This window comes from Lissotriton helveticus, chromosome 6, assembly GCF_964261635.1.
Source record: "Lissotriton helveticus chromosome 6, aLisHel1.1, whole genome shotgun sequence".
Classification (NCBI taxonomy): domain Eukaryota; kingdom Metazoa; phylum Chordata; class Amphibia; order Caudata; family Salamandridae; genus Lissotriton; species Lissotriton helveticus.
In genome coordinates this window covers 641,464,697-642,618,129 of record NC_136067.1, presented here as the reverse complement: position 1 = coordinate 642,618,129, position 1,153,433 = coordinate 641,464,697, and the positions used below count along the sequence as shown (strand labels likewise).

At 46.4% G+C, this 1,153,433-nt stretch overlaps 1 protein-coding gene, 1 long non-coding RNA gene and 1 other non-coding gene across 3 annotated transcripts; 2 read left to right on the top strand and 1 right to left on the bottom strand.

The window, feature by feature from the left end:
- The first annotated feature begins 250,584 nt into the window (after positions 1-250,584).
- LOC144762818 (vomeronasal type-2 receptor 26-like) lies at positions 250,585-913,248 on the top strand. Its single transcript, XM_078648099.1, has 5 exons — positions 250,585-250,631; positions 457,822-458,119; positions 606,220-607,032; positions 796,211-796,334; positions 912,304-913,248. The coding sequence occupies exons 2-5, from the start codon at positions 457,850-457,852 to the stop codon at positions 913,197-913,199; spliced, it is 2,103 nt and encodes a 700-aa protein (XP_078504225.1). The 5' UTR covers positions 250,585-250,631; positions 457,822-457,849; the 3' UTR covers positions 913,200-913,248.
- Positions 436,525-444,758, bottom strand: LOC144762816 (uncharacterized). Its single transcript, XR_013596140.1, has 2 exons — positions 444,348-444,758; positions 436,525-436,779 (listed from the first exon to the last, which is right to left on the bottom strand). It is a non-coding gene; the product is annotated as an uncharacterized LOC144762816 (long non-coding RNA).
- On the top strand, positions 750,739-750,930 carry LOC144764308 (U2 spliceosomal RNA). The gene has a single exon (XR_013596490.1). It is a non-coding gene; the product is annotated as a U2 spliceosomal RNA (small nuclear RNA).
- Positions 913,249-1,153,433: the final 240,185 nt, after the last annotated feature.

Here is a 1,153,433-nt window from a genome sequence, read left to right as displayed (position 1 = left end):
TGATAGACTACTAGCTGCAGATTCCTTAACGTAGAATTATCCCCATGCAGGAGACAGGATCTGGAAAATGTTCTTTGCCACAGCACGGGCGTGACGTCAGCGAGGTCACATAAGCAACACCTCGGTGCACTGACATCCGTTTTTCTCTTTTCCCCATGCAACACGGATCCGGATCGTGTCCTGGCCTGTTTTCAGGCCTTCTCTTTCAAGCTTTGCGTTTCGGAACAGTGTGCGAATGCCTTCGGGCTTCAAGATGTGTACCTCCTGTGCATGTCAGATGACGATGGACCCTCACCCGATTTGTATGTGGTGTTTGGGCGAGCACCAAAGCGCCAGATGAAATTGCTGTCGGCCCGCTTGTGAAGGTCGTCCCAGCGTCCGTCACCCACCTCGGATGCCAGGAGCTGCCGGTTTCAGCTGCGACACCACCCTTCGACGAGCTTCAAGGGTGCCGCTCGCCGACTGGTAGGTCCTGCAGCTTGTCTCTGAGGCCTTGTCCTCCTTCGGCGGAGGGCGCGGGTTCCCCCCAGAACGTGCGCCCTCGCCTGTTGCCACCCTATCTGCCTTTTCCAGGCGTCTGGGGCGATTAGGGCCCATACACTGCAGCTCTGCAGGCTTCTTTGGCCCTTCCTCCTCCTCCTGAGACGTCCGCGGATCCCTTGCCTCATGCAGGGCCTTCGGCGGAGTCGCTGGCAGCTTCTGCCCTAAAGGTTCGATTTCAGGTTGTAGGAGGGTGGTGTTGTCGACGGGTAATCCTTCGGGGCTCCACTCTTCGACACGTGGCGTCCCTGCCTCACTGCAAATCCCTATGGGGCTCCCTGTGGTGTCGCAGGAGGTCGCCGGGACTCAGGGTTCATCCCCGAGTTCCCCTCGGACCACTGAGCAGGCAGTTGCCTCACCAGTGGCAGAGTCTGTGCCGTTTCAGCGCCGAAGGCTTTCCTCCCCGGCCCTGGCGGTGCCGCGGGTGCAGGCTGGGGCTTGGGGTGCTTTCCTGAGTCCCTCTCAGTCCTCTCCATGGGGGTCTGCCCCGTGTGAGGTCGAGCCGGCGCCTTTCGGCACCGATCCCTCGCCGACCTGGCTCCGATCCCGTCCCATCCTCCTGGGATCCCGTGGGGTGACGGTCGTCTCGGGGCAGCCAATGCCCACTCCGCAACCCCTAAATGTCGAGTTGGCGCCTGTGGCGGATTCCACGGCACCGTGCCGGCGTCGGGTCCTTGAGTCATCTCCCGATGAGGTTCCCTCCTCTCCGGAGGTTTGTCAGCTGCTGGTTTCTTTCTCTTAGGAGACAGGGCCCCGCATTGTTGCTTTTTCACCAGCATCTTCCTGGGAGTGTTCCTCGCCGTCCCCGTGGCCTAAGTCCTCGGACCCTATTTTCCGCAGTACGCGGCTGGGTCCTCCACCGGCTTCTCTGCCCTCCCTGGGGGCTCCTCAGGTTCCCCACTCATCCGTGTATCCCCCACCATTCAGGGGTAGGCGCTTCCCCCCTATAGCTGGACTTGAGGATGGACAGCTCAGTTTGCAGCCGTCGCCCACGGAGGAATTGCTTTTTCCCCCACAGCGCCCTACGGAGGCCAGTGTTGCCTTTGTTCGGGCTATTTCCACGGCCGCTGGCATTTTGCGGATGGGTGAACCTGTCACCCCATTCCCTTCAGGTAATCTCCTGGAAGTTCTCCACCAGGGCTCTGGTGGACGGAAGCTGTTCCTTCCTTTTCAAGCGTCGCTCCACAATTCTCTTCTGGGGGCTTGGGGCACCCTGCCACGGGTGATCCGGTGCCTCAGCCGCTCCTGCATCGCCACCGTCCTGCTCCACATGACCCGGTTTGCCTTTCCTTTCACCCTTCTACTCAAGGCTCACTTCTGCAGACTACCTTTCCGTCCTTGCCTGTGGTGTTGTTTCCTCCGTCTCAGGAGGCCCGGTGGTTGGATTCCTGGGGGTGTAACGTCTTCACTTCATCCAGTGCTGCCTTGCGGGCGCTCAACACTCTGTGTGTTGACTAGGGCTACCTCCAGTCTGTAGAATTCTGCGGAGTTCCTTCTTTTTCATGTCTCCCATGAGGGTGCCCGCGCTGATTTATGGCATTATGTGTTCGATGGTCAGGAGTTGGCCACGTTTATTCTCTGTGCGGCCTTGGATGTTGCCGATGCTCTCGGCCGTGCTATGGCCACTTCTGTGGCTCTCCGTCGCCATGCTTGGCTTCGGGAAGCTGTTTTTCTTGAGAATATTAAGGTGCGTCTGGTTGACCTGCTCTTTGATGGAGTCCTTTTGTTTAACACTCATGTGGACTCCGCCATTCAGCTTCTCCTTGCGGGACTCCAGCCGCATCCCCCTCCGTAGGCTGGCTTGTTGATCCTCCGAGGCTTGATGGGAGGCCTTATCCCACCTGCTCCTGGATTCTGGTGTTTTTGAGTGGGCCGTTTATATATTCTATGTGGTTTGATGTGCCTTCGGGGTCTCCTGGTTGGCCCCTTTCTTCTGTTGGCTGCTGGTTCAGCCCTTTTGGCTAAGAATGGTTCCCATTTTTTCTTTGGGACGTGTCATACCCTAAGTGGGGTACTTGTAGCTATTGTATAGCTCTGTTCTACGCTGGGTGGGTGTGGACTCCCTTTTGCGGGTTCCTCACCTCTCCTGGCGTTGCTGTATTCCGCTGGTGGGGTTTCTTTGATCTTGTCTGGGCGTAGCTTGTGCTGCTCCAAGTTCAGTCATTCTCAGTAACCACTGTATCGCTAGACCAGCTTTGGCATGCTGTCTGCGGCAGCATTCTGCTAATTTTTTGATTGTTTATTATCCCATTTCTTTTTAGAAGATTTGGGCGCTTGCTTTTGGTTGTCCTTTTCAGGATTACTCATCAATTGTGGTTTCACAGGTCTAGCTTACAAATTATCCCTACCCAGCGAAGCATAGGTATCTTAGATCATTTTAGTTAGTTATCGCTCCTCTTGTGCAGGAGTGTATTCCCTCAGGCATTGGCATATAGTTACCGCTGCTCCCTCCCCTTTTATTTTGTCTAACCTAATTGTGGATACTTGGGCACAATTGCCTATCAACTTCATCCCCAAGTCCAGAGCAGGTTATGCCCCTTGCTCGATCTGTATTTGTTTCAGTACTTCTAGTATGACTGCTATTGAGAGGGTACCATAAGACGTGGTATAAACAGCAGCGAAAACTGAACCCCAAGCGGTACAATCCTCTATTGGGAGAGCTATCCCCATTGGCAAGCACATTGTCAGTATTCTGCGTTTTTTCTGCTGGCCTGTGTGTGGGAAAAACTGCCTCAAGCTGTGCTATTTTATGTGCCGTCCAGAATGGCGTTTGCTCCCGTTTAGTGGGCATTCTTCCCATTATCGCATTCAGCGTTTGTGGGGTGATTTGTGTTGCAGTCCCCTGTATCTGACTGTCTCTGCTGAGTATACTGAGGCTCACTTTTTCTGTGGTATGGGGAAGGGCGCCTTTGAAGCAATTTATATGCTCTTGGTAAGTTAAAAGGACTTCTATGTCCTCGTATGGACAGTATTCATCCGGTATTTCATCTGTGATATAACTATGGAATACTTGTGTTTGTGCATCTGTAGGTGGGAATCTAACCCTAGAATTGAACACCTCTGTCCTGTGTGCCTAAATGACGAAGATAACAGTCCCACCTATTGAAAAACCATAATTTGCTAATTTTATAGTAAGGGCATTTCTGCAATTTTCTGAAAGGTTAAGAGCTCCTTCAAGCTCTGCTTCCTCTGCACCAGCACCACTCATACCAGCTTCCCTGTTCAGAGACCTTATGAGAGGAAGTAATTACAAAAAGAAATAGTCTATCCACGATATGGACAACTTATAATCCTTCAAGCTTAAACAAACCTACATCCTGTACATAGGATATACCTACTCAGTTGTGGTGGATTTTTCCCATCCCGCCCCAGATGTCTCTGGGTAAATGTGAGTAGGGGGTCTCTGAGAAGGTGCAACTGAACTACTCAGATTTGACCTTTAAATAAGAACCAAACCAATGCTGGTGGCGCAAAGTTGTGTAGTTCCTAATAATACATAGGGTCTGCACGTTTAGATAACATAAACTAAGGGATTGGTGTCCAGTCTGATTCCAGACACCCCCACAGGATATGTTATTCTTTAAACCAGCTAGCTCACGCGTCACTATAAGATCCCTAACCCTCCCAAGGAGCGAATAGTTTGACAACTATCGAACTTGACAACCCTTGATCCTTCAGGGATTTTGGAAACAATACATTACTTTTTGCTCAGTCACTTGTGCTCACTTGGTCTCAGAAAAATACACAGAATAAATGATGGGGGCGTTTTCAATAAAGATTTATTGAACCAGCGTCATTCTGGCATAAAGCATGTTTGCTATGACAATCATTAGACAGAAACAGATATATAAGGTTACAAGCACCAACAAAGTAAATAAAAGGTAGAATTCTACCATGGTGCTAAAACAGTAAATATATGCAGGCATATCGATACAAGGAAATAATCTTACTCCTACGATGCAAACCCTATGTAAGTGTGCCTATATGTACCTAGAATGTATGTGGGTGTAAAGCCAAGAATCCCCTAGGAAAGAGCCAACACTGTTGCCTGATTGGAAAGAACAAGGACCCTGTCTTGGTTTCATTTTGGACCCTCCTCCCCCCCCCTCACCTAATGGATGTCAGACCACGGCGTGCTGGACCTGCTGCAAGCCGTAACCCCAGTGTCTTGGGTCAAGCTTCTCCTCTGGTTGACCAGTGAAGATTTTGTTATTTTATACCTGAAAGCTAACCTTTGGTTCTACCTAGATGTGTAATGGTACAGTGGGTCTGCCGTTCAAGAATGACAGTAGCGGTGACTTTTGTACAGAGGTATTATACAGAAGATGATAATCCTGCTGTGCATGTCCTAGGCAAGGGATTAAGATATGATACTAAGAATCCTTATGCTTAATAAATGAGGCTAGTTTTTGAAGGAAACCACACATTTATTCAGCACATAACTAGGTAAAAGGTCATCACCAGAACCTTTATGTAGAGCAAGGTAGGACAAATTTAGGTAAAAGGTCGTGCAGCTACCTACGCCTTTATTGGGGGTACATTGGGGCTCATAACATTCCCTGCTCAATTACAATATCCAAGCATCAACAAGGATATTTGGGCAAATCTGCTCTTGCAGATATGTCCTAACTGGATATAGTACACCCTGCCTTAGGGTTAAGGCCTTCTAGAGGAGTGGCTTACCTATATCACATGCAGTGTCTGTGGGCGTGGCACACAGGGATGTGTTCACTCTTCTTTTTTTGTCTGCACCAAGCAGTGGCAGCATGCATGGCCTTCGTGAGGGGACCATAGGGTGACACAATTTGTGCTGCTACCCTTGGGATACCTCTAAATTGGCAATACCCTAGGTACCAGGGGTATCATTTACTAGGGCGTTACAAGGGGTACTGAAGTGGTGCCAATTCGGAAACAAAAAGTACAGTTTCGGGAAGGGGCTCTGGCACAGGGAACCTCGTTAGCAGGGACCTTGTGCCCTTGCAGCCGAAATCACATCATTTTCCAGGCAAAAAGGGGGACTAACTATGTCTAAAATAGGCACTCTCCGACAGCTGACCTTAGGGCAAGGATAGCGAAACAAAATATCTTTCCAAATTTCCCCCTCCTCGCCCTCCTCCCCCACCCCCCCACCCCCAACTGTCTTTCCAGGGGCAGGGGGGAATGGAAGGAAAACAATTGGGGTTAACCCTGCTAGTGGAGTCCTCATCTGAAAGAGACACGTTAGTGATAGATTCCTTACCTTAGAATATCCCCAGGCGTCAGACTGGATCCGGAAAACTTTGTGTATCAATACCCCTGCGCGCCGGCAGGCGTCGTCCGCGGCTCCGCATCCGTCGTCGGCGAGCACTTAGACGCCGCCCATGCGCGCTGACGTCAGTTATTCTTTTTTCCGCGCCAGCTAGCGCAGATCCGGAGAAGCTCTACCCCTTAGTCATTTTTTGACTAAACTTTTTTGATCTTTTGATCATTTCTCTACTCGAGTCTTCGACTCCGACGGTGCCGGTAGGGATGCCCGGGTTTAAACCCTGCTCCAAGTGCGACCGACTGATGTCGGTTACCGAACCCCATCGCCGGTGCCTCAAGTGTTTAGGCCTCGACCACGACGACCGCACCTGCTCCGACTGCCGGGCCCTGACGTCTTAAGCTAGGCGGGAGCGGTCCCGCAAGCGGCTCGAGCTCCGGCAGTCAGCCCCGCGCCGCTCCAGGTCCCGGTCCCACAGGAGGTCGAGGGACCGGTCGCGGGGGTCGGAGTCCTCTCAGCTCTGGGAGTGAACATCGATCGTCAGGATCCAAGTCCTCAGGTAAGAGGCATGAGAGGTCGGAGAGACGTCATCGTTCCTCCGACCCACCCCGACGCTCGCACGATGCGGCCGGGGGTTCGGGTGACACCACCCACGCGGCTCCGACGGAGTCGCAGGCGTCGCCGCCTGCCCCACACCTTCGGGTCCCTGGGCATGACGCGACGCCAGAGGAGGTCGAGCAGTACCTCATGGCCATGAGGTCCCTCCCTTCTCCGCCGGGTCCCGTGGCGCCTCCGGGCCCAACGGCCCCGGCTGGGGGGCCTAGTGGGTCGGGTGCTTCGGCCCCGACATAGTCGGGTGCTCAGGCGCCGCTGGCGACTTCGGTCCCGGCGCCGCAGGACCTCACTGGATCCGCTTCCGGATCCGGGTCGTTGCCGGTCAACCTCACCGGCGCCGGCCCTGCGCGTGTCGCCCCCGGCACCCACTGCGGACGCCGTCCCCAATCCTCCCTTCGGTCCGGCTCTGGCGCCAGAGCGCCGCCGCTCCCGACGGCCTTTGGAGATTTCTATTTCCATGAACCGGCCCGTCTGTTGACCCTGATCTGCAGGAGATGGGTGACGAGGGTGATTGGAAGGGGTCTATGGACCCTCTGGCACAAGAGTGCCAGTCTCAACAGGACTGGACATATGAGCTTGGGGAGGCCAGTGCAATTGACCCTTCGTCAGACACTGGATTTGCCTCCCCTCCCACCGTGGCTACGGAGGAGGGGACTACTTACAGTGTAGTGTTGACACGGGCGGCCAGTGCCTTACACCTTGAGCTCCCCATCGCGGCCGTGAGAACTAACCTCCTCACTGAGGTCCTTAAACAGCAGGCAAGCTCCACTGAGCCTCTGCTGCCGTTTAATGAGGCCTTGTGACACGTTCTTGTGGGCACTTGGTCCAAGCCCGCCACAGGTCCGCCTGTGGATAGGAACGTGGCCAGACGCTACCGCCCGGCCCCGGGCGACCCTTGCTTTTTGTCCACCCATCCCACCCCCGAGAGCCTGGTCATCCGGGCCCACACTACCCAGACCGCATTCCCGACGGGTCCGCCCGATCCGGAATCCAAGAGGTATGAACAGTAAGGAAAGAAAGTGTTCTCGTCCCTGAGTTTGGGACTGCGGTCTGTCAATACCGCATACCTCTTGGGCCGCTACACCCACACCCTGTGGGACACGGTCACGGACGTGCTGCCACAATGTCCGGAGGAGGTCCGGGCTAAACTCGCCCAAGCCCTTGCGGAGGGTCGAGATGCAGCGCGATATTCCATCCGGTGTGGGCTGGATACCACGGACTCACTGGGCAGGGCGATGGCAACGACAGTGGCGGTTCGACGCCACGCCTGGTTGAGGTCCGCCAACTTTTCGGCCGATGTCCAGGCCACTCTTCTGGACATGCCGTTCGATGGCCGTCGCCTCTTTGGCGACAAGGCAGACCATGCGCTTGAGCGTTTTAGGGACTCCAGGGCTACGGCCAAGTCCTTGGGCCTCTCGGCCACACGCCAGCAATTGGGTGCCTTTCGCTCCTTTCGTGGCCAAGGAAGGGGTGTACCCACACGTGCTGCCAGCCACGCACCGCAGAATGATCAACAGCGCAGTGGCGGCCGTGGAAACCGCCGTGGCGGCGGTCGGGGACAACGGCGAGGCCAGTCCACACCTCCCCCCACAGCATCTGCCTCAACACCTTCCTAGTCCTTTTTTTTAGGCCCATGTGACGCCAGTGCGAGGCAGGGTTCGCCATCACCTCTTCCACTGGCGCACTGTCACATCGGACAGGTGGGTGCTGTAAATCCTCCGAAGGGGCTACTCCCTCCCCTTCGAAGCGACCCCTCCAGCCATGCCACCGCAATTCCACCGCGTGTCGGGGGATCACTTGCAACTTCTGCAAGAGGAAGTCACGGCCCTCTTGGCCAAGGGGGCCATCGAGCGCGTACATGGGCCAGAAGTAGGGTGTGGTTGTTACTCCCACTACTTTATGGTACCCAAGAAGGGCAAAGGGGGCCTACGCCCTATCTTGGACCTCCGGAACGTCAACAGGAGAAGTTCAAGATGCTGACTGTGGCTCAGGTCTTAGCTGCCCTGGACCCTGGAGACTGGATGGTAGCGTTGGACTTGCAGGACGCTTATTTTCACATCCCCGTCCTGCCGGCCCACCGGCGTTACCTGCGGTTCACGGTAGGCCACAAGCACTTTCAGTTTACCGTGCTCCCCTTCGGCCTTACCAGCGCCCCACGGGTGTTCACGAAAGTGATGGCGGTGGTCGCAGCTCATCTGAGCAGGTTAGGGGTGTCAGTCTTCACCTACCTCGACGACTGGTTGTTGAAGGCGGGCTCGCCCCCAAACAGTCGTCGGCAACCTCCAGACTACGGCCGACCTCTTGCACCAGCTGAGGTTCTCCATCAACGTGCCGAAGTCGCACCTGTGTCCCTCTCAGAAGCTCCTCTTCATCGGAGCGGTTCTAGACTCGGCGCAGTTTCGGGTTTATCCTCCCGAACAGCGGGTTCGGGATATTCAGGCTCTGAGTCCGATCTTTCAGCCTTTATCCCGAGTCTTGGTCAGGTTGACGCTGCGGCTTCTGGGGCTGATGGCCTCCTGCATCCTTCTGGTGCATCACGCCCGGTGGCGGATGTGGGCTCTGCAGTGGGACCTGAAGTTTCAGTGTGTAGGAAGGTAGATCCCTGACTATGGTTGCCCCCAACTTTTTGCCTGGTGTTTTGCTGGTTTTCTGACTTAGTTGACCTGGGGCCCTGCTATTCAGGACCCCAGGCCCACTGCTCTCTCTGTAAAATGGATTCCATGTACCTTAGGTACATATCTAATTGGATACTGAGTCACCTTATCAGTCCCTGTACAGTGTACCTTAGGTACCCAGGGCATAGGTGTACCCAGGGCCTACCAGGGGCTGCAGCATGTATTATGCCACCCCTGGCTGGCCATCCAAATCTGACACAACTGGCTGCACGACAGCTGGGGCAAGGTGGTGTAAACACCCTTTGCTTTAGATATAGTATTCCTATATCTAACCCTAAAAATGGACACACAGATCTCCTATCAGTCACTCCTATGGCAGGCCTTGACAATCCTGAAGGCAGAGTGCTTGGAATCGTGTGAGATAGTGCTCTGGCATGAGCTGAGCCTGTCTGCGGCTTTCGGGATCCATCCCTTAGCCGTTTCCATGATATCGCATACCATATACTCTTAAGTGCACTATAATCCTCGCGGTTATATGCCAACTCTGGTATCGCTTTATCAAAACATGTCGAGTAAGGTGTCATACGAATTGGAATACTAACCCCTCGCCAATTCTGGCGACGGGGTTAGCATTCCACCCTTCTAGAGGGACACGACATGTATGTAACCTGTAACCCCGGTTAAAGTCAGATATAGCCTTAGCTCCACAAAATGGATGCTGCCACCGAGACACAAGTCTGCCCTCCTGCTGCTGGGAGTCCTCCCAGAGCGAGAGGCAAGGACAAAGGGTTTCCTGTCGGGGGCGGTGCCAGCACCGTCCCAGACAGGATTTTGTGTATCCTAGGTAGGCAGGGCTTTAGAGGAAAGTGACTGCAAGTGGCACCCCGGTGCTCACTGTGCATAGGCCGGCTGGAACCAGTTCCAGGGGCACTCCAGCCCCTGGCCTGGGGAAAGCCCGCCAAAGGAGAGGGGTGTAACCACCCCCCTCCTGGTCCCACCCATAGGGCAGGACTTAGTCGCGTGCCAGCCCCCTTTTTCAGGATAAAGGTAGGAACTGGCCCCCTTCCAAAGCAGATCATCTTTGAATCCTGAAACTACTTTCCACGAAAGGAACTCAAGACTTCTTCCCAAGATTCTCCCTTGTGACTAAGGAGTAGTCACCCTGCAGCAGCAGGCACCAACCAAGCATCGCGGTTTGTTGCCAGTCTCTCCATCGGATCAAGACTGCTCCAGCACGACGAGAACCGGCTTCCCTGGCACCTCTGACCTCAACCTACATCATCAGCCCAGCTGTGATCCGCGGGTGTGACGAGACCTCGAGGGACCGGCCATCTTCAGAACTGCACGACGCTTGTCCAGCACGACTCCCGAGTGACCCTCGACTGAGTGCTTTGGGGTAAGAGAAGCCCCGACCCTGAGCAGCTCCAGCACCGAAATCAAGCCCCCCTGCATCCACAAGATCTGCGTGGGGCCCTTCTGCTCTTTGCTGCCAACCGCGTTGTCCAGGTCGCTTGCCGTTGGCTAGTGGCCCTCTCACGACGCTCCACGACGACAAACACTGCTGGTCTGGTTGCTCCAGATTAGCCCTTGCTCCCCTCCAAAAGAGGAGTACCCTGGACCCTCCTGGTCCACTCAAGACGCCATTTTAGGTCCACCGCGTGGGCCTTGCATTTGCCAAGACTTGTTGCCCAATCCTGGGTCCAGCGACGTCGACAGCAAGAACCTTCGTGGGACAGCTCGCACCTCCATCCTGGTCGCCGACAACACCTCCTGGTCCGAGAGACTGCAGAGCCCAGCAGCGCCCACTCACCTGGCTGAGGTGACTTCGTCCGGTGCCATCCTGGTGCCCACTCAAATCACTGGCTAGTGATTCAGAACTTGGTCCCCTCTGCTTACAGGTTTCTTCTTCCCTGATCCAGGCTTGGATCACCACGAACTTCTTCACTGGTCGCATGCCAGCAACTTCTTTCTTCAGGCTCCTGGATCTTCAACGTGGGTTTCCGACGCAACTTCAACCCTATGCAGCCGCAGCCCCTGGGCTAGGTAAACCAAGTACTCCGGTGCTTCAGCATAGCCCAACACCCTAAGTGTTCGGATCCACTCCCGTTTTCGACCCACCTAGTCGGGTTCGCCCGAGAACAGTAACTTTGTGACTACTAGCCTCCATAGACTTTTTCCCGCCTTACGCGTGAGAGTTCCCACTCTGCACACGACGTCCACAGGCCCCCTGCATCTAATCTAAGTGTTTAGAATTGTAGGCCAAGCGATTCCAAAGTCTATGAGAATAGTTACTTACCTGCTAGTAGTTCGCATTCCACTTTTGTAATATATGGTTTTTCGTGCCCCTAGGGCATTTGTGTAAATTGTGCGACTTAAAGTATTTTCTTAAGAGTTTTGTTATGTGCTTAGCTCCCTGACTCATAAAGAGTTCAGGGTAGTCTTGTTATAAATAAATATCTGTTTATTTTCATAACAACTTGTGTGGTGTCCTTTCACTTGGTGTTCAAGGGGTAATGTGATGGTAAAACAGCTGGCTTAACACGCCCTCTAGAGTCTTAGCCTTAGACTGCTCGTACCAGAAAGTCCTGGAGGACGGAACGTCCAAAGAAGCCATCCCTCCGGACTTGACTGTCCAGGCAATAGTGTCTTGCAAACGTGTGCAGCAAGGCCCACGTAGCTGCCTGGCAAATGTCCTGCAAGGGCACTCCCCGGCCCAGGGCAGTGATAGTCGCCGTGGCCCGAGTGGAATGAGCCCTCAATCCAACAGAGGGCTCCTTCTTAGCCAAGGATTAACATGCCTGGATACACAAGATTATCCACCGAGAGATGGTCCGCTTGTGCACCGCCTTTCCCTTCTTAGCGCCCACGTAACCAACAAAGAGTTGGTCATCCACCCGGAACTGGCGTGTGCGATCTAGATTGTAAGAGAGCGCACGTTTTGGGTCCAGACGGTGGAGCCTCTCTTCCTCTTTCGAGGGATGCGGAGGCGGATATTAAAAAATAAAGTGTATTTATTTATAACAAGACTACCCTGGCTCTTTATGAGCCGCGGACGACGCCTGCTGGTGCGCAGGGGTATTGCTATGCAAAATTTTCCGGATCCAGTCTGACGCCTGGGGATATTCTAAGGTAAGGAATCTGTCACTAACTAATGTCTCTTACAGATATATCGTTACATAAGTGAGGCACTCCACAGAAAGGTGCTGTGTTAGGAAGTCAGGATCAAACCGAGTGGGTCTGTGAAGGCGTGCCACCTCACCTGTCTCTTTATAGGTGGGCAAGAGCAGGGTTTAGCCTAAATCACCATTGGAGTGTCCTTTAGGGCCTCTTTGAATGGTAGAAGCTGCTCAGACGAGGATTGTCTGGGTTGTAATTCCTGTGTGGGGATGTTTTTATTTTACTTCAGTAGAAGGCAGCTGCAGACCCAACACTTCAGCCATCTGTCTAAAACCACGGTGAATGAAGCTGGTTCTTGTGTGGAAGTGCCAGAGGGAGAAACAAGGCCTGTGTCACTGTAACGTGTCTATCTGAAAGAAACACGTTAGTCTTTCTACCGCCATTGCCTCCATCAATTGTCTCGGTTCTTATTGTTCTGTGTTTTATGAACTGTTTTCTAATGTATATAATTTTGAGAAATATACTAAAAATAGGGAAAAAAATCTTTGACAAGTGAAGTTAATAATAAAGATTTTCATAAAGATGCCTTAGCCATGTTGAATGTATATCCTTCACTAACTAACTGCATATGGGATGATAGAACTATCCATAGGATGACCTGTTCTTAGTTCTTCTTGTAAATTTTATGACCGACTGAGCTATACAATTTTTCATATTATATAGTGTTAGATTCCTTACCTTAGAATATCCCGAGGCGTCAGACTGGATCCGGAAGTTTTCGTCAGCAGTACCCCTGCTCGTCCGTCGGCGTCGTGATCGGCGGGATGACGTTGTTGAAGTACTTAGACGCCTCCCTCGCGCGCTAATGTCAGTTCTTTTTTATGCGCCAGCAAGCGCAGATCGTGGAGAGCACGTACCCTTAGTCATTTTTTGACAAACTTTTTGGTCCATGGTGCCATTAGGGATGCCCTGTTTCAAGCCGTGTGACGCCTGTCACCGACTGATGTCAGTTACCGACCCCCGCCACCGGTGTCTCTACTGCTTAGGGGCTGACCACGATGACAAGTTGTGCCCCGACTGTTGAGCCTTGACTTCGAAAGCTAGGCGGGAGCGATCCCGTAAGCTTCTCAAGCTCTGGCAGTCGGCTCCGCGCCGCTAGAGGTCCCGGTCGAGGAGGAAGTCGAGGGACCGGTCGCGGATCTGAAATGAAATAAAATGAAATTTGATTTATAAAGCACATGGCTGCCCGAGAGTGTCCCAGCGCTGACAGAACAAAAAGCAACCTAAGGTGGGGGACGTTAGTTAAGGGTCGTTGGGAAAAAGAAAAGTTTTGAGAAGCTTCCGAAACGTCCAATGATTGGGCTCAGTTTGAATCGTCACAGGAAGGGTGTTCCACAGCGATGCCGCGTTGACCGAAAAACGACGCCCCCCCCCCATCCCCCGAGCATGCCTTCCTCACTCTGGGGACAATGGCTAGGTTTCCCCGGTCAGATCGTAGAGTCCGGGAGAACTTGTAAGGGCGAATCAAACTCCTCAGGATGGGAGGACCCTTGTCCTGAAGGGCCTTGTGTGTTATACAGAGAGATTTGAATATCTGAAAGAGACACGTTAGTATTAGATTCCTTACCTTAGAATATCCCCAGGCGTCAGACTGGATCCGGAAATTTTTGCGTAGCAGTACCCTTGCGCGTCGGTAGGCGTCGTCTGCGGCTCCGCGTCCGTTGTCGGCGTCGTGGGCGCCGTGATGACGTCTTCGGAGTACTTAGACGCCGCCTCCGCGTGCTGACGTCAGTTCTTCTTTTTTCCGCGCCAGCAAGCGCAGATCTGGAAAAAGCAGTAACCCTAGTCCTTTTTTGACTAACTTTTTGATCACTTTTGATTGTTCTCGAAGTCTATCGACTCCGACGGTGCCGTAGGGATGCCCGGATTTAAGCACTGCGATGATTGCGACCGCCTGATGTCGGTCACGGATCCTCACCGCGTGTGTTTATCTTGTCTTGGCGTCGACCACGACGACAAGGCCTGCTCCGACTGCCGGGCCCTCTCTTCGAAGGCCAGACGGGAGCGGTCCAGCAGGCGGCTCGAACTCCGGCAGTCGGTCCCGCTCCGCGAGAGGTCCCGATCCCATGGGAGGTCGAGGGACAGGTCGCGGGACAGGTCGCGGGCTCGGAGCCACCACAGTTCCGAGGGTAGGCCGCACTCCTCCGGGTCGAAGTCGTCGTCAGGTAAGCGGCACAAGAAGTCCAAGCGGCATCATCGCTCGTCGGACTCCCCCCGATGCTCGAGCGATGCGGCCGGGGGTTCGGGTGACACCACCCACGCGGCTCCGTCTGAGTCGCAGGTGCCGCGTCCAGCCCCATACCCTACGGTCCCTGGGCTCAACGCGACGCCGGAGGAGATCGAGCGCTTCCTCATGGCCATGAGGAAACTCTCTCCTCCTGATGAGTTCAGGCCTCAGCAAGGCCCAAAGGTACCGAAAGGGTTCGCCCTTCTGTGTTCAAAGTCCTTAGACTTACAAATGAAGTTGGCAAGGAAACTGGAAATACAAAAACATAGTTTAATAAACCTTTAAAGGTGGTGATACAACCTCCACAAGACTTCTACAGTATTGTACAGAGTAGCACACTGAATACAAGCACATGGCCCCTTTTATACACAGTGGAAGGGGTTCAGCTTACAGCTTAGACAGAGGTTACAACCACGTAAGGACATTTCCAAATATATCAGTGGGTGGAGCTAACAGTATTTCTAGAACATGGGAGGGCTATGCTAATAAGGAACAACTGTTACTTCTGCTGAGCATGCGCTACACTCTCAAGAAGGACTAATAATAACTGTTGCTAGGTAGAATCCACAGTGTAACTGGCAGAGAGGTAGGACAATCAGAACATTGAGCACATGGCAATGTAGGGCATGAAAATGGTGGACTCGAAATACAAAATGAAATCCCTATACTAGATATTTGGACTGATGCATTATGGCTTCAGCTAATGCTTAATAATACCGCTGTTTTATTTACAACAGACGACCCTTTCAGCGTTAGCTGAAGCCATTCCATTTCATAGGGTAGTCATCAAACTCATCTTGAATGTCAATGCTCATAATGTTAGAAATCTCTTTAGTTAGACTCTTTTGATAAGCAGCTTCGAAAACAGCTTTCTTATTGGGTATACAAGAGGTAATGCAAAGAGAACATATCATAGGACCACATTGAATACACATACAGCAAGTAAAAAGAATTACTACTATTATACAAAGGCCAGTGAGGATCTTCCAACCCCATGTAGTAAATAAGGTCCAAAACCAACTAGAGAAGGTCCATGTACCATTATCTACATGTATGTCAGCAGCTATTTTATGCAGTTTATTTATGGCATTATAAACAGAAGGCGAGTTGTCTGGGATGAAGACACAACAGCTACTTCCAATAAGTCTACAAGCTCCTCCTTTTTCTGCTAATATGACATCTAACACCATTCTGTTTTGCAGGGCAACAATTCTAGTAATTTGAAACTCTTCAGTTACGTTTCCTAGTGCTGCAGCAGTTTGGTTGGTCACTTCCTCTACAACTCTAGTTAATCTTCTTATCTTTCTACTGTTTAGGGCAGCTCCAACAAAAAAGAATAACCCTAGGTTAAAATCTACATATTGCTGCAAACTAGTGTCGGTCTGGTCCACATCATCGATAGATAAAGTACGTTTGTATCTATTCACAGTGGCATTATTCAACAATTTCAAGTCTTTATGATAAGTGGCAGGTGCTAAAAACACTGGTGGTAATAAAAACGATACATAGCATACTCCTGACCAGCCAGCTGGTAATCGATAATATCCTCTATTACCGCATACAAAATATGTATTATGGGATGCTAAAAATGTGCTATTATTCAGACCATCTATATTTAAGACTTTAATACAATCACTAACACCTACAGGGATGTTCCCAACACTTTGTACGCATAAGTCCGCTTGTGCAACTGAGATCACAAATTTTTCACTTTCGACAGTGTCTCTAGTGTTCGTAAAAATGTAGGGAGTAGACTCATTGTCCGGTCGATATTCTTCCCACTCCCATATTGTTCCATTGGCTTGTGGATAGCCTTCTTTATTCTGGTGACATTCTTTGTTTAGTCTAAAAAGTAATCTTCCAACACCAGGCTTTCTTGTGGCAAATAGAAGAGTATACCAGGCACGACAAGAACCATTATGAGAGAAAGGGAGAGGTATAAACGGTGTTCCCCCCTTCTTCTGGTGCGCTGGCATCATACCACATATCCAGCAATTTGTTTCATTTGTAGCAGTGTGGGTATGATGTAGCATCTGAATGAAGGTGTTATTTACAAAGGACAAGCGGTGTTTTGATAACTGATAGGGGAGCGTATAAAAGAAATGCTCCTCTGGCACCGGTGTAGAAACCACATATAGATCACGGGCAGGAATTACATCCTCAACAAACCACGTGATAATGGCAACAACTGCCACACTAGCAATAAATCCGAAGGCGCAGATCACTTTCTTTCTCTCCATGTTGAACAAATGTCTCGCAAATCTTCCTGAAACTAAAAAAAAGGCTGTCAGAACTCTTCCCCCAAGGCGGCTGTTGTTTTCTTCACCAACGGGCCAAGACGGGTGTCACTACTCTAATGCAAGGCTGATCCCCCCCCCCCCTTGCCTCATCGGCTCTCCGTTGCACCAACCAAGAGGCCGTTCTGACAGCAGTCTAAACAGCAGAAAACTTCTTCCTGGGTCGAAGGTTGTATTTTCTTACTCCAGAAGTCGTCGGGTCCGGGAAGAACTCCTCTTGCTCATCAGGTACCACAGCAGGGCCTTTCTCTGTAGTCAGGATTTCTCGATGGTCAGTCAACACGGCAGGCTCCACCAATCCGGGTTGCACTCTGCGACAATGAAGGGAGTGAATCCAGTTCTTCCGGTTGGTCACTCGGACGGCCGTTCTTGTTGCGAGCAGAACCTGCTCGGGACCGCACCATCGGGGCTCCAGGCCACTCGTCCTCTCGAACGCCTTGATGAGGACGAAGTTACCGGGTCGGAGACTATGACCCTCACCTGTGGACCGGTCAGGGAGTGCTTCTCGAACCTGTTGATGAATAGAAACCAAGTTATCAGTTAATTGTGCCAGATAGGCATTCATCAATACACAAGGTACATCATATACGGAACTTGGTTTAGGCACTCCCTAAATATTCATGGGACGACCAAACACCACTTCATACGGTGTAAGGCCGGTTCGGGAGTGTGGTACTGATCTTATTGACAACAATGCCAAAGGCAAAGCGTCGGGCCAAGTCAGAGAAGTGGAAGCCTGGATCTTTGCTAGTTTAAGCTTCAGTGTTCCATTGTAGCGTTCCACCAAGCCAGCCGACTGTGGATGGAACACTGCATGAAACTTCTGTTTTATCCCCAGACCTCTCAGAACGTACTTGATAACGTCTGCTATAAAATGAGGCCCGTTATCACTCCATAATAGTCTACAAACACCATACCTAGGGAAGAACTCCTTAAGTAGCACCTTTGCTGTAGTCATTGCAGTATTGTCCTTAGTAGGGTAGGCTTCAATCCATTTACTGAAAGCACACACCACCACCAAGACGTACTTTAGATTATTACAGCGTTCAAGTTGGATATAGTCCATTTGCAGGACTTCAAAAGGTGCAGTAGGTATTTTAAATCCTCCTGCTGGAGTCCGTGTTCCTTTCCCTGGGTTGTATTTAAGACAGATCATACAGGTCTGGTCCTCCTTGACCTATCCGCCGCCTTTGACACGGTGGACCATACCATCTTACTGTCCCGTGTCAGGGCGGCTGGAATCGGGGGATCAGCCCTGGTTTGGCTCTCCTCCTTTCTGAGGGACTGCACCCAGGCAGTGCGACTAGGCAACTTCTCTACCACTCCCCTCCCAGTCACCTGTGGTGTTCCCCAGGGATCCTCTCTCTCCCCCCTACTTTTCAATCTCTATATCTTCCCTCTTATCTTCGCGCTCCAGCAGCTGGAGGTCACCGTGTACAACTACGCGGATGATCTCCAGCTCATCTTTGATCTGTCCTCCTCTCCCCTCTCTGTCTCTAACTTTCAGTCTACTATGACATTCATCAGGGACTGGATGAACCACAACCACCTTAAGCTGAACCCGGACAAAACCGAATTGGTTCTCACCGGTGGTTCATCCAGCCCCTGGAACTCTCTCTTCTGGCCCCCCTCTCTTGGGCCTGCACCTTCCCCCTCAACCACGGTCAAAACACTGGGTGTTAAAATGAATCACCAGCTCACTGTCCATTCACAAATTAGCTCCGTGGTCTCCTCCTGTTTCCTCACTCTCCGCACCATCCGCTCTGTTTCCCGCTTCTTCTCCCCTCAGGCACTCAAGATTATCATGGTGATATCAAGGCTGGATTATGCCAACGCCCTCTATCATGGCATTCCAGCATACAGCCTGCGAAGACTCCAGTCGATCCAGAACCAGGCGGCCCGGTTGGTTTACGGTCTCCCACGCTATCACCATTCTACCCCCCTTCTTAGGGAGCTTCACTGGCTTCCCGTAAAAGAACGTTCCCTTTTCAAGACGGGCTGCATGGTCTTCCAGGCCCGTCAGGGCACTGCCCGCGTTTTTATCTCTTCTTTAATAAAACCCTATGTTCCCACAAGAGAGCTCCGGTCTTCCTCTAAGTCCCTTCTTCAGATCCCCCGCTTCACACGTAAAAAGTGGGGTGGGGCCAACTTCTCCACCTTGGCCCCAACATTCTGGAACTCCCTCCCTGACCATCTCCGTTCTGCTACCCAGTATCTCTCCTTTCGGAAAGATTTAAAAACTTTCCTCTTCAATCAGGCTTTCCCCGCTTAGTTTTTTATTCCTACTACTCTTGTCTTTTCCCTCAGTTGTCGATCCTGCTCACTAGCGCCAAGAAACCGCATGGTGTACGCTGCGCTTTAGAAATGTTTTAAATTAGAAATTAGGTCTGTACCACTCTCTTGGCCGTGCTAGCAATCTCTGGATGCTCCCAAACTTGCGCAAGCAATTTCACAATCGCTGAAGCTCCAACATGTGCTAGCCCATGTGCCATTTGAACCATAGGTTGGACAAAAGCTGTGGGCAACTTCCACCTATCCATTTGTTTGTTGCGCCAACAACCTTCATCATCCAGTTCTCCATTTTCAGACCATTGCTCTCGTTCTTTATCAGAAGCAACTCTCTGTATTTCCCTCACTTCTTTCCTAGCATCATGCCATCGTTCTGCTTGTGACTTCACAACATACATTGAAGTGGAGTCAGGTCTCATTGCAGTTTCTCGTGCTACTTGGTCAGCGAAAGCATTTCCTTGCCCTACTTTGTCAATAACTTTCTTATGTGCACTGCATTTCACTATAGCTATCTTCTTAGGAAATGTCAGGGCAGTCAAAAGATTGTGCACCAGTTCTCCATACATAATTTGTGTTCCGTGTGATGTCAGAAAACCTCTTTCCTTCCAGAGCAGGCCAAAGTCGTGCGCTACTCCGAAAGCATAGCGGCTATCTGTATAAATATTCACACACAACTCTGCACTAAGCTCACATGCTCGTGTCAATGCTATCAGCTCCGCTGCCTGGGCTGATTTCTGTGGTATGCGTGCTGTTTCCACGATAGTATACAAAGTAGTGATGGCATATGCTGCCGAAGTCGTACCATCCGGTAGCTTCAGGCAGGAGCCATCCACCCATAATTCTCCATCTACATCTGAGAAAGGCGTATCCTGGAGATCGATACGACCCTTTGTCTGTTCCTCAGTCACAAAAATACAATCATGTGCTTCTTGTGCCTCAGGCTGAGTCGTCAGGAATGGTAACAATGTTGCTGGATTTAACGTAGCACATCTCCTCAATGTGATATGGGGAGCCAGCAACGTTAGTTCATATCCGGTCAGACGGGCACTTGTTAAATGCTGCGTCTTTGTTTGATTCAAAAGGGCGTCAACAGCATGGGGAACCAACACTAACAGCTTGTGAGATAACACTATTCCCTCACTCTGACGTATTGACACAGCTGTCGCTGCGACCGAACGAAAACACCCCGGCAATGCCCGAGCGACAGGATCGAGCAATGCCGAGAAATATGCACACGGACGCTGCCTGTCCCCGTGCATCTGTACTAACACAGATGACGCACATCCATCTCTCTCATGTACATATAATGTGAAAAGTTTCGTGTAATCAGGAGTGCCTAACACTGGTGCTGAACAAAGGGCCTGACGTAACTGTTGGAAAGCGTTTTCACATTCATCTGTCCAAGGAAGGGGAATTGGAGTGTCTTTTGTCAATAGCGCTAACAGTGGTTTGACTATATGTGAAAACCCCAGTATCCACTGCCTACAAAAGGACGTAAGACCCAAAAATGCTCGAACATCTTTCTGTGTAGAAGGTGTTGGTGTGTCCAGGATGGCTTGGATACGATCTGATGTAAGTGCACGCCCCTCCTTAGACAAAAGGTGGCCTAGGTAGGTCACCTTAGGTCTACAGAATTGCAATTTCTTCTTAGATACCTTATGATTGTGAGAAGCCAAAAAGGAAAGCAAAGACAACGTACAAGTCTCACATTGCTCAGGGGTGTCAGCAGCCAACAAAATATCGTCGACATATTGAATAAGCACTACCCCCTCAAGCAAGACAAAGGAATCCAACTGTCTTTTCAATGCCTGACTGTAGATACTAGGGCTCTCAGTATAGCCCTGTGGAATTCTACAAAATCTATACGATCGATTATTCAAAGTGAAGCCGAAAAGGTAACGGCTATCAGGGTGAATAGGGATCGAAAAGAAGGCGTTCTTCAGGTCGACAACCGAGAATGTTGTCGCTGTTGGTGGGACCAAGGTAAGGAGTGTCGTGATGTCAGAAACAACAGGGTATTGGGGCACCACTATCTTGTTCACCTCCCTCAAATCAATAATAAATCGATATACCCTAGTATCAGTGTCTTTCTTCAAGATTGGTAAAATAGGACTGTTACAAACATTGTATGGGACTTCTTCCACCACCCCCACTCGAATGAGATCCTGCACAATCTGTATGAGCGCCTCCTCACCCTCCTGTGAAATCCTATATTGAGGCAGGCGTGGCAACACAGCTCCCTCCTTTACACTAATGCGAACCGGGGGAATGACCATCTGTCCCACATCAGTGTCTGAAGTAGCCCACAACGTGTGAGGTAAAGAGGCTAATGCAGCACTTTCAGCGACCATACACACTCTCTCTTTTGCAGGGTAATTGTCATTTAAAATCACGCGTACTCCTTCAGGGGAGCAGCGGATTGTGGCTCTAAAATGTTTCAGCATGTCTAGACCCACAATGTTGTCAGGCGTGTTTGAGGAAAGCAAGAATGGACATGGTGCTGTAAATTTGTCGACATGAAATGCAAGGGGTTGGGATAATGGGCTAAGAGAAGGTGTTCCATCGAACCCTACAGATGTGATCGTTAAGCCAGACAGGGGAGCCCTCGGAACCAATTGTTTAGACAAAGCGCTACGAGTAGCCCCTGTATCAACCAGAAACTGATCAGTAGAACCCAAAACATGTGCTGTAACATAAGGACCCCTCTGATCTACTGGTACTTCAACTGATTCCTCCCCCCATCCTACGCAATCCTATGCATATTGGGAATCATGACTTTCGGGGTGCTCATAGTCAGACATCTGATACTGATTTCGTCTATCAAAGGTATTAGACCCTCCTTGTTGTTGCTCCCTAGATTCGAATCTAGCCCTGTCATTTAGGTTACCTCGTGGTCCAGAAAAACCCCCACGATTTCTCCCAAAACCTCTACCCCGTCCCATAGCCCTGTGTTCTCGCGCTAAAGGACACTCATTGGCCCAGTGGCCTCGTTGCTTACAATATGCACATTGATCTTTAGCCAAGTCTGTGCGGTTATATGTAGAATCATAAAAACCCCGACCACCTCTATTATTTCCTCTCTGGGGTGGTCCATACACTTGTGCTAACATAACTTTTGTTTTCAAATCCTTAGATTTCTTATCTTCATTACTTTTTGCTTCTAGTTCCTGACGCTCGTAATACTGAGCCATTGTCAGGAGGGATGCCGGAGTCGAAGTCGTCCAGGAGCTTTCACTCGCTTTCAACCGAGCTGCTACTCCTGGTAATAAATTCGAAACATATTTGTCTACAAACAGATGTCGACCCGTGTCATCCGTCAGAGACTGACCACTGAAATCGTGAAAAGTTTCTTCAAATCGCGTAAAGAAGTCAGAAACTGATTCATCTATCTTTTGCTTGCAAGATGCTAACATAGTCCAGTCAATCTTTTTAGGGGGAATAATCGTCTTTAATTTAATCAAAATAGCAGCAGGGAGGTCTAGAATGAGCTGGGGTGGTTTCTGCGCAGGTTTCCTAGCTCTGTCCTCCTCCTCAATGTCTTCCCATTTAGCTTTAAACGTCACTAAATCATCAATTTTCCGTACTGATCTCCACATGTCAGGGGGTAATATAAGACCAAAGAATAAATCAATGTCAGCTAATGTCATAGTACAAGAATTCAAAGCCCCCTCAACTTCCTCATAAAAGGCAGCAGGATTTTTCCGTGGGTCAGGTAACGCTTTCTTTAAGGCCATAACATCCGCTCTATTCCAAGGAGTATATACCCAATTATAGATAAAATACCCTCGGGCATCAGCTGAATCTTTATCTGAACTAGTACCCGCTCCTTTAGGAGGAACATACAAAGGCGCTGCCTCTCGCATAGGTTTAACATGCACAATATCGACCTTATCTGAAGAAAAGATAGGTGATTGTTTCCCGTCGCCACTCAAACGCGTCTCTTTGTCGTCCACCGTCTTTTGTCGCTTTTCTTCTCGTAACCGAGACGCCTCATCCCGCAATACGAATAACCGTCGAACTGCATCAGCTGCCTGGGAAGGAGAAAAGAGACCTTTACGCAATTCTTTCTTATCTTGTATTATGTCATCAGGTTCAAGAACAGGAGAATATTTTCGAAAAGCCCCGACTACTTCATCAGAAAAGGTTTCAAGAAAATAAATGTTTTCCCTGTCCGGCCATTTTTCAAGAGACAACAATATTTCAGCAAGAGGAATTGTACCCTTAAGAATACGATAAGAAATTTGTCGGAGCTCTGCCATACGATCAGATGTTAGCTTAGACCGCGTGTCTACCTTATCTTTAAATGATCCAGAATCCTCATCTTCCCCTTTCGGAGCAGACGGGCCAGCATACGGAGGCGGAGAACGATCTAGTAATGAAAAATCATCATCAGCATTATTAAGGACAGGATAAAGAGGCCGACGAATGGGATATTGGCCAGATATCTGCAATCTACGTTCCTTTTCCCGTTTTTCTTCCGCATCTTTTTGTTCACGTTGTCTCATTTCTTGCACCTTCTCACGCACATTCTTCCTCTGCTCTTTCTCAATCAGCGCATGTTCACGTTTCTCACGCTCACGTACTTCTTTCACCCACATTCGCACACTCTCAAACATATCTTGTCTCGCTCGGCGCTTACACAGGCACTGTTCCACATACTCAATTTTGCGCACATCAAACGAACCATACAAAGGCCATCTCAACTCAGGATCCTTCTTGGTATACTTCCTCCACAATGTGCTGTACATTATAGGGGAAAGACCAAACTTAATATACATGTCCCTATTCGGCGTCCCTTCTGGGGGAGCCGGCTGCGATTCTTCAAGACTTAACCGGTTTCCACAGCAGCACCACTTACGTAGTGCGCTAAAAGCAGGCATGCTAGAAATATTGCGAAATACACAATATTATACAGAAAAATGGCACTTAATCGTTGCGCCGCTCACAACCATATGTTGGAGAAAAATCTCCACATTGCCTACCTATATGTGTTGCAACGCATATATACCCATATTCATAATCATAATATGATCGATCATCCAAACATCTCCATATCCATATCCATAAGCCACAGCAAGCGTATCCTAAAACTGCCTTGCTAATCACTGGCTACCATAAACACTCACAGTAATTACCATACATTGGTCCTTACCAAGCACGAGCGTCCAGATTCCACTTGCCAAGTTCCACAATTTGCTCAAGCAGCTTATCCACAGCAAACCGACAGAAGAGGTCTCAGTCGAAGACCGGCGCCACCCAGATGGTCAGATCGGAAGGAAGGAAGAAATACCTCAGGATGCCAGGACTAAAGACGCCGCTGGCAGTGATCACTTCCCCGGCAGAGTTCCACTCCTTCGTCACGACCAGTCCTTCGAGCCTCCGAGTCGCCGATGAGCCCCACGTTGGGCGCCAATTGATGAGTTCAGGCCTCAGCAAGGCCCAAAGGTACCGAAAGGGTTCGCCCTTCTGTGTACAAAGTCCTTAGACTTACAAATGAAGTTGGCAAGGAAACTGGAAATACAAAAACATAGTTTAATAAACCTTTAAAGGTGGTGATACAACCTCCACAACACTTCTACAGTATTGTACAGAGTAGCACACTGAATACAAGCACATGGCCCCTTTTATACACAGTGGAAGGGGTTCAGCTTACAGCTTAGACAGAGGTTACAACCACGTAAGGACATTTCCAAATATATCAGTGGGTGGAGCTAACAGTATTTCTAGAACATGGGAGGGCTATGCTAATAAGGAACAACTGTTACTTCTGCTGAGCATGCGCTACACTCTCAAGAAGGACTAATAATAACTGTTGCTAGGTAGAATCCACAGTGTAACTTGCAGAGAGGTAGGACAATCAGAACATTGAGCACATGGCAATGTAGGGCATGAAAATGGTGGACTCGAAATACAAAATGAAATCCCTATACTAGATATTTGGACTGATGCATTATGGCTTCAGCTAATGCTTAATAATACCGCTGTTTTATTTACAACACTCCGACGTGCTCCGCGGCGCCTTCGGGCCCAGCGGATTAGTCTGGGACCCCTAGCGGGTCGGGGGGATCTGCCGCGACTCCGTCGGGTGCTTCGGTGCCGCCGACGCCTTCGGGCCCGGCGCCGCAGGTTCCCGTTATCCCGACGCCGCCGGCGCCTTTGGGCCCGGCGCCGAGGGGTTCAGTTGTTCCAGCGCCGCCGGCGCCTTCGGGCCCTTCGCCGCAGGACGCTGCTGGACCTCCTTCGGGATCTGGTTCCTCGCCGGTGGACCTTACGACCTCCCCGGCGTCGGACCCTCGGGTGTCGCCTCCGGCGCCGTCCTCGGGCGGCACCGTCCCCGGTTCCACCTTCGTTCCTGTTCCGGCGCCGGGACGGCCCCGATGGGCGCCGCTCCAGACGTCATTTGGAGAGTTTCACTTCTATGAACAGGCCCCATTAGCTGAGAACCCTGAGTTTCAGGAGATGGGTGATGAAGAGGACTAGGAGGGGTCTGAGGACCCTCTGACCAGGGAGTGTCAGTCTCATGAGGACTGGACAGGAGACCTTGGGGAGGCCAGTGGCCTGGACACCTCTCCAGACACTGGTTTTGTCTCCCCTCCTACCGTGGCTTCGGAGGAGGGGGCAACATATAGTGTGGTGCTGATGAGGGCTGCCAAGGCCTTGGGCCTTGAGCTCCCCGTCGCGGCCGTGAGGACTAACCTCCTCACTGAGGTCCTTAAACCGCAGTCAAGCTCGGCCGAGACTCTGCTGCCCTTTAATGAGGCCTTGACCGACGTTCTTCTGGGCACTTGGTCCAAGCCCGCTACGGGTTCGCCCGTAGATAGGAACGTGGCCAGACGCCACCGCCCAGCCCCTGGTGACCCATGTTTCCTGTCCTCCCACCCTACCCCCGAGAGCCTGGTCATCCAGGCCTCCAATTCCCAGACCGGATTCCCGTCGGCCCCGCCGGACAGGGAATCCAAGAGGTATGACCAGTATGGGAAGAAGATCTTCTCATCCCTTAGTCTAGGCCTGCGGTCTTCCAACACCGCCTGCCTCTTGGGACGTTACACCCACTCTGTGCGGGATAAGGTCGCGGACGTGCTGCCAGAGTGTCCGTTGGAGGTACGGGCCAAACTCGGCCAAGCCCTTGTGGAGGGCCGGGATGCAGCAAAGTATCAGGTGTGGGCTGGATACCACCAACTCGCTAGGTAGAGCGATGGCAACGACGGTGGCGCTCAAACGCCACGCCTGGCTGAGGTCCGCCAACTTCTCGGCAGATGTCCAGAGCACGCTCATGGACATGCCGTTCGATGGCCGTCGCCTCTTTGGCGACAAGGCAGACCATGCGCTTGAGCGCTTTAAGGACTCCAGGGCTACGGCCAAGTCCTTGGGCCTCTCGGGCCAGCGCCAGCAATCGGCTGCCTTTCACTCCTTTCGTGGCCACGGAAGGGGTGCGCCCACACGCGCCGCTAGCCACGCTCCGCAGGGCAATACCCAACGCGGTGGCGGCCGTGGGAACCGCCGTCCGGGCGGTCGGGGGCAGCGGCGAGGTCAGTCCACACCTTCCCCCGCAGCATCCGCCTCAAAACCCTCCTAGTCCGTGCTTTCAGGCCCATGTGACGCCAGTGGGGGGCAGGGTTCGCCATCACCACCTCCACTGGCGCACTGTCACGTCGGACAGGTGGGTGCTGCAAATCGTCCGAAGGGGCTACTCCCTTCCCTTCGAGGCGACTCCTCCAGCCATGCCACCTCAGAACCACCGTGTGTCGGGGGATCATTTGCGACTTCTGCAGGAGGAAGTTACAGCCCTCTTGGCAAAAGGGGCCATCGAGCGCGTTCCTGGGCCAGAAGTAGGGTGTGGTTGCTACTCCCACTACTTTCTGGTACCCAAGAAGGGCAAAGGGGGCCTACGCCCTATCTTGGACCTAAGGAACATCAACGGCTTCCTCCGGAAGGAGAAGTTCAAGATGCTGACACTGGCTCAGGTCCTGGCTGCCCTGGACCCAGGAGACTGGATGGTAGCATTGGACTTGCAGGATGCTTACTTTCATATCCCCGTCCTGCCTGCCCACCGGCGCTACCTGCGGTTCATGGTTGGCCACGAGCACTTTCAATTTACCGTGCTCCCCTTCGGCCTTACCAGCGCCCCACGGGTGTTCACAAAGGTGATGGCGGTGGTTGCAGCTCATCTGCGCAGGTTAGGGGTTTTAGTCTTCCCCTACCTCGACGACTGGTTGTTGAAGGCGGGCTCGCCCCAGACAGTCGTCAGCCACCTCCAGACGACAGCAGACCTCCTGCACCAGCTGGGGTTCTCCATCAATGTGCCGAAGTCACACCTGTGCCCCTCTCAGAAGCTCCTCTTCATCGGAGCGGTTCTGGACTCGGCGCGGTTTCGGGTTTATCCGCCCGAACAGCGGGTCCGGGATATTCAGGCTCTGATTCCCATCTTTCAGCCGTTATCCCGGGTTTCGGTCAGGTTGACGCTGCGGCTTCTGGGGCTGATGGCCTCCTGCATCCTACTGGTGCATCGCGCCAGGTGGCGGATGCGGGCTCTGCAGTGGGACCTGAAGTTTCAGTGGGCCCAGCATCAGGGCAACCTGTCCGACCACGTCCTGATCTCGGAGGGCACTGCGAGACAGCTGCAGTGGTGGCTTACGGACCGCGATTGGGTCAGCGGCAGATCCCTCTCCCTTCCCCAACCGGAGCACGTAGTTGTGACGGACGCGTCCCTCCAGGGCTGGGGAGGCCACATGGGAGAGGCGGAGATCAGAGGCCTCTGGTCTCCGGCGGAGACCCGGCTCCACATCAACCTGTTGGAGCTCAGGGCGATTCGTCTGGCACTGAAGGCATTCCTCCCCTCTGTCCGGGGGAGTGTAGTGCAGGTGTTCACAGACAACACCACCGCCATGTGGTACTGCAACAAACAAGGCGGGGTGGGGTCGTGGATCCTTTGTCAAGAGGCTTTTCGCCTTTGGCAATGGCTGGAACGCCAGGGCGTGACCCTGGTGGCTCAACACCTGGCAGCTTCTCTGAACGCCAGGGCGGACGAGCTCAGCCGTCGGTGCATGATGGATCACGAATGGCGTCTGAACTCGGACGTGGCGCAAGGCCTCTTTCAGCGATGGGGAGAGCCTTGGTTAGATCTATTCGCCACCAAAGAGAACGCGCAATGTCATCAGTTCTGCGCGTTGGAATTTCCAAGGCGGCACTCGCTCTGAGACGCTTTTCGTCGCGAGTGGAGTTGCGGTCTGTTGTACGCCTTTCCGCCTATACCACTTCTGCCCAGAGTGCTGAAGAAGATCAAGCGCGACCGGGCCCAAGTCATCCTTGTGGCTCCGGACTGGGCGAAAAGGTACTGGTATCAAGAGCTACTCAGTCTGTCAGTCGATCCCCCGGTTCGTCTGCCTCTTCAGGAGGACCTTCTGTCGCAGCAGCAGGGGACGGTCCTCCACCCGAACCTGTCCAGTCTCCACCTCCATGCTTGGAGATTGAGCGGCGACAGTTGAGGCCATTTGACTTGCCTCCTGAAGTTTGTAACATCATTCTGGCAGCCAGGCGTCCCTCCACGAAGTCTGTATACGCCTGCAGGTGGAACAGATTTGTGGCATGATGCACAGCAAAGGCTGTGGATCCCCTCCTTGCCCCTCTTTCTGAGGTCCTTCTCTTCCTTCTTTCTCTTTCCCAGCAGGGCTCTGCTCTGGGCACTATCAAGGGCTACCTTTCTGCCCTTTCAGCCTTTCTCAGGCTGCCTGATCAACCTTCTTTGTTCAAGTCCCCTATTGTTAATAGATTTCTTAAAGGCATCACACACACGTTTCCTCCTGTTCTGTTTGTGATGCCTCAGTGGGACTTGAACCTGGTTCTTACATTTCTGATGTGCGCTCCCTTTGAGCCACTTCATAACTGTCCTCTCCGCCTTCTTACCTTGAAGACTGCTTTCCTGGTTGCCATCACCTCTGCCAGGAGAGTGAGTGAGCTCCAGGCCCTTTCTTGTACTCCACCTTTCCTTTCTGTCCATCCGGACAAAGTGGTGCTGCGTACCAAACCTTCTTTCCTGCCCAAGGTTGTCATGGCCTTCCACATTGGGCAGTCTATCACCTTGCCAACCTTCTTCCCGACACCGCACCCCTCTAAAGAGGAAGAGCGGCTCCACCGTCTGGACCCAAAACGTGCGCTCTCATTCTACTTGGATCGCACACGCCAGTTCCGGGTGGATGACCAACTCTTTGTTGGTTACGTGGGCGCGAAGAAGGGGAAAGCGGTGCACAAGAGGACCATCTCCCGGTGGATCATCCTGTGTATCCAGGCATGCTACTCCTTGGCTAGAAAGGAGCCTCCTGTTGGATTGCGGGCTCATTCTACCCGAGCCACGGCGACTACCACTGCCCTGGGCAGGGGAGTGCCCTTACAAGACATCTGTCAGGCAGCTACGTGGGCATCGCTGCACACGTTTGCTAGACACTACTGCCTGGACAGCCAAGTCCGGAGGGATGGCTTCTTTGGCCGTTCCGTCCTCCAGGACTTTCTGGTGTGATTATTGGTTCGCAGACCCACCACCGGGGTTGGTATTGCTGGGGTATCTATTCTAAGGTAAGGAATCTAATACTAACGTGTCTCTTTCAGATGCACAAGTTACTACTTGTGTAACGATATATCTGTAAGAGACATTAGTTAGTATTAGATTCCTTACCGACCCACCCATCCTCCCCGATCTGCGAACCAATATCTAGGGTTAGAGTTGTCCCCTTTCAGGGCCCTAGTTTCAATGGCACCAGTGTTGGTTTTTAACATGGCTCTGCGTTTCTGGCGCGGAAAAGCTGTGTCTAAGAACTGACGTCAGCACGCGGAGGCGGCGTCTAAGTACTCCGACGAAGTCATCACGGCGCCCACGACGCCGACGACGGACGCGGAGCCGCAGACGACGCCTACCGACGCGCAAGGGTACTGCTACGCAAACATTTCCGGATCCACTCTGACGCCTGGGGATATTCTAAGGTAAGGAATCTAATACTAACTAATGTCTCTTACAGATATATCGTTACACAAGTAGTAACTTGTGCTTTATTCTTTCCCGAATCGGGAGCCAGTGGAGAGATCTTAATGCTGGCTTAGCCGAGGTTCTTAATGAGGAGCCAGTAAGGAGCCTAGCTGCTGAGTTCTGGACACGCTGTAGGGTGTTGATGGTTGCTTCGGGTGCCGCCAGAAACAGGGCATTGCTGTAGTCCAGTTTAGATATTATTAGACCTTGGACTAACAGCTTCCTGGACTGGAAAGGCAGAAGTGGAAGAACCTTTCAAACAGACCGAAGCAACCCATAGCATATACCTGCTGTTTTCTTTGCGTGGGTCTTAAAGGTAAGGTCCCGCTCAAACCAAACCCTCTAAACGTTTGATTTCATCTTTAGGGGCGGGGGCATCACCCAGGCAGGGAAGCCAGATGGACTTGGGCAGCGCTGTTGATTGGTGGCCCAGGAGCATGATCTCTGTTTTGGCTCCATTTAATTTTAGCCGAGAGCTGGACATCCAGGCATAAATTCCCGAGAGGCATGCAGAAAGGTTTGCAAAGCAACTCTCTTGTTGGGATAACGAGACGACTAGTTGGGTGTCGTCAGCGTAGGTGACTATTTTTATCCCAAAAGAATTGACCACCTCCCCCAGTGGGGACATATAAACGTTGAAAAGGGTAGGGCTCAATGAAGAGCCCTGAGGTACTCCACACTGGAGAGGGATGGATTTCGAGGTTGCACTGCCTTCGCAAATCTGGAAGGATCGACAGCTCAAAAAGAATGACAGCCATTGTAATGCCATGCCAGAAATTCCCAATCCCGCAAGTCGGTGGATTAGGATACCATGGTCCACCGTGTCAAAAGCTGCACTAAGATCCAGGAGGATCGCAACTGCGGATCCCCCTGAATCTATAATGCATCTTGCCTCTTCCGCTACCGCTATCAGGGCGGATTCAGTACCCTGACCCGGGCAAAAGCCTGTTTGTGAGTTACGCAGCAGCATGTTGTTTTCCAGAAAGGAAGAGCGCTGCTGGTTGACCACTCTCTCCGCGATTTTGCTAAGCCCAGGTAATAATGATATTGGGCGGAAGTTTCCCAAATCTGCGGGATCAAGACTTGGCTTTTTAAGTAGAGCCTTCACCCTAGCTTGCTTCGAGCTGGGTGGAACAGTACCACAGGTAAAGGAGGCATTTATAAGCTCTGTGGCTACAGGGGCAATGGTGTCTGAGATGAGTTTGAGGATGTGCATAGGCGCGGGGTTGGACGGGGAACCGCTTTCCAGAGAAGACAAGGTTTTACAAAAGTCTTCCCTGGTTAGAGGGGAAAAGGAATCCAATGATGGGCCAGGAGTAAGAGGATGGGCCACTATGCGGAAGACTGTCTAAAATTTTCTGGATTTTCATATCAAAAAAGTCGGCTAGTTGATTGCATCTTGCTTTTGAGTTCTCCTGCCTAATTGAGGGCGAGGGGACTTTCAGCAGTTCTTTTACTATTTTAAAAGTTTCCCTAGATGAGTTAGAGGTGGTTTTAATTCGCTCCTCCAGGTAGGCTGACTGGGCTGTTTTACGGGCAGTTTTATAAAGCCTCATAGCAGAGCGGTATGCTGCCTTATTATTGGCCGACCAGTCTTTTTGCCATGTGCGTTCTAGTTTTTTGCACTTTTTCCTCGTATTTCTAAGTTCCGAGGTATACCATGGTGTTTTGAAGGGGCTGCTCTTCTTAGTAATACTTTTCCTAGGCAGTACCACATCTAGAGAATTATTCAGCCAACTATGAAAATTGGTGTCCGCCACTAGTGGATCGGGTTCTGGTATGGGTATTGTTTGTTCCAGTATCCGGATAAAGTTCTCAAGGGGAAGTTTAGACCAGGCTCTCTCTAATGTACGGGATAGTGTGGTGTTTGGTGTGTCAGTGCAAATTTTCCATGTGAAAGGAATCAAAAAGTGATCAGTCCATGGAAGAGAGAGAGGGGGGCTGGAATCCAGCTGAATGATGTTAGTAAATATAGGGTCCAATAAATGTCCTTTAGTGTGGGTGGCCTCTTTATTTATAAGGTTAAGCTCGAAAGATTTAAGGTCGAGCCTAAGATCCACTGCCACCTTGTCATCAGGATCATTGAAATGTAGGTTGAGATCCCCCAATATTATAAAATTGGATGAGGACACAGCTGCAGCTATAGTGGTGTCTAAAAGAGATTCTTTAAATTGTTTTATGCTGCCCGGGGGGCGGTAGATGAGGAGACCTGATAGAGAGTTGTTAGGTGTGATTTGGATAATAAAATGACAACTTTCTGAATCAGCAATACAACTGTCCTCTATCCTACATGTAAACCTTTTTTTATGGATTATGGCCAGGCCACCTCCCTTCCCATGCGCCCTATGTTGGCACTGAATAAGGAAGCCAGTCGGAAGGGCGCTGACAATATCAAACTCTGAGTTGGAGGATAGCCATGTTTCAGATAGAAACCGTATATCCAGGTTCCCCTCGTGGAGCATAAGGTTAATCTCGATAGCGTGCTTTGGTAGTGACCTGCAATTAAGGAGTGCCATACTAAGATGACTACGGGGCTTGTCAACAGTTCTATTTACCTGGGTGATTTTAGGACAAGTCTGGCCTTGTCTGAGTAGGCTATCGTAACTTTCCCGTTGTCCACACTGAGGTCCTACCTTATGCTTAAATTGCAGAAGCTCGTCCCTGGTGTATTTCCTGCGATCCTTAGAGGTGGTAAAGGTTAGAGTATCTGGCCCCAGGCCCGGTCTTGCTCGGACGGGCGCAGACGGGCTTGCCTCTGGCGCGCCGGCCGCGCATGCAGGAAGTGACGTTCATTTTGTAGTGTCTGGGCCGACAATCGCCCGGACACTAGTGCGCTGACCTGCTTCGCTTGTCCTAAGATGGCGCCCAAATTCTGCGCCCGTGGGTTGGCTGCAAGCTGTCAGAGCCCTCAATCGGCCCTCGCTTACCACCGGAGCAGTGAGGGGACCCAGAACGATCCCGCTTCAGTCTGTCCGCTAAGGTCAGTGTGAGAAGTTGGCCTGATATGCAGTGCTCACTATTCTAGTGATCACTATGTATCATTCCAAACGACCCTTATTGATGATTGGTTGTAAGTCAACCTGATAGACCAGCTATCCTAGTAGCATGGACAAGAGCAGTCTTTAGGCTAAACTCTAGAGGGCGTGTTAAGCCAGCTGTTTTACCATCACATTTACCCCTTGAACACCAAGTGAAAGGACACCACACAAGTTATTATGAAAATAAAGTATATTTATTTATAACAAGACTACCCTGAACTCTTTATGAGTCAGGGAGCTAAGCACAATACAAAACTCTTAAGAAAACAGTTTAAGTTGCACAATTTACACAAATGCCCGAGGGGCACGAAAAACCATATACTACAAAAGTGGAATGCGAATTACTAGCAGGTAAGTAACTAGTCTCAGAGGCTTTGGGATCGCTAGGACTAGACTACTGAACCTTTAGATTACGAGCAGGAGGCCTAGGGAGATCGGGTGCAGAGTGTGCACTTTCATGCGGGACAAAGTCTATGGAGGCTAGTAAATGCAGGTGTCTGCTGCCGACGTCGCTGGACCCAGGATTGGGGCAACAACTCTTGGCAAATGCAAGCCCACGCGGTGGACTCAAGATGGCGTCTGGAGTGGACCAGGAGGGTCCGGGGTGCTCCTCTGTTGGAGGGGAGCAAGGACCAGTCTGGAGCAACCAGACCAGCGGTGTTGTCGTCGGGGTTCGTCGTGAGAAGGGCCACTAGCCAACGGGCAAGTGACCTGGACAACGCGGTGAGCAGCAAAGAGCAGAAGGGCCGCACGCAGATCTCGTGGATGCAAGGGGGCTGGACTCCGGTGCTGGAGCTGCTCAGGGTCGGGGCTTCTCAAACCCCAAAGCACTCACTCGAGGATCCCTCGGCGGTCGTGCTGGGCAAGCGTCGTGCAGTCTTGAAGATGGCCGGTCTCTCGAGGTCTCGTCACACCCACGAATCTCAGCTGGGCTGATGATGCAGGTAGAGGTTAGAGGTGCCAGGGAAACCGGTTCTCGTCGAGCTGGGCAGTCTTGATCCGGAGGAGAGACTTACAGCAAACCGCGATGCTTGGATGGTGCCTGCGGGTGCAGGGTGGCTACTCCTTAGCCACAAGGGAGAGTCTTCAGAAGTAGTTCAAGAGTCCTTTCGTGGAAAGTAGTCAAGATTCAGAAATATCTAATTTGGGAAGGGGGCCTGCTCCTACCTTTATTCTCAAAAAGGGGGCTGGCACGTGACTAGGTCCTGCCCATGGGTGGGACCAGGAGGGGGGTGGTTACACCCCTCTCCTTTGTCCGGTCTCTCCCCAGCTCAGGGGCTGGTGTGCCCCAGGAACTGGTTTGAGCCGGCCTATGCACAGTGAGCACCGGGGTGCCACTTGCAGTCACCTTCCTCTCACGCCCTGCCTACCTGGGATACACATAACCCTGTCTGGGATGGTGCTAGCACCGCCCCTGACAGGAAACCCTTTGTCCAAGCCTCCCGCGCTGGAAGGACTCCCAGCAGCAGGAGGGCAGACTTGTGTCTCGGTGGCAGCATCCATTTTGTGGAGCTGAGGCTATGTTCAACTTTAACCGGGGTTACAGGCTACCAGCATGTCTTCTCCCTCTAGAGGGGTGGAATGCTACCCCCGTCGCCAGAACTGGCGAGGGGGTAGTATTCCAAAGCATATGACATCTTTCACGACATGTTTAGATAATGTCAGACCAAAGTTACCATAACCGCGAGGATTATAAGGCACTTAAGAGTATATGGTCTGATGCTATCATGGAAACGGCTAAGGGATAGATCCCGAAAGCCGCAGACAGGCTCAGCTCAAGCCAGAGCACCATCTCACACGATTCCAAGCACTCTGCCTTCAGGATTGTTAAGGCCTGCCATAGGAGTGACTGATAGGAGATCTGTGTGCCCATTCTAGGTTTTAGACATAGGTATACTATATCTAAAGCAAGGGGTGATTACACCACCTTGCTCCCAGCTGTCAAGCAGCCAGTTGTGTCTGTTTAGTCAGCCCAGGGGTGGCATAATACATGCTGCAGCCCCTGGGAGACTTCTGGGTGCACCTCTGCCCTGGGTACAGGGACTTGGAGAGGGCCCTGTGCCAATTCAGTACCTGGGTACAATTTGGAATAGAGAGAACAGCTAGGCTGTGGGTCTGATTAGCAGGCCCACAGCCAGGGAAAGTCGTAAACCAGTGAAGCAAAAAGCAAAAATCTGGGTGATCATAGGATTGCAGACCCTACTCTCCTACAGTCAGTGAATTAAAAATTATTTAAACAAGCACCACACAATGCGAAAGTTTAAAAACTAAAAGCGAACTTGAGACAGGAGGGGCAGGTGAGTGCGAGTATGTCCTAACTCCCGGCTTGAATGCCTCAGGAGCTTTGAGTTCTTAGTGCTGGCGTGTGGAATAGTGAGTCCAATTTGTAGTGTCTGGGCCGACAATCGCCAGGACACTAGTGCGCTGACCTGCTTAGCTTGTCCTAAGATGGCGCCCAAATTCTGCGCCCATGGGTTGGCTGCAAGCTGTCAGAGCCCTCAATCGGCCCTCGCTTACCACTGGAGCAGTGAGGGGACCCGGAGCGATCCCGCTTCAGTCTGTCCGTTAAGGTCAGTGAATTAAAAATTATTTAAACAAGCACCACACAATGCGAAAGTTTAAAAACTAAAAGCGAACTTGAGACAGGAGGGGCAGGTGAGTGCGAGTATGTCCTAACTCCCGGCTTGAACGCCTCAGGAGATTTGAGTTCCGCTGCTATTAACGCTCGTCCGGTTCAAAGTCCTCGCACTCAGGTAGGTCGAGGCATGGCAAGAAGTCGTCTAAGAGGCGACATCGCTCTTCGGACTCCCCTCGCCATTCGCGAGACTCGGCCGAGGTTTCGGGTGGCAGCACCGGCACGGAGCCTCAGGAGTTCGCATCCAGCTCCACACCCTCCGGTCCCTGGACTTAATGCGACTCCGGGCGCGATTCGAGACTTCCTCGTGGCCATGAGGACACTCTTTCTGCCGTCGAGGCCCGCCGGCGCGCCTTCGGGCGCCGCGGCCTGAGTGGGGGGTCCTAGCATTCCGGCAGCTTTGACCCTGGTGCTGTCGGCGACTTCGGTGCTGTCGGTGACCTCGGTCCCGGCGCCACAGGACCCGTTGACGCCAGTTGACCTCACGACTCCTCCACTGGCGCCGACCCCCACGTGCCACCCCCGGCGCCGTCCTCGGACAATGCCGTCCCTGGTTTCAGTCTGGCGCCTTCTCCGGCGTCGATGGGTGAGCACTTCGGCTATGACATGGCTCCGTCATTTCTGCCTGTTTATCAGGACACGGATGAAGGGGAGGACTGGGAGGGGTCTGAGGACCCTCTGGCACAACAGTGCCAGTTAAGTCAGGACTGGGCAGATGAGCTGGGGGATGCCAGTGGTCTTGACACATCACCTGACACTGGTTTTCTCTCTCCTCCTTCGGCTACGGAAGAGGGGGTTACGTATGCTGTGGTGTTGCGCAGGGCGGCCAAGGCCTTGGCACTTGAGCTCCCTGCGGCGGCCCTGTGGACAAACCTCCTCACTGAGGTGCTTCAACCGCCAGTAGGCTCTTCAGAGCCTATGCCGCCGTTCAATGAGGCCCTCACCGACGTTCTGATGGGCACTTGGTCCAGGCCCTCCACAGTGCCCCCTGTGGATCGTAACGTGGCCAGACGCCTCCACCCGGCTCCGGGCGACCCCTGCTTTCTGTCCACCCACCCCACCCAGAGAGTCTGGTTATCCAGGCCTCCACGTCCCAGACTGCGTTCCCGACCGCTCCCCCGGATCGGGAATCCGAAAGGCTTGATCAGTTTGGGAAGAAACTGTTCTCGTTCAGCTTAGGATTGCGGTCCATTAACACTGCAGGCCTTTTGGGCCATTACACCCACTCTCTGTGGGATACGGTGGCGGACGTGCTGCCCCATTGTCCGGAGGAGGCCCAGACACGGCTCGCCCAGGCTCTTGCTGAGGGGCGGGACGCAGCACGGTATTCCATCTGATGTGGACTTGATATCACGGACTCGCTAGGCAGAGCGATTTCCACGACGGTGGCAATCCGTCGTCACGCCTGGCTGAGGTCCGCCAATGTTTCTGGGGATGTCCAGAACACACTCATGGACGTGCCCTTTGATGGCCGTCGCCTCTTTGGCGACAAGGCAGACAGTGCGCTTGAGCGTTTCAAGGACTCCAGGGCTACAGCCAAGTCCTCGGGCCAGCGTCAGCAAACTTCTGCTTTTCGTCCCTTTAGTGGCCAAGGAAGGGGCATCCCCACACGTTTGTCCAGCCACAGGCCGCAGAACCAACCTCAACACGGTCGCGGACATGGTGGCCGGTGTGGCGGCGCAGGGGGACAGAGGCCGGGTCAGTACACATCCGCTCCCGCAGCATCTGCCTCAAAGCCTTCCTAGTCCGAGCTTTCAGGCCCATTCAACGCCAGTGGGAGGCAGGGTGCACCATCACCTACTCCACTGGCGTGCCAGCACTTCGGACAGGTGGGTGCTGCAAATCGTCTGAAGAGGCTACTCCCTCCCCTTCGAGGCGACCCCTCCAGCTATGCCACCGCATTACCTCCGCATGTCGGGGGATCACTTGTGACTTCTGCAGGAGGAAGTTACAGCCCTTTTGGCCAAGGGGGCCATTGTTGAAACTAATTGGGGGGCACTACCAACCAGAATATAAGATCCTTAAGTATTGCCCGGCGGTGTCGCCTCTTGAACCCACAAAGAAGTTAAACTATTGAAGAGGCAGGCGCTGGAGACTGGAAGGCAGGAAACAAGGTTTTTATTCTCTCCGGAGGAGAACACAACGAAACGGACAGAAGGTATCGTTCTGAGGTGCTCTAACTGCATCCCTGAGGCCTGGCCTCTTATACACAAGTTTATGACTTTATTGTACATTACACATTCATGTTAAAGCTTTGATGTATGAAAAAGACATTCCCGGAACTCCCTTTGAGCCCGTTCCCACACACATTTACAGTCGAAGTCCCCACCCTAGTCACAACAGGTGATGAGTATCACGCAGCTGGATATTCCGCCGATTCACGGAATGTGGGGGTTTGATCGGATCTCATGGAGTGGGGGCTTTTATCAACCCGGGGATCCTTTGATGGGGGGAAGCTTTCTATTGTACGGGGAGGGGCAAGGGATGGTATCGGCAGAGCTGGGTGTCGGCCTGGGAACGGGGAAGACAAAAACGGGCACACGGGGAAAAAGGGGGTTTGCATCTAAGGGCCGGAGATCATGAAAGGGAAGCAGGGAGGTGTCGCGCTGGGAACAGGATGAGGGCCTGGGGCAGAGCAGCGCCGAAGAGGGGTTTATGACTCAAGACAGGTGCAAGCAGGGGGTGGTCAGCGTGCAGGCTTAGTGAAGGCGAAAGGCTATGTCAGGGGCCAGCGGCATGCAAAAGGGTTCGTTCTGATCGGGGCATCTAACAAAATGGCGGGCGCGCACGACAAAAGTGTGGCATCAGGGGGAGAGGCAAGATGGCGCAGATAATGTTCACCGAAACGTACTAATTTTCAACAGTCCTCCCTTTAACATATTCAAGACATCTTGCTGGTTCATTTTCTACTCGGTTCTATTGTGGTGGGCATGAGAAAGAAAACGGTAGGAACCCTAGATGAAAAGAGTCGTAAACAATACATTTTAACATTTCTAGTTTTTAGGAGGTGGGCCTATTTGATAAACTTTGATCAATTTGTCTAGCAGGAAAGTCATAGAAATGCAATACAAAAACGATTCTGTAGCGTGAGCAGCAAGTACCTTTCATACTGGCAGGTGATTACATATATATCAGGTTCGGATTGGAGCATGATCAATACAAGGGCGGCTGGGAGAGAGATGAGGTCTAGCAGAAACGGCGATTGGGGATGTCAAATGTTCTTTGCTGCCTTTCGTTGGCGCTGTTGAGCACCGGCGGTGGAGCTACGAGTCCAGCTCAGTTCTAAGTTCTGCGTTGCAGGGCACGACCCTTTCCTCGCGTTCCTGGTCGGAAAGGTCCCTTTCGCCCTGTGTCCTTTGAGGTGATTGTCAGAAAGTTCAGATGGAAGAAGAGCGTTCAAAACAGTCCATAGGGTAGGTCAGAGGAAAAGGGGGATGGAGCAAGGCCAAATTAGGAACAAACTAGGGGAACGAGAGACTTCCAATAGGCGAGCGTGTGACCGAATTCAGAGAGCGGGGACTTGTCGACAGACACTGGACATCGAGCAGGGGCATCAGGTCGACCCTTTCTTCTCATGTTGTCGAAAACAGTGCCTCGTCCTGCAGCTCTTTTCTGTCGTGGTCTCGCCTTGGCTAATGTCGCAGGTGTTCCTTAGTCTGCAGTCAGGCCTCGTGCTCCCACATCCGGTCCTTCTCTCCTCCAACAGCAGTACCCTTAAACAAGTTTGAAAAGACAGTCTTTAGAGAATTTGCAGATGAAGATAATCAAAAAGTCTATTTCTCTCCCAGCTCCAGGCAAAGAATGAAAATGCCCGTTATATTGGTGTTCACAACTGGCATATAAATGACCGGAGACGGGCTTGTTGGATTTACTATGACTTTCCTTTACAATTATTTACTACGCAGGTATTTTGCCGGGAGACGAACATGGCTAAACATTTCCTTTCTATTGATGCATCCTGCTTTTCAACTACTACGGGGTTCATTTTGATGATTTCTTTACCTTGGACTAGTCTGTTAACCTTGTAAAACATCATTCTGGATCCTACGTAACCTTTTACAGCCCGATTACTTAATTAGGAAGGACAGGGGTTTTATGGGAAACAACCAGGGACATAGGAAACTTGTGGTAAGGGCATAAATCGACCCATCTCTCACAACCGGAAATGAGGGGTAGTTTCATAATTCCAGTTTTTTGGGCGGCTGATACAGGGGAGGTAACAGGGGTGATCATTTTTCCGGTTTTTGGGTATTGCGACATTTCGGGGAGGGGAGGGTCGCGTATTCTGAGGTCCTTGTTTTATACCATAGGAGCCGTTGACCTGTAGTTCCCTTATTTCGGGCCAGATTAGGGAACCTCTGTCGCCTTACCTGTCCTTTCCCTTACGGCCCAACCTCGGTTCATTGGCTTCTAGCGGAAAAGGAGAGGTAATGACGCGGTCTCAGGGTGATTGTATTAAAGACAAGTTTTTGTGCAAATACTGACGGTATTTGAAGCCAATTAGGTGGTGTGCTAGGGGTGGCAGTCTGCCAATTTCGGGGCTAATCACTTGGAAGAGTGGGAGTAAAAAAATAGAGAGAGAGAGAGAGAGAGAGAGAGAGAGAGAGAGAGAGAGAGAGAGAGCGTAACGGCAGGCTAAATAGTACACGTGCAACAGAGAGGGTGGCAGTGTATTCAAGAAAGGCTATTTAGTGCATTACGCAGTAAAGGGCATTCACGGGTCTGCGTTAGGATCTTGTAATCATGCAGTTTGAGCATTAGACAGGGTAGAGGGGACGTGCTTTGAGAAAAAGGAAAGAAGAAAGGAGGTACCATGTTGTCGCACTTCTCGCATTCTCGGTCCTTCGACCAGTTGGGTCGACGCCTCAGTCACACACACACATTCCCTCATAGTTTCGCATCATACGTGACATGGGTTCATTCGTCCAGTCTGGTTTAAGGGTGATCACTTTTTATCAGGTTGTGCTAATTTTTCGGGTTTGTTCGATACGTGAGTAGTCTGCAGGCGTGCTTAGACACCACCTTGCGGCGCTAGTCCGCTTCGTGTATTAGACATGGCAAGGCTTCGGATCTTCGCCACACCTCGGCTGTAATTTCTGATGTAACCTGCAGAGGGAGGAAAAAAGGGGGGTGGGGGAGACAGCGTTCGCGCACATTCAAATACATGGATTCATAAGTCCTTTACTTACCTCTTACTCGTCTTTCCTCCTCGGGGCAGGGTCCCCGGGGATATGGTTTCTGGAGTCGGGGGGGGTAGTGTGTCCATATAGGTCGTGGGCGGGGAAACGTAAAAAAGGAAACCAGAGGTGCTTAGTGCGAGGTATCTAGTCAAAGGATGTATCTCACTATCGGGATCCTTAAACCTCTTTCAACGCTGTGGCGTTCTAAGGTTCTTCGGTTCTTGGGTCAGCTCCGTTCCCTGGTACTTTGGAACGTTGTACTTTATAACATTTACATTATTTCATTTCACCCTCCCTTTACATTCCTTCATTTACACCGTTCGTTTTACCCATCCTTGGAAGTCAAGGTCTTCCCCTACGCGAGAGTTCATGGGTCAGTCGCGTACTTTGAAGGCGGAGTGTCGTGTTGTCGATCCGATCCGTCCTCCAGGGCTGGGCAACCATCTTCTTTTAACCTTAAAGAGAGAGCAGAGTAGGGTGCACAGAAAAGAACTTTCCCACCGATCCCACATTTTTTAAAATAAAGCATGCAATACCCGTCCATAGTTTCAAAAACTTTATTTTGGAAAATCATTTCAGCATGTGGATTATGAGGGTGTGGTCGTATTTGGCCGGTCGTGGCAATGGCTAAAGTGCGTACAGTGGGGGGTGTCGTTTGCGGCAATAAAAAACATCGGAAAGTTTGACTCATTCATTTGTAAGAAACTAAAACCTCTATTAATTGGCTGGGGGTTCGGGGGCATTTATTTTCATAATTTAGAAGCATAATCATAATGGTTGTAATCAGATTTCCTATATGCATACCGTACGTGTACGTCGTAAATGAGGTTTACATCAGTTATAAAAAATATAATACATTTGTACATTTGTAATCAACATTTGTAACGGGGATCCTTTCATACTGTTCGTCGAGTGAGTTCTCCTTGTCTTTTCTAGCCAAGTGTACAAAGGATCATATAAAATCTCAGAACATCAAGTTTATATCAGTGCGAAGGAACACCACGAGGTGTTCGTAAGTTCCGATTGATACCAGCGCCATTTTGGGCGGGGCCGGCTCAGTCCGGAAGCAGCATCAGGGGGAAATGTTTCCCATTACTGGCAGTTTGGACCAGAGTCCTTTTCGGCAGTTCTAGAATTCATGCTAACAGAAGGAGTGGCAATGTCATGTTTGTTTCGTTGGCGATCAAGGCAGCCGTCCCTTACCGGAAGCCTGCAAAGGCCGAAGGTTCCGCCGGGGACCTTTGTAGGATCTTCAAGGCTGCGGAGATGCTGTCGGAGATGGGGGCTCGTGCTCCAGGGGGCAAATGTTCGAGTTATGTTGCTGGTCAAAGTTACTCTAGTGGCCGGGGCCCGCCTTCCAGCGGACCCAGACGCCATTTTGAGGCCCTACAGGGGCCACTCTCGTCGAGTTTGCAAGAGTGGGAGAGATCCTTCGGAGTGGAAGGAAGAGGTCTCTGTTTTGTGAAAGCGGGACGTTCGGCTGGGGTGCAGCTGTGATGCCCCCACCTGGGGGGCGAGGGAGACTGGTTCGCATCGTCTCCTTCTCCCGGTGCACTCCAGGCCGCTCCTTTTCATCGCCCCGCATGAAGGTTTCTCCACATCCGGTGTTCCCCAAGACCTGTGCTCGGTGCTGTGGGAGTATGGCCACCATTGCACGTTCGGTGCTGCGCAAGTACTGGGGTGCCACCATGGTGTGTTCGGTGCTGTGGAAGTATTGGCACCATCGCCTGACTGGGGGTGTTCGGCGTCGGGCCGGGGGCTGGGAAACCTCCTATCGGTGGAGGTGGGAGAGGCTCGTCCGCGTCGCCTCTCCCTCCCAGCCCAACTTGGACAAATTGTTGTGGAGGTACGTGCAGGACATCCCGCCGTCCAGGGCTGCTGCGGCTGTGACGGAAGAGAGAAGGAAAAAAGGTGCCTCGTTCTCCTCTGGACATGTGGCGGGACTACTTAAGTCTATCCAGGCCCGTTGCGGCTGGCTGAGGAGACATGTGGCGGGACTACCTACAACTGCCCCGGCTGCTGGCTCCTGCCTCTCCTCCGGCTCCCCCATACGTTAAGATTTCCTGACCAAGAGTTGGCGGCCGGGCCCGCCTTATATGGGTTGCCGTTGGTTGGGCGTAGCCGTAACCCTGCCCTACTTTGGAAGGTTCCAGAATGAGGGGGGGGGGGGGGCGAATGTTCTGTTTGACTTTCATTTTCTACAGTTTACCGTTATTATTCCTTGTTTGTTGTGTTAAATTAAAAGTTCAAGTTCATTAATGGTCTACGGATTTTGTTTTACCATTTCTTTCTTTTCAGGTTGTTTTTATGCTAAGTTTCTGCTAACAGAGGTTGAGTAACACGGAAACACGTGTAGAGGGATGACGCAGATTTGTACATTACATACACAAAAACTCAGACGGGGGGGGGGGACAGTACAAGTACGACATACAAAGACCCAAGACGAATATAAAACAGTTATTGGTCCTAATTATCTCTTTCCGTCTGTGAATTTGAAACGAGGCTGGGTTCCCGTCTTGACGTTGCCCGACCTAGGAGAACTTGAGCATGCCGCTGAAATTGTCCTGGCGAAATCTGTGCCATCGGGCATAATCAAACGTGGTGGTTCTGTCTGGTCTGTCTATGTAAGTCGGGTTCTTCTTTGTCTCGCGCTTTTTCTCGTACTGCCGGTCTGTCGTTCTTGTCGGCCCTTTGCCTTTACTCACGCTCAGTAGAGTCGGGCATTGGGCTTTCCAGTGTCCGACATACCTACAAAAAGCGCATTGGGCTGGCCCTAAGTCTGGTCGTCTTTTGCATAGTGTCGGGGGATAAGTTGTGGGTAGCGATGTCCTGGGGTTGTCCTGTCGGTATATTTCTCTATTTGGTTTGTCCTCGTCTTTTCTCTGTCGTTGCATAGCCTCTCTGCGCCACATACCGAGACTGTCGAGCATAATTGGCGTTGTCTTATTATTTCGAAGGGCTATTTCTAACGTTTCTATTTTATCAAGGTCGAAGGATCCTGCCAGTGGCCACTGTTTGTCTTGACTATCTTCGGTATACCTGTGCCACAATTTATTATAGGCTATGGTGACTAATCCATAGTTTATGAACATGTCCTTATTAGGGGTGCCTTCTAGTGGAGCTATATGGTCCACCTCTAATACTCGGTCCGGGCTAAACAGGCTATTAATCAGTGGGGAGAAGACAGACATGACGGCTCGTAACGAGGGACTAAAAAGTCAGCACTGCCTATCTTATCACTAGGTGCAAAGACTGGACAGAATATTTCTATTCTACGTTGTTTGCAGGCAGTGAATACCTCATGGATCAAAATAACAAAAGACCAATAAATAACAATGGGGAGAATGAGTAGGTCCGCAAAGATCTGCGTTACCTACCCTTTTCACTATCTGCAAAAAGGGTGGTCTCTTCCCTGTTTGCAGACAGGGAATCTCCAGGAAACAATAGTTTGCGAACAACAGTTCAGTTTCAAGTGATTATTGAGTGGGGGAGAAAAAACAAGCACGGCTGCTGCCCTACCTATCCTCCACTGTTTGCAAAGAGAGAGCCCGTTGTTTCTCCGTTTGCAGACAGTGAATCTCCAAATAAATAAAAAGAGCAATACTAGTATTTTTAAACAATCAAGCAATCAAGCAATTATTTCGCAACTTGTCGTGATTACACGACCTTACCCGGACCATGTGGACAGTTTCTTGTCTTCCGAATCCAGCGCCCGATCGTCCTCTTTTTCTCGTATTTCTCACGGCACTCCTGATGGTCCCCAGTCAGGACCGTAGATCACTCGAGAGAGGTCTGTTCGGAACTAGTGAAGTTCGGATGATCGGCTGCCAGACGAGGGTCTATTGGGCAAGAGCTCTCCCGATCGTTGCAGTCGTTCACTCTGTCGTCGGGACCTCTCCCACTGGATCCACGAGTCGCTGATGGGCCCCACGCTTGGGACGCCAATTGTTGAAACTAATTGGGGGGCACTACCAACCAGAATATAAGATCCTTAAGTATTGCCCGGCGGTGTCGCCTCTTGAACCCACAAAGAAGTTAAACTATTGAAGAGGCAGGCGCTGGAGACTGGAAGGCAGGAAACAAGGTTTTTATTCTCTCCGGAGGAGAACACAACGAAACGGACAGAAGGTATCGTTCTGAGGTGCTCTAACTGCATCCCTGAGGCCTGGCCTCTTATACACAAGTTTATGACTTTATTGTACATTACACATTCATGTTAAAGCTTTGATGTATGAAAAAGACATTCCCGGAACTCCCTTTGAGCCCATTCCCACACACATTTACAGTCGAAGTCCCCACCCTAGTCACAACAGGTGATGAGTATCACGCAGCTGGATATTCCGCCGATTCACGGAATGTGGGGGTTTGATCGGATCTCATGGAGTGGGGGCTTTTATCAACCCGGGGATCCTTTGATGGGGGGAAGCTTTCTATTGTACGGGGAGGGGCAAGGGATGGTATCGGCAGAGCTGGGTGTCGGCCTGGGAACGGGGAAGACAAAAACGGGCACAAGGGGAAAAAGGGGGTTTGCATCTAAGGGCCGGAGATCATGAAAGGGAAGCAGGGAGGTGTCGCGCTGGGAACAGGATGAGGGCCTGGGGCAGAGCAGCGCCGAAGAGGGGTTTATGACTCAAGACAGGTGCAAGCAGGGGGTGGTCAGCGTGCAGGCTTAGTGAAGGCGAAAGGCTATGTCAGGGGCCAGCGGCATGCAAAAGGGTTCGTTCTGATCGGGGCATCTAACAAAATGGCGGGCGCGCACGACAAAAGTGTGGCATCAGGGGGAGAGGCAAGATGGCGCAGATAATGTTCACCGAAACGTACTAATTTTCAACACCATCGAGTGCGTTCCTTGACCAGAAGTAGAAGGTGATTGTTATTCCCACTACTTTTTGGTTCCCAAGAAGAGCAAAGGGGGCCTGCGCCCTATCTTGATCCTCAGGTGCGTCAACGGCTTCCTCCGGAAGGATAAGTTCAAGATGCTGACTTTAGCTCAGGTCCTGGCTGCCCTAGACCCTGGAGACTGGATGGTAGCGTTGGACTTGCAGGATGCTTATTTCCATATACCTGTCCTGCCGGCTCACCGGCACTACCTGCGGTTCACGGTAGGCCACGAGCACTTTCAGTTTACCGTGCTCCCCTTCGGCATGACCAGTGCCTCTCGGGTGTTCACGCAATTGATGGCGGTGGTTGCAGTTCATCTGTGCAGATCAGGGGTTCCAGTCTTCCCCTATCTCGACGACTGGTTGTTGAAGGCGGGCTCGCCCCAGACAGTCGTCTCCCACCTCCAGACTACGGCCCATCTGCACTCGCTGGGGTTCTCCATCAATGTGCCGAAGTCACACCTGAGTCCCTCTCAGAAGCTCCTTTTCATCGGAGTGGTTCTGGACTTGGCACAGTTTCGGCTTTATCCTTCCGAGCAGTGGGATAGGGATATTCAGGCTCTGATTCCGATCTTTCAGCCTTTATCCAGAGTTTCGTTCAGGATGACGCTACGACACCTTGGGCTGATTTATTTATTTATTTATTTAAGCTTTTATCGCGCACAGCTACCCACAGTGGGTTTCCCGGCGCCAGGGATAGACTGTAGAAGAAAGGACGGTGCAGCACCTGACTTGAGGCCACAACCAACTATTGGCTACGCTTAGTGAAAAGTAGTGTCTTCAGAGCCCTACGGAAGCGAAGTAAGTTGGTCTCTAACTTTAGTGCCAGTGGGAGGGAGTTCCAATATTTAGGGCCCAAAATAGAAAAGGAACGGCCTCCCATTTTTGTCAGCTTACATCTTGGCACTGTGAAATTGCCAGTGTCCGACGACCGTAGTAAGCGCAAGGGTCTGTAAGGTTTTACCAACCCTTGAATATAAGCTGGAGCGCTACCCTGCTTGGTCTTGAACATGTAACAGAGTGCCTTGAATTTAACACGTTCGGGGACGCTCAGCCAATGAAGGTCACGCAAGGCGGCAGAGGCTGAAGTGCGTCTAAGGACGTTCTTTAGCAGGCGCGCAGCCGCATTTTGTACAACCTGAAGCACATGTATGGTAGCTTTATCTGCGCCCAGGTAGAGAATATTGCCATAGTCCAGGCGTGATGTTACACGTGCCTGGACTACGGTTCTGCGAGAGGAGAGGGGGAGCATCCACAGAATCTTATGAAGCCACCGCAGCGTTGAGAAGCAAATGGCTGCAACCTTAGTGGCCTGTTGCTTCATAGTTAGCCTGTCGTCAATAATGACGCCCAGGTTACGAACTGCAGAGGATGGTGTCGGCGCATTTCCCAGTTCAATGGGCCAATGACGGGGGCCCCAGAGATGTTTGTTCCGACCCAGAATGACCACCTTGGTCTTCTCCCCATTCAGCTTGAGACAATTTCTCCGCATCTAGTCGGCCACAAGGATGAGGCCAGACTTGAGTGCGGAGGTACTATTCTCATCTCTCCCTGATAGGGAGAAGACAATCTGGGTGTCATCTGCATAGGAGAACAAGGTTAGCCCAGCCTGTTCAACTATGGTCGCCAAGGGTTTAACATAAATATTAAATAATAAAGGGCTAAGAATTGAACCTTGGGGAACGCCGCGGGTAGATGGGCAGATGATGGAAGCTGCTTTAGGGGAAAACACTTGAAAGGTTCGGTCGCTAAGGAACGACACCACCCAGGCCAGGGCCTGGCCTGCCACACCTAGAGATTTCAGAGAGTCAATAAGGATGGAATGCGACACGGTGTCGAAGGCTGCGCTCAAATCCAGCAGGATGAGCGCCATGGTGTTTCCCTGATCAACACCGTGCCTAAGACTCTCTGTTACCCCCAGGAGGGCAGTCTCAGTTGAGTGCCGCGGCCGAAAGCCCGACTGCGAAGGATGGAGAAAAGCAGTGTTTTCGACCAGTTTGGAAAGCTGGGAATTGATATGTCTCTCCAGTATCTTCGAAAAGATAGGCAACAATGATATAGGGCGGAAATTGGCAGAGTTGGAAGAATCTGCACCCAATTTTTTCAATAAAGGTACAACCATGGCGTGTTTCCAAGGTTGGGGGACATGGGCCTCACTCAGAGAAGCGTTTAGTAGTTTGATAATATCTGAAAGAAACAGGTTAGTATTAGATTCCTTACCTTAGAATATCCCCAGGCGTCAGTCTGGATCCGGAAACTTTTGCGTAGCAGTACCCCTGCGCGTCGGTAGGCGTCGTCTGCAGGCGTCCCCTGCGGCTCCGCGTCGTCGGCGTCGTGCGCCGTGATGACGTCGCTGGAGTATATAGACGCCGCCTCCGCGCGCTGTCGTCAGTTCTTCTTTTTTCCGCGCCAGTTAGCGCAGATCCGAAGAGCAGTACTCCGGTCTTTTGACCAAGTTTCTTGTAACTACTTAATCTTCTACGGTGCCGGTAGGATGCCCGGTTTCAAGGGTTGCGACGAGTGCGACCGCCTGATGTCGGTCACCGACCACCATCGACTCTGCCTCCGGTGTCTGGGCGCGGACCACGACGTGGAGTCCTGCGTCGACTGTCGGGCCTTGACTGGTAAAGCTAGGCGGGAGCGGTCCCGCAAGCTTCTCGAGCTCCGTGTGTCGGCCCCGCGTCGAGAGCGGTCCCGGTCCGGTCGGAGGTCGAGGGAGCGGTCGAAGGAACCATCGCGGAGCCGCCATGAGCGCTCCGGGAGTCGCCACCATTCCTCCGGTTCGTCAGGTAAGCGTAAGAAGTCGGGGCGTCGTCATCGTACCCCCGACTCCCCCCGACGCCCGCGTGATGCGGCCGGGGGCTCGGGTGGCCCCACCCCCGCGGCCCCGCGTGGGTTGCCGACGCCGTCTACCCCATACCCGTCGGTCCCTGGGGAAGGCGCGTCGCGTGAGGAGATCGAGGCCTTCCTCATCGCTATGAGGGCGAGGTCTCCTCCGGCGGGGCCTACGGCGCCTGCGGGCCCGTCGGTCCCGTCTGGGGGTCCGAGCGGTTCGGGTGCTCCTGCCTCGACGCCGCCGGTGGCTCCGGCCTCGGCGCCGCTGGGCCCCTCAGGTTCGTCGCCGGCTGGTCTACCGGCCTCTCCGGCGTCGGTTCCTTTGGGCCAACCCGTGGTACCGCCTCCGCGCGGTGCAGCGACTCCGCCGTCGGTTCCGGCCGGCGTCGGGTCCCCGGCACCGACGCCACGCGGCGCCACCCCCATTCCCCCTCTGACTCCTGACGCGGAGTCGGACCGGCGTCGTCCGACGCCGGATCCGGCGCCGATGGGGCCCATTGACCCCGAGGTCTATATCGTCGATCCAGAATACGGCGATGAGGACGAGTATGGAGAGGGTTGGGAGGGGTCTGAGGACCCTTTATCCCGTGCCTGCCAGTATGATGTGGACTGGGTAGGTGATCTGGGTGATGCCAGTGGTCTGGACGAGTCGCCCAACCCTGGGTTTGTCTCCCCGACCCCTGTGGCGTCTGAGGCAGGTGCCGCCTATTCGGTGGTCCTGATGAGGGCTGCCAAGGCCTTGAGCCTTGAGCTCCCTGTCGCGAAGGTCAAGCCGAACATTCTGACCGAAGTGTTTAAACCGCAGTCATGCCCCCAGGAGCCTCTGCTGCCGTTTAATGAGGCCCTGACGGATGTCCTTTTGGGCACCTGGTCCAGGCCCGCTTCCGGTGCACCGGTTGACCGGAACGTTGCCAGGCGTCACCGTCCGTGCTCGGACGACCCTGCCTTCCTATCCACCCATCCCTCCCCGGAGAGTCTGGTGATCCAGGCCTCCACTTCGCAGTCCGCGTTCCCGTCGGCTCCGCCCGATCGGGAATCAAAGCGGTATGACCAATTTGGTAAAAAGGTCTTTTCCTCTTTGAGCGCTGGACTGCGGTCTTGTAATACCGCGTGCCTCTTGGGCCGCTACACCCACTCCCTGTGGGATACGGTCGAGGAGTGTTTGCCGCAATGCCCCCAGGAAGTGCGGGACAAGCTCACCCGGGCCTTCGTTGAAGGCCGGGATGCGGCGCGGTACTCGATCCGTTGTGGTCTGGACACGACCGACTCGCTGGGACGGGCTATGTCCACGACGGTGGCGATTCGTCGCCATGCTTGGCTGAGATCTGCCAACTTCTCGCCAGACGTCCAAAATACACTCATGGACATGCCATTTGATGGCAGTCGCCTGTTTGGTGACACAGCGGACCACGCGCTGGAGCGCTTCAAGGACTCCAGGGTCACGGCCAAGTCCTTGGGTCTTTCGACCAAGCGCCAGCAGACGGGTTCGTTTCGCCCCTTTCGTGGCCAAGGGAGGGGCGGTCCCACACGTGCTGCCAGCCACGCGCCGCAGAACGCTCCCCAGCGCGGTGGCGGCCGTGGTTTCCGCCGTGGTGGCGGTAGAGGCCAGCGGCGAGGTCAGTCCACGCCTCCCCCCGCTGCTGCATCCAAGCCTTCCTAGTCCGAGCTTTCGGACTCACGTGACGCCAGTGGGTGGCAGGGTTCGCCATCACCACTCCCGCTGGCGCGCGATAACATCGGACAGGTGGGTGCTGCAGCTCGTTCGAAGGGGCTACGCCCTCCCCTTCGAGTCCACTCCTCCAGCCATGCCACCGCAGAACCACCGTGTGTCGGGGGACCACTTGACACTTCTGCAGGAGGAAGTTACGGCCCTCTTGGCCAAGGGGGCCATCGAGCGCGTTCCTGGGCCAGAAGTAGGGTGTGGTTGCTACTCCCACTACTTTCTGGTGCCCAAGAAGGACAAAGGAGGCCTGCGTCCTATCTTGGACCTACGGAACGTCAACGGCTTCCTCCGGAAGGAGAAGTTCAAGATGTTGACTTTGGCTCAGGTCTTGGCTGCTCTAGACCCACAAGACTGGATGGTAGCGTTGGACTTGCAGGATGCGTATTTTCACATCCCCGTCCTGCCGGCCCACCGGCGTTACCTGCGGTTCACGGTAGGCCACGAGCACTTTCAGTTTATCGTGCTCCCCTTCGGCCTTACCAGCGCCCCACGGGTGTTCACGAAAGTGATGGCGGTGGCCGGTTAGGGGTTTCAGTCTTCCCCTACCTCGACGACTGGTTGTTGAAGGCGGGCTCGCCCCAGACAGTCGTCCACCACCTTCAGATGACGGCAGACCTCCTGCACGAGCTGGGGTTTTCCATCAATGTGCCGAAATCACACCTGTGTCCCTCTCAAAAGCTCCTTTTCATCGGAGCGGTTCTCGACTCGGCGCAGTTTCGGGTTTATCCCCCGGAACGGCGGGTCTGGGATATTCAGGCTCTGATTCCCATCTTTCAGCCGTTATCCCGGGTTTCGGTCAGGTTGACGCTGCGGCTTCTGGGGCTGATGGCCTCCTGCATCCTACTGGTGCATCACGCCAGGTGGCGGATGCGGGCTCTGCAGTGGGACCTGAAGTTTTAGTGGGCCCAGCATCAGGGCAACCTATCCGACCATGTCCTGATCTCGGAGGGCACTGCGAGACAGTTGCAGTGGTGGCTTACGGACCGCGATTGGGTCAGAGGCAGATCCCTCTCCCTTCCCCAACCGGAGCACGTGGTTGTGACGGACGCGTCCCTCCAGGGCTGGGGTGGCCACTTGGGAGAGGCGGAGATCAGAGGCATCTGGTCTCCGGCGGAGTCCCGGCTCCATATCAACCTGTTGGAGCTGCGGGCGATTCGCCTAGCACTGAAGGCATTCCTCCCCTTTGTCAACGGGAGTGTAGTGCAGGTGTTCACGGACAACACCACTGCCATGTGGTACTGCAACAAACAGGGCGGTGTGGGGTCGTGGACCCTTTGCCAGGAGGCTCTGCGTCTCTGGCAATGGCTGGAACGTCAGGGCGTGACTCTGACGGTTCAACACCTGGCAGGTTCTCTGAACGCCAGGGCGGACGAACTCAGCCGTCGGTGCTCGGTGGATCACGAATGGCGTCTGAACTCGGACGTGGCGAGAGGCCTCTTTCAGCAATGGGGAGAGCCTTGGTTAGATCTATTCGCCACAGAAGAGAACGCGCAATGTCATCAGTTCTGCGCGTTGGAGTTTCCAAGACGGCACTCGCTCGGCGACGCCTTTCGGCGCGAGTGGAGTTGCGGTCTGTTGTACGCCTTTCCGCCTATACCACTTCTGCCCAGAGTGCTGAAGAAGATCAGGCGCGACCGGGCCCAAGTTATCCTTGTGGCTCCGGACTGGGCTCGAAGATACTGGTATCCCGAGCTACTCAGCATGACAGTCGGTCCCTCGATCCGCCTGCCCCTTCAGGAGGACCTTCTGTCGCAGCAGCAGGGGACGGTCCTCCACCCGAACCTGTCCAGTCTCCACCTCCATGCTTGGAGATTGAGCGGCGGCAGTTGAGGCCATTTGACTTGCCTCCTGAAGTCTGTGATGTAATTCTGGCAGCCAGGCGTCCCTCCACGAAGTCGGTATACGCCTGCCGGTGGAACAGATTTGTGGCATGGTGCACAGCAAAGGCTGTGGATCCCCTTTCTGCCCCTCTGTCTGAGGTTCTCCTCTTCCTCCTTTCCCTTGCCCAGCAGGGCTCTGCTCTGGGCACTATCAAGGGCTATCTTTCTGCCCTTTCCGCCTTCTTGAGGCTACCTGATCAGCCATCTTTATTCAAGTCCCCTATTGTGTTAAGATTCTTGAAGGGCATCACGCACATGTATCCTCCAACTCCGTTCGTGATGCCTCAGTGGGACTTGAACCTGGTCTTGACTTTCCTGATGTGCGCTCCCTTTGAGCCCCTTCATTCCTGTCCTCTCCGTCTTCTCACTTTAAAGACGGCCTTCCTGGTGGCCATCACCTCTGCCAGGAGAGTGAGTGAGCTCCAGGCTCTTTCTGTTAAACCTCCTTTCTTGTCTGTTCATCCTGATAAGGTGGTCCTTCGGACTAGACCTTCTTTCCTGCCCAAGGTAGTCTCTGCTTTTCACATTGGGCAGTCCATCACCTTGCCCTCCTTCTTCCCGCCTCCGCATCCTTCAAAGGATGAAGAGCGGCTCCATCGTCTGGACCCAAAACGTGCGCTTTCGTTTTACATGGATCGCACACGCCAGTTCCGGGTGGATGACCAACTGTTTGTTGGCTACGTGGGTGAGAAGAAGGGAAGGGCGGTGCAGAAACGAACCATCTCTCGGTGGGTCGTCCTGTGCATCAAAGCATGCTACTCTTTGGCTCGGAAGGAGCCTCCTGTTGGGCTGAGGGCCCATTCCACTCGGGCCACGGCGGCTACTACTGCCCTGGGCCGGGGAGTCCCTTTGCAGGACATTTGCCAGGCGGCCACGTGGGCCTCGCTGCACACCTTTGCGAGGCACTACTGCCTGGACAGTCAAGTCCGGAGGGATGGCTTCTTTGGCCGTTCGGTCCTCCAGGACTTCCTGGTGTAGGTTTGTATTGGTTCGCAGACCCACCACCGGGGTTGGTATTGCTGGGGTATCTATTCTAAGGTAAGGAATCTAATACTAACCTGTTTCTTTCAGATGAACAAGTTACTTACCTTCGGTAACGATATATCTGTAAGAAACAGTAGTTAGTATTAGATTCCTTACCGCCCCACCCGTCCTCCCCGTTCTGCGAACTGATACCTAGGGTTAAGGACATCCCTTTCAGGGCCCTAGTTTCAAATGGCACCAGTGTTAGTTCTCACATGGCTCTGCGTGTTCTGGCGCGGAAAAGCTGTGTACAAAGAACTGACGTCAGCGCGCGGAGGCGGCGTCTATATACTCCAGCGACGTCATCACGGCGCACGACGCCGACGACGCGGAGCCGCAGGGGACGCCTGCAGACAACGCCTACCGACGCGCAGGGGTACTGCTACGCAAAAGTTTCCGGATCCAGACTGACGCCTGGGGATATTCTAAGGTAAGGAATCTAATACTAACTACTGTTTCTTACAGATATATCGTTACCGAAGGTAAGTAACTTGTTCAATAGGGTGTGTGAGGGAATCTAATTGTTTTAATATTTTGGCCGGGAGAGCATCCCGTGGGGAGCCCGATCGCACACTATTTAAGCAGGAGACAAAGGAGATGGCATCTAAAGGCTGCCAAGTAGTGATTACTGCATCAATGGCGGTGTTCACCGGTTCCTGGACCATATCAGGGACAGTAGAAGTAGTCCCTGGGAGTGTGGTAAAATGGTCGTAGATAAGATCAACTTTATTTATAAAGTAATCTGCCAAGGATTGACACTGGGCGGCATCAAGTTCCGGGGGGCGAGGAGTAGAATTTGCACCGGTCAATTTTTTAACAGAGAATAGTACCTTTGGGCAATTTTGTGCATCAGTCACAGTTTTTTTAGTATAATCTGCTTTAGCAGTTTTACAGCTATTGTGGTACTTTTTCAAGGCTTCTTTATAGATGACTTTACGTGAGGGGGAATAACCTTGTCTCCATTTACGCTCCAAGGTCTTACATTGTGAGCGGAGGCATTTAAGTTGTTCAGAGTACCACGGAGCCGGGGGATGATGTAAGGAAGCAGACTTCGATGTCATCGGTAACGCCGAATTAACAGCATTAGTTAGCCAGAGTTCAGTGGCACAATTGAGTGCAGCAACTGGTAGTTCAGTGCACGGAAGTGTTGTGATCAACAGCTTATTGAGTTCTGGCATGTTGATCTTCCCCCAATTCCGAGCTGGCCTAGCAGTTTCCACCTCCGGTCTTATTGCTGTTTCAGCCATATCTAAAGAGAAAGGGACGGCTAAATGGTCGGACCAGGCAATATGTAGGGCTTCTCAAGAGCAGTCTAAAGAAATATTGGACAGAATCGGGTCTAATAAATGACCGGCACAATGTGTGGGACCTGTGTTTTGAAGTTGAAGATTAAAAGCTTCCAAAATGGAGAGAAACTGATTTCTATAAGGACACTCGTGGTCTTCTAGATGTATATTTAGGTCCCCTAAGATCGTAAAATTCGACGCTTTGAGCAGTACTGGAGCTAAAAAATCCGGTAATGATGTTATCCATGAACTCGCTGTCCCAGGGGGACGGTATACCAATAATCCTGACAACGTAAATTGGGGGGTAATGGTCAGTTTAAATAGGGCTGATTCACAATCTTTTTGAGTGGCATCTACCAATTTACAAGTGTATACATTCCTGTAGACAATTGCAATTCCGCCACCCCTGCCAGAAACCCTATCCTGACGAAGAATGGCATAATTGGAAGGAATTGCATCTGCAATGTCCGGACCTGAGCAATCCCGGAGCCACGTCTCAGTCAGGAATACCGCATCAGGTTGATTTTCAACAAGAAAATCATGGATATTATATCTGTGTTGTGGCAAGGATCTGCAGTTGATGCTCCAAAATCTTAAAGGGGGGCGAGTGGAAGCTGTCCTGGAGCATGCCTGCCTCTTTCGTCTACCTTGGTGTTGAAGGGATCTGCATTTAGTAGGGGTTCTTAATGAGAAGCTGCAGCGAGTACAGCTGAACTTGTGAGGCGGGAAAGGGCAAATAGAGCAGTTATTGTTAAGAGCACCGCGTAGCGCATACAACTCTTCAAAAGAGTATATAAGAATCATGATGAATATAATAGATTTACTCACCAAGGAGAAGAGTGTGCCAAGCCCGGAGCCCGGCCCAGCGCGGACGAGCGCAGACGGGCAGGACTCTGGCTGGACTCCGGCGCTGCGAAGGCGCGCCCGCTGTGCATAACCGCTGCGCTAAGTGACGAGCTTCAAGTAGGCGTGTGGCTCAATGAAAATGAAGTGCTAGAGCGCTGACCTGGCGATAGAGGGAGCGTCCTCCTCAAGATGGCGGCCCCGTGATCCCGGATCCGCTAAACAGCGGTGTGGTTACTCATTTAAATGCAAGTAATGGGCCAGGGGGGAGCGCAGCTAAAAGCAAGGTAAAACAAATGAAATTCTAAATCAAATATCCGAACAGGAATTTTTAAAAGCAAGCAAGCAAGCGCTATCACGCGAGCTCTAAGTGGTGTAGACTGCGCCAGGCAGGGTCACCTTGTCCAGGCTGACCGCCGCCAGTTCCTCGCCTCAAGTAGGCGTGTGGCTCAATGAAAATGAAGCGCTAGAGCACTGACCTGGCGATAGAGGGAGCGTCCTCCTCAAGATGGCGGCCCCGTGATCCCGGATCCGCTAAACAGCGGTGTGGTTACTCATTTAAATGCAAGTAATGGGCCAGGGGGGAGCGCAGCTAAAAGCAAGGTAAAACAAATGAAATTCTAAATCAAATATCCGAACAGGAATTTTTAAAAGCAAGCAAGCGCTATCACGCGAGCGCTAAGTGGTGTAGACTGCGCCAGGCAGGGTCACCTTGTCCAGCCTTGTCCACCTTGTCCAGTCCATCTCCTTCCGATACACCTGCATCTTCATCCACTGCCCCCTAGAAAACAGAAAGGGTGACCGTCAGGTAAGTCCCATAAAGAATCCTCCAGGGTGGGGTCCCAGGGGCTGGACAGACAGGAGTCCCCCCGAGAGACCCTTGAAGTTGCCAGGAAGACGGGAGCCGGGATGTATAAGCAGGATGGCCTCCTGCATCCTGCTGATACATCACGCCAGGTGGCGGATGCGGGCTCTGCAGTGGGACCTGAAGTTCCAGTGGGCACAGCATCAGGGCAACCTGTCTGACCCTGTCCTGATCTCGGAGGGCACTGTGAGTCAGTTGCAGTGGTGGCTCATGGACCGCGATTGGGTCAGCGGTAGATCCCTCTCCCTTTCCCAACAGAAGCACACAGTGGTGATGGATGCGTCCCTCCCGGGAAGGGGGGGCCACATGGTAGAGGCAGAGATCAGAGGCCTCTGGTCTCCGGCGGAGTCCCGGCTCCGTATCAACCTTTTGGAGCTGCGGGCGATCCGACTTGCACTGAAGGCATTCCTTTCCTCTGTCCAGGGAAGTGTAGTGCAGGTGTTCACGGACAACACCACTGCCATGTGGTACTGCAACAAACAGGGCGGGGTGGGGTTGTGGACCCTTTGTCAGGAGGCTCTGCGCCTCTGGACATGGCTGGAACAACAGGGCATCAACTTGGTGGTTTAATACCTGGCAGGTTCCCTGAACGCCAGGGCCGGACGAACTCAGCCGCCGGTGCATGATGCATCACGACTGATCAGCCTTCTCTTTTCAAGTCCCTTGTTGTAAATAGATTCTTGAAGGGCATCACGCACATGTTCCCTCCTGTTCCTTTCGTGATGCCTCAGTGGGACTTGAACTTGGTTCTTACTTATTTCATGTTCGCTCCCTCTGAGCCACTTCAGAATTGCCCTCTCCGTCTTTTGACAATCAAAACTGCTTTCCTGGTTGCCATCACCTCTGCCAGAAGAGTGAGTGAGCTCCAGGCACTTTCATCTAAACCTCCTTTCCTCTCTGTCCATCCGGACAAGGTTGTTCTGAGGACTCGTCCTTCTTTTCTGCCCAAGGTGGTTACTGCCTTTCACAACGGGCAGTCCATCACCTTGCCCACCTTCTTTCTGCCTCCGCATGCCTCGAAAGAGGAAGAGAGGCACCACCGGCTGGACCCAAAACGTGCGCTCTCTTTTTACCTAACCGCACACGACAGTTCTGGGTGGACGACCAACTCTTTGTTGGCTTTGTGGGCGCTAAGAAGGGCTGGGCGGTGCACAAGCGGGCCATCTCTCGGTGGGTCGTTTTGTGCATCAAGGTGTGTTATTCCTTGGCTAACAAGGAGCCCCCTGTGGGGTTGCGCGCCCATTCCACTCAGGCCACTGCGGCTACTTCTGCCCTGGGTCAGGGAGTCCCTTTGCAGGACATTTGTCAAGCAGCTACGTGGGCCTCACTGCACACCTTTGCCAAGCACTACTGCCTGGACAGTCAAGTCCAGAGAGATAGCTTTTTTGGCCGTTCTGTTCTCCAGGACTTCCTGGTGTGATCTTGGTTCGCAGACCCACCACCAGGGTTGGCATTGCTGGGGTATCTATTCTAAGGTAAGGAATCTAACACTGACATGTTTCTTTCAGCTGCACAAGTTACTTACCTTCGTTAACGATATATCTGTAAGAAACATTGGTTAGTGTTAGATTCCTTACTGCCCCACCCATCCTCCCCGTTCTGTGAACCGATATCTAGAGTTAAGGTATCTCCCTTTGAGGGCCCTAGTTTCATGGCACCAGTGTCGGTTTCTTGCATGGCTCGGTTCTATAAATACACATGCTGCATTAAAATCTTCTTTTTAACACATATACGGTAATTCCCAACACACGTTGTGAAAAGAAAAGCAAATTCAGCACTTAGCTTTGTGGACTTGATGTGTCTGGCATGAGCGATCTGCAAACGGGGCGCTGATGTCTGGACCGGCCTTCAAGGGAGCTGACGAGGATCCGAGTGCTTTGACGAGGTTTCCTAGTTAACGAATGTGAGAAGTTGGCCTGATATATGATTCTCACTAGTTCTAGTGATCACCTTGTATCAGTCCAAACAACCCTTATGGTGATTGGTTGTAAGTCAACCTTATAGACCAGCTATCCTAATGGTAGCATGGACAAAGCAGTCTTAGGCTAAACTCTTTTGGCATGTGAAGCCAGCTGTTTTACCACAATATAACCCCTTGAATACCAGATGAAAGGACACCACACAGGTTGTTATGAAAATAAACACTATATTTATTAATAACAACACCTCTGAACTCTTTATGAGGTCAGAGGGCTAAGCACATGACAATCTCTTACGAAAAATACGACAAGTTGCACAAAATTACATTGGTGCCCTAGGGGCACGACAAACCATATACTAAGTAAGTGGAATGTGGAAGTCGATAGAAGGAATGGAGCTGTCCAGAGGCTGTAGGATAGTTGGGACCACGCTACACTAACTCTAGGTAAGTAATAGGAGGCCCACGGGACGCGTGTGCAGAGTGTGAACTCACACGCGAGATGCGTAACGTCGTCGATGGACAGTACAGTTCACGTTAAAGGTGAGTATGGACAATCCTGACTAGTTAGGACTAAAACGACTGTGGAACGGGACACTAGGACAGTTAAACTACCCCTGAGCACCGAAATGCTCTCGTTACCTCACCCACGGGCTGCGGGTGCATAGGTGTCAAAGTGTGTCGGGTTCTCGCGTTGAAGTCTATGGAGCCTGGAAGAAAAGATGCTGCAGGCGACCAGGAGGAAGATGTCCGGTGCGATCCAAGGGTGGATCAGTGAAGAAGAGGACCTGAAAGCAGAGGGGACAGTGTTCAAAGTCACTAGCCAGTGACCGGTGTGGAACCAGATGTTGTCGTCGCGATCAGGTGAAGAGTGGACGCTTGACTCTGCAGCCACGTGGACCAGGAGGTGTCTTCGACGACCAGGATGGAGGCACGAGCTGTCCCACGCAGGCTCTCGCTGTCGGATCCGGGATTGGAGTCAACAGGCCTTGGCAAAGGCAACCCACGCGGTGAGTGGAAAAGGCATCTGGTGCGGAGTAGGAGAGTCCGGGGTGCCCCTCTTTTGGAAAGGAGCAAGGGCCAGTCTGGAGCAACCAGACCAGCAGTGAAGATTTCAAGGTTCGTCGCCTGGGAAGCCACTAGCCAGCCGGCAAGTGACCAGACAACGCGTCGAGCAGCAAACAAGCAGAAGGGCCCCACGCAGATCTCCTGGAAGCTGGAGGGTTGATCTTCGGTGCAGGGGCTGCTCGGGGCTGGTGCTTCTCAATCCCCAAAGCACTTTGTCGAGTTTACCTCGGGAGTCGTGCTGGAAGCGAAGGGCAGGTTCTTTCAAGATGGCCGGTCCCACGTGTCTCGTCGCACCCACGGGTCTCAGCTTTGCTGCAGGTGTGAGTTGAGGTCGAAGAGGTCTGGGAATCCGGGTCTCGTCGGGCTCTGAAGTCTGGATTCTCGAGGGAAGACGACAAAGTGAAGCCGCTGGACGCTTGATGGTGCCTGCAGTTGCAGGGTGGACACTCCTTTCCCACAAGGGAGATTCTTCAGTCTTCTGTGGAGCAGAACGTCGAAGTCCAGAGTTTCTTCTTGTAAAGTTGTTCAGGATAATCTAATTTTATCCTTCTAAAGGGGGCTGTACTACGACTAGGTCCCTCCTGTGGGTGGGACCTGGAAGGGGGGTGGTTACACCCCTATCCTTTGTCCGGTTTTCGCGCCAGAGCTGGGGCAGGGATGCCCCAGCAACTGGTTTGAACCGGTGTATGCACAGGGCACCTTGTGTGCCCCAGGCATGTCTCATTCCTTTCAGGCCTCCCTACCTCAATACACAAAATCCTGTCTGGGGTGGTGCTAGCACCTCCCAAGGCAGGAAACCCTTTGTTCAAGCCTCCCTCGCTGGAAGGACTCCCAGCAGCAGGAGGTCAGACTTGTGTCTGTGGTGGCAGCATCCATTTTGTGATGCCATGGCTCGAGTTAATTTTAACCGGGGTTCACAGTTACATACATGTCGTGTCCCTCTAGAAGGGTGGAATGCTACCCCCGTCGCCAGAATTGGCGAGGGGGTAGTATTCCAATTCGTATGACACCTTACTCGACATGTTTTGATAATGTTATACCAGAGTTAGCATTCAACCGCGAGGATTATAATGCACTTAAGAGTATATGGTATAGCGTTATCATGGAAACAGCTAAAGGACTTGGTTCCGAAAGCTGTAGACAGGCTCAGCTCATGCTAGAGCACCATCTCACTTAATTCCAAGCACTCTGCCTTCAGGATTGATAAGGCCTGCCATAGGACATAGGAGTGATTGATAGGAGTATATGTGTCCATTTTGGGGTTAGATATAGGTATACTATATCAATAGCAAAGGGTGATTACACCACCTTGCCCCAGCTGTCATGCAGCCAGTTGTGTCAGTTTTAGATGGCCAGCCAGGGGTGGCATAATACATGCTTCAGCCCCTGGTAGGCCCTAGGTACACCTATGCCCTGGATACCTAAGGTACACTGTACAGGGACTGATAAGGTGGCCCAGTACCAATTGGTAAATGCACCTAAAGTACATGGTTGTCAATTTAGAGAGAGAACAGCTAGGCTGTGGGTCTGATTAGCAGGCCCACAGCCAGGGAAAGTCATAAACCAGTGAAGCAAAAAGCAAAAATTTGGGTGACCATAGGATTGCAGACCCCAATCTCCTATAATGAAGACGCTTGTTCATTGGCCGGGAAACAAAATGCCAAGAAACGTAACGCATTGGGTGCCGTTACATATACCCAATGTGAAGGTGTTGGTTCTTACGTCACATACGTGTTCTCACACGTAATTTGAAGTGTCAAGCTTCTTCTGGAATAGTTTCCTTGGCAACGAACAAACAATCCTACAAACGCTGTCAGCGATCAGCGGCTGTCACACATTGACAAAACAAACATTGGCAATGCGTTTGAAACAAGAACAGAACACTGGCATTTGTTTCCACAAACATAGTACGGCACAATGAAATAAAAACTATGCATAGTGTCATTCAAATAACAAGACATGATTAATATAAAGAACTATGCAGCTACTGAGACATAATTAGTATATAAGCCAGGAGGGTGCTGACAGATAATACATGCCTGATGAGGTGAGTTCCTAACAGGTGTTGGGCGGGACAGTCCACCGACAGCAGCCCCCCCCACCCCCCGCTGCAGCATCCTCCAAACCTTCCTAGTCTAACCTATCTGAAAGAAACACTTAGTGATGCATTCCTTACCTTAGAATTATGCTCATGTGTCAGATTAGATCCGGAAAGTTTTTGTTCCGCGTCCATCGCTGGCGTGGTCACTGAGATGACGTCGCGGGCGCTACTTAGACGCCGCCCACGCCACGCACACTGATGTCAGTTCTTTCTTTTTCTGCGCCAGCAAGCGCAGATCCGGGAAGAGCAGGAAACCCTAGTCAATTTTTGACTGATTTTTTTAGGCTTTTTAATCTAAATTTTTTCATCGAGTCTTCGACTGGTTAGGATGCTCAGTTTTAAGTCCTGTGAAGAATGTCACGGTATGATTTCGGTGATTGACCCACACCGAGTCTGTGTCTTTTCTGCCTGGGGAGCGACCACGACCCCAAGTCATGCCCTGACTACCTGGACAGGGTGCCAAAAACTTTGCGGGAGCGGTCCTGAAAGTTGCTGGAAGCACGGCAGTCGGCTCTGTGCTGTTCGAGGTCCCAGTCCCGTGGGAGGTCGAGGGACCGTGCGCGGAGTCATCACCATCGGTCTTCGGGCTCAAAGTCTTCGCGCTCGGGGTCAGGTAAGGTGAAGCACAAGAAGTCGAAGACACAACATCGTTCTCAGACTTCCCCTAGTCGGTCGTGCGACGCGGCTGAGGGTGCGGGTGGTGCCTCCCCCGCGGCTACAGCGCAGCCTATGCAGTCGCCGCCGGCCTACCCGCCCTTTCCGGGTTTGTCGCCGACTCCGGGCCAGATACAGGAATTCCTGTCGGCCATGGCTCACCTCTTTGGGCCGTTGGGTCCCACTGGTGCACCTTCGGGCCCTGCGGTCCCGGGTGGGGGTCCTCGCCTTTCATTACCAGTGACTCTGCCGTCTGTACCGGCCCGGTGCTGCAAGACCCCCCTGGATCCAGGCCTGGATCCCGGTTGACCTTATAACACCTCCACCGACGTCGACCCCCGCCTTCACCATTCCTGACGTCGCCCGTTCTTAGGCAAGACGTTGGTCCCGGTTTCAGCCCCGAAGTGGACGCGGCATTGGCCCAGCATCGCTCGATGCTGCTCGGGGATTTCTATCCCCATGTCCCTACTCCTTATTTTCAGCCTGTACACCAGCCTGAGGAGGAAGGGGAGGACTGGGAGGGGACTGAGGACCCTCTCGCAGCTACTTGAGAGTCCTAACAGGACTGGGCAGAGGAGTTGGTGGATGTCATTGGTCTTTATACCTCACCAGACCTTGGCATGCGGTCTCCTACCGTGGCTACGGAGTAGGGCGCTAGTTATGCTGTGGTGTTGCGTAGGGCGGCCGATGCCCTATACCTCGAGCCCCCCCTCTGTGGCTGTCAGGACTAACCTCCTGACGGAAGTGCTTCAGCCAGCAGCTACTTCTGCGGAGCCGCTGCTTCCTTTCAACCAAGCACTTTTCTGGCGTTCTTTTGGGCACTTGGCCCAGTGCTTAATTTGTGCCGGTGCTTAGCACCGGCACTTAATTATCAGGGCCAGTTCTATGCATCTGCTGCGCGCGCCCATGTTTGTTTTTTTATAATCTACCTTACTACTCCGGTACACGTATCCCGCCGTCGAGTGTGAATCACAGCGTTCAATGTTGTTGCGAGTGTCACTTGCAGCAGACAGCAGGGCCCAAGTAGAAGAAGAGAATATTAAAATTCAATAAAATACAATATACATGTCATCATCATGGTGGCCGTGGGCCCGCCGATCCTTCTAGTGCAGCAGAGACGCAGTGTTGACTGTTTGCCACAGTGGGTGGGCCGCGTAAGTTTGGAATCGCAACATCAACACACTATTTGGGCGCCTAGTTGTGTGGGCCGTGGGGCCGGGCTGGGGGTTTTGAAGGGGTAGGGGTTGTGTGCGAGCCAGCGCGCGCAGATTTTTTTCACTTTGCCTTGCCATGCCCCAGCATAACCACCACCGCACCGCAGGCGCAGCTCCACACGAGTCGTCATCATCGTCAAGTTACCTGGCCCGACCGACGACGACGTTCAAGGCAGAGCTGGGCAGCCAGGCTGTGTGTGACTGTGCACTGCTGGCATCGATCATCTGTCTGTCTGTCTGGCAGCCAGCAGTAGTACTACACAGACAGTACTCGTACTGACCACTTGGTACTGATGGTCTGGCATTCCTGGCAGACTGCGGTTTAGTAGCAAACAGCAGCACCACCAGGCCGCCGCCATTTCCTAAAGTACGACAATTCAACACCGGCACTTATTTCAATCTGTGCCACAAACTCAGGCAGGCAGTCTCAGGGTCCTTGGAGTCGTTACTTTGGCTAGACATTTCTCAGAAAAACCTTGGTGGCTCTTACGCCCGATTCTTTAAGGACTCTCTCCAACAAATGTCTGCGGGGGAACTATGGGATCTTAACCCCAGTAAGGCAGTTTTTAAAATCAGTATTAGGAAACGCATACGAATGAGGTCCTTAATTACTGATAAAGCTCTCTTTGCTAAACGTAGACACGCATGGACAATAATGAATTCTTATGGACTGGTCTCCCCTTCTACTTATCTGTCCTGCACTTATTCCCTGCGCTTAAAACTTAGCTTTATGGCTCTCAGACTGGGTGACTGGCAATTTTTAAAAGATTTACCATCCTGGCGTCGAACGTCCGAGGATCTATTGTGCAGAGGGTGTGGTAAGACGGTTGAAACCTTGGAGCATGTAGAATGTCTTAGCGTGGAATAGGCTGGGAATTCGGACCTGTAGAGAGGTAATTATTGCAGCTTTGACTCCAGAAAATAAGTTTCAAACATAGGCTTCACAATTTTTATTCGCCATGCATATCGTAATGTCACTCAGCAGCCGGAAGGGCCCTCCAATGCTTTTTAATGAAATTAACTTGTAACAAAGCAAGATTTTAGTTCCAATATTGATATATTGTTCTATTACATTGAGTTATTTTAACTGTTTATTCATGTATATGCTTCTATGTACTCCACTTTTATGATTATAACTTTTTAATCAAATAAAGTATACATTTTTTTTTATTCTTTGCCCATCCATCATAATGAGTGAGCAATACACGGGGAATAGATAGTGTTGTAATTTAAAATGTAAGGAACGCTTTACGTAAATGAAATTTTCTGACCCTTGGTTTCCGGAGTTTGTTGCTTTTCCTCTTTTTATGCCGAGGCATCTTCTCTTCAAACTGGCAATACATCTCTGCCAGTGGAAGTCGGCACTTGGAATGAATGTGCCGTTTTGTTGGAAGTTAACTTAACTCTAAGCCGTCCTCTTCGCAATTCTGAAATTGGAAGGCTGTAGGTGATTTTTTTATTCCTCAGAACAACGTAGGAGGGGCAGAAAACTTTTTTAACTACGGGTTGCCATTTTAGAATTGGCGAGAATCACTAGAAGCTAATACGAGTTTTTTTTTACTGCAAATTCGAGTAAACACCTGTAATCATCACTCAATAAATCACCTGCAGAATTCGAGATGGATTTAATTGTTGTAGTTTCTAGGGTATTTGACCATTTCTTATTATATCTAAAACAAAATCCAACCCGAGTTCGCCTTTGTCCAACTTTTATTCGCCTCTAATCTAAATTACAGGCTTTATTTCTAATGGTGTCGCCTAGTTTATATCCTATCCTCTAGCTAGGCCTTTCGCAAATGTTTTTAATTTCGATGTACACTTTGATATAGAGGTAGAAAGCTGGCTGAGTATGGAAATGGAAATCTTTTTTTACTATTTATTATTTCCTCTGCGAATTAACTCTTCTCTCTTTTCTGACATGTGTATCTTGCGTTTATCTCTCTGCTTGCTCTTGCCCTGCTCTTCTTCTGCTCCTTTATAAATCTTCTTCTATGTGGCAACTCTCTTCTATAAAATATTGGGTAGCCTCTCTTTGTAGTTACCACAGGTTACCTAGATACAAAGTTATAGACTGATGTATTCTAGTGTGCCCCCCACCCCTGTTGTGCATGAGTCAACAGGTCGAACAAGTGAGGGCATAAGAGCATTAATTTCTTTTAGTTCAGAGGTTATTACATTCAGATGACCTGTGTGACTTTATAATGTCATGTTATTTAAAACCAATGCTTCCAAATCCAATGTACGGGTTGCCGCATTATTGGCAATACATCTAAAATGGGGGAGGCCAAAGTGGGAGATATTTCAAAGTTTAATATTAAACCCTGGGCTTCCATACTCATTTTCTTTGAATGCGCCATAATTTTGGGGGCACCCTGGTTCTCTACTTCCTGAGAATTCCAACTCACATATTTTATTTTCAAATCTGTTTTTATTTTCAAACAAAAAGAGCTTCGCACACCACAGGACCAGAGGTACACAGCGTTAAGCCTACAACCCTATCCAGGGCTGGCAGCGTGCTCGAATATTACATGCAATTGCTAGTACTCTATCTAGAAGGCGAGATGTTACACAGCGTTATGCCTACAACCCACAAGGGGTTGATGCATATGATGATATCATCTGGTCCCGTATGGAGGGAGACCCCTAGTGTCCCCCCTTTGCACCAAAGGGGCAACGCGCACAGAGTCAACAATCAGCCCAACAGGGCCTGGAACCCGCAGAGCAGCGGAGAAGAGGGAAAAGGATAGATAATAGGAAATGGACGAAGGAGAAGAGGAGAGACAGTGCAGGGAGAGTAAGAGCAATGTGCGCTGGGAATGAGGGAGCAGGATAGGAAGGCCATTCCCATGGTGGAATCGCAGCGCAGGAGAGCGGCTAGGGCATCAATCTGCTTGGATCCGAGGGAATAACAGCATCTGTGAAAAGGCGCAGTGTTTTCAGTTTGGTGGGCATATGGCGGGCATGTATTACCGTGCATAGTTATTTAATTAAAGGCTGCCAAACAGCCTTATAGCGTGTATCACGTGCCTGCAGTCGTGCTATGAAGAGCTCCATAGTGGCAACATGCCATAAACGCACAAACCAGGCAACGGTTGGAAGAGCCTCAGGTTTTTTCCAATACAGAGCAATGAGCTGTTTGGCCGCTCCTAACATTTGAAGTGCCAAAATCCAATCACTCCTGGGGGGCCTTCAGGCCAGCAGGTTTGATGCCCAGCAAGACAGCACTAGGATCATCAGGCAAAGGTAACGCCAGCACCCTCCTGATGTGGCTGAGGACCTCCTTACAGAGTATCGTCTACAACGGTCAGACCCACCAGATGTGAATGAAGTCCCCTGTCGCAGATCGACATCTCCAGCACAAGGGGGAGGATGCAGGGAACATCCTGTGAAGGCGTTGGGGCGTTTAATACCACTGAGTCATGAGCTTATAAGCGTTTTCCCGTTGCGGAATGCTACAGTACACTTTGTGAATATCCTGTCACAGCCTGCTCCACTGCGCAGGCGAAATATCCGCATCTACCATTTCCTGCCAGCAATGTTGATAGGGGTGGGAGGGCGGTATCTGTGGATGTTGCAAAATCTGATAGATTCGGGATATAAGCCCCTTTGACTCGATGGGATGTCGGGCCAGGTGCTCAAAGGGAGTGAAGTCATGCGCAGCTGCCTGGTGGATGTCCTCCGTAGACACCCAGTGCCTCAGCTGGGCATATTGTAGCCCTGCCGTCGACTGGACCCGGAACTCTTCCCTGAATTGAGCAAAGGATTTAAGCGCACCACCCTCAAACAGGTTCGTTATAACCCGGCAGTCCCCTTGCGACCATTTGACAAAGGCCCGTGTGTGATATGCCGGTGGGAAGGACGGATTCTCCTCTATCGGAGTGTGCGGCGAGGGGAAGGTCGTGAGGCCTCTGCGTACGGCTACTTTATCCCAAATGTCCAGGACCGTTTTTGTGGGTATAGCAACATAGGCGCTCTTAGAGCGCGCCGCTCGGTGGTGCCAGGCAAGGTCCCAGATACTTCGCCGCGTCACCGCTCGGTCCATGTGCAGCCATCCCTTCTCACTCTCTGGGACCACCCACTCCACTACGCACCGAAGATGCGCTGCCCAATAGTAGTTCACTAGGTTGGGGCATGCCAGACCCCCCCCAATCCCTCGGCGCCATCAGGAGCTTCTGCGAGAACCGGGGTCTCTTACCGCCCCAAATAAAGTTTGTGAGGTCGCGCTGGAGGCTGTGTATACAATGTAACGGAATAGGGTTTGGGAGGCATTGAAAGAGATATAAGATTTTGGGAAGGACCGACATTTTTATAGCGTTGAGTTGGCCCAGCCACGACAACAGCAGTGGCCGCCACCGCCTTAGATCTTCAAGCACTGACCTGCGACAATTAGCTTGCATCTACGTGTCGAGAGAGGGAGTCACTTGGAGGCCTAGGTAGCGAATGGAGTGGGCGGCCCATTGGTATGGGACCAGGCTCTCCAGGAGGGAGATCTCTTCCTGTGGGATGGTTAAGTTGAGAGCCCAAGACTTACTTTGATTAATTTTGAGGCCAGAAACACGTTCAAAAAGGCACAGCGCAGTATAGAGGGCCGGAAGGGACTCGCGGGGGCGCGTTAAGGAAAGAATAGGATCATCCGTAAATAACGCCACCTTGTTCTCATGTCCCCCCAATTGGATGCCATGTATATCGGGCGCCTGGCGAATCATCTAAGCCAGTGGTTCCACCACAAGGGCAAATAACAGAGGTAAAAGGGGGCACGCCTGTCTGGTACCCCTATAAATGGTGAACGGCTCCGTGAGCCGGCCATTGACCCGAATCCGAGCCTGTGGAGCAAGATATAGTGCCATGATCCGGGTAATCATGTTCTGGCCCAGTCCAATTTTACTTAAAACCGCCCGCAGGAAGGTCCAATCTACGCGATCGAATGCCTTCTCCGCAGCCAACGAAAGAAGGCAAGCCGGGATCTCCCAGTGGCGTGCCTTTCCCACTAAGAGCGCTATTTTGCGTACATTATCCGCCGGTTGCGGATACAGCCAACCTGGTCTGGATCCACCAGGCCCGGCATATAGGGGTCCAGACGCTTAGCCAAGAGTTTGGTGTAAATTTTGAGGTCGGTATTTAGCAAAGCAATGGGGCGATACGACGCGCACTGTGTGGGGTCCTTCCCTGGTTTTAAAATCAATGCTATCTCCGCCATACCCATATCCTGGGACGGCCCCTCGGGATCCGTAAAGGAGTTATACAGCCTCAAGAGATGCGGCCAAAGCTGGGACTGGAACATGCGATAGAAAGATAGGGGCAGACCATCCGGTCCCAGAGTCTTCCCAAGGGGAAGAACCCTCATGGATGCTAGTACCTCTTCTTGAGTGATAGGGCCTTCCAGGGTCGCAGCATAGTGTGGGTGGAGCTTCGCCCCCGTGTAATTACTTGGAACGTTCGCTACCACCTCCGGAGCCGGCGGCTCCCTCTGATATAGTGGCGAGTAGTAGGTCTGAAACGCCTCGCGCTTATCCCCCTCCAAGGTGACCTTCGTACCGTCAGGGCGCTGGACAGTCGTTATATGAGCCTTAGCCGCACGAGCCCGTAACCTTCCCGCGAGCAACTTACCCACCTTGTCCCCCCCCCCATAGTACTTCTGCTTTAGGGCCAGTAGCGATTTCTCTGCTTTGTTAGTGCGTAAAAGTCGTAGTTGCCCTCTAAGGTTGGCCAGGCGCCTCCTAGATGCTAACGAGGGGCCACCCTGATCCCTTCGCTCCTCCAATTGTATGTCTTTTGCCAGTCTATCCTCTAAGGCCCGAGCCTCACGCGCCCTGGCAATCGAAAGAGTGGTTATATGGCCTCTCGATTGCCTTAAAGGCGTCCCACACCACAGGAAAGGGTGTCTCCGGGAGATCGTTGGTAGCGTAGTAAGAGTCAATGGCAGTTCTGATGCTGTCTACATCTGCCGGATCTCAAAGGATACCCATTGGCAAGCGCCACTTCGATTCGCGGGTAGAGGAAGCGGCCGGGTCCTGAAGGAGCAACTCGACATGCGCATGGTCTGAGAGAGAAATATCAGACATGGAGGCTCCCAACATATCGCGCAGCAGGGCATGAGACACAAATAAGTAATCAATCCGGGAGTACGAGCGATTGGGCGTGGGAATAAAACGAGTAATCCCTCAAGTCCGGGGAGTGATAGCGCCATGCGTCAAACAGTCCCAGTTCCGTTATTTGAGTATGCAATGCGGAAGACATAGCCCCGGCGCCACTGAACACGGCATCACTACGGTCCACTGTCGGGTCCCAGACTAAGCTAAAATCCCCTCCTAGAATCAGAAAGGGGTCTCCCTGCGGGACATGATCTGTCAGGAGCGACTGGAGATAGCGATCCTGCATCTGGTTGGGTGCATACACATTACACAGAGTGAAGGTACGCCGTCCAATCGCCACACTCACCCTAAGAAAGCGCCCATCCCCACTCCTGAAGGGCCCAACCCAACCCCCCCCCCCCCCACCCCCCCCTGGTGTCTGTTGCCGCCCAAAATTGGAGTGGATATCTGGCGTGAGCCATGCGTCCAGTATCAGCCTGCAAGAGGTGGGTTTCCTGCAAAAATATGATGTTTGGGCTCTGTTGCAGGAGGTATCGCCACGTCTGGCGCCGCTTAATTGGAGAGTTCAGGCCCTTGACGTTTAGCGTTACTACCTTCAAGGGCCTGGGTATGTTAGCTGTCATATTATGAGCCAGTCAGACCCCATCCACGCCTCTTCCCTCCTGCCCGTGCGCAGCGCAGCCCCGCAGGGTATGCCCCCTGCCCCACTCGACCCCGAGTGTCACTGTCGCGTCTCCCCCAACCCAACGCACACTAAAGAAGGGAAAGAGACAGAGAGCGGAAGCAATGGGAAGCAAAGTGCGGAAGGCAGGGAAAAGAGACAAGAGGAAGAAGCGAAATAGGGAAGAAAGCCAGTACGAGACAAGACGAGAGAAAAGAGCAAGAGTACAAGAAGCGGCCAAACCAGCCTCAAAACATAAGATAACCATTGTAGGAGAGTAGGGTCTGCTATCCTATGGTCACCCCATTTTTTTGCTTTTTGCTTCACTGGTTTTCGACTTAATGTGGCTGTGGGCCTGCTAATCAGACCCACAGCCCTGCTGTTCTCTCTCTAAATTCACAACCATGTACTTTAGGTACATCACCAATTGGGATTGGGTCACCTTATGAGCCCCTGTACAGAGTACTATAGGCACCCAGGGCATAGGTGCATCCAAGGCCTACCAGGGGCTGCAGCATATCTTTTGCCACCCCTAACTGGCCATCCGAACTGACACAACTGGCTGATCACTCAGCTGGGGCAAGGTCGTGTAATCACCCCTTGCTTAGGTATAGTATTCCTATGTCTAACCTTATAATCTAGACACATATGCACCTATAAGTTACTCCTATGGCAGGCCTTAACAATCCTGGAGGCAGAGTGCTTGGTTTTATGTGAGATGGCGCTCTAGCATGAGCTGAGCCTGTCTGCAGCTTTCGGAACCATGTCCTTATAGCTGTTCTAGGATATTGCCATACCATATACTCTTAAGTGCATTATAATCCTCGCGGTTATTGCCAAGAGTCGTAGTTTCTCTGTCACTGGCTTGAAGGCTCGTCGTCGCTTCAGAGTGTTTGGTGCCAGGTACTGAAATATCTGTATCTTGTGCCCCTGGTATTGGAGGTCTGGTTTGTCGCGAGCCGCTCTCCAGATGGCTTCCTTCTCAGTAAAGAAATGGACCCACGTCAGGATGTCCGGAAGGAGGCCCGATCGTCCAGAGGATCCAGAGACTCGGTGCACTCGGTCCATAGTCGGCGGAGAGGCATTCTCATCACCCCATACCTCATGGAGGAGCTGCGCCACATACGTGAAAATGTCCTTCCCCTCTTCTCCGATGGGAACACCCTGGATGCGAAGATTGTTCCGGCGGCTTCTGTTCTACAAATCCTCCTGTTTGACTTGCAGCTCTATATTCTGCTCCTCTAGAACCACCAGGCGCTGCCACAGCTGCTCCTAATCTTCCGTGCGGGCATCCATCGTTTTCTCCATCCCATCCACCCGGTCCCCCAAGTCTGTGACTTCCCTCCGAAGCACCGTCACGCAGGTGTGCACCTCGGACCTGAGGGAGCCGATCTCCATCTTAAGCTCTGTCGTAAAAGAGGCCATAAACGCCTGAGTGACCGGCATCGAGTCCCCCGCTGCCTGGGAAGAGCCCGCAGAGGCCGTCAGCGCTCCCGCCGTACCCCACAACAACACGACAGAATTGTCCCTGGGGGCCGCGGCCGGGTCCACCTTACCCCCTCTGGAGCGCGTCATCGCCAGCCCTGGAGTGGCCCGGGGGCAGTCAGAGAATGCAGCCACAGCTCGCCTAGTACCAGGCAATTGGGGGGGGCTACCCAACATGACGCCGTTCGTTAGGTATGGTCCAAAGTCTCAGTCCCAGAACAGTATGCAGGATAACGGGCCCCATCCCATCCGCTCACTGACACTCAGGCACGGGGAGTCTCTTTTTGTCCCCCCCCCACCTCTTCCTGTAAGGCTTGAGCAGGGGCGACACAGCTGCCAACAATGGCGAATCTACCCCCCAAGGACACCAACCGCAAATGATCCACAGAGGAGGACCCAAGACTGCAAGGCGGGGCGCAGATTATATACACAACTCTCCTCAACAAACAAACATGGGATTCAGGAGGCCATATGGGTTCGGACGGCCCGATCAGTACAACAGGCCGCTCGGCCACACCTCCCCAATTCGATCCCCGCTGCACCTCATTTAGCAACACCAAGACAGAGAAAATGGCCCCCTATACTCAGGATACACAAAATGCTTGTCTCAGGGCAATCAGGCTCAACAGCGCAGGAGAGTCCATGCAAGGGATCCCCACCAAGGTGCCAACGCAAGATGGGGGGGTACACCAGCCTCTCCGCTTCCCCTCCTGCCGCCATCCTCAGCAGTAGCGTCTCTTCTACACCTTCCGAGACCCACGAGGCGTAGCCTTAGAGACCACTCATCCCCTGAGCAGCCAAGCCGAGCGCCGCGGGACAAGGCTCACCAGGGCAGGGATCCCAGAGATTCCAGGCCGGGCACCAGATGGTATCGAGGGCCGTCGGCGCCGCCACCCGGGGCTCCCCCGCGCTGGTGCCCAGCAGTAGTCCCCCGTAGGCACCTCCCCGGGTCCCCCCCATGGCAGCAAGACCCAGTGGGGGAGAGGCCCGCAGCAAGCCAGGAGCGCCCAGGGGCAGGGAGCGCCAAACCGCAGCGGAGAAGCAAGCAAAATGGCGGGGAGGAGTGCGCACTCACACTCCCCTCTCACCTTAAGCGCCAACCACCTCCAGCTCCAGCAATGTCAGGGCCTCGTCACCTCCGCCCCGCGCAGCACACCATCCAGCAGAGCGGGGGGAGGTCCCAGGCCCGGCCCAGGTCTTCACCATCCGGTCGCGCCTCAAGCCGGCAGATCGTAGGCGACACCACAGTTGCAAGGCTCCAGTTGCCCTCAATCCGCTCTCATCTCCTCTGCTGCTGGTATGGGGGGAACCCAGGGAGGCACCCGAGGCTCGCAGACCCCCAGGCCCGAGCAGGCCTCACCAAGCGCTCCGTCGGGCAGGCCACAAGATGGCGGCTCCTGCCTCTGCTCCGCCGCGCTCTCCCAGTCAGACTCTCAAGGGGTCACCACAGGCCTGGAATCTTCCCCACCCCAGTTTCTCTGCCAGGGGCCCGCCCATGCAGGGGGGCCTCGTAGCCTCCGTAGGGCTGCAGGAACACCCCCGCACTTCCGGCACCGCAGCGGGGCCAACCCAGCTGACGGGGCCGCCCACTGTGTAAGGCCTCAACTGGGGGTCCAAAAGAAGCCCCAGTCGCCGTCTCCTCGTGCCGCTCACCACCTATCAGAGGGGGAGGGGGGGAAGCTTCAATCCCGGTCCAAGTCTCCACTTCCCGGCCGCATCACCAGCCCGCCGGTCGCAGGTTCCCCGCCGTCACCCAAGGGCCAGAGGTGACACCGCAGCTGTGGGGCTCCAGTCACCCCCAGATCGCACTCCGCCGGTACTCCCCTGGAGCCGCCGGCACGGGGGGGTCCACGAAGGCACCCGGGGCTCAGGGACCACCAAGCTCAGGGAAATCACAGCAAAGGCTCCGCCGTACAGCGGACAAAATGGCGGCTCCCGCCTCCGAGTCGCTAAGTGTTCCCCGCCAGCCTCTCGAGGGGGACACTACGCAGCAAGCCTCTGTCTCCCTCTGATTCCGCAGCTCCCCACAAATGGCTCTCACCCCGGGGGGGGGGGTCAACATGAGCGCCCCAGCTCCGCGTTGCATGCCCAAAACAGTGGTGGAGGGTCGGAGCTCCCACGGGACACGTCCTACGGCATCTCCAGTCAGGCCATGCCCCCCCAAACCCACATCTTTGAGGTGATAATATTCTCCAGTGAACTGGACTTCCTTTTGAAATATCACTTGGAAAGCTATTTATCTCTCTTAAGTGTAGGACAGAAGATAGTCTTGACTCAGTGCGTATGTGTACAGTGTTCACAGAAGATTGCAGTCCTGCTCGGTCGTCCCACCTGAGCACAGCAACACCAAAGTATCGCTCGGCACCACCTCAGTATCACTCCGCACCACCTCTGCACAAGCAGTACACCACATTACCACCTCAGGACCAGCTGAGCATCAGCGCAGCACTATCCGAGCATTACCACAGCACCACATCAGCTCAGCACCATCTCAGCACAGCACCACCTCCTAATCATCAGTGCAGCACCTGTGCACCACCACCAGTGCAGGCTCAGCACTAGCGCAGCCCCACTCAGCAGGAATTTAGCACCAACACAGCACCGCTTCAACATCAGCACAGAATCACCTCAGCACAACACCAAATCGGCACCAGTGCAGAACCACCACCTCAACATGGTTCAGCATCATTCAGCATCACATGAGCATCACCTCCATACCAGCACACCTCAATCTCAGCACCACCTCAGTCTGCCCTCGGAATCTGTTGATTCTCCCCTAGTGTCTGTCCACTGCTCGAATTCAGGTACTATTTAGAACCTCCACCCTCACGTTGTTTCTTCCACCCACCTAAACAAAAAAAAGCTGTAACAAACAATCACTAGAACACGCAGGAAGGATTTGCTAGCATTGCTAGGACAAGAAAACTAGGAGACATTTTTTATGCTAATTCTATTTTTAATAGGGTTGTTCATTTGTACATAATGCTCTCTTGGGTATATGTAAGGCAACAGATGCTTATAACACTTTTTTATTAGAACTTTTCAACATGCTGCACAGAAGCCACACTGCTCTCCCACATAGCTTAAAGACATTAGCAAAGCCAATATCTCTGGCTAAACACTTATAAGTTCCCAACGGCGAAACCTATCGGCTATGCCAATGCTTGTTACATCTGCTTTCGTGATTACATGTGTTGTCCTAACAAGTGGATCCCTTTCTTAAAAAGAAGTACACTTTGTCACAAATTCATAATTACTTTCTCAAAAATTGAGGTGTTTTTTTTTTTTTACAAACCAGTTCGTTTTTGGCGCAAATTGACTTGTTTTTATTATAGCAAATTGGTCATTTGAACTTGTTAGCATTTGCATTTCTAAGCAAATTCCAGTTTTATCAAAAATTCCCTTCAATAGCACTAAAGCATCAACAATAAAAAGCTCCACTGTATGCATGCTCTATTTATTCTCAGCAGTTTTCTTTTCAAGGGGAGTCCCTACGTTTCTACACATGCATGCACTGGATGTCATGGATACATATATGCTTCAGAAAAATCTACTCGTTGAACCTTCAGAACTAGCGCACAGTGCTCGATAGCGGAATGTAGTTCCTTATTGCATGGTATGTACAATCGCTCCTGACATATAACCTAGATTTTAAAAAGATCAAATTCATCCTTCTGAGCAATTTATTTTTCCCATGCACCCTAAACTTTTTGGTCTTAGCTGACCGTAATTGAAGACTAGAATGGATCTCTAGGCAAAAGCTGGTTTCTGTCTCAGAAAACAAAAATGGGAGATAATAAAAGAGGAATAAATATGCATACATTTATGGTTGCATTGCAACTGTGTATTTCCTGTATTTAATAAAAACCTACCTTTCACAAACGTCTGTGAACGGACGGTGTGTATTCAAGATCTATTACCCAGAGACTATTCTGCAGCACAGAATGTAGCATCACTGAGTGGACAAAATTTTCCATCTTAACCCATGTTCCGGACTGCACCTAGCAGTGCCAGTGCTACGTTAAAGCCAGTGCAGTCCACTACCTAACAGCACCTCCACAATTGGGCACTTGAGAATGTCAGATTGCCATAAAAGTGGCATTTTTGCTAAGGTGGAGGGAGCACCCAAACAGCAAAATGTAATTATGCCTTTATCGCTGAAAACATTACGCCTGCTCTGACTCTCAGGAAATCGACTATGACCATTTCTCTCTTGTGATTTTAGTCAAAGGTCTAGGAAGGGTCCTCGGGAGCGGAACCTAGTTTAGGAAACTTTTCCATCCCCAAGAGAATATTTCTCCAAAGTACCTGTTGTGTAATAAAAACGTATAATTTTTATTTTAACACTGCTTTGAATAAACTATGCGTTCACCCTTAAATATCCCTATCCCCCAAGTCAGAAATAGGTAGAAGGCAAGGCACAATTTGTTCATGAAAATCCTTTGAGTCTCCAGTCAAGATGGCAAACAGCCACACCAACCAGTACGTCCTTTGTATTTGAAGCCCACATAGAAGGATGCTTCCATCTCCTACACTCTGCACCCACCACCAAGCAAATAATGTGCTTCTTGATTTGACTGAAGGAAGCATGGAAAAGCACATAGGAGGACCAACATTCTTATGGCATTCTCACTTTTTCGATATTCTCACTTTTTAAGTTCAGCAGTAATTCTGTAAAATAAGTGGAGTAGCTAAGCGAAGCCAGGAGCCAGCCAGCTAACTAGGGATGCCATCATGCCACCCATTGCCAATTGTGCCATGCCATCACCGACCTCGCCAAAACCAACACTGTTTTTTTTGGGTAGCGCGTGATGATGGTCCAGCCAGCTGCAGTATCACCGGCGTGGACCGTGGGACTGGAGGAGGCGAGGCAGGCAGGTGGCAGTCAGGCAGCTCACCTCCAGGCCGCGGCCAGCTCCATAATAAATATATAACGTATACAAGCGACTATTATTAGGATCCACATAGTCCGATGTCTGTGATTAATTCAGTTTCACTTTCACTGTCTGAAGAATGTCAGACCAGTGCCTGCCTGCAGGGTCGTAGGAAACACTAAAATTCGGGGGGGGGGGACGGACAGGGACAACCTTGTGGACTTCCCAGTGACCCTATACAAATCACCGCCCGTTAAACAAATACAATCGCATACTTTCGAAGTGAAATTTTGAGAAAAGCAGGCATGTTGTCACAGTTTGCATGTATGCTTGTTTGTTATTTCATATAGTAATCAGACTAAATGTTAAAAAAACATTTACATGAATTTTGCATCTTCATACACCAAGCCAACAAAGGTCGCGGACTTAGGGTGGGGACGACGTGTTTGCAAGTGCATTATGGTTTGAAAAATACCTGCTGCTGCATTCCTGGTCTCCAGCAATTTTCGGGCAACAATAAAAACGTGAAGATAACTTTGGTGATTAATAACCTTTATTGAGAGAGATCGGAGGTTTGTCTAGTGGAAGTTTTGACTATTGGTAAGGTAGCCACAGTGGGGTAATATGCCTGCAGCACAGAACGTGTACCACGCAGATCACAAAATGCATATCATGTAAATAGGTCAGTGAGTTACTGCTTTTGTCAGAGAGATTATTTTGGTATTTGCAGTTTATAAGTTAAAATCCTAACATAGAAGAGTGAGCTATTAACCATCATCAAAGAACTGCATAAAAACTTAGAGGTATAGATTAGAATGTTATGATTTTTCCCCAGTCTTTCCTTATTCTAATGTTGGAAAATGGGTTCATTGGGATAGAAATCAATTTTGATTATTAAAGAGAACCCCACAACCACGGTGTTATGTTTTAAATTCTGAGTTTCTCTTCTTTAGTGTTGCAAAGCCATCCTCTGCCCTGGGCACTCCCCAACGTTTTGCTGACTGGTACTGTTGGTACCTGACCCTGGCCTCTGCCTGAACAGGCACAGGGCCAGTGCTATTCCTAAAGAGACACCTAAAGATACTGTGAAAACACCTACATACACTAGTGTAGGAGAGTAGGGTCTGCAATCCTATGATCACCCAGATTTTTTGCTTCACTGGTTTACGACTTTCCCTGGCTGTGGGCCTGCTAATCGGACCCACAGCCTAGCTGTTCTCTCTATTCCAAATTGTACCCAGGTACTGAATTGGCACTGGGCCCTCTCCAAGTCCCTGTACACCGGGCAGAGGTGTACCCAGAAGTCTCCCAGGGGCTGCAGCATGTATTATGCCACCCCTGGGCTGACTAACTAAACAGACACAACTGGCTGCTTGACAGCTGGGGCAAGGTGGTGTAATCACCCTTTGCTTTAGATATAGTATACCTATATCTAAACCTAAGATGGGCACACAGATCTCCTATCAGTCACTCCTATGGCAGGCCTTAACAATCCTGAAGGCAGAGTGCTTGGAATCGTGTGAGATGGTGCTCTGGCATGAGCTGAGCCTGTCTGCGGCTTTCGGGATCTATCCCTTAGCCGTTTCCATGATAGCGTCAGACCATATACTTTTATGTGCCTTATAATCCTCGCGGTTATGGTAACTTTGGTCTGACAATATCTAAACATTTCGTGCAAGGTGTCATACGCTTTGGAATACTATCCCCTCGCCAGTTCTGGCGACGGGGGTAGCATTCCACCCCTCTAGAGGGAGAAGACATGTTGGTAGCCTGTAACCCCGGTTAAAGTTGGACATAGCCTCAGCTTCACAAAATGGATGCTGCCACCGAGACACAAGTCTGACCTCCTGCTGCTGGGAGTCCTTCCAGCGAGGAGTGCTTGGACAAAGGGTTTCCTGTCAGGGGCGGTGCCAGCACCATCCCAGACAGGGTTTTGTGTATCCCAGGTAGGCAGGGCTATAGAGGAAGGTGACTGCAAGTGGCACCCCGGTGCTCACTGTGCATATGCCGGCTCAAACCAGTTCCTGGGGCACACCAGCCCCTGAGCTGGGGAGAGACCGGACAAAGGAGAGGGGTGTAACCACCCCCCTCGTAGTCCCACCCATAGGGCAGGACTTAGTCGCGTGCCAGCCCCTTTTCTCAGGATAAAGGTAGGAGCAGGCCCCCTTCCAAATCAGATCATCTTTGAATCCTGAAACTACTTTCTACGAAAGGAACTCAAGACTTCTTCCTAAGATTTCTCCATTGTGACTAAGAAGTAGTCACCCTGCAGCAGCAGGCACCAACCAGGCATCGCGGTTTGCTGTAAGTCTCTCCTCCGGATCAAGACTGCCCAGCTCGACGAGAACCGGCTTCCCTGGCACCTCTGACCTCTACCTGCATCATCAGCCCAGCTGAGATTCGTGGGTGTGACGAGACCTCGAAGGACCGGCCATCTTCAAGACTGCACGACGCTTGCCCAGCACGACCACCGAGGGATCCTTGAGTGAGTGCTTTGGGGTTTGAGAAGCCCCAACCCTGAGCAGCTCCAGCACCGAAGTCCAGCCCTCCAGCATCCACGAGATCTGCGTGGGGCCCTTCTTCTCTTTGCTGCTCACCGCGTTGTCCAGGACACTTGCCCGTTGGCTAGTGGCCCTTCTGACGACAAACCACGACGACAACACCGCTGGTCTGGTTGCTCCAGACTGGCCCTTGCTCCCCTCCAACAGAGGAGCACCCCGGACCCTCCTGGTCCACTCCAGACGCCATTTTGAGTCCACCGCGTGGGCTTGCATTTGCCAAGACTTGTTGCCCCAATCCTGGGTCCAGCGACGTCGACAGCAGATATCTTCGTGGGACAGCTCGCCCTTCCATCCTGGTCGCCGACAACGCCTCCTGGTCCGAGAGACTGCAGAGCCCAGCGTCGCCCACTCACCTGGTCGAGGTGACTTCGCCCGGTGCCATCCTGGTGCCCACCTAATCACTGGCTAGTGATTCAGAACTTGGTCCCCTCTGCTTACAGATCTTCAACTTCATCGATCCAGGCTTGGATCACATCGAACATCTTCACTGGTCGCCTGCCAGCAACTTCTTCTTTCAGGCTCCATAGACTGCAACGAGGATTCCTGACGTCTTTTCAGACCTATGCAGCCGCAGCCCCTGGGCTAGGTAACCTGAGCATTTCGGTGCTCCAGCATAGCTTAACTATCTAAGTGTCCAGATCCTTTTTCGTTTTCAGCCTATCTAGTCGGATTCGTCCGATAACACTAACTTTGCATTTACTAGCCTCCATAGACTTTGTTCCGCATCCCGCGTGAGTGCACACTCTGCACCCAATCTCCCTAGGCCTCCTGCTAGTAATCTAAAGGTTCAGTAGTCTAGTCCTAGCGATCCCAAAGCCTCTGAGAATAGTTACTTACCTGCTAGTTATTCGCATTCCACTTTTGTAGTATATGGTTTTTCGTGCCCCTCGGGCATTTGTGTAAATTGTGCGACTTTAAGTATTTTCTTAAGAGTTTTGTGTTGTGCTTAGCTCCCTGACTCATAAAGAGTTCAAGGTAGTACTGTTATAAATAAATATACTTTTATTTTCATAACAACTTGTGTGGTGTCCTTTCACTTGGTGTTCAAAGGGTAAATGTGATGGTAAAACAGCTGGCTTAACACGCCCTCTAGAGTTTAGCCTAAAGACTGCTCTTGTCCATGCTACTAGAATAGCTGGTCTATCAGGTTGACTTACAACCAATCATCAATAAGGGTCGTTTGGAATGATACATAGTGATCACTAGAATAGTGAGCACTGCATATCAGGCCAACTTCTCACAACTAGCGTGCACTATGGGTTAGGGTACCCCTATGATTGGCATGAACTCTCCTATAAGGCCCTAGTACATAATAGGGCAGGGGGATTAGAACTACATTTAAGTCCCTAGAATATAATAGGGCATGGCAGTTTTGAGGCCAGCAGCCCTTTCTGCGTTTGCATGTGTGCACTGCTGAAGCCTGAGGTCAGTTTAAAAGTAGCCCTGTGTTGTAGGACTGCTTTTAAAATGCAAATTGTGCCCAAACTCGACTTTTGGGTTTGGGGAACTTGCAAATTGATCAACTACAATGCTGGGGCAAAATTAAGTTAAGTGGAAAAAAAAATTCCACTTAACTATGGCTGTATCATATTTGCAACATAATACATCATCTGCTGCATAATCTAACGATTTGACCCAAAACAATTTTGTTGCACAAAGGGATCAAAAATTACTAAGAGAAATGTGACTTATTTTGCTGTGAAGTGTAGGGCCCTTTGCAAAGGTTGACTAGTCACCTTTCCCACTGCTGCATTTGTATGTTACACAGGTACTAATGAGGCAAAAGCTTTGCGGAGGGTGTTAGTATGTATAAATATGTCAAAATAATAAAGTATCATAAATGCACTGCATTGCGCTGCAGCCTTTTTATTGTTGCATAATTTAGTCAACACTGCAACATCTTTTTGGCCTCCATTGCTGCATAAATCCAGTGGCCCGAAAGTAGGCTGCACATGTTAGTGTTTGTGCATGAAGCAGAGACCATGAAGTTTGCAAACTTAGGGGCTGACTACGATGGCAGGCGGACTTCAGTCCGTCCCCCATCGAATCGGGGAATGGGACAGATTGCCTTCAAGGTGGCTGCCACACGATAGGCATTACAATGCGACCGCCACTATGGCATTCGCAAGTGCCTATCTTTTACATTGCAGCAGGTACTGCTGGCTGCATCATCTGCCGCAATGTAAACAAGCATTTGCAATGCAATAGGTCTCGCATTATTAAAGTTTGAGCTATTGGCATTGCTAATAATAATGCAACACCAATAGCTCAAACTTTAATAATGCAAGACCTATTGCATTGCAAATGCATGTTGGTATGGTCCACAAGAGGCTTTGGCCTTCAGACAGCGAATTGCTGTATGTGAGGCCTAAAAACAGAGATAGAAGTATCAGCTGCGAAACCTTTGCAGCATGAAGACACAAATAAGGTTCCATTGGGTAACGTGGCAGCCACAGAAATCTATGTCCTACCTGCAGGTCACCAGACAGTTACCCAGAGACTGACTTCGTTTTTCATCCTCCCAGGATCTATAAATGATGTACTAGTTAACGGGATAGTTGCAGCAACTAATATTTAAAGAACCATGCAAGCACAAATCATCGGACAATGGCAGCGAATATAATATCAACTAGATACAAAGATAAACAAGGTGATGAATGAATGGCCGAGAGATGGATGGGCGGAATATAGTGATATATGAATGGATGCAGTAGGGTAATGGGTGGATGAATGTAAGAAGGCGATAGATGAATGGGTGCTTGGCGGATAGATGAAACAAGTGGACGAATGGAATAAGATGGATGGATGGGTGGATGAGTTGGGATGGATGGATGAAATAAAGTGATATATGAATTGATCCAATATGGTGATGGATAGATGAATGGCGCTGGCTATGAATAAATGGGTGTCTGATGGATAGATGAAATGTGATGATGTGTGGACGAATGGAATAAGATGGATGTGTGGGTGGGTGTTTGGGTTGGCGGAAGGAAGGGTGGGTGGATGGGGATGGATGGATGGATGGGAGGATGCGGATGGATGGATGGGAGGATGCGTGGAAGGGTGGATGAATGAATGGTGGGTGGATGGACAGGTGGGCGGGTGCATGGGTGAGTGTATGGATGGGTGAATGGATGGGAGGATGGACAGATGGGTGGATGAATGGATGGTGTGTGGATGAATGGATGGTGTGTGGATGCATGGACAGGTGGATGGATAGTTGGGTGGGTGGATAGATAGATGGATGGACAGGTGGGCGGATGGACGATGGATGGGTGGATATATGTATGGATGAATGGAGCAAGTGTCTGTCGCACACCGTGAGCTGGGTGCATATTCTCTTACCTTGCATTTCAGGGCCGCCTCTTCCAGGGGTACCGCCTAGTGGGACCGGTGCTCCTTGGCCTCTCTGCACACCACACAGATGGCCGTCTCCTCCTTCCTACAGAAGAGCTGCAGCTTCTCGCAGTGCCAGATGCACTCCCCCTCCACCCTCAGCTGCGCCACCTGCTAGCACAAGTCCTTGGCGATCTGCACAATGTTGCCAGCTGCCGGTTGGAGCTCAGGGCACCCTTGGGTGACGCCTTCTGGCACTCGGGGTAGGGGAAGTTTGAGGCCACTCCTGCTCAGCATCGGGTGAGGCAGGGCCGGCAGAAGTTGTGCCCGCACTGCGTGGTCACCGGGTCTGTGTAGTAGTCCAGACAGATGGAGCAAATGGTAATGACGCATGCACTTCCACTCGCCTGTTGAGGTGAGCCAAGCTTCTCCATTCCTAAGTCCTGTGGGAGAAGCCTAGGAAGATGTCTTTTGAAGTGACCAGACATTCATCTGAATTTCCAGGGTGAATTTCCAGGTTAGATTCCCTTGTGATTGGGCACTAGTTCTACACCCGCTTCGCACATGTATAGATATACACTGCCACCCATGAGGGAGAGTGAGCACCTATTGACAGCTGAAGAAGCTCTTTAAACTTGCATTGAGAAAAGGGGAAATATCTGAAGTTTCCTGCTTTGCTACGACCCAGAAAGCAAAGATTAGACCTATGACTACAAGGACCCCCAGCTCCTGGGCTCTGTGTTCTGAATGGAGGTGATCTGACCATGACTTTGTGGAGCAGGCTTAATGCTACAAGGACCTGCTCGAAAAGATGGCACCTTGCAAACACCTTGATTCTGTGCGAAGGCCCAAGTAGCTGCTTAGAACTGATGAGTCAGCCAAAGCAGCTCTTAAAGGCGGCTGGAAGTTATTGAGTCAACAGATTGATGGATAGCGCCGTGTCCAGGTCCAGTGACGGCACTTCAGTGAGTCACTCCAATGGGTCCTTTCCTGGTGTTGCAGGGTGCACAATATGGTAGTAATCCCGCCCCACACATGCTGAAGTAGATCTTCAGGTTCTTGATCACTCTTGAAGACTCTGCATCTTCATGTACGATGTGCGGCTGCCAACAGGCACTCCACTGCTACCAACATGCATGTGCTCAAAAACAGCAATGAATTAATACACATGACTAAAGTGAACTTCTGTGTTAAAAAATCTGGTTGATAGCGGCTCTCCATATGATGTTGCCAAGACATTGAAAGAGACAATAGCATTGCATCTTAATACTATTTTCTGCTTCGCTTTCATTGCTTTCCTTCCATAGTCTATGCCTCACGTTTTTCTTGCAAGCAATTTTAAATTGACCCAGGAAAGTGTGATTAAGTTCTCAGGTCCTCTTCTCTCCTCTCCTTCTCTGATCTATGCGATTAATTGAGTCCAAGATTGCAAATAACTACAGTTCCACCAAACCGTACAAAAGGTCCCCCTACTTTAACTTGATATGACTGAAACTTTTGAGGGATTTCAAGCCTTCCAGAAAAAAAACTGTGCCCGATCTCTACTGTCATCCAAGCAAAAGACTGGGCTGTTAGAGGCCTTTCAGAGGCACATGTTGCTTGTGACTGACTAGCCTTCATTTCATAAGCGTCTTTCAGGTGTTGCACTGACTTTGACAATGGCCTACCAGCCTCTCAGAGCAATGCTTGGGCTTGGATATCGCTGCTCCATCACTTGGAACCTTTCAGAACCTAGCTAGCTCATGGGGCTAGTGGGTTTGTTTGAGTTTGATGGCCCTGTGCTGCTCCTACACACCAAATGTCAAGTATCTTCCTGACACACTTTTTTGACAAAATTCAGCAAAGTTATGTCTATCTATACCAAATGTGCCCTTATTACATTTGGTAAGACATCAATAAATATGAAAAGCAATAATTTCAAACAGATACACAAAAAGTACAATAGGTTGTCTTGCATGCTTTTCTCATGATTTGCAGTGGTCCAGCCTTTAGCTTCAGATGAAAACAATTCCTGTGTCACATTTTTTGGTAACTGCCAACCCGTGTTTCTCCAAATATTCCACTTTACCAAGGCTACAGAAAATACTAATGGTCTTCCATTTGGACACTGATTCATTCATTGAAAATGTTCGCGCACGACACCTAATCAGTGGTCACACTGCCTTTTGCAAGCCTTGTCATTAGGGATTACTTTAAAATCCGATGAACATTACTGCCATATGCCTGAACAATCAACCATGTTAATCGCCCACCATCACAAGCCTTTTGACAGCGCAGTACTTATCAAAGTTTGAAACATAAAGGGTGCCTTGTAATAAATGGCGAGCCATGTCAATCCAGGAATCAATCTCCAATTGAGAAGCCAATTGTCATATTCTGTAGCCTTGAGAAAGTGGAGTGTTCAATGGTATCTGTGTTGGCTGTCACCACACATTATGACATGCAAGCTTTTTAAATCTGAAGAATATAACCGTGGCTCTACAAATCACAAGAAAAATCACACAAAGCAGTATCTTGGACTTTTTGTGCATCTGTGTGAACCTATTGTGTGAAATATTTTTTAATGTCATGTCAAAAATAGGACAAATTAGTTATAGGTGCACTTAAGTTTCTGAATTTTGTTGAATTGTGTTGAATAAGTATGTGGGCTACTCCATCCCACATACCAGCTTTTCAAAGGGGGGGGGGACAGTATTCCCTCAGCGTGCACACATTTCAACCTTCCCTCCTGCACATTCCTCGGTATGTGCCAGGCACAGCTGTAGATGAACTATAAAACGGTGATGCTAGTGAAGGGAATGAGCTCCGATTGTGTAAGGATGGTCCTTTCACCCAACCCATCTGTCGGGTTATCACACTCACACATCAATCCACTGGGGGTAGAGTGCACGTGGGAGTGGGTATAGACTCCTCCATCTTTTGTTGATATGCGTACTTTGGGTGGGGGCGGCGTGGCTTCAGATAAGCACAGTTTAACATTAAGCCTCTGTCTGACTCAGAGAAATGTCCACCACGACGCACTGCACTGGACCGCACACATTCTGGAGACAAGCCAATCCCAGTGGAGAGATGGCTCCCATAAGTTATCGACTGTTTAGAATGAGCATGAAGAGCGCTGTGCTTCACCAAGAAGGCTTTCAGATGACTATTTTGTTAGCGTAATTTATTGCCTGTTTTCTTTGGATGAATTCTATTTAATAATACGCTCCACTAACCTTCATAAACAAGTCAAACAAGTCAGGTATTGAGAAACTCACTGCCGCAGCCCGGCTTGGACAGGAAGTCAGGCAACCTGTGTTGGGACGGGGCCGCAAAAAGACAGGAAGCAGATGGGCGCTTACCCCGCGCTCCTGTGCCCGTGAAGTCAGCGTGTGAGCTAGCGGGACTCCCGTGCTTGTGGAGGGTCCCGCTTGCTGCCGAGACTGACCCTCTGCTGAGGGAGAGAGGGACACACTGTGGGTGGAGGGGGATGGAGGGGAGGGAGGGATTTGTGCGCATGTGTGTGCACGTGAGTGTGTGTGTGTGCGCGCGTGTGTCTTTGTGTGTGTGTGTACGCGCATGTGTGTGTGCGTATGTGTCTGTGTGTGTGCGTGTGTCTGTGTGCGCACGTGTGTCTGTGTGTGTGTCTGTGTGTGTGTGTGTGCATACGCGCGTCCTGATCCATTGTTGACTGTGAACAGCATGCTGGAATCGGAGCGCGTATTCAGGCGCGCGACCTGATCCGATTCCGGCATGCTGCGCGTGCCCATCTCCTGTCTCCTGGAAAGCAGAGCCGGTGACTATAGGTCTTGCAGGCGAGACATGGCTTTCGCGCTGTAATTGCCAGGTGCGAGACCTAAAAAGGACATGTTACATATATCACTGCACTACGTGGCAGGCACAATGAGGTGCCTGCCACATGGTGCAGTGATATGTAGGGGGGCATCTTAGATCCCCCCCCCCCGAGTCCTATGTCTGGGGGTTAGGGGGACAGGGACCTGCTACGGGCCCCCAATGTCCTTTTCCACCAACTTTTCCATGTGGGGTGAACCGCCATGGATAGGCTGGCGGGTAAAGGGTATCGTAATCCCTACTGTGGTGGCTGGTAGGCACCTCCAGCATTGTAGGAACCACGAGCCCTTCCGCCGCACTGGCGGGCTCAAGGCGCCAGTTGAATGTGTGGCTGGGGTCTTTCCGACCGCCAGGGAACCACCCGCCATTGTAATATGACTGGCGTTAATGCAGTTACCGATGGTGGTGGAACCGCCACTGACGGGGTGACGTGGCGGTCCCACCTCCATTATAATCACCCCCTAAGTTTGGTGTGCATGCAAATCCTTCATTGCTGATCCCTAAGTTTGGTGTGCATGCAAATCCTTCATTGCCGATCCCGGGTGAGTTGCACCATTACTGCTGAAAAAGGCCAATGGAGGTACCAATGGGTGCGGTGGACTGGCCTCAAGGATCTTGTGACCTCAGTGACAGTCACTGTCGATGGTGTGTCTAGGGTGTGCTTCTTTGTATGCCTGCTCGCAAGACTGGAGGTGAACTGTGGTGGACTGTGATGGACAGGCCTTCAAGGTTAACTCACACTTGCTGCCGTTAGGGTCCACCTGTGGGTGCTAAGACACCAGGGCTTCTAAGGTCTATCGGGTCTTCTAAGGTGTAGCATCAGAATGAGCTCTGTCAGGAGTGTAGTCTGGTGGACTGGTCATGAAGGCTGAAAATGGTGCTCAAGTTCCAAATTGTGTTTTTTGCAATTTTCACCCCGAGTGAGCTCGGTATGCTCAGACGTGAGTCCCAGGCTCTCCACACCACTGGAGTCAAGCTATCCAGGCTGAATGAAGGCTGATAGCCAGAAACCGGTCCTTGGATGCTTGATTCCGGTCTGGGAAAGACATGGCTTGGTAGTTCGGACTGGACTGTTCCCATGAGGCACAGGGTCAGAGCTGATTTGCATATAGCCAGTGTCTAACCCAGGGTGGTGTGGAGTGCAAAAAAACGATGGATTTAGGCCCAGATCCTTATACTGGGGTGAATGTATGACATTGTTCTACATTCTGTCCATCAACTGTGTTTTTTGCAATTTTCACCCCCAGTGGGCTGGGTATGCTCAGACGTGAGTCCCAGGCTGTCCACACCACTGGAGTCAAGCTATCCAGGCTGAATGAAGGCTGATAGCCAGAAACCGGTCCTTGGATGCTTGATTCCGGTCTGGGAAAGACATGGCTTGGTAGTTCGGACTGGACTGTTCCCATGAGGCACAGGGTCAGAGCTGATTTGCATATAGCCAGTGTCTAACCCAGGGTGGTGTGGAGTGCAAAAAAACGATGGATTTAGGCCCAGATCCTTGTACTGGGGTGAATGTATGACATTGTTCTACATTCTGTCCATCAACTGTGTTTTTTGCAATTTTCACCCCCAGTGGGCTGGGTATGCTCAGACGTGAGTCCCAGGCTCTCCACACCACTGGAGTCAAGCTATCCAGGCTGAATGAAGGCTGATAGCCAGAAACCGGTCCTTGGATGCTTGATTCCGGTCTGGGAAAGACATGGCTTGGTAGTTCGGACTGGACTGTTCCCATGAGGCACAGGGTCAGAGCTGATTTGCATATAGCCAGTGTCTAACCCAGGGTGGTGTGGAGTGCAAAAAAACGATGGATTTAGGCCCAGATCCTTGTACTGGGGTGAATGTATGACATTGTTCTACATTCTGTCCATCAACTGTGTTTTTTGCAATTTTCACCCCCAGTGGGCTGGGTATGCTCAGACGTGAGTCCCAGGCTCTCCACACCCCTGGAGTCAAGCTATCCAGGCTGAATGAAGGCTGATAGCCAGAAACCGGTCCTTGGATGCTTGATTCCGGTCTGGGAAAGACATGGCTTGGTAGTTCGGACTGAACTGTTCCCATGAGGCACAGGGTCAGAGCTGATTTGCATATAGCCAGTGTCTAACCCAGGGTGGTGTGGAGTGCAAAAAAACGATCGATTTAGGCACAGATCCTTGTACTGGGGTGAATGTATGACATTGTTCTACATTCTGTCCAGCAACTGTGTTTTTTGCAATTTTCACCCTGAGTGGGCTGGGTATGCTCAGACGTGAGTCCCAGGCTCTCCACACCACTGGAGTCAAGCTATCCAGGCTGAATGAAGGTTGATAGCCAAAAACCGGTCCTTGGATGCTTGATTCCGGTCTGGGAAAGACATGGCTTGGTAGTTCGGACTGGACTGTTCCCATGAACACCAGATTCCCAGACCTGAGGCGGAAAGCCGTGTTCTGGAGGTACGCTATTTTTAAATGTAAAATTGTGTAAACTGCTTTTTATTTGTTGATCTGAAAACTCCTAAAAGCTTACCTGACCACTTTTACCGCCCTCCTACCACGCAGCCGATTGAGCGCTGCTGCGGTAATTGTTTGTTGTTGTCATTCAGCGGCCGCCATCGCAGGCGTGCTCGCTAGCCACGCCCCCTTGAGGCCACGCCCCCTACTCCGTTATAAGGCGCCGTTTTCAAAGCCTTGACAGAAACCAGATTCCCAGACCTGAGGCGGAAAGCCGGGTTCTGGAGGTACGCTATTTTTAAATGTAAAATTGTGTAAACTGCTTTTTATTTGTTGATCTGAAAACTCCTAAAAGCTTACCTGACCACTTTTACCGCCCTCCTACCACGCAGCCGATTGAGCGCTGCTGCGGTAATTGTTTGTTGTTGTCATTCAGCGGCCGCCATCGCAGGCGTGCTCGCTAGCCACGCCCCCTTGAGGCCACGCCCCCTACTCCGTTATAAGGCGCCGTTTTCAAAGCCTTGACAGAAACCAGATTCCCAGACCTGAGGCGGAAAGCCGGGTTCTGGAGGTACGCTATTTTTAAATGTAAAATTGTGTAAACTGCTTTTTATTTGTTGATCTGAAAACTCCTAAAAGCTTACCTGACCACTTTTACCGCCCTCCTACCACGCAGCCGATTGAGCGCTGCTGCGGTAATTGTTTGTTGTTGTCATTCAGCGGCCGCCATCGCAGGCGTGCTCGCTAGCCACGTCCCCTTGAGGCCACGCCCCCTACTCCGTTATAAGGCGCCGTTTTCAAAGCCTTGACAGAAACCAGATTCCCAGACCTGAGGCGGAAAGCCGGGTTCTGGAGGTACGCTATTTTTAAATGTAAAATTGTGTAAACTGCTTTTTATTTGTTGATCTGAAAACTCCTAAAAGCTTACCTGACCACTTTTACCGCCCTCCTACCACGCAGCCGATTGAGCGCTGCTGCGGTAATTGTTTGTTGTTGTCATTCAGCGGCCGCCATCGCAGGCGTGCTCGCTAGCCACGCCCCCTTGAGGCCACGCCCCCTCCATTCCCTTCATCATGTGCCTTGGCAGGAAGCGCAGCGGACGAGCGCAGCGGGAGCGCCGTTTGCGCGCCGAAGGCGCGCCTAAGGCAAGCCCGTCTGTGCCCGTCCGCGCCTGCACGGGCCAAGGGACCAGGCAGAATGAAGAACTCATCAGGTATTCCTCCCTTGATCTGCATTCTCTTCATAATCCCGCTCTTCAACCCCTCGACCCGACCACACATGCTCGCCTAAAGGCAAGCAATATCCTTTCTCACCATCATATACAAGAACCAACCTCCATCTTATCTCAAAGATGCAAAACTAATAAGCCCCACCCCAAACCCAATCTCCGGACCCTCCGATGTTTCTATCTTAATACCAGATCCCTGGTCAAACACCAACTAGATATATTCCTGCTCTTGAAATCGGATAGCCCTGACATATTATTCGTCACTGAGACTTGGCTCACTACAGACTCCCTGCCAGATTTACTCACGGCCCTACCATCAGATTATTATATCCTGTCAGCTAATAGAAAATCAGGAAAAGCTGGGGGAGGTGTTGCCGCTATCATTCATAAAGACCATACGTTCACCACCTTACCTCCTCTAGACTTACCTGATACGGAAAACTTAGTCATCAAATCTGACACCGATGCTGGCACCATGGCGCTAGCATTGATCTATCGACCACCTACATCTATGCCTTCCTTCCCAGCCTCTCTGACTGAGCAAATGGCAGGTCTAGTCGTCGACTACGACATGGTCATGGTTATAGGGGATTTCAATTACTGGTACAATAACCTGGAAGCTGGACCCCACGCCACAGAACTTTTTGAACTCCTCTCTAACTTAAATTTCCACCAACACGTTTTGACCCCCACCCATGAAAAGGGACATATCTTAGACCACATCTGGTCTCACAACATCTCTACCTCTTGTCCCACGGCCTCACCATGTATATGGTCAGACCACCACCTATTGCAATTTTCTATCACCACCCAGGGTCACCCTAAAAGCCAAGCGCCCTTGGGGGGGTCAGCCAGGAAATGGAGATCCCTAAACCTCCAAGACTTTCTCTCCACCCTGACCATCTCCATCCCTACCCAGGGAATAGACATCAATTTGATGGACAAAGCACACGCCGAGTGGCTCCGCTCCGCTAGCAACGAACACGCTCCCCTCACCACGTTCTCCCGCGCCCGTCGTATGGACGCCCACAGATGGTTTTCCGCTGACTTAAAAAAGCAGAAACTAGAACTCCGCCAGCTAGAGAGGAAGTGGAGACATGGCTACCATGCCATAGATAGAGCATCATACAAGACAGCCCGCAAAAACTATAAGAATTCTATCTTATCTGTCAAAGCAACTTTTTTCTCAGACAAAATCTCGAACGCCAAAAACAAATCAAGGGAAATTTTCAGAGTCGTAAATGACCTTTGCAATGACTCCAGAACCTCTCCCTCTCAACCTGCATCACAAATGATGTGCAATCGACTCAATGACTTCTTCAAGGAGAAGATTGACACCATAAAAAACAGCATCCAAACCAACCATGCTGTAGCAGACTACTCGGATATCAGTAGGAATTCTAACACCCTTCAGGATATCCCTCCCATTGACCCACCTAAATTACTGGAATTAATGAACCGAGTAAAATCGGGTTCACCTAATGATCCTTGCCCCCCGCATATACTGAAGGAAGTCTATGCCGCACTCCCCCTGGGCATACTCCCCATTTTGAACACCTCTCTATCACAAGGAATAGTACCCAACTCCTTTAAAAATGCCACTCTGGTCCCTCTAATCAAGAAACCAGGTGCCGATCCATCTAACCTGTCTAACTACCGCCCCATTTCCCTTCTCCCCTACGACGCAAAGCTGCTGGAAGCCTATGTAACCAGTTGCTTATCTAATTTTATTGAAACATCAGATTATCTGGAACCCAACCAAGCGGGATTCCGCCAGGCACACTCCACCGAAGCGGTGATCCTCGCCGTGCAGAACACTCTAAGGACCAACGCCGACAAGGGAATTCATCAAGCCCTCGTACTTCTTGACCTATCGGCCGCGTTCGACACAGTGGACCATACTATTCTATTACACCGTGTCGAACAAGCCGGCCTTAGCGGCACGGCTCTCGCTTGGATTAAGTCCTTCTTGACGGACAGATTCCAGGCGGTCAAATTGGAGAACTTCACAGCCCCCACACTCCCAACCACTTGCGGTGTCCCACAGGGCTCCTCACTGTCTCCCCTCCTTTTTAACTTATACCTTAAACCCCTACTGCACTCTCTGAAAAACAGAAAAGTCATTATTTACAACTATGCAGACGATCTGAAGCTGGTATTCCCCCTCAACTCCCCGGACTCTGTCGAGGAATTTCAAAAGACCATGCTGCACATCCAGAGCTGGATGGATCAGAACCATCTTAAGCTGAATCCAGGAAAAACTGAGTTGGTACTCCCTAGCAACAGCGCACTCAGTTGGGGCCCCCACTTCTGGCCATCCTCAATGGGCACTCCCCCATCTCCCTCCCAGTCAGCTAAAAGCCTTGGGGTCACTCTCAGCGCCGACCTCTCACTGAAAACTCAGGCTGGTACAGTGATCTCTTTCTGCTTTTTTCAGTTAAGAAAGATAAAAAAAATCGCCCACCTGCTGACCCATTCTGCTCTTATCCAGGTAGTACTCGCAATGGTTCTCTCGCGATTAGATTTTTCCAACTCTATCTACCTGGGCCTCCCCCTCACCATCGCTAAACGCCTGCAGATTGTGCAAAATCAAGCGGCCAGACTAATATTCAAGAGCAATCGCAGGAAGTCAGCCAAACCTTTGCTGGCCTCCCTGCATTGGCTCCCCATCACTCATCGGATCACCTTTAAGACAGGCTGCATAATTTTCAAGGCTCTCCATGGAAAAAGCCCTAGGTTCATCAACCAACTTATAAACAAACATGAACCGACCCGCGATCTTCGCTCTGCCCACTTATCCCTCCTCACGGGGCCGTCATTTAAAAAAAAACGACTTGGCGGATCCTGTTTCGCATACCTCGCCCCAAAAACCTGGAACTCACTGCCCTTACCTATCCGTAACTGCACCAAGCTGACAGAGTTTAGAAGAGCATTGAAGACCTGGCTATTCATACAAGCGTACGGTTAGAGCACTATTCCATCTGCCCTTTACTTACCATCTACCATCTGGTTCCTTCAGCGCCATGAAACCCCTGGGTGACCGTGCGCTCAACAAATTCCGGATAAGATAAGATAAGATGAGGCACAGGGTCAGAGCTGATTTGCATATAGCCAGTGTCTAACCCAGGGTGGTGTGGAGTGCAAAAAAAACGATGGATTTAGGCCCAGATCCTTATACTGGGGTGAATGTATGACATTGTTCTACATTCTGTCCATCAACTGTGTTTTTTGCAAGGTCCAAATTCAGCAGCACTGGCCAGAGTGCCACATCCTCTCCCACACTAAACTCCATACTGCCCCACTGAGAGAAACTTGCATTGCCTTTAGCTACATCTCAATTGGGCTGCGACTAAATTCAAATTATGCTCTAGACAACAGTAAAATGCTGCGTGAAAAAAACGAATAACACCCTGGAAAAAGCAAACACTCATAAGGAATGCAAGAGTAAGCAAAGCATGTGAAATGTATTCAGGAGCAACATGGTTACCTTAACAGTTTAAAACTCATTATTCAGAAATCAGTAAGTGATTTTTCCTGTAAAATTCAGGACATGGCTACAGGACCAGGCAGGAAAGGACCTGTTTCAATGTCCATTGCTTACATCCTTTCAAAATGTAAGCAGTTTGGTTTAAAAACACCGCATCCCCGAACAAAGAGCCGCAGTACACATTTTATAAGCTAAAATAACAGTTGACAACGATCATATTAAATGTTTCTACTCCACTCAACCAGGTATTGCAGTCCCTTTAGCAATGTAGCACTTCCCCACCCTAGAAAAACAATGTTGTTCAAAGAAAGAAGAAAAAAAGAAAGTAGCGCTTTCACTGGCAAACTCTGTAAAGTTGTGCTAATGTGTGTGGGTGTAAATAACAATCTGGCCTGTCTGCTGACCACTCTGTATCGCTTTATTTAGGTATTCAATAATGTTTTCTCTCTGTCCGAGGTTTTTCTTTGGAATTATAAAACGATCAGCAAATGAGGACATTTCCAGACAAAGTGTTCTTCCTATTTTGGATCCATTTCACAAGGAAACAAATAAAGACAAGGAGAGGCAAGAGAGAGAACATAAGAGCTGTCTCTTGAAATCAGAACTTAACTAGGAGGGAGACAGAGACAGAACGAGATAGAGGAAAAAGAAAGAGAGAGGGGGGAGGAGGGCCGCTGCCAGAGGCAGATCAGGAGAAGTTAACACTGTGCTTGCCTTCTCTGGGCATGAAGGAAAAGAGACAGAGTTGTTTTCCTTTCTGCCCTTAGGAAGCCGAGCCTTCTTGCAGCATAACAAAGGGCAGAGGGCCGGTGGCCTCTTTGATTCCTGGCAGGTAAGTGCAGGGCCATTAGGTAGCGCTTTCGCGCGCTAATGGCCCGATGAATAACAGACGGGTGAGGGGAAATTCTTTTATCCACTCGTCCCCCCCATGCTTGTCCCCCGTGTCCCCCCACTTTAAAATATGGGGGGGATATATCCCCCGCGTCCCCCACACTTCCTTCGCCCATGCCTGCCTGGCTGGCCTAGTAGTTGTCTCCCAGCATTAACTCCAGCTTCCGTGGGGAAAAAAACAGTTATTAACGAGAGAACGCTATTCTGCCCTCATAGATTTTTTCCGCACTAATTGGGGTTGGAGCAGGGGTGGCCTTAGGCATGTGCAAGCTGTGCACCTGCACAGGGCCACCAAACCCCAGGGGCCACCACGTCAATATATATCCTTAATATAATAATCCTCTGAAGATGGATGCATATTTGCGTGGCGGCCCCTGGCAGGGATTGGGCGGCCTCCGGCTCTGTTCCACTTCCAAACACCGTGACCCCCCCTCTTTACTGGCCTCTGCTTTCACCCGCCCCGCCCGGACCCCCTCTTCCGGGGCCCCCTACCTACGCTCCCTGCCCAGGGCCACCATGAGCCTAGAGCCGCCCCTGGTTGGAGTCCAACGCTTCTGCGAGTAAAGATTTCCAAATCTCCCTTTTCCACAGCTTCTCACCTCAAAGGCAAGCCAGTGGGGTGTAAGTTGCTGGTTAAACAAGGGCATTGCCATTTTTTAATTGATGGAATTACTCAGCCCTGGTAATGGGCAGGCTGGTCTCCAGGCAGCCATCAATAGAGTAGACAAGCCCTAGTTGTCTTGTTTACCAACACCGCAGACATTAAAATGCACCTGAACTTCAGCATGTCACGTCAGTGCGGTAGTAACTCTGGTCCGATGGCTACACAAGATTTGATGATGAATGATGATGCACTGCCTGGCTGGCGGACGCCTAATAGTAGCTGCCACCGGCCGTACACTTATATAGCACGATAAAAGCACTGAACAAAACTGATGAATATGATATGGCCCGGCTGGTGTTAAGTTAAACTGGCCTGCAATTCCGCCCGCCCGGCCCCTGCCCTTGAAGTATCCTCTATTCCTCCCAATTCTGATTCCTCCCTTGCTTCAGAGTGGCTAAAATGCAAAATCCGTGGTGGCTGGCAAAAAACAGGCACATCTGTGTCTCGATCTTGCTGCTCTCACACTCCTAGAATGCCCATTATCGGCGACGGTGCTGACAGGAAATTAGAACCTCAACCTATGCTCTGTTTGTGACGGCCTAACGGTCCTTGGCTCCATTGCCTGCCATTTGAGCAGTAAGCAGTTGCTAGTTTCAGTGATATAAATCCACTGACCACATATTTTGACTTGCATTAAAAGATCAGTGAGAGGAATTATCTCCACTCTCTTCCGAACAAGAGCTTAATTACAGACCACGGAATAAAAAATGGTTTACCTCACTTTACCACAAAGTTTTTTTTAATCTCCAGAAGATATTAATTATGGCTGTGTACCGTCTCTTCGCTGCCCTAGAAATCTGCTCTTCTGAACTGCTGGTGATTCAGTATATTTACTTACTAAATCTAATGATACAATTCCACATTTTTTGTAATATGACCATGCAGGCACACACAGATGCCATCCAAAAACCTGACGCCTGTTTTAATTTGCAAAATAAAGAAACATGTTTTTATAGCCATGACATGATTCCCAGGCAAAATTCGTACAGCAAAAGGTCAACGTGCAGCATGTTTCTGGTAACAGTTTCTCCAAAAGCCCACCTTTCTCTTTGCATAGCTTGTTTGGAGCTCTCTCAACATGCCCCTTGCACCTAAATCTAACTGCTCCCTTCAGGCCGTGCTTGCATCAAAGACTAGTATGATGGCATCCACCTTTGGGCATTTCTATGACTGTTTTGTTTGTCACTTCTGGTAATACTACTCCTGTCAACAGAAAAGCCAGATCACGAAATGCTTTTTAGCATATCACTGATTTTATTTATTCTAAATACTAGAATTTACAAAGCAGTATATTTTATAGGCTGTGAATACCATCATACAAAAGCTTTTTTTTTTAATGAGATGGATAAAATAGCTACCTTTAAAAGCATAAGCTTATTCAGTACAGTAAAACAGAAAATGACCATTCGTGATATATGCCTAGCATTTTATGCATTTGAATAATGTTTCTGATGTTCCTCTTTGGTGTGATGTACAGCGCTGCGCGGCCCTTGAAATTAGGTTTGTGCTCTAAACTAGAAGAACCATCACAGTGAGTATACACTTATATAAGCTATGTAAAAGTTGTATCTTTGAACTCAGACTGTTAAAAATGGATACCCCAGTATTGTCCTTTCCCCAAATCAGCACATAGATCACTAAAATTGTCCCTTTTCAATGCATTAGTAATTTTAGCTAATTTAGTACAAAATTGTGCTTTAAATGCACTTTTGATTTAATCTTTTTCAAAATCTTAACAGGGCAGGGGAACCTCCTATCAAAACCTTACTATGAGGAAGGCTCCCTTGCTGAAATTCAGATTGGGTATTATATCAGACTTTCAGCAGTGCAAGCTGAGGATGTGGGTGGAGCTAATAGAGTAAGTGGGTGGAGCCACTGGACAAAGTGGGTGGAGCTGGAGAAAAGTAGGTGTGGCCTCTGACAAACATTTGAGCACCTGCACTTCATATTTTACAAATTAAGCACTGTCCAGGCCCACCACAGGGGGGGCCCCTGTGGATAGGAGCGTGGCCCGACGCCATCGCCTGGCTCCGGGTGCACCATTTTACTCTCCCAACACCCCACCTCTGAGAGCTTGGTTGTCCAAGCCTCTGCTTCGCTGACTGCCTTCCTTCCGCACCCCCAGATAGGAAATCCAAGAAACTGAATCAGTTTGGAAAGATTTTTTCTTCTGCCAGTTCTGCGCTGCGGTCCATGAACACTGCATGCCCCTTGGGCCGTTATTCCCACTCTCTGTGGGATACAGTGGCACAAGTGCTGGCTCAGTGTCCGTAGGAGCCCCTAACAGGTCTATCCCAGGCTATTGCAGAGGGGAGAGACGCAGCTAAGTTAATGATCCATTGTGGCCTAGACACCGCCGACTCACTGGGCAAAACAATGGCAACGGCGGTGGCGGTTCGAAGCCATGCCTAGTTGAGGACCACTGGATTCTCGGGGGATCTTCAAAACATACTTATGGACATGCCCTCTGATGGCCGTCGCCTCTTCGGCGACAAAGCAGACCACATGTTGGAGCGGTTTAAGGACTCAGGGGCTACGGCCAAGTCCTTGGGTCTCTCTGTAGCCCGCCCTCCTACACAGGCTGCTTTTCGCTCCTTTCGTGGCATCGGAAGGAGCGCCCGCAGCGTCTGCATCAAAGCCACAAGCCTGCGCAGCAACAATCCCAGCACAGACACAGGTTCCGCCGTGGCAGACAGAGGGGCCTGCAGGCGGGTCAGTCCACCTCCACACCGGCCACCACTGCCTCCAAACCTTCCTAGTCTGAACTTTCAGGCCCATCAGACGCCAGTGAGTGGCAGGCTTCGCCATCACCTCCCCCACTGGCGCACCATCACATCGGACAGGTGTGTTTTAGAAATAGTCAGAAGGGGCTACTCCCCCCTCCAGCCATGCCACCTCAATACCACCGCATGTCGGGGGATCACTTGGTACTTCTTCTGCAGAAAGTTGCAGCCCTCTTGGCCAAGGGGGCCATCGAGCGCGTTTCTATGCCAGAAGTAGTTTGTGGTTGCTATTCCCACTACTTTCTGGTGCCAAAGAAGGACAAGGCCTGCGTCCTATTTTAGATCTTCGGAACGTAAATCGCTTCCTCCACAAAAGAAAAGTTCAAGATGCTCATTTTAGCTCAGGTCTTGTCTGCTCTCGACCCACAAGACTGGATGGTAGCGCTGGACTTGCAGGATGCTTACTTCCACATCCCAGTCCTGCAAGCCCACTGACGTTTTCTGAGGTTCACGGTAGGCCACAAGCATTTTTAGTATACCATGCTCCCCTTTGGCCTTGGCAGCGCCCCTCAGGTGTTCACGAAAGTGATGGCGGTGGTCGCAGCTCATCTGCGCAGATCAGGGGTTTCAGTCTTTCCCTTTCTCGATGACTGGTTGTTGAAGGCGGGCTCGTCCCAGGCAGTCGTCTCCCACCTCCAGAGAACGGCCGACCTCCTGCATTTGCTGGGGTTCTCCATCAATGTGCCGAAGTTGGACCTGATTCCCTCTCAGAAGCTCCTCTTCATCGGAGCGGTTCTGGACACGGCGCACTTTCGGGTTTATCTTCCCGAACAGCGAGTCTGGAACATTCGGTATATGATTCCAATCTTTCAGCCCTTGTCCCGGGTTTTGGTCAGAATGACCCTAAGGCTGCTGGGCCCCATGGCCTCCTGTATCCTGCTGACCAATAATGCCAGGTGGCACATGCGTGCTCTACAGTGGGACCTGAAGTTCTAGTGGGCGCAGCATCGGGGGAATCTCTCAGACTGCGTTCAGATCTCGGAGGGCATTGCTCAACAACTGCAGTGGTCGCTCACGAACCAGGTTTGGGTCAGTGGCAGAGCCCTCTCCCTTTCCCAACCCGACCACACTGTGGTAACTGTTGCCTCCCTTCTGGGATGGGGCAGCCACATAGGAGAGGTGAAGATCAGAGGCCTGTGGTCTCCGGCGGAGTCCAAGCTCCATATCACCCTTCTGGAGCTTCGGGCGATCCGACTTGTACTGAAGGCATTCCTTCCCTCTGTCAAGGGGAAGAGTAGTGCAGGTGTTCACGGACAACACCACTGCCATGTAGTATTACAACAAACAGGCGGGGTGGGGTCGTGGACTCTGTCAGGAGGCCCTTTGTCTCTGGACATGGCTGGAACATCGAGGCATTTCCTTGATGGTTCAACACCTGGCAGGTTCTCTGGCCGCCAGGGCGGACGAACTCAGCCGCAGGTGCATGATGGATTACGAATGGCGTCTTCACTCGGATGTGGTGCAAGGTCTCTTTCAACAGTGGGGAGAGCCTTGGTTAGATCTGTTCGCCACCGAAGGAACGCTCAATGTCAGCAATTCTGCGCGTTGGAATTTCCAAGGCGGCACTCGCTCAGCGACGCTTTTCGTCGGGAGTGGAGTTGCGGTCTGTTGTACACCTTTCTGCCTATACCACTTCTGCCCAGAGTGCTGAAGAAGATCAGGCGCGACCAGGCCAAAGTCATTCTTGTGGCCTTGGCTTGGGCAGGAAGAGTCTGGTATCCCACCATGCACGCAACCTAGGGGTCATCCTCGACTCCACCCTCTCCATGACTAAGCAGGTCAATGTGAGAAGTTGGCCTGAGATATGATGCTCACTAATTCTAGTGATCACCTTGTATCAGTCCAAACAACCCCTTATGGTGATTGGTTGTAAGTCAACCTTATAGACCAGCTATCCTAGTAGCGTGGACAAAAGCAGTCTTTAGGCTAAACTCTTTTGGCATGTGAAGCCAGCTGTTTTACCACAATATAACCCCTTGAATACCAGATGAAAGGACACCACACAGGTTGTTATGAAAATAAAAGGATATTTATTAACTAACATACACCTCTGAACTCTTTATGAGGTCAGAGGGCTAAGCACATGACAATACTACAAAAGAAATACGAGTTCGCACAATATTTACACGAGTGCCCTAGGGGCACGACAAACCATATACTCAAAACAATGGAATGCGAGGAAGGAAAGTACTGTAAGGAGATCCTGAGGCTGGAAGATCGGTGGGACTACACTACGAACTAGGTAAGTACGGAGCAGGAGGCCCACGGGACTCACGTGCAGAGTGGGAACTCTCACGCGGGATGCGTACCAACGTCTATGGATCTTACAGTTTCGAAAGTTACGGATTCCGGACGAACCCGGCTGGATGGAGGGAAAACAACAGTGGACCTGGACACTAGGATAGTGGACCCAGACTTCAGCACCTAGAAGCTTTAGTTACCTAACCCACAGGCTGCGGGTGCATAGGGCTGAAGTTGCGTCGGGTTTGCTGCGTTGATCCCGGTGATGCCTGAAACAAGGAGTTGCTGGCAGGCAGCCAGATGGAGGAGTCCGGTGGTTCCAAGGATGGAACTGGAAGGAAGAAGTCCTGAAAGGGAAGGGGACAGAGTCTTGGTCACTAGCCAGTGACGGTGCTGGAACCAGGAGGGAACCAGATGCTGTTGCCGCGTTAAGGTGAAGGAAGGGTCGCTTCTCTCTGTAGCTGCGCGGACCAGGAGCTGCTCTTCACAACCAGGCTGGAGGCACGAGCTGTCCCACGTAGTCTGCTGCTGTTGGCGGTGTCGGATCGTGGATCTGGACAACAGGCCTTGGCTAATGCAAGCCACGCGGTGGAACAAAGATGGCGTCTGGAGTGGACCAGGAGGGTCCGGGGTGCTTCTCTTTCACAAGGAAGCAAGGGCCAGTCTGGGGGACCAGACTAGCAGTGTCGAAATCTTCTGGTCGTCGTCTCAGAGGTCACAAGCCAGCCGGCAAGTGACCAGACAACAGGAAGGGCAGCAACCAGGCAAAAGGGCCCCACGCAGATCACGGGGATACTGGGGGGCTGGTCTTTGGTGCAGGAGCTGCGTCGGTGTGGGGCTTCTCAGTCCCCAATGCACTCACTCGAGGAACCCTCGGGGGTTGTGCTGGAAGCGCTGTGCAGGTTTCTTCAAGATGGCCGTCTCCACGTTACTCGTCGCACCCACGGGTCCCAGCTGTGCTGTGGATGTGGGTAGAGGTCAGAGAGGTCTGGAGGTCCAGGTCTTGTCGAGCTGGGTCGTCGGATTCCGGGTTGGAAGGACTTTGCAGCAAACCGCACAGGAGCTTGATGGTGCCTGCGAAGCAGGATGGTCACTCCCTGACCATAGGGGAGATTCTTCAGTCTTCTGGTGTCCAGGAGGTCGAAGGTCAAGAGTTCTTCATGGAAGTTGTCACGATTAATCTAACTGGGAATGGGACCAGCTCCTACCTTTATTCAGCTAAAGGGGGCTGCACTACGACTAGGTCCCTCCTCTGGGTGGGACCAGGAAGGGGGGTGGTTACACCCCCTATCCTTTGTCCAGTTTCCCGCCAGAGCTGGGGCTGGAGTGCCCCAGCAACTGGTTGGAACCGGTGTATGCACAGGGCACCTTGTGTGCCCCATGCATGTCTCATTCCTTTCAGCCTTGGCCTACCTAATACACAAAATCCTGTCTGGGGCGGTGCTAGCACCTCCCAAGGCAGGAAACCCTTTGTCTGAGCCTCCCTTGCTGGAAGGACTCCCAGCAGCAGGAGGTCAGACTTGTGTCTGTGGTGGCAGCATCCATTTTGTGATGCTGAGGCTCGAGTTAACTTTAACCGGGGTTCACAGTTACAGACATGTCGTGTCCCTCTAGAAGGGTGGAATGCTAACCCCGTCGCCAGAATTGGCGAGGGGTTAGTATTCCAATTCGTATGACACCTTACTCAACATGTTTTGATAATGCTATGCCAAAGTTAGCATTTGACCGCGAGGTTCATAATGCACTTAAGAGTATATGGTATAGCGTTATCATGGAACAGCTATAAGGACTTGGCTCCGCAAGCTGCAAACGGGCTCAGCTCATGCCAGAGCACCATCTCACATACTTCCAAGCACTCTGCCTTCAGGATTGATAAGGCCTGCCATAGGAGTGACTGATAGGAATATATGTGTCCATTTTAGGGTTTAGATATAGGAATACTATATCTAAAGCAAAGGGTGATTACACCACCTTGCCCCAGCTGTCGTGCAGCCAGTTGTGTCAGATTTGGGTGGCCAGCCAGGGGTGGCATAATACATGCTGCAGCCCCTGGTAGGCCCTGGGTACACCTATGCCCTGGATACCTAAGGTATACTGTACAGGGACTGATAAGGTGGCCCAGTACCAATTGGTAAATGCACCTAAGGTACATGCTTGTCAATTTAGAGAGAGAACAGCTAGGCTGTGGGTCTGATTAGTAGGCCCACGGCCAGGGAAAGTCGTAAACCAGTGAAGCAAAAAGCAAAAATCTGGGGTGGCCATGGGATTGCAGACCCCACTCTCCTACAGTCAACTCCGTCTCCTCATCCTGCTTCAACACCATACGAATGCTCCGCAGAATCTTCAAGTGGATCCCCACCGAAACGAGAAGAACAGTCACCCAGGTCCTCGTCACCAGCACGCTGGACTACGGATAAGTCCTCTTTGCAGAAACGTCGGCCAAGATCCTGAGATGGCTGCAACGCATCCAGAACGCCTCTGCACGTCTGATCCTCGACATCCCCCGCTGCAGCCACATCACACCCCACCTGAGAGACCTGCATAGGCTCCCCGTCAGCAAGAGGATAATCTTCAAGCTCCTCATTCACGCACACAAAGCACTCCACAACACCGGACCAGCATACCTCAACAGACGACTCAGCTTCTACACCCCCACACCCACCAGCTCTGCTCCGCCGCCCTCGCCACAGTCCCCCGCATCCGAAGAACGATCGCCGGCGGCAGGTCTTTTTTCCACCTTGCCGCCAAGACCTGCAACACCCTCCCCACCAACCTACAGCAGACCCAAGACCTACTGGCTTTCAGAAGACTCCTCAAGACCTGGCTCTTCGATCAGTAGCAGCTCCCCCCTCCTTCCCCAGCGCCTTGAGACCCTCACAGGTATGTAGTGCGCTTTACAAGTAACCTGATTGATTGATTGATTGATTGACATCAGTTCTAGTGCTTGTGCTGCAAGTCTGCTTGCATATGTGGAACCTTCTACCTCCAGTGGGCCCAACACTAAAGAGACAACATTTGGACAACTGGATGAAGCAGGTCATTACCTTCAGTGGAGAATACCAGATGCCAACTTGACTGGGATAGACCTTCTCACTAACACATCCACAGCCAACAGTAGTGACTGATGCGTCACCTCTAGACTGAAAAACAGGGTGGTCACTTGGACGATGCTGAGATCAGAGGCCTCTGCTCTTTGATGAATCAGCTCCACTATATATCAATCTTCTATAGCTGTTAGCCATCATTTGACCCTGAAGGCCTTCCTGCTTTCTAGATGAAGCAAGGTGGGCCAAGTAGTAATTAACAACAGAATGCCCATGTGGTTTTGCAACAAGAAGGTAGGTGTGGGGACATGTGCCATTTGTGTCATGATATGGCTGGCTATTCATCTGATTTACCTGATGGTCAATAACCTGTTTCAATCCCTCCGCATCAGGCCTCATTGTGCCAACCATGAGTGGTATCTGCTCCCGGAAGTGGTTTGGTATATTTTCACCAGGTGGGGTGTCCCCTTGGTAAATCTGTTTGCTATCTCCAAATATACTCAGTGCCTGGCTTATGGCACCCTGGAGTTTACATATCCAGGTTCCATGAGGGACGCATTTTATCTTCGATTGGGCAGTTGATCCCATGAGCCTTGAAGAGTGTCTGGTCTCACCAAATATAACTTCTTGTGATTGCCCTGGACTCAACTCGGAGAACGTGATATTCTGATCTCTTGAATTTGAGTATTTACCCTTAAGTTTGTCTGCCTTGTCTGGAGGATCTGCTGTCTTAACAACAGAATACGGTATTTCACCTGAGCCACCACAATCTACACTTCCTTGATGGAGACTGAGTGGAACCAACTGAGAGGCGATGATCTTCTGCTGGAAATGTTACAAGTCAACTTGCTGCTCAGCATCTTTCCATCATGTTTGTATATTGTGGTTGTTGGATGTGCTTTGTCACCTGGTGTGAGAAACCCGAATTCACCGAATGCAGACAAGCTTGCCTGATGTGTTTTTGTTTGTACTATTTTAACCTGGCAAAGCTTTGCTATGGGCACAATTAAGAGTTATTTGTCAGCATTTTTGCCCTTTTTTCATTTACAAGATCAGCCCTTTTAGTTAGGTCATCCGCTGTAAAGAGTTTCTTAAAGGGGTTTGCCCTTATGTTTCTCCCTGCTCCCTTTATAATGCCGCAGTTGAATATTAACCTTGTGGTGGTTTTCTTGATATGTGGCCCTTCGAGCATCCTTACAGCTGTAATTTGAGGCTCCTGACCATAAAAATATATATTTTTTCTTGCAATCACATTTGCATTGTGTATCAGCACACTACAGGCTTTGTTGTGCGAGGCTCCCTATACCACCTTTTCCTTCATAACTGGTTCTTAGGATCCATGCATCCTTTTCTGCTAAAGGTGGTGTCACCTTTTCATGTAGGGTGGTCTGTCATGTGGGGATGCTCTCTTCTTCACACTCTTTCAAGGAGGAAGAGTGGCTTCACCAGTTGGATCCTACATGTACTCTTAGTTTATATATAGAATTAAGGAGTACTATATTGCCAACCAACTGTTTATGGGCTCTTTTGGTTCGAAGAAAGGAAAGTAGCCCAGAAGAAAACCTTATCTTGCAATGTGTTATGCCTTGCCAAAAAAGGACTCAGCAAAACCATTGGTATTCATTCCACCAGTGCAAAGGCCACAAGTGGCGCTTTACCCTGGGATGTTTCGGTTTTGGATATCTGCCAAGCAGCCAAGAGGGCAACTCTCTATACTTTCATCAGACACTACCATGTTGTTTCTCAAGTCCACAGAGTGGGTTGTTTCACCATCTCTGTTCTGCAGGATGTCCTTGCGTAACTTACACATACCTGGCCCACTTCTTTAGAGAGGTGTTTCTTTGATGTCACTTATGAAGTTGATGATTCTGTGGTTAGAAGTATCCATCAACGCACTCTGGGATGGCTTCAAAGCCAGAATCAGAGAAGTTATAACCTCTGTTGCCCGTACAAGAGAGTCTCGACTGGGGAAGGAGGGACTCTACTGACATTAAGACTCTAGAGCACCCGGACCAGTCTGGCCCTTCCAGACGCAACAAGAGGTAGCTGGCTTCGCTTTGAGGTCAGTTGAGGACCCATAGGATGAATGGAGTGGAACAGTCTCTGTTCTCCCTGAAGCAGAGGTTTTATGAGGGAGGTGATAAGGTGGGCATGCTCCTGGCCCATACACTACAACAGAAACACGCTTGAGCACACATAGCCAAGATCAAGATCGAGAATGCAACCTGAGTCACAGCTGAGCCTGCGAAACAACAGACATTTCATAGCTTGTACCAAACTCTTTATAGCGGGGAAGACGGCTCCCAAGAGCTTATAGACTCTTAGGTGCCTAGGATTCCCTCAACCCACAACTCACTGTTTCACGTTTCACCCCCCAAAGGAAGACTCGCACACGGGAGCTCGGTAAGATACGTCCTGTATTCTCCCGGTGTGTGCGCCGTACTAACTTTTCCTTTTCCGCCCCCGGCACCTCCCTTTCCGCCTCAGCCTACCCTGTAAAAACACCAGGGTCAGGCGAGGCGACATGACACCTCCCCCTTTTGTACAATAGTGTTTACTGTCTCTCAGAGCTCTTCAATGAGTCGAACAGATCGCTTGGTCATTCTTCGTGGACAGCTGGTTCTCACCTGCTCCGGAGCACGGTAGTCCCTTGCGTCGTCAGGCATCACTGAGCGGGGACGCGCTCCATCACTGTTTCCTCCTTGACTCGACGAGTCTGTGCCCGAGTCCCAGTCTTGGACTCGAGTGTAGACAGAGGGGTTACATTTTTTGAAGTGGGATATATTCCGTGTTATCCGTTTACCTTTCAGACTCTGCTGTGATCATAGTCCCTTTCCGATTGGAGACTCGCAATGGGTGTGCGAGGTAGCGACTGTTTGATTTAGTTCTTTGGTCGCGTTTTACCAGTACCCAGTCTCCTTCATGAATGTCCGTCCGTCGCGCATGTCTGCGTTGGTCAGCATAGTCTTTCATCTTTGATTTCTTCTCCTGATCAAGTTTCACCAGAGTGTCATGATCGGTGGTCACGGTTCGAGATTGTATGACAGTGTCCGATGAGGGCAGCCGCGTGCGGGGAACTCGCCCAAGCATCAGGGTGGCAGGGCATTGGTTCGTGGTACTGTGCGGCGTGGTCCGGTATGCTCGCAGCACTTCATTTAATGCTTGCTGAATGTCGCAGTGTGCGAGTTCTGCTTGCTGAACAGTCTTCTTGAGGGTCCCCATAAATCGTTCAACCATCCCGTTGGCTTGAGGCCATAAGGGGGTAATCTTCGGATGTTTAAAGTTGAGATATTTTGCAAACTCGGCAAATTCATGGCCGTTGAACGGTGGCCCGTTATCTGTTTTCACCACTATGGGGATTCCCCAGGCTGCAAATGTTTCATCGATGACAGGGATGACAGCCGTCTCTTTGGTGGAGGATACTTGATGCGCGATGGGAAAGCGAGAGTATTCATTCATGATGACAATGATATATTTGCCTGATTTTAGCGGACCAAAGAAGTCAATAGCAACTTGTTGCCACACCCCATCTGGTAGTTCAGACATCTGCAATGGGGCCGGCGGTTCGTCTCGACCCACTAACTGGCATGAGGCGCAGTCCTTGAGTGTGGCATCCACCATTTGATCAAGTAATGGGAACCAGACGCATTCCCGGAGTGCTTTTTTGGTGGCTACCACTCCTCTGTGCCCTTCGTGGGCTAAGTTGATGACTCCCTGTCGCAATCGCTGAGGAATAACTATCCTCCCCCCCTCTCAGTAATAAACCATCCGTGCTGATTGATAGTTCTTCTTGGACGTGTTTGAATGCCACGAGTTCTTGTGTCGACGGTTGTGTCCTGGTGGCTGTTGTCCAGGTGTCTCCATGAGTTGGTGCGTATCTGGACCATGATGGCCTGAGTGGTGGAATCTTGAGCAGATGCTTCACGAATGGCACTGCCGGAGGGCATGCATTGTCAATGACGAAGTGGATGTATTCCTCCGCTACAGAGCATCGTTCTAGTGTGTGAGCTTGTGGGTGCCGTGACATGTAGTCCGCTGGGTTTTCCGCTTTCCCGGGTTTGTGGACAATAGTGTAAACATAATCTTGCAAGCGTAGACCCCATCTTTCTATCCGTGGGGGCATCTTCGCCAGCAGGTTACCGAAGATGGTGATAAGCGCTTGGTGGTCCGTGATGAGTTTGAAATGCTTCCCATATACGAACAGGTGAAAGTGTTCACAGGCCCACACAACCGCGAGGCTCTCTTTCTCAGGCTGCGAGTAAGCCTTCTCTGTATCAGTGAGACTGCGACTGGCATATGCGACAACATGACGTTGGTCTGCTTCATTGTTATATTGTGCCAGAATGGCACCCAGGCCTACAGGACTGGCGTCCACAGTGATTTCAGTCTTTCTTTTGGTGTCGAAGTATGCTAAGTTGATAGCGGTGCTCACTCACTACCTTCTTGATTTTATTGAACGCATGTTCACACACGGGTGACCACAGGAATTGCTGACCTTGGCGAGTGAGTTCTCTGAGCGGGTAGCTGATGGTAGCATAGTCCTTAATGTAGCGGGCACAATAACTTGCCATCCCCAGGAAATAGCGGAGGTCACTGATGTCCTTTGGCTGTGGAGTGTCCGCAAGGGCAGACACTTTCCCAGGGCCTGGTTTCATGCCATCTTTGGAAAAGATATGTCCATAGAATTTTAGTGTAGACTCGTGGAATTCACATTTATCCGGGTTGAGTGTGAGGTTAGCATTGAGTAGATCGTGGCACACTCGGTCCAAGGCTTTGTCATGTTCTGCTTGATTTTCCCCAAAGACCAGGATATCGTCACTATAATTGAAAGCGTTTGGGATGCCCTGGATTACCCGTCGGATGGCTTCTTGAAAGATCTCAGCGGCTGAAGATATTCCGAAGTTTAAGCGCTTATAGCGGAACAGGCCTTGATGGGTGGTAAAGGTGGTAATGTAGAGGAATTTCTCATGTAATTCCAGCTGGTGGTATCCCTTATTGATATCTAGCTTTGAAAAGACAGTTGCCCCATTGAGACGTGCAATCATGTCACTGATGTGAGGTCCGGGGTGTCGTTCCCTCTCAATAGCTGTATTCGGGGCACGCATGTCCACACATAGGCGTACTTTGTTGTCTTGTCCTTTCTTGGGCACTACCACCACTGGTGACACCCAGGGAGTGGGCCCTGTGGATCGTTCAATGATGTCTGTTCTCAGCAAGTCCTGTAGCTCGTCATCCACTCCCTGTTGCAGGTGAAATGGCACCTTCCTATGGTTCTGCGCTATCGGTGGTATTTGCTCGTTGATGTGTAGTCTGACTGTGAACTGGTTAAGCTTCCCAAGACCTTTGAAGAGATTTGGAAACTTGTTGACAAAGTCCGGGGAGTCGTCCACTGTGTATAGAAGCTCGACAAGTTTGAGGCGTTCTGCTGTCGGTAAACTGAGAAGGCAATCCGCCGCATCAGGACCCTCAATCACGAGGGTGTGGGCTTGTATCTGTCGGTCTTATAGGTCAGAGTCGTGCGGAACTGTCCCAGGCATGGTAGGGGTTTCTTGGACATCCAGGTGTAGACTCGGACAGCGGCTGGCTCCAGTTTTGGCTGGGGTTTCATGCTTTGATAGTCCATGGTGCAGATGTAGTTCAGGGACGCTCCTGAGTCTAGTACAAACTTGGCGGGGTGACTTCCTATTTGAATGTTCAATCATGGGTATTTCTTTAGTCCGTCGGGATCTGACACCATGCACACGTATTCATCGCTATCTTGCGAGACGGGTGTGGGAGACGACGATTCCCGGGACGTCGACCTCTGGGATCTGTAGGAGCTGACTGACTGCACGCTCGACCTTGATGAACTGGATGAGCGGCTTTTCCTTTCCCGTACTGCTCTTGCATGGTGGCGGGTTTCTGAGCTTGGCTTGGATGTCTTCATTTCAGACCGTCGCGTTTGACAGGCCACTGCGAAGTTAAAAGTTAAAGTCCACATTTGTAAAGCGCACAATCACCCGTAAGGGTCTCTAGGCGCTGGGGGGCCGTCGGGAAGATTAAGCAAGCTATTGCCCAGAGTCACATGGTGCTGGGCTAACCTGCCGCCGGAGCCGGGGATCGAACCGTGGTCCCCAGATTCCAGCGTCAGTCGCCCTGGCCGCGGCGCCACACCTCTTGGTTTTCTCTTCCACAGCGGTGACACTGTTGTCCTATGGCGGGACACTGTCCTGAGTGTGGGTAGTCCTGGCCGCATCTGTAGCATTTTGAGGCTGGTCTGCTTGCCTGACTGCTTCGGGTTCCGTTGCGCGAGGGGGGTCACACGGAGGGACTGCGTCGGTCTTCCAGGCTTGCGGCGGTCTTCCAGGCTTGCGGCGGTCGGAGCGGCGCCTCGAGTCTGTGCGAGACTGCATTCGGAAGGCTTGTTCTTTTTTTTCAGATTTGCTGGCTTCCATCTTCTTGGCGTGGTCTTCTGCTTGATCATTAATGCGAGTAAGTTCCTCGATTTCTTCAAGCGTATAGTGTTTCTTTAACAATCGGCGGCGTAGTGATTCTGACTGGCACCCTTCAATAATGCGCAGTCGAAGCGCATCTTCGGTATTGAAAGTGTCGAACTAGGCGCCGAATGCGAGCAATGAAGTCACACATTGACTCGTCCTTTTCTTGCGAAGCAAGGTTGAACGTATACTGCTCGTAGTCCAAGTTTCGTTTGTGGAGGAACTTCCGATCTAGAGCTCCTTTCACATCTTCATATGAGGTGGCATTGGCAGCAGGCAATTCTTTGATGACCTGTGCAACGTCTTTTCCTATCAAATTTCGCAGAGCTATCAGCTTCTGCTTAGAGTCTTGCACTTGAGACCCCGTCATGAAGTCCTCAAAGTCTTCAGCCCAGCTCTTCTATTTGGGCCCCATGCTGTTCCCAGACGTCAACTCTAGAGGCTCCGGAGGGCGCAGGTATGGCACTCCCAGCAGCATTGGACGCGGTTGCGGGGCTTGCTGGGCGGATCCTGTGGCAGATGGACGTGAGGTGTCGGCTTCCACTGACATCTTGAGCAAGGATACAGGCTCAACTGGCCGTGCTAGGCTTTATTCGCAAGAATTTGCAGGTTTTTGTGAGGTTTTCTGTGACTGCCTGACTTCAAAATGGCCGCTGTGGTAGGAGCCAATGTTATCCTATGCACAGCGCCTGACTCAAAGATGGCCGCCGAGGAGGACGTGGGTCTTCATATCTGGCACTTGCTTTAGTATCCCCTGCTGCTTCTTATAAGGGTAGTCGCTGATTTGGACTCACCCTTTGGCGTGGCACCAGTCCTTTGACACGGCGCTCGGGCAATGCGCTGCCTTCTACGCGACTCAGATCGCGTCTCGCGCTTTTCTCACGTTGGCGCGCAGGACGAGCTGGTTTTCGGCTGCGCGCTCACCAGATGACGCGGCAGCGAGGGAGGGCAGAAGCTGTGGGTCACAAGGATCCCACCCTTGTCGCCAGTTTCACATTTTACCCCCAAAGGAAGATTCGCACACGGGAGCTCAGTAAGAAACGTCCTTTATTCTAACGGTGCGTGCGCCGTACTAACTTTTCCTTTTCCGCCCCGGCTCCTCCCTTTCTGCCTCCGCATGCCCTGTACAAACACCAGGGTCAGGCGAGGCGACATGACACACTGAACTCTTGGAAGCCCCCATAACTCTTGTGGAGCTGCATTGCACATTGAAGCAACTGCCTACTGGCAAAACACCTGGCCTGGAACGACTTCTAGTTGCTTTGTATCGAGCGTTCCTTCTCCTCCTTCAGGATCGGAGGTTGACACCTTTTTAATACATTCACGTTAAACAAGGGCCTCACCCCGACAATGGTGGCAGGGAAAATGGCACTCATTCCCAAGCCTGGCAAGGAACCTACTCTCTGTGCCTCTTACCACCCCATTGCTCTCTTAAACACGGATGCCAAGATCTGCACTAAAATCTTGGCTAACTGACTGGAGTCTGATCTCCTTAGCTTGATTGAGCTGGATCAAGTAGGTTTTTATCCCAAATAGACAAGGAGTGGATAATATCCGGCATATTGCACACCTAGTGGAGAAATCTCACAAGTTCAACATACACACATATCTGCTGGTCCCTCCTTTAGGTGTTCCTCAGAAAGATTGGCGAGGCCCTGGCATGATCTCTTAGATAATGGCCTCCTATGTCTCCGCCATGGCCACAATTTGGGTAATTGACCAAACTACGAAACCAATTCATCTGGCAAGGGTCACGTGGCAGGGATACCCACTCTCGCCCCCGCTATTTGACCTGGTGGTGGAACTCCTGGCCATCACCATTCAGCAGACAGACTCCATCGTGGGCATCTCTTCAGCGGGCACCTCCACAAAGTCAGCCTCTTCGCGGACAATCTCTTGCGCACTCCTATGCAACCTGCTCTCTCCATCCCTGTAGTGGTTAATGCCCTGGCAGAATTTGATTGTGTGTCCCTGCTTTCAGAGTCAACATGTCTAAATCCCATGCCTCGAACATCACAATTCCTAAACCATACCTTTCTATCGTCTCTTGCCCCTTTCCATTGGGACCAGTGTGCTATCACATACCTGGCCCTTAACCTGACTCCCACCGTGACAACCTGGACACAGGCTAATTGGCCAGAATATGAAAAATCCATTTTAGAGGACTTCTGTCTGTGGCATCCATTGCATGTGTTGTGGCTGGGTCAACTTAATGTCATCAAAATTACTATCCTCCCAAAGGTCCGCTACCTCTTTCAGACCTTGCCCACCCCCATCCCACCAATGATATAATCAGCCTTCAACAAGACATATGCCTTTTTATTGGAGGGGGGGGAGGGGTGCCTCAGGTTCTCTAATGCTGTGTTGATGCTCTCTATGGATCGAGGGCGGGGGGAGGGGGGGGTGGTGAGCGTGTCCCAATCTCTTTGAGTATTACTGGGCAGTGCACCTGTGCTCCATTTCTGAATGGGTAGTCCGGAAAAGCGAGAAGCACTGGTTTCACATGACCAATGCTGCGGCCTGCAGGCCCTTGTTGGGATCAAGCTTGGCTTTCTAAGCATGCAAGACTCTAAAGCACCTACATAGCAACCCCTACTAGGACCGTTCTCGGAATCTGGGATAGGGTCGCACTTAGGGGCGGTCTCACCACCTTTCCTTCTCCAAACACTCCTCGAGCTCGGAATCCAGAATTCAAACCGGAATTCAAGAACTGCTCTTTCCCTAGCTGGGAGACTGTTGTACCTTTTGTAACTTATTTGAGAGCTCGACTATAAAGTCATCTGAGCAATGCAAATCTGACTTCAAGGTCCCCCAAATGTACGAAGTGGCTTAGAATGCAATACTGCCAGTTCTGCCACTGGGACCTCAGCCCTCTAATGCCCAGGGGGCAGCACGGCTATACACCCCCTTTGAGACATTTGTGAGGGTATACAACGCACACAGGGTTTGATATCACACACCTGCTAGGTCTTACAACACTCTCTACTGGAGTAACCTCACTCACACCAAACGTGGTGGGACACAGACACTACTGAGTGAGGGCATATCCCAGAGGCAGTAGGAAACACTTTAGCAGGACATCCCCTAGACTTACTGCAGCACTGTAGCGTGAGTCAGCATATAAACTGACGATGCGGTGGTACTACACGCCGACACAACTTTGAGTCATCTTCCCAACCGCCTTTGCCTAATGCTGGCAGTGTGGTACAACCCCGGGAGACTTCCAGCGTATATGGAGGTCCTGTTCGCTCATTACAACTTACTGGAAGGAAGTCTTGGACCAGATTAAAGGCACAATGGAGTTCCCCCTTCCTGATTTTTATACCACGCCCATTCTAGGTATCTGCCATATGGAGTTGGAGGCGGTCTGATAATGATTGGCGCCTTATAAGTCACATGATGGGCGCTGCTAAACAACTTATAGCACTCCATTGGAAGCAACAGCCTTTCCCTCCTATTGCGCAATGGTTCACGTCCCTTTGTCACATCATGTCCATGGAGCTCCTATCTCATAGGATAGCACAAACAGATGCTAAATTTGCCCGCATTTGGCAACCCCATAGAGATTACTTCACTTTCCTAGAATACTCCTGCTTCACCGTACCCAGGCTTACAGCGCTCCAACTCTTCGATTTAGACATACTCAAACCTTCACAAAACAACCACAAAGGTGTCGGCACGCTTCCTTCCCACAAAGCTCTTATACCGTACATACTTTTCGCCATTCCCTTCTGGAGCGCTGCCCTCCCCCAATTAGGCCTTCAAGCCTCTTGACTCTTTGCTGCACGTGAAAAGCATTTCTCCGACTTACAATTTTTAGTTGTTTAATTGTATTGTTTGCTTTCATGTTTTTTTCTTATTTACCCAAGGACACATGCATGTAAACCAAGCCAGCTTTGTTCCCTCGTAGAGCACCCCCAAAAAGTTGCAATGTATGACACTATGGTAGATGACTATAAAATGTCTGTGTCTTAAGTTGATTGTTGCCTGGATTTGTGAAAATCTTCAATAAAAAGATTTCTAGCAAAGAAGTATTCATCAGAAGAATAAGTTGCTTTCCTTCAGTGGCATTCTTTCTGGTAAATTCCACAGATTCCTCTCTGTAATTAGTTTTCAGGATGGATTTTGCACACTTTTGTTATGCTGATCTCGGTGACGCTCTGCATCAGAATGAAAAAAGCCAAGGATTGAACAGACAGAAACATGGAGGGGGGGTGGGTGTGGTTCTTATATGCATCCCCATGTTGCCACACCCAGCGGTAGATGCAATTGTAATGAAGGTCTATAACAGAATCTACTGGCACATGAGGGCTATTGTTGAGAGGTTTTCCGAATCCTATCTAGTGCTTTGGGAGATTTTCCATAAAAGAATTCTGTAGTTCTGGTTAGCCATCCAAAGAGTGTTACAGATGGTTAGTAATCTATTTGTCTATGAAAATACAAGCATTGGTCTTGACAATGGAGAATTGTGCAAACGCAAACAAACAAAAAACTAATGGAAAGAATGCTTGCAATAAAGCTAGCCTTTTGCAATTGCTACGGGTAGCATTCCAACCCATCGCTCTTTTGCCCACCAGCCACCTCAGTTTGGACGCAGCCATGTGCAAATAAGCCTTGACTGTGTTCCAGTAGGGAGTCCCTCTAAAAGGAGATAGGGAACGAGCGTAACCTCTTCGTAGGACAGGAAGAGGTTACGCTCTTTCCCTATCTTCTTTTAGAGGGAATCTCTTTTGGTTTTCTGATCGCTTTTTGGAGCACAAGTCTACCTCGCTAACCTCTACCCCCCATTGGTTTATAGTTGTGTGTTCCAGTAGAAACAGTCCAGCCTGAACTGCCAGGCCAGGTCAGCCCTGGCGAGGAATGCAAGCAGCCCAATACTGATTTCGCCCTGATTGAGGCTTTTCAGTCGGGTGTAGCTTGATTCCAGTGGCACTGAGCTTAGGAATAAACTCCCTGGAACAAAGATGCACCTTTGTGTCTGAGAAAGACCAAAACAAGGTGTCCTGAGATCATTTGCATTATAAGGAGTACCTCCATAATTCTCTTGGAAGGTTGTCTCTTGGAGACTGTTATCGTGCTAATGGGAAGAGAAAAAGAATGTTCCTGCATTTACAAAAAACCTTCAGTCTTCCCCCACTTTCTTCCCTTACAAAAATTATGTGCAGGCATTGGTGCAGGGAGAGAGTTCTGCTCCTATGCAGGAGGTCTGATTTATGTCACACGCTTTCCCGTGCTCATTTTGCTGCAGGATTTGGAAGGCGGCTCTCTTAGATTTCACCAATATAAATTCATCGCCCTTCGAGTTCTCAATGATTTGTATTGAGGAACTGAAAGGAAGAGGAGGCGAGACTACTCTGTTGCTGCTTCTGTTTGACTGAAGATTTCAGGGTCAAATTTCAGTTTTCAGCGATGAACGACAGCTAAGTTTGAGTCGGTTCTTCTGGGTGCTCCACATGCTAGGATCTCGTTTGGGGTTTGCCTGCTGAACAGTATCTCCTCCTGCTTGGCCAGGCACTCTCCTTCAGTCTCCAAGCAGACAGACATGCTTCCTGGCAATAGGCAGACCAAGAGTTTCTCCAGCAAGTTGCGTAGAGCTCAGGTGATATCCACCTCTGGGAGACTGGCTGTAATGAAGACGCCAGCCATGGATCACAGCTGCTCTTTGAGTACTCTGCGGAGAACTCCCTTCCTTCGTCAAGAGGAACTTGGAAATAGAAAAAATTTGAATGACTTGAGTCCCTCCTTTACACTTATTTTCTAGACAAGGGATATTGATTGACTGTCTAAAATCTAGAAACTGGTTTGGGGTAGTTGTCTTTCAAATTTTATTATCAGGCAGCTGTCAGTGCAGGCACGGTCTTTGTGCAATGTGATGGCTCTCACAGCAGGTATTGGCAATGCTGGCTCCAAGAAGGAGGAGCCAGAGGTGGGCACAAAAAAGTTTGAAGACTTTGCAAGTCACTGCCATCAGCCTTCTTTGAGTAGCAATTAGGGACAGACAAGAGGGAAGGCTCTCCCTAGAAATGTCCTTACCCTTAACAACAGAACCTGCTGACACCCCCACTCACTTACTAGCAACCAAATGACAGTGCTCAGGAATAACTAATGAGCAATATTATGCAAAAATTTCCTCACAGAATTTTTGAGGATAGCCTTGTCTCCATCCTCCCATTCTATAGCATCTCAGGCCCCTCCTTTCAGCTCCAGGAATGCAGGCAATACACTTCTATTGTCTGTGGAAGCTGTATTCCATTCTCCCTCTTGTGCCATGTCTAAAAGGGGCTATATAAAATGGATCCCACAGGTCCCAGCAATCAGACTCTCACCACAACTCAGAGTCTTGTTACCATTCATAGCTCACATACATACAGTCAACACAAAGACAGGATTTCAGCATAAGAGACTGAGTGCCACATCTTACCACACATTTACAGGATTAGGGCTGGTAAACTGCTCTCCTCCTGAAGCAGGAAAAATGCCTGTTTAGTGTTATCAATCCACAAGAAATCAGTATGATGGCAACATTGTGTCACGTCAACAACATAGAATATGGACAGTAGTCCTATGTCAATAAAGAGGGCCTCTAGGTGCACCCCCTTACACCCCAGGTCTCAACAGGTTCTAGACCTTGGAATTATATGCATAGGCTTCGGTCTCAGTGCCTACGCTAAATCATTGTGTCGCATGCTTCAACAAAAACTCAGAAAAACAGTTTAAAATGCACTCAGGTCAGAAGAACATGTCATTTTACTATGAAGCGTACATTCCTGTCCCATCACAAGCCAAGAATACCCTTAGAGGGTATTGGTTTTCTCTTATGGGTTCTTCTGTGTAGGCAATCCGTGAGTTCCTCCACAACTGACATCAAATGTGTTACCTCCCTCCCCTCATAACCTGCCATTTGGATTCCCTAAACTGTGCATATTCAGAATAACCCAATTTCCATTTGGAACCTGTCTGCTTGAGTAGGACGTTGAAATGCACTCTGATAGGAGAACAGAGACAAAGTCTGACAAACAACTAAAATTCAACTAATAGATGATATAGAATTGATACTGTACAAGTAACTTCTTCATTCAAAAAGGGAGATTTATTACCAATACAGTCATCATACAGTCATCATAAACCAGAGGTCACCTTGAGAGCCATCTGGTTTCTTGTGCTCCAGGAAACCCCCAGTCTGATGACTGATATAAATGGAAATTGTCCGGTATTATCAAGTCGGTGATTACCACAGATGTGAAACCTCCTGATGCTGCTTGTGCTGAACGTTGACCATGCCATTCCCAGATGAGTAAAGGCCCTTAATTGTTGGGAAGGCTATAGTCTTAAAATAGAGCTTGCAGTGAGATCATTGATCACAAACATGTTTGCTGCCTTTTCTTTGTCTTGGGAATACCTCCATCTGTATATTCCCTACAGCTGACATGATGACAGTCTTGCGTTGCTTCCCGAGATCTGCGTGTGCAAGCATGCACCTGTGGTTCTTCCATGTGAGGTTTTGACTCTCCAAGGACTTGCACGTGAGTCCCGCCCCGGCAGGTGCTCGGCCCCTAGACAATCTCCTCAATTAGAGGGCAGGCCCTCAGTTTTCAATAAAAAGCCTTAATTACGAATTCCCCAAAATCTACCATTTGTCTCACCATGGAGGTTTGTAAGGTAGCACGTCTCTGAAGGGGCCTGCTCGTGCTGCCCTCTTCCTGAGACACTAGAAGTGAGAACAGAGTTGATACACCTCGGTGTTCTCATTCGGGGACTCACACCCCCAGATACACATTTAAAGACTATGGGGTCTCTACAGAAACTTAAAAGCCCCCTCGTCAGCTTTCCGCTTCTAGTGTTGACGTTGCTGTCACTCAGCGGCACAGAGGAAGCTTCGAGCTCTAGAAATGGCTGCGCCTTAAGTTTGAAAGAGCGCGTTGTTTCGAAGTACAGAAGGGAGGGGGACCTGATCCTCGGAGGCATATTACAGGTCGATATTGTCTTTGGACCAGATCTAGCGACCTTCAGGAGTTCTCCGACACCATCAATATGCGCAGTGTGAGTATTGATTACTTTTGGTAAATGCCATCTTTGTACAGATCGCAATCAAAGAATGAGCCTCAAGGTTAGTATGTATTAAGCATTGGTGGCTTATTAGTGTTACTGAACATGTGGAGTAAAAAAAACACCGATTCCATATCACGTGACTTAGAGTAACTCCAAAGTAGTAATCCATTGCTTCATTAATTTCGGATTCTCCATGAGTTCGTACTTTACGATAAGGCTGTATGCTTTTCCTTTTCTATAATGAGTCAAATACATAATGGTTTACGATTTTGAGGAGCCCACTTTACCCTTCCGAGTTGACGTTGGGGAGGAACAATACTTTTTCTGAGTAGGTCTCATTCATAAATAACACGGGTTCTTGAAGAGGTTATTCTGACTAAAAAACAGTAAGAGAGACTGTGTGAGTGTGAAGAAGCTACATTCTAGCCCACAAACACAAACATATATATATAGATATTTATTTATATATATATATATATATATATATATATATATGTATGAATATATATAAGTATATATGTGTACATATATGTGCATATATATATCTATATATACACACACATACATACACACACGTATATGTATATATACATTTATGTTTGTTACACTTTTAAAAATGACGTAAAAACTCTTCAACCTGTAACAATCATTTTGCTATGGAGAATTCACCAGTATATTGTAACAGTATTGAGTTAATGTGTGTATTTCGCTTGTTTCACAAATATGGACCATAAACAATATATGCCTTGCATCTTGCACCAAGCCATTGCAAAACTGACAACTTTAATAACCATGTGGTCTTCCAGTTTTTTACCAACGTATTCACTCCTAAAGGAAACACCCCAATTTTAAATTTCATAAAATTGCCCCCAACTAATGGATCTAAAGTTGCTCTTAAATAAAATTGCAATAAACCATATCTAGGAAGTCATCTATCTATTAATTTCCAGTCTTTCATTCTGCGTGCTGTGATCTAGATCGCTATGATAACTTTTAGGTTTCATCTGTTTCTTTAAGTTAAAAGATAAACATTTCTAAGATTTAAATGCAAAATTTTATTATCGCAGGAGATTTAATTTCCCAGCAGAATGAGAAAATAATTTTGTAAAAGTAAAAAAAAAAAAATTTGACTTGTGAGTAAAAACTTGCCAGATGTATTTGTTAAAGTAGTTTTCGGACTGGAGAATACCGATAGGCATAACGTAAAATCTGACCGTATGCTCTATTACAAATGCTCCTTAAGGCCAATTTAAAGTGAATCATGTCAATCAAAGAAGACTGCCCCATACCTAGACAACTTTTACATAACTAATACCAATACTGGCATACCTTTTCACGGCTGTGATTGAATGAGATTCTGCTGCATATAAAGCTGCAGAAGGAATTTTGGCTACAGAAACCTGTAATAGAGAGGCGATATCTCTACCACCAACAGAGTTGAAAAACTTCTGGAGGCTTTTGCTGTGTCTTTATTAACGTATTCATTCACGATTGGTCCAGGTTAAATTGTTGGAAATATTCATCCTTAAATGGTTGTACAAATTTATCATTTCAAATTTGGAGCCTATAAGGCTCTAAATTTAGATTTTGAGAATTTAAACCTAAAGCCCACAACATCATAATTTTTGTCGTTTACCGTTAAATTGTGCTTTTCTGAGAAAGAAGCCGGTAGCTTTAGCTGTCTTTGAAGGTCAATGGGAGTAAGGGACATCGAGATTACACCATCAGCATACATTAACAATGAAATTATATTAGTGCCCAAGTTTGGAGGATGCACATTAGCCTCTGATGATTTTTGGAAAGTGCGCTAAATACAGTGAAAATAACAGGGGAGAAAAAATGCATCCGTGTTTCAGCCCTATCAGAACAGCGATTTTGGAAGTGTATTCTGACTCGAATCCTAATAAAACGTTTAACCAGTTTTCAGACTACAAATCAACCAATGGACGTAATAAAGAGGTATGAATGCCCCCATGTATTAGTTCTTACCCAAACGTTTATTAGTAGAGGTACTCAAGTCGACAAATGCCACATATACATTTTTAACTGTTTTATTTTCACGTATTTTTCAGCAATCATCATCCCTAAATATACCATATTATTCACCATGGGCCATCCCTCCCTAAAAGCCACATTGTTTAGTTGTAAGCAGTTAATTTAGATTTGGCCAGGTGGACAGTCTTACTGAAAGACATATGCATAGACTTTTCCTGTTATGTCCAATATGGCAATCTGACAAAAGCTTTAGGGTTATTACGATAGTCTTTTTTTAAGTAATGGTATCATTTTAGTCCCCTTTCAGGATGTTGGAATTAAGCCAGTTTTTAAACAAAAATCAAATAATCATTCAAGATAGATTCCCCAAGAAGTCAGACAAGATTTTAAAATGTCCAGCTGGATTTCGTCTGGAACTACTGGCCGTGACTTTTCCAGCATGATAATTACTTTGCAAATTACTTGTAACGCTATATCAAAATTACTAGTAAATGAGTTCCTCATTTCTAATGATGGAAAACGTCTGCTGGTTACTGTGTACAACGTCTCTATATGAACCCGCAAATGCTTTTCATCAAATGGAGATGTTTCTTTTGAATGCTCCTTGCCCAGAAACTTTGAAATAATACACGAGAATTTACTGGTGTTCCGAACATTTTCCTTTTGTGCATCTTTTTATGTGAACAGTGACTAAGTGGCAGCCTTTACACTCATTAACAAGTTTAAAATAAAGGAAAGAATACTTTTGAATGCAGATATGTTTATATTACCCGAAGAGTAGTCTACAGCAAATTATATATTTGCAGCCTTCTTCCCCCATCGAAAACTTTCCCCTTAGTGTAGATTCTATTCACAAGAAGTCTTGTAGCTTCAAACACTATCAGGGTCGGCTCTAATGGCTTATCTTGTGAAATAATTCCTATATGTGACTGACTATGATCACTCGATAAGCGTTCACTTAGCACAATTATAGACACCAATTTAGAATCACAATAATGTATAAAAGCATGCTCCAATACAGATTTTAAATTTCCACATTGCCATGATAAAATGTCTAAAGCATGGTCATGAAATCTGCCATTGATGAATGCTATATTAAATTCCAGTCCCCATTTTTAGTAAATGAGCATGCTTAGCTATCCTCTTCTTCACGAGAGTAGAGTCTCATATATAGATGTATTTTTTTGCAATTTATATAGCATGAACCTGGCCCAAGGGCATTGAAGTGCCTGCATAAATGCCAGGTTACTTTTTTAAACATAGGGGATTAAGCGATGGCATGCTTCATCATTAGACTCGTCCTTGCACTGGTCGAAATGACCCAAGTGTGAACTACTACCCGACCGAAGGGGAGCTCAAGAAATAAGGTTGGTTTCGGGGCGGGTATTGTGTGTGAGTATTTGGGTGCAGGGCTGGGTTGCAGTTGGGAATTGATATGAGCCAAAATGACCTATTGGTTGTGAGCGCAGATTTGTTTAGGTAACCAATGGTAAGAGCGAAAGGAAGTGGGGGTTAGTTCAACCCACACATAGAGGTCAACATGTTTCAGCCTAGCTAGCACCCTCGATAGAGGGCACTCTTCTGGACTTGGAAAGCTTTCTCTGCCAATAGTGTATTGTCTTGATAAAGAAAACCCAAGTATAACCATTGGTCATAAGTTGTAGTTGCAGATCTACTTGGTTGAAGTCCCAACATTTAGGGGTATTCTGACCCATCCCTTAGTGTTCTATCTTGTTATCTCTAAGAAGAAACAGGATCACTCCGATTCCTGTGTGTCAGTTCATCATGCTTCCTGCCGTTTGAGGAGACTGGAAAATTATGGCAGGTGCAGGACACCAAGCGAGATCATATATGTATTTTACAATGTAGATACTGCGTTTGTGGCTCAAGGGCATTAAAGCATTTTACATTAGCACTAGATTACACAATACAAGGTCAGATAACATTTTTTTAATAAACACAGGGGTATTAGGCAATTTGCCCATATAGTAGCATAATTTAGACTACATCCTTTAAACATTATCATTGTGCAATTTCGCATTTCTTTTGACATATTTATTATATTTATTGTGTGCCTATAATAATATTAACACGTGTAAACCTTTAAATGCATTAATGAAATGTAATAGTTAGACCTGACTGGTGGTGGTCACCCCCCCAAGGTTTTGCCTGCCTCCCTCCATCTTTCTTTACTCAATTTTTCTGGTTTCAGGACTCTGTACAGTTTACCACTGCTAAGGCCTGACAATCAAGGCAAGTAAGTGCCAGATTGGGCAGGGTTCAATGGTGTGTTTGGGACACCTGGTAGATGGAGGCAAGGTGCAGCCTCTCCAGGCCAAGATTGAAACCATCATGGCCTGGGAACCACCTAAAACCCAAACTAAAGTGAGAGCCTTTGTAGCCCTCACTGGCTATTACTGCATATTTTTTAAGGACTATGGCACCATTGTTGCCCCCTTAACTGAGCTGCCTTCCAAGAAGCAGCCCAGATTGCTGATCTGGACAGCGGCTTCTCAGAAAGCCTTTGATTCCCTCAAGGAAGCCATGTGCACAGCACCAGTGCTCAGAGTCCCTGAATTCTCCAAAGAATTCATTGTGCAGATTAACGCTTCAAAGCGTGGCATGGAGAGAGTCAGCATAGCTGAAGGAGAAACTAGACCAACCTGTAGCCTTCATTAGCAGAAGGTTACTTTCACGGGAACAGAGGTGGAGTGCCATTGAAAGAGAAGCTTTAACTGTGGTCTGGGCACTGAAGAAGCTGAGACCATACCTGTTTGGGACTCACTTCCGGAGTCAGAGATACCACAGGCCCCTCAGATGGCTCATGCAGATGAGGGGTGAAAATCCTAAACTCTTGCGGTGGTCCCTACAAGGAATGGAATAACTGTGGAACATCACTCCGGGGACTGACCCCGCCAAATGATGCTCTCTCCAGATTCTTCTGCCTTAGTGAAGAGAGCTCCCAAGGTTTTGAGTACCTCTCCTGCCTTTTAACTTGGGGGACACATATTAGACCTGATAGCCTTAGGGTGTACTTCCCCCAAATTTTTGCCTGCCTCCCTCTATTTTTCTTGTACTATCTCTCCGAAACATTGGAACATTGGGTCATACCCAATTGGCATACTTAATATACTTATATGTTCCTAGTACGGTACACTACATGTACCCAGGGCCTGTAAATTAAATGCTACTGGTGGGCCTAAGCACTGATTGTGACACCCATATAAGTAGCCCCCTAGCTATGTCTCAGGCCTGCCATTGCAGTGCCTGGGTGAACAGTTTACTGCAGCCTTAAACTCCCCTTTAATTACATATGCACCAACCCTGAGGAAGGCTCTTGGTAACCAAAAGGGCAGGGTGCTATGTAAGTCAAAGGTAGGACATGTACTTTTATGTTTTACATGTCGTGGCAGAGATAAACAGCTAATGTATTTTTCACTGCTGTGAGACCTACTTCTCTCATAAGCTAGTATTGAGAATTCCTTAAAATACCTAATGCATTTCGTAAATGTTTGGAGTACAGCGGTATCGAGTGAGCGGTTAGACGAATATTTTCAGATTGAACATTTAAAGTACAGAGGATAAAAACACTTCGACAGCCTCACAGCTTATCGACAGTAGGATATCGTTCAGGAACGTGCGTACTTCAAGCGCGGTTACAGTACACACAGATTGGCCCCTGATGAAGGTACCACAGAGTACCGAAATGCATTGGGCAGAACAGTGATACTGTGTTAAAAAATGATTATATAACATTGAAATGTATATTGTAAATGCATTATCAAATGTAAAAGTGAATGTTGCACTAACATGTTGAAATAATTAGCACTGAGGAAAGTGTGCAAAAGAAACAAAAGGATAAAAATATGTACTAAAACAATCAATTGTTTTTTGGTATATTTGAATAGTTTGTTTTCAAATTTTGAAGGTGTATATCACCAAGTGAACAGTGCGCGTCTACACGGGTGTGTAAACCCGAAATAACCCATAGTTTCTAACAAGGAGTGACTACCCTTATTAGCCGCAGCACCGGTGGATTAATTTGTAGAAATGGACAATCATTAAGGAGTGCTCCTCACACCCCCATAACCTAACACTTTTAGAAAGTGGACATTTCTCTGCTCTTACTGCCCTGTGTGCGTTACAGTTTGTTTCCAATACATGTATGGCTGACAGTTCCCCTTTGTGCATTCCCTCCAGACAGCCACAAACACAGGAATGCTAGGTTTGGCTGAGCATCTAAATTCTAATGGCCCTTCGTGGGCAGATGGGAGGAAGGGGCTCATACTTACACTGCTAAGGTTACTGTCATGACCGCACACAAAGCACTGATTAGCCCCCACAGGTAGCCTGGCAGACAGGACTGGGTTGACAGGTATACTGGTGCACTTCAAAACCCCTCTGAAGTTTCCCCCACTTCAAAGGCACATTTGGCGACAAGTACTTGGTGTCTGACCCCCATCAAAACAGGGGCTTCTGGACCTACACTGAATCTCTGTCAGAAGAACTGCTGGGCTGCTCAAATGACTCAATTGGCCTGCTTTTCTGGAAAGACTCAGTTTCTGCTCGTTGCCATGTTGCCTGCTGCTCTCTGGCTCTGCTGAAGGAGAGATGTACTCTGCCTTCCCTCCAAGTGAGCTCCAAGGGCTTTTTAGCTTGCCTCAGATCTTCAACCCCAGCACTGTCCATGTTGCTCCTACCACATCCCTAAATCCCTTCTTTGCTTCACTGACCCTTGTCTCCCCCATCCTCACTCACTTCAATTATAACTCACTGTGATACAGCCTCCCACACCCTTGCCCACTTCAATTATAAGTCATTGTAATATAGCCTGGGACAAGGAAGGTCTGGACAGTAGCATGATGACCATTTCTGCACTGCAACAGGGGAGATCGCCTGTGCGTCTTTTTGGAGTCTTTATCACATACATTAACTTGAATAATTACAGAGTTAATGTATGTTTTTATGGCAGCAGTGCTCGGAAAGACTCACACAATTACTGCCATGAGTTTCCAAAAACAATTACTGCCATGTGTTTCCGAGCTCTGCTGTCAGCAAAAAAATACATAAAATTAGAGATTTTTCAAGTTCATCGGAGGGTGAGTGTTGTCATGCTTTTTTTTCTATGCTGCTCGCCCCACAGTACCCATCTCCTGTGCTTTCCATGTTGCTTCCCAGTCCCTCCCTGCTTCCCATTGCGCCTCTCTATATCCTGGTTCCAGTGGGTCAGTTGTAACCTGCTTATTGCTGTGTGGAACCATGGCATTCAAAATTTTCATGTGATGTCTTAAGCTTCCAAGGTTACAGGAGATAGAATGGTGGGGAGTTGGAGACTGGCTGTTGGGGTGAGAGGAGCTACCAGCAGCATTGCTGTGCATGCTGGTGGATTAAAAGAAGACTTGAACTGGTAACTGTGTCCAGAGTACTTCTAGACACTGATGACAACTCCTGGGAGGGGCAGGTCATCCACCAGCACCCCTCAATGCTTCCTATCAACTGAACCAGTGACTGGCACTACGTTGGTTGTGATACCGTGAGTATAGTCTCGGTGGCTGTTACGTCGTATGCACTGTGTTCTATGTAATTTGACAATGCTTAGCGGTGAAGAAACGTCTTATAACAGCGGTGGGCCCCAACGCATATTTAGGAGGAGTGGGTGGCCGTAGTTCAGTACACGCCTTGGCAAGATATAAAACATGCATTGCCAGAGAGATTTACTGCATGCGTGAGGGTCTGAGTCCAGCAGGACGCTGTCGCGAGCAAAGTCTAGCGCATTTCTTGGCTTCTAGCCAATTGTTATTGTTATTTTAGCTTCTTGCTTATGAGGTTGTTATTTTAATTTATTTACTGCAGAGTTTTTATTTTGGCATTTTATTCTATCTTATTGTTTTAGGGTGTTGTAGTTACTTGCTTTGCAGGTCATAATGTTGACACCTAGTATGTCACAGTCTTCCCAATTTCTGTTTGATTAAGGGGAATCACTTTTGCCTTGGATGAAGTGAAAGAAGCTTTTTGATTTGTATTTGATCACCATTGGGGGTGGAAATATTTCTACAGCAAGAAAGCCAGGAGTTTTGTTGCAAAACTTAGGGAGGGAGGGATGAAATATATATGAAAGCCTTGATGAGATCGTGACTGGGCATGCTGAGGGCCAACCTAGGGATGTCTTTGCAATGGCACTCATGATGTTGGAACAGCATTGTTGTCTGCGCATTAACGTTATCATGGAAATACATAAGTTTGTTTTCAGGGCGCAAGCTGAAACTGAGAAAGTGGTCAATTATATGGCTTCCCTGAAGAGTTTGGTGCATACCTGCAAATTTGGTGACTTTGCTGTTTAATTTAACAGAGATCAGCTTGTGCGTTGCACCAATGATACTAAAGTTCAAGAGAAACCTGTAACAAAAAATCCCACTTTTAAGGAGACAATATACATTGTAGAGGGAATGGAACACACCTCTGGCTGGGTTAAGGAAATGAGAAGCACACTTCCCACTACTGTTGAACGAGTAACCAGTTCAGGATCAGGAAAGGAAACTAATGAGGACCATAAGAAACACGAGGACTATAAAAAACCTGCTCACAAAATCACTGGAGCCAAAGGGCTGGTCCAAGAAAGGGACTCCAAATTTAAGTGCTTCAAGTGTGGTAGTTTTAGCCACTTGTCTAACAGTCCCAATTGCTAGGCACACAACGGGGTGTGTCTGAGTTGTGGTAAGAGGGGGCATTACGCCTGTGTGTGTAAAAACAACCAAGTACAGGATGTGTATTAAAGGGAGGAAGAGGAACAAAGACTTACTGTACAAGTGTCTCTTCTGACTGGAAGTGTAAATAATGTGGAAGGTGAAGTTGATGGTGGGTAGAATGTGCCATGACTACTGGTGGGAAAGAATTAGTATTACTTGCTGATTATGGATCTCCATTTACTCTCATTGGAGATAAGAACTGGGAGAAAATATATGGGAATGAAGGTGTAAAATTGTTTCCCCCTGATATCAAACCAGAGGGTTGTGGCAGAGCAACAGTAGATTTGATCGGATACACTGTCATGAGTATCAATTTTAAGGGGAGAGAGACAATTGACAAGGTTTATGTGGCCAAGCTTGGAGACAATCTTTTGGGCTGGCGGCACCAAGGAAATTTGGGGATCATGCTAAATCGAAATTCAAAAGAACAAGTTCTTTTGGTTGCCATGGAGGAAGGCAGTTCACCTATGATTCAAGAGTTTCAGGATGTGTTCAGGGATGAGTTGGGTATCCTTAAGGACTTTCATCACAAGATCATCCTTAAACAACATGATTTTTGTAGTACACAATATGAGAAGGGTGTACATTTTAATGTTGAAACCGCTCCAGGAGGACATTGATAAATTATCATTCATGGGTGTGATGGAGGAAATTGAGACTGGCTGGCCCCATTGTTTTGGCCCCCAAGGATAATGGAAATAAAATCAGTATAACTGGGGACTTGAGAGACCTGACTCGAAATATCTGGGTGGATTGCCAGACTCTGCCCAATATAGCGGAAGCCTTGTCCCTGCTCAAAGATGCTTGTGTGCTCAGTGTGATGGATCTGTCTGCTGCCTTCCATCAAGTGCAGGTGCACGAGGACTGAAATTTCAAATTAGTTAGGCTGCCTTTTGAGTTGGCTTCAGCCGCAGTGTGTTTTTGAAGGCTTAGGAAAACAGTGCTTAAGGGGATTGATTCTGTAATGATCTTCCAAGATGATATCTTGGTATATGGGAAGGACAAACAGAGTCATGACCGGGTACCGCAGCAGGTGTTGATGAGACTTGGAGGCAGTAGTCTCACCCTGAAGAGAGAAAAGTGTAAATTTGGGGTCAGTTCTGTCCCTTACATAGGACACACAATTTCAGGAAATGGGATAAGTCCTAAGTTGGAGTTGGTCAAATCAATTTTGGATGCACCCACTCCTGCCAATAAGGAGCAAGTCAGACCGTTCACAGGTCTCGCAGAATATTATGCCAAGTTTATACCCAACGTTGCCAGCGTGATTCAACTGATTAGACTTCGCCTCAAAAAGGGGGCCACTTTTGACTGGCCTGAACATTGGGTAAAGGCATTTGAGGTAGTTAAGTAAAGCATAGCCAAAATGCCAATGTTGGGGCATTGTGATACCTCTAAGAAGACCTACCTTACAACTGATGTGAGTACGAAAGGTCTCAGTGCCGTGTTATCCCAGGTAGAGGATGGAGAGGAGTGAGTGGCTGCTTTTGCCTCTTATTCCCTGTGTGGTGTGGGAGAGATACTCCGTCATGGAGTGGGACGCTTTGGCCAGTGTATGGGCAGTGCACCCTTTCACATTTTTCTTATGGGGCTTACCCTTTGTACTAAGGATGGACCACAAGCCTTTGGTTCAGTTATTAGGGTATAGGAATATTGACGCTACCACACCCTGCATCAAGAGATGGTGGAAAGTTTGATTGAATTCAATTACCATGTATTTATTTATTTATTTATGATTTTGGAACTCACATGAGATCCACATAAGAGAGCAACGTAAGAGAAAATTACAATTACATGCAAATACAAATACGGTGGAGAAGCAAAAAAGCAATTTCATATCCATTAATATAAGTCTAGAAAACATTTAAAATAGTTAAAAATTCTATAGCAAAACATTTCATTAGGGGGATTGTAAATGGCATCCATTAAAGAGCTGGCAGTCGAAATACTTAATTGTAAACAAATTGGTCTCAACCACTTTCGTCGGTATGACAATAGAGCCGGGCATACAAAAAGAACATGAACAATGTCCTGGATCGAATTATTACACTGGTTGCACATTGCTGAGGAACCATACCATCTGGATAATAAATTGTTCAAAGGGAGAAGGTCCTGTCTCAAAAGGAACCAAAAACACCGTATACCATGAGGAAGGTTCCAAGAGGCATAAGGTTGCATGTTTCTAAATAAGTAGGCTCCAATGACCGAAGAGACACCTTTCTTTAGGATACGGGTATCCTTATCCATCCCAAAACTTAAATTCCATGTAGCCAGTCTTAGAGTGGACTTCAACTGGTGTGTAGATAGAGTAAACAGAGTTGATTCATCCAATTGCAATAGAGCAACCGCCCTTCTGAAGTTTTTTACAATTAGAGAATACTCTTTTAGGGATCCCAATAGTTCTTTTTGTATAAGGTATCTTAGAGTATCCGGTTTTCCCTTTGCCAGACATGAAACCCATCGTACTATCCCAGCAAGGCCCTGAACCCAGCTACTACGCATACCAAATTCTAACCTAAAGGAGGCCACAGTACAGCCATTGTTAACCGAAGATAAGTACCGTAAAAGTCTGCCCTCAGTAGTATGTAAGAAACCTCATTGCCCTAGTTCAAGTAGTTCGGTACCATAAAGTAAAGAGGCCGGGATTTTAGCGCGAAAGGCCTCTAACAAATAAACAAAATGTCTTTTGCCTGTGGATTTATAAAGTGCACTTAAACCCTTGCCTTGTGCCATTGCCTTCCGAATGTTATAATCCATATGGGCTTTATCACTCAAATTAGCAGATACTATTTTCCCTAGAAAGACATATGATTTTACAACTTCTAACTTATGTCCATGTAGAATATCTGCCAGTATCTAGAAATATATACGGACAGATTGTCTATCCAAATTATCAGTGAGAAGGATTGTGCACTGGATGTTGTTGATCACCAGATCATGTGGGTCAAGGAGACGGCCATTAGTAAAACTGGGTGGGAGAGGGAAGCTGAAAGAGGGGTAAGGAAGACGGTTTTGCAGTATGTGGTGATGGGTTGACCTGATCTCAGGAGCAACTCTGAGGAGGTCAAACATTTCTGGGGGGTCAAGGATGAGTTGTGCATTCTCAATGGGGAGTTGCACTGTGGTGAGTGCACAATACCATCGTCAGGCTTGTGGGGGAAAATCGTCAACTTGGCTCATGATGGACATATTGGTAAGAATCTAACAGGGTGAGAGAATGGTATTGGTGGTGTGGGGTGGACATACAGGTTGAAAGTGTGGTCAAGGAATGTATACAGTGTGCGGGGGAGATAAAGCCTGATCTCTTAGGCAGTGGCAGCTGGCATGTACGGAGGGTGGTTGGGTGGGTGAAACAAAAATAAAAGTAAATATATAAGTAAAAAAAGAATTACACTTACCATCCTGGTGCAATGTCCTCCTCGCTCGGGTCTTCTCCAGGCAGGCAGGCAGGCATGCTCCAACGCGGGACCCAGGAAACTGCAGTAACCAATCCAGACTATGTTCTCATTCAGCATGTAAGAAGTGCCATGATGGGAGGAAGTGGCCTCCTTCAGCACTCCGGAGGACCATATGCTGTCTCTAACCCAGCTGTCTGAGACAGCTGGGTTAGAGAGGTTTAAAATGTGCATGTCTGGCTGGCCATCGCAAGCCAGTCAGGGGGGTAGAAAAATAAAATGGTGATAAATTAACTTTATTACCATTTTATTTTTCCATCTCTGGGGCAATTTAGTTAGTGGAGTGTCACTCCTCCGCCTTAACAGAGGATCCACCCCTGCTGTTAGGACTTTTGAGGTTCTGCTTGAACCCTGGAACAAGTTAGTTTTGGACATAGTGGGCCCATTTCAGTTGTAGCCTTCTTTGGAAAGATTTATGTTGGTTCCGGTGGACTACACCTTGAAGTGGGTACAACGAGTTGTGTGAGTTCCATCACTACTAGGCATATAATTGAGTTTTTATGAGAAGTGTGTGCTTGCGAAGGTATGCCGAAGACCATCATTACGGGCAATGGGGTGCAATTTGTATTTGCATTTGTAAATGAGGGAATTCTCAGAAGCTCTTGCCACTAAGCACCACCGAATGGCTTTATATTCTTCCCAGGCAAATGGCTTGTTTCAGAGAATGAACTGCTTGGACAAGGCTTGTGCTCGGACTGCGCTGGAAAATGGTGTCCCTTTAAAGGTGGTGCTTTGGGAGAAACTCTGGGCACACCAAAATATTTCCAATTTGGTCACTTAGATGTCTCCTTTTTCATGCTCAAAGGTCAGTTTAGCAGGCAATAAGTTGAACCCTTCGTGGTTGGATTTCAGGAAACAGGCACAAAAGGATGATCCCCAGACTGTCAGACTGCACCAGAAAACTTACAAGAGGCAATTTGATGACAGATATAGTGTATATGCTCAGGAGTGGAGTTTGGGGTGTGTGGTTTTAGTTATCAGCCCAGTTTGGTCTCCCAAAGGAAGATCTAAATTCCTGGGTCAGAGACACATAATTCAATATATGAGGAATGTGATGGAGGTGGATGATGGAAGTGTGTGGAGTATGTCTCGCTTAGCGAGGAGTGGAGCGTGGTGTACATTTGATGAGGTTTGCAGTAGCGGCAATTAAGAGGATGATGTTTATGATGACCATAAGGGGAGAGTGGATGTTGGTGTTGGACCATATCAAGGTAGTATTTGCCATAGCCACCATCCCAACAAGAGACTGAAGCATCTGGATGACTCTATCACCCTTCATATGTTGCATTAGCATTATACATGGTTTGGCGTCCAATGTAAACTTACTGGTGTTATCCGGTTTGCATTGGGTTATTATGCTTTGTAGATATGATGTGCTTACATCACTTTGATATTTCTCATTCTCATACTCTGTACCAGTGGGTACAGTTATTCTGCTTTATATTATTGTTTCCTGTATTACCTTATGTTCTTTTACTGTACACTTTGGTATTAGTCCAAGTTGAAGGTGCACAAATTGTCAATTCTTTTTATGTGTGAAAAGGGGATATGCGTGGTAATTCGCTTACTGCTGTGTGGAACCATGGCACTCAGATGTTCCATGTGATATCTTGAGCTGCCATGGTTACAGGGGATAGAATGGTGGGGAGTTGGAGACTGGCTGTTGTGGAGAGAGGAGCTAACGGGCTGTGCTGTACATAGTGGTGGTTTAAAAGAAGACTTGAACTGGTAACTATGTCCAGATACTTCTTAACACTCCCTCCCCACCAACCTTGCTCAACGGTCAAGTGATGACCTCTACCCTCCACCCACACTGCCATTAATACACCACCACACCAACACGGGCCCGGCAGCTGCAGTTTGCTTCTAGACTGCTTCTTTATCTTTCATGCACTTTTAGGCTTATATTTTTTAATTTCCTGCTTCAAGATTGGTGGCAAATTTAAAGTTAAAGAAGTGAAAAGGATGCCCACTCCGTGATGACGTGTATGTGTGCAATGGTGATGCATGCGCATGTATGTCATCATGCTGCATTTTTTTTTGCTGATGATTCTTGCTGATTCAGTGCCATATTGACAAAGAAGCATTTACTTTTTCTTTTTTCTTTTTGCATGCTTGTTTACGGATTTGGGACGGCGTTGGAAAAAAGCATTGGCAACGCTAAAATAGTGGTTCACACCATTGAAAAAAGAAACCTATTGATTTTGCCAACGCTTGTTTGTTTTCACTTGTAAAGGTGCCCTTTCTTTTTCCCTATTTATTTTACCATTTGCTTTATTTCTTTTTTGTAAAAACATACTTTATTGATTTTCATGCATAACAATCCCATATATCAGCAATTATACATTTTCGGGATTCACACCAGCGATCCTAACTGGAGTAATTATCCATTACAGTGTTCATTTGCTTTACTTCTTTAGTCTTCACTTCTGTTCTTTCTTGCCTTATCCCTCCCTCAGTATCTCTTTATTCCCTATTTCTTCTTTTTTTCTTCCAGTGACCAGTCTATCTCTTATTTTTCTTTCTTCTTTCTTCTTCTTTCTATCTTTAACATTCCCCCTTGGCATCCTCCTGTTGTCCTCTCCTCCTCCTGTTACACTCTCTTCTATCAATCTTACAGTTTATCTGCTCCATGACATCTTTTCTCTCTATTTTTCTTTTCAGTTTTAATTCCATTTGTTTTCCTCCTTTTTTCTTACCCTTCTTTTTCATTTCTCTCTTACTCTCCATTTATTTTTTCATTCTTTTATCTTTCAGTGGGTTTATAATTTTCTGCTACCTTTCTGCATGGATAGAATATGTATTAACAGATGTATTTACGAGAATTCATTATTTCTTTGGCTGTGTATTATTATAATTCAGATATATTAATTATGGAGGACATGCACGATGAAAGGCAACTTTTAACTTTTTTCTTTTGAGTTTATGGTATCTTTTTATCAAGACTCACTTTCCTACAGTAAATTGAAACTGAATTCAATAGTCTATTTTCTTTCTCCCAGGAAAAGTCCTCTGCATGGTAATGAATTTGTCACCCTGCTCTGAGTGCCCAACTGTACTGTTGTCTGGATCCTTTATGCTGATTGTTGCTGTCATAGGCAAACACGGATAATGCATATGAGCCATGACATAGGCCTGTCTCACAGATTGTGGTCTTGTTGGAAAGGGAGGCGCACCCAAAGCGAAACCTTTATAGTGGTGGAAGGTTACTGCCTTCAACAGGAGCTAAGCAGCACACACGCAGTTGTGGCAGCATACAGTGTAGTGATCATCAGGAGTAAACAGATACTTTTTAACCCATGTCACTGGAGTGAGGCCTACAGACTCACTCACTTATTGAAGTTCTGCTTCTGTGTGCTTAACTCGCATCTCGTCCTACATCGGTTAAATGTGAAGTGCTGCGCAGTGCAGGAGCATGTGTGCCTGGGAAGGGTACAGAACAGTGTTAAAACAGTAATGTGCATGGTGAGTGCATGTACTGGGTGTATGTGTGCCTGCCTGCAAGGAGTGCAATATATGAAGGGTGTAGTGTTCTTGCAGCTTTAGTGACTGTCTGCACTGGCTCTGTGTGTTTGAAAAGTGGCACACTGCAGACAGGCTTCGGTACCGAGCAGGGTGCGCAGAGTGAATGTTTGTGCTGAATGTATGTGTGCCTGGGGTACCACATAAATTGCGACAGTGCTAGACAGTGTGTGTGCTGTGTACATACACTGAGTATAAGTGGGCTCTATTTTTGGAATGTAAATAAATATTTTATAACTGTTACCAAAAAACTATGTTATAAAATCTTTTATAACACCAAGTGGAAAACTACATCTTTTATTTGTAAAACATGTACATATTTACCAAGTTTTACATTTATAAAAAAGTTAAAATTGTTTCATACTGACTATAATTAAAAATTATGTTTATGTTTAAATATGTACTAAATATGCAATTAAAGCAAATAAAATGTATTATTTCTCTTCATGACAATATATATATAAAAAAAGTTTAATCAAACAAAATACATAATATATATTTGCTTTACTCTTTGAATGAAAATAAAAATGTTAATAATATATAAATATTGTGTTGTATTTAATTTCTATATTAATTGTTGTTTTCTGTATATACAATAAAATTATTATCTTAAATTATATATCACACATATTTTTTTAATATACATGCAAACCATACTTTTACCACTTAAACATAGATGTGTATCATTAACCTTACTTCAAAATAAATAACTAATAGTTTACTATTCCCACTCTACACTATATCAACTCGGGGAAACTGCAGGACACTAAACATATATAATTTACTATTCCCACTCCAAACTGTATTAACTCAGGTAAGGCACTAGACACTAAACATATATATTTTACTATTCCCACTCCAAACTTGAAAAAGTCAGGGAAGGCTTTGTATATTAAACATATATAATTTACTATTCCCACTCCAAACTGTATCCACTCAGGGTGGACACTAAACATATCTAATTTACTATTCGCAATCCAAACTACATTGTCAGGGAAAGTGCTGGACCCTAAACATATATTATTTAATATTCCCACTCCAAACTGTATTAACTCAGGGTGGGCGCTGGACACTAAACATATATAATGTACTATTCCCACTTCAAACTGTATCAACTCAGGGTGGGTGCTTGACACTAAACATATATATAATTTACTATTCCCACTCCAAACTGTATTAACTCACGGTGGGTGCTGGACACTAAACATATATAATTTACTATTCCCACTTCAAACTGTATCAACTCAGGGTGGGTGCTGGACACTAAACATATATAATTTACTATTCCCACTCCAAACTACATTTAGTCAGGGAAGGTACTGGACACTAAATCTATACTACTATAATAAAGGAAGAACTTTCAGTCTTTGAGACGGGTAAACTCGGGAACCACAGTGCCAATCCACACACCCGATACACCGTTGGAATCGTCAGGGTGTGTAGATGGTTATAGGCTATATAAATGTAAAAAAAAAACGTTATTTAAAAAATGTAGAGTAAAAAAAAAAGTAGTCCCTCCGAAGTAGCGCCGGCCGCGACGTGCGTGCTCACTTCAGGAGCGCGGGGAGGAGCGGCGTCCAGTGGCGCGGGGGAGGAGCGGTGACGTGAGGAGCAGCGGACAGGCCAGCGGCGGTGCGAGCAGCGGACAGGTTGGAGGAGCGGCGGCTGAGGTAAGGGAGCGGCGGACATGGCGCGAGGGAGGAACACTGACGTGAGGAGCAGCGGACAGGCCAGCGGCGGTGCGAGCAGCGGACAGGCGGGAGGAGCGGCGGCTGAGGTAAGGGGACCCATGTCGGGGCAGGCGGGGGACGGGCTGGCCGGGGGCCCGGGCTGCAGGAGAAAAGAGAATGATCCTGTGTTTTTATGGTGAAACAGCAATCATTTACACACCTCTAGGACAAAAATATTAGCTATAATGTAAGCTTTCCTAGCCAATGTACACTCTGTAGAACGGATTGGTCAGCTGTACACCTCTGCAAACAAGAACAGACATATTTAAAGCAGTATATCAGCAGCGGACATGCGGGAGGAGTGGCGGCTGAGGTAAGGGGACCCATGTCGGGGCAGGCTGGGGTCGGGGCAGGCGGGGGACGGGGCAGGCGGGGGACGGGCCGGGCGGGGGCCGGGCTGCTGGACAATGTCCGGGCGGGCGGGGGTCGGGGAAGCCTGTTGCTCCCGTACAACGTCGGGACGGGCTGCTAGTATATATATAATTTACTATTCCCACTCCAAACTGTACCAACTCAGAGTGGGCGCTGGACATTAAACATATATAATTTACTATTCCCTCTCCAAAGTACATTAACTCAGGGAAGGGTCTGGACACTAAATATATATAATATACTGTTCGCACTCCAAACTACATTAACTCAGGGAAGGTGCTTGACACTAAACATATATAATTTACTATTCCCACTCAAAACTACATTAACTCAGGTAAGGTGCTGGACACTAAACATATATAAAGTACTTTTCCCACTCCAAACTTGAAAAAGTCTGGGAAGGCCCTGGATACTAAACATATATAATTTGCTGTTCCCACTCCAAACTATATTTACTCAAGAAAATTATACAAAAATATTATTTGTAAATGTAATATTATCAAAAGAAAACATATAAAATAATATACATTATATACACATTTACATATTACCATTAATAAAAAAGTATCCAAAAATATGTGATTTTTGTAATTCATTTTATATCACAATCAAAATGTTATGATTTATGTTTTGTAAATGTATTTAGAACATTTAAATTTTCTTAATTTAAACATAACTCAACAAATGTATTTACATATTTCACAATATATCAAAACAATTTTCAATTTCCCCCCAAATTTTTAATTTTTTTCAAATATGTTATAAATTCGTTTTTAAACTTCAACATTATTTAAAAAATACCCCCATCATCACCTATAACCCCATCACAATCCTAAAATACAAAATTTATATTTTTTATTCAAAAATATTTGTTTTCAATATATAATGTTTTTATATTAAAACACTCCCCACCGTTATCCCCTATAACCATACATCCAACTCCTAAAACACAATTTAAAATTTAATTTACATTAATTAAAAAAATTACAATTAAATTTTTTTAAAGCACTCCCCACCCTTATCCCCTATAAACCCAATATCCCATTCCTAAAATACAATTTTAATTTTCATTTATATTAATTAAATATATGTATGTTTAAAAACACTTCCCAGCCTTATCCCCTATAAATCCAACATCTCACTCCTAAAATGTTTTTTTATATAAAACATATATAATTATTAACAAATTATTAATACATTTATAAATATATACTATATTAAAGAAAGCACATTTATAGAATTGATATTTTTTAATAACGATATTTTTAAAATCGATATTTTTAACAGCAATATTTTACACAATACAACAAATTAATATTCTTGACAACGTTATTTTTGAGTTTCGACATTTTAAACTCGATATTATTGCACGATATCTAAAACTCAATATTATGTCTACTTACCCCCTATAGCAGATGTACATAAACAATTGCCAGGCTTGGCAGACTTATTCTGTATAAGGGTCACCACTGTAGTGTAGTTCCCATATTCCCAATAGGCTCTGCGCATTGGAATAATATATCCTATAGATTAGACGTAGGACTGAGGTTGACTAGGTCTCTATCGAATATATTACACTTAATTGCGAGTGCCAGCTAGCTCAGAGGTCACTAGAAACTTTCTCGAGTTCACAAGAAGGGATTCGTTTCTGACAACCGCATAAACATGACAACTTTGTTTCCCCGAGATAAAACTGATCTTCAGAGTTGTGGAAACAATAGATAAATATTTCACTCAGTCTGATGTACCTAACCTAAGCTTAGTACGAGGGAAGAAGTAAGTGAGGTGTAGCATAAATGTAGTATTCTTTTGTGAAGAATCTGTCCAAGATTTCTCTTAGGGTCTAATCAGCTTCGTAACTTGATTTGGAATGAAGAAGGTCAGGCTCAGAACTCGATTTCCCAACAACCCGCAAGGGTAGCTTGGAAACACTGGAGCTGGATTTCTCGGCAGGAGAAAAGACAGCGTCTCTCTCAGTGTGTCTGCTGGAGGGTCGGCTTCCTTCGGCACTTGCAGTAGTAGGGCGCGTCGGGCAAGTAGATAGTCGAACTGCTCCAAACCACCGTGTGTTTGCTATGGCAAGTGTGGGCATATTTATTCCTTGAAGGTACCGAGTTTGACGTAAAGGTGGACATAATAACATCATCAAAGAGTCTCAGTTCTTTGAAAACTCCATGAGTTCTTGGACAAGTCAGTTTTCGAGCAAGGGGAAGTCCCTAGCTGCTGAAGCCGAGTTTTCCAAGGAATCGTTGTAGATTTTCGGAACTAGTGGAAGTAGCCCTGCTGTATTTGGACTGCATGAGCTATGTCTAAATATGGTTATGATTCTTATGCCTATATAAGGAAATGGTGATTTATACCTATATAAGGGCATGAATCGGGAAAATTACTATAGGGTCCTAAAAGGTTATAAAACACCCACTCCACGTTCATATAAGTTCAAGTGCTAAAACATATAATCTAGAGCATGTGTTTACAATCCCACCCAAAAATACATAAAATGCATTTGAAAATGGTTGTACACATAAAACGAGCATTTGTACAGTACGTATTTAGAAAGAAATGATTTCATTGTAAGCATATGATATGATATTAGCAATGCTAACCGAATGATTCACGAAAATTACATTTATGAAATTGCTCTTAGTTACAGAAGAAAGAGTAGAGACCATCCCATAGCAGAATATACAAACTGTTTCGGTATTGGTATGCGTATTAGGTCAATATTGTTCCTAGGAAGTATTCAAAGAATTCCTGTTCTCTAAGAATAGTTCTACTTTAAGCAGATTGTTTTTGTGCCAAGGTTCATTGTGTTTTTGGGAAAAAGTCAAATCAAGTCGTAGAAAAAATATAGTTCCAAAGTTAGAAATTTCTTGTTTTTAAAAAAAAAAGTGAAGGTTGAATTTCAGATTTCAAGGAACGCTGTGTGCTAACTTCAAAAGTTATTCTCAGTGTCAGGAGAAAACATTGAGTCGTCTAGGCTGGCAAAGAAACCGTCTACCACGTGCAGGTGGCATGATAAGTTGTTTGAAGAACCCTAACAGGCTCCATGTAATTTAATGCCCTGACAAAGAAGTGTACCGCTTAATGTGGTTTTACAGTTTTTCCCACTAAGAAATACCTCCTTTTCTCCACTCCAACATTTGTGTGTGTATGATAAATCCCAGGTCGACTTTATGTATTCTTTACCCAACCTTTCAAACAGGCCTGCTGGTATATGTTTTAAGCAAAATTGAAACTAGAAAATCGTCACTGGTATCGTGACGGTGCCATGTATTATCCATTCAACTGATGGTATCTCAGAAACGGTCAATGGCAATTCTGTGCTCAGCACCGTGTAGTCTGCTCCCCTTTGTGCCAAAGAGATTTGTTTATCTGTAAGGTTAAATACAGTAAACAATGACGTAGTGTTGATTAGACGCATAGGCACATAGCCAGAACGAAGGTTTTGGAACGTCAAGCCTAACAGCATTATAGAACGCAATTGAGACTGGCCATGTTGTAACATTAGCAAGTCCTGTTCCATTATGTCTATGGCAGAGGATACAATCCTGTCCAAAGAATACATTCTGGACAACAGAGTTGTTAACCCACTGTCAACTTACAGAGAGTGCTTTCTCTAAATTAATACGATCAATTTCTCGTATTCTTTCAGCTGTTTCCATTTGCGTGACTTTCCATGCTTCATTATAAGCAGCGTATATACCGGCGTATATGAAACGTTTATGACGTGGTTTGTGAGGACCAAGTAAGAACTCTCGCAAATCAACGCCATCTTTAAGTAAAGTTAAGTGTTGTTTTATCACCGGAAGTGTAGATTTTTGTAACCATTCAAGGCACAGTTTTCCTAGACTGTAAGTTGTTATTATCCCTGGATGTTGTCTCTGGATATATCTTGGATCTGGCCGAGTTACTGTAAATCCTTGTGTCTTGTTCAGAAATTTATCTTGACAGTTATTCGTGTCTGTGGGCCAGATTAACAATTTTTTCCATTCAGGATTAGTTCTGTTTTGTAAAAGAATATAATTTACGTCTACCTCCTCATCTGAAGTTAAATTACTGTCAGGTGTTGGCTTAGGTATGGACGGTTTGTTTAAATCTTTTATCTTAGCCAGGCCAAGACAAGATGTCTGTTGAACAGTTTAATTTAAGAACATTATTTGCTCTGGGATGATTCAGGCTCTGAACCTTGTACCTGCCAGTCTTTTGTGCCCCCAACGGTTTTTGTCTCAATGTTTTCTTCCCAAAAGTTAAAGCCTAATGTGGATAATTGAGCATAAAAGGCTGCAGAATAAATCTGTTTAGTATTTGTCAACATACTTTTCATGCCTGTCTTATTAACATTTTTGAAGTAAAAACTTCCTGGGTTTGTGACATTAAAACCTGTAAAATATGGAAATTTCCTATAGAATGTTTTAGAGCTACCCTTTGGAGGTATCGGACAATGTTACCATTGATTATAAGTTAAAACATTTCTAGGGTTTGCAGATTTGTGCAAATAATGATGATCAAATGATTAAAGCAATACATTTCTTCATAATTTTTTGAACCTTCATGTTTTGCAAATTTTGCTGACATTTCTAAGTCTGCCATCATGTTATTAACAGTTTCAAAGTCCCAATCATCAGAAGATATACTAGGTGAAACAAAATCACTCAAGGAAACCTTAAATTGGTGTAGAATTTTCAGTAGCTCAACAGGGCCATACATGTCATAATCAGTTCTATCCCATGCTATTCCACCAGGTAGAGGAACCGCTGTGATGTTTACTGATGACAGGTCTCGTTGTTCACGATGAGATGATTTGTGTAGTTTCAGGAGCAAGTTACTTGCTGTGTCCATTTTAATGTGTTTTCCATCTATCAGCCTTCCTAAACTTAAAACTAGAATGAGCCATAGTAGGAGATAGAATACACCTAATCCAATCCAAAATTCAACCCATGGTGAAACCAGATATGTATTTGCAACTCTTGACCAAGTTCCGTTAATTGTTCCTTGAAAGTTTTGTTTGTCTGTGCTGTTTCAGGTTCACTGGGATCCTCAGAAAAGGTATCGAAGTTGATGAAATAGCCAGAGGCAGTTCTGTCAATAGTTTGTATTGCATCCGGATTATTTGAAATCGCTGGAGCTGCTTGTTCCCTTGACATGTTAGTATAGTCAGATGCTACATCATTGTAGACCGGAGTTTCTTGACAAACTGTTATTTGGAGTTCAAGAGGCACAAGTTCCATGGCTTTATTGCATAGTCCTTATTTTCTTACTGCAGAATCTTCAAACGTGATGAGTCTTTCAGTTTGAACCTCTTGGATAGTAGCAAGATTTGGTCGTCTGCTACTTCTTGGGAGACCACTGGGATACTACTTATTATCGGCCACATGGTGTGGTTTTACCAGGTCAATTGATACAGACCGGTTCTCCTTTCTTCCAGCAAGGGGCGGCAGTAACACTGTTCTTGATCCGTGAACTGCTAGTACAGGTACTAGTTTTCTGTAAGAAGGCCCAAATTCCTTCTTGTCCCCTATTTTTTCTCTGACCAGATCCCCAATCTTTGGAATCCAGACAGGTCTTGCTGGGACAGGTGGTTTTTCTTCAGTGGTCGTTGGCTTTTCGCTGGTGTTGCTTAGACTTCTTCATTTAAGTCCTGTAAAACAGCCAAACGATCTTTGATATCAAAGGGTTTTTGTTCCACCACTGAAGTATGACGATCGAGGTCTTCAACCAACATTCTAGTACCAAAAAGTATTTCATATGGAGTGATTCCACCCAGAGAATTTCTTGGCAGGTTATTAAGACTACGTTGGACACTTATTAGATGTTTGACCCACCCATCACCCGGACCTAATACCCTAGCTGTTATAGATTGCTTTATGTCACATTTTTTTCTCCCCACACAACCGAATTTCCCTCAGGATGGAATGGACTCGAAAACCGCAATGCAACGCCCAAGCTGGCCATGGCCTCCTTGTAAGGAGGTAACGCAGCTCCTTTGTTTGTGGCATTGACAGCGAGCATGATTTCACCGTCTATTTTTGTTTTTGAACGAGTGATTACAGCTACGGAAACCGTTTGCACATCTGCCTTCGCGGCTTCATCAGCCAATGAATTCTCTTCAACGTGAACGCCATCACGCTGATGACTCAGTGTATGGATCACGTGAGTCTTTTATAGTTCTTTCTGCAAAAGAACTACTTGTTCCCAAAGCAATTTATGCTTGATTGTGCCACCTTTTGCGTCTTTAAAACCATTTTGAACCCAGTTCTGCAGATATTCATTGTAAGACTGGACGCAGTAATACGAATCGCACACTATGAGTGTAGGGAATTCGCGATCAGTATTTTCCAGCGCCATCCTGAGGGCTTGGAGTTCAGCTCGCTGAGCTGTACAGTCTCCTAGTGATTGAGTTTTTGTGACCATGGGTCTGAATTTACCATCGCGCCAGCGACCTTTAACAATCGCGCACGCAGCACTATAAGCTTGTTTCCCCCCGATTGCGGGTTGTGCTGATCCGTCTGTATATATTATACATCCGTAATGTTCTAGAGGCAGAATTTCACTGGGCAGAGGACATTCTTGTTTGTATTGGAGAAATTCTTGTGTCTTCAAGTAAGGGTCAAAAACGTATTCAATGTCTGTCGCAGCAAGAGAATTAACCCATTTGTATCCATCTTGGATGTAAAGCTTTTGCATTCGGAATGCTTACCTTTGTCACTGCCTCTAAGGCAGGTACAGGAGTAACGACCTTTATGCTTTTACCCTGCGCGAGGGCTCTTTCATTTGCTACCGCAGTCTGAACCGCATTCAGAATTTTTTCTGTTGATGTGAATTTCATTTCAGCTTGTGTGTACAAGTGTGATTTGGAAGCTATTGGTACCTTTTCACCTTCATTAAAGGTTAGGTATGTGAATCCGCATCTCCCTGGGATGATTCGGATTACAAGGTTGCGTACATTGTCGCGTGTTTGTAAATGTTTTGTTGCTAACAGGTCTGTTTGCACTGAACGCAAAATTTCTGTGTGTTTTTGAGTCCAATTCGTTTGTTTGAAATCAGGTTTGATTAATTCGTAGAGAGGTTTAACCCTTTCTGCGTAATTTAGAATGTAAGTTCTTCCGAAATTCAGGAATCCTAGAACTAACTGTACATTTTTCAGCTTTTTTGGAGGTTGGAGCAGCGCACATTTTTCTAAAAAGTTTGCTGCCAAGCTCTTGCCTTCACTTGAAAGTTCGTATCCTAATATTAGGATGTTGAGGTGGGCCATTCTTGATTTTTTAAAGTTGAATTTATACCCTTCAGAGGCGAATCCAAGTATTATGGTGTTCAGCCTGGTCAAGTGCCTGTCCAAATAATCATCTGTAAGATAGATGTCATCGACATAAGATAATGCCTCATCATCGTACGTTTGTAGTAACTCTGTTACTCTGGCTGAAAATAATCCTGGACTGTTCTTGAATCCCTGGGGGAGACGATAAAAGTGTCGTTGTGTCCCCATTATTGAGAAATCGGTCAAGTACCTGCTTTCAAGTGCAATGTTTTGACAGAAGAAACCGTTTGAAATATCTAATGTCGTTTTATATTTTTTGCGCATGATGTTATTCATCAGTGCTGTACTGTGTGCATTTTGTACTGCAAATGTTTTGCAACAGGAATTTAAATGTCTGTAATCCAAGACTAGATGATACGTATTGTCTGGTTTGGAGACAGGAAACAAAGGATTATTCATGGACGAGGTGCATGTTTCAATCACCCCTTGGTATTCAAGTTGATCTAAGATCTCCCTGATCTGTTTTTTAGCTTCCTGCTAAACTGGATACTGCCTCTGAGCAGTCGGTTGATTTTTTAACTGGATTGTATGGTGAGGAGAGTTCTCATCCCATCCCACATGATTTTTATATAATGCTGGAGCCTGAGCCACAGCCCATTTTCTTGCATAAGTGTATTTTTTATGAATAGGAATATGATTTGAGAAGGCTGGCATAATGATCTCTTCGCCATGTGGGCACTCCCTGACAAATTCAGGTGGCCAGTCTTTTTCAGCCAGAAGAATGTCATAACCCTTTGATAGTTTTTCTCAAAAGAGTGCTTTTATTTTCCAAGTTATGTCCCCCTCTATTCGGAGTGTGACTTCATATAGCTTATGGGGTACACTAACCCTGGTATCTGCAGTTTCAACTTGAACAGATTCATTCAGATCCACTGTCTCCAGATGATCCTTCAGGATCCTGAGAACTATTGTGACTTCTGCTGCACTGTCCAGCATTGTCTGGGCCCACTCCCCGTTCTTGAGTTGTGTCCTCAAGATCCTCGGCATGTCTGATTTTAATACTTGCTACCTTCTTTTCGGTGTATTGAGTTTTCTTATTTTTTGGAACGTGTTGATTGCCTTTTGACTTCACGTGTTCTTCTTTGTGTTCTGATCATCCTCTTCTTTCAGATTTCTGCGAGGAAGTCTGAAAGGTACGAGAGGAGCGTGTATCAGTATTTTGATATCTATCAGGTTTTCTTAAATTATCCCTATTTTTAAGGTTATACCTCTTTTCAGAGTGCTCCTTTTGAGGAGATCTACCTCTGGATTGAGGACGCTTCTCTTTAGGAAGTGATTGTCTTCTATTTTCCCATTTCTTTTTAGTTGTAGTGAGATTGTTTTTGATAAAAACGTTTTCAGGATTTTCTATTAGTTCGGGATTTACTGGTTTCCCTCCCAAACTAATTCTTCCTAGTTCTTCCTAGGATTTTTCTATTATTCTGGCAAGTTCATTCGGTTGCTCAGTTACATCAAGTTCTTTTAGTTTTTGGCGGATTGCCACGGATGCTGCTTCACCTTTAAAGTTAGCTAATAATATAGCCGAGACCTGTTTGAAATCTTTCAGTAATTTCATACCAAGATTCAAGGCAGGTTCCGGTCCGTATTCATTTTTAATCTGTTTCAGGACGTCAGGTATTACCGCCATAGACGGAACACCATGTGTTTTTGTGTAGATTGAAGCAAAGACTGTACCCCAAGTGTCACAGTCCTCCACGTGTGGTGCTATCCCCATTGGTAAACAGATTGTTTAAATCCTGTGTTTCTCATGAGGTGTACTATCTGGAAATACTGCCTCTATTTGAGTAATTTTTTGAGCTAACCAGAATGGAATTTGTTCCCTTTTTACGGGCAATTTACCAATGACTGATTGTATAGTCTGTGGTGTAACTTTGTTTGTGTTCCCCTGATGAGGGGTGTGCTGTGGAATTCTTATAGCAGGTTGGACTGGTAAAGTCCGCATGACCTATTGTACCAATTGTCTGTGTATTTTTATTAATTGTTTTAGCTGAGCTAATAGTTCTGGACCTGTCATTTGTTCAATGGCAGGATGTGGTGTATAGCTGGCTACTACCGGCCATGTTGCTCCCGGTCTACCTAATGGACCGAGCCTGGTAATGCGATTTTGATGTTATAGGGCGCCTTTAAACCAGAGCTGATGCTCTTGGTAAGTTAGTGGAATTTCAACGTCCTCGAAAATAACGTATGCCGCTGGAGGTTCCTCCATTTTGTAGAAGTGGATCACATGTGTTGTTGGATTTGCTTGCGGATAGACAATCCATGATTAGAATACCTCTGTCTGCTGATATTCGTGTGCCTCTATGACAAATATGACTCTACCACCTCTTGCAGATAGGCCATTTTCTATAAGCTTTATAGCTATGGTTTTCCTTCCACGTCGTCTTCATTAAACCCTGTGGTGTCAAAACCTGGTCGGGCTACAGTTCCTGAGGCTCCACCATTCTCGGAGTCGCTATTCGACATTTAATGTCAACGTTGAACAAAACCAAAAACTAATACATAGGATTTTTTTCGTCCTACTTAGTTATTGCGGATATTTTATCCTTTAACCCACTCCAGACCTCTATTGGAGTTTTTACGGGATAAAGGGGTCTCTGTGAAAAGCACGACTGAGTTACTTTAGTATCTAGCGTTAAGTTAGTGCCTTACCAAACGTTGGGCACCATGTAGTGTAGTTTCTATATTCCCAATAGACTCTGCGCATTGGAATAATATATCCTATAGATTAGACGTAGGACTGAGGTCGACTAGGTCTCTATCGGATATATTAAACTTAATTGTGAGTGCCAGCTAGCTCAGAGGTAACTAGAAACTTTCTCGAGTTCACAAGAAGGGATTTGTTTCTGACAACCGCATAAACATGACAACTTTGTTTCCCCAAGATAAAACTGATCTTCAGAGTCGTGGAAACAATAGATAGATATTTCACTCAGTCAATCGTGCATGCTTCGTTTCACCAGAGGTGCAGAGAAATAACTGCTGAAGCCGAGTTTTCCAAGAAATCGTTGTAGATTTTCGGAACTAGTGGAATTAGCCCTGCCGTATTTGGACTGCATGAATTATGTCTAAATATGGTTATGATTCTTATGCCTATATAAGGATATACGGCCAGATTCATCAATGTCCCGTTTTGCGAGTCCTTAATAGCCATTATTAAGGAATCGCTATTAAAGACTCGCAAAACGGGATTCATGTAGAAATTGCAAAAAAAAATTGCGATTCCTACAGCTTCCTTATTTGCGATTAGCAAATTGCTAATCGCAAATAAGGAATAACTCCCCATTCATTCCTATGGGCCTAAAGGCTCATAGGAATGAATGGGGAGTTATTCCTTATTTGCGATTAGCAATTTGCTAATCGCAAATAAGGATGCGATTTCAAGGGTGCCAGGGGTGTCCAAAGGACACCCTGTAGCACCCCTGAAATGTCAATGTAGACTGATGTTGCTCACACACATGTCCAAAGGACATGTGTGTGTGTAACATACAACTTAGAAAAATGCACTAATGGGCATTTTTCTAAGTTTTCGCTATGTAACACGAGGTCAGACTTTGCGGTAAATAGCGGTAAAAAATAGTGAATTCGCAATTTTTCAAAGGTTCATGAATAGCATTTAAGGAATCTCTAATTGAGATTCCTTAAATGCTATCGCAATTTGAGAAATCGCAATTATTTGCGATTTTTCAAATTGCGAGTTCATGACCCATTGATGAATTCCAAAAGCCATTTTTGCGGGCGCAAACGGCCGAATTTTGCGATTCGCACCGTTTGCGCTCGCAAAAATGCTTGATGAATCTACCTGATGGTGATTTATACCTATATAAGGGCATGAATCGGGAAAATTACAATAGGGTCCTAAAATGTTATACAACATCACTTTTTTCATTCTTGGCCAACAGGCAGCTGTGCATGATCACATTTGTTTGGAAAAAACATTGGTAATTGTTTTCAAAACATTTATGATTGTTTTAAAAACATATCATTTCTAGACAACACCCGGAGTGACCACTTTAGTATAAGAGACTCCCACTCCCCCCTACAATTTAAAGGAGAATTTCTTCCAAACTGAGACGGGGTCCGGCATGCTGAACTTTGGACATGCAGTGGTCTGGCATCCCTTGTCGGGTGTAATTCTTGAAGCAGAGGCGGGGTCCTTCCTTCTCTACCATCAGGTGAGGGGGTTGGAGCTTCCCTAGGGGTTTCTTGGCTACATATACATATTTGCATATACATGCTACACATACAGATCTAGCCTTGGTACATTTAGGAAAATAACTTAGGGCTCGCATTTTAGGAATATGCAATTGCTACAGTTTTTATCTGAACTGCTTATGTTCATCTTATTAGCACTATGATAGAAATGTATCTACTATTTATTATATCGGTACTAGCAATATCTTTTATGTGCTTCTGTCTCCTGATTGTCGCAGCACATATGTTTTGCACAAGAATGTCAATGGACCAATAAATACTTATTGAAAAGGTCCTAATCGCCATTCTATGTATTTTCTGAGAATAAGTGAGCATTAGTGCCTAAGCGAAAAGTACTGTACCTTTTTCCACGATACCTGAGGAATCAGGGTTGTCATGTTCAGTGGTTGCCAGAAACTGCCTACACCACTGTAAGATACATGGGGGTGGTATTGGCACTGTAGAACTAGCTGGTCAAATGGCTGACATAACCTTGGGGGTGTCCAGAGTCGGTTTGGACACCAAGACCTTATTTTAGGTCATCCAAAACGCACAGGTCCTGGGGGACCCCTAGGAACTACACAACACAGACACCATGATCACATGGAATGTCCGTGGTATGGCTGCTTTCAGAAAGCGTGCAAGAGTGTTCCCCTATCTGAAGAGTTATAATATTGCTGGGACCTGCTTACAGGAGATGCACATGTGGGGGGAATTTAATTCCATGTCTGCAGAAACTTTGGAGGGGTCAAGAATATGCCACCTCATACTCCAGTTTTGCTAGAGGGGTTTTTATTTGGGTCGCTACAGGAGTCCCAGTTCAACATCTCCATTATGTCATAGACCTTTAAGGGAGATACATTATTTTACATGGTAAGCTAGACAGCAGAGAACTCTGCATTATCTATATATATGCTCTAATGATGTTAATGGCTGGGGATAGCAACTGTGTACTGGACGGCCTATTAGACCATGAACCCCGCATGTCAGAATACCAAGACCCGAATCACAAAGGTGCTGCGGGATGTGCTAGAAGGCCTACACCTCTACGATATCTGGCGAGAACGTTACCCGACTATTCGTCAATTTTCCTGTCACACTACAGCCTCCGGAACATTTAGCCACTTAGACTGCTGGCATATATTGGCTGAACTTGGGACCGAGGTAAAGGGGATAAGATATCTACCTAGTTACCTTTCTGATTACTCGCCAGTACTACTTAGCTTTGGGGGATTCAGAGCTCGCTCCCAGATTCTGCTGTGGCGACAGAACACGGAGGCATTAAGAGACCACCCGTTCATAGCTGAAGTAACACAAGTTCTCCAAAGGTACTTTGAGGAAAACTGGGGCATAGGTTCCAGCCGAGCGCTCTAATGGGAAGCCCTGAAAGTAGTAACTTGGGGGCTATATATTAAAATGTTGTATGCTGTGCGCCAGCACCCAGAAAAAGACTTAGCTACTCAAGAAGAAAAATTAAGTAGGTTGGAGAGGCAGGTCCTTATGGCTCCTCATAGGATGACAGAATGGTGCGCAACAAAGGAGGCTCTCTTACAAGACTTACATAGACTAGAGAAACACGATTTTAGAGCTCGTCGGTAAAGGCTACACATAGAAGGCGATAGAACAGGAATGTTACTGTCATGCCTAGTGTGCCGAGAGACCCCGGTAGACCCAATCCTACAGCTGCGAGACAGTAGCAGGAAGATGGTATGCTCCCAAAATGCGATTGCTGAGGTCCTAGCGAGACACCTCGAGGGGGTGTATAGTAGCATATTGTCGCACAGCCAGGAAAAGATAACATTTTTTTTACATTTAATTAAACTCCCGTGACCGGACCAGGAAGTGCCCGAAGCCCTGGAGGTACCAATAACAAAGGTGGAGGTGAAGTTAGCTATTCAAAAACATAAAATCATTGAAGAGTCCGGGCTACGACGGACTACCATCAGAATTTGATCAGACATTTGCCCCTCTTTTGGCTGTTCGACTATTAGAGGTCTATAATGAGGCAATCCAGGTGAGTGTCTTACCCCCGTCTATATGGGAGGTGCTAGTTGCCATGATACTGAAACCCTACAGAGACCCCTTATTTTCTAACTCATACAGACTGATCTCATTACTTAATTTAGACGTCAAACTTCTCAGCGGAATACTGGCGGCACGTCTCCTTCCCAGCATGTCCAACCTCATTCACACGGACCAGGCAGGGTTTAAAACCAGGGCGAAGCACTGCTCATAACTGCGACGACTGCCACATGTGTGGCATGCCCCGGCCCTGATGGAGGACAACTGCGCACTTGCACTGTTAGACTGGCAAATACTGCCCCTGCATATCTAGATTTCAACATTGAGAGAGTGACCGAGAGTATTAGAGGCTCCGTACGATTTTGGAAGGAACTACCGCTATCCTTAATGGGTCGAATTGCACTGGTGAAAAACATCTTACCCCGATGCCTGTGCACACTGCAACTCTCCATAAATATGATACCGCAACATTATTTTAAAACTTTAGATGCTGTAGTGACAGACCTCCTAAGGGACACTTAGAAGAGTGAAACTAACGACACTGCACTCAACATAGGCTGGGTTGGGGGGGGGGATGGAGTTGCCCTGTCTGGAGCTCTATTATAGGGTTTCTCAATTACAACATGCAATTCATTGGTTAGACAGTGACGATAATTGGGAACAATGGCTGTTTCTGGGCACACATCAGAACCGCCTGCTACCAGAGTTATTAATACTTGGGAGGGGCGTTGCCCCCTTCACCCCATGTATTGTGCATCATGTGGCCATGGTATGGGACACTGCAGTGTGACGAGTGATAAAAAGGGCACCTTTTGCACAGGACATGACTATATGGGCACTGCATCCCTTTGCCTGTATAGATGACTCTATGTTCGTGAACCCTTCGAAGGAAGGGGGATGTCTTACACTTGGCGATTTATATGTAGAAGAAAGATTTTTCACACATGCAGAGGCAGAGACCACCTTTAACCTAGGGACCGGTGAATTCCTACAATATGAGAACATTTCAAATGTGGCAAGAGAAATCTGGCCAACATTTCCTGAAGAACCCCCTAGCACTAATACGTTAAAAGTAATGCTATATATGCCAGAGGGCAGGTGACATGATATAGCACCTTTACAGGGCTATAGGAGAAGATCTGCCTGGCAGGGAGCTTCAGATCCAAATAAAATGGGCAAAGATTCTTGAGGAACATTTGACAGACAAGGAAGGGGAAAAAGTATATGTGGGGTTACAAACAGTGAGTTGTAACTCATGCTTCAAACTCCTTCAATTCAATATGGTACATCAGACTTACCTCAGCCCTTGCCCGCTGCATATCATATACCCTACTCGCAATGACAAATGCGGAAGATGTGGGGAGAGTACAACACATTTTCTATATATGGTCTGGGCCTGTCGGGTGCTTCGTGTCCACTGGAGCAATGTACTGGCTTGCATTCCACAAGACAAAGGGCGGATAATGCTCAACAAGATCAGACTGGTATTACTAGGCTTAACACCCTCACCTTTAGGGCAAGAAACTGACCAGATGGTGTGTTATGCTGGGTCTTGTGCTAGCAATACAACAGATTGCTATAGCATGGCCCTGTCCTAGACCTATGCAGAGTGAAAGTTGGATGAGAGATATGCATTAATGGGCCACCGCGGAAAGGGTCCGAATGAAATTTGTGAGAAGAGACGAAAAGCTTGAACAAGATCTATAGGCATGGTTTCATATGATTACAGAGTTAAAGGCGGAACAGACCTTGAACATGATGAATGTCTCTGGTGACAGGGGGACTGATCCTGAATTACCCATCCTCCACTAGGGTCACGAGAAAGGTATAGATGGGTAATACTGTGTGACATCCAAAAGATCACGTGAACTAGCATAATGTTAATTTATTATGCATTTGAATGCACGACACGGAGAGGGTGGAGGGTGGAAGAGGTTTGTTGTTTGTTATGGCATAATAAAAATTGTCATCATGTAGTTGGAGACTTTGCTGACCCAGCCATTTTAAATGTGTAAAAGAAAAGAGACTTGGTTCTTGGGCACATTTCATGATGTATATGAAACCTAAAATGGCAATAAATTTGTTTTTAAAAAAAACAAATCTGAGTCCAGACAATAATGACTTTTGAAGGTATGTACCGACTTCCAAGTGGCTGCTTTGCAGATCTCAGCAATCGGTACATTGTGCAGAAAAGCTATCGTAGCTAGTGGAATGACCCTTGGGAGAAGACAAAAGGGGTTTATTTGCCAATAGGTAAGCCAGCTTGATACATGATACTATCCATCTGGGGATGAAACTCTTGGAGGACGGGAAACCTGTCCTGATGGAACCATAGTTCACAAAAAATTGATCAGACCTCCTGATAGCCTGAGATTAGTCCAGGTAAAATTTCAAGACTCTTTTAAGGGCTAAAGAGTGGAGAGATCTCTCAGCTGGCATAGAGGGATTGGGAAAGAAAGTAGGCAGTTAAATAGTTTGATTAACATGAAAATCCGACACCACCTTTGGAAGGAAGGAGGGGTGGGTTCTCATAACCACTCTGTTTTGGTGAAAAATCGTGTATGGTTCCTTGGAACAGAGAGCCTGAATTCCGCTCACCCTACGAGCAGAAGTGATTGCCACCAAAGAGGAGGCTTTCCATGTAAGGTGCTGAAGGGACGCTTTGTGAATTGGCTCAAAGGGGGGACCCATGAGCTTGGAAAGGACCAGGTTTAGCTCACAGGGAGGCGAAGAAGGCCGGACAGGGGGAACAACTTTCTTTAAACCCTGAAGGAAATCCTTTCCACCGGAAGATGAAAGAAAGAAGGTTGAGTTGGTGACTTTCTGTATGCTGTAATTGCAGCCAGGTGTACTTTTATGGAAGAAAATTTTAGATCTGACTTGGCTCACTGTAGGAGATAAGGCAAAATAACCTCCTCTTGCCATGCAGCTAAGTTAAGCGAGGGAAGGTTGGGATGATGGACCCTCCCGTTCATCTAGGACAGGCTGTGTGGTCTGCACAGAAGACTCCTGTGTGGACACTCCGAGAGATGTAGATGGTCCAGATACCTCTACTGCTGTGGCCTTCAGGATGAGAGGGAGAGGAGGAAAAGCGTAAACAAAGTCCCCTGACCAGTCAATCAAAAAGACATTTCCTATCGACCCTAGTCGGTAAAACCTTAACGCAAAGGCGTTGCATTTTCTGTTAATATCGTCCGCAAAGAGATAAATGGTTGGTTGGACCCATTGTTGAAAAATGTCTGCCACTACTTTGTCGTGCAGAACCCAGTCTTGTTGATCTTTGAAGTGACGACTTGGAGTGCCCATGTGTGCCCCCAACCCTGAAGGGAGGCATCTGTGATTAAAGATTGTGTCGGAGGACTTTGGTGGAAGGGCACTCCTACTAGGAGATTTTTCTGATGAGTCCACCATGGGACGGATGGTCTTGCAGAATGGGAAAGTGGAATCCGATCGTCTTATCGAGCTGTCTCCTGATCCCATTTGTCTTCCAGGTCCTGCTGCAGAGGCCTCATCCTCAGCCTGGCATTGGGTACTAGGAAAATGCAAGATGCCATCGACCTCAGGAGCAATGCAACCTGCTGAACCGAGGGCTGATGAACTTGAAGTAGACAGTTGCATTTCAGACTGATTGACAACAGTCTCTCCTCCGAAGGAAACACTCTTCCTGTGCTGGAGTTTAGAGTAGCACACAGGTAATATACTCTTTGAGTGGGCTGATGGACTGATTTCTCCAGAGTGACCTGAAGGCCCAACCGCTATAACAGATTCAGACAGATTCAATAGTGGTCTTTCACAGTTTGAGAAGATTGTATTTTCTTTGTATTTTAATTGCATTTATATAGCGCCTACTACCCCTGACGAGTCACCCAAGCGCTTTTTCGGTGAGTAGCATGCTACTCAGGGACCCATAGAGGATTAGTGTTGAATTAGTATAGGGAAACGTGAAAGTAATTTTTTTAAACACAAATTTATTGATTTTATCATATTTAAATGGTATAGCAACGCTATAGCTGATCGATAGTACATACAAATATTAAAGATGGTTGCATTTTACAACATCAGATTTCTATCATTATCTATGTATAACGCACATTTCACAGGAGATGACCATTAACATTTACAAACAACCTCAAATTATGTGAATCAATCAACAGTTAACATTATAAACTGACATTTCTTAATCCAAAGATTCCCCCCCCCCCCCTCCCCCACAAACTGTTCTGGCCTCCCACCCATGCATGTTCGTATTAAAATAGGTATGTGTTCTCACGAATAACTATATAATGTGATAGTAATGTACCTTTAATGGGTCCTAAGCAGTGCGGTATTGTACAGAATATGTCTTTAAACGGGTTCCGTCATGGTGACAAGGCGTCAACGGGGAAGAAGCTTTGTGAGATTGGGGGTTCCATTGGATCTATAACTTTTAGTGCTTCTAACATCTGATTCCATTCCAGAGATATGGGTATTTTACGTAGTCCTCGGGATTCTTCTTTTCGCATAATAGCACTCTCTGCACTACCCCATCGAATAACATGAAAGTAATTTTAAGTTAAGTGGTCGATAGGTTAGTCAGTTATTTGGATTTCGGAAGGATAGCAGAAGGATAGAAGAGGAAAAAAGGTTTGTATTTATATAGCGCTTGTTACTCCTGATGGGGTGTTGAAGCGCTTTTTTTTTGGCGAGTAGCATGCTACTCTAGAAACCCTTAAAGGATTAGTGGTGAATTAGTATGGTGAAATATGAAAGTAATTTGAGTGGTGGATATTAGTCAGTTATTTGGAGTGAGAAGGATACCGGAGGGATAGAAGGGGAAGAAAGGTTTGCATTCATGTAGCATCTGTTACCCCTGATGGGTGTTGAAGCGCTTTTCTGGCGAGTAGCACGCTACTCCGGAAAATGAAAATGAGTATAGTGAAATATGAAGTAATCTAAATGGTGGATATGTCATTAGTTTGTTTGAATAGAAAAGGGTAGGTGGCGGGATAGAAGATGGAAAGAGGTTTGTATTTATATAGCGCCTGCTACCGCTGATGGTGTTTTGAAGCTCTTTTTTGGTGAGTAGCACGCTACTCTGGAACCCATAAGGATTAATGTTGAATTAGTATGGTGAAACATGAAAGTAATTTTAGTGCTCGATATGTTAGTCAGTTATTTGGATTGAGAAGGGTTGGGGAGGGGTAGAAAAGGGAAAAAGGTTTGCATTTATATAGCGCTTTTAACCCTGATGGGGTGTTGAAATGCTTTATTGGCGAGTAGCACGCTACTCTGGAACCCATAAAGGATTAGTGGTGAATTCGTATAGTGGAATATGGAATTTGAGAAGTGAACATGTTAGTCTGTTATTTTGATTGAAGATGATAGAGGAGGGTTAGAAGAGTGAAGGATTTAGACTTTTTTTGGGGAGATCATAGCAGTAGTAGGAGGCTTGTGATGAGTAAAAAGGGTTTTGGAGGGGGAAGAGTCAGAGGGATGAGTTTAGAAAGGTTTGTTTTGCGGGCTCGGTATAGTAAAAAGAGGTGTCAGATGATGCAAGGAGGCGTAGAGTTGGGGAGAGTCTAGAAAGGGTTATTTTGGGGATCATAGTGGTAGAATGGGCTTTGGGATAAATGAGAGAGTGGATGTAGAGGATATATTGATAGATGTATAGATGAGAGATAGGGTAGTGCATTGGAAAGAGTAGTGGAAAGAAGTTTGAGATGAGTCAGACAGTTGGGCTATAAGATATATTGAGAGAAGTATAAGCTGAGAAATATGATAGTGCATTGGTGTTAGACCTGGTACCATTGGCGTTAGTCTCCCTTCAATTTTTCTCTGTTGTCTTCTCTGTTTTTGATATGTTTTTGCTAGTAGATGCTTTAGGCACTGTGCCACTGCTATTCAGTGCCACAGTGCAAGTGCTCCCTATTGTAAATTATTGTACTGGATTAGTGACTCCATGATTGGCTTATTTGATTTACCTGTCAGACCCTAGTACAGCGCATTATGTGTGCCTAGGGCCTGAAGATCAAATGCTGCTAGTGGGCGTGCAGCACTTATTGTGCCACCTACAGAAGCAGCTTGTAAAGTGTGTCTCAGGCCTGCCATTGCAGAGCCTGTGTGCAGTCTAGTAGTGCCATGTCGACTTGGTAAGGGTACCAACTTACCAGTCCCTAAACCTTACCTTTTCTACATGTTAGCCACCCCTACGGTAGGCCCTAGGGATGGGTGCATTGTATGTGAAAGGTAGGACATGCCCTGATGTGTGTGGCATGACCTGATAGTGAATTACAGCCAATTTCGTTTTTCACCATTGCAAGGCTACCTGTCCCCATCGGCGAGAATGGGCAGTTTGATTATAACATCATATAATCCTAACTGACCATAGGAACATGGTTAAAAATGAATTTAATATGCTTGAACTCAGAAGGATTCTTTTGAATTCTGTGTTTGAAAATACCACTTTTAAAAAATAGGTATTTTCTTGCCTAACCATTCAAGCCTGCCTCTGCTAGGTTGTGTATTCCATGTCTGGTTTGTGAGTGACAGGGGCTGAGGGGGCTCCAGGAGACAGGGTGAGTCAGTACAAGGCTGAATAGACCTATCTGCATTGGGAGTGGTGGGAGAAGTAGCATCTGGGCCTACATAGGGCTATGCCTGCCTTCCACAATGCTGGCTCCACCTCCTGTAGTGTGTCTGATGACCCTGCCCCACACTGACAAAGGAACAAGTTGTACACTGGCAGAATGCACCCAAAACTGGTTTGGACTAGGTACAGACACTCTCTGCCTTCAGAGACAAAGGATTTGTGTGTATAAAAAGGGGGACCCAGACCCCAGAACTTTAGATCACTTCTGGACATCAAGACGGACCTTTTCCCAAGGAGAAGAACCAGAGAATCTGCACGGGTTTTGTCTTCCCCTGTGCCAGTTGTAATTGCTGGTGTTGGCCTGCAGTGGTTTCTTTATTGCCAAGGAAAGGAGAAAGACTTTTATTTGCAACTTTCATCATCTTGAAGAAGAGTCTCCAATGGGTTGAACTGTGCTTGCCTCCTGCTGAAGTCTCAGTGATACAAGTTTGTACCACCAGCTCCCCCCCTGAATTTCCTTCCTGGGAATTCTGTCTGCAGAAGCCTGCGTGTTGTTGGGAGCTGGAAGCGCGACTCAACGAGAAGAAACGTGTCGCATCTGCAGCTGTCGCATCATCGTAGAAGCGTGTCGCCACCGCAAGGGTTGCCGTCACAACACCGGAGAAGCGTGTCTCTGTCGCAGCTGTGTGTCGTCGCATCACTTGAGAAGCTTTTTGCAACCGCAAGGGTTGCTGTAGCATCACCGGAGAAGTGTGTCGCAGGCCCTGTCGCTGCTCCAAAGTTACAGAGTTGCCGCACGGCTGCCGGGCGTGCACGCTTCGTCTTCGCGTCATTGCATCACATCAGGGGCCTCATCTTCTCGCATCGCACCGGATCGTTGCATCGCAGTAAGGCACCATTTTGTCGCATCCCAACCAGGATGCACTCGAGATTGTTGCATCACCTCCTCTCCGGTAAGCAACGCACGCATTGCCTACTTTGCGCAAGCACTGAGGAATAGACGCATCGCCTCCCCGAAGCATGGACCTGATGCATCGTTCTCCCTGCGAACCTTTTGCTTATTTTTTGTGACGCATCCAAAGGTACTTTGTGGGAAACGTGTCGCGTTTACCATCTAAAGTGAAGAAAACAACTCGCTTGACCCATCCCAGTCCAGATTTCGAGCCAACCACAGCACCGAGACCGCCCTCATCACAGCCACCGATGACATCAGGACCCTGATGGCCAACGGAGAGACAGCCGCTCTCATCCTCCTGGACCTCTCCGCAGCCTTTGACACCGTCTGCCACCGCAACCTAATAATCCGCCTCTACAACACTGGGATCCACGGAAAGGTCCTGGACTGGATCGCATCGTTCCTCTCCGACAGAACCCAGAGAGTCCGCCTCCCTCCCTTCCGCTCCGAGGCCACCAAGATCATCTGCGGCGTACCCCAGGGCTCGTCACTCAGCCCAACCCTCTTCAATATCTACATGAGCCCCCTCGCCACCATCGCACGCAAACACAACATCAACATCATCTCCTACGCCACCCAACTGATACTCTCCCTCACCAAAGACCCTCTCACCGCCAAAGCCAACTTCCAGGACGGAATGAAAGATGTCGCAGAATGGATGAAGCACAGCCGTCTGAAGCTCAACTCGGACAAGACGGAGGTCCTCATCCTCGGACAATCCCCATCTGCCTGGCACGACTCCTGGTGGCCCACGACGCTGGGCACCGCGCCCACGGACCACGCACGCAACCTGGGATTCATCCTGGACTCCTCCCTCACGATGACCAAGCAAGTCAATGCAGTCTCGTCCTCATGTTTCAACACCCTGCGCATGCTCCGAAAGATCTTCTGGTGGATCCCCACCGAAACCAGAAAGACGGTCACCCAGGCCCTCGTCACCACCCGACTGGACTACGGGAACGCCCTATACGCAGGAACCACAGCCAAACTTTAGAAACGCCTCCAGCGCATACAGAACGCCTCCGCACGACTCATCCTTGACATCGCACGCCACAGCCACATATCCGCCCACCTGAGAGACCTGCATTGGCTCCCCATCAGCAAGAGAATCACGTTCAGGCTCCTCAACCACGCACACAAAGCACTCCACGACATGGGCCCCGAATACCTCAACAACCGCCTCTCCTTCTACACCCCCACCCGCCAGCTCCGCTCCACCAGCCTCCCACTCGCCACCGTCCCACGGATTCGCAGAACCACCACCAGAGGAAGATTGTTCTCCTACCTGGCAGCGAAGACATGGAACTCCCTCCCCGCACACCTACGACTGACGCAGGACCATCTCACCTTCAGGAAACACCTCAAGACCTGGTTATTCGAGCAGCAGTGGCTACCCCTCCCTTCAGCACCTTGAGACCCACACGGGTGAGTAGCGCGCTCTACAAATGTTTCTGATTGATTGATTGATTGAAAGTGAACTGAGCTATTTCTACCATCTTAAAGTCATTTTTTCTTAATACTATATTGTGGATTTTTGTCCTTTGGGTCTTGTGTTAGGTCTAAAGAAAGAATACTTATTTATATAAAACCTGTGTTGTGTCCATCTGTAGTGTTTTTACTGTATTGCTGTATGTGTTCACAAATGCTTTCGACACTGCCTCTGAGATAAGCCTGTCCGCTCATGCCAAGCTACCACAGGGTTGAACAGAGGTTATTTTAGGAGTGTAGCCCCTTACTCTGACTGGAAGCAAAAGTACATATTTGGACAAAGGTGCAAGCCATTGCGAACTGGAGACCCCCAATTCTAACAATTGGAAATGCTAAAGTAGAAGAAAGTGATAAATACATAGATCCATAAGTACATTGAAAGTATATAGATGCATATAGGAGGTAAGTATATGTAGATTAAAGATATTGATAGAGGTACAGGATGACAAATAGGGTAGTGCATTGGATATGGTGTTTTAGGAGAAAAGTAACAAACACACAGATCCAAGTACATGGAAAGTACATAGATGCACAATGGAAGCAAGTTCATGTAGACCAAAGATGATTTTATTTTACTACATAATTATTTTACATGTTTATACAAAGCAATACACAAAGATAGGTACATATCTATAGTGAAAATAAATGCTTATATACAGAGGGATATGCTGTAAATTTCTGTTTGCGTATGGTGCTTATGTGGAAAAGAACCAATTCTTGAGTAGTTTTCTGAAGATAAGGTGGTTGTCAGTGGCTCTTATGTTGGGGGATAAAGGGTTCCATAGTTTAGCTGCTTGAACAGAGAAGTATGCGCCACCCATGGTTTTTTTCTTGTGTCTTGGGATTTTGAGGCGAGATGACCCTTTAGAGTGGACGTTCTTTTGTTGAATGTGTTTGGCGATTTTATTCCTGATGAAGAGCGGTCCCATTCCATGTATTGCTTTGTGGGTGATACAAAGTAGCTTGAACGTGGATCTTCTGGCAACTGGTAAGCAATGCAGGGCTTTCAAGGCAGGTGAGATGTGGTCTCGGGGTCTGATATGCAAGAGGAGTCTGGCAGCCGACTTATTGAATCCGTTGTAGTCTTTTCATGGTTGTTAAAGGTGATCCGTGGTAGAGGCTATTGGCGTAATCGAGTTTGGACAGAACAAGGGAGTTGGTAGCTTGGACCTTGTGTGGAAATCCCAAATGAGGGAAAATTCGTCGCAGTGTTTTTATAGTGACAAAGCTTGATCTTCCTAGTTTGTCCACTTTGGCATTCATCAATAGCTTGGAGTCCATGGTAATTCCGAGATCTGAAAGAGACACGTTAGTATTAGATTCCTTACCGTAGAATATTCCCAGGCGTCAGACTGGATCCGGAAACTTTTGCGTAGCAGTACCCTTGCGCGTCGGTAGCCGTCGTCTGCGGCTCCGCGTCCGTCGTCGGCATCGTGGGCGCCGTGATGACGTCATCGGAGTACTTAGACGCCGCCTCCGCGTGCTGACGTCAGTTCTTCTTTTTTCCGCGCCAGCAAGCGCAGATCTGGAAAAAGCAGTAACCCTAGTCAATTTTTGACTAACTTTTTGATCAACTTTTTGATTGTATTTCGAGTCTCTCGACTCCGAACGGTGTAGTAGGGATGCCCGGTTTCAAGCACTGTGACGATTGCGACCGCCTGATGTCGGTCACGGATCCTCACCGCGTCGGTTTATCTTGTCTGGGCGTCGACCACGATGACAAGGCCTGCTCCGACTGCCGGGCCCTCTCTTCGAAAGCCAGGCGGGAGCGGTCCCGCAGGCGACTCGAACTCCGGCAGTCGGTCCCGCGCCGTGAGAGGTCCCGATCCCATGGGAGGTCGAGGGACAGGTCGCGGGCTCGGAGCCACCACAGTTCCGAGGGTAGGCCGCACTCCTCCGGGTCGAAGTCGTCGTCAGGTAAGAGGCACAAGAAGTCCAAGCGGCATCATCGCTCCTCGGACTCCCCCCGACGCTCGCACGATGCGGCCGGGGGTTCGGGTGACACCACCCACGCGGCTCCGTCGGAGCCGCGGGCGCCGCATGCAGCTCCACACCCTCCGGTCCCTGGGCTGAACGCGACGCAGGAGGAGATCGAGCGCTTCCTCATGGCCATGAGGAAACTCTCTCCTCCGACGGGCTCCGCGGCGCCTTCAGGTCCCCTCTATCCCGACGCCTTCGGGCCAGGCGCCGGGGGGTTAAGTTGTCCCGGCGCCGCCGTGCCTTCGGGCCTGGCGCCGCAGGACTCCGCTGGACCTCCTTCGGGATCTGGTTCGTCGCCGGTGGATCTTACGACCTCCCCGGCGTCGGACCCGCAGGTGTCGCCTCCGGCGCCGTCCTCGGGCGGCGCCGTCCCCGGTTCTACCTTCGTTCATGTTCAGGCGCCAGGACGGCCCCGATGGGCGCCGCTCCAGACGTCGTTTGGTGAATTTCACTTTTATGAACAGGCGCCATTGGTTGAGAACCCTGAGTTTCAGGAGATGGGTGATGAAGAGGACTGGGAGGGGTTTGATGACCCTCTGACCAGAGAGTGTCAGTCTCAAGAGGACTGGACAGGAGACCTTGGGGAGGCCAGTGGCCTGGACACCTCTCCAGACACTGGTTTTGTCTCCCCTCCTACCGTGGCTTCGGAGGAGGGGGCAACCTATAATGTGGTGCTGATGAGGGCTGCCAAGGCATTGGGCCTTGAGCTCCCCGTCGCGGCCGTGAGGACTAACCTCCTCACTGAGGTCCTTAAGTCAAGCTCGGCCGAGCCTCTGCTGCCCTTTAATGAGGCCTTGACCGACGTTCTTCTGGGCACTTGGTCCAAGCCCGCTACGGGTTCGCCCGTAGATAGGAACGTGACCAGACGCCACCGCCCAGCCCCGGGCGACCCATGTTTCCTGTCCTCCCACCCTACCCCCGAGAGCCTGGTCATCCAGGCCTCCAATTCCCAGACCGCATTCCCGTCGGCCCCGCCCGACAGGGAATCCAAGAGGTATGACCAGTATGGGAAGAAGATCTTCTCATCCCTTAGTCTAGGCCTGCGGTCTTCCAACACCGCCTGCCTCTTGGGACGTTACACCCACTCTGTGTGGGATAAGGTCGCGGAAGTGCTGCCAGAGTGTCCATTGGAGGTACGGGCCAAACTCGGCCAAGCCCTTGTGGAGGGCCGGGATGCAGCCAAGTATTCCATCAGGTGTGGGCTGGATACCACCGACTCGCTGGGTAGAGCGATGGCAACGATGGTGGCGGTCAGACGCCACGCCTGGCTGAGGTCCGCCAACTTCTCGGCTGATGTCCAGAGCACACTCATGGACATGCCGTTCGATGGCCGTCGCCTCTTTGGCGACAAGGCAGACCATGCGCTTGAGCGCTTTAAGGACTTCAGGGCCACGGCCAAGTCCTTGGGCCTCTCGGGCCAGCGCCAGCAATCGGCTGCCTTTCACTCCTTTCGTGGCCGCGGAAGGGGTGCGCCCACACGCGCCACCAGCCACGCTCCGCAGGGCAATACCCAACGCGGTGGCGGCCGTGGGAACCGCCGTCCAGGCGGTAGGGGTCAACGGCGAGGTCAGTCCCCACCTTCCCCCGCAGCATCTGCCTCAAAACCCTCCTAGTCCGTGCTTTCAGGCCCATGTGACGCCAGTGGGTGGCAGGGTTCGCCATCACCACCTCCACTGGCGCACTGTCACTTCGGACAGGTGGGTGCTGCAGATCGTCCGAAGGGGCTACTCCCTCCCCTTCGAGGCGACTCCTCCAGCCATGCCACCGCAGAACCACCGCGTATCGGGGGATCACTTGCGACTCCTGCAGGAGGAAGTTACGGCCCTCTTGGCCAAAGGGGCCATCGAGCGCGTTCCTGGGCCAGAAGTAGGGTGTGGTTGCTACTCCCACTACTTCCTGGTACCCAAGAAGGGCAAAGGGGGCCTACGCCCTATCTTGGACCTACGGAACGTCAACGGCTTCCTCCGGAAGGAGAAGTTCAAGATGCTGACACTGGCTCAGGTCTTAGCTGCCCTGGATCCAGGAGACTGGATGGTAGCGTTGGACTTGCAGGACGCTTATTTCCACATCCCCGTCCTGCCGGCGCTACCTGCGGTTCACGGTTGGCCACGAGCACTTTCAGTTTACCGTGCTCCCCTTCGGCCTTACCAGCGCCCCACGGGTGTTCACAAAGGTGATGGCGGTGGTCGCAGCTCATCTGCGCAGGTTGGGGGTTTCAGTCTTCCCCTACCTCGACGACTGGCTGTTGAAGGCGGGCTCGCCCCAGACAGTCGTCAGCCACCTCCAGACTACGGCAGACCTCCTGCATCAGCTGGGGTTCTCGATCAATGTGCCAAAGTCACACCTGTGCCCCTCTCAGAAGCTCCTCTTCATCGGAGCGGTTCTAGACTCGGCGCAGTTTCGGGTTTATCCACCCGAGCAGCGGGCCCGGGATATTCAGGCTCTGATTCCCATCTTTCAGCCGTTATCCCGGGTTTCGGTCAGGTTGACGCTGCGGCTTCTGGGGCTGATGGCCTCCTGCATCGTACTGGTGCATCACGCCAGGTGGCGGATGCGGGCTCTGCAGTGGGACCTGAAGTTTCAGTGGGCCCAGCATCAAGGCAACCTATCCGACCATGTCCTGATCTCGGAGGGCACTGCGAGACAGTTGCAGTGGTGGCTCACGGACCGCGATTGGGTCTGCGGCAGATCCCTCTCCCTTCCCCAACCGGAGCACGTAGTTGTGACGGACGTGTCCCTCCAGGGCTGGGGAGGCCACATGGGAGAGGCGGAGATCAGAGGCCTCTGGTCTCCGGCGGAGACTCGACTCCACATCAACATGTTGGAGCTTCGGGCGATTCGTCTAGCACTGAAGGCATTCCTCCCCTCTGTCCGGGGGAGTGTAGTGCAGGTGTTCACGGACAACACCACCGCCATGTGGTACTGCAACAAACAGGGCGGGGTGGGGTCGTGGACCCTTTGCCAGGAGGCTCTGCGCCTTTGGCAATGGCTGGAACATCAGGGCGTGACTCTGGTGGTTCAACACCTGGCAGGTTCTCTGAAAGCCAGGGCGGACGAACTCAGCCGCCGGTGCATGATGGATCACGAATGGCGTCTGAACTCGGACGTGGCGCAAGGCCTCTTTCAGCAATGGGGAGAGCCTTGGTTAGATCTATTCGCCACCGAAGAGAACGCGCAATGTCATCAGTTCTGCGCGTTGGAATTTCCAAGGCGGCACTCGCTCGGAGACGCTTTTCGTCGCGAGTGGAGTTGCGGTCTGTTGTACGCCTTTCCGCCTATACCACTTCTGCCCAGAGTGCTGAAGAAGATCAGGCGCGACCGGGCCCAAGTCATCCTTGTGGCTCCGGACTGGGCTCGAAGGTACTGGTATCCCGAGCTACTCAGTATGTCAGTCGATCCCCCGGTTCGTCTGCCTCTTCAGGAGGACCTTCTGTCGCAGCAGCAGGGGACGGTCCTCCACCCGAACCTGTCCAGTCTCCACCTCCATGCTTGGAGATTGAGCGGCGACAGTTGAGGCCATTGACTTGCCTCCTGAAGTCTGTAACGTCATTCTGGCAGCCAGGCGTCCCTCCACAAAGTCGGTATACGCCTGCAGGTGGAACAGATTTGTGGCATGGTGCACAGCAAAGGCTGTGGATCCTCTTGCTGCCCCTCTTTCAGAGGTTCTTCTCTTCCTTCTTTCTCTTGCCCAGCAGGGCTCTGCTCTGGGCACTATCAAGGGCTACCTTTCTGCCCTTTCAGCCTTTCTCAGGCTACCTGATCAGCCTTCTTTGTTCAAGTCCCCTATTGTAAACAGATTTCTTAAGGGCATCACTCACACTTTTCCTCCTGTTCCGTTTGTGATGCCTCAGTGGGACTTGAACCTGGTTCTGACTTTTCTGATGTGCGCTCCCTTTGAGCCACTTCACAATTGCCCTCTTCGCCTTCTGACTTTGAAGACTGCTTTCCTGGTTGCCATCACCTCTGCCAGGAGAGTGAGTGAGCTCCAGGCTCTTTCTTGTACTCCACCTTTCCTTTCTGTCCATCCGGACAAAGTGGTGCTTCGTACCAAACCATCTTTCCTGCCCAAGGTTGTCACGGCCTTCCACATTGGGCAGTCTATCACCTTGCCTACCTTCTTTCCGCCACCGCATCCCTCTAAAGAGGAAGAGCGGCTCCATCGTCTGGACCCAAAACGTGTGCTCTCGTTTTATCTGGATCGCACACGCCAGTTCCGGGTGGATGACCAACTCTTTGTTGGTTACGTGGGCGCTAAGAAGGGGAAAGCGGTGCACAAGAGGACCATCTCCCGGTGGATCATCTTGTGTATCCAGGCATGCTACTCCTTGGCTAGGAAGGAGCCCCCTGCTGGATTGCGGGCTCATTCTACCCGAGCCACGGCGACTACCACTGCCCTGGGCAGGGGTGTGCCCTTACAAGACATCTGTCAGGCAGCTACGTGGGCATCGCTGCACACGTTTGCAAGACACTACTGCCTGGACAGCCAAGTCCGGAGGGATGGCTTCTTTGGCCGTTCCGTCCTCCAGGACTTTCTGGTGTGATTATTGGTTCGCAGACCCACCACCGGGGTTGGTATTGCTGGGGTATCTATTCTAAGGTAAGGAATCTAATACTAACGTGTCTCTTTCAGATGCACAAGTTACTACTTGTGTAACGATATATCTGTAAGAGACATTAGTTAGTATTAGATTCCTTACCGACCCACCCATCCTCCCCGTTCTGCGAACCAATATCTAGGGTTAGGGTTGTCCCCTTCAGGGCCCTAGTTTCAATGGCACCAGTGTTGGTTTTTAACATGGCTCTGCGTTTCTGGCGCGGAAAAGCTGTGTCTAAGAACTGACGTCAGCACGCGGAGGCGGCGTCTAAGTACTCCGACGACGTCATCACGGCGCCCACGACGCCGACGACGGACGCGGAGCCGCAGACGACGCCTACCGACGCGCAAGGGTACTGCTACGCAAAAGTTTCCGGATCCAGTCTGACGCCTGGGGATATTCTAAGGTAAGGAATCTAATACTAACTAATGTCTCTTACAGATATATCGTTACACAAGTAGTAACTTGTGCGTTTCTTACTTCCTTCGATACTTTAGGCGGTGATCCCAGTTTATCAGGCCAGGTGGCAAGTGGGTCATAATGTTTCCAATCGCCACACGCGAATATTTCCATTTTGGAAGCATTCAATTTGAGATGGCTCCAAGTCATCCACTGATCCACGCTCTGAGACAACTGAAAATTGGGTATTTTCTAATGTCTTTGGGCCATTCCAGTTGAAGGAGTATTTGTGTGTCATCTGCATAGTTATAGCAAGTGAGGGGAAATTGATTGATCAGTACCGGTAATGACTTAATATAGATGTTGATGTTGAAAAGCATGGGCGAGATGAAAGAGCCTTGAGGGACCCCTGCTTTTGTGGAGTATGGTTTGGATGAGAAAGGTGGGGTATGGATGAAATTAGTTCTGTTTTGAAGGAAAGACGCGATCCAGTCTAGACCAGTTCCCTCTATACGTCTTTGTTTCAGACTGTCATGGTCAACCATGTCAAAGGCAGCTGAGAGGTCCAAGAGGCGTAGCGTAGCAACCCAGTTGCGCTCTACTGTATCCTTCAGGTCAACCCAGATGGCAAGGAGGGCAGATTCAGTGCCTCTTCCTGGACGGAATCCTGTTTGGAAGTCTGAAAGTATGTCACTCTCTAAAATGAATTGGGACATCTGGTCGAACGCTTCTCTTTCTATCAGTTTGCTCAGGAAAGGTCCATTTGTAACGGGTCTGTTGTTGTCAGGGTACAGCGGGTCCAAGTTTGATTTCTTCAGTAAACAGCGTATGTGTGATTTTTTGAGTTCTTTGGAAATATTCCGGTAGTTAAGGAATCATTGATGATTCTTGTCACTGGAGTGGCAGCAGAGGTTGTTAAAAGAATTGTCTTGAAAGTTTGTGGTGGATACGGGTCAGAAGGGCTGCCGGCAGGCCGCTTGCTTTGACCAGGTCCATAAATTCATCGTGAGAGCTGTGTTGGAAGGACAGGAGAGGCTGGGTTAGAGTATTCTTGGATTCTTGTTTTGTACAAGGGTTAGTGCTGGTGCTTTGTTTCTGTGTTAAGTATAAGTCCAATGTGTCTGCTTTGTCCATGTAATGATTTGCCAGTGTGTTTGTGAAATCTTGAGTAACTGGATGAGTTCCTTCTAGGCAATTTGGTTTGCGAAATTCATTCAGTATTTTTATAGAATTTTTTATTTGCACATCTAGCATTTTGAATTCTGTCTGAATAGTTCCTTTTCTTAGCTTTTTTGATAGATGACTTCTATAATCTGTTAATTTTCTGTAGGTGAAATTTGTCCTGTTTGGCGTTTGTTTTGAGCCAGTTTTTGCAGTTTTCTAATTTGTTGTTTGTCTTTTATTTCAATGTTTCTCCAAGGCGCTTTTTTTCTTTTGTTCTGTTGTGTGGTTTTGAGTGGTATCAGGATGTCAAAAGCTTCCTGTAGCCACTCATATAGTTTTTGAACAGAATTAATTGTTTCCAGATTTGTACTGGATGTTAGTTTTGTTTCTAAGTTTTTCAAACTGAGTTTGTTCCACGGCCGATGGGTGTAAGGTAGTTTTAGGTGAGTCGCTTAGTGTTGTTTTATGTTGGAAAGCAAGCAAGTGGTGGTCTTACCATGTGACTGGAGTTATAGTTTGAAAGGTAACTAGTTCATTATTAGCAACAATTACATCTAGGATATGTCCAGCAATGTGTGTGGGTTTGTGAACAATCTGATGCAAGTTCAGTATTTCTAGGCCAGTGATTATTGTTTTTGGATGGGTCATATTGGGTTTGTCAAACCAAGGGGTCGATTCCGATCCGGTAAAAAGCACTCCGACTTGCCGTTCGAAGCGTTTTTCCCGTACGATTCGTACCCTGCAACGTCCACCGTACGAACGACGAAGTACGATCTGTACCAGGAGCCGTACTCCGTACGAATCGTACAGGGACCGTACAAATGAAATCCCTGTACGACTCTCCCTCGGAACCCGCTGTACGCGACATCTGTACGGTTCGCGGACGATTTTCCCGACCCGGCAAGTACGATTCGTGTTGGATACGCACCGTACGACCCGATAGGAGACCATCCCCCAGATTCATCAAGAACACATTTTGCTATTCCTTAATAGCGAAAAATACCGATTCGCTATTAAGGAATAGCAAAATGCTATGCATCAAGAAATCACTACAAAAATAGCGATTTCTAAGAATTCCTTAATTGTGACTCGCAAATTGCGAGTCGCAATTAAGGAATATCTCCCCATTCATTCCTATGGGCCTAGAGGCCCATAGGAATGAATGGGAAGACAATCTCAATTTGCTAATCGCAATTAGCGATTCGCAAATTGAGATTGCGATTTCAAGGGTGCAGGGGTGTCCAAAGGACACCCTGTTGCACCCCTGAAATTGATGTGCGCAACATGAAACTTTGAAAAATGCACTTTAGTGCATTTTTCGAAGTTTTTGCAAATTACCACGAAGATGTACTTCATGGTAATTTGCGTGCCCTAATAGCGAATTCGCTATTTGTTTCACTTTCATGCATTGCATTTAAGGAATCTCAATTTGAGATTCCTTAAATGCAAAGAATCGCAATTTAGCGAATTCTTAATTAGCGATTTTTGCATTTGGGATGATGCATCCCAAATGCAAAAATACCGCTCGCAAAGGGCCAGATTCTCAGAATCTGTCCCTTTGCGAGCGGATTTAAGCTTGATGAATCTGGCCCCATGACCTTACAGCAAATCTGAGCCCTAGTCCAAGCACTCAATCAGGTTCTAAAACCTTAATCTCAATGTCCAATAGAGGCCCTAGACCTAGCAGTAGTCCCAACCCTAATCCCAGCAACCAATGACACAGGAAGCCTTAGCCCCTACTTCTAATAGAAAGCCTAACCCCAGCCCTAGTCCCAACCATACATTGATTGAGTCACAGAACCAGAAACCAATCAGAACCCTCAAATACCCAACCAATGACACTATCCCTAATCCTATAGAAACACCAGATACAACCACCAATCAGTGCACACATGTACCAAGCAACAGCAGACTATATAAGGTCCCAGCGACCTCAGACAAGGTTTGTTAGCCAGGGAGTTGGGAGCTGCTCCTCTATCAGAAATCTCCTAGGAGACAGGCAGGCTCAATCCACAGTTTGGACTTCTGCAGGTAAGGGCCTAACAAACTGTCCTCTAACAATACTGTTTGTATAACAACTTTACTCACTCTCCGTGCCAAAAAAGGAAAAGCCCCTGTCCCTATTAAACAAAGTTTAAACGGCTCACAGCAGATTACTGCTGTCTCAGAGCGCCCTCTGATGTAGAATATCCCTGTTGCTGGAGGAGAAGGGGGGCTGGTTTCACTGACTTGTTAATACAAAATGGTGGCTGGGGATGCACTGCTTAACATACAGGTTTTAGCACTGAGCAAGGGAGAAATTTGGAGGGAAAAACTGATAGTCACGGGAATGAGAGGGAAAAACTACAGAGTTTGGACTGCAAATCCCACGATTCGACAGGTTAAATGGAATCAGTCATGGCCAGGAAAAATTACATGTTTAAACACAAAACAGGAGATAAATTATGAAATCACGGGCAGGTTAAAAATGCAATTTTAAACGGTAACAACCACAGGCAAAGAAGAAATAAAAAATAAAAAAGAACAGATGATGCAATCACGGGTAGGGGAAATCGCTTTTTAACTTTTTTAGGAAGGAGACAGTACTAATCTGCCTCCTTACCACTTCCTGGACTCTGCTTCAATGCAATCTGGTGAACTCTTTAGTAGCCAATCGTCATCCAGGTCCCTACTCAGCCAGATACCAAGGTAGCGGGTGGGCCCACATACATAGAGACCAGGAGGGAGCGGGCCGAGAAACCTATAGCCCTCTCAGTGTGATGTTGCCAGAGTGTGGCCTCAAGGGGCTCCATCGCGATGGCAAAGAGCATAGGTGACGGAGGACACCCCTGCCGAGTTTCGCGCTCAATACAGATGGGCTCCAATACTTGCCCATTGATCCGGTGACGAGCCGAAGGGCGAGTGTATAGAGGAGATACCTTTCATATAAACATAGTTCTCCAGCCAATGCGTGGTAGGAGAAAAAATAAAAAGGGCCATTCGAGCATGTCGAACGCCTTAGTGGCGCCACTGCGGGAGGCTGGGGTTGATCTGGTGAAGAATTGAAAATATGGTCTGGAGGTTGTGCGAGGTGGCCCGGCCAGGAATAAAACCAGACTGGTCAGGGAGGGCAATGAGAGGCATGAGTAGAAGCAGTCGAGAGGCGATTAATTTAGCGAAAATGTTATTGTCAATATTAATAAGAGAGAGGGGGCGATAGGAATCGCGGCAGTCGGCTGGCTTATCAGGCTTAAGAAACAGCGTTATCATTGCCTCACGGAGGGACTGAGGAAAGAGGCCATTATGAAAGGAATCGTTGTACATTGCAGCCAAATGTGGTTTTAGAAGCGATGCATACGTTTTATAAAAAGAGGCAGGAAGGCCATCCAGACCGGGGGCCTTGTCACCAGGCAAGCTACTGATGGCAGCGAGTATCTCCCCCTAGTAAAGGGCTCATCTAAGAATTCCCGATGATAATCCTCCAGCCATACCAACGCAATAGTCTCGAAGTATTGTTCGAAGGCCTCGTGAGAGGGGGGGGGGCAGCAGTATATAGCTGCGTATAGAAATCCATGAAACAGGTCTTAATTTCTTCAGGAGAGGTGGTTCTAGCGGGGCCCCCATCGCTGAGAGCCGTAATATACGACGCAGCATGTGGAGGGCATAGGAGGCTGGCTAAGGTCTTTCCAGGCTGATCGCTCTCCCTGAAGCGACGAGCTCGGGCCTCTCTGCCCAAAAAGGCAAGTTCTCTCTCAGCCTCTTCAGAAAATCAGTGTGCTTTTGCCGTTAAGCGCGAGGTTATCGGGCCTGGGGCATGCAGCCTGGGCAGCATCGAGAGCCCTAATTTCAGTTTCCAAATTTGCCAAAGTGGTACGAATAGAACGGAGGACGCCGGCCTGTTTAGAAATGCCCTCGCTTCGTGTTACAGTTTTGAATCCTTCCCAAAGAATGGAAGGAGATTCCACAAAGCCCACATTTAGATCAAAATAATTGATGATTGCTGTTTGGATTTCGTCGCAAAAGACTGTGTCACGGAGCTCGTTCAGAAGGAGCCGCCACATGAATGCCCGCTGTGGGGAGGTAGGGAGACAAAGGCTAATTTTAATCAGTGCATGATCCGAAAAGGTATACGCCTTATGGGTTGCAGTGGTGAGCCAAGTGAGGACGTCTGGGGAGGTAAGCCAAAGATCAATGCGTGACCAGCAGCCCAAGCCCCGGTGACGCAAGTGCCCTCACGGGCATCAGGCCACACATGACGCCAGGCATCAGACATCAAGTAGTCAGGTAGTATGGATTGAAGTGATGCGGTAGTGCGTGGATGGGAAGAGTGAGGACCAGAGTGGTGTAGTGCCGCTAAAAGTGTAAAATTAAAATCTCCCCCCCAGAGAACTGCCGCCGGGCCAAAGGAAGAAATAAGATGCCATATGTGATTGAAGAAGTCGGGATCGTCTGAATTAGGGCTGTATACCACGGGGATCGTCATGGGTTAAGACAGCATGGAACTATGCAGAATTACATATCTACCATCGGGATCGGTGAGCGCCTGGATAGTTTGGCAGGGGAGACCCCTATGAATCAGAATAGAGACCCCCCTTGCGTAAGAGGAATAAAACGAGGAGTGTGATTCTCCCCAGTGGCGCGACTGGAGTCTGGAGGAAGACCCTGGCAAGAGGTGCGTCTCCTGTAAGAGGCATATGTCTACCCTGTGTCACTGCAATGAGAGTGAATGAGCCTGGCTTTTTGGTGATCATTGAGACCAGGTATATTCTGGGTCCAACAAATGGTATCAGTCATATTGTATTATACCTTAGTGGAATGTGGCGCAGTGCAAGTTGGAAAGATCACAGGAAGTCCCAGATGGCATTCAGCAGCGCAGTACCTCCCACAGGCAGGGACGCAAGATAACCGCCCCCCAGCGGATGGTATGGAAAATTGGGAGCAGGACGCTTGGGCAGGCCGAGTGTTAGAGGAAGCCCCCCATGCGCAGAGACCCGGTGGGCAACCCACACAAGAGGGAGGAGAAAGAGCAGTACAGTTTGGACAGGGGAAAATGTCGTATGTGTAATTGCTGCAGAAGGGAACAAGAAACACAGTGCAGTGATTCAATCTGACCTCAGAGAAACCACCCTTGATCGTAGCTCAAAAAACAATCCCAAAAGCATGTCAGTGTCGTGCCCTCCACAAAGCCACCCCACCCTAATAGAACAAACAGCAGCGAAAAGAGGACCCCGAACCCAACAACCCCACCAGCCCCCAAAACAGACCCTGAAAAACCCACCACCCCCACACCCACTCCAACCTCCAATCAGGCTGAAGAACCACCCCTTCCCACCCCAGGAACCCACAACTTGGAGGAGAGGAAACCAATTTAAGATAGGGAATTATCCTGGTAGGGCATGGCAAAGCTCGACCGACACCCCTGCAGTTAAGCAGGGTGGCCAAGCAAACAGAACTTCAGACAACGTTCAGTAGTTAATAACCCCAGGCATTACAACCAGTCAATCATTGTCACTAAGACGATCAGGTTCGGCTGGCTGAGAGCCAGATGGTGAGGAGCGTGATGATTTGTCGAGTTTCTTTGCAGAGGCGAGGGCCTCCCTGATATCAGGGAATACCAATGTTTTAGCGCCCTGTCGAACTCTCAATTTTACTGGGTACGCCAAAGAGTAAGAAACCTCGTGTTTTTGCAAAATTCGCTTTGCAGGAAGGAATTCATGTCTGGCAGCCTGTACAGTGAGAGTATAGTCTGGGAGAACAAGAGCAAATTGCCTTGATGGTTTATTTTGCCCATGTCCGGCGCCGCATGAAGAATAGCATCCTGCTCTCGGAAATTTAATATTTTTGCAATGATAGGGCGAGGAGGTAATCTGGGGCCGGGGCGTGGACAGAGAGAGCGGTGTGCTCGTTCGACAATGAAGACTGTGGAGAGTACATTGCTAAAAAGTTCCTTGACCAGTTGCTCCACGTAGTCTTCCATGCGGGCTATGTTGGTGGATTTGGGGACACCAATTATGCGGAGGTTACTCCGACGGGAGCGCGCCTCCACGTCCTCGTTTTTCTCCTGAATCAGAGCAAGGATTTTGTCCATCTGTAATAGCTTCTGGTGGTCCTGAGTGGCTGTGTCCTCGGCGTCTGAGACCCTGGACTCAACATGGAGGAGGCGATTGTCGTGGGAGTCAACACGAGCCTTCACAGAGTCCAGTCGGGCAGACAGCTGGTCAAGCTGGGTCACTATTCCTGTGATCGTTGATTTGACATCTAACCTGATCGCTTTTATGTCATCTTTGCGTGGGGGGGGGGCGGGTCCATGGTGGCAGCGGGGTCACCACTGACCAAGCTGATGCCGTCTTGGCGAGTCAACCTACGCTGCTCAAATGTGATTTTGGGCTGTTTAGGATCAGACCTTACCATGGCAGAGGAATTTCACAGCAGGCGCTGCCAAGAAATGGGGGAGCAACAGAGCACCCCGGGCAAGCAGATTTGGCGCCAGGAGAAACCGCAGGGCCGCAGTCAGTTGTGCACAGCGACAGAAACAGAGGGCACCCAGTTGGAGGAGATCACCCCCAGATCTGAAGGAGCAAAGGGAGGCTGCCGCACAAGTCACACACCACGACGAAGCTGGAGGGCCTCCTGGCAATTGGCCCCGGCCGCAGGCGCCAGCAACAGCGGTGCAGAGCAGATCCCTGGGTGTCCGGGAGGCAGAGTGGAATAGCGCCTATGAGTCACAATTGACCTCCATGTGGGCACCAAGTATGAGTCCGGTGCTCCCGTGAGTAACTGCCAAAGCAAGGGGGTAGTGGATGAAGCAGATGTTCCGGTGCCACGGCGCCACTCACAGCCGCAGCCCCAACTCCCAGATAGCGCCAAGAATAACCAACACAAAGGAGTGGGCCTCACCAGTACAACAGCCGTGTCTCCCAGCCCGCCCTGCCCAGAGACCATCAGAGTGCAAACTCCTTCAGCAGGATTCAACAGGGGTAGGCGGAGCAGGGCGCTGCAACTTGCCTCCGAGGGTGGCTCCAAAGCGTGCCCCCGAGGCGCCCCCTAGCCCAAGACGCCACAGGCCGGGGACTCCAGGAACGCAGCAGGGTGATTTTCTTTGGAGACAAAAGCCAGCACTCACAGGCCGCCAGCAGTGCACCGGCCCAAAGTAGCGGAGGAGCCGGGGCACTTCAATCGTGGACCTCAAGTGCACAGGCGCGTGAGTGAAGGGAACCCCTCTCGCTCCACAACAGGGTAGAGACCGGTCGGTGCACACCGGAACAGGCGCCGCACTACCGGGGAGCCGCGGGTGGTAAACTGCACACCTCCCCCGCGCCCGGGCACCCTCGGCCGCCGCGCAGCCCAGACAGGCCGCGTGGAAAGGTGTCACTTGAGGTGCGGCCTTTGGGACAATTGCAGGACTTTGTACTGATAGTGCTTGGAGCCTACCATGAAGCGCAGGAACTTCTTGTGTCGTGAAGCAATAGGAACATGGAAGCACGCATCCTGAAGGTATATCGAGCACATCCAGTCTTTGATCAATCAATCAATCAGTCATTTGTTAAGCGCACTACATACCCCCGAGGGTCTCAAGGCGCTGGGGGGGAGGTGGGGGCCACTACTGATCGAACAGCCAGGAATCTAGTGTCCTCCTGAAGGTCAGCAGGTCTTGGGTCTGCCGTAGGCTCAGTGGGAGGGTGTTCCATGTCTTGGCGGTGAGGTGGGAGAAGTATCTCCCGCTGGTGGTTGTTCTTTGGATGCGCGGAACGTCGGCGAGTGAGAGGTCGGCGGAGCCTAGCTGGTGGTTGGGGGTGTAGAAGGGGAGCCGTCTGTTGAGGTAGGCTGGGCCGGTCTTGTGGCGTGTCTTGTGTGCGTGGATGAGGAGCTTGAAGGATATGCTCTTGTTGACGGGGAGCCAGTGCAGGTTTCTCAGGTGGGGGATGATGTGGCCGTGTCGTGGTACATCGAGGATCAGTCGTGCCGAGGCGTTTTGGATGCGTTGTAGTCGATCGATGAGAGTGGTCGGGGCTCCCGCGTAGAGTGCGTTTCCGTAGTCGAGACTGCTGCTGACGAGTGCCTGGGTGACTGTCTTTCTTGTATCTGTCGGGATCCATCTGTAGATCTTGCGGAGCATGCGGAGGAGGAGACGGTGTTGACTTGCTTGGTCATTGAGAGCGATGAGTCGAGGATTATTCCCAGGTTGCGTGCGTGGTAGGTGGGTGTCGGGGCTGCCCCCAGTGCCGTTGGCCACCAGGAGTCGTCCCAGGCTGATGGGTTGGAGCCGAGGATGGGGACCTCCGTCTTGTCCGAGTTCAGCTTCAGACGGCTGATCTTCATCCAGTTGGCGACGGCCTTCATTCCTTCATGGAGGTTGGCTTTGGCGGTGATGGGGTCCTTGATGAGGGAGAGGATCAGCTGAGTGTCGTCGGCGTAGGAGATTATGTTGAGGTCGTGCTGTCGGACGACGTGTGCAAGCGGGCCATGTAAATGTTGAACAGTGTCGGGCTGAGGGAGGATCCTTGGGGTACGCCGCAGATGATCTCGGAGGTTTCGGAACGGAACGGGGGGAGGCGGACGCTCTGGGTTCTGCCGGAGAGGAAGGAGGTGGTCCATTCCAGAGCCTTGGAGGCGTGCTCGTAGTGTGCGGTGGCAGACGGTGTCGAAGGCGCCGGAGAGGTCTAGGAGTATGAGTGCTGCAGTCTACCCATTGTCAAGCAGGGTCCTGATGTCGTCGGTGGTGGCGATGAGGGCGGTCTCGGTGCTGTGGTTGATGTGGAACGCTGACTGGGAAGGGTCCAGGATTCTTTTCTCTTCGAGGTATCGGGTTAGCTGTCTGTTAACGATTTTCTCGATGACCTTAGCCGGGAAGGGGAGCAGAGAGATGGGTCAGAAGTTCTTGAGGTCTCTTGGGTCTGCCTTGCGTTTTTTGAGTAGGGCATTGATCTCGGCGTGTTTCCAGCTCTCTGGGAAGGTCGCATTCTCAAGGGAGAGATTGAGGACATTGCGTAGGTGGGGTACGATGGAGCTGCTTGCTTTGTTGAAGACGCGATGCGGGAATGGGTCTGACGAAGAGCCGGAGTGGATTGTGCTCATGGTCTTGATGGTGTCATCGACGCTCACGCTGGTCCAGGCTAGCAAGGGAACGTGGTCGATAGTGTGTGGAGGGTCTGTTGTGTTGCTGTCTGTTGGGCTGTCTGGGTGTTGAAGCTGTCGTGGATGTCTGCTATCTTGCGGTGGAAGAAGGTGGCGAGGGAGTCGCACAGGGCTTGCGATGCCAGGATGTCGTTGGAGCTGGGGTTGGAGAGTTTCTTCAAGATGTTGAAGAGCTCCTTGCTTTCGTGTGCGTTGTTGTTGAGGCAGTCTTTGAAGGAGGTCTTCTTGGCAGCCCTGATGAGGTGGTGGTGGTTGCGGACAGCGCCCTTGTGTGCTACATGGCTGTCCGGAGTTTGTTCACTGTGCCATTTCTTCTCTAGTTTCCGGCAGGCTTGCTTGGAATCTAGGAGTTCTGTGGTGAACCAGCTGGCCCTCTTTCCAGTGTCTCTGTGGGGGTGTTTCTTCAGCGGGGCGAGGGTGTTGGCACAGTCATCGATCCAGGGTCTGAGGTTGTGGGCAGCGGCGTCGGTGTTGGAGGGTTCGGTGGGTGGACTGAGAGCGAGGTTTGCATGTAGTTGGTCTTCGGTGATTTTCCTCCAGCGGCGGCGGGGGATCTGTTGGGTGTGGTGGTGTGTGGTGGGTTTCTGGAAGGTGAAGTGGATGCAGCGGTGGTCGGTCCAGAGGAGTTTGGTGGTGTGGCTGACGGAGATGTGCGGGCTTAAAGAGAAGAGGGGGTCAAGCGAGTGGGCGGGCGTTGTGACAAGTTGTCTCAGTCCGAGGTTGGTGAGGTTATCGATCAGGGTTGTGGAGTTGTTGTCGTTGTTGATGAGGATGCGAATATCCAATATAGGTCTGAATCCTGCTTTTGGACCTTTCTTTTGTACCAGGATGTATCTGGAGTAAACCCCCTTTCCTCAATGTGAGGTAGGAACTTTCTCTATGGCTGATTTATGTAGGAGAGTGGACACCTCCTGTCATAACAGTGCATATCCATTTTGCAGTGTATTCAGCACCCATTGATTGTTTGTAATGCTGCGCCACTCTTGAACATGATAGGCGATACTTCCTCCCAACGGAGTGGGTAAAGCCAATAGAGGAAGCGATTGTTCATTGCTTGGCAGTATTCTTGATGGTGGAAGAGGGCTGTTGAGGTGCACCTCTACCCTGGAAAGGCAGACACCCTTGGTAGTGCATTTTCGTCTGGTTGTACTACCTCTGAGACCACTGAGGGCTTTGAACCCTCTGTTGGAAAGGTCTGGGATCCTAAGGCCTGTACCCGTGCCTGAATTTCTTCCTCTGTTCCAGACCTACAGCCTTAAGAGTGTCCAGTTTTGATTTGATCCTTGTCATCTCTTCATCTATCTGTGAACCAAATAAGGAATGCCCTGAGAACTGGAGGTTCAAAATGCATTGCTGGGCCTCCGGTTTCTGGTCCTTAAGATGTAACCAGGAGGTTCCTCTGGTGCAGATGCCATTTGAGTGTGAGTTCCCAGCCAGAGAAGCTCCATCTGCCGCACCACTGATCATCTGGTTCGCTGCGAAAGCACCCTCCAGGAGGATCTCTCTGAAATCCTGGTGATCCTCTTTGGGCAGCTTGTCCGTGAATCCCACAATGTCCAGTCATAACGTCCCAAAAGGGCTACAGCGCTAGATACTTCCAAGGATGCAGCTGCTGTGCCACATGCTTTCCTTCACCATGAATCCTGAGCTCTGCTCTCCTTGTCTGGAGGAACCATGGAGGAAGAGGCTACTGTGTGAGTCTTCTTTGCAGCAGCAATGACCACAGAGTCTGGCAGAGGATCTGCCCTGAGGAAAAGAGGATCCTGCTCTGATGGCCTGCATTTCTTTAGGATCCTTGCCGGAGCCGCTTTGAGCGTAGCTGGTGTGAGAAAAATGTCCATGACTGGCTGTAAAAGGCCTGATACCAAAGGTAGTAGAGGTCTTGACACTGAACTCTGGTGAAGAGTCTCAAAGATGACTGACGTTGATGTCAAAGGAGCGGACATTTTTATATTCAATTGAGTAGATCCTGCTTGCGAAACTGAAGACTCAGAGAGACCTTTAGATGCTGAGCGGTTCCTCACTGAGGGCAAGAGGTGCATCGACGTTGACAGATGTGAGTGCCTGGACATTGAGCAGCTATGCTATACTAATACTTGGGAAGCCATCAACTGAGTTCTACGCCTCGATGTCGGAATGTGAGGAGCTGAGTGAAGTCCTGACGTCGGGAGAGACTTCTGCTTCAATATCGACCGATGACCCGCCGACAGAGACTGGTGCTTTGACTTCGGGAGTGGTATACCCAATGGAGATCAGAGCCTCAACATCGTGCAGGAAGAAATTGAAGGGGAGAATCTTCTTGATGTTGAACCTCCTCTGGATGTTGTCGTTGCCTCAACGCTGAGTCCTGCCTTGTTGGACAGACCATCGGTTGATCAGCTTTCATGTGTTGAGGACCAAGAAGCCTTCGAGCACGACCCTTAGGCAACAGGGACTAGCGTTGAGAGCGTACCATCGGGTGACCCCAGACATGTTGGCGCAGGCCTCTTATGATCATCCGTGCCCCCTTGTGGGGGATTTGGACAAGGATCTGGAGTCCTTGCAGACGTGGCTCCTGGATAGGCTGAATGATCTTGCCCCTATACGGGACCCCCGCTCGGTATCCAAACGGGTCTCTGCCCCATGGTTTACTGGAGCGTTGGTGGTTTCTCGGAAGCAGTGCAAGGTGGCCGAAAGGGCCTGGCGCGCTCAATACGACTCCGCCACCAGGCTCGCGTATAAGACTATGATCAAGGCCTATCATCTGGATATTCTCCTAGAGAAGAAAGGCTATTTTGCTAGGAGGATCGAGGCTGCGTCTAATTCCTGCAAGGAGATCTTCACGATCGTTAGGGAATTCACGGCTCCACGGTCGAATTCCATTCAGACCGCTCCCTCTGAGCTGTGGGTTGCTGATCTCGCCAACTTCTTCACTACAAAGATAAAGCGGATTCAGGACTCTTTTCCTCCAGGGCTGGCTTCAATTACCCCTGGCTCCGATGTTGAGCCAGTTCCATCGGCTCTGTCTGGGCCAGTCCTGTCAGACTTTCCGCCCATTTCAGCTCCTGCGTCATTGACACTTATGGCCACTCTTAAATCGGGCTCGCCATTTGACCGATGCCCGGCCAAAGTCCTGGCGAGGATGGCGGCAGTGATTAATCCGCTGTCGAATCCCCTCTTGAATCTCTCCTTGAACCGGGGGGTGGTCCCCCCGGCGTGGAAGCAGGCTATGGTCATCCCTCTTATTAAGAAGCCTGGTCTTGACCCCGAGGTATTGGCCAATTATAGGCCCATTTCTCTCCTCCCTGCACTGGCCAAAATCTTGGAGAAGCATGTGCACAGTGTGCTCACGGATTTTTGGGAATCACACGATCTGCTTCACTCCACTCAATCCGGTTTCCGGTCTAACCTTAGCACTGAGACAGCGTTACTGGAGGTTTCGGAAGCCATTAAGGAGACACTGGATTCGGGTGGCAAGGCTATGTTGGTCATGCTTGACCTGTCGGCGGCCTTTGACACCGTCCCCCACGAGGGCCTACTCGTCAGACTTCATGAGATCGGTCTGAGGGGGACGGTGCTTAGCTGGTTTAGATCCTTTCTAGCGGGTCGTCGACAAACGGTCTGGGCCTCATCCAGCTCGGCTGAGATGCCGCCTCTGGGAGTCGGAGTCCCGCAGGGCTCGGTGCTGAGCCCGACTCTATTCAACATCTTTATGACCCCTCTGGCGGCGCTGGCTGAGTCTTTTGGGGCCCAGATCGTATCCTATGCCGACGATACCCAGCTCCTTTTCACCTGCAGGAAAGGAGAGGATTATGACGGAGAGAGTATCCGTGAGTGCCTTGGGGCTGTTTTTGAATGGTTCCAGCTGAACAGCCTCATGTGCAACTCCGATAAATCGGAGGTACTCTTCTTCGGTGGTCAATCTGATCCAGACTGGCAGGAATGGTGGCCCGCTGACATGTCTCCTCCAGCCCGCTCGTCTCAGTCGGCTAAGAACCTGGGAATCAGGATGGACAATGGTCTAACTTTTAGATCTCAGATCCTTGCCCTTTCTGGCACCTGCTTTGCCCTCCTCAGGATGCTTCGGAAGTTTCTTCCTTTGCTCTCTGAGGAGCACAGGAGGACGATGGTACAGGCCCTAATTGGGTCTAGATTGGACTATGCCAACGTCCTCTATCTAGGCCTGCCAGAGTACCTCCTGCAACGGCTGCAGGTGGTCCAGAATACGGCCGCGCGAGCTATATTTGGCCTGCATAGGAGAGCCAGAGCCGCTGGTCTTCTGCAATCCCTTCATTGGCTGCCTATCCGGAAGCGGATAGTTTTCAAGGCTCTGACTTTGGCATTTAAGGCTCTCCATGCATCTGGGGCGAAATACTTGCAAAGTAGGCTCGCATTCTACCATCCGACACGATCTCTGAGATCAGAATCGTTGTTTCTCGTTTTGGTTCCGCGTGTGAAGAAGGCCCATATTGGAGGGCGTTCCTTTAGGCTGCGGGCTCCACAGCTCTGGAACACTCTGCCTTTTGCACTGCGCAGTACCCCGAGCCTTCTGGCTTTCAGGAAGGGCCTGAAAACTTGGCTCTTTGCCCTTCAGACTTCCCGCCTTTAACAGTCTCCTTCTTTTGTTCGTGGTTGTGTTTGTCTCTTTTGGTTGTCAATAAAGCGCCGGGACACTCTTCGGAGTAGCCGTGCGCTATAAAAGACAACAATTAACATAACAATTAACAGAGGCATCTGGTTCGACGTTGAACTCCTTCTGGATGTCGTGGATGACTTAGGCCTTGACGTTGATCACCACCTAGTTGACTGTAACCGAGGACTATGCTTCAACGTTGAAAGCCGTAATGACGGCATCGACTGAGAGCGATGTCTCGACGTTGGGTGATGAACCAGCACCAACTAAGATCGACTCCTCAACGCTGACCGTCGCCGGGTTGACTGAAGTGGAGGATCCGATGCTGATTTATGATGCAACGTACCTCTGTTTCGAAGTTTTCTACGACAACCGATGCTCCAAGGCTCTTGACAGCGATGTCACAGGCGGAGGGGCTGTTGTAGCCGATTTCTTCATCGTTGGAGGCATTTTTGATGCCGAGCCCAACGCAGAAGAAGAACAGACCAGGACTTTACTTTTTGAAGTCGACCTGGACCTCTTCTTTTTGTGTCTCACAGGAGATCTGCCTCTGGAGGTAGTCAATTTTTTCTCAGAGATACCATAAAGAAGGATTCTTTCTCTCTCCTTGAGAGTGCGCCGTGACAAATTCTGACAGTATTGGCAGGTCTCAGGGGAATGAAACTCAGGAAGACAGAGGATACACACAAATGGGAATCTTCTTGGCCTGCTTTTTGCCACAGGAAGGCAAAAGATCAAACAGAGAAGGCATCCTCTGACTCAAAAAAGTCAAAAATCTGCTAGAAAAAAAGCAACTCTTTACTTCAACAGGTGCTAGATGTCGAAATAAAAGAAGTCACAGCAAAAAAGGAGAACTTTTTTTGACTGAAAAGTCAAAACAATGTGGAGCTGAGTAACCAGGGTCCTTACTGAAGGACTTGGAAAGAACAACTGACCTAACTGTCACCTCTGAGTCATGATGGGAAGCTGGGGGTGACGGCGGCTTTAACGGCACAGTGCCAATTTTATTCTTGCAATTGCTTTCATTTTCTATGCTGTTAAGCTGTCAATGTAGCCTATCGGCTAACAATACCTGTGTACTTTGCATGACAACTTTTCTGCGGGTCATTAAAGAGAGTTTATGTGTCTCCATGTCTGCATGTTCTTTTGTATGTGTTACAAAAACAAGATTTCAGAGTATCGGTTAGCCTTGGTTTTTTCTGGGTGGCTGCATTGTCTTGCGAAAAAGTTATATATGGATATATATAGAGCTGTATATATATAATTTCATATATCATTTTTCTATATATTCCTGGGTCCCCGCGTATAGATGGAAATATTCAGTGCTTATGACTATTGATGAGGATCACCTGGAAGAGAAGAGGGCCTTCTGTGGTGTCTTTTGTGACCTCATTAGAGATTCAAAGCTCCAGAAGAAAAAGCGGGATGGTAATGGGTTCCTCCTTAATCAAGTCATCAATGGGCTTCCACTTTGGCTTCCGAGATGCCTCAAGTCCATGACTATAACGTATGAATCTTTCTTGACCCGTTGCTGTGTAGTTTGATTGTTTCTCTCAAGCAGTTTTAACAAGAACTAATTCTGTCCTTTCTGGGGGAGTAGGGGTCTTGTACATATAAATGGGGTAGGGATTTTATTGTGCTTTGGATTTTGCTATAGCATGTGTGCAATCTTCTTCTGAGTGCCCACTGTTCTGCCTGCAATCTGCTTGCTGGTTTAGCAGTATCTTTAAGGACTGACGATGGATTGGGAAACCCCTGGTCTAGGACACTGTTCTCCTCCATCAGTTTGAGCTCGATCATGGAGAAGAAGAGGCTTAGCTATACACAGGACTGTGCCAGTTGGCAGTTTAGCAAATGTATTCTGTAGTTAGAGATGGATGATAGTTTGGCTTGAAATGCTTCAGTAGATTTTGTGCAAACGTTTCCTTGTGAGACCATAACAAAGAGTGGATCCTCCCAAGCAGCCTATCGCCTTTCCTTGCCTGAGAATGGTGTTACAGGCTGCTGCAGATTTTCTTCTCATGCAAATTCTGTTAGCTGTTTGGAGACAACCTCAGGACTCTAGTAGGCTGATTATTAGCCGAGTGCTGCCCTCAGCTGTGGGCACCACAGCTGTTGCATACAAATGTACCTGGGTCTAAATTGCACAATTGGAGTAAACAAGAGTGTCCGGTTCTAGTCCTTCATCACATAGATATGCATAATAATAATAATAATAATCCACATTTGTAAAGCCCACAATCACCCGTAAGGGTCTCTAGGCGCTGGGGGCCATCGGAAAGATTAAGCAAGGGGACACCAGTTGTTTGACCATGGAGGCTTCACCGTTAAGGCAGCGTTTTTGAACTCCATTGAGCCCGCATCTCGCCGCACCCGCTTCGCGGGTGCCGCATCGTCCAGGAGTGTGTGGGACAGCATCACCCAAGGACAGGAGCGGTAAGGCGGTTCCGGGCAAGAGGCTCAGCGGGGCTGCGAGCGTGCGGGGACTCCAACATCCAGGAGTCCCTGCGAGACCGATAGTCAGCATCCGGTCCGCTCTCCCTGCGGGCCCGCCCCCCGCCCACCTGAGGATTGTAAAAGCTCCCTGCATCTTCTCCTCGCTGGGACACCAGTTGTTTGACCACGGAGGCTTCACCATTAAGGCAGCGTTTTTGAACTCCATTGAGCCCGCATCTCGCCGCACCCGCTTCGCGGGTCCCGCATCGTCCAGGAGTGTGTGGGACAGCATCACCCAAGGACAGGAGCGGTAAGGCGGTTCCGGGCAAGAGGCTCAGCGGGGCTGCGAGCGTGCGGGGACTCCAACATCCAGGAGTCCCTGCGAGACCGATAGTCTGCATCCGGTCCGCTCTCCCTGCGGGCCCACCCCCGCCCACCTGAGGATTGTAAAGGCTCCCTGCATCTTCTCCTCGCTGGGACACCAGTTGTTTGACCACGGAGGCTTCACCGTTAAGGCAGCGTTTTTTAACTCCATTGAGGCCGCATCGTCCAGGAGTGTGTGGGACAGCATCACCCAAGGACAGGAGCGGTAAGGCGGTTCCGGGCAAGAGGCTCAGCGGGGCTGCGAGCGTGCGGGGACTCCAACATCCAGGAGTCCCTGCGAGACCGATAGTCAGCATCCGGTCCGCTCTCCCTGCAGGCCCGCCCCCCGCCCAACACGCCCCCTATATTATAGCCTCAGACTCCCGCAGCGCGGGACGCAGCTCGGGGCGAAGACCGGGCAAAGAGCGGGCCGTTTGAGGCCGTTCGAGGTCCAAGAGGTCTGGTCTGGGCCCCCCCCTTTTCGCCCCTTGCTCTGCCATCGGTACAGTCCACACTGCTCCCTCCTATTGTTTATGCTGGTTGCCTATCTTATTTATATATGTGCACACGGGCTAGCCGCAGTAGGGTTGCTAAGGGGGGGTTGATACAAAATGGTCCCATGGATGATTTTATTACACGCACAAACATTGCTATAGACAATGAAATTACCAAATTGCAAACTCGAGTCTCTTTAGATTTGGCTGCTGCTAGAAGATTGTCGCAGGACTTTGCTAATTCTAAAAAATCATCCTTGGGTCACATAGCATCTGCTATTACTCCGGAGCGTCTGGACAATCCGCGTTGCGTAATCAAGCAGGCGGATGTCCATTACACTCCGGTCTCGCTTGTCTCACCCTTACCCTTGTGCCCCACACCTCCGTCTGTAAGTCAGCTCCCACCCGTGGTTACTCTTGACCAACAACCCACTACCACTCCCATACCCCAGATATTCCCGATGTATCCACATGTAATAGTACCAAGGGTAAACTACACAAAAGGAAACGTACCTCAAGGTCTGCTTACTCACGTAAGAAGGCTAAAATTGCTGGGGCACACCAACTTAACGTTGGTAGCATCCCTGTGACTAGCGTTATAGGAGGGTATGCTTCTTCGTCACAGGTTCCCCGGGGAAAAGATAGTGATGGTGCAGCCTCTGCAACCACTAAAGATAACATAATTGCAGAGGAAATTGGATTACATTCAAAAGATCAGAAAGGGAGGGATGGGGAGTTCATAGGAATAGTTTGGGAAACCTTAAAAAAGCTCCTATCTCCCCTGGACCTAAGACTTTCACGCATTGAGAACCATCTATTAGAGATGGAAAAGAGCATTATAGCTTTGGCCACTCTTGGCTTGCGAGGTCTAGAAAATCAAGGTCTCCTAGAGAATAATATAGCCCCACAGACTCCAATCCTTCCCCCTCCAGCACCAGTTATAACACAGCCAGTCCCCAAACCTCGTACTAAGGGAGTCGATCACAAAATCTCTGATCCCCCGCCTAGGGCGCCAAAGCCAAAGCACCCCATTCCCCAAGCCCCCATACATACTAATGTGGGTGCTCCTCCGAGGCTGAATGCTAGCAACACTACCCACCGACCCACTCAGGGCTCACATAACAAGAGCAACTTTCAAGGGGGTTATATTGATCTCCCCCCAGAGGCCAATGACTACGTGGTGGTGCTGACGGGTGTGCCGGAGGTCGAGAATGACCATTACGAAAACCATTGGTCTCTAAAGAACAAGGTCATGCACTGGCTTAATGTGCATAGACCGATCCCAAATGGCCGGACAAGTGGAGTTAAAATGGTGCGAAGAGTTCCCTGGGTAGGTCCCTCACGGAAATGTAGACCTGGTGATTGCATAGTCGTGACGTTTGAGGATCCATACACGGCCCACTATATCTGTTCATGGTTTACTGATGGCGAAGGCTCATCCATTGCACCCAGGCCACTAACTTTCTTTTACCCACCACGTACCACACATACTTATGGGGGTGACTGGTCCATGGTACATCATCATTCCGGGAGGGGGAATTCTACTAAAGAGCAAGTCCCAACTAGACGCTGGTTCGGGGCATCAACCTCGAACAGGTACAGCTGTCTCGAAGAAGTAGATTGACTCCTCAAGCCCCTTGATCCTCCACTGCTTCTAAAGATTTCCTTATCTCATGGGGAACCTGACTCCTTATCCTTGGTAACCAAACCTGATGGGACTAGCTCCGCTCCCCTTTTCCAACCAACGGCACATGCCTTGCTAGTGCAGGGAGCGCCGAACACCTTTAATACCCATAGAACTCATGCAATTGTGCATGAGATAGTTGCACCACCAACGATCTCTATGTTATTCCACCGGTTGTCCTTGCCTGCTGGCAAACGAATTACCGTCACGAGGGCAAATGTCCGAATCCAGAAAGAGGCCACTCAAACACCAACCAGAGCCGATGTAGTGGCGGCAGTGTTTGATCATGGCTCAAGGGTAGGCCCTGTTTCTAACCTTGATCCCCCTGCTTTTGCCCCAATGACCAGACAGAGAACCACAGGAAACCCACAGCTGAAGATCTTAAGTTGGAATGTGGCAGGGCTTGCACGTAATGTTGACAACCCAGATTGGAATTCCTTTGTGGATCCTTTCGGGATTTGTCTTCTGCAAGAAACATGGTGCTTGGAACCTCGCCACAGGGTAGGGTATACAACCTACTCTGTGCCTGCATCCCAACCTCAGGGCAGCAAAGGTCGCCCGTCGGGTGGCCTTCTTATTTGGGTCAGTATTTCATTGGGATTAACCATAAGGCATATAAACACACAATCTCCTGATCTTCAGAGACTCACAATACAGTGCCATGAGGGTAGGAAGCTAGAAGTGTTTAACCTTTATTTAAGGAGGGCTAGGGGGGGGAATTCAATGTTATCCTCATCCGGAGTAGAAGAGGAGCTTAGATCCTGTAACATCGATTCCCTTGTTGTCTTAGCAGGAGACTTTAACTGTTGCTTCGAACCTCTAGCCAGTGAGGACATCTTGGACACCTGGGTAGATGATGCCAGGAGAGGCATTCCTATGCTCTCTCTAGATCCGATCAAAAAATGGACCCAGAGTGCCATAGATATCAACTCACTTTGTATGGAATACGACCTTAGAGCAACTAATGGTCGATCTAAGTCAGATCCTAGGGGAGCGCACACCTATAATAGGGTGGGACATACTTCTAGAATTGATTACATATTGCTGAACCATAAGCTATGGTCGTATTTCCATGACATGGAAGTCCTATTGACATCTGACAGTGACCATAACCCTTTGGCCCTAACCCTTACCCCCCTGTGGCAAGACAGGAATCCAACTACGTCTCCACCTATATGGAAATCATCCCACAAATGTGTTCCTTCGAACTGCGGTAGGCGATTAAAATGGGCTAAAGTTGTGCGGACGAGGGAAGGATGGCCCAAGCTAAGACCATAATGACAGCTGTGAAGCTCCGTCTAGACACATCGGAAACCATCAATCATGATGTCCTTACGGCCCTCACAGAAACTGTCTCAGCTCTAAGTGAGTTGTTCATAGTCCCACAGAGTAGGGCAAGGGCCACAAGTAGAACCGCAACCAAGGGTAGAGATAAATGGTACTCCTCTGCATGTCGTGCTGCCAAAGGGGAACTCATCCTAGCTGTGAAACTAAAAGACCCAGTTCGAATTAGACTCGCTAGGAAAAGTTCTATCCGTGGCAAGGGAAGCACATGAAACCAACTTCTGGAGAGAGCTAATGGATGCGAGCACTAAAAAGGACACGAAGGGGTTCTGGGATTTGCTTAGAGGTAGGGATAAGCCCGTTGATTCACAATTGACTTGCAACATTACAGGGGAGGCTTGGTTTGCCCATTTCTCTAAGCTCTACTCTATTTCATCAGGCGCACTAGAAACAAATAGGGGTTCTTCGCATAGAGCGCCGGTTGCTAACACAACCAATGACCACCCCTTTGCTGCTAAGGAAGTTGAAGGGGCAATTAGGTGCCTTGTTGCTAACAAGGCTGCAGGCCCAGATGGCATCCCAGGTGATCTGTTGCGGGTCATTCTAGAGGTGTGGAGCAGACTTATTGCCTCACTCCTAAATGAGGCCGTGATGGGAGGTTGCCTTCCGGACTCCTGGAGGGGCGCGGAGGTCGTCCCGATTTTTAAGAAAGGCTGTCGGGACGACCCTGCTAACTACCGTCCAATTAGCTTGCTCGATTCCACCCAGAAGGTAGCGGGCAAAGTAGTCTTAGGTAGGATTTTACACTGGGCTGAAGAAAATCAGGTTTTGTCTGACTTCCAGGCCGGTTTTAGATCAGGAACTGGTACCATTGAACAGACATTTCGCCTTTTAATGCTCTATTGGAAAGTGGTTGTATTGGGCAAAGGCAGTCTGTATCTCGCATTCATAGACTTACGGACTGCCTTTGACCTGGTCCCACGTGACCAATTGTGGAATGTCTTAGAGGGTTTGGGTATCCCTCCGTATTTGTTGGGTTTGCTTATTAAGTTCCATGAAAGCAACTTTGCTCAGATCAGGTGGGGAGACCAGGGCCAAAAAACATCTCGTATTCCTGTAGATAGGGGTGTCCGCCAGGGTTGTGTGCTAGCCCCCACTCTGTTTTCACTCTAAGTTAACGGAGTGGTGGAGCACCTTCTCAAACATCCAGCAGATGCACCCTCCCTGGCGGGCAGAAAAATACCTACCCTCCTATTTGCAGATGACACCCTCCTGATTTCAAAAACCCCGATAGGCCTTCAAAAGTTGCTTTCCAGGTTCAAGGACTTTTGTGATTCTAGGGGCCTTGTCATTAATGTAAGCAAAACCAAATTCCTGGTCCTAAACCCCCCTAGGAAGACAGTCATCCCCCCAACCCTAGACTCAGTTCCACTTGAAAGGGTAAAGGAATTTGATTACTTAGGCATCCGACTCTGTGACTCCATGAGTTGGAAGGCTCACCACCAAAAAGTCTTTCTGACTCATAAGAGGGTTACAGGGGCCCTGCTAAAAAAACATCGTGCCTCGTCTCTTAAACCCATTGGGGCGATATTAGACATCTATAGGGCAAGGGTGGTGAGTGCGGCGCTGTATGGGTCGGAATTGTGGGGTGCCCAGAGAGTTGATACTTTGACTCATCTTGAAAACAAATTCCACAAAGATCTCATGAGGCTACCACACAGCACCCCCACACTCCCACTCTTATTAGATGCAGGTACACGCCCAATATGCGAGCAAGCAAGGTTACGTCCCCTCTTACTGTGGGCTCGAATATGGAATGTACCAGAACTATCGAGCTACGCGGAAGCCCTAAGTGAACTCCTTTCATCCCCTGGCTGGCACAAGGTTGGTTGGCTCATGGAAGTTAAGCGGCTTCTCTGTGAACTGGGCCTTGGAGACGCTTGGGTCAATAGAACAGCTCCACCCAAACAGATGTTAAAGAAATTATATTGGTCATGGGTGGCAAATGAGAGAATGAGCAATTCTAAATTATGCAGATCTGTTGTTGAGTTTCTGTTAATCAAGGAGCTCCCCTTTAGAGAACCTTATCTGGACTTGATCCTTAACCCGATGGATAGGTCATTGTATTTCAAATTTAGGGTGGGAGTTCTACCTTTAGGACAGTGGACAGCAAGCTGGAAGCCACCGCTGCAAACCACACCGTATTGCCCTTTTTGCGAAAAAAGGGATGAGTCCATTGCCCATCTAATGTTTGAGTGCCCAGCCTATGTAGCACCTCGGTGCAGATGGCTGAAACCACTATGCAGGAGCCTTGGCACTAGATCGCACTTGGAGGCTCTACGCATCTTAAGATCTGATGCTCGCCCTTTGTTCGCCTGTTGCCTGGCAAAATTCCTGGGTTGGGCATGGCGGATAAGATCCGTGAGGAAATTGTTTCTCCAGTAACAAGATCTGCATTGATTTAGTATGTTTTAATAACTTTATGGTAAATGAATTCCTTTTTATGTTACTTTATTGATGGTTACAAGAAATTGAAGAATTGATAAACGGTATAAATTGAATAGAGGGATGAATTGTTAAATTGTATTGTATTTTTAACTGTTTTTGTATTGCAATGCTTTTATGATATGATAAATATATCGAAATAAAGCTATTCAAACAAACAAACGATTAAGCAAGCTATTGCCCAGAGTCACATGGTGTTGGGGTAATCTGCCACCGGTGCTGGGGATCGAACCGTGATCCCCAGATTCCGGAGTCAGTCGCCCTAGCCGCGGCACCACATCTCTTCCTGTATCAAGACTTGGCCGCCATTGACAAAGAGATCTCAGCAGTGGCTCCACCAGTAAGAGCGGTGTGTATGCAACTGGGCTGTCTCAGGCAGAGAGATGCTGCAGCTGCAGCTGCTCCGAACATCAACAGCTGCTTCAATCAGCATAGCCACCAAACCCCACATCAGTGATTAATTTGAGACGGTGGTTGCTGGCACTAATTTGTAGGATTCAGCACTTATTTTTCCGCATCAGATTTTTACTGAGTGGACGAGAGGATCTGGAAGACGGGGGATGAGAAAGATCACAAAATCATCACAACGAGAGAAAGCAGAAACCTGCAAGGGCGAGAAAAAGCGGCAGAAAGTGTCTAGTAGTGGATTACAGTACAGACTGCCAGCCTTGGTATTCGGGGCACGGACATTTATTTGCTCCCACCGACGGCTCATGAGCAGCGAACTTCGGGCACCAGCACTTATACTTTCACAAATGAAGCCCTGCTCCACATAGTTTACAAACTTGTAGATTAGTATTCATGATTGCAGCCATTTTTAACACAGAGAAGGGGGACCTTGCGTGACACGTTTACTGGTACACCTTGTAGAGTCGCGTCTTGTGGTTGCGCGTTACGCAATGATGTAGCGCGCGCTACGCAATGATGTAGCGCGCGAGGCGGCCATCTTGGTTCGCGCTGAATAGCGCGAGTCGGCACAATACCCCTGAGAGCTCCGGACGTCCCGGAGCTCTCCTGCCAATGTATATTAATAAATAATAGTTCCCCCCTCACATCCTGGTATCCTGTCTTCTGTGGGTGAGTGAAGCCTCCAACATTATAGTGGCGACGAGACCGGGATTCGGAAAAAAAACGAGGCAGATGGAAGAACCCAGCACCAGGAGGCCAGGCACTGCCTAGGAAGTACAGACAGAGACACGAGGGAACAGCATACAGGCACTGCAGGAGGGCGTGGCAGAGGCACAGGAGGACATAATAGAGCTGCTTATGCTCAAATCAACCAGGTACAAGGGGGCAGAGACACAGGAAAAGGGAGACAGGGACAGGCCCCACAGTGATCCCTACTACAGGAGACAGAGACACAGGATAGGGAGACGAGAACAGGCCCCACTGTGACCCCGGCAACACGAAGGAGGAAGAAGTTTGGGTAGATACACTAGGGGAAAAAACCAGGCGGGGAAGATACCGAACCAAGTAGTGGCCTTGGCGGAGTCAGCTAGAGACGGAGTGAGGGGCGCAGATGGTCCCCAAGTGCAACCAGCGCAGGGCGAGGAAAATAGTGCGCCAGGCAGCCCGAGAGGCCAGGAGGTAGAACCAGCAAGACGTGCAGAAATGAGTGCGCAGGCATCATCACTGACGACGCCGATTCCGTTCCTACCTAAACCGGGAGAGTCCCTGATGAAGTGGGAGGACTGGAGAGAGTACACCATGAAATATATTGAAGCCCTAGAAGATGAGCATGAAGAAGCTTTTCCTAGTAAAAGAAAGAAGAGAATACTTTTACACAACTTAGGCCCTGAAGGTATTAGAGTATTTCAGAACCTGGTACCCATGCCCAGGCAAGCCGCAGACGATGACGTGTTCGGACATGCCATAGAAGAGCTGAATAATCACTACCGGCCGGCGGTGTGCACGTCTATTGACCGACACAATTTCCAGCAGAGGAAGCAAGAAATGGTCGAGTTAATCGACGAATATGTAGCCGCATTGAAGAAGTTGGCGACGACGTGCAAGTTCGGCACACTACATGATGAGTTCATAAAGGACCAAATAGCCATGCACACCACCAACAAAACCGTGCAACACAAATTGTGGGTGAGTGGAGAAGCCACGCTAAAGGAGGTGATCGCCATGGAGAAAAAGGCCGAATTGATGAAACGGTGTGCTGACGCAGTAAAGAGGGAAACAGTCCCGAGGCCCAGGGTGAATAAGGTAGATGACGAAGAACCAGCGGGAAGGAGCAAAGTGTCGACGACAAACAGTAGAGGACCCAACAGATGGTCCGGAAAACTGGCGCAGCAAGGAAGCAGAACAGAGGAGGCTGGAACATGTGCTACCGATGCTGCAGCCAGGCCCACGAGGCCTACGACAAAAGATGCCCAGCGTTCCGGGCGAAGTGCATGTTCTGCGGCATAATAGGACACTACAAAATAGTATGTCGCCGGAAGGCAGGCCGCAACACCGTGAAATATGTGGAACAAGATCCTGAAGAAGCAGGTGGTAGAGAGCAAGAAGAAGAGGACACAGTACTGTGCGTTGAAGACCAAGTACTAGGCATAGACGGCCAACGGTCCCGCAAACCGCAATGCGACATGACGATCGGAGGAGTACAGATCAGAATAGTAGCCGACTCTGGCTCTCCGTACACCATCGTCCAAAAAGCAGTGTGGAATGAGAGGTTTAGGCCCAACCTAGGTCCTGGGTTAGAGCCTCCGGACATAAGACCAGTCACGTATACGGGAGAATCGATCCCCATGGTGGGCTACAGAGCACTAATCTTCAAATTCAACGGACGGAGTGCGGAGTGCAAGTTGTATGTGGCAGAGAAGGGGCCGTCGGTCCTAGGGTGGATGGATCGAGGAGACCTAGGCATACAGCTGGACCCAGGTGAAGACATGCAAGTACTGATGACAGCACCCGAGCGCTGGCCGGACTTAGAGAAAATGAAGAGAGACTTCCCCAAGGTGTTTGGAGGAAAGGTCGGCAAATTGGAGAAATTCACACACAGGATAGAACTCAAGGAGAACTCCAAGCCGGTTTCTCACAAGGTGAGGAATATTCCCATTGTGGTGCGAGAGGCGGTACAACTGGAGCTACGCAGACTGGAGGAAAATGAAATCATCGAACCTATAAACTGTGCGGGGTGGTTGGTGCCCCTAGTGGTAGCGATGAAACCCAACGGCAAAGTCCGGCTCTGTGTAGACTTGAGAGAGCTAAACAAGTGCATTGTTGTGGAGAAATTCCCGCTACCCCGCATCGAAGAAATGTTGGCAAGGACCAAGGGAGTAAAATGGTTCTCCACCATTGATCTCACTTCAGCCTATCACCAAATAGCCTTGCACCCGGAGAGCCGGAAACTAACGTCGTTCATAACACCTTTTGGGTGTTACCAATTCCGCAGGATGCCGTTTGGACTTGCAGCGGCTGTCTTTCAGAAACTAATGCACCGTCTCTTCAAGGACATAGAAGGAGTGCAGTATTTCCAGGACAACATATTGGTGATGGGGAAAGACCTGAAAGACCATGACAAGAAATTGGACCTGGTACTACGAGTGCTAGAAGAAAAGGGCCTAACTGCGGAGTGGGAGAAGTGCCGTCTCGGAATGGCCTCAGTCACCTACCTAGGACACGAAATAGGAGAACACGGCATCACACCAAAAAGGGCAAATGTAAAGGCCATTTGTGACGCACCGCCTCCATCCAGCAGGGAAGAAGTGAGATCCTTCTTAGGGATGGCTGAATATTATAGTAAATTTGTACAACATTTTGCCACCAAGACGCACCACCTAAGACAGCTCATAAGGGACAAAACAGTGTTCGCATGGACAGAAAAGACGGAGAGAGACTTAGATGGCCTAAAGAACGACGTCAGCCAAGCCATACCCCTGCAGGGATATGATCCCCAAGGGCAATTAGTGCTGACTATGGATGCCAGCGATAAGGGACTGGGAGCAGTCCTCATGCAGGAAAGGTGGAATGGAACTACGGAAACTCTCAGCTTCGCCTCCAGAGCTCTATCAACCACAGAACAAAAATTCAGCGTCATAGAGAAAGAGATACTGGCAGTGGTATGGGCCATGTGGAAATTCCGCCAGTTCCTATGGGGCACAAGGTTCCAACTTAAGACTGACCATAAACCCCTTGTCAAAGTGCTCACGTCTAGTGGACATGCAAGTGCTACCCCTAGAATCACCAAGATGACACTGAAACTACTCGAATACAGATATGATGTGGAATACATCCCGGGAAATAAGAACAAGGTAGCAGATTATCTTAGTAGGGCTGCTGCTATGGAAATAGCACTGGATGGAGCAGGAAGAGAGTGACAAAATGATGGCCTTGATGGAAGACCCTGAGAAGGTGATTAGCAACCAAGAGTGGACCGAGGCATACGGAGAAGACCTAGACATCCAAGAAGTAAAGGAATGTATCATCCGAGGATGGCCAGAAAAGAGACTTTTGTGGACACCACTCAAGAAGTTTTATGAAGTGCGAGTAGAATTGTCCCTGGATGACAAAGGCACCTTCATGTACCGAGGAGCAAAAGTCGTTCCCCCGACATCGTTGGTACCGCACCTGTTAGTGATACTACATGAAAGACACCTAGGGATTGTGAAAACCAAAATGAGGACCAAGCAGATTGACTGGTGGCCAGGGATGGACATACAAACAGAGAGACACGTGAGAGAGTGTGACCAGTGCCAGCGAGCTGACAAGACTATGACACCTCTATGACCAGCCTTAGGGAAGTTCACCAATCCGAGAAATCCCTGGGAGGAGTTATCCATAGACATCCTGGGGCCCATACTAGACACCCTGGGCACCCTGAAATACCTATGTGTCATTGTGGACAGATACTCGAAGTGGCCTGAAGTGCACGTGCAAGAAGAAATGGACACCGATACAGTACTTCAATTCCTCACTTCAATCTTCCTCAGAGAAGGCATACCGAGATCGACACTAAGTGACAATGGTCCCCAGTTTACCTCGGAGAAATAGTACAAGTATATGGAGAGGAACAGCATTAAAACCAAGCACACCTCCATATACCACCCTGCAGGAAACGGACAAGTGGAACGTTTCATCAGGGTCCTAATGGGTTCCATCCAAGCAGCCATCACGATGGGCAAGGACTGGGAAAAAGAAGTCCAAAATATGATATGGGCCTACCGCATCACCCCCACGAGGACGGGGTACAGCCCCTTCCAGATTTTAAGGAGGCAGGGATCCTTTCACCAAAGACAACCTGGCGTGGAAGGAAAAGACTGTGACAAGCAAATGGTCCCTGGCGGTGGTGCAGCACAATCTAGAAAAAGCCCATATGATCTATACTGAACATTATAATAGGAGAAGGAATGTGAAGGAAACATCCCTGGGGAAAGGAGAATGGGTCAGAGTCAAACTGGCTGTACTTCAGAAAACAGGTGACAGCAAATACAGTCGACCCCTACAAGTAAAGGAAGTGTATGACAGGGCAGCATTGCTCAGTGACGGGAACGTGGGGTCCCAAGATCGCATGTCCCGATGTAGTAAGAACCTACAATGGTCCCCCGAAGAAAGAGAGAGAACAACGATGGACCTGAGGTCACCGGAGAATGAAATTGTCAGCCTGGAAGGAGAAAGAAGCATGGTAGCAGAAGGACAGAGTGAAGAGCAAGGGGACAGTGAGGTTCCAATAGCAGAAGAACAACTAGGAGAAGAGAGAGAGACCTCGCGGAGAGAAAGACAGGGTACTCAGGAGGATAAAGTGGTGAGCCCAGCAGAGAACAGTCCCAGGGAAGTGACCTCCACCCTGGTAAGGCGAACATGAGGGGGCAGAGCGATTGTGAGACCTACAAGATTTGGAGACTATGAACTGGGAGAAGAAAAATAGCCCGATACATGTAGAGACTGTGTGTTTTATGTTGTGGTACAAAAAGGGGGAGATATGTAGAGTCGCGCTCTAGTGGTTGCGCGCTACGCACTGACGTAGTGCGCGAGGCGGCCATCTTGGATCGCGCTAAATAGTGCGAGTTGGCACAATACCCCCGAGAGCACCGGACGTCCCGGCGCTCTCCTGCCAGTGTATATTAATAAATAATAGTTCCCCCCTCACATCCTGGTATCATGTCTTCTGTGGGTGAGTGAAGCCTCCAACATTATACACTTCTGCCTGAGGGATGCTACTAAAGGCATCAGAGGCCATTCCTTCTGGAAAATGGAAACTTCAACTAGCATCTGTAGCTCTGAAAGGAAAACAGAGTTCAGGAAAGAAAATCTCTATCTTAACAGGTCAAGAAATCACAGTTCACAAGTACTGGCCCCACAATACCAAGTTGCTGTTTAGGTAAAACAACAAACATTGTCAATACTAAGCAGAGTAAACATGGAGAAACAAGCACTGGCAATGTCAATAGGTCTTGCCTGTGTAACATATTGGCTTTGCCAATGGTTATTAGCCCTGCTGCACGACTTCCCCAATGCAGCACAGGGGAGGATGGGGAAATGAAGTAGCAACAAGGAGAGGATTGGAGGGAGGCGTAAACAACACTGGGGTGTTTGAGAGAGAGGTAAAGCGCCACAGGGACAGTGAGAGGGATGGAGAAGCAACACATGGGTAGGGGGCAACAATAGAGAGGCACAGATGGGGCAAGGTACATCAAAGGCGTGGGTGGGGGCAAGCAACACGGAAGTATTTAATTAAAAAAGGCATACATTTAAAAACAACATAAATTATACATTCCACAAATAAATTTACTCATTTCATTATTATTTAGTACAATATGCACAAATGTAGAAAGGTGGCAATCTTCATCATTAATATCGACGCGCGTTTCGGCGTAATCAGAACGCCTTCTTCAGGAAATTCTTCAGGAAAAAAATGCAATGCCGAGAAGCGCATATGTAAGCGCAACAGAGAGTTGGTGGGGAGAAGCACTCAGACGCCAGAGGGCACCCCGACTGCAGCGGGGGAGAAGTACATGAGGTAGACAGCTTGAAAAGTGCTTAACACAAAAGAAAAAAGTAGTGCTTTAAAATCAGAGATGTTAGCCAATCAAAGAGATCGTAAAAAGGCAATGATCCATGAGAGTGTCAACAATAAGATTGACAAGCTGGGACACAAACAAGTGTGGTTCTCAAAATCCGGACCCTGTTGTTCTCCCGATATCGAGGTCCAATACCCGTGTCTCGAAACCTCAACGTACCGAGACAATTTTTGTGTCTACGAACCGATAATGATTAGGACATCATTCCTATGTATTTGCGTTACAATCGAGGGTTGCCAACACCCCTAAATCACAGTTTCCGTCCCATCCCTTAAACTCCATTTTGTGAACGGCATCCATCTTGCAACTTGCCCTCATGATAAGTCAATTAAAGGTCGAGCTTGATCCAAATAGACACGTCCACCTTTCGTGACTTTCCCCTGACCTGTCCCAACTGACTCCACTGTCTTCGGCCAAACCTGTTTAGGCAGCTCCTCGCCCAGTAGCCGAATGCGATAGCATCTATGCATAACATTCCACGAACCATTCACTACATACAGACCATGCTTTCTGCAAACATGCACCTGTCCACGTTCCTTGTTTATGGCCAGGTTTATGACTGGGTTACACCTTTCTTTATTGAGGTTTCATCGATATCTGATGGGAGTTCCAGGCCTAACTGGGTAATCTATCAACGAACTGGACATCTAAAGTATGGGCTTGCTTACATGACTTCGCTCTTTGTATTATTGTAGAAATATGTATATTGCCATACCATAAACTCAAGAATTCTTGCTTGAAGCCATGTATCATGTATATAAGGAGAAGGCTGGTTCTGTAAAAACGAACAGTCTCCCAAGAACCTACTCCCCGTGTGGTGTACTTCTGGGACACGTGTTACTTGGTAGCTACCAATAAACCTTGATCTTTGACTGCGACTAGAAGACTCCGTGTTTCTGTGGTCCGGAACAAGGGAGAACTCAGACGTCTTCGGGTGTTGTCCCCTAACGCCAGCGGGTTCCTAAAAACCCGTTACCTCAGTTGGCGCCCAACTCGGGGCGATATCAAGCGGTGACGGTCCAAGCCAGATGTTCGTGAGGAGCTTCGTGTGAAAATTCCGGAGGACGGCCAGCCACTTCAGCGACCCCTGTATGTCGACGTGGTTCCGAAGGTCTTTGCTGCGAGGTTCCCCGCGTCCCGACGGCTACGAAGGACTGCTGCCCTGACTATCGCCTTGTTTTGGACCCAGTGATCCTTGGTAGAGCGAAACGATAGACGAGTCTTCTAGCGACGTCACAGATCTTCAAATACTTCAGTTAAGTATAATTGGGGCGTCTCCCAGTCCTTAGTTTGTCCTTAGTTTTTGGTATCCTTGAGATACGACTTGATTTGGTACTTGCAAGCCCCAAAGCCGAAGGACTCGTGTATTCACGAGAAATATCGTAACAGATAAACCTTTGAAGTTTGAAGCTAGACTAGTGAGCGAAGATGCCTGGTTTTAGCAGACTTGGAAACTTGTTTTGTCTTGGTTGTAGTAAGGACTCCCGATTAGAGGATTCCTGTCCGGTTCCTCCAATTGGAACTCCAACGTATGAACTCTATGTGAAGCACGGCGTAGGTCCTATAACATATAACGAAGTATGGATAAAATACACCCGCAAGGATGGTGTTTTAAAATGGCCCCAATATGGTAGTTTCGACTCAGAAGTTTTAGATAACCTAGAGGTCAATTGTTCAAGAAGAAAGCCCGGCCGGCGATGTTTGACTCTTTCCGCTTATGGCGCAAAGAAGCCAAACAGAAAGAAATAAGATTAGCAAAAAAGAATAAAAGAGGTATGTCAATGGTGCAAGCTGCCGTTGCATACAGAGATAACGAGGAAGAGCAGGAGAGCGAACAAATGCTTAGGAGCAAGAAATTAGCGATAGATAAATGTTACCCGATGCTGCCCAATAAGGGACAAGGTCAAAAGGAAGGATCCGAGAAAGATCCATTAATGTCCCACCTATTAAATTCTCCGCCACCCTATGCACAAAATGCCACAGCACCTCCGCAACCTTTAGTTGCACCTTTGGTAGCTGTAATACAGGCTCCTTTACCGCACCCACCGGCTACTCTTCAGCTGGCTCCTGTTTCTTTGGCACAGCCTCCTCAAGGCTCACCGATCACATCTATTTCTCCTACCGTTCCCTCTAAAATTTCGCCTAGCGCACCTTCTAGTCTCTCTGATACTCGTTCTACGAACATTTCTGTTTCTGCTTTGCGTGACTCTGTTCTACTACCAGTTATTCCTCCACTTTCACCTTCCGTCTGGCATAAAATGGCCAGCATTGTTACTAACTTTCCTTCACCACTTTTTTTCGGTCGCCTAAAACGACCCCTAACACGGAACGAAGACAATTACGAAGCCAAATGCCTGATTATCAGGAAAGGGAATCATTGAATAAGTTAGCACGAAATTGGGCTATGGATACAGCGAGATATGATGTAGAGTCTGTCATGAACGTCTTCCGTCAATGGGATGAACCAACGCAAAGATACGTCTTTGAGCAGATGTGTGTTTTCCTGTGTGAGGATTTGGAAGATAATGGTCAGAAGAGCAACCAGCAAGAGTTGTGTAGTGTGCGATTTAAATTTGGGGAGGGTATGATAGTTGGTCCCGATGTTGAAAAAGCAGTTGAGATATTATTATCACATCGAAGTACGGGTGGTAATTCTGGGTCATCCTCTGACAGTGGTACGTCTAGTAGGAAAAGAGCGAGACAGTACCCCATGAGAGAGGTTCCTCCGGTTTGGAGGGAAGGTGATGCAAACGCAGTTCCACCGGTTCTGCCTCATTTCCAGCGTGTATGGGTACATGTCCCCTGGAAAAGATCCGAAGTTTTAGCACTCAAACAGACACTACCCGATCCCCGTAAAAACCCGACTGGGTATTATAAGGAGTTGTCCCAAACTGCAAGCTCATGTATAATGAATTTAGCGGATATAGACATGTTGTTTGGGAACGTTGTTCCACATCCTTTATGGAGTAAGATACGTCATACGGATCATGACCAAGAATTAGGTGACTCATGGGCGAACATTGCGACTACAGATGCTAGACAAATCGGTGGTTTCAAGCCTGAGCCGTTAATAGCTGAACTTCCTGGTAGAATTATTGCGTACATGAAGACCATTATGCCTGAAGTACGCGTGAACTGGGACAAGCTATCCGCGTGCAAGCAGAAGAAAGACGAGAATGTGTCTGACTTCTTCACGAGATTTGAGGAAACTTTCACTGACCATAGTGGTCAGGATATGGCTACCGAGGGTGGCCAAAGACTGTTTGTAGACAAATTTGTACATAATTTGCTTCCTGAACTGTGTGCTAAACTAAAAGACTCAGAGAGTGCTTGGGCTGTCTCTACGTCAGCGCAGATTCTAGCAACAGCCCAGTACTATGAAAATAGGCGTAAAGACGAGTTAGACAAGGCAGACAAAAAGACGAAAGATTTGAAAACTAAAGTTCTTCTCCAACAGGCCTATCCGCCTCGTATGGCTAGCCAGCCCAATTATCAACAGAATCAGCAGTACTCTAGAGACGCGCAAGGAAACGAGCTTTCCCGTCAGCGTCCTACGTATGGCCCGAATCAATGTGCGTATTGCAAAGAAGAGGGTCATTTTAAAGGTAATTGTCCGGCTCTTGCACGACGTTTAAAGGTGCCCAAGGTGTAAGGGGAAGAGGTGTTCAGCATGCCTCTAGAGGTAGAGGCCGTGGAAATTTCACTCAGAATATAACTTCTTTTCCTCCTCAGAAATCCATGAATAGCTTTGATCAACAGAGTAATTCATCGTCCAAGTCAGCTCAGTACTATGCTGACGACTATTACGCCGAACACGACAATGAGGGTAACGATCGCTAGGACAGCCATGGACAAAGAGAGGGAGTTGTTTCAGTTCCAGTAGATCAGGATGGACCTTATGTCGAGGTAATTACCTCAGGAGTGTCAGAGCCATTTCTGCTGGATACTGGTGCTACAAAAAGTTCTATTATGCACTCAAAACTTCCTGGCGCACCTTTGTCTGGCGAAATGAATGTCTCAGTAGGCTTCTCTGGCGCCCCTGTTAGAAACCCGATCTTTAGTCCTGTTTCCCTTTCTGTTGGCCCCTGTGAATTAGAAGCACCCCTCATTCTTACAACAGGTTGCGGTGAAAATTTGTTAGGATTGGATTTGCTAAAAAGGTTGTACGCGACTTTGTACTGTTCTCCCTCGGGAGTACAGCTTACCTTAGGGAAAAAAGTCATTTCTCCAATGTACTTGTCAAAAGAAGGTATCCCAACCGAATTGTCATCACTTCCGGATATACTGTGGGCTAATGGTTCCACCGATGTAGGTCGTTTAGAGATAGCACCGTATGTCATAACTTTGAAAGCCAACGTCAGATTGCCACATATTCCCCAATACAAAATATCTAACGAATGCGAGAAGGCATTATTAATGATCATTTATGATTTGATCGATAAAGATGTTATCGAAGAAACAACAGGAAACGTTTGTAACAGTCCAGTTTTACCGGTCTTAAAACGTACTGATCCTTCACAGCCCCCTGTGTATAGGTTTGTGATTGACCTCCGAGAAGTAAATAAGGTAGTTATACCGCAGTTTCCAGTCGTCCCCGACATTACTGCTTTATTGACAATGGTTCCATCTTCAGCAGCTTGGTTCTCGGTGATTGACCTGAAGAACGCTTTCTTCAGCGTCCCGATCGCCGAAGAGAGTAGAGACCTTTTCGGCTTCAATTTAGGAGGACGAAGCTTCCGCTTCAAATGCGCTCCTCAAGGCTACTGCGAAAGCCCATCAATATTCAGTCAGGCTCTGAAAACACAACTAGACACAATTGTACTGCCGGATGGGTCAACATTGATTCAGTACGTAGACGATCTACTGATCGCTGCAGACACTGAAGAGATTTGCAAGGAAGCTACGTTGTCGCTATTACGTCACCTATGTGACATGAAGCACAAAGTCTCCCTTTCAAAACTGCAATTTTGTCGACAAGAAGTAACCTACCTAGGTCACATCTTATCGAAGGAGGGAAGGAGACTGACACCAGAAAGAATACAGGCAATCACAGAACTAAGTGCCCCAAGGACACAGAGAGGTGTTCGAGCTTTTTTGGGCATTACATCGTACTGTAGACAATGGATACCGAATTTCTCACTACTAGCCAAACCCTTACTGTCACTACTCCGCAAAGACACGCCTAAGCCTATGCCTTGGTCTAAAGATTGTCAGACGAGTTTCCACGAGTTGCGCAATGCATTGTGTTCGGCGCCTGTGTTGGGAAACCCCAACTACAGTAAGCCTTTTACATTGTATGTCCACGAAAAAGAAGGTTGTGCATTATCAGTCTTAACGCAACTCTTTGGGGACAAACAGCGCCCATGCGCGTATTTTTCGGCAACTCTGGATCCAGTGGCTAAGGCACTGCCAAGTTGTCTAAGAGCAACAGCCGCAGCAGCTGTCTGCATTCGACAGTCTGCTGGATTAGTCATGAATAACACTTTGATCGTTATGGTTCCGCATGCAGTAGACATTTTGCTAAATAGGACAAAGACACAACACCTTACTAGCGCTCGACTATCCAGTTACGAACTTACCCTGCTAGCAAGTCACATCCATATAAAGAGGTGTGATACACTCAACCCCGCTACGTTATTACCCATCCCGACAGAGACAGACAAGATTGACAAACATGACTGCTGTTTCAGGACCGAGGAAGAGACAAAAGGGAGAGTAGACTTACAAGACACTCCCCTTCCCGAATGCAATGATACTCTATGGGTTGATGGTTCATGTTTCAAGTTGCCGAATGGTGATACGACTACAGCATATGCCGTAACGACGTTACACACCATTGTAGAGACTGCACGCATTTCCCACAGTTCTGCACAAGCTGCAGAGTTGATAGCGCTTACTAGAGCATGTGTGCTGGCGAAAGGAAAGCGAGTGAATGTGTACACTGACAGCCAATATGCCTTTGGTGTGGCTCACAGTTTTGGGAGATTATGGCGTGAACGTGGGTTCCTTACGTCCCATGGTGCAAAGATACAACATGGCCAGCTAGTCAATGAGCTCCTTGAGTCACTCACCTTGCCCCTACAAGTCGCCATTATAAAATGCAGTGCACACAAAAAGATTCAGGATGATGTTGGCCGTGGGAATGCATTTGCAGATGAGGTTGCGAAAGAAACTGCAAGGAACACAATGAGTCGGATGTATGTTATGGGTCCCGCTAGATGGATTGCTGATATGGGAATGTGTGAGGACACCATTCAAAGCGTAAAATCGATACAAGCCGAGGCCACTGAGAACGAGATGAATGAATGGAGAGAAAGCACAGGTAGATTGGATGCGAATGGTTGTTGGGTCGAATTATCGGAACACCAGCGATGGCTATTACCTAATGCATACGTACTTGCAGTGGTAACGATGGCTCACGGAATGGCACACATCAGTTCGAGAGGAATATGTAAACTATTGGCCCCAGTATGGCAGAATAGCAATATCCCAAAATGTGCAAAGAATGTGGTCGAAAAGTGTATGGTATGTTTGAAGTACAATCCCGGTAGGGGAACGCCAACTCCAGCTGGTCATTTTGCGCCTCCAACGTACCCGTTCGAGGTTTTGCAGCTCGATTTCATCCACATGGAGAGGTGCAACAATCTGAAATACGTTCTCGTTGTTGTTTGCGCCTTTTCAAGGTGGGTGGAAGCGTACCCCCTTAAGGACAATACCGCCTTATCAACTGCCAAAGCCCTTGTCAAAGAGTTCTTCCCTAGGTTCGGTATGCCTAGAATTGTCTGGAGTGATAACGGAAGTGAATTCGTAGGATGCGTGATGAAGAGAGTGTGTGAGTGTTTAGGGATCCACCAAAAATTGCACTCTGCAAATCACCCCCAATCAGCTGGATTAGTAGAGTGCTACAATGGCACTCTAAAACTCAAACTAGCCAAGATCCAAGCCAGTACAGGTCTTAAATGGCCTGACGCCCTGCCTCTAGCACTTTTGTCAACCAGGACGACTGTCCACTCCAGGTTAGGACTTAGCCCCCATGAGATTGTGTTTGGCCGCCCAGCCAACGTCTGGGGCGTGCCAAGACCCAAGAAACTAAGCGAGATAGAACACCCCGTACTGCTTGACTATTTGTGCGAATTGACAACTAAATTGCGTGTTTTACACCAACAGGTTCACAGTTCTTCTCCACCAGCCTCTGACGATCCAGGTCACCTCATCGAACCCGGTTCGTGGGTTTTGTTGCGGAATTTTCAGCGCACCAACAACGGACAACCGAGGTGGACCGGACCGCACCTAGTACTACTTTCAACAAGATCTGCTGTGCGAGTGGAAGGCAAGAAGAACTGGGTACATGGGACCCACTGCAAACGGGTCCCTCTACCCCTTCCATACGACCGGTGGGTCAACAAAGGACTTGCCGACTCTGAGACAGAATCCGTACCTCGCTTCATCCCTTTCAGCGATGCCCGTTTGAAAGAAACTAGTACCGAAAAGGAGAGTGATCATATTTTGCAAGGACTTGTGTCACCATCTACGCAATTGGACACTACTGAACCTGAAACGCTGTTTGAAGATCACACCGTACCTGGGAAACGACGATACAACCTGCGATCTAGACAAAAGAACTAATAAAAGTGTGATCTAATGTAATTTCCTTTTTCCCCTAAGAACTATTTTTGGATTTTCAGCTCTCTCGTCCCAAGGGAACTAGCTCATTTTTGATTTTTCGAACCGCCATCCGGTTCTGCTGCTAGGGTCGCGGTTGAAGTCTGGGGAGTGCAACTGGGAAGTTCTAGGTCCACGGTTCTGATTGGTCCACGGGAGTTACCCCGGACTGAGCAGAGCGCGCTCCCTGGGAGAATCAATCAACCACCGCGGGCAGCAACTAGAGGATGGAGTTTCCAAGGGTAGAGAGACCTGTCAGGCTCACGAACTTCAGAAAACAGTTATGCACGATACTGTCCAGAAGAAGATTCCTGATACTATGTGTTTTAATGTTATGTAGCATACTTGTGTTTTTTACTAGTTATACGCTATTCGTTTTTAAAGTTACCTTTTCGAATGACACCCAGTCACCACCTCCTCCCACTATTTCTCCACACTACTTTCACCCTTTACCTGAACACGAGTCTGCCCGAAGACTCGAATTTGCAAACAACTCTTTCATTCAGCTTCTACACCAACACCAGTCCATAATGAACACGTCAAACTGTTGGATATGCGGACTTATGCCACACACAACCGATAAGGGGATCCCATACTTCATTTTGCCATTCAGCTACTATGGTTCTCTGTGGGCTTTCCAGACCATGTTCTTATTCGCCCTAGAACCGTACCCGACCCGTTCCGCTGCGAGCGATTCCAGCAACAAGGCACTAATTGCAGGGATAAGGAACATGAGTAGGGATATCGACACATATCTGACAATGCCCAAAGACGAACTGAGTCCCTACACCCGTCGGAACGTGACCAAACATGGGGTTTACCTGGTCAAGAGCCAGGCAGCACAGAAATCTCGCCCAGTTTGGATAGTTCCCCACCGAGGTCACTTATGCTTACAGGGTATTGGTAGGAACCCCACAGCACAGTTGGGAAAGAGCGTTTGCACGGAAACATATGTATTTGCTTCCCGAACTTCCCCTATACTGTTGGCAGCAAAAGGCACGTATTTCGTTTGCCACGACCAAGCCTACACGTGGTTGCCCCCTGATTTCTCAGGTATATGTTTTATTTCATTTCTGCTGCCTCCTACCTACACGGCCCGAGCAGATTACCATCGGACAAGGACAGCTAGAGGTGTCGTGAGTAAAGACGACACCGCGGGTCAGGAATTCGCTGACTTCGCAAAGGGTTTTCTGCCATTTTGGGGGCCCATGGCGACCAGCAGAAATATTCGACAGTTAGCAAGGATAGTTGAATCCGCCGTGATTACTACGGCCGGAGCCCTTGGCAATTTGACAACAGAGCTTCAGTCGGATCGACTTATGACCCGTCAGAACCGAATTGCCTTAGACATCATACTCGCCGATCGTGGTGGTGTGTGTAGAGTCATCCAATCCAGTTGCTGCATTTTCATCCCTGATAACGCACCGACAGTATACCAGGCCATCTCCAAACTGCACGAAATATCTGGTTCCCTTCACATTGAGAAAGGGGATTGGTCCCTGCTGGGGTGGTTCTGGGAACTGATCACTGCCTGGGGATGGAAAACTTTGATTTTCATTGGGATGATCTTGGCACTTCTGTTCATGTTTTGCTTGTGTATACAGTGTGCTCCTGCACTATGTGGCCTCTGTGCTACCTCGTGTGTACGGAAGCCTGTGTCGCAGGACGAGCTGAGTAACAGAATGATGCTACAGCAACATCTCCACGAATTTCTTCATACCGATTTGGACTCAGATTAGCATGAGTTATTGCCTTATATGAGGGCAAAAGGAGGGGCTGTGGTTCTCAAAATCCGGACCCTGTTGTTCTCCCGATATCGAGGTCCAATACCTGTGTCTCGAAACCTCAACGTACCGAGACGATTTTTGTGTCTACGAACCGATAATGATTAGGACATCATTCCTATGTATTTGCGTTACAATCGAGGGTTGCCAACACCCCTAAATCACAGTTTCCGTCCCATCCCTTAAACTCCATTTTGTGAACGGCATCCATCTTGCATCTTGCCCTCATGATAAGTCAATTAAAGGTCGAGCTTGATCCAAATAGACACGTCCACCTTTCGTGACTTTCCCCTGACCTGTCCCAACTGACTCCACTGTCTTCGGCCAAACCTGTTTAGGCAGCTCCTCGCCCAGTGGCCGAATGCGATAGCATCTATGCATAACATTCCACGAACCATTCACTACATACAGACCATGCTTTCTGCAAACATGCACCTGTCCACGTTCCTTGTTTATGGCCAGGTTTATGACTGGGTTACACCTTTCTTTATTGAGGTTTCATCGATATCTGATGGGAGTTCCAGGCCTAACTGGGTAATCTATCAACGAACTGGACATCTAAAGTATGGGCTTGCTTACATGACTTCGCTCTTTGTATTATTGTAGAAATATGTATATTGCCATACCATAAACTCAAGAATTCTTGCTTGAAGCCATGTATCATGTATATAAGGAGAAGGCTGGTTCTGTAAAAACGAACAGTCTCCCAAGAGCCTACTTCCCGTGTGGTGTACTTCTGGGACACGTGTTACTTGGTAGCTACCAATAAACCTTGATCTTTGACTGCGACTAGAAGACTCCGTGTTTCTGTGGTCCGGAACAAGGGAGAACTCAGAGGTCTTCGGGTGTTGTCCCCTGACGCCAGAGGGTTCCTAAAAACCCGTTACCTCACAAGTAACATGCAAATTAGAGTGACAGGGAATCCAGCCAATGGTGAGCAATGGGCCGGCTCCAAGCCCCTCTTTCTTCTGGGTAAGTCATAATATGCCTCACAACCTGAAGCACTTGTGCTGTCTAGTAGGCTCGAACTAAAAAGAGCAATAAGAAGCAGATATTATAAAAACAGTGGAGTAATTGGCATAATTTTATGAGAAATAGCGACACCAGCCACATTACAATTTAGACAACTCTGTCTTCATGTGCAAGCCAAATGAGTGCATTATTTCATGTGATGTGAAGTTTCAAAGTCCTTTTTTCACGAAAACAACCGGCAAAGCATCCATTACTGTGTGCCATTCCATTTTTAAATGCCCTTCAGTTGCCCCATGATAATAATCTGGGACCAAAGGACATGCATTTTAAGTAGCAGTGTTAGTGTGAAAAGAAATTGGCTCAAATCAAATTTAGAGGACAACACAGATTGTGGGAGGCAGAACCAGAGAAGGGAAAATAGCACACAGTTTTCAGTCATCCAACTGGCTAGAATGAAAGGCATTACCCATATTGCACTAAGAAGTGGATTGAAGAGAATTAGTACTTTTACACATTTCTTACTACTAGGAACTTATTTTTGGTATCTCTCTTCTGTACAATATATTAGGGAATAGGGAACTATATGAAAAGAGATAAAGAAAGAACAACGTATTTGTTGACTAGAGCAATTCTGGTAAGTCAGTGGCCGAGTCTCTTACAAAAAATACTTACGCTTGCCTTCTGAGGCTTTGGCTTTATCACAATGAAGGAACTCCTCTTCTTTATGTTATTTCCAAATCGTAAATTTGTTAGGGAGAGCAGTACCTAGACCTGACAGGAAAATGCTGCGAAATTCAGTTCCAGCTGTAACGTATGACGCAGGATTAACTGGCATAAGTTGCACCACCTGTATGAAATGAATCAATGAAATGAATTCGTACTTGTATAGCGCACTTATACCCTGAGGCGTCTTGGCGCTGTACGCATACCGCTGTGGAACCCTTCCTGGCTTTTCCCTGTGAAATGCCCACTCCCTGGCACCCACGATGTGAAGCAAGGCATCCCAGCACTGTTGGGGCCGTTGTGGAGATTAAGCAAGCTATTGCCCAGAGTTGCAGAGTGGGACCCATGATTAGAATAGGCACCGAGGCGAGAATGATCAGGTTCGAGGAAATTGAGCCCAAGACCCGCCAAGGCAGGAATTGAGCCCTGGTCCCGGGCCAGACCTCTGCATCAGGGTCTGCCGCTCTAACCATTGAGAGCGGTAATTGCAAAAACAACAATGATGGACAGAATGTGGATCAATGTCACACATTCACCCCAGTCCAAAGATCTGGGCCCAAATCCATCGTTTTTTTGCACCACACACCACCCTGGGTTAGACAATGGCGATATGCAAATCAGCGCTGACCCTGTGCCCCATGGGAACAGTCCAGTCCGAACTACAAAAGCCATGTCCTTCCCAGAACGGAATCAAGCATCCGAGGACCGGCCCAGTTTCGAGGTAACACCTCTCGTCAGCCCGGCTAGCTTGACTCCAGTGGCGTGTAGTGCCTGGGACTCACGTCTGAGCATCCCCAGTACACTTAGAGCGGTAATTGCAAAAACAACAATGATGGACAGAATGTGGATCAATGTCACACATTCACCCCAGTCCAAAGATCTGGGCCCAAATCCATCGTTGTTTTGCACCACACACCACCCTGGGTTAGACAATGGCGATATGCAAATCAGCGCTGACCCTGTGCCCCATGGGAACAGTCCAGTCCGAACTACAAAAGCCATGTCCTTCCCAGAACGGAATCAAGCATCCAAGGACCGGCCCGGTTTCAAGGTAACACCTCTCGTCAGCCCGGCTAGCTTGACTCCAGTGGTGTGTAGTGCCTGGGACTCACGTCTGAGCATCCCCAGTACACTTAGAGCGGTAATTGCAAAAACAACAATGATGGACAGAATGTGGATCAATGTCACACATTCACCCCAGTCCAAAGATCTGGGCCCAAATCCATCGTTTTTTTGCACCACACACCACCCTGGGTTAGACAATGGCGATATGCAAATCAGCGCTGACCCTGTGCCCCATGGGAACAGTCCAGTCTGAACTACAAAAGCCATGTCCTTCCCAGAACGGAATCAAGAATCCGAGGACCGGCCCGGTTTCGAGGTAACACCTCTCGTCAGCCCGGCTAGCTTGACTCCAGTGGTGTGTAGTGCCTGGGACTCACGTCTGAGCATCCCCAGTACACTTAGAGCGGTAATTGCAAAAACAACAATGATGGACAGAATGTGGATCAATGTCACACATTCACCCCAGTCCAAAGATCTGGGCCCAAATCCATCGTTTTTTTGCACCACACACCACCCTGGGTTAGACAATGGCGATATGCAAATCAGCGCTGACCCTGTGCCCCATGGGAACAGTCCAGTCCGAACTACAAAAGCCATGTCCTTCCCAGAACGGAATCAAGCATCCGAGGACCGGCCCGGTTTCGAGGTAACACCTCTCGTCAGCCCGGCTAGCTTGACTCCAGTGGTGTGTAGTGCCTGGGACTCACGTCTGAGCATCCCCAGTACACTTAGAGCGGTAATTGCAAAAACAACAATGATTGACAGAATGTGGATCAATGTCACACATTCACCCCAGTCCAAAGATCTGGGCCCAAATCCATCGTTTTTTTGCACCACACACCACCCTGGGTTAGACAATGGCGATATGCAAATCAGCGCTGACCCTGTGCCCCATGGGAACAGTCCAGTCCGAACTACAAAAGCCATGTCCTTCCCAGAACGGAATCAAGCATCCGAGGACCGGCCCGGTTTCGAGGTAACACCTCTCGTCAGCCCGGCTAGCTTGACTCCAGTGGTGTGTAGTGCCTGGGACTCACGTCTGAGCATCCCCAGTACACTTAGAGCGGTAATTGTAAAAACAACAATGATGGACAGAATGTGGATCAATGTCACACATTCACCCCAGTCCAAAGATCTGGGCCCAAATCCATCGTTTTTTTGCACCACACACCACCCTGGGTTAGACAATGGCGATATGCAAATCAGCGCTGACCCTGTGCCCCATGGGAACAGTCCAGTCCGAACTACAAAAGCCATGTCCTTCCCAGAACGGAATCAAGCATCCGAGGACCGGCCCGGTTTCGAGGTAACACCTCTCGTCAGCCCGGCTAGCTTGACTCCAGTGGTGTGTAGTGCCTGGGACTCACGTCTGAGCATCCCCAGTACACTTAGAGCGGTAATTGCAAAAACAACAATGATGGACAGAATGTGGATCAATGTCACACATTCACCCCAGTCCAAAGATCTGGGCCCAAATCCATCGTTTTTTTGCACCACACAGCACCCTGGGTTAGACAATGGCGATATGCAAATCAGCGCTGACCCTGTGCCCCATGGGAACAGTCCAGTCCGAACTACAAAAGCCATGTCCTTCCCAGAACGGAATCAAGCATCCGAGGACCGGCCCGGTTTCGAGGTAACACCTCTCGTCAGCCCGGCTAGCTTGACTCCAGTGGTGTGTAGTGCCTGGGACTCACGTCTGAGCATCCCCAGTACACTTAGAGCGGTAATTGCAAAAACAACAATGATGGACAGAATGTGGATCAATGTCACACATTCACCCCAGTCCAAAGATCTGGGCCCAAATCCATCGTTTTTTTGCACCACACACCACCCTGGGTTAGACAATGGCGATATGCAAATCAGCGCTGACCCTGTGCCCCATGGGAACAGTCCAGTCCGAACTACAAAAGCCATGTCCTTCCCAGAACGGAATCAAGCATCCGAGGACCGGCCCGGTTTCGAGGTAACACCTCTCGTCAGCCCGGCTAGCTTGACTCCAGTGGTGTGTAGTGCCTGGGACTCACGTCTGAGCATCCCCAGTACACTTAGAGCGGTAATTGCAAAAACAACATTGAGCCACACTTCTCCACTGCCAGATAGAAGTCTGAGGCCCTCCACAATCTCTATTACCAGTCAGAGGTCAGCAGCAGACTTCCGTAACATACAGCAGCACATTATCTGCCACTGCGTCTAGAGATATCAGATGCTGTCGAACAGCTATGTTCAAGCCCTACATGAATCCCCTGTGATGGATGCTGCAAGCCAGAGGCTCTATTGCCAGACTGAACAACAAAGACGATAGGAGACAGATGTGCCTCTTAGCACATTCCACCGACCATTAGTTTCCCACCATTGGTTTCAGATCATTGCTCAGGTGTGCACATGTGTAACCAGGTCCACCTATACTTACAAGAGACATATTCAGCCCATTGCCATTGGGCTAGAGCCTATTTCACATAGGACCATACACAGCTACACCCAAACTTAATGTATTGAACACCTTCTCATGTTTATAGAGATGACCAAGGAGAGGGGTCCATCAGATAGGAGACCGATCTAATCAAATGAAATAATCATCTGAGGTTGGAGAAAGTAATAAGGTCTAGGATAAAATAGCTCTGAACTGAGTAGAGTTGCAAAGTCAAAACTGTCAATTTTAAAGAATGCCTTTGAGAACACAAAATACACAGTGGATAATTGCAATCTTTCGCCCTTCATTTAAATCTTCAAACATCTAGACTATAGCCAATACATGTATTGTCAAACTGGCATATTACCTGCGACTACATCAGGGCTAAGAGTAAAGAAACACAACTGATTTTAAGTAAGTACTCCCTCTAAAAACAGACTAACGCCCATTGCTTGCCTCATGGCAGTAAAGGGGACAATATGTTCCTAGAATTCCTAGGGCCATAGTCCTTACACCTCAAAGTGAAGCAGCCATGAATTCTGCTTCTGGCCCTTGCCTTTCCCTCCTCTTGCATGCAGGTCTTCTTCAAGTGGAAGGTTTCGTTTCGTTTCAAAATGCTTTATTCGGTTTGTACAAGTACAACCATGTAGCAGCACATAAATACAGTTTCAAATTCAATTTATGTGAGTTAAATAATGAAACAATTAAAAAATAACAACAATATCCATACCAGTCTTGTTTGGATTCGATTATAGTACTGGGATATAACGTTTGGAAGCAAGATTAAATTTGGTCACTCTGTATATTTCAGCAGCAGTTATTATACAAAATTTTTTTTTTCAGAGAGCCTGTTATATACATAAAATGCTGTTAACATATCAAATAAATATTAAGTGCAAAAAGATAATTTTGTCCCTATAAACGTTGTAGCAGCATTTTGTATACACTAAAGGTCTGTGCAAAAAGCGCTAGTGCAAAAACGCCAGTGCAAAAGGCAGGTACCACTTAAAGTATAACAATTAATTATAGTCACTCTGTATATTCTAGCAACAATTGTTATACGAAAGATAAGTGCAAAAATGCAGGTGTAAAGTGCAAAAGTTCAGAGAACCTGTTATATATATAAAATGCTATTCGCGAGGCATGCCAAATAAATATAAGGTGCAAGGCTATTTTGTCACTGTAAAAGTTGTAGCAGCAGTTTGTGTACAATAAAAATTTGTGCAAAAAACGCTAGTGCATAAAGCAAGTACTATTTAAAATGTGACAGTCTGGAGGATATTCAGGGGGAAAAAGGTCATATTATTATAGATTTTCTTAGCCACATACATTTTAGAATATAAGTGGCCACACGATAACACACATCCGGGGAGGCCAGGTAGAACATCAGTTGCATTGCGGCTCTAGAATTGCACATGTTATAATCGAAAAATAATTGCTTCAGATAAAACTTTCTAAAACCAGTATAAAAATTACAAAAAAGTAAAAAGTGGCAGATGCTCTGTTTGGATTTCCCATCGCATGGGCACAGACATGTTCCAGGTTTTTTTGCTGTGGGGAAAGCCACAAGGTGGTGAACTATTCCCAGCCTCAGACGGGCTAGAACGAAACGATGGGAATTAATACTGACAAATGTGAGATAGGAGGAAAGACCTGTACTGAGATTGTATTCCATGTATAATTTGAACGTACTTTGTGTTGCATACTCCTTCATTCTGATCCCTTTTACATGGTCCAGGTAAATAGATTTGAGGTCACGTTTTGTTAAAACTGATTCTGTTAGTAGGTCTTTAAAAATGTCCTGGCCAAAAAGGGTCTTATACCAAGATTGAATGTGTTTTAGCCAGGGGAATTTTGAGTGGCGGTCAAGTTTAATACAGTCAATGATTACTTCCTGGGTAAACTTGGTTTCTTCTTTGGCCCATATGGACCGCCATAGGGACAGGGGGCGCAGTGCAACTAAATCTGTAACATGATTTATGCCTAGCTCTCTGTGGGTAATCTCATTTGAGGCCGAAGCAGGGAGGCATAATAGTCGTTTTAGGTACTTGTTTTCCTCCTGCTGGATGGACAGGCCGATCTGGGTATTATATTCCCATATCCCTGCTCCATACAAAGCGGAGGACATACACCTTGAATTGTAAATAGTGATCATCTCACGGATTCTACGACCCCCTAGTTTTGAGGCAAATCTGAAAATACAGTTTACATTTCTGGTCATTTTCAGGTCAACACTTGATTGTTCGTTTACCCATCTCCCGTCGCCTGAGAAAGTGATACCTAGGTAACAAAAGTGTTGAACAGCCTCGAGTTTATCCCCATCTAAAAAGAATGTTTTGTTTTTCTTAATTTTCTTTCCACAGGTCATGGTCATTGTTTTGCCCTTATTGATTTTAAGCTTTCTGCCAAGGATAAAATTATGAAATTTCTCAATTAGCTTTTGCAACCCATTCGCTGTCCTAGAAATCAGGACCGCGTCGTCCGCATATAAAAGGACGGGTATTTGCTTTCCGTTGATAATAGGTAAGATTCTTGTAAAAATTGATCAACCTGATTAATAAAAAGGGAAAATAAAAGAGGGGCTAGCACGCACCCTTGTCGGATCCCTCTGCCAATTTTAAAAAAGGGGGTGCATTCACCTTCTGTTCCAAATCTAACCTTACTTGAAAGGCTACTGTACATTCTGGTCAGAAGGTGAATGATTTCGGGCGGAGCGCCCATGGCAAGTAATGTAGGCCAGAGCAGTGCGTGTTCCACCAGGTCGAATGCGGAACTTAGATCGGCAAAGCACATAAACAAATTCCCTTCCTTGGCCTTCGTGTACTTGCCGATGATGAGTTCCAGGTTCACGCACTGCTCCATAGTCCCTAGACCCCTACGGAACCCGTATTGAATAGGTGAGAGAATGTTGTTGTCTTCAACCCAGGACTCTAGTCTTACCAGGAGTACACGACTCAAAATCTTTAATGACGAGTCCAAAAGTGATATTGGGCGGTAATTACGTGCTTCTGCCCTAGAACCCTTTTTAAAAAGAGGCACGATAATTGATTGACCCCATGAAGTTGGCAACTTATCTTCGATAGCAGCATTAAAGTAACGGGTCAAAATGGGGGCCCATAGGGTAATCTCGAATTTATAAAAGTCCACAGGGACCCCATCCGGTCCCGGGGCTTTCCCCCCCTTACTCATCTCAATTGCCTCAGTCACCTCGCTTAGTGTCACAGAAAACAATATCTTCTCCCATTTAAAACAGGTTGATATATCAGTTAAAACATTGGGATTAACATCAGAAATAAAACAAGGGGTAATTTCAGAATTAAAAATCCCTGTAAAATGTGCTATCCAGGCCTGGCAACTGACGTGTGAAGTTAGCTCGGGAAAATTATCATTCTTCAAGAATGGGCTGTTTACAGTGTCCCAAAAAAGTTTGTGGTCTTTGGTGTCAGCAGCCAGTTCTAATTTAGCCCATGCCTCGTCCTGTAATTCCTTCTTCCTGATGGAAAGTGCAATTTTATAGTTGTGACGCTCTTCCCTAATCTTGCTAGCGTCTCTTGGGGTAGCATCAAGTAGGGTTTTCAACCTTTTAAGTGATTGTACACAATTGTCATCAAACCACGCCGCCTTGACTTTCCTTGATTTTCGGACTTTGTGTGTCAAGGATTTCTCGATCGCTTTTGTTATATTTAGGAAGTTGGATAACAAAGTTCGTGGGCATGGATTAGAAGACAAACAATATTCAACCTCTCTGTTACAGTTTGTGATCACGTTAGCAACAAATTGGTTGGGGTCCATTTTTGTCCATTTCACCCTCATCCCATTAGGTCTTTCTGCCACAATGTCCTGGATTGGTTGGCCATAGATGTTCCTTTTGGCTCCCCAGCCCAATAATTCAACAGTTACACTGTTATGGTCACTGACAGTTTGTTCGATCACCCAGACGTTGATGTAAACTACAGAACAGGATATCATTATATGATCGATGAAAGACCGGCTGTTTCTCCCATGAAACGTCGGACACCTGTCGTTGTTTGCGTTCTTGTTACATTCTAAAAGGTCCAGGTCGTATTTGGCAAGTAATTTATTTAAAGCACCACCATAGTTATTATGCGGGAAATGGTTATATACATTAGTTTCCCTTCCCGTGTACTCCTCCCTGTGGCCGCATGCCCCCTTGAGAGCATAATTGCATGTTTTGATGTTAAAGTCTCCGGCCCATAGGATTGCGGCTGGTTTGGGTGTACTTGATAAGGTCGCATTAATGGCCTGCTCAATATCGGAGATGATCGATCCCCGTTTATGCCCCACAATATTGTTGTAGAAGTTCACTACTATTAAATCTCTACATCTGCTGTGAGTCATGCGCAGAACAGAAGCGTGCTCTCCTAGTACAACATGGTCGCTGACACGGAATTCGGTCAGTGCGGTGGATATCAGAGTCACTAGCCCACCCTTGGCTCTACCAGCCTGGGAGGCCACGGCCTGCACACTAAAAGATGTGTATCCCTCAACATGTACATCTTCCCTGTCCCAGGTTTCCTGCAGGCAAATAATGTCGTAACCCTGTTTGATAAAGTCAGCCCAGATGGGGGTGTTAACCTTAGAAGCTAACCCAGCTATATTCCACGTGATGACCCTCAAATTCTCATCTGTAGTTACGTGTGATGGGTCGGTAGCTGTTATGATTGGTGGCATTATATAATTCTCCGGTTCGTTTTCACAATTACGTATGATTACGTCTGCCAAGGTTGGGTCATCAGAGTTTACTACAGCAGTATCTATTGGGGATTCCTCAGCTATATTTGAGTCCATCGACCTAGGTTCTTCAGTTACAGGTAATCCAGTAGCAACATTATCCCCCAGTCAGTCATTTTCATCTAATGAGTTGAGTATCTGGAATCTGTTAGATGTTGGGACTGCATATTGACCATGAACACTAGTACCTAACCCGGTAGCATTAAAATTGAGATGATTGGGGTTTAATATTCTAAATAAGTTCGGTGGTTGCTGTGGTACATACTGGATGTTTTGGCCGTGGGGAAACATAAGGTGCCCAGTTGGTTGCACTAGTGCCTGCTGTACAGGCAGATTCGGTGGTTGCTGTGGTACATACTGGGTGTTTTGGCCGTGGGGAAACATAAGATGCCCGATTGGTTGCACTGGTGCCTGCTGTGCAGGTGGATGTGGCATATTTATTACTCTGGGATGTTTGAAATTCTGCACTGGAACTTTAAATCCCGCCTGATTCCTATAAAAGTAGTCCAATGGGAACAGGGTGGTGTTATAGTCGTTATCGGATGGGATCGGGGCATTCAAGATAGAATCTCTTGCCCATTCAGTAGTTTTATAGTTTATAATTACACAGTCCCCACTTATTTCCTTTTTGCTAGGACCCACCCACCCTACCCTTTGGGTTGACAGAATCTGACTTGCCCCTCTTAGGGGGAATCCACAATTGTGGACAAGCCAGTGTAAAATTTTATTTTTGAGTGTTTCGTTGTTTTCAAATTGGGAGGGTTTTAATTTCGGGACATTGGCAAGGATAGCCACGTATGGTCTACTTTCTGGCGGGAGATTAATCACTGCTGGAATGATGTTATTGTATTGACTGTGTGCTAATGGATTCCCGTTTGCTGGGGTATGACCCATTGCCTCTCTACCTCTGGCCTCAGAGGGCCCACTTGTCGTGTTACTTGTGATAAGGGTATACAGGGTACTGGGCTTGGCAGTAGTTGCCGTAGGGGCAACATTTCTTACAGAGGGAACCTGTGTATTGGTTGTGTTAGTTGTAATCAAGTTGTCCTTGTTTATGTGTGGTGCGTGCAAGGAGGTTGAAATAACTTGCGAACCCAGGTGTTCAAGGATGTCTAACTTGGCTAGGCCTAATTTCTCCAGATTTCCCACCCTTTTACATATCTGGTCAAGTCTGTCGGTTAGGGGGGAAATAAGAAGCTTCATAGCATCTACAATTTGACACGTCAAAGGTTCCACATTAAATGTGAGAGGATTAATATTGCCTCTTAACCCAGGGTTTAAACTTAACTGTGGGGGTGGAGGCTCTCCTCTGTTGGCCTGCTCTAATAGTAACGAAGTCGCCTTCTTTTTCCTACCCCTTTGATTCGCATATACTCTGCTTGGGGCCAATAGTTTTCTATTGCGTGTGCGTCTGGGTCTGCTATGGGCAGAGACATGAACGGGCGTGCTGTCTACGCAGCTGTTGATGGATGAATCACTTATGGGGATAAGATCTTTGTTCTCACAGGGAATCAAAACTGCGCTGGACATAGGCGTATTACTATGCCCCGATACCTCAGGCGGTGTGACATTAATCTGTAGATTTGGCGTTATGGACAACCGACTTTCCCTGTCTTGAAATAATGCAGGAACTATGGGATCATTTTCCACGTGGGTAAACTCACCCCCGGGAAGACCCGTGTAGGATTGCATTAAAATGGAATCGTTTGATAGGGATGTCACATTTATGTTATTTACGCTGCAATCAACAGGTTGTGATATATACTGAATTAAGCAGGCACTAGGTGGTACAGATAAACGTCTCTCGGTATTTTCAATGGCGTTCGCTACCACCACAATAGTCTGTTGCAACATACGATCGATTGCAGTTAAAGTTGGTAGCGGTGTTTTTACTTTGGCAATGTTCCTTGTGACAGAGCGTGTATGAATGGGCGTCTTTTTGACCAGGTTCTTGATGTTAGACTTGGGCTCCATAGATGCCATATATATGGAGTGTTTTAGACAAAGATGTAAATACCTTATGAATGGTAGCGATTTGGCCAGGGGGTAATGCCCAGCCCAGACTCCTCAGGCCTCTGAGGGCCACAGAGGGCCCGCCCTTTGCCCGGGCTTTGCCCGCTTCTTCGTCCGCGCGTCCCGCGTTCGCGTTCAGGGCGGAGTTGAAATAGAGGAGGAGAGGAGGGGGCGGGAAGAGGAACCAGGTGCGCGCGGTGGACGGCGCAAGCACTTCTGGACCTCGCAGTCCCGCTCCCTAGGCAGGTGACGTTTGGGCTCTCCCCCAACAATGAGACAGCGATGGTGGCCGAGCTAGTGTGCTCCCAGGTCACTGAAAGGGCTCCAGAGAGTGCTCCGCGGTGTAAAGTGCCCCAAATACAGCTATAACAAAATCCACACAGTGACTCCGATCACGAGCGGCTCCCGCGCCAGCGGGGGCCGCGAGGAGTCTTTGAAGCCTGCAGGAAGGTCAGAGGGGGGAGGGGGCGGGAAGAGGAACCAGGTGTGCGCGGTGGACGGCGCAAGCACTTCTGGACCTCGCAGTCCCGCTCCCTAGGCAGGTGACGTTTGGGCTCTCCCCCAACAATGAGACAGCGATGGTGGCCGAGCTAGTGTGCTCCCAGGTCACTGAAAGGGCTCCAGAGAGTGCTCCGCGGTGTAAAGTGCCCCAAATACAGCTATAACAAAATCCACACAGTGACTCCGATCACGAGCGGCTCCCGCGCCAGCGGGGGCCGCGAGGAGTCTTTGAAGCCTGCAGGAAGGTCAGAGGGGGGAGGGGGCGGGAAGAGGAACCAGGTGCGCGCGGTGGACAGCGCAAGCACTTCTGGACCTCGCAGTCCCGCTCCCTAGGCAGGAGACGTTTGGGCTCTCCCCCAACAATGAGACAGCGATGGTGGCCGAGCTAGTGTGCTCCCAGGTCACTGAAAGGGCTCCAGAGAGAGCTCCGCGGTGTAAAGTGCCCCAAATACAGCTATAACAAAATCCACACAGTGACTCCGATCACGAGCGGCACCCGGTGGAAGGTGAACATTGGGTATGCTGCAGAGGCCAGCTTATATCCTGTTCTGGGGCATTTGGTAGAACTACAATTCTCCAGTCAAATTCATAGACTCCTCAAACATTTGAAAGGAAACAATCAGGCCAGTGTGCATTTTCATTCGGTGTGGCACATGTGTATAGCAACCAAAATTAGATGAAATTGCCACTGTGAATTTGTGTATTGCCTTCAGAGAGGCGTAACAAACAGCACAGGATGTTGGGACAAACACGCAGGGTTTCTTTTCCAATAGGAGTTCAGCCTGGCACTGCCTTTGAGTCTTTCCTATATTTAAGTGTTGCTCTTGTCAAGCCACAGGGTGCCCTTCTAGAAATCAAAAAGTCCAAGTACAGAGGGCAACAAATGGCCATTCCTACTTTTTTCTCTAGGCTGATGCTATTCAGTTTCACTTAGCTTTACAATGAACTCTAGAGGGGAGGGAGGAATCCAATGAGTGGACCGAGAAGAAGACAGCAGACATGGCTACTCCAAAACCATAGGAAGTTCTCTACAACCTTTGGAACTTCATGCATTGAGGGAGTTCTCCAGCCCAAGCAGATCTCATCTCTTGTGTACCAAACCACTTTGATGCACACAGCACATTATCAAGAGGATGAGGAGGCCCATCAAGGCCCATCAGGCAAACCCCACTGGGGATGAAGTAAAATGCCAGAGCCCCACGGAAATAATTAACTACAATCAGCCATTAGGTGTCACAATGCCTGGTAATGGGGACAGGATTCATCTATACCAAAAGGAGTACTATTGTAGGTTGATCGTTATCACCCACTAGAATCTAGCACTGTGTTGGTGAGCAACATACTTAAATGTTATAGTGCACTTGTCAGTAGACTCATGACTCAGGTCTGTTGACAAAACTTATAAAAGAGGAGCAGACAGTCACCTGGTCACTGTACCAGGACCATGCAACCCTGCAGAGATGCATTCACATCAGGCTCTAATAGACGGCCTCACAACAAGCTCCTTTCTCTGCAAGTATAGGATGACTAGTTGACACTAAGGGCCCCATTAGGATGGCCGGCGGATCGCCCCTGCCAGGCCGGTGGTAGCCACCGCTGGCCTGGCGTGAGCGATCCGCCCGCCATCCGTGCCGGAATGACCTCCTGCCATATTATCATGGCAGGTGGGTTCCGTGGCGGACGGAAAGACCGCCCGCCGCTTTTCCGCCCGGTCGACATGTTGACCGGGCGGAAAAGGGTTCTATATGGTGGCGGTGTCTATCAGACACCGCCAGCCATATTAGAATGGGCATTTTACAATGCCTTTCCGTGGCGGCATTGCCGCCATGGAAAGTCATGCGGAGTCTGCTTTGCCCCCAGGGACTCCGGGGGTGGGGGGTGCACATGGGAGATACCTATGGTACCCCCCGCAGTTCCATGCACAACATGGCAGGCACCGCGCGGTGCCTGCCATGTTGTGCATGGAAGTGTCCAGCGTGCCTTCCTGGCATTGTGGCGGGCGGTGCTGAGTGCACCGCCCGCCACAATGTCAGGAATGCTGGATGCGCCTGCCACTGTGGCGTGCGCATCATAATTGCAGGCACGGGACCCCCCCCCTTATGGCGGGCGGTCACTGGCTACGATGGGATGGCAGGCGGACAAAGTCCGCCCATCATCCTAATGGGCCCCTAAGTCTTTGCCCATTGGAACCCTCAATATTGTTATACTTTGACACGTTCAGCTTCCCATCCCAGGGTCCCAAGGGCTTCCCTTGCTCGTTCCTACCTTTTCTATGTACATAAATATTAGAGTCATATTGAACACTGTAGTGGCACGTGAGTCCACCTTGAGGATTGCTATCATCACACACCTCTCACAAAGGAGGCACACACAAAAGAACTTGGACTTTTAGGAGTCCCACTCTGGGTCTCTAAGCTCTAATGGGACCATCAACGCGTCAGAAAAGAAGGGTAACTGCTTATTTAGCCTAGCTCACCTTCGGAGTTGGTGCACTAGTTCAATACCCATACTTCAGGCTCTGCACCTCTGCCCACACATAGAAAGCCTAATCAGTTTAGACTTGGTTAAACAAACATATTTTCAATCTTGTCCTAAAAAATGAGCCATATCTGCAATGCTCCGAAGGGAAGTTTGTTCTAGGCTTGCGGACCTAAGAAGAAGGATCTGCCGCCAGTCTTAGTGCACCTAATCTTAGGAGTAATGGCTAAGAAGGATTTGGCTTAATGAAGGCACCTGGAGGGTGCATAAAAACTAATGCGTACCTTAAGATATTTAGCAACCGTCTGATTAAGGGCTTTATGGACCAGAACAAGAGCCTTTAAATAATATTTTCTTTTTTATGGGGAGCCAATGCAGTACCTTTAGATGTGGAGGCATTTGTGCTCTCAAAGGCAAATCCAGGAGAGTATGTGCTGCCACGTTTTGGACCACCTGTAATTTGTTAATAATGTGGTCAGGCAGGCCCAGATACATGGGATTGCCATAGTCCAGCCTAGATGACACAAACGCTTGTATCACCTGTTTCCTGGATGAGAAGGACAAAAAATGAGGAAACTTGCTTAAAACACAGAGTAATCCGATCTAGGGCCCTACTACTATGTTCACCTGCAGTAAGAATGAAAGGACATCATCGATTTTAAAACCTAGATTCTTTACTGAGTTTGTTTGGCACCCTGGAATGGGGATTTCAAGTGGCCAAAAAGATTGCCATGATTCCTGGGCCTTAGTTCCAAAAAATAACAGTTCTGTTTTTTTCTGCATTACATTGGAGCTAATGAGAAGTTCGCCACTGGAAGATAGCCGCCAAGCAGTTTCTAATATTTTCACCAGGGAACCTATCTTACAGTCCCATGACAACAGTAGCTGGATGTCATCAGCATATGAAATTATTTTTGCTCCCAAGGCCTCTGCAAGTAAATCAAGAGGAGTAAGGTAGATGCTGAATAAAGTAGGGTTCAGAGCTGAGCCTTGAGGTAGTCCAACTTGCAATTGGCACGGTTCAGAAGAGAAAGGAGGGATCCAGACCTCTTGCCCACGTCTTTCAAGGAACGATGTCAGCCAGTCTAAGGCTTTACCTCTTATTCCAATATATTTGAGACAGGCCAGTAGAGTGGCATAAGGGATTGTATCAAAGGCCGCTGAAAGATCTAACATTATCAGCAATGCCTTCCCCCAGAGTCTAATATACTCCTGATGCAATCCACCACCTCCACTAGCACTTTCTCAGTACTGAAACATGGGCGGAAGCCAGACTGTCTAGGATGTAATAAATGGTTGTTTTCCAGGTATTGGGAGAACTGAGAGTTGGGATGTTTCTCCATAAAATTTTGACAGAGCTGGGAACAAGAATATGGGTCTGTAATTAGATAATTTGGCTGGGTGTTCTTGAGATTTTTTCAGCATATGCATGTGATTTTAGCCTGCTTCTAGTCCTGGGGTACCAATGCTTATGACAGCGATTCATTAAAGAGTATATTGACTAAAAGGATCATCACTCTTGCGCCCAGTGACAGTACATTAGGGGGGCAAGGGTCTGCCGGAGAGCCCGCCTTGAGGCTTTGAATAGCCATCAGAGAATTTTCCAGAGAAATAGGATCACATTTGGAGAGAGACCCTGTGGATTTTAGGGGATAACTTACATAGATAGTGTCTAAGCTGACACCCTCTTGCAACCTGCTAGAAAGCAGGCTGCCCGCGATGTTCTAATTTTATCATGGAAGAATTGTGCCAGCTGCTCACACCATTCAGCTGATGGTTCTTGACATCTGGATCTTGCTTTCGGGGACATGAAGCTTTGCACAAATTAAAAAATAATTCTAGTGATTTGTTCCCGGCTAGTTCAATTCTGAGTCTCAGATAGACTTCTTTGCTAATCAGCATTCCCTACAGTATTTTTTTAAAATCTGCCTTATACTGAGCTTTAGGGTTGAGACTATAAGATTTCCTCCATTGTCTTTCTTTAGCCTTGCACTGTTTCTTGCCTTCTTTGAGGGTGTCAGCATACCAAGGACATGAAGTCTTGACTTTACGTGGGACTCGCTTGATTTCTTGATCTATTCACAATTACATCTAATCCCCAACTTGATAGCAGTACTTACTTTCATTAGGTTGCAGAACTTCTGAGACCATTGTATTAAGTCCCCCTTGTAAGATTGAGTGAATGTGACGTGACAAATGCTCCTAGGACAATCCCTGTGACATTACACATGGAAGGTTCAGACTGTTTTGATATTGGTACCTGATAGGGAGCCACAAGTGAGTTTGTGTCTGAAGGTGGAAGACGAAGTTTGACCGAAAGTGGTACTGAAAGTCCTAGGATATAGCTTAAATCTAAAGACCTACTCATAGCTTCTCTCAGGATTCATAGGCTCCAATAATCATGCCCAACCCCTGAAAGGCACCACCGAAGGTAGGGAATCACCACTGGTGAGTGAAGGACCCTGGTGAATTAGCACCAGGTTGGTTCCCCTGGACCATAATACGTGCTCATGCCCAGTGCAGACCCTGTGGATTAACAACAGGCTGCAGTTCGGACTAGTGAATGGTGACTCAGATCGCTCACACAGACGCCAGAGTACGCTAGTACCAGACGAAGATAGGTATCTTTTTTTCTTCTCCCAAAGATGAGATGCATTTCAATTTGCTCAAGAAGCTTTGAATATAGAGAGACATCTACTGTCCTAGTAAAACGTCATACTGGAGGTGGTGTAGGGAGTAGGATTTTATACAGGAGTAGGGAGACAAGCTCACAAATTAAAACATCTTAAGGCATAAAAATGCCCATGATTCCTACAGGTTAACAAGGGGGTAAAATGTCTTTAAGCAGTACAAACACCTAAGGGGCTTTTAGGAATCTGAAATGATATTCATTAGATTATGGTGAGGTAGACTTTAGGCCCACCAGGTGGCGAGAGACCAGCCTAACTCAGGCTGTACTGGAGAAAGAGAAAAAGAGGAACAAGAGATTGTGCTATTTCAAATGCTTGAAATAGTAATTCATGTGCATGGATCACATTCAGGTATGAGTCCAGAGAAAACAGATTTTAAAGACCCAATGAGAGAGGAAATTATACTCTGATGCAACAGATACACTGCCAAAACAGCCCTGCCAATGGCAATACCTATAGCAAAAGAGAAAGTGTTCTGAAATTATGATTTGTCCCATGTTGTATACTGCCTTGTTGCACCAGCTGGTGTAAGTGTTAAGAAAAGCAAGTGAAAGTAGTGTTATTGAGTAGGACACCCTTACTAGGGAAGAGTGAAAAATGAAGCCCCAGCCAAGTATGCAGAAAGCAGTGCAATCCCTATAAATGTATAGCAAATACCATAGAGTGCACCCAAAGTGGTATGTGAATATTGTTCTAAGGGTCAATGTAGTCTTATATATTAGGGGAACAATTTGCCTGATCGTGGTCTTAATGTATGTGAATGAAGTGGAGGCACTCTAAAATGGAACAAACTTAAGGAAAATGGAACTCTGGGTTATCTAGTTGAACAATACGAGAAAGCTGGCAGATCTTGGGAGAGAATTTAGTATTCCATTACTCTGAAACTGCAGTTGCTCATATCTAACATCAATAATACACATTGCTGATCTCTACTTTGGTGGGAAAATGAGCACCGTTCTCCTGTTTACATCATGATAACAATGGTAGGGTGTAGAAATGGGGAGTACTTTTTTAGCCACACCGTAATCCCGGGGTGCAAGATAGGGGTTACACTTACATCTAGCCATTTACAATGTATGGATGGACTTTAACACTCTTGTACCAGTGGATCTTAAATCACTGTTTATAAATAAATCCTAGACCCTTGTAGAAGCCACAAAGGGCATAGCTATTAGGCATTAAACTGTAGAGAATTAGAGCAAGAGGACCTCTCACAAATTTTTCATATAATTTTCAATTCTAAGATTTGCTGCCTCCATATAATTGTTATGATAGGTTAGTTTTAATCCTGTTTGACCTAATTGAAGGGTTTTGGTTTTTCTGACTTCAAATAGGTGAAACCGACTTTCATAGTGGTTACTTTAATGTATTAAAAACGGGGCATATTTACAAACATTTATGAAAAGTACAGACAGAGAACTCTCCCTCTGCCTAAAAATATGGTTTCTACTTTTTGTCATGTATTAAACTTCCCTGAGAATTTGTATAAAGCTGTTCCAGACACAGGCTTTTATGTGTCATCATCATCATAAATAACTTTATTCGATTCGAAGGAATCATAAAAGTATACAATTTAACATACAAATTCACAAATGGTATTTCATATCCAAAGGTTCACAAACAGAAGCACAAAACGCAGTATATCAAAAAGCACAAAGTCAGTAAACATTATATTCATATTTAGAGATTCTTAAAAATCAGTCCAATAAAAAATAAAGATAAAAATTACATTAAAAGACAGTTAATAATGGTCTCAGTTGCTCCAAGGTTCCTTATGTAGTCAAGATCGAATATCCCTCAGGAAGAGTTTAATAGCTTCTTTTAAAAGCAAGCGAAAAGATGTAAAGTGCACTGTGCTTTATCAAACTACATCATTACATGTACAAGTGGGTTAGCCTCTCACACCAACCCACTTGGTTAGGCAGGACAACTGCCAAAAACTTAGTACATTTTAGACCAAATACATTCATATAGATCATCAATAATATTTCATGTCTGTAGATTTCAGTAGCTTTCAGTGGCAAACACAATATATCATATCAGAAAACATGCTATCAATAGCGATTCCTGATTAAAAGGGCCAATGTAATAAAACTAAGCATAGAGCTACATATAGCAGCAGTTTGTAATGATCTTAAGTGCTCAAAACCTTCCTTAAAATTACAAGGTCGAATTTCCCTTAAGAGGGGTTTAATAAAACGATCTCTTGGAGCTTTATAAAGTGTGCAAAAAAGCACAAAGTGCAATGTGCATTGTTGAGCTTCATTATCACATGGGCAAGGGGGTAGCCTTTCACACCAACCCCCTTGCTTCGGAAAGGCAACTAAAAAGTGCAGTGCATTTAGCCGAAATCTAGTCAAATAAAAACGCCATTGCGTGTGTGTAGTAAAAAATAAATAGAACTGTTGCTGTGATATAACTGCTTGATATGATAATTGTTTGTCATGTTTGGGCAAGCCTAATATAGTACGATATGCATTCTTAATCACGATCTTGGTGTCTGATTTGATAGAATCTGGGTTATCATAAAAGTTACCATGACCAATTTTAAAAAAGGTTTCCTTTACATAGCGCAGCCATGGAATCTGCATGGCATTATCCGAATTTGCACAATCTTTTAGGATTTCTTTTGAAAACAACAGGTCTTCTGAGGACCATATTTTTCCCCATAGGAGCAGTGGGGACACATGGATACCATCACTCACGAAGTCTAAACCCACCTCGGAATGACAAAAAGTGTTAGGAGAACTATTAGGAACTGATAAAAGACATTTTAAAAACTTGTTCTCCATAATTTGTATTTGTGCACTTTTGTAGTATCCCCATACCCCTGCCCCGTAGGTCACAACTGGCAAGAATTTAGATTTATACAATATCTTTAGTGCAGCGATTGGTTTTTGACCTAGTTTGTTTGCAAAACGAAAAAGGGCCTCTATCGATCTGGTTGTCTTTTGTACCCGAGTTGTTATTAAGGGGTCCCAATTCAAGGTTTTATTAAAAAGATTTCCCAAATAATTAAAATTTGGGACTTTTTCAATAACCATGTTATTCCCAACAAATTGATGGGTTTTAATCCTATTTGGACCTCAAACCATTGTGAATGATTTTGTAAAGTTTACCTTTAGGACTAATCCCAACATAAATTCATTAAAAGCATTCAAACATTTTTGCATACTATTTGCAGTTAAAGTCATTAGCGCAGTATCGTCTGCATAAGACAATAAAGGTATGTGTTTTCCATTTATTTTAGGGAAATCCAAACCTTTTTCCAACAAAATATTTTCTAAACCATTTGTGTAAACTAGAAACAAAAATGGGGCCAAAATACAGCCCTGACGGACGCCTTCAGTTGATGGGATAGGCCCTGTTTTTTCGCCCCCAGGGCCATATCGGATGGCCACAGAAGTAGCAGCATTTAATCTACGCAACAAGGTAACCAATGATTCCTCCAACCCCATGGACTCCATTAACAGCCACAATTTCCCCCTGCACACAGTGTCGAAAGCACTGGATGAGTCCATAAAGGCCAGTGCATGGAAACACCCATGGCCTTTATGTACTTACCCATGATCAGGGCCAGATTGAGACACTGCTCTGTTGTGTCTCTACCTTTTCTAAAACCATATTGTGTTTCTACAATAAGTCCAGAGGAGTTCGCCCATGTCTCTAGTCGGGCCAATATTACTCTCCCCAATAACTTGCAAGAGGCGTCTATTAGGGAGATTGGTCTATAACAGCAGGGGTCGCTTTTATTACCTTTTTTTAAAGATTAGCATTATCAAGGAAGGTTGCTGTGCACACCTGTTAATCCACATCATTTGTTTTGTTCAACTATAAAGTTTATTTGCGTGCATCTTGGGTGCCGTGATCTACCCAAGGTCACGGTGCAAAGTTAAACATCCAAACAGAAGCGGGTTCTCACTCCTGACCCAGAGCACAGCATATAAGAATGTTTCAATCACTTATGAGCTTATCCATGATCAGCATCAATAATCCATGTACTGCCAAAAATTGTAAGTCCATTATTTTATTTCTTGATTCTTTGTTGTGAATAAACACGCAAGATGAATATGTTTTTATACAGCTTCTAATGCCTCGGGTATGCTCATCCAAGCCTTTGCCCGGGCACGTGACAAAAACATAAAGCATTCATAGTAGTAGTCATAGTTCACAAATCACCCAATGCATTTCGGGCTATCATTAAGCCCTTCTTCAGGGGTTTACTAGAAATAGAAAAAAACATTAATCAGAATAAGATCGTCGTCTGGACATCATTCGTTCACATATACATTTGCCATACTAACAGGTCGATACTCTATGTTTTCCCCGCGCTTTTCCCTCTACACAAGCGGAATTGTACTCCTCCCGCTATTATACCTGAAAAACGTTATCAACAATTATCACTGGTGTTACTAATGTTTAAACCACCTTTAAATCCCCTCCCTTGAGGCCACCCAGGTCAGTTTTTCAGTCATGTCATAAAGTGCTAAAACAGTAACCCGTACCTTTAGCATCTCTGTTACGTCTATTCGCGCTGAAAACCATTTTCTCACTTCGAGACTGAAAAACTAACAACGGACTTCCTGTACCAATTTTAAACCAACATGACGTTACCCCGCCTCCAGTGGTTGACCTATCGCTCCTGCCCTGTAGTTGTTGCCGACCTCTCTTTCCTACATATCCCATAAACCATCTAATCAGATAGCTAGCAGCCCTCAACTTCGTCAAAATACGGAAAATGTGTAAAGGATTTAGCAGTACAAAAACTGTTAAGAAGTAAAAACTTACACAACAAAAATCCAACAACCAATTTAGAAAAATAGAGAACATTTTAACTACAAAAATAACACAACAAATATTGAAATTCAACAAGGGGAAACAGAGATATACATTTTTTCAAGTGTTAGGACCAAAAGCAGCAAGATAAGGTGCCAGCCGGAAGACACTGTTCCCAGGTGACCTGGATGTAGGCTCAAGTTCAGTGCAACCATGATTGAGCTCAGGTTGGATATCCCAAGAAGGTCATCTTAGTTAAAGATTTTACCTTCTGCTTTAAACTTTTTTTATGGAGGTCGAAATCCTCTAGCAGGGCAAGGGCGCAGGCTATATCCGACTGACTCCTCTCAAAGTCTTATAGCTGTTGTACGATGTCCCACTGAAACTGTTGGTTTTGGCGGGAAAAGTTCAGAATGGAAAAAATAAAATGGTGTACCCACAGAGGTCCTCTGAATGGTCAGATACTTTTTTTTTACCTTTGCCTGGTCAAGGTTACAGACCTAATCTTTTTCGTGGAGCTAATATCCTACAGTGGAGGAGGGCTGACGCTGTGACATCCAACCGAAGGTCTTGGGGCCTTGGAAGTACAAAATGTCCAACTTTTCAGACTTTCTGGAGCAGTTCCTCTTAGTATCTACTAACACTTCTAGGACCTCAGGGATAGGTGACAGGATTAACTCTACCATAGGGCACTAAATAGGTTTAGTCTATTCAGGGACTTGCTGCTGCTCAGCTGGTCAGTCCAAGAAAGAGGCCTCTTGCAGTTTTTGTGTCCCTGTAGCCAAACAGGAGGTCAGCCAACTAACCTTTGGAGTTCCTTCTAAATCCTAGGTACAAGTAGGAGCAGGTGCCACAGGTATCCACATTAGTCACAGACAGCAGATCTGGGCTTCTTCTATTCTTCCTCAGGTTCAGATGTGTCCTGATAAATTCGGGATGAGTTGCTACCTTTGTAGGATTCCCTAGCCAGTCTGTGGGTGTGACTCTTTCAAACTCCCCAACAAATGACAAAAAATGCCCAAAGGCAAACCTTCCTACTTGTGCAGCACAATCAGTTTACTTTATTGTAACGTATCACACAATGGACTATTCTGAGTTAAATACATTTTGAGAGTACCCTTCATTTCTTGGGGATTCCTGACATCGCAGTCAGATATGTGTTTAGGGAAATAAGCAGTCCTTTCCTCCTCAGCCCAATCAACCTGTTTCTAGGACCAGCTCCGCCTTCCACTGGGTTGGTGCAAAGTTGGGTATAGTTGGTCCAAAAGACAAAGGCTTCTCTTTCCCCGGCGTCCCTGTATACATTTATTATGAACTGGCAGGCATCCTCCTGGTCCCTTCAAAGTTAACAAAGCTATTGAAACCTCCCCAGCTGTCCTTCTTGAGCTGGGAGGGGGAACATACCTCACACCCAGGTCTTCCTGACAAAAGGCCCAAACCGTTGTTTCTGCTCTGGGCACTGCTTTCACACCTCATTAAGGAGGAGTACTGACAGTGGTCAGATGCTGGCAGGTAATGTGAATTGGCCCACTGGAGTTCAGGCGGACAAATGCTAACTTTTTAAAAGTTACTGTTCCTAAATATTTATCAAAATACCTACTTTAACTGTGAATTAGATGTTTTATAAACATTAAATATAGTAGTTGAATCATTCTGGTACTTGTCCCAAATCAAAGATAGCAGAGTTTAAAAAACATTTTTTTAACATACCTTTACTGGCATTCAGTTATATATTCGTCATTATATATTAGTGCTCAGACATCAAGTACAGCATCATTCTTACATCTAAGTATTACAGAGTTTAGTATTAGTGCTTAGCATCCTGTACCTAGAAGGAGCGCATAGAGTGCATAGAGAGGGGGTAGAGTATATTTAGCATGTGATAACTAGCATTATGCATTCTATCTAATACACAAACGAGAAATCAAATACATATTCCCATATCTGTCCCTACCCTACTCTATCATATTTTCCCTGCAGCACATGATACCTGAGGCTGGGCAGGTGGCGTCGGCGCTGTCCAAGGATCTGGTATAGTATAAAATTACCAAACAAAAATGTAACAAACAAACAAAACCTTTCAACTATTAGGCTTAAACTAGTGTGGTATTGACTGCGGCTATGAGTCTCACTAATTTAAATTGTGTACGGGGGTGAAAGCCCCCTCATGGGGGAGTTATTTTCCTTCCCTTACACTTCTAGTCCTGGGTGTGTTTACTTTCACTGCTCGTACTGCTAAAAGAGCTCAGGAGCAGAGTTATCATTTTATTCTGAACTTTAGTTTTTCCTGACAGAAACAGCAATAACCCTTTAACGTGAACATGTGTTTTGGGGTTATTTAATGTATGCACATGCCAACACTAAATCCTTGCATGTTCCACTTTTAAATACTAGACACATTACCCCGTGGTCTACACGTTAGGGGTGACTTTTTTAATATTTAGAAATAGGATTCTTACCTGTCAAAAGTGTTATTTTGACAGGTTCCCCTGCACTTTATAAAGCTGCAGCAGTCAAGGTACACTGGTAGACCTGAAGCCAAGTTTTGTATGTCAACCTAGTGAATGGCACAACATGTGCTGCAATCCACAGGTGACATTTAGCTTTTCATATATTGGTGTTTTCTTCTGCACCAAATGCGATGGCCTAACTGGAAACTTAAATATTACAGTTGGGGGTTAGCCAATTTGAACACATTTAGGTGTCACAGGATATACACTAGACTAGGGCCCATTTTGAATTTAGGTAGCTGGAGCCCAACTATCAATGTACTGGATTTAAGCAGCACCCTTCACACTTATACATTCCTCAAAATACATTTGGAAGAGGATGCAAAAAGTATGGTAATTTTTCCTGGACGATTAGGGAATATACTCCAAAACTGAGGAAAACAGTGCTGCTTTGAAACTCAAAAGAGAAAGAAGAAACACGACCTACCCCAGCATGGGGAGAATTTGCCATGCTTCTGGAGAGCGGGTGTCTGATGTTTCTGAGTGTCAGTGAAGAGAATCAACTGAGAGTGGCTGGAGGATAGTGAGCACTGCTCAGCTTGACTAAGATCTGCTTTGAACTGCCCCATGTGCCCTTATTCAGCGCACCTGCTGCTGCACCTACGTTTCCCTGACAAGAAGCACTGAGACCATCAGGGCCTGTGTACCTCCTCACCACCCTCTCCAACAGTTTTCGAATGATGAGGGGGCCAGAGAGCAATTCATACCCACCTATGCACCACTGTTAAATGACCAGCAGCAATAAACCTCGGTTTGTCCCTCGCATCAGTGTAGCACATTTCAACCTTTACATTGGCAGCTCTGACAGTGTCAGTTGCTTCTACTGACTGTAGAACACATCTGCTCATCAGGCGCACATAGCCTGAGCTCAAATAAAATTGAGATAGAAAGAAAGCACAACCGACCTCCAGCATGGATGGTACTCGAGTAGCATAATTCCGCCAATGCTGCCTGACAAGAATATAGCCTTGCATAACTGTGCACTGACTTTGTGCTTTGACTACAAAGATAAACTTACCATTAAAGCTATATTTCTGTCATAGATGTTCAGACAGCCCACAGCATAGTTTTAGCTACAAAGTAACTACAAACATTTTCTCTGAAGAGAACAGATTGCAATATTTGGCTTCCTGAAGTTATAAAGTACATCTTCCTAAGGTAAATTAAGTCATTTTCCTTATAAAAGAATTGACATTTATTGAGTGTGATAAATGTCCCAACTGAACTAGACATTCCATCTCATGCTACACTACAGGAGTACCCCATGACTGTTCGGAATTTGTAACCCCTGAAACTCAAAGCCCAAATAGGAGTTACTTAGTAATCCAGTGAGGCTGCAGTAATACCTGGTCCCTTTGATTACATAGAGAGCTGAAGCACTTGTAATAAGGCACTTGAGTCCAAAGACTCCAAAGACATGACCTGACGCTCGATATGATGGCTACAATTGGCTTTGTATAATAATTAAGGATTTAGCTAAAACAGTGATGATTCCTAAATTCTACACATGTACCAGATGCTACCACTTACTCTGAGCAGTTAAGATACCCAGATATAAAATCTGCAATATAAAAATTCTAAGTTGCTGGCACTCACAGAGAAGACCCAATATTGTTTAAACCTATAGTCCCTTGTGCCTACATCAGCGGTCCCTGGTCTGACCTGCATTTCTGCAAAGAGAGAGATGGGTGCCTCAACTGTTGCATCTTTGCATGTGCAAGAAATGTGGGTATGGGAGTGGGGTGCAGGGTTGGGATAGCCATCTTGAAAGGTGCTCAGAGGTTTGTGCTGCCCATTTTTCCTATAAAGCGATACCAAAGGGGTTGATGGATGGATGTTTGAGAAAATCAAACACTCACCCCCAGTCAACTGATCTGGGTTTAATTCATCACCATTCTTTAGCTCACTCCACCATCCTAGTTCAGACATGGCCATATGCAAATCAGTCTGACCCTGTGCCTCATGGGAACAGTCCAGCCCGAACTGCCAAGCCATGTCTTTCCTGGACCGGAAACAAGCATCCTGGGACCGGTTTCGGGTTCATCAGCCTCATCAGCCAGGCTATCTTGAATCCAGTGGCAAAGTCAGCAAGGGACCCACGTCTGGGCATACCCTGCCAACTTAAGGCAAACAAAGCAATAACAAATATCCTATAAGGAAAACAGTGGCCTTCCTGCTGCTGGATGAGAGGTGGCTCCCTCAGAGTCAGGTGCATAACTGTGGGGATGATGTTAGCTCCGGTACTGTTCTGAGATGATCCAAGAATACCTAAAAAAGCCCTGTTGTTTCACACATTGAAAGGGCAAAGGCTGATCAGCCCTAACTGCTTCCTTCATGTTGGGCTATTCTCCTACTAGCACCCTGATACTGTATCCAGGATAGTTTTTTTTAATGTGACCTTGGTACTATTGTCGGAGTTGCCCTTTCTCATTGGTGAGTCACAAAGCTTGCTGACTATCATCTGGTTATGAATTCATACATAACTTTGGTCCAGGAGCTCCTCACATTTAAAAGAGATTTTTTGAAGGAAGAGATTATTGCTGCTGATCTCTCCTCCTTTAACCCTGGGGTTTACCTTTAATCCTGGCTCCACTACCAGAGAAGCACCTGGTGTAGAACAAGGCGTTCACCGCCTTGTGAGGCCTAATTACCTTTGAACTTCCTTAACCTCTTCCATGCTCGTGACGAGACCAGCTCGTCATGAGTCACGGTGGAGCTCCGCACACGCGCGAATAATTCTCCGCCTATGCGGGCGAAATAATCAGTGGATGGGGTTGTGACGAGACCAGCTCATCATGAGCACAGCTCCACCGTGACTCATGACGAGCTGGTCTTGCCACTAGCACCATGGCGCTGGGCTCACCCCCGCAACGTGGGGAATTACTGCCACAGGGAAAGGGTTAATATGGAGGCTTGCGATCATGTGTTTCCACATCTGGAATACCCTACCACAAACCCTGCTCAGAAACGAGCTAAAGACACACTTCTTTAAACAGCACTGCATCACAATGCAGTAACACTTCACTTCTCGGAGAACCCAATGTCCCTTCAATCAGTCATTGACACTGCATGGGGTTCCGCAGTGGACAGGATAGGATTCTATCTACGAATATAATACCTTTATCGACTTTATCCCAATTATTTTCATGGAGAAAAGTGGAAGTACTCCCGAGGCCAGGCTTTCATCTATCCACCCACATAAAAATGTCACATAATGGGGAGCCGCGGGCAACGGACAATGAGCCAAGGGAGCCATGGGTTGACAAAGTTTGGGAACCACCGCACTAGAGCCTGGACAGCTGTATTTATTTATTTATTTATTTATGTGCTTTTATAGCGCCTGAATTTTTTTTTTTATTTTATTTACGAATTTTGTAAAGCGCGCGGCTACCCCCAAAGGGGGTGTCCCGGCGCTAGGTCTGTCAGCAGGAAAGGAAAGAGCAATCTAGATAGATGCGAATAACCAGGTTTTCAGGCGACTGCGAAACAGAGCTTCGGATGGGGCAAATCTGAGATCGATCGGTAGGTCGTTCCAATGTTTGGCAGCAAGAACAGCAAAGGCTCGACCACCAGTTCTTGTGCGACGGAATCTTGGCACCTGCATGAGACGAAGGTTGTTAGAGCGGAGGTCTCTGATTGAGTGGGACAATCTCAATCTCTTTTTTAAATAATCCGGGCCAGTTCCGTTCAGGGCTCGAAAAGCAAGAGTGAGCGTTTTGAATTTAATGCGGTTGGCTATGGGAAGCCAATGGAGTTCTTTGCGAAACGCTGATATGAGGTGTCTGTATGGAATATTGCCAATCAGTCTTGCAGCAGCATTTTGAACTACCTGTAGGCGTTCAATTTGATAAAGAGGGGCCCCAGCATATAAGCTGTTGGCATAATCCAGATGGGAGGTGATTAATGCCTGAGTTACTGTTCTGCGTGCTTCCTTAGGCAAAAATGGAAAGATCTTTCTCATCATTTTTAGTTTACCATGGCAGGCCGCAGTAACCTTATTAATTTGAGGGCCACAGGAGAGGGTATCATCAAATATAAACCCCAGATTGCGGGCAGAGTGAACCGGGGTAGGGGGAGGGTTGAGTACCGTAGGCCACCATAATGAAGGTGGGATGATCATTTTTTGATTAAAAAACAAGACCTCAGTCTTGTCTGTGTTAAGTCGAAGGTGGTTCGAGGACATCCAAGAGCAGATTTCGCCAAGACAGTGGCGGAAACTGGAAAGGCTGGAGTCAGAGTGGTCTCTAAAAGAAAATATCAGCTGTGTATCATCAGCATAAGAGACCACTCTGACTCCACATGCCTCCACCACCTTCGCCAACGGGGCCAGGTAGACATTAAAAAACAGAGGACTCAGCGCTGAGCCCTGTGGTACTCCACGTACAAGAGGTTTGCATCCAGATTTAAACGGTCTGAGCAGAACCCTCTGAAATCGTCCTTGGAGAAAGGACCTGATCCACGCCAGAGCGGAGCCGCCCAGTCCTATATGCTTCAGTCGGTCTAGAAGAATTTTGTGGGACACCGTATCGAAAGCGGCGGATAGGTCGAGGAGGACCAACATGGCCTCCTCGCCCTTATCCACACACTCTCGCACAGTCTCCGATACCTCTAGCAAGGCGGTCTCCGTACTGAAACCAGCACGGAAACCGGACTGGGAGTCATGAAGAAGAGAGTTAGTCTCTAAGTATTCTGCCAGTTGTAATTGGACGGCCTTCTCCAAAACCTTCGCGGGTTTCGGAAGGAGGGAAATGGGCCGATAATTACAGAATTGTGTGGGGTCAGCGTCAGATTTCTTTAGGATAGGCACCAACAGTGCTTCCTTCCAGGCAGAGGGGAATTGGCCTCGTTGTAAAGAGGCGTTCCAGATGGAAGTGAGAGGCTCTAACAGTAAGGTCGCCAGTTCACTCATGATTTTAGGGGGAGCCGGGTCCAAGGGGGAGCCCGATTTGCACTGTAAAAGTAATTTAAGTGCAAAGTCAGGGGTGAGATCCTTGAATGCTAATAGTGAGGGAGCGGAGTCATAGATGTTAGAAACCGGAGGAAGGTGAAGATCAGGTGCTCCATCTGAAGGGAAGGAGGATGCAATTTTTTCAATTTTTTCTTCAAAGAAATCCGATAGTCCATTGCAAAGAGACTGGTTAGCTAGATTGTTAGATGTCATAGCTGGGGGTTTTACAAAATCTTTGACGATTTTAAACAGCATCTTAGCAGAATTGTCTGCATCTTTAATTTGTAAGGCAAAAAACTCTTTCATGGCCAGTTTTTTTAGTTTAGTAAATTTCTTAAGGGCTGTTTTATAGATGGTTTTTGCCTCAGTATCATAAGTTCGTCTCCAGCTGCGTTCTAATTGTTTGCAGTGACTTTTTTCTTTACGTAGCGTGGCTGTGAACCAGGGAGCAGAGGGGCGGGATCTTGCCGATGACACAGGTAGAAGCGGGGCAGTTTCATCAATTGCAGCCGATAAGGTCATATTAAACTTGGTGACACAGTCATCAACATTTTCCAGTTCGGACTCTAAAGGACAGCTAAATATCGATTCTAGAGCAGTACAGGTGATCTTGTGCCATTTTCTTCTGAGGTCTGATCCAAGTGCTACCGAGGTAGCTGCCTGAGGAAGTGAGATATCAACCGCGAGCAGGTAGTGATCGGACCAGGTGAGGGGAAGGGAAGGGTGGATGATCGTCCCTGGCAGGTTCGAGAATATAAGGTCCAATGTATGGCCCGCCACGTGCGTAGGACCACGAATTAGTTGTGTCAGGCTCAGGCTCTGAAGAGAGTCGAGAAGGCGCGTGGCTTGGGTGCAGGTGGGATCATCCACATGAAGGTTAAAATCTCCTAATACCATAAAGTGTGGGTGCTTAAGAGACAAGTCAGTGATGATGTGCACCAATTGTGATAAGGAGGAGGGAGATGCTTTAGGGGGATTATATACTAAGATACCTGTTAGAAAGACTGCCGCTGAGTCAGCGATAGTAAAATACATAGCTTCGATCAGTCCGATATTAGTAATTTTTTTAATAGTAATATTTAGATGGGATTTGAACAGAATTGCCAATCCGCCTCCGATTTTACCCTCACGGTTCACACCCAGGAATCGATAGTCCGGGGGGGTGGCTATATGGATGTCCGGGTTAGAGGTGTCATTAATCCAAGATTCGGTAAGGAATAAGATGTCCCAGCTATAAGTGGTCAGAATAGACCAAATCTCGTTGGCATGACGGGGGAGGGATCTACAGTTAATCAGTGCTGATTTTAGGCAGCGGCCGGGCGGGGCAGGAGGAAGAGGTAGGGTGCGTTCGCACCACGGAGGGAGCAATAAGTTGCATAGAGGACAGTTGAAAGAGTGACCATCTAAGCTGTTAGGGGGGCAGCGAGCAGATGTAGAACAAGAGCCCGTTCCTAACTGTAACAGCTGATCTCTGGTCCAGCTAATGCGGGTGTCAGTGGTGGCCTGAGCAGGGGGACAGGCCCTGGGCCCGTGCCAGGCGCGGACGGGCGCAGACGGGCTTGCCTTAGGCGCGCCTTTGGCGCGCCCGCTGCGCCCGCCCGCTGCGCGGACGTGATGATAGATTGTGTTTATACATGACAGGAGGGTGGGAGTGGTCCCGAAGCTGGACCGCTACCCTGCCTGCCTTCCCAATATGGCGGCCGCAATTCCGCGTCTACCGGCGTCAGCGCCTTAATTCGGCTGCGCCGGTAGAATCAGGCTTTCGTTACAACCCCAGGAGGTGAAGTGAATCTCTCCTTCTGGGTAGCGTAATGCCAGGAATAATAATAAAATAGCGCCACTTAAAATATATACATCTAATTAAAACAGATCCTGACAGTTTGTAAATACACACACGCAAAAGTTAATGATTATCTCAGTAATATAGAAGAGAAGAATGCCCCCGGCTTCCGCCTCAGGGGAAAGTTACCAACAGAATTACGGAAGGCCGGACTGCCGATCCTTAAGTAAGGCGGGAGGGCGGGAGTGGTCCCGAAGCTGGACCGCTACCCTGCCTGCCTTCCCAATATGGCGGCCGCAATTCCGCGTCTACCGGCGTCAGCGCCTTAATTCGGCTGCGCCGGTAGAATCAGGCTTTCGTTACAACCCCAGGAGGTGAAGTGAATCTCTCCTTCTGGGTAGCGTAATGCCAGGAATAATAATAAAATAGCGCCACTTAAAATATATACATCTAATTAAAACAGATCCTGACAGTTTGTAAATACACACACGCAAAAGTTAATGATTATCTCAGTAATATAGAAGAGAAGAATGCCCCCGGCTTCCGCCTCAGGGGAAAGTTACCAACAGAATTACGGAAGGCCGGACTGCCGATCCTTAAGTAAGGCGGGAGGGCGGGAGTGGTCCCGAAGCTGGACCGCTACCCTGCCTGCCTTCCCAATATGGCGGCCGCAATTCCGCGTCTACCGGCGTCAGCGCCTTAATTCGGCTGCGCCGGTAGAATCAGGCTTTCGTTACAACCCCAGGAGGTGAAGTGAATCTCTCCTTCTGGGTAGCGTAATGCCAGGAATAATAATAAAATAGCGCCACTTAAAATATATACATCTAATTAAAACAGATCCTGACAGTTTGTAAATACACACACGCAAAAGTTAATAATTATCTCAGTAATATAGAAGAGAAGAATGCCCCCGGCTTCCGCCTCAGGGGAAAGTTACCAACAGAATTACGGAAGGCCGGGCTGCCGATCCTTAAGTAAGGCGGGAGGGCGGGAGTGGTCCCGAAGCTGGACCGCTACCCTGCCTGCCTTCCCAATATGGCGGCCGCAATTCCGCGTCTACCGGCGTCAGCGCCTTAATTCGGCTGCGCCGGTAGAATCAGGCTTTCGTTACAACCCCAGGAGGTGAAGTGAATCTCTCCTTCTGGGTAGCGTAATGCCAGGAATAATAATAAAATAGCGCCACTTAAAATATATACATCTAATTAAAACAGATCCTGACAGTTTGTAAATACACACACGCAAAAGTTAATGATTATCTCAGTAATATAGAAGAGAAGAATGCCCCCGGCTTCCGCCTCAGGGGAAAGTTACCAACAGAATTCTGAATAGATCCCCGAAGGGATATCTCCGCGCTTATTCTAAAATATGAAAAACTTGTCTCATGCCTGGTCATTTAACAGAGGTAGTAAGTAACAGCTGGTTAATTAATCATGAAAAGGTGGGTCTTAAGGGCTTTGCGAAAGGATAAATGATTAGTGATGAATTTGAGTTTAAGGGGGAGGGAGTTCCAGAGAGCAGGTCCTGTATATGACAGCGCACGACCTCCCTGACGAGATTTTTTTATTTTAGGGACCTGTAACAATTGAGTATTGCTCGATCGAAGTGATCGGCCTGGAACATAGGGTTGAAAAACTTTGGTCAGATATTTAGGACCCTTTCCTGTCAAGCATTTATGAATAGTACACAGAAGTTTGAACTTTGTGCGTTGTCGCACTGGCAGCCAGTGAAGTTTGACCAGTAGAGGGCGGGAGGGAGTTCTGGATGGAACGTTGAGAACTAACCTCGCCGCCGTATTTTGGACCACTTGTAGTTTGTTTAATTGGCCCTCATTAGCTGACAATAGAAGGCCATTACAGTAGTCCAATCTACTGATCACTAGTGCTTGAACTAGGGTTTTCCTGTGACTATCAGGTAAAAAGGGAAAGACCCTTTTTAATAGTCCAATGGCCCTAAAGCAGGTGCCAGCAACTTGGTTGACATGATGTTTGAAAGTCAAGGCTTGATCGAATAACACCCCCAAGTTTTTGACAGTCTGCTTAGGGACAGGAACTGGCCCCAGTTCTGTGGGCCACCACTCCCCAGACCACAGTGCAGCTGCCCCCCCAAACAACAAAACCTCAGTTTTGCCCACATTGCATTGTAGGCAATTCTTGGCCATCCATCCCGCTACGGCCCTCATGCCATCTGCAAAAGATTTTTGCAGGGCCGGGGTAAAGGTTTTAAAAGGGAACAGTAGCTGGGTGTCATCAGCATAGGATATCGGGGTAAACCCATATGGCCGTACTAAGTCGGCCAGGGGGGCCACATACACATTAAATAATGTGGGGCTGAGACACGAGCCCTGTGGCACACCCCTGGTGAGCATAATGTGGGGCTGAGACACGAGCCCTGTGGCACACCCCTGGTGAGCTCCCTGGAGATGGATTTATGGGAGCCCAGCCTGACTTCTTGAGAACGGCCAGAAAGGAAGCTTTCCACCCAAGACAGGGCTACACCTCCCAACCCTACATCCCTCAGACGATCGAGAAGCACTGTATGCGACACCGTATCGAAAGCAGCAGATAAATCCAACAGCACCAGAATCATAGACCCCCCACTATCCAGTGTGAGCCTGATGTTGTTGGTCACTTCTAGTAGGGCCGACTCGGTGCTGTGGTTTGGCCTGAACCCAGATTGCGAGGGGTCCAGGCCTTCTGCTGCTTCCAGGTGGTTCGATAGGTGGATGTTCACGTGCTTCTCTGTCATTTTACCGATGTAGGGGAGAAGGGAGATGGGCCGGAGGTTGGAAAAGTCCGTCCAGGGGGAAGCCGTCTTCTTTTCAATAGGGTTTACCACCGCTATCTTCCATTCTCTCGGGACTTGTCCTTTCGCCAGTGAGATATTCATAACTGACTGAATGGCGGGTCCCAGAATGGAGACCAAGGGAGGCACAATTTTGGCAGGAAGGTGATCATTTGGGGAGCCAGTTTTCATGTGGTTGATGAGGAGTGGAAGATCTGCATCACTGACTGGCGGAATAGTGAGAAAGGTGTTTTTTGTGTGTACAGAAGAAACATCTGGGGGGGAAGACCAGGTTTCTGTGCCTTGGGAAACAATGATTTTATTATAAATCAATTGTATTTTATCCTCAAAAAACATTGAGATCTCGTCGCACAGTGTCTGTGAGGCATCGTCTGGGCTCTCACTAGCTGACGGCTTTACAAAACTTAGTAGGATTTTAAATAATTCCCTCGAACAGCTACCTGCCTCGTCAAGCTGCAACGATAAACCATTTTTCCTTGCACGTTTTATATGTCTATAATAGCTTGACTGAGCTTCTGAAAACATTTTCCTTTCTTGCTCATGTTTAGATTTCCTCCACGCTTTTTCTAGTCTTCTACATTTTTGTTTTTCCATCCTAAGATCAGAGGTATACCACTTTTCCTTTTTAGTGTGCCTCAATGTGCAGAGTTAAAAACCAGGAATACCAATCAGCAAAAAATAGGAGTGATCACGTAAAAAGACAAATGTTCTCAAAACTCAAAACAGGGAAAATAGTTTCCCACATGAAAAAACATGTTCACCTTCAGGCCCCAGCATATGTAGCAGTAAAGTGCTGCCCTTTCCACACATGAAAAATATATATGTCAATTTCCAGGGTGAAGATGGGATGGAGAGGAGTTTGGGAAAACCTGCAAACAAAGGTGTGTAAATGTTTCCAAAGTGCCAAATCAAACAATGCCTTGAAACAACCACTTTGCAGCTCTTCAGTGTGATTTATGCCTGTAGACATCTCCACCCCCGCAAATGGATCAGTGTTTCTGAATTGCTGGAAGGCGTTAACAAGTTGTATCTTCTTATAAATGTGTGTTCACATCCAAATTTACCTTTGAGAATAGATTCCAATTAACTTTTCCCAACACCGGAGTTTCACTATTTCTAAAATGACAAAATTGATATGAGCCACTGTCCCCTTTACGGACGAAACTAGTCCGCTGAACGGGAACGTCTACAGGTTTTTGCTAATGCTATTGGTGAAATGAAAAATTGCACATGATAATGATAATGATGATAATGATAATGAAATTTATAAAGCGCACTGTAGGAGAGTAGGGTCTGCTTCCTATGGTCACCCCCACTTTTTGCTTTTGCTTTTGCTTTACTGGTTTTCGACTTAGATGTGGCTGTGGGCCTGCTAATCAGACCCACAGCCCAGATGCACTCTCTCTAAATTCACACCATGTACTCTAGGTACATCCACAATTGAGAATTGGTTCACTGGACTGGACTGATTTTGTTGATTGTGCCACTAAGGCTCTGGAAGGCTGGTTATTGGGAAGTGAAGTTAAGGACTATACAGGATTGTATAATTTGATCATGAGAGAGCAAATGCTTAACAATTGTTAAAACCAGCTATTGCATCAATACCTGATTGACTCTGATCTGACCTCTCCCCAAGAATTGGGAAAGAAGGCAGACAAATGGGTCAGAACCAGGACCAGAACCAAGGGGGTGATCAGAAAAAGGCAGACCAGAAGGGTAATGAGCAGAAACAAAAAGACCAGAAGTCTTCACCAGGCCCCCAAAAGGCACAGGGGGAGGGTGGCTCCAAAAAGAACAAACAAAAACAAGAAGCTCCAAAGAAGCCCTGGTGTGGATACTGTAAGTCAGTCTCTCACTGGTTTAGTGAGTGCACCAAGAAGGGTACAGCACCAATCACCATTGCCCCTAAGGCAACTGTTCCCCCTAGTCCAGCTGTAGGTGGTGGTTCCCAGCAAAAGGGTGTAGTAGGGTTAACCCTGGGAACTGAGGTGGACTCTGGCCTAGTCAGAGTACCAACTCAGGCTGTTCTTATCTGTGATGGGGACATAGCAATGTCCTCTACTGTAAGTCCCAGTAATCTGAGCAAGTACAGACAGACACCTTTTATTAATAATAAGATGGCTCAGGCCTACAGGGACACATGTGCCAGTGTCACCATGGTGACACCTAACTTTGTGGACCCTGAACAGATCATACTAGGTGAAACCTACCTAGTGACCAACGCTAGCAATGCCACTACCTCCCATAGTATGGCAGTTGTTAACTTCTCCTGGGGAGGGGTAACTGGCCTCAAAAGAGTTGTTGTGAGTTCAGATCTTCCAGTAGAGTGTCTGTTAGGTAATGATCTTGAAACCTCAGTTTGGTCTGAGGTGGAGTATAGGACCCATGCAGAAATGCTGGGAATCTCAGCACATGTCCTTGCTGTGACTAGGTCACAGGCCAAATAGTGCTTACCTGAACCAGTGCTGGATCGTGAAACAATAGACCAGACACTACCCAAGAGAAAGAGCAAGAGGGTTAAGGCAGTGCCTTCCCCCCTGCCTCAGGTTGAGGATCAGCCCTCCCAGGAAGATGATTCTGAGATCCAAGAAGGAACTGTCCTAGAAGAGCTTGTGCCTGATCAGGTTGAGTTTCTTGGGACAGGGGGACCTTCAAGGGCAGATCTGAGGCAGGCTCAATTAGATTGTTCCTCTCTTGAACCCCTCAGACAGCAGGCTGCCGCTGAGGCTGCTGGGAATGCTCAAGGTACCCATAAAGTGTATTGGGATGATGGGCTCCTCTATTCAGAGGCTAGAGACCCCAAGCCTGGTGCTACCAGGAGGTAGGTTATACCTCTGCAATTTAGCGGCTTTCTTCTTACCTTGGCCCATAATATTCCCCTAGCAGGACACCTGGGCCAGAACAAGACTTGGGACAGACTTGTCCCTCACTTTCACTGGCCCCATATGTCAGAAGATACCAAGGAGTTTTGTCACTCCTGTGTTACCTGCCAAGCCAGTGGCAAATCAGGTGGCACAACAAAGGCCCCCCCCATATCACTACCTGTGGTGGGAGTACCCTTTGAGAGAGTGGGGATATACATTGTTGGACCAATGGACCCCCAAACAGCATCTGGGCACAGATTTATACTGGTGGTAGTGGATGATGCCACAAGGTATCCAGAAGCTATTCCCCTGAGGACCACAACAGCTCCTGTTGTGGCAAGAGCCCTACTTGGAGTTTTCTCCAGAGTGGGCTTTCCAAAGGAGGTTGTCTCTAACAGAGGTGCAAACTTCATGTCAGGATATCTAACTGCAATGTGGAAGGAGTGTGGTGTCAACTATAAGTTCACCACCCCCTATCACCCACAGTGTAATGGGCTTGTGGAGAGATTCAACAAGACCCTCAAAGGGATGATAAAAGGGTTACCTGAAAAGCTGAGGCGAAGATGGGACATCCCTTTACCTTGCCTTCTGTTTGCCTACAGAGAGGTCCCACAAAAGGGGGTTGGCTACAGCCCTTTTGAGCTTTTGTTTGGGCATCCTGTAAGAGGACCCCTATGTCTTGTGAAGGAAGGATGGGAGTTACCTCTCAAAAAGCCTAAACTTGACATAGTGGACAATGTACTTGGTCTCCGCTCCAGGGTGGCTGAGTATATGTAGAAGGCTTCCAAAAAGCTTGAGGCCAGCCAAGAACTTCAGAAAGCTTGGCATGACCAAAAGGCTGTGCTGACTGTGTACCAGCCAGGACAGAAAGTGTGGGTGTTGGAGCCAGTGGCCCCAGCAGCACTCCAGGACAAATGGTCTGGACCCCATACAATAGTTGAACAGAAGGGAGATGTCACCTACTTGGTTGGCCTTGGGACTCCCAGAAGCCCCCACAGGGTGCTTCATGTGAACAGACTAAAAGCATTTGTCGACAGGGCAGACATGGCTTGCTCATGGCTACAGATGAGGGGCAGGAGGAAGAGAGTGACCCTCTCCCAGACCTGCTTACTCAGAACCCCGATGATGGGTCAGTAGATGGTGTTGTCTTTGCTGACAGCCTCTCTGAACATCAGCAACAGGACTGCAGACAAGTTCTTCAGTCCTTCAGACATCTGTTTTCCCTGACCCCCAAGTCAGACAAGCTGGTGCACCCATGAGGTGGACACTGGTGACAGTCTGCCTGTCAAGAGTAAAAGTTACAGGCAACCTGACCATGTCAGGGACTGCATTAGAACAGAGGTCCAAAAAGATGTTGGAGCTGGGAGTTATTGAGCCCTCAGAGAGCCCTTGGGCCAGTCCAGTAGTCCTGGTGCCAAAACCTCACACCCAAGATGGTAAGAGAGAGATGAGGTTTTGTGTGGACTACAGAGGTCTCAATGCTGTCACTAGGACAGATGCCCACCCCATCCCCAGGGCAGATGAGCTCATTGATAGATTGGCTTCTGCCAAGTTCTTGAGCACATTTGACCTGACAGCAGGCTACTGGCAAATCAGGTTAGCTGAGGACGCAAAAGCCAAGACAGCATTTTCGACCCCAGGAGGACATTATCAATTTGTGGTAATGCCCTTTGGTTTGAAGAATGCACCTGCCACTTTCCAAAGGTTGGTGAATCAAGTTCTCACAGGACTGGATGACTATTGTGCAGCTTATCTTGATGATATTGCTGTCTTTAGCTCCACCTGGGAGGATCACCTGGTCCACCTGAGGAATGTTTTAGAGGCTCTGCAAAAGGTAGGCCTCACTATCAAGGCTACAAAGTGCCAGATAGGGCAGAGCAAGGTTGTGTACCTGGGCCACCTGGTAGGTAGGGGGCAGGTTCAACCACTGGAGAGCAAGATCCAGACCATCGGAGACTGGACCCCTCCAATCACCCAGACACAGGTCAGAGCTTTCTTGGGCCTGTCTGGGTACTACAGGAAGTTTGTGAAAAACTATGGGTCCATTGTGACACCACTGAATGACCTCACTTCCAAAAAGATGCCAAAGAAAGTTCAGTGGACAGTTAGCTGTCAAAAAGCATTTGATGACCTGAAGCAGGTCATGTGTACTGCACATATTCTGAAAAGTCCAGATTACTCCAAAGAGTTCATAGTCCAAACAGATGCTTCTGAGTTGGGTGTGGGAGCTGTACTTTCACAACTGAATATAGATGGTCAAGACCAGCCCATTGCTTTCATAAGCAGAAGGCTGACCCCTAGAGAGAAACATTGGTCAGCTATAGAGAGGGACGCCTTTGCTGTGGTTTGGGCCCTGAAGAAGCTGAGGCCATACTTGTTTGGCACTCACTTCAAGATTCAGACAGACCACAAGCCCCTCCTATGGTTAAATCAGATGAAGGGTGAAAATCCCAAACTTCTTAGGTGGTCCATTTCCCTACAGGGGATGGACTTTACAGTGGAACATAGACCTGGGACTGACCATGCCAATGCAGATGGACTTTCCAGATATTTCCACTTAGAACATGAAGACTCAACTGGGCAAGGTTAGTTTAATGTCCGTAAGTTTGGGGGGGGGGGTTGTGTAGGAGAGTAGGGTCTGCTTCCTATGGTCACCCCCACTTTTTGCTTTTGCTTTACTGGTTTTCGACTTAGATGTGGCTGTGGGCCTGCTAATCAGACCCACAGCCCAGATGCACTCTCTCTAAATTCACACCATGTACTCTAGGTACATCCACAATTGGGAATTGGTTCACCTTATCAGCCCCTGTAGAAGTGTACCCTAGGTACTCAGGGCATAGATGTAACCAAGGCCTACCAGGGGCTGCAGCATGTATTATGCCACCCCTGGTTGGCCACTCAAACTGACACAACTGGCTGATCACTCAGCTGGGGCAAGGTCGTGTAATCACCCCTTGCTTAGGTATAGTATTCCTTTATCTACCATTATATATAGACACACAGTAACCTATAAGTCACTCCTATGGCAGGCCTTAACAGTCCTGGAGGCAGAGTGCTTGGTTATGTGTGAGATGGTGCTCTAGCATGAGCTGAGCCTGTCTGCAGCTTTCGTAACCATGCCCTTCTAGCTGTTCTATGATATTGCCATACCATATACTCTTAAGTGCATTATGAACCTCGCGGTTAAATGCTAACTTTGGTTTGGCTTTATCTAAACATGTCATGTAAGGTGTCATACGCTTTGGAATACTACCCACTCGCCAATTCTGGTGACGGGGGTAGCATTCCACCCTTCTAGAGGGAGAAGACATGTTGTTGCTGACTATCCCGGTTAAAGTTAACCAGAGCCCCAGCGTCACAAAATGGATGCTGCTGCCACAGACACAAGTCTGACCTCCTGCTGCTGGGAGTCCTTCCAGCGATGGAGGCCTGGACAATAGGTTTCCTGCCTGGAGAGGTGCGAGCACCACCCCAGACAGGATTATGTATATTGGGACAGGGAGTGCTGAATAGAATGAGACATGCCTGGGACACACTAGGTGCTCCATGCATACCCCAGTTCAAACCGGTTGCTGGGGCACTCCAGCCCCAGCACTGGCGCGAAACTGCACAAAGGAAAGGGGGTGTAACCACCCCCCTTCCTGGTCCCACCCATAGGAGGGACCTAGTGAGTAAACCAGCCCCCTTTAGTAGTATAAAGATAGGAGCTGACCCAGGAGACTTTAGATTTGATCCTGAACTGAAACTTGAAACGAAACTCTGGACCCTTCGACATTCAACCGACTTAAAGACTGAAGAATCTCCCTTGTGGCCAAGGAGTGACCACCCTGGGAAACCAGGCACCATCCAGCAACTCGACGGCTTGCTTTGTCCCCGTTCCTGCCGGAACTCGAGCGCAGAGCTTGACAAGACCTCGACTCCAGGACTCCTCTGACCCCACTGCACTACTCCAGCACAGCTGAGCCCCGTGGAAGACGTCGGAATCCGTGGAACCAGGCAACTTGGAAAGTCTTTAACTTGCTAACAGCGCAGCTCCTGAGGCATCCTCGAAGCTGTGCACTGGGGACTGAGACACCCCAACACTGAGCTCCACCTGCACCGAAGACCAGCCCTCCACACTCCACGAGATCTGCGTGGGGCCTTTCTGCTTGTGTTCTGCTCGACACGTTGTCCCGGTTGCTGGCCAGTTGGCTAGTAGCCCTGTGACGACGATTCCTTTGAAAATCCATCGCTGGTGTGGTTGCTCCAGACTGGCACTTGCTTCCCTGAAAAGATGAAGTCCCTCAGAACCTCCTGGTCTGCACCAGAAGCTCCTTGTGTATCCTGCGTGGGTTGCCTTTGCTTAGGCTTGTTAGCTCCAATCTTGAAGGCGACCCCTCCATCTGCGAGAACCTTCGTGGGACAGCTCCTCTCCAGCACCTGGTCGTCCGCGTGGCTGCAACAACAAGCTTCACATCCGCACCTGATTGCTCCTCGACGACGTCTGGTTCCTCCCTGGTTCCACCCGGGCACTGGCTAGTGACCTAGACTCTGTCCCCTCTGCTTTCAGGTCCTCTTCATCCTAGATCCACCCTTGGATCCACCCGGACATCTTCCTCCTGGTCGCCTGCAGCATCTTCTTCCAAGACTCCATAGGAATCAACGAGAAAACCCGACACACTTTGACACCTATGCACCCGCAGCCCCGTGGGTGAGGTAACGCGAGTACTTCGGTGCTCCTGTAGGGATTGACTATCCTAATGTCTAGTTTTGTTAGTTGTACATTCCTAGTTAGACCGGAAGTGTCCTAAATCTTCGATTACTTACCTTTAAAGTTCCCATTGACTTTCTATTGACTCTCGCGTGAGTGTACTGACACTGCACGCGCCGCCTGTGGGCCTCCTACTCCTAACCTAAGGGTCAGATAGTGTAGCCCCAGCGATTCCCTAGGCCCTATGCCTTCTCCTTTCCCAAGTCGTGGTTCTTATACCACTTACTTAGTATATGGTTTTACGCGCCCCTAGGGCCTAACTGTAATTTGTGCTATTTAAAGTATTTCTAAGTGTAACTTGTTATGTGCTTTTGCCTCTGACCTCATAAAGAGTTCAGAGGAGTGTGTTAGTGAATAAATACATATATATTTTATATATATCCTGTGTGGTGTCCTTTAATTTGGTATTCAAGGGGTTACATATGGTAAAACAGCTGGCTTTACACGCCCTCAAGAGTCTTTTAGTCTAAGACTGTTCTGTCCACGCTACCACTAGGATAGCATCACCATAAGGGTTGTTTGGACTGGTGCAAGGTGCTCACTAGAATAGTGAACATCATATACCAGGCCAACTTCTCACATTCACGAATACCAAAAATGGTGTCTCGGCGCTAGAACCATGAGCAAACACCCCGCCAACAACCCTCACTGAAACAACCAAGTTTTCAGATTTTTTCTAAAGCCCATAAGAGAGCTGGCCTTCCTAATTTCTAGTGGCAGCGTATTCCACAACTTAGAAGTGCCGTGCTGGAAACTTCGTCCTCCCCAATGCAAAGTCCGAATCTTTGGCACTGCAAGAAGTTTTGCTCCTGAGGAACGAAATAATCTGCCTGGCTGGTACCACGCAAAAAGCTCCCTCATGAAAAGCGGACCCTTTTGTGTCAGAGCTTTAAAGGCCACACAGAGCGTCTTAAATTTGTTCCGCTGCATCACTGGAAGCCAATGGAGCTTCCGAATCTCTTCTGAGATGGATTTATGCCGGGGTAGGCTCAGCAGTAAGCGGGCCGCCGAGTTTTGGACAGCCTGAAGTTTTCTCAGGCACTGCATTTGGGCATTCAAATAAAGCCCGTTGCAATAATCCAACTTAGACTGTATCAGGGAGGTGATGACCACTTTCCTGGTTTCCTCCGGAATATAGAGAAGTACCTTCCTGATTTGTTTTATCAGGAAGTGAGAAGCAGACACGATGGCATTTGTTTGAGGGATAAACGTGAGCCTGTTGTCTATCAAAATGCCCAGATATTTTGTCTTTGCCGTAGGGACGGGCGGGAGGCCCATTTCCACAGGCCACCAGAGCTTACTCCAGGAAGGTTGCAAGTTGCCAAAAATCAACACTTCTGTCTTCTCGGAGTTTAATTTAAGGCAGTGACTGCTCATCCAGATGTTAATGGCGGCCATGCAGTTATAAAACTGCACCGCAGGGGAGCTCTGTTTCTTATGAGCTGCAACCACAATCTGCGAGTCATCTGCATATGATGTTAATGAGAAGCCGTAATCCCTGACAAGTGATTCAAGCTCAGTGACGTAGACATTGAACAACAAAGGGCTCAACGAACTACCCTGCGGAACCCCACAAGGCAGCACATAGGGTTCTGAGTTAAACCCATCGAGTGACACCGTTGATCTCCTCTTCTGCAGAAAGGAGGCCAGCAGGGCCAACGCCATGCCATCCACACCTAAAGTTTTTAAACGGTGGGTCAGGAGAGTATGATCAACGGTGTCAAACACTGCAGAGAGATCAAGTAAGATTAATGTCGCTGTACCTCCACTATCCATGACTGCTCTGATTTCTTCGGTCACCTTAATGAGTGCTGTCTTGGTACTGTGTTCCCTGCGGAAGCCAAGCTGAGAGTGGTCCTGCAGCCCATTGTCATCAATGAACTGGGGGAGTTGGATGTTCATAATCTTGTCTACAATTTTGGCTGGAAGAGGAAGGCGTGCAATATGGCGATAGTTTGATGTCATGGAAGCATCCAAGGAGGGTTTTTTGAGAAGCGGGAGAACTGAAGTCTCCTTCCAAGTAGTAGGAAAACTTCCTGAGGAAAACATCTTATTAAAAATGTCTGTCAGCACGGGACTCACTAGGTCTACCAGCTCAATCAAAAAACCTGATGAGCAGGGATCCAAAGGAGAGCCCGATTTAGAGGTCAGAATATAGTGGCTCACTGTGTCAATTGACACAGGAGAAAACTCTAAAAATCTGCTCGTGTCGGCAGCTGTCACCTGCGTATTAGGAGCCGGCTGAGCACTCAGGCCATCTTTAAAATTGTGGACAATGTCCAATACTTTGGTTTTGAAATTGGATGCCATGTCATCCACAAATTGTTGACTGCCCAGTTTATTCAGAGCCTTGGGGACTGTTAATTTGTTTATAACTGCAAATAACTCTTTAGAAGAGTATTTTGCTGAGTCCATCTGGGCTTTAAAGTATTTACTTTTCTCTGTGATTACTAGTGCTTTGTAGAACCTGAGGGAAGTCTTGTAAATCTGTTTATCAGAGTCATGATAATTCAGACGCCAACGCCGTTCCATACGGCGGCACTTCTGTTTCTACTTACGAAGGAGATCCGAGAACCAGGGAGCAGATGGCGCCGCCCGGTTGCCGGAAATATGCTTAATAGGAACCGCTACGCTAATGGCGTCAGATAACCAGCTGTTATAGTTATTAACTGCATTGTCCACATTGGCCGAACTTAAGGGGACAGAGCAAGCCAATTTGGTTCGAAGAGCAGTTTTATCCACTTTGCTCCAGGCTCTACAAGGGGCTGCCTGAGGCATGGCTTTATAGTCCTGTTGACCAACATTTATGGGAAGGGTGAAGCTAATGAGTGAATGATCGGACCAGGAAAGTGAAAACCCTTCACCAACTTTAAGTCCGTAACAAGAAGAGAAAATCCCGTCCAACGTGTTCCCCGCTTCATGAGTGGGAACACCGATCAATTGAACCAACCCTGTGGCACCCAAAGTGTCCAAGAGCACCGCAGTATCTTTATTTTCAGGATCGTCTATATAAAAGTTAAAATCACCCAGGATGGTGAATTCCTTATTAACTAACACTGATTCAAGTAGTTCATCAAGATTGTTCAAGAACACAGCTTTGGCTCCAGGTGGCCGATACACCTGAATGCCCTTAAACGAAAGGTTAGCACTAAGTTTGGCGGTGAAGTGTAATGCTTCACAGCCAGAAAGCTGAACCGGATGGACCGTAACAGTATAACAGTTTTTAAATATAATTGCTACTCCTCCTCTCCTCCCCAGAGGCCTATCCATCTTAACAAAACTATATCCAACTGGGGAGGCGGTAATGAAATCGGGGTCCGAAGCCATATCCGCCCATGTTTCTGTTATGAAAAGCATGTCCAGCCCCATATTTTCAATAACTTGGGCTATTTCATACCTATGTTTCCCCAGAGAACGGGCGTTAACGAGCCCTCCGTGCATTAAAATCTCAGCTCGTCGACTGCCCCCATAGCTCATGTTAGCGGTAGAGAAGGCAAAACCACAGCCCCCACATCTACCATGGGCATTGAGAGGACATACCTCACATCCCTCCGTTGGATGATTTAAGGCGAGAAGTTCGCTCCTAGAGTACAAAAGCCCATTTTCCTGGCAACTGGCAGCATCCTGTGCGCTCGGCGCGGGCCAGGCGCAGATGGGCGCAGGCGGGCTTGCCTTAGGCGCGCCTTCGACGCGCCCACTGCGCATCCGGTGCATGAATGGCTAAATACCTTCCTTCCGGCGGACCGCATCCTGCCGGAAGTAGGGATTGTGTGCAGAGTAGCGGAAACCGCCCTCCGCACTAACGGCACAGCAGCCGCGGCGGACCGGGGTCGGTTCCGGGTAAGAACACAGCAGAGGATGAATGTTATATGATGCCCCCAGGTAACAGTAACTATTCCTCAATTTCCCCGCTACACTTGTCAAAAATGCTGAGAGCCCCCGAGTCACACAATATTTAAAATAGCACAGGTTAAGATATATACAGACTCATTAAAAGAACACGAAGGGTAAATAATCAATAATTGCGACGCCAGCAAGGCTGCTCACATGGTTAAACATGCCAAATTCAGGTAGGCAATGGGGATGGGAGAATAATTTACTGTTTCGTTTTCTACACGTCGACTTGGACGAAACAAAGTTAGAGGGCGTTTCTTAATCTTGTTAGATTTGAGTTGGATGCGGTTGCCACCTCTGTTGCTGGAAAGTGATTGTCATTAATTACAGTGCAACGAGTGTAAATCCTGCCATTTTCATCGCCTGGAAATCTTTCAGGTGGCTAGTTATCGTTCCAGTCTATAATTACAAAAAATGCGCTAAGTTGCCGTTCTGAAACCCTGTTATTTTATGCACATGTAATTTTGCTCAACATGTAATTTTGTTCCATTAGCAACATAACATTTGTGAATGAACGGAGACAAAAGGGATTTTGCTGACTTCTATTTCCGTAGCTGTATGTTGCTGTACCAGAACAATGTTTTTTACGTATTCAATTTGTGACTTTAAATCCAGCTTTCTTAATGAACATTAAATGTCAGTTTTCACCCCGATTACAAGGATATTATTTCTCACACGATTGTTTTCAGAAATCGGGGCCTTCTTTATAGTATCTAGCAAGAAAAATCTTATACACTTTTTACAAGATTTGAAAGCATGATCCTCGTGTTATGAGGCTGTGGGTGAGGATTTGTGGGTAATTGTACTATGTGCCTGGCCCTAAATTCTTGCCTCTCTCTGTGCAGTTCAAGGGTGAGTCGAAATTTGTGTCCCTGTGCGCGCAGTGGCATTTAGAATTGCTTGCTCTGCTTCTGTCTTAGACGTGGTTGTAAAGCAGTATGTTTCATTGCTACTTCAAAGGTGGTAAAACACACTTGAATATGCAATGGCGGCTGGTGGAATTTGAAAGTGATGAGACATAAGATCAAGTACCATATTTTTATGCACAAGGGAAACAAGTAAGCTCACTGAGCTGAAGCTATTGCTATTCTATTCTTAATTTGGTGAAGCGCAAAACAGCTGCCCCAGCAATGAGGCGTCCCGGCGCTAAAGAAATCACAACCCTAACCTATAGGCGCAGAGGTGAGGGGAGTTAAGGGGAAGGGAATAAGTAGGTTTTAATAGCTTTTCGGAAGGTGGATAGGCTTTCTATAGAGCGAATGTTAAGAGGTAGATCGTTCCATAGCTTGGCTCCCAAAACCCTAAAGGAGCGGCCGCCCATGCGGCAGAGTTTAGTGCGAGGGACGCATAGGAGATGTTGGTTAGAGGATCGCAGATTGCGTGATGGGACATAGGGGGTGAGAAGCGATCGCAGCAGTGTAGGACTGTCAAGTTTGAGGATTTTAAAAGTCATGATGAGGGTTTTGAATCTAATTCTGGAGTCAACAGGTAGCCAATGTAGTTTGCGGATAGTAGCTCTGGCCGAACATCTACGAGGAAGGCCGACCAGGGCTCTTGCCGCGGAGTTTTGTACACGTTGGAGCCGTGCTATCTCTCCTTTGTTCGCGCCTAAGAGGAGAACATTGGCGTAGTCCAAACGCGAGAGGATAGTTGCTTGGATGATAAGCTGGCGGACTTTGGCATCAAAAAAACCTAGTATATGTCTGAGATTCCTCAGCAGACCGATGCACGTGCCAGCGACTTTTTTGGTGTGGGTCTGATAGTTAAGTGAGGCATCCATCCATACTCCTAGATTTTTAACTAGGGATTTGGGAGGTGGTATGGTGCCTAGGGAAGACGGCCACCAGTGCTCATTCCAATGGCTGGTGTTTTTACCAAGGAGTAGCACTTCTGTTTTTCCAGCATTAAGCTGTAAACAGTTGTCCGTCAACCATTGGGCTACTGCGGAAAGAGCATTTTTAAATCTAGAAGCCGAGATGGACGGGCCTTCCGTCAGAGTGATGGCCAGCTGTGTGTCGTCGGCGTACGACACCAGTGTCAGACCCCACTCTTTGGCCACTGCTGCAAGAGGTTGCACATACAGATTAAAAAGAGATGGGCTCAACGCAGAGCCCTGCAGAACTCCCTGTGCAATAGGATGAGATTTAGATAGAAAAGGGGGTGCTGAGACCCGGAAGGATCTGTCTTTAAGGAAAGAATGGAACCACCTAAGAGCCAGGCCGGTTACTCCGAATGTCTCCAGACGATCAAGAAGGATGTCATGGGAAACCGTGTCAAAGGCCGCGCTGAGATCAAGAAGAATCAGCGAAGCACTTTGACCGGCATCAAGGACCGTTCGGAGGTACTCGGTAGTGGCCAGGAGAGCAGACTCCGTACTATGGCCCGGTCTGAACCAGAGGGGCACGGTGGTCTCTACACAATACCGCCTGAAACAGTTTAAATATCCTCACCAAGCATACTATACACGGACCAGACTCTGGCAGATGGGAGTAATCCAGTCCCCTGCATGTCTGCTGTGTGAACGAGAGGACGGGACATTCTTGCATACAGTCTGGAGTTGCATGGTGTTGCAACCCTTTTGGCGTAGAATTATGTCCTGCCTAAATGAGGTACTTGCATGGGAACTCCCGCTTGACCCACAACTCTTACTTTTACACAGCACAGACTACATTGGGGGAAATAAATATAAGCAACATTTACTGTTTTCAGCTCTCACTATTGCCAAGCGAGATATCGCACAACTGTGGAAAGGGACATCTCCCCCGACACTAGGCAAATGGAAGACCAAACTGGATAGATGTATGGGGGTGGAAATAGCGGTATTTCTAGCTTGTGGCTGCTCCATTAAACATAGGAAAATTTTGACCCGATGGGCGACATATCATGGAATAGAGCTTCCCCCGCCACCCACAGACCCCTTATAAGTGACCCCATATTCCCAATGCTCATTGACCGGACTATCCCACACTGTATGATAATGGATAACTTTGTTAATATATCATATACTCATGTCCTGAGATCTAGTACTGTCTGCAGTTTGTTTAAGTTGTACCACCTGCATGTTTGGCAGGTGTTGGAAAATGATCAAAATGTCGGAACTTCAGCGATGACAACACCGTTTTTTTCTCCTACAGGTCATTGTAGGGCTGTTGCCCAACTTTCAAATGAATAACCAAATAAAATTTGTTGTAAAAATAAAAATACTATATTGTTGCAGTTGCGCCATCTGTATTAAGAATCTAGGCTAAATATGGGTCACACATGACAAGAAGTTTGCGTTTTAGTTTACTAAAGGCAGGCCAGGTTTTGGCATTCATGTTTCTAACTTCTTGTTTAGCAACTGTCACAGTATCACTTTTCTTGTAAAAGTTCTCTATGCACTGATATGATCTGAGGTACTAAACACTTCTATATGTTAAAGAAACACACTTTTTTTAATATTGAAGACTTCGAGTGAAAGGAAGAGCTATCTTTCCTTCACCTTCAGTGCACATCCAGTGATCACGTATTTCAAGGTCCTCTCACGTGCTAAAAACTTCATCAGCACATATGAGAGAACTTGACGAACAAGTTACTTACCATCGCCAAAGCTTTTCAGGTATGGACTCTATCTAACTGAAATTTCTCACTTGTTAAATATCGTCCAGGTGTCAGACTGGATCAGGGAACCTTTCAGTAGTACCTCTACGGGACGGTAGGTGGTGCTGTGAGGCTCCGCATGGATGCTGTGAGGCTCTGGAAATGGTGTTGACCCTTTATAGGCACCATTACCACACATTGACATCAATTGCTTTCAAGATTGTCCATGCCCCCTGTACCAGAGCCCCAGTAGCACATTGGTTGTGACCATTGTGTAGATTTCTAGACTTGGGATCTTATTATTGGATACAGGCCAGTCACAGAACAGGGAGGATGGTAGGGTCAGTAAGGAACCTGTGGCTAGATAGGTATTTACCTTTAAGAGCGGTACCTAAGGTAAGTTACTTGTTCCCTCTGATAGAGACTTCTCTAACCTGGACTTCTCTTTGCAGAAGCCCTCCAACGTTTTGCACCCCCCCCAAATGAACTAATACTAATAGATACTGGTTTTCAACTGACAGTGTCCTGAAGCCTGCTAATGAGGATCCAGTGCCAGTGTTCTTTCCCCTAAAATGGCATGTTCAATTGTAACCCAATTGGCAATGACTTTAGCACCCCTGTAAGTCCCTGGTAAATGGTACCCCTGGTACCCAGGGCATGGGGACTAAAGAGGGTTCCTAAGTGCTGAAGCATGTATTATGCCACCCCAAGGGACTGCAAGCAAACTGCAGACTGATTACTTTTGCAAGATATATGAAATGGAAACCATTGTGAAAGCCTAACAATGCCCACACCCTGTGAGCAATGCCAAAGGCAGAGACAATGCCTGCTCCGGAGGAAGGTGTCCACACCTCCTCCAGCAGTATGACTCTGCTGCTTTTGTTCGGGGTCCCTGAATTTCCTGCAGACCAGGGAAACACCACTCCCTGTCCTGGGCACTTCAGCAGGTGGAAAATTAGCTAGTCAGCAGGCGTGTTACACTTACATGCTAGGCAGACCCCTAAGGTGGGCCACCTGAAGTAAACAGTCAAAGAAGGGTTTCACCATTCTGGTTTTGCTGAAACTAGGAACTCTGGGTCAGGATTATTCTCATTCCTCACAGGGAGTGGTCATATAGGGGTTTAGTCACCCCAGGGGCAAGTGGCCCATTGGCTAATGCCCTACACTCCCTACACCATCACAAATTAAGTCCCCCTTTGCGCTCTGCTGGACTTGTACTCACTTGCAGTCTGTTTGTTATGGATACCCTTCCATTAACTTTAAAATTTAGTGCTCGAGGCTACTAATGCGACCAGCACCTCTGCATCCGGACACACTAGGGCAGGTAAAACCGAACTGCTGGTGGTTCTTTGGACCTTGGTCCCTAAGCATCTTAAGTCCTGTAAGGCACCTTCAACAATCGCTTGAAAGTATATGTATGCAGCATATGTTTCTCCTACACGATAACATTACATTATTTGAGCATTTTTCTTTTTTACTGTAATATCTATTTCTCCGAACATACTTACCTAATTCCAATGATCTTGGTGTGTAAAATTATATAAAAACTGGTATTTTTTTCTAAATTGGTCTCAAATGTCTTCTGGAGTGTGGGTCTCAATTGTTGACTCTGTGTGTGCAAAAAATCCTTAACACTTCCCTCTGATACGCCTAAACTGCTCGATCACACTACTACAAATAGAGCACTTGGGATTATTACATTAAGCCCTGTAAGCCAATAAGGGTTCTCCCGAATTTTTGCATGGTGTATCCCTACATTGGCCCACTACATAAAAACGACACACAATTCCACACAGGAAAAAGGGTCCAAGGGACTGTTTACCGACCAGCTACAGATTTAACCCCCAAATAAATTTAAATACACAAACAGCAAAATCTGGTGGTCTTAGCTAGAATAAAAGGTATAAAGACTGATTTAATGGCCCACAACCTAAGTATACCGCCAATCAACCATTAATTCTTATAGTCAGTTTGATATATGAGAAAGTGACTGTTATGAACAGAGTTGGATTTCCATCAACTGCCCTTCGTGGCCAGTGTCATCATCTGGATCTCCTTCTTTCCTACCACAGCACCTCTTAGTGAAAGAGTGAAAATATGTGGATCGGATTTCGTACTAGTCACTGACAACTCTTCAACAATGAAAAACGTGAGACCCAGTGACCAACTTGGTAGAAAGTATATAAAGTGTAAGCCCCAGATCTACACTAGGACAGATTGTGGAAAGTGTTAGTGCAGCGAGTGTGAAAGTTTAAAAAGGATAAGGAAGAGACAAACTCTTTTATTTTGATATCACTTCTAAACCTGTTAAAATAGTGCAGGAGCGGCTTGTACCACATACGCCGCTGATCTACTTAGATCCAGATGATGACACTGGCCACGAAGGGCAGTTGATGGAAATCCAACTCTGTTCATAACAGTCACTTTCTTATATATCAAACTGACTATGAGAATTGATGGTTGATTGGTGTCATACTTAGGTTGTGGCCCACTAAATCAGTGTTTGTACCTTTTATTCTAGCCAAGACCACCAGATTTTGCTATTTGTGTACCACTACATAAAGGGCCAGCTTCCTACACAATCCAGTGGGAGATGGTTCTTTTCTGCACAGCCTTTCATTTTTTTGCTCCATAGAACCCTAAAAGGAGCTGATCGTTCACTCAGTGTTCTTTGGTATGATCAATATAAAAGCTTAGAGCTCTCTTAGGTCCAAACGGGGGTGATCCAGAGCACGGAATGAGAGCAAGGTGATGTTTGAAATGACATGGAACTGAATCAACACTTTGGTTAGGAAGATGCCCTTTCCTGCAAAATCAGCTTGTCTGGGAAGAAGGTGGTGTACAGCAGCGTGACACCGAGTCTGAAGCTCACTCACATGCTCTGCTGATGTTATGGCAATGAGGAACACTGTCTTGAGGGTGAAAAGCCACCCACAAGGAGCATCTTTGAAGTGGCTCGAAGGGAGTGCACATCAGTAATGTAAGGACCAAGTTCAGGTCCGACTTTGGCATGACAAAAGGAGAGGAAAGAAACAATTATTGTAAACCTTCCAAAAAGTGCATAACAGCTGGTGACTTAATGAGGGCTGATCCACCAACTGCAAAAAAGCAGCAAGAGCTAAAAGGTACCCTTTATCTGTGCCCAGAGCAAAACTTTGTCAGGCTAGTGACAAACCAAATGACAAAACTTCTGATAACCTTGCCTGGAGGGGGTCTCTCTCAACTGAGTGTCACACTAAACCACAGAGTTATCCAAATGACAGGCGTATACAGTTTTTGTTGAGGGACACCTTGCATTCAAGATGACATCAACTATCTCCAAAGGAAGGTCGAAATTATTCAGCTGTAGGTGCACAATCTCGAAACATAAAGGTGTAGATAGCAAAGGCCTGGGTGCAGAACCTTACCCTGCTGCTGCGACAGTACCTCCTTCTGGAAGGGCAGCCTGATAGAAGACATATTTCAAGCCCAGGATTTCGGATTACTATACTCTCCATGCCCAATTTGAGGCTAAAAAGATGACTTTGGCCCGGTCATTCCTGAGCTCCTTCAAACATAGGAAAGACTGGTATTGACAGAAAAGAATACAGGAGTACTGAGTTCCACTCAAGGCTTGTCGTGTCTCAGTGCAAGAGATGATTTGGAAACTTCAACTCACAAAGTTCTGACGTGCGCATTCTTGGTGGTGGTGAACAGATCTAGCCAAGGTTCTCTCTGTTCCAGGAAGAGACCTTGCACCACATCCAAGTGTAACTGTCATTAATGATCCTACAGTCGCTGATGGCTGAGCCAGTCCCGACAACGAGACACATGAAATATTGCATCCCGGCAGCTGCGAATGATTATTGCATGACATGTTTGTATGAAATGTAAAATCCAATAAAAAGGTTTACAAACAAAACCAGTAAATCAGTGAAAACACTGCAGAAAGACTCCACACAGGTTCATAAAAATTGATTTTGATTTTATAAATAATCCAAGAACAAAATGGCAAAAATCCAATATGTATAAATTTAGAGATAATTTTTTAAAGATTAAATGCAGTTCTAGCAATCAGAAGCAATTAGCACTTTGGGGGGTATCTTGTGGCACTGGACCGGAATCAAGTCAAAATTTAAGACCACTCGCGGTGGAGTGCAGGCCAGCTACAGGGCCCACGCAGGGTCCGCTGAGCAATAGTACCTATGTCCTTGTCGCAGATGGGGGATGCACCGATTGATGCGTCGATGTCACTCCCGCGATTAATATGTGTTAATCTTCTCCACGTGTTGATGACAATGGGTTGATTTGCAAGGATTAAGCACCGGGTCCGCGTTGCATTGATTCTTAGCTGATGCACTGGGTATCTCCATGCTTGTCAAGGGGATGCGTTGATTGTCCTTAAGATGTGGCAGCAATACAGTGATTTCTGTGCTTCGTCGGTAGCCACGCTTGTCAAAGGAATGCATTGATTATCCTTCTGTGGTGGTAGTGAGGCTGCGGTTGACAAGGCGGTTCTGGTGATGCTACACAGGCCCGAACTGTGATGAGCTGATTCTGCTCACGCAGCGATGAGTTGATTCTGCTTGTCACAGCAGAGGATGAGTCAATTTTGCTGGAGGAAGCACCTGGAGCTACTTCCAATGACCCAGGCACAGGAGGAGGGTTAAAGACTTTGATGTCCCTGAGTCTTTAAAGAACAGGAGGCTAGTCAGCTAACCTTTGTAGACACTCTGGGGCAGTTAGATGGAGAAAGCAGAGAGCACAGCAAAGCAGCAGTCTTCCAGAGCAGTAGGACAGCAATCAGCAGTCGTCAGCACAGCAGTCCTTCTTCTTGTCAAAGTGGTTTCAAGTCAAAAATGAGAGAGTCCAGGGTCCAGTACTTATATCCAGTTGCACGCAGGTCCCTTCATCCTGCCCTGGCTCCAGACTCACTACAGGGTTTATGCGGATATTTGTGAGTGGTCAGAGCACAGCGTATTCAGCTGAAAGTGTGGGGCTTTGCCGAGCCTCTACCATTCTTCCTTCCAGGTAGATGAATGAAGTCACACCCAGACCTTCTTTTGTGTGGGACTGTGGAGGGGAAATACACAAGGTGATCTGCCACCCACCCCAGCCAGTGATCAGTGACCGGCAGCAAACACAAAAGAGCTAAGAACAGGAAAATGTCCAGCTTTACAAAAGTAAAATTTTCAGAGAGGTATCTAAAATTCCACTTACACCATTTAAAGAGCATTTGGCATTACCTTTGCAGAGGTACTGAATATGACATCCAGGCCTTGTCTCAATTAGGAATTGCAACTTATTGAGTGTAACAAGGAATACCCAATGTTATCCTCTATGTACTGAATAAGAGTTTGAGAGTTTTTCACCACCAGGACATGCAAAACCTGAAGGTACATGTCCTTTTTACTTACAGAGCACCCTGCCTTATGGGCTAATTAGTGCATCCCTTAGGGGTGACGTACATATAATAAAAGGGAGTTGAAGGCTTGGCAAAGGGTTTCAAATGTCAAGTCAAAGTGGCTCCGCAGTGGCAGGCCTGAGGGATGTTTAAGGGGGTACTTGTGTTATAGGCCCACTAGTAACATTTAATTTATAGGCCCTGGGCACAAGTAGTGCACTGCACTAGGGACTTATAAGTAAATTATGCTTGACAATTGTGGATGCATCAAACAAACCATGTTTCAGGTGAGAAGCACATGCACTTTATCACTGGTTAGCAGTGATAAAGTGCTCAGAAGTGATAAAGTGCTCAGAGTCCTAAGGCCAACAAAGAGAATCAGCAAAAAGAAGAGGTACGCTGACAGCAAGTCTGGGGAAGACCACCCTAAGGATGCCAGGTCTAACAGTGGGGATCAGGAGAAACAGATAGGACTTGGCCTAACTCACTCATAGCCGAGAAATAGCCCGTAATTATGGTAGTAGGTGGGCAATATCGTAGTAGTCTGCCTTAAGGGTTTTAACATAGAACAATACGTCATCTGCATACAGGGAGATGGCATGTTTCCTATCCACTAAGGCGATTCCCCAGTCTCTCCCCAAGAGATGAACATGTGCAGTGAGGGTCTTTATCATAAGTGTGTTGAGCACCGGGTAAAGAGGGCAACCCTGCCGAGTGCCTCTAACCACCCGCATAGGTTGCAAATACAGGCTCCCTGAGCGGACTCTTACCGTCGGATCATTGTATAACCAATGGATTAATTTAAAGGTGCAGACTAGAAAGCTGAATTAACTCAGTACTCCGAACAGAAAGTCCCAGCTGAGGGAATCAAATGCTTTTTCTAGGTCTAAGACCAGGGCTGCGGATCAAGGCCATTGGGTCAGCACTGCCTCCATGATGCCTCCATGATGCAATACATTTGCCTGATATTTAGTGCAATGCGCCTACCAGTAATGAAGCCATTCCTTTCTGTGTGGATTCAGCTAGGAAGAACTTGTTGGGTCATAGGGGCTAGAATGTTACACAGGATTTCATAATCCACATTCAGAATAGGTATTGGGTGGTAAGAAGCTGCGTTAGTGGGGTCCTCTTCAGATATCAATAGGAAGACCAGTAAAACTTCCTGAAGTGCATCACAGAGACGTACCAACTCCAGCACGAAGTCAAACAGTTTAGCTAATCGTGCGCAGGAAGGCCACACAGGTTTTGGAAAACTATTGGGAGCCAATTGGTCCCCTGTGTTTTCTGTGAGGCAAGGTGTGCAAAACCTGTGCATACATCTACAGCCATGATATATCTTACAGTTTCATAATGATGATGAATATCAGTCAAGTATCATTTTTAACAACCACATAAACTTCCATTACAACTCTCATGTCTCTTACCTTTGATTCCTCCAAGCTCAAGACCTTCTTGAATGTCTTTCTCTCCAGACATGTTGAGGATGGTTAAATTATTTTTCTCCCAAGGCATGAGGTACAGTTGAGGTGGAGAGCTATCACCGTTTACCATAATTTAGTGCATGTGCTTGGCAATTTCCTTATGACACTAACATTTCAAGGTTAAATACCTAAATACCTGCTTTTAATGTTCTTAACATCAAGTCGATATGTCGATAAAGTATTGATGTTGTCCGTCATCTCCTTCCACGGGCATGTTCCTATTTGTTTTTGGCTCCAGATATGTAAACCTCCTCTTCCTTTCCTTGCAGGGGGTCAACAATGGAAGAGTGTGTCACACGTTTCTGGTGGAGTTGACTGATTGAACTCAAAGGATGGCAATGGATTCTGTTTGTCATGTTTCAAGGTGCTTTGTTCACACAAAGTGAATGTCTGCACACGCCCGCACAGGTTGTAGTTGTTGGTGTACCTTAAGGGTGACCTTCAGTGAGTTGCCCTGACTAGTTCAGCTCTCTAGGAATTAATTTTCCCATTCATAAAATGTCACATGCCTGAAAATTGGCAATTTCTGATGTTTTGCGCATGTACTATTTATGGGTGTGGTGGATGGTAGAAGAGTATTTAACACGCAGTAAATACTGAGTCCCCAGTACATGGTAAACACTCATAATCGCCGTTATTTAGCACGTGTAATTTTTCCAAACCCCATGGAATTGCCATTGATCCAATGTGCAAGTTTAGTGCAAATAGCAAATGTGCTTCATTATTGACCTGGCAGCTAGCTAAATAACAGAGATTATGTACTGTTTTGGACAGTGGATGTGCAAATAGCAAAGAATCTTTACTATTTATCCATCCTGTGGCTAAATAACATACATTATGTACTGTTTGGCCGGTGACCGTTCAAATTTCATAAACACTCCACTATGTACACAAATAATGGCTTTAGAGCAAACATCAGGTGGTCATGCTAATTGCCAAAAAACATCACCCTTTACCCAGCTGCCGGCTAAATAACAGACATTATGTACAATTTGTGCAGTGGATATGCAAAAATAAACTTTATTAGTTACCCAGTCACTGGCTAAATAGTGCAAATGATGTCCTGTTTGGTCGGTGGCCCTGCAAATAACAAAGAAACTTCACCATTTACCCAGCTGCTGACTAAATAGTAGATATTATTTAAAATTTAACCAGTAGCCAAGCAAATAGCAAATCAGTTGTAGTTTTCTGGTTAAGGTAATATACTGTTGGAGGTTCATTTAAAACCTAAAGGAGATAACAAAATCAATACGCGACTTCTATAATCAAACACTGTGTAGGGCTGGTCTAACTGCTTGTCGAAAAACAAAAGAAATGCAATGTTTGGAGACTCAAATGAAATTCTGCAACCTCACCAAGCCAAGACAACTTCAGTTGATGCTAGCCCCATCAGGCTAGGTTCTGTCCTCCTTCAGCAACAAAAGTAATAAACAATGTGCTCATGTAGCTCATGCCTATTATCATGTTTTGAACAGAACAGTGATATTCATACATTGAAAAAGGGACCATAGCAATCCTGTAGGGTTAGAGCCACTTTTACATATACCTGAATGATAGTCACTTTTGTGTATGTCCAGATCATAAACATTCTGATGGATACTTCTAACTGCAAATGTGGATTATTCCCCCGACACTAGACTGAACCCCGAAGATTTCACAGCAGTGCTCCTGTGCGTGGCTGGGTGGTACCATGCAGCTCCACAATGGCCACATTCCACCCCAGTAGTGACGGAGCAGAGCCGCATATAGGCGCCACACCTGCTGAATGACATTAGTTTCTTTCTTTCAATGCCTTTGAATGTGGATCAGGCACGCCGCTCTTTTTCACCAGTTGATGAATTCTCCAAATTCTTTGCCAGGGGGGGAAGGGAACAATGTCCCCACTGAAGACTGCTGGGTTCAAACCATGCTGTGACTGTCAGATACAGATGTTGTTATGTTGTGACGGATCTGCCCGAGATGTGCCTCTGTTATTTGAACTCGGGCATGACTTCAAGTCATGTGAAGAATGTGCCCTCATGCACTCTAATGTGATCAAGGACTTTGAAACAAAGCTGTATGTCACCGAACACAAAAAGAAGTCACGGACCTCGTGTACGTCCCGCCTCAAGTAGAGAGTGCATGCCCCTCCCACGAGCATTCCAGCGAAAAGGACTTCCTCGCTGCCAAAATCATACAGTAAGTCAAAATCAAACCTAAAGAAGACTCAACCCCATCCCCCATTCTCTGGTCAAAGAGAAGTCAGAGGGCATCAAGGTGCCAATCGGTCTCACTCCAAATCCTTGAAAGATCGGGAGCCCTTCGCACCAGCCTTGGGTTCCCTATTGACCCTGATGCCAATTTCCATTCTGACTCCAAGATCTAGAGTAGTGTTTCAGCATCATGTGTGGGTGCAAGCTACTGGCTTTCTGGAGATGTGCAGGCATTCCTTATGGATATGATTAATGGGTCCTTCATATTTGATGAAAGACTGCTTCTCTCCTCAAATACATTAAGAAAAGCAGAGACATATCAGCTTTCTTGGGCCTTTCTACCTCTGCTCAACAATGTCCTCCTCAGTTTTGACTTTTACGAGGCTCCAGTGGGCTGGCATATAGACAACGCCAGGGCCCACCATCATAGCAGCAGCCACCCCAGTCATTTTGCGGCTATGGGAATCGAGCACAAATACAGATCACCCTGGGTCATGTTTTTCACGGTCCTTCTCCACTGTAGTGTCTGCCACAAACCACTTTAGTTTGGCTTTAGTGACGCACAACTATCCCCTGGGAAGTAGGATCAGGCATTTTCTTCCATGATGGCATCCGACAGATGGGTAATTCAGATCTTCCAGTAGGGTTATGCCCTTCTATTCCTTTCTGACCCACCTCAACTTCCTTCCACATCAGAATGCCTTTCTGAGGAGAAACTAATCTATCTTGCTGCAAGAGGTGCAAGCTCTACTGGCAAAAAGGGCCATGGATAGGGTGCTGACCTTGGAAATAGGGACAACTTGTTACTCCTGCTATTTCCTTGTGCTGAAAAAGAATGGAGGCCTTCATCCTGTTTTAGATCTTCACCCTCAGAGTGCCTTCCTGCAGAAGGACACATTCAAAACCCTCACACTGGTGACTAGATGGTTGATTTGGACTTGCATGATGCAAATATTCATGTGCCCATCCTGTAGTCACACAGATGTCATGTGTGGGTCAACATCAGCCAGGATAAATGTCAGATGCTGTGCTCTGCTTCGGCCTTAACTGTGCCCCTTAGGAGTTCATGAAAGTCATGGTGGTGGCCTCCATCCATCTTTGAAGGTTGGAGGTACCAGTTTTCCGTATCTTGATGACTAGCTGTTGAAGGCAGGCTCGCAACAGCCAGTCGTAGACAATGTTCAGCTGACAGTAACATTCCTGCCATTATCGGGGTTCTCAATCAATGAGCAAAGTCGCCACTGACCTCTTCACAGAAACTTCATATTATAGGAGCTGTTCTAGACTTGGTGCAGTTCAGGTCCTTTCTTCCATTACAATGAGTCCAAGACATTTGGGCCAAGATCTTGCTGTTTCAGCCGCGTACCAGGATCTCGGTGAATTAAACACAGAGGCTTTTTAGCCTGCTGGCCTTATGCATCCTGCTTGTCCACTTTTCCAGATGGAATATGCAGGCCCTGCAGTGGGATCTGAAGTCTCAGTGGATGCAGTACCAAGGAACCCTTTATGGTGTCATTAAGGTATTAGAGGAGACTGCATGTGATCGGCAGTGGCGGTGTTCGACTGCAACCCGACCACTCTCCATTACTCGTTCAGAGCTAATGGTGGTGACGGATGTGGCTCTGCTTTGCTGGGCAGGTCCTTTGCAAGAGGTGGTGGCATATTATAAATAATGCCTCAAAAGCGTATCCTCTAACAAAAGAAATAACACCTGCTTCTCGACCTGATACCTGATGTTTGCAAAGGATGTCACCCTCAACAACCTGTTGTGATTCATGGTACAAACACAGTCACACCTCACCCTGGGAGTAAGAAATAACATACAAACACTTTTCAACTTACCAAAGGAGCTCATAGTGACTGAAGGGCTAACGTGGCGAGGCAAATGTAAAACTATACCCTGTTTACTGGCTCAGAGAATGCTGAAGCTCTCTCAAATAGGACAATAAGGAAGTTCAAAATGAATCTCCTACAAGCGGTTTGGATCCGTGGCCAGGACGTGCAGGTAAAGAGTATGGTTGCAAGCTGTTTACTGTGCCAGGCCACCTGACTACCTGAACCATTGGTCCTAATCATCACTGAAGATGCACCATTAGTTCCATTGTCACATGTGAGTGGCAATTTCCCAAGTTTTCTGAATGAGAGAAACCACTCATTGCTGAACCATTGCATCAAGTATCCAGAAATGGAAATAAATTCATAACAGCAGCTGAAAAACGAATACCCAAGTTAAAAAAGATACTTTCAATGTACAGAACCCCTCACAAGATTTGCACTGAAAATGGACTTATTGCAAGATCATGCCTAAATGGCCACAGGTGATTGGTGTGGCTGAAAGGTTTCTACAAACCCTAAATAATGTTCAGTGCATTTTGGAGCTAGAAAAATACAACATTGAATGGGCAATATTCAAAGAGAACACAGATCTACACCTCACATGTCCTACAAGAATATTTGTGTTTCAATGCTCTGTAGTCCTCACCTGAATGACTTAATGTCTAGCCACTCCTTTTTGAAAATGATACTAATGACCCATAAGCTGAATCAGAAATAGTAGAAAATTGAAGAAGGAGACGCGCCAGTATCATTGACCTGGTCTTAGGAGATTGTGTCTTTCTTCTTATTGTCTTGACAGTAGTAAATTAAGGTCACTGTTCCAGCCTCTACTGTGGACTGTAGTAGGGGGAAAATGACCGTGGTCTGCTCCAGACATGCTGAAGCAATTTTAACCAAATACATATCCTACTTTAAAAGACTCAAATAAGTGATCAAGCTTAGCAAACTGGTCAGATAAGAGGGATAATGCTTGAGAAGAGGAAATAGAGAAGCTATTGTAATTTTCATGTTTTACCTCTTTTAAGTAGATCTCTTTTTAGGTTACTGTTTAGTTTTAGGTGACAAATATTGAATGTCTGTTTTATTAATATTGTTTATCATTGCATCAAGTTTCCTAAAAAATGTCCTAATTATTTATTCGGAATTGAATGATCTGTTCTTAATAATTGTTATTAAATTGTGAACAAAGCTTCATGGAAGCTGGTAATTTCATTTTGCATTCATCATTATTATTTTTAAATGGGTCCAATTTCACTGAAGGAAAGTAAGTGAATGGCTACCAGGCCTTTTTCTGATAATTGTTTATTCAACAGTGACCCAAAAGATACACCAATGGCCAGATAATGTTAAAAAAGTAATAACAGAGTGAGAAGGGCTATAGGGAATCTTAGAGCCAGAAGACTGACATGACCTGGGCCATGTAAAATTGTAACACCTACCTTTTAACTAAAGATGAACTAGAGGTGTGCTTACCTTCCGATCGCTAGGCTTATCAACCTGCATTCCAACTCAGATGAGGATGGTAGACAATACTATTGTATTGAACAGTAGCCTTATTGAACTCAAATAGGGTTATTCTTTTGGTGCCAAATTTAGCCTAGCAAGCAAAAGATATGGGGGTGGGACTGATATAAGTTCACACAGCAAATATATTGCTAAATTGTCTGCTCTTCACATGTCTTGTAAACATTCCAGGTATTATTCTGTTTGCTTTAACTATAGTTACCACTCTTCCTCGGATTTTGATTTTGAAACACATCTGTTAAAAACGTAGTTTCTGGCTGGCAGAGGTATGCACCCTGTCCAAGCAAGAACCACAATCGTAGTCAAGGTAAGTCAGGTACACACCCTAAATAAACGTGTGCTCACTGACTGATAGCGTGGCCAAGAGCAGTCAGGCTTAACTTAAAAGGCAAAGATACCACACCTGGCTAGAACTTAATTTATTGAAGAAAACAAGACCAAAACAACAACCATCCAATAGGTTTAAGCAGAGTTATGAATTTTTAAAGAATACATTGAAATGTAGTGCTTTAAAAAGAATAAAGCGCCTGCCTGGGCTATCTGGTCACGTTTTACCAGCTCGAATCCAAAAGTTTATGCCGACCACAATGGAGCGCTAGTTGGATACAGGGACCAGCCTTGGCCCACTGAGACAGTACCTTGGTTTGCGGGTGCATCAACATCGAGGAAGATGTGTGAGGAGCAAATGAGGCGATGCTTAGGTGTCGAACCTTAGGATGTAGGCGATGCATTCTCTCCAAGCTGCGCAAACTTGGAGATGCGTTGGAAATGGAAGTGATACAATATCCTCGATCCTCGCCGGAGTGGTAATGTGCCAGCGTTGATGCAGATGTAATGTCCTCAATCCTTGCAGCAGCCGCGATGGGTCAGCATCAATGGAGATGTGCAAATGCTGAGCAGCACAACGACAGCGATTCGCGGATGTTGGCATTTACAGCACTTTATGCCCACTACCAAGGGCCCAGGACTAGATTGGCACCACTTCGTAGGGCAAGACTTTCAGATGACAAGTCCAGGTGCTGTAGGCAGACGAGGTGGAAGTCTTTGATGTACCTGAGACTTCAAACAGGAGGCAAGTTAGCAAGCCATTGGAGTCACTCTGATTCTAGGTTGGAGAGATGCAGGTCCAGTCCTTCTCACTCTCAGGCAAGAGGGCAGCAGGTCAGCACAACAGAGCGGTAGTCCAGCAGAGTGGCAGTCTATTCAGCAGCACAACCGTTCTTCATCCTGATTGGTCAAAGGTCTAGAAGTGTATTGAATTGGTGGTGCCAGAGGTCCAGTGCTTATACCCAGTTGTGCTTATGAAGTGGGGGAGACTTGAAAGAGAGGCCTTTGCAGTGCACAGAGTCCTTGCCCTTCCGGCTCTGGCTCCAGACACCCTACAGCTGGGCATGCAGCCCTTTGTGTGGGGACAGGGCACAACATATTCAGGTGTACGTGTCAACTTCTCCCTTCCAACCTGCACAGGATTGCCCATCAAGATGTGGATGGCTATCAATCACACCGAAGCTCCCTTTGTGTTTGGCTGTCTAAAAGGAATGCGCAAAGCTTAACTATCACCCACTCCAGATGGCTATTCAGAGACCGGCAGAAGGCACCAAATGGCTAAAGTAAGAAAATGCCAACTTGCTAAAAGTAACAATTGATGGATGGAATGCTGGACAATGCAAACATTCAACCCCCAGTCACACGGGCCTGGGTTAAATTCATCATTCTTTTGCTTACCAAACCACCCCAGTTTACACCCAGCCATATGCAAATCAGCCTTGACCCTGTTCCTTGTGGGAACAGTCCAGCCCAAACTGCCAAGCCAGGTCCTCCCTGGACCGGAAACAGGCATCCTAAAACCGGTTTAAGGGCTTCACCCTTCATCAGCCAGGCTAGCTTGAATTCAGTGGTGTCCTGAGCACAGGACCATGTCTAGGCATACCTTTCCCGCTTAGAATGACATATGCAAAAGAAAGAATTGATGGGCGGAATGCTGGACAATGCAAACATTCACCCCCAATCACAAGGATCTGGGTTAAATCCATTATTCTTTTGCTCACCACACCACCCCAGCTTGAACCCAGCCATATGCAAATTAGTCTTGACCCTGTTCCTTGTGGGAACAGTCCGGACCAAACTGCCAAGTCAGGTCCTCCCTGGAACGGAAACAAGCATCCTTGGACCGGTTTCAGAGCATCAATCTTCATCAGCCAGGCTAGCTTGAATCCAGTCGTATAGTGAGCACGGGACCAATGTTTGGGCATACCCTTCCCGCTTAGGGCGACATATCCAAAAGACACAATTGCTGGACATTGCAAACCTTCACCCTGATTCACAAGGTTCAGGGTTAAATCTATCATTATTTTGCTCACCACACCACCCCAGTTTGGACCCAGCCATTTGCAAATTAGTCTTTAGCAGGCTTTAGCACTCTGGGCACTTTTCCACTGCTAACCAGTGCAAAAGTGCATGTGCTCTATGCTTTAAATATGGCAACATTGGCTTATTCACAGTTGGCTTATTTAACTTACTTAATAACATGATTGAAACCTGATATAGTGGTGTATAAGGCAGGTGATGATGGGTGTCAGAATGGTTGATCTGGGAGGCCAGGGGTATGTGTATGTTACACTCTGTATCTCCATCAGGTCCTTGTCATATGATCATTATAAATGTAAGGCAGATATCTGGGGTGCCTGGAGCCTCTTATCCCTTTGTTCTCTCTCTCCTGTCCTAAGCTCCTAAAGAGAGAGAAAAACCTATCTATGGTGGCTTGCTTTATCATTTTTAGAATATAATATAGAGGCAATCACCTACCTGTTTTATCCATCATTGCAGATTTTTATTTTTTTGCTCAAAGCATATCTTCAAATCTGTTACACAGCAGAATCCGATCATCTGCTCTACAGTATGAAGGGAAGAAGAAGATTTTTTTTTTTTGTCCTCATACACCGTGATGGGCATTCTTGATGGGAAACAAACATCCCCTCTCAAACGGCCAACCTGTTTCAGCCCTGGCATTGAGGCCTGTGAAGAGAGGAATATGGAGTTCCCTCAAGCCGGTGCTGTTTTCTTAGTCAGCTCCGGTTCACACCGCCAACAAGATCCAGTGTTACTTAGGAGACAAAGAACCATCAGAGCCCAGGTAAAATCATAGGACCACCGTTACCTATTTGGCCAGGCCACTAGGGCCGCCCAGATCTTATTGTAGCTCGTACTGTCACAGGCCATATCTGATTCACTTGTAAAGATTACATGTTTCAGACACTCCGCAAAAGTTGGGGCGTTTACAGCTTTCCAGGCCCTACATTTCTCTCGCCTTGCCAGGACTATGACATAAAAAATAAATTTAGAGGCTGGATCATTCAGTTGGTAATCTGCCGTAAGGCCGAGAAAGATTGTCCCCGGAGTAACCTCCACTTGTTGGTGGAGCACATCCTCCAAAAATTCTTGTACCTCAATCCAATAATTGGAGATCCCCGGACAATCCACGAACATATGAAGATCATCCTCAGCCAGGTGGTTACACCTAGGGCAATGGTATTCCAGGCCCGTCACCTTAGCTAGTTTTCTAGGTGTCAGGTATACCCTATGTGCAGTGTATAAATGGTTTCTTTTAAGGGCAGCAGGTTTAACAACTGCCTGCAACATAGTAAAGGAATCCCCCCAGATGCCCCTGATATCATTGGAATTAGCACTGATGACATTGCCCCATAGTTTTTGAAGTTCAGATTCAGTCACTCACTCCAGTAAGGCCCAGTACCAAAAAGAAACCTCCTGTTTCCATCCTCCCCTCCTTGAGACTGAATCAAAATTGGAGCTTGATTCTTCAGAGTCCCAGGATTTCGTTGTCCACCATCCTGACAGCTGATAATATTTAAATCTAGTGAGTGTCCCACCTGTCATACCCGAGAGGGACTCCCAGCTCAAAAGCTGTGAATCTTTCTGCAAATCACTCCAGCATATTAGGCCTGCCATTTTCAAAGTGAGGAAAATTGAATTTTGCCTTGTTATATGTGCCTACGTGTTCCCCATCCTATGTTATATGTGCATGATCGATATGCATATATCCCCCTATGATCGATTAAAGACGCAATTATGGCTGTGTCCAACTCTAGTATGCCAGTTTCCAGTTCTCGTGAAAGCAACGAGTATTAGGCCTACGTTGCCACGTTTTACAGTATGCACGTTAATTCACCGCATTGTCCCCGTTTTCTAGGCCTCAAAGGGCCCGGACACCAGATTCAAGCTCCAGTCTCCTGAACCCACTCCGAGGAGCGATGCAGCCCCCACCTGCATCCCTGACCCTTCACTTACTTCCTGCCAAGTAGCACGGTGCCCGGCCTGGCTCTGCCTGCCTGTCTGCCAAGAGTATGTTATGCTTCTAGTTATCAGTCCAGCCTTCCTTCTCCGCATTCCTAAGCTACTGAACCGTATAAACATCTCCAGCTATAGTCTAGTCTTTCTGTCTCCATGTCAGAGAGTTACCGTATTAATATTCATAGAAGATTCATAGCACACGCAATACATGGAGAATATATGCATGCACCAGCCTTAGTGTCAAGTAGCCTTTGCCCTGATAACTTTTAGATTCTATCAACATGTACTCTAAACACCAGATACCAGATATGCTATAGGTACATGTCGTCCTGACACCGCAGACTTTAGTCTCCTCTTCTAGTGCAGAAGTCATAGCCCCCAGTTCTCCCCGGTAACACGTCATTGCCCGTTTGCGCGCACCACTAGGTTAAAGGTCCCAGCTACTCAGGTAGCCCCCTCCATGTTTCCGCCCATTCATGACACTTCTGTGACGTTCTCATCACATGTCTACGTGCACGCCCTGTGCACGCCTTCTTTTCACGCCCATGTGTTCTTATCTTACGCTTGTCACTAGTTACGCCTACTGTATGTAATGTAATTGAAATGTCTTACTATATATATGTTGAACTGTGATGAAACGTGTGCAGCTGCCTTCCTTCCTATTTTATTTCAAGCTGTCCCGATCCAGTCCCTTCCCTTTTGCCTGAATAAAGCCTGTTCAACTCGGATACATCGGATCCTGCCTCTTATTTATTGAGCTATCTGTTATTGTTAATATATTCAAAAATAGTACCGGTAATGAATTATTTATTTACCACATAATGGCGCCCGAATAGGGACGAGCCCCTTCCTCACGCGCTGGCGATGTTACGCAGGTCCCCTGACCCTCTGCAGCCGTGACGGAACTCTACTGCGCATCGGCAGATATTTCTGCTTCAAGTCTCCCTCAGGCCCACGGAGGAGACGGAGACTGCGGTCCGACATCCAGACGAAGCGGTGTGGAATGCGGTTCGTCCCGACCAGAGCCCAAGCCGAGAGAGCAAGGTCCGAAGTATCCGGAGGCCCACCTGTTTCTGAAGTCCGAAGTTCGTAGTCCGACGACGTCGTAGCAGTCCAGTCCGAGGCCTTCCAGTTTCTGCTTCCCGGTGAGTACCGTCGCGGGGGAAGTATCTAGACAGGATCATTAGTTTGTTCCTGGTCCGTTGGGTTTGGGTACACAGATCCAGTCCGAAGTATTCACCTAGGTGGGTACGGTATGACGTGTCTCTTTATGGGACCGGTATGTTCTGTACTGTTTTAGCAGTGCATCCAGTAATTCTAGTAAGTCCGTTCTCGAGAAATTCATGTGTTCTGTTTTCAATGTATCAGGTAGTATTCTGTTCGAACTGTTATCAATGTATTTTTATGTTGTGGTATGAGTGTTTTGTTTGCCATTTAATTACTGTGATTATTGTGTATTGTGTTCCAAGTGTATTACCGAAATGCCTCTGTTCTCGAAATTACGTCAGTTAAAGACCAGAAAAGGGTTACTCGAAGAAGCAGTTCCTGTCCCTCCTAGGGACAGTCCAGGACATTTTATGTATCACAAGCATGGCTTAGATGCCATAATATATCTAGACTTATGGGCGGACTATACTAAGGAACTACAAGAGAAATATAGATGGCCTGTATCAGGTACATGGGATGCCGAGTGCATCATGCGAGTAGAAGAAGCATTATGGAAAAAGAAAGCTAGACAGTCCCAGAAAGATGCCATCGAGTTATGGCGCAAAGAATCTCATAAAAGAACCGAAAAAGAATTCAGAAGAACAGAATTAAGTAGGGAATCCTCGGAGAAAGCCCAAGAAAGGGAATTAATAGAAGAAGGTGAACGAGTTAGAGCGGAACAGTCAGACAGACAGAGAAATGCCCTTATTAAAGGTATGTATCCTCTTCTTGCCGAGGGCTTGCCGAAGGCAACCCCGGAAGCACCCTGTAATTTACCGCCACCATTGGTCCCGATTAAGCTACGTCACAAACCGACCGCAGCTGAAATTTTTCTTTCGTCCTATCTGGACGACACAGTCCCAGCCTATGCAAATCCTGTTCCGCCTGCTCCCGTTAATAATGTAATTCCTGTCCCGCCAACTACTGTTCCCGGGGGCCAAGTTCATGTTCCAGTACCCCCGGACCAGCCCACAGTACATGCACCCGTTATGCCAGTCACTCTACCAGCCCGTACAGTATTCACCGACGATTCTAGTTTAGGAGCCGCGGGGGGAGGTTCTCCTCGCACCCCGCCTCAACCAAGACGTCTGACGCTACATGACCTAGCGTTACAGCGTACGCCAAAAGTGTCTACATACGTAGATATCACGCGACTTCTTACAGACTGTCGTTATGATCCAGTTCCAGGCGAAGATCATATGGTCATATATTCATTACGTTTAAGACGGGTTGCCAGCTATCTGGTCACCCTGCCCGACATGGGAGAACATCTAGACAGAATATATCATTTTATCCGTACAGGAGAGAATCCAGGAAGTATTCACGAAGCCATGGTTCAAAGAAAAGTCGAGACTCAGCTCATGATTTTAAAGTTCCTGATTAATAGTCTAATAAGAGAGCAAGATTATCCAGAAAAAGATCAAGAAGAACTGAAAGTCCTGACTAGGTGGAGTGACAATATAGCCGATGGAAAACACAAGACACAAGGTTGTATAGAGAGTATGTACAAGAAAATTCGTAAGGAAATAATACGTATACACCAGAAGGAGGAAGAAAAACGAGCAACCGAGAAAGAATATGACTCTTCTAGTGAAGAGGTAGACAACGAGAATCCCTCCAGAATAGCGTATGTAGGTAGAACTAGACTTTCCGACCGACATTCACGCCTAGATTACAAGAAAACTTTTCCTCCTCCAGTACCAGAACAGTGTTCTCTTGAGCAAGTATTCCAGGCCACCGATCACATTCTGAAATCACGAATAGGGTATAGCGAGCTTAGTACCATGCATGAACAAGAACTAGCCCGATCAGCAGTCCGATGGACTAGTGATCCTACCACGTTTCCAGATGAAATAGTGGCCCAAACGTTTCTGAAACTGCCCCCAGCCGAGCAACGTCTGGTGGGTACATATATGATCCAGCACCTCATTACACTGTATGAGGATCAGCACTCTGATCCAGGTCCTTTACATGATGTACTGAACGAGTTACTCCTAAACAGATGGAAAGGTCTAGGTACCGATTTAATTAGTGTCATATTAGAACAGCGCCACAAATACAGAACGTTCCTGAATCCACATTTTGTTTCCGTCTCACCCCCAGAAAGAAAATCATTCTACATAGACAGACAGAATCCGTTACGAGAAGTACACCCAGTTAAGGGAGAGGGGGGTGGTCTAGAACGAGTATTTGTTTACACCCCTATCACGAAAATAGAACTCTTGGAAATGAAAAAGTTAATTCCCTGTCATGATAAAGATCCAGCAGGGTTCCACCGTGAATTAAAGGACATGCTCCGTATGGGAGAATACACGTATCCTGATATCATTAAAATGTTAAAAGTCCTGTTGCCTGCGGGCATATATGAAAAACTCAAAGAAAAAGAATGGGAGGTGGGAGAGAAAAAGATAGATTGGACAGCATTAGAAACTGAAGATAATACACGAGTACCAGGTACCGGTCTTGGGGATAAAGCTAAAGCTTTGCCCGAATTATTAATACAAGTTTTGCCAAGATTACTAGCCACGAAAAAGGAAGATTGGGATGCCATCTCAGCCTGTAAACAGAAACAAGACGAAGATACTAGTGATTTTTATTCTAGATTTGAGAAATGTTTCATTATTAATAGTGGTCTGAAAACAAGTAGTGAGTCGTATCCCCATCTTTTTGTTACCAAACTGGTCGAGAATTCAAGTCCACAAGTTAAAAATCGAGTACTGAAAGTCGAAAGTACCTGGCAAGCTAATACTCCGTCACAGATGCTCCAGATGCTCCAGTACCACCAGAACAGAATCAGGGAAGAGCAAGAACACGAAAGGAGACGTATGAAGGACACGAAAATGAAAGTACTAGTTGCACAGTCTGTTCCGCAAGACAGTCAGAAGAGGGGTCCGAATCAAGCCAGTCATCCTGCAGTTCCCGTTAAAGGGACATGCAATTACTGTAAACAGCCAGGTCATTTCATAAATGAAGGTGCAGTTCTGAAACACAACATAGCTACTGGTAAAACGAAAGAAAGACCACGTCCGCCTAGACAAGAACAAGTTTCACAGACTTCCCAGCCACCACAGAATGCACAACAGACAGTTACAGTACCGCAGCCTATAGCTGCAACACAACACGTTACACAGCAGATGTACCAGTACGCACAGTCAGAGTATCCAGATTATCAGCCGTATTCATGAAACAGCCTAGAGAGGGAGGTAGGCTTGCCTCTCATCGAGATTCCTGTAGATCAAGAAGGTCCCTATGTACACAGTCAAGTATTAGGGAAAGACAGAAAGTTTCTGATTGATACAGGGGCAAGTAGGACTACCATCAGTCATGACGAGGTTCCAGGGGCTCCGCTCTCAGGCTCTAGAAATGTTTCCCTTGGATTTTCAGGAAAGCCTATTGTTAATGAAATATCGAAACCAGTTACTCTAGAAGTTGGTCCATTGTCCCGAACTACAGACTTGTTACTCACGAAATCTTGCCCAGAGAATCTGTTAGGCATTAGAACTCTGAAAGAATTAGGAGCAGTCATATGCTGCTCCCCAGAAGGGGTCCGTTTGTTTCTCCGTGATTTCAAAGGTCATTATGTATTACGTGATTTTGATCCAAGATTATTGAATGTACCACAGCATTTATGGGCGCAAGGTCCAACTGATGTAGGTTGTATGCATATCACACCCCATCGTGTCACTCTGAAGAAAGGTGTTGTATTACCACGAATCCGACAGTACAAATTGCCACCCGAGGCTGTAGCAGCCTTATCCAAAATTATTGACAAACTTATTGTTCAAGGAGTAGTTGTAGCAACCGACTCCAATGTATGTAACTCTCCTATCATTCCGATTCTGAAACGTACTGATCCAAATGCACCTCCAGTTTATCGATTAGTGATTGACCTTCGAGAACTTAATAAATGTATTATACCCCAGTACCCAGTGGTCCCAGATATTTCCTCCCTATTGACAGCAATTGATTCTAAAGCTACGTTCTTCACTGTTATCGATCTCAAGAACGCATTCTTTAGTGTCCCCATTCATCCAGACAGCCAGTTCCTTTTCGGATTCTGTTTAAATGGAAGAAGCTATAAATTCACACGAGCACCTCAAGGTTTCACAGAAAGTCCTAGCATTTATAGTCAAGCACTTAAAAGACAACTAGACAATATTCACATGCCAACTGACACTGCCCTGCTCCAGTATGTCGATGATCTACTGATCACAGCCCGTTCTGAACGTGACTGCGAACGTGCGTCACTTACAGTCCTGTATTTTCTGGCCGAGATGGGGCACAAGGTGTCCCCTTCCAAATTGCAATTCTGTGTCCAGCAAGTGGTCTACTTGGGACACTTACTGTCCAAGAGGGGTAGGCAGTTGACACCAGATCATATCCAGTTAATAGCACGTCTTCCACAACCCAAGACACAGAAGGAGGTACGAGCTTTTATCGGCCTCACTTCTTACTGCAGACAATGGATTCCTCAGTACGCATTTCTAGCCAAGCCACTGATACAGTTAACGACACAGGAGGCAGCCGTATCGACTGTCCTCCCTTGGACCCAGGAACATACACTTGTTTTCAATGAATTAAAGAAAGCTTTATGCCAAGCACCTGTTCTAGCAACACCGAACTACAGTAAGCCTTTTACACTTTTTGTCACTGAACGTGATGGTACTGCATTATCTGTTCTTACACAAGATCAAGCAGGACAATACAAGCCCTGTGCTTATTTTTCTAGCACATTAGATCCGGTGGCCCAGGCTCTGCCTGCGTGCCTCAAGTCAGTTGCAGCCACAGCTCTAGCTATCAGACAAAGTGATTCCATAGTGTTAGGACACTCCCTGACAGTACAAGTTCCACACTCCGTGGAAGTTCTTTTAAACCGAACACAGACTCAGCACTTGACAATTGCACGTTTAACAGGTTATGAACTGACATTGTTTCAGCCACACATAGAAATCAGACGCTGCAACATTTTAAATCCAGCTACACTGTTACCGTCAGTTACTTCAAATCCTGCCACACATGACTGTGTGGAAGTTGTTAACACCATGACAAAGCCAAGACAAGACTTGACAGACATTGCATTACCTGATCCTGACCTGACACTTTATGTGGATGGTTCATGTATGAGAACAAGTACAGGAGAACTAGTAGCCGCGTATGCAGTGACTACTGAAACCGAAGTTATAGAAACACATCGTATTGACACCCTGTCTGCTCAAGCAGCAGAGCTTGTCGCTCTGACCCAAGCCTGCATACGTGCCAAGAACCTGAAAGTTAACATATACACAGATTCACGTTATGCATTCGGAGTCGTACACGACTTTGGAGTGCTCTGGCAAGAAAGAGGTTTTATGACTTCTCATGGAACCAAGATTCAGCATGGCCCCCTCATTCAAGCTCTGTTAGATGCAATACATTTACCGACAGCTATCGCCATCATGAAGTGCAAGGCACATACGAAAGCAACTGATATCATTTCCCAGGGTAACGATCTAGCAGATCGAACAGCCAAGCTTACAGCTCAGACTCCTGACATTCCAGTTAAACACGACACAGGCACTCATTTCAGATCAGACTACTTGTATGACAGTTAAGGACCCTACACAAGATGTAATAGATATACAGTTACATGCTACTCCCGATGAAATCAAGAAATGGTCTGAACAAGGAGGGGTCCAGACAGATCAAGGATGGTTGACGAAGGGAAAAGCCACATGGTTTCTCCCCGACTCTATGGTTCAAGTCATTATTAACACCGCACATAGTCCAGCACACTTAGGAGAAAAAGCCATGTTAGACAGTATTCAGAATCTCTGGTTCAACAAGCATTTACGAGCAGCAGCCAAACAGAAAGTGCGTACCTGCATGATCTGTTGTCAGTTCAATCCAGTTAAAAGTGTCCCGGTGGAACAAGGTGGATTCCATCCTCCCGACCACCCTTTTGAAGTCCTCCAGATGGATTATATTCAGATGGAGCGATGTCGAGGTTTCAAGTATGTCCTCGTAGTTGTATGCGCTTTGTCCAGGTGGACAGAAGCATATCCAGTTCCAGATTACACAGCTGCGACCACTGCCAGGCAGTTGGTTCGTGAGTATTTTCCCCGCTATGGATTACCTAGGGTCGTGTATTCAGATAACGGCCAGCCATTCTCATCCGAGCTCATGAAACAAGTATCCCTTCTGTTAGGGTACCAGTGGAAGTTCCATTGTGTACGCCATCCTGAAGCAGCCGGTCTCGTAGAGAGACATAACCAGACTCTGAAAATCCGCATTGCTAAAGTATGTGCAGAGAAAGGCGTAGATTGGTTGGTAGCACTGCCAGTCGCCCTTTTTTATATGAGAATGGTTGCTCATTCCCGTTCAGGTCTATCTCCGTGTGAGGTAGTGTTTGGTCGTCCCCCCAATATGTGGGGTACACCTAGACCCCGTACAATTACCGATGTTGACAGTAATATGCTGACAGATTACCTTGCCTCCTTGATGTCTGCACTACAATCTTGTCGTTCACAGGTTGCCGCTGCTTTTCCAGACAATACCGAAGTGAAACCGCATGAAGTCGTTCCGGGGGATTTTGTGCTGATTCGCAATTTCGATCGTTCAAGTCCGCTGGAGCCCCGCTGGAAGGAGCCCCACCTTGTTCTTCTCACCACCCGGACAGCAGTGAAAGTGGAAAACCGAAAAGGCTGGCTACACTCCAGCCATGTCAAGAAGTTTCATGGACTTAAATCAAAGACTTTTCTCAAGGACTGTCCAGACACTGAATCTAAACTTCCCCTGTTAGAGAAAACTCTGCAGCAGGAGTATAAACAGAAATTAAGGTCTAGTAAGTCAGCCAGTTTAATTGTCTAAGTCCCTCTCGGGTGAAACGGTTAGACAGGTTCCTGACATGTATGAGATAGACCCACACAGTGAGAGAGTTAGCCAAAACTCTAAGAGATGTATCATTACTCTGTTCTTTCTATTATTCCTGAGTCTTATGGTTACTTGCATAAGTTATGCTTTACATTTATGTTTTCCTATTTCACATGTACATATGTTTTCTAATATTACAGTAGAGCACACATTTAGTGACCTGCCTCCTCACGAGTTATCCTATCGTCTCGCTATGCGTAATAATACTTTTATCCGAATGCTGCACTATTCACACCAGACCAGCAATGCCACTAATTGTTGGGTGTGTGGTCGACTCCCCCCTTTCCAGACACCGAAGGGAGTTCTGCCACTCTTTCCCTATCCGTTTTCACATAATGGTTCGTGTGGAGCATGGTCCACGTTAACGTCATCCTCAACTGATATGTCCCTTCTGAATAGAACATGTTTCCCAGACAAGGAAGGTCTTTCCCATAGAACAGGGTTAGATCTAGAAAATGAAGTATATGATCTAGGTAATTACTCCTCGAATTTCATGGTTTTGAATGTTCAGTCCGAAACTACTCCAGATTTGCCTGCTATTTCAGTTCTACCCGTTAAAGGCGAATTATGTGTCAGAAAGAATGGTTCCGCACATGTAGGTCATAGTGATTGCACTACTATGGTCGAGTATAGTGACAGTGGGAAATCTATTTTCGAAGCTTCACGTCATTCTTATTTTGTGTGTGGTCAGACCGCATATGCTCGTCTGCCCCTCGATTGGGATGGAACATGTTACATTGCCTTCCTACTGCCACCAGTTTTTCTAGCCCCATCTGATTATCACAGAAACACACATCTAGTACACGTTAGACATAGAAGGGAGACTGAGTCCCCAATTGTCGATCAAACTGAAACTGCTCTAGAACAATATCAAGACTTCAATAAAGGTTTCTTTTTCTTCATAGGTCCTGTCCAGAATAGTAAGTTAATACGTAGGCTAACCAGAACCCTTGAAGCAGTAGTGAATGAAACTACTTCCGCTCTAGGTAATTTCACCGAAGAGCAATCTGCTATGAGATTTGTCGTGTTCCAAAATCGACTCGTTCTTGACGTCATACTGGCCGATAGAGGAGGAGCTTGTAGAGTCATCGGATCTAGTTGCTGCATTTTCATTCCTAATAACGCGCCGTCTGTTTATTCAGCTATAACCAGACTTCATAAAATTGCCCATCAGTTACACCAGAATCCAGGCACCTGGACATGGTCCGGTTGGCTCTGGAGTATAATATCTGCCTGGGGATGGAAAGTATTGTCATTCCTAGGAATAGCAGTAATGATCATATTCAGTTGCTGCCTCTGTTTACAATGTGGCCCTGCGATTTGCGGCTTGTGTGCTACCTCTTGTATTCCTAGTCCTAAGTCCCGTTCCAAGACAATTCGAGACGAGCAAATTATGCTATATGAACAGATAGATGGTATCATGAATATTGATGTTTCCTGATGGAAACGTAGGGCACAAGGAGGGAATGAGGAAAATTGAATTTTGCCTTGTTATATGTGCCTACGTGTTCCCCATCCTATGTTATATGTGCATGATCGATATGCATATATCCCCCTATGATCGATTAAAGACGCAATTATGGCTGTGTCCAACTCTAGTATGCCAGTTTCCAGTTCTCGTGAAAGCAACGAGTATTAGGCCTATGTTGCCACGTTTTACAGTATGCACGTTAATTCACCGCATTGTCCCCGTTTTCTAGGCCTCAAAGGGCCCGGACACCAGATTCAAGCTCCAGTCTCCTGAACCCACTCTGAGGAGCGATGCAGCCCCCACCTGCATCCCTGACCCTTCACTTACTTCCTGCCAAGTAGCACGGTGCCCGGCCTGGCTCTGCCTGCCTGTCTGCCAAGAGTATGTTATGCTTCTAGTTATCAGTCCAGCCTTCCTTCTCCGCATTCCTAAGCTACTGAACCGTATAAACATCTCCAGCTATAGTCTAGTCTTTCTGTCTCCATGTCAGAGAGTTACCGTATTAATATTCATAGAAGATTCATAGCACACGCAATACATGGAGAATATATGCATGCACCAGCCTTAGTGTCAAGTAGCCTTTGCCCTGATAACTTTTAGATTCTATCAACATGTACTCTAAACACCAGATACCAGATATGCTATAGGTACATGTCGTCCTGACACCGCAGACTTTAGTCTCCTCTTCTAGTGCAGAAGTCATAGCCCCCAGTTCTCCCCGGTAACACGTCATTGCCCGTTTGCGCGCACCACTAGGTTAAAGGTCCCAGCTACTCAGGTAGCCCCCTCCATGTTTCCGCCCATTCATGACACTTCTGTGACGTTCTCATCACATGTCTACGTGCACGCCCTGTGCACGCCTTCTTTTCACGCCCATGTGTTCTTATCTTACGCTTGTCACTAGTTACGCCTACTGTATGTAATGTAATTGAAATGTCTTACTATATATATGTTGAACTGTGATGAAACGTGTGCAGCTGCCTTCCTTCCTATTTTATTTCAGGCTGTCCCGATCCAGTCCCTTCCCTTTTGCCTGAATAAAGCCTGTTCAACTCGGATACATCGGATCCTGCCTCTTATTTATTGAGCTATCTGTTATTGTTAATATATTCAAAAATAGTACCGGTAATTAATTATTTATTTACCACAAAAGGCTGGGACAGTTGGTCTCTAAGACAGTCCGGAGTACCCGGAGAATCCCAAATTGGGGCCTGGGATGCATAGTAAGGAATTTTTTAACTTTTCCTAATGTATAGCCAGTTCTTTAAGGCAGCACCCAAAATCTTAAGCCTAACTTTCTTATAGAACTTCGGGTCCCCAAATTTAAAAAGAAAAAACTCTTGCCCCTGGGGGATGTCACACAATAAAGCCTGAAACAATAAACCCCGTGCAGATGTATCCGTCTTATTGGTCAATATTCTAAAGTTTTTAAAATGAAATGAGTGGCAGTATACAAGTAGATCTGGTAGAGCTAAACCACCCGTGTTTAAGCTTCTCCTAAGCTTTTTCAAGGAGATTCTAGAGGACTTGGTGTTCCAAATAAAATAGCCAATGTTTCCCTGCAATTTCGCAATATCTGGTGTCATAAAGGATAACGGAATTGAATTAAATAAAAAGGTTATTTTTGGCAGTATGATAATTTTTATCAAATTGACCCCACCAAAGATATTTAAAGGAAGGCTTGACCACCGCTGAAGCAAACCACACACATCCTTAGAAACTCTAGTCAAATTGATTTTAGATATATCTCCAATTTTCTGGGCCAGATGGATCCCCAGATACCTCATTCGAGACTTAGCCCCTTGTGTTCCCACATCTTGGTTCCATTCCATAATCTCGGTCTTATCTTTGTTTATTTTATAACCCGAGATTTCCCCGAACCGTTCAGCCTGATCCACTAATCTGGGGATAGCTTCAGCGGGATTAGATGTAAACATAAGTAGATCATCGGCATATAGAGCAAATTTTAACTCCAGATCTGCAATTTTAAAGGGTTTAATCAGAGAGTCGGACCTAAGCTGACAGACAAAAGGTTCAATATAAAGATTGAACAATAGAGGTGACAAGGGGCACCCTTACCTGGTGCCACGGGAGATTGTAACCCAGTCTGTTAAAACTCTGTTAACTAAGATTCTAGCCTGAGGGTCAAAATAAAGAGACCTAACTGCCGAAACAAAGTTACAAGGAAATCCAAACCCGAACAGAGCTTCCCATAAATATCACCAGTTCACCTGGTCAAAAGCCTTAGCGGCATCAATGGCTACTAAAGTCAGTGGGAGCTTTTTATCTGTTGCCACATCTATTGCCGCAATAGCTTGAAAAGTTAATTCATTCAACTGCCTATCGGGAATAAAACCCCTCTGGTCCTGATGTACTTGCTGTTCTCGCTGCCAAAACCCCCGCAAAAATTATATAGTCCGAATTTAACAGAGAAATTGGTCTATAAGACTCAATTTGTAGCGGGTCTTTGTTGGACTTGAGGATCAGAGTAACTGTGGCTTCAGACCATGACTTTGGAACAGCCTCACCCAATACATATATTCTATTAAAAAGATTTGTTAAAACAGGGACTACCTTATCAAGCACTGCCAAATACAAATCTATTAGAAGCCCATCTGGGCCGGCTGCCTTGCCCCTGGCCATTTTCTTCATCTGCGTTTTAACTTCACCCTCTGTTTTGCTAGAACATAGAAAGGTCCTATCCGACACAGACATCTGGGGCAACCCTAGTTGATTCACCCAGTCTTTAGCTCTCTGAGGTGAAAAATAGGTGTCTTCTTTGTATAGATCTTGCATAAATATTCTTGCCTCCTCTCTAATTTGGTTGTTGTCATATATGATGGCTCCAGTGCTATTCTGAGATAGGCTTTTGATTTGATTTCTTACCCTATCTGTCCTGGTTTTCCAGGCAAGAAGGGAGCCACATCGTTCGCCATAGGAGAAGTTTTGGAGTTTGCTGGCATCCCACCTTTCTTTTAGAATCTTATCCAGGCTTGCTTGAAATTCTGCCCGCAACCCATCCAGCTCACATTGCAGACGTGGTACTATATTCTGGTAGCATGCCGATGCCCTCTGAAGCTCTTGTTCTTTTTGCTTAATCTTAGAAAGGCGCTCGCCCTCCAGCCTCCTCCTGGATTTATTTCTCCTAAACATCATTGTGCTTAATAATACTCTTAAAACGGCCTTAAAAGCCTCCCAAACCGCCTGATCATTTGCGGTGCCACAATTATGCCTGAAGTATTCCTCTGCACGATTCACCAAGTCCAACTTGACCTCCTCCTTCAGTAATAGAGATCTATCCAGGGTCCACCTTCTCTGACATTCTTTTTGCTTAAAGTTAACAACCAACTCCACCACAGAATGATCACAGAGTAGGGCTGGAATGTATAAAATGGAGTCTACTGCTGAAAAAAAGGACCGATCTAGTAGGAAAAAACCAATTCTGGAGTGGTGTCTATACTTCCGGCTGTAAAAGGAAAAATCCTTTTTACATCAGTTTTTAGCTCTCCAGATATCTATCAAATTAAACTCTTTGATGATATTTCTCAGCTCCAAGTGTGAGTTGCGGGGAGGGGTGTATTTAACCCTTGAAGTACGATCTAAAAATTCATCCAGGATCAAGTTAAAATCTCCCCCTAAGATGATGGGTGTTGCCATATCAGAAAGGCTGAGTTCCCCATTGGTGTGTGCTGTTTATTATGGGCCTAATCAAGATGCCCCAGGGGCTCTCCTGAAATTAAAAGCTAGCCTTTCTGATATGGCAGCACCCAAGGGAAGAAGAAGATTGGTTCTTAGTGTTCCAATGAGGCCCCCAGCAGGAGCATGAACAGACACATTGGAGCATGTGGTAGCTGTGTAATATTGAGATATTTTGTTGACTGTTTGCTTGTCCTTAGTCCAGTGATGCACTCTCAGCCAAAATGTAAAAGTCTTTCACAATGAGGAAGACTTTTGGCACGATCAAGCCTGACCAGCCATATCGGTGCAGCTCTTTACTGCTTGTGTCATAGGTAATCTCAAGTTCACCGTGTGGACTGACCGCACATTACCTTATTTTCTCATTTGGTACTTTGCTATTGCATCTTCCTTGTTTTCAGGCCAGCTTGACCTCTATGCTAGAGTTTTGTCAGTGAGGGAGGGGTTAGTCGCTGACCCTCCTCACTAGTGAAATTAGTGTTTTAGATTATGCCCCTTTTCTCCCTCATGTGGATCTCTTCAGGTTTGTGAGAAAAGTGTGAAAGCAGCAATGGAGAGCTGTGGTCTGAAGCAGTTGTGCATGCTGACAACATGGAGCATGAGCATTTGAGCTTGTTTCAAGGTGATAGTCACATGCTGCACTGGAGCAATTGAAAAAACTCAGGTGAGTGTTTATTGTTTTACTGTTTTCCCTTTCTTCAAGTCCCTCCACTTCAATTGAGGCCAACATCTTTAGGCCTAGGAAGGACTGACAGACTCACAATGATGGGCACAGTTTTGGGGAATGTGTGCTGTGCAACTAAAGTCAAAGGTTATAGGAATGGGGTCTCAGTTTCGTAAGTGTGGTTCCTCATTTCTGGCTGCATCACAAAGCCCATGTTCAATTTCCTTAATTACAGTACCTTTCTCTTTAGGTGTTTGGATGAAGCCGTAGTCTACAGGTTGATTTCCCAGTCTTTTGTATGAGGCAGCTCATCTTTTTTGATTGTGTGTGACAGGAGTAATCAGGTAGGCTTGTGGTACAGGGGCACTGTGGGTGTTGATGCTGTGGATGTAGGGGCCTCTGTTAAGACAAGGTTTATAGGCTAGTATGACCCTGACCAGGTTGCGGAAGTGTTGGCCCAGACTCATCTCGACCAACACATCCTCTAAGTATTGCCAGACTACGTAGTCAAAGGCTTTCTCGAAGTCAATTAGGAGATGTGCTAGATAGGAGGTTAATGATTGGCGATTTGCTAGGGACAAGTGAAGGCACAGGATGCAGTGCCTAGTCCCACGAGATGGTATGAATCAGCATTGGTCAAGGTGGACCAATTTGGTAAGATGGGGTCTCAATTGGGGGGCCAGAAAACAGGCAAACCTCCTTGTTTTTGAAAGAGATTGGGCGGTACTCAGCACAATTTGATGAGGGTGGTTGTGTTTTAGGAATGACAATAATGGTAGCAGCGTCTGTTTCTGGTGGAAATGATCCCTTCTTGGCTGCTTCAGCAAATAAGTCAGAGAGATGTGGGATAAGTATCTCTCGGTATGCAGCATAATACTACTGTGGGAGACCATCTGGCCTGGGGTTTTACTCGATGCGGTGCATGATATGGCGTCATTGAAGTCCTCATGAGTGATAAGAAGGTCAAATTCAGCTGATTCAGCCGCATGAAGGCGAGGAAGGTAGTAATAAGTGGCAAAGATCTGGGCCATTTCTGGGGGGAGCAGTGGATGAGGTCTTTTGAGTCCTTGATCTCTGGAATTATGGGTTGGCCGTAGGGTATGTAGCTAGTCTGTGCAGAATCCTCCCATTCTTGTCCCCCCAGCCATACACCATAGCTATGGAGGATCTCCAAAGTAATTTGGTTGCTTTCATTGAGATTTGTTTGATTTCCTCTCTTGTCTCAATCTTCAGCCGCATGCTTCTCAAGGAGGGTCGCCTGGGCCTCCAAGATGGTAATTTGGTTGCTGTGACTTGGACGTTTGAGTTTGAGGTGGCCTTTGGCGAAGCCACGGATGGTGGCATTGCCTGCCTCCCACAGGGTACCCGGGGAGGAGACAGAGGCATTATTGGTAAGAAAGTATTGTTGAAACTCTTTCTCAACTGTTTTCTTAAAGTTTTTGTCCCGGGGGAACCAAGCTTTCATCCTCCACGATGGGCAGAGTATGTCAGGGCGGTCTCCCACGTTCAGATGCATGGGTGAGTGATCTGAAATGCCCCGGGAAAGAATAGTGACATCTCTGATCTTCGGGCAGACCAGAGTGGGCATGAAAATTGTGTTAATTCGCGTGTGAGTGTGGTGTGCTGCAGAGGTATAGATGAATTGCTCACTGTCGGAGTGCCAAATTCTCCAGGTGTCACAGATGCCTAGGGTACTTGCCCAGTTTGCTACTGGTTTGGGGTGCATGGTTTGTGTGGTGGAGGGTGTGCTTGCAGTATCAAGGTCTGGGCGCATGACCCCGTTGAAGTTGCATTCAACTATTGTCATCCCTAGGGGTAGAGAAGCAATAAGATCTGCAGTGGGTTTCAAGGTCAATGTGAGGATCGATAGAAGAGAATATATGGAGACTAAGTTAAGAGCGTTCCCTCCTATAGTTCCACTCAGGGCCACAAAATATCCCTGTGGGTCGCTAGTGGCCAGTGTGAGTACGAAAGGAAGATTGCGCCGCAGGAGAATTGCCACACCCTGTGATCCCTGGGAGAACCCTGAGTTCCAAATTCTGTCATAGGCATATCTTGCAAGAAATGGGCAATTATTGCCCATGAGATGGGTCTCCTGAAGCAGGAGCATGTTGGACGCCTGGCGTTGGGCATATCGCAGGACTGCCGTCTGTTTGACCCTGTCAAGTAGCCCATTGACATTCCATGATAGTGTAGTGAGACGATCTTTGCTGTTACATGTGTTTGTCATGGTGTGTGTGGGTGCATTTGGAGGCCTGTGGGGCTTGGCCTGAATGCGGGATTGGTTAGGATATGTTTAGACAGCAAGGTAATAATTGTAGCACCATACTGTGGATAGTGTATGTGACTGTCCTGTTGCTGAGTAGGGATGCTGGTGTGACAAATGAGATACAACAAAAAAAACCTGGACAACAGTACCAACCCCCCTCCCTTCCTCCACCCCCACCCTATACTTCAAGAACTGAAGCATCTGTCGTCCCAATTAAATGAGGTTGACTAACCAAAGTAGAAGGTTCGGGTTTGGAGTTGTGTGGAGGACCCTTCCTTACATAAGGATACTCATCATCACAACAGGGAAGGTCTATAGATTTTAGCAAGATGTGTCCATTTGAGAGTGTCTCTGTTAGTAGTTTTTTGGACAGCAGGGTTCTGGCTGGACCAATCACTGCAGAATTGCTGTACTACGATAGAGGTCTGACTCAGCCGAGTCGATGTGGAGAGCTTTAGGACAGGTGCTTCTGGTTTCAGAGTGGCCTACGGAACCGGATCGTTGTAGGGCGTGGGAGCTGTTCTATAGTGTCCCGTCTCCAGGATGCATACCGGAGTCCCCCAGGTGAGCCCAACTCAGCTCGGTGAGCTCCCCCCCTTGCAGGAACCTGTGCGCTTTCTTTGGCTTGGGCGACCCTGCCTGGACAACACCAGTTCGGGCTCCCGAGAATGGAATGAAGGCGTTCGTCTCAAGATAGCACTCCTTGGTCAGCCAGGTCCAGGCCGCCTCTGGAGAGTCAAAGAAATGAGCTCTGAAACACCACTCGGAGGCAAGCTGGGACGAGCAACCTATATTGGGATTCAAGGCACACAGTTCCTGTCTCACATCAACAAAGGCCTCTGGGTCTGGACCTCCCGTGTGTAATCTGGAAACATCAGTATGGGGTGGCCACTATAGGTCAGAGTCTTTTGGTTGCGGCCCACACTCAGGATGGAGTCTCTAACCTTTTAATTAAGGATCCTGGCAATTATTGGTCTGTGTGGTGCTTCTGGCGGAGGTCTAGGAGCCAGAGAGCAGGGAGTCCTTAGGCCTCCAGGATCTGATCCAGTGTTCAATGAGATCACCCACTTGTCCATGCTCTGTTCCTTCTGGGAACCCCACTAAGTGAAGGTTATTATGCCTTGACCTATTTTCCGCATCTTCTGCCCTTTTGTGCAGTTCCTTAGTGTGGACAACTTGTTCTTTTAGTTGAGTAACGTCGTCCTCGATGGTGAAGATACAGGATTCAGTTTCTGTGAACTGGGTCATTGCGTTTCGGAGGTCTTGCCGGAGGAGAGCCATGTCCATGAAGGAATCAAATCAAATACTAATGGACTATACTTACCAATAGCCCATATACCAATATAAGTAATAATAATTCAGTCGGCAATGGAGAAGGTTCAATTGTTTATTCATCAAATACAAGCCCTGACAGGGGAGCCTCAGTCTACACGACCCTAGGAGGTGCGCAGAGGAGACTGACTACATATTCAAGATACAAAGCATATACACGTTTCATGCATCCACAATGCCGCCTTACAAGGAAAGATACAACTTGTCAGAAAGCCAAGAGGAATACCCATATAAGGCACAATTGATTTGCTAGTAGCCTAGGCCTAATCTATTCCGGGGGCAGGTCAGTGAGGTGCCTCCCTGTCTATCTGTAGCCCGGGGAGTACAGGTACGGCCTCTGCTAGAATGTGCGCATCCCACAAGAAGGACAGGTGTGAACTTGGGTTTCCTTGAGCTACAAGCTAACAAATAGAGTAGGCGGCTTGACTGGCCTACGTGGTTTCGAGCAGAAAGCATAATCACGTGATTTCAGGGAAATGGCACTTGTACATAGAGAAACTAAACAAAATGGCACCGGTCACATCAATAGGAGCATACGATCCAAAAGTGAATCATTGGTATCATGCTATTACAATAAACTCTGATAATATAATTATACAGTTGCAGGGTTATATTGTATATATTAGGCCAATAACATGTCCTTATCGAATTTAGATCCCATCAGACGGCCCTTTTGGCCTACTATAGCCAATATAACTAGATTCATTCCACAAAAACTCCCTCATCGATCTGCATAAGATCTGAAACCTCCTTTTGAATCATTTGCTTTTCTACTTTGGCCTGTCGGGAAAAGTTTAAAGCGGACATTATTCTTGTAGCACAGAAAGAGCAGCAAGCCGGGCCACATTGGAGACATAGACAACAAGTAAATATTATTCCAAAAGCTCCAGCAAGCACCATAAATATTTTCCAACCCCAAGTAGCTAAAAGACCCCAAAACCAACTACTAAGGGACCAAGTATCATTATCCACATGTGCTTCGCTGGCTAACTGATGTAATTTCTGTATTGCCAGATGAATGGTAGGGGCCGAATCAGGAATGTACACACAGCAAGAGCTGCCGATCACGCGACAGGCTCCGCCCCTATCTGCAAGGATGACGTCAAGAACCATCCGGTTCTGAAGCGAAACAAGCCTCGTCGCCTGAAGCTCCACAGTAATATTTGTTAAGATCCCAGTTGTGGTCTGGACTACGTTCTCAACTATTCTGGACAAGCGTCTTATACTGCGACTGTTAAATATAGGTCCCCAAAAGGGGGTGAGGCCTTTGGCAAAATCCTCAAACTGCTGCAGGGAAGTACCTGACTGGTCGGTACTGTCAGTATCAAAACTCCTAATGTTTCGGTTAACCACTACCCCCCTCCGGACTAACTGATGTGTTCTGTGGTAGTCAGGAGGGGCAATATAAACTGGAGGGTAGAGGAACGAGAGATAGCAGCGCCCTGCCCATCCCCTTGGGAGCCAAGTATACGCATTTTCACCACACACGAAGTATACGTCTGGAGGGGTAATCATAGGTGGAGTACTATATACCTGCAAGGTGTAAGTATAATTACATCTACTCTTTCCTACCTTAACATGGCCTCTGCCTTGTATGCAAAAAGGGGAGGTGGTATTAATAATGGGGATCGGCAAGGCCTTATCATTCGTTACATTTCGTTCTTTAAAATGCTGAAAATAAATAGTGTAATTGAAAAGTTCAAAATCCTGCATTTCGTTTTGCAACCAAGCCATATTCTTATAATCTGTATATACATTCATGCAAGCATTGGGATCTAGGGATCCCTCTCCTCCATTTCCTTCTGCATCAAATCCTTCATGTTGTTCTATATACTTCAAAATGGCTTCATAATCTCTTTCAGTATATATCTTCGGTTCAGCTACATAATGGGAATACATCAAGGATAATAATTGGAACCAGGCTTCACAGCTAGCTAAGTAAGATAATGGTAGGGAAATTAATAATTCATGCTGGTGCATCACTGATGGGAGTAACCCACAGACCCAACAATTTGTTTTGTTCGTGGTGCTATGAGTCTGATGCAACATTTCAATAAAAGCATTTTTCACATAAGTTTCTCTATGTCTCGCCTTATGAGGGGGCAAAGAATAAAAGAGGTGATCCTCCGGAGCTGCAGTAGTTCCTAACAGTTTCTGTACCAGATGCTGGAATTCTAAATATGCGAATACACACATTAAAATCACTGTAATTATAACAATGAAAGCAACGAATGCCACCTTCACTCTGGTGGGCCATCCGGAAAACAAATGCATATTATCCACATTTCGTCTAGGAGCTAATGGTCTTTCATCCTCCATTGCAAATCGGGCAAAAGGAAACATGCTATCTATAAGTCCAAATCTAACTTGGTCCCTCTCTATAAGTCCAAAAGCTATCTTTGTATCCACAAAGCACGCGCGCAACCAGAGGGGTTCTTCTTCTCACTGAGGGATCTTCTTCCCTGTGTCCGTTTAGAGCCTCACAGGTAGACTCCTATCATTTCATCAAAGGGAAACAACCTTCCTTTTCCTGTGGAACAACCGCGGGCCTTAACTCAGTCTTTCTTCTGAACAGAGCTAATTAACACAGTGTTCCAAGCTCTCAACGTGTTCAGTCCAGTGTCTCGCTCGGTACCCCAGTAAATCTATCTGATGTTCTTCAACTCAAGTCTTTCCCTAATTCCTACTATGAGAATCTGGGGTACCGTGCTGTTTTCAGGGCCGCAGGTCGTATTCACAACAACCAGGCTGCTCCTGGTCAGAAAACAACTCTGTTGCAAGGGTATCAGATGCATTTGGACCCTGTGATGCACCAGAAACAACAGCCTCCGCTGGTCGAGCCGCCGCCCTTTCACCTGGGGACAACACTTCACTCGGCTGCCCCTTTTCCTGGGCGTCTGAAAAGGGCACAAAACTTTGCAGCAATTCACCTTCTTGGCTCGAGATTCCTTCACGGTTTTGCAAATCAAAGGGCAAAGGTAGCGGCAGGCGTTTCAGGTGACTGATATGGATCCAGTGCTTGCGTCCATGCACTTTCACCCCCGACCTCGTTGCAAGAATTATTTGATAAGGGTCAGACCATTTCGGTTCCAAACTTGATTTCCGTTGATAATTCTTCACCAGGACCCACTGACCTGGTTCCAACCGATGTCCAGGACCCTCTGGTTGCGGCCGCAATGTCTCGGATACCTGCTAATGAATAGAATGCAGATCTTTAGTCAAGGCATACAAATAGTCTGTCATCAAAGGATAGTCAATATCTCTAAAGGACCTGGGCCTAGGGACTCCCCACAAATTAGCAGGACGGCCAAAAATTACTTCGTAAGGTGATAACCCAGTCCTCGTGTGGAGGGTTGTTCTTAGAGACAACAACGCTAAAGGGAGTGCGTCGGGCCACTTTAATCGAGTACTGGCACACATTTTTGCCATCTTTAATTTCAATGTGCCATTATATTTCTCAACAAGACCAGCTGACTGGGGGTGCCTGGCTGCATGAAATTTTTGCCTAATCTGCAAACCATCACAAACACTTTGAACCAACAAGGAGTTAAAATGAGTCCCGTTATCGGACCAGATAATCCGGGCAAACAATATCGTGGGAAATATTTTTTAACCAGAGCTTTTGCAGTTGCAACCGCGGTGGCTTCCTTGGTGGGGTAGGCTTCAACCCATTTACTAAAAGCACAATCCACCACTAACACATATTTCAAATTGTTCACTCGCTCCATTTGTATGTAATCAATTTGTATAACTTCAAAATGCAGGGATGGTGGTGCAAAATTTCCACTCAGAACAGATTCTCTGCCCCCAGGGTTGTAACGTAGACACACAGGGCAGTATTTAACTACATGCGCTGCGGTCTTAGGAATGTTTGGGTTATTCCAGACTGGGTCCAATACAGCTCAAATACCTTTTGCTCCAATGTGGGCTGGGCCATGAGCCATGGTCACTACAGCATATACCAATACATTAGGAAGTAACCATCGCTGCTTCTCAGTTCGATCTATCCAACATTAATTTTTATCTAATTTTCCCACTTCCTGTTCCCATCTCTGTGCCTCGTCTATGGTAGCTTCTTTTTGCAACTCTTTTACACGTTCAATAGTATTATCAAACACAGATGTTTTCGCCACCCACCGAGCCGAAGCACTAGGAAACATGAGAGTCATCTTAGTTTGGGCTGTTTCTTTAGCTATCAAATCGGCAAAAGCATTTCCCTTTTCAGTGGAATCAATTACTTTCTTGTGAGCGCTGCATTTAATGATGGCTACTTTTTCTGGTAGTGTCAAAGCAAATAACAATCGATCAATTAAGGGACCATGTTGAATCTTCTGACCGTGTGTAGTAAAGAAACCCCTCTCCCTCCACAGCCTCCCAAAGCTATGGGCGACGCCGAAGGCGTATTGGCGGTCTGTGAAAATATTTACCCTCAATCCTTCGCTCAATTCACATGCTTGTAACAAGGCTATTAGTTCAGCTGCTTGAGCTGAGTGATGCGAAATCCTAGCAGTTTCCACCACCGTTTTCAGGGTTGTAATGGCATATGCAGCTGTTGCAGTACCATCTGGTAATTTAAAACAAGAACCATCAACATACAGCTCTCCTTGGGGTTCTGACAAAGGGGTGTCAGTGAGATCTACACGGCCCTTTGTCTCTTCTTCAGTTCTAAATATACAATCATGGGTATCATCCTTTTTATCATTGGAAGGGAGAGGCAGTAATGTTGCTGGATTCAATGTAGCACATCTTTTAATCGTAATATGTGGTGCAAACAATGGTAACTCATATCCCGTCAAACGAGCACTCGTAAGGTGCTGGGTCTTAGTTCTGTTTAACAGAATATCCACAGTATGCGGTACCATGACTGTGAGATCTGTATTCAAGACTATACCCTCCGATTGTCGGATAGCCACTGCTACTGCCGCAGTGGCCCTCAGACAACTCGGTAGGGCTCCTGCAACGTTATCCAGGACAGATGAAAAGAATGCACAGGGTCTCTGCTTTCCACCGAAACCCTGGGTCAACACTGAAAGCGAACAACCGTCCACCTCGTGCACATAAAGTGAAAAAGGCTTCCGGTAATCCAGGGTACCCAAGACAGGTGCAGAACATAGAGCAGGTTTCAAAGAGTCAAAGGCTTCTTGACATTCATCCGTCCAGGGTAGGGGTTCATGCACATCTTTGGTAGTCAAATACAACAAGGGTTTAGAGAGGAGTGAAGAGTTAGGAATCCACTGGCGACAGTAAGAGGTTATGCCAAGGAAAGCATGAACATCACGTTGGGTACGAGGTGCAGACATATTAGTAATTACAGATATTCTCTCTGGAGTCAATCGTCTCCCCGCTTTCGACAGTAAGTGGCCAAGATAGGTCACTTCCTGTCGACAATATTGAAATTTAGAGAGGGAGACTTTATTTCCTTTGTTAGCCAAATGATTCAACAACAGCACCGTTGCTTCTTTACAGCCCTCCTCTGTATCGGAGGCCACCAAAATGTCATCCACATACTGGATGATTGAATTTCCTGCTGGCAAAATTAACTCAAGTACTGCCTTCAGGGCCTGACTATATATGCTAGGGCTTTCTGTATAGCCTTGGGGTGCACGCGTAAATCTAAAGCTTCGGCCTCCCAATGAGAATCCGAAGATATGTCTGCTATCAGGATGGATCGGAATGCTGAAGAAGGCATTCTTCAGGTCAATTACCGAAAAATATTTAGCCGTGGGAGGAATCATTGTGAGAATCGCCGTAATATCTGGTACCACTGGATACTGTGGGACCACTATTTTGTTGATCTCTCGAAGGTCAATTACAAAACGATATGCAGTCTTATAATCTGGGGCACCATCAATCGGCGTCTTTTTCAGAATCGGCAAAATTGGGCTGTTACAAACATTAGCTGCTGTCTCTTCCACCACCCCTCTTTCAACGAGGTCACGAATAATGTGCATCAAGGCCTGTTCACCTTCCGGTGAAATCTTATACTGAGGAATGCGGGGCAGCTGGACATTTGGTTTCAAAGTTATTGACACAGGGGCTATTCTTAACAGACCAACATCAGTGTCCCCAGTAGCCCACAGTGTCCGAGGAATCGTAGAAAACTCAGGAGGTAGGGTTTCAGTTTTAGCAAAGTATTGAGCTACGGTCACAGATGGTTTCTGTATAGTCAGGAAAACACCATCAGGAGAACAATAAATGCGTGCATGTAATTTCTTCAAAATATCTAAACCCAAAAGGTTTTCACCACAGTTAGAGGTTAGGAGAAAAGGCGTATGCATAGAAATGGGGCCTATGGTAAAGGGCAGAGGTTTCGAAACGGGGCTCAGCACCGGTATTCCAGAGAATTCTACTGATACATTATTTTGGCCAGACAGAGCAGCCCCCAGGACCAGTGTATGGGCGACTGAACTATTCATCGCTCCAGTATCCACTAAAAACTTTCCCGATGTACCCAACAATTCCCCTTCTACATAAGGTCCTTCTTGGTCAACTGGTACTGTAATATTGCCCCCGCTATGTCCATGGCTGTCTCATGCATAATCTTGTCCTTCATACCTATCATCCTGATAAGTCTCATTGTAGTATTGTCTATTCTGGGGGTCATCAAAATAATTCTTCCACGAACCCTCATATTGCGAGTCCTCTCGTCGCATACTATTTCGGTCTATGTTCCCTCGACCCCTTCCTCGCCCTCTACTGGATCCATTCCTTACCGACAACAGAGGGCAATACGCCCTCCAATGGCCCTCCTGTTTACAATAGGAATATTGATTTATCCCAATGTTCGGAGGACCTCCCCTACCTCTACCCGGCATTGTATTTCTCTGAAACGAACCTCACATCCCTCGTCCAGAATTTTGTCCTCGACTTACTTGCTGCAATAGCACTCTAGTTTTTAGATCCTTAGTCTTTTTCTTTGACTTTTCCTTTCTCTCATTCTCACGATGCTCATAATATTGGGCCATGCTGAGTATGACGCACGGTGCAGCCGTAGTCCATGTACTCTCAGCCGATTGTAGGCGGGACATAACCTCCGGGAGTAAATTTGGAACAAATCTATTCACAAATAATCATACTCCTCCCTCTGTAGAAAGGTCCTGGCCGCTGAAATCTATGAAAACCTTCTCAAACCTAGTAAAGAAATCCGACACACTTTCATCCTTCTTCTGTTTACATGCTGTTAGTTTATCCCAGTCTACTTTTCTAGGAGGGAGAAGAGTCTGCATATATTTAACAATTTTACCCGGTAGTGCTAATACTCCATCCCTGGGTTTCTCACCGGGCTTCCGTTCCTTATCCCAATTCTTTAATTGATCCCATGTTCCTCCCAATTCTGGAGCGTGATCTGTGTCATGTATCTGTCTCCAAATATCTACTGGGATCAGGAGACCAAAAAATAACTCAATATCAGCTATGGTCATAATGGCACAATTGGCAGCTTCGGTCAATTCTTTATAATAAGCTGTAGGATTTTTACGGGGGTCAGGGAGCTGGGCTTTTAACGTAAGGACCTCGCTTCGTTTCCAAGGGGTGTAGACCCATTGTTCCTGAAGCCTAGCGTCCACTCGTGCCCTAGTGACATTACCCTTATCCCTTATTTCAGGCACTTCCGGGAAAAAGAGAGGATGCACCTCTCTCATGGGGTGCTGCGCTCCCCACTCGGCACTTTTTCGGTGCATCCGTTCCCGATAATGCAAAAGCGTTGTCACATTCTGATATACTTTGGAGATGAAATTTATGCGCATGATCCCTGATATCACGCAGTATTTGAGGAGGAAATCCTTCCTCAAAACACTGCTCCCATAATGAAATCAATCGGATCGCCATGCTCTCTAGAGCCAGCTGCTGTGCAACGGGTTCGAAATCCTTCATGGTGCTCCAAATATCTTCCAGAGTATAAATAGGAGTCCGCATCCACTGGGATGCCTGAATTATATTGGCTCTCCTCTCCTCCAGTCCCAACAGCGACCGAGTGAAAGCTCGTTGATCACTCAAGTCAGACAACGGTCGCTTGGGCGTGGCACCCGGACCAACTGTATTTCGAAGATCTAAAGTAGTCTGAGTCGGAGAGGAGAGAAACACAGGGTGCAAGGGAGAAGGGACAGCCGCATCCGGCTGAAGGGATATTAAGGGTGAGGTAGTTTGTCGAAGAGAAGGAGGGGAAAGCGGAACATCATGTCCCGTTCCGCCAGTGGGGGCCGTGGCAACCGCCCCTGTCGGTATTTTTACGGCCGATGCGGCTCCCAGCTGGTCAGCTCGCATCAAGGGTACGGCTGGGTACAAACCCTGTGGGGCATAAGGGGGAGGTGGTCGGGCTTCCAGCAATTCTTCTAACTCATCTCCTGTCTCTGGTCTAGCCACATAACTTTTATCGGTTTCTAACCGAAACTGTCTATCCATCCGCTCAATATTTTCTTCCACCTTTCCCTTATCGTATGCCACTGCCTTCTGAGTGATTGTCTGACCCGATTTCACCCTTCCCAACTTCTCTTCTCTGATTCGTCGTCTTTTTGCTTCCTTCAACCATAAGTTCAAGGAGTCAAACATCGACCTACGGCTTTTCTTCATAAATAATTTATTCTGTATATAATTAATCTTTTTCTCATCAAAAGACCCCGTAAGAGGCCATTGTAGTTCCATATTATCTTTGGTGTACTTATTCAGAAGAGTATCGAATAGAATTGGCTGTAAACCATGTTTAACATACATATCGAAACTGGGACTGCCCTCGGGAGGGGCAGGCTGTCTTTCTTCAAGCCGTGTACCTCTCCGACAACAGCACCCAAAACATATTTTGCTAAAACAAGGCATTATGATAATACCTACACGTTGTTTGTTCACAGAATCTTAAAACACACGCACACTTGGACGCGTCCTTTTCATCATCCACCCATACTCTCTTCATTCAATTATCGCAATAAAGTGCTGTAAAACAGTGCAAGGCAAATATTCTTCAGAACCTAGTTTAAGCAAATGACGTCTTCAAATACGAGCAGAGCCCGTCGACTCCTGTTCGGGGAATCGATTCAAAAGAATTCCAGACCAACAATATGTCACCAAAGGGAACAGTCATCAGACTGTTCTGAGAGCGCCTGATAGGCGAACCACGAACCCTTTCACAGGCCATCCCATGGTCCTGTTCTGGTTGGGCCAAGCGTCTGGGCGCGTAGCTCCAGAACCCTAGCTTACCCAGTTGCTCCCAGGGCTTTCCTGGAGAGGATTCGGCCGAGCGAGCAACGCCGTACTCTGCTAAGGCATCAGGTGCAAGCTCAAATGTTCACCAAACAAGTCCGTGAGGTATCCACCCGTGCAGCCCCTTCGCCGCAACAGTAGACCCTCAGATTCCCTTGTGGTCCGGCTTCCCCGGCCACCTTCAAACAAAAACAGTTAACTGTTGTCAAAAAGAAACACTTCCTCCGAGTGATTCTTATCCAATCCAATCACAAATATCACTCACCTGGTGCACTCAGGTCGATTGCGAATTCTCCACTGCCGACACCTAGACAGACCAACACAGTCTGTTCCTTTCCCGGGTTAAGCCCGTAGGACTCTGGCGTAGGGTCTTCAGTAGCTGGGAGGGATACTGGGCTCGAGAGTGGAACGGCTTGTTTTCATACCACAAACAGGTGTTTCAAATCAGGATCCTCTTTCTGTCCACCCACTCGGCCAGAACTTCTCCTTGTCCCGTCACCCCTGTTTAGAGGAGGGGACGACCCTATCGCGGAGTCCCGGCGGAGTCGCCCACTGAAGGAATCAAATCAAATACTAATGGACTATACTTACCAATAGCCCATATACCAATATAAGTAATAATAATTCAGTCGGCAATGGAGAAGGTTCAATTGTTTATTCATCAAATACAAGCCCTGACAGGGGAGCCTCAGTCTACACGACCCTAGGAGGTGCGCAGAGGAGACTGACTACATATTCAAGATACAAAGCATATACACGTTTCATGCATCCACAATGCCGCCTTACAAGGAAAGATACAACTTGTCAGAAAGCCAAGAGGAATACCCATATAAGGCACAATTGATTTGCTAGTAGCCTAGGCCTAATCTATTCTGGGGGCAGGTCAGTGAGGTGCCTCCCTGTCTATCTGTAGCCCGGGGAGTACAGGAACGGGCTCTGCTAGAATGTGCGCATCCCACAAGAAGGGCAGGTGTGACCTTGTGTTTCCTTGAGCTACAAGCTAACAAATAGAGTAGGCGGCTTGACTGGCATACGTGGTTTCGAGCAGAAAGCAAAATCACGTGATTTCAGGGAAATGGCACTTGTACATAGAGAAACGAAACAAAATGGCTCCGGTCATATCAATAGGAGCATACGATCCAAAAGTGAATCATTGGTATCATGCTATTACAATAAACTCTGATAATATAATTATACAGTTGCAGGGTTATATTGTATATATTAGGCCAATAACATGTGCTTATCGAATTTAGATCCCATCATCCATATTTTCGACTGAGGCCTGTGAGGCACTAATCGCTTGCAGGATAGTGTTGATGTCAGCAGCAGCAGGGATGGGTTTCTTGGTGGACACGGCTGCCGGCCCCGGATCAGTGGTTGTATATTGATCCATTTTGGTGTGTGTTAGGGAAGGCTTAGGCCCTTGATCCTTCCCCATGGTGACAGCTGGGTTTCGGCCTTCCCCGTTCTGGTCACCCCGGGGTGCAGGGAAGGATCTGGGTGTTTAAGGAAGGAAGATATTCACTGTGTCTTTGGTGTGCGTGCAAAGGGAGGGAAGCGATAAACTCCAGCGGGTCTTAGGTCTGCTCAGCTGCTCTGCAGGTAGGTAGTGGTGTGGAGATAAATTGTCAGGACACTCCTCAGTGCCCTGGCAGTCTCTAGCTTTTTGCCTTGTCCAGTGCAGCACACCGAGGAATGGTGTCAATCTGTTAGGGTGTTGGATTGCGGCCCCGGATCGGGGTCAGGATGTGGTCCCAGGTGAGGGGGGGCCTTTTCCGTCACCACTGGTGGATCGGTAGAGGTGCGACCTAGTTTCTTCAGGGTCTCTCTAGGTCTTCACCTGGCAATCCGGGCAACCGGTTCGGGCACAAGGCGCTGCAGCTGTGATGCAAATTTGCAGGGGAGATAAGGCCTGGCTCAGTCTCAGTGTAGGTTCTTTACGGGGTGGAGTGCCCTTCCCCCAATTGGTGTCTCACGTCCCTAGGCCCTGTGAGTTCCACTAAGGCACCCCCAATCACCACACGTGGGGGGGACAGGGATCAGCAACGGTTCATATCAGCCCACCCACGGCTGCGCCGGCCTGGCTCGTGAACAGATGACCGCCCCGGGGCACACAGTACTCTCTTGGGCACTTTGAGTTGGTCTAAAACCGAGCAGATAGTCTTTGTGAGGGGAGAGGCTCCCAAGTCCCAGTGCTCACCAGATTATCTGAGGAGAAAGGGGGGCAGGCCAGCCGCTCGCTCCGGTCCACAGGATCGACCTCTGGTCCTCACGCACCGCTTGGTAATCTCGGCACCCGCCGTGCATAGAGAGATGCGCCAGTGCCCAGATGATCTGCTGCCTCAGGCCTCCCCTAGTTAGGAATTCCGTCTGCCAGGTATTGTGGGAAGGGGCACAGGGCCACGTAGGCCACCGCAGGTATGTTGGCCCCAACTGCGCCACTGGAGATGAAGTCCCAAGGCCGGGTCCCCAGAGGATGCCCTGCCACACCAGCCCTGATCAGGCCTCACCGTATGTTCCGCTGCTGACCGTCCTTCAGCAGTTCCACAATAGTTCTGAGCTGTCTGCAATTGCGCAAGTCTAGGCCACCTCTCCTCTGGCTCGTCCGCTGTCCTGGATTCCTGGCATGGTGTCTGGTTGCATCGGGGGATGCCGGGTGTAGAGGGCCGCAGCGGCCCAGGCAGTCAGGTAGTCTGCATCCCCAAGTAAGGAGCGTCTCTTGGCCACCCAGCATGAGGGAGCCTGGGGCGCGGCTGCCACAGTGCACCCGGGTTTAAACTGACCGATTCCTCCCTCAGGGCCACACACACTGTAGCAGCCACAGAGGAGCTCGTTGCTCACCCTCTCCACCGCAGCAAGCAGGAGTTCTTCGGTGGTAGAGCCTGTTTCAGTTCTGGACCGCCACCTCCGCATCTCAGAAGCACAGCAGTGCGGTGGTGGGTCCTTCAGTTAGCTCTGGAATGTCTGCAGCAGGGTATTCACTTCAGACCCCACTGATCCAGAAGGTCCAGGGCGCCCCTGATGCCCGCGCCCTACGCCAGTCACTAGTGTCTCATGGTCACAAGTTGCAGGCAATCTTGTGTGGGCGGTCGGGTCCGGCCTCTCAATATGTGCCGCCCACGGCTGTTCAGTGGTGCCGCTTCTTGCCAGGTCACTCTGTGCCACACCAGCGGGGTGTCACCAGGTGCCCGCACTAGAGTGATAAAGATCACGCTGTTGAGAGTGGGGTTTTATTATTAATGTCTCCCCTTTCTTCAAGTCTCTCTACTTCACATATGTATAAGGCCATCCTCGTTATGCCTTAGAATGGACAACAAACTCCCAATGATGGCACTGATTTGCGATTTCTTTCTTTGGTGTGCTGCTAAAGTCAGTGGGTATAGGGATTGAGTCTTAGTTTGACAAATGAGGCTCTTCCATTAAGGCTGAACCATGAAACTCAGGATCTAGGGCTCTTTAATTTCCATAATTGCAGTGTTTTCTGTATAAGGTTTTGGATAAAGTTGTCTCTAGTCCAAAGACTGATTCTCCTGCTTTCGTATGTGGTAAGGTTGTACGTGGGTCTTCATCTCTTTCTATATTTGAGGGCAAGGGCGTGGTTGTGCAGCTACCGTGTGGCTCCAGCAATCATGTAGGCGTGGGGCCTCACCATGCCTGATTTGTGCCCGTCCTCCGACATGACTAATATTCCCAGGACTGGCATCCCTCATGTGGCTGAAGCAGAGTGTGGACCTCTCATGTGGTATTCCCCTCTTTTACCCTGATAGTTCAGGAGTATGCATCTGTTTTCTCAATCTGCTCACACACCTCTGGTGCTCATGGGGGCAGTAACTGTATAGTGGCAGTAAGGAAGCAGGGCCGGACTGGGAACTGAAACTGGCCCTGGCAAACTGCTTGGCCGGCCCCCGGGGGAGGGAAGGGTGCTGCTGAGCTGCTTGCTAAGGCCGGTTTCTGCCGATTTTGTTACAGGGTCCAATATTGCCGGCCTGGTAACGCCTACGTGTCTCTACATCCAGAGACATAAAGAAAGGTTGATTTCCCAACCCTCCCTATCACTAACCATAGATTCTGTTCCCGTTTTGGACGCAACCGGGTCGGAATTATCACCGGTTCGCCGCTTCCACAGACCCTCTACTCAAACCGACAGCCCTGAAGAGTCACAACTCACCACGTTGTGACGAAACACGTGTCGGTTGGTTTGCTTCTCTTTCTGTACTGATCAAGATTAACTTATAAATCTATTTGTTTGAAAAACTGAGATATCATCCGTCATTATTTCTTCAAGAACTTTGTTTAAGGAAATTTGGTTTTGACACTAAAGCCTACCATATACAGACGTGTGCACAGGACTTTTTTTCCTATTGTACGTGTGGGTCTTGACCCATTCTCTGGCAGGGGTTGTTTTGTTTGGGTTTGTACTCCCCTGACCTGCTTGCACCGTGCATTCACTGGCTACAATATAGACTTTCAGACGTACATGCTAGAGCGCCATCACTTCCGCAAAATAATCTAAACCCGTCACCAACACGCAATCTGGCAACAAAAACAGCCCCCCAGGAGCCCAATACCGGCCCCCAACCTGGCAGCCCACCAGGTAAACGCCCAGTGCCCGATACGGCCAGTCCGGCCCTGGATGGAAGTTTAAAGAGCTGAGGAAAATCCTCCTGACAGGGCATGTAGAAACTATTCTTCCCACTATAGGGATTTAGGTAGCGGAGGTAAAGTTCACCCCTATGCCAGGGTGACACAAATCTTCCATGCCGGCGGTGTACCAGGCCTTACAACATGGACATAGCTGATGCTGACTTTGCATCAGTGCTATAAAGTGTTGTAAATTCAAGTCAATATTGTGAGGATGTGGCAACTTTTAGCTGACTTGGGGAACGGGACTCATACACACTCACCTGCCTTATACTTGGCTGAATTGCTGTTCATGTGGAAAGGGTGCAAAAGTAACAATGAACTTAATTTCTAAATAAGTGATCAGATGCACACCAGCTTTTTCATTATTACCAACTTGCTCTAGATTTTCTGTTTTCACGTGCAGACCTGGCCCGTGCTTTGCCTCAATAGCACGTATGTATAGGATAATCCATTTTAATTAATTTAAATTCCAATGTTTGTCATTTGTTTTTATTCACAACTTTATCCTTTCACATGTAAGGTTCCATAATTTGTGGGCATGTTCGGATGTAATAGGGTATGTTATGAGTGAATCGTGGGTTGAACACCTTCACAGTGGAGGGTGGGGAGATACTTGCGGATGTTTCCCAGTTAAATGCAAGATTTTGGAAGCATACATAAAGAGGGTGTTGGTTGTTTGTAGGAGGTTTCGTGGAGAGAATGTTACATTGGAATATAATGTTCTTAGGATGTGGTATCACTGCGGAATTTGTTATTCAGTTCACAACAGATTCATAGGGGCATTGAAGGCACAGGTGAGATTCAGTTGGTATGTTTTTAAGTGGAATATACGTTTTTTCCTTTTCTTTTAATAAAACGAATGAAGCGAAGTTTCTGCATTTATAGTGAGAGATGCATAGTTTATGCCACATATTTAACGTAGCTAAATAGTAAACAATGTTCTTAATCTTGTAGTTACCGCTGAGGAAGGGCTAGTAAGCCTGAAAGGTTTACCGCTCAGCCCTCCACTGGGCTTGGTCGCCCCACTCACTGCTGCCGCTCCTGCCTGCCTTTGCCGCCTCCTGCCTGCAGATTCCTTTGCTCGCTGCCCGCTGCTCCTGGGAATTTCCCGCTGCTCCTGGGAATTTCCCGCTGCCCGCTGCTTCTTGGAATTTCCCGCCGCTGCCTCCCTGCGGCCCCGCCCCCCTGTGATTCCATTCGCCGCCCCGCTCCCGCCACCCAGCTGCTCCTCCCTCCCGGCTCCTTTCTTATGACGCCCCCAGAGCGACCGCGCAGCGGACGCGCGCAGCGGGAGCACCGATTGAGCGCCGAAGGTGCGCCAAAGGTAAGCCCGTCTGCGCCCGTCTGCGCCTGGCCCGCGCCCAGCGCCAGGACCCCTGGCCCTCCCCGCCGAGGCAAGACGACCCGACTGACCTACGACGCCGCCACTCTCAACGCACTCAATGCCGGCCGGACCCACGCCTGCTGCCGAGCCACCCCGAGACGCACCCACGGACCCTTCACCTGCTGCACCTGCAAGTTCACCTGCCTCCGAACCTGCCCCGCACCCGCCAAGACAAACACCAGCAGCAACCACCTCAAGTGCATCCTGATCAACACCCGCTCCGTCCACAGACACGCCGTGGAACTCTGGAACCTCCTCGACGCTACATCACCGGACGTCGCCTTCCTCACGGAAACCTGGATGAACGCCTCCTCTGCACCCGACATCGCCTTCGCCATCCCGGACGGGTACAAGATCATCAGGAGGGACCGCATCAACCAGACCGGAGGTGGCATCGCCATCGTCCACAGGAACACCATCCGCATCACGACCGACGCCAACGACTCCTTCGCCGCAGCCGAACATCTCCACTTCCAGATTCACACCGACCCTAAGACGACCCTCAGAGGCACCCTCGTCTACAGACCCCCGGGACCACGCACACAATTCAGCGAAGACATCACAGACTTCATCAGCCCGCACGCCCTCCCCTCCACTGACTACATCCTCCACGGGGACCTCAACTTCCATCTGGAGAACAACAAGGACCGCAACACCACCGCCCTGCTGGAAAACCTCGCCAACCTCGGACTCAAGCAACTGGTCAACACCCCCACCCACTACGCCGGCCACACGCTTGATCCCGTCTTCTCTTCCAGCAAGTACATCACCTTCAGCCACGCCACCGGACTCCACTGGACCGACCACAGCTGTGTCCACTTCAGCTTCAAAAGATCCACGACCCACCACCACCCGCAACAGGTACCTCACAGGAATTGGAGCAAGATCACCGCAGACCAGCTCACCACCTCCCTCAGCCAGAGCCCACCCGCCAACACAACGTACCCCAACGAAGCAGCCCGCAACTTCACACAGTGGCTGACCGCCTGCGCCGACGACCTCGCGCCACTAAAGAACCCTCCCAGCAGACCCAGAAGCAAGAAGGCATCCTGGTTCACCGACGACCTCAAGGACTCCAAGAAGACCTGCCGCACCCTCGAGAAAGCCTGGCTCCTCGACCGGACCACCGACAACATGACCGCCCTCAAACACGCTACCCGCAAGCACCACCAGCTCATCCGCACCACCAAGAAGAAATCCCTGAAGGAACGACTGGACAACAACGCCCACGACAGCAAAGAGCTCTTCACTATCGTCAAGGAGTTCTCCAACCCCAGCACCGGCACCAACGACATCACTCCATCACAAGACCTCTGCAACTCCCTCGCCTCGTTCTTCCACCGCAAGATCGCCGACATCCACAACAGCTTCGGCGCCCCACCCACGCACCCAACCATCGAACCAATGCCCCCCACCGCCACCCTTCACACCTGGACCACGGTGACCACCGAAGACACAGCCCGCACGATGAACACCATCCACTCCGGATCACCGACCGACCTCTGCCCACACCACGTCTTCAACAAGGCCGACTCCACCATCGCACCCCAACTCCGGAACATCATCAACGCCTCCTTCAACACCGCCACCTTCCCGGAGAGCTGGAAGCACGCCGAGATCAGCGCCCTCCTGAAGAAACCTACAGCGGACCCCACCGATCTCAAAAACTTCCGCCCCATCTCGCTCCTCCCTTTTCCTGCTAAAGTCATCGAGAAGATCGTCAACAGACAGCTGACCGCCTTCCTCGAGACGAACGGATCCCTCGACCCCTCGCAGTCCGGCTTCAGAGCCAACCACAGCACCGAGACCGCCCTCATCGCAGCCACCGACGACATCCGGACCCTGCTTGACAAGGGGGAAACAGTGGCCCTCATCCTCCTGGACCTCTCCGCTGCGTTCGACACGGTCTGCCACCGCACCCTAGTCCAGCGCCTCAGCAACATCGGTATCCAAGAGAAGGCACTGGAGTGGATCATCTCGTTCCTCGCCGGAAGAACACAAAGAGTCCGCCTCCCCCCGTTTCGCTCCGAGGCCACCAAAGTCATCTGCGGCGTCCCGCAAGGATCTTCACTCAGCCCCACCCTCTTCAACATCTACATGAAACCTCTCGTAGCCATCGCACGCCAGCACAACCTCAACATCATCTCTTACGCCGACGACACCCAGCTGATCCTCTCCCTCACCAGAGACCCCGACACCGCCAGAACCTGCCTACACGAAGGGATGAAAGACGCCGCCGAGTGGATGAAGGACAGCCGCCTGAAACTGAACTCGGACAAGACGGAAGTCCTCATCCTGGGATCTTCGCCCTCCGCCTGGGACGACGCCTGGTGGCCCCCAGCCCTGGGCACCGCACCCAAGCCAACCGACTACGCACGCAACCTGGGCTTCATCCTGGACCCCTCCCTCTCGATGACCAGACAAGTCAATGCCGTCTCCTCATCGTGCTTCAACACCCTGCGTATGCTTCGCAAGATCTTCCGCTGGATCGCGACCGAGACCAGGAAGACTGTCACCCAGGCACTCGTCACCAGCCGACTGGACTACGGAAACGCCCTCTACGCCGGAACCACAGCCAAGCTACAGAAAAGACTCCAGCGCATCCAGAACGCCTCCGCCCGACTCATCCTGGATGTCCCCCGACGCAGCCACATCTCCAGCCACCTGAGGAACCTGCACTGGCTCCCCGTCGACAAGAGGATCACGTTCCGGCTCCTCACCCACGCACACAAGTCTCTCCACGACCTGGGCCCCAAGTACCTCAACGACCGCCTGACCTTCTACACGCCCACCCGCCAGCTACGGTCCACCAGCCTCGCCCTCGCAGCCGTACCACGCATCCGAAGAGCCACCGCCGGAGGAAGATCCTTCTCTTACCTGGCTGCCAAGACTTGGAACTCCCTCCTCATCCACCTTCAGCTGACCCAGGACCATCTCGCCTTCAGGAAACAACTCAAGACCTGGCTGTTCGAGCAGTAGCATACCCCTCCCCCCAAGCGCCTTGAGACCCTCCCGGGTGAGTAGTGCGCTATACAAATGGCATGATTGATTGATTGATTGATTGAAATGCATTGGGTTCAGGTAAATACGGCTATCAAAGAATGGTTTCCTGCACATTGGGAAACAAGCATTGGCATAGCCAATAGGTCTCACCTTTGGGACCTTATAAGTGCTTAGCCATGTAACAGTTAATGTTGTTGCACCAAGGATATTGTGCTGGATAACAAAACACTTATAAGGCCCCAAAGGCGAGACCTATTGGCTATGCCAATGCTTGTTTACATTACTGCTGGCAACCATGCCTAATGCACTGAGCTAATCACTTCTAGTTATTTTGAATATGGTAGCCACTCGTGTAATCTTGTCTGATGTGATGACTATTGCAACACTTATATTAGCAGCTCTCAATGATTTTCACCGATCACAAATAACTCTCAATACACAAATGTTGGGTAAACCCTGGTCTATGGTCTCTGTGACTATACACATCGCCTTGTGGAGAAATCAATGTTCTGGCCATACATCTTGAAGAAACTTTGTCAACTTAGAAAGTTCAAGCAATCTAGAAAAATAGGGATACAAAAAATCTGAAGGTGTTGGGGCCATCAGGGTAAACTGCTGATACAACCCAATCACCTTAATTCTCTTCCTGCCTCGGCTGGAACAACTGAAGCAGGAATAATCATGGGCAAGCAAAACACATGTGCACCTCAAATAGCAGCTAAAACAACATTCAACATGGTCAAGTTTCGCACTGCTTATCAAAGGGGTACCTGACCACTACCACCATCTCTCCAATTCTATCCAGAGTTGACATCATTAAAGGCGATGGGCTATTCAAGTTCCACACAGGAAGCCATCAACACGCAGCAGCCAAACTCCACAATCAAAAAATGCAAAAACAAGCACCAGGTGCCACCCAGCATAAAAACAAATAAATAAATTAACTACTCCACTGGTAAGATATATCTAAATTTCACACATTCAAGAGCAACCTATCCTCAGGAACAGTACCATTAACATGATCCATAGACCATCCTGCCCCCATTCCACCACCTAAACTTCATAGGAACAGCCCTCACTTTACATATGAGGAGCAGAGGAAGGGGAAGGGAAGGATAGAATGGAAAGAAGGGAAAGGAGGGAAGTAACAAAAAAGGCAAGGAAAAAACTGAAATAATGGAGGATGGGAGGAAATATTCACAACAGTGTAGTGCTCTAAGTCAATGACATAAGACAGACAAGGACACTAGACATCTGAAGGGTGCATGTCAGTCCAATGTAAAATATTTGTAGATGGACAGACAGACCTGGGCAAGCATTCTCAAGGTCGACTGCACACCGATGCTGAAGAGACACCACCTGATTACCCTCTGTGCCAAACAGGACACTGGGCAGATGGCTTGCCAAACACAATGAGCACAGGGCTGGAGCCCGCATTGTGCATAAACGTGGACTCGGCATAATCACATTGCCACCCTGCTGACTGGCAGCTATCTCGCAATTATTTTAAGACTATTTCTTTCCAATGAAACCCATCTGTTACCATCATATGTTAACCATAGGGTGCAAGACACACTAATATGGGCCCTATAAATCCATGGAATTGCCTGCAGAGTCAAATGCATTGCTGGCACTGCCTGTCACTTTCTATCTCTTGGCTGCCACTCTCTCTCACCAGAGTTGGCTCCTTCCCTCGCCTTTGGCAGGTTAGGCTTGTTTATCACCGAGCTCCAGGTCACTAGGATACCATATTTCTACCCTGTTCTTCAGATGTTATAACCATGCATGTTCTGGGGGACTTCGTTCTTGCTTTGCTTGCATTGAAACAGTTGGCATTGCACACCTGATGCCATTGATTTGTAACAAAAGCCTCAGGTGGGAAACAAGGTGCCCTGATGACATTGAACAAGATGGCAGCCCAGCTGTACCTAACCCCTTACAAGACCAGTAATGGCCATTTCACTGCTGTCCAGCAAGTCCTCTTTCCATTTCTTTGCTGCGCCCTCCATTCATAGCTTGTAAGCTGCCTCCTTATTCCCACCCATGGCTGGAAGGGATCCGTGTCACTAACCCCTCGCTAACTCCCTATCCCTGCAGTCTCTGCCCCTTCCTCTGTGCTCACGTCTCGCGCTCTACCCCTACGGGCACTCACCTGAAAGGTAAATGGTGTCCAGTGTGACCTTGCGGGCGTGAATGAAGCGGCCCACCTGCTCCAGGTCACCCTGTCAGATGTGGTCCTGAAACACAATGTCGTTGGGAAAGCGGACAGTGCGAGCTGGCTGAATGCTGGCCGTGTAACTGTGCCGGGGCCGGGGGGAAGGCGGATGGGTAATAAAACTTCCTCCTGCAAGACGAAGGAAGCTGGGGGCTGAAAGAGGCAGCCAGGGTTCCGGTGCACTCTGAGAAGGAGGCCTTCCAACTAGCTTGTTTTCTCCACACTATCCAAACAGGGTTCTTACGGTCCTCGGCTCCCAGCTCTAACTGTGCACACAATGTGCGTATTCTCTGCACGGCAGATTGGGGGTCCTTGGCTTCACCTGGTCCTACAGATCAGAAGCCCCCAAGCTTCCCCAGAAGCGAGTAAGGCTCCTCGTGTATTCCAGCATTGGTGCTGTCTCCAAGAGTTCACGCCAGTGATGGCATCCCCAGGGCTTTTTTGAGGAGCTCTTGAGTTCCAATGACTGAGCTTAGCGTTCACACCGTATTCTCCTCGGAGCAAGCGTTAAGGTTTGCACTTCCTGTGACGGAGCAGCTCTCCATTTTCCCTTGCAAATCTATTTGGATTCAACTCCTGAAATCCCAAACACCAGACGTCCCCTTGTGCTTGGTGATGACAGCTCGGCTTCCAGTGCCTAGATCTCCCCTCAGATACCTTGAGGCGCTCAACCTGTAATTTCTCCAGGTTCCGTGAGGTAGCCTTCACCCACCCTACTTTATAGCCTCCAGCTCCGCTATTTCTGGGGCCCACCTCATGTTGCGGGTATCTGAGCCTCTGCACCAGCTGATGGCTCAACTTTCTGAGTGAGAGCCCAGCTGACGTCTGCCCTCCACCACCTCTTCCGGTTAGAACAACTTGTTTTTATGCTGCGGGTTACCACAGGCTGGCCAATTGTAGCGCAGTAAATCACAGGTGGCTGTCCCACACTGCTAGCCCCGAAATCTCAGTGGTGCATGTTTTATTGAGCTGCAGGGTGAACTATGTTTGCATCAACAATATGTTTCTGTGAATTGCACGCCAACTCTGGGAAGGGGACACTTAAAGCCACCGGTACGGCGCGGTCGGACAGGAGACGATCTAGGCGCGTGCAGTCCCCTAAGGCCCCAGGCTGGGGCACGGCACTGCCCTTTCCACGAGGAACCTGTGAACGTATCACTCACTTCACGTCACCCATCCTGCGCTGATTGTTCAGGAAATGCACTCATATGCAGCTTTTCTCACACTTACTCTCGATATCTGCTTTTAATTCTTCCTAGGTTATATCTGTGACTGGTAACTGTTACCTTGTAAAGTGCTCCGCGGTCTACAGGCCATATCCGTTCTATATAACAAGCGCGGGGGAGTGGTGGGGGGCCTGCCCGATCGTGCGGCAGCAGAGGGGGTAGGGGGAGAGGAGGGGGGCCTGCGTGATTCCCTTGCAGGAGCAAGCGGCTGGCGCAGCGATAATTTATAACATTTGGCACCAGCCGCGCGCTCCCGCAAGTGAATCTCCACACGTGCACGCGTTGCCATTGAAGGCAATGGAACGCGTGCACGTGTTTGGCTGAAAAGCCGTCCCGATAACTAAAGGTCTTTTTGCCTATGCAGCGCTGCGTAGGCGAGACCTAAAAAGGCCTGGATAGGCATATCTTCAGTATTTGAAGCAATGGGAAATTTTGGAACCTTACATGTGGATGAATAAAGTTGTGAATAAAAACAAGTGACAAACATTGGAATGAAAATTAATTAAAATGGATTATCTTATCAAACGCAGAATCGATTGAGTACTTCACAGATGTTGCTGTGCGACTGTTAATAGGGCACAATGGCGCTCCTCACTGTTAAGGGTGCAAAGGTGGCAGGTAGAACTTTGGCTGCATTTTCTCTAACATGGTTAACATGTGCGTAGGCTCTACTAGATACAATATGCAGCCAATAACAATGGTCTCTCATTTTCCGATGTGCCTTTGCTCATGTGAATTGATTCCAGGAGAGAGCTCAGGCTGGTGGGATGTCCTGTGAGGCTGTTGGTTTGATCAATGGCCGTGCATGAGAGAGGCTTGTCAGGTGGGTTGTAGATAATGACAAGCAGCGTTTGTGTATGTGCACATGTTACGACAAGGAGGGTGATCACTGTCTCAGTGCAGCATTTGGGGCTTTGAGGAATGGTCTGAGGGTGAAGAGTGGGCAGTGTAGGATGGTGTGGCAGGGCCTGGCCTACTTGATTAGTACGGAGCAACGCCAGACACACACCAGACTGGTCACTGTGTGGGAGTGGGTGAACAACCTTTACAACGAAACTTTTACAACGCACTACCATTACAACGCGTTCATTACAACGCAAACCATTACAACGCATTGCGCTGGGGGCGCTCTAGGATAGGGAATATATTTAATTTACTATCCAACACCTTCCCTACTATCCACGGGGACTGGAGTTGGAATAGTAAATTAAATAAATCACTATCCAGCGCCTAAAAGCACTATGAGTTGTAATGGTATGCGATGTATAAACCGCGTTGTAAAGGCAGGCGTTTTAATAGCCTGCGTTGTAACATCATAGATCCGTGGGAGTGAGCCTCAAGCAGCCTCATCCACTTTGTTTAACCCCTCGACTGCACCGAGCAGTAGGGGTGCATGCTGCATTCACTACTGTAATGTAGGAGTTACACCCATCCCCACTTTAGTCTGTCCCTAACCTCTCAAGGTTTCACAGCTCCACACCTCACATGGAACACACATAGTCTTTAAGTCTTTGACTGGTGGCTGAATTGGGCCTCATGCCATACCAATGGATTCAAATTCTGGGCGTAGTGTCTTCATTGCCCTGTCTTGACTCTTGAGTTCCCCTAGACTCCTCTTGGACCTCCAGACCCATTGGGGTCAACGGTAGGTAGCGAGCAGCCTTTTTCTGATGTGGTCACCACATTTACTTTGCATCATCCAGTCACTGGACTGTTACGGACATCTGGTGTAAACTCTACTCTCCTCCCCTTTGGGTCTCCCTGTAACTTGACTTTCTTAAACCAGGAGATGATTTAGCTCACCACCTCATCCTCTCTCTGGACCGGCATCATGATGCCTCTCACTGTGTCAATGGCCCATGAAACGTACTGAACGCGGAACTGCATCTGGTAACCCCGTCTGATCACCAAACCCTGGGCCTATTGACTATGGCTAACTGGTATACTAAGAAAACAAAAAAAGAGAGTTAGAAGTTGAATTAGGCTAATTTCTTTTTCCTTTGTAAACATAAAAATCAAATGAAAACAAGCTTGCTATCCCTCATATATAGCGTCAAGAATGCCTTTCACTCCTGTCTCAGGAGAAAAAGATCGATTTTTAAAGAACTCTCCCCCACTAACCGGTTATGAGTTAAAACGACTTCAATGTGACCCCTCCCTTAAGTATGTTTTAATTGTGGATACCTTGGGTATGGTTAAAATTGGTGATAGTGGATGTGATGTGAGATTATAATGATCTCCCAAATCCTGGGTTGACATGTTTTAACCAAATATACGTGCCTGCTGGGTCGCAATGGCTCGCTTCAGGACCACATTTCTTGGTAAAACATAGCCACTAGTTGCATGTATGCTAAGGCACGCAATATTGGTGCTCATGGTTCACATATTATGATTTTTACCAACTTTCTCAATATGCTAGGGTGAATATAATAAAAAGCGAGTGGCTAGGTTTTTACCTAGCAACCTGGTCCTGAAGAAAGCCACTGTGACCCAGCAAGAGCGTATATTTGGCTCAAACATGTCGACAAGGCACTTCGTGGGCTTTAACCCCTTCGCTGCTAGGCCTTTTCCCCCCAGTGCTAAGCCTTTTTTTGGCTATTTGGGGTAGTTCGCGCTTAGGACCCTGTAACCTTTTGACTACGTAAGGTATCCACGCCAAATTCGCACCCTTTTTTTCCAACATCATGGGGATTCTAAAGGTACCCAGGGTTTGTGGATTCCCCTGGAGGGGTGTTGGACTTGGCCCTTCTGGCAGGTTCACCCCTGAACTTTTTGCTTTTTAATTGTGACATGGTATTAGCGGTTCTTAGTTTCTGCGCACTTTCACTGTGTCCCAGTGGAAAGCGCGTGCGCACTTTGAGTGTGTGTGGAGAGATAGGCCTGTCCTCCCATAGGAATGCATGGGGAATGTATGTGTCCATGTTAGTTCCGGATGCGTGGGGAGTGCAGGCTCGAGTTTGGTATGTGTGAACTCGTGAGATTGAATGCTGCGCGATGATGTATGCGGAGTGTATGTGTCTAGTGTGGAAGTGCCACTTCTAGACATGGATGTGTGTGTGCAGTGAGCATGCTGGCGCGTGATTGGCTGGAGCTGGCTGGTGAGCCTGGCTCCAGGATGTCTGGATGGGTCCGCCCGGTGGTGAGTGTTGAGATTAGCATACTGATGTGAGGGAGGGGCTGCACTTGGGTCCTGAATAGGGCTGGGCTTTTCCCACACAATGCTGGCTCCACCCCCCTGTGGTACGACTGATGGCCCTAGCCTGCCTGGTGAATGGAAAGGGTGGCTGGGGAAAACAACGTACTCCAAAACCAGCTGCAACTGGTTTCTCCCCCACCCTGCACCTTTAGGCAAAGGGATTCAGTGTATAAAAAGGGGCTGTGTCTCCTTACAAAATGTTCTTGTTCTTTGGTGCAACTTGAAACTACCAGGGGCGTGCTGCTGCTTGGGCCCAGGGGAAGGCTTGCCTCCCTGGGCCCTGCCCAGCCCCTGGACGCCTGGTGGATTTTTCTTTGTTGGGAGCTGCCTGCTCCATCTTTCTAAGATCCAGTTTTGACCACGACGAACCTCTGCCTGACTAGAAGGACCAAGAGAAGCTGAAGGACAGAAACCGGTCTGAATCCTGTAAGACTGGCCTGCAGTGGTGCCTTGCTGAGAACGGAGAGGAAAGGACCAGAAAGGACTTTGTAGACTTGTGCCTGAAACGATCTCCAAGGGCTTGATCGAGAGCTTGCCCCCTGAACAGAACCCCAGGACCATTGGGTTCTATCTGCTTGTGCCCGTCTGCTGTTGGGCCTTAGTTCTTATTCCCTCGCCGGAGTTGTGACTCGGGTGCCTTCGCCCCCTCCCAGGTCGTGACAGCTCGGAGCCTGGTCGCCCCGCCGTAGAGAGTCATGCTCATCCCTGAGTCGCTCTCCGCTTCAGTGCCGGGCCGCCCGCTCTCCTGTCACCTCGCCGCTAACGGAGCGCGTTGTGCACCTCTCATCTTCTCCCGCCGGAATCTGCACGGAGCGCATTCCATAGCCTCGGATTGTCTGTACGTCGTAACGTACCTGACTGTCTCGCTTTGCCCTCCTGCATACCAAGACCCGTGCCGCACCTCAAGAAAGGCCTCCCCGTACCGTGGTACCGGAAGCCTGGTGTTGCACCTGTCTGCCGTAGAACGTGATGCCCCTCACAGATCCACGAGTACGACCCGGAGTGCTAAGAAGTAGTACGCCCCGCAGGCCTGAACGGCGCCTCGCCCCGTGAGCTGCATCGACCCCGGATCGCCGCAACCCTCCACAGTCCTGCTCCTCCACCTTGCACCTCGAGGGGGACCTGAGCCGGAGAGATCCTCTGGAGAACCGTCGGCCTCGTTCGGAGTCCGCCCTCACCAGCCGCGCCTGAAACGCCTCAGACTTCCACAAGCAAGGTACACTTGAACTCCGACCCGAGTTCACATCGGATCCAGGGTCCGCAACGTTCTTATTTCCCTGTCATCGTACCTTGCTGAACAACGAACATTTAAAGACTAAATCTTGCCTATTATAATCTGATGGCCTCAACTCGTTAAACGTTACATGGTCTTGTGATATTCCTGCTTGAATCTATCGTTTATATAAAGTATACGTAGTTTTGATACAACTACATGACTGGTGTCCATTTGTGGTGGGTCAGTGGGTTTACTGTGTGTGATCATAAATGCTTAACTTACTATCGCCCTGAGGATTAGCCTTGTCTGCTCGCGTCACACTACCTAGAGGGCGAGCAGGGGTTATTTAAAGGAGTAGTTCCCTTGCCCTGACGTGGAGCTGAGGGTCCCTGCTTGTCACAAGTGCATACCTGTGCCAACCAGAGACCTCCGGTTCCAACATTGGTACCAGCGGTGAGGATTTCGGATTTGCATTTATGATTTATATACAGTAAATTACTGATCACCTCGTAGTGAGAGCAGACCTATAACGAAGCAAAGAGATTATTGTTTCTCAGTTTATTCTAAATGTGTGTCTTGTGCACTTTGAGTTAGGTGTCCCTAGCTCGGGAGGGTAGATCATCCCCCTAAGTGCAGTGTGTTTTCTGGATTTTCCAGGAAGGGTGGGATCCAGTGGTGGCAGCATGAGTGTGTCCAGTGCATGTGTTCCCCGTCCTGTTCCCGGAGTGTGGTACCTGTGTCACGTGTGGTCAGGTTGAGAAATCAGTGGTGGTAGAAACTGCCTTACCAGTCTGGGGGGGAGGCGTGTGTGGATGAATGGTGTGAGTTCTCTTTGGGGAACTGGCGGAATAATTGTGTGCTCTTGTTTTGCTCAGATACCTAAGTCCCGTGTGTTGAACTTTTCCCAAGAACGTCTGCAGAAGTGGAGCCTGCTTTTTGATTTCTGTGGTCTGTTTAGAGACAGGATTTTGGAGTTGGTAAGGTTCTGGGAGGAGAGAGGCATAGGGGATGGAGTGATTCCAAAAGGAGTGGCTGAGGTGTCTTCCAGCCTAGTGTGGTGGAAGAGGTTCAGTGTAGCCCAGCTAGGTCTCGGTGTAGGGGCTCACGTCCTGTCTCAAGAGGAGAAGGAGTGGGTGGGACTGCGTGTCTCCAGGTGCCCGAAACCCTGTGTCAGGGCCTGGAATGTTTCTGGAGGAAACGTCAGGTCGGGGGCCTAGGCTGTACCAATAGGTCATTTGAGGAGGATCTCCCAGAGTGTTTGAAGAATGCGGAAAAACAGGGCGTAGAACCGGAGGGTGTCCCTGCAGTGCGGGCCCGTGTCCGTGTTCTATCGCCCAAAGCAGGGAAGTCCATCACAGTGGTGATTGGTCTGCCCTGCGTTTTGGCTGGAAGGGGGTTGTGTTGGACTTGCCCTTCTGGCAGGTTCACCCCTGAACTTTTTGCTTTTTAATTGTGACATGGTATTAGCGGTTCTTGGTTTCTGCGCACTTTCACTGTGTCCCAGTGGAAAGTGCGTGCGCACTTTGAGTGTGTGTGGAGAGATAGGCCTGTCCTCCCATAGGAATGCATGGGGAATGTATGTGTCCATGTTAGTTCCGGATGCGTGGGGAGTGCAGGCTCGAGTTTGGTATGTGTGAACTCGTGAGATTGAATGCTGCGCGAGGCGATGATGTATGCGGCGTGTATGTGTCTAGTGTGGAAGTGCCACTTCTAGACATGGATGTGTGTGTGCAGTGAGCATGCTGGCGCGTGGTTGGCTGGAGCTGGCTGGTGAGCCTGGCTCCAGGATGTCTGGATGGGTCCGCCCGGTGGTGAGTGTTGAGATTAGCATGCTGATGTGAGGGAGGGGCTGCACTTGGGTCCTGAATAGGGCTGGGCTTTTCCCACACAATGCTGGCTCCGCCCCCCTGTGGTGTGACTGATGGCCCTAGCCTGCCTGGTGAATGGAAAGGGTGGCTGGGGTAAAACAAAGTACTCCAAAACCAGCTGCGACTGGTTTCTCCCCCACCCTGCACCTTTAGACAAAGGGATTCAGTGTATAAAAAGGGGCTGTGTCTCCTTACAAAATGTTCTTGTTCTTTGGTGCAACTTGAAACTACCAGGGGCGTGCTGCTGCTTGGCCCCAGGGGAAGGCTTGCCTCCCTGGGCCCTGCCCAGCCACTGGACGCCTGGTGGATTTTCCTTTGTTGGGAGCTGCCTGCTCCATCTTTCTAAGATCCAGTTTTGACCACGACGAACCTCTGCCTGACTAGAAGGACCAAGAGAAGCTGAAGGACGGAAACCGGTCTGAATCCTGTAAGACTGGCCTGCAGTGGTGCCTTGCTGAGAACGGAGAGGAAAGGACCAGAAAGGACTTTGTAGACTTGTGCCTGAAATGATTTCCAAGGGCTTGATCGAGAGCTTGCCCCCTGAACGGAACCCCAGGACCATTGGGTTCTATCTGCTGTGCCCGTCCGCTGTTGGGCCTTAGTTCTTATTCCCTCGCCGGAGTTGTGACTCGGGTGCCTTCGCCCCCTCCCAGGTCGTGACAGCTCGGAGCCTGGTCGCCCCGCCGTAGAGAGCCCCGCTCATCCCTGAGTCGCTCTCCTCTTCAGTGCCGGGCCGCCCGCTCTCCTGTCACCTTGCCGCTAACGGAGCGCGTTGTGAACCTCTCATCTTCTCCCACCGGAATCTGCACGGAGCGCATTCCATAGCCTCGGACGGTCTGTACGTCGTAACGTACCCGACTGTCTCGCTTTGCCCTCCTGCATACCAAGACCCGTGCCGCACCTCAAGAAAGGCCTCCCCGTACCGTGGTACCGGAAGCCTGGTGTTGCACCTGTCTGCTGTAGAATGTGACGCCCCTCACAGATCCACGAGTACGACCCGGCGTGCTAAGAAGTAGTACGCCCCGCAGGCCTGAACGGCGCCTCGCCCCGTGAGCTGCATCGACCCCAGATCGCCGCAACCCTCCACAGTCCTGCTCCTCTACCTCGCACCTCGAGGGGGACCTGAGCCGGAGAGATCCTCTGGAGAACCGTCGGCCTCGTTCGGAGTCCACCCTCACCAGCCGCGCCTGAAACGCCTCGAACTTCCACAAGCAAGGTACACTTGAACTCCGACCCGAGTTCACATCGGATCCAGGGTCCGCAACGTTCTTATTTCCCTGTCATCGTACCTTGCTGAACAACGAACATTTAAAGACTAAATCTTGCCTGTTATAATCTGATGGCCTCAACTCGTTAAACGCTACATGGTCTTGTGATAATCCTGGTTGAATCTATCTTTTATATAAAGTATACGTATTTTTGATACAACTACATGACTGGTGTCCATTTGTGGTGGGTCAGTGGGTTTACTGTGTGTGATCATAAATGCTTAACTTACTATCGCCCTGAGGATTAGCCTTGTCTGCTCGCGACACACTACCTAGAGGGTGAGCAGGGGTTATTCGAAGGAGTAGTTCCCTTGCGCTGACGTGGAGCTGAGGGTCCCTGCTAGTCACAAGTGCATACCTGTGCCAACCAGAGACCTCCGGTTCCAACAAGGGGACCCAGAAATTACCCAAAATACAGGTAAATCTTTTCATTTTTTAAATGGGAAAAACGGGATACAGATGAAAGTGTCTGATTTTTCCCTGCAAATGGTATCGAAAAAGGGGTTGCAGTGCTGAAATCACCATCTTCCCTGCTTTCAGGTACAAGCAGACTTTTGTCTGAAAGCCATCAATTTTTGCACAGTTTTGGCCTTTTTCTGGGACAGAGCCTATTTTTGCTATTTTTTGTGCTTTCAACCTCTTTCCAGTTAATGGTAGAAATGGGTATGAAAGCAATAATTGATCCTGGACAGCTATACATTTTAGAAAACTAGACACAATTCTTACAGCAAGGGATCATTTGTGTAGATCCTTCAAGGTTTCGTTATAGAAACTAATCGTTGAAAATAGGAAAAATGTAAAATTAGATGAAAAAAACAGCCATTTGTGTCAACGTTTTCATCTGTAACTTCTTCTAATTATAACAGCTGTTTGAAAGCAATATACCATTACATCTGCTGGACCTTTCTGGCTGTGGGGATGTATAGGACTTGTAGGTTCACCAAGAACCCGACGAAACCAGAGCCAATAACTGAGCAGCATCTTGCAATGGTTTTTTATTATGTACCGGGTATATACCAATTATTTTGGGAAAATATATACATGAAAAAATCGGTATGAAATTCACCTATGTATTATTGAAATTATAAAATATAGATTAAAAACAGTAGATATTTGCACATTTCCAAAACTGTGGGTACTCATACTAGCATGAGAATTATAGGTCATTTTTCAAAATGACTTCTTTTTTACACATTGTCTTTCATTTGGAAGGCAGAAATGCTTCACAAATCAATAGGTAATTACAGTTGCTCTACAATTCTGTCTTACGCTTAGTCTCCCAATAAAAATGGTACCTCACTTGTGTGGGTAGGTCTAGTGCCCGCGACAGGAAACAGCTCAAAACGCAACGTGGACACACTTTATTCCTCCTGTGAAAACGGACCCTTTTTTTGTAAAGTGCCTAGCTGTAGATTTTGAACCCTAGCTCTGCCGGCACCTAGGGAAACCTAGCAAACCTATAAATTGTTAAAAACTAGACACCCAGGGGAATCCAGGATGGGGTGACTTGACTGGCTCTCACCAGGTTCTGTTACCCAGAATCCCTTGCTAACCTAAAGATTTGTAAAAAACCACACATTTTCCTCACTTTTCTGTGGTGGAAAGTTCTGGAATCTATGTGGATCCAGTGTTTAAATGACTGATCCATATGCCAGGAGTATTCTCTTCACTAACACTTGTTTTTCGAAACTCAGGGGCAGCAACATTGTCGTGGTGTCACCAGGGCTTTAAGTGGAAGCGTTTTCAATATTATATAAAAGCCATAGTTGCTGCTTATTTATCTTATGCAACTAATAACCACTGACAAAGCAAATAGTCCGACTTGTTGTAGGTATGATGTTACTTCTTGTATCATATATCTGGATGCAATGACAGCAACAGCAAAATACAAGTTGGGGGCACACTATGCCAAGCACAGAAAAGTTAAAAAAAAGTCACACAAGCACCCTGCAGCCCAGCTCTATTAAGGAGAGAAATTCAGCAAGTCTACACATACGTGCATCTTGTGCTTTTCTGTTCCCCATCAGGGTGCTACTTGTGAGAAGTTGGCCTGGTATATGATGTTCACTATTCTAGTGAGCACCTTGCACCAGTCCAAACAACCCTTATGGTGATGGTTGTAAAGTCAACCTTATAGACCAGCTATCCTACTGGTAGCATGGACAAAGCAGTCTTAGGCTAATACTTCAGAGAGCATGTGAAGCCAATTGTTTTACCAATTATAATCCCTTGAATACCAAATGAAAGGACACCACACAAGGTATATATCAAATATATATGTATTTATTACTAACACAACCCCTCTGCACTCTTTATGGAGTCAGAGTTCGAGATACAGCACAAGTTACTCAATAAGCATACTATAAGTTGCACAAATACAATTCTGCCCTAGGGGCCTCACGAACCATATACTAAAGAAGTGGTATAAGAACCACTTCAGCAAAGGTGAGTAGGCCTAGGGCCTAGGAAATCGCTGGGGCTACGCTGATCAACCAAAGGATTGGAAGTAGGAGACCCACAGGATGCGTGTGCAGTGTCTAAACACACACGCAAGTTACCATAGAGATTCAATAGGAACGTAAAAGTTACAAAGTAGTTGATTTCGGACACCTCCGGGTGGACTACGGGAAAACCCTGTTAAACTAGGACACTTGGATAGTTGTTACCCACGGGAGCACCGGAGACCTCGAGTTACCTCACCCAGGGAAGCCGGGTGCATAGGTGTTCTTTCGTGACGGGTTTCGTCGCTGAATCATATGGAGAGCTGCAAGAAAGTGCTGAAGGCGACCAGGAGGAAAGTGTCCGGATGGATCCAAGGGTGTATCAGAGTCGACAAGAACCTGAAAGCAGAGGGGACAAAGTCTGGGTCACTAACCAGTGACCAGGAAGGAACCAGGCGATGTCGAGATGCAACCAGGTGAAGAAGTGAAGCTTGTCTCTGTGGCCATGTGGACCAGGAGGTGTCGACGATGACCAGGCACTGGATACGAGCTGTCCAACAAAGGCTCTTGGAGACTGCGGTGTCGGTATCCGGATTGGACCCAACAAGCCTTGGTAACCGCAACCCACGCAGGAAGTGAAGGTGGGCTTCTGTTCAGACCAGCAGGGTCTGTGGTGCTTCTCTTTCACAGGGAAGCTGGAGCAAGACTGGAGCAACCAGGCAAGAATTGTAAATTCAAAAGGATGTCTTCAGAGGGGCCACTAGCCAACGGGCTAGCAACCGCAAAGACACGTCAAGCTGAAATGCAGGCGCAGGCCCCACGCGGCACTCGTGGAGTGTAGAGGGCTCAGCTTTGGTGCAAATACTGCTCAGGTCTGTGGCTTCTCAATCCCCAATGCACAACTTCGAGGGTACCACAGAAGCTGCACAGGTAGCAAAAAGCAGGTAGTTCAGGATGTCCGGTCCCACGTCGCTTGTGTCAACCACGGGTCTCAGCTTTGCTGTGAATATGGGTCAGAGTCAGAGACATCTGGGAATCCAGTTCCTGGGTCGCTAAGTCTTCGGGATCTCCCTGGAGCATCGACAAAGCAAACAGGCAAGTTACTGTTGGTGCCTGTTTGCACAGGGTGGTCACTCCTTGGCCACAAGGGAGATGTCTTCAGTCTTCCAGTCGATATGGAACGTCGAAAGTCCAAGAGTTCATGTCAGAGTTTCTTTCCAGGATAAATCTAAAGTCTCTAGACTCAGCTCCTATCTTTATACTAAGCTAAGGGGCTGGATTACCTGCTAGGTCCCTCCTGTGGGTGGAACCTGGGAAGGGGATGGTTACACCCCTTTCCCTTTGTCCACTTTCACACCAGAGCTGGGGCTGGAGTGCCCCTGCAACTGGTTTGAACCGGGCTATGCATGGAGCACCTTGTTTGTCACAGGCAGTGTCTCATTTCTTTCAACCCTCCCTGCCCCAATACACTAAAGTCTGTCTGGGGAGGTGCTAGCACCTCCCAAGGCAGGAAACCTATTGTCCAGGCCTCCCCTGACGGAGTTTCGTCCAGCAGCAGGAGGTCAGACTTGTGTCTGTGGCAGCAGCATCCATTTTGTGATGCTGAGGCTCTGTTTAACTTTAACCGGGTAAAGCAGTAACCACATGTCTTCTCCCTCTGGAAGGGTGGAATGCTACCCCCCCCCACCAGAACTGGCGGGGAGTAGTATTCCAAAGCGTATGACACCTTACACGACATGTTTTGATAAAGCCAAACCAAAATTAGCAATAACCGCGAGGATTATAATGCACTTAAGAGTATATGGTATGGCTATATCATAGAACAGCTATAAGGACATGGTTCCGAAAGCTGCAGACAGGCTCAGCTCATGCTAGAGCACCATCTCACATAAAACCAAGCACTTTGCCTCCAGGATTGTTAAGGCCTGCCATAGGAGTGACTTACAGGTAGATATGTGTCTATATATAAGGGTAGATGTAGGTATACTATATCTAAGCAAGGGGTAATTACACGACCTTGCCCAAGCTGAGTGTTCAGCCTGTGGTGTCAGTTTGGATGGCCAGCCAGGGGTGGCATAATAGATGCTGCAGCCCCTGGTAGGCCTTGGATGAACCTATGCCCTGGGTACCTATGGTACACTATACAGGGGCTCACAAAGGTGACCCAATACCCAATTGGATATGTACCTAAAGAACATGGTATGAATTTAGAGAGAGAACAGCTGGGCTGTGGGTCTGATTAGCAGGCCCACAGCTACACTAAAGTCGAAAAACCAGTGAGCAAAAAGTGGGGGTGACCATAGGAAGCAGACCCTACTCTCCTACACAACCCCCCCCCAAATGCAGGGACATTAAACTAAACTTGACCAGTTATGTCTTCATGTTCTAAGTGGAAATATCTGGAGAGTCCATCTGCATTGCCATGGTCAGTTCCAGGTTTATGTTCCACTGTAAAGTCCATACCCTATAGGGAAATGGAACACCTGAGTAATTTGGGATTTTCACCCTACATCTGATTTAGCCACAAGAGAGGCTTATGGTCTGTCTGAATCTTGAAGTGAGTACCAAACAAGTATGGCCTCAGCTTCTTCAGGGCCCAAACCACAGCAAAGGCCTCCCTCTCAATAGCTGACCAACGTTTCTCTCTAGGGGTCAGCCTTCTGCTAATAAAAGCAATGGGCTGGTCTTGACCATCTATATTCAGTTGTGAAAGAACAGCTCCCACATCCAACTCAGAAGCATCTGTTTGGACAATGAATTCTTTGGAGTAATCTGGACTTTTCAGAATAGGTGCAGATCTCATGACCTGCTTCAGGTCATCAAATGCCTTTTGACAGCTGACTGTCCACTGAACTTTCTTTGGCATTTTCTTTGAGGTCAAGTCATTAAGTGGTGTCACAATGGACCCATAATTCTTAACACACTTTCTGTAATAACAAGACATACCCAAGAAAGCTCTCACCTGTGTCTGGGTGGTTGGAGGAGTCCAGTCCTTTATGGTCTGGATCTTTCTCTCCAGTGGTTGAATCTGACCTCCACCTACAAGGTGGCCCAGGTACACAACCTTACTCTGCCCTATCTGGCACTTAGTAGCCTTGATAGTCAGGCCTGCCTTCTGCAGGGTCTCCAAAACCTTCTTCAGGTGGATCAGGTGATCTTCCCAGGTGGAGCTAAAGACAGCAATATCATCTAGATAAGCTGCACACAAGTCATCCAGACCTGAGAGGACTTGGTTCACCAACCTTGGTTCACCAACCTTTGGAAAGTGGCAGGTGCATCCTTCAAGCCAAAGGGCATCACCACAAATTGGCAATGACCTCCTATCGTCGAAAATGCTGTTTTGGCTTTTGCATCATCAGTTAGTCTGATCTGCCAGTAGCCTGCTGTCAGGTCAAATGTGCTCAAAAACTTGGCAGAAGCCAATCTGTCAATGAGCTCATCTGCCCTGGGTATTGGATGGGCATCTGTCCTAGTGACAGCATTGAGACCTATGTAGTCCACACAAAACCTCATCTCTCTCTTACCATCTTGGGTGTGAGGCTTTGGCACAATCACTACTGGACTGGCCCAGGGGCTCTCTGAGGGCTCAATAACTCCCAACTCCAACATCTTTTGGACCTCTGTCCTGATACAGTCCCTGACATGGTCAGGTTGCCTGTAGATTTTACTCTTTACAGGCAGACTGTCACCAGTGACCACCTCATGGGTGCACCAGTTTGTCTGACTAGGAGTCAAGGAAAACATATGTCTATAGGCCTGTAGAACTTGTCTGCAGTCCTGTTACTGCTGGTCAGTGAGGCTGCCTGCCAAGGCTACTTCATCAACTGAGCCATCATCAGGGTTCTGAGAAAGCAGGTCTGGGAGAGGGTCACTCTCCTCCTCCTGTCCCTCATCTGTAGCCATGCGCAAGCCCATGTCTGCCCTGTCAACATATGCCTTCAGTCTGTTGACATGAAGCACCCTGTGTGGGCTCCTGGGAGTTCCAAGGTCAACCAAGTAGGTTACCTCTCCCTTTTGCTCAACAATTGTGTGGGGTCCAGACCATTTGTCCTGGAGTGCTGCTGGGGCCACTGGCTCCAACACCCACACTTTCTGTCCTGGCTGGTACACAGTCAGCACAGCCTTTTGGTCATGCCAGGCTTTTTGAAGTTCATGGCTAGGCTCAAGGTTTTTAGAAGCCTTTTTCATGTATTCGGCCATCCTGGAGCGGAGACCAAGTACATAGTCCACTATGTCATGCTTAGGCTTTTTAAGAGGTAACTCCCATCCTTCCTTCACAAGACACAGGGGTCCTACAGGATGCCCAAACAAAAGTTCAAAAGTGCTGTAGCCAATCCCCTTTTGTGGGACCTCTCTATAAGCAAATAAAAGGCAGGGCAGCAAGATATCCCATCTTCGCCTAAGCTTTTCAGGGAGTCCCTTGATCATGCCCTTTAAGGTATTGTTGAATCTTTCAACTAGACCATTGCACTGTGGATGGTAGGGTATGGTGAACTTATAGTTTACACCACACTCTTTCCACATAGCAGTCAAATATCCAGACATAAAGTTTGCACCTCTGTCTGAGACAACCTCTTTCAGAAAGCCCACTCTTGAGAAAACTCCCAGGAGGGCCCTTGCCACAACAAGGGCTGTTGTGGTCCTTAAGGGAATAGCTTCTGGGTATCTGGTGGCATGATCCACTACCACCAGAATAAACATGTGCCCAGATGCTGTTTGGGGATCCATTGGACCAACAATGTCAATCCCAACTCTTTCAAAGGGAACCCCCACCACAGGTAGTGGTATAAGGGAGGCCTTTGTGGTGCCACCTGATTTGCCACTGGCTTGGCAGGTGACACAGGAGCGACAAAACTCCTTGGTATCTTCTGACATGTGTGGCCAGTGAAAGTGAGGGACAAGCCTGTCCCAAGTCTTGTTCTGGCCAAGATGTCCTGCTAGGGGAATATCATGGGCTAAGGTAAGAAGGAAGCCCCTAAATGTCAAAGGTATGACCAACATCCTGGAAGCACCAGGCTTGGGGTCTCTAGCCTCTGAATAAAGGAGCCCTCCATCCCAATACACTCTATGGGTACCTGTAGCATTCCCAGCAGCCTCAGCAGCAGCTTGCTGTCTGAGGGGTTCAAGAGAGGGGCAGTCCAGCTGCATGGGCCTCAGATCTGCCCTTGAAGATCCCCCTGTGCCAAGAAACTCAACCTGATCAGGCTCAAGCCTTTCTAGGACAGTTCCTTCTTGGTTCTCACTATCAGCTTCCTCAGAAGGCTGATCTTCGCTCTGAGGCAGGGGGGAAGGCACTGCCTTAACCCTACTGCTCTTTCTCTTGGTAGGAAACTGGTCTATAGTTTCAAGATCCAGTGCCTGTTCAGTTTGGCACTTTTTGGCCTGTGACCTGGTCACAGCAAGGACATTTGCTGATATGCCCAGCATCTCTGCATGAGTCCTATACTCCACTTCAGACCAGACTGAAGATTCTAGATCATTGCCCAACAAACATTCTACAGGGAGGTCTGAACTTACAACAACTCTTTTGAGGCCAGTTACCCCTCCCCAGGAGAAATGAACAATTGCCATACTATGGGTGGTAGTGACATTGCTAGCATTGGTCACTAGGTAATTATCACTTAGTATGGTCTGTCCAGGGTCCACAAAGTTAGGCGTCACCATGGTGACACTGGCACATGTGTCCCTGTAGGCCTGAGCCACTTTATCATTGATTAAAGGTGCCTGTCTGTACTTGCCCAGATTACTGGGGCTCACAGTAGAGGACATAGCCATGTCCACATCACAGACAAGGACAGCTTGAGTTGGTACTCGGACTAGGCCAGAGTCCATCTCAGTTCCAGGGTTAAACCTACTACACCCTTCTGTTGAGAACCACCACTATTACCCGTACTAGGGGGAACAGTTGCCTTAGGGGCAATGGTGGTTGGCGCTGTCTCCTTTTTGGTGCAATCACTGGTCCAGTGAGTATTACTTTTACAACAATTGCACCAGGGTTTCTTTGGACCTTCTTTCTTCTTGGATTTCTTGGAACCCCCCTCATTAGAAACTTTTTGGGGACCTGGTGAAGACTTCTGGTCTTTTACTTTCTGATCCCCACCCTTTTGGTCTTGCTTCTTCTGATCACCACCTTGGTTCTGGGTTTTCTGCCTTACCCTGGTTCTGACCCATTTGTCCGCCTTCTTTCCCAATTCTTGGGAAGAGGTCAGATCAGAGTCAATCAGGTGCTGGTGCAAACACTGATTCTGACAATTATTAAGTATTTGTTCTCTCATGATCAAATTATACAATCCTGTATAGTCCTTAAATTTACTGCCCAGTAACCAGCCTTCCAGAGCCTTAGTGGCACAATCTACAAAGTCAGTCCAGTCCTGAGTCTGTGTCTTTTGGGTGTCTCTGAACAGCAACCTATACTGTTCAGTGGTTAAGCCAAACCCAACAATCATAGCAGTCTTCAGGACAGTGTAGTTGTCAGCATCCTCATCACTAACTGTGAGGAGCTTGTCTCTTCCTTTTTATGAAAAGGAGAGCCATAGGATTGCTGCCCACTGACTTTGGGGTATCTGCTGTACTTTGCAAGCCCTCTCCAAAGCAGTTATCCACTTGTGGATGTCATCCCCACTCTTGTAGGGAGGGACAATCTTATTTAGGTTTTTATGGTCATAAGACCTCTCTCTATCCTTAGGGATAACGCTGCCACCAGTGGGTTCTAACCCACTTAACTTTTGCTCTCTTGCAAGAGCAAGTCTCTCTTTGGCCAGGGCAAGTTCTTGCCTCTCAATCTTCAGATTGACTTCTTTCATTCTGGCCTGGTGCTCTCTCCTCTGAGGTGAAGTCATTCTCCTCTGAGGAGAGGCATAAGAGCCTATTGAGCCATTAGAATGGTGAGATTCCCTGGACAGGGATCTCCTCCTTCTGGGCCCAGAGTTAAGCCTGCTTGGAGGTCTGAAAGGGGCTATTCCCTCTGCAGCCCCATGTAAGCTTAGGTTGACCTGGTTAAGTTCTAAAACTTGGACCGGATCAGTGTCATCATCCTCTTCAGCATCCTCATCCACTTCACTATCATCATCTAGATGGAGGTCAGTGGAATCTTCTGCTGAGGGCTGACCCTCTTCTGCACTACCTGAAGGACCTTGGTTAGATGCTTTCTTGGCATCATACTCTTCAATTATTTCTCTCAGGTGCTTATGGGTAGGGTTTGGACCCTGCTTTAACTTCCTAGTTGTGCACAAGTGCCGTAACTCATGGAAGGTTAGGGTATCATATCTAGAAGGTGCCCTCAGGGGTCAACTTCAACTGGGAGAGATCCACTAGGTTCTGCTCTCAGATACATGATCTAGTGAGGTGTGGTGTGTGAACCTACCTACACTAATTGTTACCTACTAAACCTCTCTAGGAGTTGTAGTCAGGGTGTGCTAGGCCCTTTACTCTACAACAACTAAGTTCAGTAGAATTTAAGTATTTAAGACTTGATGTATATGTACCTCTAGGTACCTTGATGTGATCTTTCAAATGATATTTCAAGATTATGTGGTAAAACAATCAGCAAGCTCTTATCCCACCGCTGCCACCATTGTGAGAAGTTTGCCTGGTATATGATGTTCACTATTTTAGTGAGCACCTTGCACCAGTCCAAACAGCCCTTATGGTGATGGTTGTAAAGTCAACCTTATAGACCAGCTATCCTAGTGATAGCTTGGACAAAGCAGTCTTAGGCTAATACTTCAGAGAGCATGAGAAGCCAATTGTTTTACCAATTATAATCCCTTGAATACCAAATGAAAGGACACCACACAAGGTATATATCAAATATATATGTATTTATTACTAACACAACCCCTCCGCACTCTTTATGAGGTCAGAGTTCGAGATACATCACAAGTTACTCAATAAGCATACTATAAGTTGCACAAATACAATTCTGCCCTAGGGGCCTCACAAACCATGTACTAAAGAAGTGATATAAGAACCACTTCAGGAAAGGTGAGTAGGCCTAGGGCCTAGGAAATCGCTGGGGCTACGCTGATCAACCAAAGGATTGGAAGTAGGAGACCCACAGGATGCGTGCGCAGTGTCTAAACACACACGCGAGTTACCATAGAGATTCAATAGGAACGTAAAAGTTACAAAGTAGTTGATTTCGGACACTTCCGGGTGGACTACGGGAAAACCCTGTTAAACTAGGACACTTGGATAGTTGTTACCCACGGGAGCACCGGAGTACTCGAGTTACCTCACCCAGGGAAGCCGGGTGCATAGGTGTTCTTTTGTGTCGGGTTTCGTCGCTGAATCCTATGGAGAGCTGCAAGAAAGTGCTGCAGGCGACCAGGAGGAAAGTGTCCCGATGGATCCAAGGGTGTATCGGAGTCGAGAAGAACCTGAAAGCAGAGGGGACGGAGTCTGGGTCACAAGCCAATGCCCAGGAAGGAACCAGGAAGGAACCAGGTGATGTCGAGATGCAATCAGGTGAAGAAGTGAAGCTTGTCTCTGCAGCCACGTGGACCAGGAGGTGTCGATGACAACCAGGTGCTTGATACGAGCTGTCCCATGAAGGTTCTCGGTGACTGCGGTGTCGGTATCCGGATTGGACCCAACAAGCCTTGGTAACCGCAACCCATGCAGGAAGTGAAGATGGGCTTCTGTTCAGACCAGCAAGGTCTGTGGTGCTTCTCTTTCACAGGGAACCTCGAGCAAGACTGGAGCAACCAGGCAAGCATTGTAAATTCAAAAGGATGTCTTCAGAGGGGCCACTAGCCAACGGGCTAGCAACCGCAAAGACGTTTCAAGCTGAAATGCAGGCGCAGGCCCCACGCGGCACTCGTGGAGTTTGGAGGGCTCAGCTTCGGTGCAAATGCTGCTCGGGTCTGTGGCTTCTCAATCCCCAATGCACAACTTCGAGGGTACCTCAGAAGCTGCACAGGTAGCAAAAAGCAGGTAGTTCAGGATGTCCGGTCCCACATCGCTCGTGTCCGCCACGGGTCTCAGCATTGCTGTGGATGTGGGTCGGAGTCATTGACGTCTGGGAATCCACTTCCTGGGTCGCTAAGTCTTCGGGATCCGGCTAGAGCCTCGACAAAGCAAACTGGCAAGTTACTGTTGGTGCCTGTTTGCACAGGGTGGTCCCTCCTTGACCACAAGGGAGATGTCTTCAGTCTTCTAGTCGATATGGAACATCGAAGGTCCAAGAGTTTGTGTCAGGGTTTATTTCCAGGATGAATCTAAAGTCTCTAGACTCACCTCCTATCTTTATACTAAACTAAGGGGCTGGATTACCTGCTGGGTCCCTCCTGTGAGCGGAACCTGGGAAGGGTGGTGGTTACACCCCTTTCCCCTTGTTCACTTTCGCGCCAGAGCTGGGGCTGGAGTGCCACAGCAACTGGTTTGAACCGGGCTATGCGTGGAGCACCTTGTGTGCCCCAGGCAGTGTCTCATTTCTTTCAACCCACCCTGCCCCAATACACTAAAGTCTGTCTGGGGAGGTGTTTCGTCCAGCAGCAGGAGGTCAGACTCGTGTCTGTTGCAGCAGCATCCATTTTGTGATGCTGAGGCTCTGGTTAACTTTAACCGGGTAAAGCAGTAACCACATGTCTTCTCCCTCTAGAAGGGTGGAATGCTACCCCCGCCGCCAGAACTGGCGGGGGGGGGGTAGTATTCCAAAGCGTATGACACCTTACACAACATGTTTTGATAAAGCCAAACCAAAGTTAGCAATAACCTCGAGGATTATATTGCACTTAAGAGTATATGGCATGGCTATATCATACAACAGCTATAAGGACATGGTTCCGAAAGCTGCAGACAGGCTCAGCTCATGCTAGAGCACCATCTCACATAAAACCAAGCACTCTGCCTCCAGGATTGTTAAGGCCTGCCATAGGAGTGACTTACAAGTAGATATGTGTCTATATATAAGGGTAGATATAGGTATACTATATCTAAGCAAGGGGTTATTACACAACCTTGCCCAAGCTGAGTGTTCAGCCTGTGGTGTCAGTTTGGATGGCCAGCCAGGGGTGGCATAATACATGCTACAGCCCCTGGTAGGCCTTGGATGCATCTATGCCCTGGGTACCTATGGTACACTATACAGGGGCTCACAATTGGATATGTACCTGAAGTACATGGTATGAATTTAGAGAGAGAACAGCTGGGCTGTGGGTCTGATTAGCAGGCCCACAGCCACACTAAAGTCGAAAAACCAGTGAATCAGAGCAGAAAAGTGGGGGTGACCATAGGAAGCAGACACTACTCTCCTACACTACTTCTCTTTTTTCTCCTTGTTTCAGGGTTTATGTATAATTTTAATATTCATATTAGAGTTGATGTGCCTGACCTCAGGCAGGTATATAGAGATTTCCTTTGTGCACCAAGGGCACTTGGGTCGTCAAAGGCATGCCAAGACTTAAATATTGCTGAGAAAAGCTGCCCGAAGTCAGACCAATGGGCCTGATAAGAGGACTTCTTAGAAGCCCGCTAGAGATGTTTTCCTAAGGTGAAAGGCATTTGTAATCCAATATGCTATATACAATCAGGTTGTTCTGAAGCAGAGTAAACCTTGTGTTAAGAGCTCTAACTTAAAAGCCCCCGTCGTAGTTAATTGCTTAAACAGTGGCTGCTGCTCTGTTACCTTAATTAATTGCAGAGCACTAGTAAAGCATCATTTAGAAATCAGGAATCTGATATCTGAGAAAGCCTGGGATTTTGTTGCTCTAACTGGAACATGGCTACCCTAATCCTTCTCCGGTCTTGCAATTGCTATAATAATATGTTATATTATTTGCGTAAATCACCCCACAGCCACGCTCTATCAAGAAAAGAATTTCAGCAAGTCTACAAACAAGACGCTGTGTTTGTAGAGTTGCTGAATTTCTCTTCTTAACAGAGCTGGGCTGTGGGGTGATTGTAGGCCTTTGTTAAAGATTTCAGGTTAATCGCAGCGCCCGTCTGGAGCTGCAATTAACCTGAAAACCTTAACAAAGTCACATTATCACCCCGCAGTCCAGCTCTGTTAAGAAGAGAAATTCAGCAAGTCTACCAACACGACGTGTGGTTTTCACGCCGTGTTTGTAGATTTGTTGAATTTCTTTTGTTACCTAAGCGGGGCTGTGAGCAGATTGTGTGCTTTTGTTTAAAGTATTCATGTTAATCACAGCTCGTGATGGTGCTGCAATTAACATGAATACTTAACCAAAAGCACACAGTATGGCTCTACATGAAAGAAAGACCCGTTTTTCGCGCCGCTCGCTTTTTAAAAGCAGTGGTGCAAACGTTTTCGTTTGATGTGCTGTGTGTGTGCGCGCTCCACACACAGCACTGCGCTCTACTGGTAACAGAGGGGCGCGGGCACGCATGAGCACACCTTATTGGGAACAGGGCACCCAGAGGAATCCATGATGGGGTGACTTGACTGGCTCTCACCAGGTTCTGTTACCTAGTATCCCTTGCAACCCTAAAAATGTGTAAAAAAACAAACACATTTTCCTCACATTTCTGTGGTGGAAAGTTCTGGAATCTACGTGGATTCACAAAATTTCACCCACCCCGCGTTCTCCAAAGTCTTCTGAGAAAAATGGTTCCTCACTGCTGTGGCTAGGCCTAGAGCCCGCGACAGGAAACTGCCCAAAACGCAACATGGACACACCACATTTTCACATTGACAACTGACCCTTTTTTTGCAAAGTGCCTAGCTGCAGATTTTGTACCCTAGCTCTGCCGGCACCTAGGGAAACCTAGCGAACCTATACATTTCTGAAAACTAGACACCTAGGGAAATCCAGGATGGGGTGACTTATCTGGCTTTCACCAGGTTCTGTTACCCAGAATCCCTTGGAAAGGTAAACATTTGTAAAAGAAAACAAATTTTCCTCACATTTCTGTGGTGGAAAGTTCTGGAATCTATGTGGATCCAAAATTTCCTACCACACATTTCTGAAAACTAGACACCCGGGGTCGTCCAGCGATGTATGGCTTGTGTGGTTCCCCCAATGTTTTCCTTCCCAGAATGCCCTGCAAACCTCAAATTTTGCTGAAAAAAAATCACTTTTTTCTAAAATTTCTGTGTTGGAAAGTTCTGGAATATAAGTGGATCCACAGTGTTCCCCCAGGTCTCCGGAAAAATGATAGCTCACTTGTGAGTCTGGGTCAAGTACCCACAACAGGCAAGGGCCCAAAACGTATTGAGGAGACATCAAAATAACCTATTACAAAAGAACTTGGTTTTGCAAGGGGGGTCACCTGGATTTTTGGCCCCAGGCTCAGTGGTCATCTTAGAAAACTACCAAACCTACGCATTTCTGAAAACTAGACACCCTAGGGGGGTCCAGCAAGGTATGGCTTGCATGGGTACCCTAACGTTTTCCTACCCAGAATGCTCTGCAAACCTCAAATTTACCTGAAAAAATCACTTTTTTCTCAAATTTCTGTGTGGGAAAGTTCGGGAATCTACGTGGATCCACAAATGTTCTACCACCCAGTGTTCCCCCAGGTCTCCTGATAAAAATGATACCTCACTCGCGTGGGTCGGTCAAGTACTTGCGACAGGCAAGGGCCCAAACCATATTGAGGAGACATCTAAATTACCTAATGCAGGGGATTCTGGATAGGGAAACATTGGGGGATCCACGCAAACCATACCTCATTACACTCCCAATGGTGTCTAGTTTTCAGAAATGTAGTGGTTTGGTAGGTTTCCCTAGATGGCGGTGAGCCCGGGGTCAAAACCCCAGGTGCCCACCCCAAAACCAGGTAGTTTTGTTAAAGGTAATTTTGAAGACTCCACAGTACTAGTTGGGCCTTTTCCTGTGGCAGCCACTATGCCTACCCACACAAGTGAGGTACCATTTTTATTGGGAGACCTGGGAGAACGCTGGGTGGTAGGAAATTTGTGTCAGCCCACTGATCCTACAACTTTCCCACACAGAAATGTGAGAAAGAAATTTATTTTTTAATAAAATTTGAGGTTTGGAGGGGATTCTCGGTAGGTAAATGTTGGGGGACCCACACAAGCCATACCTTGCTGGACTCCCCCTAATTTCTAGTTTTAGGAAATGTATGGGTTTTGTATGTTTACTTAGGTGGCCACCGAGCACAGGGCCAAAAACACATGGGACTCCCCTTGCCGAAACAGGTTGTTTTGTGTTAGGTAATTTTGATGTCGCCTCAATAGGTTTTGGGCCCTTGCCTGTCGCGGGAACTTGACCCACCCACACGAGTGAAGTACCATTTTTATCAGGGGACCTGGGGGAATGTTGTGTAGGAGGACATTTTTGGATTCACACAGATTCCAGAACTTTTCCACACAGAAATTTTAGATTTTTTTTTTATTATTTCAGCTAAATTTGGGGTTTGCAGGGGATTCTCGGGGGGCAATGTTGGGGGACCCCGCAAGCCATACCTTGCTGGACTCCCCAGGGTGTCTAGTTTTCAGAAATGTGTGGGTTTGGTTGGTTTCCCTAGAAGGCTGCCGAGCCCGGGGACAAAAACTCATGGAACCCCCCCTTGCAAAACCAGGTTGTTTTGTGATAGGTAATTTTGAAATCGCCTCAAGAGGTTTTGGGCCCTTGCCTGTCGTGGGTACTTGACCCACCCACAAAAGTGAGGTACCATTTTTCTTGGAAGACTTTGAGGAATGCAGGCTGGGTGGAATTTTGTGAATCCACACAGATTCCAGAACTTTCCACCACAGAAATGTGAGGAAAATATGTTTTTTAGATACATTTTGAGGTTTGCAAGGGATTCTGGGTGCGGGCAGAGCTAGGGTTCAAAACCAACAGCTAGGCACCTTGCAAAAAAAGGGTCAGTTTTCACTGTGAAAATGTGGTGTGTCCACGTTGCGTTTTGGGCCATTTCCTGTCGCGGGCACTAGGCCTACCCACACAAGTAAGGTACCATTTTTTTCGGAAGACTTTGGGCAATACGAGTTATGCGGAATTTTGTGGATCCACACTGATTCTAGAACTTTCCACCACAAAAATATGAGGAAAATTGGTTTTTATGGACAAAGTTTAAGGTTTGCAACGGATTCTGGATATCAGAACCTGGTGAGAGCCAGACAAGCCACCTCATCCTGAATTTCCCTGGGTATCTAGTTTTCAAAAACTGTATAAGTTTGCTAGGTTTCTCTAGGTGCCGGCACAGCTAGTATTAAAAATCAACAGCTAGGCACTTCGCAAAAAAAGGGTCTGTTTCACTGTGCGCTTTGGGCTGTTTCCTGTCCTGGGCATGAGGCCTACCCAGACAAGTGAGGAACCATTTTTCTTGGAAGCCTTTGAGGAATGCCGGGTGGCTGGATTTTTGTGGGTCCACACAGATTCCAGAACTACCCACAAGTGAGGTACCATTTTTCTCGGAAGACTTTGGGCAATATGGGCTATGTGGAATTTTGTGGATCCAAGCTGATTCTAGAACTTTCCACCACAAAATGTGAGGAAAATGTGTTTTTTTGGACAAATATTGAGGTTTGTAAGGAATTTTGGGTAACAGAACCTGGTGAGCGCCAGACAAGTCACCCCATCCTGGATACCCCTCGGTGTCTAGTTTTCAAAAATGTATAGGTTTGCTAGGTTTCCCTAGGTGCGGGCAGAGCTACGGTTCAAAATCTACAGCTAGGCACCTTGCAAAAAAAGGGTCAGTTTTCACTGTGAAGATGTGGTGTGTCCGCGTTGCGTTTTGGGCCGTTTCCTGTCGCAGGCACTATGCCTACCCACACAAGTGAGGTACCATTTTTCTCGGAAGACTTTGAGCAATTTGGGCTATTTGGAATTTTCTGGATCCACGCTGATTCCAGAACTTTCCTTTACAAAAATGTGAGGAAAATTTGTTTTTTTGGGACAAATGTTGAGGTTTGCAAGGGATTCTGGGTAACAGAACCTAGTGAGAGCCAGATAAGTCACCCCATCCTGTATACCCCATGGTGTCTAGTTTTCGAAAATATATAGGTTTGCTGGGTTTCCCTAGGTCCCGGCAGAGCTAGGGTTCAAAACCTACAGCTAGGCACTTAAAAAAAGGGTAAGTCTTCACTGAGAAAATGTGGTGAGTCCACGTTGCGTATCGGAGCGTTTCCTGTCAAGGCTACCCACACAAGTGAGGTTCCATTTTTCTCGGAAGACATTAGGAAATGCGTGGTGGCTTGAATTTTGTGGATCCACGCAGATCCCAAAACTTTCCATCACTGAAATGTGAGGACAATGTGTTTTTATTTCATCTAAGTTTGAGGTTTACAAGGGATTCTGGGTAACCCAACCTGGTGAGAGGCACACATGTCACCCCTTCCTGAATACCCCATGGTATCTAGTTTCCAAAAATGTACAGGTTTGCTAGGTTTCCCTATGTGCCGGATGCGCTAGGGCCCAAAATCCACAGGTAGGCACATTGTTGGGTGGGAGTTTGCCCCAATATGTCCCCATGGGGGGGCAGAAAGACTCTGGCTATTTTATTTGGGGGCATTGATATGCCAATTTTGGGCAGCCCCCGCCCCATGCATAAAAAAAGCCAGCGTAATCGCTGGTGCCTAGTGGGCTCTCTGCCCCCCCCGGAGCAGATCAGGGGCCACTGCCCACATCCACCCCCCTCAGGGGGGCAGAGAGACTGGAATTTCTGTGGGGGTATTGTCATGCCCATTTTGGGCAGCTCCCACCCCTAAATTAATAAAAAAAAAACATCCCTGGTTTCTAGTGGGCTTTCTGTCCCGGAGGGTTGATTGGGGGCTACTGCCCCCATCTGCCCCCCAGAGGGAGCAGAAAGACTGTAAAAAATTGTTGGGGGGATGGGGGCATTGACATGCCTGTTTTGAGCAGCCCCCACTCTAATTTTAATTGCCTAAAATAAATCCCTGGCGTCTAGTGGGCTCATTGCCCCGGAGGGCAAACTGGGGGCTACTGCCCCCATCTGCCCCCCACAGGGGCAGAATGGCTGTAATTTTGGCAGGGGGTGGGGGCATTCACATGCCTGTTTTGGGCAGCCTCCACCTTAAGTAAAATTGCCCAAAAAAATCCCTGGCGCTAGTGAGCTTTCTGCCCCTCCGGGGGGGAAGGCAGAAAGACTGTAATTTATTTTGGGGGCTGGGGGCATTGGCATGCCTGTTTTGGCCAGCCCCCACCCTAATTTCATTTGCCCAAAATAAATCCCCGACGTCTAGTGGGTATTTTGCCCCCCTGGGGGGCGGATTGGGGGCTACTGCCCTTAACTGCCCCCAGGGGAGGCAAAAAGACTGTTGTGCCCAAAACACAATGGGGGGAGCAAAGGCCCTTTCCCAAGGGGCCGCTCCCCCCTCCCTGGTGCTAGTGAGTGGATCCCTGCTTTGGGATCGCCCTCCTGGTGTGATCCCCAAGCAGGGATCCACTAGGGAAGGGTACCATTGGAAAGGGGAGATGCTCCCCCTTCCAACAATACCTCTCCCAAGTGTTTCGGTGCTCAGGGCACTGGGATAGCCCCATGAGCACTGAAACACTGACATTAAGTTTCATTGTCGTTTTCAATGTAATGGCGACAGCGCGCCATGCACGCGATCGTCATTACCCTGAAAACCAGGGAAGGGCCTTGGGAGGTTGGGGAAGCTCCACCTCCGAGGCTTCCCCCAAAAAATTGAATTTCCTGCCCCTGTCCTCATGATGTCAATCACCATTTTAACTAGGGCTGACCTCGCCATCAGTGTTAGTGGAAGATCTTTCCAAAGCACATAACCCCTTTAGGAACCTTCCTTTATTCCAGCCTAGGAGTCCCTGTCTTTCCGCAATTATCTTGATGCCCAGGTAGCGGATCCCTTCCACATCCCAGGGCAGGGGGGTTTGCAAGAGCTGGCAGGGTCTAAATCCGCCAGTGTCCCAAGATGCATAACTGGTGGGTTTTGGACATTCACCGAAAAGCCGAGGCTGCCATGAATTCCGATAGTGCTGTCTGTAATATTGGCAGTGCCCGGTTCTCGTAGGTACACCGGGCATCATTGGTATAGAGTGAGTTAATGTGGATATATCCCCCACCGTGATTCCCCATTGCATTAGTTTGTTTTGGAGCAGCACCGCAAGCGGTTCCATTGCCACCCCAGACAGTAACAGACCTGCCTCAAACCCCAGCATAATGCGAAAGGGTCTGACACATGGTCACCAGTGCGAACCCGGGCGGTCGGCACGTTGTATAAGATTTGTACCCATCTGATAAATTTGGGCCTGAACTCCATTTTTTTCATGTCCTGCAATAGGTATTTCCACCTTACTGAGTTGAACGCTTGTTCGATGTCAAGGAATGTGAAAGCGCATATGCCTGTATGTATTTCAGGGGCCTGGAGGATATGAAAAAGTCTACTGAGGTATAACATCGTACTCCTCTTATGGATAAACCTGTATTGATCTTCATGTATTAGTGTGGGTAGGTAGGGAAGGAGTCGAAATACCAGCAATCCACTCAGTATTTTGGTATTGACATTGAGCATCGAGGGACGTCTATAGTGCTTCGCCTCATCCACTGGTTTACCTGGTCTGGGTATCAACACCACAATTGCCTCTTGCATTGTGCCTGGGAGGCGCCCCACCCTATAGGCCTCATTATAGATGTCTAACAGCTTATCTGTAAATATATGCCTACAGATTTATGATAGAATTCGGCAGGTAAGTCATCACATCCCAGAGTCTTGGCTGTTTTTTGTTTTTTTCAATGAGGTAAAAACCTCATCCCCAGTCAAGTCTGCTTCGAGTGTGGTCCTATCCTCTGCAGTCAGGCAAAGCAATTAAAGCACTGCTAGAAAGTCCTGAACTATGAATTCTGATGTGGTTCCAATGCACAGTTGTCAGTAAGATGTTCTCATATCAGTTTGTTTATGGCAGTCTGTGATGTACATAGTGTGCCCCCTGAGTCTCGCAATGCCAGGATAGGGTTCTTGGACTGCTTCTGCCTCACCAGTCTGGCTAACAGTGCCCCTGTCTTACCCCCCTCTGCATGAATTCTTTATCTGTAAGCTGTATAGGTATGATTTTTGAGCCTATGTCAATTGTCAAGCACTGTTCTGCACAAGCGGCACCATTCTTCTAGCCTAGCAGGTTGTGTTGGAAGCACATTTTCTATATCTAGTAGTTTGGATTCACCATGTTCCAGATCATGTTCCAATTGCTTCCGAACCCCATAGGATGTATTCAAACACACTCCCCTGCGAACCACCTTCATCACCTCTCAATCATGAGCTCTTGTCATGGAGGTTCACCAGTTTTTGCGAAAATAGTGGCCTAGTTCTGTTTGAACCGTTGCCAAAAATGGTGGATCTGTTAGTACCTCTGCAGGCGGAGGCCATTGCGGCACCGCCGGGAGTGGTCGATACCACGCTAAGGACATTAAAAGGGGGAGTGGTCGAAAAGATACCTAGCCAGATATGTCACTTCGGAAGCTCAAGTAGCAATGTCTAAAGCTGTGAAAATAGAGTCCAGTCTACTGTAAGTGCCTGCTGCCAGTGTGTAGCAAGAGCATGCCCTAGTATTTGGGTCCCTTTCTCTCCATACATCTTTAAGGTCTAGTTCTTGCAGTAATGTCTGTAAACATGCCGCCAAGTGTGGCTTTGTGTGCATCTTGGGGATATGCGGTCTAAGACCGGATCTAATATGCAGTTTCAGGTGCCAGCTAGTATTATGTAATTAGTTAGGAGGGGGGGTCACTGCCACTACTATTTCAGTAAAGAAATACACATGGTCCGCATTTGGGGCATAGATTGAAACTAAACAGAGGCCTCCCCCGTCCAGTGTTCCGGATAGGATCACATATCGATCAGAGCTTTCCAAACTGTGTCCCCCGACACAGTACTGTGTCGCCTGCAAGTGGTGGATGTGTCGCGGGATGAGGCACTTGGCACATAACTGCTAATTAGGAGGGAGGAGATAGAGGTAGAGGGAGGGAGACAGGCAGAGTGAGTGAGACAGAGGGAGACCGCGGGAGGGAGAGAGAGGTAGAGAAAGGTAGAGAGATAGAGAGGGAGGGAGACAGCGAGAGACGGAGGGAGACAGAGAGAGGGAGGGAGACACAGACAGATGCAGACAGAGACAGACGGGGACAGACAGAGACAAATAGAGGCAGAGACAGGGGCAGACAGACAGAGGGAGGGAGACAGAGGGAGAGACAGGGGCAGACAGAGACAGGGACAGACAGACAGATAGAGGCAGAGACAGGGACAGACAGAGGCAGAGACCGGGACAGACAGAGGCAGAGACTGAGACAGACGGAGAGGGAGACAGAGGGAGATAGACAGAGGCAGAGAGGGAGACATAGGGTGACAGAGCCAGGAAGACAGAGAGAGAGGGAGACAGAGAGAGGGAGACAGTCAGGGGGAGGCAGAGGGAAGGAGAGGGAGACAGAGAGAGAGGGAGACAGAGAGAGAGGGAGACCGACAGAGGGAGACAGACAGGGGGAGACAGACAGGGGGAGACAGACAGGGGGAGAGAGACAGGGGGAGACAGACAGGGGGAGACAGACAGAGGGAGACAGACAGAGGGAGGTAGACATAGGGAGAGAGAGGGGGAGGGAGACAGAGTGCAACAGACAGAGAGAGGGAGGGAGACAGAGGGCAACAGACAGAGAGAGAGAGGGAGACAGAGGAAGTGAGGCAGACAGACAGAGGGAGACAGACAGACAGAGACAGACAGACAGAGGGAGACAGACAGACAGAGACAGACAGAGGGAGACAGACAGAGACAGACAGACAGAGGGAGACATAGGGAGAGAGAGGGAGGGAGACAGAGGGAGGGAGACAGAGGGAGGGAGACAGAGGGAGAGAGAGGGAGGGAGATATAGGGGGAGAGAGAGGGAGAGACAGGGAGGGAGACATAGGGAGAGAGAGAGGGAGAGAGAGGGAGGGAGACATAGGGAGAGAGAGAGAGGAGAGAGAGGTAGGGAGACCGAGAGAGGGAGACAGAGGGCAACAGACAGACAGAGAGAGGAAGACAGAGGAAGCGAGACAGACAGAGGGAGACAGAGGAAGCGAGACAGACAGAGAGAGACAGAGGGAGGTAGACAGACAGAGGGAGACTGACAGACAGAGACAGACAGAGAGAGACAGACAGATAGACAGACAGACAGAGACAGACAGAGACAGACAGAGGGAGACAGACAGACAGAGACAGACAGAGGGAGACAGACAGACAGAGGGAGACAGACAGACAGAGGGAGACAGATAGACAGACAGACATAGGGAGACAGACAGAGACAGACCGAGACAGACAGACAGAGACAGACAGAGGGAGAGAGAGGGAGGGAGACAGAGAGAGAGAGACAGAGGGCAACAGACAGACAGACAGAGAGAGGAAGACAGAGGAAGCGAGACAGACAGAGGGAGACAGAGGAAGCGAGACAGACAGAGAGAGACAGAGGGAGGTAGACAGACAGAGGGAGACCGACAGACAGAGACAGACAGAGGGAGACCGACAGACCGAGACAGACAGAGAGAGACAGACAGACAAACAGAGACAGACAAACAGAGACAGACAGACAGAGACAGACAGACAGAGACAGACAGACAGACAGACAGAGACAGACAGACAGAGACAGACAGACAGAGACAGACAGACAGACAGAGACAGACAGAGACAGACAGACAGACATAGACAGACAGAGACAGACAGACAGACCGAGGGAGACAGACAGAGGGAGACAGACAGAGTGAGACAGAGGGAGACAGACAGACAGACAGACAGACAGACAGACAGACAGAGACAGACAGAGACAGACAGAGGGAGAGAGAGGGAGGGAGACAGAGGGAGGGAGATATAGGGAGGGAGACAGAGGGAGAGAGAGGTAGGGAGACAGAGGGAGGGAGACAGTTACAGAGAGAGCGAGGGAGAGAGAGAGAGAAAGTGAGACAGACAGAGTGAGTGAGAACCCTCCCACCCCCCGAATCCCCCTTAGGTGGTTCGGGCTCACTACGCTACGCCAGCTCGCTACACTGCCTTACTGTGTCCCAAAATGATGCATCTCCAAAAAGTGTGTCCCCAACATAAAAAGTTTGGAAAGCTGTGATCTTGATCAATAACATGATTTGCATGTCGGAATGGTACTTCCTGAGCTATCCATATTAATGTGACCTTTGCAAACCCCCAGAACGATGTAGCATATAGTTGATCTCTCCATCAGACAATACTCCAGACATGTGTCTCTCGAAAAAAGGCTACCCCTATATGATACCTTTTAAGGTATGCATGTACTCTCTGCTGTTTTCTGGGATGTGCTAGTCCTATAACATTCCATGTCATGAATTTGAATGTCTTATCCATTTTTTTGATTACACCTATTAATGCTGGTCCCTTTTTGGACAAAGTTCAGCATATCATCTTGTCCCAAAGTTTTCTCCTTCCACCTGTGTGACCCACCCTTGAGTATGTTGTAAAAAACTGGTAACCCCTTTTACCTGCAACTCCCCCCAACCTCTGGGCAGTACCACCAACCCTTCTCGTGTTGCAACAAGTGACACTGAAAACCACAGGTCCCGCCCCATACCCCAAATTTTTTTTTTTACTTTTTATTATTTGAAAAAAACACAAAGAAACAAAACATCAAACAAACAAGCAAGGCAGTACAGTATGAATACAACCATTAGGTATGTGCTCAAGGAGGACGGGAGACACATGTTAACAGGAGAAGAAAATTCTTTGAATACAGATGAGGGGAGGGAGGCACAGGTAGAGTTGCATATGAACAGTACGGTATACCACAGCTGGAAGGGATGTAGGTCAGGGCGACCGAGGAGGACTCTGGGAGGCGGTGAGCGGGGGTGTGCAAATATCTCCACGGTACGTGTTCCAAGGAGTCCAAATCTTCCCCCATTTTTTGGGCCTGCCTCTTGCAATATACACTGTTTTCTCTCGAAACATGCACCAGTCCAAACTCTCTTTCCAAGCAGTCACTGCAGGCGGCCTCGGGGATCCCCACAACTGGGCAATATCTCTCTTCGCAACCATATTGGCCAAGGTCACCCACCGAAGCTGCGACACGTCATAATCATTCGGACCCCATATATTCAATAAGCATTGCCGGGCTTCCGGCATCATAACAACACCCGTGACATCTTCCATAATCTCATGTATACGTTTCCAGAATCGCACCACCTCAGGGCATTCCCAAATGATGTGAAGATAGGTGCCAAGGAGACCACACCCACGCCGACACATGCCATCTGTAGAAAAACCCAGATGAATCAGACGGGGACCAGTGACATAGATTTTGTGGAGGATCTTGAGTTGGACCAGACGAAGGCGGGCCGGAATCGCCACCTCCTTGGGAGAGGAGATCGCGGACTGCCAATCCTCATCATCCAGTTCAATACCATCGGCAATCCAGGCCTCACGAAGGCAATCAAGCAGACCCGATCTATCATTAATCATTTTTTTATAGAACAGTGAGATAGTACTATCCGGCACATAGCCGTCTAGTACACGATCTTCGAGGGGGGAGGAATCCGGAACAGCACTACCCACTGGCAACACAGAATTCAGAGCATGACGTACCTGGATGTAACAAAATCTATCCCTGTCACTCAGCTTATACTCTGTTTGCAGTTCAGAGAAGGCCTTAACCTTTCCTTTAACCCAGAGGTCACGCACTTTACTTATACCGATCATGGCCCACTTATCAAATCCCTTCGTCCTCCAGAGGCCACCCAACTTTGCAGAGGCATAGAGCGGTGTCGCACCCGTTAATTTATCACACCAGCCCATAGCCGCCGTTGCGCTATGCCATACTCGCACAGTTATATCAGTAGGTCCCGTGAGTTGTGAACGGGAGGGTCCCGAATAAAGTGCCCTATAGTAATCACCACCCGGGAGCAGCCATTTGTCCATTTCAAATGCTGGATTCAACGCCGGGCCATACATCCCGTGGTTGACAGCAGCAAGGTGGGAAGCCCAATAATACCTACGAATATCCGGGAGCGCTATACCGCCATCATACCAGGGGAGTGTCAATTTCGGAAGAGCTATATGCGAACGTCCGTCCCATATTAGTTGCCTCTGTAACGATTCTATTTCCCGAAAATATGTTGACGGGATGACATCAGGACTATTCTGGAGGGCATATAGGAACCGAGGTAGGGACATCATCTTAAAAATGGCCGCACGCCCTAGTGGAGACAGCGGTAATTTACGCCAACGCGCTACATCGGAGCGTAACCGCTGGAGTGGGGGAAGCAAATTACGTTCGTAGCAAACCGCCGGATCCATGGAGATAAACACACACAGGTACTTAAAGCCAGATTGCGACAGCTGGATGGGACAGCCCCGTGGCAAACGAGGGACATTACCCGCAAGTACATAAATGTAGGATTTCGACCAATTAATGATGAGGCCCGAGTTCTTCCCAAAGGAGGTAAGTACGTCAAACAACACATTAAGCGATTTTTGGGGAGAGGTAAGGTACAATAAAATATCATCCGCGTATAAGGAAATGCGATCCTCAAATTCCGGCGTCCAGCGTATACCCTTCATCGAGGGTTCCCACCGCAGCCAAGCAGCAGGAGGCTCCAACGCCAAGGCACAAAGGAGCGGGGACAACGGACAGCCCTGGCGTGTGCCCCTACCTAGAGTAAAAGGCACGGAGACGCGCCCATTAACCACCACCTGGGCTAGTGGTGTTGCATACAGGAGTTTGACCCAACCGATAAACCCCGCACGGATCCAAACTTGGCGAGTACCGCCCAGAGATAAGACCACTCGATTGTATCAAAGGCCATCGTGGCGTCCAAGGACGCCAAGATGGCCGGTTCACGCAGCGTCGGGGCCCTCGCGAGAACACCATGCAGACGTCGCAGATTTAGTGCCGTGTTACGGTGCGGGATAAAACCCGATTGATCCGGATGAATCAAATCGCCAATAACCGTAATCAGACGGTTAGCAAGCAATTTGGCAAGGATCTTGGGCTCCGCATTTAAGAGCGAAATGGGTCTATAAGACGAGCAACGATCCCGTGGTTTACCCTCCTTATGGATCACCACAATGGTCGCAAGACGCTGATCTCTAGGGAGGGAGCCATTATCTCGCGCAGCCAAAAACATAGCACGTAGATGGGGAGCTAAAGTATCAGGGCGCAACTTATACAGTTCCACAGGAAGGCCATTGGGACCCAGAGCCTTGCCGGAGCGAAGGGAGCACAGCGCGAGAGCCACTTCATCCACCGAGGGCGTGGCATCCAAGCAATCACGCTCCGAGTCGGACAAACAAAGGAGCGCTATGTCCCGAAGCAATAAGTGCGAATCCTCTTCAGGCCTGTCGGACACCGAGGTATATACCTCTCGAAAATAATCAGCGAAGCATTCAACAATGCCAACTGGATCAGTTACACTCACACCATCACATGTCACAATCACTGGAACCACTCGATTCGCTCTCTCCCTTCTGTCCAGCCAGGCAATCAATTTTCCTGCTTTATCACCCACGTCCTAGAGCCGTCCCTGCTGTTCCCTACTCATCGTCTTTGCCGCATCAGTAACCAAAGTTTTATATTCTAATTGTTTAAGGCGGAGGACATGTAAAGCTTCTCGAGACACCCCCCGCTCCAATGCAGTCTCCAGGTCTGTGATTTTAGTTTCGAGCTGAACAATTGCCTCGTTCTTACGTTTCTTAGCACACCCCACCAAAGACAATGCCTGTCCCCTGATCACAGTCTTAAAAGCTTCCCACAACGAGACAGGTGATGATACAGAACCAACATTTTCAGTAAAATACAGATCAAATGATTTAATCAACTCAGTGCGCGTCTTGGGGTTGAGGAGATACCATGGGTTAATCGGAGCCACCCTGCCTTCGGCCCCGATGCTAAGATTAAAATGAAACCAAATAGGGGAATGGTCCGATATGCCCCGGGCCAGGTGTAACCTCTCCAATCGAGGGGGACAGTGCCGCCGGTATAAGGATGTAATCTAATCTAGAAAGACTGCCATGAGCTCCAGAGTGAAAGGTAAACTGTGTTTGGTCTGGGTGCATTAGTCTCCAACAGTCTATGAGGCCCAAGGTTTCCAGGAAGTCGCCCAACCAGGATTGTGCAGCAGGAAGATCTCGGGGGGGATAGCGGCCTAGCCTGCCAGAAATGACGGAGTTAAAATCACCACCCAGTATCAAAACACCCTCAGGGAGACCCAGAACCATCCGCCCCAGGTCTGTAAATGTCGTGGATTGCAAGCCCGGGTGGACATAAACTGACACCAACGAGATTGGGTTACCCTCCCACCGCCCGACTAGTGCAACATATCGACCCCTGGCATCGAGGATCACATCATCAATTTCGAGGGGGAGGGAAACCTTAAGCAAAATACCCACTCCTCTAGAACTAGATGTAAATCCCGAATGGGCAGCCAAACGATAACCCCTCCTATTAAAAGCATGACAAGTGTTTCCTATCAAGTGCGTCTCTTGTAACAGTACGACATCAGGCGAAAGGCGCCGCAACAGCTGCATAACCACCCCTCTCTTTATGCGATCACCCAACCCATTCACATTCCAGCATAATACCTTCAACCCTCTATCCCCCATCCAAATCCAAAATGAACTCCCATCGCAAAACGAGCATCACACAAATGTCAATGATAATGAAGGTACCTTGCCTTGAAAAAGAAAAAACAAACAATCCCTGAACTTGTCCCTCCCTCCCCCCACGGTTCCCAACACAACTCCCCCCCACCCTGCACCCCTGCACCGACTCAAAAGCCACCCCAATTTGCAGTGTGCCTGTCGCCCTAGCAAATACAAACATGAACTAATCTACACAAAGAAAACCCCAGAGGAGGAAAGGGTCCCGCCATCCCCGCTACCTCCGAGGATACGAACGGAATGATCAAAGAAAGTCAGTGAACTCCGGCTGATCACGCTGAAAATTGTTCCGGACACAGGCACCATAATCATTCTTGGTCCATCAGTCCCCCTTCCGCGCCACCAGCATGTTCCTGGCCAGCGCGGCGAGTCGGAAAAGTGTCCAACCAATCACTCACTTCCTAAGGCCTGACAAAGAAAAATGTTCGATTGTCATATTCCACACGCAGTCGGGCCGGGAATAACATAGCATATTTTAGTTCCATGTCTCTGAGTCGCCTTTTCACACCTTGAAATCCCATACGTTGTTTCTGGACCGACTGAGAAAAGTCTGGGTAAAAATTCACAGCAGCGTTTTCGAACTGCGTAGGGCCGCTTGTCCGTGCCGCCTGCAAAATGGTGTCGCGATCTCTGAAGTTAAAGATCCGTGCAATAATCGGACGGGGGGGGAAACCAGGCTTCGCTTGTCCCCCTGGCACTCTGTGCGCACGTTCAATGGCAAAAAATTTGCTCAGGCCCTTTGGAGCCAGATGATTAAGAATGAGGTCCCCCACTCGAAGATCAATGGCGAGTGAACTAGATTCTTCCGGGACTCCAATAATAGGCACGTTGTTGCGCCGTGCACGGCCTTCAAAATCCTCCAAGCGACGAGCAAAAAAGTCATTGGCAGATCTTAGGTTGCGCACTTCTGTCTGCAAGTCGGACACGTCCGTGGTGAGGCTGGATGTCTTCAGGTCCAATGACTTCACTTTCTCATTCGTCTTGGCTAAGTCAGTGCGAATGAGGTTGACATCGATGTGCTGATCTGTATGTATTTGCCACTGATTTTTAAATGTACACTAAATATTATTTTTGTCCGATGTTTTTTAATTTCTTTGGTTGCATAATATTATGAATTTGTATAGTATACTTTTATGATTTTTAAGTAATCGAATAAAGTGTTTTTTTTTTTTTACTTGAGGTTGACATCGATAGCCACCGTGTCCAACTTCAGAGCCAGGGCTTCATATTGTTGGCCAATAGAGGACTGTATCCCAGCAATGGCGCCCATCACGTCTTGTAGTTTTAAGTCCGCCAACACAGCAGGATCGTCGACACCCTCCTCCCGGGTCTTAGGTGCGCCACCGGGGGATCCTTTAGAAAGGGTATAGCGATCCATGACGTTCGTCTGGGTAGAACCTCCACGGATGGTGGTCTTAACCTTCCGTTTCTCACCCTCAGGCTTGCCCGTCATGGCGAGTCGGGTGCCCCGGAGGGCGGCTTGGGATCTGGTCCAAATGGCTCCTTAAAATTCACACACGGGAATACAGGAGACAAAGTTGAGCCAAGTGGAGACCACAGCCGAACAGTCGCCCGCTCGAAACTCAATGAGCTGGCATCAGTCCGATCAACAGACACACCGCATATATGAGGCAGTGCGCCGGAGAAACAAAACCGAAAGTGAAGTGAGGCCGTGGTCCGACCTCCTCGAGTCGCTGTTGTTAAATTACGACCCGGGCACTGCCACCACTCAAGGTCCAGGCTGGTCCATGGAGAAGGCCGCAAAGTTCAAGACGGCAAAGCTCGGGGACCCTGCGTCCGATTTCGATCGAAAAACCTGCTAGTACATCAGCCAGGTTGTGTCTTCAATGATCTTCCATCAGATCAGGATATTGTACAGGATAAATGCGGGAGGCAGCGAGGGTCCTCGGGAGCCCTGTGCTCACGCGGCCATCTCGGATGCGCGCGAAGCTCCTCCCCCCATACCCAATTTTATTCCTACAAGTTTATTAAGTCAAGAACATGAAATAACTAGTATGCTGTGCAATGGGCCAGTGCACCACGACTGGTACCGTAGGTTGTGAGGAGCAAAGAAATTCACTGCTGCTATCCTGATGTAGACATGCTATACCTGTATTCTAACTTAGAATGCTGTGAACTCTAAAATAACAAATAGGAAAACAATGAGAGAGCAAGGGAAATGCGGGGTGCGTCCGTATCCCCAGTATAATGATAGACTAAACAAATGTGGACGAACCCACCATGTTGGTATGGTACAATCACTATTGTCCTTAGTGGACCACTTACATAATCAACTAAGGACACTTCCCATTTTTAACCATATCCTGAGCCACTAATAAAGTTTACAGGCGTAGCACATCCGGGGGGCATTCGGCCACCCGGTTGGGACCCCAATGATGAAGCATGACACCAACCAGGTTGGTGTGTGAGGGGACTTTTAAACAAACCTAATGGGTCCATGTACTAACCACAATAGTGATTGTACCATACCAACATAGTGGGTTCGTCCACATTTGTTAAGTCTAACTCTAAAATACCACCATCAAGGAGTAATTTTGATCATTATTCCCCCAATATTCAAAAGTAACTGTCTTTCCATTGCAAATGTCAAAAGGAGAACTAAATTATAATAGGCCCAATTCCAGAAAGTGTCTCCCTTCCCGGTCCCACAGCTACCCGGGCTCAACTGCAGTTACCTCTAGACCAAAGTACACCAACGGCAAAATCATATGTGGTGATTCTGTGAGAGTACCCATCCGTGTCCCTGATCTATACAGTCTGTAATCCATACATTCCTGTTTTGACCGTCGTGGGAAGTCTATATATTTCCTTCATCTGTGCTATCAGAATAATAAGCCGCTTCGTCTGTCCAGGTGAAACACCAATGTTAACGGTTGGGCATTAGCTTTGCGTAATGTACCATCGGAACAGACCTCTATACGCCCATGGGTGGTATGTGGGCTTGGCGTGCAGATCTCTGAGCTCCACGTCTCTTCCGCTATAATGTAAATTTAGTCATTGTGATGGATGATGCTTTCAGTTTTCCTGAAGATTGAGAGAGGGCCCCGGGAGTACTTCAACTCAGTCTGAAGCCTCTTCTGCCAAGGTGAAGAAATGCACCTTGTGCAACACCATGAGTTTGGCCAGGAACATCAGGCTATAGAGCAAGGTATGCTCACAAAGCCTTGCTGTTACTGCCAGAAAAGTTTGATTCTGCTCCTGGACTTTCAGGGTATAATCTGGGATCACAGAGATTGGGTGACCCTCAAAATTGGGTGTACCGTTCACTCGCACATGTTGCACTATTATGTCTCTGTCCCTATAATTAAACATCTGTGTAATAATGGCCCTTGGCGATGCTCCCGGGCTGTGGGCTGTGCCAGAGCCCTATGTGCATGCTCTACAGTGAAGAATCTGGATAATGGTTGTGGGTGCATAATCTTACCGATCCACTCTTCGAGGAACAGTTCCACTGACTGTCCCTCTGATTTTTCAGGGAACCCAACGAAGCGGAGGTTGTTCCTCTGGGAACACCCCTCTGCGTCTTCCTCTTCATCCTCCAGGGAGATGGTCAGTTTTTGTAGTGAGTTTACTGTTTCGTGGATGATCACCACCTCACCACCTTCTCAGATGTAGTCATTCGGTCCGCAACTCACCACAGTTCTGTCCGTAGGAGGGTAACATCTATGGCTACTGCATCTATCTTAGTAATGGCTGCCATGAGGTCATATAGTGCGTGTTCCTTGGGTAGGACTCTGTCAGGTGGGCGCTCAACTGGTTCAGTGTGCAGCTCTCCGGCATTATCTATTTTGATGGATTTGGCGGTTTTGGCAATCTTGTCCTTTCCCATGATGGCACAGTCTCCTAGTGGGGGCAGGGCCCACTCCCAACCAAGTGGTCGATTACGATGCTGTACGGAAAGGCTCCAAATGGGATTTGGATTCGGGGAATCCGATTTGGAACCCATGTTTCCGACCACATTGGACACTTTTTCAGACGACCGATTGCAATGCAAGGAAACCGTTCAGGCTATCGAAATCAGTTCCGAACGTCATAAGGACCACCGAGTCGTTCAATTTGTACAGCTTTCTGGACATGGTTTCCAAATGAACGATTACGATGACAGATTCGGACAGCTGTTCCGATTCGGTCTGCCTGACACAAAACGGCTGTCTGAATCTGACTTCAGGGACCCATAGAAGGCCCCCCTTCACCTCAAGGTCTCCAGTTGAGGTCCGTGGGGGTACCAAACGGACCCCCCTGTCAAACCATGCACAGTGTGGCAGGCACCATGAGGTGCCCATCACAGGGTGCATAGTCTTCCCCAACCACCCCTTTTTTCAATGGGAGCCTGTGTTCTTGTTCAGAACACATGCTCCCATTGAAGTCAATGCGAGTCCAACCTGACTATGTTCGGAGACATCGTAATCGGTCTGTCGGACTCATCGAACCAGAGTCGGTCGAAAACGATTACCGAACCAATTCAGTCAGAAGAGTTTCATAACGACATTGTAGTCGGCCCCCAAGTATTGTGCAGTTCCCCCTATGGGTATGGCTCAGTGGTTGATCTTCTATATGTTGTTAGATTGTTGTTGCTTCCAGGTGCACAAGATGTGTCTGACAAGGTTATAGCATTAAGGGACAGTCATGTGAGCCTAGCCAGCTGGGGTCCAGCAAGTGCACTTAAACGGTATATGGGTGTGCTCCCCATAAGCATGGGCGACTGGGGTTCCCATGCAGGATCCTCCTCAATTGGTCTCATGCTGTGCAACATCCAGTTGGCCTGAGATAGTTTCAGGAGTAGGAGTCCACCTATGCCTCCTTGGGCCCGTCAGGCATCTCAGGCAGGGCCCAACCGCTCTGGATCGGCACAGCACTGGGCTTCTTCCAGGTCGCAGTGCAAGGGCGCCTCCCCCAATCCCCACGTTTCTCCAGTCAAAGTAGGCTTCCGATGACTAGGGCTGGGGACAGGTTTCACCCCTCCCGGTTTAAGGACAGAGCGAGCGGCCCCCATGTGGAGTCACCCAGATGCCAACTTCGCTGTCCCCCGTCAGGCCTAGTACGATGCGGAGTCAGCACCCGCAGCCCCTTTCTCTCTCCTCGTATTGTCCCGATCTCATCTCAGATGTCTCAAGCTGCAGGCGGCCAGCTGCCAACTCACTCTGCGAGTACACAGGGGTAAGCTGTCGGTGATGTGGAGTCAGCGCCTGCAGCACCCACCGCAGATCCACCGGTACACAATACTCTGTCTGGGATCCAGTCCTCACCGGTGGGTCCATTCCACACAGACTCTACAGGGCCCCAGGGACAGGTTGGGGTTATGCCCGTCTGGCGCAACCACAACAGACAACCCCCCACCTGGGGCTGAGAGTAAACACCCCATCTCCTCCTAAAGTGGCCATCAGCAGTTTTTGCTGCAAGGTCTGTGAGCGGTGTACCCTTGGCTGCGACTGCAGAGATCCTCTGTGTCAGGCCCTGTGATCTCCCCAGCATGCCCTCACAGACCTAGGTGCACCAGCGGATCACCCAGCAATTTTTATTCTTCTGTACTCTTTGGAGAGAGCTCCACCTCCAAGTGTTGCCATCCAAGCAGTGCATGCTTGGATGTACAGGTAGGCCCAGCCTTCCCTTCGGTATCACTTTGCCGCCATTCCCAGTTCAAAGCTGCCATTTGAGCCCAGCAAGACTGCCCCAGCTGCACAGCAGGTTCAGGGAAGGAAAGCAATTATTCCGGTGATGTGGTTTGCAGCAGGATGTTGACAGATGCATGGGGCTCAGTCAGAGCTCTCTCAAGCTGCGTCCGCCATCTTGGCCATCCAGGCCACGCCCCCTCCCCTTTTTAGTGTCACGTTTAATGGGATATTGTCTTAGAGGTTGGGTGGTTGACCTCAATGGTATATCGTGATTAAGGGAACCATCATCCGACCCCACATGGCTGCAGTATATTGCAGGAGGTATCGCTAAAGCCCACTCCCTAGCACACACATTTTTCACTGTCCCTGGGACATGGTTGGAAAAATCAAGTAAAATTACTGTTTCTCCTCTGGGCAATCCATCGCAAAATCAGATAGGCAATCTTTTTCGGATAAGAGAATATCGTAGCCAAATGGCAAGTTCTCCCAAAAGAGAGCATTAATGTATCTCAGGACGTCCCCCTCCTATTGAAGTTGCATCTCATGTAATCAATGTGGGACACTCACCCTCGTGTCTGGACTTAGTCACTCAATGCTACTGCCACCAGACAATCCATCAGGGTCCGGCGGCCTGCTTGACTTTTATGTCAGACACCTTCTTCTTTTTTAATTGAAATTTGGACTGTTTAGGTTTATCGTCTTTTTTTATTATGTAGTCAGAATAGAGTTGTGATTAGTCCTGGGCATAAGATTCCACTCCGTGTACAGAGCATGTAGGGTTACCGATAAACTCAACAAACCATAACAGAACATCATTTTGTTCTCCATTGGTGCGCTCGTCATGTCATATCATTTTGCTCATGCGGGGAGCTCGATGAGACTTGCTGGGCACTCGCAAGCGTTCACGAGATTCGCTAACCACACGTGATATTTTGCAGCCACTAACGCGGCTTTAGGCTATGCAGTGACTTACAGCTTTTTTTGTGATATAGGCAAGTGCAATCGAGTACAAGCAACCATGGCCACAGCCTGGAGAAGATTCTCTCCTGGATAAGCAGCTAACAAACCTCAAAAGACAATTTTAAGTTAACAAACTTAAAAAATGGACCATTTGCGTTGGTTTTTTGTACGAGGAGCCATTTTTTTATTTTAATTTTTTTTAAGCCAGGAGTAAGTGTCTCAGAGACTCCAACTTCATGTTCCTGTCCAGCAGGCTTTTCCCAATGTGTGTTCACCTCCTGGTCACTTCTTATTTGGATTTGGAGCTGGAAGGATCACTGTTTGTCTGCTGCATACCATTGAATTTGAGGACTTTGTTTTTGTGTTATCACAAGTAAGTTCATAAACTGTTGTATAGGGGTGTTGTTTGTTTGATAGAGGGCATTCACCAGGATTTACTTGTACTTATACTAGATTTTTAAAATGTATTCTCGTGGGTGTCCTGCAGTTTCAGTAGGAGTCTAGTTTTTCTTCTTTGTAAAGGAAAAATGTTGCACAGTTCAGTACATTTTCTCAATTAAAAAAAGAATGTGCAATATTTATTTAATTTACTATGAAGTTGAAGTTGAAGTTGGGGGAATTTATAAAGCGCACGTTTACCAAAAAGTTTTCATGGCGCTGAACGGTACAGCACAGCCAAACAACAGCTAGACCTCAAACGCTCTGGTGAATAACCAGGTCTTCAAGCCTTTGCGGAATTCCGGGTATGATTGAGGAAATCGGAGGTTGATGGGCAGGGCATTCCAGAACCTAGGGGCCAAAAAAGAAAAACTCGAACCCCCGTGTTTTTTCCTGACTAAACGTGGGACAACTAGGAAATTCTTAGAGGAAGACCGTAGATTCCTAGAAGGAGTGTAAGTTAAAAGCCTGGATGCTACATATTGGGGAGCCAAGCCCGCCAATGATTTAAAAATAAGACACCCAAGTTTAAATTGGCATCTATGGGCAACCGGTAACCAGTGCAGTTGCCTCAAAAGCGGGAGGGCATGGTGGAATCTAGTCTGACTATAGATCAGCCTAGCAGCCTGATTTTGAATAAGCTGTAGTCGGCGTAGTTCATAGGCAGGGATGCCAATATATAGAGAATTGGCATAATCAACCCGAGAAATAACAAGGGCAAGAAGGATGGATTTGAGAGCCTCGATCGTAAAAAAAACGGGAAACCTTCCGGATAGTACGGAGATTTAAGAAGCAGGAGGAAACAATCATGCTTATTTGGGTGTGCAGAGAGAGATCAGCGCTGATTTTAATACCCAAACTTTTCACAGATTTAGACGCAGAAGGGGCTGGTCTGAGACAGGAAGGCCAAAAATTAGAACACCAAGGATTGGGTGAGTCTCCAATCATGACTAACTCCGTTTTGTCGGGATTTAACTTTAGATGGTTCATGCTCATCCAATCCTGGAAAAAAATCATAGTATTCTGGAAAAAGGAAACAGAGTCAGGGGAAGAAGAAAGAGGAAATATGAGTTGGAGGTCATCAGCATAATTAAACACTGTGACCTCCCGAAGATGCAGCGCAAAAAGTAAGGGAAAGATATAAAGGTTGAATAAAAGGGGGGAAAGGGCAGAGCCTTGGGGGACACCACAGGTTACCACTCGAGGAGTTGAGGAAAAGGAAGAGAGCTGGACCGCCTGTTGGCGGTTCTCCAAAAAGGAGGAGACCCAACTCAAGGCCACATTCGAAATACCAGCACATCTGACACGGTCGACCGAAAAAAGAAGATGGTCGACCATGTCAAAAGCGGCCGATAGATCTAACAGTATCAGGGCCTGTGCGGATCCATGATCCGCACTCACTCTCAGGTCATCCAAGACCGAGAGGATAACTGATTCTGTAGAATGGGAGGGGCGAAAACCAGCCTGATAAGGATCTAAGTAATTGGAGTCCTCAATGAAAGAACTCAGACAATGGGTAACATGTCTCTCCAACACCTTGCCCAAGAATGGAAGCAAGGAGATGGGGCGGAAGTTAGAAGGGATAGTAGGGTAAGCCCCAGCCTTCTTCAAGACAGGAAAAATCTTCGCTGACTTGAAGAGATTAGGGACGACACCCAAGGCCAAAGATTCATTGAGGAGGGCCAGAGGTAGATCAGAGCAAAGTGGGAAAATCTCCCGAAGGATGTGTGACGGACAACTGCCATGGAGGAGCCAGATTTCGTAGTGTTTACCAAACTGAGAAAGTTCTCAGTCGAAATGGGAGGGAAGTGCGAGAAAGAATAAGTGCTAGGGGGAGGCAAAGGGGGATCAAAAGAGGGGGAGGGAGGAGATATATAAAGTTTAATTGTGGAGATTTTAGTAAAAAAATAGTCTTGAAGAGAGTCACACAGGTCCTGGGACGGGAGAGGTTTAGCAGTCACTCGGTCGAGTTTGGATAGACTATGTAGCTTAGTCTGCCAATGGACCTTCCAGCCAGTAGGCCCAGTACTAGTCATGGGTGCGTGGAACAACTGTTCTATGGTGTCTATTGAATTGAAACATGTGTTGTTGTAAAATTTGATAGCCCAGTTAAATTTAGTTTTTGGCATTGCTAAATTAATATTGTTTTCTCCTGTGTTGCCATGCGGCCAGTGTGTGAGTGTGTTTGCTATAGGCCACCACTTGTCTTTGTTCCCCATGTCGTTTGGCCAGGAGCCATTTTGTATAGTCAGTGTCCATAAGCCTGCATGTGTTCTATGTTTTCCATTTCTCCTTGCTTGTCGTTTGACCATGTGGCTGGCGGCCATTTTGTGTATCCAGCAAGTGTGATTTTTCCGTAGGCTTGCATGCGTTCCTTGTGTAGCCATGCCTCCTTGCTGGTTGTTGCCGTTTGACCTTGTGGCTGGTGGCCATTTTGGGTAGCCAGCCAGTGTGCTTTTGCCATAGACCTCTATGTGATCTTTATTTTGGCCATGCCTCCTTGCTGGTTGTTATTGTTTGGCCATGTGATTGACAGCCATTTTGAGTAGCCAGTCAGTGTGCTTATGCCAAAGGCCTGCATGTGTTCTTTGTTGTGACCATGCCTCCTTGCGAGTTGTTTGACCATGTGGTCATTTTGTGCAACCATCCATTTTTTCAATTTTAAAAGCCACTTTGTTTGTGCTAATTTTTTTTTACTTTTCCCTGATATCAGTTTAAGAACACGCTTGAGGCCTAGTTGCTGATCATTACTCATAGTAAATGTACTGTATGAACAGTGCTTTATATTATCATTATCATTATATACTTTTTTTTGCATTTTTTACCTGCACCACTCCGTGTCTCCCACACAACACATGTCAGTACCCGCATCTCTTCAGCTTGTGAAGTTAAATGCCAGTGCCAACTGACAGCTTCAAGATGGCCCCAGAGTAAGATGCCATCAAGAAAGTGGCCAGTGATAAGAAGTAGCTTACCACCACTGTTATGTTTCCCTACACTATGTGGACCTGCTGCTCCTGTCTCTACGGAGCAAGCTGAGAGCAGCACTCCCACATCAATGGACCCACCCCAACCTAGGCACATGCGCATATCTGGCACAGAGGCAGCCACTCTAATCACAGCAATGTATATGAACAGTGATATTGAATTGAAGTTATCTCTTTCGCAAAGTAATACCAAATTGTTGCCGGAAACTCTGCTAAGTGGACTACTACAGCTGCAGCCAGTAATAGTAGTTCCTCCTGAAGTAGGAGCACTTCAGGAGGTTGAGCTTCATGGTGAGGAAGTCGAAGAAGCCCCGCTTTCAGAAGACCCATGGCCTTCCAGATCTCCAGCAACCAAAAGTAAGGGTACTCCACCATATTCTTCTCCAAGCCTTCCTTGTGATTATAAAGACTCCACTTGATCCCGCTTTAGTCTGAGACACGCCAGAAAAGGCAAGGGAAAAGGAAGGGTCCTGAAAGCCTTAGAGTTATGGATGAGGAAGAGGAGGATGACAATTACCCAGCCATCATAGATGTTAGCCCAGCCACAGAGGAGACCAATGTTACCCCATCTCAATCTGCTCCTAGGGATCTGGCAAAGATACCACCACCTCTAGCTTCCATATATGCAAGGCTCTTGCGACCTACATCCACAACCACCTCAGTAGAGGTAGGCACTGCAGAGGCATACGTCAAAACACCCATCTACTGCCACTTCTTTGGACATTAGCAGTGGCACCAGTGTTAGAAAGTGGACCTCCTCAGTTTGGAACTTCTTTATGGTTAGCAAGCAGCAGTCAAATATTGCCATACCCTCTCTTTGCAAGGCAAGTGTTAGTTGAAGTAAGCTTGGTACAAACTAGTACTGGAGGCCAAATAACCGATTTGTAAAAACAACATGCAATCCACTAAGAGGCGCCCCCAGCCACAAAAACTGCAATTGTTGTTGGTGAAGGTAGTGAGAGCAGAGAATCTGAATCTGCTCTAATCACAGTGGAAGGTGAAGAAGTGGGTGACAATTTTTTTTATGCAAATCAGCCCTGTCCCTAGCAGTGCAGTAGTATCGCCAACATCAGTAACATCACAATGGCACAAGACTCAGAGTCAGGTCAAGACACCAAAGAAAGAGCATGCAGTGGCTGTCCTGCTGAGATGCCCTTTGAGCCTACCACCTTCTTCTCTCAAGAAGTCACCTGTATCAGTGGCACCAGAAAAGAAAACAGAAATCCAAGCTACTAGTCCCTGCAGGTTTTGGCAGGAGGGGCAGTACGAACGCAACCACCCAACAGTTCGTTTGTACAATGGGAAACTGGCTAAAATGTTAGCGCTGGAACTCCTCCCTTTTTCTTTTGTGGAAGGTGTGGTTTTTCTAGAATTTGTGTCAGATATCTGCTCAAAATGGAAGGTTCCCAGATGGACTTATTTTGCCAGAGTTGCTGTTTCAGCGCTACATCAAAATTGTTGGAACTGGTTGGACAAGCTTTGCAGCACAATGCTGTTCAGACTATCCACCTGATGACAGACATGTGGTGCCAGTGCCAGTGATGCCACTGATTACATGTGCATCACTGCACACTGAATCTCTTTAGTGGGGGTTAGAGAAATCATATCTGCAGGTGATGATGCTGCTGACATATTTAATGGCGCTTGGAAGCATGCAACAGAAGCCATGTTCACCATGGAGAACTCCAGTTGCAAACATCTTGGATGACTTTAACAACAAGGCCCTCAAATGGCTGTAATCCAGAGGGCTTAACATTGGGATTGTTGCCACAGACAATGGCAGTAATATAGTTAAGGCCATGTCAGATGTTGGCTATTTCGGGGCCCTGTGTTTGGCACACTGCATCAACATCATTGTACAGGACTTTCTCAAAAAAGAAGACAGAGTCAGCAACTTACTCTCCACCTGCAGAGAATCTGCACTAATTTCAGCCATTCTTTTAAAGCCCGGAAGCAGTTGAGGATTATTCAGCGTGATAATAGAATGCCAGTTAAAGCCCTCGTACAGGAGGTGCGAACACATTGGAAGTCGACTTATTATATGTTGCAACATCTGCCTGAGCAGTACAAACTTATTAATGAACATGTCCCATAAACAGGGGATGAAACTGTGAAGGGCATGATCATTGAGATGGACCAACGGGGCCTCGTCAAATGCCTGACAGAGATGCTGCTTCATTTTGAGGTTTTCGCATGGAAAGTCAGCAAGGAGGAAGAGAACGAAGTGCCGCTATGCTGTCCCGTTGTTGCCTATGCTACAGGAACAGCTAAAGGAGGTGTCTGAAATATAGAAAAGTGTAGACAAAAAAATGCGTAATGCGTGTTAGTTGGCAGGGCGTCTAATTCTTCGCTTGGCTGTTTATAGAAGGCTGCAAAGTGACAATGTGTCATCCAAACATTACATGTGTGCCACAATTCTTGATCCATGGTACAAACAATTACTGGCGACTCTCATTCCTTTTTCAGACGGGGATGTTTTAAACTACAACACGTGGATTGCTGAGTAAATCAGCGACCTAGAAAAAGAATGGCTGGGAATTAGAGGTCTACTTCTAGGCAGAAGTTCTGGGGTGCAGCTTTCACTTCAATAGAGCCTGATGGCAGTGCTTTTGGCTCACGGCAGCCAAAACCAACAACAAGAACACCAGCAACAACAACAACGGGAGAAGGAGGATCATCCCCCAAATCTGCATTTGATTGGTTTCTAAAGGCAGGGCTTAAGCCCAGTGCAGAGGCAAAGGCAAAAGAGGTCGAGCAAGCTGAAACACTAATAACGATTGAGAGGATGGTTTAGGCCTATCTGGATGATCCAATGGATGTCTATCTAGATCAAAGACCATTGGTGTAATGGTATGGAAAGAGGCGCCAATGGCCAGTGCTAAGCAGGCTGGCGATAAAGTATCTGGGTTGTCCGGTAGCCAGCGTGTCTGCTGAGCATGTGTTCAGTGCAGTTGGTACAGTTGTCACAGTGAGAAAGACCAGTCTCTCACCCCAAAACATGGAGCGATTAACCAAGATCAGAATGAATCCGCACCTTATACCACCAAGTTACACCATAACTGAGGTACGACAGGAGGAGGATGAGGGTGACTGGTCAGGTTAAGGTCATGGTACTGTGTTAGCTAACCAACGTCTGGGTGAGCCACCTAAGTCTAAGGACAAACTCTACTTCCTTTTCTACTGAGTAGGCCTGGATCACCATAGAACTTTCTATTGCCAAACTGCTTTGACAAAAAAAGGATATAGCCAGGGGAACATTATATTGTTTTCTTTGTTTGTGTCTGACTGACTAAAGTAGCCCACCTTTTTAGACTCATGTATTCATCAACATCATTGCACTTCAGATCGATTTCTCTCATTTGGGTCGGGAGTCGGAACAGAGTTGAACATATTCGTTATTCGGAGTCAGGAGGGTGATGGAAGGACTCAGGGCCTGACTACCTCAACTACTGCCATAAAAAGGAACTTATAAACTTCAGGGAATCCAACATGGTGATGACTCTAAGAGGTCTACTTAACTCTGTAGACTAGTGATAGGTGAATATATTACTTGATTTGGGAAATGCAATGCTGCTGAGTGTGTGTACTGGTTGGCTCAAATTTGAAACTATGTGGTTGGGTGGGAGGCCTGTTGTAGGGAACTAGAGACAGACTTGTAAGGACGTCACATCCTCACATTATGTAAATGCTGAGCTAAAATGTTATGATGAAGATCATGACAGTTGCTAGTATGATCAGCCCAGTAGATGCGGCCACTTTTTTGTGATTGTTGGTTGTTATAATTGCTCTCACTTAATTGATTCCACATGAGTAATAAAATAAATGAATGGTTGCAAAGGACTATGCTCTTGCTCTGCCTGAGTCTTCTTGATACACTTCTCATGAAGCTTACTGTCTATCCTTCTCTTTGACTCAACAATATAATTTCTATTTTACAATCCGCAGGCCTTCTCTTCTCTTGCACAAAAGGTAAAAGCACCATAACACTCATGCTTACCTTACCAGACAGCTTCAGCCAGGCACCCAAAATCGACGGACAATCCAAAAAGAATGCAGATGCACCACCCAATTTGGCAATACAGTATAATTTTTTTTAAAGATTTTTTTTTAGAACTGTGTAGGTTCGCTTCACTCCTTGAAGATTTGTATTTACTATTTTTCAAACCTAGGTCACTGAACATTTAGATATATAATAATTACCACGGTCTCTGAGGGTGGCAGACTGTTTGCAATGCATTTAACTTAACTGTGTCATACTGATTCCTTCTGCAACAAATTAATGACGATGGTGTGCTGCTCTTTGCCCAGATGAATATTGTCCTTGTGTCTCTTTAATTTTGTCACACCTATCCCCAAATCCCCTTTCCCACCCATTCATCAAACCTCTAACCACTTTCCCCCGGGCTGTGTGATTTGTTGAGGGTTGACAATTTACACCATAAATGGATCACACACTTGGTGGGGCAGATGTAGTGAACGGGACTCCAACCCACAGCATGATCTTCTATTACCTCAGCAATAGCCCACGCTGGCCCCAATTACCCATCCCACGTAAAAGTGATCCATATTTGAGATAGCAGACCATCAGTCATCAGCATCATCATTCAGACCTTGTGTTGCATAAACGCTTAACCTTGTCCACTCCAGACTTTGAGTTCACTTTTCATGACTCGAGGATTTTGTAACTTTAGATCTAATTAAATACTAGATCTCCATTGCTAAGAAGAAGTCAATCTTGCTATTTTTGTTATTTTTATCAATATCAGTAGTTCTTTGTTGTGTCACGTAGTAGTCTGCCATCAATTCATTGTAAAGCTATGCTACAATTTATCTAACCCACTAACGTAGTGTTTTTATTTCCATGCCAGTGATAAATAATCCTTCTGATTAATACTACAGTTGCAGCTCACCTAGGTGGGAGTAGAACCTTGCTTGTGAAGTTGCGATGCCTTTCCTGTTATTGCTTGCTTCATCTATCTTCAGGTAAGAGGTGAGCTAGTTAAGTTAGTAAGTATGCAAGTAACTGCTGCTGCATAAGAAATAATTTATCTAGGTTTTTGTAGGCAATATAGGTCATGGCAGTATCCCCCCTATAGTTACAGGTATATAACTAACAATAACTAACCAGTATACATTTTAATAGTAGATTAGAAAACTACAGTATGTGTAAAAAGGCAGCAGTGCAAAGGAAAAGTAAAACACAAATAAACTAATTCAGGCATAAATCATGAGGAAATAAATATTCCCCTTGATTTTTGTACAAAAAAAAACCCAACCTCTACCCACAACAGGCCCACGCCTCCCCCCCCCCCAAAATTGCCCTATTCCCAACCAAAATCCAAAGAAAAGCATCATAGTCCAAACTCCTGGCCTCATCCCAATTCTCACCCTCTCCACCCACAACAAAAGTCCCTCTCACCAGAACAAAAAAATAAAACAGGGTGCCATATATGCTGGTACCGAGACTGTAAAGGCTCTCCTCCAACCAGGCCATCCTGCTCCCAAATTGGTCCATATGCTACAGGAGGCAGCAATACAATTGGTGGTCTGAGTGGGAGGGTGGGCAGCAGTGGCAAGTCAATCCCCTGACAGCTGGCTGCAATGGTGATGTATTGGTAGGGAAGCTGTAAGAACTGGTGCCCAGGGCAGATGCTTCCGCTTTGTTCTCCTGGGCCACCAGCCATGGGCATTCTGCCTGAATAGTCTGCAGCCACTGCTGCCGCAGCTGGGCCGCTATATCCTGCCTGTTGGGTGGTGCTGGTAGACAAGCAGGAGTAGCTATATCAAGAAAACAGCAAAAAGAAAAAAGACAAATCCTGAACAATGCTCTGCGCAAACAGAACACTTGTTTAAAATTAAATAGTGGAATATTAGCAGTACATTGCTGATCTCCTAGGGCGATTGGAAATGTGATTAGGAGAGACAAAGGACCATTTCTTACCCACACACGCCTCACATAAAAAGGCACTGACTGTTTGACTAAAAAGAATTAAGGCAAAATTACACCAGATTAAAAAAACAGACTGGTTTTATTTTTTTCTTTTAAAGATTTTCCTAGTAAAAAACTAAACAGACACTTTGTATGGAAAAATAAAAATAAATTCCCTCTCATTAATGAGTAAGGCGTTATGCACTATCAATCAATCAATCAATCATAACATTTGTAGAGCGCACTACTCACCCGGAAGGGTCTCAAGGTGCTTGGGGGAAGGGGTCCGCTATTGCTCGAACAGCCAGGTCTTGAGTTGTCTCCTGAAGGCGAGATGGTCCTGGGTCAGCCGAAGGTGGATGGGGAGGGAGTTCCATGTCTTGGCCGCCAGGTAGGAGAAGGATCTGCCTCCGGCGTTGGCTCTTCGGATGCGTGGTACGGCGGCGAGGGCGAGGCTTGTAGAACGTAGCTGACGGGTGGGCGTGTAGAAGTTCAGGCGGTCGTTGAGGTACTTGGGGCCCAGGTCGTGGAGAGACTTGTGTGCGTGGGTGAGGAGCCTGAACGTGATCCTCTTGCTGACGGGGAGCCAGTGCAGGTCTCTCAGGTGGCCGGAGATGTGGCTGCGTCGGGGGATGTCCAGGATGAGTCGGGCGGAGGCGTTCTGGATGCGTTCGAGTCTTTTCTGTAGCTTGGCTGTGGTTCCGGCGTAGAGGGTGTTTCCGTAGTCCAGTCGGCTGGTGACGAGTGCCTGGGTGACCGTCTTCCTGGTTTCGGTCGGGATCCAGCGGAAGATCTTGCGGAGCATGCGTAGGGTGTTGAAGCATGATGAGGAGACGGCGTTGACTTGTCTGGTCATCGAGAGGGAGGAGTCCAGGATGAAGCCCAGGTTGCGTGCGTGGTCTGTTGGCTTGGGAGTGGTGCCCAGGGCAGGGGGCCACCAGGAGTCGTCCCAGGCGGAGGGCGATGGTCCCAGGATGAGGACTTCCGTCTTGTCTGAGTTCAGTTTCAGGCGGCTGTTCTTCATCCATTCGGAGACGTCTTTCATCCCTTTGTGTAGGCTAGTTCTGGCGGTGTCGGGGTCTCTGGTGAGGGAGAGGATCAGCTGTGTGTCGTCGGCGTAGGAGATGATGTTGAGGTTGTGCTGGCGTACGAAGGCTGCAAAAGGTCTCATGTAGACGTTGAAGAGGGTGGGGCTGAGTGATGATCCTTGCGGGACGCCGCAGATGACTTTGGTGGCCTCGGATCGAAACGGGGGGAGGCGGACTCTCTGTGTTTTTCCGGCGAGGAACAAGATGATCCACTCCAGTGCCTTCTCTTGGATACCGATGTTGCTAAGGCGTTGAACTAGGGTGCGGTGGCAGACAGTGTCGAACGCTGCAGAGAGGTCCATGAGGATGAGTGCCGCTGTTTCCCCATTGTCGAGCAGGGCTTGGATGTTGTCGGTGGCTACTATGAGGGTGGTCTCGATGCTGTGGTTGGCTCTGAAACCGGACTGCGATGGGTCAAGGGATCCGTTCGCCTCGAGAAAGGAGGCAAGCTGTCTGTTGACGGTCTTCTCGATGACTTTGGGAGGGAAAGGGAGGAGTGAGATGGGGCGGAAGTTCTTGAGCTCGGTGGGGTCCACTGTTGGTTTTTTCAGTAGGGCGCTGAGCTCGGCATACTTCCAGCTCTCCCGGAAGGTGGCGGTGTTGAAGGAGGTGTTGATGATGTTCCGGAGTTGGGGTGCGATGGTGGAGTCGGCCTTGTTCAAGACGTGGTGGGGGCAAGGGTCAGTTGGTGATCCGGAGTGGATGGTGCTCATCGTGCGGGCTGTGTCTTCGGTGGTCACCGTGGTCCAGGTGCGGAGGGTGGCGGTGGGGGGCGTTGGTTCGACGGTAGGGTGCGTGGATGGTGCATCGAAGAGTACAAGTTTTGCTAAATTAATGGGAGCATTCTAGTCAGTGTGTCAGGCACTTTGCTGCACTATGCATTCTGCAGCTGGGGCAGCTGTAATGGACAATTATCTTACTTTAATTCCAATGGGTCTGCTCTTTGTCTCCAAATGCCTCCTAAATTCCACCCTGACTCGACACATCCAACACTGCAGTCATGATGCTGCACTTAGGTCAAGTTGGCAAAATGCAATGGGCAGTGAGGAAGGTGAAGAATGATGATGGGTGGGATACATATGTGCATAGCTTAACAAATACAGTGAGTCAAGTAATTAGACCAAAAACGAAAATACCTCCCAATTTGAACCAAAGCTTTGATAAAACCACGTAAGAGAAGTGTGTGACCATGCCCCTCTCCAGTAGAACGCCCTTGTTTCTTCATCCAAGCAATTATTTATTCATCCTTTCATTCTTCTACATTCATCCATTGATAGCCACAATGATTTAAGTCTAACTTTCTCTCATCCAGTCGTTCCCCAACATTTCTAATCCATTAATCCATCCATTCAGTATCCACACTTTTAACCATCCTTTCACCCATCCATCCAATATGACTTACCACCGTCCATCCCTGCAGCAGCTGTGCCTTCTCCTCCAACCGCCTCCGCAGCAGAACTGGTGGTCTGGGGGTCTGTGCAGCTAGAAAAAAATTACAAACTTTTTAGATGCCACATAAGCCTCCCCCTTTTTGAAAATAGAAAAATATCACAATAAAGCAGACCATCCATTCGAGAGAGAGACTGAACAGCAGCAGCAGCTGAGCTGAGCTAGGTGTGGTGCGCTGGCGAGGCTTCAGAAGGACAACTCACCAAGTAACAGGAGAGCACAGAGCCACCGTGCCATTGATCAACTATCCGGCTCTGAGCTATAGACTGCCAGCCGCCAGCCGTCCTCTGAGCCCCCGAGCTGTGCCGGCTGTCCCCCCCGCCAGCCGTTGCATGCAGTGCAGATACCATCGTGAGAGCGGCGAAGGTGCGAGGTGTCGGGAGTCGGGGAAAGAGAGAGCCGTGAAGCGCAGTGAAGCTGTCGAAGCCTGCGGAAGCTCTCGAAGGGCTGTGACTGCTGAAGCCCCCTCGCCAGGCCCCTCTTGCTTGGCCATCCTCACCTGTGCACCTGTGCAGTGTCAAACCCCAGCGTTCGGTGTGTCCGGCACCGCACCATTCTGCTCCGCTCTGAGAGGTGTTGCGGAGCAGTTGCGGCGTGTTAGCAGAACAGCTGATCATGGGAGGAGCACAGCGGCGTGACGGGCCGTAGGTGAGCCTTCGCTTGGGAGCCAGTGAGCAGGTGAGCGGCGCGGCGTTGGGAAGGAGCTCTAACGAGCCAGTAAAGAAGCGAGCGGCGGGTTGGCAACCGGTCGAGTTACAGCTACTGCTAGAGTCACAGCTCAACTGTTGTTGTTCAACCTATGAACATTTGAAAAACCTCGGACATTTTTGAAGACTGATCATAACCCAAAGGGGATAGTGAAAGAGGGGGGGGGGCTCGACGCTATCACTAATCTGCAACCAGCTCCCGAGTCTTCCCCCAGGAAATGACTTTAGCACCCCAGAGCCTTGCCTTTCGAATATGCCGATCTGGCCAGGTCTGAACTCTACGCAAGCAACCATTGCCCTTGGCAGCAAAGCCTCATCGGCCAAGCAGCAGTAGCAACAGCAGTAGCCCTGCCGCAGCCACCCCTGCCTTACTCTACGTCCACACGCCGCCCCAGCTGCCGGAGTAACGCTGTCTAGCGGCAAGAAGGCAAGGCAAGGCAACACTAGGAGGTCATTCGGCCAGGCGGTCATTTGGTTATGGGGGTCAAAAGGAAGGGCCGCCAGGCGCTGTCTCCGGAAAAAAGTCCGACAACCCAATCACCAATTTGTAAGACAACTCGGAAGACCAGGAGTAAATCACTAAATGTTAGTCCAAACGAAAGGCCACAAGAGGCAGACCAAAGAGGGATGATCACAAACTTTTTTAAGAAAAGGGATCCCTCCAACAGCAACCACGGCTCCGACCCCAGCCTAAGAACCACCCCTGGCGCTCCAGACCCCGCCCAAGACCCTGTTCAAGACAACAGCGCATCTACTCACAGTGGACGACTGTCGAACTTTGAGTGCACTCCTAAAGTAGAGTCGCCCTTTTGTGAGGAACCTAGTGCCGCCCAGGACCAGGCCAGCAGACAGGCCATTACAGCCCATGGTCAAACACCCCAAAAGTCAACTGTAGGACCACTCTGTGTCAGCTCCTCTCCCCGGTCTACAACCGAGACACAGGTCATTACAATTGACAAGATCACAGCCACAGCCACAGTCCAGATCGGAAGCGGCGCCACCGCAACAACAACAGTGCAAATCCACCAGCCAAAAGCCCTGGGCTTATCTCCTCAGAATCCGGGCCCTAGCACCTCACAGCACGACCATGAACACGTGTACAAGAATCTTAATCTAACGTTCCCTCAACCGGATTCCCCTGTTCCATTGCTATCACCCGCTGGGGAGTTCTCAGGCTCCTTTCTTCACAATCTTGAGCAAAAGATTGAAAGAACCCTCGAACTAGCCCCCATTCCATCCTGGCCCCAAGAATCCCTTTGGGCCACTAAAAAGAAAACGGAGAATCCAGACCGCGACATCGGCACAGACATGACCTCGGATAATCCATCCCAGTTGGAGTCAAACAGTGCTACCAACAAAGCCCTCCTGTGGCAATCCACTAAGATGGAACTACAGATTGACCTTCTGCAGGCAATAGCTGGGCGATTAGCCGATATAGGCTTCAAGGTGGATGCCCTGGCCAATAGGATCTCCCAGCATGAGCGCTCCAACTGGGGGGCCGGCGCGTGCCGTTGTTCAGACATCATTGAGAAGTGGGCCTCTCTGCCTGAGGTAATAGCCAAAATTATGGAAATAGCGAAAGGAAGAACTGCGGCACCCACGTTGAACGATAAAGAGAAGGGGGCAAAGTACATCACCCACACCCTGAAGGCGTTACAAACACCACAGGCCCGAATGGGGAAGAACGACATAGCTGACAAGGGCAAAAGCGCAGGGTTTTTAACCACAAAGACAGTGAGTAGCTCACCAGAACCCATAATCGTTCACAGCCCCAACTACAGGGACAGTGAAGAAATCATAACAGCCGGGCCGGAAGACTCATCAGGTACAATAGACACGCAGAATCCCCCACTGTCAAGAAGAGCATAAAAGAAGCTAAAAAAGCAGCAGCAAAAATTAAAGCTAAAAGTTAGACAACCACAGGCTCTCAAACTCAAGTACCAACCATTAAATTAGGGGACAAAAGCAAAAGCAACCCAGCTGTATCCAATATTCACAGATAGAAAATGGGGCATAAGGACCCTTCAGGCCCCCCACCAAAGGGTGAGCATTATAATCAACCCACACCAGTAAGTACCCCCAGCTTAAAGGGAGAAAAGCCATCAGCAATGCAAACTACCTCCACGGCAACCCAGCCTATGGCCGGAAAAAAACCACCAGCCCCAACATGGCCTCCACAGCCAACTTCGTCAACATGCGTGCCTCAAGGTGCTACTTTGCATCAACCCCAAACAAGTCCCTAGCTCTTAACTAGGATAAATGACTACCAAAACAAGAGGTCGCAAGGAGGTATACCCTCAATCCTTAAAGGCAGTTACAGGCCAGTGCCCCCTCTTGTCGAACCAACCATAAAAAGGGGCGGTGGGGCTCAAAACTTGAATGCACCCACCGTGGTCTACGAGGTGGTTTTTACTCCAAGATTCTCCAGCGCAGGACACCACGACATCCTGAACCGGAATAACCTCCTACGTCTTTTCAAACATCTGGACACCCTGGATAAGACACAATCAGGGGACATAGAGTGGGTGAAATTCGAGAGTTTGAAAGGGGACTCACATGGTGATACCCTGTGGTGGGACTGAAGAACAAAGAAACACAGCAAGCCATCAAACAAAACTCCGCCCTACTCGCGGAGTGGGGCATAGAAGTTCAGGTATTATCGTCTCCAAAATATCCACTCGCCCTGGTCCCAGACAGCGGGAGAAAGGCTACCCGATCAGTCCTAAAAGGGACAACCAGCTTGGGCCCCCCAAACAGCAGCCAGATGGGTCCGAGAGTACACACAGGAATCAGAATACTCTATGAAAACAATCAACGAATCATACATAACATCTCCCCCCCCTGAGCAAAAGGGACCAGGAAGCAAGATGACACAGCACTCCTAGCCGCCACAATAGTCTGCAATCCAGCAGGGACACCAGGCCCAGCACCACTGCAAAACCACAGCTAACAGTAATCTCCTGGAACATAGCAGGGGTTAGTAAAATCTGCAACAATGAGAATTTGAAGCAGTTCCTGGAATGCGGGGACCTAATTTGTCTCCAAGAAACCTGGGCCTTGACCTCCACCCCCCTGGCCGGGTACTACGAGTTACAAGTACCAGCAACGAAAAGGAACCTTTTCGTTCGTCCAGCAGGCGGCCTATCAATTTTCATAAAACACGAGTGCGCCCTCGATGTCTCCACCATCAACGTGAACATGGTCGGACTACAAGCGCTACAGATAAGGGGTCCGAGCCTCACCAGTCACCCAATTCATCTGCTTGTATTAAACTGCTACATTAACCCCGTACAGACCCTTATGAAAGACAACCTGGAGGCACTGGCATCAAATCTGGAGGACTTGCTAAACAAATACAATACACATCAGGTCATCTTAGCAGGGGACTTCAATTTAAAAGACCTAGATAATCTGGAAACCCTTCCCCGAGGCTCAGGAAGGGCGGCTCCCCTGCGCGACCTTTTGCTCAGCTACAAACTGACATCCACTCATGCACAGAAAACATTCCGTTCAAACACCTGGCAGCCACAACCCACTGTTCGGAACCTGTCAAGAATTGACTATATCCTGATAAGCGGTATACTGGCGGATCGAATGATTGACTTTGAAGTCGCGAACCGCCAGGACAGCGACCACAGGCCATTAAAAGCATCATTCGAGTTGGTCATACCGGCCGCCACCATCTACCATACCATTGGGGAGTCTAGCGGAGAGGAGACCCACACTGCCCTGCTGAGAATCAAGTGGACAGACAAGACAGAGGGAAAACTTCAATCATGGATGTGTCAGATACAGCAAGGGAGTCTGCTTGCACTCGGCCCCCCCACAACAGGACGGGTGCAAATTATTGAGGACCTACAAAACAAACTCGGCAATTCTAAATCACAAAACTCAACGACAAAAGCGCCCTTCAAGAACCGGAAAACTTGCCCCCAGGATATTCGGGAACTTAAACGACTTCTGCGCAAGGCTCGCGCAGCAAAGAAAAGAGGTGGGCGCCAAGCAGAAGGGCACTCAATATCGGTACTGAGGACCCCCCTAAGGAAGAAGTTATGAGAACTAAAAAAAACAGATATGGAAAGTAAATGGCTAAAAGTCTTCCTTCTTCTCAAAAAAAGAACCCTGCTCAACTCTGGAGTTTCATCAATCAGCTGAGTAACCGAGGGCCAACGAGAGAAAACGGGGTAGCCGAAAAAGGCTGGATCCAATACGTGAAACAGCTATATGAACTAGCCCCCAGTCACGAACCCTCGACAACGGACAAGGTGGAGCTAACCGAGAAAGTCGAACAGCCTTGCCTCCAGCCAGAAACATCCACCTCAACCCCAAGACACAAGATAAGGGGTAATAGCTCCCCGGTCGCTGCCGTCACTACCACACCAACCTGGACAAACACCAGACAGGTCATCAATACCATCAAGCGGATGAGGAATGACGGCGCGCCGGGGCCCAATGGGATCCCAGCGCCGGTGTTTAAACAGGCATCAGAGTTCTGGGCGTCAATTCTAACTCCAATTTTAAACTACACTTACCAGACCACTATAATACCCGACTCTTGGAGGGGCTCCATACTGTTTCCCATCTTCAAAAAAGGTGACCGTTTTGAGCCTTCGAATTATAGGCTCATCGCCCTGCTCGACTTGGAGGCCAAAGCATATGCACACCTATTACTCAGGGACCTGGAAAAATGGGCCGAAGAGGAGAAAATAATACCAACATATCAGACTGGTTTCAGGGCCAAGGCCTCCACAATGGACAACGTCCTGGCGCTAGCACATCTTTCAGCCAAGGCAACCCAGAAGAACCATACCCCACTATTCTGCTGCTTTGTGGACTACAGCACCGCATTTGACAAAGTGGACAGAAAACGCCTTTGGTGGAAATTAGAAAAATGGGGGATAGCACCGAAACTTTAGAAGGCCATAATGGCACTTCACGAGGCCACCTGGGTGCGGGTCAAAACAAGCACACATACTGTCACTCGCAAAATAGCTACAGCAAATGGGCTGAAGCAAGGGTGCGTGCTGGCCCCCCTCCTATTTAATCTATATACTGCGGATTTGGGCGAGGCACTAAAAGGTGCCAGCCAGCCTAGTAGCACCCAGACTAGGAAGCATAAGGCTACCACTCTTACAGTACGCCGAGGACACGGCCATAATGGATCACACGAAGATAGGCCTACAAAGAGCTCTAACGGCCCTAAACAGCTTCAACATCGCCAACAGTCTGACGGTCAACAAAGGGAAAACTAAGGTCATCATCTTCGGATCGTTCCGTCAGAAACGGCACGCACAGTGGCAGTTGGGGAACGATCAAATACACTCCGTGGCCTCTTACCTGGGGGTCTGGTTCTCGGAACGGGCCAAAGCAAATGTCCATCTCAATCATCTGGCCTCAAAAGCCCACAAGGTAACACACCTGCTAAGACAACTAAACCGGAACCTGATCAGTCCCTCCGCTAGCCCAATTCTGATAGCTTTAAGAGCAAAACTTCTGCCCTCAATCTCTAATGGGCACTTGGCATTTCCAGGGAAGTTGGACGCACTTCTCACCTCTGCCCAAGTGAAGGCATATAAGTCGGTGTTACATATGCCAAGGTCAGCAAGGAGAACCAGGCTGAGACTGGAGCTTGGCCTAGCAAGGCCAGAAGTGATCGGCCAGGGGGAGCTCATTAAACTGTATCTAAGGATATTGAAGGCCCCGGCTAACTCCCTAAAACACCATCTGAGACCCATCTTTGAAGACCCAGCATCGACATGGCACATTAGCCTGGGAAACGCAACTAAAGCTCTTAAGTTAGTAGAATGTTTGGAAGAGAGCTATCAACAAACAAGTGAATGAAATCTCCTTTGAACTTGAATATAGACCCCTTCGTCGAAGCTCCAATTTGGAACCCCTAAACAACTCCTATACGATGGGCAAAGCACAACCATATCTAAGCGAGGCCATCACAACACATGTCCGAAGTAAAATTCTATACATGAGGCTGATCACGCTCGGGATAGCTGATTTCAACCCCGCTTGGGCCCAAAAAGGGGTTTCCATATCTTGCAGGCTTTGTACGTATAAAAGGGAATCCTGGCTGGACCTTCTTTGCTGCTGTCCTTATTTCAAGAGTGAACGCCAGTGACTGCTGCACCCGATCTGCCTCAATCAGAGCATAACAACATGCTCTGAAGCATCAGCCCTGTGCTTGTCAACCACAAACACCATGTTCCTAGCGAGATCAGCGAAATTTGTTAACCAAATCAGTCTAGCACTAAAAACTCATAATGAGAGTATCTCTTCATCCAGGATACTCTCCACAACAAGAACCGGCATGAGCTGAACTGAACCAGACACATTGTTTCATTGAAAAAGCCTCCTGCTCGCCCGCTATCCAAGAAAGTAAAGACTTATCCGAACCAATACAAATGCTGGGAAAGCATAATTAATGGGGCGAAGACTGTGGGAGTTGCATTCTTCTCCCCACAGATTGTTTTCTCTCTATATATCATTATTCCAATCAGCAAAGGTACACACCTCTATTTTTATCTTTTTTTATTTTATTTTATTTTTAAACATGAAAGAAAGTTTTTCATAATTATCGATCTTTGTACTTTCTCTTTTACTGTAAAGATTTTAATTAATTGTACAGTTAATAAAAAACCAAACCAAACCACAATACCTCACTATAGTTCAGTTAGCAGTATCCTTTACCATAAATATTACATTGGGCAATCGGTTGTTTGACAATATTAAAAAAGCCAGCTAGTCAGACCAATCAAAACATTTTGTAATGGAGGGGCAGAGCTATAGCCTATGATTTTTTATTTTTTTTATTTGTTTATTGGGTTTTTACAATTGTTATGGTTTTTCGACTCGGTACATCAATGTAATATTTTACCAACATAGTTAGAAGAAATTGCACAGTACTCGTATACATCAACAAACATTTTGTTATTTCGGCCTGACATACCTATTGAGCCTGAGCCTCTATGCACTTTACTGTTTCACTATGCTAGCCCCGGATAGCCCATGGTATTGGACTGTCAGTGGGGAGTCTGCTTGTTGGTCTTGGCTCACCAGCGCATCTGTATCCTGTGCAGACGTAGCTTGCCGCTAATGGGCTAATATGAATGTGTCGCTGCTTTGTGAGCTACCTGATGCCGTCGTGTCTATTCCTGGACATATATATTCCCAAACAACTGTTGGCGTAACTGCCCGCCAACACAAACTTGCGAACTTCCAACTGTTGGGTTAAACTATGGAAAGAGGGGAGGGAGGGGGAGCTCTGTTACTCGGTATCTACGAGATAGATCTTGTCTATGATATCATTCCTTTAGTGGTGTGTGGATGCGCGATAGTGTATGTGCGGCGGGAGGGTCGTTATTGTGATCTTCTGCAGTCTGTCTAGCGGTGTCCAGAAGGGCATTCCCTGCGTGTTTAGTATCTAGGGCGGACTCTGGGGTGGCGGGTGTCCTTGAGGTGCTTCTGGGTAGGGGCCAGTGATAACACCGGGTTGTGAATCTACAGGAGTCTCCAGCTGGTTTGTTTCATGCGTAAACGTATGTAGCAATTGTGCCCACTCTAGGGAGATAGGATGTTTACGGGTCCCCTTCAGTTCTTCCTCCCTGAGCATCTCTTCTTCTGCCTTCCCCCACTTTTTCAAAGCTCCTATCCAGGCTGCTTCTGGAGGTCCGGTTGGGGATCTCCAGTGCATGGCTATCCCCCTTTTCGCTAGCAGAATGGCTAGGGACATGAAACGGTATTGCACTTTTTCGGTCTTCCGCCTGCGGAAGATCCCTAGAGCACATGCTTCCCATGTGGACATAGTTGTGATATTTGTTGTTGCCCTAAGTGTCCGATGGACTCTGTCCCAATAGTTGTGAATGGTGGGGCAGTCCCAGAACATGTGTTTGAAGTCTGCTTCAGGGGCCTGACATCGGGGGCATGCAAAGTGTGTGTCTGGGTAGAACTGACGGAGACGGTGTGGCGTGAGGTAGGCTCTGTGGAGTATATTAAACTGAATGTTCCGAAACCGAGCGTTCCTGGAGACTTTTTTTGGATATTCTAAGGCTGTCTTCCATTCTTTGTCATTGACTACCCTTTCTATGTCCGTTTCCCATTTTTGACGTAGGGGCTGAAGGGAGGGAAGGATCAGTTCCCGCACAGCTTTATAGAGCCAAGTGACTAGGGGCCAGATGTAGGTAGCCAAATACCGGTCGGTAACGGCCGAATTTGGCCGTTACCGACCGGTATGTGGAGATCGGCATGTAGGTGACAGAAAATAGGTTGAATCGGTAAATTTCCCGAATCGGTAAAATTACCGATCGGTAAAATACCGATTTGTGAAAGTTACCGATCGGTAAAGTTACCGATTGGTAAAGTTACCGATCGGTAAAGTTACCGATCGGCAAAATACCGATTCGGTAATTAAGAATAGGTAAAAATGAAGTTTGAGATGTAGGGAGGCTCAGAAATACCGATTTTGGGCCAAAATCGGTATTTAAGAGTCGATATTTACCATTGATTCAAATCAGGTGTAAACCAGGTACAGCCTATAAAAATGGACCCAAAATGCAATTCTGTTTGCAAAATGGCGGCATTCTATGTAATTGCAAGACGGCTACGGCTACAGGAGGAAGGAGAGAGGGAATGGCTGAGACAGGAGCAGATCTACAGGCAGAGGGTGACCCTGTTCATGCTCACAGAGGAAGAGATTTTGCAAAGGTACAGGTTGGCTCCAGACACCATCATGGAGCTCATCAGGGACCTCAAACCTCTGTTGGAGCACCCCACCCCAAGGGCACATGCAATACCAGCACATGTACAGGTGCTGTGCAGCATCCACCTGCTGGCGTCAGGGAGCTACCAGAGCGTGGTTGCTGCGGTGGGAGGGGTGACCCAGAGCAGCCTCTCAAGGTTTTTTCACAGATTCCTTGACGCCATGTTGCACAGGATGGACCATTACATTTCTTTTCCATCCACCCATGCAGAACTGGTACAAACCAAATCGGACTTCTACCAGATGGCAGGATTTCCCCATATCATCGGATGCATTGATGGCACACACATCCCCATTTGTCCCCCTGCTGCCACAGAATACATTTACCGCAATAGGAAATCAACCCATACCATCAACGTGCAGGTGATCTGCAATGCTAAGCACTACATCACAGACCTTGTAGCAAAATTCCCGGGAAGTACCCATGATTCATATATATTTCAGAACAGTGGCATCTATGAACGGCTGACTGCAGGGGAATTTGGTGAAGGCTACCTCCTAGGTAAGACACAGTGTGCAACACCTATTAGACCTATTGCAATTAGCGGTACATGTATGCATGTGAGTAAATTATTCCCTTTTCTTTCCAGGAGACAGTGCATATGCCCTTCGCTCATTCATACTAACCCCCTACCTGAACCCCTCAACACCCAGCCAAAGGAGATACAACCGGGCACACAAGCGCACACGCAATGTTGTTGAGAGAACATTTGGAATTTGGAAGAGCAGGTTTAGATGCCTGCACAAGAGTGGAGGTGCAAGGCAGTATACCCCCATCACATGCTGTAAGATCATTGCTGCCTGTGCCATGTTGCACAATCTGGCTGTTAAGAAGGGGACTGAGGTGGAGTTAACTGACTATGAGGATCACGACGACGACAATGCTGTGCCTGAAAGACATCCTGCAGGAGTGTCAACACCAAGTGATGGCAGATATAGACGTGAGGAGATTACACGCAACTATTTCTGAGTAAGTGAAGACACTGAGCTATAGTCCAAGCACAAGCTTCTGTTTATTTAGAGTTCATAAACAGATGGTAAAGAAAAAAAGAGCAACAGTAAGCATTTGACATCAATGCTCACAGTGAGCAAACACACTCAGACAGGTCTTGAATCCACCCACCATAGTTGCATTTTGTCACTAGGCTTGTTTAAATGGCACAAATGTGCAAATGTAACTTTAACAAATAAAGAAAAAAATTTCCACAGGCAGTAGGCCATAGTTAAAACTCTTCATTTTCGGCCACGCTTTGCACTGCCAGGTGTTTGTGGCTCAGCCTGTTCACTGGGCGTTTGGCCTGTAGCCTCACCCTGTCGCCTGCTGCTCCTCCTTGGCTCAACACCATGTGGGCTAGCTGTGCTGCTCCTACTGGTGCTAGGTTCACTGTCCGGCACGTCAAGAGCAGAATTCCGTGCACTTTGTGCATTGAGTAGGGCCTCCAGCGCACCAGTCATTCCAGCTATGCCCCTTGTTAACTGGTTGGTATTATTAGTCAGGACTTCCTGACTAATGATGCTACGCCTGCATAGCAGGGATGTGGCTGTTGCCAGGCGGTGTAAGGATTTCTCTGCTCTCTGTGCGCGCTGCTTGTCCCTGCGCCTTGCAGCAATTTCTGAGTCAAGTTTAGTGCACAGTTGCTGTATGCCTGTTGCCAAGCACTTGTTCACTTCCCCAAGCTCTTGTATGCCCTTGCCAATGTCCTGAATGTTATTGTTCATGTTTCTCATTTGTCTCTGACAGGCCATGATGCCCTTGCCCTGCATCCTCTGTATCCTGACCATCGATCCCTCCAGGCCTTGGAAGACACTGGACCCCTCCCCACGTGCACCTACACCCCTTCCTTGGACTGTGCGCCTTCTAGTGGTAGGTGGAACAGGCTCTGTGCCGGGCTGCAGTGTGGCAGTGATGTCAGCCTCAGACAAGTCATGTGACTCTACACCCACCATTTCCTCAGCACCTATATCCATTTGCAGCAGTGGGGAAACAACATGCCTCCTGCTAGGGTGTGCAACAGGTGTTATCAATTCAAGGGATGCAGGCATTTCTGGAGATGAGACCAATAGTGGTGACTGTGAGGGAATTGGGGATCCATGCATTTCCTCACTGATGTCTGTTTGTTGGGAGGGTGGCTGCCCACTCGGAACCCCTGTGTCCTGGGATGCACTGGGCCCTGGATCCTGACTGTCATCCCTCTGGGGTGCCGTGCCTTCTGCCTCCTCGGACTGCCTTCTGGATGTGTGACCTGTGGACATATGGGCACATATCAGCTAGGTGCAAATGTGTCACAGCCACTACAATTAAACATATCAATTTGCACTTTGAACATGCTGCCTGCCCTTCATTTTGTTTGCAAAGATTTAAATTTCTTGTTGGTTACATATGTCACATGTTCTTTCAAACACTGACTACATGTACCATGATGCATTGCTACAGTTTTGCACACACACCATGGGACTGGGGTAACTGAGCTGCAAGAGGTGAGGGATGGATGGGGGTGGGAGGGGGATTGCTGTGCATGCATCTTACCTTTTGTTTTTGCAGATTTAGCCGAGCTGTCCACTTCTCCCAGTCCATGGACACTTTCAGACTCCAGGGTTGTGGCTACCAGGTCCTCAAGCTCGGTGAGTGGGGGTGCAGTGTTCTTTCCTCCACCTGTTTTCTGTGACTGCTTGTGGCGATCAGAAATTTTTTCTTTGTGAGGCTCCTTAGGTCATAGAACCTCTTCTTTAAGTCTTCAGTCACTCTGGTGGTCACTCCCACAGCATTAACTTTAGCAAGGATGTCCAGCCATAATTTCCTTTTTGTTGATTCTGCCACAGTGAGGGACTGTTTTCCAAAAAGTCTGTGGTGTACCTTGACCACCTCCTCAACAAGCACCTGTAATTCAGTACTACTGAACTTAAGTTTCCTTTTTCTTTCTGCCTGCTCACTTTCCCTGCTGCTTTCCATTTTAAAGTGTTCTCAATTCACAAGCTCTGCCTGCTGCTGCTGCTGCTCCCAGTCTCTCTGCTCCAACTGCCTTTCCAGAACCTTCTAATTAGTTGCAGCTGCCTGTGTGCACACTTCCTGCCAGGAAGGGGGAGGGTGGTTGCACCTGATTGGCTGTTGTGTTGCGTTTCACTTTTGTTTGCTGGCTGGTAAGTACTGGTAAGTACCGATCGGTAACTATTGATCGGTACTTCCAATGCTTTCCTATGGGACTTTTGCCCCATAGGAATGCATTGGCCATACCGATCGGTAATTACCGATCGGTAATTACCGATTCAATATTTACCGAATCTTATTTACCGATTATTACCGAATCGGTAATTGGAACATCTGGGGCCAGATGTAGGTAGCCAAATACCGGTCGGTAACGGCCGAATTCGGCCGTTACCGACCGGTATTCGGCTTTTGAGATGTAGGTGGGTCAGAATTTACAGAATCGGTATATTTACCGAATCGGTAAATTTACCACTTCGGTATTTTACTAAATCGGTAAATATACCGATTCTGTAAATCCATATGTAGGTGGGACTCTTCAGAGTCCCAAAGGCCCTACAAATTCGGTATTTTAACACCCAATCCAATTGGGTGTTAAAATACCGAATCCAGGTGTGCATGCACATGTGTGCATGCACACCTAGCCATGTGACAGACAGACATGCCCTAAGGGCATGTCTGTGTGCCATATGGCGCACATGCCTATTTTTGGGGTGCCAGAGGGTGTCAAAGTGACACCCCCTGCACCCTTGCTAAAATCGGTATTTACCGATTCTGTAATTACAGAATCGGTTTTGCCCATTGATTCCTATGGGCTTCACATCTTAACGATTCGGTATTTCCACATCTGGAAATACCTACATCTCCCCCCTTCATATTTACCACTTCTTAAATACCGAATTGGTAAAATTCGGTATTTAAGAAGTGGTAAATCAATCCTACCTACATCTGGCCCCTGGATGTTCCTACATACCCCCCCTTCTTATTTACCGATTCTTATTTACCGATTCGGTAAAATTCGGTAATTAAGGAACAGTAAATATTTTTTACCTACATCTGGCCCTAGATGCCATCCCACTCCCATGTGTAAAATGGTATGTATCACTGGATGCGTCGGGGGTTCCCCACATTTGGGTTCCAGTACCGGCGGCTACTGTCTATAAGTTGTCTATGCATTAAAAATTGGCCAGGTGGGAGATCATATTGTTCAGTCAGCTGGGCATATGTTTTGAGCTGACCCTCCTCGAACAGGGACCCTACTTCAGTGACTGCTAGGTCAGTCCATACCTGAAGAGCACCTGCCGTGTAGTATTTCTCTTTATTGGGGAAGCCCACCAGCGGTAACATTGGTGAGTACGGAGGTCTACCCTTTGACATGCGGTGTATTCTCATCATGCATGTACGGGCAATAGACACCTGTAATGGGCGGGTGCGTAAGGGCTTAGTGCCATGCAACAACAATCTATGAAGCGCCGGTAGTGGTATGTGGCCCTCCATGGTGGTGGTTTCCCCTGTGTAGCGTCCTGCTGTCCAGTATTACAGCAACTGTAGCTGTGCCGCCAGGAAGTATGTCTCAAATGAAGGGGCACCCATTCCGCCATCAGTCGTGGGTAAGTATAATGTTGACGACGCCACCCTGTGCCGGCCTTCCTCCCAGATCAGCTCAGGAGGAAGGCTATCCAGTTCCTTAAAGAAGGAACGTGGCGGTATAACTGGGAGGTTTATAAAATGATATAATAGTCGGGGAACCATTATCATTTTCGCTAATGCCACTCGTCCTATGGGGGCTAAGGGCAATGTTTTCCAGAATCCCACTGCTGACCGTATCCCTGCTAACGCCTTACTTCCCCTCATACAGATCTTCGGGGGTGTGGTATAGTCTCACTCCCAAATATCTGGGCGCCACAGCGTTCCACTCAAGTGACTGAGACCCAATCTGCACTTCGAACGGGGCCAAGTGGGGACTCAGCGGGTATATCGAGGATTTCCCCAGTTCACTTTGAGGCTCGAGGCGTCTGCGAATACTTCGAGTGTCCTCCAAATAGGTGTCAGGTCCCGGGTGATGTAGCGGAAATATATTAATAGGTCATCTGCGTATAGTGACACACAGTGTATTGTGGCCGCCAATGGGATTCCCCACTCCTCACCCTCCAGCCTCAGGCGTATCGCTAGGGGCTCTACCGCGAAGGCGAATAGAAGAGGGGACAACGGGCACCCTTGTCTAGTACCTCTTTCTACTGTGAACCCTGGGGAGATATATTTGACAGTCTGAGTCGAGAGGTAAGGCGCGTGTAAAGGAGCTGGGTGTATGCTGTCAGGACTGGACCAACGTTGAGTTGTCTGAGGACCTTAAATAAATATTGCCATAGGAGTGTATCGAATGCCTTTTCAAGGTCTAATATTAGGCACGCCGCTTTGGGGAACTGCCTTCCCGATCTGTCTCGTATATGGAATAGTCTGGGTATGTTTTGTGATGTGTTGTGTCGCGGGACGAAGCCGCATTGATCCGGATGGACCATTGGTATCAGGATTTGGGTGAACCTTTCTGCTAGTATTTCGCCTAGTATCTTACAGTCCGCGGTGAGTAGGGTGATTGGTCTATTTGAAGAGGGAAGCGTTGGGTCTCTATGCGGTTTCAGGAACGTGACTATGACCGATTCCCTGAGAGATTTCGGTAATTCACCCACATCTAGTGCATCATTATACATGGAGACTATATGTGGGAGCAAGTGGGCTGAAAACGTGCTATAATATTCGAGTGGAAAGCCATCCATACCTGGGGCTTTGTTTCCCGCTAGCGCCCTGATCGCTTGAGTTACATCCACGCTTTTAATCCTCTTCTCCAGCCTTTTCTTTTCTGCTTGTGGGACCTGGGGCAACGCTATTGATTGTAGAAAGCCAGTAAAAGCTTGAGGGTCGCTCGGTCTCGGGGCTTGATAGATGTTAGAATAGTAAGTATGGAAGACCTGTACGATATCTGGTTGTGATTGCCGGAGTGTTCCTGTCTGATCTCGTATCTCTGTAATTGGTTTCACCTCTGGATTTTGTTTGGCGAGCCAGGCCAGGAGAGTTCCTCCCCTGTTGCCTTCCCGATGGACCCTGGCATTATACACCCTGAAATTATATTTGCGGAGGTCCCTCAGCGCCTACGCTTGGTTCGTCTTGGCCCTGGCTACTTGTTCTACGGTGGCCTCGTCTCTGTCCCCTTTTTTCTACAGGTCTGCTAAGGTGTGCTCTGCTCCCTGTAATGCCTTTTCTAGTGTTTTACGTACCCCTACTATTTGCTGTATGCAGTGGCCCCTCGCTACAACCTTACTGGCATCCCATTCAATCAACCGTGATGTTGTTGTTCCCATGTTTACTGCAAAGTGTTCCCGGATGTGTTCCCCGTGCTCCTGCCTAAACACCTGATCAGTGAGGCACTCTCGTGGTAATTTCCAAGTGGTAATGGGGGGGTGAGGTGGTCTCCATCTAAGGGTTATCGTGTGTGCATCATGGTCCGAGAGTACCCTTCCCAGATAATCCGAATGTTGTATTTTGGGGACTATGGCTGTGGAGCATAAAAATCTATTGAGGCGCACACGCAAGTTATGAGGGATGGAGTGAAAAGAATAGAGCTTGGTGGTAGGGCTTCGTGTTCTCCACGCATCTGTCAGCGCCCAATGTTTTATCCATGTGTTAAATAGTTCTGCTTGCCTGTGTGCTGGTGAATGTGTTGGTGGCGGGTGTGACCTATCCAGGGTAGTGTCCGAAACGCAGTTATAATCGCCGCCAAGTATCCACGGGGTATGCGTGTGCTGAGATAATATTCCCGTGAGGCAACCCCAGAATGTGGCCTGCTCTACATTAGGGGCGTATATATACTCCCTATTAGCATGGATTGCCCGTCCAATAACCCCTCTATCATCGTGTGAGCTATAGCCTATGATGATACTCTTTAGTCATTGAAGCACAATGAAGGGGTGGAGTAAATGGTCAATGAAGGATATATGGTGTTGGTTGGCTAATGCAATAGGACCTCATACTTGCTTCCAGCCATACTACACAGTGACGGGAACTGGTTTTATAGATGAATTACAGCACAACATTGGGGGGGGGGGGGCATGACCATGATAACTCTCTTGTTAACTGTTGCAGCCTAAGCAAGAAAAAGAAAACCTTCTCAACAAACATGCTTGCTTAATATTATTTATAATACTAGCTTACCTGAGCCTGCAATCTATACAGAACACAGTAAAGTACCACAAACCTGTTCTTAGTCTTACAGTACCACAAGATACATAGGGAAGAGGGAAAGATTACTAACAAAGCAGAAGAAAACTATAGACAAGTACAGACAGGAGAATGTCATCTACAAACAAAACATGAAATTTGGAAGAAAGTATAATGCAGGGATAACAAGAATTCAACAGAAATTGGATAGGGGAGTTGGAAAAAAGGATGCAGTATAAAAAAATTTGAAAGGCAAAATTCAAAAGTAGCATAGTAGGCAGAGTAAAATTAGCTAGTACATTGTGCTTTGCATGCATGGGTTTGTATCCCGTCCTCGTTGCCACGTGAATGGAAGTCAGGAGGGTTTCAAAGAAACTTAATTTCTCGCCAGAAGCACCAGGCACCAGGCATCAACAGCTGTTCTGGAACCCAGCACCAACATTCCAATACCCCAAGATTCTACCCTAAGCCCACAATAATAATATAAACCAATGTAAGGGAAATGATAATAGTGAATATTAGGACTTAGTGGGGTTAGCAGAGCCCTCAGCATTGGCGCTGGTGGTCACGCATCCTGACCAGCTCCTCCCAGACCGGCCTCTGCAATGCCATTCTTTTTGCCCTTGGGGGCTGATGAAAGAAATAAAAAAGATAAAAAAATAGATAAGTGGTTGAGTCAATCTCCACAAAATTAATGTGACAGGCAAACGCAGCCACATTGTGCTTATCTAAAACAGATCACCTATAGTACTAGATGCAAGTCTATCGACTGTTGTTGAGATGGCAATATTAATCCTAAAATCCCAATTTCAAAGTTCCTTAACAAAACCTACATTTGAAACTAATGCATTGCAATGAATGTTCTTTGATTCTTTTCTCATTTCTCCTGGACCAACTCAGTCTCCCTTTTTTGCAATGCATAGATGCATACTCATCACTGTGAAATAGCTTGGGACTTTACGAACTACATAAAGAAATTCATACAGAATTCTAAGTCACTTGTATTACGGATTCAGTGTGGTGAGAGGAGGGCAGAAGAGTCTGTAGTGGCTTCCTAATTAATCGATGAGTACGATTAAGTAGTTTCGAGCAATTGCGTAGCTGAAACTGGATCACATAACATTCTAAAGTAAATTAAACGTAACTCACTGGCTGTGATTGTGACAAGCATGCTATTCGGATTTTTTTTGCATTGTGGAACACAAACACAACAACAAATAAATACTCATTGAGCCCCCGAATCTCGAAGCCTAGCAGGTCAAACAGGTCATGTTTCTGGTCTGAGATGTCTTCCTAACGGAGCATCAGCTGCTGGGTGGTGTGCTGGACTCCGCTGGAGTGCTGCACACACCTGCACAACCTTGCCCCAATGCTGCTGACACTCCAGCAGGTAGTATCTCCTGCCGGGCCTGATGCCTGCTGAAAGCATGGAGGGGAGTTGGTGCTGCACAAAAATACCAGTGCTACCACCTCCACCTCACAAAAGATTGCTCTGGCTGCACCTCTGGGCATTGCAGCTGCTGTCAGGGTAGGCAGATCCCGCTGCTGGCTGAGTTGGGTAAAGAAAAGAAACAGGAAAAGGAAGGAAGGAAGTAAAGTGAAAAATAAACAAAAAGAAAAAAGTAATGCAAAAACACAAAAAAATGAAAAAAACATAAAATACACAAACACAAAAACAAACACTAAGGCAATAATAAAAATGAGGGGTAGAATAATTAGGAGGGTGGAGGATTAAAAAGATTAACAGGGGATTGAAAAACAGGCCCAGCACCATAAACAGAGTAAGAAAATAAGATGGGTGTTCCCCTGTGAACCACGTGGTGCCGTCCACGCTCAATTTTGAACAAAAGGACATACTCCACGTTGCGCTTGACATTACATGCAATGTGACCGGGCGTGCCGGGAAACTCCGCCCGCCTGCAAAATTCTGCGTAGCGCAATGTAGTTCTTTAACCACTTTACGGAGTTGCACGTAGCGCAACTCTGCAAACTCTGCCCAGGCCTAGTTGTGAGTCCTTCTTCGGTTTCACGTACTCCTCTGATCTGCGCTCTGACCGTCCTCCTCTCTCCGTGCATTTTTTGGATTAATCCTGAAAAGAACAAGATTAACTTGTATCAATATCCTAATGCCTGTCAGGCATCTTAACATTGCCGCGGTTACACAGGTTATAAAGTTTTTCAGTAGCCTCCTGTTGGGAAGATCCACCCCCGTGACTTACTCTTTTCTTTATGTTTCTTATTATCCCACTTCTTCTTAGAAGAGTTGGGCACTTGTTTTGAGTTATCCATTTCAGAATTACTCTTAATTTGTGGTTTACTAGGTGGGGTTCCCCAATTATCTCGACTTATTGTTGCATCGGTTTCCTCAATAATTTTAGGTAACTTGTGCTCCTATTCTCCTGAGTCAAGTTAGTGAATTTTTGGTATACCGCCAACTCTGCTGCTTCCCCTTTAACATTACTCAACATCATGGCAGATACTGTGGCAAAATTGGCCATCAGTTTCATCTGAAAATCGGGCAGGGGCTGCCCTGTACTCATTTTGGATCTGTTTTAGCACTTCTGGCAAAACAGCTAATGTGGATGTACCGTGTGTTCAGGTATATACTGCATCAAAGACTGTACCACAAGTGTTGGACTCCTCCACCTGGGGAGCTACCCCCATTGGAATGCAAATTATAAGAATTCTGTGTTTTCCTGAGGTTCCGTATGAGGAAACACTGCTTCAAGCTGGTTTGTTTTTTGTGCAGTCCAAAATGGTATTTCCTCCCGTCTAACAGGAATCTTACCCATGATTGCATTGATAGTCGGTGAACTAATTCCAGGAGTAGCCAATTGTAGTTGTGCAGCTTGAGCAGCCCTTGCAGGATTTATTGCCATTGTTCTCATGACATATTTTGTTAAACATCTATATGGTCTAACAAGGTCTGTGTATAATGTACGTAGTTCTGGAGCTCCCAGATTATGTAGTTTCGGAGCTCCCAGATTATCTATTTTTTAATATTGTGTGTAATCGGCTAAGACTAGCCATGTTGCTCCCTCATTGTTAAGGGGAACTAGTCTAACATTGTTTTGTATGTGGTAGGGTGCCTTCAAACCAATTTCGATGTTCTTGGTAAGTTAATGGTATTTCTAGTGCTTCATAAGCTGTGTAGTTATTAGAAACTGTATCTGGAGTGTATGTGTAAAAAAGTTTTGAAATTGTATTTACTGCTGGGAGTGTAACCCATGAATAGAATACCTCTGTCCTGAATATTTTGTAAGCCTCAATCACAAAGGTAACATCTGCACCCTTCTTGGACAGACTACTTTGCAACAGCATTTGTGTAGCCCCATGTCTGCAGTTAGCTGGTATGTTAATTGCTGGGTTGTCATTGTCAGACATTTGAATATATGGAATCAGAGAGGGCACCTCTATGGGCAGATCCTTTGAAAGGTTCAAGCTTGAACAACCTACAGCAAATATACAGGGTTTACCTACTCAGCTGAGGAGGATGTGTTCGCTAACACCAAAAAGTCTCCTGTTAGTAGATGAGTAGGGGTCTTTGGGAATGCAAAAGAAAGCTACTCAGGTGATCCATTAAATAAGAGCCAAACCTAGAAAGTTGGTGGTGCCATGTCATATGGCTTGTACTTTCTCAAGTAAACAGTGTGTATGTAGTACAACACTAATGTTGGACCGGTGCGAAACCAATGCTGAGCACTCCTCAGGATATGTTGGCCTATAGTACTCCTAGCTCACAGTGCACCATCTGCATCCCTAACCCTAGAAGATAACAGATGGATGTGCAACATCAGAGCATGACAACCTTGACTCCCCAAGGAACTCATGGTACCGAATCTAGAACACTTTTTCTCAGTCACTTATACATGCCTAAAAAGAGATACACAAGAAACACACAGCCTGTAGTTTCAATATTTATTGAAGTATTGTGATTCTTGAGTAAAATATGTGTGCTGCGATGATTAACAGAAGGAAACATAATAATTTGATTAACATTACAAGAATGGTGAAGATGAACAATTCAACTATTTTGCTGATTACAGAAAAGTATATGCTTGTATTCTAACCTATCATGTCTAAGGTGAGTGGATCTGTCAAATCCCTATCGGTGAGCTAACTCTCTTTTACCTGTGGGTAAGTGTTAGCAAGATGCCTGTCTTGGTATAGAGTTGCATAGCAGCCCTCGCATGAGGTGACAGGAATCAGTTGAGCTGGAATTCCAGCATGGACCGACCTCTCAGTGGCAGCGAAATGCTCAGAGTAAACAAAGACTTGATGCCGTATATATAATAACATCCTCCATGTTACCATGTCGAAGCCTCAGTTAGGCCGCTGTTTGTTTATTCTATTGTGATTGCTCTGTCGCCAAGCGGCCGGAAACAAATAACATCTTAATTGCTGAACTGAGCTTAGTCCTTGTTCAGAATGTTCAAGGTGTTCCAATAGAGTGCCTATGAAGTGGTGGTGTAGGGAAATGGTATCCTGTGTGTGTATGGAAATAACTGTGCGTCAAATGTTACCGCGTTTAGAGAGAGAAGTCAACCTAGAATCTGAGCATGAAAAAATGGGGTTTCTTAACTGCACCTAGTACATCCATGTGACACTCTGCGATGACCTTGTCATAGTCATGGTTGTCCCCAGCCTCCGGATGTTCTCGAAGAGCTTTTTTATTTCTTCACCTGTAAAGTGCAGCAGGAGGGACCCCTTTACTGTGCCTTCTATCTCCCTTATGGCCCTGAAGTAGTTATTGAAATGACCCCCTCATATTTTCCACCTGGGGGCTGCAGTGGCATAGTTATTCAATTGGCTGAATAGGAGAAGCGGAGTCACTAATGCTTGTGTGCTGACTCCCCCTAGTGAATATGCATTGGGAGTTGGTGCTCATTTTGGGTTGAGGCTCCTTGTGGGCCATCTCTGTTGCCCCCTGGACACTGCTGCATTCATCCCCTTTCCCTGCACAACCGCCAACCCAAGGGTACCTGCCACTTCCTCTGTTTCCTGTTTTAGAGTGTGCATCAAGTCTTGCCAGTTGGAATGTGTGCAACCTTCTTCGTGCTACAGTCAACGGGTGGTTATTCTTCATCATGTTTTGTTGTGGCTTCCATATTTATGCCCAACTTCTCTAAGGTATATGCACCCAGGTAGAGGCTTCGAATGCCCATGCATGTCCCCTGTCCAGGCGCTTTTGAATTGATTTCTTTATTGTCTTTTTTACCTTTCCTCACAGACTCTAAGGCCACAGAGATTCATGTGCCCACCCTGAGCAGGTACCTTGTGCTTCCATCTTACAGTGTAAGCATGCTGCGGTGACTCCACGCCACTCAGTGCTCTCAGGTGGGGGTGTCTTGTGCTCTGTCCATCTTCCACTTGCCTCAGACTGCGGTAGGGTGACCAGTCTTCATTTTGGCATGATACTGCTGGGACTGCTGGGCCATCCAAAATAGGTGCCCTGGTAGGTCGTGGCTGCAGGAACATACAGGGGTGGCTTGCACACAGGCTAGAGGTGCCTGTGATGATGGGTTCTGAGTGACCTCCTCTTTGACACCATAGGGTTGTGGGAGACATGACCAAGCCTATGTGCATAGCACAGAACAGCTCCAGACACACACCAGATTGGTTACTGTGTAGGAGTTAACCTTAAGTGGCCACATCATCTCTATTTAACCACTTGGCTGTGTCCAGCCGTATGGGTGTGTGCTGCAGTCATTCCTGTCACATAGGAGCTGAGGCAGAAATGTAATTTCATAGGAACCAATGCCCAGCCCTGCCAAGTACCATGCATCAATCGTTCGCCTAACGCATTTTAATGTGGCAGTCCGCATCACTGAATTAAAAAGCAGTATCACACATTTTTAGCACCTTGACCATCTGTGTGCGCTAAGTCTCAGTTAACTGTAGCAGGTAGTAAAACGTTGCTGTGGCGGTCTGAAACTAACTGTATACGATTTACATTTTAGACAGTAAAGCAACGTTACATCATAGTTTACTAGGAAAGACTAAGTGAAACAACGTGTGGAACATTTACTGCTCTATTCTGGCAACATCTAAAATATACTGCCTGAGCCCTTTCTACTGCACAAAAGTGATTTGGAATACATGGAGAAAAATTCAGGGTAGGCAACAAGGAAAGAGGAAATGGCGCCTGCACGAATCATCATGAGACGACAGAACCACTGATGAGTAAGGAGAGGGAAAGCAGGTGTATTAGAGCAGGCAATGGTGCTCCGAGAACATGGGTAGACCAGGATAGGATAATTAGTGAAAGGAAGAATCTATACTTAAAAAGGGACGGGAGAAGAAAAAATCTGCTGTCTAATATGGAAAGAGGTATTAACTGAAGAAGAAAGGCATAGACAGAAGGCCAAGGTCAGAGTGAGGCTTCCTGGAACTAGTTTGGATCTGGGCATCGTATTAAAAAGGTTAATCACCTTACAGGAAGATTGTAAGTATTTTAAAGCCCCTAACATCATTACATGGATGTAACTGTGTTGTGATGAAGACGCTGAGATGTGGTAAGTTGAAAACACGCTTTATTCATCAAACTGTTCCACAACAGGCGGAGCTAGGTCCCCGTCCATTTACCAGCTCCCAACCATTTTTCTGGCTCAGTACGGAAGCCCACACAGTGAGATTCTGAACCGGAACAACATTCTATAAGCAACATGTCACAAATACTATATGGGTTTCCCCTTTAAAACAAAACTAATTTTTTGAAGGAATACATTCTTGGATGTAAGAATGGATGTGCAGGTTATATTTCACGTTCATCTGTCCCTGTTGAACAGAACGTTGAGGTGAATGAGAATGTCAAGGAAGAGTTCATTGAAGCTGCTGTTAATCTTTCGCAATTGTGTTTGTATCTCTGAGAGCAAGTGGCGCCAAGCTTTGAACAATGATTCCGCAATGTTGACTGTTATGGGATATGTTGCGAAAGGCTGGCCCAAGTAGAGGAACCTTTTTTTTTGTTAAATAATTTTTATTGAAAGAATTAACACAATAGATAAACATTACATAACTGGGAAAAGATGTTCAAAAGGAATAAGCATAAATTGTTAAGGGTATGCAGTCTAAATATCGAGTTTTTATTTTCGAATGGACATAATATCGACTCCAGAATATCGAGATAGCAGTAATATCGAGGTAAGTAATATCGAAGTATTTAATATCGATTTCTATGTCTTTAAATAAATATCGATTGTAAAAATATCGAGTAAGTAAGTAATATCGACAGTAAAAAATATTGTTTGTTCTTGTTATTAAAAAATATCGAGTCAAAATATAGAATCAATGAATATCGAAAGTCATGTTATCGACTGTCATGATATCGACAGTCATAAGATCGACTGTCATAATATCGATAATATTAATATCGAATATTTAAATGTACACTGTTTTTAATGTTTTATTAGTAATTTTGTTGTTAAAAATATGTGTTTTTAGTTGTTTTTTAATTTAGAAATATTTCTAAAAATTTTAAAATATTTATAAAATATATTTAAAATAGTATAATAATTTCTAGGAGCGGGTAGTGGGTTTATAGGGGAATAGGGTGGGAAGTGTTTTAAAATATATGTTAAATATTTAACAAATTTATTTCCAATTGAAAAATATATGAAAAATATGTATATAAAATAAAATTAATTTATAATTTTTTTTAAATATGTAACATATTTTCTAGGAGCGGGTAGTGGGTTTTTACGGGAATAGGGTGGGAAGTATTTTAAAATATATATTAAAATGTTGTACTATATTGTAAAAATGTTTGTATAATTTTTTATATTTTTAAAAATATTTAAAAAATATAATAAATTATTAAATGTATAAAATTAAAATGAGTGAGTTGTGTGTTTAAATGGGAATAGTGTTAGAACTGTATAAAATATAAATAATGACAAAAATTATTATTTTAAAATTTTAAAAATAGTATTTTAATTTTTTTTTATAAATAAAAATTATCAGTATTTTCAATAATATTTATTGAACTGTATAAAATAATTTAAATTTTTTTTGTTTCATTTTTTAAAATCTAATTTACATTAATTTGTAAAAAAAGTGTAGAATTATCAAAAAATATCTTTATTTACATTAATTTTATTATATTTTAAAATGAAATTATTTATAATAAAAATTTTCAAAAAATTATTGTAATGGGAGTACATTTTTGAAATTTGGATAATAATAAAATATATATTTAAATTTTAGATATAAACATAATATTTTTATAACTAATATGATTTTATAATGGCAATCAAATATTATTAAAATATATAATTTCAAAATTTGAAATTTGAATATAAAATGTGAAAAATATTTGAAATTTTTCACAAATAATTTAACAAAAATATTTAAATTTTAGAATTTAAAAAAAAAAAATGAAATTTTAAAATGTTAAATTGTTTTAATTGTGTATTAAAGTAATTTTTTAAATGTATGTAATTAAATATTTAATTAAGAATTAAACTTTTTAATATGGTATCATTAGATTAATGTTGTTTTTGGTGCTAATATTGATTATTGTGTGATTGTTTGTTACTCATTTTTCATATCAATACAGAAAATAGTAGGTAAATTTATAAATAATAATTATAAACAAAATATAAATTTAAAGAAAAATAATATATAGTTATTAGTATGATAGTTTAAAATTTATAGTTTTAATATATAAAATATTTTTTGAAGTAACAATTATTTATTAAATAATTATCTAATTTTATATTAATAATTATTTATTAGATTTTTGATATTTATATAGGAATTGTTATCTATATTTTTATGATATTGATGTACATTTTGATGTAAATAGTTAAGTATAAAATTAAAATATAGATGTAGTTAATATTATTAATTAATATTATTTTTTATGAAAATAAAACGTTTATTACAATAACATATTTATATAGAGTGTATTGTGAATTATTTATCACATGGTTTCTATGTACAGGTTTTATTTTGACTTTCTATTTTGTGATTAAGAAATAGTTTTTTATATGGGTTTAATGTCCAAAACTATGATTGCGTTTATATTTGGTGGAGTGGGACTAGTAATTGATATGGTTTTAGTGTCCAACACATTCACTGAGTATTTACTTGGTGGAGTGGGAATAGTAATTTGTATGGGTTCAGTGTCCAACACCTTCCTTGAGTTTACACTTGGTGGAGTGGGAATAGTAATTTGTATGGGTTCAGTGTCCAACACCTTCCTTGAGTTTACACTTGGTGGAGTGGGAATAGTAATTTGGATGGGCTCAGTGTCCAGCACCTTCCCTGATTTAATACTTGGTGGAGTGGGAATAGTAATTTGTATGGGTTTAGTGTCCAGCACCTTCCTTGAGTTTACACTTGGTGGAGTGGGAATAGTAATTTGGATGGGCTCAGTGTCCAGCACCTTCCCTGATGTAATACTTGTTGGAGTGGGAATAGTAATTTGTATGGGTTTAGTGTCCAGCACCTTCCTTGAGTTTACACTTGGTGGAGTGGGAATAGTATTTTGAATGGGTTTAGTGTCCAACACCTTCCTTGAGTTAACACCTGGTGGAGTGGGAATAGTAATTTGTATGGGTTTAGTGTCCAGCACCTTCTTTGAGTTTACACTTGGTGGAGTAGGAATAGAAATTTGTATGGGTTTAGTGTCCAACACCTTCTTTGAGATTACACTTGGTGGAGTGGGAATAGTAATTTGGATGGGTTTAGTGTCCAGCACCTGCTTGGAGTTTACACTTGGTGGTGTGGGAATAATAATTTGGATGGGTTTAGTGTCCAGCACCTTCTTAGAGTTTACACTTGGTGGAGTGGGAATAGTAATTTGGATGGGTTTAGTGTCCAGCACCTTCTTGGAGTGTACACTTGGTGGAGTGGGAATAGTAATTTGGATGGGTTTAGTGTCCAGCACCTTCTTGGAGTTTACACTTGGTGGAGTGGGAATAGTAATTTGGATGGGTTAAGTGTCCAGCACCCTCTTGGAGTGTACACTTGGTGGAGTGGGAATAGTAATTTGAATGGGTTTAGTGTCCAGCAACTTCTTGGAGTTTACACTTGGTGGAGTGGGAATAGTAATTTGTATGGGTTTAGTGTCCAACACCTTCCTTGAGTTTACACTTGGTGGAGTGGGAATAGTAACTTGGATAGGCTCAGTGTCCAGCACCTTCCCAGATTTAATACTTGGTGGAGTGGGAATAGTAATTTGTATGGGTTTAGTGTCCAGCACCTTCTTTGAGTTTACACTTGGTGGAGTAGGAATAGTAATTTGTATGGGTTTAGTGTCCAACACCTTCTTTGAGTTTACACTTGGTGGAGTGGGAATAGTAATTTGGATAAGTTTAGTGTCCAGCACCTTCTTGCAGTTTATACTTGGTGGTGTGGGAATAGTAATTTTGATGGGTTTAGTGTCCTGCACCTTCTTGGAGTTTACACTTGGTGGAGTGGGAATAGTAATTTGGATGGGTTTAGTGTCCAGCACCTTCTTGGAGTGTATACTTGGTGGAGTGGGAATAGTAATTTGGATGGGTTTAGTGTCCAGCACCTTCTTGGAGTTTACACTTGGTGGAGTGGGAATAGTAATTTGGATAGGTTTAGTGTCCAGCACCCTCTTGGAGTTTACACTTGGTGGAGTGGGAATAGTAATTTGGATGGGTTTAGTGTCCAGCACCTTCTTGGAGTTTACACTTGGTGGAGTGGGAATAATAATTTGTATGGGTTTAGTGTCCAGCACCTTCCTTGAGTTTACACTTGGTGGAGCGGGAATAGTAACTTGGATGGGCTCAGTGTCCAGCACCTTCCCAGATTTAATACTTGGTGGAGTGGGAATAGTAATTTGTATGGGTTTAGTGTCCAGCACCTTCTTTGAGTTTACACTTGGTGGAGTAGGAATAGTAATTTGTATGGGTTTAGTGTCCAACACCTAATTGGAGTTTACACTTGGTGGAGTGGGAATAGTAATTTGGATGGGTTTAGTGTCCAGCACCCTCTTGGAGTTTACACTTGGTGGAGGGGGAATAGTAATTTGGATGGGTTTAGTGTCCAGCACCTTCTTGGAGTTTACACTTGGTGGAGTGGGAATAATATTTTGTATGGGTTTAGTGTCCAGCACCTTCCTTGAGTTTACACTTGGTGGAGTGGAAATAGTAATTTGTATGGGCTTAGTGTCCAACACCTTCCTTGAATTTACACTTGGTGGAGTGGGAATAGTAATTTGGATGGGTTTAGTGTCCAGCACCTTCCTTGAGTTTACACTTTGTGGAGTGGGAATAGTAATTTGTATGGGTTTAGTGTCCAACACCTTCTTGGAGTTTACACTTGGTGGAGTGGGAATAGTAATTTGTATGGGTTTAGTGTCCAACACCTTCCTTGAATTTACACTTGGTGGAGTGGGAATAGTAATTTGGATGGGTTTAGTGTCCAGCACCTTCCTTGACTTTACACTTGGTGGAGTGGGAATAGTAATGTGTATGGGTTTAGTGTCCAGCACCTTCTTTGAGTTTACACTTGGTGGAGTAGGAACAGTAATTTGTATGGGTTTAGTGTCCAACACCTTCTTGGAGTTTACACTTGGTGGTGTGGGAATAGTAATGTGTATGGGTTTAGTGTCCAGCACCTTCTTTGAGTTTACACTTGGTGGAGTAGGAATAGTAATTTGTATGGGTTTAGTGTCTAACACCTTCTTGGAGTTTACACTTGGTGGTGTGGGAATAGTAATTGGGATGGGTTTAGTGTCCAGCACCTTCCCTGACTATTTAGTTGGTGGAGTGGGAATAGTAATTTGTATGTGTTTAGTGTCCAGCACCTTCTTTGAGTTTATACTTGGTGGAGTTGGAATAGTAATTTGTATGGGTTCAGTGTCCAGCACCTTCTCTGACTTTATACTTGGTGGAGTGGGAATAGTAATATGTATGGGTTCAGTGTCCAGCAACTTCCATGACTTTATACTTGGTGGAGTGGGAATTGTAATTTGAATGGGTTTACTGTGTAGTAGTTTTTGTGACTTTATAATTGGTGCAGTGGTAATAAGAAAAGATTTTTAATATAAATTATTTATTATTGGTAGGATACTATAATAAAGTATTCTAATAAAATATAAAAACGTTAGTACTAATTATAAATATTGTTATACTAGTAGTAAAAAGATATATACATTTTTATTCGTATTACAATTTAAAATGCATCTTTAGTTAGAACATTTAATATTTAGTTAATATTTATATTGAATATTAAAGAAGGAAACATACACAGCGTTAAATGGAACAAATCAAAAACAGTTTATTAACACTTAAAAAATTATTTTCTAGTTGAGCAATTTTTTTCATTTGTATTGTAAATTAGTAAGTACATAGTTTTTATTATCACAAAAAATATACTAAGTGCATATATATGTTTTAAAAAAAAAACATGACTTTTACATATTTTTTATGTTTAATCACATATATTTTAACATAAATAGTTAAAGGAACAAAAATTATAATATGTACTTTTCATTTAATAACAGTTATTTTAATCACATAGACATTGAATAAATTGTCAGAATAAACATGTTGGAAATTATTGTTATATTTGTTGTACATTCATTTTTACATTTTGTAAATTACAGTTCAAGTTCAAGTTCAAAAGACCTTTATTCGAATTTCATAAAATTCATAAAAGTACCGATCACAGCAATAAAACATTTGTATATAATACAGACAAAAAAAAATAATAATAATTTGTACAGAAAAACATTTCACAATATCATAAAAAATTCATACAATAACTATACAGTGAATTTCATTTAATTGTAATGTTTACACAATAAACACCATTTTGACCAGTTTCTAATTTCAGGGATTTTTAATCGTTTTACGCACTCGTATGGCTGATCTTAAAAAAGTGCTAGTGCGGAAGGTCAGTTCATAAGTGTCCAAAGTAAGCAGCATCATATGTATGTATGTATGTATGTATTTTAATGCTTATTAAGCGCAGCTGTCACCCAGCGGGTATCCTGGCGCTGAGATCAGTTCCACCATCTGCTCTACCATTTATTCTGCTCTAGGGAAGAGAAAGGTTTTAAGGTCCTTTTTAAATAAAATCAAATTTTGACTGCTCCTCAGTGTTAAAGGTAGAGTGTTCCACATTGTGGCGGCCGTAAAACTGAAGGCGCGGCCGCCCATTCTCACTCTGTTTATTCTTGGGATTTTCACTAAGAACGCTGAGGCGGATCTCAGAGGTCTGGCAGCCTGATACCACGAAAAGAGGTTTTGCAGTGGTATTGGTCCTTGACCATGCAGTGCACCAAAAATCAGGCACAAAGCCTTATAGGAGATCCTCTGCTGGACCGGTAACCAATGTAAGATTGCCAGAGCTCCGGCAGAAGAAGCCGAGCGAGGCAAGGTTAGGGCTAGTTTAGCCGCCATGTTTTGAACCCGTTGTAATTTATGGATCAAAACCTTTGGGGCTCCTAGAAGTAGTGCGTTGCAGTAGTCTAACCTACTGAGGATGGTACTACGCACTACTTCTACTCTGGCTTCCCGCGGGAGAAGCGGCAGTATCTTCCGTAGAGCACGGAGCAGGCCCATACATGTCCCAACAGTCCTGTTCACCGAGACGTACAATTGCAGGTTCGGCTCGAACATGACTCCCAGATTGCGGGCCGAATCTGCTGCCTCCACCGAGCCTGGAATGGAACTAGGCCAGAAGTCTTCCGGCAATGGGCGAGGGAGTCGGTCTGAAGAGCAGTGCAATATCTCCGTCTTTGCGCCATTGAATTGGAGTGAATTGGCTTGCAACCACTCTGCTGTGGCCGACATACACTGATGGAAAGTGTCCCTCGACACTGCCTCTGAACCCTCAAAAGAAAAAATCAATTGGGTATCATCGGCATAGTTGATGACTTGAATACCGAAAGACCTTATAAGTTGTATCAGGGGGCGGAGGTACAGATTAAAAAGGATTTTAGGATTATAGGATTCCTTAAGTGTGAGAGGTCTGTATTTTTTAAAATAGGGAGTTAAAAACCATTTAATAAATCTCAGATAACATTTGCAGAAGAATAAAAAGTGCAGATCATCCTGTGTGCTCACACCATCACAGGGACATGGAGTGAGATCAGCACTATGTTGGTACCCCATAGGAAAAGACAGCAAAAATTTTACAGTTCCTGCCCTTAAACGAAACAATAAAGATCGCTCCCAACTGGACATGGGGAGGGAGAGATAGGGCGGCAGAGTTTGCCTACAGAGACCATTTCCTATATATTTCATAACGGTTGATTTCTGGGATTCTCTTCCTGTGCGACCATTTCTATAAAGTGCATAAAGTGCATTTTGAACCTCAACCTTGTCCTTTTGTTCAATTAACGTTGGGTCGGTGAACAAAGTGCCTCTATCAACTTCGTTAAGTGATTTAGAAACTTCTATGAGCCAAGGAATCTTCATACCATGTTCGCAATTTAGGCAGTCCTTGATAATATTTTGTGTAAGAACAGCAGCATCATTCCTCCAGATTCTAATCCAGAAGAGAGCTGGTCTTGCTCTAATAAAATCACTTATGTAAGGAAGATTAAGTTCGTTATGACAAATAAAATCAGATGAGGAAATCGGTGCGCCCAGCACTTTTCTGCAAAAACGGTTTTCTTCTCTTTGGATACAAATACTGCTTCCCGACCCCCATACCTCTGCTCCATACGTAGCGACAGGTGAACACTGTAGTTTAAAAATCTTTAAAATAGCCTTAGTGGCACCAATTTTCTTTGGGCGGGGGAGACTCAGAACAGAATTGTTGGCTTTCGAGAACTTGCTCGTGGCGTGGGCCAAATGCCCACTCCATGAGTTGGACGCAGCGAAAACCAACCCTAAATAAGGAAATTTAGGAACAGATTCTTGTTTATCTGTGCCTATCCGGATTGTGCTGAGTTTCCTTTTGCCCGGTCCACAGGACATAATGAAAGATTTTTTAAAATTTACCTTCAAGTCCAAGCCCTCCATAAAATCAACAAAATTGTGTACAAGCAGACGGAGAGCATTAGGAGTGCGGGGCATAAGCACCGCATCGTCTGCGTATAAAAGCACAGGTAAAGGGTTACCTAGAATCAGTGGAACATCAGAGGTTGCTTTTTTCAAGTGATTGGATAAACCATTGATATAAATAATAAACAACAGGGGTGCTAAAACGCACCCCTGTCTCACCCCCCCTCCCTATCTCAATGGCTCCCGAGACCTCTCCACCCATCCCAATACGTACCCGTGCTTTCAGGTCAGTATGGAGATAGGCTAAAAATCTGACGAGAGTGTCATCAAGACCGTTGGATGAGAGAATTGACCAGAGCTTAGATCTATTCACAAGATCAAAAGCGGATGAAAGATCCATAAAGGCAAGATAGGTAGGGGATGAGCGGGCAATGCAATATTTATCAATTATCAATTTTAGATTTAAACATTGCTCAACTGTTCCTACCCCGCTCCTGAACCCCATCTGACAAGGATCTAAAAAGTCAGTATCAACCGCCCATTCCAATACCCTGTTGTAAATTATACGTCCTAGAACTTTTAGGGTATTATCCAAAAGGGAGATAGGACGATAATTTGCTGGATCTGATCTGTCTCCCTTTTTATAAATTGGGACAATAATACTAGTAGCCCAAGTAGCCGGCATGGCTGCTTTTGGGAGACTATTAAAAATATTAAGGAGTATTGGTGTCCACAAATCGACATTATATTTAATAATATCGATGGGAAGGCCATCTGGTCCAGGCGCCTTATTTCCTAAACTCTCTTTTATGGCTATTTTAACTTCATGGTCCAAAATCTTTAAACCATCCAATTGGCCTGAATTAGGGAGAGAATACTCATCGGAGGGGGCTGCATAGATTTTGGAGAAATGGCTCTCCCATGCTGCACTTGTTATATTGCAGCTAATTTGTGTGAGCTCTTTTCCCATTTCCCTCGTTCTCCTGACAGCGGCCCAAAATGGGCCACTGCCACCCAAGTTCGCACTAATTAACAAAGAGTCCCAGTGATCGGAAAGCAAATTAGCCTTCCTTTCCGCTGTTTTATCTTTATAATTTTTCCTGGCAGCTTGAACAGCAGCTTTGCACCTTGGTTTAGCAGAGAGTGCCTTTCTTAGTTCTCTGTTGGCCAAGGAGCAAGATGAATCAAACCATCTTGGCTCTTTGCGTTCCTTGGGTAATGGGACTGACAGGAGGGTTTTAATGGTTGAACATAAAACTTCAAAATCTGCAATTAATTTATCATGGTTTCCACTGGGGGACAAGCAAGATTTTATCAGATGTGGGTGTGTTGTTTGTACACTGTCTAAGATAGACCCACAATCAATTCCTCTCCATTTTAATCGAAGACCGTCGATTGATGGTGTAATATCCCTTGCCCCATTTAAATTCATAAAAATCGGACTAGATGCAAAATTTAAAATCACCAGCAATGGATTATGATCTCTAAAGGATGTTTGTACCACAGAAGTTTTTGCTATACAATCTGTTAGCAGTGGTGACGTGAATACATAATCAATAATGGAGCTACTATCCCTGCTGATAAATGTGGGGGCATAAGGGAAATTCGTATTATACCCTACTCTCATAGCATCAGCAAGGTCAAATTCGGATAATATTTTAAACAGTTCCGATCCCATGCGATCTACTAAGTCAGGGTAAATAGGATCGTCAGACCCATAATTCTCTGTTAATTTCACATTAAAATCGCCCCCTATTAGAATACCAGTCTTAGTGTCTGCTGATAAAAAACATTCGAACATACTTAAAACCTTAGATAATGCCAAAAAATTCTTATTCGGTACACCATAAAAATCATTATTATAAAAGTTAATTAAATAAATCGTGGTCTTTGTCTTTGACTTGTATTCAAGAATTTGGATGTTAGGGTTAACAAGGTTATCAATCTGCAGGTCTCTGATTGTACCACCTGCCAGAATTCTAATCCCAATGAAAAGGCCACCCACTGCTCGACCGAAACTAGGTTTGGGTGATGTTAAACTAAAACAGTGGTAGCCCTCTATGTACAAATTCCCAACAGCCCATGTTTCTTGAAACATGAGAATGTCCACATCATTAATTATCTCAATCCATGCAGGGTCCGACAGCTTGGATTCCAGTCCTGCAACATTCCAGCTTAATATTGATAAACCATAAGTAGTACAGCGTTTGTCAGGTCTGCTCCCGCTATTCCCTGTTTTATGGTGAATTGTTTTATAAGGAATGGACAAAACACTGTCGGATGACATAATTTCTGTAGGGCGATTCTGATCCTGACAATCTACAGCTGGAATTGAAGGTCCCTCTAATTTACAGGCTGCAACTTGGCCATACATTTCATTTTTGACCGATGTACCCAGTCAGTCCTGTTCATCTAAATTGCAAAAATATTTAAACCGATTATGAGTAGGGATGTTAAATGTTGGCCCAACTTCAGTTATCGGTGTGAACTGATAGGGGTCAGGAACTGGGTAGGACCTATCTCTATGATTGTATTGATGCATGGTTGGGAATTGTAGATAGTGCGGGGGATGAGGAATGGGAATTTACATTGGGGCCTGATTCCGCCAATTGCGGCTATTCATGTGATTAACATTGGGATTCTGATTCTGAATAAAGAGCGGTGATTTGATCCTTGCTCCAAAATGTAAATCTTGATAGGGAATTGTAGGATAGTTCACCATAGGTTGTTCGCGGGGTATCAGGTGTCTGTAGAAATAACCTAATGGAAGGAGTGTGGTGTTAAATTCCCAGGGTGAGGGTGATGGGGCGCTGGCAAGTGTTTTCTCTGCCCATTGAGGGCTTTTAAAGCTTATAGTAACGCAATCACCCTCAAACTTTTTCCTGAGTGGGCCTATCCAGCCCACTCGCTGAGTGTTAATGATCTCCCTTGCACCATCTATGGGATAATTGCAATTTGCAATTAACCAGTGTAAGGTTTTATTTTTGAGAGATGTGGGTGTTTCATCCTGGTCCTTCCTTAATTTGGAGACATTTACTAGCACTAATACATATGCTCCGCATTCCGGTGGAAGGTTAATGCGAGAGGGGACTTGCCTAATTGTTTTTAGTGGTGGTTGGGCCGTGGTGGAACTGCTTACGAGGTTCACAGGTTGGCCTAGAGTAGTCCCATTTAATTGTTTAGTATTATGGTCCTTCCTTTTGTCTGAGGCTACATTGGTGGTGTTAAGGGTAGCTATTGACTGACTAATGGATGGGCCCTTCGATGTCACTGAAGTAGCTAATGGGAGTTTGGGTGCAATTTTTGTATTTATAACTGGTGCTTGAGGAGTGTTAGGTTTGGTGCCTACTGTTTTAGTAGAACTATGATTGATTGCACCATTTGCAGCACCTTCTTTGAATAGGTTCCTAATAGAGATACTCAGTTCAGCTATTTGCTTTTCTATCCGAGTAAGCCTACTTTCAATAGGAGATAAATAAATACTTAATAATTCACCCAGCCTTTCCAGCATACGGGCGTTTGCATTTTCAGTGTTATCATTAATTGTGTTATTGTTATCTGATATCCCACCGTGCTGTTCCCTCTCTCTTTCCTCCCCCTGAGTGGTCTCCGTAACCCTACTCACATTTTGGTTGAGGTTAGAATTGGTACCTTTCCCAGTTTTTCTTTTTATCAGACCATGTTACCTAACCTTTGTAGACCGGGACTTGGGTGCATATGATTTTTGTTTTTGGATAGCACCCTCACGTCTACCTCTTAATTGCCTTGTATTATCAACAGATATTGCTTCAGGAGTGGAATTGATAAGCAGATCTGGGGTCTTCTCCAGATCCATACTGATATCTGTGTCTGAGTCTATCATAGGAATAGAGGCTGATAAATTTACCTCACTTGGGATGGTATGTATGTCAGCACTTACATTTAATAGGGGTCTGATATTGTTGGTCAAAACCTGAGCAGGTGTGGTAGCAGCAGCAATAAGACCAAGGGAAGAACGTTTGGCATGGGCCAGATCTTGTGAGACCCTGCGTTCTAAGAGAGAAATACCTTGGTTTATAGCGTCATTGGCCTTAGTGATAAAATTATCGATAGGGCCAATTACTGGTCCACCCCCCGCAGCAGCTGTTTTACTGCGACTGCCCCTAGGTGACATAATGGAAATGGCATATACTAGTCCACACACAATATGAGCTAACGTTTGTTAGACAGGACAGTAAGAATGGACAGAGCAGGTACGAAGGACAACAAGCTAGGAGGAGTAATGGGTTACCACTCAATGCACAAAGTAAGATAACTAAGAATCAGCATGCAGGTAGTCCCAACTAAGATGTGGAACAGAAATGTCAGTAACAATAGTCCTCAGAATGAGTGTGACTGTGGTTGTCCAGGCACGTAGACTGGATTCAAACAAGAAAGTACCTTTCGGGGATAATGTTGTTAGGGAGGTTGCCCCGTCCCGTCCTCCTCGTGCCTCAGAGGGCCCGCCCTTGTCCCGGGCTTCTCCCGGTCGCTCCCGCGCGCGACTTGCGGTGGCGAGAGGCGTTCCTGTAGATAAGGCGCCTCCTGGCGCGTGAAGAGCGTCAGTCCTGTGAGCCCCGGGGCAGCTGGGAGTTGTGGTTTCCCAGCTGCGTGAGGCACCGGGTGACTGACGGCGGTCGTAGGAGCCGTTTCCCTCACGGCAGGATGTCAGGGTGAGGAGCAGGGTTCAGACGCCGTTTCCCTCACGGCTTGCCAGCGATTTAAAATGCCCCACGAGCGCTACGGCGCTCCTGTGGATAAGGCGCCTCCTGGCGCGTGAAGAGCGTCAGTCCTGTGAGCCCCGGGGCAGCTGGGAGTTGTGGTTTCCCAGCTGCGTGAGGCACCGGGTGACTGACGGCGGTCGTAGGAGCCATTTCCCTCACGGCAGGATGTCAGGGTGAGGAGCAGGGTTCAGACGCCGTTTCCCTCACGGCTTGCCAGCGATTTAAATTACAGGAAAATCATAGATACATATGTATAAATTTTTTAACAGTAACATTTTTGTGGGTTACAAAGTAGTAATAGTTTGTTTTAGAAATTAATATTATGAATATAGAAAATATTAATAATATTAATTTTTACAAAGATAAACACACAAATACATTTTTATATACATACATAAGTAAGAAAATAATATTAGCATTTTTATAAACAGATTATTAGGAACAAGGTTATACATTTAAATTTGTTTAACATATAAATTAATTTCAAAATTCAAGATTGTGTTTTGGATGTTAGGTAGAGTGTACGATATTAGCTTTTTACCGCGTTTTACTTGTAAGTGTGTGAGGTTAGCTAATATGTTTAAATGTTTCAAAATCAATATGTGTGCTGTATGAATATGTATTTTTATATATGTATGGTTGTTTTTGTGTGGGTGGGTATGTATTTTATCTATTTCAGGTTATCGTCGCGTTTTACTGTTTTGGGGAGGTCCCTTTTTTGTCAGAGTTGTGTGACGAGTATCAGATACTCTTATTTTTACACACATACTTTAGTTTTCGGGTTTTCCAGGAACGTTTCTTTTTTTAAATTACTATTTTCGGGTTTTGAATGGTACATCGTGTGGATTACATTGGAGAGGAGTCGCTATGGATTTGCTTGTATTTTTACATTTTTTTGGGGGCTTCCTTGGATTGTATGGGTTTTTGCAACGCTTTCGTATGGATTGCTTGAAATTGGATCACGTTTGAAGGTGCAACAGATATGTAAGTATTTACAACACATTTTGTGGGTGGGGAAACTGTTTTAAATTTTGCTTTAGTTACGTTGTATGCAATATTTTGTAAATACATTATCAAAATACATTTAGTATATGTTATTAATATGTATTTGATAGTTTAATTGCAAATTGTTACATATAAAAATGAAGGAATTGTGAAAAAATTAAATGCTTAATGTAACATGTATAGTTACGTTATTTTTTATAGAATAGTTTTTGCTATCATTGATAGATATTCTAGTCCTTTGCTAGTTGGATAGAGGGTCACTTGGCTTTGTAGTGTGTTATACATTTTTTTTGTTTCTTTGGTGAGTTTTGGTCCAATCAGGGTTACTGATTGCTCCATTCGGAGCTCCTGGTAACTCTGTTCTTTTTGTAAGGATTGTATTAATTTGTGAAGGGTAGGCGTTCCTCTGCCTGTAGTTGATTGGAAGGCATTGTGCCATCCTTCAACTGCATTGTTGGTTTTTGCTTCCTTATTTAGTGTGCTAAGGTAGACATTCCACCAAGCTATTTGGTATTTGGGTTGTCTTCTGTGGCCTGATCTGTGTAGCCTTCCTACCCATGTGTCTTCGAAGTAGTCAAGCATAGGGCTTAGTCTTTCTTCGTTTCTTTTATAGTAGGGGCTGTCTATTAACAAGTTATAGTGTTCAGTTACATCTGTCAACGGAACATAGGCTAGGGCGATGAGTTTTTTTATTTGATAAGCAAATGTGCTATCTGTGGCGTATTGGACACTCAAGGTAGATTTCTGTAGATGTCGCCATATACATTGGTTAGAATGGTAATAGCAACCTTGTATTGCTGTGTGTGGGTATGTTTTAAGGATGCTGTTTATCATTGCTTTCTCAAAGTCAATGATTATTATTTGGGGAAAATAGTCGTTAATATGTTGTTTGACTTCAGTTAGTATTTCTTGATAGGTAGCTTGCTGTTTGTTTGGTAGGAGGGCATATAGGAATGGAATATTAGCATTTTGGAAATTACCGTGGATAGTATATAATTGATAAAAAGGTTTTGGACATACAGAAAATGTACCGTCCATCATCCAAGTTTGGCATTGGGTAAGTTTAGACATGTTGTTTGCTGTGGCAAACAGTATATTTTTTTTCCTCAGATTTGTTGTCATATAGTTTAAATTGATCTTTACTGTGAGTTACAGAGAGTTCAGGTGGAATTTGTACTTCTTCAAAAGTTTTAGGTGTGGGAGGAGTAGTGCATGTTGCTCTTTTTTGTCTAGCTACAGTTCTTTTAAGGGATTCTATAGATGGTAGTTGGCTAGAAGCATGTTGTTGATGTACACTTAAATGATGTTTCAAAATAGCAGTTGTTGGTTGATCAGTACTAGTACTAGCTTCTTTAAGGGAATCAAGCATTTGTCTAATCTCTATTTCTGTTACATTGGGTGGGTGATTATGTTCCTTAGTATAAGTAACATTTGTTTCCTGAGTTATAGCTCTACCATAACATTTGTTGGCATAATATTTTGTACACTTCCAAAAAACTTTCAAATCTTTTTGTTTCTCTTGAGTGTAGACATATCCCATGTAACAAAGAAACATTTTCCCTTTTTGAGAATAAATGAATTTAGCTTCTTCAGTCATGCTTGTATTTTAGTGCTAGGAGGTAATTAAAAGAAAATATTAATAAATTGTTTAAAGAATGAAAGTTGTATTCTAATCACACAGTTTAACACATTTCTGATTTACCTGTATATCTTTTTTTGATTTCAAGCTGTTCTTTTCAGGTGTTGATGTTCTTCAAACTGTTATTTTCAGTGTATATCTTTTTGTACCTGTAGAAATAGACAAAATGTGAGCAAATATTTTACAAATATTTATGATTTTTTGGTAGTGGTTTTTTAGCTCGTTTCTATTTAGTTACCTATCTATTAAACTTCCAAGTTACATTTAAATTATATACTTATTTATATTTTAAGATTGATGTCCAGGTGTTGTGTAGATCTTCTTTATGTTGAAGTCAATTAGTTTTCTTTCAGAAATCCTGCAGAGTTTCGCCTTCCTTTAGTTTGGAGATTTAGTCTGCATTTTTAGTTTGTTTAAATCTTGTTTATATAGCATTAGTGTAATAGTTTCCGAAATAGGATTGGTTGTTTAAATTGATAGTCTATTCTTATTTGTGGATTTGAATTTTTTTACATGTTATGCTAATTGCTTTCCTTATATGGGTGACGCCAATTAACGTTTTTTATGTGTAAGGCCTTATTTTATATAGGTAATGTTATCTTTATGTTTTTAAAGTAGAGGAATATATATAATTTTCATTAAGAAATGTTTAGTTGTTAGGAACGTTGTTTATGTATTATAAAATGTATTTATGATGTAATTTTGTGTTTTCAATGTTTGTTAAAGATATAGTATGTTTTAAATATTTTTTGAATCACTTTGTGATTAATTGTGATGAATATGACAAAATTTAAAACTTATAACGTGATGTATTTAAGTATGTAGTAAAATCGATATTTAAAAAAAACGATATATTTGCATTCTATATTTTTGTATTCGATATTTTGACTGTATTTCATGTAAAGATGTGATATTTGATGTTTTAAACATCGATAATGTTGTTAGTCGATATTGTTGTAGTCGAGGTTATTTATAATCGATAATTTTGTGGTCGATAATTTGGCATCGATATTTTATCCAGTCGATATTCGGTCTGTTGAGGTTATGTCAGTGATCCATTGTTAAGAGTCCATTGAAGATGAATAATCTACATAGACACAGTTGTCATTATTATTATTAAAGAATATAGGGCCAGATGTAGGTCGGTCGGTAACGGCCGAAAATCGGTATTTTCGGCCGTTACCGAGCTGTATGTAAGAATTGGTATGTAGGGGCCAGATTTTACAGATTCTGTATATTTACCAATTCGGTAAATTTACAGAATCTTTAAAATACCGAATCGGTATTTTTACCGATTCGGTACCTTCCAGATGTAGGTGGGACTCTTCTGAGTCCCAAAGGCCCTACAAATTCGGTATTTTAACACACAATCCAATTGGGTGTTAAAATACCGAATTCAGGTGTGCATGCACATGTGTGCATGCACACCTAGCCATGTGACAAACAGACATGCCCTTAGGGTATGTCTGTGTGCCACATGGTGCATATGCCTATTTTTGGGGTGCCAGAGGGTGTCAAAGTGACACCCCCTGCACCCTTGCCAAATTCGGATTTACCGATTCTGTAATTACAGAATCGGTATTGCCCATTGATTCCTATGGGCTTCAATCGGTAAATATCGAATCTTAACGATTCGGTATTTACAGAATCTGTAATACCTACATCTCCCCCTTCATATTTACCGACTCTTAAATACCGAATCGGTAAAATTCGGTATTTAAGAGTCGGTAAATATGAATTACCTACATCTGGCCCATAGTTGTATGAAAGGATAAGAAAGTGTTATAACATTATAATATCTTAATTAAAAATAAAATAAACAATAACAAAATTATAAAACGTGTGTTCCATGAGAGAAAAAGTTGTAAAATCTGTATATTTTTGTGAAAGAAAGAAAGAAAAGTGAGTGGAAGAAAAGAGGGGAGAAGCGAGAGATATAAAAGGAGGAAATATGAAAAAGGAAGACGAATGAATATTATGAGATAGATGAGTGTGAGGACAGGAATGTTGTAAAAGGTAACCATAATAAATCTAGCTTAATCTTTTGATAAATTGAACAATGGGAGACAGATGCAATTCTATGTTCATCACAGATTAAATTCTACCAAAGTATAAAGGATATTTTAAAATTGTCTTTCCAACATGTTAATATAACTTTGAAGTGCAACAGCAATAAAAAGGTCAAATAGAATAGTTTTTGATGGGATTTGGTCAAAATCAGGAGATTTAGTACCTAAAAAGATAGTATGAATAGCAAGAGGAACATCACAGGAAACAAATCAATCGACATTTAACCAAATAGCTTTCCAAAAGTTTTGAACCTTAGGGCAGTAATAAAGCAAGTGCATCAGTGAACATTCAGAGGAAAGACAAGACCAACATAGAGGTGAAATAGAATGGTCAGTTTTATGAAGAAAGAGGGGATTAATTACTACTCTATTAAAAATAAAATATAATGATTGTGTAATGTTAGCAGCTTTAGAGGTTTTGAAAATATTTTGCCATAAATGATCCCATTGATGAATAGACAGCGATTGAGATAAGTCACGTTCCCAGTATAATTCAAAAGGAGATTGATTACGGGTGGTAGTGTGTGAGGATATGGTTTTGTATATAAAGGGAGCACTGGGAATTGGATCATGAGGAACAGGAAATAATGGTGTATTAGGGGTAAACAAAGTAGGGATAGGATCGGGGTTGAAACCTTGTAGGCAGGTTTGAATAATAGGAGATAATTTATTGTATTGCTGTATTCAAGAATCAGAGAGATTGAATTTCTCTTGGAGTTGGAGGAAAGGCATGATCGAGTTATTAAGTAACAATTGATGTACAAAGAAAATGCCCTTTTCCTTCCAATGTTTGTAGTAAAAAGATTTGTGACGAAATGTAATGTGCTTATTAAACCATATGGAGGAGGAAAGAAAGGATTGATAAGGATCAAAATCTTTAAAAAATAATGTGTGCATAAGGTGGTGAGAGTATTTTAAAATAGGATACTTGGAAATGGAAGTACAATTGGTCATAAACATAATGTCCTGAAAGGAAAAGTCCTGTAACAAGGAATTTTCAACAACAACCCAAGATGGAATAGGTAGATCTAGATAATCTTTGGATGTAGCATAAAATTACGAATTAAAAAAGCATTATGGTACATTTTAAAATCGGGAAATCGAATCCCACCTTCTGATTTAGGATGAATTAATTTAGAGAGAGCAATACAAGCTTGTTTATTGTTCCATAAATATTTAGTGCAAATGGAATTGATCTGAGAAAAATAATAATTAGGAATTTTAAAAGGTAGCATTGAGAGCATGAAATGTATTTGGGGAACAATCGTCATTTTAATCGTATCTAGTCGACCCCACCAGTATAAAAATAATGGGGACCAGGAAGAAAGCAAATTAGTAATCATGAGTTTTAATGCAGAGAAATTATGATTTAAAGTATCCGAAATAGTTGAGGAAAACCATGTTTCTAGGTATTTAATTTTTTGGGCACACCAAGTAAAATTGGTGGTATCAAACATGTATTGATAACATGTTGAATTTAAAAGTAAAATCTCAGTTTTAGAAAAATTAAGTTTATAGCCAGTAACAATGGAGAATAAAGCAATCTCTTGTGAAAAAGGTGGAAGAGATTTGCAGGGATTGGACATATGAATAAGAATATTATCTACATAAGCCGCTAGTTTAATTTGATGGGAATTCAGATTAAAACCAGTAATATTAGGGTTATTTCTAATACGTTCAAGAAAGGGTTCCATACAAAGGAGAAAGAATAATGGAGAGAGTGGACAACCCTGACGGGTACCTCGTTGCAGATGGAAGTAAGGGAAGAAAAGACCATTGACAAATACACAGGCACGTGGAGCAGTATATAGTATTATTTTTTTTTAATTGGTTTTATTGAAGAAAAACAGTTGCAATGTAGACAGTAATCATAGAAGTAAATGAGTTTGGTTTACATAACTTAGGCAATCAAACAAGACACATAGTATCAGGTTCATACGATCATCGAGGCGTAAGCAGGTCCACTGGTCTCAAAATATTCAGTATACATTACATGTCTCATTGAAGCAAACCCGTTCGTTCATACATCGCACCACTATTCTTCCATATCTTCATCCTCTGAACTATCTATATCATCATCCGATAGTAAATTGCATAGTTCCCCCCTGTAGGTATTCCATGGTGCCCAAATGTTGTTCCATTTACGCGAGTTTCCCCTGGTTTTGTAAACCGTGTGTTCCGTCACCATGATTAAGTCCATATTTCTACACCACATCGCCAACGTGGGGGGGTCTGCTGCTCCCCATTTCTGTGCTATGTCCCTCTTTGCCACCACTAGACCAACCGTAGCCCATGTTTGTCCCTGTCTAGTGAGGTCTGTGGGGTCCCACACATTCAGAATACACTTTCTAGGTTCAGGTAAGAGGGAGACATTCAGCGCTTGTGACATAGTGCGTAGGACCTGTCGCCAGTATTCGATTATTACCGGACAGTCCCACAGTGTGTGAAAAAGTGGGCCCTCCTCTCCGCACCCTCTGAGGCAGAAGGGATGTGTCGCTCTTTGCATCTTGTGCAGTGTGGTTCTGGTGTAGTATACTCAATGTATTATTTTGAGCTGCACCAGCCGGAATTTAGCTGAGATGCCCACCTCCCTAGGGGACGCCAGAGCCATCAGCCAGTCCGTGTCATCCATATCTCCCACCACCTCCACCCATTTATCCCGGAGTTTAAGTGTGGGGTCTGGCAAATTATTAATCAACTTCTTATATGTGAGGGACGTAGCTCGTTGTGGCATGAAATCCGTGAGCAGGCGGTCCTCCAGTGGTGAGGCCTCTGGGACATCTGTGTCAGCTGGGAGTGCAGTCAGCAACGCGTGCCTAATCTGTACGTAACAATAAATTTCATTCTGGCCCAAAGCGTATTGTTGTTGGAGTTGTGTAAAGGGGATCACTGTTCCCTTATCCCACATGTAACCCACCGTGGAGATCCCAATATTGTCCCATTGTGTAAAGCTCTTGCTTTTTCTCAGTTGTCCCAGTGTCTTGGCGTCCCACAGAGGGGTACGTTTGGTGATAGTGTTTTTCCACCCCAGTTTTGTCTGTGCCGTATACCACAAGGCAACTGTCTGTTTTGTGGGTCCTACCAATTTTGCGGCCAGACTTCCATTATATAGCACCGCCAGTATGTTTTTCGTACCTAATTGCCCCCTATCGGCTCTGTAGGCTGGATCGTCCTGGGGCGCATGCAGCCAGCTGTTGATGGTCTTGAGTTACGTCGCCCAGTAGTATAGTTGTAGGATCGGCAATGCAATTCCACCATCATACCAGATCTTATTTAATTTAATTTGGGCTATACGTGCCGGTAGATTGCCCCACATGAGGGCCGAAACCTGAGCCGCGACTTGCTTAAAGTATCGTGGCGGTATCGGGTACGGCGCGTTATCTAGAGCATAGAGGAACCGCGGTAGGGCCATAATTATGTATAGCGCTGCTCTTCCCAACAGAGTTAGGGGTAATGACGCCCAATGTTTAACATCTCGTTTCAATCGCTCCAAAGGGGGTGTCAGGTTTTTATCAAAGAAGTCTGTCGCATTACCAGTAATATGTATACCTAAATATTTAAAAGAATCTCTAGTTACCACAATCGGGCAATCGGCGGGGGTGACGGATCCGGACCTTTCAGGACGTATAGAACTGATTTGGACCAATTTATCGTGTATCCAGATACTGTTCCGTGTGTATTTCATAGGTTCAGGACAGTATATAGTAATTTAATTAAAAAAAAAAAACGTTTGACCAAAGCCAAACCATTGAAGAGTTAAGAGCATAAATTGCCAATATATTCGGTCAAAAGCTTTTTCAGGATCAAGTGAAAAGGCAGCTAAAGGAGAGGAGTACTTCTTTCCAAGGGCTAAAATATTTGAGAACATTCTAGCATTGTCAGAGGCAAGTCAGCCCTTAACAAAGCTAGATTGATCTGGTTTGATAAGAAGTGGGATAATGTTTTCTAAGCGTGAAGCTAAGATTTTTCCAAAGATTTTACAATCATAATTAATGAGGGAAATAGGTCAAACATTTTTACAGAAGGAAGAGCCCTTGGCAGGTTTGGCTATGACAATAATAAGGGCTTCTAAAAAAGAGCCACAAGCTTTACAATTTGAGAGGAATGAGTTGAAAAGGTTCAATAATATTGGTGCCAAAATTGAGGAAAAAGCTAAGAATAGCTCGATTGAGAAACCATCTGGTCCTGGTGCTTTGGCCTTTTTTAAAGATTTAAGAGCATTGGCTTTATCTTGAAGGGAACGATCATTCTCAAGGGCTAAAAATGTGTCAGGAGGGGAATGAGGTTTAGGGATATCTTGAAAAAAATGTTCAAGATCTTTTTCAGAAGGATGTGTATCCTCTGTCTATAGAAGTTGATAATAAGATTGGAAGGTATCAATAATGTCAGAGTCGGAGGAAAGAAGTTTGTTGGTTGTTTCTGAATGTATAGGACCAATCTTTTTATGTTCTGATTTCATTTTTAAATAGTTTGTTAACATTTTCCCTGCTTTATTTTGGCCACCATGAAATTTAGATTTAATCTTAAGAAGAATATTGCAAGCATCAACAGTGGCAGTTTTATTTAATGCACTTTTAGCTTTAATACATTCTTGCAAAGCAGAAGAGGATTTAGAGGAATAGTAACTGTGTTCTAGGGATCTAATTTTTAGAAGAGTTTCCTGATATTAAGTTTTAAGTGATTTTTTTTCCTTTGCAGAATAAGCAATGGGAAAGGTTCTAAATGAGGCTTTAAAGGCATCCCAATTATTATGAACTGAAGTGTATGAAGGTTTGTTAAAGTGAAAAAAATCATTAATAAAAGAGGTTGCTTCCGAGACAAAGTTTGGGTCTGAGAGTAGGTGATTATTAAAACGCCAACGGCCTTGTTTGCAAGTGCTAAGTGATAGATCAAAAGAGGCATAAATGGGGGCGTGATCAGAGATAAAAAAATAGAACCAATTTCTGAGGCATAGTGACATGGGAGTAATGGTTTAGAGACTAGAATATAATCAATACGGGACATAGTATGATGTACAGGAGAAAATATGGTAAATTTGGAAATGTCAGGATTACATGTTTTCCATATATCAAAAAAAGGACGAGAGGTGATGGCAGATTGAAATGCTTTATGAGTTTTGTCAGGCTTGAATTTTTGAATTTACAGTTAGATTTTCTATCAGAGAAGGGATCCAGCCAATTATTGAAATCACCACAACAATTATATTGGGACCAGAGAGGAAAGAGAGCTTCAATTGAATGCAGTTCCAAAATTGGGGATCGTGTTTGACAGGACCATAAATATTAAAGAAAGTGACTTGAGTTGTATTAATTATAGCATCAGCCATAACCCATCGTTCATTGGTATCACATTCTGTTGATACAATTTGTGCATTACTAGATTTATGAAATAAAATAGCAACACTACCATGATGGTCAAGAGCAGGGGAAAACACAGTTTGATTAACCCATTGGCATTTGAGTTTAAGAGATTCCGCATCATTACAGTGAGTTTCTTGTAAAAAGGCAACATGGGTATTAAGTTTGGATAGGTGAGACAATACCTTCTGACGTTTGACAGGATGACCTAAACCACGCACATTCCATGAGACAACGTTAAACACTTTGATGAGAAGGGAGGAACATAAGGAAACGGGAACAATAAGCTGCAAGACCAATGTAAAAGAAAAAGAAACAACATTTACAATATGATAACAAGAACACACTCAAAAAGAGAAAACCACTCATAAAGATAGGAAGATAATAATAAGAAAACCCCGTAGCGAACAATAACCAAGATACAAAAAGAGAGGGGAAAAGAAAGAGAGGAGAAGGAGGAAAATATAGAAAAACTGAATAAGTAAACAGATCAAGGACAAGAGTCCAGATCTGAAAAGAGATGTGCAACAGGTATGAGAGGAGCACGGTTACGCCGAAAGAGCGAGGACGGTGGTAAGAAGAAATATGTACTGAAAAGCCTCTCAAAAAGGAAAGAAATAACAAGTAATAGAAGAAAAATGAGAGAAAGAACAGAACGAAGAAATAGTAAAATAAGACCTCAAAGAATAAAAGGTAAAAGAGCAATAGAAAAATAGGAAAGAAAAACAAGTTATAGAGAGATAAGATAGATAAATATTTAGAAAGGCAGTATCAACTATTTATCTGAGAAAACATTAAGCATTAGTGTCCAAAAGAATAAAAGGAAAAATAATAGAGCAATAAAGAGATAGAGAAAAAAAATGAGTAATAGAGAAACAAGATAAATATACATTTCGAAGAGCAATATCAATCAATTAACGAAGAAAAACATTAAGCTTTAGTGTCCATGTTAAGAGAAGAAATGCTGTTTAGAAATAGTTTCAGCTTTTCAGGATTGTCAAAAGAACGTGAACTTCCTTCATGAGTAATTTTGCAAAGACAAGGATGGAGAATGCCATATTGAATATTCAAATGTCTCATCTGGGGACGAAGAGCCAGAAATTCTTTACGACGAGCATTCGTTGCATTGGAGACATCCTGTGAAATGAAGATGTTATGTCCCGACCAAATGAGACGTTGTTTAAGTTTAACAGCCTTCAGAACCTGCATACGTTCAGTAAATTACAAGAAAAGCATTATAATACCACGTAGCTTATTCGAATTAGGGTGAAGACGACCCAAACGATGAGCACGCTGTATATTGAGAGGTGAGGGGGATTGAAGGTCTAAGAGATCCGGGAGAAACTTCTTTAGGAAGGACAGCATACCTGGACCTTCAATATTTTCCGGAAGACCATAAAAGTGAAGGTTGTTCCTCCGATTTCGATTTTCAAGGTCTTCAGTGTGGAGTTTAAGCTTGTGGATTTCTTGCTCAAGTAGAGGAATTTTTGTAGAGATATCTTGACTGTCTCTCACACGATGTTCAAGTTACGACACCTTTCCTTCCATGACAATTCAGCGGTCTTCTATTTGCTGTAATTTGTAATTGGTAGGAAGTTGAGGCACTTTGGTTTGGTGAGTTTAGGATTGTGGAAAGATTTGGTTCATATCTCCAACACCACTCAACAAGCAGTGGTGTTAAAAATGCTCCACTGCAACATACCTAACCACACCCTCACTCACCACCTCCGCCAGTATGTAAGGCTCATTTGCTATGTTTGTCCTTAGTGTGATGTTTGGATTTTTCACAATAGTATGACTTCTTTAGTGATGTGTGGTATCTACAAGGACTAGCCAAGGGTGACCTAAGTAGGACTCTGGACTGTATTTTGTCAGCAGGCACCTAGTAGGTGTTCATGAAGCCCTCACCCACGAACCTAGTTGGTGGCATGCTTCATCATTGGGCCCACCCAGTGACACCTAGCGTGTCCCGGTTCTCCAACGACGCCTGATTACAGCGGAGCTGGTATGTTGCTGAGAGTGCAGTGTGGTAAATAAGGCGGTGAAGATTAAAACGGCTTCAGGGTGATCCCAGTACCCGAGGGTAAATTACATTTTAATGACTGGGTCTCCGTGAGCAGTTAAAAACAAGGCAGTGGGATGCTGTGGTGGTGAAGTTAAGACCGCCTGCATCCGGTGTAGGTCGACATGTTTCAGCCAGTGCCTTTTGTATGCTGGCTTTCCTCAGGACCGTATAAAGTGAGTGCAATATTAAAACTATATATACAATTAAGTGAGTGTTAATCGACTATGTGTCGCACTCGCTAAGGTGCTCTTAGTGTAAGGGGATTCCCTCATCAAGCATACCTTTTTTTTTGTCCTCATATTGCGAACCTCTATGTGTTTGGAGTTTCAGGTTTCTGCCTCTGGTTTCTTGGTTTCCTTGGCGGAACTGCCCCTTGGTCTCTCTTGTCTGGGGAGTTTGTCATCTGCCCGATGAATTTAGAGGAGTACCCTTAAGCCATTACATAGTGACAGTTCTGGTCTGGGAAAGCGGGGAGGAGCTAGCCGCCTTGGCTACTCGACAAGTATCATACTCGTCTACCAGAAGTTGTTTTGCATTAATCATGGGACCGTGTGTGCCAACCCTGTATTTGAGTTCAGGTGATCTTCCAAAATTTCCCAAAATTTAAATTTCTTACAGGTGTTTCCCTTCCTATCTAGTTTGTTAATCCTTAAGGCAGAGTTCATCCAGTCTCCATGTGTTGGAGGGGTGGGGCCAACCCAGTTGATACAAATCTCCCTCCTTGCAAGTACAATTAACACAAAGAGTAGGTTTTCCTGACATTTGGTTAATCCCCCTCCATCTATTGTATCTTCAATCCCAAAAAGAGTAAGGGTTGTACTTACAGTTAGCTGTTTATTCATGATCATGCTCATGGTCTTACCAACTTCGTTCCAATATTCTTCCAGTTGGGGGCAGTTTCTGAACATTTGGACGTCGTCTGCCCTTTCTTCCCCACACTTCGGGCATTTTTTTACCCCAGCGTTTTTAAATGTGGACAGCTTTTTCGGTGTCCAGTATGCTCGGTGTATTGTGTATAGATGGTTTCTTTTCAAAGCCGCAGACTTTAGAGTTAACCAACATTTTCCCACAGATTTTTCCCAGATTCTGTCCAAGTCAGTTATGTGTATGTCTCTCCCCCAAATTTGATCTTCGATTTTTATGTCTCCATCACCTGAAGTTACAAAAGCCCAGTACCACTTTGCCACCTCTTTGGTTATGGGTGAGTTCTTTACCATTTCCTTTTCCAATTTTTCGTTCTCTTGATCATTTGTGGGGATAGTTTTTGCCCAACTTGAGATTTGGTAGTATTTAAATTTGGAGACTGATTCGTTAGTCATTATTCGAAGTTCTTCCCATGTAATCAGAGTTGATCCTTTTAATAATTGACCCCAATAGTTGATGTTGGCTAGTTTCAAGGGGGTTGCCATTGAGTCTTTTAGGCATTCTGGGGTTCCTGGTGATTCCCATATTGGGGCCATTATGCTATAGTATTGGATGTTTAGAATTGCTCTGATTTGTACCCACAACTTTGCTGCCTCCCTTAAGGTCTTCAATTTTATTTTTTTGAAATATTTAGGATGACCGAATTTAAAAAGAAAGTGATCTACTGAGTCTGTCATTGCTTGTAGGTATTTTGGGTAATATTGGTGACTTTTTAGCAGTGTCCGAATGTTTTTGAACTGAAACGCCTTGTGGTACTCCACCAGATCTGGGCTTGCTAGTCCTCCGTCTTGCTTTCTCCTCCTAAGTTTCTTCCAAGAAATCCTCGTTCCCTTCGAGGCCCATATAAAGCTGGTGATATCTCCCTGTAGTTTTTTTAAAAGGGACTTACCAAATTCCAGAGGAATGGTGTTGAAGAGATATGTGTACTTGGGCAGGATTGACATTTTACCGATGTTCGATCTTCCTATAAGGCTTAATGGTAAACTGGACCACACTTTAAGCAGCTTTCTCACCTCTCCTGCCACCTTGTTGAGATTACGTTGCGGAATCTTCTCTAAGTCATGATTCACTAAAATACCTAAGTATTTTATTTTCTTCTTGATGTTCGAAATTTTGAAATGAGTATTCCAGGTCATACTTTCGGTTTTTGTATGATTTACCAAGTAACCTGAGACCTTCCCAAACGCACTTATGATCTCTTCAATAGCTGACTTAGAGTTGACATAATTACTAGTAAAAATCATCAGGTCGTCTGCGTATAGTGCGATCTTTTTTCCCCACATTTGGTACTTGAACGGTGTAACTTCTTTAGCCCTTCTTAATTTATTCGCTAGCGGCTCAATATATAGGTTGAAGAGCAGAGGCGAGAGAGGGAATACCTGCCTAGTTCCTCTTCCTATATTCACATCGTCCGTAAGATTGCCATTAACTAGGATTTTGGATCTTGGTGTGTTGTAGATTTGTTTCACGACGTGCATGAAGGGTTGACCTATGTTGTTTTTAGCCATGGTTTTTTCTAGAAAGGCCCAGTTTACTCTGTCGAATGCCTTAGCGGCATCGACAGTAAGTATGGTAAGGGGGACTTTCTTTTGCGTGGCTATATCAATGGAGCTCAGAAGTTCGTGTGTGACCTCATGCAATTGTCTCCCCTTGACAAATCCTTTTTGGTCCGGGTTCATAAGTTTGGCCATTACTCTTCCTAGTCGGGTTGCCATGATTTTTGTGAAGATTTTATAGTCTGAATTGAGCAGTGATATAGGACGGTATGACTCGCACCTAGTAGGGTCCTTACCGGGTTTTAAAATGATGGTGATTTTGCGTCGTTCCAGGAGTCGGGTATTTTGTTTTGTTGCTTAAGAATCAAGTTTGCCAACTCCGTAATGTGTGGTAGCAGGATGTCTCTTAGAGTCATATATATCTCGTTTGGTAGTGCATCCGGGCCTGCTGCCTTTCCTTTTTTTAAACTTCTGATTACCTCCTCTACTTCAGTTATTAAGATCTCTTCATTTAGTTCTTCCTTCTCTTCCTCCGTTAATGCTAAGGATGGGGCATCTTCTAGGTATGCGTCCATTTGGCTTTCTTGTGGGTTTGTGTCTTCTGTATACAGCTCAGCAAAAAATCTCATGAACTCTTGTCTAATTGTATTTTCGTCAGTACCTTGGTTTACCTGACCTTCCTGATATATACTCTTTACTTTGTTTCTAGCCTTATCTGTTTTTAGTTTCCATGAAAGCCATTTTCCACAACCCTCGCCATATTCATGGTTTGCTAATTTACTTGATTCCCACTTTGTGCGCACTCTCTCTTCCAGGATGTCTTCAAGTTTTTCTTTTTGGTGTTGTCTTTCTAATCCTAGTTCTCCACCGTAAATCTTCTTTGAGTTTCTGTTGACTTTACCTGAAGAGTTAGTTTAACAGCCGAGTGGTCTGATAAATGAGCTGGGAGATGTGCTAGGTTTTTAACCCTTCCTGAGAGGTCTCGGTCAATAAGGAAGTAGTCGATTCTCGACCTGTGCCCCAGTTTTTTGTTATGTAGCGTAAAGGGTTGATTCTTTTCTCCTTTGTCTCTCCAGATGTCTACCAGCTCTAAGTCTCTTTTATAGATACTAATCCACTCCCTCATTTTTGGTAAGTTCGCCTGTCTTCCTGGTGGGGACCTGTCAATACTGGGTCCATTATTAAGTTAAAGTCGCCTCCCAAAATTATTGGGGAGGTGGCTAGTAGTAAATGAGAGTAAAGTTTCCGTAGAGGGTCTGCGTCATCTAAGTTAGGGCCATAATAACCTGCTATTGTGAATGGGTTATTTCCTATCTTTAATCTGGCTATTGCCCATCTTCCCTTACAGTCTACTTCTACTGATTCCAGGGTACCCTTGAGTGATTTCTTAATAATTATCACTATCCCTTTAATATTGCATTCTTGTGTGGTGCACACATATGTATCTATCCATCTTAGGGTATTTGTTATTTGAGCCCATTCTTCTTTCAGTAGGTGAGTCTCTTGTAATATTATTATTTCACTTTCTGATGTTCTGAGGTACTCAAGGATTTTATTCCTCCTGCTTTTCGTCCTCATACCGTTTACATTCCAGGAGAGTATTTTAACTTCTTTACTAGTACTCCCCATCTGTCCTGTTTCCCTTTGACACCTTCCACTCCGGTCTAATAAATATATTATTGTTCGTGGTACGAAACATACCTTTACATGTAACATATAAGACAAAAACATGTAAAACAAAACGGGACATACAGAAGAGTCAATTAGCATGTGTCTAAGGTCACAATACATTGTTGCCCATTAATAAGTGCTTCGTGGGGAGGAAGGACTATAGCACGGCGAAGGTGTAACGGCATGGGTGGTGCTGTTAGTGAATTTATCGGGAGAACATGACGTGGTGAGGCTAGAGAGCGAGCAACACACACGGCGGTGGCATGAGCGTAAGTGAAAGGGTTCTCACTCTGGCGAATAGCCTGCTGTGCCTCCTGGAGTGGGTCGGCGGAGGGAATGACCCTGAAAAATGTGGACCACTGAGAGTTAGAGACCTGTAAGGAGAGAAACGCTTACCCGGTGGCTGCGTGATGTTCAGCATACTCACAAGGATGTTGGTCAATGCCTCCCTGGTACCTGTAGCGCCGCCATCAGTCTCCGGGACCAGAGTGAGGTTCGTGGCGTGATTTAAATACTGTTCGTAAGTGCCGGCACCTGGAGGAGCAGAGAGATGGTGAGGGACTCTCGTTCCGGTGCTGGCTGCGGTGCGCATGTGCTGTGTGGAGACAACCTGGCGCGTGCGCAGAGACCGCTGTTTACTGCGCGCGTGAGGTGGTTCTAGAGGTCGCGTAATGCGCATGCGCGGCAGTTTTATCGTGCTGGGGATATCTGTATTGAGGGTGACCAGGGGGATAAGACCGGGAGAATAAGACCACATGTGCAAGCCGCAGGGACATGGGGGTATGTCACCAAAACGCTTGCGTAATAATCACTTTATAAAGCCCCGTAGGTTGCACAGAGTGTGCAGGCGATCATGAGGAGTTTCATAGTATGGCATCATTGGGTCACCAGGACGCTTGTGCAATAATCATATTGTAAAGGCCCGGGGGTGTGGGCAATCATGAATTGGGGGAGTTACTAAGTGTGGCATCATTGGGTCCACGTTCTTGGGGCCCGGGCACTATGAATTTAGGGAGTTCCATGGTATGGCATCATTGAGTCCATATTGATGTAAAGAAAGGCGGTAAATTCAGCGTTGTTCCTTGCTAAGAAGGAACTTGTCATTGTCATTCCTCTCGCTGCTGAATTGTTCAATCACAGTCCACGTCAGATCATTGGGAGTTTGGTTGAATATGAGGAAGTGGTCAGTCAACTTGCTGATATTCTTTTTACACCTGATGGTGCTTCTGTGTTCCACCACTCGTGTGCGTACTTTACGTGTGGTCATGCCGATGTAGCGGAGGCCACATGGACATGTCAGGAGGTATACTACATTGCACGAGTTGAATTACCGCCCCCCCTCCCACCTCCCAAACACCTCTAGCAGTCGTTAGGCTTGCTGCACTCGCTTTCTATGCACCGTATGGGGGCTGGTCTAACAAAACTTGCCCGAGCTGCTTTTGGTTGCCCAAGTGTTGATTAAGTAATACTTTGTGTATGTAACTACACTGCACACTACCACCTCACCCTGCTGTAGTAATACCAAAAGCCAAAGCTTAAAAGTGAGGCAAACTTTAAAGACTTTGTGTGTCTTTCCAGTGAGCGCTGCAGGGCAGGCAGGGGTATGATTTGGAAAATGGCTGAATTTGGGTAGGCAAAGTAGGATCCATTTGGGTTGTACTTGTAATCAGTCATGGATGGTAATAGAGGTGCAGCTGCTGCAGAAATGTCTGGTGCAAACTGCAAATAAATATTATTTATGTATGTATTTATTATTAAGGTTTTATATAGCGCGAACATGACCCTTGCGGGTATCAGAGCGCTTTACAGGAAATATAGGAAATAGATAAATACATGCAAAATACTAATAGAAATTTTAGTCCGACAGTGTTGACTATTACAGCATAACAAATATTTACATGACTGCATCCAAGTGAATTTGGCCAAGAGAACTGATTTCACCTTTTTTTTGAAGAGTGCTGTGTTATGGTTCTGTCTTGTTTTTGGGGCCAAAGCATTCCAAATCCTAGGGGCCATTCCTGAGACGGTGCGGTTATACGTTTTCTTCTTGGAAAATTATTGTGGTTTCAGTAGCAGGTTATAAAAACTCCTGGTGGTTCTGTTACCACCCGATAGTACTAATTTCTCCGCAAGGTATCTTGGGGTTCTGTGATGCAGTGTCTTTTGTGTCATACAGGCGCTTTTTAAGTCATCACAATTCGTACATGTCTACTGTGTTTTCTTTCACTTTGCTTCCCTAGAATGTCACACACTGGACAGAAGAAGATTTCAAGCTACTTCACAAAATTTAAGCCCAAAGATGATGAAGAGACTGCTAGCAAACTTCCTAGAAAAGACGATGTACTTCCAATGAATGAAGGGAACAAGGAAGATGATGAAGTGCGAGAGAAGGCACTAGATGAGGGCAACACCACTTCTAGCACTGGCGTTATCACCCCTACAGAAGGAAAGAAAGAAGATAATCCTCCTAGAGATGAGCAGCATCATGCTGTGGAGATTGCTACAGAGACAGAGGAAACACCAAGCACTAGCAAACAGTTTGCCATATTAGCACTAAAACCACATTCAGATAGAGTTTTTAGGAAAGGCATTCTTCATAATGGTTGGAAACATGACCCAAAAATATATTTCCAATGTAAGCATCCGTGGTTAATTGCGAAAGGCCATAACCTTGGCTGTTCTGTGTGTTGCCAAGTCCGTGATCTTGGTGCTGAGAAATCAAGGGCAATGAAATTGTCCAAAGAATGGACTGAGTCTATTGTGAATGCATATGGAATCAAAATAGAACAGCAGCAAAAATCGTTGAGGAAAAAGATTGGAGAACATGCACAAAGCAAGGCTCATATTACAACTTTAAAAATCTTAGAAAAGGCTAAAGAAGAACCTTTATTCCAAGTAACTGCTAAAGCGCTATCTGTACAAATGTCAACAACAGGCAGAATATTCTGTGTAGCTTATAAGGAAGCAAAGCGGAACAGGCCAGCGTATGGTTTTGAAACGGAGATAGACTGCCACCAGTTGAATGGACTGGATATGGGGCGAATTCTGCACTCCAATGTAGCTTGCTCAAACATACAACGCCACGTAGCCTCAGAAATGAGGAGGAAGATATTTGCCAAAACTATTGAACTTTCCCCGAAAGGAAGTCTTTTACCAGATGAAGGCACTGAGTTAAATAGGGAAAGTTCTTTAATTGTGTACATGCAAATGCAGCTACCTGTTATGGACTCCCCAGCTAATATTTTTGTTGAGCTCATGGAGCTGAGTGATTTGTCAGCTGACGGCATAGTAAACAGTTTACTATCTGCACTAAAAAAAGCTCCAGTTAACATAAGTGAGGACTTTCTCTCCAAATGCCTGGTTTCAGTTGCCTGTGATGGCGCTTCAGTGATGTTTGGCTGCCACAGTGGTGTTGTGAAGAGGTTGCAAGAAAAAAATCTCTCCCAATATTGTAGCCTGGCACTGCTCAGCACATCGCCTGGAACTTGCCATTCATGATGTCATGAAAGATATTGGCCCTACAGATCATTTCAAAAACTTACTTGATAAGCTTTATTCTTTATGTGCCACATCTGTTAAAAACCATTCGGAGCTAAAAGAATGTGCAGAAGCTCTTGACATTCAGTTTTGCAGAATAGGTCAAGTGTTAGATACTCGTTGGGTTCCATCAAGCTTCAGAACAGTGGAAGCTATTTGGAATGCATATTCTGCGCTCTACAAGCACCTTACTAGTGCATCTGTTGATGGTTCCTGTGACAGTTCAACACGAAATATGTACACAGGCCTAGGAAGGCGGATATCATCCATACAGTTTGTTGCTAATCTTGGCCTCATGTATGATGCTCTTCAGGAGTTATCCGAGTTATCACTTGAGTTACAGAAACCTGACTCTACAATCAATGATGCTCATCGAGTTACTTGTCGGCAAATAGCAGTGTTTGAGGCAATGGTAGACAGGCAGGGGAACCACTTCTCACAGTGTAAAAAGGGCATAGAAGAAAATATATTCCAAGGTGTGATGCTGCACAAAGGAAAGACCACGGATAAAATCATTGAACAGGGACAGTTTTTTGTAGCCTTGAGAATCTAACACATAGTTTGTTGTCTACAGGAGGTACTAATTCTACTGACAAAAAGGCTGAGTACGGAGGAGCTTCACGCGCATCCGAGATGGCCACGTGAGCACAGGGCTCCCGAGACCCTCGCCGCCTCCCGCATCTATCCTGAATAATATCCTGATTCCGAATATGGGTTATTGAAGACGCAGCCCAGCTGATGTACTAGCTGCTTTCAGGAATCGATTTGGACTTCGGGTTCCTGAGCTACGCCATCCTGCACTTTTGTGGCCTACCCCGTGGAGCTACCTGGGCCTTGAGTCGCGGCTGTACCCGGGCAGTAATTCAACAACATCGGATAAAGGGGTCCAGATCACGGCCCGAATTAACTTTCGGTTTCGTTTTTGCTGCCTGGCGTTCCTCCTCACCGAGACAGACACTGGGCGCAGCTGGCTCCCGTGCTCCTCACCTGGGCCTGGGGCCAGCAAGTGCTTGGCTGTGGAATTATATTGGCTTTTATCTGCCTTTGGTGATCCCGTGGGTGAACTTTGAGGAGCCATTTGGACCAGATCTCAAGCGCCCCTCCGGGGCACCCAGCCCGCCATGACAGGCAAGCCTGAGGGTGATAAACGGAAAGTCAAGACCACCTACCGAGGAGGTGCAACCCAGACGAATGTTATGGACCGTTACACTCATCCTAAAGGATCCCCCGGTGGCACACCGAAGGTCTGGGAAGAGGCGACTGGTGACCCTACTATGTCGGCGGATCCAACGTTACAAGACGTCATGGGCGCCATTGCTGGCATCAAGACATCTATCGGCCAGCAGTACGAGGCCCTGGCCCTGAAGCTAGACACAGTGGCCATCGATGTTAATCTTATCAGAAAGGATTTGGCGAAGACAAATAAGAAGGTCAAATCTCTAGATTTGAAGAACTCCAGCATCACGACGGACATGTCTGACTTGCAAACGGAAGTACGCAATTTGAGATCCGCCAACGATTTCTTTGCTCGTCGTCTGGAGGATTTTGAGGGCCGTGCAAGGCACAATAACGTGCGTATTATTGGGGTCCCGGAGGACTCAGGATCACTGTCCACTGATCTTCGTGTCGAAGACCTCATCCTCAACCATCTCACACCCAAGGGACTGAGTAAATTCTTTGCGGTGGAACGCGCACACAGAGTGCCGGGAGGACAAGCGAAGCCAGGTTTCCCCCCGCGGAGGATCATCGCCAGAATTTTTAACTTCGGATACCGGGACGCCATTTTGCAGGCTGCACGGACGGGTGGTCCTACGCAGTTCGAAAACACCACGGTGAACTTTTATCCGGATTTTTCCCAGTCCGTCCAGAAGCAAAGAATGGGATTTCAGGGGGTGAAAAGGCGTCTCAGGGATATGGACTTGAAGTATGCGATGCTGTTCCCGGCCCGGCTGCGTGTGGAATATGAGGATCGGACACTCTTTTTTGATCGGAGGGAGTGAGTGACTGGCTAGATACGTTGCCTACCCTTCTCGATCGCAGGGAACAAACAGGTGGTGCTGAAGGGGGACTATTGGAACAAGAATGAACAATGGCGCCCGAGTCCCGAACAATGAACACAATAGACAACTGTGGCTTACTGACTTCTGTGATCTTCTGCTTTTAAGTGCATCCCCGGAGGCGGCGGGGAAAGAGGGACCCTTTCCTCCTCTGGGTTTCTTTGTGTAGATTAGTTTTTTGCTAGGGCGACAGGCACACTGCAAGTTGGGGTGGCTTTTGTGTCTATGCAGGGGTGCAGGGTGGGGGGAGTTGCGCTGGGGTATTGTTGGGGGGAGGGAGGGAAGTATGTTGGGGGTGTTTCATTTTCCTTTTTTTCCAAGGCAACGAACTGTTACGACTTTGGACTTTGGTGTGGTGCTCGTTATAAGGTGGGAGATCACCGCGGGTTCGGATGGGGGGTAGGGGGTTGAAACTACTGTGCTGGAATGTGAATGGGTTGGGAGACCGGATAAAGAGGGGGGTGGTCTTGCAGATGTTGCGACGCCTTTCCCCTGATGTCGTGCTGCTACAAGAGACTCATTTGATTGGAAATGCTTGCTACGCTCTGAAAAGGCGGGGATATCATCTCGCTGCTCATTCTGGGTTCACCTCTAGTTCTAGAGGGGTGGGTATCTTGGTCAGGACTTCTCTTCCCCTGGAAATCGATGACATAGTTCTGGACGCTAGGGGGCGATATGTTGCACTCACAGGCAGGTGGGAGGGGAAAACTATCTCACTGATATCGGTGTACGTCCCACCTGGCTTACAAACCACTACATTCGCAGACTTGGGACGAGTTGTTTTGGGTCTCCAAGATGGTGTCCTGATACTGGGTGGTGACTTTAATTCAGTTGTCTCCGGGAGGGAGGATCGTTATCCCCCCAGGGACCTCACGAGTGCACAATCTTGGTTGGGTGAATTTTTCGAAGTGTTGGGGCTCGTGGATTGTTGGAGGTTGATGCATCCAGAACAGGCGCAGTACACTTTCCACTCAGGCGCTCATGGTAGTCTTTCTAGATTGGATTATATCCTGATACCGCCGGCTCAGTCTTCGTCAATTGGGGAGATTAGACATCTAGCTCGAGGTATATCGGACCACTCCCCTCTATGGTTTCAGTTAAATATGAATATAGGCGCTGAAGGGAGGGTGGCCCCAATGAATCCATGGTATCTTCGCAACCCCAAAACCCGTACTGAACTGATTAAGTCATTGGATCTGTACCTCGCTGAAAACGTGGGGTCTGTGTCTTCGCCTGTCTCACTATGGGAAGTGTTTAAGATGGTCATCCGGGGACAAGCATTGTCGTTAATTGGGTGTGCTAAAAAAAGTAGAAATGAGGCAGTTGTCCGTCTTGAGACTGAAATTACTGAGTTGGAGAGTGCCTTGGAGCGGAATGTTACCCGAGACACGCTTCACGTCCTCAGTCTCAAGCAACTTGAATATAAGAATTTGGTTACCGACGCAGCTAAGATGATGAGTAGGGAACAGCAGGGACGACTGTATGATGTGGGCGATAAGGCAGGGAAATTGATTGCTTGGCTGGATAGAAAGGAGAGGGCAAGTCGTGTGATTCCAGTGATTGAGAGATCTGATGGCATGCGAGTGACTGACCCGGTTGACATTGTTGAATGCTTTGCTGATTATTTCCGAGAAGTTTATTCTCCGGTATCTGACAGGCCCGAGGAGGATTCTCATTTGTTGCTAAGGGATATCGCGTTGCCTTGTTTGTCTGAGTCCGACAGGGACTGGTTGGATGCTGCACCCTCAATTGACGAGGTAGCTCTCGCAGTGCGCTCTATTCGTTCCGGAAAGGCTCTGGGCCCTAATGGTCTTCCCATCGAACTGTATAAGCTGCGCCCTGACACGCTAGCGCCATATCTCCGAGATATGTTTTTGGCGGCGCAGGAAACTGGCTCCCTTCCTCGTGATCAGCGTCTTGCGACCATTGTGGTGATCCATAAGGAGGGGAAGCCACGGGACCGCTGTGCGTCCTACAGGCCTATCTCACTCCTGAATGGCGAGCCTAAGATTCTTGCCAAGCTGCTCGCAAACCGCCTGATAAAAGTAGTCAGTGAGCTGATCCATCCGGATCAGTCGGGCTTTATCCCAAATCGTAACACAGCATTGAATTTGCGGCGCTTGCATGGTGTTCTCGCGATGGCGACGTCACTGGGTGAACCGGCCATCTTGGAGTCCCTGGATGCCACGATGGCCTTTGATACAATCGAATGGCCGTATCTTTGGGCTGCACTTGCAAAGTTTGGTTTTGGCGCTGGATTTATTAGTTGGGTAAAACTTCTGTATGAGACACCACTGGCACAGGTTGTGGTAAATGGCCGGGTCTCCGGGCCCTTTGTTCTTGGGAGAGGCACGCGGCAGGGTTGCCCTCTGTCTCCGCTTCTCTTTGCCCTCGCTTTGGAACCTCTTGCGGCCTGGCTACGGTGGGAGCCCTCGATGAGAGGGATACGCTGGACTCCGAACTTCGAGGACCGCGTATCGCTATATGTGGATGATATTTTGCTGTACCTCACGTCGCCTCAACAATCGCTAAATGTGTTGTTCGACGTGCTTAACTCGTTCCGGACAAACTCAGGCCTTGTCATTAACTGGACCAAGTCTCATATATACGTGCTCGCGGGTGGTGTCCCCCTCCTGCCGCGTGGATGTCCTATCCAGGTGTCGCAGTCTGGTTTTAAATATCTGGGAGTTTTTATATCATTGGACCCTGCGGTCCGCTACGAGTGTAATCTACTTCCTCCGCTTCAGCGTTTACGATCGGATGTAGTGAGTTGGCGTAAATTACCGTTGTCTCCACTAGGGCGAGCGGCTCTTTATAAAATGATGTCCTTACCAAGGTTTTTATATGCACTCCAGAATACATTTGATGTGATTTCGTCGAGGTGCTTCCGAGAGATAGAATCCTTACAGAGGCAATTGATATTGGGTGGGCATTCGCGTATCGCTCTTCCAAAGTTAACGCTTCCCTGGTATGACGGCGGTATAGCACTTCCGGATATCAGGCGGTATTATTGGGCTTCCCAGCTCGCTGCAATTAACGGTGGGATGTATGGCCCGGCGTTGAATCCAGCGTTTGAAATGATAGATGGCTGTTGCCGGAGGGAGACTATAACAGGGCGCTCTATTCTGGATCCTCTCGCTTACAGCTTTCGGGTCCCACCGGGATAGCCGTACGAGTGTGGCATAGTGCGACCGCGGCTATGGGCTGGAGGGATCGATTGACCCGCACGACTCCGCTTTATGCTTCTGCGAGACTGGGTTGCCTGTGGAGAATGAAAGGATTCGAGAAATGGGATATGATTGGCATCAGTAAAGTGCGTGATCTTTGGGTTAAGGGCAGGATAAAGACTTTCACAGAACTACAGGCAGAATATAAGCTAGGTGATAGGGGATTCTTCCGCTATGCTCAAGTTCGCCACGCGTTGAATTCGGTTTTCCCCGTGGGTAGCGACGTTCCGGAATCCTCCCTCCTCGAAGATCATATATTAGATGGCCACGATAGTACTATTTCTTTGATCTACAAAAAGAGGATCAATGATCGCTCGTGCTTGCTTGAGCACCTCAGGGCGACCTGGATTGCGGATGGTATTGAATTAGACGACGAGGACTGGCAATCTGCGATCTCTTTCTCCCAAGGAGGTCGCAATCCCGGCCCGTCTCCGCCTGGTCCATCTTAAAATCCTTCATCAGATTTATGGTACCGGCCGCTGCCTGATCCATATGGGCTATTCGACGGATAGCTTATGTAGGCGTGGTTGTGGTCTGCTTGGTACCTTTTTCCACATAATTTGGGAATGTCCTGAGATGGTGCTTTTCTGGAACCGTATACATGAGGTGATGAATGAAGTAACAGGTGTTGTGATGTTGCCAGAGGCCCGACGATGTTTGTTGAATGTATGGGGGCCAAATGACTATGATGTGTCGCAGCTACGATGGACGACCCTTGGTAATATGATTGCTAAGAGAGACATTGCACTGCTATGGGGTCCCAGAGGCCCCCCACAGTGATGGCATGGAAAGAGAACATGGACTGGTGCATGTTTAGAGAGAAGACTGTATATGTGGCGAGAGGCTGACCCGGAAAATGGGGGGAAATTTGGAATCAATGGAATTCGTATCGGGGAGATATATGTACGCCCCCTCTCACAGAGATCTCTAGTCCCCTCCAGTCTCCCTGACCCGACATTCCTGATGCAGTGTAGCGTATTTTGTTCTTGATTTTGCATTTCCTGCTTCCGGCCCCCTCATCTGTGTACAACAACTCCCGTATCATACTACTGTGTATCCATATGGGCTATTCGACGGATGGCTTATGTAGGCGTGGTTGTGGTCTGCTTGGTACCTTTTTCCACATCATTTGGGAATGTCCTGAGATGGTGCTTTTCTGGAACCGTATACATGAGGTGATGAATGAAGTAACAGGTGTTGTGATGTTGACAGAGGCCCGACGATGTTTGTTGAATGTATGGGGGCCAAATGACTATGATGTGTCGCAGCTACGATGGACGACCCTTGGTAATATGATTGCTAAGAGAGACATTGCACAGCTATGGGGTCCCAGAGGCCCCCCACAGTGATGGCCTGGAAAGAGAACATGGACTGGTGCATGTTTAGAGAGAAGACTGTATATGTGGCGAGAGGCTGACCCGGAAAATGGGGGAAAATTTTGAATCAATGGAATTCGTATCGGGGAGATATATGTACGCCCCCTCTCACAGAGATCTTTAGTCCCCTCCAGTCTCCCTGACCCGACATTCCTGATGCAGTGTAGCGCATTTTGTTCTTGATTTTGCATTTCCTGCTTCCGGCCCCCTCATCTGTGTACAACAACTCCCGTATCATACTACTGTGTATCTCCGTCCTCCTTGAGCACTCGCCCGATTGATGTACTACTGTTATATTGCCTTGACTGTGTTTCTATGTTTTTTATTATAATAAAAAAAAAGTTACAACAAAAAAAAAGAAGGCTGAGTACGAGACACTGATTAGCGAAGTGAAAGTTTTATACAAACAGTACTGGCCTGATGAACCACCTGTTCTCTATGGTGAAAGTGATATTGAGTCTCTGTGTAAAAGATTCAACATTGCCAGTCGAGAAACCAAACGTGCTTACAGAGAGTATAAGGAATCTGGAGGAAAAGAAATTAAAAGGCAGTTCAAGGAGTTTTTGATGGCCTTACACACTATTGCTATCAGTACTGCAAAATATGAGCGGGGCTTTTCTCAAATGAATCTTATATCCACATCTACAAGAGCATCACCGCTGACTGAAACACTATCTTCTTTAATGTTTTTAAATCTTGTTGGTCCACCATTTAAGAAATTCAACCCCATTCCCTAAGTTCAGTCATGGCTTGCAAAAGGACGAAGAGAGGCTGATGACATTAGGAGTAAAGCAAGGAAGAAGAAGACTTGGAATGCACAGTTATGGCTTTTCTGGAACAATAGATGCTGCTAGCCCAGTCCAACTGATAGAACATGTGTCATGGCAATGTTTCTAAAAAGCTTGGCTTTACTGTGTTTGGATATTTAAGTTTTGTTCTACTTTATAGGTTATTTATTTATTTATTTGCTTTTATAACACTTTATTGACGGTGTCAATTTGTTTAATATTTTGTTTTATATATATGTCTTTCTTGTATGGAGGTCGTATTTATTGTTCTATTTTCTATATTTTATTTATTTTGTTTTTATAAGACTTACCTTGCTTTTTCGTTCTTCATTTTAGGGCATGTCATTATTTGTATTTATCTGTATTTTATTCTTAGTTATTTTGTCTTTACATATTTATATTTTGTATGGCACTATGGTCATTTTGCACTAGTAGGTTTGACTAGAAATGAGTAGATTCAAACTGCCCAGCCACTACCTATTCTTCTGGTCTAGGTACCTCTAGGACTTTTTTGGGGAGATTACATTTTTTTTGTGCTTTGTGTTAAAATACAAATCTTTAATTAAAACGTCAGATTTGGAATGCATGCCTCTTTTCTAATCTCTGTCTTGTGTGATACAGAAGTAGCTTAATATTTTTTACTATTCTGAATGTCTAATAAATGCAGATATAGCTCCAGGGGAGTAAGTTATAGCAACAAGCCCAATTATTATTCATCTTTTTTTATTGTTTCTTTCAAAGTAATAGCTTTAACGGAATACTCCACTTTTTAGGAACCATGATAAACCCCATCGGCCACTGGAAGTGACAAAGTGACTCATTCACGTGTATTGCATGATTTTATTCAGTGTATCTGTTTAGAAAGTTTTCAGAACATTTTGGTTTATTTTTGTCACATAAGCTATGTAAAAGTTTATTCTTTGAACTCTTAGATTCTGTTAAAAATGGTATTGTCAGGAGGAGCTTCGCGGGCATCCAAGATGGTCGCGTGATTGAGGAGCTCCCGAGGCCCGCGCCGCCCTTCGCATCTATCGTTTCCGAATCCTGATTTTACCGATGGGCTTTTGAAGGCAGACTCTGGCTAACTTCACCATTCTTCGAAAAATCGAAATCGGACGCTTGGGTCCATTTTTACATCGTCTGGACCTTTTTCGGCCCGCCCCGAGGCGACACCGGGGGCTCAGTTGACTTGCTGGCTGGGGAGTAGTTGAACAACATCGGCCGGAGGGGTTTCTCCCCCCTGGACGGCCTGTCTGACTTTCGGTTTCACTTCCTACTCCCGGCGTGGATTGACTGGACTACGGCTCAGATTGACTCCTGCTCCAGCCTGGTCTAGTGGCACTATTTCCAGCCATTCCATTTGACCACCGTGTCCTCAACGTTGTTGACATTTGCCCATTTGGTCCAGTTTCGTGGCTTTTTGGCCTCATCGCATTCGGCCATTTTCACCAGGTCGCGCGGACCCCTCCGGGGTCCCTATTCCAGTATGGCCGCTAGACAAGAGCCGGAGAAACGTAAGACCAAGGCACCGCTTCGTGGGGGCCCATCCCAGACGAATATTATGGACCATTATTCTCAACTAAAGGGGTCCCCCAGCAGTGCTAGCCGTTCGCCTGACGATCCTAAGGCTGTACCGGAACTATCATTGCAGGATGTCATGGGCGCCATCACCGGCCTTCAGACCTCTATGGGACAGCAATATGAGGCGCTTGCCTCCAAGATAGACACGGTGGCCGTGGATGTTACGCTAATCAGAGCGGACTTGGCGAAGACCAATGAGAGGGTTAAGGAGTTAAATTTGAAGACATCCAGCCTGACTACTGATGTTACGGAGATCGGGAACCTGCGTTCCGCTCGTGACATGATGGCACGTCGTCTGGAGGATTACGAAAATCGATCCCGTCGCAATAACGTGCGCATTATTGGCATTCCAGAGACTCCCGAGCCCTCTGCTACTGACCTCCTAGTGGAAGATCTGGTCTCGAATTATCTTGCTCCACCCGGGCTCACCAAATTCTTTGCGGTTGAGCGAGCTCACAGAGTTCCGGGAGGGAAGGCACAGCCTGGGGCTCCCCCGCGATCCATTGTTGCCAGATTTTTCCACTTCAGGGACAGAGACGCTATCCTGCAAGCCTCCCGGGACAAAGGCCCGGTGAAGTTCGAGAATGCTACTGTGAACTTCTATCCTGACTTTACTCCATTTGTACAGCGGCAGAGGATGGGGTTTCAGGGAGTTAAGAGACGGTTGCGGGACCTGGGATTCAAATATGCCATGCTGTTTCCGGCCAGACTTCGTGTGGTGCGTGGTGAACGAACGTTTTTCTTTGATCGCCCGGACAGTGTCAGTGACTGGCTTGACTCTTTGCCCAAAAGTGATGATCGAACTGAGCACCCTGGTGGTGCTGAAGGTGGCTTGTCGGAGCAGGAATGATGCCGTGGGCCCTGGCGTCTGAACTTCTCTACTTTCTCGGCTGAGTCTGGACTTTGGTTCTTTTGCTTTTATTTTATTGCTTGGGCCTGAGGGTGGCGGGGGTTACTGGGGACTCTTTCTCCTCCTGGGTTCTTTGTGTAGAGTAGTTTCACTATGGGGCGACAGGCACACTGCAAGTTGGGGTGGCTTCTGAGTCCTACGCAGGGGTGCAGGGTGGGGGGCGTTGTAACGGGTTTCAGTTGGGGGGTGGTGGGGGGGACTGTGTGTGTTTCTTTTTTGTCACAAGGCTTCATATTGATTATCCTTTCTGCTCGTGTCATTTGGGTTCGTGTGTGGGGTGCCCTGCTTCGGTCTCGGGGATGGGGGGGTGGTGAGTTGAAACTGTTGTCCTGGAATGTCAATGGGTTGGGAGACAGAATAAAGCGGGGGGTGGTCTTGCAGTTCCTCAGACGCCATTCTCCCGATGTTGTTCTCCTACAGGAGACACACCTGATTGGTAACGTCTGTCAGGCCTTGAATAGGCGTGGTTATCGCTTAGTCGCTCACTCTGGTTTCACTTCTGGCTCCCGGGGGGTGGGCATTCTCATCCGGTCGTCTCTCCCTTTCGAGATCGATGAGGTGATACTTGATGATAGGGGGCGCTATGCTGCCCTCACGGGTAGATGGGAGGGGAAGACTCTCCATTCTCTCGATCTATGTCCCTCCGGGCCTACAGGCCCCTACTTATGCTGATGTGGGTAAGGTTGTGCTGGGGTTGCCCGAGGGGTTTCTTATCCTTGGTGGGGACTTTAACTCCGTTGTCTCTGGTACTGCTGATCGTTTTCCGCCCCGGGAGTTGGCCAGATCTCAGATGTGGCTAAGTGATCTGCTGGAAACTTTTGGGTTCATTGATAGCTGGAGACTGCTGCATCCCACACAGCTTCAGTACACCTTTCACTCTGGGGCGCATGGTAGTCTCTCCAGGCTAGATTATTTTCTGATGCCCTCAGCCCAATCTTCCCTCATTGCTGAGGTTCGTCATCTTCCCAGGGGCATATCGGACCATTCTCCTCTGTGGCTTCGGTTTCGGGCTGGGTTCGGCAGTGTGGGTAGGATGGCCCCCATCAATCCTTGGTATTTCCGTAATCCTAAGACCCGTTCTGAAATTGTTAAAGCTATTGACCATTACTTCAATGACAATGTGGGGTCTGTTTCTTCTTCTGTTTCGCTGTGGGAGGCTTTCAAGACGGTTATCCGTGGGCAGTCACTGTCACTTATTGCTGCTGCAAAGAAGGCTAAACATGAGGAAATTGTGCGGATTTAAACGGATATCACTACACTTGAGAATGACCTCGGTTCTGGGGTGTCACGTTTGGTGTCGCATTCCCTCAGTTTGAAGCAGGCTGATTACAAAGCCCTCGTTACTGATGCGGCTAAGGTTATGTACAGTGAGCAAGAGGGCCGGTTGTATGACGTGGGGGACAAGGCTGGTAAATTGTTTGCGTGGCTGGATAAGAAAGAGAGAGAGAATCGTGTTGTCCCTGTGATCGAGAGGCTGGATGGTGAGCGTGTTACTGATCCTGTTGGGATCGTTGATTGTTTTGTTGACCACTTTCAAACTGTGTATGCCTCGGTCTCTGTTAGAGACGAGGAGGATTCCCGGTTACTTCTTCGGGACATTGCGTTGCCCTGTCTTTCAGAGGACGACAGAGACTTCATGGACGCGCCCATCACAGTAGACGAGATCGCGGGTGCTATCCGCTCCCTCCGCTCTGGTAAATCAATGGGCCCCAATGGCTTACCCATCTAATTGTATAAGCTGCGACCCGACACCGTGGCACCCTATTTAAAGGGGATGTTCCTGGAGGCTTTGGACTCTGGTTCCTTGCCTGCTGATCAGCGGCTTGCTACCATTGTGGTTCTCCACAAGGAAGGTAAACCTCGTGATCGCTGTGCCTCGTATAGACCCATTTCATTGCTTAACGCCGAACCCAAAATTCTTGCCAAACTGTTGGCTACCCGCTTGGTTACGGTTATCGGGGACTTGGTCCATCCGGATCAGTCCGGTTTTATTCCTCATCGTAACACCGCCCTTAATTTGCGGAGACTCCACGGAGTTCTCGCGAGGGCTGCGACTCTCACTGAGTCGGCCATTTTGGTTTCCCTTGACGCTACGAAGGCTTTCGATACCATTGAGTGGCCCTACCTTTGGGCTGCCCTCTCGAAGTTTGGGTTCGGTCCGGGGTTTATCGCTTGGGTTAAGCTTCTTTATGAGGCACAGGTGGTGGTTAATGGTAAGGTCTCCGGGGCCTTTGCGCTCGGGCGGGGTACCCGGCAGGGTTGCCCGCTGTCTCCGTTACTCTTCGCCCTCGCTTTGGAACCGCTGGCTGAGTGGCTCCGTTGGGAGCCTTCCATGAAGGGCATTCGGTGGACTCCCAACTTTGAGGATCGCATCTCGCTTTACGCGGATGACATCCTCTTGTACCTTACCTCCCCTCGGAAATCTCTCAATGTGCTTTTCGATGTTCTGACCTCCTTCGGGAAGAACTCGGGTCTCGTTATTAATTGGACTAAATCTGGTGTCTACGTTTTGGCTGGGGGAATCCCCCCATTGCCTCGTAGATGTCCAATTCAAGTGACTGAGACCGGCTTTAAATACCTGGGGATCTACATCTCCTTGGATGCCGCCGTCCGTTATGAACGGAACTTGCTACCTCCTCTTCAACGGCTGAAGTTAGATGTCGCTCGTTGGCGTCAATTGCCGTTGTCCCCGCTGGGCCGTGCGGCCCTTTTTAAAATGATGTTGCTTCCCAGATTTCTGTACGCTCTCCAGAACTCATTTGATTTTGTTCCCTTTCGGTACTTCCGTGAGGTGGAGGGTCTACAAAGGCGTCTTGTCTGGGATGGGCGTGTACGCATTGCTCTGTCTAAACTCACATTGCCGTGGTACGACGGAGGTATCGCTCTCCCTGACATTAGGCGCTACTATTGGGCTTCCCAGCTGAGTGCGGTTAACCACGCGACCTATGCCCCCGGTCCGGCCCCGGCCTTTGCAATGGATAAGCACCTTTTGCCGGGGGGAAACTTCAACAGGGCGCTTTATTCCCTGAGGCTCTGTAAATCGCTTACAGGACCCACTAAAATTGTGGTACGAGTGTGGCGTGATGCGACTGCGGCTCTTGGATGGAATGACAGATTTACCCGTGCGACCCCCCTGTATGACTCTGAATGTTTGGGTAATTTATGGCGAACTAAAGGTTTTGATAAATGGGACATGATTGGTATCAGCAAGGTGGGGGATCTCTGGTCCAAAGGGGACGTTAAGCCCTTTGCGGTGCTACAGGCGGAATACGACCTGGGGGATAGGGAATATTTCCAATATGCCCAGGTCCGGCATGCCCTATTGTCAGTTTTCACCGTGGGTATGGATCTTCCTGAGTCCTCTCCCCTCGAGGATCGTATCCTTGATGGACATGTACCCGATAGCACAATTTCACTGATTTATAAGAAGCTCATAAACAATAGGGCTGATCTGCTTGTGCGCCTTAGGGCCTCGTGGACCGCAGATGGTCTAGAATTGGATGATGAGGACTGGCAGTCCGCCTTGTCTTCGCCCAAGGAGGTCGCCATACCAGCCCGCCTTCGATTCGTTCAACTCAAGATCCTCCATCGTGTGTATGTCACTGGTCCGAGTCTGGTTCGGGTTATTCTGTGGATGATCTGTGTAAGCGTGGATGCGGCATGGTTGGCACCTTTCTCCATATTCTGTGGGAATGCCCGGTGGTGTGTGAAATCCTGTGTACATGCTGTAATGGAAAGGGTGACTGATGTTGCATTACCTCCCGAAGCCAGGCGTTGTCTCCTTAATGTCTGGGAGCCCACTGACTATATTACGGCTCAGACCGCCTGGGCGACCCTGGGCAATATGATTGCGAAAAGAGACATTGCACAACTGTGGGGTTCCAACAGGCCGCCTACTGTATTGTCCTGGAAGGAAAACATGGACTGGTGCATGTTTAGGGAGAAAACTGTTTACTTGTCACGGGGTCGACCCAAGAAATGGAGTAGAATTTGGTCGCAGTGGAACTCCTATCGTGGAGATGTTTGCACCCCCCCACATGCTTTACTCCCTGTTGTCGCTTTGTCCCCATGATTGACATTCCACTTATTGACTTTACAGGTATTGTTGCTTTTCTCCTCGCTGCCCCCCTCCCCCCCTTTTTAGGGCTCGGCTATAACGCGCTGAAAGCGTGTTCTCGCCGAGAACTATTGTCGGCATCTCAGCAGTCTGAGACGCCGAAGGGATACAAGACCTGGCCGTGCGCAGCTTTTCCCCATAGGATAACGTTGTGCACACTGCCAGGTCTTGTGTCTACAGAATTGCATTCCAGACCGGATCGCGTCCCGCGCCTCTCTGGAATGCAGAGGAGTCTGCAGAGGGGCGCACGGCGCTCTTCACGAGGCGCGTGGCAGCCTCATCGCGGTGATGCAGGTCCTTTCACATAACTTCAGAACGGATCTGAATCTATAGCCGGTTCTCCCACTCTCACGGTACACAAACATCCTACTCGGCGTCACTCCCCGCATAGTGTATATAACGCCTCAGCAATGAGTCTGAAAAACTGCGATGTGTTGCAAAACAGGCCATCCCGGGACTCTGCTCCTGCGTCACGTTAAACACGTGCATGAATTGTCTACCGTGTGCAAACTATGACGCGGGCAATGGATTGTGGGTATGCAGTAGCCATGTTCTAGTGCGGTTTGCAGCGTCGGTCATTAACACATATGCTAATATGCAGTACATTTCAAGACTTTACTGGAAAAATAAGACATACAAGTGAACCCCTCTGTATTCCCTTCAATACCTATTGTTTTGGAAAGCCCACAATTCCAGGCTATCTAATAGCATGCCAATCTGCTGCTGAGGGCCATAACAGTAATTAAAGTCCCTGAACCTGAATGATAGGCTTGATCTGCAGACACCACCACTGCCGTGCACACACGCACACCACCACTGCCGTGCACACGGACACCACCACTGCCGTGCACACACGGACACCACCACTGCCATGCACACACGGACACCACCACTGCCATGCACACACGGACACCACCACTGCCATGCACACACGGACACCACCACTGCCATGCACACACGGACACCGCCACTGCCATGCACACACGGACACCACCACTTCCATGCACACACGGACACCACCACTTCCATGGACACACGGACACCACCACTGCCATGCACACACGGACACCACCACTGCCATGCACACACAGACACCACCACTGCCATATACACACACGGACACCACCACTGCCATGCACACACAGACACCACCACTGCCATGCACACACGGACACCACCACTGCCATACACACACGGATACCACCACTGGCATACACACACGGATACCACCACTGCCGTGCACACACGGACACCACCACTGCCGTGCACACACGCACACCACCACTGCCGTGCACACACGCACACCACCACTGCCATGCACACACAGACACCACCACTGGCATACACACACGGATACCACCACTGCCGTGCACACACGGACACCACCACTGCCGTGCACACATGCACACCACCACTCCCATGCACACACGGACACCACCACTGCCATGCAGACACGGACACCACCCGTGCTTAATTTGTAAAAAAAGAAATGCCAGGGCTTTCATTTGTAAAAAATTAAGTGAAAGAGCACTCGTCAGGAGGCTACTGTAGTTTGGCATACACATTTCGCGACTTTGAGCTATTGGCATTGTAAATGACAATGACTTTTATTGATGTTTTGGTTTTTAAAACATAAATAAAAGACCTTGTCATTTACAATGTCAAGACCTTAAACTCGCGTTCATTTACAATGCTAATAGCTCTAACTTTTGCAATGCCGAGACCGTTGCATTGTAAATGCTTGTTCTTATGGTTACTGACTGTATACTATATGCCGGAGCGCCTTTTGTACGGACCCATGACCAACTTCTCAATTGTCATTAATGCCTTGTGGTGTTTGTTGTGTTTCTTGTTGTTATTTCAATAAAACAAATAAAAAATAAATGGTATTGTCCTTTCCAGAAATCGGCTCAAAAAGCACTGGAATTGTCCCTTTTCAATGTATTAGTGATTTTAGCTAAGATTATTTCAAAATTGAGCTTTAAAGGCACTTTTGCTTAGGGGCATATTATCAAGAACGGCGTTAAAAATTACCGCCGGTTTAGCGGAAAAAAACGACGCTAAAGCGGTGATAATGGGCTTGATAATATGCCCTTGAGAATAGAAATTTGCCTAGCCTACAAGAAGGTAAGTGTCAATTCTATTAAGGACGTGGAGGTGAGGATTATGCTCAATCTTCCTTCGCTTTATTACAAAATTAACAAACAGCAGCTTATTAAAACGTGTATAAAATAGACTACATTTCCCATAGAACTAGGGAAAAAGAAAATACAGTCATTTGGTAGTCCTTCTACAATGTCCATGAATCCATTCCATAAGATGCTGTGTCATTTCCTGCACTTCCTCTTTCTTCGCTGGAGGAGCTCTCCCATGTTTACGCATTTTGATTCACACCATCGTTGCCTGAAAGAGATAACACCAATCAGACTTGGAATAACACCATACTAGGCACAAGGCACATTTTTGCAACCTAAATTAGGCATGTAAACAGAAATAGGTGCAATTGATACAGCAACAAGCAACCAAACATGAAAAGACTATTCAGTTGAATCCCATGACCTCTTTACAACAAATAAAAGAATTACTTACATCAATACGGGGTGGGATTGCAACCAAAAGAGCTTGCAGGGAGGGATAATCCTCGCCTCCACGTCCTTAATAGAATTGAAACTTACCTTCTCGTAGGCTAGGCAAATTTCTATTCTATGTCAGGACCGGAGGCAAAGATTAGGCTCCTTTAAAGCTTGTCAATGACCACCTGGGCCACATACAGCAGTGGTTTAAAATAGAACCTCTTAAAGGTAGAGTCTGACGACCAATACGCCGCCCTCATAAGGTCTTCTAACCGAACACCTAGGCTGAACGCCTTTGAGGCCATCGCCCCTTGAGCTGAATGTGCCCAAACGCTCTTGTATTAATGCCTGCCTCCTGCATTATTCACCGCACCCAGCGGGCTATAGTGGGAGATGAAACCGCATTAAACTGCTTTTTAAGGGCTATCAGGAGTTGTCGTTCGCCCGGAGGGCGTACTTCCTCCATAGCCTCCTCATAGGCTTTTAGGCATTGAACCGCACAGAGCTTTGGCAACTCCTCAAAAGCAGGATAACAGATTGTACGGGTATTGGACTTAGTGTGTCTACTTACCGTAAATGTTACCCCTTGTGGGGAAAAAACCCTTGCTGTAATATCCAAAGCTCTGACATCTGATACTCTCCTGCATGATACCAAACATAGCAACATTTCTAATTTGGCCGCAATTCCTTCCTAGAAAGGAAACGGTTCGGTTGCCAAGATAACAGTAAATTCAAAACCTGATTAACATCCCGAGGACTGAATAGCAGTGCTCCGGAGGTAAAGATAGCCTAATACCTCTGAGAAGCTTACAGACCAAAGGATGCTCCCCAACGGGGCTCCATCCACCGGAGCATGACCCGCTGAGATGGCTGAACGGACAGTGTTCACTGACCTATACGCCAAGCCTTTCCTTGCCAAATCCGCCATATAGTTAAGAACATGTGTCAAATCTGCGGCCACAGGATCCACTTCCTGTCGCATACACCAACATACCCATCTTGTCCAGGCCGATCTGTATCGTTTGGACGTGCTGTCCGCCCAAGCTCTGGAAAGTAGGAGTTCAGCGTGCTCCGAAAGGCCTGGCAATCTCCAGCATTGCCTGTAATGTAATGTATGTGTCTTGTAAAGCGCACTGCTGCCCTGAGGCGTCGTGGCGCTGTAGACCGCTGGGGAACCCGTCCTGGCTATCCCTGTGAGATGGTCCCTACTGGGTATCTCCAAGGTGAAACCAGGCATCCCCGGCGAATGTGGGGGGCCGTTGTAGAGATGAGGCAAGCTAATGCCCAGAGTTGCCGAGTGTGATCCCTGGTTAGAGTAAGCACCGAGGCGAGAATTATCGAGTCCGCTGACCCTGGTCCACGACCCTGCCGCGTCGGGAATTGAACCCTGGTCCCAGGCCGTTCTCTGCTTCCGGGTCTGCCGCCTCTAACCAGTGAGCCACGCCATGAGGTGAAGTGAGCCGTCCTCCACCAGGCAGTGAAGAACTCCCTCTGGACTCAACAGAAGATGGGGAGTGTGGTGGAGTCGGATTGGAAAATCCAAGAAAGTCCCAGAAGAACTGGAAACCAAACTTGTGACCTCCAAAACGGCGTTACCAGAACCACCGAGGCTCTCTGCCTGCGCACCTGGGCCGCCGCCCGGGTGATCATGGAGAACGGAGGAAATGCATACCCGCTCTCCTGACTCCAATCCTGATTGAACGCAATGGGTGCCACTGCCAGCGGATCCGGTCTCCAACTGAAGAACCGGGGAAGTTGCCGTTCGAGGCGACAAGCAAAGAGGTCAATGGAGAACAGCCCCCAGAGTTGCTGCAGGTGACAAAAAATCTCCGGATCCAGCTTCCAAACGCTGGTGTCCCGCAGATAACGGGAGTGCCAATCCGCCACTAAATTCTCTCGTCCCGGGAGATACTCCGCTGTTACCGAGATCTGATTGGAAAGGCAAAACTCCCAGAATTGCTTCGCCATGTTCGCCAATGCTTTGGACCGACTGCCCCCCAGGGGATTGATATACCTGACCGCCGACACATTGTCCATTTTGAGGAGAACCGAGGCTTGGACGTGATCCTTGGTCCAGCAACGGACTGCAAAGGAGCCCGCTAGCAGCTCCAGACAATTGATATGAAGTTGCTGCTCTTGAGGAGACCAACTTCCACCGGTGGAGAACTCCCCACATCGCGCACCCCAAACCTGCGTGGCTGGCGTCCAACTCTATTATCAAATCGGGTGCGGAACCGAAGATGGTTCTTCCGTTCCAAGCCTCCATGTGGGAAAGCCACCACTCTAGCTCCTTGTGAACCTCTTCCGTCAAAAGGACTATCTGGGAATATGTCAGTCCTCTCCGCAGATGATGCGCTTTCAAGCGCTGAAGGGCCCGGTAATGCAACGGACCCGGGAAAATTGCCTGAATGGAGGCCAAAAAAAGGCCCACCAGGCGGGCTATCTGACACAGAGAAGTCCCCTGTTGGCCAGGGTTTGTCGAATCTCGTGTCAAATCTTCACCACCTTCCTGGAGGGTAGACTTAGCGAAGACGAAACTGAATCGATCATGAACCCCAGAAAAACCGCCTTCTGAGTCGGGACTAGGAGGGACTTCTGTTCGTTGATCACGAACCCCAACTCCTGAAGCAAAGACACCGCCATCTGCAGATGTCGCAGCAGCTGCAAGGGGCATTGGGACAAGATAAGAATATCGTCAAAGTAGACAATCAAGCGGACCCCGTGTGCCCTCAAGTATTCCACCGCTGGTTTGAGGACCTTGGTGAAGCGCCACACGGCTGAGGAAAGCGCGAACGGAAGACATTGGAACTCATAGGCTTGTCCCCGCCAAAGAAACTGGAGAAACCGTCTGTGCGGTGGAAAAATCGGGACCACGGGGTACGCATCCTTCAGGTCCAGCCGCACCATCCAATCGAGTGGTAGGAGTACGTCTCTGAGCAAATGAACGCCCTCCATTTTGAAATGCCTGTACACCAGCCACTCGTTGAATTCCCAAAGGTTGATAACAGGTCTCCGACCCCCATCGGTCTTGTCCACCAAAAACAGGTTGCTTAGAAAACCTCTGGGATGGACTTCCGTACAACACACTGCCCCTTTGCGGAGCAAGTCGTCCACTTCTTTGTCCTCCAAAGCTGCGTCCTCCGCACCAAATACTATTGGGCCGGACGGACGCCCTGACAGGGGGATCCGTAAAATTCTGTTTGGAAACCTCTCACTGTTTGCAGCACCCAAGCATCCTTTGAAAGAGGTTCCCAAGCGGCGAAGAAATGAGCTAGCCTGCCCCCAACTCGCACCTGCGCAGCGGGCAAAACACTCACCGTTAGCATTCCAGTCCCCGCCCTTGTAACCTCCTCGGCCTCGGAAGCACTGTCCTCTTGTTGGGTAGAAGTTGGTTAAGAGCTGGTCCGTCTGATCTTGCCCGCGTCCGGACCCTTGCCCCCTGCCCTGGGGGTTCTGGTGTTGAGCACGTCCGGGCGGGCGGCTCCTACCCTGACCGGCCTCGCGGAAACCCTGAGGGTTAAAGACTCTTTTAATGTTCGCCTGGGCATTATCTAAGGATGTGTTAGACCTGACACCCTTGGCGTGGTTTTCCCCTATCTTTTTGCCTCTGCCTCCTGTAGTTTTGATGCTGTGCTGAATTTCGTTTTTGCTGGTTTAGATGCTTTGGGCACTCTGCCACTGCTGATCAGTGCCAGAGTGTAAGTGCTCCCGAAGGAAATGTGATATTGATTGGATATACATGATTGGCATATTTGTATCACCAAGAAGTCCCTAGTAAAGTGCACTGGGTGTGGCAGGGCTGGTGATGACAGATGCTACTAGTGGGCCTGCAGCGCTGATTGTGCCACCCACATGAGTAGCCCTAAAATGGTGTCTCAGGCCTGCCACCGCAGTGCCTGTGTGCAGTCTGTGAACTGCCATGTCCTCCTGGTCAGTGTCCCCACTGGCTAGGCCTAACCCGTCCATTTTTATGCACATTGGTCGCCCCTATGGAAGGCTCAAGGTACCCCCTTGGGCAGGGTGCAGTGTATATGAAAGGTAGAGCCTGTACTAGTGCAGTTAACATGCTCTGGTAGTGAACAGCAGCCATTTTGTGTGATCACTGCTGCAAGGTTATCTAGCTCCATAGACTAACATGGGGGAGGCTGGTCCCAATGGCTACCAGCCTATCTTCCCATAGGAACAAGATAGGACATAAGTGAGTGATATCCCTGAACTCAGAATTTAATAACACATCTTTTAGGAAAGGTTGTTTTTAAATTCTGTGTTTGAGAACAGCACTTTTAGAAAGTGGCTGTTCTCTTGTCTGACCTTTCTTTGTGCCTTGGCCTGCTTGTGGATTGACTGTGTGGTTTGAGGGTGACAGGGACTGGGAAGCCCCCAGGAGGCTGTCTGAGTCAGCCCTTGGCTGAATGACTGCATTTGCAACTAGAGTGGTGGGAGGGGATAGCACTTGGGATTGAATAGGGCTGTGCCTGCCTGCCACAATGCTGTCTCCACCTCCTTCCGGGCGGCTGACGACCCTGCCCCTTACTCTGAAAAGAAGGAAGAAGCCAAGTAAACAAAGTGACCAAGCAACACCCAGAACTGGTTTAGACCGGGCTCAGGACCCACTTGCACAAAGACTTCAAAGACTTTTAGGGGTATAAGAGAAGGACCCCTGACAACAGATTTTTAGATTCTACAATCAAGAGGAACCTCTTCCAGAAGAAGAACCGCTGAAGAAACTAAGGAAGACTGCCCTTGCTGTGTGCTCTGGGGCTGACCTGTTTTGCTGCTCAACTGAAGGAGAGAAGAAGGGGACTTTGCTGTGTGCTGTGACCCCTGCCTGCTTGACCTCAAGACTTTGCTGTGTGCTGTGTCTATCAGAATCTCCAAGGGCCTGAGAAGAGCTGGCCTCCTGTCCTGGAACCCAGGGTCAAAAGGTTCCCCAGAAACAACAAGACGCTGTGGAGACCGTGCTCCAGTTGCTCCTTGGTGCGTGAGTTTTTAACTATTGGCCATGCCAGAGGATCGGTGTGCTCATCGGCACCTCAGGGCAGAAGACCGGAGGATCGTTGTGCCTCCCCTCGTGACTTATCCTTTAAAAAGAGTTGGTGGCTTCACGAGCACTCTGCCCGCCTCTGGCCACTTGAAAACCACCGTGCCGCTTTTCACTGCCGCTGCCCGGGGCCTGAAACATCCGGAGAATCTCGCCGTGCCTGGCCGGGGCCGCCGAAGGAGCGGAGCCCTGATTGGCTGAGAGCGACGAGCCCCCTCAGTAAACGCCGTGCTGGGATTGGTTCCCGGGCCGCAGCATCATCCTCAGGCTCGCGCTGGTATTGGCTGGCAGAAAGAAGGAGCCGTGACGTCACAAGGGGCTCATCTGAGGAGCCGCGCACGGATTGGACTGCGCCAGGAGCCGACGCTGGAAGGTGAGGAGAGCCGAAGTAGAGTGACGCTTCCCCCTACGCAACCAAAGGCGATCTGGGTATGAAGAAGAGCCGCGTTCGAGTGCGAAGAACGCCCTGTCCTTGCAGAGTGACCAGCGTGTTTCGCTCGTCACCACCCGTGCCCGCTTGCAGGTAATTCAGCTCCCAGCCGCTCGTTGGATTGTCGAGAGCAGGCTGAGAGCTAGCGGGATCAGCGGGGATTGCGTGAGGGTCTCTCTCCGCGAATAGAGACTTCTTTTGTGTGACCACGGAGGCGCTTCAGTAGAACAGCGCTAAAAACAACATTGAGCCACTTTTAAAGTGTTACAGCCTGCTACAATTGCTTTTTGAACCTTGTGAGACTGAGAGTGAAATGTTTTAAAGACTTCCTAGAAAATAGTGCAACCTTACAGGAATATAAAGAGATTGTGTACTGCATTGCTTTTTGCTAAACTACCTAAGCTAGATAAAGATATATTTTTGATATACTTACCTGTGTGGTGTCAGTTTGTGGTGCATTCTAAAATCATTGTGTGTGTTAAGTGCAACTACCTTACACATTGCCTTGGGGATAAGCCTGTCTGCTCGTGCCAAGTTACCTAGGGGGTGAGCAGGGGTTATCTACAGTGTGTATCTCTCTACCCTGACTAGAAGTAGGGGTCCCTATTTGGTGAAAGGTACTTACCTCTGCCAACTAGAGACCCCCAGTTCTAACAAGATGTAAAAGTGGCGACAAACTTGCCCAGTTCTTTAACGAAGGGCTTGCCGAATAAACCCCCTTGTGCTGTTGCCCCGGCCTCGGAACACGCTAAATCCCCAAGTTTAGGGTCAACTTTTATCAAAAGGGACCTACGTCTTTACGTCGATAGGGCACAATTGGCATTGCCCATAAAGCAGATTGCCCTATGCGCCCAAGCTGACAGGACCTCAGGATCAATCAAGGAGCCCGAACTATGGGCCTCCTCCGCAATGTCAAGGATTTTTGTCATCGGACCAATGGCGTCCAATAACTTGTCCTGACACGCGCGCCAGGAGCGATCTAACCCTTTTTTAGGCTCTTTGATGAATTTTGACAGGAAGGTGGCCATCTTCCCTTCAATTTCGGGGGTAGGGCTACCTTGCCCTCCAGAGTAGGCCGATGGCATTCCGCTTGCAGTCGACTTCTGGCATCATTCTCTAACTGTTTTCTGAGCCGGGACGCTACATATAAGGCTGCCTTTTCCGAGGGAATCCATTCCGCCGACCTTCGATGCACAATATCATCCAGGTCTAACATATCAGCAAAGCCCGCCTTAGGAGGTTCAGTAGACCCCGACGGGCGCCAGGACCTCGAGGACCCTGCCTCATCATCGGAGACGTCTGGAGTATCTCCTTGCTGAGTCTGGGGCGAAGCAGGTTGGGGGTCCAAACTGGGAGGGACCGACTCCTGGGGAAGTACTATGGGCGCCGTGTGCTCCAATAATGCCTGCTTGAGGGGCTCGAAGGCATCCTTATCCACCCCCCTGTCACACTTCATCATTGGGGAGGGGAACTGTCAGGTTCCCTTGGGGTCTCCGCCGGGAGTTCCCCCGGGTTAGCCTGGGACGGCTGTCCCACTCTAGCACATAGTTGCTCAATTTTATCAGCCAAACGCTGTTCCATCGGGGTCATAAGCTCAGTGACATCCCTATAAATGGAACTATCCACCTCATTGTAAAAATCGTCATCCCATTGTAGATAGGAGAGTGAGTCCTCCTCCTCATAATATTCGTGCTCCATGGCCAAGGAGTATAACACACAAGCTGAAAACCAATGGGCACACTCACGCAGCGTGCAAGGAATGTATGCTGAGGGTCTCTCAGGGTATTAAGGGGCCAAAGGCACACAATTTATGGGGAGTTGTCAAGTCCTCGGGACACCCCAACACCCTCAAAATACAGGGGGTAGCCGCCTGTAAGGGTGTCAGGAAAAAACCACTCAGGTTCGAAGGCACCACAGATATACTGACCCTGTGAACAGGGCGTAAGGGCTCACTCAGCTGGTGCAAACCACACCACTGCCTACCCATGTGAGAACACGGGCGAAGGACCAATTGGGGCAGTACAGACCCAGTCTCGCTGGGCGCTTCAGGTGGCAGAAACGAGCGCACGCAGAAACGGTGACCGGAGCGCTTCTCTACTCGATTTTGACAGAAGTGCGCTCCGGATCACTGAGACACGGCAGCTCCACAGCGCCCTCTAGTGGGCGTCGGCCCGCACCACGAGTGTAAATACAAGCCGCGTCAGGAGTGCCAAGCGTTCCCGCGGCAACCGATAATGCTAAAAGATCGCCGTTGATGAGAACAACCAACAATAGCACATAACAATTTCCCTGAAACAAGAACAGCATATTGAAACAAAGCCACACAAAAAATGCACTTATCTCAAGCTGCCGAGCAGCGAAGAAAGAGGCAGGAAATGACACAGCATCTTATGGGATGGATTCATGGACATTGTAGAAAGACTACCAAAAGACAATATTTTCTTTTTCCCTAGTTCTATGGGAAATGTAGTTTATTTTATACACGTTTTAATAAGCTGCTGCTTGTTAATTTTGTAATAAAGCGAAGGAAGATTGAGCATAATTCTCGCCTCCGGTCGTGAACTAGAATTCCAATAGAAGTCCATGTTCTGGTGTGAACATGGGCTTCTATTTGAATTCTCCAGGGCATATTATCAAGCCCATTATCGCTGCTTTAGCAGCAGTTGTCTGCCGCTAAACCGGAGATAATTTTAATGCCGTCTTTTATAATATGCCCCTTGGTTTATGGGCTTTTGCCTCGATATGCTCATCGAACTCCCAGTGACTTGCAAAATAATAATGTACGATTGGGGGTACTTTATACTATGTATGTTCTTAAATATAATAATGTACTCTGAGTGTTTGGAATTACTCCAGGATGCTAAAGGGTTACATGGTTTATGATTAAAAAGTATTTACATAAAAAATGATTAGATGTAACAGAAAAGTACTGGCATACTATTGATTAGCATGTAGAAGTCGTTTTTATTTTATATGTAAGATTTTATTTTTATTGTTATTGTGAGAACCCAATACATATCGAAGTAAAGGTGAAACTATAGCTTTAAGCATTATCCTACCGAAATAAGTACAGAATAATCAACTAAATCTCTATATGAAAATTTAAGCTGTGATTATATACAAATCGAAGCTGTGATAAGAATGCAATATTCCCTACCGTTTCTGCCTGAAGGTTTACATTCTTATAAGACAGATGGGGGCGTGATTATGCTTTTTTTTTTTGAAAATGTTTTTATTGTTTGCAAATAATTGTTAAACGGTACAACAGTTGTCAGCTGCATATTGAGCGAGTAAACATTTCCAGTACCAATCATATATAACAGAGGATACATTGCATTGCATTATTCTTTTTCTTGACTTCCGCTCTAACTCGTAAAAAGAAAGACCCCCCCCCCCCAACTACCCCGAACCCCGTGCACTTAGACAGGTTGTCCGCGTAATTCTCCTTATACTGCGTCAATTCGGCTTGATTATGCTTACTTTCTTTAACTTTATTTTAACAGTACTAAAGAGTAAAAATAAGCTAAATCCATAAAACCCAACTGAAAAACTATGGGTGCGATGCCCAACTATATTTTTAGGTTCGAGCATTTGAGACGTCTTGTATATACTTTAGTATAGTTTATCAAAAGGAGGGAGAGGGAGGCTATTGCTAGGTTCAGCCTCCTGAACTGTAAAGTGAAAGACTCAAATCCAAAATGATGGCTCATGTGAACCTAGCGAGTGTAAGGAGTTTGCAGGACAGCCCAGATTTTGGGTGTACTGTCTTGGAAAAGAACATTCTTTTCTAGAGTCCCCTCACTCACCCAAGGTTGCCCTTAGGTGACATGCTTCATCATAGGAGCACTTTTGTGAAGCTATGTGTATATAGTCTACCCCTTTTTATTCATACCAACTAGAGTCAGGAATAAAATATTGGCTTACTAGTTAGGTCGTTTTAATTATCACCCACCACCACTCCACCATACACTGCACAACACATAGCTTCACAAAAGTACTCCTACGTATCCCTCGCAAGTCGCAGCACGCCCCAACCCGTAGATGCTTGGGATGGTCCCAATGATGAAGCATGTAACCTAAGGGCAACCTTGGGTGAGTGAGGGGACTCTGGAAAAGAATTTTCTTTTCCAAGACAGTACACCCAAAATCTGGGCTGTCCTGCAAAATTCTTATACTTTAGTATATACTTATATGTGTATGTACTTTGTGGGCTCTGGAGATCAGCCCTAGGACTTGTCTGCTTCCGCTTAGGGACTTTTTTTCTGTTCAACTGCTTCTATTTAACTGTCTTGCTAGAAAATGACAAGCAGAGGTCAGTAAAATAGCAGAATTGCTTTCTCCTGAGGGACTTTCTATTTTGTTTTCTGACAACTGCCCCTATTTAACTTTCTTGATAGAAAACAACTAGCAGAGGTTAGTATGGTACCAGAATCACTTTAGCATGCTCTAGATTCCAGTCCCTAGAAATTGTCTTCCACGAGCACCCGTAGGCAATAATGTTTTTTCAAATCTTGTATTTTCAGTGATTCCAATTCTGAATTGGTATCCTATGTATTAATTACTTGCCACAGTAATTTCGATTGTAAACCATTGAAAACTTACTGAGTTCCAAATGGGGAGGTGACTGATTTGTTAAGGGTAAGGGGGTTCCCTTTTTACCCCTTCCCCGCCTTGAATCATGGTGGCGGATTCAGGAAGAGTAGACAGTGTCGAGGGCACCACTTCCAGCTCTTACTGAAAGTTTTCAACACAGCAACTCAGGCTGCTTTAATACATCCATTTTGAAATAATTTCAAAGTTGAAATCTACCCTCCTTGTAAAGGTAGCAAATCGGAGGGGGTCGATTTCTGTGACTTGCCTAGTGAATATTCTTTAAATGAAATGAAATATGAAATACCAGTATTTGTAAAGTGCACAGCTACCTCCGAAGTGGTGTCCCGGCGCTGGGGGCCCTCGGGAAGATTAAGCGAGCTATTGCCCAGAGTCACATGGTGCTGGGCTAACCTGCCACTGGCGCCGGGGATCGAACCGTGAACCTCGTAGTCCGGAGTCAGGCACCCTGGCCGCTGCACCACACCTCTTCCTGAGGCAGGTAATTCAGCGCCCCAGCCCCCTTTAAATCATTATTTTGTTAACCAACCTATCAATAAATATGTTGATTCACACAAAAAAATTACTGGTAGTTGTTTCCCAATTTACGACCACTTAGTGACCAGCACATTCATACATCTGGCCGTATAAAGTATCTGTTCTATTGAAACCAATAAGCTTCCATTAAGTACATAATTCTGTGTCAGGACCGAAGGCGAGGATTTCGCTGTATTCTCTCTTCACTCTATTAACAGCAGCCATTAGGTGACCAGCAAAAACTGCTTCATTTACCATGAACCTTAGGAAAGAAGTCAACATTCCAATAACAAAACAATGTCCAATCAAATAGAGGCAGGGCCCCTTGAAAGTCCTCTGTCGCCGCCTCCTCTTTCTTTGCTGCTCCGCAACAGAGTTAGGTGCCGCCGGCCTTTGGCTACATTCCTTTTGCTTAATTGTATGCATTCTGTGCATTTTTTTAAAGTTATTATAATTGCTTTGCCAGTTATTGCGCAGCGGCAAGAATGTTAGTTGCTCCTCTGTGGCTGCTCTTTGTGTTTATTTGAGGCTCTGCGGTGCCTGGGGCCTTGCGGTGGGGCCCGCTTGCAGCTAGAGGGAGCTGTTTCTTATCAGACGCACGGAGCACAACTCCCTGTCCCTGCGCCTAATAGATTTAATCAGAGTAGCGCAGCCAGCCCTGTTTTCAGTCTGCTCTTATGGTGCCCCATTGTCCTGGAGCTCTGATGCTCCACAACTAGGTTCTACATTATTGGCGCTTAATGTTTATTGCTTTTAGGACACTAGCCCGGCGTGTCCACTACACTACTGATTGCAAGGGTTTAGAGTGTCCTGCAGGGCCTAGCAACTCTATCTCTGGCTCACTGGTCCCGTAATGAGTGATACAGAGGAAACCTATTAGGAGGGAATGTATGATGATACCACGCGATCATGTTGATTGAGGTATCTTACAACGCCGGTTTTTACAACGCAAGTCGTTTCAACGACTTGTGCTGGAGGGCGCTGGACTTAGGGACAGTACAATTTACTATTCCAACACCAGTCTGCGTACAGTAGGGAAGGTGTTGGATAGTAAAGCGTACTATTCCTTAGCTTACAGAGCCCTCCAGCGCAAGTAGTTGAAACGACTTGCGTTGTAAAACCCGTTTTGTAAACCTACTGCGGTGAAACTCCCGTGTAGTAAAGGTCGTCTCCCCCAGGAGGAGAGTGTGACATACATCCCCATTGATGACACCTTCTCTGAGGTTGTGGACGCCTCCATATCTAAAGGGGTCTTGCAGGTAGTGGCCCCCCTGGAGAAGAAATTGCTGCAATACGCAGAACACTGTTTTAAACCCCTCCCTGGGTGGGAGGACTCAAAGGGCTCATGTCCCTTCTACGTCTGGGAGGGACTTTACACTTGACGTCTTTGATATAATGAAGTGGGCCTTTATGGATCATGCTCAACATCTACCCTCAGACCACATGGATCCTGGGCCTTCGGGGTTGGAGCCTATGGAGCTCTCTTTACCTGCATGTCCCACTATGTCCCCACAGGAGACAATCTCTTCATCAGACTCTGAGGCCGAGCACAAGCTAGGATCACGGCCTTGGTTCCCGTCCCTATAGCACCCAAGATGTGCCAGCAGATAAGAATTCCCAGCCTACCTCCAACATGCTAGACCCAGAGAGTTTGGTACACCCACGCTCCTCTGAATGGGTCCCCGCAGGGAAAGTCGTACATTTGTCATGTGATAGCTTTGCAAGCCGTTTGATAAAAAGGTGCGCAACTACCTGTGGGCAGAGTCCATCCCTGGGGGACAACGTTGGGGTCACACCTGACATTGTTGAATGTATGGCTACATTTCTGTGAAAGTACGTGCTCGACCCCGAGAAGTGGATCGATAGGTCCTGGAGGACTTGCCAGGACAAACTTCTAGACTTCGCAGGTCCCCTGCAGAAAATACAGCGCTAAGAGGGGGCAATACCAGGATGACTCAAATTTCAGCAACTTTTATCCCAGCAGAGGGTACCCCCATCACCAAAGTGTGAGGGGAGGACACCGCAGCGGTGACAAACATTGCGTTAACCGGGGGTGGGGCGCAGGCTCCAAACTTTTGCCCACAGTTGCCATGCCCGTACTTCTGACGCTTAGGTCGTTCAGACAGTAAGGGGATTCCACATAGAGTACTACTGTTCCACTGTCCAGGAAAGATTCCCCATTCCCCATGTCTTTTCTCCCTCGGAAGCCGAACTGGTCGATGCACAGGTGTCAGAATTGCTCTGCTAAAAATCTGTACTACAATCCCACCCTCATCCAAGGGATTTTGTAAACAATCTCTTTGTGGTAGACAAGAGGGCTGCTGTTCAGTGCCCAGTGAGCAATCTCAAGGTTTTCAAAGAGTGGTTGGTGTACAGCCACTTCAAGTTAGAAGGCATTCATTCATTGCAAGACCTCCTGCTACCCAAATACTGGATAGTAAGCCTCGATCTCCAAGATACCTACCTAACCATCCTGATCTTCCCTCCCCACAGCTGCTTCCTCTAGTTCCGTAGCCGAGGACACATTTGAGCTCCCTACCTTCATTCAGCCTGTCATCTGCTCTGTGGTGTTTAACCAAGGTAATGCCCCCAGTAGTAGAGGCCCTCAGAGCCTGGGCATTGGCCTCATCATATACCTAGACAACACTTTCCTCATGGATCAATGTCCCCAATCCTTCTCGCAACATCTGCAGATGATATTCTCTCTCCTTGAGTCCCCCGGATTCCTTATCAATCAACTAAAATCAATACTGACCCCCATCTCAATTGTTGGTGTTCCTGTGGTTCGTGGTGGACTCGGTCCAGCCACCCTCAGCCTTACTTTCAGTAAAATGACAAGGATCAAGCACAAGCTGCATCATCTGGCAGCCACACCCTCCACCTCCCTACGAAAGATAGGGAGGGTGGTAGGGCTCCTGTCATCCTCCATCCAGGTGATTTTTTCAGGTCCTCTGCACTATCACATCCTCTGGCGGCTGAATGCTTTTCATCTCAGGAGAGGTCTCACGTACTCCCAAATGGTTCCTCTGTCGAAGGAAGTTTGAGAGGAAATCCAGTGGTGGCTGGCTCACATGGAAACTGGAATGGGCACGCAATTTGCATCTCCCTTCAGGATCTGATGATAGATTCAGACACCAGCAGCACGGGTTGGAGGGCCAGGTGTGGGAATTTTTCCACCGGTGGTCTATGGTCTTCTCAAGAACGATCCATGCACATCAATTGCCTGGAACTCCTGGCGGGATCGTTCACAGTCTGGTGCAGGACCAGGGATCATGCTCAATGTGTCCTCCTCAAAATGGGCAACGTAGCAGCAGTCAGCTACATAAACCATCTTGGGGGATCGATCCAAGAATTTGTCGGATCTGACCTGAAACTTATGGGGCTATTGCCTAGAGCATCAGATATCTGTGTCAGTAAAACACCTACTGTGAGCGGTGAATCAGGTAGCCGATTGGCACTTCGTGCACATTCAGGACACAAGCCTCTGGAACCCACACCCATCAGAGTCCCAAACCCTTTATTGCAGATTGGTCCCATTCACAGTGGACCTTTTTGCGTCCCACCTGGACTTTCAAGTCCCGCAGTACTTCAACTGGTGGCTGGGGGCCATGGACGCTTTCCTCCAGGTGTAGAAGCAGGAACAGGGATATGCCTACCCTCCATTCCCAATGATCATTCGCCTTTCAGCCCAGGTCCATCAACAAGTGGCGGATGCTGTCTTAGTGACTCCGGCCTGGTGATCGCAAGTATGGTATCCAGTTCTTCTGGAACTTTCGTGGGGTTCTCCAATTCTTTAACCCCTGTACCGTATCTCCTCAAGGATCTGGAGGGAAATACCCAACATCTAGTGCTAGAGGGGACTCTGTCACTTATGGCCTGGAGGATTACCAGAAGCAGTGGAAAGTCCCAGGCCTTTCAAAACAAGCTCAACCTCTCCTTTCAAAGGCATGGGCAGACATAACTCTCAAGCGTTGTCGATCGGCATGGACTAGATGGCTGGGGTGGTGTCACCAGAGGCACCTGGATCCCGTGGGGATGGACATTGTCCACATTTTGAATTTCCTGTCTTCTGTGGCATCAGATGGGCTAGCATATCGATCCATCAACACATTCAGATCGGCGATCGTAGCTGGCCGTTCCCCAAAAAGTGGCCATCCAGTGGGAAAGCACCTTTTGGTGTGTAAACTTTTGCAGGGCATTTGTCTTTCGCTTACCCCAGGTACACAATTTTATGAGACGTCAACAAGGTAGTCAACTTATTTTTATCTCTGCAGTCTAATAGGTACCTGTCTCTGAAAGAGTTGTTGTCTTAGCTAGCCATTCTCCTCTGGGTTCCTGTTGTCTGGTGTTGGATGTCAGAGCACTGAACAGAACGAGGATTCACCCCTGAAGGGGTTACTTACCATATCTTGAGAGGTACAAAATGCAATTCTCGTTTGGCTAATTACCCTTCTTTTCCAGAGTCCCCAAAGTTGTGTTGTAAAATGTATCAGGTGTTATGAAATGATGTCGGCGAAATCCACCCCCATGGAGAACCTCAGTCGTTGATTGTACTGAGAAAACCATACAAAGCGGTTTCCTATGCCACCCTCACTAGATGGTTTAGATGGTCCATGCAGGAAGCTGGCATTGACACTATGGTATTTGGGGCCCACTTGGCCAGGGGAGCTATGGCATCGAAAGCCTTTGCCCTTGGGGCCTGTCTGAAGAATATCCTCAAGGCAGCGGACTGGTTGTTGGTTTCGACCTTTAAGAGCGTTTACTTCAAATCAGCCCCTCATATTGCTTGCTTTTTGTGGATAAGCTTTAAACAAGAGTAATCCTCACTTCCAGTCCTGACATAGAATGAAAAATGACCTTGCTTTCGTAAAGCAAAGTTTCCTTTCTATTAAGGACCCGGAGACGAGGATTCACCCACCCGTTAATGGACTTTTCCCTTCACAATGATTGGATGGTCTTATGTTAAGGTGAGTATGTCTGACTTTATTCGGTTCAAATGCAATTATAATGGTGGAATATTAAATCTGTGGACTTGTGCTGGACAGATATGTAATCAGTTGGATTTCCAGCTTCATACACCTACGTTATTTCTCCCCAGGATCTAAAGGGTTGAAATAGGAATTAAGGGCCATATGTATCAACATACCCTTTTGCGATTTGTTAATAGCGATTTTTAAGGAATCGCTATTTAGAAATCGTAAAATGGTATGTATGTATAAAATCGCTTTTTTTTAGCGATTTCTTAACATTCCTTAATTGCGATTAGCAAATTGCTAATTGCAATTAAGGAATAATTTCCCATTCATTTTTATGGGCCAGGAGGCCCATAGGAATAAATGTGAAATCATTCACAATTTGCGATTCGCAATTTGCTAATCGCAAATTGAGAATAATTTCAAGGGTGCAGGGGTGTCTCAAGAACACCATGCTGCACCCCTGAAAATTACATGTGTGCGCATATGGCGCACATACGTATGAGCGTCACATGGCAGCTTTGGGTTTTTAAAAAAATGCTTTTTTGAAGAGAATTCGCAACTTACCACCAACTAGAAGTTGGTGGTAATTTGCGATTCCTTAAGGGCATTTTGGAATGGTTTTTTCCTTGATACATTGCTTTTATGGAATTGCAAAATATGCGATTCCTTAAATGTAATCGCAAAATAAGGAATGGCAAATTTTGCGATTCCTTATTTTGCACCCAAATTGTTTCATACATACCATTTTGCGAAAATGGGTTCGCAAACGCCGAAATTCTGCGAATTTCGGCGTTTGCGACCCCATTTGGCCTTGATACATATGGCCCTAAGACATCACTATCCGTCTGCATTCGCAAGAAGGAAGAGGAGGCAGCGACGGCAACAGAGGACTGACTATCAAGGGGCATTGCCTCTATTTCATTGGACATTGTTTTGTTATTGGATTGTTGACTTATTACCTTAAGTTCATGGGAAATGAAGACTTTTTTGCTCTTCACCTAATGGCTGCTGTTAATAAAAGTGAAGAAAGAATAAAGCGTAATCCTCACCTCTGTGTCCTTAATAGAATTAAAACTTTCCGTTATGAGAGCTAGGAAACTTTTCATTCTCCTACGCACTGCCTTCATTTCTTCTTTCTTTGAATGATAAAGTATTTATCTCCACAATCTAAGGGCTGATACTGCTTCACGTTTAGAATCAAAATTCACAAACTATAACCAACCACATAAAATAAGTAATGTACAATGATGCAAACAAAGGTATGGGTTTCAATAAGATGGACACACCTTTCATGCTTTATAATAATTAAAGCACAGTCCTGAATGGTACATAACAAAAATGGAGGGTGGGTAAAGCCTTGCCTCTGTGTCCTTAGTAGAATTAAAACATTCAGGCGTGAAAGCTGGGACTATGCTCATTCAAAAACCTGTTAAGCTTATCACAGAACAGATTTAAAATTTTAATTCTTGAACATTGAGTCTACTGCTTTCATCATTTCCTCCACACCAACACCCAACAACATCAATGTGGTGGTCCCTGCTCCCCTGACTAATTGATTAATCGATCTTGATCTATTCCCACCAGCGACATTATCCATTTCATCTAAGGAGCTAATGGAAAACAGGATTAAAGCGTTTAACAAACAATATAAGAAATTGCTCGACTCGTCTTAGGCTAAACTCTCACACTTTGCCCTTGTACTCTTTTAAATATTAACAACACACAGTCGAATATTATAATGGATCTCATGCCTATTTTGTTTCTCCTGGCTACAGCAAATGTTAGCCTGTCAGAAATAAACAGTATTCCATCAAGGTTAAGAGCCTTAATATCTGAAATCCTGCAGCAGAAAAGTAGAAAAAGCAAAATGGTCAAATTACCTGAACGTTGCTTGCCACTTCAGTATTTACACTAGAAAGGCATGCCTACATTTATGGAGTTCCCTGCACTTGGGATGAAAAACTCTGAATGGAAGAGAATGGACAGGCGTGTGCAGAGATGTACGCATGGACCTTGATGATTTGCACCTGTAAGTGCTTGAAGTAGTACTATGGGAGTACTTTTTTATTCAGGCACCTTTTGGTTAATAGCTCCCAAAGCTTGTATTATCAACAATGAGTTTCAAATGTGTCATTAGGAAACATTCTTGATTACATTGAAAGATCTCCATTTATCTTACTTTCTTCTTTGTGACAAGTAATTAAGACATTACATTTTATCTTTTCCATCTGGATGCCCTTCCATCAGTTGAGGGGCCATAAAGGAGAGACAGCTTTGGAGACTTCCTTAACATAGCAAAATGCAAACCTCCTTAGACCCAAACTTTGTGGGAGGTCATTAAGCTATAAATGGCAAGAGGGAGGGAAGATAGAGAGTCATAGAGGCTATTTGAAGTGGGAACTTTAAATAATAATTTAGAAATTATGGACTTCAAAATACTGTAAGAGGAAAAATGCCATTGTCTTAATGAATTGCCCCAGGGAGAGGGAATTAGAGGGAATATTATTTTTTCATGGAATACTGCAAATGACTTTAATGATGGGCAGGGGTCATATTCTCGAGGCAATTTGGTTAGTTACTGGCCTATCTAGAATGAAATAACCACACTGTAGTAATGAATTTACAAAGCGTGTGTGAAAACATTTAGGGTCATATGTAGGAAGCCGTTTGCGATTCGCAAACACCGGAATTCGCAGAATTTCGGCGTTTGCGAATCGCAAACAGCGTTTTGGTATGTATGGGCCACATAGCAAAATAAGGAATCGCAAAAATTGCAATTCCTTATTTTGCTCAAGCATTTAAGGAATCGCAATTTTGCGATTCCTTAAATGCTATGCAGGGGTGCCTCGCAAATTGCGATTTTGGCTTAAGGAATCGCAAAATACCACCTACTCCAAGTATATGGTATTTTGCGATTTCCTGTCAAAATGCATTATTTTTTTATTCAAAGTGCCATGTGGCGAACAGACATGCCCTTAGGGCATGTATGTGCGCCACATGTACTTACAGAAAAGACAAAAACCCACACTTCAATGAATTTCACACCATGTAATTTGGGGATGAAAAAAGATAAACACTATTTAATATGTTTACCTTGGCGATTAGTTGCGCCAGTTTTATTCATCAATTTTATCAAAAAGAACAAATATCACTCTAGTCAAGAGAAATATCAAAGCCTTAAACGTAATGACCATGACAGTTTTAGTGTCCAATATTTACAATGAAAAACCTTTAGTCAAAAAAATACGTGATTAAACAGCGACTTGACAAACCATACATACATTGTGAAACTGTGTAAAAAAACAAATAATACACAAAAGCCATTATGTGATATCATTTCACAAATAAAGTGGGGGGAAGAATTATCAACATGTTTTTTCATAACATTATTGCGAACCAACAACTTTTAGAAATGTTTGGCCAAAATGGAGCTTTTTTGATTGGTCTCCAAAAACAACACGACAACCTCTCGGTAGAAATGTTGATAGGCTTCAAGTTATTAACAATTTTGTATATCTATTCCATAGGACTTGATCCTATCCGCCTACGCGTTTCGAGTTTGTGAGGGTTCTTCTCAAACTCTCTTCAGGGCCAAGTGAATTCCATTCCCCATTTGTTAAACCTCTAGGGACTGGAGGTAGTTTAGTTCGTCCAAATAACTTGTGGGATTTTGAAGGATCTGTGCGATTTTCTGGATGTAGGTAAGAAGGCCAATTAATTGTTCTTCTCTGTTTTCAAAATCCTTCGTTTAGCAAACAAAGCGTGTGATTCCTTTAAACCGTCTGATGTATTAATCACCATCGGTATCTTGAGGACCGGGACCCTGTCGGTGTCTCCGCTGGAATCCTCCTCGAGCTCCGCAGCTCTTTCAATTTGGGAACGTGCACCACTTCCTCATTCCTTCACATGAAGGAAGGAATGAGGAAGTGGTGCACGTTCCCAAATTGAAAGAGCTGCGGAGCTCGAGGAGGATTCCAGCGGAGACACCGACAGGGTCCCGGTCCTCAAGATACCGATGGTGATTAATACATTAATACATCAGACGGTTTAAAGGAATCACACGCTTTGTTTGCTAAACGAAGGATTTTGAAAACAGAGAAGAACAATTAATTGGCCTTCTTACCTACATCCAGAAAATCGCACAGATCCTTCAAAATCCCACAAGTTATTTGGACGAACTAAACTACCTCCAGTCCCTAGAGGTTTAACAAATGGGGAATGGAATTCACTTGGCCCTGAAGAGAGTTTGAGAAGAACCCTCACAAACTCGAAACGCGTAGGTGGATAGGATCAAGTCCTATGGAATAGATATACAAAATTGTTAATAACTTGAAGCCTATCAACATTTCTACCGAGAGGTTGTCGTGTTGTTTTTGGAGACCAATCAAAAAAGCTCCATTTTGGCCAAACATTTCTAAAAGTTGTTGGTTCGCAATAATGTTATGAAAAAACATGTTGATAATTCTTCCCCCCACTTTATTTGTGAAATGATATCACATAATGGCTTTTGTGTATTATTTGTTTTTTTACACAGTTTCACAATGTATGTATGGTTTGTCAAGTCGCTGTTTAATCACGTATTTTTTTGACTAAAGGTTTTTCATTGTAAATATTGGACACTAAAACTGTCATGGTCATTACGTTTAAGGCTTTGATATTTCTCTTGACTAGAGTGATATTTGTTCTTTTTGATAAAATTGATGAATAAAACTGGCGCAACTAATCGCCAAGGTAAACATATTAAATAGTGTTTATCTTTTTTCATCCCCAAATTACATGGTGTGAAATTCATTGAAGTGTGGGTTTTTGTCTTTTCTGTAAAGCATTTGGGCCCTCACCCCACTTCTGTCCGCTTGGGCCACACTCCTCTTTTTGGTAAAAACATGTACTTACAGGCACATTCCAGGGGTGCAACAGGTGTCCTTTGGACACCCTGGCACCCTTGGAATTGCGATTCTCAAATTGCGATTTTCTCTTAGAAAATCGCAATTTGAGAATGTATCCCCATTCATTCCTATGGGCCTATTGGCCCATAGGAATGGATGGGACACTAATTCCTTAATTGCGATTCGCAATTTGCAAATCGCAATTAAGAAATTTTAGAGATTCGCAAAAAAAGTGCGATTTATTACCAACATTCCATTTTGCAATTCTCAAATAGCGATTCCTTAAAAATCGCTATTTGAGAATCGCAAAATGGAAATTACCTACATATGCCCCATAGTAAATTACTTTGCATATATCTTAGCTGTAGAATTATAAATATGTGTATTATAAGCAAAGTCTGTTATCTTGCAGACCATCTTTACGGTACTTTCGGCATCTAATGGCTTTCATTTTTGCCATTGAAGAAATCAACAACAATAAAGCCATTTTACCCAACATCACTCTTGGATTTCATATCTATGACCCTTGTATTATGGTCATTGCTGCATCGGAGAGCCTTCTGAGAATAATGACGGGACATGTAAATGAGAATATGGTACCTAATTACAGCTGTCGCAGGAGAGGAAAAGTTGAGGCTATTGTCGGACACCTGCTCTCATCATCCACGTACACCATAGCAGGTCTGACCAGTGTCTACAGACTTCCACAGGTAAGAGCAAGAATGTATCTTATTTTTTTTACCAGAATAGATCACATTTTGCAAATTATGATATGGAGACTGGCAATGTGCATATGTTTATGTTGTGCTTTGACTGGACAAATATGCTGAAACATATTAAGGGGAGAAAAAACTGAAACAACTTCCCTCACTATATAAATGTCACTTAATTATTAAATTTAGAATACACAGGGGTATTTCAGACCAGAACATGAAATACATTTCGGAGCATTTAAATAATTGTATCTATCCACACCAAAACAATTGCAGGTCATGGTCCAGAATCTGCTCCCCTTTTAGTGTGTCCTACATTTGTGTAGAATGTGTCCAGGCCTCAGGGAATGTAGGATTTTATTTAGTAAATGTCTTTATTAGGTGTTCCTCCGTATCAGCAGACAATGTAGATTAACCATCATCGTTCTTTTCCGCCTCAGCCGAGGTAGAGCACGTTTTCACAATGATACAAGTCATTAATTAGACCTAAGGTCATGTAGGAGGAGGAGTCTTCATCTTCAATGTTCTTTTTCATTGTTATGAGCAACATCAGAACTTAACTGTAATTTAACTCCTCCCTCCCCTTCCAACCCCCCCTGAACCCTCTCCCATCAATACCATCCCCCTCCCCCCTTGCCGAATCTGGATAACTCGAGGTCTATGCATTGTATCCTTTATACTGGGTCCCCTTGTGCCTGTCCCCTGGAATCTGGGGCAGTCCCCCCTGCAGAAGGCGTCGGCTCTGAGCTTTCTTGTGTGGATTGTGAAGTTTGTCCCGCTATCTCTTGGATCATCACTCCCCACGCCAGCAGCACTTCAGGTAGTTTGTTATCTCTCCTGGTGTTACACATATGCGCTTCCTTTGCCAGTGCCCACTCTCTCAAATCTGTTCTCCATTTCGCCACTAGTGGCCCCTGTTGGGTTAACCAATGGATCGCGATATGCCTTTTGGCTATAACGAGGCCCAGAACCAGGAACCGCCTACTCGTCTTGCGCCTAGGATCCTGGGGAATCAAGGCCAAGAGACAGGCGCACGGGTCCAGGTCAATTGTCCATCCCGTTATCCTGGTCAGGTCCTCTAGGACCGCCAGCCAATATTTCTGGATCGTTGGGCACGTCCACACCATGTGCGGGAAATCTGCCTGAGCGCTACGACTTCTGGGGCAATGTGGGTCCCTGGAATTATCGATGGCCTGAAGCTGTCTGGGTGAGAGATAGAAACGTGTGAGGTCAAGTGCACTCCTGTAATGTTGAAACACTTTCTCAGTTTAATCCAAATTTACAATGTTCGGCGTGCGCTCGATAGTGGTTTGTCCTGGAACCACATGGTATATAAATATAGAAGGAATTGAAGCAGGTAACTTCAAACTCGTGCGCACTGCATTTGCCGAAACGGCGTATATCAAAGGTCCATCAATAATTTTAAGTTTTAATCCTTTTATTCCCGATCAATAATTTTAAGTTTTAATCCTTTTATTTACGGGTGAGAGATAGGTCATATGTATTATGTTATACTGAATTTGTTTAAAGCGATTGCATACCGATACATTCCGCACACCTTCGTGTATCTTTTCCCAGTCTCGTGGTGTGAGCTCCTGCGGACACACCCACTGCCAATTATCTTCTATTTTTAAGGGGCTATTCTTCTTATCTCCTCTCAACACCCTGTAGAGGTGAGTAGCAAACTTCCTCCCCCCAGCCATGGTGAGCATAGTGACCAGGGTGTGGGTGTGCCCTGGAGCCTCTGGGAACGCCGCGCCGTCGCAGCTATTTTAACATACTGCAGAAACTGCCCCGATCCCAGCTCAAAATTGCTCACCGCCTCTTGAGTAATGAATTTATTGTCCGGATAGAGGTCAGAGAGCATCAGGCAGCCCCCATCTTTCCATTTAACCGTGGACATAATCTGGTCTATGTGAGCAAAGGATGGCATTAGCCAGAAGTCCGCCTCTGGGGCTAATGGCGGGACCCGAATCAGTCGTTGTACCACCCGGTTCCATATTGCCACCACGAGTCTCACCAATGGGGGACTCTGATCCCGCTGCCCCCGCCAGAGAAGCGCTCCTAATTGTCGGTCCCCTTAGGGGCCCTCTAGCAGTGACCTCTCCCAGGAGGTCCGTGTCCAGCCAGGCTATAGCATGTTACAATTGCGATGCAAAAATAGAAAAGTTCTAAATCTGGGACCTCTAAACCCCCTTTGTCCCACCTAGGCTTCATGATCTCAAGGCTAACCCGACATTTCTTCCCATTCCACAATAATAGGACCAGGAGTGCATCCAGCTCCTTGAATACTCTGTGCGGGAGTTCAAAAAAGGACCCTTGCATTGTACAGAGACATTAAGGCAGGACCACCATCTTTATCAAGGCGCTCTTCCCCATTAGGGAGAGGTTAAGTGTGTTCCAAATGCAATACTACCCGGCAGGCCCCGTATTATTCTCCCCATGTTATACTGGTAAAAAATGGCCTCAGTCCTGCCGATCCATATCTCCAGATAGCGGAGTGTGTCCTCTGCCCAAGGAAGTTCCATCACCGTGCGCTGGGCTCCCTCCCAATCACACTCCAATCCAATCGCGTAAAGCGGAGATTTCATTTTGTTGATGGAAAGCCCAGAGGCAGCAGCAAACTGCGTCAGTACAGCGATCAGGGTTGGTAAGGATTGGGTCGGCCGATTCAGGTATATTAGCGCATCTGCAGCGTACAGGGATAGGACTTGCTCCGAACCCCCAACCCGTATGCCCTGTCCCTCAAGTACCCCGCGGAGGTGGCAGGCCAATGGCTACATTTCCAGGGTGAACAGCAAGGGGGAGAGCGGGCACTCTTGTCGTGTCCCCCTTGCTATGGGTATTGTGTCCGACACATACTGTCCCGTGCGAACCCTCGCCACCGGACGGACATGGAGCAATTTCACCCAACTAACGAAACCCTCACCCAGTCTCATTTTTAGAAGTACCTGCCATAGATAGTCCCACCTGATCGAGTTGAATGCTTGTTCGATATCTAGTAACACTAAGGTGCTCTGTTGGGCCCGTCCCTCCAATGATTGCGTAACATGGGCGAGGCGGCGGATATTCCGCAGCGTGTTCCTGCCTGGTATAAACCCGGACTGGTCTTCATGAACCAACCGCCAAAGTTGTGGGAGGAGCCTATTGGTCAACACCTGGCTGATAATTTTAAGGTCCACATTCAGCATTGAAATTGGTCTATAAGAACTGGGGAGCAGGGGATCCTTCCCTGGCTTGGGGATCATTACCATCAATGCTTCCCTCATAGAATCCGGGAGCTGTCCACACTCGTTGGCCTCCTCCGTAATTTCCAGAAGTTTAGGGATCAGGACCCCTCCATATTCCTTATATAGTACCGCCGCCATGCCATCAATCCACGGAGACTTAGCGGTTTTCAGGTGGGCGATTGCCTCCCGTATCTCCTCCCAGCTAAAGGGGGCTCCTAAAGCCTACTGACTCTCCGAGTCCATGCAAGGCAGTTCCACCCGCGCTAGAAAAGCCTCTACCACCTCGGGAGCCACGGGGCATGTGGGCTTGGAGTATTTGCTACGTAAATGGGTCCAGAATGTTTTGTTGATCTCGAGATGCGTATTGACCACCCGGCCAAGGTAATTTTTTAGTGCCAAAATCGGGTGGGGCTGTGTCTCAGCCTGAATCGGGCACACTAACAACCGACCCGCCTTATCCCCTTCTGTAAACCAGCGACGCTGTACTTGAATTTGCCAAGTGAGTCCCATATGTCCCCAATCTTCCGTAGCATGTCATCCCATTTAGCCGACCCCTGCTTATTCGTGGGAAGCTCCATCTCCAGAGCCGCCAAGCGTTCCTCATTCTGGTGTAGGACGCGCTTCAGCACTTTTTTAACCCCCACCTAAGTAGACATACATACCCCCTGTACCACCACCTTCATTGCATCCCATTCGAGCACCCTGGTGCTGGCAGAGCCCCAATTTGTCTCAAAATAGGCCTCCAGCCCGTTCAATATGGCGTCCTTATAGATTGGGTCCCCAAAAGCTTCAGTGTTGAGCCTCCATAGCGGTATCTTAGACCTCGGTCAGCCCAGCGAATACGTTATTAGTAGTGGGGACTGGTCGGAAAAATATTGGGCCAGATATTGCGTCTCCGCTATCTGATGTGCCGCCACCTTTTGGCTAAAGAAATAATCTAGTGTACTATAGGTATTGGCAGCAGGTGTGTGACACGAGTACACTTGATGATCTGGATTGCGGTGTCTCCATATATCCAATAAGCCATAGTTTTGAAGCATTTGGCCCATCGCTTCTCTGGCTTTGGGTTTCGCATCTAGTTTTGGGGGTGTCTGTCGAATTCCCCATCAAGGGCACAATTAAAATCTCCTGCCATGATCAATTTCGTGTCTGGATCCAGGTCAAACTGCCCCAAGACTTGACTTAAATATCCACCATCACCACTGTTCGGGGTACAGATATTCACCACACATACACTATGCCCATCCAGCGTTCCCTCCACCGTCATAAACCTCCCCTCAGGATCTTGTTTCGTGTGTAAAGCCTTAAAGGGAACCCCCAGTGCCACCCATATAAGCGTGACCCTGGCAAACCCCGAGTAGGAAGTAGCGAAAAACTGACCCCTCCATCTACGTTGGACATATTTAAGACAGTCTTCCCATAGGTGCGTCTCCTGAAGCAGAGCTATACTTATCCCATGGCCTCTAAGATAAGTCGCCGCCCGGATCCGTTTGACCCTATTATTGAGCCCTTGAACATTCCATGTTATTAATTTATACCTCTGTGTATCACCGTGCATGAGTCAGCAGCTGGGTTTGGCGTCACGCCCAAAGGTCTTTTAGGGGACCCCCTATCGTGCTGTAGCGTGACCTCCCATGATACGATCTTCTATGACCTCTAACCGTGCAACAAAGACATCAACCCAAAGAAACCCAAAATGTAAAACCCCCGTCCCCCCCAGCCCACAGGCAGTAGCACTTAATTCTCACAACCCAATCCTGGTCTGAGGACTCAGAACCCTGCCCCAAAGCTCCACCCACCCCCTGATTCACCCCACACAACTTGAATTAACAATTATAAAAGCACTTACTTTCCCAAGTCAGGAAACCCCCCTCTCAACTTCCAAAATGTAACCGACTGACTGGCACCTCGTGGCCCCACCCAACCAATGGCATAGCCGGGTCACCTCAGCACACCACAGCCGGCCATTCTAAAAAGTATATGAGCAAAATAGTGTAACCTCCTCAAAAACGTTTCCTCTTAGCCCACCTGCTGTGTCCTTGGGACCATGGCCCTCCCACTGAAGTCCCTCAGTAAAGTCCAGTGCCCCTCGATGCAGAGCATGTACTCACAGTGTCCATGACCCAGACCCCCTCGATCTCCGCTCCAGATCCGCCATTCAACCATTGCCAGAGCCCCCAACCACCAGGCTGGTGGCACCCCCCTGTTCTGATTGTGTTTCTTGTACCAAGCATAGCTGAGAGAACTGGTTTTGCGTTGGAATCGCCTCCAGTTCCGTAAGTTAATGGGTCCTGAGGAAGCGGCAGGTACAATGTTTGGCCTTTAAATGTCCTCAGAAACATGTCGACCAGATTACCCAGTCAGTAGTTATTTGTTTGAACCATCTGACTTTTTTGCACTTGATTGATTTTAGTATTAGAGGTGCATGACTCCAGAATAAAGTTACATTGCGTGCACTATCTAATTTTACTCATCACATATTCTTTTTTCACTTATCACTTATGCACTGCTTTCAGTTACGACCGAACTAACATCTACCAGACATCCATTTTTAACAACTATCTCCGACTAATATCTTTGGAGATACACCAAGGACTACCTACTGTGAAGTAGACCAAATGATGTACTGGGCGGTACAGAATACGTAACTGATGGACATATTTTCACAAAGGGTGATTGTCCTTTAGTCTGTTTTCACTTTACACTTCCAAACAGACCTGGAGCCTTCCACACACACATGATCGTATGTTGTCCTTGACCCACAGTTATTATATGTTTTTCTTATAGTCTGCCAGGGGGATTATAACTTTGCGCAGGTCATTAAACTGTCCCTCGAACCCTCCATTAAATATATTTGTATTTTATAGTACCAAAGAAGTGCACCTTGTCTCCATACTCGGAGCCTGGCCGGGAACATTAAACTATATTTAATGTTGAGGTTTTGCAGTCGACGTTTTACACCCAGGAAGCCATTACGTAGGTCCTGCACCTTTTTCGTGTACTCTGGGTAGATGTGGATGTTCTAGTTTTCTAACCTGGGCGGACCATTAGTGCGAATATGTTGCAGGATCGCGTCCCGGTCTCTAAAGTTGAACAATCAAACGATCCTGGCTCTGGACGAGGATCCTGGTTTGGGCGGAGGACCGAGAGACCTATGGGCCCTCTCTACAGCGAACAGTTTGGAGAGTCTGAGATTTGGAACTGTTGTGCAAATCCAATCTTCCAGGAATAGGTCTGCCGCCGGCCCTTCCGCCTTTTCCGCAAATCCCAAAAAAGGGAGATTGTATCTCCTCGACCGGCCTTCCGCATCATCCACCCTATCTACCAGCCTAGCCGTGTGGTCCTGGAGGGCGGTTACCATTTCCCGTAGCTGACGGGCCTCTGTCTGGAAAGCGTTCAGGTCACCTTCTCTTGTGGTAACCCTATCTGCCACCTTTCTGAGATCCAGGAGCAAATGGTTGATGTCCATGGCCATTCCGTCCATTTTGGTTTCCAGCGCCATTCTGGAGCCAAAAATTGCTTCCAGTATGTCAGCCTTGTCTCGGGCCACTGAGTCCTGGTGAGTTCCCTGTTCTGGGTCTGTTCTGTGGCGGTCCGCCACCATCGGGCCCGGAACTGTGTATTGCATTATTTTATTTGTTTGGGTGTCTCTAAGGGGCCGGTTTTTCCCCATGTCCAGCGCAGCCTTCTTATGATGCTTTCTGGTGTCCCGTTAGGCAGGCAAACAGTTATGCCGTGTGGAGTTCAACGGGGGTCCCCCTCAGGCGTACTCCCACGTCGCCAAACCAGAATCCAGGGCCTCAGTGTTGGCGATAGTGCCCAGGTTACGCCCTCCGCTGGCCAGGACAACTATTTGGCATCACCGGTCCTCTCCGCTTGGACCGCCACTCCGATCCGCGGAGTGAGTGTGTTGGGTCCTCACTTGTGCCTTGCGGTCCCTCCAGCACTTGGGGATCCTGTGTATTATGGGGGGGTTCCCTCACTACCTTAGCTTGAGCCTCTGTCCCAGGCCGGCGGAGCGGGTGTTTCAGGCCCTTTCTTGCGCCTCGCGGCCCTTCCAGCACCAGGGGATCCCGTGTGTTATGGGGGGTTTCCTCACCACCCCAGCCGAAGTCTCCATCCCGGGCCAGAGGAGCGAGTGTTCCAGGCCCCCGTCAGCACCGGGGGGGTCACCTCACCTTCTTAACTGGAGCCTCAGTCCCAGGTCAGCAGCCCTATGACTGGCCATGCTGGCCCCGTGCTGTCTCCCACTTCACTCCAGGCATTTCTGTTCCCTGTAAATGCAGGCCGCCACGTTGGCAACCTGCCCTTTCCACATCCATCCCCTCCTGTGGCCTTGAATCCGTCTGGCAATGGCGGGGGGGCACATCAAGGATCAGAGGCTTCCTCACAGCTCACTAGGAGGCCGAGGCATTTCACGGCGGTCCCCACTCTGTCACCCGGGGCCCCCGAGCCGTGCACTTCTGGGCAGAGGCGAGCAGGCCCCACTGCACCAGTCTTGCCTAGTTCTCGTTCCCGGCAGCCCGCGACCCTTCTTCGCCTTCACCTCCGCCTGGGGCCTCACAGCAGTCAAATAATGCTGAAAGGACCTGCCTGGATCCACGGGCACCTCCACTACCCGTCAGAAAGCCTGGGGGCTGTCCACCGCAGTCCCCCGCTTTCACAGCAGCATGGCAGCCGTGATGCACTGGGAGCAGGATTCCAGCGGGTCTCTGGCCGCCCGTCGCGACGTTGCAGGCCGATGTCCCAAAGCACCACCGAGATCCACGGACTCAGGGGGGGTCCGTTATCGATCCATGGTATTTAAGGTCACCATCACGCAGGAGGAGCGAGGAGGCACGTCTAGCCGGCCATGTTGTCAGGCCACGCCCCTTCCTCGGGGAATGTAGGATAATAATAATACTAAAAAGGACATATCAGACAGATGTATAATGTGCTTTTGGCAACAAATCAAACCCATTCACACTTCTCTCCAACATCTCTTCCGACAGCAGATCTGTGCAAATACTCTGACACTCTTGCTATAATGTCCTACTGTGTTCATCCTCTTTCCTGTTCCTTCTCACAAAATCACTTTTTCCCATATTCTCTCCTTTCATTGAACCATATCACAATGTTAGAATGTCATGGCGCTAGCATTCTATCACTTGGTATGGACTGGAGAGGGGGACGGTGGCAGAATGGGCCTTTGAACTGTTCTGCATTATCAAATAAACCCCTATCCCTATAGGCAGCAACATCATAAGGATTTTGGGGGTCCTGGCTAAACTTATTTTATGGGGCCCCTGTTCAGAAGAGATTTGAATCTATGATACAATTTCAGCACTTTCATGCTTTCTTTGGGACAGAACTGAGCTCGGCAATTGAGCTCGCATAAGAGGTGTTTGGGGAGACCAGGGCAGCTTTGCCAGCAAACACCGCTTAATCCAATGCAGCAGTCTGCCAGTATTTGCAGTTCTCAGTGGGCCCTGGGCCGTTGGTTTAGGATTTCACTTTTTCAATCCTCATCGGGTCGCTGCTATTATGTGTTTTTTGTTCTGCATTACTTTGTATTCTAGAACTTCTTTTCTAAATCTGAACAGATTTGTTTGTGGATTTGGTTACTGGCATGACAGTAGCATGCCGGCTTCTTCAGGAGGCGAGAGGCATGTTTTCTTTCCTCAACTCGGAGCCCGCAGCACTTCATCTTTTAACTTGATGGCCGCACTTTTTTTTCATCAGCACAGCTCTTGCCAGTGCAGGAGCGGGTTCGTGCACTGCAGCCTCCTGGCCACGTCTCTCCCCGGATCAAAGTTGCCTCCCAGCTCCCCTGCCTACTTGTGGTGTGCAGGCAGCAGGAGGTGGGACAGAACTGAGCTTGGTGACTATCCTTCACCCATTCTTGAGTGCTATTCCCCTACTGGGCCTCCCTTCCCTCTTAGTTTCTTTTTCCTCCTTACTGCCCCCTTGCCCCTTCCGTCGCATGACCTGGTACCTTTACAGGCTCTCACTGCTATTGTGCTTTCCATGCCATGCGCTGAGTTAAAGTGAACTTTGGTGTTGTGTTAGCTGCACAACACCTTCTCCATCTCTTCCTGCAGCCTGCATGTTTAGACAGCCTGTGGCCGCCCACCTCGAGCTGAGAACCCAAAGCACCCTTTCCGGAGCTAGATACTGTTGAACAATTCTCATAAATTCATTGTGTGGGCTTTTGGAAATCGTTCTATTACAAAGCTGTTCTAGTGTGCCTCTCTACCTTCTACATACAGCAACTCTTGAACCTTGTTAGTGGTCATATATTTGAAAATCAGACTATGCAGAATAGAAGAGGAGAACTGAAAGGAAGATGAGAGGCAGGTAGGTTCACCAGTATCCTTTATTCCGTCCGGTCACTACAGTCTCCCGGCAGTAACTGCCAAAGCCCTGCATTGCATGTTCCACACAGGTAACACAATGGAGGAATGCATGAGCACAACACTCCACCCACACCAGATCCGAGCACAACACTCCATCCCACACCAGATCCCAACACACCCCCCCACACCAGATCCCAACACACCCCCTTCCTTCATATGGCAAACACAATACAATAACGAAAACCTACAAAACAAAAGAAGAAATTAAAAGAGAACCTGAAGCCAACATACATTGCAAGGTTAACTGTGATTGACCAAACATGACCTACAAGACTCAATACCTAACATAGTCCCTGAATTTGGTGGGAGAAAACCCTAGAAGAACTTTCCCAGGGAACAGTCTCCCTCCCATGAACATGGACCCCCGGCCACCACCCACAGGGGGCACTTCTGAGCAGGAGGTATGGACCCTAAACTTCACCCTTACATACTCAGCTTTCGACTCCGATACAACAGAGACAGCACATTTATTCCAGATCTTATAATTCTCTAATACTACCACATGGTCTCTCACCTCCTTCACTCTAACCGGGGCAGAAAAGCGAGAGGATCCTTTGCGAACAAGAACAGGTTTCTTCACTCTCACCCAGTCCCCCACACATCCTGGGGAAACCCTGACACACACAGACGCATATTTGGTTTGGACAGCAACCCTGACATCAGCCACCCTGCCCAACTTCACCAAATCAACCTCTTTTCTTGACATCCAGTCCTTAGTCAGCTTGAAACCTGCTACTCTACCCCTTAGCAAGCTGAAAGGAGACATCCATGTACTTTGCGTGAGGAATGATTCTCATCACCCACAACATATCAGTGATCGCCACTTTCCAGTGCAATCCATTGATCAAAGCCAACTGTAGCTGATCCTTGATGACACGGTTCAAGCGCTCAACAAGACCGTTGTTACAGGGATGGTAAAGGGAAGTGAGGATATGCTTGATACCACGCTCCTTTAGGAATCCCTGCATCTCCATGGACACCAACTGGGTCCCGTTGTCAGTCACTAACTCTTCCGGAAACACCTCTCAAAGAAAGACATCCTTGAAAAAGTCGATGACAGTAGCAGAATTGACCCCACCCACAAACCTCACCTCGGGCCATTTAGACATATAATCAATCAACACCAAGGTATATTAAGGAGAGATTGCCATCACACCGAAAGGACCAGCCTCATCAAAAGCCAGCTTGCACCAAGCTGAGTTCTTTACAGCAATGGGATTGATGGGAGAAGGACAAGTTACCAGGGTTTTGTCACTAAGGACCAACGCACCACAATCCCGAACACAATGTTCGATGGGCCTGTCCACAACCGGCCACCAGAAGTCCTCTCTAACTCTACGCTTGATGGCAGGAATGCCAAGGTGACCTTCGTGAGCCAGATCTAGAACTTTCATGTGCATGCACACCCGCACTACCAATAAACCCCCCTCCACAGAATTCCATCTACCAGGAACAATTCATTGCTCACTCTCTCGAAAGGGATCAGCTCAGGAGCTAAATTCATGTTGTTGAGCCAAATATGAACCACAAAATCCATCACCCTACTCATCTCAACATCCTCGGACACAGCTAGCTTTCAATCGAGTTCAGAGAGAGCACCTTCAACAGTGTCCGACACTCCACCTACAGCACACACCATTCCCAGGTCCTCCCCCAAAGTGTCATCAGCAACCATCATGAGGGGTAACCTGGACAGTCAGCAACGTTCGCACCTGCGACATACTCCAAGCGATTATTAAACCGATTCAGTCAGTACTGCCACTTGGCTATGCATGGAGTTGCTCTGCCACCCCCTTTGGTGGAAAAAGATCCACTAATGGTTTATGGTCGGTTCTCAGAACAAATTGATTCCCCCACAAAAAGTTCTTAAAATACTGTACACCCTACCACAGGGCTACGGCCTCGTTTTCAATCATGGATTAAGTATTCTCCACCCCCTGCAGTGCTCTAGAGGCAAAAGTGATGGTCTCCTCCCTACTGTTATATCTCTTCTGCATAAGAACCGTCCCATAGCCCACATTGCTAGCATCCGTAGTGACAATGCAACAATCATTGATATTAAATAACTTAAGGGGGCGTGCCTGAACAATTGCCTCCTTCAGGAGCTTAAAATTACGACCACACTCATCCGTCTACTCATACCTTACATTCTTTTTCAGGAGCTCACATAAACACACCGTCCTGTCTGAGAAGTTGCCCACAAATTAGACATAGTATTCCACCAGGCCTAGGACCGAACTAAGCTGGCCCTTATTCTGTGATTCAGGTGCATTATGGATGGCATCTAAAATCTTTACCTTGGGGTCGACCCCCTTCCTGGAAATGTGATGACCCAGATAGTCTACACTTTCCAGGAAAATGTTGTATTTGTCCTTCCTCAGCATTAACCCACTTGACCTGATAATCTCCAACACCTGCTTGACCCTAGTATCATGCTCTAAATCAGTTTTCCCATAAATAAGAATGTCATCTTGGAAAAACACAACTCCTGCAGTGCTCTTAAACAGATTCCCCATGAGGTGCTGGAACACTGCAGAAGCCGACGCCAATCCAAACGGCACGCGTATATAACGTAAGGTACCTTCTTGTGTCGGAAAGGACGTGAGGTGTCTGGAGTCCTTGCACAATTTCACCTGGTGGTAAGCTGAGGTGATGTTAAGTGAGGAGAAGTACTTGGCACCCTCCAAGGTTGCTAGCATCTCGTTGATGTTGGGCAGGGGTTGGGGATCCACCCATATGTTGGAATTAAGATTACGTAAGTCCACACACATCCTGAGAGACTTGTCCCCCTTGCGCGCCAAAACGATGGGAGCTAACCACTCGGATCCCTCAAAGGGCTCAATTATACTCATAGTGCACAGCCGCTCAAGTTCCTGCTAAACTCAACGGTGCCTTGCGCACCTTTTGTGCAACTGCCTTGGCGCCCTCCTTAAGGACAATGCGGTGTTGAAAACCCTTCAGTTTCTCCAGTTCACCACAAAAAATCTCAGGAAACCTTTGGATCCAGTCATCATCGGATAAGCCTCCCATGATGACTGCGTGCGCAGGGGTTGCAGGAGAAGAGGTAGAGTAGAACTGTCTAGCTTCTTGTTTTGACAAAACCATATACGGATGTTTGGAATCCAGGATGATCCCAAGCTCACCCTGCTCTTCCCACCCCAATGAATTCGCACCATCCTTAACAATGTATATAGTTCCCCGAGCAAAATCCCCTTTGAACACCAATTCACTCACAAACTTGCCAAGGCTGTGTTTGGGTTAGTTGCTGTCCTAAAACAAAACAAACACAGCCCAGCAATGATCAGCCTACATGTAGAAATTGTCTTTCCAACTTGTCTAGATTGCAAAACGTGCAAATCCGCAACTAGTTATGTTGAAGATACAGTTAAAATGGAGTTAATGGAGTGCAAGGTGCACACATCACCGACGTACAAACTCCCTACACATGAGTAAGCATCACAATAAATTGGAAATTCCACCAAGTGGTCACAGTGCCACCACTAGAAGCTCACCAGAATATGCTGTGTGCATCAGCGATTACTTCAGAACTGAGCGCATAAGTAGGAATCATTAGAGGCCTGTCATTATGAGCCAAACATTTTGCCTCATAATGACAGTTTGAGGTATTGGATTTTGCAAAGTGTGATCACGTTGGGCGTAGAGGCTTCGGTGCTCGCACCTTAATCACCACCGGAGCTCAGATCCTTGAATGTAAAGTAGGGGTTTAAACCAGTGAGCATACAGGATGTCAACAGCTGTGGGCATCAGTGGTACCAGCAACACTCTCGTTGCTATGGCAGCGCACAATAAAGTAATGTAGCAATCCAAAAGAGCTGCACGCAACATAACGACGTAGCGTTACGTGAGGCCAGGCAAGTCAGGCTAAGACTCCATTCTATTCTATGTCAAAGGCAGGGGAGACGCGAGAAGCAATGGAAGATTTGCTTCGAGCATGCGCGCATCCCCAAAATCAATGAAAAAGTACCTCAAAACGGAGAAAATCCTGCATTGGCAGAATCAGGATCATGCTGGCAACGACAGGGAACCACGACGATGGCTAGATCATCGGAGATGAAAGCAGATGCGTATCGGCCCCACACGGAGAACAACTGAAGCGGAGCCAAGATGGGTCGGCCAGCATGCACAGGATTCACACCAGGATGAGGAGGCCGAGGTCAAGACAACTCGTCGCCACTGAAAAGAAGACGAGGGGCAGGGAGGTTCACCAGCTTCCTTTATTCCGTCCGGTCACTACAGCCTCCCGGCAGCAACTGCAAAAACCCTGCATTCCGTGTTCTACGCAGAGAACACAAAGGAGGAATGCACAAGTACAAACCCCCCTCCCACACCAGATCCAAGCACAACACTCCAGATCACAACAAGAACCGTGTTGGGGTTGTACTTGAATTTTTGAAAGAGAGATTGCTAAATTGCAGCACCAGTTTTAAGGATTTAGCAAACCTCTTTTTGCTAATACGGAATAGTATTACCTGATAGCTAAAAGCATTTTTTTACTGGGGAGTCCTTAAAGCTTTTTTCCATTGTACATATTCCATAACACAAGCCAATACAAACCAAAGCTGCTTTACTGTACAGTTGCTGTAAAAACCTATGACATGGTTTAGCGTGCACTTTTAGTTTTAAATGTGTTTTATTGGTTTCAAAACCAACAATAAACATTACAGCATATAAGAGGCAGAGCAGACAAGGGAAGACATCGAGGCAGTTGGATACATAAATTCTGCAGATCAAACAGGCGTCAGGTGATGCTCGATTTAACCATGGTGTGATGCCAGGCTTGTAGATGTCTCTTGTGATGAGGTACTGAAATTGTATACGTAAACATCCCAACCAAAATTCCGGTCCCAACCCCCAACCCCCTCCCCCTTTCCCACCCCACCCAGTGTGCCAGATCCATGAAACTAACATAGCTGTGATCATATAACAGAGGATGCAATCACCCAGATGTGCTTGGGGAGTCATGCGTGTGATCTGTGAGTCGCAATATGCGGAGGTATCTAGGACATGTGACCTAGTTGAATTCCCTAGATAATAGAGACAGCAATGGAAGCCATACCTTCCGATAAGCAGCCGTGGAATGTGTGAGCGTGGCCTGGATGCGTTCCATTCCTAAAGTAAACCATATATCCAGGGCTCCCTCAAAAACATCTGAATAGACTGCAAATCGTCATGAATGACGCTGCAAGACTGATTTTTAAAAAACCAAGGAGAACGCATGCCTCCCCTCTTCTGCGCGAACTCCATTGGCTGCCAGTGAAACAGAGGGTAATGTTCAAAGGGCTGTGCATTACACATAAAGCTCTGTATGGAAAGGCGCCTAGCTACATGAAAGCTCGCTTGGCCCCATACAGGCCTGGTAGGGTGTTGCGTTCCTCAGAAGCCACCCTTCTAACCCAACCGCGTTTCAGACTGTCCAACCTGGGTGGTCGTGCTTTTTCTAACATCTTTCCAGCTGTCTGGAATAGCCTACCAATCGAACTGCGCAAAGAATCCAATCTGCTGCCTTTTCGAAAAAAATTAAAAACAGTGCTTTTCCAGAAAGCATGGGCTGTGTTGTAATCTGATGATTGGCTGTATGAATTCTGGTGCGTACCCGACCAAGCGCTTAGAGACCCCGGGGTGATAATGCGCTATATAAGTCGAAATAAATAAATAAATAAATATGTTATGCAGCCACCCGTGTGAGTGGGTTTGGTGCTGGAACCCAAGAGGGACAGAACGTGTTGTGTAGCAGCCTGCATGGCAATCCCCATCTGGCGGCCCCTGGGGAATTTTAGGGGGATGCAAATATGTTATGCAGCCACCCCGTGTGAGTGGGTTTGGTGCTGGAACCCCAGAGGGACAGAACGTGTTGTGTAGCAGCCTGCATGGCAATCCCCATCTGGCGGCCCCTGGGGGATTTTAGGGGGAAAGTGAGTTCGTTGGGCAGACCCAAGACGGTGTAAGCTGGGAATCTAGGGATTTCAGTGTCAAATGTTGAGTCTATGTCATCCAGGACTGCCTTCCAGTATTCCTGGATCTCCTTGCATTCCCAGAGGAGGTGAGTTAAGGTGCCATTTTCTCTGCATCCTCTCCAACATAGCACACTACGTGTGGGGTTACTTTTATGGAGCCGGGCTGGGATAAGGTGCCAGTAGATAGCTAGCTTTGTTGCCGCTTCCCTGCTTGCAGTGTTTTGTGTGGTGTGAGAGGCTCTGTAGTACACAGCGCTCCATTCCTTGGGTGATAGGGTCCGCCCCAGTTCCGCCTCCCATCTTTTTTGACCTGCCGTCTTGCCTGAAGGGGCGGGAGGTGTGAGCATCTTGTAACGGTCTGTGATAAGATGTTTGTCCGACTCCTTTGTGACGAGCCACTTTTCAAAGGCCGTCATGGGCCTGCCGACCAGGGGGGCAACGTCTGGGTGTGTGAGCCAGTGCCTAATTTGGAAATATTGAAATAAGTGTGGGGAGGCAACGTCGTAGCCTTGCAAATCAAAGAAATGGCCGGCAGAGAGGCAGCTGACGCCGCGCCATTGCAAGAACGCCCGGGGGTCGTTACCAGGCGGAAAGTCAGGATTGTTCAAAATGGGGGTGAGTGGAGAGGGGAAGGTGGTAAGCCATCTTTTGACCGCAACCGCATCCCAAATTCGCATGACAGTACGAGTGATGGGGGAGCGCAAGAGATAGCGTGGTCTATGTTGGCGGAACATGAATGGAACCTTCCAAAGGGATGTGCGGGCCATTGCTCTGTCCTGAAAAAGCCAGCGTTTCTCGGACTCTGGTCTACACCACTCCACCAGGTATCGAAGCTGAGCAGCCTGAAAGTATTGGAAAAGATTGGGTATCCCAAGGCCTCCCTCGTCTGCGCTTCTGTAGGACAATTGTTTGTGTAAGCGCGCTCTCTTGCCCCCCCATATAAAATGGTGGAAGGCCGCCTGTCGAGTCGCGATGGTACCAGCTGGTGGAAGCACTGGGAGAGTCTGAAAAATGTACAGTATTTTAGGCAGGGCTGACATTTTCACTGCTGCGATGCGTCCCAGCAGAGAGAGAGGCTGCTTGGACCAGCGTGTGAGGTCCGACTGGATCTGGGAGGAAAGGGCCGCATAATTGAGAGTCAGTGTAGATTCTGTGGACGCGGTGAGAGTTACGCCTAGGTATGGGGGGCGCGCGGTCCATGACAGTCCCCCCCCATAGGTGGATGTAGGTGATTGTCGTTGGGCGTTGCTGTCCAGAGGCAGGATGAGGGATTTCCCTTTATTATTCTTGAACCCTGAGACAGCCCCAAAAGATTCCAGCTCCGCCGAAAAGGTTGGAATCGAGCAATCCGGACGGTCCAAAGCGGCTAGGATATCATCGGCATATAAGCCTATCACATGAGGTTCCCGGCCAAAGGACATGCCGTGAATGGCAGGGTTGCCGCGGATTTTTTACGCCAGGGGTTCTACATATAGGGCAAATAGGAGGGGCGATAAAGGGCATCACTGCTGTGTGCCCCGTTGGATCTCAAAAGGGTTCGAGCGCAGACCGCCCAAGCGAACACGAGCTTGAGGATGGTGATAGCAGCTCGCAATCCAGGCCTGGAATCGATCGCCAACCGGGAATCGCCGCAAGACCTGCTGGGGGTAGGTCCAGTCTACTCGATCGAACGCTTTCTCCGCGTCGATCGCCAATAGCGCAGAGTCCGAGCCCTGGAAGTGGGCCTTGTCGATCAGATGAAGTATTCGCTTAGTATTGTCGCTGCATTGGCGGTTTGGAACGAAACCCGACTGGTCAGGTTCCAGAATCCCAGGGAGGCATGGGCCTAGACGCGCCGCTAGGACACCTGTGAAGATCTTCAAATTCAGGTTAAGTAGGGATATAGGCTGAAATTCTGAGCAACACGTGGGTTTTTTACCCGGTTGGGGCAGCACAACTATCTCAGCTGCCAGCATGTCCGGGGGGATGGAGCTCGGACCCTCGAAGGAGTTGAAAAGCCGAGTGAGGATTGGGGTGAGATTCCAACCAAAAATCTTATAGAAACCGGCTGAGAAGCGATTAGGTCCCGGGGACTTAAGGGGGCGAAGGCGAGAGATAGCGGCGAGTACCTCATCCACGCGGATAGGGGCGTCAAGAGTGTCCACGTTGTCCTGCGACAACTCTGTGACGTTCGCCGAGTCCAGGTAAGCGCGAGCCTCCTCCGGTGAGACCGAGTCGGCTTTGTACAGGGTGGCATAAAATGTCCTAAACGCGTCGGCGATTTGGGGGTCGCCTGTGATGTCCAGGCCATTGTCGTCAGTGAGGCTAGTGATTTTGGAGCGCTGAATCTTTGCCTTCAGGGCGCTGGCAAGCAAGCGGCCCGTTTTGTTGCCGCCCGTGTAGTATGAGTGATGCAGACGTAGTGCGGCAGGTTCTGCACGGTCCGTGTCTAAGCTAGCTAGTTGGGCCCTGGCAGCTTTGAGTTGTCTCCAAATTCATGGGGCACCTGTACGGCTATGGACCCTTTCTAGTTCAGAGACCTGGGCATTGAGGTCATCCCTCTTAGCCTTGCGATCCTTTGCCTCTGCCGACGCAATGGCAATAAGTTCGCCACGGACCACCGCCTTCAAGGCCCCCCATAGGGCAGACAGTGAGGTTCCGGGGATGTCATTAATGGCTAGGTAGTCAGTGAGGCAGGCGCAGACCTGTTCGGTGACCTCTGGTCGCTGCAGGAGAGTCTCCCTCAGCCGCCACATCCTCGGGGTCCGGGCAGACGTAGGAACCTGTAGTGTCAGTTCTACTGCATCGTGGTCAGACAACGCCGCTGGGACAATTATTACGTCTTTAAGAGTGGCTAGCAGCTCAGTAGAGCCTAAATAGTGGTCCAGCCTGGCGTGTGTGTGATGAACATGTGAGTAGAATGTAAAGTGTGATACGTTGGGATGGGCGACTCTCCACAGATCTACCAGCCCCCTCTCTTGCAGCCAGTCCTTACCTGCAGCAGTTATGGCACCGGTGTCCCCGTATCCGTGACCCGACCTGTCTGTATTGGTATCCATTACCAAGTTAAGGTCCCCCCCAATGAGTAGGAGAGAGGCAGGAGATTGAAGTGATTCTGAGATGGCTTTTTTCAAAAAAAATTCTTGCCCTGAGTTCTGGGCGTAGAGGGAGACACTCGTGAAGTGCTGGTTCCCCATAAGGAAGGTGTATGCCAGTAATCTACCCTTGATCTCCCCGACCTTGTCGCCTACGCTGCCGCAGAAGCGCTTGGAAACTAGAATAGCCAACCCCGCTTTTTTTGTGGGTAATGAGGAGAAAAACTGCTGAGGAAAGGCGCGTGCGCGCATCCTATGCCAATCCTTAGGTAGGAGGTGGGTCTCTTGTAAGAGGCATATGTCCGCCTCGGAATTCTCCAAGTATGAAAGCACGGCCCTGCGCTTAATCGGATTGTTTAGCCCCTTCACATTGAGGGTTAGTACCTTTACACTAGACTCCATCCCAAGAAGTCAAACGCGCCACAAGCCGTAGAGAGGCATAGCAAGGCAAACCTGCTTCCATCAGCAAAAACACATACCCCTGGTGTGTCTGGCACTGAGTCAAGAAGCATTGCAGTCCCACAGGACCCCCCCGGCATACTGAGTCCCACCCTCTGTCCCTCCCCCCTGCCCCCCCCAAACATCCCCCCGTGAACCTCCCCATGTCCCCCTACTCTCCCCCCTCCCCCAAAGGACCAACCCGGCACCCCAACTGAGGTCCCCCTCCCGTCCCCCCCACCACTCCCCGCCCCCATCCCCAACATCAACAGGAGCCCCAACTTTACCATAGTCCTGGGCCTATCCAGCCGTATTTAAGGCCCACAGAGTCTTCTCCGTGCGGAGTGTGTGGTGATGGCGATCCCATTGCCCCCCCCTTCCCCCCTGACCTGCTCATCCTGAAGGAAATGAACCCCCATGCACAATTGTGGCGAAGACCGGTGCTTCAGAGCACCATTTGTGTCCCATAGAATCATTCCGCCGTTGCCGTGTCTTTGGATACCTCTTGAATAGCCGCCGCTTGCTCCTGTGCCATAAGTTGAGGATCTGGCTTCAGGGACCACTTAGGCCCTCTGTGACCTCTTACTCGTTGCCAGCCATCGTCCGAGGTCCGTGATGGAGACTTGGGTGAGGACCGACTCCCGATGCCCTCCCCCTCGGCGCCGTCATCCAGGGTGATACCCAAAAGTGCACATGCGTCCTGTAGGGATCAGAGTTGCTGCAAGGCACCGTTCCATTTAAAGATTATCCGGAACGGGTGGCCCCACGAGTACGGGACCACTTTGTCCCGCAGAAAGGCGGTGACTGGCTTGAAAGTTTTCCTCTTCTGTAGAGTTATGGCAGAGAGGTCCTGAAACAGTGACAACGAGTGGCCCTGATATTGAAGGGGCTGTTTCTTACGGGCCGCCGACAAGATGCGTTTCTTCAGCTGGAAGTCCGGAAGGAAGGCCAGGATGTCCGGTGGGGGGCAGACGCGCGTCGTGTCAGGCCCACCCTGTGTGCCCTGTCAATGCGCACCTCGAAGTCCTCTTCCTCATCCAGAACGTCCCTGAAGAGGCCTTGCAGGAAGAGAGTGACATCATTTTCCTCCGTTTTGAGTGGCACGCCCCGGACCCTTATGTTATTTCTTCTTGACCTGTTTTCCAAGTCTTCTGCGTGAGCCTGGAGATCTACCTGCTGCTCTTTGAGGCGTACCACTTCCTGCTGCAGTTGCGCTATCTCCTCACCCTTGGAGAGGTCAGCGTCTTCCACAGCGGCCACTCGCTCCCCTAGGCCATCCACATCCCTGCGCATTTCTCTGACTTCCCCAGCCACGTCCTGCTTCAAAGTTTGGAAGTCCTCCCTTAGGGTGTTGAAGAGAGTCTCCAGGCAGGACTTAGTGATGGGGGCGCCCTCATCCTCTTGTCCCGCGGCGACCCTCAGGGGCACCGAGGGCGCCGGGCTTTTGTCTCCCTTGGGGGCACTCTTCCCCAACATGGCCAGGATTGTGCGCGCCGTTCTGCGCTGCCCCGTCGCCATAACGCCCGAGGGGGCACCCGCAAGGGGCCTAGAGTCCTCCCCGCGGAGGGGGGGGAGGGGGGCAGAGTCGAGGTGTCGCGCCGATGTGCTGGTGCAGGTCAGCCCACGAGTCCAGGCACTAGATGCTGTGTGGGCAGCTTAGGGATGCTGTGTGGGCTGCTTTGGTCGTCGTTCCGTGCCAATGTACAATATCAATGCCCACAGCACCGTGGTAAGTGAGGCTTCACACTCGACCCCCCGGGCATCCAGCCGGCGCCTCCCAGAGCCATGTGCCCCCCGCACTGTTCCTTGAAGCAGCACCTCAAGCGTCACCGGTGCCAAGTGCCCGTGCCGGGCCACGTGTTGCAGCGCAGATCCTATAAAGTGGACATCCCCAGGACACAGTCACCATCAGGAGGGGGCAGCATCCCGCAGTGTCGCCAGAAGACTGCGCGGGTCTTCCGTCGTGTCCCCCCGCAGCTGCAACGCCAGGCCCAGAGCAGCTTCCACTCACCGGGTCCTGCTGTCTGCTCCGCGCCACCGCACCACACAGGTAGATAGGGCACCTCTGTCCCAGGGAATGTCGCCGCCCCGGGGCCGGACCCAGGCCCGAAAGCCGGGGGCTAGATTTGCTGTAGGCCGGCGTGAGTGCGGCCCGCCTGCGGACACCCCTCTCGGCGGCTGAAAAGTTGCAGGACGACGGGCCCCCCCTCACATCTCCTGGGCCACCTCTCCCAGGACTCTCCGCCGCTTGCAGCGGTCAGCGCTCCGCTCACCCAGCGGGATGGATTCCGTCGCAAAAGAAGGCTCGTCCAGGGCAATTGTGGGATCGCGGCGGCTCGGCCAGCGTCGGGGCCCCAGGCTCAGGCCCAGCCGCCGGGGGCTTGATTTTACAGGCGAGCCGGCACCAACACGGCTCGCTCGCGGGAGCTCCCACAGCGACCGGAGAGCCGCGGGGAGCCCGGCACCTCTTCACAGTCCCGTCGCCGGCCGCCACACAGCAGGGTCCGTCGTCGCACCCACAGGGCTCCGGCCGCAGCGAGCGACCACCGCTCCTCCAGTGCAGGAAAATGGTGGGCCGGGTCCGCCACGGAGGAAGTCCCGTGTAGGGCAGTAGCAGGACCGCACCGGCTCCGGAGGCAGCGGGACTCGGCTGCTGACGCCCCGGGCAGTAAGCGTTCACGTTTGTGGGGTGCCTACTGGGGGTAGAGGCTAGTAGGTGGTCAGGTTAGGGGATTCAGGCCGGGAGCCTCACTCAGGAACGTCCGTCCCGGTCACCATCTTGGCCACGCCCCAGCGTGCACTTTTTCTTTCTAAATAATCACTCCACTGCCAAAACAAACTGTAAGTAAAAAACATTATCATTTTACAAGAATAGTTCTCAATTTCAAAAAAGCTAAACTGATTATATTGCAAATGCTTGTTTTATGGATGTTGCATGAAACATAAACACAACATTATAATATATTCAAGATCATCATGGCACTACTCTCTGCAGAACAGAGCTGCCTCTACCAGAGGGCCCCCTGAAAAGCTGGGGCCCTGGGCCAGAGCCCACTTTGCCCATGTCTTAAAATGTCTCTGCCTATGGTGGATCTTGCCATTATAACACTGGTGATAAGAATTTCAAGAACCTGAAAGGGCTGAGCCCATTTGTTCTAGACCATTTCTAGAGACACACTCCGATAGTTCATTTTAGCAGCATGAAAGTTTTAAGGGGAGAAAATCGTTAATTCACAGTCAATTAGCCAATAACATTCCCTTGATGCATAATAATCCATGGACAACTAGATAAGGTTAGTCGATTTATTACAAAGCCAAAAATAACTGGACATAGAGACACCTCAACACAAGGGTATACAAATATAAAGGAATTAGCATGAAGCCAAATCTACGCATCCAATTTAAACGGTGCATGGCGCAACGGTGAACAAAACTATTAATTTAAGAAGTAGGATACAGAGAATCGAGAAGCATGAGTCTGAATGTTCCTGCATTGGGGGTTGATGAACGAAGAGCATTAAATCTAACCCTACTCTGTCACTAAGAGAACATACCTACATGAGCATTTCAAATAAAAGGAAACGGTGCCAGTACATGGAGTATTCCTAAGAAGCCTCTCCACCATCACTGGGTCAAGTAGCATAAAGCCACTATTGCAAGAGAAAAAGCTCGTTCTGGGATGTTCCCTCTCCGGAGGCGGGAAAGAAGTGGCACTGTCCCTAATTGTAACAATCGGTTATCTACAGGTAGCTTTCTCATAATGCACAGTATGTGCCTAATCCACGATGGGGACAGTCATGGGAGTGTTTTTCCACAGCGTTCTCCATGTGTATCCCGCATAACAATTCATCCTTGGTTCCCATGCCTTCTCCCGTGTTGGATGCACATGGGAAATTGATTCTGAGATTTGGGTGCTTTTTGTGTGTTGGATCTAATTTATAAGGGCACTTTAAAAAAGAAATTGGGTTTGCGCACCATTGGTTGGTGAAGGAATGTTTGTTTTTATGTAGAGCATATAATGCTAAGATGGTCTATTTAATGGTCCCAGCCCTGAAGAAATAAAGGTGTACGATTTAACGCCGAAAAACGTGTTGGCCGGGTTGTTGTCTCTTAACTGATTTTCCAATGACACGATGTTGTGAACATTTGATTTTGGATTTCCTTCCTTTTGGAAAAAAAATGTGAATAATTGCACTTAACTTAAGTGGACTCCTGACTACATACAATTGTATTGACGATTATTGTAGTGCTCGGATTTGAAGTTGGACTTATTTTTGCCCCCCCCCCAGTGTGGGATTGTGGATGGTAACCAATCCTTTCCTAGGAGCACCACATATACTTTGTATATGATACATACTTTCTCCTAAATAAGAGTGCAGTGTGCCCATTTTCTTGCTTTAAACCTGGTTACCATATTCTGTTTATTTGACTTCTCCCGTGTGCATCCGTCTACGTCTTTATCACCTCCAACCCATTTAACTGTAACTTATTTTCTTCTTGCCTAGGTACTAAAAACAAATTCATTACTTTTTCCCTAATGAATGCTTCTCCACCTGCAATGCAAACGTGAGAAAGAACAGATTCCACAGTGCACATGAAATTCAAACTATTAATTCTAAAGTGAGAGTTGTCAGGGTCTTGCATTTCAAGCCTACGGCTTTAGCTAACGAAACAACATATCACTTTAAGCATTACAGATTTGCATAACCCTGTAACGTTTTGACTAACAGATCTTACCAAATCGTAGAAATAGCATTGTTAGTCACATTTAGTGTATGAGTAGTATCAACTTCACAGCACAAGTTTTTCATGTTAATGTTTTCTGCTAGATACATTCATGTCCTATGTTAATTCTCCATGCTTCTTGTCAGTCCTAAAACATGTACGTAGTTACATGAATACATTTAACAATTCTAACACCTCACATTAATATAATTGCAAGATTATATGCAGATGCGCTCTACACATGATTATGATGCATCCCTACAAATGAAATGAGATTTCCCCTCTATCAAACCTTAAGGTGAGGAGGGGAGGCCAACAACACCACAACTCATCATTACAACCTCCGGTCGGGGTGCATATTATATGCAGTGTCTGAGCCACCACATAAGTGTTCTGACTGAACTAATATGTTATATCTTCTGCTTGCTTTGTAACGATGCAAACTTGACAAAAAACTTCTCCTTAGCAGCCCATTGCCCAGTAACATATTTTAACGGAATTATTCAACCTCACCTTGGTGGGCCTCCTCTCATTTGCAGTTTTACTACGTAAAATGCTCCTGCCTCACAGTGACTTTCCTTCCCAGTCACCTCTTTTCACACAAAGAAGCAGTACAGTACTCATGCATTGCTCACACCATTTCCCTTTATCCCTGTGTATAAGGCCGCTGAGCAAAACACTCCGACGACGCACTTACACCAAAAAATGTGTTTTATCCCCTGAGTGGTGACGGTTTTTCCAGAAGCGTTGGCTGTGAGAGTCTTACTGCAAAGGAGACTCTTCACGCAGAGTGGCTTCTCCATAGGCACCAAAAGGGCGACGATCCCCCACAATCACACCTCACCCACATCTCATTTTTAAAAATATTACAGCTTTTACATGTAAAGAAACAATCTCGCCGATAATGTGTTTACATGTAAAAGCTGCAATATCACCTTTGCACCAGAAGAAGGTTCTCCCGGCTGTATTGCACATGTGTCAGGCATTGGACTGTTACAGTCAGTCCTTTCACAGATGCACTATATATCTGACATTGCACTAGCATCAGGCAGTGCAGCATTTCAGATAATGGTGAATTTGGGCCTATCAGTCATGCGCCTCTATGCCCCATCCGAAGCCATGATGAAGGAAGAGGGATAGCCTTCCGTCCTATCTGAGCTTGTGATTTGGGCATAAGGGTGTGAACCTCGCTTGGCACCTTGTTTTTACGTTCTGAAAGTTGGGAATTATTGTACAGAGAAAACTGTGCACTGAGGACTACCCCAGGTAACTTTCCACATTGTGTGTATGAGAGAATGCTTATGTTGTTTATGTGCATGTCTGCAAGCATGTACCAATGTGTTTGTATGTGAGTAGGTGTGTCCTGACTATCGTTTTATAAAAACTCTTGTTAATATGGTGTAAGTGCACTCCAGCAATTTGACCTTTCAATGTTAGCCTCACCAAATTATAAATTAACCAGCTGCCCCTGCTCCTCAGAAAAGGTCGGATCAACACTCATTTGTAACCCCCTAGCATGGGGACAGCTGTCTTTTGCTACTACGATGATGTCTCCTACGTACTTCTTAGTTCCTGTAAACTTTTTTGGGGGGGATTTTTTTAAAATTAATTTTCCAAACGAAATATCGAGGCAGCAGATCCGAGCCACATTATCTCCCTCACTGCTGCAGTAATAATTACTATCCCACCAAGGGCGTCTCCCAACGACCAGGAATTATTGGGTCCTGGCAATCTTATCCCTCATTTAAACTTTCTTCACCATGTCATCAACCTTGAAGTCTTGGTGGAATTCATTTGTAAAAAAGCACATTAATAAGACACCTACAGTGGAGACAAAATCAAGACACTTTATAAAATGTAACCTGTGCACTCGGGCCTGGTTACAAGTTAGGCCAACATTAGATTAAGAACAGGTTCTAAACAAATACAATCAGCATAAGTGTTAATATGAAAAGCAATTTTAGAAAGGCATACGTTTTCTTTCATGGTGGATACATTTGTAATGATTCAGCTAAATATATGGGTGACTCTTCATCTAAGTAAACATATAGCCACTTACTACAATTGATTAGTAAAATGCATGTAATTAATACATTTTAAACACACGTTAAGTATATAAATTGCATAAAAAGTGTCGAGGCACTAAATGACGCAACTCCTGAGGCTTCTGCTGCAGACAAGTCCTGTAATTCGTCTCTGCGAAAGTCTTCCCATGGGCCCAGTATTCTTTCGAATACACATGAACGTCCTTGTGTTGCATACAAAGACTCTTGAGCCTGCATTTAACAGTCCATATTCATTGCCACACGTTTCTGTGTCTAGGGAAAAATGCATTTTCACAAAGTTGAACGACGTTTCTTCTTGCCAATATTAATGCTATGTTACAGAACAACTGTACGTATTTCTGTGATGTATAGTCTCTCCCTATCCCCAGTAATGTCGGTTGAACCCTTAAGTCTACTTTCCCTACAGTGACCCTGGTAATATGTTGTACACTACTGGTCCAGAAATCTTGCAGTTGAAGGTAGCCTAATCTGTGTGGAGTAATGTACTGGTGAGACCACACACCTTCAGGCATCTATCATCTCTGATCCGTCCCATGTTTAGCAACAGGTTTCTAGGATAGGATGCTCATTGCAAAATCTTAGGTTTCACAAGCCGAACGTCTGCTCTAGATGCTACCTTTCAGAGGCACCTTCACGCCTTCACCAGTCTTCATCCTCCAACATCCCAGAGTCGCTCCAGGGCATCCGGCCACCCTAGACAATTGTTTATGAGTGTTCTCAATATTTGTAAGACTGTCTGTGCAGAGGGACTGCTAACAGCCCGTCTTCTAGAAGGGATTCCTCCTGAACTTTTTGAAGTGCCTCTGTTGGACTTGGTCCTTTTTGGCTAAAGTTCCCTACACTTTTTGCCTTCCCCCTAGACCTTTTTTCTGACATGGTGTTGCCAACTTAGATGCTTTGGGCACTTTGCCACTGCTGATCAGTGTCAAAGTGCAAGCGCTCCCAGTGTAAAGTCTAATGGTAATTGGTTGTCCATGATTGATATGTTTGTCTTACTAGTAAAGTCCCTAGTAAAGTACACTATGGGTGCCAGGGCTAGTACTGCAAATGCTACTAGTGGGCCTGCAGCACTAATTGTGCCACCCACACAAGTAGCTCTAAAGAGAGAACTCAGGCCTGCCACTGCAGTGCCTACATGCAGTTTGTTAAACTGCCATGTTGTCCTGACAAGTGCACCCACTCGCCAGGCCTTACCCTTCCCTTTTTATGCAGATCAGACACCCCTATGGTAGGTCCAAGGTACACCCGTGGGCAGGGTGCAGTATATGTGAAAGGTAGGACATGTACTAAGGTGTGTACCATGTTCTGACAGTGAAATACTCTCCATTTCGTTTTTCACTGTTGCAAGGCCATCTTGCCCATAGGACAGAATGGGGGAGGCTGTATAATATGTTTCCAGACTATCTTCCCATCAGCTTAAGATGGAGAGCTGAAGTTTAGTGTGCCTGAACTCACAATGTAATAACACATCTTTTTGTGCAGGTGGTTTTTGCATTGTGTGTTTAGAAACCACTCTTTTAGAAGTGGCTGGGTTTTTGTGTTTTACTATTTCTGTGTGTCTCTGCCTGGTTGTGGATTGACTGTCTGGATCTGAATGTGATAGGCTCTGGGGAATGTCTTGACCCAGGGGAGGAGGTGAGACAGCAACAGGCTGACCTGCATCCGGAGTGTAGGGGGAGGAGTAGTGTAGTGTGTTTATCTAGGTACCTGAATCAATATTCCTATTCTTTGCCCTTGTCCGGTTATAAATCAATAATATCCCTACAACGGCATAGAAACCCATTTCATAATTTAGTCATAGCGCATGCTGTCACATTAAGCAAGCCTATTCCTCCAGCCCCCTAGAAAGCACACCGAGTTCTTAAACAAATCCAAGCCTCCAGCAACCTGGGAAATCCCTGCTGCTTTGTTTTGATTTCGTCCAAGAACTCCTGTAAAGCACTGTAAGAACGACCAGTTCTCAGTGACATCTTTATTGACGTCTTATGTCCAGCCTTACGTCAAACCCGGCACCTTTCAGGTATAAATATACCAACGTTGCCTTAAGCAAACACACGGTGGTAATCCTGGAGCAGAGCAGCTACTACTTGCCCGAGAGCCCAGCTGATGCGAGAGCCCACGGACGCTGCCCCTCCCTTTTGACGCGCTGAGAAAGACGCTGTCTTTTCTCTTGCCGAGAAAGACGCTGTCTTTTCTCTTGCCGAGAAATCCAGCCTCCGGCGTTTCCAGCCTACCCTTGCGGGTGACTGGGATACCGAGTCCTGAGAGAGAGATACCAGCCCTCCTGCCTTCTAATACCCAGGTACTGAACTGACTAAACCCTTACAGAGAATTCTTGAGTCAGATTCTTGGCAAAACAAACTTAACTTAAACTGCTACTTACTTACTCCTTACCACGTATTAGGCTTAGGTCAGGTACATCGGGGTAGGCGTAGTTAGAAGCACCAGTTGAGTACGATTAGTCAATGTATATATGTATGTATCTATTTTATCCATTTTAAAGTATCATATGGCTAAGAAACCATATCCATGCTTTTACAGTATTATTTCATAATCCTGCTTTTACTGTATGCACTTTACTTTACTACAAGTATTGCAATTATAGCAATTCATTTCTCTTGGATGAGGAAAGAGACTGCTCAATAAATAACACCTTTTATTGAAAACGCCCGTCTCTCTTTTTCTCTGCAATCTGGTGAAACTAAGTACGCACCTTTGACTGAGTGAAATAGCTGTCTTTTGTTTTCACACGACTCTAGAGATACACTCTTATTCAGGGAGAGCAAAGTTGTCATGTTTTATGGTTGTCAGAAACTAAATCCCTTCTTGTCTATCCAGGGAGGTTAAACTCCTCGCTTATTCGAGAAAGTTTCTAGTGAACTCTGAGCTAGCTGGCAAACACTTAAGTCTAATATAGTCAGTAGAGACCTAGTTAGCCTCAGTCCTACGTCTACACTACTGAAGATATTATTCCAATGCGCAGAGCCTATTGGGACTATAGGAACTACACTACATGGCGCCCAACATTTGGTAAGGCAATAAATCTAACGCAAGACGTTAGAGTAACTCAGTCGTGCTTTTTCACACAGACCCTTTCTCCCGTAAATACTCCAAAGACGTCTGGAGTGGGTCAAAGGTTAAAATCCGCCGAAACTTAGTAGGAAGAGATTTCTATGTATAGTTTTTGGTTTATTCAACGTTGAAGGATACAGTGTTCCAAAATATTGTGCACCTAATCTTTGTTTCCTTGAAACTTGATCTGCAACAAAAACCCTTCTGTCAGTAAAAATGTCAGAAACTGAAGAAGAAAGAGAGGCAGCTAGAATAGCAGCTCGACTCCTAGAGGATGACAATAGTCTCCTGCAGACCGACCCGGATGCAATACTCATCCCGGTCAACATAAGAAAAACTATAACTATTAAACTTATAGAAAATGGACTGACATCGAGAGGTGGTACAGTCATATTCGTAATTGAGACACATGAATATCGGCAGACAGAGGTGTTCTATTCATGGATAAACTTTCCAGCAGCAAACGCTGTAACACACGAGTTCCACTATTACAAAATAGAGGAACCTCCGGATGACTACACTCCTTTCGAGGAGGTGGAAATCCCATTAAAATACCAAGAGCACCTACTCTGGTTTAAAGGCGCCCTAAAACATAATAATCACATCACCAGGCTCGGTCCACTAGGTAGACCAGGAGCAACGTGGCCGGTTCTAGCCAGCTACACACCACAACCTGACATTGATAAAATGTCTAGCGAAGAACTCTTAGTTAAAATAAAAGAATTAACAAAGGCATACAGAGAGTTGGTTCAATTGGCAACTGAGGATATAACTTTCCTCCAGAAATTGAAAGAAACAGATATAGTGGAACAACCTTTTGAACTTTCCAGAATCATAGAAAAATCCTATGAAGAGCTAGGAAGAGATAGTTTGGGTGGGAAACCAGTAAAATCCCAACTAACTGAAAATCCTGAAAAAATATTTATTAAAAATAATTTAAACACTCAAAAAAAGAGCTGGGATGGAAATAAACAATCCACTCCCAAAGAAAAAAGATTCTAGTCCAGAGGAAAGTCTCCTCGGCGGAGAGAAAGATCTCCGGACCAAGGACACAAGTCTCCCCAGAGGGAGCCCTCTGAGAAAAGATACAACCTTAGAAATAGGGATAATCTAAAGAAACCTGATAGATATCGAGATATTGATACACGTCCCTCTCGATCTTTTTAGACTTCCTCGCAGAAATCGGAAAGAAGAGGACGGTCAGAACACAGGGAAGAGCACGTCAAGTCCAAAGACAAGGAACCTGCTCATCAAAGTAAAAAATTACAATTTCCAAAAAAGAAGGTAGCCAGTATTAAAGTAATCAAACATGCCGAGGATCCTGAGGACACAGCTGAAAAACGGAGAGTGGGCTCAGACAATGCTAGACAGCGCAGCAGAAGTGAGCATAGCTCGCAAGATCCTGATGAATCATCTGGAGACAGTGGACACGAATGAATACATTCAGGTGGAAACTGCAGATACCAGAGTTAGCAAACCTCATAAAATATACGAAATAATATTACGTATAGAGGGAGATAAGACTAGGAAAATAAGGGGTCTATTTTGGGATAACCTCTCCAAAGGCTATGACATCCTTTTAGCTGAAAAAGACTGGCCACCAGAGTTTGTCAGGGAGTGCCCTCATGGCGAAGAAATGATTATGCCTGCCTTCTCAAATCACATTCCAATTCATAAAAAATATACACTTGCAAGAAAGTGGGCAGTAGCCCAAGCTCCTGCATTATATAAAAACCATGTTGGATGGGATGAGGACTCTCCTCCTCACAAAATCCAGTTAAAATCTCAACCAACTGCACAGAGGCAGTACCCAATTAAGCAAGAAGCTAAAAAACAGGTCAGGGAGATCTTAGATCAACTTGAATACCAGGGGGTGATTGAAACTTGCACCTCACAAATGAACAATCCTTTGTTTCCTGTCTCCAAATCCGACGATTCATATCGTCTAGTTTTGGACTACAGACACCTTAACTCATGTTGCAAAACTTTTGCAATACAAAACTCACACAGTGCAGCACTAATGAATAACATCGTGCGCAAAAAATACAAAACAACATTAGACATCTCTAATGGATTCTTTTGTCAAAACATAGCACCTGAAAGCAGGTATTTGACCGCTTTCTCAATAATGGGCTCGCAGAAAAATTCTGTCAACTCCCACAGGGGTTCAAGAACAGCCCAGGATTATTCTCAGCAAGAGTAACAGAGTTACTACAAATGTATGATGATGAGGCATTATCTTATGTCGATGACATCTATCTAACAGATGATGACTTGGATACTCACTTGAAAAGAGTGAACACCATAATACTAGGGTTCGCAGCAGAGGGTTACAAATTCAACTTTAAAAAGTCACGAATTGCCCATCTAACTGTCCTGTTTTTAGGATATGAATTATAAAGTGAAGGCAAAAGCCTGGCAGACAATTTCTTAGAGAAATGTGCTGTAATCCAAGCACCAAGAACGCTGAAAAACTTACAATCAATTCTAGGTTTCCTGAATTTCGGAAGAACTTACATTCTAAATTATGTAGAGAGGGTTAAACCTCTCTATGAACTGATCAAACCAGATTTTAAAACAATCAATTGGACTCAAAAACACACAGAAATTTTGAGATCATTGCAAACAGACATGTTAGCTAAAACAAAATTGCAAACACGCGATAACACACGCAACCTTGTGATCCGGGTCATCCCAGGAAGATGCAGATTCACATACCTAACCTCTAATGAGGGAGAAACGGTACCAATAGCATACAAATCACATTTGTACACAAAAGCTGTAATGAAATTTAGCTCAACGGAAAAAATTCTAACTGCGGTTCAGACTGCTGTAGCAAAAGAGAGAGCCCTAGCACAAGGTAAACGAATAATCATCGTTACACCAGTACCAGCTCTAAAAGCGGTAACAAAGGCAAGCATTCCAAATGCTAAAGCGCTACATCCTAGATGGATCCAATGGGTTAATTCTCTTGCTGCAACAGACGTGGTCTACAAATTTGATCCTAATTTAAAAACACAAGAATTTCTCCAATATGAATTTGAATGTCCTCTGCCGACCGAAATCCTGCCCCTTGAACACTACGGCTGTATAATATATACAGACGGATCAGCACAGCCCGCAGTTGGGGGTAAACAAGCTTACAGTGCAGCGTGCGCGATTGTCAAAGGTCGTTGGCACGAAGAAAAATTTAGACCACTGGTCACTAAAACACAATCTCTAGGAGATTGTACAGCTCAGCGAGCTGAACTACTGGCTTTAAAGATGGCGCTTGAAAATACCGATCGCGAATTCCCCACACTCATAGTGTGCGATTCATATTATTGCGTTCAGTCTTATAATGAGTACTTGCAGAATTGGGTTCAAAATGGTTTCAAAGACGCAAAAGGTGGCACAATCAAGCTTAAAACGCTTTGGGAACAAGTAGTTCTTTTACAGAAGGAACTACAAAAGACTCACGTGATACATACACTGAGTCATCAACGTGATGGCGCTCACGTTGCAGCGAATTCATTGGCTGATGAGGCCGCGAAGGCAGCTGTACAAACGGCTTCCGTAGCTGCTATCACCCGGTCAAAAACAAAAATAGACAGCGAGATATTACAAGCTGTCAGTGCTACAGTAAATAATGCGATAAAAACACTCCCGAAAGGCTTTCCAGTAAAATACTCATACATAACTGATGCGAATAACGTTCCATTTGCTCGAATCCCTGGAGTGGGGGATAGGGCAATTCCAAACATGGAACACAGGTCAGGACTAATTATAGCGGCACACGAAGGGCTCGCCTCTGCACACGCTGGTGTTTCGGCCACAGTATCATTGTTAAAACAGAGATATTGCTGGCCACAAATGAGAAGACAAACTAGGAACTATATTCTAGATTGTGAAATATGCCAAAAAATGAAAGTTTCAACGGTAAAAGGACCAGCACAGACGCCCCTTCTGATCTCAGATAAACCATTAGCGTGTGTCTACCTGGACCACTGTGGTCCCTTACAAAGGGATGGCAACTATAAATACATCATGGTCGCAGTAGACTCCTGCACGAGATTCATTTGGATGTGGCCCCAGCGCTCGGCTGATGCCAGAACGGTTATAAAAGATTTGCGAGTCTTTATCGGCACATACGCAATTGGCATGCTACACTCTGACCAGGGTCCTGCTTTTAGCTCTCGAGCTTATAAGGAGGCCATGACCAGCATGGGCATAGCATTGCGGTATTCTTGTCCCTTCCATCCTGAGGGAAACGGGCTTGTGGAAAGAAAAAACCGAGACATAAAGCAATCTATAACGGCTAAGGTATTAGGTTCGGGTGTTGGGTGGGTCAAACATTTAATAAGTGTCCAACGTAGTCTTAACAATCTGCCAAGAAATTCTCTAAAAGGTTTCAGTCCGTACGAACTATTGTTCGGGACTAGAATACATATCCAGGATCTCGATAGTCAAACTTCAGTGGTAGAAGGAAAATGCTTTGATATCAAAGATCGTTTGGCTATTTTACAGGACTTAAATGAAACAAGAAAAGACCTGAGCAACATAAAGTTGAAACAACAGCCAACAGCCACTGAAGAGAAACCACCTGTCCCAGCAAGGCCTGTCTGGATTCCAAAGATTGGGGATCTGGTCAGAGAGAAAATCGCGGTGAGGAAGGAATTTGGGCCTTCTTACAGAAAAGCAGTACCTGTCTTAGCTGTCAACGGAACAAGATCAGTTGTACTACTGCCCCTTGCTGGCAAAAAGGAGAACCGAGTTGTATCCATCGACCTGGTTAAACCACAATCATGTGGCCAATAATAAGTAGTAGGCCAAGTGGACTCCCAAGAAATAGCAGAACACCAAAGTGTGCTACAAATCAAGAGGTTCAAACGAAGAGACTAATCACAATTGATAAACCTACAGTGATTCAACAAGGACTATGCAACAAAGCCATGGAACATATGCCTCTTGAAACCCAAATTGCAACAATTCGTCAAGAAACACCTGTCTACAACTATGTAGCCACAGACTATGCTAATAAAACAAAGAAAAATCCAGAAGCAATTCCAATAATTGACAGAACTGCATCAGGCTACTTCATCAACTTCGATGACTTTTCTGAGGATCCGAACGAACCTGAGGAACAACTAATAACAACAAAAACTTTTAAAGACAAAGCTAAAGAACTCTTTCATCAACTACAAGAAACCTATCTGATTTCCCCATGGATTGAATTTTGGGTGGTGCTAGGTGTACTTTTCCTCCTGCTTTGGCTCATCATGGTGCTATGCTTGGGACACTTCATTGAAGGAAAATATGTTACAATGGACACAGCAAGCCAGAATATCAACCTGGTCCTAAAGCCACACAAGTCTTCACACATCGAGAAAAGAGAACTTTCTTCAGTAAACTTCATGGCCAATCCGATACCCGGTGGGGTAGCATGGGACAAAACAGATTACGATATATATGGCCCGGTCGAGCTCTTGAAGTATCCTCATCAATTTAAGGTTTCATTAAGTGACTTTGTAAAACCGAGTACATTCTCTGATGATTGGGATTTTGAAAGTATTAATGATATGATGTCAGACTTAGTTATGTCAGCAAAATTTACAGAACATGATTATTTGCAAGGTTCATCGAATTATGATCAGATGTACTGCTACAAACACTATGGTAACCATTATTTGCATAAATCTGCTCAACCTAGAAATGTTTTAAATTGCAATCAATGGGAACATCGTGCAACACCACCAAAAGGTAGTTCAAAAACATTCTATGAGAAATTCCCATACTTCTCAGGGTTTAACTCAAGTGACGCAGAAACATTTTATTTCAAACTGTTAAATAAGACAGGAATGAAAACCATGCTGACAAATACAAAATTAATCTATTCAGAAACATTTTTTGAAAACATGAACACATTTGGTTTTGATTTTTGGAATAAAAACATTGAAACGAAAACTATCTGGGGTACCAGAGACTGGCAAGTCCAAGGTATAGAATCATTATTCAGAGCCTGCATGATCCCAGAACAAATTATATTTTTGAATGACACAATTCAACAAACAACCTGTATTGGCCTAGCCAAAATTAAAGACTTAAACAAACCGTCTATTCCAAAGCCAACACCTGACAGTAATAGCACTACAGATGTTGAGGTAGACGTATCCCATATTTTAAACCAAAACAGAACACATCCTGATTGGAAAAAATGGTTGATCTGGCCCACAGACACAAATAACTGTCAAGATAGATTCCTGAACAAAATACAGGGGTTCAAATTGACCAGGCCAGACCCTAGATACACCCAGAGACAACATCCAGGGATAGTAACAACATACAGTGTAGGAAAACTCTGCCTCGAATGGCTACAGACATCCACACTGGCAGAAATTAAGCAACACTTAACTTTACTTAAAGAAGGTGCTGACTTGCGTGATTTCATAATGGGACCACGCAAACAGCGTCAAAAACGTTTCATAGCGGCCTCTATATATGCAGCTTATAACAAAGCTTGGAAAGTAACTCAAATTGAAACAGCAGAGAAAATACGGGAAATTGACCGTATTAATTTGGAAAAATCGCTTTCTGTTGTGGACAATGGGTTAATGACTCTGTCTTCCAGAATATATTCACTGGACAGTATTGTATCATCTGCAATCGATATAATAGAGCAGGACTTACTAATGTTACAACATGGTCAGTCCCAATTGCGTTCTATTGTACAGCTTGGCTGGACGTTACAAAATCTGCGTTCAGGCTACGTGCCTTGGCGTTTAATCAACACAACGTCACTGTTCTCTATCTTTAACCTTACTGATATACAAATCAGCTTGGCACAAAAAGGAGCAGAGTATACAATTCTGAGCATTGAAAAACTTGAGAGATTACCATTGACAATGTCAGAACGACCTGTCATTGAATGGATAATACACGGAATCATAACTATTCCGATAACAACTTTCCAATTTCGATACTTCCAAAAGTATATACAGGCAGGCCAGTATGAAAGGTTGGGTAAAGGATACATTAAGTCATCATGGAAATTACCTTACACACACACATGTTATAGTGAAAGAGGACAGAATGTATTTCTTAGTAGGGATAATTGTGAAAAATCACTAAGTGGTATACTTCTGTGTCAGGGTATAAATTTGCATGGGGCCTGTGAGGGGACTTCAAATAACCTTTCATGTCACCAGCTTGGCACACCTACAACTCGAATAGAGCTATTCTTTAGACGGCTTTCTAACGGGAGCTACATTCTAATTGTGGACCACAGATGTTGTGGCTTGGTGCCAGGGAAAGCTTATCTCGTAAGCGTTTCGTCCATGGTCACTTGTTGTATGCAAGTATTGTATCCGAACGACACTCCAGACAGGGAGGGAAGAATTTGGCCCAGTCTGAAAATCTCTTCTATTCGAATTGATACTTTAAGCAGAATGAAGTCTGTTCTTCTACAGACGCCTGTGCCCTTGACGTCATCGAAAGAAACGTATGATCTCCAAGTTGCAAGGACAACCACAGAGATACATGCATTATTATCAACAAATTGCCCCCTACACTTCGCAGAAATGCTAAACGAAATCTTAAACATTTCTGATACGAATGGTATCGCGAGTGTATTTAAGACAATTTTTTCGGGACTGTTGACACCTTTCAAAGCAGTCCTGGGCATTTTTCCTAATTTTGTCCATTCGATCTTTGGCGGCCTTCCACTCCTGTTGGGACTCGTAGCAGGCATTTTATTTTTGATACTCCTGCTTCACTATGGCAAGCCATGTCACAGACAAGACTCCTGCAACAATGGAAGAAACGATCCTAGCTATACGCTATCGGGACCGCATAACTAAAGTCCTTGGATTAGCCCGGCTAAGAGATCTAAATATGACCTGGTTTCTTTCATTCAGACCCATCTGGCAGAATTGTATCTTACCTGTGTTAAGATGTATGCTGTGCGGAGAAGAATGCGTGTTGGACGTCTGTCTTACACTACAATCAGAAGTACCATTGGATACGGATACTTTGCTAAGTCCCGTAAAGGCTAATGCATCGTGTTGTCCCCAGCGGTTACCTATCCTGATGACGGCATTCGTGGAAACTTCACCACTGCGATTAAAGGGTAGTGAAGTACAAGATGAGAGCAGCATCAACCAGGTACAACCTTCTGTGAGCACTGCTGATCCTGTCATCGATGACAGCAATCATTCTCACGACTGCACAGTTGCGGCATTTTCCAACTTGGTCAAACTTTCACCTGAAGCGGTAAACTGCTTTTTTGAAAGTCTGTCTGAAATGATGTTTTCCCCCGAACAAAAAGAATAACTTTAAGCACACAGCGTTCCCTGAACTCTGAATTTGGCCTTCAGCTTTGAAAAACAAAAGCTTCTGAAAATATTTGGAACTGTTTTGGCTTTCTTCCCCTGAAGAACGAAATTGTTTTTTCCCCGATTCCAAAAATATTTACCTTTTTTTTGGCACTCATCCTCTGCTTAAAGTAGAACTATTCTTAGAGAACAGAGCTTCTATTTTTAGGAACTCTAGAGACAATATATTACCTCAGCCTCTAGCATATTTTCAAATAACTGTATTTATATGTGATGGAATGGTCTCGCACTTTTCTTTTCTGTATTAAGAGCCATTTCATGTGTAATTTTCGCAAATCATTCATGCTGATATATGTGCATCCTTTTAATGAATGATTACACTGCTTGAAAGCATACAGTACCTATACTCATTTTTCGTGTATTTCGCATATGCCATTTCAGATGCAAAAAAATTTATTTTGGGGTGGATCGGTATACACATGCACCGTTACTTATGTTTACTATTGCTTAGTTTAGTAATTATGGACATGAATTCGTGGAGTGGGTGTAGTGTGTTTATCTAGGTACCTGAATCGATATTCCTATTCTTTGCCCTTGTCCGGTTATAAATCAATAATATCCCTACAACGGCATAGAAACCCATTTCATAATTTAGTCATAGCGCATGCTGTCACATTAAGCAAGCCTATTCCTCCAGCCCCCTAGAAAGCACACCGAGTTCCTAAACAAATCCAAGCCTCCAGCAACCTGGGAAATCCCAGCTGCTTTGTTTTGATTTCGTCCAAGAACTCATGTAAAGCACTGTAAGAACGACCAGTTCTCAGTGACATCTTTATTGACGTCTTATGTCCAGCCTTACGTCAAACCCGGCACCTTTCAGGTATAAATATACCAACGTTGCCTTAAGCAAACACACAGTGGTAATCCTGGAGCAGAGCAGCTATTACTTGCCCGAGAGCCCAGCTGATACGAGAGCCCACGGACGCTGCCCCTCCTTTTTGACGCGCTGAGAAAGACGCTGTCTTTTCTCTTGCCGAGAAATCCAGCCTCCGGCGTTTCCAGCCTACCCTTGCGGGTGACTGGGATACCGAGTCCTGAGAGAGAGATACCAGCCCTCCTGCCTTCTAATACCCAGGTACTGAACTGACTAAACCCTTACAGAGAATTCTTGAGTCAGATTCTTGGCAAAACAAACTTAACTTAAACTGCTACTTACTTACTCCTTCCCACGTATTAGGCTTAGGTCAGGTACACCGGGGTAGGCGTAGTTAGAAGCACCAGTTGAGTACGATTAGTCAATGTATATATGTATGTATCTATTTTATCCATTTTAAAGTATCATATGGCTAAGAAACCATATCCATGCTTTTACAGTATTATTTCATAATCCTGCTTTTACTGTATGCACTTTACTTTACTACAAGTATTGCAATTATAGCAATTCATTTCTCTTGTATGAGGAAAGAGACTGCTCAATAAATAACACCTTTTATTGAAAACGCCCGTCTCTCTTTTTCTCTGCAATCTGGTGAAACTAAGTACGCACCTTTGACTGAGTGAAATAGCTGTCTTTTTTTTCACATGACTCTAGAGATACACTCTTATTCAGGGAGAGCAAAGTTGTCATGTTTTATGGTTGTCAGAAACGAAATCCCTTCTTGTCTATCCAGGGAGGTTAAACTCCTCCTCGCTTATTCGAGAAAGTTTCTAGTGAACTCTGAGCTAGCTGGCAAACACTTAAGTCTGATATAGTCAGTAGAGACCTAGTTAACCTCAGTCCTACGTCTACACTACTGAAGATATTATTCCAATGCGCAGAGCCTATTGGGACTATAGGAACTACACTACAGTAGCCCCTGGAGGTGAAGAGGCCTGGGCTGCTGCCATAAAGCAATGGCTCTATCTCCTGCTGAGTGATTAAGGATCCAGACCCCCACTATCAAAGGAAGAAGGTGTCACTGGCAGTGAGACACCCAGAACTGGTTTGGACAGGGGTCAGTGCCCCCCTGAACACAAAGACTTCAAAGACATTTAGGGGTATAACTATGAGAGCTGAAACCCCTGGACTTTGGAATGGAACTGATCAAGGACTTTGGAGGAACTGATCAAGACTGAACAGGAATGGAAGTGTTCAAGACTGAAAAGGATTGAAACTACTTTGTGGTCAAGAGGAACCTCTGCTAAGGAAGAAACAGCTGAAGAGACTGAAGGAAAGGACTGACACTTGCTGTGTGTTATGGGGCTGGTCTGCAGTTTGCTGATTTAGCCATGGAGAGCCTAAAGGGACTTTGCTGTGTGCTGTGTCCTGAAGTAACTTATCCCCAAGGGCCCGAGGAGATCTGGCTCCCTGTTGTGGAAACTCACAAATACAAACATTTCCAGGTGTATCTCAGCGACGCTGTGTGCGTGTGCTTTTTGCAGCCTGAGACCCTCGTAAGAATTGCCCTGTGATCATGGGCACCAGGAGTCCAAGTGAGCTCAGCGACGCTGTATGCGTGTTCTTTGTGCAGCCTGAGACCTTCGTGAGGCTTGTCCTGTGATCATGTGCACCCGGAACTCAAGGGAGTCTCAGCGACGCTGGGTGCATGTGCTTCGTGCAGCCTGAGACCTTCGTGAGGATTTCCCTGTGACCGGGCACACCCAGAGCTCAAGTGAGTCCCAGCGACGCTGTGTGCATGTGCCCTGTTGCAGCCTGAGATCTTCGTCATTGCTATCAGCCCGGACCGGTATCCCCAGAGGAGCTGGGAGGATTCACCGCTGCCAGCCCGAGCCTGCCTTTGCCAAGGAGAGACCCCGAATTATCACGTCAGGCCCAAGTCGCGAGGAGAGGAGAGCGAGGTTGCACCCTCCAGGTAACGCTCAGTGAGCGTGCTTGTGTGGCCGCCTGGGGTGGGGTGTGGGTCAGAGAGAAACACTCTCGGCCTTTCCCATTCTCACAGCGCGAGCCTATGCTCAAGCTCGTATCGCGGCCCGCACTTGCCGAGGAGTGGCAGTACCTGAGCCGGAGTGTGGAGCTGCCCTTTGTTTTCCCGTGTTGGGGGCACATTTTGACAGAAGCTGACTGCGAGTCAGTAAGAGAAGCATAGAGACCGTCCAGAGCACAGTGATCGGTGTTGGAGTACATTATTGTTGCTTTACGCATTGCATTATTTTTGCATTGCGAACTGTCTGATTGTTGCATTACGCATTGCATTATTTTTGCATTACAGACTGCCTGATTGTTGCATCACAAATTGCATTATTTTGGCATTATAAACTGCCTGATTGTTGCATAACAAACTGATTTATTTTGACATTACGAAGTGCCTGATTCTTGCATTTCAAACTGCATAGCATTGCATTAGAACTGCATTGGATCATAGAGAATTGCTCATTAATGCTGCAGGAACCTGCAAGGGCTTGCTGGCCTAATAACCGGCAATTAGAGCCTAAGATAAAACCTAACTCAAATGGGTTGGTATGCGTAACTACCTTCTCTCCAGTCTCAAATGCAATACGTAAGACTATCATGAAACATTGGTCTGTTCTTAATGCTGGTAACCTTAGTTTAGAATGCCCAATGTTTTCTTTTAAGAAAAGCAAAAGCAAAATTGGGGGCTCGGCCTTGGTCTGGCTGTCCTCCTTCCTGAGTGGCCGCACTCAAGCAGTCCGCTTGGGTGATTATTCGGCCGACTTTCGGCCAGTACAGTGCGGGGTTCCCCAAGGATCCTCCCTTTCCCCATTGTTATTCAATCTGTACATTGCCCCTCTTATTTTTGCTCTACAACAGCTGGAGGTCTCTGTTTACAATTATGCGGATGACCTCCAGCTCATTTTTTCTTTATCCTCTTCCCCTGCTTCAACATCCAATTTTCATTCTGTTATGACCTTCATTCAGGACTGGATGAATCACAACCACCTGAAACTCAATCCCGACAAAACGGAATTGGTGTTGACGGATGGTTGCTCCAGTCCATGGTCCTCTCTCTTTTGGCCCCCTTCTTTAGGTCCCCCACCTATTCCCTCCTCCTCTGTTAAAACTCTTGGTTTCAAACTCAATGATCAACTCTCCCTTCATTCCCAAGTTAGTGCGGTTGTATCTTCAGCTTTTCTTTCCCTCCGGACAATCCGCAAAGTCTCCAGGTTCTTTTCCCCTTCTGCCCTCAAACTTATACTTCTGGCGATGGTGACATCCCGCTTGGACTACGGCAATGCCCTTTATTGTGGCATGCCGGCGTACCTCGTGAGGCGTCTCCAGCTGGTCCAGAACCAGGCGGCCCGCCTGGTTTTTAACTTATCTAAATCACATCACGTCACGCCCCTTCTTAAATCCTTACATTGGCTCCCCGTACAGCAATGTGCCCTGTTCAAGCTGGGCTGCATCATTTTCAATGTCCGGTCCGGTTCTGCCCCTGCATTCATTGGTTCTGCAATTCACGCTTACACCCCGTCTAGGGAATTGCGCTCAGCCACCCAACAACTTCTCGTAGTCCCCCGCTTTAAATGAAAAAAATGGGGAGGATCCAAGTTTTCTACTTTGGCTCCTGCCTTTTGGAACTCTCTCCCGATCCACTTGACATCCTGCCCTCAGTACTCCCTTTTCCGCAAGGCCCTTAAAACTTTTCTTTTTACTCAGGCCTTCCCTTCTTAATTGCCCCCTTGGCTTCCTAGTCTTTTCTGTTCTTTGGGTTTTGTAGTACTGCATAGCGCCATGAAACCGCTGGGTGTACGTGCGCTCTAGAAATATTTTTTAACTCAAACTCATTAAAGACCACTTGGTTCGAGCAGCACTACCAAGCAACAAAAAAAGCAACTCTACATTGAATGATCTTTGGTCCCTTGCACCTCTTAAGGGACACTCCAAATGTGGTAACTGTGTGGTATGTGATTTCACAATTGAGTGTAAAGAGTTTGTATTTAAAGATTTTAAGACAGAATTGAGAATGTTTACAAACTCTATTATACATGCAACGTTGTGTACGCAATTTTTTACCCCTGCGACAAACTATACGTTGGACAACCCACTAAAAAAATCCATCTTCGAATTTCCCAGCATCAGAGTGGAATCAGGTGCAAAACAGCGAATACAACCCTGGTGGAACATTTGGAACAGAATGGACATTCTGAGAATGACATTCGCTGGACTATTATCACTGTGGTAACTACCTCCTAGAGGAGGTGACATTTAAAAAATATTGAACAAAGAAGTACTGAAATGGATACTGAAAACGACAGTCTCAATACAGGACTGAACCGGCTCGAGGATTAGACCTCATTGATATAGCGCAATTCCTATGAATGTGATTTTTGTGAATCTTGTTGCTTAAATGCTTCCAAATAGACTCTTGGCAATTCTTAATATATGTCTTCATCTTTTATACACACTCCCTATAAACACCCTTCAAGATTGCATCCTGTTCCCTGACACTCGTTAGTCTCCTCTCTATTATTACCACTCCCAGGGTCTTCAGCCACGAGTCCTTCCTCAATCTCCATTACCACCCCACCTCACCTCTTGGGTCCAATCCATTCTCCAGCCCCGTCTCCATATATGTGTCAACGTGTATGCTGACTGATCCTGTAACTATACACAGCAGATTTCCCACTATCCAGCCAACTGCATCTAAAACCCGGTAAGCTTTGACACTGCGAGCGTATAGACACCAACATTCCAAGCAGACAGCGTCTAACTCTGACGTCCCTCCCTTCCCTCTCCTACAGGCGACTGAGCCGTGAGAGTACGTTAATGTGACTCCCCTTCACCCACCCTGACTCCAGGCTCTAACATATCTGGTGAGTTCCCTTCTGGCATTCGGCCACACTACTCCTGGTTAAACACATGGTTGACCCTTCCTTTCCCTATTCAGGAGCCACCATTGCAGCAAACTCCTCCCTCGACCAAGCTCTCCTATTCCGGACTTAGTGGTAAAACATGCGGAAATGAGCATGAATTGCATGCCCTTCGCTTGTTTCTCCTCACTATCACACCGTTACCGTCTTATGGGAATGTCATTTAATTCACACACAACTCTTTAACAGAAAGTCATGCATGTCGATCAGAACCCTCTGAGTTGCATGCTGAGTTGTCACCACTTACCCTTCCCTTGGTAATAATTTTATCGTTCCTAATGTTTTGCTTGTGTATTTTCCTTCCACACCTTGTTCCTCCAGGCTATTGAGGCTCTATCTAACAGGCATGCATTCAATGTCCTGAGGATGATCCGTTCATTCACTCAATGGATCGAAACGCCTTCAACACCGTAAACACACCTCATAGGCCAAAAAACTTTCAGTTACCTCGCTATAAAGGTGTTCTTTTGTGATTTGTTCTAAGAATTCTATGTATTTCCTCTGTGTAACATACCAAAAAAGCTTTGCCTGAGCCCCCTGTTGTTTGTTTTCTCCCCTGTTGTGTATTCCACTGGCTACGTAGGACACAGGCTTGTGTCCCATTTTATGTATTTTTGTGCATTATTGACTATACTGCTTACAAGTAAATATTAGACCACTGTCTGGCTGGACAAGTCCACTAAATATAGCAATGATTGAGTCGCTATTCATTACTTGGTTTCCTATCTTTCCTTTCCGGGGACAACTGTTGTTCTAAATAATCGATTCCCAAGGACCCTGGTCTACTTGTTTGGGTTCCCTTGTTGTTTCTGAATATATAATATAGGAGTACATTATTGTTGCATTACGCATTGCATTATTTTTGCATTACGAACTGCCTGATTGTTGCATTACGCATTGCATTATTTTTGCATTACGGACTGCATGAATGTTGCATCACAAATTGCATTATTTTGGCATTAGAAACTGCCTGATTGTTGCATAACGAACTGATTTATTTTGACATTACGAAGTGCCTGATTCTTGCATTTCAAACTGCATAGCATTGCATTAGAACTGCATTGGATCATAGAGAATTGCTCATTAATGCTGCAAGAACCTACAAGGGCTTGCTGGCCTAATAACTTGCAAGGTGAAATATTACAAATACGCATATGTTGGATTTTTATCGTGTGGTCTCACCGTATATCTTTTCTTTTATAAACATATAATTGTATTTTATGAAACTTGTGTGGAGTCCATTTGTGGTGTCATCATTGCGTTGCTGAGAGCGTGGTAGCAAATACTTTACACAATTGCCTTGAAGATAAGCCTGGCTGCTCGTGCCAAACTACCGAGGGGGTGAGCAGGGGCTATCTGAGAAGGTGTCCTTCCTTTCCCTGACTTAGAAGCAAGGGTCTCTCTTTGGCCTAATGGTACCTACCTCAGCCAACTACATACCCCCAGTTCTAACAGCTTCTTTATATTTTTGAGTGCATGTTAAACCTGAAGATACTTATACAGCTAGCTATCAGTTAGTTCAAGTCGTCTTTGCAGCTCCTCGAATGGCAAGAACCCTGGTGCTCTCCATATGTCTCCTAACTACGAGATGCCTACTATGCCTCACTTCCTAAGGCCCTTCAGGCTGTTCAATTCTGCCACTATCGTAATAGTTCCATAGTTGTGTTTTAAGAGTGAGATTCCCCTCCCATTCCGTTTAACAAGTCTCCCACTGCCCTATTTTGATTGGAGTGGCTGTCAGCTATGGCCACGCCCCCAGTCTTCTCCCACTAAACAAAGTTGACAGTAGTCGCTTGACTCCATTGCTTTCCTATCAGCCCATAACACCAGTTGCTGTTGCAAGGTAATTACCCAGGCATTTACTATCAACAACTGTGTTGTCCAATATTTCATTTTTTACATCTGAAAGGGCAATTCCGACCTCATATGGGCTCCTGGTCAAAATCTTTAAAACAACCCTGGGGGCACCCCTCACCCTACAACAGTGATCTTGTCACATTGTCTATCTTCTGGAGAAATGCTTCTGAAGCTACATACGACATGTTTTGGAACATGTATGAGAATTAGAACAATCCAATCATTTTTTACAAACCAGCCTTTCTGAGTAGGGTGATCGGGAGTATTATCCTGTGTCCCACTATAACCGAATAATCCTCCAGGATTCTTTCCAGGTTATGTCTCATAAAATGATCTAATTTTTTTTATATGTATTCCAAGTTTTTGAATCCATACAGCTCTCATTGTAATGGGCAGTTCCAAATTACTGGTAGCTGCCACTTCATCAGAGGAATGTGCCAGTTAATTTTCACCTCTGAGTAATCCCCAAACCTGTCTATTATTTCAAGGTCTTCTATGTACTGATCTTTCAGGGGCTGCTAGGTAAAGGAGGAGGTCATTGGCTTATAAGGAGATCATTCCTCCCAGTCTGGGTCCCACCTAACTCCCTAGATCTGGGCATCCACCTGCAGCTAATCCAGTGCAAGCACAAGCAGGACGGGGGAAACGGATATCCCTGCCTCGTGCTCTATCCTAGCTGAAATTCTCATGACAGAGCACCATTAACCCTAACCCTTGCATTAGGCATCGTATACAATAACCTGATCACTGACAGGAATTCTGGGCCAACCCCATTCTTGGTCAACACCGCCTAAAACTATGGCCATTCAACTCATTCTAATGCCTTCTTGACAACCAGTGCCAATTGCACTAGAGGTTTCAGGATTTTGTCCACTCTTTGGCCTCTAACTTTCCACCTCATCACAGACTCCATTTATTCTCCATAACATTCAGAATCTGTCACCCCGCTAAGCCTTCCATGGAAATAAGGTGTCTCTGTCACCCAATCAATGTCCCCACAGAGAGGGGGAACCCTGTCCAGCACTCTCTGCATCCATCTTTATAAATATATTTCCGGTTATTCAGAGCGAACCTAACTATGTAGCAACAGAGTGCTTACATTACTTGAGGAGTGTTAGATTTGGGGGTCTCTAGTTGGCACAGGTAAGTACTTGTGACAAATAGGGACCCTTGCCTCTAGTCAGGGTAAGGGGGTACACTTCTAAAAAAAACATTTTTACCCCCTTGGTAGCTTGGCACGAGCAGACAGGCTTATCCCAGAGGCAGTGTGTAAAGCATTTGTGAACACATACAGTAATCAAGTGACAACACTGTAGTGTAGTTCCTATCATCCCAATAGGCTCTGCGCATTGGAATAATACCTTCAATAGTATAGGCCTAGACCAGACGTTAACTAGGTCTACTCCTGTCGATATTAGACTTAAAGTTTTGGGTTTGCCAGCTTAGCTCAGAGTTCACTAGAAACTTTCTCGAATAGGCAAGGAGGAGTTGAACCTCCCTGGATAGACAAGAAGGGATTTAGTTTCTGACAACCATAGAACATGACAACTTTGCTCTCCCCTAATCAAGAGTGTATCTCGAGAGTCGTGTGAACAAAAGGCAATTTATTTTACTCAGTCAGTACGTGCATTCTTAGTCTCATCAGATTGTAGAGAAAAGGAAGAGACGGGCGTGTTCAATAAAAGATGGTATTTATTGATCAGTCTCTTTTCTCGTACAAGAGAAATGGATCGATATTATTGCAATACTTATAGTTAAGTAAAGTGCATACATTAACAGCAGAAGTATAAAATAATACTGTAAAAACATTGATATGGTTTCTAAGCCATATGAAGGTTTAAAATGAATAAAATAGATACATACATATATACATTTGACTAATCGTACTCAACTGGTGTTTCTAGCTACGCCTACCCCGTGTACCTGACCTAAGCCTAATACGTGGGCGGGAATAGAAAGTTACAGTTTAAGTTAAGTTTGTTTTGCCAAGTGACTGACTAAAGAATTCTCTGTGAGGGGTTATTCAGTTCTGTACCTGGAAGTTAGGATGAATGAGGGATGGTATCTCTCGTCTCTGGTCTCGATATTCCAGGCTGCCTGCGAGGGCTGCTTGGAAGCGCCGGAGCTGGATTTCTCGGCAGGAGAAAGGCAGCGTGTTGTTCTCAGCGCGTCAAGAAGGCGGGGCTGCGCCAGCGGGGTCTGCTCTGCTCTGGGCTTCGGCAAGTCTGGCTGCTCCGTCCTCGTCACCACCGCGTGTGTTTGCATAGGGCAATATCGGTAATATTTATACCTTTAAGGTGCCGAGATTGACGTAAGGATGGACATAGATACGTCAATAAGGATGTCATACGACTTGGTCGTTAGCACATTCTTTTGCTGAAGTTCTCGATGAAATCAAAACAATGGCCGCAGGGTTTTTCCAGGTTGACATAGGTTTGATTTGTTTTGAGAACTCCGTATGCCTTATCAGGGGCTGGAGGATTATCGCTTGTCTAATTAGATGGCAAGCGTTATGACCTAATCAGATAACACGTTCCTGTGCCGTAGTGTGGCTTTATCAGATAACGGTTCCTGCATCATGGGGGTTTTCTGCCTCATGGGCTGACTGCTAGTTAACTTGTTAACCAGAATAGGGTCAGGAATAGGGGGATCGATACAGAACCTATAGGAATACATCACACCCACTCCACGCTAACTATGGACATATTTACTAACCTATGCATAGTAAAACATACTGTAGAGTATCGTGTATACCTTACCACCCCAAAATACATAAATGCATTTTGAAATTATCAAATATACGGAAAAATGCAGTCATATGTATAGTATGCACTCAAGCTGTAGAATAATGCTAAAGTAATTACGCATTTGTATACATTATTGCTAATTGGTATATGAGAATTTACACATGAAACGGCTCTTAATACAGAAAAAAAAGTTCAAGACCATTTCATCACAGAATATAATAACAATGAACATACCAGCGGGCAGCTAATGTCTATAAAGTATCTAAAAATAGAATTTTTAGTTCTTTAAGAATAGTTCTTACTTTAAGCAGAAGATAAGTGTCCCGAAAAATATGCAAAAAATATTGTGGGGCTGCTGAAAAATTGCTGTCCGTGAACTGGAGGGAAAATTGTTCATGTGACTTTATTATTAAAGTTGAAGGCCAAATTCAGGGTGTCGGGAACGCCGTGTGCGAGCTTGCTCAAAAGTCTCTATTTCTGCTCTGGGGAGAACATCATATCATTTAGGCTTTCGAAAAAGCTGTCAACAGCTTCCTGGGAAAGTTCCACTAACTCGGAAAAAGGTGTAACCATGCATTCGTGCGCATGATTGTCTCCATTGACATTCTGATTTGGATTGCTGACAGAAGGTCGTACCTGATCGATGCTGCTTTCATCTTGAACTTCACTACCCCTTAATAGTAGTGGTGAAGCTTCCACGAATGCCGTCATCAGGATTGGTAGCCTCTGAGGGCAGGACAAAGCATGAGCCTTTATTGGACCCAACAATGTTTCTGCATCCATTGGCGCATCCGATTGTAGCGTCAGACAGGTGTCTAACACGCATTCTTCTCCGCATAGCAGGCACCTTAATACAGGTAAAACACATCGTTGCCACATTGGTCGAAATGATAGAAACCAAGTCATGTTCAGGTCTCTAAGCCGGGATAGTCCCAGGATTTTTGATATCCGATCCCGGTATCCAATGGCTAGGATTGTTTCTTCCCTTGTCGCAGGTGTTTTGTCTGTGACATGGTTTGCCATAACAAAATATAAGGACTAAGAATAGGATTCCTGCAATTAGTCCCAAAATGAGGGGAAGTCCGCCAAAAATCGAGTGGACGAAGTCTGGAAAAATACCCAGTATGGCTTTGAATGGTGTTAATGCCATCGAAAATACTGTCTTAAATACCTTTGAGACTCCACTGGTATCAGAAATATTTAAGATTTCATTCAGGATTTCTGCGAAATGTATGGGGGAATTAGTTGATAACAATGAATGTATCTCTGCAGTCGTCCTTGCGACTTGGAGATCATACGTTTCTTTTGATGACGTGAGCCTGGTCGGCGTCTGAAGAAGCACTGTTTTCATTCTGCTTAAAGTATCTATTCGAATAGAAGTAATTTTCAAGTTGGGCCATGCCCTTGCCTCCCTGTCTGGAAAGGAGCTGGGGAACAATGAGTGTCCACAGCACTTGACCTTCGCAGTCGTAGTTACGAGATAAGGAGTCCCGGGCATAAGACTACAGCATCTGCGGTCTACAATTAGAATGTAACTCCCATTATAGAGTCTTTGAAAGAATGGTTCTATCTCTGTTGCAGGTGCGCCTAGCTGGTGACATGAAAGGTTATTTGAGTTCCCTTCACAGGCTCCATGCAAACTAATTCCGTTACACAGAAGTGTGCCGCTTAGTGACATCGCACAATTATTGCCACTAAGAAACACTTTCTGTCCTTTATTACTGACACATGCATGTGAATAGGGCAAGTTCCATGTTGTTTTAATGTACCCTTTCCCCAATTTTTCATACATGCCAGCCTGTATATATTTTTGGCAGTATTGAAACCTGAAGGTTGATATTGGAATATTAATTATCCCATGTATTATCCATTCACTGACAGGTCGTTCTGACATTGTCACTGGTAATCTTTCGAGTTTCTCAATGCTCAGGATTGTATAATCAGCACCCTTTTGTGCCATACTGATTTGTCTATCAGTAAGGTTACAGATATGGAATAGTGACGTTGTGTTGATTAAACGCCAAGGCACATAGCCTGAACGCAGATTTTGTAACGTCCAGCCAAGCTGTACAATAGAACGCAATTGTGACTGACCGTGTTGTAACAACAGTAAGTCCTGCGATAATATGTCGATTGCTGAAGACACAATGCTGTCCAGAGAAAAAATTCTGGAGGACAGAGTCATTAACCCATTGTCCACTACAGAAAGTGATTTTTCCAAATTAATACGGTCAATTTCCCGTATTCTCTCTGCTGTCTCAATTTGAGTAACCTTCCAGGCCTCATTGTATGCTGCATATACAGAGGCTGCTATGAAACGCTTTTGACGCTGTTTGCGTGGTCCCATCATGAAATCACGCAAGTCAGCACCATCAGTAAGTACAGTAAGGTGTTGCTTAATTTCTACCAGTGTGGAAGTTTGTAGCCATTGAAGGCATAATTTGCCCACACTGTAGGTGGTTATTATCCCTGGGTGTTGTCTTTGAGGATATCTAGGGTCTGGCCTGGTCATTTTGAACCCCTGTGTTTTGTTCAGGAATCTGTCTTGACAGTTATTAGTATCTGTGGGCCAGATCAACCACTGTTTCCAATCTGGATGTGTTCTGTTTTGGTTTAATACATAGTTTACGTCTATCTCTTCATCTGTAGAGCTATTGCTATTCATTGTTGGTTTTGGAATAGACGGTTTATTTAAGTCTTTGATTTTGGCTAGGCCAAGACAGGTGGTTTGTTGAACAGTGTCATTTAAAAATATAATTTGTTCTGGGATCATGCAGGCTCTAAACAAAGATTCTATTCCTTGTACTTGCCATTCTTTTGTGCCCCAAACACTTTTCAATTCAACATTTTTGTCCCAATAATCAAAACCAAAAGTATTCATTTGTTCAAAGAATGAGTCTGAATATATCAATTTCGTGTTTGTTATCATGGTCTTTGTCCCTGTCTTATTTGACAATTTGAAATAAAATGTTTCAGCATTACTTATGTTAAAACCTGAAAAGTATGAATATTTGTCATAAACGGTTCTTGAGCTTCCTTTTGGAGGGGTTGCACAATGTTCCCATTGATTATAATTTAAAACATTTCTAGGTTGTGCAGATTTATGTAAAAAATGGTTACCATAGTGGTTGTAGCAATACATACTATCATAATTTGTAGAACCCTGCAAATAATCATGTTTGGTAAATTTAGCAGACATTACTAAGTCAGACATCATATTATTAATGCTTTCGAAGTCCCAATCATCCGCAAATGAGTTTTGTTTTACAAAGTCACTCAATGAGATCTTAATTTGGTGTGGATATTTCAGGATTTCAACCGGACCATAGATTTCGTAGTCAGTGTCGTCCCATGCTACCCCACCCGGTATAGGATTGGCTGTGAAGTTGACTGAATAAAGTTCTCTTTTCTCGACGTGTGAAGATGTGTGTGGTTTGAGGATCAAGTTGATTTTCTGACTTGCTGTGTCCATTTTTGCATATTTTCCCTCAATGAAGCGTCCCAAAGTTAGTATCATGATGAGCCAAAGTATGAGGATAAATGCACCAAAACCCACCCAAAATTCAATCCATGGAGAAATTAGATATGTTTCTTTCAGTTGTTTCAAAAGTTCTTTAGCTTTATCTTTAAAGGTTTTTGATGATGGCTGTGTCTTTGATTCGCTGAAGCCTTCAGAGGAATCATCGAAGTTTATGAAGTAGCCGGATGCAGTTCTGTCAATTGTTCCGATTGCTTCAGGATTACTGTTTCTTGCATTATCATTTGGTACTTCATTATAGATTGGTGTGTCTCTGCTAAATGTTTTTATTTGGGTTTCCAGAGGTCTAAGTTCCATTGCATTGTTGCATAGTCCTTGTTGTTCTTCTGTAGGCGTTTCGAATGTGATTAGCCTCTTTGTTAGGACCTCTGTACTGGTAGCAAACCTTGGTGTTCTGCTACTTATTGGGAGTCCACTTGGCCTACTATTTGTTATCGGCCACATGATTGTGGTTTTACCAGGTCGATGGATACAACTCGGTTCTCCTTTTTACCAGCAAGCGGCGGTAGTACAACTGATCTTGTCCCGTTGACAGACAAGACTGGAACTGCTTTTCTGTAAGAAGGCCCAAATTCCTTCTTTACCGCGATCTTTTCTCTGACTAGATCCCCGACTTTTGGAATCCAGACAGGTCTTGCTGGGACAGGTGGTGGTTCTTCAGTGGTTGTTGGCTGCTGTTTCAACTTTATGTTGCTCAGGTCTTTTCTTGTTTCATTTAAGTCCTGCAAAATAGCCAAACGGTCTTTGATATCAAAGCTTTTTTCCTTCACCACTGAAGTTTGACTGTCAAGGTCAGAGATTAACATCCTAGTTCCAAATAATAGTTCGTACGGACTGAATCCCTTCAGAGAATTTCTTGGCAGGTTATTTAGACTACGTTGGACACTTATTAGATGTTTGACCCACCCAGCTCCCGAACCTAATATCCTTTCCGTTATAGATTGCTTTATGCCTTGGTTTTTTCTTTACACCATCCCGTATCCCTCAGGAAGGAAGTGAGAAGATTCCCGCTGTGCTATGCTCATTTGGCCATGTTTCCCATCAGGCTGGAGGGCTAGAGTGAAAACAATGGTCAAACGTAGCATGCTCTTAGCGTATATGCCATTTAGACTCGCAAATCTTGTATAACAGTCCAGACGTCAGCCGAGTGCTGGTGATCTACATTATAAGTGGAAACTAGCCTGTATATGTTAATCGCAAGCCTTGCTTTTTACTGTTGATTTTTTCTGGAGTGAAACGACACGGTATTACACCGTTTCTCTCACCACTGCGATTCCTGTTGCAGTTTGGGCAGTTTTTTACAAACATGGTATGATGCAGGCTCATGCCTGGCCACCAGTACCTTGATTGTAATTCTTCCAGAGAATCTTTTAGTTTGAGGTGTCTGAGACCCTCGCCCATATGTGCGTCTGCGATTAACAAGTTTCTCCTGTCCATGTTTGGAATCACTCTATCCCCCACTCTAGGGATTCGAGCAAAAGGGACGGAGTTTGCATCGATTATGTATGTATATTTGAGTGGATAGTTGATCGGTAGCGCTGAGCAGTCGCCTTTTGATGACGTTTTTACCGCCAGCACTGTTTCACCGTCAATATGCTTCACTGTACGCTTTTTTCGAAATACGGAAGCCGATTTAGTTGCTACCGTTGTGGCTGTCTCAGCCAATGAATTCCCTGCAACGTGAACGCCATCACGCTGATGACTCAGTGAGTCTGTCACGTGAGTCTTTGGTAGTTCTTTTTGTAAAAGAGCTATTTGTTCCCAAAGCAGTTTCTGCTTTATTGTTGCATCTGTGTCATCTTTGTAACCGTTTTGAATCCATGTCTGCAAATCCTTGTTGTATGATTTGACGCAGTAATATGAATCAGACACTATAAGTGTCGGGAATTCGCAATCCGCATTATCTAGCGCCATTTTCAATGCCATTATTTCAGTCTGTTGTTCTGAATTAGTTTCTACTGAGTGTGTTTTTGTTAATAGATGTCTTAGTTTACCTCTGCGCCACACTTCTTTTGTAATCCCACATGTCGGATTGTATGCTTGTTCTCCCCAAACGGGGGGTTGAGCATGTCCGTCTGTATAAATTACACAGGCGTAATGTCGTAAAGGCAGAATGTCGATTGGCAGAGGGAATGTTCTTACATATTCTAGATTTTTTAACTCCTCTAGTTCTGGATCAAAGTAGTAGTATACTTTGTCCGTTGTGATTGAATTCACCCATTGAATCCATTCCGGATTCAATGTTGTTGTTGGTAAATTACATGGTGTTGTTAATGCCTCAAAGGCTGATTCTGCTGTTCTGACTGTGATGTGTCTACCGTCCGCTTGATCTTTTTCTCTAGCTATTGCGGTTTGAACTGCATGAACAATTTTTTCTTTAATACTGCACTTCTTTTCAGCCTCTGTGTACAAGTGTGATTTGAAAGCAATTGGTACCTTTTCTCCCTCATTAGAGGTCAGGTATGTGAATCCGCATCTTCCTGGGATGACTCGAATCACAAGATTGCGTGTGTTATCACGTGTTTCTAATTTTGTTTTAATTAGCATGTCTGTTTGTAAGGATCTCAGAATTTCTGTGTGTATTTGAGTCCAATTGGTTCTTTTAAAATCTGGTTTAATTAGATCATAAAGGGGTTTGACCCTTTCTGCGTAATTTGCAATGTATGTTCTTCTGAAATTTAGGAAGCCTAGAATTGACTGTAGGTTTTTTAGTGTTCTAGGTGCTTGGAGTACGGCACATTTCTCTAGGAAATTGTCTGCCAGGCTTTTGCCTTCACTTGATAATTCATATCCTAAGAACAGGACTGTCAGATGGGCAATTCTGGATTTTTTAAAGTTGAATTTGTAACCCTCTGCTGCGAACCCAAGTATTATGGTGTTCACTCTCTTTAAGTGAGTATCCAAGTTATCATCTGTTAAGTATATGTCGTCGACATAAGATAATGCTTCGTCGTCATATGTTTGTAGTAATTCTGTTACTCTCGCTGAGAATACTCCCGGGCTGTTCTTGTACCCCTGGGCTAACCGACACAATTGTTTTTCAGTGCCATTTATGGAGAACGCAGACAAATATCTGCTCTCTGGTGCTATATTTTGACAAAAGAATCCATTAGAGATGTCTAATGTTGTTTTGTATTTCTTGCGCACTATGTTATTCATTAGTGCAGCACTATGCGAATTTTGCACTGCAAAAGTTTTGCAACATGAGTTAAGGTGTCGGTAGTCCAAAACTAGACGATATGAATTGTCTGGTTTGGAGACCGGAAACAAAGGGTTGTTCATTTGTGAGGTGCAAGTTTCAATCACCCCCTGGTATTCTAGCTGATCTAGTATTTCTTTTACCTGTTTTTTAGCTTCTTGCTTATTTGGGTACTGCCTTTGTGCAGTAGGTTGTGATTTTAACTGGATTTTGTGAGGAGGAGAGTCCTCATCCCATCCTACGTGATTTTTATATAAAGCAGGAGCTTGAGCCACTGCCCACTTTCTAGCAAGTGTGTATTTTTTATGAATTGGGATATGATTTGAGAAGGCAGGCATAATTATTTTTTCGCCATGAGGGCAGTCCCTGACAAACTCTGGTGGCCAGTCTTTTTCAGCTAGAAGGATGTCATAGCCCTTGGAGAGATTATCCCAAAATAGTCCCCTTATTTTTCTAGTCTTATCCCCCTCTATACGTAATGTTATTTCATATATTTTGTGAGGTTTGCTAACTCTGGTGTCTGCAGTTTCCACTTGAAGATATTCATTCGTGTCCACTGTCTCCAGATGATTCATAAGGACTTTGCGAGCTATGCTCACTTCTGCTGCGCTGTCTAGCATTGTCTGAGCCCATTCTCCGTTTTTCAGTTGTGTCCTCAGTATTCTCGGCATTGTTAACTACCTTGATACTGGCTACCTTCTTTTTTGGAAATTGTAATTTCTTTTTTAGATGAGCAGGTTCCTTGTCTTTGGACTTGGCGTGCTCTTCTCTTTGTTCTGATCGTCCTCTTCTTTCCGATTTCTGCGAGGAAGTCTGAAAAGATTGAGAGGGACGTGTATCAATGTCTTGATATCTATCAAGCTTTTTTAGATTATCCCTATTTCTAAGGTTATATCTTTTCCCAGAGGGGTCACTCTGGGGTGACCTGTGTCTTTGGTTCGGAGATTTTTCTCTTCGCCGAGGAGACCTTCCTCTGGACTGGAATTTCTTTTCTTTAGGATTGGATTGTTTGTTTCCATCCCAGCTCTTTTTTTGTGATGTTGAATTATTATTAAAAAATATTTTTTCAGGACTTTCAATCAGTTGTGGTTTTACTGGTATTCCACCTAAACTATCTCTACCTAGTTCCTCATAGGATTTTTCTATGATTCTGGCAATCTCAGCTGGTTGGTCTGCTATATCTGTCTCTTTTAACCTCTGGCGGATCGCCACGTTTGCTGCTTCTCCCTTGATGTTGGCTAATAATATAGCCGAGACCTGCTTGAAGTCTTTCAGTAATTTCATACCAAGAGTTAAAGCGGGTTCTGGACCATATTCGTCTTGAATTTGTTTTAGCACATCTGGTATTACCAAGATGGATGGAACACCGTGCGTTTTTGTGTAAATGGAAGCAAAGACTGTACCCCAAGTGTCACAGTCCTCAATGTGTGGTGCGATTCCCATTGGAAGACAGATAGTCAGAATCCTGTGTTTTTCTAACGGGGTGGTGTCTGGAAACACCGCCTCTATTTGGGTGATTTTTTGTGCCAACCAGAATGGTATTTGTTCCCGTTTAGCCGGTACTTTACCTAGGCAGGATTGTATGTTCTGTGGTGTAATTTTGTTTGTGTTCCCCTGGTGAGGGGTCAGCTGTGGAATTTTAATTGCTGGTTGAATTGTTGAAGTCCGCATCACATACTGGACTAATTGTCTATGTACTTTTATTAATTGTTTTAGCTGTGTTAAAAGCTCTGCTGCAGACATCCCGTCGATGTCTGGATGTGGTGTGTATCCGGCTAGGACCGGCCACGTTGCTCCTGGTCTACCTAAAGGACCGAGCCTGGTGATGTGATTATCATGTTTTAGGGCGCCATCAAATAAGAGCAGGTGCTCTTGAAATTTGAGTGGTACTTCCACCTCCTCAAAAGGAGTGTACATTTCAGGAGGTTCCTCTATTTTGTAATAGTGGAAGTACTTTGTTACAGCATTTGCTGCTGGAAAATTTATCCATGAATAGTATACCTCTGTCTGCCGATATTCGTGTGCCTCAATTACGAATATGACTGTACCACCTCTAAGTGTCAGTCCGTTTTCTATAAGCTTTAAGGTTATAGATTTCCTTTTGATGACCGGGATGAGTATTATATCCTGGTCTGCTTCTTGCAGTGCAGTATCAGCTGCTGCTATTTCAGCTGCTAATCTAACTGCCTCTCTTTCATCATCACTGTCTACCATTTTACCGACAGGATGGTTATTTCTTTTGTTTGCAGATCAGGTTTCTTATGGAAACAAAGATTAGATGCACAATATTTTGGAACAGTGTATCCTTCAACGTTGACTAGACCAAGTACCATACATAGGAGTTTCCTCCTGCGATGTTTGGCGGATATTACCTTTTACCCACTCCAGACGTCTTTGGAGTATTATGGGAAAAAAGGGGTCTGAGTGAGAAAGCACGACTGAGTTACTCTAAATGTCTTACGTTAGTTTTATCGCCCTTTCCAAACGCGTTGGGTGCCATGTAGTGTAGTTCCTATCATCCCAATAGGCTCTGCGCATTGGAATAATACCTTCAATAGTATAGGCCTAGACCAGACGTTAACTAGGTCTACTACTGTCGATATTAGACTTAAAGTTTTGGGTTTGCCAGCTTAGCTCAGAGTTCACTAGAAACTTTCTCGAATAGGCAAGGAGGAGTTGAACCTCCCTGGATAGACAAGAAGGGATTTAGTTTCTGACAACCATAGAACATGACAACTTTGCTCTCCCCTAATCAAGAGTGTATCTCGAGAGTCGTGTGAACAAAAGGCAATTTATTTTACTCAGTCAGTACGTGCATTCTTAGTCTCATCAGATTGTAGAGAAAAGGAAGAGACGGGCGTGTTCAATAAAAGATGGTATTTATTGATCAGTCTCTTTTCTCGTACAAGAGAAATGGATCGATATTATTGCAATACTTATAGTTAAGTAAAGTGCATACATTAACAGCAGAAGTATAAAATAATACTGTCAAAACATTGATATGGTTTCTAAGCCATATGAAGGTTTAAAATGAATAAAATAGATACATACATATATACATTTGACTAATCGTACTCAACTGGTGTTTCTAGCTACGCCTACCCCGTGTACCTGACCTAAGCCTAATACGTGGGCGGGAATAGAAAGTTACAGTTTAAGTTAAGTTTGTTTTGCCAAGTGACTGACTAAAGAATTCTCTGTGAGGGGTTATTCAGTTCTGTACCTGGAAGTTAGGATGAATGAGGGATGGTATCTCTCGTCTATGGTCTCGATATTCCAGGCTGCCTGCGAGGGCTGCTTGGAAGCGCCGGAGCTGGATTTCTCGGCAGGAGAAAGGCAGCGTGTTGTTCTCAGCGCGTCAAGAAGGCGGGGCTGCGCCAGCGGGGTCTGCTCTGCTCAGGGCTTCGGCAAGTCTGGCTGCTCCGTCCTCGTCACCACCGCGTGTGTTTGCATAGGGCAATATCGGTAATATTTATACCTTTAAGGTGCCGAGATTGACGTAAGGATGGACATAGATACGTCAATAAGGATGTCATACGACTTGGTCGTTAGCACATTCTTTTGCTGAAGTTCTCGATGAAATCAAAACAATGGCCGCAGGGTTTTTCCAGGTTGACATAGGTTTGATTTGTTTTGAGAACTCCGTATGCCTTATCAGGGGCTGGAGGATTATCGCTTGTCTAATTAGATGGCAAGCGTTATGACCTAATCAGATAACACGTTCCTGTGCCGTAGTGTGGCTTTATCAGATAACGGTTCCTGCATCATGGGGGTTTTCTGCCTCATGGGCTGACTGCTAGTTAACTTGTTAACCAGAATAGGGTCAGGAATAGGGGGATCGATACAGAACCTATAGGAATACATCACAACACTACAGATGGACACCACACAATTTGTGTATTAAAAATAAGTATTCTAGGGAGGAGCTTGGCGGGCATCTGTGATGGCCGCGTGAGCACAGCGCTCTCCGGACCCCCGCCACTCCCGGCATGATATCCTGAACATATCCTGAATAATTACAAGGATTCTTGTAGAGGAACCTGGGCTGATCTTGATACTGTTTTTGGATTTCGAATTGGACCAGGGGCACCGAGGCTACGTCCACTCGAACTTTCGGGGCCCGCCCTGGTGGTGCGCCCGGGACTTGGTGAGGCTCTGTTGCCGTGTCTGAGTTGAACAACAGCGGCAGGGGGATTCGACTTGTGGGTCCCCCTCTTAACTTTCGGTTTCGATTTGACTCGGACTACGTTCTCCAGCGGAGGTGTCTGGCCGGTGTTGAGATCAGCGGCGCGAGGTCTCAGTTGCACCTTCTGTCTGCTCTGTGTCCTTTCAGGCCGCTTCACACCTCGGTGTGCCCTCGAGGCTGACTTTTGGCTCCGGCACCTTATTTTCCTGCGGCCATTTTCACCAGGTCGCGTGGGTCCCTCGGGGACGGATTCTCCACTATGACTGGCAGAGGGGACCAAGAGAGGCGAAAGACCAAGACGCCCCTTCGCGGGGGCCAGGTCCAGTCTAATATCATGGACCGGTACACTCAATCGAAGGGGTCCCCGGGAGCCGCCTTGCCTGGCCCGAGTGCTGTGGGGCACCCTTTGGAGGCTTCGGCGGAGCCGTCCCTGCAAGACATCATGGGCGCCATCTCTGGCATGAGAGAGACCATCGGCCAACAGTATGAGGCTCTGGCCCACAAGATCGATACTGTGGCTATTGACGTGAACTTGATCAGGGCCGACCTATCTAAAACTAATGAGAAAGTAAAATCGTTGGACCTCAAGTCATCTAGCCTCACGGCCGACGTCTCTGAAATACAGACGGAGATTGGCAACCTTAGAAAGGCAAATGATTTCATGACTCAGCGCTTGGAGGATTTTGAGAACAGAGCACGGCGCTGCAACGTGCGTGTGGTTGGTGTCTCGGAAAATCCTGACCCACATTCTGTTGATCTCCTGGTTGAGGACTTGATACAAAACTACCTTTCTCCATCTGGTTTGAGCAAATTCTTTGCGGTGGAGCGTGCCCATCGCGTTCCGGGCGGCCAGGGCAAACCGGGCGCCCCGCCGAGGCCCATTGTTGCAAAACTTTTTCACTATAGGGACCGAGACGCTATCCTGCAGGCCTCGCGGGTTAAGGGCCCGGTGGCTTTCGAAAATGCCACGGTGAACTTTTATCCTGATTTCTCCCAGCTTGTGCAGAGACAGCGAATGGGCTTCCGTGGAGTCAAGAAGCGTCTTCGGGACTTGGGACTGCGCTATGCCATGCTTTTTCCTACCAGGCTGCGAGTTGAGTACCGTGAACGGACCCTTTTCTTTGATCGGCCTGACTCGGTGAATGACTGGTTGGACTCTTTGCCGGACCGGCCTAATTTGACTGAGCCCACCGAGCACCCGGGTGGTGCCGAGGGTGGTGTAGAGAGTTGAACTTACTGTCTGCGCCCCTGTCTCCATGTAATGTGTTTCTTCCTGGGTTCTGTACTTGAGTGCTTTTATTTTCTGTGTCTTCTCTTTTTCTTTATCTCTGTCGGGGTGGCGGGTGGGACTGGGGCCTCTTCCTCCTCCGGGGTCTTTTTGTAGAACGGGGGTTTTTGGGCGACAGGCACACTGCATGTTGGGGTGGCTTTTTTGCTTATTGCAGGGGTGCAGGGGGGGGGTGTTTTCTTGGATGTTGGGGGGTGGATTGGTGGGGTGTTTGAGGTTCGTGTTTTGTTTTTTCAAGGCGATTCTATCTTGATAATGGAATTTTCAGTGTCATGCTCATTCGGGGATGGTTCCTGCATCACTTTGTGGGATGGGGGGTAGCGGGTTGAAGTTTGTTTCATGGAATGTCAATGGTCTAGGGGATCGTATAAAGCGGGGGGTGGTGTTGCGATGCCTGCGACGTTTGTCTCCCGATGTTGTCTTTCTGCAGGAGACTCATCTAGTGGGTAATACTTGTCATGCAATGAATAGGTGGGGCTATCGTCTTGTTGCGCATTCAGGATTTACTACGGGTTCCAGGGGGGTGGGCATCCTTATCCGGACTTCCCTTCCCCTTGCTATAGATGATGTAAACCTCGATGATCGGGGGCGTTACGCCGTCCTCGTGGGGCGATATGAGGACCGAACCCTTTCTCTGTTTACCGTCTATGTGCCCCCCGGCCTGCAGTCCTCTACTTTTTCCGATTTGGGCCGAGTACTGTTGGGACTCCCTGATGGTGCTCTTTTCATGGCTGGTGATTTTAACGCTGTTCTCTCCGGCCTGAATGATCGTCACCCCCCTAGGGATACTCCTTCGGCCCAATCGTGGCTGGGTGGCTTTTTGGATACTTTTGGTTTGGTGGACTGTTGGAGACTTATGCACCCCACTCAGCTTCAATACACCTTTCATTCTGGAGCCCATGGGAGTTTGTCTAGACTGGACTATTTCCTCATGCCAGCTGCACAGACGTCGGCTGTCCGGGAGATTAGACACCTTCCCCGGGGCATCTCGGACCATTCTCCGCTCTGGCTTTGTTTTGATGTGGGGGTGGAGGCGGCGGGCCGGGTGGCCCCTATCAACCCTTGGTACCTGACCTCCCCTGTGACCCGTGGTCTATTGATCAAGTCCCTGGACAACTACTTCCTAGATAACGTGGGGTCTGTCTCCTCTGCGGTGTCCCTTTGGGAGGCTTTTAAGACAGTGATTTGTGGGCAGGCCCTGTCTCTCATTGCTGAAACCAAACAGGCGAGGAATCGGGAGGTGGTGGGTCTTGAAATGGAAATACTTGAGCTGGAAGCTGACTTGGAATCGAGTGTTACTCATGACAAGCTCCATGCCCTGGGTCTGAAACAATTTGCCTATAAGTCTCTGGTCACGGATGCGGCTAAAATGATGTTTCGAGAGCAACAGGGTCGTCTGTATGATGTTCGGGACAAAGCGGGTAAATTGCTTGCCTGGTTGGATAAGAAGGAGAGGGCGAACCGAGTCGTGCCTGTGATTCGGACTTTGAATGGTGTGAATGTGACTGACCCAGTTGAAATAGTTGATTGCTTTGCTGATTATTTTCGTGCGGTTAACTCCCCAGTGTCGAAACGGGATACGGACGACTCTCGCCTCTTGTTGCGCGACATAGCTTTGCCCTGCCTCTCTGACTTGGAGCGGGTCTCCATGGAGGCCCCGCTCTCTACGGACGAAATAGCGACTGCGATTCGCTCTCTCCGTTCGGGCAAGGCTTTGTGCCCGAACGGTTTGCCAATCGAATTATACAAGCTGTGTCCTGATAAGATTGCGCCCTATCTTCGAACGATGTTTTCGGAGTCCAGTGAACGGGGTGCTCTTCCTTATGACCAACGCCTAGCTACGATTGTTGTAATTCCTAAGGACGGTAAGCCCCGGGATCTTTGTTCGTCGTATAGACCCATCTCCCTGTTAAATGTTGAGCCCAAGGTTCTTGCCAAGGTCTTGGCTACTCGCCTCCTAACGGCCATTAGCGACTTGGTTCATCCGGATCAATCCGGTTTTATCCCGCACCGTAATACGGCTCTGAATCTGCGTCGCCTCCACGGAGCCATCACGAGGGCGGGGCTTCTGACGGAACCAGCCATTTTGGCTTCGTTGGACGCCTCGATGGCCTTTGATACGATAGAGTGGCCCTACCTTTGGGCGGCTCTTGAGAAGTTTGGTTTTGGCCCGGGGTTTATTGGATGGGTGAAGCTGCTGTACACCGACCCCCTGGCGCAGGTTGTGGTTAACGGCCGAGTTTCGGTTCCCTTTTCCCTTGGTAGGGGTACCAGACAGGGCTGCCCCTTGTCTCCACTGCTGTTGCTGTTTGCTCTCGCATTGGAACCGCTGGCTGCGTGGCTTCGATGGGAGCCTTCTATCAAGGGTATACGTTGGTCCCCGGATTTTGAGGACCGTGTTTCGCTTTACGCGGACGACATTCTTCTTTACCTTACTTCTCCGCGTAAATCTTTAAATGTTTTATTTGATGTTCTGGTTTGGTTATTAACTGGGCTAAATCCTGTGTCTATGTTCTTTCGGGTGATTTGCCCCCACTGCCGAACAGAGTTCCTATCCAGATTGTTCAGTCCGGGTTCAAATATCTGGGGATTTTTATTACGCTGGATTCGTCGCTCCGGTTTGAACGTAATCTCCTTCCCCCACTTCTTAGACTGAGGCTGGACGTGGCCCGTTGGCGTAGATTACCATTGTCGCCGCTGGGCAGGGCCGCCCTTTTCAAAATGATGTCCCTACCGCGATTCCTTTATGCACTCCAAAATTCTTATGATCTTATCCCTGCTACCTATTTCCGTGAGGTTGAAAGTCTGCAAAGGCAGCTGATTTGGGACGGGCGTCCACGTCTCGCCCTTGCGAAGCTCACCATCCCTTGGTATGACGGGGGCATAGCACTTCCTGATATCAGGAGATATTATTGGGCTACCCACCTGTCTGCCATTAACCATTCAATGTATTCCCCGGGTCGGGACCCGGCCTTTGAAATGGATAGACTCCAGCTGCCGGGTGGGGACTTTAATAGAGCGCTTTATTCTAGGTCGGTTGGGCGCCATCTTACGGGCCCTACCAGGATCGCGGTTAGTGTATGGCGCGCTGCGAATGTAAGCCTGGGGTGGGATGACCGAGTGACGCTTGCTACTCCGCTCTATGCGTCTGAGCGTCTGGGATGTCTCTGGACGACGAAGGGGTTTGACCGCTGGGATACGATTGGTATCTGTAGAGTGGGTGATGTATGTGTGAATGGAGCGGTGAAGTCCTTCGAGACCCTTCGGAATGAATATGAACTGAGTGATAGGGAATTTTTTAGATATTTGCAGGTCCGTCATGCCCTTGCTTCTGTTCTGACTTCTGGTGCCGCTCTCCCCGAATCCTCCCCCCTCGAGGATCGTATCCTGGACGGCCATCTCCCCGATAGCACTATCTCCTTGATTTACAAGAAGCTGATTCACAATCGCGCCGACTTGCTTGTTCGACTCAGGGAGGCTTGGGTCGGCGACGGGCTGGAATTGGATGACGAAGATTGGCAGTCGGCGCTGTCTTCTCCGAAAGAGGTCGCCATTCCCGCCCGCCTCCGTCTGGTTCAGCTCAAGATCCTCCACCGGGTGTACGTCACTGGTCCTCGTTTGGTTGTGATGGGCTTTTCCCCGGATGGCCTGTGCAAGCGTGGGTGTGGGATGAGTGCTACGTTTCTTCATGTTATTTGGGAGTGTCCGAGGGTGGCTGCCTATTGGACGGAGGTGCTTGCGGTGATGGCTGATGTGACTGGAATTGCTCTGCTGCCTGAGGCCCGGAGATGCCTGTTGAATGTGTGGGAACCCACCGACTACTCGGTAGCCCAGACCAGATGGGCGACCCTGGGATATATGATTGCGAAGCGAGACATAGCGCAACTTTGGGGCTCACACAGGCCCCCCAATGTCTCTGTGTGGGAAGACAACATGGACTGGTCTATGTTCCGCGAGAAGACTGCTTACACAGCCAGGGGCAGGCCTAGGGCATGGACGAGGATCTGGAGTCAGTGGAACGCCTATCGCGGTGATATTTGCGCTCCTCCCTTGGTTGAAACCCCTGATGTTATCCTGTCTCCCTAGGCCGACGTTCCTGAACTTTCGTATACTGTCCCTTGATTTGATTGACCTCCCCGCTGTCCCCCCCTGCCTTGCCTTATCCTGCTGATTGTGACTTTGGATTCCTGATTAGTGGGGTTCCCCTCCCCCTCCTGGGCTGACTCCGTTTATTATGCATTCGCCTTTTAGATGTTTGTTTGTTTTCGTGTGTATAAAACGGAAAATTGTCTTCTCCTGTTCTATAGTGTGGGCGACATCTTGTATCCGGCTTTTGCCTGCCCGCCGGAAAGGCTCTCATTGTTTTTATTACGTTGTGCTTTGCTTTTAGCGGCCAGCCCGTGCGGTTGTAGGCCCATCTCTGTAACTTTGATTTTGTTGCTCAATGAAAGTCTTTAACCAAAAAAAAAAAAAAGTATTCTTTATATAGATTTAACACAAGACCACAAACTACAAAAATCCACAATACTGTACTTAAAGTGGTAGGTTTAGCTTAATTCTCTTTAGTTCCTAAAATGCGACACTTTGAGTCAAAGTACCTAAAGATGCGACACGCAGGTCAACTAAAGGGTTGCAAAGATGGAGATGCGGCAATGCTCCGGTGTAAAGAAATAAAGACGTCAAGTTCTTCCTGATGCGCCACGCTTCTCCGATGTTGCGAGAAGTCTCAGCTCGATGCGTCAGCTGCAGCGGCGACACCCTTGTTCAGTGATGCAACGACAGTGGCTTTGGCGGCGACACTATTCTTCGACAATGCGAGGTGCTTCCGCTCGATGCGACAACTGCAGCGGCAACACCCTTGTTCAGTGATGCGAGGACAGCAGCTCCGACGGTGGCACGCTTCTTCGTGGATGCGAGGTGCTTTTCTTGATGCGGTGCAATGCATCAGCTACAGCGGCGACATCCACGATGCAACGGCAGAGACTGCGACACGCTTCTTCGGGGTTTCTGGACGTTTCTTGAGATGCGGTGCAATGCATCAGCTACAGCGACAACATCCACGATGCAATGGCAGCAGCTGCAACACGCTTCTCCCTGTTGAGTCGCGCTTCCAGCTCCTTGCAACACGCAGTCCCTCAGAAGGCCCAAAACAGCAGCAGGCACTTCCAAAGAACTCTGGGGAGCTGGAGGTTGACGTCTGTTGTCCCTGAGACTTCAGCAGGAGGCAAGCTCTTCTCTCAAGCCCTTGGAGATCCTTAGAAGTTGAATGAAGCACACAAAGTCCTTTCTCCTTTCATTGGCAGAAGGCAACCACTGCAGGCCAATCCCCCAAGCAGCATTTCAGCTTAGGGATAGTCTCTCCTCAGTTTCTTCAGGTTCCCCTCCTCTTGTTGTCCAAAAGTGATCTAAATTCTTGGGATCAGGGTCCAAATACTTATATTCCAAAATCCTTTATCCTCTGAGGGCAGAGGGGCCCTTGCCCAGTCCAAACCAGTTCTGGAGCACTCAGTTTACATGACTCCTTCTTTCTTTTCACAGTGCAGGGCAGAAATATCAGAAGCCCCACAGGAGGTGGAGCCAGCATTGTGGAGGGAAGGCACAGCCATGGAGCACTCTGTTGACATGACTCCTTCTCTCCTTTCACAGTACAGGGCGGGGACTTCAGACGCACCACAGGAGGTGGAGCCAGCTTTGTGAAGCGAAGGCACAGCCCTATTCAGGTCCCAGGTGCAACTCCTCCCTCCCATCTAGATGCAGGTCTCTCTATTCACCACTGGGCTGACTCGCCCTGTCTCCTGGAATCCCCCAGCACTGTCACTCCAACTTCAGACAAGGAATACACAACCTAGCAGAGGCAGGCTTGGATAGTTAGACAAGAAAATACCTACTTTCTAAAAGTGGTATTTTCAAACACAGAATGTTAAAGATGTATTTTATTATTCTAAGTTCAGGCATACTAAAATCGAATTTCTACCATGTTCCCTGAGTCAGTTAGGATTATACAATGTAATAATCTAACTGCCCATTCTGGCCTATGAAGAACAGGTAGCCTTGCAATAGTGAAAAACGAAAATGGCTGTAATTCACTATTAGGACATGCCACACACACCAGGGCATGTCCTACATTATACCTACAATGCACCCTGCTCTTGGGCCTACCATAGGGGTGTCTGATATGAAGAAAAGGGAAGGTTTAGGTACTGGCAAGTGGGTGCACTTGCCCAGTCAGCATGGCAGTACCAGACTGCACACAGGCTCTGCAATGGCAGGCCTTAGACACACTTTTACAGGCTGCTTCTGTGGGTGGCACAACCAGTGCTGCACGCCCACTAGCAGCATTTGGTTTACAAGCCCTGGGCACACTCAGTGCCCTGTACTAGGGCCTGAAAGTAAACCAAATCAGCCAATCATGGAATCACTAATCCATACATCAATTTACAATAGGGAGAGCAGATGCACTTTAGCACTGATCAGCAGTGGTAAAGTGCCCAGAGTCATAAAACCAACAAAAGCAGGTCAGACAAAATAGAGGAGGAAGGCACAAAGTTCAGGGATGACCCTGCAAAAAGGGCCAAGTCCAACAAGGAGTTAGAAGATCTGCAAGATCCTGTACATCAAATGGGGAATTACCCAAATACATTTTATGCACCAAATTTCACGTTTTGTTTTAGGCACAGGGAGATTAAGTGATTTACCCAAAATAACATGATGTTGTGAATCGGTCTATCGTTGTCAAGAATGGAATCGAGGTTGCCAGGTTCCAAAGTCAGCAGCTCTAGCAATTAGGCTTCATCACCTTAAATCTCTTCAGATTTGTATCCATGAAATTCCTCAGAAAATCTCTTCTGAGGCATGTTGCTTTTTTTTATTTTGCCTTTTACCTTTACCTTCAGGGGTATTCATTAAAGCTGCCTTCGTTGCATACCATACAGTCAGTTACATTAAGAGCCAAATCGTTCAAGCATGTGTATAACAGCGGCACAACATATGCTCACAAAATTGCTCACTGCATTTGTTGTGCAATCTGCATTTGCAAAGTAGCAGTTGGTTATTGCATTTGAAGTCATGCTATGGAGCGACTAGAAATAGGGAATTTAGCAAAAGGAAACACATTTTCAGAGTCACAACAAACACCCTTCTCTCACCAATTCTGTGAGCTTGTCAGTCAGGTCAAATATGTTCCCCATTAGTGTCAAGATAATGGGATCTATTCACTTTCTGCTTCATTGAAAGGATTTCCACTTCAGAAAGAGCTTACTTCAAAGTTCACTAATCTGGGTCAAAGCTATTGTTTGTTCAGTTTCAGTTTCCAGAGCCATACAAGATAGATTTCATTCATATACTATGTTCCAACTGGTGACTGAAGCTGACGTTGGTTCCTTCTGGTAAAATCGCTCGGGACTATTGCCTGGCCCCCCGATGGACCGCATTTATTCGGTGTCCTCCACGTTTTGGAAGTAAATGCCACATTGTGTTAGGGTTTTCATTCTATGAAGCCATCTCCACTCCCTGAACTTATCTGACAGTTGCAGATCATCTGACGTCCTCCACCCAGGATGAGACACCTCTGCGAATCATCCCACTTTTTTGGGGCTGTCAAATCCCCACTTGTCCTGAAGAAGACCCACCATGACATTCCAATGATGCGTTGTCAGAGTCGAAACGTCGACGTATAGATATGGTTCAGATCAATCAAATCTCTGGTCGTCAAATCAATAAGCTAATCTGCTTTCCACCAGAGTTATTGTCTATTCTTATTCTGACCGCATGCAATTCCCATGTGTAAATAATTGTACATATTGTCACTGTGTATATATGCAATGCACCACCCTCACTGAGCACTTAATGTCACCTTATCACTTGTCACTTTGTCAGCATTTCCTGTATTGACAGCCTCTTTGATTTCTTTTGTATAATGAATCTATGAATTTAATGGATATAAAATAAGAGCCTCTGGCTAGCATTCGTTAGTAGGTGTTTTGCTTTCATCTGTCTATGCGTTCCAACGTGTCTGGGCATGCTATATAAATTAACCCATGTAAATGCCATACTTGTCATACTAATTCAAAAGGTATCAAGCAATTCTTTCTGTTCTTTTTAAAGCAATTGGGTTCTCCCCATACAGAACCACTGTATCCTATTATACACATACCCAGGTTCTGAGGGACACCCGGTCGCCCCATTGTTGCCATACTCCAACTGCTGACCCAGCACATGCACTCCATGGGTCCTATTAATCTGTATAGAACTAAATAGTGGCTATCATCCACCTGGTGCTCCTCAGCAGCCACTCAGCACCTCTACTCACTTGGCAATCACTCAGCACCTGTGCTCACTTGGCAATCAGTCGGCACCTTTACTCACTCAGTAATCACTCAACGCCTCTACTCACTCGGTAATCACTCAGTACTTCTACCTACTCGGCAATCACTTAACACCTCTACTCCCTCTGCAATCACTCAGCTCCTCTACTCACTCAGCAACCACTCAGCACCTTCACTCACTCGGCAATCACTCAGTACCTCTACTCAGAGACAGCATGTCCAACCCCTCAAATCCCATGTGGGAATCCTTAGTAGCCACTCCCAGCCAGGTTCAACTACTGGATAAAACACCCAGACCATGTTCACTGTTGCAGCACCCAACACCCTGGCCTCGATTCTGATCCGGTAAAATATTCCGCCGTACGACTCGCATCCGTATCCGAATTCGTACGAATGGGAACTTTACGTCCGAACTGCGAATTCCGATCCGTTCCCGTCGATTTCCGTACGAATATCACCGAACCGTCCGAATCACAGTCGATGATCCGTGCGAACATGCATCGGGAATCCTACCGTACGATTCGTAACCAGCCCGTACAAACACACAAGTACGATCCTGTACGAGAAGCCTGACAGCGAATCGTACAGAACAAAGTTATCGCACTTGAATGATGATTCGTACGGCAATATGCGGCTCGCATCTAGCTGCGTCAACACATACCACACGCGTACCCCTCGCTCACGCACAAGTACGACACGCACCCCCCCCAACAAGCCTACGCGAACACCCCCACCCGCCAACGGCCCGTACCAATCAATCGCACGCACAAGTACGACACGCACACCCCCCCAACAAGCCTACGCAAACACCCCCACCCGCCAACGGCCCGTACCAGTCAATCGCACGCACAAGTACGACACGCACACCCCCCTACGCGAACACCCCCACCCGCCAACGGCCCGTACCAGTCAATCGCACGCACAAGTACGACACGCACACCCCCCTACGCGAACACCCCCACCCGCCAACGGCCCGTACCAGTCAATCGCACGCACAAGTACGACACGCACCCCCCCCCAACAAGCCTACGCGAATACCCCCACCCGCCAACGGCCCGTACCAGTCAATCGCACGCACAAGTACGACACGCACACCCCACCAACAAGCCTACGTGAACACCCCCACCCGCTAACGGCCCGTACCAGTCAATCGCACGCACAAGTACGACACGCACCCCCCCAACAAGCCTACGCGAACACCCCCACCCGCCAACGGCCCGTACCAGTCAATCGCACGCACAAGTACGACACGCACCCTCCCCAACAACCCTACGCGAACACCCCCACCCGCCAACGGCCCGTACCAGTCAATCGCACGCACAAGTACGACACGCACACCCCCCCAACAAGCCTACGCGAACACCCCCACCTGCCAACGGCCCGTACCAGTCAATCGCACGCACAAGTACGACACGCACCCCCCCCAACAAGCCTACGCGAACACCCCCACCCGCCCGTACCAGTCAATCGCACGCACAAGTACGACACGCACAACCCCCCAACAAGCCTACGCGTACCCCTCGCTCACGCACAAGTACGACACGCACACCCCCCCAACAAGCCTACGCGAACACCCCCACCCGCCAACGGCCCGTACCAGTCAATCGCACGCACAAGTACGACACGCACACCCCCCCAACAAGCCTACGCAAACACCCCCACCCGCCAACGGCCCGTACCAGTCAATCGCACGCACAAGTACGACACGCACCCCCCCCAACAAGCCTACGCGAACACCCCCACCTGCCAACGGCCCGTACCAGTCAATCGCACGCACAAGTACGACACGCACCCCCCCAACAAGCCTACGCGAACACCCCATACCCGCCAACGGCCCGTACCAGTCAATCGCACGCACAAGTACGACACGCACACCCCCCCAACAAGCCTACGCGAACACCCCCACCCGCCAACGGCCCGTACCAGTCAATCGCACGCACAAGTACGACACGCACACCCCCCTACGCGAACACCCCCACCCGCCAACGGCCCGTACCAGTCAATCGCACGCACAAGTACGACACGCACACCCCCCTACGCGAACACCCCCACCCGCCAACGGCCCGTACCAGTCAATCGCACGCACAAGTACGACACGCACCCCCCCCAAAAAGCCTACGCGAACACCCCCACCCGCCAACGGCCCGTACCAGTCAATCGCACGCACAAGTACGACACGCACCCTCCCCAACAACCCTACGCGAACACCCCCACCCGCCAACGGCCCGTACCAGTCAATCGCACGCACAAGTACGACACGCACACCCCTCCCAACAAGCCTACGCGAACACCCCCACCTGCCAACGGCCCGTACCAGTCAATCGCACGCACAAGTACGACACGCACCCCCCCTACGCGAACACCCCCACCGGCCAACGGCCCGTACCAGTCAATCGCACGCACAAGTACGTCACGCACCCCCCCCAACAAGCCTACGCGAACACCCCCACCCGCCAACGGCCCGTACCAGTCAATCGCACGCACAAGTACGACACGCACAACCCCCCAACAAGCCTACGCGAACACCCCCACCCGCCAACGGCCCGTACCAGTCAATCGCACGCCCAAGTACGACACGCACACCCCCCTACGCGAACACCCCCACCCGCCAGTGGCCCGTACCAGTCAATCGCACGCACAAGTACGACACGCACACCCCCCAACAAGCCTACGCGAACACCCCCACCCGCCAACGGCCCGTACCAGTCAATCGCACGCCCAAGTACGACACGCACACCCCCCTACGCGAACACCCCCACCCGCCAACGGCCCGTACCAGTCAATCGCACGCCCAAGTACGACACGCACACATAACGCCAACACCCAAACCAGCACAAGGACTTTGAAAACAAGTGGCACAACAACACTGAAAATGTCTCCTGTGTACACACCATACAGAATCAATGTCCTGGTCACAGCCAAACAGAGGTCAACACTAACACCCACCCCATATAACACACACACAACCAATTCAAATTAAGCCACACCCACTATTTGACCAATAAAAGGGTCCACACATACAACCCATCATCCTTTGCAACATACCCATTCTTGCAAAGAAACAGAGTGCACACCAACTATTGCAGCCACATACCTTCACACATACACCCTATCACATCTACACCCACACCACCCCCTTCACAATCACAACCACACACCCTCATCCATACACACCATCACCCCCTCAATCACATACACCCCACACCATGACCACACCCAAGAATCCAAAGTTCACTAACCCGGAGATGGATATACTTACAGATGAAGTCATCAGAGTCGAGCCACAGCTGTTTGGCGCATTGGTCAGACAGACCAGCATGGCAGAAAAAACACGCCTTTGGGAGAGGATCGTAGACCGGGTCAATGCTGTTGCACCCATCCGGCGCACCAAGGGGGAATGCCAGGCCAGGTGGTATGATCTGCGGAGGATGGTCAAGAAGAAAATGGACCAGGACTACGCCTCTGCACACCACACTGGAGGTGGTGGTCCCCGCAGACCTCCTGTATACCAGCCCTGGGAGGAGAAAGTCATAGCCCTGCGGCCACCGGTGGGAGTACATGGAATAGAAGGAGCCGTTGAGTCTGGTGAGTGTACAAAAAATACATGTTACATGGGTGGACTTACAACAGTGCCCAGCAGCATGGGGTGGGTGGCCATGAGTCCTAGCACGACACAACTAAAAGTGGTTTGTTGCAAGTGGGACCCACAAAGGGTGGAAGGTGGAGGGTAGGAGGCTGCTCTCATCCCATATGCCCCAGGGCCTCACCCAGGCACCATGCCCAATGTACAGGGATAGGGAAATATCACACAAGAAAGTAGACCACAGCTCGTAAACAATATCATGTTGTGGACACACCTTCCAGAGATACAATATTTTGTGACACAGTAAGGCAGTATAGCAAGTGAGCAAGCACAAACAACCTGCCTCCAACCCTGTCTCCCCCTCCCACTGTCGCCCTCTCCCACTGTTGCCCTCTCCCACTGTCACCCTCTCCCACTGTCACCCTCTCCCTCTGTCGCCCTCTCCCTCTGTCACCCTCTCCCTCTGTCGCCCTCTCCCACTGTTGCCCTCTCCCTCTTTCGCCCTCTCCCTCTGTCACCCTCTCCCTCTGTTGCCCTCTCCCTCTGTCGCCCTCCCTCCCCCTGCCACCCTCTCCCTCTGTCGCCCTCCCTCCCTCTGTTGCCCTCTCCCTCTGTCACCCTCTCCCACTGTGGCCCTCTCCCACTGTCACTCTCTCCCTCTGTCGCCCTCTCCCTCTGTCGCCCTCTCCCTCTGTCACCCTCTCCCTCTGTCACCCTCTCCCACTGTGGCCCTCTCCCACTGTTGCCCTCTCCATCTGTCGCCCTCTCTCCCCCTGTCACCCTCTCTCCCCCTGTCACCCTCTCTCCCTCTGTCACCCTCTCCCTCTGTCGCCCTCCCTCCCTCTTTCGCCCTCCCTCCCTCTGTCGCCCTCTCCCTCTGTCGCCCTCTCCCTCTGTTGCCCTCTCCCTCTGTCGCCCTCCCTCCCTCTGTCGCCCTCTCCCTCTGTCACCCTCTCCCACTGTGGCCCTCTCCCACTGTTGCCCTCTCCCTCTGTCGCCCTCCCTCCCCCTGTCACCCTCTCCCTCTGTCGCCCTCCCTCCCTCTGTCGCCCTCTCCCTCTGTCACCCTTTCCCACTGTGGCCCTCTCCCACTGTTGCCCTCTCCCTCTGTCGCCCTCCCTCCCCCTGTCACCCTCTCCCTCTGTCGCCCTCCCTCCCTCTTTCGCCCTCCCTCCCTCTGTCGCCCTCTCCCTCTGTCGCCCTCTCCCTCTGTTGCCCTCTCCCTCTGTCGCCCTCCCTCCCCCTGTCACCCTCTCCATCTGTCACCCTCCCTCCCCCTGTCACCCTCTCCCTCTGTCGCCCTCCCTCCCTCTGTCGCCCTCTCCCTCTGTCACCCTCTCCCACTGTGGCCCTAACCCACTGTTGCCCTCTCCCTCTGTCGTCCTCCCTCCCCCTGTCACCCTCTCCCTCTGTCGCCCTCCCTCCCTCTTTCGCCCTCCCTCCCTCTTTCGCCCTCCCTCCCTCTGTCGCCCTCTCCCTCTGTCGCCCTCTCCCTCTGTTGCCCTCTCCCTCTGTCGCCCTCCCTCCCTCTGTCGCCCTCTCCCTCTGTCACCCTCTCCCACTGTGGCCCTCGCCCACTGTTGCCCTCTCCCTCTGTCGCCCTCCCTCCCCCTGTCACCCTCTCCCTCTGTCGCCCTCCCTCCCTCCCTCCCTCTTTCGCCCTCCCTCCCTCTGTCGCCCTCTCCCTCTGTCACCCTCTCCCTCTGTTGCCCTCTCCCTCTGTCGCCCTCCCTCCCTCTGTCGCCCTCTCCCTCTGTCACCCTCTCCCACTGTGGCCCTCTCCCACTGTTGCCCTCTCCCTCTGTTGCCCTCCCTCCCCCTGTCACCCTCTCCCTCTGTCGCCCTCCATTCCTCTGTCGCCCTCCCTCCCTCTGTCGCCCTCCCTCCCACTGTCACCACACTGCATCTCCCTGGGCACACACACAGTTGCACCCAAGCACTGCACAGGCCTTACAAACACCATAGAGCAGAATGTTTCGGGATGTCTCCTAATTACCAGCAGTCATCCACTAAGTGCCTGCAACACACACACCATTTCCAGCCAACACTGTACTGTGTCAGGACACACATATCGGAAACCTCTGTAGTACACAATGGCCACAGGTGTAGGCAGCACAAGTCCCTCCTGTGATCACTGCAAACACAAACACCAGGACAAGGTCACACACCCTGTATATGAACACAAAACCACAATTATGCCAGCATGCTACATCAGGGGGCAGCCAAATCATGAACGATGGACGCTTGCAAATCACACACAAACTACTACCATGGCCTATCCTACACCCGCCTTACAGAAACTCATCCCCTGGGGACAGGCTTTGGAGTGCAACACTGTCCCAATTGTCATCTACCATAACAAAACACTCACTCATATGAAAACTCATACTACTCATACATGCACATAGCAGATGCTCAAGTCCATTGTGCCGCTCAAACAATGCACGTGCCCCATCTCATGAACGTTGTGGATGCACTGAAGTACCAACATGGACATGGGTATTGACAAGGTAATGCGTCTTACAGAAGTGCCAAGTTCAAAAGCCATGATCTATAAGTGTGTGTACAGGTCCAGGGGTGTTGGCATCGTTTGGCCATCACGGTACAGCAAAAGACATCCAAAGTAGTAGATGTCATGCAAATTAATGATGCTCTGTCTCTTACATCAATATGCTGTATCTAAACTCTGTGCATGCTTGACGCAGACATAAGGATTTACACCGTATCCTGGATGTTGCGTGAACATGACCAATGCTTTACATGTGTTGTGCCACCAATACAAGACACAGCAATGGCTGTGTCAGTCATTGCCAAGAGAATGAAAGAATGAAAATACCCCAGAGTACATGTCAATTTACTACCACTACATACACAACAGAACAATGTCAACAATGTAAAGCTTGTGGAACTGTGATGCTTATAATGGATAACTAAACAAGATGTCACTTGATAGTGCCTTAACAGTGTCTGTCTCTCCCACACACAGGGGAACATGTGCCCCCCCCCCCCAACCAGGGGGGAGAAGGATCCCAGTCCCAGGCTCAGCAGGACCCAGACCCCACCGACAGCGACGCCACTCAACGCACTGTGGATGACCCCAACCAACCTGGCTCCTCTGGATCCCAAACGCCTGCAGCAACTGTACCAGCTACATCTCAGCCAACCACCGGACCCATTCCCACCAAATCCCAGCAGACAGGTCACAGCCCTGCCCATGATCCACAAGAGAGCCAGTCTGAAAATGAGGGACACCCTTTGTCGGGCGCCCCTGAGGTTGCTGACGACCTCCACCCTGGCAGCACTCTGGGGGCCCGTCGATTGGATGTGCCCACAAGCGCAGGCCGTGTTCGTGTGGGTCAGGGTGGTGGGAGTGGCGGAAGGCGGAGGCGAGATTATGGCCAGTCAGCTGCAGCACCCGGTATGCCTGAACTCGCTAACATCCTGGAGGCATACCGGCGGGACACCAGGGAGATAGGCCAGCTTGCGGAGGCCCTCAACAAGGTGAAAGAACAGCAGGCAGAGCAAATAGCCAGGCAAGACCTACATTATGGACGGGTGGAGGCAAGTCTGGCTCAGCTCTTGACGGTGCATCGGGAAATGAGCCAATCGCTACGTCAGATAGCTGCCAACATGCAGCACCCTCCCTGTGTCACAAGGCCAGCAACATCACGGCAAAGTGTGACACCAGCCACAGGGAGGGAGGAGGAGGAGGAGGAACTCTCTGACGTAGCATCCCATGCATCGTCCAGGCCTGCACCTGAGGGTCCCCCAAGGAAGGTGGGTCGTCCACGGCTAAGACGTTGAGGGGCAGTGGGCCATGCACATCTCCCAGGACACTGGACCTGGCATATTGCCCCTGGGTGCAACAGCATCCCCTATGAGACTCTCCCACATGGACATGCTAGTCACAGTCTGCCCAATGATGCCAAGCACTGTGGCCTGGACTCTGTTGACTGAAACTGTAAGGCATCTCATCTCTGGCAGTGAACTTTGGATTCCACCCCTTTCTGTACAGCACCTATTCACGTTTCCTGCACAAGATCTCCCAGTAAATATACTAATCCTCATACGCATGTGGTGAGTTATCTTTGAACCACAGCATAAATTGATATGTGTGTGCAAATGTATGAAATGCAAGGGTATCCAACAAACAGCAGCCAACCACACACTTGGATCAGAATCTGAGTGTGGACACACATTGGGCCAAAAATCCTAAAAACTAGATACATGGATGGAAAGACACACCTGTGTGGGATAGTAAATGCTGGAGGGGGGTTTGGAGCCCAAAACTGCTATCACAGGCAGGCCCAGGAGAGTCACTTTGAGGTGTACAGATCAGTGTGACAAAAGTAGTTGTCCACGTAGGGAGTACCTACAACTGTGTCCTCAGGTATGTGAACTATCTTCTGCATGATGCAGTACTATGGATGTGATGAATGGCGCACAGGACAAGGGTGGCAGGACAGACTGTGGGCAATGGGCAGTAGCACTCTACACAAGCACACCTGAATAGGTGACCTACCCCTATGTAGCTACAAGTACTATACTACTGTAATGGGAGCAACGCATACAGAACAACTACCCATATCTGACAAATACCTACACCAGAACGGGGAAATCACACCACACCCAAGAGACGTGGTCATGGTTTGTGTCCCCTGTGGCTACTTGACTGACAGTGACAGCTATGTTTTTGCTGCTGTGGCGTTGACAAGGTAACACTGTACAATATTGTGCCTATGGAAGGTGTGTGTGTGCTGTACACGGCACATGACCTGGTGGTACATAGACCCAATGTCATGTGAACCTGCCATAGTCGTGCCAGTATGTGTTGCACACACAGGCATAGCAGCTGCAATGGCTGAGTTAGAAGCATTGTGATAGCAGGGGGTGAATGTCTGGGGTTGTCTGTGTGTAGGGTGGCAGGAGCATGGTCTATAAATGGATGGAAGGAGGGTCATCCTGTAGGTCTCTGTGTCCCTGGATAATGTGCGCTGCATGGTGGCTGTATATGCAGCAGCAGCAATGAGTGAAGACATGCTGGCAGGAGGGGTGTGACAACTTGAAAAACAAGCACATACCACAAGGGCATTTGCAAGCCACAAAGTGACATGTGTATGTGAAGGCAGGAGTGTCTGCCTCACTCGGGGTCACTGCAAATAAAATGGCAAAGTAATCACCAAAGATCACAGCCACTGGATCAGGGCCCTTACGGACAAGTGGGGCACAAGACACACTGCGTCAGCAGGTGTAGACTACAGCTAGTGTGTTCAAAGCCAAACAGCAACTACAAAGCCATCTACCTCACACACAGCATAGTATTCTAGACTCCCCCACACCATGCGTGTGGTCACTTTACAGGTAAACACATAACAAGCATAAGCTAACTTCATGCTAAATAGTATACATGCACATTAGAAGGACATGTGCGTTGACATCAAGGCGGCACAATAATCTGTAGAAGTCAGACGTCATGCACAACATGATTATTTACATTGTGAGCCCATAGAGCATTATCAAACATACATGAGCATTGGCAAGAACTCCAAATAACACTATTAATGATGTCACCTGTAATGCAGCAGTACTATTGGCTACAAGCCTGTCAAGGACTGGCCGTACCTTTCTTCATCAGAGTGGTGTGATGCTCAAAGGGTTCCACCTCCAAATAGCCCCTTGGTCTGAGTACAAACGACAGACACAAAAGGGTGATCAGGCGAGGGAAGGAGAGGATGGGAACTGCTGGGAGGGAGACCTGAAACAGAGGTAAATAACCATTAGGAGTACATTCTCATGTCATTGACACTTCAAAAACATCATTAGCTACACTGTACCAGTCACACCTGTGAAGTTTACTGACTGTATACAATTTTAGATGAGTAATCATGGTATCACATGAGATCCGATGCTATGACACAGACACATAAAACCTAGGACAGTCTGTCATCCATTCGAGTCATGTGTAACGCTCTCAAGTGAGCTACCATGCAATGAGATCTATGTTGTTACAAATCATTCACTGGCTCAGATGAGGTTGACCTTACAAACAAATGGAAACATATGGCAATGCTACTTACGCTAACTGTAATGTCTGCATGTGATTATGGGTACCCATAAGGGCCATGTACCCCAACTTGACTTGACCCACAACAGCTGTAAGTATCACATATGATGACGAAGCTAATGATCTACATGCAATGAAGGCACTCAGTAGCCAGTCTTTTGATCTGTCAAGTTTGCATTACTATGCTAAACATGATATGCAGGTTTAAAAGATATAAAGTGCAAGTGATGCTGATCCAAGCCACATAATGAGACCCTAGCATTGCCCAGTAATGCTGCACGGGACTAGAGATTCATGGGAATGACCGCGCTCCACTGGTGCTACACAATAAATCACATATGCATCACCCAAACATTGTCATTTCTCATGCTAAACATTCATGGCATCATGTGAATCAAAACAGAACTGCTACTCACTGTGAAGGCTGGTGTAGCTGTATTTTCGAGCTGCACTGCGGTAACGACATGACAGTGACATGATATACTGCAACAAGGGGCAATGCATCCATGTAAACAGAATGACAGGACAGTTATCTCAACATGTGGAACATAGACTGTGCCACACCTACACCACATGGTTTGATGGTAATCAAACGGAACTGGCCCACAAGCTGGAGGAGAGGATCCAGTCACATTCTAATGCACACAGTGAGGCTGCAATCCCCCTCAGAGTCCGTGGTTGTGACCTCTGACACAATGTAAAGCCATGGTATATGCAATGTTGCAGTGTCAATGTCTACACATATAGATGCATTCACCAGAGTCTCTAACTACAACAGATGACAGTCAGATGGGGTGACTATCCTGTCATGGGAGTGGGCATACATGTAGTAAGTAACATTTTGTAGTTGCATGTATGCATGGTCTCACTACATGCACATGAACATGTACCACACATTTCAAAACATACCAACGCTAAACAGCCTCATATGAGTCCTTACCCAAATTGACTTCTCCACATGTCCATGCATGCTCCGTTGATTTGGCTGACGTTGCAATCATGATGAGCAATAGCAGGATGACCACGATGACCCCAACGGACAACAGGCAGGGCGAGCTGTGGATGAGAGTGGCACACAAGGGGTCAAGTTCTGTTTCATGTCATTTTGACAATGTCCTGTTTATTATCCAGATGTTGTAGTACACCTGTACATTCAAAATGCACACATAGCACGTATGTGTGTTGTATTACATCTGCACCTGTGTGACACTGCACAACAAACATCCAAGTGAGCTTGCATACAGTCTGTTGCATACACAGCATGCTACCCATGCAACTCTATAGTAGATGTTTCAGATTACAGCTGCTATGACTCACCATCATGAAAAGAAGTTGCGGATGAGGTGACTCCGGATATCATCTTCACCCCCCTCGTCGCTGGCATCCTGGGCAAGGCCTTCATCCTCAACGGGCGGATGTTCCAGCTCATCAGGATCAAGGTAGAGTGGCACGGCCTTCTCCACTGCCATGTTGTGTAGCATGCAGCACACGGTGAATATGTCACACACCTTGCGTGGGCTGTATTGGAGGGCTCCGCCTGTCTTGTCCAGGCACCTGAACCGGCTCTTCAGGAGTCCAAAAGTTTGCTCGATCACCCGCCTGGTCTTCCCATGAGCATTGTTGTACCACTGGTCTGCAGCTGTCCTGGGGTTGCGTAGTGGAGTCATTAACCACGGCATGTTTGGATATCCAGCGTCTCCTGCAAATTGACATCATGGAAATGAGTGTGTAATATGATGCAGATCATGAAGTTGTGACATACTGACATACATAGCTGACAGGGTATACTCACCAACAAGACATGCCCGGTGGTTGTGCAGCTGCAGCATCATCTGTGGTACCCTGCTACGCCTCATGATGAAAGCATCATGGCACGATCCTGGAAAACGTGCACAAACATGTGAGATAATCATGTTGGCAAGACACACCACCAGGGCATTTATCGAGTGGTAGTGTTTCCTGTTGCGATACGCTTGCTCCTGAGCCTGTGGTGGCACCAGAGTAACATGTGTACCATCAATTGCACCAATTACATGTGGCATGCGGCCCAGGGCATAGAATTCCCCCTTGACATCTGTCAACTCTTCTGGAGTAGGGAATGTAATGAATTCATCCAGGTGCAGCAACATAGCTGCCAATACATCACCCAATACCCGGCTAAACATTGTCTGAGACATCCCATCCACATCAGCTACGGTGAATTGGAACGTACCTGTGGCAAAGAAATGGAGGGCTGCCATCATCTTTACCTTGGGTGTCAGCGCAGTTGGATACCTGTGGCGTGGTTGTAGGTGAGCCTCCAGCCTGTCCGTCAGGTCCTTGATCATCTGTCTGTTGAATCGATATCGACGGATGCAATTCCGCTCCCTCATGGCTTCCAAGTCAGGCAACGGCCTTTCCAGAGGGGGTGCCCTGCAATACACAATTTATCAAATATGTCTTCAACTGTCTGACTATGACAATACCAATGTACATGGCACAAGCAACACTGCTTCAAATTATATTGACAATTTTGAGTGTGGCGTGGGATACACACTGATGTAACATGTGCCAGCTCCCAGCCACTCCTCCGTGAAAAGTAAAAGACCTGTGGTGTGTGGAATGGATATGACATGCATACAAATGATCTGATGGAAAGGTCTTAGTGAGCATTGACAGTGTATCATGTCAGTGACACACGTCATGTGAATGTCAGTAGGAGCTTGTCTGCACATCCAGACAGCTGACAGCAATACACACACACACACCACATGTGCCATCATTTGCACAGTTCCACCTTAGTCATGTTGCGGTGTTTACTTTCCCTAACTATTACATGACCATCATCATACATCATAAATCTTAGATTTGTGACAAATGGTCTGTGCTGCCATCACACATATGAGTGGGTAATTAACACACGGGGCATGGTGTGTGTACATTAGAAACCAGGTCATCACGCCAAGGACACAACATAGATGCTCCTACAGCACATGTACTGAACTGTATGGACTAGTTACTTACGTTTTGTAACAAGATATCAGTAAGGAACAGTAGTTAGTCGCATAATCCCGACTTTGAATACATGACAAGCTTTTGACAAATTTGCCTCCCTGGATGCCATCGATCTGCCCAGTGAGTCGGGGCTATCCAGGCCACACCGGAAAAAAGACAGTGGGGGTGATTGGCATCCTACAAGGGTGTGGCCAAGTATTGCCCGTACCTACAACGCACACTCTGCCAGCAGTTACACAACCATGTCCCACAGAGAGTGTGGGTAGCACACAAAGAGGCATGTGGTGTAGGAAGAGCCCACTCCCAGACTCAGGGAGGATGACGACATGTTTCCGTAGTGCTCATACCTCTTGGATACCCTCTACAGCGGAGCTAACGGGAATGTGGTCTGTTATTTGGGGGCCTGGATGCCCATGCTCTCTGGGGTGGGGTGGGAGGACAGGGAACATGGTCAGTCCGGGGAGGGGTGTGGGCGTCTGACAACGTGCCTATCTACAGCCAAACATGCAACGTGCCTGTACATGCTGGCCAATATAGATACAGTACATTCCTGGAGATAGGCCTGCAGAGGCACAGCGGAGCGTGAGTGGAGTTGAAGGACCTCAGTGAGGAGGTTGGTCCTCACGGTGGCAACGGGGAGATGAAGGGGCAAGGCTCCGGCCACCCACGTAAACACTACACTGTACGTTGGCCGCTCATCCAAAAACACGTTTGGAGTAGAGACATCACCAGTGTCAGGCTAGGTGTCCAGACCACTCGCATCCCCCAGTCCACCTGTCCTGTCGTCTTGGGACTGACACTCATGTGCCACTGGGTCTTCATGACCCTACCAATACCCATTAACACCCATTGTAATGAGCTGTGGCAGGCTCATTGAAGTTTTACTCCCCATGCAGCATTAATAGCGGTGTTCAGCTGCACAGTCTCCACACTGGAGCCGTACAGTGTGTGGTATTGGGGACAGCACCACCCAAGAACGGCACCAAGGCTGACACCTGGGGGACTGTTGCCAGTGAGGTTGTGAGGTGAACCAGCGAGGACCAGGATGACCATTCACATCCTGTCTGTCCCAGCGGTTCCGGGACGTATGCGCCGCCTGCGTCAGGGACAAAGCGAGTGATGGCGTCAGGGGCAATTCACCAGACGCGCTCGTGCCCCCAGACGGGTCCGCTGGGCCAGGAGCCGACGCGTAGGCCGTTGTTGGGGTGAGGGACATCATGGACATGAGGAAGTGCACTGACTCCTCCTGCTTCACATGCAGGGCAGGGCCCGGAGGTCGTGGTGCAGGCTACGACGGCGGCTAATCTGACAGAGCCGCATGGCCGGTGTCACCCGGATCACATGCAACGTTGCACGTGCATTGTGGGGATTTGGAAGTGCGATGACATATCTTTGACTTATTTGGGATACCTGACGACTCAGCCCTGGAGGACTGATGTGTAATTCAGGGGCTCTGATGTCTCAACACCCACGCCCAGGCACTCGTCCTACGTCCAGACCATGAGCTATAGTGGTGCAGGGCCAACTGCTGGGGTCTGAGCGGCTTGTGGGTCCAATCACACCTGGATTCATAGGTGTGTTACCGGCAGTCGGAGCAGCTCTTGTTGTTGTGCTTGACGTGAAAACAGTGGAGACACCAACGGTGAGGGTCAGTCACCAACATGACTCGTTGGCATTCCTAACAGGCTTTGAAACGGACATCCATATTGGCACCGTCCGGAGTCAGACAATCCAAGTGAAATGGTCAGAAGTGAACGTACTATGATTTTGGTGGAAAAATGACTAAGCTTACACTCATACGGGACCAGCGCTTGTGTTGTGAAAAAAGGTCCTGATGTGTGCACGCAGAGGTGATGTCTGAGTACTCAGACAACGTCATCACGGCACACACAACGCCAACAACACATGCTGAGCCGCAGGCCATGCCTACCGACACACAAGTGTAGTGCTGAGCGGTAATTGCCATATCCAGGATGACACTTGGGGATATTAAAAGGTGAGTAATATGATACTGACCTGTAAATTTCATATGCTAACATCAGGCACAATGTCGCACATGGCACACACATGACATGGTCACACAGGGTCATGCTGTGCGGCTATTACACCTCTGTGACAGTGGGCATATTGCTGTTATCATGTGGCAGTTCCCTGTACTGAATGGTGTGGCATTCCAGTGTTGATGTGCATCACAATATGTTGCAGACTTTACTCCGGTGTGAAGTGTTGAATGCATGTGATGCACATGTGAAATATGGTTGATGACATGTCTCGCCAGCTCTTCACACATCAACTGAGTCACAAGGTCACAGTCCCTGTGCTTCTTCTATGTCTGAAGAAAGATGAGGGTCCGCTGCACTCCAAGGGTAAAATACAAATTCACAAAAAAGTTGTGCCAGGAAAGATAAGTCATTTAGGGTGATCAGGATGCTGCCCTTACTGTCCGAGAAGGGCAGAAGATTAATGACAGGTGCGGAACCTTGTAAGCACAAGGTGAATAACCTGAGCACTCCTGTGTGCTAATGAAGCAAGAAGTATTCAATGAGTAGAATTGTTCAAAGTTTTATTCACTTTGTCACAGTTGTTTAAATTGTTGTATCATCACAATTTGTAGTTCAAAGTAGTCTCCATGTGAAGAGAACAAAACAGGTCGTTTATCCCATCATAATATCCAAAAGTTCAATAAGTGATATCATGTATATAGTTCAATTCCCCGATGCATTTCGAGCAGATTGCTCTTCGTCAGGGGGTTCAATATGATGCTGAAAATGATAGAAATACGATACATCAATCAGGAGCCCAGTATGGAAGGAGATAAAATAGAAAAGCTGATTATCAAATAGGTGAGTACGTGAAAGGAGGTGAAACGCCTAACACAAGCACCGAAGATGTCAAAGTGAATGCATCACCCGTGAGTATCAAAGTGATGGACCTATTAAATAGAGAAAGACTGGGAAAAGCAATCAAAAAGAAAAACGGGTCAGTGAACGGATTGTGCACTCCACGGTGTGCGCCCCGGGCCGAAGAAAGTGAGTAACGTATCTCAACGTGTTGGAAAGTCGAGTCAAAATTTTGAATAAGCCCGAAAATAAAGTAAAGTCACCACAAAAACTGTGAAGTATGAAAAGTGCGGTAAATAGATTTTGGGAACCAAAAGGGTGCTTACCTTTGATAAACGAGATTAGTGACCGAAATTACGGGTGAAAGACGCCATCGGTGAGACGCGGAAGAAGTTAATGACCCTGCGCATGCCTCTAAATGTGTTGAACCGGTGGAAATGGAAAACGGACATTCTCCGAAAGAGCGTGGAACAACAGATAAAGAAAGCGGAGTAACAAACAGTGAAAACGCGAACACAAATGATTCACAATAATAAGTGCGTGAGAGTGTGAAAAAGAAAAACGAACCAATTAGGGGAAATGCTGAAATGAGGGAGTGTAAAACAATATATTCAAAGAAAAAAACAGGAAAAGAGAAAAAGAGAACAAGTAAAGATAATACTAAAAACTGAAGGAATAAGTGAGAAGGTATGGAAAAGGTTATAGGATGTTCTGTGATACAGAAAATCGAGTACAATAATGAATGCAAGCAAAAAATGTTGAACAACAAACAGTCAATATACACACAGGTGTATGATATGTATCAAAGATAGCTGCTAAACTCAAGACGTTCGTTGAGACCTTTAGGTGCGGTGGTGCCAAGTTTGAAAATCCAGAATAGTTCACGTTGGAGAAAATGTTTTTTAGGATCAGTGCCCTCGGGTTTGTCAACAACCTCAAGAATAAGGAAACAAATTTGGCTGTTATTATGGTTTAACTGGGTAAAATGCGCAGAAACACAAGATTTGAGGTTCTTATTTCTGATGTTACTCCTGTGTTCATTCAAATGGGTCTTTATCTTGTGTTCTGTTTTCCCTACATAAGTTAAGCCGCAGGGGCATTTCAAGAGAAACACCACGTTTGTGGTATCGCAAGTTGCATTGGTTTTCAGTGAAATGCGTTTGCCAGAACTGGGATGGTTGATTTTGGTCCCTGGAATGATGTTGTGGCAGTTTTGGCAATTGTGACAAGGTATGGTTCCTTTGTATATCACTGGTTCAATGGTGCGTGGTTTGATTAATGCACGTAAGTTCTTAGTCCGTTGGTATGCGAAAATTGGCATTTCGTTGAATAGATTATTGAAATCGGGTTCCAGTTGTAGTATTTGCCAATGGACTTTGATGCTTTTTTTGATTAGATGGCTTTTAGTGGAGAATTTGGAAACAAATACATTGGGTTGTGTGTTGGAACTTGGTTTCACCTTCGGTTGCAGTAATGTAGAACGATCAATGGAAGTTACTCGTTGGTAAGCTGTAGAAATGATGTGTTGCGGGTAACCCCTTTTAGAAAATGTAGTCATGATGTTAGTACTGTCCTGTGCGAATGAATGTTCAGTGGAAGCTATTCTCTTAGCTCTTAGTAATTGTGAATAGGGTAGATGTTCTTTCAGACTGGGTTGGTGGAAACTCGAGTAATGCAAGTAGTTGTTTCGGTCTGTGGGTTTGGTGTAAATGGCTGTTTCAAGTTTATGATCTTTCATGGTGATATTTACATCTAAGAAAGCTATGTTGGTATTGTTGAAATGGTGCGTGAATTGGATTCTTTCATTGACATTGTTGAGATGACTGATGGCAAATGTCAATTGTTGTTCCGTGCCGGTCCATATTAGGAAAATATCGTCAATGTAACGATAATATGTTTAAAGGTGGTCTTTCCAATGGGGTACCGACAAAATGTGTTCAGTTTCAAAATCCTGCATGAAGAGATTGGCGTATGATGGGGCAGCACAATTGCCCATGGCTACTCCAGAGAGTTGGCTGTAGAATTTGGTTTGGTATCTAAAGTAGCTGTGCATGAGAGTGAATTCTATGAGTTCCATCAGAAAAACTTGAAGGCAATGGGGTTTGTTAGTTGTGAGTAACGCCGCTTCTGCTGCCTGAATGCCCAGATTATGAGGAATAGAAGTGTACAGTGAGTTCACATCTATAGTACACAGCAAGACCGGTGTTTGAGGATCAATGGTGATGGAGCTGAGTTTGGATAAGAAATCTGTGGTATCTTGAAGGTAGCTGGCCATTTGTTTAACAGAAGGTTGTAAATGACGATCAATGTAAGTGCCAATGGGTTCATGGATTGAGTTGCATGTGCTGACGATGGGCCTGAATGGAGGTTTGGTCGGATGTTTGTGAATTTTGGGGATCATGTATAGATAAGGAATGCTTGGATGCGTTTGATGAGATAACTCCGGTCTTTGGTAGTGATGGTTCCTGAAGATACAGCTTTGTCAACGAGACTCTGGAGGATGGCAGCATATTCCTTGGTAGGATCGGAGTTTATTTCCATGTAGGTATTGGCTTCTGATAAATGTGTGTTTACACTATCTAGGTAGAATTGGGTATCCATAATTACCAAAGAGCCACCCTTGTCAGCAGGGCAGATCATGATGTTGCTGTTGGTAGCTAGTTGGTTCAAAGCGATTTTTTCTTGTCTAGTTAGGTTTTGTTTGTGTCGTACTGTAGTTTGTCGAATCTTGTCGAGATCTTTGTGCTTTAAGGCTTCAAATATATCCAAAGTTTTGTGGCTCACGGGGGCCAAGAAAGTGCTTTTGGGGCGTAAATCCAAGATGGTGTTTTCTCCGGTAATTGCGGGAGTTGCACAAACATTAGAAAAAAAGTGACGCAAACGTAAAGTTCGCATGAATTTTTAGAAACTTATTTGTGTCTCAAGATCGTTGGTGTTGTACGTGGGTACAAACGAGGTCCCCTTTTGTAAAACCTTGTTTTGTGTAGTTGAAATGTTTGTGCTAGAGATGTTTATGATTAGGTTCTGTGGCTCCTCGTCGATTGTGCGATAGAACGCTGTTGCTCTGTTAAATTGCGTTCTCCAGGATCTCCGGTTGCATCTGTGCCTACACCTAAAAAAGGCACCAGTCCAGTGCTTGCGGTTGTAAGTTGGCTGGTGGATGCCTCACTTTGAATTGGACAGTAAGGGCAGCATCCTGATCACCCTAAATGACTTATCTTTCCTGGCACAACTTTTTTGTGAATTTGTATTTTACCCTTGGAGTGCAGCGGACCCTCATCTTTCTTCAATCATTACCTTCTGTCCATCCGCTTTAAGCACCCACCCAGCTCAAATCATGTCTAATGCAGACATAGCCAACCTAACGTCCAACAAAGCAGATACCTTTGAGTTTTCCTCTGAGGACACCTAACGGATTTACACTCTCATTCAGGAACCCGAGTGTATCACGTCCAGCACAGGATCAGTACAGTCCAACATACGACAACTCATATATGCAGCCAAAAGAGAGATCAACCAACGCCTACATGCGAGTACATTGATTCGTTACCATAAAGTGTCGAGAATTCCTAGAGGATTACGTATACCATTGAAATCTACCCTATGCAAGAACAACACTAAATTCACCGAAAGATGGTACGGAATTCTTAACAAGTGTTCACTTGATCTCATCTTGCTTATAGTTGAGGAACTATCCAAAATGCTTGAAGACCTCACCACAGAAGTAGCTCAGCTCAAAGATGAACTCAGTTCTAAACTCAGTTCTGAGGAATTGCGTCAAACTTTAGAAGACGTAAATATCCAATTGGAAAAATATACGAAAGAGATCAACGAGCGCAAACTGCGCAAATTCAAGCGAGATACTGTGGACTACAAGCTTGGGGAGGTATATAACTGGGCCGAGATCTACGCGGCCAGACGACAACAGAGATCACAACAAAATAAATCAACTGAAGGCGACACATCTTCCTCAGACGGTTCAACACGCACTCGTCAACCAAGACAAGACACTAGACAACTTCCACGTCTAGTCCCAACACAACAAGGAGGCATCCCCTCCAGTCAACCAATTCAAAGTGAGGCATCCACCAGCCAACTTACAACAGCAAGCACTGGACCGGTGCCTTTTTTAGGGGTAGGCACAGATGCAACCGGAGATCCCGGAGAACGCAATTTAACAGAGCAACAGCGTTCTATCGCACAATCGACGAGGAGCCACAGAACCTAATCATAAACATCTCTAGCACAAACATTTCAACTACACAAAACAAGGTTTTACAAAAGGGGACCTCGTTTGTACCCACGTACAACACCAACGATCTTGAGACACAAATAAGTTTCTACAAATTAATGCGAACTTTACGTTTGCGTCACTTTTTTTCTAATGTTTGTGCAACTCCCGCAATTACCGAAGAAAACACCATCTTGGATTTACGCCCTAAAAGCACTTTCTTGGCCCCCGTGAGCCACAAAACTTTGGATATATTTGAAGCCTTAGTGCACAAAGATCTCGACAAGATTCAACAAACTACAGTACGACACAAACAAAACCTAACTAGACAAGAAAAAATCGCTTTGAACCAACTAGCTACCAACAGCAACATCATGATCTGCCCTGCTGACAAGGGTGGCTCTTTGGTAATTATGGATACCCAATTCTACCTAGATAGTGTGAACACACATTTATCAGAAGCCAATACCTACATGGAAATAAACTCCGATCCTACCAAGGAATATGCTGCCATCCTCCAGATTCTCGTTGACAAAGCTGTATCTTCAGGAACCATCACTACCAAAGACCGGAGTTATCTCATCAAATCGCATCCAAGCATTCCTTATCTATACATGATCCCCAAAATTCACAAACATCCGACCAAACCTCCATTCAGGCCCATCGTCAGCACATGCAACTCAATCCATGAACCCATTGGCACTTACATTGATCGTCATTTACAACCTTCTGTTAAACAAATGGCCAGCTACCTTCAAGATACCACAGATTTCTTATCCAAACTCAGCTCCATCACCGTTGATCCTCAAACACCGGTCTTGCTGTGTACTATAGATGTGAACTCACTGTACACTTCTATTCCTCATAATCTGGGCATTCAGGCAGCAGAAGCGGCGTTACTCACAACTAACAAACCCCATTGCCTTCAAGTTTTTCTGATGGAACTCATAGAATTCACTCTCATGCACAGCTACTTTAGATACCAAACCAAATTCTACAGCCAACTCTCTGGAGTAGCCATGGGCAATTGTGCTGCCCCATCATACGCCAATCTCTTCATGCAGGATTTTGAAACTGAACACATTTTGTCGGTACCCCATTGGAAAGACCACCTTCAAACATATTATCGTTACATTGGCGATATTTTCCTAATATGGACCGGTACGGAACAACAATTGACATTTGCCATCAGTCATCTCAACAACGTCAATGAAAGAATCCAATTCACGCACCATTTCAACAATACCAACATAGCTTTCTTAGATGTAAATATCACCATGAAAGATCATAAACTTGAAACAGCCATTTACACCAAACCCACAGACCGAAACAACTACTTGCATTACTCGAGTTTCCACCAACCCAGTCTGAAAGAACATCTACCCTATTCACAATTACTAAGAGCTAAGAGAATAGCTTCCACTGAACATTCATTCGCACAGGACAGTACTAACATCATGACTAAATTTTCTAAAAGGGGTTACCCGCAACACATCATTTCTACAGCTTACCAACGAGTAACTTCCATTGATCGTTCTACATTACTGCAACCGAAGGTGAAACCAAGTTCCAACACACAACCCAATGTATTCGTTTCCAAATTCTCCACTAAAAGCCATCTAATCAAAAAAAGCATCAAAGTCCATTGGCAAATACTACAACTGAAACCCGATTTCAATAATCTATTCAACGAAATGACAATTTTCGCATACCAACGGTCTAAGAACTTACGTGCATTAATCAAACCACGCACCATTGAACCAGTGATATACAAAGGAACCATACCCTGTCACAATTGCCAAAACTGCCACAACATCATTCCAGGGACCAACATCAACCATCCCAGTTCTGGCAAACGCATTTCACTGAAAACCAATGCAACTTGCGATACCACAAACGTGGTGTATCTCTTGAAATGCCCCTGCGGCTTAACTTATGTAGGGAAAACAGAACGCAAGATAAAGACCCGTTTGAATGAACACAGGAGTAACATCAGAAATAAGAACCTCAAATCTTGTGTTTCTGCGCATTTTACCCAGTTAAACCATAATAACAGCCAAATTCGTTTCCTTATTCTTGAGGTTGTTGACAAACCCGAGGGCACTGATCCTAAAAAACATTTGCTCCAACGTGCACTATTCTGGATTTTCAAACTTGGCACCACCGCACCTAAAGGTCTCAACGAACGTCTTGAGTTTAGCAGCTATCTTTGATACATATCATACACCTGTGTGTATATTGACTGTTGGTTGTTCAACATTTTGTGCTTGCATTCATTATTGTATCACAGAACATCCTATAACCTTTTCCATACCTTCTCACTTATTCCTTCAGTTTTTAGTATTATCTTTACTTGTTCTCTTTTTCTCTTTTCCTGTTTTTTTCTTTGAATATATTGTTTTACACTCCCTCATTCTAGCATTTCCCCTAATTGGTTCGTTTTTCTTTTTCACACTCTCACGCACTTATTATTGTGAATCATTTGTGTTCGCATTTTCACTGTTTGTTACTCCGCTTTCTTTATCTGTTGTTCCACGCTCTTTCGGAGAATGTCCGTTTTCCATTTCCACCGGTTCAACACATTTAGACGCATGCGCAGGGTCATTAACTTCTTCCGCGTCTCACCGATGGCGTCTTTCACCCGTAATTTCGGTCACTAATCTCGTTTATCAAAGGTAAGCACCCTTTTGGTTCCCAAAATCTATTTACCGCACTTTTCATACTTCACAGTTTTTGTGGTGACTTTACTTTATTTTCGGGCTTATTCGAAATTTTGACTCGACTTTCCAACACGTTGAGATACGTTACTCACTTTCTTCGGCCCGGGGCGCACACCGTGGAGTGCACAATCCGTTCACTGACCCGTTTTTCTTTTTGATTGCTTTTCCCAGTCTTTCTCTATTTAATAGGTCCATCACTTTGATACTCACGGGTGATGCATTCACTTTGACATCTTCGGTGCTTGTGTTAGGCGTTTCACCTCCTTTCACGTACTCACCTATTTAATAATCAGCTTTTCTATTTTATCTCCTTCCATACTGGGCTCCTGATTGATGTATCGTATTTCTATCATTTTCAGCATCATATTGAACCCCCTGACGAAGAGCAATCTGCTCGAAATGCATCGGGGAATTGAACTATATACATGATATCACTTATTGAACTTTTGGATATTATGATGGGATAAACGACCTGTTTTGTTCTCTTCACATGGAGACTACTTTGAACTACAAATTGTGATGATACAACAATTTAAACAACTGTGACAAAGTGAATAAAACTTTGAACAATTCTACTCATTGAATACTTCTTGCTTCATTAGCACACAGGAGTGCTCAGGTTATTCACCTTGTGCTTACAAGGTTCCGCACCTTCTTCTATGTCTGCCACACCTTGGGCATGCTGATGTATGGATGCCATGCTGATGTATGCATCCACATCCTAGACATGAGTGTAGACTACATCCCTGCAATGTGATTTCCTGGAGTCACTCTACCAATGGTGACATGGGGTAGGACAGGGACACAGCCTACACAATCGTACACTTGAGCATGTCTGACGCACTGTACCCCAATGGTACGTGCGTGTGTAGGCCTCGTTTCCCTATTGCATTTCGCCCATATGCGAGCCAAGCGTACCCCAATGGTACGTGCGTGTGTACGCCTCGTTTCCCTATTGCATTTCAGCCATACGCGAGCCAAGCGTACCCCAATGGTACGTGCGTGTGTACGCCTCGTTTCCCTATTGCATTTCAGCCATACGCGAGCCAAGCGTACCCCAATGGTCTGTGCGTGTGTACGCCTCGTTTCCCTATTGCATTTCAGCCATACGCGAGCCAAACGTACCCCAATGGAACGTGCGTGTGTACGCCTCGTTTCCCTATTGCATTTCAGCCATACGCGAGCCAAGCGTAACCCAATGGTACGTGCGTGTGTACGCCTCGTTTCCCTATTGCATTTCAGCCATACGCGAGCCAAGCGTACCCCAATGGTACGTGCGTGTGTACGCCTCGTTTCTCTATTGCATTTCAGCCATACGCGAGCCAAGCGTACCCCAATGGTACGTGCGTGTGTAGGCCTCGTTTCCCTATTGCATTTCAGCCATACGCGAGCCAAGCGTACCCCAATGGTACGTGCGTGTGTACGCCTCGTTTCCCTATTGCATTTCAGCCATACGCGAGCCAAGCATACCCCAATGGTACGTGCGTGTGTATGCCTCGTTTCCCTATTGCATTTCAGCCATACGCGAGCCAAGCGTACCCCAATGGTACGTGCGTGTGTACGCCTAGTAACACCATTGGATGGGTTGCATACGCAACGGCAATGTCACCGTACTTGTGTGGGTATTTGAATAAATACATAGCCAACATCTAGGGGAACAGTGTACTGATCAAAATGCAACCAGGTTGTCATGGATACAGAGTGTTTTGAGCCTCCTACAGATGTTCTAGGAAATTCAGTTGGGCAAAAGTATACAATGTTGCAAATGTTGTTGTTCAGCTCAGGCTCAGTTTTCAAACCATGCATATGTGTGTCATGGCCTTATGTGTGATGTGATTGGATGGAACATAGGATGCTAACTATGGTGGCCTATCACACACTACTCCTTGGACTCACAGACCCTCTGCAGCACAGATATAAGGCATCATGTGGCTGTGGGAGGACACTTGCCTGCACAACATTGGTGTGGTAACCACAGCTACTGTCTCTGAATCCTCTGGACCCTGATTTGCTGAGCATGGAGAGGGCATCTGCATTCACTGATGCTGAGAACAAGGCCCTGCTGGATGCCCTCCTGCCAAACTATAGCAAGCTGTATGGGAGACCAGGGGATCAGGTGAGTGATGTGTGCAATACCTTGGAGTGTGCACCTGTTGTGTGTGTGACATAATGGCCACTGTGTATGTATGGTGTATAGATGCAATGTTGTTGGGAGTGAATGCCAGGGTGTACAGTGTTGTGTAAAGAGGGTTATTTCTTGTAGTGGGGTGTGTGACAGCGTGTCACGGGCTGCAGTGCACCCAGATGTAGCATACATTGCTCTGTGAGTGCCATGCTCTAAGAGTGTTTAGCGCACGTCATGTCATCTGTAGCCTTTCAATGGCATGTACTACAGCAGTGTTTGCTCACGAGCCACATACTCCTGGACAATGATGCAAATGTGTGGAGCCTACGATGCCCTGTTGTCATCAAGTATTTTGTGCACATATGTGTGTCTTTTGAACATGGACCAGGTGTACTGATGCTCTTTTACTTTACATTTGTGACAGGTATCTGCCTATGAGAAGGGTGAAATCTGGCTGGACATCGCCAGGGGTGTCAGGAGTGAGGGGGGCCTCGCAGGAGGCTCAGAAACATCAAGAAGAGGTGGCAGGACATCTGGTGCTGGACCCGCCACATCGCCAGAGTCCAGCTGCATATGGAAGCTCCACGCCGGCATGGCGGCACCCGCCACCTCACCCCCCACATGCTCCGGGTCCTGGAAGTGGTGTTCCCAGACCTCCATAGGCAGTTGCAGGAGGGACAGCAGCAAGTAGGGGGTAGGTACATGTCTGTTTGTTGTCATGTGTGTCACATGCTCCCTGCAGTGCTCCAAGGCATGGTAACACTCCCATAGTTTGAATGGTGTGGTCAGACAGGCACTCCATGCATTGGCATTAGAATGTCCCAGTTTCTGCAGCTGCTTCTTTACATTTTTTGCCGTACTCCACATTTGCCCTGCGCTTTGGCTGATGTTTGTTTTTAACATGTACTCCTATGGTGCAATGTCTCAGTATGCATCTTCCTTTGCACATCATCATGTTGGAGGTGGGTCTGTGACACCTGTTGGTACATTACATGTAGCACCACATGTTCACTGTGTCTGCCATTCTTCATATTTTGGCACTGATCTTGAGTCTCAACATGTGTTTTCTGCACGAGTCTGCCTCAATGGCCTTGGTCCATGGTACTCTTTCGAATTGTCATGTGTTGGATACAGGTGCACAATGTACATGGGCAATATTTTGGGCTTATGCATACTCACACTGGGCAGTGCGTGTGTGCATATTCGGCAAATAAGTAGAATGTTGTTTCTAACTAATAATGTTGGTCAGCCACACAATGAGGCTTTGGGTGTCAACAGCTGTGATGCCAGTGTGAGGTGATGTTACACTTGATTCATGTCCCAGGATGGCATCACATTTCAGTTCAGGCAGGACTTTTCCCATGTGGCACAAGGTGTAAGCAATTCAAACATGTCCAGGTCTGGGTTTGGGTGGCAGGGTGGGAAAATGAGCTGGGATGCATAATCAGCTATCCTGTTGTCAGGCAGTGGATCATCATTGTGTCTCTCATACTGGTTTTTTCCTTGCCTGTTGCTTGTATCCTACTATACATTGAGCGTTGTGTCTCTCACAATTGGCCACAACTAGACTTTGCATTGTGCAGAGTTCTGTGTCATGTGACTCATGATGCATGCCATGTTTAGAAATGAGGCAAAATGTATTGTAGCTTATATGTCTGATGTGTACAGGTGACTGATATGTTTTTGTTGTTCTCCTTGCCCACAGCATCATCATCTGAATCTGGAGGAGACAGAGGCGCGGACCAGGCAGAGGGACCCAGCGACAGTGCCACCTGCTATGAGGAGTCAGAGGGAGGCAGTGGCACGGAGGGTGAGGAGAGTCTGCAAGCCGGACGACATGTGACTGACACATCTTACCATGCCGACAACTCCGAGTCAGACTCTCAGGAGGAGGGGGAATATGCAGCAATGGTCACATCTTCTTCTTTGGCTGCCCTCCCCTCCTCCAGTACCATCTCCACCCTCCCAGTCGTTAGTGTCCCTAGGGTCCGTGCTAGACCCCGTGTCTCCTTTGTACCCGGCACCGCAGCCCCTGCCCCTGTGTCCCCTGCTGCCCTCAGTGCTGAGACTGTGGACCTACTCCGGCAGATTGCAGTAGGTCAGACATCCATGCTGACTGTCCTCCATGGACATACACAACTGCTTACACAGGTGGTGTCGTTCATGGAGGGCATGTCATCGGCCATGTCTGATCTACGTCGGAGTGTGGCTGCCATGGAGTCAACACTGACGGCAGGTCTGTACACCCAGCAGCATCTGTCCCCCCCCATCCTTCAGACCCATCCACCTCTGCCTCTCACATACCTACACAGCATACAAGCACACGCCACAGGTCAGACACACCCAGCGAACACACACAGCATAAGAAGCTCAAAGCTCCACGCATCCATTCTCAAGGGGAAGTAGGCACACCCACAGGGAGAGGGGAGACACCTCACACATGCCTCCACACACCCAGTAGAACTGACTCACAGCCCTGTACCTCCACCCCCAATGTGTCCCCGGGTTCAGGTGGTAGTTTTTCGGCACTGGCTGAGGTGTGTAGCCAGGTTTTTGAAGCTACTTTTGGCGATGCCCCAACCAGTGTGGATGAATCCACTACACCTGCACCCACTCCACCTGTCCTTCCCTCTCCTGTCCATGCGGTGCCGGAGGATCCCACAGATGGTGCCCCGTAGTTTCCACAGCGGATTAAACGCCATGTGCAGGCAAGTTTGGGTGTGAGCACACCCATGGAGGCACAGACTGTTGCAGAGACATCTTTGGACTGGCCATTGGCCTTTCATGAGCGAGGACTCTTATTTGCTTTTCTATTTTAAACCAGCTGAATAAAGCTATTATTTTCTTTATCTGAACTTTAGTTTGTGTGAAAATGTCTGTGACTGCTGTGTGCCTGGGAGGTGGTGTGATGTTAAAATATAGGTATGTTGACATGTGTCAATCTCCTGGTGGTAATGTGGTTAAGAATGGTAGGTTTTTGTTGTAAAGGCTGGCCACTGTTGGGCAGTGGAGGGGTGTTATACACACACACTCTGATGCTGGGCGCTGGTGGGCAGTGGGGGGGTGTTATACACACACACACACTCTGATGCTGGGCACTGGTGGGCACTGGTGGGCAGTGGTGGGGGTCTCAGCCACACACACACTCTGATGCTGGGCACTGGTGGGCACTGGTGGGGGTCTCAGCCACACACACAGTCTGATGCTGGGCACTGGTGGGCACTGGTGGGCACTGGTGTCCACACACACACTCTGATGCTGGGTACTGGTAGGCACTGGTGGGCACTGGTGGGGGTGTTGTCCACACACACACTCTGATGCTGGGCACTGGTGGGCACTGGTGGGGGTCTCAGCCACACACACACTCTGATGCTGGGCACTGGTGGGCACTGGTGGGCACTGGTGGGGGTGTTGTCCACACAAACACTCTGATGCTGGGCACTGGTGGGCACTGGTGGGGGTCTCAGCCACACACACACTCTGATGCTGGGCACTGGTGGGCACTGGTGGGGGTGTTGTCCACACACACACTCTGATGCTGGGCACTGGTGGGCACTGGTGGGGGTGTTGTCCACACACACACACACTCTGATGCTGGGCACTGGTGGGCACTGGTGGGGGTGCTGTCCACACACACACTCTGATGCTGGGCACTGGTGGGCAGTGGTGGGGGTCTCAGCCACACACACACTCTGATGCTGGGCACTGGTGGGCACTGGTGGGGGTGTTGTCCACACACACACTCTGATGCTGGGCACTGGTGGGCACTAGTGGGCACTGGTGAGGGTGTTGTCCACACACACACTCTGATGCTGGGCACTGGTGGGCAGTGGTGGGGGTCTCAGCCACACACACACTCTGATGCTGGGCACTGGTGGGCACTGGTTGGGGTGTTGTCCACACACACACTCTGATGCTGGGCACTGGTGGGCACTGGTGGGGGTGTTGTCCACACACACACTCTTATGCTGGGCACTGGTGGGGGTGTTGTCCACACACACACTCTGATGCTGGGCACTGGTGGGCACTGGTGGGGGTGTTGTCCACACACACACTCTGATTCTTACACTTACAATGACATAGCAGACGTATGTCCCACACGTCTATTGCACTGGTGTTGTGCGGTGCCGTACCGTACCCCGAGGTCGTTGACGTACAGTACCCCAGCTGGATGGCGTACATGCTGCACGTATTACACTGGTGAAGTGCGGTGACGTACTTCGATGACGTAGGTGCGGCACGTCTCCGTATTGCACTGGTGTTGTGCGGTGACGTACCGTACCCCGAGGTCGTTGACGTACCGTACCCCAGCTGGATGGCGTACATGCTGCACGTATTACACTGGTGAAGTGCGGTGATGTACTTCGATGATGTAGGTGCGGCACGTCTCCGTATTGCACTGGTGTGCGGTGACGTACCGTACCCCGAGGTCGTTGACGTACCGTACCCCAGCTGGATGGCGTACATGCTGCACGTATTACACTGGTGAAGTGCGGTGACGTACTTCGATGACGTAGGTGCGGCACGCCTCCGTATTGCACTGGTGTTGTGCGGTGACGTACCGTACCCCGAGGTCGTTGACATACCGTACCCCAGCTGGATGGCGTACATGCTGCACGTATTACACTGGTGAAGTGCGGTGATGTACTTCGATGACGTAGGTGCGTCACGCCTCCGTATTGCACTGGTGTTGTGCGGTGACGTACCGTACCCCGAGGTCGTTGACATACCGTACCCCAGCTGGATGGCGTACATGCTGCACGTATTACACTGGTGAAGTGCGGTGACGTACTTCGATGACGTAGGTGCGGCACGTCTCCGTATTACACTGGTGAAGTGCGGGAGTGTGTGGACCAACGTACCCAGACATTACAGTCGTGCAATGGAGATTTGCGCGTGTGGCAACACGTACAGGTATGTTGGACTTCGTTGTACTCACCTTCTGCGCCGTCGTCGGTTTCTAAGTATGAGGTGGTGGCCGTACAGGATAGGGATGAGACGGACGATGGCGTTCATGTCCTGCTTGTCGCGTACCGGGGTGCGGTTCGTGCCGGAGTGTGGTTTTACGGTAGTTTTGAGCTCTCGTAGAAAAAGAGCCGTACGGAGTGTGTTCTACACGGATCGTACTTCCTGGTTCGGGAGACGCGCTCTTTTTACGTTCGGACGTTGCGTCGAGCATCAGCCGACTGCAATTCCTATGGACTTTCGATTCGTACGCCGTTTTTTACGAGCCGTACGGAGTGACGCTTTAGATTGTGATCGTACTTGCTGATTCGTACGGGGACGCCTACGGGTACGACTCGTATGGGGAAAAACGCTCCGAACCGCAATTCGGAGCGCTTTTTACCGGATCGGAATCGGCCCCCCTGTGTCTGTCAACAGTCTCACTATTCCAGCCAGGTTCAACTACTGGATAAAACACCCAGACCATGTTCACTGTTGCAGCACCCAACACCCTGTGTCTGTCAACAGTCTCACTATTCCCCAGGTAAGTTCAGGTACGGGCCTAAACTGATGCCATGGGAAGAGAATCTGGTACACTGCAGCTTTAAACAGTCTTCAACTCAAGAATAAAGATCCTCCTGCATAGCTATAGGTTTCTTGAGGACAATTGATCAGGCCTTTAGGTTAAGCTGACAACTTTGATAGATCAGAGTTGTCAATGCAGGCTCGATTATCTGCAGAGTAAACCTTAATCAGCTATATTGTAATTAAATAGCAAAGGCAAACTGGTATTCAACCGATATTTGAGCTACAATACCTGCAACTGAGTTAAAGTTATAGACTTGAAAGGACAAAAGACTAGCTCAACCCTGTTGGCTTCCAATATTGCGATCTGCAGGTCACTGAGTGGTTTTTTTGTCTTGCTGTGCTCTCTTCCTCGGTAGAGAAGGCCATAATAGCACACTCTTTTCGGGACCAATGATATGAAAAACCTGAATAATATATGGGTGTTCACTTTAAGAAGAGATTGGTTGATTGTCAGTGGTAGGAATTTGTTACATAGCAAAGGCTGCCGATCCCATGTTGTATAGAATGTGGCTGTAAGATCATTGCTACTGATAAATCAACAGATGGGATCATTGGTATGATGGCCATGCCAATGGGAGAGTTTTGGGAGTGTTTTTGTGCTAAAAGATTTTTTTTTAATTTTACATTAACAGAGAGAGAAATAACCCACGGTAAAACAAAATTTAGAGAGGATAATTTCCAACACTGATAATGATATTTAGTTTATAATATAGTATGAATAAGGAGTTCGATTTAGGATGGGGGTACAATTTAGGATGAGGTAAACATATACTTTACATATAATGTATGTTAGAAATTGGTTCTCTAGTTGGCAGATTTATGCACCCCTCCCAAGTTTGGACCGCAAAGTCAGATACCACCGAACCTTTGCTTACCCTCTGGTAGCTTGGCACAGGGAATAGCAGGCTCAACTTAGGAGGCAATGTGTAAAGTATTTGTGCAACACTTAAAACCCTAAAACAGTGGAAAACTCACACACACATATACCACACCTGGTTAGAAACTAGAGCTTAATTTATTGAACAAAACAAGATCAAAATGACAAATATCCGATACATAGAACCGGAGTTGTTAATTTTTAAAGAATATCTGTAAATGTAGTGCTTAGAAGCATAAAGAGCCAACCTGGGCTATCAGGTCGTGCTTCACCAGGGTAAATCCAAATGTTCAAGCCGACCGTGATGGAGCACGGGTCGGACACAGGGACCTACTTTGTCCAGATGAAAAAGTACCTTGGATGGAGGATGAGTAGATGTCGAAGACCCGATGCAGGGAGTAGAAGTGACGATGCATTGGCGTTGTTCTCTTTGGATGTAGGCGATGTGTCGGTTCGGTTTTGTGCAGTCAGAGATATGTCTCTGGCAAACCCTATACGATGAAGGGGATACATCGTTGGCGAGCCACACAGCCGGCGATGGGACGTCCTCAAGTAGCGATGCGTCGGTGTCGAAGCTGATGGGTTAGTGCCAGACCCAACGCCAGGAAGGCATTCATTTTGATGGTTCAGCTAAAAAAACACTTTGAAGGGCCCAGGATTTGATTGCCACCACTTGACAGGGTAATACTCACAGATGGCAGGGTCCAGGTGCTGTTGCAGGGTTGCTGGAAGTCTTTGATGTCCCAGAGACTTCAGAATAGGAGGCAAGCAGGCAAGGCCTTGGAGTCACTCTGGTTTCAAGTGATTTAGGTCCTTCTCGCACAGGCAATGAAGGCAGCAGGCATGTCAGCACAGCAGTAAAGCTGTACTTTCAGAGCAGCAGTCCAGCAGAGGGGCTGTCTTTCATCAGCACAGCTGTTCTTCTTTCTGGCAAAATATCCACAGGTCCAGCAGTGTACTGAGTTGGTAGTCAGAAGTCCAGTTCTATACCCAGTGGTGCCTTTGAAGTGTGGGTGACTTCTAAAGAGGGGCTGTGAAGTGTACAGAGGTCCTCCCTTCATGTCCTTGTCCCAGACGCACTGCAAAGGGTATTCAGCCCTTTGTGTGAGGACTAGCACAGCCTATTCAAGTGTAAGTGTCAGCTCCTACCTTCATCCTGCCCAGAATGGCCCATCAGGATGTTGATGGCCCATCAGTCAGACCTAAGCTCCCTTTGTGCATTGCTTTCTGAAGGGAATGCACAACGTAGCAGAAAAAAAAGAAAAAATAGGAATCCAAAGTATCGGATTCAGAGACCTAGTTTGTGTGTTGGTCACTGATCAAATCTTTCAGTACAGACCAATATAGAAAGAAAAATTTCTTTCTAGTGTCCCCTCACTCACCGGGGTTTCCCGACGGTGACATGCTTCATCATTGGGGCCCTCCCAGTTCTCTACGAAAAGGGGCGTGCTGCGACTAGCGAACTACGCAGGAGCACTTTAATCGTGAAAAAGACTATGTGTGGTGCAAAGGTTAGATAGTGGCAGAGTGGGTGTGAGTGACTGTTAAAAATACCGTGCTAGTGGGCCTCAACAAATTTATTTTGCTCCTAGACTGGTATATTAAAATGGGGTTAACACTGCAACTTAGCCTTTAATTGGGGCTAAATCAGTGTGTGGTCAACATGTTTCAAGCTCCCCAAGATTTTCGTCAGGACCATACAGGGGCCCGCCCTGTATTTACCACTCCTATGTTTCACTAATGTGGTGTATAAACTATAAAATTATTAAACGCTGTTAATAATAAAACATGCGTATTATACATACGATTGTACTTTTTCTTTGTTTCTGTAAAAAGAACACATGATTAGAAACAAGATTCACCCTCCAAGACAGGAGGGTATCACACATTCAATTCACGCCTTGTTTTCGGGTTATGAGTGTCCCGTCTGCACCCTACTGGTGCGTGCAGGCTTGCCAGTCCAGTGCATGCTTGAATAATTAGGTGGATGTGAATTCACACACATAAATAACACAGGACTTAATGTGACTATAGACAAGACACACAAAACATAGATGTATTCATGGCTAAAAAAAGAGTATTTACATATTGCGGTGCTTAATAGCACTTCATGGTCTTAGGTAGGGGGCAGGATCACCTCATGGAAGCATTGCTGTTGAATTCAAAATAGAAGATAGCGTATTTCAATTCAAGTTCGTGCTCTATCAAGTACCAAACAATGTCCGAAAACGGGACCCTCTCCAAATAATCGGGCCTCGTACTTACTTCCTTACTGGTGAAACCGCACTGCGTTACTTACTCGTTCCCCTCCGGACCGCATCTTAACGCTGGTTCCTCGAGGACTGTTTTTACGGAGACCGCATTTCCGGGTTAGTGGTTTAGAGACTAGACCAAGTCTCAATGGCGGCCATCTTAGGTGTATGCCGAGACTGTGTACAATAATGATGTTGACAAAATCGGTGTGACGCGACGGTCTTCACACGAAGCATCACGTTCTGTTAATGTTTATGGTAAAACGCACCACTTACTCGGTTCTGGATTTTAGGGACAGTTTATTAAAAAATTGCATCAAAATACTCCAATGTTCTTTTTTATCCAGAATTCTTATGACAATAATTTTTATGACAGTTATTTAGGGTTTCTGATGTTACCTCGAAATGAAGGGATTGTGTCAAGCATAAACCTATCTGTAGATGTATGTTGTAGAACTCTTCATTCTATGTTTCTAGGCAGGCAGAGTCTGATTATGGGTCATTTTTGGTATGTTGTTGAGTCATGAGGCAAGTACTTATCAGAACATCACCGGTTTAACTTGGTTGTTACACCTCACAGTTAATCACCCAAAAGCACCCCAGGGAATGTCATCATTCAATCCATGGGTATCCGTATGTAATTTAAAAACCAATCTTTGTTCCCGTTCATGTAATATCTTCTCAAGATTTTCTTTATTTTTAACACTCTCTAGCACTACCCATGTTAGATCATTGGGTGTGTGGTTGTGCTCGATGAAGTGATTTGTCATCCTGGTGGTTGCTCGTTTGCAGCGGATATTGCTTCTATGTTCAACGATGCGCGTGCTCACCTTCCTGGTTGTCATGCCTACATAATGTAGATTACAGGTGCATGTAATCAAATAAACCACTCCACTGGTATTACAATTTGTAAAATTCCGTAATTCCCATTTTGTGTTGTTGTTAAAAACGACTGATTTTGTTGCTGACGTCAGATGACAGACACTACAAATATTGCAGGGAAAATGCCCACTGGGTAGTGGTTGCGATCTCACAGTGGAAATGACAGGCGCAGGTCGAGTATGTACCAAATAGTCCTTCAGGTTCTTACCCCGGCGGTGACTAAACATAGGTGTTGGGATGTTTAATCCACCGCTGTTAATCATTGGCCAATGTTTCTTGACTATTTTAGATACTTTGTCTGATACTTGATTGTAAGTCGTGATACAGATTGGTCTTTTGTTTTCAGTTTGAGCTTTCTCCTTTGGTTCCAGTAAGGCATCTCTGTGATTGTTACCTGCACGTTTTTTCGCGTCCTTTACCAGCTTCTTTGGGTACTTCCTTGATTGCAGTTTGTTACTTAGATCTTCTGCCTGAGCAAGGTAATCTTGTTTTTTACTGCAATTCCTGCGCAGTCTCAAAAATTGACCAAAGGGAAGATTATGTCTGAGGTGTCGTGGATGGAAACTGTCATAGGCTAGTAAACAGTTTCGAGCTGTTTCTTTAATATGAGTAGTTGTAGTCAAAGCTCCTGAGTCAGCCCAGATATCCAAGTCAAGGAACACCAAATGCGATCTACTCATTGAACTGGTGAACTTAAAAAATCTATCCTGTTCATTGAGCCAGGACAGGAAGGCTTCCGCTTCTTCTTCTGTTCCGTCCCAAATTACAAAGACATCGTCTATATAGCGCTTCCATGTCGATATATGATGTCTGTGTGGGTTGATGTCGTTTAGGATTTTGTTGTTCTCCAGATGATGGACATATAACCCAGCTACGCTCGGCGCAAATGTGCTGCCCATGCTGGTCCCGTGTTGTTGTTTGTATAGCGTATCCTCATATCTGAAAAAATTCTCCGAGAGTGCCAACTGGCAGCAATCCATCACCACGTGTCGAGGGGTATGGTACTGCCACATGTTCTCAAAAAGTACCTCCTCCAGAATTTGTAAAGTCTCCCTATGTGGAAGACTCGTATATAAACTCTCCACGTCCAGACTGATCAGGATGCTGGATGTGGGATCAAAGGTCAAGTCTTTTAGTAAACATAGGACATCCTTTGTGTCCTTAAGGTATGTACCTGTGCCTTGTACTAGCGGTCTCGGGAAAGCATCCGCCCAGGGAATGCACAACGCCCAGCTGTTACCCAGCCCAGACATGCATTCAGAGACAGGCAGAAGGCAAAGATTGGTTAAAGTAAGAACCTGCCAACTTTCTAAAAGTGTCATTTTCAGACTTCCAACTTAAAATTCAACTTTACCATAAGTTGTGATTACAAATTGGAAATTACAGTTATAAAATGTAACATGGTAATCCCAATGTTAATCTAAGGGAGAGATAGGCCTTGCAGTAGTAAAAAACAAATGTCATATTTTTTCACTACCAGGACATGTAAAATTGAAACGCACATGCCCTACTTTTTAAATACACTGCCCCCTCCCCTTAAGGCTCTCTGGGGCCTACCTTTGGGGTGAAATATATATATTAAAATGGAAGGTTTGGGCCTGGCAAGAGGGTTATCTTGCCAGGTGAACATGGCAGTTTAACTGCACACACAGGCTCTGCAATGGCTACTGAAGTGGGTGGCACAATCAGTGCTGCAATCCCACAATTAGCATTCTATTTACAGGCCCCGGGTACATATAGTGCACTTTATTAGGGATCTATACGTAAATTATGTATGGCAATTGTGGTTAAGCCAGTTTTAGAGAGAGAGAGCACATGCACTTCAGTACTGGTTAGGAGTGGTAAAGTACCTAGCGTCCTCAGGCCAACAAAAATTAATTCAACAAAAAGAAGAGGAAGAAGGCAACAAGTTTGGGGGTGACCTTGCAGAAACAACCATTTCTAACAATGTAATACAAGTTGGTAGTTTATTGTGGGATAAAACAATCAGAATAATGTTTGCGATCAAAGATTGATAGAGATTTTCTGTATATAATGCAGTGAGAACCAGTTATTCATTTCAGGAGCCGTTCGGGGAAGGGTATAGATATGTTTTGTATAGAGTGCAGTAAGAATCAGTAGATTATTTTGAGAGACAGTAAAGCTTGATGATGAAAGGGGAAGAGCTGAGTACCTGGTAACAGATTTGAGAATGCATGCGTCTTGCGGTGTATAATTCCTTATGTTGATTCATCGATACTATTTGGTGAGTGAGTTGGTGAATTTGGATTGCGTATTCTGAAGGTGGTTCATGGAGTAGAGTGCAGTTATGGTGGGTCAGTTTTGTGTAGGTAATTGTAAAGATTGTCCCATACAGGTGTTCGTCGTATTGTGTTCTCCTGAATAGATTGTAATGGATTTTGCGTTCCCCATGGAACATGTACCAGGTCCACTACATGTGGATAGATTTAGAATTTGGGGATTTTCATACTGTAAGGATAATTATTGTGGCAATGGCCAGCAGGATATCTGTGAGCCTAATGGAAGCTGTAAGTAAAGGGCATTTTGAAGGGGCCGCTAGGATACCTACTATAATTGTGACAAAGTCTAGATGTATCTTGAATATGTCTCTTATGTGCGTGCTGATACCACCCCATGATATCTATTTGCAGATAAAGAACATATGATCAATATTTTCTTTTTCTCTGCATTTCCTGGCCTCGTTTGTAGAGTTTAGCTGAAGTACAGAAAGCTTGATAAAAGGATAATAATTTTCACGGAGTTCGGCAAAAACAATTTAATTTTTGCAAACATTGTTGCAATTAGTTGCAAAAGCTTCTCTAGAGAGGCACAGATACTTGTACCATTTATGTTTGTGGAGGTGAGAGATTTTTTAATTTGGGGCACGGAGAACTTTGTATATTTTTTATACTAAGTGACCCGAAATGCTCAGTTTCCTTAGTAGCAGAGGTAGATCAGGGTCTAGCTTTGAAATCCTTGCTTTCAACTGTAGGAACTTATAGTAATTGATGCTAGGGAGGGCGTGGGGTGCTTGCAGTTCATCAAAAGAGAACAACCTATTCATGCTTTCTAAATGTTTGAGAAGAAACATTTCGTTTTCTGCCCAAAGAGGCCGAACAATTTTATTGTTGATTTGAATTCCTTTGTTATGCTACAGAGTCAGTAAATTGGATATGGAAATGTGGATATTGAACTTTTTGTCCAGTAAGAGTAGGACATTGGTAATGTCCAGCAAGATATTTTTGTAGTGCTAAGCAATGATTGGGCTCATTATTAGCATTGTAAGAAAATACTAAGTTCTTGGTTCTTAGTCAGAATTTTTCTTCATTGTGCTTCATAGATTCATGTAACTCATTGGATTGCCATTGTAGGGCAACTGAATTAGTCATTTCTGTTGAGGGGGATAACGTTTGGTTTGTACCTATGTAGGTAGTAACATAAAGCCTCTGAGTATTCACAAATTAAATCTAGTAGGGTCAGGATTGATTTATCAGAGGTACCTATCAATATATCACCTTCATATGCTTCAGTTTTAAGGGTTTTAATATATATAGGCTTGTGCTAGGTCTGAACAAACTGAACATGTTTGTTTATCAAGTGCCATTGAAGATGGAGAGCCTTCAAAGGATTATTCTATTGATTCTAAAACAATACAATTCATAGCAACTCTTGATTTAATGGGTGCTTACCTCCACACCCCAAGGGCAAAGAAACATCAGCAGTTTCTGGGGTTTTGTATTTAGGATCACCATTGACAATTATGGGTTTTCCTCTTCGGCCTGAACTCTGCTTCAAGATTTTTTTATAAAGGTGGTGGCTCCTCTGGTATCTCACCTTCATTTACATTGTGTATCAATTTTTGATTATCTAGAGGATTGGTTGGTCTATGTCTATCAAAGGAAGAACATTTTGTCTTTGGACTTGTTTGCATTGTTTTGCTATTTGTTTTGGTTTGCCTCACTTTGAAGCAATTACATTCATTGGGTGTTGTTTTATATATGTGAAAGTATTATTTAGATCACAGGACTTGTTATTGTGACGTATGTCATGATGCAACCACTGGGTTGAGGATGAGTGATATAGAGGTAATGGTCATATTCCTTACTGATAATTCTCTGTTCTCTTAGTCCAGCTTGCTTTTCTCCCAGTCATTACAATGTTCCAGGTCTTTCATAGAGCTTTGGCTTACAGAATATTCTGAGGAATGCTATGATTTTTAGAAAGGTGGACAGAATTATGTTTGAGCATTCATCTTTTGTTTCCTACCGCTAAAAGTTGGGATTAACCTCATGATGTAATGGCTATGATGAGGACACGATGGACAAATTGTAATGAAGAATGCCAGTAAGTAATCTTGCTATTCTCCCTCTTAAAAACAATTCCTTTAACAATTGCAATGGAAGCATGAAGATGCAATGCCAAAATATTACCACAAGATGCAGTCATTGATTTAAAAAATTGCGACTCGGGCCAAAAATAGTGTTGAAAGTGGTGAGTGCATTTGCTTGGGTTGGGTGTATGTGAATTGATGCCATGGTTGTGAAGTAAATGGCGCTGGAGGCTCACCTGAGAGGCATGATTCCTTGCCATAGGCTTTGCCTGGCCTGCAAATGCTTAAACAAGCAGCTACTTACCTTCACGCACCCTTTGATGAGGGTGCCAGACAGCTGTGATGCTGTGGGTCGTGGAAGAAAAGCAAATGATCAGGTTTTGGTTGGAGGAGTCTGCAGAGGTAATGGGCCATGGCTATGATGTCGTTTCTGGGGCTCACTATTTGGGGACAGGAAGGCCGCTGATTGGCCCAATTTATACTTTGCAACCCCTGCCTTTGTCTCTACGGATTTAAGAAAAATGGGTAGTCAACACTGACTCCTGCATTAAACTCTACATCTGGACAGGGAATAAGCTAAGGCTTAGGCTATAAAACTACATGCCAAAACCTATGGTGGCAGACTGCATTGTGTGGACACTTGCTATACAACTGCAGTTGCGTGTAAAGATTTTGCTCGCACCCCACAGGCTCAGAGACAGCAAAGATATATGTCCATCATGTGCCCCATAATCTACACATTTGAACAAAAAAACATTTTGTTTCTAGCTCAAACAATTCAAAAGTTACTAAAAATGTTGCAGAGCAGTGGAAGCTTGTGCTTGTGTTGCCGAGCAGTGGAAGGCACCTTTCTGTTGCTTATTGCTATATTTTGATGTTAAACTGGTACTAATGAGGTGCAAAAAATGCCCAGAGATCGTTACCAAGTTTAACAAGCTTTGGCAAACCAATTGGTCTCGCCTTTTGGCCCTGCCAATGCTTTTAGCTGACTCTGCTCAGCATTCAAAAAGAAACAATGGTGTGAGGCGGGGGGGGGGTCCTCAAGTGAAGCAGAGAGGGTGAGAGCAGCAGACACGGCACCTCCTCCAGACACCTGTGGACCACCTGCTTGCGACCGTCCCTCTATGGGCTATGATTGACAATGCAGTGTGGAGAACCGCAGAAAAAGTACAACTAAATGTATGGCGGGAGGGGGGCGGGAAGAAAGGGAACAAAAGGAATGCGGACAGTGGAAAGGGGTGGGAGCATGGTGAACACGGACAACAGGAGGGGGTGAGAACAAACGAAATGCGGACAACAGGAGGGGGCGACAGCATGTTGAACACGGATAACCAGAGAGGGTGGGAGCAAAGAGAATGCGGACAACGGGAGGGGGGCGGGAGCATGTTGAACACGGACAATGGGAGGGGAAGGGAGCAAAGGAAATGCGGACAACGAGGGGGTGGGAGCAAAGGGAATTCAGTCTTCATGAGGGGATGGGAGCATGGTGAACATGGATAATAGGAGGGGGACGGGAGCAAAGTAAAACACAACAGGAAATTAAAAAACAAGCTGAGGCAAAAGAAAAAGTAGTGCGGGGCAAATGCCAGGGTGCAAACAAAACAGCCACAAGGCGGGACAAATGTACTCTATCCACTAACCAAAGCTATTGCATTTTAAAAGGCAGACTAAGTAACCAATCAGAAGCGGTGGGCATGTGGTCAGTGTCTTCTAACTTCACAGAGGCATTACAGCAAGTCTCGCAGAGAAACCCATGCTCTATCATCATCACTGGACTGAAATCACATATCATGAATTTGTGCACATCCGCAAATGATCCAATTTGTTACAGGGTCAACATTAGTCAATTAGAAACTCCTACAACTTAGATTCTTTCTCCTGAGAGCGGTAGAGATTTCCACACAGAGTCGCAGAGGTTTTATAGTAACAAAGTTTGATCTTACTAGTTTGCTTACTCATTAATAGCTTAGAGTGCTTGGTCATTCCGGGGTTTCTTCCTTCCTTCCATACATTAGGCGGTGTTCCCAGATCACTGGCAAGGTGGTGGGCGGGTCATAATGTTTCCAATTGTCACAGATGAGTATTTCCATTTTGGAAGCATTCAATTTAAGATGGCTCCACGTCATCCATTGATCCACTGCTCTTAGACAGCTGAAAATTGGTGGTATCCAATATCCTTCGGGCATTCCAGTTGCAGGAGTATTTGTGTGTCATCTGCATAGTTATAGCACCTGAGGTGAAATTGATTGATCAGTGCTGGTAATGACTTCCTGTAGATGTTGAAAAGCATGGACAAGATGATAAAGCCTTGAAGGACCCCTGCTTTTGTGAAGTATGGTTTGCATGAGAAAGGGGGCTTTGGATGACATTAGTTCTGTTGTGAAGGTAGAATGTGATCCAGTCTAGAGCAGTCCCCTCTATGTTGAGTCTTTGCATCAGAGTGTCATGGTCAACAGTGTCAAAGGCAGCTCAGAGGTCCAAGAGTAGCTCAGCAACCCCGTTCCAGTCAACTGTGTTGTTCAGTTCATCTCAGATGGCAATAAGGGCAGATTTGGTGCGTTTTCCTAGACAAAATCCTGTTTGGATGTCTGAAAGTATGGCATTATCTTCAAAGATTTGTGACATCTGAGCAAATGTTGCTCTTTCTATCAGTTTGCCCAGGAAAGGCCTGTTTGTAATGGGTGGCTGAGACTAATTCATGTATTCCATCACTCACCTTGTATTTTTGCATTTGACTCTCCAAGTGCACCGGATATGCCCAGACATGGGTTCCAGGTTCACTGTACCACTGGAACCAAGCTATACCTGTCTGACATAATAGGAAGGAAACTGGTCCTGGGTTGATGGTTCAGTTCAGGGAGGACCTAGCCTGGCAGTTCGTGCTGGACTGTTCCCATGAGGCACGGGGTCAAGACTGATTTGGAAATGGCTGGAAAGAAACTGAGGTGATTTGCTGGGTGAAAAACGATGGATTTGGATGCAGCCATAGTAATTGTCATTGGCTGAGATTAATTCAAACATTCCACCATTACCTTGTTGGTGTTACAAAACTATTCACACATCTGATGCAAATGATGGTTCACACAATTTGTGAAGCAGGCACATCAACGTGGATCATAGAATGCACATTATTTGTTGCACTCTTCTGCTACAATTAAAGAAATACACCGAGTATATCGTTAAAATGAATTTTGTTACCATGCGCCATACATGCCCGACATCAGCTGCGATATTATAGTCATGATATATGACTAGAAATTCAGAATTTTAAAAATAATGTAATATCATTCCATGGATGAAATAATCAGTTAGCCATGAAACTCGACGACTCAATAATTCAAGATCAACAACACACTGTCCAAACTAGTTTCTGTTATGCTAGGAGTCCCACAAGGTTCCTCATTATCCCCTACACTCTTCAACCTCTTCATGGAACCACTCACCGATCTTTTACAAATATCCAACGTGCAATTCCACATGTATGCAGACGATACCCAACTCTACCTCAAGATCAATACCTTGGACAACATTACTTTGCTCAACAATACTCTTAAGACCACCCAAACCTGGCTGGCAGTGAATCACCTCAAACTGAATGCCTTAAAAACTGAATTCCTCCTCATTGCTCCTCCTGCCAAAGTCACCACTATGCACAATCTGATAAAACACCTTACAGCACTCGATGTTCAACCAACCATTGTGGACTCGGCAAAATCACTGGGTATAACCTAGGGCTGTAACCTCAATATGCAGAAGCATATCAGTAATGCAACGAAGGGAGAAAACTTTCAGATCAATACACTAAGGAAGCTTAATCCCTTCCTACCTCCAAACGACTTCAAGTTAGCGGTTCAGGTCTTAGTTCTACCGCGGCTGGACTATGGCAGTGTCTCGTTATGCGGTCTCCCCAAAGCCGGCACAGCCCCTCTTAGAGCCTCCACCAACGCGGCAGCGAGACTCATCACTGGCTCAAAAAAAAAGGGCCCACATCTCCCCGAATCTAAAATCTTTAAACTGGCTGCCATTTGAAGCCAGAATCCACCTGAAAATAGCTTGCATGACGCACAAGGCCCTACATCATAGTGCACCCAGCTATCTCACACAAAAACTCACAATATCTGGAGGATCAAGATCAACAAGAAGTGCGGAAAACCTCCTTCCGAAACCACAAAAACTCAATAAGAAAAAAACGTATAATCGTTCCTTTTCAGGAATGGCACCCACAATATGGAATGCCCTGCCACCAAAAATAAGACAGAATCCCTCCACCTCTTCCTTCAAACTGGAAGTAAAAGGCATCCTAATGGCTAAACCTACGTAAACATTGCCTCACTTGACAGTGGAGAACCCCCATTCCATTTATCTTACCTACCAATCTAATGCTTGACTTTTTATATGTACAGTTTTGCTCCACTTATTGTGACATTTTCATCATCAATGTTCTACCATCATCCTTCAATACCGACCGGTCCGGTCTTGCACCTTATCTGACTTGCCCTTCTATCTGTGATTGTCTTTGCTGCCAATCTCTATGGTCCTGTTTATCCTTAATGTTTGTTCTGCCCTTTGTTCATTTATCAAGCCTTTTGATTTTAGTCTTACAGTCCTGCTTATTTTTATTGTTTTGATATGCCTATACATATTTATTGTAAAGCGCTCTGATGTATCCTTATTGTTTGATCTGTCCTTTGCTCTTTTATTAGGCTTTTTGATTTTATTCTTACGGTCCTGCTTATTTGTACTCTTTTGATTTGCCTATACACATTTATTGTACAGCGCTCTGATACCCGTAAGGGTCTTGTTCGCGCTATATAAAACTTTCAAATAAATAAATAAATAAAGGTTGGTCAACGGCATGCATTTAGCATAAATATTACATTAGTTGTGAAATGATGCATTTAAACATAGCATAAAGTCCAGACCATCCTAGTTCAGGAGTGCGCACGACCTTGAGTAATTTTCAAATACTGAGGGGCATATTTATGACTTTTCTAGCACAGGGCAGGTGCAGCAAGTCACCTTGCTATGCTTTCCTGCGTCAACTGGAAAGGGCAGGTATGCCCTGTATTAATCCAATGCAGTGCATTCCTGTCCTTTTCTTTTATGCCATTTTGGCAGTCTAGTGCCAATGCAGGCACCCTTGCACCGTGGTGCAACGGTACCTGTGTTGTAGGCAGGATTGATTTTGTGCATGAAGGGGTACCTTCCTGCACAAAAACAATCCTTAAAGGTTTTTTCCCTCTTTCTATGTGCACTGCACAATGCAGCACACATAGAAAGAGGAAAAAAAGAGAAGAAATAAAGATATTTCTCCTCGTTATGCCTCTCCTGGGGAGGCGTACCTTTTTGGCACATTCACAGGTTTACGAGGTCTTGTAAATCTGGCAATGCATCAAAAGCCATGGGAGTTGCATGGAAACACCCATGCAATGCACATGGAACACCTACCCCTGGCAGAGTAGTGCAGCACAATGATGTGTGTTGCTTTGAGCTACTCGAGATTTATAGAGCCACGCAAAGTAGCTTTAAAAATCTGACTTAAGGTTTGCGTTGCTCTTCGCTCTTGCACCACTTTGTAGAGTGTGCACTGTATGACTGAAATTTGGACCATGCAGTTTACACCCTACCACTTCAATTGTCTACTCTCTCTAGCTATTCTACTCCAGACTCCCTGATGTACAGAGTGGTTAGTCCAAATGCAACAGTCAAAAAGGGGACAATATTTCAAATAATACGTTTAATAACATACATGACAAAGGATAAGCTGAGCAAGTAATGACTCCCAGTTATAGGAAATGTAATATAATTCTTATACCTCTGTGCAACATGACAAAATTAGAGCGGAGAGTGCAGCTGTCATGTAATGGGTATCCCGCCCCACGAGTGAACTAGGAGTGCACAAGCACCGAACATTTATTTTGATCATTTAAGCAACATCGGGTCACTTTTTTAAAGACATGCCTCTCTGCATTAAATATGGGACACAAAGAATATTTGAACCAGGAAGTGTCCACTAAATCTTATTTGAAACTTATGAGGCACCAATTAAAGACTATGGGGCATATTATCAAGGACCAGCGTTAACATTATCGCCGCTTAGCCGGTAGAAAACTGCAGCTAAAGCGGCAATAATGGGCTTGATAATATGCCCTTGAGAATTCCAATAGAAGCCCATGTTCTGGTGTTAACATGGGCTTCTATTGGTATTCTCTACGGCATATTATCAAGCCCATTATCACTGTTTTAGCAGCAGTTTCGCTAAAGCAGCGATAATTTTAACGCCGTTCCTTGATAATGTGCCCCTATGTCCTATCACAGAGAATAGTGTATATCTGTGACACAATAGTACATTTCAAGCCATACATTAATATTTTTAGTTAACTGTAGATTTTTAAATGTCATTCTGTAAAATGATGTTTCTTTGAGGCATCATTTGTGTGTGTCTAGTATATGAGTGTATAGGGGCATATTGACTAAACCTTCACGCAAGTCAGGGCAGCAAGCAAAGTTGCTGCACTTGGTTGGTGAAAGGGAGGGGGCTGAAAGGCTCAATACTTACAAAGATATGGAGCATTTCTCCTATCCAAACCTATCATTATTGCCGGCACCCTTGCACCATGTTGCAAGGATGCCTGTGTTGCAAGGAGAGTCATTGATTGATTGATTGATTGATTGATTTATTTGTTGATTAATTAAAACCATTACAACAACGAACAGAAATAAATACAAACACAGCACATTACCAGATTAAATATTCCAGGATACAATGCATAAAGTTGACCACAATCAATTAACTTTTTCCAGTTCGGGATAATTTAAAATTATTATTTCTTTTTTAAAACAGTCTATAGGGCTTTGCATTTATCAGGGATAAAGTGCACGTATGTCATTTGATAAAAATAATAAACATAATAAATAGAACATTATCTAAAAAGTAGTACTCTGAAAACAAACAATCAGTACACTAAAAAGAGCCATAGAAATAATTCATCATTACCTTAAAAACAACAACATCCTCATTTCACAGCCGTAACAAATTTAACATATACTTTGGGTGTCAACCTTACATAATTTCATTTCCACTGACAGCAAAAATTTTACAAATTGGTGTATTGTATGAACGTTGACACCACTTAAGCAAAATATTAATGCCGATCTACAAGTCCTAAGTTCCATTTCTATAAAAATAGGTTTTAAAATTGTTTTCCGTTCCTTCATCATTTTTGGGAACAGTGTTACCATATGCAGCAAGGTTTCATCATATTGCCCACATAGCCGACAAATATTTGATGCCCATTTGGACTTCCATTTGGGGGTTCCATCTTTATTTGGATAGATTCCAAACCTTAATAACATAAATTTGTTCTTAATAAAGGGTTTTTGATGAAAAAGTAAGTGGGGTTGGACCATCATTTTGTCGAAGCAATTGGCAATGGACCAAAAGTGGGTTTTTTTCCCAACTCATATTTATCCAACATTTCTGCCAACAAGGCAACGGTCGAATTGATTAATTTTTTATAAACCATTTTACTCCTTGTTTCGTCTTCCAATTTGGGACATTCGAATTTTAGGAGACACTCGGCTAAATAATCCTGCCAACTTCTAGAATATTCGCTTGTCGAAATCACGCTCCAACACATATTGGCCAATGTGCCCTCCTCGGCTCGAGATAATGCCAATAGTGTTTTAACAAATACAGCTTTACGCACCAAGAGCTGTTGACGTAAGCCAAATTCCAATCTTAAATTGGCACGTGAAATCTGCCTAGGAATCCTAAATACTGATTTATATGTGCTTGCAACTATGGCCTCCAATACTTTCACGTCTCTACGCTTAAAAATAATGGACCCATAGTCCAAGGAGGGGATGAGTTTTGCTTTCATGACTTTAAGTAGGTGGTCATATTTGGGGCATACTAATTTATCTCTTAATTTACGAAATGCGAAAGCAAGTGAGGTACCTTTAGCCTCTAAATTATTAAAATGCTGTCTAAATGATAGTCGATCATCAAATGTAATTCCCAAATATTTATAAGTTTTTACACAGTCAACAGACAAACCATTGATATTCAATTCCTTTACTCCAAGTTTGCCTTTCCCTATTAACATTATTTTAGTTTTTTTTATATTAATTGTTAAACCATTTTGGGTTACATATATAATAAAAGAATGTATTAATCTTTTTAGTCCCATCATAGTTTGGCTAAGTAAAATAGTATCATCGGCATACTGTAAGTATTTTATTTCTTTACCCATTACAGAAGGGGAATGTGAATTTACATCATTAAAATGGAATGGGAGATCAGACATAAATAAATTAAAAAGACAAGGAGCGAGCACACATCCTTGTTTTAAGCCAAGATTTGTTTCAAGGCGGCGGGTAGTATGTCTACCGTTGCCAATTTTGACCTGCACCCAGGTATTTGAGTACAATTATTTAATCATTTTTATTAGGGTTTCTGATACACCCCAATTCATTAGCTTTTTCCAAAGAATATTTCTGGGTACAGAATCAGATGCGGCTTTTAAATCAATAAAACAAATGTACAATTTTTGTTTCCTACATGTGGCTCTTTCTCCTAGTAAAGACAATAAAATCAAATTGGTAAGAGTCGATTCTCCCTTCCTAAATCCTGTTTGAAAGATTGGGATCAATTCTTCTCTTTCCGCCCAAGACTCCAACTCCTCTAACAGACAACTTGCGAATATTTTAGCATCTACATCTGTGAGGGTAATTAATCGATAATTTGCAGGGTTCTCCTGGGGCCCACTTTTGTAAATCGGCTGTATTATACTTCCCCTCCATGATTCCGGGATACAGCCTGTCTTAATAATTTCATTGAAGAGGGCCGTTAATAACTCTGGCCAATACACAATTTTAGCTTTAAAAATAGCGTTCGGCATTCCATTAGGACCAGGAGCTCCATTTGATCTAATTTTAAATAAAACTTTTTTAACTTTGTCTACAGACCATAACTTAATTTTCGTAGAGCCTGATGTATCCCTTGTGCCAAGAGGGTCGCACCCTTCACCTGGCTCCAATTTACATTTGGGGTCAGGACATTCAAGTTTCTCTACCAGTTGGTTTCGAGAAGTTAATTTATTATTAAAAAAATGTATCCAGCTTAATTCATCTATATTGGCGCTTGTATTTCTAAGATTTCCATTTTCTAAGTTATTAATTATACTCCAAAACTTTCTTAAATCCTTAGACTTACATGCGAAATGGAGTTTGGCCCAAGTCTCTTCATAATACAATTATTTAGCCCTCCAGATTTCATTCTTATAACCCCTCTTTAGATTTCTGATTTTAAGCGACGTTAAAAAGTAGGTAGATCCCTTTGCTTTTTTGTACACTGATCTTATTGTTTTGTTGAGAGACCGTTTCAAATATAATAAGTGATGGGAAAACCAACCTGGGTTCCTAGGATTCAAAATTACACCCCCAGATGGTTCCCTATTGGAAAATGTATTCAATAGGGAGTCCCATAAGGTGGGCCATAGGGCAATCATTGGAGTTCCATCAGAGTATTTGACCTGCGCATCAAGGATTAGAAGAGAGAGAAAGTCAATGATATCTTTCTCTGATTTCTCATTCCATATTAACCTTTTTAAATTAAAAGCAACCGGGGCCGTTCCCAATATTTTAGTCTCTGGTAAATACTCAAAGGATAAATTGATCGCAATAACTTGCGGATTATGGTCGCTCTCCATCCTTGGCACAACCTCATAACTTTGAATTTGTTCTAAGAGTTTATCTGACAATATCGTATAGTCAATTATAGAAAGACAGTCAGCTTTATTAAATGTTGGAATGTGGTCTCTATCATATAACATCGTTAGATTGTATTTAATAAATTCACAGTTAGACCATTGGGATAAAAGATCTGAATGGGTTGCCCGCTTTTTATACGATAAAAGATGAGTGTTAAAATCTCCTGAAATAATCATCTGAGCATCCCTATGATCATAATATAACACTTTCACCATTTCCCATAACTGAATAAGTTGAAGTGATCACACCTTTTTTACCAAACTTAGATAAACATTTAAAATGATCAACGATTGACTGGCTATTAATTTTACACATTGAATCTATTTAACTTGAAGGTCTATTTCATAGTGTTCAACATTAAGACTTAAAGAAACATAAATTGAGAGTCCCCCACTAGGTCGACCATATCCAGCATCCCTGCATGCTGCATTCAAATATTCGTACTAGCCGATCAGCGGAGTACCGGTCAGATTCCACGTTTCTTGCAAAAGTAACAGATCAAACAATTTTAAAAAACCTATAACATTTACATCTTCTACAAGAGTGTTAAAACCATTAGTATTCCAAGAGCAAATTGTAACTGCTGTTAGTGTGTTGTATGAGGAACCCCAACATCAATCGGTCTTTGCTGTATTTTTTCCAGATAGAATAGCCAGGAGCCAACTCCAATCTTCCGCTGCCGCATGCATCCCTTTTAGTTCCTCACACACTAGTGACCCTGGCTGACAGCTTTTGATTTTAATGCCACCTAGCCTATTTAGGGCTGAAGTTGGACCTGAAGCGCCTTTTAACACTCTAAACTGATTAACATCGGTTTGTTTTGAGGCCTCCTTCTTCACTATGGGTATTAGTGGGGTCGGATATTGCAGACCGTGGCGTCTCCATACTTTAATCCCCCAACTTTCAAAGTTGTTAGAATTCGCTAATATTTTCTTTACAATATCATCCTTTAACCACGTTGTGATGGTTATCTCCCTATTACCACCATCTAACTTAAACTCTACAGAATCCAGGTCCTCGGTTGCAACATCCTTAAGATCAGGAGTTGCTTTTAGTAATTTCAGAATGTTCCCTCTATTCAGAATATCATGTAAACCGCGGGTCGAATATTGGGGGCAGAAAACCACTTTTCGATTTTCAACCTGCAGTTTGGGGGATTCAATATTACTCCTAGGCCCCGGACCGGATCGATCAGTATTAATCCTAAGCCCTGAATACGATCGATCCATATTCCCAGCCGTCACCAACAGGGGATTATCTCGCAGTTTGGGGGAGTCAATATTACTCCTAAGCCCTGGACCGAGTCGATCAGTATTACTCCTAGGCCCTGAATCAGATCGATCCATATTCCCAGCAGTCACCAGCAGGGGATTATCCGGGCGATTTAAACAATCAGGCTGCTCTGGTTTGGGTTGAGCTAGAATACTGGGGTCCTCAACCTGATCATTCTTGTTAGGATGCAAAGGGGAGGGATTTACTAATTTTCCATGAGGCAGCTTCTGATCCTGAACACAGGGCTGTGCACCCTGACTAATTTGATCCTTAAGTATAAGAGAAGGGTTTACAATTGTATCAATGGCCATATATTGCTCTCCTTTTGAGACTACTCCATCATCTCTAGACCAAACGGACACTATTTCTTTTGAATAGGTGTGTATATTATTATTGGACCCTATGAATTCTTGAACTGGGATAATCTCATTCTGGGAAAAGTTTTCATTAAACTGATAAGAGTGTGGATCTTGCATTGGCTTATCTTGCCCTACCCGGTTCTCTCGGATTGACAGTATCTGGATTTTAGTCCCCACATTAAAAATAGGCACTTCCTTTGGCCCTTCACTTCCACCTTTACTGCATGGCTTAACCTTTTTATTGGCTTGAGTTGCAGTTGAAGGTCTAAAAATAGGGAAGAGAGCCACTGGACCAGAATTCAAGTTTGGGCCGCTATTGTTTGCTACCCCGGTAACTTTTTTTTTTTTTGTCCCGGGCTGCCTTATTATGTGCTTTTCTCAATCTTTTTCTCGCCCTTTTTGTTAAAACTTCAGGTACTCCTGTTACTTCAGTGGCCAAAGTTACTATTGGGCTGCTCTTATTTGACTCCCGATTTATCTTTAATTTAGGGGAGTGTGATGTCTCTAAAGGTACAAGGACCAGAGGATTTTTTTCTATAGTTCCAGTATTTCTTAAGACTTCACTCCTCCCATCTTCCCTACCGGATAATAGTTTTACTTCATGGACCATAGAACCAACAATTGATGGGAGATCAGAGATTTTATCAATCAATTGAGCACACGTGCAGGATATTAACTGATTTTCCTTATCAGCTTGAACTTTAGAAATCAAATTAGTTAGTTGAAGAAGCTTTGCATCAATTCCTATAACATGTGTCACTAGAGTGTTTAGAATATCTACCTGAATGTCTAACTTATCAGAGTGGAAATTAAGAGCTTTTGTTATAGAATCCATTGTATTAAGCAAACAATCCCATGCTCCATGCTCAGAATTGCTAACATTATTTTCCAAGTTGTCTGGTTTTACCTGAAAATTTCCATGAAACTTTGTTAGAAAAGATAGATCTGCAGAGTTAAAAGAATTACAATGCTCATTAATATCCAACTTAACATTGTTACTCCTACTAGCCGCACCTGGGATCAGTACAGACTTATTGATACAAAAGCTATTTTCCAAAATTATACTGGATTTATCCAGATTGCTAGGACAAGCCTCCCCAGTTAGGGAAAGGTGATCAATCGGGCTTAATACTAAATCATCACTGCCACCCTTAATAAGTGGCTTAAACACATTATAATCAGCCTCCACGGCCACATCACTAACATTATGATTCGAACCCGAAGAGATTTCAATTACCGAGTAGATAACAGATCCACTCTCTATAGATCTTTTGTTCGACTCTTCCGTTCCGAAATTTTGTTGATTCTCCACCACAATTAGATCAGTAGACTGATCATTTTGCTGTTCCACCGTATTATGACGGTGAATTTGTGCCTGCGCCAGCAACCTTCCGGTGAACACTGGTAAATTTTCCGACGGGTTAAGCGCTGGGTCTTGTGAGTCTTTAACCGGCTTTGGAAGCTTTTCCTTAGGGCTACTCACTTCCAACGCCTTAATTTGCCCCAAAATAGTTTTAGGGTCTTCAATGGAGATGTATGTCCAACAATTAGGTTCGAGACCAGAGAGACCGGCTCATCGCGGGGCCTTGGTAGAGACGAGGCAGAGTTAGGCTCAAGGTCTTCCCCCAGTTGAGCACTATTTAAACCTGGTGACGATACAAGAGAAGTAAATGAAGATGATCTACAATCAATGCCAGAGTTGCCAATATCCTTCTTAATTTGAGTTCTATTTTGCTTTTGGGTATGGTACTTAAAAAAGTAACTCTTAATTGACGGTTGAACGTCGACGTTGGAAATCTTCTGCATCTTCCCAGGGACTACGGGGGATAAGGGTGGTACACTCAGCTCAACTGATTCAGTCAAGCAGTCCCTTGATGTAATAGCCCCCTCATCTTTCCCGTCTGATTTTGACTGTGACCCCGCTTTAGTTGAAGTATCCAGTCTCTGACGCTGTTTTATCTCCGGCAGAGCACCGCGTTGGAGCCCTGATGTCATCGTTAACCAACACCTTGATGTAGCTTTGGTGGGTTTTAACAACGTAGTAAGTGAAGATTAAATTATGATTAAGGATTGAGGATTTAGGAGATCCTCACACCTCCCAAAACAGGTCCCGTTGTTCCTTTGTTGCTTTTTGATGGTCTTTGCCCCCTCTTGTACCTCGAGGACTGCCTTTCACCACCACCTTTGCCCGCCTCAAGCTACACCCAAAAAAAAAAATAGGTCTCAAAGAACAGAGACCCAGCTCCTCACCACTGCAGCTCACCTCCGGGCCTCCCAGGCCTGTCTGCCCCAAGTCCTGCGCGAGCCAAGCCGAGCTCCGAGCTCTGAAGACACCGCAAGCCCCCGAGACCGCCAAGACCTCCAGCCGCAAAGATAGAATGGCGGGAGAGGTGCAATGACGGAATACAGGAACGCGGCGGTGGTAGTCAAGCACAGGGTCAGCTGCAGCAGCCGTCAGGGAAAAGTCGGAAGAGACCGCAGCAGCGGGGGTGGTAATGGCAGCTGTGGCGGGGGGGATCGTCAATCGACGTGGCAGCAACACGGCAACGCAGGATCACACTGGCTTGCAGCTACGATACGTCAAAAGATGTGTAAATGTATTTGGATGTTCAGAATGTTTGCCCCCACAATAGGAATTTTACGTGGGTTTGGGATGGTGTCAAACTTGAAAATAACGTTATGACAAAATATTGCCAATTTATGCCAAATTGTGCTTCCCCCTATTGGAGATACATTGGGGTACAGGCGGGTGGATGAGAAGGGCAATTCAAGCCAGCAGACGTGGCAAACCAGCGACGCGGTAACTCATGGCACCCCGGCTCTGCTCCACTCCGCTCCGCACAGCAAAGGACGAAACTTCTCCTCCAGCTCTCCGGTAGCCCAGCAATCCAACAATTCTGCCTCGGGCCTCGGGCCTCGGGCCTCGCGGCAAGCCAGCGACGCTGGGACCGCGGAAACCACGGCACCCCGGCTCTGCTCAGGTCCGCTTCAGCAATCAGCAATCCAGCAATCCAACAGCCATGCTTTGGGGCCTCGCAGCAACCAGTGGCAAACCAGCGATGCGATGCGGCAGCCACGACACGCTTACTCTGCTTGCTCTGCTTGCTTGCTTGCTCTGCTCCGCTCTGCAGAGAACGTGACTCCTCCCAGCACACTAAGAACAAGTTCTTGTTCTTCGAACAGTGCAAGAAAAGGGGTCGAAAGTCAGAGCGCCACAGTACCTGGACGTGATTGAGGAGCTTCTGGCTGCCAAATTACTCAAATGGAGCAGCTAGCACAGACCCCTCCAAACGATGCCGAAAATGCAACTGCACGCAAAGAGCTTCAGGCAAGGAGAGTCATAGAGTCTCTGTGCAACACAGGAATTGTTTTTGTGCAGGACAACATGCTTTCCTGCACAAAAACAATCTCTCGAGGCATTTTCCTCTTTCTATGTGTCCTTCAGATTGCAGCATACATAGAAAGAGGAAATACAAAGGAAAAAATATATATTTTTCCTTTTTTTACGCCATCCTCTAAGGGGTATATTGATTTCACGCAATCCCAGGCTTACAAACGTTTGTAAATCTGGGATTGCATGCAATCTAATTCTTCTTTTGGTGACAGCGCCGTGCAGTATTCCCATACAATTTTCTAAGCCAGACTCAAATAAATAATGCACTATGGGGCAGAAACCTTGACTGTGCAAGAAGCATCTTAATTCAATGGAACAAACCAAAGAAAGCTATGGAAAAAGGTTCAACTTTTTCCCCATGTTTTTCACCTGGGCACATTACTACTGACTCGGTCATTATAGATTTGGACCAAGAAGCAAACAAGCATGGGAAGGTGCGAGTCAAAACGCAGCTCAGCTGAGCTCAACCAACTGTGCAAATTATGTTGAGAGGAAGGAAGACCTACATACACAATGTACAGTTCCCAAAAGGAACCTTCATCTCCCAGGAATCTATCAAATTTTGCTTTCCAAATGCAACTTTCCTGTCAGTGGCCACTGCCTCTCAAAGCTTTATATAAAGACCATTCTAAAGTATGACAATAAGTCCAGATTCAGAGAAGTCTGGCAGGAAAAAATGCTTAGTTTCAGTAACACCTTGTGACAAGAAACCTTTGACACACCATAGAAGGTTCATCCTTGCATATCCACCCTTGCACTTGATGCCAGTTGATTTGGCTAGATCAGATCTCTTGCTAAAAAGCTGTGTTAAAAATGGCCTTGGCGTTGGTTCCAAATGCTATTACAGTTGGCAATCAGAGCCCCTTGTTAAGTAGAATCACCATGTGGGCCACCTTATACAATCTAGCTAGTTCTTCCCTCACCCCTTATTTTGTTCATCAGTCTTCTCATGTTCTTGATCTCCCCTTTGCTGATAGCCATAGCCCTTTGACCCCCTTTGTTAGCCGTTACCATTTTTGCTGATTTCAGCCATCTGGGTTTCTCAAACTCTTTCTGCTATCCTTCACAGACCACATTCTTTTTGACCCGTATACCTTTAGAACCCTCTGCCAAGTTTCAGTCCATATGCCCTCTGATATACCCTAAGACTACTGTGCCAGAATCAGACAGCAACAACTATCACTCAGAGGTCAGAGTGTAACTCTCCTGACTTTTTATTCACTTTGAATACTCACATTTTTCAGCAAATACTTACCAGTTCTATAACTTTAAAATAAATAATATGTAAATGTTTGATCAGTTAAAATCATACTAAATATAAAATCAACTTTAAAAAAAATGTAATTGCAGTATTATTAATCTGAAATATAAAACATAGTGGTACAAAAAGCTTGCTAAAAACCTAGGCATAATGGCAATCATTAGATTGTCGGATTGTGCCTTGATGGATGTAAAAGGTTCAAAGTGCTGGTGCAGGCACTTGTAAACCGTCACTGCGTTTTTAGGCTGGACAAAGCGCATATACATATGAAACCTTTATTTCAATGTTACTGCTGTCTTTTTGCTGTGGGTGATGGCTTATCGGTATTGAACCTGTCTGTTTGGTAAGTGCGCCTCTCTGCATTTTTTGTTGTTGTTCTGTGAAAGGCGAGAGAACGGGGAAATTACTTGGCAGTGACGAAATATCATAACATATAAAAAGCCCAAAGTACTCGTGCAAAGAACGTGGGAACTGTCTGAGCACTTTCGAGTAAAGCAGAGTGCATATGTATTTGCAACCTTTTTTTCCTGTACATTTATCGTCTGTTTCCTTTTTCTAGCTCCTTTGCTGCTAAGCTCAAAACCTTCAATGCCTTACATGCTTGCTGGACTGTAGATCCTCCCAGTGATTTTATTACGGTGGATCTGCAAGTTCTTATGTGCTGTAGCTTCAATTTTGGCTGCACTAGATTTTTTCTTTTTTTTTTTTTTTATTAGAAATTTTTATTGGTATACAAAAGAAGGTCGTACAAAAATATATATATACAGATATAGGTACACAGTTGGCGGTCATATATATCTACTGTTCTCCCTCCACTGGAGAAGAAAAGAGAAAAGAGGGGGGGAGGAGGGGGGGTGCGCACGTAGTTGTCCTTGATTGTCCTTTATTGGGTCGTTCTCAGGAGCTCATCAAGCGGGTCCCACATGTGCAGCTTGGCTGTGTGTTCTTTCGAGAAGGTGCCTGTAATGTTGTCTGCTCCCCTCAGGAAAGTAATCCAGTTGATCCATGTTTTAAAGCTTGCTTTGGCTGTGTTTTTCCAGTTCGTTAGGATCATTTTGAGGGCCGCTGTGAGAAGTAGGTCTAGGAGTTCTCTTTCTTCTTTACTTTTTAGGTTCGCTGTTAGGTGCTCAGTCGCCAGGCTGACGAAGCTGATCTCCAGATTCGTTTTGAGCATATCGTTCAGGAAAGTGTTGATTTGAGCCCAGAACTTCCTGACTTTCACGCAGGTGAAGATAAGGTGTTCGAGGGTCCCTTCTTCTTTCTGACAGTTCCAGCATTTGTCTGAGTCTGCTATGCCGACCTTGTGGAGTTTGGATGGCGTCCAGTATGCGTTGTGGAGCAGCCAGTATTTTGTTTGCGCTAGTTGTGGGGTGATTTTGTTTGTTGTCGCTGAACTCCACATTATCGCTCGCTCCTTTTCATTTAGTTGCCTGCCCAGGCGCGTCTCCCATGTGTTGGTTGCTTTTTTGTTCTGCGCCATCTTGGATGGGCTGAGTAGTTTATAGATTTTTGCCGTTTGATGTCCTGCTAAGTCGATGAGCTGCAGATACTTGATGATCCCCGGCTCTCCTCCGCATAGGTTGGCCTTTGTTATTGCTGTCTTAATTTTAAGGAAGTTATAGAACTCTGGGTTCGGGAGATCATGTAGCTGCTGTATGTTCTGGAAAGTCAGCGGTTTTCCCTTTGTTTCCAATTGACTGGGCGTGCTGATACCTTCTCTGATCCACGTGTCATTGTGCAGTGTTGCCCCTTGGTAGGTCACTTTAGTGTTGAACCAGATGGATTCCCAAGCAGTGCCCTTCAGTTTCTGCGCCATGTGCCTGTCCACTTTCAGCAGGGCCTCTCTCGTGTGTTTTAGTATGGCGCTCGTTTTCAGTGGGTGCCGGTTCGCTGTTAGGAGTGCTATTGGCCTGAGTCCTCCTAGGATGTCTTGTTCGACCTCCAGCCATACTGGCCTGTACGTTTGTGTGGCATCTACCCAGGCGATACCCTGTCTCGCCAGGCAAGCCGTCTGGTATGTCTTGAAGTTCGCCAGGTTAAGGCCTCCGAGGTCTCTTGACAGTCTTAGTTTTTGTAGGCTTATCCTTGGCTTCTTGTTTTTCCACAGGAAGATGTTTATGAGCTGGTCCAATTTTTTGTGAAATGTCTCTGTCATTGGAAGTGGAAGCATTGATAGCGTGTAGTTTATTACCGGTGTTATCATCATTTTGATCGTTTCAATGCGTCCCCACCAGCTGATGAACTTTGGTGACCATAACTCCAGTCTCTCCTTTATCTTCTTCAGCGTGAGGTCCTCGTTGTGTTGCAGGGTTGACGTGAGGTCTTTCCCAAAGTGGAGCCCTAGGTATTTCAGAGGTTTCGTTTGCCATGCTAGGCCGGAATCGCCTAGGACTTCTCTTGTGGTATGGACATTCATTGGCTTACATTCCGATTTCTCTTTATTGAGTTTGTAGCCTGAGGCTTCTGCGTATTCACCTATTGTGGCCATCAGAGCTTTTATCGACGTGGAGGGGTTCGCTGTTGTAATTAGGATGTCGTCGGCGTATGCTGCTAGTTTGACGGTTTTTCTCTTGAGCTTAACGCCTGTTATCTCGGTGTTGTCCCTGATTCTGGCTAGCAGGGGCTCTAGTGCGAGCAGGAATAGTCCGGGGGAGAGGGGGCATCCTTGTCTGGTTCCTCTGCCCAGCGTGAGCGTTTCGGATGCGCTCCCGTTCACCACTATTTTCGCCTTCGGTTTGTTGTAGAGGGCCATGACCATCGCCGTGTACTTCCTGCCTAGGCCAAAAGCTCCCAAACAGTTCACAGTGCACTAGATTTTTTCAAAGGGGTAAAAGGGCCGGACAAATGCATAGTAGATGGAGTAATGATTCACTGCTTTTACCTACTCTGGTCCTTGATGCACACTAGAGGGCAGCAGAGAGCTGCGAGCGAGAGCTGCGAGCGAGCTGCGAACAGAGAGCAGAGAGCAGAGAGTGAACGCTACACGCTGTAGCAGACCACCGCCACCGCCATTGAGTAGCCGCCTCGAGTAGCCACTGGGAGGGAGAGGGTACGGCGGCGTCTAACTCGACTTCGGGGAGCCTGCGGCAGAGAGCAAGCGAGCGAGGAAGCAGGACGTGAGCGGGGGGAACGGGGCACGGGGGCAGCGGTTGCTTGCTGTCTTTCATCGGCGGTCGCCCGGGGATTCCCCCATTGTTCAAGCCCTGCATCCAGGCTACAGCTGGACCCCAGCCGCCAATAATCCTCTCGTCCCACTCCGCTCAGTTCGCCCACCCCAGCGCCAATGTGGAGATGAGGAGTGGGGAAAAAGTGAGGCCGTGCATCTGGCCGTGCATTTGGCATCTCATCCGCATTTCATCCGCTCACCACCAGTTTCACCAGAAAGCAGCGTTAACAGCAGCGGCAGCGCGGGCAGGACGCTTATCCACGGATTACCCTCATCCAACCTGAACGCGAGCCGCCAAGCATTGCCATCGCTACGTTTTTTTTGTTTTTTTCCTCTTCAACCCGATCGGAGCCGCTAAAGCACTACCCCCGTGGCAGGAGTTGTAAGACTTGCCAACGCGGCCGGAGCCGCCATAACATCATCCCTGCGGCGGGAGCCTAGATGTGTATCAGCGCCCACAAGATACAAGGCTGGGACTAGTCTCTTGGCCACCCACCGCAATAGTACTTACTGCGCCATCTCCCTAACGGCAGCTGTTCCAACTGAGGACACAGACAGGCTTGGGAGGTGGGACGGGAAGCAGAGCGGAGACGGCAGGGGATACACAAAATAAAATACACAAAAGGGAATGAGGTCGGGGAGAACACGCACAAACCCAACCAAGAATCCAAGGAGAAAAGCCAAGGCCAAAACTAAATCTCCCGCCGGCATAGCGGATGGAAATTCACCTGCACTACTAATTCCGCCCGTATATCCAATCTTCAGCAATATGAATATGAACCACACTGGTAGATTTGCCTTTCTGAAAGATCCTGCAACAGCACTTTACGCATTACCAAATACCCCAATAGGCTTGCAAAAACCAATGTCACCAACTGAAATAAGGCCAGCAGGACCAACAGTACTATCAGTACCAAGGACTCCTCGGAATGCCCATATCATGAACATCGACAAAGCCAACGAAATAGCGGAGACGCATAAGCGCACGAATGCCAGCCTTGTGAAAAACATCTTTCAATTTCAAGCCCAGGTGCACAAGGAGAATAAAAAGGTTAATAAAACACACAATACAACTCAAGGGCAAGTACAGGAGAAGTCACTAACATCCCACACAGGACCATCCAACATTACGGGTGGCCAGCATGAAGGAAACAAAACAAGGTCCCCGGCCAAAAAATAAATTAGAATAAATACGATAAAGTTTTATCAACACCATTAACACTATCAACAGCATTAACATCAATAATATCAAGCCATGCTATATCTCATGAGCAATCAATAACGGAAAGCCACCTGGCCCAATCCAACAACGAAGCCTGCCACAATTCAGACATAAGTACGTATGAATTGGCACATAAGGTGTCTCCATACAGCCACTCAACCCCAAGACCGGACCAAGGTATGAGCCTAATATTGAATAAATCCACAGAGACGATAAAGATAAAGGACTTAAACCTCTGCTGGGCAACTCAAGTACTGACCCATAACAAAGGAAGTACTAGGACACAAGAAACTTGGTCTGACAGCCATACAATTGAAAGTACCCATGAAGGGCTGAAAATCAACAGTAAATCAACGCCTCCGAAATTGAGGCACAGGAAATAACTGGAAGCAAACCTGAGGGACAAAAAAAAGCCTAGCAAAGTAACCCATACCGGAAGGACGAACCAAGAAGCAACGGTAACCGGTTGGGGTACTAAAAACTCTCCATCACAGGAGTCGCCAAGTAAAAACATAGTAGATATATCCAGTGGAACGAACCAAGAGGTGGATATTATTCTACTAACAGATTCATCGCATGTGACTCACAGTGATGCCCAGGCAGAACCCTCAATCATAGAAATCTCAAGTGCTTCAGCTGCCCTCAATGTGGCAACAACAAAAACTCCAGAAATACGCCGTGAAATAAGGCAAAAAACCAAAGAGCAGGACAATGATTTAACATCTACAAAGCAAGCTCCACATGGACTTTCACCTGGCGGCAAAGTTGGAGAACAACCCCGCCAAAAAAGAGGATATTACATCGGCGATAACCTGGAATCCATAATCACATTGCATAGTGCACTAGGGTGCATATTGGAAACCTCAATCAAAACCCTCAATATGCAGTCTGATAAACTGGACATCCAAATACACCTTATGAGTACATTGGCGGAATACATAGCTAACATAAACAAAAAGCTAGACGACATGGCCAGCGTTTTTGCCGTCTTCAAGGATCTGACCCGACTGTGCGCACCATCTCAAACCTGTACCTGCCATCCAATATTGGAAAAATAAAGAATTTGCCATCGATACTCACAGATATACTGCAGGAATGCAAACAAGCTAATCGTAGTGACAATAACACACTAACTGGATGTGACCTTATCTCTTTTGAAAACTCCAAGAGCCAACAAAACGAACATGCAGACCAATCAAAAGGTCCAGTAAGGCAAATAACAATGGGAAAAACCGCACTGCATAAGCCGCAAATGAAATCTGACGATATAATAGAAGAACCGGAAACAATCGGCGCAACATCCCATATCGTACAAAACAACGACCATAAACAACTAGGACTACAATCACCAAACCAAGATGGGGCGAAGCAAAATGATCAGAAACACCTAACCAAGAGGCAATAAAAACGGGCAAGGAAAATCAGAAATCAGTTGTCAAACTGCCCACCCGCCAATAAACAGACATTGATCACATTCCCTAACTTTAATCAGGCAAAAACTAAACCAAAGCTAGAACTGAACGCCACAGAGGGGAAACATAATCCATCAATTAAGATAGAAACGGAACATAAAAACCATAAAGACCGTGAAGATAGCCAAATACGACCATGGATAAGCCCCAAGGCCACATCTCAAGTGATAACAACAAAAAAGTCGTCACAAATCGTGGGAGTTGCACCTGCTAAAAACTCAGAAGCGGGGAATGCTAGTAATGCGGAACTTTGGAGTTCAACAACCACTGCAAGTATTACCGACAACAGTATGGACCAAGGGCTCGGAGCAGCTACTCACTTAAACAAAACTCAAGATAATCTTTTGGACGAATCCCAAAAAACTGAGTCCGTTCCCAAACAAACAGGGCGCACCAGTTCTGATGATAAAAGGAATCATACAAACAAGACCGAGCAAATGAATAGATATGAACTAAGTAACAAGAGACCCCACTGGGCTGTACTTAAAGACCCGAACAAAAATCAAAAAAAGCTCCCCTCCATTCGTGTCACACTACCAAGCATCAATGCAACCACAGGGAAAAGTATCACCATATTGTCTGACCATCAAACTCCGGGAAAAAGCGACCAAAAGAGTCATAGGCAAATAAGAATAAAGGCTGACAGTCATATGGATGACCAACCAAAACTCACAATACACATTGGCATTAATGGCACCCAACCATCTAAAGAGATTGTAAACGCGGAAAGAATAGGTCCATGCCCTGGACCAGCGATTACATCCAGTGGGCACCACCGAGAACAGGCAGGACCAAACAGATTAGCCCGTGCGGCAAAAAACACGACAAAAACTCCACTAGTACTAACTCAGAATGAAACGTACAATCAAATAGGGCAATACCTCCACCTTAATGCAGAGGGTTACGATGATCAGAAATCTACCACTAATGAAAAAAACCAGATCAGTAGTAAAACACCCTCTGAGATGCAACTAGCTACAGCTGGGAAGATACTGTTCATTCCCAGCTACGAGCCCCAAGGCACCCAAGACTTCTTAAACCAAGGGAATATTCTCCACCTCACATCCTCTATCCCCAGCCTAACCCACCTAACGTCGGCTGACCTATCATCAATCGAATTCGTCACGTTAGGAGAGAATGCCCTCAGGGAAGGCACACTTACCACCTGGAGGAGCCTAGAAGTGGTAAAAAGCATCCTTGCAGAAGTAAGTAAATTTGAAGAGTGGGGAATCTCCCTGAAAGAACAAACAAAAAAGGGCTATCCGTCACCATTGCTAAAAAGATGTAGGAAAAGAGAAGACTATACAATCCTGCCACTCATTCAATACTCCATGCTGCCAGGGGGGCCGAAACATCAATCAATAGTCACCAGAGACAAATACAAGGCGCTAATGGTAATTGAACCTATTATGAGGCTGGTAAAATTGAAGAAAACGTTATAAAACTGCTCTCATGGAACATCGCAGGAGCAAAAAACATCCTAAATCAAAGCAGGAAAACAGCTACCTGGGATCAATATGACATCATAGCGCTGCAGGAAACTTGGTCAACCGAGCCAATTGATGTACCAGGAAGATTATGTTTCCATGAAAACGCGACACGCTTTCAGCGCTACGGCCGCGCAAGGGAAGGTCTATCTATTTATATTTCCACCTCATTAAAGATCAATGTCTCGCAATTGCCTGCCTCAGCAACGGATGTGCAAATCATTAGGCTGGAGAGCATAATCAAACGCGTGGCAAGGACAATCGTCCTAATCAACATATACGCCCACCCGAAAAAACATTAAAAAAAGAACTGTTCCAACGTGTAGTTCATGTTGTAACTTCCATCCGTTTAGATCACCCAAGTTGGGAGATTATCGCTACGGGTGACTTTAACTCCAATCTTTTACATCAATCGGAGGAAGAGGACAATATCTCAGTGGCAAATAAAAATTGGAATGTCGAATCCCAGGAGATTATATCGCCCTTGAGGTCAGACCAAGTGGGTAAGCAACTGGTTTGGGACCAGGAACGACTCGGTCTGAGGGTATTAAATGGAAGATCGGTGCACGATAAACCCCCAGCTGCTACATACATAGGTCATAACACGTAATTTACAGACGCCGCAACTCACCTGCAGTGGAACGCTGCTCACCAGAACTTTGCCTTGCCATGCAGATTGACTACGGGGGCTGCTCCATTCCACACCCGGCTCCCTGCATTGCGACCGGTCCCTCTCCGCCGCCGCTAGCCTCCTGACATCTGGCACGGCCGCCGAGTGGGGGGGACTACAGGTCCCAGCAGTGCTTGCGGCAGGAAGCCCCCGACGCCCTGCCCGCGCCCCGAGGTGCTCTTAAGCAGGGGGGGTCCTCGACAGAGCGGGGGTAATTTACAGACGCCGCAACTCACCTGCGGTGGAACGCCGCTCACCAGAACTTTGCCTTGCCCTGCAGATTGACTACGGGGGCTGCTCCATTCCACATCCGGCTCCCTGCATTGCGACCGGTCCCTCTCCGCCGCCGCTAGCCTCCTGACATCTGGCACGGCCGCCGAGTGGTGGGGACTACAGGTCCCAGCAGTGCTTGCGGCAGGAAGCCGCCGATGCCCTGCCCGCGCCCGGAGGCGCTCTTAAGCAGCGGGGGTCCTCGCATCGCAGGACGCGCGCGGGCGACGCCGGGCTAAGCCCGGGCAAAGGGCGGGCCCTCTGTGGCCCTCAGAGGCCTGAAGAGGCTGGGCTGGGCCATCCCCCCTGGCTGCCCCTTCGCATCATCCCTGGGACCCACATCAGGTCAGTGACAAAGTACATTATAACAACCAAATAACAGCTCAGAATTATGGGGAAAAGGACACCAGCAGTACCCAGGCCAAAAGATGCGCATAAACTGGCTCACCCTACTACTATTATCACCCCACGGCCAACACTGACCGCTATTGATAAAATGCTGCAGAAGACAATTGATGTTGTTGCCACTGCCATTCAGAATACTGAGAGGCGCTTTTCACTCTCATCCAGCTTGCCCCCTCTTCTTTTGAACCAAGACAATTCAGTGGACTCTTTACTTGCTGCTTCCTACGCAGGACTTCCAGGCATAGACTCTACTGAGAACTGTATAATTGTGGATACGGCCCCATCGGCACAATTTACTCCAGGCAGCAGGTTATCATCAACACCCACCCTGCTTAGGCCTGACACGAATATCAGCCAAGATTCCTGTGCATTATTGGAAAATAACTATCTACATTTAGATGGTAATGATTCATATGTGGATTCCAACATATCAAATACCGAGAGGGACAAAAGTGATAGCATTCCTGTGAGAACACGGGGCCAAAAAGCTAAAAGAAAACTGAAGCACCTAGACACTGAGTCACCAGCAAAAACACACAGAACTAAGGGAGGGCGCAAGCGAAATCGGAGGGCTCCTGCCCCCGTAGAGCGGGAAAGGGACAAGGGAGAAGACGAAGTAATGGTAACTAAAACCCCCTCCATAGAAGCTAGTGCAGTATTAGGGAATGATGTATTCTGGGGGAGGATGGAGACATTATTGTCCACCCTCTTAGGACCAATTAATCAACAAATTGTAAACCTAGATAAGAGGCTGAGAGCGTTGAATGATCATGTTTAAAAAATGGGCATAGGGCAGACTCTAATCAATAAACCTAATGTTGAGACATTAGGCTGTATTAACGCTAAAAATAGTGATCCTAACACAAAAGCAAAAATAGTTGGCCATAATAAACCAATCCCAACCATGTCCGCACCTAGCACAAGCAAAGCCCAACCCCCAGCTCAACATGTTGCCATTTTAAACACTAGTAAGGCAGCTAGTGGGGCAAGGATGGATCCCAACGAGGATAAAAGTAAAAGGGCCCCAACCCATCAATCCAAGAATGTCCCTCAAAATCGCGCTGTAGTACAATCTGATTTTAGTACGGTAACCAATATGAAGAAAATCCCTACCCGCATCAACCTCCCACCTGAATGCGGGGCATATGTGTTGATTTTGGTCAATGTGCCTAAATTAAAGAACGACCAAGAGGAAAATCACACAACTCTTAATAACAGGATCCTCCATTGGCTATCCACTAATTGTAATTTCCCAATGGAAGGTGCAAGGGAGATCATTCAAACACATAGAGTCGGGTGGATTGGCCCATTGAGAAAAAAGTTTGAGGGAGACTGTGTAGTCATAAACTTCAGGTCTCCTCAATGGGCTCAATAAACTCTTGTTAATGCGCCATTACCCTCACCCTGGGAATTTAACACAACCTTACTTCCCTTGGGTTACTTTTACAGACATCTAGCCCCAACTCCTAATCCCATGTCTAATCCGGCTGTGCGACTTCAGGAGCGAAACCTTGGAATCAGGGATTTATACCCATCTCACCAACTGAACCAAGATTTCAGTCTCATGAACGGCCCAGCCCAGCATCATCAGGCTAAATTCAAGGGACACTATACGCCACACCCACACTTTCCCATCATGCCCCTGCATAATTATAGTGAGAGGCCACTCTTCAGTCCCAATGGAAACTCAAATTTTGGTTATAATGAGCTGAGGCCTATATACAACATTCCAACCTATAATCGGTTCGAATATGCCTTCTCGAATTTAGAAGATCAGGACTGACTGGGGACAAAGGGATGTAGTGGTGAATGCCGAGATGAAAGCGATGATATTGAGGAACATCTACTCTCGGTGTCAACTATTTCAACTCGGGAAACATCGGTACAAAGTAATGTTATTACACGTGCCATTACACAAGAGGTTGTACCTCCTACATCAATTAACCCTGTGCAGAGTACAGTTAAGAGTGTCAAAAGTAAACCAACTACACACAGTAATTATTGTGATCTATCCATTCTTAGCTGGAATGTGGCAGGGCTAGAGTCAAGATTGTCAAACCCAGAATGGGCCCAGTTACTGGATGGTAAAGATATTATTATGTTCCAGGAGACCTGGGCTGTGGAGAACTTACATATTGAAGGGTATCATTGCTTCAGCCTGACAGCACCCAAGCCTGACTCAGTTCGTGCAGTGGGAGGTTTGTTTACTGGCATTAAGATATTGGCCGGTGGCACAATCACAGACCTCTCTAGAGGAAACCCGAACATACAGATTTTAGAGTTCAAGCGAAAGACCCGGATTTATTTAATTAATTTTTACAATAATGACTTTTGTTCCGTACCTAACAAAAACTTCGAAGCACTCTCTAAGACTTTACAGTACCTTGAAACTTGTGCTGAAATTGGGGAGGAAACAGGGATTCTAATTGGGGGGGATTTTAATGCAAAAATTGTTAAGAACCGCAGAACTGAGGATAGAAATCACTCAGATCAGGCTGAACGAAGGGGTATTGAACTAGCTAACATATTAACTGAACATACTCTCAGTAATGTTATGGATATAAACCATACTCCAAGCGAATTCCACGCCCCTACGTTCAGAGGGCGGGACTGTTCTTCCACAATTGATTTTATTTTTATGTCTCCCCATTTATTAAACTGTGTGACAAAATCTATAGTAGTAGAAACCTCGTTTGGTGATCATAACCCCCTCACTGTGATGTTAAAACTAGGCCCTAACAAGGTATATGCTAACTTAAACGGGCAAGAGATATTACACCTACAGGCGACGGTTTGCGCCTCAAATGGAGGGGAGTTGACAGCGGGGCCATACTAGAAAGCATAAACAGGGAACACCCCAACCTATTTACTTCTTGCTTGACCATGGATGGGAACGGCCATAGGATAATCGATGATTTCGGTAAACTGTGTTCAGCAATAAAAGCTTCTCTGTCAGCCCCATTACCCAAAGAGCGGAAAGAACCCAGGTGGTTTGACTCTGCCTGTTCACTAGCAAATAGGGAACTGCGCAGGGCATTAACCACTAAACCAAGGTGCCTAGCATAGGTCCAGGCAGCCAGGAAATCTTATAAACTTAAGTTAGTAGAAAGGAAGGCTGTATTATTAACAGAACAATGGGAATCGCTGGTTGGGAGCGCTAACCTGAAAAACGTCGGCCTTTTCTGGTCAGTCGTCAGAAAAACACGTGAAATGGGCAAACAACTAACCCCAATTAGCTGCAATATAACCAGCAACTTATGGGAGGCCCACTTCTCTAAAATATATGCTGCCCCTCCTGAAGATCCATCTAGCCTCCTCCGTGGACAGCTCCACGGTTTAGAAATAGATCTCCATGAGGTGGTGTTAGCCATCAAAGAGAGTCTTGGAAACAAGGCTCCAGGCCCTGATGGCCTACCCATAGATGTAATCAAGCACAGTCCAGACCTATGGGCACCAATCCTCCTTAATGTTTTTAACAGCCTACCTACAGTTCCCATGCCCACCTCTTGGTCTACTAGCATTATAGTTCCAATTTTTAAAAAAGGCGAGAGATCGGACCCAGTGAATTATCGTCCGATTTCTCTTCTGGACAACACCTTAAAAATCTTGGGACGAATAATCTATAACAGGATCATAGAATGGACTGAAGATACGGGCCTATTGGACCCGTGCCAGATGGGATTCAGAAGCGGGTGGGGAGGGTCGAGCAATGCTTGAATCTGAAATTGATTATTGACAAGTATAGCATTGCCCGATCGTCCCCTATTTATCTTGCGTTCATGGATCTCTCATCCACTTTTGACCTAGTGAATAGATCTAAGCTTTGGGCAATCCTTTTGAACTATGGATTGGACGAGGCTCTTGTCAATTTCCTGGCATACCTCCACACCGACCTCAAAGCACAAGTTAGGATAGGGGTGGGCGGAGAAGTATCTGGACCCATTAACATCGGCAGAGGGGTAAGACAGGGGTGCGTTTTAGCACCCCTGCTGTTCATTATCTATATTAATGGCCTGGCTAAAGCTCTAAAGCAAGTGTCTAGTGATGTACCAACTATCCTGGGGCTCCCTTTGCCAGTTTTATTATATGCTGACGACGCGGTCTTGATGGGACGAACACCTAACGCCCTTCGCCTACTTGTTAAAGGTTTCGTGCAGTACATGGAGGGCCTAGACCTGCGCTTCAATTTAAAAAAATCTTTTATTATGTCGTGTGGCCCTGGGAAATGCAAACTCAATACTATACACATAGGTACAGACAAATTAGAATCTGTAACCTCATTCCCGTATCTTGGTCTGGTTTTCGCTGCGAACGGCTCATGGAGTGGGCATATGGCCCACGCCATGGGCAAGTTCTCGAAAGCCAACAATTCTATATTGAGTTTGCCCCGACTAAAGAAAATAGGTGCCACTAGAGCCATTTAAAATTTTTTTAAGCTACAGTGCCTACCAGTAGCCACATACGGGGCCGAAGTTTGGGGATTGGGATATAGCCCTAGTATCCAGCGAGAAGAAGGACGATTCTGCAGGAAAATACTGGGTGCCCTAATTTCCTCCTCTGAAATGATTTGCCATGAGGAACTTAACCTCCCCTACGTATGCAATTTTATTAGATCTAGCCCAGTTCTCTTCTGGATTAGGATTTGGAGGAACAACTCTGCCGTTTTAACTCAAAACATCATAAAAGATTGTCTTAAATGTGACCACGGCATGTCAATCCCCTGGGTCGCGGGAGTTCTACAAACACTGAGTAACGTGAACAGGGAAGACCTTTTTTCCGACCCCAGTAAGATTGAACTCAAAGATAAAATTGAGGTCAAACAAGCACTGTACACACTTTATAGTTCAGAACGAATGGAAAGGGAAATCCTCAAACCAACTGTTGTGACCTACCAGAGAAATGATTTAAGTAGGACAAACCTTGCACAATACCTCACCCTACCTATGACCAACTGGGAGAGATCATTGCTGTTCCGGCTAAGGGCGGGCTCAATAAAATTTCTGTTGGGCTTCCCCCTTGGCTATCAGCATACAAAAGATTATAATCCATGCCCATGTGATGGTATCAGTAAACAGAACGATTTGCACTTTCTATTCTTCTGTAAATTTTATTTAAGATATATCAACTGGTTTTTAACTCCGTATTTTAAAAAACATAGACCCCTTTCATTAGGGGAGTCCTATTTAATGTTACTTTCCCTGGATACAGATGAATACATTTTCCGCACTAGCACTTTTTTGAGACTCATAACACGTGTACGTAAAATGATGGAAAACCCCTGAAAATAGTCTTATAAGAAATGTACTTGATTTTAATAATTCATGAATTTTACAAACTTGTTCTTGCTGTGTAAATGTACGTTTTTATTGTGGTACTTTTATGAATTTTATGAAATTCGAATAAAGGTCTTTTGAACTTGAACAAACTCAACTCTGGACTATACATTAATAACATTGCCCCTATTGAGCCTAGTCAAAACATTTCAAATAATCAGTACTCTAGACAGTGATCATTCCATGCAACATATTGAAATGAAACTAAACTCCCCTAGGTATACAATGGCTCCAAAAATACCAGGACTACTATCAACCTTCAACCTGAAGCGGCTTAAGTGGACAAGCAAAACACTATCCCAAATAGCGTTGGATGCCAAGAACCTATTACAAATGGTAATGGTAGAGAATGATCTTTGTTCAGAAACTTGGGCTAACTTCCTGGAAAGATTGCCAAAATCAAGCAGCAAGGCCAGGAGGCAGAGCAGTCCCACGACCAAAACCAAATTCTCAATAACTACTTTGGCAATGAAGAAACATCTTCAAAAGCTCACAAGACGGGTACAAGGTCCAAGAACAAAGCAAAGCACCTGGCAAGAAGTTCGGTTGATTAGGAAAGAATACAAAAAGCTAGTATGGATGGAAAAAAGTAACAAATACAATGACTTCTGGGCCAAATTGATGCTTAATACTAAAAAAGCAGACTCCAGGGCGTTCTGGATGCAAATCAACGCAATCAACAGAGCAGCACAACCCACAAGCATGACATGCGTCCCGGAAAGCGTCTGGGTCCAACACGTAATTGACACATTCGCGGTAAAACCAGTGGAGCTCCAGGCCATGATGACTACAACAGCACCCGAAACTACAAGAAATAGGATCAAGGAAAGCAAATCCTTTTCCAGTCCCAGTGTCACGCCCAATTGCGTGGAGGGTTTGGACCAATCAATCTGGTCAGCTGACGATCTACGAATATGTTCTATAATTAAGAAAGGCAAGCAAGAGAGTGCACCGGGGCCAAATGGCATCCCGCAGGCGATCTATAAAGTGGACCCTGAATTCTGGGCAAGCAAATTTAATCTCCTATTCCGGTCAATTAGCAATTCTGGTCGGGTCCCGGAAAGTTGGAGGGGTGCTATCATCAACCCCATCTATAAAGGCGGAGATCGCAAAAATCCAACAAATTACCGCTTAATTGCCCTGATTGATGCAGAGGCAAAATACTATGCATCCCTGGTACTAGCCGATCTAATACAGTGGTCGGACATGAACAGCAAGATCCCGTTGAATCAGACAGGGTTTTGCCGCAGAACTGGTACAATGGCTAATGCAATGGCGCTGTGCATGATTGGCGAAAGCAGTCTACTTAACCATCGGGAACTATATACCTGTTTTGTCGACTTTAAAGCGGCATTCAACCGTGTTAATAGGAATTTGCTATGGGCCAAATTGAAAGAGCAGGGTCTGCCGGAGTCAATCCTAACGCCAATCATCGACCTGTATAGCAACACCTGGATGCAGGTAAAAATCAATAATGGGCAAAGGCTAACCAGGAAGATACACACCTTTGATGGGTTGAAGCAAAGTTGTGTGTTGGCTCCCCACCTCTTCAATTTATTCATGTCCGACTTAACACCAAGGCTCGATCTGATCAATGCCCATCCTCCTCGGCTGGGCACGCTTCGTGTAACACACCTATCCTACGCCGATGATGTGGTCCTGTTAAGCCAGACTCGAATAGGCCTGCATCGGCTACTACAGGAGCTGACCCGCTACACAAAACAGAACATGATAGAAATAAATAGCGCGCAAACTAAAATCATGGTCATAACCAGACGCCATAAACCATCACCAACCTTTACCATAGACAATGTCAAACTAGAAGCAGTTGGAAGTCACAAGTATCTCGGGATACTGCTGGACAAGCGTCTCAATTTCCAGGCACAATTCAACAGCATGGAAAAGAAGGGCATGGCCCTAATGCACGCCTTTATGAGCTTAGCTACCGAACTCAAAGGTCCTTTGGTCTCGCCACTGTTAACAATAATGAAAGCTAAACTTATTCCAACGATATCTTACGGGAGCATATTGCACCATGGCAAGAGTGCACAACTTTTGGATAAAGTGCAAATGAAAATTTACAAGCGTGTTTTCGCGCTACAAAGTAAAGCATCCCCGGCCCAGGTAAGACTGGAACTTGGCCTGAAACCTCAAGTGCTACTGAGGCAGTATGAGACCATAAAATTCTGGTACAATGTCTGGATGCACCAAGAGATCACGATCTATCGTGCTATGTGGGAAACTATTGTCAAATGTCCAAACTCAAACTATGCCAATTACCTTAAAATGTCAATGGAATCAACAAATCTGGCTGGACTCTGGGAATCCAAGCTCCAAGTACCTCTATTCAAACAGGTGGTCAGGAAGGCAGCCATTAAACACTCATTGTTAGACGACAAAATAGCTTTCAGTCTCCGGTCACATGCCTGGATGACTATCCAATCATACAAAAAACTAGTGCCGGCGCACTTCCTGGACCTGGCCTTTTCGCCTTATATCAAACGCAAATATCTTAATATAAGGTTGGGTTGTTTGCCAACCAATGCCGAGCATCCTAAGTGGAAGTCCCAAGAAAGTGAAGGGTGCGGGCTATGAGGTGCAGCAAGACAAGACTTTATCCACCTGATGTGCATCTGCCCGGCTCTTATACAGGAACGTCGGAATTGGTTGAAAGCCAAGTTCAAGCAGTTTGAAATACGTACCTGTAGGTCCGCGATTATACAAACATTATGTACCACAGACCCACAATTCATTTGTAGATCAATCAAATTTATTGAACATTTTGAGAAAAAGCAAAGAACATTGGCAAAATCTTTAACTTGAAATTGTTATACTTTACCCCAGAAAGACACTTGCTTTTACCTCCAATTTTAAATTTTATTATTCTCACATCAGTGTAAATTTTCAGTGTGTTTTTAGTATATCATCATATTTGTATCTTTGTAATGGTTTTAATTAACTATACAATAAAGTTTTTCACTCTTCGATTCACTGCTATGTCAATAAAGGTGGCACTCCTAGGTCGGCCAAGTCTGTTTCCATTTTGGTGTTAAATCTTTAGATGGATAAACTCCCAACCTCAAAAACATCAGGTTATGCTTTTTTGATTTTGAAAAGTGTTTCAGCAGATATGATTGAGGTTTTAAAACGTTGTATGTTGGCACGGATATATGTTTAAACAACTACTGCCTAAACCACGAAGGCTAAACAACGACCAATCCCAAATCACTACGTTTTTTTACGAGTTCCTAAACCACGAATGAATCCACCTCGTGACTGGTCAATAGATGGGACTATTGTAATAACAATACTTATGTGTGTGATGCAAAATAGGATTCTTTGATGTGTTTTGTGCTAAGAGTTCTTTTTCTATTTCACTTTTCTCATAACTGCGTTTAAATGTTTAGACAGATATAGGAATAATCCCCTAATGATGTGATGTGTTCTGTGAAACATATGTTTTCATATAATACAATCACTATAAAAATGAAAAAAAATTGTTTTGAAACATTAAAATCAAAAGTTATGAGGGTTGTTTCGAAGATGATAAAATTGTATTAATGGAATATTTATGGAAATGTTACTTTGTAGTGTGTGCTCAAGAATTCATTTTAAATTGCTTTATTACTCGTGTAATGGCACTGACCAGGGATGTAGGGAAATATAAACTAGGTCTATGAAGCATTTTCTGCCAAAAGCATTCGTTTAATGCCTTGTTTTTCCGAAGAGCCTTGGATGAAATCTTCTCTCTATCAAAAAGAATAAACTGACGTACGTCCATCTTTTAGCCCCCCTCAGACTATTCATCACTGATTTAGTGCATTTTACGAACGGCGCCTTCCTCCTGTAAACACAGAAAATGGACTTTACCTTAACCCCTTCGATGCTTGTGACGGAACCATTCCGTCATCAGTCACGGTTGAGCTGTGCTGATGACGGAACGGTTCCGTCACAACCGCACCCTGTTCTGGAATGTCCAGCACAGGGGGGGAATCGGCGCCGCACGGAAGCGGTTAATACATATGACGAACATCTTAAAACAGTGTAAATACAATTCCTTCACAGCTTATTCCCCGATGTCTGTGACCACACATAGCCTCTACATAACCCCGAAGCCCAAAGTTCATGGGATAATTTATGGGCAATGCCTCTGCAGATACGTGCCACGCATTACCAAGCTGGCAAGATGAAGGGGGCGAAGATCGTGTGGCAGAAGGAGCGGAGGGGAGAGACTCGTGGTTTAGGAAAGTCGTGGTAAGAAAAGTCGTGCTTAAGGAAAGTCGTGCTTTAGGAAAGTCGTGGTTCAGGATTCGTTGTTCAGGTAAGTAGTGATAAAAACTTCGTTGTTAAGGATGTTTCCCTGTTGGCTCACATGTCTTTTGTTTGTCAAAGCAGCTTTGTCTGTTAACAATGATTGCAGACTGATAGCTTTATCAGTTATTCGTTTGAACTCCGGTTAAGCAGGGATTGTGTGCCAGGCCTCTTCTAGTTGTAAGGATACAAGTGACTGGAGTAGCCTGGAGTAAACTGAGTTTTTTTATTCTAGATTGGTTTTCGATTTCTAGCCAACATTGGTGAGCGACGGATAGTTTGTGTCTGCTGCCCTCATTCTCCAATACATTTTCATTAGAGCGCCTTGTCTGACTGGGGTCTGTTTTTTTAATCCGAACGCCAGCATGATATATGTTTGTGTTATATGTCGTAGAATCATAAAAAAGTTTTTTAAAAAGACTCGACTGTAAAATGTTCAAACCTGATGCATCTTTGTTTTTGAGCAATTCTGAACCGTACAAAATTGAAGGCATGAATTTTTCAACTACAACCTTTAGAAGATGATTTGTGGAGCAGTCACTTGTTTTTGCAAGGTTTTAACTGCAAATAGCAGCTGGTTAGCTTTAGTATGTCTGGATGCCACTTGTGGCTTATAGATGAGGTGATCAAGATGTACCCCCAGATATTTGTGAGTTGCAACCTGTTCCAAAATGTAACTATTGGCCTTCCAGATGTATTAGGTTTGCCTTTTCTGTTTTTCTGTTTAAGAGAACTCAAGAGACAGAGGACATTCGTTTTTTGATAGTTGAGGACCAATTGTGCGGTGGTTGTATAATCTACTAGCTGAGTAAATCAGCCGCTGTAGGCCTCAAGGGGGTTTGTTTAGCAAGACGACATCATCAGCGTATTGCAGGCTTTCTATTTTTACGTTTCCCAGTTTTGGGGGGTCTCCTTGTACTTAGCATAGGTGGTTCTCTAAATCTGCTGTGTAGATGTTAAACATGCAGGAAGCCAGGATACACGCCTGTTCTAAGCTGTTGGTGGTAGATTTTTTGAGTGACAATTTGGCCATCTCCTAGTTTGATTTGAATCTATGTTTTTAAATAAAGGTTAATAATTGCCTGAGCAATTTTGAGAGACTATAAAGCACGTATGATGTGTGCTTGATTTAGTGATGGCTTGCTTGGCCAGGAGAGTGACTGCTGATGAATATGTTAAGGTGCTCATTCCTGGACGGAATCCAGTTTGTATTTTGAGGACTAAGGGGCAGATGTAGGACACCAAATACCGGGCGGTAACGGCCGATTTCGGCCGTTACCGACCGGTATTTGGTGTTTGACATGTAGGGGGCCTTAGATTTACAGAATCAGTATATTTACCAATTCGGTAAATTTACCGATTCTGTAAAATACCGAATCAAAAAATATACCGAATCTGTAAATCCAGATGTAGGTAGCACTTCAAACAGTGCCACAGGTCATTACCGATTCGTTATTTACCATGTAATACTATCGCATAGTAAATAATGAATCCCTGTGTACATGCACATCTGTGCATGTACACCTGTGCCATGTGGCACACATACATCCCCAAAGGGCGTGTATGTGTGTCACATGGCACACAAGCCACAATCAGGGGTGCAACAGGGTGTCAAAGTGACACCCTGTTCCCCTTGCAAAATCGGTCATTTTACCGAATCGGTATTGACCGATTCGGTAATTGACATTGATTCCTATGGGCCTGTAGGCCCATAGGAATCAATGGCAATTACCGAATCGGTAAATACAGATTCGGTAATTACCGAATCATACAGATTTAGTAAAAATTACCGATTTTTTACCTACCTCTGATTTACCGAATCTAGAATACCGATTCGGTAAAATTCGGTATTCTAGAGTCAGTAAATCAGATTTACTTACATCTGGGCCCATGATCATACGGGTAACCCAGTCCTCTAAATCAGACAGCAAATTTGAGACATAGATCTTGGCCTCCACATCTATTAGTGCGATTAGTCTATAATTGTTAGGGTTTGAATGGACTATTGTTTTGTATGTCGGTTTGAAGTATGCTATCTCGCCATGAGTCTAGTATATTGCCTGTGTCTAGTGCGTAAGTAAATAGGAGGGTGGACCAAAAGGTTGAATCTCCTTTGAATAAAGGATTGGCAGGCGATTTGGCCCAGGCGCCCCTTCGGTTCTGAGCTTTTTCATGGTGTGCCTAACCAGCTTTTGCATAAACTGTGTGTTGGAATCCTTTTGATTGGCCTGTGTTATTGAGTGCCTGCTTGAATGTGCCTCTCTTTCAATAACACTGGATTGACATGTTGAAGTGTTATTGATTTCAGATGAAAAAAGAGTAGCCTTCAATTTGGTTTGGAAGAACGGGGCATTGGTAACCTCTTTCAAACTTAGGTCTGGCTGGATCTCTCCCGACCTGGCTAGTTGGTGAGCAGCGCTGAGCCGCATCATTGTATGTGGTGGCTATGTGAACTCTCCAGATGGCTTCCATGATGTCTGAATTGCAGTGACAGTTATGTCCATTTAATAAGCTGTTAGCCCAGAAAAGCTTAGAGTTACTTTGCGGACTGGCATGGAGCATTTTCATCCAGATGGCCTGTTGTATGTGTACTTGTTATGAGAGCCTTGGGCTCTAATTGATCTTTACTCTGATTACTTTTGCTCTATTACAGGCAAAATTCCCCTCAATGGATTTGTTGTGAATGGTGCCTATCTTGGCGTCCTCAAAGAGATCTGGGGTTGATCCCCTGCAGTGCAGTTTTAGAAAGTCTGTTATGATTGCCCTCTTGATGTCATTGATGCTAGTGCAAGACATGTCTATCATGCTAGACTCTCTTTTCTCGATGATGTCTGTGTCTGACTCTGAGGCTGGATCCTGTGCGCCATTAGTTTTTGTTGCTGAGGATATTTGATCCCCTTTCTCCTTCTTGGGCTTTCCTTGAGTTTTTACTGCACCTCTGATTTTGCCCAATCTCAGTTTGAGCCTTGGATGAGCCTAGTTTAGGTTCTAATTTAGTTTCTAGTTAGCACCGACTCCCTCCATCCCTCCTTCGAGCCGGGGGTGTGACTGGGCGGAGGAAGACTGAAGGTGCAACTGGAGGTGCGATTGAATGATTGCTGTTAAAACAATGAGGTTGAAGTATGCCTTGGGTGATTCCTTAGTAGAGTGTTACTCCTTCAACTAGGGCTCCTCCTCGTTTGAGTCCAAGTCTGGAGTCTGGGATCAGTGGTTCTAGAGTCTCCAGGGCTCTGTTAGACACGCTTTGAGATTCAAGGGTTGTCTTTTGCTGCTATGCGCCGTTTTTTTAGCTGTCTTAGTTGCTGCCTCCCCTGTAGGTTCACTTTAGAGACGAAAAGAAGGGAGCAGGTCCTTAAGTGGATGCGCTGTCTGCTCAGTGAGAAAAGAAGACTTACTGCGTGAAGTTTTAGTGAGGAAAGGGTCGACATGCTTTCGGGTTCGGCTTTCCTGGGGGATCAGAGCCCTCTTGCTCCTACCCTCTTGGCCCTGCCTTCTTACAGATGAGGAGTCATCAATTGAAATGAGGCTGGTGGTTGGCCCTCCTCACTACTTGTGATTGGTTGAGGGTATACGCCTCTACTAGTTCTGTTGCCCCTGTGGCATCTGGCACCTAGTACTGAGCCTTGTCGAGCTGGAGGTGAGCGGGGCCCACCAGACAGAGCCCGCAGGCTGCCCCTGAGCCTAGTTGAGCCGCCTCCATGGTTCAGCCTGGGGCACACACTCTGTGGCCGCAAACTAACGGCGTCACACTCTCCTTGCCTTGCTTTCTGCACCACGGGTGGCTGTCACTGCCGGGAGCAGCTTGGTGGGGGTAGGAACTGCTGGTGTCTCGGTAGTGGCTTAGTCGAGGATGGGGGAGCAACGGCCGGGAGCTCACAGATGGAAGGGTGTGGAGCTTCCTTGCTACTTTGATGTCTCATTGCCAATCCTCTCAGCACTCTCACATCTACATGCTGCAGGCTCAGAACACAGCTACAATTACCAAAGTGCTATACGTTTCTAGGTGCTGACAGCATATCCTTCATAAGCCTACTGATCCTCATACTACTGTTCCTCCCCACTCTGATCCTTCTGGTCTGCTGGGTTCTTCTCCACCTGGCCCTGTTGTCCTGGTTCTACTAGTCCTGGCTTTCCTAGTATTCCTCATTTGGGTCATACTGATACTCTTTGGTCCCTGTAATTGTGGGCTACCTGGTACTGTAGCATCGGGTCCTAGTCCTTTTAGGCTGGAACTGGTCAATGTTTTACCTTGTTCTTGCCTATCATGGACTCCTAGTAATGGTCCTCCTGGGTTTGGTCTTCCTCATCTCTTTGGCATTGGTCCTCCTAGTTACCATGTCGTGGATCACCCTAGTTCATGTAGCCCTTGTTACTCAGGTTAAGGGTTCCCTGAATCTGACCCTCATGGACCATCTGATCCTGGTCCCTCTGGCCCTGGATCTCCTGGTCCTTCATATCTCTTCTAGCTCTGCTGGCCTAGCGTCACCTGGTGCTGCTAACCATGGTCTTTTCAGGTTTTGCTCTTCCTGCTCAAAGTCCTTTCGCCTCTGGACCCTTGGCTTTGCTTAGTCTGATTTCTGTGGACTTGGTTCTTATTTCCATCGGTCTCCTGGTACTGCAGCTTTTTCTCAGTACACCTAGATCTGCTACGTTTGATCCTGGACGTCCTCCGCCCTTCTACTCGGTACACTCGGGCCTTCCAAGCCCTCCCCGTATTATGGTCCAAGACCTTCTGTTCCTTCCACCCCTTGCCCTTTTGTTCCTTCAGGCCCTTGTCCACTGGATCCAGATCATCTTGTTCTACATCCTTCTTTTCTTCATGATCCTTTTCTCCCTGGTACCGGTAACCCTAGTCTGCTTTTTATTTGTCCTGCTCCTCCTTGTCCCAGTCCTCCCTGGGATTGGTAACCTTGGTCCTTGTGGATCAGATTACCCTAGGCCTGCTTCTTCTTGTCCTGGTACTCGTGGCTCTGGTCATCCTAGCCCTCCTGGGCGGTCCACTCCTTCTCCTCATCCTTCTACAGCTCACCATCCTCCTCCTACTGGTTACACTCCTTTCTCCCCAAAGTCCCCTCCACAATGACTTTAGTCAGGTATTGCCTCCAAGCGTGTCAGTCCCATATATTTTTTTTTTACTTACAGATTTCTTTTTTGGAGCCTGCTCTTCCAAGGACTGAAATTAGGGCTCAGCAGAGACAGGACGTTGCCCACTTTAAACACTGCCTAGCATGTTAAAAACAAATCTACCATTCCCAAGATACATTGGATGGCTAAAATGGCAGCAAATCCTGTTCTCTTCTATTTGGTAAGCGACTGAGCAGTTTTATTATTGCGCGGTACCCACTTGTAATCCTCACAGAAAAGACCACTAAGCGACTCTTTGACCCCTGTTGAAGCTATCACCGAGCTTAATACAGCATTGGAATTTTGAATATAAGTCAATGCTACTTATCAGCATAAACTACACAAGTTGTGAGAGTTATTTTTATCAAATTCCCTTTTTTTGTATATGATCTTGTCCTGACGAAAGCTCCGTAGACCCGGCTGGGCTTAGAGAGCTGAAACATGTTGACATATTTTCCATAGATATGCGGTAATCCAGTAACTTGATTACCTTCATATCGCAAACTTTTACTAATAGTGACTAGACCCTTCTTCTTTCAATAAATAACTATTTTGGCTAGTCACTATTTTTTACCTCCTTTTTACCTCCCTTTTCACTATTTCTGGACACTTCTACCTGTACCGGAGGTAGCCTCGGGTGAGGCTGGCACCCAGCACGTTAATCGATTACCCTATGAATACGCCACGACTCCTGGTGGGGCGGAAAAAAGATATACCGCAACGATAAAATCAGGATGTCTATGAGGGTTTTCGAGTACAAACCAATGGTTTTGTAGAAACTAGTGTCCATTCTATTTTTGATTACTGCGTAAAATGGCAGTGTGTCTGAAGGGGCCACTCATGGCATGGTATCAATACGTAGCTGTGCCTGAACCCACTTAGCTGAGTGAGTAGACACTACTCCAATAAAGTCCCCTGATGCATTGCTTACCTATGTCTTTATTTCACTTCTCTGTTCCACAGAGGCCCTATTACTGTGCCTCACTCAATTTACCTCCTGCAAGCATCCCGAGACACTGTGCCCCAACCACCAATTGCTTACTGTACATGCCCCTCCCTCTGTGGCACAGATACCATCTCTCTTTGCATTCCTTGTTTGCTACTGTTTGTCAACTGCTGCTATCTAGCCAGGTCAGAAATACTAACCAATACAATCCTCCTTAAAAGAATCCTAAAACTAATACCAGGCCTTCTGAAGAAGCCCAAAATGGGCCCAGCCCTAAAAAATAAACACAATTGAAAAAAGATGTATGTATCATGCTTTGAAATCAAACTCATTGATGTTTGCAGACAGCCAAATACTCCTAGACTGCAGTGTGAAATATCTGTGCCATATCATGAAGTTACTAAACCAGTTGTTTTGATTCCTACATGTCTTATTTTAATATTTAAAACAAAATACATGTTTTATTCAAAATTGATTTAGCTGTTTTTTGATCTGTAAACAAATTAGCTTAATTCATGCACTTTTGTACATTTGTTTTTGCACTTTCTTTTAAATTCTTCACACATGCAGCTTCTACAATAGCCATGACCCTACCATTGCCAGGAGTCACTTTTTTCTTTATGTTCGGCTAAATAAAGACCGTCTACACACTAGTAATCCGGCTGCTGGTCAAATAGCACTCCATCTCTGCTATATAATCTGAAACTTCCAGACGATCCATTTCATATGGTAGTTTACATTGACATGAGCATCCATATACTCTTTCTCATAAAAGTTACATTTTCACATTGATAGTATTTTTCATGTCAAATCTAAAGTTTAAGGATTATAGACTTGAAGTACTGCCAAAGTGACTAAAGCGATTTTGCCAAACTGTGCAGATATGTCTGTTCTTAATAATAATGCAAACAACTGTTATACTAGCCTTGTATTCTCTTTATTCTTGCAGATCAGCTATGGCGCCCTGGATTCTATCTTCAGTGATAGGGTCCAGTTTCCATCTCTGTACCGCACCGTTCCAGATGAACACTCCCAGGCAGAAGCCATTGTTGAACTTCTGCAGCACTTTGGCTGGAACTGGGTTGGAATGATCGTATCTGAGGATGACAGCAGCCAGAGGGCGAGTGAAGACCTGAGAGTTATTTTTAGCAAGAGAAGTATCTGCATTGAATACACTTCGGTTATCACTCAACCCAACCTTGATGTGGACGCCAGGAAGGCCATTGAAGACATCAATAGTCACTCAGCAAATGTCATCATCTTATACTGCACATATACTTACTTTCTACTGCTCGTGGGAAAGGAAGAGTGGAAGAATGTGTCTGGTAAAATTTGGATTACTGGAGCCTCCACGACAATTCTCACCAACAAAGGTCTTATAAATCTGCTGCATCCACTGAATGGCTCCATAGTCCTGTCCGTTCGTAAAGGAGAGATTCCTGGGTTAAAGGAGTATCTCCAAAGTGCCATCCCTTCAAAACAGCCAGACAATATCTTCATTAAAAAACTCTGGTATTTTGAAATGGCCTGCAGAGATAACAGCATTTTTGAAGTAGTGCACAATGAATCTAGCTGCGTTCAAATTGGAAAACTTAAAACCTTAGAAATGTCACTTTATGATGTAGATAGTTTCAGACTCACCTACAGCATTTATGCTGCTGTGTACGCTGCAGCATACGCTTTACATTTAATGCTTAATGTTTCTGACCAAGAAAGGATCAGCGAGGAACCAGGAATGAAAAGTACAGTTCATCCATGGCAGGTAAATTATTTTCTTGAGTTAATTATTGTTTTACTTTTGCTTTAGAAACATTTTACTGTAGTTTACTTACTGGAGAAGTGTGGCTCACTGGTTAGAGGAGGCAGACCTGGAAGCAGAGGTCAGCCCGGGACCAGGGTTCAATTCCCGGCTCGGCGTGGTCTGGAGTCCTAAAATGTCCATGGACTCGACAATTCTCGCTCCGGTGCCTACTCGATTCATGGGTCACACTCTGCGACTCTGGGCAATAGCTTGCTTAATCTCCACAACGGCCCCTCGCAGTGGGATGCCTGGCTTTCACCTTGTGGATACCCTGCCGGGGTTATCTCACAGGGGAATACCAGGACGGGTTCCCTAAGCAAGCGCTTAGAAACCGCTTGGTGATTTGCGCTATATAAATTCCTGTACATTTACATTTACTTCACCACACTATGGGCCATATTACCAAGAAAGGGCGATGCATTATCGCTGCTTTTATCGGCAGGAAACTGCCGCGAAAGTGGCGATAATGGGCTTGATAATATGCCCTTGTGAATCCCCATAGAAGCCCAGGTTAACATCAGAACCTGGGCTTCTATGGGAATTCACAGGGGCATATTATGAAGCCCATTATCGCCACTTTAGCAGTTTCCAGCCGATAAAAGCGGCGATAATGTACCGCCCTTTCTTGATAATATGGCCCTTTTTTTTTTTTTTAACTTTGCCTTGGTGCAAGCAAATGATAGTAGCACAGGTTCCTACATCTTAAGATGATCAGACATGCCACGCTAGCCATGTTCAAGAATCCTCAGCCAACTGCTAATGGTAATTCCTGACTTCTGTTCAACAGCTTGACAATGTTTTCATCAGCCATAAAACACTTGACAGTCAGCACTCCATTTCCCCATGAAGCGTTCCACCTCCCTCTGTTGTAGAACCTGACACTGAAAATCTGTATTACTGTTTGTCACTAACTTAACACTGCTTGTTATGTTAGTGCAAATTTGCAACTGATAATGTACCTGGGGACTTTCTCATCTTCACAGGAGCTTCATGAGCCCTTTATGTAAACGTTAAGCAAAATAGGCTGTCTTGACTATGTAGAATACTTAAACATACAGGGCCCGATTCACAGAACTAACTTAAGACAAAATCCTAAACTTACTACCATTTTGGTATTCACAGAAGGCACTTACTCATTTTGGTATTCACAGAAAGCACTTACTCATTTCGGTATTCACAGAAGTTAGGAGTCCTAACTTTAGGACTCTTAAATGCCTTCTGTGAATACCGAAAGTCTTAAAGTTAGGATTTTTCTCAATTTAGTAGTAGTAAAGTTAGGACTCCTAACTTTAGGACTCCTAAATGCATTCTGTGAATACCGAAAGTCTTAAAATTAGGAATTTTCTCAATTTAGTAGTAGTAAAGTTAGGACTCCTAACTTTTGGACTCCTAAATGCCTTCTGTGAATACCGAAAGTCTTAAAATAAGGGTTTTTCTCAAAAAGAGTAGAGAACCATGAAAAGAAAAGAAAGACAAGATTCACCAGAAAACAGAGCTAAGGAATAAAATAAAACAGATTATTCACAAAACCTTTTAGGAGTAACAATGACTCTGGAACTCCAATGTTCAAAAGGAACAGGTGGGACAAGCTCATCTTGGCCATTCGACAAGGGGCTTGACCTTGTCTTGAATACTTTAGACAGGTTCCACCAATGACCCCCTTCCACTTGAACTGCATTGTTACCGATCTTGATAACTTTGATAGGTTCACCATATTTATACTTCCCTTTCTTGGTATGCACAGTGTTAGATCTGGGGGTCTCTAGTTGGCAATGGTATTCACCTTTGTCCAAATAGGGACCCTTACTTCTAAGTCAGGATAAGGGGATTACACTCCTTAATAACCCCTGCTCACCCACTTGGTAGCTTGGCACGAGCAGACAGGCTTATCTCAGAGGCAGTGTGTTAAGCATTTGTGAATATACACAGTAATACAGTGAAAACACTACCGATGGACACAACAAAGGTTTTGTATTCTTTATATAGACTTAAACACAAGACCACAAACGACAAAAATCCACAAAACTACAGTTAATATTGCTTCAAAGAAGATTAAAGTTGCTTAGTTCAAGTTGATGGTAAATGCGACAAAGTTCTCAACAAAGTACCTGGATGCGTAACGCAAAGTAAACAAAAGGCTCGCAAAAGGGGAGATGCGTCGGTTCCGTGATCCGGGGGAGTGGTTGCGTCCTGCCTCAATGCTTGCGCAGAGTAGGGGACTCGTCGTGAGCCTTACCGGTGCGGAGGTGATGCGTAGATTCTCGGCCTGCGGGCCTGTTGTGGTGCGCAAGATGGCGCCTTGAAGCGATGATCGGGTTGCGATGCGAGACGATGGCGCCCTTGATGCGACGATGCTATGACGATGCGATGACGCCCTGGCAGCCTTGCGATGACTCTGGACTTTCGAGCCGCGACATGCCCTGCAACACGCTTCTCCGGTGATGCGATGACGACTCTCACGATGGCGTCACGCTTCTCCGGTGATGCGACAGCAGGCAGCTTCGATGAACACACGCTTCCAGGGAGATGCGGCGAAGGTTCACTTCTCCGGCGTTGCAACGATTTCAGCTGCGGCAGCGACACGCTTCTTCTCGATGCGTCGTGCTTCCAGCTCCCAGCGGCACGCAAGTGTCTGGGGTCAGAATTCCCAGCAAGGAAATTCCGGAGGGAGCTGGAGGTGAAGTCTTTTGTCCCTGAGATTTCAGCAGGAGGCAAGCACAGTTCAAGCCCTTGGAGAATATTCTGTAGATGAAAGTCCTTACAAAGTTCCTTCTCCTTTCCCTTGGCAATGAAGTAACCACTGCACGCCAACCCAGCCAACAGCCCACTGGCAGAGGGGCAGTCCAAACTCCTGCAGCTTCCTTGGCTTTTCTCCTTGGCAGAAAGGTTTCTTGTCCAAAAGTGATCTAATTTCTTGGGATCAGGGTCCCAATATTTATACCCCAAAATCCTTTGTTCTCTGAAGGCAGAGGGGCTTCTGCCTAGTCCACACCAGTTCCTGTGCACTTTGTTTACATGACTCTCTTCTTCCTTTCACTGTGCAGGGCAGAGACAACAGCCACCCCACAGGAGGTAGAGTCAGCACAGGGGAGGGAAGATGCAGCTCAGGAGCACTCTGTTGACATGATTCCTCCTCTCCATTCACAGTGCAGGGCAGAGACATCAGACACGCCACAGGGGGTGGAGCCAGCATTGTAGAGGGAAGGCCCAGTCCTATTCAGGTCCCAGATGCAACTCCTCCCTCCCATGTAGATGCAGATCTCTCTGTTCACCACCGGGCTGCCACAGCCTGTCTCCTGGAATTCCCCAGCCCTGTCACTCACAAACCCAGACAAGGAATACACAACCGAGCTGAGGCAGGCCTGGATAGTTAGGCAAGAATACCTACTTTCTAAAAGTGGTATTTTCAAACACAGAATATGAAAAACAACTTTACTAAAAGATGTATTTTATTATTCTGAGTTCAGGCATACTGAATTCGAATTTCTACTGTGTTCCATCAGTCAGTTAGGATTATAAGAATGTAATAATCTAACTGCCCATTCTGGCCTATGGAGAACAGGTAGCCTTCAATAGTGAAAAACAAAAATAGCTGTAATTCACTATTCGAACATGCTACACACATCAGAGCATGTCCTACCTTATACTTACAATACACCATGCCCTTGGGCCTACCATAGAGGAGTCTAATATGAAGCCAATGGAAGGTTTAGGGACTGGCAAGTGGGTGCACTTGGCCACGTCGACATGGCAGTGCTAGACTGCACACAGGCCTTGAAATGGCAGGCCTGAGACATAGTTTACAAGCCGCTTCTGTGGGTGGCACAACCAGTGCTGCAAGCCCACCAGCAGCATTTGATATACAAGCCCTGGGCACGTGCACTGTACTAGGGGCTGACAGATAAATCAAATAACCCAATCATGGAATAACCAATTAGTACATCAATTTAACATAGGGACCACTTGCACTGTGGCACTGATTAGCAGTGGCACAGTGCCCAAAGCCTAAAACCAGCAAAAACATATCAAAACAGAGGAGGCAATCCATCAAAAATGGAAGGGAGACTCACGCCAATGATGCCAGGTCTAACAGCGGGAATCTTGATACAAACAAAATCACCCACATAAAGAGGAACAACCTTGACACCCTTTTTTTGTCAAACCATAGCTTTTGTTTACTCTGCACACAATCAGAATTAAACTTGATGATTTCCATAAGGCAATCGACATTAGACTCAGATTTTAACCATTGGATCATCCATCTGAGCCTGAAACATGTATTGGCCCTTCTACCCCTTAGGAGCTCAAACGGGAAAACCTTAGTGGATGAGTGAGGGGTGGTCCTATAAAATTAAAGCATGCTCTCTAAAGACTTCATAACGTCATGGTTTACCTCCCACCACCCACTTTACACACTCACTCACCACCCGATTCATTCTTTCTACGAGACCGTTTGTCTGTGGGTGATAGAGGGAACTTTTCAAGTGTTACACACCACTGGAAGTCAAGAAAAACTCAAAATATTCACTCAGAAATTGAGTCCCATTATCTGAGACGAGGAACTTGGGAAACCCTTCCCTCAGAAAAACATCTTTCAAGAAAGCAATAACGCTGGTAGAGCTATCTTCCTTGACCATCTTAATCTCAGGCCATTTAGATGCATAGCCAATCAAAACTAGAATGTACTTCTTTCCCAAAGGTAATACCTCATATGGACCCATGATGTCGACTTCTACCTTGATCCAGGGACCAGAGGGACACTCGATAGGTGAAAGGGGAGGAGTAGAAATCTTAAAGGTTTTCTCAGCTGAGCAACACACAGGACAATTTTCCATGAGCACACTAATCTCAGCATCCATGCTCGGCCACCAGAAGTCCTGACGAAAACAACGTTTGGTGAGCGTGACACCTAAATTAGCCTTGTGAGCTTTTTTGACAATGGTGGGCCTAACAGAGTGAGGAGGTATTAGTTTGTCACATCTCGTGAGTACACCATCCTCTTAATAGATTTCAGATTCAATTTTCTAATAGGGCTGCAAGAGAGGAGACAACCCATTTTCCCTAGGCCAGCCTTCTTTGACTAACACACACACTTGTTTAAGAAGACTATCCTCTAACAAAGCTGCTCTCTAATCCTCCTCCGACCAAACAGCGAGATCAGAGATGTCCATGGCAGACACAAAGCAATCTTCAGCATCTTCCTCACACAATTCTTGGAAGCCAGTACCTTCACATCCATCACTGCTTTGAGGAAAACGGTAAAGAAAATCTGGCCTACCATTTCTACCGCCTGGAATGTGTGAAACATCAAATTGGTATTGAAGCAGCTTTCTAACGATCCTTGTTATCCTGGGAGTGCAACACTTACTAGGACCAGAACCAAGGATGGAAACCAGAGGTTTGTGGTCTGTGACTAGTTTGAAACATCTTCCCCACACATAGGGACACAACTTTTCAATCGACAATAAACAAGCAAGTAATTCCTTTTCAATTTCGGAATATTGGGCCTCTGCATTCCTCGGCACCCTAGATGCAAAGGCAACAGTGTTTGCTCTGTCGCCACAACTTTGTGTGAGGATAGCCCCTAAACCCACTTGAGTAGAATCTACAGCTATACAGCAGGGCAAATCAGGGTCAAATGAGGTCAGAACCTCACTGTTCTTCAAAGAAGGCTTGACTACATTGAACGCACAATCACACTCCTCAGACCAATCAAATTTAACTCCTAATTGAGCATATTGCTAATGGGCCGAACAATTGGAGCATAATTGGGGATAAACCTTGAATAGTATTCAAACAAACCTAGCAAGGACTTGACGCCAGCCTTGTCTTTGGGTACAGAAGCATTGGAAATGGCATCCATAAGTCCTTGCCTAGGCTTAATACCTTCCTGTGATAGTAAATAACCAAGAAGTTCAATCTCTTTGCAAAGAAACTTCAATTTTTGGGACTTAAGAACAAAACCATTTTTTTAAAAAAAGTTGAGTACTTTTCTGAGGATGGTGTCATGTGAATCAGCGTGTTTGGCATAGATCAGCACATCATCCTGAGAGACAAGCACCCCATCAACCTCCCTCAAAAGATGCTGCTTAACCCTCTGGGAAAAGGGGAAACAAGGGAACCCTACTCACAGCGGAACCAGGGCAAAGTGTATATCCAAAGAACAATGGTTCCTGTGGCATACGAATATATAGAATATACAATACTCGACAGCTTAAATAAGCAATATTCACTTGTAACAGAGAAGGGTTTGGCAGAAAAAGAAACACACATATGCAAAATTTATAAGAAAGACTTCTTATATTTCAACTCATGAAAAGTATCCATATTTACAACAGCAACACATATACAAAAGGTTGTATGTACAGTGTAAAGTGCAGTGCGTCCCAAGTGATTATGTGAGCAAAAACAAACACAAATAATGAATGATCTATACAGTTTTGCGTTATGGGTATTTACACAGGGAAATGACCAAGCAATCTGATACAATAATGGTTAGCAGTGACTATATGAAATCACAAATCACTGTGCTAATAGGTTCCTTCCCTATAGCGTCGACGGCGTTTCGACCTGCTTGATGGAGGTCTCGTCAGGACTAAGCAGTGAGGGACATCTAGGGAAAAGGTGAGAGTGGTTTTTAATATGTGTGGTTGCTGTACTCTGTAATATTGTGTGGACTTAAAAATGGGGATTAAAATACCTCGTAGTGTCTCGGCTTAACGCAACCCATGCGTGATAAAGTAAATTAAATCGGACTTACAGTGTACCCAGCCGGGCACTGTTGAGAAAAAAAAATATAGAACAATTGTTAAGATTCACGAACGCTGTGGGGCAACGTTACCATTGGGTCAGTCATGGTATAGTAAAGTCACTTACCACTGTGGTTGCTCGTGGTAATTGAGTCTGGTGGCACTCAGGTTGTAGTTGGAGAAGCAGGGTAATACCTGATGAAAAAAGGGCCATATGGTGAAAATGATGTATTATGACGGGAGAGGGTGGTGTGGGACAGGGTGTCTTAGAGCTTACCTGCTCTTCGGACGCGGAATCGCTCGATCGCACTTTCCCGGTCAGCTGTTTGGTAAACAGTGGAGTTCCGGGTTTCGTGCGTCAATGCGTCTATAACGTGACATGTGCGCGCGCATCTAGAGGGGCGGGAGTAGCGCTAGCGCGTCATGGTTGTAAACTAGCGTTTTTCATGGGAGGCGGGATCATGTACTGTGTACCAATTCCCGAGGCAAATCGCCACGCACTAGTAATGCAGTATGCCTTTGTATGGGTATGAAGATGTTGTATCATAAATGCACGACTTATGTCAACATAGGTATCATAGATTAACACTCCATTTATCTTTTCTGTATACAAATTTAAAACAGTACTTATCATTTTTTAGTAAAATTAAGCAGCACATAAAGTTTATAACAGTAATATGCTACCACATTTGCAAAATTTTTTTGGGCATGATTGAGTCAGCGTACTATGTAAAGTTCATATTGATATACTTGTCACATAACAATGATTCGCCCATGTATACAGTAAAACACCGTACAATACGTAGTTCAACCTCATGTTGGTACAGGGAAATTTGGCTAGAAAGTTTGTCACAGTTAGTTTGTCAAACTGGAGACAAATCCTCTCCATTCATCAGCAGAATTTAACCCCTTGTTGATGGAATTGACTCTGTCAATCCAGTGACATTCACGACGTTGTAATATTTGTGAGATGTCACCACCTCTCTCAGGTACAGTAGCAATGTCTATGACTTGCCATTTCAACTGATCTGCAGAGTGATTTTTTTCTTGAAAGTGGCATACCAATGGAGCTGTCAGAACTGCCTTTCGTATGCGACTTCGATGCTGTCCTATTCTCGCCTTAACTGATTGTTGCGTCTGTCCAATGTAAGGCAGACCGCAAGGGCACCAAATACAGTATACAACATTGCGTGTGTTACAATTGGAAAAGAACTTAAGTGTATGTTCAAAGTTTCCAAATTTGAAGATGTTTGTCTTTTCTGTCAATGGACAGATTACACAGTTTCCACAGGGATGGTGGCCTAGAATTGGTGGAAGATTCCAAAGTGTTTCTAATGTGCCCCCTGTCTTAGTGGTCTTTTCATTGGAGGATCTGACTAGGTGATCTTTCAAATTTTTCCCTCTTTTGTATGCAAACAAGGGCACCTCAATTGAGGGATCAATACTTTGTATAATATCCAAATTTTTCGTTATACTCTTACGGATTTTGTTGGTATGAGTTCCGAAAGTAGTTACGCATACTATTTTCTCCATTTTGGCTTTTGGTCTGGTGATCAAAAGTTCTTCTCGGGGGCAATACCAGGCGCGTTTGAGCGATTGTTTAACTATTTTGTTGGGGTAACCTCTTGTGAGTAATTTATTTTTCAATATTTCTGCTTCCTTCAGATAATCCTCTCTACGGGCACAATTGCGACGGATCCTCAAGAATTGTCCAAAGGGCAATCCATCTCTCAATGCCCTAGGGTGTTGACTTTTATAAGACAATAAAGTATTCTTTTCAGTAGGTTTTCTATGAAGGGATGTGTATAGTTTGTTCTCATCATGTTGGATGTTTAAATCCAGAAATGGGATGGTATCTTTCTGTATGGTAGATGTGAAGGTCAAATGTGTTTGGATGGTGTTCAGATATAAAACAACGAGGTATTTTAATCCCCATTTTTAAGTCCACACAATATTACAGAGTACAGCAACCACACATATTAAAAACCACTCTCACCTTTTCCCTAGATGTCCCTCACTGCTTAGTCCTGACGAGACCTCCATCAAGCAGGTCGAAACGCCGTCGACGCTATAGGGAAGGAACCTATTAGCACAGTGATTTGTGATTTCATATAGTCACTGCTAACAATTATTGTATCAGATTGCTTGGTCATTTCCCTGTGTAAATACCCATAACGCAAAACTGTATAGATCATTCATTATTTGTGTTTGTTTTTGCTCACATAATCACTTGGGACGCACTGCACTTTACACTGTACATACAACCTTTTGTATATGTGTTGCTGTTGTAAATATGGATACTTTTCATGAGTTGAAATATAAGAAGTCTTTCTTATAAATTTTGCATATGTGTGTTTCTTTTTCTGCCAAACCCTTCTCTGTTACAAGTGAATATTGCTTATTTAAGCTGTCGAGTATTGCTTAACCCTCTGGAACACTGACGCAGTGGAGGCAGGCCCAAAAGGCATTCTTCAATATCAGAATGTTCCAAGAAGGGACACAAATGCCGTGGGAGCACGGGAGTCGGGGTGTAGTTCAATCTGGTGATATGCGCTAGCCAGATCCAACTTCGAGTGCACCCTTAACCTATAGAGCCAGGCTCAATGTGGGACCTAAGTATCTTGCAGCACAGTTTGCTCCATACACCCCCACCAGGACACTAAGGTCATCGTCAGCGAACCTGCTCAAACCCCTCACCTTTAGATACAAACTGAAAGTAGGAAAAACAGTAGCCTTTCTTGGGAGTAGAGCGTGGAACTTACTGCCACCTCATCTAAGGCTACTTAAATCAGAAATTCAATTTAGGAAGGCCCTAAAGACCTGGGTATTCATTGCCCCAGACAAATTATATCTTTCTCTTACTTAGTATCTTCAAGGTTCACTCTCACCTCCAACCAATTTAGCGCCAGGATACTCCTTGCGGAGTGACAGCTGCGCTTTTCAAGTACCGAATTACATTACATTACACTACATTACATTACATTACATTAACACTTGTGAACAGATTGTTAATTCTAGGCAAAGGGTGGGAGTCAACCCAGATCTCTTTGTTGAGGGATCTGAGGTGGACACACACACGCAATTGTCCATCACGTTTGCGGGCGACAACCAGGGATGACAACCATGGAGATGATTCTGTTGGTTCGATGATGCCCCTGCCACACAAGCCTTTGAGTTCTTTGTTAAGGTCATCTCTAATGCTAAATGGGACGCCTCAAAGTTTGTGCTTGACGGGAATAGCACCATCCCTTACAATTATTTTGTGTTTGAACCCTGATATTTTTCCAAGTGTATTACCAAATACAGAAGGAAATTAGGTTTTCCATTTACTTCCCTCATCTTCACAGGTCACTAGCATAACTTACTCCTTGGTGCCTGGCTTGAGTACCATCCTAAACAATCCCTGGTGAAACCACCCGGGAATGTTGAGCCTCTTGATGGCCACATAGATTTTCCCTCTGATCCTTCTATCTTTGTACATCACAACATCTTCAATGAAACCCAATAGTTAAATTTTACGTCCCTCATAGGAGACAGGAGAGCGGTCAGGAGGAAATAACTCTCTGTCACCCCATGTTTCAGTGAACAACTTTTGAGTTATCATGGTAATCCTAGCACCAGAGTCAACTAACAGTTGGAGCTTTTTTCATCCCCAACGAGTATTTCAACAATGGGGTCAACACATAGAGAATGATTACCTGGTGCAGGTTCATCTAACACATTACTAGAAGAAAAATCATCAAGAACAACAGAAATGATCTCCGGGTCAGAGTTGTCGTCAGATACTATAACACAAGCTACACTCTTTTTCTTAAATTTCCTCTGAGGCACACTTTAGCATAATAACCCTTTTTTTTTTTACAAAAGTTACACATAACATTAGTAGCCGGGTATCTACTCCCTTTGGAATGAGGTGAGATACCACAGCGGAGACGTTGTTAGGAATGGTAAAATCTGGTTTAGGTTTGGTGGCATTGTTGCTACTGCTCTTGACAGACCTAAGTTTTACATTTTGGATACTCCAAAAGCATGGACGCGTTCAAGAGGTTTTTCATCAAAGCTCTTTCAATGAAACCTTTGAAATTTCAATGCTTTTTGCAACTTGTTTCAACGAGAGACGGGTTCCCCATTGCTAGCAGTTTGAGCCTAATATGCTTATCCCTGCACTGGCAAATAAACTGATCTCTAATAAGTTGATCAGTAAACTTTTCGAAAATGCAAACTGAAGCCAACCTCCTAAGAACAGAAATGTAGGCATCAACATATTCCTCTTAAAGAACTTGTGACTTAGAACCATCAAACTCGGTTGTTTGTCAAACCGTATCTTGAGTTTGCACAAAGCTCCTTGATATTCATCGATGACTTTGTTGTCGTCCATAGTCAGTTCTTGTAAATATTTAAAGATGGACCTGCCCTCAAAGCCTAAAGAGTGAAGGAGTAGACACTTCTTCCTTTTAGCACCAAACCTTAAAGCTCCAATGGCACACTTAGGTGCCATTGGAACCATACATCCCATTTGACAGGTGGTTCTCATGGGGTGTCTAGGAAAGATGGAGATGGCGAAACGGCTTGCATGGTAGACTTGGCAGAAAATAAGTTTAAGCCAGGAACCAAATGAAGTGATGTTAAGGAAAAAAAATACAGGTAACGTAAACAAAATGGCAAATTGAAGGAATAATGTGTAAATCACTGGGATCCACGTAGAAAAAGCAGTGCACAACAGAGCAAAGAAAGCAATGTGGAAAGTGTGCGAATCACTGTGAACCACACGTAGGTCAAACTAAGTGTAAAACATTTGAAACTCTGTGAAAAGTGTGTGAATCACTGAAATCCACAACTGGCAGCAAAAGGCAGAGGGCAGATGAAGGTGGAAGTGGTGAGCGACTCGCTGGAGTTCACAATGCTCAAGTGCAAAGGGAGCTTAAAAGCGGCCCGATAATGGTAAAACGCTGTAAACAAAAGATCCCTCTGAAGAAAACAAAACATTGCTGAAGAAACAGTGTCAAGTAGGAGTCATGCTGAACAATGAGGTTGGTTGTCCTGGCAATGCACAGAACACTGAAAGACGTGCCATGAGAATACACAAGCGCGAGCGTTCTCTAGCGCGTGCGTTTACACCCAAATGCACATGCACCAGCGCATGTGTATACTCGCACAGGACGCTCATGCAGAACAACTGTAGGAAGCTGGGAAAGGGGACAAAATAGCCAAAATTGACCCACCAGCAAGTCGACGGAAGCGGGACCATGTGTGAGACTTCAAAGCAGGCAGCGACTGAACCGCGAAGAAACAGCATCCCATCCTCGTTGCCAGAAATCTATAGAGATTCACTCTGAGGCGGTCTGGTTGAAGAGTGAGTTTATAGAAGGAGAGACTACACAGAAGTAGATCAACACCTGCCAAGTTGGAACTCATACCGTGGGGAGATATGTGATCCCCCCTTCACTGGTCCCCCTGACACTCCTTGTTCTCCTTGAGTATACGTTTCGGCTCCCTCCTGTATCACAATATTGATATGTTTATGACTCTGGGTCCCCCTTTCCCCACCCCCTCCTTTATCTCCTGGAGGTTCTCCTGCTTTTCCATATTGTCTTTGATTGCCTCTCCCCGTATCATATGGAACAGACACAACAATTTAGGATGCAGCCTCGTTTTCCTCTTTTTCTTGGATATTTTTGTTTGCTTGTTTTAAAAAATGAAACCTTTCCATATTTTATCGTTATGGATTTGACCAATATCGTGTACCATTGCTGCCGGACCCTTGGTTGTCGGCTGATGAGCTGTGTACTGCTATACCGCCTCTCTGGTATGTCACTGGCCGGCCCAGAGGGTTGTAGGCATGTAATTGTATTTTCTTTCTTGCTAAATAAAGGTTTTTAAAAAAAAACAAATAAAAAAAAAACACCTGCCAAGTACAGCCAAGCTGCAGCAAGTGCAGTTACAGAGTTCACTTTTTAAACAATAACATTCTCAGCATGCACCTGACACTATGACCCCAAACGTGGACGGATCACGCATGAATACCTTTTATGTTCTCACTAGAGACTAATAGAAAGAACAAACATGCAGAAGAACGTAACTTGGTTAGGCAGGATGACTGGAAAGCTATTATTAACCACCCAGAACTAACCACAATGGCTAGAGAATGTAGACCAAGGACAGTAGACCCTCCAAATCTAAATACCTTTAGGGCTTGGATGAATGAACTGAAAGGTATGGCTGGACAGGGAAGAAATAAAACCAGACCCGGGAAAAAGAAGAAATCCGCCCCTTGGTTCGATCGAGAACTTAAAAACAAACAGGGGGAGTTACGTAGAGCTGAACGTAGCTGGCGGAAAAATTATCACAGTATAGAACGTGGTAAATATAAAAAGATTAAGAGTGCGTACCACGCACTAATCAAACATGCAAAAACGAAGTATTTTACGTCAGCAATAGAAACAGCCAATAGCAAACATAAAGTGATTTTTAAGATTGTGAATGATTTTAATAAACCTAAATGTTTAATGCAGGACATTCCGCCCTCACAAATACTCTGTGACTCTATCGCAGACTTCTTTGAAGAAAAGGTCCAGGGTCTGACGAAAGATTTCGAGGTCCCTATACCGGATTCAAGGAATGAGGATGACAACAAAAGGCAGGAGATAACGTAGTTCACAGCCTTTACTACAATTAGTCCGGAGGAGACTAAGCGAGCCAATTTGGCAACAAAATCGGGATCACCTTTTGACCCATGCCCCATTGGACTCCTACATCTCATTGCAGAAATTGTCAATCTAGAAATAAATGACATCGTTAATAATTCACTGTCTACAGCCAATGTCCCCTCAGAGTGGAAATTGGCAGCAGTAAAACCTTTGCAAAAAAAAACGCTCCCTGACCAACTATACTGTCAAATTTACGTCCCATTTCACTCCTCCCGGCACTGTGCAAAATCACAGAGTCGATAGTAAATAAACAGCTTACTTGCTTCCTGGAAAACAGTGAAGCATGGCACCCAAATCAAGCAGGTTTCAGGACCCAACATTCTACGGAATCAGCTCTCCTGTTCACTACTGAATCTATCCGATCAGCCCTAGACCAAGGAAAGAAGGCCGTCTTGATACTATTAGATCTGTCGGCGGCCTTTGACACGGTCTCACATGTTATCTTAATAGACCGGCTAATAACATCTGGCATCTCAGGCATGGCCCTGGAGTGGATAAGAAACTTTCTAAGTGACAGGAGACAAGTGGTGACCTTGGGGGATTTCCGTTCTAGTGAGAAATCACTGTCGACAGGAGTACCTCAAGGTTCCAGCTTGAGCCCGACATTATTCAATGTCTACACCGCACCCCTGATAAAGCTGATATAGTCATTTGGCATAGATGTAATAGCATATGCCGACGATACTCAACTTATCCTGGTAATGGATAAAGATAACCAGGTCTGGGAGGAAAAGCTCAAATGTTGCCTAACGGCCACCTTTGATTGGATGCGGAGAAACCATCTAAAATGTAACACAGGCAAAACTGAGATCATGCCTATAGGCCCAAAAAATGATTTCATTCCCAGACTATGGTGGCCCGAGAAGGCAGAAATACCGCCTCACACCACCTCCTCAGCCCGTAATCTTGTGGTACACTTTGACGCCGACTTATCTTTTAAACATCAGGCGTCAAAAGTGGCAGGCACCTGTTTTGGGGTGATAAAGGGACTCAGGAAGTTCTTTGACTTGCTGCCCTTTGAAGCGAGGAAAACAGTTACCGTTGCATTAGTTACATCACGCATTGACTATTGTAACAGCCTGTATGCTGGAACCAATAAGGCGGTTACTCATAAACTCCAGATGGTACAGCATGCGGCAGCAAGACTGGTCTTAAAATGGCCGAGAAAATCCTCAGCAACCAAAGCACTCAATGCACTACACTGGTTTCCCATAACAAAAAGGGTCCTGTACAAAGTGCTGATAATTACCTTTCGAGCTGTCCACGACCTAGGCCCTTTATACCTAAGAAACATTTTTGTAAGATACTGTCCAACCCGAGCACTGCGATCCTCCAACGCCAATTTATTGACCGTCCCAGGGTTTAGACTTAAAACCCGTGGGGGCAAATCCCTGGCGGTATTAGGTGCAAAAGCCTGGAATGCCCTTCCCCCACACCTAAGAGCACTGGCTAAGGAATCAGAATTCCGTAAACAACAAAAAACCTGGATCTACAACCTTCCAGACATAGCTGCCAGAGCACTAGTGTGAATCCGGTCCTGATCATTCCAAGCAGTAATGGCAACTTTGACATCAGGTTGACCACATATTGGCGCCGAGATGCTCCCTGGAGCGATTGTTGCGCGGTATAAATGGGCAATTACATTACATTACATTACATTACATGACATCACTGTGCACAAAGGAAGGTATTGGATCCTACCACTGGCTAGCCTGGACCTCAACAATTGCTAAACAGAACAAAAATGGCTAGACAGGTTTGTTTTATACTGAATTGATGCACACACAGCCAATTTGTGCTGCGTGAAACAGACGTTGTATATTACAAAAGGATTTATTTTCATTTATAGTTAAGTTTCATAAATCCGTCCGTATGACTTCAAAGGAAACTGCTGTCAAACAGTCGAATCAATAACATACAATTGTGTGCGCAATATATACAAGTGTACAGAGGTTAAAAATAGATACTCAAAATTCATGACACCAACATAACTTTTTACATGAAAATTGCATTCAAAATAAATTGAAACATGAAAAGACATTTCAACAAGAAAAACTAGTACACATAGAAAACCAGTCCTTTCACTTAAATACCAGTGGACAGGCGGAAGTAAGGATGGAGTTGGACTGCCTGCCTATCTCACAACACCTGTGATGAGTAATTAATTAAAGGATTAACATCGGGTTCCACCAAGGTGGTATTGATTATTCCTAGCTGCACCCTTCTTTCTTGTCACAGGCTGGGGGTCACACGAACACCATCTCCCGACCTACAAAGGGGCCAGAAATGGCCAATTTACTTATCAATAGAAAGTATTGGCACTGTCAAAGAACAGTCAGTTAAACCATCAACAACCAATGCATTAAATGCTATTGGAGTATCAATAAGATGCGAGAAGCTGGACCTGAAGGCAGTGATGATAAACGTGTACCTGCATCCTAGACACATGGAGAAGGGGTGAAACTGCTGGAAATGAATTACCAAGGCTTCAAACATCATATTAACAGGAGATTTTAATTTGTGCTTATTGGCACCAGGAGAGGAAGATGAACTCCAATCTGCCCAATTGTTGCAATGGTCTATCACCCTCAGGAAGATAACACAATGAGGAGGCAAAATAAAACCACAAAGAGGCTCCTAAGGGAGCTTGAGCACCTCAGTTTCCGGGCTCTCAGGAGATGGTTCGCTAAAGATTATCCACCAGCAGCAACCTTTCATACAATGACAGCTAGTTTTACACTAGATTTTACGTTTGTCTTCCTTCCTCTTTTTCACCTAATCTCCATATATTGCTTAGGAGAGAAAGACCAAAGCAACCATCTCCAACAAGAGGTCATGCTTAAAGTAAGTATAAAACCTTTTTTTCGACCAGGGAAGCGCCCAGATCCACTTACACTCTGAATAATAAAAGAATGAAATACAACCCTCTGGCCTCAAACAACCTACTGGATTCAGCCAAGGATTTACTGCAACAGCAACAAGAAATAAGCACTAATTCCATAGACGCATTGGAAGCCTTCATGAAAGCACTAGGGGACTATTATACCACTCTGGTAAAATCCAGGAAAATGACTCAGGAATGGGTTTGGCGGGGGCATCACACTGCCACTCAGCAGGAGCAAATAAGGGCGTTCAAGAAAGCCATAAATAATATACCAAAGAAGCTGTAGTAGCGTCCACTAGACAGCCACTTGCAAAGAAAGCAAAGACAATACAAAGTCAACCGGGAAAAAATAAATTGGGCCTTAAAAATGCAAGAAGAGGAATCCCTCTAGATCAAGCTGCTCTATGATGTAAAAAGCCAGCACAGTGCATGTTTTTGATAAATATTCTTTAATGCCCTAACCCTTGCGGGTTCAGCTCCCATCTAACTGAGTAGGCTTGGGCCAATTTTATGTCTGAACACTTCAATCACTCGAAATTGACGAGAACTCGACCAGGGGCAGCTGCCAAGTTCTAGCCAGATACATATCACCACAATGTAGTGAGAGCGGACCAAGCGATAACAAAAGCAATCACATGGAAATTATCAAATGACAAGGAGTGCAACCTCAACAAATTAAATTTCATAAGGAAGGCGAGAGTGGACTCCTGGCCCAAATATCATACCATCTGCCCTGTTCAAGCAGGAACCATCTTACTAGGCAGAGAATCTGTTGCCGGTGTTTGAGACAACCCTAATAGAAGGAAAAGTCCTGGCCTCCTGGAGGGGGTCTATTATTTCACCTATTTACAAACATGGTGACAAGTCCAGTGCAAAGAATTACAGACTGGTCGCTCTTCTCGATAATGAGACCAAATATTTTGCTGGGGTCATCTTAGAAGGGCTAATATCCTAGGCTTAAAGCAATTCAATCACCTCCCTCAACCAAACTGGATTCTGTAAGCACACGAGTACCATCACTAACATTATGGTCCTCTCCCTACTAGTGAATGCCACGAAGGGGGCTAAGCTACCCCTGTATCTTTGGTATTCACCATAAAATTTGGGCTGAATTGAGGTGCAAATGGAACAACTGGAAAATACCACCTGCCCATCAGAAACATCTGGTCTTGCTGCATACAGATACTTGGGTACAAACGAAGTTGGGGGCAGGTACGCATCTCTCCAGATGTATATCAACCACCAAAGGCCTGAAGCAGGGGTGCGTACGGCTAACCTTTGACCAGGCTTCTCCAACAAGTAGCTCGTGAGCCACTGGTAGCTCTTCAGCTGCCTAAGAGTAGCTTTCCTGGGTCCAGTCCAGCCTACTAAATTAGAAGCATTCGCTTGACCAAATTAAAATATGTATGTCAAAATAGGAAATTTTTCAAAGCTAGAATGTGTGTATTTTCAGAACTGATAAGCTGAGGGTTGAATTTCCAAAATATTTTTAATGCTGATATTTGAGTGATAAACCATGTTGTATTGGTCAGGTTTACTACTAATATTATGACCTTGTTGCCAATGGGTGTTTAAGCTACGGCTGGTATGTATTGCCTTTCTAAAGGCATTCTAAATTGATAAAGCCTTTTTATACATTACTGCTGGCTACCCTGTCTGATGCAGAGGTGATTACTTCGGGTAATTTTACGTAGGATGGCACTAACAATGTTTTCTGATGTAATTGTTATTACTATACTAATTATATTAGTAACTCTGGATGATTTTTATTGATCATAAGTAGCTCTCATAACAGAGAAGGTTGGAGACCCCTGCCTTAAGACCAAGACTCAATTGCTGCAACTCCCAGGCCCTGAAACCAGGAGGGCTGATATTATCTAATCTTCTTTATGCTGACAACTCTGTGTTGATAAGCCGCCCTCCGGTTGGGTTCCAATGCTTGCTCGAAGTAACACAAATGTATTTGGCTGAGAACTGCCTGAAGATCAATGTAGAGAAAACAAAAATTAAATCAGGCAAAAAAGGGCCTAAAGTTAGTACTTAGCCAACCAACCTCTGGTGACAGTAGTGGAATATATGTATCTTGGGTTGGTAATAGACAACAATGGGTCATTCACTTCTCAGAAAGAGACGCTGAGGAGAAGAGCAACGCTCTAGCCTTAACAAATCTGAAGAAGACAGTTGCCAGCTCCAGCTTCACACCTTTACTCCGGTTAATTCAGGCAAAGCTTATACCAACAATAACCTATGGGCAGGAGTTAATGTGGGACAGAGATGCACCATTTCTTGATATAATAATGGTGGGTGCATTTAGAATGAGCACAAGTGAACACTCTGAATACTCACCTTTGGATAGAACGAACAACTAGGTATAACTCTTCCGCGAGTGCCTATTCAATCAATTAAACAACTGCACCTACAGGACCTGGTGGGAAATGACTGTATCCCAAACCAGCTTTAAAACCTGGTAAACAAGTCCATCAAACACATCTCATTAATGGAGGACAAGGCAACATTTGTAGCCAGAGTCCATGACAGGTTTGTACTACATAGTTATGTTACAACATCACCACAACCCTTCACACAGGTTTCAGCAAAGCAGTCGCGGCCTGCATGGCTTGCAGGTGGGGGGGGGGGTCGGGAAGTCGTGCAGGAGGTCGTGCGGGGTGCAGGGGGTCACACATGGAAGTCACGCAGGGGCGTTTAATTTAAAAATAATTGTAAAAATAAAATGAAACGTACCTTTCTGCCGGCCGGGTCCTGCGTCTTCACTGCTAATGTTCTTCTGCTTTCCTGGCTCTGCAACAGGAAGCAGACAGCCAGGCTCCCTCCCCTGGGCCAATCAGCGCTGTGATTGGTTGGGACATCACCCAGCCAGCAGCTTATGGGGAGGCCATATTCTCCATGCAGCCTGCTATGCAGCCTGCATGAAAAAGGGCAGCGTGCGCATGACTGGTTTGGGTGGCCCCAGAGGGCTGACCAAACAGTCTTTGCACACTCAGGAGTGTGCACACCACTCCTCCCCTGCCCTGGTTGCAGAGCAGACCCACCAACCTCCTGGCAGCAACCAAACATAAAATGGTAATAACTGGAAGTTATTATCATTTTGTGTTTCTGCTTCTCGCACTGCGAGAAAGCAGTGGAGCGATGCTTCTCCACCCTAGTGGAGGAGCAATGCCAGCAAGTAGCCAAAGAGAAGTACCTGCACTATCTCCTTGGTATTTTGGCCTAGCTACACCCGTTCTTTAATCAAAAAGAAATTTGATCATAGATCGGATGTCACGCTTTGCCCAGGGAGACAAAAGCTAAGGGTCTATTGCCGAATGTTATTGTCTTTGACTCAGGAGCTGTGGAAGGCGCCAGCTGCATTAAATCCCTGATATGTTCTCAAACAACACAAGGGTCTTAATTTACTACGCACATAACAAAGACTGGGAATTAGCTATGGCCTCACGTACCAACAGGTATATTTTTTTAAGCAAACATATCTTTACCATGGAACTGGCAGGCACTTGTGACATGCTGCAGCTGTTCACTTTACTTCATATATGAAGGTGCTTTCTACCTGAGGACTTTGCACATTCACTTATGTGCCTTGGGATACTATGGCTATTGAACTCAATGTGAACAGGAGTTGGCAAGTATTTAATCTCCATCATCTGCCAGTATGCTTTTACCTACTAGTATAATCTGTTGAATCCTGTCCTTTAAACTGATGTTACTCTGTGGGGCACCTGTAGAGTATTTTTTTTCTGATGCTCTCACTGCTGACAGGCGCTGTGGAAATGGATTGCCAATGTGCTTTTTTAGTTTGATCCCAGAGTCAGCGTGCAAGTGCTGATCTGGCAAAGGTCTGTGGTACTTCAATACAGGAGTAAAGCCCCGCCCACTCCCCCGCCTATATTTTTCATTGGCTTGTGTTTTTGTCCTTTGTAAATGCTGCCATCTTATTTCTTAATAGGCTTGTTAGCCCCTCCTTAGTACAGCCATGTCGTCATTTGTATCCTTTTGGCAATGATTGGTTTAGGAATTCCCCATTCCGTGATGGATAAGTGCACTTTTCTTTGGAACCAGTGGTTCTTAATATGATTCAATTGTTAGATTTCAAATCTGTTTCAATGAGGAATCATAAGTCAACATTTCTTATTTATTAAATCATTTTATTTTTTCTTTATTTTCCAATGTTGTAATCACATTGTTTTCATCTTATCTTTATCTTTTTTTCAAAAACCCAATGCTTTTCGGGTCACAATGGTGGACCCTTCTTCAGGGGTCTAAAAATAAAGCGAATTAAAAAACAATCAGTCCAATGAGATTTACATAGCTCAATTCAAACATGTATGTAGTTTATGCATGCAATTCTGTGTCAAATAAAGTTAATACAATTAAAGTTAATACGAAAAAAAGAGGAGTGGTTTATAGAACGGTTCAAATGTATGCTATAATGCCTGTTCTCTTATTTCAATGTTGGTTTCAGTATATACAAATAACAATGAGTCGACAATTATTGTGATTTATGCGTTTACTCAGAACTAGTATCGCTAGTGTTAAGAGTGATAGAGTTGAATGTTACGCACTACTGATAGTGAAGCTGCATCAATATATTCGCATTTCTCAAATATTCATAGCAAATTTTACAACAGGGGGTTTATACGCCCTTTAAGTGAAAATGCTTGGCTAACTTTATCTCACAGGGTTTTGAGTAGGAAACCGATAAGATAACAACTTTAAAAATCGGCGTTGCGTTTAACCACTAAGTCGCCTTCCATTTCTTAACACGAGAACTTTAGTCTCGTGTACCATGAATGTCTTTATCCTTTACACCCCTGCACTCACAGTGTTAATCTTTCTAGCTTAGTCTTCGTGTGCTGGTTATCAGACCCGCGGTCAAACTGAACCCGCGTGTAGAATTCAAAATGTTTTTGAGATTACGTGTTTACGTATTTATGTATTGCGCCCTGATGGACACCTGGTCTATTATGCCCTCAAAGAACCTAATGTAGTGGTTCTCGTCTCTATCATTTTACCGTTCTAGATGCGGTCAGGTGTATAAACAAGAGGGTTTTGTGAATTACATAGCCTCCATCATTATATGTTATTTTCAGTATCTAGAGAAACAGGGTACATCTATTTGAGTTCAAGAAACCTTACATTAAATACTAATAATTAAACATGAGAATAATTATAAACAAAATCAAAATAATAATGTTCAGATCACCAATGTAATTTGTGGACAATGTTCATTTAATTTCATAATGCTTTATAAAAAGCATGCAAGTTCAGTACGATCATTAAGCCCCGTTGGTTGAAGAGAATTTAATCTCTTTATCCAAAAATACTCCGCTTGTAGTAACTGCCTATGTGGGTCAATATCAGCTCTTTGTTTTATTTGGTCCAATATAGTAAATCGCAGTTGTGCTATATTGTGTCCTGCTTCTTGCCAGTGCATGGTTACTGTGGATTTCTCATATTTTTTCTTAATGTTACTTTTATGTTCGGTTATTCTTATTTTGATTTTCCTTTCTGTGATTCCAACATATGTTTTGCCACAAGGACATTTTATAAATGAATTGGTTGGGGTATCGCACTCTGTTTAAATGTAACTTGATCGTTTGTTTGATAAGTGTGCTGCGCTAGATCAGTGCCTGCTGAACTGTGTGTACAAATGAATGTGGCCTGGTATCACTAGATATCCAGAACTCTAGCGCGCACAACAAGTAGAATAATTCTTCCAATAAAACGTTTAGTGAAAATATTTTTATCCTTATTTCGTCAAGAATTCATCAAATAAGGTATATACTCAGTTTAAACAATCATCTTGAAAATAATCGCAATCACAATATTCATATCATATATGCTTTTAACACAAAACAATATGTTCTAAAAACCCAATGCATTTCGGGGTAGACACCCCTTCATCAGGGGTCTGTAGGAAAAGAAGAAAAGAAAGGAAACTCTATTAGTAAAGATGCCTTAGAGGATTGAAACTTCATAATTAGAAGATATGTGAATTCCTTACCAAAGTTGTAGATTCATACGGTATGAGGGTGTCACTGTGTTATGGAAGCCCTCGAGGGTCAGGTAGCTTATAGCTGTGTCTTAACTTACAATTTTTACAATTTTTAGAGAAAACAAACCATTTACAGTTTATCATTTAGCCCATTTGGGGCCAGTGTCTGTAGTTTGCGTATCCAAAAGGTTTCCCTTTGGAGAAGGATTTTGGCATTGTCTAATCCTAAACGTTGAGGGACCTGCTCTATAATCTGAAAACGCACTTGAGCTATTGTGTGTCCCATTTCAATCCAATGTTTCGCAAGTGGAGATGTAAGATTTTTGTTGCGAATCCGACTCTTGTGTTCAGAGAGTCGTATTTTTAATTTTCGATCGGTCTTGCCAATGTACAGTAGTCCACAGGGACACTTTATCGAATAGACTATATGTTCAGCATTACAATTTGCAGAGTGTCTGAGGTGGATTTTTTCTCCTGTTCGTGGATGGGACAACGTGTCCCCTGTAATGACATTGTTGCAATTTTTGCAATTGAAACATCTCATGGTTCCTTTATGGGTTACTGCATGTTGATCTGTATCATATGGTTTGTTGAGAAGCTCCTTTAAATTTCGTGCTCTTTTGTAGGCGAATAATGGTTTTTTTTTTTTTTTTTTTATAAAAACCTTTATTTTGCATGAATAACAGAACAAATACGGGCCCACAACCGTCAGGCTGGCCACAATACTGTTGAAGCACAATTGCAAGCAATGTGGGTCCTCAGCGGCATCAGGTGACATAGCAACAATCAATGGACGTTACACTGTATAGGATCACGTCGCCGAGGAAAAGGAGCATATAAGGTTAATTTTAAAGTTTTTTCGTTCGAAATAAAAATCAATAAAGCATAAGAATTAAGGAGAACTGAGTCCGTATAATAACTTCTCGACATGGGCATGCTGCATCATCACTGGAAACAACAATGGAAGGTAACACCTCGGGCAAAAAGGCGGGACAAAGTAAAACAACAGGATAATCCGCCAGCATCTACGCACCACCTACAGCGCCATCCCCTACCTACTAACCCCTATCGTGGACCCAGAACAGAGAATAATGGTTTCTGAATGAAAAGTGCTCCGAAATCCTTTTCCACTTGTAGAATCTCCCACCTTTTGGTTATAGTTCTTTTTATATCCCTTGATGCTGTGGAGTACTTTGATACAAAAACCATTCTCTTGTTCAAAGTCTTTGCTTTTTTCTCAAGCAATTTAGTTTGGGGTATTGCCTTTATTTTTTCCATTTGTGCTTCCAGAAGTGTTTCAGGGTATCCTCTATCAAGATAGCGCTGTTTCTGATGTTCCAAGCTTCTCTTGCATTGTGTCTCATTAGATGATATTCTCTTTATTCTCATAAATTGAGATATTGGAAGATTATTTATCAAATTACTTGGATGAAAACTTCCATATTGCAATGCCGTATTTTTGTCGGTGGGTTTTTTGTACAATTTAGTATGTATTGCGTTTCCAGTTATTTCAACCAAAACATCTAAGAATGGTATGGATGTGGTGCTAAACTGACTTGTGAACTGTATTCTGGGGTTTACGAGATTCAAACTTTCGATGTTTTTCTTAAGTTCTGTGACTGGTTTCTTCCATATTATGAAGATGTCATCAATATAGCGTTTGTAATATATGATGCCTTCTTGCCAAGTGCAGTCTTCAAGAATGTAGTCAGATTCAAACTTAAGCCATAAATATATTTGCATATATACAAGCCCCTGGAAAGCCCATGGCAGTTCCGCTGAGTTGGGTATAATATTCACGTTGCCATGTGAAATAACTGTTATTTAAACAAAATTCCAAGAGTTGCATGATTAAATATTTTGTCTCCAAGGGTTTATCAGTCGCCAACAAGGACATTTTATGACATATACTACGTTTTTTGTATCACAGTACTGTTATGTTTCAGTTTGATGTTGTAACCTTTTGTTGGATGTGGAAAATGATTTCCTTTGATGACGTTATGACAATGCACACAATTTCCACAGTGTTGCATGCCTTTAAATGTTATTTGTTGGTCAGTACAGGTTTTTTAGGTCTCGCCCTGCGATTGCAGGCCAAAGGCCTGCTGTCGCAGAGCGAGACTATTGTTATCATTCCGGCTTTCAAGGACTCAAAGGGAGCCGGAGAGGACAACAGACTGTCACGCGCACGCAGCAGCAGCAGCAGCAGCCTGCCGGGATCAGGTCGCGCGCATCAACAGGCTCTTCACAACACATGCACAACACACATACAGCCCCCCCACGCATACACACACACATACATACATACATACAGAACCCCCCCCGCATACACACACGCACGCACGCACACACATACACAGAGAACCCCCGGCGCTTACACACACATCCCTTACCTCGTCTCGGCGTCTTCGCGCTCCCTTGCCCCCGCTCCTCTGGTGCGCGCGCACCACTAGTTTCGATTCCCGCGTCGGCTCCTCAGCCAATCAGGAGGCAGTACTCCTTTTAGACATGCTCCCTCTCTGGTCCGCTATCATTTCTAACTGCAGGGTGCGTCGTGGCCCCAGCAAAAACGGCAGCATGGGCCAATCACCTTTTTTCAAAACGTGACTGATATGCATCCCAGGGGTCTCTAACCTTTTCAGTAATGAGAGCTTCTTATGGCTAATGAAAATCATTCCAAGCTACTAATAATACCGCTGTAATTTTCGACGTAGACCCCAAGCGCCCAGATATGTCGAGAGGTGCTGCTCTCTATAAATTAATGTTTCACCTATTGGTGTGCTCAATGTTTTTTTAAAGATGTTGCACAGCAGCATTAACCGTGCCATGGTGCTTTTTTCTATGCACATTTTCCATCGTGTACACTGGGTCTGCAGCGAGTAATCTTTATCCCTCCTCCCGACAGGACCGTCGTGCCGTGATGCAAATGCGTGGAAGCCCCAGCACCGGTTTGCGCGCCTCGATGAGTCATGCCGGCTCCCTACGTGCTCAATTACTCTCCCCCAGGGACGGGCAGAGAGCAGTGGAAGACGCAGGCAAATGCACAGTACTGCACGTCCGTGCCGAGGCACTGGACTCGAACAAGGAAAAACACCAAAGCTGCCACGCCTCAGTTATTTCACGCTACACAGCTGCAACACAAACATATACATTGAAATGCCCTTAATATATTTTGCATTTTTGATGACAAAATGCCGGAAGTACTACCCGTGATCATTATTTGTTATGAAACCTAGCCGATGCTTGGCTAAACTTAGCGTTTAGAAGAAAATAGTAACTCAGAAAATGTAATTTGGAATTATGCCTTTGTTACAGAATTTACCTTGCAATTATCTACGATGCTCAATATGTTGTCTTTTGTAACGTGAATGCACATAAATGCACGCAGTAAACAGACACACGTTATCATGAAGTCTAGCAAAAATGCAGTCATCCGTGCACACAGTGCAGCAGAGATACAGCCAACAATGAACACAGCCAGGTATCCACCACACAGGGCACCAGAAGGTAAAGGGTTATGGACACAAGCTGAGCATCAGATGATTCATAGTGGAGTGCACAAGGTGATGTACAAGATGATGTGCATCAGGTGGTTCATGGCATGACAATATTACTCATGCATCTAAGGGACCCATCCGGCTGATATGTGACAGGGGAGTTCTGGCTGATGCACCTCATGAGAGCTCTGGGTACGTGCATCGGGGAACACTGGGTGTTGAATACGAGATGCGAACTGGGTGATGTGCAGTTAAGAAGTGCAGGAATGTGTGCATTATATGGAAACATGCTGATACGCAACATGGAACCAGGGTACAATGGTTTCACATGGTGTTGTGCAACAGGCGAGACACATTAATGTGCAATTGTTGGCAAATGGTGATGTCACACTGGATCAGGGTGTCCCTCATCAGGCATGAGCAGGTCATCCAGTCCTACTTTGTCTCTGTGTTTTAAGACTGGTAGTGTTATTCTCAAAAAACAAATTCTGAACTACTGCGGCCTAGCCCTGCATCTAACCCCCTGCAGGCAGCCTCCCCCACGCCAAGTTTCACACAGCCTTTCTACTATTAACGGCGAGGGGTTGGCTGCTTGCACCCCACCCCCCACGGACAGCCAGTCCCCCGGCAGTAGACAGCATGGGGTTGGGCTACAGGCAGCCAATGCATCACCACATATGGCTGCAGGCAATCAATCCCTTGGCATGCATGGTCTTTGGTCGTGTGCAGCGTGAGGTTGGCTGCAGAGCCTGACCTGCGCTCATCTCCCCTTCCGGGCACAGCCTTGGGCCATGAGCGGCATGTGATTGGTTACAGGCAGCCAATGCCTCAGATGGCTGAACCAACAAGCATTGGCATAGCCAATAGGTCTCGCCTTTGGGACCTTATAAGTGTTTAGCTATGCAACAGGTGATGTTGTTGCACCAAGGATATTATGCTGCATAACTAAATACTTATAAAGTCCCAAAAGCGAGACCTATTGGCTATGCCAATGCTTGTTTCTTGAGTAATTCTTGTAGATTTTTGGATCTTTTGTATGCAAATATAATTTTGTTTTTAGATATACATTCAAGGTCATTTTCTTTTTCGATGATATGCCAATGTTTTTTCACGATATTCTTTATTCTGTTTGCTTCCTTTGAGTATTTAAGGATACAGATGTAATGTTGCTCTTTCTTTTGAGGTACATTTTTTCACAATGTTCTCCTGTCCATTTGCTGTACACTCTTTATTGATTTTTTAATTACTTCATCTGGGTAACATTTTTTTTTTTTCAAAACGCTTAGCGTATCTATTGATGTTCTCTGTAGCTATTTCCGGGGAGTTACTGATTCGTTTTAGTCTGATGAATTGAGATTTAGGAAGATGTTCTTTCAGTGATTGTTGGTGAAAACTTTGATAATGTAAACTGTTGTTGCGATCTGTTGGTTTTGAATAGACATTAGTGTGCATTTGATCGTCTTGAATTGTGATTAGAACGTCCAGAAATGATATTTTTTGTTTGTCCATTTGGTGGGTAAACTTGATCCTTGGATAACATTCGTTCAAATCTTATATTTTGATTTCAAGTAGTGAGACATTACCTTGCCATATCAAAAAGATATCGTCTATATATCTTTTGTATGTTATCAAATTGTCTGTCCATACATTATCTGACATGATATGTTTGTGTTCAAACTTAGCCATAAACAGATTCGCATATGTTGGGGCCCCAGCAAAGCCCATTGAGGTTCCATTACACTGAGCGTAGAAGGTGTTATTCCATTAAAAATAACTGTGATATAAAGCAAACTGCATCAACTCTAGTATCAGAATTTTATTTGCTCCTTCACAATTGTTGTTCAGTAGAAACCATTTAATGGCCTCCAGTCCCTCTTTATGTGGTATTGATGTATACAATGAGGATACATCAATTGTACAGAGTACCCAGTTTGATTTGTCTTTGTTCCCTAGGGATTCTAGAAGATTTAAAAAAGCAGTTGTATCCTTAATGTAAGATGACCAAGATTGTACCATGGGTTGTAAAAAATGATCTAAATATTGGCCAATTGGTTCTGATATTGATCCGCTGGCAGACACTATCGGTCTGAAAGGAGGTAGTTGTGCATTTTTATGTATTGTCGGCAACATATACAGTTTTTGCCGTCTTGGATATTCATTGTCGAGAAATTGATATGTTTTATTGCTGATCCAGCCCATATCCCGGGCTTTATTTAAAATTTGTCTCATTATTTTTTGAAATTCAATAGTGGGATCATTATCTAGCTTCATGTATGTTGTTTGGTCTTCCACATGATTGTTGAAACTATTTGGTAATATTCCGTGTTCATCACTATCAGGGCTCCTCCCTTGTCGGCTCTTTGGAATGTTATGTCCTTATTATTAGCGAAATCTCGTAAGATGTTCTATTCTTTTTTGCTGAAGTTGGATTTGTTGTTATTGCCATACTGTATTGCGTTGCAGTCACTCTTTACTAGCCGTTCAAATATCTATAAAGCCTTATGTGATGTCGGTGAACAGAATATACTTTTTTTCTTGAATTCTTTATATTCTTTTGTTTGTGTTGGTTCTGTGTACGAAGGATTAATACTGAAAAAATTTCGTCTTCGCTGAGCTTCGTAATGCTCTCTTAATTGATTCTGCATCTGGTTCTTTTGCTCCTCCTGGTTTTTCTATAGTAGGTGGATTGTTTGCTGCTGAACTTATCGATAAAAAAGCCGCTTTGGATGGTTTTGTCATACTTGTTGTTTGCATTGATGTGCTTGCAGAAAGTTCTATTGGTGGTCGATTTCTTGCTATTTCTGAATCTGAAACCACACTTTCCTGTGATGAACTTGCTTGAGGTCTTTGTAGCCATTTCCTATGATTATACACCTCAGCCCATGTGTATACTTCCTCCAATTTATAATCGATTGTATCTCGACGGCCAATATTTAGATCTTTTTTTTTTTTTAAAGAATTTTATTTGACAAGCAAGTCATAGAGATTAACATATCCAAATGCAGAATCAGAAAAATAAGATAAATCGAATTCAATTCGGTGCAGGTTCATATTATACAAAACACAAGCAAAAGTTAAAAAAAGTTAATCCTAATCAGGACAAATCATTAATAATTAATAAGCCATAAACAGACAGAACATCAATGATCCAAATCATTGCTAGCATTGCAAAAAATTCCCCCATATCTTGGCAAACTTTTTTTTTGCTTTAATTCCTCTATTCGTGGCAATAGCATCTTCCATAGTGTAAATTTCAAAAACCAATGTCCACCATTCAGTTATATGAGGAGGATTCTGAGAGATCCAAGCCCTAGTGATCACGAGTCTGGCACAAGCCAGTGTAATATTTAGCAGTTCTTTATGGATAGGGCTAACCGGGTATATGGACAATAGTACCGCGGCTGCATTGAGTGAAAAGTTAATTAGTTGATTTTGCGTTAAAATATGTTCTATGTCCACCCAATATTTAGCTAGTGTTGGGCATGAGTATATCATATGTATGAGGTCTGCTGCCAACAGACCACATTTAGGACATTTAGTACAATCATTATTAAAGTTATTTTGTGCCCATTTATGGAGTGTAGTAAAGTTGGCTGACCGTTCTATACGATTGGAATTTCAGGCTAGAAGACTGGACGGCTTTAGTGATGTTGACTAAGGCGGCAGAGATATTCTGAGTTGTCACGTTATATCCTAGGCTAACAGTCCATTTTAAAGCCAGTCTAGGAGCTTCGTCAAAGCTATTCTGACTGAGACACTTGTATCCCAGTCTAATTAAGGCTTTCCTATGCACGGAATAAAAACAGGCCCATATATCTGAAGTTGTAATTTCTATCAAATTCATTTTCCGTACTAGGCCAATATTTAGATCATTTTTTACAACCCATGGTACAAGCTTGGTCATCTTACATTAAGGATACAACTGCTTTTTTAAATCTTCTAGAATCCCTAGGGAACAAAGACAAATCAAACTGGGTACTCTGTACAATTGATGTATCAGAGTAAATTCTCTGCAACCAATGGGGCTTAATGACCGTACTGAACTTGCATGCTTTTTATAAAGCATTATGAACTTAAATGAACATTGTCCACAAATTACATTGGTGATCTGAACATTATTATTTTGATTTTGTTTATAATTATTCTCATGTTTAATTATTAGTATTTAATGTAAGGTTTCTTGAACTCAAATAGATGTACCCTGTTTCTCTAGATACTGAAAATAACATATAATGATGGAGGCTATTTAATTCACAAAACCCTCCTGTTTATACACCCGACCGCATGTAGAACGGTAAAATGATAGAGACGTGAACCACTACATTAGGTTCCTTGAGGGCATAATAGATCACGTGTCCATCGGGGCGCAATACGTAAATACGTAAACACGTAATCTCAAAAACATTTTGAATTCCACACACGGGTTCAGTTTGACCGCGGGTCTGATAACCAGCACACGGAGACTAAGCTAGAAAGATTAACACGGTGAGTGCAGGGGCGTAAAGGATAAAGACATTCATGGTACACGAGACTAAAGTTCTCGTATTAAGAAATGCAAGGCGACTTAGTGGTTAAAGGCAACGCCGATTTTTAAAGTTATTATCTTATTGGTTTCCTACTCAAAACCCTGTGAGATTAAGTTAGCCAAGCATTTTCACTTAAAGGGCGTATAAACCCCCTGTTGTAAAATTTGCTATGAATATTTGAGAAATGCGAATATATTGATGCAGCTTCACTATCAGTAGTGTGTAACATTCAACTCTATCACTCTTAACACTAGCGATACTAGTTCTGAGTAAACGCATAAATCACAATAATTGTCGACTCATTGTTATTTGTATATACTGAAACCAACATTGAAATAAGAGAACAGGCATTATAGCATACCTTTGAACCATTCTATAAACCACTCCTCTTTTTTTCGTATTAAATTTAATTGTATTAACTTTATTTGACACAGAATTGCATGCATAAACTACATACATGTTTGAATTGAGCTATGTAAATCTCATAGGACTGATTGTTTTTTAATTCGCTTTATTTTTAGACCCCTGAAGAAGGGTCCACCATTGTGACCCGAAATGCATTGGGTTTTTGAAAAAAAGATAAAGATAAGATGAAAACAATGTGATTACAACATTGAAAAATAAAGAAAAAATAAAATGATTTAATGAATAAGAAATTTCGACTTATGATTCCTCATTGAAACAGATTTGAAATCTAACAATTGAATGATATTAAGAACCACTGGTTCCAAAGAAAAGTGCACTTATCCATCACGGAATGGGGAATTCCTAAACCGATCATTGCCAAATTATTCTACAGGCAACGTGACTAGGTGCAACGGATATAGTAGCACAAAAAGAACCTCGAGTTAAGAAAATAACAAAAGAGTGCGCAAAGAATCTACCTTTGAATTTGTCATTTGTATCCTCCCATGGCTTTTGGCCCCTTTACTTGGTTGTTACATGTAGGTGTACTATTTTATTGATTGATCATTGCAGCTTGCTCTTCACTGCAGTTCACGCCGCCCAGCCCCGGCTCGCACTGAACTCTCATCATTAGTACGTTCGAGTGCTTGTGTTTGTGCGCTCTTGTGTGTGAATTTGTGTGACTGTATGTGAGCGTGTGTAAATGTTAGCATGCCATTGTGTTATTTGTGTTTATATGTGTGTATGTGTATATACATCCCCCCACGTCTTGTCTTGAGAAGTCATAGTCTTTCGCCAAAACTGCTTGGGGGAGAGGCATATGCCGACTCCACAGCCAATGAGCACTGTGGAATTCTATAGTGTCATTTTAGAGATAAGTATTGACTCTCACTCACAGACAGCTTCAAGAATCTATTCAGCCATGGCATTGGTTGTTGTGGGACATGGAAGTGCTAACATTACCGAGAAATGGCATGTGTTATAAGCTCAACTACGGACAACGAGAGTTGCTCTGAATTTGCTGATGGTCCGTGTAAGTAGCAGACAAGTGGTCACTTTATTATTGATATGTCTCCCTCTGTCACCTTAGTTTTTGGTTATGCCACGCCAGATGACAAGATCACCTTTGCAAGGCAGTGCGTGTGTAAACAGTCTTCCTTCCTATGCTATACGGCTATGAATGGAGAAAGTCCTGTCCATCATATTTAATGAGTTTTCATGTGTTAGAAATAAGGGAGTGAGATCAGTGGAATGCAGTACATATAATGATGTGCAACTGACAGTTCAAAAAGTGAATTTTTCACTTTGGGAGTACAATAACATGCAAGAACTGCGCTGTAGAAGGTGTAACACAACAGCACACACTTCAGATGATGGTACAGAGCTTAATTAGTTTTTCAAGTTGTGCTGATTTTGCCTCAACATTAACCGCTTAATAATTTCTCCAGTAGTAAGTTTTACGTTTTCAGGTTATTGGCCTGTAGAACTTGTTTATTTGTTGAGTGTATACTTACAGTAGTCTCCGTGATGAAATTGAGTTACAAGCAACACAAAACCATAAATAGCCATACAAATGGGACTGTGCTACATATCAGTGTTAATTGCAGAGTTGCAAGATGTGTTAAGCGCTTGGAAGGCTCAGTAAGCAAGGCTGGTTAATTTGTCATGTGGTATATGGTTTATCAAAGTCCAGGATTTAATTTGCTTACATAGGGCACCGCAAGAATACCCTACATGGTTATGAGAAATTGGTTTCTTTTCAGTCACTGTCACTTTCATTCTTGGTCCTTGCATGGACTAGACCATTTTTAGGTGGAGCCTAGAGTCAGTGCGCAAGCGCTGCTCTGGCGATGATTTGTGGTAGTTCAGTACGGGAAGGAAGCCCCACCCACTCCCCCGCCTATATTTTTCATAGGCTTATGTCTTTGTCCTTTGTAAATGCTGCCATCTGATTCCTTAATAGGCTCATTAGTCCACCCTTAGTATGGCTGTGTTGTCATTTGATTCCTCCCGTGGTTACTGGCCCTTTTACTTGGTTGTTGAACCGGACCTGCTCTATTATCTTTATTGAGTTACTTCTAACGGTGCGTAGAACCGCTTTTAGTGAATGTAAATGCAATTGAGGATTCTCAATATGTGAGACTCTTTCTGTACACTGCAGAAAACTATATAAATAGAAAATCTAGTTACGATCCTGTCAAAGCCCCAAGGTTGGGTTTTCTCGCGACATCTTAACAGCACTAGTTTAATAAATATGATAGCGGAATGATAATGAAAGACAAACAAGGCTGCTCTAACACCGAGCATGTCTGGCTATCTCCAAAGTGAATGAGTGCTAAAAAAAATGTAAGTGTGCCAATAGCGGTCCGTTTTATGACACATTCGGGAACACGGCACAATGAGTAGATATATATCCTGTTATGGCCAGACAAACGAGGCAAACCCTTACACCGTGTATGTTTGTCTTTATCAGCAGTAATCATTTGTTTGAAACTATGCAATTGGTAATGCGGCAGAATAGGAAATAATATATCTTGCGATGGCGGCGCGTTCAATAATTAGTAAGTTCTCGAAACTTTCATCTCTATCTTGCAGCACCTGAGGTCTTAATTGAGGAAACGACTCTACATAATCTGATGACCAATTGGAATCAGAAAGTACCATTTATATATTGAAGTCGATTTTTTATGCGGTAAGTCAGATAGAGATTAGGTGAGAAACTAGTAAACCAATGTGACAAAATAGGTATAGTCTAATAAAGGGATTCTACCTTTATTTATAGCTAAAATTGAAATTTTAATCCAAACCCTGACACTACAAGACGGTGGCTCCAACGTATAACTGCAAGAGGGAGCTATTACACATAATCAGAAGGTACTACATTATCCTTTTTTTGTTGACTATTGGACATAAGTATTTACCCAGGCTTCTATTAAATAATTTTTATTAAATATTTTGTTCATTATAGAGGCCCAATTCAACAGCCAAATTCAAGGCGGTTAAGTGAAGCATAATTATGAAATTGAGGATACATAACCCTTTAAATATAATAAGGTATGGAATGTCACTCTTATTGTAAAGAGCGCAAAATTCCTAAGCTCAGTCAATGAGGGCAAAAGCTTAAGGCTCGATAATAATAGATAATAACAATAAAAAATAAAAAATATCAGAGCTATGTAGACTATATATCTGTTTAATAGTGAAAAAATGTAATCTGTGATCGGATAAAGTTGTTTTGAATAAAGTTTGATACACAAGGTGGTTAAAATTAAGAAAAGTAGACAGGCATTTTTAAGTGACAACATTAGCAACTTAAATGATAGGTTTCACAACATATGCTAGTAATGTAAATGTATTGTTTTTTTATGTTGTGTTTAGATTTTAATATAAGAAATTGCTACGTCCTGATGAAGGTGAAAACTACTGTACACCGAAATGCCGCGTCGACTGTTTTTTAACTATCTGTACTTGTCTCAGTCAATAGAGACACGTTCTTTTTATCTTTTTAGACTGTAACCATTAGGGAGGCCCCAGGCTAATGACATATGAAGAATAATAAATAAAACATCTTCTTTTAACCAATATTTTTCTTAGATGTGATTTTATAATGCATTGTGATATCTAGAATTTTCTTTTTGTTGCTAAATGTTTTTTCTGCCTGCTATAATATATACTGTGCGTAGATATTTGTTAGGAATACCTATTGCCATTGAAACTCTCTTCATGCAATACCGTGTGACAGGGTCTATGTCCTTTGAGTTTTGCATACACCCCCTCCCTGTAAAGCTTATAGGGGTACCTTCCTTCTCTTTTTTTGGTCAAGCACCACGACAATCTTCGCTTACAGTCAGCGGCCATGCCCACTTTCACTTTCGCAGCAGCTGGGACAATGGCGACCGTTTCCTTTCCGACATTGCCCCGCACGTTTATCTTCTTATTAAAGATCACGTGGGTGGAAACATGGCGGCGTAAGAGAGTTTCAATTCTGGCCTTGGGTTGGAATCTTGCTAACAATGGTTTAATCTGTTAATTGATTCCAGAGTCCTTCCTGGAAAGAATCTTTCCAATCATCAATGTCCTTGTTAATCGGGTTATTTCTAGCTGTCCATACTGAAGATGTCCTTAAAGATGACAGACGTTCCAGTTCGGCAGGGCCATGGTGGAAGGTTGGTGGCGGGTTTACTACTGTGTTGGCTCTTGAAAGGTTGCATTGTTTTTCACTTGTATTTTGCACAAACCACATACTCCTGAAACTTGTTACAGCTGCCCAGCGACCAACCTCCGATCATCCCCCAGGCAACAACACCATGTTCACAGAACAACTATCAAACCTGATCGCCAACTGCTCCCTCAAACAGACCAACACCCTCATTTTAGGGGATCTGAATCTGCACTGGAACAAGGAAAATAATGCCACAATAAAATCCCTAAACGAACTTCTTCACTCGAACAATCTTTCCCAACACTGCTTAAAAGAGACCCACAACAAAGGCGCAACCCTGGACGCCATCCTCGCCAGAGACGATACAATCTCTATTGAACACATCTTCCCGGTAGTCTGGTCAGACCATCACCTAATCCTATTCCACCTAACTCAACAGGTCAAGTCTCACCCCCCCATCGCAGCCCCCCCCACGTGGTCCAGGAATCTAGCACAAGTCAACGCAAAGGAACTAGAAGAACGAATAGCCTCCTCACTGCCAAGCTCCTCAGAAGGCCTCTCAACCACTGAACTCATCTCACACTACAACACCACCACGTCCGCCATACTGGACCAACTGGCGCCCCTAAAACAAAAAAACCAAGTAAAATCCCATCGAGAACCTGGTTTAACAAGGACATCAACGAGGAAAGAAGACTCCTCAGAGCCACAGAACGACATTGGAGAAAAAAACCCTCCTTCAGCCGCCGCGAGGAACTCAGAGTAATGAGAAGAAGGTACAAGAATCACATCAACAATGAAAAAACAAACTTCTTCTGCAATGCGCTAGACAAGGCAAAAAACAGGCCAAGAGAACTCTTCGACATCATCAAAAAACAAACCTCCAAGCCATCCACTGTCCACGCCCAACCCTCCAAAACCCTATGTGACAACTTCGTCTCCTTCTTCAATGAAAAAATAGCCAAGATCGAACTATCCCTAGACATCAACCCTACCACGACCGACAACAGCATCCTAATCCCAACATTCACCACATCGGGAGATCCAACCTCTATCGTATGGTCCTCGTTCGACCTCGTCCATGAAACCGAGATCCTCAATATAATCTCATCCTCCAAACCCTCCTCTCACAACCTTGATCCCATCCCAGCCCAAATGGCCAAAGACCTCAAACTCACCCTTGCACCACTGTGGTGTAAAATCATCAACAGCTCTCTAAAAACTGGCATCATCCCGGACTGCCTTAAAGTTGGCCAGGTTACTCCCCTCCTGAAGAAACCAGGTCTAGACTCAAATGACCTAAACAATTTCAGACCAGTCTCAAGTCTTCCCTTCCTAGCCAAAATCCTAGAAAAATGCGTATTACGCCAACTCAACATCCAGCTCAACAGCATTAATCTTCTTGACCATAACCAATCAGGCTTCAGAAAAGGCTACAGCACCGAAACCGCAATCCTGAACATAGTAGACGACATCCGCAACTCCCTTGACTCAGACCAATGCTGCCTACTCATCCTCCTAGACCTGTCAGCGGCTTTTGACACGGTTGACCACAAGCTCCTCATCAAAGCCCTCAAAGAAAGAGTAGGTGCGGACGACGTGGTCCTGAAATGGTTCGACTCCTTCTTCCAGAACCGCTTCCAAAGAGTCAAAATAAAATCATTCGCATCCGACCCTCTACCCGTGACCAGAGGGGTCCCCCAAGGATCCGTTCTTTCCCTCAACTGTTCAACATTTACATGTTACCCCTCACCATCATACTGAAGAAAGCCAACATCCCCTTCCATCTATACGCGGACGACACACAGATCTACATAGAAACCACCTCCCCCAACGACTTTCTAAGATTCAATAACACCCTAAAAGAAATCCAAAACTGGCTAGGGGTGAATCACCTCAAACTAAACCAAGGAAAAACAGAGATCCTCCTCATCTCCAACAAAGACGACAACCCGCAAATCACTGAATGGGTGAAAACCATTGACGCTCTCAAAGGAAATCTCACCCTGACCAACTCAGTAAAATCACTTGGAATCACACTTGATCGCAAACTTACAATGACAAACCACATTAAGAACTCCGCAAAAAGCGCCTTCCTCAATCTGAAGCTCCTCAACAAAATCAAACCACACATCCCGCAGAGGGATCTCCAACAAGCCACCCAAGCACTGGTCCTATCCAGACTGGACTATGGAATCGCAACCCTAACCGGCACAGCTCTCTCACACCTGGCACCACTAAAAACAACCCTCAATGCAGCAGCCAGAATGGTCTCAGGAGCAAGGAAATTCGACCACATATCCCCCGCACTCGAAGATCTAAAATGGCTCCCAGTGGAAATGAGAGCAAACTTCAAAACGGCCTGTCTCACACACAAAGCCCTGCACACAGGGAAACCGGAATATCTAGCCTCCAAACTCAAGAAGGCGGGCCAATCCAGAAATCTCAGAAGCTCAAACTCCCTATTACTCATCCCCCTAAAAACCCGGAAACAAAAAACCGCCAGCCGCTCTTTCGCCGGCAACGCACCAAAAATCTGGAACTGCATCCCAGTGGACATCAGAACTACCCCTTCCTTTCCCGAATTCAAGAGTCGTCTAAAAACCCTCTACCTCAACCGTGCATTCCCAAACTCTACCTCGATAGCCCACCATGGAACTATGACTACCTCAAAAACACGACCTCAAAACCGCCCCTTAGGCGGCAAACAACTTTGTTAAGAATTGAACTTGGATGTATCTTGTTTTTTGTGTGATGTACTGCTCCGCACTTATTTCACCCAGACCGACTGTAAAGCGCTCCGATACCCCTGGGTCTGGCCAGCGCTATAGAAAACTCCAAAAATAAATAAATAAATAAATAGATTAGTCGCCGGCTTTTTGGATCACGTTTATGAGAGGGATTGTTGGCTTTCCCATCAGATTACGGGCAACCATTTGTTACCCCATCGGCTTGCTGGGCATGTTTCAAGAATATGGATGCAGACAGCTGCACAATTAACTGTAATAAACATGCTTTCTATCCAGTATGGCAATGGGAGAAGACAACAGGGGAGAAGACACCACAACTGGATAAAAACATAATGGTACAGGAACACGGATTCTGTTTTTTAGGGATCGAGATGGATAAGGAACAAGAAGTTTTTCTACAATTGTAATCTCAGTGTATTAGTAGAGAGGTACAAAAATGGCGTGGCACACTGGGCTGCCCTGCCCTGGTCAGTGTTGTTTAAAGTGCTTCTATTAAAAAGGATTCCATTGATACATATATACATAAAGCATAACATCCATTTCTGGATTCCCAAGACTTTCTTCCGTCAGGTAGATGCATTGTGATGGAGCTCGTAATGGGGCATGTATACACCCTGTAATGCAGTGTCAAAGTTTAAGCATTCCACAATTGAGCGATTGCCCTGCTGTATCTTAAGCGGTATCACTGTGTGCCTCTGCTGGTAGCCTTAAACAGCCGGGCATATCATTCCTAGCTGGAGTGGATAGGCTAGCCATGAGCCAATACACTTACCTCCATGATTGTTATGCAGGAATTATGGTTGAGATTCTTCAGAAAGCAAGTGTTGTGTATTGAAGATGGAAAACGTATCTGAAGGCTATTGTATGGGTAGTAAATGTGACCAGAGGTGAAACCACAGTTATATGGTAGGGCACTAGATTCAGGACAACTATGGAGGCTTTAAGAGCCGGAACTACATAAGGATTGCTAATGATGGCGGTGGATTTGATCTTGCCCAACAGAATATTATCAATACATACAGGTGAGACATGCGCTCATAGGACAAATATAGACTGGGAATACCCACAAGACCCTTCCCTTGTAGAGGCCAGGATTTTAATGGACGATCTGGGAGATGAACATTAAAGACCTGCTTAATGTGTTCCTATCCTATATGGATTGCACACCTGGGTGACTTTGAGGATACAGACGGGGACAATGCAATAGAATACGCCTGGCAAGTAGCTATCCAATCTATCTTTAGATTTAATTAAACACACTATCTTACACAGAGTATATTATCGAAGAACACATGTACATCACAGGGTCATAGTATCCAAACTGACATGAATAAGATGTTCTGTGAAACCAGGAACATTCCTCCATACAATTTGGGGATGGCCAGTGATACAGTTTTTTGGGATTAAAGTACCCTGAGAATCGTCGAGTTCATGGGCATTCCTGTGGTGTATGTACTATATGTGGAATGTTATTGCGTATTTTGTTCTCATAAAACACAATAATAATATTAATATATATATTTTTTTTAATTGAGATTAGCTGAAGTTACATAAGATGACGTGTTTTCTTGGCAGTTATGCTATACCCTAAAACCGATTGCACTGTCAATAGTTAAGCTTGGATTGTAACTTTACTCATAATTTGGCTTTGGTTTTTGGCTTTTTGAAGGACCAGAGGAAAATCTTCCTTGTCCCCAAGCTAGTTAAACTAAAATAATTCAGAAGGAGGTCACATCTCCATAATATTTGGTATTGATGGGAGTTTCCACGTGATGTGAATATTCTCTGGTGTAAGGATTGCAGAGTGGCCGCGTCCCACTAGCGTGGCTACCAGGTCCGTCGGGTAGGCGTGGCGACGTAGTGAGGGGAGAGGCTGTCGGCGGCGGCGGCTCGGTGTGCGGGGGCTGCCGTGCTGTGAGCCGGTGAGGAACTGGGAATACGCTGCAGGCTTTGGCGAAAGGCTAAAGGCGAGGAGCACAGTGAGGCAGAGGAAGTGAGGCTGACCGGAGAAAATTCACGGGACACTCAAGGTAAGACACCTGGAGCGCGCGAGGGGGGGCGCAGGATTGACGGGGGTGACTGAGAGAGAGGCAACATTCCGCACCTTCACCGCCGTTCACTCTGGTGAGCGGCCGGCCTCTCTCATGTCCCCCCCGCCCCCCCTGACGCGCTGACTGCCCGGTGTTTGCTCGGCGTTCGTGCTTGTAGAACAAGCACGCAGAGCCCTAGAGCTCCTGAGTCCCTCCTGAGTCCCTCCCCCGGTTCCCCACTCTGCCTGCTCGGGAAGCCTCCGTGCCTCACGGCTTGCGGTGCCCCTGTTGCTCTCGCTGGGGTTCTGGCTGGTGCCCCAGCCTTCCACCGCCCACTATCTGGCTGGCCACGGGAATCCACCAGCTCTGGGGCTGCTCCCCTTGCCCCCCGTCCCAGAACCCAGCCCAGGCCCTGACTGTCCCGCCCAGACCCTGCTGGCTCCGCTTTCACCCAGTACACTGCCCAAGCTGCCTCGGACCCCGATGGTGGTGGAGAGGTGGTGGAGTCAGCGGGTGGTGGTGGGGCAGGGGGTCCTAGTGCAGGAGGGACAGGGCGAGCAGGGGGGTACCACACTTGAAGACAGCCACACAACGCACAGCTTATGCAGAGTCCAGCCCATTGCTGTAAAAGAGCTGCAAAACAAAGTTCCACCGGTGCTGGACTCGTGACCAACCAGAAGTGCCCAGACCTTCGGGAAATAATGAGATCAGGAAAAGTGAGGAAGTATACAGCGCCCAAAAGAAGGACAGCTACACGACCTGACACCGCAGAGGCCACCAGAGCCCAAAAATACAAAAATCTCCAAGCATACGGGACTTCTTTAAAAAAACGACATCAAAGTCCGCGGAATCACCACAACCACAAGCGCAACCTCCGGAGGCAATAACTACTATCACTCCCCTGGCCCAACTAGGGACGTTTAATCTGGTCTCGGCGCAACATTGGGCACCTACAACCACGAGGGCAACCGAGCCATCAGAGGTCTATATTTTTGGATCCCCCTGCATTGATCACAACCATAAAAACGCTCAACCGGCCCATCTCTTATCGGATAAGTCCCCAGCGCCACCAGCAGAGGACCACTGGTCTTATCAAACTCCTCAAAACCAGCCGGAGAACACTATATCTCCAACAGAGGTCCAACTAATGTCGCCCCAAACCACTGCAACCTGTGTAGCGACCTCGCTCAACCCTCGTGCGGCCTCCTTTCACCAAACAACGACAGCACAAATTCACGGGCAAGCCAGCCCGAGCACTCTAATAGCAGTCAACAATCTTCAACCCCACAAACAATAACCACCACAACAGCACTACCAACAGCACCACCGGCTTTGAGCCCCCCGTACATGTTATTCTGGCCAACTGGCCATACAAAGGCCACACTGCAAAGTCAGCCAACACTACTTGCTCAGAACGATCAGCTCATGACGGACCTGTCCCTTTTCTTCAAGACGTCTCAAAGTTCCCCAAGGTCCAGCCCGACCCCAAACGAAAAACAAAATACTGAAGAAAACCCTGGGACCAGTGCTTGGCCACAACTACTACAGACCCTGCAGCAAACAGTAAACGCACTCAATTATCACTCAAAACTTGAGGAGCAGGTTGACTTATTAAACACCCTGGCACTATTTACATCTGGGATCGACAACAAACTAGACAAACTTAATTCCTTAATTTTACGGGCGCAAGCCTCTACGAAGCTTGCTCAACCACCCTGCTGTTGCTCCCCAATCATAGATTCCCTTTCTCTGCTCCCAGAATGCTTAACCACTGTTATAAGGGAAGTAAAGTTGTTGAGGGGAGGAAACGTATTCATCAAACCGCCATCCTCTACACAACAAGAACACCTAAAACCCACTGAGGCCCCTGCCAAGCAGAACATAAACACAAATGAAGGAGAGGTGCCAACCACAGGAACAACTACTGGCCCAACGAAGCTGAACGGTCATCCCCAGAGCGCGCAACCACAATCAATCCTGACTGCTGAAAACGGCCCCCTTCGTCACCAACCGGACAAACAACTAGGCACGACCAACTTGAGCCTGTGCAAACAAACAGTCCCGTTTCTCAAAGCGAATCAACAGTGGGTGCCCCCCCAGGGCCAGTCCTACCACACAGCAAGAGAGAGCGCAAGCGTCAGCGCAAAGCCAGAAACAAACTTAGGGCAAACTCCAACATGGGCCATCAGGATCTCTACCCTATCTTCAAAAAACCCGAAAACAAAAAATCCCCCGTCAAAAACAATGCCGTAGAGCAAAGGTCTATCCCCAAGGGAGTTACCTTGGAAAAACTCACACAAGAATCGGTGATGAGCCCACAGGACCAAAGCAAACACACTACGGTCCCAGAAACAATTAAGGGCAGTGCCCCCACAGAAATCATCAGGGAGAGCCCAGTGACGGCAAGTACAACCGGGCCCAAGACGACACCAGAAAAATCTAGGCCACCAATGGCTCTCACTTCCCCGGGAAAAGAAAACTCAAGGGCAAGGCTTAATTATTCCAAAACCATCTGCAATGACCCCGCAGCTCAGATCAGTCATAGTCTACATTTGAAGAAGGCTTCGCAACGACTGTCACAACAGTTACACGAAACCAAACAGGATATGATAGCCGAAAATTCCAATACTAAGCCCACAAGTGTTCCGGAGTCAATCAATAATGACCCACTGCGCCATCAGATTCTTCTGGCTCCCGAATATAAATCTAAAGGGCGGCACGACATTCTTAACAGATCCAATCTGTTAAAACTAGCAGAAGGAATCCCGGGACTAGCTGGCCTGACCTCGAACAACATAGAATCCATCGAATTTCTCTCCCCCCGAGGAAACCAACCCTCCGAAGTCACGGTGGTGACTTTCTCCTCGGCCAGTTGGGTAGGAGCTTTTCTTGAACAGAAGCCTATTCTGCGGAATTGGGGAATTAGAGTATACCCCTATTCCACCCCTGGCTATCCCACCTCCCTGCTAACAAGATCGATTTCACCCAGCTATCTGGCAACTACTAACAAAACAAGACGCATGAGACCCTATTCGGTCTTAAAAAAGGCCTCAGAGTCCGACGCTGAATCAAAAGGCCCCGAGCAAGGCGGAGACAACGCAGAATCTAACTATAGCTGGGGGTGGTTGCCAGCTATCCTGTCATCAAAACACCCAAACTGACCGCCAGCCGGTGAAAGGCTTGCAGAAACACACAATCCCTCTAAGAAACCTTCCTCAGCGGCAGACAGACAGTACAAAGGAGACACCAACCAAGGGCGGCCTCCATTTTCATTGTGTTCATGGAACATCAGCGGACTCCACCAAAAAACCTCAAATGAGGATACCATGGCTTTCTTGTGTAAACATGCAGCAATTGCTCTACAGGAAACCTGGACAACCGCGGACCACCCCATAGAAGGATACATTGAATTCCGAAAACCAGCACTCAGGGACAGCCGATTTGGTCACCCCAAAGGCGGACTGTCCATATACATCTCAAACAACTTAAAAGGAGCCTTCAATCAATTCCATTTTGAAGAAGAGTGGTTACTTGGGGTCAAAATCAACCCATGGAGGAGGCAGCGCTCACTCCTCCTCGTCAATGTGTACATCAATCCCAGCACCTTTACAAAAAAAGACCACCTGGCCCGACTGTGCGAGATCATGGACGACATGGCCGCTGAATATCCCAACTCGGATCGCATAATCACGGGAGATTTCAACACAAATCTTTTTCAGGGGAATGTTGCAGACATGGAAGGGCCGGACCCTATTAATATCATCGAGGCCATGACTCAATCTAAACCCCTGAAGCAAGCCCCAAATATACTAGGTGAGCTCACTGTGACGAGATTTTACAACGCAGGCTACTTGGTAGTGAATGGCAGGTCAACAAGTGACTCACCTCCAAACTGGACCTGGTCGAACGGAAGAAAAAAGTCTTATCTAGATTTTACCATCTGTAATTCAGAACTACTGTTTAAATTGAACAGTTTTTGCATCCACCAACGGTCTGAAAGTGATCACAGGCCGCAGGTCACCACCCTCACCACACACCAGGATCTCCACAAAGTAGCTCCTATAACCTACATGGGTATTCACACCGAAAATTTGAAGCGCCTCAAATGGAATGAATCCAACAGCCAGAGTGTTTTAAAAACAAGCAAGGACTTCACAACAGGCAGTCTCGACAAAGACGCCAACCCGACACGGAAATGGTCGCAGCTGTGCCTTCACTTGATCAAATCATATCCAGCAACTACGCAGAGATCAAATCGTTCACCACCAGCAGGGGCTGCATCCGCCACTGTTTTACAACCATTAAAGAGAGCAAGGAACAATGCATTGAGGCTGGCTTCAAAATTGCCGGTGAACAGTGCGTTCCTTGCCACATATCATCATGCCCAAAAAGCATTCAGGAGGGCAGTCTCCCAAAAGAAACAGGCTCAGGAAAACAAATATTGGGCAATATTGGTGTGGGAAAGCAAACAAAAAAACTCAAGGAAATTCTGGTCCCTTGTTAACCACACCAACCAGAACCTAACAAACTCTGGCTCAGCCAACATCCAGGAAGCAGAATGGGTAACATACTTAACAGCTCACTCTCAGGCACAATACCATCACGACTGCACCAGACCACCGAGGGTACGCGGGATTGGAGCCGATGTATCATTGAACACCGCCCTCAGTACAACCCCAGGCCCCAACCCTGTACTTGTACTAACCGAGGAACAAGTGGTCAAAGCAGTGACAAAAGGAAGACAAGACGGAGCACCAGGCCCGAATGGCCTGCCACAAAGGCTATATAAATCAGACATCCCTTTCTGGTCCACGGTCCTATTAAATCTCTTTAATTACACCCTGAGGACATCGACAATCCCGGACTCATGGAGGGGAGCAATAATTCACCCCATTCACAAAGCTGGATCTCGAGCTATGCCGAACAACTATAGATTAATCACCCTACTGGACATAGAGGCGAAACATTTTGCAGGACTAATTCTGGAGGATTTAAGGCAATGGACAAAGGATAACGATCTGATTCCTCTGAATCAAACAGGGTTTGTTGCCAATTCAGGTACCACGACAAACTTACTGGCAGTTTCCACTATCATCGACAATGCTTTATTAACACGCAGGTTGGTCTTTTGCTGCTTTGTCGATTTCAAGGCAGCATTTGATAGAGTACCCAGGGAGACCCTTTGGAAAAAACTGACACAGTGGGGCATTCCAAACAAGATACTGAACCCAATCATTCAACTCTACTCTGACACCTGGGTTCGAGTGAAGTTAGGGTCCGGCTCGCATCTCTCGCGAAAAATCATGACCTCACGTGGTGTCAAACAGGGATGCGTACTGGCCCCCCTTCTCTTTAACCTATTCATAGCCGACCTGTCAAGTACCCTAGACAGGGTAAACAGCCATCCACCCAAAATAGGAGGTGCGGCATTATGCAACCTTTTATATGCCGATGACCTGGCCCTATTTAGCCTTACTAGAGTAGGGTTACAAAGGCTTCTTGATGCACTATCGCAATACACGTTTGACAACCAACTAGAAATTAATATGGAGAAAACTCAGATAGTCCCATTTGGTAAGAAACGCTATAGTGGCGGTGGCTGGTCAATCAATAAAACAAGTCTTACGATTGACCAATCGTATAAATATTTAGGCATCCACCTGGACTCCAGGGGCAGTTTCACAAAGCAAAGCAGTGTGATTGCAGCCAAAACTACGGCTCTAGTGGTATCCTTGGCCAAACTATCAAAGAAACTTTCAGGCCCAACCCTTGCCCCCTTACTAGAAGTCCTTAGTGCAAAGATCGGGCCAACACTCTCATATGGCATAGAGATCTTTAAAGGTAAAATGAACACTGCCCTGAACAAACACACTACTAAAATCTACAGAAAGGCACTTCACTTGCCGAGCACCGCTTCCCCGGCCCAGATTAGATTAGAGCTGGGACTAACTAACTACGAAGCCTCTAATGTCGGCACCTATCTTAAGCTGTGTCACAAATTAAGACAGGCCGAACCAGGTACACTAGAATCCCTAACCTGGAAAGAAATCAACGAGACCAACCCAGGGGGAACATTTGGCCGCCTCTTGTATGACTATATCCACCAAATGTCAGTTGCCGAACTCTGGGCTCTTAACCCCAGTCAGACTGTTTTTAAAAATATAATCAAAAAATGTGTAAGAATAAAATCTCTGGCTGCAGACAAAGCTCTTGTCACAAAGCATAGCCATTCCTGGGCAGTAGTTAATTCCTACAAACGACTAACCCCTGCTGCCTACCTCTCCACGACATTTTCACTTCATCTAAAGCGCTGTCTGATTGCCCTAAGAATGGGAGATTGGCGCTTTCTTCAAAATCTACCCACCTGGAGCCGCAAGAAGGAGGCCACAATATGTAGAGGATGCGGGTTAGCAACTGAAACAATTTTGCACGTGCTCTGCATCTGCCCTACCTTTAACTCTCAACGCAGGCGTCTGCTTAAGCCAGAATGGAACAGGCTGGGGGTTCGGTCCTGTAGGCATGCCATCATTGCTGCTTTGTCTTTGGATAATATTATTTAAATATAAATTTGGCCAATTTTATCCAGCAAGCATACCGTAACCTAGATAAAATGGATACTGCTGAGGTCTCTGCTCATCGCTAAGTCTGAATATGTATTCTAATAGAACTTGCAAAGACCAGGAGGGCTAATCCACAAATTGTAAAGTTTTAACTGGCATGCTTTCGGCCACATTTGCTGTTTGCTTCTTTTTTAATCTTTTTTATTTTTATTTTCACAAAACTGTATACAATGTGATTTGTGCGACCTTTTAAAGATATGTTTTAAATCTAAATAAAGGGATTATTATTCTTATTCCATAATATTTAGCACTACTAAAAGAACATTGTAGTGGTGTTGTGCAGTTGGGGGCATAGTCTCGCCACCTATGTGGCTTTAGTTCTGAGTTTGGGTGGAACATATATTATTAATTGAAAAATTGATCCCTGTTGTAGGCACTGACGGGCTGTTTTAAAGAATGTTGAAATTGATTTTATTATTGTGATTAATGAACTTGCCAATATAATGCTCTGTCAGGAGCAATTGGATATATGAGAATGAGAAGTTGATTCTTCTAATGTTTAGTTGCACTGCTTGAACTGGATATTGATCTGTAGTTTTTGTGTAGGTTTTAATGTTGTGGTTTGATGATTTCCCCACGTATGGAGTGTTGTTTGAGTGGCCCTCTTTGCCTTCTAAGTGGTGTTGGGTGCTGTGTTCATTTAGAGAATGAAGTTGATAAAACAAGTGCCAAATGTACTGCCACACTTATAATAACTGCCACACAGTCCATTGCAGTAATGTGGGATAATATAATGCATGGCTAAACACTCTTAAGGCCCCAAAGGTGAGACCGATTACATTGCAAATGCTTGATGTTGCTTTCTATTTGCTGACTTTGCATTTTTATCCTCGCATCTTTGCACACTCCGGTAAATGACCATACCCTGCCTGAAAGCTGACATGAACATAATTTTAGTGTTATCATGCACTTAAATTGTTAGTACAACCTGTGGACCCACTTTTAATTAACATTATGTGGTGTGGTAATGTGTTTTAGAGCTACCAATGGGTTTTATTAACCATGCAAAGTACTGACAGGAACTAGGAATATGCATTACTTATGCACTTTTATTTCATACTGTTTTCTATTTGAGAGTTTGCAAATTTACCCTTGCGTCTTTACAAACTCCGGTTAATGATTTTACCCTGTGACTGTTGTGTATGTTGGAGAACCTTTTCATCGAACTAATCATACACAGTATGGCAATGTTGTTTTAATACATATGGTTGTATGCAATGGATTTTATTACCCAAGCAACAATACCTTTACTCATTTACTAAAGTGTGGCCATGTACCAAGGGGCCCTAGGATCCTCATTGTCGCGTTTTATGAGCATCCCAACCCCGAAATGCTCAGGGAATGGGCAAATCAGATGATGGTAAATTTGTATAAAATTTGCTTGTCTGGAGTGCGAAGCAATATTGACAGAAGTTGACCAAATCAAACAGGAATTGAAGAATAGCGAGGATAACGAATCCTTTGAAAAACAAGCATTGGCATAGCCAATAGGTCTCGGCTTCGAGACCTTTTAAGTGTTTAGCCAGAGCTATTGGCTTTGCCAATGTATTTAAGCTATGTTGTAGAGCAGCGTGGCTGCTGTGTAGCATGTTGGAAACGGTCCTGTTCAAAATAAAAACAAGTTTAATACTGTCCTGATTTGTAAATGTGGGCCACTTTTTTAGCTATCTGGTTCTCTAATGGGAGCCTCTTTATTTCGGAGCCCAGGCCTTTGTTTATTGTCCCAGTGCAACACTGAGTGCACCTTGAGTTCTTATAGCGCAGTGAGCTATGGGACGCAAATCCAGGCATACCTGTGCTGCTGAGAGGCGACAGCAACACAAAATGGGTGGAAATGATTGAATTCATTTTTAATCACTGGTAATTACTCCAGGTGCATTCGAAGTTTTTTTTGCTGATTGTACCTTCAGAGGCAGGGACTTAGCATATGCAAATCAGCCTGTTTTTTCCACCTCGCACTCATTACAGAAGAAGACCCCAACACCAGAGAGAACTGAAAGTATTATATTCTATCATTTATGCCTGGAGATAGGGGTTTGTGTGAGGAGACCATTGGCAGGGGCTTACAACCCGTTCCTGAGAACACGAAGTACTGATCGGCACTTAGCACAATAAACAGTCCAACTTCATTTTTGTGCCCTCATTTTATGGTAAGATGTTCACTGTGTAGAAATCAGAGACCTTGGCATAGTTTACATTGAAAAGTAAAACACAACTGTTTTCCCTTTGTAGACTGCTGATGTGACTTCTCGCTGCCATGTTTGGCTCTAAAATATTCATGCAAAAAGAACGATTGATGGACAGAATGCAGAACAATGTCATACATTCACCCCAGAACAGAGATCTGGACCTAAATCCATCGTTTTTTTGCTCACCGTGCCATCCCAGTTTGAACCCAGCCATATACAAATTAGTCTTGACCCTGCGCCCAAACTACCAGACCAGGTCCTTCCTGGACTGGAAACAAGCATCCTAGGACCGTTTTCGGGGTTTCACCCCTCATCAGCCAGGATAGCTTGACTCCAGTAGCATGGAGAGCACAGGACCCACATCTGGGCATACCCGTCCCACTCAGGGTGACCAATGCAAAAAAAACAAAAAAACAATTGATGGTCAGAATGCAAAACTGGTTCCAGGGTGCTCGTTTCGGTACAGGGAGGACCTGGCCTGTCAGTTCGGGTTAGACTGTTCCCATAAGGAACAGGGTCAAGACTGATTTGCATATGACTGGTTCCAAACTGGGGTGGCGAAGTGAGCTAAAGAATGATGGATTAAACCCAGATCCTTGTGACTGAGGATGAATGTTTGCATGTTCAGCATTCCTTCCATCAATTGTTTCTTTTGTATTTAAAACATTCATGTCACTTCTGGGGCATTTACACTCAGGGCCGGACTGACTACTGGGCGTTTTGGAATTCTACCGAGCTGGGGGCAGAGTTCACTTCAGTGGGGGCTGATTTCGTTCATGGAGACCTGCGTGTACTTCGAAATAATTAAAGTAAAACAAATTTCGTTCAGTACACGCAGGTTCCCATCAACAAAATCTGCTCTCAGGCCACCAGCATTCCATAACGCCCGGTAGCCATTCCGGCTCTGCTTACACTTCACTGATTCCACTGCACTGTGTGGAGGGGACGAGCTTTAGTCCCTGAATAACGTTACTGTAATGTACTTCCAAGTGATGGGAAACGCTGGGGCAGCACATCTTGTACAAAAAAGAGCGACCAGCAAGAGCACTTAAGACAAGTGGGCACTTTTTTCCAACTAGTCAACGAATCTCCAGAAAGCTAAAGACACACCTAAACAACACAAAAATATGAAAATCCTCACATAGCTGTGAAACTGGACACCACAGTTAGCCTGGTAGCTACATTGTAACGTATTGTTTTACTGAAACAACGAGAAGGTCCTGAAACAAAATAGTTAAAACCTCACTGAGAGAATGCCTTGGCTCTGTAGTCGAGGTCTCTTTAGCATCGTGTTTTTGAGCCTATAAAGATTACGATTTCCTGTGGCATAGCTTAACTGTTCAGATGGCAATGAGCCAAGCAGCCTCCGGGGAATAAGCTCTTTAAAATCAGACCGGTGTGATAGCGACTCAGACCCAGGGACGAAAGCTATGCTGTACACACAAAGTTATTATCCTTTACAAATTCAACGAAAATGTAGAGAAAACAGCACTAAAAACTGGGCAGCCGGCAATGTAGACAAAATGCTGCCGTAAAGCATCACAGCTGGGGGGGGGGGGGGTTATCTAAAACACGAGAGTTAGAACTATTGGCGCTGCCCTGAGCGGCAAAATGTTTCCAGTATTGGATGTGTGAGGCTGCCCATGTCAATACTGGAGGCACCACGCAGGGGCGGATAGGGTCAGCGGTGTGTGGCAGCACACAGCACTGCAGGAATAGGCACTCTATGCACGCTGAGGTGGGGCGGCTGACTTGGGCCACTAGGGCCCCGTGGAAGTCAGGGTGTGCTGCACTTACCAGTAGCTGTGGAAGGCAGCAGCAGCCCAGCTTCAGCCCCCATGTGTGTCATATACTCGACGGTCAGTAATCACTCGGGACACAGTTTGGGTAGGTGCACAGATGCCTCTTTATTTCGGTTGCTCATCAGTCTGTCATGGCACGTCTGTCCTCGTCCTCGTCCTGCTGCATAATGCCCTTTCCTGTCCCCCGACAGGAAGTGGTGTCCGGTGACCTGGTCACCACCCTGTGACCCACAGGGTCCTAGTGTCCAGCGTCTATCGTCATCTGTCCTGGTCATCACATCTCCCCCCTTGTTACAACAAATACTTTCCCCATGCACAAGTCCTTGCCCACACTGTGGGACGCCTGTGAGGCGGTGCGGGAGAGAGAGAGAGAGAGAGAGAGAGCGAGAGAGAGAGAGAGAGTCTCTACATTTCTTCTAGCAGTCTCTTTGTCTTTTTGCATTCTCTTCTTGGTCTTTGTTCTCCGCTCTGCTCTGGTCCTCCACCTTCTTCTTTGTGTGTTGTCACTTCTCCGTTTGTTCCTTGCTCTCTTTCCTCCACTTCCGCTGTTGTTATTGCTCTTTCTTCTTCTTCCATTTTGAGCTCCTTGAAATGTGAGCTGTTTCTTGTTATCTTCCGATTGTCTGAGGCCGCGGTCACCATTGACCCTTTTACTCCAGTTACTACCAGCGGCTCTTTTGAAAAAGGGCTGTCGGATTTTCTTTGCTGTGTTTGCTTCACTATTACTATGTCTCCTTCTTTTAGTTGGTGTTCAGCTGCATGTCTCTTTTTGTCAGCATATTCCTTCATTTTCTTTTTCTCTTTGGTATCTCTTTCTGCGATTTCTTGTCTGTTAGTGTCTGCTGTGGCTTCTCTCTGTGGTAGCCTCGTCTTGCTTGTTCTTCCTAGCACCAGTTCTGCTGGGCATTTGCCCGTGGTGCTGTGAGGGGTGTTCCTATAGTCTCGTAGTACTTGACACAGCGCTTGTCCAATGGAGATCTGTGTCAATTTTGCTCGCTGGATGGCCCTTTTGATGGTCCCCATAAATCTTTCTGCCATTCCGTTGGCTTGTGGCCACAGCGGGGTTATTTTCCTGTGTTTGATCCCCAGGTAGTCCATGAACCTGCGGAACTCTTCTCCTGAAAATGGAGGGCCATTGTCTGTTTTCAGTGTTTGTGGTGAGCCCCAGGCAGCAAATATGTCGTCCTGCACTGGTAAAGTTGCGTTTGCCGATGTCGATGCCACTTCCCTCACTATTGGAAATCTTGAAAATTCGTCAATGACTACCAACAGGTATTTTCCAGTCTCCAGTGGCCCATAGAAGTCTGCCGCTAGTTCAGTCCATACTGCCAATGGCAGTTCCGACATCCTCAGCGGTGTGGGCTTACTGGATGATCCTGTTACTTGACAGGTGTGACATTGTGACACTTCTTCCTCTACCATGCTGTCTAGTCCTGGGAACCACACTCTTTCCCTCAGCATCTTCTTTGTCGCTACTATTCCTCTATGCGACTCGTGTGCTATCTTAACTGTTCTTTTCCGTAGTCGAAGTGGTATTACAATCCTTGAACCTCTCATCAGAACTCCGTTCTCTGTCTCCGACAATTCTTCGCCTATCTTTTTGAACGCCAATAGTTCTTCTTTGTCAACTCCTTCTGCTGTGATGGTGTTGTTATTAATGTGTCTCCATCTCTGTAGCCTCACTATCGTTCCTATGGTCTTCATTGTCGGATCTCTCTTTGTCTCTTGTTCCAGTTCTGCACTTGTTATTGACGCTGGAGTGTTTTGTTTCACTATGAAGTTGAGGTATTCTTCTGCCATTGTGGTACTATTACTCCGGTGCGGGAGCGGGTGTCGCGACATGTAGTCGGCTGGATTTTGATCTTTGCCTGGTTTGTGTATTATCTTGAAGTTATAGTCCATCAACCTTATTCCCCACCTTTCTATTCTCGGTGGTATTTTCACCTTTGGGTTGCCATAGATAGTCACTAGCGCTTGGTGGTCTGTCACTATTGTGAACGGTTTTCCATATATGAACATGTGGTAGTGCTCACATGCCCATACCACCGCCAAGCTCTCCTTTTCTGGTTGAGAGTAGGCTCTCTCAACATCGGATAGGCTTTTGCTTCCGTATGCTACTATTTGTCGAGGTGAGTCTTTCCCAGGTTTGTGTTGTGCTAGTATTGCGCCCAGGCCTACCGGGCTGGCGTCTACTGTTAGTTCTGTGCATAGGTTCGGGTCAAAGTATGCTAGGTGGTCGACTGCTGTCACTGAGGCTCTTATCTCTTCAAACGCTTTTGTGCACTCTGTGGTCCATTCAAATGGCTGCCCCTGTTTTGTCAGTTCTCTCAAGGGTGTGCTCACTGTCGCGAAGTCTTTTATGTACCTCGCGCAGTAGCTGGCAAGGCCAAGAAACGAGCGCACGTCAGCGACGTTTTTAGGTTCACTCACTTTTTCGAGCGTGTCTATCTTACTCTTGTCAGGCCTCATTCCTTTCCGTGAGAATATGTGTCCAAAAAACACCAGTTCTTCTCTCCCCAGCTCGCATTTCTTCTCGTTTACTGTCAGGCCCACCTCTACTAGCCGTGAACATATTTCCCTCAGTGCCGTGTCATGCTCCCCGTCTGACTTCCCAAAGACCAGGATGTCATCACTGTAGTTTAGACTGTTCGTTATCGGTCTTATTATCTGCCTGATCGTTTCTTGGAATATTTCTGCTGCTGAGGATATTCCAAAACTCAGCCTTTTGTAGCGAAACAGTCCAAGGTGCGTTGAGAAGGTCGTTATGTATCTGGATTGTTCATCTAGCTCCAATTGATGATATCCCTTGCACAGGTCTAGTTTGGAAAATTTTCTCATTCCTGTCAGGCAGCTTATCATGTCATCCAGATGTGGCCCTGGGTGCCTTTCTCTCTCGATGGCTGTGTTCGGTATTCTCATGTCCACGCAGATCCTTATTTGTGTAGTGTCTTTCTTTGGTACAGCCACTATTGGGGACACCCATGGCGTTGGTCCTTCTGCAGGCTCAATGATGTCCTGGGCCAGTAACGCCTTTATTTCTTCCTCCACTTGAGGTTGTAGATGTATTGGTACCCTTCGGTGGTGCTGTGCAACTGGCCTGACAGCCTCATTTATGTGTAATGTTATTTGTTTTCCTTTAAGTTTTCCTAGGCCTTCCGTTAGCTTCGGGAACTCCTGTAGTATGCTCTCTTTTCCCGACATGTGATACATCATTTTCAGTAGTCCCATTACTTTTGCTGTTACCTTGCTTAGTAGACATGGTGCTGGAATGTCCCCTCGTAACACATGTATTTCTTCCACGACAGTTTTGCCGTTGTGCGTCATGGTGTCCATGAATTTTCCCATGTTAGTTACAGGACTTTGCGCACCCCATGTAAATACTCTTACACCTGATGGTTGTAGCGGCGGCTTCTTCTTCATCTTGTCGTATTCAGTGGCACACATGATGTTGCACGTGGCTCCGCTGTCCAGTACAAATTTTGTTTGATGTGACCCTACTTCAATTGTCACCCAGTCCGTCTTCTTTATTGACTTCCTGTCTATTAGCCTGATATGTTCTTCTTCATGCCCTTCATCCGTGGTCATGAGATATAGTCGTTCTACTTTTCTTGTTATTTCTTCCTCTTCTTCTTCTGATTCCCCCGACGAGCTCCTCTCCGTCGCGTCCATGTGCCTTACATGTTTAGTTGTTGTTGTTCTTGGTTTTCCTGGCCTGCCACGTTCACTTTTGAATTGTCCACCTTGGCACATAGTGGCAAAGTGGTTGCTTCTGTTGCATTTTCTGCACGTTTGGCCAAATGCTGGGCATGGACCTCGGTGAGGGAATTCCAGGCCGCATCTGTAGCATTGGGAACTTTGTTTCTTCGCCGCTTGTTCCTTGTGTCCTCCTTTCCAGTTCCCTTTCCTGCCGGTGTCTGTCATTCTATGTATTTGTTCTCCCTTTCGATCCATCTGCTTCGCTTGTGTCATCGCTCTTGCTTCTGCCCTCGCAAGGTCAAGAATTTTCTCCAAGGTGATCGGTTCTTTTAGTAGTCTTGTGCGAAATTCCGTGTCTCGGCAACCTTCTATCAGTTTGAGACGAAGTGCCTGTTCGTTGTTGTACTTTTCAAATTCGCAATATGCTACTAGCTTTCTCAGTCTCGTTGCGAAGTCATCCATTGACTCTTCCGGCTGTTGGTATGCCATGTGGAAAGAATATCTCTCAAAATCGACGTTTCTTTGCGGGTCAAACTTGGCCGTCAGACACTTTTTTAATTTGTCATAGGTTTCTAATTCACTCGGTGGTAGTGTTATGAGGAGGTCCTCCACCTCATCCCCCACTAAGTTTAGTAGTAGATCCAACTTCTTCTCATTTACGACGTCAGTCGCCTTCAGGTATCGTTCAAATTTTGTGATCCACTTTTCCCACCGGATGCCCACTTGTGGCTCCGATACGACGAAAGGCACTGGTCTGCGGAAGTGTGCACTCTGCGATTTTGTGTCTGGCATGTTCTTTAGACTCTTTTGTTTCTTGGTATTTCTTTTGATACCTCCTTTATTCTGTCTTTATTATTCTTCTCGGTGTGGTGACACTTTTGTCCCCCTCCTTTTTTTTTTTTTTTTTTTTGATTTCTTACAGTCTTTCTTTTATTTTCTCTCTTTGTTTACTCTTTATTTTCTGTGCTTTGTCTTTGTCTGCGCTTTTATTTCCTTTTTCTTTGTAATCGGCGCTTTTCCTTCGTTTTTCGATCTTTTCCTGACTTTAAGATGGCCGCCCAACTTTCCTGCTTCCTTATTGGCCCTCGCGCCTGACTTTAAGATGGCCGCCGAGACTCTCGCGAGACTTCTTGGCCAATCCGGGCGCTGCCTGACTTCAAGATGGCCGCCGCGCTTATTCTTCGTTTTGATTGGCTCCCACGCCTGGCCCCAATATGGCCGCCGAGACTCTCGCGAGAGCTCGTGCTGGCTTTGGGCTCTTCAAACTTCGCGCTCTTCGCGCTAGCGCTTAGCGCTTACCGGCTTTGCTGTTCTTTTCTTTTGCGGCGGTCGGGGTAGGCTCCCACGTCGCTGCTGATGGCTGGACGGCGCTTCACTCTTCCCTCTTCTTCTTGGCCGCAACGCGATCCAGGGTGGGCTCCTGGTTTTAAAATCGCTATTTCTGGATTCCTGCACGCAGGGACCGGATCCGTCCTTCGTCGCCAGATGTCATATACTCGACGGTCAGTAATCACTCGGGACACAGTTTGGGTAGGTGCACAGATGCCTCTATATTTCGGTTGCTCATCAGTCTGTCATGGCACGTCTGTCCTCGTCCTGCTGCATAATGCCCTTTCCTGTCCCCCGACAGGAAGTGGTGTCCGGTGACCTGGTCACCACCCTGTGACCCACAGGGTCCTAGTGTCCAGCGTCTATCGTCATCTGTCCTGGTCATCACAATGTGCCGGGTGCAGAGCAGCAGCAGCAAGCAGGGCCCTTGCAGCAGCTCATTCAGGTGCTGAAGGGTGCCTCCGACGCAAGCCCAGTTGTGACATGTTTCACCCTGTTCTTGCTTCTCGGCGTCCTGTGCTCAACCCAGCACATGAAAAAACACTATGTGCAAAGCAGTAGGTCTCACGTTTGAATGCGAGACCTATTGCATTTCAAAGAAGGGCTGCCATTGTCCCGGCTGCTTCAAAAGAGAAAGCGGGCATGGCTCGCTGAACGTAAGTAAAGCACCTCGTGCCTGCAGCAAGAGACACTCAATCAAGAAAATAGTGCTTACACACTTATCAAAACGTATAGGTAACAACTGAAGTAATGGGGCCTGTTGCCATGGAAAGTTACAGATGAAGACAAGGCGGTAGTGAGAAGGGACTAACAAGCCTCTTTACGAATCAGACGCCAGCAGTTAGGAAGGACATTGACACAAGCCAATGACAAACATGGGTGGAGAGTGGGCGGTGCTTCTCCTCCATACTCCACTACAGCAGTCTTGCTGAGCAGGGCATGTGCACTGACTCAGGCTCGACATAAAAATGGAAGAAATCATGACGAGATTAACTTTACATGAAGGTGAAATTGTTTCAAAGAAGCAAAAAAAGTTTCCCTGAGACCAGAAGGACTACCAAGATGGTAGAGTATCAACTTTCAGCTGAAAACATGAAAACCTAAAAAGAAATGTGAAAACTTTCTCGCAATGGCTTGCAAACTATCTGGTCTCTCATAGTATTCCGGGTGACCCATTTTACTTGATAATTGCTTAATATACCTAAACGAGGGAATGAGAGAGGCATTCTCAAGCCTTAACCAATCCTCTATAATATCACGGTTGAAAGTAGTCTCATGGGTTTCCCAGACCATATGCCATAACAGTATGGGTTCAATTTTAATCAGGTCCGAAATAAAAGACATACCCAGCTCTGAATGGCAAATAAGATTAGGAGGAGAATTAGGAACAGCTAACGAATATTGAAAGAAGGCGTTTCCTTTTTTTAAATCCTCATTTGTCTCTAAAAACACCATTCCATTTGCACAAGTGAATGGAAGTGTCATGCCGTTCTGTGCATTTGTGCTGGAAGCAGGGAGAGGGGAAAGAAGAGACACCTGCTTCGAATCTTTACCGCCCTAGTTTACTTGAAGCGCCGTCTTCCAACTTCCACTTCCTCGCTATCACTCCCCTGCATTCCCCCATGAGCCGAAGCACAGATTGGGAAGAATCCAGGCTAGCCAGACAAGACCGAAAGGGCATAATCATTGGATATCAACATTCGTTTGTTGCTCACACCACTCCAATACGGGAGACCAAAAACTGTGCTTTTTAAAATCCTTCATGTCCAAACTGGCCACATATTTAATAGGGTAACCAGTCAAAATATCAAGTTTTTAATTTCGACTAGACATAATATCAAGTCAAAAATATAGAATAGACATAATATCGACTAGACATAATATAGACTACCAAAATATCGACTAGAAAATTCTAATATATCGAATAGAATGAACATAATATCGAATCAAAAATATAGAATGGACATAATATCGACTAGACATAATATAGACAACAAAAATTTCGATTTTTAGGTAAGTTAATATTAATTTTTATTTTTTGAGTAATATAATTCTGTAGCGGGTTGTGGGTTTATAGGGGAATAGGGTGGGAAGTAATTTAATTATAAATAATTAAATATGTTAATTTATTTATTGTTATTTAATTAGAATTAAATGTTAATTAATGATTAATTGGTAATTGGTAATTAATTTTAATTGATAAATATTTTAATTATAGTCATTTATTTTCTGTAGCGGGTTGTGGGTTTATAGGGGAATAGGGTGGGAAGTAATTTAAGTATAATTAATTCAATATGTAAATTAATTGGTAATTATTTAGAATTAATTGCTAATTAATTTTTAAGTGATAATTAATTAATTGGTAATTAATAATTAATTGTAATTAATTGTTTAATTGACAATTATGTGAATAATATTTTTTTTCTGTAGTGGGTTGTGGGTTTATAGGGGAATAGGGTGGGAAGTAATTTAATTATAATTAATTAAATATGTTAATTAATTAAGTGATTGGTATTTATTTTGAATACATTTTCAATTAATTTTTAATTGGTAATTAATTATTTGTTAATTGATATTTAATTTTTATTAATTGATTAATTGATAATTATGTGAATAATATTATTTTATTTTTAGCAGCGGGTTGTTGGTTTATAGGGGAATAGGGGGGGAAGTAATTTAATATAATTAATTAAACATGATAATTAATTAATTGGTATTTATTTAAAATACATTTTTAAATAATTTTTATTGGTAATTAATTAATTCTTAATTGGTAATTAAAATGTATTAATTGATTAATTTATGATTATGTGATTTATATTAATTTATTTTCACTAGAGTGGGGATTTTTAAATTTACCCTTACGCTATCCAACGGTTTCCCTACTGTTGCATTAGCTGGAGTGGGAATAGTAATTTTTACCCCTATGCTATCCAACGCCTTCCCTACTGTTGCACTCTCTGGAGTGGGAATAGTAATTTCTACCCCTACGCTATCCAACGCTTTCCCTACTGAATCACTCGCTGGAGTGGGAATAGTAATTTTTACCCCTACGCTATCCAACGCTTTCCCTACTGTTGCACTCGCTGGAGTTGGAATAGTAATTTTTACCCCTACGCCATCCAACGCTTTCCCTACTGTTGCACTCTCTGGAGTGGGAATAGTGAATTTTACCCCTACGCTATCCAATGCTTTCCCTACTGTTGCACTCGCTGGAGTTGGAATAGTAATTTTTACCCCTATGCTATCCAACGCTTTCCCTACTGTTGCACTCTTTGGAGTGGGAATAGTAATTTTTACCCCTACGCTATCCAACGTTTTCCCTACTGTTGCACTCGCTGGAGATGGAATAGTAATTTGTACCCCCACGGTATCCAACACTTTCCCTACTGTTGCACTTGCTGGAGTGGGAATAGTAATGTTTACCCCTACGCTATCCAACGGTTTCCCTACTGTTGCACTCTTTGGAGTGGGAATAATAATTGTTACCCCTACAGTATCCAACGCTTTCCCTACTGTTGCACTCGCTGGAGTGGGAATAGTAATTTTTACCCCTACGCTATCCAACGCTTTCCCTACTGTTGCACTTGCTGGAGTTGGAATAGTAATTTTTACCCCTACGGGATCCAACACTTTCCCTACTGTTGCACTCACTGGAGTGGGAATAGTAATTTTTACCCCTACGCTATCCAACGCTTTCCCTACTGTTGCACTCTTTGGAGTGGGAATAGTAATTTATACCCATACACTATCCAACGCTTTCCCTACTGTTGCACTCGCTGGAGTGGGAATAGTAATTTTTACCCCTACGCTATCCAACGCTTTCCCTACTGTTGCACTCGCTGGAGTGGGAATAGTAATTTTTACCCCTACGCTATCCAACGCTTTCCCTACTGTTGCACTCTTTGGAGTGGGAATAGTCATTTTTACCCCTACGCTATCCAACGCTTTCCCTACTGTTGCACTCTTTGGAGTGGGAATAGTAATTTTTACCCCTACGCTATCCAACGCTTTTCCTACTGTTGCACTCTGTGGAGTGGGAATAGTAATTTTTACCCCTACGCTATCCAAAGCTTTCCCTACTGTTGCACTCTCTGGAGTAGAAATAGTTATTTTTAACCCCTACGCTATCCAACGCTTTCCCTACTGTTGCACTCACTGGAGTGGGAATAGTAAATTTAAACCTCTCGCTATCCTACTGAAAAAATATTGTATATGTTTTGTTAATAATATGTATATATACAGATATATATATATTTAAAACTACATTTTTTTAAGTTACAATAATTATTTATTAATTTTAAGTTTATTTAAGTATTTTAAGTATGTTTAAATTAATTATAACTATTATTATAGTACTTTAAAATTACTTTTAAGATATTTAAAAAAATCGATATTTTGACTGTCTATATTTTTTCCTATCGATATTTTGGAGTCGATATTTTTGTACTTACCTGTTTGTAGATAGGAAGTCGATATTTTGGCATTCTATATTTTTACCTTGATATTTTGGTAAGTCGATATTTTGACTGTCGATATTATGTCAGTGATCCATTTAATAGAGGACAACCAATCAAAACACCTGGGAGGAGATGTGGATATCCACTGCTTACAGATTTCTCTGCGTGCCAACAGCATGGTAAAAAAACAACCTTGCCTTGTTCTCTGTGGTTCCTTTGGGGTAGTCTACACAGCCACAAATAACCAACAAAATGCTTACCTTGATATCAGTGTCCAACATAGTGTACAGAGCCCTACTCACATCGTTCCAGAATGGCTGGATCTCGGGGCAATCCAAAAACATGTGCACATCATCTTCTAATAATAATAATAATAAAGATATTTGTAAAGCGCTATGGCTGCGCCATCTCGGCGTGTCCCCGCGCTGCGAGAGCAATACTAGCCAGGCACTGTGACTGACCCACATCAGAGACCAGCACCCAACTCACCTTTGGAACAGGTGAGTTTTTAACATACACCGAAACTTAGTTTCCGATTGTTGAAGGCGAAGACTGAGCGGGAGTTTATTCCAGCTTGTGGCGGCTATCACTCTAAAAGAGCAACCTCCCATTTTAGCCCTCTTATAACGGTGGGTCACTAACGTGCCCATTCCGCAAGACCGCAGCACTCTCCTCGGCTCATACCTAGTGATAAAATCAGTAAGGTAAGGGGGAGCCTTCTGCCATAGGATACGGTGACATGTCAGGAGGGCCTTAAACAGTATCCTTTCCTTTACTGGAAGCCAGTGGAGGGTCGCCAATGCGACTCTGGATGTCGCTCTCCTAGGTAGTCTAAGCACTAGACGTGCCGCTGCGTTTTGTAATACCTGAAGCCGCCCTATACTTTTGCTGGAAGCTCCCAAGAAGAGGACATTCCCGTAATAAAGCCGGGATGTAACCAGGGCCTGGGTCATCGTGCGTCTGGCCTCCAAGGGGAGCAGGTCCAAGGTTTTATTCAGGATCTTAAGCACCCCAAAACACTTCCCCACCAACCGCCCAATATGTGCCTCATAGGAAAGTGTGGGATCTATCCAAATCCCTAGGTTTTTAGCTTCCGTACACGGGGTAGGCGCTGTACCCAGACAGCTTGGCCACCAGTCGCACGTCCATTTGAGTTGATCATCACCGACCACCAGCACCTTCGTCTTTGAGCCGTTCAGCTTTAGGCAGTGGTTATCCATCCACACAGCTAAGGCCTGCATACATGCTCTAAAGTTGTCGGCTCCACCTGACGGTGCCTGGGAGAGGGTGAGCAGCAGTTGAGTATCGTCGACGTAGGATACTATCTCTACACCAAACGATTGAACCACAGCTGCTAGGGGGGCCATGTATAAGTTAAATAAAGTAGGGCTCAAGGCCGAGCCCTGCGGCACCCCCTGTTCCAGTGCCATTTCCACAGATTGAAACGAGCCTTTCTGGACCTGGAAACTCCTGCCAGTCAGGAAGGATTTCAACCAGCCGAGCGCCCGACCCGTCACACCTCCCCTGTTCAGACACTGTAGCAAGGTGATATGTGCTACAGTGTCGAACGCTGCACTTAGGTCAAGCATGACCAGTGCCATGGTGTGACCTGCGTCAGCGCCCTGCCGTAGCGTCTCTGTGGCATGCAGTAAGGCAGTTTCGGTCGAATATCCTGCCCGAACCCTGACTGGGAAGTATGAAGGAGTTTGGCCTGCTCCACAAACGCCATCAATTGTGAGTTCACTATTTTTTCAGCTACCTTCGCGGTATATGGCAGCAAGGAAATCGGTCTCAGATTGTCTAAAACTGCATGGCTTATGTTGGCCTTTTTCCTTATCGGTAGAACGATAGCCTTCTTCCAGCTCAGCGGAAGAATCTGGGTGCTTAATGAAGTTTCAAGGACATAGCGAATGTATGGTTCTAAAACCTCTAAGCTCTCTACCACCACTCTAGGGGGGGCTGGATTACGAGGAGATCCTGACTTCACACTAAGGCATGTTCTTACAAGCTGCTTAGATGTAGGTACTGTGAAGCACTCCAGCCTACTGTCAGAGTCAAAGTACTCAGCCTCCCTCATTTCTACAAAGGTCTCCCCACTTGCAGGACTGCTGGAGAAGGAGCTATAAATTTTCCGCACCTTACTAGCAAAGAATTCTGCCACTCTGTTACATTCCATGATAGAGTCCGACTCAGGCGCATTGGAGCTGGAAACCGCTGAGATCTCCTTATAAATTTTAAAAAGCTCTCTAGCGGAGCATTCTGCCTCACTGATTTTAGCTTTGTAATGAAGGGCCTTTGCTTCTCTCACCTTTCTTTGATAGCCCCTCTGGGCAACTCTATACTCATTTTTTCTAAGAGTGTCAAAGTCCCTCCGCAGCTTCTTTCCAGCTTCTTACACTCCGACCTGAGTGACTGCAGGTCTGACGTATACCATGGGGCAGATTTTCTAACTCTCTTCCCTTGCTTAGCGGTATACAATGGCGCTACTGCATTCAGGGTTTCAAGGATACGGGCTTCCAGATTTAAATTGGAGCTTTCACTATCCGCTCCTCCCGGCATCCCCCAATGCGTAGCTTCTCATTAAATACAGACTGGGAGAAGTTCTTCCACTTTCGGTGTGGATAGCTGTTATCACCCCCCCCTCAGGATATCTTCAGCCACCGTGATACAGATATCAAAAGGAACTAGAAAGTGGTCAGTCCAAGGGAGCGGACTTGGGGCTCTCGTCATTATACCATCCCAGCTGGCAAACACTGGATCCAATAAATGGCCATGCGTATGGGTGGGGGTGTGATTTAGCAGCTCTAAATAATTGTCCTGTAATTCCTGTTTAATCTCTACAGCCTCTTGCAGTCGTGCATCCTCAAAGTGAAGATTCATATCTCCCAGTAGCATAAATGTACTACGCCTAAGCGCCATATGTGCTACACATTCTTGCAGACTTTGTCTAAAATTGCCTAAACTCCCCGGTGGTCTGTAAAGAAGGATACCCGATATATGACCCTGAGGGCCAATTTGTAGTCCAAACCTGCCGGCCTCACAATTCTCTATCCCTAGAGATTCAAAAGAGCACACAAGAGGCGCTTTAGTGATCACTGCAATCCCCCCACCTCTTCCTGAGGGTCTATCCACCCTAGCCATGCTATAACCCGGCGGTAATGCCTCAATGACCTCAGGGTCTGAGTCCGCCCCCTACCACTTTTCTGTCAGGAAGAGTATGTCCAGCTTCTCCTCTAAAAGAAGATCCCAAATTTGCAGACCATGTTAAGGGAGTGATCTGCAATTCAGTAGGGCCCCGTGGAGACTATTTGCCCCTACCTTACATGCTAGCTCTCTCTTAGCTTTAAAGGAACAATGCGGGCACTTAGTGGACGAGATTACCTCCAAAGTGTGCCTGCAACAGTCCGCAACCGCTGGGCGTAATTCCCACAGCTCGCGTCCGTCATAGACTATAGGGACCGCGGAGGATTGAGCAGGGGGTAGGGCACTGGGCCGCGCCCGGTCACGGACGGGCGCAGACGGGCTGAACTTTGGCGCAACTTCAGCGCGCCATCGTCGCGCCCGCTGCGCTCGTCCGCTGCGCGGCTGGATGCACATTGGTATATATGAACCGTGCCCCGGAAGTGATGCTGCAGGTGGGAGGAGTCGCGTCCCTCCGCTCTAGCGGCACCGAAAAGCCGTGGCGGAACGGGGACGGACCGGGCAGTACAATGGGGCCAGATAACACAACACAGCTCCCCGCAAATGAAAGTAAGTATTTTAAAACACACAACAAGCCCTGTGGTTCTTAGTCAATCACAGTGCAAGTTTTTATAAAACAGTTAAAAATTCACACCCGGCAACTGGAGTTCGTATACAATTCACAGTGCAAGTTTTAAAGGCTATCTCAAACACACACAGCCCAGCACCTCGCTCGCGCTGCTCTCACTAAGCACGGCAGATTAATGGCACCTTTGTAGGCTGTGGGTGAGAGGAGTCGCGTCCTTCCGCTCTAGAGGCACCGAAAAGCCGTGGCGGAACGGGGACGGACCGGGCAGTACAATGGGGCCAGATAACACAACACAGCTCCCCGCAAATGAAAGTAAGTATTTTAAAACACACAACAAGCCCTGTAGTTCTTAGTCAATCACAGTGCAAGTTTTTATAAAACAGTTAAAAATTCACACCCGGCAACTGGAGTTTGTATACAATTCACAGTGCAAGTTTTAAAGGCTATCTCAAACACACACAGCCCAGCACCTCGCTTGCGCTGCTCTCACCAAGCGCGGCAGATTAATGGCACCTTTGTAGGCTGTGAGTGGGAGGAGTCGCGTCCCTCCGCTCTAGCGGCACTGAAAAGCCGTGGCGGAACGGGGACGGACCGGGCAGTACAATGGCGCCAGATAACACAACACAGCTCCCCGCAAATGAAAGTAAGTATTTTAAAATACACAACAAGCCCAGTAGTTCTTAGTCAATCACAGTGCAAGTTTTTATAAAACAGTTAAAAATTCACACCCGGCAACTGGAGTTCGTATACAATTCACAGTGCAAGTTTTAAAGGCTATCTCAAACACACACAGCCCAGCACCTCACTCGCGCTGCTCTTAAGACTACTGCACTTAGGGCAAGCTACGTCACCTCTTGTCCCGAACTTTGACAGCCTCTGAGGCGTCAAATAGCTCTGTGGATGGAGAAAAGGTGATTTCTTCTTAGGTGCACAGGTTTTACTATTTTAAATAACGTAGACATTGATATTTGCCACTTATTTTCCAGCGAAAACTCCGGCAACCATCATCCTCATTATTCTGTTGGCAATGTAAAAGCTCCATCCTCCGACTCGACCATCAGCCAATAGATCATCGCAAGCTCTTTTTTGATAGTTGCCTCGTCCATAAACCTATCTTCCAGTTCATTTGAATTTCCTATCACAGGGCTTGGATCTTGAAACCAGCTTTGTATTTGGATATACTTAAATCTGGATATTTGCTGATTCGGAAAGTTATTACACGTTTCCCAGCTTATTAATTGAGCTTCAAGTATAATATGGTTCCATCTTGTTAGACCTGCCTCTCTCAGTGGTCTGGTCATCTTCGGTCTACCTAAATATACATTGCCTGCACAAATTAGACTCAAGTTTGGTCTGCAGAAACAATCAATTGCAAGGCAAGGGGCTTACATCATCTACTGGGATAAAGTGCGGAAAGCCGAACAGGGAACTCTTAACGAACAGTTATGGAAGGAGATTCAATTACAGACTGCAACCCCTGCTGCAGAGTATCTCAACAGCAGTTTACAGAACATGAGGCTAAATCAGCTTTGGGAAACACCCACAACAGCCACCACCTTTAAAAAACTGGTATGGAAGACAGTGAAACATCTCTCGTGCCTGGAGGACAAGGCTGCCTTATCAAAAGGGTCCCACTGGTGGATGACTCTAAACTCCTATACGAAGCCTACATCACAAAATTATTTTAACCTGGGGTAGCAAAAAACATAAAGATCAGCTTCATGAAATACAGGCACGGCTTGCTACCATGTATACAGAACTTACCACCTTGGCTAAGGAAGAAAGAAGGTTCCACTGCACTTAGGGCAAGCTACGTCACCTCTTGTCCCGAACTTTGACAGCCTCTGAGGCGTCAAATAGCTCTGTGGATGGAGAAAAGGTGATTTCTTCTTAGGTGCACAGGTTTTACTATTTTAAATAACGTAGACATTGATATTTGCCACTTATTTTCCAGCGAAAACTCCGGCAAGCATCTTCCTCATTATTCTGTTGGCAATGTAAAAGCTCCATCCTCCGACTGGACCATCAGCCAATAGATCATCGCAAGCTCTTTTTTGATAGTTGCCTCAGCCATAAACCTATCTTCAAGTTCATTTGAATTTCCTATCACAGGGCTTGGATCTTGAAACCAGCTTTGTATTTGGATATACTTAAATCTGAATATTTGCTGATTCGACAAGTGAGTACACGTTTCCCAGCTTATTAATTGAGCTTCAAGTATAATAGGGTTCCATCTTGTTAGACCTGCCTCTCTCAGTGGTCTGGTCATCTTTGGTCTACCTAAATATACATCGCCTGCACAAATTAGACTCAAGTTTGGTCTGCAGAAACAATCAATTGCAAGGCAAGGGGCTTACATCATCTACTGGGATAAAGTGCGGAAAGCCGAACAGGGAACTCTTAACGAACAGTTATGGAAGGAGATTTAATTACACACTGCAACCCCTGCTGCAGAGTATCTCAACAGCAGTTTACAGAACATGAGGCTAAATCAGCTTTGGGAAACACCCACAACAGCCACCTCCTTTAAAAAACTGGTATGGAAGACAGTGAAACATCTTTCGTGCCTGGAGGACAAGGCTGCCTTATCAAAAGGGTCCCATTGGTGGATGACTCTAAACTCCTGTACGAAGCCTACATCACAAAATTATTTTAACCTGGGGTATGCAAAAAAATAAAGATCAGCTTCATGAAATACAGGCTCGGCTTGCTACCATGTATACAGCACTTACCACCTTGGCTAAGGGAGAAAGAAGGTTCCACATGCCGCTCATGCCGATCAGCAACAGAAGACCTGCTGCATATACTTTGCTCCTGCAAAGAACTTTTAAAAGAACGGAAACAACTGTTAAAACGACAATTTAATATACGAGAGGTACCCACAAGGAGGCAAGCAGTACTGGCATGCTTCGCATCCACTGATCCACAACTTAACTGTTGCTTAGTAAAATATCTGAGGTTATGCAAGCAGAAAATGCCAGAATTGCATCTATAAAAAGCGACTACATACCCTACAGCTTCACCCGCCGGTGTAGAGCAATGCTTTTAGTAATGATTTATAAATACAAGAAATGTGATGACAGTAGTTTTATGCATGTATTCATTTGTTTTTAAATTGAAATTCTTTTGTATTGCAATGATTTTAATTAACTATGCAAATAAAATGTATCTTATCTTATCAGTGGTCTGGCAAGGTCATCTTTTGTCCAAACAGGTGAACCTGGTGAGTCCCAGATAGGAGCCATATAGCTATGATATGGTATTTTTAGAGCTTTTATGACCCTATACCAGGTCTCTGCTAGGCCTCTCAAGATCTTCAGCCTGACTTTCTTGAAGTATTTAGGGTCTGCATATTTCAACATAAAACCCTGACTGCCTCCTGGCTCCTGTCTTGACATAACTCCCAGCAATCTCCCAATTTGTGATGATATGGGTGTGTTTAGCAACATTTCCCCGTTTCTTTTTAATAAGAATGCACATGAAGAAAAGAGCAAGTCCGGCAATGCTAGGCCCCCTTTCTCCACCCTCCTTTTTAATTTCTACCAGGCTATTCTTGGACCTCTGCTCGACCAAATAAAACTGCTAATTTGGCCTTGCAGCTTTTTGAGTGCTTCACTTTCAAAGGGGATGGGGATGGTATCAAACAAGAAGGTTAATTTTGGGAGAATCATCATTTTTATCAGATTGACTCGGCCTAGCAGAGTAAGCTGAAGATGTGCCCAGATTTATAGCAGCCCACTGATCTCTTTTTTTGCCTTCTCAAAGTTGAATTTGTTAGTTTAGAAATATCTTGTGAAATCATGACTCCCAGGTATCTCATTGCTTCCCTTTTAGCAACTTCCACTACTTCTAGATTCCAGGACATGATTTCGGTCTTGCTCCCATTTATGTCGTATCCCAATACTTTCCCAAAATCTGTTGTTAATACAGTAATACGGCTTAAGGTGTTTTGAAGGTTGGTTTTATAGATGAGAATATCGTCTGCAAAAAGACCCAATTTCCTACTTCAGCCCTCAAATTGAAAAGGTATAATCTCGGAGTCTATCCCTGATTTTTCTGGCCAGAGGCTCTGTATATAGATTGAACAGTAGTGGTGGTAAGGGGCACCCCTTCCTCGTGCCTCTACTAATAAAAACAGGGTACATCAGGGAGCCATTGATCAGTACTCTAGCTTTTGGCAACCTGTATATGGCTTCCAATACTCTGCAGAAATTTCGGCCTAGATTTACAGATTATGCCACTGACTGTAAAAATACCCAGTTTACTCAGTCAAAAGCTTTAGAGGCATCTAAAGCTATTACCGCAAGTGGAAGCTCGTAGGTGGATGCCAGATCTATCGAGCTATCAGTGAATAAGTTAACTCCTTTAGGGACCTTCCACGTATAAAACCTATTTGATCTGTATGAATCAACTCTGCCATGGGTCAGTTCAACCTATCGTCCAATATCTTTGCGAAGATCTTATAATCACAGTTTAATAGAGATATTGGCCAATACGAATCACCGTTTGTTGGACATTTACCAGGCTTCAAAATTAGGGAGATTTTTGCATCGTTCCATGAGGCTGGCATTTCGGCCCCATTAACAAAGAAGTCATTAAAATTTCTAGACTAATGGGTTTTAGTGCATTTGCCAAAGCTTTATAAACCTCAAGGGGCAAACCACCGGGGCCTGGGGCTTTTCCCTTCTTTCCTTGTATTAATGCAAGTTCAACTTCCCCTTCCTTGATTTCCCGATTCAAATGCCTGCTTTTACCAGCTGTAAGGGTGTTACTTGAACCCTGACCTAACCATGCTTCGACCTAATCTTGAGTGGGTTTTAGGTCTTTTTGATATACCCTTCTGTAGTACTTATGAAAAGCTTGCTCAATCTCCTCATTATCACTAATAAGGACATCTTGTACGTTCACATTTGACCTGGTCAATCCTATTCCTCACCTGTTCTTTTTTGACCTTCCAGGCCAACAACTTCCTGCAGCCTTCACTGTACTCAAAATGGGCCAGTTTGCTGGCCTCCCATTTTTTTCTCACCCTTTTGTGTAGAATTATTGCCATTTTCGATTTTACTGCCTGCACCTCTTGAGATAGGTTTTCCGGGCTTCTTCATCTATTAGGGTCAGTCAACTCTTTCTCTAAGGTCTGAACCTGTTCCTCAACTGTTAACACCTATTTATGGTATCTACACCTTTTTTCAGCCGCCAATGTTCTTAATCTGCCTCTTAGAAAAGCTTCATAAACATCCCAGATTATTCCATGTGTAGCTGACCCCTGATCAAAATGAAAAAACTCCTCTGTTTCTCTAGTTAGTGTTGCTATAACATCTTCTTCCTCTACGATTGTGCGGTCTAGAGTCCTTATAAGTTGGGAGGCTTTCTCGTATAGCTTTAGATGTAGAATTACTGCCGAATGGTCTGACAGATGGACAGCCACATGTCCTACCCTCTGAATCCAATTAGTCAGATTACTGTTGGTAAGAAAATACTCTATCCTGGACTGGTGTCTATATTTTTGGTTATAGAATGTGAAACCTTTTTTTTGTCCCGCCTTCTGCCTCCAGATATCACAGAGTCCCAACTGGGTCATTATTTGTTTAATGAGCATTGACATTTTTTGGTTTACACAAGCTCTGCTACGTGAAGTCCTATCTAGAGTATGATCTAAAACTGCGTTAACATCTCCAGCCATGATAATTGGATCAGAAGAGTCCACTAATTCAGCTAATAGATCACCCAAAGGGGAGACATCATCCTGGTTTGGGCCATAATATCCCACTAGAGTAAAGGCATAACCTAAAACCTTCGCCTTAACCACTAACCATCTTCCGGCTTTGTCTGAGATGTGGGCCCCAAAAGCCACTTGCGACCCTCACTTTGCTAAGATCGTCACCCTTTTTGTTACAGCCGATTGAGATGTACAAGCTACTTGGGAGATCCAGTTTTGGCATTTGAAGAGATCCAAGCCCTCCTTTTCTGATAGGTGGGTCTCCTGAAGTATAATAATCTGGGCTGAACAGTCTTTTAGGTACTGTAGGATTTTGTCGTACCCTAAGGCCGTTAACGTTCCATGAAAGAATTTTTATTACCGCCCCTCTCCTCTCATCCATCTTTCTTGGAGTTTTAAAACCCAGCACAGGGGCAAAGCGAAACTAATCAGTACTGAAAATACTTTAGAGGCTCTAGAGGATCTTTTTTTTCATTTTTTCCCCACTGCTCCCCACCATGTGCCCCCCCAAACCCCCACCCCATGGAAAACCCTCCCCTGCTTCTACATGGCTCACAGCCATATGGGTTTTCCCCCTCAGAACGTATGTGTTAAAAAGTAATTTATAGTATTATTCCCAGTATAGTACCTAAATGAGTTAACCTATAAATTAACTTATTCATGGATTTATTAAATTTAGTTTATGCCCTTGGGTTTTGATTCAAAGGAAGATTTTTTTACCCTTTCATGAATGCTATAGTGCTGTAATAATATTCAAAGCAAAAAAACCTAGCTCCCTGATTGGAAACTTTTAATAAAATCATCTAGCTTATCTACAGAATGGAAAATGTGCATCTTGTTATTTAGCATAACCTTTAAATAAGCAGGGAATCTTAGCTGTACTGAGACACCCAAGCGCTTTAAACTATCGATCCTTTGCCCCAGCTCCCATTGCCTATTACAGGTGGTAACAGAGACGTATGATCTTATCTCATATCTGACTCCGTCTACCTCAATTGATTTCATCCCCAGGGCTTTTGAGAGAATGTTCTCTTTCAACGAGTAAGTTAAGAAATTTAGTAGGATTTTCCTGGGCTTTTACCTGTTTGTGTTGAGTCTAAAAGGATCTCTATGGACACGTTGTATATCTTTTGCTAATTCTTCTTCTGATTCTTACATCTGGAGTTTGTTCTTGATCAACTTTACGACATATGATTTGATATTATCTTCTTCTCTGCCTTCGGGCACCTTCAGAATTTTCAGATTGTTTCGTCTTTGGAAATTTTTCAGCCTTTCAACTCTGTTCATATTCCCTTTTTCTACAGTGTATTTATTTTAAAGGTTTTATATAGCGCTAGCTGGACCCAAGAGTATCATAGCGCTTTACAGCATTTAGTAACACAAAGTAACAGACAGACTTAATAATATATGTAAAATAAGGCAAGGCAGTAAGATCATTAAGAAAGTTGTAAGTTCGGAAGATCAAAATCAGGTATCACATCAAAGATAGTAGATAAAGAAAACAGTGAAGAATTATAATGTGTGTCAGAAGATGGAGGGGCTAGAGAGTAAGGCATATATGTAGAGGGGAGGGAGGAGGTGAAATTATAATTAAAGGGGGGCAAATATAAACAGTGAGCATGGAGGGAGTTTGCGGCCAGATAGTAAGTTAAATTAAGAGCCCCAGTATTTGTTGAGAAGGAGTAGCTTGAGGTATTTTTTAAAGCAGGGGTAGTAGGGGTTGCACCGTAGATCTTTGGGAAGGGTATTCCAGATGGAAGGAGCATTACCAGAGAATGAGCGAGTGTGAGTAGATTTCTTTTTTTGCAGAGGAGGGACAAGGACAAAAGCGTCAGTGCACCTCATTGTTCTAGAGCATCCAGATTTTTGAAGTTTGTCTGTGAGGTAAGAGGGGGTATTTGATGAAGGGCTATGTGTGTGATGCAGGCAATCTTGAAGGTGGATCTGCCTTAGATTGGAAGCTATTTAAGGTTTTTGAGAACAGGGGAGATGTGATCGTAGCACTTACAGTCAGTAATAAGCCTGGCTGCGAGGTTAAGAACGGATTTGATAGGGGCTAGGTGGACTTTAGGGGTACCAGCAAGAATGGCGTTACCGTAATCAATTCTGGACAGGACTAATGATTGTACAACAGATTTAAAGTCATCTGCTGGGATAAAGGGTTTAATTTTTTAAGGTGGTGTAGTATGAAGAGAGCTCCTTTAGCCGTGTTTTTTATATGGGGAGTAAGACTGAGGTTCAGATCAACGCTAATTCCAAGGGATTTGACCGAGTACGAGATGGCAAGAGAGCAGTTGAGAGCTTCAATGTCCGTGATCCAGTGTTGAATAGGGAGCGAATTGTTCTTGGGAAAGAATAGGATGATTTCCGTTTTTTGGGGGTTTAATTTGAGGTGATTTTGTTGGAACCATATTTGGATCTTAGTCAGGGCATCGTTAAGATGTAGGACGTCGTAATGGGATTTGATCTTGTAATATAGTTGTGTGTCATCGGCGAGAGGTGATAACTGATTTTCGCTTGTTTAAGAATGAGGGTAAAGGGTTCCATAAAGAGGTTGAATAGAGTGGGAGAAAGAATAAAGCCCTGTGGAACGCCCAAGGAGACAGGCAGAGGTTTAGAAAGGCAACCGCCAACTTTAATTTGTTGAGTTCTATTTTGGAAATACGAGGTGAACCATTTAAGAACATCACCGTCAAAGCCAAAACGGTCTTTGAGAATATTGAGTAAAGCATCATGATTAACAGTATCAATGTGGGACACCCCCGCGCCGCACGGCCACCAGCTGCTGCGTGTGCCCCCAGTGCCTGCCTCTGTCTCAGCGCCGGCCTCGCTGCCGCCCTGAGCGATCTCCGTGGTGTTTCCCCCTTTTTACCAGTAACTGTGCTTGTTTTTCCCTGAATTTGTGCTTGTTTTTTATTTCTTCCCCATATCGTGTTTCACTGTAGTTTTTCACCCGCTTTTTTCCTGTATTTGTGCTTGTTCTCCCCACATCGTGTGTCACTGTATTCTCGCCTTGTTTTCACTCTGATTTGCGCTTGTAAATCGCCGCTTATCATCGCGCTTTGCCCCCGCTTCCCGCCACCGCCTTAAGCCCCGCCCCTTTTCTCTTCTGTTTCCCTCCCCGCTCCCGCCTCCCAGCTGCTCCGCCCACCCGCGCACTTCGCCTTAAATGGCGACCGTGCGAACGCGCAGCGGTCACGCGCAGCGGGCGCGCCGATTGTGCGCCGAAGGCGCGCCAAAGGTAAGCCCGTCTGCGCCCGTCCGCGACCGGACCGCGACCAGCGCCAGGACCCCTGGCCCCCACCGACGGAAGCCGACCCGACGAACCTACAGCGCCGCCGACCTCACCGCACTCAACACCGGCCACATCCCAGGATGTCACCGAGCCGCCCCGAAGCACACCCACGGACCCTTCAGCTGCCTCGCCTGCAAGTTCACCTGCATCCGGACCTTCCCTGCACCCGACAAGCCGAACTCCAGCAGCACCCACCTCAAGTGCATCCTGCTCAACACCCGCTCCATCCACAGACACGCCGTAGAACTCTGGAACCTGCTCGACACAACCGCCCCCGACGTTGCCTTCATCACCGAGACCTGGATGAACGCCTCCTCAGCCCCAGACATCGCCATCGCCATCCCAGAGGGCTACAAGATCACCCGGAGGGACCGCGACAACCAGACCGGAGGAGGCATCGCCATCATCCACAGAGACACCATCCGCATCACGACCAACACCGACGACACCCTCACCACCGCTGAACACCTGCACTTCCAGATCCACACCAACCCGAAGACCACCCTCAGAGGCACCCTGATCTACCGACCCCCGGGACCGCGCACACGATTCAGCGAGGACATCGCCGACTTCGTCAGCCCGCACGCTCTCCCCTCCGCCGACTACATCCTCCTGGGGGACCTCAACTTCCACCTGGAGAACAACAACGACCGCAACACCATCACCCTGCTCGACAACCTCGACAACCTCGGACTCAAGCAACTGGTGACCACCCCCACCCACCTCGCCGGACACACACTCGACGCCGTCTTCTCATCCAGCAAAGACGTCACCTTCAGCCACGCAACAGGACTCCACTGGACGGACCACAGCTGCGTCCACTTCACCTTCAGAAGAACGACGATCCACCAGCTCCAGCAACAGGTTGCTCGAAGAAGCTGGAACAAGATCACAGCCGACCAGCTCACCGCCTCCCTGAGCCAGCACCCTCCCGCCAGCTCAGCGAACCCCAGCCAGGCCGCCGACAACCTCACGAAGTGGATCAGCAACTGCGCGGACGAACTCGCCCCTCTAAGGACCCCGCCCAGCAGATCCTGCAGCAGAAAAACACCATGGTTCACCGACGAACTCAAGTGCTCCAAGAAGAACTGCCGAGCCCTCGAGAAAGCCTGGAGAAGGGAACCAACGACGGACAACATGACCACCCTCAAGCTCGCCACCCGGAAACACCACCAACTGATCCGCGCCACCAAGAAAAATGCATACAAGGACCGGCTGGACAACAACGCACACAACTGCAAGGAACTCTTCAACATCGTGAAAGAGCTCTCCAACCCCAACGCCGGAAACAACGACATCACACCGTCGCAAGACCTCTGCAACTCCCTCGCGTCCTACTTCCACAACAAGATCACGGACATACACAACAGCTTCAACAACCAACCAACGCAAGCCACAACCGCAACGACGCCACCATCCACCACCCTCCGCACCTGGACCCCGATCAGCACCGAAGACACCATCCGCACCATGAACTCCATCCATTCCGGATCTCCGACTGACCCCTGCCCTCACCACGTCTTCAACAAGGCCGACGCTGTCCTCGCACCCCACCTGCGGGACATCATCAACACCTCCTTCGACTCCGCCACCTTCCCTGAGAGCTGGAAGCACGCCGAACTCAGCGCTCTCCTCAAGAAACCCACAGCAGACCCCACCGACCTCAAGAACTACCGTCCCATCTCGCTCCTCCCGTTCCCGGCCAAAGTCATCGAGAAGACCGTCAACAAACAGCTGGCCGCCTTCCTCGAGACGAATGGATCCCTCGACCCCTCACAGTCCGGCTTCCGAGCGAACCACAGCACCGAGACCGCCCTCATCGCCGCCACCGACGACCTTCGAACTCTGATGGACAACGGAGAAACAGCGGCCCTCATCCTCCTGGACCTCTCCGCGGCTTTCGACACTGTCTGCCACCGCACCCTAGTACAGCGCCTCAGCAACATCGGAATCCAGGAGAAGGCACTGGAATGGATCACCTCCTTCCTCGACGGAAGAACACAAAGAGTCCGCCTACCACCGTACAAGTCAGAGGCCACCAAAGTCATCTGCGGCGTACCCCAAGGATCCTCGCTGAGCCCAACCCTCTTCAACGTCTACATGAGCCCCCTCGCGGCCATCGCACGCCAACACAACCTGAACATCATCTCCTACGCCGACGACACCCAGCTGATCCTCTCCCTGACCAACGACCCCGCCACCGCCAGAGCCAACCTGCACGAAGGGATGAGAGACGTAGCCGAATGGATGACGACCAGCCGCCTGAAACTGAACTCAGACAAGACGGAGGTCCTCATCCTGGGCTCCACGCCCTCCGCCTGGGACGACTCCTGGTGGCCCCCCGCCCTGGGCACCGCACCCAAACCGACGGACCACGCACGCAACCTGGGCTTCATCCTGGACTCCTCCCTCTCCATGACCAGACAAGTCAACGCCGTCTCCTCGTCATGCTTCAACATCCTGCGCATGCTACGTAAGATCTTCCGGTGGATCCCCACCGAGACGAGGAAGACGGTCACCCAAGCCCTCGTCACCAGCCGACTGGACTACGGCAACGCCCTCTACGCCGGAACCACTGCTAAACTCCAGAAGAGACTCCAGCGGATCCAGAACGCCTCGGCGAGACTCATCCTCGACATCCCCCGACGCAGCCACATCTCCGGACACCTGAGAGATCTGCACTGGCTCCCGGTCAACAAGAGAATCACCTTCCGGCTCCTCACCCACGCGCACAAAGCCCTACACGACCAAGGCCCGAGCTACCTCAACAACCGGATCAACTTCTACACTCCCAAGCGCCTCCTCAGATCAACCAACCACGCCCTCGCCGCCGTCCCCCGCATTCGAAGAGCGACAACAGGAGGAAGATCCTTCTCCTACCTGGCCGCCAAGACCTGGAACTCACTTCCGACCAATCTGCGCCTGACCCAAGACCACCTCTCCTTCAGGAAGAAGCTCAAGACCTGGCTGTTCGAGCAGTAGCGGCACCCCCCCCCTCCCAGCGCCTTGAGACCCTACGGGTGAGTAGTGCGCTCTACAAATGACCTGATTGATTGATTGATTGAAAAGCTGCAGAGAGGTCAAGAAGAATGAGGAGGAAAGATTCGCCTTTATCAAGGGAGCGATGTATGTCATCAGTAATATTGAGCATTGCTGTTTCCGTGCTGCATCCCTTTATAAAACCTGATTGGAAAACGTCTAAGAGGTTGAATGAGTCGATGTGTTTATCCAACTGTAGCAGGACGCATTTTTCGAGGGCTTTGGATAGGAAGGGAAGGTTGGAGATAGGCCGTAGGTTGTTTAAGTCATTGGGGTCTGTCGCTGTATTTTTGATGATGGGGGTAATTTGGCCTAGTTGGACAAAAGCAGGAACACTGCCAGTGGCAAAGGACGAGTTGATGACATTGGTCCATAGAGGGGCAATGATGTGTTTTAGTTCTTGAACCAGATGAGCTGAAAGTGCATCTCTAGTATGCGAGGATGGTTTAATCTTGGTGATGATGTTAAGGACATCACTTTCTGACAAAGGACAGGAAGCATTATTTTTTGGCTGGGGGCAGTAAGGTAAAGTTCGTAGTGGGTGATAGAGAGGGGGAGTTGGGAGGAATCAGGGGGGGTGGATAGGAGTGGAAGAAGGTTCAGAGGAAATGTTAAGGAGGGGGAGTTGACAAATTGGTGGGAGATTTACGGCGAAGGATTGGTCAATCTTGGTGACTATGTCAGAAAAGAAGCTGGCAATTTCTTCACACCTCTCAACCGTAGCTAGTAATTCAGAGGGGCTGAGGTAGTTTGGTTTTTGACAATGTTAAAGAGCTCCCTAGGATGATTCCTAGCCGGATCAAGTTGCATACGGAAGAAGGAAGCTTTTTCATTGAAGATGTGTTTTTTATAGCTGGCCCTTGCAGCTCTGAGGAGGACAAGATTCGAGGTGGAAGGTTGCTGCCTCCAAATGTGTTCGGTCTGTCTGAGAGCTCGTCTCTCTTTGTAAAGGTCAGTATTGAACCAAGTTTTGGAGGGAATAGTTTTAGGGAGTTTTAATTTGGCTGGGGCAATTTGGTCAAGGACTTCAAGGATAGAATTATTGTAATGTTCAGTAAGACCAGTGGTACCATGGGAGAGAGGGGAAAGATTTCGGGTTAGCTTCTTTTGTATATTTGTGTTAGAGGGAGGAGGGGTCATAGAGCTGTTAATCGTGAAGAGGATGAGGTGATGATCAGACGAGTCAATGGGGATAACATGGGAAAGAGAAGCCAGTTACTTGCTAGTAATAATAGCATCAAGGGTAGCACCTTTGGAGTGAGTTAGAGAGGTGCAGAGTTGTGTCAAGTCACTGATGTCAAGTAAGTCATTAATGATGTTAATTGCAGGGTCGTGTGTTTTGTTCCAATGGAGATTAAAATCCCCTAGGAAGAGGTTTCTAAATTTGGAGAGCGAAGATTGAATGAGAAGGTCGGACAATTTCTCGGCAAAGGAGAGAGGGTCACCAGGAGGGTGGTAGATATTATGTAGGTAGATAGGGGGGAACCCTGTACTGCAAGTTCAGCACCTAGGTATTCAAAAGTGGATAGGTCATGGTGGTGGACAGGTGAAAGTTTAAGTTCTTCTTTATAGATTATAGCGAGGCCTCCTCCAATTTTTACAAGCCTGTCTTTCCTGAGGATGGAGTAGCCCGGGGGAGAAAGTATGTCGAGGATTGATGAGGAGTGGGAGTTGAGGCCAGGTTTCAGTCAGAAAGGCGATGACAATACTTTCGTTGAGGATGGTTTCAGCGATTTCTGTTGCGCGCCAAGAGGCCGATTGGCAATTAACCAGCATGCAGTTGAGGGGTTTAGGGTCACTAGGTTTGTTGGAGGAATGGGAGTGGATGGAAGTGAGTTGCTGAGGGAGTCTGGGTGAAACTGGAGAAGACGGGATCCTTCTAGCTCCCAGGATCACTGGGATAGATGAAAGAGATAGGGGGGTTCACAGACGATGTTGAGTGGGGGTAGATTTTGTTGAGGTTAGCGATGTCATGGGGGAAGAAGACTAAGGAGGGGGCAGTGGCGGCTCCTCTATGGGGGCGTTTGGGCGCCGCCCCTCTGCTTTCTCGCCATGCGAGAAAGCAGAAACAAATGGTAGTTATTACCGTAATAGCTACCATTTGTTTCTGCTTCTCGCATGGCGAGAAAGCAGAAGTTCCTGGTTGGGGGTGGGCGGTCCTGCTCGAGGGCAGGGGGGAGTGGCTTGTCCACTGTTGTGCGTCCTGACTGTTTGGGCGGCCTGAGGCTGCCCAAACAGTCAGTATGAACAACAGTGGGCAAACCACTCCCCCCTGCCCTCGAGCAACACCGCCCACTCTCCCTGTTCTCTCTGTATGCTGCAGCATACAGAGAGAAAATGATGCTGGTGAGGCAGCGGCCTGACCAATCACAGCGCTGCGGTGGAGGGGAGGGAGGCTGCCTGCAGCCTTCCTGATGATGTGACGTGCCCTGCAGGAATTCAAAACCAGGACGGCGGGAGTCGAGAGTCTCCTGGACGGGAAGTTTATTTTATTTGATAAGGTTTTTTTCCCTTAAACCTCTCCCGCCTCCTCCCTCATCCCTTCCGGGGCACGACGACCCCATTTCCACCCCATCCCCCACCCGTAATGCCGGCCACGACTGTCACAGTCACCCACGCAGCTACGCTTCAGTCAGGGTGGCGGGTTTAAGGGCATTGTTGTGATGAAGCAGACACACTCTCTAACGGAAATGTACAGTATTGTGTCACTCTAAACAATTTAAAGGTGGACATTGTGAGGAGTTTGCGGTGGCAATGTGCATTGCATTACTGTCGATCATTATGGCTCGGACCATCTCCTGGGTGCTTTGAGCTTTTACTAGACGCTGCACTGTGCCACCGAGGGGCTGCTGTAACTAGTATTCCTGGTTATCTGCTGGCTCTGAAGCGTGAAAGCTTGCGCTGGTGTGCACAGGTGCAACAGGGAGCAGCTGCAGGTATCATGCCATCCGTGCACTTGCACCGAAGCACTACCTCTGTGAGTTCATTCAGGCGTTGCAGGAGGGCCATTTTTCACTGACACTGTGACGCATTCTCTTGTCAACTTGCACTAACACACTTGATAAAGATTGTGAGGGATGTGTGCAGCCTTTGGTGTTGATGCACTTTTAAAAGCACAATAGGTTTTATGTACACCTTTGCAAGCATAGACACAGCACTTATCATGTGCAGTTCACAATATATTTCCTATTGTTACCGCTACAGAAAAGTTATCTTTCTCCATTTCACGCTATAGAGAACTAAACGTAATGCTTTCGTACCCCATTAAGACGTCAGCAGCTGGCCTGTGACGGGGGACATCACTTACAACAAATTTTTTACAACGCACTACCATTACATCGCAACCATTACAACGCAAACCATTACAACGCAATGCGCTGGGGGGCGCTCTAGGATAGGGAATGTATTTAATATACTATCCAACACCTTCCCTGCTATCCACGGGGACTGGAGTTGGAATAGTAAATTAAATAATTCACTATCCAGCGCCTAAAAGCATTATGCGTTGTAATGGTATGCGATGTAAAAACCGCGTTGTAAAGGCATGCGACGTAAAAGCATGCGTTGTAGTGACACCAATCCCCTGTGACCAGTCTCCCGGCTGCAAAGTGGGCAAAGCTGCACATTTTGTCACCAAGTTACAAAACGCTAGGTGTGAGAGTGAAGTGGGGAAAATAAAGATGTGACCGCGCTCCTTCCCTTTATTTGTTCCCGCCATGCAGCTGTTATTTGTGTCTCCCGGCAGGCGGGTGTTACATCATGCTTGGCTCTTTGCATAATGACAGCTTTTTCAAAGCAGGAGGTCTAGTCCGTATTTTGTGCAGTGATCTCTTCTTGCTCGGCCTTGAAGTGGGTGACAGTCAGCTTACAGTGCCCGAACAAACCCAGCCCAGCAGCACAGGTCGACTGCCAGCCTGGGCACACTCTTTCATTTGCATACATACAGAATAGCTTGGAAGTGCATTGATAAAATCTCGTTTTCCAGAGGTGTTTCTTTTGCTTGCCAATAATTATTTTCCTTTTCGATATATACATAGGAAAACAGAATATTGAAATGACCTGTGTATTTTAAACTGTAAACATATATGTAATGCTGCAACCCATGCCGATGGTAGCCCATCTGCTGGGTGTCAAGACTTCCATTATATCTGTCCTTATTTGGGCCCTGCCTTCTTTCTTCGTATGCAGAGTCCATTTCAGACATGAGAATACTGTTGATAAGTAACTGCATCAGGTCTATCGATCTGGTCTCCCATTGATGCTGTAGTGGCGCTGAAACAATTAAAATGCACAATTTGCCCAAACTTTTTTTTGTTTGTTTTAAATGCTCTGGGAAAGAACTTCTTCTACAAACCCCTTTTATGTCAATTAGGCTTACTCTCGACGTAACTCGCACCTTTAAAAGGTTTACGCCCTACCACTTTTAAATATCAGCATTCGCCACTGGGAGGGGGAGAGGGCCGAATGGGCTAATATTGTCTGTCACAATAGATGGAGAAACATGAGAGGACGGGATCCTACTGATTCCCAAGATCACCGGGATAGATGCATGAGGTGGGGGAGTTTGAGGTCGTGGTGGAGAGGGGGTGAACTTTATTGTGGTCACAGAGGTCAAGAGGGGGAAGATGGTTCGGGACGAGGGGTGGGCTGAATGAACTATTACGGTCGGTCAGTCTAGAAGGAGAATTGGCTATGGGGGAAATAATTCCTTGGTTATATGGTGCTTTGAAAGTTTGCGAGGGGAGTGAGGGGTAGGAGAGAATGGGAGGGTTTTTAGTGGCGAGGGAGGAGATGTCATTTCTGAGGAAAGTTCTAATAGGAGGGTCGAGAGGTGCAGTTCAATGTTGAGGAGAGGTTGGGTAAGAAGAGTGAAAGGAAGGGGGGCTAGGAGATCAGGATGGGGGTGTGAAAAGTCCATGTAGGTATGGGGTGGAGGTCTGGTATGTGCAAGAGGTGGGAAGCCAGGAGGAGGGAGGAGAGGGGAGTTGATATCGGGGGTAGAGACGGAGAAGAGGGGTGAGAGGGAGGGTTCTCAAAATTAAAATGGGGGTCGGGGGAGGTGAAGAGGGCCTGGGAGTTGAATTTGGGGGTGCTCGCTAGATGATGGGGGGGTTAACAGGAGAAGGAATAGGTGAGATTGGTGGAGCCGTTGGGGGAACATGTAGAGGTGTTAAATGGGGATGGTGTAGGTTTTGTGTGACTGAGGGCGTTTTTGTAAGGTTACAGAGAGGAAAGGGAAGTGTAGTAGCTATCGGATCGATGAGTGGAGTAGCTAGTGGAGGGAGGGTTTGGGAGGCAGAGGGAATTGAGAAAGAATCAATAGAAGGGGGGATGCTGGCGAGGTGATAGTGTGTTGAAATTGGGAATCGAGGCTATCATTAATGGTTATAAAATTAAGAGCTGCCGAGGTTGTGTGGAGATAAATATGAGAATCAGGGCTTTCAATTGCGGTTAGTGAGTCAGTGAATGGGAGAGAGGGGGTCATGGTGTGCGGGGACAGAGAGGCATCAAGCAATTGGGAGGCTGGGATATTAGTGTTAGGTGTAGGTATAAGGTTTTGGGATAGTGAACTGAAGTGGTGTTAAAAAATGGTAAGGTGTTTTCCAGACGCTTGTATGAACATATTTCCTGATTTGAATATAGAGATGTCAATTTCATCAGGGAATGAAGAGGAGGGAGTTGTGGAGAATTTCAGACCATATGGAATTTTGCGGGAATTAGTGATGGGGAGGTGTTGGAGAAAGGTGCTTTTCCATTTAGATGGACGTTTGGTAAAGAAGATGTAGTTAATTTATATTATGGAGGTTAGGCTACAGTAGTTGTCTACAAATAACGTTTCTTGGCGTTGTATTAGAAGTTTGAGTTTAAGGTTTTTCTTGCCGTTTTTAGAAAGGGTTGGAGGGTAAAGTATGGACTAAGAGTTGGGGCCGTGCCTAGTGATGGGTGATTCTAGCATCAAGGGAGTAAGGATGAGGGGAGGCATGATGTGACAGCTGTAATAGAATGGAGGGTGGGAGGAAAATTAATAGGTGTAGATTGTGGTGGTGCGCAGTGAGTGGGGAAGGGGAGTAGGAGCGCGGATATATAACAGGGAGGATGTCAGAGAGAGGTAAAATTTCAACTAGGGCGTGACGGTCACGCAAGGTGGAAGATTGGAGTGGTGGACGATATGAAGGGGGTGTGTGAGATGTGAGAAATTCCAGAGGAAGAGGCACTAGACTGGGTCATAGTTACGAGAGAGAGGGGAGGGTGGGAGATAGGATTATCAAGGAGAGAAACTAGTCGAGAGGAGTGGTAATAGTACTGATAATGAGATTAGTGAGGCGATGGGAAGAGAAAAATAAATAAATCAGAATTAAAAAATGTACAGGTTTCACATTGCAACAAAATGATAGAGTGAGTGCAAAATTAAGATTACACATTACAGTTTCAGCAGATAATTAGTGGTAGATCAGTTAATAGTGCATGAGAAGAAAATACAACGATGAAAAAAGAAGCCCATTAAGAGTGCCCGAATGGGAATAGATAACAATTAGCACTTTTCATGGAAAGGCACGAGCAGCAAGGACATTTAAAAGAAAAGGGATGGTATAATGAGGTCAGACGATGAGGATAACCATACTATTATAAATAGCTTTTAGGTATGTTTAGGTGTAGATAGTAAGTAGGATTAATAAAGGGCAGTAATAAATATCACAAAATAACGTGAAAAAGGCAAGGTGAGGTAAGTCAATGCGAGAAAAACATGTGGAGGTATGAAGATCAAGGGCGCAAACAGGAATCATACAGGAGCTGGACCGTTGTTATGGAGCTAGACCAATGTGGCCGCCTCATAAGGAGTGTACATCATATTCGTCAAGACAGTCTTATGACTCTTTCCCATTGGAAGGGTCAGTCCAGTTGTAGTTCTTTTCAATTTCCAAAGTTCGGATTTCATGTTTATTCTCAAGTGTGGGCTTGAGAGGTGGTTAAAACAGGGATAACTACCCATCGGTAATCACCAAAACAGGAACTTCAGTGAGAGGATCCTACTCAACGTCGAACACTCACCAGATTGTTAGGTTCTCAGCATCTTTAAGTGTAGGTAGTTAGGCACAGCAGCCAATCGGATAAAGTACAGACAGCTCCCTTTGTCAGAAAAAGCGAGCTCTGAGACCAACCAACAGCAGGAGCGTTCGAGGGCATCAAAGACACTCCAGGATGGCTAACAAAGTTTGGGAGGGGGGCAAGCCTATTTCTTTGCTTGGCAGATCAGCGAGACCCAGGAAGGGGGCGCCCTCATCAGGGTCAGAGGCAGGGGGACGAAATGGCAGCCAAGCCACAGCAATAAGCCATTCACCCTACCAAGTACAGAATGGGCACTCGCAAGTGTACAGATCCGCCCAAAAGGGAGTCACAAAAACAAGCCCAGTTCGAGTTGCAGCCAGGAATCGCATAGGTAACAAATAAGTAAAAATTCGTAAGAGCCGGCAGCATCATATGGCAGGCAGAGCCATCAGTCTTTAGTTTAACAATTTTGGCCCAATTTGCCTGCACTGTTTCTCTAAGCTCTTGGACCTCCTCCTCTAATGTTGTTATTCTACTACTGAGGTCATATATCTTCCTTTCCATTACTTCGCAAGCCTTTTTTATCTCCAGCTGATTAGACTCTGATATCTCGAATCTGTTTTTAATTTCAGCCGATAATACTGCTAAAAGTGCTCCGACTGACGAGTCTTCCTTATCTGGATGATTAGAACCCTTCTCAGATTTTTTTCCAAAATTATGGGCTAAACTTTCCAATTCACTGCCGGCGTTTATTTGTGCCATTCCTGCATTTTCAATCACTTGTAATTGTTGTACATCCGTAAAGCCCCATATTCCTGAGCCACACAAGGTCGTTGAAAGACACTTTGATTAGTAAATTTGTAATGATTCTGGGACTGGCCTGTGGCCTAGTTTTCTTGCAAAATTAATCACTATGCCTATGGCCCTTGAAAACATCAATTTCCTAGCCGGTACTGCAGGATACCAAGTTCCGTTCTTGTCCAAATTAATCCCTAGGTACGAAAACATATTAGTATTTTCTATTTTATTCTTATTGATAATTATGTCGCGACATTTGGCACACTTCTTGCCATATCTCGTAGTATAGGTTTTAGTGATATTTACACTCAAACCTCTAGAATTCATAAAAGTGACAAAACTAGTAACAATTCATTAGAGCCCCAATGGAGTTCGTGCCATTAAAACCGCATCATCTGCATAAAGTAAAACAGGAACTGGAGAATTATTAATATTTGGAGGATCCTGACAATTATCTATTAAAAATTGGCCCAGGCCATTTATATATAAAGTAAAAAGGAAAGGGGCGAGCACACAGCCCTGTCTCACTCCCTTTCTGATTGGGAACTTGGGTGTACATGCACCCTGCTTCCCAATCTGAACTCTTGCCCCGGCATCCGTATATAGTTCTCTAATAAAAATTATAAGGGGGGAATCACACCCATCTCCTCCAGAATGCCCCACAACCTTTCATGCTTCACACAGTCAAGCGCAGAACTAAGGTCCACGAATGCCAAAAAAAGTCTTTCATCCTTGTCCTGTGTATATTTACTAATTATAAGATTTAAGTTTAGTCCCTGTTCTATGGTCCCAAAACCAGAACGAAACCCATATTGTAATTTTGATAAAACTACAGTATACTCGCCTAAGTGTGAAACTTGTTTAACACCATCTGTCCAACCACCTTGAGGAAGGAATCTAAAAGAGAAATTGGGTGGTAACATGAAGGGTCATTTCGGTCCCCCTTTTTAAAAATTGGGATCACTACTGAGTCTGACTACGAGGAAATCAGGCCTTGCTGACCACTGGCGTAGCTGGGGGGGGGGGGGAGTGGTGGGGGCGGTCTGCCACTGGCAGCACTAGTTTGAGGGCGGTGGCCGCACGACACTGGTGGCCCGTGGCGGCGGCCTTTATAAATTATAAAGCCAGCAGCCGCCACGGGCCGCCAGTGCCTCGTGGCCGCCGCCCTTACAGTGAGTGATGAACACAGTACACCTACCACCCCCCACACCCACATGAGCCCAGAGTAAATGCACACGTGACGTGCAGTTATGTTTAAAGTACGCGACGTACCGCTTTGTTGTGGGTCCCAGGGCCGTCAATCTTGTAGCGCGAAAGTGCAACCAATGACGGCCCTGGGCATAATTTTTGGCCAGCCCCGTGACAAAAACGCAGCTGTAACACATCATATGCGCCACAGGGCCATTTTCCCACTCCTCGTTATGGCCCCGCTCACGAACAGCTGCTTCGGCACACCTTTCACTGGGGTTCTCTTCCAGCAGTAGGAGGAACAGTCTAGCGCCTGTTTTTGCCCAGATCAGGACCTGCTGCTGGGAAGCTTGGATGCATACTGCCACCACTGGAGCCTACACACAAGAGCCTGAGGTGAACGCTAAATGTCACCCGGAAGCAGGGCTGCTTTTAGCATTGGTGGCAGGTGCTAATGGTATGCAGGTCAGATAGGGAGAATAATTTAAAAAGTATATCAATTTTTCTAGTTCCTCACCCAGTTTAGGTGTCATCCCATATGTGCCCTTTACCTCTTAAAGCATGCACAACAGCAGTTTCCAAGCTGGTATCAATATATTAAGAACCACAGTATGAAGCATTATTACTTATGTTGACGCTATCCTTGATAAACTGCTAAACTAAAAGATAACGTTTCTAAACAGGATTGGGGGCAATATTATCCTTAAGAGTACCTGAGATATTGTGCCCCAAATGGATCAAAATTGTCAATAAATTAAATAGCATAACCAAAGAATAATGTTATCTCGGCCATATCGTTACCACATCCGATGCGACCGTCCATGGCAGAGTCAGAATGCTCACCGGTTAACCTCATGGTCTTATTCGACCCTTGTGTAACAATCTCTGTTGGTAGCCTCCAATGTCTTCCTTGTTCACAGATTCCCTCACTACTGACCTACATCTCTCCATAGCCCCTTTCTCACATTTATTTATTTTCTTTTACAGTGCTACTCATCCCTATGTAGGGCGTCAGAAAACTTTACATTACACACAAATTATGCAGCAACAGTGTGTTGTGCGAGTGTGTTAATGAATGCATCTCACATGAGTGTTGCAAACAACCATGTGACTGACCTCCTCCAGGCGACAAACTATCTTTTCTTATGCTGCCTGCAGTCTATTTTATACTGTGTGTAATACAATATTTAAATTAATTGCATACATACTCAGTGCTTTCTGTCACAGGCTGTGCCCTCATAGCACCATAAATACAAGTCACTATTCTGTGCGCCAACAAGGATTCAAATCAATGACCCTCCGGCTACAGCCTTAAACATCTGAAGTGATCAAATCACCCAACTGAGTTTTCTTGTAGCGCAAAACATTTCCTACAGATGAGTTTACCTTGCATTCATTTTCCATTTTAGGTGTATGCAATCTGGCCGAGGTGATTGCTGGTGATGGGGGAGGGGAAGTAAGACCCGAGGAGCGAGTAAATGTGAGAGCGATCATGAGAACGAAAGAGAGAGAGATAAATGAGTGTGGAAGTGAAAAATGATGGATACATTTTAGGTGAAATGGGGTAGATACTGCATGTGGAGATGAGAAATAAGGTTTAAAATACATGATATCTGGATGGAATGATGGAGTATGTCTAACGTTATGACGTATAGTTATACTGTACTATTCATGCCTGCCTGTGTCAATAAGTAGCTGTACTTTATTATTGTGGGTGTTGTATACTACAATGATTATTAGCACCTACACCTGCGAAAAGAATTCCTGTTTTTTTTTAATTCTTATTATGAACGGGTTGGCACTTGGCCTTTAAAAATAATTTGCCCTGCCTGTTAAAAGCTGCTTTTGTCTCCAATATATTATATTGTGTGAAAACAAGCATGCCAAGAATGTCAGAACACAAAAGCAGTGTGGGATCTCTCTAAGTAACTAGGCCTTGTATGAAATGACCTTCTATATATCAATAATCAGCTGGAGGTTTTGGGCTTGATAGAGCCAAGCTACACGGTTGACTCTATTGGACTCCAGTGTAATGTAATTTTAAGGCTTGCCTATACATGGAACTAGCCTGCTTTATATCAGCACGACTACTGTCCCTCTAATGTAGGGTTTTCTTCCGGATCGAATGAGCCTTACATACATACCTTATCAAACCAACCCCATGACTTGCGGTCAGTCTGCATATATTCTACCGTCAGCTGAATCCTGGTCTCTGCTGTGATTTTGCAGAAAGCATTTAAAACAACTTCACCCCTAGCATCCTCACTAAGGCACATAGCAAAGTTCTCTTTGCATGAGGATACTAGTCGCTCAGTGAATATATAATTGTTTGCGAAATGAGGATTTTTTTGCAGAAAGCATTTAAAACAACTTCACCCCTAGCATCCTTACTAAGGCACATAGCAAAGTTCTCTTTGCATGAGGATACTAGTCGCTCAGTGAATATATAATTGTTTGCGAAATGAGGATTTTTCATTACAATTCCACCAAATACGAACTGTTCACCTGTTCCCATTTGGAAGTTAACGCTTATTAAATATGCAGCTTGTGTAATAAGGTAACTCCAATGTTATCCAATGAGAGCAATAGTGAAAAATTTGTTTTTCACTATTAGGACATGTAAAACCTAAAAGTACATGTCTTACTTTTTAAATACATTGCACTCTGCCCTATGGGTTGCGTGGGGTCTACCTTAGAGGTGACTTATATGTTTTAAAAAGAAAGGTTTGGGCCTGCAAAAAGGTTTATTTTGCCAGTTAGAAATGACAGCTTTAAAACTGCACACACAGCTGCATCGGCAGGCCTGTGACATGTTTAAAGGACTATTTAAGTGTCTTGCACAATCAGTACTGCAGACCCTCTAGTAGCATTTAATTACCAGGCCCTGGGCGTATGCAATACCGTTTAACTAGGGACTTACAAGTAAAATAAATATGCCAATTGGGTGTACGCCAATTCTAGAGAGAGCACAAGTACATTATTACTGGTTAGCAATGATAATGTGCACAGAGTTACAGGCCAACAAAACAAGATCAGAAACCTATGGAGGAGTAAGGCAAAATGTTTGGGGGAAGACCACTCTAATGCTGACAGGTCTAATAATATCTCAACGTGGAGGTCTGTTCAAAGGGGCGCAAATAATAGAACGATTTTTATATCATGATAATATATACACTTAAAACTAGAGAATGTTACAGAAGTGTGCTAAAAACCACACAAATCAGTTTACGGCGTAGGGAAAGGTAAAAACACAATTATGTATCATATTGCTATTTAGCCTAAGCACTTTCCAATTCATGCACACTGCAATCAAACTGCATCGATATGTAAAACTAAGAGAAGAGAACATATAAAACAAGGCACAATTTCTTTCTGATGGTATTGGATGGAGAATTGTTAGGAACCGACCACGAGCTTTAGGGGCAGCGATCACCACCACCAGCCTGCCACTACACCTGGGGACCTCACGCTGTGGTTCTCCCCCGCCGCAGTTGTCCATTACATCGAGAGGACGCCGCGGGGGGCACTACAGCTCCCAGGCTGCTCGGCGCTCACTTCCACCTGCCAGCGCGCCCGGAGGTGCTTGAAAAGGAACAGGCTCACTCGGTGGAGCGGGGAGCATTGTTAGGAGCTGACCACGAGCTTTGAGGGCAGCGATCACCACCACTAGCATGCCGCTACACCTGGGGACCCCAAGCTGTGGTTCTCCCCCGCCGCAGTTGTCCATTACATCGAGAGGACGCCGCGGGGGGGACTACAGCTCCCAGGCTGCTCGGCGCTCACTTCCGCCTGCCAGCACGCCCGGAGGCGCTTGAAAAGGAACAGGCTCCCTTGGTGGAGCGAGGAGAAATGTTAGGAGCCGACCACGAGCTTTGGGGGCAGCGATCACCACCACCACCCTGCCGCTACACCTGGGGACCTCACGCTGTGGTTCTCCCCCGCCGCAGTTGACCATTACATCGAGAGGGTGCCGCGGGGGGGACTACAGCTCCCAGGCTGCTCGGCGCTCACTTCCGCCTGCCAGCGTGCCTGGAGGCGCTTAAAAAGGAACAGGCTAGCCCGCGTCGCGGGACGTGCGCGGGACCACCCGGGCTAAGCCAGGGCAAAGGGAGGGCCATCCGGGGCCGAAGGAGGCTGGGCAGGGCCACCCCCCCTGGACTTCCTTATCAGGTTCGATTTACTGTATATATAATACGCCACTAATTAGTAATAGGCGTATTCAATTCAGTCCTTTGAAGCAATCATTTGTATATAAGTAGTATTGTGTTTTTTATTGAGAAGGTTTAGTTTTATTTGGAGGTGTGTGGATTTTACTAATTGATTGTTCCATCACCTAAATATACCTACACTTCTTGCGGAAAAATGGGGAAGAATACCCCCATTCAATCACTCTCTAACGGGAAACAAAGGGTAGTTCCTAATCCCCCCTTACCTAGTCTGACAGCAATAGACCGAATGTTACAAAAGACCATTGGGGTGGTCGCTTCCGCAATTGAAAATACAGAAAGACGTTTCTCACTTTCATCTGGTACTCTTCCACCTCTACCCAACACAAATATATCAATGCTAACTACTAATTCCCAGGATTCCATATTAGCCCCATCCTTTGTTGCTTTGCCTGGGGTCCATCCTATTATTCCAACAAATGAGTCATCTCTTGGGGTGCCCCTTGATGATACTGATTTTTTGCCTACGACACCGAGGCTATCTGTGACCCCGACAATATTCACCAGTAATCAGATGGGTGATTTTAGTCCTCTAAATGAGGATATATTAGATAAGGAGGGGCAAGGTACTTCTGGGAGTCCAATTTCTGTCCTAGACACTAATGACAGCCCCTGTGTGAGGACTAGAGGGCAGAAGGCTAGACGTAAGCAAAAACATATCACTAGGGAAAGGCAACCCACTAAGAGTAGCAAAAGGAATGCCAATAATAAACAAAAAATGATCTTGGAAAGTTAAATGGGAGTAGAGTAAGTGAGGAGAATAATCTAATTGAAACTGTACCTCCACCAACCACTGTAAGTGACTCAATAAAAGAGGACCCTTTTGGGTAAGAATGGAAACTCTTTTAATGACTTTCCTAGAACGTATCAATCTAAAGGTTAAGAATATAGAAAAAAGGCTGGCCAGTATTGAGGGAAAGCTTGACAAGAAGCAGAGACCAATTGAGGAAAACCTAACTGTTAAATTACTTCAACTTAGTGCTACTTGTTCGAAAGTAAATTCTAAAACTAGCGCACCGGCCTTAGTAACTCATATTCCAGCTCCAGCTAAAGTTACTAATCCCAATCCAAAGCCTACTGGTCGACCAGAGCATACAAATTCAAGAGGGGATATTGTATCTAATACCAACGGGCCATCTGCCTCAACCTTAGCAGCTTCTAATGCATCTTCTTATGTACCACCTCACCAAAATGGAAGAGCAGAGGATAAACTTGAGACAAGAGTAATTCTAAACCTACTCAATTTAAATTTGCCCCCAGAAGCAACACCATATACTGTGGTTTTAGCAAATGTTCCACCATTACCCCCCAACGTCTCTGAACACTGGTCGACCCTAAGAAATAAATCTCTTTATTTCTTATCTTCCAGGACTGGACTGAAAAAATCACCTGTTCTATGAGTTCAAAATGGCTAGAAGAGTGAGATGGGTAGGCACCTCCAATAAAACGCTGAGGGGTGACTGTGTAGTTCTATCGTTCCGGTCCCCACAACTGGTCCATATTCTGCTTGAGAGAGAAGCCACGGGGACACTTGATTCACACTCTGTTAATATTCTTCCCCTTGGTTATTTTTATTCCCCGCTGTTAGACCTGGCACCTTGGCGTGAGTCTCCCTTCCACTTTTTGCTGATGTGCCTCAGATGTTTTGCTGGTGTTCGATGCTCAGGGCACTGCGCCACGCCCAATCCGTGCCGCAGTGCAAGTGCTCCCAATGTAAAGTTTATGTACAATTGATTTCCACGATTGGCTTATTTGGTTTACTATCCCAAGTATCGTGCACGAGGAGTGCCGAGGCTTGTAGATACAAATGCTGCTAGTGGGCCTGCAGCGCTGGTTGCGCCACCCACAGAAGCGGCCTCGTAAGACATGACTCGGGTCCGCCATTGCAGACCCCGCGTACAGTCCCGTACTGTCACGCTGACTGTGCAAGTGCCCACACTTGCCAGTCCCTGAACCGTCCCTAACCTCCATGTCAGTCGCCCCTATGGTAGGCCTACGGGCAGGGTGCATTGAAGCGTAAGGTAGGACAAGCCTAGAGTGTGGCATGTCCTCATAGTGAATTACCGCCCTTTTCGTTCTTCACTATGGAAGGGCTACTGGTTCTCTTAGGCCAAGATGAGCTGTCGGAACTATTACACGTTATAGTCCCGGTAGACTCAGGGAACACGGTAGCATGTCGAGTTTAGTATGCCTGAACTCAGAATAATAAAATACTTCCTTTAGTAAGGTTTATTTTAATATCCTGTGTTTGCAAATGCTACTTTTAGAAAGATAGCCTTTGCGCGCCTAACTATTTAGCCCGCCTCTGCCAGGATGTGTATCTGTTGTCTGGGTTTGTGTGAGTGACAGGGCTGGGAGATTCCCGGGGACAGTTGGGACCCCCAGGTGGTGAATAGGGTGCTTGCACCAGGATGGGTGGGCGGAGTAGTCCTTGACTCTGAGTAGGGTTGTGCTCCACCACCACAATGCTGGCTCCACCCCCCTGCGGAGCGTCTGATGTCCCTGCCCGCACTCTGAAAGAAGACGGCAGCTTCCTGTAAACAGAGTACTCCAGAACCGGGCTGAACTAGGCTCAGGCCCCCTGGCCTGCAAAGACAAAAGAATCTCAGTATAAATATAGGAGCTCCGCTCCTTACAAATCAGATCCAGTTTTGACCACGACGAACCTCTGCCTGACTAGAAGGACCAAGAGAAGCTGAAGGACGGAAACCGGTCTGAATCCTGTAAGACTGGCCTGCAGTGGTGCCTTGCTGAGAACGGAGAGGAAAGGTCCAGAAAGGACTTTGTAGACTTGTGCCTGAAACGATCTCCAAGGGCTTGATCGAGAGCTTGCCCCCTGAACGGAACCCCAGGACCATTGGGTTCTATCTGCTTGTGCCTGTCTGCTGTTGGGCCTTAGTTCTTATTCCCTCGCCGGAGTTGTGACTCGGGTGCCTTCGCCCCCTCCCAGGTCGTGACAGCTCGGAGCCTGGTCGCCCCGCCGTAGAGAGCCCACTCATCCCTGAGTCGCTCTCCGCTTCAGTGCCGGGCCGCCTGCTCTCCTGTCACCTCGCCGCTAACGGAGCGCGTTGTGCACCTCTCATCTTCTCCCGCCGGAATCTGCACGGAGCGCATTCCATAGCCTCGGACGGTCCGTACGTCGTAACGTACCCGACTGTCTCGCTTTGCCCTCCTGCATACCAAGACCCGTGTTGCACCTCAAGAAAGGCCTCCCCGTACAGTGGTACCGGAAGCCTGGTGTTGCACCCGTCTGCCGTAGAACGTGACGCCCCTCTCAGATCCACGAGTACGACCCAGCGTGCTAAGAAGCAGTACGCCCGCAGGCCTGAACGGCGCCTCGCCCCGTGAGCTGCATCGACCCCGGATCGCCGCAACCCTCCACAGTCCTGCTCCTGCACCTCGCACCTCGAGGGGGACCTGAGCCGGAGAGATCCCCTGGAGAACCGTCGGCCTCGTTCGGAGTCCGCCCTCACCACCCGCGCCTGAAACGCCTCGGACTTCCACAAGCAAGGTACACTTGAACTCCGTCCCGAGTTCACATCAGATCCAGGGTCCGCAACGTTCTTATTTCCCTGTCATCGTACCTTGCTGAACACGAACATTTAAAGACTAAAGCTTGCCTAAGTATCATCTGTTGGCCTCGAATCGTTACATGTATATGGTCTTGTGATAATCCTGCTTGAATCTACCTTTTATATAAAGTCTACATATTTTTTATACAACTACACGACTGGTGTCCATTTGTGGTGGGTCAGTGGGTTTACTGTGTGTGATCATAAATGCTTAACTTACTATCGCCCTGAGGATTAGCCTTGTCTGCTCGCGCCACACTACCTAGAGGGTGAGCAGGGGTTATTCGAAGGAGTAGTTCCCTTGCCCTGACGTGGAGCTGAGGGTCCCTGCTTGTCACAAGTGCATACCTGTGCCAACCAGAGCCCTCCGGTTCCAACATTGGTACCAGCGGTGAGGATTTCGGATTTGCATTTATGATTTACGTACAGTGAATTACTGATCACCACCCAGTGAGAGCAGACCAAGTAACGAGCCACAGATTACGTCCTTGCCGAGAGATCTCCAATCTCCGAAACCATGCCTGGTTCACTACCCGTGAGAGCACTCTCTGTTATCTCTGGATTCGACGAAGTTGACTGGGAAGGACTTGGGCAAATGAAGATTGATCAATTGAAAGCCCTGTGCGAAAAGTTCCGAGTCTCCCAAGCGGGCTGCAAAACCAGAGCCCAGCGCATCAAGGCACTAACAGCTTGGAAAGAGTCAAGAGATCCGGAAAATCGGGTGGTAGTGGATCCACCCGAGAGTCTTATCGAAGTGCCGGGAGGTCTGTCGTCAGAAGAGCTGGCGGACAGGGCCGCAACCAGAGTGCATGAAGTGGAGATGGCCAGATTGAAAGGACAGATGGCAATGGAAGAAAAACGTCTCCAGCTGGAGCATGAGATACGACTAAAAGAATTGGAGCTGAAAGCAAAGAGCTTGGACGCAGCTCCTGGTGGCAGCGCAACGCCAGCCCAGGTAGAGTCAAGGGTCTACGTACCGAAAGATGTGGTGAAGGAGTATTTTAAGGGGGATGACATAGGGCAGTGGTTCCGGGCCTACGAGGTAGCCATGTCCTCCTACCGGGTCCCTGAGAGACTGGGGAGCGGGGTTGTGGGGACGGTTCCTGACCGAGGGGCGGGATACCCTGCTAGATCTTCCTTCTGAAGAGTCCAACTCCTACCCGCACATGAAAGATGCCCTGATGAATCGATTTGGGTTAACTCCTGAAATGAACCGACAGCGGTTTAGGAAGTGTGTGAAGATTCAAGGGGGTACGTATGTGGAGTATGTGACCTTTTTCTGCAGAGCGCTGGATGGTTGGGTGAAGGGCAGCAAAGTAACAGATTTTCAAGGGCTGCTTGATTTAATGGCATGGGAGCACTTGTCGGATAATTGTTTTCCTGAGTTACGCCAGCACCTGATCGATAGCAAGCTGTCCAACCCGAGGAAGCTTGCCGAGGAAGCGGACCGCTGGCTCAGCACCAGGGTCCACAAAGGTCCAGTGGGAGATTCAGCCAAAGGTGGGCAGGGTCCCCAGCAGAAGAGTGGGGGGGGACAGGGGAAAACAGAAAGGGTTCCAAAAAGGCCCCCAAAGTAATCCCCAAGGGAACCAAGGGAAAGGTTCTCAGCCCCCTCCACCCCAGAAATCAACCGGGGCCCCGACAGGTAAACCTGTTCAAAGGGGGCCCATCACCTGTTTTAGGTGTGGCGACCTGGGTCACATTGCCTCTGACCCTAAGTGTCGCTTGTTCGCAAAACCCGCACCCACTGGTGCTCCACCCCGGCAACTAGCTAATGTTAACTTTGGGGAGGAAGTAGCCGTCCAACTGGGTGGGGATCCCGTTCAGATGACCCTAGTCTCGCTAGGAGACAGTGAGATGGTCCCCGAAAACTACCTGCCCAATAACACTAAAAAATATGCGCAGGTAGTGACCATCAACGGTAAGAAGGCGGAGGCTCTTCGAGATACAGGAGCCAGCGTGACTGCAGTGAGGCAGCACCTGGTGTCTCAGGAGCAGGTAGTACCGCACACCTACTGTAGGGTTGTCAATGCTGACAATTCTGAGAGCCAATGTCCGATGGCTCAGGTTCCCTTTGAGTGGGGGGGGGTCTCTGGTACTCTGCAAGTCGCTGTGAGGACCTCCATGCCTGTAGATTGTCTGCTAGGGAACGATTTGGAGAACTCCCCTTGGGGAAAGGTGGAGAAAACGACTCATCTGCGGATGGTGGGTCTACCCGACTGGGCGTGCGTGACCACACGGTCCATGGCAGCCAGTAGGGGTGTTGAAGTGGTCCTGGAGCCTGAGGGAGAGGCCCAGGAACCGGCCTTAGAGAGAAGGCGTAGGGGGCGTGGACAGCCGGCTCCCGAAGTTCCCACGGCCCAGGAGGAAGCAGACCTTGAGGGGGATGCACTGGAGCCTACCGGGGAACAGATCGCCGAACTGGGAGACCTGCCTGAGCTGACCCATTGGCAGCAGGAAGGGGGTCCCTCCAGGGAGGAATTCTGCCGAGAGCAGAGAGAGTGCCCTTCTCTCGTGGGGATGCGGCAGCAGGCTGCAGACCAGGCCAATGGTGTTCAGTCCGGAAAACACTTGGTATACTGGGAGAACGATCTCCTGTATTCAGAGCCTAAGGCTGCTGAACCTGGGTCAGCCCGTGTGCTGGTGGTACCCCAGAAGTTCAGAGCCTTCCTACTGGGTTTGGCTCACGATGTGCCATTAGCAGGACATCTGGGGATGGATAAGACCTATGACAGGCTTGTCACCCACTTTTACTGGCCCCAGATGCACCGGAGCTCAGATGCTCACTGTAGGACATGCCCGACTTGCCAAGCCAGTGGTAAGTGTGGAGGGAAGAACAAGGCTCCCCTCCAACCGTTCCCCGTCGTCAGTACCCATTCCAACGAGTGGGAATTGACATTGTGGGGCCTCTGGACCCCAAGACAGCCCTGGGCAACAGGTTCATTCTGGTCTTGGTGGACCATGCCACCCGGTACCCTGAAGCCATCCCTCTGAGGACAGTGACGGCCCCCGTGGTGGGACGAGCGCTGATGGGAATTTTCTCTCGAGTAGGATTCCCTCTAGAGGTGGTGTCTGACAGAGGTACCAATTTCATATCTAAATATATGAAGTCCCTTTGGCAAGAGTGTGGTGTAACATACAAGTTCACCACCCCTTACCATCCCCAAGGAAACGGGTTGGTTGAGAGATTCAACCGAACCTTGAAAGGCATGATCATGGGCCTAGAAGGACCAATGAGGCGTAAGTGGGACGTCCTCTTGCCATGCCTACTGTTTGCGTACCGAGAGGTGCCAAAGAAGTCGCTCGAGTTCACTCCCTTCGAGCTTCTGTACGGTCACCCGGTCCGAGGACCTCTGAGTCTGGTTCAGGAAGGCTGGGAGCAATCTCCCAGGAAACCTGCCCAGAATGTATATAGCTACATGCTGGCCTTCCGAAACCAGACCAGGCGCTTCAGGAAACTTGCTGAGGCAAACCTGGAAGCCAGCCAGGAAGAGATGAAGCGGTGGTACGACCGGAATGCCACTGGTGGAGCTTCAACCTGGACAAAAGGTGTGGGTCTTGGCCCCAGTGGAGCCCTGTGCACTGCAGGATAAGTGGACGGGTCCATTTGAGGTTGTGGAGCGCAAGAGTCCTGTCACCTACCTGGTGAACTTGCAAACTCCCAGGAACCCTTTGAGGGTCCTAAATGTTAACCGCCTTAAACCCCACTTGGAGAGGTCCGAAGTGGGCATGCTGTTGGCAACCGATGACGGAATGGAGGAGGAGACCGAGCCTCTTCCGGACCTCTTGGTGGCCTCCGAGCAAGACGGGTCAGCGGATGGAGTTAACCTCTCACCCTCCCTGACCCCAGAACAGCAGAGTGATTGCCGCCAGCTGCTGGGGCAATTTTCTGACTTGTTCTCCCTGGTTCCTGGTGTCACAGATTGGTGCGTCCATGATGTGGACACGGGAGACAGCTTGCTGGTGAAGCACAAGGCTTACCGTGTGACTGACAGGGTACGAGCCTGCATCAAGGAGGAAGTCTCGAAGATGTTTGCTCTTGGGGTGATTGAGTCCTCCAGCAGTCCTTGGGCCAGCCGAGTGGTCTTGGTCCCGAAGGCTGCGACGCCGGGAGCCACACCCGAACTACGGTTCTGTGTGGACTATCGAGGACTCAATTCGGTCACAAAGACTGATGTGCACCCCATCCCCAGAGCTGACGAGCTCATCGATCGGTTGGGGGCTGCCCGGTACCTCAGTACGTTTGACTTAACGTCTGGGTACTGGCAGATCACCTTAACTGACGGGGCCAAGGAGAGGTCCGCGTTTTCAACCCCAGATGGGCACTACCAATTCCGGGTTATGCCCTTCGGGATGAAAAACGCCCCTGCCACCTTCCAGAGGTTGGTCAACCGGGTGCTGGTTGGACTGGACGCGTTCAGTGCCGCCTACCTGGACGACATCGCAGTGTTCAGCAGTACGTGGGAGGAACACTTGCGACACCTATGGGAAGTGTTGGCGGCTCTGCGCAAGGCAGGCCTCACGATCAAGGCAAGCAAGTGTCAGATCGGGCAGGGTTCAGTGGTGTATTTGGGACACCAAGTTGGGAGCGGCCAGGTGGCGCCCCTTCAACCCAAAATCCAAACCATCCTGGCTTGGGAAGCCCCCAAGACCCAAACGGAGGTGAGGGCCTTCCTCAGACTCACCGGGTATTACAGGAGGTTCGTCAAGGGATACGGCACCATCGTTGCCCCCTTGACCGAGCTGACTTCGAAGAAGCAGCCCCGGAAAGTGATCTGGACTGACGCCTGTCAGGTAGCATTCGACACCCTGAAGACGGCCATGTGCACGGCGCCCGTGCTCCTGGCTCCTGATTTCTCCAAGGAGTTCTTAGTGCAGACAGACGCTTCAGAGCATGGGATTGGGGCTGTCCTCTCACAGACGACTGAGGAGGGATGGGATCACCCTGTGGCCTTCATCAGTCGGAGGTTACTTCCACGGGAACAGAAGTGGAGTGCGATTGAGCGAGAAGCTTTTGCTGTGGTCTGGGCCCTGAAGAAGCTAAGACCCTACTTGTTTGGGTCTCACTTCCGCGTTCAGACGGACCACAGGCCCCTCAGATGGTTGATGCAAATGAGGGGTGAGAACCCAAAACTGTTGAGGTGGTCCATTTCTCTACAGAGTATGGACTTTACGGTGGAACACCGCCCTGGCATAGACCACGCCAATGCTGACGGTCTGTCAAGGTTTTTCCGCCTTAGTGATGAGGAACTCCCTGGGTAAGGGTAGTTCTCCCCACATTTCAGCTGGAGGGGACACGTGTTAGACCTGGCACCTTGGCGTGAGTCTCCCTTCCACTTTTTGCTGATGTGCCTCAGATGTTTTGCTGGTGTTCGATGCTCAGGGCACTGCGCCACGCCCAATCCGTGCCGCAGTGCAAGTGCTCCCAATGTAAAGTGTATGTACAATTGATTTCCACGATTGGCTTATTTAGTTTACTATCAGTCCCCAGTATCATGCACGAGGAGTGCCGGGGCTTGTAGATACAAATGCTGCTAGTGGGCCTGCAGCGCTGGTTGCGCCACCCACAGAAGCGGCCTCGTAAGACATGACTCGGGTCCGCCATTGCAGACCCCGCGTACAGTCCCGTACTATCACGCTGACTGTGCAAGTGCCCACACTTGCCAGTCCCTGAACCTTCCCTAACCTCTATGTCAGTCGCCCCTATGGTAGGCCTCCGGGCAGGGTGCATTGAAGCGTAAGGTAGGACAAGCCTAGAGTGTGGCATGTCCTCATAGTGAATTACCGCCCTTTTCGTTCTTCACTATGGAAGGGCTACCGGTTCTCTTAGGCCAAGATGAGCTGTCGGAACTATTACACGTTATAGTCCCGGTAGACTCAGGGAACACGGTAGCATGTCGAGTTTAGTATGCCTGAACTCAGAATAATAAAATACTTCCTTTAGTAAGGTTTATTTTAATATCCTGTGTTTGCAAATGCTACTTTTAGAAAGATAGCCTTTGCGCGCCTAACTATTTAGCCCGCCTCTGCCAGGATGTGTATCTGTTGTCTGGGTTTGTGTGAGTGACAGGGCTGGGAGATTCCCGGGGACAGTTGGGACCCCCAGGTGGTGAATAGGGTGCTTGCACCAGGATGGGTGGGCGGAGTAGTCCTTGACTCTGAGTAGGGTTGTGCTCCACCACCACAATGCTGGCTCCACCCCCCTGCGGAGCGTCTGATGTCCCTGCCCGCACTCTGAAAGAAGACGGCAGCTTCCTGTAAACAGAGTACTCCAGAACCGGGCTGAACTAGGCTCAGGCCCCCTGGCCTGCAAAGACATAAGAATCTCAGTATAAATATAGGAGCTCCGCTCCTTACAAATCAGATCCAGTTTTGACCACGACGAACCTCTGCCTGACTAGAAGGACCAAGAGAAGCTGAAGGACGGAAACCGGTCTGAATCCTGTAAGACTGTCCGGCAGTGGTGCCTTGCTGAGAACAGAGAGGAAAGGTCCAGAAAGGACTTTGTAGACTTGTGCCTGAAACAATCTCCAAGGGCTTGATCAAGAGCTTGCCCCCTGAACGGAACCCCAGGACCATTGGGTTCTATCTGCTTGTGCCCGTCTGCTGTTGGGCCTTAGTTCTTATTCCCTCGCCGGAGTTGTGACTCGGGTGCCTTCGCCCCCTCCCAGGTCGTGACAGCTCGGAGCCTGGTCGCCCCGCCGTAGAGAGCCCGCTCATCCCTGAGTCGCTCTCCACTTCAGTGCCGGGCCGCCTGCTCTCCTGTCATCTCGCCGCTAACGGAGCGCGTTGTGCACCTCTCATCTTCTCCCACCGGAATCTGCACGGAGCGCATTCCATAGCCTCAGACGGTCCGTATGTCGTAACGTACCCGACTGTCTCGCTTTGCCCTCCTGCATACCAAGACCCGTGTTGCACCTCAAGAAAGGCCTCCCCGTACAGTGGTACCGGAAGCCTGGTGTTGCACCCGTCTGCCGTAGAACGTGACGCCCCTCTCAGATCCACGAGTATGACCCAGCGTGCTAAGAAGTAGTACGCCCCGCAGGCCTGAACGGCGCCTCGCCCCGTGATCTGCATCGACCCCGGATCGCCGCAACCCTCCACAGTCCTGCTCCTCCACCTCGCACCTCGAGGGGGACTTGAGCCGGAGAGGTCCTCTGGAGAACCGTCGGCCTCGTTCGGAGTCTGCCCTCACCAGCCGCGCCTGAAACGCCTCGGACTTCCACAAGCAAGGTACACTTGAACTCCGTCCCGAGTTCACATCGGATCCAGGGTCCGCAACGTTCTTATTTCCCTGTCATCGTACCTTGCTGAACACGAACATTTAAAGACTAAAGCTTGCCTAAGTATCATCTGTTGGCCTCAAATCGTTACATGTAGATGGTCTTGTGATAATCCTGCTTGAATCTACCTTTTATATAAAGTCTACGTATTTTTGATACAACTACACGACTGGTGTCCATTTGTGGTGGGTCAGTGTGTTTACTGTGTGTGATCATAAATGCTTAACTTACTATCGCCCTGAGGATTAGCCTTGTCTGCTCGCGCCACACTACCTAGAGGGTGAGGAGGGGTTATTCGAAGGAGTAGTTCCCTTGCCCTGACGTGGAGCTGAGGGTCCCTGCTTGTCACAAGTGCATACCTGTGCCAACCAGAGACCTCCGGTTCCAACACCCGCCTCGACCAATTAGGTGTCCTGCTCCCCCCTGCCCGCCTTTGAACCTGGAAGGACCATGGGGTAGAAGATATGGTATTCCAACATTTAATTATTATGAATCTCTTAGCGGTCTGGAAAATAATGATTGACTACAGCTAGATTTTACTACCTCTAGTGTGCTAGATATAGAGTTAGACCCTACTCCCTACTCCTGTAAAAGAGAAAATATAGGAGCAACTGGGGAGAAATTATTATGTGCAGTCCCAGCTATATCTGAGGATCTAGAAATTGCGGGGAGTATTCTGATAGCAGATGAGGGCATAGGGGGGGAAATGATCAAATGGTCCCCTTCTTACAAACTGACCTCACCATTGTGACTCCTGCTCCCCCGTCCATCCCCTTGAAAGACCCACCGGTGCTCAAAATCTCATCATGGAATATTGCTGCTATTAGATCTAAAATCACTAATCCAATTTGGTGGGATTTTATTCAAACACAAGACTTGCTATGCTTCCAGGAAACCTGGAGTCTTGAACCTGTACATCTGAATGGTTATAGGACTTTTCATACTCCGGCCCTTGCTGTTTTGCATGGAAAAGCAAAGGGTGGTTTGAGTGTTTATTTGTCCAACAAGCTAGATCTTGTAAGAGTTATTGAACCTGTCACCGATATTTACTTTCAACTATTAGTACTTGTTTTGGTCTGTGATATTCCAATTGCTATTGTCAATCTATATAACAATGGGGCATATTACCAAGGGCCTTATCGCCGCTTTAGCGGGAATTTTTCCCGCTAAAGCGACGATAATTCTATCGCCCTATTACCTAGCTGTCGCTAACACCAGTTAGCGACAGCTAATAGGCGATAGCGGGCATTTAGGGGCCCACTATGCATGTCAGCGATAATTATCGCTAATGACATGCAAAGTGGACGTGCCAAGATGTTAGCGACTGGAAACAGTCGCTAACATCCCTATCCCCTATTACCAACTTTTGGAAATAATCGCGCTAAGTGCGATTATCTCCAAAAGCTAACGCCTGCCCAGAGCAGTTCTTAGCCATGTTATCCAATGGAAGGTGGATAACATGGCTAAGAGCATTGTCACGATAATGCATGGATATCGCTGATTTTACAGCGATATTCATGCATTTCCCAGGATTTTTACCGCTTTTCAGATAAACCTTGATAATATCATGGTATCTCAGCGGTAATAATCGTAGGAGCGCGGCGATATTATTATACCCGCTAACCAAGCTTAGCGATATTTATCGCTATAGCTTGGTAATATGCCCCGATATTCCTTCTGGTGATGTATTTATTGTTTTAAGTAAATTGAGCAAAGCATTGTTTAAACAGGAAAATATTTTTAAGCATACATTGATGATAATTATGCTTGGGGATTTCAACTGTAACTTGTGTGACGTAACCCAGGATAATAGTTGTGACCTAGTACAGGATGACGGTGAAGGCCGGCTACATTTTAATCACTCCTCTTTAGGAGAACAGTTTAATCGCTTGCTAGCTAAATTTGATCTGGGGTTTGCAAACGAACTGTGTATCTTACCCTCTGTTTCATCTTCAACATTTAATGGTAGGGGTTGCTCTACAATTATAGACTATGTTACTGTTTCCAATAAATATGCAACTAGAATTCACTCTTTTAATGTCTTTGATGTAGCACTGAGCGATCACTTTCCGCTCTGTGTGGCCGTCCTGCTACCTGCTACATCCACTCTGATAAATGAAAAAGTAAGTGACAGTCTGGACATGAACTTAGCTATTGGTAGTGTTAACGGATATACACTAAAATGGGCCATGGTGAATGAGACAGAGACAACTAAATTAGTGGTTGATAAATGCTTGTCAGAAATAATGCCGTGCTTAAGGGCAGACTCACCCCCTGAAATTCTTCTTGTATCCTTCCTTTCAATCTTGAATGAAATTAAGGCTTCCCTCGCGAGGCAAGTTAAGAATCAAAAAAAAGAGGGAGGCTGGTTTGACTCCAAGTGTAGTGGGGCTTATGCGCTCCTAAAGAAGGAGCTGCATAAAAAACCTAGATGTGCTGGGGAGGTTAGTAGATGTAGGAAGGAATACAAAACAGCAATTAAAGACAGGAAGAATATTCTGAGTAATGAAGCTTGGGGAGCTCTTCATACTGCTTCAATGAGGAATGGTAGTGCGAGTTTTTGGAAACTTGTCAGAACTCCCTTCCTAAGGGAAGAGACTGGCCCGAAAATAGAAATTGCAATTCCTAAAGTGGATTGGGTCAAGCACTTCTCGAGAGTATATAAGGGTGAGGGACAAGTAGGATCTGTGACGCCTGTTTTTGAGTATCCCCCCTCTAGAAATCTACACTTTACTGTCGAGGAGGTTGAAAAAGCTCTGTGTAAAAGCCAATGCGGTAAGGCACCTGGCCCAGACGGTGTCCCCATAGATATATTTAAGACCACTTCTTCTCTGTGGGCACCCCTTTTGGTCCAGGTGCTTAACGCTAGTTGATCTTACAGATTTTATGCCCACTTGGGTGGAATCTGTAATAGTTCCTATTTATAAAAAGGGGAATAGACACGATCCGGGCTGTTACAGGCCCATTTCCCTTTTGGATTCTTTTACTAAAATTGCATGCAGAGTAATCTTGGATCGGCTTTTGGATGGGCGGAGGAAAACTCTGTTCTTTCTGACCTTCAGTATGGCTTCCGTTATGGCGACAGTGGAACAGGGATTGAATCTTTTAATGCTGGTCGGGAAATACACGAGGGCAAACCAGGGTAACTTGTTTCTGGCCTTCGTTGATCTCTCGGCCGCTTTCGATTGTGTGGTCCATTCTAAGCTGTGGATATTATTAGAACAACTTGGGGTTGAAGATAATATTATTTATTATATTAAACGTTTTTATAGCGACGCCTCAGCCCGCGTTCGCTTTGGCCTAAAGGGGGAATGCACGGAAAAAATTCCAATTAGGAGTGGGGTCAGGCAGGGCTGTGTCCTGGCCCCTTTCCTTTTTAATCTGTATATAAATGGATTGGAAGAAGCTCTGTGCAAAGATAGTTTGGATCCCCCATATGTTGGTGGTCGTCCAATCCCAGCGCTTTTGTACGCGGACGACGCTGTACTTATGTCGCGTACTCAGGTGGGTTTACAGCGTGTGGTTGACAGCTTCTCCCGTTTTATGAATGAGCTGGGCCTTAAAGTCAATACATCAAAAACATTCGTTATGTGTTGTGGCAGGCAGTGTAAACCTAAGAGGCCTATATTTATAGCAGGACAGAAGCTTGAATTTGCCAAACAGTTTTCTTACCTTGGGATACTTTTCTCTCAGAATGAAATGTGGTCACAAGCTGTGTTAGCAAACAAACTTGAGCTGACCCAATCGACTGCGGCTCTCAATATATTTTCTAATAAGTTAGGGACTAGACCACCTGTAGAATTAATTAAAATTTACCACGCTAAGTGTGTGGCTGGTGCTACATATGGTAGTGGGGTTTGGGGTTTTGCAAACCCCGCTCCCATTCAGACGGCTGAAAATTCTTTTTTAAAGTATATCCTGGCGCTGCCTAAAAGCTCTTCTAATTATAATTGCCATGCAGAACTGGGTCTTGTTTATATAACTGACTTAATTAAACTAGAACCTGTGCTATTATGGCACAGGCTCTGGACGCAAGATGCGACACACCTAAACAGAGATGTTCTGACAGACATTTTAAAATTAGAGGGAGCCAAACTGATACCATGGGTGAACTATGTTCATAACTTTTTAAAAGATATTGGGAGAGAGGATTATTTTTTGAATCCCACTAATGTTTTAGCTATCTCACGGAAAGATTTGAAGAAGCAGGACCTAGCTTTTCTAGATTCTCAAAGAATTGCAATGGAGGCCCTAAAACCATCTGTCCTGCAGTACCAAATGGTTTTAACGACTTTTAAAATTCAGCCCTATCTAATCTATGTATCTAACAATTATGAGCGTTTTTTACTTTCACGCTTTAGATTTGGTATTTTTCACAGATTAGTTAGTTTTCCTATGATTAATAATTGGACGCATGATTTACTTCCCTGCCCCAGTGATAATATTTCTTCCCAGAGTACTACCCATGTTTTTCTTTTCTGTAAATTTTATGATGCAATAAGAAAGAATGTTTTACTACCAATTTTAAGAGAATTAGGACACCGTCAGTGCCGTGTGGCTATGCTTAATATTCAATGTCTTGACAATCAATTATGTGTAGCAACAACGACACTGTATCTAAAAAATGTGATTTGCAGTAGCAAAAGTATGAGTATGACTATTTAATTGCACGTTGAATCCTATATTTTCCTTGAGTTTGAATCCCTTGAAATTGATGAATTCGTGTATTATAACTATGTATTTTTCAATATTGTAATGAAATGTGCTTCTTTTTATTTGTACTTTTATGATTGCTTCTAACAATCGAATAAAGATATTTGACTGACTGACTCCTTCTGCAAAAGAATTGCACTTGTCTATCCATTTGCACTCCGGTCTCAAGTATGTGACTAATCTCCACCTCTTGGAGAAGGTAATGATATTTCAAACTCCTGCCATTTGATACAATCTGCTGAGTGTTTATGTTCAATCAAATTCACAGCCAATGGAACATTCTGTACTTGGCATCTAATATGGCTCCGGTGATGGCCTGTCCCTGGCTTAACTTGATGCCATATCTGTTGTTAGAGGGCATGCCATTTCTTATTCCAGGGATAAAGACCAGGAAAGAGAATGAGAGGTGGATGAAATAGAGGAGTATACAACTTGAGGTACAATTAGTCCCCATGAAAACAGATGGTAAGCATAGACAGCTTAACGCATTCAAAAATAGAGAGTGAGAACATGTTGGATTTCACAAATTATGCCTGGCTATGGTCTTAACACAGAATATACAAATGGTGGGTCAAAAAAGGCAAATTACTCTATAGACTTGCTAATTGGAATGTAGAAACACAAATGATCCCTTCAATACAGGAAGATTCTTGACAGTTACTAACGGATGACATTAGAATTGTAGGTGCCTTCAAAAAGTAGTATAAATCATTATATACTATGCAGGGCCTTCCTCCGATATAACTGGAGAGCCCAATATAAGAAGCTCTCACCTTAGACACTGTCAGGAGCACAGTGAGATACGCTAGACCTCCCAATTGCAGCTGATGAGATTCATTATGTTATTATGGCCATTCCTTCCTATAAGGTCCCTGGCCAAATGGATTCCCATTGGAATTCCTTATGAAGTGCTCTACGCTCCTACTGCCACATCTGAAGCCACTCTTCTGAGAATTGCTAAACCCTGGTGCAGTCCTGTGTAATTTGAAGGGTACCTGAATTTTGGTAATTCAGAAACTAGGAAAGACCGTCATATGTGCTCCTCATACTGGCCTATGTAATAACAAACTTTGAAGCAAATCTCCTTGCCAAAATCCTCATCAGCAGTTTGACTAGGGTGATACACACACTAATCCATTGTGACCAGAATGCCTTAATGCCAGAGAGGAGCACTTAGCATTGTTTCTAGGCCAAATGGGTGTCTCTGGCCCACTCGAACTATAGAACAAGGGCCCATATTATCAAGAAAGGGCGATACATTATCGCCGCTTTTATCGGCAGGAAACCGCCGATAAAGCGGCGATAATGGGCTTGATAATAGGCCCTTTTGAATTCCCATAGAAGCCCAGGTAAACACCAGAACCTGGGCTTCTATGGGAATTCACAAGGGCATATTATCAAGCCCATTATCGCCGCTTTATTGGCAGTTCCTGCCTATAAAAGCGGCAATAATGTATCGCCCTTTCTTGATAATATGGCCCAAACTGTTTTGAGATATATTCAAGTATTTCAAAAGTCAAATTGCATTAAACATCCAATCGGACTTTTTGGTGACTTTGTAGATGCTTTCTTTAAATTCATATGTTGTTCTCAAACACAACTGGTTAACAGATGTTTTTCGTGACATTTACAGTCATGCAAGTCACTTCATCATGGCCAAAATACTTTTTAATCGTTAAGGTGCTGATGTCCAAAATACTTAGCACTATTTCTTAGCACAAAAATGCACCCGTGCATTCAAAATGGGTGCGAGGTTGCATTGTGCCAAATGCAGCAGAACACAAAGAGCGATAACTACATGTGCTCGTACAGTAGGATTTTCCCCCAACTTACTCCGGGCATACACTGACCCAAGTGACAGACGATGCTTATCTTTTATTTTTTTCTGATCTGCTATCACATTGGACCAACCCTTTCCGTAAAACAGAGGAGAGGTAGTAATGCAGATGATGAGACTGTAACGTAGAATTACTGTGTAAACTCATGAAATTCTTAGGCAATTAAACTTGAATAAGCTACACTGAATTATATGAGTTATGCCCACCCCTACTTAAAATCTATTGGTATGAAAACCTCGAAGATAAAGAATAGGATCTCCGTATATCGGAGAAATAATAGGTGAGATGCACAACTGTAAAAATGACCACACATTTCTTGACACAAGGCTACAATGACGACAAAATACATTGGACTGTCATTTCTAGTAGAATTGATGTTTAGTAGGCAAGAAGCCCATCACATATCAGGTATTTCAACACAGTGCTAAAACATCAAGCCAAATACCCCCCAGAAGGGACAAAAGTTCCTGCTTAAGGGGGTTGTCCCTATTCTGTGGTTAGAAAGCCCACTAGACTCCAGGGTTTTTACATTTGGGCAAAAGAAAGTGGTGCAGGAGTCCCACCCTGGCATTGTGCCATACCTCAACCCAAAAGAGGCAAACCTTTCTTTCTGCCCCCGGGGATCAGAGATGGAGTTTGCCCTCAATTGGCCCCTGGCGGCTTGAAGCCCACTAGAAACCAGGGATTTAAACATCACACCAAAGCAAACAAAAAGATTTGGGTGGCCAACCATGCAATCAGGTATTGTACATCCTCAGGACCTCGTGTTTTGCTGTTTATGATATGCCTATCGCAGCATGGATTCCATTGAATGTGATCCATGTGCTCCATTGATGGCCCTCTGATTCCTCACACCACATACAGACTGTCATTTTATCATATGTGAATACCTGTGGTATGACTCCATGCTGAGAGCCTCGAGTTCCATTTCCTCCTTAAGGCCTGGTGTTTTGAATCCCATGTATCTCTGAGAGTATCTTTCTCCCTTGTTGGATCCCTCTTTTATCCTAGGGGTCTCATTTGCCAGTATTTGTCAAGCAACCTATGGTAAACTTACTACAGACTCTCCAGACCTATGATGCCCCTCTTACTATGCGTATAGCGCCCAGAATAAGGTGTGACCCATGCATCGGGGTCCTTGCCCCAAAACACGAGTCAGGGTACTATCTACACATTATTTGTGTTACTTCATCATGATGTCTGGAAACTTTCTGTTAAATAAATTCCTCAAAAAATGTGAATAAAACAATTATAAAAATAATAGAATAGGGCATGTACTGATACCTCTACTGCAATGTTCCAGGATACAGTTGCTATATTATATTATTTTTCTTTATATATGCTTGATCACTTATATGGTTAGGTTTTTGGGTGTATTTATTATTAGGAAAATGCTATTCTTTCTATGCAAAACCATCTTAAACTACACAAACCCTATAAATGTGATAGTTATAGATACAACTTACAGTATAACTTATGCCCCTTCCAAAACGTTCTGTAGCTTGTGCACCTCCATACACAGTGTTGTGAACTTGCTAGCCATACTGTCTTACAGTGAAGTAGAGTGTGGTAGAGTGAAACAGTGTAGACCAGAGTACAGTAAAGTGGCATGGACTGGAGTGGCATAGAGCTGAGTATTATACACTGTTGTGTCATAGAGTGTCAAATCATAGAGTAATGTGGCATACAGTTTAATGGCAAAGAGTGTTGTGGCATAATGTGTCATGACATAGAGTGGATAAGGTGCAGTGGTGCAGAGTGGAGTGGCATGAACTGGAGGGTCGTAAAGCAGAGAGGCATAGAGTGGAGTGTCGTCCAGTGGCTTAGAGTGAAGTAGAGTGTAGTGGAGTCGAGTGGAGAGGTGTAGCAAAGAGTAGAGTAAAGTGTCATAGAGTGGAGTGATGTGTTGTAAAATGGAGTGGTGTGGAGTAGACTCAAGTAGTGTAGCATAGAGTGGAGTAGAGTGACACACAGTTGAGTGGTGTGGCATGCTGTGGCGAGTCAGAAAGTGTTGTAGAGTGGACTAGAGGGGAGTGACATAGAATTGAGTAGTGTATTATAGAGTGCAGTAACGTAGGGCATTCTAGTGTGGCAGAGTGGAGTGGCATAGAGGGGCATATTTACAAGGAAATGATGAAGGGCAGAGTCTCAAATCATCTTGATGAGCTGCCCTGCGCCAATTACAAAAAATCAGGAATGTACCATATTTACAAGATACAGTGCATTCCTTTTAGCCAGCATGGAGCATTTTGCAGCTGTGCGCCAAAGCAGGCACCCTTGCATCATCGTGCAAGTGTGTCTGTGTTGTTGGCACAATTGTTTTTGGGCAGGAAGGTACACCTCCCTGCACAAAAACATTCACGAGAGGCATTTTCTTTATCCCATATGTGCTGCAGAATGCAGCACAAATGAAAAGAGGAAAAACAAGGAGATATGCAATATCTCCTTGTTACGCCTTTTCTAGGAATGCACAAGGATTTAGCTCTGTCCCAGGTTTACCTGATGTTGTAAATCTGGGGCAGCATAACATTCCATGTGTTTTGAGTGGGAATACCCACAGCAACAGCCATGGAATGCATCTTTCACGCAAAGTAAGGCAAGGCAGCAACTTGCACTGCTTTTCCTCACTCCATGTCTACAAGGCCATGAAAGGCCACTCATGGTGGCTTTACATAGCCTTGTAGATATGGCTAAGCCCTGGGCACCTCTGAAATGTCACAAAAAGTGATGGTCCAGCGGTGGACAGGGCTTGTAAGTATGCCCTAGAGTGTCAAAGAATTGAGTGACATACAGTGGCGTAGAGTCGAGTGGAGTACAGTGGAGTAGAGTGGAAAAGTGGGTTTTAGATTAGAATGAAGTTACATTGGAGTGGAGTGGTGCATAGAGAGTTGTGGAAAGTAGAGTAGAGTGTCGCACAGTGGTGTGTCATAGAGTGGAGAGTGTAGGAAGGTAGATCCCTGACTATGGTTGCCCCCAACTTTTTGCCTGGTGTTTTGCTGGTTTTCTGACTTAGTTGACCTGGGACCCTGCTATTCAGGACCCCAGGCCCACTGCTCTCTCTGTAAAATGGATTCCATGTACCTTAGGTACATATCTAATTGGATACTGAGTCACCTTATCAGTCCCTGTACAGTGTACCTTAGGTACCCAGGGCATAGGTGTACCCAGGGCCTACCAGGGGCTGCAGCATGTATTATGCCACCCCTGGCTGGCCATCCAAATCTGACACAACTGGCTGCACGACAGCTGGGGCAAGGTGGTGTAATCACCCTTTGCTTTAGATATAGTATACCTATATCTAACCCTAAAATGGGCACACAGATCTCCTATCAGTCACTCCTATGGCAGGCCTTGACAATCCTGAAGGCAGAGTGCTTGGAATCGTGTGAGATAGTGCTCTGGCACGAGCTGAGCCTGTCTGCGGCTTTCGGGATCCATCCCTTAGCCGTTTCCATGATATCGCATACCATATACTCTTAAGTGCATTATAATCCTCGCGGTTATATGCCAACTCTGGTATCGCTTTATCAAAACATGTCGAGTAAGGTGTCATACGAATTGGAATACTAACCCCTCGCCAATTCTGGCGACGGGGTTAGCATTCCACCCTTCTAGAGGGACACGACATGTATGTAACCTATAACCCCGGTTAAAGTCCGACAGAGCCTTAGCTTCACAAAATGGATGCTGCCACCGAGACACAAGTCTGCCCTCCTGCTGCTGGGAGTCCTCCCAGAGCAGGAGGCAAGGACAAAGGGTTTCCTGCCAGGGGCAGTGCCAGCACCGTCCCAGACAGGGTTTTGTGTATTCTAGGTAGGCAGGGCTTCAGAGGAAGGTGACTGCAAGTGGCACCCCGGTGCTCACTGTGCATAGGCCGGCTTGAACCAGTTCCAGGGGCACACCAGACCCTGAGCTGGGGAAAGCCTGCCAAAGGAAAGGGGTGTAACCACCCCCCTCCTAGTCCCACCCATAGGGCAGGACTTAGTCGCGTGCCAGCCCCCTTTTTCAGGATAAAGGTAGGAACTGGCCCCCTTCCAGATCAGATCAATCTTTGAATCCTGAACCGACCTTCTACCCGAAGAACTCAAGACTCTTCTCAAGATTTTCTCCCTTGTGACTAAGGAGTAGTCACCCTGCAGCAGCAGGCACCAACTAAGCATCGCGGTTTGTTGCCAGTCTCTCCTTTGGATCAAGACTGCTCCAGCACGACGAGAACCGGCTTCCCTGGCACCTCTGAACTCAACCTACATCATCAGCCCAGCTGTGATCCGTGGGTGCGACGAGACCTCGAGGGACCGGCCATCTTCAGAACTGCACGACGCTTGTCCAGCACGACCACCGAGTGACCCTCGACTGAGTGCTTTGGGGTAAGAGAAGCCCCGACCCTGAGCAGCTCCAGCACTGAAGTTCAGCCCCCCTGCATCCACGAGATCTGCGTGGGGCCCTTCTGCTTTTTGTTACTCACCGCGTTGTCCAGGTCGCTTGCCCGTTGGCTAGTGACCCCCTCACGACGCTCCACGACAACAACCACTGCTGGTCTGGTTGCTCCAGACTAGCCCTTGCTCCCCTCCAAAAGAGGAGCACCCTGGACCCTCCTGGTACACCCAAGACGCCATTTTAGGTCCACCGCGTGGGCCTTGCATTTGCCAAGACTTGTTGCCCAATCCTGGGTCCAGCGACGTCGACAGCAAGTACCTTCGTGGGACAGCTCGCACCTCCATCCTGGTCGCCGACAACGCCTCCTGGTCTGAGAGACTGCAGAGCCCCGCAGCGCCCACTCACCTGACTGAGGTGACTTCGTCCGGTGCCATCCTGGTGCCCACTCAAATCACTGGCTAGTGATTCAGAACTTGGTCCCCTCTGCTTACAGGTTTCTTCTTCCCTGATCCAGGCTTGGATCTCCACGAACTTCTTCTCTGGCCGCCTGCCAGCAACTTCTTTCTTCAGGCTCCTGGTCCGTCAACGAGGGTTTCCGACGCAACTTGAACCCTATGCAGCCGCAGCCCCTGGGCTAGGTAAACCGAGTACTCCGGTGCTCCAGCATAGTCCAACACTCCAAGTGTTCGGATCCACTCTTGTTTTCGTCCCACCTAGTCGGGTTCGCCCAAGAACAGTAACTTTGTAACTGCTAGCATTCCTAGACTTTTTCCCGCCTTACGCGTGAGAGTTCCCACTCTGCACACGACGTCCACAGGCCTCCTGCATCTAATCCCAGTGTTTAGAATTGTAGGCCTAGCGATTCCTGAGTCTAGAAAAGTACTACTTACCTGCTAGCAAGTTCGCATTCCACTTACTGAGTATATGGTTTTTCGTGCCCCCAGGGCATCTGTGTAAATTGTGCGACTTAAAGTATTTTCGTAAGAGTTTTGTTGTGTGCTTAGCTCCCTGACTCATAAAGAGTTCAGGGTAGACTTGTTATAAATAAATATCTGTTTATTTTCATAACAACTTGTGTGGTGTCCTTTCACTTGGTGTTCAAGGGGTAATGTGATGGTAAAACAGCTGGCTTAACACGCCCTCTAGAGTCTTAGCCTTAGACTGCTCGTATCCATGCTACTAGGATAGCTGGTCTATAAGGTTGACTTACAACCAATCATCAATAAGGGTTGTTTGGACTGATACATAGTGATCACTAGAATAGTGAGCACTGCATATCAGGCCAACTTCTCACAGAGAGGAGTAAAGTGGAGTGTTGTACATTGTTGTGGTATAGGCTTCGTATTGTAGAGTATCGTAGTGGAGAGGGTCATGGTGTAGAGTATTGTGGAGTGGTGTGCAGTGTTGTGGCATAGAGTGTCAGGGATTGCAGTGCCTTGGCATGGAGTGGCATAAAGTGGAATAGCCTAGAATGGAGTGATGTACAGTGGAGTGGCATAGAGTGTATTCAGTGGAGTGGCATAGAGTGTATTGGGTTGTCGTAGAGTACAGTGGAGTGACGCATAGAGTGGTGCACAGTGGAGTGGTTCACAATGGAGTGGCGCAGTGTGGAGTGGCGTAGAGTGAAATAGCGTAGAGTGAAGTGGTATAGAGTGGCTGGCATAAGGAGGAGTGGTTTAGAGTGGAGTGGCATGTTGTAGAGTAGAGTGCATCGCTGTAGAGTGGGGAATCGGTGTAAAGTGGAGTGGCGTGTCCGAGAGTAGAGAGGAGTGTCATGTCATAGAGTGTAATGTCATACAGTGCCTTACAGTGGAGGGGCGTATAGTAGGGTGGAGTGGCACATAACAGAGTGCCGCACTGTCGAGTGGAACAGTGTGGAATAGCGTAGAGTGGAGTGGCGTGTCATAGTGTTGCATCGTAAGTACAGTGTCATGACGTAGAGTGTGGTGGCATACAGTGTGGGGGCATACATTGACATAACTTAAAGTGGGACGGCTTAGAATGTGGTGGCGTAGAGTGGTGTAGAGTTGAGTGGGGTAGAGTAAAGTGTCGTAGAGGGACATAGAGTGGGATAAAGTGTCGTAGAGTCTGTTGTAAAGTTGAGGAGCTTAGAGTGTCGTAGAGTGGCATAGAGTGGAGTGGGGTAGAGTGAAGTGGCATGTCTCAGAGTGGAGTGAGGTGAAATGAAGTGGCATGTTGCATATTGCAGTGACGTATCATAGAGTGCAGCGGTGTATCATTGAGTGGAGTTGGAGGGGCATAAAGTGGGGTTACATGTTGAGTAGAGTGACGTGTGGTAGAGTAGAGTGGCAGGCCTTAGAGTGGAGTGGTGTGGGGTGTTATAGAACGGAGTGGTAGAGTGGAGTGGCGTGTTGTAGAGTAGAGTACTGCAGAGGAGATCAGTGTGTGGTACAGTGGAGTGGAGTGTTGTCATACAGTGTTGTGTGGTACAGTGTCTTACAGTGGAGGGACGAAGAATGAAGTGGCGTATAGTAGACTGGGATGTCGTAGAGTGAAGTAGCATGTCTTAGAGTGGAGTTGTATATCATAAAGTGGAGTATCATAGTGGATTGGTTTGCCATAGAGTGGCGTGACATGTCATAGAGTGGAGTGATGTGTCATACAGTGAAGTGGGTTATTGTGTCATACAGTGTCCTTTAAACAGACATAGCGAGATAATAGCTGAATGAATTTTCCAGAAATATAGATTATGAGGTATAAACGTTCCTTTTTGGTAGTAGTTCTGAATTGGTTCAGTAGTTTTCAAGTTATATGGCCTGATTCACAAAGGTAAACTTACACTTTTGGAAAAGGTCACAATTGTTTGCTATTCACAAAAGTATTTTACGAGTATTATCTTTACAGCTGTCCTATCTTTTTAGGTGCGGAGGCTCCACATTCGTAAAGATACTACTAGTACAATCCCATTATGAATAGCAAACAATTGTAAACTTACCCAAAAGGGTAAGTTTACCATTGAGAATTAGGCCCATGAGGCACAAACACTCAGTGATATATTGTGCCGCAGTACACAGCTGTAATTTTGCTGTAAACTGCAGTACATTGTGATGAGTAAATATATTATATTATTGATCCGCCCTAAATTAAAAGGTGGCCATATTGTTTAGATCACACATAGGAGGTGATTACGATTTAGGGCGGATGCCCTCTTGTAAAAAGGATCGACCGACCTCCGGTCAGTGGGTCCCGCCCACCTTATTAGGCTGCGACTGAACATTTTCCTACGGAGACTGGAAACTTTGCGTTATGATTCCGATTGCGGTAAATGCCCGGCCTTTGTGATTGCAAGCCGGCTGGCTGTTGGGCTCCTTGAGCCCGTTGGACGCCAGACGAATGACTGGGCCATTTCAATTCCTACTGGCTAATACATAATCAGCCGGTCGGAGAGTGAATTGTGAGTTTTAAGAAGAAATATAGGGTAGTAAAGTGTTTTTTTCATATATAATTTGTTAGTGCCATGGTATTCCGCAAACTTTAAAAAAATATATATGAAGTAATAAAACTACTTTTTACCTACCTTTACACACTTAGAAAAACTGGTTCCTCCCTTCCTATCTAGTTATAAAACAGTAGTATATATTTACAGTTAAACAGCAGAACACAGACAAAGTGTGGTCTAAACAATATGGTTGCCTTTTAGTTTTGCAAGGGCAATTAGTAGCCAATCATGAATTGTTTTGTCATCGGCATGTACTGCAGTATACCGTGAAATTACAGCAGTATACCGTGACCCAATATATCTCTAAGTGATTGTGCCTTATAACTTCAAAACAAGTAAACCAATTTAGGTCTACTACCAATAAGGACCCTTTCCACACCATAATCTATATTCCTGTAAATGTTTACAAAAATCCACCTGAACATTTTTGTGCTAAGTCTGTTTAAAAAGTCTATGAGAAATGCATTTTGGAGAAAAATGCATTTTGGTAGCGCCTCTCTTCTTTTCACCCCTTTGACAAATCACCACAAATCTTTGCATCATCAGCCGATGTAGAAAAGGGAATAGGTCTGCAAAGTTTTGTGGGACATCATCAAACAGTCGCTAAGTCATCACAAGTGAAAATTGTACATACTTTGCTAGTGCTTGTTATTACCTTATCTATATTTTTTCCAAATTCAGAGGAAATATCGGAATATAATTCACCAATAGTTATGTTATGTTAAGGTGATTTATTGTGCGCACAGATACTCCAGCCAAGGAGCGTCCCGGCGCAAGGACAAGGCAAAACACAACACAACAGAGAATAAAGACAGAGCCACTAAAACAGGAAAGTTTTTATCGCCCTCCGAAAAGTCAAAAGGTCCTCCATCAAACGAATTTCAACAGGGAGGGAGTTCCATGCTGATGCAGCCACGACCCTGAAAGAACGGCCTCCCATACGGCTGAGCCTGAATCTGGGGACCACTGCAAGGGCCAAACCCTGGGAACGGAGACTGCGGGTGGGGACATAAAAGGAAAGGCAGCTCGACAAAATTTCCGGGCCGATACCTCTCAGAATCTTAAAAGCAAGACACAAGATCTTAAAGAGAATGCGCTTCCTAACCGGAAGCCAATGTAAAGAGCGAAGGACACCTGCCACAGAACTAAATCTGGGCAGGCCAACAATCGCTCTCGCCGCGGCATTCTGAACCCGTTGCAAACGGGTTAGTTCGGCCTGGTTAGCCCCAGCCAGGAGAGAACTGGCATAATCCAGGCGAGAGATGACAGTAGCCTGGATCACCAGTTGCCTGGTTGGGGCATCAAAGAACTTGAGTACTGGTCTCAAGCCCCTTAGAAGTCCAAAACAACAGGCCGCAGTCTTTTGTGTGTGCCCTACAAAGGAGAGGCCGGCATCCAACCATACCCCGAGATTTTTCACCTCCGACACCGGGGTCGGAGTAGGTCCCAGCTCTGAAGGCCACCATTGGTCGCCCCACAGCTCCACTCCCTTACCGACGACCATCACCTCCGTCTTTGTGGCATTAAGCTGAAGGCAATTGCCTGTCAGCCAACTAGCCACCGCCTTCAGTCCAGACTGAAACCTGGGGGCCGCAATTTCCGCGTCCCCGCTGAGAGTAACCGCCAGCTGTGTGTCGTCGGCATATGAGACCAAGGTTAGGCCCCACTGCCTAGCGACATCAGCCAGCGGTCTCACGTAGAGATTGAACAACGTGGGACTCAGCGAGGACCCTTGCGGAACCCCCATGGCCAGCGGTTGGTAGTTGGACTTGAAGGGAGGAATGGCAACACAGAAGGAGCGGTCGTCTAAAAAGGAGCGGAACCATTGCAACACCTGACCGCCAATACCAGTCTCCTCGAGCCGGTGCAGGAGGATGCTGTGGTCCACCGTGTCAAAGGCGGCGCTAAGGTCTAACAAAATAAGCGCCGCCGTTTGACCAGCATCCAACCTTGCCCGGAGATGTTCCACCATCACAAGTAACGCGGTTTCCGTACTGTGCCCAGCACGGAATCCGTTTTGTGTGGGATCGAGGGCATTGGTTCGTGCCAAATGCTCAGACAGGGCCAGATTGACGTGGGCCTCAGTAATCTTGGCTGGCCAGGGTAGCAGCGAAATGGGGCGGTAACTTTCAGGCTTAGATGGGTCCAGAGTGGGCTTTTTAATAATTGGGGACACCACAGCTTGTTTCCACTTAGCTGGAACTACTCCCGTTTCCAAGGACAGATTGACAAGGGAGCATATAACTGAACGCCCCATAAAAGCCTGATCCCGAAAAAGAGCAGGCCTTACCGGATCGGATGGGGATCCGGATTTAACTTGCAATGCAAGTTTGTCAAAGCCGTCCGAGGTGAGGGGGGGGAAAACAAGCAGAGTAGTCTGATGGTGAGCCCCATTGATACTTTCCTCACTGTGCCCTGTACCAGAAAATGTCCGATAAATGGCTTGCACCTTCCCTAAAAAGTAGGATGCGAGGGATTCACAGTGGGAAAGAGAGCTTTCGGTCGTAGAGGTGATCCGCTTCGTCGTAAGATCTTTAACGGCCTTAAAGATGGCTTTCGACGGATTAGAACTGTTCCGGAATTCAGCGGCATAGAAGGCCGCACGGGCTCGGCAAATAGCTCGATGGTATAGCTTAACGGACCTGGAGTATGCGGCTTTTAGGTCAGCCCCATAGGTCTTCCTCCAAGCCCTCTCAGCCCGTCTACAGGCACCCTTTAAAGCCCGAAGGGCGCCATCGTACCAGGGGCTCGACTCTCGAGAATTGATTTTAGTTGATACAATAGGTATCAGAGAGTCCAAGGCCCTGGTGATCCAAGAACAGAAGAGGTCATACCCCTTTTCTACATCCGTCAAAGGGCCGAGCGGCTCCTCTAATAGAAGACGATGAAAGTCTTCTAACCGAAGCTTTTTCCAAGCCCTCTTCTGAACCCGTCTAGCCGAAGAGATGGAAGGGGTGGCAAAGACAGGGCATAGGATGGATACCAAGAAGTGGTCTGTCCACTCCACCGGTGAAACAGAAGTAATTTGAATCCCCGGCAGATTAGTGAACAAGGGATCCAAGATATGCCCCCCTGAATGGGTAGGCTGGGAAACCATCTGAGGGAGTTGAAAGGCCTCCAAGTCAGAGGAGATGGAACGTACCGTCAAGCCAGAGAGGGTGTCGAAATGCAGATTTAAATCTCCCATGATAGAAAAGTTGGCACAGTCTGCAGCCAGAGGGCCAACTATATCAGGGAAAGCATTCCTAAACACCACATCACTGCCGGGTGGCCGATAAACGACCATACCGGACAGGGTAAACTCAGGGCTGACGGAGACCTTGAACAGGGCACTTTCACACCCAGAGATGCTTAGGGCAGTCCAGACACAGGGATAGATAGATTTTACCACTAAGGCTACACCGCCACCCCTACCCCGCCTATTCAAGGTGTACACCTTTTCTTCTCTCACAGCTTAATCGCTATCTGAAGAACATGCACTTCAAGACACCTGGTGGAGATGAGATGTTCTTTGATGATAAGGGCAGTGCACCTGCTCGGTTTGACATTCTCAATGTTATATTCTTTCCGAATGGATCCCTCTCTAACTACATAATAGGACATTTTGCTAACGCAGACCAAAATGGACACACGTTATTCATCAACGACAGTGCCATCATGTGGCCACCACAGTTTCCAGAGGTATGTGCATGACCTTTGCTGCTCTTCATTATCACGAAGTGTGCCTTGGCTTACCCCATTATTGTTTATATGACGGGAATCACTCTCCCTGCTGTAGATTGAAGTGATACACTGAGTCAAACATCCTCCACCAAACTGGTCCCATACATTTTGCTTACGCTACTTCTAATGTACCTTCTTCTGTAAGAGGTATTCATTCAGGACTACTGATACCTCTTTACATCACAATAACACCATCTAAATTGAAATATATGCAAATTAATAGTTTTCACTGTGATGACCCTGAACAACCTTAACAGTACTATATATCCACCCTAGGGGGATAGATTTATCAATATATTATGTAGTGCAACACAGCACGACAACTTGCTGTTCTACATCAAATACAGAGAGCAGAAATGCGCCATATCCACTAAAGTGTGGCACGTTCCTGCTCTCTCACTGCACTGGTGCACTATGTGTTGCCTAATGCCAATGTAGGCCCCCTTGTGCCATGGTGCAAGGGTGCATGTGTTGCAGACAGGATTTTTTTTGTGCAGGAAGAAAAACCTTCTTGCACAAATACAATCCTACAAGGCTTTTTCCTCTCTCTAAGTGTTTCTCCTCATCGGGACTCTCTTGGGAAGTCATACAATTTTGATGTATTCCAAGGTTTACACCTCTTAGTAAATCTGTGAATGTGGCAAAACGCATCGGTGGATGTCTTGGAACACCCAATTCTCCAACCATGTAATGCCTTACTGGCATAGAGTAACACAAGGCAATGACTAATGCTACGTTGTGTTACTCTGCATTTACCAAGCCATGGCCTTGGCTTTGCGTGACTTGGAAAATCTGACTTACGCCATGCAAGCTGTCGCTAGGACAACGAAAGGACTTTATATCAGTCTAGTGTCTACCATAGAAGGGACATACGTACACAGTCTACTGAGGTCTGACCTTCGGTTTAGTATGCCCTCACTTTGTAATATATAGTGTATAGTAGGCTCTTACTTGTTACTATCGAAAATATGACAACATTGATTAATCACCTATAATCATTCACTTGAAAATGTCTGATGAAAGAATCTCTATATACAAATTCATCATTTTATATTCATCATTTCAATATCATATGAACTCAAAATAGTCATTTTTTCATCAAAAATAATTTATTAAACATTGTTTTAATCACATCAAGTAAAAATGAATACTTGTTATTGTACTGGAACCTTTATAAAAACAAGCGTTTACAATGCAATTGGTTTTGCCTTTAGGACCTTAAAAGTATTTAGCCATGCAGCATATTATCCTGGCTCTTTTTATTTAGCCTTACGCAACTGCTTCAATGCCTTATAAGGGTAGAATATAAATAGGATAATAAAATACTACTTTTGAAGCTGCGGAGGCTATTGATAATGTGTACATTAAGGGAATAGAGACATAAAACAAGGTGCTTATATGGTTTACTGCCCAAGTTGTGAACTCTAGAAGCACTATATTTATAATAAAAATACGACTACAAAAATGCATTCTTCCAAATTCTCAAAAGCCTTTAGGACCTTAACCCCTTAAGTGCTGCCGTCGGCCAACGGTCGTCACGGGCACTACCTCCCCAGTGCTGCGTGCGACCGCTGGACGTCCAGTTCAGCACCGGATAATGGACAGCGCAGCACTGGGGAGGTTTGTTTACTAGCTCCCAAGTGGTTAAAGTGTTTAGAAGCTGCCAACAGTAGACATGGGCGCTATTGGTAAAGTGGGACAATTTACGGTTGTTGGAAAAAAAAAGTTTTTTAAAATGCCGCATTTTAGAAACTTTGACCTATTGGTATTGTAAATGACAATGGCTTTTATTATTGCAGGTTGTTTAAACAAATAAAAGGCATTGCCATTTACAATGACAATAGATCAAAATCTCGCAATTGGGAGACCTATTGCATTGCAAATGCTTATTTACTCACGTTTTTTGTTTGTAGTGAAGTGGATGTATGTTGTTTGAAGTGGAATTGTGTTGTTTAAATTGGAATTGTTTGTTATCGAATTGTGTGGGTTGTATTTGTGTGGTGTTTAAAGTATTTGAGTGTTGGAAATAAGTGGGATTGTGAATTGTTATGTGTGAGAGTTGTATAAAATAGAAAGTAAGAATAAGAGGAATAAATACTTTGTGTATGAAGTGGTGAATTAACTCCAGATAGAGTAGTGGAAAGAGTGTGAGAGAAAGAGAATGAAAGTTAGAGAAAGTTATAGACGCATAAAGAGGTTAAGCAATATGAGAAATGCTGGATCAGTGTGTTTGTGTATAATGGAATTATGTGGTAAGTAAGTATGTGGTATTAAGTGTAGTGGACTTTTATATCATGGTATTGTGAGTCGTAGAGTAGCATGTATTGAGTGGAATTATGTGGCATGGTGCTGAATTATGTGGCATATTTGGACTCTTGTGGGGTGGACTGGATGTATGTGGTGCATTGTGGAGTTATGTGGAGTGGAATTGTGTGGCGTGTAATCTAATTGTGTGGAGTTGAATTGTATGGTATTGAGTAAAATGATGAAAAGAAGGTTGTAGCAAAGTGTGGATGCAATAATCAATGCAGCACGTGGTTCACTACAACACGTTTGGAACAAACCTTCAAAATTCACGTCTGACGGGGTGTGGCTAGCAGCCGAAGAGCATGGCTGCTAACTAAGAGAGCTCCCGCATACCCGCCGAATATCCTGAATAATCCTGTGTCATAGGGAGCTGTAAATTCACTCCGAGAGTGCGGCACATCTTGGGTGACCAGATGTGGGCAAAACGACGGTGAAAAGAGCCCTATGCGACTAGAGTGAGCCGAATGGACGAGGACGGAGGCTCCAACATGGCGACACCCAGACAGGCGATGGTGGCGTATTGATTCCAGTAGAGCCTGCACGCCGAAGCCCTTTCGAGACAAGCTGCGGACCAGGGTGAGGGTCGGAGAAGGCAGCTGACCCAGTGGAAGAGGTGAGTGGGGTCCAAAATACAGTAGCGGCCGACCGGAGGTAACGGGGTGGACGTTCCAGGGCAGAGGCCACAAATCGAGGCCCCAGCTTTGAAGACCTGCTAGGCCCCGACCGGGCCCTGCCGGAAAGAGAAAAATTGCAGAGCAGGGGAGTGACTCAGGGGCAGAAGCAACAATTAGCGGATGCTGGCGAGGCTGTCCAGAAGCAGTGACCCCCCCTCGCCACCATGAGCCGACCGGAAAGGGGACCTGGCCCCAGCCCTACGGGAGGCGGGCAATCAGTGGCCTAGCTGAGGCCGTGAGCCACAAGCGGCCCGATCGTTTTCAACCCCCCTCCCATGTGAACTCAATAATTTATTGCGGTTTCAGAGCCAGAGGCGGTGAATCCTGGCGACACCTGGGCTGCACGAGTACACCACCAGCAGAGATACTGAGGCTGGGTCAGCAGAGGATGGCGGGATCCCTGAAACCGGGGGCGTCCCAGAGGCTGCCAGAATAGCCAGAGAGGATATAGGGCACGAGTGGGGATAAAGGGTATGCATGACCACCACCACCTGAAGCGGCACAAGCATTGAGCGGTATGAGGGGTTCTCCTCCCCTCTTTTTTTAGTCAGGAGTGCCAGCAACCTCCTGAAAGACAGTGCCGAGCACCTAGAAACAGCCCTGGTCTCTGCGCAGCTACAGTTGCAGAAGGGATAGACGATGGCACCATCCAGCCAAACCAGAGATTTATGGGAAGAGTAGGCGATTGGGGCGCAGCTTGTTGAGGCCCCATAGTTGCGGAATACTCAGACACAGCGAGGGCCCTCGGACGGAGAGGAGACCTGAGCACTAGGAGAGGAGGGACCCTAGGCAAACACAATAGGCCAACAGCGAGATTGCTTGACTCGCTGGGTAGGCGGCGGGAATTACAGAGGCTGTCCCTGATGTTACTATTTGTTCCCAAGACTCCAAGACGCACACAAGGCAACAGGCAGAGGTCCAAAGGCCAACGCGCAAAATAAACTTGCCAAATTTGCCTGGAATAAAACAGGGGCTGACCGAGAAGCGCATCAAATGGACAAAACAGAGGCACAAAACGCCCCAAACCGGGGTCGGAACCAACGCTCCACGACGTCATGGCAGCCATAAGTGGAGTGCGCACCTCTATGGACCCAGTTAATGTAGAGGTATCTCTCATCAGAGCGGACTTTCACAAAATGGACGAAAAGGTGAAGGAACTCAAAATTGTTATGACAGCGCTGCAAACTGACACTTCCCAGCTCCAAACGCAGGTGGCTGAACTACAGCTTAGACATGAGTGAATGGCGCAGCAACTTGATGAATATGAAGGACGGGCCCATCGCAACAATATACGTATATTAGGCATTCCAGTGCAGCGAGGGGCCTGCAGCAGACCTTTATGTAGAGGAATTGATAACCACGCACCTACAACCCAAGACCCTGTCACAGTACTTCTCGATAGAGAGGGCAAATAGGGTGCCAGGAGGGAGGCCGAAACCCGGGCACCCAGAGACCCCTCGCCCATGTCTTTAATTATCCGGACAGAGATATCATACTGCAGACGGCAAGATCCAGCCCGCCTCTAAGGATTGATAACAACGAAGTCACATTCTTTCCGGATTTCATGGCCAAAGTAGAAGCACAGCGATACATCTTTCAGGCAGTGAAAAAAGAGCTCGGGGACCAGGAAGTGAAATAGGCCATGCTATTTACGGCGAAGCTCAGGGTGGAATCTGATGGCAGGAAATAGTTCTTCACATCGCCGGAGGAAGCGTGGGATTGGTTGGAGGGGTGGCACACGGTGGGGGGCCAAAGAAGGGATCGCACTGGAGGACCCGGGCCGCAGAGGGAGAACTTGGAGAACCCATCTGTAGGTGACTCCGCTGCCATAAACGCGAAGGAGACAGCGCCCGCATAGACCTTGGGGATGAGGAATGACCGCCGGTAGTCCTACAAAAGTGCAAGTATCGCAGAAGCGGTGAGACTGTTCCTAAGACTTACGTACAAATGTGGTTGCTTGGGGATTTAACTGTTGCATAATTTGTTTTAATCGCACCCCACTGAGGGAGATACTCCCGGGACACTTTACTAGAACAGAAAATGGATGGACCGCAACAGGCAAGATGTAATCTGCAACTAGCGGTGATGGGGGCTGGGTAAGCCCACATTTTTTCAGTACTTTGGGGGGGGGGGAGAGGCACTCTGCCTAGTTGGGGAGTGGGTAGTTCTAAATACATGGGCAGGGGGGCAGGGAGGGGGGAGGGGAGGAGGGAAGGGTGTTCATTTTCTCAATGTTTGGTAGACTTGCAACATGATAATTGTATATTGCAATGTAAAGATGTTCTAGCCGGTTTCAGCAGCGGGTGAAATACGCAGAGGAAAGTTACACATGTTCAGCTAGTATCGAATGCAACTAGTCCCTTATCATTGAACTACTGTATTGTGATTTTCACCATGGTACAAGATGGGGAATGAACGAGATCGATCACTCTCTATTCTAACCTGGAATGTGAACGGGATGGGGGATAAAATCGAAAGGGGAATTGTCCAAAAGTACTTGAAGAGACAATCTCTGGAACTCGTACTACTGCAAGAGACGCACTTGGTCGGGCATAAAAGCAAAGCCCTTTCTAGATAGGGGTACAAACTCCTAGTACATGCAGATTACACCACAGGCTCCAGGGGAACAGGCATTCTGGTTAAAAGAAGTACACCTCTTATCGCGCACCATACGTGGGCCGATCCTGGGGGTCGATTCGCAGTCTTGGAGGACCAGTGGGAGGGGAGAGCGCTTAACGTGATTTCACTATACCTGCCGTCAGCATTGGGTGAGGAAGCCCTGGTAGACCTTGGTAGTAAACTGACCGATCTTCCCGTGGGCACCATAATCCTGGGAGGTGACTATAATATGACGATGGATGACACAATTGATAGGCACCCACAGCGGCCGAGAGTGAGATCGAAGGGGCTCATGGCGGAATTTACCATAGCGATGGGCCTGACCGATGTGGGGCGAGCACTACAACCAACTGACACACAATACACGTATTTCTCCAACGCACACAAAAGTTTATCTCGTACCGATTATTTCCTAACACATACAGCCTCGTTAGGTAACTTTAGACACCCCAAGTCCTGCCAAGAGGCATTTCAGATCACTCTCAAGTCAGGATCGAATTCACACACTGGGAATGACAGACACGCACCACGATCGTCCTAAATCCGTGGCTGCTGAAAATTCCTGACGTAAAAGAGGAATTATGTACATAAACCAGTAACAATTTCAAAGAAAATCAGGGCTCGGTTGATTCGGTGCAAACCATATGGGAGTCATATAAAGTGGCTTTGAAGGGGCAAGCCTTGTCCTTAAAAACTGGGTATATTCAAAAGAAGCGCTGATTATAAGTTCAGGTGGAAGAAGAACTCCAACAACTCGAGTCAGACTACGCTAATAGCCCATTGGAAGACACTCAACATCACTTGGTACTTAAACAAGAAGAGTACAGAATTAAAACTAGAGAAAATATGATGGCCAAACACCACGGTATTCAACACAGACTGTACGAATTGGGTGACAGGGCCGGCAAAACCCTAGCATGGTTGGAGAAGTGAGATTAGGGAACAAGATGGGTGCCCAGGTTAACACTGCCAAGTTTCGAGACACTTACCCACCCCATGGACATAGCGGAGGCATTCGCAGATCACTTAGAGAAGATATTCTCACCCTCTACCAAATATACAAGAGAAGACTCTCGTCAACTCCTCTCGGACAGTGACTTGCTGACACTCTCGGAATCAGATAGAGATACCCTTAATGATGACCTAATGGATGACTATATTCAACGGGCCATCAGTCAAATCAACTCGGGAAAGGCGATGGGGCGAATGGCACTCCTATTGAGTTTATAAAAGCAACGGCCTCGCAAGAAGCCCCACACCTACGAGCTATGTGCAATGAAAGCTACAAGAAGGGACAGCTGCCTAAAGACCAGTGTTTGGCTAACATAGTAGTTATTCATAAGACAGGGAAGCCTGGGGACAGTTGTGGCTCGTATAGGCCTATCTAGCTGATTACCGTAGAGGCTAAAATTCTAGCGAAAGTCCTGGCCATACGACTCATTGCAGTCATTTCCTCCCTAGTCCACCCTGATCAATCTGGCTTTATGCCAGGGAGAAACACAGCACTTAATATCCTTCGTCTCCATAACGTGCTGGCGCGCAGAGAATTCCTGGAAGAAGATGCAGTGGTGCTGTTGTTGGATGGCTCTATGGCATTCGACTCTATAGAATGGCCATACTTATTTGAGGATTTAATCTGGGTGGGATTTGGCTCCAAGTTTCTGGGTTAGGTTAAACTGCTATATACAAATATACAGGCGCACGTGAGAGTCAACAACTACATGTCCTGCCCATTCACGCTACAGAAAAGTACCCGACAGGGATGTCCTTTATCTCCACTGATATTTTTCCTCATTTTAGAACCCCTCGTCCTGTGGATACGTTGTGACCTAATGGTAAGGGGGCTGAAATGGGCAGAGGTTCAGAAAGACCAAATATCCTTGTGTGCCGGCGACATATTGTACCTTGCCTCCCCCTGTAAATCCATACACACTGTTTTAAACATATTCACAAACTTCCGAAAATATTCTGGATATGCAATTAATTGGAGCAAGTCCTGCTTAAAGGGCAGATCCCTCGTCTTCCAGTGAACTATACGATAGAAGTGGCTAGAGAGGGGTTCCTGTATTTGTGAATATTTGTAACGTCAGATCCTGCTCTTTATCACAACCATAATTTAGCGCCCCCACTAGCCAGGCTGCGAACTGATGTAAAGCACTCGCGATCCTTGCCCTTGTCCCTAGTGGGCCACGCCGCCCTCTTCAAGATGCCGACCCTTCCGTGCTTTTTATATATTCTTCAGAACTCCCCAAACTGTGTCCCAGATGCATACTTCACAGCAGTGGAAAGTGAGGTCCGCATGCTGCTGTGGGATGGTAAGGCCCCTAGGGTGGCAATGAAAAAGCTAATGAAAAGTTGGTATGATGGGGGCATAGCATTACCAGACCTTGAGCTTTACTATTGGGCCTCACGACTGGTAGTGGTAAACCATTGGATGTATCACCTCCCTAACGATCCGGCATATGCTCTGGACAGATACCAAACAGACTGCTTGGGCTATCTAGGAGCCTTAAATTAAAAAAACAGGAAATGTAGATATTTTGGACCCACCTCACACACACTAGGGATTTGGCACCAAGTGAACTCACGACTGTGCTGGGCTACCACCCTCACCAAAGCAACACCATTGTGGTACACTCAGAAACTAGGCATGCTATCAACTATAAAGAAGGGGGACCCCTGAAAAGACATAGGCAGGTGAGCAGGGGAAAACAAGCAATAAATTATAACATGAGGAGAACCTGCCAAGTATGTTTAAATGAGGTCCTAGGGGAGGATCCTAAAATACAGACATAGGCTGGAAATGGAGTCAGATAATCAAATACAAAAATACATTTGATATTTTTATTATCAAAGACAATATTTTATTCATAAACATACATTATAGATATCAAATCATGACATAGTCATTTTCATTAAAACTAATCTCAGCACAAGTCCCACACACACCGTTCACGTCTCACAATCATACCAACACACATTCCATCCTTAAACAAAACATCATAAAACGCACAAATAATCACAATGGTACATATGCGCCACAAGATGATTAGATGACAAGGTAGAAATGGGTCATCAAGAGGGGGGGGAGAGAATTGTAGATGGAAGGCAATCCAACCACCCCCACACGAACAACACCAACGCGTGTTTCGGTGTGAACCCCCAGCCGGGGCTACACCTTTGTCAGGGCGGAGATGTACAGCGGAGTATGGGACAATATATCCGATGTTACAGATCCGGTGGGAACCACCGTTCCAGGAAACAGGGAACTGACAGAGATCACCTTGGCTAAAATAGGCGCAAGACCTGATGACCTCTGTCTGAAGGGCTGCCAACAACCAGCCACCTTCTATCACACTATCTGGGTTTGCCCTGCTATCCAACATATATGGGAGGGAGCCACAAACTACATTCAGACCGCACTGGGAAAAGAGGTAGCTCTCATGCCACAGCTGGGACTACTGAACATCTGGGCGGTGACTGACCTTACTGAAATTGAACAACAGCTGGTGACACACTAGTCAAGCGGGAACTGGCGAGAGGGTGGGGGGGCAACTCCACCTTCCACTCCGGTTTGGGCGAAAGAATTAGGCAAGTGCCTAATAGCGGAGAAGGAAGTATTTATAACCCGGGGGTGCCCCCAAAAATGGGACAGGAAATGGTCCAAATGGAATGTCTATTGTGGAGACATATTTATATCCCCAATGGTGGAGTTGGAAATGCGCAGAAGTGAGAACAGAGATGTATTAGATTAATCTATATGCTTTGCTGACCCCTGTGTAATATACAAATGTATGAGTAACTGTACTATCTACCTATCGGTATTGTACGTATAATTACTATTGAATTAAATAAAATGATTTATTAAAAAAAACTTTTACCACATATGCCCCTCTTTACACTCGCAGTCCATGAACAAAGTTCAATAAATGGAGTAAGCTCCTCCAAAAGTGGTGAAACAAAAGCAGACACTCAGCACTTCTGGGGATCGGGGGGCCGGTGGTGATGAAATACTGACCCTCAGTGCTTCTCTCCGGTCTGACGGCGGTGATACACGCAGCGCTCTCCGTGCTTGTTGAGAGCAGATAGGCGTGCCGGCAAGGCGGGCTTTTAGGCTTTCCCGACACCGCCGTGAATTGGGAAAATGACACTGTTTTGCCACGCATGCGTACGATGTAAGGTAGTCCCTTATGTCTCCTCAGATGGATGCACTTGTAATGGCATGCAAATTCAAGGCAGATAGGCGTGCCAGCAAGGCGGGCTTTTCGGCTTTCCTGACACTGCCTTGAATTGGGAAAATGCCACTGTTTTGTCACGCATGCGTACGATGTAAGGCATTGCGCGCATGCGAGACAAAGGGTGCCAATTCACCCACCAATGAAATGACAATCAAGTATTGAACATGCAATCGGAGTCATATTTCCACAAGACCGATTACATTTTAAACGGCAGTATGGGCGTGAAAGAAGGCACGAATGGGAGGGGGTGGGGAGAGGGTGGTGGTCCCAGAAGTTAAGGACTATGGGAGGAAACAGGGAGAGGCAGGGAAACAAAATGGTTTTTAAAGTAAAGGTGGAGGGAGGAGCTTGGCGGGCATCCGAGATGGCCGCGTGAGCACAGCGCTCCCCGGACCCCCGCCGCTCCCGGCTTAATATCCTGCTTTAATCCTGATTTCTGCGAGGATTCATATAGAGGACGTTGGGCTGATCTACCTGGACCTTTCAGAAACTGATTTGGACATCGGGTGCCTGAATTATGTTCAATTGAACTTTTGGGCTCCGCCCTCGAAGTGCGCCCGGGACTGGGTGAGGTTCGGTGGCCGTCTTGGAGTTGAACAACAACGGCAGGGGGATTGGTCTTGTGAGTCCCCCTCTTAAGTTTCGGTTTCGTTTCTGCCTCGGACTGGGACATTGGTGAGAGTGTCGGGCCAGAGCTGCGGCCGGGACACACGTAGGTTGTCTGGCCCTTGGCTGCTCTGTTCCTGGAGTGGGCTGCCTCTATCCTGGTGATACCCCTCTTGTAGTCCTTTGGTCCCGGGGCCTCCATTTCTGGTGCCCGGTCCGTCGACCCTGGTAACATTACTCGTGACGCATCTTCAAAATGGCGGGCAGAGGAGACCGAGAAACGCGCAAGACGAAGACATCTCTGCGCGGGGGTCCGGTTCAATCTAATGTTTTGGATCGTTATACCCACTCTAAGGGGTCCCCCGGAGCTGCCCTGCCCGGTCCCACTGCGTCGGACCAAGTACTGGATGCGTCGACGGAGCCCTCCTTGCAGGACATCATGGGCGCCATTTCTGGCATGAGGGAATCCATAGGCCAACAGTACAAAACTTTGGCCCACAAACTTGACACTGTGGCAATTGAGGTGAATTTGATTCGAGCCGATCTCTCCAAGACGAACGAAAAGGTGAAGTCGTTGGATATCAAATCTTCCAGCCTCACGACGGACGTCTCTGATATTCAGACGGAGATTGGCAATCTCCGTAGGGTGAACGATTTCATGACCCGGCGCTTGGAGGATTTTGAGAACAGGGCACGTCGCTGTAATGTTCGCGTGGTTGGTGTGCCGGAGAACCCAGAACCCCACTCGGTTGATCTCCTGGTTGAAGACCTTATCCAGAACCACCTTTCTCCGTCTGGCCTTAGTAAATTTTTCGCAGTGGAGCGCGCACATCGTGTCCCGGGGGGCCAGGGCAAGCCAGGCGCCCCGCCGAGACCTATTATTGCAAAGCTTTTCCACTACAGAGATCGGGACGCTATCCTGCAGGCCTCGCGGGTGAAGGGCCCGGTAGCCTTTGAAAATGCCACGGTGAACTTTTATCCGGACTTTTCCCAACAGGTCCAGAAGCAGCGTATGGGATTTCGTGGTACCAAGAAACGTCTTAGGGACTTGGGGATGCGTTACGCAATGCTCTTTCCGACCAGGCTGCGGGTGGAGTATAATGATCGAACTTTCTTCTTTGATCGGCCAGATGCTGCGAATGACTGGCTGGACTCCCTGCCTAATCGTCCCCCTGAGACTGAGTCCGGAGCCCACCCGGGCGGTGCTGAAGGTGGTGTAGAGAGCTGAACGTTTCGTCTTTGACTGATGCCTTGTTTTGTATAACTGGTCCAGGGATGTAGGCCTATGTTCCTCTACCTCATTTGTGTTTTGATGTATGGTCTTCTTCTCGCTATTGGTTTGATCGGGGGGCGGGTGGGACGGAGCCTTTCCTCCTCCGGGGTCTTTGTGTAGAATAGGGGTTCTTGGGCGACAGGCACACTGCAGGTTGGGGTGGCTTTTTAGCTTTTTGCAGGGGTGCAGGGTGGGGGGTGTTTTCTTGTTATTGGGGGGGTGGGTGGTTGGGAAGTTCGTTGTTTGTGTGTTCTGTGTTCAAGGCGACTTTATTCTGTATTTGAATTGCTTTTTGTGGTCATGCTCATTGATGGGGGGTTTGGGCTTTGTCGGGTGGGATGGGGGTAGCGGGTTGCGATTTGTTTTGTGGAACGTTAACGGTCTGGGTGATCGTATCAAACGAAGTGTGGTGTTGAAATGTATACGACGTTTATCCCATGACATTGTTTTCCTGCAGGAGACTCATTTGATAGGCAATGTTTGTCATGCAATGAATAGGTGGGGCTATCGCCTCGTAGCACATTCGGGGTTTACCTCGGGTTCCAGGGGTGTGGGTATCCTTATTCGGGCTTCCCTCCCCCTGGCTATTGATGATGTTATTCAGGATGACCGGGGGCGGTTTGCTGTCCTTGTGGGTCGATATGAAGGCCGTGCCCTCTCCTTATTAACTGTTTATGTGCCCCCCGGCTTGCAGACTTCTACTTTTTCAGATTTGGGCCGTGTCTTGTTGGACCTTCCTGATAGTACTCTCTTTCTGGCTGGTGATTTTAATTCGGTAGTCTCTGGCCTCCATGATCGCCACCCCCCTAGGGATACCCCGGCGGCTCAGCAGTGGTTGGGTGGCTTTTTGGATACCTTCGGCCTGGTGGATTGCTGGAGGCTTTTGCATCCTACGCAGCTTCAGTACACCTTTCACTCTGGTGCCCATGGGAGTCTGTCTCGGCTGGATTATTTCCTGATGCCTGCGGCTCAGTCCCCGGCGGTGCGTGAGATTGTGCACATGCCCAGGGGTATCTCTGACCACTCTCCGCTCTGGCTTCGTTTTGAGGTTGGGGTGGAGGCAGTGGGCAGGGTGGCTCCTATTAATCCGTGGTACCTCACCTCCCCCGAGACCCGCACCCTTTTGCTTAAGTCCTTGGACTCGTATTTTCTGGATAACGAGGGGTCGGTTTCATCTGCTGTGTCCCTGTGGGAGGCCTTTAAGACCGTGATTCGTGGGCAGGCCCTCTCCCTTATTGTTGAGGCTAAGAGAGAGAGGAATAGAGAGGTGGTTGATCTTGAGGGGGAGATTTCTGTATTGGAGGAGGGTTTGGAATCTGGTATCACGCCTGAGAAACTCCATGCCCTGGGTCTGAAACAATTTGCTTATAAGTCCTTGGTCACGGATGCCGCCAAAGTGATGTTTCGGGAGCAACAGGGACGTCTGTATGATGTGGGTGACAAAGCGGGTAAATTGCTGGCGTGGCTGGATAAGAAGGAGAGAGCTAATCGTGTGGTACCCGTGATTCAGTCTGCATGTGGTGTGAGTGTAACGGACCCGATTGGGATAGTTGACCGGTTTGCCGAGTACTTCCGTGTGGTGTATACCCCTGTGTCTGTGAGGGATGTGGTTGACTCTCGCCTTCTGCTGCGTGATATAGCCCTGCCCATTGTTTCTGATTTAGACCGTGTGGCGTTGGACTCCCCCATTACGGTTGATGAGATAGCTACTGCTATCCGTTCCCTCCGTTCGGGCAAAGCATTGGGCCCGAACGGGTTGCCAATCGAATTGTACAAGTTGCGTCCCGATAGGGTGGCTCCGTATCTCCGCGCCATGTTTCTGGAGTCCCGGGAACGGGGTATTCTCCCTTATGATCAGAGACTGGCCACGATAGTTGTCATCCCCAAGGAGGGTAAACCACGTGATCTTTGTTCCTCCTATAGGCCCATATCCCTACTAAATGTTGAACCCAAGGTATTGGCGAAACTCCTGGCATCCCGTCTCTTGACGGTCATTAGTGACTTGGTCCATCCGGATCAATCTGGATTTATCCCACATCGCAACACGGCTCTGAACCTACGTCGTCTTCACGGCGCGATCGCGAGGGCGGGGCTTCTGACGGAGCCGGCCATTTTGGCATCGTTGGATGCATCCATGGCCTTCGACACGGTGGAGTGGCCTTATCTCTGGGCGGCTCTTGAGAAATTTGGTTTTGGACCTGAGTTTATTGGTTGGGTCCAGTTACTGTACGCGGCACCTCTGGGGCAAGTAGTGGTGAATGGTAGGGTCTCGGCTCCTTTCACCCTTGGCAGGGGTACCCGTCAGGGATGCCCCTTGTCTCCGTTACTGTTTGCTCTCGCCTTGGAACCATTGGCTGCCTGGCTTCGGTGGGAACCATCTCTCAAGGGGATTCGCTGGTCTCTGGACTTTGAGGACCGCGTTTCGCTTTACGCGGACGATATCCTTTTATATCTCACTTCCCCGCGTAAATCTCTGTCTGTTCTGTTTGACGTTCTTGCTTCTTTTGGAGCCAACTCGGGCCTCGTTATTAACTGGACCAAGTCCTGCGTATATGTTCTTTCGGGGGTTTTGCCCCCCTTGCCGAGCAGACTTCCTATCCAGGTGGTCCAATCGGGTTTCAAGTATTTAGGGATTTTTATTACGTTGGACCCGACGCTCCGCTTTGAGCGTAATCTCCTCCCACCGTTGCTTAGACTGCGCTTGGATGTGGCCCGTTGGCGCAAGCTTCCTTTGTCTCCTCTGGGCAGGGCGGCCCTGTTTAAAATGATGTCCTTGCCGCGATTCCTTTACGCGCTTCACAACTCCTATGACGCTATTCCTAAGACCTATTTCCAAGTGATTGAGAGTCTTCAACGGCAATTGATATGGGATGGGCGACCGCGTATCGCACTCGCAAAACTCACCATCCCCTGGTACGACGGGGGCATGGCGCTCCCCGATATCAAGCGATATTACTGGGCTTCCCAGTTGTCTGCCATTAATCACGTGATGTTTTCCCCGGGTCGTAATCCTGCATTCGAGATGGATAGACTCCAGCTTCCGGGTGGGGACTTTACCAGAGCGCTTTATTCCCGATCGGCCGGGCGCCATCTTGTGGGCCCATCCAAGATTGCAGTAACTGTATGGCGAGCTGCGACTGTGAGTTTGGGGTGGGAGGATCGATTGACTTTGGCGACGCCGCTTTATGCCTCGGAACGTTTGGGCGGACTCTGGTCTACCAAGGGTTTCGACCGCTGGGATGTGATTGGGATTTGTAAGGTGGGTGACGTGTACTCGAACGGTTGTGTGAAGTCGTTCCAGGCCCTCCAGGCGGAATATGGTTTGAGTGGTAGGGAATTTTTTCGCTACCTGCAGGTCCGGCACGCCCTCGCCTCAGTCTTGGTTCCTGATGAGGCCCTGCCTGAATCTTCCCCCCTCGAGGACCGTGTCCTTGATGGGCATCTTCCCGATAGCACTATTTCTCTGATTTACAAGAAATTGATAAATAATCGGGCGGATTTACTGGTCCGACTTCGGGAGGCTTGGGTTGGCGATGGGTTGGAACTGGACGACGAGGATTGGCAGTCGGCACTCTCTTCTCCCAAGGAGGTGGCCATTCCTGCCCGTCTCCGTTTGATTCAACTTAAGATTCTTCATCGAGTCTATGTCACTGGTCCGCGTCTGGTTACGATGGGCTTTTCTTCGGATGGGCTATGTAAGCGTGGATGTGGTTTGAGTGCGACCTTTTTACATATCCTTTGGGAGTGCCCGGTTGTAGCTGCTTATTGGACTGCGGTGCTTGAGGTGATGACTGCTGTGACGGATGTGGCCCTGCGGCCGGAGCCTCGACGATGTCTGTTGAATGTGTGGGAGCCCACTGACTACTCTGTGGCCCAGACCAGATGGGCTACCCTTGGTTACATGATTGCGAAGCGGGATGTCGCGCAACTCTGGGGCGCTTCCAGGCCCCCTGAGGTCTCGAAGTGGGAAGACAACATGGACTGGTCCATGTTTCGTGAAAAGACGGTTTATGTGGCCAGGGGCAGACCCAGGGCGTGGACGAAGGTTTGGGGCCAGTGGAATGATTATCGTGGGGGTATTTGCACCCCTCCCCTTGTAGACACTGCTGAGATTGTCCTTTCTCCCTAGACTAGCGTTCCCGGAACCTTTCCATAAGGTTTTTTATATTTTCGGTTCTCCCCGCTGCTCCCCTCCCCCCCTCCCGACTTGATTGGAGCCTCCGGGCTCTGGGTGTGTTCTCCTGATCGTGGACCGTCCCCTCCGTTCTTTGGGCTGACCTTAATTCTCGTGCATTCGCCTTTTAGTGTTTGTTTTTCTTTTTGTAAAAAATATAAATACAAACTGTTTTGTGATAGCGATAGAGTAATGCTCTGTACTCGAGCTGTGCCTAACCACGGGTGTACATTTTTATTTCATGCATTGTGCCTTGTTATTAGCGGCCAGCCCGTGAGGTTGTAGGCCCATTCTTGTACTTTTCTATGCTTACTCCAATAAAGGTTTTTGAACAAAAAAAAAAAAAAAAAAAAGTAAAGGTGCCCATAGTCATGGAAGGACAGAAATGACAAGATGGCAGTCAGGAGGCGGGACTAACAAGCCGGCAACCAATCGGAATGCAGCATTTCAGATTTGAGCCAATTAAAAGCATGGACGGAAAGTGGGCGGAGCGTCCCCTGCTATACTGTATACAGCATCTCTCAACGAGACAGCGCATGCGCTGCCTAGGCGAGACCTAACTAGTAGTCGTTCAAGGGGGTCCTCATAGAATGTGGATAGCCATTTTTGGAGATTCCTCGGCTAATAAACAAAGAAAACATTTTCTAAAAACCTAATGATGAGAATGCTTGCAGAAGCTATGTACTATCTGTTAGTGGCACATATATGTAGTTCCATAAAATGTAATCGATAAACCAATTCCCTAAATTCAAATGATGAATTTATGAATGTATATTTTAATGAAGTAAACATACTTTCTTGAGTGGTCATTTTCAAAGTAAATAAAATACATCTCGTTTTTTAGAAGCTTTTTCAATGTGATTGAATTGTAATGATGAATTTTATCATGCGACAGTGAGTGCAATTTTGACTGATATTACAAATCATTATATGTACATTATCAATTTAGTTTGAGTTAAAACGTGTGACAAGTAATCATGTAGAATCACACAAAAGATTGAGATGGTGCTTTTGCCTATTGCCATTGTTTCCTACATCATCTCTAAAAATCTGGGTCAGAGAGAAAGGGTTACAATCTTTCTACTGACCTCTCTAGGTATTTGCAGTTTAACTAAACTGGCCCCCAGAATATGCCACAGAACTTGTGAGCCTGGGGACGCACCAAAATCTTACACCTTTCTAGGGGAAGTGAAACAAGGAAAAATATCTCCTTGTTCCTTCGTCTTTCTATGTGTGCTGATTCTGCAGCACACATAGAAAGAGAAATATCCCTTCTCAATGTTTTTTTTTGTGCAAGAAGATGCCCCTTTGGGCACAAAAAGCAGCCTGCATGCAACACAGGCACCCTTGCACCATGGTACAATAGTGCGTGAATTGGTACTAGGCTGCCAGAAGGACACCAAGAGAAAGGAATGGACAGAGATGCACGTTCTGGAAGCGTGATACCTCTGCCCGCGAGTGTGATGCACAATTGGGGTATTGTTTCAGATGGGGGGGATGGGTCCTCTTGGCACTGTATTGATGTTTCTGCATTTGTTATTAGCTTCTTGTGCAGCACAGGAGGTCAGTTTGCCAGTTACTCGTCTAGGCCTAGTTGGGGTTGGCCTGGCATGGGTCGGGGGTGAGGAGGGACGGGGTTTTGAGATAGGCAGAGTCAACAGCAGACACTACTTAATTTGCAGAGTTGCAAGGCACGCAGCAGGATCTTATGGCTGACACTGGCATGGGAGGTTTGACAGGGTTTGATACTACAGACCGCTCTCCCGGCAGGGTGAGTGCACACGGTACTTTACGCGCTCTCACATGAAAATACCACAGGAAACTACGTAAAGTACTGGCATACCTGACTAGACATGACATTGATGTCACACTTCTACAGGAAATACACCTACCTCTCACTAGTCCACTGTTTCGTAGTAGAGGCTTGCAAGGTAACACACATGCAGCGGGCTTAACCACGTATGCCCGAGGGGTGCTCATATGGGTTCGGCCTAAATCTGCCTTCACACTGGAACCCTTGCATGCAGACGCTAACGGTAGATATGTGATCTCTAGATGCCGGGAAAAGGGTCTGGACTTACTGATTTTCAATGTGTATTGGCCCAACAATCAAGGAAAGAAACCATTCCCTTGACCCAAATTGGTTCAAACACAATAGTCAAAACACATTTAAAATACTGAATCTTACATTCAACGTATGATCAATACAGTTTATTAAAAAATCATTTGTATTTTCATTCCATTTTACAAAGCAGTTAAAATCACATTACATTATACACTTATAACATCATAAAAACTCCATTCCTCCTTCCTACAACTACTACCAATATATCTAAAAGCAGGATTTTTTTGTAACAGGACAGTTTCCAATTATGACCAGCATAAAAAGAGACAAAACAACTGTTAGACGCAACCCTTATCGAATACCAATACACATCCCAAGGAGCTCTGGGACAACACAGTTGATACTCTGCAGAGGGGGATCCACTATCAGGCGACCTTGCTATAGCAGAGAGATTCTGGCGCTGGGCACCATACAGCACATCGTTGCTGTACATACAGAGAACACCATTGCTTTACTAAAGCTCGCACTCAATTCAACCTAACAGTCCCTTATCCATGCCAAGGACAATGGCGGATCCTCCTCCGCATTGCCATGGCCTGACGGCCATCCAATGCTAGGAGCCACGCACTCCTATAACAACATCGGCTCGACCAGTCTCACGAGCGGCTCAGTTTAATCTGCCCAGACGTTACTCCCTCTACTCCGGCAGTATCTCCAATTCCTCACGTGCCACCCACTTGTGCATTGTCCTGGCGTTAATTACATAAACCAGGCAAATGTTATGTGTTAGTCCTGATGATGATCCCGTTTATTGTTAAGCTTGGGATCGAAACGTCGACTTTTTAAAATAGTGCCACAGATATCCATTGTGCTTAATTGATGTGGTCACTACTTTGGCTAAACTTGCTGTATTTTCTCATTGTTTGCAAGTTGCCATTGCCCTTAGTCTTTGCCTGTATTTGTTGTTTGTCCAAACTGTGTGAATTGTTACTCCATTCCCCCGCACTTCCCGTCGTTACAAGGTACAGGACTTCCACCTATTATGTTTGTTTTTGTTCATCCTTAGCTTTATTTTTTGAAACACTGAATTAATAAAATTCCATGTCCGGCTGGGCACTGGATCTATATAGCAACCTAACACGGTCTATATTCTATTCCTTTTTGAAATCTTACTATTTGCTTAGGACCATTGTTTTTTGAAAATATGGCTAAGGAGAACGGTCACAGAATCTGAGAGCTGCAATGGCAGCTGATGGACATCCAGGAGACTTGCCGCCCATGGAGGAGCAGGTGACACCTATTTAAAAGATTTTAAAGGAAATATAATTTAATTATTTAGTATATGTTATTCAAATTCACATTATAATTAACTATTTTATAAATATTTTATGTAGCTCTAGACTATGCTTCTCACATAATCACCACTCAGGATGACATCTTGGGGTAATTAGAATCAAGCCTAGCCTCTTTGGATGGAATTTGGCAATCCTTCACCAATACCTACATAGAAAGTCAATGTCCGAGTGTCTCCAATACATCAACAAGCCTTTCCTTTAGGGCAAAGAAGACAACAATATGCTCCTGTATACGATCTGGAACCAGAAGTCAAGTTTGAGAGGTACAATACAGGACACAGGAAACGATTCTAGAGGAAATGAAGAGGGCATAGATACACTCTCCAACACTCTGGCTGTGTCTGAGCCCAAACTGATATGTGTCTGACACCATTAAAGACAATAATTTTTCACTACGTGGCATAAACGTGTCACTAGCTGATATTGCTGCAGCAATTAAAGAAAAATATGAAGGGCCAGACATAACATTCAAAATGATCAACATTTAAAAACATTTACATAACGTTCATGCCTCAATTAAAAAATGTAAGTCTCAAACATATACACACTTTAGTCTTGTAAACTTTATTTTAAATAATGTGCACTCATTTCCATAATTCCTAATGAGCAAGGGCAACAGACAGAATTTATACTGGAGTTCTTCCCTGCACCTAATTTCTTGCTGTATTCATGACCAGTGGAACTGTTGCAAAACATGTACTGCTTGATGCCATAAACAGATCTTTTGCTTGGAACGTACTGCCTGAACAGCAGCAAACCTTTGCACAGGAATGAAGACTTGTCAAACACTGTGGGCCAGGTTTACTAAATTCTCATGCAGGGCAGAGCAGAAGCCAAAAATGCTGTGCTAAGTGAGAAGGCGAGAGCAGAAGAGCACCATACTACAGAGATATGGTTATCTCCTTCCCTCGCCTAGTACCGGCAAACAATGTTGCTGCAGAGCAGCATGCACACACCTTTGCGCTTTAGTACAAGGGTATGTGCATGAGTCTAGCGTAGGTTTTGTACTGAAAGAGTACCATTCCAGTATGAAATACTATGCCTAGACATCTTTTAAAACATTTCCTGCTTGTATGAGTGCTTTACAGTGCAGTACACATGCAAAATTGGAGAAAAAGAGAAATGAAAACTTGCCCATTTTAACACCTGTTTTCAAATTACATGAAATGTTTAAGCCCTGTCTCAAATTTTTGGTATGTAGGGTGGCTGCATGGAAACGCACACGTCCCACCAATATAACTCCCATTGTAAATCCCCATGTAACGCAAAGCAAAACACACAAGGTGATGGACGGAATGTTGCACATTAGCAAAACATTCACCCCCAGTCACAGATCTGGGTTTAATCCATCGTTATTTTGCTCACCACGCCACCCCAGTTCAGACATGGCCATATGCAAATCCGCCTTGACCCTGTGCCTCATGGGAACAGTCCAGCCCGAACTGCCAAGGCATGTCTTCCCTGGACCGGAATCAAGCATCCTAGGACCAGTTTCTGGCTTTCAGCCGTCATCAGCCAGGATAGCTTGACTCCAGTGGCGTAGTGAGCACGGGACCCACGTCTGGGCATACCCTTTCCACATAGGGCGAACAGCAAAACACACAAGGTGATGGACGGAATGTTGCACATTGGCAAAACATTCACCCCCAGTCAAAGATCTGGGTTTAATCCATCGCTATTTTGCTCACCATGCCACCCCAGTACAGACATGGCCATATGCAAATCAGTCTTGACCCTGGGACTCATGAGAACAGTCCAGTCCGAACTGCCAAGCCAAGTCTTCCCTGGACCGGAATCAAGCATCCTAGGACAGGTTTCTGGCTATCAGCCGTCATCAGCCAGGGTAACTTGACTCCAGTGGCGTAGAGAGCACGGGACCCACGTCTGGGCATACCCTTCCGACATAGGGCGAACAGCAAAACACACAAGGTGATGGACTGAATGTTGCACATTGGCAAAACATTCACCCCCAGTCACAGATCTGGGTTTAATCCATCGTTATTTGCTTACCACGCCACCCCAGTTCAGACATGGCCATATGCAAAGCCTTCTTGACCCTGTGACTCATGGGAACAGTCCACCCCGAACTGCCAAGCTATGTCCTGAGAAAAAGTGTTCTTTCTGATCGGCATCATTTGTACCGGGACTCCATTGCTTTTTCATTGCCATCTCGTGTCAAACACTTCCACACGACCCACCTGGTCATTTCTGCTGATGCTTGAGGAAATTCTAACTGACACGACAAAAACCATCTTGCAGCCTGCACTTCTGCCCAGGAACTGTCACACAACCAACCCCCCCTGTTCTTTGCAGTTTACCAGAAAGCCATGAGACACTCACACCCTGTGTAAATGACTTGTTTTGCATCTCCTGCTCCCAGCCCGGTAAACATCCTTGACACCGTGATCAGGTTATCTGGACAATGGTCTGACTGCTGGGCCTTGATCAGGGTGATTAAACAATGACCTGAATGACTGGGCTTTGATCAAGGTGATTAAACAGTAACCTGAAAGACTGAGCCTTGATCAAGCCGTGTGAACAATGATTTGTGTACCAAGCCTTGACCAGGTCACCATCTACAAACGTCGTCTGGATCTGGTTATCAACTGCGAACGCTGCCCTGATTGAACAATGAACTAACAGCCAAAAGACTGAGATGAAAAAGTATAAAAGGCTTGTAAGCTGCGGAGTAAAGCAGCAGTCTCCTCTGTCTTGTTTCTGACAAGCTTGGGACTCTGTTCCATAGCCCAGGCTATTTGAATAAATCTGGGTTCCTCCTGCAGACGAAGGCTCCTGTGTCTCCTTTTACTACGTATGAAGGGTATGGAAGGCTTGGGCGGTTCCCCCGCCGCCGAGACCCAGTAAGTGGGTTAATCCGGTTCTTCAGTCCTTCCTGGACCGGAATCAAGAATCCTAGGACCGGTTTCTGGCTATCAGCCATCATCAGCCAGGATAGCTTGACTCCAGTGGCGTAGTGAGCATGGGACCCACGTCTGGGCATACCCTTCCCACATAGGGCGAACTGCAAAACACACAAGGTGATGGACGGAATGTTGCGCATTGGCAAAACATTCACCCCAGTCACAGATCTGGGTTTAATCCATCGTTATTTTGCTCACCACACCGCCCCAGTTTGCATTTGTCACCCCGAGTGGGACGGGTATGCTCAGACGTGAGTCCCATGCTCTCCATGCCACTGTAATCAAGCTATCCTGACTGATGAGGGCTGAAAGCCCGAAACCGATCCTAGGATGCTTGTTTTCAGTCAAGGGAGGACCTTGCTTGGCAGTTCGGGCTGGACTTCCTATGGGGCACAGGGTCAAGACTGATTTGCATATGGCTGGGTTCAAACTGGAATGGCATGGTGAGCAAAAAACCGATGGATTTAGGCACAGATCACTGTACTGGGGTGAATGTATGACATTGTTCTGCATTCTGTCCATCAACTGTTGTTTTAGCATTTATCACCCCGAGTGGGACGGGTATGCTCAGACATGAGCCCTGTGCTCTCCATGCCACTGGAATCAAGCTATCCTGGCTGCTGAGGGCTAAAAGCTGGAAACCGGTCTTAAGATGCTTGTTTTCAGTCCAGGGAGGACCTGGCTTGGCAGTTCGGGCTGGACTGTTCCAATGGGGCAGAGGGTCAAGCCTTTTTTGCATATGGCTGGGTTCAAACTGGAATGGCATGGTGAGCAAAAAAAACTATGGATTAAGGCCCAGATCCCTGTACTGGGGTCAATCAATCAATCAATCAATGCATTTATATAGCGCGCTACTCACCCGGAGGGTCTCAAGGCACTTGGGGAGGGGGGGTCCACTACTGCTCGAACAGCCAGGTCTTGAGCTGCTTCCTGAAGGCGAGGTGGTCTTGGGTGAGGCGGAGGTGGGTAGGGAGGGAGTTCCAGGTCTTGGCGGCCAGGTAGGAGAAGGACCTTCCTCCTGTGGTGGCTCTTCGGATGCGGGGGACGGCGGCGAGGGCGTGGCTGGTCGATCGAAGCCGGCGTGCGGGAGTGTAGAAGTTGAGGCGGCTGTTGGGGTATCTTGGGCCTTGATTGTGTAGGGCTTTGTGTGCGTCGGTGAGGAGACGGAAGGTGATTCTCTTGTTGACTGGGAGCCAGTGCAGGTCTCTCAGGTGTCCGGAAATGTGGCAGTGTCGGGGGATGTCGAGGATGAGTCTTGCTGAGGCGTTCTGGATCCGCTGGAGTTTCTTCTGGAGTTTGGCGGTGGTTCCGGCGTAGAGGGAGTTGCCGTAGTCCAGTCGGCTGGTGACGAGAGCGTGGGTGACCGTCTTCCTGGTCTCGGTGGGGATCCACCGGAAGATCTTACGTAGCATGCGTAGGATGTTGAAGCACGACGAGGAGACGGCGTTGACTTGTCTGGTCATGGAAAGGGAGGAGTCCAGGATGATGCCCAGGTTGCGTGCGTGGTCTGTAGGTTTGGGTGCGCTGCCCAGGGCGGTGGGCCACCAGGAGTCGTCCCAGGCAGAGGGTGAAGAGCCCAGGATGAGGACTTCCGTTTTGTCTGAGTTCAGTTTCAGGCGGCTGTTCATCATCCACTCGGCTACGTCTGTCATCCCTTCGTGTAAGTTGGCTCTGGCGGTGGCGGGGTCGTTGGTGAGGGAGAGGATCAGCTGGGTGTCGTCGGCGTAAGAGATAAGGTTGAGGTTGTGTTGGCGTGCGATGGCCTCGAGGGGGCTCATGTAGACGTTGAAGAGGGTGGGGCTAAGTGATGATCCTTGTGGTACGCCGCAGATGACTTCGGTGGCCTCGGACCTGAACGGGGGGAGGCGGACTCTCTGTGTCCTTCCGGCGAGGAAGGAGATGATCCATTCTAGTGCCTTCTCTTGGATTCCGACGTTGCTGAGGCGCTGCACTAGGGTGCGGTGGCAGACAGTGTCGAATGCCGCAGAGAGGTCCAGGAGGATGAGGGCCGCAGTTTCCCCGTTGTCGAGCAGGGCTCGGATGTCATCGGTGGCTGCGATGAGGGCGGTCTCGGTGCTGTGGTTGGCCCGGAAGCCAGACTGCGAGAGGTCGAGGGATCCGTTCGTCTCGAAGAAGGTGGCCAGCTGCTGGTTGACGGTCTTCTCGATGACTTTGGCCAGAAACGGGAGGAGCGAGATGGGGCGGTAGTTTTTGAGTTCGGTGGGGTCCGCTGATGGTTTCTTCAGTAGAGCGCTGAGTTCGGCGTGCTTCCAGCTCTCCGGGAAGGTAGCGGTGTCGAAGGAGGTGTTGATGATGTCCCGCAGGTGGGGTGCGATGACAGAGTCGGCCTTGTTGAAGACGTAGTGAGGGCAGAGGTCGGTTGGGGATCCGGAGTGGATGGAGTTCATCGTGCATTGGGTTTCTTCGGTGTTGATCGGAGTCCAGGCGCGGAGGGTGGTGGTGGGGGGTGCAGGTGCGGTCGTGGGGTGCGTTGGCTGTGTGATGAAACTGTTGTGTATGTCTGCGATCTTGTCGTGGAAGTAGGAGGCGAGGGAGTTGCAGAGGTCTTGTGATGGGGTGATGTCGTTGTTTCCTGCGTTGGAGTTGGAGAGCTCTTTGACGATGTTGAAGAGTTCCTTGCTGTTGTGTGCGTTGTTGTCCAGTCGTTCCTTGAATGCGGTTTTCTTGGTGGTGTGGATCAGTTGGTGGTGTTTTCGAGTTGCGCGCTTGAGGGTGGTCATGTTGTCTGGTGTTGGGTCTCTGCGCCATGCTCGCTCGAGGGCTCGGCAGTTCTTCTTGGAGCTCTTGAGTTTGTCGGTGAACCAAGGCGCTTTCTTACTGCCGGGTCTGCTGGGCGGGGTCCTCAGTGGGGCGAGGTCGTCTGCGCAGTTGCTGATCCACTTCGTGAGGTTGTTGGTGGCCTGGCTGGGGTTTGCTTAGCTGGCGGGGGGGTCTTGGCTCAGGGATGTGGTGAATGTATGACATTGTTCTGCATTCTGTCCATCAACTGTTGTTTTTGCATTTGTCACCCCGAGTGGGACGGGTATGCTCAGACGTGAGTCCCTTGCTCTCCATGCCACTGGAATCAAGCTACCCTGGCTGATGAGGGCTGAAAGCCCGAAACCGGACCTAGGATGCTTGTTTTCAGTGCAGGGAGGACCTGGCTTGGCAGTTCAGGCTGGACTGTTCCTATGGGGCGCAGGGTCAAGACTGATTTGCCTATGGCAGGGTTCAAACTGGAATGGCATGGTGAACAAAAAAACTATGGATTTATGTCCAGATTTCTGTACTGGAGTGAATGTATGACATTGTTCTGCATTCTGTCCATCAACTGTTGTTTTTGCATGTAACGCAAAGCAGCGCCGCACCCTGATTTGCGTCACTTTTGTGATGCAAACACAGTGCAAAATGTTTATAAATCTGACCCTATAGTCTTCTCAGAAGTATAAATCTTGAAAAGTAGATACTATAATGATCCATTAAAACTCCTTCACATATTTAGCATTGTCCTGCTACAATGCACAATGAAAAATGATCTCTGTTCATGAGGATTGAAAAAATAGTTGTTGGCTATCGCTTCTCGTCCTTTTGGCTAAGATCAAGTGTAGTATCTGTTCTTATCAGTTTAGTATCTGATAACTTCCTCTATCTGGGAACCATATATTAAATAGATTTTTGGAACAGGGAGATGGAATAGGAGCTTGTTCTGTCCACTTCACGCGTCAACCTGGTACTGCAGTACCTCCAGGAATGGTGCACTGCACCACCTGGCAGAGCACAGATACCCCTAGGATTGGCAAAATCATACTAGTAGAATAGTAAGACTGTTCTGTGGGATTGTCCACTATTGCCATGAGCAGTGTACACCCAATATATAGTAAAACAGACTTTGGTGTCCCACAATGATGCGTACTTTGTAAAACATTGTAGCATTGAATTGGAATGTAACATGTCCAGTAAATAGAATATTTATTTTTCAAAATCTATTATGAGACAGCAAAGTAAGCATTCTTACTGTGCTCTGTGTTGAACCTGCCTGGACTCAAAATGTGGATACGCATCTGATGAAAATCCAGCACAGTACAAATCTTTTCTATTTTCTGATCCGTCATACTCTTCTTCAGATGCATTGTCCATATTAGACCCTGCCTCAAAGCTCCCCTCAGTTATATGCTTTAAGGTCAGGGTAATAGCCATCCAATAAGACACCATCATAAACTTCCTTTCTAAATATAACTGTGCATCGAACAAGCAGAGGTACTCGTATGAATGGTAATTCCCTAAGACCACTTTGTGTGTGTATGACTTGACAATGAGATTGAATGGAAAATATTATGCAAGTCAGAGTGTAGCACAAAAAAAATCATAGAGACAGCTGAAACAAATGCCTCACATAACAAATATTAAAAAGTAATTTGTTTTCTGCAATCATCAAATACAAAAAAATTGAATCATTACTAATTATTATATTGGAAGACGGTGTCAATAGAGGGTGGCAGCCTCTCTCTGATATTTGTCGATCTGAAAACAGCCTTCGATTTGGTCCCTCGAGACAAACTGTGGGAGGTTCTTAGACAACTGGAAATTCCCCCTACCTTCTGTCATTGATCATGAGACTGCATACAGGTAATTTTGCCCAAGTAAGGTACATAATACATGGAAAATTGACCCCTCGCTTCCCAGTTAATAGAGGAGTAAGGCGGGTGTGTGCTTCCCCCTACCCTGTTTTGTCTTTTTATCAACGCTCTGGTGGCCCAATTAAGGGCCTCATTAGGATGGCGGACGGAAATGTGTTCCGTCCGCCATGGTCGCGGCAAAATCACTCCCGACAGCACCGCGGAGAATCCGCGGTTGCGATTAGGATGTTTATGTCAAGAAACTCTGACCGCGGCGGACGGATCATAACTAACACCGTCCGCGGCGGACGGAGCACACCAAAGACTGCCGTAAGCGCACGGTTCCGTAGAAACACCCTCTGCCGCGGACGAACATGACCGCGGGAACAGGCCCAACCGCCGCCATACCTGCGGAGGGTCCGGCTACGCGATTAGGATAATGCCGCCATACCAACGGAATCCATCACCGTCCTCGACCGCCGCGGAAACAATGCATCGCCAAACGGACCATGACTGCGGAAGGACCACACAAACACCATCCCTGCCGTCAAACCGATTACAAAATGGCAGACGAAAGTAAATAGAAAACACACTAAACAGGACAACCAACCACCTGAAACACCCACCCCCAGCAACTACATGCCCCAATGACACCCCCCCCAAACACCGAAAAGTGCACCAAAACACCACTCCCACAGAACACCTGATTGCCAACAACCATTGGGACACCACCACCACACAGAGTATAAAATGAATCCATCCCACCACCACAGTCCTTTGCATCACAGCATAGCTGCAAGCAAGAGCCACAAAACCACGAACAGCAGACACACACAAACACACACACAACCTGCACACAGACACACCCACCACACAAACATCCATAACACCATCCCTACACACCACACACCTGCACACCCCACCCCACCAGACACACACCTTGCACATCACACACCATGGCACCCAAGAAAAACCCCAAGTTCACAGACAGTGAGTTGAAGGTCATGGTGGAGGAAATCTTCCGTGTCGAACCACATCTTTTCGGCACCCTAGTCCAGCAGACCACCTTGGCAACCAAAAACAACATGTGGGACAGGATAGTGACCAGAGTCAATGCGTCAGGGACCGTGCCACGCACCAAACACGAGATCCAGAGGCGGTGGCACGACCTCAAGGCAAGGGTGAAAGGCATCAGGGCGAAGAACCACCTGCGGGCACACCACACTGGCGGCGGCACTCCCCCGGAGCCCATATCATATGCAGAATGGGAGGAGAAGGTGCTCGGCATACTGCACCCTGAGAGACTGGAAGGAATCGAGGAGGGACAAGAGGCTGGTAAGCGCAAACCAATGACCACTATCACGCCTTAGTCTGCCTTGCACAACTGCCAACACACATCTCCCTGTCCCCAATCTATGCATGTGTGCCACATAGTCACCCAAATGTGAAGTCCTGGGCTCAAATGCACCCACCATGACCTAACACAAATGTTGCCACCTACGTTCCCAGCCTTGCATGTTGTCAAAGCAGCCAGCACCACAACTCCCAACAGGCCCCCATGTCTACAGGGAGGGTGGTGGTGGGTGGTGGGTGTGAGAGAGGTGGGTGGGGTGTGTGAGAGACCAGCACTACCACTCCCAACAGTCCCCCATGTCTACAGGGAGGGTGGTGGTGGGTGGTGGGTGTGAGAGACCAGCACTACAATTCCCAACAGGCCCCCATGTCTATAGGGAGGGTGGTGGTGGGTGGTGGGTGTGAGAGACCAGCACTACAACTCCCAACAGGCCCCCATGTCTACAGGGAGGGCGGTGGTGGGTGGGGTGTGTGAGAGAGGTGGGTGGGGTGTGTGAGAGACCAGCACTACAACTCCCAACGGGCCCCCATGTCTACAGGGAGGGTGGTGGTGGGTGGTGGGTGTGAGAGACCATCACTACAACTCCCAACAGGCCCCCATGTCTACAGGGAGGGCGGTGGTGGGTGGGGTGTGTGAGAGACCAGCACTACAATTCCCAACAGTCCCCCATGTCTACAGGGAGGGTGGTGGTGGGTGGTGGGTGGTGTGAGAGAGGTGGGTGGGGTGTGTGAGAGACCAGCACTACAACTCCCAATGGGCCCCCATGTCTACAGGGAGGGTGGTTGAGGGTGGTGGGTGTGAGAGACCAGCACTACGACTCCCAACAGGCCCCCATGTCTACAGGGAGGGCGGTGGTGGGTGGGGTGTGTGAGAGACCAGCACTACAACTCCCAACAGTCCCCAATGTCTACAGGGAGGGTGGTGGTGGGTGGTGGGTGTCAGAGACCAGCACTACAACTCCCAACAGTCCCCCATGTCTACAGGGAGGGTGGTGGTGGCTGGTGGGTGTGAGAGAGGTGGTGGGGTGTGTGAGAGACCAGCACTACAACTCCCAACAGTCCCCCATGTCTACAGGGAGGGCGTGTGTTGGGTGGGGGTGTACTGATTCCATAGTGAGTTGTAATGTTAAAACAAAAAACATGTAGATTATCAAGGAGGACTAGCTAAGTTGTGTTAAGAGACTCAGTGGGTACGTATGTTGGCAAACCATTTGGTTTGGTCATGAAGCCCTCACCCACCAACCTAGTTGGTGGCATGCTTCATCATCGGGCCCACCACAGTGACACCGAATGTATCCCGGGTGTGCTGCAACTCCAGATTACTGAGGAGCTGGTATATTTGCTGAGTGTGCAGTGTAGGTGAGTGTGAAGGTGATGTTTTAAAAGCTATACAGTGGGTCTCAGTACCCGAGGGTGTATGGATAAACTTTAATTACTGGGCCTCTGTTAGCAACTAAAAAGGCAAACGGACGCGTTGGAGTAAATTATGACCTCCTACGTCCTGTGTGGTCTACATGTTTCAGCCAGGCCTTTTATTTACAACTGGCTTTCCTCAGGACCAATGAATATGTGAAGGTGTAAAAAAATATTTTAAGTGATTTGTGATGTAATTAAAAGTGTCACACTCGCTAAGGTGCGTTACGTGTTAGAGGGGGATTCCCTCTGCTTTACTGTACACATAACATAAATGACACAGACAGACATACAGGGTAGAGTCAATTAGTATGATCATTTAAAAAACACAGGCTACTAAGGTGTGTGAACGACCTAGAACCGGCAGAAAAACGTGGCCATGCTGGTTGCATGGCTAGTGTGGTTTTAAGCGTAAAACCGGGGTGGGGGTGGTGGGCTAGACAGCGGGGTAAGTGCAGGGTGAGGTATAGGTAAGTATAATACATTATCCTCACACTTGCTGTTTGCTGTTAAAGCTTCCTTGGGTCACCTGGCAGGGAGAAAAGACCCTAGATATTGTAGAAAGGCAGAGATTAGCGCCAAACCTGTAGGGAGAAAGATGCTGCTGCTTACCTAGATCGTAGCGGTAGAACAGCGTGTTTGCTCACGGAATTGCCGATCTGTGTGCTCCTTGGACCTGTTGTCCTGCTGCGGTGTCCTGGGTAAGTGAGTGGGGCCCCCGGACGGGTTTAAGTAGCCCGTGTGATTCGCAGCACCTGGAGCAAGAAGGAAGATAGAAGAAGGTGCGGTCACGCTAGAGGCGCTGAGCCATTTGGCGCCCTGCGCAGGCGTTCAGGATCAGTGTTGCGTGCGCATGCGCAGTAAGCTCATGGTAGTGCCGCGATAATGCGCATGCGTGTGGCAGCGTGAAGGGAGAATAGATCCGCAAAGTGTGGTCCATTCAAGGGGCAATGTTTAAGGGTGAGAATCAGACTGGGATGTCAGGGTTTACAAAGGAAAAGACTGTGTTGTTTTTCACGATTGGGCATGGATACAGCCGGTCAGTAGATAATATACTGTATAATTGCGCAAAAGAGAGGGTAGGTTCAGAAAGTACTAAAGTGCTCAGGTTGTCAACGCACTCCATGGGATGGAGATGTTCAGCCCATCTATATGCGTGGATAGACGGTGTATCCAGCGCTGTTCCTTCATAAGGAGGGCCTTTTCATTAAAATGGGTCACATCAAACTGTTCAATCACTGTCCACATGAAGTCATTCGGGGTGTGATTGTGGGTAAGAAAATGTTCTGTCAGTTTACTTATGTTTTTACTGCAGCGGATGGTGCTCCTATGCTCTGTCATTCTTGTCCTGACTTTCCGAGTTGTCATGCCAATGTATCTGAGGCCGCATCGGCACGTTATGAGGTACACTAAGTTTGAAGAGTTACAATTGGTGAACTGGCGCTGTGTCTACCAGACCTAGGGTGAATCCTCGCCCCACATACAACACGATCCTGAACGCCTGGGGCCTACCTAAACTCACAGGCCACCAACCATGCAATAACTGCAGCGTCTGCCATTTGACATCCCCCTCAAAAACTCTTGCCCTGGAAAACGGTAAAACCTGGACCCAGCACCAGTTCACCAATTGTAACTCTTCAAACTTAGTGTACCTCATAACGTGCTGATGCGGCCTCAGATACATTGGCATGACAACTCGGAAAGTCAGGACAAGAATGACAGAGCATAGGAGCACCATCCGCTGCGGTAAAAATATAAGTAAACTGACAGAACATTTTTTACTCACAATCACACCCTGAATGACTTCATGTGGACAGTGATTGAACAGTTTGATGTGACCCATTTTAATGAAAAGGCCCTCCTTATGAAGGAACAGCGCTGGATACACCGTCTATCCACGCATATAGATGGGCTGAACGACTCCATCCCATGGAGTGCGTTGACAACCTGAGCACTTTAGTACTTTCTGAACCTACCCTCTCTTTTGCGCAATTATACAGTATATTATCTACTGACCGGCTGTAACCATGCCCAATCGTGAAAAACAACACCGTCTTTTCCTTTGTAAACCCTGACATCCCAGTCTGATTCTCACCCTTAAACATTGCCCCTTGAATGGACCACACTTTGCGGATCTATTCTCCCTTCATGCTGCCAGACGCATGCGCATTATCGCGGCACTACCATGAGCTTACTGCGCATGCGCACGCAACACTGATCCTGAATGCATGCGCAGGGCGCCAAATGACTCAGCGCCTCTAGCGCGACCGCACCTTCTTCTATCTTCATGCTTGCTCCAGGTGCTGCGAATCACACGGGCTACTTAAACCTGTCCGGGGGCCCCACTCACTTACCCGGGACACCGCAGCAGGACAACAGGTCCAAGGAGCACGCAGATCGGCAATTCCGTGAGTAAACACGCTGTTCTACTGCTACCATCTAGGTAAGCAGCAGCATCTTTCTCCCTACAGGTTTGGCGCTAATCTCTGCCTTTCTACAATATCTAGGGTCTTTTCTCCCTGCCAGGTGACCCAAGGAAGCTTTAACAGCAAACAGCAAGTGTGAGGATAATGTATTATAGTTACCTGTACCTCACCCTGCACTTACCCCGCTGTCTAGCCCACCACCCCACCCCGATTTTACGCTTAAAACCACACTAGCCATGCAACCAGCATGGCCACGTTTTTCTGCCTGTTCTAGGTCGTTGACACACCTTAGTAGCCGGCAATACGTTGTGTTTTTTAAATTATCATACTAATTGACTCTACCCTGTACGTCTGTCTGTGTCATTTATGTTATGTGTACAGTAAAGCAGGGGCAATCCCCCTCTAACACGTAACGCACCTTATCGAGTGCGACACTTTTAATTACATCACAAATCACTTAAAATATTTTTTTTACACCTTCACATACTCATTGGTCCTGAGGTAAGCCAGTTATAAATAAAAGGCCTGGCTGAAACATGACCACACAGGACGTAGGAGGTCATGATTTACTCCAACGCGCCCGTTTGCCTTTTTAGTTGCTAACAGGGGCCCAGTAATGTAAATGTAAATGTATTGCGACTTATATAGCGCACGTATCACCCGAAGGTATCAAGGCGCTTGCCTAGGGAACCCGTCCTGGTATTCCCCTGTGAGATACCCCGGCAGGGTATCCACAAGGTGAAAGTCAGGCATCCCGCCGCGAGGGGCCGTAGTGGAGATTAAGCAAGCTATTGCCCAGAGTCGCAGAGTGTGACCCCGTGAGTCGAGTAGGCACCGGAGCGGAGCGAGAATTGTCGAGCCCGTGGAATTTTGAGCCCGAGACCCGCCGAGGCGGGGAATCGAACCCTGGTCCACGGCCGATCTCAGCTTCCGGGTCTGCCGCCTCTAACCACTGTGCCACGCTTATCCATACACCCTCGGGTACTGGGACCCTTAGTATAGCTTTTAAAACATCACCTTCACACTCACCTACACTGCACACTCAGCAAGTATACCAGCACCAGCTCCTCAGTAATCTGGAGTCGCAGCACACCCAGGACACATTCGGTGTCACTGTGGTGGGCCCGATGATGAAGCATGCCACCAACTAGGTTGGTGGGTGAGGGCTTCATGACCAAACCATATGGTTTGCCAACATACGTACCCACTGAGTCTCTTAACACAACTTAGCTAGTCCTCCTTGATAATCTACATATAACCTAGTGGATCCGGACTAGCTTACCTAGTCCTCTCTCTCTATTTTGATTTGATGAAAACAAAAAACATGTCATGTCCACAGCATTAATTTTGAAATTCTTGTCCCTCAGGTGATCGCAACTTAACCGGCGAAAGCAGCAGCCGCCAGCACCAGTCGCCCCCCTCACACCCAGGACTCTCCGGGGACGATCCAATTGACAGCTCGAGTGCAGAGGACGAAGCTGGCCCAAGCAGACTCCCAGGGCCATCAGGCTCCCAGGACATCCCGGCTCCACCACCTTGGCCTGTGTCACTACACCAACACCTGCCATTGTGAGCTGTGCAGCTACCACCACCACCACCACCACCACTCCTGCCTGTGCCACCCTGCCTGACTCATCACCCGATGATGGCCCATCGACATCCCAGGCTAGCACGGAGAGTGGGCGGGAGAGGACACTGGTGAGGCCACAGCTCACAACCAGGAGTGTAGTTGCTCGTCGAGGTCGTGAAGGAGACCCACCCCATCCTGGGGCAGAGACCCTGGAAGCCATCGCCAGAGTCAATGCCTCCTATGAGCTGTCGCAGGCCCAGTCCGATCGGGCCCACCAAGATACGCAAGAGAACAGCCAGCTTTTGCGGTCCATTGACACACGGATTGGCCAAATTGTGGACCTCATCGGCCAGCAAACTGCTCTGTGGAGGGATTGGTTATCCCGCGCCACACCACCACCCCCTCACCCAACTGCTCAGCGGGACAGGTCACCAACCCCACCGCCACCATCACCTGAGGCCATGGACAGGGAGGTGGACCCTGACCAACCTGCCCCCACAGCTGTCTCCGCTCCGGTTCCAAGACGGAGGGGCCGTCCGAGGCTGGATGCAGCTGAGAGCAGTGAAGTGCACCGTCTACCCACTCGAAGAGGGGCCGCCAGTGACTTCACCCTTCCTTGAGACTGCCGTTCACCCTGTCAACTATCCTGCCCCACAATGCCAAGCATTGTCACACGTCTGTTGGACTAGGTGGACATCACACAATGTGGTGTCCCCACGGTGTTTTCATCTGCCATGACCTTCAACTCTCACTTCCCCCAACACCTACTTGTAAATATGCACCAACATCAATCCACAACCTGTAAATAAACACCACGTTAACACTCTATGCTGTGTGACCTCCATGTTTTAATCACATGTTTGTCTAATAAATTGTCATTACCAGGTGCAGGGATCAATGTTCTAGAGAATCATGCCACTGTGGGGGTGACCTAGGGAAAATTACAGAACAACAAGCACAGGTCAGGAAAGTGATTCACACCCATCACAACACAATGTACTGCAAAATCCCACAAACCACACTCATCACCAATTCAGTGGATCACAGGATACACATCAGGGAGCATTGCATGTACAACATCTCACACACACATCTGCTAACAGAACATACCAGAACAGGCAGCATAGACACAGCACACCCACACATCACCAGCAAACATCCATCACGCATTGTCTAGCTGCACAAGAGGTAGCTACTTTTTTTTTTTTTTTTTTAGAATCTTTATTCGGTGATTAAAAAACACCATAAAAGCACATATATATATACATTGATAAAAAGTTATTAAACATTAGTCAAGATCCTTATACAGAGTTAATACAAGTAAAAATACCGATGTACAGATCCATAAACTTAGAATAGAAAATCCAAAAGCTTTCATTCCTGACCCCTAGTCATCCTTAATCGGAGCGCAACCTTAATAAAATTCATAATACAACACAAGGTTAGGGGATTGGAGGCTTTTTGCAAGAAGACTAATGCATCCCTAGCATGTTCCTGTTGGGCATTTTTTAAAATATTTACAAGAAAACTGCGCCTGGGCATAGAAAAATAGGGACAAAGCAAAACAAAATGGAGGGAGTCCTGCGGAGACCTGTTGTCGCAGCCGCAGGGTCCCTTCTGCTCAATTGACGTGGAGAAACCTGCTGGTGAAGCCAACATAAAAGGAAGTAAATTCAGTCTAAAACGGCACATAAGAAATCTATCCTGTGCATTATGCATGAGGTACAAATAAGGCTCCATACCCTCCACACTCTTCACCAGATTATGAGCCCTCACAGTCTTTTTAACTCTTTCAGCCTCAGCTCTGCATTGGATTTTCCGCTCAAGGAAAATTTCCCCTACTTGTTTCTTGTGCTGTGCTGAAAGTGTTGTAGGGTTCGTGAAGAGGTTTCCAAAACCTAAATCCTCAAGGGTATTTTTCACATATTTAAGCCAAGGGATGCGCATACAGTTAGTCCTGTCTAAGCAGTCCAATAAAATTTCTCTGCTTAGATGCGCATCTGGATTAACCCATATTTTTAACCAGGCCACAATTGGCCTAAATTTTAACAGGTCATCCAGGTATGGCCTCCCTAGCTCCCTATGAGCTATGATTCCAGCGGTGCTGGGTGGCACCCTCAGGATAGATTTCAGATATTTGTTTTCTTCCTGTTGGATTCTAGTAGTGTTCACAAAGCCCCATACTTCTGCCCCATAGATTACTTTGGAGCATGATACGGAGCAATACAAGTTCGCCACCTGTCCAGGCTCCATCTACCTAGCCTCCTGCCGTATCCTGCTATTGCCCCATTAGAGGCAATCATTTTGCTACAACCTTCCGCCACCAAGGAGTTAAACTGCAAAGCGCCATCAAAGGTTACTCCAAGATAAGTGAACGTTTTGACCTCCTCTAAAATATGGGTGCCTATTGTATAAGTAAATTTAGAGGAAGGTTTTTTGCCGGCCAGGAGCACATAAGATTTACCCAGGTTAACAGATAGATCCAGGGTGCTCATGAACTTAACGAACCCATCTATCAGGATTTGTAGGCTTCGCGGTGTGCGCGCGAGCAAGACCGCGTCGTCCGCGTAAAGCAGGACAGGGATATGCCTCGGCCCGACCCTAGGGGAATCTGCCTTTAAACCCAAAAGAAACTGCTCCAAGTTGTTAATATAAAGGGAAAACAGAAAAGGGGCAAGGATACAACCTTGTCTGACTCCGCTCTTACATGGAAAAGAGTCAGACAATCCTCCCTCCCTGTTAAATCGAACCTTGGCCGTGGTGTCGCTGTGCAATTCCCTTAATATGGTGATTAAACCACTCTCAATCCCCATGCTTGACATCAAGTCCCACAGCTTTCCCCTATTGACGTGGTCAAATGCTGCTGCCAAGTCCATGAATCCCATATAAATAGGTTCATCACTGGCCAGAGTATATTTGGCAGTCAGCATGTAAAGGTTCAGGCATTGGTCACTAGTGGACCTCCCTGTCCTAAACCCGTATTGAGTGTCCGAGAAGATGTTATTCTCATCGGTCCACTCGGACAGTCTGTTAAGGATTGCCCTACCCAAAAGTTTGGCCGATACGTCAATCAGGGAAATCGGCCGATAACACTTGGGGTCGTCCCTGTTGCCCTTTTTAAAAATTGGCACAATAATCGCTTTTGACCAAGATGGTGGCAGGTCACAAGAGATAGCAGTATTTATGACCCTGGTCATCAGAGGGGCCCATAAGTCTATATTGCTAAGAAACAGGTCAGGGGGAATCCCGTCCGGACCCGGAGCTTTATTTTTGGTCAGACCCTCCATCCCTGCAGTAATCTCCTTAAGAGTGAATACTACCGGGGAAACCTGACTTAGGGTTACCGGTGGCTCTACAGGGGTACCGGGCTCATGGTTATATAAACCCCTAAAGTGTGTGACCCACTGCTCCGGAAGGATGTTAGCCCCTATATCCGGGGAATCATTTTCTTGAAAAGTCGGTCTATTAATGATTCTCCAAAAGCCCGCAAGATCCTTTTTTTCCCCTGCCTCTCTTAAATCTGCCCATGCTTCTGCCTGCAGGGCAAATTTCCTCCTTTTGGTCTCTTTTTTATATTTTTCTCTGCACACCCTAATTTTTTGAGGGTCCCTTGGTTTTAGCTTAAGGCAGCATTTCAACTCCCTTAGTGCCTTAGAGCAGTCTTTGTCAAACCACCGGGGATTAGCCAGGTTGCGTGTGGGCGCACTGGACTTAAGTAGGCCATCGATCAGGTTAGCGATCTGGTCAAATGCTTCCAGTAACCTTGATCCCTGGACTTCTAAGTCTAGACAATCGTTAATGGCCAATAGGCCCTTGTCACCCAAGGTTTTAAAAAACTTTACCCCGTCTATTTTGGACCATTTCAGTCTCCTGCCTTGGTCTGTGACCCTCTCCTCAATTGTGCGATGGGCTCTGGTTCCAGCACCCACCCTATACGAGAGCACCAAAACGAGAGGGTTGTGGTCGCTGAAGCTGCTCCATTCTATCCCTGCACTGATTATTTTATTTATCAGGGATCTCGAAGCCAAAATGTAATCTATAATAGATGAGCAACCCCTACCCTTAAAAGTTGGTGGAAGTGTGCCATCCGACTGTGGGTCCATCATATTAATGGTATGTTCTAAGTCATACTTGAGCCGAAGTAGACCAAGAGCCGACCCCGTGGGTGTATGAGAGAAATGCGGCCCCTTCTCCATTGGGCATTGTGACCAATCTGAATTTGCCTTGACCAATGCCGGACAAAGATGGCAGTTAAAGTCTCCCATTAAAAGCAGCCCATAAGACTGCCCCTTCTTTTGGAATGTTGTTTCTTGTCCCAGCCTCTGATCTAGTTCAGCTAGTAGCGGGATATGGTTGTTTGCTGTCTCAGTGTTATAAATGTTAAAAACAGAAAATCTTAGCCCCTTTCCAAGGAACCGGACTACCTGGATCCCATGTGAATTCCAATCCGGGGAAGACCAGGTGCCTGGGAGGTCTAAATCTACGTAAACGGACAACCCGCCCATTGCTCTCCCTGATCTAGATGTTCGGGCGGGAACAAAAAAACACTTGTACCCCTGTAGATGGTAATTGTTCACCAAAGCCCATGTCTCCTGAACACATATAACATGAAATTTCCTAATGAAATCAACCCATTCCTTGTTGTTAAATTTACCCGCTATCCCCGCTACATTCCAAGAAATCAGTCTCACTCCCTCCCCCCTCCCTTCTGAGCCCTCCTGTGGATTTGATGGTATCTCCTGCGTTGACCCTTGCATGGCCAGCCTATGTCCCCCTCCTATACATTCTATGGCTGTAGCCTTAGGATCAACACACCCGGGTTTCCCAACACCAGTCATTAGAGTTTGCTGAACATGAGAGCTTCGCTCTACCAACACCTCTGCCAGGACGCCCTTTTCCCTATAACCCTGGGGGGCATTATCCATTTGTCAATCTACCCCCTCTAGATCGTTCAGGCAATTAAACCGATTATAGGTGTGAAAGGGTGGTTCTGGTCGGCCAAATAAAGGTCTAGGGTTAAAGTCCTGGTGTCTCCTCCTCCTGCCAACCCTCTCCCAGTTGTTTTGCATTTGTGGCGGCTGCAGTGGGACTGGAGTGATGGGAAAGAAGAAAGACACCCAAAGGGTTTGAATGGTGGATTCCCTAGATCTATTTTTCCCTTGGCATATATAGGTCACTGTTTCTGTGTCCCTAAAACTCACCAATATACAGTCCCCTATAATGGATTTATGTGTTCTCCCCACCCATGGCACCCTTCTTATCATTATGATTTCATTATTAAGGTGTATTGGGAGGGGTCTATTTATGTTTAGCCACTTAATGACCCGACTTTTCAGGGCACAAAAATCCTCGGTTTCACCTACTTCGAGTGGGGGGACACCTGCCATGACTACAGTAAAATCATTAGTCTCAGGGGGTAGGTTGGGCCTACGTGGTCTCGAGGGAAGCTTCATTAGGGGGATCAGTGTGGTACTGTCTACCGGCTGTGCCGGATAAACCGGGCCTGAGGGGGGAATAGGAATGTTAAAATTAAGGGGCTTAGTTGGTGCAGGCTTGTTCCTTAAAGGATGTTGCGAGACCGCCGCATTTGCGGCTTGTGGAGGGACTATGTTTGCAACACTATTTACAGGCTGTTGGAGGGCTAAAGTAATGGGAGCGGGTTCTGGATGCCTTCCCTGATGATCAGCCGGGATTTTCAGACTACCTAGTGTGGTCTCCAGAATGGTTAGTCTGATCTCGATCTTTTTTATACTCTCGCTAATCGGTAATAATAGAGACCTTAGCAAGAATTCCAGGTTCCCAAGCGGGACAACAGAAAGGGGGACATTAGCGATATTAGTGCCCATATTTTTTGTCGAGGCGGGAGCTAGATCAACCTGGGCAATAGGTTTAGGATGTGAATCAGCCGGTAATTTCGCTGCTGGTACGGGAGGTTTAGTAGAAGATTTCCCAAAATCCAAATGAGAGATTTTTGGTTTGCTCCTTCCCTGGGCTCCCTTCGATTTCCTCCTACGTTTGTTAGGAGGAGGCCCAAGTACTCCTTGCGCGATGGCTGGTATGGGTTGAGCTTTCCTAGCCTTAGGGGCTAGGGGGGGTTGGGAGACTAAATCAATGGTTACCCTAGTGGGGCTTGGACTGGTAACTGGAGCTATACTCATGGCTTCAACTGGTGAGGTGTTCATACAATCCCTCAGCAGGAGTGGGACATCGTCTATTAGGGACAACTCCTCCCTAGGCGTGGTGGATTGCTCTCCAAGGGGGGTATTTTTCAAATTATCTATTGAGCGTCTCCTTTCTGCCCTTAACCGAGACAGATTACACTCTTTGTCCCCCTCCCCCCCCGCCCGCGAGAAATAATTCTCTAGAGTCCTGCTTTTGACACCTCCCGGCTTCAATGGAGTGCTCTCCTTTGCCGGGGACGGCATTATAATAGTACAAAGTTATATTCAGCCGGGGATTGTAGCAGGAAATGTGACCAGGAATCGAATACGCAAACGAAAAGGGGGTAGGCCCAGCCCGGCCTCCTTCGGCCCCGGACGGCCACAGACGGTCCCGCCCTTGTCCCGGGCTTCTCCCGGCGCGCTCCCGCTCGTTCCCGCGAGGCGGAAGCTCTGCTCACCTTTGTACACTACCACACCCGCTTGGAGGGCTGATAGGCGGGGGGCGCGGTCAGCGGGGAGAGCAGCCCAGGTGTGACTGATTGGACGGGCAGGGACTCCTGGACGCTGGAGTCCCTGCCTCAGTGCTCGCAGCCCCGCTGACACACTCGCCTGCCCCGCGCTCCACAAAGCTTCCACAGACAACCAGCAGCTCCCACAGTCACCAAGGCGCTGCGGGACCCGCGAAGCGGGTCCGGCGAGGCGCTAAGATAATCCTTGCGTGCAGGGGTACACAGGCTTCCCACAGTGCGTCAAGGTCCGCAAACAGGTCTTCGCAGTTGGCTGGAGCACAAGAGGTAGCTACTTACATTCAAGCAAAATATCGATCAATGAGCCGACGCCTCTGGTCCACACCTTCTTCCTCCCCACTATCCTCATCAGTGGACATGGGTGGGATGGGACCCGGAGCAACCTGTTGGTCTTCAGGGTCCACGATCAGTTCAATGTTATTTCGCAAAGCCAGGTTGTGGAGCATTTAGCAGGCAATCACGATTTTGCAGACTTTGCCTGGTGAGTATTGCAGGGCCCCTCTGGTTTTATCTAGGCAGCAAAACCTAGACTTCAGCAGTCCAAAAGTACGTTCTATCACTCGACTTGCCCACCCATGTGCATCATTATAACGCATATCACCAGGGGTAGTAGGGTTCTGTATGGGGCTCAGCAGCCACGGCCGGTTTGGGTACGCAGAGTCCCCTAGGTGGGGGGATGACATACACAAATATCATTACCAGGATTGGTGGCAACACCATGCCACACATACAACACTATTGTCCTCACAACACACTGACAACACAATTGTCCTCACAGCACACTCACCTACAAGCCACGCACGTTTGGTCGCAGATTAGCCATCAGTTGGGGGACAATGCTGCTCCGCAGGATGTGTGAGTCATGGGCGGAACCGGGAAATCTGGCACACACATGTGAGATGATGTTGTCAGCCAGGCACACCAGTTGCACGTTGATGGAATGGTAGTGCTTTTGATTCCTATATACAGGTTCACGTGCCTGGGGTGGAATGAGACCGATATGTGTGCCATCAATGGAACCCACTACTTGTGGTATCTGTGCCAGGGCATAGAAGTCCCCTTTGACTGCTGCCAACTCTGCCGGCCATGGGAAATAGATGTAATCATCCTTGTAAAGCATCATGGCATTCAGAACATCCCGCAGTACCATGCTGAACATGGATTGTGACATCCCCCGGCATGACCAATTGTGTACTGGAAAGTGCCAGTTGCAAAGAATTGAAGGGCCGCCATCACCTTTGCTGTGGATGTAATAGCTCCTGGATATGTCCTGCGTGGCTGCAGATGAGGTGACAATTGGGCTACAAGCTCCAACAATCTCCGTCGGTCAAGCCGGAATTTGCGGATCACCTCCTCGTTAACCATGTCCTCCAGCACAGTGTATGGTTGATGCACATTTGGAGCCCTGCTGTGTGGGAGTAGATGATAGCAGATGTCAATTGACCAACACCGCATAGCTGTGCCACACTATCACATCTTGACCAACACAATACAAACAATACATGTTGCAGACAGTGAATATATGTGTGACGTGACTAATATCTAAGGCAATACAGCTAACTACACACACAATGTTCACTCACAAACAACATCCTGTGTGCAAACATGTCCAATGTAACGTGCACACATGTTGAAATATCTGGCAACAACACAAGCCTGAGGGCCCAACTGTGGACAAGCGTCCACACAGACACACATGTACGTGCACACACAACACGAACATAGCACACTCCCTCCTTGTCTGCATGCACCCATGACCCCACCTGCAATACTGGGCATCCTCACATGACATGCATAGGCACACACCAACAGACACGTATACACAGAATGCATGTACACCCCCATCATTGTTACTTGCACACACAAACCTACACTCACAACAGCTTCTAAATGTGGGTACACACCCTTGATGTACTGTGTAGATGTGTACCAATGGAAACGTGTGTCCGCTAAACAAAGACGTCAACACGTCGACATGCACATCTGACACAACTTGGGTGCACATCACTAGCCTTTGTTAACCACTGGCAAGGTCAACAGTATGAGCACACATGCAACAAATGGACATGAATGTCACACGTGGACACGGGCCATTGACTTGACATCATTATTCTTGCAGCATTCCGGACATGTCCTGACACACATGGACTACAATGAACATTACATGTGTGCGGAGACATGCAGTGTGTGTACATACGCCATCTGGGTACGCCTTCCACCAACACAGAAGATGATCGTTGACACAGCAATTAAGCATCACATATGCTGTATGGTCAAGGACCATCCCGGGCACACCCCGCAAAACGCATGTGCGCACTACCGCGACGGTGCATCATTTGAAAATAACCAGTCACTGGCGTTGCTATGGCGGTACACGCATTCCGCGGGGGCGGTGCAGGCTAACACATACATTTGAATATGCACTTTGAAATGGCAGTTGAAACCCCCCCTTACAGTCACATAGCGTCACCCACAGCCAGTCCTGGCCGGTCACCCACCGCCAGTCCTGGCCGGTCACCCACCGCCAGTCCTGGCCGGTCACACACTGCCAGTCCTGGCCAGTCACCCACCACCAGTCCTGGCCGGTCACACACTGCCACTCCTGGCCGGTCACCCACCGCCAGTCCTGGCCGGTCACACACCGCCAGTCCTGGCCGGTCAAACACCGCCAGTCCTGGCCAGTCAAACATCGCCAGTCTTGGCCAGTCACACACCGCCAGTCCTGGCCGGTCACCCACCTCCATTCCTGGCCGGTCACACACCGCCAGTCCTGGCCGGTCACCCACCGCCAGTCCTGGCCGGTCACACACCGCCACTCCTGGCCGGTCACCCACCGCCAGTCCTGGCCGGTCACACACTGCCAGTTCTGGCCGGTCACACACCGCCAGTCCTGGCCAGTCACCTACCGCCAGTCCTGGCTAGTCACCCATCGCCGTGTGCTGGCGGTGGGTGACCGGCCAGGAGTGGCGGTGGGTGACCGGCCAGGAGTGGCGGTGTGTGACCGGCCAGGAGTGGCGGTGTGTGACCGGCCAGGACTGGCGGTGTGTGACCGTCCAGGACTGGCGGTGTGTGACCGGCCAGGAGTGGCGGTGTGTGACCGGCCAGGACTGGCAGTGGGTGACCGGCCAGGACTGGTGGTGGGTGACCGGCCAGGACTGGGGGTGGGTGACCGGCCAGGACTGGCAGTGTGTGACCGGCCAGGAGTGGCGGTGTGTGACCGGCCAGGACTGGCGGTGTGTGACCGGCCAGGACTGGCGGTGTGTGACCGGCCAGGACTGGCGGTGTGTGACCGGCCAGGAGTGGCGGTGTGTGACCGGCCAGGACTGGCAGTGGGTGACCGGCCAGGACTGGTGGTGGGTGACCGGCCAGGACTGGTGGTGGGTGACCGGCCAGGACTGGCAGTGTGTGACCGGCCAGGAGTGGCGGTGTGTGACCGGCCAGGACTGGCGGTGTGTGACCGGCCAGGACTGGCGGTGTGTGACCGGCCAGGACTGGCGGTGTGTGACCGGCCAGGAGTGGCGGTGGGTGACCGGCCAGGAGTGGCGGTGGGTGACCGGCCAGGACAGGCGGTGTGTAACCGGCCAGGACTGGCGGTGGGTGACGCTATGTGACTGTAAGGGGGGGTTTCAACTGCCATTTCAAATTGCATATTCAAATGTGTGTGTTAGCCTACACCGCCCCCGCGGAATGCGTGCACCGCCATAGCGACGCCAGTGACTGATTATTTTCAAATGATGCACCGTCGCGGTAGCGCGCACATGCGGTTGCAGGTGTGTGACCGTGACAGTCCGTGCACATGTAGCCAATGGAAACAGGTTACGCAGGGCGCGTAAGCACATTCAAAAATAGCGGAAGCCGTGCACCGCCACACCAGGGCGAGTCATTGGCTCATTTTGAAAGATGCATCCAGGGAAAACCAATTGCTGCAGACGTGTGCCACAGATATGAGCTCAGGGCCCTATATATGTGTGAATTTCTTCTGCACACATTCACTGCTTCCAGCCACTGCTGCCTTCGACCGTCACCTCGACCTGCTGTTCCTGAGCTATCCAACAACTGCTGCCTGCGACCGTCACCTCGACCTGCTGTTCCTGAGCTATCCAACAACTGCTGCCTGCGACCGTCACCTCGACCTGCTGCTCATGAGCCATCCAACAACTGCTGCTGTTGTGCCACAGTCCTGGACCTTACCATGCAGAGAGTGCGAGAGATCCGGTCTCGTCCCTTCACCGCAGCGGAGCTGGATGTCCTTGTGGACGGTGTGCTCAGCCACTATGAACGGCTCTACGGTGCCCCCGGACAGGTGGTAAGTGCAGTGGGTAACATGTTGGTGGGCATGAGGTGGTCACTGACTCCTGGCTTCTGCAAGCTTGGCGATGTGCTGTGGGACCTTCACATGTGTTGTACTGAGCATGGCTGCATAAAGATATGTGTTTCTACGATGTTTGTGAATGTCAAACTGTCCACTGACGTTCCCCTCTTGTCTCCCATCATGGTAGGTCAAGCTGCACCTTCGCAAGGCCGTGTGGAGGACCATAGCACGTGATGTACGGGCAGTGGGGGTGTGCAATAGACGACACACACACTGCCACAAGCGCTGGGACGACATCTCCAGGCTCAGCAAGAATGTGGCGGAGATGACACTGGGGCTGATTCCAAGAACAACCCGGCAGGCATGACGCACCATGACCCCTCTAATGCACCGTATCATAGCTGTGACGCATCCTGATCTGTCCGCCCGGTTGAGAGTGGAGCAGCAGCAAACTAGCGGTCAGCAGACTGTATGTGTCTGTAACTTGTGAGTGCATGCATGTATTGGTGCTCAGACACAGTAGTGACATCTGTGGTGTGTATGTTGTGCTGCAATTGCATGTTGGTGCCATTAGCGGAGTGAGAGTTAGCACCCATGTCCGCCAGGTGGACATGCCCGTTGATTTGTAGTTGAGGGTTCCAGGACATGCCGTTGAGGTCTGTGGTCCCATGCAATGACATGTGTGGTGGTCTGCATGCACTTGCCCTGTTTCTATGATGTACATCTTTCACAGGCACCCCCGGTTTTTTGATATGAGGATATCTGGTAGGGGTGGTTCGTGAGCAGGATGGGAGCTACATGTCAATCGACTGTTAGGAAAGGTGTGAATTTGTAACCTTCAGTACATGAGTCTGGCACTTAGGTTAACATCTCTTCCCTCTCTTCCAGCTTTGGCCGAGGGCACTGACACACAGACGACGGAGATGAGTGGTGGCAATGCATCCGGATCCGAGATGACACACACGCAGACTGACACTGAAGGGGGCAGTCCCGGAGAGGGGGACAGGACCGGCCCTGAGGACTCACATGTGGAGACACCATGGTCCTCATCCTCAGACAGTGTGGGGGAGTCAGCACTGTTGTCACAGACAGGGAGTGGGCAATCAACACCTTCAGTTGGTACACAGCACACATGCCACCAACTGCAACAAGTTCTGCTCGTGCTCGCCAGAGTAGGGGGAGCAGAGTTGCCTTCGGCGCAGGCACCGCTGCCCCTGCCCCTGTGCCACAAAGTGCACTTTGTGCTGAGGCTGTTGATCTGCTGCGACACCTGTGTGTAGGGCAGACCAACATGATCAATACATTCCAAGACCACAATAGGAAGTTGGGGCAGGTGGTAGCATACTTGGAGGGGATGCATGGCGATGTTGCTGGTCTCCACAGATCAGTTCAGTCATTAGCAAACACTGTGTCTTCAGCCATTCTTCAGTCGCATGGACAGGGTGCTGCTTCTGTTCCCCCATCCACACCACTAGATGTCTCAGGGGAGAGTGAAATTTCAGAACAGGCGTCATTTACGGGGTATTGCACTAGAAGCAGCCACAGACAGCAAGGCAGGGCACGGAGGGCACAAACACCATCCCCTAGGACAGGGAAATCTTTCACACATCATGACATGAGCTACACTGGAGTTGACACACAGGATCCTCAAGGGGTGTTGGGGGAAAGTGATTCACATGTATTTATTTTTATTTTTATTTTAGCGATTTGTACAGCGCATGGTGACCCGAGGGCATCCCCGCGCTAAAATCTTGAAGGCGAACCTGAGGGCAGACAGGGGGGAAATTTTTATTTAGGGAACAGTATCGTTTTCAATTTCTTCCTGAACCGCAGGTGATTGGATTCCAGTCGGAGGGTACGGGGGAGGGCGTTCCATCTCGTGGAGGCATTGATCGAGAAGCGGCGGCCACCTGAGCGTGTCTTCCTATGCCTGGGGACGTTGGCCAGATTCTCATTTTCCGAGCGGAGGGACCTGGAGACTTTGTAAGGGGTAACCAGGTTTCTTAAGATGTTTGGGCCGGAACCGTTAAGCAGCTTATGTGCAGTGCAGAGGGTCTTGAAATCGACCCTTTGGCGGATAGGAAGCCAGTGGAGGTCCTGGATTGCATGCCTGGCTGATGCTCTGGAGGGGAGATTCCAGAGTAGCCGGGCGGCTGCGTTCTGCGTTCGCTGGAGTTTGGTGAGGGTAGATTCTGGTGCTCCGAGGTATATCATGTTACAGTAGTCCAGCCTTGCGAGTACCAGGCCCTGTACTAGGAGTTTCCTGGATAGTGGCGGGAGAAGTGGAAGGATCTTCCTGATGGAGCGCATTAGGCCAAAGCAGGTCCCTGCTGTCTTGGTGGCTTGAGTCTTCAGTGACAGCTCGGGCTCTAGCCAGACTCCTAGGGTTTTGATTTCCTGTTTCGGGGTGGGGATTTCTCCGAAAACGTCTGGCCAGACCGAGGGAGGGATGGTGGACCACTGCTTGCCCAGAAGCATGACCTCAGTCTTGGACCCATTTAATTTGAGTGCTGACTCGCACATCCAGGTGTGTATGTTTTTAAGGCAGTTTTGGAGATTGTCCGGGTGTTTGTCCAATTGGGAAAGTGAGACGACTAGTTGGGTGTCGTCGGCGTAGCTTACTATTCTAATCCCAAAGGGGGTGACAACGTCTTCAAGGGGGGCCATGTAGACATTAAATAAGGTTGGACTTAATGAGGACCCCTGGGGGACTCCGCTCGTGAGGGGGAGGGTGGCAGAGTGGAATTCGCCATCCCACACCTGGTACGATCGCCCTGAGAGGAAGGACTCTATCCACTTGAGCGCTGAGTTTGCAATCCCTGCAGCAGACGCATCCCCCTCAAAAGGTACTCCCAAGGCAAGGGCACCTCCCAAGTCCAGGGACACTTCCAAGGACAAGGACACTACAAAGGAAAGGGCACCTCCCAAGAGCAGGGACACTCCCAAGGACAAGGACTCTACACAGGAAAGGGCCCCTCCCAAGAGCAGGGACACTCCCAAGGACAAGGACTCTACACAGGAAAGGGCACCTCCCAGGAGCAGGGACACTCCCAAGGACAAGTCTCTACACAGGAAAGGGCACCTCCCAAGAGCAGGGACACTCCCAAGGACAAGGGCGCTTCAAAGGAAAGGGCACCTCCCAGGAGCAGGGACACTCCCAAGGACAAGGACTCTACACAGGAAAGGGCACCTCCCAAGAAAAGGGACACTCCCAAGGACAAGGACTCTACACAGGAAAGGGCACCTCACAAGAGCAGTGACACTCCCAAGGACAAGGACGCTTCAAAGGAAAGGGCACCTCCCAGTAGCAGGGACACTCCCAAGGACAAGGACGCTTCAAAGGAAAGGGCACCTCCCAGGAGCAGGGACACTCCCAAGGGCAAGGGCACTACAAAGGAAAGGGCAAGTCCCAAGAGCAGGGGCACTCCCAAGGACAAGGACACTACAAAGGACAGGTACACTACAATGGACAGGTCTGATCCCAGGGACAGGGCACCGCCCAGGGATCAGGGACATTCCAGAGACAGGACACCTCCTACGTCCAAGGCACATCCCAGGGCCAAGGGTTCTCCCATGGACACGAGCTCCATCAAGGACAGGCATACATCACCCCTGGCTGCCCTGAGGCTGATGTTGTTAAAGGAACGTAAAACACATGTGTCAGCGGTAGAGTCCCCACATACCTCAACTCCCATCCACACCCCGCAGAAGCAGAATAAGGAGTACACTGTAGTTGCATCCCCCATTACACATGATGCAGAGGGCAGAAGGCAGGGCCACAGCAAACGTCAAGCAGGGTCCAGCACGTCCCCAGAGAGCAGACCAGCACAAGCACATGATCCTTCTTTGATGTCTGATGAGGCCACAACACTTACCAGTCCAGTCATGTCCAGGGTGCCCCTAAATTTCACAAAGAAACGGAGACACACACCAGTGAGACCTGACCACCCCAATGTTGCTCCAGTGCACCTGTCCCCAGCTCCCAGAGCCACCCTGCCTCCTGGCCCATACAGCCCTGTGGCTCATCTTTTCCGTGGTCCTACTGGCTCAGCTGCCGTTCACTCTCATGTGTCAGATAGTGGCACTGTGTCTGTTGTTCGCTGTCATGCATCATGTAGTAGCACTGTGTCAGTTGTGCCCTCTCCTGTTTCAGGTACTGGCACTGTGTGTGTCAGCCACTCTCATATGTCAGATGCTGGCATGGTATTTGTTGGTCAGTGTACAGGGACATGTCCTGGCAGTCTGTCTGGGTCTATGGCTCATGTGTCAGTCACTAGAGCTGTGGCTGTGTCTCACACTCCTGTTTCTGGTGCTGGTAATGTGTCTGGGTGTATGGCTCATGTGTCAGTCACTAGAGCTGTGGCTGTGTCTCACACTCCTGTTTCTGGTGCTGGCAATGTGTCTGGGTCTATGGCTCATGTGTCAGTCACTACATCTGTGGCTGTGTCTCACACTCCTGTTTCTGGTGCTGGCAGTGTGTCTGGGTCTATGGCTCATGTGTCAGTCACTAGAGCTGTGGCTGTGTCTCACACTCCTGTTTCTGGTGCTGGCAGTGTGTCTGGGTCTATGGCTCATGTGTCAGTCACTAGAGCTGTGGCTGTGTCTCACACTCCTGTGTCTGGTGCTGGCAGTGTGTCAGAGGTGACTACTTCAAGCAGTCCACCAGATTCTGTGCTGTGAGGTGTAGCTCCCATAACTCACATGTAATTGGACTTTGTGTCTCGATTGTCCATTCTAACCACCCTAGCATTGTTACAGTCCTGGTGCCGGGGCGGTTGACCCACGTACTTGTGTTGCCTCTGATGTTCCTGTGCCTTGCCATGGACTGTTGATGCACTTGGCCCCTCTCACGTGCTGCCTCTGATGTACCTGCTCTGTTGTAAACACTGCCCTGTTGCTGTTCTGATACTGCATTGTGCCCTCTCACGTGCTGCCTCTGATGTACCTGTGCCTTGCCATGGACTGTTGATGCACTTGGCCCCTCTCACGTGCTGCCTCTGATGTGCCTGTTCTGTGCCATGGACTGTTGATGCACATTGCCCCTCTCACGTGCTGCCTCTGATGTACCTGGTCTGTGCCATGGACTGTTGATGCACTTTGCCCCTCTCGCGTGCTGCTTCAGATGTACCTGTTCTGTGCCATGGACTGTTGATGCATATTGCCCCTCTCACGTGCTGCCTCTGATGTACCTGTTCTGTGCCATGGACTGTTAATGCACTTTGCCCCTCTCATTTGCTGCTTCAGATGTACCTGTTCTGTGCCATGGACTGTTGATGCACATTGCCCCTCTCATGTGCTGCCTCTGATGTACCTGTTCTGTGCCATGGACTGTTGATGCACTTTGCCCCTCTCATGTGCTGCTTCAGATGTACCTGTTCTGTGCCATGGACTGTTGATGCACATAGCCCCTCTCACGTGCTGCCTCTGATGTACCTGCTCTGTTGTAAACACTGCCCTGTTGCTGTTCTGATACTGCATTGTGCCCTCTCACGTGCTGCCTCTGATGTACCTGTGCCTTGCCATGGACTGTTGATGCACTTAGCCCCTCTCACGTGCTGCCTCTAATGTACCTGTGCCTTGCCATGGACTGTTGATGCACTTTCCCCCTCATGTGCTGCTTCAGATTGTGGTAAATAAATAAATAATACCTCTATTTTTGACTAGATATAACAATAACAGATAGCTCAATAAATAAGAGTCAAGATTCGAGGTAGTAGGAGTTTGCAGGTTTAATACAGCATAAAGGACAGGAACAGGACAACCTGCACGGGCATAGGATGGCAGGGCCCGGCAGCTGCCGGGCAGGATCTGGAATGAGCGCGCTAACTTTTAATAACAGTACACAAGTATATATAGTTAAAACAATTGCATTACAGTACATACAGTAGGCGTAACAGTGGGTGGGGCCTGTAACAGTCGCGAGAGATAAGGCAGAAAGTAGGTGTAACAAGAGGCGTGAACAGGGCGTATACATAGACATGTGATGTAAACGTAACGGAATATGTCATAAATGGGGCGGAAACATGGAGGGGGCTACCTAAGGAGCCGGGACCTCTAACCTAGTGGTGCGCGCAAACTGACAATGACGTGTTACTAGGAGAAGCTGGGGGCTATGACTTCTGCGCTAGGAGCAGAGACTGAAGTCTGGAGAGTCAGAGCGACATGTACCTAAACACTATCTAGTATCTGATGTTTAGAGAACATATTGATAGAATCCAAAAGTTATCAGGGTAAAGGCTAACAGACTCTAAGACTGGTGCATGCATTATTCTACATGTAGTGCGTGTTGAGGAATATTAAATGACCATAAATACAGTATTTCTCTTACATGGAGACGTAAAGGCTAGACGATGACTGAAACTATTGATGCGATTCAGTAGCTTAGGAATGCAGAGAAGGAGGGCTGGACTGATAACTAGAATCATAACATACTCTTGGCAGACTGGAGGCAGAGCCAGGCCGAGCCGGGCACTGTGAGGCAGGAAGTAAGTGAAGGGTCAGGGATACAGGTGGGGGCTGTATCGCTCCTCAGCGAGGGTTCAGGAGACAGGAGCTGAATCTGAGTCCGGGCCCTTTTGAGGCCTAGAAACGGGGACTTTACAATGAAATAACGTGCACACTGAGAAACGTGGCAACGTAGCTTTACATAGGCCTAATACTCGTAGCTTTCACGAGAACTGGAAACTGGCATACTAGAGATGGACACAACTGTAATTGCGTTTTTAATCGATAATGGGGAATACATATGCATATTAATCATGCACATACAACATAACATGGGGAACACGTAGGGACACAGAACATGGCAAAATTTACTTTTCCACATTCCCTCCTTGTCACTACGTTTCCATCAGGAAACATCAATATTCATGATACCATCTATCATTTCATACAGTATCATTTGCTCGTCTCGAATTGTCTTGGAACGGGACTTAGGACGGGACTTGGGACTAGGAATACAAGAGGTAGCACAAATGCCGCAAATCGCAGGGCCACATTGTATACAGAGGCAGCAACTGAATATGATCGCTACTGCAATACCTAGAAATGACAATACTTTCCATCCCCAGGCAGAAATTATACTCCAAAACCAACCGGACCATGTCCAGGTGCCTGGATTCTGGTGTAACTGATGGGCAATTTTATGAAGTCTGGTTATAGCTGAATAAACAGACGGCGCGTTATTTGGAATGAAAATGCAGCAACTAGATCCGATGACTCTACATGCTCCTCCTCTATCGGCCAGTATGACGTCAAGAACGAGACGATTTTGGAGCACGACAAATCTCATAGCAGATTGCTCCTCGGTTAAGTTACCTAGGGCAGAGGCAGTCTCATTCACTACTGCTTCAAGGGTTCTGGTTAATCTACGTATTAACTTACTATTCTGGATAGGTCCTATAAAGAAAAAGAAACCTCTATTGAAATCTGTATACTGTTCTAGAGCAGTTTCAGTTTAATCGACAACTGGGGACTCGATCTCCCTTCTATGTCTAATGTGTACTAGATGTGTGTTTCTGTGATAATCAGATGGGGCTAGGAAAACTGGTGGCAGTAGGAATGCAATGTAACAGATTCCCTCCCAATCGAGGGGCAAACGAACATATGCGGTCTGACCACAAACAAAATAAGAATGACGTGAAGCTTTGAAAATAGATTTCCCACTGTCACTATACTTGACAATAGTAGTACAATCACTATGTCCTACATGTACGGAACCATTATTTCTGACACATAATTCGCCTTTGACTGGTAGTACTGAAATAGCAGGTAAGTCTGGAGTAGGATCAGACTGAACATTCAGGACCATGAAATTCGAAGAATAATTACCCAAATTATAAACTTCATTTTCTAGATCTAACCCTGTTCTGTGGGGAAGACCTTGCTTGTCTGGAAAACATGTACTGTTCAGAAGGGACATATCAGTTGAGGATGACGTTAACATGGACCAGGCTCCACATGAACCATTATGTGAAAACGGATAAGGAAAGAGTGGCAGAACTCTCTTAGGTGTCTGGAAAGGGGGGAGTCGACCACACACCCAACAATTAGTGGCATTGCTGGTCTGGTGTGAATAATGTAACATAAGGATAAATGAATTGTTGCGCATAGCAAGACGATAGGATAGTTCGTGAGGAGGTAGATCACTAAACGTGTGCTCTACTGTAGCATTAGAAGACTTATTTACATGAGAAATTGGAAAACAAATGAAATGCATAACTCGTGCAGGTAACCATCAGGCTGAGAAACAATATAAAACTTAGAAAAACGATACATCGGATTGAGTTTTGACTAACTCTCTCACTATGGGGGTCTATTTCATACATGTCAGATACCTGTCTAACCGTTTCACCTAGGGGAGGACTTAGACAATTAAACTGGCTGACTTATTTTACTAGACCGTAGCTTACTTTTATACTCCTGCTGCGGAGTTTTCTCTAACAGGGGAGGCTTGGTATCAATGTCATTTGCGGGACCGTCCTTAAGAATAGTATCTTGGCAGTCTTTAAAATCTTGACAATCCTTGGAAAAGTTCTTGGAAACAGTTTGTAGTCGGAGTCCGTGAAATTTCTTGACGTGTGACAGATGGACCCACCCCTTCCTGCCTTCCAACTTGACGGCAGTACGGGTGGCCAAAAGGACTAACTTCGGCTCCTTCCAGCGAGGCTCCAGCGGACTTGAACGATCGAAATTCCGGACGAGAGCCAAGCTTCCTGGAACAATTTCATGCGGTTTCACCTCGGTATTGTCTGGAAATGCGGCGGCAACCTGTGAACGACAAGAGTGTAGGGCAGACATCAAGGAAGCTAGGTAATCTGTCAGCATATTACTGGAAACATCTGTAATACTTCGGGGTCTAGGTGTACCCCACATATTTGGGGGGCGGCCGAATACGACCTCATAAGGGGACAGACCTGATCTGGAATGTGCGACCATGCGCATATAGAACAGAGCGACTGGCAAGGCAACTAACCAGTCCACACCTTTTTCTTGACAGATTTTGGCAATGCGGATTTTCAAGGTTTGATTATGTCTCTCTACGAGACCGGCTGCTTCTGGATGGCGTACACAATGGAACTTCCACTGGTACCCTAACAACAGGGAAACGTGCTTCATTAGTTCAGATGAGAATGGCTGGCCGTTATCAGAATACACGACCCTAGGGAGTCCATAACGGGGGAAGAATTCACGAACCAGCTGCTTGGCAGTGGTCGCGGCTGTGTAATCTGGGACTGGATATGCTTCTGTCCACCTGGACAAAGCGCATACAACTACAAGGACATACTTGAAACCTCGACATCGCTCCATCTGAATATAATCCATCTGGAGGACTTCAAAAGGGTGGTCAGGGGGTTGGAACCCACCTTGTTCCACCGGGACACTTTTACCTGGATTGAATTGACAACATATCATACAAGTACGGACTTTCTGCTTGGCTGCAGCTCGTAAATGCTTGTTAAACCAAATGTTCTGGATACTGTCTATCATGGCTTTTTCTCCTAAATGTGCAGGACTATGTGCGGTATTAATAATGACTTGAACCATTGAGTCGGGGAGAAACCATGTGGCCTTTCCCTTCGTCACCCATCCCTGATCTGTCTGGACCCCTCCTTGTTCGGACCATTTCTTGATTTCTTCGGGAGTAGCATGTAACTGGATATCTATGACATCCTGAGTAGGGTCCTTAACTGTCATACAAGTAGTCTGTTCTAGAGTGGATGTCGGTGTCTTGTTAACTGGTATGTCTGGAGTCTGAGCTGTAAGCTTGGCTGTTCGATCTGCTAGATCATTTCCTTGAGAAATAATGTCTGTAACTTTCGTATGTGCTTTGCATTTCATGATGGCAATAGATGTCGGTAAATGTATTGCATCTAACAGAGCTTGAATAAGGAGACCATGCTGAATCTTGGTTCCATGAGAAGTCATGAAACCTCTCTCCTGCCAGAGCACTCCGAAGTTGTGTACAACTCCGAATGCGTAGCGTGAATCTGTGTAAATATTAACTTTCAGGTTCTTGGCGTGTATGCAGGCTTGGGTCAGAGCAACTAGCTCTGCTGCTTGAGCAGACAGGGTGTCAATACGGTGTGTTTCAATAACTTCAGTGTCAGTAGTCACTGCATACGCGGCTACTAGTTCTCCTGTACTCGTTCTCATACATGAACCATCCACATAAAGTGTCAGGTCGGGATCTGGTAATGGAATATCTGTCAGATCTTGTCTTGGCTTAGTCATAGTGTTAACTACTTCCACACAGTCATGTGTGGCAGGATTCGAAGTAACTGATGGTAACAGTGTAGCAGGATTTAGAACGTTGCAGCGTCTGATTTCTATGTGTGGCTGGAACAGTGTCAGTTCATAACCTGTTAAACGTGCAATAGTCAAGTGCTGAGTCTGTGTTCGATTTAAAAGAACTTCCACAGAGTGTGGAACTTGTACTGTCAGGGAGTGTCCCAATACTATGGAATAACTTTGTCTGATAGCTAGTGCTGTGGCTGCAACTGACTTGAGGCACGCAGGCAGAGCCTGGGCTACTGGATCTAGTGTGCTCGAAAAATAAGCACAGGGCTTGTACTGTCCGGCTTGATCTTGTGTGAGAACAGATAATGCTGTACCATTACGTTCTGTGACAAAAAGTGTAAAAGGCTTACTGTAGTTCGGTGTAGCTAGAACAGGTGCTTGGCATAAAGCTTTCTTTAACTCATTGAAACTAAGTGTATGTTCAGATGTCCAAGGGAGGACAGTCGATACGGCTGCCTCCTGTGCCGTTAACTGTATCAGTGGTTTGGCTAGAAATGCATACTGAGGAATCCATTGTCTGCAATAAGAAGTAAGGCCGATAAAAGCACGTACCTCCTTCTGGGTCTTGGGCTGAGGAAGACTCGCTATTAACTGGATACGGTCAGGTGTCAACTGCCTACCCCACTTGGACAGCAAGTGGCCTAAGTAGATCACTTGCTGGACACAGAATTGAAGCTTCGAAGGAGACACCTTGTGCCCCATCTCGGCTAGGAAATACAGGACTGTAAGTGATGCTCGCTCGCAAGCACGTTCAGAACGGGCTGTGATCAGTAGATCATCGACATACTGGAGCAGGGCAGTGTCAGTTGGCATGTGAATGTTGTCTAGTTGTCTCTTAAGTGCTTGACTGTAAATGCTAGGACTTTCTGTGAAACCTTGAGGAGCTCGTGTGAATTTATAGCTCCTTCCATTTAAACAGAATCCGAAAAGGTACTGGCTGTCTGGATGAATGGGGACACTGAAAAATGCGTTTTTGAGGTCTATGACTGTGAAAAATGTAGCCTCAGAATCAATGGCTGTCAATAGAGATGAGATATCTGGAACAACTGGGTACTGGGGAATGATACATTTATTGAGTTCTCGAAGGTCAATCACTAATCGATATACTGGGGGTGCATTTGGATCAGTACGTTTCATGACTGGAATGATAGGAGAATTACATACATTGGAGTCAGTTTCTACAACTACTCCTTGAGCCATAAGCTCGTCAATAATTTTGGATAAGGCTGCTACAGCCTCAGGTGGCAATCTGTACTGTCTGATTCTTGGCAGGACTATACCTTGCTTGAGAGTCACACGATGGGGTGTGATTCGCATAAAACCAACATCAGTTGGACCTTGTGCCCATAGATGCTGCGGAACATTAGACAATCTCGGATCAAAATCTCGTAAAACATAGTGACCCTTGAAGTCACGTAAAACAAACGTATCCCCTCTGGGGAACAGCAAATAACTGCACCTAATTCTTTCAGTGTCTTAATGCCTAACACATTTTCTGGACATGACTTCGTAAGCAATAGATCAGTAGTTTGGGACAATGGACCTACTTCCAGAGTAACTGGCTTTGATATCTCGTTTACAATAGGCTTTCCTGAAAATCCAAGGGAAACATTTCTAGAGCCTGAGAGCGGAGCCCCTGGAACCTCGTCGTGACTTATAGTAGTCCTACTTGCCCCTGTATCAATCAGAAACTTTCTGTCTTTCCCTAATACTTGACTATGTACATAGGGACCTTCTTGATCTACAGGAATCTCGATGAGAGGCAAGCCTACCTCCCTCTCTAGGCTGTTTCATGAATACGCTTGATACTCTGGATACTCTGTCTGTGCATACTGGTACATTTGCTGTGTAACATGCTGCGCTGCAGCAATAGGCTGCGGTGCTGGAACTGTCTGTTGTGCATTCTGTGGCTGAGAAGTCTGTGAAACTTGTTCTTGTCTAGGCGGACGTGGTCTTTCTTTAGTTTTACCAGTGGCTATATTGTGTTTCAGAACTGCACACTCGTTTATAAAATGACCTGGCTGTTTACAATAATTGCATGTCCCTTTAACGGGAGCTGCAGGATGACTGGCTTGATGCGGACCCCTCTTCTGACTGTCTTGAGGAACAGATTGTGCAACTAGTACTTTCATTTTCGTGTCTTTCATACGTCTTCTCTCGTGTTCTTGCTCTTCTCTGATTCTATTCTGGTGATACTGGAGCATCTGTAACATCTGGGACGGGGTACTAGCTTGCCATGTACTTTCGACTTTCAAAACTCTATTCTTAACTTGTGGACTTGAATTCTCGACTAATTTAGTAACAAAAAGATGAGGGTATGACTCACTACTCGTCTTCAAACCACTGTTGATGCTAAAACATTTCTCAAATCTAGAATAAAAATCACTAGTATCTTCGTCTTGTTTCTGTTTACAGGCTGAGATTGCATCCCAGTCTTCCTTTTTAGTGGCTAATAATCTAGGCAAAACTTGTATCAATAATTCTGGTAGTTCTTTACATTTGTCTCCAAGACCGGTACCTGGTACTCGTATCTTATCTTCAGCTTCTAGAGCTGTCCAATCGATCTTTTTCTCTCCCACCTCCCAATCTTTTTCCTTGAGTTTCTCGTATACCCCTGCGGGCAACAGGACTTTTAACATTTTAATAATATCTGGATACGTGTATTCTCCCATACGGAGCATGTCTTTTAATTCTCGGTGGAACCCTGCTGGATCTTTGTCGTGACAGGGAATTAATTTCTTCATCTCTAAGAGTTCCATCTTTGTAACTGGGGTGTAAACAAATACTCGTTGCATTTCACCATCTGGTGTCCTAACTGGGTGTACTTCTCGTAACGGATGCTGTCTGTCTATGTAAAACGGTTTACTTTCTGGAGGTGAGACATGAACAAAATGCGGATTTAAAAACTTTCTATATTTGTGGCGCTGTTCTAGAATGACACTAATTAAATCGGTACCTAAACCTTTCCATCTATACTGGAGTAACTCGTTCAGGACATCATGTAACGGACCTGGATCAGAATGTTGACCCTCATACAGTGTAATGAGGTGTTGGATCATATACATACCCACCAGTCGCTGCTCGGCTGGGGGCAATTTCAGAAACATTTGTGCCACTATTTCGTCTGGAAAAGTGGTAGAATCAGTAATCCATCGGACTGCTGATCGGGCTAGTTCTTGTTCATGCATAGTACTTAATTCACTATAACCGATTCGTGATTTCAGAATTTGATCTGTAGCTTGAAATACTTGTTCCAGAGAACCTTGTTCCGGTGCTGGAAGATGGAAGACTTTCTTGTGTTCTAGGCGTAAATGTCGGTCTGGAATTCTAGATTTACCCACATACGCTATTCTGGCGGGATTCTCGTCGTCTACCTCTTCAGTAGAAGAGTCATTTTCTTTCTCGCTTACTTGTGCTTCTTTGCGTTGTTCGTGTAACCTTATTATTTCTTTACGTATTTTCTTGTACATACTCTCTATACTATTGAGTGTCTTGTGCTTACCCTCGGCTATATTATCACTCCACTTTGTCAGAATTTTCATTTCGTTCGGATCTTTAGTCGGGGAATCTTGTTCCCTAATTAAACAATTGATCAGAAACTTTAATAACATGAACTGGATCTCAGCTTTCCTGAGAGACATGACTTCAGCAATACTTTCTGGATCTTGTCCTGTACGAATGAAACAATACATTCTGTCTAGATCTTCTTTCATATTCGGTAGGGTGACCAAATACTCGGACACCTGCCTTATACGTACGGAATATATAACCATACTATCCTCGCCTGGGACTGGATCATAACAGCATTCAGTAAGAAGTCGCCTGATTTCTGCAATGGACTTATATTTGGGCGTACGCTGTAACGCACGTTCATGTAACTCGACTGCTCCTAAACGTCTATTTGGCGGCGGGGTACCAGGAGGACCTCCTCCCGCGGCCCCTAAACTGGAATCGTCGACTGATACTCTTCGTGCTGGCAGAGTGACTGACGTGGCGGGAATTTGTACTATGGGCTGGACCGGGGGTACCGTAACAGGTGTTGTAACAGGTGCCCCGGTGGCTGGAGGACCATGAATTACATTATTTACAGGAGCTGGTGGAACAGGATTTGCATATTCTGGGACTGTGTCGTCCAAATAGGACGAGAGAAAAATATCAGCTGCGGTCGGTTTGTGACGCAGGTTGGTCGGAACTAAAGGTGGCGGAAAATTACTGGATGCTTCCGGGGTTGCTTTTGGCAAGCCCTCGGCAAGAAGAGGATACATACCCTTAATGAGGGCATTCCTCTGTCTGTCTGACTGTTCGGTTTTAACTCGTTCACCTATTTCGATTAGTTCCCTTTCTTGGGCTTTTTCTAAGGATTCTCTACTTAATTCTGACTTTCTGATTTCTTTTTCGGTTCTTTTATGAGATTCTTTGCGCCATAACTCGATGGCATCTTTCTGTGACTGTCTGGCTTTCTTTTTCCATAATGCTTCTTCTACTCGCATGATGCACTCGGCATCCCATGTACCCGATACGGGCCATCTATACTTTTCTTCTAACTGTTTGGTGTACTCCACCCACAAATCTAGATACAATATGGCACTTATGCCATGCTTTTGATACATAAAATGACCTGGACTGTCCCTAGGCGGGACAGGAACTGCTTCTTCTAACAGACCTTTCCTAGTTTTTAACTGACGTAATTTGGAAAACAGCGGCATGACTGAACTGTAGTCTAGACGCAATACAATACACAATGAACACAATAATTACACCACTTTCATACCACGACATTGAAATACATGAATGACATTTAAAATAACAGTTTTGACAAAATACTACCTGGAATACTGAAAACAGAATACATGAATTTCTCGAGAACAGAACGGACTAGAACAGAAACTAGATGCACTACTGAAACAGTACGAAACTTACCGGTCTCATAAAGAGACACGTCAGGACCCGCATCCACCTAAGTGGACACTTCGTGTTGGATCTGTGTACCCAAACCCACGGACCAGAGACAATGCAATTGACCCTGTCTAGATACTACCCCAGCAACGGTACTCACCGGGCAGCAAGAACGGAAGGCCTCGGACTGGACTGGACTGCTACGACGACGGACGGACTTCGGACTTCTGTTACGGGTGGGCCTCCGGATACCTCGGACCTTGGACTCTCGGCTTGGGCTCTGGTCGGGACTCGCCGCGTTCCTCCACCGCCTCGTCTGGATGCTGGACCGCAACCTCCGTCTCCTCCGTGGGCCTGAGGGATACTTGAAGCAGAAAAATCTGCACGTGCACGGTATGGTTCCGTCACGGCTGCAGAGGATCAGGGGGCTTGCGTGGCTTCACCGGCGCGTGGGGAAAGGGCAAGTCCCTATTCGGGCGCCATTATGTGGTAAATAAATAAATAATACCTCTATTTTTGACTAGATATAACAATAACAGATAGCTCAATAAATAAGAGTCAAGATTCGAGGTAGTAGGAGTTTGCAGGTTTAATACAGCATAAAGGACAGGAACAGGACAACCTGCACGGGCATAGGATGGCAGGGCCCGGCAGCTGCCGGGCAGGATCTGGAATGAGCGCGCTAACTTTTAATAACAGTACACAAGTATATATAGTTAAAACAATTGCATTACAGTACATACAGTAGGCGTAACAGTGGGTGGGGCCTGTAACAGTCGCGAGAGATAAGGCAGAAAGTAGGTGTAACAAGAGGCGTGAACAGGGCGTATACATAGACATGTGATGTAAACGTAACGGAATATGTCATAAATGGGGCGGAAACATGGAGGGGGCTACCTAAGGAGCCGGGACCTCTAACCTAGTGGTGCGCGCAAACTGACAATGACGTGTTACTAGGAGAAGCTGGGGGCTATGACTTCTGCGCTAGGAGCAGAGACTGAAGTCTGGAGAGTCAGAGCGACATGTACCTAAACACTATCTAGTATCTGATGTTTAGAGAACATATTGATAGAATCCAAAAGTTATCAGGGTAAAGGCTAACAGACTCTAAGACTGGTGCATGCATTATTCTACATGTAGTGCGTGTTGAGGAATATTAAATGACCATAAATACAGTATTTCTCTTACATGGAGACGTAAAGGCTAGACGATGACTGAAACTATTGATGCGATTCAGTAGCTTAGGAATGCAGAGAAGGAGGGCTGGACTGATAACTAGAATCATAACATACTCTTGGCAGACTGGAGGCAGAGCCAGGCCGAGCCGGGCACTGTGAGGCAGGAAGTAAGTGAAGGGTCAGGGATACAGGTGGGGGCTGTATCGCTCCTCAGCGAGGGTTCAGGAGACAGGAGCTGAATCTGAGTCCGGGCCCTTTTGAGGCCTAGAAACGGGGACTTTACAATGAAATAACGTGCACACTGAGAAACGTGGCAACGTAGCTTTACATAGGCCTAATAATCGTAGCTTTCACGAGAACTGGAAACTGGCATACTAGAGATGGACACAACTGTAATTGCGTTTTTAATCGATCATGGGGAATACATATGCATATTAATCATGCACATACAACATAACATGGGGAACACGTAGGGACACAGAACATGGCAAAATTTACTTTTCCACAAGATGTACCTGTTCTGTGCCATGGACTGTTGATGCACTTTGCCCCTCTCATGTGCTGCTTCAGATGTACCTGTTCTGTGCCATGGACTGTTGATGCACATTGCCCCTCTCGCGTGCTGCCTCTGAGGTACCTGCTCTGTTGTAAACACTGCCCTGTTGCTGTTCTGATACTGCATTGTGCCCTCATGTGCTGGCTCTGATGTACCTGCTCTGTTGTAAACACTGCCCTGTTGCTGTTCTGATAATGCATTGTGCCCTCATGTGCTGGCTCTGATGTACCTGCTCTGTTGTAAACACTGCCCTGTTGCTGTTCTGATACTGCATTGTGCCCTCATGTGCTGGCTCTGATGTACCTGCTCTGTTGCAAACACTGCCCTGTTGCTGTTCTGATACTGCTTTGTGCCCTCATGTGGTGTATCAGTTGTACCTGCCCTGTTGTACCCAGTGGCCATGCTCTTGGGTAGTGTACGATTATACCCCTAATCTGTTTAATAAAGCAAGGCAATCATGTGTCGTGGTTTGTCGTTGTCATTCCTGGTTGTGTACTTAAATTGTTGCTATATTGCTGTGATCGTACATGCAGTTTATCAAACATAACACTCCCACTCCCTACGTCACAGCCCAGGGAGGTATTCCCCTTCCGACAGCAATTGGTGTATTGGCGTACCTGCGTCCTCGTCGCCGATGGGCCATGACTTGCAGGTGGTGCTGCACGAAGAGTATCGGAAATGCGTGTAGCGCTGGATCCATGACGGCGATCTGTTTGTGGTGGGTATCTCTGCAATGTGTTGTATCTCCGCTGTGGTGAATCCGCCGTGTTCAGGCAGGTTGTTTTTCCGCAGCGATTTGATGTGTGTTTTCCGCCATCGTGATTTAGAGGACGGTCGGAGACGTCATTCTGTACGGCGGTGTCTCTGGATTGGTTACGTCCGCCGCGGGGTCGGGTGTACTTCCGCGGCGGTGCGTGCTCTTCCGCCGCGTACGGTATTTTGACAGTGTTTCCCATCCTAATATGGCGGACGGAGTGCCCGCGGCAAGCGGACGGAAAAAAAGCATTTTCTGCCTACTCTAGGCCGGCGGTCGTCCTTCCGTCCGCCATCGTAATCGACCCCTAAATGAGGTGGAGGAAAACGATGCCCCAAAGCTGGAGCATAGTAAGGGGCCAGCAATGGTGTTTGCGGATGACACCTTACTGTTATCTAAGTCACTTATGGGCATTCAGAGGGTTCTTGATAGTTTTGCAACATTCTGTAAAAACAGGGGGCTGGGAAACAATACATCAAAGACCAAATTTATGGTCTTTAACCCAGCCAAATCATCCTGTCCAAATCCCTCTTTAAACGGCACCTTGCTGGAGAGGGTGACGGTTTTTGAATATCTTGGTGTCACACTGTCTGAAACATTTGAATGGGGCCCGCAGCTAGCCAAAGCAAGCTTGAAGCTAGCCCAGACGGTAGGGGGAATCACAGAAACCTATAGGAACTCCTCCAAGATACGACCCGTTCCTGTGGCTGGGATATACAAAGTACAAGCCAGGAGCGTTGTAATGGATGGGGCTGAACTTTGGGGTCATCATCCCATTGGCGGACTGTCCAAAATTGAGAACAAATTTATAAGACAGCTCTTGGGCCTACCCCCAAGCACCCCACTCATCCCCCGATGCCTGGATTTAGGAATTAGACCTGTTGCAGAGGAGATAGGACTCAGACCGTTAACCTATTGGCATAGATTGTGGGCGACCCCGGAACTAGCAGTCTACCAGTCTGAACTAAAGGGGATTCTGGGACTCCCTGGTTGGGCAAACTACCATGGTTTTTACATATAAGAGAGGCATGCCTTAGAATAGGCATTCCAAACCTATGGAGCAACCCCGAGGCAGCTTGCTCGACAATCTCACGTCTAGAACTAGTAAGAGCCTATAGATCGCTCAAACTAGCTGATATACAGGGGAACTCTAAACTTGGTCACCTAACTGCTGACTTCCTTAATATTAAATCTCAGTACTTTATTTAGCCTTTTGTGGATGATATACTACCTACCATGGCAAGGAAGCTGTACATCCAGTTTAGAATAGGAACCTTGCCTCTTCGTGTCTTCATGAATAAATGGTTAAATGCCCCTTCCCTTGGGTGTCCTGTTTGCTACTGCACAAATGAGTCTGACATTCATGTCCTCTTCTTCTGCCCTGGCTATAAAACAGCCAGACAGCGTTGGCTTTACCACTTTGTAGAAATCTGGGGTGTCTGCAGTGTTTGGAGGCATATAGAATATTGAGAAATGATACCCATCCACCCATAGTTTCCGCCGTGCCCCGATTCTTGAATTCCATGTGGCATAGTCGTTAGGTGCTGATAAATTCACTACTGCAAGTATAAATATTTCTCTTTGCACACTCTGTCACATTTCAACTATTTTAACTCTTTTAACCTAATCTTAACTCGTTTTTTGGTCTCGCCTACGCAGCGCGCAAGCACTGCTTAGGAGGGACCTCTGGAAATCGCTTCGGGTTTTTGTGGAAACTCGTGCATGTTCTACACTGTTTCTAATGGGCCCTCGTGCATTTACAGCATTTGCCTTGCCGGAGCGAGCAGCGCCTCCATCTGTTAGCAATTATCGCGCCCGCGGCTGCTCGCTCCCGTAAGGTAAACGCTGTAGATGATTGCGGGGCCGCACTTGTCTTTCAGCGCTTGTTTTTATTTGCAGTGCTTTTGTTACTGCATTCTCCAATACAAAGGGTTTTTGCCAGGACGTGGGTGTGGCATACTCTTTCGCACCGTTCAGGCAAATGAGCTTCTTGCATAAAGCTGACCAGGCTTGTGTACTGCGGTTAATGTGGAGTCTTCATTTCTGGATCTGCACGTAGATGTTTATGGTAATAACCCCTATGAAGCCATTGGCACCCGTAAGAGCTCCTCCTGTTACATTATGCTGCTATTTTGTAATTCTCCATTCATTCTGCTTTTCTGGGCTTAGCCCTCGCTCGGGAAGCATTCCCAAACCAACAAATAAACAGGGCAGGTAAGCGACTACCAAGGGTGCACCCACATCGGAAAAAAATGATAACAACGGGCCGTCTGGCAGCAAAAAAAAGGACTGGAAGTGAACTCCCCCCTCATTAAGATAGGGTCGATAACATGTAGGAACTGCACCATGACAACCTTATGTATAGACTTAACAGTATAAGCCTATCAAAAGGAGCTAGCACGCAGTGCCAAAATACGCTCTTGTTAGTGCCCTCAAATCTTTGGGGCTGGCACCTATCAGGATATTTCTAGTAACTCACCAGCGAATAGCAGAACCCTCACACAATACAATAAGTGACGCGATTTGGGAACAATCAGTTCTGATTTATTCTGCCAAGTCACGTTTTGTTCCTCATAGAGATAAAACAAAAACTTAGAAAAACAGACTTTTTATTTAAACAAAAACTTTATTGAAAACATCCTGACTGGTCAGAATAATGTAAGAAGGACTTACATGCACTTTTACATCGCATCAGTAGACAGACAAGAGGGTCCCTAGCAGTCTGCCGACTAGCGCTTAGCAGTCACCATGGAAGTACTATACTTGCTGGTACAAGCTAGGTAAACTCTTCTTTTCATCTCAGTCACAATCCCATTAGTTTATTTTAATTTTACTTTTGCAGTTTTATATAGTAGGAACTCTACCCGAAGGTATCGGAGCGCCGTTACATGGCACCAAACTAGTTTGTTTTGAACTATGCGTGGTATCGTGTTCAGGATAACCATGGGAGGTGCTTTTGTCCATCATCAGTTTCTTCCTGTCCTTGTCCACCGGAGAAACGAAGAGAAACTGTGTTACTCCGAAAACAATTCTGCCCTTGTGTGCTTTCTGATATTCAAGTCGGTCCATGCCCTTCCAATGTTGTCCGCCCCGGTCGCCTTGCGGCCGGGGCGGAAAACGAGTAATATGGTGGCGGTGTCTGTTAGACACTGCCCCCCATATTACTATGTGCATTTTACAATGCCTTTGCATGGCGGCAATGCCGCCACGGAAAGGCATGCGGTGTTCACTCTGGGGGCCCCCTGTGGGCCCCCAGAGTGAAGACCAAGGGGGGTGGCACATGGGGGGTACCTGTGGTACCCCCCTGCGTTTACATGATCAAAGCGGCAGGCACCGTGCGGTGCCTGCCGCTTTGGTCATTTAAATGCGTGCATTTTTTTGTTAACATTGTGGCGGGCGGTGCAGGGAGCACCGCCCGCCACAATGTTAAATTGAGGACTGCGCCCGCCACTGTGGCGGGCGCATCCTAATTCCAATGTCGGGACCCCCGCCCTTTAGGCGGGTGGTCCCGATAGCCGATAGGGTGGCGGGCGGGCAGATTTCCCTAACTGAAGGGGCTAAAGAGAGGGCAGCCTTTTCTCCCCCAGAGGCCCACTTTCAGTATAAAGTGATGTTCTTTGGATTGAAAAATGCACCTTCTACCTTCCAGAGGCTGGTGAACCTGGCTTTGACTGGTATGAAGGCCTTCAGTGATGCTTATCTGGATTACACAGCTGTCTTCCATAGCATCTGGAAGATCCAGCTTGTATACCTGCAGGAAGTACTTCAGGCCTTGCAAAATGAAGGCCTGGCTATCAAGGCCAGTAAGTGCCAGAATGGGTAGGGGTCTGTGGTGAATTTGGGACACCTTGTTGGAGGTAAGGTGCAGCCCCTCCTGGCTAAAATAGACACCATTCTAGTCTAGGAGCCCCCAAAAACTCACATTGAGTTGAGGGCCTCCCAGGACCTCACAGGATATTAGAGGAGGTTTGTTAAGGGGTATGGCATCATCGTTGGCCCCTTGACTGAATTGACTTTCACTAAACAGCCAAGGAAGATGATCTGGACTGAGACTTGCCAGAAAACCTTTGACTCCCTCAAACAGGCCATGCACACAACCCCTATGCTGAGGCCTCTGACTTTTCCAAAGAATTTATAGTTCAGACAGATGCCTCAGAGCATGGCATAGGGGCAGTCTTATCACAGCTCAACGATGAGGGCCTTGGCCAACATGTAGCTTTCATCTCTAGGGGGTTACTTCCCAGGGAACAGAGGTGGAGTGGTATTGAATGAGAATCCTTTGCTGTGATCTGGGCACTGAAGAAGCTGAAATCATACTTCCTTTGGACTCATTTCTGAGTTCAGACAGACCACAGTTCCCTTGGGTGGCTTACGCAAATAAGGGATAAGAATCCAAAATTGTTGAGGTGGTCCATCTCCATGTAGGAAATGGATTTTACGGTGGACCACAGACTTGGGTCGGACCACTCCAGTGCTTATGGTCTTTCAAGGTTCTTCCACCTTAGTGATGAGAACTCCCAGGAGGTTGGGTAGTACTCCTCAATTTCAGCCGGAGTGAGGGGATATAGTAGATCTGTCAGCCTTAGGGTGGTCTTTCACCAAAACATTTGTTTACTACGGTGCACAGTCAAAATATCGATTCCAAATTATCGACCAAGATTAATATCGAAGGTGAAGAATATCGAGGTCAAGAATATCGTTGGACAGAATATCGACCCTAAGGTAAGTAATATCAATTTTTTTTATATCTATGTAAGTAATATCGAAGTTAGTAATATCGATATCAATTATATCGATGTTATTAATTTTGATGTTACTAATATCGATATTTGTTTGTTGTTATGTATTTTATTATGTATTTTATATGTATGTGTTATATGTTTTTTGTTAAGTTTTTTATTTGTTTTGAATTATATGTGTACTATTTTTTATATATTAAAAATGTTATATTTAATTACATTTTATGTTTTAGTACTGGAGTGGGTTGTGGGTTTATAGGGGAATAGAGTGGGAAGTCATTTAATTATTGTAAAATAATTATTAATTTTTTGTAATTGTAAATTAATTTTAAATAATTTTTGTGTTTAAGTACTGTAGCGTGTTGTGGGTTTATAGGGTAATTGGGTGGAAAGTAATTTAATTGTAATTAAGTAATTATTTCTTTTTATTTGATATTGATAATTATTTTGTTCATAATTAAATAATAATTGGTAATTAATTATTTTAATTGCTAATTAATTTTTTTAATTGGTAATTAAGGTTTGCTATTGGTAATTAAATTTTTTAATTGCCCATTTATTTTTTAATTGGTAATTAAGGTTTGTAATTGGTAATTACCATTTTAAATTGGTAATTACATTTTAATTGGTAATTAATTGTTTTAAATTGGTAATTGATATTTTTAATTGTTAATTACTTTTTATTAGATGGAAATTCATTTTATTAATTTGTGAATAATTTTTCATTACAAAAAAAATGTTTGTTTACCATTTTTTAATTGTTAATCAATTTCTAATTATTAATATGTGTTGTTGTGAAAAATATTTTAGTGTTCAATATTTATTAGTTGTTAATTTATATTTCTTAAATAATAGTTATTGGTATTTATTGTTAATTTATTGTTAATTAATTATTTAATTGTAATTATGTTTTTAGTAATTATTAATGGGTATTTGCAAATGATGTAGAGTAATTTAAAAAATAATTTTTTTATTATTTTATTTACAACAATTATTTATAAATATGTTATATTTAACTTCTACGCTATCCAATGCTTTCCCTACTGTTGCACTCTCTGGAGTGGGAATAGTAATTTGTACCCCTACGCTATCCAATGCTTTCCCTACTGTTGCACTCTCTGGAGTTGGAATAGTAATTTTTACCTCTACGCTATCCAACGTTTTCCCTACTGTTGCACTTTCTGGAGTGGGAATAGTAAGTTTTACCCCTACGCTATCCAACGTTTTCTCTACTGTTGCACTCTCTGGAGTGGGAATAGTAATTTTTACCCGTACGCTATCCAATGTTTTCCCTACTGTTGCACTCACTGGAGTGGGAATAGTAATTTTTACCCACCCGCTATCCAACACTTTCCCTACTGTTGTACTCTCTGGAGTTGGAATAGTAATTTTTACCCCTATGCTATCCAATGTTTTCCCTACTGTTGCACTGTTTGGAGTTGGAATAGTCATTTTTACCCCTACGCTATCCAACGTTTTCTCTACTGTTGCACTCTCTGGAGTTGGAATAGTAATTTTTACCCCTACGCTATCCAATGTTTTCCCTACTGTTGCACTGTTTGGAGTGGGAATAGTAATTTTTACCCCTACGCTATCCAACGCTTTCCCTACTGTTGCACTCTCTGGAGTTGGAATAGTAATTTTTACCCCTACGCTATCCAATGCTTTCCCTACTGTTGCACTCTCTGGAGTTGAAATAGTAATTTTTACCCCTACGCTATCCAACCATTTCTCTACTGTTGCACACTCTGGAGTGGGAATAGTAATTTTTACCCCTACACTATCCAACGCTTTCCCTACTGTTGCAGTCTCTGGAGTTGGAATAGTAATTTTTACCACTACGCTATCCAATGTTTTCCCTACTGTTGCACTCTCTGGAGTTGGAATAGTAATTTTTACCCCTATGCTATCCAACGTTTTCCCTACTGTTGCACTCTCTGGAGTTGGAATAGTAATTTTGACCTCTACGCTTCTACAACGGTTTCTCTACTATTGTGCTCTCTGTAGCGGGAATGGTAATTTTAAGTTCTATGCTATCCAACATTTTTATTAATGTATTTTTTTTACTTATAGATTTTGAATGGTATTTTTATTTATTTAATTTTTTTTATACATTTAGATAATGTAGTATATAATTAATTTAAAAAATATTAAAGGTATATATTTTTTTAAATTTATTAAACATAATTCTTTACTTTTTATTTATGTTTATGTTTTATGTTTGTAAATGTATTTGTAATTTATAATATTTTTTATTAATTTATAAACTATTTAAATAATTATTACAACTTATTGTTAAGTGCGTATATATTATATATTTTCTGTATATGTTTAATTAATGTATTATTATATATGTAATATTTATTAATCTTAAACATTATTAGATATTTTTAACTGTTTATTTTATTTATTAGTGTTATTTACTTTATTTTACATTCATATTTTTACAGAAAAAAAAACAATATTTTTAACATCGATATTTTTAACATCTATATTTTTTTCGATATTTTTTTACTTACCATGTTGTAGATAGGATGTCGATATTCTTGCCTTCGATATTTCTGCATTGATATTCCTGTAGGTCGATATTTTCAACGTCGATATTTTGTCAGTGATTCGTTTACTACCTCAAATTTTTGTTGGATCATTTCTTTTGATGGCCCTGCTAACCTTTGCTAAAGTGCTTATGCTCACTCCCCTAAAACATGGTTTGATTGGCATACACCTAATTGGCATATTCAATTTATTTATAAGTCCCTTGTAGATTTGTATACCATATACCCAGGGCCTGTACATTAAATGCTACCAGTGGGCTTGCAGAATGTATTGTGCCTTCCACTTAAGTAGCTAACACTTATTCTATCTTTATATAAACCAGTTTCTTTTCTTGAAATCAGTCATCCCATTCCCTTTTTATGTTTTTTTTAGGGGTGTTAATATTTATTTTTTGTTTTAGTTATATCTTTATATTAAACAAGTTTCTTTTCTAAAAATCAGCCATCTCAAACTATATATTATACAATGAAGAAATATCTACAATTTGAATCCCATTTATATGCAATCTCAGTGATGCCAAATGAACTGCTGCTTCGAACTGTGTATCCATAGTTTCTCCACCATAGCATCCTGGCCAATGATCACCATACATCCACTATTTTTTTGAAAGGTCTGCTAGAAAATGCTATCTATATAATTACTCTCTTCCAGTAATACAACACACTTAGGGAGAGTTTCTGGCAGTATTTGCATGTTTGCCATGCATCAAGGTGCTATCCTGCCAAATGAGCAAGTGAGGGTTCTACAACTACCTCTGTACTATTGTTTTTGCCTGTTGCGTAGGTGGGATAGGAGGTGATGCATTTTGCACTGTAGGTAGGTTATCAAAATCACCATGTCAAGTGAACATTCTCCTTTAGCCCTGTTCCTCTTGGTATATGTCTGGAGTTCTTTGCATGCCTGATTTATAACCCCTACAACAGTAAACCTGGCAAACCAATATGATTAAACAACCATCAACATTCATTTTATCTGTAGGGATTTTTCCTCATGACTAACACTTTCAATATGTCAATGTCACAGTCACTTGCTAGAAATGTTTTATGGACTCCTGTGGCCACTTCTGTCAACCATTGCACCTTGACTTCTGATTCCAACTGAGAGTTCCCCTCCTGCTCCTCAGGCAATTCTACCATCACAATCTCCCAGATGGAATCATGAGCCATTCTGTTTCACAGAAGGCACTTACTCATTTTGGTATTCATAGAAGGCACTTACTCATCAATGAGTAACTACCTTCTGTGAATACCAAAATGAGTAAGTGCACTTACTCATTTTGGTATTTACCGAAGGCACTTACTCATCAATGAGTAAGTGCCTTTTTGCGAATACCAAATGAGTAAGTGCCTTCCGTGAATACCAAAATGGTAGTAAATTGAGGATTTTGTCTTAAGTTAGTTCTGTGAATTGGACCCTACATCATGTGAGATAATGGATCTGGATCAATGGACCATTTTCTATATATTGTGAAGTAAAGATTGTAGTGTGTAACCTGTCAACTGTAGAACCAAATCCATTGATTTCTTATCATTACAAATATGTTGTTGTCCTTTTCTTTAATTAATAACTTGCCAACATTGAGATCACACCATCACATGATAAAAACCAGGATTTAGATTTATTTGGGGCAAAAGTGAATATTAATATACAGCTTAAAAACACTCTCCTTGCTGATCTTTTTTCTCCAGACTCCTCGCTCTGTGTGCTCTGACAGCTGTCCACCTGGATATTGGAAAACCTCTCAGGAAGGAAAACAAGTTTGCTGCCATATATGTGTTCGGTGTGCAGATGGAGAAATTACCAGCAAATATGGTGAGTTTAGGTTTTTCAGATTACACAAACCAGAGCTTGATTAAGAAATCACAACATGCAATTCTTCTTGTATAGGATGATCCATGATAATATTAGCCTTGGTGCACACTGACATTCCACTACCCTACAGCATTTCCTAGGGGCACACTTTAAGATTAAATGAGGACATTGCTTTCTAGGTATTCAGATATTTAACAATGAGCACTCTGGACCCCTTTAAGAGTAGAACCTGCCTGAGAATAAGGTTTTTCTTTCAGAGTAATTTAACATGTTATGAAACTTTAGACGTTGGCATGCAAATGGGAAATGGAAATAAAATAGTCTTTATCAAGCATTCTGCCTACATTCAATTTCTTTAAATTGTGAATGTGGCACACCGATTCACGAAGCCCATATAGGCAACCCCAAAGCCTGCTTTCTATTGGCAGACCTCTGTCATAAGGGTTGGGCTAATTGAATTGATAGATTTGTCTTACTCCTCAGCAGTAGTGGCTCCTCTGTATGGGTGTTTGGGTTACATCAGCCAGTTTAGTAACAGGTAAAGCAGAATGTTGCCACTGTCTGCCTTATCCCCTTAGCCTCTTTCATGGTACCAAAGCAGAAAGGTCTATTAGTCATGTGTGGTGGTAATACTTGAGCAGCTCTAGGTCCCTCTAGATATGTAGACTATACTTGAAGGGCTATGTCCAAAAGCAGAGCAGAGGTGTTTATTGTGAATGTGTATTGATAATAGTTGGGCAGCTGTACATCCCTCAAATGTGTATAAAAAATGTAAACCACCATGGCCCAAAACATTAGTCCGGCCTTAAGCAGGAAGCAAGGTCGTGGTCTCAATCCTTCTTCCCACTTCACCATTTTCCACATTGTCATAGGATGGAGGAGTATTACTGAGTTTACTCATTTCCACCCCAGCCTGTGACATTGTGGGAAAAGGTGAAGGCTAGGGAGGAATCACTACCTTCAGTGCCTGAGCCATGATTGTGTTCTTTGCTTGAATAGATCAGTGGTGGGTGGACACTATCTGCAACTCTTAGTAAGTAAACATTTATAAAGTGCGCGTATGCCGAGGCGTCTTGGCTCTAAGGAGTGTTACAAGTGCTGTTTGGCGAAACCATGAGTCTTATTTGGGGAGAAATAGCCAAGTCTTTATCATTTTCCTAAACTGGAGCCTATTTGGTTGCAACCTGATGGTGGTCGGCCGCCTATTCCATAGTCTGGCGGCTAGATGGGATAGGCTCCTGCCTATCCCATCTAGCCGGAAGCTGGACCAGTCATGTGTTGACTGATCTGAGATTCCGTATCTGGGAGTACCATAGAAATAGACTCTGAATGGCCAAGGCTCTCCCACCATACAATGCCTTCTGCAGCAGGCATGGAACCTTGAATTCTATACATTGCTGTATCAGGAGCCAGTGGAGTAGCCTGATGCCAGCAGAAGTAGAGTGATACTTGAGGGATGTTAAGTAGTAGTCAGGCTGCTGTGTTTTGCACTGACTGCAGCTTGGCAACTGATACTTATCAGTGCCCAAGAGCAAAGCCTTTTCGTAATGCATTTTCGAAAGGATTAGCGCACTAATTACTGTCATCCTAAGCTCTAAGGAGATAAACAGCAGGATCTTGCGTACAGTCTTTAGTAGAAAAAAGCAGGGGGATGTCAAACGATTGATCTGTCGTGCAAAGTGTAGTTGGTGATCAACAATCACTCCCGAGTTCCTCGCCTTGGTAGACAGATGAGGACAGTTACGTGCCTCAGTTGGCCACCATGCTGGATTCCATAAGAGTGGACCCTTCCCAAACTCCATGACTTCAGTTTTATCCGTATTGAGCGTAATGAAGTTTTGATTCATTCAGCTCATGACATTCTTCAGGCAGTTGTGGAAGCTAACAGCTGTGATTTCAGCCCTCTGTGCTATAGATATGACTATCTGGGTATTGTCAGTGTATGAGACTAACGTTAAACCGTGCTGTCTGATTAGCTTGGCCAAAGTGGTGAAGTAGATATTAAACAAGATTGGTGATAAAGCCGAACCTTGTGGCACCCCACATAGGAGGTGGAATTTCTCAGAATTGAGATTGTCCCAACACACCCTCTGCTCTCTGGCTTCTAGGAAGGAAGAGAGTAGGATTAGAGCTGTCTCTTTAATTCCTATTGCCTCCAGCTGCCGCCCTAACACCGTATGATTAATGGTGTCAAATGCTGCTGATAGGTCAAGTAGGATAAGGATGGCTCTTCCCACCCCCCATACAGTCGTTTAAGAATCTCCTCCGCGGTCATAATCAGGGCAGACTCAGTGGAGTGGCGTGGTCTAAAGCCATGTTGGGTGTGGTGTAGGAGGTTATTGGAATCGAGGTAGTGGACAAGCTCAGAGTTTACCGATTTTTCTGAGATTTTGGCTGTTATTGGTAAACATGATATTGGACGATAATTCTTTACCTCAGTGGGGTCCAAGGCGGGTTTCTTCAGAATTGGCCTGATGCACACCTTTTTCCCGGGCAAAGGGAAGGTCCCTGAATTAATTCCCTCATTTAAGAGTGGAGCTAGCTGTGCATTGATCTTGTCTGAAACCATATGTAAAGTGGCAGGACGACATGGATCATTTGGGGAGCCAGACTTTATCAGAAGTAACAGGTTATTTACACTCTCTGTAGTTAGTGCCAAGAACCTAGTCAATCGATGATTAGATGACTATTTACAGTTGGGGTATGTACTGTTTTGAGGAGATCATCATAAATTGATTGAACTTTAGTTTGAAAGAAGTTTGCAATCTTGTTGCAAAAATTTTGATCCGGAGTAAAGCGGTTGTCTTGCTGCCGTGTAGATAACACCTTGACAGTCTTGAAAAGCTCTTTAGAGGAATCTTTTGCTGCACCAATTTTATCTGTGAAGTAGTCGGTTTCTCCTGTTTTAATTGCTTCCTTGTATTCCTGTAGGACTAAGTTGTAGGACTTTTTGCGATCCCTGCTACAGTCGACCCTCCATGATCGCTCAGCTCGTCTACATTTGGACTTAATGATTTTCAGATCGGCTCTATACCAGGGAGCTGACCCTTGGCTTCTTCTCAGTTTTGTTGTTCTCTCCGGGGCCAACTGAATTACTGCTGATCTATTCCATTTATCTAAGGGCTGCGTGGGCGGGTGTCTATCAAGAGCCTGTTCTAGCTCTATTTTCTGAATTGTGTGCCAGGGGCGCAATTTAACGAGTGCTGTTCTGTTTAGATGGAACGTGTTACTCAGTGTAATTGGAACTTGAAAGTGGATAGCTTTATGATCTGACCAAGGTAATGGGAGAATTTTATCCAGTGGGATTCTGGGATTACTTGTGAAGATGCCATCCAAAATATGACTTGCCATGTGAGTAAATTGGGAGGCAATTTGCATTGGACCATATGTTGCAAGATTATCCAGCAATATGGCAGTATCCGTATTATTATTCGATTCTAGGTGAAAGTTAAAATCACTCTTTACCTTGCCTGCCAACCTCCAACTCTCCCTTGAGCCTCCTTAATTTCCTCTGAGTGCCTTCCAGAACTGGAGGAAGGATAACATGATGTGGCAAGTCCCACAGTTACCTCCCTTTTCTTGTCACTGTCAATTGTATCTCTTTGAACTCCATGACAACTTTCCATAAACAACAAACTCTTGAGTGGCTGGACATCACCCTAACGTCTCTGAAGAAAGCAGTTTGGTACTCCACAGATGATCCATTGAGGGTCAGTAAGATAAGTGACCCACCAGAGCATTGGGACAACGATGTTGAAAAGCATTTGTCTCCATGCACCCCTCGAAAGGGAGATAGAAAGTCGGTGACAGTGACATGTGCACCATCATAAGCTGTGGGCCTTAGGGATGTCGGAAAAGAGGGGTTAGGAGTACAAGCTGTGGTTTTCAGAAGGGGACGTGCAAACCCATTTAACCTCTAGAAAGGTATAGAGGAACCTTTTAGTCCTTTCCCTGATATTTTAGGGGTTTGAAAAGGATATGTAGACTATGTAACTTAGAGAACATGCTTCTTTTCACAAGGGCAGCTCCCTTTTTTGTCAACTGATTCTGCTGTTTTTTTTTACTCTGTGCACTGGGACAATGCTTTTAATAAATATTAAGGAAAAGTTACTTTTAGAAAGATATCTTTCCCCTGCATGATGCTTCTGGAGGTTAATTTGAGGTAGCACTCTAGCAGTAGCCCATTGATTGCTTAGCCCTGAGGAGGTGTGAAAACTGCTACTTCAGCAGTGAAAATGGCCTGGGAGTTGAGGGAGGTGTTTTATCTTCACCTGGGAGGAAGAGCAGTTTGGGTGTAACCAGGAACATAATTTACTTCAAATGAGACTTATCCATCATAAGCAAAGGTGAGGTACACCTAGAACTCAGTGTTTGCCCTCCCAGTCAGACAGATACCAAACCTAGTGGGGGAGCACTATCCTCAGAACTGGTTTGACATGGTAAAAGAGGAGTAATATTGATTACAAAAGCATAAACTGGAAATCATTAGGTACCTGGGTAATGTAGCAGTAGAAGGGACAGGGATCCCTAATAAAAAATATTAGACTGTCACATATCAGATGGTATTTTAGGGGCGTGGCCTGGTGCCAATGTGAGCCGGAGCGGACTGCGAAGCTCCTGCCGTCGTATCCCCATAAGTAAACATCCTGAGCTCTGGGTGCAGATATTGACATAAATCTCCAAGGCGGAACGTCTCTGGACCATGAAGATCTGGGCAGTACGCCCCTGCTGCACTCGGGAAGCAATAAAATTGGCAAAATTGACTCTGCGCGGAGCAGAATCGAAGAAGACACAATGGTACCCATGGAGTAGCGAGGCTGTCCCGGACACTGCAAGACGTCGGATGTAGAGCCATTTGCGAGGGCTCCTTGAGGCAGTCAGCGGTTCACTAGTGGTGACAGAAGGGGGGCCCCGGAGCTGAATTCCCTACAACACTCAAAGTTATGATTGGGGGCCGAGAGATAGTTGCAGCGCGACCCTCGAGAGCCTGTCTAGAGGAGTAACCTCCTGACTTGGTGAAGGACGGGGGGACGGGCCTACCTAACAGGAGGTGACTTCCAGACACTGACCGCTGGGAAACGGAGAGGACGTCCTAAGAATTGGAGGCTACAGGGGCACTACAAAAGTATTTAGCGGCCCGGGGCACTAAGAACAACCACCGGGGCAGAGTGAACCGGGAAGTGCGCTCATATTAGATTTGGAGTGAAGATTGCGGGGTGGAGGGCCCGCTGAGGCCTCCTCAGGAAGATACCAACGTACGAGCAGGGTCACCGGCGATTGACAAGCCATTCGGGATCCGGCACAATAGAAGCGGGCAGAACCCGGGAGACACTGTGATGGCGCATAATTAAAAATGAGGAGAGTAGTGGGTGCAACCATCACCGAATTGGAATAGGGCTCTGAGGGGACTTATCAGGGGATCCCCCTTACTCATTGAACAGCAGGTGAGACTTGCGAAGAAACACCAGCAGGAGGCACAAGCTCGAAGGTGATAGGTGAAAAGGGAAAGGGTATTGTGGTCTGGAGGTCGTCGAAGAGGAAGCACTGACATTGACCGCAACGTGGGTTGGTGATACTTAACTGAAACGAGTACGCTTAGCCTGAAAGCCACAAAACACCGCAAGGACACCTCCTGACCAAAGCGAGTTGCCTGGGCTGGGAGAAGGAGAAATCGAGCAGAAGGCTGGGGAATGTCCCGAGGAAAAAGAGTTATAATGCCCTCAGCACAGGGGCACTGAAACCCAGAAAGATGATGATGAAGAGACCGTGGAGGAAGGAAAAGACTCACACAAGTCCTGCACTCACAGATATTATGCAGGCTATCACGGCCTCCAGAGAGGTGCTGGAGGCAAAAATTGACGCAATAGGCACAGACCTAAGCCTGCTAAAATATGACCATCACAAACTTAAAGAGCGGTCGTGACCACCGAAAAAGTGCTCAGCGACCTACCGGAGGCAGTGACTACATTACAAAAATCACTCAATGCTGTGGAGGCAAGGATCAAAGTCCTGGAAGTGCGGGCTGAAGATTGCGAGGGGAGATCAAGCAGAAATAATTTATGAATAATTGGAGTGCCGGAGAGGGCAGAGGGCTGGAAATGGTGCGCTTCATGGAGGACTGGCTCAGAACCGAAGTAGACCCAGAAGGGCTCTCCCCCTTATATGAACTGGAAAGAGGCCATAGAGTTCTGGCTAGGCTGCCTAAGCCCGGGGCCCCTCCTCTTCCAATAGTGGCATGGCTCCTACACTTTAGGGACAGAAATCATATTCTACACCAAGCCCACCAAAAGCAAGATCTGTAGCTGGACAATAGTAAAGTAATGATCTCCCCAGACTTTACCAGAGAAGTCCAACGTCAAAGAGTGTTGTTTTTGGCCATCAAAAAGAAGCTGCGCCAAATGCAACTCCCGTACACAATGCTGTTCCCGGCACGTCTACGGATGGCCTATTCGGCGGGAACAATGTTTTTTACCACACCACAAAAAGCCTGGGAAGGGTTGGACACTTGACACAGCCAGGAACATCACGACTCCACCCCGGATTTGTCTCAACAAAGCACAGACAAAAGCAAGAGTGTGACTCGAACCTCGTCTCCTAATGAACTCCAATCAGAATGGCGCAAAGTACTACAAAGCAGTCGCGGAACATAGTCAAAATGCATCTAGCCCTACCTTGAGTAAAAGTGGGGTTGACGTAGAAAGATAGGTTTGTTTGTTGGTGTATAGTGAAAACAACAACTCAGAAACGGAACAGTCAGAAGTCACGCCTCAGTCGGCGGATGACATCACCTGATGAGTGCAGCCTGGGTCATAAGCTTGAAGACTGTCGAGATACTGGGCGGCCCTGGCTTGGAGAGGCTGACTCTGGGGACTACTGACTGTATCACTAAAGCAGATGGCCTGAGTCAATAGAACCGGGGCTGTTGATCTAGTTAAAGTATTGGGGGTGCGGTTTGGTGGGGTTCCGGGCCAAGTAGGGTAAGCTACATACCCTCCACAACTACTAGAAGACTTTGCGAGCTTAGTTTATGTTTGGATGGGAACCAGTTCTCGAGTACCTAACCTGGGGAGGGGGAGTTGGGGGTTTAATTTAGTTAAAGGGGTGTTATTTTGGGCCAGGCGAGTCACACTGGGGGAAATCATTGGGGCGAGTTCCAATCAGTAATATTGGTACCCCCCATAGATATAAAATGCATGTCTTGTAATGTACCGTGGAAGCATTCAATGCTGTAGCGCTATAAAATACATGCGTACTTGGTTAGGAGGGGGATTCAAATTGCGCTGCTTCAAGAGACCCACATTATGGCAAAAGAAGGGGATGCGCTTTAACGTCGATGGAGAGGTCAAGTATTTTATACCAACTATTCGGCATTCGCCAGGGAGTTCCTGATCTGGGTGCACGCGGCAGGTTGTGGACCTAGAGGGGAGGTTTGTTGTTGTAATTGAGCAGTTGGATAGTAGAGAAATACTGGGGAGACTATGTGCCCCTAACAGGGAATAATCTGCCTTCTTATCACAGCTTTCTGGGGCACTGGCTGCGGTTTTAATAGATTAAATGGTCCCAGACATTTAACTTACGCATTAGTCAGAAAAAATCAAATCATCTCTTCACTATATTGATTGAAGTGAAGAGATGATTTGATTTTTTCTGACTAATGCGTAAGTTAAATTAATGTCTGGGACCATTTTTTCCATAACATATTGACACCCAGGTCCTTTTGACTCCTATTGGGTTACCCCTTGTTCATAACGCAGTTTTAATAGAGTCAGTAATACTAGGGGGCAATTTTAATTGAACAACAGACGTTGGCCTGGATCGCTCTCATCCTCCTCTTCCTGATGCTCCCACACATAAATTAGCAGAAGAGCATCGTCATTGGTAGCAGAGATGGAGATTGGTGGATTCATGGAGGGCTCCGCATCCTGGGGATAGAGATTATTTATGTATTTCCGCAATACATAAGCTACATGTCCGATTGGATGCCATACTGTGCTCCCCTGATGTCCATGTGGGGGTACAAACCAGTGAATATCTCACTAGAACAATCTCAGACCACAACCCAGTACTGTTAGGGATGGTGTGGTCCCGTGCAAGGCCCAAAATACCCACCTGGCGCTTGCGTCCTGAAGCTCTGGAAGATCAGGTCTTCCACGCGGCAGTGAATACTGTTATTGGACAGTACTTCCAGGAGAATGCTATCACAGCGACACATTTACTTGTAGAGTGGGATGCTTTTAAATCAGTCATCCGAGGGCAATGTATCTTAGAGATGATGGGAACACGTAGGGTGCTCTTGCAAGACATACAGATGGCAGATCAACGTCTCTACGATATAGAGAAAGAAAGACTAAAGAGAGCAGACAAGCAGTGGGAATTTGTGGAGGCTAGGGAGGCAGTGACTGCACAGGTGGAACGCCTTTGCTGTTTTGATTATAAAGAATATATAACACGAGCCCACACTGAGAGAGACCAATCTGTGGCCCTATTCACCTGGTTGGCTAATCCAGTTAGAAGAGGGTCAGTAATATTAGAACTCAGGGGGCAAAGTGGGGATGCCTGTTATGACCAGCGGGACACAAATGATTTGTTGTTTTAATATTACACAGACCTGTACGGGAGTAGACTAGTTCCAACGGATGTGGGTCTGGATATATTTAAAAGAGATGTGGAGCTTCCAGCTCTGGATGAGGAAATAGCACACACCTGAGGCTGAGACATAGAAATAGGTGAGGTGAGAGGGGCTAGTAAAAGCATAGCCAGGAATAAGTCACCTGGAACGGATGGTTTTCGTAGACCTATATAACGAGGTGAGACAAGTGGGGAGTCTGCCTGAGTCCACAAGTGAAGCGGTTATTATTCCACTGCTTAAACCAGGGAAGCCAGCATGTGACAGGATGGCATACCGCCCGCTTTCCATGCTTAATTTAGACTACAAGATTCTGAGCCGCATCCGAGTTACCAGCCTCTTCCCTCATATGACAACATTTATACACAAAGACCAAGCAGGTTTTATCCTCACCAGAAATATGGCTCCTACAAGTGTTGGAGGCGGACTCTTATCAGAAAGAAGAGGCAACTGTTTTTGCAGTAGACAATGGAAAGGCAATCAATAGCCTTGAATAGCCTTATTTATCTTAAGTGATGCGGAAATTTGGGCAGGGAGATGAGTTTGTGGGAGGGACGGCTCTTCTAAACAAAGGTTCCATTGCCAGGGTCAAGACGGGAAGGCTGCTATCTGATGTCTGTAGGGTTGGATGAGGGACGAGACAGGAGTGCCCAATCTCTCCCCTCATGTACACCCTGGCCATGGAGCCGCTTGCAGCTCAAGATAGAACGGGTCAGAATTATCGGGACCTAACGGTGTTCGGGCAAATTCATCATATAGCGCTATATGCAGATGACTTATTGATGTTCCTAGTAGACACGGGAGATGCGATTTGCGGAGCTAAAGAATTACTGTAAGACCTTGGAGGGGCAGCAGGGCACAGGGTAAACTGGGTGAAGTCTTGCCTCTTACCTACCAAAGTAAATAGAGTAGGCCCACAGGAGACCGAAGAAGATCTATTGGAGGGCAACATAGGAAGAGCCCTAAGAGGAGCAAAATGTAACTTCGACTTCTGGGGAATTCTCCCATTGTCTGTGGCGGGCCGAGTGGCCCTCCTTAAAATAGTGACACTACCAAGGCTTTTGGATTATTTCGGGACACTACCGGTCTGGATACCAGCGAGATTCTTTTCCCAGCTCAAGACAATGATCTCGGGCTTCCTATGGAGAACTGGTAGACGAACGGTGTCCTTATGAGGCCAAGATCGTAGGGAGGACTGGCCGTACCTGACTTTGAGGCGTATTACATGGCGGCATAATTACAATGGTTCACGGAGTGGGTGGCGGCAAACTAGGGGGACGGGGGAGCGGGAAGATGACCCCCCGAACCCACGAATATTATCTCAAATAATACTGATGTTCACCATTCGAGATCATACTATCCCGTCTGAACTAAAAACAGCACGCAAATGCTGGAATAAGAGCCTGAGAAGAGCACAGATTAGGAGTACCTATGCCTCAGAAATCCCATTGGTTATATGTGAGACATTACCTCACAGAGGAAACTGGTGCAGACTGGAGGTTTGGAGAGAGCTGGGATTATCCACAATAGGCGACTTGTATGAGGAGAGTGCCATGATCTCATTTAATGATCTCCGAGAGAGATATGCCCGGTGGAGATTTCTTATTACACTCAGTACTCACACCGGCCATGCGGAGGCACTGGGGAAGGGGACTCACAGAGCTGCAGACATCAGTAGAGTGCCAATATTTGGAGACAACAGCAGGCACCTTTAAGGCAGTCACGTGTTCTCTATATGCGCATATTGCAAGAAACACTATTGCCCCTGAATGATTTGCTGCAAATATGGGAGGTAGATTTAGGGGAGGTTATTGCAGAAAAAGCATGGGGAGAACTAGTAGAAAGAGCATGGAAGAGCACCAGGAATGCTAGATTCCAGCTAGTATTTGTCTATGTCTTGCACTGAGCATACCTTACCCCGGCTAAGTTTAATCAATACTTTGCTATCCAAACAGCGGCTTGCCCATGCTTTTTTAAGGAAGGAGCAGAATTCTGCCATATGTTGTGGTATTGCCCGACGCTGGGAAACTATTGGGAAGGAGTAACTTCATTCTTGGATGGTGTGAATGGTAGAGAGATAGAGATATCACCAGAATATTTCCTGTTGCATTGGTTCCCAGGAGAAGGAGGGTTGGGGCTTGATCCAATGATACAATAATTCTAATGGACTTAGTGAGTAAAAGAAGTTTATTCAATGAAACTCCTGATTAAATGTTAATTATATTTAAACAATTACAGATGGAAGCTAATATAAAACTCAATAAAGTTTGTTTAAAAACAAACCAACAGAGGGTATTTTAATCAACAATCAATGAAAACATCTCCTTAAAACAACGGCACAGTGTGTGCTTGTGCAGAAACATGTTTGGTACTCTCATCTACGTAACACACACAAGTGACATAGCGTGATCAACATGTGTATCAGAACGACAAGAACAACATGGCCCATCAAAATGATATATGACATGTAAAGGGTCTGTGGTAAGGTCAATGGTGTTTCAATCCCTGCATTGATACCTGGATCATCATCAGGACAAAAAGTAATAGAAGAGCCTGAGTGGGAGCTAAACTAATAGAGAAAATAGACAACAAAAAAGAGCCATGACTTTAAATACAAGGCATTTTCAATATCAAATAGCTTGGTCTCTGACTTATATACAGGTCACAATGAACAGACAGAAAAAAGACTAGTGATTACAATTAGAGACAGAAAGGCTCACTTTGACTGGAAACTGAACGAGGTGGTGATGGGAAGAATTTCAAATGGGACCACAAAGGCTGGCCAGATTAATTCCAATAAGGAAGTAGAAGATGGGTCAGTTACTGTCCCTGCTGTGAAAAAAAGAGAAAAAGTAACAACAGTGCAGCAGAACTGTGATAAATACCTGTAGATTAGAGAAGAGGGCTGAATGGTAGGATGTGGTGACAGGGGCAATAGACTGAGGATGGCCGCCGAGACCCCCGGAAATCCAAGCAGTCTTCCTTAGACACACATGTTCCAGAATCAAAATTGAACATGTCTGAAGGGTCAATGATGGTAGAAAAAAGGCAGGACTGAGATCAAGGAAAAGGGCAGTCATGTTGGGGAAGGTCAGAGGACCCTGAAAACAAACAAATGACACAGGACCAGGATGCAGCAGAAATATTAGGTGTTAAAATGCTGCACTTTGAAGGTAAGTGGCTATATCAGAAACAGCAAAATGGCGAGGGCCCACAAAACGATAAGAAAGAGTGTAAATGAAAATTAAAAAGGTTATAAAAAAGGGAGAGCTAGTTAAAAGTGAGGGAACTATAGGAGCTGCATTAAACAAACATTTTTTTGGGGTTTTCTTTTGGCTGTGGGTTGATTTTAGAACCTATTTGCCAGTACATGGGTTTTTGCATGAAGCCCTTTTTTATCACTGACGGGCTGCTATATAAGACATAGCATGCACTTCATCAATTTGATTGAGGATTGTCTATTTTTGACTCCCATTTTTCTTCTAGCCACTTTGGAAATCGACTCCATCTATACTAATATAGCGCAAGTGAAGGGTATTGATATCACCCGCAATCTGTTGAACAAAAGACCAAGAACACATCAGGTCCCTACATCTTTCATTAGATCCCTACTCTATTTAGCACTCACCATAATTATTTACTAATCTATGGATGAATCATTTTTTTCAAGTTAGAGGTACTTCTATGGAGATGTTTTGCACCAGATTTTGAAGTCCTCTATATTCACGAGCTTGAACAGAGTCATCAACTACTAATCCCTTTAGAGAACTTTTTTTCTATGGAAAAGATATATTGATAATAATTGTATGATTTGGGAAGACAACATATCTTAGCTAATGCTATTCCAAAGCTGGGTCTATCAGAGCTGTAATGGACTGAACTTTAATATGCACTTTCATCACTCAGAAATTCAGTTTTTAGAACGAACTGTAAATGTTGAAAAGGGTAATTTGTTTACTACCATATTCAGGAAATCCACTGAGAGAAACACACTGTTGGCATACCAAAGTTACCACCCATGTTCCCTAAGGGATTCTCCACCTATAGTCAATTTCTTAGGTTGAGAAGGAATTGTAAACACAAAACAGATTTCATTTTTCAAGTTTGGTGGGGGCGCACATGAACAAAGTCCAAAACAAGTCATGAATGTGTACAAAAATATTTATTCAAGTTTGTAGAAAAATTTGTTGTTAAAATCACAAAAAAAGAGATCAGCCAACTCGTTTCACTCCCTTGCAGGGAGCTTCCTCAGGGCAGTATAAACACAATTGAATTCCAAGAGTAGAGAATCTATCGATGTGTATGCGATGATAAAAATGCCAGTCGGTATTCACCGTCAGTTTCAAGACTTCTCTTAGTATTCAAGATTCACGTAACAGTAGAATCATCGCCAGCTAGTTCAATATTCAGTTCTAAGGTTGAGTCGGCTTTGCAAAATACCTGTGCATATGAACACGCAATGGACCTCCTTATGATATTCAGGATACACGTGTCCAAAAGGTGGTGATCGCCAGGTAATTCTATAGTCCACTCCCAAGATTAAATTGGCTTAGGAAGAAGAAGCGCGTAGTCACACAATAGACCTCCTATTGTAGGTGGACATAATATGCCCCATAGTATTGTGTGCCGCCCGGTCTCCTGGCAAATCAGAGGAAATACAGTAGTTCCTCGAATCTAACGTGAGCGTGGTCCCTGAATCTAGACCGATCGCTCGCGTGTTGTACCGTCCGGCGTAGATTTACCTGAAAAAAAAAAAGAAAAAACAGATTTCATCAGGGAGGAAGAAGTATTTACCCACAAATTGCTACATCATAACTACCCTGTATTTTATTTTGGGAGTTTTATATTACATGTACCTGTACATCTCATGAGGCGCTGAGCCATAAGGGCATGGTGCTGCCCACATAAAACTGTTGACACCACAAATCAAAATTCAATCTGAAAGACCTGTATGTGTGATAACCTTTCCCCTTATTGAAACTTTATTTCTAAAAGCATCAAGAACCATTGGTGTGTTCTAATGGCTGTGGACCTTGCATCTGAGACTCCTATATAAGCTTCTAAATGCAACAGGAATTTAAAATATCTACTGGTCCATGCCCAGCTCCTCCCATACAGAAGCCACCACATCCTCTTTCTGACCACTGGGGCCTTCCCCCTTGCTAGGTCATTACATATGTGGCAAGTACAGTGTTTGTGAATTTACTATGGAAACCAAGGAATTTAAACAGAGGTGACATCTTTTGTGTGTTGGTTAATGTGTTAGAAAAATTCCCCCCTCAGCAATCAGTCCTAGTGTCTCTGTTCCTACCAAAATCTCAGATGTCTATACCCTTTTCCCCAGTGACTCTTTATAATGAGGGGATGGGGCCGTGTTGTGTAGTCTTTGGTTTCTGCACTGTACAGAATACAGGCAAGAAAATCTATCTAATTTTGCTTACCTTTTTCCTGCGATATTTGTTCGATGCGCGTTTGTAAGACCTTGTAATGCTAATCACTACATTCGGCTCTATGAGTTGCAGAATTGAGGAGTCCTTTCTACAGTGTTTGTTATTTCTTTTAAAAATGTCTAATTTCTACCTGCTTGTAAAATAATATGATGACCGCTTGAAAAATCATGTGGTGACCCACCAACTCTGTTAGCTGGTATGACCAGTTACTGTGTTTATGTTTGGTCATACCATTATGTCTCATTTGTATGCAACAGTTGTACATCATCCAGTGGTGGTTCTCCCATTAAGGCTCCAGTGTTACACCCCCCCTTGTTATACCAAGAATGAATAATAATCTTTTATGCACTTGTGTTAAAAAATAAATGCTATCTAGCAGCAGCCTAAGACAGATCTGCTAGGGAGAATGTCTGATGCAGGCGCACAAAGATGTCTGCATCCTCCATCAGAGATTATCCAGGGCTGGTGAAACCCCCAACCCTAGCCTCAGGCCCCGGCATGCCTAAATGAGGAGAGAATGTGACCTACATCTAGGACGGTCTACCTCGGAGCCAGGGAACCAGTTTCGAGTCTCGGCAAGGACCATGAACATTCCGTGATTCTGGGCAAATCACTCAATCTTCCCGTGCCTAACAAAACAAAACAAAAATGAATGTGTCTGTCTGTAACGTAACTGGTGCCCATGTAAAAGCACTCTGATACCTCCAAGTCTGGAGTGCGCTCTATTAAACTCCACAAAAAAATGCCTCCCAATCTGTGATATTGTAAAGTGTCGCAGCTAAAGTTAGGCATAGGCAGTGTAGAGTTAAGCCCTGCAGTGTCTGTGGCTACCTGTCAATCATCCTGTCCACCATTTTGGAGGAAAGGGTGGGGTCAATGATTACCGACTAAAACCTTGAATCTGTGAATGTGTAGGTTTGAGGTTTTAGTTTCAAGTGTTCAAAGCTGGAAAGAAGCAGCAGGTGTCCTGAATGGGACCTACTTAGTCAGCAAGGAAAATACAAAATGCTTTTAAACACTGTGTATGTATGTGTGAGAGTATGTGTCCGTAAGAGAGCGTGTGAATGGGAGCATGTCTGTGTGTCTATGTGTGTATGTGTGAGTAAAAGTGAGCGTGTCAGTGAAGGAGTGAGTCAAAGTGAGGAACAATGAGTGGTAAGAAGAGTGTGTATAAGTGAGAATTAATTAAGAGGGAGAATAACAAAGAGTGTTACTGAATTTTACTATGTGAGTCGGTTAAGTCTGAGTGAATCGTAGTAAGACAGAGAATGAGTGAGTCAGAGGGAGTCAGTGTGAGTGAGTGAGACTGATTGAGTCAGGCTGAGTGAGAATAATTGTGCCTGGGTCAGTTTGAGTCAGACTGAGTGTAAATGAGTCAGTCTGGGTGAGTATGGATGATTCAGGGTGATATTAAGTGAAACAGAATGAGTATGACTGAACAAATCAAAGAGAATGAGTGAGACTTAGTGAGATCAGCTGAGGCTGACTGTGAATGAGTAAGACTGAGTCACAGTGAAATGGAGTGCATCAGAATGAGTGAGTGAGACTGAGTGGGACTAAGTGTGATTGAGTGAGACTGAAATTAGATGATAACAAGTGAGACTGAGTGTGACTAAGTGATACTGAGGGAGTCAGAGTGAGATTGTGTGAGTCAGAATGAATGAGACTGAGTGGGACTGTGTGTGTCTAGGTGGGACTGATTGAGTATTAGTGAGTCATAGTGAAATTGAGTGAATTGGAATGAGTGGGACATAGTGAATTGGAGAACAAGTCAGAGGAGACTTTAGAAAACTAGGTGAGATGAGTGGGTCAGAGTGAGACTGAGTGAAATTGAGTGAGACTGAGTGAGTCAGAGTGAGATTTCATCAATCAGAAGTACTGAGAATGAGTGGGATTGAGTGAGAGTAAATGAGAATTAGAGTGAGTGGTTCAGAATGAGAATGAGTGAAACTGCATGAGCCAGTAAAACTGAGTCAACGTAAGTAAAAATGACTGCAAGTGTGAATGAGATTAAATGACTGAGACCAAGTGAGAGATTACAACTTAGTGCAAGCGAGTGTGAGTAAACCCTCCCAATCCTCCAAGTAAATGAGCTAGTCTTGCTTACTGGAATTCAAGCCAAGTATTTCGCCTCACCACTTTTAATAGTCACCAACTGCCACTGGTATCATCAGAGATAGCCAGCCCTGCCACATATGTCACCCCATCTAGTCTGAAGAGCAGCATTTTAGTAATTATCCTCATTTTGTATACACTTTTTCTCTTTAATAATGACAAGGAATATTTGTCACTTTAGTTACACATCCATTCTAAATATGTGTCGATTACGATGGCGGACGGAAGTACGCCCGCCGTCCTGGAGTAGGCGGAAAATGCCTTTTTACAGTCCGCCAGCCGCGGCCAGTCCGTCCGCCATATTAGGATGGGAAGCACTGTCAAATGTCCGTATGCCGCGGATAAACACGCACCGCTGCGGAAATACACCCGACCCCGCGGCGGACGTAACCAATCCAGAGACACCGCTGTACGGAATGACGTCTCCAACCGTCCTCTAAATCACGATGGCGGAAAAGACACAGCAAATCGCAGCGGAAAAACAACCTGCCTGAACACGGCGGATTCAACACAGTGGAGAGACAAAACATTGCAGAGATACCCACCACAGGCAGATCGCCGTCATGGACCCAGTGCTACACGCATTTCCTATACTCTTCCTGCTTCACCACCAGCAAGTCATGGACCGTCGCCGACGACGACGCAGGTACGCAAACTCACCAATTGCTGTCGAAAGGGGAGTACCTGACAGGGCCGTGACGTGGGGAGGGGCATGTTGGGGAAACAGCATTTACGATAGCACCAATATATCAACAATGCAAGGAGACAACCAGGAATGACAAGGACAAACCACTACACACAATTAACTTGCTTTATTGCACATAATAGTGGTTCAATCCTAGAGTATCCAGGAGCATGGGCACTGGATAGAACAGAGCAAGTACATCTGAGGCAGCACATGAGGGCACAATGCAGTATCATAACAGCAACAGGGCAGTGTTCATAACAGAGCAGGTACATCTGAGGCAGCACATGAGGGCACAATGCAGGATCATAACAGCAACAGGGCAGTGTACATAACAGAGCAGGTACATCAGAGGCAGCACATGAGGGCACAATGCAGTATCATAACAGCAACAGAGCAGTGTACATAACAGAGCAGGTACATCAGAGGCAGCACATGAGAGGGGCTAAGTGCATCAACAGTCCATGGCAAGGCACAGAGCAGGTACATCTGAGGCAGCACATGAGAGGGGCTAAGTGCATCAACAGTCCAAGGCAAGGCACAGGCACATCTGAGGCAGCACATGAGAGGGGCTAAGTGCATCAACAGTCCAAGGCAAGACACAGAGCAGGTACATCTGAGGTAGCACATGAGAGGGGCTAAGTGCATCAACAGTCCAAGGCAAGGCACAGGTACATCTGAGGCAGCACATGAGAGGGGCTAAGTGCATCAACAGTCCAAGGCAAGGCACAGAGCAGGTACATCTGAGGCAGCACATGAGAGGGGCTAAGTGCATCAACAGTCCATGGCAAGGCACAGGTACATCTGAGGCAGCACATGAGAGGGGCTAAGTGCATCAACAGTCAAAGGCAAGGCACAGAGCAGGTACATCTGAGGCAGCACATGAGAGGGGCTAAGTGCATCAACAGTCCATGGCAAGGCACAGGTACATCTGAGGCAGCACATGAGAGGGGCTAAGTGCATCAACAGTCCAAGGCATGGCACAGGTACATCTGAGGCAGCACACGAGGGCACAATGCAGTATCATAACAGCAACAGGGCAGTATACATAACAGAGCAGGTAAATCAGAGGCAGCACATGAGGGCACAATGCAGTATCATAACAGCAACAGGGCAGTGTACATAACAGAGCAGGTACATCAGAGGCAGCACATGAGGGGGGCTAAGTGCATCAACAGTCCATGGCAAGGCACAGAGCAGGTACATCTGAGGCAGCACATGAGAGGGGCTGTTCATCAACAGTCCAAGGCAAGGCACAGGTACATCTGAGGCAGCACATGAGGGCACAATGCAGTATCATAACAGCAACAGGGCAGTGTTCATAACAGAGCAGGAACATCTGAGGCACCACATGAGGGTGCAATGCAGTATCATAACAGCAACAGGGCAGTGTACATAACAGCGCAGGTACATCAGAGGCAGCACATGAGGGGGGCTAAGTGCATCAACAGTCCATGGCAAGGCACAGAGCAGGTACATCTGAGGCAGCACATGAGAGGGGCTGTTCATCAACAGTCCAAGGCAAGGCACAGGTACATCTGAGGCAGCACATGAGGGCACAATGCAGTATCATAACAGCAACAGGGCAGTGTTCATAACAGAGCAGGAACATCTGAGGCACCACATGAGGGTGCAATGCAGTATCATAACAGCAACAGGGCAGTGTACATAACAGCGCAGGTACATCAGAGGCAGCACATGAGAGGGGCTAAGTGCATCAACAGTCCAAGGCAAGGCACAGATACATCTGAGGCAGCACATGAGGGCACAATGCAGTATCATAACAGCAACAGGGCAGTGTTCATAACAGAGCAGGTACATATGAGGCACCACATGAGGGCACAATGCAGTATCATAACAGCAACAGGGCAGTGTACATAACAGAGCAGGTACATCTGAGGTAGCACATGAGAGGGGCTAAGTGCATCAACAGTCCAAGGCAAGGCACAGGTACATCTGAGGCAGCACATGAGAGGGGCTAAGTGCATCAACAGTCCAAGGCAAGGCACAGAGCAGGTACATCTGAGGCAGCACATGAGAGGGGCTAAGTGCATCAACAGTCCATGGCAAGGCACAGGTACATCTGAGGCAGCACATGAGAGGGGCTAAGTGCATCAACAGTCAAAGGCAAGGCACAGAGCAGGTACATCTGAGGCAGCACATGAGAGGGGCTAAGTGCATCAACAGTCCATGGCAAGGCACAGGTACATCTGAGGCAGCACATGAGAGGGGCTAAGTGCATCAACAGCCCAAGGCAAGGCACAGGTACATCTGAGGCAGCACATGAGAGGGGCTAAGTGCATCAACAGTCCAAGGCAAGGCACAGAGCAGGTACATCTGAGGCAGCACATGAGAGGGGCTAAGTGCATGAACAGTCCATGGCAAGGCACAGGTACATCTGAGGCAGCATATGAGAGGGGCTAAGTGCATCAACAGTCCAAGGCATGGCACAGGTACATCTGAGGCAGCACACGAGGGCACAATGCAGTATCATAACAGCAACAGGGCAGTATACATAACAGAGCAGGTAAATCAGAGGCAGCACATGAGGGCACAATGCAGTATCATAACAGCAACAGGGCAGTGTACATAACAGAGCAGGTACATCAGAGGCAGCACATGAGGAGGGCTAAGTGCATCAACAATCCATGGCAAGGCACAGAGCAGGTACATCTGAGGCAGCACATGAGAGGGGTTGTTCATCAACAGTCCAAGGCAAGGCACAGGTACATCTGAGGCAGCACATGAGGGCACAATGCAGTATCATAACAGCAACAGGGCAGTGTTCATAACAGAGCAGGAACATCTGAGGCACCACATGAGGGTGCAATGCAGTATCATAACAGCAACAGGGCAGTGTACATAACAGCGCAGGTACATCAGAGGCAGCACATGAGAGGGGCTAAGTGCATCAACAGTCCAAGGCAAGGCACAGATACATCTGAGGCAGCACATGAGGGCACAATGCAGTATCATAACAGCAACAGGGCAGTGTTCATAACAGAGCAGGTACATATGAGGCACCACATGAGGGCACAATGGAGTATCATAACAGCAACAGGGCAGTGTACATAACAGAGCAGGTACATCTGAGGTAGCACATGAGAGGGGCTAAGTGCATCAACAGTCCAAGGCAAGGCACAGGTACATCTGAGGCAGCACATGAGAGGGGCTAAGTGCATCAACAGTCCAAGGCAAGGCACAGAGCAGGTACATCTGAGGCAGCACATGAGAGGGGCTAAGTGCATCAACAGTCCATGGCAAGGCACAGGTACATCTGAGGCAGCACATGAGAGGGGCTAAGTGCATCAACAGCCCAAGGCAAGGCACAGGTACATCTGAGGCAGCACATGAGAGGGGCTAAGTGCATCAACAGTCCAAGGCAAGGCACAGAGCAGGTACATCTGAGGCAGCACATGAGAGGGGCTAAGTGCATGAACAGTCCATGGCAAGGCACAGGTACATCTGAGGCAGCATATGAGGGGCTAAGTGCATCAACAGTCCAAGGCATGGCACAGGTACATCTGAGGCAGCACACGAGGGCACAATGCAGTATCATAACAGCAACAGGGCAGTATACATAACAGAGCAGGTAAATCAGAGGCAGCACATGAGGGCACAATGCAGTATCATAACAGCAACAGGGCAGTGTACATAACAGAGCAGGTACATCAGAGGCAGCACATGAGGAAGGCTAAGTGCATCAACAGTCCATGGCAAGGCACAGAGCAGGTACATCTGAGGCAGCACATGAGAGGGGTTGTTCATCAACAGTCCAAGGCAAGGCACAGGTACATCTGAGGCAGCACATGAGGGCACAATGCAGTATCATAACAGCAACAGGGCAGTGTTCATAACAGAGCAGGTACATCTGAGGCACCACATGAGGGCGCAATGCAGTATCATAACAGCAACAGGGCAGTGTACATAACCGCGCATGTACATCAGAGGCAGCACATGAGAGGGGCTAAGTGCATCAACAGTCCAAGGCAAGGCACAGATACATCTGAGGCAGCACATGAGGGCACAATGCAGTATCATAACAGCAACAGGGCAGTGTTCATAACAGAGCAGGTACATCTGAGGCACCACATGAGGGCACAATGCAGTATCATAACAGCAACAGGGCAGTGTACATAACAGAGCAGGTACATCAGAGGCAGCACCTGAGAGGGGCTACGTGCATCAACAGTCCATGGCAAGGCACAGAGCAGGTACATCTGAGGCAGCACATGAGAGGGGCTAAGTGCATCAACAGTGCAAGGCAAGGCACAGGTACATCTGAGGCAGCACATGAGAGGGGCTAAGTGCATCAACAGTCCAAGGCAAGGCACAGAGCAGGTACATCTGAGGCAGCACATGAGAGGGGCTAAGTGCATCAACAGTCCAAGGCAAGGCACAGAGCAGGTACATCTGAGGCAGCACATGCGAGGGGTTAAGTGCATCAACAGTCCATGGCAAAGCACAGGTACATCTGAGGCAGCACATGAGAGGGGCTAAGTGCATCAACAGTCCATGGCAAGGCACAGGTACATCTGAGGCAGCACATGAGAGTGGCTAAGTGCATCACCAGTCCAAGGCAAGGTACAGAGCAGGTACATCTAAGGCAGCACATGAGAGGGGCTAAGTGCATCAACAGTCCATGGCAAGGCACAGGTACATCTGAGGCAGCACATGAGAGGGGCTAAGTGCATCAACAGTCCAAGGCAAGGCACAGGTACATCTGAGGCTGCACATGAGGGCACAATGTAGTATCATAACAGCAACAGGGCAGTGTTCATAACAGAGCAGGTACATCTGAGGCAGCACATGAGGGCACAATGCAGTATCCTAACAGCAACAGGGCAGTGTACATAACAGAGCAGGTTATGTTATGTTATATGGGTATTTATTACGCGCACAACTACTCATGAGTATCCTGGTGCGGAGCAGAACCACAAAGAAGTCACGGGGAAAACAGCCTTTTTTTAGTAAGCTTGATTGAAAAGGTGAGTTTTAAGGAGCTTTTTAAAGCAGCTAAGGTCTCTGGTATCCCTGAGATTGAATGGAAGGGAATTCCAGAGGGTAGCTGCTTTGACCGAGAATGATTGACCGCCCAATCTGGTTCGCCTAAAACAGGGAGTAACCAGCCGGCGTTGGGAAGCCGACCTGAGATGTCGACTGGGGACGTGGAAAGTCACTCTTTTCCTGAGATAAGCTGGGCCAATATCATGTAGGGCTCAATGAGTGAGAACCAGAGCCTTAAATTGAACTCTTTGGGCCACCGGCAGCCAGTGGAGTGTGACCATTTGCGATCTTATGCTGATGCGTCTAGAAATGCCCAGCAGAAGTCTCGCGGCCGCATTTTGGATGAGCTGCAACTTGTTTAACAAAAAGGAGGGGGAGCCCAAATAGAGAGCATTAGCATAATCCAGGAGGGACAGTATGAGGGCTCTAGCGACCGTTTCTTTACATTAGAGGCAGGCCATGAGAGGGGCTAAGTACATCAGCAGTCCATGGCAAGACACAGAGCAGGTACATCTGAGGCAGCACATGAGAGGGGCTAAGTGCATCAACAGTCCAAGGCAAGGCACAGAGCAGGTACATCTGAGGCAGCACATGAGAGGGGCTAAGTGCATCAACAGTCCAAGGCAAGGCACAGAGCAGGTACATCTGAGGCAGCACATGCGAGGGGTTAAGTGCATCAACAGTCCATGGCAAAGCACAGGTACATCTGAGGCAGCACATGAGAGGGGCTAAGTGCATCAACAGTCCATGGCAAGGCACAGGTACATCTGAGGCAGCACATGAGAGTGGCTAAGTGCATCACCAGTCCAAGGCAAGGTACAGAGCAGGTACATCTAAGGCAGCACATGAGAGGGGCTAAGTGCATCAACAGTCCATGGCAAGGCACAGGTACATCTGAGGCAGCACATGAGAGGGGCTAAGTGCATCAACAGTCCAAGGCAAGGCACAGGTACATCTGAGGCTGCACATGAGGGCACAATGTAGTATCATAACAGCAACAGGGCAGTGTTCATAACAGAGCAGGTACATCTGAGGCAGCACATGAGGGCACAATGCAGTATCCTAACAGCAACAGGGCAGTGTACATAACAGAGCAGGTTATGTTATGTTATATGGGTATTTATTACGCGCACAACTACTCATGAGTATCCTGGTGCGGAGCAGAACCACAAAGAAGTCACGGGGAAAACAGCCTTTTTTTAGTAAGCTTGATTGAAAAGGTGAGTTTTAAGGAGCTTTTTAAAGCAGCTAAGGTCTCTGGTATCCCTGAGATTGAATGGAAGGGAATTCCAGAGGGTAGCTGCTTTGACCGAGAATGATTGACCGCCCAATCTGGTTCGCCTAAAACAGGGAGTAACCAGCCGGCGTTGGGAAGCCGACCTGAGATGTCGACTGGGGACGTGGAAAGTCACTCTTTTCCTGAGATAAGCTGGGCCAATATCATGTAGGGCTCAATGAGTGAGAACCAGAGCCTTAAATTGAACTCTTTGGGCCACCGGCAGCCAGTGGAGTGTGGCCATTTGCGATCTTATGCTGATGCGTCTAGAAATGCCCAGCAGAAGTCTCGCGGCCGCATTTTGGATGAGCTGCAACTTGTTTAACAAAAAGGAGGGGGAGCCCAAATAGAGAGCATTAGCATAATCCAGGAGGGACAGTATGAGGGCTCTAGCGACCATTTCTTTACATTAGAGGCAGGCCATGAGAGGGGCTAAGTACATCAGCAGTCCATGGCAAGACACAGAGCAGGTACATCTGAGGCAGCACATGAGAGGGGCTAAGTGCATCAACAGTTCATGGCAAGGCACAGGTACATCTGAGGCAGCACATGAGAGGGGCTAAGTGCATCAACAGTCCACGGCAAGGCAAAGGTACATCTGAGGTAGCATATGAGAGGGGCTAAGTGCATCAACAGTCCAAAGCAAGGCACAGGTACATCTGAGGCAGCACATGAGGGCACAATGCAGTATCATAACAGCAACAGGGCAGTGTACATAACAGAGCAGGTACATCAGAGGCTGCACATGAGAGGGGCTAAGTGCATCAACAGTCCAAGGCAAGGCACTGGTACATCTGAGGCAGCACATTAGGGCACAATGCAGTATCATAACAGCAACAGGGCAGTGTTCATAACAGAGTAGGTACATCTGAGGAACCACATGAGGGCACAATGCAGTATCATAACAGCAACAGGGCAGTGTACATAACAGAGCAGGTACATCTGAGGCAGCACAAGTACGTGGGTTAAGTGTCCCGTCCCATGGACATTAATAATGCAAGGGTGGTTACAATGGACAATCTAGACACCAAGTACAATGACATGTGAGTGATGGGAGCTACACCTCACAGCACAGAATCTGGTGGACTGCTTGACCTAGTCGGCTCGGACACACTGCCAGCACCAGAAACAGGAGTGTGAGACACAGCTACAGCTCTAGTGACTGACACATGAGCCATAGACCCAGACACACTGCCAGCACCAGAAACAGGAGTGTGAGACAAAGCCACAGCTCTAGTGACTGACACATGAGCCATAGATCCAGACACACTGCCAGCACCAGAAACAGGAGTGTGAGACACAGCCACAGCTCTAGTGACTGACACATGAGCCATAGACCCAGGCACACTGCCAGCCTCAGAAACAGGAGTGTGAGACACAGCCACAGATGTAGTGACTGACACATGAGCCATAGAGCCAGACACACTGCCAGCACCAGATACAGGAGTGTGAGACACAGCCACAGCTCTAGTGACTGACACATGAGCCATAGACCCAGACACACTGCCAGCACCATATACAGGAGTGTGAGACACAGCCACAGCTCTAGTGACTGACACATGAGCCATAGACCCAGACACACTGCCAGCACCAGATACAGGAGTGTGCGACACAGCCACAGCTCTAGTGACTGACATATGAGCCATAGACCCAGATACAGGAGCGTGAGACACAGCCACAGCTCTAGTGACTGACACATGAGCCATAGGCCCAGACACACTGCCAGGACATGTCCCTGTACAGTGACCAACAAATACCATGCCAGCATCTGAGACATGAGAGTGTGGGACACACACAGTGGCAATACCTGAAACAGGAGAGGGCACAACTGACACAGTACTACTACATGAGGCATGACAGCGAACAACAGACACAGTGCCACTATCTGACACATGAGAGTGAACTGCAGCTGACCCACTAGGACCACTGAAATGATGAGCCACAGGGCTGTATGGGCCAGGAGGCGGGGTGGCTCTGGGAGCTGGGGACAGCTGTACTGGAGCGACATTGGGGTGGTCAGGTGTCAATGGTGTGTGTCTATGTTTCTTAGGGATATGTAAGGGCACCCTGGACATGACTGGACTGGTAAGTGGTGCGGGCTCATCTGAAACATCACCCAAAGGTGGATCATGTGCTGGTGGGGGTCTGCTCTCTGGGGACGTGCTGGACCCTGCTTGACGTTTGCTGTGGCCCTGCCTTCTGCCCTCTGCACCATGGGTAATGGGGGGATGCAACAACAGTGTACTCCTTCCTCTGCTTCAGCGGGGTGTGGATGGGAGTAGAGGTGTGACTTTTAAAAGGGGGACTCCACCGCTGACAAATGCGTTTTACGTTCAATCAATCAATCAATCAATGACACTTATAGAGCGCGCTACATACCCGTAGGGTCTCAAGGCGCTGGGGGGGGGGGGGGGGTGCCGCTACTGCTCGAACAGCCAGGTCTTCAGCTTCTTCCTGAAGGAGAGGTGGTCTTGGGTCAGGCGCAGGTCGGTCGGGAGGGAGTTCCAGGTCTTGGCGGCCAGGTAGGAGAAGGACCTTCCTCCTGTAGTCGCTCTTCGGATGCGGGGGACGGCGGCGAGGGCGTGGTTGGCTGATCGGAGGTGGCGTTTGGGAGCGTAGAAGTTGATCCGGCTGTTGAGGTAGCTCGGGCCTTGGTCGTGTAGGGCTTTGTGTGCGTGGGTGAGGAGGCGGAAGGTGATTCTTTTGTTGACGGGGAGCCAGTGAAGGTCTCTCAGGTGTCCGGTGATGTGGCTGGTTCGTGGGATGTCGAGGATGAGTCTGGCTGAGGCGTTCTGGATCCGCTGGAGTCTCTTCTGGGTCTTGGCGGTGGTACCGGCGTAGAGGGCGTTGCCGTAGTCCAGTCGGCTGGTGACGAGGGCCTGGGTGACGGTCTTCCTGGTCTCGGTGGGGATCCACCAGAAGATCTTCCGTAGCATGCGTAGGATGTTGAAGCACGCCGAGGAGACGTTGTTGACTTGCCTGGTCATGGAGAGGGAGGAGTCCAGGATGAAGCCCAGGTTGCGTGCATGGTCTGTCGGTTTGGGTGCGGTGCCCAGGGCGGGAGGCCACCAGGAGTCGTCCCAGGCAGAGGGTGAAGAGCCCAGGATGAGGACCTCCGTCTTGTCAGAGTTCAGTTTCAGGCGGCTGGTCGTCATCCACTCGGCTACCTCTTTCATCCCTTCGTGCAGGTTGGCTCTGGCGGAGGCGGGGTCGTTGGTCAGGGAGAGGATCAGCTGGGTGTCGTCGGCGTAGGAGATTATGCTGAGGTTGTGTTTGCGTACGATGGCCGCGAGGGGGCTCATGTAGACGTTGAAGAGGGTGGGGCTCAGAGATGATCCTTGCGGGACGCCGCAGATGACTTCGGAGGCCTCTGACTTGTACGGTGGTAGGCGGACTCTCTGTGTTCTTCCGTCGAGGAAGGAGATGATCCATTCCAGCGCCTTGTCCTGGATTCCGATGTTGCTGAGGCGCTGTACTAGGGTGCGGTGGCAGACCGTGTCGAATGCCGCGGAGAGGTCTAGGAGGATGAGGGCCGCTGTATCTCCGTTGTCCATCAGGGCTCGGATGTCATCGGTGGCGGCGATGAGGGCGGTCTCGGTGCTGTGATTGGCTCGGAAGCCGGACTGTGAGGGGTCGAGGGATCCGTTCGTCTCGAGGAAGGCGGCCATCTGCTTGTTGACGGTCTTCTCGATGACTTTCGCAGGAAACGGGAGGAGCGAGATGGGGCGGTAGTTCTTGAGTTCGGTGGGGTCCGCTGTTGGTTTCTTGAGTAGAGCGCTGAGTTCGGCGTGTTTCCAGCTCTCAGGGAAGGTGGCGGTGTCGAAGGATGTGTTGATGATGTCTCGCAGGTGGGGTGCGATGACAGCGTCGGCCTTGTTGAAGACGTGGTGAGGGCAGGGGTCGGTCGGTGATCCGACCGACCGACCGGTGTTCCTTCACCAACACCAGCCTCAGGGGACGCAGGGGTGATGTATGCCTGGCCTTGGTGGAGCTCGTGTCCATGGGAGAACCCTTGGTCCTTGGAGGTGCCTTGGCCGTAGGAGGTGTCCTGTCCATGGAATGTGCCTTATCCGTGGGTGGTGCTCTGTCCCTGGGAGTTTGCTTTTCCTTTGTAGTGTCCTTGTCCTTGGGAGTGTCCCAGCCCTTGGGAGGTGCCCTTTCCTTTGAAGTGTCCTTGTCCTTGGGAGTGTCCCTGGCCTTGGGAGGTGCCCTGTCCTTTGAGGTGTCCTTGTCCTTGGGAGTGTCCCTGGCCTTGAGAGGTGCCCTTTCCTTTGTAGTGTCCTTGGGAGTGTCCCTGCCCTTGGGAGGTGCCCTTTCCTTTGAAGTGTCCTTGTCCTTGGGAGTGTCCCTGGCCTTGGGAGGTGCCCTTTCCTTTGTAGTGTCCTTGTCCTTGGGAGTGTCCCTGGCCTTGGGAGATGCCCTTTCCTTTGTAGTGTCCTTGTCCTGGGGAGTGTCCCTGGCCTTGGGAGTACCTTTTGAGGGGGATGCCTGTGTTACATGTGAATCCCTGTCCCCCAACACCCCTTGAGATATCAAGTGGTGTGGATGGGGGAACTGGAGTTGAAGCTTGTCCATGCGACTATTGAATGGCTGCAGACACTGTGTTGGATAATGACTGAACTGTTCTGTGGAGACCAGCAACATCGCCATGCATCCCCTCAATGAATGCTACCACCTGCCCCAACTTTCTATCGTGGTCTAGGAATGCATTGATCATGTTGGTCTGCCCTACACACAGCTGTCGCAGCAGATCAACCGCCTCAGCACAAAGGGCACTTTGTGTCACAGGGGCAGGGGCAGCGGTGTCTGCACCGAAGGCCACTCTGCTCCCCCTACTCTGGCGAGCACGAGCAGTACTTGTTGCAGTTGGTGGCAGTGTGGGCCCTGTGTCCTGTGTACCGACTGAAGGTGTTGATTGCCCACTCCCTGTGTCTACCAACAGTGCTGACTCACCACCACTGTCTGAAGAGGAGGACGATGGTGTCTCCACATGTGAGTCCTCAGGGACAGTCCTGTCCCCTTCTCCGGGGCTGCTCTCTTCAGTCTCAGTCTGCGTGTGTGTGATCTCGGATCCGGATGCATTGCCACCACTCATCTCCGTCATCTGTGGGTCAGTGCCCTCGGCCAAAGCTGAAAGAGAGAGAAGAGAGGTTTACATAAGTGCCACACTCACGTACTGACGGTTACAAAATCACAACTTCCTTGACTGTTGACCAACATGTAGCAACCATCCTGCACACGAACCACCCCTACCACACATCCTCATGTCAAAGAACCGGGGGTGCCTGTGAAACATGTACATCAAACAAACAGGGCAAGTGCATGCAGACCACCACACATGTGATGCCATGGGACCACAGACCTCAACGGCATGTCCTGGGCCCCTGCACTACAATGCAACTGGTATGTCCACCTGGCTGACATGGATGCTAACGCTCACTCCGCTAATGGCACCAACATGCAATTGCAGCACAACATACACACCACAGATGTCACTACTGTGTCTGAGCAGCAATACACGCATGCACTCACAAGTCACAAACACATTCAGTCTGCTTACCGCTAGCTTGCTGCTGCTCCACTCTCAACCGGGCGGACAGATCAGGATGCGTCACAGCTATGATACGGTGCATTAGAGGGGTCATGGTGCGTCATGCCTGCCGGGTTGTTCTTGGAATCAGCCCCAGTGTCATCTCCGCCACATTCTTGCTGAGCCTGGAGATGTCGTCCCAGCGCTTGTGGCAGTGTGTGTGTCGTCTATTGCACACCCCCACTGCCCGTACATCATGTGCTATGGTCCTCCACACAGCCTTGCGAAGGTGCAGCTTGACCTACCATGATGGGAGACAAGAGTGGAATGTCAGTGGACAGTTGACCATTCACAAACATAGGAGCAACACGTATCTTTCAGCAGCCATGCACAGTACAACACATGTGAAGGTCCCACAGCACACCGCCAAGATAGCAGAAGCCAGGAGTCAGTGACCACCTCATGCACACCAACATGTCCCCCACTGCACTTACCACCTGTCCGGAGGCACCGTAGAGCTGTTCATAGTGGCGGAGCACACCGTCCACAAGGACAACCAGCTCCGCTGCAGTGAAGGGACGAGACCGGATCTCTCGCACTCTCGGCATGGCAAGGTCCAGGACTGTGACACAACAGCAGCAGTTGGTGGATAGCTCAGCAGCAGCAGCAGGTCGAAGTGATGGGTGCAGGCAGCAGTTGTTGGGTAGCTCAGCAGCAGCATGTCGAGGTGATGGGTGCAGGCAGCAGTGGCTGGATAGCTCAGCAGCAGCAGGTCGAGGTGATGGGTGCAGGCAGCAGTGGCTGGATAGCTCAGCAGCAGCAGGTCGAGGTGATGGGTGCAGACAGCAGTGGCTGGAAGCTGTGGATGTGTGCTGCTGAAATTCACACATTTATAGGGCCCTGAGCTGATATCAGTGGCATACGTCTGCAGCAATTGGTTTTCCCGGGCTGCCTCATTCAAAATGAGCCAATGACTGGCCCTGCTGTGGCGGTGCACGGCTTCCGCTATTTTTGAAATCGCTTACACGCCCCGCGTTACCTGTTTCCATTGGCTACATGTGCAAGGACCGTCACGGTCACACACCGGCAACCGCGTGTGTGCGCTACCACGATGGTGCATCATTTGAAATTAATCACTCACAGGCGTCGCAATGGCGGAGCACGTATTCCGCGGGGGCGGGGCAGGCTACCACATACATTTGAATGTGCAAGTGAAAATGGCAGTTGGTACCCCCCCTTACAGTCACATTGCAGCACCCACCGCAGACCGCCGGGTGCGGGAGGTCACCCACCACCCGCCCTGGCCAGTCACCCACTGCCGGGTGCTGGCGGTGGGTGACCGCCCTGTGGATTGATGTCACCCTGGCATGGATGGCCCTGGCCGGTCACCCACAGCTGGGTGCGGGCGGTCACCCACCGCCCGGTGCTGGCGGTGGGAGACCGCCAGCACCCGGTGGTGGGTTACCAGCCATGCCTGGTGGTGGGTGACTGGCAAGGGCCGGCGGTGGGTGACCGGCCATGGCCGGCGGTGGGTGACCGGCCATGGCCGGCGGTGGGTGTCCGGCCAGGGCCAGCGGTGGGTGTCCGGCCAGGGCCGGCGGTGGGTGACCGGCCATGGCCGGCGGTGGGTGACCGGCCATGGCCGGTGGTGGGTGACCGGCCAGGGCCATCCATGCCAGGGTGACATCAATACAAAGGGCAGTCACCCACCACCAGCACCCGGCGGTGGGTGACCGGCCAGGGCCATCCATGCTAGGGTGACATCAATACACAGGGCGGTCACCCACCGCCAGCACCAGGTGGTGGGTGACCGCCCGCACCCGGCGGTGGGTGACCGCCCGCACCCAGCGGACTGCGGTGGGTGCTGCTATGTGACTGAAAGGGGGGATAACAACTGCCATTTCAACTTGAACATTCAAATGTATGTGTTAGCCTGCCCCGCCCCCGCGGAATGCGTGCTCCGCCATTGCGATGCCAGTGAGTGATGATTTTCAAAAGATGCACCATCGCGGTAGTGCGCACATGCGTTTGGCGGGGTGTGACCGTGATGGTCCTTGACCATGCAGCAAATGTTATGCACAATTGCAGTATCAAGGATCATCTTCTGTGTTGGGGGAAGGCGTACCCGGATGGCGTGTGTACACACACTGCATGTCTCTGCACACATGTAATGTTCAGAGTTGTACATGTGTGTCAGGACATGTCCGGAATGCATCAAGAATCATTATGTCATGTCAATGGCCCGTGTCCACGTGTGTCATTTATGTCCATTAGTTGCATGTGTGGTCATACTATTGACCTTGGCAGTGGTTGACAAAGGCCAGTGATGTGAACCCAAGTTGCTTCAGATGTGCATGGCTATGTGTTGACGTCTTGGTTTTGAGGTCACACGTTTCTATTTGTACACATCTACACAGTACATCAAGGCTGTGTACCCACATTCAGAAGCTGTTGTGAGTGTGTGGTTTGTGTGTGCAAGTAGCAATGATGGGGGTATACATGCATTCTGTGTATGCGTATGTGTGTCGCCTGTTGTATGCCCATACCTGTCATGTGAGGATGCCCAGCATTGTAGGTGGGGTCATGGGTGCATGAAGACAAGGAGGGTGTGTTCCATGTTTGTGTTGTGTGTGAACGTCCATGTGTGTCTGTGGGGACGCTTGTCCACACTTGGGCCCTCAGTCATGTGATGTTGGCTGTTCTTTCAACATGTGTGCACGTAACATTGGACATGTTTGCACACAGGATGTTGTTTGTGGGTGAACATTGTGTGTGTAGTTAGCTGTAGTGCCTTATATTTCGGTCACGTTACACATACAATCAGTGTCTGCAACATGTATTATTTGTATTGTGTTGGTCAAGATGTGATAGTGTGGCACAGCTGTGCGGTGTTGGTCAATTGACATCTGCTCCCATCTACTCCCACACAGGAGGGCTCCAAATGTGCATTGACCATACACTGTGCTGGAGGACATGGTTGAAGAGAAGGTAATCCGCAAATTCCGGCTTGACCGACGGAGATTGCAGGACCTTGTAGCACAATTGGCACCTCATCTGCACCCACGCAGGCCATATCCAGGAGCTATTACACCCACAGCAAAGGTGATGGCGGCACTTCACTTCTTCGCAACAGGCACTTTCCAGTACACAGTTGGTCATGCCGGGGGGATGTCCCAATCCATGTTCAGCATGGTACTGCGGGATGTGCTGGATGCCATGATGCATTATAAGGATGATTACATCCATTTCCCACGTCCGGCAGAGCTGGCTGCAGTGAAAGGTGACTTCTATGCCCTGGGCCAGATTCCACACGTAGTGGGTGCCATTGATGGCACACATATCGGTCTCATTCCACCCCAGGCACGTGAACCCGTCTATCGCAATCGGAAGCACTACCATTCTATCAACGTGCAAGTAGTGTGCCTGGCTGACAACATCATCTCCCATGTGTGTGCCAGATTTCCCGGCTCCGCACATGACTCCCACATCCTGCGGAGCAGCATTGTCCCCCAACTGATGGCTAATCTGCGTCAGGAACATGCGTGGCTTGTAGGTGAGTGTGCTGTGATGACTACTGTGCTGTATGTGTGCCATGCTGTTACCACCAATCCTGGTAATGATGTATGTGTCTGTCATCCCCCCACCTAGGCGACTCTGCGTACCCAAACCGCCCGTGGCTGCTAAGCCCCCTACGGAATCCTACTACCCCTGGTGAAATGCGTTATAATGAGGCCCATGGGAGGACACGTCAGGTGGTGGAACGTACATTTGGACTGCTGAAGTCTAGGTTTCGCTGCCTGGATAAAACCGGAGGGGCCCTGCCATACTCACCAGGCAAAGTATGCAAAATAGTGATTGCCTGCTGAATGCTCCACAACCTGGCCTTACGCAATAATATTGAACTGATCATGGACCCTGCAGACCAACAGGTTGCTCCCATCCCACCCATGTCCAGTGATGAGGATAGTGGGGAGGAAGAAGGTGTGGATCAGAGGACTCAGGTCATTGCTCGCTACTTTCCTAGAATGTGAGTAACTACCTCATGTGCTACTGGGCAATGCGTGATTTATGTTTTCTGGTGGATGTGGTGTGTGAATGCTGCCTGTTCTGGTATGTTCTGTTTGCAAATGGGTGTGTGAGATGGTGTACATGCAATGCTCCCTAGTGTGTCCTGTGATCCACTTAATTAGTGATGAGTGTGGTATGTGGGTTGTTGCAGTACGGTGTGGTGTGATGGGTGTGATTCTGTTTCCTGACCTTTGCTTGTTGTTCTCTCGTTATCCCTAGGTCACTCCCACAGAGGCATGAATCTCAAGAACATTGATCCCTGCACCTGGTAATGACAACTACTAAGACAAACCTGTGTTTAAAACATGGAGGTCACACAGCATTGAGTGTTTACGTGGTGTTTATTTACAGGGTGTGGATTACTGTTAGTGCATATTTACAAATAGGTGTTGGGGGGAAGTGAGAGTTGAAGGTCATGGCAGATGAAAACATCGTGGGGACACCACATTGTGTGATGTACACCTAGTCCAACAGACGTGTGCCAATGCTTGGCATTGTGGGGCAAGATAGTTCGCAAAGTGAATGGCAGGCTCAAGGAAGGGTGAAGTCAGTGGCGGCTTCTCTTCGAGCGGGTGGATGGTGCATTGCCACTGCTCTCAGCTGGATCCAGCCTCGGATGGCCCCTCCGTCTTGGAGCCGGAGCGGAGCCAGCTGTGGGGGCAGTTTGTTCAGGGACAACCTCCCTGTCAGTGTCCTCAGGTGATGGTGGCGGTTGTGTTGGTGCCCTGTCCCGCTGGGCACTTGGGGGAAGGGGAGGTGGTGTGGCGCGGGTTAACCACTCCCTCCAAAGAGCTGTTTGCTGCCCCATGAGGTCAACAATTCGGCCCATGCGGGTATCCATGGACCGCAACAGATGGGAGTTCTGTAGCGAGTCTTGGTGTGCCCTATCCGCCTGTGCCTTCGACCGCTCATAGGAGGCATGGATTCTGGCGATGGCATCTAGGGTCTCGGTCCCAGGATGGGCTGGATCTTGTTCCCGACCTCGCCTAGCACCTGCACTCCTGTTTGTGAGCTGTGGCCTCACCTGTGTCCTCCCCCGTCCACTCACCCTGCTAGCCTGAGATGTCGATGGCCCATCATCGGACGATGGGTCAGGCAGGAGTGGTGGTGGTGGTGGTAGCTGCACAGCTCACAATGGCAGGTGTTGGTGTTGTGACACAGGCCAAGGTGGTGGAGACAGGGATGTCCCGGGAGGCTGATGGCCCTGGGAGTGTGCTTGGGCCAGCATTGTCCTCTGCACCGAGGTGTCCATGGGATCTTCACCAGAGAGTCCTGGCTGTGAGGGGGTGCGACTGGTGCTGGCGGTTGCTGGTTTCGCCTGTCAAGTTGCGATTACCTGAGGGACAAGAATTTCAGAATCAATGCTGTGGACATGACAGTTTTGTTGTTGTTACATTACATATTAGTATGGAATCAGGACATGGTTGTTGGTGTCATCATGTTGGTGTAGTAGACAGTACTGGGCATTATGGTGGTGTGGAGGTGGGGAGACGATAGTTGGATATGTGTGGTCCGGTCCTGCTATTGGATGGTGCCCCTGTGAAGATGGCTACCTACCTGTAGGTTTGAAGGCGGAGTTTCCCTGGTCAGCAAATGGTGGGCGGACTCCATCTTGCTCTGGGATGAGACATGGGGGCCTGTTGGGAGTTGTAGTGCTGGACCCACCACCACCCTCCCTGTAGACATGGGGGCCTGTTGGGAGTTGTAGTGCTGGTCTCTCACCCCCTACCCACCACCACCCTCCCTGTAGACATGGGGGCCTGTTGGGAGTTGTAGTTCTGTTCTCTCACCCCCCCACCCACCACCACCCTCCCTGTAGACATGGGGGCCTGTTGGGAGTTGTAGTGCTGGTCTCTCACCCCCCACCCACCACCACCCGCCCTGTAGACATGGGGGCCTGTTGGGAGTTGTAGTGCTGGACCCACCCCCCCCACCCACCACCACCCTCCCTGTAGACATGGGGGCCTGTTGGGAGTCGTAGTGCTGGTCTCTCACCCCCCACCCACCACCACCCTCTCTGTAGACATGGGGGCCTGTTGGGAGTTGTAGTGCTGGTCTCTCACCCCCCTACCCACCACCACCCTCCCTGTAGACATGGGGGCCTGTTGGTAGTTGTAGTGCTGGTCTCTCACCCCCCACCCACCACCACCCTCCCTGTAGACATGGGGGCCTGTTGTGAGTTGTAGTTCTGGTCTCTCACCCCCCCACCCACCACCACCCTCCCTGTAGACATGGGGGCCTGTTGGGAGTTGTAGTGCTGGTCTCTCGCCCCCCCCCCCACCCACCACCACCCTCCCTGTAGACATGGGGGCCTGTTCGGAGTTGTAGTGCTGGTCTCTCACCCCCCCACCCACCACCACCCTCCCTGTAGACATGGGGGCCTGTTGGGGGTTGTAGTGCTGGTCTCTCACCCCCCCACCCACCACCACCCTCCCTGTAGACATGGGGTCCTGTTGGAAGTTGTAGTGCTGGACCCACCCCCCCCACCCAACACCACCCTCCCTGTAGACATGGGGGCCTGTTGGGAGTTGTAGCGCTGGTCTCTCACCCCCCACCCACCACCACCCTCCCTGTAGACATGGGGGCCTGTTGGGAGTTGTAGTGCTGGTCTCTCACCCCCCTCACCCACCACCACCCTCCCTGTAGACATGGGGGCCTGTTGGGAGTTGTGGTGTTGGCTGCTTTGACAACATGCAAGCCTGTTAACGTAGGAGGCAACATTTGTGGTTGTTCATGGTTGGTGCATTTGAGGCCAGGACTTCACATTTGGGTGACTGTGTGGTCCACATGCATGGATTGGAGCCTGGGAGATGTGTCTTGGCAGTTGTGCAAGGCAGACCATGACAGTGTGATAGTGGTCATTGGTTTGTACTTACCAGCCTCAAGTCCCTCTTCTATTCCTTCCAGGCTCTCAGGGTGCAGTATGCCCAACACATTCTCCTCACATTCGGCAAATGGTATAGGCTCCGGGGGAGTGCCTCCGCCAGTATGTTGTGCCCGCAGGTGGTTCTTGGCCCTGATACCTTTCACCCTTGCCTTGAGGTCGTGCCACCGCCTCTGGATCTCGTGTTTGGTGCGTGGCACGGTCCCTGACGCATTCACTCTTGTCACTATCCTGTCCCACATGTTGGTTTTGGTTGCCTGCTGGACTAGGGTACCGAACAGACGTGGTTCGACACAGATTATTTCATCCACCATGACCTTCAATTCACTGTCTGAACTTGGGGTTTTTCTTGGCTGCCATGGTGTGTGATGTGCAAGGTGTTGGTGTGGTGGAGTGAGGTGGGCAGGTGTGTGGTATGTAGGGATGGTGTTGTGGGGGTTTGTGTGGTGGGTGTGTTGGTGTGCAGGTTGTATGTGTGTTTGTTTGTGTGTGCCTGCTGTTTGTGCTACTCTGCCTCTTTCTTGCAGCTATGCTGTGATGCAAAGGATTGTGGTAATGGGAGGGATTCATTTTATACTTTGTGTGGTTGTGGTGTCCCAATGGTTGTTGCCAGTCAGGTGTTCTGCGGTTGTGGTGACTTGGGTCCTTTTGTTTGTGCTGGGGGGGGGATCATTGGGGCGTGTAGTTGTTGGGGGTGGGTGTTTCAGGTGGGTGTGTGTCCTGTTTAGTGTGTTTTCTATTTACTTCCGTCCGCCATTTTTTAATCGGTTTGACGGCAGGGATGATGTTCGTTTGGTCCTTCCGCAGTCATGCTCCGTTTGTCGAAGCATTTTTTCCGCGGCGGTCGAGTAAGGTGGTGAGTTCCGTTGGACTCGGTTATCCTAATCGTGCGGCCGGACCCTCCGCAGGTATTGCAGCGGTTAGGCCTGTTTCCGCGGTCAATTCGTCCGCGGCGGACCGTGTTTAATGTGATCCGTCCGCCGCGGTCGGTGTTTGTTGACAAAAATATCATAATCGCAACCGTGGATTATCCGCGGTGCGGTCGGGAGTATTTATGCCGCGACCATGGCGGACGGAACACGTTTCCGTCCGCCATCCTAATAGGCCTCTAAGTATTTGTAGTGTAGTTATAATTTCATGGAAAAGTTCCTTGAGTGAAAGATGCGCTCAGTCGATTTTTTGATTAACCCACAGTGCTTCATGCCATTTTGCTTAATTATGTTATTCTTTAGTAGGTAATAAGAGCGCTGAGTTACCTTATTCAAATGTCTTCAGGAAGATAATTCTCCGAACAGAAATGCTCACATTTTCATCAGTTTAGTGCATTTGTTGCTGGTTGTCAACAAACCCATTTCTTATATCTAACACTCACTTACAATTTGAACATCTTCTTTGGACTATTGAGTATGTTTATTTTTTCATCATCAGTGTCACAGATAATGCAATTGCACCCACTATTAGACTTGCAACCAATTCTGTGAAATATTTGGAAATGTATTCTGTAAGGTATGCACAGATGAACTAAGGTTTCTTTGAATAATCCTAAAAAACTCTTTCCTGCTGTTTTAATATGCCGTTGTGACTGATGTGTTAGACACATGAAGCATAGATTCCAATCCTTCGGTAAATGATGGTGCATACTTCATCTGTAACAACTGCAGTACTTTACTTATACTATGTGCAACTTGAGCTTCATAATAATCAGTCACTGACTCTAATACTAAATCTTATTTCAACAATAATGAGTATGCTTGCCACTTTATTAAGGTTTGCATACATGATTTTGTTAGATTTGGCCAACTGAGTGTAGTTTTCAATTCTTCTGTTAGTGGATATAGCATATAGCCACAACATTCAACTGACTCACTCACAGGCACTAAGGCCCCCATTAGGATGGCGGGCGGGTCGCCCCCGCCAGGCCGGCAGTAGCTACCGCCGGCATGGCGGGGGCGATCCATCCGTGACGGAATGAACACCCGCCGTGCGACCGGGCAGAAAAGGGTTCTCTATGGTGGCGGTGTCTATCAGACACCGTCAGCCATATTAGTATGGGCATTTTCAGATGCCTTACCGTGGCGGCATTGCCGCCACACAAAGGCATGCAGAGTTTGCTTTGGGGGCCCCCAGGGACTCTGAGGAGGTGGGGGGTGCACATGGGGGGGGTACCTATGGTACCTCCCAGCATTTCAAAGAACGTAGCAGGCACCGCACGGTGCCTGTCACGTTGTGCTTTGAAATGCACTACATGTATTTTTCCCATTGCGGCGGGCGGTGCTTTCAGCACCGCCCGCCACAATGTTAAAAATCCAGGATGCGCCCTGCGGGATGGGGAAAGTCCGCCCGCCATCCTAATGGGGGCCTAAATATGTGAATCCCCAGTTAAGAATAGAACATTTTTATTTGATTCTCGCGGATCACTGACAGAATATCGACGGACAAAATATCGACCTACAGAAAGATCGACACAGGAATATCGAAGGCAAGAATATCAACAATCTTTCTACAACATGGTAAGTACAAAAATATCGAAACCAAAATATCGATGTTAAAATATCGTAATAAACAATATAATTTTTTTTTTAAATAGAAAAAGTGTAAAATAAAGTAAATAATACTTATACACCAAATAAACATAGTTAAAATATTTAATATTGTTTAAAATTAATAAATAATACATATATAATATTACATTAAACATGTACATAAAATATATAATATATACTTACCTAATAATACGTTTTAATAATTATTTTAATAACGTATAGATTATTTAAAAATATTATAAATTAGAAATACATCTACAGACATAAAACAACAAATAAAAAGTACATAATTATATTTAATACATTAAAAAAATTAAATATACTTTCAATATTTTTAACATTAATTAAATACTACATTATCAAAAATAATAAAAAAATATTAAATAGCTAAATAAATCAAAGTACTATTCAAAGTCCAAAAAAACTACAGTAATGATAACATTGGATAACGTAACACTTAAAATTACTATTCCAACTTCAGAAAATGCAACGGTAGGGAAAGCGTTGGATAGCGTAGGGGTAAAAATTACTATTTCAGCTCCAGAGGGTAAAACAGTGGGGAAAGTGTTAGATAGTGTAGGGGTAAAGCTTACTATTCCAACTCCAGAGAGTGAAACAGTAGGGAAAGCGTTGGATACCTTAGGGGTAAAAATGACTATTCCAACTCCTGAGAGTGAAACAGTAGGGAAAGCATTGGATAGCGTAGTGGTAAAAATTACTATTCAAACTCCAGAAAGTGAAACAGTAGGGAAAGCATTGGATAGTGTAGGGGTAAAACTTACTACTTCAACTACAGAGGGTGCAACAGTAGGGAAAGCGTTGGATACCGTAGGGGTAAAAATTACTATTCCAAATCCAGCGAGTGAAACAGTAGGGAAAGCATTGGATAGCGTAGGGGTAAAAATTACTATTTCGACTACAGAGGGTGCAACAGGTGGGAAAGTGTTAGATAGCGTAGGGGTAAAAATTACTATTCCAGCTCCAGAGGGTGCAACAGTAGGGAAAACGTTGGATAGCGTAGGGGTAAAAATTACTATTCCAACTCCAGAGAGTGAAATAGTAGGGAAAACGTTGGATAGCGTAGAATTTATATATAAATAATTTTTGTATTTAAAATAATAAATAATTTAATTTTTAAATAACTCTACATCATTTACAAATACCCATTAATAATTATTAAAAACATAATTACAATTGAATAATGAATTAACAATAAATTAACAATGAATACCAATAAATAATGATTAATAAATATTAGTCATCAAATAATAAATATTGAACAATAAAAGATTTTTCATTGCAAAAAAATTATTGAAAATTAATTCACAATTAAAAAATAATAAATACAATTATTTTTCATACCAAAAAATACTTTATGAAACATTGATTACCAATTAATTAAAAAATAATTTCTAATTAATACAAATTAATTACCAATTAAAATATGAATTGCCAATTACCAAAAATAAATATTTACCAATTAAAAAATTAATTACCTTTTGTTCTGAAAAAAAAAAAATTACCAATTAAAAAATGATTTACCAAATAAAACATTAATTGCCAATTAATAAAATGAATTATCAATTAAAATAATTAATTGCAAATTAATAATCAATTGAAAATAAAATAATTATCAATACCAATAAAAAAATCATTACTTGATTACAATTAAATTACTTCCCACCCAATTCCCCTACAAACCAACAACCCACTACAGAAATAAACACAAAAATTAATTAAAATTAATGCATAATTCCTAAAAATGTATAATTAATTTAGTATATTCAAATTACTTCCCAACCTATTCCCCTATAAACCCACAATCCGCTCCGGTACTAAAACATAAAAAGGACATAAAAATAACATTATTAAGATATAAAAATAGTACACATATAATTTGAAACAAGTAAAATACTTAACAAGAAACATATTACACATACATAATAAAATACATAACAATAATACAAATATCGATATTAGTAATATCGAGATTAATTACATCAATATATATGCTATCGATATTACTAACTTCGATATTACTTACATCGATATAAAAAAAAATCTATATTACTTACCTTAGGGTCGATATTCTGTCCAACGATATTCTTGACATCGATATTCTCGGCCTTCGATATTTCCAACTCGATATTTTTGTAGGTCGATATTTAAAACTCGATATTTAGACTGTGCACCAATTCTCGCAGTATAAGAACCGTTCTTCTGTGATTTTGAAATCTTTGAAATTGCTGTTTTTGGTGGTACTTTAAGTTCAAAAACATTTTAGCTGTAGTTGTTTTGCATTTGTCAAATAATTATTTGTTTACATATTAGTGGAGTGCCAATAGGCTTCAACAGTCTTTTACATTTAACTAGATTGCTCTTTAATTGAACAATGCATTTGATATGGGATTTCCCAAGCACATTTCAGAAATGAGTTACCTAACTGTGTGTACCATCTAGTGTCTTTCTTTATGAGACATCCTTCAAATTGTATGATATTAAAAGGGATTGTAATAAATCAGTTAGAGCTGCCTTATGAATATGGGGGCTGCGCTGGATGTCAGTGGAGTTGACATGTAACACGGGATGATTCCTGTGTTAGTATGTCATTAATGTTAATTACTAGGGGTGGGCATAACTTGCAAAATTCCATTTGGCATAATCACGTGGAATAACCCGTAATTCTGCATTTAGCACTACTGTCCTACCCCAAAAAATGCCCCTCGAGTCCAAAAAGAACGTGAGAACGTATTTTGCCCTAAGAAGTAGGACTAAATGCAATAGAACATGAATAGTGAGCATAAGTGGCCATTCAGACTTACTAAATGCTCTCTTGCAGTAGAATTTTTCCCCCCAAATTACTCTTATGCGAGTCGGCATAATTGATTTATTATCAGCAATAAAACGTCGATGAGTAACGCAGAATTAGTGAAATTACACAGATTAAGCTGGCATAATGGGATTTTTGCCCAGGCCTAATAATTACGCGGTATTACTACATGTTAGTCCTTAGTTGAATATGTGCATACTCCTATTGTCCAGATATCCCCCACTGGTGTCATGGCCTGAAATTAAATTGCGGGGTGGAGTTGGAGGGGATGAGCCATGCCTCAGGGTTGGGGAGGGAGGAAATACTGAGTACAAAGAGGTTAAACCCCAGTGGGTTGTGTTGACAAAGTTAAGGCCAGGTGGATGATATCTATTATAAATGGTTGCTCTGGTATTCTGGATATTATATTGTATCTGATCCTAGTCCTCACTGTGAAATGTTTAGCATATGTTTTAAAGGCTCATATTTAGTGTGCTGTGTAACAGACCATATTATGCATATCAACAATCCAATATGGGTGGGCAATGCTAGGAATATAATCAAGGAAATAAAAAACTAATTAAACCAGCTAATACTATCTAGAAGATTCAGACATTGGGAGGGCATTTGTTGCTTTTTTTTTTAAAGATCTATATACAAATGATTCACCAGCTACAGAAGAACAAATAAATAATTGGTTAAAGAAGGACACTCTTCCTACACTAGACAAGGATAAGCAGCAGGATCTTAACCAAGAAATTAGTACAGCAGAAGTATACAAAATTATAAGAGGCTTAAAAAATGGGAAGGCATCAGACCCTGACAGTATTCTGAACGAGCTCTATAAAGGTTTGAAAGATGAGCTCACTCCCGTCTTGACTAGTTTAATAAATGCAATCTACGTTGATGACCTCCCTGCCCCACAATCATGGAATGAAGCTACAATAACAATAATTTTAAAGGCTAAAAAAATATCCAATAATATGTCAATCATATAAACCCATATCTTTACACAAGAATGACTACAATATATACACACAAACATTAGATAAACATGGATAAAGTGATTGGAGTGCTTGTTCGTGAGAATCAGAAAGGCTCCCTCAAACACAGACAATTATATGAACTGACTCATGGCTTGGTGTGTGCAATGGACGTGGCTGCAGAACTAAACTCACCTCTGACCATCATAACTGTTGACGCCGCTAAGGCCTTCGATAGAGTAAGTTTGCCATTTCTATCTGCAGTCATCAAACAAAACTGTTTGGGAGATAATTTTCTTAAGGCAATAAGATCTATCTACAAAACTCTGATCGCTAGAATGGTAGTCAATGGCTCTCTCACATCGCAATTCCAAATAGAGGCACTCGCCAAGCGTGTCCTCTATCTCCCTTACTGTTCAACTTAAACATTGAGTCACTAACTAGAAGGATCAGGTGTGAAGAAAAGATTGTATCTTTTCAATTTCACAAGTGGTTTCAAAAAGAGGCTCTCTATGTGGATGATCTGATGATTTATACCTGGGAATTTAAGGGCTCCTTTTATATAATTTTAAATATTTCAAATGATTTTGGGAGAGTCTTGGGTTATCTAGTAAATGAAGATAAAATGGAAATTATGACCTGGAGCAGTGCCACTGATCACCCATTCGAAAAAAAAGAAATCCTATCTAGGAATACAACTGGTGAAAGACCTTGACAACATGGCACCAACAAACATTAATGGACCTATGTTGGAAACCAAGAAACTCCTGCATCTATGTGCCTATCTTCCTCTTTCTATTTTAGGGAGAACTAATCCTAATCAAAATGATGATCCCCCGAAAATGTACCTTTATTTTTAATGCATTACCTTTACACTTCAGGGCAGTTATTTAAAAACTGCAGGGTGAACTGAGCAGCTTCATCTGGGCTAACAAAAGTGTGAGAATTGCCTTGAAAAAACTAAAGAAAAAGAAAACTGACGGAGGTATATCATTTCCAGATCTTTAGTTATACTGTTGGGACTTCCAACCAAAGAATGTTAGGCTGCATTGACAAATAGCTTTCAACAGGTACCCTCTTGTGCCCATGCACTAAAACAATATCTCCCCGAAGAAGGTAACTATTTTCTCTTTAGAATTTGGTCACCCAAAATACTTTAAAATTATCAGATTTAGAGTATTAAGGGGCCCATTAGGATGGCGGGCGGACTTTGCCCGCCCGCCATCCTCACGGTACTTGGGACCGCCCGCCATAAGAGCGGGGGTCCCATGGGGGGTATTAGGATGCGCCTGCCACAGTGGCGGGCGCATCCTGCATTTTTAACATTGTGGCGGGCGGTGCTCTCAGCACCGCCCAGCACAATGCTAAAATGCATGTATGCATTTGCATACACAAAGCGGCAGGCACCACCTCGCCTTCACTCCGGGGGCCCGCAGGGGGCCCCCCGATGTGAAGACCGCCTGCCTGCCACAGAAAGGCATCTGTTGCAGCCCATACTAATATGGCTGGCGGTGTCTGATAGACTCCGCCACCATATTAAACCTTTTCCGCTCCCGGTCACCTTTAAGCGCCGGACGGTCTTTCCGTCCACCGCGGACCCCCCAGCCATGCTAATATGGCGGGGGGTCATTCTGGTTAGGATGGCAGGCGGATTGCCCCCGCCAGGCTGGCGGTGGCTACCGCCAGCCTGGCGGGGGCAATCCTCCCGCCATCCTAATGGGCCCCTAAGTGTGTAATGCAAACTATGGATCAAGTCAGAAGGATGCTGGGGATCCATTATTACAGTGACATGGTGCCAATACAGAAGTCCCTGGAACTCCACAGTGTTTACAAAATGCATTAGAGACCCAGCTGTTGGATGTGGGAATAGTAAGATGTGGCTAGTTGTTTGAAGAGGGCATCTTAAGCTCAAGGGATCCTACAGCAAGGCTCACAAATACATTGGTTCTCCTGATTTAAGTATTGCCAAATAGTGAGTTGGTCCTACAATAGTCTTAAATGGGAGACTGTACTTAATGGGAGGAGAAACTGCAAAGCACCCGAACACAGAAAAAATATGTGGCACTGGATTTTGGTACAGGATGAAGATGGCCCCCTCACAATTCCAGAAGAAATTTGGAAAGTGGACCTGCCTTCGTCAAAAATAATACACCACTAGCAAGTATCTGTGTCTACACTTTGGTCCTATGTCCTATGTCAGATCTGTACCTCTGAGGAGAAACCATTTGTTCTCTATGTATCCGGCCTACTGTTCCACTAAAAAGCTGTCATGACTGGGAGGGTAAGATATATTGCCTGAAATACACCCTTCAGAATGCACACAACGTCTATCTACTTTACCAGAGTCCAGGTATCCAACTCTTTTGGCAAGAAGTGGGTAAAATAAAAACAGAAGTAATGAAAAGAGAGATAGAGGTAAGCCTGACCATGATTATTTTTGGGATTCTAGAGGGTGAAGGGCTAAAAGCAAAACTGGCAAAATCACAGTCCCACTTACTTTTTATTTTAATTATAATTGTCCGTAGGGAAGTCTGTATTAAATGGACATCTAACACCTTACTGACCTGCACGGATTGGGATAGCTCAGTGGCAGGATGAATTGTATAAATGGTTCAGTAAAGAGGGCTGGGATGTGGGAACCTTTCCTTTCTCCTTCATTAATCTAGTACTCCAAGTGAGAAAGGAGAAAGAATCACAGACTGGATGAAAAACTCTAGAAGTACAAGGATTAAAGACAAACCTCAACACAAGAGGAGTTGAAAGGTGGCTCCCGCAAACATTCCAATAAATGTTGAATTAGGCTTGACTTAGGAGATACTAACCCTTAGTGGTTGTGTGCTATGCTCGGCTTTCGGAAAGTACCTCAAGCCTATTGTCGCACTAGAGTACTAAAAAAACAAAGAATAAAAAAACAATCCAATATGTTTGTTTTGGATGATTACTGCCTCAATGTAAATGAAGGCAACACAGATACACATGTTTATAACCATTAGTTATGTTGTCCTTGTTTGTGAACACATGTCAAATTGGAACCTACAGTGAAAAATTAATTGTACCTCTCATAGCTTACCCGATATGTACCAACATTTATTTCTCCATGTTAAGTCTTGAAAGCTGATTTCCCAATCTCCTCTCGGCGCATGACTGTCAATATAAAACAAGCATTTGCAATGCAATCGGTCTCGCGTTTGTGAGTTTTTAGTTTTTGGCATTGTAAATAATTTCGTGTCTTATTTATGTTTCTTTTTTTGCAGTGTGATGGATGTATGTTGTTTGTTGTGGAATTATGTACTTTGAATTCAAATCAGATATGAAATTTGTATAGTGAGTAGTGTATGTGTATTGTAAATATGTGGTATAGTGATTAGATAGGGGTGAGAGATGCCTAATTTAGAAAGTAAGAATGAGAGGGATAGGCAGTTTGTGTATGAAGTAGTAAATACATTGAAGACAACACATAAATAGTGTGTGAAAAAGAGAGATAGAAGGGGAGATAATGTTATAGATGCATAAAGAGACTGTGATTGTGTATGTAGAAGATAGTGAAAGAAGAGGAGTAGAGTGTGTGTTTGGTTATTATTTAAAAGGTATTGTATTGAAAGTGTGTGGAAAGATATGAAGGGAACTAAAAGTATAAATGCTGGATTTGTATGTGAGAGAACAAGATAGTGGTGTGCGTGAGTATGAGAGAGAGTGAGAGAGTTGGGTGCAATATATGAGTTATAGGATTTTTTTAAGCAAAGAAACAAACAAAATGGAAGATGAAAGGCTAACGAAATGAAGATATGTGGATTAAAATAAAATATAATATTAAAAAAATTATAAAGCATTTCAGGGGATGAGTGAAAATTGAAAACAACCATTAAATACGTTTTTGATTTATACCACAATGGGCCTCACTGGGCACTAGCAGTTAAGAGGTACAGATATAGGAAGCATTTTGCAGGTTTTAATGTATTGTAGAAGTATTGAAATTAAGTCCACTTTGATATTCGCAGTGAAATTTCCAGTCCATACCTTTTCATTTGCTATGCCACAAATTATCCCTGGATTTGTTTTGGATTTTCATTATTTATAAAGGCCCACGGGTAGAAAGCAGTAAAACTGCACTGACTTAACCATACTGAGGACACACATGGAATTTCTGTTCGAACACAATTTAGGAATGGCTGCCAGCAAAAGGAGCTCAGGTTGTTCTCTAGCAGACACGTTTGAGTAGCAGTGAATGGCGCCCTGCCACTGATTGTAATTGCTCTTCCGGGGGCAAGTGGAGACAGCGGGCGTGAAGGGTCTCCCTTATACCTACGAAATGGGGCAATGAAGCAAAACATTCTCCGGACAAAGCTTGGTGTCGTCACCATTAACAAGAAACACAAGAGCAGCGTTAGTTTTCGTGCTCTTCTCACCCCTTCTAGTTTGAAGCACAAGTTTTTTGCCGTTTTATGTAGCACTAACTCAATCCAAAGGGATTGCAGCACTTTAAATGAGGACCCCTTACATTACACAAGAACATTTTAAGGTCTCGCCTACTTAGCGTACATGCGCTGCATGGGAGGAGACCTTTAGCCATTGGTCCTCTTTTTAAGCCACAACAGTGCACGCGTTCCATTGCCTTCAATGGCAACTTGTGCCCGTGTGGCTATTCCCTTGCGGGCTTGAGCGCTGACACCATATGTTTGTAATTAAATTGCAAACATATGGTGTCAACGCTCGTTCCCATATGGGAAGCAGGCACAGGCCCCCTCCTCTCCCCCCCCCCTGCTACCAGCGCGAGGCACAGCATGCTAATTTTTTTATGTCAGTCCCCCCGGGGCACAAGCAGGCAACCACTTCTGTCTTTTTTGCTGCGATCAGCTGTAATGACAGAAGTGGATGCCTGCTTGTGCCCCGGGAGAACTGCAGGACAGACGAGAATCTGTCCCAAATTAGTTTCTGCTTCCATCTGACCAAACCGGCGGTTACCTCGCGGGAGCAGTAGCTCTACGGATGCCTCTGCTCGCTCTCCCCACCACTGCACCCGCCCGCTCCCCCAGTCCGTCCGGCACGTGCCGCCGGCCGCTCATGCGCCTCTGAAGCTCGGAGTCTGACCTGTGCTGCTGATGGGTCTGTGAGCAGCGGTGGGAGCTGTGCGCGAGAGCCAGGACTGGAAGCCGGAGGCACAGGCTGCTGTCTTGCACCGAAACGCACATACTGCATGTGGAATTATCCTTTTAAGCTATCAAAAGGGAGACCATGGTGGGCTGTGGTGGCGAGGTGAGTTGGAGCTGATGATAACAGTTTATTATTGAAGAAATGCTTTTACAGTTTAATTGATTTCTCATTTGTTATAACAAACAAGAATATACATTTGTCAGCAAATGTTTCAGGTCATTCACAGCCTTTTATAATAAAATGTTTGTTATCAAGAATTAAATAGTGTGTGCAAACCTCCTGTGTAATTTATAGTGACACCTGAGTAACAACACTCCCGGTTACGTTATAACTTTTCCTGGCAGTGCATGGATTGGAGGCAATAAACGCAAATTCTCCCCTTATCACAGGAATGGCTAGCTTTTTTTTCAAGGGTTGTAAATTCCAGAGGTAAATGTAAATTGTAAATTGATACTTGTATAGCGCACTACACACCGGCAAGGGTCTCAAAGCGCTTGTACGAATACAGCTATGGAACCCATCCTGGCTTTCCCTGTGAGGTGTCCACTCCTGGGCACCCCCAAGGTGAAGGCCAGGCATCCTTAGCTTTGTGGGGGCCGGTGTGGAGATTAAGCAAGCTATTGCCCAGAGTTGCAGAGTGGGACTCCATGATTGGAATAAGCACCGAGGCGAGAATTATCAGGTCAGGAGAATTTTGAGCCCAAGACCCGCCGAGGCGGGGAATTGAACCCTGGTCCCGGGCTAGACCTCTGCATCAGGGTCTGCCGCTCTAACCATTGAGCCACACTTTCTCATTCGGGATGTAGTTTAGACGGAGAGTGACAAAAAAGACACATCAGTTTGCAAATACACTGAAATAAATGCACCTCACACGATCAATACTCAGTACCAATGTTCACATTGCACATATGCATAAACACACTCCATGCATATCACAACTTGACACCGTCCTCCAAGCCATACAAACAACCAGAAATCAAGAGAAATCCACAAAGAAACAGACACTGGAATTCAGTGTTTTCAACACGTTTTCCTTCCCAGTGCACACAGTGTGTGTTTAGTTCTGGTTTCTTTTCTCTCTACAGGGCTTTAATGAGCTAATATGCTAACGCAGGTAAGCAGCGATTTTTCATTCCTGTGTTGGCATGCATTCATTAAAGTCAGATCAGATAGCTTTGAAAATGTTTTTTTGCATTTTTATCATGACTAGTAACCCCAACCTGCCCTGCAAAAGGAGAGTATACCATCACGCATGTGGGCCTCAAGAGAGAGTTAGATAATTAAAAATAATTCTAACTGATGTGGTTGGGAATACAAACATATTAGGTCTGAAAACACCCAATTTGTTGCCTGGTAAACACTGCTAGATGTGTGTATCCTGCGACGACCCATTCACAACACTGACAAAGATTGGCACAGCCAGTAGGTGTCACATTTTGATTGTCATTGCTGACCTATTGATTTTGACAATGTTTTTTGCCAATGCTGTGCAGCATCTTCAAATATGCCATTGCACTTTTTTTAGTTTTTTTGTTTTTTGGGACTTGTGTGTACGCACACATGCATCATGATGCTACAGCGCCCCAGTGTGATAACGAACATGTGCAAATGCGTCACCACGCATGCTTTTCCTTGCAGCACGAGACAGATTCTATTTTTTGTATTTACTGTTCGAAGCTGGTGGACGCCAATCTTGGAGCAGTAAATTTAAATAATTAATTTAAACATACACAAAAGTTCATTCTACACCTACCAGGCCTTCCAAAAGTATTTAACTTCATTCAGAGAGTAGAAATAGGGTGATATGTGGCAGGGAAGTAAAAGTGGAGCTTGGGGGTTGGGGAGAGAAATCATATAAGAAACAGAAGCAAAAAATGTCAGTGAGAGTTGAGAGAAGCAATGGGCGAGCTGGTGGGGTGAGGAGAAGGCACAATGGAGCATGCATTAGGGAGAATCTGAGGGATTGAAGCAGCACACAAAGAAGAGAGCAAGAAAACGCATGCAATCCTATGGAGTGCTGAAAGTAACAAGCATTTGCAATGCAATAGGTCTCGCATTTACGCAAGTTTAAGCTATTGGCATTGTAAATGAAAATGCCTTCTTTTTTTTTAAACCTAAATAAAAGGCATTGTCATTTACAATGCCAATAGCTTAAACACGCGTAAATGTGAGACCTATTGCATTGCAAATGCTTGTTTTTATTGTACTTGCATTTCCCTAATTATTTCCCTCCCAGATGCTCTCTTCGATGATTTATTTATAAAGTTTTATATAGCTCGAACAAGATCCTGAAGGATATCAGAGCGCTTTACAATACGTTGGTGGAAAAGACAAAATTAAATATACAAAGCAATTGTAAGGAGAAAAAAAAACCACAATGATAAACAGTAAACAATGGAACACATAAAAGGTACAGTATTAAGCGGACGATATGGACCGTGACTGTTAGTTGTGCTATGGAGCTGGGAGCCAAGAGATAGCCACCTTATGAGTATCAAAGCCCCTTATGGTAGGAATTTGCTCATTAAGAATCTCTTGGCTTCTAGTTTGAAAGCTGTTGACGAGGCGTGTCTGTGTACATTCGGAGGAAGAGAGTTCCATATTTTAGGGGCAGCACCAGAGAAGGCTCGGTGACAAGATCTCTCTTTGCTAAAGATAATAGGTTTCAAGAGGAGAGTAGAGGCACTTCTGGAAGCATTCTCCCCGCAGGATAATTCAAGTTTTTGCGCTAGATAAGTGGGAGTATTGAAGTGCAGGGCTTTGTGCGTCAGGATTGCAATCTTTAGCTGGATTCGTGCTTCAAAGGGTAGCCAGTTGAGAGATTTAAGGACTGTGGAGATGTGCTTGTTTCGTTTGGAGCCTGTAATCAGTCTTGCTGCAGAGTTCAGCGAGGCCCTAAGTGGAGCCTAGGCATATTTAGGAAGGCCACAGAGAGTTGCACTGCCATAGTCTAACCTTGACAAGTGCTTGTACCACCTGCTGGAAATACTTTTGTGGCAAGAAGGGTTTGATCATTCTGAGTGTCCTCATCAGGTGGTTTGCTCCCTTAAAAATGTTGCTGATATGAGCCTTCATACTCAGGTGCTTTTCCACTGTGACCCCAAGCGATTTGGCTGAATCTATGATGATCGGAGTGCAATTGAGAGTCGTGAGGTGAGGTAACCAGAGATCGATCTTGGGGGTGTGGTTCGGCGGGGAGATGAGCAAGAATTCTGTTTTGGAAGCGTTGAGCAGGAGATGATTCTCCGTTAACCAATTTTGGGTCGAAGTGAGGATAGAATTTAGTGAGATGATGTCCGGGGATGAGATTTTCAGATAGAGTTGTTTGTCATCTGCATACATGTGGTAGAGAATATTCATAGAGTTAAGTATGTTAGTAAGAGGTTCCAAGAAAAGGTTGAAGCGGATAGGAGAAAGGGCGGATCCTTGGGGGAGCCCCATGAGTACTGGGGAGGGCTGAGAGAGAGAGTGATTTGACTTGAATCTTTGAGATCTGTGGAGAAGGAAGGATGAGAACTAGCGGAGCACCAGGTCCGAGAAACCCATTCTGTTTTGTAGGATGGATAGGAGAATGTCATGAGAGACCGTATCGAAAGCAGAGGAGAGGTCAAGGAGGATCAAGAGGCAGGATTCGTTTTTGTCAAGCATTTTCAGGATGTCATCAAAAATGTAAATGAGGGCCGATTCAGTGCTGTGATCCCTCCTGAAACCAGATTGATCATGGTCTAAGAGTTGGAAACTCTCTATGTGAGCACAGAGCTAGGATTGGACACATTTTTCGAGAAGTTTCGCTAGGGTGGAGATGTTGTAGATGGGACGGAAGTTAATGAGATCTGATTTGTCATCATTGAGTTTTTTTAGAATAAGTGAAACCTAAGCTGCTTTTAGGCAATCGGGGATCAAGCCTTGAGATAAGGAGGCACTTACAATCTTGGTCCAGGTGGGGATGAGAGCACTCTTGATCTCTTTGAAGATGGCCCGAGGCAACGGGTCCCCGAAGTGGTTAGACGGGTTGATAGTCTTGAGAATATTTTCAATGTCTTTTTCACTAAAAGAGGAGAAGGAACCCCATGAAGCATTATTCTTAGAGTCAGCGACAGTCAGGATACGCTTTTCAAGCAGGTCGGGGAGCAAGGCAGCTAAGGAAGGGGGCAAAAGTGCCTTCTTAGCGGCGAGGTCAATGGACATGAGTCGCGATTTCTCTGTGCAGAAAGTGTCAAATTCCTCGCAGGCGGGTGGAATGCCATTCGAATCAGAGAGGGTTGGCACGGAAACAGATTGCTGTTTGACCAGTTCGAATAGTTTCTTGGGGCGATTTGCCGCTTGGTCTAATTGTAATATGAAGTAGTCAACCTTAGCTTTCTTGATCTGTTTGTTGTAGAGGCCTCTGACATCTCTCAGATGTTTTAGTTGATCCGAGGAAGGATTGGTACGCCAGGATCTTTCAGCTGCTCTAAGATTGCAACGTTCGGAATTTAAGTTTTCGTTGTACCACGGTTTGGAAATTTTTGATGAGGTATTTTTAAGCTTGAGTGGAGCAATATCGTCCATGATCTTGGCGATGCTCGAATTGTAGTGCTCCATGAGAGATTGAACCTCAAACAAGTCAGCTTGGGAGAAAAGGACTGATTTACATTGAGCAGCTAGTTTGTCATGGTTTATTGAACTGAGATCTCTTTTCAAAATCTTTGATTTAAGCGGTTGAGCCTTCTTCAATATCAACTCCTTGTTAATATAAAATAGGATGCTGTGATGGTCAGACCAATCACAAGGAGTTATGGATTCTAAGGAGATGGTCTGTTCCTTGGAGATGAGTTCAAGGATTTCCCCTTTCGTGTGGGTAGGCTGATCACAGTGCTGTGACAGATCATGATCATTTAGAAAAGATTTAAGGCAGGAAACCGCTGGGTCATTGTAGCCTGATGCGTTTCAGAGCACAAAGCTCCTTCCTCAGAGGCTCAGCATGACCCAGTGCTTGCTGACACACCCACTTTTGTACGCCCTCCGATGGGCTACTCCAATGAGCCAAACGCAAGGGCTTATGGACTTTGTGGTTCGTGCCTTCACTAAAATCCTGAATGGATGCACATTAAAATTCTTGCTGTGTCCCTGTAAAAAGTCCCAATGGACCCTGGTTCGCTGAACAGTCATTAATCCTTAAGGCCTCTTTCCACGTTGTGCGCTTGCCTGTATGCCAAGCGCGTGGTCCCCAGTTATATTGAGGCGGTGCAACTCTTGCGGCGGGACTGCAGCGTAAATATTCAAGCTCCGTTTGCCCCCAGGCAGAGAAGCACTCAAAAGAAGACTTGTTGCGTCTGGCGTTTATTCAGGTAAAGAAAGCTCAGCTCCCCATCACGAACACAGCCAGGAAGCCGATTGTAGCCTGTCGCGTTTCAGAGCACGAAGCTCCTTCCTCCGAGGCTCGGCATGACCCAGTGCTTGCTGACACACCCACTTTTGTACGTCCTCCGATGGGCTGCTCCAATGAGCCAAACGCAAGGTCTTATGGACTTTGTGGTTCGTGCCTTCACTAAAATCCTGAATGGATGCACATTAAAATTGTTGCTGTGTCCCTGTAAAAAGTCCCAATGGACCCTGGTTCGCTGAACAGTCATTAATCCTTAAGGCCTCTTTCCACATTGGGCGCTTGCCTGTATGCCAAGCGTGTGGTACCCAGTGATATTGAGGCCGTGCAACTCTCGCGGCGGGACTGCCGCGTAAATATTCAAGCTCCGTTTGCCCCCAGGCAGAGAAGCACTCAAAAGAAGACTTGTTGCGTATGGTGTTTATTCAGGTAAAGAAAGCTCTGCTTCCCATCACAAACACAGCCAGGAAGCCGATTGTAGCCTGACGCGTTTCAGAGCATGAAGCTCCTTCCTCAGAGGCTCGGCATGACCTAGTGCTTGCTGACACACCCACTTTTGTACGCCCTCCGATGGGCTTTAATTGGACACTGTGACACTCAAAGTGCATCCATTCAGGATTTTAAAAAGGGCACACACTACATAGTCCATAAGACTGTGCGCCTTACTCATTTGAGGAGCCCATTGGAGGGCATTTAAATAGTGGTTGTGTCCTAGCACAAGGTAATGCCGAGCCTCTGAGGAAAGAGCGAAGGGCTCTGAAACGCATCAGGCTGCAAACGGTATCCTGCTGTGTTCAAGATTAGTGTGCCGAGCAGTTTTTACCTGAATAAATGCCTTCAACAGCGAGTCTCCTTCTGAGTGCATCTCTAACTGGGGACAGTTTGGAGCTTTGATATATATATATATATATATATATATATATATATATATATATATTACCTACTGGCGGTCGCCAGTAGGTAGTTATAGTTAGGACCTATCTACCATAGGAAATCCGCAACATTCTATTGGGAATAACTTTGGCGTCGGTGGAGGAATTTGCGTGTAATTCTCCAAAATTTAGGCCAGCTCCGCTGCGCTCCTTCCCTGAAAGTTTCGGGGGGATTCGTGAAGCGGGGGCCGAGAAAAAAGGGGGGTCCCAAAACGTGTTTTCCCCATGGTAATTTCCATAGGACGAATTGACAAGGCTACAGCCCGAACCGCTGAACGGAATTTCACCAAACTTTGCAAAATTGTAGGGACTGGTACGCAGAAGTGTCTTTGGTATATTTGGTGAAAATTGCTCCAGTGGTTTTTACGAAAATTAACTTAAAAAATATATATATATATCTATAGGCGCGCTTCCAGTGCTTACAGGTATGCGTACCGGGGAGCGTACCAGGTGCACTACGGGAGTGCGCGAAAGGAAAGCTGATCTGCTCTCGGATGTCTGTCAACATTCTAAACAGTCCGGAGAGTCCGCCATCTTGTGTCTCGGTAGAATCGAGACACAAGAGGTGAAAATAAAAAAGGGGAAATGATTAAAAGGGGGCAGGGTAGACACCCTCTGACCCCCTAGGTTTTCTGAGGAGGGTCTAGAAGGACCCTGAAAGGCAAAAAAACTATTTTTTTTAAAAATAAATCGCGGGGTAAGCGCTGGGTGCGTTCCCGTGTACGCTTACAGGTACGCGTACCCTGAGCGTAGCACAGGGAAAATCAGTGAAAGAAAATAGTGTAAAATAAGAATTTGGAGTGCTTAGAGGTAGGGTAGCTCTAAAAAGAGCTGTTGTGTTATGTGGGTGATTTAAGTACCTACAAGTAGGTACCGATGCAGAGTCTCGAATTTAGGAGAAAGACTCTGTTCCCCTCATCTGAGACATGTACACCGTGTCCTCTGTAGATATCTTGCATGTTGTAATGCAAGTTATTGTAGTATATGGAACTCATACCATAGTCTCTCAGGAAAGCAGGAACAGATCCTTTTGGGACCGCCTGAAAAGGCCTAGGGGGTGAGGGGTACTCTAGTTTGCCCCCTTTTCACATTCTGAACTATTATATTTCACTCTCTTCTGTAACTACACAAAATGGCAGCGATAGGGTGCATCAGAGACAGACAGTGAGAGAAAGGAGGGTGGAGATGAAGAAGAGATGTTAAAAAAAACATTGGAGATAATATAGTGTGAAAAGAGAAATAAATATGAGTAAACTTACTATGTAACATAAAAATGTTGCACTCTATACTATAAGTTTCATTTTATACTTCAATCACTTCGCTACAACCTCATAAATTAAAAATAAAAATGAATATTGTCTGAAACAATTTTACATTTCTAAATATAAATTTATCATTCTGAATGTTCATAATTTAAAAGAACTAGTAACATGTCCTCATCAGGAATTTCGTCTTCAATCCTATCATCAGGAATCTCCCCCATGAAAAGTTTGTGATGATGATTCTTGTAACTCTATGGTCTCCAAACATTCAATAAATTCGCCATCAAGAGATTGATCAAAAAAATCATTCAAGTCATCTCCTCCTTGTGAAAATATTTCATTATTGGTGCTGTCAATTTCAATAAATGTAGTGGATAATTCAAAAGAAATTTCCACGGTCTCATCATTGTGATCCATTCTTGCTGTAAATTGCAGAAAAAAAATAATCACTTTCATTTATCGTTTTTAGTAATACATAATATAAAACTAACTTTATCAAGTATTTACTTCTTTAAAATTAATTGGGCAGTGTATAGTATCAGGCAGGAACTAGAAATATAAAGCACTGCTTGTGATGAAGCCTATCTTAATGCATGAGTATAACAGAAGGACTGTAAATAACTAACAGAAAACATTTTTCAAATTATCTTTAAGTGTACAACATAGTTCCCCTTACAAATTAACAACTCACCTTTTTGAAAGTAGGAGAAGAGTTAGTACTGTGTAAATCAAACACCACAAATTCAGCACCAAAAATTCCTCACAAATATACCTCAGACAGTAGTATCACAAAATGGCCGTGTTTTCCTCTCATTTTAGATATATACATAACCAATCAAACTTCATCACACACAAATACAAAACCAAAGTAACATTTTGATTGGTTCTAAATTTCAACACTTTCAAATGTGTTTTCCCCATGTAATTTTCCATAGGACATTTAGACATGGCTACAGCCTGAATGGCATAACGGAATTACACCAAACTTTGAAAAATTGTAGGGACTGGTAAGTAGTAAGGCCTTTACCATATTTGTTTAAAATTGTTCCAGTGGTTTTTATGAAAAGTAACTTCGAAAACACACATATATCTCTAAGCGCGCTTCGAGCGCTTACCGGTACGCGTACCGGGGAGCGCACCCAGCGCGCCATGGGAGTACGCAGGCGGAAAGTTTATTGGTTCTCGGCTGTCTGTCAACATTCCAAACAGTCCGGAGAGTCTGCCATCTTGTGTCTCGGTAGAATCGAGACACAAGAGGTGAAAATAAAAAAGGGGAAATTATTAAAAGGGGTCAGGGTAGACATCTCCTGACCCCCTAGGTTTTCTGAGGGGGGCCTAGAAGGACCCTGAAGGGCAAAAAAAGTGTTAAATAATTTTTGAAATTTTCGCGGGGTAAGCGCTGGGTGCGTCCCCATGTACGCTTACCGGTACGCGTACCCTGAGCGCACCACGGGGAAAAACAGAGTAAAAAATTTGAGCAAAATAAGAATTTAGAGTGTTTAGAGGTAGGGTTGCTCTGAAAAGAGCTGTTGTGTTATGTGGGTGTTTTTTGTATCTACAAGTAGGTACCGATGCAGAGTCTAATATTCAGGAGGAAGACTATTACCCTCATCTGTAAAATGTACACCATCTCTCCTATAGATGCTTTGCATGTTGTAACGCAAGTTGTTGTGGTATATGGATCCCATACCATAGTCTCTGAGGAAAGCAGAAACAGATTTATTCACATGTTTCCTTGCTTTCTCAATCTGTGGATAAAATTGGTTGGACCAGTTCCATTTTTGCCTTTGGCATATATTAGAAAATACCAAGGCAGTTTTTGGGAAAAGTGACATCAATTGCCCAAAGATGTCCTTTAAAAGCATTTCCAGACCTACCCCAGTCAAAGTGCCCAGGTCATTGCCACCACAGTGCACAATTATGAGGTCAGGGTGTGGTAGATGCATAAAGGATTTTACCAATGGTATCAATTGGTGACTTCTCAATCCTCTCTGTCCAATCCACACAATGTCCACATTTGGTAAATCAAGGTTGGAAATACCTCTGTTACTTGCATATTTTTGACTCCAGTAGACAAAGCTATGACCCACAAACCAGATGTTTGGCATCTTGAAGGTAGATGTGCTTCTATTCAGATGAGTTGTGGAAATGAAATGGCAGTTTGAAAGTAGGAGTTATAAAAAAAAAAGTGGTTGAGATTCAGTGCACTTGAAAAAAAGAAATGATTGGTGGTTTCTTCAAATTCTCCACTGATAATTAGGGTTCATGCTTTTTTTTTTAAAGAAGTCATTTTAATGGTTGAGAAAAAGTCATTGAAAGAAACATTGCACATGATTAGCTAGTACATTGAGAGGTCAAACACCCTTGCTGGATTCTTTTGAAACATAATATGATGAACTTTTCAACTGTGTGCTGGGTTAGGCAGGAGTTACCATGGTAACAGGGTGAATGAGCACTGGGGGATGGGTGAATACTATGTGAGTTTCACAGTGTTGAAATGTAGAACCAATTAAAATGTTAGTTTGGTTTTGAAATAGTGTGGGAAGAATTTTAATTGGTTAAGTCCAGGGATATGTGTGAAGAATTACAGGGAATCAGGGCCATTTGTGGTTGCAGTGTTTCAGGAGCATTTCAGAGAATCTGCTTAAGAAAATCTGGTGTGTGTGACTGACACTGTTCTAAATCTTCCAAAGCATTTTTAAAGGTGAGTAATGATTCTTTTAATAAAGATAGACTGCTGTATGCACTATGGGGAAGATTAAGAAGCATATTGTGCTTCTTTATTCTTGCATTGAGTGTTATGTTTTTTTGTAATGCTGTTTAAAAATTGAATGGTGCATATTGGAAATGTATTTTGGAAATAAGTTAGGTTTCTGCTTTGTTTTGTTGTGGTCATTTAAATGGCCTGTGCTTTGTGTCAAAAACGATTTACTATGGAAAATGTTTTGTGGTAAAATGTCTGGCTTTTAAATTTTGGTCAAGGATCACAGTGAGTATCGGTGTGAAATAAGGAATTACATTTTCACATTTTTCAATAATGTCACCTGTGCCTGCTAAAAGTTTGCCTCTCTTAGCTTAAAGGGTACTCTGTGCTTGTGTCTCACCTTACTCTGTGCCTGTGTGTTATCTCATATATGATTCATTTAATAAAGATAGACTGCTGTATGCTCTATGGGGAAGATTAAAAAGCATATTGTGCTTCTTTATTCTTGCATTGTGTGTCATTTTTTTTGTAATGCTGTTTAAAAATTGAATGATGCATATTGGAAATGTATTTTGGAAATGAGTTGGGTTTCTGCTTTGTTTTGTTGTGGTCATTTAAATGGCCTGTGTTTTGTGTCAAAAACGATTTACTATGGAAAATGTTTTCTGGTAAAAAGTCTGGCTTTTAAATTTTGTTCAAGGATCACAGTGAGTATCTGTGTGAAATAAGGAATTACATTTTCACATTTTTCAATAATGTCTCCTGTGCCTGCTAACAGTTTGCCTCTCTTAGCTTAAAGGGTACTCTGTGCCTGTGTCTCACCTCACTCTGTGCCTGTGTGTCATCTCACTCTATGCCTGCCCCATCTCTCTCTTTCTGTGTGTCATTTGTCGGTTTGCGTGTGTCTCATCTCACTCTGGTAAATGTTTCATGGTAAAAAGCATGGCTTTAACATTTTTCACAAGGATCACACTGAGTCTCTGTATAAAATAAGGAATTATATTTTCACATTTGTCAATAATGTCATCTGTGTCTGTTCGCAGTTTGCATTTCTAAGGTTAAAGGGTACTTTGTGCCTGTGTCTGACCTCACTCTGTGCCTGTGTGTCATCTCACTCTGTGCCTGCCCCATCTCTCTCTCTTTCTGTATGTCATTTGTCTGTTTGCGTGTGTCTCATCTCACTCTGGTAAATGTTTAATGGAAAAAAGTATGGCTTTAACATTTTTGACAAGGATCACACTGAGTGTCTGTATGAAATAAGGATCTATATTTTCACATTTTTTAATAATGTCACCTGTGTCTGCTCACAGTTTGCATCTCTAAGCTAAAAGGGTACTCTGTGCCTGTCTCTCACCTCACTCTGTGCCTGTGTGTCATCTTACTTTGTGCCTGCCCCATCTCTCTCTTTTTTTATGTGTCATTTGTCTCTTTGTGTGTGTCTCATCTCACTCTGGTAAATGTTTCATGGTAAAAAGTATGGCTTTAACATTTTTGACAAGGATCACACTGAGTGTCTGTATTTATTTATTTATTTATTTTATTTTTGACATTTATTGAGCGCGACGAATACCCTAAGGCGTCTCGGCGCTAGACCATTCATTTGTTTCCTAGTTCTGCAGATAATTTCATTGGTTGAACAGCCATGTCTTTACTTGTTTCCTAAACTGGAGGAGAGAGGAACTCATCTTAATGTAATGAGGAAGTGCATTCCATAGCTTGGGTGCGGCTACAAGAAAACGACGATCTCCCCATGACACCGTCTTTGAACGTGGAACAACCAATTGATACTGCTCCGATGATCGCAGGTGTCTGCGGGGAATGTAAGGTTTTAATTGATCCTTAAGGGTATGGGGTCCTTGGTTGTTAAGGGTTTTGTAGACTATGCATAAGGACTTGAACTTTATTCGATTTTTAATGGTGAGCCAGTGATATCGCCTTATTGTTTCTGCGATGGGGTGAAACTTGGCAGTCCCAGAAAGCAGGCGTGCCGCCGCATTCTGTATGGACTGAAGCTTGTATATGACTCTAACCTGGGCGTCAAGAAAGAGTCCATTGCAATAGTCCAATCTGGACAGGACCAAGGAACAGACCAGTGTTTTAATTAATGCTTCTGGTAGGAAAGGTCTGATCTTCCTTATCATTTTTAATTTAAAATGAGCCGTTGTCGCAACTTTATTTGCATGGTCCATAAAGCTGAGCCCATTGTCAAAAATGACTCCCAAATTCCTGACCTTTGCAATTGGGATGGCGGGTGATCCAAGGTCCAGAGGCCACCAGCAAGATGGCCATTCTGGGAGAAGGGGACCGAAGAGGACTACCTCGGTCTTCTCCGAGTTGAGTTTTAAACAATTTGTGGCCATCCATGCACTTATTTCCGTCATTCCGTTTTTGAAATTGTGGGCTACCTGTCTTCCATCCCCTTTAATGGCCAGGACCAGCTGCGTGTCATCCGCGTATGATGTTAGGCTCATCCCGTATGCTCTGATGACATTTGCAAGGTCCGACACGTAGATATTAAATAGTGTCGGACTAAGGGATGAGCCTTGGGGGACACCACATGGCAGCGTGAATTGAGCAGACTGAAATGGTCCGAGGGAGACCGCTTGAGTTCTCTCGGCAAGAAAAGAGGCAAGCAGGTCTTTAGCAGAATGACCGATGCCTAGCCTTCCGACACGATCGATCAAGATGTTGTGATCGACCGTGTCGAAAGCTGCTGACAGATCAAGTAGGACTAAGATCGCAGTCCCACCGTGATCCCTTATGGCTCTAACGTCGTCTGCAGCCTTAATAAGGGCAGTCTCTGTCCCATGAAATCTCCTAAAGCCATATTGCGAGTCATCCAGCAATCGATGTTTCTCGATGTAGTCTGAGAGTTGGGTATTCATCGCCTTTTCGGTCAGTTTGGCCAGAAACGGTAGGCTCGCTATAGGTCTGTAGTTTTTAAGTTCCTTTTTGTCGAGGCCAGGTTTTTTTAATAGGGGCTTCAGTAAAGTTTTCTTTAATAAATTGGGGTAGTTCCCTGAGGACAGGATGGCATTGCAAACTTGTGTCAGCGTTGGTATAATCGAAACCCAGACTGGTGGTAGCACTGACAGAGGGCAAGGGTCCAAAGCAGAGCCTGATTTAATTGTAGAGACTATGCTCGTTGTAAGGTCATCTGACAATTCCTGAAAGTTAGAGAAAGCAATAGTCTGATGTGGACCTGATAGCGCGCCATTCGTCCTAGATGATTTAGTTGTGAAGGCTTGAAAGATATCGTCCACCTTGGTAAAAAAAACATTTGCCAAGTCCTCGCAGAGGGCTTGGGAAGGAGGGGGGATAATGTCAGGGGCGCTTCCTGCCAATGTCTTGGTGATTTCATAAAGTCGTCTACTGGAGTTTTTTGCTTGCTCAATTTGGTTGGTATAGTATACCTTTTTTGCTTTAATGATCATGTCTTTATAAAGTCCTAGAGCATCTTTATAAACTTTCTTGCTTGCTGTATCATATGTTTTTCTCCAGCATCTTTCCAAGTTCCTATTAATTTGCTTTTGTTGTCTTCGCTCAATGGAGTACCATGGGGCAGTTGGTTTTGACCTATTCTTAGACACAGTTTTAATGGGGGCTGTATTCTCGGTGGCCTGAGCAATCCATGTGTAAAATTGTTGTGTGGCCACATTCGGGTCGGTGGAAATTACTGGACTGGTTTTGTCCAGTTGTATTTTCAGTTCAGTAGGATTAATATTCTTCCAGTCTTTAAAAGGAGCATGGGTTATTGTGGCAGAGTTCCTGTTTTGTAGGGAATTAGTGGTAATTTTACCGAAAATGGCGTAGTGATCAGTCCACGGCATTGGGCAGATGTCAGTTATTTGGAGGTCGTCCAGATTGGAAAATATGGCGTCTAAAGTATGACCCGCTACATGCGTGGCCTTAGCAACTAATTGTTTCAACCCCAAGGTTGCCATGTCCGCTATGAGAAAGGCTGTATCTGTCTGATCAGCCTGGTCTAGATGAAAGTTAAAGTCTCCTAAGACCGTTAGCGTTTGTTCTATAGCTAACGTTTCCATCATTGTAGTGAGATTGGCAAGGAAGCCAGTTTTTGTCCCAGGGGGGCGATAAATCAATAATCCCTTAAAACTGGATAGTGAGCAGAGCTTTATTCTGAACTGTAGGGCTTCACAATGGATAGAAGGAATGGGAGTAATTGTAACAGTAATGCGGTCTCTAGCTATAATCGCTAGACCACCTCCTTTTTTCCTGGCTCTATCCTGCCGATAGGCTTTATAACCGCTGGGCACCGCCGTAACTAAATCTGGCTCTGATGACTCATTGGTCCAGGTTTCGGTGACAAAAAGAATGTCAAGTTTGTTATCCGTGATAAGGTCGGCTATTTCTTGGCTATGTTTACATAGTGAGCGGGCGTTGATAAGTGCTATTAGAAATGATTGCTCTTTAGTAATGGTCAAGGGTTTAGAGTACTCAGTGGCCATATGTAGAGGGATAGAATAACTGCAATGTGGGCAAGTTGCACCAAGGTCATGTCTACCGTTAGCGGGATCACGTCGTAGACAGAGCGCATTAGCCGGTGGTCTGAGTTCTAACAGCTTTGTTAGCGGGTAGGCTAGGTCTACAGCACAAGTCAATCGGGCAGGGGGTATGGCCCTCGGCCCGGTCCCGGCGCGGACGGGCGCAGACGGGCTGGCCGTCGGCGCGCCCGCTGCGCCCGCCCGCTGCGCGGACGGGGAAAGCTGTTACTTTTATACATGAAAGAATAGGAGGAGGGCGGTAGGGTTTGAACGACAAGACCGCCACCCTTACCTCGCTCAAGATGGCTGCTGAGGTGGGTGATGTAAGGTGTCAGCGTTTGACACAGCGCTGAGGTCTATGTGTTACAGGTCTTTTTACTAACTGTTCCCGCCTGCTGGAATCCTGTTTGCTACCTGTGAGGCTCCCTAGCGCCTCGTGTCTCCTGAGTGCCTACCTCCGTGAAGCGCTACTTCTCGCATCCCGCTTCGTGGCGCTTGCTGGTCGAAGAGCGCAGAGGAGGGGAACTTTGTTGTGGACTGGGCTGGCGCTAAGTGCTGCAGGGCTGCGAGCGTGTTGTCTGCAGGACTCCAAGTTCCAGGAGTCCCTGCTGCGGACCCGCCCGAGTCACCTGGGCCGCTCTCCCTGGCAGCCACGCCCCCTGTGTAAAGAGTATAAACTGGTCTTGCCGCCTGCATGGGATTGTCTTTTTACTAACTGTTCCCGCCTGCTGGAATCCTGTTCTGCTACCTGTGAGGCTCCCTAGCGCCTCGTGTCTCCTGAGTGCCTACCCCCGTGAAGCGCTACTTCTCGCAGGACCCGCTCCGCGGGTCCCGCTTCGTGGCGCTTGCTGGTCGAAGAGCGCAGAGGAGGGGAACTTTGTTGTGGACTGGGCTGGCGCCAAGTGCTGCAGGGCTGCGAGCGTGTTGTCTGCAGGACTCCAAGTTCCAGGAGTCCCTGCTGCGGACCCGCCCGAGTCACCTGGGCCGCTCTCCCTGGCAGCCACGCCCCCTTCATTTAGACTGCTATAAATCTCGCACAGACTTCTGCTGCGTGGGAATGCGCGGGAAGCGCCCGGGAGAAGCCCGGGACAAGGGCGGGACCGTCTGTGGCCGAAGTAGGCTGGGCTGGGCTGGGCCCCGTCCCTTTGTTTTCTGTATAATTAACATTGTTCATTTTTCCTTGTTTCCGGGTCTTATATGGTATATGTGTCTTGATAGGTATTTATTGTGTCACTGCTCTTTGTAAACTCTATAGTAGCTTCCCTAGCTTACACATGACGGCAAAAAAACTTCGTTCTGGTCGCGTTTTAGTGGGGAGATCTGGATCTAAAACTAAATCGAACCCTTTGCGTAATAAAATTACTTCCGCAATGCAATTGAAAGGCCAATGTCAACTTTTTAATTTATGGGAGAAAGATAAGGATAGGATTCTAGAGACCCATCCTCTCACGGAAACCTTAATGGATAATGTTCCTGAGCTCATAGAGAATCCTATTGTATCTTCTGTTTTGCCTACTAATTCTGCTATTCTGGAGGGTGATTTTACATTACCAGATATTGACTTAACAGCTCATAAGGGTTTGTTGAGACTTCCCCAGGATAAGGTCAGGGTTAACTCTAACACTACCGAAGTTATTCCAAGTTTGAGCCCCTGTCCTCTTAGTAGTACCCCTTCAAATAAATTAGATTTTTCTCTAGCTCAGTTAAATTTTACTTCCTGTTCTGGCCCCAATCTGAACAACTTGCCTGTGAGTCCTCCAAGCACAAATGACAAGCTAATCTCCAACTCCTTATCTTCTTTGGAATCTTTATTATCTTCTATTCTGAGTTTACTGGAAAAATTTGTTGGAGGTTCAGATTGTATTTTTGATACTGTAACTCAAATCCTAAGAGTACTCTTACATAATAAGAGTGGGTCAGCTCTTGAATGCCTCCCAATGCCTGCTAATTTTCCAGAGATTCCTAATAAGAGATTCCCGAATGAAAAAGTAATATTAGACCCAGTTCAAACGCTGTCATACCCTGAAGATCAGAAAATAAATAAACCAGTAGTCATATCAGTGGATCCTAAGGTTGACAAGGTGGTTTCAGCTGAAGCCAATTGCATAGTTACTCACAACGATGAGATAGATGTGCTACCTGTTTCCCCTGTCACTCAAAATCTGGAAACTCCCTCTTTTTTCCCTATATTCTCGCTTCAGGTAAAAAAAAAGAGGATGAGGCTCTTATTGCTTCTCCAGGTAATGTTGAAAAGATAGTTACGTCAAAACAAAAAAAGAATAGAATAAAAAAGAGAAAACCCATCCGAAGATTTTCAAAAAAAAGACAGAGGAAACTTCTGTTTGAAAAAAATTTGGAACCCATATTAGAAAATTCCGCCCGGACTGAGCAGTCCTTTGCTTCACAAGAAGATATAATTGTTTCTCCTAAAGCAAATTTAGTGACCATAGGGTCTGGTCCCACAAGTTCCTCTAAACTTTCTATCCCTATTGTTTTATAATCCCCTGCTAACCCTCTCCCTCCCTCTCTTAATCCTTTGGCTAGACCTTTTCAAGACTCATCCTCATTTGTACCTATGTCCTTGGTGCCAACCAGGGAAAAAATAAACGTAGATACTCTTTTTCTAGATTTTTCTCCTTTATTTGATACTGATCTAATTCTAAATAGATCAGCTTTGCTCATTTGTTTTCAAGAGATCGAAAGCTTAAAATTAATCCAAACTTCAGACTTGGATGTGGTACTTCTTAACACCACAGTAGGGAAAACAGCAAGAGTGAAATTTCAGTCTAAAGTGGTGTTAAATCATATTTTACAGTGGGCTGAGGAACTACAAATCAGAGGGATTGATGTTACTCCATATTTCGTAGAAAAACGAAGTGAAAGTTTACCCCCTGATTTGTCTTTTACCTCTAATATTAATTTGAACCCTTCAAAATGGTCTTCAGTTAGATCTGAGAACTTAAAAATATGTGTTTCTAAAAATGAAAGGCAAGTTCTTTATAAAAATCCCCCCCTCCTTAAGCAAACTTTGAGGGATGATAATTCAAAATGGAGTTGGTTACCGGGAGTTCTCTCTAGTAAATCACCTTCCTGCCTTAAACCTCATTCAAATTTTTAACAGAGATTTGAAGCTTATATCATGGAATACTGCGGGTTTTAAAGATCATAAGGAAAAACTATGTTTCCTACGTTCCCTAGAAGCGGACATAATTTGTCTACAGGAAACGTGGGTGGAAGGTAAATTATTACTAGAAAAGGAGTACTTTGTCTTAGAAGGTAGTGCAATTCATTCTAGGAGAGGTCATGCGAAGGGTGGAATAGCATGCTTATTATCTAATAGAATTAATTGGAACTACTCTCACTACCTTGATCCTGATAAATTGTTTCAGGCGACAATTTTTAAAAATGTATTCAATGATTGCCCCAATAGATTGCTTGTTTTGATAAATACTTATATTCCCCCAAACTGCAGTTTTAATGATGGTTTAAAAATTCTCTTCTCCTACATAACTGAAATTATGGATACTACCCCCCCCCCTCTTATATATTAGTATTCGGGGACCTGAACTGCAATATATCTAATTGTGGGCTTGATCTGTTTAGAAATAAACATAGGGAAGAATCTCTTATTATACCTCAGGCTCTGTTTCCATCTAATATTAAATCCAATAAAAGAGGTAAATTAGTTCTGGAAGGTCTGTATAAAGTGGACTGTCTAATAGTAAACGGGAGACTTCCTTCTGACATCCCGGCTGCTTTTACTCATAATTCAAAAAATGGAAATTCTATTATTGATTATGTAATTGCAGATTGTTCCTTTTTTGAAAGATCTTTCGGTTATAGATACTAATCTTAGTGACCATAATGCACTGATGCTTACAGTTTCTCTCGGTCCTCCTATGGCGGATTCCTGGAACATTGACACGGATATGGTGAATTTTGGCGCCAGCTCGGGGAAATGTTTTTGGAATCACCGTTCTTTTGAGTGCTTGCAGTCTCTTTTATTCTCTACTGTGGAGAATTTATTTCGCTGGGATGGGAGGGAACTGTTAGGATTTGCAGATTTTTTAGAATCTGTGATTTCAATAGCAAAAAAGAGCCCCTTTGTTAAAAAACCTTTAGTAGTCCCCCAACCGCTTCGGTTATTAAACATAGAAATAAATAAAGTAATAAGGGGGCAATATTTATCATTCAGTCAGGAAGCCCACCAGAAGTTAGATCTTCTAAAAAGAAGGAGAGCTAGGCTAAAGGCCCGTTTAAAAAGAAATAAGGAGGACTCCGTATGGATTCAACTTAGGGAAGCCTCATATAACGGCCAAGCCAAGACTTTTTGGTCTTTAATTGGTAAAGGCTGCGGTACTAGAGCTAGTCCTACGCCAATTGCCATCGAGGAGCAGATTTGGGTTCAGTATATTGAGAATTTGTATAGTAATAATAATCTACAACTAAATGTTGATGTAACTTACGTTGACTCTTGTGTGTATGATTCCCCATCTGAAAAGGAAATTGAATTAGCTATTAAGAGTATGCGCTCCTCCGGTGCGATGGGTCCCGACGAGGTTCCCATCTCTGTGTTAAAACAACAGAGTGAGCTTTGGAGCAAAATTCTCTTCCCTCTGTTTAGATCTTGCTTTGCTAGCGGAACAGTCCCCCCTTCCTGGAAAGGGAGTATCCTTGTTCCTTTATATAAAAAAGGGGCTAGAGACCTTCCGCAAAATTATCGTCAAATTGCTTTGCTTGACGCCATCGGCAAGGTTTTTGCAAAATGTATTCTCACCTTAATCAACGATTGAGTAACTGAGTTCAAAATTCTACCTTTTGAACAAACTGGTTTCAGGCAAAAGCATGGAACGTTAGATAACTTGACTGCACTTCAAGTTATTACGGAAAAATATGTGAAAGTTCGTGGAGGGCATGTCTATGGTGCATTTATCGACTTCTCCACAGCATTTGATAAAGTGGATAGAACATTGCTGTGGAGAAAGCTATTTGATCTGGGGATGCCCCCCTTCCTTATTAAATTAATCCGTGCCCTTTATTCAGACACCTGGTGTAGAGTGCTGCTTGGCGGTGAAAGAGGTTTATCTAGAATAATACCCACATCCAACGGGTTAAAGCAGGGTTGCCAACTGGCTCCTTTACTTTTTTCGCTCTATACAGTTGATTTACCTCTGGCTCTCTCAGCATGTTTAGGTATAGCCCCGACCTTGGGGGGCGTTCCGATTGTATGCCTTATGTATGCTGATGATATTTTGATTCTCGATCTTACTCCCAAGGGTCTGAATAATCGCCTGCAGTCTCTATATGAATATGCTGGAAAACACTATTTGTTGATAAATATTGCAAAAAGCAAAGTGATGTGCATGTCCGGGAGGAAGAAACCTAAATTGTCTAACTTTCCATGGGCAGTAGGGGGTCATAAATTGGAAATCGTGACATCTTATGCTTTCCTTGGTAAAATTTTCATGAGTAATTTAAGTGAGAAAGCTCATATGTCCAACAATTCCCGGAAAGCCATCTCTCAGGGAAAGAGTTTGGTATCCTTGTATAAAGCCACAGGTAGAAGGCATTTCTCTATACTCCTGGATGTATATAGAGCAAAAGTTCCAGCCTCCCTACTATATGGAATAGAGATAATTGATCTAAAAAATTGGAGCTTTTTAAATTCCTCAGAAGGAAAAATTTTACGTAGTCTATTAGCCGTTTGCTCAGCTAATTCAACTGCTGCCCTAAGACAGGAACTCGGCCTACGTAGTAGCTGGGTCCAAGGTCTTGCAGGAATCGTACGCTGGGTTGTTAGCCTTGCAAGGAGTGAGCCCAATACTTTAAGACATCTTATAAAAAATGAGTTGTTGGGAAACTTTAATGACTATTCATTGATTGTAAAAAATGTTAGATATGCAGTGGGTCAATTACAACTAGATGAAGACGTTTTATTTTCCATATCTTCTTATCAGTTAAAAACCCTTTTGAAGTCCTCCACGTGGGAACTAGGGTTCAGGCTGGACAGAGATTTTCGGATGTTGAAAAAAGGCTGTACTCCTGTTATTGATTCCTGCCTATTGAGGAAAGCTCAACCATATACTCAATGGAACATTCCTCATGGCGTTAGACGCCTATTGTTTTTGGTAAGACAAGATCTGCTCCCGTTGAAATCTCTTCATTCCAGATGGTATGGCCATTCAGCGATTTGCGATTTCTGTCAGATCTATGAGCAAGATTTGTCCCATGTCATTTGTTTGTCCAGCCCTGATGTCTCTCAGGCGAAGATGGTTAAGACCAATCTGCCTTCAACTGAACATTTTGTCTGCCACTGCTTTCAGTGCGGCTATGATTAACCCTCCAAATGAAATGTTTTGTTTTAAACTGTATAAATTTTTTAAATGCTTTTTGGATCTGTATTAAGTTGGTAATCTTTTTTTCTTCAGACTGTTCTGTATTTGGATGCTATGTACTTGCTTGTCATTTTACGCTTAATGTATTTGGATGCTATGTACTTGCTGGTCCTTTTACGTTTAATGTTTCTTCTGTACGCATATTTTTGCTCTTTTATGTGGACCTCGTAATGAGTTCCGATATCATAATAAACAAATTTGATTTGATTGATGTGTTACAGGAGCCTGTCTGGAACCTCGAGGCGACTTTACTCTCGCTCCGAGGTGAGCGCGATTATTAAAAACGGGCAGTTTAAAATATGTACAAGTTTTAGAAACACGCTATTGTAATCACAGCATGAGTATCTAATACGCTCCTATAAATGACAGTTTAAATATACAAACACGCTATTGCATATCACAGCGAGATTAGTGCACAAGATAGGCAGAGAACCCCCGGCTTCCGCCTCAGGGGTGAAATGAAACAAAATAGAATATGAAATGTATGAAATAAGGAATTATATTTTCACATTTTTGAATAATGTCACCTGTGTCTGCTCACAGTTTCCATCTCTCTAACTCTCATCAAATTATTCACCCAGATCCATTTAAAATCAAGCTTGACTCACAGTGTGATCTTAGGCACATGACCAGGATGTTACATGTAATGTACCATCTCTGTCTCTGCATGCAATATGTGTGTCTCTGCTCATACTATTTCACTGTCTCTACTGGCAAAAAACAGACCACATATATATAAGCAAGACATAACATTTCTTTTTCATTTGAACAGCACACCCTGGATCTTGATTGCACAGCTTGGAGCACCTGTGTCTGCTCACAGTTTGCATCACTAAGCTTAAAGGGTACTCTGTGCCTGTGTCTCACCTCACTCTCTGCCTGTGTGTCATCTCACTCTGTGCCTGCCCCCTCTCTCTCTTTCTGTGTGTCATTTGTCTGTTTGCGTGTGTCTCATCTCACTCTGGTAAATGTTTCATGGTAAAAAGTATGGCTTTAACATTTTTGACAAGGATTACACTGAGTGTCTGTATGAAATAAGGAATTATATTTTCACATTTGTCAATAATGTCACCTGTGTCTGCTCACAGTTTGCATCTCTAAGCTTAAAGGGTACTCTGTGCCTGTGTCTCACCTCGGTCTGTGCCTGTGTGTCATCTCACTCTGTGCCTGCCCCATCTCTCTCTCTTTTTGTGTGTCATTTGTCTGTTTGCGTGTGTCTCATCTCACTCTGGAAAATGTTTCATGGAAAAAAGTATGGCTTTAACATTTTTGACAAGGATCACACTGAGTGTCTGTATGAAATAAGGAATTTTATTTTCAAATTTTTGAATAATGTCACCTGTGTCTGCTCACAGTTTCCATCTTTCTAACTCTCATCAAATTATTCACCCAGATCCATTTAAAAGCAAGCTTGCCTCACAGTGTGATCTTAGGCACATGACCAGGATGTTACATGTAATCTACCATGTCTGTCTCTGCATGCAATATGTGTGTCTCTGCTCATACTATTTCACTGTGTCTACTGGCAAAAAACAGACCACATATATATAAGCAAGACATAACATTCCTTTTACATTTCAACGGCACACCCTGGATCTTGATTGCACAGCTTAATCAATCAATCAATCAATCAATCATACCATTTGTATAGCGCACTACTCACCCGGGAGGGTCTCAAGGGGCTTAGCGGAAGGGGTATGCTACTGCTCGAACAGCCAGGTCTTGAGTTGTCTCCTGAAGGCGAGATGGTCCTGGGTCAGCCGAAGGTGGATGGGGAGGGAGTTCCATGTCTTGGCAGCCAGGTAAGAGAAGGATCTTCCTCCGGCGGTGGCTCTTCGGATGCGTGGTACGGCTGCGAGGGCGAGGCTGGTGGACCGTAGCTGGCGGGTGGGCGTGTAGAAGGTCATGCGGTCGTTGAGGTACTTGGGGCCCAGGTTGTGGAGAGACTTGTGTGTGTGGGTGAGGAGCCGGAACGTGATCCTCTTGTCGACGGGGAGCCAGTGCAGGTTCCTCAGGTGGCTGGAGATGTGGCTGCGTCAGGGGACATCCAGGATGAGTCGGGCGGAGGCGTTCTGGATGCGCTGGAGTCTTTTCTGTAGCTTGGCTGTGGTTCCGGCGTAGAGGGCGTTTCCGTAGTCCAGTCGGCTTAGAGCCTATTTGTGAAGTAAGAGGCCTAACAGACATGCTGCCTAAGATTCCCTACTAGTACATATGCTAAAGCCTAACTGACTTTAAGAATACATGTATTTCCATATTTTTAAAGACATCAACTAAGCAAATTATTCACCCAGATCCATTTAAAATCAAGCTTGACTCACAGTGTGATCTTAGGCACATGACCAGGATGTTACATGTAATCTACCATGTCTGTCTCTGCATGCAATATGTGTGTCTCTGCTCGTACTATTTCACTGTGTCTACTAGCAAAACACAGACCACATATATATAAGCAAGACATAACATTCCTTTTTCATTTAACGGCACACCCTGTATCTTGATTGCAGAGCTTAGAGCCTATTTGTGAAGTAAGAGGCCTAACAGACATGCTGCCTAAGATTCTCTACTAGTACATATGCTAAAGCCTAACATACTTTAGAAATACATGTATTTCCATATTTTTAAACACATCAACTAAGCAAAATATTCACCCAGATCCATTTAAAATCAAGCTTGACTCACAGTGTGATCTTAGGCACATGAGACACATGTCATGACACACACACAAAGAGAGATGTCTGTTAGGCCTCTTACTTCAGAAATAGGCTCTAAGCTGTGCAATCAAGATCCAGGGTGTGCAGTTCAAATGAATTTGATGAGAGTTAGAGAGATGGAAACTGTGAGCTGACACAGGTCACATTATTCAAAAATGTGAAAATATAATTCCTTATTTCATACAGACACTCAGTGTGATCCTTGTCAAAAATGTTAAAGCCATACTTTTTACCATGAAACATTTAACAGAGTGAGATGACACACAGAAACAGACAAATGACACATAAAAAAAGAGAGACAGATGGGGCAGGCACAGAGTGAGATGACACACAGGCACAGAGTGTCAGAACCTTAAAAACTTACTTTTGACTCTCAGCTACTGCACAGGAACAGAGATGCTAGAACCCACGCCCCTCTAGGCAATGCCGGTGAGTCTTACAACAGAACTCTCCATCATTACCCGAAGGGACGGGGGATTGGATAAAATAACAAACAGAGAAGAGACAGGTCCTGCGTGGTTCCCTCAGCCAGCTGCTTGGATGCTATCTTGCTGATGGAAACCTAAATACAAATAACAGTCATTACTTCCAGACTCCCTACTCTCTCTAGTTAACTCTATTCTCTCTTTTACCTCTTACCCACCATTATGCCGCTGAACCCTTGCTCCTCTCCTTAAGTGTGTAGTATTCTGTTCTCCTCTAATAGTTATCTCTAGTGAAAGAGAAAGAACATACATAGATTATTACCTTTCCCCCTTCAGATTCCTAACTGTCTCTTTGTGTTGGTATTTATGTGACTCACTATTAACTTACTTCACTACTAGTTGGGGAACGCCTTCTATCTGGTTTTCAGTATCTCTCTGTTATTTTCTGGTATTCCACTTGTCTATTTCTTGTCTCACAGAACTATTTAGTTTCTCTCCAGAAGTTTTCTTTGACACAGTATTACTTTTCAAATGTTCTTAGACAATATTGACATTTCTTTTCTCATTTTTTCCTTAGAGTGCAAGTTCTGTACTTCCTTTTCTAAAACAACATCACAGTAATATCACAGTCTCTTTCATAAGGCTTTTTTTTCCTTTGCTCCAGTCTGTCACTAAAATTGCACTTAGCTTATTGTTCTGCTCTTCCGCCTTGCACTACAGCGTCTTCTTCACTGCTCAGGACTTCTCAGGATGCGAAGACTGAATGTCGCTCTCCAGCGCTTCAAACCTCTGACTAATGTTCAAGTACGGGAAACGCTATGCCGCATCACATGGACCTTGGTAACCCGCGCTTGAATTGCGCGCCGGGTTTTCTAAGAATAAACGAAGGTACTCCTCCTCCTGAATTAACTGGGAAATAACATGGGAAACGAACTCCTGTCAGGAAACGAATTCTTCTGACAGGAATTCCACTCGATAACTCACGACCTCTCAGGCTGCTGTCATTAGTGAAGTGCGCTGATCTGTAGGCGCTCGCGCTTCACATTGGTCCACAGGAAAATAGGAAACAGAAAGACTAGTGCGCCTGCTGAGCCTCGGTCATGGCAGCGGCGGCGGCCATCTTGAGTCTCCAGGTCTGAACTCTCTTAGACCAGGCATGTCGATCAGTTGGGTGATAAAGAACGCAATTCAAGTTTTGGGTCCTGACAGTACCCCCCAACAAGGTGGATTCCCCCTTTCCTGGCTTGGTGGGGAATCGTTGATGGAAGGATTTAATTAACCTGGGTGCATGAACATCCTCCATTCGTTCCCAGGATCGCTCCTCTGGGCCATAACCCTTCCAGTCAATTAAATAGTACAACCTTCCTCTTATATTCTTGGAATCCAAAATTTCTTTCACTTCATACTCTGTTCCAGTCTCTAACTGAATTGGTTTCGGGGGTGATTGGTGTCTCAAGGTTACTGGAGCCTTCTTCAACAGTGAAACATGGAAGACTGGATGTATCTTAAGCTTGGGTGGCAGTCTTAACCGATAAGTCACCTGATTAATTTTCTCTTCAACAGGATACGGACCGATAAATCGAGGTTGAAATTTCCTGTTTCCCTTCAATCTCAAATTTTTTGTACTCAACCAAACCTGGTCTCCATTGAGCAAAGATGGTTCTTTGCGTCTTTTCCGATCAGCGTACTTCTTGTACTTTTCCTTAGCTACTTGTAAGTTGTCTTCTGCTCTTTGTTGAATTTGAAGCAAGTGTGACATAACTTCTTTGACTGCTGGAACAGTTGTGTCCATTTGCCGAATGGTAGCATTCGGGTGTCTGCCATAGTTCAGGAAAAAGGGGGAGTAACCAGTCGAACAGTTCTTTGCATTATTGTGGGCGAATTCCGCTGTCCACAAATAATCCGACCAATTACCCTCCTCTTTCAAAAGGACTAGTCGCAAATATTGTTCCAACTCTTGGTTCACCCTCTCTGTCTGCCCATCTGTTTCTGGGTGGTAACTTGTGGAGAATCTGACTTCTGTCCCTAATCCTTCCATAAAGGCCCTCCAAAAATGGGACACGAACTGGGATCCCCTGTCCGAAATGATAATCTTGGGAATTCCATGTAACTTGACAATTTGGGAACTAAAGTGAGTGGCTAACTGTTTGGCTGAGGGAACCCCTGTTAAGGCTGAGAAGTGGGCCATTTTAGAAAAGGTGTCCACCACCACTAGGATAGTGTCGTACCCTTGACTAATGGGTAGATCAGTAATGAGGTCCAAGGTAACTGTATGCCATGGATAGGGAGGTGTAGGTAGGGGTTGTAATAACCCCTTAGGAGCCTGCCGTTCGGACTTCCCCTGCGCGCAAATCTCACATGACTTCACATACTTCTCAATATCAGTCGTCATCCTTGGCCACCAGTAATGTCTTTTTATTATATCCACGGTCTTGGCTTCTCCCTTATGACCAGCTAATTTGTCATCATGACATTCCTGCATCACTCGTTGCTGCAACTCGGCGGTGGGGAGATACAAGGCGTCTTGATGATAAGGCATTTGTTGAATGACCTTTCTGTTGGCATTCTCCTCCGCCCAACTCTGCATAGCCTCTGGGCTCATGACATCTGCAATTGATTCCTGTAGCTGAATGGATGTGATGGCCCCTATGATTTTGTCATTGGGAATGATTGGCTGAATGTCGGTAATGGTCTTCTGCAATCCTGTACCAATCCTGGACAAGGCATCTGCTTTTCCGTTTTGGGCTCCTGGACGAAACGTGATCACGAAATCGTAATCCGCGAAATATAAGGACCACCTTAATTGTCGTGGTGTAAGCGTTCTGGCTGTTTTCAGGAACTTCAAATTTCGATGATCGGTAAACACCGTTACTTGGTGCCGGGCCCCCATCAGATAGTGCCTCCACTCCTTAAAGGCATCCTTAATGGCCAACAACTCTTTCTCTGTGATGGTATAGTTAACTTCCGCCTGGGTCAACTTCCTTGATCGATAAGCCACGGGGTGTAGCTGGCCTGTGGTCTTATGTCGCTGTGACAATACTCCTCCTACAGCTAGATCCGATGCATCGGTCTCTACATAAAAAGGCTCCGACGGGTCTGCATGCAACAGCACCGGTGCTGTGGTGAAATCTCGTTTCAAGGATTGAAAGGCCTCCTCTGCCTCCTTAGACCACTCGAATTTGGTTCCTTTCCTCAATAATTTGGTGAGGGGTAAAATCTTTCTAGAGAACTCGCTGATAAACCTCCGGTAGAAATTGGCGAACCCAATGAAACTTTGAACTTCTTTTACACTCCTCGGGGAATCCCAGCTCTTCACCGCCTCCACCTTACGTTGATCCATCAGAATTCCGGAGGGTGACAGCACAAAGCCCAGGAACTCCACCTCAGTTACATTAAACGCACACTTTTCTAGTTTCACAAACAATCTGTTCTCCTGCAGCTTTTGTAACACTCCTTTCACTTGATCATGATGTTTCTCCACATCAGAAGAGTAAATGAGGATGTCATCAATGTACACAATCGCACACTGATCTATAAATTCCTTTAAGACATCATTGATGAAGTGCTGAAAGGCTGCAGGGGCGTTACACAGTCCATATGGCATAACTTGATATTCGAAAAGCCCAAATCTAGTCCGAAATGCCGTCTTCCACTCATCTCCCTCGCGCATTCGAACTAGATGATATGCCCCTCTTAGATCGAGCTTAGCGTAGACTCTCGCTCCTTTTACTTGATCCAAAAGCACTGAGATCAAGGGCAATGGATACCGGTTCTTCTTGGTTATTTTGTTTATGGCTCTATAATCGATGCACGTCCTCAATTCCCCTTTTTCTTTCTTCGGTACGAAAAATAGGGGAGATGAAACCGGGGACTGGGACGGTCGGATGAAACCATTGGCAAGGTATTTATCCAGGTACTCTTTTAGGTGTTGGTGCTCCTTCTCGGTCAAAGCGTAGACACGACTGCATGGCAAGTTGGACCCTGGCTCCAGTTCTATCTTGCAGTCGTAGTCTCGGTGTGGAGGTAGTTGTTCTGCTTCCACTTCGTTAAAAACGTCTGCGAACTCTTTATATTCGTCAGGTACCTCCTGAAAGTTGATCACGCACATGGTATGCTCAATTGAGCACAATGACATGGCTGGGTTATCCTTTACCAGTTCGACTCTTGAATCTAAACAATTCTCTTGGCAATACTTCGAATCCATCACCACAGTTCTGGAACTCCAATTGATCGTTGGGTTATGCTCCGTAAGCCACGGAAGACCCAGAATCAGTTGAAACTGGGGAGCATCTATCAAATTAAACTGGATTTTTTCCTGATGACCGTCATTGGCCGTCAGTTGGATTACTTCCGTGTGGCTTACAATTGGTCCTGAAGACAGATTTGTTCCATCCACGGCCCGAACCGGCTCACTCTTCAACTTCTGGATCGCTCGAATTCCCACTTTAGCGGCAAACCTCAAATCACAGAAATTGCCTGTGGCTCCCGAATCTATCATGACCGATACTTCGGTTAGGATTGTTTGCCCAAACTTCACTTCCATCGTCATAACTAAATGCGGGGCCGCTGACTGCAACGTATTTGCCACTTGATACTCTTGTGGAGTTATCCTTTGAATCGCACCCACCTGCTCAACTCCTCCCACAGGTGGTGCCGTTAGTTTTCCTTCGGCTTGAAGGTACCCTTGGGCTTCTTTGGGCAATCTCGAACAAAATGGGCTCCGGATCCACAATACATGCATTGATTATTGGCTCTCCTCTTCTCCTTCTCTTCCTTGGTCAAAGGACCTCTGATTGCTCCGATCTGCATTGGCTCAGCTCCAGAGTGAGCTTCCGAGTTTCTAGCTCCATCTGACCTCGCCCGGTCAAATCTTGGGGGTACCACTCTGAAATCTTTTTTCTTTTCTCCACGTCTCTCTCCCTGGCGGAAATCTATCTCCAACACCAAATCTATGAGTGCTGACACCTCAGTGGGTCGATTCGGAATCTGGGCCAGCGTGTCCTTTAATTCATCTCTCAAACCACGATAGAATATCGCTGCTCTTTTGCTTTCTGGCCAGTCGGTCTCCACCACTAACTTATTGAACTGGGCCAGATATGCAATTAAGTCTCGGTTTCCTTGCCGAAGGTCAAGCAATTCATTATCCACCACCTGGGAAATTCTCCGTCGATCAAAAATTCGCAAGAATTCACTTTTGAAATCTTCAAAATTCCTTAACAAAGGGTCATTCCTCGTAACCAATGGCATGGACCACGAAGCTGCATCCCCACTTAGATAAGAGAGTACGAAGGCCACTCTAGATTGCGCGTCTGGGAAGATCGAAGGGCGGCACATGAAGTGTAATGAGCACTGGGAGAGAAAAATCTGCGCTTTCTGTGGGTCCCCACTAAATCTTTCTGGGGGTGCCAAGGGTATGACTGGGGAGAGGGAGTGGATAACTTGTGTGGTCATTCTATTGGTGGTCTCTAATACTGGATTCATGGCCTCCCTCTCTAAACTACTGGGTTGACGCAATCTCTGTGCTAATTCGGCTGTTTCTTTTCTGGCACTAACCAGCTCTTGTCTCAGGTTTTGATTTTCCTCCCTAACCGCTCCCAATTCTTTTTGTATGGCGTCTAAGATTGTTCCTAAGGATTGGACGTCGATTCCTTCCGTCATCTCTGTTCAGGTGCGAAGGCAACTTGGGCACTTCACTCTGTCAGAACCTTAAAAACTTACTTTTGACTCTCAGCTACTGCACAGGAACAGAGATGCTAGAACCCACGCCCCTCTAGGCAATGCCGGTGAGTCTTACAACAGAACTCTCCATCATTACCCGAAGGGACGGGGGATTGGATAAAATAACAAACAGAGAAGAGACAGGTCCTGCGTGGTTCCCTCAGCCAGCTGCTTGGATGCTATCTTGCTGATGGAAACCTAAATACAAATAACAGTCATTACTTCCAGACTCCCTACTCTCTCTAGTTAACTCTATTCTCTCTTTTACCTCTTACCCACCATTATGCCGCTGAACCCTTGCTCCTCTCCTTAAGTGTGTAGTATTCTGTTCTCCTCTAATAGTTATCTCTAGTGAAAGAGAAAGAACATACATAGATTATTACCTTTCCCCCTTCAGATTCCTAACTGTCTCTTTGTGTTGGTATTTATGTGACTCACTATTAACTTACTTCACTACTAGTTGGGGAACGCCTTCTATCTGGTTTTCAGTATCTCTCTGTTATTTTCTGGTATTCCACTTGTCTATTTCTTGTCTCACAGAACTATTTAGTTTCTCTCCAGAAGTCTTTGGTAAGTTTTCTTTGACACAGTATTACTTTTCAAATGTTCTTAGACAATATTGACATTTCTTTTCTCATTTTTTCCTTAGAGTGCAAGTTCTGTACTTCCTTTTCTAAAACAACATCACAGTAATATCACAGTCTCTTTCATAAGGCTTTTTTTTCCTTTGCTCCAGTCTGTCACTAAAATTGCACTTAGCTTATTGTTCTGCTCTTCCGCCTTGCACTACAGCGTCTTCTTCACTGCTCAGGACTTCTCAGGATGCGAAGACTGAATGTCGCTCTCCAGCGCTTCAAACCTCTGACTAATGTTCAAGTACGGGAAACGCTATGCCGCATCACATGGACCTTGGTAACCCGCGCTTGAATTGCGCGCCGGGTTTTCTAAGAATAAACGAAGGTACTCCTCCTCCTGAATTAACTGGGAAATAACATGGGAAACGAACTCCTGTCAGGAAACGAATTCTTCTGACAGGAATTCCACTCGATGACTCACGACCTCTCAGGCTGCTGTCATTAGTGAAGTGCGCTGATCTGTAGGCGCTCGCGCTTCACATTGGTCCACAGGAAAATAGGAAACAGAAAGACTAGTGCGCCTGCTGAGCCTCGGTCATGGCAGCGGCGGCGGCCATCTTGAGTCTCCAGGTCTGAACTCTCTTAGACCAGGCATGTCGATCAGTTGGGTGATAAAGAACGCAATTCAAGTTTTGGGTCCTGACACAGAGTGAGGTGAGACACAGGCACAGAGTACCCTTTAAGCGTAGAAATGCAAACTGTGAGCAGACACAGGTGACATTATTGACAAATGTGAAAATATAATTCCTTATTTCATACAGAGACTCAGTGTAATCCTTGTGAAAAATGTTAAAGCCTTGCTTTTTACCATGAAACATTTACTAGAATGAGATGAGACAGACTCAAACAGACAAATGACACACACAAAGAGAGAGAGATGGGGCAGGCACAGAGTGAGATGACACACAGGCACAGAGTGAGGTGAGACACAGGCACAGAGTACCCTTTAACCTTAGAGATGCAAACTGTGAGGAGCCACAGGTGACATAGACAAATGTGAAACTATTATTCCTTATTTTATACAGAGTGAGAGGAGACACACGCAAACAGACAAATGACACACAGAAAGAGAGAGAGAGATGGGGCAGGCACAGAGTGAGATGACATACAGGCACAGAGTGAGGTGAGACACAGGCATAGAGTACCCTATAAGCTTAGAGATACAAACTGTGAGCAGACACAGGTGATATTGACAAATGTGAAAATATAATTCCTTATTTCATACAGAGACTCAGTGTGATCCTTGTGAAAAATGTTAAAGCCATGCTTTTTACAATAAAGCATTTACCAGAATGAGTTGAGACAGACGCAAACAGACAAATGACACGCACAAAGAGAGAGAGTTGGGGCAGGCACAGAGTGAGATGACACACAGGCACAGAGTGAGGTGAGACACAGACACAGAGTACCCTTTAAGCTTAGAGATGCAAATTGTGAGCAGACACAGGTGACATTATTGACAAATGTGAAAATATAATTACTTATTTCATACAGACTCAGTGTGATCCTTGTCAAAAATGTTAAAGCCATACTTTTTTCCATGAAACATTTACCAGAGTGAGATGAGACACACGCAAACAGACAAATGACACACAGAAAGAGAGAGAGATGGGGCAGGCACAGAGTGAGATGATACACAGGCACAGAGTTAGGTGAGACACAGGCTCAGAGTGAGATGAGATACAGGCACAGAGTGAAATGAGGTACAGCCATAGAGTGAGATGAGACACGCAAAGAGAGAAATGACACACAAAGAGAGAGATGGGGCAGGCACAGACTGAGATGAGACACAGGCACAGAGTGAGATGAGACACAGGCACAGAGTGAGATGAGACACAGGCACAGAGTGACATAAGACACAGGCACAGAGTGACATGGTGGAGGCAGAGAGTAAGATTAATAATGAAACTGTACTGCACTGTTACTGTGACACAGTTGCTGTGGTATAAAGTAACTTATGTTGTAAACTTGTGTTTATATCGTTCAGTTATTGTAATTGCTATGTAGTATGTTTGTAGTGGTCTATAATACGTTATTTTTCTTTACCACAGATTGTAATCATCTATAGAAAGATAAAAGAATATGCCGTCAAAGGAAAGACGTGAAAAGAAACAAACAGGATTTAAGGTCCAAGAAAACAGAAATACAAGACTCATCCAAAACACAATCTTCGGTGAAAAAAATAATGCTCCTGGTAAGCAAACTAAGGACTTTTTAAGGAAGTTATTGAAATGTAAAAAAAAAAGATGTTGTTTCAAAGAAGAATAACGGATCTCTTAATAGAAAGAAAAAATGATGCCCCTTAAAAAATGTTAGACCTGTAGAAGGAGATGATATTGTCTATAGCAATAGAAGGAGAAATCAATTTATTGAAATTCGTAGACAAATGTTTTATAACAGAATAGTTTCAAATGTATTAAAAAATGTAAAGATGTATCAAAAAAAGACCGCTTTTTACAAGAAATAAAAAAACATAGTAAAGATTGTGGATGAAGCATTTAAAGTGAAAAATAAATTATATTGTTTAGTAATTAATAGAATTCGTACACTAGATAAGGTAATCAATGTGTTCAAATCAAAATGTAAGTGGAAAGAGTAATTAATCTGACTAATTTTTGTGATGTTTTTTCTGGAGAATGGAAGCATAGTTCAAGTTGTGAGCCATTTTTTAATGAAGAAAGTTACTTTCAGGATAATGATTTGGTGCATGCAGTTGACACCCGTGGTCGAGCATATGAGGTGAAGGACGGTTGTCCGGTTGAAAAAGAAAAAAATGTGCCTAGAAATACAGAAGAGGTGTTAGCTGATGAAGTTTTAGGGAGATGTAGTAGTATTTGTAGTGTGCGACAGGATTCAATTGATTTGTTTCTCAGTTTCTTACGGACATATACTAAGAAAAGTCTGAAACAAAAAATGAAAATTTTGCAAGAGTTAGATCCTTGTAGAGTGAGAGTAAAAACAGGTTTGCATGGGCATTCACTGGCTTGTCTTTCAAGAAAAGTATGTCAGAGTGTTTTTTACCATTTTAGGATGTTAGCAGTGCATCATAATAAAGTGAGGACATTAGTGAGAAGGTTGTATTATGCAAAAAGTCCAGCACTTAAGCTAAAACAGTTAAACAGTGCTCTTTTGCATGGAACTGAATTAGATGTGAAGAACATTTGAGAAGAAATTGAGTTGTGTTACTTTGGTGAAAAAGAGAACAGTGCAGAAACTGATACAGTACTAGAAGGTAATGTGGAAGAGAATGTAGAGATTTCAAGTACAGAAAACTTTGAACATGAAATTACAAAGTTGGCCTAATTTTACTTGTGTGTGTTGTCGACGAACTCATTACAAGAATCAGACTAGATTAGTTGATTTATATGTAAAAAGCGCAAAGGAAAATAATAATGAGTGGAAGGATTTTGCAACTTATTTGTTGGTAGAAATTTTTTTGATTTGGGTTCTGATCAAAGTATTTGTAAATATTGTTATAATAAATTAAATGAAAACAGAATGCCTGCTGGAGCTGTTCATAATAATCTGGAGTTGGTAGACATTCCTTCTGAATTGATGGATTTAAATACCTATGAGTCTATTCTGATTCAATGTGTGCATCCTTTTCAGACTATTGTTCGCATGGAGCCCAAGACAGGGAAATTGCCTCCTTCAGATTTACAGAGAGGATTAAAGGGAAGAGTTATTTATTTGCCTCTAGATTTAAAAAAAAATATTGATAAAATTGGTGTAGAAAAAGTAGAAGAGGAACCTCTGGTTATTCTAGTTAATGGTGTTCCGACAAAGAGTAAGAACATCTGGCAAGAATTAGTGGATGTTAGGAAAGTCAAAAAGGCAACGTTGTATTTGGTAAAAAACAATCACTACTATCAAAATGTATATGTTGGAGAAGAGGAAACAACTGTAGAAGAGGACAGTGATTTCTCAGCTGGGCAAATTGAAAAAGTTGATGTCTCTAGAAGTGAAGAAATTTATGAACATTATAGTGTTCATCCATTGCATTCCAAAGAAGTAATGGGGAATGCTATTGACTTGTTTCAAATGAAAGAAGCAAAAGGAAGTCCCATTAGTGTATGGGAAGAAAGTTTGGAAGCTCATTGTTTTCCACAGTTATTTCAAACAGGTCAAGGTGGACGATATGACGACCGACCTGTTCAAATTCCTGCATCTGCATACCGGACTTTAAGATTATATGCAGAAGATCCAAGGTTTCGTCAATGCATTCCATATTTGTTCCATCTACTGTTTGAGAGTGACTTGTCTGGACTTTCTTATGCAGTGAACCATATACTGAAAAGTGGAGTACATCTACAAAATGTTTCAGCAAGGGACTTTATGGATAAAGTGAAACTGCAAGACAGTGTTTTGGAATCTCAGCTAATTAATCTCATGGCATGTCAGCGTGGTACTAACGAGTATTGGTACCGTCGTCATGGGGAATTGAAATGTATGCTAAGAAACTTAGGAACTCCTACATGGTTCCTCACTCTTAGCTGTGCTGAGTATGCTTGGGAAGACTTACTTGAATTTCTACGAGAGGCAAATAAAAACATTAAAAATATTGAATACAAGACACCTGGAGAACTGTGCTCTTTGGATCCAGTTAATGTATGCAGATATTTCAATCATAGGTTTGAAGCTATGATGTCTTTTATTACAAACAAAAAAATCCTCCGCTTGGAGAGGTGTTGGATTTCTTTTGGAGAAAGGAGTATCAAGCAAGAGGTGCTCCTCACATGCATATGCTGCTATGAATTAAAGATGCACCAAAATTTGGAACAGATTCAGATGAGAAAGTGATGAGTTTCATTGAGCAGTATTCTACATGTGCTGTTCCGAAAAGTACAGAAGAAAACAATTTAAGACATCAAGTTTTACGCTTTCAAACCCATCGTTGTGGAAAATACTGTTGTCGAAAATACAAATCCAAGGACAAGTTCTACACAAAATGTTGTTTTGCATTTCCACGTCCAGTAACATCGAAAGGAAGAGTGAACAATTTTATGTCTTCTCTGCGACATACTGTGACAAGAAAATCACCTAAAAATACATACAACCTAAGAAGAAATGAGGAGTCCAAATACATAAATGACTACAACCCAGTCATTTTGTCCATGTGGAATGCTAACATGGATATTCAATATGTTGCTGACAACTCTATTGCTGTGGCTCGATATGTGACGTCTTACATCACAAAATCAGAAAAGACAGAACTGAAGAAAATGTGGGAGGAAATTTCACATGAAAAGAGTCTAAGCAAGAAATGATACAGTTACAGTCTAAAGATGTTGTCGCATCGAGAAATTGGAGCATATGAATGTTCTGATCGGTTATCATCAGCAAGTCTATAAGCCAAATCTAGAACCATCATTTGGGTGAGTCTAGGTCTTGCTGCAACAAGAAACCGAGTTTTGAAATCTGTACAAGAAATAGAGTATTTGGCGGAGAAAGAACCAAACAGTACAGATATTTTAAAGACAAACATGTTGGATACATACTATCCAAATAGAAGTAGTCATCTTGAGAATGTTTGTCTCTATGAAGTTCTGCAAACCTATACTTTTAAGAGGAATGTCACAGAAGATATCAATAAAGGTGTATATGCTGTAATTGGATGTGAAGGCTGTCTGGTGAAATAAAGAAAAGGCCATTTGATTAATCATCGAAAATTGAGTTGTGAATCTCCTGACAAAAGGGAATTTTACTATTTAGCTCTTTTGCAACTCTTTAAGCCATGGCGTACAGAAGAGGAACTACTTGGAGATTTTCTCAGTTATGAAGATTCGTTCAATGAAACCAAGGATACCATAGAATGTCCTGTTTTTTCAAATTATCTGCAAATGTTGAACGAGGAAATACAGCAAGAAGCTACAATTACAGAAGAGATTGCCAGAGACAGTTCTCAAGACAGTCAGAGTTCTGCTTCATTGAGTCAGGATCCACTAGGAGGACCAATTATACAAAATGAAGCTGCCACTGCCATGAATGAAGTGGAAAGAGCCATGGAACAAGCTCAGGAGGATGTAGTTAACTTAGAAGATTTGGAAAAAGAACTAAACGTTGAGCAGAGACAAATATATGACGAAGTCACAGAACAGATTGAGCATGGTTTATATCATGAGAAAAAAGAGTGCTCATGTACATAATTTATACCTGTCCGACTGTACGTGAGTGGAGAAGCAGGAACTGGAAAAAGTTTTCTGATTAAAGCAATTGCAACGTATCTGCAGAAAAGAACAGAGTCTTGTGTTGTTACCGCTCCAACTGGGTTGGCAGCACACAACATTAAAGGGATTACTTTACATCACTTATTGATGCTGCCAGTAGAGCATGATAATAAATTACAATACCACAAGCTATCTGGAGAAGCTTGTTGTGAAGTTTCAAGAGTCCTAAAGAAAATGAAACTTCTTATCATTGATGAGGTAAGCATGGTATCAAATGTAATGCTTGCTTTTGTGCATTGAAGAATGCAAGAAATTCTTATAACAGACTATGATGTGTTATTTGGAGGAAAACACATCATTGTTTTTGGAGATCTACTGCAGCTAACTCCAGTGAAAGGACAACCAGTGTTTAAAATGCTTACATATGAAGATACCAGGAAGTGCCTAGGAAGCATTGGAAATGTTAGCATATGGTTAAATTTCAAATATGCAGAACTGCTTCAAAATATGCGACAGGCAAAGGATGAAGATTATAAAAATATTCTACAAGATGTAAGAATTGGAAAACTAACTGCGCATGGCAAAGAAGCTTTACATGGACGATTAATTTCAAATTTGTTTCCAAATGAAAATATTCTCCCAGAGAATATTTTTAAGAAAATTCCTGAAAACAAATCTGTCATATGCTTGATGCCAACTCTGCAAGAATGTTCAATCTTCAACAACAAAATGTTACAGTTAGAAAATCAACAGATTGTGAAACTCGAAGCTATTGATAAAATAGAGCATGAAGGAGCAACTATTATTTTGTCAGAAAAGTTGAAATCAAAATTGGATTCTTTAGAGAAGACAATATCTAAAACTGCTGGTTTGAAAAAGACTCTGTATGTATCTTTAAATTGTCGTATAATTTTACGACAGAATTTACATGTGGAAAGAGGTTTAGTAAATGGAGCAATGGGTCTTGTTGTTGATTTTGTGAATTACCAAAATAGAGATGGAATTGAATTTCTAAAAATTTAATTTGATGGTATTGAAGAAGTACAACAAATCAGGCGTTGTTCTGCTCGATTTTTGCTTGTAAAAGATTTATATGTCCGCCGAAAACAGTTTCCTGTTTCTTTGGCATATGCAGTGACTATTCATAAATCTCAAGGTTTAAGTGTAGATAGTGCTTTGGTAAATATTGGAATTCTGTGTTCAAAGAGGGTATGGCATATGTTGCTTTATGTCGAGTCAGAACTTTATCTGGATTGTACTTGATTGATTTTGATGAGACAAAGATTAGTGCTGATCTAAATTGTGTAAAAGAATATAATAGGTTAAGAAGAGAGTATGCTCCAAATTTACCTCAATATCCTCTATTTCAAAAGCGTGGAGTAGGCCGAAAAAGAAGGAATGAGAAAAATTGTAGTGAAGTTGTAGCAAAAAGAAAAAAAGTAGAGTAACCAGTAATTGTAAGCAGAAAGGAAAAGGATTCAGTTAAAAATGTTGTTGGATTTCAGTTTGAAAACAGTTCTGGTGTCAACTGCTATGCTAATGTAGTGGTTTATGTTGTTTTTTTTCTCCAAACTGTACAAGAACAGATTGCTGAAAATCGGGATCAAAGATTTTGTTCTTTGTTGAATTCAGTGTTTGAGAAATGTAGCAGTGATAGAACAAAAATACAAACTGTTTCTGAAATTCGAAATGTTTTAGACATATGTTCTGCTCTAAATCAATATACACAGAATATTCAGCAAGATTGTCAGGAATTTCTAATTTATATGCTTGTTGTATTGCAAGATGAAGGTGTAGATGTAGAAAATCTTTTTGGCCTTTCTTATAAATGGCAGCATAACTGCGACAATTACTCCTTTTCAAGTAGTACTACAATAGACACTGAAAGATTTATATATTTGACTTTACCAGACTGCAAATCAGTGTCTATTAATAATCTAGTTACAGAAGCAAATCAAAACATGGTCTGTACTCAATGTAAATCTGAAATGCTATCAACATTATTTATACAAAGATATAGACAGTATGTAATTTTAATGTTCCAACGATGTAGACCTGATGGAACTAAATTGATAACTTTAATTAAAAATGTTGTGGCTTCTCAATTATCAATTTCAGGAAGAACCTTTGCAACTGCAGCAATTATTTTCCATGATGGTCCTTCGACAACATCAGGACATTACACAGCTTATTTAAAATGTCAAAAAGGCTGGACTATTTGTAATGATACTCAATTGGCTTTCACACAACGTTTGCCTTATCAGTTACCAAATTCTTACCTAGTATTCTTACAACCGAAATTTTAGGAAAGGTAATTGGCCTATGAAGATTGGAGCAGTTAATAAAACATAGTCTGCTGTTCAAAATTACTTTTTGAGTGAGATTGATTAAGATATTAAAAAACTTGTAGTTGTCATAGAGGTAGCGTAAGTGTATCACATAGTGAGTGATATGACTATTATAGGAAATGTTAATGATGAGTAAGCCAGAGGTGAAAAGATAACTATTGTTTCATGATGTTAAAGATATTGGAGATTTTTCCTTCAGAAACTCGGTTAAAAGGAAGAATAAGAATACTATTGAGTCATTTCCAAAGAAAAGGACTTTCCATATAGTATTTGGCCTCGTGGAAAAGTACGTGGATCAAACGTGAGTTAAGATATGTTTTTTCTAAATTTTACATTATTTATTGAATCGTTGTATGGGTTTTTTTAACACAATCATTTTGATTGTATTTTTTTTGCCCGCTGTCATATGATGAGTAGTATTGAAGTCACTGTTTTAAGTGAAATTCAATATATTCTGATAACAGCAAAAATAAACCATATAACATGTTGTACAAGTTAAATTATATTTTGTATTATTAAATATATATTATTATCCCCTTGTGTCACACTCACTCACCTTTTACCACCCTCTATCACTCCTCTTAAGTCACCCTCACTGCCCTTCTCTCACCCTCCCTCACCTCCCTTTTCTTTATTCCACTTCCCTCACTTATTCTCATTCCCCATTCCTTTACTGCCCTTTCCCTCTCTCCCATCCACCACTTTCCAGCTGTCAGTCACTCTACTTCACTCCCCTTCTTTCCTTTCTTTGCTCCCTCAACAATTCCCCTTCTCTCACTCACCTTACTCCACTTCACTCACTCCTTCTCTCACTCCCTCTGTCCTCTCACATCCTCACTCCTCTCATATCCTCACTCCCCTTCCCTCACTCCCTCTCTCTTAGCCTCACTCTCTCAGTCCTCTCACTCTCGTACTCCTCTTCCATCACACTCACTCCCTATAACTCACCCACAATCCCTCACTTACCTTTCTTTACTCCCTTACTCAGTCCTTTTCTCTCACTCTTTCCTTCACTACCTCTATGTCCTCACTCAGTCAAATATCTTTATTCGGTTTATCTGCAAACCATAAAAGCAAGAAAAAACAGTTTATATAAACAGTTGTAAGTACCTAATCCATTCAACACAATCAAGACTCATAAATATATATAAAATCGATCAATAAAACCAATAAAAACAATTTCATTTTTGACACAATGTTAAAAAAGGAATGTACATGATATAATGTTAAATTAATTTCCTCAAGATTCTTACAGCTGCTGATAAAAAGTTAGCAATGTTAAAAAGTTTCCCAGACATCATTTGCAAATGGAGAAGGGCTGGTCTCACTTGCACAAAGCCCTTGTTGATTAGAATTGGGAGAATATAACGTTTCCTAATGACAATGAGGTGTTCACAGAAAAAGAGGAAATGTATGGTGTCTTGTTGCGAGAAATTATCACAAGTACAAGGGCCAAGGTCGTCTACCCTCTTCCAACCTTTCTGTTCACCAAGAAGAAAATGGAATTGATTAAGTCTGAATCTAGTCAATAAGAAACGATGATTGTTGTTTGTGACATAGCCTAGATACGGTTCCATGGATAGTGTTGTTTTACATAGCTGGTGGGCCCTTACTATCACCTTTACCAGCTCTCTCTCTTCCCTATCCATGGTGGCTATGCGCAGGTACATTTCCTTAGACCATTTTATATCTCCCTTCACTAGGGTTTCTGGGGAGTGATATAGTTCTGGTCGACTCAGTTTACCTGCGAGCTTCTGGATGTATTTGAGCCAGGGTATACTCAGCCCACGATCGAGTGACATACAGTCTTTCATGATGGTGTGGTTAAGCACTAAGTCAGGATTTAACCAGGTAGCTATCCATTTCAATAGAGGTGCCACAGCAATAGCATCTTCAACAAAGCCGATTCCAAGCTCCTGATGGACAATGTAATTAGCTGTTGTCTTAGGGACAGATAAAAGGTTCTTTAAAAACCTTTCTTCAACCGTCTGTATGTTCTTAGTATTTTTTATGCCCCACAACTCGGCCCCATACATAGCTAATGAAATACACTTGGCTCTGTATATTTGGATAAGGGCCTTAATTGGCCTAGCTCCTAACTTTCTGGCAAAACCCAGTACAGCCAGGGTGGCCCTTATCAATACAATTTTTTTCGCTGTGATTTGGGTTACCCAGGATCCTTGGTCGTCGAATAGTACACCCAAATAAGGGAATGACGACACCCTGGTTAATATATGTCCCTCGCAATAAAACATTTTAACCTTTAGGGATATCTGTCCGATAGCCATTATGTGCGATTTTGAGAAATTTACAATCAAATCTAATGATTTCATAAAGACAGAGAAAGAGTCTAACATTAACTGAAGTCCCACTGCCGTCCTTGCTAAGAGGGCGGCATCGTCCGCATATAAGAGTGCTGGAATCAGGCGTTTCCCTGCATGAGGAATATCTTTACAGGAGGCAATTAGGGCCGTATCTAGGTTATTGATATATAATGTAAAGAGCAGGGGCGCCAAGATACACCCCTGCCTGACTCCATTTGATATGGGTATACCTTCCGTACAATTACCCTGTTGGTCATACCTCACCGTTGCAGATAAGTCTCTGTGCAGGTCGGCTAGGAAATAGACGATGTTTTTGTCTACTCCACAGGTTAGGAGCATGGACCACAGCTTCGACCTATTTGCTCGGTCAAAAGTCGAGGACAGGTCCATAAAGGCTACTATTAGTGGTCCTTTCTTTGCCACCGTATATTTACCTATTAGTAGTTGCAAATTTAGACATTGATCCGTGGTGCCCATCCCTTTTCTGAAGCCATACTGGGCCACAGAGAGCGTTCCAGATTCCTCAAGCCAACCGGTCAGTTGGCCAAGGACCACCCTACTAAGCACTTTCACCGAAGAATCGATTAAGGATATCGGGCGGTAACAGCTCGGCTCACCTCTATTTCCCTTCTTATATATGGGTATAATGACAGATCTTGCCCATGTAGGGGGCAAGCCCAATTGACAGGCATTTACAAAGACATTAAATAAAATCTTTGACCAGGTTTTTACATCTGATTTGAAAAGGTCTGCCAGGACTCCATCCGGCCCCGGAGCCTTATTACTCGTCATTTGCATAATGGCCTGCGTTACCTCTAACTCTGTAAAGGACAAAGAAAAGTTTCTCCATGTTTAAGACTGGGCCTTCCAGCATACCATTTCCATCATAAACTTGTTTGAAGTGACTATACCATTCTTTTTCCTGGATGCCACAATCAAGCTCACTGTTGCTTTTATCCTGGAAAAAAGCTTATTCACCACAGTCCAGAATTTGGCACTGTTTTTAATTACATCTATTGATAAAAGCTCATTCCACCGTATATTTACCTATTAGTAGTTGCAAATTTAGACATTGATCCGTGGTGCCCATCCCTTTTCTGAAGCCATACTGGGCCACAGAGAGCGTTCCAGATTCCTCAAGCCAACCGGTCAGTTGGCCAAGGACCACCCTACTAAGCACTTTCACCGAAGAATCGATTAAGGATATCGGGCGGTAACAGCTCGGGTCACCTCTATTTCCCTTCTTATATATGGGTATAATGACAGATCTTGCCCATGTAGGGGGCAAGCCCAATTGACAGGCATTTACAAAGACATTAAATAAAATCTTTGACCAGGTTTTTACATCTGATTTGAAAAGGTCTGCCAGGACTCCATCCGGCCCCGGAGCCTTATTACTCGTCATTTGCATAATGGCCTGCGTTACCTCTAACTCTGTAAAGGACAAAGAAAAGTTTCTCCATGTTTAAGACTGGGCCTTCCAGCATACCATTTCCATCATAAACTTGTTTGAAGTGACTATACCATTCTTTTTCCTGGATGCCACAATCAAGCTCACTGTTGCTTTTATCCTGGAAAAAAGCTTATTCACCACAGTCCAGAATTTGGCACTGTTTTTAATTACATCTATTGATAAAAGCTCATTCCAAGCTTCCTCCCTGATTTCATTTCTTCGCTTTTTTTGGACTTTTTTATAAGTGTTCCTTCAATTTCCGCTTTATCAGGCGGAACGGCTTTCAGTGCTACCATCAACTTCCGATGGGCTATTGAGCAGTTATGATCAAACCATGTTTCCCCATTCCTGGGTTGCCCCTTAACTATTTTTTTGAGGTCACTATCGACCTCGGTGCAGATTCTGCCATAGGCTACTAGGACCTCGTCCCCTATGACACCATCTTTCAAACAAGTGGTCATATCTTCCCCGACCTTTCCCATCAAATTTTCCTTGAAATCTATCGGCACCACTCGGCACCATTTCAGGCGTCGAGCTTGATCGATAGGTCTTATATCATGGATTCCAACTGTCCGGTTGGGTTTAACTTTTTTCTTTAGGTCATCTGTCAGAGACACCCTTACAGGGTTATGATCTCCATAGGTAAACCAACTCACATTATACTGGCTGACCCTGCTCCTTCAGCTTCAGTCCCCTTGTCTTACAATCACTTGCCTTTATGCACCCTCTATCACTCCTCTTTCCTCAACCTCACTGCCCTTCTCTCAGTCTACTTCACCCCCGTTCCCTTACTCCACTTCCCTCAGTTATTTTCATTCCCCATGTTTACTGCCCTTTCCCTAACTCCCCTCACACACTCAGCTTCTTTCAGTCTCCCTTCTTCACTTCCCTTCCCTTCTCTTTCTTTCCTCCGCTCCCTCACTCATTCTTCCTTTACTCACCTTACTCACATTTTCACACTCCTTAAGTCACTCCCTCTGTCCTCTCACTTCCTCACTCCCCTTCCCTAAGTCCCTCTCTCTTAGCCTTACTTTCTCCAACCCTTCAGTCTCTCACTTCTCTTCTGTCTCGCTCACTCCCTATAACTCACCCACACTCCCTCACTTACCTTTCTTTGCTCTCTCACTCAGTTCCTTTCTGTCACTCTTTCCTTCACTCCCCTTGTCTCATGCTCACTTGCCTTTATCCTCCCTCTATCTTCCCTCTTTCCTCAACCTCACTGCCCTTCACTCACCCTCCCTCACCCTTGTTCCCTTACTCCGGTTATCTCAGTTATCCTCATTCATCATCCTTAACTCTCCTTCCTCTTTCTCTCCTCACGCACTCACCTTTTCCCAGTCTCTTTGCTTCACTTCTCTCCCCCTTCTTTCCTTCCTTTGCTCCCTCAGTCATTCCCCTTTCCTCACTCACCTTACTCCCCTTTACTCACTCTCTCTGTTCTCTCATATTCTCACTTGTCTTCCCTCACTCCCTCTCTGTTACCCTCACTCCCATTGTCCCCTCACTGTCTTACGTCCCTACATTCACCCTCACTCACCTTCCATCCCTCGTTGTCATGAATCCACCGTCACTCACACCTGCTTCCCTGTCAATCACTCCCCTTTCTTTACTCCCCTTTCTTCCTTTAGTTTTCCTAATGCACATTCCTTTAGTATCTTACTCACCTTCACTTCATTTCGCTCTCCTTCTCTGTCACTGAATGTATCCATCTCATTATCCTCTTAGTAATTTACTCTCCCTCTATTTCTTTTTCACTCTCTCTGACCTTCACCATTCCTTTGTTTTCCTTTCTGAGTCCTTCACTCCTACTTTATCTCTAACTACCCTTTTATGACTTTTAATCTCCTGCTTTGTCTCTTGTATTGTGAAATATATATTATAAATATTATAACTTACTTTTTTTCTCTTTCACAGATATTAAATTTACTGAAAATGTGTAATTAAGTTTACATTACCTATAAGGTAAGTTTGACATACAAAATTAACTTTCTCAACACTCTTTTCCTTAACCTCACTACTCTTCTCTCCCCAACCCACACCCCCGTTCCCTTACTGCGCTTCCCTCACTTATTCTCAATCCCCATGTTTACTCCCCTTTTCCTCACTCCTCTCCAACACTCACCTTCTTTCAGACCTTGTCTTTACTTTCCTTCCTCTCTCTTCCCTTCCTTCGCTCCTTCACTCTTTTCCCTTCCCTTACTCTCCTTACTCTACTTCACTAACTCCTTCTCTTACTCCCTCTGTCCTCTTACCTCTACACTCCCCTTCCCTCATTCTCTCTCTGTTAGCCTCATTCTCTCCGTCCTCTTAGTCTCTCACTCCTCTTCTGTCACGCTCACTCCCTATAACTCAGCCACACTCCCACACTCACTTTCTTTCAGTTCTCCTGTTTTACTTCCCTTCCTCTCTCTTCCCTTCCTCCGCTCCTTGACTCTTTTCCCTTCCGTTACTCTCCTTACTCCACTTCACTAACTCCTTCTCTCACTCCCTCTGTCCTCTTACTTCCTCACTCCCCTTCCCTCACTCTCTCTCTCTTACCCCCATTCTCTCTGTCCTCTTAGTCTATCACTCCTCTTCTGTCATGCTCACTCCCTATAACTCAGCCACACTCCCTCACTTATCTTTCTTTGCTCCCTCACTCAGTCCCTTTCTGTCAGTCTTTCCTTCAGTACCTCTATCCCCTCACTTCCTCACTCCCTTTGTCTTACCCTCACTCACTTTTATCCACCCTCTTTCATCCCTCTTTACTCATGCTCTCTGCCGTTCTTTCACTCCTGTTCTTAGTCTGGTTCCCTCACTATCCCTCATTCCCTATCTTTCTCTCCCTTTCCTTTTACTTTCATCCCCCACTCACCTTCTCTCAGTACCTATGCTTCAGTCCTCTTCCCCTCTCTTCCCTTCCTTCGCTCACTCAGTCATTCCCCTTATCTCACTCACCTTACTCCACTTCACTCACTCTCTCTCACTACCTCTGTCCTGTCACATCCTCATTCTCCTTCCCTCACTCCCTCTCTCTTAGCTTCACTACCTCCGTCCCCTCACTCTCTCACTCCTCTTCCGTCACGCTTACTCCCTATAACTCACCTACACTCCCTCACTTATCTTTCTATGCTCCCTCACTCAGTCCTCTTCTCTCACTCTTTCCTTCACTCCCTCACTCCCCTTGTCTCACGCTCACTTGCCTTTATCCACCCTCTATCACCACTCTTTCCTCAACCTCACTGCTCTTCTCTTACCCTTCCTCACCCCCGTTCCCTTACTCCGCTTTCCTCACTTATCCTCATTTCCCATGTTCACTCCCCTTCCCCTCACTCACCTCCCACACTCACCTTCTTTCAGTCCCCCTACTTCACTTCCCTTCCCCTCTCGTCCCTTCCTTTGCTCCCTCACTCATTTTCCTTTCCTCTCTCACTGTACTCCACTTCACTCACTCCTTTAGAATACGTAAAGAATATAGCTCTTTTTGGAGAATTGGAGGTAGTTCTAAAAAGAACTGTTTTTTTCCGTCACCAGCATGCGGCCGCCCCGCCCCCTTAGCACTGCGGCGGAATAGCCGCCGCAGTGAAGGGGTTAACTTTTGGCTGAGGAGGGTCCTCATGGAGAAACTCATCAGAGTCATCACTGCTGCTTGGAGCTCTGGCAGCCATTCTTTCCAAAGAATTGAAGAGAAGAAGAAGGGAACACGTCTTGCTCTCTCCAAAGTGAAAGAGGTAGTGAAGGAAATGGGTGGGGTTTTCATTAGTTGTAAAGAAAACTGTTAACAACCAATAAAAAGTGTTATTTTAAGGTCACATGACTTGACGCGCTTACGCTACGCGCTCCGGAGCGCATCCGGGGGCGCTTACGCGGCACGTACGTAGGCGCTTCCGGGGGCGCTTACGCGGCGCGCCTGAATGACGTTTTGTTAGACTTTAGAAAATGCGGTTAAAGTTAAAATACGGTTTTTTAAAATCAAAATTACTACTTTTATAAGTATGCCACTGAATGTCTTGCATTATTATTAACTTTAAATACATACTTATATATTTTTTTGACCGGGATAGCGCTCTCGCTACGTTTACGGGTGCCCGCACCCTGAGCGCTCTGAGGTAAAATGATAAACAAAAAAACATAGGAAAAAGAAATTAAAAAAATTAATTTAACATTTTTTTTATAAAAAATATAATAATTAATAGTTAAAAAAACAGCTATTAATAATTTACTTTACAAATCCTAGGTTACAAACTCGTTATAGTAAGGAACTAGCTTTTAAAAAACCTTTGAAATTCACTGAAAAAACCATAGGTTTCACACCAGTTATAGTTAGCTGAACATTTTACTCATACAAAATCATTGAAATTCCCACGTTATAGTTGGACTCACTATAACTCGCGCGCCCGCAATCCACTGCTGATGATGTCACATATTACATCATTCATGACATGGTCAGTGACATCACTGATGACATCTCAACAACAAAACATACGTCCGGGGCCGGCATCGATGCAAAGAATGTGGAGGCTTAGTAAATAAAATTAAAAGTTTACTGCTGTAAATTCCACATCACCAGCTACCAGCAGTATCACAGAAAAGAAGGTGCTCAGCATAATAGCAGAACAAGCAGCACGGCTACGAACACAAACAAATACAATTAAAAATAAATACAATGGAGTATGCATGCAAGGAAAAAACTATGACTGAAAATGACAGAATGTGCAGGATGCCTTTGACTAAATCCGGGGTACCTTGATGTTATCACTCACTGTATTTGTGTGTGTGGGGGGATAGCAGAAGCAGCGACAGGCGCACCCTTTGTTTAAAGGAAACACTGTATTTGAGTTAAAGGACAGAAGCAACGTCGGGAGCAAAGCCATTTTAAAAAGAAAGTCAGCACACTGAGCTCCGTAGTGCAGCCACCTACCTTAAAAACCTGCCGCTCGCCTCTCAAGTTTCTGCGGAGCCTGAATTTGTGTTGGAGGATGGTGAGAGGGCGGAAGCAATGACCGGAGCAAAGCAACCATTTAAACTAACATTAATTGAAATAAAAATGAAACTGAAAGTGCACATTACACGCTAAAAATTAAAGTGACAAAAACAATGCTCAAGGCAAGAAGCATCAATTAAAAACAAGGAGGGGCGGGTGGTGATTGGCGACACCGAGGGGGGGGTGGCGGTAGGAGTGATGACGGTGGGGGCATAATAGAGGTGCATCGCCATTAACTATTTCCCTCCCAGATGCTCTCTTAGAAGATGCAAAGTATGTGGAGGCTAAGTAAATAAAATTAAAAGTTTACAACTCTAATTCCACTTCACCAGTTACCAGTAGTAGTACTGAAAAGAAGGTGCACAGCATAATAGCAGAACAAGCAGCGCGGCTGCGAACGCAAACAAATACAATTAACAATAAATACAACGGAGTATGCATGCAAGGAAAAAACAATTACTGAAAGTGACGAAATGTGCAGTATGCCTTTGACTAAATCTGGGGGTACCTGGATTTTATCACTAGCTGTATTTGTATGTGTGGGGGGATAGCAGAAGCATTTATAGATACCTAGTTTGACTCAAAAAAGTAATGCATTTTTCTATCAGCCATTGTTAACGCGATGGCTGTTAAAATAAACAATTTAGTTCTAAATGTAACTCGCAAGGGTTTACGCATAGGTGATAACTACATTTTCAATTCACACGTGTATCAAAAGAATATAAAATCATCATAATTAGAAAAATACGTTTTTACGTAACTTGGAAACAGCTTAAATCCAAGCAGACAGAGGTTCAGTGATGCTTTCTTTTATGTTACTTTTGGCTATCTTCTTTTTCACTCCTGTTAGGCAAAGTGAGAGAATGTGGTCTGACGGCTAGAGCTGCAGACTTTGGTGCTCGAAACCAAGGTTCGAACCTCAGTGTCGCGTCCACATCCTGTGATTCTGGGCAAATCACTTAATCTCCCCATGACCTGCGCTATATAAATTTGCATTAAAAAAACACAAGCACTCGAACGAGAAAAAGCAAGCTGTTTAAAAAACCAGCGAGACGCAAGTGCAAACAGAGGCATGCCAGGATATCCAATCCACCTCATACGTCACAGAAAAGACTTTAGAAGCAAGGTTTGAAAATGCAATAGGACTCGCATTTACGCAAGACTTATTGCATTAGAATCGGAAGTGCAGGTGGGAAGAAGGCACGACCAGGAGGGGGGCTTGTGTGGTCTGAGAAGTCACGGATTGCGGGAGGGGAGGGGAAGAAAAATACTGTTAAAAGAAAAGGGGCTGGTAGCCGTGGAAGGATCCAAATAACGAATGAAAAGGGACTAACTAGCCTTAAACCAATTGGAAGGCAGCATTTAAGACAAAAGCCAATGGGCAGATAGTGGGCGGAGCTTCAATAAAGCTTCCACTCTACAGTATATACTGCATGCTTCGCAAAGCGATGGTAGCGCATTCGCGCTGCAACGCTAGGCGAGACCTAAAAAGCCATTCTTGCCCCTATTGCTGTTGTGCAACTATTTATAATGGTGTGCCACTTGATCCATGGGGTCTTCTTTCTATATGGTTCACATATGTTCCAGGATATGCTTCCTCAAACTAAAGATGGCGCTCCCGACATTTTTTTAGTCTACAAGGACAGTGAAGTACATTACACAAAAAATCCGAGTTGCAATCTATGCACTTGTTAATCTTTTTCTCAGTCCAACTCGGTAATTTGTACTCATTGACACTGTGACTTGTTTTGCAAGCTTTACATTTACCACATTTAGTGAAATCCAGGATGGGTTGCAACCAATTCCCATCATCCTGGTTTCTAAGGTAACTGTGTACTAACATGTCCCCTAGCAATTTACCTTTTCAATATGTAATGGGGGAGGTGTAGTGAGTTCATTGCCAATAATATGGTTAGCGTCTAATATATTTTCCAGTGTTTGGAAAGTATTCTCCTCACTTTTTCTGACCCCCACTATAGGTGGTGGTGAACCTCATCTTTCTGGCAGTCTCCATGTTATGTGCCTAATTTTTGCTTTCAGTAAACAGTTCTTTTCTTTTTTTTTGTATTTGTTTTTTTCCAGCGATGGAAGATGATTGTATTCCTCTAACCTCTAGCTCCGAATCTCTGAAACATGTTCTTTCTTCTCTCACATAATAGTGATGGTTTACTATGATTTCTTTTGGCCCTCAAGAGATCTCCATCTAGGATACGTCTCTGTAGCCTGGGAGGGTTTTTGTTCACTGTAAGTTAGCCAGAGTATCATTAGTGACTTGTATTCTCAAAATCTAGAAAGTCAATATGCTTATTGATATTATAAGTAAAGGATAGATTTAGATCATTTTTCTCCATTGGCTCAATGGAGGCACATGCAACCATCTTGTTGCCATCTTAGATGATAAATTATTCATCTATATCTCGAGCACACAGAAGAAGTGATTGGTTGTCTCCTCATACTCAGGTGCCCAAACGTCTTGCCCTTTCCACCAGCCCATCAAGATGTTAGTGTAGCTGTAGCAAAGCAAGTACCCAATATAGTGCCTGCATGGTGCTTATACCACTGGTCCTCGAACATAAAGATGTTGGTATTTAAACAAACATAATCATCTCGAGCACTATCTGTGTGTGTTACATTTGGCTTAGCGGTCCACCTCTTATTAAATTCTTAAGAGCACAAATATCTAACTCATGTTGAATGAATGAATATGTGAAGGGAAATCAGTGGTCACTGAGAGGTAAGAGGGCTCCCAATGGTTGCCTTCGATTTTTAGAGAAGAAGTCTGCTGTATCCCTGTGCAGCCTTCACTCAAATGGCAAAATAAAATGGTGGATATAAATTGCTGTGTTCTCTAATAAGCTGTCAATGGCGGACATAATAGGTTTCCTACCCGAATGAATCATATCTATATATGTTCTTTCAGAAGGAGGTAAAAGCATGTAGCCATAGGTTTAACGGTTTTCAGAAACTGAAATTCATTTTGACTTAATAGTCCCTTGACCTTGCAATTTGTCGGTAAATCATATTATGAGACTATCGTATATATATATAGGAATCTATCTGAATGTTTTTGTAACGTCTTGAGAACTGTAATTGTTTGAGGTCATCTTCCACGTATTTCCTGACATCCCATAACACCACATTCCATCCCTTAGTCTGAGGGTCTGTTGACAAAAGGGGAGTCAGCCTGTGATTTAGAATGGCTACCTTTGTTGCATTTTCAAGTTAGAGTGCTTAGCCCATTCTCCTCCTTACTTATTTTCATGATTTTCTTTATGACCATGTCATTAAAAGCGTCAATGCCACCATGCAAGAGCGCAGAATTATACGTAGATTTGGCACTGAAATAACTACCACGTGGTCCATCAAAGGTGATGCCTAGTTCAATCAATAATTCCCTTTCTGGTGATTATGCAATCATCGTCTTCCATTTCTGAAATTCACAGGTTCATCATTGATACATAAATTGGTTTCTTTTCCATCATCACATGCATGAGTGTTCAGTGCTGGTTTCCCATATAATGTGTGTGCCGTTACTAGTTTCAACTTTCTTATAAAAAAGAAACAAATCTCTCCTTGGATTGACCAAAGAATATTAGGGCAAAATGCAAGTTCCAAGTCAAGAACAGCTCTCTCAGTCAGTCAGTTTGTTTTGCCATAAACTGATCATTTTGAGAGTCTCACCCATGTTTACTTCTTTCTTGCCGGATCGCTGCAGTGCTTCCCATGAAGCTCTAATTATCTTTGGGCTGAGTCTCACTCCTCTTCGCCTCTTACTCTTTCTTTGCTTCCCAAAGTCTCAAGTCAATTTATTCTAATCTCTGCACTGATTCTCTTTGGAGGCTGAGGTTGCTGCTGTGCAGTCTTTCGTCCACTGGATAGAACGAACAATCTCTCTGTGAGAGATGTTCAAAAGGCAAGCAAATGTATCTAATCTTGCTTCCTTTCTTCCTGTCAGACTTATTCTATGCTGGGCTGGATGTTTTGCAATCAGTGACAGCTGGCATGTACCGAGAGTGGGACGGCAGGGGGCACAAACAAAAAATAATAATAAATAAAATACTTACCTCCCTAATTTGAAGTGGGTCTTCCTCCTCCCTCAGGTGTCTTCTGAAAGCTCCAGATGCAGGAAACTGCACTACCCAATCCTGGTGCTGCTTTCACAGCATGAGAGCAGCACCATGATTGGATAAAGTCGGCTCTTTCAGTGCTCCTAAGAGCACTGGAGGCCTGTGCTTTGTCTAAGACAGCTATGTTAGAGAAGTTTAAAATGCGCATGTCTGGCTGGCTGTCCCAATACTCCCGCCAAAGAGACATGCCTATTTTAAAGAGTACAGCTCCTACCACTCAGCAGCACTGGCCCCACCCCGTCCTGACACTTATTTCGGGACAGGTTGCTGAAAAATAAAATAGTAATAAATATATTTATGACGATTTTATTTTTCAGCTCTGGGGCTTGTGGCTCCTCAGCTTAAACGGAGGAGCCACCACTGTTTGCAATGCTAATCAATACATGCCCGAGTTGCAGAATGGAAGATTTCTCTCTGTTGTGTTTCTGGTATTTTTATTACTGCTCCTAATGTCAACCTACTCCTAACAAAATATGGCGATCTTGTGCACTCAATTAGCTTTGAGCACCATTTAAGGTGTTAGTTCTGGAGTTAGTGCATCTCATGTGTGTCATACCAACTCATTTGTATGCAACATATGCATTATCAGGAAAATCTGTGCCACATACATCAACATGACGGCTCCAAATCTATTGTTTTATGTATGGATATTACTGCTATTCAAGCACAGTGACTGCCTGAGGACATTTTTGCATTCCCAGTTATCTGACAATGGTTTCGTAACATGTTGATCTAAATAGGTTTCTTGAAACATTATCATATCTATATTTTATATGTATAAGAATGCTTGATCCGGCATGCTTTCATGAGAATAAAGAGGCCAGATACCTTCAACGTCATTACTCTAACCTGTGTAGGATACATTTTCATATTTTAAACCACCTCAAAGTATTATTTGCCATTAATTATTTGGGTATGCCCCTTTTCAATGCAGTATTGAAGATGTGCACACATTTAAGAAGTTAGCTGTAAATCTGCAATCCAATCAATCAATATTCTCCCCATCCTCCACACACACTGCTTTTGTAAACTAATAGTTCATCCTGCAATTTGTACAAAGTGATGCACATTCTGGAGTGTGGTAAATACCCATCACCCCAGCCACTCAACCATGAAGCATAGTTCAGGTTGATGGATTCTTATCTTCTAGAAATCAAACGTAAGCCCTAACCACATCTGGATCTAGTGGCATAAAACCAGATACATTCTCCGACTATTATAGTGTGCATTATGAGACAAAGAATGATGGTTGTACTGGTGGTAGTAACGGTAGTGGTAATGTTGATGGTGGTTTTAACAGTGGTGATAATAATGGTGGCAGTGGTAATGGTGTTGGTAATATTGGTGCACCCCTGCCCTTAGGGAAGGTGAGGGAGAAACCTCTACTGTCCCCCGGCGAGGCTATATTAAATTCCCTTTTTCCAAACATATCACAATGTTAGCAAACACAGGGATATACATCTTTAAAGGGAAAATAAGCATCGGAAATAGGTTGTGATTCTTACAGGTTCTCAGTTCCCAGTTTTATTTTTTCTTATAATCTCTCTCAAGGTCAGTGAACATCGAGGGAGATTTAATTAAAAAAAGTTACTGGGTAATTATTAGAAATCTCTCTGGGGAAACACTAGCAGCATCTACTACCCCAGTTCAGCCCAAAGGTGGGAGTAGTGTGTGTTTGGGTGTCCCCATGTCCCAAGGTCGTGTGGGGGGGCTTAAAAAAGGTCGGAGAATCAGGTGATGTATCGCTTACCCCTTGTGATTGAAACCGTGTCCAGGATCTGAGGGCAGCTAACTTACTTCTCTCTGACCCACCAGAAGTGTGTAGTTCATGATGGAGCATTTAGCTCACACCTAGTCTTATGCCCTGTTTGTAATTGGGTATGCAGATCGGCTGCCTAGATTCTAGGTTCGTCTTCCATATACATTGTACCGTTTCCCATCATGGGGCAATGCATTTATTCAAGGAACAAGTATTACCTATCCTCATTATAGTTTGAAGGGACACAAAGCTCCAACGAAATATATGTTTTTAAGCCAGTTTTTCCTCTCATCTTGAGCATTTCATTGCAAAAGACGGGTCACCTGACGAAGGCTGCCAAGCCGAAACACGCGTAGTGTGTGCCATCTACCGCTTTGCTTCCATCGTCCTCTTTTGTCTTATGCTCAATTGTGTCTATAATATATGTTTTTACAAACTATTCTGAATATAATGTTTAAAAAAATACTAAATTATTAGAAAAACGTATCAGTTTGTACCCCAAAAAAAGTAAAAAAAGTTTATATTTATACTTTATACAAAAAGAACTATCAGATATAAAAATATATGTCTATGAATAATAAAACTAAAAAACTGTTTCATGTAGTTGGTGATTTGCCAAGTTAGGTTAATTTAACTAATGGTTTACTAGCTATAGACCTTTTCAAACTAGTTTGTTTTCCCTATGTATAGCTAGTGCATTCGTATATAGGGGTCCTCTACTTCCCAAACAATGCAATTGGCTATGTGGCATACAGACTGATGTCAGCCAATCCTAGCCTCTGTGGTCTGTACAATGCTATAGGTCACATAGGAAGTTTCATCTTGCATCTGCGCCATGTTCCGGATGGCAAACAGATGAACAGAGCAGGTCAGCCCTCACTTTGCTCCCCTTAGTCCACAAGGAGAAGAGCAGCTTTTGGTCCTAGCTTTATTTATTTATTTATCCACTAGGCTGCTCTACTGACATATTGATATATCATGAAAGGGAGTCCGGAGGAAACCCTTTTGATGTATATCTATGTCATTACAACCAAGGGATTCTCTGAGCCTGACAGCTGTTTTCCAACATGTATTTCTCCTCCCCCACGCCCAGAGCAGGACAAGCCTCTCTTCAATTTGGAGGTGATGGTAGGGAGTTTCACTGTGCCTGAAAGTAATGGCCTGGTGCTCACTTCCAGTCCGTCTCATACGTGTGGTACAAAAGGGGGTGGTGATGGACGGAGCATCTGAACCAATCAAACACTCACACCCAGTCAAAAGATCTGGGTTTGATCCATCACCGTTCTTTAGCCCACTCTGCCACCCCAGTTCAGACATGGCTATATGCAAATCAGTCTGACCCTGTGCCTCATGGGAACAGTCCAGCCCGAACTGCCTAGCCATGCTTTCCCTGGACCGGAAACAAGCTTCCGAGGACTGGTTTCTGGCATTACAGCTGTCTTCAGCCCGGCTTGCTTGAATCCAGTGGCAAAGTGAGCAAGAGACTCACGTCTGAGCATAGCCCGCCACACTTATGGCGGCCAAAGTGGTACAAAAGGGGGTGGTGATGGACGGAGCGTCTGTACCAATCAAACACTCACACCCAGTCAAAAGATCTGGGTTTGCTCCATCACCGTTCTCTAGCCCACTCTGCCACCCGAGTTCAGACATGGCTATATGCAAATCAGTCTGACCCTGTGCCTCATGGGAACAGTCCAGCCCGAACTGCCAAGCCATGCCTTCCCTGGACCGGAAACAATCTTCCGAGGACCGGTTTCTGGCATTACAGCCGTCTTCAGCCCGGCTTGCTTGAATCCAGTGGCAACGTGAGCAAGGGACTCACGTCTGAGCATACCCTGCCACACTTATGGCGGCCAAAACGGTACAAAAGGGGGTGGTGATGGACGGAGCATCTGAACCAATCAAACACACCCAGTCAAAAGATCTGGGTTTGATCCATTACCGTTCTTTAGCCCACTCTGCCACCCCAGTTCAGACATGGCTATATGCAAATCAGTCTGACCCAGTGCCTCATGGAAACAGTCCAGCCCGAACTGCCTAGCCATGCCTTCCCTGGACCGGAAACAAGCTTCCGAGGACCGGTTTCTGGCATTACAGCCGTCTTCAGCCCGGCTTGCTTGAATCCAGTGGCAAAGTGAGCAAGGGACTCACGTCTGAGCATACCCTGCCACACTTATGGCGGCCAAAGCGGTACAAAAGGGGGTGGTGATGGACGGAGCATCTGAACCAATCAAACACTCACACCCAGTCAAAAGATCTGGGTTTGATCCATCACCGTTCTTTAGCCCACTCTGCCACCCCAGTTCAGACATGGCTATATGCAAATCAGTCTGACCCTGTGCCTCATGGGAACAGTCCAGCCCGAACTGCCAAGCCATGCCTTCCCTGGACCGGAAACAAGCTTCCGAGGACCGGTTTCTGGCATTACAGCCGTCTTCAGCCAGGCTTGCTTGAATCCAGTGGCAAAGTGAGCAAGAGACTCACGTCTGAGCATAGCCCGCCACACTTATGGCGGCCAAAGTGGTACAAAAGGGGGTGGTGATGGACGGAGCGTCTGTACCAATCAAACACTCACACCCAGTCAAAAGATCTGGGTTTGCTCCATCACCGTTCTCTAGCCCACTCTGCCACCCGAGTTCAGACATGGCTATATGCAAATCAGTCTGACCCTGTGCCTCATGGGAACAGTCCAGCCCGAACTGCCAAGCCATGCCTTCCCTGGACCGGAAACAATCTTCCGAGGACCGGTTTCTGGCATTACAGCCGTCTTCAGCCTGGCTTGCTTGAATCCAGTGGCAAAGTGAGCAAGGGACTCACGTCTGAGCATACCCTGCCACACTTATGGCGGCCAAAGCGGTACAAAAGGGGGTGGTGATGGACGGAGCATCTGAACCAATCAAACACTAACACCCAGTCAAAAGATCTGGGTTTGATCCATCACCAGTCTTTAGCCCACTCTGCCACCCCAGTTCAGACATGACTATATGCAAATCAGTCTGACCCTGTGCCTCATGGGAACAGTCCAGCCCGAACTGCCAAGCCATGCCATCCCTGGACCGGAAACAAGCTTCCGAGGACTGGTTTCTGGCATTACAGCCGTCTTCAGCCCGGCTTGCTTGAATCCAGTGGCAAAGTGAGCAAGGGACTCACGTCTGAGCATACCCTGCCACACTTATGGCGGCCAAAGCGGTACAAAAGGGGGTGGTGATGGACGGAGCATCTGAACCAATCAAACACTCACACCCAGTCAAAAGATCTGGGTTTGCTCCATCACCGTTCTTTAGCCCACTCTGCCACCCCAGTTCAGACATGGCTATATGCAAATCAGTCTGACCCAGTGCCTCATGGAAACAGTCCAGCCCGAACTGCCTAGCCATGCCTTCCCTGGACCGGAAACAATCTTCCGAGGACCGGTTTCTGGCATTACAGCCGTCTTCAGCCCGGCTTGCTTGAATCCAGTGGCAAAGTGAGCAAGAGACTCACGTCTGAGCATAGCCCGCCACACTTATGGCGGCCAAAGTGGTACAAAAGGGGGTGGTGATGGACGGAGCGTCTGTACCAATCAAACACTCACACCCAGTCAAAAGATCTGGGTTTGCTCCATCACCGTTCTCTAGCCCACTCTGCCACCCGAGTTCAGACATGGCTATATGCAAATCAGTCTGACCCTGTGCCTCATGGGAACAGTCCAGCCCGAACTGCCAAGCCATGCCTTCCCTGGACCGGAAACAATCTTCCGAGGACCGGTTTCTGGCATTACAGCCGTCTTCAGCCTGGCTTGCTTGAATCCAGTGGCAAAGTGAGCAAGGGACTCACATCTGAGCATACCCTGCCACACTTATGGCGGCCAAAGCGGTACAAAAGGGGGTGGTGATGGACGGAGCATCTGAACCAATCAAACACTAACACCCAGTCAAAAGATCTGGGTTTGATCCATCACCAGTCTTTAGCCCACTCTGCCACCCCAGTTCAGACATGGCTATATGCAAATCAGTCTGACCCTGTGCCTCATGGGAACAGTCCAGCCCGAACTGCCAAGCCATGCCTTCCCTGGACCGGAAACAAGCTTCCGAGGACCGGTTTCTGGCATTACAGCCGTCTTCAGCCCGGCTTGCTTGAATCCAGTGTCAAAGTGAGCAAGGGACTCACGTCTGAGCATACCCTGCCACACTTATGGCGGCCAAAGCGGTACAAAAGGGGGTGGTGATGGACGGAGCATCTGAACCAATCAAACACTCACACCCAGTCAAAAGATCTGGGTTTGATCCATCACCGTTCTTTAGCCCACTCTGCCACCCCAGTTCAGACATGGCTATATGCAAATCAGTCTGACCATGTGCCTCATGGGAACAGTCCAGCCCGAACTGCCAAGCCATGCCTTCCCTGGACCGGAAACAAGCTTCCGAGGTCCGGTTTCTGGCATTACAGCCGTCTTCAGCCCGGCTTGCTTGAATCCAGTGGCAAAGTGAGCAAGGGACTCACGTCTGAGCATACCCTGCCACACTTATGGCGGCCAAAGCGGTACAAAAGGGGGTGGTGATGGACGGAGCATCTGAACCAATCAAACACTCACACCCAGTCAAAAGATCTGGGTTTGCTCCATCACCGTTCTTTAGCCCACTCTGCCACCCCAGTTCAGACATGGCTATATGCAAATCAGTCTGACCCAGTGCCTCATGGGAACAGTCCAGCCCGAACTGCCTAGCCATGCCTTCCCTGGACCGGAAACAAGCTTCCGAGGACCGGTTTCTGGCATTACAGCCGTCTTCAGCCCGGCTTGCTTGAATCCAGTGGCAAAGTGAGCAAGGGACTCACGTCTGAGCATACCCTGCCACACTTATGGCGGCCAAAGCGGTACAAAAGGGGGTGGTGATGGACGAAGCATCTGAACCAATCAAACACTCACACCCAGTCAAAAGATCTGGGTTTGATCCATCACCGTTCTTTAGCCCACTCTGCCACCCCAGTTCAGACATGGCTATATGCAAATCAGTCTGACCCTGTGCCTCATGGGAACAGTCCAGCCCGAACTGCCAAGCCATGCCTTCCCTGGACCGGAAACAAGCTTCCGAGGACCGGTTTCTGGCATTACAGCCGTCTTCAGCCCGGCTTGCTTGAATCCAGTGGCAAAGTGAGCAAGGGACTCACGTCTGAGCATACCCTGCCACACTTATGGCGGGCAAAGCGGTACAAAAGGGGGTGGTGATGGATGGAGCATCTGAACCAATCAAACACTCACACCCAGTCAAAAGATCTGGGTTTGATCCATCACCGTTCTTTAGCCCACTCTGCCACCCCAGTTCAGACATGGCTATATGCAAATCAGTCTGACCATGTGCCTCATGGGAACAGTCCAGCCCGAACTGCCAAGCCATGCCTTTCCTGGACCGGAAACAAGCTTCCGAGGACTGGTTTCTGGCATTACAGCCGTCTTCAGCCCGGCTTGCTTGAATCCAGTGGCAAAGTGAGCAAGGGACTCACGTCTGAGCATACCCTGCCACACTTATGGCGGCCAAAGCGGTACAAAAGGGGTTGGTGATGGACGGAGCATCTGAACCAATCAAACACTCACACCCAGTCAAAAGATCTGGGTTTGCTCCATCACCGTTCTTTAGCCCACTCTGCCACCCCAGTTCAGACATGGCTATATGCAAATCAGTCTGACCCTGTGCCTCATGGGAACAGTCCAGCCCGAACTGCCTAGCCATGCCTTCCCTGGACGGGAAACAATCTTCCGAGGACCGGTTTCTGGCATTACAGCCGTCTTCAGCCCGGCTTGCTTGAATCCAGTGGCAAAGTGAGCAAGGGACTCACGTCTGAGCATACCCTGCCACACTTATGGCGGCCAAAGCGGTATAAAAGGGGGTGGTGATGGACGGAGCATCTGAACCAATCAAACACTCACACCCAGTCAAAAGATCTGGGTTTGATCCATCACCGTTCTTTAGCCCACTCTGCCACCCAGTTCAGACATGGCTATATGCAAATCAGTCTGACCCTGTGCCTCATGGGAACAGTCCAGCCCGAACTGCCAAGCCATGCCTTCCCTGGACCGGAAACAATCTTCCGAGGACCGGTTTCTGGCATTACAGCCGTCTTCAGCCTGGCTTGCTTGAATCCAGTGGTAAAGTGAGCAAGGGACTCACGTCTGAGCATACCCTGCCACACTTATGGCGGCCAAAGCGGTACAAAAGGGGGAGGTGATGGATGGAGCATCTGAACCAATCAAACACTCACACCCAGTCACAAGATCTGGGTTTGATCCATCACCGTTCTTTATCCCACTCTGCCACCCAGTTCAGACATGGCTATATGCAAATCAGTCTGACCCTGTGCCTCATGGGAACAGTCCAGCCTGAACTGCCAAGCATGCCTACCCTGGACCGGAAACAAGCTTCCGAGGACCGGTTTCTGGCATTACAGCCGTCTTTAGCCCGGCTTGATTGAATCCAGTGGCAAAGTGAGCAAGGGACTCACGTCTGAGCATACCCTGCCACACTTATGGCGGCCAAAGTGGTACAAAAGGGGGTGGTGATGAACGGAGCATCTGAACCAATCAAACACTCACACCAAGTCAAAAGATCTGGGTTTGCTCCATCACCGTTCTTTAGCCCACTCTGATGGATTAAACCCAGATCTTTTGACTGGGTGTGAGTGTTTGATTGGTTCAGATGCTCCGTCCATCACCACCCCCTTTTGTACCGTCTCATACGTGTGACATAATTATTGACACCATACAGATATCAAGTGAACCTGAGAGGAGTTCCCTAGCACTCACAAGGGCCGCCCGCACAAATAGCTAAATGATGGGGCAAATCTACCGGATAAGGGCTGCTATTGTTATCCCCAGCTCCCTTGCCACAGTCACTATCTTGATCATGGTTTCTGTTTGTGGGATGAAGAGGGAGCATACCTGCCCTTCTGCCCTCTCTTCCTCTGCTCCACCCCCCCCCAACAGAGAAACTGAACCAGGCGTGAGTGGATCGGAAGGAGCGAGACTATGATTGTTCGTAGCCCCTCCCCTTCTAACGGCCACTTTATGATTCAATTTCACGGTGCTTCTTTCTCTCCCAATGCTTCCATTTCAACATCAAAACAGTGTGTGCCTTCTTTCCGGGGCACAGACACAGAGTTCTGTGCCCCAACACGGAACTTGTGCTGTTTGTATTCTTTCTTAGCCTAAGAAAACATTCTAATAATCCATGGCTCCTTCCTTGCTTGTCACAGACAAACACCATTCCCCAGCAAAAAAGCTAAAAGCTATTTGGAGTTTTTTGGCCTAAGAATTATTTTAGCCTCTGTCCCCTTGTAGGGCACAGACGTCTTTGACATCTGCAGGGCTCTGGATAATAAAACATGATGGAATTCACACATGCCACATCTTCCTGGATTCCATTGTCTCTAGTTTTCAGAAAGGTCAGAGGTTTGGTAGGGTCCCCCGCGCTCTGGCTTATGCTGAGTCAGTCTACATACTGCAGACTTCCCACATGGAATCTCCATTTTAAAGACATTGCAGGGTGTCTATGGGGTGAATTACTGCTCAAAACCATGGAAACTCCCCACATAACTGATAACCCTGCTCAAGCAACAGCCGAAATCCTGGTAAGAGTGAACCACTAAAGTTAATAAATTAACCTGTTATTAACTCTCTGGTAGCCTGGCACACAAGCAGTCAGGCTTAACTTAGAGGCAATGTGTAAAGTATTTATGCAGCACACAAACAGTAAAAAGTGAAGACACAACACAAAAAAATTCCACAGCTATTTAGAACAAGCGTTGGCATAGCCAATAGGTCTCACTTTTGGGACCTTGTAAGTGTTCACCCATGCAACAGTTGATGTTGTTGCACCAAGGATATTGTGCTGCATAAGTAAATACTTATAAGGTCCCAAAGGCGAGACCTATTGGCTATGCCAATGCTTGTTGCGCTTCTGCTGTGCTTGTGCTCCTGCAACTGTCTGTGGGCCACAAACATCAATGCAGGACTTAAATAGCATCTACCGATGTAGCTGATTTCTTTTCACCATTAAACATGTTTTAAGCTCAAAGCAGACATACCGGCTGACATGCTATGCATAATTATGGAGTGCTCAACTCCTCTGACAGGTAATTCTGTTGAACTACTCGGCTGCAGGCAAGGGCACTTATGACTTGTTGACCTCAATTTCTGATCTGTAAAACCCCACTTTAGTTGCTTTCCTCGGCCACACAACACTTGTTGGCCGTGTCTGGGCACTACTGTTTCCCACCCTTTTCTGTGTTAACCCTTATAACTCAAGTAATGCTATGCGTTCTCCCCTTTCCAGTGCTTGGTGAGAGGGCACCTAACCTGTTGTCCCCATCCCTCCAGTAAAGTTCCTCTGATAGCTTCTTCTACCTTACTTTACTGTGTTGTAGTGGTTTGTGCAGCCAGCTATCAGACCCTGCTTTCTTGGTGTTATTTAAGGGCTGCAGAAGCTTGAGCCCTAGACTCAGACCTGCTGTCCGCCCTTTATTTATTTGCAAGAATGACTGTGTGATTGCTTTTCACCGAAGAAGGACTTGCTTGAGGCCTGTTTCTTCCAGGCAAACTTAAAGGGCTGTGAGTGGCCAGTAAGAAACTCACTTCACTGACAGTATAAAGGCAGTAAAGTATGATTTTTTAACGAGCCCTCCTTCCCCACACATAATATAGTTTTGTTGGCATCTTCTTTTTTAAAGCGTCTTTGGGTCTTGACTGGCGACCCCCTATTGATGCTTCTGCATGCCAGTGAAACTCTGCAAGGGTTGGTGGTCTTTCTGTTTCTCCTTTGTCCTAAGTTCTGTTTTTGTATCCTATTCTTTCTGTTAGGTTTGTTTCTGGGGTCAGTGATCCCGAGCCATAGCTGGGTGACGAGAAGTTTCTAAAATCTGTGCTCAAGCCTGGCACTGTATCCTGTGAACTGTAATGACCACAAAGGACAATGTGAAATACGAAGTTTCTTTTTGTGGCCTGGAAGTGAAGGGATCCAACCATGAGAGTGGTTACCACATGAGTAACATAATTTATTTTGTGGACAGTTTTTTTTTCTTCCTTTTTTCTCTATATTTTTTTAATGCTGCAGTTGTTTGTTTGGTCGGTGTGCGTACATTTTGGCTAGCAACTACATAACTGTTAATATGCCTACCATGCAAGCTCAGACACCAGCTTTGATCTTCCAGCGTCAAGGTCACCCGAAGTCAAGGTTACCCAAAGTTCCACCTGTTCAACCTGATGGGAGTACATGCTCACCTGCCTGCCTTAAGCCACATCATCTGTGTGAAACGCAATGCCCAATATGATGCTCTCTTGTACAGCTCAACCCGTCATCTTTGAAATATATTCAGGCTCTCCTTGAAGGTATTCTTTGTTTAGCCTTTCCATAACCTGTTTCGGGTTGCTGTAGGTGAGCGGCTTTCTGTATGAAACTGAAGTCCATGGATGTTGGTATTATATTTCTTCCTTATTTTTTTTTTCAACTCTTCCGAGGATGAGAGCTACCTTATCTTCCTTAACCCCTTCGCCGCTCGCGATATTTCCCCGCTGTGCTGGGGGGCGGGGGGGGGGCGCGTACAGCGCCCCCATGCTCTTGACAAGGTCAGCTCGTCATGAGCCACGGTGCTCCGGTGCTCATGAAGAGCTGAGCTCGTCATGACCGCGCCCGTTCCAATGGAACATTCAGCACAGCAGGGGAATCAGCCCAGCGTGCGAGCGTTCCACGGAACGGGCGCGGTCATGACGAGCTCAGCTCGTCATGATCACCGGAGCGCCGTCGCTCATGAGCATCGAAGGAGTTAATGTGAGCCTGGTTTCTTCTTACGGTTGAGATATTTGATGCAAGTTTTCCTTGTAATTCGATTTAATTTCCTTTTACTAAGGTACAAGTCAGCATCATCAAAAACTTTATCCGATTATCAAAAAATAAAGAAAAGCAGAAAAGCAGCACAAGTTGTACCTAATCCATCGCAATTATAAAAATATGAATAGTAATATTCACTCATACAGATGACATTTTCTGTTTAAAAATTAATGATTTTAAGAAAACTGCAGACGCTAAAGCAAACCTGAATATTAGGCAACGATACGTTCGTAAAAAGAACAATGCTGGCTTGCATTGACTAAGCCCATACATATTTAAAATTGGTTTTAAATGCTTACGAGTACACTGCTGATAATATTTACAAAAAAAATAATCTCAAGAGTTTGCACCACAGACTCATCACAGGGACTAAAACGGAGTCAGTTTCGTATTGGCCCAAGGGAAAGCAGAGTAGAGATCGTATGGTTCCTAGTCGGAATCTCGCTAAGAGTGATCCCTCTCGAGGGCTCAAAAGCCAGCCCAGGCACTGCTCGAGATTTGCGTTGTTTGAATAACTGAATCCACTCGCAGGCTGCTCCCTGGAAGTCTGACTTGAAAAGCTACAAAAGTGGCCCCCTGAAAAAAGGATACAACCCTGACAGGGAAAATACCTATTTGGAAAAAGCTGTGCACCGGGCAAGGCGCTAGATATACATTTAGTAGTGCTTACACCATGAATTCAATCAATACATATATGACACAGGACTTCATATCTTTATAGAAAAAATATATGTATTCTCTTTATTTATTATTTTTTATTTCTTTTTCATTTTATATTATTGTACATGATAAATTGTATCTTATGTTTCACATTCTAGAAGAAAATTTTCTTTAAAAAACTTTATATACATGATTAGAGATGTTACAATGCATTGTAACATCTCTAATTAGACCTTTACCAAAACTGGATGTATACTTGGTGTTAAAATAATCTATGTTTTTGATTGTTTAGACAATGTATTTTTAGATCATAATAAGATATACATTCTGTTCAATTGTCTAGTATGATATTTATTCTATCATTATCTACGACAGTAGACAATTCCTGCGCCTTAGGTTAAAACATACCATAAGTGAACTATGTATCTTTGGATATAGATAGGGAAAGATTGAAACATCATTCAATTCATAATTATCATGTATTAAAGTTTTTATATGTATATCTAGCGCCTTGCCCGGTGCACAGCTTTTTCCAAATAAGTATGCTCCCTGGAAGTCTGCAAGTCGGAAAACAAGCATCGGCTGCGCATGTGCGAGTGTGCGTGTGCAGTCTGCTCTTTTTCCAAACACACACTTGTGCTTGTGGCGCGCCGCTACGCACTCCCGCAAGCTGTATGCCACCACAAGCACAAGTATGTGCGAAGGCTAAAGGCCTCCTATGCAGCTCATGTGTGATGCATAGGCGAGACCTAAAAATGAAGGACATTTGAATCAATGATTTTACCAAAAACAACTAAAACCCAAACAGTACAACCAGAGTCATGAATTTTTTAAGCTTAATATGAAAGATAGTGCCTACAATGAATGGTTGATTGCGATGGAGCATGGGCCGGATATAAGGAGTGGATTGGGCCCAGTCTGCGATTACTTTCAGACTTAGAAGAATTTTCATGAAAAATATCTGAGAAGGTTAAGGTTCATTGGGGCAAGGATGCAAGCTGTGTCCAGGGAGGACCCAGTGGAAACACAATATTAAATAAATATCGACATCACTTGATAAATCAATTACAATCAATACTTATACATATGGAAAAGATTTATTTAAGTTGAACATATATTTTATCATGTTCAGGAGACAACACGTGTCTAAAATGTTGTGTATAGGTGCCCCGGAAAGGGGAGGAGGGAGGAGATGGTGCAGCAATGTGCAAATGTGAGGGTAAGTGATGGAGGGAGGGCAGTGAACAATGTGTACATCAAAAGCATAAATGGCCTGTTCAGCCTTAACCAAAGCTAAATTATTTACAAAAACAGAATGTCAGAAAAGTCACTGGGGCAGGTCTTTTATGCTTTTGATGTACACATTGTTCACTGCCCTCCCTCAATCACTTACCCTCACATTTGCACATTGCTGCACCTTCTTCTTGCTCCTCCTCCCCTTTCCGGGGGCCATACTTAGACATGTTAATTTACATGTGGACGTGCCTTTAGATAATGCTAGGAGGGCCTTGATAGGTGCATGAAATGTTTTTAACCTATCCCAGTTAGTTAAGCATTCTACTCACCAAAGTGGCGCTCAACCTTATTCACTCTAATATTCCTGTATGCCTTTAGGCCTCCCCCGGATAGGGTCAGATCATTTCTTCACCCATTTCAATGGGAGACAGATACAAGTAAATTCTAACTTGCCCTCCCTCCGGTTTGCCTGAAGTGAAACCCTGGAGTAAAGTTAAGGGAGCCGATATGCATTTATTCTTGACGCCGTCCCAACCAATTATTTTTCCGAAAACTTGGATGATAATGCTATGCTATTCAATATTTGGCTGCAGGTGGATATTGCTGTATTTGTCCCGACCAAGCAAATTCAACTTAAACCCAAAGGTTCATCGGTTGCCTGGTTTTCATCAGATCTTCTGGTTATTAAAAAAACAGTGTAGACAATTAGTGAGACAGTGGTGGAGGAATTACAGCCTGGTCTGCAAAATTCAACTACAAACTTGCTTTTAAGTAACAATATAAGGCTATAAATCTTGCCAAATGCTCCTTCTATATGACCTCATTGAAGATGTTGTAAATGTTCCCAAGGATATTTTTAACATAGTTGATTCTGACTTGCATCCAATATCTTGTAATCCACAGATTAAGACCTCTGATGCCTAGTGTGAGCAACTATCCTCCTTCTTTGGTAATAACATTTTGAGAATGTATAATGAGCTGGATGTGCCAGCTGGCATCAGTGATCTATAGACACTATTGATCTGGGTTCAAACACAATTGTGACCTGCTTGTTAAAACAACTTTAGTCAGATTTCTTTGATGAGTACTAAATCGGCCCTCCTGCAATGTCGATCAGGTTCACCTTTGGATCCAACCCCTCCTTCTTTATTTAGGTTGTTTTTAACCTTGTTTGTACCAGTGCTAACTGATCTTCTTAATTGCTCTCTGGAGGCAGCATTTGTTCTGTTTGCTGGAAAAGTGCAAAACGAATTCCACTTTTAAAAAAGCCTTCTGCTTATCCATCCATTCTCTCCAGTTATCATCCTATTTTATTGCTACCTGTGGTCACAAATATGTTGAAGAAAGTGGTTAGCATCTAGCTGTCTAATGTTTCAGAAACTAATAGGTTACTTCATGGCACCCAGTTGGGTTTTCAACCACAGCATAGCATGAAATCTGCCCTCCTCGAAATGACTGAAACCATCAAATTTGAGCTGGCTATCCTGCTCAATCTATTTGCAGTTTTGACACGGTATCCCATCCAATGCTCTTGCAGAGGTTGGCAGATATGGGCTTTTGGGGGTTTGGGGTGGAACTGTCTTAAGTCCTTTCTTTAAGGGAGAACACATGAGATCTGGCTGCCCCCCCTACTCTTCAATGAAGAAGAAGCTTGCTTTAGGAGTACCAGTGTGCTCTTCCTTGAGCCCTGCTTTGTGTAATATCTACATTGGCCCATTTTATTTTATGATTTGAATTTGTTGAGCGCACTGATCATCCCCGAGGGGATCTCTCAGTGCTTACTATTAGCTACTCTAATGGAAACCCACATGGTGGCTACCATATCTTATGGAATCCCACTGGGTGGCTATCATATCTTAGGTGGATGACACCTAATTGCTTCTTAACTTTGATCCCTTGACTTCCTAGAAAATGCATCATTTTGCTACATATTACATAAACAAAAGGAATCCTACTCACAGGGAAAAGGGGAAGGGGTGTCTTCCACATGTGTGGGGACACTCAGTGTTTTGTTAAATACCCCTCACACACCAACAGGCCCCTTGGTGTCATGCTTCATCATCGGGGTCTTCGCACCCCTCTAACGGGATGCGGCGTGCTGCGACCTACGACTACGTGGGAGCACTGTAAGGTGGACTATGTGTGGTGTGTGTGATGTAGGTGAGGGAGTATGGAATGTGAGTGGTGGGGTTTGGTGAAGGTTAAAAAGTACCTGGCTCGTGGGTATAGGAAAAAAACTTTATTCAAAACCCCGGGCTGGTGCTATTAAAAAAGTGCAGAGTGAGGTGTTTATCTGTCGTAATTATGGACAGTACCTCTGGTGTGCGTCGACATGTTTCGGAGCGTGTGCTCCTTCTTCAGGACGGGGGCACAACTTCCCACCTTACTCACGTATTTCTATTATTTGTGTAAATTACAAAAAAGTGCAAGTTTATATACAGTGAATTAATATAAATGTAAGGCTATAATGTGCCTACAGCGGTTTTGGACCATGCACTTGCATGACCTACAAAGAAAAAGAAGAAAAAGAACATGAATGTGGTTGCCCATAATGTTTTTTTCATTTTGCTACATGCCTGAAGGATGTCCGTAGGGGACCCCTTACCTTTTGCAAATGGGTTACCACGAACTTGAAGCTGGTAGTTACTGTGAATGTCAACTGCATTCCTGGTCGCAAAACAGTCCTACTTGCCAGTGTGACTCGCTATTAGGAAGAGACCTCCATAACACCCCCTCCATAATAGCGACTCGCAAACCCTATTTTATGAGTCTGTAATAGGTTACTGACTCACAAAATATGGTTGGAACATGCCAATAAGCATTTTGCCAGTCGCAAATGGCCCAATAGGCTGTTTGCGAGTGGTAAATGCGTTGAACATCTGGTCCCTGGAGCAGAGAAGAGCATGCCGCACCTCTGGCTAAGGCTGAAATCATGTGACGTTTACTAAATGTACATCGTAAGCAAACATGTTCTACAACTCATACTGATGATTTTATAAAGCCATGGAATATGTTTTAGCTAAATCTATAGGAGTGCATTCTAGGAAACAATGATGCAGGAGAGTCTTTAACAGGAATTTTAAAGTAATTCTTTGCGCAGTAATAGTAACTAACATATGCCTGGAAACTGCTTTCTGGGAAGACATTTCTGCTGACTTCTCACCTACTTTATCTAAGACTCTTAAAATAGAACCTACTTGTCCTGAACTCTTATGGATGCATGACAATGTATAAAAGTCATTATGTGCTAAACATGCATTTTCATGTTTTTCTACCCATTGATTCGTGTTTTTTAGATATGGAAGCTTGTATGAAGTGCCCGGAAGAGCAATGGTCTAATGAGAAGCGAGACCTCTGTGTTCCAAGGGTCATAGACTTCCTCTCGTATGAGGATGCCCTGTGTGTGTCATTGGCTTTAATGGCTGTCCTACTTGCCTCATTTGCTGCTGGAGTTCTGGGTATCTTCATTAAGCACAAGGACACAGCGATAGTAAAGGCAAACAATCGGGATCTCAGTTATTTTCTCCTAGTCTCTATCCTGCTGGCCTTTCTTTGTACATTTTTATTTCTTGGTCGTCCAATAAATTTGACATGTCTGCTCCGTCAAATTGCCTTTGGAATAATTTTTGTACTTTCACTATCCTCTATTCTGGCAAAAACCATTACAGTTGTCATTGCTTTCAATGCTACAAAGCCTAACAGCAGGTTGAGAAAGTGGGTAGGTCCCAGAGTGTCTCTTTTCCTAATCATTCTGTGTACACTAGGAGAAGTTCTGATCTGCACCATATGGCTTCTTCAATCCCCACCTTTTCCAGATTATGACACAAAGACTGAATCAGGGAAGATGATACTGCTCTGTAATGAAGGGTCTGATGCACTGTTTTACTGTGTGATTGGATACATGGGAACCTTGGCTCTAATGAGCTTCTTTGTGGCATTCTTGGCTCGTAAGCTACCAGACTCTTTCAACGAAGCTCAGCACGTCTCATTCAGCATGCTCGTCTTCTGTAGTGTCTGGGTGTCATTCATCCCAGCATACATCAGCACCAAAGGCAGATATATGGTGGCTGTGGAGATCTTTGCCATTTTGGCTTCCAGCACTGGACTGCTAAGCTGTGTATTCATTCCCAAATGCTATATAATAATAATGAGACCAGATCTAAATACAAAGGGATACATCATTCATAGATAACATTGCACTCTGCATGGTGCAGGAAATGTGTTACCTAAAACATGCACAAACACAGAAACTGAAATAGTCATTTGCTAATAGTGTGAAAAGGCGATTGTTGCAAGAAATATAGAGAATTTAGGTGGATTTTTGGACAATCCTGGTAATCTTTGCTACCTTAAACACTTGTTTAGAGGACAAGTCGTTAATCAAGAGGGATAAAACTAAGGTCTAAGGGGCCTATTTATGAGAATGTCACATGGTGCAGTGCAGCATGTCAGATGGGTGCGTGGCATGACATGGAAAGGGCAGGAATGCGCTGTATTTGAGGCAATATGGTGTATTCCTGTATTTCCCCTGCACTGGCACCCTTTTGGCAGCCTAGAACGAATGCAGGCACCGTTGCAAAATGGAGCAATGGTGCCTGCGTTTCCATGCAGGATTGTTTTTTGTGCAGGTTGGGACACCTTCCAGCACAAAAACAATCCTGAGAGGCATATTCCTTTTTCTATGTGTACAGCAGAATGAAGTACACATGTAAAAAGGAAGTAATGAGGAAAAATAAAGATATTTCTCCTTAATATGCCTCACCTGAGAAGGCGTATCTTTTTGGCACAGTCCCGTGCCTACCAGGTCTGGCAGATCTGGGAATGAGTTAAAACCATGAGAGTTGTGTGGAAACACTGACGCAACGCTCATGGAACGCCTTCCCAGGGCCGACTTAGGCAATGGAGCGATTTTCGCTGCGTTGCCGCACTCCAGATGTATGGAGCCACTGAGGGCCACGCAGAGTGGTCTTGCGTGGCTTCATAAATCAAATGTAAGGTTTGCGTTGCTCTTGCACCACATTGCGTGCTGCAAGAGCGACGCAATCCGGCTGATAAATAAGCTCATCAGTCTGCGGTTGTAAAAGATTGAGGTCTTCATGAAAGTTGGGGTATGGAAAGTGCAGAAGCTGCACACTTCTGAAACATATAAATTACTGGCCTGATTCATAAACGTAACATACACTTTTGAATGAGTTTATTACTTTTTGCATATTCACAAGATCCAAATATTCTCTATTACCAAAAAACAAAACCAAGAGTAAGCCTAGCACCATGAATGGCTAACCTCTAGTACTCCAACAACCCTCCATAGAAAATAATGGAGGTAGGGAATAAAAAAAGCCCCTAAAGAAATAATTAGGCCCAATGAGTTTTGCAGTCTGACTGCAGAGGCTAAAGTATTTAGGTCACTTGTGCTCCTGATAAAATCCAATACCATATACTGTTGTTTTCCAGTCTATTCCTCAAAACACCTAAGGCAAAACCTGAACCAATTGCTTGAGGCAGCCCGTCGCAACCCCGTGAACCCCCTCTTTGATTATGTACATCAAGTGTTCAACCCCGAGGTAAAGGTGTACGGGAGGACCTTGGCCCGTACTGCCTACTCAATGCTGCAGGCAACCAGGTGTGAGTTAAACCTAAAGAGCTAGAAGTCATTCCCTGTTACCTATAGGAAAATGTCACTCAAGAGTTGTCAGGCCAATCTGCATTATTTCAAAGTGAATAATTTTGTTACCATCACAGTTTAATATTTTGGGACTTCTTTTCTTTCCCTTGCTTGAAATAATCTACTGATCAGAGGAAGTCTGTAACAGGGCAGCATGGTTATACATTTTTTTTAGGTCCTTAAATTTTCATACGGTTATAAACCTGTAGGCTGTCCAATACCTTTAACAAAAAGAAGACAATATGTACATTTTGAATGTAAAAATTGGCAAATGTTTGCTTGGAGATATGTTACATTTATTGGGAGAAATGAAGAACCTTGTGGGGACGGTTGCAACAAATAGAATTTTAGTTTGTAATTAGGTGATGGAGGGTTATATTTGATGGTTTCAATTGTTATGCTATTTTTATTTTGAAAATAAATGTTGTATATTGTAATAAATAAATAATGTTGTATTGTGGAAATCCTGTGATTAATATTTCCTTGTTAGCTTTCGCATAGAGAGAAAGGTTGTGCTCACTTAGGTGGATAATGTGATATGGTTTTAAATAATTAAGACAAAGGAATGTAATTTCAATCGAAATTAGTAATATCAGTTAAGGGTGAATATGCTTATTATACCATTCCATGTATAACTAATATTGAACTTCAACTCCTTAACTGCTGGACCCTTTACCCCAAGTACTGAGGTCTTTTTTGGCTAATTGGGGTAGTTCATGCTTAGATCGCAACAGCTTTTTGTCCACATAAGCTATCCGTGCTAAATGTGCACCCTTTTCTTTTATAGCATACTGGGGATTCTAAATGTACCCAAGGTTTGTGTATTCCCCCTGGAGGGACTCTAGAAAATAGCCAAAATATACCTACATTTTGAGTTTTGGGGGAAAAATAGGAAAAAAGTGCCCTTTTCATAAAAATGGCATCAAACTATTCTTCACAGCTTTCAGGATCATGCAGAGCTGAAACACAAAAACCTAGGGGTATATTTACAAGGGGATAGCGCCACCAGAATGTCAATTTTAGGGAGGTTCTGGTGGCGCTATGCCCTTCTACATATTTACAAATCAGTGTTAAGTAATTTTTGTGGCTTATGGCCATCTTGTAAATACGGTCCCTTTACCCGCATCACTTAGTGTCAAAGGGGAGTCCAATGGGTGTTGCTGTGGATGTTCCACCGCAACACCTTATGTTTTTTGACACTGCCCCATTTTTTCAAGAATGTAAATCAGACTCAGCGCCAAGAACTAACGCCATGCAAGAGCAGGCGTTAGAATAGAGAAATGAGGATAACTAATTTTATTTCTCCTCTTATTTTCTTTTTCTATGAGTGTTGCATTCTGCAGCACACATTTAAAGAGCAAAACCCCAATTAAAGATTGTTTATGTGCAGGAAGGTGTTCCTTCCTGCACATAAACGATCATTAAATAATGATGATGTGCTACTTCTATATGTGCTGCATTCTGCTGCACACATAATATTAACAAATCACCATTATGGACTGCTTATGTGCAAGGAAGGGACACCTTTCTGCAAAATGAAAACTGTGGATTTTGGGCGTTAGGTCAGCCAGACACCTAGGGAAATCCAGAATGGGGTGATTTGCATGACACTTGCCAGAGTGTTTTATCCAGAATCCCTTGCAGACCTCTAACTTTGAAAAACAAAAAAACTAATTTTACTCATATTCCTGTGAAGGAAAGTTTTAGAATCTGCGGGCAGCCACAAGCTTCCTTCCACCGAGCAGTACCCTAAGTCTTCTGATAAAAATGGTACCTCGTTTGTGTTGGTATGCCTAGTGCCCGCAACAGGAAATGGTCCAAAACATAACATGGATAGATCACATTTTTCCACTCAAAACGGATCCATTTTTTTCAAGTGCAAAGATGTGCATTTTGGCTTTAGCTCAGACAGCACCTAGGGAAAGTTAACAAACCTGTATATTTCTGAAAACTAGAAATATAGGGAAATCCATAATGAGGTGACTAGCATGGCTCTCACTAGGTTTATTAATCCGGAGTCCCTAGCAAACCTCAAACTTTGACTAAAACTTATTTCCACCCAGCATTCCCCTAAGTCTTCTGATACAAATGATACTTCACTTGTGTGGGTAGGCCTAATACCCACAACAGAAACCAGCCTAAAATGCAAAATGAATACATCATACTTTTCAGCTCAAAGCTGACCCATTTTTTGCAAAGTGGTTAGCTTTGGATTTTGTGCGCTAACTTAGGTGGCACCTAGAGAAACCAAGCAAACCTGAACAGTTTTGAAAATGAAACAGCTAGGGGAGTCTGGGAGTGCCTTGTGAGGATCCTATGAGGTTTTTTACCCACAATGCCATGCAAACCTCAAACTTTGCATGAACACACTTTTCCTTACATTTCTGTGAGGGAAACTTCCAGAATCCACAAAATTCCTACCGACCAGCATTATCTTACGTGTGCTGATAAAAACGCTGGCACACTTGAATGGCTGGGCTTAATGCCTGTTACAAGAATTTACAAATAAAATGTCAATGGGAGCCCTTGCCTGGGCACTCCTATTGACTTCAGTCTCATCAGTTCCTGTTGCGGGCACTAGGCCCAGCCACACATGTGGCACTGCATTTTTATTGGTACAAGTGGGGTAATGCTGGGTGTTAGAAATGTTGTGGATTCCTGCAGATTCCATCACGGAAATGTAAGGAAAATGTGTGATTTCAGGCAAAGTTTGAGGTTTGTAGGTCCATTATGGGTAAGGAAAACTTGGAGGATTCATGCACAGCACCCCACCATGGAATACCCTGGTTGCCTAGTTTAAAAAAATGTCTTTGGTTGGTAGGTTTCTATTGCTGATCTCTGCGCTTTAGGACCTTTTGTGTCAAGGTTTCTTGGCCTACCCACAAAAATGAGGTACCATTTTTATCAGGAGACTTGGGGGAATGATGTGTGGTAGGAAATGAATGGCTTCCCAGAGATGCCATGCAGAAATGTGAGGAAAATATGTGTTTTAAGTCAACGTTTATGGTTTGAAGAGCCTTGTGGTTAAGAAAATGGTACGGGATGCATGTGAAGCAAATGACCCTTGACTCCCCCTGATGTCTAGTTTTCAGAACTGTCTGGGTCTGGTAGGTTGAATACTCTATCCACCCCCCAGGAGGGGCAACAAGTCTATTGGCCCCGGTTGGGGTGGCTCAGGGGTCCATGCTTTGGAATGGCCTTTCACCCCAAAAAATATTATATTAATCTAGTCCCTAGTGTCTAGTGAGTTTTCTGCTCCTCAGGTTGGATTGAGGTAATTGCCCCAATATATTCCCAGGGGGCAGAAAGGCTGCCTGCTGTGTTTTTGGGGTAGGGGAATGGCCACACCCACAGTGAACAGCCACACCCCTATATTTCTTTTAAAATAAAATCCCCGATATCTAGTGGTCTTTCTGCCTCCTCTTTGGGACAGATTGGGGGCAATTCCCCTTTTGCCCCCCTGGGCAGAAGAAAGACAGATGCCGTATTTAGTGGGAGTGGGGGCATAGCCATGCCTATGCTCGGCAGTCCCCACCTCAATATTTCAAAAAAAATATTTCTCTGGTGTCTAATAGGCTTTCAGCCCCTTCCTCCAGATGGCATATTGGGTGAAGGTTCCCCCATCTGCCCCCTAGGGGGTCAGAAAATCTGAAGCCCATTTTGATGGGGCGGGGGCATGGCCTGCCCATTGTAGATAGCCTCCATCCCTGTATTAAAAAAAAGTAATGCTTCCCTGGTGTCTGGAAGGCTTTCTTTCCCCCTGAGGAGGCAGATGGGGTGAATTACCCTCATCTTCCTCCAGGGGGACAGTAAGTCTGATAATCAATTAAATAGGGTTGTGACATGGCCATGGCGGGCAGCCCCAACCCCTATATTTAAAAATCCTTTCCCTGGTGTCTATTGGGCTTTTTGCCCCCACCAGATGTGCTAGTTGGGGGTAATTATCCCATCCGCCCCCCAGGGTCTGCTGAAAAACTGATGCCGATTGTGGTAAATAAATAAATAATTACCGGTACTATTTTTCTATGCATTAACTAAAAAGGATAGCTCAATAAATAAGAGGCAGAATCCGGGGTATCTGAGTCATATTGGCTTTAATTAGATGGCTCGAGCCAATGGACCATCGAGTTCCATCACCTGCAAAGGTTCAGCAAGGGACAGACACAAGGAAAAGGGGGAATGGCATGGAATGGCAGCTGCAACATCTCATTAACATCATACAGTATATATAGTAAAACAGTACAATTGCATTGAATACAGTAGGCGTAACAAGTGACAAACGGAAGATAAGAACATATGGGCGTGAAAAGAAGGCGTGCACAGGGCGTGCACGAAGACATGTGATGTAAACGTCACAGAAGTGTCATAAATGGGTGGATACATGGAGGGGGCTACCTGGGCAGCTAGAACCTTTAACCTACTGGTGCGTGCAAACGGGCCATGACGTGTAACTGGGGAGAGCTGGGGGCTCTGACTTCTGGCACTAGAAGAGGAGACTAAAGTCTAGGATGTCAGAACGACCTGTACCTATAGCATATCTGGTATCTCGTGTTTGGAGTACATGTTGCCTGAATCTAAAAGTCATCAGGGCAAAGGCTACTTGTCACTAAAGCTAATGCATGCATATATTTCCTAGTGTATTGCGTGTGCTATGAATCTTCTATGGACATTAATTCAGTAATTCTCTTGCATGGAGACAGAAAGACTAGACTTATAGATGAAGATGTTTATGCGGTTCGTTAGCTAGGAATGTGAAGCCGGGGAGCTGAACTGATAACTGTAGGCATAACATATTCTTGGCAGACAGGCAGGCAGGCCAGGCCGGGCACCGCGCTGCTTGGCAGAAAGTAAGTGAAGGGTCAGGGATGCGGGAGGGGCTGCATCGCTCCTCGGAGTGGTTTCAGGAGACTTGAGGCTTGAATCTGGTGTCCGGGCCCTGTGAGGCCTAGAAACGGGTGCAACTCGATGATTTAACGTGCACAATGTAAAGACGTTGGCAACATAGGCCTAATACATGTTGCTTTCAGGAGGGACTGGATAACTAACGTACTAACGTTGGACACAACTATAATTGCGTCTTTATTCGGTCAAGGGGGTAATATGCATATTAATCATGCACATAGAACATATAATGGGGAACACGTAGGGACACACAACAGGGCAAAATTCAATTTTCCTCATTCCCTCCTTGTTCCCTACGTTTCACTCAGGAAACATCAATATTCATGATACCATCTATCTGTTCATACAGCATCATTTGCTCGTCTCTTATCTTCTGGGAATGGGACTTTGGACTTGGAATACAAGAGGTAGCGCACAAGCCGCAAATCGCAGGGCCACATTGTAAACAGAGACAACAACTGAATATGATCATTACTACTATTCCTAGGAACGACAGTACTTTCCATCCCCAGGCAGATATTATACTCCAGAGCCAGCCGGACCAAGTCCAGGTGCCTGGATTCTGGTGTAGCTGATGGGCTATTTCATGAAGTCTAGTTATAGCTGAATATACAGACGGTGCGTTATTAGGAATGAAAATGCAACAACTAGATCCGATGACTCTACAAGCTCCGCCCCTATCGGCCAGTATGACGTCAAGAACAAGGCGGTTCTGAAGAACGACAAATCTCATAGCAGATTGCTCTTCGGTTAAGTTACCTAGAGCGGAAGTAGTCTCATTCACTACTGCTTCAAGGGTTCTGGTTAACCTACGTATTAATTTACTATTCTGAATAGGTCCTATGAAGAAAAAGAAACCTTTATTGAAATCTGTGTACTGTTCTAATGCAGTTTCAGTCTGATCGACAATTGGGGACTCGATCTCCCTTCTATGTCTGACGTGTACTAGATGGGTGTTTCTGTGGTAATCAGATGGGGCTAGGAAAACTGGTGGCAGTAGGAAGGCAATGTAACATGTTCCATCCCAATCTAGGGGCAAACGTACATATGCGGTCTGACCACATATAAAATAAGAATGACGTGAAGCTTTGAAAGTAGATTTCCCACTGTCACTATACTCGACCACAGTATTACAATCACTGTGTCCTAGGTGTACTGAACCATTCCTTTTAACACATAATTCGCCTTTCACTGGTAGGACTGTTATAGCAGGTAAGTCTGGAGTAGTCTCGGACTGAACATTCAAAACCATGAAATTGGAGGAAAAATTACCTAGATCATATACTTCATTTTCTAGATCTAACCCTGTCCTATGGGAAAGACCTTCCTTATCTGGGACACATGTTCTATTCAAAAGGGACTTATCGTCTAAGGATGATGTCAACGTAAACCATGCTCCACACGAACCATTGTGTGAAAATGGATAGGGAAAGAGTGGCAGAACTCCCTTCACTGTCTGGTAAGGGGGGAGTCGACCACACACCCAACAATTAGTGGCATTGCTGGTCTGGTGTGAATAGTGTAACATACGGATGAAAGTATTGTGGCGCATGGCAAGTCGGTAGGATAACTCGTGAGGGGGTAGTTCACTAAATGTGTGCTCTACTGTATCATTAGAGGAAAGATGTACATGTGAATCAAGAGGAGGAAAAAATACATGTAAAACATAACTTATACATGTGATCGTAAGACTCAGAAATAACATAAACAATAAAGTGACAATGCATCTGCTTCGCAGACTTTTACAATAACGTATTCTCTTAGAGTTTCGTCTAACTCTCTCACTATGGGGGTCTATCTTATACATGTCAGGAACCTGTCTAACCGCTTCACCCGAGGGGGACTTAAACAATTAAACTGTCTGACTTGCTAGACCGTAACTTTAATTTATACTCCTGCTGCGGAGTTTTCTCTAACAGGGGAAGTTTAGAGTCAGTATCGGGGCAGTCCTTGAAAAAAGTCTTTGGACGGAGTCCATGGAAACGCTTGACGTGGCTGGAATGTAGCCAGCCCTTCCGGCCCTCTATCTTTACTGCGGTCCTTGTGGTCATCAGAACAAGTTTCGGCTCCTTCCAGCGGGGCTCCAGCGGGCTTGAACGATCGAAGTTGCGGATCAAAACCAGATCACCTGGAACGACCTCGTGCGGTTTCACCTGGGTGTTGTCTGGAAAGGCAGCCGCGACCTGTGAACGACAAGAGAGTAGTGCAGACATCAAGGAAGCTAGGTAATCTGTCAGCATATTACTGTCAACATCGGTAATCTTACGTGGCCTAGGTGTACCCCACATGTTTGGGGGACGACCAAACACCACTTCAAAAGGTGACAGACCTGAACGGGAGTGAGCGACCATTCTCATATAAAAAAGGGCGACTGGTAGTGCTACCATCCAATCTACACCTTTCTCGGCACAGACCTTTGCAATACGTATTTTCAGAGTCTGATTGTGTCTCTCGACGAGGCCAGCTGCCTCGGGGTGTCGTACGCAGTGGAACTTCCACTGGTACCCTAACAGAAGTGATACTTGTTTCATGAGTTCGGATGAGAATGGCTGGCCGTTATCTGAATACACGACCCTGGGCAAACCATAGCGAGGGAAAAACTCACGAACCAACTGCCTGGCAGTGGTCGCGGCAGTGTAATCTGGGACTGGATATGCTTCTGTCCATCTGGACAAAGCACATACAACTACGAGGACATACTTGAAACCTCGACATCGATCCATCTGAATATAATCCATCTGGAGGACTTCAAAAGGGTGGTCAGGAGGATGGAATCCACCTTGTTCCACGGGGACACCTTTACCTGGATTGAACTGACAACAGATCATGCAGGTACGCACTTTCTTCTTCGCTGCTGCTCGTAAATGCTTGTTAAACCAAAGGTTCTGGATGCTGTCTAACATGGCTTTTTCTCCTAAATGTGCTGGACTATGTGCTGTATTAATAATGACTTGAACCATAGAGTCGGGGAGAAACCATGTGGCATTTCCCTTCGTCAACCATCCCTGATCTGTCTGGACCCCTCCTTGTTCAGACCATTTCTTGATTTCGTCTGGGGTAGCATGTGACTGTATGTCTAGTACGTCTTGTGTAGGGTCCTTAACTGTCATACAAGTTGTCGGGACTGGAACGTCTGTCTTTGTCGTGTTAATTGGAATGTCTGGAGTCTGAGCTGTAAGCTTGGCTGTTCGATCTGCTAGATCGTTACCTTGGGAAATGGTGTCAGTGGCTTTCGTATGTGCTTTGCACTTCATGATGGCAATGGCTGTCGGTAAATGTATTGCATCTAACAGAGCTTGAATGAGGGGGCCATGCTGAATCTTGGCTCCATGAGAGGTCATGAAACCTCTTTCTTGCCAGAGGACTCCAAAGTCGTGAACGACTCCGAATGCGTAACGTGAATCTGTATATATGTTTACTTTCAGGTTCTTGGCTCGTATGCAGGCTTGGGTCAGAGCGATGAGCTCTGCTGCTTGAGCAGACAGGGTGTCAATACGATGTGTTTCTATAACTTCAGTTTCAGTAGTCACTGCATACGCGGCTACTAACTCTCCTGTACTTGTTCTCATACATGAACCATCCACGTAAAGTGTCAGGTCTGGGTCAGGTAATGCAATGTCCGTCAAGTCTTGTCTTGGCTTTGTCATGGTGTTAATAACTTCCACACAATCATGTGTGGCAGGATTTGATGTAATCGAGGGTAACAATGTAGCAGGATTTAAAATGTTGCAGCGTCTGATTTCTATGTGTGGCTGAAACAGTGTCAGTTCATATCCTGTTAAACGTGCAATTGTCAAGTGTTGAGTCTGTGTTCGGTTTAAAAGAACTTCCACGGAGTGTGGAACCTGTACTGTCAGGGGGTGTCCTAACACTATGGAATCACTTTGTCTGATAGCTAGAGCTGTGGCTGCAACTGACTTGAGGCACGCAGGCAGAGCCTGGGCTACTGGATCTAATGTGCTAGAAAAATAAGCACAAGGCTTGTGTTGTCCTGCTTGATCTTGCGTGAGAACAGATAATGCTGTACCATCACGTTCAGTAACAAAAAGTGTAAAAGGCTTACTGTAGTTTGGTGTCGCTAAAACAGGTGCATTACATAAAGCTTTCTTTAACTCATTGAAAACAAGTGTATGTTCCTGGGTCCAAGGGAGGACAGTCGATGTGGCTGCCTCCTGTGTTGTTAACTGTATCAGTGGTTTGGCTAGATATGCGTACTGAGGAATCCATTGTCTGCAGTAAGAAGTGAGGCCGATAAAAGCTCGTACCTCCTTCTGTGTCTTGGGCTGTGGAAGATGTGCTATTAACTGAATACGGTCAGGTGTCAACTGTCTACCCCTCTTGGACAACAAGTGTCCAAGGTATACCACTTGTTGGACACAGAATTGCAGTTTCGAAGGGGACACCTTGTGCCCCATGTCTGCCAGGAAATACAAGACTGTCAGTGACGCACGTTCGCAGTCACGTTCTGTACGGGCTGTGATCAATAAGTCATCGACATACTGGAGCAGGGCAGTGTCAGTTGGCATGTGAATACTGTCTAGTTGTCTTTTAAGTGCTTGACTGTAAATACTAGGACTTTCTGTGAAACCTTGAGGAGCACGTGTGAATTTATAGCTTCTTCCATTTAAACAGAATCCGAAAAGGAACTGGCTGTCTGGATGGATGGGGACACTAAAAAATGCGTTCTTGAGATCAATAACAGTAAAGAACTCTGCTTCGGAATCAATGGCAGTCAATAGGGAAGAGATATCTGGAACCACTGGGTACTGGGGTATGATACATTTATTAAGTTCTCGGAGGTCAATCACTAATCGATAAACTGGAGGTGCATTTGGGTCAGTACGTTTAAGAATCGGAATGATAGGAGAATTACATACATTGGAGTCGGTTTCTACAACCACTCCTTGAGCAATGAGGTCGTCAATAATTTTCGATAAGGCTGCTACAGCCTCAGGTGGCAATTTGTACTGTCGGATTCGTGGCAATACAACACCTTGTTTCAGAGTGACTCGATATGGTGTAATATGCATACAACCTACATCAGTTGGACCTTGCGCCCATAAATGCTGTCGTACATTCAGTAATCTTGGATCAAAATCTCGTAACACATAATGACCTTTAAAATCACGTAAAAACAATCTCACTCCTTCCGGAGAACAGCATATAACGGCACCTAACTCTTTCAATGTTTTAATACCAAGTACATTTTCTGGACATGATTTCGTAAGTAACAAGTCTGTAGTTCGGGACAATGGACCAACTTCTAGAGAAACTGGTTTCGATATTTCGTTAACAATAGGCTTTCCTGAAAATCCCAGGGAAACATTTCTTGAGCCTGAGAGCGGAGCCCCTGGAACCTCGTCATGACTGATGGTAGTCCTACTTGCCCCTGTATCAATCAGAAACTTTCTGTCTTTCCCTAATACTCGACTGTGTACATAGGGACCTTCTTGATCTACAGGAACCTCGATGAGAGGCAAGCCAACCTCCCTCTCTAGGCTGTTTCATGAATACTGCTGATATTCTGGATAATCTGACTGTGCGTACTGGTACATCTGCTGTGTAACGTGTTGTGTGGCAGCGATAGGCTGCGGTACTGTAACTGTCTGTTGTGCGTTCTGCGGCGGTTGCGAATTCTGCGGAACATGTTCCTGTCTAGGAGGACGCGGTCTCTCTTTCGTCTTACCAGTAGCTATGTTGTGCTTCAGAACTGCACATTCATTTATATAATGACCTGGCTGTTTACAGTAATTGCATGTCCCTTTAACGGGAGCTGCAGAATGACTTGTCTGAGTTGTACCCCTCTTCTGACTATCTGCTGGAACAGATTGTGCAACTAGTACTTTCATTTTCGTGTCTTTCATACGTCTCCTTTCGTGTTCTTGCTCTTCCCTGATTCTGTTCTGGTGATACTGTAACATCTGTAGCATTTGGGACGGGGTATTTGCTTGCCATGTACTCTCGACTTTTAATACTCGATTTTTCACTTGTGGTAAAGAATTCTCAACTAGTTTGGTAACAAAAAGATGTGGATACGACTCACTACTTGTCTTCAAACCGCTATTTATAATGAAACATTTCTCAAATCTGGAATAAAAATCACTAGTGTCTTCGTCTTGTTTCTGTTTACAGGCTGAGATGGCATCCCAGTCTTCCTTTTTCGTGGCTAGTAATCTTGGCAAGACTTGTATTAATAATTCGGGCAATTCTTTGGCTTTAGCCCCAAGACCAGTATCTTCGTTCTCTAACGCGGTCCAGTCAATCTTTTTCTCTCCCACCTCCCATTCTTTTTCTTTGAGTTTTTCATATATACCCGCAGGCAACAAGACCTTTAACATTTTAATGATATCAGGATACGTGTATTCTCCCATACGGAGCATATCTTTTAATTCTCGGTGGAACCCTGCTGGATCTTTATCGTGACAGGGGACTAACTTTTTCATTTCCAATAGTTCTATTTTTGTTAAAGGGGTGTAAACAAATACTCGTTCGAGCTCACCCCCCGTTCCCTTAACAGGATGCACTTCTCACAACGGATTCTGTCTATGTAGAATGGGGGTGAAACCGGAACAAAATGCGGAGTCAGGAACGTTCTGTATTTGTGGCGCTGTTCTAAAATGACACTAATTAAATCAGTACCTAGACCTTTCCATCTGTTTAGGAGTAACTCGTTCAATACATTATATAATGGGCCTGGATCAGAATGCTGATCCTCGTACAGTGTAATGAGGTGCTGGATCATGTACATACCCACCAGTCGCTGTTCGGCTGGGGGCAGCTTCAGAAACATTTGAGCCACTGCTTCGTCTGGAAATGTGGTAGAATCACTAGTCCATCGTACTGCTGATCGGGCTAGTTCTTGTTCATGCATGGTACTAAGCTCACTGTAACCTATTCGTAGTTTCAGAACTTTATCGGTGGCCTGGAATAATTGTTCAAGAGAACACTGTTCTGGTACGGGAGGAGGAAAAGCTTTCTTGTAGTCTAGGCGTGTATGTCTATCAGAAAATCTCGTCCTTCCTACATACGCTATCCTGGTGGGATTCTCGTTGTCTACATCTTCGTCTGAAGAGTCATTCTCTTTCTCTGCTATTATTCTTGCTTTCTCCCTCTCGTGTATGCCTATGATTTCTTTACGAATCTTTCTGTACATCGTTTCTATACTATTCTGTGTCTTGTGTTTTCCGTCTGCTATATTGTCACTCCATCTTGTCAGGACCTTCATCTCGTCTTTGTTTTTATCAGGATGATCTTGTTCTCTTATTAAACAATTTATCAAAAACTGCAATATCATACTTTGAATCTCCACTTTCCGGTGTGCCATAGCTTCGTGAATACTTTCTGGTTTCTCCCCTGTTCGAATGAAATGATATATTCTGTCTAGATGTTCCTTCATATCTGGCATGGTAGTCAAAAAGTTTGCAACTCGTCGTAAACGTACGGAATATAATATCATGTGGTCTTCGCCTGGCACTGGATCATATCTACAATCAGTAAGGTACTTCTTGAGGGCTTTGTACGTGGCCACTTTTGGCGTACGTTGTAATGCTGCTTCTCTTAGTGTCAGGCGCTTTGTTTGAGGCGGGGTGATAGGAATACCTCCCCCTGCTCCTCCTGAACTAGAATCGTCAATTAATACGGAGTGTGCGGTTGCTGGTAACGTGACTGGTAAAGTAGGTGTACGTAATGTGGGTTGGTCCTGGGGTACTGGCACATGGACAGGATTCCCGGGACCCATGGCTGGAGGAACAGTAATTACGTTATTAACAGGGTGTTGGAGTTGAACAGGCGGAGTAGGATTCGGATTTGCATATTCTGGGACAGTGTCGTCTAAATAGGAAGAAAGGAAAATTTCAGCTGCGGTCGGTTTATGACGTAGCTTAGTCGGGACCAATGGTGGCGGTAAATTACAGGGTGTGTCCGGGGTCGCCTTCGGCAAACCCTCGGCGAGAAGGGGATACATACCTTTTATAAGGGCATTTCTCTGTCTGTCTGATTGTCCTGCTCTAACTCGTTCACCTTCTTCTAGTAATTCCCTTTCTTGGGCTTTTTCTGAGGATTCCCTACTTAGTTCTGCTTTTCTGAATTCCTTTTCAGTTCTCTTATGCGATTCTTTACGCCACAATTCTATGGCATCTTTCTGGGATTGTCTGGCTTTCTTTTTCCATAATGCTTCTTCTACTCTCATGATGCACTCGGCATCCCATGTTCCTGAAACAGGCCATCTATATTTCTCTTCGAGATCTTTGGTGTAGTCCACCCATAAATCTAGATACACTATGGCATCTAAGCCAAGCTTATGATACATGAAATGTCCAGGACTGTCCCTAGGAGTTACAGGAACTGATTCTTCGAGTAACCCTTTTCTGGTTTTTATCTGACGTAACTTGGAAAACAGCGGCATATTTGAACCGTACTTGAACTTGAACACAATACACAATGAACACAGTAATGACTAGCAAAACAAATCATTCATACCAGGACATTAAAAATACATTGACAACAGTTCGAACAGATACTACCTAGTACATTGAAAACATAATACTTGAATTTCTCGAGAACAGACTTACTAGAATTACTGGATGCACTGCTAAAACAGTACAGAACATACCGGTCTCCTAAAGAGACACGTCATACCGTATCCACCTAAGTGAACACGTCGGACCGGATCTGTGTACCCAAACCCGTCGGACCGGGAACAAATTAATGAACCCGTCTAGATACTTCCCCAGCAACGGTACTCACCGGGAAGCAGAACTGAAGGCCTCGGACTGGACTGGACTGCTACGACGTCTGGTTACTGCTACGCACTACGCATGCGCTTCGGGCTTCGGAAACAGGTGGGCCTCCGGATACCTCGGACCTTGCTCTCTCGGCTTGGGCTCTGGTCGGGACGATCCGCCTTCCTCACCGCCTCGTCTGGATGCCGGACCGCAGTCTCCGTCTCCTCCGTGGGCCTGAGGGAGACTTGAAGCAGAAATATCTGCACGTGCACAGTAGGGGTCCGTCACGGCTGTAGAAGGGTCAGGGGGCCTGCGTTACATCGCCGGCGCGTGGGGAAGGGGCTGGTCCCTGTTCGGGCGCCATTTCTGTGGTAAATAAATAAATAATTACCGGTACTATTTTTCTATGCATTAACTAAAAAGGATAGCTCAATAAATAAGAGGCAGAATCCGGGGTATCTGAGTCATATTGGCTTTAATTAGATGGCTCGAGCCAATGGACCATCGGGTTCCATCACCTGCAAAGGTTCAGGAAGGGACAGACACAAGGAAAAGGGGGAATGGCATGGAATGGCAGCTGCAACATCTCATTAACATCATACAGTATATATTGTAAAACAGTACAATTGCATTGAATACAGTAGGTGTAACAAGTGACAAACGGAAGATAAGAACATATGGGCGTGAAAAGAAGGCGTGCACAGGGCGTGCACGAAGACATGTGATGTAAACGTCACAGAAGTGTCATAAATGGGTGGATACATGGAGGGGGCTACCTGGGCAGCTAGAACCTTTAACCTACTGGTGCGCGCAAACGGGCCATGACGTGTAACTGGGGAGAGCTGGGGGCTCTGACTTCTGGCACTAGAAGAGGAGACTAAAGTCTAGGATGTCAGAACGACCTGTACCTATAGCATATCTGGTATCTCGTGTTTGGAGTACATGTTGCCTGAATCTAAAAGTCATCAGGGCAAAGGCTACTTGTCACTAAAGCTAATGCATGCATATATTTCCTAGTGTATTGCGTGTGCTATGAATCTTCTATGGACATTAATTCAGTAATTCTCTTGCATGGAGACAGAAAGACTAGACTTATAGATGAAGATGTTTATGCGGTTCGTTAGCTAGGAATGTGAAGCCGGGGAGCTGAACTGATAACTGTAGGCATAACATATTCTTGGCAGACAGGCAGGCAGGCCAGGCCGGGCACCGCGCTGCTTGGCAGAAAGTAAGTGAAGGGTCAGGGATGCGGGAGGGGCTGCATCGCTCCTCGGAGTGGTTTCAGGAGACTTGAGGCTTGAATCTGGTGTCCGGGCCCTGTGAGGCCTAGAAACGGGTGCAACTCGATGATTTAACGTGCACAATGTAAAGACGTTGGCAACATAGGCCTAATACATGTTGCTTTCAGGAGGGACTGGATAACTAACGTACTAACGTTGGACACAACTATAATTGCGTCTTTATTCGGTCAAGGGGGTAATATGCATATTAATCATGCACATAGAACATATAATGGGGAACACGTAGGGACACACAACAGGGCAAAATTCAATTTTCCTCACGATTTAAAAGGGGTTGGGCATGGCCCCATCTCTATTTTCCCAAAAATAAATGCTTCCCTGGTGATGCGGCAATATCATGTTAAGTCGTTTTATTAATTTACTTTTCACTATCTCGTTGTATGTTGAATTCCACTACCCACTACCCTGCCCACCCTGCTTTACCTCCCACTGTGCTTACCTGTGCGAGAAGCGACTGGCTGCAGATCTCTTCCTGGAGGACCTCATCTTAAACATGCTTCACCCAAAAAAACTCTCCAACTACTTCTCCATTGAAAGGGCGTATCGGGCGTTGGGGCCGCTGCCATACACTCGGGCCCCTGCGCACAATGATAGCTAGGGTGTTCAACTACAGAGATTGTGATGCGATCCGAAAGGCCCACCTTAACCTACATTATGAGAACTCAGTTATCTATTTTTTCCCAGTTTTCACCCTCCAAATGCAACACCTGAGATGAAGCTTCGATTCGATCAACAAGGCCCTCTGGGAGAAAGCCATCAAGTACATGATGATGATATACCCAGCCAAGCTCCGAATCAGTGCTGATGGCAAAATGCTACACTTCGGAGGAGGCCTGGGAATGGGCTGGAGGGCTGGTGAAGGGCTCGGGTCGAACGGGCCATAAGAAGGAGACCCCTCCCAGAGACAATATCCTTGAATCGCGGAGCCTGGAGGCCTTGCCTAGCCCATCCCATCAAACGATTGCTCTTGATAACTGAAGAACTCTTGCTAAACGGACACTGAACTGGTACCACTGTTTAATTTCAGTTTTGAGGAGGGTTGGAAAGTTCTGGGGGTGGCGCTGCGGGAGTGCCAGCGGGGTGAGGTTCTGGGCCTCCAGGTGTTAAGGCGAGTAGGGAGAGTGGGCCCCCCAAGGAGATAGAACATGGTTCCACCCCATTGTCAGGGGATATTGAGACAAACAGTGTCATACTCCAAGCAGTTCACGTTGGTGGCAGTAACACCATCCTGTGGTTGCTTGCACAAGTTTCTCTGCAGGTTGGGGAAGTAGGCAGTTTGCAACTCACGACGTAAGGATGCTAGGAGGAGGGAGTTCATCAGGTTGTTTTCTTTAGTTGAGTTTTTGAAAACACTTGCTCACCAACGCAATATGCTGACAGGTACTAGGATTGGGTATTCTGCATGGCTTAAGGGCAGGGACATGGTCACTTAACATAATCACATCTATGGTGGGGACACAACATAAACACATTCACCTCTGGACCTGGAATGTGAATGGACTGGTCAATAAAAATGAATGTACTCTAGTTCTGCAACACGCCAGGCGCCTCTCTCCAGACTAAGGGGCTCATTAGGATGGCGGACGGAAGTGCGACCACCGTCCTGGAGTATGCGGAAAATACCTTTTCCGTGTCCGCCTGCCGCGGACAGTCCGACCGCCATATTAGGATGGGAAACTGGTTCGGTGGCTGATTTGCACTTTCAGGAAAACTAGGGGATAGTGGAGTCACCCTATATGCTGTGGGAGGCCTTTAAGGCAGTCATTCAGTGGCAGGCCCAGGCATTATTTGGGGGGAAGAAGCAAAAGAATGCTGTGGAATGTAGGGCCATTGAACAGGGAAACCTGACTGTAGAGGCTAGAGTTTCAGAGGCGAGTGGGGTGGATTTCTGTCATAGACTCACAGGACTTAAGGGTACTAGAGGAAGATGTGACTTGGCCACATGCACTGACCATTCAGCACCACTTGTATAAAGTTGGAGACAAGGCCTACAAATTACTGGCATGACTACAGAGGAGAAATAGGGACCAGATCTGGGTAGTAGGTGTCCGCGATAAGTTGGAAGCCCTACACACCGAGAGCTTGGCGATAGCAGAAGCATTCGCATTTTCCTATGAGGACTTCTACATGCCTACGAGCACCAGGACAGGGAGGGAGTGCGATGAGTTCTTGCAAGACTTCCCACTTCGAGCACTTACACCAGAGGCAGCAGAGACCCTAGATGAGGACTTCACTCGTGATGAACCTGTGCCGGCCCTCAGATCCCTGCAATCAGGGAAGACAGTGGGACAAATGGCTTCCCTGTTGAATTATATAAGGGTATGATGGACGAGATTGCCATATCCATGCTAAACATGTTTCAGGCAGCGAGGAAGACCGGATGTCTTCCAGAAGATCAGTGTACAGTGATGATACACAAACAAGGCAAACCACCAGAGGAATGCAGCTCTTACAGGCACACCTCACTACTCAATGTCAAAGCTAAAGTTTTGCCAAGGGCCCTAGTGACTAGGCTTACAAACTTCCTCACATCCATTGTCTATATGGACCAATCAGGCTTTATGTCATGCAGATATACACGTCTCAATTTGCAATGACTCTATGATGTCCTACACTTGACTGGCTTCTGGTACTGATGACGCTGGATGCCATGATGAGATTTGACAGCATCAAATGGCTATACCTTTTTGGCACCTTGACCAGGCTGGGTATTGTTCTGAAGTTCTGCGAGTGGATCAGAATGCTCTTCCAGAACCTGATGGCTCGAGTATAGTATGAGTCAACGGAGTTATGTCCAGAATCTTTTCATCGCAGAGGGGCACCCGGCAGGGGTGTCCTCTATTGCCCCTGATATATGCCTGGGCGTGTGAGCCGCTGGCCGCTTGGGTCCTCCGTGACCCACTGGCATCCCGTCGATTGTTGGAAGGAACGTTTCTCCCAAAATGCTGAAGATATCCTACTATACGTCTCCAGGCCAAACTTATGCATAGTAAGGGTACTTCCTATTTTCTAGCTCTTAGGTAGCTATTCGGGCTCCAAAATTAACTGGTCCAAATCGGTGATTTTTTCTTTGTGGTGACCATCCTTCCTGAGCCACCCCCACGTAATGCACAGCACCAGTGGCTAGAGAGGGATTCAAATATGTTGGAATTTCTGTAACATGCAACCGCCCACTGGAGCACTCTGCCGCTGTCCCTGAAGGTAAGGGTGGCGCTCTACAAAATGATGACATTGCCAAGACTTCTCTACGTCCTCCAAAATGTGCCTTACCCAATCCCATAGGGCTTTTTTGAACAGATGGATCACAAACTCCGAGCACTCTTATGGGACGAGGTGACCCATATATTGCCTTGGTGAAATTTCAGAGGGGAATCTACGATGGAGTATTGTCAGTCCCAGACATTAAAAAATACTATTGAGCCTAATAACTCCTGATAGTTAATGACTAGGGGCCAGATGTAGGTAGCCAAATACCGGTCGGTAACGGCCGAATTCGGCCGTTACCGACCGGTATGTGGAGATCGGCATGTAGGTGACAGAAAATAGGTCGAATCGGTAAATTTCCCGAATCGGTAAAATTACAGATCGGTAAAATACCGATTTGTGAAAGTTACCGATCGGTAAAGTTATCGGTAAATAAGAATAGGTAAAAATGAAGTTTGAGATGTAGGGAGGCTCAGAAATGCCGATTTTGGGCCAAAATCGGTATTTAAGAGTCGGTATTTACCATTGATTCAAATCAGGTGTAAACCAGGTACAGCCTATAAAAATGGACCCAAAATGCAATTCTGTTTGCAAAATGGCGGCATTCTATGTAATTGCAAGACGGCTACGGCTACAGGAGGAAGGAGAGAGGGAATGGCTGAGACAGGAGCAGATCTACAGGCAGAGGGTGACCCTGTTCATGCTCACAGAGGAAGAGATTTTGCAAAGGTACAGGTTGGCTCCAGACACCATCATGGAGCTCATCAGGGACCTCAAACCTCTGTTGGAGCACCCCACCCCAAGGGCACATGCAATACCAGCACATGTACAGGTGCTGTGCAGCATCCACCTGCTGGCGTCAGGGAGCTACCAGAGCGTGGTTGCTGCGGTGGGAGGGGTGACCCAGAGCAGCCTCTCAAGGTTTTTTCACAGATTCCTTGACGCCATGTTGCACAGGATGGACCATTACATTTCTTTTCCATCCAACCATGCAGAACTGGTACAAACCAAATCGGACTTCTACCAGATGGCAGGATTTCCCCATATCATCGGATGCATTGATGGCACACACATCCCCATTTGTCCCCCTGCTGCCACAGAATACATTTACCGCAATAGGAAATCAACCCACACCATCAACGTGCAGGTGATCTGCAATGCTAAGCACTACATCACAGACCTTGTAGCAAAATTCCCGGGAAGTACCCATGATTCATATATATTTCAGAACAGTGGCATCTATGAACGGCTGACTGCAGGGGAATTTGGTGAAGGCTACCTCCTAGGTAAGACACAGTGTGCAACACCTATTAGACCTATTGCAATTAGCAGTACATGTATGCATGTGAGTAAATTATTCCCTTTTCTTTCCAGGAGACAGTGCATATGCCCTTCGCTCATTCATACTAACCCCCTACCTCAACCCCTCAACACCCAGCCAAAGGAGATACAACCGGGCACACAAGCGCACACGCAATGTTGTTGAGAGAACATTTGGAATTTGGAAGAGCAGGTTTAGATGCCTGCACAAGAGTGGAGGTGCAAGGCAGTATACCCCCATCACATGCTGTAAGATCATTGCTGCCTGTGCCATGTTGCACAATCTGGCTGTTAAGAAGGGGACTGAGGTGGAGTTAACTGACTATGAGGATCACGACGACGACAATGCTGTGCCTGAAAGACATCCTGCAGGAGTGTCAACACCAAGTGATGGCAGATATAGACGTGAGGAGATTACACGCAACTATTTCTGAGTAAGTGAAGACACTGAGCTATAGTCAAAGCACAAGCTTCTGTTTATTTAGAGTTCATAAACAGATGGTAAAGAAAAAAAGAGCAACAGTAAGCATTTGACATCAATGCTCACAGTGAGCAAACACACTCAGACAGGTCTTGAATCCACCCACCATAGTTGCATTTTGTCACTAGGCTTGTTTAAATGGCACAAATGTGCAAATGTAACTTTAACAAATAAAGAAAAAAATGTCCACAGGCAGTAGGCCATAGTTAAAACTCTTCATTTTCGGCCACGCTTTGCACTGCCAGGTGTTTGTGGCTCAGCCTGTTCACTGGGCGTTTGGCCTGTAGCCTCACCCTGTCGCCTGCTGCTCCTCCTTGGCTCAACACCATGTGGGCTAGCTGTGCTGCTCCTACTGGTGCTAGGTTCACTGTCCGGCACGTCAAGAGCAGAATTTCGTGCACTTTGTGCATTGAGTAGGGCCTCCAGCGCACCAGTCATTCCAGCTATGCCCCTTGTTAACTGGTTGGTATTATTAGTCAGGACTTCCTGACTAATGATGCTACGCCTGCATAGCAGGGATGTGGCTGTTGCCAGGCGGTGTAAGGATTTCGCTGCTCTCTGTGCGCGCTGCTTGTCCCTGCGCCTTGCAGCTATTTCTGAGTCAAGTTTAGTGCACAGTTGCTGTATGCCTGTTGCCATGCACTTGTTCACTTCCACAAGCTCTTGTATGCCCTTGCCAATGTCCTGAATGTTATTGTTCATGTTTCTCATTTGTCTCTGACAGGCCATGATGCCCTTGCCCTGCATCCTCTGTATCCTGACCATCGATCCCTCCAGGCCTTGGAAGACACTGGACCCCTCCCCACGTGCACCTACACCCCTTCCTTGGACTGTGCGCCTTCTAGTGGTAGGTGGAACAGGCTCTGTGCCGGGCTGCAGTGTGGCAGTGATGTCAGGCTCAGACAAGTCATGTGACTCTACACCCACCATTTCCTCAGCACCTATCTCCATTTGCAGCAGTGGGGAAACAACATGCCTCCTGCTAGGGTGTGCAACAGGTGTTATCAATTCAAGGGATGCAGGCATTTCTGGAGATGAGACCAATAGTGGTGACTGTGAGGGAATTGGGGATCCATGCATTTCCTCACTGATGTCTGTTTGTTGGGAGGGTGGCTGCCCACTCGGAACCCCTGTGTCCTGGGATGCACTGGGCCCTGGATCCTGACTGTCATCCCTCTGGGGTGCCGTGCCTTCTGCCTCCTCGGACTGCCTTCTGGATGTGTGACCTGTGGACATATGGGCACATATCAGCTAGGTGCAAATGTGTCACAGCCACTACAATTAAACATATCAATTTGCACTTTGAACATGCTGCCTGCCCTTCATTTTGTTTGCAAAGATTTAAATTTCTTGTTGGTTACATATGTCACATGTTCTTTCAAACACTGACTACATGTACCATGATGCATTGCTACAGTTTTGCACACACACCATGGGACTGGGGTAACTGAGCTGCAAGAGGTGAGGGATGGATGGGGGTGGGAGGGGGATTGCTGTGCATGCATCTTACCTTTTGTTTTTGCAGATTTAGCCGAGCTGTCCACTTCTCCCAGTCCATGGACACTTTCAGACTCCAGGGTTGTGGCTACCAGCTCCTCAAGCTCGGTGAGTGGGGGGTGCAGTGTTCTTTCCTCCACCTGTTTTCTGTGACTGCTTGTGGCGATCAGCCAATTTTTTCTTTGTGAGGCTCCTTAGGTCATAGAACCTCTTCTTTAAGTCTTCAGTCACTCTGGTGGTCACTCCCACAGCATTAACTTTAGCAAGGATGTCCAGCCATAATCTCCTTTTTGTTGATTCTGCCACAGTGAGGGACTGTTTTCCAAAAAGTCTGTGGTGTACCTTGACCACCTCCTCAACAAGCACCTGTAATTCAGTACTACTGAACTTAAGTTTCCTTTTTCTTTCTGCCTGCTCACTTTCCCTGCTGCTTTCCATTTTAAAGTGTTCTCAATTCACAAGCTCTGCCTGCTGCTGCTGCTGCTCCCAGTCTCTCTGCTCCAACTGCCTTTCCAGAACCTTCTAATTAGTTGCAGCTGCCTGTGTGCACACTTCCTGCCAGGAAGGGGGAGGGTGGTTGCACCTGATTGGCTGTTGTGTTGAGTTTCACTTTTGTTTGCTGGCCGTCGCGGGAAATACCGATCGGTAATTACCGATCGGTAATTACCGATCGGTAACTACCGATCGGTAACTACTGATCGGTATTTCCAATGCTTTCCTATGGGACTTTTGCCCCATAGGAATGCATTGGCCATACCGATCGGTAATTACCGATCGGTAATTACCGATTCAATATTTACCGAATCTTATTTACCGATTATTACCGAATCGGTAATTGGAACATCTGGATGTTCCTACATACCCCCCCTTCTTATTTACCGATTCTTATTTACCGATTCGGTAAAATTCGGTAATTAAGGAACGGTAAATATTTTTTACCTACATCTGGCCCTAGGTGTTTTCAGACAGGGCAGAGCCAGCATATAGGGTCGACAGAGAAGTAATGGGCAATAGGAATCATGAAGCCATTCTTTATAATAGCCTGCGGCGGAATAATCTGCCACCACACATGGCTATAGTCCTCAGATGCTGGAGGGAGGCACAATGCTGCCTGGGATGGTGAGCCCGACTGATGGCCATGACCCTAAAGTGGCACAGTGACCAAATAGGAGAAGTATTCCCCCTGAAGGGCTTCTTGGGGTGAGCAACAATAGAGATTGACCACCTGGGTGATGTGTGGAGGAATAATTCTCTGATCACATTCGAGAGGCTTAGTCAGGAATACAAATTGTCAGATTCAGAGAGGCTCCGAATCTTCCAGCTTGGGTACGCCCTACGAGTCAATATACAGGAGAGGACAAGCCTGCCTGATTCCTCTCCCTTAGTACACTGTTTGCTCACAGAACCCATTCCCAACAGATGGTTGTCAATGATCTACAGAAAACGAATAAATAATTCCCCCGACCCAATGGGACCCCTGAAACGATCCTGGGCAGACAATCTAGGAAATGTAGATGATGAAGATTGGATGGAGGCCCTGCAGGGCCCCAGAGAAATAGGTATCTGAGCCAGGCTAACAGAGCTAAAATATTTATACCGAACATACTATTCACGTACTTTTTTGCACAAAATCGGAGCACTAGACACAGCACTATGTATAAGAGGTGTGCCTTGGAAGCCACCTTCTTCCACACTCTCTGGGAATGCCCTATGATCCAGGAGTAATGGCGGGTGATGACCGTGGTGTCTTGGGTTATGTCAGTGCGTGGGCCCATGGATGCCAAATGGTTGCTACTGGTGGTGCAAGCGGAAAAGGTCTGGCCCTGATACACTAAGATTGGGCTAGCACTACGGAGGGGGTGGTAAAGCACAACATTGTGAGATACTGTGGAGTGCCCCCTGACAGTGGCTGAGTGGAAGAACGACCTTTTCTGGTGCCAGAGGGCAGAGGAAGTAGTCTACTGCAGTAGAGGTTGTCCAAACAAATGGGAGACCGCCTTGGACCCTTGGAGTATGTACCATGGTGCGACCTTGGAATCATGAGACGATTATCTACTCTGGGTCTGATGCTCTCTATGATGGGGGAAGGTAACACTAGACATATTGCTGGTGGCCATAAAAGTGCCGACTTACTACCAGCAAATGGATGTGGGAGCTGCCCAGCTCTTATGTATTATAATCCCAGACCCACACTGTATTCTCAAGCCCTGCCTTGTATGATGTGCTCTGTTTAATAAAAAGAGCTTTTAAAAAAAAAAAGATGATAAGGCATTACATTGATAAAAATGATTATAATCACATAGGCCTCGATTCCGATCCAGTAAAATATTCCGCCGTACGATTCGCATTCGTATCCTAATCCGTACGAATGGAAAATTACCGTCCGACCAGCGAATTCTGATCCACTTCCGTCGAATGCCGTACGAATATCACCGAACCGTACGAACCACAGTCGATGACCCGTATGAATAAGCATCGGGAATCCTACCGTACGACTCGTAACCAGGCTGTACGAACACACTAGTACGATCCTGTACGACAAGCCTGTCCGCGATTCGTACGGCCCAAAGTGTTCGCGCATGAAGACTGATTCGTAGGGGAATATTCGCCTCACAGCAAGCGTCATCAACACATACCACACGTGTACCCCTCGCTCAAGGCTACCCGAATCCCCCCACCCACCAACGGCCCGTACAAGTCAATCACACGCACAAGTACGGCACGCACCCCCCCCAACAAGCCTACGCGAAGCCCCCCACCCGCCAACGGCCAGTACAAGTTAATCGCACGCACAAGTACGACACCCACACCCCCCAACAAGCCTACACGAAGCCCCCCACCCGCCAACGGCCCGTACAAGTCAATCGCACGCACAAGTACGACACGCACACCCCCGCAACAAGCCTACGCAAAGCCCCCCACCCGCCAACGGCCCGTACAAGTCAATCGCACGCACAAGTACGACACGCACACCCCCCAACAAGCCTACGCAAAGCCCCCCACCTGCCAACGGCCCGTACAAGTCAATCGCACGCACAAGTACGAGACGCACACCCCCCCAACAAGCCTACGCGAAGCCCCCCACCCGCCAACGGCCCGTACAAGTCAATTGCACGCACAAGTACGACACGCACACCCCCCCAACAAGCCTACACGAAGCCCCCCACCCACCAACGGCTCGTACAAGTCAATCGCATGCACAAGTACGACACGCACACCCCCCCAACAAGCCTACACGAAGTCCCGCCAACGGCCCGTACAAGTCAATCGCACGCACAAGTACGACACGCACACCCCCCAACAAGCCTACGTGAATCCCCCCACCCGCCAACGGCCCGTACAAGTCAATCGCATGCACAAGTACGACACGCACACCCCCCCAACAAGCCTACGCGAAGCCCACCACCCGCCAACGGCCCGTACAAGTCAATCGCACGCACAAGTACGACACGCACCCCCCCAACAAGCCTACGCGAAGCCCCCCACCCACCAACGGCCCATACAAGTAAATCGCACGAACAAGTACGACACGCACACCCCCCCCCAACAAGCCTACGCAAAGCCCCCACCCGCCAATGGCCCGTACAAGTCAATCGCACGTACAAGTACGACACGCACACCCCCCAACAAGCCTACGCGAATCCCCCCACCCACCAAAGTCCCGTACAATTCAATCGCACGCACAAGTACGACACGCACACCCCCCCAACAAGCCTACGCGAAGCCCCCCACCCACCAACGGCCCGTACAAGTCAATCGCACGCACAAGTACGACACGCACACCCCCCCTTACAAGCCTACGCGAAACCCCTCACCCGCCAACCGCCCGTACAAGTCAATCGCACGCACAAGTATGACACGCACACCCCCCCAACAAGCCTACACGAAGCCCCCCACCCGCCAACGGCCCATACAAGTCAATCGCATGCGCAAGTACGACACGCACACCCCCCCAACAAGCCTACGCGAAGCCCCCCACCCGCCAACGGCCCGTACAAGTCAATCGCACGCACAAGTACGACACGCACCCCCCCAACAAGCCTACTCGAAGCCCCCCACCCGCCAACGGCCCGTACAAGTCAATCGCATGCACAAGTACGACACGCACACCCCCGCAACAAGCCTACGTGAAGCCCCCCACCCGCCAACGGCCCGTACAAGTCAATCTCACACACAAGTACGACATGCACAGCCTCCCAACAAGCCTACGCGAAGCCCCCCACCCGCCAACGGCCCGTACAAGTCAATCGCATGCACAAGTACGACACGCAGCCCCCCCAACAAGCCTACGCGAAGCCCCCCACCCGCCAATGGCCCGTACAAGTCAATCGCACGCACAAGTACGACACGCACACCCCCCCAACAAGCCTATGCGAAGCCCCCCCGCCAACGGCCCGTACAAGTCAATCGCACGCACAAGTACGACACGCACACATTACGCCAACACCAAGACCATCACAAGGACTTTGCTAACGAGTCGCACACCAACACTGAACATGTCTCCTGTGTACACACCTTCGAGAATCTATGTCCTGGTCACAGCCAAACTGGCAAACAGAGGTCAACACTAACACCCACCCCATATAACACACACACCACAAATTCAAATTAAGCCACACCCACCATTTGACCAATAAAAGGGTCCACACATACAACCCAGGATCCTTTGCAACATACACATCCTTGCGAAGATACAGACATCTCACAAACAATTGCAGCCACACACCTTCACACATACACCCTATCTCATCTACACCCACACCACCCCCTTCACAATCAGACCCACACACCCTCATCCATACACACCATCACCCCCTCAATCACATACACCCCACACCATGAGCACACCCAAGAATCCAAAGTTCACTGAACCGGAGAATGAGATACTTACAGATGAAGTCATCAGAATCGAGCCTTAGCTGTTTGGTGCATTGGTCAGACAGACCAGCATGGCAGAAAAAACACACCTGTGGGAGAGGATCGTAGACCGGGTCAATGCTGTTGCACCCATCAGGCGCACCAGGGGGGAATGCCAGTCCAGGTGGTATGATCTGCGGAGGATGGTCAAGAAGAAAATGTACCAGGACTACGCCAATGCACACTACACTGGAGGTGGTGGTCCCCGCAGACCTCCTGTATACCATCCCTGGGAGGAGAAAGTCATGGCCCTGCTGCCACCGGTGGGAGTACATGGAATTGAAGGAGCCGTTGAGTCTGGTGAGTGTACAAAAAACACAAGTTACATGGGTGGACTAACAACAGTGCCCAGCAGCATGGGGTGGGTGGCCATGAGTCCCAGCAGGACACAACAGAAAGGGGTTAGTTGCAAGGGGGAGGCACAAAGGGTGGAAGGTGGAGGGTAGGAGGCTGCTCTCATCCCATATGTCCCAGGGACACACCCAAGCACCATGCCCAATGCACAGGAATAGGGAAATATCACACAAGATAGTAGACCACAGCTTCTAAACAATGTCATTTTGCAGACACACCTTCCGGAGATGCATCATTTTGTGACACAGTAAGGCAGTGTAGCAAGTGAGCAAGCACAAACAACCTGTCCCCATCCCTCTGTCTCCCTCCCTCCCTCTGTCTCCCTCCCTCCCTCTGTCTCCCTCCATCCCTCTGACTCCCTCCATCCCTTTCGCCCTCTCCCTCTGTCTCCCTCCATCCCTCTGACTCCCTTCATCCCTTTCGCCCTCTCCCTCTGTCTCCCTCCATCCCTCTGACTCCCTCCATCCCTTTCGCCCTCTCCCTCTGTCTCCCCCATCCCTCTGACTCCCTCCATCCCTTTTGCCCTCTCCCTCTGTCTCCCTCCATCCCTCTGACTCCCTCCATCCCTTTCGCCCTCTCCCTCTATCTCCCTCCCTCCCTCTGTCTCCCTCCATCCCTCTGACTCCCTCCATCCCTTTCGCCCTCTCCCTCTGTCTCCCTCCCTTCCTCTGTCTCCCTCCCTCCCTCAGTATCCATCCCTCAGTGTTCCTCCCTCTGTCACCTCACCCCAGCTCCCTGGGCACACACACAGTTTCACCCAAGCACTGCAGAGGCCTTATAAAGACCATAGAGCAGAGTGTTAAGGGATGTCTCCTAATTACCAGCAGTCATCTACTAAGGGCCTACAACCCAACCACCATTTGCAGGCGACACTGTACTGTGTCAGGACACACAGTCTGGAATGCTCTGTAGTACACAATGGGCACAGGTGTAGGCAGCACAAGTCCCTCCTGTGATCATTGCAAACACAAACACCAGGACAAGGTCACACATCCTGTGCAGGAACACACAACCACAATTATGCCAGCATGCAACATGAGGGGACAGCAAAATAATGAAGGATGGACGCTTGCTAATCACACGCAAACTACTTGCATGGCCTGTCATAAACCCCCCTTACAGAAATTAAACCCCTGGGGACAGGCAATGGAGTGCAACACTGTCCCAATTGTCATGTACCACAACTAAACACTCACTCATATGAATACGCATACAACGTTTACATGCACATTGCAGATGTTCCAGTCCATTGTGCCTCTCACACAATGCACGTGCCCCATCTCATGAACGTTGTGGATGTACTTAAGTATCAACATGGACATGGGTATTGACAAGGTGATGCGTCTTAGAGAAGTGCCACGTTCCAAAGCCATGATCTAGAAGTGGGTGTACAGGTCCAGGGGTGTTGGCATTGGTTGGCCATCACGGAACAGCAACACCTATCAAAAGTAGAAGATTAATTGCAATTAAACTAGCAGCCCGTCCCGAAGTTGTCCCGGTTCGAAAAGTAAATTGTGTAATCTTGTTGGCAAAAGGTCCCTCCACTTAATGTCACTTGTGTTTCCTTGTTTGTCCTTGCCCCCTCCCCCGTGAGAATGTTGATGCTTCTGCCAAGACGATATTTCATGTAGCACATGTTGATGTTGGCGAGTGAAAATTTGTCTAAGCCCTGAAGTCAAGTTTTCTCCTTAGCGCCGCAATAAGTGGTAGTGTCACAGTGGTAAAACAGATAGCGGCTAGTGAATCCGTAGCTTTGTTCTTAGGTTTAGGATGCAAGTACTGTGGTGAAAGCTGACTCGCTTAAGGGCCATGTGAAAGCCTGTTTTTTGATGTATGATATCTCCGTTCGATAAATATTGCAGCTTCAGTCCGGCAGAACGCATACTCGCCTAATCCCTGAAACGCCGTGTAAGCCGCACCTCTTTTGCTTGAGGTCTTCCCCCTGTGACAAACAGGAGCGTGTCCAATGGTGAAATCGTTACTAAAATATTCATTGCAAGGCTTGCATGTGTCATGCGAGTTATGTGGCGTGATTGGTTGGCTGTGAATGCAAGCCGCGGCCCGTCCCTGATGTCAGCGTACAACGGTAATGCCCAGGTCAATGATTCTGGCTACCCGAAGATGTGTGTGTGAGTTAATATTTCATGTTTGCAATATGCTGCACTGTGATTATTGCGCGTTTGAAATACTCTGCACTGTGAGCGTGAATGGTCTGTTTGGTTTTGCACAGAGACATCTCCTCGCATCTCAATGTTCTCCTCTCCATCTAACGTCCACAACTTGCCTCTCTGAATGTTAACGCCCACATCTAACGGCCAGAAGGGACTACTTTACCACTGATGGCACCCCCCCCTTTTAGTGTATATGGTGTCAATTCATATAGCCTATGTCCATCTTCTGGACCTCCCCTTTCCAACGCTGTATTGGGTGTTGTGATTGGTGGTGTACTTTTCGAGTTTACCTGGCTCAAAGGACACAGTTCTCACTTCATAATAGTAGTACAGATAATGCTCTGTCTCTTACATGAACATGCTGCATCTTAACTCTGTGCATGCTTGACGCAGACATAAGGATTAACACCGTATCCTGGATGTTGCGTGAACCTGAGCACTGCTGTATATGTGTTGTGTCGGCAAGACAAGACACAGCAATGGCTGTGTCAGTCATTGTCAAGAGAATGGAAGAATGAAAATACTCCAGAATACATGTCAATTTACTACCACTACATACACAACTGAACAATGACATCAATGTAAAGCTTGTGGAACTGTGATGGTGATAATGGATAACTAATTAAGATGTCACTTGATAGTGCATTAACAGTGTCTGTCTCTCCCACACACAGGGCAACGTGTGGAGCCCCCCCAACCAGGGGGGAGAAGGATCCCAGGCCCAGGCTATGCAGGACCCAGACCCCACCAACAGTGACGCCACTCAACGCACTGTGGATGACCTTAACCAACTTGGCTCCTCTGGATCCCAAACCCCTGCAGCAACTGTACCAGCTACATCTCTGCCAACCACCGGAACCATTCCCACCACATCCCAGCAGACAGGTCAGAGCCCTGCCCATGATCCACCAGAGAGCCTGTCTGAAAATGAGGGACACCCTTTGTCGGACGCCCCTGAGGTGGCAGACAACCTCCACCCTGCCAGCACTCGGGGGGCCCGTCGATCGGATGTGCCCACAAGCGCAGGCCGTGCTCGTGTGGGTCAGGGTGGTGGGAGTGGTGCAAGGCGGAGGCGAGATTCTGGCCAGTCAGCTGCAGGGCCCGGTATGCCTGAACGGACTAACATCCTGGAGGCATACCGGTGGGACACCAGGGAGGTAAGCCAGCTATCGGAGGCCCTCAACCAGGTGAAACAACAGCAGGCAGAGCAAATAGCCAGGCAAGACCTACAATATGGACGGGTGGAGGCAAGCCTGGCTCTGCTCTTGATGGTGCATCGGGAAATGAGCCAATCGCTACATCAGATTGCTGCCAACATGCAGCACCCTCCCTGTGTCACCAGGCCAGCTACATCTAGGCAAAGTGCAACACCAGCCACAGGGAGGGATGAGGAGGAGGAGGAACTGTCTGACGTAGCTTCCCATGCATCGTCCATGCCTGCACGTGAGGGTCCCCCAAGGAAGGTGGGTCGTCCACGGCTAAGACGTTGAGTGGCAGTGGGCCATGCACAACTCCCAGGACACCGGACCTGGCATATTGCCCTTGGGTGCAACAGCATCACCTATGAGACTCTCCCACATGGACTTGCTGGTCACAGTCTGCCCAATGATGCCAAGCACTGTGGCCTGGACTCTGTTGACTGAAACTGTAAGGCATCTCTTCTCCAGCAGTGAACTTTGGATTCCACCCCTTTCTGTACAGCACCCATTCACGTTTCCTGTACAAGATCACCCAATAAATAATCTAAACATCATACGCATTTGGTGACTTATCTTGTACCCACAGTATAAAATGATATGTGTCTGAAAATGTATGAAATACAAGGCTATTCAACAAACTGCAGCCATCCACACACTTGGATCTGAGTCCGGGTGAGGACACACATTGGTCACAAATTCCTAACCACTAGATACATGGATAGAAAGACACACTGTGAGGGATAGTAAATGCTGGAGGGTGTTTTGGATCACAAAACTGCAATAACAGCCAGGCACAGGAGAGTCACTTTGAGGTGTATAGATCAGTGTGACAAAACTAGTTGTCCACGTAGGGAGTACCTACATCTGTGTCATCAGGTATGTGAACTATCATCAGCATGATGCTGTACTGTTGATGTGATGAATGGCGCACAGGACAAGGGTGGCAGGACAGACTGTGGGCAATGGGCTGTAGCACTCTACCCAAACTCACCTGATGAGGTGACCTCCCCCTATGGAGCTACAAGTACTATACTCCTGTGATGGGTGCAAGGCATCCAGAACAACTACCCATGTCTGACAATTATCTACACCAGAACGTCCAAATCACCCCACACCCAAGAGACGTGGTCATGGTGTGTGTCCCCTGTGGCTACTTGACTGACTGTGACGGCTATGTTGAAGTGGTGTGACCAGGTCGTGTACTGCCACGTGACTGTAAGGAAGCCAATTTTTGCTGCTGTGGTGTTGACAAGGTAACACTGTACAATATTGTGCCTATGGAAGTTGTGTGTGTGCTGTACAAGGCACATGTCCTGGTGGTACGTAGACACAATGTCATGTGGCTCAGCATAGTCTTGCCAGTATGTGTTGCACACGCAGGCATAGAAGCTGTAATGGCTGAGTTTGAGGCATCGTGATACCAGGAGGATGATTGTCTGGTGTTCTCTGTGTGTAGGGTGGCTGGAGCATGCTCTACAAATGGATGGAAGGAGGGGTATCCAGTAGGCGTGTGTGGTCCTGGATAGTGTGTGCTACATTGTGGCTGTGTATGCAGCACCAGGAATGAGTGAAGACATGACGGCAGGAGGGGTGTGACAACTAGCAAAACAAGCACATACCACAAGGGCATTGGCAAGCCACAAAGTGACATGTGCATGTGAATGCAGGAGTGTCTGCTTCACTCAGGGTCACAGGAAATAATATGGCACAGTAATCACCAAAGATCACAGTCACGGGATCAGGCTCCTTAGGGACAAGTGGGGCACAGGACACACAGCGTCAGTAGGTATAGACTACAGCTAGTGTGTTCCAAGCTAACCAGCAGCTACACAGCCATCTACCTCACACACAATATAGTATTTTAGCCTTCACCAACACCATGCATGTAGTCACTGTACACGTAAACACATAACAAGCATAAGCTTACTTCATGCCATATAGTATACATGCACAATAGAAGGACATGTGCGTTGACATCAAGGAGGCACAATAATAATTTGAAATCACACGTCATGCACAACATGATGATTTACCTTGTGAGGCTATGGAGCATTATCCAACATACATGGGCATTGGCATTGGCAAGAAGACAAAAAAATAAGTCTATGAATGATGTCACCTGTAATGCAGCATAACAATACACTACAACCCTGCCAGGGAATGGCCATACCTTTCTTCATCAGAGTGGTGTGATGCTCAAAGGGTTCCACCTCCAAATAGCCCCTTGGTCTGAGTACAAATGACAGACACAAAAGGGTGATCAGGCGAGGGAAGGAGAGGATGGGAACTGCAGGGAGGGAGACCTGAAACAGAGGCAAATAACCATTAGGAGTACTTTCTCATGTCACTGACACTAAAAATACCTCATGAGATACACTGTACCAGTCACACTTGTGAAGTGTAAAGACTGTAGCCAATTTGAGATCACTCATTATGCTATCACATGAGATCCAATGCTGTGACACGGACACATAAAACCTAGGACAGTCTGTCATCTATTTGAGTTTTGTGTAACGCTCACAAGTCAGCTACCATGCAATGAGATCTATGTGGACAAATAATAATTCACTGTCTCTGATGATGTGGACCCTACAAACAAATTAAAACATATGGCAATGCTACTTACGGAAATTGTAATAGCTGTATTAGACAATGTGTACCCGTAAGGGCCATTTTGGCACACTTGACATCACCCACAACAGCTGTAAGAATCACATATGATGAGGAAGCTAATGGCCTACATGCAATGAAGGCACTCTGTAGGCAGTCTTTTGCTCTATCAACTTTGCATCACTATGCTAAACATGACAAGCAGTTTGAAAATGACTCAAAAGCAGGTGATGTTGATCCAAGCAACATAATGATACCCTACCGTCACACAGAAATGCTCCATGGGACAAGAGAATCATGTGAATGACCACACTCCACTGGTGCACCAAAATATTTCACATATGCATCATCCCAACATTGTCATGTCTAAAGCAAACCATTCATGGCATCATGTGATTTTAGACAGAACTGCTACTCACTGTGAAGGCTGGCGTAGCAGTATTCTCAACCTGCACTGAGGTAACGACATGACAGTGACATGGCATACTGCAACAAGGGGCAATGCATCCATGCTAACAGAATCACAGGACAGTTGTCCTAACATGTGGAACATACACTGGGCAACACCTACATGACATGGTTTAGTGGTAAACTAACTGGACTGTGCCACAAGGTGGATGTGAGGAACCAGACACATTCTAATGCACACAGTGAGGCTGCAATCCACCACAGAGTCCGTGGTTGTGACCTCTAACACAATGTCAAACCATGGTATATGCAATGTTGCAGTGTCAATGTCTACACACATTGATGCATTCACCAGAGTCTACAACTACAACAGATGACTGTCAGATGGGGTGACTATCCTGTCATGGGAGTGCGCCTACATTTAATGAGAAACATGATGTTGTTGCATGTATGCATGGTCTAACAACATGTGCATTAACATGTACCACACATTAGAAACCATACCAACGCTTTTCCACATGTCCATGCATGCTCCGTTGATTCGGCTGACGTTGCAATCATAATGAGCAATAGCAGGCTGACTACGATGACACCAACGGACAACAGGCAGGGCAAGCTGGGGATGAGAGGCACACAAGGGGTCAAGTTCGGTATAATGTCATTCTGACATTGTCCTGTTGAATAGCCTGATGTAGTAGTACACCTGTACATTCCAAGTACACACATAGCACATACGTGTGTGTCATTACATCTGTACCTATGTGACACTGCACAACAAACATCCAAGTGACATTGCATACAGTCAGTTGCATACACAGCATGCTAACCATGCAACTCAATAGTACATGTATTACCTAAATGCAACTATGACTCACCATTATGAAAAGAAGTTGCGGATGAGGTGACTCCGGATATCATCTTCACCCTCCTTGTCACTGGCATCCTGGGCAAGGCCTCCATCCTCAACGGGCGGATGTTCCAGCTCATCTGGATCAAGGTAGAGTGGCACGGCCTTCTCCACTGCCATGTTGTGTAGCATGCAGCACACGGTGAAGATCTCACACACCTTGTGTGGGCTGTATTGGAGGGCTCCGCCTGTCTTGTCCAGGCACCTGAACCGGCTCTTCAGGAGTCCAAATGTTCGCTCGATAACCCGCCTGGTCTTCCCATGAGCATTGTTGTACCGCTGGTCTGCAGCTGTCCTGGGGTTGCGTAGCGGAGTCATTAGCCACGGCATGTTTGGATATCCTGCGTCTCCTGCAAATTGACATAATGGAAATGAGTGTGTAATATGATGCAGTTCATGAAGTTGTGACATACTGACATACATAGCTGACAGAGTTTACTCACCAACAAGACATGCCCGGTGGTTGTGCAGCTGCAGCATTATCTGTGGTATTCTGCTACGCCTCATGATGAAAGCATCGTCGCACGATCCTGGAAAACGTGCAGAAACATGTGAGATAATCATGTTGGCAAGACACACCACCAGGGCATTTATCGAGTGGTAGTGTTTCCTGTTGCGATACGCTTGCTCCTGAGCCTGCGGTGGCACCAGAGTAACATGTGTACCATCAATTGCACCAATTACATGTGGCATGCGTCCCAGGGCATAGAATTCCCCCTTGACATCTGTCAACTGTTTTGGAGTAGGGAATGTAATGAATTCGTCAAGGTGGAGCAACATAGCTGCCAATACATCCGTCAATACACGGCTTAACATTGTCTGAGACATCCCTCCCACATCAGCTATGGTAAATTGGAACGTACCTGTGGCAAAGAAATGTAGGGTTGCCATCACCTTTACCTTGGGTGTCAGCGCAGTTGGATACCTATGTCGTGGTTGCAGGTGAACCGTCAGCCTGTCCGTCAGGTCCTTGATCAACTGTCTGGTGAAGCGGTAACGCCGTATGCAATTACGTTCCCTCATGGCTTCCAAGTCTGGCAACGGCCTTTCCAGAGGGGGTGCCCTGCAAAACAATATTAAGAGAAAATGTGTTGAACTGTCTGACTAAGACAATAACAATGTACATGGCACAAACAACACAGCTTCAACTAATGTAGATAATTTTGAGTGTGGCCTGGGATACACACTGAGGAAACATGTGCCAGCTGCCAGCCACTCCTCCGTGAAAAGTAAAAGACCTGTGGTCTGTGGAATGGATATGACATGCATACAAATGATCTGATCGAAAGGTCTGAGTGAGCATGACAATGTATCATGTCAGTGACACAAGTCATGAGAATGGCATTAGGAGGTTGTCTGCACATCCAGACAGCTGACAGCAATACACACACACACATCACATGTGCCATCATTTGCACAGATCTGACATATTCCTATTGCGGTGTGAAATTTCCCAAACTATTACATGGACATCATCATACAGCATAAATGTTTGATTTGTGACAAATGGCCTGTGATGCCATCACACATATGAGCGGTTCATTAGCACAAGTGGCATGGTGTGCGTACATTAGAAACACTGTCATCACGGCAAGGACCCAACATAGATGCTCCAACAGAAGATATACTGAACAGTATGAACTAGTTACTTACCTTTTGTAACGAAATATCGTTAAGGTACAGTAGTTAGTAGCATATTCCTAACTTATAATACATACCAGGCTTTTGACAAAATTGCCTTCGTGGATGCCATCGATCTGTCCAGTGAGTCGGTACTATCCAGCCCACACCGGATCAAATACCGTGTCACTGATTGGCATTCTACAAGGGCTTGGCCAAGTATTGCCCGTACCTACAACGCACACTCTGGCAGCAGTTCCACAACCGTGTCCCACAGAGAGTGCGTGTAGCGGACAAAGAGGCATGTGATGTTGGAAGACCTCAGTCCCAGACTCAGGGAGGATGATGACATCTTTCCGTACTGCTCATACCTCTTGGATACCCTGTCCAGCGGAGCTAACGGGAATGTGGTCTGTGATTTGGAGGCCTGGATGGCCATGCTCTCTGGGGTGGGGTGGGAGGACAGGAAACATGGTTTGTCCAGGGAGGGGTGTGGGCGTCTGGCAACGTGCCTATCTACAGCCAAACCTGCAGCGTGCCTGTACATGGTGGCCAATATAGATTCAGTAAATTCCAAATGAAACGGCTGCAGAGGCTCAGCGGACTTCAGTTTAAGGACCTCAGTGAGTTGGTTGGTCCTCACGGCCGCAAAGGGGAGACGAAGGGGCAGGGCTTTGGCCACCCAGGTCAACACAACACTACGTTGCCCGCTCATCCAAAGACACGTTTGGAGTAGAGACATCACCAGTGTCTGGCGAGGTGTCCAGACCACTCGCATCCCCCAGTCCACCTGTCCTGTCGTCTTGGGACTGACACTCACGTGTCAGTGGGTCTTCATAACCCTCCCAATACTCCTTATCAGCCATTCCCTGATAATCAGGGTTGTCATAAGCTGTGCCCGGCTCGTTGAAGTTCAACTCCACATGCTGCATTAACAGAGGTGTTCTGCCGCGCAGTTCCCACGCCGGAGCCGTATAGTTTGTGGTATCGGGGACAGCACCACCCGAGGACGGCGCCAAGGCTGACATGTGGGGGACTGTTGCCGGTGAGGTTGTGAGGTGGACCTGCGAGGACCAGGATCACCAATCAGATCCCGTCGTCCCTGCGCCTTTCTGATCCTAAGTGGTCTGCATTGCGTTTGGCCGCGAACCACGGGAACAGACGTCAGACACTGTGAGCGCGCACGCACGCGAGCGTCCGACAGGTGAGGGGAGAGCGTGGCAGAGCGGAGCACGGGCGGTGCACAGGCTTCAGGCTCGGCGGCGGCGGCAGCTGAAGCGGAAGGAGGAGGCCAGAGGAGGTCGCGGGAGACAGCGGGAGACAGCGGCAGTGACTGTGGGCCAAGTAAGTGGCTTGTACGATTTTACTGGTGTCAGTGCCGGTCCGGGTGCGTTCCTGAGCCAATTAGGACTACGGTTGCTCTGAACAGCTCTGTACAGCTGGGCCCACAGTCTGCCAGTCTCTACTGTGCTTTTTCTGTGCTTTTCCTGCGCAGTGCCTGCCCTTGTCCCCTTCATAGGGGGCTCGTGGTGGAAGCCAGAACCTTGAGCCCTTGGTCTGCTGCTTGCTTTCACTCCTGCTTGCCTTCTGCTCTGCCCTCGGTCCTTGCTCACTGGTCTTTCAGTCCTGTGGTCTGGGCCTGGTCTTGACCTCTCCTCCAACCACCTTCCTTGCTACCTGCCCAGGCTGTTATCCAGCCTTCTCTATCTGCCTCAGCCTCGGTCCTGGATTTTACAGCTCCCTAGCCCCTGCATTGTGCTCTGCCTCCCTTCTCTGCTCCCCTCCCTTGTCGGCCTGCCGCTCAGGTTGCCCGCTCGCTAGCTCTGGTCAGCCCTGGTTCTGCTCCCCCCACCCCCGCTACCCATTGCCATCACCTCCGGCCCCACCGCAAGTCAAGACTTACTTGGCCCGTGCTGGCTCACTCGCCACCCACCCACTCACCCCCCACACTTTTTCCCATTGTGCCTTCACTTGGCTGTGCAGGCCTGGGAGTTGTGGGGCCACACCTGGTGTGGGGACTTGGGAGTCCGCCCTTGGTGCCGAGTCTCAGGAGTGCGGATAGGGTCTTGGTGTAGGGCGAGGGGTCGTGTTGGGACAAGGAGCGCGGGGGGGGGGCCTGCGCACCATGCTCATTGTCGATTGCCGTAGTCGGCTAGGACAAGACAAGATTTAGCGTCCCTGGCCTCCCGAGCCCAGCGCTAAGCTGCTCCGTTACATCTCTACACCTGACCCCTAGGACTATTTCTTGGCACGGCTGCCAACAACACACCGGACGACAGAAGATCCACCCGAACCAGTGCCACAACTCATTAACCCTGACCCAGACTCAGAAGGGATGAGATCTGGGAAAATAAGAGAAGCACCAGCCATATTAAGTCGGAAAAAATTAAAACGATCGACCACAGACATGGAGGGTGCCCCAGTTAGCTCCATGAATCCACCAACCTCCATGGCCACACCGAAGGCCACACCGAAGGACTGTAATTCTAAACCCAATGGAGGGCACTTCAACAGCAAGATGTACTCACCCTCTCACGCTATACTTCAGAACGCCTCAAAAACCTCTTCTCTTTTGGACTACTTTAAAAAAGCACCCAGGGGAGCGAAGTACCCCGCATCCCCCCAAGCCCTCGAGGGAACCAACCTTCAGCATCCTACCGAGCCAAGTGAGCACTCGTCTACACTGCCCCAATCACCAATAAATAAATCTGTTTTAACTCCGGATGTTTTTATTTTTGGACCATCAACCAATGACCATGACACTGCCTTGGAGTGCTTTATGAGGGCAACTCAAAACCCCCCACCAACCCATCAATCTTCATCAAGTCAGCGTCTTCTTTCTCATGTCATCTGCAAGCAAGAGTCCTGTCCCAAAGAACCATTCTCTGAGTATGCCACCCACAATTTTAGTACTCAATTACAGCTATCTTCGCAAGCAGAGAACCTTGCAGCCACGTCTCCACAAAACTCTCTTTTAACTTTTCCACAAATCCATACCCAAAAAGATGCAGTGTTCAATTTGGAAGCATTCAGCTCTTGTTCACCCCAGGGCTCAAGACCCCCTGAGGGCAGTTCAGAGTCAACCGAACGTCAACTGCGACCACCTTCACCTCCAGCAGAGGTAACAACTTTCCCAAAGCCTCCACAAAAACCGGACTCAAATGATCAATTGCTATCGGACCTCTCCTTCTTTTTTAAAAACCCACAAACTACACCTAAGTCCAGATCATTACCTGACCTAAATCAGGATGACGGAACAATACCCAGCATTTGGCCACAACTTCTTCAAACTTTTCAATCTACAGTCAATGCTTTAAACTATCACTCAGACAAACTGGATATGCAGGTGGACCTATTGAACACCCTAGCCCTATTTACAGCAGGGATTGACAACAAGCTGGAAAAACTGAACAACCAAATAACAGGAGCGCAATCGTCATCTAAACTAGTCCAGTCTGTCTGTTGTTGCTCGCCTATCATTGACTCTCTCTCGTCACTCCCAGTTTTTTTATCTACTGTAATCAACGAAGTCAAGCTGCTGAAGGGAGACCGAGCAATGGAACGCCCCGACCAGTTACCTCGGAAATCCCAATTGCCCAACCCGGAATTGGTCGACCCCTCGACCATGTCCGCAACCGGGCCCTCGGCGATCGGGGACCCACGACCTTCCCCAAATCAGACCGACCATCTCCAAGACTTCCCCCAAGAACAAGGGCATCCATCTCCTGCGGCTCTTAAACCACAGTTGGCCATAAGGCCTCAGTCAGAGAGAGGGGACACTCATCTCACCAGTAACAACGCGGTAGAATCTCCCGCCAAATCAGCTGCTGCTCCAGCTCTTAACCCAGAAACATCTCCAGTCCCCTTGGTAGCTCGCAGCAAGAGAGAACGAAAACGTCTACGCAAACAAAGAAATAAACTAAAACTAAACCCATCAGTGGACTTTCCCAAACTATTCCCACTGTTCACAACTGCTGATAATAAAAAGGTCACAAGTGTCCCGGATCCACCACGGATCCCAACAGGCATTTGTCAAAATCCCCTAATGCCCAAGCTAGCCTCAAACGTCAGTCAACCTACTTCCATGCGGCATCTGGATCCAAAGGCTTCAACTGAGGAAACAGAGGCTCCTGACTCACAGTCCGGGATTGAAAATATAAGGGGCACCCTTAACATCCCACCATCATTGAGGTCGACAGACAAGTCAACCCAACAACAATCAGTTTCCCTTTCAAGTCTTTCTTACTCTGAAAAATCAAACACTAGTCCCATCCCCTCGAAAGTCTTCTTTACCAATGTTTCAATTGATCCTAGGGAACCGCAGACATTTAGCCAAGGTTCCTGAGATTCATTACAATACCATCAGGGTTCAGACTTAGGCTTTCAAGTTGAAAAGCCCACCCTGCCTAAGTCTAGCCCCACCACTCAGAGCGCCAAATGCGACCTTCAACATCACAAAATACTTCTTGTTCCTGAATACATATCAAAAGGACAGCACAATATCTTAAATAGATCAAATATAATTAAACTAGCAAACGGTGCCCCGGGGCTCGAGGTATTGACATCTGACGAGATAGAGTCCATTGAATTCCTGCCACCAAGAGGAGCTCAATCCTCTGAGCCTACTTAGATGACATTTAGATCTGACACATGGCCTCGACTATTCTTAGCCCAAAAGGGCACCTTTCAGCAATGGGGAATCAAAATTCAGCCTTATTCTACTCCTGGCTACCCCACAGTGCTATTGCAGGCTTCAGTCACTTCGACAAGATCATCTGGTGTAAAAAACGGGCCATACTCTATTCTAAAAAATGCCTTAGGCACGTCTCAACTGACTGAAAACCCATGGGCCAAAGCCCCCATCACCGAAAAACCCCCAGATTGGGGATGGCTGACGGCCGCCTTGTCCCGAAAAGCATCAGTCTGACCACCGGGATACCACCTTGCACTTCCATACTGCAACGATTCGGCTCAATCAAGATCTCAAACACCACCGCCTATAACTCTTTCCAACTCTGACTCGCAGCCACCTCTTACACTGTGCTCATGGAACATCAGTGGTCTCCATCAGAAAACAACCAATTTGGAGACGCACAATTTCATTTTTGGGCATGACCTAATAGCCCTCCAAGAAACATGGGCTACTCGAAACTGCCCAGTGACGGGCTTCATGGAACATTGGAAACCTGCAACTAGAGTCTCTACCTATGGCCACCCTAAAGGCGGTTTATCGATCTACGTCTCAAATAATCGAAAAGGCCCGATCGAGCAACTGAATTTTGAGGAAGACTGGTTACTCGGTGTAAAAATCAGCTCATGGAGCAAACATCTATTGCTCCTTCTAATAAACGTCTACATTAACCCAAGTACACGTTCGAAAAAGGAGCATCTTACACGTTTAATTAAAATCGTGTGTGACCTGGCTATTGATTATCCTCACTCGGATTGTATGATCACCGGAGACTACAACACTAACCTCTTTCAGGGAAATCCCGCTGATTTCGAAGGGCTCTCTCCATTCACATCATCAGAAATAGAGGCACAGTCAAAACCGCCAAACCAAGCATACTGCGGCCTAGGAGAGCTCTGTGTGCTGCAATTTTATAGTGCAGGTTTTTTGGTAATGAATGGGAGATCTTTGGAAGACACCCCACCAAAGTGGACCTGGACAAATGGTAGCAAACAATCTTATCTTGACTACACCATTTGTAATGCAGCCCTGTTGCAACACTTGGGCAATTATAGCATTCACCATCGAACGGAAAGCAACCATCGCCCACAAGTCGTTACTCTTAATGTGAAGCCAACCTATCACAATACTGCCCCATCAACATATACAGGAACCTACATGGAAAATCTAAAACGACTTAGATGGAGCGAAGTTATTTCCGTCAATGTAATGAAGGAATGTGTGACCTTTACAGCAGGAGACCCAGACTTGGCGGCACCCCCCACCGAAACATGGCCCACTTTTTGCTCCCACTTGATAAGCCTTTTTCCGTCTAAACAGCACCCCCACAAGGCCTACATAGGCCCTCAGTTTTCGATCTCCAGTCAAACTATGGCATTAAAGAAAATGAGAAACAAAGCCCTGCGCTCTTCCAAGAAATTCCCAGAGAACTTCGAGCTCCTGAACACGTATAAAGCAGTCCAAAAGTCATTTAGGCTGGCTCAACAAAAAGACCAACGCCTCCACTTGGATCAATTTTGGTGTCAATTACTATGGGAGAGTAAAAACCGCAATTCAAGAACATTTTGGGCCTTAATCCATCGCCAAAACTCGGGTCCGCTTACTTCCGGGAGCGCAAACATTTCAGAAGCGGACTGGGCTGCTTTCTTGACCAACCACTTTAGGGCTATAGAGGGAACGGCCTCCACTGACTCAGGCATTTCCGATGCGACAATGGTAAGTCAGAGTAATAGATGGAATACCCCCCTGAATTTTCGGAACTTCCGAGGGTAGACTTGATGATATCGGAAGAAACGGTGACTAAAGTCCTACTCAAAGCAAGATCTGATGGAGCACCTGGCCCAAATGGCCTACCACAAATCTTATTTAAAACAAATACAACCCTTTGGTCGGGGTACCTAACCAAGCTTTTTAACTGTGCACTAAGCAACTCAACCATACCGGACTCTTGGCGGGGCGCGATAATCCATCCTATCTACAAGTCAGGGTCGCATGCCTCTCCAAACAACTATCGATTAATTGCTCTTTTAGACATTGAGGCAAAACACTATGCATGCATTCTACTGGAGGAACTGCGATCTTGGGCAGAGCTGAATAACCTGATTCCAAGGAACCAGACAGGCTTTACTGCAAATTCGGGCACCACGACCAACTTATTGACACTGTCTATAATCATTGAGAAAGCACTTACTACATCTAGGGCTGTTTTCAGCTGCTTTGTAGATTTTAAAGCCGCCTTTGATCGGGTCCCCAGGGCTGCTCTATGGGTAAAGTTAAAGAAATGGGGGATCCCGGCTAAACTTCTGGACGCCATAATACAATTACATTCAGGCACATGGATACAAGTGAAGCTGGGGTCTTGCACACATATCTCTCGGAAAATCATGACGACTAGAGGCGTCAAACAGGGATGTGTGCTGGCCCCATTACTTTTTAACCTGTTTATAGCAGACTTACCAGCCACCCTCGAGGAAACAAACAGCCACCCACCCAAGATTGGTGGCGAGTCAATTATTAATCTCCTATATGCAGACAACTTGGTTCTATTTAGTCTCACCCGTGTAGGTCTGCAAAGGCTACTTAACAAATTAAACAGCTACACCACTATGAATTCCTTAGAGGTAAACCTAAAGAAAACCCAAGTGGTAATCTTCGGGAGAAAATGCAATTTGGGAGGCGGATGGCTATATAATAAGATGAACCTTACAATTGGAAAAACATACAAATACTTAGGGGTCAATTTTGACTCCAGGGGTTCTTTTGCTAAACAACGCAGTGAAATATCACTAAAAGCCATGAACCTTCAGGTGACTTTTTCTAGGCTCTCAAAAAAATTGTCCGGTCCAAGTCTATCTCCATTACTGGAAGTTATGAGAGCAAAAATCGGGCCAACTTTGTCGTATGGCATTGAAATATTTAGAGGAAAACTCAATGCTAACCTAAATCAACATGTGACCAAAATCTATAAAAAAAAACCTCCACATGCCTAAATCTGCTTCTGCAGCACAGATCAGATTAGAACTGGGTCTTTTAAACTACGAATTTTTGAATACTGGCTCTTATTTGAATCTGTGCCACAAACTAAGGCAAGCAGAGCCAGGTACTCTGGAGTCACTACTCTGGTCAGACATTTCTCAGAAAAACCCAGGGGGGTCATATGGCTGTTTTTTTAGGGATGCAGTTAACCAATTATCAGTGGGCGAACTATAGGATCTCAACCCTAGCAAGGCCGTTTTTAAAACCAGTATCAAGAAACGTACCCGACTGAGGTCTCGAATGGCTGACAAAGCTCATTTTTCTAAACGCAAGCATGCCTGGGCAATAATGAATTCTTATGGGCCGGCCACTCCCCTCCCCTATCTGTCTTGCACTTATCCCTTGTATCTAAAGCTTAGCTTCTTGGCTCTTAGACTGGGTGACTGGCAATTTCTAAAGGATTTACCTCACTGGCGTCGTACGTCAGAGGATGTAATATGCAGGGGGTGTGGTAAGGTGGCTGAGACTTTAGAGCATGTGGTCTGTCTTTGTCCCGCAATTGCGCTACAGCGCAGACGAACATTGAAAGTCGAGTGGAATAGGCTGGGAATCAGGACCTGCAGGCATGCAGTAATTGCAGCCCTGAATCCAGAGAACACAGTTTTAAACATAGGCCTCACAACTCTTATACGCTACGCATACCGCAATTTTACTCAATAACGGGCAGTGCTGGTCAACGTTTCTATCTTAAAGGTATACAGTCTACTCTAAACCGCACTTTTATTAAATGCTGCTATAACTGGTTATACTTGACTGCGTTTTCCTAGAACTAGCTGCTAATAGTTGTCTTCTGACTGTACCCATCAGCATAACACCGCTAGTGTTAAGTCTTCAAATTTCTTTTTTGCCCAAACGCCATTCTGGTTACAGTTGCTGTGCATATTTTGCCTTTTTTAACACATAACGTTACTGAAGTCCATAAACGGAATTCGAAAGTTTTAATGTACCTACTGTTTTTATGCTGTGCTATTTTAATAATTTGTACTGTCGTTGGTATCTTCTGACCTGTACTTTTATAGATGTTTTATATCTAAATAAAGTTATACTTTACACCCCGTCTGTCCCAGCGGTGCCGGGATGAATGCGCCGCCTGCGTCAGAGCCAAAGCGAGTGACGGCGTCGGGGGCAACACACCAGACCCGCTAGTGCCCCCAGAGGGGTCCGCTGGGCCAGATGCCGTCGTGTAGGCCGTTGGTGGAGTGAGGGACATCATAGCCATGAGGAAGCGCCCTTAGTCCTCCTGCGTCGCATGCTGGGCAGGGACCGGAGGTCGTGGTGCAGGCTACGACGGCTGCTAATCTGATGGAGCTGCGTGGGCGGTGTCACCCGAATCCCATGCAGCATTGCACGTGCATTGTGGTGATTTGGAAGTGCGATGACGTCTCTTTGACTTTTTGGGGTTACCTGACGACTTAGCCCTGGAGGACTGATGTAAAATCCCAGGGCTCTGATGTCTCTACACCCACGCCCAGGCACTCGTCCTACGTCCAGACCATGAGCTATTGTGGTGCAGGGCCAACTGCTGGAGTCTGAGCGGCTTGTGGGACCACTCACACCTGGCTTCATATGTCTGGTCCCGGCAGTCGGAGCAGCTCTTGTTGTCGTGCTTGACGTCAAAACAGTGGAGACACCGACGGTGAGGGTCAGTCACCGACATGAGTCGGTCGCAATCCTCACAGGCTATGAAACGGACATACCTATTGGCACCGTCCTCAGTCAGACAATCCAAGTGAAATTATCAGAAGTGATCGTACTATGATTTGTGTACAAAATTGAGTAAGGTTACATTTATATGGGAACAGCGCTGGTGGTGTGAAAAAAGAGGACCTCATGTGAGCACGCAGAGGTGATGTATGAGTACTCAGACAACGTCATCACGGCACACACAACGCCAATGACACACGCAGAGCCGCAGGAGATGCCTACCGACACACAAGTGTACTGCTAAGCGGAAATTGTCATATCCAGCATGACACTTGGGGATATTCTAAGGTGAGGAATATAATACTGACCTGTTCATTTCATATGCAAACAGCATGCACAATGTCGCACATGGCACACACATGACATGGTCACACAGGGTCATGCTGTGCGTCTATTCGATCTCTGTGACAGTGGGCATGTTGCTGTCATCATGTGACAGTTCCCTGTACTGAATGGTGTGCCATTCCAGTGTGGATGTGCCTCACAATATGTTGCAGACGTTACTCAGGTGCGAAGTGTTGAATGTATGTGATACACATGTGCTAAATGATTAATGACATGTCTCAACAGCTCTTCACACATCAACTGAGCCACAAGGTCACAGTCCCTGTGCTTCTTCAATGTCTGCCACACCTGGGGCATGCTGATGTAAGGATGCTATGCTGATGTATGCATCCACATCGTCAACATGAGTGTAGACTACATCCCTGCAATGTGATTTCCTGGAGTCACTCTCCCAATGGTGACATGAAGGAGGTCAGGAACGCAGCCTACACAATCGTTCACTTGAGCATGTCTGACGCACTGTACCCCAATGGTACGTGCGTGTGCACGCCTCGTTTCCCTATTGCATTTTAGTCATATGCGAGCATAGCGTACCCCAATGGTACGTGCGTGTGTATGCCTCGTTTCCCTATTGCATTTTAGCCATACGCGAGCATAGCGTACCCCAATGGTACGTGCTTGTGTACGCCTCATTTCCCTATTGCATTTTAGCCATAGCGAGCACAGCGTACCCCAATGGTACGTGCGTGTGTACGCCTCGTTTCACTATTGCATTTTAGCCATACGCGAGCATAGCGTACCCCAATGGTACGTGCGTGTGTACGCCTCGGTTCACTATTGCATTTTAGCCATAGCGAGCATAGCGTACCCCAATGGTACGTGCGTGTGTACGCCTCGTTTCACTATTGCATTTTAGCCATAGCGAGCATAGCGTACCCCAATGGTACGCACGTGTGTACACCTTGTTACACCATTGAATGGGTTGCATTAGCAACGGCAATGGCACCGTACTTGTGTGGGTATTCAAATAAATACATAGGGACCATCTAGGGGAACAGTGGAATGATCAAAATGCAACCAGGTTGTCATGGATACAGAGAGTTTTAAGCCTCCTACAGGTATCCTAGAAAATTCAGTTGGGCAAAAGTATACAATGTTGCAAAAGTTTTTGTTCAGCTCTTGCCCATTTTTCAAACCATGCATATGTGTGTCATGGCCTTATGTGTGATGTGATTGGATGGAACATAGGATGCTAACTATGGTGGCCTATCACACACTACTCCTTGGACTCACAGACCCTCTGCAGCACAGATATAAGGCAGCATGTGGCTGTGGGAGGGCACTTGCCTGCACAACATTGTAGTGGTAACCACAGCTGCTGTCTCTGTATCCTCTGGACCCTGATTAGCTGAGCATGGAGAGGGCACCTGCATTCACTGATGGTGAGAACAAGGCCCTGCTGGATGCCCTCCTGACTAACTACAGCAAGCTGTATGGGAGACCAGAGGATCAGGTGAGTGATGTGTGCAATACCTTGGAGTGTGCACCTGTTGTGTGTGTCTCATTATAGCCACTGTGTATGTATAGTGGATAGATGCTATGTTGTTGGGAGTGAGTGCCAGGGTGTACAGTGCTGTTTCAAGAGAGTACTTTGTTGGAGTGGGGTGTGTGACATCATGTCACGTGCTGCTGTGCACCCAGATGTAGCATATATTGCTCTGTGAGTGCCATGCTCAAAGAGTTTTTTGCACCCCTCATGTCATCTGTAGCCTTTAAATGGCATGTAATGCAGTAGTGTTTGGTCACAGGCCACATACTCCTGGACAATGATGCAAATGTGTGGAGAATACGATGCCCTGTTGTCATCAAGTATTTTGTGCACATATGTGTGTCTTTGGAACATGGACCGGGTGTACTGATGGTCTTTTACTTTACATTTGTGACAGGTATCTGCCTATGAGAAGGGTGAAATCTGGGTGGACATCGCCAGGGCTGTCAGGAGTGAGGGGGGGCCTCGCAGGAGGCTCAGAAACATCAAGAAGAGGTGGCAGGACATCCGGTGCTGGACCCGCCGCATCACCAGAGTACAGCTGAAGCTGGAAGCTCCACGCCGGCATGGCGGCACCAGCCACCTCACCCCCCACATGCTCCGGGTCCTGGAAGTGGTGTTCACAGACCTCCATAGGCAGTTGCAGGAGGGACAGCAGCAAGTAGGGGATAGTGCATGTCTGTTTGTTGTCATGTGTGTCACATGCTACCTGCAGTGCTCCAAGGCATGGTAACACTCCCATAGTTTGAGTGGTGTGGTCAGACAGGCACTTTATGCGTTGGCATTAAAATGTCCCAGTTTCTGCAGCTGCTTCTTTACATGCCTTGCCGTACTCCACATTTGACCTGCGCTTTGGCTGTTGATTGTTTTTCACATGTACTCCTATGGTGCAATGTCTCAGTATGCATCTTCCTTTGCACATCATCATGTTGGAGGGGGGTCTGTGACACCTGTTGGTACCTTACATGTAGCACCACATGTGCACTGTGTCTGCCCTTCTTCATATTTTGGCAATGATCTTGAGTCTCAACATGTGTTTTCTGCACGAGTCAGCCTCAGTGGCCTTTGGCCATGGTACGCTTTCTAATTGTCATGTGTTAGCTACAGGTGCACAATGTACATGTACACTATTTTGGGCTTATGCATACTCACACTGGTCAGTGCGTGTGTGCATATTCTCCAAATATGTTGCATGTAGTTTGTAAATAATATTGATGGTCAGCCACACAATGTGGCTTTGGGTGTAGCCATCTGTGATGCCAGTGTGAGGTGATGGTACACTTGGTTCAGGTCCCGGGATGGCATCACATGGCAGTTCAGGCAGGACTTTTCCCATGTGGCACAATGTCAATGCAAATCAAACATGACCAGGTCTGGGATTGGGTGGCAGGGTGGGCCAATGAACTGTGATGCATCATCAGCTATCCAGTTGTCAGGCAGTGGATCATCATTGTGTCTCTCATACAAGTTTTTGCCTTGCCTGTTGCTTGTATCCTACTATACATTGAGCGTTGTGTCTCTCACAATAGGCCAAGACTAGACTAAGCATTGTGCAGAGTTCAGTGTCATGTGACTCATGATGCATGCCATGTTTAGAAATGTGCCCAAATGATTTCAAGCTGATATGTCTGATGTGTACAGGTGACTGATATGTTTTTCTTAATCTCCTTGCCAACAGCATCATCATCTGAATCTGGAGGAGACACAGGCGCAGACCAGGCAGAGGGACCCAGCGACAGTGCCACCTGCTTTGAGGAGTCAGAGGGAGGCAGTGGCATGGAGGGTGAGGAGAGTCTGCAGGCCGGACGACATGTGACTGACACATCCTATCATGCAGACAGCTCCGAGTCAGACTCTCAGGAGGAGGGGGAATATGCTGCAATGGTCACTTCTTCATCTTTGGCTGGCCGCCCCTCCTCCAGTACCATCTCCACCCTCCCAGTCGTTAGTGTCCCTAGGGTCCGTGCTAGCCCCCGTGTCTCCTTTGTTTCTGGCACCGCAGCCCCTGCCCCTGTGTCCCCTGCTGCCCTCAGTGCTGAGTCTGTGGACCTACTCCGGCAGATTGCAGTAGGTCAGACATCCATGTTGACAGTCCTCCATGGACATACACAACTCATTACACAGTTGGTGTCGTTCATGGAGGGCATGTCATCGGCCATGTCTGATCTACATCGGAGTGTGACTGCCATAGAGTCAACACTGACGGCAGCTCTGTACACCCAGCAGCATCTGTCCCCCCATCCTTCAGACCCATCCACCTCTGCCTCTCACATACCTACACAACATACACGCAGACGCCACAGGTCAGACACACCCAGCACACCCACACGCCGAAAAAGCTCAAAGCTCCACGCACACAATGTCAAGGGGATGTAGGCACACCCACAGGGAGAGGGGACACACCTCACACACGCATCCACACACCCAGAAGAACAGACTCACAGCCCTCTACCTCCACCCCAATGTGTCCCCGGGTTCAGGTGATAGTTTTTCCGCACTGACTGAGGTGTGCAGCCAGGTTTTTGAAGCTACTTTCGGCGATGCACCAACCAGTGTGGATGAATCCACTACACCTGCACCCACTCCACCTGTCATTCCCTCTCCTGTCCATGCGGTGCCGGAGGATTCCACAGATGGTGCCCCCATAGTTTCCACTGCGGATTGAACTCCATGTGCAGGCAAGTTTGGGTGTGAGCACACCCATGGAGGCACAAACTTTTGATCAGACTCTTTTTGGACTGGCCATTGGCCTTTTATGAGCAAGAACTCTTATTTGCGTTTTCAATTTTGAACCAGCTGAATAAAGCTATTTATTTCATTTTCTGAACTTTAGTTTGTGTGATAATGTCTGTGACTGCTGTGTGCCTGGGAGCTGGTGTGATGTTCACATTTGGGTATGTTAACATGTGTCTATCTCCTGATGGTAATGAGGTTAACAATGGTATGTTTCTGATTTAACGGCTGGCCACTGGTGGGCAGTGGTGTGGGGTCTTAGCCACACACACACTCTAATGCTGGACAGTGGTGGGCACTGGTGGGAAGTGGTGGGGGTCTTAGCCACACACACACACTCTAATGCTGGGCACTGCTGGGCACTGGTGGGCAGTGGTGGGGGTCTTAGCCACACACACACTCTAATGCTGGGCACTGGTGGGCAGTGGTGGGGGTCTTAGTCACACACACACTCTAATGCTGGGCACTGCTGGGCACTGGTGGGCAGTGGTGGGGGTCTTAGCCACACACACACTCTAATGCTGGGCACTGATGGGCACTGGTGGGCAGTGGTGGGGGTCTTAGCCACACACACACTCTAATGCTGGGCACTGGTGGGCAGTGGTGGGGGTCTTAGCCACACACACACTCTAATGCTGGGCACTGTTGGGCAGTGGTGGGGGTCTTAGCCACACACACACTCTAATGCTGGGCACTGGTGGGCAGTGGTGGGAGTCTTAGCCACACACACACTCTAATGCTGGGCACTGCTGGGCACTGGTGGGCAGTGGTGGGGGTCTTAGCCACACACATACTCTGATGCTAGGCACTGCTGGGCACTGGTGGGCAGTGGCGGGGGTCTTAGCCACACACACACTCTAATGCTGGGCACTGGTGGGCACTGGTGGGGGTCTTAGCCACACACACACTCTGATGCTGGGCACTGCTGGGAACTGGTGGGCAGTGGTGGGGGTCTTAGCCACACACACACTCTAATGCTGGGCACTGCTGGGCACTGATGGGCAGTGGTGGGGGTCTTAGCCACACACACACTCTAATGTTGGGCACTGGTGGGCAGTGGTGGGGGTCTTAGCCACACACACACTCTAATGCTGGGCACTGCTGGGCACTGGTGGGCAGTGGTGGGGGTCTTAGCCACACACACACTCTAATGCTGGGCACTGGTGGGCACTGGTGGGCAGTGGTGGGGGTCTTAGCGACACACACACTCTAATGCTGGGCACTGGTGGGCAGTGGTGGGGGTCTTAGCCACACACAAACTCTAATGCTCGGCACTGCTGGGCACTGGTGGGCAGTGGTGGGGGTCTTAGCCACACACACACTCTAATGCTGGGCACTGGTGGGCAGTGGTGGGGGTCTTATCCACACACACACTCTGATGCTGGGCACTGCTGGGTGTGTTTTCTACACACCTCTTACACTTACACTGACATAGCAGAAGTATGTCCCACACGTCTATTATACTGGTGATGTGCGGTGGCGTACCGTACCACGAGGTCGATGACGTAGATGCGGCACGTCTCCGTATTACACTGTTGATGTGCGGTGATGTACCATACCACGAGGTCGATGACGTAGGTGCGGCACGTCTCCGTATTACACTGTTGATGTGCGGTGACGTACCATACCACGAGGTCGATGACGTAGGTGCGGCACATCTCCGTATTACAATGGTGTTTTGCGGTGACGTACCCAACCCCGAGGTCGATGACGTAGGTGCGGCACGTCTCCGTATTACACTGGTGTTGTGCGGTGACGTACCGTACCCCGAGGTCGATGACGTAGGTGCGGCACGTCTCCGTATTACACTGGTGTTGTGCGGTGATGTACCGTACCCCGAGGTCGATGACGTAGGTGTGCCACGTCTCCGTATTACACTGGTGTTGTGTGGTGACGTACCGTACCCCGAGGTCGATGACGTAGGTGCGGCACGTCTCCGTATCACACTGGTGTTGTGCGGTGACGTACCGTACCCCGAGTTCGATGACGTAGGTGCGCCACGTCTCCGTATTACACTGGTGTTGTGCGGTGACGTACCGTACCCCGAGGTCGATGACGTAGGTGCGCCACGTCTCCGTATTACACTGGTGTTGTGCGGTGATGTACCGTACCCCGAGGTCGATGACGTAGATGCGCCACGTCTCCGTATTACACTGGTGTTGTGCGGTGACGTACCGTACCCCGAGGTCGATGACGTAGGTGCGCCACGTCTCCGTATTACACTGGTGTTGTGCGGTGATGTACCGTACCCCGAGGTCAATGACGTAGATGCGCCACGTCTCCGTATTACACTGGTGATGTGCGGGAGTGTGTGGCGCAACGTACACAGACATTACAGTCGTGCAATGGAGATGTGCGCGTGTGGCACCACGTACAGGTATGTTGTACTTCGTTGTACTCACCTTCTGCAGCGTTGTCGGTTTCTAAGTACGAGGTGGTGGCCGTACAGGATTGGGATGAGACGGACGATGGCGTTCATGTCCTGCTTGTCGCGTACCGGGGTGCGGTTCGTGCCGGAGTGTGATTTTACGGTAGTTTTGAGCTCTCGTAGAAAAAGAGCCGTACGGAGTGTGTTCAACACGGATCGTACTTCCTGGTTCGGAAGACGCGGTCTATTTACGTTCGTACGTAGCGTGGAGCGTCAGCCGACAGCAATTCGTATGGACTTTCGATTTGTACGGCGTTGTTTACGAGGCGTACGGAGTGACGCTTTAGGTTGGGATCGTACTTGCAGATTCGTATGGGGACGCTTACAGGTACGAATCGTACGGGGAAAAACGCTCCGAACGGCAATTCGGAACGCTTTTTCCCGGATTGGAATCGACCCCATAATGTTCTTAAGTGCACTGATACTCATGTGTTTGATTTTTGTTAGTTTATTTTTAAAACCAATGTTCTACTTTTCCTCCATTATATATTGAAAAGATGGTCTTCTTCAAATCCACATATTTATGTTGAACATCACTGAATATATTTAAAGACATCATAATTGTATTAGTTTTAATTGACCATCCTCTCCTGTTCTTGTAGTTCAACCTGTTTGGACTGCAATAATTTTGCTGCAATGACACAAAATAACAGTTTTGCCCAGGAGAACAGAATTTTAGGAAGGGAGTAGGATAATTGGTGCAGGATGCCTCAGCTACTGGGAAGAGAGCCTGTATTGGCTCTTGCTGGTCCTGCCCCTCCCTCATCAGCTAGACTCTGACTCCCACTTTGAGGGATGAACAGGAGGTGCCCGGGCAAAGGTTGGGCCCATCCTTTCTTGTCCGTACCCGGAAGAGGCTGGACCTCTCCTCTTCTGACTGATCCCGAGCTCAAGGTAATGTTCCCCCCTCTCCTTGCCCCTGCGCTGCCAGCTGCCCCTGCAATGCCAGGGGTCCCTGCCCTGCCTATAGTCCCTGCCCCCATGCTGCCTGCGGCCCCTGCGATGCCTGCAGTGCCTGTGGTCCCTGCCCCTCTGCTGCCTGCTGCTGCCTGCTGTCCCTTTGCTGATTGCTGTCCCTGCACTGCTTGTCGCTCCTGTGATGCCTGCTGTCCCTGCACTGCTCTGTCCCTCAGCTGGCTGCTGCCCCTCACTGTCTGCAACAGGAGCACCTACCAGAACACTGATGGAGACTGCCACATGATCACCCAATGGGCGCGCCACCAATGCACTGCTGGTTGGACACCGCACAGCATCCGGACCCCTGGCCTTCCATTGCTACACAACCAAGGAACACCTGGACCCCAGAAGTTGAAACAACAGATGGTTCTCCTCCTCCCCACAATCAACCAAATGATCTTTCACCTGCAAAAAAATAAATAAATCCTGCACCACAAGACTAAGAACACCTCATCACCCCTCCATTATATTCTGCTCAATGCCTGCTTACTCTACTAACACGCCACAGAAATCTGGGACACCATCACCACCCTATCTGTGGATGTTGCCTTCATCACCGAAATATGCCTCAATCCCTTCTCGAACCCTGACATCACCACCGCCTCTCCTGAGGGCTACAAGATGATACCCTGTGACCTCGCCAAGAAACAAGATGGAGGCGACACCATCATCTTCAAGGAAGCCATCAGATACACTATCAGCAATGACGACACCACTCTTCTCATGGAACACCTCAGCTTCCTACTACAAACTGACACAAAGACCACGATGTGAGGCACCCTGGCCTACAGACTCCTGGAACTGGTGAAAGCAATTGACTCTCATCACCACATCCTACTCTACAACCTCAACTTCCACATCGATAACCCTAATGACACTAACTCCACCGCACTCCTGGAGAATGTGAACAACATCGGCCTCAGCCAACTGGTCACTGAACCCACGCACAAAGCCGAACACACACTCAATCCAATTTTCACCTTCAGTGACAGAATCAAATTCAGCACCGCCAAGCATTTTACGAGTATAAGTAAAACCTGAATGGCTCAGTTTTTATCGTTCTAAAAAGCGTGGAAAAGTACATGGACATTTCCTATTTTAACAGGTATAGTTAGAAAGAAAATATTTCAAATGGAAAATGCTTTCCACGTAAACAAAAGTGTTCCTGACTCCATGCATGTGGAGTTTCTGCATTACAAAACATTTGGACAAGTCGGGTAGGGACAATAGATGTGTATGTGTGTATCAGTATATGAATATTCATTCATTTACACACTAAAGTTCTTAAACTTAGCAGGAACACACAGATATAATTCAATGTAATTGGAATCAGGTGACCAGTTGACAATCTAACTAAGCTCTAACACTTCACTACAACCAACTACAACAAACCCACACATCACTGCACATTCTTCCCCTAGCAGATGCCTGTGCAGATCACAGAGTTCTATAAAGAAATAGAGCAAACATCTTCTCTAACTGTTTGCTGAAGGATTTGGAAGAATGGGCCTCTAAAGAAGATCTAATCCCAATATTCCAAACTGGATTTCGAAGGCGCGAGTCAACGATCACAAACTTGACCTTATTGACTTTATTGGCCGAAAGAGCAAAGCATAGAGAGCAAAAACTATTTATATGCGTTGGTGACCTCAAAGCCGCCTCCTGTAATCTTTTATGGGCAAAGCTCTCCGGTTGGGGTATTCCAAATCAATTACTAGACATGATTAAACTGCTATACACTAATATGTGGATCCAAGTTAAAGTCAGAGATGGTAGATGTTTAACCCACCAATTCGAAACTAAAAATGGCCTTCAGCAGGGTTGTGTCTTGGCACCCTGCTTTTTTAAGTCTCGACCTCCGGAGCGCGCATGCGTTGCAGAGCAAAGAGACCTTAAGTCATCGGCACAGCTTTTCAGTCAAAAACGTGCATGCGTTGCCATTGCTTCCAATGGCAACGCGCGCACGTCTGGCTATTCACTCGCGGGAGCGAGCAGCTGGCGACAAATGTTATCAATTATCAGCGCCAGCAAATAAGTTGGTAGGTGTGTAATTATGTGGTGTGTATTGGAAATGTGTGGAGTTGAATTGTGTGACCTGAATACTGTGGTGTTGAGTGAAATTATGCTTAGTGAAATTGTGTCATGGTGTGGAGTGCATTCATGTTGATTGGTTGGATGTGACATAGAGTGCATTTATGTGGAGCGTATTTATGTTGCATTGAGTAGAGTGTAATTATGTGGCGCGTAATTATGTGGCACTGAGTGGTATTATGTGGAGTGTATTTATGTTGCATTGAGTAGAGTGTAATTATGTGGTGTGTAACTATGTTGCACTGAGTGGTATTTTGTGGAGTGTATTTATATTGCAGTAAGTAGAGTGTAATTATGTGGTGTGTAATTATGTGGCACAGTGGTAATATGTGGAGTGTATTTATGTTGCATTGAATAGGGTGTAATTATGTGACGTGTAATTATGTGGTACTGAGTGGTGTTATGTGGAGTGTATGTATGTTGCATTGAGTCGAAAGTAATTATGTGGTGTGTAATTATGTGGCACTGAGTGGTATTATGTGCAGTGTATTTGTGTTGCATTGAGTAGAGTGTAAATATGTGGCAATCATGTGGTACTGAGTGGTATTATGTGGAGTGTATGTTGCATTGAGTGCAGTGTGGTTATGCAGTATATAATTATGTGGCACTGAGTGGTATTATGTGTACTATATTTATGTTGCATTGAGTACAGTGTAATTATGTGGCGTGTAATTATGTGGTAGTGAGTGGTATTATGTGGAGTGTGTGTATGTTGCATTGAGTAGAGTGTAATTATGTGGCGTGTAATTATGTGGTACTGAGTTGTATGTATTTATGTTGCATTGAGTAAAGTGTAATTATGACTTGTGATTATGTGGTACTGAGTGGTATTATGTGGTGTGTATTTATGTTGTATTGGGTAGAGTGTAAATACGGGGCGTGTTACGACGTGGCACTGACTGTTATTAAATGGGGTGTATTTTTGGTCCATTGAGTATATTGTAATTATGTGGAGTGTAATTATGTGGCATTGAGTGGAATTATGTGGAGAGTATGTATGTTGCATTGAGTAGAGTGTGTTTGTGCTTTGTTGTATAAGTAACATGATCTAAGATAATGATAAGGGAGGAATGCAATTGGCACAATGCGTGCTGCTGCTTGCTCTTGGGATTAGCAGAACATGGGAGTGTCCCCTGTAGGTCCCAGTGAGCCCTATGGGTGTAGTTTGATTTATATAATTACAGTTAAAGGACCTGTCATATATGTTTTGGCGGGAGAGAGGAGAGGCAGAGGGGAGAGGAGGTCGGAAAAGAGACTATGTTTAAATAAATGCAGAGGCTGAGGGGGAAGAGGACCAGAGGGTGTTTGTGGGTTGGAGACAGGGTGTGTATCCTTAGTAATTCATTTTTTGTTTGAGATTCACTTTCTGGAGGCCTTTATAGTTACATAAAGCTTAAAGATCAGGCTGTAACTCCCAACAATATTACCCATAAAAGAGTCCCTACCAGTGGTTAATTAACATTAAAAAATGCTGGGGCTCCCCTCGAGCGACAACATGCGCCAGTTTATTACTCCCGTCAGCGCCGCATAAAATAAAGCTGACAACTATCCATGTAAGTGTGGAGAGGGTGTGTCGTAATGGCCAGAACTTTGGACTTTGGAACTGGAGAACTTGGCTTGAGTTTTGGCGTCGGCTCAACATCCTGTGATTGTGCGGAAATCAGTTAATATTACAATTCATAAATGCATGTGCTCTAAACTGGTGCTCCTGAAAAGCGCCGGTGTTGATGATTAAGTTCCTTCCTGTTTAGCTGGGTACACCCCTAACACGCTGCTATGTTTTCCATGCACGCATCTGTGTGTCACTATGGAGATTTCTGCAAAGGTTGCTGATTTTAGAGCAGAGTGAAAGCCTCAGCTCTTACCCCTGTAGTGGTTCAGGTGGGGCCTTCTTTGCATTTGCCAGTGCAGTGAAGCCATAAACAGAAAATGTGCCAAGGAGCAAGGGCACAGGCACGGCGTTGGCAGAGGGGCAGTAGACGGTGCCATGGACTGGCGGAGTGGCTGGTAAAGGGTGGTGCTTCAAGTAGTCCGTAGCGGGTGGATGGGGGAAGGAAGCACGTGTCCTTGGGGAAGGACAGCTAAAATAGCGCTGTTTGCTGCCTCTAAGCGCTGGAGACCAAAGGGTAAATAACCAACCTTATGCCAATTTTGAGGCGCGGGATGGACGGGAGTCTGGTTTGTCCTAACATGGATTCAACCCTGTGACTAGCGTGTTACAGCAAATACCAATGGAGAACGCGCAACGTAATGAGACATCTTGTCGACAAGCAGGCAGGATAGCGCAGAGATGGAGTGGGGAGGCTATGGGCCATCAAGCTAGGGAGGAAAATAAGCACCTGCTGCACCTCAGTAGGTATGGCCCTGTGAATGAAATGGGGCAGGAAGAAGAGAGGTACCCCAGACAGAGTAACGAAGAAAAGGGTTTACGGGGAGGGGAGATACAGAGAGTAATAAAGATAGGCAGTGCTCGAGATAACAGGGTAAAATGTGAAGAGGAAACGTTTTTCACAAACAAGGTTGTGGAATGATATAATATCCGAAGAACGCACTTGGAGGGGGGGAGGGGGTAGGACGTGCACCAAAATGTGGTCTCACGCAGGCGCTAATTAGCAGTCGTGCTGCACGAGGCACAGATACCGACACTGTGACAGATGTTAGCGCGTCGCACTGGCCACAGCGTACATCCAATCCACACCATATAGTGGCACCACCTGAGCACCAAACATCATTCACCACCAAACATCACCTAAACATCACTTAATCATCACTTCGGTTTGCCCTCGGAATCTGGCATCTGTTGATTCTCCCGCTGCTTGTGTTCTAATTAAATTACTGTTTTGCAACCTCCACTCCCCTGTTATTTATGTCCCGCTCCCCCATAACAAAAAAATGATAACAAACAAGCATGAGAACAGGCAGGAAGAAGTTACAAGCAGTGCAAGTACAAAAAACTAGAAGACATTTTTTATGTTAAAATCTTTTTTTAATCAGGTTGTTCAGTTGTATATAATGTTGTCTTGGTTTGTATAAAGATAACAAAAATGCTTAACACTTTTTATTATAACTTTTCAACATGATGCACAGCAGCCACAATGCTCTACATCATAGCCAAAAGTTCTGGCTAAACACATAAGGTCCCAAAGGCGAGACCTATTGTTAATATTTTTATGGCCGACTTACCATTACATTTCAAAGATGTTAATGTCGACTCACCTAGGACAAGACATTAAATACTTACAGTATCCAGATGATACCATACTGTTAAGCCCCACTGCTATAGGTTTAAGAAGACTAGTCGACTAATTTAATAAATATATTTCTATTAATGGATTACTAATGAATACTAAGAAGACAAAAATAATGATGATCGGCAGTACTAAATCTGATAAGAGAGTTTGGAACATCAATGGACTACATATTGAAACTGTGAAATTTTACAAATATTTGGGTATTCCATTTGATGGTCAAATGTCTTTTAAACAGCATTTTAATAATCTAAAAGCTAAAGCTACAACTTTGTCCTTTGCTGTTACAAAGTTGAGAGATACGTTGGCATGTCCATCCCATGAGCATTTACTTAAGATAATGAAAGCAAAATTAATTCCTGCTTTGGCCTATGGTTCAATGATTTTTCGAGGTAAAGATGTGAAAATCCTTGATAATCTACAAATAAAAAGTTTTTAAATCTGTCTTTAGGGCTCCAAGGTACATCGAGAATGCCAACATTAGATTAAAAATTGGTCTAAAAAGAAAATCCTTGATAAAACAATCTGATTATTTAAAATCATAACATTCTTTCTTTTGTTCAGGCCAGGACACCCTTGCGAACTGATGTTTGCAGGAGATAGCGAGGTATGAATATGCCAAGGGCTGGAGAGTTATTTAATGGAGACCCTAAACAACTTCAAGTCTCTGCCACTTGAGGAAGCGGCAAGGAGCAAAGCAGTGTTTAAACAGATAATAAATAGATCAGCCAACTCCCTATCGATTCTCCTTGACAAGGAGGAGCTCACCAAAAAGAGCCACTCCTGGACAGTTATCAATTCCTTTACTAAATTAGAACCACAAGTGTATCTCACAACCCACTTAAAATCATTTTCAAGGGATAGATTTATCATGTTACGTCTTGGGAGATACCCCACAAAAGATGGAATCCCTTTATGGGAACGAACCTGGCCCACAAACAACTGTAGGTTTTGTGGTTTTCACAAAGAATATTTTATGCATATTGTAACCACTTGCCCTTGGTTATTAAAAGAAAGGAAAGCTCTATTAAAATCCACCTTTAACAATCTAGGGGTGAGAACATGTCGACAGGCTATAATATTTTGTCTCTCTGGGAATACGCCTAGCCTGACCCTACGATTTGTAAAGTTTGTCCTCATTGCAGAAAAAAAACAACTCTCCGTGCACGACACCTAATTTCTGTTGCATGCCTAAAATATTGACGACCGGTTTTACAGGATAACGCTTTTAGTTTAAAAAATAATTAAAACGAATAAAAAAAAAGAATTCTGGACATACACCTAATATCAAATCAATTTTTTTCGTTGATGAGGGCCTGTTCTGAAAAGGATAAAATATCCTTTTTAATCTATTCATTAGATTGCAGCTTAATATTAGACGCCGCACGACCGCACTTTAACTATTGCTGCTATATGTAGGTCTAGTTCAAGTGCTTCTCAATAACTGCTGCTAGTTGCAAGATTTTGCACAGGTACATTGTCATTTTAACTATTGCTGCAAAATTTAAGTCTAGTCCAAGTGCTTCTCAATTACTATTGCTAGTTGCATGATTTTGCAGAGGTACATTGTGTCTATTGCACTTTAATCCTGGTTAATCCTGGTTCTTTGATATATGTTTTCTTTAAATTAGGGGGTCGAGTAGATAGTTTCTATGAGAAAGATTTTACCATTTCTTCGGAATAATGATTTTTTTTATGAGTTGTGTGAAATAGTTCAAGTTCAGAAATTTGTATAGCGCACTACTCACCCAGAGGGTCTCAAGGCGCTTGAGGAAGGGGAGGGGGGGTACTTATTTATCGAATATCCAAGTTTTAAGTTGCTTTCTGAAGGAGAGGTGGTTCTGTGTAAGGCGGAGGTGGGTGGGGAGAGAATTCCAGGTTTTGGCCGCTAAGTAGGAGAAGGATCTTCCCCCCATGGTGGATCTGTTGATGTCCGGAATAGCAGCGAGGGCCTGATTGGACGAACGTAGTTGGCGGGTGGGGGAGTAAAAGGACAGGCGCATGTTTAGGCATTCGGGTCCAAGGTCGTAGAGGGCTTTGTGTGCGTGGGTGAGGAGTCGGAACGTTATCCTCTTGTTGACGGGGAGCCAGTGGAGGTCTTTCAGGCGACCGGAAATGTGAGTCTGGCGGGGAATGTTAAGTATGAGTCTGGCTGAGGCGTTTTGGATGCGTTGGAGTTTTTTCTGTAGTTTGGCTGTGGTTCCGGCGTAGAGGGTGTTGCCGTAATCCAGTCGGCTTGTGACTAGTGCGTGGGTGACCGTTTTTCTTGTTTCGGTGGGTATCCAACAGAATATTTTTTTGAGCATACGTAGGATGTTGAAGCATGATGAGGAAACGGCATTGACTTGTCTGGTCATCGAGAGGGATGAGTCCAGGATGAAGCCCAGGTTACGTGCGTGGTCCGTTGGTTTGGGTGCATTTCCCAGGGCCGGTGGCCACCATGAGTCGTCCCAAGCAGAGGGGGATGAGCCTAAGATTAGGACTTCAGTTTTAGACGGCTGTCCTTCATCCACTCGGCAACATCTTTCATTCCTTCGTGTAAGTTGGTTTTGGCGGTGTTTGGGTCTTTGGTGAGGGAGAGGATCAGCTGGGTGTCGTCGGCGTAGGAGATGATGTTGAGGTTGTGTTGGCGCGCGATGGATGCGAGGGGACTCATGTATACGTTGAAGAGGGTGGGACTGAGGGATGATCCTTGTGGTACGCCGAAAATGACTTCGGTGGCTTCTGATTTAAAAGGGGGGAGTCGGACTGTCTGTGTTCTTCCGGCGAGGAACGAGATGATCCAGTCCAGTGCTTTTCCTTGTATTCCGACGTTGTTGAGGCGTTGTATGAGGGTGCTATGACAGACTGTGTCGAAGGCTGCGGAGAGGTCAAGTAGGATGAGGGCAACTGTTTCTCCGTTGTCCAGAAGTGTTCGAATGTCGTCTGTTGCTGCGATGAGTACGGTTTCGGTGCTGCGTTTGGCTCGGAAACCGGACTGTGAGGGGTCGAGGGATTTGTTGGATTCGAGGAAGGCGGCGAGCTGATTGTTGACGGCTTTCTCAATGACTTTGGCAGGGAATGGGAGGAGTGAGATGGGACGGTAGTTCTTAAGTTTAGTGGGGTCTGCTGTGGGTTTCTTCAGAAGGGCGCTGAGTTCGGCGTGTTTCCAGCTTTCCGGGAAGGTGGCGGAGTTGAGGGAGCAGTTGATGACGTCTCGGAGATGGGGGGCGATGATGGAGTTTGCTTTGTTGAAAATGTGGTGTGGACATGGGTTGGTAGGCGATCCTGAGTGGATGGTGTTCATCAGGCGGATGGTGTCTTCAGAGGTGATTGGGTTCCAGGCGCAAAGGTTGTTAGAGGGGGGATTTGGTTCAGGGGTGGGTGGAGTGGACTGGTCTCCGGGCTGGTTTTCAAAGCTGTTATGTATGTCGGCGATTTTGTTGTGGAAGAAAGAGGCTAGGGAGTCGCAGAGGTCTTGGGATGGGGTGATGTCGTTAGTGCCGGCGGTGGGGTTGGTAAATTCTTTGACGATGTTGAATAGTTCCTTGCTGTTGTGTGCGTTGTTGTCAAGGCGATCTTTGAATGCTGATTTCTTGGTGGATCGGATCAGTTGGTGGTGTTTGCGGGTGGTGTTCTTGAAGGTGTTCAGGTTGTCGGTGGTTGGGTTTTTTCTCCAGGCTTTCTCAAGGGTACGACAAAACTTCTTGGATTTCTTAAGGTCATCGTTGAACCAGGGGGCTTTTTTGTTATTTTTCGTGATTTGATGCTTTTTCAAGGGTGCAAGTTCGTCTGCGCTGTGGGTGATCCATTGTGCGAGGTTGGTGGCAGCTTGGTTTGGGTCCGATGAATTGGCAGGAGGGTTTTTGTGAAGCGAAGTGAAGAGCTGGTCGGTGGTGATTTTGTTCCAGTTTCTTCGGGGAATAGGTTGTGGGAGATTGTGGGTTGTGGTCTTTTTGAAGTTGAAGTGAACGCAGCTGTGGTCCGTCCAGTGGAGAGCTGTGGTGTGGTTGAAGGAGATGTGCTTGCTGGAGGTGAAGATTGGGTCGAGCGTGTGCCCGGCATACTGGGTGGGAGTGTCAACAAGTTGTATTAGTCCGAGATTGGCCAGCTTGTCCAGGAGGGTGGTGGTGTTGCTGTCATTTATCTTTTCCAGGTGGAAGTTGAGGTCTCCCAGTAGAATGTAGTCTTTAGATGAGAGGGCGTGTGGGCTGATAAAGTCGGTGATGTCTTCGCTGAATTGAGTGCGGGGTCCTGGTGGTCTATAGATGAAGGTTCCTCTGAGTGTGGTTTTGGGGTCGGTGTGGATCTGGAAATTAAGGTGTTTGGCGGCTGCAAGGTTATCGTCTGAGCTGGTCGTGATGCGGATGGAATTTTTATGTACGATGGCGATGCCTCCTCCTGTTTGGTTAGTGCGGTCCTTTCGGATGATCTTGTAGTCGTCCGGGATGGCTATGGCGATGTCGGGAGCTGATGAGGCGTTCATCTAGGTTTCTGTAAGGAAGGCGACGTCCGGTGATGTGGTGTCGAGTAGGTTCCAAAGTTCAATGGCGTGTCTGTGGACCGAGCGGGTGTTGAGCAGGATGCACCTAAGGTGGTTAGATTCGGAGCTCTGTTTGGAGTCTGTGTATTTAGTGTGGGTCTTGATGCAGTCGAGTTTGCAAGAGTGGCAGGTGAAAGGTCCGTGGGTGTGTCCAGGGGCGGCTTGGTAGCAGTCTTGGAGGCGGCCGGGGTTGAGTGCCGAGAGGGAAGTAGCATCGTACGTTAAGTGGGTGGAGTGGGATTTGCGAGGACCAGGGGGTTTGGCGGTGGGCGCGGTCCAGGCGCGGATGGGCGTAGACGGGCTTACCTTTGGCGCACCTTCGGCGCGCATGGGGCGCGATCGCTGCGCGTGAACGCTGCGCGCGATGGCATCTGTCATAAGTGGAGATTGGAGGGGGGAGGGGCGAGGGGGATCAGCTGGGAGGCGGGAGCGGGGTGGAGAGGACGGGCTCCGAGGCACAACAACAACAAAATGGCAGCAAAAGTGAAACTAGAACAGGATGGGGCACAAAGATTATTGATGAGGTCTAAGAATCTGTGATGTAAGCGCTGCTACTATCAATGCACAAAACGAGCAATACAAATTACATTCAAAGGTCAAAGCTACACAGCGAGCGCTACAAACTGGGATTGCACAAATGAATCAACAATGCTTAAGTGAGGTACAGCGCTATAATTAATTAATTAATCAACAATGCTTAAGTGAGGTACAGCGCTATAATATGCAGCAGCCAGCAGTTTTTAAATGCGCAGAGCAAAGCAAAGAGTGCAGCCCAACGATACCACAGGAGAGCAGGGAGCGTGGGGAGCGACCGCTACTGAGAGCATCAGGACGGTCACATACGGTCAAATACGAAACCATTTTATAATGTTCCTTGATGTGATTGGTAACAAAACCCATTTTATGAGTTTTCGTTTTTAAAGAAGTGATAGCAAATCGATTGTATCTGCGCTTCTTCATTATTGATCTTAGATGTAAACCATCCCACAAGTGCACTTTATAATGATCCTTAATATTATTGATCAACACCAAGTAGTACAAGTGTTTTGTTGAACAATGATGCGATTTTAGTCAGTTCTAATCAATGTAACCTAAGTTCCTGTCACAACCTAAAGTGTTTTTAAACTTGTTTGTAATGATTTTTAGTAATCAACAAATAAAACATTTTCTTTTCAGCCGCATACGCAGTACATTTGTTTTCTATCTGTTTGTGTTTGTGACCAGTAAAAGTCAGAGATCTGAGTGTCAGGGCCGGACTGACTACCAGGCAGTTTGGAATGCTGCCCGGCTGATGGCTGATTTTACTGCGGTGGGGGCTGATTTTGTTCATGGAGACCAGCGTGTGCTTCCAAATAATTAAAGCAAAACAAATTTTGTTTAGCACACGCAGGTCGTAGGTTCCAAGAATAGTTCTAGGGATAAAATAAAAATAATTGGTGATAAGAAATACCCCCATCATGTGCCATGTACAAAAGGGAAACTAATGAGACTGAAGACCAATAGTGAAAAGTGAGGGGAGGAATAAATAATCTTAACAAATTGCAGAAATCCTGGGCCAAATCTATCCCATGTAAGACCTTGAACATGAACTCCCAGTGAATACAATCAAAAGCTTTTTCAGCATCTAGTGTAACCACTGCCAATAGAATACTGCATCTAGCTGCACCATAAATAACATTTAGGAAAGTCTTAGAATTATCAGTTAATTTGCAACCTTTGACAAAATCTGATTGTTCAATACCTACCAGAGATAGAATTAAATCATTAGCACGAAGCGCTAGACTCTTTGCAAAGGTTTTGCAGTCCATGCTAATGAGGGAGATCGGTCTGTAATTTTTACATTCTATCAAGTCCGTATCTTTTCTTAAAATTAAACATATTATTCCCTCTGAAAAAGAACCCAGCATATCATTGGTTGAAAGAAAGTGTTGAATCAGTAACAAGATTTTGGGTGCTAGAGTTTTGGAAAATTTAGAATCAAATTCGTCAGTGAAACTGTCAGGGCCTGGTGCTTTATCTTTTGGGAGTTTAGTGATAGAAGTAGGAATTTCATCACAGTAAATGTCTACTTCCAAATGGTGAAAATCTATCTGTTGATTATTTAAAAAAAGAATCCAAGGTAACTTCGTTGGAGGGTGAATAACTTGGAATAGAAATTACCAAAACGATTCCTGATTTCCAGATCTTTTAAAAAATATATATTTTTATTAGAATCAGTGTAAAACGTCAAACAAGTCAGTTTGTGCAGCGACACATATAAAACAACATTAATATCACAGTTTACATCATCAAGAAGCGTTCCCTGCCTCTCACCCATTGCGTGGGTAACGTCAAGTTACATCCAGAGTAGTCTAAACATGTTACATCTATATAAAAGAAAAAGAGATCACGCAATAAGTCCAGTCACACATTGAGACATTTAAGTGCAACATTGGTGTCTCAGCATTTGCCATTAAGAGGCAGTCCCACCTCGCACACCTGGTGCATGAACTCTAGGGGGGCCATTACGATGTCGGGCGGATTGCCCCCGCCAGGCTGGCGGTAGCCACCGCCAGCCTGGCGGGGGCAATCCGCCCGAAATCGTTGCACTAAAGACCCCCCGCCATATTAGGATGGCGGGGGGGACCTCGGTGGACGGGAAGACGGTCTGCCGCTTTTCCGCACTGGTCGCCTTGCGGCTGGGGTGGAAAAGGAATTATATGGTGGCGGTGTCTATCAGACACCACCAGCCATATTAGGATGCCCTTCCTGACATGGTTTTCCGTGCCAGCGATGCCACCATGGAAAGGCATGCGGAGACTCCCTGCCGGGGGCCTGTGGGAGTCCGGGGGTGGGGGGTGCACATGTTGGTACCTATGGTACCCCCCCGCATTTCAAAGTGCAACATGGCAGGCACCGCGCGCTTTGAAATGCACAACGTGCATTTTTACCATTGCGGCGGGCGGCACTTTCTGCACCGCCCGCCAAAATGGTAACAAATACAGGATGCGCCCGCCCGCGGGACCGGCGCTCCTATGACGGGCGGTCCCATTTTGCACGAGGATAGTGGGCGGGCAAAGTCCGCCCGTCATCCTAATGACCCCCTATGTGTGTAAAATTTCACAGTATCAGACACTGGACCTTCCCCCACATTTGAACCGATCGGGTCACTTCTGTGCTGGCTTACACCAGTTCATATCCTTTTTCCTATCCAACATTGATGGTGCTTGTTCTGCCCTCCATTAGCATGCAATGTTCCATTTGTCTCTCCCAGTCTCAGTGTAACCCATATTCTTTCCACATAATTTAGATTGGTCTTTCCTCAAACATTGAGTACATACCATTTAGCAGAGAGATCTATACTCTGGCCACATAGGGAACCCATACAGCGAATTACTGCGTTTAAAAAAAAATGTAAAAAGCAGGTAGTCCAACAGTGTATGATAGAAGGTACCAGATTGTCGGCATCCTCTTCTACAGCTTTCATCAACTAACCTACTCATTGTGAACGTAGGGTTTTGTGCGTAGTAGGAATGAATCAAGATATTTATTTGGACGAGATGAAATACCGCTCGTATAGCTACCTCCCTGGGGGACGCTAAGCCTTCCAACCACTTGTCATTCTCTAAGCTCTCTATGCCATGAGTCCACCTATCTTGTAGGTACGTCAAAGCATTGGGGTGTTGTTAATCAATTTATTGTGCGTCAATGGTATGGCCCTGCGGGGCATGAATTCGTCTAGTAGTAAGTCTAATAATGGTACAGATTCAGGGAGTTCCGTCCGTTCTGAGAGCGTTGCTCTAAGTGCATGTTGTATTGGTAGATATGGGTAGGGGTCAGAGGGGGCTAGTTTGTATTCATACTGTAAGTCTGGAAAAGGGATAACATCCCCTCGAGTCAACAGGTCAGGACCCAGAAGAGACCAATATGTTCCACTTGCCAAATCCTGCTTGTGCTCCAAAGGAGCCCAGTGCTGTTGTATCCCACAGGGGTGTCGCTTGCGTAATTTGGCCATTCCAGCCTAGTGCCTTTGCTGCTGCATGCCAAATGAGGTACAAAAGGGGGTGGTGATGGACGGAGCATCTGAACCAATCAAACACTCACACCAAGTCAAAAGATCTGGGTTTGATCCATCACTGTTCTTTAGCCCACACTGTCACCCCAGTTCAGACATGGCTATATGCAAATCAGTCTGACCCTGTGCCTCATGGGAACAGTCCAGCCCGAACTGCCAAGCCATGCTTTCCCTGGACCGGAAACAAGCTTCCGAGGACCGGTTTCTGGCATTACAGCCGTCTTCAGCCCGGCTTGCTTGAATCCAGTGGCAAAGTGAGCAAGGGACTCACGTCTGAGCATACCCTGCCACACTTATGGTGGCCAAAGCGGTACAAAAGGGGGTGGTGATGGACGGAGCATCTGCACCAATCAAACACTCACACCCAGTCAAAAGATCTGGGTTTGATCCATCACCGTTCTTTAGCCCACTCTGCCACCCCAGTTCAGACATGGCTATATGCAAATCAGTCTGACCCTGTGCCTCATGGGAACAGTCCAGCCCGAACTGCCAAGCCATGCCTTCCCTGGACCGGAAACAAGCTTCCGAGGACCGGTTTCTGGCATTACAGCCGTCTTCAGCCCGGCTTGCTTGAATCCAGTGGCAAAGTGAACAAGGGACTCACGTCTGAGCATACCCTGCCACACTTATGGCGGCCAAAGCGGTACAAAAGGGGGTGGTGAAGACCACCACAGCTTTCGGATAGTGGGTTTTGTGCTTTTGTTTAGTACTATACATCGCATAAAGATGTCCCCGTGGGTGCATCCTCAGTCAGTCCATTCAGTACGTGTGCGCATCTGGGAGCTAAAAGACCCAGCTAATGACAGTAGTCAGCTTTGCCACCCAAGAATATTTCTGAATCAGAGAGGGCGATCCCACCGTCATACCATTCCCTTGTAAGTTTCTGCAACACTATTCGTTCTTGACTTTCGTTCCATATACGTGTTCGTAGTTCAGTTTCTAGGGACTTGAAATATCAGTCTTGCACCAGGTAGGGTGTATTATGCAAAGCAAAGCATATAGAAAGCAGGCAGGCACATCATTTTGAATAAGGCAGCCCTTTCAATGAGGAACATTGGTAAGGATCTACAGTTTTTGACAGCACTTTGAAATCTATGTAGTAGGGGAAGCAGGGGAAGCAAGTTACTTTTAAAACATCAATTCAAGGTTAGTTGTGACGTAGATACCAAGATATTGGAATCCCTGCATGGCTATGGCGGGGTTTTTTTTGAGGGGAGAAGGGAGGAGCAAATTCGACCGAAGGTATCAGGTACCACAGCACTTTACATGAGCACCAGTTGAGTTACAGATGGACACATTTATTTTGTTAGGTGCTGGGAGATTAAGTGATTTGCTCAGAATCACATTATGTTGAGCGTTGTTGCATTGTCTCAAACCAGGTTCCCCAGCTTTGAGGTCGACCACTCTAGCCATTAGGATTGTATACATGAGTTTGCTTTGGTGAGGGACCTTGTAGAAAATAAATTAAGGATTTATGTTAGTTTATCATGTAGCCTGAGTAGCCAGACTATTGGCCAAACAGGGAGATTATATGGCTCAGCCTGTTCAAAGTAAAATAAGGGTCTCTAATATTTAACAGATTAACATCCACATATAATGACATTCTATCGTCCCAGTCATCCGTCCAACGGAATTCGCAAACAAGTAGATCCAGAGAGATCCAGGCTGCAAAGATCCGTGGGGTGCCCCTCTGTGGTAAAAAAAACAACATTATATTTCCCCAATTGACCTGAACATGGGCTAACAGTTCAGCGTGCAGTAGGCCCACCATGTCAACAAACGTGGATCAAAGCCAAATTTGGCTACAACCTCAAACACATAGGTCCACTCCAACATGTAGAACGCCATTTTGCCATCAAGTGAAAGCACCAAGGTATTCTCTTGGAAGGTATCCACCTGGCTCAGCATGCCATGTAGGCATCTCAGGTTTAAAGAGGTACTTCTTTAGGCATAAAACCAGATTGGTCTGGGTGGACCAGTGACTGGATTTAGACCATTGTGCACCTTAAAAAATGGATATGCAAAGGATCGGACCAAAATTGGATGTCGTTTTAAGCAGTATCATTTACTGTTTTAGTGGATGTACACAAGGTTTGACCACAATTGCATAGTGGTTTAAGGAAATCACAGTCTTTAAGTATTTTTTCAGTCCAAATTTGATTCGGGGAACTTGTATAGCATTTAGTTGAAATACTTTCTAAGCAGGAAAAATACTCTCCCACAGATGATATGGTCACCTTGTTGACAGACTGTCCTGTGGTTGAGCAGTGGACATACAGTGATATTCCTGGTTCATGCATACCCTACTCTGATATATATTATGATAATGAGCCAGATGACTTTGTCCTAAGACCCTTACACAAGCGGTTGATATGTCTAAGTAATCTCCTCTGGTTCCTTGCTTTTTTTGCAAACATCATTGTGCTATGTTGTATGCACATGTATATTTAAACAATTTCGCTTGGGAACAAAAGAGCTCATATGGTGTCTTTTGTATATATTTTAATGTTTTTGCACACACTCAAGCAATGAGTCTTCTGCACCTTTTTATAAATCATACTGTCTTTTGCATTTATATTACAGAAAAATACATAACAGCAACAGAAACATTTCTAGTCCCATTGCCTGTTTTATGCAGTTTAAATGTGAATTTACCATTAGGCTACCTAAACAATACATTTACTGTGGGTGTCTTCTGATTTACTTGAGAGGGTTCCAGCTTGACAGAAAGAACCCCACTGTGGACTGTGGTCATATAACATTAGCTGCGTCAATGGCCACATCTTTGTATTCCTGTTGCTTAATTTGAAGGGCATGGATAGCATCTGCACTCGGTAGCTCAAATAAAGTACTCTTCAACTCCCTAATTTCCTTTTCAAATTGTTCGAGTTTAGCTTATTTGTCTTGTTTGGGTCCTACTATTAAAGAGATGCTTTGCAACTGAGTAACAGTTTTGTAAGCCTCCCATAACGTCTGGGGAAAGTCAACAGAGTGTTCATTTTTTTAAAGAAAAATATTGCCCTATCATTGTTAGAAGACTCTTCTTGATATGTGTTAGACCTGACATCATTGGCATGAGTCTCTCCTCCATTTTTTCTGTTTGCCTCCTCTGTTTACGATGTTTTTGCTGGTATATTGCTTTGGGCACTGTGCCACTGCTGATCAGTGCCACAGTGCAAGTGCTCCCTATGTGAAATTGCTGTATTGATTGAATTGCATGTTTGGCTTATTTGGTTTACTGTCAGTCCCTAGTAGAGTGCACCAGGAGTGCCAGGGCTTGTAAATACAAATGCTGCTAGTGGGCTTGCAGCACGTGTTGTGCCACCCACAGAAGCGGCCTAGTAAAAGTATGTCTACAGGTCTGCCATTGCTAGACCTACGTGCAGTCTGGTACTGTCACGCAGACTGCGCCAGTACACCTACTTGCCAGTCCCTAAACCTTCCCTTAACTTCATGTTAGTCACCCCTATGGTAGGCCCAAGGACAGGGTGCATTGTAAGCATAAGGTAGGACAAGCCTGACAAGGTTGGCATGTCCTAATAGTGAATTACAGCCATATTCGTTTTTCACTATTGTAAGGTAACCTGCTCTCCATCAGTTAGAATGGGCTGCCAGGATTATTAATGCTATAATCCTAGCGGGCTCGGGGAGCATGGTGCAATGTCGAGTTTGGTATCCCTGTACTCAGGGTTTAATAACGCATCCGTTTGTGTGGATGGTTTTTGGACTCTGTGTTTGAAAATAGCACTTTTAGAAAGTAGCTATTTTCTTGTCTAACTGTCTACCGGTCTCTGCTGGTTCTGGTGTGCGTGTGACAGGAGCTGGGTGGCTCCAGAGGTCTGAATGAGTCAGTGTGGGGTGAGTGGGGCATTTGCATTGAGAGTAGGGGAAGAGTAGCTCCTGATAGCCTGCCCTGCCTGATACAATGCTGGCTCCGCCCCCCTGCCAGGCGGCTGATGACTCTGTGCCTGCCAGAGACTTTCCTGGCCCCACCTCCTGCCGGGCAACTGATGGCCCTGCCCCTGCCAGTGACAATGCTGGCTCCGCTCCTGCTGGGCGGCTGAAGACTCTGCCCTGCACAGTGAATAGGCCAGGTGCCTCGGCCTGGCAACACCCACAACAAACCCGAGATGGGGGGAAATTCCCCTGCATGGACAAAGGGATCAAAGCCAAAAAGGGGTATAAGAGAAGGACCCCTGAACCAAGAATTTAGATCACTTCTGACAAGGAAACCTGAACCAAGGACAAGAAGCCTGCTGATCCAAGGACTGCCTACCCCTTCTGCCAGAGTGCTGTTTGTTGGGGGAATCCTGCAGTTGCTTCTTTATTTTTTGCCAAGGAACCAGGAGAGAGGAACTGAGTGTGTACTCTCAAACTTGCTATAGAAAATCTCCAAGGGTTGGAAGAGTGCCAGCCTCCTGTTGAAGTCACAGGGCCAAAGGACTTCATCTATTTGCTAAGAGTGCTTGTTGCTGGAACCTGAAATCCAGCACCTCTGAAGAATCCAGCAATCTCGACGCCGACGGCCGCCGCCGAATCCAGCTCGACATCGTGAGTAATGGCTCCAGTGTCCCGCACCTTCGACGCCGGCCGCCGGGCCCGATCGACGCCAGTAGTGACGCCAGTGAGTAGCGAGTTCGGCTCCAGCTCCAAGTGACCCTGTGTGGACGCCGCCGCTGATCGCATCGAAGCCGAGCCCTATCGACGCCGTGAGCGCTGCTCACTCTTGCAACATCGACATCGACGACGCCGTATCCTGCTTCATCTCGTGAGCGCTTCTCCTGCCTGACTTCGGTCGACGCCGCTGCAGATCGCCCCGACTCCGAGGCCCGATCGACGCCGAAGACGCGACGCCGGACATCTCGACGCCGCTGATCATCGAGTGCTTCACTTTTCCAAGGTACTGTGTTGTGGGGGTCTGTGCGACTCCGGGCTCGACGTAGCGCTCCTCGCGGTCGACGCCGAATCTTTGGATTAACTTTGCCTCAACGTCGTGTGACTCCCGTGTGGGTTACATTGTTGCCAAGAACTGTGTTTTAAAGAAGAAGAGTTACTTTTGTTACTAAAGACTTTGTGCTAAGAAGAAACCGTGCTTGAACTATTATTTTTCCTTCCAAGAGTATTTATTAAGATTGTGGTATATTTTTGTCGTTATTTGGTGTTGTGCTAAGCCTTAAATAAACGTTCTTATTTTTATAATACTACTGTGTCGTGTCCATTTGTAGTGTATTCACTTTTTTACTGTATGTGGTCATAAATGCTTAACGCACTGCCTCTGAGATAAGCCTGTCTGCTTTGCCAAGCAACCAAGGGGGTGAGCAGGGGTTATCTAAGTGTGTGATCCCCTTGCCCTGACTAGAAAAGGTGTGTCCCTATTTGTCAGAAGTGTATACCTCTGCCAACCAGAGACAGCCGCTTCTAACATTGGTGGGTCAGTGGTGAGGATTTGAACTTTGCATTTATGACCCATGTGCAGTGATTAGTGTGCGCTACATAGTGAAAGCAGACCATAGCGCAGCCACAATCTGTTTTGGTTGGATATTCTATTTTTGTTCTCCAATTTCCTGGAGCTTGATTTTTGAAACTGCCAGTTTTGACCATGAGTAATGCTGGAGGCGCTACACCTGTTGTTGTGGAGGAATTTGATAGGAGTAAGATAAACGACTATCCAGTAAGGAAGCTGAAATCCTTTTGCAAGCAGTTGAAAGTTCCTACCACAGGCATTTCAAGGAGACCAGAATATCTCAAAGCATTGGAGGCCTGGTTAGAGGCCAGAGATCCCTCTGATCCGGTGGTGGTACCGACAGGGGAAGGGGAGGAGGAAGTGCCCGTGAATGGGCCTGTATCCCCTCCTGGCAGCAGTGTGTCCTCCAAAGGTCTTTCTCCTGAAGAAAGAGAAGAAAGGGCGAAGGAGCGAGCATACAACATGGAGATGGCAAAACTTAAGATAGATGGGCAGTTGGAGATAGAGAATGCAAGAGGCAGGAGAGAAGCTGATATGGAGATCAAAAGGTTGGAGTTTGAAAGAGAAAAGTTAGCTTTTGAGCATGAGAGAAGGGTGAGGGACATGGAGCTCAAAGCTAAGGAGTTAGAATTGAATCCCTCTGGTGGCAGCATCCCATCTGTGCCTGCAGAAAGTAGGTTTTATTTTCCTAAAGATGTGATCAAAGATTTTCAGAAGAATGAAGATATTGGTCAATGGTTTAAAGCATATGAGTTAGCATTGTTGGCCCACCGGGTCCCTGAGAAGGATTGGGGAGCGGGGTTGTGGGGTCGCTTTGTGAATGAGGGAAGAGATACCCTGTTAGACATGCCTGTTGAGGATAGGATGTCTTATACTCATATGAAAGATGCTTTAATGTTAAGGTATGGCCTAACCCCATAAAAGTACAGACAGGCCTTTAAGAAATTGCCTGGTACTACGTGGGTTGAATATGTGTCATTTTTTTGCAGAGCCATGGATGGTTGGGTAAAGGGCAGCAAAGTGGAAAGTTATGATGCTCTTTATGATTTGTTTGCTTGGGAGCACTTGTCTAATAACTGTTTTCCAGAGCTGCGCCAGCACCTTATTGATAGCAAGATATCTAACCCTAGAAAACTTGCTGAGGAGGCGGACCGCTGGGTCAGTACCAGGGTCCACAAGGGTCCAGTGGGAGACTCAGCCAAAGGTGGGCAGGGTCCCCAGCAGAAGAGTGGGGGGGACAAGGGTAAACAGAGGGAGTTCCAGAAAGGGCCCCAAAGTAATCCCCAAGGGAACCAAGGGAAGGGTTCCCAGCTCCTCCTGTGAAGAAATCAGAGGCCCGCCAGGTAAACCAGGTCATAGGGGCCCAATGACCTGCTTCGCTTGTAAGCAGGTGGGACACCGTTTTTATGATCCTCAGTGTCCCTTGAAGAACTCTAGTGCACCACCACGTGCAGCCCCCATCAGTTGGTGAGTGTAGCCCTGGGAGGGGAGGAGATGGTTGCCCATGGTGGGGAGGGTCCCGCAGAGATGTCCCTGGTCTCTCATGGAAATGGTCCCTCCACCCCCTCTGCCTAGTAACACTAAGAAATATAGGCAGTGGGTGACCATTAATGGCCATAGAGTGGAAGCTCTGAGAGACACCGGAGCGAGTGTGACAGCTGTCAAGTGTCACTTGGTGTCCAGAGAGCAGGTTGTTCCCCACGCATTCTACCCTGTGATAGCTGCTGACAACTCCCAGAGAGAGTGTGAGGTAGCTCAAGTTTCCTTTGAATGGGGGGAGTTTCAGGTACTCTTCAGGTTGCTGTAAGGCCCGCCATGCCTGTTGATTGTCTCCTGGGCAATGATTTGGAAGACTCCCCTTGGGCTAAGGTGGAGACGGAGACACATTTGAAAATGTTGGGTGTGCCAGAGTGGGTGTGTGCAACCACTCGATCGATGACAGCAAGTAAGGGTGTTGATGGGGTTCTGGAGCCTGAAAGTATGGCCCAGGACCCAGCTGTGAAGAGAAGAGGCAGGGGACGCGGGAAACCGTCCCCCGTAGTTCCCATGGTCCAGGAGGAGGCAGACCTTGAGAGGTATGCCCTGGAACCCACAGGTGAACAAGTTGCTGAACTGGGAGACCTGCCCGTGCTGACCCACTGGCAGCAGGATGGTGGTCCCTCCAGGGAAGAATTTTGTGCAGAACAGAAAGTGTGCCCTTCTCTTGTGGGTATGAGGCAGCAGGCCTCAGCCCAGACAACAGGTGATCAGTCAGGGTCACATTTGGTCTACTGGGAGAACGATCTCCTGTATAGTGAGCCTAAGGCTGCTGAGCCTGGGTCAACCCGTGTGCTGGTGGTACCCCAGCGCTTCAGAGCCTTCCTACTCAGTTTGGCTCATGACGTTCCTTTAGCTGGACATCTGGGGCAGGACAAGACCTATGACAGGCTTGTCACCCATTTTTATTGGCCTCAGATGAGAAGGGATACAGATATCAATTGCAAGACCTGTCAAACTTGCCAGGCAAGTGGGAAAAGCGGGCGGAAGCAGAAGGCTCCCCTCCAACCTTTTCCCGTGGTCAGTACCCCCTTTGACCGGGTGGGGATTGACATTGTTGGGCCCCTGGACCCCAAGACAGCCCTGGGCAACAGGTTCATCCTGGTCTTGGTGGACCATGCCACACGGTACCCGGAAGCCATCCCTCTCAGAACAGTGACGGCCCCCGTGGTGGGACGGGCACTGATGGGTGTTTTTTCCCGAATGGGGTTCCCCAGAGAGGTGGTGTCAGACCGGGGCACCAACTTCATTTCCAACTATATGAAGTCTCTGTGGAAGGAGTGTGGGGTAACCGACAAGTTCACCACTCCTTACCACCCTCAAGGTAATGGGTTGGTTGAGAGATTCAACCGTACCCTTAAAGGCATGATTATGGGTCTTGAAGAACCAATGAGGCGTAAATGGGACGTCCTCTTGCCATGCCTGCTGTTTGCTTACCTTGAGGTGCCACAGAAGTCTCTAGGGTTCAGCCCCTTTGAGCTTTTGTATGGACACCCGGTAAGAGGACCTTTGAGTCTGGTCAAAGAAGGCTGGGAGCAATCTCCCAGGAAACCTCCCCAGGATGTATACAGTTACATGCTGGCCTTTAGGAACCAGACTAGGCGCTTCAGAGATCTTGCTCAGGCAAATCTGGAGGCCAGCCAGGAAAAGATGAAGCGGTGGTACGACCGGAATGCCACTCTGGTGGAGCTTCAGCCTGGACAGAAAGTTTGGGTCATGTCCCCTGTGGAACCTTGTGCGCTCAAGGACAGGTGGACTGGACCATTTGAGGTTGTGGAGAAAAAGAGCGATGTCACCTACATGGTGGACTTGAAGTCTCCCAGGAACCCCTTGCGGGTCCTGCATGTCAACCGTTTAAAGCCCCACTTAGAAAGGTCCGAAGTGGGCATGCTCCTAGCTACAGATGCTGGAATGGAGGAGGAGAGTGAGCCTCTTCCTGACCTCCTGTATGCAAAAGAGCAAGATGGGTCAGTGGATGGTGTTGTCCTCTCTGACACACTGACCCCTGAGCAGCAGCAGCAGGATTGTCGCCAACTGTTGGGACAATTCCCTGATCTGTTTTCCTTGATTCCTGGTGTCACTCAGTGGTGTGTCCATGATGTGGACACCGGGGACAGCACTCCTGTGAAGCACAAGGCTTACAGAGTGACTGACAAGGTCAGAGCATACATCAAGGAGGAGGTCTCCAAAATGTTTGCCTTAGGGGTGGTTGAGTCCTCTAGCAGTCCTTGGGCCAGCCCAGTGGTCTTGGTCCCGAAGGCTGCAGCGCCTGGTGCTTCACCGGAACTTCGGTTCTGTGTGGATTACCGAGGACTCAATTCAGTCACCAAGACTGACGCGCACCCCATCCCCAGAGCTGATGAGCTCATAAATCGGTTAGGGGCTGCCCGGTACCTTAGTACGTTTGATCTAACATCTGGGTACTGGCAGATCGCCTTGACTGATGGGGCAAAAGAGAGGTCAGCATTCTCCACACCAGATGGGCACTACCAGTTCCGGGTTATGCCCTTTGGGATGAAGAATGCCCCTGCCACCTTCCAGAGGTTGGTCAACCAGGTCTTGGTTGGACTGGAGGATTTCAGTGCCGCCTACCTGGACGACATCGCAGTGTTCAGCGCCAGCTGGGAGGAACACTTGCGCCACCTCCAGGAAGTGTTGTTGGCCCTGCGCAGAGCAGGCCTCACAATCAAAGCCAGTAAGTGCCAGATTGGGCAGGGTTCAGTGGTGTACTTGGGGCACCAAGTAGGGAGCGGCAAGGTGGCCCCCCTGCAACCCAAGATTGATACCATCCTGGCATGGGCACCGCCCAAAACCCAGACTCAGGTGAGAGCCTTCTTGGGTCTCACGGGTTACTACAGGAGGTTTGTCAAGGATTATGGTAACATTGTGCACACCTTGACTTCGCTGACTTCCAGGAAGCAGCCAAGACTTGTGATCTGGACTGACGCCTGTAAGACGGCCTTTGACACCCTGAAAACTGCAATGTGCACAGCACCCATACTCCAGGCACCCGACTTTTCTAAAGAATTTGTTATCCAGACGGACGCTTCAGAGCATGGCGTGGGGGCTGTTCTAGCTCAGGTGAATGAAGAGGGCCGAGACTTACCTGTAGCCTTCATCAGTAGGAGGTTACTTCCCAGGCAACAGAGGTGGAGTGCGATAGAAAGAGAAGCATTTGCTGTGGTCTGGGCGCTGAAGAAGCTAAGACCCTACCTGTTTGGGACTCACTTCCGGGTTCAGACAGACCACAGGCCCCTCAGATGGTTGATGCAGATGAGGGGTGAGAATCCAAAGCTGTTGAGGTGGTCCATTTCCCTACAGGGGATGGACTTCACGGTGGAACACCGCCCTGGCACAGATCACGCCAATGCTGATGGTCTGTCCAGATTTTTCCGCCTTAGTGATGAGGACTCCCTAGGGTAAGGGTAGTTCTCCCCACATTTCAGCTGGAGGGGACAGGTGTTAGACCTGACATCATTGGCATGAGTCTCTCCTCCATTTTTTCTGTTTGCCTCCTCTGTTTACGATGTTTTTGCTGGTATATTGCTTTGGGCACTGTGCCACTGCTGATCAGTGCCACAGTGCAAGTGCTCCCTATGTGAAATTGCTGTATTGATTGAATTCCATGTTTGGCTTATTTGGTTTACTGTCAGTCCCTAGTAGAGTGCACCAGGAGTGCCAGGGCTTGTAAATACAAATGCTGCTAGTGGGCTTGCAGCACGTGTTGTGCCACCCACAGAAGCGGCCTAGTAAAAGTATGTCTACAGGTCTGCCATTGCTAGACCTACGTGCAGTCTGGTACTGTCACGCAGACTGCTCCAGTACACCTTCTTGCCAGTCCCTAAACCTTCCCTTAACATCATGTTAGTCACCCCTATGGTAGGCCCAAGCGCAGGGTGCATTGTAAGTATAAGGTAGGACAAGCCTGACAAGGTTGGCATGTCCTAATAGTGAATTACAGCCATATTCATTTTTCACTATTGTAAGGTAACCTGCTCTCCATCAGTTAGAATGGGCTGCCAGGATTATTAATGCTATAATCCTAGCGGGCTCGGGGAGCATGGTGCAATGTCGAGTTTGGTATCCCTGAACTCAGGGTTTAATAACGCATCCGTTTGTGTGGATGGTTTTTGGACTCTGTGTTTGAAAATAGCACTTTTAGAAAGTAGCTATTTTCTTGTCTAACTGTCTACCGGTCTCTGCTGGTTCTGGTGTGCGTGTGACAGGAGCTGGGTGGCTCCAGAGGTCTGAATGAGTCAGTGTGGGGTGAGTGGGGCATTTGCATTGAGAGTAGGGGAAGAGTAGCTCCTGATAGCCTGCCCTGCCTGATACAATGCTGGCTCCGCCCCCCTGCCAGGCGGCTGATGACTCTGTGCCTGCCAGGGACTTTCCTGGCCCCACCTCCTGCCGGGCAACTGATGGCCCTGCCAGTGACAATGCTGGCTCCGCTCCTGCTGGGCGGCTGAAGACTCTGCCCTGCACAGTGAATAGGCCAGGTGCCTCGGCCTGGCAACACCCACAACAAACCCGAGATGGGGGGAAATTCCCCTGCATGGACAAAGGGATCAAAGCCAAAAAGGGGTATAAGACAAGGACCCCTGAACCAAGAATTTAGATCACTTCTGACAAGGAAACCTGAACCAAGGACAAGAAGCCTGCTGATCCAAGGACTGCCTACCCCTTCTGCCAGAGTGCTGTTTGTTGGGGGAATCCTGCAGTTGCTTCTTTATTTTTTGCCAAGGAACCAGGAGAGAGGAACTGAGTGTGTACTCTCAAACTTGCTATAGAAAATCTCCAAGGGTTGGAAGAGTGCCAGCCTCCTGTTGAAGTCACAGGGCCAAAGGACTTCATCTATTTGCTAAGAGTGCTTGTTGCTGGAACCTGAAATCCAGCACCTCTGAAGAATCCAGCAATCTCGACGCCGACGGACGCCGCCGAATCCAGCTCGACATTGTGAGTAACAGCTCCAGTGTCCCGCACCTTCGACGCCGGCCGCCGGGCCCGATCGACGCCAGTAGCGACGCCAGTGAGTAGCGAGTTCGGCTCCAGCTCCAAGTGACCCTGTGTGGACGCCGCTGCTGATCGCATCGAAGCCGAGCCCTATCGACGCCGTGAGCGCTGCTCACTCTTGCAACATCGACATCGACGACGCCATATCCTGCTTCATCTCGTGAGCGCTGCTCCTGCCTGACTTCGGTCGACGCCGCTGCAGATAGCCCCGACTCCGAGGCCCGATCGACCCCGAAGACGCGACGCCGGACATCTCGACGCCGCTGATCATCGAGGGCTTCACTTTTCCAAGGTACTGTGTTGTGGGGGTCTGTGCGACTCGGGGCTCGACGTAGCGCTCCTTGCGGTCGACGCCGAACCTTTGGATTAACTTTGCCTCGACGTCGTGTGACTCCCGTGTGGGTTACATTGTTGCCAAGAACTGTGTTTTAAAGAAGAAGAGTTGCTTTTGTTACTAAAGACTTTGTGCTAAGAAGAAACCGTGCTTGAACTATTATTTTTCCTTCCAAGAGTATTTATTAAGATTGTGGTATATTTTTGTCGTTATTTGGTCTTGTGCTAAGCCTTATATAAACGTTCTTATTTTTATAATACTACTGTGTCGTGTCCATTTGTAGTGTATTCACTTTATTACTGTATGTGGTCATAAATGCTTAACGCACTGCCTCTGAGATAAGCCTGTCTGCTTTGCCAAGCTACCAAGGGGGTGAGCAGGGGTTATCTAAGTGTGTGATCCCCTTGCCCTGACTAGAAAAGGTGTGTCCCTATTTGTCAGAAGTGTATACCTCTGCCAACTAGAGACAGCCGCTTCTAACAATATGGGAAACCTCAAGATACCAGGAGTTCAGTGTTATGTTGCAAGGAGTCGAACCTCTGTGTAGTGGAAATTCCACCCATGCTGGGGTGCAGTCCAATATCCCTCATGGTACGAAGCAGGCTTCCAAGAAATATTGTATTTGATGCGTGATGGTGAGGAAACGACCAATACACAAGAGGGTGCCATGTGCTCCCAAGTGAAACATATACTGTAGGGCCATTTGGTTAAACACTCACCATATGTCAGTCAGGCACAGGCAGTCAGGAACTCTGCTAGTGGTTTGCAGGGAGGGCCCACCACTCTTTGAGGCCATCAGTCTCTTTGGATCACATATCGTTACATTAAAATCACCCCATCAATATTTGTAATTTACCCTCTGGCATTTGGAGGAGCAGGGTACTCTGGTCCCAAAATGTGAGGTAAAGCAGACGGGGTGGAACATAAACAAAACCCATGTTGAGGGTAGCCCCCTCCCAGCTTCTGTTAAGAGCTACATATCTACCAGGGGTGTTGGGCCAGATCTGTTGAACTATTAGTGAGAGTGACTTCTGTACCAAAATGCCCACTCCCCTGGAGCCTGTGTTATCTCATGCATGGGCAACCAATTTGTAACTCCAATGATCTAGGGCAGAATAGGTTGTTACCAACAAACAGAGTTCTGGAGGAGAACCACATAAGCTGTAGGTTTGATTTTGTACCCCAGACTGTTTACATTCCTGGTAGTAGTTTTATTATTGATATGTCAGGACATCGTGGAGACATGGTCTCTAGTGACCTTTTGGAGGGCACAGCAAGTCAGGAGAGACACGTAGAAAAATACTGTGCATGTGTGCATAAATCTACAGTGTAAGAAATGCACATGGCCTTCAAGGTTCTACACCAATAGCTAACATTAATAAACAAAGTAACAAACATCCCCAAAACAAACCCTCCCTGCGTCAATAAACAAAACTCAAAAACTGTAGAGTACCATTGTCACCACAAGCAATTCTCCCACCCGCCTCCCCCCTTGAAGAGGTCTTACGTGTTACAGAATACCATCAGCATAGCGTGATGGCAGGAAACATCCTTGGCTGCCAGCGAAGTCCACCCCTATTTGGGGCTAAGAAACATCATAGTAAATAATTGCAAAACTAAACTTATCTAATTTTGTTTGTTGTGTTGTTCAGGCGCCTCTGTCCCTGGTCATGATCGCTGCCACTCAAGGCCTACCTGCGTGAGAGGGCACTGAGGTAGTCAATACTGCCAGCCAGGGGATGTTGCCACCCCACCAGTCCCTTGTGGCATGTCAGTTTCTCATATGTGCTTTGCCTGTAAGTTGCAGGAGGCACTTCTGAGAGTCAGAGGCGGGGCATGGACAACAGAGGCTTGTGGCTCTTACGTCTGTTAGAATCAAGGGAGGATCAAAAGAAGTGTGGTCATGGGAGGCAGGCTCCCTCTCGGATTATCACTAATACTGTGCGTTGGTAGGTATGGCAAGTCTTTTCCAGGTACAGGCTACAACATAGCCTCAGGGCCACCAGGGTAGGCATCACCAGACATGGCACGTGCGCAGTATTTTAAGTGATGGACCCTTCAATGTGGGGTGTCTCTCTGTTTACCATAGATACGTCTTGCTGCTTTTGCCGGCGCATTGCTACGTCTATCCACAGGAACTGGGGCATGGGGTAACAATTAGGTTGGGCTCCAATTAGGTGTAATTTTAGCAATTAGATATATAAGAGAGGCATGGGTCTCAGCCCTCTGTCCCGGTGGAGGAGTCTCTAATATCTCTGGGGGCAGAACAGGCACTCAGCAGTCCAGAGGTGTTGGCCTTGATGAGCTCTTTTATTCCCACCTCAGAATCGGATGACTCTATTTGTGCAGGATGACCCTGAGGCCGCAGAGGCCGGCGTGGGCCTGCTGTCTATGCAGCGCGCTCTCTCCTTTTTTGTGGTGGCTTCACTTCCTCCCCCTTGGTCACACACTACAGCGAGTAGCGTGCTCCCTCAGTCGTCCGATCCACCCTGGTCTGTAGCAAGGACCTTGCAGGAGGTCAGGCGTGCCCAGTCAAGTTGTGTCTCAGCACCAGTGGCCATGCTACAGTGGCTCATTGGAATAAAAAGAGCATACTAATAAGTCAGGGTTGTAAATGTGGCAAGCATCAACTAATCTTCTATTTGAAACTGTTCATTAAAAGGTTTTTACGTGTTATTAGGAATACATTTAAAGGTGGAATTTCTATCGAAGATGGAATCTAACAATTGATTATGATTTCCGCCAAGCACAAGATTAACATTCATAAATGACATATGTTTGGTTAAAAATGGGTTCCTAGTAATTGTAGTATCTACGTCCAACCATCTTCCATCAAAATCAGTTTCCTGTTTTAAAATATAAGCTTTTTTTAAATAAAATAATCACACCATTTTGATGAAGAACCGCAAAGGAGCAGTACTGAGAACGAAACCAACTTTTCTTTAGGAAATAGGTATCCTTTTCAGAAAGAGGAGTTTCTTTCAATAAAGCAATATGACAAGTGAGCTAAGAGAGGTGTGTAAGTATCTGTGTCTTTTGATGGGACTCTAAAGACCTTTGACTTCCAGGAGGTTATTCTAAACCTGTTCATGCAAACTTTGGTAAATTATGTCATAAAACAGAACCTCTTTAAGCATGAAGAAAACATTATAAGGTAACTGTATAGAACTGAATCTCACATAACAATACAAGTGAGAAATTCATAGTAGAAAAGGCAAGAAGGAAACATGAGCATCCACAGGGGGTAAAGGGGAGTGCTTGCCCCCCTAGATATTTCACCTACCCTCTAAAAATAACTTCAGTGGGGGCGTCATTTTAACATCATCCATCCACCGAGTCAGAGGATGGATGACATTAAAGTTATGCCTCCCACGAAAAACCTCTATGGACACCAATGGAAGGAAACAAAAGAGAAGAATATTACAACTGAAATGGGGTCCAAGTCCTTACATGGCTAAGAAAGAAGAGTATGGTAAAGAGTTGGGACAACCTGAGCCATAAAAAGAAAGTTATACAAACAGACAACATTGATAGTGGAGCATAGAGAAGCACGAAGAACGATGAACCAGCCAGACCACCTTGTCCTGTATATGGAAAGAAGGAACAAAAATGACAGAAGATAAGGACTAGCCAAGTACAGGATAGTTAAGGTAAGTGTTGAGTAATATAAAGCTAAACATGCAGAGACAAAAGAAACTTACCCAATCATAAAGGGATGCGTGAGAAGGGCAGACAGGGGAGGAATAACTATATAACTGCATTAACGAATATCACAATCATGGACATCACTAAGGACAAGGCAAGGTATAAGGACCTTTCATTAAGGGCAATGCTGAAAAGGGAAAAGAGAGGCATAATATCAATTTAAAGTAAAATATAAGTGCAAACATTACATATATTTACATAAGGGTGTTTCGAAAGCTACTAATTTTTATAGCCTCTCTTTTATGAAGCTTAATGTACTCTCTAATTCGAACTGGAAATTCAAATGATGCAGTATTATCCTTATAGGTGACTTTAAAGAGACATTGGTGAATTAGGTTGAATCTTGCACTGATAGCACAAAGAGTAGGGCGTATGTCCAGAAACTTCTTTCGTCTAGTAGCTGTGACTCTAGAAACATTTTGACTATAGAAGGCGTTTTCTCCTGACCAGATTATTTGATGCCTTTGCTTAGAGGCCTAAAGAACTAGCATTAAATTTGTATACCATAAGAAGAGGACAATAGATCCTCTGGGTTTGGGAGCCTATACGGGTATTGGGGGTTTAGGACCGAGATGAAGAGCTCTTTGGATATTGAGGAAGACACTGACAGCCAGACTGACAATTTTTGGTATATTAGTATTTAAAAATGCAATCATGTCTCCCCCCTCAGCTCCCTCCGGTATGCCATAAATGCAGAGATTGGTACGTCTTTCAGTTTTCTAAATCTTTGTATTCTCTTATAGGGAATTCAATATTCTTAGCCATACCAGCAACTTTTATAGCTACACCCTGAGTGTCTGCAATTTTGATCTCCATATCTGAAACCCTTGACTGAAGAATAGACCATTTATCCTTCAATTTATTAACGGTATTAGTAGTTTCCATAATGAAAGGTTTCAGTAGTTGAATTACTTCCATTAAATCTTCAAATGTGAGTGGAAGAGGTGACTTCCTCGGAGAAGCAGGGTCCTTTGTTGTCTTTTATTACTGCCTCCCATACCGTCTTCACAGGAGTGATGGCGGGTGTGTGGACCCTTTTCAAAGTGGAAGAAATTGTTATATTGCGTTCATCCATGATTCGAATCATGGTGCTCTAATACGATTGGGAATTGTCAAGGTCTTTTTAAAATGGAAAGGAATTCCTTGGCTTTGCTTGGTTCTTCCCAAAAAGATTACAAACAACACAACAAATAACAGTATTGTACGCTAGTGTGCCTCAATTAGCAAATGTTGTAAATACATTTGTGAGTCAAATTAGTGAAGTGTTACACAATGGAATAGTGAGACTGTAAATGCAAGTATTCCTGTAATGAACCTCAAAAGTTAAGTGATGAAATAACAAGGAAGTATGACCTTTGCCATGGTATGCAGTAAAGTTCCCTAAAAAAAGGACAGTCAGCGGGAGTGAACGCACAACCCACTCATATTTCAGTCTACTTTAAAATGGTGGGAGTGACCCAGCATGACAAACCATAGGCAGGAGGCTTGAGGGCAGAGAGTAGAGTGGCACAGACCCAAAATGTTGATATACTCTTACCGCTCAGGTCATCGACCTCCGTGTTGCCCCCGTTGATGTGAGAGTAGTTCAAGCCAGCGTCAGTCTGGTCTGGGAAGTGCAAATGAAGGACTGGGAGCTTAAAAGTTGAATAGCGAAATAACAAGGCCCATATGTGCAAATGGTTTTACATTAGCTAATTTGCGATTACCTAATTGATAATTGCAAATTAGCGAATGCAAAGTCAAGGGTGCCCTGGGGCCTAAGGCCACCCTGAAGCACTCCCAAAAAATGAATGTGCAAATATAAAGTGCACACATGCCCTAGGGGCATGTGTGTGCTACAATGCCCTTTGAAAAATGCAGTTTTGTGCATTTTTCAAAATTTGCACATGTTTACCATCGACTTGAAGTCAACGTGAATTGCATTTTTCTAAATGCACAGTTTGCATTTGGAAAATGCATTACACCTGTGCTTACAGAACCACAAACTGCGATTCCCTATTTGCATTTGCACTTTAAGGTAATCGCAAAAAATTGTGATTACTTAGATTTGCTACTGCAAAGACTTTAATACATCATGAAAGGCTATTTTGCATTCGCAAACTGCCGAATTATGTGATTAGCACCATTTGTAAAGATGTTTGATGCACGTGGCCAGCATATGACTGAAATCTGCTCATACCCTTTTTACGTGCTGATTTGTATTACCTCAAAACCAGACATTCTCTAAAATTAATTTCAATGTGACCTTATCAACCAAAATTCCAAAAGATATGCTTCTTCTAAATTGTTGTGAATTTTACCCCAAATATTAGGGGTCTGATTGACAAGAGCAATAATATCAATAGGATGGACTCTCCCTAGTTATTAAACTGGATGGGGTAAAGCCTTCAGCTTTGCCTCAGGGCCTCTATCTCCCTCATTTCAATTAGTCAATATCTTCCCGGGAGCGTCTTTTCTGTTCGATTATAGCACTTATCGCTTCCATTTTCCTCTAGAATCGTGAATCTCTTTAGTTCTTCCCTGCGTCTGCACATATCTTTGCTTACTCTCTGAGTGCACAACTATTAACTGGTGCTCCGGTACATTAAACCATATCTTCAGTTCCTTTCTGTAATCGTACATCTAGCTGTTTTTTCTCTTTGACTGGACCTTCTCTTTGCTTGCACAACTCATTTTGTTTATGAATGCTTAATTCTTCACTACATCTTCTTTTCCATAACTTTAAACCCAACAACTTTTCTCTCTGACTGCACCTGTCTCTGGTTCTTTTGTAGAATAGCACACGCTGGCTCTTCTCTATATATCACTATTCTGGGATGTTATGGGAGTAGCCAGAAAAATAAAATGCTCGCCACTTTGAACTATATGGCTACCACTGAGTGAATGAGACAGGTAGAGTGTGATCTTAACCTTTTCAAGGTCACTTTTACTTCATTCCTTCTGCCTTTATTTCTCTCTTTTCCATTTTATTTCCTTCTTTCCATATTTTGTTCATTCCTTACAACCATACAACCTTCCTTGCTCCTGCTTCGCTTTTGTCTTCTGTCTTTGTTTCTTTCTTTGTATTCTTCTTTCTTCAGATCTATAACATGATTTGTTATTTGCTCTGTCATACTCATTAAGACTTTAAAATAGCTAATTTTGCATACGAGAATCATGGTTTACCAAGCAAGTTCTGCAAATGTGATACTAGACAGGTTGTAAAATATAAAATCAAATAAAAAGATGTTAAAAACATCTAACCCGACTAAAAGCCATACTCCATTTTGCAGCCAGATTGGTGACTTCTTCAAGAAATATTTAACATATTTGGCCCATTATACGTTAACTTCATTGGCTACAATATAAAGGCAGGATATGCTTCAAACTGTATTGCCTCATACATAAAGTCGAGCATACAAACAACCCATATCTCTCTGTTCTTTTACCCATATCAAGAGGTCAAAGGATGCTGTGAAGTTGGAATGACCTCTGATACGATGTTCCTACATTCAAGAAAACGTTTGCCTCTAACAGATCATTCTCAGGAGCCATAATAGCTTCTTGGAATTCTTGCCATCAAATGTCAGAAGCTAGGCTACCGTCCTCTCATTTAGAATACACATAAAATTGTCTCCATTTCGATTTTTCTTGAATAACCACCCTGATGCTCTATTTCCTCTCTTAACAATCTCCTACTACTATTTACCTTCTCCCTTTATTCCTTCTCCCACTGTTCAACATGTGACTATGTAATTATTTTCATGTCGGTATTTAGTTCTGAGCTGTTGCTAACTCCTTTAATGTATGACATCTGTTTCTCAGTAAAGGAATTACATTACAGTGTGTTAAAACATGCTATAAATATGTACTAAATAAAATAAAATAAATAATGACTACCATTTGCACCAGGAACATTTAGTAATTTAATTCAAGAAGGAGATATATTTTGGAAAGTAAGTACTGTTCAGCTACTGTAAGAAACAAGAGATGTGATCAGCACAACCTAGGAAGAGAATCTCAGTCTTATCACCATTTGTACTATATCCAGTGCTGTACATATCACAAACATCTCCCCTCCTGCAGGCATTCATTTGAATCCCCATGTAGATTCAGCGGACTCTGGGTATCACCAGCATGAAGCTGACACTGCAGATGACACTGCTTAATCAGCTGGGCAAAGGGAAACGAGTGAACATGAACAAGATGAAGGAAGAGAGAAGAACCTCGATGGGCTGATCGATAAGTGATGTGGGAAATATGAATACATTACTTACTTAAAACATTGCCCTTTAAACATTCCTTTTTAAGGAACATCTTGTCCTCCACCGATAAAGACCTCCCTGGTCCCTCTTTTTCTATAGATTATCCTTAGAGAGATTTTGTTTTCCCATCAAACGTGTACATGATTTACATTATCTCATTTATGCTTTTACAACAATCTATTGCTTTCCATCTAGATTTGTCCTGTAGAGGTGCCACTATCAGTATTAGAAACAATACCTGTATTATGTTTTCTAAACTGGGGCAGGAGACTAAAAAGTGGTTGCTTTGATTAGCAACCTTGTTTAGAGGCTGGCGGAAAGTCTACTCCACCACAATGTTCTCTGCTGCTGGAAACCTTTGACCGATGGCCAAACTGAAATTTGACTGTTAGTCAATTCAATTCAAATTCAAAATTATCTTTATTCGGTTTTCGAAGAAAGCCATAAAAGAACATTTTAAAAGACAGTATCAGTTAAAATACGATAAAATATATATATTTTTTAAATTAATATACACAGATGAATATATTCCTCAGGGTACAATAATTACACACTGTTAAGATTAGAGCGATGATTAATAAAAAAAATTAAAAAATAGGCAATCGATTTTGCGTATAATTAATTTTCTAACAATTGCAATGCCAGTAGTGCTGGGCGACATTTTCGGAGTCCCATGATCTTTAGTATTGGAATTATCCAACGACTACGGGGTGCAACAAAAAATTTACAAAACGGTACTGTGTGGATGTTACTTTGGTTGGAAACACAATCACAGGGGCAAAATGGAAGGCTTGTCGACCAATCATTTTGAGTGGGAAATGAAATAAGCCTGAAAAAACTACCCAATCTAAATCTACTCAATAGAAATTTCTCAAAATGACTGAGGTCTGATTTTAAATAAGGCTCTAGGCAAAAAGTGGTTTGGATAGACAGTAAGGGGTCCATGGGGAACGGGACCGCCCGCCATAAGGGCGGGGGTCCCGTGGGGGGAATTAGGATGTGCCCGCCACAGTGGCGGGTACATCCTGTAGTTTTAGCATTGTGGCGGGCGGTGCACTCTGCACCGCCCGCCACAATGCTAAAAATGCTTTTTTGCATTTGCATATGCAAAGCGGCAGACAAATTCCGCCCGTCACCTTAGTGGGGAACGGGACCGCCCGCGATGAGGGCGGGGGTCCCGTGGGGTGAATTAGGATGTGCCCGCCACAGTGGCGGGCACATCCTGTAGTTTTAGCATTGTGGCGGGCGGTGCACTCTGCACCGCCCGCCACAATGCTAAAAATGCTTTTTTGCATTTGTATATGCAAAGCGGCAGGCACCGTGCGGGGCCTGCCGCTTTGCATATGCAAATGTGGGGGGTACCATAGGTACCCCCCATGTGCCCCCCGACAGTGGTGTCAACCTGGGGGCCCTGCAGGGGGCCCCCGCAGCAATCCCCGCCTGCCTTTCCGTGGCGGCATTGCCGCCGCGGAAAGGCCTCTACTGTGTGCCATTGTAATATTAATCCATTACCGCCGCGGTCGCAAGGCGACCGCGGTGGTAAAGCGGCGGACGGTCTTTCCGTCCGCCGCTGTCCCCTCCACCATCCTAATCTGGCGGAGGGGAAAACGAGAGTGCTTGTCGGGCGGATTGCCTCCGCCAGGGTGGCGGTGGCCACCGCCACCCTGGCGGAGGCAATCCGCCCGACATCCTAATGGGGCCCTAAGTGTAATGCAGATTTTTTTCCAACTTCTTTGGCCAGTCTAAGGTCTCTCAGATGTAACAAACATGAGTTTTTAAGATCTTTCTTTGAAATTTTGGAGATCGTTATCGGCTCAGTATAGCAACCTGGAGAGCCCAGATCGCTAAAAAAAGATTTTACGTAATCCAGCCACCTTATTTTGTGAGATTTATCTAGTGACATGCATTCCTTTATGAGGGCTCTGGTTAGATGGCAATGATCGTTCGTCCTGATGCGCCTCCACATTATAATAGGCTGAATCTTTATCAGGTCCGAAATATAGTCGATGCCTAGTTCTAGGTGGCACCCGTATGTGGTTGTACTTCTGGAGACTGAAGGGAGATAAGAAAGAAAGGAGTTCTCAACTTTCTGGATTTCATCTACGTTTGAGTATCCCCACACACCCGCACCATAGCTTGCAACACTAGTTCATTTGGCCTGGAATATTTTTAACATTTCCTCGGGCGATCTCTTCCCGAGTTTTTGAGCAAAAGAAGTTAGCGCTGCTGTGGCCCTTAAAAAGAATAATTTCCTCGCATCAATGGCTTTTGACCATGTTACTTTACTATCTATCAGAATCCCTAGGTATGGGTATGAGGTAGTTGTATCTAAGACAGAGTTACTAATGTAAATGTCCTTTTTTAAAAATTATTTTTGATTGTCCCACTGTCATGGTAAAAGTTTTCTTTATGTGTACATTTAAGTTCAAGGAGGACATGTACTCGCAGTATCTGTCCACCGAGCGCTGTAGTTGAACTGGGGGTTCTTGCTAAAATAACAGCGTCGTCGGCGTAAAGCAACGCCGGTATCGGACGACGCTGAAGGCAAATCATTACTATCTCTCACCATTTCTTGTTCGAGACTATTAGCGTAAAGGGTAAATAAGAAGGGGGCCAGGACGCACCCTTGCCTGACCCCCCTCTCTATCCTAAATATACCATATCTGACCCTTGCTGAGGTGTTGGAATAAAGTTCTCTAAGAAAAGTGACTAGTGCAGGTTCGACTCCCACGTCAATGAGCTTTGCCCACAGTTTTTACGCAGTCGAAAGCTGCACTAAGGTCTACATAGACCATGTATAGTTGCCCACCTTTAGCTGACACGTATTTCTCAGTTAACAAAGTGAGGTTTAAAACCTGATCGACTGTCCCAAGCCCTTCTCTAAAACCGTATTACACATCCGAAACTATGCTTTTTTCTTCTGCCCAGGTTTGAAGGCGTTTCAAAAGAATTCGCCCTACTGTCTTGCCAAGTGTATCTAACAAGGATATAGGCCGATAGCACCCTGGATTGCTACGATCACCCTTTTTAAAAATTGGTACCAGAATCGATGTTGACCAGAAATCTACTAAACCTGCCTGAGTGGTTGCTTGAAGTACTCTCATCAGGACGGGGGACCATAGGTCCGGTTGGAACTTAAATAAGTCTACTGGGACCCCATCCGGCCCTGGGGCTTTTCCAGATTTAGATTTTTTAAGAGCCTTTATAATTTCATCATGTTCAAAGGTTATCTGTATTGGATATGTCCCAAGATGATCAGCCGGGTCTTGAATCGGTACTTCATCTTGTTTAAAGATGGTTGAAAAATGGTTCATCCAGGCTTCAGGATCGATAGCTACCTCTAGTTTTGGCAATTCCTGATCTACACAAAGAAACAGAGCTTTAACTGTTTTCCAAAAAGTAAGGGGATCCTTCACGAGACAACTATGATGAAATTGTCTCCATAAGGAGTCCTTAATTTGGGTTTTTCGTTTCCTTTGTGCTAAGTTATAAGCCTTCCTCAGGTCTGCAATCTCTTGCCTATCCCTAATAGCTTTAGTTAGTGCGTTCTTTAATTTAGTTAATGCTTTGGTACAATCCGTATTAAACCCCCCCCTCCTAGAATTGGACCTATTTGTCTTTTTTTTAATGGATAACTCATCACGTATTACTTTAGAAATGGTCTCATAGCTGGTAAGAATTAACTCCGGGCTGGAGTTCAGGTCTAAACATGCATTTAATTCTGGGAGTACCTTTTTCACAACGCTTGTCAAGACTTTTTGTTGGTCTACATTAGCCCATTTTAGCGTAAAACCATTTAGTTTGTCTAAAGTAAGAGACTTTTGGTCCAAAAGGCTCCAATAAGCCTTATCTATTATTGTGGGAGAGAAGGTTATTCGAACGTTATTAGGGAAGTGATCGCTAAAAGTATTTACAGATGTTTCGAAGTTACAGATTCTTGATGCCATGGAATTAGGAACCAAAATAAAATCAATTATTGTACTTGCTCCTCGACCATTGAAGGTGGTTGTAAAAGGAACTGGGGGACTAACCAACTCGTTTGCAAAACCCAAGTCTTCAGTGACCATAATTTCGTTCATTCGGTTTCCTAATGTGATATGCACATAGTGTGATATATTGTTGCCCAGCTCATCTTGGATACCACAGGTACCACGTTCACTGTTTTTACACAAGTGCAGGTTAAAATCACATACCCCAAATGACCATAATAGATTGATCTGAATATCTGGTGTGTAAATTTTGGAGCAGTCCCACAATACTATTTAAACTCTCGTTTAAGTCACCTGTCCCAGGGTTATTGTAGAAATGTATCACTAAATAGATGGAGCTTTTGGATCCCGCAATCATTAGGGCTTGATAAGAGTGAGCTTACTTCAGAACTTCAATTTTTCCCAAACAGAGGGTATTTGAAACATAGGTTATTAGACCGCCTTTTGACCTGGCCGAAGTTGACGGAATTGCTCCCGAAAAGAAGGTCTTGTAGCCCAGAAGGTGGGATGGTGCCGAGAGCCAGGTCTCCTGTAAGGCAATTATGTCTGATGACGTTACAGTTAGCCTCCAGTTTTGGTCAATTATTTTAGTTTGTAGCCCTGCAACGTTCCAAAACATTACATCAAACGTCGTTTTTGTACTCATTTGATCGGGGTTTACACAAAGTAATTGATTCCGATGTTCGGGATCTACAATTGAAGTCTGTTTTGTTTGATTAATAATCTTATCCCTTTGTCCTGAACCTGGTATGAGTGTTATTGGGTTTAGGTGATAAGTCCTGAGCAGATGCAGATGGATTATGAGTTTCAGTTACTAATATTGATGATATTTTAGAAGAGATAGGGGCATCAGGAGTGGTAATTTGGTTCCCGCAGGCGAAGTTTGTTATCGCCTCCTTTTTTGTCAAAGAAGAATGTTCCAAACTTCCATCACCAGATGCGCCCTTCCAGTCGCTAGGAGTCCTGTTGCTAGTTTCATGCGAGACTGGTGGTAGTAATCCCGTGAGTGCATCATGTATATAGCCTGCTCTTAGTCTAGTGGGAGTTGGGGCTGACATGATATTAAGTCAGTCAACCCCGTCCAACCCAGCAAGGGGAGCAAATCTGTTTAAAGTTGGTACGTAAAAAGGTGCCCTTCCTAAGTTGTTATTGTTATTGTGATATGGGTTGCTAGTCCTTGATTGCCGAAACATGAGCGTTCTAGGATAGAAATAGCTCAAGTTGTGTATCCTTATCCCCTCCTCTCCGGACTCGGACTCCTGATACCAGTCATTCAAATAGGGGATGACCCTTCGGTCTCTGAAGTTAATGATTATTGCATCACCATGAACATTTTTGGGCCTTTGGCCTACCCACCCAAGCCTTCTGACATTGATGATTTCCCCATTGATGTTGGGCGGTAGTGGTCTGTTGTTGGCTAACCAGTAAATCACTTTATTTTTAAGAATGGAGTATCCTTCCCTATTTCCTGGCTTCAGCTCAGGGACCCTTGTCAGTATTGCGACGTATGGGGCAGCCTCTGGGGGCAAATCAATATGTACTTTAGAACCGGTTGAATTTTTTTTATCTACTTTCCCCCCGTTATTGACCCCACTCTTATTTGTTGTTTTGTGTGGAGGGGTTCCAAATTCCTTCTCCCTAGGTGTTTCAGGTTGTTCTAAATCAATATTAGTCTTGGGGGGGGGGAGTGTTTTTTCCACTACCTGAGGGATAGCTTTTATAGTTTCGAGTAAAGGTGGCAGTTTAGCAGTATTATCCCCTTTCCCTGGGTTGTGTGTTGCGATAGTCTTACTGGCATCTGATGCCCGACTTTTTAGTAAGGTTGTATTCAAAGTGATTGCTGTCTCTATTGACTCCACCTTCGTGGCAAGGTTCTTAACTCTTTCTACCAGGGGCAATACGAGTGATCTTACAAGAATCTCTATATTCCCTAATAGATCTTGGCGAGGGAATACTTTGGTCAATGACTGGACTGGTGGTATATTCTCTTTTTCTATTTTTCTCGTCATTGGGGCATAGTTAGATACTTTTGGCCGCCTACCCTTATGGGTGGTCCCCCCCCTTTTTCTCTTTACAGAAGGTTTATTAATAGGTAGCTGCGGAGTCGGTTGCATATTCTTCTTAGAGTTAGACATTAAGGGATGAAGTAGCAGGGATTCCTCTGGGATGATTTCTAATGAGAGATCTATGCCAGAGTTTCTGTTACTATGGGACGAACTGTTATCCGCCAATGTAGAAGTTAGTGTTGTAGCATCAAGAAAAATAGGGGGGATACCAATGTCACTAGTGGCCACCTCTTTACTCCTGGCATTCGTGTTGGGAGTTTTGGCTAGTTGTAAGGGCCCCAGGGAGGAACGTCTATTCTGAATCTCAGTAGAGAGACGCCGCTCAGCCAACTCGATCTCCTGACCGAGCGCCGAAGCAGCTTTAGTTAGATACTGCTCGATTGTGCCCCTGAATGACCCACCCTCTAGGGACGTCCTACCCCTGTCTTCTTTTACGATCTTTGGAGGCATTGTTAAAGATGGTAACGTACTAATGCGCTAGATTGCCTCCATGTCAAAGTCAGAGAATACAGTTTTAATAAACAACAAGCAGTAGAGTTTGTGACAAACCTATAAACGAGTTGCAGTCATAGGACAGTTTTCTCAAACGAAAGGAAGGTGGCCCAGCCTAGCCTCCTCAGGCCTCTGAGGGCCACAGAGGGCCTGCCCTTTACCCGGGCTTAGCCCCGGCTGCCCCGCGCGCTCCCGCGACGCGGGAAGTTGACGTGTCTTTTATGCGCCTCCAGGCGCGGAGCAAAGGCTGCCGGTAATTGCAGTCCTCCCCCCCCCTACTGCGGCCGTGCTCGGAAGCGAGAGAGCTGTAGCGGCAGGAGAAGGCCAGCGGCGGAAACAGGCACCGGAGAATGAAGCCCCCAACAAGCTGCTGCCAAAGGTGGGATTTGCCAAGTTCGCCGTGCTTTCGTATCACTGGTAGGATTCCCCCGCTCCACCAGGAGGTGACGTGTCTTTTATGCGCCTCCAGGCGCGGAGCAAAGGCTGCCGGTAATTGCAGTCCTCCTGCTCGTGGCCCCCCCTACTGCGGCCGTGCTCGGAAGAGAGAGAGCTGCGGCACCAGGGGAAGGCCAGCGGCGGACACAGGCACCAGAGAATGAAGCCCCCAACAAGCTGCTGCCAAAGGTGGGATTTGCCAAGTTTGCCGTGCTTTCGTATCACTGGTAGGATTCCCCCGTTCCACCGGGAGGTGACGTGTCTTTTATGCGCCTCCAGGCGTGGAGCAAAGGCGGCCGGTAATTGCAGTCCTCCCTCTCGTGGCCCCCTCCTACTGCGGCCGTGCTCCAAAGCGAGAGAGCTGCGGCGGCAGGGGAAGGCCAGCGGCGGACACAGGCACCAGAGAATGTAGCCCCCAACAAGCTGCTGCCAAAGGTGGGATTTGTCAAGTTCGCCGTGCTTTCGTATCACTGGTAGGATTCCCCCGCTCCACCGGGAGGTGACGTGTCTTTTATGCGCCTCCAGGCACGGAGCAAAGGCTGCCGGTAATTGCAGTCCTCCCGCTCGCGGCCCCCCCCCCTACTGCGGCCGTGCTCGGAAGCGAGAGAGCTGCGGCGGCAGGGCAAGGCCAGCGGCGGACACAGGCACCAGAGAATGAAGCCCCCAACAAGCTGCTGCGAAAGGTGGGAGTTGCCAAGTTCGCCGTGCTTTCGTATCACTGTTAGTCAAAGTACCTCAGACTATTCACCGTATTTAGGGCATATGTTCCAAAATATTGTATTCTTGTTTTGAACCATTTTGGGAAAAAATTCCCATTGTGTCAAATACCATCTTTTGTTTTTCATTACCAAGCTTCTGCTTTCAGAATAAGTTTTAGAAAAATAAAAAAACGTTGATGTCCTGCAGCACAGTACATCATGCCCATGCAGCAAACCCTCAGTTTCTTTAGAGGAGCCTCTGTGGGTGAAGATCCTCTAATTGCATCAAGAAGGTCCTCCTGCCATGGAAGCGGAGTACATCCCTCCACTGCCCTGGAGTTTCTAAATTCCTTTATTCATGACTGTTTTTGGCCAGGTTTACAGAGGATTTACACATACAAATTATATATATCTGTAGACATTATGGTTAAGACCTATGATAATTGGACATCCAGGGCTTTAAACAGGGGCACTGCCAATGAAGCTAGCACACCCATGGATTTATCCGTTTGCATCCTGGTATAACAAGGACTTAAGATAAGGTAAGATTGAATGTGAGAAAGTAGAGAAGTGCTGGAGATTTAACTACGCTTTCCATGGTAAGGTGTAACTAAATAGAGCATTACGTCATATAAAAATCCAATCAGTAGAACCGAAGTTATGTATTTGTAAAGATTTTAGTAAAAATAGTGCCAAAAAGCACACACTCCAACTATGGATATCTTGTCGCACTGGACCAGGTCAAAGTCACTAGTTCAGGCAAACCATAATGGTGTGCAGGTTGTGAGGAACAGAGAGAACATAGCAGGAGGCTGCCAGCGTAGCGCGAAGAGCAGGCCATGCTTTGTGGCATGATGTTGGCGAGCCTTTTATGTCCCTGAGGCTAAGATCAGGAGGCCTGAAGACTAGTCCTTAGAGTTACTCTTGTTTCCTGGTTTCAGGAGTGAAGTGGCAGATCTAGTTCTCTTCTCACCTAGGGCACGAGGACAGCAGGTCAGCACCGCAGGGCAGCAGTTCCCTAAGAGCAGCAATCCAGCAGAGTGGCAGTTCTTCTTCTTGCCATAGTATCCACAGGTCCAGAAGTGTACTCAAGAGTTTGTGTCTGAGGTCGCCTTTTTTGATACCCTAGTGCCCTGGGTATTTAGGAGAATCTTCTAGACAGTGGATTTGAAGTGCATGACATTTTTGTTCTTCCCTTGTCCTGGCACCAACCTGGCCACCATGACAAAGTGAGGACGTCAGGCCCTTTGTGTGAAGGCAGAAAATAGGCTATTGACTTGTAAATGGGGCTGTGTTCAGCTCCACCCTCCATCCTGTCAGCAGATGGCCCATTCAGATACACCTAATCCCACTATTGTGTTAATGTCTTGGAAGAATTCACAAAGTCTAACTGTCAGTTACACCCAGTCATGTGTCCCAGGCGAGGCTACAGGCACAAAAGGGCTAAGGGCAGAAAAATTGCAATTGTTTAAATTTGTGATGAAGATCTGACTTTACCATTAAATAGGGTATTTCACTACAGTTCCAAAGACACCAAACATGACATAGCTGACACCTCCCAATCAGAAATGACAGTCTATTAAATGTAATAGGGATTATCCAATGTTATCTTATGGGGGGTGTAGTACTATCAGTAGTGAAAAACGAATTTGGGAGTTTTTCAGTACCAGGGAATGTAAAACTTACGAGTACAAGCCCTACATTTTAATTACACAATACCTTGCCCTCAGACCTACCTAGGACCTACCTTAGGGATGACATATATGTAATAAAAGGGCAGTTTAAGCTTGACAAGGGGGTTTAAATGGCAAGTCGACATGGCAGTTTAAAACATTCAATCTTTAATGTCAGGCCTGGGACATGTTTTAAAGTAGGTGGCAGTATAAGTACTGCAAGCCCAGTAGAAGCAGTTAGCAGTTAATTTGCCAGCCCTGGGTATAAGGTATTCCACTTTACTACAGACTTATAAGTAAACTAAATATGCCAATCAGGTGAAAGCCAGTTTTACCGTGTTTTAGGGAATGAGCTCAAGTACTTTAGCACTGATTAGCAGTGGTAAAAGACACAGAGTACTATGGCAAAAAAAAAGCGAATTCTGCAAAAATAGGAGGGGTGAAGGTCAAATGTCAAGGGGTGTCCCTGCAGAGAGAACCACGTCTAACAACCCCACGCTCACATCACCCAGGGGAACAAGGAAGTGGGTCAAGTCTTGGCAGGTATATCTCTTTATATGAGGAAAACTGAAGAAAACTACAATGCTTTGCAGGGAAAAGTGCTGGAAATCAGACAAACATCTGGATCTGCACATTGATCCAGCTAGCTAACAAGAGTGAGGGACGTATGTTACCCAGCAATAAAAACTTTAGAATGTAAAGATGTTAAACGTATGGTTTTAGTGTATTTCCCAGGAGTAATATCTATACCCAATAGAAACATTCCCTAAACTGGCATTTTGCTTGCAGTTTCCAAATGCAGTGCAGCCAGTTTATCACCTCAGGGCAGCCTAAAACCATAGACAAGCCATACACATGTGGTAGCTCCAGGTTCAATAGACCCAGATGACAAAGTAGGTGATTAAGACTTTGTAGGGATATGTCCTTGCACAAAGGATCTTATCGGAATTACCATGTATTGAAAAAATGCTAACAATCCGACAAGCATCATGTTCAGCACTACCTCCTGGCCACCTAGTCAGGGTGAGGGTGGTCTGGCACTCAGGATGTGTAGATGCTAAACAGATACTGTAGTGGTATGTTTTAACTCAGCTCAGGGGAATTATCTGGTACTACCCAAATACATATTGCCAGTTGTTGACTTCTATGGTCCTTAAATATTCCAATTTGACCATACTTGACCACTTTAATTTACATGTGGAAGTGCCTTCAATTAATGCTGGGAGAGCTCTGATAGATGCATCCAATGTTTTTAACCTCTCCCTGTTACTTAAGCATTCCACGCAACAAAGTGGCAATGCTCTCAACCTTATTTTCTCCTTTATGCATTGAGGACCTGATCAACTTGACTGGTCACATCATTTTTTTTAACCCTCTCTAAAATTAATTCAATGGGAGACAGTGACAAGGAAATTCTAACTTGCCTCCTTGTTTTAAGGTGCTATTTAAGTGGGTGGCACAATAAGTGCTGGAGGCCTACTGGTAGCATTTAATTTACAGCCCCAGGCTAAATGGTATACTACTCTACAAGGGACTTACAGGTAAATTAAATATGCCAATCGGGAATAAGCCACTCTAAACACGTTTTAGGCGAGCGACCACAAGCACTTTTGAACTTGCTAACAGAGTCATAAGGCCAGTAAACATAAGTTCAGCAAAATAGAGAAGGAGAAGCAAAATGTATAGGTCAATACCACCCTAAGGCTAATAGGTCTAACACAGAGAGAGAATCCTTTCTCCAGAATCTTGGCCAGCAGGTTATGGCTATGAAGGATGATGACTCAGGTTATACATGAAGAATTGGAAGTAGGGTAGGATCTTTGAGAGACTCAAATGCCTTGTGAATTGGTGCTATCCATTGAGTTGAGTTCTCCCAATAACGTAATGCCACCCAGAGTGTGGCATTCCCTAGCCAGTACCCTGTCAGATGTTTTACGCCCTGTTTGTAATCCCTCTTTCTCTTTAAGGGTAGTGCGGCGTGGCTGGAAAAAATCTTATGTGAAGCCTTCTCTGAAGAAACTGTCAGCAGATCCCAGCATCCTCAGTAACTATCGGCCCCCCTCACTGCTTCCATCCCCAGTGAAAATCTTAAAGAAGCATGTGAATTCTACTCTTGTAGGCCATCTTGAGAGTATTGAGCTGCTGGATCCTGCCCACTTGGGCATTTGCCCACTGCATGCTATGAAAACCGCATTGGTTTTCGTCTTGCACGATCAGCGGATGACAGTTTACAAAGAGGAAATTTGTAGCCTGGTGTTACTTGATGTATCCGCCATGTTCAATGCAGTTTCGCAGAAAATACTGATTTTGAGATTACCTTAAATCAGTATAAAGGGCAAAGCTCTCAGATAGTGTGTTTATTATCTGGACAGAAGCACTCAGGCGATCCATCTTCTACCATACCATTCAGAACGTAGACCCACAAAACAGGAGTGTCTAGGGAACCTGCGTTGAGCCTCACTCTATTTAATATCTACTTAGGGCCGTTGGCAAAGCTAACTTATCATCTAGTGGTAGTATGTATGAATTATGCAGATGATACCCAACTACTATTATCTGTGGATCTAAAGACACCAGCACTGTATGGTAGGTTCCATCAATAAATGCTGGCCGTCACTAAATGGCTCACTTTGAATGCCTTCACATTCAATGAGGATAAAACTAAGGTGCTTTGCTATGGCACTAATAAGATTCACCGAGCATTGCTGGGTATCTTTTGGCCTCCTCGCGTCATTTTCCGCAGGTGGCCTCTTTGGATGATAGGCATCTTAGTGTCTACTTTGATAATAATCCATCTTTGACCACTCCTGTAAATAGGTAGTTATCTACGTGTTTCCCACTATTTACAATGTTTAGGAAGCTCTTACCCCTTCTTCAGGGGTAACATAAAACTTAGATTGTTTAGGCTTCTACACTGAGTCGTGTGGACTATGCCAATTCTTTGTTTCTGGGTGCCTCAGATTGGTTGATCATGCTTTTGGTACATATTCAAAATGCTGCTGCTCATTTGGTCTTGTCAATGCCACAGATTTCATTGGCCTTTTCAGCGCAATAAAACTGCACTGGTTACCAATAGTTAAGAGCATTCTTTTGAAAACTCTTTATTTTATGTACAGGGCTTTTCATTAGATGGGCCTGTCTATCTGCAGAGTAAGTTAAGGAAGTACTGCCCTGGCCACTTGATTCGATGAACCCAAGCTAGCCTTCTAACAGTATAAATATATGGTTGCTTGGGCAGAGTGTTTTCGGTTCAAGAGGTACGCCTACGGATCATCCTGCCAATTCTCTGTGAAAGTCAGTGGACCTCGGCATGTTCAGAAAGTCACTAAAAGCCTGGCTGTTTACCATGTAATCAGTGGCAAGGGGTGTTGCGGTAGCATTACGTTTTGTGCCAGGACACCCTTTATAGGTAATGATGCCCTTTAAAAATACATTTAACAATAATAATAATAAAATCAGACCAATGCATGATACCTGATATATGGATTTACTCATGTGAAGATTTTTGTGTGAGAACATCTATGTGTGTGGGTGCAAATGTGTGTAGTGGATGTTAGTGGGGGAAATACTCAAAGAGTTTGTGAAACATACATATCTGTTTTCACACACTTGTTTTTAACATGTTATCACCCTAGAAAAGGTGTTGCATTCACTCCTGTGCAGTGTAGAAGAAATTCCCTTTTCACACATGTAAAATTGGGCAGGCTATTGCGGGAACAATTGCTTTAAAAGTCACTCCATAATCCAGATGAAAGTCCAAGCCTCATTCACCTGTGGTCCCTCGCAACGCTTCCTTGGGATCAACTGTTTTGCTCTACTTATTTAAGTGTCATCATTCCATACACACTAGGCAACCACTGGGTATTCTAGAACAAGGAGCCTTACTGATCTCAGCTTGCAAGTTATTACAGAATACCACACGCTGCGTCCCAATATGTACAGTAAAACAGAAAGGTAACACCTAAGCATTATGCTTAATCTTCTAAATAAGTGGGTTTTTTCACAAACATTTCGCTTGCCCTGCAAGTATGTTGAGACTCCTTTACCAACCTTGTCATGTTTACCATTGTTTTTCGCCCGTTCCCATACTGCACCACGCCCCAAGCTCCAGATGCTATGGTCTCTAGTTTTCAAAACATTCATGAACACTTTGGTGATTTTAATAGGCAAACTATATTTGTTCCCCAATCCCCCTTTTCTGAGTATTTTTTATTATTACCCAGTCACCTACTTGAACATTAGATCTTTTCACTGCCTTTCTCCTGTCAAAATTCTCCTTTCTTTTCTCCACCACCTCTGTTTCCCTCTCTTCCTAGGTTTTTCCCCTCTTGGACTCACCATTACTACATAAAGACCTCACTTTGTTCACCCAGGGCGGATCAATTTGATTGTTTGGATTGCTTTCTTTAAATAACGCACACGGAATAACACCAGTAGAAGAATGAGGTGTCATTCTACACACATTCGTCTTAGTTCTGAGCTCCAAAATCCCAATTAATTTATTAACTAGAGAAGGTTGAATGCTTTCTTTTGTCACTCAATAACGTTGTTGGATTCTGCATGATACAAAGCAGTTTTTTATGTACAATATCTCTTTCACACATAAACTTTTCCATCACCTTAGAGGTCAGCTGTACACCACTGTCAGTTATTAAGGCTTCCAGGAAACCCTCCCCACCAAATTGCTCCTCCAAGAACCCAATAACAACATGTCTTCCCACTGAATTCACTATTTTGACTTATGGCCAGCGGAGAATACATGCATGTTTATGCATGTTATTATGAATTTGTCAGTGCTGGAGATTCTGAGTGGCCCCACTATGTTCAATGCCACCTCAACCGATGGTCCCAAGGGCCTTTCTCTGAATGTCATGGGCTGTGTCCTGCACTTCAGGAGGTTATCACTTTTCTTGCACTCTGTGCACTCCCTTACTACTCTCTCTATCATTAGATCTGTGTCTGGCCGACAGTAGCTTTCTCTAAGTCTACCCTTAGTCTTTCAAATACCTGGTTCTCCTTCATGCCCCTACAATTCAGTCTCGACCTGACACCCTCGGTGGGATCAGCCTAACAGCTCTCATGATTAGACTATTTTCCACAGAATCTTCATAATTCACACTCCAAAACCTCCTGAAATCACTACTCATTTTATCTTTACACAACCATCCTTCCAGGACCTTATAATGTATTGCTTGCATCTCCTCATCTGGCTCTTGTTCACTTCTCCACTCCTTCTTCTGTAAAAAAACATCTGAGACTTGACATAACTTTACCTTATCATGACCAAATTCATCCACTGGCTCACTCTGTTCACAACTCTTCTCCTGTCTATATACAATCTCGATCAGCAATCTGCCACAGTATTCATTGCTCCTGATAGGTACAATACTTCAAAGTAAAACTCCTATAACTCTACCACCCATCTCCTTTTTCTGTTGGAAACTGTACCTATTCCTTTCTTTTTACCAAAAATCTCTACTGAAGGTTTATGATCTTTTTTCACCTCAAAGGGACTTCCCCACACAAACTTAAGTAATTTCCTTGCCACTCAGTATACTGCCAGTGCCTCTTTCTCAATCATAGAGTAATTTATCTATGCTCCATGTAACGCCCTCGAAATAAATAGTATGATGTTGATTTTACCATTCACCACCTGTTCCAACACAGTTCAAAGACCCATCGCACTGGTGTCTGTACGCAGAATGGTTTTTTCACCTGGTTCAAAACTACTTAACTAAGAAGTTACCTTTTAAATCCAAGAAATTCCTGTTCATACTCTATAGACCAAACAAGCTCAATTTTGTTTAACAGTCTCCTCATGTTACCACAACCTTCTGAAAAGTTAGGTACAAATCTACTGTAATATTCTGCAGTTCCTAAGAATCTCAAAAATGTATTTTTGTTAGAAGGGCTCTGCATTTCCGTTATCACCTGCACAAGTTTGCCCTTGGGTTTGATACCGTCCCCAATAACCTTGTGACCTAGATATTCTATCCCTAAGACACCAAATTTGCATTTTTCATTTTTCAATCATAATACACATGCCCAATGTTTCTCCTAATCTTATATCATGTTCCTCTTCTGATTTGAGACAAGAACATCATCCTGGTATATTTATACGCCTTTGACCAAATACACCTCCACTTCCTTTTGGTTCCTCCAGCTGATAAGTGAATCTCCCAAGCAGGATACATATATCTTTCCAGATGTTATTCTTTCTTTGAGCTCAATGATACGTACAAAACATCCATTGCAAATTTATTGGCCTCCCATCAAACACTTCAGGTTGGATGTCAGTTTTTTTTTGTTTCACACTCGTTTTGAGATTCCCTTCAAAGAAAATCCTAGATATTAATGTTTTGACAGAATGGCCATTAATTAAAACCATGTTGAAAGGGCCTTTATCAGATGTTCCTTAAACCTGTAACACAAACTCATCACTATCTTGATCAAAGTCTAGAAACACTTCCCTGACTTTCTTGGTTCCCTTTGTGGTCAAGCAACATGAAGAGAAATGCCCCTTTCTTACACATATTTTACAGGTAGCTTTCCAGCAGGGGTGGCTCCTGTGCTGAGGCAGAGGAGCGTCAGCCCACTGCTTTTCAGTACTGCAAAAAAAGAAAAAGAAAATGAAATTAACACAATGTTATCATTTTATTTTTCCGTGCTGAGGCAGTATTGCGGGGCGGGGATAGATAGGGCTGCTCACACAGCAGGGGGAGGAGTGGTTGTGGCACTTTCTAAGTGTGCATGATGGTTTGGCCAACCATCTTGGGCTGGCCAAACAGTCATGCCATTTAGCATGTTCTCCCCCGGGCTGTAATGGACAGCCTGGGTGGAGAACATGCCTAGGCTCCCAGTACCTGTCTGAGCACCGAACCACAGCACTCAGACCTGGTGACAGCAGCAACGTGCTTTGCTTAGGAGAGCCTTGGTGCTTCTTGCTTTTGGTTCACACAGAAGGAAGAGGACGGAGGAGATGCGGCGAAGTTAAGTGATCTTTTTTTTCAAACCCACACCTCTCCCCGCCCCACTACTACTTACCAGGATCAGTCGCTAGTGCTTTCCAGTCCGGAGACTCTTTGCAGTTAGCCATATGACCCACACTATCACCAGGGCCAGACTGGGAACCAAAACTGTTACAGGGGGCCGATATTGCCGGCCCCGGTAACAAAAATGGACCCGCAGGGGCCCCAAACCGGCACCCACCATGGCAGCCCACTGCGGAAACTCCCGGTGCCCACTAGGGCCAGTCAAGCCCTGACTACCACACCTGAATCACTTTCCCACAAATGGTTTCTTACTCTTTTTACAGCCTTTTCCACTACTTTTTACTACATGTATCCTTTGTTCTTCAACAGGATTAGTTTTACTAATCACAGCCATGTAAGCTAGTGCATGTTCAGTAGTTTTTGCTATAGTCACCACTTTCATCAACAAAAGATTAGCTTTCACCCTCATTGTTTCCCTAGCTTTATCCTGCTTACAGCCCAACAGGAACTGGTCAAGCAACCTCTTTTCAATTGTTGCTGCAAAATTCCAGGTGGAGCCAAGTTTACTCATAACAGAAATATACTCCTCAATTCAATTTCAATGGGCCCGATTCACAGAATGAACTTAAGACTAAATCCTAAACTTACTACTATTTGGTATTCACAGAATGCACTTACTACTTTCAGGATTCACAGAACAAACTTACTACTTTCGGTATTCACAGAATAGATTTAAGACTACTAACTCTAAGTCCGAAATCGGGGAGTAAATTCCGGCCCGAAGGCGGAGCTTCCGGCTCAGAGGTGGGGATTTTTGCCATGCTGAAATCTCCAACTCTGGGCCGCAAGCTCCGACTCCGGGCCGGAAGCTCCGCCTCCGGGCCGGAAGCTCCGCCTCCGGGCCGGAATTTACTCCCCGATTTCGGACTTAGAGTTAGTAGTCTTAAATCTATTCTGTGAATCCCGAAAGTAGTAAGTTCACTCTGTGAATCCCGAAAGTAGTAAATGCATTCTTTGAATACCAAATAGTAGTACGTTTAGGATTTAGTCTTAAGTTCATTCTGTGAATCGGGCCCAATGTATTTATGATTTGGAACTCCAATGAGTCCCACATAAAGATATACAAAAATGAAAAACAATTCTAATATATCATATCATACTGTTTTTAATAACAGAATAAAATACATTCGGTAATAGCAATGAAAAGTTCACTATACAATTAAAGTTAAAAAACATTTTTTAAGAAAAAGCAAAAATGACTCAATTTATTCAGACTACCTGGGGGCAGATTTACAAGGAAGTGCTGCAGCGAGGCAATGCAAGCCCTTTGGCCGTGCCACGCTGCAGCACTTCCAAAGCACAAGAATGTGACATATTTACCATAATATGTCGCATTCCTGTGCTCTCTCCTGCACAAAAACAATCACTTCGAGCATTTTCCTCTTTCAATGTGTGCTGTAGAATGCAGCATGCATTGAAAGAGGAAAAAAGAGGATAAATGAAAACATTTCTCCTTGTTGCACCTTGCTATGCCACCCCTAGGGTGGCGTAGCATTCAGACACATTTCCAGATTCACGATTCCTCTCAAATCTGGAAATGTGTCTTGTTCCATGGGGGTTGTGTGTGAACACCCACAGCAACACCCATGGAACGCCCCTTTCTCGCAAAGTGCTTCGTGTAAAGGGGCCATATTTGCAAGGACAGGAATAGCCATGCAGGGTGGCCTTTCCTCTCCTTGTAAATGTAGAGCAGTAATATGCGCCACCTGTAAATCACAAAAAGTTACGTACTGGTGGCGCAGGGGGACTTGTAAATCTGCCCCTAGTGTATAAAGTGCAAGTGTGCCTAAATAGAACCCTTTACACAACCAATTATGAAATGGTACAAAACTGCATAAAACTTTGTCCCAGTTAATATTCTGACATAGTCCTTTATTCAAATCAATCTCCCTAGTATCAACTTATAATGCAAAACATATGCTACACAACTGGGACCATGTTTGCCTATCAGAACTAAACATGTAGTGAGGGGGCACGACAAATAGCACTTATTTATACATCTTGCCCTAAGTTCCAGTTTATATTGTGCAAAATATGCTACCCATCAGGGACAGTGTTTGATATACAGCAGCTAAGCACTCTCTAAAAAATGTGTAAGAATTGTTTAAAAAATCTAAAAACTTGAAAACATACTAATTTGGAAGGGGGGGGCTAAAAGACAATTCAGGGCCTCCTCTGCGGTAGTGATGTTATACTTTAGCAATACAGGTCTTAATAAATGATGTCGTAGTGGTTGTAAAAGGGGCCTATCACATAACACATGATTTAAATCTTGCACCCAATTTCCACATAGATCACAAAGTCTATTCTCCCTAGGTAAACCCTCCCAGGTCCCTGCTATAATTCGCAAAGGGAGCAGATTAATCCTTAACAACAAAATGGTTCTGCGCACGGGGGAGATTCCATACAACATACGGTTAGTTTTATACATATAACTCCGCACTATTATGTCATTTCTAGAGTGCCTTGAACACAAAGATATATCTATCTAGCAACTGACTTTGTATATTATTTATTTGATTAAGGTTTTCAATATAGAATTTGGGTGAGGGCATATACCACTACACCCAATTCCAAATAAATCTAAGGCTTTCTCATTAATTCTAAAAACAAAGCTTTTCCCCTTTAAGTTGAAAAGATTTTCGTGCCTTAGCCCGAATACACCTTACATAATCTTCCAGTAAAGCACTATCCCACCTTAAACATGCTGCCATGGCGAACACATAAGTTGAGAGAAGCCCAAATTCCAGCCGAAGGGCCGCTATACTGGCTTCACAGTTCAAATTACAGATGTGGTGCCAAATGCGCCCTTCCACCTTCTCAAATAAATTCCATTAATGTGCATCCACCGATTCACACGCATAACACAATAATGGTGGGATTTTGATTTTATAGACAGATAAAACATGTGCAAAGTGTCTTTGCCCACAGTATTTGTATAGCCTACCAAGTGCAGAGGCCTGGGATATTGCTTTACTTCTGCACTGGTCAATGTGATCACTGCTGGAGCACTTGATCAAGAAAATTCTTCCCAAATATGGGTACTGCTTAATGACCTCAAGTTTGCTTTTCCCTAAAAAACAATTACTATTTTTTCTAACCCTGCATCCCCGAGATCTAAAAAACATGATTTTACTTTAAAAAATATTTATTTTTAAAAGTGATCACCAGAGTAATGACCTAGCTCATTAAGTCGCCTTTACAAACCTATTGGAGTTAGATCCAATAGGATAGCGTTATCGGCATAAAGTAGACAACCCATTTCCAAAGGACCTAAGGACCTAATTTAGGCAAATCTCCTTTACAATGCCCTACCCAGTGTGGCAGATCATTGAGGAATATAGGAAACAGGAGAGGGGCTAATAGGCACCCTTGCAACAGGCTCTCATTGCCTCCCATCAGCATCTGTGTCCATGTAGAGGAATGCAATGCATTGATAAATATTAACAGATGCCCCGGAATCCCCATTTTGACAAGTTTCCTCCACAGCGTCCTCCGGTCGAAGGCCATAGATAAATTTATAAAGGCGGCACATCAGGCCATTCACTTACCAATTGGATATTTTTCAATTAAAGTTTGTAAAACAGGAGATGTTATCCAAAGTGCCACTCTGCTTATGGAATGCCGCTTGTTCTATGGGTACAAGATCATTACCAAAAGCCCACAACAGTTTTCCGGTTGCATTCAATACGGAATTCTGCCTAAAACTGGCAAGAGAAGTCTTAGGGCCCTTTGTATATAGTGGAACCACTATTCTTCCTCTCCAAGAGGGTAGAATAATCCTGTAAGCATAGCAGTAGGAAATTAGCCTATGCCAGGCTATCTTGTTTAATGATGGCTATTGAGAGATCATCAGGGCCCATCGTACCACAGTATTTGCCCCTGTAATGAAACTCTCTATTTCCTTACAGGAAGGATGGCCATGAATATTCACCTGAGAGGGCTCAGGAATTGACTCCAAATTGAAACTGTTCCTAGTGTTTAGTGCATATAGCAGTGAAATACAATGGGTCTATTCTGCATCAGATATTAAAATGGCTTCTGCCTTAGTTCTACCATTACAGAATTCAGGAATTGGGGCCCAATATTTGCGACGAGTCACCAGAATGTGCGACCTCTCTCAGTTTGATCCATTTGGAATCCTCCACTTCCCTACATTTGGCAGCCTTAAGCCTAGTTCTTGTGTTAATCTATTAATTTCCCTTTGCCTAGAGAATGATGCCTGCTTAATTGGTCTCTTACTAAAGCATTCAATTCCCGATTTAGCTTTTATACCTTTCCCAAAGTAACAACCAGGTGGTCAATACCATTGCCTAGTTTTTTACTTCCACATAATCTAAATAGAGCCAAATACTTCTCGAACCAACTAATGGGATTTTCGTGACCAGGACCAGAGCTTGCATTTTTAACATATCTCCCTAAGCATGTACGATTTTTATTAGCCCAAAAGGTAACTTAATTTGTTCTATTGCACTTAATAGTATAATTTCTCAAGTTCCAACAATAAATCAACTTGAACTCCAAATTAACATCCACTGATAAAATACTGTGGTCATTCAGATCAGTCTAAGGAAATCAAAGGGGGGAGTGAAGAGGTGATGCCGGTGGGCACCGAGGTGGGCACGTCCTCCTCTTGTCAGGGTTTTAGGTTAATCAGAAAGGGCCACCTCACAATGGGTGGATGTGTATCCAGGTGTCATTGGAATACAACATCTTTGTTAAAATACCCCTCACACACCAAAAGGGCCCTTGGTGTCATGCTTCATCATCGGGGTCTTCCCGTCCCGCTGCGGGGCGGGGCAGTGCTGCGACAAGCGGATACGCTGGAGCACCTTTTAGATGGAGGTGCTATGTGTTGGGAGTGAGTGTCAGTGGGGTCAGGGGTGATATCTGGTGTGAGTTAAAAAATACCTGGCCTAGTGGAAAAAAGAATTTTATTAAACACTGGCTGGTATTATTAAAAAGAAAAAGTGAAACGGAGAGATAGAGCAGGTTAATGGGCTCTCTCTCCTAAGTGGGTCAACATGTTTCGAGGCACGGGGCCTCTTCGTCAGGACCTAGGGGAGATCCCCCTGTCACTCACTAATGTATTCTCCACATAGGTAGAAAAAAAGTGTATGTACAAAAAAGTGAAAAAAGAACTATGTGAGTAACTACCAATTAATAATTACAGCACATATATGCTACCACACTAATAATGTAGTATGCCTGCAAAATAAGAGTAAGAGATTAAAAATGCGCCGATCCCAAAGTGCGCTTAACTCTAAATTACCTGTAAGGAAAAATGAGAAACACACACAGAAATATTTTCAAGTAGGGGATCCAGTGTAAACATTGAGGATTCTTGAAGAGTTCCTTCAGCACACACATAGTCAGTCACACACAGGGTAGGTAACATACATAGGTTCTGCGTAGCCAGAGGTTATAGATATGGAAATGCATACTTATCAATAGGGGGATCAATGCCTCATGAGCCAGCATAAGACTGAAGGGTATGGTGGGGTGTCAGCTGCAAAGAAGGAAAAATGGATATACTGTAATCCTGCCTTAGAGGTGGTATAAGGTAACTCAACTAGGTTGAGTAGGAATACAGGCTTAGGTCTCCTCGGGATGGCTATGCCGTACTTACTGTGCCCCTAGCACGATTGTGCTTCCTCCTTCGTCCGCGGCTTCCGTGGATATGAAGGGGGTAGTGGGCGGCGTGTTTATATACTCAATGGTAATTGGATAATTGATCCATTAAACTTGGCGGGAAGTTCGCCGGGTATGTGTGGCCAGCAAGGGAAATACGGGGGCGGCCATGTTGGAAGGTTAGATATAGCCAATAGATATTGGTTCCTCGGCTGTGGTACTTGTTGAATAACGATCGTGGGTACTTTCCTGGAGTCTAGAGCTAGTTAAAGTTGAAAAATTAACCAGACCGGGAGGAAAACACCGCAGCGGCGCCCGGCGCTCTGCGGTCGGTCACTGCGCATGCGCCGGAGTTAGCACACTTCCGCGCATGCGCGTAGGGTAGTCACTGAAGGTGGTGCGCATGCGCACCGTGATTCCCTATTTGTGATCCTTGCTTTCACCAGCGCTGCTCAGATTGGACCAGCACACAAGAAATCTGGACAGTATCATGACTATTTGCGTTGGTATACACACAGACTATCAATATTGATAAGTATACTGGAGTTGAAAAGTGCGTTTTATATGCAGCCTCGAGGAGTTTGAGTTAGGGGGAGGTTCTTTTGAGAAATTGGAGGAGGGGATGTTTACCAAATATTATGACACGGTCCCATATATGTACACCTTTCAGGAATCAGGTTGGCTGGAAGGGGTGAGAATATATATGGGGAACTTGTAATGTAGTAGGTCTATGTTGCAGGGGCCATTCTTACAAACAGATAGAGTTTTCTTCTATACATATAAAACAGTAAAGAGTCCATTTTTGGAGACAGAGGTGTCTGCATTGTCACAAAGTACAACACGCCTTACGTGTGCAGTTGAGACCATGGGATGTCATCGTTCAGGCCAGTGCGATGTGACCCCAAACGGAACACCCAACGTTGTTCTTTTGATAGAAGCTCTCTATCATTGGGGAAGATCTCAATAACAGTCCACTTTAGGTCATGGACACTGTGTCCCACAGTGGCAAAATGGGCAGACATTTTTGTAGATGTCCTGTTGCAGCGTACATTGCTGCGGTGTTCTCCCATGCGAATTTTCACGGGTCTGCTGGTCATCCCTACATACTCCTTGTTACACGGACAGGTGATCAAGTACACCACATTGCGACTGTTGCAATTCGTGAAAGCACGCTGCTCCCATGTAGAGTGGTTAGAAAAGGTGATACTCTTACTCTTCTTTGTGTACTGGCAGGATACACAAGAACCACAGGGGTGGTGTCCACTAATCCCTGCGACTCTGGGGGGTTCAGTTACACCTGTTGATCTCGGTCTTGTGTGTACCAGGAGATCTTTTAGGTTCATTCCCCTCCTATGTGCAAACATTGGTTTAGGAAAATCCAGTTGGCCACATGATAAAACCCTCCAATGTTTGTTCACGATTTTCGTGATCTGGTTGGAGTTGGTGTTGTAGGTGGTAACGCAATGGGGCGTGGATCTGGTTCTTTTGCTTCCGTGTCGTCCAGGAGGGCTTCCCTGTTATTGTTGTGAGCACGTTTCAGACCTTTACGGACACCCCCTGGGGTTTAAGCTGGATCTTTCCAACCATTACTCCTTTAAGGGATGCCTGCTTTACAGACCCCCTGGGGCGAAGTCCCGCTTTCTCGAAACAGTTGGCAGTATCTTAGAGGAGGCGGTTGGGGTTGACTCCTTTACTGTCTTGGGGGACTTTAACTTCCATTTGGAAGATCCCGCTGACTCAGATACCTTGGCCTTATCAGACGTAATGTCGGTAGTGGGCTTGATCCAGTCGGTAGTAGGGCCAACCCACCAGGCTGGCCACACTTTAGATGGAATCTTTACCAACAGCTCTGATCTTATGTTCCAAAATGCCGAACCTCTACCCTGGACAGACCATGGGGTGGTGCGGTTCGCCATCCTTATTCCTCAGGCTAAAACAGTGACAGGTGAGGGGCAAACTAGCAGTATGTGTAGACCTTGGAAAAACATCAAAGCAAATGACTTGGAGGAGTTGCTTCTTGCCTCTGACCCGGCCCGACCGACTGACGTAAGCATAGCTTCTTCCGAATATACAGACTGGATTGATCATGCTTGCCTTAAGTTGGCACCCCCTAAACGATGTCGACCCGCTAGGTCAGCGCCATCAGCCCCCTGGTACTCGGACGTCCTTAGAGATGCCAAAATAGTATGCAAAAAGCTAGAACGGATTTGGAGGTCCACCTATTCCGAGCATGACAAGGAAAAGCTTAAAGCCGGCCAAAGGGCCTATAAAGACGAGATCAGGCATGCTAAGAGGGCCTACTTTACGGATCGTATTGAGAAGGCTAAGAACTCCTCAAAAGAACTTTTTGATACTGTCACCATTCTGGCCTCTCCTAAGGCGGTGATGGTCCCGCCTAATCTAGAACTCTGTGAGTCCTTAGCAAAGTTCTTTCAGAATAAAGTTCAGGTGATATTTACCTCTCTTGAACCTCAGGTGGCTCAGAGCCTCCATGACACTCCCCATAGGAACTCCCATGCGGGATCCACGGGGGCTACTTTCTCAACCTTTAACCCTGTGGAGGCAGAGGAAGTAGCAAAACTGTTGCTAGCCACCAAATCTGGTTCACCTTACGATCCTTGCCCCACTTCTATTGCTAAACTGGCGGTTGGCCCTATTGCGAACCAACTGGCAGGGATTTTCAACTTAATGTTTGAAAAAGGCAATTTCCCTGCGATCTGGAAACGGGCCTCAATCAGCCCGCTCCTCAAAAAACCCTCCCTTGATATTGCGGACCCCAACAGCTATAGACCAATATCCAGGTTGCCACTGCCTGCGAAATTGGTTGAGAAAATTATGAACTCCCAACTCTGTTCTTTCCTGCGTAATTCTAAAGGTCTAGACTCAGCACAACATGGTTTTAGAGAGGGTCACAGCACTGAGACGGCTCTGATTAAGTCCACAGAGGAGATCCGGAAGGTGCTTGACGAAGGGGGCCAGGCAGTGCTGATTCTTTTAGACCTATCAGCAGCCTTCGATACCGTCCACCATGCATTGTTACTAGATCGGTTGGAGGGCTGCGGGGTTCGCGGCCAAGCACTCAAGCTCCTGGAGGCCTTTTTAACTGAGCGGGTACAAGTGGTGGCCATGGGGGAGTATGAATCAAGACCTTTCGAGCTCCCGGGGGGGGTCCCGCAGGGATCCTCCCTAAGCCCCACTTTATTCAACATCTACGTAGCCGCTCTTGCCCCTGTAATCAGATCCTTCGGGTTCGAGTTAACATCATACGCCGATGACACCCAGATTGTGGTCTCGGTGCTCCCGGGGACTGAGAGGGAGGTGGCAGGCAGGTTTCAGGATTGCATGTCGGCAGTCAGCTCTTGGATGGCAAAAAGCTGTTTAAAACTGAACTCATCAAAGACTGAGGTGATCATTTTTGGCCCAAGTACCAATCTTTGGAGCCCTAACTGGTGGCCCACTGATATGGGGGCCCCTCCTATCCCTGTTACAAAGGTGAAGAATTTGGGGGTCGTTATTGATAACCTTCTCACCTTCAAACCCCAAGTCAATGCGCTGAGTTCCTCAGTACATTACATTCTGAGAATTATCAGAAAGGTTCTACCGTACCTTCCTGAGGGCTGTAGAAAGACGGTGGTGACAGCCCTCGTCCTATCACGCATTGACTATTGTAATAGTCTTTTTCTCGAGGCACAACAGGGAGTGCTCAACAAGCTTCAAGTTTTACAAAATGCGGCTGCCCGCTTGATTGGGGGTTTGCCCAAGTTTTCCTCAGTCTCTAAGGAGTTGGATAAACTGCACTGGCTTCCGGTACGGAAACGAATTAGGTTCAAGGCCCTTTGTATTGTCTTTAAGGCACTGCATGGCCTTGGCCCAGTGTTCCTTCAAGATCTTTTTCAGTGGTATAGACCAGGTAGACAACTGAGGTCGGCCAGTCTGGGGCTAGTTAAAACCACCCGAATCAAGAGGGCACGCTGGGGTGGAAGGAGCTTTGTCAGGGGAGCTGCGATGGCGTGGAACTCCCTCCCTCTCTCCCTCAAACTCAATACAAATCTCCTGGCATTCAGGAAGGATCTAAAAACATGGCTTTTCTCCCAATAAGTACCTAGACTTTCGCTTCTCTGGAACTATCACTTCAGCGCCAGGACGCCGACTGGTATCAGTGCGCTCTATAAGTGTAAAAAATAAATAAATAAATAAATAATGTTTGCCGGGTATTGTCTGTTCAGGAGTTTGCTCTCCAGGTCTGCTGCTTGAGTCTTAAAATCATCTATGCTGCTACAGTTGCGCCGTAAGCGGAGAAATTGTCCGTACGGAAGGTTCTCACGTAAGTGGCGCGGATGGAAGCTACTGTACAGAAGTAGACTGTTCTTAGCTGTCGGCTTGAAATGAGTGCTAGTTGCAAGTTTGCCTCCTTTAGGAAAGATGTTCAGATCTAGAAACACTAGATTTTCGTTAGAAGCAGTATGAGTAAATCTCAAGAACTGATCTTGCTGATTTAGCCAGTTCATGAAACATGTAACCGAGTCTAGGTCACCCTTCCAGATGACAAAAATGTCGTCTATGTATCTCTTCCAAGTGAGTACATGATGTCTATAGGGATTGCTCTGATCCAGGATCTTGGTGGATTCCAGATGATGGACGTAAAGACCTGCCAGGCTGGGGGCACAGGTGCTCCCCATACTGGTACCGTGTCTTTGGAGGTAGTAGGTATCTTCATATTGAAAAAACGTTCTTTGTGAGTGTCAAAGAGATGCATTCGAGGACCACTTGTCTGGGGGTGTGGTAATCCCATGGTGTGGAGAATAATACTTTCTCTATTATCTCCAGGGTTTCTCTATGTGGAAGACTTGTGTATAGACTCTCCACGTCAAGTCCCACAAGAAGATCGTGTTCCGGGTCAAAGGGAACATCCTTGATCAATTGAAGGACTGCTTTGGTATCCCTCAAATAGGTATCGGTGCTCTGCACAATTGGCCAGAGGAATGCGTCTGCGAACTTAGATAGTGGTTCCAAGATGGAGTTTATACCCGACACTATCGGACGCCCAGGTGGATAAGGGGCGTCCTTATGAATTTTGGGTATAGTGTAAAAGTACGGTACTTTTGGTTTGTCTTGGGTTAGGAACTCACTCTCCTTTCTGGTCAGCCAATCGTGTGCTCTCGCTTCCTCAATCATTATCTGGATCGAGATCCTCACTTCCTCTGTGGGATCTTCTCTTAATACCTGGTAATTTCGTGCATCATTCAGTAGTTTTTTGCATTCCCTATCGTAGTTACTGTATCTCTGTACAACCGTTGCCCCGCCCTTGTCGGCTGGTTTTCAACTCCAGTATACTTATCAATATTGATAGTCTGTGTGTATACCAACGCAAATAGTCATGATACTGTCCAGATTTCTTGTGTGCTGGTCCAATCTGAGCAGCGCTGGTGAAAGCAAGGATCACAAATAGGGAATCACGGTGCGCATGCGCACCACCTTCAGTGACTACCCTACGCGCATGCGCGGAAGTGTGCTAACTCCGGCGCATGCGCAGTGACCGACCGCAGAGCGCCGGGCGCCGCTGCGGTTTTTCCTCCCGGTCTGGTTAATTTTTCAACTTTAACTAGCTCTAGACTCCAGGAAAGTACCCACGATCGTTATTCAACAAGTACCACAGCCGAGGAACCAATATCTATTGGCTATATCTAACCTTCCAACATGGCCGCCCCCGTATTTCCCTTGCTGGCCACACATACCCGGCGAACTTCCCGCCAAGTTTAATGGATCAATTATCCAATTACCATTGAGTATATAAACACGCCGCCCACTACCCCCTTCATATCCACGGAAGCCGCGGACGAAGGAGGAAGCACAATCGTGCTAGGGGCACAGTAAGTACGGCATAGCCGTCCCGAGGAGACCTAAGCCTGTATTCCTACTCAACCTAGTTGAGTTACCTTATACCACCTCTAAGGCAGGATTACAGTATATCGATGTTTCCTTCTTTGCAGCTGACACCCCACCATACCCTTCAGTCTTATGCTGGCTCATGAGGCATTGATCCCCCTATTGATAAGTATGCATTTCCATATCTATAACCTCTGGCTACGCAGAACCTATGTATGTTACCTACCCTGTGTGTGACTGACTATGTGTGTGCTGAAGGAACTCTTCAAGAATCCTCAATGTTTACACTGGATCCCCTACTTGAAAATATTTCTGTGTGTGTTTCTCATTTTTCCTTACAGGTAATTTAGAGTTAAGCGCACTTTGGGATCGGCGCATTTTTAATCTCTTACTCTTATTTTGCAGGCATACTACATTATTAGTGTGGTAGCATATATGTGCTGTAATTATTAATTGGTAGTTACTCACATAGTTCTTTTTTCACTTTTTTGTACATACACTTTTTTTCTACCTATGTGGAGAATACATTAGTGAGTGACAGGGGGATCTCCCCTAGGTCCTGACGAAGAGGCCCCGTGCCTCGAAACATGTTGACCCACTTAGGAGAGAGAGCCCATTAACCTGCTCTATCTCTCCGTTTCACTTTTTCTTTTTAATAATACCAGCCAGTGTTTAATAAAATTCTTTTTTCCACTAGGCCAGGTATTTTTTAACTCACACCAGATATCACCCCTGACCCCACTGACACTCACTCCCAACACATAGCACCTCCATCTAAAAGGTGCTCCAGCGTATCCACTTGTCGCAGCACTGCCCCGCCCCGCAGCGGGACGGGAAGACCCCGATGATGAAGCATGACACCAAGGGCCCTTTTGGTGTGTGAGGGGTATTTTAACAAAGATGTTGTATTCCAATGACACCTGGATACACATCCACCCATTGTGAGGTGGCCCTTTCTGATCATTCAGATCAGTCCCCAACATCTCGAACTGAGTGCACGGTCAAAGAGTTGATATAATACCACCATATAGTCAATAAATGACTTCCCCCAGGCCACATGTAAAGTATGGGATGCAGGGGAGCCCTCTGGAAATCTCCCATTTAATATAACCTAGTCATTGGTTCTCAAACAATCCAGGAGACTCAACCCTTTCCCTTCCGATCGGGTATAGGCTGGCAACAAAATTTCAGGGATAGACCATACAACAATTTGAGATTTTGGCATTAAATCACCTACCACAATTATCAATGTGCAATCTTCAGAGATACTGATTCTATTCACAAAAGACAAAATGGAATCAACGAGAAAATGGAATGCACTACCAAGAAGAATGTATACGTTTACCAATAAAAGGTATGAATACTGATCCTGTGGTACATTACCCAGGTCAATTTTAAACATATACAGAGGTTTGATGTGTGAAAAAAAAACATAGGGTTCCAAATAATACCGTTATTAAGTATGATAGCCAAACCCCCACTTACGTGACCTTTTGCTGAATCTTTTGCTGCACAACAAAAGCAAAAAAAAAAAATATCAAAATTAAAATTTACACAACTCCATCTTTCCTGAAGGCAGATTATCTTCTGATCATAAATCATTAGTGGACTTAATTTAAAAGTTGGGTTAACCACACCTGCAACATTCCCAGGCAGGATCTTTACCAGAGGGCTACCTCTGCAACATCCTGTCATATAGCTCCTGTATATCCTTATATCGTGTTCAGGAACAACACGATATGGAATTGTTATGAGGTCTGATCTCTACGCCTTCATAGTCATAACACAAGTGCAGCCTTTGCCAACTCTGGTTTCAGGCGGGATTGATATTGCTTTGCACGAGGCACATAGAACACACTTGATGCGATGCACATGCAGAGAGAGCTGGTGTATGCTGATGTGATTCCTTCATGCTAGGACACTAAGGTATGGGCCCGCCCTAAAACAACCCAAAGAGACCTTCTTAGCTAATAATATAATATATGTGTTAGGGAGGGTGAGATATAAGTGTTGTTAACTCTTATTCATTACAGCATGTTAACATGCTGTCACCATTCGCTTTTTATGTCTTAGTAACTATGCTGGTAATTTTGCTACTGATAATAAGTATAATTGTATTATCTAAGATACTGCGCCTGAGAAGACGGCATTAGTAAATAAACATTTCAAATGCACATGTGTCTTCTTTACTCCATGTTCTGGTTTGTAATGATAATATAACGAAAGAGTGTTCATGAGTTCCACGTACCCTGAGGTACAGTAAGTTCATGTTCTGGTTTGTCTAAACATTGGGAGTTTGATATGTCCAATGAGACACTGTAGCTAGCTCGGTAAGGGGTGAGTTGGATACTAAGGTGAGTTTTGGGACACCCTAATTCGCCGAGGTTCCACTCCTCTGTGCACAGTTCTGTGTGAGAACAGAAACCCTGCGACATGGCGCCCAACGGTTTCGGTGGTCTTATATCATGACACTCGAGTAGTATATCGTTCATACCTTAACCCCTTCACCTCCGTTTCCGGAAAGCGGGGTGTCGGTGAAACCTACCTATTTTTTGAGAAAGGTCTTTTTCAAGCTTGATTCTTTCTTAAATGGTTTCTTTGAATTACTACCCAGTTGTGCTACAAAGTATTCTTTGTGTTTTCAAGTTTCCAGTGTTGTCATGGCGGCGGTGGCCATTGCGCAGCATAGTCGCGTGGCGGTGCGCAACCATCTTCAGACGTACCAAGTACCGGTGGATGGGATGGCTGTGATTTTCGTGGTGTGTGCAGATCCGGCGTTCCCTTACGAGTTGTTTTACTCTTGGGTTACGTTTCCGGCTGTGGATGCAACTTCTGGTTTGTTCCACTCCTACACCGCCTCAGCTGTCCCGGCTGAATATACACCGTACAGGGCCCTGGAAATACCTATTGATCATTGGCAGCATCGCGTTTGGTTTGATGGCGCCCTCCCCCACTCTTTGTCCGCTGCGAGGTTAGGTCCACTCTCGATTCCAGGTACTAACTGGCCTGCGTTGGGTGGTTTTACCCCGCACCCGAATCACGGTGCTTGTACCCTTCAGGAAATTCGAAGGTTACATGTAGTATCTATTTCCGTGATTCGAGCACTAGTGCAATACATAGGTCGTCATCTCCCGGGTGGTCCCCCGGGGGGTCCGGCCGCTCAAACGGAACGTGGTGGTTTACGGCTTAATCCAGTTATGGTAAATTCTGTTTTTGGTCAACGCCCTGATAATAAAGATGATTTTCCTTTTTGGCTGGCCGAGAAATTTGACCAACTGGAAGCCGTGTTTCCCAATTCTTTTCCTGCTGACAAACATAGAATGTTGACGATTACTTTACCTAAGGATATCACTCCCGAACTCGTTGACTGTGAGAGCTGGGGTAAGACTTTTGCGGCTGTTTATGCGAGGTGCTTCGGCACCCCATCTATGGCTGTACTGCCTACGATCATAAAACGTGTTCAGGATGATCACGGTCCTGAGGCAGCGGTTGAATTGGGTATGCGCCTGTGTGGTTCTTTTGAGATTGTGAGTGATCTCATACTCTCCAACATCAAGGGAGATGCGGTGAACTTCCAGGTTTTTAATGCACTGGCAGCGTTACCCGATGCCGAAAAGCCCCGCCAGTTAGCGAAGATTGTGGTGGCCGCTTACAAAACTATCGGTCGCACAAGTAAGGGTTTAAAGTACTTCGCGGTTAAGGATAAGAAACAACCACAAGTGCAATCTGCTGCGGCAGATGTACAACCAAAGTCCAAAAAAAAAATTGGCCTCAGAAACAGAAACAGGGGAAGCAACAGCAGCAAACGCAGGAATCTTATCCTGCAACACAAGTCCCTGCGCCAGCTGAGAAAGTTTATGATTTGCGCGATCGCGCGATGATTAAATCACCTGATTGATTTCAGGTTTCTGATCAACACTCTCCTCGTTCCTTACAGGACTCATCGGCCCAGAAGACCGGTGGAGGAGGAGGCGGACGGGGACGTGGTGGCCAACAGGGACGTGGCCAGCCCCGCCAGACAGAAGGCGCATGGAAGCAGGAGGATTCTACGCCTAAGAGACCGCAGTTTGCGAAAAAGAAAGTCGCAGCCTTAACAGCGCATCGATATGTCACAGATAGTGAGAACGCGGCTTCGGAATCTGACGTGGGCTCTGACCTTGCTGGACAGCGCGGCGGAGATAACCATAGTCATAGAGGCGCTGCGTCCACTACTGAGGGTGACAGCGACTGATGTCTACGTTGTGATAGAAACAGCGGATACGAGGCTTGCTCCCCCTGAAAGACTTTATGAAATTGTCCTGTTAATTGAAGGTGACATACAGCGTACCGTTAAAGGTGTATTTTGGGACAATCTGTCTTCTACATATGATATTTTGCTTTCGGAGGCTGACTGGCCCCCACCTTTTGTGCTCGCGGCGCCGCGAGGGGAGGAGGTGATCCTCCCCAGTTTCGCGAACACTGTCTCGAAAGAGCATGCGCAGCATTTTGCAGAAGAGTGGGCTCGGGCTCTCGCGCCGGCTCTGTACCGTAACCAATGTGGTTGGGATAGATTGTCGCCTTGCCACGAAATTCCGTTGCGGTCTCAGCCGCAGCCTCAACCTCAATATCCCATTCGGCGTGAAGCAAAATCTTCCGTCGCGGAAATCCTTGAACAATTGGAATATCAGGGAGTTATTGAAACGTGTGTGTCACCGATGAATAATCCCCTTTTTACTGTGAACAAACCTGACGGATCATATCGTTTGGTTTTAGATTACCGGCATTTAAACTCGCATTGCCGTAACTGTGCAGTACAGAATACCCACGGCTCTGCCCTTGTGGATAGTCTCGTGCGTAAGCGTTTCAAGACAACGCTTGACATATCCAATGGTTTTTATGCCCACAGATTGGACAGCTTTAGCTCCCAATGGACCAGTTTTACGAGCGCTGGAGTCCAAAAACAATTCCGGCGTCTTCCAATGGGCTATAAGAATAGTCCTGGTATATTTACCGCTCGCATTGTCTCTATTCTGGAGGCACTCGACCCTGATGCTTTTTCGTATGTGGATGACATATATCTCACAGACGACGATATTTGGGAGCATCTGTGTCGTGTAAATTCTGTTATTTGCAACTTCGCTGACATGGGTTACAAATTTAACTTTGCAAAATCGCACATTGCTGAACACACAGTGTTGTTTTTGGGCTATGAGCTCAACAATGAAGGTAGAGGTTTGGCTCCTCACTTCTTAGAGAAGTGCGCACAATTGCGCGCTCCTACAACACTGAAAAAATTACAATCTTTACTGGGCTTTTTGAATTTCGGAAGGACATACATTCCGGAATATGCCCAGCGTGTCAAGCCGTTGTATGCGTTAATACAACCTACTTTCTCAAAATCATGCTGGCTGTCTGAGCATTCAGCCATTTTGCAATCCTTGCAGGCTGATCTGCTCGCTTCTAAATACTTACTGACTCGTGATAACCACACCAACCTGGTGATAAGAATAATCCCAGGGGCGGTGGGTTTCACGTACCTGACTTTTAATGAAGTACACACCTTGCCCCTTGGCGATTGCACTGCACAATTGGCTGAGCTTCGTGCTCTTTTACTAGCGTTGGAGTACGCAGATCCTAGGGTGACTACTCTGATTGTAAGTGATTCGTACTACTGTGTCCAGTCTTACAATGAGAACTTGTTCTTTTGGATTCAAAATGATTTTCATGATTCCAAGGGTAGCACAATAAAACATAAAATGATCTGGGTTCGAGTGGCAGAGCTTAAGGCTATGTTGCCACTCGTTTATGTGATTCATACTCTCGGTCATCAGCGCGTAGGAGTTCACGCTGTTGGCAACTCGCTTGCTGATGAAGCAGCGAAATCAGCGGTATCTACATACTTAGTTGCAGCAGTTACTAGGTCAAAAACCAAGATTGATGGAGACATCTTGGCGGCAGTTGCTGCCTCTGAGAAGGGAAGTAAGCATCCTGCGGGATTCCCTTCGAAATACAAATACCACTTAAGTCCCGAAAAGGTTCCTTTTGTGACAATTCCTGACGTTGGGGAACGGCTGATTCCCAACTCGGATCGCAGAGCAGACTTGATTACAGCGGCACATGAGGGTGTGGCGTCTGCGCATGCGGGCGTCTCGGCCACTGTAACTCAATTACAACAACGTTTCTGGTGGCGGGGACTGTACAAACAGACGCGTGATTATGTCCTTCTTTGTGACATATGCCAGCAGATTAAACCTTCAACTGCTACGCGTCCGCCACAGACTCAGTTGTACATTTCTAATAAACCACTAGGATGTGTTTATTTAGATCACTGCGGTCCTTTTTCATCTGATACTGCGTATAAGTACATCTTAGTAGCAGTAGACTCATGCACACGCTTTGTGTGGGTATGGCCACATCGCAGCGCTGATTCACGGACTGTCATTAGAGATTTGCGTGTCTTTATAGGGATTTTTGCCTGTGGTACCTTCCATTCGGATCAGGGTCCGGCTTTCGCCTCTAAGGCGTATAAGGATGCCATGACTTCGATGGGGGTCCAAGTCAAGTTTTCGTCTCCCTACAGACCTGAGGGTAACAGTGTATTTGAGCGAATGAACCGTGATTTAAAGCAATCTTTGACAGCCCGAGTTATAGGCACTGGCAGAAACTGGCTGGCTCACCTCTATGGCGTGCAGCGTGCTCTTAATAATCTCCCTAGAAGGTCTCTGGGTGGGCGGACCCCATACGAAATGCTCTTTGGCATCAAGATGTACGTCCCTGACCTTGACGGTCTAGACTATGTGGTTCGCGCCACTTCCTTTGACGCAGATGAACATTGCAATGTTTTACAGAATCTACAAAAGACCAGAGACAGTCTTGCAAAGGAACATTTGCCCTCCACGTCGGATGATGCGTTGCAGATCCCGGTAGCTGGCTGGCTACCCCAAGTTGGCGAACTGGTTCGAGAGAAGATCGATAACAAGAAAGAATTTGGTCCTTCCTATCGAGCTCCGGTTCCCGTCGTTGGAGTGAAGGGCACAAGAACAGTCATTTTACCACCGCTTCCTGGTCGTAAGGAAAACAGGTTTATTTCAATTGACAATGTCAAGATACACAGAGTGGCCGATTCTTCTTAGCATGACACCGGCTGTTTCCTGTCCTTCCATTGTGAGAAATTCAGTTATGCCCACTGCTTCTAATATTGAACCTGAAGTGGCCATCGAATTACCTGCTGTTTCCAGTCCGTTATTAAATAATTTACCCGGAACTAACATTGATGAGTTGGACTATACCTACCCCACTGATTTGTCCATGCCTGACCTGCAAGCTCGTTTAGCCACGGAATCCAGATTTTCATTTGACTCTGCTTCCCTTGCCTCGAAGAAACCCTCTCGAATTGCAGTTTATGCTAGCCTGTTTAAAAAACATTTTTTGATACCCCCTTGGACATACATTTGGCTGGTCCTTTTTTCAGTTTACCTTTTTATGTCAATTGGTTTTGTGTTTTATTTTTTTCGAATTATGAATGGACACTATGTCGAGGAGAGAACTTGCATTACTCATTTAAATGGAACTTTGGCCCCACTTTCCTCTTCACATTCTACACACAGATTAAAAAGAGACTTGACTTTGGTTAACATCACAGCATGGCCTGTCCTTGATGGAATCGTGTGGGATGCAGTTCGGTTTCAGATTCATGGCCCAACGGAAGTCGTTAATGTCCCTAATGTACTTAGAGTGAATATGGGGGATGTGGTGAAACAAAACATTCGTTCTGATGACTGGGATGTCAATGCTGTAGAAAGTTTATTTTCTGATTTGCAATACTATGCTGCATTTGATGCTGAGGATTTATATTTAGAATCTGCTAATTATGGTGAATTATTCTGTTACCAACATTATGGCAATCACTTCTTACACAAAACATCATCCAGGAGGGATACTGTTAACTTTACTCAGTGGGAACATTGCCCAGCGCCTCATCAGGGGAGTTCTGAAACATTTCTGAGAAAGTATTCTTACTTCACTGACTTTAATCAGTCCAATCCCGAGTCCTTTTATTTTAGGTTTCGAAAAATGCCAATGTCCAAGGTTAGACTTACCGATACTAAATTGTTGTATTCCAAGTCCTTCCTTGATCAATTAGTTACTGGAGGCTATGAGTTATGGAAGGATACAATAGACCTTAAATCAGTTTGGGGTTCGAAGGCCTGGCAGGTACAAGGCACTGAGGCTTTGCACCGTGCATGTCTCATCCCGAATCATATGCTGTTTCTGAATGAAATAATTTCCCAGACCACATGCTTTGGATTGGCTACTTCTAAAAAATTAAACGCTCCTTCTTTCCCGGAGTTGGAGGAATATGATGGTTGGAGTAATTTTACTCAGTTGTCCATTAGAGACTTACAGACTCTACTCCTTAATTCCTCCTTTAACATTTCCAGTGTGAATCCTAAGGGTTGGCTGCTTTGGCACCGTAGTGCTGATTCTTGCCAACATAGATTTTTGAATTTAACTGACGGTTTTAAAACTGTTAGATCTGATCCCCGTTTTGACTTAGGTCATACTGTCACCTCGTATTCTGTAGGCAAATTGTGTCAAAACTGGCTGAAACATTCAACTTTACCTGCGGTTAAGAATCACCTTTCTAAACTAAATGCAGAAGTGGACTTGAATGATTTCATTAAAGGCCCGGCTAGTGGCAGGTCGAAAAGGTGGTTATATAGGGTTTACAATGAAATTTGGAAGCTATCACAGATTGAGGCTGCTACACGCCTTAGGGCTATTGATCAAGCAAATCTTGAGAAAGTACTTGCAGTTGTTGACAATAGCATTAATGTGCTTTCCTCTAGAATTTATACTTTGGATAATATTGTGTCGTCAGTCTTCGATATTGTACATGATGAAGTGTCAGTATTATACCATGGTCAAAATCAATTACGATCAATCATGCAGTTTGCATGGACCCTTCAAACACTAAAAATGGGTAAAGTTCCCTGGGGGTACATGAACGTTTCTTCTTTATTTGCACCGTTTAATTTGACTGACAAACAACGCTTACTTTCAATGCGTGATGCTTCCTTTTCTATGTCACATATTGAAAGGTTAGAATCTTTACCTTTTTCCGTGGCTGAAGCCACTGCTGCAACGTGGCTTATCCACGGTTTAATAACGCTGCCTTTTGCTTTATATAAGTTTTCAAATTGCATGAAATATGTACCAATAGGTCGTTATGAACCTTTAGGTAGCGGTTTCCTTCATGAAGTCTGGTCACTCCCATACACATACAGATGTTTTAAGGATGACCAGGAAGTTTATCTAACAGGGGAGGAGTGCACTGAGACGCCAGATCATTCTTTAATGTGTAGACACATACAGTTACACGGTTCATGCAACAAGGACCGACCCAATATGGCTTGCGTTTTACAAGGCACGCCAGTTCCTGCTATCATCCCCACGTTTAAATTATTGGAGAATGGTAGTTATTTGATGCTCAATAATGAAAACTGTTGTGGGTTAATTAAAGGTATAGCTTTCATAGTTACAGTAAGTGAGCGGGTTATTTGCTGCAGAAATGTGCTTTATCCTCCCACACGTGAACATAGGGAGTCATCCATCTGGCCACAGATACCAACCTTGGGAGCAGAATTCAGCGGCATGGCAAGAATAAGGGCTCTTTTGTCCCAGAAAGAGGTGGCCTTGAGCTCGGCCCGTGAAACTTTCGTGCTTCACATTGCAAACACCCGTACAGAGGTTCAGGCTCTTTTCAATACTGATTTGCCTCTGCATTTCGGAGCTATGGTTCGCACTATCTTTAACGCATCCTCCACAAAAGGCCTAGCACATTTTTTTAAAGTTGTTAGCAGTGGTCTCGTGACTTCATTTGAAAAGATTTTTGGAGTCGTCCCTGCTTTCTTCCATTCTATTTTTTCATCCTTGTTTGGAGGGTTCCCGTTTTTACTTGCATTAGCGGCAGGCGCACTAGTGGTTTTTTGTCTTTTTAAATATGGATGTCCTTCCTGTGCAAGACCCCGCGCAACAGCTACTGACGCGGTTTCGCAACCGCATGCTTGAATATTATGGCACACTGCCGCTGGCGACTTTGAGCACGGCATATGGATTATCTTTTCGATTCTCCTACTTCACCTGTGTCCAGCCTGTATTTCACTGCCTGACCTGTGATTTCCATTGGGCCATTGATTTGTGTCTCTGCGGACCAGTTTCTCCTGACGTCGATTTTAATCAGCTGATGAGTCCTATCATTGCTCACGAGTTGGTTTGTTCTGACGAGAGGATTATGGCCTTAGCAGTGGCGCACGGACTAATGGGTCCCTGGGATATATTGTCGGCAGCACAGACTTTCTTGGAACAAAGTTTTCTTGAAAACCCACCGAGCTGTCCTCTGATGGTTATAGAGGATCCGGTGCTGGGAGAACATGTATGTTCCTTTCATCTTTTAAATTGGATGGCTGAACTATTTTCGGATGAGGACAGTGATTTCCTATTAGAGGCTGTTGCTGCTTACTTTTCATATACAGTTTTATCATAGACACTGCCTCGGATTGACGTGCTGATCAATAGCATTTCATTGATTTTATTGACTTATTTGTCAAGAACTTTTTATTTTCTTTGCCTATTGGCTTGAGCCACGTTATATTTTTTGGGCTATTTTTTAGCATTACTTTTTAAAGTTTAGTTTTGATTCATTCTCGCTTACTGTTGAGTTCTGCTCTCATGTGATGGCACTTCTGTTATCATATTTAGTCCGTTCTCGGATCATGGGGGGGTGTCATATAGCTCCTGTATATCCTTATATCGTGTTCAGGAACAACACGATATGGAATTGTTATGAGGTCTGATCTCTACGCCTTCATAGTCATAACACAAGTGCAGCCTTTGCCAACTCTGGTTTCAGGCGGGATTGATATTGCTTTGCACGAGGCACATAGAACACACTTGATGCGATGCACATGCAGAGAGAGCTGGTGTATGCTGATGTGATTCCTTCATGCTAGGACACTAAGGTATGGGCCCGCCCTAAAACAACCCAAAGAGACCTTCTTAGCTAATAATATAATATATGTGTTAGGGAGGGTGAGATATAAGTGTTGTTAACTCTTATTCATTACAGCATGTTAACATGCTGTCACCATTCGCTTTTTATGTCTTAGTAACTATGCTGGTAATTTTGCTACTGATAATAAGTATACTTGTATTATCTAAGATACTGCGCCTGAGAAGACGGCATTAGTAAATAAACATTTCAAATGCACATGTGTCTTCTTTACTCCATGTTCTGGTTTGTAATGATAATATAACGAAAGAGTGTTCATGAGTTCCACGTACCCTGAGGTACAGTAAGTTCATGTTCTGGTTTGTCTAAACATTGGGAGTTTGATATGTCCAATGAGACACTGTAGCTAGCTCGGTAAGGGGTGAGTTGGATACTAAGGTGAGTTTTGGGACACCCTAATTCGCCGAGGTTCCACTCCTCTGTGCACAGTTCTGTGTGAGAACAGAAACCCTGCGACAATCCATTCTGCCAATTCAGCTTCCCTGCTAGATTTGGTAGCCCTTTGATCCTCATGTCCCGCAATATTAAGAACTCTCTACCCTGCATTGCTACTGACCGAGATTGTGATAATATCTTTCATGTTTACGAACCCCCTGCTATTTGTTGTTGTTTTACATAAGGCCTGGTGATCTCTTCTGAAAGATTCGACCTGAGCCGCTACTAGCTCCTCATGCAAAAATACACAAATCCCATTTTTCCTAAAAGGGTCAACATTCGCCATACTCGTTAATGGACTCCCTCTCCTAACTAACTTATTTAAACATATTTCATCCTCAGGCAAGTTGTTTATATCTTCATGAGACAATTCCAGTAAATACTCAAAAACCGCCTGCCCCTCAGAGCTTAAACAATGCATGAGGAAACGAGTTATTCTTTCGGCACCTAATGAAGTGCCACACACCCTGGCATAATGGGTGAAAACTTTTTTCCATTTTTGCCATGACAATGCAGGTTTGCCAAGAGAGGATAAAAATAATGGAGGCACCTGAACATTCTGCATTTTGAATGTATATAAATACACACATAGAGCCTTGAACACACCACTTTAACTCAAAACACACACCTGCACACTAATATACAACCTGATACCCAGAAGTCCGTAGCATTGGAAACATTTTGTTTATGCAAATCAAAGCACAGACAGGGAAACAAAAAACAACCAGTGTTTCAGAAATTTCAAAAAGCCACTTGCCAAAGTCAAAGTCAGGAAAAGTTACTTAAGACTTTTTTGTTCCAGCAAGCTTTCAGCCTATAGCGCCCGGTGCCCCCCCCCCCCCCCAGTTCAGGAATCCCTCAGCGCCAAGAAACTGCCTAGTGAATGTGCGCTTTACAAATTGCTAAAAATTCAAATTCAAATACTGCCAGCTGCATTCTGCGTCACATAGCGTGAGCCTCCCTTGCACTGCTGCTTCTGTGACTGAAAAACATTTTTACGCAAATGCAAGCAGGAAACAAGATGCAAAAACTAAAAAAATATGTATATGACTGCTACATGGGGCCACACAACATGACCGTACACTCTGTCCCGGCAGCACTGCAGCTTCAACGTAGCTGAGAACGCGAGGAAGAGAATCTCGCTGCAGGTACACACACCACTTGAAAGAGCAACAAAGCTGAGGGCAGAGGCTGATAAGATCCACACCTAACACGTGAATAGTGTCCCTGAGTAGCTAATGGTGCACGAAACCAGGGAGTACTTCCCCCTATACTCCTCACAAAATAGGAACAAGTCCTACAAACAATTCAACACAAAGGGGTTTCAGCACTCTATATAATATTATTGATGTTTCATCTCACATTCCACAAAAAAAACACATAAAGAAAGTGTATCCAAGTCCAGGGTATGTATTTCTTGATGCAGTGTTCACTTTATTTTTCATTAACAGATTCTCTCTTCACAATTTCATTGATCATAGCCAACGCGTTTCGTCTCCTGAGAGACTTCTTCAGGGCTATTAAGAAAATACACAAATACATATATTTAAAATGACGGAGACTAAACCCAATAGCAAAAATTAAATATACAAATAGTAAATGTATTTACAAAATCTTGTCCTTCTCGCAATTATGTACAATAATTGATGCCAGGTCACACGCCTAAGAATAGTAACTGATCAAACAGGTTCAAGAATCAATGTTAGTACCAACGAAAGATCCAGAATCCGTATATAGATGTGTTACTACGGTCAAAAACATTCAGTTTGACATCAAATAGCATCAATATACAAGGCAGAAAGTTTGTGACAAGACAAAACCTAAGACTATATACAAAAGACCCCATACAATAATTAATGTGACAATAAAAACCCATACCTTTCAACGTATGGCATATAGTGTATTCTTCAAATGATAGCAGTGTTTCAAGACCAGTAAAGAAAAAATACTTTATAATGTTCAGAGGATCTGAAATAATAAACATTTTGGGAACAAAATTATAAATCCCTAAATCAGAGAGATCAGAAATATATATAAACTTCCATTTAACATCTCTGGTGTATCACATGACTTCCATGGTAAAAAAGCAGAAAACCCAAAGAAGTCAAAAAAGCTAATACAAGTCCATCTCTAACTCTATTCAAGACAGATTTGATTAGGAACCACGTCTCAACATATGAACAAGCATTGGAAATATCTATATTTATTGCTACTCTCTTCCAAAAGGAATTCACAAATTGTCTATATTGTTCAATATGGCTCTGTAGCAATTCTATCATGTACATGAACTTACAATATGGCAAATTTATTACCATCGTTATCTGTTATTTCTCGGGACTTTACTACTTGAAGAGTAGAGAAATTCGATTGACTAATGAACTGTGTCCCTGTGTGAATAACCTACACGTTACTGTACTGTGATGCCACCCTTTAGTAATGAGAAGGACAGAATCAAATAATTTATGTGCAAAGTATGACAAATAAAATTACCAATCATCTTAAATATCGGATAGTTAGTACGGCCATTTAAGGTCCAAAGTTTGTTCACCCTAAATATCCCGGTGACTATTGCAGCCATCTTTAGAGTGAATTTAAAGCCTAACGTATGTGTATTTGAACAAATTGCAAGAATTATTCTATTTACACGCACATTTCTACACAGTGCTGCCCATGTTAAGACTTCCATTAATAAAATGCCTCCCGTTACGATTACGTATTACACTTATGTCGATTCACATTGTTTCATTCAAAGCGGAATAGCTAGAATGTGTCTACCCTAAATAATCAGGTAACTATGGCGGAAATCTTTGGAACATAGCTCACTACATAGCTTTGTATACACTCAGATACATTTCTGGAATTATTCCCCGTTACAGATGCATGTCTGCACAGCGCCTCACATGTTACCACTCCCCTTGTCGATGTGGCTCCCTAACTGGTTTGTTTATAATATTGTCAAAAATACCTAATTTTCTAAAGGCACTGTGACTTCGGTTGAGTCTGATCTAAGTAACCCTGTAGTTTGCGCCGCCATCTTTGAAACGTGCTCCCTACACAACAATATATGTCCGTGTGCGCGTCCCAGTAAATATCCTAATTTTACAACGTATCTGCATCGCACCACGAATGCTAACGCACCTATTAGTAAATTTTTGTATATTTTAAAGCAATGTTATACCAATACCAATGTGAACTCTATTGCCCCTCATAAAACTATAAGGTGTCTTTCCATTGTATTTGAATCAACTAAGGACTCGGACACCCCCGAGAAACTTACTGAGAATTGGCCTGTTAACCGTACGCGGTGAGGTCAGTGTGTCAGAATCACCAAACAGAGTCGCAAAGAACTTACGTTTTTAAAGGCCACCACCCGGAAGGGAAAGGTCATATGACTTTTGTTTTTCCCAATTAAAGAATACCCATCAAAATGGAATGTGGCAGCCATCTTACTGTTGTTATCTACAGCATATAAATTGCAATATATGGTCTCTAAACAGAGCGGGCATGTGACTTACATTTTAACCAATTAACGAATACCGGTCACAATGGAATGTGGCAGCCATCTTACAGTTATTAGCCATAGCATAAGGATTGCGTTCTATGGTCCCTAAACAGAGCCGGTGCACATGTTTCTGATGAGAAATATCGACAAGAGCAAAATTTAATTTAAAATACAATCTTATATTCGGGTTTAAATTATTTTTTCTTTTGTAAACATTGCCTTGCCAAGCAAGTTCTTTATAGCACCATGGTTGTAAGAAATTAGCCAGGAGTCCTTTATTTGCTCACAAGTATTCCCTAAGTTATTAAAAATACCAGCAAACGCATGGGTATGATAAAGTTTCCCCATAAATGCAGCGCATGTTGTCCCATACTAATGTGTCCTGGACGCCGAGGGTGAGGAATGCATGTAACAGCGGCGGCCATATTTGAGGACAATAGTTAGTGTATATAAATCAAGTAATATCAGCAAAGTGCCTTTTACGTATTCACGTATTGGTATACAAACATTTGCTTGATATTACCATTCCCAATCAAGACATTTTAAGGGGTCTTCTTTCACCCCAAGGACAACACCAATTTATATGTACAGGTGAACTGTAATCACCAGAGTGCCTTTTCTGTAATCCTAGTAGGTCAAATATATTCAAAAGACCAAATATACATACAATTCTTTTTAGGGAGATAGTAACTTGTTACATCTTGCTATGATTGATTCAAATCACCTCATGACAATTTTAAGATACATCACCGGTGTCTCATGTTGTAAATTTTTCATGATTTGCAGACAACTTGTTGCCCATGTGGAAACTCAATAAAACAAAAAACATTTGCGTATCACAGTGAGATTTTTTCACAATATGACAATTAGTGATTTCAAAGAACTTTTCTTAAAGAACTTGGTGACAATTTCACATTAAAGCACAACTCTCTTAGACGTGAAGTTTTCCTAATGATTTTGAACTGTGGGAAAACCCGTGACACCTCATTAAGTCATCATGCCGTTACATCAATACATCAGCTTCAATCTCATCACAAAAAATGATGCATCTCATCATTAGTGTTAGGCCAAATTGCACAGTCCTACGATGACTTATCCAAGAAGCTTCTCGTTGTCTAAGAAGCAATTCTCTGCCGCCTCGTTATCTCTCGGCATCTTAACCTGATCAATGCCATGGAAGGTAAAAGTCATGTCATTCGGATGCTCACGTTGTATATGCATTGAGATAGGATATTTATCATCTTTGTTCTTGATGGCTCTCACATGCTCCTGTATCCGCAGTTTAAGACTGTGTATGCTTCTCCCAATGCAATAATATACACTGTAAAAGTGGTGTTACAATTGATAAAGCAATTGATCGAGAACTCCCTAGATGTATTATTCCTGAATTCCCTGATCTTATTAAGACCAAATTTACAAACGCTACAATTAACACAAATGTGGAAACCACTTGATCCTCGTAACTCTCTTGCAGCAGCTGTTTTCGATGCTACAGTACTTCCACTTGATGCATGCAAGTGGCTGAGACTGTAAAGCGTGCTGAGAATCCGCCTTAGGTATGCTCACCACTCGATCATCAAGGTTGTCTCTTAGCAGCTGTTTATGTTCAAATGAACCTTGGATACCAATGTATAACCAACTTGATCCACATGATGTGCATGCACTGTACACATCCAACTGAAAGTTGCTGGATAATGGCTTTACCTAGACCAATACCGCGCCAATGTAATAATAATGGCAGGCACATCAGGCACAACACAACAACAAGGAACTTTAGCCAGCTCAAAGCTGTTACCTGTAGTATCGCCTGTTGCGATGACATCACCCCCAGCGTCATTAACTAGTTCATCTGAGCGGAGTGTGTTTCCAATGATATACCTCATGTTGAAGCACACAAGTAGTCTGTCCACACGATGTGGGACGGAATGAATAAATGCCGTGGCTGCCGGGTGTGGCCTCAGAGTGGGATCCCACGCAGTTAGCGGGAACCATAATTGCCTGTGTCTGAGTTGTCTTTACTTAACAATATAGACATCATCTTTGATCTCCTAGGCGGCGATCTTGCACACACTTCAAAGAATATCCAGCGTACCGCTCACCTTTTCCAGTGATATGAGACTGGCAACAAGGGTGCTCCGTGCTCTCTGCTTCCCGTGATGGCCGCATACCTAGTGTGAGGGTGCATGGTGCTCATGCTGCAGATTCGGCCACACCCCGGCTGCTCTGAACAGCTGCCTGACGGCCACCGGCTTCCCAACTGCGGCACACTGCCAAGTCAACATGCGCGGCAGGGAGATCCAGCACGTGTGAGTCAGCCAGGGGGGAGTCCCATCCAATGGCTGCCACGCTCGATCTGAAGAGGAGCACTGATAAGACCTGGCTCGCAGTGGTGATATGTGCAGGGAGTGCAAAGGGACGGACATACCCTGCAGGCGCGCTGTCGACATGTAAATGGAGGAAAGCTGCTCCAAATGACTGAAAAAAGTAATAATAAACACAGAAAGAAATCATAAAAAGCACAGCATTTTAATCAAAGTACAGTGGCTAATCATAGCAAGTAACAGACATTGCTGTATGAGGGGGCAATATCACAAGAAAGCCTGGTCAGGAAGGAAACCATTGACACTCACCCCTGCCATGAAAATTACAATCAGCAATTGATCACAGCACAAAAATAAAACAAAAAAAGGAAAAATGACATGGCCAATATTCTGGCAGTAGAACCTTTTATCGTGGAAGGTGCCCCATCACCACAAGCCCCTAAGTGGAAGGAATGGGTTGAGAGAGGCATGCTGTTTGTTGAAGCCACTAAAATAAACAATGACCAAAAATGTGCCATGCAACTACACTTGAGTGGGAGAGACATTTATAAAATATCCAAATCAGTCAATGAAGCTGCGTGAAAGACACACCTCAGCCTCATAGCCGCCTTGACAGCCCATTTTGAACCCATGACCAACCAATACTACGAAAGATTCGTATTAAGACATGGGAGACAACAGGCTGAAGAATTCATTGATGTATTCCATGCCAACCTCAAGGAATTAGCAAGTGTGTGTGGATTCAATGATGAGACTGAAGCAATAGGGGGCAAATTATTCAGGGGTGTGCAGCGACACAATTGCCTGAGTGGATTCTGGAGTAATCTGGCAAATCCTTGGCTGATATCCTGACATTAGGCCAGACCAAAGAATTGTGCAGAGCTCCGGTGGCACAAATGGAAGCCGTGTTACAGAAGCCCATCAATACAGAGGCAGTTAACGTCATAACACCAGGCACCCCCACCCAACAAGACAGAAGGAAGAACCCAAGAACCCTGTCCTGTGGCTACTGTGGTGGACCCACTCACCGGCCCTCAGAGTGTCCAGCAAGAGGGAAAAGTGCTCTGGTTGGGGAAAGCTCCACCACTTCTTGAGAGTCTGCCGCTAAAGCAAAGGAGGAGCTCAGCACAACAGTGTCAATCCTATCCGGGAAGGGCAGGAAAAGAGCAGTGACTTGGAATATGATGACAGTGAAGAACATACGATCCACTCAGTATTCACAGTTGGCACTGCATCCCAAACCATGAGGCTGTTACCAATGTCAAATATTGGTAAGCGAACATCCCTCCACAACGGTGGTTGACACAGGCGTGATGATCAACATTATGTTGGCAGAAGCATATGGGGCCATGTGCTCAGTCCCACGACTAAGTCCTGCCAAGATTAAAGTCTTTGCATATGGGCAGGAAAGATGGATGTTGATGCGAGGGAAGTTCCAGGCACCCTGACCTATGGACCTCACTCCATAGACCCTCAAGTATATGTGACTGAAGAGGGTCATGGCATGATCCTGGCTGCCGGGCCGCTGAAGATCTGGGATTGTAACCTTTGCCTTTGAGATACATCAAGAGACCATTAACCACATCTTGGATGATTTTCCCCAGGTGTTTGAAGGAAGCGGGGGCCTCAAAGACAAAGAAATTCACCTACACATAGACTTCTCAGCGCAGCCAGTGGCACTTTGACACAGGCTCATTGTGTTCCACCTGAGGGCTCTTGTGGAGAAAGAATTGAACAAGCTGGAAGCTGCAGGAATAATCAAAACGGTGAAAGGGCCCACCCCATGGGTGTCACCCATAGTTGTCGCAAGAAAACCCAAGGAACAGGGGGAAGGGAGGATATGTGTAGATATGTGCCTCCCGAATGCTGCAATAAAAAGAGAAAGGCATCTCACTCCAACAATTGATGACCTAATTGGCAAACTCAGCGGAGCGGGCTGGATCTCTATGTTGAACTTATGCTCAGGATACCACGAGTTAGTTCTCGCTGAGGAGTCACGTTATATAATTTTTTTTTACACAGGTGGGACGGAGGCAATATAGGCGTTGACTTTCAGTTTCAAGTGCCGCTGAAGAATTTCAGTTCATTATCCAAGAGCTCCTCACAGACCTTCGATGGGTGGTCAATGTCAGCGATGACATTTGGATTCATGCGAGATCTATACCTGAGCGCAATGTCAGACTCAAAAAGTGCTAGAAAGAGTTCACGACGCAGGGTTCACCCTACACCGCAACAAATACAGGTCTCTTCAGCAAAGGCACCAGTTCTTTGGGTACATATTCACATCTGAGGGGGTTGCACCGGATACGAGAAAGTGAAAGCTATTAAGGTAGCACCTGCACTCACCACCCTGACCAAGATGCGCAGTTCCCTCAGCATGGTCAATTACTGTGGCCACTTCATATGAGACTTCACCTCGCTAACACTCCCCCTAAGCAAGTTAACCAAAGGATCCGTGCCCTAGTCATGGGGGACAGAACAAGAAGCTGCTTTGCAAGCTACCAAGGATGCACTATTGTCCTCCACCACACTGAGGTACTTTCACCCACAACACAATACCATGATTGTAGTCGATGCAGGCCTACAAGGATTAGGCGCGGTTCTGATGCAGAGGTCGAATACTGAGGATGACTGGGCACCTGCAGCATTTGCAAACAGGTCCCTGACCAACACAGAAAAACGCTATTCACAAATAAAGAAAGAGGCCATTGCTGTACACTGTGGCTGTTGCCATTTCCACCTCTACATATATGGGAAACCATTCCTGGTCACCATGGACCACAAGCTGCTAATTCCCCTGTTCATGGGACCTGCATCGAAGCCAGCACCCAGAATCAAAAAATTGATGCGTCAGTTGCAAGAGTACAACTGCAGGGTAGAATATCGCCCTGGGATAAACAACCCAGCAGACTACTTATCCCAGCATCCTTGGGCTGCCACAGCTAGGGAAGAAGATGAGGTGGAAGAAATGGAGGAGTATATGCAATACGTCGTGGACAGATCTAGCCGCATATCTCTATCCCTTGAAGATCTGAGACAAGCAACTTCCCTGGATGAGTGTTTACAAAGGACTCTAGAAACGGTGAAATTGAACCAGTGTCACAACTTTAAAAACCAGTGGGTTCTCCTCACCCCTGAAGCATTACAGGTGCTGGAAAGTCTGTACCATGTGTGCCAAGAGTTGAGAACTGATCCCAATAGTTGTTTTCAACGAGGTCATTGTTTAGTCATCCCGGCGTTGCATGCTGACAGGGTGATTCAACTGGCTCATGCTGGTCATCAGGGAATCTGGGCATGGTGAAAACCAAGGGTCGCCTCCGGACCAAGGTATGGTTTCCCCTGATGGATGAGACCGTGGAAGAAGCCGTCAGATTTTGTCCATGGTGCCAAGCAGCCAGAAAAGCTAATCCTTTAGCACCCATCCTGACTGAGAAAGGTCTGAGTGGGCTGTGGATATGTACCAGCCTGGATTATGGGAGTCTCCCCAATAGAAAGCACATACTGGTGATGATCAATTACTATTTCAAGTATCTAGAGGTAGAAATCCTGTCTTTTCTGAGTGCTTCCGAAGTCATCCCCAAATTGGAGAAGATCATGGTGACACATGTATTGATCAAGGATTTCCAATCTGACAATGGTCCTCCTTTTCAGGGGCAGGAAATTGCCTTGTACCTCAGCTCACTGGGGATTGTCCACAAGAAGATAACTTCAATGTGGCCCCAAGCCAATAGAGTGGCTGAGCAATTTATGAGGACATTGAATAAAGTCATTTGGGTTGCCTCGGCTAGTCAAGAATCCCCTGAACAAGCCATATATTCATTCTTGCGAGATTGTAGACAGACCCCACACTCTACCACAGGTCGAGCACCTGGACACCTCTCAAAGGGACGAGTCATTGTGGATTCCATCCCCCACCATCCAAAATGGGTTCCAGATCCACTGAAAGCTCAGGTGGTATATGAGAGGAGGAAGAAGTCCAATGAGAAGACCAGTCATCAACGAAGAGCCAAGACCCCTGTCTAAACGTTAGGGACTTAATACTTGTGCAAGATCAGCATCCGGACAGCAAGTTTCATTTGTCGTTTGAGTGTGAACCCTGACACATTACATCTCAGAGTGGCACTCAGGTTACGGCAAGTCATGGGCAAGCAACCGTTACTCAAAATGTCTCAGTTTTTAAAAAGTGCCACCCCTCCCAAGGGCGAGGCTCCGCCTGACAACAATCCTGAGAGTGGTGCCTTTTGGATTTCGATGATTGGTATGGTCTAAGAAACAGTCCTCAGCTTTCGATCAGACTTAAGGAAAGTGTCTTAATGGAGCGTGTTTGGGAATGGATTGAAGGGACTTCCTCCTTAGAGGCATGTCTGCAGAAAGCTGAAGTGGATATGTCGGTGGTGTGAAATTGGAGACTGAGTTCCATGAGAAGTTGTATCCAGTTATTGTGTAGTTTGATTACAGGTGTTTAAACGCTGGGACATGATTTTTGTTTTTGGGGAGGAATGTAGGGGCATATCAGCAAGACAATTATCGCCGCTTTAGCTGCCTTTTTCGGCCGGAAAGCTGCGATAATTGTATCGCACAATTAGCAAGGTCTTGCTATCGCGTGAATCCTTCCTTTAGCGCCCTGTCCATGAACGACCAGGTGGGCGTACCCTGCCAAAGTATTGTGGAGAATGTCGCTAACCGACATATCTCCTATTATCAATGTGATCGCTAACAGTTTTAGCGATCATAAAAGTAGTGATAACCGCGCTTTACGCATGTTTCTTTACACCTGCTGACAACCTTACTTAGCTATAATATCCAATCGAAGGTGGATATTATGGCTAAGTCTGGCATGCCCTATTATCAAGGTATCGCCGTTCCCTGTGTGATTATCACTGGATTACCTGCGATAATCTCACAATTTTCAGCTAACTCTGGGTCATTTATCACTTTTGAGATAAGCGTCGCTGATAGCAGGCTATCTCAGCAATAAATCCCTGCGATAGCCGGCGATAATTTTCCTCACGCTAATTGTGCTGAGCGATAATTATCGCCTGACCTTGATGATTTGCCCCGTAGTTTCTCCTGTTGTGATGACGTAACCCCTGGCATCACTAACGAGTTTATCGGAACAGGGATGTTTTCAATGATATACCCTATGTTGAAGCACACAAGTGGTCTGTCCCACACCACGTGGGACGGAATGGATAAATGCATTGGCTGCCGGGTGTGGCCTCATAGAGGGACACGCACAGTTAGCAGGAACCCTAATTGCCTATGTTCAAGTTGTCCTTTCTTAACAATATAGGACTCACCTTGGTTACCCTAGGCGTTGATCTGGCACACACTTTAAAGAATATCCAATGTATCTCTCCCCTTATCCGGTGATATGACATTACCGAAAAAGAGTTACATGTGTCTAAGAGTCACAAGCCACTGCAAATGACTCGAAGCACACCCCTATTCTTGTTCCCTGATTCTTTTTCTCTTCGTTACTTTCTCAAGGTTAGCGTGCATACACTCTATTGTGCCCCGTCCCGAGTGCACATATGTGAATATTGCAAAAAATGTGACCCGCGCTTTGCGAGTCACCAAGAGTTGCACAGCTTTATACACATTTGTGTTAAAACATTATACACGTACTCAAAAGTATTCCAGAAGTTAATCCATTTATTTCTTTCATTTCTCAATGTCTAACTTTCACGTCAAAGGTACGAGGTTCCAAAAGTTTCTTGCATTTTTTTGCACAGGAATTGCCCATCCGGGCCTAATCACAGGCATTTCGGGAAACTTGAATCCTCCATTTACATTTAAAATCACCCAATGCATTTCGGTCAATGTGACCTTCCTCAGGGGTATCTACAATAATAAATGAATGTCTGTCAGACACAGGAACTGATTCCTGTGCAGCAAATATAAATTAACACAGTGCACTTTTTCAACCCTTATCCTTCAAGCAAAAATTACAACATTCCTAAACATAATATTTAATTTCTCCCTACTTATTTCAGTCCCACACATCCCCTACCCTCCCTTGGTTACCAACCCCCTCCCGTTCCAACCTTGTTAAGCACCCCGAGAAGAAAGATTAAGAACGGCGCTTCAAAAAGCAACATTTTTTGATGTCTGTTAGAATTATCTTCTAACTCCGGAACTATTCCTGGGATAATTTATTTATTTATTTATAAAAGATTTGTAATGTGCATGGCTGCCTCAGCGATGAGGCGTCCCAGCGCAACCAGAAACTAAGGAGGAACAGAGAGACCCACAAGCGTCCAAACATCAGATGGTAGGAAACAGCCAGGTTTTTAGAGACTTACGAAACGTCAAAAGATTAGGGATGACTCGGATGTGCGCTGGGAGGGAGTTCCAGAGTTTGGCCGCCAAGAGGCCAAACGAGCAGCCCCTGCCCTCGCTCTCCTTACTCGAGGGACACAGACCAGCCCATGATTGGTGGATCGCAGAGCACGCCTGGGCATGTAGGGCTTCAATAAGCCAGATAGCCCAATAGGGGCTTGGTGCATCAGAATTTTTTTAGAGATGCACAGCACCTTGAACTGAATATGTTCTTCAATGGGCAGACAGTGCAACTTAGGGAGCACATGTGCCACCGACTGAGATCTTGGTAGAGCCACTAACATACGTACCATGTTTGACTTGTGTAGGGAATTAGGACAAGGTTAACAGGCAATCACAATCCTTCACAACAAGGATGGAATCTCCGGAGAAAACATCCCCTTCTTTTGCTTGAAGTCATACTGCATGAACGTCTATCCTTAAATAATCAAATTGCTATTGTTTTTGTTCAAAATCTAGGAAAAATATAAATAATAAAACTACAACACCAACATCTAACGAAATCAAACATTAATATAGAAGCCATTAAATCAGTAACAACTGCCATATCATTAGGCCAGCATAAACATGAATAATGCAATACATTCACCTCGACATCAAAGAAGATGGTTCATATAAAAAAAATATTCTGGCGTGGCCGAGATGGCGTCGGAGTAGGACGCTTCTCCGAGCCTCTCCAGCGCCGATCCAGCACAGCTTCTGTTAGCTGGGTGCTGCGGGTGCGGACTGGCCCCAAAAGGTTGGCGAGGGTCACCGATCTGCAGCGGAGTGGTCCGGTGCCGTCAGCGGAGCGCTGGGGCGATTGTGGCGGCTGCAGGAGCGGCGGAAGTGTGCGGCCTAGAGATCCCCGGCCTCGCGTGACCTGCGGGCCGACCGGAGGCTCGGGGTGGCCGCGGCAGTGGAGAGGAGCCGCCCGCTACCCGCCCGGGGGTTTCCCTCTGCGTCGGCCACCTGAGACAGACCGCACTACCGGCGAGTGGTATCGTGGCCTCCCGGAGGGCATAGGAGGTGACTGGCGCTTCGGCAGAAGGAGTGGAGAGGCCCGGATCGGAGGAGCGCGGAGGCCCGCAGTGCAGGCAGGAGGGCTGGTGGGGACTCCGGCGCTGGCCAGACGCTGCTCGCATTGGGGATGCGCTGTTGAGCTTTGACCCGGGGCCTGAATTACCCCCAGGCGTGGAGGAGGAACCTGTGAGGCGCTTCACTGGCCCGGACCTGGTAGGGGGGCACGGAGAGATCGCGGCTGCTTGCGGAGTGGGGGCGAACTGGAGACGGCTGCGGCATACCTCCCCCGGCTGACCGCGGCGGGCCGCCTACTCGGGCCTGGGTGAGTTGCTGGACTGGGGTGACTGGCACCGGCATTGCTGAGTAGGGGCATCTGGGTGGACTGGTGGCACCCCGCGATTTTCCCCTGAGGTCCCTTCCTGCGGACTGTGCAGATCTGATGGCGACACCGAGGATTGGCACCTGGAGGGCTGGAGGTGTGTTGGGCAGAGCATGTGACGGGGCCATTTTGTCCGGATCTCCTGCTGGTTTTGGGTGGCCCTCGCCTACGCTTGACTGCGCTGCCCTGCTGCACTATCCCATCAAGGTCTTCTCGGCGGAGGCGGTAGGCACCTCACTACTTAGCTTTGGTGCGGACCTGACGGCTGGAGTCTCGGACCGGGGGCGTTCTGGGGGCTTCCTGCCTGGCGGAGAGTAGAGAGCGTTCTGTGCTACCCGGAGGGGACTGTTGCTACGCTGTGGGCCCAGTGCTCCTATATCGCTTGCCTCTGAGAGTAACTGGTGGACAGTCTGCCCCGGGGGGGGTTGCACGGTGTCATGTCTAACGCAGCTCGCAAGGGGTGTGTGGTGAAGGAGGGCACATCTAAGTCCTCACAGCAGCCGGCTTCCCCGGGTGCCAGTAGCTCGCCGAGACTGTCGGACGATGAGGCCCCGGCTACCAAGGCTTTTATGACCGACCTTTTTGCCTCCATCAAGGAAGATATCTCCGAGCTTCGGGCGCAGCTGGCGTCTGACCTCCGGGAAGTAAGGAGAGACGTGGATGGGATTGGTGAGAGAGTGGCGACTCTGGAGGACCACGATCTGGGTACGGCCAATGATGTGCATTTACTCCAGCAAGATATCATCCATCTCACGGAACAGAACTTGGACCTGCAATCACACACGGAGGACCTGGAAAACCGATCCCGTCGGAATAACATCCGCATCAGGGCTGTGCCGTGGGATGGCGAGGCGGGAGACCTGCGTGGATACGTACAGGAACTGTTTCTACAGATATTGAACGAGGAGGATGTGAAGGAAGTTAGAATGGACAGGGTGCATCGAGTGGGTCTGCCCAGGAGGGGAGGGGGACCCCCCCCTGACATCCTCGTCTGTGTCCATGATTTTCAAGTAAAGGAGCGCATCCTTCGCAAGGCCAGGGCCATAGCATCGTTGCAGTTCAGGGACCATCGTCCTCAGCTTTTTCAAGATTTGGCAGCCTCTACACTCCAGAAAAGGAGGGATTTCCGGCCGGTGACTTCTTTCCTGAGGGAGCGCAACATCGCATATTCCTGGGGCCACCCCTTCAGGATCATCTTTAGATGGCAGAATCAATTAGCGCAGATACGCTCCCTGCAGGTAGCAAAGGACCTCTTGGGTTTGAATGATGCTGCGCCTTCCCAGGGGTCGAACATGTCCCCGTCTCGGCGGTGCCGTCGCTCCTCGTCATGGCACAGAGTGGGGTCCTCCCCGAGTCGGGGGCGACCGGATAGCAATACCAGCTTGCAGGAAAGGGGGATCGCAGTGGCTTCGGTGACCTCAGCGACGCTGCCGTTGTCGCAGGCAGGCTCAGGTGCGGCATGACCAGGAATTGATTACTAGCGGATCGGCGCTGGAGGGGCATCGGCCCCCTGGTCTGGGAGAATGGATGTACTTTTGGAGAAGACTCCCCGGACCATGACTCTGGGAGGTACCGAGATGGTCTCCCTACCCTGTCCACGGAGTGGTTGGAGCTCCGCGAACTCTGGACAGCTGGGACTGATGAGTATTATCTTCAATGGTTCTGTTTTGTTTACAATATCACTGTTCCCTTTTCTATCGAGGGGGGGGTTGAATGTTGGGAGGGCTGGGGTGGGAAATGTTGGTGGCGACTGGAGCGATTTGTGGCATATATGGTTGGACTGGTGGGGAGTGAGTGCGGCGTGTGGGGAGCGGGCTGCGGTGCTGGAGGTTTTATTGGAGGCGGATGGTCAGGCTGGTGGGGCGTGGGGGGGGTCTTTGGGTCACCTGTCACTGTTACTTTTGCACGGCGGATGGATGCTTGTGGGGTGGGGGGCCTCAGGGCTGACTATAGAGAGTTCTGGTTTATGGGGTCGTCATGCCTGTTAGTATAGGGACATGGAATGTCAAGGGCCTGAACTCACCACAGAAGAGACAGAAGGTATGGAAGTATGTGACTGATCATCAGTTGGATGTTGTGGGGCTCCAGGAGACCCACCTTGCGCGTAAGGACGAGCTGCGCCTTCGACATAAGGCTTTTCCCATTATCTATAGATCTTCAGCGTCCACAAAGCATAGGGGGGTGGCTCTCCTATTTCGCTCTACGCTGCACTTCCAGCCTCATGATGTCTGTAGTGACAAGGATGGACGCTGGCTGATGGTGAAGGGGCTAGTCCGAGGGAGACTCTGTACTTTCGTAGTGGTGTACGTCCCCAACGCTGGTCAAAATCAATTTTTGCAAGGTGTGTTGCAACGTGTGGGTGACTTTGCGGAAGGGAACCTGTTCCTCTTGGGGGACTTTAACCTTGTGTGGGATGCGAATGTGGATAGCTCTGGGACCCATAGGGCACATACAGGGGTGTTTTCTCCCTCCTCGCAGCAGTTGGTGGGTGAACTGGGACTGGTGGACGGCTGGCGTTTCTTCCATTCTACCTCCCGAGATTACACTTTTTTCTCACATGTCCATCATTCTTATTCCCGATTAGACCACATTTTTATTAGCCAGGCACTTAGAGGTGATGTCCTTGACTCCGTCATTCTTCCGCTCTCGGTCTCTGACCACAGTCTACTGGTGCTTAGCCTCCGGTGGTTATCACCTGGTGATGGGCAGCGAAAATGGTACTTTCCGGCTTCGGTGGTGCGGGACGATGTCTCTAGTAAGGCACTACGTAAGGCCATCAAGGAATTTTTCGAGCTGAACCCGGTGTCGGACACCTCGGTCTCTAACACTTGGGATGCATTGAAGGCGTCCATCAGGGGCACTTGCTTGGGCCTCAATGCGAATCTTAATAAAGCGCGGCGCAAGGACAGGGAGGCTCTGGAGACCGAATTGGCAAAACTTGAACAGGCTCACAAGCTCAATCCTTCTAGAGTGACCCTCCGGCCTTTGACCGCGATTCGTGGGAAATTGAGAGCCAATTACAATAACAGGGCCGAATTGACGCTAATGAGGTTAGGCAGGCAGTCTTATTCTTGCGGTAACAAGGTGGGGAGACATCTGGCGCGACAGTTGCAGGATAGGAGGGAACGTGAGTATATCGGTGGGATTCGGGATGCTGCGGGAGGGATGCATCACCGGGACGAGGAAAAAGCGGCCGTTTTTGGCCGTTTTTATGCAGACCTTTATACTGGAGACGAGCTGGACGCGAGGTCTCAGAGGGAGTATCTGCAGCGCTTGCCCCTTCCCCAGGTGTCCAAAGAGTGGAACGACGTCCTGGAGGCTCCAATTACAAGGGAAGAGGTGCTCGGGGCTATTAAGAACCTGAAACTGCACAAGGCCCCTGGGCCGGACGGATATACTGCCGTCTTTTATAAGACATTCGCCTCTGAACTTTGTGACTTTTTGGTGATTCTTTTTAATCGCATGGCTGAGTCCGGCTCATCGAAGGGTTCCCTGGCCGAGGCGGTTATAACGGTCCTACCGAAACCAGGGAAAGACCCCACCCAGTGTGCCTCATTTCGCCCCATAGCGCTCCTTAACTTGGATGCGAAATTGTATTCGGCGATCTTGGCACATAGACTGCAGGATCTGTTGCCGGCGATCATACACCCTGACCAGTCCGGGTTTATCAAGGGGCGCCAGACGCACGAAAATACGCGCAGAGTTGTACATCTCATTGAAAAGGCGGACAGGTTTCGGATTCCGGCGGTCCTGGTAGGGTTGGATGCCGAGAAGGCGTTCGACCGTTTGGACTGGCGCTTCCTGTTTCATACGATGATGGCTTTTGGCTTTTCGGAAAAGTTCATCACCATGGTGAAGGCCAACTTCTGCAGTCCTAGGTCTCGAGTGGGAGTCAATGGCCACATGTCTGCATTCTTCCCACATACCAGAGGCACTAGGCAAGGGTGTCCCCTTTCCCCTCTCCTATTCGCGCTGAGCATTGAGCCCTTGGCGGTGGCGGTGAGGGAACATGAGGGCATACGGGGCATTCCGTTCACAGGAGAGCAACATAAAATCACGCTCTTCGCGGACGACGTACTTCTCTCCGTTGCAGACCCAGAACGTTCGCTGCCTTGTATTAGGGAGGCCTTGCTGCACTATGAAGAGGTGGCCGGCTTCAAGGTTAACTATAGCAAGTCGTATGTCCTGAATCTCACTCTATCGCCGGCGGACGTGGAACGCGTGCGCACTCTGACACCCTTAGCCTGGGCTACTGACTCGATCGTCTACCTGGGGGTTCACTTGACTCCTACTGTGGGCAAACTATTCGCGGCCAATTTTCCTCCTTTGTTGGCAAAGACGCGTGCCGAATTGGACAGATGGAAACCTAAATTTCTGTCCTGGCTGGGTAGGATCCATGCTGTGAAGATGGTCCTCCTTCCCAAATATTTGTATTTATTTTAGGCCCTGCCCATCTCTTTGGACGGCGACTACTTTCGGCGTCTTAGGACGCAGATATTGCGATTTGTGTGGCAAGGGGGCCGAGCACGCTTGTCCTTTGCGCTACTGCGTAGACCGAGATCCGAGGGCGGAGTGGGACTTCCTGACCTCCAGCTGTATTACAAAGCGGCACAATTGAGGATATTGGTAGAGTGGTCACAGCAGACATCGGAGAAGCACTGGCTGCACATGGACCGGAGTGTGGCGGGGAGGTCGGTGTGGGATTTGGCTTGGAAGCCTAAGAAGGACCGTCCCTTGAACGCCTATATAAGTACACCTACGGGTACTGTCCTGAAGGTGTGGGACACCCTTGCTGGGGACGAACGTTGGACTACGTTTCCCTCACCCTTCACGCCCTTGCACTACAACCCGGCCTTCCCGCCGGCGCAACGAGAGGGGAACTTCGATGCGTGGAGGGAAGGTGGCTGTAGGGCCCTGACTCACCTGTTCCATGGGCGGGTTCCCCTCACTTTTGCTAACTGCGTGAGGGACTATGGGGTTCCCCAGAATGACCAATATCGTCATGCACAACTGCTCCATTGGGCCACGTCTTCGGAAGTACTGGAGGCGGCCACTAGACCACCTTCCCCATTCGAGGCTTTCCTTCTGCGAACGTCTGCTATGAAGGGGACCATTTCCTTCCTATATCAGCTCCTGCTTAAATCAGCGGTCTCGCCTAGGCCTAGATATATGGAGCAATGGGAGGAGATGTTGGGGAGAGATATCTCAGACACTGAATGGACGGCGTTGTGGCGGGATATTGCGAAGTTTAATCACTCGCTTCACCTCAGGGAAGCCCACCTTAAGACTCTTATGCAATGGTATTTATGCCCGACCAGGCTACATCGCTTTTACCCGGCCACTTCCGATAAATGTTGGAGGGTTTGTGGGTTTCTTGGGGACTTTCGCCACATCTGGTGGGACTGCCCGGTGATTCGGCCCTATTGGGAAGAGATTCTCTCGCACATTAGGGATATTCTGCAGTATCCCGTAGAGGATTCGATGGCCTCCGTCCTGCTGGGCCTACGAGAACCCGGCCTCGAGCACCAGACCAGGGCAGACAAGAAGATTTTGTGGCTTTGCCTGGGTGCTGCCAAGATTACACTGGCAGCTGCCTGGAAACAAAAGGAGGCGCCGGCGATTTCGCTGTGGCACGCAGGACTGTGGAAACTTCTGAGTTTGGAGAGAATGGCGGACATATTCCTTGGTAACTTTAAGAACTTCCAATTCCAGTGGGGTCCATTGGTGAATTTCCTGTCTAAAGGCTTGCCGTCCGCTGTTTGCCCCGCATCCTTGAGGTCACTTCATCTGTTTCAGTTCTAATCTTGCTGCCGGGAGGAGTGTTGGGATGACTGAGTCGCCACCATGGGGGGAGGGAATGGGTGGGGGGGGAGTTCTGTTTATCGGTTTATGGTTCACCGAGGTACATAGCGAGGATGTCTGGTCTGGTTGATTGGGTTATACCGTTCTATGGACTTGCCAGCTCCACTCTGTGTTGAACCCTGTTTCCTCTTGACAGATCTGTTCCATTAAGCGGCTACGGCCGAGGCACATGCCAAGAACTGACTTTGCCTATGTTATTACAACTTTGATGCTTTATGCTCCCAGACAGGTCCTCCCCGAGGGGAATTGTGTCGCACCTTGGTGAATTTCTTGTATGTATTGTTTCTTTAAAACTGAAAATAAAAATTTTACAAAAAAAAATATATATATTCTACTTAACCACTAGCGTATGGCAATCAAATCAGGTGGAGATATATTGGTATCATTCATATTGAAGGGTGGATAATCCTCTTCTATGTGTTGTTAAAGGGCTCCTTCTTGAATAATGTCTCACATTTCTCAAAACCCAGTTAACAACAAAAGAACATTCTAGAATGCCGTTTTTGGGTGATTATTTGAGATGTAGGGATAGTATACGAGAATTGCTTTTTTTTGCTTTATAATAGACGACCCCTTTGATTGCGTAACACTTGAGCAGCCATTGACCTGTTTCCTTTTGCTTATGCGATCTTGTAGGAGCGAGATGTGCACCAAGAAGCAAATTACCGGTGCCACCCTAAAACTGTCACAACCCGAACATTGTTATCGGAGTCGAGCCAGTCTTTGGAGAAAGGGGAAGTGGACTGAGAAAAGAAAATAACTCCCTCTGGTGAGGCTGGTCCTTTTCAGAGTAAGCCCATCTTTGTGTTGATTCGCTCCCTAGGCACTAATGGAAATGTATACACATGGACATACCGAGTCAAAACAGATATGGTTGATGGGTACCAACATGGGCGTTCAATTAACAGTAACTAACAAGGATAGAAGTATTGTGACCATGTGAGTCTTTTCTAACACAGTATTTGGTTTAAAATATTGTCTTTTGGAATTCCCTCAATTACTTGATGTACCAGGGAGTTGCATACCATAATCCGTTTGAGAATTGTAAATGAATCCAAGTAAGATTTCCAACTTGTCTCTTTATGGTAGACAATAGGTCCAGACCAGTTTAGAAGATAATCAAGCAAAAAAAGTATTGAATGAAATCAATAGTTATTTAGTGATTAGAAATTGCATTTTCCCAAACAAATTGTATATTTGCTCGATTTTCAGGAGCTTTTATGTCCAGGTACTGGTGAGAACATGGAGCACCTCAAAGATGTACGTACTAATCCTCTGCTGGTAAGGCTTTTCTCGCTTGTGTTTAGATGCTTCCTTGTTTTTTTTTCTGGACTCCAGAAGTGCTGAGGATGAATAGCAGTAAGCAGGCCAGAATCACAGGCACCAATCTCCAGTAACACAGGAAGAGGAAATTTGAGTAACAAACATAAGTTAATTGAGGATTTTACTTGAACTCTATTAGCAGACGTCATGGCTTTCTCAAAATGTACTTTTGCAATCTGCCTCATCCGAGAAACATGACCATGATGTTCTCAAACTTCTGGGTGTGGCGCACTGATTCACAGGTAATGGCCAGAAAAAATCTAGATCACATCCCCTGCACTGGAGCCAATTCCCTGAGTTATGGCTGCATCTGCATTGCTCTTTTGTGAGACAGCAAGTACATTTTATGTTCTATGTACAGAGTGAAAGCGAGGATTATGCATCTACAAAGCTTACTAGATATTGAAGCAGCTACACCTTGCTCTGGCTTAAAGTAAAACTCTTAAAATGTAAAATGATCGACCAATCTCCTACATTCACAACATCCTCCAAGTGGCCTTCCAGTAAACAAGTCTTGAATGCCCTGGCACCACCAGTTGAATGGGCCCTTGAAGATGGCAGTACCAGTGCAAGCCATCAAACGGATTAACCCATTCAGCTATGAACAGAGACGAAAGCACCTCAATAGTTTTCCAGACCGAAATATGCAGGTCATCCATGATTTTAAATGTCTTAATAATTCACTCAACCTTGGAAGATTAGGAAAGGCACAAATTCAAATATGAGGTTCAACAAGTGTTGGATTTCACCTGCTGGTAAAGCAAAAACGTAACCCATCAGGCATAAAGATTCTACCAAGACATGCAGTGCCTGCATATCCTGCACCATTTTACTCTATATTAGGCAAGATACCATTGCCAGTTTTGCTGGAAGGTTTTTCCAGGAAGGAGATTCGTTTTGAGGCCGTGAAAGACAAAGATTAAAGACCTTTTTCATGTCCTCTAGCTGGACATATCTTTGTTCTGGGTTATTAGTAAGTCACACAAACCTAAAAAGTCTGTTTATTATAAGGTGTTCTCAAATCAAGATATATTTGATAGCCTTGTGCTGCTCAAAAGTCACAGAAAACAGCCTGTAGGGGGCGCTTGAACTTGATAGAGCTGAAGGAAAATCCTGAACCTGGACATCTCCTCCCTCCACAGGTTCCAAATCCCATTTCAAATACCAACATGTCTGATGTCAACAAAGTGATCTGTATTTTTTGACCATTCCATCTGTCAGGCTTGTGAGACGAGCAATGCAGCCTGGATTGAAAACCTCGGAACCGTACAATGTCCCATGTGGTCCTCCTTTGTATTATTGGTTCAAATGATCCATGAGGTTTTGGAAAATAAGGAAGAAGAATTATACCAAAGGCAAGAAACTTGTAGACCAGCTGGAAACCAGACCTCCACTTTAAATGGCCATAATCAGGCTTGTTGATTGCACCAATGGTCATAGTGAAAGGGGGAAGAAGTATATTTATTTTTCATCCCCCACTCATGCAAAAAGATACGCTGCAAGCAGGTGTTACAGGCTCCCATTGAAAGGAGCAAAGGAGCCTTGGGTGGACGGAGGTGTGCCCTCCTCCCTAACAGGATGGCCTGGGGTATGTGCCCACCAACTGATCACGCTTCAAAGGGGCATACTCTATCATCACTAGCATATGTTACTTGCACATAGATCTGAGCTTTCTAAGATCTAGGCAGTCATGCTGGCACCAATACCAGTGGGGGGTGAGAGGTGTTTCAGAACTGGTTTGCAAGGAAGTTTCTCACTTCCCTAAACACACACAGTGTGCCCAAAGCTCTGCAGAGGGGAAAAAAGGTCTTCCCTGTATGAATTTTGGCACAACAGTGCATTATGGAAGAATATACCCCCCACCCCCAGGATATGATGTCAAATTGATCAGGGTTGCCCAAGGGAACTTTTTTCATAATGGTCAGGGAGTTTCCCCCCAAGCGTCAGGCTAGGGCCCAAAACCTATTGAGACATCAAAATTACCTATCACAAAACAACCTGGGCATCTAAGGGAGTCTCCTGGGTTTTTGGTCCTGGGCTTGGCGGCCATCTTGGAAAACCTACAAAACCCATACATTCCTGAAAACTAGACACCCGGGGGAGTCCAGCGAGGTATGGCTTGTGTGGGTCCCCTAACGTTTTAATACCCACAATCCCCTACAAACCTCAAATTTTGATGAAAAAATCACTTTTTGGTAAGTTTCCCAAGATGGCCTACAAGCCCAGGGCCAAAAACCCAGGTGACCCCCCTGAAAAACCAGGTTGTTTTGTGATAGGTAATTTTGATGCCTCTTCAATAAGTTTTGGGCCCTTGCCTGTCACCAGTACTTGACCCATCTGCGCGAGTGATGTACCATGTTTATCAGGAGACCTGGGGGAATGCTGGGTGGTAGGACATTTGTGGATCCATGCAGATTCCTGAACTTTCCCACACAGAAATTTGAGAATAAAAAACAAAAAAATCAGCAATATTTGAGGTTTGCAGGGGATTCTGGGTAGAAAACCTGTCTAGTTTTCAGAAATATGTGGGTTTGGTAGGTTTCACTAGATGGCGGCCGAGCCTCGGGCCAAAAACTCATGGGAGCCCCCTTGCAAAACCAGGTTGTTTTGTGATAGGTAATTTTGATGTCTCCTCAATAAGTTTTGGGCCCTTGCCTGTTGTGGGTACTTGACCTACCCACACGAGTGAGGCACCATTTTTCTCAGAAAACTATGGGGAATGGGTGGGTGGGTGGAAGTTTGTGGATCCAATCAATCAATCAATCATTCAATCAGAGCATTTATAAAGCGCACTACTCACCCGTGATGGTCTCAAGGCGCTGGGGGGGGGGGGAGGGGGGGAGGTAGGGTGCTGCTACATCTCGAACAGCCAGGTCTTGAGTAGCCTCTTGAAGGTAAGTAGGTCCTGGGTCTGCTGCAGGTGGATGGGGAGGGTGCTCCATGTCTTTGCGATGAGGTAGGAGAACGATCTGCCGCTGGTGGTTGCTCTTCGGATGCGGGGGACGGTAGCGAGAGCAAGGTCGCCTAATCGGAGTTGGCGGATTGGGTTGTAGAAGGTGAGTCGTCTGTTGAGGTACGCCGGTCCCGTGTTGTGGAGTGCCTTGTGTGCGTGGGTGAGGAGCTTGAAGGTGATCCTTTTGTTGATGGGGAGCCAGTGCAGGGTTCTTAGATGGGGTGTGATTTGGCTGTGGTGAGGGATGTCGAGGATCAGGCGTGCAGAGGCGTTCTGTATGCATTGTAGTCGTTTCAGGAGTTTGGCTGAAGTTCCTGCATAGTGGGTTTTTCCGTAGTCCAGTCTGCTTCTGACGAGGACTTGGGTAACCGTTCTTCTTGTTACGGTGGGGATCCATCTGTAGATCTTGAAGAGCATGCAAAGGGTGTTGAAGCAGGAGTATGAGATGGCGTTGACTTGCTTTGTCATGGAGAGAGTGGAGTCGAGGGTGAACCCCAGGTTGCATGCGTGGTCGGTCAGTGTCGGTGCTGCTCCCAGAGAGGTCAGCCACCAGGAGTCGTCGCAGACTGAGGGGGTGGAGCTAAGGATGAGGACCTCCGTCTTGTCAGAGTTCAGCGTGAGACGGCTGCTCTTCATCCATTTGGCGACGGCCTTCATTCCTTCGTGGAGGTTGGTTTTGCCGGTGACGGGGTCCTTGGTGAGGGAGAGGATCAGCTCGGTGTCGTCAGCGTAGGAGATGATGTTGAAGTTGTGCAGTCGGGCTACGTGGGCCAGGGGTGCCATGTAGACGTTGAGCAGTGTTGGGCTGAGTGAGGATCCTTGCGGTACGCCGCAGCTGATCTCAGAGGCTTTGGATCGGAAAGGCGGGAGGCGGACACTCTGGGTTCTGTCGGAGAGGAAGAAGGTGTTCCATTCCAGAGCCTTGTTTCAGATCCCTGTGTTGTGGAGGCGGGTGCGGTGGCAAACTGCGTTGAAGGCGGCTGAGAGGTCCAGGAGAATGAGGGCCGCAGTTTCTTCGTTGTCCAGCAGAGCCCTGATGTTGTCAGTGGCGGCGATGAAGGTGGTTTCGGTACTGTGGTGCCTGCGTAACCTGGACTGGGATGGGTCCAGGATGTTATTCTGCTCGAGGTGGCGGGTCAGTTGTCCATTGACGATCTTCTCGATGACCTTTGCCGGGAACGGGAGCAGGGAGATGGGCCGGAAGTTCTTGAGGTGTCTTGGATCACCCTAGGGTTTCTTGAGCAGGGCGTTGATCTCGGCGTGCTTTCAGCTTTCTGGGATAGTTGCAGTCTTGAAGGAGGTGTTGATACCCTTGCAGAGATGGGGTGCAATGGTGGTGCTGACTGTGTTGAAGATTTGGTGTGGGCAAAGATCTGACGGGGAGCCGGAGTGGATGGTGCTCATGATTTTGATGGTGTTGTCGTCGTTCACATTGGTCAAGGTGAGCGGAGGGTTGATGTGGATGTTGGCTGGAGAGTCTGAGGTGTCGATGGCGGTCAGGGCGGTCTCGTTGTTGAAGCTGCCGTGGATGTCCACGCATATTCCAGAACTTTCCACCACTGAAATGTGAGGAAAATGTGTTTCTTTGGAAACATTTTGAGGTTTGCAAGGGATTCTGAGTAACAGAACCTGGTGAGAGCTAGACAAATCACCCTATCCTGGATTGCCCTGGGTGTCTAATTTCAAAATATTTATAGGTTTGCTAGATTTTCCTAGGTGCCAGCAGAGCTAGGGTTCAAATTCTACAGCCAGGCACTTTGCAAAAAAAGGGCAAGTTTTCACTATGAACATGTGGAGTGTCCACGTTGGGTTTTGGGCCGTTTCCTGTCACTGGCACTAAGCCTAACCACACAAGTAAGGCACCATTTTTCTTGGAAGACTTTGGGAAATGCGGGGTGGGTGAAATTTTGAGGATCTACGCAGATCCCAGAACTTTCCACCACAGAAATGTGAGGAAAATGGTTTTTTTGGACACACTTTAAGGTTTGCAAGGGATTCTGGATAACAGAACCTGGTGAGAGCCAGACAAGTCACCCCATCCTGGATTTCCCTGGGTGTCTAGTTTTCAAAAATCTATAGGTTTGCTAGGTTTTCCCTAGGTGCCGGCAGAGCTAGGGTTCAAAATATACAGCTAGGCTCTTTGCAAACAAAGGTTCTGTTTTCACTGTGAAAATGTGATGTGGTGTGTCCACATTGCTTTTTGGGCCATTTCCTGTCACGGGCACTAGCCTAACCACACAAGTGAGATACTATTTTTATCAGAAGACTTTGGAGAATGTGGGGTGGGTGGAATTTTGTGGATCCACGCAGATTCCAGAACTTTCCATCACAGAAATGTGAGGAAAATGTTTTTTTTTGGGACAAATTTTGAGGTTTGCAAGGGATTATGGGTAACATAACCTGGCGTGAGGCATACAAGTCACCACAACATGGATTCCCCTAGGTGTCTAGGTTTAAAAATGTACAGGTTTGCTAGTTTTCCCTATGTGTCGGCTGTGCTAGGGCCCAAAATCCACAGGTAAGCACATTGCAAAAAAGAAGGCTGTGCTTAGTGGGCTTTCTGCTGCTCTGGAGGGAAGATTGGGGGGAGGGGTTTGCTCCAATATGCCCGGAAGGGGAGCAGAACGACTGTGGCTATTAGTTTGGGGGTGGGTGCATTTGTATGCCCATTCTGGGGAGCCCCAACACCCATGCATAAAAAAAGCCAGTGTAATCGCTGGCGCCTTGTGTGCTCTGATAAGGGACTACTGCCTCAATCTGCTCCTGGGGGGTAGAAACACTGTGCCATTTTTGGGGGCCTGGTGGGGGCATTGGCATGCCCATTCAGGGCAGCCCACACCCCTGAAATAAAAAATATTCCCTGATGCCTATTGGTCTTTCTGCCCCCCTGGGAGGCAGATAAGGGGCTTTTGCTGCTATCTGCCTCGGGCGGCAAAAAGACTGTGGCAATTTTTCTGTTTTCCTGTATAGTTTAAAGCGTGCTGCACAAGAAACCCCAGTTGAAAACTATATGAAGATTGGATCAGATCGCCAGAATGAGTATCAGGCGAGATAGGGATAAGATAGCGGAAGACCTGTTTAACCACTTGGATGCTAAGGGTATTTGCTCTTCTTCATGTAATTTCCATTGAAATCAATGGAAACTCCATGACGAGTTACCCTTGTCATTAGCACTGAAGGGGTTAAAGACTTGAGTGCAGGCGTGGCAATCAATAAAGCTGTCACACAAGGTAATATTAAGGTCAAGGAAGGGTTGAAGCAGAAGTTTATACGGTTAGAAAGGGTTCAGAAGAATGAGGCATCAAAGTGGTGGGAAGTAGTCACTCTGAGGCAATACCAAAGACTGGAGAGGGTGCCTTGTGGTCTCCGTTCACAACTATTTCCAACATACGATGATCTTGAACCTGATCTTCTAACACAGTGGGAGAAAGAATTGAACAACAATTCTAACAACCTAATGAACATCCTCATAGAGAATGCCAGTAGGAAGGTTGGTAAAATAGCAGAAGAAATTGACATATTAGAGAAAGAAATAATTGATCTTAAACTTGATGAAGCAACCACAAAGAACTATGAGATTTTAGAGGTAATCCTCAACAAACATGAGGAGGACATAAAACAACGTAAAGCTCGCAAACTAAAGAGAGATTAGGTGAATTATTTGGGAGGAAGAGTTTTTACGTTCGCTAAACGTTTTGATTATTTGGTGAAGCAAGATCATATGTCAAGTGCCAGTAGAGCTTCTTCCATTAGTGGTAAAAGTGCAACATCAACCAGCAGTATCTCACTTAGTGAGAATGAGGATTTGGGGGAGGGAACTTCCAATCAATCTATTGCTTTTTTAAAAGAAGTTTGGCATATAAGAATGGGAAACAAAGAACAAAACTTAAGGCCAAAAGGTAGAGAGGTTACAAAACCAGGAGAGGGTGCAGAGGGGGGCAGCGCACCAGGGGACAAAAGAGGTATGCAAACCAGATCCTGGATGGAGCAAACAGAAGTAGATAGAGTGACAGGTTTTGAGATGAAAATTGTATGATGTTGTTGATACTAAGATTGACTTGTATCGGTTTGTTAGGCAGTTAAAATTTAAAAAAATACTTTGCAAACACTGAACACTCTAGTCTGAGTCATGTGCATAAGAACCCAGAAGTTTCTTGTTGTATATCAGATGTAAAGAATACAGTTAAGCTACTATCGATCACTGAAAATGAGGAAGATCCTATGACAATACACAAACTATTGCAGGAATTAGATTTACAATATGATTACAGTGAAGATAGTGGCCTTAAAATAAAATTACGGTGGACCCCCCCAACTGTCAAATGATAATAATGTAGATATCTTCTATAAGGCTGTTTTGGCAGATATGGATCAATGGAAAACAAATAGAAGGGATCATAGAAGTTATCGTTTTAAAGACAACCTAACCAAGCATGAGAGGAGGCTCTGGACGATTTAGCACATGATCGAAGTATTATTATCCGGGAAGCGGATAAAGGTGGATGTATGATTGTAATGAATCGAAAGGATTATGATAATGAAATCTTGGAGCAACTAAGTGATAGGAAGTGTTACATGGAACTGTCTAGTAACCCGATATTTGAGATTACACGAAATATAAATGACCATTTGAAGCAATGGCGTGAGCAGGAATTGATCAATGAGAATGAATTCAAGTTTTTATTAGTGGACAGACCTAGGTTTCCATGTCTGTATACATTGCCAAAGGTGCATAAGCAATTGCCCTTTCCCCCTGGAAGACCAATAATATCGGGTATGGGGGGCCCACAGAGAAGCTCTCACAATTTGTTGATGTCTTTTTACGTCCATATGTCTCTAATTTACCATCATATATTCATGATACGAAACACCTTTTGAATATGTTATCTGATGTGAAGTGGGAACAGGGTATGATCCTGGTATCTTTCGATGTAGTAGCGCTCTATACAAATATCGAACACGAGAAGGGACTGCGTGCTATTGAATATTTTCTAGATAGACGATCAGTAGAATGCATGTGTCACACTGCCATGCTCATAGAGATGTCCAGATTAATACTGAATAACAATGTTTTTCTATTCAATAACAGCTGGTATAAACAGTTGTGTAGTACTGCGATGGGTTCGAGATTTGCACCGTCTTTCGCCAACCTATTTATGTGTTGGTTTGAGGCCGTGCATATCTGGGTCCCACGTGGCCAGCAGTGGGTGGGAGACATCCACTATTTGGGTCGTTTTATTGACGACTGTGTGATGATCTGGACTGGCTCTGCAGTAAGATTAGATGCCTTTTTCAAATATTTGAATGATAATTCAGATAATGTGAGTTTTACAATGACTAAGAGTGAGCATGAGTTGGTTTTCTTAGATGTTGAACTGTACATAGAAGGCGTGAGACTCCACAGCACAATGCACCGTAAATCAACCTCATGCAACTCAGTGTTGCATGCAGGGAGTTCACACCCCAGGAGCCAGATCAACGCAATTCCGTATGGTGAAATGCTACGGGCACGTAGAAACTGTAGTCAGGAAGATACATTTAATCAAAACATATGTGACATCAAAGCACGTTTTTTTCATGGGGATATGATGAGGTTGTGGTGAATAAAGCTGAGAACAGAGTACGTAACCTCAGACACTCAGATACACTGAGGGAAAAGGCTGCGACCACCAAGAAAGATGATACTGTGCGGCTGATTACCAATTATCATCCGGAATCACACAAACTATACAGTACACTTAAGAAAACTCTGGTTGCTGTTGAGAAATGACAAGGATCTTAACAAATTTGTGAAGGAATATCCTAGTATCACGTACAAGAAAGGCACATCATTATGAGGGATTGTGAGTCCCAGCCATCCACCAACAGAGAGAACAGAAACATGGCTCCATAACTTGTTTAATGGTTCATACAAATGTGGAAAAGTAAATTTTGCCATGTTATATGTGCCTACGTGTTCCCCATGTTATGTTATATATGCATGATCGATATGCATGTATTCCCCTATGATCGATTAAAGACGCAATTACAGTTGTGTCCATCTCTAGTATGCCAGTTTCCAGTCTTCGTGAAAACAACGAATATCAGGCCTATGTAATCCTACGTTGCCACGTTTTACAGTGTGCACGTTAATTCATCGAATTATCCCCGTTTCTAGGCCTCAAAAGGGCCCGGACTCAGATTCAGCTCCTGTTTCCTGAACCCTCTCCGAGGAGCGATACAGCCCCCACCTGTATCCCTGACCCTTTACTTACTTTCATGCTACGCAGTGCCCGGCTCGGCCTGGCTCTGCCTCCCAGTCTGCCAAGAGTATGTTATGATTCTAGTTATCAGTCCAGCCCTCCTTCTCTGCATTCCTAAGCTACTGAATCGCATCAATAGTTTCCGTCATGGTCTGGTCTTTATGTCTCCATGTAAGAGAAATACTGTATTAATATTCATAGAATATTCTTCGCACGCACAATACATTTAGAATAATGCATGCACCAGTCTTAGTGTCTGTTAGCCTTTGCCCTGATAACTTTTGGATTCCATCAACATGTTCTCTAAACACTAGATACTAGATAGGCTTTAGGTACATGTCGCTCTGACACTCCAGACTTTCGTCTCCTCTTCTAGTGCAGAAGTCATAGCCCCCAGTTCTCTCTAGTAACACGTCATTGCCAGTTTGCGCGCACCACTAGGTTAAAGGTCCCAGCTGCTCAGGTAGCCCCCTCCATGTTTCCGCCCCATTTATGACATATTCTGTTACGTTTGCATCATATGTCTATGTATACGCCCTGTACACACCTCTTGTTACACCCACTTTATGCCTTATCTTTCGCGACTGCTACAAACTCCGCCTACTGCTACGCCTACTGTATTGAATACAATGTATTTGTTTAACTATAAATATTGTGCACTGTTATTAAAGTTTGCTAGCCATTCCCAGATCCTGCCCCGGCAGCTGCCGGGCCCTGCCATCCCATTCCCGTACAGGCTGTCCTGTTCCAGTCCTTTATGCTTAATTAAAGCCTGTCAACTCCAGCTACCTCGAATCTTGACTCTTATTTATTGAGCTACCTGTTTATTAATTATAGTCAAAAATAGAACCGGTAATTAATTATTTATTTACCACATAATGGCGCCCGAATAGGGACTTGCCCTTTCCCCACGCGCCGGAGAAGCCACGCAGGCCCCCTGATCCTCTGCAGCCGTGACGGAACCATACCGTGCACGTGCAGATATTTCTGCTTCAAGTATCCCTCAGGCCCACGGAGGAGACGGAGGTTGCGGTCCAGCATCCAGACGAGGCGGTGGAGGAACGCGGCGAGTCCCGACCAGAGCCCAAGCCGAGAGTCCAAGGTCCGAGGTATCCGGAGGCCCACCTGTAACTGAAGTCCGAAGTTCGTCCGTCCGTCGTCGTAGCAGTCCAGTCCAGTCCGAGGCCTTCCGTTCTTGCTGCCCGGTGAGTACCGTTGCTGGGGTAGTATCTAGACAGGGTCAATTAATTTGTCTCTGGTCCGTGGGTTTGGGTACACAGATCCAACACGAAGTATCCACTTAGGTGGATGCGGGTCCTGACGTGTCTCTTTATGGGACCGGTAAGTTTCGTACTGTTTCAGCAGTGCATCTAGTAATTCTAGTCAGTTCTGTTCTCGAGAAATCCATGTGTTCTGTTCTCAGTATTTCAGGTAGTATTCTGTCCGAACCGTTATTTTTAAATGTTATTTCATGTGTTTTCAATGTCGTGGTATGAGTGATTTGTTTTCTTAAAGTTATTATTGTGTTTATTGTGTATTGTATTGTTTCTAGACTCCAGTCTAGTCATGCCTCTGTTCTCTAAGTTACGTCAGTTAAAAACTAGAAAAGGTTTGCTCGAGGAAGCAGTTCCTGTCCCGCCTAGGGACAGTCCAGGTCATTTTATGTATCATAAACATGGCATAAGTGCCATATTATATCTAGACTTATGGGTCGAGTATACTAAAGATCTAGAAGAGAAATATAGATGGCCTGTATCAGGTACATGGGATGCCGAGTGCATCATGCGAGTAGAAGAAGTATTATGGAAAAAGAAATCCAGACAGTCCCAGAAAGATGCCATCGAGTTATGGCGCAAAGAATCTCATAAAAGAACCGAAAAAGAAATCAGAAAGACAGAATTAAGTAGAGAATTCTCAGAAAGAGCCCAAGAAAGGGAATTAATCGAAATAGGTGAACGAGTTAAAGCCGAACAGTCAGACAGACAGAGAAATGCCCTCATTAAGGGTATGTATCCTCTTCTTGCCGAGGGCTTGCCGAAAGCAACCCCGGAAGCACCATGTAATTTTCCGCCGCCATTAGTTCCGATTAAGCTACGTCACAAACCGACCGCAGCTGATATTTTTCTCTCGTCCTACTTGGACGACACAGTCCCAGAATATGCAAATCCTGCTCTGCCAGCTCCTGTAAATAATGTAATTCCTGTTCTTCCAGCCACCGGGGCACCTGTTACAGCACTTGTTACGGTACCCCCGGTCCAGCCCATAATACAAGTGCCCGCTACATCGGTCACTCTGCCAGCACGAAGAGTATCAGTCGACGATTCCAGTTTAGGGGCCACGGGAGGAGGTCCTCCTGGTACCCCGCCGCCACACAAACGTGTAACGTTAGTCGAGTTACATGAACGTGCGTTACAGCGTACGCCCAAATATCAGTCCGTCGCAGATATCAGACGAGCTCTTACCGAATGCCGTTATGATCCAGTCCCAGGCGATGATAATATGGTTATATATTCATTGCGTGTAAGACGGGTGACCGAGTATTTGGACACCCTACCGAATATGAAAGAAGATCTAGACAGAATATATCGTTTCATCCGTACAGGAGACGATCCAGAAAGTATTGGCGAAATCATGTCTCTAAGGAAAGCTGAGACCCAGCTCATGCTATTAAAGTTTCTAATCAATTGTTTAATAAGGGAACAAGATTGTCCGACTAATGATCCGACCGAAATGAAAGTTCTGACAAGGTGGAGTGATAATATAGCCGAGGGAAGACACAAGACACTCAGTAGTATAGAGAGTATGTACAAGAAAATTCGTAAGGAAATAATAAGGTTACACGACAATCGTAAAGCAGCACAAGTAAGTGAGAAAGAAGACAACTCTTCTACTGAAGAGGTAGACGACGAGAATCCCACTAGAATAGCGTATGTAGGTAAAACTAGACTTCCCGACCGACATTCACGTCTAGAACACAAGAAAGTTTTTCATCTTCCAGCACCAGAACAAGATTCGCTAGAACAAGTATTTCAAGCTACCGATCACATTCTGAAATCACGAATCGGTTATAGTGAACTTAGTACCATGCATGAACAAGAACTAGCCCGATCAGCAGTCCGATGGGCTACTGATTCTACCACTTTTCCAGATGAAATAGTGGCACAAATGTTTCTGAAACTGCCCCCAGCCGAGCAGCGACTGGTGGGTATGTATATGATCCAGCACCTCATCACTCTGTATGAGGGTCAACATTCCGATCCAGGTCCGTTACATGATGTATTAAACGAGTTACTACAGTATAGATGGAAAGGTTTAGGTACCGATTTAATTAGTACCATTCTAGAACAGCGCCACAAATATAGAACGTTTCTGAATCCGCATTTTGTTCACGTCTCACCCCCAGAAAGTAAACCATTTTACATAGATAGACAGCATCCGTTACGAGAAGTACACCCAGTTAGAACAGCGGGTGGTGAAATGCAACGAGTATTTGTTTACACCCCTATCACAAAGATGGAACTCTTAGAGATGAAGAAATTAATTCCCTGTCACGACAAAGATCCAGCAGGGTTCCATCGAGAATTAAAAGACATGCTCCGTATGGGAGAATACACGTATCCAGATATCATTAAAATGTTAAAGGTCCTGTTGCCCGCAGGGGTATATGAAAAACTCAAGGAAAAAGAATGGGAGGTGGGAGAGAAAAAGATTGATTGGACAGCTCTAGAAGCTGAAGATAATGCACGAGTACCAGGTACCGGTCTTGGGGATAAATGTAAAGAATTGCCCGAGTTATTGATTCAGGTTTTGCCAAGATTATTAGCCACGAAAAAGGAAGATTGGGATGCAATCTCAGCTTGTAAACAGAAACAGGATGAAGATACTAGTGATTTTTATTCTAGATTCGAAAAATGTTTTATAATTAACAGTGGTTTGAAGACAGGTAGCGAGTCATACCCTCATCTTTTTGTTACTAAACTAGTCGAGAATTCAAGTCCACAAGTTAAAAATCGAGTTTTGAAAGTCGAAAGTACCTGGCAAGCTAATACTCCGTCACAAATGCTCCAGATGCTCCAGTATCACCAGAATAGAATCAGGGAAGAGCAAGAACACGAAAGGAAACGTATGAAAGATACGAAAATGAAAGTATTAGTTGCCCAATCTGTTCCACAAGACAGTCAGAAGAGGGGTCCGAATCAAGCCAGTCATCCTGCAGCTCCCGTTAAAGGGACATGCAATTATTGTAAACAGCCAGGTCATTTTATAAACGAGTGTGCAGTTCTGAAACACAACATAGCCACTGGTAAGACTAAAGAAAGACCACGTCCGCCTAGACAAGAACAAGTTTCACAGACTTCACCGTCATCACAGAATGCACAACAGCCAGTTCCAGCACCGCAGCCTATTGCTGCAACACAGCATGTTACACAGCAGATGTACCAGTATGCCCAGACAGAGTATCCAGAGTATCAACAGTATTCATGAAACAGCCTAGAGAGGGAGGTAGGCTTGCCTCTCATCGAGATACCTGTAGATCAAGAGGGTCCCTATGTACATAGTCAAGTATTAGGGAAAGACAGAAAGTTTTTGATTGATACAGGGGCAAGTAGGACTACTATCAGTCATGACGAGGTTCCAGGGGCTCCGCTCTCAGGCTCTAGAAATGTTTCCCTTGGATTTTCAGGAAAGCCTATTGTAAACGAGATTTCAAAGCCAGTTACTCTAGAAGTTGGTCCATTGTCCCGAACTACTGATTTGTTACTTACGAAATCATGTCCAGAAAATTTGTTAGGTATTAAAACATTGAAAGAATTAGGTGCAGTAATTTGCTGTTCCCCAGAGGGAATACGATTGTTCTTAAGGGATTTTAAAGGTCACTATGTATTACGCGATTTTGATCCAAGATTGTCCAATGTACCGCAGCATTTATGGGCGCAAGGTCCAACTGATGTAGGTTTTATGCAAATCACACCCCATCGTGTGACTCTGAAACAAGGTGTTGTCCTGCCACGGATCAGACAGTACAAATTGCCACCTGAGGCTGTAGCAGCCTTATCCAAAATTATTGACGAGCTCATTGCTCAAGGAGTGGTTGTAGAAACTGACTCCAATGTATGTAATTCTCCTATCATTCCAGTCATGAAAAGTACTGATCCAAATGCACCTCCAGTATATCGATTAGTGATTGACCTTCGAGAACTTAATAAATGTATCATACCCCAGTATCCAGTAGTCCCAGATATTTCATCCTTATTGACAGCTATTGATCCCGAAGCTACATTTTTTACTGTAATAGACCTCAAGAATGCATTTTTCAGTGTTCCGATTCATCCAGACAGCCAGTACCTTTTCGGTTTTTGTTTAAATGGAAGGAGCTATAAATTCACACGAGCTCCTCAAGGTTTCACAGAAAGTCCTAGTATTTACAGTCAAGCACTCAAGAGACAACTAGACAACATTCACATGCCAACAGACACTGCCCTGCTCCAGTATGTCGATGATCTACTGATCACAGCCCGTTCTGAACGTGACTGCGAGCGTGCGTCACTTACAGTCCTGTATTTTCTGGCCGAGCAGGGGCACAAGGTGTCCCCTTCGAAGCTCCAGTTCTGTGTCCAGCAAGTGATCTACTTAGGCCACTTACTGTCCAAGTGGGGTAGGCAGTTGACACCAGACCGTATCCAGTTAATAGCGAGTCTTCCACAGCCCAAGACACAGAAGGAGGTACGAGCTTTTATTGGCCTCACTTCTTACTGCAGACAATGGATTCCTCAGTATGCATTTCTAGCAAAGCCACTGATACAGTTAACGACACAGGAGGCAGCCGTATCGACTGTTCTCCCTTGGACATCTGAACATACACTTAGTTTTAATGAATTAAAGAAAGCTTTATGCCAAGCACCTGTTCTAGCTACACCGAACTACAGTAAGCCTTTTACACTTTTTGTCACAGAACGTGATGGTACTGCATTATCTGTTCTCACACAAGATCAAGCAGGACAGTACAAGCCTTGTGCTTATTTTTCGAGCACATTAGATCCAGTAGCCCAGGCTTTGCCTGCGTGCCTCAAGTCAGTTGCAGCCACAGCTCTAGCAATCAGACAAAGTGATTCCATAGTGTTAGGACACTCCCTGACAGTACAAGTTCCACACTCCGTGGAAGTTCTTTTAAACCGAACACAGACTCAGCACTTGACAATTGCACGTTTAACAGGTTATGAATTGACACTGTTCCAGCCACACATAGAAATCAGACGCTGCAACGTTCTAAATCCTGCTACACTGTTACCGTCAGTTACTTCGAATCCTGTCACACATGACTGTGTGGAAGTTGTTAACACCATGACAAAGCCAAGACAAGACCTGACAGACATTGCATTACCTAATCCCGACCTGACACTTTATGTGGACGGTTCATGTATGAGAACTAGTACAGGAGAACTAGTAGCCGCGTATGCAGTGACTACTGAAACCGAAGTTATTGAAACACACCGTATTGACACCCTGTCTGCTCAAGCAGCAGAGCTAGTTGCTCTGACCCAAGCCTGCATACGTGCCAAGAACCTGAAAGTAAACATATATACAGATTCACGTTACGCATTCGGAGTTGTACACGACTTCGGAGTGCTCTGGCAGGAGAGAGGTTTCATGACTTCTCATGGAACCAAGATTCAGCATGGTCTCCTCATTCAAGCTCTGTTAGATGCGATACATTTACCGACATCTATCGCTATTATGAAGTGCAAGGCACATACGAAAGTTACTGACATCATTTCCCAAGGTAATGATCTAGCAGATCGAACAGCCAAGCTTACAGCTCAGACACCAGACATTCCAGTTAACAAGACACAGACATCCACTCCAGAACAGACTACATGTATGACAGTCAAGGACCCTGCACAAGATGTCATAGACATACAGTTACATGCTACTCCCGAAGAAATCAAGAAATGGTCCGAACAAGGAGGGGTCCAGACAGATCAGGGATGGGTGACGAAGGGAAAAGCCACATGGTTTCTCCCCGACTCTATGGTTCAAGTCATTATTAATACCGCACATAGTCCAGCACATCTAGGAGAAAAAGCCATGTTAGACAGTATACAGAACCTTTGGTTCAACAAACATTTACGAGCTGCAGCCAAGCAGAAAGTCCGTACTTGTATGATATGTTGCCAGTTCAATCCAGGTAAAAGTGTCCCGGTGGAACAAGGTGGATTCCAGCCCCCTGACCACCCTTTTGAAGTCCTCCAGATGGATTATATTCAGATGGAGCGATGTCGAGGTTTCAAGTATGTTCTTGTAGTTGTATGCGCTTTGTCCAGGTGGACAGAAGCATATCCAGTTCCAGATTACACAGCCGCGACCACTGCTAAGCAGCTGGTTCGTGAATTCTTCCCCCGTTATGGACTCCCTAGGGTCGTGTATTCTGATAACGGCCAGCCATTCTCATCTGAGTTGATGAAACATGTTTCCCTCTTGTTAGGGTACCAGTGGAAGTTCCATTGTGTACGCCATCCTGAAGCAGCCGGTCTCGTAGAGAGACATAATCAGACCCTGAAAATCCGTATTGCCAAGACATGTAAAGAGGAAGGTGTAGACTGGCTAGTTGCCCTGCCAGTTGCTCTATTCTTTATACGCATGGTCGCACATTCCAGATCAGGTCTGTCCCCGTATGAGGTCGTATTCGGCCGCCCCCCAAACATGTGGGGTACACCTAGACCCCGCAGTATTACAGATGTTTCCAGTAATATGCTGACAGATTACCTAGCTTCCTTGATGTTTGCCCTACACTCTTGTCGTTCACAGGTTGCCGCTGCATTTCCAGATAATACTGAAGTGAAACCGCATGAGGTCATTCCAGGTGACCTAGTACTGGTCAGGAACTTTGATCGTTCAAGTCCGCTGGAGCCCCGCTGGAAGGAGCCGAGACTAGTCCTTCTGACCACCCGTACGGCCGTGAAGTTGGAAGGCCGCAAGGGTTGGGTCCATCTGTCGCATATCAAGAAATTTCATGGAATCAGACAAAAGACTTTTAATGACAATTCCAAAGACTGTTCCATTACTAGAGACTGCCTGAAACAAGACTCTAAATCAGACATTAATTTCAATCCCGAACTGAAAGTTCCTCTGTTAGAGAAAACTCCGCAACAGGAGTATAAGTTAAAGCTCCGGTCTAGTAAAATAAGTCAGCCAGTTTAATTGTCTAAGTCCCTCTCGGGTGAAACGGTTAGACAGGTATCTGACATGTATGAGATAGACCCCCATAGTGAGAGAGTTAGTCAAAACTCTATCAAATGTATCATTGTTCTAAGTTTTCTTCTATTTTTGAGTTTGATGGTTACCTGCACAAGTTATGCATTGCATTTATGTTTTCCAATTTCTCATGTAAATATGTTTTCTAATGCTACAGTAGAGCACACATTTAGTGATCTGCCTCCTCACGAGTTATCCTATCGTCTTGCTATGAGAAATAATACATTCATCAGAATGTTACACTATTCACACCAGACCAGCAATGCCACTAATTGTTGGGTGTGTGGTCGACTCCCCCCTTTCCAGACACCGAAGGGAGTTCTGCCACTCTTTCCTTATCCGTTTTCACATAATGGTTCATGTGGAGCATGGTCCATGTTAACGTCATCCTCCAATGACGTGTCCCTTCTGAATAGAACATGTTTTCCAGACAAGCAAGGTCTCTCCCATAGAACAGGGTTAGATCTAGAAAATGAAGTATATGATTTGGGAAATTATTCTTCGAATTTTATGGTCCTGAATGTTCAGTCTGATACTACTCCAGACTTACCTGCTATTTCAGTACTACCAGTCAAAGGCGAATTATGTGTCAGAAAGAATGGTTCTGCACATGTAGGACATAGTGATTGTACTACTACTGTCGAGTACAGTGACAGTGGGAAATCTATTTTCAAAGCTTCACGTCATTCTTATTTTGTTTGTGGTCAGACCGCATATGTTCGTCTGCCCCTCGATTGGGATGGAACATGTTACATTGCCTTCCTACTGCCACCAGTTTTTCTAGCCCCATCTGATTATCATAGAAACACACATCTAGTACACGTCAGACATAGAAGGGAGATTGAGTCCCCAATTGTCGATCAAACTGAAACTGCTCTAGAACAATATCAAGATTTCAATAAAGGTTTCTTCTTCTTTATAGGACCTGTCCAGAATAGTAAGTTAATACGTAGGTTAACCAGAACCCTTGAAGCAGTAGTGAATGAGACTACTTCTGCTCTAGGTAACTTAACCGAAGAGCAATCTGCTATGAGATTTGTCGTGCTCCAAAATCGTCTCGTTCTTGACGTCATACTGGCCGATAGAGGAGGAGCATGTAGAGTCATCGGATCTAGTTGCTGCATTTTCATTCCTAATAACGCGCCGTCTATTTATTCAGCTATAACCAGACTTCATAAAATTGCCCATCAGTTACACCAGAATCCAGGCACCTGGACATGGTCCAGTTGGCTCTGGAGTATTATATCTGCCTGGGGATGGAAAGTATTGTCATTTCTAGGTATTGCAGTAATGACCATATTCAGTTGCTGCCTCTGTATACAATGTGGCCCTGCGATTTGCGGCATTTGTGCTACCTCTTGTATTCCTAGTCCTAAGTCCCGTTCCAAGACAATTCGAGACGAGCAAATGATGCTATATGAAATGATAGATGGTATCATGAATATAGATGTTTCCTGATGGAAACGTAGGGCACAAGGAGGGAATGTGGAAAAGTAAATTTTGCCATGTTATATGTGCCTACGTGTTCCCCATGTTATGTTATATATGCATGATCGATATGCATGTATTCCCCTATGATCGATTAAAGACGCAATTACAGTTGTGTCCATCTCTAGTATGCCAGTTTCCAGTCTTCGTGAAAACAACGAATATCAGGCCTATGTAATCCTACGTTGCCACGTTTTACAGTGTGCACGTTAATTCATCGAATTATCCCCGTTTCTAGGCCTCAAAAGGGCCCGGACTCAGATTCAGCTCCTGTTTCCTGAACCCTCTCCGAGGAGCGATACAGCCCCCACCTGTATCCCTGACCCTTTACTTACTTTCATGCTACGCAGTGCCCGGCTCGGCCTGGCTCTGCCTCCCAGTCTGCCAAGAGTATGTTATGATTCTAGTTATCAGTCCAGCCCTCCTTCTCTGCATTCCTAAGCTACTGAATCGCATCAATAGTTTCCGTCATGGTCTGGTCTTTATGTCTCCATGTAAGAGAAATACTGTATTAATATTCATAGAATATTCCTCGCACGCACAATACATTTAGAATAATGCATGCACCAGTCTTAGTGTCTGTTAGCCTTTGCCCTGATAACTTTTGGATTCCATCAACATGTTCTCTAAACACTAGATACTAGATAGGCTTTAGGTACATGTCGCTCTGACACTCCAGACTTTCGTCTCCTCTTCTAGTGCAGAAGTCATAGCCCCCAGTTCTCTCTAGTAACACGTCATTGCCAGTTTGCGCGCACCACTAGGTTAAAGGTCCCAGCTGCTCAGGTAGCCCCCTCCATGTTTCCGCCCCATTTATGACATATTCTGTTACGTTTGCATCATATGTCTATGTATACGCCCTGTACACACCTCTTGTTACACCCACTTTATGCCTTATCTTTCGCGACTGCTACAAACTCCGCCTACTGCTACGCCTACTGTATTGAATACAATGTATTTGTTTAACTATAAATATTGTGCACTGTTATTAAAGTTTGCTAGCCATTCCCAGATCCTGCCCCGGCAGCTGCCGGGCCCTGCCATCCCATTCCCGTACAGGCTGTCCTGTTCCAGTCCTTTATGCTTAATTAAAGCCTGTCAACTCCAGCTACCTCGAATCTTGACTCTTATTTATTGAGCTACCTGTTTATTAATTATAGTCAAAAATAGAACCGGTAATTAATTATTTATTTACCACACAAGTGTGGTAGATGTAGTATGTGCAAAATGGCTTTGGACGGTATCAAAGAGTTTGAATACAATGGGTCAAGAAGGTTTGAAATTTGGAATCACATAGATTGTATGACCAAATATGTGGTGTACAGTCTGATTTCCAATTGTAAAATGATCTATGTAGGAAGCACCATCCGACCCATGAGAGAGAGGATAATAGAACACATCAGAGCCATAAAACAGAATGATTTGAGATACCCGTTGGCACAACATATCAACATCTGTAGTGCTCAGGGTAAACACCTGCAGTTCATGGAATACAGACAACCCCTATTGATAGGAGGGGTGGCAATAGGACCTAAGTTTGCGCCTGAATGAGGCACGTGGGATCATGATTCTAGATGCAGTCAAACAGGGCCTCAATTTGGACCATGAGATGTAATATTTTCTAGCAATATGAATTGTCTCGATTAACTGTTAAATCTTAGTAGAAATTATGAGCTGCACTTTAGTGTTTGAAATACTCTTATTTTGAAATACATATGAGTCTTGGGTGAGCCATAATGAATACACTTGTTCTGTTTATTTATTTACCTCACCCGTTTTTTTGAGAAATACCATGTTACATTGGGTTGCTTGAATGCTGGAACTACATGCTGCCTTATGATGTTAAGAATGTAATCGTTAACTAAGGTGTAAAAACAGACATACGTTACTATATTTACAATCTCAATCTGGTTGGGACTGTAATGATTAATTCCAGGTATAAACCTCAAACATTGAGGCGAATGTATGAACGTTGGGACTATTAGCACTTATGTGATGGTGACGTTGCTAACTATTTCTTATTCCATGTACATAGGAATTTTGTTATTAATTTCTTCTGTGGATAACTCCGGCCGATGTTCCATTTTAGCAGTTAACGTATTACTTATAGGGATGCACTTCGGAATGAGGTCCCCGTATGAGGTCGTATTCGGCCGCCCCCCAAACATGTGGGGTACACCTAGACCCCGCAGTATTACAGATGTTTCCAGTAATATGCTGACAGATTACCTAGCTTCCTTGATGTCTGCCCTACACTCTTGTCGTTCACAGGTTGCCGCTGCATTTCCAGATAATACTGAAGTGAAACCGCATGAGGTCATTCCAGGTGACCTAGTACTGGTCAGGAACTTTGATCGTTCAAGTCCGCTGGAGCCCCGCTGGAAGGAGCCGAGACTAGTCCTTCTGACCACCCGTACGGCCGTGAAGTTGGAAGGCCGCAAGGGTTGGGTCCATCTGTCGCATATCAAGAAATTTCATGGAATCAGACAAAAGACTTTTAATGACAATTCCAAAGACTGTTCCATTACTAGAGACTGCCTGAAACAAGACTCTAAATCAGACATTAATTTCAATCCCGAACTGAAAGTTCCTCTGTTAGAGAAAACTCTGCAACAGGAGTATAAGTTAAAGCTCCGGTCTAGTAAAATAAGTCAGCCAGTTTAATTGTCTAAGTCCCTCTCGGGTGAAACGGTTAGACAGGTATCTGACATGTATGAGATAGACCCCCATAGTGAGAGAGTTAGTCAAAACTCTATCAAATGTATCATTGTTCTAAGTTTTCTTCTATTTTTGAGTTTGATGGTTACCTGCACAAGTTATGCATTGCATTTATGTTTTCCAATTTCTCATGTAAATATGTTTTCTAATGCTACAGTAGAGCACACATTTAGTGATCTGCCTCCTCACGAGTTATCCTATCGTCTTGCTATGAGAAATAATACATTCATCAGAATGTTACACTATTCACACCAGACCAGCAATGCCACTAATTGTTGGGTGTGTGGTCGACTCCCCCCTTTCCAGACACCGAAGGGAGTTCTGCCACTCTTTCCTTATCCGTTTTCACATAATGGTTCATGTGGAGCATGGTCCATGTTAACGTCATCCTCCAATGACATGTCCCTTCTGAATAGAACATGTTTTCCAGACAAGCAAGGTCTCTCCCATAGAACAGGGTTAGATCTAGAAAATGAAGTATATGATTTGGGAAATTATTCTTCGAATTTTATGGTCCTGAATGTTTAGTCTGATACTACTCCAGACTTACCTGCTATTTCAGTACTACCAGTCAAAGGCGAATTATGTGTCAGAAAGAATGGTTCTGCACATGTAGGACATAGTGATTGTACTACTACTGTCGAGTACAGTGACAGTGGGAAATCTATTTTCAAAGCTTCACGTCATTCTTATTTTGTTTGTGGTCAGACCGCATATGTTCGTCTGCCCCTCGATTGGGATGGAACATGTTACATTGCCTTCCTACTGCCACCAGTTTTTCTAGCCCCATCTGATTATCATAGAAACACACATCTAGTACACGTCAGACATAGAAGGGAGATTGAGTCCCCAATTGTCGATCAAACTGAAACTGCTCTAGAACAATATCAAGATTTCAATAAAGGTTTCTTCTTCTTTATAGGACCTGTCCAGAATAGTAAGTTAATACGTAGGTTAACCAGAACCCTTGAAGCAGTAGTGAATGAGACTACTTCTGCTCTAGGTAACTTAACCGAAGAGCAATCTGCTATGAGATTTGTCGTGCTCCAAAATCGTCTCGTTCTTGACGTCATACTGGCCGATAGAGGAGGAGCATGTAGAGTCATCGGATCTAGTTGCTGCATTTTCATTCCTAATAACGCGCCGTCTGTTTATTCAGCTATAACCAGACTTCATAAAATTGCCCATCAGTTACACCAGAATCCAGGCACCTGGACATGGTCCAGTTGGCTCTGGAGTATTATATCTGCCTGGGGATGGAAAGTATTGTCATTTCTAGGTATTGCAGTAATGATCATATTCAGTTGCTGCCTCTGTATACAATGTGGCCCTGCGATTTGCGGCATTTGTGCTACCTCTTGTATTCCTAGTCCTAAGTCCCGTTCCAAGACAATTCGAGACGAGCAAATGATGCTATATGAAATGATAGATGGTATCATGAATATAGATGTTTCCTGATGGAAACGTAGGGCACAAGGAGGGAATGTGGAAAAGTAAATTTTGCCATGTTATATGTGCCTACGTGTTCCCCATGTTATGTTATATATGCATGATCGATATGCATGTATTCCCCTATGATCGATTAAAGACGCAATTACAGTTGTGTCCATCTCTAGTATGCCAGTTTCCAGTCTTCGTGAAAACAACGAATATCAGGCCTATGTAATCCTACGTTGCCACGTTTTACAGTGTGCACGTTAATTCATCGAATTATCCCCGTTTCTAGGCCTCAAAAGGGCCCGGACTCAGATTCAGCTCCTGTTTCCTGAACCCTCTCCGAGGAGCGATACAGCCCCCACCTGTATCCCTGACCCTTTACTTACTTTCATGCTACGCAGTGCCCGGCTCGGCCTGGCTCTGCCTCCCAGTCTGCCAAGAGTATGTTATGATTCTAGTTATCAGTCCAGCCCTCCTTCTCTGCATTCCTAAGCTACTGAATCGCATCAATAGTTTCCGTCATGGTCTGGTCTTTATGTCTCCATGTAAGAGAAATACTGTATTAATATTCATAGAATATTCCTCGCACGCACAATACATTTAGAATAATGCATGCACCAGTCTTAGTGTCTGTTAGCCTTTGCCCTGATAACTTTTGGATTCCATCAACATGTTCTCTAAACACTAGATACTAGATAGGCTTTAGGTACATGTCGCTCTGACACTCCAGACTTTCGTCTCCTCTTCTAGTGCAGAAGTCATAGCCCCCAGTTCTCTCTAGTAACACGTCATTGCCAGTTTGCGCGCACCACTAGGTTAAAGGTCCCAGCTGCTCAGGTAGCCCCCTCCATGTTTCCGCCCCATTTATGACATATTCTGTTACGTTTGCATCATATGTCTATGTATACGCCCTGTACACACCTCTTGTTACACCCACTTTATGCCTTATCTTTCGCGACTGCTACAAACTCCGCCTACTGCTACGCCTACTGTATTGAATACAATGTATTTGTTTAACTATAAATATTGTGCACTGTTATTAAAGTTTGCTAGCCATTCCCAGATCCTGCCCCGGCAGCTGCCGGGCCCTGCCATCCCATTCCCGTACAGGCTGTCCTGTTCCAGTCCTTTATGCTTAATTAAAGCCTGTCAACTCCAGCTACCTCGAATCTTGACTCTTATTTATTGAGCTACCTGTTTATTAATTATAGTCAAAAATAGAACCGGTAATTAATTATTTATTTACCACACAAGTGTGGTAGATGTAGTATGTGCCAAATGGCTTTGGACGGTATCAAAGAGTTTGAATACAATGGGTCAAGAAGGTTTGAAATTCGGAATCACATAGATTGTATGACCAAATATGTGGTGTACAGTCTGATTTCCAATTGTAAAATGATCTATGTAGGAAGCACCATCCGACCCATGAGAGAGAGGATAATAGAACACATCAGAGCCATAAAACAGAATGATTTGAGATACCCGTTGGCACAACATATCAACATCTGTAGTGCTCAGGGTAAACACCTGCAGTTCATGGAATACAGACAACCCCTATTGATAGGAGGGGTGGCAATAGGACCTAAGTTTGCGCCTGAATGAGGCACGTGGGATCATGATTCTAGATGCAGTCAAACAGGGCCTCAATTTGGACCATGAGATGTAGTATTTTCTAGCAATATGAATTGTCTCGATTAACTGTTAAATCTTAGTAGAAATTATGAGCTGCACTTTAGTGTTTGAAATACTCTTATTTTGAAATACATATGAGTCTTGGGTGAGCCATAATGAATACACTTGTTCTGTTTATTTATTTACCTCACCCGTTTTTTGGAGAAATACCATGTTACATTGGGTTGCTTGAATGCTGGAACTACATGCTGCCTTATGATGTTAAGAATGTAATCGTTAACTAAGGTGTAAAAACAGACATACGTTACTATATTTACAATCTCAATCTGGTTGGGACTGTAATGATTAATTCCAGGTATAAACCTCAAACATTGAGGCGAATGTATGGACGTTGGGACTATTAGCACTTATGTGATGGTGACGTTGCTAACTATTTCTTATTCCATGTACATTAGAATTTTGTTATTAATTTCTTCTGTGGATAACTCCGGCCGATGTTCCATTTTAGCAGTTAACGTATTACTTATAGGGATGCACTTCGGAATGTGGATCTGAATTAAGAAAGTTTGAAATAACACTCGACATTTTTATGGCAGATGATACCTTTGAAATAGATGTAAAAACCTACTTTAGCATAGTAAGCAGGTGTTTTTAAAATATTTGCGGGCATTTGATTGCACTTATATACAGGTTGAATAAAGCTTTACGTTTTACGAAAAACTGGTGAAATGATTTCACTCCGATCATGTAGTGAAGTTTGCGGCGGCCATATTGAAAAAGGCTTGTTCGGTCACTACGTTTTAGTCATGCACGTATTAATGTTTAATATGTTGAATTAATTGGTGGAATTAGACTTTATATGTTAAGTTTATAAGTGGTAATACGGTGCGGTTGGTGATTACGATCATGGGCATCATTTCTGTGGCTTCGAGAAAATAAAAACTGTCTCGAGATCCAAGATGGCGCTTACTCTGAACGCCAGTCGGATGTTGAGAGGAGTACTCTCCGTGTCTCGGTAAGTGATTATATGGGCGAGGGGGCCCTAATCTTTAGTTGCGTTTCAAAAATGGTGCAATATCATATCATTATTACTAGAGGGCTAACATGAGGCTTGTATATAGGGGTGTGATTCACTATACTTTTTCACGTTGAGTGATTATTTGGGTAGACGTACTGCAAACGAATTGAACTGTGAGGTTAAATATGCGAGTTTGAGATCCATCGGATAACACGGATGGATGGTTCTCATGATATTTAGATATGATGGAGCGTGTGAAACAATTTCAAAAAGGGGGTGGTGATGGACAGAGTATCTGAGTTAATCAGAACACTCCTACCCAGTCAACAGATCAGGGCTTGATCCATCACCGTTTTTTAGCTCACTGCACCATCCCAGTTCAGAACCTGGCTACATGCAAATTAGTCTGTCCCTGGCCCAGTGCATCATGGGAACAGGGCAGATCAAACTACCAAGCCAATTCTTTACTGGAAAGGAAACAAGCTTCCGGGGACCGGTTTCTGGCATTACAGCCGTCTTCTACCCGGCTTGCTTGAATCCTGATGGTGCAGTGAGCAAGGGACTCACATCTGAGCATACCCTTCCACACTTATGGTGGCCAAAATAATTTCAAAAAGGGGGTGGTGATGGACAGAGTATCTGAGTTAATCAGAACACTCCTACCCAGTCAACAGATCAGGGCTTGTTCCATCACCGTTTTTTAGCTCACTGCACCATCCCAGTTCAGAACCTGGCTACATGCAAATTAGTCTGTCCCTGACCCAGTGCATCATGGGAACAGGGCAGACCAAACTACCAAGCCAATTCTTTACTGGAAAGGAAACAAGCTTCCGGCGACCGGTTTCTGGCATTACAGCCGTCTTCGGCCCGGCTTGCTTGAATCCTGATGGTGCAGTGAGCAAGGGACTCACATCTGAGCATACCCTTCCACACTTATGGTGGCCAAAATAATTTCAAAAAGGGGGTGGTGATGGACAGAGTATCTGAGTTAATCAGAACACTCCTACTCAGTCAACAGATCAGGGCTTGATCCATCACCGTTTTTTAGCTCACTTTAGTTCATCACCACCCCCTTTTCTGGAGCTTGTGAAACGGCTTGGATAACTCTATGAAGATTGGTGGTCTTAAAAATATATGAAGGAACAAAGCCTTACGCCAGGGGTACTCAAAGTACGGCCCGCGGGCCAGTAGCGGCCCGGCAAGCCTTCAGTGGCGGCCCGCGGAGCTTGAGACACATCGCACCTGTGTGTTTGTTGTTTTTAACTTCAGCAAACACCTCGGGAGCAGCAGTGCACAATCAGAGAGCCTGCTCTGTGGGGGCCCCGGGCGATTCCAGCCACAGTCAAGAGTGGAGCTGCAGGGGCGCTTAGAGGTGAACAAAGCCTCATTAACAAACAAATGGTCGTTTAAAGACCTGTGAAGTACTGGGGTGCCCTGGAGGCTGTGTCAGCCAGGCTGACGCACAGGGGAGAGGGGGTAGGACAGCAGGAACTGAGAGCCGGGTGAGGTGGGAGGGCAGAGCAGGGAGTGAGAGCCTGGGTGAGGGAGGTGGAGGGCAGAGCAGGGAGTGAGAGCCTGGGTGAGTGAGGTGGAGGGCAGAGCAGGGAGAGCCTGGGTGAGGGAGGTGGAGGGCAGAGCAGGGATAGCCTGGGTGAGGGAGGTGGAGGGCAGCAGGAAGTGAGAACCTGGGTGAGGGAGGTGGAGGGCAGAGCAGGGAGTGAGAGCCCGGGTGAGGGAGGTGCAGGGCAGAGCAGGGAGTGAGAGCCCGGGTGAGGGAGGTGGAGGGCAGAGCAGGGAGTGAGAGCCTGGATGAGGGAGGTGGAGGGCAGAGCAGGGAGAGCCTGGGTGAGGGAGGTGGAGGGCGCATGGAGTGAGTGCCCGGGTGAGGGAGGTGGGAGGGCAGAGCAGGGAGTGAGAGCCCAAGTGAGGGAGGTGGAGGGCAGCAGGGAGTGAGAGCCGGGTGCGGTGACATAGGGAAGCAGGGAGTTAGAGCCGGGTGAGGTGGGAGGGCAGCAGGGAGTGAGAGCCGGGTGAGGTGAGACAGATAGAGATAGAGACAGATAAAGACATATAGAGACAGATAGAGGCAGAGACAGATAGAGACAGGGACAGACGGAGCTAGATAGGGTCAGAGACAGGGACAGACGGATCTAGATAGGGTCAGAGACAGGGACAGACGGAGCTAGATAGGGTCAGGGACAGGGACAGACAGAGACAGACAGCGGTAGAGACAGACAGCGGTAGAGACAGACAGCGATAGAGATAGACAGCGATAGAGACAGACAGCGATAGAGACAGACAGCGATAGAGACAGACAGCGATAGAGACAGACAGCGATAGAGACAGACAGCGATAGAGAGAGACAGGGAGAGAGAGAGACAGGGAGAGAGGGAGACAGACATAGGAAGGGATGGAGACAGACTGAGGGAGACAGACTGAGGGAGACAGACTGAGGGAAAGAGGGAGACAGACAGAGGGAGAGAGGGAGACAGACAGAGGGAGAGAGGGAGACAGACAGAGGGAGACAGGGAGACAGGGAGACAGACAGAGGAAGGGATGGAGACAGGCAGAGGGAGGGATGGAGACAGACAGAGGGAGGGAGACAGAGGGAGGGATGGAGATAGAGGGAGACAGACAGAGGGAGACAGACAGACAGAGGGAGGGAGACAGACAGACAGAGGGAGACTGACAGACAGAGGGAGGGAGACAGACAGAGGGAGGGAGACAGAGTGAGGGATGGAGACAGACAGAGGGAGGGAGGGAGATAGACAGAGGGCAGACGGAGGGAGGGAGACAGAGGGAGATGGACAGTGGGACACAGATAGAGGGGGACAGATGGAGGGAGACAGAGAGAGGGAAGGAAACAGAGGGAGGGAGACAGAGAGAGAAAGAGAGGTAAGACAGAGAGAGACGGAGGGAAAGAGACAGAGGGAGACAGAAAGAGAGGGAAGGAGGGAGCGAGAGAGAGAGATAGAAGGAGGGAGACAGAGAGAGGGAGGGAGAGATAGGGAGGGAGAGAGAGAGAGACAGAAAGAGAGATGTGTGTGTATGCTGGCCCGTTGGCTCAGTGGATGAACGCGTCAGCTGCAGGGGCCTGTGTTCAACTACATGGTCACAGTTGTTTTCTTTCTAGCCCCTTCCCCCTATCCCACTGACTCCGCCTCCACCGGTGCGGCCCTCGGCCACAAACCACACTGTAAATTTGGCCCCCGAGAGAAAGTTTGTGAGTACCCATGCCTTACGCTATATATTTATAATTCACAGGGCCTTTGACAACAGATCGTGTGAATGTCAAAAAATGTTGACTTGGACGTTAAATGGAATATTCAGCGGTAAGAATCGTAATAACTACTATATATCATGATTTATGGAATGTGCATCCTATATGGCTGGTGACACCCCGTTACTATTTTTGGCAGAGCTGAATACAATTTGAAAAAAGCGAGATTTATGCATATTTCAGCACCGCCCGCCGCAATGTTAAAAATGTGGGATGCACCCGCCACTGTGGCGGGTGCATCCTAATTCGGCGCACAGGACCTCCACCATTATGGCGGACGGTCCCTTGCCACGACAGGATGGGGGACGAACAAAGTCCGTCCGCCACCCTAATCGACCCCATTGTTTACGCGCGATTGTCATTACAATGAAAACAGCCAGTATGCTTTGGGAGGTTGGGGAAGCTCTTTCCCACCTCCCAAAGCAAAAAGAATGTGGAATGTGTGCTCATGACAGAATGGTTCCTTCATGAGCACACTGGCACTCATGCTCATGAGAGAACCATTCTGTCATGAGCATAGAAGGGGTTAGCTGCACCTGGAAGGACTGCGCTTTGCTGCCTGGAGCCTGCATAGAACAATCAGAGGTGCTCCCTGCTGCTTGAGCTGCTTCTTATACTGAACCCTGGACTACCAGAGTGACTCCGAGGGCTAGTCTTCTTGCCTCGAGTTCCTGGCCCCAAAGTGGTGCCGCTCAGGTGCCGGACCCTTGGTGTGACCTCTGTAGTGATCTCATTAAGTTTTTGAGCTCCTCGGGTACTTGAACGGGTGGGCCCGTATGCACCAAGACCTTGCTACCCACTTCACATGAAAATGCGAATTTTCGGCAAACCAACTCTTCGTGCTACAGCATTGACCACTCAATGTGACTGCCAATGGGGATCTCCAGGCATTACGGGCCAACAACACCTGACTGGATCTTCACGCTACAGCCATGACCATCTGTGAAGCACCGGTCTGCTCATCATGCTATTTTGAAGGCCAAGCGCAAAGGTCTGCCTGCTCTCGTGTCCCCTTTCACCATGAATGGAACTCTTTGCACTGGACTGTGAAGATAACTCGTTCAGCTAGACTAACTTGGTCCCTGTATCCGTTCCCTCTCTATTGCAGTCTGCCTGAACTTGTGAATTTCACCCGGTCTCTCAGGACCAGATAATTGTGAGCTGCTGTTTGTGCTCTTTGGCTCTATTTTCACTTAAATCTCTAAGAATTAAAAACTCTGGTTCTACAGATTGGATTGTTGTCATTTTGGTATCAAATATTTTATTAAAATGTATTCTAGTCTAAATTATTGTGAGATTTTTCTTGTGTTGTGTTTTTACTTTATTACTGTTTAAGTGATGCATAAATACTTAAGCATTGCCTCTAAGGCCAAGGTTGACTGCCTTTTGTGCCAAGCTACCCACGATTAAGCAAAAAATTAATTTTAGTGACTTTTGTGACTCAATCTGCCACGTATTGTGGCTAGTTCTTGACCAGGGCTCACCCCGGCCCAGGCCACGAACAGCCCATTTCTCACAAAAGATCACCTTGAGAGCCAAATGGATTCTTGTGCTCCACGTTACACCCTTAGGACATTATAATGGCTGATGTTAAAAAGGCAATTGTCCTGTATTCTCAAACTAATTATTCCACAGATGTGAAACCTCCGTATGCTGCTGGTGCAGAACGCTGGCCTGGCCATTCCCATATGTCTAAAGGCCCCTAATTGTTGGTAAGGCTATTGTCTTAAAATACATCGTACAGTGAGGTCATTGATCACAAGCATGTTTGCTCCATTTTCTTTATCATGAGAATAACTCCATTTTTATATTCCCTACAGCTGACATGATGACAGTCCTGCGTTGTTTCCAAGGAGCTCGTCAGTGAAAACATGCACCTGTGGTCTTCCATGTGCGGTTTTGACTCTCTAAAGACTTGCAGTTGCACGTGATTCCCGCCCCGGCAGGTGCTCGGCCCCTAGACAATCTCCTCAATTAGAGGGCAGAACCCTCGATTTTCAATAAAAAGCCTAATTTACGAATGCCCCAAAATCTACCATTTGTCTCACCATGGAGGTTTGTAAGGTAGCACGTCTCTGAAGGGGCCTGCTCCTGCTGCCCTTTTGCTGAGACACTAGAAGTGAGAACAGAGTTGTTTCTTTTCTATCTGGGTACACAGCTTGATCTTCTCTCCAGAAGAATCTCACTCACAGATACACATTTCAAGACTATGGGATCGTTCAAGAAACATAAAAGTCCACTCTTCAGTTTTCCGGTTCTAGTGTTGACTTTGTTGTTGTTGTTACCCAGCAGCACCGCGGAAGCCGCCAGCTCCAGAAATGGCTGTGGCTTTAGTTTGAAAAAAGGATATTTTTCTCAGTACCGAAGGGAGGGGGACCTGATCCTCGGAGGCATATTACAGGTCGATATTGTCTTTGGGCAAGACCTGCCGACCTTCAGGAATTTTCCGCTCACATGGAGCTGCAGAGTGTGAGTACTGATATCGTTTGGTAAATGCCATCTTTGTACATGTACCTGACACTCAAAGAAGGAGCAGCATCACGGTTTGTGTGTATAGAGAATTAGGGGCACATTTACAAGCCCCAATTGCCACCACAACGTAACTTTTAGTGAGGTAGTTGTGGCGATAGGAGCTTCACCTTATTTACATGGCAGTGTTCAGCCACTTAACATGGCTTAACGCTGCCTTGTAAATAAGGCCCCCTTTCATGCTACACAGCGTGAAAGGGGCGGGCAATAAGTGTTGTGTTGGACGTTCCACTGCAACACCCATTGATTTTGATGCTGCCCCCTATTTACAAGGGCAGCGTGAATAGGATGCAGCGGCAAAATTAAGACCAGGCAAACCCTGGTTTTAAACAGGCGAAACGAGGAGAAATGCTTTATCTCTCCTTGTTTTTTGCTGTTTCCATGTGTGCTGCATTCTGCAGTCAACATAGAAACAGCAAAACGCCAATTATTGTTAATGTGCAGGAAGGTCCCCCTTCGTGCACATAAACGATCATTTAAAAAAAAAAATGCTGCTTTGCAATTTCTATGTGTGCTGCGTTAAGCAGCACACGTAGAAGTTACAAAATGGCATTTAAAGATTGTTTCTGTGCAGAAAGGGGGACCTTCCAGCACAAAAATAATCTTCCCCTCAACACAAGCACTCTTGCACTATGGTGCAAAGGTAAAATCAGGGCTGCATCATATTCTAGTAAATATGGTGCAGCCCTGCGTTTCTAAAGTGACTACGTGTGTTGTTAGCCTTCTTGGCTTAACAACACCCTTCGCCACTTTCTTGTAGATATGCTCCTTAGTGGCTTAATGGTAGCAAACGTGCATAAAAACATCGATCACCTGACGCCAAAATAGTACTTGATTGCTTCATTCATTTCAGATTCTCGTGCAGCTTATCATTTGGTAATTACAATCCTTTAATCTGAAAAAACACTCAATAATGTGTTGTTTGTGAGACTTTCTTGGTATCATTTAAGTTGGTCAACTGCTAATTTTAATGTAGCTAGCATGGGGCTTAATAAACATATTCGAATTTAACAATATATAGAACCTATGGTATATTTCCCCTTAAGTATTTGCCTGTTGCTTTAAATATTGTGCAAAGGTAAAACAAAAGTTGAATGCTTTTCCTTTTCAATAGAGCCAAAACAATAATAGTTGATGTTTTTGAGGAGCCCATTTTACCCTTGCCTGCTGAGGTTGGAGAGAATCAATCTATCTATCTATCTATCTATCTACATATCTATCTTGTCCTAGGGACAACTGCCTGCTCTTAAAAAATAAAAAGTCAACATTTCATTATTGTCTTTTTAAACACACCCATTTTTCTTTAAAGAAAACAGCTTGCATTTAAAAAAAAAAAAGACTGTTTTAGTTACAAGCAATAAAGGACCTGGTGATCTGCTGACCCAGAAGGTCCCCATTCCTGTTATGTCAGGGAATCCCAGTGGGTCACAGATGACAACCTACCTCATTAATATTCATAAGGTAGGTTTTTTTGCGACCCACTATGAGTCTCCAATGAAACTCAAAAGAGTTTCATACATTAGGAATAGTGATTTCCTAATTCCAATTTGTAAAAAAACATAATTTGGTAATCACTGTTCCTATTTTATACATCTGGTCCATTGTGTTTAAGATGAAACAAGTGATTTCAGAGTATATATTTTAATAATTCGTCATCAGATTTTACCTCATGCATACTTTTTTTATACTCGTTTATTACTAGGACTCACTCAAGAACTCAGGAGATAAAACCCTTGCATTGCCTCTCACAAAAAATAAATCAAAGTCAATCAATCAATAAGTTGATTATTAGAACACAGCTCGTCACCCATGAGGGTATACATTTGCTGGCAGGGTACGCTGGCTCATTTGAAGTGGTGGTACGGGGATGTAGGGGGAGTTTGTTCCAAATCTTTGCTGCTAGGTAGGAGAATGAGCATCCTATGCTCTCGCTGCGTCAGATGCGGGGGTGGGTGAGCGAGCGATATGGAGACAGAATGAAGGTGTCTGCTGGGCTTCTGAGAGTTCAGGGTGTGCTTCACGTAGTTGAGTCTGCAGTTGTGTAGGGCTTTGTATGGATGGGTGAGTAGTTTGAACTGGGATCGCTTCTGAACTGGGAGCCAGTGGAGATCTCTGAGGTGAGGGATGATGTGGGTTTGTTGCAGTAGGTCAAGGACGAATCCGGCCATGGCAATATATATAGTTGTAGCCTTCAGAGGGGGCGAGCTGCAATCCCTGCATCGAGAGCGTTGCCGAAGTCTAGTTGGCTGGAGATAAGGGCTTGAGTTATGGTGCGTCTTGAGCTCTGGAATAAACATTTGAAGATCTTGTGCAGCATGCGTAAGAGGAAGAAGCAGGATGATGAGACAGAGTTGACTTAGACCATCATGGTTAGTTTGTTGTCCAAGATGATGTCTAGAATTCTAGCGTGGTCGGTCAGGGTTGGTGTTGGTCGGAATTCTGTAGGCAACCAGGAAGCATCCTAGGGGGAGTAATTGTTACCACAGATCAGAACCTTTGTCTTGTCTGTGTTGAGTCTCAGGCAGTTGTACCTCATCCAGCTGGTGATGCTGGTCATGCAGTTGTGGAGTTGGTTTTGCTGTTGCTTGAGTCTTCGGAGAGGGAGAGAACGAGTTGTGTGTCGTTGGCATTGGATATGAATGTAAGTCTTTGGGCCCTGGTGATGATAGCCAGAGGTGATATGAACATGTTTAAGAGGGTGGGACTGAGTGATGATCCATGAGGTACTCCACAGATGATTTATTTGGGTTCGGAGGATAATGGTAGTAGGCAAACTTATGTTTTCTTCCGATGAGGAAGGAGGTGTTCCATCTGAGAGTGTCTCCTTGGATTCCGATGTACAGTCTTGCGATGAGTGTGTGTTGAAAGACTCGGTTGAACACTGCTATGAGGTCCAGGAGGATCAGTGCCGTTGTCTCTCCTCAGTCAAGGAGGGTACGGATGTCATTGGTGGCTGAAATTACTGCAGTTTAGTGTCTGTGGTTGCTCTGGAATCCAGATTTTTTAAATTTTTAAAGTGTTTTATAAAGCGCAAATGTGACCCAAAGGTATTGGGTATCAGAGCGCTTTACATAACGCCAGTTGCATTACATGAGGACACATTCATTTTTGTTAGGCACGGGGAGATTAAGTGATTTGCCCTTAATCACAGGATGTTCAGCGTCATTGCCGGGACACAAACCCAGTTCCCCAGATTCGAGGTTGACCGCCCTAGCCGTCAGGCCAACTCCTCTCCCGATTGGGAAGAGATGAGTTGATGGTTCCATTCCAGATGCATGATGAGTTGTAGGTTGATGGCTTTATCTGTGAGTGTAGCTAGGAAAGGGATCAGAGAAATAGGTCAGTAGTTGCTGAGTTCGCTGAGGTTGACTGATGGTTTCTTTAGTAGGGCGTTTACCGCTGCATGCTTCCATTCCTCAGGGAAATTGGCTGTGGCTAACAGTTCATGATGGAGGTGGTGTCCCGTGGGGGGGGGGGGTCTCGTTCCACGTGGTCAGTCAGTCATGTGCAGTGGTTGCAGGGCAGAAGGGTTGGTTGAAGAAGTCGTTGGGCTTGGGCTGGGGTTCGAAGTTCCTGTCGATTTTGGTGATCTTGTTGTGGAAGACGTATGCGAGGTTGTCGCTAAGTTCCTGTGAGGGTGTGATGTTGTTTGTTGCTGCTGATGGGTTTGAGAATTCCTTGATGATGTTGAAGAGTTCTTTGCAGTTGTTGGAGTTTGATTTGAGGTGTAAAGATAGGGCTTTTTTTTGGGACTCTTTCAGCTGTCAGTGGCTGGCTTGAGGGCTGTCTTGAGGGAGGGTCATGCAAGTGGTGTACTTCCTAGTGTGTGTGTGACCACTATAGCCAGATAAATCTGGACTGAGGGAACCAGAGGCACAGGGTACTGGTAGACGGCAGCCTCCAACATAAACTGTGTACCACAATGAACCCCTACCAGTCTAAGTATTGCTAATGAAAGTAAAGTGCTATATTGTGAGTGTAGGCATCTCACAAAAAGTGAAGGACTGGTCTCACACACCACCGGGTGTCATGCTTCATCATTGACCAGTCCTCGCCCTCTAAAAACTTGGTTTGATAGAGGGCGGGCATACACCTGACGACAGGGATGCACTTCTAAACTAAGTGGGGGCCCAAAGAAAAATGTAAAGTGAGTTAAAAGGCCATTATGGGTGTCAGCTTAATTTTAATAGTGCCGACATCCATATGGTAGTTAAAATAAGGTGATCGGTGTACTTCCTAGTGTGCCATCACTTTTTAGGTTGTTTACAGTGACGTTTAGCAGTATACCAGCTTCCCCGCTAGATGGACCTTATGTGTGTGTTGCCTACAGGGGAGATGCTGGCAGCACAGTAAGTGATCCAGATGGTGAAAGATCTAACAATTTTGACCAGATTGCCGGAGGAGTCGAAGTGGCTGACATTGAGAACGTTGATCCATTTAGCCCCTGAGCCTTTGCTCCTGCTGTGATGGGGACACTGGTCATAATGGTGAGGAGGTCCATGGGCATCAGAAGGGGCAGAAGCAAATTACTCTGCTTTAGTATACATATATTATGTTCCAAATCTCCATTGTGCGGACGTTTGAGCATTTCCTAATTCAGAATGCTTCACAATCATTGTACTTGCACGTAGCACGTCATTCATATAGACAGAACCGAAGAGGAAATTAACCTAGACCTTTCTTTATAAAAATACTTTCAGTCCACATATCCTCCGCCTGCATTTTCAAAAATGCCAGGCATGCAAATTTACACACAGCACACTTTAAAGTCTTCACATTTTCGTAACGTAGAAAGAAAACAAGCGATGTGCATGCATAAAGTGTACTTCTCCCCAATGTATATCAGCCATGACTGAAAGTATAGCTCTTCCTTAGTGTCTTACTTTGAGGGGACACTGTCCTACTTCTGTTTCTGCTTCATCTCGAATTCAGCCAGTGCAGGTAATGAGCATAGGAAACACTCCCTAATTCTCTTACAGCACAAACAAGAAGACTGGGACAGGCTGCGTGAGGCTTTCAGTGCGACCTGCAAATGTGGTTGTGCCCTGAATTTACTGAATATGCTAATATATGTCTGTCATTCCAGCATGATCATCAATATATAGCGCATTTGCAGGTAATATGTTTGCCATATTCCTTTGTCAAAAACAAACCAACTGTGATTAATTTTAGATACTGTTTCATAACTTAGGAGACCACTTCTTTGTTTACCCATTAAAATATTTACTTTGTAAGAAGTACGAAAAATCCCTGGCATGCTAATGTTGAGACATATGTCTGCAGTTTGTACCAAAATAAAGGCAGCAAGAGGTTGGTAAGCCTTTAAATATATCTGGCAGTTTTATTAAACTTTCACAATGCGCAGCTCAGCCAGCCACCTTACTGCACTATGGAGCGTAAAAGGGCAGGAAAGCGTTGTATTTAGAATTATAATTCGCATTCCTGTCCTTTCCTTGTGCTGGTGCCTACTGGCTGCCTAGAGCCAACACAGGCAGGCTTGCACCGTGGTGCAAGGATGCCTGCATTGTAGGCAGGATTTTTTTGGGCAGGAAGGGGCACCTTCCTGCACAAAAAAACAATCCTAAGAGGCATTTTCCCCGTTCTAAGTGTGCCGCATTCTGCAAATGCTACGCCTCCGTAGCATTTTGACACATTCCCAGGTTTACCATTATTGGTAAATCTGGCAATGCAGCAACATCCATGGGTGGATGCTTGGGAACACTATGGTCCACCCCTGGAACGCCTCCCTGCGTCAGAGTAATGCAAGGCAGCGATTTGCGCTGCATTGTGTTACTCCAGAATGATCAAGTCATGCAGGGCCATGGAAGGTGGCCCTGCATGGCCTGATAAATCTAGCTTAAATATGCCTCATATGTCTTTCTCGTTGTGTTTTTTCAAAGATGTTTTTCAGTGATTCCTTTTGTGGAAAAGTAAATTTTGCCATGTTCTGTGTCCCTACGCCTCATCCATCATATGTTATGTGTGCATGATCAATATGCATATGTTATTCCCCATTTCTGATTAAAGACGCAATTACAGTTGTGTCCACCTCTGGTATGCTATTCTCCAGTCCTCGTGAATACTACGAATATCAGGCCTATGTAAGTAATGTTGCCACGTTTCTCAGTGTGCACGTTATTCAATTATAAAGTCCCCGTTTCCAGGCCTCACAAGGGTCCGGACCACAGATTCAGCTCCTGTCTCCTGAAAGCCTCGCTGAGGAGCGATACAGCCCCCACCTGTATCCTCGACCCTTCACTCACTTCCTGCCTTGCAGTGCCCGGTGCACCCCGGCTCTGCCTCTGAGTCTGCCAAAAGTATGTTATAGTTCCTGCTATCAGTTCAGTCCTCCTCCTCTGCATTCCTAAGCTACTGAACGGCATCAATAGTTTCCGTCATTGTCTAGCCTTCTCGTCTCCACGTTAGAGAAATACTGTATTTAATGGTCATTTAATATTCTTCACGCACTACATGTAGAATAATGCATGGTCCAGTCTTAGGATCAAGTTAGCCTTTCCCCTTATGACTTCTAGTTTATATCAACATGTTCCCTAAACATTAGATACCAGATAGGGTTTAGGTACATGTCGCTCCGACCCTCCAGACTTTAGTCTCTGCTCCTAGTACAGAGTTCGTAGCCCCCAGCTTCTCCTAGTAATACGTCATTGCTAGTTTTCGCGCACCATTAGGTTAGAGGTCCCGGCTCCTTAGGTAGCCCCCTCAAATGTTTCCGCCCATTCATGACATATTCTGTTACGTTTCGCACCACATGTCTATGTATACTCCTAGTTACACCTCTTTTTACTGTTATCTCTCGCGACTGCTACGTGTCACGCCTTCTGCTCCACCCACTGCTACGCCTACTGCAATGTAATGCTATGTGTTTGCGCTATGTATATAAGTCAATGTTATGTTATTAAATGTTAGCGCGCTCATCCCAGACCTAGCCCCAGCAGCTGCTGGGCCTCTTTTCCCCTGCTGGGCCCCAGTTGTCCTGCTGGGCCCTGTCATTCTGTTCCTATGCAGTTTGTCCTGATCCTGTCCTTATGCTGTAATAAACCTGCAGAAACTCCTACTACCTCGAATCTTGACTCTTATTTATTGAGCTATCTGTTATTCATTCACTCATCCAAAAATAGGGTATTATTTATTTATTTACCACATAATGGCGCCCGAATAGGGACTTGCCCTTTCCCCACGCGTCGGTGAAGCCACGCCGACCCCCTGACCCTCTGCAGTCGTGACGGAACCATACTGGCCAAGTGCAGATATTTCTGCTTCAAGTATCCCTCAGGCCCACGGAGGAGACGGAGGAGGCGGTCCAGCATCCGAACGAGACGGTGGAGGAACGCGGCGAGTCCCGACCAGAGCCCAAGCCGAGAGTCCAAGGTCCGAGGTATCCGGAGGCCCACCCGTAACTGATGTCCGAAGTCCGAAGTTCGTCGTAGTCCAGTCCCGTCCGAGGCCTTCCGTTCCGTGCTGCCCGGTGAGTACCATTGCTGGGGTAGTGTCTAGACAGGGTCAGTCTAAATTGACTCCTGGTCCGTGGGTTGGTGGTACCCAAGCCCACCAACGAAGTGTTCACCTAGGTGGATACGGGTCTTGATGCGTTCCTTTATGGGACCGGTATGTTCCGTACTGTTACAGCAGTGCATCCAGTAACTCTAGTCTGTTCCGTTCTCGAGAATTCTGTTCTGTTTCTGTTTTCAGTATTTTCAGGTAGTATTCTGTTCGAACTGTTATGTTATGATATTGTTTAATGTATTTCCAATGTCGTGGTATGCCTGAATTGTTTTCCCAATTGTTATTGTTTTTCGTGTATTGTATTGTGTTCCGATTCAAGTTTAGAATGCCGCTCTTTTCCAAGTTACGTCAGTTAAAAACTAGAAAGGGTCTGCTGGAAGCAGCAGTTCCTGTTCCGCCTAGGGACAGTCCAGGTCACTTTATGTATCAGAAACATGGCATAAGCGCCATATTGTATCTAGATTTATGGGTAGAGTATACCAAACAGTTAGAAGAAAAGTATAGATGGCCCGTATCGGGTACATGGGATGCCGAATGTATCATGCGAGTAGAAGAAGCATTATGGAAAAAGAAAGCCAGACAGTCACAGAAAGATGCCATCGAGTTATGGCGTAAGGAAGCGCATAGAAGAACGGAAAAGGAAGTCAGAAAGTCAGAGTTAAGTAGAGAATCCCAAGAACGAGCTCAAGAAAGAGAATTAATCGAGATAGGTGAACAAGTCAAAGTCGAACAGTCAGACAGACAGAGGCATGCCCTTATTAAGGGTATGTATCCTCTTCTTGCCGAAGGCTTGCCAAAAGCGACCCCAGAGGCACCCAGTAATTTCCCACCACCATTAGTTCCGACCAAGCTACGTCACAAACCGACCGCAGCTGATATTTTTATTTCGTCCTATTTGGATGATACAGTTCCAGAATATGCAAATCCAGTTCGCACTCCACCTGTCCCTGTAAATCAGGCACTTCCCGTTCCTCCAGACACCGGAGTACCTGTTACGGTACCCCCGGGTCAGCCTGTCATACAAGTTCAGCCCACGTTACAATTACCGACCCTGCAAGCACGAAGAATGTCAGTCGACGATTCTAGTATAGGGGCCGCAGGAGGAGGTCCTCCTCAAACCCCACCGCCACACAAGCGTTTATCAGCACTCGAATTACATGCTCAAGCATCACAGCGTACTCCTAAAAGTAATAAGTCTGTTACAGAAATCAGACAAGCCCTTGCCGAATGTGTCTATGACACAGTCCCAGGCGAGTATAATATGGTTTTATATTCCGTACGCGTAAGAAGGGTGACCGAGTATCTAGTCACCTTACCAAATATGAAAGAAGATCTAGACAGAATATATCGTTTCATCCGTACAGGGGATGATCCAGAAAGCATTGGCGAAATTATGTCTCAAAGGAAAGCCGAGATTCAGCTCATGGTATTAAAGTTCCTGATCAATTGTCTAATAAGAGAACAAGATTATCCGTCTAAAGATCCCGCCGAAATGAGAATCTTAACAAGGTGGAGTGATAATATAGCCGAGGGTAAGCACAAGACCATTAGTGCCATGGAAAGTATGTACAAGAAAATTCGTAAAGAAATAATAAGGTTACACGAACAGCGTAAAGCAGCACAAGTAAGCGAGAAAGAAAGTATCTCTGATCCTGAAGAGGAGGACGAGAATCCCGCCAGAATAGCGTATGTAGGAAAATCCAGATTTCCAGATCGCCATTTACGTCCAGAACCTAGGTCTATTTTTCATCATCCAGCACCAGAACAAAGCTCTTTAGAACAAGTATTTCAAGCTACCGATCACATCCTGAAATCACGAGTCGGTTATAGCGAATTAAGTACTATGCATGAACAAGAACTAGCCCGATCAGCAGTCCGATGGATTACTGATTCTACCACTTTTCCAGACGAAATAGTGGCACAAATGTTCCTGAAACTGCCCCCAGCCGAACAACGACTGGTGGGTATGTATATGATCCAGCACCTCATTACTCTGTATGAGGGTCAACATTCTGATCCAGGCCCGTTACATGATATCCTGAACGAGTTACTCCAGTACAGATGGAGAGGTCTAGGTACCGATTTAATAAGTGTCATTCTAGAACAGCGCCACAAGTATAGAACGTTCCTGAACCCGCATTTTGTTCATGTCTCACCCCCAGAAAGTAAACCATTCTACATAGACAGACAGAATCCGCTACGAGAAGTCCACCCAGTCCAAGGGGCGGGTGGCGTAATGCAACGAGTGTTTGTATACACTCCGATTTCAAAGATGGAACTCCTTGAAATGAAGAAATTAATTCCCAGTCATGACAAAGATCCAGCGGGGTTCCATAGAGAATTAAAAGACATGCTCCGTATGGGAGAATACACGTACCCAGATATCATTAAAATGTTAAAGGTCCTGCTACCCGCAGGGGTGTATGAAAAGTTAAAGGAAAAAGAATGGGAGGTGGGAGAGAAAAAGATCGATTGGACAGCTCTAGAAGCTGAAGACAAGGCACGAGTACCAGGTACCGGTCTTGGAGATAAATGTAAAGAATTACCAGAATTATTGATTCAAGTTTTACCCAGATTATTGACAACTAGGAAAGAAGACTGGGATGCAATCTCAGCCTGTAAACAGAAACAAGATGAGGATATTAGTGATTTTTATTCTAGATTTGAGAAATGTTTCAGTATTAACAGTGGTCTCAAGACAAGTAGTGAGTCATACCCTCATCTTTTCGTTACCAAATTAGTCGAGAATTCAAGTCCACAAATTAAAAACCGAGTTTTGAAAGTCGAAAGCACCTGGCAAGCAAATACTCCGTCCCAGATGCTCCAGATGCTCCAGTACCACCAGAATAGAATTAGAGAAGAGCAAGAACACGAAAGAAAACGTATGAAAGACACGAAAATGAAAGTGCTAGTTGCACAATCTATTCCTCAAGACAGTCAGAAGAGAGGTCCGAATCAAGCCAGTCATCCTGCGGCTCCCGTTAAAGGGAACTGCAATTATTGTAAACAGCCAGGTCATTTTATAAACGAGTGTGCAGTTCTGAAACACAACATAGCTACTGGTAAGACTAAAGAAAGACCACGTCCGCCGAGACAAGAACAAGTTTCACAGACTCCTCAGTCACAGAATGCACCACAGACAGTTACAGTACCGCAGCCTATTGCTGCAACACAGCACGTTACATCGCAAATGTACCAGTATGCACAGTCTGAGTATCCAGAGTACCAGTCATATTCATGAAACAGCCTAGAGAGGGAGGTAGGCTTGCCTCTCATCGAGATTCCTGTAGACCAAGAAGGTCCCTATGTTCATAGTCAAGTATTAGGGAAAGACAGAAAGTTTTTGATCGATACAGGGGCAAGTAGGACCACAATTAGTCACGCCGAAGTTCCAGGGGCTCCGCTCTCAGGCTCAAGAAATGTTTCCCTTGGATTTTCAGGAAAACCCATAGTTAATGAAATATCTAAGCCAGTTACTCTAGAAGTAGGTCCATTGTCCCGTACTACTGATCTGTTACTTACTAAGTCATGTCCAGAAAATCTATTAGGCATTAAGACACTGAAAGAGTTAGGTGCAGTTATTTGCTGTTCCCCAGAGGGAATACGTCTGTTCCTACGCGACTTTAAGGGTCACTATGTATTACGAGATTTTGATTCCAGATTGTCTAATGTTCCGCAGCATTTATGGGCGCAAGGTCCAACTGATGTAGGTTACATGCAAATCACACCCCATCGTGTGACTCTCAAACCAGGTGTAGTGTTACCACGAATCAGGCAGTACAGATTGCCACCTGAGGCTGTAGCAGCCTTATCCAAAATTATTGACGAGCTCATGGCTCAAGGAGTAGTTGTAGAAACTGACTCCAATGTATGCAATTCTCCGATCATTCCAGTCATGAAACGTACTGATCCAAATGCACCCCCAGTATATCGATTAGTGATTGATTTACGAGAGCTTAACAAATGTATTATTCCTCAGTACCCAGTTGTCCCAGATATTTCTTCCCTGTTAACAGCCATTGATTCCGAAGCCATGTTTTTCACTGTTATTGACCTCAAGAATGCATTTTTTAGTGTTCCAATTCATCCAGACAGCCAGTTTCTTTTCGGATTCTGTTTAAATGGAAGGAGCTATATGTTTACACGCGCTCCTCAAGGTTTCACAGAAAGCCCTAGTATTTACAGTCAAGCACTCAAGAGACAACTAGACAACATTCACATGCCAACTGACACTGCCCTGCTCCAGTATGTCGATGATCTACTGATCACAGCCCGTTCTGAACGTGCTTGCGAGCGAGCATCACTTACAGTTCTGTATTTTCTAGCCGAGAAGGGGCACAAGGTGTCACCTTCGAAGCTTCAATTCTGTGTCCAGCAAGTGGTATACTTAGGACACTTGCTGTCCAAGAGGGGTAGGCAGTTGACACCCGACCGTATCCAGTTAATAGCGAGTCTTCCCCAGCCCAGAACCCAGAAGGAGGTACGTGCCTTTATCGGCCTTACTTCTTATTGTAGACAATGGATTCCCCAGTATGCATTCCTAGCCAAGCCACTGATACAGTTAACGACACAGGAGGCAGCCGTATCGACTGTCCTCCCTTGGACATCTGACCATACACTTAGTTTCAACGAGTTAAAGAAAGCCCTATGTCAAGCTCCAGTTCTAGCTAAACCGAACTACAGTAAGCCTTTTACACTTTTCGTTACTGAACGCGAAGGTACAGCATTATCTGTCCTCACACAAGATCAAGCAGGTCAATACAAGCCCTGTGCTTATTTTTCGAGCACATTAGATCCAGTCGCCCAGGCGTTGCCTGCGTGCCTCAAGTCAGTTGCAGCCACAGCACTAGCTATCAGACAAAGTGATTCTATAGTTCTAGGACATTCCCTGACAGTACAAGTTCCACATTCAGTAGAAGTTCTTTTAAACCGAACACAAACTCAGCACTTGACAATTGCACGTCTAACAGGTTATGAATTGACACTGTTCCAGCCACACATAGAAATTAGACGCTGCAACGTCCTGAATCCTGCTACACTGTTACCATCAGTTAGTTCAAATCCAGACACACATGATTGTGTGGAAGTAGTTAACATTACGACAAAGCCAAGACAAGACCTGACAGACATTCCGTTACCAGATCCTGACCTGACACTTTATGTGGATGGTTCATGTATGAGAACTAGTACAGGAGAACTAGTCGCCGCATATGCAGTGACTACTGACACTGAAGTTATTGAAACACACCGTATTGATACCCTGTCCGCTCAAGCAGCAGAGCTAGTTGCTCTGACACAAGCCTGTATACATGCCAAAAACCTGAAGGTTAATGTTTACACAGATTCACGTTACGCATTCGGAGTTGTACACGACTTCGGAGTGCTCTGGCAGGAGAGAGGTTTTATGACTTCTCATGGAACCAAGATTCAGCATGGTCTCCTTATTCAAGCCCTGTTAGATGCCATACATTTACCGACATCTATTGCTATCATGAAATGCAAAGCACATACGAAAGTTACTGACATTATTTCCCAAGGTAATGATTTAGCAGACCGCACAGCCAAGCTTACAGCACAGACTCCAGACATCCCAGTTAATATGACACATACTCCAAATCCGATTACATGCATGACAGTTAAGGACCCTACTCAAGATGTCATAGATATCCAGTCACATGCTACTCCTGATGAAATCAAGAAATGGTCTGTACAAGGAGGGGTCCAGACAGATCAAGGATGGTTAACGAAGGGTAGAGCCACATGGTTCCTCCCCGATTCTATGGTTCAAGTCATTATCAATACCGCACATAGTCCAGCACATTTAGGAGAAAAAGCTATGTTAGATAGTATCCAGAACATTTGGTTCAACAAGCATTTACGAGCTGCAGCCAAGCAGAAAGTCCGTACCTGTATGATATGTTGTCAGTTTAATCCAGGTAAAAGTGTCCCGGTGGAACAAGGTGGTTTCCAGCCCCCTGACCACCCTTTTGAGGTCCTCCAGATGGATTATATTCAAATGGAGCGATGTCGAGGTTTCAAGTATGTCCTTGTAGTTGTATGCGCCTTGTCCAGATGGACAGAAGCATATCCAGTCCCAGATTACACAGCCGCGACCACTGCCAAGCAGTTGGTTCGTGAATTCTTCCCTAGATATGGACTCCCTAGAGTCGTATATTCTGATAACGGCCAGCCATTCTCATCTGAACTCATGAGACACGTTTCCCTGTTGTTAGGGTACCAGTGGAAGTTCCATTGTGTACGCCATCCAGAAGCAGCTGGACTAGTCGAAAGGCATAATCAGACTCTGAAAATCCGTATAGCAAAAGTCTGTAAAGACAAGGGTGTGGATTGGTTAGTAGCTTTGCCAGTCGCTCTGTTTTACATGCGTATGGTCGCACATTCCAGATCAGGTCTGTCCCCGTATGAGGTCGTTTTCGGCCGCCCCCCTAACATGTGGGGTACTCCTAGACCCCGAAGTATTACCGATGTTTCATGTAATATGTTGACAGATTACCTAGCTTCCTTGATGTCTGCCCTCAACTCATGTCGTTCACAGGTTGCCGCCGCATTTCCAGACAATACCGAGGTGGCACCGCACGAGATCGTTCCAGGATCCCTTGTGATGATCAGAAATTTTGACAGATCAAGTCCGCTGGAACCACGTTGGAAGGAGCCACGTCAGGTCCTCTTGACCACCCGAACTGCCGTCAAGTTGGAAGGCAGGAAGGGGTGGGTCCACCTTTCTCATGTAAAACTTTTCAAAGGACCGAAACCAGTCTTCGAAAGCATTTCCGAGAACATTTCCCAGGATTCGAAGGATTGCCAGAACATTGTTTTAAAGGACTGTCCCGCACCAGACACTATTACAACCCCTCCCTTGTTAGAGAAAACTCCGCAACAGGAGTATAAGTTAAAGCTCAGGTCTAATAAGTCAGCCAGTTTGATTGTATAAGTCCTCCCCTAGGTGAAACGGTTAGACTGTTTCTGACATGTATAAAATAGACCCCCATAGTGAGAGAGTCAGTCAAAGCTCAATGAAATGTATCGTTTTTCTGAGTTTCATATTATTCATCAGCCTAATGATTTCCTGCACCAGCTATGCTTTCTATCTGTGTTTTTCGGTTCCTCATGTAAATATGTCTGCTCATGCTACAGTAGAGCACACGTTTAGTGATCTGCCTCCTCACGAATATTCATACCGCCTCGCTATGCGTAATAACACATTTATCCGTATGTTACATTATTCACACCAGACCAGCAATGCCACAAATTGTTGGGTGTGTGGTCGACTCCCCCCTTTCCAGACACCGAAGGGAGTTCTGCCACTCTTTCCTTATCCATTCTCACACAATGGTTCGTGTGGAGCATGGTCCACGTTAACGTCATCCTCAACAGATATGTCTTTTCTTAACAGTACATGTTTTCCAGACAAGCAAGGTCTTCCCCACAGAACAGGTTTAGATTTAGAAAATGAAGTATATAATTTAGGAAATTATTCGTCGAATTTCATGGTCCTGAATGTTCAGTCTGATACTACTCCAGACTCACCCGCTATTTCAGTACTACCAGTCAAAGGCGAATTATGTGTCCGTAGTTATGGTTCTGTACATATAGGTCATAGTGAATGTACTACTGTTATCCAGTATAGTGACAGTGGGAAATCTATTTTCAAAGCTTCACGTCATTCTTATTTTATTTGTGGTCAAACTGCATATGTCCGTCTGCCCCTCGATTGGGAGGGAACCTGTTACATTGCTTTCCTACTGCCACCTGTTTTTCTAGCTCCACCTGACTATCATAGGAATTCTTTCTTAGTACACACTAGACACAAGAGAAATCTCCCGATTGTCGATTATACTGAAACCGCCGCAGAGCAATTCATTGATATAGATAAAGGTGTTTTCCCTTATTTAGGCACAGTTGTAAATAGTAAGCTAATCCGTAGGTTAACAAGAACCCTTGAAGCAGTAGTAGATGAGACTGCCTCTGCTCTAGGTAACTTAACTGAAGAGCAATCCTTTATGAGAATTGTCGTTTTACAGAATCGTCTCGTCCTTGACGTCATACTGGCCGATAGGGGCGGGGCCTGTAGAGTCCTCGGATCCAGTTGTTGCATTTTCATTCCAAATAACGCGCCGTCTGTTTATTCAGCTATAACCAGACTCCATAAAATTGCCCATCTGTTACACCAAGATCCAGGCACCTGGACATGGTCCGGTTGGTTCTGGAATATAATTTCCGCGTGGGGTTGGAAAGTCCTGTCCTTTTTAGGTATTGCAGTAGCGATCATATTTAGCTGCTGCCTCTGTATACAATGTGGCCCTGCGATTTGCAGCATGTGTGCTACCTCTTGTATTCCTAGTCCCAAGCCCCGTTCTAAATCTCGTTCCAAGACAATTCGAGACGAGCAAATGGTACTGTATGAAATGATAGATGGTATCATGAATATTGATGTTTCCTGATGGAAACGTAGTGACAAGGAGGGAATGTGGAAAAGTAAATTTTGCCATGTTCTGTGTCCCTACGCCTCATCCATCATATGTTATGTGTGCATGATCAATATGCATATGTTATTCCCCATTTCTGATTAAAGACGCAATTACAGTTGTGTCCACCTCTGGTATGCTATTCTCCAGTCCTCGTGAATACTACGAATATCAGGCCTATGTAAGTAATGTTGCCACGTTTCTCAGTGTGCACGTTATTCAATTATAAAGTCCCCGTTTCCAGGCCTCACAAGGGTCCGGACCACAGATTCAGCTCCTGTCTCCTGAAAGCCTCGCTGAGGAGCGATACAGCCCCCACCTGTATCCTCGACCCTTCACTCACTTCCTGCCTTGCAGTGCCCGGTGCACCCCGGCTCTGCCTCTGAGTCTGCCAAAAGTATGTTATAGTTCCTGCTATCAGTTCAGTCCTCCTCCTCTGCATTCCTAAGCTACTGAACTGCATCAATAGTTTCCGTCATTGTCTAGCCTTCTCGTCTCCACGTTAGAGAAATACTGTATTTAATGGTCATTTAATATTCTTCACGCACTACATGTAGAATAATGCATGGTCCAGTCTTAGGATCAAGTTAGCCTTTCCCCTTATGACTTCTAGTTTATATCAACATGTTCCCTAAACATTAGATACCAGATAGGGTTTAGGTACATGTCGCTCCGACCCTCCAGACTTTAGTCTCTGCTCCTAGTACAGAGTTCGTAGCCCCCAGCTTCTCCTAGTAATACGTCATTGCTAGTTTTCGCGCACCATTAGGTTAGAGGTCCCGGCTCCTTAGGTAGCCCCCTCAAATGTTTCCGCCCATTCATGACATATTCTGTTACGTTTCGCACCACATGTCTATGTATACTCCTAGTTACACCTCTTTTTACTGTTATCTCTCGCGACTGCTACGTGTCACGCCTTCTGCTCCACCCACTGCTACGCCTACTGCAATGTAATGCTATGTGTTTGCGCTATGTATATAAGTCAATGTTATGTTATTAAATGTTAGCGCGCTCATCCCAGACCTAGCCCCAGCAGCTGCTGGGCCTCTTTTCCCCTGCTGGGCCCCAGTTGTCCTGCTGGGCCCTGTCATTCTGTTCCTATGCAGTTTGTCCTGATCCTGTCCTTATGCTGTAATAAACCTGCAGAAACTCCTACTACCTCGAATCTTGACTCTTATTTATTGAGCTATCTGTTATTCATTCACTCATCCAAAAATAGGGTATTATTTATTTATTTACCACACTTTCCTTACTAAAAGCTTCAAACGTGTGTGGGAGAGGAAACATCATCGTTTTCCCATTATCCCGTGTTTCATGTAATCTTATCTATCTTTCTTCTGCACACTGAAATGTTAAATTGAAGACACAACAAAGTTAAAATTAAATGATATTAAAGCCAGTATTGGCAGCGGACTCATTAAAGTATTTTTACAATCATCGCTCTAATTCTTTGAACATGGCATTGTGGCAACTAGTGGATTTGGTGCTAAATCTCGTAATACCACTGTGATGACAACTAATGACGTATCATTTTTAATAATTAATTATTCTCACTCGCAGTTTGTACAGTATTTCTACTGAAACATGCTGACGTTTTCATAAGTTGTACCTAGGCAACGTATTCTAGTTACACTGCTGTTGTCCAGTGTTACTGCTGTTATCTCTTTATTATGTGTTTACACCAACACTTTCCGGATTTACTGCTGGGAAGTGCACCGTTCTCTTATACAGGGTCAGCTATATTAGACCTTGAAACTTGAGCATTTCATCGGGAAAATGCTAAGTCCAAAAGGAATATGATCTCCTCACAAGGCCAACGTTTAGGAGTATGTGAGGATTCATGCCATCATGCCATCTTCATATGAGACTGGAGGAAAATAGGCTAAGGAGAAACATTCGGGAATATTTCTTTTATTCGAAGGAAATGAAAGAATGCACAACATTTTCTCTCTACAGCAGGCTGTTTCCAGTTAGTAAGAGGGCATCTTCATGAATTGTCTAATGTGCCCTTGTATGAGGGTTAATGGGTGAATTCTCGAATGAATGCTTTGAAGAACGGATGGACGAGTGAGTTCATGGATGAAAGTATGAACAGGCGGCTGCATTAAAGGATGAACACATGCATTGAAGACAATAATCTTTCCATATACAACCACATCCATCCACTGAATCTTTCTCCTATCCATCCGCTCAGCTATCCACACAAACTCATCAATTACTGAAGAAACATTTCCCTTTATTAACCTTCAACATGTAGTACTTGAACGTTTTGTCAAGATTTGACACAGAGTTTGCCACAAGAAACCTTAGTTCTGGCCTGAGTCAGATGTGGGATACTATGGGACTTTGTCATCATGGGTCAAGGTGGCGAATCTGCCCATCAAATTCATATTGTATTCCACATTTTGTGTGTTAACACACCTAGGTCACCAGCACAGACGTAAACCACTTGTCAAAGGATATTTATTAGATATTTCACCGGCCTTAAAAATGTGCTCCTCCATTGGACCAGCTACAGAAAATAAATGCTCTAATATGTAGTGGCCTTACATGAACCCTGCCATCTTAACCACTCTCTCTTCATCCGTATTTAACATATGTTGAACTTATCATCGTAGAACTCTCATATTTAAATTCGAACCCATCTATGCACATTCTCAACATTTCTGGTACACGTGTCTGATATGGCTCACACAAATGATTTAGGGGCATATTAAACAAATATTCACGCAACACAGCAAACCAACTTGCTTTGCTGCTAGGGCAGGAATGCGCAGAATTAAATATCTTAAGGCACATTTCTTCTGTCTGCATGTGCTGGTGCACAAACTGCTGCCTAGCGCCGACAGACACCCTTGCACCAATGCCTGCTTTGAAGGCAGGATTGTTTTTTGTGCAGGAAGGGGACTTACATGGCTTGGCAAATCTTATTTTAGGTTTTGCATCACACTGCGACCCTTGTTCTGGCACAGGGTGACAAAAAACCTTTCATTCATTTGGCCCTTAATGTGTTTGTCAGGTGAGCTTGATATACCTGCTTTTGACCTTGACCTCCTGGCTGCCTGTAACCAGTATGTGCTTGCAGGTTGCCATCTATGGTCCTTGGTAAACTCCATAGAGCATTCACAATGGCAGCATTTCTTCTGTATGAAACTGTAGAATATGCTGCCGAACAAACTGTTTAGTGATTTACAATGGTTGCCTTTATGTATTATGTGCTGTGGGCCTCAGCTGCTGCTGGATAGACACTATTCAGCGTTTATGCTGACTCCTCATAACCAGGGTATGCCAGGGAATTGTTTATTTGCCTCTCCCAAGGAAACCCTATAAAGCTATGCTTGGGCTACTTGCTACTAAAAGAACTCCCCTTTAGTTGCTTCTCAGTTACTCATGGTTAAATAGCTTTTACCTTTGGGCTTGCCGGGGAATTATTTCTCATCACTTTTGCATCCATGTATGAGATCATTTATAATGGTGGCGGTATATAGCCTAAGTCTGGGACTCTCTCCTCTTTCTCTAGATGTATTATATGGAGCATCTGTTGTGGCTGCCAGTATCCAGTGCACATCATTGACTGCTTTTCTGTCTTTTTAGGACTGATTCCACATACGAACGTGGTCATGGACGTACATACATGTCCGAGATTGCCAGAGCTAGCACATGTTGATAATCCCATGTACACCCTTTCCCATGTACACTTGATCTGGAAATTTTAATACATTTCCCTCGATTCGAGCAGCATTCGTGCCTGCCATGTGCAGCCATTTGTTCCTGATGTCCCTCCAACATTAAGCTGTGTGGCTGTATTGGACGGCATAATGTCCCAAAGAGAGCCCTGCCTGGGGAATATTTTCATAACTAAACACATTACTTTTCTTTGTATTTATTCATCACTATCCTCGACCACCCACGTGGAATAAAGTTTGTGTTGACATTCTACATTTCCCTTTCTGACGTTGAAGTCCTTGAATCGATTCCCTCCAGTATCATTAGTATCACATTTTTAAACATTGGTTACTCCTATACATGCTATTATTCTATTGGAGCTCGGCGTTTCAATTGCTTCATGATGCACACTTTTAAATGTCAATACTTTATGGACAGTTATCAGGATAATATTGAAGTGATATTTCACTCTAATTCAAATTATCTTCGTTCCTGAGACTTGGTTCACTCAAGAATAATTTTGCCACAAAAATTCACTTTGATTCTTCCTTGATAATCTTTAAATAACGCAACAGGATGTCCATTGTTTTTACAAACACCTTCTGTTTCTAAATGCAGTTTGGTACCCAGTGTGCAAGAACCACTTAGTATAAACCTCCTCACCTGTTCCATAGTCTTATCATTCCATAATTGTATTACTATTTATATGTATTATTGACTGTACAGTCTATCACGTGCAATAAAGATGCATGTTTTTGGCTTTATTTTTTATCCTTTGCTTTAAGTACTTAAAAGGTAAAATGGGTTATTACATACAGGGCAACATGAAGTTTCTTTACTGATGTGCATATCACTTTGATCTTTACACTGAGTGTTGTCAAACGTCTCCCTTTTGTCCACTTTGAGTCCGTAGGAGTTGGGCAGAGGAGGTGTCAAGTGCCAGCTGTTCATCCCTACCTCTTGAGCCAGTCATTTTTTTTTAGGTCTGGCCTGAGACAGCTTTAGCTTTCTCACCTTCTCATATTTACATAGAAAATAGACAGATACAAATGTACAGGGATGGGTGTTCAGTTAGCCTTCTACATCCATTGTTCTGTTCAAGGGCCATTCATATTTTGCTTCCCCCACTATGGGAAATGGTTAAGCCCACTTCAGTTATTCACCGCTGTGAGTGTGAAATGTTGACCTTCCATATGTGCGCCTCTGCCTAGAAAGGAGTCCACGTCCATGACAGTAGGCAATTCTGAACTTTCATTTCTACTATAATTTCAAGTTTCTTCAGTTTGTTTTTGCGATGGGCTAGTTGTACTTATGTTTTTGTGCAACTAGGCATACCACTTTTAAAAGACATGCCCTTTAATTTTTATTTATGCTTTTATTGTATATTGCACATGTTCACAAAAGAAGAACAAATCCCGAGATGCCAAGTCCAGACCTATTGGCTTTGCCAGTGCTTATTAAAATTGCTGTGAGAAAGTGTTTATGTAGCATTGTGAATTCCTGCAATTTGAGCGCTTGGTTGGCTAATGATTTCTTCTTGTTCCCTTCACAAAAAATAAAGTGCAATAAATGCTTCAACTGAAAGGCTTTCTTCAAATTTCACAGTAAGGCAGCCACCTAAGTGAATATTTAGCTCGTGCTCATTCTCCCATTGTCTAACTTTTCTCTCCATTACTTTTTATTGGTCCTCCTTCTTCTTTTGATCTTTATTTCTCTCCTTTATCTTTATTTTGTTGCTCCCTTCTTTTCAGTTATTACCTGCAGACAACTTTTAACTAGCTGCTTCTGAAAAATCTCTTGTGGAACACACCAAAAAACACAGCTGGCTTTGTACCAGCCCATCGTTCATCATTGGTTACTCTGCTGTCACTCTCATTTGTTTGCTTCATATTCAGTGGCTTTTCTACCTCTTCTTGTGCTTTTCCCTTCCCTAGAGCATAGTTTCTTTATCATCTTTTTGATTACATGTTTTTAATGTTTTATTGATTTCGCAATGAAGCATTTTAAAGGCATGTTTTGCATATTAGAGCTAAGTGGTTGTGTCTCGTTCCTGTTTGGCCACTACAACTGCAACTGAGCGCCCCGGTGGAACTCGCTCTCCCAGCAGCTGCAGGCAATCTGCTGCTTGATTGCCTGCAGCTGCTGACAGGGGGAGGCACTCAACATTGCGCTTATGCGGCCTCTCCCCCTGCAGCATGGGTCATGTCTCTTTCGTCTTTGGCCACGACAATTGCAACTGAGCATCATCGTGGGACTTGTTGTCCGAGGGTGCATCTGCCTGATTGCCCACAGCTGCTGACAGGGGTTGGTGCTAAACATCACACTTCTAGTGCTGCCTCTCCTCCTCCGCCCATTCTGTGCCCGTCAGCACCAGGATGAGGCAGGGCAGAGCTACCCTCCTTGGTTTTCCGCGCTGTGGTCAAATCTTTTTCCTAACAAAGCTACTTTTCTTTACTGCAGCCTACTTCAGTGTCTACTTTGTTAGATTTGTTTGGACTTTCATAAGAGAGTAACCTGGCTGACCTGCTTCCCATGCGGGGTATTGCTGTTTGACACTGGTGGGAACCCTGTCATAGACTCCCCGTACCCCCTCCATTTTGTGCATCCCGAGGTGGAGATGTCTGGGGGGGGAGTGGTCTATTGTGAGACCTACCTATACTGGTGCAGTCCAGGAATTGAGGGAAGGTACAGTCTTCGTTGAGTGCATTGTAATGGCCCATGCTTACCTGAAGCTACCCTTTACAGGGTGTAGAAAAGTTTGATGTAGCTGCTGCCTACCATTCCTGTATTATTGTTTGTGTGCTACTGTTGGCCTCCACTCCTCAGTTATAAAATGGGCAAAAGGAAGGCAGCGGAAGGGATCCCGGTGTCCGGAAAAGCAAAAAAGAAGACCTTGTCCTTGGCAGCTGGTAGCTGCGTAATGGAAACAATTGATAATGTACTATCTGAATGTGAGGACATCATCAATCCAATTCCCTCCTCTAGCAACAATATTGCTGAACCCACTATAGCGGTGCCTAGTAAACGTATAGCCCAAATGTTTAGCAAACCCCAGGTGTGTGTTGGAATGCTGTCTGGGGAGAAAACATTGCACCTTCTGTGGCTGGTGCCATAGAGAAGTACCTATCTGTATGTAACAAAGAAGTAATCAGGCTTACTAGAGAAGTGGAGAGTGTGGCGTTAGTCTCCTTGACTTAACTCCACGCTCCGCCACTTCTGGAAAGCATATTTATTGCCCTTGTAAATATGGGGCTGTGTCAAAATCAATGGATGTTGTGGTGGAACGCCCGTGTAACACCCATTGCCCACCCCATTCACCGTAGGAATAGGGTGAAAGGGGGCCTTATTTACAAGGTAGTTTAAAGCCACGTTAAGTGGCTTAGGGCCATATGTATCAAGCAAATTCGCATTGGCAAATTCGCAGAATTTCGGCCTTTGCGAATGCGAATTCTGGTGCAATATAAGGAATCGCAAAATTTGCGATTCCTTATTTTGCAATTGCTTTTAAGGAATCACAAATTTTGCGATTCCTTAAATGCAATGTATGTAGCAAAAAAAATTAGCAAAATGCCATTAAAGAATCGCAAATTACCACCAACTTCTAGTTGGTGGTAAGTTGTGAATTGCTTGAAAAATGCACTTTTTTGCATTTTTCAAAGTGCCATGTGACACACATACATACCCTTAGGGCATGTATGTGTGCCACATGTGCACCCATGCATATTTCAGGGGTGCAACAGCACCCTTGAAATTCTTCTCAATTTGCGATTAGCAAATTGCGAATCGCAAATTGAGAATAACTTCCCATTCATTCCTATGGGCCTCCTGGCCCATAGAAATGAATGGGAAAGTATTCCTTAATTGTGATTCGCAATTTGCTAATCGCAATTAAGGAATTCTAAGAAATCGCAAAAAAAATGCGATTTTGTACATACATACCCATTTGCGATTCTCAAGTAGCGATTTCTTAAAAATCGCTATTTGGGAATCGCAAATGGGTATCTTGATACATATGGCCCTTAATGCTGACTTGTAAATGAGGCGAAGCACATCACTAAAAGTAATGTTCCAGTGGTGAGAGGGGCTCGTAAATATGCCCCAGAGTGTCAAAACCGCTTCTCAATCCACTGCCCTGACATTGACCTAAATGAGGGGCCTTGTGTTGAAGTGACTAGGGCCTATAGTCTGGAGTGTTACTCAATCCTTTGTTGTTTGATGGGTGTAATTTGGTATTTGAGGGACAAGGTTGCAGCTTTGAATAAGGTCATGGAGAGCTTTGAGGAGAGGGATTGTAGAAAGAAAATCTTAAAATATACCGCAGTGGAGGGTGGTGAAAATGTGGGAAACCAAATGAACACCAGTAATGGGGATCCCAGCTTTACGCTGTATAGTGCCACTACTCACCAGCCCCCAATGGGAAATACTGCCCAATCTCCCCAGATTCTCCCAATCCCACTCCCTTACCTAAGTACCAGCCATAGGCATGTGGGATACCAGTCTGGCTTCCCTGGTTTGGGACCCCCAGGGAGGGATTTGAGAGAGAGTCATAAGTGGAGACCAAAGGCCATGGGTTTGGGTTGACCCCCTGGAGAGTTCCCATACGATACAAACTAGAAGGATGGTGCAAAATGAGTTTTATATACCTAGACAGGTAGGGCACCACCAGGCCACAATCTACCTTACTCAGATCCCCAAGTTGACAGTGGGAGCCAGGAGAGATTGTGAATCACTCGCGAACAAAATCCTACATTGGTTTCATGATTTTTGCCGCAGCTATTTCATTATTAGAAGTGATATAGTAGGTGTTCAAAGGTTCTCTAGCCCAAAAGAACAACTCGATAAAGTGAAGGACTGCTTCTCCAATAAGAACATAGTTGATGGTAGTATGCCCATTGATTCACAAACTATTCCCCAAGTTGATACCTTCAGCTTGATCAAATATCGTGCCCCGGCAGCTGAAGTTAGTTTGGATTTAGGTAGCACTGTTCACGCAGCAGGGGATGCAAATTGTGGGATCCCTAGAGCTCTTCCTTGACTGAATTCTGAAGCCCAGGAACATTGGGTAAGGCTAGAGAGACATTTTGATGATGGCTGGTCCAACCAAGCTATCGACCCCCTGTCGTTAGCTAATTTTCACTCTAAAGCAGGAGCTGGACCCACAAACTCAAATGTTAATTGTATAAGGCCTCCTGGGTGGCCCAGTGCGAGTAGTGGGCAGATTATGTCCATGATTAATAACCCAGGTGGTGATCCTCTTACAGCAACTTTGTCCAAGCAGCATCGCTTAAAATGTTGTTGCGGAGTGTAGCAGGGATTTCTAATTTGCTCTCTGAGGTGGAATTGGGCAAATTTGTCAATCCCCACAATATCTGCCTCTTCCAAGAGACATGGTGCCTGTCCACAATTCATAGGAGTGGGTTCACTTCCTACATTGTTAATGAGGTACAGAGTGGAAGGGGCAGACTCTGGGATGCTGGGAGGCTAGGTCAAAACATCCCTACAGTGGAAGATCAGGGAAGTTTTTATTGATTCTTTTGACGTTATGGCAGTTTGGCTTGAGCTCCGATCAGGTCTGACCTTACATTTTTTAATGTTTATAACAGAGTAGCAACAATCACTGTGGACAACAGGGTTTTAGCAGTCGTTGGGGAAATCTCAAATTGAGCTCACGGGGAATGGTCTCCTGCTGGTGGCTGGAGTTTTTAACACCACACTTTAACCCTTGAAAGGCACCCCTTGTGACATAACAGCGGACTAGGAAAACAAGTGGTGCATAACGCAACTAGACTTGCCAAGTGTGAGATGGACCCCGAAAAAAGCCCAGGTATTAGCACTGATGTTTAACTTTGACCTTAAAGCCACAAATGATAGGGACCCCTCAGACCGACAAGTTAAAATGACATTTGGTAGTGATGGACAGAACAGATAGTGACCACCATGCATTATCTCTGACACTTTCAGATAATTCAGATACAAAACCAATATTCAAGGGTTATACGGATTTGGGTGGCCTTTCTCCAACCAGCAGTAGGAAAACCACCAGGTGGAAATGGGTGGGAAAAAATCCTTTAGCCTTAGATGCATCCAAAGTCAGAACGGAGAAAAATGTTGATTACCTAGCCCATCTCTTAGTGGAGCAAAGGCGGGTGGTGTGAGCTCCAGTCACTTTTCCCTGTTTTTTCAACTCAAGGATTTGTTAGGCTAAACTGTACGAGGGGGAAAGAAGGACCCAAAGACCACTCTTGGTACACCTGTGAATGCATATGAGACAAAAGTGAGCTCCTAACTGCAGTCAAGACTAACTCCCGTTCAGACACAATGAGATGTAGGGCCAGGTATAGGCACATTTTGGCGGTAGCTAAACAGGAGTGGGAAAATTCCTTGTGGTCTTCTCTACATGAAGCCCTGATTGTTAAAGTTAATAGATCTTTCTGGAGGACTGCAGCAGTCTGCCTAAATGGCCCCAAACCTCATTCAGATGTTTGTGTACTACCAGACAAATGGGTGGCCCATTGTAGTAAGTTGTACACAAGTGGGAGTGTTATCAAGGAGGGTGTTAGAGTTTCCCAAAATGAGGGTGTCATAGATGATTCAAGTACCCCTGACTTCTCATTAAATGAGACTTTTGCTTCAATTAATTCCTGAATTCCTACCTGGCCGCTGGGACCAAACAGAATATCAAATGACCTATACAAGGGGAACCCAAAAGTGTGGGGCCCATATATAAACATCTTATCCAATGCCATACTTTCTGTACTGGAAATTTCCACTTCATGGAGACTAGTGGAAATCTGTAGATCAGGTCTTCCGGTTCTCTCACATTTATTAGAGAGAGGTGCTAATCAACAATGGCAAGCTTTTGGTTGCCTTTGTTGATTTACACAAGACTTTTGACCTGGTCTTGAGGGAGAAGGTCTGGAAGGTGTTGGAGAATATGGGCATTCTGGATCCCCTAATGAACATCTTGGTAAGGCTGCATACTGATAATATGGTGAAAAAACAAATGTGTGGAGGGTCGAGGGGAATATTTAACGACCTGTCTACTCAATCCCCTAATCTAAATACATAACACATAAAGGAGCAGACCAGGTCTAAGGATGGTGTGTGTCCATACAGGCGACTGTGAAGCAGTTGGATGCATTTGTAGGCGAATGCTGTTGAGTCACAGAGGCTGGAACAAATCCCATCAGCCCACCCATGTGGTGGAATTTCATCATGTGGGAATTGATGATCACTCAGTACCTCGCCCGACCTTATAGTACCGGGAATAAATGTCAAAACTCAGACCAAACTGTTCCTCAAAATATAATGTTAGTAAAGTGCAGTGCTCAAGTGATCGTGATAAATAAAATTGACTACTAAGACTCAAGAAACGTTCAGACAGAAGTCTAGGTGTCAAAAATTAAAAAACGCCGAGTAGTTGGATGCTAGAACTACCCTATGGCGCTGTGCAGAGTGGTCGACATGTTTCAGCCTGTAGGGGAACTACCCCGGCTTTCTTCAGGACCTATTATATGGAATTGCTACTGCAGCTAACAGTGATTTGTGATATGAAGAACAACATGAAATGTACTTAAGAAGAGTTACATATCTACCAGGAACTTTGCACTCCAATGTTCACTGGAGGAAGAGATAACTCACTTCTTCCTATCGGGAGACAAAAGATAACATAACAAAACAAAATCACCCACATACATCCGCATGGATACACAATCACCGTATAGACAAACACACCTGCGCCAACAATTTACATTCCGCATTACCAAAGAAGCATAGTAGCTTAATCACACAGAGGCATTTCCTCATAGTGATACTCACCCAGCTTTGTGTGGGTGAAGACCTCACCTCACCCGGCAACCGCTCGGGAGAATGAGGCCCCGCTCTATAGTATAGAAAGAAGACATAGTCAGCACACAACATCTACTATGCTAAGCCAAATTGCTCTACACATATAACCCAACAAACGTGTGATAGAAACCCATCTATCAGCCCAAGAAGTTATCTACACAGGAGCTAGCATCGGGACACTCAAAAGCTACACATACCAAGTTGTTTACACGTGCCCCAAAGCACCCTGTAAGCACTGATAGACATCTCTAAATAAATAACTATCAAACCCCCCTAAAGACACTCATTGAATGACAAGAAAGGGGTATAGAAGGGATCATAACTAAAAACCCACAGTCTTTTGACAAAATCTGGACGTTATTGATAGGGACCCCTACATAGCTGTATTTACCACCCGCTAGGAGGAACTCTATGAGTACCAACAATCTGAAGGCACGGGCTCAGACATATGAGGACCATCCCGGCTGATTCCAGCCATAGCTCACAATACAAACCAAGTGAAAACCAGTATAAGCAGCAAGGACATATGGTATCTCACCTGTCCGTCGGTGCCCCTAGTTCTAACCGAACGGAAGTGGAGGTGTTTGAAAATCCGCCTACCTCCTCTTTTAAACGTACGATAATTGGTTAATTGGTCACATGGATCTTACTGTCGTGCCTCATCGTCCGCTCAGCCCTACGTGGACCAAGCAGTAGACATCCACAGAATACAAGACATCCACAAATTAAACACGGGTCCCGAGGAAAGTCGGGAAAAACGCCGCTTCGCTAAGTCCATATGCGGGTACAGACGTGTGTAAGTGCGCAAGCGCACAGTGTAAGCCACTGTTCCTTCACGCATGTGCAGCTGCAATAGGGGCCGCACTACCACAAACATTGTTTTTGCATATATCGCCCCCGTCTCGAACCACCACACTGTGCTGCAAGAGATGGAGGCAAGAAAGCGCCACTGCCTGGAGAATCCTAGCCGATATAAAAAACAAGACGTGTTATTTAGTCTGGTTGGCATCATGGCTTGGCACGCATGACCAAACCGGGAACACTGTTCCCTAGACATATGTACACTAGGAGGCAAGCAATATACTTGTGGGGAAGGAATCAAAATGGGGACATCAGTGACTCTGATGGTAATAACATTATATCTATCACCCAATTGGTGGATTTTTTTATCACAGCAATTATGAACATCATTTAACCATCATATGGACTCACTATGGATGGATTTTTGTAAACAACATAAGTCCCACTTTGGGGTCCAGTCACGCTCCAACATTTAGTGAATTTTGCTGGTATATGCAGTTTTGTTAAATAACTATTCATTTCTCTTGCGGCATAGTCATTGCTATATGCCTTGAGTCACTTTTATATCAGCTAGGATTCTCCAGGCAGTGGCGCTTTCTTGCCTCCATCTCTTGCAGGACAGTGTGGTGGTTCGAGACGGGGGCGATATATGCAAAAACAATGTTTGCGGTAGTGCGGCCCCTATTGCAGCTGCACATGCACGAAGGAACAGTGGCTTACACTGCGCGCTTGCGCACTTACACACGTCTGTACCCGCATATCGTTGTATGGACTTAGCGAAGCGGCGTTTTTCCCGACTTTCCTCGGGACCCGTGTTTAATTTGTGGATGTCTTGTATTCTGTGGATGTCTACTGCTTGGTCCACGTAGGGCTGAGCGGACGATGAGGCACGACAGTAAGATTCATGTGACCAATTAACCAATTATCGTCCGTTTAAAAGAGGAGGTAGGCGGATTTTCAAACACCTCCACTTCCGTTCGGTTAGAACTAGGGGCACCGACGGACAGGTGAGATACCATATGTCCTTGCTGCTTATACTGGTTTTCACTTGGTTTGTATTGTGAGCTATGACTGGAATCAGCCTGGATGGTCCTCATATGTCTGAGACCATGCCTTCAGATTGTTGGTACTCATAGAGTTCCTCCTAGCGGGTGGTAAATACAGCTATGTAGGGGTCCCTATCAATAACTTCCACATTTTGTCAAAAGACTGTGGGTTTTTAGTTATGATCCCTTCTAGACCCCTTTCTTGTCATTCAATGAGTGTCTTTAGGGGGGTTTGATAGTTATTTATTTAGAGATGTCTATCAGTGCTTACAGGGTGCTCTGGTAGCACGTGTAAACAACTTGGTATGTGTAGCTTTTGAGTGTCCCGATGCTAGCTCCTGTGTAGATAACTTCTTGGGCTGATAGATGGGTTTCTATCACACGTTTGTTGGGTTATATGTGTAGAGCAATTTGGCTAGGCATAGTAGATGTTGTGTGCTGACTATGTCTTCTTTCTACACTGTAGAGCGGGGCCTCATTCTCCCGAGCAGTTGCCGGGTGAGGTGAGGTCTTCACCCACACAAAGCTGGGTGAGTATCACTATGAGGAAATGCCTCTGTGTGATTAAGCTACTATGCTTCTTTGGTAATGCGGAATGTAAATTGTTGGCGCAGGTGTGTTTGTCTATACGGTGATTGTGTATCCATGCGGATGTATGTGGGTGATTTTGTTTTGTTATGTTATCTTTTGTCTCCCGATAGGAAGAAGTGAGGTATCTCTTCCTCCAGTGAACATTGGAGTGCAAAGTTCCTGGTAGATATGTAACTCTTCTTAAGTACATTTCATGTTGTTCTTCATATCACAAATCACTGTTAGCTGCAGTAGCAATTCCATATAATAGGTCCTGAAGAAAGCCGGGGTAGTTCCCCTACAGGCTGAAACATGTCGACCACTCTGCACAGCGCCATAGGGTAGTTCTAGCATCCAACTACTCGGCGTTTTTTTCAATTTTTGACACCTAGACTTCTGTCTGAACGTTTCTTGAGTCTTAGTAGTCAATTTTATTTATCACAATCACTTGAGCACTGCACTTTACTAACATTATATTTTGAGGAACAGTTTGGTCTGAGTTTTAACATTTATTCCCGGTAGTATAAGGTCGGGCGAGGTACTGAGTGATCATCAATTCCCACATGATGAAATTCCACCACATGGGTGGGCTGATGGGATTTGTTCCAGCCTCTGTGACTCAACAGCATTCGCCTACAAATGCATCCAACTGCTTCACAGTCGCCTGTATGGACACACACCATCCTTAGACCTGGTCTGCACCTTTATGTGTTATGTACTGATAATATGGCCCAGGTCATATGGGGAGAAGATGGAGGGGTGACCAAACCTTTTAAGGTAGACCTGGGTTGTGTCCTTGCTCCAACCCTGTTGCCCCTGTATATCAACGACGTGAAAGAGTACTTAAGCAGGGATGGGTGTGATGTGCCAAAATGTGTGGGGGGGAGGAGGGTCCCGACCTTCCTCTTTACTGGCGATACCCTTCTGATTTCTAAGTCTCTGATGGGGCTTCAGTTATTGCATGACCTCTTTCATTCCTTTTGTGTTGAGCAGGGCTTCAACACAATAGTGGCAAGACCAAATATATGTTCTTCTCCAGTCACAAAGTGAGCCGTTGCAATAGACGGTGGCTAGTGGGTAACATCCTTTTAGATTGGGTAGCTGCTTTTGATTATCTAGGCATCAGATTCACACCCAACTTAAGCTTGCCACCTGAATTGGGGGAAGGCCCACATGTCCCTTATCCAGCAGACTGCAAATATAGCCAAGATCCTCTGTAGGACTATATCTAGAATGGTTGCCCCTGCCCTCGAAATTTATAATGTACTGAAATTGGGTCCATTCTGTATGGTTCAAAACGATGGGGCAGTTCGAATACTAACAGTTTAGATATTTTGGAACACAGATTTTGAGGTCTATATTAGCCCTTCCCCCAAGTACCCCACTTATGCCATTATAGCTAGATCAAGCACAGAGAAAGATCTTGCACAAATATAATGCAGACTTCTTACATTCTGGCACCAGGTGTGAACTTCCCAGCCCTAGAACCATATTGAGAAGGTATAAGGGCCCTTATGGCTACACAGTGCTGATTTCGAACTTTAAAGTCACTCATGCAGAAACTGGGGCTTGACAGCTATTGGTCCTCCCTAGAGTAAATGAGCCTGTTCCCACAAGATAGGATCAAAAACCATTATTAGGAGTCTGCAGCTGTTGAGACACAGATCAAAGGTAGATTACAATTAGATTTCATTGATGCAAAACCTTGTGCGCGCTACTAGCCTACGATTTATGAAATGATTCCACCTAGAGCACTCAAGTCATATCTTCAATTTAGATACAGCACTCTACCCGTTAAAGTGTTTAGCTCTAAATGGTAGGAAAAGAGTGAGGTGGATGACCAGTGCCCAGCATGCCACGGGAAAATGGAATCATTGGAACTTATATTATTCTTTTGCCCTTGCTACCACTACCTCTGGGCAAGTGGTTTGTGTCCCTTTGTAAGAACCTGGTCACTAGGAGGTATTTAGACTCCTTTAGAATCTTGAGATCCAACACAAGCAGAGTACTTGCGTTTGGTTTGGCAAATTATTTAATGGCACTATGGTTAAGGTGTAGCTTGGGCTATATCACGGGGGTGCAATAGGAGTTTTCACATGCTTTGCGCCTGGGGCAATTTGCTATTACAGAAGGGGGTGCAGATGCTTGTGCATCCCCTTCATTAATACCGATAGCGCTAGCACACTTAAGGTGCCAGTGCTAACTTCTGGGGGGGGGTGGTTTCTCATTTGTATTGGGACATGCCAATGCAAATGAGGCAATTCCTTTGCCTCTGCGCTCGGGCCATATTACAAACACTGGCGCAGAGGCAAAAAAGCTGAGTGTGCCCCCTGAAACCATCCCTCTGGAGGGGGAAAAGGGGGCCCTATGTATACCCCCAGACATCCCCTTGAAGGCAGGTGCAGTCACTGACAACACCCGCCTGCAAGGGGATCTCCAATCACCTTCTAAAGTGAAGGTGGTTTGCTGCCTGCACTGTGAAAACATGGAGTGACTGCAAGCAGCTGCTCCATGTTTTCACATGAAAGCGCTGCCCACAGGGCAGCGTGAGTTAGCGGCTGCCCTGCGGCAGCGCATTAATAGTAATAGGGTGCATTTTCAATGTTTGCGCCGGCGCACCTTTTGAAAGGTGCGGCCCGCAAAAACAATAAAAATGGATAATACGGCCCCAGGTCTCTAGAAAGTGAGGGTCAAATGCTGGTGGGAAGTTGATCACCTACTTTGTGTCGATGTGCTACACCATAATGATAACCCAGAGCGGCTAGAGGGGTGTGATGCTCCTTTATAGCCAGGTCTTTCAGTGGGATGAAAAAACTGGAGGGTCTCTCAAGGGGGCGTGATCAATGTAATTAAGGGTGTGGCTTAAAAACACATATGCAAAAAATCTGTGCTTAGCATAGTATGCTGCCCGTCTTGTATTTTGGTGTTTCTGTCATTGCATCTAGATATATGATACAACAAGTAATATCATACCAAGTTGCATAAGATAAATAATCAAATAAGCAGCAACTATGGCTTGTGTATAATATTGAAAAAGCTTCCGCTGAAAGCCCTAGTGACACCATGGCAATGTTGCTGCTCCTGAGTTTCAAAAAGAGAAGGGAAATCCAGAGAGAAAATGACTCTCTTTAACCCGTTGTGTGCTGGTGACGAGCTCAGCGCGTCATGAGGCACAGCTGAGCTGCACTCATGACGAGCTGAGCTCGTCACAGCCGTTGGAATGTTTACACGTGGCGATAATTTCCCTGCTGTGCTGAACGTTCCAAAACTGGTGTGGTCGTGACAAGCTCCGCTCGTCATGAGTGCAGCTCCGCTGTGACTCATGACGAGCCGAGCTCGTCACCAGCACAGCAGCGCCACGCACGGCCCCCCTCCCCCCCAGCACAGCGGGGTGAAAACACCCCACAGCAAAGGGGTTAAAGGATTTCCCTTTCCTTACAACGCTCACAAGGCATGATGTTATGCCGTAACTTCTCCACTAGTGAGGAGAGAGCAGTGTGAGCAGACGCACATCGTTGTGCCTTCTGTCACTGCAGTCAGAAAAAAACGGACGGCCTGTGCCTGCCGGTGCTCAGACTCAGTGAGACCCGGCCCACTTACAGCCCTTTATATAGCTTCAATTGAATGTATGTATCAGCCCAAAAGTAATGCAATATGTATGACTGTGCTTTACATGTCTTTAGTTTTTTTGTCCGTGTTATGGAATAATCACAAAGTTGGAATGTGCTACTAGTAATCTCAACATTTTGGGACACCAGAAGCTTTGTTACAACATGGTCCTTGATGTTAGGGTTAATGGCACTGCGCTGGTAACTTTATTTCAAACAAAAATTGCGATCTTTTGTTTATGTAGAGTAAGCAGTGTATAAGAAATGGTCAAGACGCCTATTATTTTGTATATTGCTGATTTGAGTTGCTGGATGCCCTGATCATTTAGGTTTTTATATGTGTGTTTATAATATTTATTTTTACCCGTTTGATTGTCCGACTTTTGTAAATATGTGCTATTTATGTTTGAAGCATGCACTTTTATGATCTTAGTAATCAAAATAAGATTGATCAATAATCCACATGTATGATTCTTACATTTTAATAATTGAAGTCCGTTAAAAAGCAGCATATACAAGATGCAGCATAGGTCATTGAACTAATAAAAGAAGAAAGTAGCTGTAAAGCAGGCCTGGTGATGCCATATAAATGAGTAGGTATAGTTGCAAGAGAGAAATAACTGATGTGCAGGGAGGGAACAATGGCAGCGATCTAAAGATCTATGGGATATGTGTGATGATCATATTGGACGCAATAGTTATCAATAACTTAGCTAGCGGAAGTGAGAGAGTAACGCATGCACTCATGGAGGTGTGGGTTGTTTCCATAAGGCCCCAGCCTCTTCTTGTCACATTTAGATTAATTGGATCCTACCAGAGCTAGTTTTCTTTTTCTTCTCTACACCTGTGCATTTGTATTCTTGCTCTCTTACCATGTGCCGCTGCCCCTCAAATCTTCATCCTCTCACTTTTCAATGTTGCCCCTCCACATACCCATAACTCCTCCTGCCACCTGCTACTCTAATCCACTTATTTGTGATGCAGTTTGAGGTCAGGAAAGTCAGGGTTGTATTGTGATGTCATGTTCTGCCCTGCACCAGCACAGAAGGGGGCAGCTTGCTTGCTTATGGTGTCTTCTGTACATACATTAACTTGAAAAATCACAATAATATGCACTCCACTTTAGGGGTGTAACGGACACCCCCGCAGCTCTAGCAGTGAGGGGGGGGGGCAGTCTTCTCCACATGAATTAGGCCCCATCAGTATACCTGCGTAGCATGTCTCTCCAAAGTAGCTGCCTCGTGCAGTTTGCTCTGAGCTGACACCACACCGACCCAAAGCTGAAAGAAACAAAATAGCTTATTTGTTTCTCATCCAGCAGAGTCTGCCTGGCACATAACGTGAGTGAATTGAGCTCCCTGGAGGGGAGCATCCTCGACAGAGCACTGCTCCTCTTAGAGGGGAAGAGGCAGCACAGATATGACTGGAGAAGAGGTGGGGTTGCCACCTTTCAAAAAGGCCAGATCTTTCTCTTCATGTTTTAAGATTCTGCAAAGGCCTCACATGATTCTTAAGTAGAACTTTATAAGAAATAATCTGTATTCATTTTAACACTGTGTTTCCGTCTTCATTATCTTAAGTTACTTAAGTTATCTGTCAGGGGCCATTAGAGCAACTTACCACATTTTAAAGTGTTTTGACCTTACATTAACTGCTAAAGGTATGTTTTGCCAGTCTAGTCAAGTGATTTCCCAGTGTTTCTATTAAAGGATCTAGTTGTAATCCGAGAGTTCTTGTTTCATATCAGGCAAGCTGTGAATTAGGTGTCAGGAAAGAGTTAGAAGCAACATGCAATGCATATAGTTTTAAAATAATTTCACTGCAGTGGGGTCTGATTTCGTTGATGAGGACCTGCGTGTGCTTTGAAATAAACAAAGCAAAATGAATGTTTTTCAGCACACGCAGGTCCCCATCAACGAAATCAGCCCCCAGCTCGGCAGCAAACCAATATGCCCGGTAGCCAGCCTGGCCCTGGTCTCAACCTCTCTCAGCAGATGTATCTTGTTATTTTGCTTTTCCCATTCGAAAAAGTACTACAAGTACCCGAATGCAATGCATCAGCTACTCACACATGAAATGGAAAAATACAAGGTCACTGTGTAGAGTCTACTGGATGACTTCTGGTACACATAGACAGCATGAAAGCTATTTTCTTCATTGTACCCACAAAGTACGTTTGTGTTTTCATACTGGAATAACAGAAATGTTCATCAGCATTGCAATTTTAGTTTCCAAACTAAAATCCTTCCCTTATGCATAACAAGGGAGTCTGTGATACCAAAGCATTGTCCATGGGCCTGCATGGAAGGGGACCAAGCACATGATTTTATTGGGCAGATGGTGAGATGGGCAGAGGCCGGGCGACTGTAAAGGAATTATTGCTGAAAGGGGTGTCTGAAAAGTTTTACTGAATTGCAAAATGGGTTTAGTACATATTTAAAATCCATTTTGTGGTTGCAAACCCTAGGACTTTGTGAATCGGAGGGACTGGGAATTCAAAATTGTTTGGTTTCTATGTTGGGTAAAGAATCAATTTATATTCAAGTGGTATGTTGCGTTCAAGTAAGTAATGTGTTTTAAATTGGACTTTTTTTATCGTTCTTCAATAAAATTTTAATTTTATGTTATGTGTACCTGAAAATAAAATACAAATATGATAAATAGAAGTCAGGTCCGTTATTTTCACCATGAGCAAGCCCATATCTAGACTATAATTCACCCCATAAATATATGAATTTACTGGATTTATTGGAGTAGGGAGGCATTTGGTGGGGGCCCCATCAGCATATCTTGCAGGGGGGGCCCTCAAGTTTTGTTACGTCACTGCTCCACTTCACCCACAAAGAATACTCTGTGGCATCTGGTCAATGTGTTTAGCTTCCAGGGTAGTTAAATCCTATCCAAAATGATGCCAGACCTCTGAAAAAAGTCTCAATATTCCCCTTTCTCTAACGTTTTTGGTCTTTTTAATCATTCTTTTATGTTGTACCCTATCCTTATCTTTATTCTTACGCACATTCCTTTATAATTACCTGCTACCTCCCATTTATGGCCTGTAATATTTTTGCATATGATATTATTATACTAAGAAAAGCACTTTGCCGGTTTAATCATATCTATCGGTTTGATTCTTAGGGCTATTCTCATGCAAGGCAGAAATCCCCCCAACGTGTATACCTGTAGGGAAATATGGCTGCATTTAGGGGTCCAAACCCTCTTTCCTCATTAAGGAAATGTGGTTTTGCACATGTAAATGGATTTACTCATACATAGATGTTTGTGTAACTATAGCAATGTGCAGGATCGGAAAGTGGGTGTTAGAGAGTAATCTGCGAGTCTGTGAACACCCACAAGCATTCATGTTTATGGGTATTAAAAAAAAGTTGTAGATTTACTCTTGACAAGGAAAACAGTCATTTCCAGGTTTCGGATGGGGAAGGGAGCACACCAAGACTGGTGGGGGTCCAAAGAAATGTGCTTTCCCTCGGAGAAAACATATTCCATCTAGAAAGCTAACACACAAGTTAGGAATTGCATTTGTATTTGTGCTGCTGATTCTGTCCTTTGAAAATATATACTTCTCAGTGTGCACTGCAGAATCACTTTATTAAAAGTGCATGCAATAACCTTTGCATTAAGTCAGCATGTCACGCCTTGTTTAAGCTACCAACTCAAAGCTATTAGGTAAAAATATTTTTGTGAGTTCAAGTGGTCTGCATAACTGATGCCAACTTTTGAAAAAAATAATCACCTTTAGTAAAGTTGTCCTCGTTTCGGTAACCTTTGGTACAACCTGGCGGCAATTTTCAACTTCATCTAACATGCATTTGGCAATTGCTGGAATATGCGAAATGAAACACTCCTTTTCTGAAATTGCCCCTTGACGAATTCTACTGTGAGGACAATGTATTAATCAATGAATATTGTATTTATTTTGTTTTTATACGGTGCCTCCACTTAATTAATTTATCCCAGGGATGAAGTCCCTCAGCCATTCACTCATTCTTACAACATAATATTGCTTAAGACACTTTAAGTTGGGTGTAGGCATCCCAGAAAGTTGTCATATTTATCAATATTAAATACTGCAGTAAGTAAGTAAACTAAACATAATTAGGAGTATCTCTCCCCCAATTTCATGTCATATATGAATGTCCATGGGCACACAAAAGTTTCATATAAAGTCCTTAGTTTGCTTTTAAACTTAACATCGTCAAACTCAGAGGGTAAGACTGGAACAGAAAATAGGCCCAGGCACCAAAATAAAAGTGGACACCATAAATGAATCAGCAAACGGGGCCAGTTTTGAGATTTTAAAGACATGCGTAATATTTTGGGATAATAGCTGTGAAGTAATCACAAGTAATACGTCTGCAATTGTCTTTTTATTGGGAACCAAGTACCCCTTTGTATCACTTCACACTCTCAGCGTAGCGAAGCAGAACAGTGCAAGGCCTCCTCAGGGGAGAAAATAACTTTGGTGACACTCTTATATCATGTTACACCATTGTGGGTCCTGAACCCTACAACCACAATACCCCCACCAGTACCAAATGCAACATCACAATGTAAGGGCGTTTCATTATCAACAGGACAGGCTTACTGGCTTTGTCAGGGTGTCACCACATCAGTAGAAGCACCCACATGTTATAATTTACAAATGTCATGCCACTGAAATCAGTCTACAGGTGGAGCCTCACTTAAATTCAGAAAAGGAGTGTTTCATTTTGCATATTCCAGCAATTGCCAAATGCATTAGGTGAAGTTGAAAATTGCTACCAGAATGTACCAAAGGTTACCGAAACAATGACAACTTTACTAAAGGTGATTATTTTTTTCAAAAGTTGGCATAGAGAAAAAACTATTAGATCTAGTGGCTGGACAATGGAGGGTGAGCAGAGTCATAGTGGTAAACTTGGTGCCAACACTTTTAACCAAATAATTTCCTTTTCTTTCTTATGGCTGCACTCTGCATGCTTCTTTATTCTTGTCTGGTACATAGTGCCCCAAGCAGTCTTTCACCAAAAACTGCAGACAATACCACTTGTACAGTAGATCATAGGTCCTGCAAATCTCTGTTGCATGAGCTCATTTGGGGCTGAGTGAGGCGTTCCTCTGTGATGGATAAGGTTTTGAGTAAAATGATACTCCAGTTCAAGATGGATGCTTAAGGTGCCCCACACAAGCATTGTGGGCCACTGGTGAATCATGTCCAAAGTAAAATGGCTGCTTCATGAAGAGCATGTTTATGTGGCATGGTGCGACTTGCAAAGCATGCAAACATTAAAACTGTGTAGATCTAATATGACCTCTTCATGCACCACATATGTCTAGTTTAAATGCGTAAATTTTCCAACCAAGCAATAGTTCATCCCCTTCCCTGTTGTGACATGGCAGTTGCCAGACCTGACACCGGGGCCCGTACAATTAGTTGACTGAAAGAGCACACCGCCCCTTCATATGAGAATTGTGGAATTCCCTTACCGCTTTCCAGTTTCTGCATGAATCAGGGGTTCAAGGAATGTTACATCAGATACTGCTGTCCACTTCCACCCTGCTACTTCAGCACACCAACAGAATCTTCGAGTGGGGACAGCGGCATACCTGAGGCGGTTGGGGGCCCACACCACGAATCTCCTATGCCGGCTGACAGCCGCGCTGGCTGCGGGTTTTGATTTGCGGCTGGCACACACCTCATCGTAGAGAACAATCTCTGTGGACAAGGTGAGAGCACTGAGCCTTGCGGCGTGACCAAAGCCTCGGCCCTTGAGTCACAACCCTACCCCGCCCTCCCCCACCTATGCATTGCCTTGTCCTGATGATCCTGCCCTTTGCGCCCTGCTTAGATCCTGCTGCACTCCCATGACTGGCCCATGACCACAAGGGGGACTGTCCCCCCTTCCGGGGCCCAATGCAGGAACCCCCTGGAGCCCTCCTCAACTGTGCTCTCCCATTGAAGCAGGACCACGGACCGCTCCACTCTGATCTGCCATCCACAGCTGGGTGATCCTAGGGCTGGAGAGCTCTCACCCCCTAACACTGCTGGAGTGCCACCACACAGATGCAGGGAGAGTGGCACCCCCCACTCAGCAAAGAACCTCTGCCCATCCTTCTCTTCTCACACAGCGATGGGGCACAGGCCCAGGCACACCACTGGACCACACTCCTGGCTACTTGGAAGACTGCTGACCACTGCGTGGAGGCGCACCACTCCCAGGGGACTCTCACAGCTCATCAACACATACCAGACCCCACAAAACATAGCAGAATGAGGCTACCACCCAAGGGGCAATACAGTGCAAGATAGGCTGCCCCCATTCTCCTTCCTCTGGACTAGAGAAGGTACGCATGGGGCTATAACTAGGCAGCGGACATTATGGGGAATGAGTCATACGCAGTCCCCTGGACCACAGGGTCACCTACTGCACCAGGTCTCAATGCGTGATGACCAGCCAGCCTCCCTTCTTCCTTGGGTGCTTCCCTCCCTATCAAGGCTGACCTTTTTGCGATGCTGAGTTCATAGGGGTGCATAGTGCTAATCACCTTTCCTCCGCTCCTTCCTCTCAGCGCCCCCGACAGGAGCAACCAACCACGGACAACGCAGCAGGTCAATGATTTGACCAGAGGGACCCCATTGACTGGCATCTCCAGGACTAACCCTGCATTCTACAGCCTGGGAAGTACATTCAGAGGGGTGGGCTGTTCTAGGCCCATCCAGGGGCACCTTAAGATGTACCTTCCAGCGATGCTGCGGCGGGGAGGGTGCCTACCTGCAACCTTTAACCACGGACCGTTAAGGAGCGACCCCCCTGGATACTCCACTCACCATCCCCTCCTGGCCAACCATCTGCCTCGCTCTCCAGCCATCAGATAATCTGGCACGGCAGTACTAAGCCTCGCCCTGAGACCAGGAGCGAATTTCCAGTGCTAAGTACTTGAGTAAGTCCTCCAGGTTCTATTTACAAAGGTGCTCAAACAACCACGCACCATGGCCACGAAGGGGGATGCCCCTCCTGCGAGCGGCTCCTCTATGCCTCCAATGGCCTCTTCAACAGGCGAGTAATGGACCGCATCTTACAGGAAATCTCCACAGTCAGTCGATGGCTAAAAGGAATGGACTCCAGCATCTCCAAGCTAGCGGACAAAGCAAAATCAATACGAGTGAACATAGTGGGGTTCCACGCATGAGCAGAAGGACTGCACCAGAGATTAATGGCAATGGAGGATCAAGAACTTCTCTTCCTCCGTAGCAAACTGATCGACCTGGAAGAGAGCAGTCGAAGGGACAATGTCTGCTTTTTTGGCTTTCCAGAGTAAATTGAAGGCCCATAATTCCGGTATCTTCTTGAAAGAGACTGTTTCAAAACTTATAGGGGCTTCCTTTGACCCTCCATTGGAGATACAACATGCTCATCATATTGGTCCCCCATGCAAGGACTCTAACGCAAGGCCCGCACACTCATTGGCTGTTTCCTACACCACGAGCAGATGAGGCAGATACTGGCCGCACCTCATGCTGAGGGGTTGTTCACCTACGAGTGGCATAGTATTGGGATGCCCGCTGATTTCTCCAAAGAGACTAATGAGCGCTGCAAGACCCTCCTCTCCCTGTGGCCTAGGCTACGACAGATAAACATCAAATATGGCCTCTTTGAACCCCGCAGGATTCCGCATAACTAGAGATGGCGACTTCAAGGATTTCTATGAACCAGAAGACTTATGCCAGTTCCTGGATGTCATAGGAATGCAGGATATGGACGCTCAACATGAAGCTCCTGAAAAATCCCATATTTGTGCCCCTTCCCATGCATTGGACAGCAAGAGGCACATCATCAGTGGATCATGAAACCATGGAAGAGACCATGAGAGGGCAACCTGCACCCACGAGGACAAATCCTCTGCCCTCCAAACCATTGCTACCTTCATACATGATCAACAGAGGAACAAAATCCCACTTCCCTCTGAAGCCCACATTGGAACCTCTCTGCATAATCCTTGCACCCTTCCACTCTCTCTTTCTCTTCCTCTGCATCGGTCTCTTACCTCCTTCCCCCCACTTTTTAGAGCCTTTATACCTTTCTCCTCCAGACTCCCCACAACCCCTACCCTCCATCGCCCCTGACACACCGTCCCCTGCTGGTTCCCTGCAGCTGGGGTCTCCCCGCGATATCTCATCACACATCGACACACACCAATGGGGCCCCTCACCTACCGCTCGACACTACTTACCACCACATACACGCCATAACCTGAAATGTGCACAGTCTCACGCATTATATCAAATGAAAAAAAATACTCTCTTACTTGCAATCTAAACATGTGACCGTTGGACTACTACAGGAGACACATCTTGACACTTTGAAATCAGACAAGCTATGCAGAGTTTGGATGGGGAAAGTGATCCATAGTAGCATACAGGGTGGCGACACCTGGGATGGGGGAACAAAATGAAAATGCAGTGTGGCGATTCTCCTCCTAAAAATCTGTTCATGTGATGGTGACTAAAACATGGACAGACCCTGATGGGCGTTATGCATTTGCAAAGCTTAGGCTGGGTGACCACCACATATTGGTAGGGTCAGTTTACACTCTGATAAGGACGAAAAAAACATACAGCTCTATCGTGTTTTGGTGGAAATAGGCACCTCACAATATCTTATTGACAGAGACTGGAACCTTACGAGAGATCGGGTTCTGTACAAAATGGGACCCCTTGAAAAGAGTAATGCAGAGGACAGGGCCCTGATGGATGAAGTGGTGCTAGACAACAGTTTAGTGGCCACTGGTGCCTGAGTCACCCACAGACACAGAATATACCTTCACCTCTCTGACACACAACACTCTCTCCCGACAGGATTACTTTCTCATCTCCCACAGGGTGGTACAGCTCACCCCGGAATCCCACATCCTAGAGGCGGCACTCCCATTCTCCTCTCTTGCTGTAACTAGAACTGGCCAGTCTGGGACTTAAGCCCTGGTAAATGAATATCCATTGCCTTCGGATCCCTGCGTGCAAATCCCAGTTGCAGACGCACCTAAAAGACTATCTTTCTGACAATCATGGATCTGTGAAATCTGGCAGGACACTCTGAGACGCAGTGAAGGCCACCATCAGGGGCCAACTCATGTGAGATGCAGCACAGGCCAACAGACAAAATATTGCCCAACATACAAAGATGGAAAATGACATTTGGACATATACCAGCCTGTACTCTGCACATCCCACCCTACAGCATCTCAAATCTCTGGAGAAGGCCGGATGGCCTTAAAAAGCCTCTTCACCTCCAAAGCAGAGTACACTCTGCAGAGGAAGAAGGGAAGGCACAACGAACAGGGAGAGAAAGCAGGCAGGCTGTTGGTGGCACAGCTCCGTCAGCGTGAAGCAGCCATGGCCATACCATATATAACATCTCCATCAGGAGAGACTCTCACCCTCACCCACCCCCCGGACATTGTGAATGAATTTGCCTCATTTTATGAGGCCCTCTATACCCCAGTGGAACCTGCTGTGGCAAACAAACGGACTACTTTTCTACAAGAGGTGAATGTCTCTCATCTCTCGGATAAGGCTAGGGAGCTACTAGAGGGGGAGTTCAGCAAAGAAGAGATAGAATTGGCAATAGCTAAACTACCCTATCCCCTAGAGAAGATGGCTTACCTGCAGAATTGTATCGTTGAGCAGGAGAGGAGGTGGTTGGTACACTGCAGGTGGCATTCCACAAAGCAGAGCAGGTGTCCTCCCTGGGCCCCCTTTCCAATAGAGCTGTGATAGCTGTCTTACCGAAACCTGGGAAGGACGCTCTGCTGAGTGGCAGCTAACAGTCCATTCCGCTGCTCAATTGCAACATTAAAATCCTGGCCAGTGTCTTGGCATTCCGCCTCCCCCCCTTACTGGTGCACGCCTCACAAGTAGGATTCATGCCAGACCACTCCTCTAGAAATCACCTACACACCCTCACACACATGCTCTGGTCTGCCAAAGACCTTACGTCGGATGTGCTTGCCCTCTTGCTCGACGTGGAAAAGGCATTAAATTGCATCAAATGGGACTACTTATTTCAAGTGATGGAACATCTCAGCTTAGGTGACCAATTCACTGCCTAAGTGCGCTTGCTACACAGCGACCCTACCGCACAGGTGAACTGCGGGGGCTTCATATCGGACCCATTTCCAATCCCTAGAGGATCCACACCAAGGGTGTCCCCTCTCCCCGCTTCTCTTCCTCTTGGCCATGGAACACCTGGCAGCCACCATTCGTAACTCGGCCAACATCATGGGCAAACACCTCCCAGTTGGCGATTCCAATTTATACCTCTAAGCGGACCACATCCTGCTAACCCTTACGGACCTGCTTCGATCCCTGTGGTCCATACTCCAAATCATAGAAGATTTTTCATCTTTCTCTGGATATAAAATCAATTGGGATAAGAGTGAAGCACTCCCCATTTCAGACAGGGCCATGAAGGCAGCTATCCATAGTTTTTCCTTCCACTAGCAACACTTGCACCTTAAATACCTTGGTATCCTGGTGAACAATGGCCTGGCAGAAATGGTGTCAGACAATCTAAACCCATTGATCACCCAGATGCAGCACAACTTCGAGAAATGGAAGGATGTGGGGCTTTCCTTGTAGGGCAGTGTTAGATATGGCACCATTGGCGTGGGTCTCCCTTCCATTTTTGCTGCTGCCTCATGTGTTTTTGCTGGTGTTAGATGCTTTGGGCACTGTGACACTGCTGTCCAGTGCCACAGTGTGAGTGCTCACTACTGTAAATTGATGTAGTGATTAGTGGTTCCATGATTGGATGTTTGGTTTACTGTCAGACCCTAGTACAGTGCACTGAGTGTGGCCAGGGTGTGTAAATCCAAATGCTGCTAGTGGGCCTGCAGCACTGGTTGTGCCACCCACAGAAGCGGCCTTGTAAAATGTGTCTAAGGTCTGCCATTGCAGAGCCTGCGTGCAGTCTGGTACTGTTATGCTGACTGGGCAAGTGCACCCACTTGCCAGTCCCTAAACCTTCCCTTTTCTTCATATTAGTCACCCCTATGGTAGGCCCACGGGCAGGGTGCATTGTAAGTATAAGGTAGGACAAGCCCTGATGTGTGTGGCATGTCCTAATAGTGAATTACAGCCATTTTCGTTTTTCACTATTGCAAGGCTACCTGTTCTCCATAGGCCAGAATGGGCTGTTAGAATTATTACACTTTATAATCCTAGCAGACTCAGAGAACATGGTAGAAATTTGAGTTTAGTATGCCTGGACTCAGAATAATAAAATACATCTTTTAGTAAAGTTTATTTTAATATTCTGTGTTTGCAAATACCACTTTTAGAAAGTAGGTATTTGGTTGCCTAACCATTTGAGCCTGCCTCTGCGAGGTTGTGTATTCCTTGTCTCGGTTTGTGTGTGACAGGGCTGGGGAATTCCTAGATGGGAGGGAGGAATTGCACCTGGGACCTGAATAGGGCTGGGCCTTCCCTCTAGTGTGTCTGATGTCTCTGCCCTGCACACTGAAAGAAGAGAAGGAAGACTGTCAACAAAGTGCTCCTGGACTGTACTTGCCTCCCACAATGCTGGCTCCACCTCCTGTGGGTGTCTGATGTGCCTGCCCTGCGTGGTGAAAGGAAAGGAGAAGTCTGGTAAACAGAGTACTTCAGAACTGGCTTGAACTGGGCACAGGCCCCTCTCCCCCCAGAGAACAAAGGAATTTGGGGTATAAATATTGGGACCCTGATCCCAAGAAATGAGATCACTTCTGGACTTACAAGATGAAACCTATGCGGAAGAGAGGAAACTGAAGAAACTGAGGAGAGACTATTCCCAAGCTGAAGTTCTGCTTGGGAATTGGCCTGCAGTGGTTGCCTGACTGCCAAAGAGAGGAGAAAGAACTTTGTGGACTTTACTTTCAACTTGTGCAAAGATCTCCAAGGGTTTGGAAGAGAGGTTGCCCCCTGACCGGAATCCCAGGACCAGTGGACTTCACCAGCCTTTGTCAAATGCTGCTGGAAACAAGTGGCTACAGAGGCGGGGAGGTGTGACCGACTCTCACGACCGGCCCGCTGTCCTGTAGGCATCGCACCAAGTAACGTCCGCCTTGAACAACGCAAGCTCTGCGCTCACCGACTCTGTCCTGACGCCGTCAACGAGCCGTAGCCTGCACCGCGACTGGAAGGACACCGCGACGTGCAATGCCTCGCTACACCGAATCGAACTGGTCTGACCGACGCAGTCACTGCTGCTGACTTTGAGTCCTGTGACCGCACCAAAGTTGGGCAGCACCTCGCACGCTTTGCAACGCACCGCCCGACTCGCACCACTGTCCGGATTGATCGACGCCAGCTCTCGAACTCCGGCTCGTTCGCCACACCGCAAGCTGCAAGCACTAGAATGAAGCACCGTCTCGCCCTGCAACGCAAGCCTTGGATCCACCGACTCTGTCAATGCACAGCATCGAGGGACAATGCGTCCTGCAACGCTTCCTTTCTGCAATGCGACGATCACCGGAACCGGCTCGCACGTCCGTGCCGGCAACCTCAAGGTACTGTGATTGAGTCTGTCGACATTTGAGTGGGTCCGGACCGCCGCGGTCCACTGGATTTGTGCTCTTTTCAGTAATGCCGTAGCCGACTCACACAGAACCTTGAATTAAGCCTTTTTAACCTGAACTCTTGAAACTTAATAGTACTGTGGATTCTTTTTGTCGTTAATTGGTCTTGTGATAACTCTATATAAAGTATAATTATTTTTTATATAAAACCTGTGTGGTGTCCATTTGTAGTGTTGTCACTGGGTTACTGTATGTGGTCACAACTGCTTAACCCCTTCCACGCTGATGACGAGCTGGGCTCGTCATGAGGTAGCCTCCTGCTACGCTGATGACGAGCCCAGCTCATCACGTAACATGCGCTTTTAAAAATCTCCGTGTACGAGCGGAATTCCGCCCGCACGCATGCGGTTAACTTACATCGACTCTGAAATAAGCCTTGACTGCTCACGCCACGCCGCCTAGAGGGTGAGCAGGGGTTATTTTGAGAGAGTAATTCCCTTGCCCTGACTAGAGGAGAGGGTCCCTGCTTGTCACTAGTACCTACCCTTGCCAACCAGAGACCCCCCCATTCTAACAGGCAGAGTGTAGGCTGTCTGCATGGTCACACTCCCACGCTTTAACTACTCCCGCATGCCAACTGCTGGAGGTGCACAAATACCTGTTGCGACACAGCTTATAATATATGTGAAGGCCCCTTGGTTCAACCCTTCTGGCTTTATGTGGGCAGGACCCTGAATATCCCTATGCACCTCCACCTGCCAGTTACCCCCTCTGCTATTCTTTTGCATGATCTGCGACAATCGCCAGAATTATCGAAGCCCCAACGCCGCCTCCTCCACATGGCAATGGCCACAGACAAACTATGTATCCTATGTATCCTATGACAATGGATGGCGCCGGCCCCACCAATGCAGGTGTCCTGGCTAGTAGCCATGATTCATAATACCTCCCACAAACAAGTCATCTACAACCTGCAAGAACAATCTGACCTGTTCTTGCAGACACGGGCGCCATTCTTGCGTACAGAGGTGAACGCTGGAGGCACACACCACATAGGGGAACCAGAGCCTCCTTCTGCTACACATCCAGAACCTTCATCACAGCTACCATCTAAGACACAGCATGTAAGATAACCAACGCGCTGCAGCTCTCCCACTGTCCCCCTCCCACATTGCCCCCGCAGAGCTGCAGGCCCTCATCTCTTCTTCCCCCCACACTACTTTCATTACTAACTTTCCATGGATCCCACACATGCAACCTCTCCCCGCACACCCACCTTATCCATGTATTGTACTATATGTTGCTGGATGCTCAGTCTTTTTCTGACAAGCCCTCCCCTAACCATCTACTATTTTCTCTTCCCCCTTTTCTTTCCCCTCTCTCTTCTCTCCTCTCTCTTACTCCCATAACTCTGCTGGAGACTATCCCCACCCTACACCACTATCCCGAACCCTTCTACCCTCCCTCTAACCTCCCCCACCTTTCCCTCACCCATCTCCCCCTCGTGGAACACCGGTTGATGACCCACCTGTTCACATCCATCTTCAGGAATTAATGACGGCTGCTAGAGTTCTGAGAGAGTAGTGTAGCACCTGTAAACCCTCCACGGTGCATGCTGCTCCCCCACCATCAACATACCCTGGACACATTTTGGCAGATACGCGTTCCCACAACTGATGAGGGGGGAAGGGCAGAGGCAAAGAAGCCCACTCTCCTCCACACTTGGTCCCCGGCGGCTCCTCAAGAATTGTCTCAGCCTAGTACCTGTGCACCTAGTCTCTCATGCACCAGTACATACTTGAACCAGCTCCCAGCAGCACTATTACCGCACACACAAAACCACACCCACATCCACCCACTTACGCGCACACCCATCTTGGGACATTCTCTCTTTTCCCCCAGACCCTGTACGGGGTGGAAGTTCTGACATCAACTCCTCCTAGAAGAACCTTGTGTACATTCCTCCACTCCCACAAGAATTCATTGGACAGTACACAAGATGATTCACTTTCAGAAGTTCACATCTTCATGTGCCACAAAAAAAAGACCCAACCGCCTACTGTTCAGTGATATACCTTTGACACCTGGACATTGTTATGCAGAAAACTCTGCATGTGTTTGATTACATATCCCAGTCATAAAAGTTTGACACATTTCAACACACAATTTCTCAGTGCAATTCTTTAGGATTGTGTCACATAATAGAAATTGACATGGTACTGTTAATGAAGATAGATTCTCTTTGGAGTAATTTAGTGATTATTCATTTACAGCTGAAAACAGTGCCTCCAAGGGTTTCCAAAATTAGAAATGAACATACTTAGCTGTATGCACCATTTCTATTCAGCCTCCTTCCCAATAGAGCTCGAGAACCAATACAGAACATTTCCACATGTGAAAGGGAAATTACCTATTATACAGCATAAAAGGTTCTGCCTAAACTCTGAGGTATCCTCATTTTCTTAAGTTCTCTCACCCTCTTACACTCTTCTAACAAAAGACATAACCTTGCATAATTTACTAAAGTGGGTAGAGCCACTCACACTTACACTGACAGTCCCTTTTGCCTTGCCAAAGATTCTCATTCTGGCAGGTTGTTAGGGATGCCAGTTATTCTCACTGTGCCAAAAAGGATCTTGATGGCTTTCCCCTTTCTACATAACTGGGCAGAAACCTTTTACCAAGCCTCACTCTCTATACCTGAAAAACATAATTATTCAAGAGCATCTGATCTAATGTGCCAAGGTGTTTCACTGCCCCATTAATTGAGGATGGAACCCCACAAACTCTTACAATGGAAGGCCCTTGTTGAAAAGTTTGCAGATCGAACTCTATATCCTCCTCTTTCCCTCTCTTGATGTCAACTCACCACAATTGACAGCAAAAATTGACCTCGAGTCAAAGTGTTAAGGCCCTGATCTTTGTCGGACTGCTAATCTCATTACATATAGGGTGCAAATTGCGCCTTACGTGGGTGTTGTGCCCCACTATTTGCGGTAGGTAAAACCTGTGGGAGGGGAATAGCCCAAAACCTTAACTTGATCAACCAGGATTGAGAGAATTCATGTGCAAATTGTGCATAATTCCCCATTCCAAGGAGTCAAACAGAATTAGATACACATTATGCACCCGCTAATTACTGGACCTTGCGGTGCCAATATTGGGGGCATCATTTCAGCCATGGTTTACAGTTCAGATGTAATCAGGGCCTCAGATGGCTCTGGAATTCCATCCAATCAATATGGCCTTAGAGCCCACCATAGCGGGCTCTACTGGCCATTAAAGGCCAGTTCCAGCATTAAAGTCTTGAGCTGAAGGAGAGGGCCTTTACCAAGTGTGCAGGCCTTTATTTTCCTGTACATCCCACTACGGAGAAATTAGAACATTCGGCTCTGGTTGTATGACGATCCATCGCTAACATTTTTTTCGCGCGCATTTACAGCGCGGAAGTTACATCGCAACAGCTATCACAGCGGCAATGTTTTCATCGCAAGTTGTTGCAACGCTAATGCGGTCTTCTAATTGGATAGCGTGTCACATCGCAGACTTTACATCGCGCGACATGACAACATGATTTTTGTGCCGTACCACACGTTTAAACGCGTGCACCTGCTTTATTTCAGTCTGTAAATGCTTCGTGTTGATATTTAACTTTTTGTGGCAGGAGCATCGCCACCAAAAGTTAAATTTCAACACGAAGCACTTACAGATCGAAATAAAGCAGGTGCACGCGTTGAAAGGCACAAATAAACCCCATAGTTAGCAGCTACAGCTTTCCTGATTCAACGTTATTCAGACCAATAAATGTTAGATTAAAAACAGGAAATGGGCAGATTAAATTTAAGGCACCTGTTAAGGCATGTGGGGTGTGAATGCGAAACTTGGAAATAATCAACAGCACCCCCCCCCGCGCGTGCTCTCCTGTGCCGTGCCAACAGTATCAATACGGAAACCGCCTCCCAAACGTGTACCTGGCTGCTGCTTGTTAGCAAGCTGCATCCTCGGCATGTTTGAAATACGGATAAGCTTTTAAGCCATTTAACCAGATATGGACACTTTGGAGTGCGGAATCTCAGATAGCTAGACGCATCAAACAAAAATCCGCTCGCAAAGGGCCAGATTCTCAGAAACTGCCCCTTTGCGACCGGTATTTTTGCATTTGGGATGCATCATCCCAAATGCAAAAATCGCAAATTTAGAAATCGCTAAATTGCGATTATTTGCATTTAAGGAATCTCAAATTGAGATTCCTTAAATGCAATGCATGAAAGTTTTAAAAATAGCGAATTCGCTAATAGGGCACGCAAATTACCATGAAGTACAACTTCATGGTAATTTGCAAAAACTTTGAAAAATGCACTAAAGTGCATTTTTCAAAGTTTCATGTTGCGCACACATATGCCCTAAGGGCATGTGTGTGCACAACATATGTGCACAGATCAATTTCAGGGGTGCAACAGGGTGTCCAAAGGACACCCTGCACCCTTGAAATTGCAATCTCAATTTGCGATTCGCTTATTACGATTCACAAATTGAGATTGTCTCCCCAATCATTCCATGAATGGGGAGGTATTCCTTAATTGCGAGTCGCAATATGGGAGTCGCAATTAAGGAATTCTTAGAAATCGCTATTTTTTTAGTGATTTCTTGATGCATTCCATTTTGCTATTCCTTAATAGCGAAGCGGTATTTTTCGCTATTAAGGAATCGCAACATGGGTTGTTGATGCATCTGGGGGAGAATGTCTAATTTGTAAAACAAAGGTCTCATGGAGCCCAAGGGGGTTGAAATACCCTGGGGCTCCGTGAGGCCTTTGTTAAACATTGGAATGTTGATGCTGGGGCTTCTAACAGCCATTAGAAGCCTGGCGCACTCCATTGTTTTTTAATGGACTGCTCAACATTCCAAGTTCTAATAGACAATAAACAATGGGAAAGGTGATCTGTGCATACAAAACACTAGGGGCCAGATGTAGGTAATTTCCATTTACCGATTCATAAATACCGACTCATACCGAATCGATATTTCTGAATCGGTAAATGGTATGTAGGTAAAAATTCGTTAAAAGTTACCGATTCGGTATGACTCGGTAACCCAAATCAGTAATTACCGAATCAGACAATTCCGAGTCGGTAAATTCCGAGTCGGTGAAACCCAAGCATTCCTTTGGGCCTCCTGGCCCATAGGAATGAATGGGATTCACAGAATCGGATAAATCCGATTCGGAATCATCCGAATCGGTAATTACCGAATCGGTAATTACCGAATTGGAAGTTTGAAAAACGCCATGTGAGCCTGCCAACCAATCAGGGACACCCTACACACCCCACAACCAAGGCCCTGAGAATCCAACCAATCAGATTAAAGCACCCCACCCCAGTACCTGCGAGTGTCCACACCCATGCAGGTGCAAACCAACAGAATAAACAATTTAGCAGAGGTGAGAGGAGCGGAGCATCCACAGGCAAGCAGTGCTACAGAATGGAGTCACATGAAGGCCAAAAGGATGGTGGGGAGAGAAAAAGGAAGATCAAGTTCAGCCCAGAGGAACTACAGGTGGCTGTAGAGGAAATTGTAAGCCACTACAGCCAAATTTTCGGGAGACAGTCTCTGCATGTTGCAGAGACTGTGAAGAGGAACATTTGGATATCCATACAGGGCAAAGTGAATGCCATTGGTGTGACCCACTGGGAGATTGAGGACATAAAAAAGCGGTGGTACGACCTGCGCATTGTGACAAAAAAAAAGATTGCAGCCCAGAAAAAGGATGCTGGTGGGACTGGAGGTAGGAAAGCGAGGGGAGTTAGGTCCTGGGACTTGTAGTCAGTTGGACCATATATACTTGGGTAAAGAAAAAGAATTTACCAACTACAAATTGTTTTAGATCCACTATTCAAGGGTAAACATACCAAGTGACACTCCTAGGTAATTAGGGTATATCTTATTCGTACCCTTTCAATTTGTTTTTATTTTTTTAAAGTGTAAACGTCTTGTATGAAAAAGGACACTTTACGTTCTCTCACATTTATAGCAATTTTTCATTATACATACAAATATACAATACAATTGAACAATACAACACTTACATAAACACACTTTTGTTACCATATATACAGACTATTATTTCTCGAAAAGGGGCAAGGGTCAAGCTTTCGACTCACGAAATGATTCAGCTATGAACAAAATGCAGTTTTTTTAACAATTCATACACCATAAATTAATTCTGTGGTCTACTAAACAACTAATAGCTAATCTTTTTCTGTGTGCCGACGCGTTTCGAACTCGATGTATTCAATTGTCGAGTTCTCATCAGGGCTCGATCTCTTGAATTTTTCTAGAAATATATAAAACAAAGTGTTTTTACTCATTAATCCATACTCCGTCTGCTTTTCATCTAAATACTCTAGTGTCACCGTTTTTTACCTTTGTCCCAGCAGCCGCCGGTCCGCAGGTACTTTGATTACTTTCAACTGGAATGACTTGGACCTGTGGGTGGGTGAGGAAAAGATGTAACTTCCTCCTCAGTTTGCATACAAATGAGAATGCACGTACTTTAATTTGGCATACCTCAAGGTGTGGGCAGAGATCTGTGAAGACCCTCGAGTTGTTTTTCTCTGTTCTTCACGATATTTTAACTGCCTAAAAATGACAGTGCATTACTTGAAAGTTTATATTCAGTGAACTCAAAACTAGAGAAGGAGTTCAAAACTAGAAAAAGCATACCTGGCATTTTCGCCTGATTCAAATGTGGGCTGCAGCGCTTCTCTGTTTCTTCTGCGTGTCAGCCTAAAACGGTATTACAGTACTAAGCATTTCTGTCTAATTTGATTTTTCGATTTTTCATAAAGAGACATTACACACTCGATAAGGCATACCTGGCGTTCACGCCGGTTTCAACTTTCACTGCAGCGTCTCTGTGTATTCTACGTAAATTTCCAAATCCCATCCGGGTCGGGATACCCGCTATTCTCCTGTGTATGTAAATATGAATAGAATTTAATTTCGACTCAGGGCAGCGAAATGAGGTTACTAGTTTAATCTTAGGCGGCACTTACTTCCAACCGTGGCAATCCGGCGACTTCCTTAGTGAGTCTGTGGATGCGGCGGCCATCTTGTAAGGGCTTTTTAACCATGATGGTTACTCAATGGAAACTCCAGTATTCTGTGGCGGCCATCTTTGAAGGGGTTTATTTTAAGGTTGTAAACCATTTGTTAAAATACAATTGAAATAAGGCAATTCTTTAGCATGATGGATTTTTAGTACATCTAGCTATATTCATCTTTCAATTAATCAATTAAGCCCCATATCTTAAAATCAGTGTGGCTTTGGCGCATCTGGTATCTCACAGCCTTGCAACTTCTGATAGCGAATTCATACCATGTAACGCACTATTACATTTAAGTATTAAATATGCCTCCTTTTTTAGCAGTATTTCATCTGGATCCATGGGCCTACTTTGTTGTAGGACATACAAAACAGACCACTTAAAGTCGTTTTCAGTGTGGTTTTTCTCGATGAAATGTTCAACCATTGGGGCGGTCAAAATTTTATTTTTTAATCTTGATTTGTGCTGTGTCATTCGTGTGTTCACTTGCTGTGTTGTCTTGCCAATATAGAGCTTTTGGCATGGACACACTATGACGTACACGACATTGCGTGTTCTGCAGTTAGAGAAATGCAAGTGTTTCCATCTGACACTTCCATGTCGGAATTCCTTCCCTTCCAACGTGTTTCCACATGCCACACAGGAACCACATTTGTGGTGTCCCTCAACTGGTTTCATCCCCCATTGGGACAATAAGTCGCTTTTTGGTTTGGGTAGTGCAATATCAGCCCTCACTAATTGTTGCCCGATACTTCTATTTTTGCGGCACGCAAAAAGCGGACGTGGAAAAGAACAATCCAAATTTTCCAACAGGTGCCAGTTTTTTAAAACCACCTGTCTCAATTTGTTGGTGTCGGGCCCAAAGGTTGTTACACAGACCAATCGGTCCAATTCAGGTTTAATTCTAGTCTGCAGCAGACACTCTCGAGGTGTATACCGTGCCCTCTTGAACGAATGCTTTAGCAGCTTTTTTGGGTAACCTCTCTCTGTTAGTTCCTCACAGAAACGACTCGAATGTCTTTCATAGTCTGCTGACACTGTACAATTCCTCCTGATGCGGAGCAGTTGACCATAAGGAAGATTGGACTTCAGGTTTCTGGGGTGGGCACTTTGATGATGTAACATAGTGTTCGTATCAGTCATTTTCCTGTACAGGGAGGAAATTAGCCGTCCTTCAATACATGTGATCTCCACATCTAGAAAAGTCATTCGCCTGTCGCTATGTTCCATTGAAAATTTTATATCCAAATGTTTGGCATTTAGCCATGCATGGAACTGAATCAATTCGGTGTGGCTCCCCTGCCACAGAAGCCACACGTCGTCGATATAACAATACCATTGTTTGATATTTCTACTATATGGATTGTCATTGTCAATTAACTTTCTTTCATATTCAGCCATGTACAGGATGGCCATCTCTGGAGCATAAGGACATCCCATGGCCGTCCCTTTCGTCTGCATGAAGAACTGCTCGTTAAATCGAAAGTAATTCTTCCTTAAAGCTATTTCAGCTAATTTGAGAATAAAACTAGTAGGAACCCGATGTGGTCTTTCGCGGGCTTCCAAATATAGTTCTATTACCTCCAGTGCTTTGTCCTGGGGGATCTGAGTATACAGTGACGTCACATCCATGGTGACTAACAGCTGTGACGTAGGATCAAATTCTGTACCTTCCACTTTGACTAAAAAATCCATGGTATCTTTTAAATATGATTTTACTGTACTTATGAAGGGGTTCAAAAAGAAATCCACATATTTAGCCAGCGGTTCCAGGCAAGAGTCACACCCAGAAACGATCGGTCGTCCAGGCGGTTCATTTAGATTTTTATGAATCTTTGGGAGAAAGTAGAGGACAGGAGTCCTAGGGAATTTTTTAATTAAAAAATCACCTTCTTTTGTTCCCACGTAGCCATTATCTATACCAACTTTGACAATATCAGCTATTAAGCCTTGTATGTTTTTAACAGGGTCTTCCTCCAGCATTCTGTACCACGCATTGTTATTGACCTGTAGTGCAGCTTCTTTTAGGTATTTGTCCCTTGGCCAAAGGACTACTGCGCCACCTTTGTCAGCCTGCTTTATGACTATTGACTGATCTGCCCTTAAATCTTTTATTGCACTTCTTTGTCCTTTGCTTATATTTTGTTGGATGAATTTTTTATTTTTATTTTCTAATTGATCTATAGAAGATAGCCAAGTCTGTTCGAAGGCATACACTTATTTGGGAATTTTCTGGGTAGGTATGAAGTTCGATTTGTTACGTAACCCAGTGGTCTCTTTCTCAATCGTCGGCGGCTGGTTAGCAAAGAAGGCCCTCAGTTTGATTTTCCGACAAAACTCAATGGTCTCGAGTTTCATTTGTGTGAAATCTGTGGGCTGACGTGGAACAAATTTTAATCCCAAGTTTAAAACAGACTCTTCATCTCTCGTTAGTTTTTTAGGGGATAGATTGACCACTGTAGTGGTTTCATTTACGACTTGTAATAATTTCTCCTTGTCCGCATCTGCCATGGTACTTTGTACCTTGTTTTTGCCTGTTGGCCTTTTTCTAAAAAAGATACCTGTTTTTTATTTTGATTCCCGCGGCTGTCAGATCCTGATGATTCAGCTGAAGAAGATGTTTCAGAGAAAGTTTTGAATCTATTGCGAGATCTTCCCTGATAGTTATAAAGTGCCTCCCTTGAATCTGATTGTGTATAGTACTCGTCTTTAAGGAAAGGATACGCCTTTTCGAGTGTGAAAGCCTTTGAGTCTTTTTCGTACTGTGCAATTTTGTTATTCAACGCGTTATCCTTAAAAGTTAGGATCTCCTTCTCTATTTTTTCAAGAAGTGCTTTTGCATCAGATATTGTCGGGCTATCCTTGATCGCCTCAGTTAGTGTCACTATTTCTTCTAGTTCCTTAGCACTCAGTCTCTGTGCGGTTTCAATAGTGTGGACCATAAGGTCCCTGCTGCATTTCGTGTTGATGCAACTGAATCTGGGACTGGAGGTGGCAGGAGCAAAGCACCAAAGCTAACAGCGATTGAGGAGCTAGTGGAAACCACCATGGAGCCAGAATGCATCCATGGGATAGGAGACCTGGACAGTACCGCAAAAGCTACAAAGAAACAAGGTAATCCACAACCATCAACCTGACCCCGTACCCCACTGTGTAGAATCATCACACTGCATAACAGCTCATACTTGGTGGCAGCAATGCATCATGGTAGACGTAGTCATGAATACATAGATGCAAACCATCCACCACATGACTCTGGAAGGCATGCCACACACATCACCAAACACACAATGTGCACTGGGCGAAGGTGTGTAGACTATTTATTTAAGAACTACACACAGATGAACAACAACATTGACCCTATGTCAATTTCATTTCACAGGAGAGTCCTCACGCAGTTCAACACCACCAAGGGAGGAGAGGGCACCAGCAACTAAGAGAGGGGAGAAAGAGAAGAGAAAATCTGGTCACAGCGCGGTAGAAGGAGGCAACGACACCACCCAGGAAGCCTCATCACCAGACCGACCCACAACACCTGTCCCACTTTCCCCTCTGTTGTTTGGATCTCCTGACCTGTCAAACACACCCATAGCAATGTTCAGGGTGTCCATGCCGGGAGGGGCAAGTAGGCATGAGGAGCCCCCTTAGAGGATCCTGCAAACCTCTGAATCGGAGGATGAGGATGATGTCCCCCAGAAAATTGCACCTGTGGCTGACAGGGCTAGACCACCGATTGCAGCAGGCGCTGCGCGCACCAGTGCACTTGGCAGGAGGGCACGTGAGGGTGGGGAGGGGCAGGAAGGGGAGAGTGTCGTCTGTGGCCTGGAGGGCACAATGGTGAAGGTACAGCGCCAGCAGGCCAAAGCACTGTTAGCCATGCATAGGCAGGTTCGCTGCATGAACAGTAAAATGACCAACATGGACAAGGGCATAGGCCACATTGCATCGAGTCTGGACCAAATTGCAAAGGGGATTACAGACATCTCCACATACATGGGAGTACTGTCGGATAAGTTGGACAGGGACCATCTACAGCATGGCAGGGATCGACAGTATATGCGCCAACAAACAAAGGCAATGAACAGATTTGCTGCAAGTACGTCACTACTGTGCCGACGCTCTATTTCCATGCAGGATGCAAAAGTGCACTGCTGCACAGACTTGACACGGGGCATGGGAAGAGTGACCTCTGCGATGGAGCAGATGCTCAACACTAACACAGGCAATGCTGGTGACACGGGTGTGGAGAACACAGAGGGGTCAACCAGCAGGAGTGGCTCCAGCACACCAGTTCCGGAGGTGCGCAGGAGCGGCAGGCGCAGCCATGCTGAGTCAAGCCCCAGCAGGGAATCGAAAGCCAGGCACAACAATCGCGCAATGTAGTGCGTGGACGGAAGCACTGACCTATGCTGCAGATTGACTCAACTGCACACAGTGACGGCAACTGAGCAGGAGCAGCCAGAGACATTGACTTTGATTAATGAAGCCTTTTCCGATGTGACAATGATGATGTAGTGAAGATTAAACTACACTTGTCAAACACTACACCTGTCTATGTGTCATACATTACCTAGAAATATCGACGTGTAATTTTTGTCCGTCTCAATCTACCATCTAGTGCTGCTGGTCCTGTTGCCTGGGGCTCTGCATGTTCTTGGTCATCATCGATGTTCTCGTGATGTGTCAACTACACCTCAGTGCCTTCCTTGGTAGCAAGATTGTGTAAAATGGCAAAGGTCACTATTATCTTGCAACACAGGATGGGGGTGTACTGTCGAGCACCTCCACTCTTGTGGAGGCAGCAGAACCTGCTCTTGAGGAGTCCAAATGTTCGCTCCACTAGGTTACGAGTAGACCTGTGTGCCACATTGTATAACCTTTCGGCTCTGTTGGTTGGGTTGAGGTACGGTGTGGGCACAAAGGAACGCAGGGCATATGCACTATCAACTGGGAGGGAATGAGAGGTACATGAGTTACAATCACATTGCACATTCAGCTGTCATTCATTACAGGGTGTGTTACACGTATTTACCTAGCAGATATCCATCTCCAAAATCTCCAGCAACTAGCCGTGTGTATATTCCGCTGTTCTGGAAAATGTAGGAGTCGTGCGTGCACCCAGGAAATTTGGCCACAATGTCGGTGATGATGTTGCCTGAATTGCATATCACCTGCACATTGATGGAGTGCGTAGACTTACGGTTTCTGTATAAGTGTTCGGTGGCTGCAGGTGGGCATAGGGGAATGTGGGTGCCATCTATGCAGCCTATCACATGCGGGAAGTGTGCCAGTCCATAAAAATCAGTTTTTGTTTTTGCAAGTTCCGCAGGTGTGTCAGGGAACCGGATGTAATGTCCCATTCTCTGCGTCATGGCATCCAGAAACTTCCTGAAAAAACGGGACAGACAGCTCTGGGATACACCTCCTACTGCAGCTATCACACTCTGGTAGCTCCCAGAGGCCAGCAGGTGTAAGCTACACAGCACCTGGACATGGGGTGGGATAGCGTGGGCCCTGGGTGTTGGGTGATCCAGGTATGGGTGGAGGTCCCTTATTAGGTCCATGATGGTTCTGGGGTGCAGCCTGTACCTCTGGAGTATCTCAGGCTCAGTCAATTGGAACAGAGTGATCCTCTGCCTGTATACCTGCTCCTCCCTTTGCCATACCCTCAGACCTGCAGCCTGTAGCCGTCGCCTCCTCGCAATCCCATAGAGTGCCGCCATTTTTGCAACACTGTTGCATTTTGGGCCCATTTTTATAGCCTGCACATGGTTACCACCTGCTTTCAGTCCATGGTAAATACCGACTCTTAAATACCGAATTTCATTGAATTCGGTATTTTTGGCCTATACTACATCTACATTTACCGAATTTGTAAAATGATGCCCCTTCATCTCAATCACCAAATACCGGTCGGTAATGGCCGAATTTGGCCGTTACCGACCGGTATTTGGGCTCCTACATCTGGCCCACTGTATTTTATAACGGTTCAATGATTTTATGCACAATATAGTAAAAGATTGATCTTTTTCTTCTCATAATTTATAACTTACTAGTTGCTTATACTGATATTGTTTTAAGTGACAAACGCTAAATATTTTGTATTATGAGATATCGTACATCGTCATCTGCGATAGATTATTCTTGTAACTCCTATTGGTAAGAGACTAAAATACTTATTTTGCAAGAGCCTTCTGGATTAAGTGTGGTAAATATAATTTTCCATTCTCATACTAAACACTAGGGGCCCGATGTAGGTAATCCCAGATTACCGATTCTTAAATACCGAATCATACCGATTCGGTATTTAAGAACAGGCAAATGGGATGTAGGTAATTTTACCGAAAAAATTACAGAATCGGTAAGTTTCCGTAATTACCGAATCGGTAAATACCGGTTCGGTAATTGCCATTCATTCCTATGGGCCTGGAGGCCTATAGGAATGAATGCCAATTACCGAATTGGTATTTACTGATTCGGTAAAAGGGGGAAACATTGAAGGGTGGCAAGGTGTCACTTTGACACCCTGTTGCACCCCTCAATTGTGTATGGGTGCACATGTTGCAGACATACATGCCCTAAGGGCATGTATGTCTGCAACATGGCATTGTTGGAAAAGCAAAAAAAATGCTTTTTCCAAGGTTTTCATTATTTACCACTAACTT

What these genes read in the sequence shown, in the direction of transcription:
- LOC144762818 (XM_078648099.1), top strand. Translation starts at nt 457,850, where the DNA reads ATGGCTTTCATTTTTGCCATTGAAGAAATCAACAACAATAAAGCCATT. An exon ending in GTGTCTACAGACTTCCACAG is followed by an intron (nt 458,120 to 606,219) that starts GTAAGAGCAAGA and finishes TTATTCTTGCAG; the next exon opens with ATCAGCTATGGCGCCCTGGA. An exon ending in AGAAATTACCAGCAAATATG is followed by an intron (nt 796,335 to 912,303) that starts GTGAGTTTAGGT and finishes CGTGTTTTTTAG; the next exon opens with ATATGGAAGCTTGTATGAAG.